This window comes from Gallinula chloropus, assembly GCF_964237585.1.
Source record: "Gallinula chloropus genome assembly, chromosome: 1".
Classification (NCBI taxonomy): Eukaryota; Metazoa; Chordata; class Aves; order Gruiformes; family Rallidae; genus Gallinula; species Gallinula chloropus.
In genome coordinates this window covers 159,632,124-160,785,556 of record NC_140085.1, presented here as the reverse complement: position 1 = coordinate 160,785,556, position 1,153,433 = coordinate 159,632,124, and the positions used below count along the sequence as shown (strand labels likewise).

Here is a 1,153,433-nt window from a genome sequence, read left to right as displayed (position 1 = left end):
CAGCTTGAATTTAATGAGGTAAAAACACCATTCCACTTAATTAAAGTGCATTCTTCACATTGTTTGAGAAACTTTTACTGGGAAGAAATCCATGGGGGGGGACTTGAAGCCAAGCTCTATGCAGTGCAGATGCAGCTCCTCTGCCATTCAGTAGCAAAAGGCTACTCCCCAGGTATCTATTCAGCAGCATAGGTGAAGCTAGTAGAACTGGGATGTCTGCATTTATATTGCATGTATTTGAACTGATCTACAGAATGGGGTTTTTTTCAGTAATAGATCACAAAAGTGCTAACAATGATAAGCATACAGTAATAATAATAATTTACATGCAATAAAACTAAGTGGAAATAGGGGGAGCTATGTTTGTGGATATTTTTTTTCTTTTTCCTGATAGGTAGATTCCAAATTTCTGATAAAAATTTCCACAAAAGTCTATTATAACTTCTGCTTCTAACATTGATGTCAGGCTCTTCAAAATTAAGGATGTATTCACTGGTATTTGCAAACGCCTGTCTTACCCTGTGTTTAATGAGAAAGTGAAGAAGAAACTTACCCAGTGACAAAATACTCGAACTGAAAATAATGTAGCCTAACAGTAAAAAAGTGAAAACATTGCAAATTTAACTAAGTAATGGGGCAATACTAACCTAATAGTGTCATCTATGAAACCAGCATGTCTTCCCACTTTAATGGAACTTCATGGATTTTGGAGAGGAGAAGCAAAATTGGTATTCAACCAGGAATACTACTTGTAATGAAATTCATATTCATTATGTTTGTTCCACAAAGCAATTTCAAAGATTTCCTAGAAAGGTAAACATACAAAAAGAAATCATGCACAAACACTAAGACAACGGTTCACATCAGATACAGATTTTCATATCAAAGAGTTTTTCCTTTAGTTTTAAAAAATTATTAACTGCTAATATATAACAATAAAATTATAAGAATAATATAACATTCAATGAACAATGAAAATATATGAACAAATTATGCATTTAGTTTTATTAGTAGCCTAGTATAAAGAAGAATGGAGGAAGGTGATTGTATCTCTTCTGAGACATCATCATGATGACATTGAAAGTTGTTGCCACTATATAAAAACATGTGCCATAATCAACCTAATTCTTTTTTTAAAGTATAGAAAGAGCTGTTTATAGTTGTTGCAATGTCTGTACTGCACGATATAATAGTTTCATCTGTTGCTTAGAGTTATCATCATTAATCTGAAAACATTCTATTCCAACAAGGTATTGATCTGGCTTTCCATAAATATCGTACATAAGTAATCTGAGCATTACAATAGGAAAACCTGTCTTTTTTTCTTGTGTGTCCTCAACCTGCTTTTACCACTTTCCAGTGTTGTGACCTTTTTGGTTTTACATGGGAAAATGTCAGAATAAACTTAAGTCAGAGTCTATTGTAGTCCACGAAGAAAATCAATGGAATTTCTGGAGGCAAACTAAGATACATAAAGGGGACTATTCAGAATTCATTTATTTCTACCACAGTTCAGATTCGCTGATGTTGAAACTTTTATGCATGCAAATAATCTTCATTTTGTGTTATCCATCATCTTCAAGAGCAATAATTACTGAAATTTAAGGATTATTCACCTATATAGAGATTAAGAAATCAGCTTTACCTGCATAAAGGTAAATCAAAGAAAATATCACCACTTTTGAACCAGCTGAGCCAGCTGTCTGTTGAGATTTTTTTCATGGGTAATTCAGAAATGTAAGTCATCTCCAAGTACACATTTAGTTGTCTACAGTCAAGGTGTCTTGCTGAGCCTGTTTGAATCCCCATTGGAGACAATAGAGAACTGGTCAGTGGATGGGCGTATTCATCATTAGTAGTGAGGGAACTGACCAGTAGATCAAATCCAAGTATTTACTTCAGAATTAACCAAAGAGTTCCCTATCCTCCATTTAACAGCTGCCACATACCAAATAAAATACAAAGCAGAATACTGTTTATAAGAAAAGATGCGGGGTACCTAATATATTCTTCACAGTGACCACTTAATAAAATAATATGTCCCATTTCTACATAAATTTGATATTCTTTTGCTGCCAATATTCAGATTAAATGTCTTCAGCATAACTGAAATGTTTTAGAAATGAAATATCTCTTTCTTATCGCGCTTACTATTTGGAAAAGAAACCAGACAGAAATAAAATAGGTTCATCCACTGATCTATGCTAGACTTTCAGTATTAATCTTATTTATCTTTGAAAAAAACCAATAAGGCAAAAAGTCTTTTGGTCTCTCTTCCAAGAAAGGATAGCCTGCAATCACCATTTATCTTTGCTTAATTGCCTAGCCTGTTGTAGGTTTATATAACATTTTATCATTTAATATGGTTTTACCATAACTTTACATATAGTGTTAGCAATGTCAATGAAAATGATTCTTCACTACTGCATGTCACAGGCCAGGCATGATGCTTAGGAACTGCCTGTTAATGATGCATCAGGTCCTACTAGTGTACATATGATTCAGGTAGCCCTCAGTGACCATATGAGTGAAGAGCAGGAAAGCATCAAAATATGATTTGGAACATCTAAAAAAATTACACTCTTTTCATAATAAATTGAAAATTTTAATTAGAATATATATTCAGGGATATAATTTTATGAAAGGTGAAGGACTCCATGGTAACAGTCTTTCTGACCTTAATCTTTATTTTAATGGCTAGTATGAAATAAGAAGAATAAAGCTAGTGGAAGGTGGGACTAAATGATCTCCCAAGGTCCCTTCCAATACATACCAATCTGTGATTCTGCATGAATCTCAATCAGGCACTCAAAAGTATGGAAAAGGAAAAAAAAATCTGAGGCAGTTTTGGCAAAGGAGGATGCTCTTAAATACATACACAAAAGATGTGCTTATTTATAATGTATTTCCTAAAAAATTGCAGAATTAATTAGAAGTAATTGTTAATTTCTGGAAGTGACTAATAATTGCATGGGTCACTACCAACCATGTGCTCTGCAAAAATTTTGGCAAAATTTTTGTTTCTACTACACAGACAGCAATGTTTAGTACTAATTCAGATAATTTTAAGAAAATAATTGTTTTCTGTGGGTTTTTTTGGTTGTGGGGTTTTGTGGGGTTTTGTGGGTTTGTTGTTTTTTTTTTTTTTTTCCCAGGCATTTTGGTAATCATAGAGGAATGTAATTATGCATGAAATAGTACTGAACAAACTCCTGTGTAAAGGGAGGTACATCATTTCTCGTCCTTAGCAAGAAGCTACAGCTGTGGTGCTGATATAGGTAATTAGCTGCTTCTTACAGATGATACAAGGCATGTTTTGCTGCCTGGCTGCTCTGTGCGACGGGAACAGGCAGCTCCTATTTGCACAAGTCAGAAATAATAACGAAAACACTTTTGCATAAGCAGTCCAGAATTCTACCCACATTTTACAGGGCAAATAGCTTTCTATTTAAATGGTCACTTTAAGAGCTGAGAAATCAGAATTCTTTTTCAGAATGATTTGTGTTTCTATGAAAATGTTTTGGTAGTGAGAGAGGGTTACAGGGCTTCTATAAGAAGTTGCTAGAAGCAGACCCAATACCAGCTGGTTGCAAGATAGACCCACTGCTGGCCAAGGATGAGTCCATCAACAATGGTGGTAGTGCCTCTGGGATAAAATACTTAAGATGAAGGGAGGGAACACCCACTAGGAACAATTTCAGCCAGAGAGAAATGTGAGAATATATGAGAGAAACAACTCTGCAGACATCAAGTTTAATGAAAAAAGACTAAAAAGTGTTTCTCTAGGCACCAGAGCAAATATTCCCCTGAAGCCTGTGGAGAAAAGTATGCTTAGGCAGACTGTTCCCCTGCAGCCCATGGAGTGCCATGGTGGAACAGATATCCACCTGCAGCCACTGGAAGACTTCACATGGGAGCAGGTAGATACCCACCTGAAGGAGGCTGTGACCCCTTTGGAACCCTGGACTGAATAAGGGTCCTAGCAGGACATGTGGCCCTGTGGGCAGAGGAGCCCATGCTGAAGTAACCTTACTTGAAGGCCTGCACCCCATGGAAGGGACCCGTGCTGGAGCAGATTGTGAATAACTGCAACCCATGGGAAGGACTCATGTTGGAGAAGATGGTGGAAGACTGTCTCCTGTAGGAGAGATTCTGCACCGCAGCAGGGGAAGAGTGTAAGGAGTCCTCCACCTAAGGAGGAAGGAGTGGCAGAGACAACATGTGATGAACTGACTGCAACCCCCATTCCCTGTCCCCCTGAACTTCTAGGAGGGGGAAAATTTAAAGAAATCAAAAAAGAATTTGAGCCCGGAAAGAAGGGAGGAGTAGGGAAGAAGTTTTAAGATTTAGTCTTTATTTCTCATTATTCTACTCTGATTTGATTGCTAATAAAGTAAACTAATTTTCCCCTGTCAAGTCTGTTTTGCCTATGGCAGTAGCTGGTGAGTGATCTCTCCCTGTCCTTATCTCAAAAAAAGGACCCTTTAGTAATATTTTCCCCTGTGTCCAACTGAGGAGGGAGATGATAGAGGAGCTATGGTAAGCACCTGGACTTCAGCCAAGTTCATCCTACTACAACTACATATAAAGCTGTAGACTATATCAGTTTAACATAAAGTTTGCATCCTACTTTTTAAGTATTGCAGCATGTGAGCTATGTGTTAACTGCTAGAAATCTGAAACTTGGCAGCAAAATTTAGTTACCTGTGAGAATCAGTTGGCCAAGAGAGTTTAAATGACTTCAGTGCCTATGAAGTCTGTATTTGCATGGGCAATTGATAGATGATAAAAGTAATGATCCATCAACATGGATCCACTTTCCAATATCAACCACTTTCCTACAAGAAAGTGGGAGAAGGACTGTTTACCAGGTAGTCTAGTGGTAGGACAAGAGGGAATGGCTTCAAGCTGAAAGAGGACAGGTTTAGGTTAGACATTAGGAAGAAATTATTTACTATGAGAGTAGTGAGGCACTGGCACAGGTTTCCCAGAGAGGTTGTGAAAGCCCCATTCCTGAAGACATTTAAGACAGGTTGGATGGGGCTTTGGACAACCTGGTATAGTGAGGGTGTCCCTGCCCATGGAAGGGGGTTGGAACTACATGATCTTTGAGGCCCCTTCCAACCCAAAGCATTCTATGATTTTATGAACATTTTATCTCCCTCATACATCTGTATATATACAAGTTTTTCTGAAGTTTTCAGTTAGTGCATGTCTTACTGCCATCAAAATGAAGAAAAAGAAACCAATATTAAGATAGAATACTGTGGGGATTGTTTTCCAGGTGGGAGAGAGACATTACAAGAGGTTCAAAACCAGCAAAGTCATCCCAGAGTTGCAGGGCATTTATTATGCAGCAAATACATCAATATGGCAATCATTACCTTCTTGTGCTGTGAAAGTGTTTTCGAAAACATTTGTGCTTTTTCCAGTGGAAGAGGCAGATTGTGTCAGGCAGGACTGTAAATCCATTTGTCCATAGTCCTGAGCAAAGCAGATGCATCCAGGTGTGTATATTTTTAAGTAGTTCTAAAAGAAGAAAATCATTTGTGCAGTCATGGTCATGCCTGTTCCAAAAGAATAATGCATGATGATATTGTATCATTGGAGAAAAGACACAGCATGTCACTGCCTTCTGCAAATAACCTAGTACCTTTTATGAAAGAATTTCAATGTGTTTTGCATATTTGTATTAATTTAATGCCATTCTATTAAATAAACAAGTACGATCAATCTATAAACTAAAATTCTTTGTGAAAAATAGAGAAGTAACTACGCTGTGAGCATTGGTCTGCAATTAAATTAAGTTTTTTAGTGAGTAGATATGCTAATCTGGGTGCATGTGCAAATGAACACGAATGTGTGCTGTCCCTTCCGTTCACTTCATAAAATATTGCCTGCAGTCTCTTCCAAGTCACAATTCAGTAACAACATGCATGCAGGAGAAACACAGAGTTAGAATTGTTAATCCAATGCTGTCGAATGCCATGAGTTTTCTTATTTAAAAAACAAAACGAACTAAAAGCCACAGGTCCTTTGAGTTTCTTACTACAGGAATAAAATACATAATTTTGAACCCTAATTACAGTTTGTTCTGACACCATTTTGCGCTTATCTAATTGTACTGTTGGTTATGGATGAAATTTCATCCTCCTGCTAGAACAAAATTCCTATTAAAATCCATGTCAATTAGAACTGCCTTGTGCTTCATTCTACTTCATACTTCATCTTTAAATGATTATGGGAACACTTGAACAGAGTCCACACAGGTGATTTTTAATCTCTAACTATCATGATGCACTTCTTCACAGTCCAATTCACTGGACATCAATCATATTTTTCTTCAGTGGAAAGGAGATTTTAATAATCTAAAACATTTCAGCCTTATACCTTCTGCATTATAATGCAGTCAGGTACAGGACAAAAGGGCAGAACATTCTGCTAACAAATAGCATTCCTCACTCTGAGTAGTGGTATACCTCTATTCTAAATGCTAACCTTTCCCATTGTATGTGAAAATAATAAATTTCTTATAGAATCACCAGATTTTATTATATCCTAATACTTATGTGGATGTCATTTAAGTATAATTATTCTATGCAGTTTACAGTTCTCATTTTTCTATCAGGCAAGTTCTTTCTGAAAAATGTTAGGTGCAGTTCACAACTAAACCCCAGTTCCAAAAACCTTCACAACACATGTTTTTATGGTTACCTCTAATTAAAATTATCTATTTTTATCAAGCATAAATGAAAACAAAACTAAAGTCTTTTGCCTTTTGAGTCTTAATTTATTCAATTTTTTTTAGAACAACTGGATGGATGGGTGGAAATGTTCAGATCCAAAAAGAGGTATGAGATTAAATATGTCCTTGATCTGAACACAAAGTTAACGGTCTGGGATGAGAACAATTGGAAGAATATTGGGATTTAATGGAAGGTCAAGAAAGAATGCTTTTCAAAACATATTCCATTGTTGTTGATTTTCCTTTCCCTTCCATTTCTGTCTACATTTTTGAATACTCAGAATTATCTATGAGTGCCAAGTAAATACTGAGGAAATTATGGTGGGGGGAGTTACTTAAAAATCCTAAATACTGAGTTGAATTTTATGAATAAACAACTTCATATATAAGGATACTTGAATTCTAATTGCTCCCACCAAAGTTACTGCTGGCATTGTATTTACAAGAATATTCAAAAAGAGTTCCCTAAAATTGCAAGTTTAAAGGATGGTATTCTTTGTAGCAGAAATACCTGCTTGCTGTTTCTGAGATAGGAAAGGAAAACCTTGTCATCTCATTGTTTGTCATGAGAGCACATTCTCCTTGGTTTATCGCTGACCCAACATTAGATATGACTGTAAAATAGGCATCTTGTTTACTGGCAAACCAGAGAACATGCAGAAGCTATGGGATCATCCTTTTACAGGACAGTTTCCCTTCACTCAGTGCTTTCAGGTCATTCACTGTATGGAAATTTGCCCTAAGGGTTTTGCCTGAAACTGGAGATGGAGATGTGTATGGAGCTGCAGAAACTAAAGTGCAAACTTTCTGACACTGGCAATTGCCCAGTAGGCACCAAACCACAAGCGTTCAGAAAAGAAGCTGCATGTTCATTTTGAGCTGTTAACTGAGATTTATCTCATAAAGGAAGAGGCACCTGCACGGTGGATTTTCTGTAGTATGTCCAAACTTCACTTTGACTCAGTCAAAAGATTTTAAAATCTTGTAACACGGTATCGTTGCTGTATCATTGGATTAGTGTACAGCCTGTCACATGTGGGTGGCTGTCAACAAGCTGTACTTCATTACTTCACGCCTCGGATTCGCAGTGAGCCATTATGAGTCATTAAGTGATCAGAGTCATTTGTGCAGAACTGCATCTTCTACACTTTTCATCTCACTGTCTATTTTTGCACATGGGATGTGTTTCCATATCTGTATTATATATATATAAACACTAATCACAGTAATCCAGTGTGAATATATTAATATAGATTAATACAGAGTTTGCAATTATGAGGAGCTTTAGTCCATGAAAACCAGGTGATACTAAAAATTCTCTCTTGCTTTGCTGGTGTAACAGTTGATAGAGGGTTGTTTGAGTGTTGGTTTGTTGGGGTTTTTTTTGTTATGTGATTACCTGAATGTCTTGCTTTACAGCTTATGTTAATGATGCAGTCATTCATTTTGAGTTTACATAGTCCTCTGAATATCCTTGAGCATAGGAGTGAATCCTAGCAGGTTCCTCATGGCTCTCAGTGAAAGACAGTGAAGACAGTGAAAGTTGTAGAGGATCAGCACTTCACACAACTCTCTGCAGAGCTGAGCTAAAAGCAAATATGCCCCAGAGTATTCACACTAAAATTCCTCTGCTTCAAATGCAGTTTGTCACAGCAGTCCAAGGAAAAGCAACGTATTATTTTCCTTAAAACCATCATATATATGCATACATGTACATATGTTTATAAGATTTAATTAAGCTGATGTTTAGAACAGTGCTAAAATAAGTGTATTCATATAATTTAGTCAAAAGGTACAGTAGAAAGAAAATCTTGAATTCACACCTTGAAATGTATGGATAACTTGTGTGACCAATTTTTCTAAATAAAAGGAACTAAAATCATTATATGGCTACTTTAATTATTCAGTAACAATTATTTCAGCATTCAGGTGCTGACCAGAAATTTATCCATAAAGTAAAAGCAAGGGTTAGTTTACCTTCAAATCTGAATTTAAAGTGATTTCAACATTGCTGTACCTTAAGTATACATATTTTTTTCTAGATAAAATTGGTTCTATCTCATTCTTTCTCTAGAAACATATTTGCTAAGCTCCACAGCCCCTTCTGAATCAACATTTACATCTCATATTTTGACAGAGACTGAAAAAGAGTGCCCTATCCTCACTAACAAGTTTCTGTCCCGTCTTTCTGAGAAGGTTGGAATTAAAACAGAAGTAAGACAACAACATAAAGAGGAGGATGATCTCTTGCTCTTTATCTGTATAGGAATAGGTGCTTTATTTGAAAGATGGAAGCACTTAAGCACAGGATGCAGGGCTGAAATATTGCTTCAAGACACATTCCAACTAACTATCCTTGCAGTCTAAACAATTTCCTTTTTATAAGTCAAAGTGAAGGTGACTGTTCTACCAAGATGGCTTTCTGGCTGCTTTATAAATGGAAGTGGAAAGAAGATATGTGTTCAGAACCCAGGACCCATACTGCCAAGAATATAAAGGCTTAAAAATGTTAAGTGTGAGGCTGGGACACAAACAAATGAGATTTATTCTGACAGACTGGCCTCTCAGTATATCTTGCAGAAGGCTATTTTTGTCTCCATCCATCAGCACTTACTGTTAGTAAAGCATTGGCAAAAAGCCTTCATCAGAATTGAGGGAAGGTGTTTTATGCATAAGAAAGTTAATCCCAAAACATCTATTCTTACACATTATTCTGCCATCCTTATTCACTGTTGGAAAAAGGAAGCAATATACCATCAATAATAATTATTATGCTTAAGCTTTATAGGAACATTTCCAGAATTTCCAGAGGATCTTTACTTTCCAAACAGCCCTACTGATTTCCCAACATACTGGAACAGAATTTTTGCATGATTTATGTGCCAGGTCTTCTGCTGATATACATCAGTGCAGTTCTACTATATCCTGTGGATGTATGTTTCTCTACAGCAACAAGGAAACTGAACTCTGTTCTGTTCTTCAAAACTAATACTGATAATTGACTTTATTTTAAATCAGTGGGACTAATTGCAGAGCAAACTACTTTTCAAGGTGAGCTGTGGGGTAATATCCCCAATGCATGCATCAGAAACATTCTTTAATAAGAAATAAAAATATAGTCGTATTACAAGCACTGTATGGATTCATATTCCATACATCCATATGACTGTTTTTCTGTGCTAGGTATTTAAGTGACAGACTTTGTAGTGTCACTTCAGGATGCAATTTTAAAAATATAGCTAAGAGGAAAAATAAAAATTCCTCATACTGATGTTTGCTCACACAGAATTTCATAGCACCAATCAGTCACTGAAACTATCACTTACATTAACCTCAGGCAAAATGCATAGAAGGTGAATAATATTTCAGAAAAAAACACCTAAAACTCATTACTAGACAGCCACCTGCCAAAAATAAATTAAAATACTGCTGTAGAACAGTATTAACACCTTGAAAAGGATCTTTAATCATAAAAATATAGAATTACAGAATCACAGAATGGTTTCAGTTGGAAGAGGTCTCAAGTTCCAATCACCCTACCATAGGCAGGAAACACCCTCTACTAGTTGGCAAATGCCCCATCCAATGTGGCCTTGAACACTTCCATAAAGAGGGCATTCACACCTTCTCTGGGCAACCCGTGCCACTGCCTCACCACCCTCACAGTAAAGAATTTCTTCATTATGCCTAACCTTAAAGCTATTGTCCTTCATCCTATGACTACATGCCCTTGTAAACAGTCCCTCTTGATTTCTTATAAGCCCTCTTTAGGAATTGGCCACTATAAGGTCTTCCCGGAGCCTTCTCTTCTCCAGCTTGAATAAACCAAACTCTCTCAATCTGTCTTCAGAGTAGAGGTGCTCCAGCCCCTGATCATCTTTGTGGCTTTTCTCTGGACGTGCTCAAGCAGGTCCATGCCTTCCTTATGCTGGGGACCCTAGATCTGGATGCAGTCCTCGAGGTGGCATCTCATGAGGATAGAGGGGCAGAATCACCTTCCTTGACCTGCTGGCCACACTTGTTTTCAAACTTATGAACACAGGAGGGAGAAACTCATATGAACATAAATGCAATTAATTTTAGGTTATGATACATTTTAGAATTCCTAGACTTTTAATTAATTGGAGATTTTGATAAGGGTTATGATAGTCAAAATGTGCTGACCTTGGTAAGAGCATGAAAATCACCATGATAAAATTATACAAATTAGCATTGTTCTGTCTCAAATATAGAAAGAACATCTTTTGAAGCTACTTTATATTATTTGGTTCTGTCTTTTACCTGTAGGATTTAATACTTTAGTTTCAAAACAGTATGAAAATTTCCAGTCCATTTCAATACAAACAAGGAAATGGATTAAATTAATTCACCTTCAGCAATAATTTATTTTTTATTTAACTGCTACATCTGAATCTATGAGAATACATCTGTCCACCCCTTCAAGCAAAAAATAGTGAACCGGGCCCATGTCATTGAGGATAGGAATAAAGTCATAACTCCTTAAAGCCTCCAGTGTTTTGGAAATCTGTAGTATAATATATTAACTTCTCGTTTCAATTAGTGTGGTTTATTATCCCTCAAGGTCAATACTTTAATTTAAACTTCATTAATTATAATTTCACCTCAGCAAAAGTCATTATCTAATTATTATTTAATTGCGTATTACTGTTACTTAGCCTAATAAGGCAGTTGAGGGTAGACTTAATATAGGAGGCTTTAAGCAAAGTTGAATTTAATGGTTTCTTTTAATGCACATTGTTTTAAGAAATTAAGATAACAATAACTAGCAAATGGTGAGTAAAATGGTGAGGTAGGATAGGATTATGAGGAACTGAGTAAGGCTTTGTGGAGGATCTCTTTGAGACAAGCCATGTCTCAAACTCTGTTTTCTATCCCAGCACGGAGGTTCTGTTTCTGGCATTCAAAATAAATCTTAAGCTGAGTCTTGAATGGATATATAATGGTTAGTTCAGAACCTCTCAGGAGGTGTCTTAATGGTGAATGGGTACAGTTGCTGTCTCATCTGTACTACACCTTGAATAAAAGGTTAAGATATCTCCATTAGTTCTGTTAAATGCTAGTCTTTTAAGTTGTTTTGCAAGCTATCTCCTTGGCATGTAAGTGAACTGGCCATGGTTTAAATGCAGGTTCCTAGAGAACAGTTCAGTGTGGTACAACATAGTGAAAGCTAAAAGAGTGTCCCATTAGGCTATGTTCCACCCACTGGTCTTATTCATGTCCTTCTACTTCATTTTTATTGCACTATTGTCACTGCCTAGTCTATAATGAATATTCAGTTGCTTCTTCTCCCACTAGATGGAGAGCTAATGAACTTGTTGCATATAATGTTATATTATATCACTGTGATTGGAGTAATAGAAAATGCACATTCAGATATATTACTAGCCTAAAATCCATGATCAATTCCGTGAAACTTTTTTTTTCACACCTGACATTATCTGCCAAGATTGAATTGGAGTTAAAAAGCCAAGGGAAAATAGACTCTTTTTTCAGAGGGCTGGGCTGTCAGACTTCTAATTTGTAATTCTCCTTTTGAGACCGTCAGAGGCCCTTATTGCAAGTGAAAAGTTTAATTACTACAGTTGCAAGGGTCATCATTCACTGCAGGAAAGATGAATAGTGCAGAGCCATTAAATAAAGGATACTTGTTAGAGTTATTTTTAAAAGTAGTTATGATAAAAGTATTACAGTTCTTTAGGATGATAACTTGATTTCTCAGCTAAATTTTTGCTGTCATTCAGAATAAAATGCCCTTTGATCTATTCCAAGTACTTAGCTTTTAAAATCGTTCGATAGTTCACAGGTATTGCCAACAGTAGCTTTGCTTGTATCTGGTTTTATAATTAATCTATTAAATTAGGAATTTCTGTATTATTTTGACTGTATGCAGCTAACCAAAAGATAGAAATAAAATCTTCATACTCTCATTCATACATAGACATGAATCAGACAAAATCTACTGGACAGGTTCAAACCTCGGTTAACATTTGGATGTTCAAGTAGAACAAGTACATGTACTCATACAAAGGACTGTATTTAATTTCAGATATTTCAGAAGTGCTTTTCTGGTGCTTTGCATAACTCATTTAGCCAAAAACAACCACAACAAAAGGTTATATAGTTTTGTAACTAACCAAAATTTTGCCAATTTTAGTAATAGCCGTGAACACAATTATTATTTATAAATTTGTTACAAAAGTCAAGAAATATTTATTTCTGTTCTGTTGTCAGTTGACTTACATAACCGGCATAGAAGTATTTATACTCTGATTTTTGTTTGAAACATTTCTTTTGATCCATATCATTCAGTCAAAGCAGTCACATGGGAGATCTACCTATATGATATGCCTTTCTCTTTTTCTCAGTTTTTCCCAAAAATTCAGTGCTTACATTAGACAATGATGATGTGTTTGTTGCAGGACCCTAGTTCTGTAATACACCTATATAAATTCTACACACCTATGTAAGTCAGGTATTTCATCCATGAACTATGTGTGTTAACACAGTCCCTTTGATGAACCAATACTTGGTGATTTTGTTAAATATATAACTTTCTTCAAAAGGCATTATTTCATGCAGTTTCCTAATTCTTGATCTATTTAACATAATGTTTCCATGCTGTAAATAAATATTTTGTAATTGGGGACTGACTAGCTAAGCACTAGGATGTGAATTATAAATTGTGTTATATGATGGAAATTCTACTAACATTACTTACTGTCATTTCTATCAACAATAATAACATTATTTTTACTGGCAAATTGCCTTCAAGGAACTGACTGAAAAATTATTAAATTGAAGTCATTTGAGGTTGGACGTTTAAGAATATCTCCGAAATAATGTATGAAACTGACTATTTGATGAAATGATTTTCCTTTTTAGAAAATGTCTGTAACTGCCTTCTCTTCTCTTCTCTTCTCTTCTCTTCTCTTCTCTTCTCTTCTCTTCTCTTCTCTTCTCTTCTCTTCTCTTCTCTTCTCTTCTCTTCTCTTCTCTTCTCTTCTCTCCTCTCCTCTCCTCTCCTCTCCTCTCCTCTCCTCTCCTCTCCTCTCCTCTCCTCTCCTCTCCTCTCCTCTCCTCTCCTCTCCTCTCCTCTCCTCTCCTCTCCTCTCCTCTCCTCTCCTCTCCTCTCCTCTCCTCTCCTCTCCTCTCCTCTCCTCTCCTCTCCTCTCCTCTCCTCTCCTCTCCTCTCCTCTCCTCTCCTCTCCTCTCCTCTCCTCTCCTCTCCTCTCCTCTCCTCTCCTCTCCTCTCCTCTCCTCTCCTCTCCTCTCCTCTCCTCTCCTCTCCTCTCCTCTCCTCTCCTCTCCTCTCCTCTCCTCCATTGCTGATACCTAGAGTGACAGATTTTTCTGGTTTTATTTCCCACCACCACCACCACAAACTCCAGTGAAATTTTAGGGTTAGGTTTAGCACTATTCATAAGTTAGTATAATCAAATGTCTAACTTAATTTCTAATATAATATTTCAAAGTATAAACCTTCATTTAAAGCTGAACATAGAATGAATAAATGGAAATTTAATTAGCTACTTCACTGCTTACACTCTAATATTCTGCTAAAACAGAGTTGCTGTATTTAAGTGAATTTAGTTCAGGCTTGCTGCACAAGGAGACTACTTTGTTGGAAATACAATGAACCAAGCATAAAAAGTTTATGTTGCAGTTTAAACAAATAAACAAAAAATACAAAAAACCCAACCAACCAAACAAAAAAGACTCGACGAAACAAAACCTAAACCCATAGGAATCCATGATCCCTTTGGAAATGACCAAAGGCATAGGCTGCAAGTCAAGGGAAAGACCAAGTTTTTACTTTTAAAAAATTTTTACTGTGTAATTGTTCCACAATCATTGGACAGTGTCAATTAAAGATAAAAAAATACCTGACCACTAATGCAGCTACTTTGGCACACATCATAGAATCATAAAATCATAGGGGTTGGAAGGGACCTCGAGAGATCATCAGGTCCAAGCCACCTGCCAAAGCAGCTCCCTAGCTCACAATGCACAGATAGGTGTCCAGACGGCCCCTTGTCCTGTCTCCACAGAGCACTGAAAAGGGGCTGGCCATTTCCCTTTGCATCCCATACTTCAGATATTTATAAACACTAATAAGGTCCCCCCTTAGTCTTTTCTCTAGGCTGAACAGTCCCAGCTCACTCAGCCTTTCCTCATAGGGGAGATGCTCCAGGCCCTTAATCATCTTTGTAGCCCTCCTCTGGACTCTTTCCGGCAGATCCCTGTCTTTTTTATACCAGGGAGCCCAGAACTGGACACAATACTCCAGGTGGGGCCTGACCAGGGCAGAGTAGAGGGGGAGGATCACCTCCTTTGACCTGCTGGCCATACTCCTCCGGATGCACCCCAGGATCCCATTGGCTCTCTTGGCCACCAGGGCACACTGCTGGCTCATGGCCAACCTGTCATCAACCAAAACCCCCAGGTCCTTCTCCACAGAGCTCTTCTCCAGCAGGTCATCCCCCAGCATGTATGGATATAAGCTGTTATTCCTTCCCAGGTGCAAGACTCTACAGTTGCTTTTGTTGAATCCCATCTGGTTTCTCCCTGCCCAGCTCTCCAGCCTGTCCAGGTCTCGCTGGATGGCAGCGCAGTGTTCCTGCGTGTCAGCCACTCCTCCCAGCTTTGTATCATCGGTGTACTTGCTGAGGGTGGATGCTGTTCCCTTATCAAGGTCGTTGATGAAGATATTAAACAGAACTGGACCCAACACAGAGCCCTGGGGAACACCGCTAGTCACAGGTCTCCAGCCAGATTCTGCTCCACTGATCACCACCCTCTGGGCTCGGTCCGACAGCCAGTTCCCAACCCACCTCACTGTCCACTCATCTATCCCTTGTTCCCTCAGCTTTGTTATCAGAATGTCATGGGAGACAGTATCAAAAGCCTTGCTGAAGTCAAGGTAGATGATATTCACTGCTCTCCCTCCATCTACCCAGCTGGTGATGATATCATAGAAGGCTATGAGATTGGTTGAGCACGATCTCCCCTTGGTGAATCCATACTGACTACTCCTCATGACCTTCTTCTCTTCCAGCTGCTTGGAAATGGCAATGAGACAGGGCTCTCTTGAATAGAGAGGGCTTGAAAGGTTGAATGTTTTAGAGAACATACATGCTAACTTATTTTAGACTCAAATGATATCTATAATATGCTGACTATATCTCACATTCACCTACTATTAAATTTTATTCTTTTGCAGGTGGGAGCATGGAAAGCACTTGATCTGTCACCAGTAGCAAGTACTGAAGGAGCCACAAGAGACTAAGCTTACTTCAAAAGGATGGTATCTGTTTTACAAAGAGTGAAAATAAAATCAAGTAACTGAAATAAAAGTGCTGCATCTGCTTTTATTTACCTTTGGGGGGTATCTGGAGAAGCTGTAGGGATCACTTAAAGTTCTTTTTTAAGTTAGCACATTTCTTTTTCAGTGTGCTGAGAGATGAAAAACTGTAACAATAAACTTTTAAAACCCACTGCTATTTATTTTCTTAAAACTCTTAAGTAAATATTTTAAAAAGGTAGAATTTTGCAGAGTCAGAATTAGATACAGACTAGGGAATTCTCCACAGTATTTTGTGTTCTCACATATTCCTGTGGAGATCTACATTGGCCTTCAGGCTGTCATCCCTTGCAAGACATTTTCTCTCCCAATAATACAGAAGTGCTTTGCCATCCATCTTTGTGCTCAGAATGGAAGAGAGCTTTTGTGTTCAGTTTGCATAATGTCCTACAACAAGATGCAGATGATACACGTTCTGTTGAATTATAGGTTACGTGTCACCCAGAGCTAACATCTTTGTATGCTATTTCAGTTAAAATTTGGAGATGGTTAAACCAATTGAATGAGACTGAGTAACATGAGAGTGATACAGAATGCCCAAACCAGAAGAGTAGGTGCAATAATAAGCCAGGTTTTCCCTGAGCATTGTCAAAATTTATCCTACTTAAACTGAGTTAAAGGAGCTGAGTTAAAAGAATAGATTCTATAGGTTCTCTTAGGAATCAGTAGGGAATAATAGGCATTGAAGATGACCTGAATCACTCTCTGAATGTCTTACAACAAACATCTGGAGCCATCAGTAACAGTATTTGTCATTTAGATACCTCAGTTAAATGTCAAAAATAGGTGTGATTAAACTTCGTCATTGTGCATGGAAATATTAAATGGGAAGCAAGGCTTGAAACTAATAGACTTCTGTGTGAACACCACTTCCCCATAAAAGGGGCTGGTTGGGCAGGGGCACCACTGGTTCATCTAGGGCAGTCTGACTGTAATTGGGGTGTTGGGTGGGTAAGGTACTCTGTGTTATCACTGGGTGTGAGTGTAATTGGCTGTTATTGTTCTACTTTCACCTTGCTTTTGTCAGTAAACTGTTCTTATCCCAACCCACAGAAGTTCTGTCTCTTTCTCCCCTGGCAGTGAAAGCAGTGTGTGATGCTCAGTCAGTGTTTGGGGCTAAACTACCACATCCTGAATGCATAACTAAATAAAAGAGAGACAGGGAAATTCCACTGGATTCCTACCACCTACATTACATCATTGCAAACTTATTCCCTGTCTCTGTTGCTATCTAGACATTACTTAGAAAAAAGTTATGTCCAAAACCTTCTCCAAAAAGTAGCATGGACAAGGCTGCATCAAATACACTCTCAATACCACCCTATCCAGGCCTCCAAAAATATTTCCAAAGGTACCCAGAAAGAATTTGTGTGTCCCCACACCATTCTTAAACTGTAATTTCCCATTATAAGAATACCACTCTCTTGGATGGAGACAAAGACATCTCTATTATTTCAGACATGGTGAACACACAAAAGCAGGGTTCACAAGAGAGCACAGGGTTCAGAGAAGATCCGAGTGCTATGCAACACATATATCAGTATGCCTTAAAGTCAGTTCCACTTGTCCTGAGACCAGTGATAACTCACTAACTTTGTTTAAATTCATAGCACGGATGCATTAAAAAAAATCCCTCAATTATATCATAGGTTAGACTTTTAAGAATCTCTTGCTGGAAACATGTTTTAATCTTCCTCCCTTCTGTTCATATATCTGCCCTGGAAATAAAGTAGACCCCTGACAAAAGAAGACACTTTAAAGGCTAATTTAGCAGTAGAACTCCCTTACAGACAGGTTATTGTTCATTCATAGAGTTAGAATAGATAGGATTGACATTGCTTAATGTCTGCCATGTTCACTAAGGCAGATCTAATCAAAGTTGTCTGCAATGGGAAAACCTACTTTTCAGTTAAGCATTCTGGATTGTTTCTTTTGTAAAGATTAAGAAATAGACACCTCTGAGGAACATGGTACCTGCCCTATTTTGTACATATTCTTTAGAGTAAGATGAAATGCTTATTACTGTCCATTAAAACAGAAGCCTAAAGTGACTAGTTCAGGCATTGTAAAGTCTGAGGATGATCAACTGAATCACAGTTTGGATGTTGGTGGTAAAATGTTGAAAACACTTAATTCAGTTTTATAACTGAGTTGGCACCCAATATTTTTGCAGATAAAACTCTCCATTTAAGAATCACTAAGACTTTTTGTCATTTACAAACTACAGCAGTGCCTTGAAGGCAAACATTTCCGCTTACAAATTCATTCATTACCAAGAAACTCAGGAAGCATATACACCAGAAACAAGGATTTTTCTCTCCAAAAGGGACTTTAAAGGCACAGCAGTTTTCTTCAGCATGAAGGCTCCTCCACAGCAGTATTGTATTGGGCAAGTTGCATGCCCTAGGAATTGTGTAGACAAAGCAGAGAACTGAAACATTTAGAACTCCTAAGTGTATTAATTAGAATATAATTTCTATTAGTTTGCCTTACATCCCAATATACATATACTAAAATGGTGCAACCAGCAACAGCATGTATTTTATTAACACTGTGATAGAATAGCCATGTGCATTGCTTAAAGACTTAACATATGTGAGAAATACGACCACAAAAGAGGCAAACAGTGATGTACACTGTTGCACACCAGAAGCATCTAAGTAGCAAAGACTGCAAGTTGAAGAACAAAGCAAACAAAAGGGACTGCAAATATATAGTTCTCTTTCTGAATGCAGAAGAAGGATGGCCTGGCATATAACTAAAGTTAGAATGGTAGGTCTGTAGTTCCCGGGATCTTTCTTCATCCTTTTTGACAACTGGAATATCAGCTAGCTTTCAGTCAGAGGACACCTCTCCAGGTTCCCGAGAACTTTGGTAGATGACTGAGAGGAGTCCTGCAATAACGTCTTCTAGTTCCTTCAGCATTCACTCTGGAATGAACCTATAAGGCCCCATGGACTTTGAAAATATTCAGGTGATAAAGCTGGTCCTTTACAATTTCAGTGTCCATAAAAGGAAAATTAGTATTCCCACACTTGTGATGCTCTGACTCAGATGACCAGGCAGTTCAAGATCTATCTGTATTGTCCAAGACTGAAGCAAAAAATGGATTGAATGCCTCCACTTTTTATTCATCCCTACTAAGCAGATGACCATCTTCAACAAGGATAGGTCAAATGTTTTCTTTAGGCCTCTTCCTGCTACTTACTTAAAAAGACTTGATGTCTGACACAGCACTTGCCAATTTAAACTTTAGTAGAGCTTTGGCCTTTCTCGTCTTCTCCCTGCATATGCAAGCCACAGGTCTACAATCTTCCTGCAAAGCCTGGCCATACATCAGACAATTTCTTTTTCCTCCTGAGTTCCAAGAGTTCCATGTTCAGGAAAGTTAACCTGCTGCCCTGCTTGCTTGTTTTAAATAACAGTATCCATATAGTAATGGACTATATACTGTAGTAGAATCATAGAATCATTTAGGCTGAAAAGAGTCAAGTCCAACTATTAACCTAGCACTGCCAAGTCCACAACTAAATTATGTCACTAGTGGCCCAAAACTGAACACAGGACTCGAGGTGCAGCCTCACCAGTGCTGAGTACAGGGGGATGATCCCTTTCCTACTCCTGCTGGCTAGCCCTTCTTGATAAAATCCAGGATGCTGTTGAACTTTTTGGCCACCTGAGCACACTACTGGCTCATATTCAGGTGGTGGTTGGCCAGCATCCCCAGGTCCTTTTATGCCATGCAACTTTCCAGCTACTCTTCCCCAGGCCTATAGCAGCACTGTATGGGGTTGCTGTGACCCAAGTGCATGAACTGGCACTGAGCCTTGTTGAAATTCCTACAGTTGCACAATTGATCCAGCCTGTTCAGATCCCTCTACCGAGCCTACCTACCCTCCAGTAGATCAGCATTCCCACCCAATTTGGTGTTGTCTGCAAACTTAGAGGGTTCACTCCATCCCCTCCTCCAAATCAATAAAGGTTTTAAAGAGAACTGGCCCCCTTACTGAGCCCTGAACACCACCTGTGTTCAGCCACCAACTAAATGTAACTGTATACAACTCAACTCTTTGGACCCAGCCAGCCAGTATTTATCTAGTCAAAAGTGTACCTGTCCAAGGTATGAGCAGGAATCACATTCTACAAGTTAAGAAATTCTTGCTTGGAAGTAGAGAATTTTAATTCAAAATAGTCTATAAAAATGCTGAGAAATCTGTAAAACATCATAAATTTGAAAGCATTCAAAGTAAGCTATGCAGCCTAGGGAAGGTCAGCAAAATACATTTAATTCCTCTGAAGCATTTTTAATAAAGCTTTACTGCATATTTACATATGACAGGAAAAAAAAATTCAATAATCAGAAAAGCCTAGTTTCCTGCATTTTTTCCAGCACCATGATAATATTTTTCTCTGTTTTGAAGCTAAACAATACTGAAAATAAATGGATATAATTATTAGAGTGCTAGCAAATTCAAGAAATCTTGTCTTTCAGCATCTTCTGCAGGAATAGAAATGTAACCTATTTTACCAGAACATCAGAATAATATTTTTTTTAATTAAGAAAAAAAAAAGCTAGGAAATTTTGAAGATATGGTACACTAGTCTTCTATTCAGTTAGTGAAATTTTACAGTGCAACATAAGAATGTTATCGACATTATTCTTCTAATGTGATCTGGCGTTCTGTCCTGGTTTCAGCTAAAATATTCTTCATAGTAGCTAGTATGAGGTTAAGTTTTGGATTTGTGTTAGACATACTGTTGATAATGTAGAGATGCTTTTGTTGTACAGAGATGGTGGTGTTGTTGAGCAGTGCTGACAGAGAATCAAGGCACTTTCTGATTCTCACATCACCCAGCCAGGAGGATGGCTGGTGTTGGTGCACAGGAAGCTGTGAGGGGACACAGCCAGGATATCTGCCTCAAACTGACCAAAGGGGTATTCCATACCATATGCTTGGAAGGGGCTTTTGGAAAAGGCAGGACAGGAGGGTAGTGGCATTTGAAGTGATGGCGTTTTTCTTCCCAAGTAGCAGTTACGGAGTAGTGGTAACACGATGGAGCCCCGCTGTCCTGGAGATGGCCGAACACCTGCCTGCCTATGGGAAGCAGTGAATAAATTCCTTGTTTTGCTTTGCTTGAGCACATGGTTTTTGCTATACTTATTAAAGCTGTCTTTCAATCCATGAGATTTTTCATTTTGACTCTTCTGATTCTCCCCTCCATCCTTCTGCAGGAGGATGAGCAAGTGGCTGCATGGTGCTTAATTACTGGGAGAGTCTAAGCTGTGATATATTCCTACAACACTTTTGATAGGAATATAAAAATAAATTAATATTATAGAATTTGTTTAGGTAATTATTTTGAAGGTTTTCCTACTTATTTTCATTTTAATATGATATTGAGAATAATAAAATTCAAAAATATCTCATTGGAATGGAACAAACACAAGAACTCATCAGGTAGGTACAACACAACAAAGTGTGTTTATCTGTCTATATATAACACAAGTAAAAATGTAAATAAGAACAACTCTTGCTTATCTCATGTATTGAAAAACTTGAGTGAAAATGTCTAATATATAACTGCTCTAATCAACAGATACATGAAAAGGTTGTGCAGTTGCCAAAGGTTGTACTTTACATACAGGTTAATCTGGTTTTTATTTGAAGAATTTATGTACAGGATTATTTTTAAACCTTTCTTAACTTACAGTGTTCACTGAACCATTCAGAAGACTGTCATCTTTGACAATAGAAGATGTCATTTCAAAGTAACTTACAGATAAAATCTTTTTCATTGTTTGTTTGAATACTAAACTACTGTCTCACTGAATTTAATGAGAGCACTTTCGTGGGAAAGTACTATCTAGTACACGTATAGCCTGCAAAGTTGGTTATACAATTCGTAGTTCTTTACCTTATGTATATTTGGATAATCACAGTTCACAGAAGGTGAATAAATGTGGAACTTCCCAGAGGATTACTGCTGAACATTTTTCATTAAGTGATTCATTTCAGGTATCTTGTCCACCTTGCACTACATCAAGTGCATCAAGTATCATTCAGCATCTCTGTTAGATTACATAAAATGAATTATCTTACTTTTCAGATCTGCAAGTTATAAAGTATATTACAGTTCTAAAATATTTGAGTAACCACCCCTGTCTTTGTTTTCATCACAGTTATTTCATAGCAATCCAGAATGTGGGTGACAAAGTATGATGAAGAAAAAGTGCCTCTGTGATTTAGTTATCTCTTCTCAGACTAATATATCATTGAAACCAAATAAACTCTAAAGAGTAGCAGCATGCACTTTAGCTGTAACTATCATCCTACCCATTCCAGAGAACAAAAAGCCATTTTTGGTTGGAGATTTCACACATATAACAAAAGCAATATAAACAAAATAATAATTTTAGAAATCTGTCAATCTTAAACTGTACTAAAACTTATAAAAGAGGAAAAAACTTTTAAAGCATTGTGAAATGTATGAATTCTTTTGAGTAGCCAACTGTTTCACTTTGACAAGCTTTTAAGAAATATGTTCATTTAAAAAAAATACGGAAAACCACTCTTTTATTCATTAAGTGACAATCATATAGCTCTGACTGTTAGTTACAAAGGCTTATAACAGATTGCTTGCCATATTGCTGTCCTTCTACTTCAAGAGCAGTTGCTTGAAAGGCTGCTACTTCAGATTGTAGTACCCCAAGCTGGGTAGCATTAGAATTCAGGTATTGTCACACTGGATCAGAGCATCTGGTCCACTGTCGTAACCCTGACAGCAGCAAGTTCATATAATTCATATCCATAAACATTCTGAAGACAATTGCAGAACTGCCAAACAGAGAGAAATATTTCCTTATTTTTCCTTAGTTAGTGGTCAGCCAATGACCTGAAACTTGGAGGTTTTATTTCCCTTTCTGCATATGCATGCACATACATGTGTGTGTTGGGTGTTGGCATGTATGTATGTGTGTAAGCATTATATGGTGGGAAAGTGAGTACCTTATTATCCCCATTGTCAGATAATGATGTTTTAATTTTTTAACAAGTTGATAGGGCAGTATCCAGATAGCTAAAAAAGGAGAAAAGGGGATGGCTTTTATTTTTCTGACACTGCAGTCCTACAAAGAGAACACGAGAAAATTAAGTTGGCCATTCGGTTGTTTAGATGAGGCAACTTTAAGAAAGTAATCTGTGGACACCATTGATACATGTGCAAGACATCAGTCAGAATATGATTATCTCATTCAGATAAATGTTTCTTACATACAACCTAAACAAGGGAATAATTCGACTTATGCTGACAGTCTCAGGATGTAGAAAAATATCCTCTTGGCAAACAGATATTCATGGTTGTCCTGGAATACAACATATGCTAGACATCAGTGCCATCACTGTTTAACATTGCCTACATGCTAACTTCTCCATATAATGAACTGTCTACTGTGTATGTATCATCACCAGGAATTTGTGTGACAATTAGAAATTGCATTATTAGTGGTTTGCTTTGGGTTTTTTTGGTTGGTTGGTTGTGGTTGGTCTGGGGGTGTTTTTAATAGTTTTACCCACACATTTGATCGAATGTTGTTTTGTTCTCTTTAAACCAAGTCTTGTAGATCCAAGCTTTGATACCCTTGAAAGGCAATTAAAAATGTATTGGTGGAGGTGAGGAATGAGAAGAAAAGAATACTGGAAGTAAAAACTCCGAGCTCAAATAGAATCTGCATTTTTTTCATTGTGGATCCAAACTCTATCATCAGTTCAAGATACTAGTTAAGTGAGACTGCTTCCAAGACACAGTTCTTGTCCCTAGATATACATAAATTATTTAGGTGGCTCCCTACTCTGTCTAAAGCCGTTTTAACTTTTGTGTCTCCAGAAATGTCTCTTCTGGGGAAATGAGTCACCATTGCAAACCAAGTTTCCATGAACTGCACCTAAACTTTCTTGATGTCTCCGGAAAAGACTGAAGTTAGCTGTTATCAATTCATTAACTGACTTAATTAAGTCTCCCACATTTTCTGTGAGAATGCAAAGTTCACAGAATTCAACCATCATATCTGAGTTTCAGTATTTTCTCAGGGTACTTCACTTCTAGACTAAGTGAGGAGTTTAGTCATGTCCTGAGAGATGTATTGGTTATAGAGTGATCTTGGAGAGAGAAAAGAGAGGATATAATTAAATCTAAGATGCAGCTGGGAATATCATTGAATTGTAGCTTAATGGAAAGAATACATAGATGAAAAAAAATCCCAAAACTAAGCAGATAAAATAACAAAAAATTAAGAAAATTTACCTAAGCCGTAGTTCCTATGGTTGTTTTAGTTCTTGTCTTTGCAGGTTCATAGAACAAGCCAATAATTTAAATATCTTTAAGACATTCTTTATGTGGAATCTTCACCAAACCATTGTAATTTAGAAGTCTGCAAAGAGAGATCTTCAAGATCTTGTCTTATTTGTCCTTTCTCCACAAGATTTTTGATAGACAAAACACTCATACTTTCTCCAGAAAATTCTGGAAAGCATGTTGCAGTCAGACCAGGTAGAGAAAGAGATAAATAAGAGATTGCTGTAATTCATTACTATATTCCCTGGTGAAGGATTATCCCATGTTCATTTAGGTTTTCAGTTACCATTGTACTGTAAGAAACCAAAGACCATGAACTACAACAATGGAATTTGGTAAATATAAAAAAAGTATGTTTAGTTTCAATGCCTGTGAAAGTCACATGCAAATAATGTACGTTAGTAAATGTATGCATATAAGCATGCAAATATCTCTCCATATAAATGGTTTTAAGTGCTGATTGTAGCAAAAGAGAACATGATCTATAAAATGAGCTGTAAAAGGAGACTTAATGCTGTCAGCTATTAAAGCAAAATATATAGTCTGGACAAAACTCTTCCCAGAAAAGTGTAAACTGTTCATTTTCACTCCTGTTTGAAATCTACAGAAATTAAAAAAAGATCAATTTCTTATAACAAAATCATAAAGATTACAACTGAATATTTTTGTATTATTTGAATTTCTAAAATGTATTGTCTGCAGCCTTTTGTCTACATGTACTGCATGACAGATTTTTGTCAAAACACTTAGACTATAAAGTTACTTACAAAAGGAGGGGAAGTACATCAACCAAAAACTAAAGTCTAACAACAAAAATGCTGTCCAGAACCTTTCTTCTAGCAGATAGCAACTTTGTATGTATTTTGTGCACTAGTTATTATAGATTTTTTTCTTTTATGTTCTCATGGTCTATGCACAGATATTATTCATATCTTCCACCAGCTCCAAGATTTAAAAACAAAAAAGCAAGGTTTTTAAGTTTCCTTTAATTTATATAGATCTATATACTTCTCACTTTCCATCTTAGTATCTGTTTAATTTCAGATAAATTTTCCTGCACCTACATGATCAGAGTAGTTTATCTCATTGCGGTTCAGACATCACTACTTCACTTTCTCTATCGGTTATACTTCAACTGAATCTACAGTAATATTTATTTCCAAATCTGATTTTGACAATTTATACATTGTGCAATTAATAATGTGGCCTGCTTTTTATCTTCATTATTTGCCTCCAGACATAAATTGCAATGTTAAAACTGAAATTCATTCTAGATTTGACCTTGACATTGTATACCTACATGTTGCCCTACTGCAGTATCATCAAGGTCAGTTGTTTCTTCCCAGGTGATATTCCAGTCCTTCTTCATGTTAACATTACCCTCAACTTTTTGACAGTGTTTATTCATATGGAATTCATTATTTACAACACTATAAGGGATTTGAGCTCTCCTCTGGATGAATTCCCATGCGCATTTTAAAAAACCAAAACTGTCTGGACTGTCAGTATAAAACCTTATCTCATTATAAACTAGAATGCTTATTTCTGAAATGCACAGCATCTGACACATGTAATTAAAAACACTAAACATTTCAAAGCAATCCTGATACAAGACTAGTCAAAGAGCTCAGAAATCTCATAAATTAATTTTTCACTATGATCATCTACATTTATTTGAAGATTTTTCATTTTTAATCCCAGCAAGATGTCTTAAACATAATATACTTGAGATTCTCTTTGCAACTGTCTTTTCAAATGCAATAGCATCTGGACATGTCTTAACAAACATTTTTTAAGTCCTTGATTAAGCCTTTGCTTGGTAAGTTCAAAGACTCGAAGAATACAAAAAGAGAACTCCATGTAAATATTATTCAGTCAGACATATCTATTTTACTCCCTGGTGACATCTATGAAATGAAATTCCTATTACATTTTTCAGCTGAGATCTAGGTTGTATATTGAGGAATCCCAAAAGACTGAAGCAAACACATATTTTACAGTGCCTGCATGATAAGCATTTTGCCTCCGGGATAGCTGTCATTTGACTACAAAATGTATTAGATTTACATTCTGAATATATAATTGTTATTATAATGTTTCATATCAATAAATTAAAAGATAACAGTTATGATAAGAAAGCAGCAAAATAACCTTTCAAAGTCAGTTTATTTTCATATTTCCCTTACCAAGAAGCACTTAATCATAAACCTCAAGAAAAAACCCTAAAGGCAAATAAATCTGTAGACAGGGTTGTGTGGTTTTGTTTGTTTCTTTTTTTCTTTTTCGTAAAGTGTTAACTTGGTGATATACTACCCTACCATATGATAGTTTCTCATATTAGGTGTGGATAAAATGTAAAATTTCTTTTTGGTGTGTTGTACATTGTATTGATATTGCTACAATTTTCACAAGAGATTGCGTGTTTTTCCTAAATACCTGTCTAGACAGTTAAATTTGTGGATTGCCTAGACAGTTTTATTTGAAGTATTCACTTCCTTTGCTTTTGACCTGGACTTAACTTCCTTTTCTAAATAGCAAGGAATCTTGGCTACCAAACAGTTTAATTTAATGCATATATTACTGAGATTCACTGATATGCTAGAGATACTTTGTCTTATCAGAATGAAAAATATCCACACAACCCATCACAAAAAAAACTCAAACCAAACCAAACAAAAAAAAATACAACCCCCCAAAAAATGCACCAAAAAACCTTGTTTCTCCTAATTCAAAATATTCTTCTCTCAGAAATGTATTCTACAGAATTTTCCTTTTGAAAGTTCAGATACAGAAGACAGTTCAGTATTTCCCAGACAGTTCTAAAGAGAAAGTTTTTAGAAAAAAGGACTTTATTTCTGATACGAACTTCCCTGATAATTGCTGAAGAGCGATACGACTGGACGTGGGAAGTTTCTGCAGAAACCTAGGTAATGCAGTCAGCAAAACCAGACAACCCTGAATTGTCTACTCGTGAAATCAGAAAAGCAGCATGATTAGGCTATTATTCCCACTGCAAAACCCAACATGATGATTCAAAAGACGGAACTAAATTTCTAGAATGCTTTGCAAACTAAGACAGTGTATTACCTAAATGATCATAAGATTTATTGTGGGAGTCCAGGGGAAGAAAGATCTGGGATACAGAACAGAAAATTTTGGGACTGTGTAAAGCTTACCCTGGAATATTTTAAAGGAACTATTTGAAACATATTGTTAAATTCATAGGATAAGGACCAAAGGAGGTGAAAAGATAGAAATGACTAAGTGAAGAAGGAATAATGGGGAAATACAAGGAATGAGTTCTCCTTCTTTGAGGAAAGTGTTTTGAGGATATGTACATTCATTGGTTCTATTTTACATATAGTAAATCATTAAACACAAGAAATTGTTTCTATGGTTCTGAAATTAAAATGCAACTAATAAATTTAGTAGCGCAATTAATATTTTCTCATTTTCTCTTTAAGAAGTGATGACATTTAAATAGCTTTCTTACCTACTCCTGAGACAAGAGGAAAAAAGTCATGAATTAATAAGGTGACTTACCTTATATGGGAGATTCAATATTTACTAAGTATCAAAATATTTCATAAGATATACTTTTTAAAAACTCTTAAAACCAGAATGTGCCTTATATGTTTTTTGGTCATTGTATGAGGATGGTAAATCTGTGGAATACTAGAAAAAAATAGATAGATATAACCTTTAGGTATTACTTTGAAGTCTTCCATATTTTATTTAAAATGTTGATGTATTCTATATACACTTCTCAGGCATCAGAGATCTTCCTAAACAACTTGAATGTGCCCTACACTAAAAATGAACACAGCATGTTTTAATTTCGGAGGATAATTTTGATCACACATGAAAATGCTTGAATTTATTTTATTTTAGCACTAAAATTCTCTTGGAAGAGACTGAGCTAGGAAAACTACCTATATATGCCAAAAAATAAAAGTTGCAGATAGTAGATAATACAAAATCATGCAGGACAAACAATTGCTGTTAAAGTTGTTATCTTTACTAGAATTTCAGCTGTAGAAATGCTACTATTATTTCCTTCTTTATTACTCTATTGCATTTCAGTAACACCAACAAATTTTAACAGTGAATATTATAATTAATAAGAGAGACTTGTTATGCACCCATGCATTCTTAGATTTTCATGCTTCAAATCGTGTCTGGGCTCTCATAGTTTTTCACTCTAGCCACATTAAAGGAGCAGTCAACAAAACATTTCTATTAGTAGATCCTTCCCTATTGAGACATAGGTTGTTTGGTGCCTTTCTGGGGACAATCTGTTTTATCATTAAGGATCACCATATCTCATTTTTCTTCATTCAATTATTTAGTTTTTTGCTATGGTGTATTTAATTTTGCATAGATTTGGGAACCCAGTTAAACTCCACATAGCAAACTTCCTTGGAGAAGGTTGGAGGAGGTGATCCTTGAATACAAAGCAGCCTTCCAGGGCCCCTTTTCCCTCCAAGTCTTTGTCCCATGGTGTTCTACCAAGGACATCCCTGAGGAGGCCAAAGGCTGCTACATAACTTTCATTTTAAAAGTGTATGTAAAATTGAGGAAGGTAGTTAAAAAGAATATCTGAAAGGTTAACGTTATCTTAGAGAGAAAATGAAGGCAGTGTAAAGTTGAATTTTTAGAAATTCAGAGTAGATATATGCTACCTATCACAAACCCTTCAAAATCCAATAGGCTTCAAGAAGAGAGAAAAGACAGCTATATTAAGATGTGACAGTGTTATCCAAATGAGAAAAATAGACAGGGTCATAAACTCTAGTGTGGGAAAATAACAGAAGATTGTTGAAGAGGATTGTAAATATGCTCAAGTGACCTGCAGCTGAGATGTCAAAAAAACACATTTATCATACTAATTGTTGTTTAGCCTTGTGTGTTTGACAAGCAGAACATCTATGTTTAGATGGCCTGTGATAGCCTTAGAAGCACTCTATTGAAGATTCTTGAGATTCCTGCCCTGATGTAGGAAAGATCAAAGCACAGTAGTAAAATACACCTGCACAAATCTCTCAAATACAGGTGGAACTGGCAGGTTCAGTGATCCTCTAGCATGGACAGAGCTCCTCAGTGTCTGTGTCCTCACTTTTATACCTCTGCCCAGGTGCTGCACTGGGTATTTAACAAAAATAAATTTACTCTTCCCATCTCATCTACGATTTTATGATGTTCCTGTGTCCTACTTGGACATATCGAGCAAGTTAAATATAAACACATGGTAGGACAGTCCAAGAAAACATCTTAGCAAAAATCTGCCAAACGTATATGAACAAACAAAAGCAAGAAATCTTCCTTCAGGTGGGTGCAGCTAATAAATGAGAAATAAAAGAAACATGAACCAGATAAATATTTGCATGATCAATTCACCTCAAGCCCCGTTCTTAATCCAACTGTACCACACAGGGGGAAGAGGTAGAGAAGTTGGGAACAGTTGACCCCAGGAAGAGGGAAGGGGTGGGGGGGAGGTGCTTTAAGATTTGATTTTATTTCTCATTATCCTACTCTGTTTTGATTGGATAATAATTTAGATGTATTTTATTCCATATTGAGTCTGTTTTGCCTGTGATGCTAGTTGTTGAATGATCTCTCCCTGTCCTTACCTCGACTCCTAAGCCTCTCAATATATATTTTCTCCCCTGTCTAGCTGAGGAGGGGAGTGATAGAGTGACTTTGTTGGGTATCTGTCCTCCAGCCAGGGTCAAACCACCACATCAAGGAAACAGATCTCAAAAGGAACTGAAGGAACTCTAACGCAAATGTCATCATCCTATCTATTTAAGCAAGCCTTGGTAGAAAGTACAATTTATTACATTTAATAGCACATTTGTGAGAAAGGACTTCAGCACTGAAGGGGAAGATACAGAAAGTAAATCGGCATATTTGATAAAATATCAAATTACTTTATACATCATATTAAGTGGGAAAGAACTAACTTATATTTTAATCAGAAAATCCTACTTCAGAATTCAACAGAAAAGAAAATAGCACATTGATCTGTGTCATCGAACTGTAAGGCACTCAAAGTTCCAAAACCTGACAATGGCCTTAATTTCTAAAGGATTAAAAAAACCCCAACAAAATAAGGTAACAGAAAGTCATGTGTAAGGTTAGTAACTTAAGACATGGTAGGAAACATAAGGTATGAGCAACAGTAATGCTTTCACTTTGGAGGGAATTTACCATTGTAACTATCTGAAAACTGTGCTGCTTGATATATTTGTTAATGTTCTGGTAAACAATAAATAATGAGACTAAGTTTCCTGATAACTTTTAATTATTGAAGATATATGATCACAGAGATCTTTCAGCAAAAATGCCCCTAGTGCAGAATGAAAATAAAATTTCATGTCAATAAATGCAAAGAAGCTAATGGAGGAAAATGTCATAACTACACATATAAAATATTGTCTGCCAAATGAATTATTATCACTTTAGGAAAGAGGCAAATTAATATATCGGGTGTCTAAATTAAAATAAATCATGAATGATCTGAAGGCCTTTCTTCATGCTTGACATAATTAAATTGTGAAGTTTTCCATAGTGTGCATAACAGCCAAAAATATAATGGAATTAAAACAGGATCAGAAGTAAGTCACAAAGGACAAATTTATTAGTGGCCATCAAGAACAACAAGTTTAAATGTAATCTATATCTGAAAAAGTCCTTAGGATACTTATTTCCAAATGTAATCCCAGTGGAAAGGCTATTTTTCACTTACTGTTATACTGGTTTTCCTAGGTATATGCTAATGTTTGGATTTTACCCATTCTGCACTATAGGAGTAATAATACATTTTAAGTTTTCACTGTCTGATTGAACTAGTTTTCACAAAACAACTTGACTGATATGCTTGTATTTTTTTATTAATATGCATGAAAGCATTTTGCCCTTTCTGAGCTTGCTTAAGAACTATTCAATATAGACTTGAAGATTATTAGCATTTAAAGATAGGCTAAAAATATAATCCAGAATTGTAATCAACTATATTTTAAGTAATTTTTTGAAGTATGAAAATATTTTGTCTTTATTTTGCATTATCTTTTCATTAGAAAATAAAAGTTAGCTTTTAATCTTGGTCTCAGAGTATTCACTAATCCAGTATGTATATGTGTTTGTTACTCCAAATTTTCATAAATTATCATCAAGTGTGTATGATGGGAAATAGTTTATTTCAATATGTATTTATGATTACCTGCTTTAAATGGTATATATAACCTAAAGAGTCCAGGCACTTAAATATTAAAAGCTGAATCAGCTCACACCATTCAGAATCCTCTATTAGTAATTAGTTTACCTATTTAAGTCAACAAAATGCCAAACTTGTAGCTTCTACCTAAAAACAAAGGAATACTGATTTCCATAGTGCCCACTTTTAATGCAAACTGAATTTTGACTTGAAGATTTTTAAGACAGTTATTCAGAAACATTCAATCACCTGGGATGAACTAAAGGTATTGAGTACAACTCAACATTCCATGTGACAATATGACTATAATTTCGGGGTGGGGGGAGGAGGGTGTATTTATTTATTTATTTAAAATTATAAAGAAATTTTAACTCTTATAACGTTCATCATTAACTGTCTGAATCCTGCACTGGAACTTCAGAATTTATTTCTGTAAATTTTTAATTTATTTCACCAGTAGGAACAAAAGCATCACGAAAGGTCCAAACTAATGCATTTATTAATCTCACAATGATTCCAGTTTATGGTATTTTTTCCTGTACTCCTCATAACATTAAAAACTCGCTTTTTCCACGGGTCAGTATTATTTATCCTGCAATGTACTTAGAGATTATTCTGTAAGAACATCACACACAAATATTACCTTAAAGATATATAAATTGCCAATCTAGATGATGTACCTGAGTATCTAAAAATTTAGATATTTTTACTTTCATGAAAAGGCTCATGTGCGAAATCTGGATTATATAAATGCAGCAACTTCCGCCCCCCCCCTCCCCCCCCCGCTGGTACAAACTTAATTTTTTCAAGAAATTGTATATAATCAACTTCTTTTATGCTTGGCACATTTTTGGTCATGGCTATGTTAAAAATTTACGAATTATAACTCCGCTGGAAATTCAAGTGGCATAGTAATGGCTATTTACACATATTACAACATTCTACTACAAACTCTTATACTAGACTCAGGAAGACTTGAAGATGAACTTTAGCAGGGAACACTAAGGCAAGGAAAGTACTGTATTCCTTAATATTTTCCATGTCCTTGGACAGAACATTGAGCAGAAAGTTGAATCTTCATTGAAAAGAAGCTACTTTTCTTAGCCTTTCTTTAGCTCTTTAATTGCTGATCTTACAGTAGCTCTTCTTGAACCTCACAAACATTTCTAGATTTAGATCCAGCCTTTTGGCAATGTCTCTCTATTCTACCTGAAAATCTTTTTCTGTTTCAACTTTCTGTTTCCTTACTTGTGTGTGAGTGTGTGTGTGTGTGGCCGAGCTCAGTGGGGAGTTTCCTGGTCATCTGTGCTGGCTGTCTGCTAAATTTGCACAGCTTTCTGCACATTAAAATTCTTGTGGTGTGAGGAGGTTGTCTTTTATAAACAAATGGCTCCTGTGGCCCTTTGCTCTCCATTGCAGTTTCCCAGTGAATCTGGGCAAACAAGTTTAAATTCCCAGAGCAAATTAAAATCTATTCTCCTGAAGTCCAGAGCTGTGGTTCTACTATTGATCTTTCTCCGAGATTTTGAATTCCCTATCCTCATAAGGATATGAGCATAGGGAGTTCAAAATGCTGCCCTCAGCCTTCATATTTGTAGTAGAATACTCCTTGTCCATGAGTAACGGATCAGAGTATCCCACTTATTTCACTCATCAATCAACTGCATAAAGATAGTAAAATATATTAAAATAAACTTGTCTGGTGAAGTTAACTTAGCAGAATCCTGATGTACATCTCATGAGGGTCTCACCTAATATACTGGTATAGAATTTATTTTCTTAATGTGATTTGTAGACAAGGTTATATTGATCACAATTCTACTCTTAAATCTGCTCTGGTGAGATCTACATAAACATAAAATAGCTTTTTAGCATTATTACCTTTAAATCAGATACAGCTATGTTTATGGAGAGGAAGTATGGGTTGACTGACAGTGAACCTAAGTGAAGTGATTCAGTTCACTTTAACGTTATAGTTACTTCAAATGCCACTTTTGAGGTGAAATGATCAGTATTTATAGCTATCACTCATCAATGGTCTACAGGAAAAAATGTTAAACTAGTCCAGATCAAAGAAATCTTCTTTATAGTACCAGCTTTTAACTTTTTCTTTCCAGTTTGACACCTTTCAATTATTTAAAAAGCTATCCTATTTACTAGCCTCTCCAAGGGAATTAAAAAACCCTCATGAAATTCTTTCTCATTACTATAATCCTAACCAACTTGAACTAGCCTCCCAGTAGTTTGTCATTCAGTCTCATAAGGTTTAGCTAATTTAATCATCTCTTAGAATTTTGGAATTTTTTATACCAATGGAGCCATTATCTTGCAGAAACAGTTATTAAAATTATTCTTTAAGGTAAATACATGTTCATCTTTCATATAATTTAGTGTCTAAATAGTATCAATGTGAAAGGTCTGTTTTTGAGGACTTGTATTCAAACTATATCCAATTAAGTAAATATTGTGCCCTACATTTTATTAAATGTATCTATCTATCTATTTATTTATTTATTTATAATTTTGTTTGGGTCTTTAGCACTTAATTCACTGACATTGTACTTCACGTTATACTTCTGTGGAAGATTCAGGCTTCTCATGGTTGATAAGTCCCAGAACAAATTATGGACACACATAGATTTTTCAGAGAAGCTTAAATGGAAAGGGAGAACTGTGCAACAAACAGGGCTTGCTTATTTGAAAATTTTAAAATATTAAAATATTCTCCTGGAGAAGCTGGACAGGTACACTCTTCACTGCTTTAGAAACTGTCTGGATGGCTGGGCCCAGAAAGTGGTGGTGAATGGAGTTAAATCCCACTGGCAGCCAATGACAAATTGTGTTCTCCAGGGGTCAGTACTGGGGCCCATCCTCTTTAATATCTTTATTGATGATTTGGATGAGAGAATTGAGTGCACCCTCAGTAGCTTTGCAGATGACACCAAGTTGGGGGGAAGTGTGGATCTTCTGGACGGTAGGAAGGCCCTTCAGAGGAAAGCTGGACAGGTTGGATCGATGATCAGAGGCCAACAGCATGAAGTTCAACATGGCTAAGTACTAGGTCCTGCACTATGGTCGTAACAACACAGGCAAAGCTACAGGCTTGGGTAGCTATACAGAGAAAAAGGATTTGGGGGTTTTGGTTGACACTCACTTGAACATGAGCAAGCTGTGTGCCCAGGTAGCTAAGAAGGACCAAGGAGGTGATCAAATCCCTGTACTCAGCTCTGGTGAGGCAGCACCTTGAATACTGTGTTGTTTGGGGCCCCTCACTACAAGAAAGACGAGGACCTGGAGTTTGCCTAAAAAAGGGCAACAAAGCTGGTTGAAGGGTCTGGAGCACAAGTCTTATGAGAAATGGCTGAGGGAACTGGGACTGTTTAGTTGCAGAAGAGGAGGCTCACGGGAGAGCTTATTGCTCTCTATAACTATCTGAAAGGAAGCTGTGGTGAACCGGGTGGGGTTCAGCCTATTCTCACAGGTACTGAGAGATAGAATAAGAGGGAATGGCTCCAAGTTTCCCCAGGGGACATTCAGGTTAGAAATTAGGAGAGATTTCTTCTCAGAAAGAGTGGCTAGACATTGGAACAGGCTGCCCAGAGAGGTGGTGGAATCACCGTCCCTTGGGGTATTTAAGGAAAGGTTGGATGAAATACTTAGGAACATGGTCTAGTGTTAGACCTAGTAGCGCTGGATTGACGGTTGGACCTGATGATCTTGAAGGTCTTTTTCAGCCAAAACCACTCGATGATTCTATGGTTCATTAAGTAATACCAATGTATTTTAAAACCTAGGATTCATCAGTGTGACTGGATAGGACATGCTTCTGCCATGCTCTGGCTGGCCTTCTGTTTGATGAGCACAGCGAAGCAGAAACAGTAGAAGTTGTGTAAGACACCCAGTCATGAAGGTTGAGTATTAGGAGTTTACTAGACGATACGCTAAGATTGATCAGCTGGGGATTAGAGTTGGACCAAATGTATACATACATTGCTCTTGAACTGAATATCCTGATGATGAAACCTGGACCTGTTTTGGGTTTCTTTTGTTTGCACAGAACAAGTATGTAATTGCAACTCAGTCACATAATTGCCAACCTTTGATGGTTATTAGCAGGGAAGACAAACACACGCTGTTATTTCCACTGTAACAGATGGATTATTTTAATTCATAATTTCTCTCATCTTTTTTTTTACCCTTTCATAGAATTTAGGACACAGTAGCAGAGTTTTAGAGAAATAGACACACCAGCTTTTCTATTTGTGTGGGTTTTGATTTTTTTTTAATTCACTTGCAATATTTTTTAAACCCTATCTTTATCAATTTTTGGCTATGTTGTCTTTAGTATTCCTTTCTTTGGGGTAAATAACTTTTTCTTTTTTTAAGGAACTTGTAGAAGGAACTATTGGGAAGAGTATATTGGTTAGAAGCTGGTGTCTGTTCTATTAAACTGTCTAATTTTGTAACACCTCTGGTTCTAATCCCAAAGGTCCACTTATCTACACCATTCCTTTATCCGAGTGCTTCCTTAAGATGAAAAACAAAAAAATGTGACATGTTAAAAAAAATAATAATTAGGAAAAGTAACCATGGGAAATTATCTGGGAAGCTTTAAGAACAAGATGACAGTGAATATCGTTGCATAAAGCACAGATGGTTGCAACTTAGTCTGCTGTCTTCATTGTCTATTCCTTCATTTTGCTTAATTGTAAATCGTTAGACCAACCCCCAGGTTACATTTCAAAGAAAACACTAGTGATTGCAGTAATGGTGTGACACTGTTTACCTTTATGCTAGCCATCTGTATGTTCTTTACCGTATATTCCAATCTGTTTTTAACAGAAAAACCTCAAAATACACACCAAATTCCTGGCTTAAACATGTGTGTGTGTGTTTGTGTGTATGTATACATAGAATAGATAGCATTTCTCTACATATTCATTACATATGTGCAAATGTATATATATACTCACATATATATGAGGGGTTTATGCTGCCTTTTAAATTGCCACAAAAAATTGAAACTAATGTCTCCTACTCCTTCTGGAGTCTGTCAATGCTACTGGGAGCTAGGTGAATTACTGCCAATAACTCAAAAACTTAAAAAATTTAAAGAAACTATGTAGAACTTCTTAGAAACATCTTAATTCATAGAAGAATCTGATTTCCATATTATACTAAAGTTTTAATAAATACACAGAAAAAAAATTATTTTTAGGTGTGCTCTTAAAAACTATTTAAAAAAGAAGTTAAAGTCTTTTAGATCATTACACATATTTGTTTAGAAAGATTCTTTCCCCAGGACTGTGTCATGTATCAGATCACTTTCCTTTTGGAGAGCGTGTTTTCTTATCTACTTCATTAAATTAAAAAAAAAAAAAGAGAATGGAACCTTTTTGGTTCCAAACTGCCATTAGTCACAAAAGAAATTATTTTGAATGCTGGAGAAATCTCACTTCTCAGAAACAGTGATCAAGTTCATTCCCGGCTCTTCTTCCAGCATCTGTTTTTTCTTCCCAAGGTATAGGTGGATGCGTAACAAACTTAGAAACCTTTTTGAAAAGTATGCTGTGTGTTTTCTGGAAGGTCATCTTTATGTTATTCTTTCTTTCAAATCATCAAACTCACTCAGAGAACACACACTTGTATAGAGGCATATATAACTGCGTGCATGTTTACTTACCATAATTTTTTACAACTATATGTGTATTTTTACTATTATTTTAATTTTTAAAGAAAATCTTATAAAGCAGCTAATATAGACAGGCTTATTTCAGATTCTATGAAAGAATGAGGATATGTGAATCAAAGAATTTTCTAAATTTATAACTGCTGTTCATCTCCATTGTCATATATTCATTGTAAACTTGTATTTAAGCTACACCTTTGTTGTCAACAAAGAGATAGAAATACATTCAAAACAGTATGTTGCAAAAGAACTGGGGTGACTGGCTTGGATAAAGATGTCTGCCCCATGGATACCTGTATTGCACTACATGAATTCCATCCTGTTTCTCCTGAGTGCATGAATAGTATTTACAAAAGCTAATTATATTTCCTCCCTTACTCATAATAATTGTCTTCAGAAAAGCTTCAGTGAGTGGTGTAGCTAAATGTAAGATTACATTGTCATAAGTCATTGAAGTGTTACAGGGGACTGCAAATAACAAATTATTTTTCAGATGGCCTAGATATTCAACAGCAAGGTACTGGCAATAAATTGTTTCTCATTCAGATGAAACACATTAAAAATTATTTTAAAAAAGAATAGCATAGATAATTGTGCCTTCACAGTGCAAAGGTTTTCTCTTTCTCTCTGTTTGCCTTAATTTCCTCTATGTTTTTTATTGATTGCTTATCCTTCTAAGTAAGTTTCCCATCATCAGATCAGAGAATAAAAGATGGCTGTCATAAAGTTGCTCAAGTTTGATCTATGAGGTGACAGCATTAAGGGAAAAGTGATTTCCTGAGTCACTCAATTATAATCCCATAACAAAGCAAAATTACTCATAGTAAAAGACTGTTGTTGACGAAATAGAGTAAGGATGATCTCAAGGAAAGATTGATACTCACTTGTGGTGGGTTGACTCTGGGTGGAGGTCAGGTGCCCCCCAAAGCCACTCTATCACTCCCCCTCCTCAGCTGGACAGGAGAGAAAAAATATGCTGAAAGGCTCATGGGTCAAGGATAGAGAGAAATCATTCATCAATTACTGTCATGGGCAAAAAAAGACACAGTGAAGAAAGAAATCATCTCGTTTACTACCAAACAAAACAGACTAACAAAATCAAATTTAAAAAACTTTCCCTCACCCCTTCCTTCTTCTTGGCCTCAACTTTACTCTCAAATTCTCTACCTCTTCCCCCCAAGTGACACAAGATAATGAGGGTCGATGACACTAAGCTGGGAAGAAGTGCTGATCTACTTGAGGGTAGGGAAGCTCTTCAAAGCAACCTGAACAGGCTGGACTGATGGGATGAGACCAATGGGATGTGAGGCTTAATGATGACAAGTATAGAGTGTTGCACATGGAACATAACAACCCCATGCAGCACTACAGGCTTGCAGGACACTGGCTGTAGAGCTGTCAGGCAGAGAACGACCTGGGGTGTTGGTTGACTGCAGACTGAATATGAGGCAACTGTGTGCCCAGGTGGCCAAGAAGGCCAACAGCATCCTGGCTTGTATAAAAAATAGTGTGGCCAGTAGGTCTAGGGAGGTGATTGTGCCCCAGCATTGGTGAGGTCGCACCTCTAGTGCTGTGTCCGGTTCTGGACTCCTCACCATAAAAAGGACATTGAGGTCCTCAAGCGAGTGCAGAGAAGGGCAACCAGGCTGGTGAAGGGGCTGGAGGGCAAATCCTGTGAGGAACGGCTGAGGGAGCTGGGGATGTTTAGCCTGGAGAAGAGGAGGCTGAGGGGAGACCTTAACACCCCCTACAACTACCTGAAGGGAGGTTGTAGAGAGGTGGGCGATGGTCTCTTCAGCCAGGTGACAGGAGATAGGACAAGGGGAAATGGCACAAATCTGCACCAGGGCATGGTCAGATTAGATGTTAGGAAAAAAATATTTCACTGCAAGAGTTGTCAGGGCCTGGAACAGGCTGACCAGGAATGTGGTTGAGTCACCATCCCTGGATGTGTTTAAAAAAGGGGTAGATGAGGTACTTAGGGATATGGTTTAGCAGAGGACAGAAACAGTTTGACTTGATGATCTTAAACGTCTTTTCCAACATTATAGTTCTCTGATTCGGTGGTAGAGGTCAGTTAATCACACATTGTCTCTGCTGCTTCTCCCTCCTCACATTCTTCCCCTGATCCAGCATGGGCCCTCTCTCACGGAGACAGTCCTTCCCCAACTTCTGCAATGTTAGCCCTTCCCACAGGCTGCAGTTCTTCTCCAACTACTCCAAACATGGGTCTCTTCCATGAGATGCAGACCTTCAGGAACAGACTGGTCCAAAGTGGGTCTCCTGGGGTCATAAGTCTTGCCAGAAAACCTGCTCTAGCAAGGATCTTGCTTTCCATCGGTCCTTCCAGGAACATTCCCCAATGCTGGATTCCCACAGGTCACAGCCTCTTTTGGATATCTCCACTGGCCCCAGTGTGGGGTCCTCCATGGGCTGCAGATGGAATCTCTACTCCACCATGAACCTCCATGGACTACAGGAAGACATCCTTCTTCACCATGGTCTTCTCCATTGGCTGCAGGGGAATCTCTGCTCCAGCTCCTGGAGCACCTCCTGCCCCTCCTTCTTCACTGACCTTGGTGTCTGCAAAGTTTCTCTCTCTGGCTGCAAAAATTACTGTTCCTTTTTTTTTTTTTTTTTTTTTTTTCCCCTGTTATCACAGTGGGTGCCACCAGAGTTACTGATGGGCTCAGCCTTGGCCAGTGACATATCTGTCTTGGGGCTGGCTGGTATTTACTCTGTTGAACTCTAGCAACTTCTCACAGAAGTCACCCCTATAGCCTCCCTGCTATGAAAACCTTGCTAGACAAACCCAAGACATCATTGCCCAACTAAATTAGTTATGTGCACATACAGTCTTAATTTTCCACAGTGGTCTATATTCATTCCACCCTCATTTGAGCAACCTAATTGAGGGTGGAAAGTATATTTCTCAGCGATACTCACTTTCCAAGTTTAACAGTCTTTGAATGCCAAAACTGCATTTTCCTCAGATGAAACTAAACAAGAAAATACAGTTCAGGAGAGCATCTAGTATATTGCAACTCCTACACAAATTTTAGCCCATGGAAACAGTTGAGAATTAGTGTACATCACAGTCCTAAAATTAATACAATCCTTAGACCAACTATTTCATCACTCTGTAGGTGAAATTCTTGAAGTGAAATGTCTTGAAGTGAAATATCTTGAAGCTCTTCATGTGTCCTCACTTAGATCTACTCCTTCCTGCAAAACCCTTATCTTAACATTAAATAATCTACTCATATCCTTTAAACTCAAAGTTCCACAAGCACATTTTGCAGAGTTGCTGCAATCTAGGCTAAATTATATTAAGACATTTGTAATTAGATGCAGGGGTGTGTGCTATTCTAACAAGTGGAAAACCTGTATGAACTGACCATCACAATTATAATGTGAAAGGTAATCTATTTTTTATATTTCTTGGAGAATAAATATTTTCATATAGAAAGAATAGCAGTATTTTTCTTTGACAAATTACTGAAATATAAAGGGTTTTTTTCAAAATATTCAATTAATCTGCACTTAAGATGTTGCATGAATATCAAATGAAAATATGTCAAAATACTGGTGATGTAAAAAAATAGAATGAATATTAAGCGAATCTCTCTGTGAGACTAAACTTTAACATAAATTAATAGAAATTATCAGAAACTAATGTCTTCTACATTAATTTTCTACATGAATACTTTCTGTAATGCTTAAGGTACAAGTCATGAGAAATATGGTGGGTATTTTATCTGAAAGGAGCTATTTTATTTTCTACAGGCTCCAACGGAATTAGAATAGAAAACCTGGGGTAGGTAACTGTTGCAGAATGGCTTAGAGAGGCAAGGCCATGAGCCTATGGAGCAGTTGTTCAAGCAGTTGCCTGTGTAGCTCAGTAAGACCAGGCCCCACGCCGTCTTGGTGCGAACAGAAGGGTCAACAATCGGTCAGTGTATTCTTGTGTATCGTGCAGCAAGGCCACAAGATGTGGGAGCAGGGGGTGTGATAAGGATTCAGAGTTCCTGGGACTGAGAAGAAGGCATGATTCCCAGGCTGCAAGATGGGTGGAGTATGTAAATGTAATTTTTAGTTAAGAACCAATTAAAATTTCTAGGCCTGGAGACTGGTGTCCCTGCCTGTGGCAGGGGGGTTGGAGCTCTATGATCCTTGGGGTCCCTTCCAACCCAGACCATTCTATGATTCTATGATCCTAAATACAATGTGTGACACGTGGTAGGAATAGTATAAAAGAAAGTGTGTGCTTTCAATAAAGTTTAAGTGCTTTATCAATCACTTTGATTGGCAGCATTCTTCCCTCTCATCACGGCAGGTAACCAGCCAAATCTTATACAGATAGTAAGCAATTCATATGTTCAAATAATAAATTTATAGCCAAAAGATTATGTATTTTTGTTACGATTTATGATTCTATGCATGAATATCACCTGACCATCACTTTTTGCCAGTCATAGTTATTTCTTATTGCAAGTCGATTTCTAAATATTATATCTTCAACTGGGAATGCTTCTGAAAGTATAACTTTTATTGTCTCTCCAGCCAATACAGTCTTTGTTACATTCCTCTTACTTCATTTATATCTATAATTCATTAATTTGTGAAGGTCAAAAGTCCTTCAACTAGTATAAAAAACCTCAACGTTTTAAAATCCCACAGCAGAAAAGCATTAAAAAAATATATTTAAAGATCCTTAACTTTCCACTCCTTCTGCCTTTTGGAAGGTTGATCAGGCCCTATGTGACAGTAATATTAATGTTGATTCATTGAAGAGTAAATGTCCTCAATTATGCAGTATAAATTGAAGGTAAAAACAAAATTCTATTGGTATGCATCTTTATACTTCTTTGCCTCTCCACAGTTTCCTCATAACAATACACTTTCCCTTCTACATATTGGAAAGAACTATTCCCTTCACTCCTCCAGGGACTTGGTAATAGTAATACATTAAACTCAAAACCACCTGGATTTTGGTACTTGAATAGCTGAAGGGAATTTTTATTTCCCCTTAGGTTTTTTGTCTTAAACAAAAGAAGAATATTAAATTAAATATGTGAATGTTAGAAGCATTGAAAAAAATATTCAAAAATATCTCCTGAAGAAGAGTAAAATTACCATCTGCATGCAATCTGAAGAATGTGTTTCTTTGCAAAAATGTGTTTGTGTTTATATTCATTTAGATAATTTAAATTAATTAATATAATGCATTGTAATTAATTAATATTGCTATGTTTCTGGACATATCCATACAATGATCTTGCTCCTACCTTTTGTTCCATTATGGTCCTATGTAAAATGTGAAATCAGTCTGACATGTAAGAATTTGAGTGCTGCAGCCATAAGAGCAGAAATACAGCACTCAGTGTCATATGGTCTCAAATTTATTTACTTAGCAGCTTAAGTAGAGCAGTTGGTTAGAGATTTCTACACTACAATGTGCATAGGCTTCACATTTGTGAACATTAAGGTTCCAGCCACTCTGTTCCATTTTAAACCTCTGCTATGGATACTTGGTATTCCCATCTGTAGACATAATTAGCATTTGTTGCATAGGACATAAGCACAGCCCTCAAATGAATGATACAAATATAAAGTTGTCTACAGTTACATGACAACTTGGTCCATCTGTGCTTCTTTCTTCCTTTCCCATGTGTACCAGAGTACTTAAAGAGGCAGAGCTGGGTAGACATACTCTGAGTCTCATATACCTGAGCAGTGATCTCCTGGGTAGGATTTATACCAAGACAATGATCACAGAATAATCTCTCCCTGTCCTTGTCTCTACTCCTAAACCTCTCAATATATATTTTCTCCCTTTTCCAGCTGAAAAGGGGAATGATAGAGCAACTTTGGTGGGCATCTGGCCTCCAGCCACGTCAAATCACCACACCAGATATAATTCTTCCATAGTGTGAAGTTAAAAATTTAGACTTAAGAAATACTTTACTGTTTCAAAGTATAAAACATGAAATTTACAATTTTAAAATTCTAAATGTATTTTTTTATTTTCACATACAGATAAGTAGATAGATAGATAGATAGATAGATAGATAGATAGATAGATAGATAGATACAGATCACTGCTGGAAGTTAACATGCTCATTCAGAAAGATCAATACTTGGGTTTTTTTTTTTTCCTTCTTTGAACTTAAAATACAGGAATATTATTAGTATCAAAAGCAAGTGTGTGAATTTCTAGCAACTGCAAACATCCTGCAAAGTAGTTTTTACAATATGTACAAACAAACCAGGCAAAAGAGCAGTATGAGTTCCATTTCTTCCATAGCCCAAATCCATTGCCCCCTTTCCCTCTCCCCTTTTCCTTCCTTCCTTCCTTCCTTCCTTCCTTCCTTCCTTCCTTCCTTCCTTCCTTCCTTCCTTCCTTCCTTCCTTCCTTCCTTCCTTCCTTCCTTCCTTCCTTCCTTCCTTCCTTCCTTCCTTCCTTCCTTCCTTCCTTCCTTCCTTCCTTCCTTCCTTCCTTCCTTCCTTCCTTCCTTCCTTCCTTCCTTCCTTCCTTCCTTCCTTCCTTCCTTCCTTCCTTCCTTCCTTCTTTTTCTTCTTTTTCTCCTTTTTCTCCTTTTTCTTCTTCGCTATTTGTGAGTCTCCTCCTTTCCTGCATGTGGACTAACTTCAGGAGGAATTTACAAGGGTGGCATAATGTTTTCTACCTTTTAAATACCCATCTATGTCTACCATAATGAACCAAACATAAGAGACTGAAAAGCCAGAGTAAAGAACAAAAATGATTGGGGAAAAAGCCATGGCTACATTCAGTAAAGACTCAACAGTCTTAAGACTCAATATGCAATAGAAAATATGGGATGTACACAGAGCACTGTTGCTTTGCTTCCTCACTTTTCTATCCATCCATCCATCCATTTCTTTTACTTTATCAGCTTCATTAACAGAGGTGCGCTACCATGGAATTCAAAGATGTGAAAGGACTGCTGGGTCACCCCTTCTGCAGACATTTTATGCATCTTAAACAATACACTAGTAGGGCCTGGTTCATTCTAGTAAATGTATTTTCTGCTTCCTTCATTGCATTTTTAAAAAGTTAGCAAGCAGTACAGATGTGCTCTACTAAAGAAAAAAAAAGCTATTATGGTCTTTATTGTATCTTTGATTTATTTATCTTCTATCACAATAGAAAACATTTAAAAAAACGTTTCACCTCTTCTGAGAGCAACTGCAAAAGGGCCTTCTTTTCCTTTTTAAGTGTACTGTGGTTTGTCTAAGACTTTTGCATGTTTTATCTCCCACCCCTGTTTTTATCATTTTCATGAAGAATTAGAATAACCATTTTAATTTCGAAAGTACTAAATGTTCCCATTTGAAATCTAATTGCAGTCCATCTGGCCTTAGTTAAAGCAATAGCTAAATAGAGGATATTAAGTAGAACTTAATTACATATTATGTTTCAAAATTTGAAAATTAGAAAGTAACTTGATTGAACAAACTGTGGTGCAACAGTATATATCACACAAAATATGCATTCATTCCAAAACTAACTGCTAACTAGGATAATTTATATAATCATTATCATGTGCTTCCTCTTTCTGAATTTTTCTCTTTGACATTTTTGCATTAAGAAATCATTAAGTTTTGTGTTTTAATGTAATTTTTTCTATTTAAATTACCAAGCAGTTATTCATTATGGCTATGACTGCGTATGGCTTTTGGCACTAATATATCTCTGAAAACATATTGTTTATAATTCTGAATCCTCAGCTTTATCATTTAAAATTTTTACTCCTCTATGAAGCTGAAATAATATTGTTCCTTTGTCTTCAGCTAAACTATTCTGCTTTAGAGATGATAGGGAATTTGTTCTTTCTTATTGCACCTTTCTCATAGACTTTAATTCAGTTAAATATATAAATACGCTCCTAAAGAAAGAAACGAGTATTACCTGTACCTGCTCTAGAATTTCACATTTTTCTTTCCAGCTGTGAATTTGCGCGGTTAGTTCTAAATGCAACATGTATGGTGACTTAGATATTGCATTGTCCTTTTCAGTACTACTGACACCATGTTTTTCCCTTCTGCACCCCTTAGTTGCCTGTTCAGTTGCCCTTTAATCCTTTATTGTCACTTGTCATCTCAGGCTACTCCCTGGTTTAATCTCCTTTCTAATTATTAGCTGCTGTTCTCTTTCTCTTCATCCCCTTTTGCATGCAAGCCTGCATGCTTAGTCCTTGCCCATCCTGCTCACCACCTGGCTTCCCATTTTTAAACAATAGAAACTGGAGAGATATGACAGTGGGACTTGTATGGGCTTCTCTTATTCAAAAGACTACAAGCACTGTAGATACTAATCACAACATATTAGTAATAGTAGGCTATGACTATATGTGACATAGTGTTACATTCATATGACAGAAAAGAGTACAAGGGAAGTGCATGTCAAGTGTCCCATAAATTTTAATAATATTAGGATTTAATCCTAGCACATACATAGCTCAGAACTGAAGTTAATGTTCAATTGTATCTGCAGTGGTTTGTGTACCAGTTAAAGAGCAAAAGAAAATTGAATGTAGGGACACACAAATGCAATGCTGACTTACAACTCTGAAGTCCTGAAGCAAAGACTGACAAAAGACACCTTTCCCTGAAATGTGTTCCCTTAAATATGTCCCATAAATCTGGGGGGGGCAAGGGGGGGTGGAGTAACTGGGTACTCTTCACACTGCTTCAAGCTTATTAAACAGTGTATTTACCAAAGAAAGATCTGAAGACCTGGCAATTCAGAGATGTTACATATAAGCTAATACATATGCAAATTTCTCACTAGTAAAATGCTCTGCATTTTCCTTTCTCCAGCAGAGAAGTTAACTAGACCAAGTGTATATAATGTTTTAATGTTCAGTGAAAGCTAGGAATGTCTATTTTATTTAGCGTAAAATGTTTTTATTCCTTTTCTTAAAAAGAAAACATTATGTTCACCATTCAACTTCATGTAAGGCATTAACTTCTAATCTGATAACATAAATAAAAGTCAAGATTTGTTCAAATGTGTCTTAAATCAAGGATATGAATTTCAGCAACACGAAAGAAGTCTGGTGTTTTCCTCAGGATTTTTAGGAAGAACACTAATAATGAAGTGACACATGGCATGAAATAAGGGCATTTAAGGCATCAGAAGTATAAATCATAGAATCACAGAATCATAGGATGTGTTAGGTTGGAAAGGACCTTTAAAGGTCACCTAGTCCAACATCCCTGCAGTAAGCAGGGATACCTCTAACTAGATCAGGTTGCTCAGACCCTCATCAAGCCTGACCTTGAATGCCTCCAGGGATGGGGCCTCCATCACATCTCTGGGCAACCTGTTGCAGTATTTCACCACCCTGATAAAAAAGAACTTTTTCCTAATGTCTAATCTAAACCCTGCTTGGCCTTGGTGGACTGTTGATGAGTGAAATGTTATGCTGCTGCTGTGTGTGGAAAGTCAGAAAAGCCCTTTAGTCTGATCAGATCTGCATAAAGATCTGCTTCCAATTGCAGCTTCTCCTGTTACTTAAGACATTTCTGGTGACACAATCATATCTAAATATGGGATTTAACTTTTTTGCTATAAAAAGGGAGTGATCTTTGAAGGAATGTGATTATTTAAGTTAAGTTGCAGATACAAGTTTGCACATACAAGGTTGTCCCAGGTTTGTAGGTTGATTTTTTTTTTTTCAAAATAGCAATGAAGCTACCCTTGCTTAATTTCTCCAGTATTTTCTCACACAAAATATTCCATTTGTTTTCACATTATGACATGCACAGTCTAATTACATCCAGCAAAGTGTCTAAGTGCTTAGCTTTAGGCACATTATGAATGGCATATGAATAAATGCATTTGTAAGCAAGGATTAATTTAGATATAAGTCTAACTGCTTTACTGAACTAGTAACTCCATGGGAGTAAGAAAATAGGATTCAATTGAAGTTTGAGACACCTAAAAAAGTATGTTTCTTTAGATAGAATCAAAGGTTCAAAATAATCTCAAACTCGGGAGGTGTCTACAAGAGTGTGGTGTTGAAGATCCATTTACTCATTGAGATCAGCAGCCCAATTATTTTCCTAAAGGTGGGTTTCTTGTGCTGTTCAAGATGTCAGAGCATGCTTAAGACAGATACGTAACTTTGACAGATAAGCTTCAGGACTGACCATGTCCTCCTGGAATGGCAGTTAGGAGCTGAGCAGGTCCATCACCCCCACAGAGGACACCCATATTTTTGCCACTGATTCAAATGCAGACTGCAAAACTGGCAGACAACCATCCCTGTTTTATGGTTATGGTATGAATGGGGTAAATTGCAACTCCATATTCCAGCTTTCTGAAAACACATTTAGCCACAAAGGTGTAAATGCTACTATGGTATTTTAAAATTGCAGCTAAAATACAGAACTTACTAGTACTTTCTTTGGTCTATCTTTTTACATTGTTACTGACAAAAGAAGTCACGCTCAGAATTAAAATTGTAGGAGAGGGAGGCATTTAGCCTGCATTACCATCTCGTCAGTTCAGATAGAACGAAAAAAACCCATGATGATAATGTGGGTTGTTAGAATTTTTCTTCTGTGTGGTTAATACAAATGTGTATTTTTAAAATCTGCAGTGCCTAAAGCATTCAGATCAACATTACTGTTAGGCAAATTACTGAAAATGAAGCAACTTGAAAATGAAAGACAGAAAACATAGTCAGAAAGAATTAACAGACCTTGTACATGAAAATTATTAGAAAGAGAATATGGAAGTCAGCACACATGCAGCAGAAAAAAATATGACATGATAGATGCATTGTCCAAATATTAGTAGGTCAAGAGAAGTCCTTCTCCCCCTCTACTTTGCCCTGGTGAGACCACACCTGGAATATCAGGTGCAGTTCTGGGCCCTTCAGTTCAAGGACAGGGAACTATTTGAAAGAGTCCAGAGCAGGGCCACCAAGATGATTAAGGGAGTGGAACACCTTCCTGGAGCTGGGCCTCTTTGGCTTGGAGGAGACTGAGGGGTGACCTTGTTAATGTTTATAAATATGTAAAGGGTGAGAGTCAGGAGGGGAGAGACAGGCTCTTCTCAGTGATGGCCAGTTATAGTACAACGGGCAACGGGTGCAAACGGGAGCATAGGAAGTTCCATGTGAATGTAAGGGAAAACCTTTTCACTGGCACAGGCTGCCCAGAGAGGTTGTGGAGTCTCCTTCTCTGGAGACATTCAAAACGCGCCTGGATGCGTTCCTGTGTGATCTAGTCTACGTGATCCTGTTCTGGCAGGGGGATTGGACTAGATGAACTTTTGAGGTCCCTTTCAACTCCTAACTTTCTGTGATTTTCTGAAGGTATCTTTTACTTTTTGCATTTATTCCACTGCAAAATTGTAGTCTGCATTTATTCTAGTGTTTATTCTTTACAAAATTATTCAGATTTACTGGACAAAATCCTCAACTGAACTGTAACTCAGAACAACAGGTCAAAGTCCCCAAATGCCAACAAAGGCACTCAAGAAAGAAGTCTTCTAGTAAGTTGCACAGTGATGACATAGAGAGGATTCAAGGGAAAAGATGTGATCTCTGGTGAATTTTCCTTCACTCACCTGCCAATTCCAAGTGCTGAATTTCTCTCATTTCTTAAGCAGGTAAAATTATTATGACTGAGGATTTGATTATCAAAATTGTTATAAAAATAAGTCAAGTTAACTTGGAAGTCAGTAAAATATTTGTGTGAGCAACTGCAGCTTGAGCTGATGTAATGATAAAGTAAGCAGCAGTTAATCTATGCATTCCCTCTTCCTAGGATACTACTCCTGATGTATTAGCTTCATGCTTCCATTATGACTCTGGAGTTCCCCTCAGAAGGCATATTATCATCTGGGCATGTCAGCCAACAAAGAGAAAATCCGGGAACACTTCAAACTAGAAAAGGGACTTCATTTATGACTCTACAGATGAATATATTTCCTTAAATATCCATATCCTGCATAGTTTGACAACATATTTTTGAGGTCAACAAAAACCCACCCAAATGTATTCTCCAAATATAGATATCCATGACAGAAAATGGTAAAGTAAGAACCACCATAAAGGCAGAGGCATATCAGTGATCTATTGCCTGTTCAAGTATAAGCAGAATTGTTGTGGGTTGTCCTTGGCTGGACACCAAGTTCCTCTATCGTTCCTCTACTCAGCAGGACTGGGAGGGGAGAAAACTTCATGGTTGTACATAAAGGCAGTTTAATAAAGCAAAAGCAAAGGTGGCACATGGAAGCAAAGGAAAACCAAAAAAATTATTCTCCACCTCTCTGGAAGACAAACATAATAAACATAATAAATAAGGAATGTCTCCACTCCCTTCTCTTTTTCTCTTAGCTTTTATTGCTAAACAGGCATTGTCTGCTCTGGAATAACCCTGTGTTCAGTTTGAGTCAGCTGTCCTGACTGTGTCCCCTTCTAAGATCTTGCCCAGCTGCAGTCTACTGGCGAAGGGCAATGTAGGAGAGACAGCCTTGGTGCTGCACCAGTGCTGCTCAGAAGCACCAAAAACTCTGGGGTGTTATCAACATCTGGCTCTCTACCAATACATGGCACAGTGATGGGAGGGCTGCTAAGGGGAAAATTAAGTATGCCTCAGCCACACAATAAAAGAATAAAAACAAAGATAAAATGAGAAAGAACTTGATTACTTGGGAAAAGAAAGCTAAAGGAAAGTTTTTACTGGAAGGCATCATTCTGATGGGAGTGGAGGAAATGGATTCTCATGTCGATATAAAATAATACAATAGATAATAACTGTAATAGATGCAAAAAGGGAAAAAATATTGCAACCAAAGCCTATGTAGAGTTTTTGAGGAGCTTGTAATAAAGAATGATAGTAATTTAGATGGCATTACAAATATACCATCAGCCATTTATTCACGACTGATTTCTACATAAGTAAGAAACTGAATATGAGATGTCAAAGATAAAAGTTACAGGATGCAAAAATGCTATAAGGGGAGTTAGGAAATATGTGAAAGGCAGAGGACATTAATGAAATGAAACATGTAGAACTATGGAAAAGATATTAGTAAAATCTCTCAGAAAAGGTGCAATGAATTTTAGTCAAATTTGATCTCAAACTTCAGAGCTACAGATAAAGACAATACAGAATAAGCTTCTAAATTGACACTGAGATAGTGTTGAAGAGCACAGAATGCTCATTTTCAGAGGACTAGCAAACAAAAACATAGGAGTTTTTTGCATTTATTTGAGGCTAGATAATATGAGAATGAAGTATAATTTTGAATAAAAGCAAATTTCAATATTTTCATCCACACAAAAAAAGTTACTTCAAAAAAGGGGGGACATAATTTTTGTTGTAAAAAATATGATTTAAACTCCACAGATGTGTCTCCCTCCTCCCCCCCCCAAAAAAAGAGAGAGCAATGGAGAATCAGCAAAATACATATTTTGAGTTATTTCTGAATTAGACTACAATTAGTTCAATGAAGGTATTTGACATCAACATTCTTTTGTCCAGTGCTACTTGATATGCTGCACCAAATTCTACATCTCATTCACTTTCTAGTCCAAACAATACAGGTTTTCTTAAGTCCTGTGTTTTACCTCCCAGCTCGATTCAAATACCTTTGCTATGCTGCTGTGTACCACAGCACTAAACTCTGTCCAGGCAGGTGAATAAATCCCTGAGGGTTTCCTGTACCAATTAATGATAGAAAACAATGGAAAACCACATATGTTATGGCTGATGTGCACAAGCATCAAAATAAAAAGACTTTAAGCGCTACAGAAAGCAGAACACTGACCTTTTCACAAAGGTTGCCATGGCAGAAGAGCCTCTAACACAATGTAGAGTGCTACTGTAAGTCAGCACTTTAATTACCTGACTGATTTACACTTCCAGTTTATTTACCTTTTCTCAAGAGCTAGCTCATCTTTCATCTTTTGTGTGCACTTACAGTGTGAAATGTTATTAAAATACTTAAGCATAATTGATAAAGTGGTAATTTCCTAGCATCCTTAGATGATTTTCAGCAGAATTTGGTTATTTAAGTTATTTTTAAGATCCTGTCCTGAAGATTTTCTAAAGTCTGCATTCCAAACTTGTAAATTCTAGTTTCATACAGAAAAGACTCCTTAATTCTGTGGATTAATGCAAGAAACTAATGCAGAGGAAAAAATAATATCAGTATAGAGGCAGGGAATACAATGCAAAAAAAAACCATCTGGGAAAGAGGAAAAGCCTGGCACACTTGAAACAAGGAAATACAGATTTATACTATTTTGCATTATCCCTGTTCCCGTGCAATGAAGAAAATTGGGATAACTGCCTAGTTAATAGTGATTCCAGAAGTGTAGCCCTGCTTTGCCCTTTACATGGATGTACATTTTCAAATGTGGTCCATAGCCTTTCCTGATTACCTAAGGATGAAGAAAATGAAATTTCTTATCTTACTTCAGCTACCATAAAACTTTTTTTCCACAATATTCATTAAAGTAAATTTGATTTGTCTTCCAAGGTGATTCTCATTTCACAGAGCTGTAAAGTGGACACAGAACTAAAAGCTATAATCTTGTTGTTGTTATAGGCAAAACTGAGGTCCTATTGCAAACAGCCTGATTTCTAATTACTACATCCTGAGTAAGAGACTTATCAGCAGAATTTTTTTAAAAGGGAATCTACAGTCTTCAGCAGACAAGAAACCTTATCTGAACTCTGCCTTCATCCCCTAATCAAAGTAGATTTATAGGAAAATGTGCATGTCTAAGCGACTGAGTATTTTGTTAAAAAGACTGTATTGCAATGGAATGATATCTACATCATCAAGGACAGAACGTTGCTAGATTTATAAGCTGCCAGGCATCATAAAAGAAATTGCTGGTTGAAGCTATATACTGTTTGCCATGTGATGTCACACTGGATATAATGTAACAGGATCTGGCATATCAGTGATATGATTAAAGGATAATAATATTCCTGTGCCTTTTTAACTAAGGAATAATTCAGTTCCTAGGTGGATAAATGAGACTGAAGAGCTAGCAGCTTATGCCCTGAGGTTACTGCAAGGAAAAATAGTTCATGTCTCTCTGTTCCACTCTCATTTTGTGAATGTGCATCAAAAATAGGTTTGATAATTGTTATTTTCAATTATTCCTGAAGGTTAATTATATATTTAGAATTTCCTTTTTAATTAGGTTTATTTAAAGTAGTAATTTTGTTAAACTTTTAAATATTCATTTTAGGACAATCTATGTTTACAATGTTACTTGAAGAGAAGGCACTTTGGTCTATTCACTAAAGAAGTCCAGTTATAAAAAGATCAGATGATCCATCTGTGCTTCAACTCTCCAAGCCAAAACCCTTCTAATTTTTTTTTTTCTGAAAACCACAGTTCTCTTGAAATGAGTTATACTAGCAGTGTGATGCTTCTGTAAGTAATTCCACACTTCATATATTTAAGCATATAAACTTCAAACCATAAAGACTATTTCTCTTTGGTTCCTGTATACATTTTACTAAATGCATAGTTGCTAAAATATAATATTGATAACAGACTTAAGGAGTTTTTTTTTTAAAAGAGCTACTGAGAAAATAATCTCTTGGCTTCTACTGTCAGTATCTCTGAATCTAGAAACATTTCAATCACAAGAAAACAAAATGAATTACTGAAGTACTCAGTGGCAAAACTGTAATTAACTTTGAATCATTCCAGGAATTCATCTCTCATCTTTGCTGTCTGCAAATGGTATCTGTAAACAATCAGACCACTGTACAGAATCAATTAGTAAGATTAGGTGTATTTCAGAAAAAACACATTTTTACATCCTGCTAGGAATGAAAACAACTATCCAGTGGTGCATTGGAACAGCTAGTTAGGTACCAGCTCATTGCCAGTGGAGATAGGACTCACAAGGGAATTTGCACTGGGTCCAATCAAAGTCAGCACCTCTTTTTCCTCAGCAAACTCCCAGAATCAAAAAATTAAAAGGCAGCAGCTGCACCAACAAGCAACAGAAAAACAAGGAGACAGCAAACACCCTAAAGTGAGGAGCTGAACCCAATATTTCATAAAGGATGTATCTGTCAAATAACTGAGAGTGACTAGCACATGGGAGATATGGCAATGCAATGTGGTTTAGGAGAAAATCACACTGATTCTTTTTCAGATGTCACTGCTGGTCTTAGAAACTGTGCTTATACCAGGAAAATTAAATAGCACCAGAAAATGTGGTCACACTCAGGCATGAATTCAGGATTATGATTAACTGGCGTGATTTTGTCTTCACGTAGTAGCCTGCACTCAGACAAATCAGGGGTGCTGTTCAAGGAACAGCATGTACAAGGGACTGTTTCTAGTAGGCAACCTAAGGGCAATCATCCTGGCTAGGGTGTGGGGGACACAGGAAAGAAACAATGAAGGGAGCTGTTAATGCTGTTTGGCCATAGAAACAGTGAAGAGTTCCTGGCGTGTTTGTTTCCCAGCAGAGACGTTGCCTGGAATTAGCTTCCATTCTCAGTGCTCCAGCTTTAGGATAATGCAACCAAAGTCTTTTGCATAGCACTTAGTCACCTACTTAGAAAAAATATTAGTTGAAACAAAACTTTTCACTATTGTGTTCTTTCAGCCTAATTAATGCTCTTTTAAGGAAATTCTGACTCTTTCACTATATAAAAGCCTTGTTCTCATTTTCAAGACTTTTCCCAGCTTAGCTCCCCACTACTTATTCTACTTATTGATTTTCATCTCTTATCACATTACCATTAATTACTCCCTCTATTCTGCTGATGTTGCCAGCCTCAGTAGCTTGCTTGCATTACTCCTGTCCAAAATATCTCTGCACTTCCTGCTGAGACAGTGTACCAGAGCTGGCTGATTAATTTATTACCTTCTGTTGTCTCTGCAGGCCTACTTTTGTGTGACTTTTATAGTAAGTCAGTCAATATAAAACTTGGAAGTGGACAGCTCGATAAAACCAAAGTTTATTACGCAATCACTATGTATAAAAAAAGAATAAGCAAACAAGAAACGTGTTCTTTTTTCTGTTAAGTCCTTTGTTTCTTTTTCTACTTTTTTTTTAAGTGAGACAGGTACCATACCTATCTCTTTAGGTTCATAGGCTTAGTAAGTTGGCTTAATTGTGAGGTTAACTTAAATGCCCATATGCAAATACAAGTAGCATGGAGAATAACAAGACACCCCTGCAGGATTATGATCTTATTGGCATCATGGAGATGTAGTGGGGTGGATCCTATGACTGGAGTGTTGGAATGGAAGGACGCAGATTCTTTCGGAAGCACAGACAGGAGAGAAGAGGTGAGGGTGTCATCCTCTATGTCAATGATCCACTAGAGTGCATCTATACCCCATCTGGGGATGAATGAAGAGTCAATAAGTGTGGCAAATGGAAGAGCAGACCAGGAAAGGAGACACAGTTATGCTTGTTGAAGAAAAGCCATGAAATCAAGAGAAAAAGCAGTAAAGCAAGAGATGGAGAGTCTTGTAAATTTGTGTGTTGTTTAGCAGAGAGGTGGCACGGTGTGCTTTGTTATGGTACAAGGTGCAGGCAGAAAGACTCCTGCACAGCTGGAGTCTACCATAGTGGGACAATCTTTTGTATAAGAAAGTTGTGGTTCTTGTGCTAATGAAAAGTACTGAAACCTGACTCAAGGCTGCTGCATCGGCCATCGAGAAGGTATAAACATTTGCTCAGCTGTTATTAAAGTTATCTTAAATCCAACACAATCAGACTCTGTCACTTTCAATACGCCACAAATAAGAGCCTACGAGTCAGGAGTAAAGGAATGACAGAGACAAGGGACATGATAATGGGGGCCTGCTACAGGAGACCTAACCAGTAACACCAAGTAGATGATCTATAGACAGATAGTCCTTATGGCAGACTTGTACCACCCTGATATCTGTTGGAGGAACAACACAGCAGGGCACAAGTAAAACAGAGGTTCCTGGAATGCCTAATTTCCTTCTCCAAGTCATAGAGGAGACAATGAGGCCATGTTTGGACCTTGCTTTCATGAATGAGGAGAAGCTGGTGGGGAAAGTGAAGCTCAAGGACAGACCTGGATACAGTGCCCATGAAATGGTGGAGTTCAAGATCCTCAAAGCAGTAAGGAGAGCACACTTCAAGCTCACTATCCTGGACTTCAGGAGGGCTTGCTTTGGCCTCTTCAGGGATCTTCTTGGTAGAGTACTTCTGGACAAAGCCCTGGAGGGAAGAGGCACCTGAGGCAACTGGCTAGTATTCAACAATCACCTTCTTCAAGCTCAGGAACAATGCATCCCAAGAACAAAAAGTTAAAGAAACCCCAGAGGCCTGCATGGATGAACAAGGAGCTCCTGGGCAAACAAAAGCACAAAAAGGAAGCCTTCAGAGGGTGGAAGCAAGGTCATATAACCTGGGAGGAATACAGAGATCCTGTCTGAGCAGCCAGGGACCAGGTTAGATGAACTAAAGGCCTGATTTAATAAACTAAATCTGGCCAGGGACATGAAGGATAACAATAAAACTTCTATGGGTACATCAGCAATAAAAGGAAGATGACAGAAAATGTGAGATCCCTCTGGAGTGATACAAATGATATCCTAGTTATCCATAAAATGGAGAAGGCTGAGGTATTCAACATTTTTTTGCCTCAGTCTTCACTGGCAAGAGCTCTAACAACACTGCATAAGCCTCAGCAGGCAAGAGGCAGGGACTGGGAAAATAAAGAACTTTAGGAGATCAAGTTTGAGACAACCTAGGGAAGATGAAGGTGCACAAGTCCATAGGACTCAATGAATCCTGAAGGAACTGGAGGAAGAAGTGCTGAAGACACTAGCCATCATATTTGAGAAGTCACATCAGTCCACTGAAGTTCCCACTGACAGGAAGAGGGGAAACCTAACCCTCATTTTTGAAAGGGAAAGAAGGAAGACCTGGGAAGCTACAAGTGCGTCAGTCTCACCTCTGTGCCTGGCAAGATCATGGAGCAGATCCTCCAGGATACAATGCTCAGGCATGTGGAAGATGAGGAGGTGATTGGTGACAGCCAATATGAGGTCAATAAGGGCAAATCATTCCTGACAATTTTGGTGGCTTTTTACAACAGCATTAAAGTGAAGGTAGATAAGAGAAGAGCTACTGACTTCATCTACCCAGACTTATGCAAAACAGCTGACACTGTCTTGTACAATATCCTTGTCTTTAAATTGAAGGGAAAGGGATACCGTGCAGAGGGACTTAAACCATCTGGAGAGATGCAACCTCTATGAAGTTCAACAAAGCCAAGTGCAAAGTCCTGTACTTGGGTTGGGGCAATCCCAAGACCAACTTCAAGCAGAAGATGATCAGAGGGCTGGAGCACCTCTCCTGTGAAGAAAGGCTTAAAGAATTGGAGTTTTTCAGTCTGGAGAAAAGAAGGCTCTGGGGAGACCTTCCAGTACCTGAAGAGGCCTATGGGAAAGCCAGAGAGGGACTGTTTACAAGGGCCTGTAGCAACAGGACAAGGGATAAAAACTTTAAGCCGAAGGAGGGTAGATTTAGGTTAGATATAAGGAAGATATTCTTTACTGTAAGGGTGGTTAGACACTGGAAGAGGTTGCCTAAAGAAATTGTTGATCCATCCCTGGATGTTTTGAAGGCCAGCTTTGTAACCTGATCTAGTGGAAGATATCCTTGACCACAGCAGGAGGGTTTGAATTAGATGATCTTCGAGGTCCCTTCCAAACCAAATCATTCTGTGATTCTATAATTATAGGCTGGTGGCAGACTAGTACCAGAAAAACAATCATAAATTGCAACATAATTACTTACTGCATCTAATATTTTATCCTACTATCACACAAGTATGATGCTGATCTACACATAACATACACTCTGGTTGTGTTGTCATTTGTGAGACAAACCAAAACCAAAATATTGTTATTTTAGGTTTATTTCAGATTTTTAAGCTAAAGCTTGAACATGTTTATTACAAACTCAAAATCTCAGTTGAGAATAGCAACAGGAGTAATTTTGTCATCATTTTCAAACCACTTACCAGCGCTTCGTTTTTAAGTTTCATGAAATGCAATTACAATTTATGACTGCAGTCAAGTTCTTGGTACTTCTCAGTCTTTAATGTCATCTTTGATCCTCTTATAGGTCTTTTCCCATAAAATTCTTATTTCCCTTCTGAGATGTAATAGAACTCTGAGTCCAAGACCTGTATTTCTGTTTCTTCTAACATTTTCTTCAGCAACCCTCTGCTTTCTGATCTACATCTTTGTTCTACTGTGAAGGCTCTCTGAAACTAACAAAGAATCAGAAGGTTTTATTTCTGGGGCTAAATGTTTTCCTACAACTTTCTTGGTCATTTAATGTTTCCTCTATTATATGGATTTTCATAATTTGTTCACAACTAGCCATGTCCAGTAGATGACCCTGTTTTGGCTAGAGACTGCATAATGAATAGGTGGTTTCTACAGAGTTTCTTAGGGGCTGCAGAGCCCAGAGTAAGACCTTTCCCTCCATTATCCACAAAATTAACATTAAAGTTGACAGCCCTAAATACACTAATGATCTAGAAGGTATGCATACTAAATATCTATGACTATAGTACACAACTCTCCACCCAAATCATGTTAAACCTCATCCCTGGGCAGGAACAGCTTAGACTGGGGTATAAAGGATATGAAGGAAGTTACCCACCTGGCGGGTAAGAAAAAAAATTGAACACACCAAAGCACTTGATGGGCTGTGCTCCTTCTCTTCTGCCAAAGATAAGGACATCTCCTTGAGAAATCATTGCAACTTCCCCTTTTTGGTGAAGAATACCTGGGGTAGTATTTTGCTAGCGTTATAATTATATTCTATGTTAGTGCTATTGCAGTAATTGCATTCAACTTTGTGAAAGTATCTCAGTGAAAGTCCTTTGTGGGATCTGACAGGCAAATGTTGACTCTGATATGTGTTTTTATGTATTATCCTTTAGACAGAAACCATTGATCAAGTCTGTGACCAAGACTGGACCTAGCCACACCTAGGCTTCTCTCTGAGGAGTTTGGAAATCAAGGGGGCTCTTTCTGAACCTCATGGCTCAATGGGAGGGCCTCCCACAACTACATGTCAGTTTTACACCCTTTGCATGCTAGGCTGCATATCTTATGGAATATATAGGAAGCTAAAGTATTATTGTTGTCCTCAAAGTACTATTGTTAAAGGTGTCTCACAAGAGAACCATGAAATTAAAAAGACGGCATAATACTAGTATTGTAACCTGACATATCGGTTCTCCTTTCTTTAAATTTTCAGTGGAAAATGGCAGGATTCTGGAGTAGAGCTGCAAGCAAGGACAACTGTCCAAAGACAGCAGGAATGTCATGTGATGTTTATCTCAGGATAATTAAATCCACTTTCTTTTGCCCTTCACTTTGGACAGGTGAGGATTCTTTTTGAAATTGACATCAACTTCTAATTACTTTGCCATGGACCAGATATTTTTTTCTGTTTTAGGGAAAAAAAAAACAAACCCACAAACCAAAAAGCAAACCAAAAAACTACAAAAACTCCACAAAACCCCACAAAAACCCCACAAAACCCCCCACAACCAAAAACCAAAACAGAAAAAGAGAAAAGCTATTTCTACTCTCTTTTGAGAAACATGAGGTCTAGTGGGAGAACATTTCTGTCCTCAGCATCAAAAAGTATGAGAAAAAAATGGAGCTACAGGAATATTAAATAGTTATTACTTCTGCCAAGAATTAGGCAACATCTTACACTTCCTACTGTGTGACTGCTCTGTCTAATAATTTTCCTAGTTTTGTTCTATGAATTAAGAACATATTTCTTTAAAAAATAAGTTTATTTTGCTAGTTTGAGAAAATAGGTAATATATTTTTTTTATAGTGAATAATTATGTATTCAGAGGCAAGTATGGCTCTAGTATTTTAAAATAAAAGACTAGAGGATGCTTGCTAAGCTGCTTAACTGCTACTTTGCAATTCTCTGGTTTTGGTCAAAGAAATTGCAGCCAATGCATAAATACATTAAAAGCACAGGTACCCATATATTTTTAAAATAACATCACAGCAATAATTCTTACATGTGTATGTACCATTGTGCATAATCAGATGCTCATGCACTCTTGAAGGAGGTAATGTCCTCTTAATGTGCTCCAGTGGCTGATTGCTTAAAGATTTTGTGCAGGATACAGATTAAGTAGATCTTTTTACCCCTGGTGAAAAGACCTGAACCTGCTATCACCACTGAAAGTACATTAAAAAAACTCAGGCTACTATGGGATGACAGAGTTGAGAAGATTCTTAATCCCCTTCAGCTAAACAGACATCTTTGTGTTCTGCTTTGCTGGAATAATTCAACGTACGCTCTACAGCTGCACCTGGAATAGGGAGTGCTGAGTTACAGGTACCGTTTCATTACTTTTAAAATAACAATATTTATAAAAATGTGCTAGTGCAGAAAAATGGAAGCTGGAAAGTTCCCTAAATGCAAGCCTATAGAGGCACACTAGATGCCTTTGCTGCTAAGCAGTGAAAGCTACTGCAGCCTTCTAGTCCAGTAACACGATTGCCACCGTTAGGAACAGGCCACTGAGCTGGCATGCCCTCAGTCAGCTGTTTATCAGACTTGTCTGAACCTGTCTTGTACACTTGCAGCTTTATTTTTCACTTGATTTATCTGCGTCACCAATTATTTTTTAAATTTCTTTTTCTAGAAACATATACATTTCTAGTGACTGTCTTTTAGCTTACTATTGCTTATTTCTGTATGTTAGGCTTACAGTTTTTGTCCAAATTGTAGTAGTAAACAGTTTTACTGCATTTACAACAAGGTACTGAGGACTGCCATAGTGATGTAGACAAATGCATCATATCCTGGCCTGGTAGCGAAAGCCCTGAGAACTGGAGGCACAGTATGTGGAAAGAATACAGGCACAAGATGATAGGATTCAGGGCCCTAGTTTTCACTGGGACCCCATGGATTTAAGAAACACAGCCATAGTTGGTTCAAGTAATGCAGACAGGGTCTGAACAACTCGTTTTAGGCATGACAGAAAAACTAACACATGTAAAATGCAACACCTCATACAGTAATTCAGATGCAGCTTGCAGACCAGGTGCAAGGTTTAAAAGCATGTTATCAAATATATAAAAACAAACCTAAGGAAGTCCTAGAAGCTAGAAAACATCTAACATCGATATGCTTCTTTCCAGCAAATGACTTGCGATGCTGGTGGTCCCCTGTATCCCCCACTTAAACACCAAACTGAAGCCATTGGCTTAAGACCCAGAGGGGTAGTGAAGAGTGACTGTGGCATTCAGGTGAGTAGTGGGGGCCAGGAACTGCACATGCAACACTGCACAGTCCTTGTTCACTGTGTTTGGTAAAGACATTGCCTATGTTTGCTAGTGCAGGTAATAGCTGCTGAATCAATCTGCAAAAGGTACTTTGAAAAAGGGGGATTGTTCCAAAAAATGCTTGTTCAAAATTCAGTGTTTAGTTACTGATTTTTCAATTCTAACTGTTACTAAGTGAGAAAATATTGGGAAAATATACTCAGATGCACCACATACCTAACAAAGGAAAGATATAACATTTGTGAAAACTGACATTTGTATACTGGTTTTTACAGGATTGTGTTTCTCTTGAAACTATATTTATTGCATAGATGCCAAACATTAGATCTTCTGTTTGAAGCAAATGAAAAAACAATTTATTTTTGCCATGTAGAAGAAACAGTTCTGAATATTTTTAGAAATGATATTTTCAGAGTGATAAAGCAAACAGTAGAAAAAGCAGGAGTTTTTATCTAATAGACCAATTTATATTTAAGAAAATTTATCGTTATAAAAAATCTAAATACCATAGTTCATAGAATCATAGAATCACAGAATGGTTTGGGCTGTAAGGGACCTCAAAGGTCATCTGGTTCCAACTCCTTGCTATGGGCAAGGACACTTACCACTAGACCAAGTTGCCCAAAGCCCCGTCTAACCTGGACTAAGTAGTTCATTTAGAGAAAGGACCCTTTCCATCACTAGAGTTAAAGAAGTCTTATACACCTCTCTCTTTTTGAGTGGAGATGAAGTACTGAAGGATTTTGTTTTCTTCTTACAAACCAGTTAAGTCTGAAACATCAGGGAGTGCATACAAAAGGTGTGCAAGTAATTCATTTCAGTCATGCACATTTCTGTGTAAATAACATTTAAGTTAATGCTGGAAAAATATGAAATGCTAAAGAAAATATTAAACCTCACAGAAAATAAGAAGCTGGTATTTAATCCCAACAGAGTTTGATACCTTAATTACATGGAATAGCATTTTGTTTTGAGAATAACATCACAGGAAGAAAAAATAGTTATATGTGCTAATTGCTGCTCAGCATGTGTAAAGCTTCCACAATTTAGTCCCAAATATTTATTCAGAACTCAGAGAATATAAACATTCTAGAAATAATTAATTAATTAAGATTAACACATTAGTAACAAAGCATTTTGAGAACTGAAAAGTTAATTTGGAGAACTGAACTTCTGAAATGAAAGTGCTACTTTGTGGATGCTTTTCTATGAAATAAACATGTCTTCATCTTACAGGTAAAATGGAATTGAGATTCTTACAGTCGGTTTTGATCCTCCTGACAAAGTAAATATGCCATTTGCACACATCACCTGGATTAATTCTGCAAGTAGATATCTTTGGGAAGGAGTTAGTTCATAGTTGTGTTTTTGGACAGAAATGTTTGAAGCGGAGTAGAATCCAGATTGATGAGGTCTTTGAAAGCTTTTGTATGTTTCAGCAGCTTTTAAGGAGCAGGAAGTACAATCTTTTCTACATAGTCCTAGACCAGTTTTGTATGCTGCTTTGAGTTTCAATATGTTTGCCTCATCTAGAGTTTTCTGTCATTGAATGCTCCACTTTCTATCCTCCCCAGCTCAATCCACTGTTAGAGGCACAAAACCTCTGGCTATTCTAAGAATGTAGAAGATGAAACAATTCAAGAGATTGTATATAAATATGAATCATCAATAGACCTTTTCAAGTAGCATCTAAATGAGAGGCACAGAATAAAATTATCCATCACATCCATTTAATTTCTTTGGCCCAAATTATACTCTAAATTAATATATACTCTGAAATAATATTAATTTAAAAAGCCAGGAGTTGTTTTTGTGCTTCTGGAAGAGAACAGCTTGCATCCATGACTCCTTAAACATCCTCCCAAAACAGAGGGGTCATGTCTCTTCTTATTATCATGCTTTTGATCAATATTTGATCCCACATTATGGCTCCATTTAATAACAACAGCGATAAAAACAACACAGTATAACCTTTGTATATATCTGCATTATGGGATAAAACAAGGCAAAGGAGTGAATAGATCCAGAATTTTCCACATTGTTTAATGGATGGCCTGTTTGCAGCTCACCAATGGACTAATCTACTGTGGTTTTTCCAATGTTTAGGCTCCACTCTGCTACACCTTATTCTGAGACTGCAGGCCCTCCATCACCGCAGATGAGACTAAACTAAGCCTGACTCCCCACCCTCCAGTGGATGTCTCCAGTGGAAGTTGTGGTGTTGTGGTCCATGTAGTTGTCTCCACCATGACTTCTGTCAGAGCTGCCAGTCCCATACATGTGTGTTGAAGACAACATTGTATGTCAATTAACATTAAAGACCAGTTTCTACTGGTTAATTCCTCCAGTAGATCTCATCAGCTGTCTGCACAGCTTTGTATGCTTCACAACTGTATTTCCATTAATATTTTATACAACATAGGAAATTTTAGTAGACTTTCAACTGTTGTTCCTGAAGGACACAGACTTTGGTTGTGTGCCTTATCTGCTAATTCCACAATGATACCTTGGTTGTTCCTTTATACAATTTCAATAGCTGAATCTAGTCCTTGGTCTCCACCGAGCACAAAATTTTAATAATAGCTTACATGAGGTTCTGTATGCAGTTGACTCTTGTTCTAAATCTGGAATAGAAACCCATCTGTAATTAAAGAAAAAATATGACAATGTTCATGAAAAATTCACTTCCCTTCTACCATGCATAGCACAGAGAAGAATATGTCTTGTAATGTGGTGAAACTGGTGTTGAATGAAAAAGAAGTCATGTATGCAAGATACATTTTTGTAAGTGCCTCTGCATATGAAAAATTACTAGTCCTTCCTCTATGTACTAACAGCATGCAAAACCAAAAGTCCAGTAGTAGTGAGAAGCTTCTCCTACTATGCAAAAAAAGATTATTAGAAGAGCTCACTGGGTGAACATACAATCTCAGAACCCATGAGTCCACAGAAGCCACTGTGAAGCAAAGACTCATTTACTGGATCACCTACACAACCCTGTTATTGCACTGGTGATTAGCAACTGGTCTAATGAAGATGTCCCTGCTTACTGCAGGGGGGCTGGACTAGATGACTTTTAAAAGTCCCTTCCAACCTTACACATTTTATCATTCTATCATTCTATCATTCTATGATTCGAGTGACCTACTATTTTATAGAAGATTATCTGCTTCAACATGCCTGCTGGGAGTAAATTTTAGGGAACTACTCTGATCTTTTTGCTGTAGTACTTTTGTTCAACAATTCCCTTTTTTTTACCTGGAAAGACCACAGACAGGAGACATCTAGATATAAACATTTTCAGCTAAATAAGATTGTTCTACAGTGTTGAAAAGAGCAGGAAAACAGTTTTTCTTCATCTCTATGTAAGTTATGCCCACTCATACAGTCAGAGTATCCTTTTGGAGTTCTAGAATATGATTTTAGCTCAAGGCCTCAGAGTACACAGGTTAATAAATTTTATGCAAAGCTTTTGTTGTTCATGTAGCTTCTGTTTCTTTTCTCTTTAGGACACAGATACCCTCTAATGAGGAAAAATCTTCAGGTTGTTCCAGTTCTTCAAAATTTCTACCACTATATGTTCTCTTTGATAATGGCATATTACAACAGTAAAGGTATGAGTACTTTTCATAAATGCAGTATCACTTGGAACACTGTGTAAAACCTGACATTTTTGTGTTTATTCAAAGTCTTGGGATTCTGAATTTGACGTTCTGATATTTAACTAATTTGCAAGACATTTCATTTGGAAAATATTCTGTGTATTCTGGCAAAAAAAAGAGGAAATCCAATATTTGGGGTTTATTTCCAACACTCCCTAAGTTAACATTTACAAAGGTTTAGCCTCTAGGAATTATTTAGTACATTAATTAATATGGAATAATTATATAATCACTGTTCGAAAATCATATACCGTATTTTTGAATATTCAGGACATAATTATTTGTTTAATGTCAACTATAGTGATTCTTTTAGACATTCTTCATGCCTGAATATAAGCAGCCTACTAAATATTTACTGAATATCTACCAACATCCAGCAATCACAAGAGTAAATCCTATTTCTTATTGTCTCTTTTTTATTCTTCGAAATACAGGATTTCTGCATCTCATTAAAAAGAGCCAATTTTGTTGGACACATAAAAAGGTTTTTTTACATATATTTGCTGAGAACTTTATTACTAATTATTTTAGGTGCCTGATAGCCAATTTAATGGGTTTTTTTCCTCCTTTTGTTGCAAAAGAGACAACAAAGCATAGCTCAATATACAGTTCTTTTAAAAGAGCAATTACCATTTTTTCTATTCTATGGCAATTATAATCTATTCTTCTGATGTCATTTTGTTCTACCTGTATAAGGCATCTCAAACACCTGTGCTTCATTTGTGTGTTGAGATTGCTTTAATGAATGTTTAGAATCAGTTTTTTATATAAAATAATTCCTTCCTTTGGTTATTTTGTGAGGAAGTAATTTCATAATAATGACATTAAACAGAATAAATTAAATGTATTTTATTATTGATCTATCCAGTGTTTTCAAATTATTTGTGTATACTGTGTTGTTACAGCAAAAGAGAAAAATAATTTAAATAGCACAGCAATAACAATCTGAGAAATATCATTTAAATAACACAGTTAATACTATACAAAAAAAAATTGAGTTTAGTTACAGTTAAGTTTGCCACAATAAATGGCATAGCATTTAAGGAAATGACAAAATGGAGATATAACCAATACTCCAGTATTTCAGGCACACCAGGAAGGCAGTCAGATACTTTGACATTGACTGTGAGCATTAAATATACATGTAAAGCCTGATGATTTGGAAAAGCAAAACCTTGAAAAGTAGTCTGTTGCATTAAGGTGATTAGTGTGACTAATATGAAATGAAGATAAATCATGCAACTATACATCCTTGTGCTGATGTTACATTCAAAAGCCTTAAACATCTTGTAAAACTGATTGTCCAGTTTTGAACTATGTCTGAGGCAAACATTCTTAATATGAACATTGTAATAGCACATAAAGACTAACAAACCAAGGCAAAGACAGGGTTGGGCTTTTTTCATACATGTAACTGATAGAACTTAGTTGAAATATTTAGCAAAAAGAAAATTATAAAAACTGGTTTTAATTGGAAAGCTTTGAATATACTGTGTGATACAATGTGACAACAGAGCTCTAATAGGTAAATGGAAGAAAACAGAAATGTGCACTCAGGAGAAGAGAGGGGAGAATTTGATAGCAGAGATAGATGTGATAGCACAGGTGACTGCTCTAAAGGGTCACAGAATAACTGGGAACAGTCAATGGCAAAACTCAACAAAATTAATTAGGGAAAAGAAAAAGCATGTGTGCATCATCTGGCAGCCTTGCACAGCTACTGAAGGGTCCTCTTGCTGATTAGAAAAAAAAAATAAAATACACACAGCAGGTAGGTTGTTTCATCTTCAACTATATTGCCACTGAAAAAAGGGAACATGCCTTTCTCTCCTGTGTTGCATCATTTATAGTTTGCGTCCCCAGCTAGTAGCTGAGATATATTTCTGTACTATTTCTCCAAGCTTTCCTCTGACCTTTGATGATTTATTTTATTAACTATCTTGCTCTCAGATGCGTCAAAAAATTTACTGAACTGCCTGACTGAAACATGGGACAAAACTAATATTAGTGTTAACACTTACTCACTGAGAACTGCAAACATTTCCCTTGCACTCACTCTTCCTTGGCTTTTCTGTATGGTTTTAACTTTTTTTTTTGTCCTACAGAACAGAATATGCCATTACATTCTAGGGCACGCTTTTCTGCCTTTTCACTCTACACAGATGAGTAGCTTTGTAAGTCTACATGAGAGTTCCTTGTCTTGATTTCAGCTGAGATAGAGTTAATTTGCTTTCTAGTACCCAATATAGTGCTGTGCTTTGGATTTAGTATGAGGATGATGTTGGTAACACACTGATGTTTTTAGCTGTTGCTGGGTAGCTGTAGGGCCTACACTAAGCCAAGGACTTTCCAGCTTCTCGCACCCTGCCAGGTGCACAAGGAGCTGGGAGAGCGCAGCCAGGACAGCTGACCCAGACTGGCCAGAGGGATATTCCCCACAATACAGAGTCATACTCTGGACATAACCGGGGAAGCTAGCCAGGAAGTGAGATGACTGCTTGAAAACAGGCAGGGCATTGGATTATTGTTTTTCCCCTTTTCACATGTGGTGAACAATTGCATTTGCAAAACACTTGTATTATTGCTATTATTACTATTGTTACCCTCTTCTTTTGTTATGCTATTAAACTGTCTTTAACTCAGCCCACAAGGTGTTTTTGTCCATTCCCCTCCCTTGTGAAGGCAAGAGTAAGAGAGAGCAGATGCATAAACTAAAACCCCAATTAATCAGTGCTGGGATTGAAAGCTGGTTCCTACACCTTCCTGGTTTCTTGCAAATAGCATATTAGGGTCTTCCAGAGTTGGAACTTGGCTCATGATCAATTCTGGTGTGTCAGATAATCAGAACAAATTAAGTATATGTACAATTTAATGTTACCTCGTGTGTTAAATGTGAGAAACCAAATAAATTAAATATGCAAATTTGTTTAATTCTGATTGGCTTCTATTGGGTGACCTATATATAGTCATCTAAGAACTGAGCAAAACAATACAAAGTGTAAGAGTACCTAACAAGTACTGCCTTGCTCATTTTTCTTCATCCATTTTTGTATTAGGAATGGGCAGTAACACAAGCTGAAGAGACTACTTTATTGTAATAGACTGGCTTGGCTTCATCATTAAAACTGTGATTATGCACAGAAATACTTGTGTACGTGCAGCTCTGTAGCTTACTAAGTTCAAGATGTGCACATGATAAAATGAATAGGGAAGTCATGGGTTTAGTCTCCTCAGCCTAAAAATTTGTAATGGTAATACAGTAACTTTGAGGCTACTGCCTCATTGAGGATTAAGAGGCTGCTGTAATTTTGCATTTCCCAGTAGTTACAAAGTTCAATAGCATCTCTCACTGTGTGTTGATTTGCTTTTATGATGAAAGCTGCATAGAAAGATTATTTATTGCCTCTGAGTTCCGTGTTGTTATCCTTTTTGCTCTTCAAACCTTGCCAGGACAATTAATATTCCTTATCTCTAAGAAGGGTAGTTCTTCTTATCCCTAAATAAATGTGGGTTTACAGCAACTTCCAAAAGACCAGTTATTCTAGGATACAAGTATGATTCCATTATATTACGGGTAAGTGCAGACTTTGCTCTACTTATCAAACTCAAAAGATTCAGAACTTGTTATATAAAGCATCAATAATACTTTAACTTTTTTTTATTTTTGCCTTCTACTTCTATTTTTCTTCTTATCCTTTTTATTTTCTTTTTTTTAATAGTTTCTCAACACAGCTGAAAGAAAAAAATTCTCTAAAATCTAAATATATGGTGAAATTAGAGTAAAGTTATTATTTCAGAAGGGCCTTTGTCATTTTCTATTCACAATTGAATCTAAACTGATGAGAATTTATTCAACTAATTGATTGATGGGGAAAGGGGGATCTAAAGAACTCAAATCATTAATAGGAACTGGTAATCAGCTTCGCACAGATGCTGCTCAACCCAGTGACCTGGATTTTCAGAAGACATCACATGGGTCTTCTAGACCTATTCAAAAATGGATCTGCCTTAATAATTCATTGCTGCCTCTCTAACCACTACAGCTGTTTATGTAATACTAAGAAACTCCAGTATAGGGCTCCTTATGCCACTATCTTACATAAAGAAGTGTACATCTACCCCACCTCTCCTTCCTCCAGGTCCTACGACTGCGAATACTTTCACTAACAATAAATGATCCTTATGATCTTATCTCATCTCAGTGCTGTCACTGTCAGACTGAATATGGAAACAACAAAAATATATTATACTTTGGTACCTTATAGACAATTTGATAAAACTGAGTTTGTAAACTGAAAGAACATAAACATAAAATCACCTCCTTTCATGGGCACACAACTACAATTCGCAGAAAGTTTTGTGTCTTGTCTTTTTTAGACCCCCTTTCACGAGTCTCTTGCTCAGAAGTCTGCATTACAGCATTACTTACAAATTACAGAGGGTTCATCTTAAACATGAAAATCTCAACTGAATACCATGTTAAATTTACATACAAAACCAGTCTGAACCCAAATTTTCTCAATGTAGGAGTTCATGCAATTAGTTCTATGTAATTAATTATTAAAGTTCACATTGGTTCAGTAATCTTAGAAAGCATTTCATATTAATTGAGTTCTAACTATATTTAAGAGCTGTTTCTTACAGCACTGATCATTGCAAAAGGTCAGAATATACCATTCATTGCTCATATTTCTAGTTCCAAAATGTCTCAAAGTAATGTACAGCTGTGACCTTTTGAATAGCTTTAAGTTTTAGGTAAAAGTAACTAAAGGAAAAAAAAATCCTTTCAAGTGATTTCCTAAGCTTTGCCCCTGATAATGACCGAGGGAATGATAGCACTGACTCTGCAATAAAATGCATTTAGTTTTCAGAAACAATGACATTGACATTTTACCCTATTGTTTATGTAAAGGCTATTTAAAGCTACAAGTACATATATTTAACAGTTGTTACAAAAGCAGAAAACACTGACTTTCTTTAAATTTATTTATATCTTTTTCTCCCCATCACGACAATTTAAACAGTTATTTTTTTCTGTCCTGCTGGAAACTGAAGAAAGAAAAATTCTCCCTAAGAATCACAGAATATATGATCCAACTCACTCAATTTTAGCATATATATTTAGGTCACTAAGTTTACTGATTCATTGAGCTTCATATATATTCAATAGACAGAGCTAGGTACCTCCATTTATAGAATAAAAAAGACTACTTTTCTCCTGAATGTATTTCTCACTCCATTTTCTGAAGTGGGAATGGCTAATATTCCTTCATAAGAAGAAGAACAATTTTCCATTTTTAAATAAAACATTAACATTCACCTCTAAAAGCATTTCTTTGATATTAGGGCCTTTTTCTAAGAATTGCTTCTGAAATAAACAATTTGAAAACTTGCTATTTTTATATTTTGTGATTTGTTCTGAAAGCATTTAAAAACCATAGAGACTACTCACTGTTTTTAAAGGACCAAACTGTAAAGAAAGTTAAAACGCTTTTACACATTTTCTGTATCTGTAGCTGTTTTCATGTATGATTACGGGCCAAAATACATCTCTGTGTGCAAAATATGAACACTCTACAAGATAAGTTCCCTTTTTCTTCTTTCCTCTCATATTACTTATATTCCATTTATCTGAAATTGTTCCAGAGATGAATACAAGAGTTCAGATAATGTCATTTAAAAATATGTGGATGGTAAATTGGTGAAAATTCCCTTTGCAGCCATAGACACGGTTTTGGTTTTCTTGTTCTCCATGGCAGCTGCATTGCTGCATCCCATGGTTAGGAAGAGGTATTTGTCCTGGGTTTGACTAGAATGGAGTTACTTTTCTTTCTAGCAGCCAATAGAATACTGTTTGGGAGTCAATGAGAGCAGTGCTGATAACACACTGATGTTTTTAGTTGTTGCAAAGCAGTCAAGGACTTTTCAGTTGTTCATACTGGCCTGCTAAAAAGAAGGGAGGGGGTACCCATGAAGCTGGGAAGGGACACAGTTGGGACAGGTGACACAAACTGGCCAAAGAGAGTGTTTGCCATTTACATCATGCTTAACATAGACAGGGGCTGGTGGAGGGAGGAGCACAAGGCTCCAGGACACAAAGGGTTTGGGGACAGTACGATTTCAGGACAGCTCTGAGCTGTACAGCCTGAGTTGTGCAGTTCAGTGAGAAACTGCATCGTGTATCACCAGTTTTGTATCTTTTGCTTTAAAGTCCTAACATTGTTATATCTCTCTCTGCTGTAGCAGTAAACTGTCCTTACCCCAACCCATGAAGTTTAGGGGTTTTTTTGAGGTTCTTTTTCCTCCCCTCCCCCCACCCCTCCTTATTCTCCACTTACACCCTCTGAGAGAGTCAATGGTTGCGTGGTGCTTGGGTCTCAGCTGGGACAAAACCACACCAATGTCCATGGCGACAGCAGTGTAGGTTGGTACAATAGGTAACTGAAATAGAAGAAAATCAAATTTTAAACTTTGTCTCAAGACCAGTTCTTCGAACTTCAGGCTTTGGCATAGATGGCTGTCATAAGTAAAGAAAGAGCACATCAGATCACCTGTGGGTTTAGGGTTTTGCTTTTTGAAGAGGATACTCTTTTCTGGAGACCTTGTAAGTTCTGAGGTTATCTGGGTTGAAGGGGAAGAGAGTTGACAGTTGACAGTGACGAACGGGGAAATTTATTGATAAAAGGTGGAAAAAAGGAAAAAAAGGAAATGATCACACAGGAGAAATTTTTGTGTTAAAAATATTGCTATAAGATCTGAAAAGGATGATTTTTTTTTTACAGTAATTAGGCACAACCTGTAATAATAAGGCAAATTATTTATCAGAAACTGAAGTTATTTGTTAATTATGAACCATTGGAACTTTTTATAATTCAGCAAAAGCTTTCACATTATCTTCTGTTTGCAAGACTAAAGCTAATTACTTTGCAGATTAATAGCTATTAAGTATGTCCTACATTCAGTGTAAGTGAATAGAAATTAGTTTTATATTTAGGAAATAAATAAACAGCATTTTTCATAGGTTGCTTTTAACTCCCACATACCTACACAGTCATGGCTCTCAGAGCAGCCATTACAATATCTTTTGCATTTATAAGTGTACGAAAATACATATCACATAATGTCATAAGGCAAAATGAAGTGACCTTGGCTCAAGGCATATACAACAGTAAGCCCTGTAATAGGCTATGGACAGGCTCTTGCTGGTTTGACTGGCAGCTGCCTGTATGCTGTTTATACTCTGAGTAATTGAATCCTGACAAGAGCTACTGTCATTCTTAGGATGGCAATTAGAGTAACTGCAGTAATAAGCAAACTTATTTATATGTGAGAAGCTTAGTTTCTTGATATTTCTTTGGCTTTTCTCTGTTCCATTATGAATCAGGATGTTATTGTTAAAGTATGCAGGTTTCCAGCTGTCATGCACAGGTATCTTTGGGCATGTTCTATCACATTCCCAAATCACCCTAAGAGCGAGTAATATGAACCAGCCTTCTCTCGTTGGATAATTGACTGTAGCAGTGAGAATCATCCTTGAATACCAGTATTCGGATCCATAAAGCAATGGCTATGGTACATGCTGGGAGTGAGAGGATGAGGGAAAAGAGGCAGTGTGAAGCAACTAATCCGAGAACTGATCTCAAAAATAAAACAAACCAAAACAACAAAAATCCCCTAACCAAACACAAAAACCCCCAAAAACATAGCGTGTTCATTTGAGAGAGAGATATTCCTTATATTTTTGCATCTGCAGTGAAATACATATAACAAGTACCAGCTGATAGCAATTTCTCTGATCTCCACAGCAGTCGAAATTTTATCATTTTAGGATATATTTTAGTCACTGTTCCCAATGCAAAGTTAAAGGAAATAAGAAGGAGTGGTTTTATACATAAAGTGAGCCCCCAGGTTCACACAAGACTATCAATATAAAACAATCATATGATTACGTCACAATATCATTGCGGGGTGCGGTTAGGTTGTATAGACAATTTCATTGTGCTATTCTATGCCTTTGAATACTCTTTTTTATGATTCATTGTTAATATATTCACATAATCATTTAGGTGATAGAGTTAGTTGGAGTTTTTGGGGGTTTTTTATAATCTAAATCATTTAAGCTCTGTAATACAGGCTCTTACACTTAAACCTTCTACAACAAAGGTTTTCTTTCTCTAGATATTTTTTTTTCATCCTGTCTGCTCTTCCTCTGAGAACACAGCGATGGGTATTATTTTTTCCTCCAGAGTTTCATTTTTTTGTTTCTCTTTTCCCATTATTGCCTGACTTGAACATGTTTTTGCTCCTCTGGGCTTCTGTAACAACAAGCCTAGAGGCTTGCTGTAGAACACTTAGCCTCTGAATCTGACCTTTCACACACGGGATGAATTTCTTACAAGAACTCTCTCCTCTAGCAGAGATAGTCAGTCAGGTACAGAGTTATAACTTATGCTGAAAAAAAAAAAAATCAGTCTACATTTTCTCTTGACTAAAGCAGGCTGCTGTGTTTATCTCAGTGGGATTTTATACCAGCAAGGGAGACTGCAAGTCTTAACGTTTGTGCATCACATACAAATAGATCACTTGGGGAATAAAAGTAAAAAAGTTGTACCTGGAATTTAATCAAAGGATGATTCTACTTAAAAAGGAACTGTAAGTCATTTGGTTTTATTTTTCTCACAGGTCGTGCATGACACACAAACATGGAAACTACCCTCACTCAGACAAATCCTTATATGCCTGCTACAATAATAATGTTTTACACATCTCTATAGATTTCATAGTCTGTTCAGTAAGTTAAATGTGGGGTATTTTGGCTGAGTCTGGGAAGGGAATGTTTCTTTTCTCTCAGTGGTAGAGAATGGAATCCACGTAAATAGAACAGGTTTTATTCCGTGAAAAGAAATGTCAGGGTTCAGATTTTGTGCCGAAGGCTTTTCCTCCCAAGCCAAGGTGACCTAACCCAAGCTGCATATGGAAGACAATCTCCAACCTCTTCTGAACCCTGGAACTTATCTATGTGCTGCCAGACTGCTAGCCAGCACAAACCTAAAAGATACTACCCAACAGTTAAAGAATACACACAACCACAGGCCCACGCTTGAATCAAATGCTTTGACTTTGCTAGGTTTTTCCAGCACAGATATCACTAATTGATCTGTAATTGGACTCGATGATCTCTCGAGGTTCCTTCCAACCCCTACAATTCTGTGATTCTGTGAAATGGACCTCACCACTTAAACAAAGGTATGGCAGCTAATACCAGAGCACTGTCTCAAGTTTGGTTGTGTTTGGGGTTTTTTCAGAGGAAAAAACAGACTATAAACTGCAAGAAGATTCACACTAACAAAGAGGAAGCTTTAAGTGATGTTGCTGTGATTCCCTTCACAATGAGAAGGCTTCTCTTCTCCTTTAGAGAAACATGGGACTACAGAACAAGGGATTATGTTACTATTTTTGCTGAAATCCACTTGGAAACTTTGCTTAGCTTGATGAAGTGTGTCAGTAATCACTGCAAAAACAGTCCTTAAAACTATGATTTTCTTTTTTATCTGGGAATATGGCAGCACATTGAAGCTGCTCCCTAAAAATCAAGAATATTTTTTAGAAATATGGTGTCTTTTAAAGGAATATCTTTGACATTGCTATTATCAGGCACCATTTAGAAGAGAACTACGTTTTCCTAATATAGTGACCACAACCTTCAGAGAGGGATCATTGTGTTCTGTAATAGGAGAATCACAGAAACAGTGCAGATTTTAAAGAGAAGGCTGTAGCCCTATGGAAGGAGTAATGAAAAACGATACTGTCTGTGATGTACTGCACAGGACCACTAGCTAGAATGTCCTGTTCTCCAGTTTTTGCTTCCTTGAAATGTCATTGGACAGATATTGAGGAAAATACAGAAATATGTAAAAGTGAGGAAATGCTTGCTGTTTCCCACCAATGTGCAAAATATCAGGTAACTCAGCTGAAATCCATGGATGTACACAAATTAAACTAAAGACTAGAATAAATGTCATGGTTTTGCCAAGTGCATCTTTTTGTTCCCTTCCTTGAATGATGATGTTTCAGAAGGTCTTCAACTTTTACTGAAAAAAGCAATACCCTTGACAGAGTCTGATGATAGTTGAAACACATACACTCTACTTGTAGAAATTTTTGTCTAGGGAAATATTTGTAACAAGTTTGAGGTTTTTCAAAAAGGGAAAAAACCCACCACATCATAAAACAGCAATGCCACTTAATGTAGGATGTGATACCATATGATAAACTATCATGAGTTATATGATTGAGACATAGAAGTTCACCATATCTGTATGTGTGTCACTAGCAAAATGGGTGATATAATTCTCAACAGCCACACTATGAACTTTAAAGTTTTTAAACAATAGTTATCAGATAGGTATTTCTGACATGACTCTTCAACTCATTTCATAATGCAGTCCCCAAGGCTGTGTAATTAGACCCTCAGGTGGCAACAGGAAAATACTTACTGAAAATGTACATTAGTTTAAGATCTGACGGTGAACCAAAATATAAAATCTCTTTGAGGAGGTTGAGACTGAAAGATTTTCTCCACGAGACACGTCAGAGTTCTGAACCTTTCCTTAAAGCAAATATTTATTCATAAATTTATTTTAAATAAAAAATGTGGAAAGTATTTGTGCTATCCCACTTTACCATACATTAGGATTCCCAAGAACAGTTCATAAGAAAAATAAATACTGAAGTTGTTTCTGTGTAATTGTAGAAAGCAAAACACACAAAAAGGACCTTGGTACTTTGCCAATCAAAAAAAACCCCAACCAAACAAACAAACCCCCCCCCCCCCCAAAACCACAACAAAAAATCATTTAAAGAGAGATAAAGTTTAAGAAAGGGATATTCTTAAAGTTACCAAGAAAGACCCTACATTTTGGATAAAATATCCATAATTAAAAAGTAAGGCCTCAGTATAAATTTACTTATTTTATAGGCCAAACAATCCATATTATAGATATCCTGGGTGAATGCTTAAACCCAGCTTGCAGGGTATAAAATCTGCATGTCATTTAGTTTTTTATATTGCGCTTTGTCTATTATACTTCATATCAAAATCACATTTGATATAAAATCACCAAGTATATCTGCTCCCATAGACAATACTTAGGGTATTTGCTAGATGGAGACTTAAGAAACCTACCATACCTTGAATACCAAACAACAGTTGAGTGAGATTTTGAAAATTAACATTTCAGCTTTTTGTCTTACAATAAAAACTAGGTACATTTTCTGATTTTGGAGATATTGCTCCTTATACTTATCTATTAACATGTATAGAAACAATCTTTAATGTCACAATTCCATTTCACAATCAATTCACATAGATTATCTGTGTTTCAATATGTATATGGATATATTTCTTCTCTAAGAGACACTGATTGCTAATATTTCTTTGTCAACCATAGTATAAGGATCACTAAATATGTCTGGTCCATAAGGTGACTGCAAAAAGAAAAAGATTCAGAGGAAATCACGGTCTTAGACGTGTATCTCAGCCTTTTTTATTCTTTATGAGTCTATTTTTTCAGGTATTTTTCCACAGTCCAATGACATTATGTGATCTCTGCATAACAATGTATTAAAGCACAGTGTAGATTCTGATTTATTTAAATAAACTCAAGGTCTACTTACCTTGCTATTGTTGTGACTTCACTATTTCTGCTCTGCTTTAAAATTATTCAAGAAAGATTTTGTGTTCTATTAAGCCAAATCAATAGCCTTTTAAGTGCTAGTAAGAAATCTACACACACTGTGTTATCCAAGACAGAACAGAGTGCCCAAGTATCCCTTTATAGACCACTTCAGATTCAGATTCCCACAGACTTAAATATTATTGTTCACCATACATTGTTTTCAAATCAGTAGTAGTATTATTCTTACTGGGTTCCTCTTGAGGGAATGATGCATTTCCACACTGGGTAAAGCCTCTCTACATACTATTTTAATAGATTTTTTCTTGTAAGAAATATAAATCAATTTAAGTTTAATTGTTGATGAAATGCAGAAACTATCTATATTATAAGCGTTTGCTTTTTAGTTGTTTGGAGTCATTGGAATAAGCATCTTAACTATGAAATCAGTTGCATGCTTGGTATGTATAATTCATTGCCCCATCTTCTTCTGTTTCATTAGACTACATGATTTTTCACTTAACAGTATAAATGTTAAAGCATTTTATAAATAGTATAAAAAAGAAAAAGATTCAGCATTATCATTATGTTGAACTTGTTCTTTTAATTGATTCAACTTCCAATAATTTAATTGTAGTCAAAATCTAAATATTTTACATTCTTCCAAAACATACAAGGGAAAAATAAAACAAAAACTTCAATACTGAGAAAGAGGGAAAAATAAAATAGGAACAACCAAAGAAGACTTAGAATTTTCTGAGTTGGAATCAGTTTTCCATACCAAGCAGTGCTCTAAAACATGGCATCAACTAAATATTGGTGCTGAGTAGAAATATTGGCCTAGGATTCTTATTAGAAGGACCTTTCATAATTATTATTTTTCCCCTTCATGATGCATCTGAAAGTGGAATCTTCTGCATGAAATAAGGACGTTAAGAAATTGCACATTTCAATGGTGAATGAGAATCCATAACATAAATAATCCAAATTTATATATCAATGTAAATTCTAGCTCTCTATTAAAACAAAGGATATAAAATTTGTATTTTAAAAACCAAATATTTAAGCAGATTTATTTTTGTGCATAATAATGCCCTTGTATTAACACATATTTGGAAATCTTAAAAAAAACCCCACATAACAAAACCAGAATGTGCAATAAAAAAATTAGTGTAGGGAAATTACTAGTAAGCAATCTAGAAAGCTAGATATCAGTTGTCATTAAAACGTATTATCTTTGAAAAGAAAAAAGTTGTTAGGCAAACTTTTAATTGGTACCTGTAATTGAAAGAAAAGTAAAATAACTTCCACTTTCACTTTCATTTGACATAGAAACTTTGATGTGACCTTTCTTTCTGGTTTCATTTTGATAGTGCATTCTAAAATAAAATTATTTTCCAGATGGCCAGAATAATATCAACGACATAGGGTGCAAAGCTGTTTAGAGAATTCTTTATTGCACCTGAGAAGATGAGAGAGCAGGCAGATGACATTTCAACTGCCTTGATAACATCTGGGTTTTTTCCCCAGTACCACTTCACTAGGCTTTTTATTTATTTTTTTTTTTATGCCACTGCTACCAACTTCTCAATTCTTTAAAATGAAGAATCTGTGATATGCATTTCCTGCCCATATTGTCTTATGTCATCCTCAATTTCTACAGTAATTTACCACTACTCCCAACATTTATCAATTTCCTGTTGCTACTGCATTTGTTTAGTTTCTGGAAAATAGTTTTCACTACTTTTAGTCTTCTACAAGGATGAGATTATTACTTTTATTATTGTAACTACCTTGTTTCAAGCTTCTATTCTTTAAGCTATTTTCTTACTTCTAAATGGAATAAAGGTCAGTATCGTATGAATGTTTTGATTTGATAGAGCACAATGCAGTGAGACAAAGTACTTCCTTTCAAAGCCATGTTCATTTTAAGATTTTTCTATGCAGACTTTTACCATCTTCGTATTTATGTAGTAACTGATTGATAAAAGTCCCCCAGGTTTTGTATTGCAACATGAGCACGTCAAAAATTAGAAGCACTTATTTTCTCAGCTGACTTAAGCACTTAAACTAAAACTAAACTAAACTAGAAAAATATCTTGGAGTGTGTCAGTCACACTGGGCTCTCTATTTAACTTACTGAGAAGAAAAGACTTGTGCAGAGGTGCCAGAAGGACACTTACTTTTGGGTTTCTAGAGATATTTCTTTTCTCTACTTGTTAAGAAAGGAATCTTTTATTTCTAGTTCAAAAACAAATATTTGGCTTAGGATATCTAAAAGAGTTGAATTATTTCTCAAGTTATTTAGCTTTATGCTTCTGCTTTTCAATTTTTTGGGGAGTTAACTTTTTTAATTTATATTTTAATTTCTGAGAAGCTGTTTGTAGCTAAGGGCTGATACACATCATGTGCAGCTGAGGCTTACATGTTTAACTTTTAAAGGTAAAACTGGTTAAAAACATAAGAACACCTAGATTGACAGCTTTATTTAAAAAAGTGTGATTAGAAAGAAAAATAATTGAATGATTGCTATATTTCTATTATTTTATGCAGTGAATTATTTTATCTGTCATTAGCAAAGGCAAATATTAATTTATATTTATGTCATTGGTTCTAATTTTTCATTATTTAAGAAGTTTTATTCAATATATTCTATTAGATATATATTACATAAAATAATGACACAATTTAATAACAGCATAATCCAAGCTAATTTGCAGTTATTAATCTGATACATGCCTGAAAAGAACTTTTTGCCCACCGATGTATTTGTTACTCTTAAATCTTGGTATGGAGTAATAAGAATATTAAGCCCAGGAAGTTAGATGGAATCAATACCAGCCAAATTGTATATCTTCCTAGGTAATTCTATATTGTTTATTCCTGTATCTCCCTTTGGACCTTATCAGTTCTGGACTATCTGTTTGCAATAGCTAACTATGGTACAATTCTGTAAACTGTTTTCTCTGCTCTCTTTTTCCTGAAATGTCTTAAGGGGAAGCTAGCCCCAGTAAGAATGACCTTTTCATTGAAAAAACTTAAGGAGATGTCTCTGAAGCATTTCCTTTCTTTCTGGTTTTGTGTTTCAGAACTGTGTCAAGTGGACTGGTAATTAACAGAAGTCAAGAACTGCTGAGTTATGGGGACAGGTTGATGAAAAAATAAGGGACCAAGAAAATAATAGAAAGTTTAGGACTATTTCTCATTTTACCATCTTAACAGTTGACTACAGATCTGAAAATGAATAAAATTACTAGAGAGTCAATAAAGGAGGGTTTTGTGTGTGTACTTTGATCTAGATGTTTTATTAGAAGATCTAATTAATTGACATCAGCTTGCATGAGATTCTTTTTCTATGCTGTAAGGGAAATAATTCAGACATACCTTTTGGCTATCATTGTTTCCCAGTGTGTGGCTTAGAAATGATGAGGTTTTTTCTTGTTTTTAAGAACTGATTAATTTTTACTGTTTTAAAGGGACACCACAGAGAGTGATGCTTCAGAGAAATATTTAATGTATGGGTGGCAATTCAGAAATGAAGGACCCAGAAACAGCTTGTGAATCAACAAATGACCTAATATTTTGAGTTAAAAGCATTGTCTCTTTAATCACTGTCTGACTGGTAATATTAAAACTTATTTTTCAAACAAGGAAGAACAAAGAACATGAATACCTAAGGTGTTTTCATTTATATGTCATAAATAACTGGAGCAAGTTTCTTTTTTAGTGAATTATCTTTCAGAGCCAAGCAGAAAAAAATATTCATCTATGTCCCTTTAAACCATAAGAAAACAACAAAAACTCACTGCTTATTTGAGTAGTTGCACTGACTGGATGACTTCTGTTAAGGAAGTCTAAAAACCCAGTAAACCAAGACCTAAACTCTCTAGTTAGCCAATTCGCCAGAGACAACAAATCTGTATCACATAAAGAGGAAATGGAGTGGAAATACAAGATAAGAAAAAGCAGGTGAAAAGAATTTAGGTGTTATCATGTGACATAATAGCTGATCACCTACCTGTAAATCAAAACATTTGAAATGCAGATTCAGTTTCTGTTGTTATGAAAAATACCTGCCTCTTTGAGTATAAAATAAGAAAAATATAAAAATATATAAGATTTTATAACATATATATGTATATATACAAAGAAAGGAAGCGATTGCTGTGATGATAATACTTAGAAGGCAAGTCACTCTGCCAGTAAAAGTTTAAAATAAATCTCTGCTAAACTTATTCATTAACAGCATACTTTATGTTAGTGCTTAGTTCTGACACATTAAAACTTATCAATATTGATTCAAAACCTATTTATGTGTCTCCAACAGAGACTTAAGACAAAGTGTACAAGGTGTCTTCAACACATACTCTGAATTAGCTGTGTGCATACAACAACACATCACTGAAGACTAGGGTTCATAGTGGTCCTTAGTAGGAGAGATCAAGATGATCAGGCTGTCAAGTGAAGGGGTATGGGTTTGGTGTGTGGTTGAGGGGGGGCCCTCCCCTTGAGTCACAAGGTTCAAAAAGGATGCACTTTCTTTCTAAACTCCTCAGAAAGGAGCTTGTGTGTGGCTAGGTCCAGTGTTAGTCCCAAACTTGTTCAATGGTGTCTGCCTAACGGATAATACATAAAACCACATATCAGAGTCAATGTTTGCCTGCTAGATCCCACAAAGGACTTTCACTGAGATAGTTTGGCAAAGTTGAAACTAATAAAAAGTTTATTAAAGTGTCAGATACAAAGAGTTCAGAATTGCTGTTGATAAGTGCACGTACTGCAACAGCGCTAATATATGACTATGATTATCATAAAATTCTAGCAAAATGCTATCCCAGGTATTCTTACTGAAAGGGTGAAATCACAGTTGCTTACCAAGGAGGCATCTCTGTCCTGGTTGGAGGAGAAGGAGCTTCAGCTGCTTCTTACACCAACATAGCGGATCTCCATAGACAATGTTTGTATCAGCAAAATTGAAACTAATAAAAAGTTCATTAAAGTGACAGCGAACACTTGTCTTTTTAATATTTTAGGTGCAATTCCCACACAGGCTTGAGAGCTCTTTGACAGGATGTTGGAAGCAGAGTGTTATGTTTCTTCTACAATTTTCCTTACTTTTGCATGATGTTTTCATGGTATTTTCCACTTCCCTTCCCCACTCCCAACCTCAGGAAGATATCATCTCCTCTTGATATGGCTTATTTGGTGGTGATGGGTATCTTTTCAGTTATCTGGGTGTATTTGGTAGGAAGCCTTGTGAATTTGCAGCCCCTTGTGCTTGTATCTTCTTCCATAACTTCTGACTTCGATGCTTTCTACATTGAACTTTTTTTTCCCTTTGGTGGTCATATGATTCCCATACTTACATGAAATGCTTAAGGACTGTGTTTGGCTATGCCCTCATAGTGTTACAAAATACTTACATACTCCTGTTAGCTACATTATTTTACTATGCTTATATTTGGGTTAGTATTATTTACACCCTAGTCAATACATTTATAATTTCTGGATGTCACTGGCTTCTTTTTTGGCTACAATTATTTGTAATACACTCTACCTGTGCCTGCTGTGGAATTTACAGGCTACTGAAACAAAAGCCTCTCCATTTCAGCTATCCAAATTTCATAGGGCTTTCCTGGAAATGAGTTTCATTCAGTATCTCTCCAAATGGGGCAGGTAGAAATGTTCCACTTCTCACCTTCTATCTTGCTATAATTCATACAGTTTAGCAAGTGGTAGTTATATCTATTTCCTCTTTAAAAAGATAACTTCTACAGTTTTATCTATACCATAGTGGAAACTTTGAGGAACAAACACGTGGATTGGAGGTGTACAGATCAGATGTGCTGAGTTCTTTGTACCTTGATTTTTCTTTTTCTTGCCAAGAAACTTTCAGTCTTGCTAGCCTGCTAAAATAAACCATCTCCATCTATGGTGTTTTGACTTGCCTCCCATTCTTTCTAAATAAAATTCAGGGACATTTCAGCTTCAGGTGCAAGGAGATTAATGTCTGCACTGCAGACTTAGTTGAGCATGTTTGGGTACTGAATGAAGGGTTTGTGGCTGTTTGCAAAGGGACGAAGACTGAAATGGAACGTGGGAGCAGAAGTACAAATTTAACATGATTTTTGGTCACAAAATTCTATTCACATTAATTGCCCTTTCAGTTTTTGACACTGAATTAGCACATAAAATCCATAAAGCTAGTTCAGTACCAGTAGGAATGCCACATTCAGTGGGTTGTCCATCCACAGCAATTAGGTGCAGAGTGGTGGTTAGCTACATCTATCCTGTGATTTAAGGGGAAAAAACCTATTAAATTCCATCTTATATGTAATCCGTAAAGCTGTTTACATAAACGACTGAGATCTGTTCAAATTACCCATTACAACTAAATCAAGTATTCATCTTTTTTTCTCATGTAATAAAGAGCAGCAGAATTTTTATCATTTCTCTGCACATATTGGAGAATTATTTTTCCAAATTATTCACTAAATAATTCACACATTATTCAGTCCAAGTATTAGGAGTCAGGGTTACATGTGCTTCATGATTCGTGATGTGCTGGTTTTGGAACAGGTGACAAATTATTTCTGCTGTTGGCCTCTGCCATATTTAGATCACAGCATCACAGAATTGTAGGGGTTGGAAGGGACCTCAAAAGATAGTCAGGTCCAACCTCCCTGCCAAAGCAGATAAGCATCCAAATGGGTCTTGAATACCTCCAGAGAAGGAGACTCCACAACCCTCCTGGGCAGCCTGTGACAGTGCTCCATCACCCTCACCGCGAAGAAGTTCTACCTTTGCCCCTTGTTCTGTCTCCACAGACAAGTAAAAAGAGGCTGGCTATTTCCCTCCATCTCCCACACTTAAGATACTTATAAACTTTAATAAGATCTCTCTTAGTCTTCTTTTCTCAAGGCACAACAGCCCCAGTTCATTCAGCCTTCCCTTGTAGGGCATAGAGGATAATTAAATAATAAATAGTACATGAAAAATGCTATGTCCACATTAAAAAGCAATTCTGTACCGTAGGAGAGGCTCTCTAGAACAAAATATCAAAGATAAAATTACTACAATGGCAATATATGTAATGTTTTGTATGCAATATGGCTTTTTCTACTACAGATTGGATTTAGTCTGTTCCCCTGGATAAATGATCCTATCATCCTTACTTTTTGAAGATGTCCAAAAGGACGGATCATTGGTTCAAACAATGAGATCTGCCTCAGCAGTTGGAGTGCATCTGATGCATAGCTGACAGTAGATCTCATGTTGTGGTTGCATCAAATAAATCAGTCAAGTTCGTGTGAATGAATATCACTTTCAAACTGAATCAATGCTCAGGGATGGTCAGAAGATTCACTTTGAGACCTCACTACTGCTCTTACCAAGCATGCTAATGTGGATACAGGTAAATAACAGATGTTCTTTCATTTATGTCTGTCTGTCAATCTAAGCTATTACATTTAGAAATGTAGTAACACACCATATTAATAAATGCTTACAAAATATAACCATTCGTCCATTCGTCCAAATATAACCATTTGGAGAAGAGGAGGCTGAGAGGAATCCTTATCACCACCTACAACTACCTGAAGGGAGGTTGTAGAGAGGTGGGCGATGGTCTCTTCAGCCAGGTGATAGGACATAGGACAAAGGGAAATGGCAAGAAGCTGCACCAGGGCAGATTCAGATAGGTCATTAGAAAAACATGTCATTTCTAGGAATCCCATTCTTAAGCACTAAAAGGGGTGTGATCCAGATTAAAGAGAAAAGCAGTTTTTATTGAAACAAGTATTCTCAAATAATACCTTTTTGCAATGTTCCATCAGTTTAATTTTTTGCTGTTGTTACTATTTTTGTCTTTATTTTTAATAATTTTATTACTTGTGGCATACCAATACCTAATTTAATAGAATTTCACATTTTGACAGAAATTTTGTATTTTTAAATTTGTAACTCCACTTAGTTTCTTTAACTTGGAAATAACTGTGGCCTAAATAATACTTTAACCTATAATAATCAATGCATGCTTCTTTATGCAGGTTCTTAAGAGTACTAATGAAATTACTTTAGAAAAGCATCAATTACTAAGCTATAGTACAGAACATACTTAGTACATCTACAACACAATTAATTTTGCACCTTCTACATTGCTTTTTATATCTAAATCAACTTCTTATATAAGTAGCACTCTAGTCTCATTGTTCCAGTGACAACCTATAAATTAGTATACCATGCTGCAGCACTGAAGAAATCCATAAATGTAACATTTCCATAAATAAGGGTAGGGTAAAAGATTGTTTGCAGGATTTTCCAAAATATAAAATATAACATGCATTACAGTGCCAGGCATAAGGTAACTATTAGAGATGCACATGAAGAAATAATCAATATGGAAGCTTCCTGAAAGTAAGTGTAAAATGCTTTATGGTATGAAGTTATATTAGATTTTGGGGTGTTTTCACTTGTGTTTATGGGTTTGGTCTCCTTATGATTTTTTCCCCCATTTTCTAGCAGCAAGATTTATATTAAAGGGATGGTCTTCTGATAAGTGATGTTACACTTGTGAGGTGTTTTAAATTAAGTTTAGAAACAATTGAGTTGCTGGTGGTTTTAATGCTGTGACAATAATGTTGATCTAATCTAAACCTATGTAGATTTAGAAACAATAAATGCCTTAGACTTCATAAACACTTATATCTAGGCTTCCTCCTATGTGTTATTGACCATTAGCCATACCACTCTGCAGCAGCTGGGTATGAAGCCCAGACCATGGGGGCTGTTAATCACCTCTGAGGATCTGAATCCCACCCACACAGCATCCAACATGCACCCTCTGTTTAGGAGAAAGGGCTCAACCCTCAGAGGTCTGGGCTGCACTGAAAGTAAGCATTTCCTAAACAGTGGATTTATTTGAATAATCTGAAAGATTGGTTTAGAAATATATTCATTATATTCATTCACCTGCTAGTAACATGCTAATTTTGACTTTTTAGAAGTGGAAAAAATTTTATATGGTTTCTTGTATGAATTAGGTTTGCTATGATAGGATGATATGAAACAGTATTCATTTCAAATAAAGTTAAAGGGAGTCAAGTTCCTGAGTCACAGTTCTTGTGTTACTGATTTCAAGTTTCTCAGAAGTATTTTCATTAGCCAGTCTTCTCTTTATACCCAGAAGTAAAGCCTACAACAGCAATAACAAAAAAAGAAACAAGAAGAAAACCAAATGAAAATGTGCTGTCCAAATTTATTTCAGCTGTGGAAACACAGGAGTATTCACATACCTGTAAGACATCAATTTAAAACAAAATTGTGTACTATTAAAGTGGTAATGAATATGGAGCACTGAATATACAGACAGTATGGCTCCAGCTTTCCCACTATCCTTTTCAAGCGCTGCCATTGCTAACTTGCTGTTTCTATAAGTAAGAGAAAAAGTGTTAAATTGCTTATATCAATCAAATTGTTTCTCTCAACATTTAGGTGTAAAATACATGCTCTGAAAAGGAAGAAGTTGTTTCATGGGAAAGCACGGTGGTATTTCATCTGAAATAAAATTAGATTAATTTTATTTTGTTCTTGTCCACTCTTCTGCAATTGATGCAGGGAAATCATTCTTCCATGTTTTTTTGCCAGCTTCATGCTAGGTTTAACCTTCTTTAGCCTTAGTCCTGTGTCATATTTGTTGCATCAGCCCAGGTGCTCTTGCCCACCAGGCTGTACTGCTATAGAAACCATCTTGATATTGTTGGTGAAATGCATCCCTTGTAACTGAAGCCTTGTAAAAGTTTGACGGTTAGTTCAAACTCTGGTCATAATTATTGTAGAAATAAAGAAAGAGAACAAAGCATTTCTAATTCACCCTGTTTATCATTAAGTGCCTCTGAGAGAAGACATGAATCACTGTTTTGAAGAGCCTGCTCCACAGTCTACTGAGGAAACCTAGATTATTTCATTAGATGAAATTCCTAGCTTTTACAAGGTTAAAATAAATTACTTAGGACTCACTTTCCTTTCCAAAGCTATCATAACTTTCTCTATTACTTACCCTAACTCCTTCCATACATCTTTATTTGTTGGTTTCTTTCTTAAAACCCTTTAGCTATCTCAGTCTCTCTCCTTTATCAAGTTTCTCCATTCTCTTTTCTCACCATTCAAACAGGTGATTAACAAATGTTGATTTTTGTTTCTAATAAAATGTCTTCCTCCTCTGTCTCTTAAAAAGATTTCCAAATGCTGTAACAGCTAGTATAGCTCTTCCTTGCAATTTTGCAATCTGAAGTCATTTTGATAATATATTTATTGCAAATGTAGAATTCTTCCTTCTGTAGCTCTTTTAATTCTTCATTACACTCCTCTTGGAACTGGAAAACATTGTGTCTTTCTGGTCTCAGGAGCTCTTCAATTTGACTCCGTGACCTGAATACCATTTTAATATATTGAAGATAAGCGTGTAAAAACTATATGTTTATCAAATAGCATTTCCCCTGCATCATTTTTAGAATAAATGGTGGCATAAATGCATTGACAGCAGCTAATCTCAGAGGATGAAGTATGCATACCTAATAAGCTCTTTACTCATGTTAAAGGAGAGTGAGTGACAAGGAGTGCAAGATCTTATCTAAAAGGCAAAATACATTACAGTGCATAGTAATGTACGTAACAGGTCGGCTCAGATACGAGCTGTGGAAAAATGCAAGAAATCACTACAATAATGTGCCTGAAGACAGAGCACTTATTCTAGTTATGGGTGAGTGTGCTGTTGAGATCAATTAGATCACGTAACTCCTGCAGACATTGAGAATAACAGTAATAAAACCTAAAGCAAAGAACATATTGCACAGTGTGCTGACAAGGTCAAATTGATAGTAATGATGTGCGATGGCAGCACTGCAATAAGGTTGTCTAATAGTGTATGCATCTGATATTGGTTTTCATTACCTATACCCTGGAGTACAGTCGGAAGTTCGCTAAAATGATAGTGATTACCCAAAGGGCAAAGGCAAGTAAGACAGGCAGTTCAGTACTTGTGCATCCTGCAAAGTGCATGAAGGCAGACAAAATTGTACCTGATACTAGATCTACAAGACTTACTACCACTGGGATCAAGTTGAGCTTATACTGCCTTTTATTCATTTTTAAACTGATGTGGTGCTTTAAAGGGTATGCTTAGTGAGTTTATTAAGACAGTCCATCAGAGACTGTGATACCTCTTCAGAACAAGTCTACAGTCTACATTATAAGTATGTACTCCAAATCAGTCTGTAATGCATATCGACACAAGATGTACTGTTGCTCTGGAAGCTCATGCTTCAAGTTAATATTGGGTGGACACTTAAAAGCTTGTGTCTAGTTTGAACAAACCCAAAATGTTTGGATGATTGTCTAGTATTTTGTAACGCAGCTTCATTTTCTGTCTTTGAAAAACAAAACAAAACAAAACCAATCCTATGCCTTACATCCAATAAAATAATTTCCACCATTCCTGGGAATTCTTCAGTATTTTTTCTTTCTTCTTACAGAAGTGATTTGAGCTTAAGTAGCTTTAGTGTCTACTGAGTAAGACATACTCAAAGACAGAAAGGTTCATCTAATGTAGAGTGTCCTTTGAAGGGCTATATCAAATATTGTGAAAAAAAATGCATCTGGGAAATTACTTCTCGTCTTATCTGATGTCCTATAGCTCATATAAAATGTGAACAGTTTAATAAAATTAAGCAGACAAATTTCCCAAGGGGTATGTCTCTGGCTTATTTAGACAAATGTTGGATTTTGAGATGTGATCATAGACAATGCTTGTCCCTGCCCTGCCCACCCCCCACCCCCACCCCCAAAAAAAAAAATATCTCAAGCCTGATAATTTTACGAAGACATTTAAAGCAGAGGTGAATATCCAGAAAATGGGAAATTATGATCTTGGTTGCTTTTGACTTTCATCCTCATTCCAACATTGATATGAACACCTGCTCTTTCCCTAACTATGTGACATTTCCTGGGTGTTGTGACTTTTGCAGTGTTAGATATTCAATGAATCAAGGCTGGCATAGCAAGATTTGAATGAACGTTGTTAATCAGCTATGTGCATATACTCTGAATCTTCCTGCCTGTGCATGACACTGCTTTAAATTTTTGTCCGACTACCCTGACACAGTTTAGAGGATTTTTGTGGCTGTGACCTCTTGGACAGCTCTGAAGAGGTAGAGGGAAAGGGGTCAGGTTGGGGTGAAAGCCTACTGTCAGGAAGGGGCTGGGCACTGACCCTGATTCAAACATGGCAGAGACAGAGGGGCAAGAGGGAAATTTTACCCATGGCATTTGGATGACCAAGATGAGCCACCTCAGCTATTCAATTGTTGCAGAAGGAAAATATAACAGTCTGGCTCCTGCAAGTTTCAACCCACGATTTAATGTTTTAAATAAAGGTTTCTCTGTATCAGATGCATGATGCATACAGACTGCAGGTTTCTGGTAAGTCAGTCTTTAAACCACGGCAAGCATATGCCACTTCTCTCGGTGGCCCATTTCTGCCCCTCAACAGTGTCTTACTATGCAGCACTACCATGGCTGTAGCTGTAATGTCATCTCTACCATCATATTCATAACTCTGTATTCCTGTCAATCTCTTATCCCTTGCCTCCTTCAAGAACTTATTTTAAAAACTGTGTGGGCTCTCTCTCCTCAGTCATTATTTAATTGGGGAATTATATTCTGTTTGAAAAATGATTACTGGGTATACACGTTCAGGAAAGCCAATCTCATTTACATTGAGTTGCATGTTCTGGCTTAAACATGCTTCATATGCTCTCTGAATACTGATTAAGTTCATATTTTACCTGGTTATACCCTTTTTCCTCACAACAGACTGGTTTTTTCATAGAATTCCTTGGGGAACAACAACAGCAACATTTAGAAAATACCACACTTATTTATGTCTGTAAATAAATGAATTAACTTTCACACCAGCAAATATTCAGAAAAGTTGATATAAGTTAATAACCCTTTTTAAAGAGTGTTCAAACTCATAAATGCATAACATCATCTTTTAAAAGAAACCTTAGCAACAATTTGTCAACATTATGTTTAAACCTACGTGTGATTCCGGTAGAAAATTATACATACTGCATTTTTATTATTAAGCATAACTTTTTTTACCCCTAGATTTTCTTCCTAAAAGATGAAAAGACACTTCCTGAGTATATGCCTTTTATTCTTTTATTCATTTTCACTTTAGCTGTGTAAGTCATGACACAGATACAACATTTTAGAAGTTTGCTAATATCAGTTTATTATCAACAGATTACTATCCTAACATTTTTTCTTACATACATTATGCACCTTTAATCAAACAACAAACCTAAAGAAGATGCTTCAGTTGTTCTAGGCACTCTCATTGTGACATTAGCTGATTATGACTAATGCAACTTGCATCAAGATGACTTCCCTAAAATGCTGAGATTAAAAAGAAGAAACAAAAACATATCCATTATTTTGCAGCTCTGAGTTTTTCTGCTGAATAAGAAAACATATACATGTAAGCAGTATTATAATGGTTCTAATTAGTACTGCAGGAAAAATGTATTAAAAATTACTGTTCTTTATCAGCTGGGAAACCCTTTCTCCTGAAGAATTGTGTATGCATCTGTGAAGAACAGAACAAGAGAGACTCCTGCTGGCTCATGCTCTACAGAAATTAACACTTTTTTACTAATTTCCTTTTTTTCCTTTCTTTATGTACTTACCATTATTCATTTGTTCTCTAATAATACCCAAAGGCTCTGAAAATGGGTGAATATACTACACACTCTCCTGCAGCTCAGAAGAGCTGAATGTCTTTTTTTAAATGTGAGACAAACAATTGGAAGGAAGAAGGGATGAAGTTGAAGATACGTACTTACAATCATATAAACTACCACCTAGTGGCTTATGTAGTCCTTTAAAGTCTGTAGTGAGCTATGAGGCTTCTTACTGACGCTGTTGTTAGTATAGAAAGTGATTATTTGGAGTAAGTATTTATATGCCTATACCCTATGCTAAAGTAAACTAAATCAAATCATCAAGAAGTGCACAGTTCAGAAAATTATTTTATTCTGTTTAATTCTAGCCTCAGGCCAAATTCTAACTTATTGTGACAAAATATTGGGTGTAAAAATTATATTATCGCATACTCACAGGACGTTTGCTGTATTTTGTGCAGAGGATCATGGGCATTGAGCAGAAAATGAAACAACAGCAGATCGATATTCCTTTATCCTCTTCTTGCAATATATCTCTACATGCTATGCAAACTTGCACTGAATAAGGAATTTCACATTTCCACTTGGATTTTCTTATAGTGCTCACCTAGTTATCCAAGGGCTAAATCCTTAAAAAGTCTGGATAGACAAAGATATCCAAGTCACAGGTAAAGTAATGGTAACTAAACACATAGAAGTAGTGGTGTCTCTTTGAAGACTACAGTACAGGAGTTAGAATGTCTACTAGCATAGCCTATACTTCACCACAGAGGCAGCACAAAGTTACCTATGCAAGCACCAAAACACAGGCTGATATTTCTAAATAAAGGAGCAAACTGCCGTGCAGAGATAGTAAATGCAATTCACAAAATATTGAAAATTATAGCCCACCTGGGCAGCTAATTCCTGATTCTCAGAAGGACAAATGATCTCAGTAGATCTTGCTTTTGGAGGAAACAAGTATTTCTGCCAGTTCTGTTTTTATAAATTACAAGGAGATACCCTAATTCCAAAATTAAGAATCTCAAACATTTGTTCAGCTGCCATGAAAGCCTAGAGAAGCCTAATCTTCACTGGTAACATTTTTTTGCGGTATTTAAGTATCTGCATCAAATTACTGTGTTTGTCAACAATGAACAGTCCTTGCCCACTTCTCAGCCACCACTGGAATTTAATATTTTTACCCATTATGTCACCTAGGGTGAAAAATAGGTTTTCTCAGAGATTGTTAACCTTACAGAAAACATTGCTAGGAGTACAGTAACATTTTCTTTTGTTGAATAAATTAGTACCTAGAAATTCCTCTGGGAAATGGAACATTCTCATTAAATGCCCTTCTCTTTAAGGGGACTCGAATGCCCATTTTCAGAGCACTGCTAGCTCTCACTGATTTAAGATTACAGTTGCCAAGAAAAACATTTCTGAAAATATTTCTATGTACTTTGTTATGAGAAATGCACCTCTGACTGCATTAAAGCAAAGGGAGGGATGTCAGTGATTTGCTCAGTATCAAATCATATATTTATAAATGGCTTTACCACAGAATCTGTTTTGCAGAATATTTAAAAAAACTTTCTCAAGTTCTGAGTCATCGTCTCTCTGCCCCTCCCTTTCTTTCTCCTTCACCTTTGATGTCTTTTCAGTTTTCTTCTAGGAATAGGATAGTAACTTCACTATCACGTACAAGTCACAAGCAAGAAGACAGCAACCAAGAGGGAAAAAGTATATAACATATGCAATTAAAGTCAGCATTAAAGTACATATGAGGATAGGACTGCAAATAGCACAGTGGAATAGGCACACCACAAGACATGCTGTCAGGCGAGGAAAGGCTCAGACAGTCTCTGTGGCTCAGCATGGTACCTCCCAGCTGGGAGCTCTGAGAGCACCTCCAGGATCCTCTACTGGATGCTGGCTGCACATGGCCTCCTGCAAGGATGTACCTGACCCCGTTAGGCCCTTCCTCAAGAGGAATCTGTGAGCTGCAAGCCAACAGGGAGCCAGCTCCCCAACGTGACAGCAGTTCCCAGCACTGCTGCCACAACCAACCAAGCTGCAACTGACTTGATGCATTCTGCCATGATGGGGGTGCACCAAATGGGATAAATAGAGAGAGACCCCAGGGCAAAGTGCACATGGTGAGATATTCTGCACTAGGGGAAGAGGTTTTGTCTCTCCCTGGCTCATTGATCCAAACTGACAGTGAAGATGAGGCCAATTTTGTTTCAGGCTGCTGCTGCCGATTGTTTTTTTTCCAGTTGTGTGAACCAGCCTAATAATTTTGCTTCGTGGGTACAAATACATGTCAATATACTATGATATATGGTTTCTGAATAGTTATTTGCTGTTTTATTATTTAATATTGCCAGGGTTTTTTTAGCAATCAGCTAAAGTGTTAACCACACTACATCCATGCAATTTTCAGCTACTCGATAACAAATAAATTATTTGAAGAGGACCTGGGCTTTCTTACTACTTGAAAAATTGTGAAAAATGAGCCAAGGACCTAGTAAGGCTGGGAACTTCCACAGTAAAAGTGGGTGATTAATTTTCTCTGAACTCTAAAATGGCCAAATATATGGAGTATTTGTGATGGACAGCTGTCACCTGCTTGAATACATTTATGTTGCCTTGCCCTGATGATGCTGAAGGTGCAAATGGACTGAGAGAACTAAAATCTGTATTTAGGTTTTTAATTGTGTGCTATTTAGAACTTCAGCTTAGCTTTCAAAAGCAGAGCTGAAACTAAAAGTATGGTGTCACCATAAAAAGTTAGGTAGAACATTTTAGGCTCCATTTTAGGGCCAGTTCTTTTTAACATTTTCGTACACGATGTAAACACAGGACTAGAAGGTCTCTTAAGTGCCTCTCTACTCTGCTTTTTCCTCTCTACTTTGCCCTCGTGAGGCCCCTTCTGGAGTACTGTGCCCAGGTCTGGGGCCCCCAATACAAGAAAGATGTGGAACTGTTGGAGAGGGTTCAGAGGAGGGCCACAAGGATGATTAGAGGGCTGGAGCACCTGCCCTACAAAGAGAGGCTGAGGGAGCTGGGCTTGTTCAGCCTGGAGAAGAGAAGGCTGCGGGGGGACCTTATTGCAGCCTTCCAGTACCTGAAGGGAGCTTATAAGCAGGAGGGGATTCAACTTTTTTAGAAGGATAGAAAATGGTAGGACAAGGGGGAATGGATTAAAACTAAAGGAAGGAAGGTTTAGATTAGATATTAGGGGGAAGTTTTTTACAGAAAGAGTGGTGAGGTGCTGGAACAGGCTGCCCAGAGAGGTGGTGGATGCCCCATCCCTGGAAGTGTTCAAGGCCAGCTTGGATGGGGCCCTGGGCAACCTTGTGTAGATCCAGGCCTGAGGCTGGTGGCCCTGCCTATGGCAAGGGGGTTGGAGCTCTATGATCCTTGGGGTCCCTTCCAACCCATGCCATTCTATGATTCTATGAAGTAAATTTGCAAACAACACCAAATTGGTTGGAGCTGTTAACTCTGTTGAGGGTGGGAAACCCTTGCAGAGAGACCTCGACAGATTAGAGAGTTGGGCAATCACCAACAGCAGGCAGTTTCACAAGGGCAAGTGCCAGATTCTGCACCTGGGAAGGGGCAAGCCTGGTACGCATACAGTCTGAGGGATCAGGCACTGGAGGCCAGTCATGTTGAGAGAGACTTGTGGGACTTGGTGTCCAGCAAGTTAAACATGAGCCAGCAGTGTGCCCAGGCAGCCAGGAGGGCCAGCTGTGTCCTGGGGTTCATCCACAGCTTGGCCAGCCAGGCCAGGGAGTTGATTGTCCCACTCTACATTGCTCTGGTGTAGCCTCAGCTCAAGTATTGTGTGCAGTTCTGGGCACCACAGTACAAGAGGGACACAAAATTGTCACTGACCAGAGAAGGTCAACAAGGATGGTGAAGGGTCTGGAGGGGAAGTCTTACAAGGAGATATTAAAGTCCCTTGGTTTGTTCAGCCTGGAGAAAAGACTGAGGGAAGATCTCATTGACATCTATGGCTTCCTCAGAAGGAGGAGTGAAAGGGCAGGCACCGATCTCCTTTCTTTAGTGACCAGTGACAGAACCAGAGGGAATGGTATGAAGCTGAGACAGGGAAGGTTTAGGCTGAATGTTAAGAAAAGGTTCTTTACTGAGAGGGTGGTCAGGCACTGGAACAGGCTACTCAGGAAAGTGGTCACAGCACTGAGTTCAAGAAGTGTCTGAATGATGCACCCAGTCCCTCTGCTCTGACTTATCTAGCCCTGAATGAAGACAGGAGTTGGACTCGATGATCCTTATGGGTCCTTTCCAGCTCAGGAGATTCTATATTTCTATATTAAATTGAAAATGAAAATTCAAGCAAGAAGAGGAATTTACCTTTTTCTGGGAAATCAGGGAAAGGGACAGGGACAGAACAGTGTAAGACAAGAAACTCTGTCCTCTTCCTTTCCCATCATTGAAAGAGGAGATAAAGAGAGGTTCCAGGTCTTCCCTTCATTGTTTCACTCCTCAATTCCCGGAGGAAGGACATGAAGCATGAAACATACTCCATGAGCAGGTAGCAAGGACGTTTGACTTTGCTAAGGTGGGTGTTAATAAAGAGCTAAGTAGAATTTACATGTTAGTAAAAATCATTAATCTTAAAGTTTCAAAAGCACTGCTTACCTTTTATCAGTCTATGAAATTTTCTGCAGTTGGGCAATATAGACAGGTTCATTAAATAAAGAAAGATTTTTTTTCATGAAGTAAGTTGATTTACAAAGCTCATTAATTTTGCATTACTTACAAATATATCACCACTGTTACAATGTTAAAATAAACCAGAGCTAGATCTCTTATATAAATGGGAACTACTTTCAGCCATCTGAAAAGATCTTAAAAAATTACAAAAAATGTAAACATTTCTCTATTGCAGCTTCTGGGCCTTATCCTGAGGCTGTTAATCAGAACAAAAAGATCTTGAGATATTTTTACTTGACTCAGCCTAGTGGTAACCAATAGTAGCTTTACTGTAATATGATGTGGCATGTGTTTATTAATCTTTGCCTTGCTCTGCATTAGAACTTTGATCTCATTAAAAGTAACAGTCTGGTTTTTAAGTGAGGCTGTAAAAGTGAGGTAATAGATGCTATTGCTAAAGAAAATACGATGATGCATTTATTTCTGTGTTTGACCCAGAGGGATTGGCACAAGTTAATGTTTTTTAAATAAATTATATCATCCCTTAGGTCACCATAAATTTAGCATTCCCTCCTTTCAGCTGAGACTATACTAATTGCATATTTCTTGCTTATGAACATTATATTGTATAATAAATATATGCACATTTCCATGAAGCATCCTTTCTGTTCAGCATCCTTTCTTTTGGACAGAGGATATTCCCTAAATATACAGGTACAACTTTAATGATAAAGGAATAGTACACATTGGTTATAGCTAAAAAGATATAACTATTTTGATTTACAAATTCTGAACAAAAAGACATTCCAAACTTTATTTTTAATGAGGTTGAAAAACCTATAATTAGTAAAAGAATTAGATTGTCCTGCCTTAGTTAATAGCATGTTAATCCACAAACAGTATGATTGACATTACTAGGACAACTTACAGGCAACACCAGAAGATGACTAAGAGCCACAATCTCATCCAAATGTATTGTGCTTCAGTGATCATCCTGAAGAATTTTTATGGGGAAAATAAAACAAACAAACAAACCCTCCAAAACCTATCCAACAAAACAAAACAAAAACCAAACAGATGACCCATTCTCACTTGTACTATGTGTACAGTGAAATTTTTAAAACCAGGATGTTAAAAAAATAACAGAAAGAGGAAAGAAGTATACTTTCTTGCTACTTATTACACTGTGTTGATGTGTACAGTTTCAAAAAAGGCTGCTTACCTCCTGTTTCAGGAAAAGTGCTGTTTGATAAATGAGTTTAATACACAGGTATCTGCCTCAGAGAAATTTCTTCCTAATTTTCAGAGAGGCATTTATGCATAAAATCTGTTTATCACACTATTTAAGCCAGGATATGAACAGTTCTTGTACAAACAGACTTCCCATTACTCTTTACAGCATATTATTTGTGAATTACAGAAACTAAAATACGTATAGCTAAAGATGTCATGCATTGAGAGATATCATTATGCTGTTTGTAGGGTTAGTTTTTCTTCAGGAAACAGACATGTATCCATGCATGCAGAAGACAGTGCCTTCTTGGCAACCAACATATCAATTCAGCTCTCATTTCAAAGAAGACCAGAGTAAGTGGTGGTTCCCTTGTTTATTTGGGAGGGAGGGGATGTTCATTTGCTTTCTTGTGGTGTTTTCTAATAGTACAAGGCCCAGTTCCTTCAAACTAAGAACTAAATACTAAATAGAAATTTCTGAGTTTCCTTGCTATCATTCCAAGGAATGCTCTGATGTCACTGTCATCTGAAAATGACTGAAGAAATGAGAATACTCAGAATTTGCCCAAATCTTATTTTTGAAGAATTAGCTATCACCTCCAATAATAATGCCATCCATTACTCTCTTCTTTGTTGCATCTCCATACCACAATTCACAATAGATACAAGCTCCAGAGAACTTGCACTCTGTGATGTTCCCTTGTTAAAGACTGTATTAGGTTTCCATGGAAAGCTTTTGGTAGCAGGGGGGCTACAGGGGTGGCTTCTCTTAGAAAATGCTAGAACCTTCCCCTATGTCCAATAGACCCAACACCACCTTGCTCCAAGACAGACCCACTGCTGACTAAGGCCGAGTCCCTCATCCACAGTGATAGTACATTGGAATAGCATTTTTTAAGAAGGGGGGGAAGCATTGGTTTTATTTGTCTTTATTGTAATTTGATTTGGTTTGTAATACATTAAATTAATTTTCCTCAAGATAATGTAATTGGTGAATGATCTCTTCCTGTCCTTGTCTCAACTCATGAGCTTTTCCTTATATTTCCTCTCCCTGGTCCAGCTGAGGAAAGGAATGATCGCGCAGTTTCAGTTGGCACCTGGCATCCAGCAAGGGTCAAGCTATCATAAAATCATTGTTGTTTCACGTAATTCCTACACATATATTCTTAGAGTAACTACCTACATCCAAAAATCAGCCAGAATGTTTTCCATGTTTTTTCACTTTTTTCAGTTTTTTTCTGCAGGACTTTAAATATGGCTATGAAAAAAATTATTATTTATATCAAAAAAAGAAAGCATATTGCTACAAAGTCAGAATATCACATGCCTGTATTATTGCAAGATAATAGGTGATGGGCACTGTTTTTGAAACTGACAGTAAGGGGAGTACAGAATCAGAGATTAGAAAAATAATTGGACATTACATTTCTTGATATACTTAGGATAAAACTCTGCAAAATATTAAAAAAATTGTAAAACATACCTGAAATAGTGGACTTAGTTTTAGGAAATCTGTAATTTAATATTTTAATAGCTATTGACTTCCATACATGGCAAACAAGTCCATGTTCAGTATTTTCTTCAACAATGACAATTTTTCTTTAATCCCAGTATTTTTAAAATTTTGTTGATATAAGGGTGACTGTGGCCTAAACAGTAATGGAGTATGACAGTGTTACAAAGTAAAGCTTTACTAAGGCAGTAAGAAAAACGAGCAATGATGTGCCTATCCAGTAACTGAGTCATCAACAGCAAAGGATCACAAGCAATGCCATGGCTCTGGTGGACTGTCGGGGATGATAGCTGTCTGTCTGGCTCATCTCATAGCAATACCCATGTACACAAACATCTTGTGAAGCTGAGTAGGAGTCACACCCCCCTTGGCTCTACCAAAAGCAGTGTGATTTGACAGAAGCACATCTTACATGGATAATGTGGGTGGCATCCAGTCTATCCATCAGTCAAAGGGCAAAGTATCAGGGAGCAGGGTGTCACCAGTCTGCCTATGCTAATGATGTTGGCCAGGGAGCAGGGTGTTAGGAGGCAGTGTGTCACTCACCCCTTGATTCTATCAAATCACCACTTGACATGAAATTCTAGGTTAGGTTAGCTATATAATAACCAATGCAAGGTTGGTGTTCTGAAACCTGCAAGCTACAAGTTGCATAGTTAGAAGTAAACAGCTAATGTGTCACAAAATGTGTACCGGAAATAAAGTGATATTATCAAGTGAATCAAAAGTCTATGTCTGGTATAAATGTAAATCTCAATTAAATATTTCTGAAAATGCATTTTGATATTTATTATGGTTCTTTAGAAACTGAATCTTTTGAAAAATTTTGTAGCATGTCACGTCTGAACACATGGCGATGAAATGTGATCTGATTGAAAGGCAATTGAAATTAATTGACAAAATCCCTCTCACTTCGATGATTTTTTTTTATTGCTTCATATGATCATACATCAATAGAAATCAAAAAAGGACCATGGGTTTCTACACAGGGTTCAGGGGCATCTTTCTCTCCAGCACCTGGGGCATGTCCTCCCCCGTTCTTCACTAACCTTGGTGCCTGCACAGTTTCTTTCATCTCAGTCCCTTCTCTGGGGCCAGAAAGCAGCTGCTTCCATTCCTTTTTTTTTCTCCTAAATGTGATTCCCAGAGGTGCTGTGACCATCGCTGATGAACTCAGCCTTTGTCAGCAACAACTCCGGCCTTACAGCTCAGATGTGATTGTGTTGAATGCCTACCTTATTGGTAATTCTCATGTGTGTTCAGAGGAAAACAAAACAAAACAAAAAGGTTCTATTATTTAAAACCGTATTTTTTATTATTCTTAATAGTGGACTGGATAAGGGGACAGAAAGCAACTGGTGACCTAAAGTTTATATACTGGTAGTTAATAAAGACTAAAGTAAGAATGCATGTTTTTTACTTAAGCTTTAAATACAACACAAAACAACCACAAGAATAAAGCAAGCAGTATTATCTTTGGATTAATGGTGCCACCCTGAAGTTCAGAACCATCAACATTACTTTTGAATATAAATATGAAAAACATGTTACGACAAAGTTTACTTTAGTTTCTTGGACACTGAGTCCCCAATTGAATATCACAGTAAATGCAAATGACTAAAATTGAAATTTATAATTTCTGACCCTTTCTGCAAAATAGTCATTAATAGTCAGTAATACAACACTTGTATCATACATATGAATACTTTCACCATTAGAGTGTTGTTCACAGTATCTTTGCCAAAGATACTTCATATGCACTGTGAGCTGGGTGCATGGTTTCATGATAACATTGCAAGAAAATCATGTCATTTAAAACAGTGGGCTTGAACAGTTAAGAGATTAAAACTTTTATTTCATATGCCCTCCCTCTTAGCTGGAAACCCTAACACATTCCACCGTAAAACTTTATCCGTACATAGGAAAATAAAAACGGTCTTACTGATTACCCTGGGAGTGGGTCTGTATCCAAATACTCCTTATTACAAACATATGGTCAGACAAAATCAGATTAAATGGAATATTGATATTCTTCAAATTTTTACTTCATTTTACTCCTAGGGTCATTCCAATTGTTTTAGGAAGAATTATTCTAGTGTTATGTGTCCCATAAACATAATTGTAATAGTCTTCATTTTCTAAACCACTGCAACACCTACGGTATGATCCAAAGTCCATGAAAACCATGGGGAATCTTTCCAAGGAAGTCTGCAATTGAAGTTTTCTTAAACTAATTCTTCAGAGTATGGCAACAATTCCCAAGAGGTAAAGGTGTGAAGTATGATAGCTATTCTATTTAGAATTTAGGCACATTTGGCACTGCAACAGTTTCTACTTGGACAAAACATCATAGTCTTCCTTTGTTACAGATTGAAATGAACAAATCATCAATTAAATAACTTTGTTGCAAATGTGAAAGTCCTTAATTTTAATTTTATAGAAATGTTTAACAGCAAATGACTGCAAGTTCATTACATACAAAAAACTTCAAGGAGGAAAAAAGACCCAATTCTCAACACTGAAGCTTGATATAACTAATTTTCTGATAACCAAAAAAAGATGCTGTGCTCAATTAAGAAACTATGAATCCACAATAATTGATATAATTGTATTTTAAAATTCTTCTGTTTAGAATTAGGACTGCAAGCTATTTGTTTTCCTGTGTTACAATTAATAGCCTGATACTGAAAATGCAGAATTCAGTAGTTCCACTGAATATAATGAAAATGCAAATGTCAGCGAAGTTACTTGTCTGAATATGTGTTTGCTGAGTTGGGTCCTAACATCTCAATATTCAAGGTAAAGTGTGTTCATTTAGATATGTGGCATATTCTAATGGGAGTCGTGCTACTAAACCTCTGTGAGTCCCTTTGAATATGAAGACATGGAAGAAAAGGTATTTGAAGCTTTTATTCGTAATAGTACCATAGTCATTATGATGGATAATTAGTTTAAGCTATTTGACCTTTTTTATGAATAGATCTAAAGTTACTTTGTCCCTTTACTACACAAGAATAAATTGTTAAATTTACCAGGAATATCTCTTTGTATAGCAAATAATGTCCATATGTGTAATTCTATACTAAAAAACTGTATGTGTTAGAGATTCATAAAGGTATTTAACAAAGTCTGCAATTTATACAGGGCTCAGAATCTATTATCTTGTTTAAATCAGCCCAGTGTATTTCATTATAAATCTAATAATTTTTGAAAAAAATATGAAGGTAGTGGCAAACCAATAATATTGCAAAGATACAGGTAAATATTACTTTGTCTAGACTTATCTCTATACTTCTCCTTTTTAAATAATATTAGTTTGTGACTCTTGCTGAATAAATAATTAGCACAGAGAAGAGGTGCGGGATTTTATGTCTTAATTATGTTTGGAGTGGAGTCTTACAATTACTTGGCCTTCTGGGATTGCCTGCCAAATAGCTCGGCTCAACTCAGGAAAGAATATTTTGGACATTATTATATTATATAAAATTCCTTTTCCTGGTGTAAAAGTAATTTACTCTGCATAGTCTCAATATTTAATCTACAGCAGATGATGTATTTCTCTGGCATCAATACTACTTGTTGCTGAGCACCGGTGATGACTTAGATATTTTGCATATTGAGGCACTGGCTTCAGAAGCAATGAGGCTAATGTCTTTTCTTCGTCAAAGTCTGGTAAACTGCAGATTATTTCAGCCATATTGACCTCCTGTGCCATTTCCATAAATTATCTGACATTATCTTTAAATCACCACCCATTCTAAAGCAGATTTCAACTATCCTCAAAGCCATAGAAGATGTAAATGCAGTAGTTCACGTGTTTGGATATATTGACTGTATTTCAACTTCTACTCCTTTCTCTATGTTTATTATTTCCCTTTGGCTAACAGTCCTGTTGCTGTTGCTACAGAAATCTCCCCCGTAGTTTTCACTCTCTGAAGCAGGTTACTTTTATTTCCCATTCACTTATGTATCTTCACATGTGAGATCTCCTGGAACAACATAGGTCAAATTAAACTTAATTTAGAAGTTTTTATTTTCCTCCAATAGCAATAAATTGGGCTTTGGATGAGTCGCGGAGGTACAGTTCCTCAGATTGTAGTTCTATTCATTATGTAAAATTAACATCACCCTAGGTGTCTTTCAAAACAAAAATGCAAATTCATGGCAATAAGTCTTGATCAAGATATACAGTAAAATAATGCTTCTTCATACCCTTCTCCCTTGCATCGTAAAAGTTCAGCTCTGTAAGGAGATTGCTTTAGCTTAGTTCATCTCTTGACACCAGTGTTTTAGTAAATTACTAGAGTACAAGAATGTTTCTGGGAATATTAGAAAATCCTGCTAGAACATGGTTTTTGAACTCAGCAACATGAATATTCAATACAGAAATACAATCCCTGGAGTTTACTTCTTTAGTTAAGGAATTCTAACAGTTTCATAACTGAAAACTTATATTTAACTCCAACACACTTCTTTTCCATGGGTAAAACCCAGAATAGATCAGTCAACAAAGGAAACAAGTGCAATCCATGTGTTCTTGACTGTGCAGTATTCATTGAGCAAGACAGAATCTGTCTTCATTGTAATATAATATATATATTCATGTACATAAATACATACACTTATAAGTGAGAACATAAAAAGGAATACTTGATTTATCATTTTCTGGTATATTTTGTTCCTGAACTCAATTGAAAATCAATTGAAAATGGGAGAAACAGCCCAAATATTTAACCTTTGCAAAAGACTGATCACATGGAGATGATCTATCAGATTACAGGGAGATTTTTAATGCATGCACAGCAATGAATCTTAAAGATTTTTCTTTTTATTTTAAGAAAAGCAGACAGAAAGAAGGTGGATTGCTTTTGGATAAGGCCTTACAGATTGGGAATACAATGTGCTGCACATTTTTTTATTTCCAGAACACTGTAGGAAATTAGGTCTTTAAAATCACTTACTTGGCATGTTATTCCTAGAGGGCATCATAAATTGGTTTTGTTGGATTTATACGAATGGGTTTATGTAGTTCCATTTTCAGAGTCATCACCAATTGAATATGCACACTTATCTTCAAGACCTATTTCTGTTGTTGCTGTTTAGTATTAATAAATTAATAATTTCTTTATCACTTGTCTACAGTACATTTAGATATTGAAATTAAGTAGCCACATGAAGACATGAATCTTCTAGCAATGTTAAAACTCTAAAAAGAAGCTTTAAGAAATACAGATGTGAGGAAATATAAATGACAAATATATGTTTCCTGTTTAACCTGTTCTGTTAAGCTTTGAAAAGCTACAGAAAATTCTCTATGCAGCTGATAATTCATTCACATTCCAAAAATGTCTGCATTTTAATGGGAAAAACACTTTCAAATATTTAACACACTAAAAAAACCACTTAACTTTCACTAAGGATCTTTTTTGTTTATTAATTAAAATTATACTATGTTAAAAAAAAACCACCAAACTATAACAATCTAGTAACATTTTGCACAAAATCATTTGTAACAGAAATTTGACTATAGAACAAGTCATTTCTTGCAGGACCGCAATAGAATTAGAAGCAACTACATATATGTGTTTTTACCGCTACATGTCCCACAAGCATATGGTGGGTTGAGCTGATGTCTACTATTTTTAAGAACAAAAGATTTGCATTTGAAAAGGAAGCATTAACAGTCAAGAGAGGAAATTAAGATATGAAATGTATGACTTACCAGCAAACTTCAATGTCTTGATTACTATGATTAATACTAGTGTGAGAAATATTCCAATCACCACAATTCAAATGCAGCAATATTGTATAAGAACTGTTACAGCATAGATTAATTTTAACCCCCTCTTTGCAGCACAGAGTGTTTTCACTATAGTCCCAGACACTTTCCATAAACTCACTTCTGTTGGATTTTATCTTTCACATTACCTTGTATGCTGTCCTACTTTAACCTCCCCATTGAAACCAGAACTGTGTCCATTCCTCTGTTTTCCTCTAACTACCTCATCCATCATAGGTGTGAAAGTCCCATTTTCATGTATATTTTTCATTCATGCTTCAATCTAAGAAACGTTGCTTCCCTCAAAAAAAATTCCTTGGGAAGAGAAAGAATTAAAAGAACAACACACTATAATTTATGCTACTTCAATCAAACTTGTACCATTTATACAATAACAATACCATCTAAAAGATGATGGAACCACATTGATATCAAACTGAAATAAAAAATACGTTATCTGAAAAGAGCTAATATGAATTCTTGTTCTAAATCAAAAGTCAACTATTTTAAAATAACCAATTATTTGACAATATATACACATAACCTGCATATTACTTCACCCCAAGAATTTGCAAAGAATCATCTATTTTACTGTAACTGTTAAAAAAACCTTATTTAATGTTGGTTGGTTTTGCTTTTAAAATGCTAAGCCACTTGATACAGCGTACAATAAATCCTTGAAGCACAGTGAGGAAACAAAGTATAAAGACATTTTATTTAACAGTGGATAATTTAAAAAAAGAAAAAGTTTTATCTTGCTTGTTAAAGTAAGATGAGAAGTTTTCTATTAACTAGGCTGGGAAGCCTTAGGGGCCACTGAAAGCTTTTTAATTGCATATTTAATTAGAAATGTGCTAGAGAGCTAGTGTTCAGCTTGTCTGAAGCTCATGGCTCCTGACAAAATGTCTGCTTTTAAGCCATTTTGTCTCTTGAAATGTTTTCTGAAAAGTGGGTTAAACAGAAGAAGCTTTAATTTTGGCTATTTTCACTTCAAAGGAATTTTGTTTTATCCATCCCACTGTAAAACCAAGGTGAAATGACATCTTCAAAAGTAAGCATTTTCAGGTAAAATAAGATCACTAGAAGAACAAACTTTAAAGATTCTAACGATTTGTTGTTCTGCTTCATTCACCAGTAGTGGTGGAAGATGAAAGAAGGAAAAAAGATTATGTCTGACTATGGCAGGTGAAGAGTTTGCAGAGGCAAACCATCACCCAGTTTATCCAGCACTCAGTGGCTGGGGCTAAAATGAAATAAATTAATAAATATCTTCTTTATATTCTGGATGAAACAATGCTGACAGCACTGTTTACAACTGTCAGCATTAACCAGCATTTTCTCTAAACTTGAACAAAATATGACAAGCCCAGTATGTCTTCTGCCCAGTGCTCAGTCATGCCAGTTTTACCAAAAAAAGTCGTATGACGGAAGTTTGCTTCAAATTTAGGTTGCCTCAGAAGTGCTATCTTCCCCTGAGGTAATTTAATGGGTAAAGGAGGGCAGCCCCAACAAAAGCTGACAGTACTTCAACTCCCAGCATTGGAAGTATGAATACACATTAGTTATGGCTGGATAAAAATGCTTCTGAAATGTAGACTAAACCAGTAAAGCAAGCTACTGATTTTTTAATGAAACACAGAATTTTAATACTACAGTGTTTTAAAGGAAGAATTGAAAACTTTGTTGCTTTTACATGACAAGCCCTGATTTCAAGGTAGTTTGCATTAAATAAGAAGATGGAGATACATGGAAATTACTTAATTAAAAGTGTGATATTTGTACGCTGAAAAATAAATATATGCTGAAAGACAACTAAATTATTAAATTACATGTTATATTAGACTTTGCAGCTAAATGAAGATAATGTGCAAATGTCTTTTGACACACAGAAAAGAGAAATCACCAAACTTGACATGATATATTAGTGGTCACAAAACTTTGTAAGAACATGAAAGTGCTAATGCTTTGCTGTCCTTATTTCACCTTCACTCAATAACACAGCCAGAGGTTTGAGATTCCCTGGAGTATGTCTACTCAGATAAATTAATCTATAGCCTTCATGACTAGTAAAATCCAGCAAGTAGCTCCCAGATTTTGTATTAATACCATAAGTGGAATTTTTCTACTTTCTGAGTAAACCACATCTATACTTTATGTGAATGTGGTCCACGTGTTTGATGACAGAACAGGGTAAATATATTTGAAAGTTAGAACATCATCCAACCCTAGCTCTCATTTAATTTCTGTCTTCCACTATTAATTATCTAACTTATCCACTTCAAAATATTTCAACTTTACATTTGAATGCTCAAAAAGTGATCTTTGAGGATATTTCTAAGTATCTCCTGCTCTGCAACTTTACAATATATGAATGTATGATTGAATGTGTGTATTTATTTTTAAATTGGGAAGGTTTTAATATGTGCTTACTCACCAAGTCCAACCGTAGTGACTAAGCAAACGACTCACATATGGCTACAGAAAAGAGATAACTAACTCTAGTTGTCAGATGTGTTCACACAATAGCTAGGACTGACATCTCTACCAGTATTAGGTGCAAGAACAGCAATCATGTATTTAGTCATGACTTATACAAACTGATGTCATAGATTTTACACAGTTTTATGGAATTAGAGTAGGGTGACATAATTCATACTCATTCTTATGGAATCAGAGCTTTATACATTTAATTCATTGTTCCCCCCATTCTTAGGGTTAATACTAACAGCATTGTGAAGAGTTCATTCTTACCACTTTTTACACAAGCCTGTAAAACACAGGATGTGGGGTGAGATGAGCTCCACTGCCATCAGTACTCCAGTGATCTTCAGTTCTGTGTTTCCACACGAAAACTAAACAGAGCTGATTCTCTAGTAACGCTGTGTCTGGCATAGACAGAGTCCTAAGGGAAAGCTGGCTGGTTTAGCCTAAATCCTGTTAAAAAGATAAGATGTACACTGCCAAGAACAATTCTTTGAAGTATCAGCTGATGGCTATGGCTGGTGCTTCTGCTGAAAGCACCTGCCAATGTAGTTCCAAGGTTAATGACGGTTTTAAAGTCTTTCTAGGTTATTGTTGGTCTTGGACATGCAAATATCCACAATGGCTGGAAAAAAAAATGAACTTCAAGTGGCCAAGAGTGGCTTAATTTTTGCCATAATGTCTTTGCTTCCTCCTCATGCTCCCAGTCAAAGCTAAACTTCTTTCATACTGTCTAGGTAGGATGACCCTTTTAATGACATGTTTGCATATGTGATGATCATTACTTACTAGATATTACTCAAACAGAAATTGAAAAAACGCCCAGGTTATTATGTTTGGCTCAAAATTTACTGAGAAAGAGCAAAGAAAAGAGCCACAATCCAGGTATATCCAGTGCATCTAATAAAAAAGCCATTTGCAGAAATCCCCAAAAACTAGTTCAGTATTCACTGAAAAGGCACATGCAGTAAAGTTGAAGCTACCATCTGTCCCCATACTTGTCATTAAAATCTATGTGAATGAGTTATCCTGTTGAAAAAAAGATCCACTGGATATTTTCTTGCACCACATCAGCAGATTTAAGAATCAGACTCACTGTCTCTATCTCAAATATTTTTAATCTAGACTGATATTTTAGGGATGAACAATGAAGAACAAGATACAGTTGAAAGCACTATGAAAAAATGACGCTTTACTCATTCCATATTGGTACATTCTTAAGCTTTTTAGTAATCAATTTACTTAACAGTTCTCTGCAGATATGCTTAGTTCACAAAAATTAGAATAAGAAATGTCTTAAATGTAGCAGGATTGGAAAGCAGGTTGGATGCTTGCCGCACTGGCTTGGACTACTGACATTTTTCACCCAGTGATACAAAATTCAGTTTTACCACTTACAGATGGACAAAACATTGTCCTTACTAAAACCCACTCTGCTTTCTAATAAGGCCTTCTTTATTGCCAAGATAAAAACTCACTACTGGGAAAAAAAAAAAAAAGCAGCTTAAAGCATTGAATACAGATCTTTTAAGGCTTCCCAGATTAAGTGCTTCTCTTTAATTTAGAAAGAAATATTGTCTTAACATTGGATGAGATCCTCAGGCAAAATGTCTGCAATATCTTCCATGGCTTATTCATCAAATTTAAAAGTACCCTATTTACAAGTGCTGCTTTTTTAGTAGGAAAGGCTCTTAAACAGGCTGAGCACCTGGTTTTTTCTGCTGTCTCTGAAGAGAGATTCTGAAGTGAGATGAAGACATTGCAGTTTGGGGGGGGGGTTTAAATTATTTTTTGGAGGGCAGGGGACAGGTTGAGGGCCATAATGCAGCTTCAGAGCTTGGGGACCATGCTACTAGTTTTAAGTGGCTTGAGGGCAGAGGAAGGTGCCTTTGAATGCCTACTCATTGCTCAAGGAATGATGCCCTAACATCAGCAAAAAAACACTAAAGAAAATCATAAAATCATAGATTCATAGAATCGCAAGATGGTTTGGGTTGGAAGGGACCTTAAAGATCATCCAGTTCCAACCCTCCACTAGACCCAGTTGCTGAAAGCCCCATCCAACTTGCCCTTGAACACTGCCAGGGAGGAGAGATCCACAACTTCTCTGGGCAACCTGTGCCAGGGCCTCACCACCCTCACAGTGAAAAACTTCTTCCTAATATCTAATCTGAATCTATCCTCCTTCAGTTTGAAGTAATTACCCTTAGTCTTATCATTACATCTGAAAAGATCCAGCATAGGAAATAAAGCAGGGTGGTATGTCGCTGCACTGCATTTTCAAACAAAGCTTTGGATTCTCAATGACAATTTCTATATCTTTCCTTCATTTTATTTTCTGACAGCACCCAGCTTTTGCCTCACAAAGAGAAAGGCAGTCAGCTTCACAGAATCTGCAAGAACAGCAAGCGTGGAAAGTCTTTCCTTTTCCAAGAAGAGATGATTGTCTACATCTGACAAGATACCTGCTTCTATTTAATGGTTTCTGTAAAGTTCCCATTTTACACAGACTGACAGCTTGTGGTATGAAAGGCAGCAGTATTCCCACAGTCAAGAGCTCAGCAGGAGTCCTGCAAGGTAAGATTCTATCAATTAGTTGATCTCAAGTCAGTAAGTGCCAGGGATGCTGCTTCACACAAAGAGCCCAGCATTATCTTTTTGCAAAGCAGCAGATCTCAAGCCAGCAGGAGCTCAGTGGCATACTCTCACTTCTCCCATTACCTAACTCATTAGAATTTCCTGATAAATGATAGCAAGCTGAACACATATATTTATGTAAATGTGTGAATACCTCTGTATGCACTTGTGTCTGTAGGTAAGTTGATATATAGACCTATGCTTCAGGATATAATATAGCTCTTTGGGTTATTTTAAATTCACTTCCTTAATATCAAAGGGCAAGCTCGTAATTTAAGTGATGTTGTCTAACCAGGTCCTCTGTGTCCCAAAATCACACCTGAATTCAGCTGGTATTTGCAAGAAGTAATTCAGAGGAGCCAATGATTTGCTTTTCTTCATCAGTGTGGAATTCCTAACACCTTTGAGACAGTGAAGTGCAATACTTGAATTTTGACTCCTTTTGCACCTTCCTTATTTAATTAAAATAGACAATTTACAAAGTTTAAATATTGTATCCAAGTTGGTTGCATTATTTGCAGCTGGAATTAAGGATTTCTGTTTTGCAGTTTGTACATTGATTTCTTCCTTCTATCCCTCTGGAGGTCTCAGATTCTGTCATGACATCTCTAAATTTCAAATTCAGCAGCTTTTACCATCTGTACAATCCCTTTTTGATGATCCAATCTCATGGAATAGTTCTGTTTTCCTTTGCACTCAGCAATTATTCTCTTTGCTTAATGGATATTATGTACCAATAGGCTGCTTTAAATTATTACATATGTTTGTTAGTAGAAGATATGGGCTTGTAATATTTTTTCTGATGTGTTATTATTTTAAACCAGGAAAATTAATTGTAAATCTTAGCAACGTTTTTATTAATAGATTGTAATTGTGGTAGCACTGCAATTCGTCCAGTATGGGCCTAAAATGCATGAGTTGCACTTCTATGAAAGATAAGTGTAAAATGCATTGACTAATCCAAATCTGAATCATTTAAGATGATTCATTTAAGATGTTTTTATTAATCTTTCACTTCCTAGCTCTCTCTCCTTGTTTCTCCTATCACATCATTCAGAATAATTAAATCAGAATTATGTATGTATACAAATTTCTCCAAATAGTATATACTAATTATTTATTTGAGGGCAAAGAGTTTCTGGAGGGTTTCTTGATGAAGAAACAGATGCTCTCTATGAAAAATAAATACTTTCTATTTCTGTAGGGAATTCCAAGTCAGCATCTAAAGCCGTGGGACACCTGTTTTTATCTGAACAGCCAAGAACTGCCACAGATAATTCATGACCCCTTGGTTTGCCTCAGTGAGCAAGAAGTGAACACACAAAGGAACTGTCACCCTCAAACATATTAGCTGTGTAAGTATTTGACCTCTGAAATGTAGTTGAAAGGGAAACACCTTTCCCCTTTCCTGCTGTGACTGACATTTCCAGAGCAAATGATGCCCAAGCAGCTTAGCAGGTCTAATTAAGGACAGCATAAAACAACACGGCAAATTAATAATCTGAATTCTAGTAGCACTACACAGGGTACTAAATCACGCTATGTTACACTTCAGGACTCTGATTCTGCCTGAGACTTCAGACAGAGTAAAAAAGAAAAAACTTGTACTTTGAAAAGGAGTAAGAGTGATTGCTTATGCAAAACAACCCAATAAAATTTGCTACTGTGACAAGTCTAGAAGCTGTGGTGTATTTAGTAGCAAATTAATAGTGATATGGTCTTCAGACTCCTCTGAATGCACAGTGGGAAGCAACAGCAATCACTTTTCCTGGTTCTTTCTACCCTCTCTGACTCCAAAACATGCTTCTAATCTGTTTATATCGTAATTAATCCTGGCCTTCCCTTAACTGTTACTGTTTTCTATTTGACATCCTCTGACTCTCCCAAATGTGTATTAAGATGCACCAGAGAAAAATATTTTGATTGCGAGAGACTGCACAAATCCTCATATGGTCTACATATGAACAAAATGATAGGAAACAGTATTTGTCATATGTTGTGTATCTTAGGTAAGCCATATAATCATAGAATGGTTTAGGTTGGAAGAGAACTTAAAGTTCATCTAGTTCCAAACCCCTGACATAACCTCAAGTACACCGGGTTACCCAAAGCCCCATCCAACCTGGCCTTGAACACTGCCAGCAAGGGATGATCCACAACTTCTTTGGGCAACCTATGCCAGGGCCTCACCACCCTCATCATGAATTTTTTTTCATTATGTCTAATCAAAACCTACTCTCTTTCAACTTAAAACCATGGTTTCTTTTCCCATTACTACAGGCCATGGTAAAAAGTCTTTTTCTTAGAAGCCCCCTACAGATACTGAAAGGCCAAAACAAAGTCTTCCCAGAGTCTTCTCCAGGCTGAACAAGCCCAACTATGTCTTCATAGGAGAGGTGCTCCAGTGCTCTGATCATTTGAGTGGCTGGACTTGCTCGAACAGGTCTATGCCTTTCTGTCATGTTTTAGCCCTGGCTGGCAATTAAGCACCATGCAGCTGCTCATTTGTTCCAGAGAATCGGAAGAGTGAAAGAGAGGTCTAATGGGTTGAGATAAAAACAATTTAATAGCACACAGGTTTTCCAGGGTTTTTTTTTTAACTTATCTAAAATCTTTCAGAATGTAAATCTCAGTGTTCAAAAAAGTGTTTGGGTTTTATCATATGTTCAAAGTTATTTACAACATTAAGAGAAATTAGCTTATTGTGGATGTTTAGATTGAACACCAGATCTGCTGATGAACCTGAGAAGGCAGTCCTAACTGGGAAACCATTGCAGACTTGTCAGATTTCTTCTTCATTAAATGTGTGAATAAAAATCAGTTGGGTTTACATCTTACGAGCATCTAAATTCAGTATCTATTTATCTAGCTATATAACTGCAATTTATATTTGAAATCTTATTTTTGCATTTTCTATACTCTTTTTAAGACCTAAAAAAATGAAAGTATTTCTACTTACTATATCATCCACAAGTTACAGTCTCCTGTGATGCGGATCCTGTGAATAAAAAGTTATTGTTTTTATTGACTCATTTTCTTTTGGTTTAAAACTTAACACGTACATTGGTAATGATTTCACGATGTCATGGGGAATGTCAAAGCATTTTCTAAGATTAAATGCAAATGTTATGCAAAGCCCATATTAGCCTATATTAAAATTCAACTATAGTAACAGCAGTATTTGGCCACTTTCTAAGAATTTTATTTCTAATCAAGCCTCAATTTATCCAGAAAGACTAGTCCACAATGCATGCATTCAGGACATTATATTATGAACTCAATCATCTTTTGTATGTCCAGAAGGGAAGAAACAAAATGTAATGTATGTAATATAACAGGATTTAATCTGGAACTGGTTACCATATAAAAATGGAAGGTTAATTAAAATACATATGCAAATTCCAAAACTACCACAAATATTTTAAAAGTAAATAAATTGTTCTTTTTTTTTCCTACAAGTATAATGCAATTGGAAAACACTCAATTTTCAAAGATGCTGGCTGCTTGCAGAAAGAATCTGAGAAACCTCACTCCCTCCCATGAAGTTTATCAAGAACTGAATGGTACTCAGAACCTTGAAGGAGCAAGCCCAAAGCAATTACTTAATATGAAATTTGTCCAGGTCTCTACCAGGGATGATGGTGAGTGGGAAGATTTATTTTTATATTGTGGAAAGTGTGCTTTACGCTTTGCAGACAGAACCAAGAAAAACTGTTTGCCCTGAAGATCTCACAGGCTGCTTACAAAAAGCTTTCAGTGTTGCACCTTCTGCGTAAGCCCGGAGGAGAAAAGATCTTTGAACATTAGGGAAGAGTCAGAAAATATATAAACTATGTCATCAAAAAGGGCAAGAACAGGAGTTGATATTGTAAAAGCTAGAAACCTCTCCTGTTCCAGGCTGGTAAAGGAAATTGAACGTAGGAGGCAAGAAATATAGAACCTGATATAAATCACAGAAAGATAAATAAAAAACCTCTCATAGCTTTCCCTGAGCTTTGCACAAAGGCTACAGTTACATGTTTAATCAGCATGTTGTTCCTTCTGTTAGTCCCTCTGGGGAACTGGGAGCAGCCCCGCATCTATCAATAGACAACTTCAAGTTCTCTTGATTGATCACTATTTTTCTCAGTGCTCTGGAAATAAAAGTGAGTATTTCTGTCATCTTCTTTTGCAAAATAAGTTTTGGTTCTTTCTGATCCCTCCAGAAGAAGAAAGGAAGGACTTAGAAAGATATAGGCTTGCACACAAATTACATTACTAATGTTTGTTAAGACAACTACTACATTCCTGAATTCATATGAAGGTAGATTCACCTTGTAGCTATATTAAGTGATATTAGTGCCTGTGAAGCTACTTAAGGATTCCACTTTGCTTTAGAAACTGCCACTAAAAACAAAAATCATACAACCTTCTGAATTTTAAAGCATTAAATTTTATTTTCCACAGTTATAGCATAATAAATAAAAATACATCCATAGTTTACTGTATTTTAAAATACTGTGATATCTATAAGCATCTTTGATTTTTCGATACAAGAAAAGCTATCCAACATTTTACAAGGTACAACTCTTTGCACTTTGCTATTGTTACATTGCAAAAAAAAGGTTGAGATAATGCACAATACTTTTATTTGGATTTTTATCAAAATAGTCTGAATAGTTAGATGGAGGATGGCTCAATTTTTACCTTCTCTATCTGAAATGTGGAAATTTTAAAAGTGTTCTCCTTTTCCACTAAATAAAACCTTGACAGCTGAGTTCTGTACAATGACAAAATCTTTGTAACTACCTCGTATGATTAGTATTTTTTTAGTTCAATGAGGGAATTGAAAAATAGTATGAAGCCTAAGAGTAAAATTCAAGGAGAAATATTGTACATCCACATTTATATCATCCTTAGACAAAATAGTCTTCTGAACAAAGAGGAAGACTAGTGTTTCATTTGCATCTTTAAGCATTTTAAAATATCAGCTCACTAAGCTTATGACATTGTCTTGTATCTCTTTCGAAGCTGAAGAACTGACATTCAGAACTTTATGTTTTAGATCAGAAGGAAAGTAACAGAAGACTGTTGATTCCAAAAGCCTTGAATATTTTATCCAGCTCCTTGGCAATGCTCATGCATTCATAAGGATGGTAAGGAATTACCAATCAGTTAAGAGATTTAACATCATTATTTTTGAAATATGACCTTCCCAGCAGCATTTGTAATTATACTTCCAAATTAGAACTAATATACTCTCAAAACCAATCTCTCAGTTACTGAACGTATCAATTCCATTCCACTGAAAAAGTGAGTTTTCAAAATAATGTTGGAAACTTTATACTACAGAGAAATGCAGATATTCTTGAATCCTAAATAACAATAAGTATCATCTACTTTGTGAGTCACTAGCAATGAATATTAAACGCAGATTCATCTTGCTGTCAGACTTTAAAATAAGATGTAATATGAAATAAAATAAAATTCTCTAATAATAGGAACATTTTTTTATTCTTCTACCTACTTCTATATATTAGTATAATACATAGTGAATTAAAATTATCTATACTGTCCATAAACTAGCATATACAATTATTTGGTGGCAGATTTCTTTCTGCACATAATTCAACTTATATTGTATTACATTTATGGTGTACATCTGAATCATGAATCATAAGTTAATTGAAACCTAATGATAATAAAAAAAATGTTGGACAACATGGTTGGAATACAATGGGATATTTTAGAGGTTAGTTACTAAACCTCTTGTCTTATGTGGTGGTTTTTCAGAGAAGAAAAGAAAAAGTTCAGGCTAATGAAAAAAAAAATCTTCTTTGTGACACTGAAGTGATGGATTATTCCACACAAACCACTTTCCACCTTTTTTTTATTTTGATTTCATATTAGAAGATTTGGTTTGACTCTAAACATCTAGGAAGAGAACATCTCTGTAAATTATCTCAAACATCAATACAAATCAGACTGAGATTGGAGGTAAAAGATTTAATCTTCTGTCTCTGAGGAGAAGCCGATGTTCAGCTTGGAAAAAAGTACTCATCTGAGTATGTGGGACAGTTGCTGCACACCTAATGGCACTCACCTAGTTTCCAGACCACACAAAGTCAAATGCACTGTACCAAAGTATAGTTTGAACAAATGCATGTAAACATTTCCCATGTGACCTCCCCAGGCCCATATTCTTTGACTTAAAAAGAGAAATACTCTTTCCCACTAGCTATGCCTTAACTTCCAGGACTATAGATCAGTGTAGCTGATCTCCTGCTCCCATTTTGATCCTATTGATCTTATATTTCCATCCCCACAATTATTCAAAAAAAAAAAAAAAAAAGAAAAAGAAAAAACGGCAGGAGACTGTTGTAGTGCACAAAACTAATCTTTTAACTGTCAAGGGACTTTCTCAGTGGATTACGACAGGCTGTTACTCTTCCCAGGAAGAGATTTCTACCAGGAGTCACACAGCTGTATTTCATCTGTCTTTGTTTTGCATTGACAGTCAATGCAGGAGTCAATGCAGTCAATGCAGTGCACTGAACTCACTGCTGCTGCTGTGCATGCATCTACATCTGAGTTTTACTTGCCATCAAGATTATTTTGAAGCAAATCTGCCAACTTTCCCTACTTAATATACTTTGTTTCATATCAGGGAAATTAGTTCTTTTGGGAAAGGAAACAAGAAAACACATTCCAGGAAGATACATAATGTGATCTAGTTGCTAATAGACATTCAGTTCACATTACCAGTCAAGAGTTACTGCAAAATCAAATACTTGAACTGTGTAGTGGGGACTTCAGGTCCTCAGCACCATTTCACTCTGTGGGTCTACACCTATTCTCCCACACTGCTTGCTAATGTGACATAGCCTGTATGGGTTGGTCAGCTAGAGCAAGACTGATTCTTTCTGATACCTACAAAAAACTTGAAGAGCTTTTTTAGAGACTGAGTCATGACAAAGTTCAAGCAAGACCCTAGGAGCTTGGCTATGAAAATTAACTTCTACATGTGCTCAAGCACCTAAGTGATTAAGAAATTTTCAGTGGTTAGCATTTAGTGCTTAGCCAGTTAGCAAATAAAACAGAATGTGGACATGGATGCAGACACAGGTAGAGTCATCTGTGCTATTTCATCATTAGCATGCTCACAGCCTTTTGGTCTGTGAAAGTTAAAACATCTCAGACAATGGGCACATGCTGAACAAAGGAAAATAAAACCCAAAGACTGTTCCCAAAATTGTCAATGCCACGTTCTGAGGGAAAAGTTCACCTCTTCACTACAAGATGTTGATGAGATCTGGTATCTTTCTCCTATAATACAGTTGTGATACACAGCAATTCCTGTCCACATCATCAGGGCTACTCCAGGAAAATAGCTTGTGAGAAAAGTGGAAGAACTCTGCAAGCAGGGACATAGAAGAAAGGTGCTTACACAGACTAAATTCCTTATTAAATTTCAATACTGTATTCTTTATATTTGGAGGTAAATCATCTAATATCTATTGAGAAACTTCTATGATATTAAGTAATGAACAATGAGAAAAGCAAAAACCAAAGCATGTCCCCCAGTGCTGGCCAACTGGGCTGGCACAGAGTTAATATCTATCAAAAAGTTAGCTTTAATGAAGAAAAACAAGAAAATATTGAAAAGTATTATGATATTTTTTTCACAAACAAAATTATACTTGTATTAATGAGAATAAAAAAGAAGTCAGAAAAAGGTAATTTCAAGTTAGTCAAAGATAAAAAGACAGTAGAAAATCTGAAAAAACATGAATGAATGTGAAAAAAATCATTCTAGAAAAACACAGAAAGCATTATAATAAGTAGTTTCCAGAGCATGGCTTTTATTTGGGACTTGTGAGACATTAGTAAGATAGTAATGACCTAGTGCATAAAATTTTTAAGTTCCTGTCTTATTGAAGACAAAGAATTCAAGTGTTTTGGACATGGGTTCTTGCCCATTTTGGAAAAAATGAGCTCACAATGTCTACAGTAAATAAATGTAGAATTAATGTATATAGTAATATGTGTCTACAGTAAATAAATGTAGAATTAATGTATATAGTAATATGATACCAGAAGTATAGCCCTGAATAGAGACCTTTAAACATTATTTGCTAGTGCTTTTAGTTTTCAAAACAGATCACAAACCCTTTGAGCTAACATTTTCTATGCTCATTTTCAACTTAAAGGTGAAGTTGGGTCTTTTTTAAGTGTAAGAATATACGAATTAGCTAGTTTCGAGTTACCTGAGCATGAAAATGTGATTTTCATGCCTAAATATGACTTTTTTTGGACTCTGATGAATCAAAAGTAGTTTCATTTTCAAGCTTGTAATATAGTGTGTAATGTCACCTTCAGGAAGTGTTTGCTTTGAAAAACAGAGTAGAAATTTAAAATAAATACATATATAGAGAAAAAATAGCTTTATACGAAGCACAGTCCATTATCAGATTTGTTACTGTTGTACTTCTGCATGGTGGGAATGATCCTGCTAAAGTATTTGTGACTGTAAAATCCTATATCGGTGCAAATTTGCTGTTGGCCATGCACATACCTGGAAATAAAGGCAGCAAACTAACTGCATCTGTTGTTTTATCTGTGCCAAAATGCAATCATGTTAGCATATACACCAAGGGGAAAAAATGTACATGCCAATAAACTAAGCCACAACTTTCAGTACCTTGCCTCATGCATACCATATTATATTGAAGTGTTTTATTTTGGTGTGTGTGTATGCTAGACTTCATAAATCATTTTAATTATGAAACATCTCACAACAAGCAGACCTTTATTTTGAAAAATTGACTCCTTATATAAATTATACAACTGATTTAATGCTTGGACTTGATTATAATCAATAAGTCAAATTTTCATAAGAGGAACAGTAGGCAGCAAACTGCAGCATCACAAGTCTCTGTGAAAATACTTTGAGCAACAAAAGGATAAATCTGTACTATACAATGAAGTACTCTGAGCCACGCTGAAACAGGTTTGGGTGGGGTGGATTTCCTGCATCAGGTGGCACAATCAGACCTTGACAGAGATTTTGGAAGCTGGATAAGCAGCATCACCTATGCTTGAGTCTCACCCAAGAACAGGACTGCACTTGGCAGGAACACTATATTCTCACATGGGGTGATTGCAGTGACAGAGCTAGTGTCATTGCTACCAGCTGAGAATGAAGGCTGTGTTCAAATGGGGCATGTACCACCACTCTGTTGGTTGAAAGAAAACAGATAACGTAAGTAACAGGTTAGATGTCACAGTGTAAAGAAGTCACCTAGAGACCTAGGTACCCAGAATTCTGCTTATCTTTTCATCTAGAGGCACTTTGAATGTGACAGTAATGATTTACTGCCTTCTACATCAAGCCTGTCTTCCACAAGAGTCCACAAAAGCTTTTTTTTCTTACTATTTTTCACTTTCAAGGTCAGAGAATTGAGGCACAGGCAAGAGGGTGTTCACAGAATACATTTATTGAAGGAGCACCATAAAAAAAGCAGACTTAACTACCATTTTCCTGAAGAAGGAGGCCAGAAGAGTTGTCAGTGTCCTTTAGATAAGGATTTAGTGCTTAGGACATTCATCTAGGACATGAGATATTCTTGGTTTAATTTCTCCTCTGCGTGAGGAGACTTAAAACCAGAGTTTCTATTTTTGCACTTTATACTTCAAATACTTAATCATCCCTCAGAGCTGAATTCAAACTCCAGATGTCCCAGAGGAAAGTTGTAAGCACTAAATTATAGCCCTTGTTCCCTCACTTTTTCTTTATCCTGTCTTCTCTTCCCCAAGACATTTAGGCCAGAATTGATTCAGACCAAGTGGAAAAACTTCAGGCAATGTAGATGGGACTCCTCACACACTCACTCCTCTTTCCTCAGCTTAACCCACTGTTACCTGGTTCTAGAGGTCCATCCCACTGCTCTAGATGTAGAAAACCTGCACCACTCAGGTATGCAGTCACTGGGTAGTGCCCTGTCCCTCTGGAACTGTCAGGGTGACATCCTATGTTTTCCAAATATTTTTTCTAGGTTTTCAGGATTATACACTTGTTCAGGCGTGAAGTTCCAAAACATTGGAGATGCCCACTGTTCTAGATATTTTCCCAGACTATACTGAGGACATTTAAAATTCTCTAGGGCTGTTGTAACTAGCACGAATGAGAAAGAGGTAAAGGTAGAAGTAATGGCCCACTATAGATTGGTTTTCCATGTGAAAAATGTAAACTGTAATTGTTAATAACTCCCAGGAGACAGCACTTGAGGTACAGAAATGGTAGCAATGCTGAAGACGCAGACCACATCATTCACATGGCCAATAATGGTACCATAAACAAGTCGCACATGATGCAACAAAAGGAAAAACCTCATCCAGCTCCCAGAGTCTAAACAGCACCGTAGGGAATACGTAATACAAATAAGGAATTACTTTACACAGCCATGTGAACGATTAATAAAACATCGCCACCAACAACTATTAAACTCATAAAATGAATGCTTACAACAAATTTTTTATCTCAACACTTCCTGCCCCACTTTGGGCACCCAAAGGACTGTCATGGTGTCACAGTTTTTCCTCAGCCAAGACCCAAGCACCATGCAGCTGCTCGCTTTCCAAGAGAGTGCATGGTGGAATCTGGAAGCCTGAGGCCAATGTTCTGCTAATTCCTGAGCTGAAATCCTGCCTCTTGGCCCACTCTTGAGTTTTATATGGAGCATGTTCTTCTGTGGTATGGAGTATCCCTTTGATCAATTTGAGTCAGCTGTCTTGGCTGTGTCCCCCTCCCAGCTTCTTGTGCACGCTGGTGGGGGTGGTGTGAAGAGCAAAAAAGACCTCAGCTCTGTGTAAGCACTGCTCAGCAGTAACAAAAGCATACCTGCATTCTCAACACTGCTTTCTGCAAAAATTCCAAACATAACCTCATACTAACTACCTTGAAGAAAAATTTACTCTATTCCAGCCAAAACCAGCATGATATTGAATAATGGATTCAGAAAAGTAATTTGAAAGAATTTTCTAGATATTTTTTGAGAAAATGTACTAAGCTTACTGTAAATATTAAAAATTTTCCAAAAGGCCTTTGTTGTGATCTCTGTTTTTATGTGATGAAAGAACTACTGAAAATACTTCTGGTTTGTTTTAGTTTGGGTTTTGTTTTTGTAATTGACCTTTCAGCAACCCAAAATCACACTGGAGAGCATGTGTGGTCTGAAAAATAAACATGGTTTCAGAATTCTCATCAGGTCTTCTACACAAAAAAATACGATTTCTTTCCCTCATTTTGTACTCTAAGATTAAAAGTTGGTAATAATATAAAAAGAACATTCAGATTCTTAATAAACTGGTAAGTTAATTAACTATTAGTTGCCTTTTTAAAAACTGCTTCTCAAAATCTGTCACTAGCCGTGAGCAGCTGGCATATTAGCTAATGGGCAGAAACAGTTCCAAGGATGATGGTAATAATATCAAAAAGCAGCTAACTTTAGTAAAGATGGATTTTGCAGGGGACTGCTGGTGTTGAAGAGGGTAGCAAGTGCTCTGTAAAACAAGAGCCTTTTGCATCAGGACTGAAATATATCTATGTAGCATGATTAAAAAAAAGTAAGCTGTGAAATTAAAAATTAATTTTTGAAAACTAAAGAGGCCTTGCATCAAATATTACTTTTAAAATTTATTGCAGAATCTTGGGCATTAGCTTGATTGCAGTAAGAATATTGAGCTGTGCTTACAGAGTTTTTCTGCTTCTCACATCACCCCACCAGTGAGCAGGCTGGGGATACATGAAAAGCTGAGAGGGGGATACAGCCAGGACAGCTGACCCCAAATGACCAAAGGAATATTCCATACCATGTAGCATCATGGTCATCAATAAAAGCTGAGGGAAGAAGGAGGAAGGGAGAGGACATTTGGAGTTATGACATTTGTCTTTCCAAGTAGCCATGACAAGTGACTGAGCCCTGGTTTCTGGGAGATGGCTGCCCATGGGAAGAGGGTGAATTAATTCCTTCTCTTGTACTGCATGTGAGGCTTTTGCTTTGCTTATTAAACTGTCTTTATCTCAATCCACAAGTTATCTCACTTTAACTCTTCTGACTCTCTTCCACACCTCACTGGTGGCAGGGGAGTGGGGAGTGAGTGATCAACTGCATGGTGCTTAGCTGCCATCTGGGTCAAAACCAGAATTTTCAAAGGTCATGTAAAAATGACAATAAGTGGAAGTAAACTTTAATGCTGTTGTTAAAATCTGTTTGAGATTTTGCTTTTTTATTTTTGGTACTTTTTAAGAAAACCTGCAAACAGCTATTTAAAAAGTTCTAAATCTATGACATTAAAGCAATGCAATGTATGCTGGGAAGTATACATTAATATGGAAAAAAGTAGTTTGCTTCAATTAGCATTTTTCTTTATCTTTGAAAAAGGGTCAAGAGAGAAGAATCTTGCAGATGCAGAAAGTGTAAGAAGTAATTTCAAACTAATACTGTTTTTCCAAAGTACAGCTTTTCAACCAGAATATACTGGTTTGTTTTGCATATTTTTCCTACAAGGTTGAAACAAATAGCTGGCAATCACTAGAAACTTTATGTCAGGTTTATAATATGGATGTATAATTTTATTATCTCCAATAACCTTAATAGAGTTACTACAACCAAGGGATTGGCAATTTGTTTTCATGGACATTTGGAATTTCCTGGCAAAAAAATAAGAAGACAGCAAAATCTGTTACTTTGTCTAATAAACCACCTGACCTGTGGATTTTTGGCTCATACAACTGTATAGCTTAAGTAAGTATTCCAAAACAGTTATATGTGGGAAATTGAGGTTTGCATTATATAGCATTTCTTTTTTATTTATTCACTGGACGTCTGACTGTGGAATGACACAATGATGTTTAACTTCCCACTGAACACTAAATGGTTTACAGCAATACTTCTTCACAATATTTTTAAAAGGCAAATTATGATTGAAGTCTTGCTGGTACATATATGGGAGTTACTTTAACTGATATTTTTTGTCTACCCTGTACTTGCAGAACTAAGGATATGTATCTAATTAGCACATTTTGGACAATGGCCTACTTTACTCCGCCAAGCTGTGATACACAACTTCTTGAATACTTTCAGAAACTGATTTCCTTAATTTTAAATTGCATTTTTTCCCTATTGTATATTTTCATAACTACATACATACACACACTCGTACCAATCTCATCTGGGGCCAGGAACATGAGAAAAAATTGAAAATAACCAAAATGGGAATTGAAAGTTCGAATGGTTATTTAAAGCACCTGTGTTAAGACCAATAGAATAGGAAGGACAAGAATTATTTATTTTTTTTATTTTATTCACAGCATGCTAATCTCTGCTATGTTCGGAAGCAGACTACAGATTTAATTTTTCGGTGTCATCTAAACGAGGGATCCATTTCATAGCACATCTGAAACCCAGGTCCTACTCTTTTACTTCAGTACATCCTTATTGTATATCTTTCAGTGTATCTGCAGCTCCTAAAGCCCCAAAGTATTTAAAATATCCTTAAAGTATGCATGAATAGGAAAAGTGCTCATAAAATTCTGAAGTACACAGGGATGGCTCTGAACTGTAGGGCCTGTGTTGTGCAGTTGGGTGGGAAACTGCATCGTGTATCATCAGTTTTGTATGTTTTGCTACAATGTCCTGTTGTTGTTATATCTCTCTCCTATATCAGTACACTGTCCTTATCCCAACCTGTGAGATTTGGGTTTTTTCGGGTTTCTTTTCCCTCCCTTACCCTGCCTCCCCATCTCCCCCCACCAACCCTCTTAGAGAGAGCGGCTGCATGGTACTCAGCTCTTGGCTGGAGCAAAGTCATGAGAGGAAGGTAGCCAGGAGGTAGGATCACTGCCTGGACACAGACTGGGCATTGGGGGCGGGGCAGATTCTGCATGTGATGAGCAATTCCATCTGTGTGTCAGTTGCTTTTATCATTGTTATTGCAAATTCTTCTTAAGAAGGAAGGATTTGCTGCTGTAGAAAGCATACCAGGTTACTAATTACTCTACTCAACAGTAATGAAAAATTTGGAGAAGCAGTACCAAGGTTAGTATTCCATAAACAATAGAGTGCTGTGACTCCTTCTAGCTCCACTGACTGTTAGAACAAATTTCTAATTTCCCTTCATAGATAATTGAGAAGATACATATATTCCATTGAAATTAAATTGGATACCATATGTAAATGAAAAGGCTGGAGAATAAATAACTTTAAGGGTTTTGGTGGTTTTTAACTTTTAAAATGGAAAGTTTTAATCTGCTTTCACACAGTAATAAAATAATGAATTTATATGAATTGCTACTATCTTGGAACCTTGTATGGTAGAAAAAAGAAATATCTGTTTCTATGAGTTCATCTATTTATAAAAAATATATATATAAACATTGTTCTCCCAAAAATGGTAATTTACTTTGAACTCCATACAGTAATCTTCAGTCACCTAGATATTAATTTGTCTACAAGATGGTCTTATGAGTGATAATACAATGTGGACCTATTTTCCATGAATATTCTTACTCTTTTCTTAGATATCTTCACCAGTATTAGCAACAAAAATTACAATGTTTGGTTAGGACAAAATAAATATCCTTTGCACAGCTGAAATCAGCTTTATTTGATTTGCATTCAAATTACTGGAAGTGCACAGGTTTGCCTAAAGAGTATTTTGAACATATAATTTGAATTTAGTATTTTGAACAGATAATTTCAGGGATAGAGCTGAACAACTTGATGTTTTCTTTACCTGGAATACTCCACTTCTAGCACAGAATACAGTGCCCTACTTGTGGGGTTTTTATAAACTTCTACATTTCCCTTCTCCAGTTTTCCTGTTCTGCTTCAATTAACATAATATACTTGCACGTTACATCTTTGGCCTTTCAAACATTCTAGTTAGCAAAGCATACCACAACCTCAACACAGATTAAAATTATATCAATCTTGTCCTTCACCCTTATTCTGGTTACTCTTTATATTCAAGTCTCTCATCCTAATTGCCGTAGATCTGTCCAAGCTAGGAAGAAGATATGGCATTCCTTGTACTTGAGTAAATTTGTAGCACCAGCTCCACCAAGCACTGCCTCAAGTCACCCCATTTTTTTTATTCTGTGACAGGCATTTGATTTCTATCTTGCTTTATGTAACAAAAAGATATAGCAAGTACAGTTGTAAACAACTCTTGTGATTTTCCCACCAAGGAGAAAAGAAACCAAGGAGATCAAATCTCACAGACATGAATCACAAAATGAGCAAGGCTTTCTGGGAGAGAGTTTTAATAACTATACGAATACAGTAGGATTCTTTTTTTAGGTTTTACCAGTTTTCCAAAATCAGTGGAACCTGTACAACTGGTGTCTGCCTGCAGTAACAATGCTATTTTTTTCTGATGATGATAGAATCATTTAGGGAGGAAAAGACCTTTAAGATCATCACGTCCAACCGTAAACCAAACGCTGCCAAGCCTATCACTTAAACATATCTCTAAGTGCCACAGTTTTAAATACCTTATGCAGCTCTTTAAAGGAACCTACTGTGTAAATAGGTATACCTGTAATTTAATGCAGACGCACTTTCAACTGGATAAGCAAATGTGTTTCTTACCTCTTTCATCTGAGATTCTGCCATTTTTTTCTTCAAACATGTTAGCCATGGCTCATTATAGATAGATAGATAGATAGATAGATAGATAGATAGATAGATAGATAGATAGATAGATAGATGGATGCATGCTTTTAGTCCTGTCTGATCATTAGCTCAATTAGAAATTATTGATTTAATGTGAGCAAATGATAAGGCATTGAAAGAGCCTAGTAACTTCTAACTTCTGCTGTGGAACTGAGCCAAAGCTAACATCTCTTTCTAAGGTTGCTGTGGCAGTTTTAAACATATTGTAAATATATGCATTTCTCCTGAACAAAAGAATTACAGTTGCTTCTATTGGATGACTTTATCACCTTTTGGCAGAACTTTTGTCTATCTTGAGAATATTCATATATGTGTTAGAGACTCAGACAGAAACAGTCAGGGGTTATTCTATCTTCATCATTTCTTGAGGTTCTTTAATATGAACTAGATATCTCTCTCCAGAGATTACTGGGCAAAATGATGAACAACCTGAGGTGAAGTTGAATTTTTATTTTTTCTCTGAACAGATGAAACCGTATAAACAGAGATTTTTCAGGAAAATTATATAAATGTTTCAGTTCTAATAACATTCTAGCTAGCTGGAAAACATATTGACTTATTCAAAAGCAAAAGTTACGTTTAGGTTTAGTGTTGGTCCTGGGTATCATTTATTTTTCCTTCAAGAACACCTGAAAAAAAATGGCAAGCCAGAAAAATGAAAAAAAAGGATAACCACATGTGAAATCAAAATATTTAGAAGTGCAAACAATTCCAAAGATAATACATTCAAACAAACCAAACACTCCAATACTTTTATTTTCCTTATATAAGGGATTCTATACCCCAGTAAAATCAACACACTTAATTCTAATTATATGATGCTGAAAAAAGGTAAGAAATGTTCATAGTTCTTAAACTTATGCCTATCACTTTTGAGTCTTTGTTTTGAACAACTTTTCTACATATTCCTTTTATTGCCCTTTAATGTAAGATTTGAGCTGTATATATTTCCAGAGGAAAAGATAGTTTCAAATTTTCAGTGGTAATCAACCTAACGTGGTTCAGTGTTACATGGTCTGACACCTTGAAAATGAGGCCAGACCTTGGGAACACATTTTGACATTAGGTCTGAAAAAGCTGTTTCTGGTGGTTTGGCCCTGGCTAGAGGTCAAATGCCCACCAAAGTTGCTCTATCACTCCCCTTTTCAGCTGGATAGGGACAAAATATATATTGAGAAGCTTAGGAGTTGAGATAAGAACAGGGAGAGATCATCCCACAATTAGTGTCACGGGCAAAACAAAGTCAACACAGAATAAAGGAAAGAAAACTAATTTATTACACTGCACCACACACTCAGTGACACCAGAGCCAGTAATGAGAAGTGCGGCCAGGTCTTAAAGTACCTGCCCCCACCCCTCCATTCTTAGGAGACTTCACTTTATTCATGATTTCACTCCCTTCTTCCCCCTGCATCATGGCAACGGAAGGGGCAGGGAATGGAGTTTCAGTCATTTCCTCACAAGCTGCTGACAAGCTAATTTACACTACTAAAAAAAGTATGGCTGTGTCTTCTTTACACCCTTCCTTCTGATATTTGTACATGTTGATGGGAATGCCCTTGAGTCTTCTCTTCTTTAGGCTAAAAAGTCCTAGTTCTCTCAGCCTTTCCCAGTAAGATTCTCCAGTCCCTTCAGTCCCTTTGCTGGAGTCTCTCCAGTATGTCCATGTCTCTCTTTCACCGACGAGCCCAAAACTGGATCCAGTACTCCAGGTGTGGCTTCACCAGTGTTGAGTTGAAGGTAATGCTCACATCCCTTGAACTGCTGACAATATTCTATCTGAAGCAATTGAAGATATCACTTGCCACTTTTACAGCAAGGTAGATTGCTGACTCATTCAACTCAGTGTCCACAAGGACCTTTAGAAGACTTATTGAAAATCTAGTTTCCAGATGCACTGCCCCCCAGTAATACACTTGTGCATGGAGTTGTTCCTCCACAGAAGTAGGACTTTGCACACTTCTCTTTGTTGAACTTCATGAGTTTCCTGTCAATCCTGTCAATCCCTTACTCCAGCCCATTTGGGCACAACCATTTGGTGTATCAGCCACTCCTCCCTATTTTGTATCATCAACAAACTTGCTGAGGATAGACTCTGACCCATCATCCAAATTTTAATGAAGATGTTGAACAGGAGTGGGCATAGGATTGACCCCAGGGTTATACCACAAGTTACTGGCCTCCAAACAGACTTTGTGCCTCTGATCACAAGCGCTGGGCCTAGTTGTTAGGTCAGTTTCCAGTACACCTCTCTGCTCATTCAGCCCATACATCATAAGCTTATATATGAAGATGCTATTGGAGCCAGCATTGAAAACATTACTGAAGTAAAGGTTCCTAAACCAGGTAAAAGTAGACACTGACACATGTCTCAAAGATGTCTTCTGTGGACTTAGATGCCTGTCTCAGAAATATATATAGGTGTCTCTGCAAATGGGGAATCATAGTATCATAGAATTGTAGGGGTTGGAAGGGACCTTGAGACATCATCGGGTCCAACCCCCCTGCCAAAGCAGCTCGCTAGGACATATCACTCAGATAGGCGTCCAGATGGGTCTTGAATATCTCCAGAGATGGAGACTGCACCACCTCCCTGGGCAGCCTGTGCCAGGGCTCTGTCACCCTCACTGTGAAAAAGTTCTTCCGCATGTTGGTGCAGAACTTCCTGTGCTCCAACTTGCAGCCATTGCCCCTTGTCCTGTCTCCACAGACCACTGAAAAGGGGCTGACTGATTCCCCCTGCATCCCCTCCTTAAGATAATTATAAACTTTAATTAGGTCCCCCCTTAGTCTTCTCTTCTCAAGGCTGAACAGTCCCAACTTACTCAGCCTTTCCTCATAGGGAAGATGCTTCAGGCCCTTAATCATCTTCTTAGCCCTAACGAACACTTGAAAGTCTAATATAACTCTCAACTGTTTTGCACTGAAGTTCATGGTTGCAAAAGTTCAACATTTTCCATACTAAAATTAGTATCATCCTGAAAGAATGTGAAGTATTGAAGGAATGGAGTACCTTGAGAAAAAAACCTGTCCTTTCCCTTTTCTGTGATACTCTGAAGAAAAAAAAAAAGAAAATCAAACAAAACCCCACCAATAACTTGGAAGTCTCATTGAAAGATGGTTATATGTAATTTGAACGTATTTATGAGCCTGTATCTCAATGAAAAATATAAGGAAATACCTTCTGTTTAAAGTATGAATGAGCACAAGGTCAACTACATCACTGCAGCCAGGACTTTGCAGTTTTGCCCTTTACTGATATTATGTAGGGTTAAAGAAATGTTATTGTTTCCCAAATGCATAAACTATTCAAACATTTCACTGTGTAGCAAAATATGTTACATTTTATTTATTTAACTTGTTTCATTTTATCTTCTCCATTTCATAATAAGAGAAATTGTAATAGAATAAGAAGCATAATAGAAAACTTTGACTCATAAATATCATTACTTTTTTATTCTTCTATAAAAAAGAAAGTTTCAAAGTTATTGCATGACATAAAAATACAGAAATGATTAAAAAAACCCCAACAAAACCAAACCAGTCTGTCTGTTCTCAAGTTAACAAACTGCCACAAAATGATGATTTGTTTATTCACCAGCATTAACGCATTTAACGTTCACTGCTGTATACCAATATGACACTAAAGTAATAAATTGGTGAATAATACTATTTTAATAGAATATTATTAAGACTGTGCTTTATCTATGCAGTAAAGACTGTTTGAAGAAGTATATAAAATGCCTAAATAAATATATACCGATACACAAAACACAGAATCACTTATTACAGTAGCATGCCATTTCTTTTAGAAAAGGTTGTAATACTGACAAAGTAAGGTGACAAATTGTAATACACATTTCCAAAACAAAATTATTTTAGGAAAAATTCTTAGGACTTCACATCTGACATATGGGGACAGAGGGGTTAAGCATGCTTTTAAAAGATGTCTTTATCGTTTCACATACAACCACTGTGACACATCCCACTCTCAGGACTGGTATGCATTAGAGAATTAATGTCTCATGTTCTTAATTCAAATAATGAGGGCTTGCCTGATTTGTTCATTTTTTCTACCAAAAAATCTATGTGGCTGAAAATAATTCAAATTCATTATTTTGCCTTGACTTTGAATTTCCATTACTTTTGACTTGGTAACTACAAATCACATTTTGTTTATTTCTTGCTATCTATTCTTCAACTTGTAAAACTCTGTGAGGAAGCCTAATGTTTGTCCTCATGTAAGCTAAATCCCAAAACACACATAGAACTGACAAAGTGCAAGACCTGTATATTGACTCTGTTAGTTGAAAAGCACAGATGTTGAGAGAGTCTGGGTTATATGTCCTGTTTGATCCCATAACTCCTTAGATTAGATATTTGGTTATACAGAAATAATATGGAAAAAGTTTAGTGAAAGCCTCATACTTTAAACATTATATAGAATCATAGATTGCTTTTAGTTGGAAGAAACCCTAAAGATCATTGAATTCCAACCACTCTGCCACGGGAAGAGACACCCTCTACTACCAGGTTGCCAAAAGTCTCATCCAGCCTGGCCTTGAACACTGCCAGGAGTGAACAATGCATCCACAACGTCTCTGGACGACCTTTTCCAGTGCCTCATTACCCTGACAGTAAAGGTTTTTTTCTTAGTATCTGATCTAAATCTGCCCTCTTTTAGTATAAAGCCATAACCCTTTGTTATCTACATGAGTAGATCATATACTTAGAGGTCAAAAGAAATATTTATAACACTCTTGCATTATATTCAGTAAAAACATAACAGGCTAAAGAAAACCTGCCAAAAACCCACTAAAATTACTAAAAATCTACTGGTAATTCTCACAGATATATTTTTATTGTTTGATTTGCTTGTAAATCTGAGTTAGAAGAGTTGACAAGAATCCAGTTTATTAGGAAGGAAGAATAAATTAATCACATCAAACACTGCAGTTAAGCTCCATAAAACCTATGAAACTCTCAGATATCTTGTCTGGAGATTCACACAGGTGGCCTTATTGTTCCATCATAAACTCACACGTTGAAATGTTAAATTCAGGATAACATGAGAAGCCCTATTTTTATAGTACTAGGAAGCATATGGGAAATGCAGTGAAAGGGTTCAGAATAATTGTACAGGTCTTATTTTGTACTTAGTTTGTTCTATTTTTTTGTATTTGTTTATTTGGTTTGTAACAGAAGGTACATGTAAATCACTGTGATTTATTACATTGAACATTAAAAAGTTTCTGCCTTCCTGCATCTTGTAAGTCACCTCCCAAAATTCATTCTTGACACTGAGAGCTCTAAAACCTGCATACACATTGTCTTTGGGAACTCTTACATAAGAAGCAACTGATATTAGATAACAGCTTTACAATGACGTCCTTAGGGACTGACAAATTATGTTATTTTAGAAATAACATGCAAGGTAAAAGCACTTGACATACATATTTAATCAAGAATTAGAGCCTTGACAAAGTTTTACTGTGTTCCTATAAAATTATCCTAGTTCACAAATTAGAAGGACCGTAGTACTGTGGCTTAAAACATTTGTATTCAGTTACTTCCAGTTACTTCAGTGACTTTCCAGCAATTCCCTGATTTTTGCTCCCTTCATCCCTTAGCAGAAATTATTAATTCTACATATTCCATTATTATAAAAAAATTTTATAAGATTCATGTCAGAATACTGTTGTAAATGCTCAAAGTGTTAGATTCCAGCCTTTTCATTGCATATTTAATAGATTTCCTGAAAGCTCAGCTAACTCCACTATGCTTCAAGACTAGTCCACTCTTCACAGGGACCTGGATGGCCACAATAGAGCTCAGATTTCCCTTCTCATTGAATTAGGTTTCAGACATAGAAAAACACTTCCATATTTCCTGATATATTTATATACATATACATTTAATGTAAATATTAAATTTTAATTATATATTAACTATGTACCTATTTTTCTAACTTACTTCTCTGTGTACCACATAACCCATTGTTGCAATGAAGTTTCATTTAAATGCAAATAGAAGCCTCCAAGTATGTTGTTTTTTTTTCTTAATGCAGTTCATGCTGGAAAAGAAATAGCAATGAAATGGTCAGTATTGCCTATCAACCCTAGAGTAACATCAACAAGAGTACACAACTATGATTTTAATACATATACGTGGTCTGCTTTCTGTTTTTCACTGAGCTTTACAGAGAGTTGAAGTACCTTGTGTAGCCCTTTTTGGCATAATGAAATATAAAGCAGAGACTGTGAAATCAAGTCTTCTTTAGAATATATCTTTTTTTTTTTTTTTCTTCATGGATATGGAATATTTTTCTTCTCCAAGCGAACAAGAGGAACAGGCTGCCCAGAGGAGTTGTGGAATCTCCGTCTCTGGAGATTTTCAAAACCTGCCTTGATGTGATCCTATGCAATCTACTCTGGGTGTTCCTGCTTTAGCAGGAGAAGTTGGACAAGATGATCTCCCCATGCCCCTTCCAACCCCTGCCCTTCTGTGATTCTGCAATTCTGTGAAGAGACAGCATAATTAAGTGACTAAATCTAGTGCTTATTGTAGCCCCAGAGCCTGTCTGTTAAATTGATGTCTGAGGTAAAACTTGTTTTCTGTACCTGTGTCTTTGGCAAACCCTTCAGATATCCTACAGGTTTCTAGCATGAGAGTAACTCTTATTTTCTGTAATATGAACTTAACCTGGTTAGTGTACTTAAAGCCAGTAAAAAATATTTTTATAAATATATAGTGAAAAAGGGTGAGGAAAAGGCAGAGGTAGTTATTGCCTTCTTTGCATTAGTCTTTATAAGTAAGGCCAGTTGTTCTCTGGGTACCCAGTCCCCTGAGCTGAAGGACAGGTATGGGGAGCAGAATGAAGTCCCATAGTCCAAATGAAACATTTACCGACCTGCTGCACTACTCAGATACAAACAAGTCTATGGGGCCAGGTAGGTTGTACCCAAGAGTAAGTGGGAGCTGGTGGAAGTTCTCACCAATCACTTTCCCTCATTCACCAGCAGTCCTGAGTAACTGGGGAGATCCCATCTGACTGTAGGTTGGGGATGGATGAGGAACCGTCTGAGAACTTATGGGTCAGGAGTAAAGGGATGACAAGGACAGGGGACTTTATAGCGGGGGTCTGCTAGAAGCCAGCAAATGAGTGAGACCAAGCACATAAGGCTTTCTATAGACATGTAGAAGCAGCCCTGGTTCACAAGCCCTGGTCCTCATGGCAGACTTCAATCAGCCAGATATCTCTTGGATGGACAACACAGCAGTGCACAAGTAACACAAAAGGTTCCTGAAATGTGTTGATAAAAACTTCCTTCTCCAAGTCATAGAGAAGGCAATAAGGAGAGGTGCCATGTTGGACCTTGCTCCCATGAACAAGGAGAGACTGGTGGTGGATGTGCAGCTTAGGGGCAGGCCTGCTTGCAGTGACCATGACACAGTGGAGTTCAAGATCCTCAAGGCAGCAAGGAAGGTGCACAGCAAGTTCATTACCCTGGACTTTAGGACAACAGACCTTAGCTTCTTCAGAGAACTTCTGGGTAGAGTACTATGGGACAAAGCCATGGAGGAAAGAGGGGCCCAAGACAGCTGGCTAGTATTCAAGGATCACCTCCTCTATGCTAAGGAGCAATTCATCCCAACTAAAAAAAGTCAGGCAAAAACACCTAAAGACCTGGGCAAACTAAAATGCAAAAAGGAAGTCTTCAGGAAGCCTTCAGATGGTGGAAACAAGGGCAAGTAACCTGGGAGGAATACAAAGAAACTGTCTGAGCATCCAGGTATCAGGTTAGGAAAGCAAAAGCCCTGATACCATATAATTTTGGCCAGGGACATCAGGGGCAACAAGAAAAGCTACCCTATGAGACCCCACCTGGAAAATGAGGGCAATAAAGAAGATAAGGGGGCTGGAGCACCTCTCCTATGAGGTCAGGTTGTGATGGTTCAGACTAGAAAAGAGGTTTTGGGGAGACTTTATTGCAAACCTCTAAAGGGGCCCTACATGAAAACTGGACAGGGACTCTATCAGGGCACATAGTGATAGGAGAAGACATAATGGGTTTAAATTAAAAACCAAAATCTAAAGCTCAAAATTTAAATTAAATTTAAATTAATTTAAATTAAAGGAGAGCTTTAGATTAGGTATTAGGAGGAAATTCTTCACCATGAGAGCGATAATGCACTGAAACAGGTTACCCAGATAAGTTGTTGATGCTCCCTCCCTGCAAGTGTTCAAGGCCGGGTTGGATGGTGCTTTGAGCAACCTGATCTAGTAAAGGGTATCCCTGTGTGATGGAAAGACAGTCAACTGTGTGGTTTTAAATATAAAAAAAGATAAGAAAAAAATCTTTTAAACCTACATGCTGATTTAATACATCACTATTGAAGGTTTCATGGATACAATGGAGAAATGCACTGTTGCTGTTTGGAAGTGTGACTACGCTTATCACAACCACAAGAAATTCACAAAATGCACTACAGCCAACACAACAGTCATGAAATGCTGTATTACCAACCACAACCAAGTCACGTTACTCACTATTACTGCCTGCAGGCAATTCACAAGATGCAGTATAGTAACCACAGCAGATTCATGGAATGCACTTTCACAGCTCAGGAGCACACTAAATACTACACATCTGTTAGTCCATCACCCAAGGCTATAAATTTAAAGCATAGCAAATATTCATTTACCCATCTCCAGGTAAGGGGTCTCAGTACCTTATCTCAGCTGGCATCCTGGCCAAGAGGGAGGAGACTCCTCGCAGAGTTGGAGAAGCAGCTCCCCACTCTCAGGCTAAATACAAGGGGGTTTATTTGGTTTTATGTTTAATGTATATGACAGTGGGCAGGATTGTGCCCTAGTGGACAATGCCACCCTCCATGTTTGTCATTAGCGGTGTCCCCCCCTTATTTTATGCCCTTATTTTATGTATATCTTTGTATTGTCAGGACCCAGTGAAGCCAAATGGGGCCGCCCTGGCTTGCCTTTATCTTACTGCTAGACAGCTGAACAGTGGCTTGATTGTGACTCAGGGCATATTGTTTATTGAAGGAATTCGAAGCTTAACCCAGGTTTCAGTTGATTGAATTATGCAGCTCTGTCCTGTTTAGGTTTTACAGGACAACTCAAGTTTGAGCTCTCTACACAGCTCCCTGTGAGCTGTCTCTGCTGAGATGGCGCCTCAAGGTAATCCAAGGCTGAGGCACTCTACAATCTCCCATGAGTCATCTGGTGTGCTAGACTTTACTGAAACCTGTATCTGAAACTCTTAGCCAGATGAGCCTTACACCCTGTCCATGACAGGGTGGTTAGAAATTGATGATCTTTAAAGTCTCGTCCATTCTATGATCTTGAGAGTGATTGTGTGGCATACACAGGATAACCAGGTGATCAGGCAAAGTCAGCATGGTTTCATGAAAGGCAGGTCCTGCTTGAGCAACCTGATCTCCTTCTGTGACAAGGTGACCCACTTAGTGGACGAGGGAAAGGCTGTGCGTGTTGTCTACCTGGACTTTAGTAAATCCTTTGACACCATTTCTGATAGTATTCTGCTAGAGAAACTATCTTGTCATGGATTGGATAGGTGTATACATTGCTGAACAAAAAACTGTTTTGTGTGAGAGTGCTGATCTGTTTGAGGGTAGGAAGGCTCTGCAGAGGGACCTAGACAGGCTGGCTCAATGGGCTGAGGTCAACTGTATGAGCCTTAGCAAGGCTCAGTACCAGGTCCTGCATTTGGGTCACAACAACTCCATGCAAAGCTACTACAAACTTAGGGAAGAGTGTCAAGCAGAAGGTTGCAGCCAGGTGAGTGTGGTCACTTGTCCCATATAACAAGCAACAGGATGAGAGGCCTCAAGATGCACTGGGGAGGTTTGGATTGTCTGTGAGGAAAAAATTCTTCACTGGAAGAGTTGTCAAGCACTGGAACAGGCGGCCCAGGGAAGTGACAGAGTGACCATCCCTGGAGGTATTTGATAGATACATAGATGTGTTTTGGGTCATGGTTTAGTGGCTGGACTTGCAGCACTAGGGCAACCATCTTAAGGGTCTTTTCTAGACAAGATGATTCTATTAATCTATATTTTCACTGATAATGGAGGTTTGTGTAGAAGATGGTCTCAGGTACTCATTTTGAATTCTGACAGCTTTATAGTTACAAAGCTGAGGTTAGGAATCTTCATTTGTCTGAATCCAAAAGAAATCCTATATTTTAGCATTTTGCTTCCTATTTATACTTTGATTTTTGGTAAAGGACTGTCGTTACGTGTATAGAAACTGAGGCATGATGGGACACCAAATCTCAGTATAAATATTTTTAACCATAGCAAGAAGATTTAAAATTAGCTGACATTTTAAGATCACTTCAGATTAATAACTGTTACTATCTAGTGCCATTGAAGATCTCTAAGATATACAGTTTGGCAACAAGGAGTCTGTTTGGAAAAACGCATGGTCCCCCTGGGTCCTCTGTTGTAATTGTCAGGCTGCACAGGTCTTATCTCAGTTGGCAGAACTGACAAATACAACACAAGACTAGCCATCTATAGCATTAGACAGCTGTTATTAAGTAACTGAATAAAAGCCCTTAGGTTCTCCCTTAAGTTAGATAGACATAGTTACCTCCATCCCAAGATAGTTGTCTGTATAGATGAACTTACTGATCCTCTAAACATAGTAAGTAATCCCTCCATATTATTGATAGAAGGCCAAAAAACTGTATTTTAATTATTTTGTGTTGTTTTGTTTGTGCTTTTTGTTGTGGGTTTTTTTTTTTCTGAACAGCTAACAAAAATTAAATTAACTGACCTTAACATATTTTCTATAAAAGAACGTTAAAAATCAAATCTATAAAGAAGTTTAGGAAAATTAATTTAGAACAAATAAGCCTACCTCCCAGATGCCAAACTAAATGTGAAGACTAAAGAAACATGTAACTAGGATGCCACTTTAAATTTCAGTTCTGTCTAGCAGTGACATTTTCTCCTGATCTGTATAAATACCCAGATTTCACCTCTCCATGTATGTTGGCATATAAGGCCTATTTGGTCAGTGAACTATTAAAGCAGTTAAAGATTTCCAGAGAAGTGAAAATCACAACAGTCATTCACATTCACAATAAGCATTCAACTGACATGTTGAATTTGATCTTCTTTGAGATGCTGGTCTGTTTTGAGGCTGAAGGTAATGAACAGGCAGAGTCTGCACTACAACAACAGCCACATGAAACCTGACATGTAGATGCATGGCTTTTAAAAATCATATACTGCACAAACTTTGCTATGTAAGACCTATTAGCTTTTCAATGTTGCAGTCTATCTTTCTCACATGTAAATGCATTTTTCCCAAGGAAATTATTGCATAGAAGATATGCTTTTCTAAGGTTCTGAAGTAATTTATCAAAATTTTAATGTGAGCAAATGCAGTAAATTTCACATAATGACAAATTACGTTTTAAAGCAAACTATATGTAACTTTTATAACAATGTATAACTTTTTAATTGCTAATAATAGTGTCTTAAGGAGTTGTAATATTGTAAAAGTGCATAAGTTGGTTGGCTCAATAAAATCAAATGCAGATATTTTTCTACATTTGCTCATTAACAAATCAGGAAATATATTTAAATCAAGGTTCCAATAAAACTAACAAGTACTCCTTCTCAGATGGAGAAACATTATAGTCAGCATATTTTTATTGATATTGGTTATTGATACGTGTAAACAAATAACAAACATCACATTTGGTCCTCATAGTAATTCACCTGTTAGTCTTTGCAAACAGCAAAAACAGAATAAAGAGAAAGGCATTCCGTAATCCAAGCACAGAAACTAATACTAAGCAGTAATTGAAAATTACGTGCTTGCTTGGAAAGTGCTGAAAATACTGCTTTGTTTTAACTGACAAGAAAAATAAAGTAGGTATTAAAATAGCAAAATGTTTTCCTTCCTAGCTGCAATTGATCTTCGTTTTAAGAAACAGCAGCAGAGAACACTGGGTACGGATTTTCAGTCCCAAAAATCTCTCAAGACAACACACAAATATTAGAAGAATTATCCTAAGATTAGCTAGATAACATGAGACAGTTCAGGTGGAATTGTTAGGTTATGGATGCATAGACTTAGATTCAGATTAACAGTAATGAAATATACCTACTAAGAATAATGGCCCTTTCAGAAAAGAGTACATCTAATCGAGTGTGTTATTCACCATTGAGTTTTTGTCAAGGGGCTTGCTGTTTAATAGCTGTTTGGTGGCATTTGGAACTGGGTGCAGTTATTAAACAATGTAAAAAGCCAATTTGTTTCTTGGCAGGAGAAGTTAGCCCTTTTACTCTCACTCAGACTCAAATAAAATGACCCTCAAGTAAAATAACTACAGAGAAGGTAAAGAATACACATGTGATAATGAAAAAACTGACAACTATTATTTGCAGTCTCACAATCTTCTGTTGGAAGATTTCGTTGGAAAATATTCAATTATTTGTAAGTACTCTGAACCTGAAAGTACTCTGCATAAAATTTTAAAAAAAAAGGGGCAGGGGGGAACAGAATCAAGAATATAGACTTTCAAGAAATTTCAGGTTAGTTAATTTTCATTTGTCTAGTGAAAATATACTACTATATAGCTTGTACTAGTACATCATAAAATATCACAACAGCATAAAAACTATAGGATGGAAAGATGTCCCTATTGAGGCACCTTTACTCAAGAAAATCCCTCTGAAATCAATTTACAGTAATATAGGAAGAAAATTCATAAGAAGTGTACAATTGTTTAATTAATTAATCCTTTCAGCAATTGTAAGATTTAATTTGATTTTTACTTAGCTCTGCAGCACCAGAGTTGAAAATCCAGATGTAATTAAGTTACTAAAACAATTAGCTTTTGCCAGACAGTCAGAAGTAACAGAGTCATTCCTAGTAGCTCTTTTATAAAATATTTTTTTAAAATTACCACAGATGTCTATGAAAACCATAGAATCATAGAATGACATGGGTTGGAAGGGACCCCAAGGATCATAGAGCTCCAAGCCCCCTGCCACAGGCAGGGCCACCAACCTCAGGTTGCCCAGACCCCCATCCAGCCTGGCCTTGAACACCTCCAGGGACGGGGGCATCCACCACCTCTCTGGGCAGCCTGTTCCAGCACCTCACCACTCTCTCTGTAAAAAACTTCCCCCTAATATCTAATCTAAACCTTCCTTCCTTTAGTTTTAATCCATTCTCCCTTGTCCTGCCATTGTCTATCCTTTTAAAAAGTTGATTCCCCTCCTGTTTGTATGCTCCCTTCAGGTACTGGAAGGCTGCAATAAGGTCCCCCTGCAGCCTTCTTTTCTCCAGGCTGAGCAAGCCCAGCTCCCTCAGCCTCTCTTCATAGGGCTCCAGCCCTCTAATCATCTTCCTGGCCCTCCTCTGAACCCTCTCCAACAGTTCCACATCTTTCTTGTATGGGGGTCCCCAGATCTGGACACAGTACTCCAGATGGGGCCTCACGAGGGCAGAGTAGAGAGGGACAATCACCTCCCTGTCTCTGCTGGCCACCCCTCTTCTAATGGAGCCCAGGATACCATTGGCCCTACGAGCTGCAAGAGCACACTGCTGGATCATGTTAAGATTCTAATCCACCAGAATCCCCAAGTCCTTCTCAGCAGGGCTACTCTCAAGAAGCTCTTCTCCCAGTCTGTATCTGTGTCTGGGATTTTTCCAGCCCAAGTGCAACACCTTACACTTGGCAGTGTTGAACCTCATTAGGTTCCCCCGGGCCCATCTTTCCAGCCTGTCAAGATCCCTCTGGATGGCTTCCTTTCCTTCTAGGGTGTCGACCACACCACTCAGCTTGGTGTCATCTGCAAACTTGCTGAGGGTGCACTCAATTCCATCATCCATGTCATTGATAAAGATGTTAAAGAGAACCGGTCCCAAGACAGACCCCTGGGGGACACCATTTGTCACCAGCATCCACCTGGACATAGACCCATTGACCACCACCCTTTGGCTATGGTATGTTAACCAGTTTCTTATCCACTGGATGGTCCACCCATCAAATCCACTTCTCTCCAATTTAGAGATAAGGATGTGATGGGGCACTGTGTCAAAAGCCTTGAACAAGTCCAGGCAGATGGCATTGGTTGCCTTCATTTATCTACCGATGCTGTCACTCCATCATAGAAGGTCACCAGATTGGTGAGGCACGACCTTCCCTTGGTGAAGCCGTGCTGGCTGTCCCGGATCACATGCTCTTCCCTCGTGTGCTCCAGCGTGTCGTCCAGGAGGATCTGTTCCATGATCTTCCCAGGCACAGATGTGAGGCTCACTGGCCTGTAATTCCCTGGGTCTTCCTTGCTCCCTTTCTTATAAATGGGAGTGACATGACCTTTTTTCCAGTCCCCAGGGACCTCTCCTGAGAGCCATGACTTTTCAAATGTGATGAAGAACGGCTCCCCAAAACCTAGCTTCATTCTATCAAACTGCATATACTCAGCTAAAGTAGAACTACCTGATCTCCCTGTGTATGCCAGACTGTCTAAAGCCCAAACTGACAGGCATCAGTATGGCTTCACTGTAGATGACCCGAAAGTACATGACTGAAACTGTGTGGAAGGGTTTAGTGCTCACTGCTGTGTAAATGTGGATGCTCAAATAAGTTTCAGCTCAACTCAGAACAAATTCAAGCCACTCTGATCAACATAGACACTACAACTTATTTTTAAGGTCAGCGGACTCTCTGTGGTTTGTTCTGCTTACTAGTATAGGTGTATCTTGTATGAATATCACAGTTCCTGGATCATTTTGGACCAATACAATGACTTCTCTCAAGTACAGACAAGATTCTATGAATTTATATTCCCCCTCTCCGTCCCATCCTCTGTACTCCTCTAACACTATTCTGGCAAGCACTGGGATAATGTACAGCTTCCCTTTACTGCAGACGCTGCCATCTAACATGCACACACCATTGTGCTTATGCTTCAGGGTCATCACATAGGTTCTGGAGAAAGCCCATAGCCAAGTACCATGAAGACAGACTTGGCCTCAAGGTTAGAGAGCAGTGACAGACTCTGCTTTACATAGCTGTCTATCCAAGTTTTCTTATCATTCAACTGCACTGAATTATATTTTTTCAAAGGTGTGGACTTTCACCACAGTATGCTTGTAAATCACCATGATGAGCACCATGAAGAACTTGAGTCAATTATTTTTCCCCCGGTGTTCCTGGATTGATATTTTAACATTACATTTCCTTCAGAATTTAAATTAGAAAACAAAATATAAATATTTTTATCAATATTATTATCAAATTTAAGGTTTCAGAAAAATTCTACTGAAAAACATAATACGCTTCCATTTGATTTATTTTAATTTTTACTTTTTAAATAGTTGACATTAGATAAGGAATGCTTTAGTCTTGAAGGAGTTTCACTGAGATGTTTCACGCATTCATTCTCTTTCATGTGTCAAACACTTTATTCACACTATGTCTAAGATTACTGTAGCATTATGCATCTATTCTCATTTGCATAAATCCTTATGCACCCATATGGAAAAACTGCAGTACGATAACCTACTACTGCTATTAACCTGGTTGACAGCATTTACAGCATGCTATTTTCTTACAAAGTGTATTAATGGAGGTCTCCAAATAAAATTCTGTCTGAGATAGATGCGGCACAAAGGAGGTGATTCCAAAAGCTGGCTTCACGCAATCACCCTTTAAGTCCTGATAACAAAAAATGTCAGGACTGCAGACTCAGAAGGCTCTGAATTAATTGCCATAAAAGCCTCAGATGTTTTTTGATGAAAAACTGCCATTGAAGAAACCTGTTGAAGAAAAAGTGCTTACGGGATTTACAAGCATTCTTTTAGGGTCAGAAATTGGAAAGGACAGGCTAGTTTGAAAGGACACTTGGAACAAACCATGTCTGTTAGAAGAAACCAAGTGTACCACAACAACATTTCATATACAGGTTATTCTTAACTTTCTCAGTCCTTTCTGGATTTGTATAATGCTTTTGGAAAATGTTTGGAATACAGTAACAGTAAAAGGGTAGAATCCTAAATGGTTTAGATATTGTATTAGTACTAATCTTATGGGAAATATGATTTCTGTCCTTGTAAAGGACATGTAATATACATCCAAGATTTCCCATAAAAGAAAGTGAGGCTTATCACCTCAATTCAATATATAATGAATAACATTTAGTTAACCTAAACTTGACACTGTTGCAGTTTTGCGAGGCTGTGCTGCTGAGACGGTTTTTGTAAGCAGCAGTTACAATTTTCTGCCAGCCTCAAAGTGTAAGCACCAGGCAATTCAAGGCCGAGAGATAGTTGAGCGCCTCTGAGAATCACATATAGGAGAAAAAAACCGAGAAGCAGCTGCATTTTACCACTGGAGAAGGGAGCGAGAAGATGTAACAAGCTGTGCAGACACCAAGGCCGGGAAGGGAAGGGCGGGAGAGGAGGCGCCCCAGGTGCTGGGGAGAAGAATCCCCCTGCAGCCCATGAAGAAAACCATGGTAGAGCAGGTGTCCCCATGGAAAAGGCCAAGACCCCACCTGTAGCCTGTGGATGGGCTCCAAGCTGGATGGAGCAGGTAAAGACATAGAGAAGACGCTGTGACCCTATGCTGCAACAAGCCTCTGCCAGCACTTGCAACCTACAGAGAGAGAGAGAGAGAGATTTGCACCGGAACAGGTTTGATGGGGGAGGCTGGTGACCCAGTGGAGGACTGGGACTGAGAGACATTATGATTTACTACTGCCCGCCATAGCAGTGACCCACGGCGGGGCAGCTGAATGAATAGATAAAGCCCTGGGGGAAGAGACTCATTTTGGAGAAGTTCGTGGAGGACTGTCTCCTGTGGGTGAGACCCCCACGATGCAGCAGGGGGAGGGTGTGTAATGAAGAGACTGACTTTGGTGGGCGTCTGGCCTCCAGCCAGGGCTAAACCACCACAGACACCATCTCCCACAGCATCCTTGTGGCTACTGAGGAAGTGTGGTCTGGAAGGTCAAGTAGTGAGGTGAATTGAGAGCTGGTTGAAGGGAAGAAGCCAGCGAGTTTTGATCAATGGAATAGTCTGGCTGGAGGTCTGTGTCTTGTGGAGTCCCTTAGGGGTCAGTACTGGGACCTATATTATTCAATATATTGGGAATAGAGTGTATGGTCAGCAAGTTTGTTGATGACACAAAAAGGGGAGGGGTGGATGACACACCAAAGGGCTGTGCTGCCTTTCAGCAAGACTTAGACATGCTGGAGAGTTGAGCGAGAAGTTTAACTAGATTATAACAAGGACAAGTGTAAATTCTTCAATCTAGGGAAGAACAACTCCAGGTACCAGTATAGGTTGGGGACTGATCTGTTGGAGAGCAGTGCAGGTGAGAGGGACCTGGGGGTCCTGGTGGACAGCAGGATGACCACAAGCAAGCAATGTGCCCTCGTGGCTAAGAAGGCCAGTGGCATCCTGGGGTGCATTAGAAGGGCAGGAGAGGTTCTTCTCCCCCTCCACTTTGTCTTGGTAAGATTACACCTGGCTTCATCAGGAGACGAGTGGCCAGCAGGGACAGGGAGGTGATTGTCCCTCTCTACTCTGCCCTCGTGAGGCCCCATCTGGAGTACTGTGTCCAGATCTGGAGCCCCCAATACAAGAAAGATGTGGAACTGTTGGAGAGGGTTCAGAGGAGGGCCACAAGGATGATTAGAGGGCTGGAGCACCTGCCCTACAAAGAGAGCCTGAGGGAACTGGGCTTGTTCAGCCTGGAGAAGAGAAGGCTGCGGGGGGGACCTCATTGCAGCCTTCCAGTACCTGAAGGGAGCTTATAAGCAGGAGGGGATTCGACTTTTTAAAAGAGCAGATAATGTCAGGACAAGGGGGAATGGACTAAAGCTAAAGGAGGGAAGGTTTAGATTAGATATTAGGGGGAAGTTTTTTACAGAGAGAGTGGTGAGGTGCTGGAACAGGCTGCCCAGAGAGGTAGTGGATGCCCCGTCCCTGGAGGTGTTCAAGGCCAGGTTGGATGGGGCCCTGGGCAGCCTTGTGTAGATCCAGGCCTGGAGGTTGGTGTCCCTGCCTGTGGCAGGGGGGTTGGAGCTCTATGATCCTTGGGGTCCCTTCCAACCCAGACCATTCTATGATTCTATGATTCTATGATTCTATATTGTATCCAGTTCTGAGCCCCTCAGTTCAAGAAGGACAGGGAACTTCTTGAAAGAGTCCAGAGCAGGGCCACCAAGATGATTAAGGGAAAAACCTTCCTTATGAGGAGAGGCTGAGGGAGCTGGGCCTCCTTAGCTTGGAGAAGAGGAGACTGAGGGGTGACCTTATTAATGTAAAGGGTGAGAGTCAGGAGGACACAGCCAGGCTCTTCTCAGTGATGGCCAGTGACAGGACAAGGGGCAACGGGTGCAAGCTGGAGCACAGGAAGTTCCATGTGAATGTAAGGAGAAACTTTTTTACTGTGAGGGTGACAGAGCCCTGGCACAGACCACCCAGAGAGTTTGTGGAGTCAGCTTTTCTGGAGACATTCAAAACCAGCCTGGACGCATTCCTGTGTGATTTAGTCTAGGTGGTCCTGCTCTGGCAGGGGGGTTGGACTAGATGATCTTTCGAGGTCCCTTCCAACTCTTAACATTCTGTGATTCTGTGAACCTGGAAAATGTAGTCCTCATATCTTCAGCAAACTCTTAGCAAAATATATTTTATGATTTACTCAAGATTTTCCACATGACCTTCTCCTCTTTACAAACTACCAGCAGTGAATAAGCAATTTTAGCCACTTTGAATTCTATGGAATATGGAATTAGATATCAATTTACATAGAAAATCTGGGCTTTTTTAAACACGATCCCATTTGTAAAATAGTTTCCAGTTCTTGGCAGAAGCAATATCAATATGAAATAATCTGAAAGGTTCAGATATTTAATTCCTTTTATACTTATTTTAAAATAACAAAATACACCTTGACAGTGAAATACGTTGTTTGTCAAACTGCTATTTATCACAACAAAAGAAGTCTCATTTGGAGAAAATCAAACAGTCCTATTAGCCTCATCAACCTTCATATTCTGTGGTACCTATCAATTGTACAAGAGTGTTCTGTGAATCCACATAATATAAAAATTAAAATGTTAAGTGGGTTAGCCAATTCTAAGATTCTGGTATGTTTAGTAGTGATTCAACATCAGCAAAATATGAAAGAATGTATAGTATTTTTTAACTGTCAATTATAATATTTTTATGTTTCCATTTAGGAAGGTTGATGCCAAACCACAGTTTCAAATGCAGGAGAATATATTATCTGATAAAAGTCACATTCATTTAAAAGATTACTTTAAGAAGCTATTTGGCACCAAATATTAATGCTGAATACTGGATGAGCTTAGCAATCACACTCATAGGGGTTTTATTCGATATGCATTCCCATAAAATAAATGAATAAATAAGCTTTTGAAAAACTTAATTAAAATACACCTAAGAAGAGATTTTTTTTTTCCTATAAAACATAATATTCCAGATTTTCTAAAATCAAGTGGCAGCTAATAACATTCCTAGTTAGGAACAGTGATCTTGACTCTGCTTCAGTCTGAATTATATTTTTGTACCAAGCACAGTCCAGTAGCAATCCTATTATAACTCTATTTTTCTTTTCTAGGTCATGCCCAAAATTAACCACAGACATGGCTTCTTAGGATGCCTACACTGAATCCCTTACACATAGTATTTAACTGTCAGCTCACTGTCAGGATCATTTTGGACTATCCTAAAGGGCTCTTTTCAAAACAAACACGCCACGGAAAAGCTCACTCCTCAGCAGTGTGAATGCAAACCAGCTTGTTGTTCTTTATGTTTGGACAAAGGACCAAACTCCAGTCTTCCTTTGTTTAACAATATCATCATAACTGTAGGATTTTTCTGTCTCTGAGACATACACAGTGTTACGGTATTTCAGCACACATCCTCCACACCCTAAAGGCAGGTTCAATTATATTTCTTTCTCTTACCTTTATATCATCAGTTATTTTCATTTTATATAGAGAGTTGAAAATGGGATTTTTCTGGTAGCAAGTGGTAGCCAGAATCTGGACTCCAGAATACAAAGGTGTTGGAACACCATCCATGTTTATATAGTACATTTTTTATCTGGTCTTCAGTCATTTCCTATCTCTTTGTGAATATAGCACCTTTGTTCCAAATTTGATAATTCTTTATGTTTTCTATTTGCTTTTCAAGGTAAGTATGGTTGTCTTGCTAATGGGTACATTCCACAAGTATTACCTTCTTCAATTTCTGCTGCAATAATGTAAAACAGTTAGCAAAGTAAAACTGTCAGGTTTTCAAAAAGTGATTGAATTTTCATGATCTGCCAAGCTACGTGATTTAGAATAATGGAGAAAAAGTTGTAATAGAAGTCAGGCATACATCGAATGTTGTTTTAAACGAGTCATCAGACTTCAAGGGCACCTGAAAAGTTGTTACTACTAAATCTTTGTTTTCATACTAAAAACTACTTTGTACCTATCCACCATTCTTTTGGTGAATCTTGCCCTCATGTCTGTTGTCCTCTTATTCCAGTGAAATCATCCTGAATATTGATTAATACAACTCACCATGAAATTTAAAGTCTGAACAAAGGGAGGTTTAGGGGAGATTTTGCCAAGACAACATGTTAAACCATTTTGAATTTTTCAAACCCGAGGGATAAGACCAAATGATGTGTTCCATTTTCAGTGTCTCTGGTCATGTGATAAAGGACTTTTCACTGCAATGAAACATTTTAAAATTACAGATAGAAGTGATCTACTCACAGGTTTCACTTAATAGTCTGTGTTTATAGTGCTACAAACTATTGACATGAAATAGACTAAGAAGTGTGCAGGAATAAGAATAAATAGTTGCTGAGGAATGTTGTAGAATAAACAAAATGGCATGAACAATTAACCAGAAAAGGTATATAGGATTATAAGGGGTTTCATTTCCTTTGCAATGGTGAAAATAAGTAAACTGGTGATTTTGCAAGGGTTTGCGGATTTTTTTCCTCTTCAAGGCAATTTACAACTTCTACAAAGCTGTTTCAGGGAACTGTCAACCTGACAGTGCTCTACTTTTTCTCATATTAAGCAGAAAAGCTTTGTCCACAGAAGGAAAAGAAGGTAGGAATATATGTAAAATAATCAGAGGGGGACCATAGGCAAAATTCTCAGAGATTATCAAGATAATTGTGACTTTGTTATTAAAAGATGTATTAAATATTTCCAGTTGTCTTTTTTCTCCGTTATTCAGTACCTTGCATATACATGTACCTTTAAGCAAGTGCACTCATACAAATATACTATGTAACAGAGTATGTTATCTCAGTTAATTTTTTTAGTAAAACTCCTTTGTCCCAGCAGTATAGTATGATATTTTATTATTTTCATCTGAACTGACATTTTAAATTGTTTTCTGAGATTTCCTTAATATATTAGCTCATTTTGTCATTTTATTGAAGAATATATCCTACTTTTCTATTTAAAAACAAAATATTAGGAGGAACTGGCAATACAGAACTTCCTCATGGCTACTGAAAGAACAGGAAAAAATATATATCTGTGTAATATCTTAATCTATCATGATGTCTCTTTTTTAGACCCCTTCTTCCTGCATTCAATTGCACATGACAAACAAAACCAACTCTGTGCAGCATGGATGTCCTTTAGTAACGCAGATCAGAATGAGAGTATTTTTGCCCTTATTCTTACACTGTAGTTCAAATCAATTGATTAAGAACTAATTTAGGGTGCTCCCTTCTGATTTGTTGGTTTAGGTGTCCACAAATGTAGAGTACAGTCGCAGATGTCCTAGTTTAGCTTAAAAGAACCTACCTACCAAGTATTTCTGACACTGTCAAGAAAATCTGTAGGGAAACGTCTGAACCATATGCTTAATGTTGCATATCAGGCAAGAACTGACCTTCTAATAAAAAAGTTCAAGCCAGAAGCCTTAGCAGTGTCCTTTTCATTTACTTTACTTACTTCATTCTCAGTATATAATAAGTACACTAGAGGATAGAGAGCCGATGGCTGTCACATCTGAGAGGCAGTAATAGCTCTCATTACATCTGCCACTGAAACTAAAAATGCAGATTCAGCTGACAAACCATCTAAATTTGGCTGAAGGGTGGAAAGCAACTTGGCAGATCAGAAATTAAAAATACTATGATCCTTCATTTTGTTACTTCAACTTTACACAAGCACTAGACTGAATTCAGCAAATGTACACCTGCAGAAAATCACAAAACAGGAAGTCAGGCCTATACATTTTGTTATGGAAAAAGAACTGAATCTTTTAAAATATACCCATATCAAAAAACAAGTTTTTCTTTTGCAGAAATGTCAACTTTTTTTAAAAAATACTGCCTTTCCCATTGCAACATCACATAATCTTTAAAAGCAGGGTATAGAAGTCTGTTTAAAAAAGCCTATAGATTGGAAGTTGTCATAATCTTAAGGGTGCTACTGGGAAGGATTAGGCTGATGGTTAGTGATTCTAAAGACCCATATTTCAGCTTGGTAAAGAGAAAATAGCGTGCTTTCCAAATGCTTCCAGAGAAAGAAAATGGACTTGGGTAAACTAAACCCACATTCTTCTTTCAGAGCAGTATTACAGGCATTTAAATGGAGACCCTACTGATACATCTCACTGGAAAATGTGCAGTCTATAGACTTTCAACTATGTATCTACAAACTATCCATCTCATATTCAGTAATTTATTGTCATGAATGAATGCTCCCTGAAGGGTTAGCAGATGACAGAGGTACTTCTCTGTCTCTGGGTGAAATATTTTTTAATTCACATGTGGAACATTAAGTTATCCTTTATTTCTGTCAGCCACTCTTTACACCTAGCAAAGTGAATACATTAACTGCAGAGCATTACAATTTACAGATTTTATTGTCTCAAACCACTGGGAGCACTTATTACATGTAAACCTGATGGCCAAGGCTTAAACTGTATGCAAAACCCTCCCATCCTCCAAACTGATTTCAGAGGACAGCAAAAAAGAGGTCAATTCTAAAAAGGGAGTAGTTTGACTGACAGGTGGGGTTGTGGAAATAAAACAAATGGAAAGACCAGTGAGTAAGCCTTAGACCAGGCTGCTTTGATTGTATTGCATCACTGTGTTTGAAAGGCATTTCTGTTAAAAATGTAGTTATAGCATAAGAGTGTTCAAAATGTTAGCAGTGTATGGAAGTCTAAGCCACCTAACTCTACCTTGTACTGCTTTTGCCTAGAATAGAGTTAATTTTCACAAGGATACAGGACAGGTGAGCCAAGCTGACCAAGGGTGTTGGACAAGAGCATAACATGGGATGTCATATTTCCCATAAAAGAGGACTACTGTGGGAGGAGCAGCTCCATGTGGCTCTGGCATGATTTAGGTGTGAGCTGAGCATCTGGTCACTTGTCAGGTCGGTGAAGTTCCATGTGCTATAACCATTGTGTACATTCTGTTATTTCTGTTATTTGCATCTCCTTTTCCTGTCCCAGTAAACTGTTCTTATGCCAGCTCCTGTGGTTTGCTTTTGTCTCCCTATTCTCATCCCCTACTACAATTCTGTGATTCTTTGATTCTGTGATATCAGAGTCAAAATTTAGCTGTCAGAGCCTTTAAGTGAGAAGGACTTTAAGTAAGAAAGTTTCATGCAGCTGAAAAAAAGGCAGGTAGCTTCTTAAGGTGACTTATGAAGAGTTCAGAAATACTGTTGATAAATCCACTTACTGCAATATCACTAATATTATAACTATAATGCAAGCAAAATGCTATCCTATGTATTCTTACCAAAGGAAAAATAGCAATGCTTATCAAGAAAGCAACCATATCCTGGGGGTATGAGACCTTGTATAAGAGCTAAGAAGACACCAATGTTTGGAAGCTCTTATGTGCAATTCCCACATGGATGAGAAGCTCAACATAACAGAGCCATGTCTGCTTGCAGCCCAGAAAGCCAGCTATACCCTGGGCTGCATTAAAAGAGATATGACCATCAGATTGAGGGAGGTGATTCTGCCCCTCTACTCTTGTGATACCCTCACCTGGAGTACTGCATGCAGCTCTGGGGTCCTCAGTACAATAAAGATGTGGAGCTTTTGGAGTGAGTTCAGGGTAGGTTCATGGAGAAGATCAGAGGACTGAAGCACCTCTGCTATGAAGACAAGCTGAGATACTTGGACTTATTCAGCCTGGAGAAGAGAAAGCTCTGGGGATATTTTATTGCAGCCTTCCAGTAATTGAAGGGGTCCTACATGAAACATCAATAGGGACTGTTTACAAAGGCATGTAGTTATAGGGCAAGGGGTAAGGGCTTTAAATTGAAGGGGGACAGGTTTAGATTATACATAAGGAAGAAATTCCTCTCTGAGATGGTGGTGAGGGTGTGCAATGTGTTGCCCAGAGAAGTTGTGAATGCCCCATCATTTTGGTATAAAAATAGACTCAATGGGTAAATCAGCTGAAAGAAATGTTGGAAATTGTAAAGGTAAAGACACTATTTTTGTTTCATTGAAAGCCCTAATTCAAAATTCAAAACAATTTTTAAATACACATTAGCAAAAAAAAAAAAAGCAACTAGTGGAGTATATGAGTTATATATTCTGCTACAAATAAGACAGATAGCCTATATATATATACACACATATATACACACATAGACATAATGAGCTTTTAATTCTCCTTTATTTTTGGAGATCAGTTTCTTGACTTTTAACAGTTTATGTGATGTACAACACCAACAGAAGTGTTATATAAGTAAGTCAGTGTGAAAAGCCTATTTCCCCTAAAATTATTTTTGAGAGTTTAAGATTTATACACTTACATGCCTTCAAGGGACAAGAACCATGTCTGCTACATTTCTTGTAAAAATTTCTCTGCAGTCATCACAGGATAGTTCCAGTGAAGTTCTGTTTCATGTCTCAAAATTTTACTTAAAAATAAATCTTCAGGTTTCCCTTTCAATATGTTGTATCAAACATCATTATGATTGTGATCTATGAAGCATAATAAACTTTTAATATTCCCAAAAGGGGAAATGCAAATTATGAATCTATATCAATAGCATGACGAAAAACTATGAATATATAAACACTTGAAACCACAATGATGTTAAACAGAAAGAGGCATTTCCCTAGTGTATATGTTCAAATAAGCAAGACTGGACAGAAGAGTTCTCTCACAGAGAATATAGGAATTGTGACTGGCTTTTGAATTAAATGTAGTTTCCCTAATCTTCAACAACCTAATAAGGCCTCTTTAAGAAGCTTGTTTGCAAGATAATCTCTTCTATGCAAAATCTGTAGGAAGTAAGTTTAGACTAGAAATAAATGAAAGGATATCCCTTCCTTTAGGATGAAGCTTTGCTCTTTTGATTCTGCTATCCTTCTGTGCACATTTTAATGTGCAGCTTTTGTCTTATCATTTTCTCCAGACCTCCATGACTGTAGGGGTCAAGCTGAAACACTTGTTAAATTAATTATTACCATGTAAAGATGTTGCAGTCAGACTGAGAAGTAACATGGCACTCATTACTTAACCTGTTATCTGAAAGAAAAGGAAGGAGCAACCTTCCCTCTCTACCCTGTCTTTGCTTCTAGTACATAGTTCTTACTGTGCAGCAGAAATGTAGCTTTAGGTACAAGAATTTTGTGCATATTTGCTCCTCTTTATAGATTTGCCTTCATCCTACTTTTACCACTACATCTCTGAAGCTACCTGACACACTTATTTTGTAAGTACAGAACAGTCTGCATTGCACCAAAAGATTTCTTATACAACTGGGAAATGTGTTCTCAGAGTTTTTCTCATCTTCTTCTAAGGCTTTCTTGGTCTTACTTCACTGAAACAAACTAAGAAACCCCAAACCAACAAACCAAACCAGAAAAATGTAAAACCTTTTCCTTAAACCACTACAGTTTGGACAGTAGATAACTTTATTTAGTATACATATTGTCAGGAATTATTTGCTTCACTGAATTTTAGAAATCATGGCTATCATGCTTCTACCTTAAAATGCTTTCACCAACTTGAAAAATTTTTGTTGATTCAGCACGTATTTCTTATTCTTAGTAAATGTAGTCTCTGAGAAGTTTTTTGTCTCCTCCTTTGCTACTTCTTGCCACTGTATTTTGCAGATAACTCTTGTGGTGATTAAATTATATATAGATTCAAAGTAAATTACAATCAAAAATAGTTAAATGGAAGAAGAAAAAAGATGGTTAACATCAAAACTATTACACGCTCTACCCATTAAAATGCAAGTCAGCAAACATTTAGAGGCAATTTAATAATTTTATATTATTACATAATTGCACATATGTGTTATTTGCATGCAAGCTGAATGTGGAGTAATATACATAAAATAATATAAATATAAAGGCATAGGTTCTGGCATAGACTGGAAATTAATGAAGAGTGCTGCAGAGTTCCTTTTCTACAGTTTGTTCTTCCCTGAAGGATGCCACACATTTCATTCCACATGATGGGAAATACTGTGACACTGCATGACCCCCAAAAAATCCCAGATCTGTCTACCTCTGATCCTGGCCCATTTGTCACTAAAAATTATTAATGAGGCTAAAAGAAATATTCTTCTAGATTTGATAACTAAAGATACTTAATTTTCTTCTTGTCAAAGATTAACAAAATAACAGAAACTTCTCCAATTCATGTGCTAGAATTATGACCAGTTTCTATGGAGAGAAAGAGAAAAATAGCTACTCATTCAGGGCAGAGGACTGATGTGCATATCTGGAGTTAAATCTACAGTGACACTCAACACTTTGGATAACTGTGTTAATAAAAACATTTTAAAAAGTAGATAATATGGGTGGTTAATGAGTTTTCATATCGTGTAGTGGAACAAGATTGATTTTATTAGGCTTAATAATTGCCCTATTTACAAATCTTTTAACCATAAAGCCCTTTTTCTTCAATAGTAAGTGAGGTTCACTGTCATTTTTAAAAGGTTGTGCCTCCTGTCGTTTTTATCAATACTGTCATTATCTTATCAGTCAAGCATAAACAGTCCTGCATAAATTACATTTTAGATTATTTGAGGTTTTCTTTAGACCAGCTCTATATACATTTTGCTCTAATTTAAGAGCAACTAATTATATTAAACTACAAATTCTTCACAGAAAGATGAGAATTTTCTTTAATATTCTTCCCAGGCATTTTCTAAAGAACTTCTCTGGATCTTTTGTTGGTTTTATCTTTTTCAAAGGAACAGGACTTTCTCATTGTAGAAGACACTGAATAAGTACTTGCTTATTGCATTAGTTATAGTTTCCACCTGGCAATGACAATTACATTTGCTCAGCAGGGATGGAGAGAGTTGCTGGACTATTGACCATTATGATTCATGTAACAGTTAACAGTCAGGACAAAAAAAACCCTGTTATTGTCCTTAATTCAGATTTGGTTTTTGATACCAGCAATTCAATAGGACCAACAGACTAGACCTTAAATATACTATTTTCACCTGTGATATTTTGGAGCACAGGAAGTTCCGCACCAACATGCGGAAGAACTTTTTCCCAGTGAGGGTGACAGAGCCCTGGCACAGGCTGCCCAGGGGGGTGGTGGAGTCTCCATCTCTGGAGATATTCAAGACCCATCTGGACGCCTATCTGTGCAATATGTGCTAGGGAGCTGCTTTGGCAGAGGGGTTGGATCCAATGATCTCTCGAGGTCCCTTCCAACCCCTACAATTCTGTGATTCTGTGATTTTTATTTCAGGTGATATGTACTTGCGACTCTTCACATCTGAAGGCATGTAAAAAACAAGTACTTTGTTGTTTTCAGATTGGAATAGTCTCACTTTCTATTAATAATATTTAGGTATTTTCTCAGAAAACCTGCATCCTGTCCAGTCTCCAGCTGCCACAAACAAAGCCACAGGTCTTCTCTAAGTTCTGGGTTTTATCTTTCAAACATCTGCAGGTGCCTCAGAAACTTTAAGAGCATCAATAATGATACTAGACAGATATGCTTAGGTGGGTGAATCCCTCATGAGGTTATCTGGATATGAACTCTATTATTCTGGCTGAAAATCTCATTCCCATTCTCATGCTGTTTTAAATCAGATATTAGAGCATGGGGAGTTCCGCCATACTTTTTCAGAGCAAATGCTGACAACACCTGTGTTCTTCTGATGACAGATAGCAGTGAAGGCTTATAGAAAACTGCAGGAAAAAAATATGATGGAAAGGGTACTGAAGTACTGGTAGAGCCCATTTCAGTCTTCTTTACAAGACATTATTAAGGGTCACATTAGTCAAATGCCTCTGACAGTGACGGTAGGGATGCAGAATTAATGCCCCGGCTTAGATTAGACCATTTCTTTAAGTGCATGTATGTTTTTCAGCTGTATGTTGCTCAAGTGGTAGTTGAGTGGACAGCAGAAATTAAGATTATGGATACAACTTTGTTTAGGCTTTTTTTTCTTTTTCTTAAGACCAAAATAGAAAAGGCTTCATCAGAATATTTGACTGTTTTGAATAACATAACAAATAATCCAATGCTCTGAATATTTACAAAAATATGAATAAAATGTATCAAATTTGAAAATGCATGTCTAAATTTTTACCATTACTATAATATCTACTGCAAATCCTTACGATTTTTAAGAATCAATTGAGAGTGGTCTAAAAAATGACCTCAACAACAACAGATTTAGTGGTATTGGTTGTTTATACTCATCACTCCTGTGCAATGAGAAGGTATTCACTGAATACTGATTGGTGAATTCTTGTTTCTTTTTTCAAATAGATATTTAGGGAATATGTAGAGCATTATTTAATTGTCGATTAAAAAAAAACCCCAAAGATAAGCCCTTCTTTTCTTAAATGTATTTTTAATTCAGGCTGGTAGCAAGACTTCACAAATGATGCAAATCTTACTTGGTCTTTTAGAGACTATCAGCTAAACAAATTGCTTTCTTGTCCTTGCTTCGGGGTGCCCAGACCAGTTTTGAACACAATTTCACTAAACCAAGACAAGCTACAAAACACAATGTTCTATTTTTAAATATGCTTAAAATAGTATTTTTTGTTTCTGATCTGGACAGTAGAACAAATCTACTATTTTAATCTATAAAACCTTTTATGGCTAAACATGGAAACTGCTTATGAAGGACTAATGACATTATAATATAATTATGGTTTCACCATAAAAAAGGATGAATTTTCATTGTAAGCCCTCACATAAATAGAGTATCAATTAAATAATGTTGAGCACCATTTTAGTCAGACTAATCTGAACTCTTAACACAATAACTGTGTCTGGATTTCAAAACCACAGTTGTAAGCTCCTCAATGACATAGTATAGAAATCAAGTCACCTTCACAGCTGCTTAAATAATTGAAAAGTAAACTGAGTGTGCAAGTCAAGATTCCTCTAAGATTCTCACTACCATTGCAAATTTTCTATAGCTGGAAACAAAGCCAGTATAATTTCCTCTTCTCTCTCCTTCTCATGTAGTTCCTCTCTTTTTTTATGAAGACAAATAGAAAAAAAGCTTCAGCCTATCCTTGAAAAAAAATGTGGATTTTTATAGTTCCCTAATTTTCATTCAGAAACTGAATGAACACAACCCTGCCTTTGCCACTGTAAGATCAGGAGATGGGTGTCATGTTCTTTAATCACTTCTAGCTCAAGGTGCTTGACAGAGTCTCACTTTATCTTTGCAGTCAGGCAGTATTAACTACTTTAACAGAACATATGCTTCTGCAATGTTCCGTCTTCAGTGCCTTCTCTCTGATATGAGGCTCTATCAGTTAAAAGTGTAATTTCCAGTACCATAGATAGCACCAAATACCAGATAGCTGTATGTATTGTTAAATGAATTCAAGTTCCAACAGATCCTTTGCCTTCATTTTAGCATTGGTTTTGTAAGGGGAATCTATCTAGTCTGAAAGTAAGTAAAGCAAACTTTTAAGCAAGTACAAGAATACCACTGAATTTGTCTCCTCCTCTTATGAGTCTCTAGTCTGGTTTCATACCTCTCAATTAACAGAAAGAAACTACAGAATTAGAAAACGAAGAGTATTACCTTGAGGAATTATCTTTTTCATAAAATCTAGTTGAGGCAGTAGCCCTCTCTGATATGGCATATATCAAAATTTGTGGGGTTTCACATTTAGCTCTACCTAATAAATCTGATATTTCTATCTGTGAATCAAAGAGATGGACACTTTCCTTACAGCTGCTAAGGACAGCAAAGTCTTTACTTTAAAAATTAGACTGGGAACACATGAAACTTCTCTTCTGCCTTTCAGTAGTGCATCCAAGAACCACTCTGGGCAAAAAACATACTCTGAATTCAACACATTCAACTTCTGATTAACACTGTAACTGTCTATTCTCATTACCCCTTCTGTAAATCCCTCCAGCTTTCATCTCCCCTGGGAGTTTGGTTGCCTTTGTCTCAAGGATCCAAGGCCCAGCACAGTTTTACTTCAACACAGACTTCTGAGGAAGTTGCAAATTGTATGGAAACTGTGAGTCTGTAGAAAAGTAAGAAAGGTAAAATCTCAAACAGAAGTCAGATGGTTGATATAAGAATCATTTCTAAAGGACTCAAGAAGAAAAACATGAACATGGAAAGATATATAATCCTAAAAAAGACAAAACAAAACAAAAACAAAGACAGAAACAACAACAACCCAAACCAAAATAAAACAAAAAAAAAACCAAAACCCAAACCAAAAAACAACAAACCATCCTCTACAAAATAGAAAACAGAACAACAAAACAACAGAATTCTGGTCAGTCATTGATCAGTGTCATCAGTTTTATCAGTGCCAAAGCTGGTAAATCAACCACGCTAAGCATCCATCCAGGGAGCAGTGGAACTGCTCTGGACTGATGTTTCCCTTGCCAGCAGTTTCCTGGATGTCTTATCAGGGGTGATGAGCACAAAACTGCCCTAAATATTACCTGATTTTCTGTGTGGTGATGAATAAATAGTTGATTTACATTTTTAAGCTGTCTGCACCCTCTTGCAGAGCACAAAGATGCCCCCAGGGATAAAAGAGCAGAAGGGAGCTGGCATCTCTTTAAGGACATTTTTCTTAGAGCACAAGAGCTCTTGATTTCCATGTGTAAGGAGTCAGGCAAGGAAGGCAGGACACCAGAATGACTCAGTGAGGACTTATTGGTCAAAGTAAAGTGTAAGAAGTCAGTGTAGAGGCAGTGGAAACAGGGATGTCTATCCTAGGAGGAATAAACAAATACTGCCTAGCTGTGTAGAGATGGGATCAGAAAAGCTAAGGAACAGATGGAGCTGAAATTGCTAAGGGATTCAAAAAATAAAAATGAGTTCTACAAGTACATTGGACAGAAAAGGAAGATTAAATCAAATCTGCCCTTCCCCTGCAGCCCCCACCCCACCCCATATAAGACAGGAGACCTAGTGACAATGAATTATAGAATCACAGATTGCTTTGGGTTGGAAAGGACCTCAAATATCATCTATTACCAATGCCCCTGCCATGGGCAGGGACACCCTTCAATAGACCAGGCTGCCCAAAGTCTCACCCAATGTGGCTTTCAACACTTCCAGGGATGGGACTTCCACAACCTCTCTGGGCAACCCGTTCCAGGGCCTCAACACCCTCTTAGTAAAGAATTTCTTCCTAACATCTAATCTAAACCTACCCTCTTTCAGCTTGAAGCCATTGTCCCTTGTCCTATCACTACACTCCCTAGTGAACAGTCCCTCTCCCACTTTCCTATAGGATCTCTAAGTATTTAAGTATAATTAGTTATCCCCAGAGCCTTCTCTACTCCAGGCAGAACAAGCTCAATTCTCTCAGCCTGTCTTCATAGGAGAGGTGCTCCAGCCCCCTGATCATCTTCATGGCCCTCCTTTGGACTCGCTCCAACAGCTCTATGTCTTTCCTGTACTGAGTAACATGAAAAAGACATAGGTACTCAACAACCTTTTGACCTCAGTTTTCACTGGTAATCACTCTTCCCCATATCTCGCAAGTCCTTCAATCTCAAGGATGTAACTGGAGGAACAATTTCCCTGCTATATTAAGTGAAATTCAGGTTTGAAACCACATGAGGAACTTAGACACACATGAGTCCATCAGATCCAGTGAGATGCACCTCAGTGTCCTGAGGGAACTGGCTGATGCAGTCATTGAGCCACTCTCCATGTGAAAAGTCATGGCAGTCAGGCAAAGTCCCCAGTGACTGGAGAAAGAGAAACATGGTGTCTATTTTTAAAAGGGTGAAAATGAGGACCCTGGGAACTATCAACCAGTCAGCCTCACCTCTGTGGCCAATAAGATCACAGACCAGTTTCCCCTGGAAGATATATCAAAACATATGGAAGGCAAAGAGATTATTAGAGCCAGCCAACATAGCTGCACAAGGGGCAAGTGCCTGACTAATCTAGTGCCCTTACTTGATGGTGTGACTGGATCAGTGGGGAAGGGAAGGGAAGGGAAGGGAAGGGAAGGGAAGGGAAGGGAAGGGAAGGGAAGGGAAGGGAAGGGAAGGGAAGGGAAGGGAAGGGAAGGGAAGGGAAGGGAAGGGAAGGGAAGGGAAGGGAAGGGAAGGGAAGGGAAGGGAAGGGAAGGGAAGGGAAGGGAAGGGAAGGGAAGGGAAGGGAAGGGAAGGGAAGGGAAGGGAAGGGAAGGGAAGGGAAGGGAAGGGAAGGGAAGGGAAGGGAAGGGAAGGGAAGGGAAGGGAAGGGAAGGGAAGGGAAGGGAAGGGAAGGGAAGGGAAGGGAAGGGAAGGGAAGGGAAGGGAAGGGAAGGGAAGGGAAGGGAGAAAGAGTAAAAGCACACCTTTAGGGGAAGAGTATTTGCCAAACAGAAGAGTTTGGAAACATGGCTATAAGCACTGTACCTTTCAATATGATACAATGTTTTGGGTTTGTGTGGCAAGGTTTTATTTGGGGGAATGCTACAGGGTCCTACAGGGGAAGCTTCTGCAAGAAGCTGCTAGAAGTTTTCCCTAGGTCTGACACACACAATACCAGCTGGATCCAAGATGGACCTGCCACTAACCAAGACCAAGACAATCAATGATGGTGGCAGTGCCTCTTTGAAAAAATATTTAAGAAGAAAAAAAAAATCCAAACATTTTTTACCTCCAGAGACAGAAGTGAGAAGATGTGAGAAACTTTAAGGATGTCAAAGTCAGTGAAGGAAAGGGGAGGAGGTGCTCCAGGCAATGGAGCAGAGATTCCCCTGCAGCATGTGGAGGACCCTATGCTTGAGCAGATGGAGGCACTGTGACCTCCATGGGAAGCCTTCTCTGGACCTGCAGCTTGTGGAGAGAGCAGCCTATGTTAGCACGGGTCATATGGCAGGACTTGTGACCCCATGGGGGACCCACACTGACTCAGTCTGTTCCTGAAGAGTACCTTGTGTAAGAGATTCACACTGGAATAGTTGGTGAAGAACTGCAGCTTGTGGGAAGGACTCCCATTGGAAAAGTTGGTGCACAACTATCTCCTGTGAGAGAGATCCCAGGCTGGAGCAGAGCAAGAGTGGTAATCCTCCCTCTGGGAACGAAGGAGCAACAGAGATAACATGTGATGAACGGACTGTAACACCCATTCTCTATCCCCTTATGCTACTCACTTCCCTAGCCCTGCTGGCAACACTATTCCTGACACAATGCAACACAGGATGCTGTTGGCCTTTTTGGCCACCCGGGCACACTCCTAGATCATGTTCAGCCATCTGTTGAACAACACCCCCAGGTCCTTTTCTGCCAGGCAGCTTTCCCAACGTTCTTCCCCAAGCTTGTAGTAGCATTGCATGGGGTTGCTGTGACCCAAATGCAGGACCTGGTACTGAACCTTGCTAAACCTCATACAGTTGACCTCAGCCCACCAAGACAGCCTGTCTAGATCCCTCTGCAGAGCCTGCCTACCCTCCAGCAGATCAGCACTCCCACAGAAAACTTGTTGATGTCTACAAACTTGCTGAGGGTGCACTTGGTCTCCTTGTCCAGAGCATTGCAAAGATATTAAAGAGAACTGAAGCCAATAGTGAGCCCTGGGAATGACCGCTTGTGACCAGCTGACAACTGTTCACCAGCTTCTCCTGGTAACTAGTAGTTTTAGCACAGCAAATTCTTTTAATTGCTTTATATTGTTTAAATTATAACAGAGCACATACATCTGGAAATTTATTGTATAAATTTCTTCTATCCTATATTGATGAATAATGAAGAATATTTTATTTTGGGAAGCATACTACTGTAAACAAAGAGTAAGGTATGAAAGTCACAATCAACAAAGAGAAAGATAAAAAATCCACTAAATCACCTAATGTATTGCACTGCTAATTTACCACTGATCTCTGCAAAATCTGATATCATTTTGCTCAGAGCAATAATAACAGTCTTGAGAAAATTAGTTTCTGTGAGTGCCTTAGAAAGTTAGACCAAAAGTTAAGATATTTCTCTGTCAGGAAATTTTATACTCCTTACTCTATTTTTTGCTGCCCTTTGTTTCAGTCCATTATTCCCAATTAACCTTCATTTATTACACCAAATCACTCTCCTTGGAGTTTAGTATCCTGAATATCTGTAGTTGCTATGAAATCTTAGTCTTTTCTTAAAGTTAACTCCAGAGAAGTCATAGTTTCTACTCTTCTGACAGTCATTGTTATCTTGTACTCTTAACTCTATCCAAATTGTATCATTCTGTAGAGTTTCTAATGACCAAAAAGAGTACTTCAGCTGGAGAAGATAATTTTAGTTCTATATTAGAAATAGTCCAGTGAAGAGACATTAGGATTGCTAAGGAGCTGGAACATCCCTTGTACAAAGAAAGGCTGAGAGAGTTGAGTTTGTTTGAGAAAGGCATTGAACCAGATTTCCTCCAGGGATCCCTTCCAGTCTCAACCATTCTGTGATTATTTATATGCTTTCATAGAAGTTGCCCTTCTCCTAATAAAAATATGCACATTACTTGTACCAACCCTAAAGATTCTTTTTTTTCTTGACCTTGAAGATTTTTCTTTTTTCTTCATTCCAAATTTTTCATTTATTTTTGTAGTGAATATGAGTGTTTAGAATAGATAATTATGTCTTAATGTCTTGTTTTCTGTACAAATCTCATGTTGCTTTAATTTTTAAACTTCTGCACTTCTTGTTTTATTGTATTGCTTTTTCAGTGACATTTACAATGTTTCTTAAATTATCAGCAAACTTTAAAGAGCATCTTCTACTTCATATTTAAAAACTAAACTCCAGTGAAGCAGAGGTCTTACAATGTTCATCCAAGAACTACAATCTAAGACTAGAGAAATGACAATGGGTTCCATGTTGTCTTTGGCACATTCCCTATCTTTGCTTATTCTAGGACCTGAATGCCAATGTGCACATGAAGAAGCATTTAAACATTTTCTCTGGCAGCTACAACAAAGATCATCTTAATAGGAGATCCAGAGCATGAGAGAAGAATTTGTTTCTTATCGGAGAGATTTCCTGCCGCCTTCTGTAAAATATATCTAGCTAGTTGATGGATCTGCCAGTTCTTTGTCTTCTCTCTCTCTAACCATTTTCTTGACATTTAGAACAGGAAAGATATCACACTCTCTGTTTACTGTCTATATATTTGAAAATCTCAAATTGACATACAATTTTTCTGCAGAGAGACATTCATTCTTCTTTGTGATTTGGAACTATCTTCTATTTATTTTTATTGTGCATTGATCTTCCCCACTAGCATATGTTTAATTTGAGAGTCTGAAGCTTGATATTACTTTTTATGTTCCTAATTATCTAAATTGGCCTCTGTTGCCCTTTTATGTCTTCAGACTTCTCTGGGATACATTTCAATTAAGGCCTTTCATTCTATTTCTGAAATCAAAGCTGAAGTGTCCTGGAAAATTTTGTAATGCCTTCTTTCTAAGTCACAATTAACATAATGTTTGGAGACTCCTACCTTGTTTAAATAATCTAGATAAAAATATTTTTTTCTTTCTAGTATTTTGTTTGTTCTTCTTTCCCATATACACTTATTTCTGCCTTCTCTAGTTTGTATAAATAAACACTTGTACCACCAAAAATAGAGGTGCTTTTGGTTCTTCAGGGTTTGTCTGATACAGATACTAATGCTGTAACAGGAAAAGACAGGGGACCAGACAGGCTCTTTCTGTACACTAGTTTCCAGAGAGGGAACTTGGACACATTTTCCAAAGGGTAAAAGTTATACATTCCAAAAGATCTTTCATCTTCTTTTCAAGCTGATCTGTGAGTTGCCTGATAAACATCATGATAGACACCATGATATATTTACTTGAAACTGTGTCCATGTCTTTTCTCTGGACGTTTTAACCAGCTGACCATAAAAGATACAAACTTCAGTCATAATTTTGGGGTTTTTTTTTTTCAGATCCAGACTATTTTTACTGCCAGTTATTATTCTGTCTCATTGTTCGCTTTCCTATGATTTCCCTCTCATCTCTAATTTTTTTAGTATATATTTTTGGAGGGCTTCTTTTGACATTGTCTTCTTCAGAAGCATCAAAACATGTAAACATAAAATCACTTTGGCTATTTAAGGTATTGATAAAGCTTATAAGAAGAGATTCATATATAAACTTTCAGAATAAAAATGCAGTATTTATTATGTCAAGCAGATGTGAGAAATGACTGCTATCTCCCATACAGTCGCCAGTGAGAAATCATCAATAATTAGCGGTTTCCCTGGGTTCCAAAGCAGTAAATACATTTTCAGAGTTGCCAGGAAGAAAATACAGTAATGTTGTGGTTCAACCAGCCAGGCAGCTAAACCAACCACATAGCTGTTCACTTACTCTCCTGTCCTTTCTGCCTGCCCCTAGTCATAATGGGGGATACAGTCAGAAAATAAACCCAAGTGAAACTCCTGGGTTGAGATAGTCTCATGTGGCAGAAAATTAAGATTAATAACAAGAACAGAATATACAAAACAAGTGGTGCAAAACATAATTACTCACCACCCACAGACCACTGACACCCAGTCAGTTCCTGAGCTGCAGTCCCAGCCCCCAGCCAGCTTTCCCCAAATTATATACTGAGTGTGACATCATATAGCAGGGAATATCCCTTAGGCCAGTTTGGGTCAGCTGCTCTGGCCATTTCCTATCACAGCTTCTTTTTCACCATCAACCTCCTCACTGGCAGGGCAGTATGAGAAGCTGAAAAGTCCTTAATTTCGTGTAAACATTGCCTAGCAACAACCTAAATATCAACCTAATGTTGATAACGTTATCAACATTACTCTTATTCCAAATCCAAAACACAGCATTATAATACTAGGAAGAAAATTACCTCAGCTGAAAGCAGAAGTAACAAAGCACTTCCTGATGCCAAAAGCTTAGTAGAAATGTAAAGAGCAAAGAGAACAGAAAAGTCAGACTGAAGGAATTTGAACAAATTTAACTATTCAAATAAAATTAATTCTAGAAGATCAGCTACAAAGCAATTGATTCAAGAATAACTAATGCAAGCTAATGGAGGATGTACTCTGGAAAACCCTAATTAGCCATGCAATTCAACAGGAATTGCTAGGGTGATGCCGTGGACATGTGGCTAAATGTCATATTTAATGCAGTGAGAAAGAATAACAACTTTATCATTATATACATCATTGATGAGACAGCATGGAGTTGCCATTTTCAAAAAGATGCTAAGAAGCAGAAGAAGGTGGAGGAAGAATGGGAGGAAATTTTTTTGTTGATAAATGCAAGTCATAATCTGCTAGCATTGCATAGTAAATGCAATGCTAGCAGATTAAAAGGAAATGGATAAGAAGATTCCTTGCCTTGTCCAAATGCATCTGTGACCAGAAAACTCATACTAAATAGTTTTTCGCTCAGAATGCAAAAGATAACAGTGAATACAGCAAACCAATACGGAAGCACAAGTCATCATTTTGATACTAATAACAAGCATGAGAAGTCCTTGGGTTTTTGTACCTGCTAAATCAGCATCAAGCTTTGTGTGTATATATATTGTAAAGGAAAGTTTAATAGTTCCATGCTTCTTTTGGCAGAGCAATGAGGTGTCTCTCTGGATGTTCACAGCCAGCTGCTCTCATACCAAATGTGATGAGAAAGCACAGAGGGTTAGCCTGAAGAATTAAAATAGGGCAAAGCAAACAACATACAAAATAATCTCCAAAGTAAGCTTACCAGATGTCTGCTGGAAATATCACATAGTAGAGAGGAAAAGTCTATGAGGTTCCTAAAGTGTGTGGAAGATAACTTTCCTGACACAGATGGCAAGTGACGTCAACACCACTTGATCTGCTATGTACAAACTGGTGGGAGATGTGGTGGTCAGAGGCCATGTTGGGTTTAAAACCATGAAAGCGAACAGTAGTTCTCAATTCCTGGTGAAGTAAGGAGGGGGATCAACAAAGCCACTACCATAGACATCCAGAGGGAAGACTTTGGCCTGCTCAGGACACTGGTTGAGAGAGTACCTTGACAGACAGTTCTCAAAGGCAAAGAGATACAAGAAGCCTGGGTATTCTTCAAGAAGGAAGTCTTAAAGGCACAGGAGGAGAGCTGTAAGATGAACCTGTGGGGGAGATGACTGAAGACAGAGCTCTTACTGGGACTCCGGAAAAAAGGGAGAGTTTATCATTATTGGAAGAAGGGGTGGGCAACTGAGGGAGAATACAAGTATCTCATTAGGTCATTTAGAGATTCAGAAAGGCAAAAGCCCAGTTAGAACTCAATCTTTCTACTGCTGTAAGGGATAGCAAAGAATGGTTTTACAAATACATTGACAATAAAAAGACAACCAAGGAGAATCTCCATCCTTTATTGGATGTAGAGGGAAACATGGCTACTAAGGATGAGGAAATAGCTAAGGTACTGAATATCTTCCTTGCCTCAGTCTTTACTAGTCAGATCAGTTACCCCCAGGTCATTCAGCCCCCTGAGCTGGAAGACACGGATGGAGAGCAGAATGAATTCCCATAATCCAGGAGGAAGTAACACCACCTAGATACTCACAAGACCATGAGGCTGGATGAGATCCGCCCAAGAGTACTGAGGGAGCTGGCAGAGGAGCTGGTCAAGCAAGGTTCATCATTTATCAACAGTTCTTGTTAACAGGGAAGATCCAAGCTGACTGGAAGCTTGCCAATGTAATGCCCATCTACAAGAAGGGACAAAAGGAGGATCCAGGGAATTACAGGCCTGTTCGCCTCACCACAGTACCAGGGAAGATTATGGAGCCATTCATCTTGAGTGTGCTCATATGGCATCTCCAGGACAGTATGTCCTGCTTGACCAACCTGATCTTCTTCTGTGACAAGGTGACCCACTGAGTAGATGAGGGAAAGGCTTTCAGTGTTATCGAACTGCATGAAGGGAGGATATAAAACTGCATGAAGGGAGGTTTAGATTGCATATTCTACCTCCCAAACTTGTCACCTCCCATCTCTCTCATGATATCTTTCTCCATCTGTTTTACATGATACTTCTTGTTCCATACAAAACAAACTAAAACAGAAATTCTGTTATGTGCCCAGAAAGCATGTTATTTTTTTTCTCTTATTTTGTACAGAACTTCTGTTTTTCTTTCAAACAGAAGAAATTACCATATTTCTAAAACAGGGAGCATATGATCATGTGATATTTTTTTCTTTAAAGAATGGTACCCCTAAATAGATTTAATTGTCTGCAGCCAGGGTGGAGAAAGGAACAAGGAGAACACACTTATTTCTATTCCTTATTGCCATAACATAACAAGAAGTTGAAGGGCCTGCATTGTAGAAAATTTTACTAAACCTAGCGGTCTGGCATATGTGAAAACAATGGAAATTAGAAGCCAAAGGTAATAAATAGCAGCTTAGTGCAAAAATGTCATTTTGTTGTGGTTTTTCATGGCAAGGTTCTGGTGGAGAAGGGGGAGGGGGCTGCAAGGATGGCTTCTGCAAGAAGCAGTGAGAAGCTTTCCCAGAGGAAACACCAGTTGGATCAAGGCTGCACCCACCGCTGACCAAGACCAAGCCCATCAGTTACTCCTAAGCCTCTCAATAGATATTTTCTCCCCTGTGCATCTGAAAAGGGGAGTGATAGAGCGGCTGTGGTGGGTGTCTGGCCTCCAGCAAGGATCAAACCACCACACATTGTAAAAATACCAGTGATGAACAAATAACACATTCAAAATACTCACCTACATAATACTCTTACACAAAAAGCTGATCAATTGTTCTTGTTAGTATTTCATTTCAGAAGTTAAGACATTTGTTTTTATTTGGTTTTACTTTTGATCTGGGCTTGTGCTCAATCCCTCGTGAAATCAGCAGCACTTAGTATTTGGTTATAGTGTTTTGCTTAATAATGATGAATTTAATAATATGCTTAAAAGATATAAATGAATTGAAGTCTAAGGCTTGTATCACAAGGCTCTTCTAGTGTTTGAAGAGTCTCACTATTAAAATTGGAATACTCTTTGTGGTGGTTTTGACCACATAGTTTAATCTGATTTTTTGTTGTTTGGGCTTGGGGATTTTTTAGTTATTTAGTTAACAAAGATATAATCTATGAAGTTCTATCTTGAATGGGTCAACTAATTAGAAAGGCTTGAGAATACAATTTAAATTAAGACATTGTACACTGTGGGGCAAAGGTGTCTTTTCACTGCTCTTCTCATTATATGTTTTATATATTTGTAAAATTAACTTACAACTGGAGTGGTATTGAACTCATGGTAATAAAAACTTTAGGGCTTGCAAAATGTAATGAAAAGCTCATGGACTATTTCTAGAAAAATCATGAATTATTTATGAAGCAACTTTCAGAATTAGGTTTTCTGTCCTGTTTCCATTTATATTATCTGTCTCGGGTCATCAGTTTATTTTAACTTATGAATTATAATCTTTCGCTTTTGCACTAGAAAGTAATAAACTTTAGGCATGGTGTAAAATAAAAGGAAGCCAACCATTTATGGCATATATGTAAGATATGTTCATTAATTAAACACAGGCACATAAAAAGAGGAAAATTTTAACTGTCCACACCTTCAAGGCAACTTAAAATTTATGAGAGCATTAATAAATGATTTATTTATTATAGTTTCATCTGATAATTAAAAACAAATAAACAATGTGCAGTTAGGCTTTTTTTTTCCTAGTAAAATCATCATTTTGTTTTGTTTGAAAGTTGAGTAAGAATATATAGGATCCAGTGGTGGGTTGACCTTTGCTGGATGCCAGGTGCCTACCAAATCGGCTCTGTCACTCCCCTACTAAGCTGGACAGGGAAGAGAAAATATAAGGAAAGGCTCATGGGTCAAGATAAGCACAAAGAGACAACACACACCAATTACCATCATGGGCAAAAAAGACTTGGCTTGGGGAAATTAACTGAATTTATTGCCAATAAAATCAGAGTAGGATAATGAGAAATGAAAACAAATCTTAAACCACTTTGTGCGCACCTCTCCCTTCTTCCCAGGCTCAATAGCACTCCCAGTTTCTCTTCCTCCTCCACCCGAGTGACACAGGGGAATTGGGGTTGAAGTCAGTTTATCACACATTGTCTCTGCTCCTCCTCCCTCCTCATACTTTTCTGCTCAATGTGGGGTCCCTCTCATGGAGACAGTCCTCCGCCAACTTCTCCAACATGATTTTTTTCCCACAGGCTACAGTTCTGCACCAACTGCTCTAGTGTGAGTCTCTTCCACAGGGTGCAATCCTTTGGGACCAGACTGCATTAACTCTGTCGGACACAAGGATAGCTTCTGGCATCTTCTCTCAGAAGTCACTCATGCAGCACCCTGCTATCAAAATGTTGCCACATAAACCCAATAAAAGTTCCCATCCCCATGATCTGCAGGGAGATAGCAAGTTGCACATAGGACTGCATCTTCCCTTCTGGGTCATTGGGTATGTTGTATAATTTTATTTTATGATAACAAAATTATTTATTTCATATAATTCATCACACAATCTACAATCTTCACAAACTGCATTTATATCAACAAAAGAATTCCCCTCATCAAAATTACACCATTACAGCACTGTCAAAAGTGAAAAACTTGCACACAAGCTACCCCTTGTTCCTTCACCACAATTACAGCAACAAGAACTCCTTTATAATAAGTCCACTCTCAGTGAAGTAATTCAGTTCATGTTTTGCCTGTTAGTTCTCCAATTACTCTCCTTATCTCAAATTCCTCATGCCTCGTATTGGGCACCGAAAAGGATTGTGGTGGGTTGGCCTAGGAAGGCCACAAGGTGCCCACCAAGCCACTCTATCACTGCTTCCCCTCAACAGGACAGAGGGGATAAATTAAGACGAAAAATCTCACAGGCTGAGATAAAGGCAATCTAATAAAGAAAAGGAAAGGCTGCACACAGAAGCAAAGGAAAACAAAAATATTTATTCTCTAATCACTATCAGCAGGCAATATCCAGAACCTTTCTGGCAAGCAGGGCTTCTGTATGTGTAGTGGTTGCTACAGAAGACAAACTGCTTAATAGCAAATGCCCCTTCCCCTGCTCCTTTCTCTTAGCTTTTGTTGCTGAGCATGACTTCACATTGTATCGAGTACTTCTTTCATCAGCTTGATCAGCTGGTGTGTCTGTGTTCCCACCCAGACTCATGCTCACTCCTAGCCTAACCAGCCTATGGAAGGCAGGTGTGGAGAGACAACCTAGATGTTGTGCCAGCATTACTCAAAAGTAGCCAAAACACTGGTGTGCTACCCACACTTTGTTGGCTACAAATAGCTAACATAACACTATGAGGGCCTCTACAGGGAAATGCCTATGAGCTGAGAGAACAAGCTCATCAGCTTTGCAGTGGGAGGGGAAGGAGAGTTTCTGTTTGCACTTTAGTGTAGATGTGTATCTCACATCACCTCTAGGCTCCCCTTACAGAAAGTGGGGAGGAACCTCTACAGTATAGCTCATCTCATTCTAAGAGGGGAGACTGTATTTGGTCAGATGAACTATGTAACAGATGCACAGATTTCTCTCAGTTGAACAGAAAGGGAGCTTAGGGCAACCATGCCAACTGTAGATGTTAAAAGCTAAGAAAAATTAATCCTGCCTGGGGTCTTCAGAGTACACAGAAACTCCTAAGTTTGTCTTTCAGGATCAGATCAAAACTCTTTTCTATTAATTTCCAGCAATTGTGTGAACTGTAGCATACAGTAATGAACCATCAGTTGCTGACTGCTGTTGAGTCACTGCACATACGAAGATTTGTGTACATATTGTTTTGTGGTTCTGGAAAAATCAGTGCTTAAGATGTATTCAAATAGCAACACATTTTGGTATAAAAACAATGGAAGATAAATAATTGAAAAAAAATACATTTTACGATGTATATAAAATATTCCTGGTATGAGTTCGCAAAGGACAAACCCAGCTCTTCAGAATTCCATATTGTTTATGGAATATTACTGGCCATATTATTCTTTTGCACTTAAAACATTATGACCTATCCACCTCAGTGAAAAAATACCAGTTTATACAGCACTGAATAGAATGCAGTAGGATGGTGAATTGTCTAACTCAAACATTGATTTCTCTGACTTCGAGTTAATGTTGGAGTAATTTACCTGAATCAAGCTAGGTATCGTTAAATCCATTATCACAAATAAAAGGGGTGGAAGAGGGAGCAGACACAAGTTAAAAATAAGTTAGTGAGTTTAGCATAGTCATCTTTCCCACTGAACACAGATTTGAATTTCACAAATATTGTATTCTTTAACAAGAAAAGCAAGCTAGAGCTGTGAGGAATCACAGAATCATAGAATATTGCACATTAGAAGAGACTCATAATGATCATAAAGTCCAACTCCCTGGTCCTTACAGGACTACCTAAAATTAAACCATTTACTAAGACCATTGTCCAGATGCTCCTTGAACCATGTCAGGCTTGGTGCCATGACCATTTTTGCAGGGAACCTGTTCCAATGACTGACTACTCCCTCAGGAAAAATAATTTTCCTAATGTCCAGTCAGAACTTAACCTGATGTGGCTTCATTCTGTGTCATAATGTATTACCACTGATCACCAGAGAGAGGAGATCTGCACCTCCCCCTCTGCTGCTCCCCTTGAGAAAGTTATAGACTATAACAAGGTCACCTCTCAGACATCTCTTCTCCAAGCTGAACAAACCAAGAGACCTCAGCCATTCTTCCCAAGTCTTGCCCTTGCGACCTTTCACATTTTGGTCAAGTTCCTCTGGACACACTCCCATCATTTGATGTTCTTATACTGAGGCACCCAAGAAAGCACTGGAGGTGGGGCCACACCAGTACACTGTAGAGTGCCACACCAGTACACTGTAGAGTGGGATAACCAGCTAACTATGCTGTGCTTGGTGCACCCCAGGACAGAGTTGGTCCTTTTGGCTGGCAGGGCACACTGTTGACTCATTCAATCGGCCATGCACCCAGTCTCACAGATCTTTTTCCCCAGGACAGTTCTCCAGCTTCTCAACCTCCAATTTTTACCTGTAACCAGGACTGCCTCATCCCAATTGGAGAATCTGGCACTTGCTCTTGTTACATTTCATACAGCTGGTGATTTCCCAGGTATATAGAATATCCAAGGCTTCTCTACCCTTGAGGGTGTCTACAGCTCCTCCTAGTTTAGTAGTGTCAGCACACTTCCTTAATGTATATTTAATTCCTGCATACAGATCATTGCGGAGGACAGGGAAATAAAAGGGGTATAAAATAAAAGTTTTTTTATTAATAAATATTAATTTTGAAAGTGAAATTTTGATTCTTTGGTTAGAGAAAACAGAAGAATGCATTTAGTTTATAAATTTGATTAGTGGTGATGATAATTGCATTTAATATAATGTTGACTGTAATTCATTTTTTCCAGTTATTTCAGAATAACTTTGTATGTACATACAACTTCAAATCAACCGTAAGCCTGTAATATGACTTTTCTTTACTAGTATGAAGGATGGGACAATCAATGCCAAAAAAGTTCTATATCAGACTAATGTTATTTTGCCATATTTACACGCCTACTCCTGAAATGAGAGAACCAAATACCATATAGAGTAGACAAGCCACCCTTACAGGGAACTCAAGACAACATATTACATTGTCAAGAAAAAAAACTCAAAAATTGACTTGAACCAGACACTAAAGCTTCTGCTACTTTCTTAAACTAGTTTTCACTTTGGAGCTTTTAGGTAATCAAATCCTTTTCAGAAATGATATCTTTCCCATCTGTAGTTTTGTGTGGCTGGGTTCTGGTGGAGGAGGGGGTGCTTCAGGGGTGGCTGCTACAAGAAGCAGCCAGAAGCTCTCTGCAAGCCCCACAAAGCAAACACAAGCCAGCTCAAGGCCGGAGTCATTGCTGACCAACGCCAAGCCCATCAGTGACAGTCACTGCACCTCTGGGAATTACATTTAGAAGACAAAAAACCCCCACAAGTAGATGCTTTTTGCTGCTAGAGAAGGGAGTGAGAAGATGTAAGAAACTGTGCAGACACCAAGCTCAGTGAAGAAGAGAGGGTAGGATGTGCTCCAGGTACCAGAGGAGAGAAATTCCCATGCAGCCTGTGGAAAAGACCATGGTGGAACAGCTTGTCCCCCTGCAGCCCGTAGAAGATGATGGGGAGCAGAGATCCCACTTGCACCCCATGGAGGACCCAACACTAGAGCGAGTGGAGACATGGAAGATGCTGTGACCCACATTGGAGCAAGCTCCTAGCAGGAACTGCAGCCTGTGGAGGCAGAGATTGAGAGAGAGAGAGGTCCACACCAGAGCAGGTTTTTTGGGGGTACTTGTGACTCCATGGAGGACCAGGCTGGAGCAGTCTGGGCTTGAGACTGACAGACATTCTATGATTTTATAACTGCTCCCCATGGAAGCGACCCACGCAGGGGCAGCTGGTGAAGAGCAGAAGCCCAGTGGGAAAGGACTCACGTTGGAGACATTTGTGGAGGACTGTCTCCCATGGGTAGGACCCGACACTGGAGCAGGGAAAGGGTGTGAGGAATGCCCCCCCCTGCCCCCACCCTCACCCCACCCCCCTCTTCAACTTAGAAGGAAAACAACTTGTGAGGAACTGACTGAAACCCCCATTCTCCCATTCCTTGCTCTTCCTTGTGCCATAATGGGGGGCAGGGAGAAAGGGAGTGAAATCATGACTAAAGTGAAGTCTGCTAGGACGGGATAGGTCAGGGAGGTGCTTTAAGATCTTTTCGTACTTCTCATTACCCGACTCTGGTGTCACTGGGTGTGCAGTGCAGGGTAATAAATTAGAGAGTTTTCTTTCCTTTCTTCTGTGTTGAGTCTGTTTTGCCCAAGTCACTAGTTGTAGGATGGTCTCTCCCTGTCCTTATCTCGACTCCTAAGCCTCTCAATATATATTTTCTCCCCTGTCCAGCTGAAAAGAGGAGTGACAGAGCAGTTTTGGTGGGTGTCTGGCCTCCAGCCAGGGCCAAACCACTGCACCATCTTAATAACTTATTCATACATCCACTGAAAGAATTAACTATAGTAGTGCTAAATGATGGCACTTGCTAGAACTGTGTATTCTGACTATAGCTAGCCAAAGAACATTTCAGAGAGTGTAAAACTGTAATGTCCTTTCAGTCTGATCCATGAAAAGTGTTGCCTAGTTATAAAAATGGAGTAGTACATGTACATGTTATGGTATTCCACGGGTCTGCATTAAAGTAGCAAACCATCTCTATTACAAAAAAAACAGGTGGAATTAAGTCCTATATTTCATATGGAGATAGAAACACTACAATCCTGAACAAAGTTAGATTTTATTTCCATGTCTCCCCTCAGAATTGCAGACTGTGTTTTTACCCTTACACATTGATGAATTAGTAGATGTCGTGGTTTTACCCCAGCTGAGAGCCAAGATCCACACAGCTGCCTGCTCTTTAAAGGAAAAGAGGAGGGGGAGAAGGGGGGGGGGGGGGAGGGGGGAGGGAAGGGAAGGCAAGGGAAGGCAAGGGAAAAGGAAGGGGCAAATAACAACCCCAAAACCAAGAAACCAAAAGCCCATGGGTTGGGATAAGGATAGTTTACTAGAATAGCAGAAAGATAAAATATAACAATGCTAACAGGACTTTAGAGAAAAAAATATATGAAGCTGTTGATACACAATGCAGTTTCTCACCGAACCCACAATTCAGGCCGTGCCACCCAGAGCCGTCCCGGAACCTGACCGTCCCCCAAAAACCGTTCGTCCTGGAGCCACCCCTCTGCTCCCATCAGCCCCCCTTTATACTGAGCATGATGTAATTGGAATACCCTCTGTGGTCAGTTTGGGTCACCTGTCCTGGCTTCGTCCCCTCCTTTCTCATTAATAGGGAAATACGAAGAACCGAAAAAGTCCTTGACTGGTTGACAGAACTAAAAAACATCAGGGTGTTATCAGCACTGTTTCCATTTTAACACCCAAACACAGCATTCCATCCACTGCTACAAAAGAAGTTAACCCCATCCTGACCAAAACAAGGACAGTGGAACATACTATATGAAGTAGAAGTGCAAAATTCTTCCAATTTGATAAATTAGGGTGGTTTTTTTTAAATTTTCAGTTCCCTTTTTACCCCTGAATATTCAAAGTTTAGAGCCCAGCAAACCAGATGAGAACCCTACACCATTTTGAAATTTGTATAACGTAGGATCAGAGACCTTTATTTTGCTTGAACACTCTATTTGATATCCAGTGCAACTATGGAATATGAAATCCACAAAATGCACAAATTCACTCAGCAATTTTGTAGCACCCTGTAATTACTTTAGACTATGTCATCAGTGACTGCAGATCAGCTCTCCAAAGTATTTCTTTCTGAAATCCTGGCAGGCACATGGAAGTTTGTTTGCAGTATAGCAGCTTATGCTTTAGTCAGGGTTTCCGGAATCTGCATATTCAATCACTGGTTCTTCACTCTCTAATATACTGCCAAAATTTCTCAAAGACCTCACTAAAGAATCCTAATGACACTGTCAACCTGTTGCATATAGCTGACAGTTTTAACCTTTATGTTTTGAGAAATATTCAATAGTTCTTCCCATACCACTTCTCAATAACATCTATTTTCGTGTTTCTGGATGATGTTTTAGACAGCCCTCCGCATGCCAGGTTATTCAAAGCTGCAATCTAACCCAAAGTTAAATAGAGAATTATATGACATAGATTTCACCATCTGGCATAGGAGCTTGATCTTTTTCAGATGCTCTAAAATTATTTGTCAACCAAGAATATTTCATTAGATAGCTGTTAGGCAGTCATGATACTCTTCATTATATGGAAGTATATCAAAATAGCACTAAAGTTCAGGCTATGCAAACTTAAGTGACATCTGTACAATTGGGTACAAAGACATTTGCAATTATTCCAAAATACCTAATGTATGAGGTAACTTAGTCCTGTAGACATTTTGGCTACACTTGAGTACCAAAGTCCAACCTAGAAAGAAAATTTTACAAGACTACAGCAAAACTTCATATTCACAATAACAATAAATATATTGATTTCAGGTAGGAATTGGTCCAGGCATTATTGTATAATGGCATTAATACCTATAAGCTCTTCACTACCTCGTATTTTTTTCAAACATACTCCACAGTACAGACATGTCTTCTGACATCATTCTGAGCTGATGAGAAGAATTAAAAAGATAATATGGCCCGAAATGCTTGTTAAGGTGAGGTCCTTGGGTCACATAAATAAAATAACCCTTTGGATATCAACAGGGGTGTATCAAATGAATTCTGTCATTCATTGAAAGAGTGTATCTATTTAAGTTTACTTTAATTTGCATGAGCATAAACAAGGGATGTTTTGCTTAGGAATCCAAAATGAGAAACAGGTCATCAGTGCTTTTTTATTAAGTGCTTCTACTACAGTATATTTTGGGGAACCACATACTTGGAAAATAGAGTATGATTGTGGTGAGTTGATCTGGGCTAAATGCTAGGTCCAAGCATCTAAGCCACTGTGTCACTCCTCAGCTGGACAAGGAAGGGAGAAAATAAGATGGAAAAAAACTCATGGGTCAAGACAAAGGCAGTTTCATAAAGCAAAAACAAAGATCAAAGGAAAAGCAAATGATTTGTTGTCTACTTCCCAGGCAAAATCAAGTCACTTCCTGGAAAGAAAGGCTTCAGTACACATAGCAGTTACTCTGGAATACAAACATTTTAAATAACAAATGCCTCCTCTTCCTCCTCCTTTCTATCAGATTTTATTGCTGGGCAGATATCATATGATTTGGAATATTCCTTTGGTCAGTTTGGGTCAGCTGATCTGGATGTGTCCCTTCCTAAGATCTTGTGAGCTCCCATTCTGCTGGTGAGGAGGAATGTAGGAGAGACAGCCATAGTGCTGTGCCAGTTGCTCCACAGCAATAAACAAAGCCCCAGTGTGCTATCAGTCAAGTACCATGCTGCTCCAGCTTCTTGACACTGCCAGACTGGTAGCTTGTCTCAGTAACTATACAACAGAGACTCCTAGTTCTGAATAATCACACAAGAGACTGAAACAAAATAATTTAAAATTTTAATGGGGGAGGGAGGGTAAGCTTCAGGCAAAAGTGCTTGAGTGGGTAGTTGCTTTTGTTCCACGAACTTGGCTTTCTGATGGGCCATTGGTACTTCAACAGCTCATGATTCTGCATAGAAGAAACCAAGTCACTTGAAGTATGAGGTCGTCATCTAGGAAGAAAATCTTAACAGTTACACTTGGTTGCTTGACTGCAGTATGAGGACTCCTTCAGCTTACCAGGTACATACGCTGTAAACAAATCACAGAATCATAGACTCACTAGGTTGGAAAAGACCTTTAGGATCATCTAGTCCAACCATTCCTGTCCTATGATAAAACATATCTCTAAGTACCTCATCTACCCTTTTTTTAAACACATACAGGGGTGGTGACTAAACCCCCTCCCTGAGCAGCCTGTTCCAGGCCCTGACAACTCTTTCAATGAAATTTTTTTTCCTAATATCTAATCTGAACCTGCCTCAGCATAGCTTTGTGCCATTTCCCCTTGTCCTGTCTTCTGTCACCTGGTTGAAGAGACCATTGCCCACCTCTTTATAACCTCCCTTCATGTAGTTGTAAGCAGTGAAAAGATCTCTCCTCAGCCTCTTCTTCTCCACATGATAAAACCTCAGATCCCTCAGCCACTCCTCATATGATTTGCCCTCCAGCCCCTTCACCAGCCTGAATGCTACTGAATAAAAAGAAACGTGTGACAAATTCTTCTTATCACCTCTAACTTAGGCAATTTATTGAGCTAGCAAATAGATTAATCCAACCAGTGTGTTGTGAAATTATGGAGACAAGAGAACGGTAACTGAATACATAAAATCAATCCTGACTGCAATTGTGAAATTATAAGAACAATTACCTACACTATCATCTCTATGTCAAATTATGTGATAAGTAAGTAGCCAGGAAAATGGAAAGCAGGAACACTTCAATTTTATCTTTCTTCTAATAGCATGCATATCTTATTTCTACTGAATCATTTATAGAATATTTTCTGGTTGTCTACATAAAGTTCAAGATATTTTTATGTATCATTAAAGAATCTGACGACCTATATCCACATGTGATGAGGAAGTCCCATGAGCTCAGTTAAAACTCATTACCTACTTTAACTCTACAAGGTACTTGAACTGAATCTGCTATGCTATTGCTTTTTCGCCATCAGGCATTTGACATGCTCAAGTGTATGAACGCAATCAGCTAAATGCAGCTTAGTTTTTGACAGTTGCTCCCTGACAAGGTGTGAATAGTATTTACTGAACTGAACAAACTACAGTTACAAGTCACAGACTGTGCTTTAAAAACAAAGTACAGTTTTGGCTACACCATTTAAGTGTAGACTAATTGCCTTTCTGTAGTCTAGAACCTTTAAAAAGGAAGTTCTCAATGTCCTTGCTAAGGTAATTAACACAAGTGTTCCAGAATGTGGTCTTCAGTCTAGATTATATTTCAAACAGCAGATTTTTGCTGAAGGACTTTTCAGAATCCATTTGATGCAGAAAAAAAAAAAAAGAAGAAAAAAGAAAACATCCTTCTTCCTGCAAAATGCCTTATGAATTTAATGGAAATATCTGAGGAAAAAATACAGTGATGGACCTTCTTAGTTCTTTGAAGAATCTTACTGATATGGAAAAACTAAATCACAAGTCTAGTATTCATAGCATGTCTACTTTCTATTGATACAATTAATCTTATCTGGGCAGGAAGGTGGGGTGCAGGGCAGGGATAGGTAACGTGATAGCCTACCTTTATCTTTATAAACAAGTCACACTTTGTTCATAGCTTGTTTTCCTTGGCTGAAACATGGCTTTGCCTAGTAACTAGTGTTATTAGACTATATTTCTTTTCTCACTTTCAAATATTTTATCCAGCACACCACAAACTTTAAAACCCCAGAGGGACCTAAAACTTCTAAGAGGTTTTGCAAAAATAGATGCCTCAAACCAAACAGCACCTCAACAGATAAGTTATTTGAAGTTGGTTTCTCTCAAAAAGAAGTTCATCTTTTAAGGTGAGCCAGCATTTTTAGAAACATGTTATGAGTTCATCATCAAACTCATATTCATAAATTCTGTAACATCTCTATAAATCTGGGATAAATTCTCTCTTTTCTGACAGACTTGCAAATATTTTTCTTGATATTTATTTAATCTTCTTCCATTTTGAAAAAACTGTTCTCTCTTCCATTTACTTAACATCTAAAATGGATACAATTGTTTTCAATTGTGTAAGTTTCTCAAGCACTATATATATACGTCCTTGCTTTCCCTCAGCATCATTGAAAATGTCAGAATTTATCTAGCATAATATTAGTCAACTAATGCTTCAAAAGCATAAAAGGAAAAAAAGTTATTTTTTGTTGACAAGTATTCTTCCTCCTGAAGAAGAAATTAACTTTAAGCATTTGTTCTATTTATTTCATGGTGATTTAAAGGTGGAAATTAATATAACTGAAAATAAATTATTTATTCTGTTATAAATACAAGCACAGAAGAATCTGAACCTGAAGAAGGCATTGAGGAACAATTCTTTTCCCCTCAAAAGCTCAAAGAGACGAAGGGACTTCATGTTTAAAACAGATCCTTGCAAGAATAACCCTTAGCTGATCCCCCTGTGAAGAAGTCATCATCTTCATTGTATATACAGGCAATCAAATGAAACACAGGAAGTAGGTGGCTTTTTCTCTCTGGCAGAGCAACTATGCTATGCAAGAGCAATGGGTTTATTCCTTTTTAATAAAAGAGGAGTCAGTCTTGGTTGAGTAATCATTAAATGCTTTATTTAATCTACTCTATATTTTTTTGGTGAATGCTGTTAGGATTTTCCAAATGTGGAATTCTTCATAAAAAGTGGCCCATGAATATGTTTGCAAAGATCAGTGTAACCTCATCCATCTGTTTAAAAAGTACCTGTGAAATCAGAAAGGATTGTCTTCATATGTATCAGATTTAATGTGTATTCGTTAACAGCATTTCATTTTTGTAATCATTTTGTGGCAAGCTGAATTTAAGAAAAAAGTACTTGTTTTGAACAAAAATAAAAACATCTAAGATGACATTTCTCACCTTCAGAGTAGAATAACCTACCTTTCAATCAGCATTATAGATTTTATTTTTTTTAATGTCCTGAATAATTTCAAGGAAAACCATGTTTGTAAGGTGTCAGTAACATAAAATACAGAAAACTTAAACACGGGAGACCCCTTGTGGTCTAATTATGGCCTAATAAAATTGCCATTCAGGGGTTTGACTGCTGACTATAATATAGCATGGAAATGATCATATTCCTACTCAATTATGATAAATATTACTCCAACCATCATAAATGGATCATAAATACATATATTTCAGGCATAAATCACCATAACTTGTTTTCACTCATGGAAGATATAGAAATATATATTTCAGTCTTTAAAAATGAGTGTTACCTCTCAGAACATTCATGGTCTAAAAATGGTCATTGATGTTTTTAACTGAAAATGAAATATATAATTGCTTCAGGTTATTTTTATGACAAACCCAGTCATTTTTAAGTGTATTTTTAAATTATACTGTTGTCTTGAGGCTGTGAAAACATTGCTCATTAAAAATATCCAATAAAACTTTCTGACTTTTACGGACAAAATTGTGTGTGAAATTCTGCTCAGATTCCATAATTCACATGGTTGTTGATAAAACTTTTAAAAAATACTTATTAGCTGGAGGAAAAAACCCAACAAAATTTACCTGACAACTTCTCTGGTAAAACAGTCTAACAGAATTGTGGTTGTGGTTTCTTTTGGTTGTTTGGTTTTTTGGGTTGGTTTTTTTAGGGGGGGTGAGGCGGGATGGGTTGAGTTGTTTTTTTTTTTTTTAATGTAACTGAAGAGACTTTGCTGTATAGAAGCAGATAACCCATAAGCATTTACGCAACCTCAGGCAGAAAGCAAGATCTCTGGGACAGAATGAAGGGAAAGAGAAAGCAAAAAGATTAGAAATAGACTGTCAGGCCCTCAAGATGAATTCATAAGCAATGGGGAAAGGGAATTCATGAATTTACAAGATGAGGAAGTATCTTATAGATAATGTAGTAACTATCATCCTATCTCAGTTAGAAGAAAAATTGTAAAAGCCCGGTGGTAATCAGAGATAAATGCTTTAACAGTGCTAGTTAAAGCTGCAGCTGCTCTAGTTTTCTGAGCTTCTCATGGGAGAATGGGAACACCAGAAGAATAAGCCACTCTGCTCTTAGCTAAAACGGTCAGTCTCCACATGTCTTTCCTCTGTGGCTTCATTGTAGCTAATTCAATACAAACACAGGAACAACAAGTCATAGGTAAAAGGGACCTTTTTGCGAGGCGCCAATCTCTTCTGACCAAAGTGCCGCTCACTGCATTAAAATTCCCCTAAATCCAACTTGAAAAAAATTGGGCTATTTTCAAAACTCAAACACTTTAATTATTCATGGAGCACTCTATGAGACTTCCTTCATTATTAATGCCAGGGAGCTACTCCGTTGCGACACTCCAGTCCCCATAAGCACCCTGACTAAGCCCAGCCATAAGGCCCTGTGGCACCATGCCTGGGGCGGATCCTCTTCTATTGCAATGATCAGAGCCTCACACATGTGGACTGGGGATTTCTCTCTAGCCCAATTAATATTTTAACAGTCTAACAGTCCACATTATCAAATTATTACAGAAAAGCCTATTAATTATCTCCTTAAATCTGTGTTAGATTCTACTTTTTTTTTTTTTCCCCCGGTGTTACTCTCATTGTGCAGTGTTTCTCTGGTGAATTTTAGATTGATCGTTTCGACCTTCTTCAGGAAAGCCAGGGCCTGGTGGCCCAGTCATGCCTCTGAAGCCCTGTAGTACCTTCTGTTAGGACACCTGCAGTGGATATGGTCCCCTGGACTAAGGCCCTGCTTCGGTCTCTGAGGCTGTTTTTCTCTCCCTCCCTGTCACTTCATTATGGGGCCCCTTGGAAGAGGGTGGCAGGTTCCCCTTCACCCCGTAACACAAAGGCCAGCTGCTGCCTCTGTTGGATTGCTAGCAAGAGATAATTACTCTGTCCTCCTTAAAGTTCAGGATCCTTTATGGATAGCTGTGCATATCTTTCTCCATAAAAGTCATGCCTTTCTTGTTTTCACATCACTCATCTGATTAGGACTACAATTGCATTTGTATATGCATGTACACACTGGATCAGCCCGATCTCCAGAAGTAACTCCTCATGGACTCCTATGAAGAGGAGCGACTACATAAATATGTGGTTCCCAGTATACCTCCAGGTGAAGACTGTTTTCAGCACTCAACACCATCCATGGATTGAGGGTTGTCTTAGGCCTGTTAAAGCTTCTTTACAGAAACACACATTTGATCAGTCCTTGAATACTTGTCCAGCTTTCTCACACCTTGCAAACTTGAATCTGTAATACCCCTTGGCAGTTCCACACACTACAGGCAGGTGCTATCCTTCAACACTTCTATATAAAGACAAATTATCTTTAATCCACCTTCTTTATGCTTCTCCTTTCTTAGGTCTTTATCATATGCTTCCAAAACCAGGCCAGATTTTAAAGTATTAAGTAGATAGAGACTTTCTAGCTATTTAGAAACTGTTGTGCATGTAAGTCATACCACTGGAATCACAGACTGGTTTGGGTTGGAAGGGACCTCCAAGGTCATCTAGTTCCAACCTCCTGCCATCTCACTAGATGACTTGGTGTGACTTGATATGTCTACACACTTGTAAAAAAATGCTCAAAATGGGTAGAATGATTAAAAGGAAAACTATACATCACTGCTATTAGAAGTTCAGCCTACTTTAAGCTCTTAAATTAAAAAGAGTTTACACCAGCCTGACCAAATTTACAATGTGGCTGAATGGTTACTATAATCAAAAAGACAGTTATTTTCAGGATAATACTGAGGTAATATTTATGAACTTCCGTTCTCTGTGGAAGCATCTTAGCTTCATATATAATTTATAAATTACATTGATTTGAAAATGATACAGAATCATGACCATTAGATTCTGCCATGCTTTTGTTCTCAGTGTTCCCTACCTTTCCAGTTTACTGTGTTGTCTTTCTGATTTTATGAAGTAGATGAAAGGCACTAATGATATAAGCATAAATAACCATATGGGACAGAACTAGTGCAAGCCACTCCTGAGATGTGTACATGTCCAAACATAGATGTAATCTAAATTTTTACAGGCAAAATAAAAAATGCATGTGTAATTGTATTTTTAGTCAATATTTCTTTGTGCTACCTATACTTATATTTAATGTGGGATCAATCTCATATGTTATGGAAGAACAACTTTTAACTTTCTGTACTTTCAGATCATCTATGAAAAGAAGATACCACCTTGAAATCTTAAGAAATGACAAGGCAGTCACTCCATGTTTCTGCAGAAAACATGCTTCCAAAATTAGGAAGACACCATTTTATTTCATAGTGTAGCATACTGAGAAAGTTGAAAAATTGTGCTTTAGGAGAATAATGTAAAAGATCAGCATCATAAAATATAACTGATGCTATTGGAGAACATGCACAGGAGCAGACTCCTGGCAGGACCTGTGGACCAGTGGAAGGAGGACCCCACACTGGATCAGGCTTGCTGGCAAGACTTGTGACTGTGGGGGGGACCCACACTGGACCAGTCTGTTCCTGAAGGTCTGCACCCTGTGGAAGAGACCTACACTAGTGCATTTACTTGGAAGGACTCATGTTGAAGTTGTTGGAGGAATACATCCCGTAAGAGGGATCCCATGCTGGAGCAAGGGAAGAGTGTGAGGAGTCTTCTCCCTGATGGGTGGAGGAGTGGCAGAGACAATATGTAATGAACTGATAGCAACCTCCACTCCCCATCTCCCTGCACTGCTCGGGGAGAGGAGTTCAAGGAAATCAGGAGTAAAGTTGAGCCTGGAAAGAATGTAGGATTGGATTTACTTTCTCATTATCTTACTCTGATTTGATAGGTAGTAAATTAATCTAATTTCCTAAAGTTGAGTCTGTTTGCCCATGATGGTAATTGGTGACTGATCTCTCCCTGTTCTTATCTAAACCCACAGGGTTTTCATTATATTTCCTCTCCCCGTCCAGCTCAGGAGGGGAATGATAGAGTGATTTCGGTGTGCACCTGGCACAGACTTTAGTAAATGCTATAAATTCCACATTACTTAGCTAATTATACATTCTAGTAGTCCATGTAAAATCCATCATTTTCTGCCTCACTATGTGGCTAAAACAAATTTTTAACATCTCTTTCAAAGAAACAATATGTAGATTATGCCATTGTTTCTTTTCCTGAATTCATTTCAAAGCTTAACTGCACTAAAAATTTGAAAAAATATATACAAACTTAAAACACATTGGTCACTTAGAATGTTTATAAGCAAGTATATAGACCAACTCCAATGATGTTTTATTAGAAAATACATAGACTTCCCTCTTTTTTGTTATCTTCATAAGGAAAGCAGTGCTTAATGACTAAGACACTTGATCTTCATACACTAAGTCCTATCCTATGTACAGAAAACAACAGAAAATAAAACAGAATGGAAGTAAAGCAACTGAAAAAAAAACCCAAAAACGCTGAAGAAATATTCAGTGCTGAATGTATTGATGGATGGTTAGGTATGCAGAAAACATGTTGCACCCCCATGTGTAAAGAATGTGATCAATACTGTTATGTCGGGATCACTGCCAGTGACAAGCAAAGTATCCAGGAGTCAATACTGAGGTCTTTTTTGTTCAACATCTTTATCAGTGGGCTGGACAATAATATGGAGTGCAATATAGGAAAACTTTTAAAAGCACTAACTTTGGTGGAATGGCTGATACAAGTGACCTCAGAAAATAGAAGACTGGGCCAACAGAAACCTCACAAGGTTCTAGAATCATGGAATCACAGGATTGTTTAGGATGGAGGGTACCTCTTGAAATTACCAAATTCAAGTCCTCCATTCAGGCAGAGTCAGTAATAGTAAGTAAGTACATCATCTGCTGAGAAGTGTCTGGCTTCCTCATCTTCATTCCCTTCCATCAGGTACTTATACACATCGATAACATCTCTCTCTGAGCCTTCCCTTCTAAACAGTCACAGCTTTCAGGCTCTCCTCACACATAAGATGTTCCAGTCCCTTAGTCATCTTCATGGTTCTGTGCTGGACTTGCTTCAGTAAGTCCATATGTTTCTAATACTAAGGAGTCCAGAACTGGACACAGTACTCCAAGTGCAGTCTCACCAGTGCTGAGTAGAAAAAAAAGATTGTCTCCTCTGAGCTGCTGGTGACATTCTTCTTAATGCAGTCCAGGACACTGCTGGCCTTATTTGCTACGAGAAAGGATTTCTGGGTCATATTCAGTTGCTGTCCAACAGAACCCCAAAGTTCTCTGCTGAGCTGCTTTCCAGACAGTCAGCAGTCAGTGCATCCTGGTGCCTGAAGTTATTTGCCCCAGGTAGAGAACTTTGTGTTTCCTATTGTGGAACTTCGTGGGATTCCTCACAGCCCTTTTCTCCAGCACATCTAGGTCCCACTGGATAGCAGCACAGACATATACCAGTGAATCCTCCTGGTTTTGTATCATCTGTCAAAACTTGCTGAGGGTGCACTGGGTGTCGCAGCATCCATGTTGTTAATGAAGACATTAAATAGTATTGGCCCCAGTATCAGTCTCTGGGCTACACCACTAGTGACTTGCCTCCAGCCTAAGTCTATGCCACTGATCAAATTAACAGGGTCTAGTCTTTCAGCCAGTTTTCCATCCACCTCACTGTGCACTTAGGTAACTCATAGTTTCTCAGCTTATATTTGAGGATGTTGTGAAATACAGTGCCAAACACTTTATCAAAGTCAAGGTAAACATCATCCACTGCTGAATTTGAACTATAGTCAAGAGGCATTTCTTCTTTTCAGAAGAAACTTGTTCAGAGCTCTTTAGAATAATATTCTCTTCTATCAGCCATTAATAGATACCCAAAATCACCATAGAAATACGTGGATTGATAAAAGATAAATCATTAAGTTGCAAGATTTCTTATAATCAGTTTGAGAAGTAAATTTAAAAAGCTTTAGTGTGAAAGCACAAGGAAAAAATACTATGATTCTTTCCTATATTACTAGTGAAATTTTATCAAAATAATGACTATGTATTTTATTTACATCTAAACCCACATATGTCATTTCAACTTGTTAAAATGCTGGCATTTTGATATTCCTATAGTGGAATGGTAATACTTAGGCAGAAGGAATAATAGTGTCTGTTCAAGCTTCAAGTCACAGAATAGTTGGTGTGAATCATTAGTGACAAATAATTAGGCAGGTAGAACCATTTGTGTCTCAATGAATTCCTTATGCTTTGATGTAATGGTTACTTTCATCATCATTAATATTATTACAAATTTTCATTACTTATAAGTGATGAAATAAGAAGGCAAGGCTACATTACACAGACAATTCCAAATTACTCACTCAAGTTACTAATATGTGAATTCTTGGAGATTTTTAACTTCATAATGGAGTTTTATAAACAAGATCAACATCAATGGAGCATCAGCAGTGTCTTCTTTCTGCTCTGTATGTTTTATTTAAAAAAAGCAACCTCAGGAATTTTTTTGGAAAAACAAATGGACTGATATTTTTGTGTAATTCAGTTGGGTTTACCATGTTCAGTGTCATCAAGAAATGTAGTTCAGCATATAGAATGAGTAAGGCAGTTTAAGAAATACCTTTTCTGCCAATCAATGTGGTCACCAGAAGCTGACGGTTCATTGCTAAGGAAAAGAAAAAAAGAAATTTTTACAAATACCCAGAAACTATTTGAAGCTTTCTAACCCAGTATGAAGATTTCCTTATCTAATTATGCATATTAATGATCAGGACAAGACTTACTTTGCATATGAAACATAACTGGTCCACGACAGTGTGAGTGTGCCATACTAGGCCATTTTTTTTCCTGAAATTAGGTGCAGTTTGCAATTTCTTTTTATGATGCACCATAACATGCTTGAGTCTGTCATTTTCTACCATTTCCAGAATGGCAAGAACATTACACTACAGAAAGAAATGTTTTAACATTTTGCACAAATAGAATAGTTTATAAAATCATTTAAAAAAAAAACGAGTTTTGCAGCTGTTTATAGAGTTAGGAACATTCCTCACTGTAGTTACTTTTTGCCTTAACATGGGAAAAAAATCAAATCACAGATAAGAAAATCTACCCTTCACAGGTATCTCATATGTACATTTCTTTATTAACTCTTTAAACTAGAATTGTTCTTACTTATTGATCTGCAATGCTTAGATGTATCCCAGTTTTTGGATTTTTTAATTATGATAATATCATCTAAGCAGTCCTAAGTTGCAAGAACCTTTTGTAAGATTTGGCACAGAGCTTGCTAGCCTGGGCAGAACTGAGTGTTGTCTCTCAGGTCAACCTTACAGAATAAATTCTGTGAGATATGCAAGTGTTTATTTACATTTTTTTAATGGCTTTGCACCTCAATTGCCTTCTGCATACCTGCTTATGCCTCTAAGACATGTCTGTAAATATTTGCCTATTTTTTTTAACAGGTTTAATTATTTACAGAAAATCACATTACTTCTTTGCATTCTTCATGATAGGCATTGATGGTACACAGTCCACTTACTTGGTCTTATGCTATTTGCAGTTCTTTCTCTCTCTACCCTCTTGAGGTCTAAATTAAGTTTTTACTTAAAAATGAATGTATTTGGGTTCCTCTCACCTAGATATATTTTTGATTGTATCATCTAAAAAAAAATCAAAAAACCCTAAAAAGGAGCCTGCCAGAACTTTTAAGTCACCTCTCCAGCCGATTGTATGTTAGAATGTTGTTTCCTGTCAAAGTGTAATGTTTACAGTTTTCCATAACCTAGTAGGTCACCTTTATTTTTCCAGAAGAGTCAAACATGAGAAAAAAATTCTCAAAGGCATTACAAAATGGAATGTTACATGGGATTTTCACTTTAAGTATTTTTTTTTTGATCTCAATGAGAGGAACAAACTGCATTTCTTATTACACAGAGACTAAATTAAAAATAAAAAAGAAAACCCCTCGGAGCAAGTATAAGAACAGCTGTTTCTCGGGTGAGTTCCTTACCTACTAGGTTATGCACAGGATTTTTCTTCTGTTCTCTCTTAATGGTCCCATCAATTTTGTATGCTCCTCTGCAACCAGAGAAGTATAGTCAATCTTCAGTCTGTTCTTGATCACAGAATCATTGATGATGTTCTCAGCCTAAACAGGGAGGCTGTAGGCCTTTACAATATACAAGAAGACGGAGCAATTTAGCCAGACCTTGCACTTCATGCTCATGTTGGTACTAGGGAATGAAAAGAACTATGCACTGACTTTTCTGGAAGTTGAGAAAATGTGGTTTCTATCTCTGAAAGAATGGCAATAAGTGCCCAATATAATAAAATAATTCAAGGTAAATTTTCCTAAATAATTCAAACGCTTAAAATTTCAGAAAAGGTAGGATTTCAAACAAGCTTATATATTTAGCATTTCTTCTTGGCTATCTCTAGTCCATCTTATATCTGCCATTTGGATAAGTGTGGGACATAAAGCCCGCCTCATGTACTGAATAAGGCACACAGGGAGCAGCATTTACATTATGGATTGTATTTTTGAGATGTAGAAAGTGAAGTATTGATTGATTGACTTGGTGGCACTAACTTTCTGTTCTGAACGGAATTTTTTAGCCAAATTTAACAGACTATGTAAAAGAGTGACTGCTGCAACAGTTCGCATTTTAATTGAACATTTGAATGAAATTGGGAAGAAAAAACAATTTGACACTTTAATTTTCATGATTTTTCACTTCCATCTTTAGTGGCAGAGAACTACACAAATAATTTCCTTTGAAACAGAAATACTGGTTTTCAATTTGAATTACTGTCGTGATTCAGCCCCTGCCGGCAGTTAAGCATCAAGTGGGTGCTTGCTCCCAACTCCTCTGTTGGGATAGGGAGGAAAATGAGGAGACAAAGGCAAACCTTGGGGGTGGGATAAGGATGGTTTACTGGGACAGCAAAGGGAGGGGAAAATAGCAATAGGAGTTACAAAAAAATATGCAAAACTGGTGACACTCAATGCAGTTTCTCACCGAACTAAATGAGTCAGTCCATACAGCTCAGTCCTGTCCCGAAGCCAGACTGTACCCAAGTTGTTTGTCCTGGAGCTGCGTGGCATTCCCACCCCCACTCCCCCCCTTTTATACTGAGTGTGATATTGGGGAATGGAATACTCCTTTTGGTTATTTTGTGTCACCTGTCCTGGCTGTGTCCCACCCAAACTTCTGGTGAAAATTAACCCTATCCTACACAAAGCTAGCGCAATGACATAGAGCAAATCAGGATTACACTAGTCAAAATCCTGCTTTTGGTTCCTATTTATTTAGAATAAGTCACATTAGGTAAAAAATTACAGTGGTCTCTGTCTCACCATTTTTTTTTAGTTTGTGATTAAGCATTTCTAGTTCCTGGCAATTAATTAAGCAAAGCCAGATTTTTTTTATGGTTGTAAATGTTATGTATTTAGTCTATAATCCTTAGTAAACTGTTTTAAAAACTCAGAAATGTTTACACTACTAGATAACATGGGTCAGTGTCATGGTTTTACCCCAACCATTCCCTAAGCACCACACCAGTCTTCACTCATTCCTTCCTGGCAGGGTGGGTGAGAAAATTGGAAGAATGAAAATGAGAAACAGACCATAAACCTGTGCACACCTTGTACGGGTACTGACTTTTTCACCAGTAGGTGACCACTTTCTACAGCCTACCACGTTTACTGATGTCAGGGTGCATGCTTCAGACATCTCAGAGGAGATGTTCTTTGTCAGAACACTGGTTTTATCTCTGTGGGAAGTGTCCACCATTTTGGCAGACATCCAAAGCATTTCCCTGGGTTGTGGGCCTACAAGCAGGTTGCAGGGCTCTCCATGTGTGACTTTCAGCACAAACTGACATGCCTCACCATGTTTACAGCACTCTGGATTGTGGTCACTCCCTTGGGCTATTTAAAACCCCCCACGGTTGCTTCTGGCAATGCCCAAGCCATGTCAGCTGGAGAGTGTTGCCAGCTCCTGGAAGCTCTCTCCACTCTTCCTCAGGTTTCCCTGGCTCTGGGAAGCCCCCGTCTGCCTCTGTCTAGAGCTCAGCCACAGAACTTTGCATTGCTGGCACTGCCTTCCTCGCTGACTGACTGTCCATTTCTGGACTCCCCAGGGAACTGCTGGAGACAGCCCAGCACAGGACTACAAGGATCGTGAGAGGACTGAAGCATCTCTCGTAGGAGGCAAGTCTGAGAAAGTTCCATCTCGATGTAAGGAAATAGTTGTTTACTCTAAGAGTGACAGAGCACTGGAACGGGCCGCCCAGAGAGGTTGTGGAGTCTCCTTCTCTGGAGATATTCAAAACCTGCCTGGATGCATACCTGTACAACCTGCTCTAGGTTATCTAGATGATCTACAGAAGTCCCTTCCAACCACAACCATTCTGTAATTCTGCGAGTCTGTGATCTTTCAAGTTATGTAGACAGTCTCAAACAGAATTTTAAAATGTCATGTTCTTCCCCTGGAAGTTCCCCAAATCTAACCAACCATGTCTGCTTGATTTGTTCTTGTATTTTCCTTTTCTCTCTTTGACAAATTATGGCAGCCACCAGCCATGGCTTTCTCACCAGGGCCTAATGATTTTGGATTTTTTTCCACCCTAACCTTCTAGATAACTTGCTTATGATTCCTGAAAAGTGCTCATATGTACAAGAGCTCCACCAATTTTCTGGTGTCCTGTTAGAGTAGTTGCAGAATTCAAATTATATATTTGTATTTCTGAAATAAAGAAATACACACCTTCACCTAAAGTTGACCTAAATCTTGAGGGAAAGAAAAAGAGAGGAATAAAATCTAAACCAATTTCCTAAAAACCAACCTTTCATCTGAGTTATTTCTGAAGAGTAAATCAAAGGTATTTACATAATTTTTTTGTTGACTTTATTAGGTTTGTTCTATATCTCTCCTTTTCAAAAAAGCAAATATATTCTTCTTCTTAGTCTATTGAATGAGTAGCCAAAGGGTTTTTTCATGTTCAAGAGGGTAACTTAGACTATCTTAGAATAAGGTTTTAATTCTTTGTCAGTTTCTTTCTGCACTAGTTAATGCCACCAGGAAAAGAGGGGAAACTTAAAGGAGCAACAGAGATAGGTTTCTATCCAGCTAGATCTCAGATTGATCAGGGACACTGTCTATCAAAGACAAGACCAGAAAAATTTGTCCTGGAACTGTCAAAAGTCTTCAAAATTGCAATCAGTCTTCGAGGGAGAAACCTTTTTTCACTCTCTTTTTAAAATGTTTTCCTCTGGCTTTTCTTGTTAATACATGTTCTGTGATCATAGCTGACTTTGGAAACCAATTTGTAAAAAAAAGGAAAACATTCTTTTTTGAGTAAGCTAGATACAGTTTGCCATAACTGAGTTAACACTTCTACCACTGAAGAAATGACTAAGAGAAAAAAGTGAGTTTCAAACCTGGATATTTTGCTCCTAAGGTAAGATTATATAGAAAGGGCGTTCATAGGGAGGGGTAATATTCATGCCAGCTGATACAGAACAAATATGAAATTCTAGTTGAGCCAATACTATATGATGTGATGGAGACACAAAAATAAAATAGACTACAGCTCTGTCTTGACTCAGCACTGGTGGGGACCAGACCCTTGTCAGTGGTGGAAAAGGGGCCATAGGCACAAACTGGAACACAGGAAGTTCCATCTTAGTGTAAGAAAATTCTTGTTCACTTTGAGGGTGACAGAGAACTGGAACAGGCTGCTTAGTGAGGTTGTGTAGTGTCTGTACTTGGAGAGATTCAGCCTTCTCTACTGCATGCTGAACAACCCTAATTCTCTCAGCCTGTCTTCATAGGAGTGGTGCTCCAGCCCTCTAATCATCTTTGTGGCCCTCCTCTGGACCTGTTCCAACAGTTTCATGTCCTTCTTATGTTGGGGACTCCAGAACTGGACGCAGTACTTGAAGTGGGGTCTCATGAAAGCAGAGTAGAGGGGCATAATCACCTCTGCTGACCTGCTGGCTTCACTCCATTTGATGCAATCCAGGATTCGGTTGGCCTCCTGGCCTGTGAACACTCATTGTCAGCTAATGCTAAGCTTCTTGTCCACCAGCACCCCTAAGTCCTTCTCTATAGGGCTGCTCTCTAGCACACTGTCTTCCAGCCTGTATGCCAAATTTACAATCTCCGAAGCCAGGATATATTTTAAATAATTTATAATTTAATTTACAACAAATTTATATTAAACTATCTATTAATTATCTATGATATAAAATAATTATTTTTTTGTTAAACATAAATTGGAACAAGGTGAATATATGTGTGTATATACATATATCAATTAAGGAATTGGAGATCATTCTTATGGAAGTGTTTAGAAGACAATGAGTCTGGCAGGTTTTAAACTTCTAAACAAATCTTTACTAAATTAACTCATCAACAACACACCTCATTATATTGGGTTGTTCTTAACACATTGTTATCGTCTCTACATATAAACAACTGCTACTATTTAACAACTGTATCCCAAAATACCTGTGAGTATGCAATACCATGGAGCTGATGTCCTATAGTTAGCATTGATGGTTACGGTTTGTAGGGAGTCTTAGTAGCAGGATTCAAGGTAATCAGACCTGAGAACTCTTTAATAAGATTGTTTCAAAATAGAATGGGTTGTCTTTTCTAATTCTCATCTTTCCTGGATCTTCCTTAGTGTTTTACATTTCTCACCCTTCCTCTCTCCCACAAAGGAGTGTCTCAGCTGTTTGTTCTACTGCTTGTCCTGCTTTCCATTTTGCTGCTCATCCTTCTTGTGTTTTCAGTCTTGGGTATTTGCAGTGACTGGTCTTTATCCCAGTCATGGCTTTATCCCAGTCAGCAGCTAAGGACCATGCAGCCGCTCACTCATTTCCCCCACAGTGGGGAAAGAAAACTGAAAGAATGAAGGCAAGAAAACATGTGGGTTGAGATAAAGACAGTTTAATAGGTAAAGCAAAAGCCACGTGCACAAGCAAAGCAAAACAAGGAATTCATTCATCACATCCCATTGGCAGGCAGGTGTTCAGCCATCTGTCTCCAGGAAAGGGCTGCATCATGCATAACAGTTACTTTGGAAAACAAACACCGCCACTACAAACTCTACCAGCCACCCTACCCTTCCTCTTCCCCAACCTTATAAGCTGAACCTGACATAATATGGTATGGAGTATCCCTTTGGTCAGCTGGGGTCAGCTGCCCTGTGTCTCCTCCCAACTTCTTGCGCACCTCAAGCCATCCCACTGGTGGGACAGTGTGAGAAGTATAAAAGACCTTGACTCTGTGTAAACACTGCTCAACAACAACAAAAACATGCCTATATAATGAGAACATCTCTACATTATCAACACTGTTCTCAGCACAACAACAAAACAGAGCCCTATATTAGATGCTATGAAGAAAATTCTCTCAGCTGAAACCAGGACAGCTATCTTATGTCTTGTAATTTCTGTTGCTTGGATATCTCCCATATGCAATTGCAGACTTATTTGTTTGCCTCTGTTGTACTCACATTACTCACATACTTACGGATTACTTGATGCTTATGGATTTTGTGTGTGTGGCAACATAGTGTTACAAAATAAGTAGCACCGGTGGCTGTACTGTTTTAGTTTCCATATATTTGGATTAAACACAAGCTAAATTATATGCTGATTAGTATATTTTTAATGTATACTTGTCGGATATATCTGGTTTGGCTACAAAGGATCTAATTAAAATTGATACAATTCATCTTCATGGGTCAAAACAATAGGTTGGACAACAAAGCAATTCCTCCTGTCCACTATGTCTTCTTGGGATGGGTTCTTCTCATCAATACTCCCCTCAGTCCAGTAGTTTTCATGGTTTCTTTAAGGCTGCCTAAACAAATACTCTTTTCCACGTCACTGGATCTTTTTTATACAACACATATTTCTTAGCTCTGGGTTTACTTCCTAGTGCAAGCATGCAAGTGGGCACTTTCAAGAGGTGGCAGCACACTGTTTCTGTTGCAGTCTTCTTCCCCGCTATTTTATTTATTACTTTTCTGACTGTACTGAACACCTGGATGTCCTCAAGCCTAACAGACAAAATTGCTTTTAATTGACCAGAAAAAGGTTCAGTTAGCCAAAAATGCAGGTTTGTAATCAAGCCAGGTAAAGTCTGTGCTTCTGTGCTTTGATATCTGCCTCCCTCACACTGTCACCAGCACTTAGAGTCATGAAATCCAGGAACTGACCCAGCTGAAACTCAGCCCTCCCAAAAGAAAAAAAAAAAGATAAATTATTTTCTGCCATATCTGATTCAGCAACCTTGCAGCTACGCAAAAGGATCAGGGGGTAAAGAAGAAGAGGAAAGAACCATAGCATCATTGGCCCTAACCAACTGTGAAACAACGCAACTAGTGCTGTTGTAGCCACAGTGGGAGAGTGGGACAAAACAGGTAGCCCTATTCTCTACCACCCAGGTAGAAAATGTGCTGTACAATGAGTATGTAACAAGGTACAAGCAGCAAATAAAAACATCAGCATACAAAGGACAATTTTATTACATTCCCAAACCCAGAAGAATTGTGGTCAGATGCAGAGACATCCCAATACCTACAGTCAGCTTCATTTTGGCAAGACTTACTAGTTCTGTCTCAGTCACAGATTTGCAGGGCTCAGGCAGCTTCTTGCAAAGCAACTCAACTGTTTCCCCTAAGCTCCATCGAGTCAGTAGGGCTCATTACCTGGGACAGTGGAAAAATACACAGAGCCAGCTCTAGCCTGTGTGACTGTGACTGACCTAATAAGCTTGCTCAGAACTTGGTGCTCTGGAGACCATGGACAAGCACCGCTATCATTGAACCAGAGCTAATAAGCTGCACAACTTTGAAACTGATGGTATGTTTGGATCTCTTTCTGCCATTCTCCTTCATGGTCCTCATTGTAGGAACAAAGTGGAATGGTATCAGTGTCTTTAAGACCTGAGCTGTCTTTGGAAATAATAAACTAATAAGGCATAATAAATGCATAATGTGTTGCAGCTCCTAAACAGGGTAAATGCTCATTCCCACCATTCCCAAATGTCTGCACATATACTCAAAATTACTATGAGCTTGTTTTTTTATACTCACTACTTCTGTGCCCCTCCATCTTACTTGGCAGGACTTGCAGCTGCATTAGCACTGTGCAGGGACACAATAAAGCTGATTATTGATTGTGAAGTTTAGGTAAGGGAGAAATTATGAGCTCAGTGCCGTGTCATACACAATTCCCATTTGTACTGTTTTACTTTCCCTATTCCTTACCTATCGTGCCATACTTCCTCCCACTTTGCCATTAGCTCCTTCACAGAGGAGGACAGAGACACAGATGGGTTAACTGTCAAAAGAAGGAACATTTCAAGTGATGGAAAGTGGAAAAAATGCAACAAAAGAGGAAACTGAACTGCCGAATAACTGTATGCAGAGTGAAAAACCCTTAACTTGGCATCTGGCATAAGCATAAATATGCTAAAAAACACTATTGGGTGAATGGAAGAGAGAAGTTAATCCCATACAATACCAATATTTCAACTAATGAGAAAAGTCCTCCTTAAGCTGATAATGCAATTAACAGCTATTATTAATTTCAAGTCTTATTTTTGTCTAAATAAAACTTTCATAATTTGCACTTACTTGTTGCACATAATCCTCTTTTCTTGGTTCTTGGAGATTGGTTTTAATTTGGTTTTCCCTGATCTTTCTTATTTCATTTTAGCCACCCTTTTTATTTTCTAAATCCTCAGCTGTGGCCATTTTAACGTTTTTTTTCCCATACTTTCTTATACCAATGCCTTTTTTTTTTCTTCTTTCTGTTCAATCACTTCTTCTGTTCATCTTCCACATCCTTTGTCCTAGTCTTGTTTTAATCTTTTGCTTAGAACTTCTTTTCTCTTGCTCCTTTTCATACATAAAAATGTTAGGAATGAACTGGAATGCCCAGAGACAAGGATTTAGCATTACAGATTAAAGAACAAGGTGTTGAAACTGACACAGACGTCTAAATTTACAGATAATTTGCCCTAAAACCAGGAGCCAAAAGTATATCTTAGCATTCAGTATGCTTTGGGAAAAAAAAATCCCATGTGTGGATCCTCAGGAACTGAGAGAAGCAAACCTCATAAACTATCCAGTAGGGAAGTATAAACTAAAATAAGTTATGTTAAAATGGCTGTGTCTCTGTTCTTTGCTACCACTCCTCAACCAGGGGGACATCCAAACTCCTTACAGTATTCAAATATTTAAAGAGGATGCACTGTCTTCTCTTCTGCACTCAGAAACCAGCTGGAATGCACTAGAATGCACCCACTGTAACTAACCAATTAGCTAAGTTTCAAGGGTGAAATTGGGAGACCTGTGACTTAATACAAACTTATGTACCCCAAATTAGCTGGAAAGTCTGTGCATATGTACTAAGATCAATGTGAGTCAACTTTACATGCAAATATGCCAGTGGCATTGGTTGGGACCTAGCAGCTCTGACAAAAACCTTCCCACTGTTCTACACGGGTTTCAAGTTAGGCCTCATAAAAGTCAGTCTACCAAATGTACAGAAAAAGGCTAGAAGGAAAATGGCTGTCCTCTATAAATGCATAACTAGAAAAAAGAAATCTGCTATTTGAGAGTTCTTTGAGACAAAAGCACAGACAAATCTTACGGCCAGTTGTCACTACTGAACTTGTTTGTTCTTGACATGAGTTACTTCCATCTTAATCAAACTCTGGACTCAGTTCCATCAGCAGGGTGGAAGTTGTTGAGGGGATGTACTCACAGAAACACTGATAAAGGATGTGAAGAGTCAATGTAACAGGAAGACAAAGCATTACACCATTCACTAGATTACACTGTGTAAGCTGGGATTTCTGGGGTGACAGAAAATATCACTGAATGGGAACACACCTAGGCCCAGAACTCAGTGGACCCTTGGTGAACCATTAAATCCCAGGAAGATTCTTTCCTTTTGGAAAAACCCGTAATAATGCCCTGCAGTGTCTCCAGTAGGATATATTGTCTCCCTTTAGGTTGTGTATTTCTCATTACAGAAATCAAATAAAGAATGAAGCCTAACTGAAAATGGCTAAATAGAAAATTCCATGCCATTTGTAAGCACTGGAACTTGCTGGATTTAAGTTACATAATTTTCCATTTTCTAAGACAATACAGTAAAAACAAACAAACAAACAAAAGAATCAACACCAAGTTCATAAAGAAAGTGTTTCTCATTTAGTATAAGATTAACCATAAGGAAAATATAAGCAAGTAGGAATATATAGGTAACAGCAATTATAATACACAGACTAGATCCATGAAACAATCAAAACAAGCTCAGGGGAGAAAGAAAAAAAGAAAGAAAGGAAAAAAAATATGTATAGTAATTCATTTACACTGTTATGGTCAAGTTAGATAAAGATATCAGCCAGGCTAAAATAGTGCCAGTGAGACTTACAAGGTGCTTAAGATGATGTAAAATGATGCCAGGGTCAATGGTATCTGGAGAAGATGTTAAATTGAGTAAAATGAGCCATGAAAGGACATTGTTAACAGCCTGAAGATGAAGGACATTGCAAATGTTTTCAAGGGCAATGTTGGCAGAGCACTCCCATTTTAAATTAGTGCTATTATCAGGAGATAGTAGGTATGGAAGTGAATCCCTAACTGTGTCATAAAAACTTTTTTTTCAGAACCTCTGAAGGAAAGTTAATAATTCTGCTTACTGATAAGCCTGGAAATTATTGAATAGATTGTAACATTTAAATTTCAAAGGTTAATGTCGTAACTATAAACCATAAGGTATTACCCCCCTAACAGGAAAACAAAAATTAACACATTACAAAGAAAAATCAAAATAAGATAGAGAGCAAATGATAACATCACATAGTAGAAAACTTTCCCCATTAATAAAATGACTTGAAATAAATATTAGAGTGCTGTCTCAAGGAAAAAAAAATAGATTTACATTTGAAATTTTTAAAATGTCACAGTAAGTGAATGTTTTAGCATTGCTAACAGCTTTTTGTGGATGATAAAAAATTTATATGGGATACAATATATTTCCTAATAGTGAATGAAATAATAAAATCCAGTGTGTGAATAATAAAATCTGTCTTAGTTGTCACTATTTACAGCAACATGAATGATTTTTTTCAATAAAGCCACAATAACTACCAACATTCTTGCACAGTGATTTAAAAGAAGATCAAGTAGGTCCACACTAAGGACATATTCTTAGACATATCTTGATTTAAATGTGTTAAAATCTACTTGTGTCTGTGACTGCCCTAGAGTCCTCCTGGTGGAAAAATAAGGAACCAGGGATTTTTCCAGAATTTATGTAATCTGATCTGACTACTCAAGGAACACAGTGCTCTCACACAACCTAGGCACTTCAGTCAGGCACTATCTTCTGGTGTTGTGAGCTTTAGCTCAGTTGTTCAGCAAAGTGTTGCTATCTGAAAACAGTATTTTTTAAGGTTACAACAGTTGTTCAATAGAGCAGTCTCTACAAGGGACATGGTAGATTCCCCTCTGCTGGAGGTTTTCAGAAGAGTCTTGAAGAAGGTGCTAGATAATCTCACCTAGGGTCTTCACACATGGTTGAACCAGATGTATTTTTGAGGTTCCTTCCAACCAAATACTCAACCTGATTTTTTTACAAAATTTTAATGAATGGTTGAGAGATGGCTTTCAGAAATCAGTTCCTCAAGCATTAATTGATTCAGATACTAGAAATGGCTAGCGATTTTGAAAATCTTAAATTTTATGGTTATTTGGAAAACAATTGGGAAAAAAGTCTAGGAAGAAGTCATCTAAAACTTACTCTCTAATCGTCTGAAGACTCAGTCTTTTCTTTGTTACATACTCTCACCCACAGTGTTTTAAAGAAAATATGGGATTTGATTTTTTTTTGTTTCCCTCCCTGAAAAACGTAAACTACAGTTCCTAGAAAGACTTACTTAGTATCAGTGTCACAGTGGCCAAATCATAGTCAAAACTCTAGAAGAGTTACAAAATGTTAAATGAGACAATTATACTAGTAGAGCAAAAGTTAGTATTCCAAACATTCATAAACAGTAATCTAAAAAGAATATTAAAGATAGTGTGTTGTTGTGGGTAGACCTTGGCTGGCTGCAAGATACTCACCCAGCTGTTCTTCTCCTCATGGTTTTCCCCTGCTAAAGCTTGGACTCTCCACAGGCCACAGCTCCTTCAGGGCATATCCACCTGCTCCAGCCTAGGGTCCTCCACAGGCTGCAGTGTAAATATCTACTCCACTGTGTTCCTCTCCAAGGGCTGCAGAAGCACACCTGCTCCACCAGAGTCTCACCACAGGCTGCAAGGGAATCTCTGCTCCTGTAACTGGAGCATTGCCTCCCCCACCTTATTGTCTGACCTTGGTATTCACAGGATTGCTTCTTTCTCATTTTTTTCCACAAATATCATTGCTTGCTGTTGTGTTTAAACCCAGCAGGCAGCTAAAACAATCGCACAACCACTTGCTCATCGCCTCCTGCATTGGGATGGGGGAGAGAATTAAAAAGTTAAAACTTGTGGGTTAAGATAAAGAGTGGTCAATAAGACAAAAAAGGAAGAAGAAGATGAAGACAAAAAGAGGAAAGGGGAGAAGAGGAAGGGAGGAAGGGAGGAAGGGAGGAAGGGAGGAAGGAAGGGAAGGAAGGGAAGGAAGGGAAGGAAGGGAAGGAAGGGAAGGAAGGGAAGGAAGGTAAAGATAGGAGGGAAGGTAAAGATAGGAGGGAAGGGAGGGAAGGAAGGTGCGCGAAACAAGTGATGTACAGCATATTCTCTTACCACCTGGAATCAATACTCAGCTAGCTCCTGAGTTGCACGGCCTCCCAATCAATACCCCAAATGGGCAAGAAGCACTGGCATTCAAGTTAAGATAATAAAATCTTCTCTTCATAACTCTATTAGTAGACATGAGGGGAAGCCCCTGAGGAAGTGATGACTTTAAGTTCCTGTTCCTTCAGTCTTTACAGATAATCGTAATAAAACCAAGAATCTAGGAAATTTTGTGTAAATAAATATTTATCATAATAATACTTTCACATATAGGTGCTTTATATAACTCCTATCTTAGGAAATGATAAATCTTGTTTTACCAGATAAACATCAGCACTATTGGCTTTTGTTAAAGATGACTGGGTTTACAGGATGTTCATACTTTGTTTAAACAATAATAGCATTTCATATAGCTTTCTATCACTGAATTCTTCTTGCAAACTTTTATTCAAGGCCTTAACTTTTACTAGTGAAAAGAATGTTGTTGCACAATAAAGGTAAGCATAAATTGAAGTGATTGCAAGACCAAACCTGCCATATAGATTTTAACTTACCATAGAAGGAAGTCAATACAGAATACATATGGTAAGTTTCTGGGCTTTCTCTGAGTCCATAACAATTAGTTACACTAACACATAAGTGTGAGATTAGAACAAGTGTATGTGTTGTCTCCACTGATACTGTTCTTTGTGAGTAAAGACTTAGTAATACTAATTTTATATTTTTTTTTAATCCACGACAATTTTCAGAATCAATTTACCAATTGTCATGCTTTATGTTCTGCCTTATTAATTGCATCTCCTCTGACATTCTCAGTTCTTTGTGTCAAGCTGACAGAATAAGAAAAAACATCAAATACAGGGTTTATAGTAGAAATACTGACAAACCATTGCATACAATGGTGCTTTTGGGCATCTCTCTTTTTCTTTTAGAGTTTCTCAGTAATAATTTGTCCTGTGCCAAACAACATTATAATAGAAAATAGATCTATTCAATCTGAAATGTGTCCATTTCTATTTCAAAAGAGAATTTGATATCAAGACTGCAAAGGAAGCAAATCAAACCTAAAGATAAAACCACATCAAAACAACAGCTTTGCTATCCTTTCTACTTTCATACTATTTGATAGTATAGATAAGCCCAAAGCAATATTATAAATTGGAACAAACAGGGCTCTGCAGGTGTTTAGAATCTGGAGTAAGTACATCTCAACAGTCTCCAGTTATTTTGATTCACATTTTGAGATCTGAAAGATCTTTGGAGGCCAGAAAATTATTATCCAAACCTTCCTTGAATCAGGCAGAACCAGTAAATATCTGGTACTAGAACAGAATGGATAGAAGTTAGAAAGGTCTGAACAACGCTATTATTTCCTAGTGGTCATTCTCTCTTCAGCTGTCACTTCCAAACTGATAGACTTTTGCATATAATTTTGAACTTCTGTTCATAAAGTAATGATGTGCTGCACTCTGTGCTGTGGTTCTACTTATTCTATACCAGCCTCATTTTTTTGTCATGACTCCAGGTCTTCCTTGCCCTTTCCTATCCACTACAGCTCAAGCTTGAGTTCTTCCAGCCTGGCATGATAAGTACAAGAAAGCACAACATTTTCCTGGGCACCCATACAGAAACACCAGGATACTGAAAGACAAAGAAACATTTTTTTAGGGGTTGTTTCGTTTTCCTCTGGTAGAAAAGTATAAAGAGTTAGTGTCAGGTTTTCCAACCTCTTAGACATGAAACACTAGTGAAAGAAACATCTAAAAGAGCACACAAGCATTGTAGAAAGAGTTTAGTTAATTCTACTGTACATACCAAGGAAACCTTGAAAACTGTGCTAGTGTGCAAGTCAAAGGCATTATTCTTATTAGTGGAAAGCAGTTTATTATGATTTTTTTTTGACTGAGCTAGTAGAATTTCACTGACCTCAGGGACTTCCATTTCATTAATCTTAAGAATGGTTTGAAAAAAAAATAATTTGGTTACCAAATTATTTTTTTCTTCCTTCATAATGATGAAAAAAGGATAATAATTTTACACACATGGGAGCAGTATAACATCTTATATCTTTCTTGTGAACATACATGTCATTATCATAAATTACGCTACATTTGATATTGTTTGTAAAGTCCAACCTCCTGGGATTTTAAGGAAATGAAAGCTCTTCATCATACATTAATTTATTTATTTAGGAATAGCTACTAAGGAAATGCTGGGGGTAGGGGGTGTCTCAAATATTAGAAATTTAAAATATAAATCTTCAAAATTGGACACTGTAATATTCATACTGCTCAAAATTTTTAATCAAATGGTTAAATATGTCTTAATTATAAAATCAAGTTTTAGGAACAAGTCCAAAAATAAAAAAAATATGGACATAGGTTATCAAAATATTTTTAAAATATCTTCTGCATTTAATGTAGTCTGACATAAAAAACTAAGTTCCATGTAAGTATGTTTCATTTGTATTACTAGCCATTGTTACAGTTATTTTTTAAATAATCTTTTTCAATTGCTTCTTTAAAAATTATTTTTCTAAAATAAAGTGTTAGATTTCCTGTGATTCTTAACTATGTAAAGTAGTTCTAAATTGCTCATTTTATTAATGAAATATCTGGAGTTGCAAAATAAATGCCATTTAAATTTCATTAAACATGCTCACAGTTTTGAGCTTTTACAGAATATGCATACTTAATTGTATCGCAAATTAACAAATTGTTTTACTGGTTAAAACAATGTTTCTTGTTAGCTGATTTAAAGACTTGCAAATGTTGTACAGATGTAGGCACTTCTCTCAAAGCTAATAGGAAAAAAAGTTCATTTTAATTTCAAAATGCAAATTAGGTTACACTAATTTCCCCCTTGCATTTGAATCTGCAATCATATGAAATTAATACTGTGCTTCTTCATGTTTTTCTGGAATACATTTTCTGATGCAAACTCCTGTTTCCAGTGTATGAATTAACAGTTTCCAACAATGCTGCATATTATTTTGACTTTTAAGAATAAAATATTTAAGACAGGTTTTTTTTTCAGACCTTCAGAATGTTTGTGGGCAAATTATAAGTCAATGATGTAATACATTCAATTAAAAATGAAAAGTTAATCCCATTTACATATTGCAGTCATGGAAAAAGGTGATAACAGTAATTCTTCCTATTCCTAATTTTGTTTACTTTTTTAATCTGAAAGTACTTGACAAATATGAAGTAAACCTTTTGATTATGGTCCTATTTTCAAAAGCCAGAAAAGAGGCTTCACAGCCAACTAGTAGCAGAACTGGCAATAAGATGTCCAGGCTCTTGATTTATTAGGTCATACAAATGTTCCCCCTAAAACAGCACAACTTACCTCTGGTATATGCAGACAGGGCTGTACATTACATATTTAAATCTGTTCCAGTAATAAATCTAAATATTTTGTACATTTTTTGCTTAGCCCTTATTCTGTCTGTAATGTGGAAGGTCTTAATCCTGCAACGAATTAAACAAGGTTGTACACAGCAGGGAAGTTACTGCAGCAGCTCAAAGAGTAATGTTTAGCATATACAAATCTTTTATTAAAAAAAACCCACAGTTTCAGTAGCCCTATCCTTTTCTATGTTTTGCATTTGGCTTGCTGCTTTTATAAACAGGTTTTCAGAAAGTTACTATATTATACTGAAATAGCAATTAATATTTAATTTCATTTAATTAGGAATTAAAAATAAAAGTCTATGATACATATCTGCATTGAATCAAATTAGTTTGTAATGATAAGTACTATTATAAAACATGACTAATGAAGACAAAATTAGAAGACAGAATAAAGTTCTGGTGAAATTTTATTTCCACTTTCAAAGCAGATGGAAGAAACCTTAGGAAGCTTTTGTATCTCCATTACTAATATTACTGCAGAACTGATAAGAAGTATTCAGCTATTATTGAGGAGCAAGAAGGTGACAGAGTAAAGCAGCTTTTCTCCTATCTCAGAAAATATGTTCCAGTCCCCAAATCCTCTCATTTCTACAAACTCTCCAGTCTCCTGACGTGTATGTGATTCTGTACAGATAAAGGAAGGTTCAGTCAGGACATGTCTGCCTAAAGATCACTTAGTGTCAAACAGATATTCAGTCTTCTTGCTTTTCAAGGTTAACTAACCCGGTTAATTTGCCCTCTTTACCTAAAAGCTAATTGTGTCTCCTAAGGATGATCAGACCTGATTGTTCAGCAGAGATGGACGCTTGCCTCTCAGAAAGAAAGGGACTGGAATTGAGGTTTAGGAAAGCAGACACCTATATTTGGGACTGTGTTTTGGAAGAACAGTCTCACGGCAAGAAAGCTGATCCACACTGTGGGAAAACTTGAATTTTCCCCCTGAGTTCGAGAGTGCTTGAAGAAACATAGCAGAATAGCAATCTGGAGTTCCCAGCTGCACTGCCCTGAAAGCATTTTATATTAGATGAAAACTGAATAAAGAGCAAAAGCATTCTTAGGAGTGAGACAAAGGCTTTGACCTCTTTGACTACCCAAACAACTGACCTATTTACTACATAGCAACTTTGCTCTTCCTTACCTGTTTTGTCTTTTTTGTTTGGTTGTTTTGTTGGGCTTTTTTATTCCATGACCTCTGGCTACAGCAAAGACTTCGATTCAGTGCCAGGCTAAAAACAGCACATAATTTAATGTTTTCCACTTTCAGGAGGAATGTTTCAATGAACTAGATTATTATGTGAAAGGTGGGCAATGCTGACACTATGCTGCTTTATTATACTGCTCTATTTGACATCTTTCTTCAGAAAAGAACTCATTCAAATATGCTTACAGGGCCATTCTGACATGCTCATGTTCCTAGTGAGGGTGAATGCCTAAGGGAAAATTACACTTTGCTTTTACAGGTACCTTATTCCTTGCTTGGACTTTGCAGGGAATTTAGGTGGATATTTTAGGTAGAATGGATCACACCCATTTGGGTCATAATCTGACATTTTAGCTAGGCAATGAGCAATGATTACTTCACTTACCTAAAACTAGCGGGATTTCTTCAAATTACAGCAATATAGAAATTCTTATTCTCTGTTTACACCAGGAGATACACAGGTTTACCTAAATTTGTGTTTGAGCTGTAATCTCACTGTAATTATAGATGGAAAATTACTACTTCAAGATTTCAATGAGAATAGAGAGGAAGTACTTAAGCAAGCTGAAGAGTAATTGGGAGATCTCTATACAGATAGAACAGAATCAGTGGAAGAACTATTGATCTAATTTTGGAAAATTGTTTCCATTAGATACTTCTAATGAAGTAAAAATAAACTTCAAAATGTTGTGCAATTAGTTCATGTTAAATATGAGTGTAATTTAGAAAATTTTTAATATCTAATTTTACTTTTTCTTCAGTAGCTTTGGCTATTGTTTTAGCTATTGATCACACCACATTGAAACCCCTACGTGACATTAACCTAAATGTCAGTAACCTGTATTTCTATCTCTTTTGTGTGGTTGATATCATGAATACTTGCCAGGTGACAACATGCTCAGAAAATTCTGCTGTTCTTTTCAAAATGGAGGTTATTAATACATTATTAAATAATACTAATACATTAATATTTTTTGTTAAACATCTTTCTCTTCAACTTTGTTCTTGTCATTTCTATTTTCATTAGTGCCAAGGTCAGATTAAAAAAACAATATACCTGTTTTAACAGTTGTGAAATTGTTTCGTAAAAAGATTCTTGAAAAGCTTTTGAACAAAAATTAAGTATTTCTGTTTGGATTTAACAGATTTAATTGCTTCATATTTACCAATCAAGCTGGACACAAAATTTAATAAATTAATGATATCATAACTGTTATTATTAATACAGCTTTAGATTCCAAACTTTTAAGTACTTTTCAAGTCACCAACAGAAAAAAACCACCATGGCACAGCACATTATTAAGCAGTCTTTTAGTACTAGCTTACTACAGAATCTGCTTTTGAAATAAGTGATGTTAGAGCTGATTGCCATGGGTTTTCATTATTAATATTTTTTAAATGTGCAGCTATTTTTCCTGTGACTTGCAAAGAATCAGTACTTTCTGTGTGTATTTTGTGTAGAGCATACTGTTTTACTTATTCCTTAAATGTAAAAAGAAAACAATTACTTTAGATTATTTAATTAATCAAATTATGTACAGGCAAACACAAATAAAAATTATTTGCAACCAATCCTTTACTTGTTAGGTTACTATTTGGCAGTCCAAAAATGGACTTTCAAACTTACACAATTACATGTTGTCCTGGTTCTAGCCAGGCCAGACTGAACCTTCCCAAACAGCCAGCACAGGTGAGTTGAGTGAGCCCAGGTGAGCTGAGCTAGCCAGGGCTTTTTCCACACCACCTAATATTACTCCCCAATAAGAGGGGCTGGTTGGGGAGTGATGTTTTTGGATGTCTTCAGGGTAGGTTGAGTGTGGCTGGGGTGTCTGGTTGGTCCTTGCATTGTGCAGTACTCTGTCAATAAGGTACTCTGTGTTATCACTGGGTATGGGTGTAATTTGTATTTGGCTGTTGTTGTTCTACGTCCACAGTGGTTTTGTCAGTACACTGTCTTTATCCTGGCCTATGGAGGCTCTGTCTCTTTCTCCTGTGAGAGTGAGTGAGCAGTGTTTGGTGCTCAGCTGCTGGTTGGGGCTGAACTACTGCATATGTATGTTATTAGAATACTATGTTCAGCAAGTGTCAGATGACAGAGTTTTATGTGCCTTAGACTGCATTTCTTTCATAGGTTACCAGGATATTTATTTTATATTGGAGCCAATGATCAGAATCAACATAAGCAAAATGCCTTCTATAGAATCAAAGCCAGCTACTATTTTTACTTCTGAACTTAATCTTGCTCAGTGCTAGGCTGCTTCTGGCATGTGTCTTTAATCACTGACATAGGACCTATGCAGAGGCATATCACTTGGAAGTGTTAGATGAGAAGCAGGATGAAAATAGATTTCCTTGAAAGGGTGGCATAGGTGTAGCTTAATGTAGGTGTATCAATTCTGAAAGGACAAAGCTATGATATAAAACAAAGTTAGAAGGAATCGGGGAAGAAAACTAATTTATAATATCATTTTAAAGATGGGTATCCTGGAAGCATAGGCAGCGGAATGTGTGTCTTTTCTTTCTGTCACTTCATTCAAAATAACCATAACTATCACACAGTGTGACACAGGAGGAATCCCTGGACCTGTGAATTTCTAGGTGATGTAGTTGCTCTTACTCTAGTTCCAAAAATTATGGCACAAGGGGCAAAACCAGAGTCCAGGCCAGGAATTGAATGTGGTTGACTTACACTGGTCTGCAATGAGTGAGATATAAAATGATCCTGAACTAATGCCTGGAAAACACAGATGTAATACAAAATGTAGTTTTCTAGTATTTTGTTTGTTAGTTTTTAAATCCAATTCTGTCCTTGCTACTGTGTAGGCTGTAGCACTTGGAGTGCATGTGTTGTAACGAGTTTGGTACAAAGATTAAGATGTTATTTTTCATTTACACACATAGCTTCCCAGCTTATTGGAAGTAGTTGCTTATTACTTCCCTGGCACAGGTGCAGGTTTTACAATCACACCTGGGGTGCCATTCTCCAATATTAGAGGGCATCCAAGCTATGCCCTTCATATCCTTTTAAATATTTCTTTCCACTTGTTGGTTTCCTCTCTTCATTCTAACACAAAAGCTCAGTTAGCTCTAGGGACTGGTCCTGGAATACAGAATCATTTGTTTTCAAATGTCCTTCTTGTTCAGTGATCTGTATGAAACAAACCAGTGGCTGAAACTAAATTCCTGAAGCACAATTGCTCCACAAAAAGGAAAAACATGATCAATTTCAAGGAGGCATTTGGCATATACTTACAGTCAGCGTTAGCACTGACATATCTCTCTGTTAAGCAACTTGCAACACTATTTCCTCTTTGCATTACTCTGTAAATAAATGGAGCACTACAGCCGTGAATATCGCCAATTTGTCAACCTACAAAAGCACTACATTAGCTTTTTAATTCTTTTGTGTCTGATATTCATCATCAGACTGCCTCTGATCAACATTTATATGCATGAAACAGAGAGAGACCATAAAGAATGCCACCAGGCTTATTTCTGTTTTTATTACCCTTGGGATACCAGCTATTCCAAAGCCAGAATGCAGGTCCCTTCTTCAGAGCCAGTTATAAATCTTCAGAAATGTAACTGCTGCACCCCTCGTTAGAGTTCCAATAGGCATCTTGGTTCTCTGAGAACTCTGCCTTGCAGAGGTTCCTCTGGCACAGACCGGGTTTACAGTGTCCATCATGACATTGTGCCCTCAGGATGTTACTGGAATGGTTATTTCACCAGAGTTTTAGGATGTTGCTGTCCACAGGTCTTCATACATTTGGCTGCTTAGTGAGTTGCTTCTCTGTGTAGGGGTGTGGGGGTCTCCCTAGGTATGAGCTCCCTCAGCTCTGTGTGGATTCTACAGACAAGTTAGACACTTAAAGTAGTGCTTAAAATGACCATTTTTAAGTAGCAGAATTTCATCTTATCTGACTACTTTTTCATCAGAATTTTTTGAACAAGTGATTGTCATTTGGTGCTTACTTCGATGTCTCTCTGCTTTTATGTTCAACTTGATTTTTTTTATTTCTGTTTATTCTGTTGGGTTCAGCTTGATTTTGGTTTATAAATATCAAACAAGATCTCATGAATGTTAGGATAAAAAGGAGTGGATACTGTGCTGAGAAAGCACTATTGCCTGTGATGTCAGAATTACAGATATATTTGTTGTCTTTAGTTTTAAGTTAGTTTATCTGCACACTTCCTGAAGGCTTGTATTAATATAAAAATGTATTAACAGTTCAAAGTTTATTTGGCTGCAGTGATGAAGTACATAACTTGAAGGCAATTTATCATATATGGGCTTGAAGATTTCTGGGGATTTTTTGTGGATAGGTTGCAGAGCACAAACATGCAATGAAAAATTACTTCAGTGTGACTTTTGAACTATTCTGTCAAAACACTTTATCACTCAGCTATTGGGACTGGCTTTGTTGCTGTGAATTAGCCCCTCCTTTCGCTCTTATCAGTTTTGAAGTCTCATCATGTGAAAGGTGAATGTTGCCACATTAGTCATCATCAAAGAAAGGATCAAAAGCTTAATATAATATAAGATGAGAGATACATGAAGGTGTAAAGTGCTATTTTAGGAACGTTAAAAGGAAATAATTTTCAATCATTTAAGTACAGGATAGAAGCAATTCACTAACTAGATAGCATTAGATAACCTGAAAGCACATTTGACGTGTCTTCTTGCCAATTACTGAACTTAGTGGTTATGTTTGATAGACAGAAAATTACTTCTATACTACTCATTAATTACATACCTATGTAACGTGAGTTGGTTTTGATTTCTTCTTTCTTTTTTCTGATAATTCACATCACAATTTGTGTAACAAAGGTGCATTATTTTTCATACTTAGATGAACATACATGGACGTCAGATACAGGAAGCTACACTGCCCAGGCCCCAAGAATCTTAAATTATTTTCTCAGTGTCCTGGTGTCAACTGCGATAATGTGTTTTCAATTTAGGATGAGAACAATGTTGATAATACACCAATGTTTTTAGTTGTTGCTGGGTTCTTGTAGTGCCCACATTAAGCCAAGGACTCTCCAGCTTCTCACACCCTGCCGGGTGCACAAGGAGCTGGGAGAGCACAGCCAGGACAGCTGACCCAGACTGGCCAAAGGGATAGTCCCTACCATACAGCATCATGCTCCGGACATTACTGGGGAAGCTAGCCAGGAAGTGAGACTGCTGATCCCAGACCAAGTACTGGGTTGCTGGATTTTTTTTTCCTTCTGCGTGCAGAGAGCACTGCATTTGTCTATCACTTGGTTAATTATTATTGTTATTGATGCTGCTGTTGTTATTGCTATTACTGCTTTTGGGGTTGGGTTTTTTTCCTTTGTTACCTTGCAAAACTGTCTTTATCATAACGCATGAGGGGTTTTTCTTCATTCTCCTTCCTATCCCCTTCTGAGGTATGGGGTGAGCAAGTGGCTGCATGGTGCTCAGTTACTGGTTGGGGTTAAACCACAACACTCAGTTTGTTACTCCAAATTAAATGCTACTGCAAACTTATACCCTACAGAATGTTTGGTGTTTGTTTTTTGTTTTTTTTTCTAGTGGAATTAGAAAATTTTTTAAAAGCACATGGTTTAATAAGGTTGGAAAAATGCAGCGGGGTGAAACAAAACCTTCTGAGAACTATCTGTAGTCTGTGATTCCAATTTTTAGGAACTTTTTGAAGAACCCAGGCAGAACATAATAACTTCTCTGTATGTAGAATTCTTGAAGATCCAAATCTATAATTATTTTCCATGTAGAATTCTGATTGAAGTCAATTTCGTTTTGAACCCTTATCAAAAGCAAGATTAGAGCTCATTTTGTCTCTGTTTTCTACTTGGTAATAATTTCTTTTTTCCTTATTTTATACAAGTGCAAGTACTAAATTTTGAAATCTTTAAGGGGAAGACAAGTTAAAAGGCTTGTTTTCTGCAGAGGTTTGCCAAATACAATCAATCATCACTATATCAGAGTATCAGGTTGTTGTTTTTTTTTTTTAAAAAAAACTATCTAGAAGTAATCAGAGGAGTTATTCAGAACACTTCCTACAAACTGAAGCACCGTGACTGCTGTGGGATGACAGCTGAAGGTAGCACACACTAACACCACTTGCTAAGAAGGATTGCCTGTCCCTAGGACTTAGGTCAGTCAATAAAGTGAGGCACTCCCAATGTCAGCAAAGCTGATTTTTTTAATACAGTTGCTTTAATTAAAGCAAAATATTTCAAACCTTTAATGTGATCAACTTGATGGGAATGCAATGAAACTCCAGTATAATTGCCTTCTCAATAGAAGGCAGTATCTTAGAATCCTGTTGCCTCCAGCGCTCTTTTATATGATTACATGACATCAACAAGACATGCGTTGATGATAACTTTGTGCAGTAGCCTGGAAAAGACAGAATATTGAGCTTTTTTGTGGAAGGTCTATGACTAAAATGCTCCATGAATTGAATGATGTTATTTTTCTATCATCCTATAAACTAAATTGGCTCCAATAGCAATTGGCAGTTATGTCATTGGTTCTGTTCACTGTGGCATGCTGCTCAACTTTTAGGATTTGTCATCGTTTTCTCTCTTCTTCCTGGGAGGAGGGATTTTTTTTTTTTTTTAGTTACTTTTTTGGAAGCTTCTCAAGAGGGCTAAGTGTATGCCAGTAAAATAAAAAGTACTCAGGCATGGACCTTAGCAATGACACACAACTGTCCACATTTTTTACTATTGGCATAGGCCATGGCATATTCTTAGCTCATGCAGGCTTACATTTTCCAAACGTGGGCAGGTTTGGGATTATCTGTTGGAACTAATCCAAATAGGTAACTTGAGTGCCCTTCCCTACATGCGGAGAGAGAGAAAATGTAAGGATGATGTATAGATGTGAGCTGAATGGGTACAGGCTGCACTATGCCAGCTAGTCCCTGAATCAAAGAACACTTCTTAGCCTGTATTAATAGCTAGAGTAAATTTAGAATCTGAGAATTGTTACACATTGTAAAATATTATTTATAATAATTCAAAAAGTAAAAGTGGTTGTTGTGCACTCTATGATAAATTTCCATGACAGCATTTTAACAATATTTGCATGTTGATTCTTTAAACTATTTCAAATCAGTTAAATGAAAGGCAATGAATAAAAAGAACTACAACTTTGCCAGTGGTATTATTCATGCAAATAAGCTACTCAATCATTTTGCTTCTTTGTACCCTTAGGAATTTGTTTGCAAACAGATACTGATTTCTATGAATGTATTCACAATACATATACTAAAGAGCTGAAATACAGAGTACACTTAATGCACTCAATACATTTACTGAACAGGTGAAACAAAGTACGATTTATGTCTTGACTAGAGAGCGCAGAGTGTGCATGAAATATGACTAGTAGTTTATTTAAAAAATAACCAAGGATGTACTACAATGAACAGAAACTCTCCATTAAAGAGAAGTGTCATTGTAGCAATGCTTTACTGCCCATATATTGTTTAACTGTATGATGATACAAATGCAAATGTGGGGATGTGCAGTATGAAAGCCACGTGCTTCTGCACTTCAGTTAAAATTATAATTCTGTTTCCAGTTTCTAACAATGAATATGAGGTATCACTCATTTCAGACCCTATGAGTAGCATTTAAAATCTCATTGTAGAAAGAATAACCTGAAAGAGGCTTTCTGTATGTATCCTTTTATAAATAATCTTTATTCCCTATCACAGATTTTAAACCTGAATTTAAATGTGTATGGTTAAGTTGAAAAGCAGGAATTGAACATGAAAGGATGAAAGTTTGCCAATTTAACATGATAGAAGTGATATTAAACACCACATTTTCTAAGAATCTAGTGTGATACTTTGCTTATAAATCTTCAGTTAAAGTACTGCTAATGATTAAAAGAATTATTTTCTGATTCAGCTCTCCTAATTTCAATCAACGAATTGGGTTAAATCAATGAAAGATGTGGCCAGTAGGGTGCAGAATGTTAATTTCCCCCTCTATTCTGCACTTGTGAGGCCTCATCTGGAATACTGAGTGCGCTTTTGGGCTGTCTGATTCAAGGAAGGGAGCTGCTAGAGAGGGTACAAAAAAGGACCATAAAGATAGTTAGGGGACTAGGACATCTCTCTTCTGAAGAGAGGCTGAGGGACTTGGGACTTCTTAGCCTAAATAGAGAGGAATCTTATCATTGCTTATAAATACTTGAGGGGTGGGTGTCATGAGGATGAGGTAAGTCTTTTTTTCAGTGGTGCCATGACAGGCCAAGAGGCAACATGAACAAACTTGAATATATGAAGTTCCACTTAAACATAAGGAGAAACTTCTTTATTGTGAGGGTGGTGGAGGACTGGCACAGGCTGTCCAGAGAGGCTCTGGTGACGTTCAAAGCCTGCCTGGATGCTGTCCTGTGCAACCTCCTCAAGGTGATCCTGCTCTGATAGGTGGGGCTGGACTAGATGATCTCCAGCAATCCCTTCCAACTCAATTACACTCAATCACTGGGCTGGAAAAGACCTTTGAGATCAAGTCCAACTGTGCTAAACCATATCCCTAAGCACCTCATCTACCTGTCTTTTAAATACATCCAGGGTTAGTGACTCAACCGCCTCCATGGACAGCCTGTTCCAGTGCCTGATAAAGGTTTTGGTGAAAATTTTTTTCCTAATATCTAATCTGAACCTCTCCTGGTGCAGCTTGAGTCCATTTCCCCTCATCCTATCACCTGTCATAAGGGTGAAAAGACCAACACCCATCTCTCCACAATCTCCTTTCAGGTAATTGTAGGTGGTGATAAGGTCTCCTCTCAACTCCTCCAGGTGAAACTACTCCAATTCCCTCATCCATTCCTCATATGATTTGCCCTCCAGCCCCTTCACCAGCATGGTTGCCCTTCTCTGGACTCACTTGTGGACCTCAATGTCCTTCTTACAGTGAGGAGTCCAGAACTGGACACAGTACTTGAGGTGTGGCCTCACCAGTGTTGAGTACAGGGGCACAATCACTTCCCTGGATGTACTTACTGGCTGTGTTATTTCTGATAGAAGCCAAGTTCATAGAATCATAGGGGTTGGAAGGGACCTCGAGAGTTCATTGGGTCCAACCCCCCTGGCAAAGCAGGCTCCCTCATCCAGATGGGTCTTGAATATCTCCAGAGAAGGAGACTCCACCACCTCCCTGGGCAGCCTGTCCCAGGGCTCTGTCACCCTCAGTGGGAAAAAGTTCCGCATGTTGGTGCGGAACTTCCTGTGCTCCAACTTGCAGCCATTGCCCCTTGTCCTGTCCCCACAGACCACTGAAAAAGGGCTGGCCATTTCCCCCTGCATCCCATACTTAAGATATTTATAAACATTAATTTGGTCCCCCCTTAGTCTTCTTTTCTCTAGACTGAACAGTCCCAGCTCACTCAGCGTTTCCACATAGGGGAGATGCTCCAGGCCCTTAATCATCTCTGTAGCCCTTCTCTGGACTCTCTCCAGGAGATCCCTGTCCTTTTTATACCAGGGAGCCCAGAACTGGACACAATACTCCAGGTGGGGCCTGGCCAGGGCAGAGTAGAGGGGGAGGATCACCTCCTTTGACCTGCTGGCTACACTCCTCCTGATAGACCCCAGGATCCCATTGGCTCTCTTAGCCACTGAGGCACACTGATGGCTCATGGCCAACCTGTTGTCAACCAGGACCCCCAGGTCCTTCTCCACAGAGCTCTTCTCCAGCAGGTCATCCCCCAGCCTGTACTGATACAAATGGTTGTTCCTTCCCAGGTGCCAGACTCTACACTTGCTTTTGTTGAATTTCATCTGGTTTCTCCCTGCCCAGCTCTCCAGCCTGTCCAGGTCTCGCTGGATGGCAGCGCAGTGTTCCTGCGTGTCAGCCACTCCTCCCAGCTTTGTATCATCAGCGTACTTGCTGAGGGTGGATGCTATTCCCTCATCAAGGTCATCAATGAAGATATTAAACAGGACTGGACCCAACACCGAGCCCTGGGGAACACCGCTAGTCACAGGCCTCCAGTCAGATTCTGCTCCACTGATCACCACCCTCTGGGCTCAGTCCAACAGACAGTTCTCAACCCACCTCACTGTCCACTCATCTATCGCATGCTCTCTTAGCTTTGCTATCAGGGTGTCATGGGAGACAGTATCAAAAGCCTTGCTGAAGTCAAAGTAGATGACATCCACTGCTCTCCCTCCATCTACCCAGCCAATGATGAGACCATAGAAGGCTATGAGATTGGTCGAGCACGATCTCCCCTTGGTGAATATATGCTGACTACTCCTCATGACCTTCTTCTCTCCCAATTGCTTGGAGATGGCATCCAGAACAAGCAGTTCCATCACCTTTCCAGGATAGAGGTGAGCCTGACTGGCCTATAGTTGCTGGGATCCTGCTTCTTGCCCTTTTTAAAGACTGGAGTGACATTGGCTATCCTCCAGTCTTCAGGCAATTCTCCTGTTCTCCAAGACCTGTTGAAGATGATAGCGGCTCAACAATCACCTCCGCCAGCTCCCTCAGCGCATGTGGATTCATCCCATCCATGCCCATAGATTTATGTGTGTTAATCCCTTTGAGACAATCCTGGACCACCCCCACCTCAATCAGATGGAAGCTCTTCATTTCCCAACTCTCTTTACTTTCTTCCAGTGTCTGTGGGTCCCGGGGGCCTTTGAAGTGAAGACTGAAGCAAAGAAGGCATTCAGTATCTCCCCCTTCTCAGCATCCCCCGTTACCAGGACACCTGCCTTGTTCAGCAAGGGACTGCTGTTGGCCACCTGAGCACACTGCTGGCTCATATTCAGTCAGCAGTCAACCAACACCCCCAGGTTCTTGTCTGCTAGTCAGCTTTCTAACCACTCTTCCCCAAGCCTGTGGCACTGCACTGGGTTGTTACGTACCAAGTGCAGGACTCTGCACTTGGCCTTGTTGAACCTCATCCTATTGGTCTCAGCCCATCGATTCAACCTTACCAGATCACTCTGAAGAGCCTCCCTACCCTCAGGCAGATTGACAGTTCCTCCCAGCTTAGTGTTATTTTGTGCCACCAGAATTTCCTTCTTGTAGAGTGTCCATCCCTCCTGGTAACCTTTGCCTTTAAGGACTGTCTCCCATTGAACTTTATCAGCCAGCCTTCTGAACAGTCCAAAGTCTGCCCTACTGAAGTCCTAGGTCGCCGTAAGGTAGAATTGCTCCCCTTCTTGCTGCTTCTAGAACTGATAACTCTATCATCTCATGATCACTATGCCCCAGGCATCCTCCAACCGTCGCATCTCCCACTAGGCCGCCGCTGTTCACAAACAGGTCCAGCGGGGCACCTTCCCTAGTGGATTCACTCACTGGTTCTGTCAGGAAGTTATCTTCCACACACTCCAGGAACCTTCTAGACTCTTTCCTCTCTGCTGTATTATATTTCCAGGAGAAGTATACTGGTCTCCCACAGGGAAACAAGCTAGCAATCCTAAGGCTTCTCACAGTTGTTCGTAAAATAACTCATCAGCTTCTTCCTTTTGGCTTGGTAGTCTATAGCAGACTCCCACCACAACAGCTGCCTTATTTCATGCTCCTCTGTTTTTTAACCGTAGACATTCAATGCTGTTATCACCATCTCCAAGCTCAAGGCTATCAAAATACTCCCTAATATAGAGGTCTACCCCACCTCCTCCCCTTCCTCTCCTGTCCCACCTGAGTTATTAGCCAGGCATAGCAGCACTCCAGTTGCATGAGTCATCCCACCATATTTCCATGATGGAGATTGTGTCATAGTCCCCTTGCCTTTCAGTAACCAATGCTGTGTGCATTGGTGTAGATGCACTTCAGCTGGGCTACTGATCCCACTATAATCCTAAGGAGAATAGTCTCACTTCAAAGTGACTGCTTGCTAAATTTTCTAACTCATCAGTGGTCTTATCTTTGCTACCACTTGAAATGCTATCCTCCACTACCTCTAAGGTGGCAGACCAAGGGTCACTTCCAGCACACTGTCCCTCAGACACTGGTGTGCCATTCCCAGGCTCTTTCCCGACAAGCCTGGTTTTGTCTGTCTCTCCCTCTGCTTTCTGTGATTCTGTGATAGAAAGACATGAGCATTTTCATACGACACTGTGGCCAGAGGGAATTCTTAATAAACCTCTTCATGGGGGATTTTTCTACTATGAAAATGTTGCAGAAAATGGGAGAGAAACAAATAATATTCTGCATTAATTGCTGGTAAGAATATCCTTCTTTCACAAACTCTGTGGATATATTCAGAAAGCAATATACAATTGAAATATTTATTGCATTCTGTAATAGTGGAATCCTTGTTCCAGCAAGTTCTAAACAGCATGCTATTTCACTAACCCATGTTTGCAAAGCAGATAAAATTATCCCTGTATTATTTTCTCAACATTTCAAATAATTTTTCAGGGGCAGGGAGTGGGGACGGGATGGGAGTTATTAAGTCAGTAATTTTACAGTTAGGAGTTCCTCCAGTAAACATATTTAGTAAAAAAAAAAAATCATTGTTTTCCATGCCTGGATTTCCACAAATCATTTGCACTTAAACTGATGAGCAACTTCAGTAGTAATTTAAGACCTAGGGGATTAACTGTGACTGAAACATGCATTTTCTTGCTTAACTTTTTGTTTACTTTTCTACAAGGCTTGTTAAGTAGTCTGAATCTGAACTAATCCCTCAATATCTACTTCTGTCAGGGAAAGGATAAGGATGAACATAATCAGTGCTGTCACTGGCACCCCCCATGAATAACAATATGATGCTCCTCTGCTACTCTGATGGGGAAATTGCTGAGACACTTAACTGAATAAATACTAAAGCAGTTAAATACTTGTGTGCTCCATATTTATATTTTCCTGGTTTGTTGAAATGCATAAATTCATTTACTTTTGATGAGTCTGCAAAAAAAATTGGGAAGGATTGGGAATTTTGACTGAAAATCATTTAGTCAGTCTTTCCTAACCATAAGTTATGATATAAACTTATATCTAGGAAAATTTTTTACCTTCCTTACATCTTATATTTTCAAAGGAAATTTTACCTCTTTACCTCTACATAGAATGTTCTTCATACACACACAAAAAAAAACCCCACAACTGTATGGGGAGAGGGAAAACACATCTCTTTTAAATATCTTTATATAGTATCTTATAAATATCTTTTAATAGTTGTGAGACTTAAAAAAAAAAAAAAAACTTACACCCCAAAAATATCAAAACAAAGACAACACATTCTCCAATATTGCACAACAGAAGTGAAACTGCAGACAAAACGAGGACTCTGCAAAAAGATATGATGATGCAGCATACCATAAAGAATGCTCATGTACCACAGAAATCAGGAACACCAACAGTTTTGAGGTCTATTCTTTTTTACACTGAACAATGAAACAGAGAAATTATCACTCTGCTGAAGGAAAGCCTAGAGAGATCCGAAGAAGTGCCAAGGCTGAATACTGTGTGAAGCTAAAACGAGACTCAGTAGTATAGTTCCATAAAACCTACATATTTTTTCCCCAGGATAGGCAATCTGTCAAACAGACACTATCATTGAGCCTGCATAAATATTAATGAGGTTTATATAAAGGAAAATAAACTATGGATCTAGAATATTTGCACATGCATCTGCATAGGGAGGACATGAGTCTCTATAAGGAGCTGAATTCTTGTCAAGTAATAACATAACCTACCTATTTAAAACTTCTGAATTTACCATTTCTTTTCCTTTCACCATTGTGTTTGGAAGAGTTTGTTAAAACCTTACTCTTTTCAGAATTACAGATCTCTGTTTTTTTTCTCCCCCTCTCTAATGTTTGTCATGATATCTAACTGACTGGGTTAATCCAAATACAAAACCTTTGGAAACAACACAGAAAGAGACAAATAATATATAATTATGACTGATTTCACACTTGATGTAACAAATCACACATACATGATGTAACACAGGAGACCAAAGGCATGACTGGAAGTCTGATAACAACTACTGATTGGCCTTAAATGTGGAGAAAGCACAAGAGCTTGGGCTGAAGCTACATGATTAGTCATGTTATTGTTGGCATAAGTTGTTTAAAAAACAATAAATAGGTGCAACAAAAATGAAAAGGTACAAAACAAAAAGGTACAGGGAGGAAGTGGATTCACACATGAACACTTGATACTGTCAATGAGCAATATGCAGCAGATCCTTTAGGCCTAGGGGACAAGACACAGGGTAGGACTTCAACAGGCTTTTTGCTTTTCCAATTCCCTGTTCTATTTTAAGTTGCTTTGTTGTGAATGTTTGTGATCAGACCTGCAATAACCCTGCCTGAGGGACTGATGGTGGTTGTTAGACCAAGTGGTGCAGAGTGGTTTATGTCCACATTTCTCAGAACTAGCATTTTTAGAGCTATTGTGAAGGTCCACACTGCATAGCATTTGATTGCATACATCAAGTGTGTTTTCAAAACCGTGTTTAAATAGTATAAGTGCTATGGTATAGCCCAGAAGTGTGATGATTTTATATCTCATCACCACACACACATTCTGAGAAGGAATTCCAATTTATTTTTTTTTTTGCCAGAACATGACCAGAAATGAGCTAAAATTTATGCAGTGTGGACAGTAAGGGCAGCAGGATCCAGGGAGAACTGGGCAGCAGTGATTTGACTTTGAAGAATATGCTCAAATGGCTGAGGAGTTTGGACATATTAGTGGCTCCTGTGCAACTTGCAAGAAAGTGACAAAGAAGAGGCAAAATGTTGTGGAACTACTTGAACTGGCAGGGTCAAATATATGAGACCAAGAAATGGCCAAGTTCTCCTGTGACTAATTCACTTTGCATGGGACTCACAGAGAGCATCTGGACAGTAGGAAAAACTCTGTGAGAAAGGGACAAGCTACTGCAGTTCCAGTTTTAGAAAAGCAGTAAGAAAGTGTTGCTTAACACTCTCTGGACAGTTCTTGTTGAGCGTTTAAGAAAAAAATAACAATTAGAAGATCTGGAAATCTCAACTGAGTGAAAAACTCAAATCATGGCATTTCCATAAGGAGGAAGATCTACACTGGGTCAAGCAACATGCATGAATGGATAAATAATTATGAAGGATCAGCAGTACAGTGGAATGGAACTTCATGGACCTAACTTGCAGACTGTTGGACTGTGCAATATGAGCACTGTAGATGAACTAGCTAGTTGTCAAGTGGTTCAACTGGATACTGAAAGCTGTTTTGTGTGATAATAACCGAATGAGAGATGTAACTGAACTATTCTTGTGATAAAAACTGAGAGATTCAATTGAACTGTTGTAATTTCATTCAGCACTAAGAACCCTCCTGATTTCAGCAGACCTACTAACATTTATCTTCAAAAATTAAATTGAGTCTGAAAACTGGGTTTAAAAGCAATGTTCTGGACACCATTTTGCCAGATAGAAGAAAGAATGATGAACTGGTAACACCATTAAGTAAATGAAAGTGCAAAGATCATGACAGTAAAACAAAACTTATGACTGATTTCTAGAGCTGAGCAGTTGAGAACACATTAATGGAAAATATTCTGCTAGGTACCTTTGTCCAAATTAGTTATCTGGAAAAAGTTTAATATAAAAACATACAGTGTCACTTAATCATAGAAATATATCTTCCAGAATCAAAAAACAGGTATGTCCTACCCTGTGTTACGGTACCTTGTGGTACTATAGAAAAGATTTAACTTAAAGAAATTTATGATCTGTAGAAAAACAATTTTAGGGCCCTAGCAGTTCAGAAACTGCACAAATTGCATGATAAAATTACAGAGAAATTCCCTTTATATCTAGTCTTGTTTTGTTGAAACTATGGCTTCGATGGTTTCATGGAGAATGTAACAGCACATATAACACCAATATGCTAAAGTTCAGTAAGTACCCTCTGTGTAAAACTGAGAAACAGAAAGTGTATGACCTACCAAGTAAATAATAATAATAATAATAATAAAAAAACCCACAACCCCACACCCACTATGCAGGATTCATAAAGTATTTCTAACAATATGCACAGGCCCTCACCTATGCCTCACAAGTTACATAGCAACTCATAAGGCTGTTGACAGATGTACTTAATCTACCAGAGTATTGAAAAATACATTATTCATCCATTTGCAGATCCCAAGGACATTTGACACTTGTCTTTGTTTGAGTCACACTTCTACCACTTCTTTCTGAGAGAATTGAAAGAATGTTCATGGTTAATCATATATTTTGTCCATAGATGTCTCTTCCAGAATAAATTTGTTGCTCGTTTAAGGGATTCACATAGGTGTGTCCATGATGTTGCCCATGCCAGTCTTTTTTTCTAGTCTTCATAAATATTAAAGGAAATGGTTCAATACATAATATGACTTGAGGCCATAGTAAAATACTATTAGGAATGTTAAGATTATGGTACTGGGAGGTGAGAGCTGGTCTAAAGACCTGCAAATGCTATGAACTTATGCTTGACAGCAAAGGTGCAGTTCCCTTCTTACTGTGGCTCTTTATATTTTATTCTCTCATTTCTGGGATGTGTAACTCGAACTAAATTTTATTGCTTTGTATAATTAACAGTGGGGTATGTCTTTGGAAAGATAAGCAAGAGCTAAACAGTCCTTACATCACTTTAACCTAGTTGCCTTGTATAAAATTTCACCTTGTAGTACAAGTTTACCTTCCCCAGCAAATAAAAGTTAACATACTTTCCTTATATTCTTTACTTCCATTCCCACATTCTGGGATAAGCATGGAAAATGCATCATCAGTATCTCTGCTGTGTTCTCAGCAATTCAACAAAACTTTTTGTACAAGCTTCCCCATTATCTGTTCATTAAAATCATGAAAAATGAACAGATGAACTAGTGTCTGCACTTTCAGAAAAAAAGAGAAAAACCAAAACCAAACAAAAGCAAACAAACAAAAAACAGTAGAAACCATGTTCTCTAATAAGGAATGGAGTTCTCAGTTTTAATAGGACAAATGATGCATACTAACCTGAAATATGTGATAACCAGATCGCAACTAAGCCTGTCAATCTGCAAGAAATACATGATGCATTTTAAAGCACAGCAAAAACTTTTATATATCATCCATCAAAAGTTACTTTTAATTTATTCAGTAGGATGCCATGGTTAATAAAAAACAAATTATTTTTTAATATCCTACAGCTTTGAGATGTGCCTAAAGCCTCAGCAGAGATATTCGCCTGATAATATAAAGTTCATGGTTTATTCAACCACAGCAGCTGTTGTAAACCCTAGGTTGTCATTTATTTTGCAGCTCTTGAAAAAGATTTATAATCTGATTTTAAATGCACCACATATTTAGCCCTCAGATGTGTAGCAAAAACAGTCACACCGACTCTTTAGTAGATCCAGAAAAAGAACAGGGAAAATATTTTCATGGTAATAAAGAAACAAATTGGAAATAGCTGGATTTTACTTTCTTTTCTTTTTAAACACTTCTAAAATCTTCAATCAAAAGAAAGGAAAAAAACAAAACCAAACAACCCTTTCTTTTTTTTTTCCCCTAGCTAGAATTCCCTTTTTTTGGCAATCAGAGGTAGTCATATAAAATCAGAAAGGCCTAGACCATGCACTGATGCAATTATGCTTCTCATCAATCACTTGGACTGAATAAGGTTATTCGCCAAATAATATGGACCTAAATTTTATATTTTAGAAACTGACAGAAGATTGTGCCTTTTGTGTAAAAAATCCAGACCTCATTTACTTGTACCTACCAAAATCTCTCACATTTCCTGATAATTATATCATATTTGCAGATATTTTCCCAGCTGCAAACAGTCCATAAATATATTAGAGGCAAATCCATGTCCATGTTGTATGGGCTGTTAAATCCATACCTAAGCTAATTTTTCCAGTATTTCTAGAAGTTTTTTGCCACTCCACTGTAACAATTTACTTGCTGTTTACATTAGTACATATGTCTGACTCTATCCTGTTCCTATACAGACACAGTGGGATGGGTTGACCCTGGCTGGAGACCAGATGCCCACCACAACTGTGTTATATCACTCCCCTCCTCACCTGGACAAGGGAGAGAAAGTACAATGAAAGGCTCATGGGTCAATATAAGGACAGGGAGGGATCGTTCAGCAATTACCATCATGGGCAAAACAGACTCAAGTAGGTACACAAATAAACCATTTAATTTATTACCAATCCTAACAGAGTAGGATAATGAGAAATAAAATCTTAAAACACCTCCCCGCATCCCTCCCTTCTTCCCAAGCTCAACTTCATTCCCCATTTCTCTACTTTCTCACCCACAGCAACACAGGAGGATGGAGAATGGGGATTGTGGTCATTTCATCACGAGTTGTTTCTTTTACACCATCCTCCTCACACTTTTGCCCTATTCCAGCATGGAGTTCCTCTCATGGGAGACAGTCCTCCATGAATTTCTCCAATGTTAGTCCTTCCAATAAGACTTCATTTCTTCACAAACTGCTCCAGCATGGGTCACAAGTCCCAGGGGGTCACAAGTCCCCCCAGAAAACCTGCTCCAGCATGAGCTTCTCTCTCCATGGGCTGCAGGTCCTGCCAGGAGCTTGCTCCAGCACAGGCTTCCCACTGGTCACAGCCTCCTTCAGGTGTCTCCACACTGGGCTGTGGTGTGGGGGTCTCCATTGCCTACAGGTGAAATCTCTAGTCCCCATCATCTTCCACAGGCTGCAGGGGGACATGGTCTTTTTCATGAGCTGCATGGGAATCTTTGTTCCAACACCCGGAGCAACTCATCCGCCTCCTGGCAAAAAGCTGCTTCTAGGTTGTTATTTTCTATCCTTCTTAAATGTTATCCCAGAGGCTCTACCACCATCACTGATTGGCTTAGACTTGGTCAGCAGCATGTCCATCTTGGAGCCAGCTGGTATTGGCTCTGTCAGACCTAGGGAAAGTTTCTAGCAGCTTCTTGGAGAAGTCACCCCTGTAGCCTCTCCCCCCATTACCAAAACATTGCCACACAAACCCAAAATACATGGGTAGTGAAACACTGGAACAAGTTGCCCAGGGAGGTGGTAGATGCCCCAATGTCACGTCCCACCAGGAGGGCAAAACAGGGAGATTCAGACCTGTCTGTCCCATCCCAGCAGATGGGTACGTGTAGAGTTAACTTTTGTTACCTGCCCCAAGGGCCAGGTTAAACCTCTCTTAGCTCATCTCTTCTAACAACCACACCAGCAAGATGAGCTTCTTTAATCCTCTCTGTGGTACTCAGGAGTAACAACAATTACCCAGGACATCCAAGCAAAGCACAACTTTACTTAAAAGCCAGTACAATTGTATAGCTTGCAAACAAAACTATACTACACTGTATATTTGGAGCAATGTAATAGAATTAGTAGAATTTAGCAAAACTGGAAACGCTGTTACTATTAGGTGCAGAGAATAAGGTTAGAAGTTGAGAGAGAGAGAGACTGAGAACGAGAGTAAAAGAGAAAAAATATTAGACCACAGATTTTAATTACAGGATCCATATATCTGCAAAACAGAGCTAAATATGCAGATTTTTTATGTTTGTATTTTGAAAGTATAAATGCCTTGAAAGTTATCATATCAAAATTTCCCCAAAACATTCTTTCTTTTTTTTGCTAATGTAACTAGATATGTTACTCTAGAAAAGCCCACAAATGCTGACAGTAACTGTCAAATTTAGTTTGGGTTCCATAGCAAAAGACATGCATGAAATAAAAGTATTTTCATGCAAAGAATAAAAACATCTTTAAATATCTTTTCCATGTCTACCACAAGCTACAAATGTTTAATTTTCATCTACATCCCTAATCACTTGCTCTAAGCCAAAGTTCAGATCTATCCGTGCAAGTGACTCATCTCTTTCCTCATACCAACAGAAAGCTGATACACACCAAAACTTCCTCTTCAGGTATGCACAGTCACACTTTGCCTCTTCCCATGCATCCCTAGAAGTGCTGTGGTTTAATTAATACTTATTAATTGAACATGTTTAGCTTCTATGGAGCAGTAGCTCAATAAACAAATAAGTTAACTGGGTTTTGTATTCATTGGCAAGAGATAGAGGTTCAATAGGTTGAAAGGATACACAGCATACATAATAATTTCTCACTACCTTGGATGCTTGCAGTTAAACATTTAGAAAATTAAGACCTCTAGGTAAACTGCCCACTTCACAAAGTCACTAGAAATTCTAGTAATGTGGCAGTATCATGAAAATCATTAACTTAGGAGCTCACATACATATATACACAATCATAGATTGCACTCATGAAAAACTAGACTCTAACCTTCTTTTCCTCGTTTAAAAAAAAATCAAAAAATTATTGAAATATTTTACCAACAATGAATGAATTAGACAATCTGGGTCTAACCCACTAGGTCATTCAATGAAGAAAGTTATGACCAGGTGACTGGGACTATGACAGTCCCTATGCTCAGTAGATGAGGGAAGGCTGTAGATGTTGTCACCTGGACTTCGGTAAAGCCTTCAGCATTGTCTCCCACAGCATCCTCCTAGAGAAACTAGCCACCCATAGATTAGATGGGTATACTCTTTGTTGGATTAAAAACTGGCTGGACGTTTGGGCCCAGAGGGCTGTGGTGAATGGAGCTAAATTCAGCTGGCAGCAGGTCACAAGTGGTGTTCCCCAGGGCTCAGTGCTGGGGCTGGCCCTGTTTAACATCTTCGTTAATGATCTGGATGAGGGGATTGAGTGCACTCTCACTAAATTTGCAGATGACACCAAATTGTGTGGGAGTGTTGACCTGCTGGAAGGCAGGAAGGCTCTGCAAAGGGATCTGGACAGGCTGGATCAATGAGCGGAGGCCAGCTTTATGGGTTTCAACAAGGCCAAGTGGCAGGTCCTGCACTTTGTTCACAATAACCCCAGGCAATGCCACAGGCTTGGGGCAGAGTGGCTGGAGAGCTCCCTGAAGGAGAAGGACCTGGGAGTGTTAGTGGACAGCTGGCTGATCATGTGCCAGCAGTGTGCCCAGGCGGCCAAGAAGGCCAACAGCATCCTAGCCTGTATCAGGAATAGTGTAACCATCAGGAGCAGTGAAGTGATAGTTCTGTTGTATTCAGCTCTGGTGAAGACACCTCTCAAATACTGTGTCGTTTTGGGCTTCTCACTACAGGCAGGATGCTGGAGCGTGTCCATCATTGGGCGATGAAGCTGGTGAAGTGTTTGGAGCACAAGTCCTGTGAGGAATGGCTGAGGGAGCTGGGGCTTTTCAGTCTTGAGAAAAGGAAGCTGAGGGAAAACCTAATCGCTCTCTACAACTACCTGCAAGGCAGTTGCAAAGATGTGGAGGTTGGTCTTTTCTCTCAGGTGACAAACAATAGAATGAAATGGCTTAAAATTGCAGCTGGAGAGATTCAGGTAGACATCAGGAAGAATTTCTTTACTGAAAGGGTTGTCAAGCATTGGAACAGGCTGCCCAGGGAAGTGGTGGAATCACCATCCCTGGAGGTATTTAAAAGGCATGTAGATGAAGTGCTTGAAGACATGATCTAGAGCTGGACTAGACAGGGTTAGGCTGTGGTTGGACTCGATGATCTTAAGTGTCTCTTCCAACCAAGGTGATTCAATGTTTCTATGACCATTTTAGCTTTCAGCCTGTTAACAAATATACATCAAATTTGCTGGTTAAAATATATACGTAACACCATAGATTGTCTTTCCCTCGTTGACTTAGAATCACAGAATCTCCTGTGTTGGAAGGGACCCATAAGGATCACCAAGTCCAAATCCTGGCTTCACATGGGGCCAGCCAAGCCAGAGCATGGGACTGAGTACATCATCCAGACACTTCTTGAACTCAGTCAACCTCAGTGCTGTAACTGCTTCCCTGTGGGAGTCTGTTCCAGTGCCTGACCACCTTCTCAGTAAAGAACATCTTCCTAATATCCAGCCTAAACCTCCCCTGTCGCAGCTTCATACCATTCCCTCAGGTTCTATCACTGGTCATCAAAGAGAGGAGATCTGCACCTTCCCCTTCATTCCCTCTCATCAGGAAGCCATAGACCATGATGAGGTCTCCTCTCAGCCTCCTTTTCTCCAGGCTGAACCAATCAAGAGACTTCAGCCTCTCCTCATAATTCTTCACCTCCAGACCCTCCACCATCCTCGTTGTCCTCCTCTGGATACTCTCCAATATTTTTATGTCCCTCTTGTACTGTGGCACCCAAAACTGCACACAGTACCCAAGGTGAGGCCACACCAGCACAGTGTAGAGCAGGAAAATCTCCTCTGCTTGATGCACCCCAGGACACAGCTGGCCCTCCTGGCTGCCTGGGCACACTGCTGGCTCATGGTTAACTTGCTGTCAACTTCAGATATTTCACAAGTATTTCTCATCAAATTACATTTTTATCCTCATTTGTATAAATCAAACAGTTGTTTTACTGCTTCTCTATATGAAGCAGGTTTTCTTGTGTCCAGAATTTCTTACTGTTCTTTTGTGAATCCACATGTATTTCAGTACTTCCACAAGTGCAGCCAGAATACATTCAGCAGAACTGGAGACAGTAATAACACCTTCCTAGTGTTTCTTTTCCAATATTATCTGTTGTCACATTTATATGTAATGTGGAGTGCCTGAATGGGAAGTCTTTTTGAAGTACTTATTGACAATATTTGCAATCCAAAACACAATTTTATATCTTGCAGGTGTGATCATCATTCTTAGTTTGGATCTTAGAAATTGTAGGTCAATTTTTATGTTAAATCCCATCTTTATAAAGTCAGATTTGGTAAGCATAATGCTTCCATCTTTCCTCTCAAACTTTGAACAATGACAACAGAGGAATGATGGGGAATTAGGATCTGCTATAATAGAAACACAAGTATGAATCTAGAAGTGCATTATTTCTTCCTGCATGAAATAGTGAAAATATGATATAGGACTTTTACAGGAGATATTAATAAATCTGGTTCCAAAGATCATTTTGACAAAGATGGCAGTACTAGGGTTGTAACACTGGGGTTATTATCTGTGAGTAACACAGGAGTAAAATTCTGATAACCTCAATCCTTCAAATGATCATGTGTGGAAACCCACTACCTACCTTCAGTACATTTCACTGTGTGACCAGTATCAGGACACAAATTGTTAAAGTTATCAGGAGCCGTAATCAGCTGATGTCTTAGTGATGCAGCTATTCTCTGGGTCCCTAAAGTGTCAAAATCTGTTTTTTATGGTTTTCTTATTCTCTTTCCTTTGGTATGGAATGATGAGGGAAGCAACAATCAAATCAGCCACTATCATCACTAAAACAGTACTTTCTGATTGATTCTACTTTTACCATACTCCAAAAACAACTGTGGCCTTAGATGTTATCCAGGTTTTAAGCTTAGTTCATAAAAGTATTATTTCTTACCGCTTGCCTGTCCAGTTTTGATTATTGACAATATTGTACAAGACATCTTGCCTAGTGTCTTAAGCAATACACATGTATAGATGATCTTAGTGCTATCTTTGACTTTTTCTCAGGAGGGCTATTCTGCCCTTTTCACACATTTTTCTAAAGCATTCTAGATGATCCTCTTTTTGTATGCATTATTTTTCTCTTTTTCTGAGTATTTTATCTCACTTTTCTTTCTGCAAACTTCTTTGTTTTTTATTATAGATTAGTTACTTTCAAGATTCTATGTCTTTTTTTTCTTCTTCAGGAGCTAAAATTTACTATATTTTGGGAAAAATATTTTTTTTTCCCAAAAAAATTTTATCTCCTGGCTGGAAGCAATTAGTAAATGCAAAAGAAAAAAACAAAAAAATAAGTTAGCCTTTACATACCCACTATATTTTTCCCTGTGACACACAGACTTTTCTATTTTTTGCTATATTGTTTTAAAATGAAAGAGTCTCCATTTCATGCAGCTCTCCCCCCCCTTCTCCACCAGATGCCAGCCACATGAAACTACAACAGTTCTGTTCATTTAAATATGAATCCATGGGCTGCAGAGCAACAGCCTGCCCCACCATGGTCTTCTCCCTGGCCTGCAGGGGAATCTCTGCTCCTCCTGGAACACCTCCTTCCCCTCCTTCTTCACTGACCTTGGTGTCTGCAAAGTTCTTCCTTTCACATATTCTCACTCCTCTCTTCTGTCTGCTGTAGTTGTGGGGTTTTTTTCCCCTTCTCAACTATGTCATCCCATCATGATGGGATGGTGATACCATCATGACTGATGGGCTCAGCATTGGCCAGCAGCGGGTCTGTCTTGGAGCTGGCTAACATTAGCTGTATTGGATATGGGGGAAGCTTCTAGCATCTTTGCACAGAGGCACATCCCCCATACCCCCCTCACCCCATATCAAAACTTTGCCACATAAACACAAGCTACACAGTCTGTTACTATGAATGATGCTAGTATTTTGGGTGTTCACAGTGGCTGCCCTGGTGACAGATGATACAGAGAAGCCAGACATCCTGAATGTCTTCTTTGCTTTGGTCTCCCTGGAGACAGGAGAGAAAGTCAGACTTTCCCTAGGTCAAAGAGTTAGACTGGGTTATAGAACATTAGGCAAACTCGTACATAAATCCATGGGCACTGATGGGGTGCACCCACAAGTACTGAGGGACCTGGCAGATGTTATTACTACGCACTAACCATCATCTTTGAAAGGCCATGGAGAACAGAAGATGTGCCTAAGGACTGAAGGAAAGTCAATGTCACTCCAGTCTTTGAAAAGGTCAAAAAGGACCAGGGAAACTATAGGCCAGTCAGCCTCACCTCCATCCCTGGAATGGTGATGGAGCAGCTCATTCTGGGGGTCATCAATAAGTGTGTGGAGGAAAAGAAGGTCGCTGGGCATGATGAGCATGGATACACTAAGGGAAATTATGCCTGACCAATCTGATAGCCTTTTATGATGGCATGACTGGCTGGATAGATGAAAGCAGTGTTTTCTACCTTGACTTCATCAAGGCTTTTGACACGGTGTCCCATAAGATCCTCATAGCCAAACCTAGGAAGTACAGATTAGATGAGTGAGGCAGAACTGGCTGAGTGGAAGGGCCCAGAGCATTGCAGTAAGTGACACAGAGTCTAGTTGGACATCTGCAGCTAGCAGTGTGCCACAGAGATCAGTACTGTCTGGTTCTGCTGGGACTTTGAGAGTGGGCAAGATAAGTTTTTGATTTTTTTAATCACTGAGTCCTTGAAACCAATGGTGATTTCAATATTTATTCTTCATTTTATTGCACAAATAGACACTTCAGCAAGAAAGAAGTAAAGTCCCACTGAGGTTTTCCCAGTTATTTGATTTAAGATTTTTATCATGCCCTTAATGTTTCTCATCTCTAGTCTTTTAAATCATCTGCCTAATAAACTATATGAGATGTAGTGGCTCAGGAAGACCAAGGAGAATTATATTCCACTCTGTTGCCAAACAGAACTGTATAGTGAAAGTTTCAGTCTTCATTCTAACCTTTTTTTGTCTAGAAAAACTGAAAAAAACTGTATTTCATGTGGGGTAGTATTAACTCAATAAGTTAATTGAAAGTATATGTGTGGTTTTGTAACCCATATTTCTTCTTATCACCCCAACTCTGGAATTTTTTTTTTAAACATTCCTATTCATTAAACAAAGATACACTTCAGTCAATGTATACACTTCAGTCAATGTATATGCTGTCAAATAACTTCATTCTCTCATTAATTCAAAATTCTAATTCCTTGGGTCTTCCTCCCACAGTTTTCTATGCTAGCGATAGGCTCACTACCACCATCTCTTCCAGAGTGACCTAAACAGTTCCTTCTAGTGTCAAAGTACATTTCAAAGGAGAGTGGACTCCAGAGACCATTATCAAGAATAAGAATGGATATGGAAATAAACTACAGCAGATCTGTGTCACTTCACCTGACAGCATCCTATAACATTACAGGAGCTTTTGTATCCTGAAACATTCACACCTATCCTGTCCTAAGGAACCTGTCCTAAGGAAGCTGCTTTGGCAGGGGGGTTGGACCTTTCCAACCCCTACAATTCTGTGATTCTATGATTCTGTGATCCTCCATGCCCCACTTATGTAAATGTAATGCATACTTCCATATTATAAGAACACAATTCTCATAGACCAAAAGATAATTTTCCATTATTTCAAGCACTTTTAACAGAGAAAAATCATAAGCACACATGTATACATTAGGAATTATGACCTAAGGCTGGAAGGGCACAATACAGGGCCCAAACAAGATCCAGGACAAAATGCTGTATAGTACAGATATGATGAATCTCTTCTAGACTGTGTTACCCCCGTACAGCAAATGGGTGGGTCGCACTGAACCAGTCATTTTCTAGTACTTACAGTTGCCTCAAGTCATATGCAAGTTCCTTTTTTCCCCTTAGGAAATCCACTTAATTTACTACTAAATGAAACTGAACAAATACTCCCTTCTGTTAGTATTATTATATTGAACTGGGCAACAATGGCTTTCACAAAATATAAAAAAAGCTTAAAATGAGTAATGAGCAGGACAGAAGATATGCACTCTTCCAGATGAGGTACAAAAGCAAAATTGTTGATATTAGTAAATTTAATTCCTTCAGACTTTTTGGGTACAACTTAGCTCCAGATTATAGACATCTAAACTTGGGTACACCTATATCACCAGTTAAATACATCTTTAGATTTCATTTGATAGGTTGACTAGATACTTATTTCTTCCATGTCTGTGTGTCACATGGACATTTAGTGTCTGTTCATATTCTATGGGGAATGAAAGACACATACATATGGCTGGCAGACACAACATGGAATTAACAAAAGACCTATGAATATATGCTTAGAGAACAGCTAGGAGGGTATCCTGGGGCAAATCAAAGGGTATTAGATGCCTATGGTTCGACAAGTAAATTGACTTCCAATGACTATGAGACCTTAGACATGTAACACAGATATAAATGCTCATGTACAATCCTTAATTTGGTTTCCTAATCTGGAGATGAATCCCACTTGGGCATCTATAATCTGAAATCGATCTGAAAACTTTAATGTTGCATAAATATAGACATCTAGATTAATTTCATATGTTGAAAGTATCCAAAACGTCCACAGAACACTGGCAGGTATAGTACCTGATCTAAGCGAGTTCAAAGTCTTTCTGGTCAAGCAGATAAGTAAGGATGAGAGAAATGGCACTAGACACATGATTACATCTGTTGGCACAATGAAATCTTGTTAAAAGTGCCATAGGAACATTGCTAATTACACCTGGCAGGATTCACTTAAGTTTGGGGCAGGCAGCTTAAATTCAGTCAATGAATATTTTATCAGTTGACTGTCATAGATTCTGTAACATTTTTTATGGTAACAGTGTTGTGTTAACTGAATTCTAATTCACTAAATTACAACCTATATACCTAAAAACCCTCTGGGCATTCTATTCGATGCAACTGTTTTTCAGTTCCTTCCCTCACTTGTTAAACACTTACCTTGCACACCTGATTTAGTGAGCTGCAGATATCGCATTACCGTAGGCTGAATTTCAGTAATCAACTACATTATTTCTACATAGTCTTTATGTATCTCAAAGGGATGTTGTGAAACATGTTTAATGAGTTTGAAATCTTTGGAAAAAATCGAACGGAAATCAATGGAGAAAACTAGAAAAATTTTAAAGGCAGTTGAGAAAAATATGTGGGTATCAGGCATGACTGGTATAAGTATAGAGGAATAAACAGTCCTATTGTGGATAGTCTTATCAAAATAGCTGCAAGAACTGTACAAGCAGACACTTGTCATATAGAAAGTTTTATTTTCATTCCATTTTGATTGAATGCAGAAAAAACATTCTTAATTAGCGTGTGACCACAGTATGGTTTCAATCAGAGTAAATACACCGGTTTTCAAATCATGCACAGGAAAACAGTATAAACTCCACATGCAACTAAGATCCATGGCATAGATAGTGGATCCATGGCATGAAATAGTATGTTAGGCTCTTTCTTAGCTTCTCCTATAACTTTCAGTAATAACAAATAGCAAAACTTCCCAGTAACAGCAAATAACCATTTTTAAATTCAAATGTTCAAATTCAGTTTATTAAATTTGAAGTTCATAAATATTGAAGACAAATGGCAAAGTGGTGATGACATTATCTAAGTAAAAAAAAAAAAAAATATCATCAAAATCAGTAGAAATTAGTGAGTGGTGAGGAATATATCTGTGCATAATTAGAAATCCTCAACTCCTTGAGGGATTTTACAGAATCACAGAATCACAAAATGTTAGGCATTGGAAGGGAGCTCTGGAGGTTGTCTAGTCAACCCCTTCCTAAAGCAGGATCACCTAGAGATGGTTGCACAGGATAGTGTCCAGGCAAGTTTACAATGTCCCCTGAGAAAGAGACTCCACAACCTCTTTGGACAACCTATGCCAGTGCTCTGTCACCTTCACAGTGAACAAGTATTTCCTTATATTGAGATGGAACTTTCTGTGTTTTACTTTGTGCCCACAGCCCCTTGTCCTGCTGCTGGACACCACTGCAAAGAGTCTGGCCCCATCCTCCTCATAGCCGTCCTTTAGATGTTTGTAAGTATCAATGAGATCCCCTCTCAGTCTTCTCCAGGTCGAACAGACCCTGCTATCTCTGCCTTTCCTCACGTGAGAGATGTTCCAATCCTGTAATCATCCTTGTAGCCGTTCACTGGACTCTCTCCAGCAGTTCCCTCTGTTTCTTGAACTGGGTATCCCAGAAATGGAGACAGTACTCCACATGTTAACTCATCAGGGCAGAGTGTAGGGGGAGGACAATCTTCCTCAACCTGCTGGCCATGTTCTTCCTAATGCACCCCAGAATATGTAAGGTTGTAAGAATAAGGACAAAGAGATATAGAAGCAGTACAGTAAGATTGTTCAAGTGACAGTAAGAAATCCTTTCTTTTGAAATCTTGTTCTCTAGCTGTGACAGAGGACGTTTAGGTTGGATATTAAGAAGAGGTTCTTTGCTGAGAGGAAGGTCAAGCTCTGGAACAGGCTCCCCAAGGAAGCAGTCACAGCACCAAGCTTGACTGAGTTCAAGAAATGACTGGATGACGCAGTCAGTCCCACGCTCTGACCTGGCTGGCCCTGTGTGGAGCCAGGTGTTGGATTTGATGATCCTTATGGGTCCCTTCCAATTCAGGAGATTCTATGATTCTATTCTATAATAATCCCTTGGATTTCAGAAGTTTACAGAATACTGGGGGAGAAGTTAATACAGACCACCAAAACTACATAAATGAAAATGTCATAGGACACTGAAAACCACAAGGGGTAAAAGGATGTGAACTCTTGGTGGTGTTCTACACCCATATCTTTTCCAACTTTGCCTTCCTTCTCTGTAAATTTATTTCTCCCTGTTTCTCGTCTGTTTTCTTCCATTTCTTTCCTCTCTAATGGCTATACAAGATTTTTCTTCAGACTTAGGCTTCACTCCAATACCCAGATTAATTTCCATGGATTTCTTTTCCTTGTTTTCATCTCTGCAGGGATACTACTGTCATCCAGAACAAGCGGAAATAGCAGCAAAATAGGAAAATTAACAGAAAAAAAACGATACTGTTTCATGTAACTTGATTAGTACTCTTCTCTGTGGCCTCAGTGTATACAGGAAGAAGAAAAGAAACTCACTACTGCAAATTGTTTGAGGGAAAATTAAACAGAACTGATACATTGTTACACAACTCCTTTCATTAAGAATCTCATGGACATTATATATTCTGATTTAAGTGTATATATTTGCAAATTATTAATCAACATGGAAGAAAATTTTAAGGAATAGAAAATAAGACTCACAGTACTGTGGAGCCATAAATAACACCAAGTATTCCCAAGATACTTCATATCTCTGTATTTAAAAGATGCTGATGAGTTTAAGCTTATTTATTATTTTAAAAAAAACAGCCCTAACCTCATTGATTTGAACTTACTGATGCTTTCAAAAGCAAGTATACTTTTCAGTAATCATCTTGTAAGTATTTCATTGTAACTGACAGTTATTGCTAGAATATTGTAGCTTTCTCTAAGACAACTTCTTTATCAGGCATCTTAAAACAGGGTTTCCATGGCTTCCATTTCCCCAAAATAAAAGCAGCTAGTCAAATAGCATTCAAAGAGCACCTCTCTTAAAAATAATTACTAACATGGAAAATTGCTTTGAATACTTCTAAGCTTCACCCTGACAATAAATTCACAAGTTTTCTCACATTTAAGTTTATATTTATTGGGTTTTTTTTCTTGTAGCCTTACACAAAATGTCAAGAAAAATCAATAGGATAAAATCAACTTGAAGATACAGATGGACAGCTTCCACTGCAGTAAAAAGCAGTTCAGCAGAATTTAGCTCACTGGGGAAGAAAAAAAAAAAACTAAAACCAGCAACATTACAAATTTTCATGGACAATAGAAAATAAACCAGAACTCTCACTCTTTTTCCATATTCCATTGTTAAGGTAGTATCCTAAAAAAGAGTGCAGAACTCTGATGAATTAGCATTTCACAGTAAAGACTGTATTGTTTTACGCTTCCTTAAGCATCTGTTGCTGGTCTGTGCTGGAGATCTAGACAACCTAAACATTTGGTGTGAAACAGTGAAGTAATTCTATTATTCTTATGGCTAAGTACTCAGAAGTCAAGAAGTGCAGTCCGTTTATTGCACCACTGACTTCATATGAGAATGTTGCAACGGAAGAGTGCATTGGCAGATGTTATTATGTAGGATTGATGAGGGAATTCAGGAGGAAAGTAAGGACCATTCAATTGCATTTAGAAGGCAAAGAGCATAGAACATTGCCTATGAAGCTGGCCAGAATGGCTCAGATGAAAAAAGTTGTCTGCTATGTATTACTTCTGCTGAAAATAGATGAATTCTCCAATGGCATGGAATTTTATTGCTTCCAGACACAGCAAATAGGATTATTTTAAAATGTGCTTTAATTTCTGTATGACTCTCTGACATTTCATCTACCTGCTCCTTATATTTGCAATATTTAAGTACAGATCTGTTTACAGAGCCTTGGTGTACTTTTCCACAACATTATTCTCCTGCTCTATAATTAACCTTTTGTTTAGCAATAGCAATTATAATTTAATTAGCATACCGAACTATATATTTCATGCTAAGCCTGCAGCTGTTGACTTCATTTCAGTTTGAATATAGCCAAGGTACTGAAATAGATTTTCCCCTGTATCATCTTATTAAAATAATTATAGACATATTTTAAAAAGTACAATCTTAATGAACTTAAATTAACTTTTAATTAGAATCACTGATTTCATCATTAATATATTACAGATGTTGTGGCTCACCATGAAACATCAAACATTTAAAGAATTAAACAGAACACAATTGTAATTAATTCCTACATACCAAGATGATATTCAATGGATTATGCTTTAAAACATCTGCCAAATACACTATTCTTCGTCTAATCCCTTTTATTTTCTTTTCTCTTGTAGCCTTCTTGACACCTTTTTCCCAGAACTGCTGAAATGTATGTTACTAAAACAGTGTCCCATAACTGTGCAGGAAGTTTATTTGCTGAATATTCTGTTGTGCTCCATTAGACAACAATTCCTACTTCTTACAATTCCTTTAATTGAAATCTGTTTCATTTTATGTCATTCAAAGCTTCCATTCTCCAGGGAAATCTGCTTCTAAATTCATGCTTTTTCCCATTCTACTTTTGTGAATGCAATACCTGATAATAATGAGACCATTAATTCATTCTCAATATTTTTTAATTTAAGTTTATATGTTGGGTTGACCTGGCTGGACGCCAGGTGCCCCCCAAAGCTGCTTTATCACTCCCCTCCTCAGCATGACAGGGGACAGAAAAGAACAAAAGGCTTGTGGGTCATGATAAGGACTGAGAGAGAACACTCACCAATTACTGTAACAGCAAAACAGTCTCAACTTGGGGAAAAAAAATATATTTCTTAAAAATCTAGTCAGAGTAGGATAATGAGAAATAAAATTGAACTTTAAAAACTCCACCCCTCCCTTCTTCTCAAGCTCAGCTTTACTCCTGATTTCTCTCCCTCCTCCCTTGCAGTGGCACAAGGGGAGTCAAGGAATGGGGGTTGCAGTTAGTTCACCTCACATTCTCTCTGATGCTCCTCTCCTCAGGGGGAGGACTCCTCACACCGTTCCCTTCCTCCAGCATGAGGTCCCTCCCATGGGAGAGAATCCTCCACTCACTTCCCCAACATGCATCCTTCCCACAGGTTGCAGTTCTTCACCAACTGCTCCAGCATTGGTCCCTTCCACAGGGTGACAAGTCCTGTCAGAAAACCTACTCCTGTGTGGACTCCTCTCTCCAGTGATCCACATGGTCTGACAGGACCCTGAACCAATGCAGGCATCCCATAGGGTCACATCCTTTTTCAGGTGGGCATCCACCTGTTCTAGCATGGGGCCCTCTGTGGGCTGAAGGTGGATCTCTGCTCCACCAGTAACCTCCACGGGTTGCCATGGTCTTCTCCACGGGTTGCAGGGGAATATCTGCCCCAGCACCTGGACAACCTCCTCTGCCGCCTTCACTACCTTGCTGCCTGCGGTTATTCCTCTCACATATTCTCACTCCACTCTGTGGCTGCAAGTGCTCCTGGTCCGTTTTTTCCCTTCTTAACTCTGTTATCCCAGAGGCACAATCAGCCTTTGACAGTCGCAGGTCCATCTTGGAGCCAGCTGGCATTGGCTCTGTCAGACATGGGGGAAGCTTCTAACAGCTTCTCAGAGAAGCCACCCATGTAGGCCCCTGCTACCAAAATCTTGCCACGCAAACCCAATACTTTTTATATCCCACTCACAGGGGGATACTATAACTTCTTCAGGAATTGGTATGGCTGTCATATAGCAGGAAATTAAGAAATATGTGGGCTTACTGATCATTACTAAATATGTATTCTGAAAATAAAACCTTCTTCTGGTGTGTAATAATGTAGTCAGATTTCCAGTTCTCCAAGCTAAACCAAGTCATCCCGCAGTTCCTGCTTTGTTCTTCTTGCCATGATAAATTTCTTATATTTAAGTAATCCTTGCTTAGCTGAAACTTCACTGAGACCAGTCATCATTTACTAATATGAAGTATGAAATTCACCTAACTAAATAGTAAGAAACACACTTTAAGAGTGTGATTCATCTCATATTGGTATAGAAATCTGGAATAGGTTAGATGACTCATGTTCTATTTCTCCCATTTGATACAAAGAGACAACATACATTGCTTGAACTATTTGAATGTATTCTACTTCAGCTAATTCCACAGTAGTATGTACCTGCTGGAAACTTTCCCATGATGTGGTAGGTTGAGCACCTCCAGCAGCTAGAGCACCCACACAGCCACCTGCTCAGTCCCCCCACACCTTCAATAGGAGAGGGACAGGATCCTACCTGTTCAGCAATAGCCAAAGCACTGATGTGTCACAGCTCTGCTTCAGTCAGAAATCCAAAACAGCACTACACTGGCTGCTCCAATGAAAGTTAACTACATCACAGCTAGACTCAGTACATAAAGCCATCTTAAAAAAAACCCTTTGGCCATTATTTCCAGTCACAGTAGTTTGAATGTAGGGAAGGTGAAGGGAAATAGTCCAGAAACTGTATTTCTGTGTTTATGGAGAAAGCAAGGGACTGTTTTTGCCCTATTTCATGTTGTATGCCCTCTCCCATACAGAATATCTTTGCTTGTGCCCCTCCTTCAACTAGTAAAAACTGGTTTTGGGTGAAGTAACAACTACGCTCATCTCTACCCTTCCCTGCATCAAACATATCAAAAGCAGCTCTCATTCTGAGAACCAAAGCAAGCCTTTACTGCTGCAAATGTAAACAGTTATTATAAAGTTATTTTTAACAGAGCATGCTTTCTACAAAAACTCAGCTATAGACCAGGTACAATTTTATAACTGAGTTAAAAACCTCACATAAAAGCTGCCTATAGCTTAAACTTTTCAGACCTGCTCCAGAAATAAATCCAGAGTACTCCAAAAAGATATCGTGTTTTACAGTATTTTTTCATTACAAATATAGTCTAGTTTGGGGATAAGAGTGCTAATTGCGTAAAATCAGACTGAGCTCTGTAATTCCCTTTTCTACCTCTTTAAATCTTCAGTGGACTTCATGACCAGACTCAACAAACAAAAATGCCTTTCCAATAGCTTTTTATCTCTCTGCAGAAACTTCCTGCCTACTTTCTTTGGAATTAAGTTATCCCCTTTTTTAAGATTTCTTTGGATATATTATTACATGTCTTATTTTTAGACAACTAGTTTTCTAGTGTAGTTTATTTTGATACATCCAGGCTAAACATTAAGGCTTTGTATCCAATGCATAGAAAGAGTTCATTGGTTAAGATAAGACCTTGAATACTGCAAGACTCACTTAGATGGGACAGTAGGGATGGAATTCATCTGCCTTATGCAGGAGCTATCCAATCATTATAATCACTAGAGATAAATAGACACATTCAGAGGCTAATTCACCAGTCCGGTCTCAGCTTTTTGTCTTATGAGGAAATGAATCATCTCTTAAAGATGACATTTTTTTCTCTTTTGCAGGGAAAGGTTGACTGGAATGACCAGCTAACTTTTAGACAGTGAACCAGAATAGAGAACTTGGGTTTAAGAATATACTTAAAACTTGGGTTTAAGACTTGGGTTTAAGAATATGCAGTATGCTCTGTCTATATTCAGAATTCACAGCTTTAAAAGCAAGACTGCAGTTGATATGTCAATGCTTTCTTCTAAAAGGTGATTTACTTCTTCAGAAATATTACAGGAGCAGCTAGAAGTCCATAGTCATCTATTCTTGTATTTTCAATTATGTACACACACAAGCACAGGTATATAGTGATCTTTGATGAAATATATAATCTACCATAAAAGTAAGGATTTGAACCTGGAAATCATGCTTTCATTACTTCATGAAAATACTTTATGTAAAGTAAAATAACCTTGCCTATATGAATCACAATAGATTTATAACAGAGTATCTTATGATGTAACAGGGTGCTCTACCTGGTAAAGTAGATTCAACCAACCATAACCCCAAACAGGAAACTGGACTCCAGGATCTGCAATTTAAATCCAAGTATTCCTTTAGCGATGGCACATTTTGCACCAATCAGACCGGTGGCCCAGAACAAATCGTAGATCTGAATGCAAAAAAAGCTGTGTTTGATGCCCCTGTAGTTGTTCCCATTACTGTCTTTTCAGTGTCTCTCTTTCATCAAAGGCCTGTTTTACTAGCATCTGGAATTAAGTTATCCCTTATTAGCATTAGAGAACACAGGACAGGTCTGGCTTGGCAGACGAGATATGCAAAGGAGCAGGCTGTAGATATTACACTAGAGGCATACCTATTCTGCTGTACTAGAAGTAAAATGTTTCTGGCACACTGAGATTCTCATATTAATGATCTCTCTGTTCTGTATCAATAAACATTTTCAGAGTCAGTCAGCAACTAAAGGGGGCGGGGATGCAGGAGTTAGCCATTTTGGATCAGGAAAACACATAGAGACAGTTAGATTCCTAAATCTCATGCCAGTCCCCATGTAGATCTAGCCAGTAGGCATTTTTAAATATTTAACACACAGAGGCAATCAGCTTTGGTCTGTATTGACTAATAGTTTATCTGTTACCATCTAAAGTATTCCACAGAAGGACCAATTTCTTTTTGAAAACAAGCACAGTAACCATTCTGTCACAAGCTGACTGACAGCTAAGCTGGCCAGGCTCAGTTTCTAAACACTCTAAAAACATTTAAACAACTCAAGTCTCCACTGAGACAACCAGGGAATTATCATCATGAGTACAAAGTCATGTTAGCACAGAAAAACTGATTAGGAATTACAGCTCACATATCAAACACTTAAAAAAACTGGTTCAGTTTCTAGTTCAGTGGATCTTCAGACCAAAAGTGATTCAGACCAAAAGCAGCACCACATTCTACCTGCCTTCATTCTTTTCTTCCTCATGGCACCTAACTTATAAGGACGCACCATTCATCATTGCATTCAAAGACATCATTGGCAACCCTCCCCTCATTCAGCCAGGCCCATATTCTCTAGACATCAAATCATGGGATTTACACCTATCTCACTGAAAAAATATGAATATATACTTTGAAATACTTCATAATACCACTTTTGGTTAATCTCTTCATTAATATATATGAAATATCATCCTTAAATCATACAGATAACTCCAGATATGCAATGAACTATTATTTAGAATTGTACAGTGGTCCTGTAGCTTCAGTGGCTTGATACAATTATTCTTAATTTACATCAGAATGATTGAAATTGAAATCAGAGCAGAATACCAAAAGATTTAGAGGCCTGAAGGACAAAACCCTTGAAGAACTTGGCAAGATCTTCAAGAATAAACTGAGAAATACTGTTTAGGGGGAATTCCCTTACTATATGCTTTTAAGACTAATTATATAGTATAGATAATTTGAATTTGGACTGCTGTTTGTATAAATACTTGAGTTTAAAATAGCATTTCACACTGATTATCTGCATTTCAAGCTAAGAACCATTATGGAAAAGAAACTTAGCTCTTTAGCTGGTAAGAGTCATCATGGTCCATTAATGTCAGTACAGATATCTCTGTATAGATTTCCAGATTTATACCAGCTAAGAATTTTAATTTGTATTTTCTCCCTTCCCTGGAGTGGATCAGTGCTTTCAATAGACTTGGGATCACAACCTAGAATTACCTTATTTTCGCTCTGAAGATGAGTTGCACTGTACAATGGAATTATGCTGATAAAAAAGTTACATCAGATAGCCCTTGGGGAAATTGCTTTGTCATGTCACCCAGAATTAATTAGGCAAAACTAGAAGGGTGGGGGAAGCTTAGCTGACATTGAATGCTATTCATGTATTTCTAAGATTAAAATTACCTGTGACTTGATACTGAAAAAATAGGAAGTCATCTTATACTTGATTATGATTCAATTTTAAGAAAACATTTTATTTTTTCAATATAATTAACTGAATAATGAAAGAGATATGAATCAATTCCATGGTGAAAGTGTTCCTGCAGTTCTCAGACTCTTCTGGTTTTGTATGTTAAATTTTCTGGGGTTTAGTGAGGGAGTTTTTTTCAGTTTTTATCTTCTTTTCTTTTTTTTTTATGTTCTAGATAGTACATACAGCATGTACAGAGACACGTCTGTACATGAGACAAGGTCAGTGTCCTTTTTTGCCTTTATGGAAAAAGGATGCCACTGAGCAACTTATTTCTAATTCAGAACATTTGCATATTTGCTAAACTTGGTTGCATGTAACAGCCTGGTTGAATTCATGTATTAGCACTGAATACAGTTTAGATATTTTTAAAGTGATGAAAGCTATATATATATACACACATATAAATACATAAATGAATAAATATCTTTATATAGTTATGGACTCTGAGCTAACTACTGCTATTTGGGGGTAAGATCCCAAAAGTTACAGTGTGTAGCTCTCTGAAAAGATGAGTCTAGTGTTCAGTAGTAATAAAAAATTCAACTGAATTTTAGGAATTTCTAGGAAAGCTGACAGATAAAAAAGAAAAAAAACGCCACCGTGAATTCATGTTGCATGTGGTTCTTTAATACTTCCTACAGCTCTTGTCCTTCCATTACACAAAAGACAATAAAATCAAGAAATGTTCAAAGAGGAGCAAAGATAAATTTGAAGGAACTTGGAACTAATAATCTTTAAACTGGAAAAGTGAAAAACAGGGAGAAAAGAAAGACATCTGATGGTGATGAGGCTGGTGATGAAATCTGTGGAATCATGAATAACACAAAGAAGGTGAACACGAGTGTCCATTCATTGCCTTTACTTTTCAAGGACTAGAGTTATCTTTGACCTGGCTTTTTTCTGTTGTAGTTTGTGCAGAATCTTGAGCCTTCCCACATGAGAAAGAAAAAAACCCACCCCACAGGACAAAAAATCCAAAACCAATGGTCTTAATTTCTAATTTGTATAATCTAGACAGAAGTAAGTTTCACAGTAAAACTACTGGCCTAGTAAATAATGAAATTTTACCTAATTGAGAGCTATACTACTTGAGTTCTTTTAAACACCCGTGAAAGTCTGACATTTTCACAGAATCACAGGACCACACAGCTGGAAAAGACCTTTAAGATCACCGAGTCCAACCATTCCTGTCCTATGCTAAACTGTATCTCTACATACCTCATTTACCTGTCTTTTAAACAGACCTAGGGACAGTGACTCAACCACCTCCCTGAGCAGCCTGTTCCACATCCCAACAGCTCTCTCAGTGATAATTGTTTTCCTAACATCTAATCTGACCCTGTGCCCTGGCACAGCTTTGTGCCATTTCCCCATGTCCTAACTCCTGTCACCTGGCTGAAGAGACCATCGCCCACCTCTCTACAATCTCCTTTCATGTAGTTGTAGGTAGTGATAAGGTCTTCCCTCAGCATCCTCAAGACTAAACAACCCCATCTCCCTATGGAACCCAGATCAGAGATTTTGGATACTGCAGGGCATATGAAGATCTCATAAATCAGAATTAAATACTGGTAGAAATTATTGGCAAGATCTTTCTTCTCTACAATCTGTTCCTTCATTTCTCCTTTATTCAAACATTGTCAATATAAAATATTCTCATATTACATGATTTAGCAAAAGGTTGCAGAACTTAGGACATCCAAGAGGAATATTAAGTGAAGGACATTCTGAAAGAGTAAATTCTGGAAAGTAGATAGTAGGATTCTAAGTGTTATGCCTACAAAAACACTTGGAACATTTTCTTTTATTATTCCTTTACAAGCAGTACTCAGTGTCATGACTGTGGTTCCCATCTCAGTCTTCCATGCTACTAAGCCAGATGCTGAGATTTCAGGTTTACTTGAATGACAATTCCGTAACAGTTTCATTTTCCAATACTAAAATAGCATTTCAAGAATATGATGCTTCATGTTATAAGACTGCTATGTGAACTGTGAGGCCTTTTAAATTATACTCTTTTTTAATTCATTTACAACTTTCAATGTGGAAAAAATAATTAACATTTACTAATCTAAGTAATTAAAATGACCAGTTTCTGCCATGAGCTGCAGTAGTTGCTAGATGGATAATGCAGTAACAGCCATTCTCTCAGTCTCAAAACTACAAGCTAAACATTTTGCAAAGTGTCTCTGTTACAGGAACTCGCATCAGATTCAAACATTCTTATTTTTTGGTTTGTCAGAGTAAACTGTCTGTGCAGGGTACCCCATGGACTTCACATAAATTAAGGTCCTAAAAAGACAAATGAACATTTAATATACTACTTATGAACATACCTTTCTCATTTTCAACTTTTCTTTTTTTTATACATTCCTATGGGAATCAATTCTCTTAGCTAAGTATGACCATTTTACTTAGCTGTTTACAATTACAGTTTTGTCTAGAGTAAAGGCAGTGAGTTATTATCAATTATATGTAAACAATGAGTATATATCAATTTTTAAAATGTTGTCCTCAGCTTTTTTTTTTTTAAATGGCACCTATATGCTTGCAGGAGTTTGCCCCTTTTTGTCACTATTAACATTAACTAGTGAATCATTTCTGTGAATTTAGTAACTTTGCATTCAGATGATACTGTCATGAGATTTGCTAAAGTAGGTGACTGTTTTGTAAGCTTTCCTTGCAAAATTTGCAGGTACTAGTCCATTCTGAGTGGCAGGCCCAGAGGCTTGTTTGCATGCTCAGATTCCAGGCTATCCTCTCTATTTAAAAATGAAATCAAATCAGAGATTCAGACGTGTATAGCAAAAAATCCTGGTGATCTGATGTACTCTTTGAAGCTAAATGCATAATTGGGAGGAATGAGCAATGTGTCACTTCAACTAAATTTTATGAATCAGTCTTATAGGCTAACTCATGTTATGCACTTTTGAAGAAGGTAAGTTAAGTTATAATAGAATCATAGAATGGCATGGGTTGGAAGGGACCCCAAGGATCATAGATCTCCAACCCCCCTGCCACAGGCAGCGACACCAACCTCCAGGCCTGGATCTACACAAGGTTGCCCAGGGCCTCATCCAACCTGGCCTTGAACACCTCCAGGGACGGGGCAACCACCACCTCTCTGGGCAGCCTGTTCCAGCACCTCACCACTCTCTCTGTAAAAAACGTCCCCCTAATATCTAATCTAAACCTTCTTTCCTTTAGTTTTAATCCATTCCCCCTTGTCCTGCCAGTGTCTAGCCTTTTAAAAAGTTGATTCCCCTCCTGTTTGTATGTTTCCTTCAGGTACTGGAAGGCTGCAATGAGGTCCCCCCGCAGCCTTCTCTTCTCCAGGCTGAACAAGCCCAGCTCCCCCAGCCTCTCTGCATAGGGGAGGTTATGCAAGTCTGTAAAATTTATTTGTGACTGAATGGAGGCATGCTGGTTTTTTGTTCTTTCCACTTTCTTCATAGGTTTAAATGGCTTAGGCAGATTATCTGAGAGAGGGCCTGTCTCTTCTCCTAAAGAAAATACACTCAAGCCTGGAATGCTGATCAGATCCACACAGCATTTGCAAATGGGATCAGTCCCTCCCTCTGCTCTGGGGTGCTCGTCCCTCCCTCTGCTCTGGGGTGCTCCTATGACTCTTGTCTCCATGTAGGGAACATTCTGAAAAAAGTTATCCCACACACCACTTAGAAACAGGCAGGTTGGAGATGACTGGTCCAGTTTTTATTCCCTCAATAGCTCTCCAATACTACTCCAGAATGTGTTGTGCCTGCAAACAGACTTTGTGCCTAAATACCATATCAGATAGTAATGTTTAGTCACTAAATACTGTCCTTCTCAAGTTCATGAGTGGGTTTAAGATCACTTACATGTAGGTGACTATTTTTCTATTATATTCAGTGAAAATCTAACAAGTACAGGAGGTGGAATTCAGGCATATTTATCATAGCCTAAGATATACTTTCATTGTCTGGTTTTTTTGTTACCTGAATATCCTTTTGGTTATTTCCATTTCCTAAGGATTCTAACACTATGTGAAAAACTTGAAGATATCCAAAGCATCTGCCTGGATCTGGCAGACATGAGACAGGTTCTATATGAAACCTATGCCTGCAGGTGGACCCAACTCAGTGAGGTCCATGGTTGGGCAGGGCAGGCCTGTGGGGAGCTGGAGACTGACCCTACTGTAGTATCACTGGTGCAGGGGCTGATGATCCCAGGGGGAGTGGCAAAAGGTCTGGGGCCATGGGCAGGATGAGGAAGCTCAAGTGGGGACTGAGCTGGGAGAGGGAGGGCTGCGTGTGCCCTCGAAGTCCTGACACACTGGATTTTATCATCAAGTGATGCTGAACTGAATACCATGCCAGATGTTTCCCACTAGGTAACTGTCGTGGATGAGAACTTCTTATGAGTAGATTTTTGAATGTGATATTTACACAGATTTGAATGTATTTATTTATCTACATTTTACACAGATGTAAGTAAGAAATTCTTTTAAGAGCAGATCTAATGGAAAAAACTACAAAGCAAAAAGTAATAATTACTCAAGGGTGTAATAGTATGAGATTCCCATGAAAAGCAAGAGAAAGGGATCAAAATGTCTCATTCAAAAAGACTGAGATGGCTAAAGAAGACACAATCAAATAAAGCAGGGGAACAAAATTTCAGACATTTAATTCTGAACAAAAATGTTAAAGCACCGAAGTCCTGATATTTGATCACACATAAATAACTGAGGTCTGTATCTCAGTCTAAATTAGTTTTAAGGTGCATGCATTTCAGTCAGTAGACTTAATGATATTCTTAGAGATCTATAAACCAGTTACATGATCCCCAGATTAATGTAACAGATTCCTACATAGACTGTTCAATGAAAAGTCAAAAAGATCTGCTGCACATGCCTAAACTCAGAATATAAAACCTTAAGATGCAGGTAGCCAAGACTTCCTACATGTTTATTTTTCAAAGACATCAAAATCACTAAAACTTTCAGATGAACAAAAAAAAGAAAATTTCAGACAAATCTACCTGGAAACTCCCTTATATTAATAAGTATCTTGCTCAATGACAGACCCACTGAGATAGCAGTTTTGCATTAACACATTATTCAAATTCTAAACACATTCTTGAGGTGCTGAATGAGTAACAGCCAAAAAAATAAATATTCAGGCACCCACAGACATGACAGAGTTAAGCAAGAAACAATAAAATGCAAATTTTACAGAAATGCCCACTGTGCATATTTGGATTTAATCTGTGGTTTAGAGAACATATCAGATGAATTTGAAAGGATTTGGAAGGTATTTCTAAAACAGACATGAAGGTATTCACTTAATTCTAGATCCAACACTTAACTGCTAACATACAGCTTAACAACTTCTGTAACATACAGGTGCTGACTGTCTGAGATAAGCAATTTTTTATTCTTCATTCACTTATGACTTACAATTTCTTTAACTTTCAGTGTGTACCTGGTGTTTAACAATCCAAATAAGATGCCAGTAAAAATGATGGCTCTTATCTTGCCAACACTTATGCATGGCAGTAGTGGGTTACTTGGTAGCTAGCCAAAATGAATACTGAGGACCTTCACTCTATAAATTTGAAGTTTAAATATATTGACTTCTATATAATACACAATATATAATATATGATATATAATTTGACTCCTATGGCAGTTGTGATTATTATAGCATACTTCTAGCTACAGTACTATGACTTTTAGAAGGACCCTTTCTGAAAACATCAGTGTAAATTTTAAAGTTGAACGTTTTTCTCCTTTCTGGTCTATTCAATTTATAATGTATGTTTTCCACTTATTCTGGTGCATTTTAACTGGATATAACATTCTTAGCGTTAGATTTTTGTTTTGTCATTCAGCTGAAGCCATTCTGACCTCTCAAAAACAGACAACAAACCCCAAAGAGCTTATTTTCTTGTTACAAGTAATGTTGTCAACTTGGAAAAAAAAAGTCATGTCATTTTGGCAGAATCATATTCAGGTACACTGCATGCACATAAGCACTGTGCATTTCTGTCATTGTCTCAGCAAGAACACAGCCTCGTCTAAGGACTAAACAGGGAAAGAGAACTGCTGTTTGTCTTAGTATTGCTTCATCTTCTCTTGATCTTCTCCATTAAAGCTGCAGAGGTTCTTAAATATGTAAGATTACTTGTGTTTGCAGGAATTAACCTTTGTAAAATCAAGCTATGGTGCTTTCTTCAAGCTTTATTCGGCGTGTTGGAAGTTGTTCCAATGAATTATTCTAACTAAATTCCAGCTCTTGTCTAGGTGAGGCCAAATAATGTGTAGGAGGTCTCCACTACCTGGATATTGGTCTCTGTCAGAACCTGCCCTTCCATATATTAACTCTTGTAATTTCAGTGAAATCCATCAAGCAAAACCTATATTTTCCCTGCAATTAATGTTAAACTATAAATCTCAAGTTTATTTTAAAAATGCAAAATTAAGGAAGTAACAACTTTGTTTTCTGGACCTTGGCTATGCCATGGAGATTTCATTGTCAGTATTTTTACTTGCCTTTCTCCTGTCTTTTTCATCAACCTGAGTATAGACTTTTCTGACTTTATCAGATTACCAAGTGATAGATTTTTATACCCCAGAAAATTTCTTCTCAGAAACAGCACGAAGTTTAGCTGGGAGCAAAAGTTCACGGTCTGTTATCTCTTTGATAAAGCCTTCCTTGATCTGACTAAAGTCACTCCTCCAAGTCTCTGTCCTGAAGTTAAGATCTGCAAACTAAAAAAACATTTCACTGAAATTATTTCTCTCTCATTTCTGACTGCCTATAAATCCTCTTGTGGCACTAGTATTGATTAGCATGTCAATAAGTATATTACCTGACTATCATTTGCAGTCTATTTGCCAATAATGCAATGTGAAAAGATATTGCAGAACACAATTGGAATTTCTTCTATATTTAGACTTTAGTAGGAGATTTCTCATCAACTTGGAACCCAAAGATTTGATGAGTGAATCTTTACACCAAAACCATTCGGCTAACCAGTACAGTGTATCATTTTGAGTAGCATTTTCAGTCAGGACGGATTAATAGGTCGGCGTGGTAAGGGTGGATGTGTAGATATAGAATGCTGACACAGAAACAAATACATTTGAAATTCTTCTTGATGTAAATCCATTTATTTTTTTTCCCAATAGATCATGCAGTGGTATCTCAGATCTGATCTCTGTAACGGACTTTCAAAATCTGAGTGGAGCTTAACATAGATTTTGCTATGACTTGGTTTCTCTTTAGTAAGCTAACAGGAATAATCAATACATCGTTTTTTTTCCCAGGTTTTACAGGATTTAAAATATATTTCTTTCATCACTTTTTCAAATTCCACATTTCCATATGAGTTTTTTCTTCACTGATGACATTTTAGGAATTTGAGTATCACTCAAAAGTCAGAAAACAGTTGTATACCTGAAACACTGTCGTAGAAATTGTTTGCCAATTCATTCTAGTCTTGATCAACAGCTAATAAAGACATAGAAAGTAATGTCTTTATATCTTGCAACAATGTAGTAAAATTAATGTATAGATTTCTGTATATAAAGTATACAAACATGATAAACACACATCAGAGTCTTGTCTTCCTCACCTTGATAATACACAGTGTTCAAAATGTATTAGAAATTTGTTGTAGCCCAGTCAATTACCAGGACTATTATCTGGCAATTTTTATCTGTAATCAGGATGGAAGATAGATCTACTTACTTATGCCTAAACTGACACTTACAATGGGCTGATAATGTCACTTTTGAAAGATAAGAAGTGGTAGTGAATAATCTTTCAAGAAAGCTGCAAACCTAGTATTCAGGTTTAGTTATAAGAATCTGTAGGAGGTTTTAATCTGTGTGTACCATGACACATGAATTTTAAAATCCAGATCTTACTGAGTGAAATTGTACATAGAAAAAAATACTACTTTTTTTCTTTTTTTTTTAACTGGGATGAGATACCAGCCTCAAGAAGTCTTTGTCATCATTCTGACTACTTGCTAGTTGGATGAAAAAAAAAAAAATACCCACCAAAATCCTTGAAGATAATATAAGGTACAGGTAGCTATAGGTAGCTATGAGCTCAATTCTGATTTGTTGGTGCATAAAATGTAGAATAAAATATTGCTTTGTTTCTACTCACGTTTGTCTGGTGCAAAGAGTAATTTCAGGCTACAATAGCAAAAAGTAATACCTTCTTTTCCTTAATGTAGAAAAAAAAAAATCTTAAAAAGCAGGTTGCAATAAAACTCTTCAATGTACAGTAATCCACAGCAATCACTATTTTCTTCTTCCTTTAATAATCACCATGGAGCATTTTGAGCAGAAGCAATCACAGACTCATAGAATCATTGAATTATCATGGGTGGAAAAGACCATCCAGATCATCAAGTCCAACTGTCAGCACTACATGACCATAACCTTTAAACCTCCTAAAGTGCTACATCTACGTGTCAGCAAGTCAATCACACCCTAAAAGCAGTAAACCAAAACCTATTGGGGTGACTACCTTGAGAGAAAGCATCCAAGGGAACTGCAAAAGTACAGGCTGTTAGCATCATTTGGAGTACTATCCGTTCCCCTTCCTGACCCCTGGATACTGCTGCGGATGAACACAAGCTGTCCATAGAAACTTTGTCACACAAAAGCCCCATGCACATGCCTCAGACATTGCCATGCCTTGCTTTCACAGAGAGGAAACCTGTGTAGGTAATCAAGACAGGGCCCTGGTACAGTCCTAAAATGCTGGGATGAGGGTACAGTAAGGGGTCTGGGAGCTTGTAACTCACTCCAGCTGGCAAGTGCTGCCTGGGTGCTAGTGGGGGAATGCCCAGGACCTCCATCATATTCATCATATGCATCCTCTGCAGCACTTGCTATCATATGTACTGGTAAGCACAATATCTTGTACAGATTATGGATACAATCTTTAAGGACTATTGCTATAAGAACATTCTCAATACAATTCTAAAATTATTTCCACACATTTATTTGGAAGAAAAAATATATACTTGTTGGCAATCAAAATGAGATATAATGGATGATACTGATCTCCTCTGAACCTTTAAATAACACGTATCCTATTTTTTCATAAATTCACAGGATGGAAATTAGAGAAAGACTCAGTGATGCAGATAGCAGACTAGGCAATAATGTTAAATTCCAGCTACACAATAAAAGCACGTATGTAAGAATTCCAGCAGTATATAAGTAGCATGATGTCCAAAGTTGTTAAGATTTTCATATCCATGCAGGAACATGCTGACAAAATGCTCAGAAACAATGAATTTTCTGGCAAAGATATTGTAAAAGGTATATGTAATAGAAATATTATTTTTAAAATTACTTAGGAGTCTAAACATATAGACTGTGTAACAACATAAAAGTGAAGGCATGAAATAACAGATCACAAAGGGGATTTGATAGGTTTTAGTAAGCATATTTTTGTATTTAAACCTTGTTCTGAGCCCTTTATGAATAATACAAGATAACCAACAGTAACATAAACAACTAGAACAACTAAAAAAATTGCAATTTTTCTTAACTACCTCTCAGAAAACCAGAATTTTTCTGCAGCATTTTATTATTATCCTAGAATAGCATACATAAATCATAGCATTCTGTATTGCCATTAAGAATGAATTGAATGAATATATAATTTGTCAAAAAAACCCAAACCCTTTGGTTTAAGTCCTCTGTATTTGTTCTCTGCAAGATAGTCTCTTATTTTATGATAAAGACTAAATCTGTTTCATCATTTCTAAGTTCCCAACATAGTCTTTAAAAAGCAAGAGAAAAACCTACCCTGTTCTTTCTGTATAATCCAGAGACTTTTCAAAGACACAATTCAAACTCTTATTTACTGTGTTCAAAATTTTCTCTTTTCTACTTTTTTCTTTTTTTTAATTTTAATTTGGTCTTTTGAATAGGAAATTATTTCAGGGTCTTTGGCAGCTTTGAAAAATTGGTCAAAGGACACTTGCTCTGCCTTGTGGCATTGGATTAAAGATTTTTTGTCCTAGCATTTGTCCAAGTAGAGGTGATCCTGTGAAGCTGCATGAAGTTTTGCAATACCATTTACATTTCCAGTGATTTTCAAAGACCTTCTAATATTCAAAACTTTGGAGGTCTCTATTGAACTGACAGCTGGGGAATTGACCTCAAAGGAACAATATAGAATTAAGCACTTATCTTTCTAATTTTTGTCACTGGTTCACACACAATGTTACACTTTACAAACCCCAGTCAAAGAGTTTTGCAAGCAAGGAAGCTGTAGTAAAAAGAAATTACTCTGAACCTAACAGATTGTGCACTGACACAAGAAAAGGAAGAAAAGCATGATTTTGTCTCCTTATTTTGGGACTTTCCTGATTTCACTGAAACATGTAGGAATTTTTCCATAGCCCTCCAAGAGTTTGGAAGAAAGTTTATTGCATTTGTCTTCAGTATTTATAGTAATTATAGCATGCTGGTACCCAGGACTCACATCTTCATAATTGCACAAAATCACTGATTTTTGAAACCAGGTGAAATACCCACAAAATTAGATGCACTTTCTCATGACTAAGAATGTTAGAATCTTATCCTTGGTATTTTACAAAATCTATAGGGTTTGGGGGTTTTGTGGGGTTTTTTGTTTGTTTGGGGTTTTATTTTTGTTTATTGTTTTCTGTTCTATTTCTGTAAATAAAATAAAAGAGTACGTGATGGTCTTGTAAATACATAGACAAGGTTAAATATCTTATTCAAAATCTAAGAATGAGAAAACAAAGTGTAAAATCTAAACTAGCTATTACCTACAGCCCACATGAGCTCGACAAGAACAAATCTCTGTTAGATAAGTGGAATCTTTAACGCTGTTTAATTCAGACTTATGAATTAAAAGATAAGAGTCATTAATTTTCTGTCCTCTGGTGCATCTCCTATTACACTATCGAAATATCATTCTGCAAAAAGTGCTATTTACCAATCAAGATTTGGGTAACTCAAATAGTGAATACTCAGAGAAAACTTCTATCATCTTTTTAAGTGTATTAACTTTCTAACATCTGTTTAATCTCTCCTATTAGCGCTACATCTATCAAAGATGCCAAACGATGATTAGGAGGGGAGTATTAACCAATCAAACAGACATTAAAAAGGAGCTAAAACCAAGTAGGAAACTAGTTCTGCATTTAAATTTCCCATTGTGATTGGATGTATGGCTCAGACAATCTAGGCCTCTAATTTGTTCATCCCATACACTTTTATTTCCCTGTTAACTAATTGCCCTGAACAATTTGGCTACTGGTAAATGTTAATTACATAGTGACAGCTCCGTAACTTTCTTTTAGCAATGCCAACAAATTTAAAATCCTTGCTCTCTTATCAATACATCTTGATTTTTTTGTTGTTGCTGTTCATGAAAATGCATTGTCACTTCAGGTCATTCATCTTAGCCCGTAAGTAAGACTGCAGTACTGGGAGTTCAGTGTGCATTACTGAATTTTAGCATAAACCATACACTCCACAAATGTTATCTAATTAATTTTCATGGTTTTTACATTCTTCAGTGTGAAGCAACAATAGAGGCTATCCTTGCTTTTCTCTTTGAATGCCTTTTCAACTTGTTATGTTATTGTCCATGCTCCTCAAGGAACTTAGGTGCCTAAATATTTTGTTAGGTTTAGCCCCTTAACCAGAATTTAAGCAAGTTTGTAATGTGATCATAGTGTGATTTAGGTACTCAGACTTGTATATAAACCTTCAGGGATCTAATTCTATATTAAAGATGCTGAAAACCCATGCTGTTTTCTCTCCAATCCTGTAGTCTTCACATATATTTCTTTTGAAAGATCTGTTGTTCTCCATAAATTAAGTCTACTTCTAAGTTTCCCTAAGAAGCTCAATCTGGAAGATACTACATTGATTCCAGCATGCTGCAGACAGTGTTTAAATTGCTTTACCACTTCAAAGAAATTATATTTCTGCTTCCCTTTTCCTAGGACCTTGCCTCAGCTATCAGGTATTCATGCTTAGTGGGATAGCTGACAGGCCATACTGCTTTGGGCTGGGATATAGTTACTTTTCTTTATAGTAGGTTGTATGGTGCCTTGTTTTGGATTTGTACAGTAACAGGTACTTTTTTGCTTCTCATGCTACCCTGACATTGAGCAGGCTGGGGGTGCAAAAGAATTTGGAAGGGAACACAACTGGGACAGCTGAACTCAACTGACCAAAGCAATGGCCCACACCATATGACGTCATGCTCTGCAATAAAAGCTAGGTGGGAAAAAGGAGAAAGGAAAGATCTGTTTTCTTAGGCAATCATTACATGGGATGAAGCCCTGCTCTGCAGGGGATGGCCAAACAGCTGCCTGCCAATGGAAAGTGGTGAATGAATTCCTTGTCTTTGCTTGTGTCCGTGGATTTTGCTTTCCCAGTTAAACTGTCTTTATCTCAACCCACAAATGTACACACTTTTACCCTTCAGAATCTCTTCCCCATCACACTGAAGGAAAGTGAATAAGCAGCTGCATGGTGCTTATTTTCCAGCTGGGGTTAAAACATGACATTGACTTTATGCAGAAATGATGATTCATTGAGATAGAAGGTGACTGAAATGAAATACAATACTTTTACTTTCACCAAGAGTACTGGCCATGCACTTCTGTGAAAAGCTACATCTAGATTTCTCTCCCTTCTTGCAAGACTGTTGATGAATTGTGTGAAGTGTTGAGGAGGGGTGAGTTCATTTTGCTGCTTCTCACTAAATGGGTAGCACAGTGATAACAGAAGGCCTTATAAGCCTCCACAAAAAATGGAGCCTTCTGTGATGACAATTGATTGGATGCATGAGACTGCATAATTTGAATCACAGAATCATAGAATCATAGAATCACAGAATCACAGAATGGTTTGGGTTGGAATGGACCTCAAAGATCACCCAGTTCCAACACCCTGCCATGGGCAGGGAAACCCTTCATTACACAAGTTATAGCCTCAAAGAAGATGCAAACCATTCACTAACCAGCACTCCTAATATTTCTACCAATAAATTAGTACTTGGAAGTACACAGTATGTCACAAAAGTAAAAAAACATAGTTCGAGTCATAAATATCAATTAATTTGGAAGGGATTTCAAATCATCCAGTTCCAACCCACTACACCTGATCATCTTTGTGGCCCTCCTCTGGACTTATTCCAACAGATCCATATCTTTCTTGCACTGGGGACCCCACAGTCAGATGCAGTACTCCAGGTGGGACCTCACAAGAGTGGAGAAGAGGGGCAGAATCACCTCCCTCAATCTGCTGGCCATACTTCATGTGATGCAGTCCAGGATACAGTTGGCTTTCTGGGCTGCAAGGATGTATTGCTGCCTTGTGTTGATCTTCTCATCCATCAACACCCCCAAGTTCTTCTCTGCATGGCTGCTCTCAATCCAATTCTCCACTCAGCCCGTAGTTGTGCTTGGGATTTGATGCTGACCCATGTGCAGGACCTTGTACTTCTCCTTGTTGAAATTCATGTGGTTTGCACTAACCCACTTTTCAAGACCACCAAGGGTCTTCTGGAAGGAATCCCTTCCCTCCAGCATGTTGACTGTACCACACAGCTTGGTGTTGTTGGCAGTCTTGCTGAGGGTGCTCTCAATCCCACTGTTCATGTCTCCAACAAAAATGTTAAACGGTGACTGTCCCAATACCTACCCCTGAGGAACACCCCTTATCACTAGTCTCAACTTAGACACTGAGCCATTGATCACAGCTCCCAAAGTGTGACCATACAGCCAATTCCTTATTCAGCAAATGATCCATCTGTCAAATCAACACCTCTTCAATTTAGAGACAAGGATGTCACACGGGACATGTCAAATGCATTGCACAAGTCCAGCTAGGTGATGTCTGTCATTCTTCCCTTACCTACCAGTACTGTAACCCTATCATAGAAGGCCACCGAATTTTTTTTAGGCATGATTTGGCCTTAATCAACCCATGCTGGCTGTCACCAATCACCTCTTCAGTTTCCATGTGCATGAGAATAGTCTCCAGGAGGACATGTTCCATGATCTTGCAAGGCACAGAGGTGAGACTGGCTGGTCTCCAGTTCCTCAGGTATTCCTTTTTTCCCTTTTTAAGAATAAAGGTTGTGTTTCCCCTTTTCCAGTCAGTGGGAACAGTAACAGACTGCCATGACTTCTCAAATACATGAAGATTGGCTCAGCCACTTCATCCACCACTTCTTTCAAGACACATGGATGTATCTCACCAGATCCCATGGCCTTGCTTATCTTCAGATTCCTTAAATGTTCTCAAACCTTATCATAGTCTACAGTGGAAAATTTACAGTTTAAACTGAAAACTGAAAACTACTGTTAATAGTTTAAACTAAACCCACCAATTATTTATGTCAAAACAATCACAGGTTAGTTCTGAGTAACACCCTCTAGCCTGTTTTCTGGTTTGTTTTTTTTTTAACATAGACATAGTCAGGAAGTGTTTGGTCACCAAAAGAGGCTGGTGAGAACAGTCCTATTTCCACTAGGAAAGAAAATGAAGTTTTCATGCCAAAGCTAATACAATTCTTGCTGATTGAGTAAAGTTTTCTGGCTAAACTAAAGCCTTGGTACTATTCATGGGACATAACTAGTAGGACAGATTTGATATATAGAGGTAGCTAAAGCACACATCAGCATGCTGGCCTTTCACAGAATCACAGAATGTTAAGGTGTTGGAAGGGACCTCGAAAGATCATCTAGTCCAACCTCCTGTGCCAGAGCAGGATCACCTAGATTAGGTGACACAAGAACACGTCCAGGCGAGTTTTGAATGTCTCCAGAGAAGGAGACTCCACAACCTCTCTGGACAATCCGGTCCGGTGCTCCTGACACTCACCCTTTAATAAACTTATAAACATTGATGAGGTCACCTCTCAGTCTCCTCATCTCCAAGCCAAGGAGGCCCATCTCCCTCAGCCTGTCCTCATAAGGAAGGTGTTCCACTCCCTTAATCACCTTGGAGGCTCTAAGCTGGACTCTTCCAAACAGTTCCCTGTCCTTCTTGAACTGACTGTCCCTGTCCAGAACTGCACACAATATTCCAGGTACAGTCTCATCAGGGCAAAGTAAAGGGGGAGAAGGACTTCTCTTAACCTATTAACTATACCCCTTCTACTACACCCTAAGATGCCATTGGCCTTCTTGGCCATGAGGGCACATCGCTGGTTCATGGTCACCTTGCTGTCCACCCAGACCCCCAGGTCTCTTTTCCCTATGCTGTTCTCCAACAGATCTACCTCCAATCTATACTGTTACCTGGGGCTTTTCTTCCCCAGGTGCAAGACTCTACACTTGCCCGTGTTGTATTTCATTAAATTTCTCCCTGTCTGCCACCACCACCCACGGTGTGTAAGTGCATAGTTGTTTCAATGCAAAGAGATCCAACAGGTCCAAGATATTCTCTTCCCCTCATTCTCGTGATGGTATCCAAAACCTTGGGCTCCTTTTCGTACAGTCTGTGTGTGAAGAGTTTGATGTAGATCACAAACTCAAACTTACCCTCTGTAAGTCTGGCAAACTTAACCATCCATGCAGCAGTGAAACAAATTTGAGGCGCAAAAGCTTTTCAGAGGGACTGTGAACTCCATCTGGATTCAAAGTAACTGGGGATTAGCTGGATGAACTCTTCACTGCAAACTAAATGGACAGAACTGAATATATCTTCTGTACAGATTCTATCTAACGTGAAGTGTTTGAAAAGACAATAGATCTTCTGAGCTTCCAAAGCTTTTAGGACTGACACAAAAAATTCAAAAAGAGCTGATCTACAGCTCTAATATAGGCTGATTCATCACATCCTAAGCTGACAGCTGTGGTAGAAATGGCAGAAAGTAAGGGGTTTGGGATATGAAACATCTAATGACACATAGCATCAGTACTAGATTTTTATCCCCTCTTAAAAGTTCAGACATATTTCAAGTCTTAATATACAGATTCTGCAGATTCTAAAAGCATCCTTCGTCACTATTCAACTCTATTACCAAATGCAGCAACTGTCTTTGCATTTTGAAAAATTAAGTCTTTGCATTAGCCCAGCTTAAAGTAGCATGTGACATTTTTTCGTCTTTATTTAGTGTTCCCAGAAGACTTCCCATTATTAACTGTGGTGGCTGGAGGCCAGGTGCCCACCAAAGCCACTCTATCACTTCCCTTCCTCATCTAGAAAGGGGAGAGAAAAATAACAGTTACTGTCATGGACAAACCATACTAAATCTAGAAAAAATAATCTGATATGTTATGAAGTAAATGAGAGTAGCATAACAAGAAATAAAACCAAATCTTAAATACCTCCCCCCCATCCCTCCATTCTTCTCGGGCTCAGCTTTGGTCCTGATTTCTCTACCCATTCCTCCTCCAGCAGCACAGGGAGAAATGGGGAATGGGGATTGCAGTCAGTTGGTCACACATTGTCTCTGTCACTCCTTTCTGCTCAGGGGGAGGGCTCCTCACACTCTTATCCTGCTCCAGCATGGTAGACAGTCTTCCACCATCTTCTCCAACATGAATACTTCCAACAGGCTGCAGTTCTTCACCAGTTGATCAAGCACAGGTCCCTCCCAAGGGGTTTCAAGTCCTGTCAGGAAACCTGCTCTGGCATGGGCTCCTCTCTCAACAGGATGTAGGCCCTGCCAGGAGCTTGCTGCAGCACAGGCTTCCTACCAGCTCACAGCCTCCTCCAGGTACCTCCACCATAGGCTCTGGTGCAGGTTTCTCCACTGGCTGCAGGTGAACTCTCTGCTACCTATCATTCTTCATGGGCTGCAGGGGGACAGCTTGCTTCACCACGGACTTCTCCATAGGCTGCAAGAGAATCTCTGCTCCAGTGCCTAGAGAGCCATCATTCATCACTGACCTCAGTTTCTGCAAACTTCCTCACGTCTACTCACACCTCTCTTTGCCTGCAAAAACTGATGATAATTTCTGGGGTTTTTTCCTTCTTAACTATGCTATCACAGAGCGCTACCACCATCACTGATTTGCTTGGCCTTGGCCTTTGCCAGCAGTGGGTGTGTCTTGGAGTTGGCTGGTATTGACTCTGTGAGACCTAGGGGAAGTTTCCAGCAGCTTCTCACAGAAGCCACCCCTGTAGCCCCCCTGCTACCAAAACCTTGCTATGCAAATCCAAAACTTTACTAACTTCTTATATCTTCCTCTGACATCTCTCTCCTTTATCTCAGCTTGCTTTTCAACATTAGCAACTACCACATATTTCAATAACTAGAACAGCTTCCTTTTCAGATGAGCAACAACACACCCCTTTTGATTTATTCTTTAAATTTCTCTTGTCCTCTTTCACAAGATATAAAATTTGCTTTATTTTGTCTACATTCATACACAGTTCCTCTGGACTGAGTTTCTTCCTTGTATATTTTCCTCCTCTGACCAGGAACTACCCAATTCATTTTCATTTTCATTTACTTCATTAAGCACAACTAGTGTTGGCATTTAAAGCACTAGCATACAGCAATAATTCATTATTAACAGTCAGGCTGCTTTGCCAAAGGACACAGACTCAGTGAAACCAGAGGAATAGACTATGAGAGCAACTAGTATTGCATAGCAGGTCATCTGTACTATTGCTTGAGATCACTTGTATTAAATCAAACTGCCAGCATTTTGGAACAAGCTATTTGGTCTTCTACTTTTTCTGCTATAGCCTCAAAGAAGATGAAAGCCATTCACTAACCAGCACTCCTGATACTTCTACCTATAAATTAGTGCTTGGAACTACATAATATATCACAAAAGTAAAAAAAAAAAATGGTCAAGAGTCATAAAATCAATTGGTTTGGAAGAGATTTCAAAGATCATCCAGTTCCAACCCACTACATCAAGTTGTCCAAAGCCCCATTAAACCTGGCCTTCAACACTGCCAGGCAAGAGGCACCCACAACTTATCTGGGCGACCTGTTCCAGTGCCTCACCACCCTCACAGTGAAGAATTTCTTCCTTGTCTCTAACCTGAATCTATCTTCTTTTAGTCGAAAGCCATTACCTCCTCTCCTATCACTACTAGCCCTGATAAAGAGTCCCTCTCCAGATTTCTTGTAGGTCTCCTTTTGGTAGAGGAAGACTGAAACAAGGCCTCCTCAGAGCCTTCCTTCTCAAGGCTGAACAAGAACAACTCATTGAGACTGCCTTCACAGGAGAGGTGCTCCAGATCTCTATCTGATCCTCTCTGTGTCCCTCCTCTGGACTTGTTCCAACAGATCCATATCTTTCTTGCACTGGGGACCCCACAGTCAGATGCAGTACTCCAGGTGGGACCTCACAAGAGTGGAGGAGAGGGGCAGAATCACCTCCCTCAATCTGCTGGTCATACTTCATGCGATGCAGTCCAGGATACAGTTGGCTTTCTGGGCTGCAAGGATGTATTGCTGCCTCGTGTTGATCTTCTCATCCATCAACACCCCCAAGTTCTTTTCCGCATGGCTGCTCTCAATCCAGTTCTCCACTCAGCCCGTAGTTGTGCTTGGGATTTGATGCTGACCCATGTGCAGGACCTTGTACTTCTCCTTGTTGAAATTCATGTGGCTTGCACAGATTGTGACTTCCATTTAATAAATAGTGATATAAGCTGTAGGTTTTCACAGAAGCCATACATACTGTCTTTCAAAATATCGGTCAACCTCACTTTCTTCACTCTTTATCATTCCAGATTTACTATGAAGATGTTGAACCCTGATCTGTTCCTGTTCCTTCTATCCATCTTTCTTGTCCTTTGACAGCAATGCCTTCTTAAGACTGCATAGACAAACTAAATTCCTCCCAAGAAAAGCAGTTTTTGAGAACTTCACAGATGTTTTGCCATTTGGCAGTGAAAGTGTTAAAGCCTTCCCTTTACCCATCACTAATCTGTTGTTATTTCTTTCTCCTTATGAACTGCCCATGTTTTTCTTCCAATTTTCTCCATGGGTTTGATCTTAGGAGCAATTTAGAAACTCATCTGATACAAATGCAAACTAATGCCACACAATATAAAATGCAAAGTAATGATGCACAATAGAGGGAGCTAAACCCAGGGTCTAGAAGACAGTGACTATATTAGATCCAGGTCCAACAATGTTCCTTATTTCCACGGATTTAAAATAGGAGTTTCAAGTTAAAACATCAGAATTGTTGTTTTGCTTTTCCATACTCTTTTAACCATGCTGCTTTTTCTATACAGAGACGGATGTTTTTTCTTTTTTTACCTGGATTTCTTTTCATTGTGTCTTCAAGATATTGGGGAAGATAGAACTGTTAGAACATGCATTGTGTTCAAATACATTCGGACTTTTCAGATAAGTGGTTTATATGTAGGGGAAAAAAAAAGAAAGATTAAAAAATAACACCAAAAAAACCCCTCAAGGACAAGGAAAGGGAATGCATAGTAAGTGGCCTTGTATCACAAGGGAGAAAGAAGAAATCTCTAAAGCCTGCAGAGCAATACTTCAGAGGAGAAATAAAGCAAACAAGAGTAGAGTGCACAATAGTAGAGTGCACAAATGGCATGAGTAGATACAATTAAAGAGAAATTAATGAAATGTTCTTCTAAAAGAGACTGAATTATAAGTGCTTTTCATATTTCTCGTTATGTCTGAAGTGAGCTTACTGAAAGGAAAAGTAACAGTAGGGAACACAGAGGGTAATGTAAGAACTCAGGCTGTTAAAATAACTGTTCAGACAGCTATGAAAAAGTCTGTACAGGAAAAAAAATGTGGGGTTGGACTATTCTAGTGATGGAAAACTTCTGAAAACAGCTGAAATAACCCTGAACCTTTAGTCAGGGCTATTATTTACTAACACCAGAAAGTTGCAGAGCAGACTTCTTAAATATTGCAAAATGTTTTCATGGTATTTACACTCATTTTTGAACAAACATGTATGTAGTGACTATTACAAAGGAATAAACCAAGATTATTGTGTATAGATACATAAAACATACATGCTCCTGCCTTCAGATACACCACGTTTCTAGGATACCACTTGTGATACATACAGCTGCCATGTGGTATGTAACAGGGCCGTAACCTCTTACAGCGAGGATCCAGAGAATGGGCCCATCCATACATTTGCAGATGTGCATTACATCCCTTGATCTCAGGTCTCAAGCATGCAGTAAGGAAGCAGGCGGGTAGCTGAATACTTGCCCTCACCCCACGTACCTGGTACATTACTGTTTGAAGACAGACTTATGCTGCCCACTGGAGTCTTCTGCTTACTAATATTTACTCACGTGCCCTTGTATCATCCCATCAGGACTGGGAAAGAGAGTCACACAAGAGGCTCGCATCTGGAAGAACCTCCAGCATCATCACATTTGTGAGAAGGGGAGTTTCATGCATGTGGGGAGATATTGACCGTCAACAGTGAGAAGTAGTAAAAGAACAAGGGAGGAACCTAACCAAAGTCTCATCAACAGATTCGTATCCACCCTGATTAGCTTTAGATCCCTGTAGACAAGACAAGCCCAGCCATGAGCCAGGGAGCAAGCTAACATTTAAGCAGTGAGGGCAGTCCACTCTCTGACTGCTCTTTGTCTCGTAACACACATATTCTGTGGAGGGCATAGCAGAGAGGTAACCATTTGTCCTATTAACAGTTCATGTAACTGAAGAACACTTGTAAACAACCTCTTTAATGTTTCAGCTGTGCTGTATCACACTGCCTTTCTCTCCCTTCAGAACCACAGTCCCACAACATCTGTTCTTGCTAAGATAAAACCATGTGTTTTTCCTTCCTTTCAGTGTACACTGCTTTACAAGTCCGTTTTTTTTCAGTCCTGTATCACTTCAATGAATTTGTAACTTGTGGAAAGGGAGACCAGAGGATCTATATTTTAAGATAGTGAGAAATTAGCTAATTCAAACTAGAGGAAGCTGAGAAACTGTATCCCTACACCATCTGGAGGGCATCAGCTAGACCCCCATTGGAGCTGGGTAATAACTCATGCTATGATATAAAGTTACAGTGGCTTTGAAAATTTAAAATACTAATCCATAGCCAAAATACAAAACTCCTATTTCATAGAAAGAAAGAAAACATAGAAACTGGCTTTCTTTTTATGAGCTTCATTTAGAATTTGAAATGAATATGGAAGTTCTAACATAGGACAGCACTAAAGTCATCTGCAAATGAAGCATCTTCACCTGAATGAATAAAGTTGCCTATTCTGTAGAATCAGACTTAGTAAGTTAATATGATAAATATGTAGAGGCAGTTTAGTTATTTAGTTTTTGCTAGAAAAAGGCTTTATATTTTATCTGCAATTCATCAATATCCTAGTCAAAAATATAGTTTTAGGTCAAGTATTTTACCCAAAGAAATAGCCTTTGTGAAGAAATGTATATTTGTGTATGCAGTGAAAAGGGCAATTGTCTCCAATCTTTCCAGTTCCACTTCTCTGGAACACATGATTAATGATCTAAAGTACTGACCAAGATTCAAACTCCTGTGTTACAAACTCAACTATACTGTTTATATTCCAAGTTGTTACCCATTATTATAAAGGGCTTACAAAATTATTTACTTTTCATGAGTTATAACTGAAACTGTGGCCACAATTAATCATTTCACTGTAGATTGTAAGAAAAGCTTCAATTTTATTTACAATAATGATCCCATAAACTTCAAAGAGATTATTGTTTTATATAAAGGTATGCATAAGTTTAAGTATTTTTAGGATTGCGTGTTTTTTGATAATGTTTTTTCTTTTTGATTTACTCTGCTTAGTTGTGGCAATTAATCTGATGTTTTAACAGGAATCTGCTATGTTTTTTCCCTATTTGCTAGCAAAGTTTCAACTTTACAAGAAGGTAGAATTTCACAGTATCTTAAAAATACCATAGATTTTATTCCCTGTCCATGGAGAATATGAAAGTCAATTCCATTACATCTCTATCCTAGATGAAAGTTGGGGGAGGTGAAAATAATGTCATACTCATTATCAAACAGATTTCATCACTGCAGATTTAATGAAAGATGCACTACACTCAACCCTAGCATTTCTTTACTTATAAAAACCTCCATATGCTTACATAAGGGAAAATAATGAGACTGAGACAACCAATACTACTGCAGCATTAAAAAGTCTAGAGGAATAAAATTTACTTTTGTTCACTTCAGTTATATATAGACAATAATGTCTTTTACCAATATTTCATTAATCTATGCTTAATAAGAATTCATTTTCCAAAGTCATTAGGATGGTTATTGCTTTCTATCAAGAATGAAAACATAGTAAAATATGTCGAAATGTATAGACCAAAAAAGCAACAGAAACCTCAATTAGTACTTAGAAAACACACTGCTGAAAAAAATTATATATCATTCTGTTGGCTGCAGAGCAGCTTTTTTGAACAGACTCATTTAAGGATAACTGTTAGATGGGGAGGTGGATCTCTCACAGAATCACAGAATCATCAAGGTTGGAAAAGACCTCCAAGATCATCTAGTCCAACCATCCTACTACCACCAACATTACTAACTAACCCATGACCCTAAGTAGCTCATCCCATCTTTCCTTGAATACCCACCCCGAGGGGGAGTGACTCCACCACTTCCCTGGGCAACCCATTCCAATGCCTAACCACTCTTTCTTATAAGAAATCTCTCCCAGTTTATAACCTGAACCTCCCTTGGCACAACTTGCAGACATTCCCTCTTGACCTATTGCTACTTATCTGACAGAAGAAGCTGAACCCCCAACTCACCACAACCTCCTTTCAGGTAGTTGTAGAGAGCAATAAGGTCTCCCCTGAGCCTCCTCTTCTCTTGGCTAAACAGTCCCAGTTCTCTCAGCCACTCCTCATAAGACTTGTGTTCCAGGCACTTCACCAGCTTTGTTGCCCTTCTCTGGATACAATCCAGGGACTCAATGTCTTTCTTGTAGTGAGGGGCACAAAACTGAATACGGCATTCAAGGTGCAGCCTCACCAGAGCTGAGTACAGGGGAATGATCACCTCCCTGGCCCTGCTGACTATGCTGTTCTTGATGCAAGCCAGGATGCCGTTGGCCTTCTTGGCCACTTGGACACACTGCTGGCTCACATTCACGTGAGTGCCATCTAACATCCCCAGATCCTTTTCCTCTGTACAGCTTTCCAGCCACGCTGCCCCAAGCCTGTAGCATTGCCTGGGGTTGTTATGACCAAAGTGCAGGACCTGACACTCCACCATGTTGAACTTCATCCCATTGGCCTCTGCCCGTTGATTCAAAGGTCCAGGTCCCTATGGAGGGCCTTCCTACCCTCCAGCAGATCCACACTTCCTCCCAATTCGGTGTCATCTGATAGCTGTTGTGATGAATCTCTTGATCCTTTTTTTTTGAACACAATATGTAGGACACACAGGTAGAAACAGTTCTATACTCTTAAACGGAATGTTTGGTAAAGTTACTCATATTTTACATAAAACAAACCCCTCTCCAACTGACTTGAAATTGCTCTTGCCTTCTATGTTTTACCTGTCTTCTTCTGTAGTCGAAAAGAAGTCTATAGTAAATCCATAGAAGAGAAATTTTTAGGATGTTAGAAAACTCTTGAAATCTATACGGGACAAATTTGAAACAATGTACAACTAGAATGCTGATGCTTTACAAAAACAAAGTGCATTTATTAAGAGCAAGTAAATAACAAATATTAGGAGAGATAACAGCAAGGCTATCATTAACATATACAGTAATGGAAAGACACTTAACATTTTTGCCTCTGTGCATAAGATGCCTAGTCTGAATATTGTCAGATATAACTGCTATATTAAACTTGGTAATGGTATGACACTAACAAAAAATAAAGCCAAGTAAGATATATTAAATGGTGACCAGACAAAGTAAAATGCTTCAACTTAGTGACTTCTCAAACAGCAACATATGGAACCACGGAACAATATTAGATTTTTATGCATAGGAAATGACTTGCAATCACTCTGTAGTTGTGGTGTTTCTTAGGTTGCTCTGGCGATTCATTCTCACACTTTTTCTTCATCCTATAATTACTGTAATTTCTGTTTATGGAAGACTTTGCAATGTTTTTATAAACTATCATGACTGTCCACCCATTATGAAAAATAAATAATGGGAATCAAATGCCAAGTGCATGGAAATTTTTGGTCCATAATAATTGACACCTCATCTGGAATAGCTAATATACAATCTTTCACCTACCAGTAAAGTCTTTTCATTTACCCACTACTTCAGGCATTAGACTGTCAATATTTCTGTTTTCTGTACTTATAAATTGAAAGTAACTTTCATTTTATATGATCTTGTTCCTTTATGCCTGTAAATTTTATGCCTATTTTAAGACCTTCTGGATTATTTCTTACACTAGGTACCATATCTGACGTCATAATCTGCAGGAGATGAAGAAGAAAAATGCAAAACATTGTCAGGATATTCTTTTGTCCTTTAGGAATGTGTAACTATGCTCCATCCAACCAATTCTATCAAAATTACACAGAGTGGTTTCCAGAGAATAAAATGACCACAAGTTCCTCAATAATTCTTAAACTTCCTCCTAAAGTACCAAAATAAACCAACATAACAGTTTGACCCCATTTGGTCAGCAGTGTCCATAGTCAGACCATCCACTATATTCCTACTTCTGCATTTTATGCAATAAATTCATTAGTTCTTCCATACTTGTTTTCTCCTCTTCTCTTCTGCTATTGGGCCTTGCCAGTCCTGATTTCTGTTTTACACAATGTTTCCACTCAGCTAAGAGCCAAAAAATGTCTCCTTCCATACGAATTTATAATCTAGGACTGAACACACTATAACATGCCTTCAAATACTTCCATACTGAGGACACCACTGAATTCAGCTCTCCAGCTCTCACCTTCTCTAAATTTCTGACTAAAGCAATCTAGACTATTATTAAAAAGCTAAGTCGGAACACTATCAGAAACCTGCCTTGAACATGGAGACTAAAGTTATTTCTCAGATTAGAAGAAATATGTTCTTGGGTGCAACAAACGGTTCCAGACATGAATCTTATCCCACATGGCTCTTAACTCAGTGGCAGTTAGGTATCAAAGAGAGGAAGATGATTACAAACATGCCCTTATCTTCATATTTTTAATGGCTGACATAGCAATCTGCTATGAAGGCCAGAGAAGAAGGAGGGAGAGGAGGTATTCCAGACAACGAAGCAGAGATTCCCTTGCAGCCCATAGAGAAGACCATGGTGAGGCAGGTTGTCCCCCTGCAGCCCATGGAGGTTGACAGTGGAGCAGATATCCATGTGTAGCCCATGGAGAACACCATGCCAGAGTAGGTGCATGTCCATAGGAGGCTTTGAGAGCAATGAGAAGCCCACATTGGAGCAGCATCCTGGCAGGACCTGTGACCCCATGGAGACAGACCATACTGAAGAAGGTTTTCTAGGACGACCACGTGGCAGATCTACACTGGAGCAGTCTGATTCTGAAGGTCTGCTCTCCATGCAAGAGACCCACATTGGAGCAGTTTGTGAAGAACTGCAGCCTGTGCGAGGGACTCATGTTGGAAAGTTTGTGGAGGACTGTCCCCCATGAAAGGGATTCCATGCTAGAGCAGGGGAAGAATGTGAGGATTCCTCCCTCTGAGGAGGAAGGAGCAGCAGAGACAATGTGTGATGAACTGACCACAGCCCCCATTCCCCATCCCCCTGTACTGCCCATGGATGGGAGTGAAGTTAATCCTGGGAAGAAGGAAGGGCTGGGGGGAGATTTTTGATTTTATGTTATTTCTTATTATTGTGCTCTGGTTTGACTGGCAATAAATAATTAATTTTCCTCCAAGTTGAATCTGTTTTGCTCATGATGGTAGTTGGTGAGTGTTCTCTCTCTGTCCTTATCTCAACATGCAAGCTTTTTGTTATATTTCCCCTCCCCTGTCCAGCTGAGGAGGGGAGTGATAAAGCAGCTTTGAGGGGCACCTGGTGCCCAGCCAGTCAACCCACCACACCAGTCCATGAGACACAGTCATTGATTGATGAAAATAACAGTTAGTTAGCTGTCGGATGCTAGGTGAGGCAGTATGATTCATTTATATCTATCCAACTACAATACTAACAAATCACAGGTCACAGCTGCAATGATTCTACACACCTAACAAAAATGTCTTGCTAACAGGGCAACCAGGGAATGTAAGGGATGGCTGCTTTTACTACCCATCTCTATGTGAGGAATAGCCAAGGTACCTGAAGAGCAGTAAATTGGTCTCTTTCCTCCTTCCAGTAAATCTCTTTTTAGCAATTGTACTTGAAGATAGCCTGCTAAACTAATTTTCTGACTGCATCTTCTCTCATCTCTTCCACTGGTCTCTGTTTGCACAGAGGACTGTCTATAATTTTGCTGGGGGCAGCTTTCCCTTCTGCAGAGATGGGCTATGGCAGAGCAGTTAACTAACAGTTACTTTTGCTTCAGTATTTTTAATGTTCAAGTATGAAGCAAATAACATCAAGACATGCCAGTAGAGATTCTGAGCACTGGCCCAGGAGCCTTATTCCATTTCAGATATTTCATGCTTGCCATCCTTAATAGGAAAATATTATTGCCATGTTTCATATTGTCTATTTCTTTTTTACCAGTCTTAACTTTATTCAAAAGTTGGCAGTTTTCTACCACTTTTACCTTTATCGAGCCTTGAAGGAAGTTAATTTCTGTGCCTCTGAATCTCAAATCATATAATCCAGTTGTTAACTTACCAAGAACATCTTAAAATAGTCAAGCTGCTGGCTCTCAGTAATTTTAGCAAAAGGCTGTTCTAGGACATCAGACTTCTCATAATTAGAATCTTCATTATCTGCAATCTAAATGTATTAAATGGGCATTTTTAACCTTGTTTCTGCGCCGTTTTTAAAGGTTTTCCCCTTCTCTGGTGTGCCTCAGACAAATATATATATATAGCAGTCAGTCTTCTTTTCAAACACCTCTAAACAAGGTATGTTCTTACAACTTCTTTGATGGATTCTCCATTCTCCTATACCACTCAAGCAATCCTTCCCCACATCTTTTTCAGTAATTCTTCTTTGGTAAAGACTTTGTGACAACCTTTGTACATCTATAGTTGCATCCTGTATTCTATACTTCCTCAAAAACATCAGTAACACATTGATTCCATTGATAATATTATTTTCTGATGATATCTGTCTGTTCTACAAATGTTATCTCATTCACATCTGGTCTGACTGCTTCTAGATTGTAGCAGAGGTGATCTCTGCATGTCTTGCAGTTTTGGATTCCCAACTAAAGGGATCTAAGAATAGTTTGGAAAAAAATCTATGTCTCTAATCTGAACTTTATGAATAAACTACTTCATGGTTGTGGAATCAGTCTGATAATAAATCAGCATACATTTCAGCACATACCTATTTGAAGACCATGGTAAATAATAGGTAAAAATGATAGCAATAACAAAAATCAAATGGTAAACATTTTTTTTCCTTTTATTTTTTTTCCTGTGGAAAGCTGTGATCAAAAGATAAACCTGAGGAAAAAGCGTGATTACACCTCTTTCTTGTATTAGACAACCCCCAATTCCTGAAAAGATTATGTGGCATCACAGCATTATTTAGTCAAGTTCAATCAATCCTAAAACTTAATACAGAAAGAGTTACCAGCATTACCTTTTAATTTTTATCAGATCTATCTCGAATTTCTATGTGGAAGTTAAACTTTTTCAGAAAAAAGTGTCATTAAACATTAACAAGTTTCAAATATGTTTTAAAGAAATTTTGCTTTCAAACTCCAGTGAACATAGTAAAGGAAGTAATTATTTCTGCCTAACTATCTATTTCCTGAGGATGAACACTTGGTGTCATTGATTATTCAATGAATTTAACATTTTTTTACCTGTGAAAAGATTCCCAGTCTTTCCAGAAGCAGTCTTGATGGGTTGAGCAAGAAGCATGTACACTATAATTTTTCCTTACATTATAATAAAGTGAATGTTTTCTAAATGTCACAGTTTAAATTTCATGGGGCATAAAATCTACTTTTGAAATTAAATTTAAAGCTCTTTTCCAAAGAAGTCTAATCTTGCAGTCAAAAACACTTTATATTTCCTGACATTATTAACCTTGGAGGGCTGCCTGCAAGACGATAACACTATCTGACATATTAAAACTGAATTTGCTTTTATATAATTATGTTACAGAATATTTAAAATAGATAAGGTTCCAAGAAAAATATTAATGTGCATTTAGCAGTATTTTCATTTACTAATAATAAATCAAACTGCCCTTCATTTTTACATGCTAACATTAACACAAATACTAACAGATTACTTCTATAGAAAACTATTTTTGGACTAATCATAGTGCTTAATGTCAAAAAAGATAACACTTTGCACTAATCTCAGGAAAGCTCAGCATTAAATATACTCATTATTTTATCTATAAAACATCTTGCATTTTCTGTTTGCAAAGAAAGAAGATTTTTTTTATATCACATTCTAAATAATTGTAATAGCTCTTATATTTGTATAGCAAATCATAATTAATTTATTCATTATTGAGACACAAGCTCAGGCTTTGTTTACAGTAAAGTTTAAAGAAACATATAAACAGAATTGAAAATTTTAACAGGTTTCAACTGAGTTTCTAACACCCAGGCAAGGGAAAAATAATGAGAAACCCATAAAACACTTTAGAAAAAAAAGCAATATGTCTTTGAAGACTATCAGGTCTTGATAAGAATAAAAAATATATTTTGCCTTTTCTTTATTTTTGCTTTTGAACATTAGACTCGGTGCTATTTCCATTTCAACAGTCTCTTGTATAAGCAGAACACTAAGATAGACAGATGTATAAAAATAAGGATTACTTTTTATGTCAGTATAGTATTCTCCCTTGATGCAGAACAAATAGCAAAGACTTTGATCCCATGTTATTTAATATCTTACTTTACCATAAAGCAGCCATATATTCAAGGATAAGACAACCTGAGAAAATGAGCATGAAATATCAATTGTGCTCACAGCTCTTTTTTTTAGTGGAAATGTATTGGAAAGTCACCAACTTTTCTCATAGATATCAATAAAATTTGCTTCCAGCTGCAGAAACAGATGTTTAATTGCAGTGCAAGAATAAGTCTGATAGTTTAGACACTAAGCTGAAATTTAGAAAACCTGGATTTAATTTCTGAATTCAGCACTCATCTCTCTCTTCTCATACACTTGTTAATTTGATTGTGATCTAATCTTCAGTGAAGCCTACCAATGTCCTCCAAGATACAGCCCTGGATCATATATATTCTAGTTGGGAGAACTATACTTTGAAATCTTTTTTCTTTTTTTTTTTAGGAAATAAATTTCTCACAGTTTTATCCAGGATAAACTTGCACTCAAACCAGTCTGTTGGGAACAGTTGCAGCACTCAAAATACCTGCTACCACTGAATGGTTGTATGTCAGGTGTATGTCTTACCTTGGGTGAAGTGGGATGCATCCCCATCAGAAGCTGATGGCCCTCAGTAAAATCTTGTTGAGTTTCACTTCCCTCTCGGGCTAAGGGCGGATGGTACATGCTAGCACCAACGCCAGCACCACAACACATCACAAGAGGAAGTAGACAGCAGCACAAGGAGCTCATCTGGGATTCCCCTGGCTACCCCTCAAAGTCACAGAGGTGTATATGCAATGACATGGGCTGATCAGTGAGCTTCTTGGTCCTGCTATGCCATTTACCTTGTTACTTCATGCATGAGTGATGTGCGAGACTTTATTCTCTAACCATGCTTTGACCCTCCTTTTTATCGTGAAATTGAATGATGGGTTTTTGGTGCTGACAAAGCCAGCTTACTGACAACACTCAGAGTGCTCTCGTGCATGTGTTCTGTAGGCCCCAGTGCTACCGAGTGCCAGCTGTTCCTGAGTTCATAGAAACAGGCATGTGGCAGCATGGGCTGAGCGTGAAAAGAGGCACACAGGAGAAAGAAGCAATGTCCTTTAAGCTCAATCATGGTCATTTTGGGGTGTTCCAACACATAACCATTAAATATCCTCCTTGAGTTAATATTATGATAACTTATGTAATTTATAGTGCTCTTATTTTGTACGATACTGTTGTCTTAAACTTCCAGTGTCTTATACGTAAGCATGGGTGCACCTGCGCACACACACACATGCACACCCTTACCACTATATATATTTTTTAGATCCCTACTAGATAGCAAGGACTTGAGCCACTGCCACTTGCAGACAGTCATTTGCAGTTACTAACCCTAAAGAAGCAGTGCTTAAAGCCCTCCGTGACAGCAACTTATCCCACCCAGAGGAAAAAAAGGCATAAAATCATCTTTATCAGCTGTCTAAACTCCACTGTATTTGAGATGAAGTAGCCAAGGAGTGTTCACATGATCCCTTGTACCATCTTAAGATTCTGGTGCCTTCAGATATCTAAGTCTAGAAATGCTTGAGGACGGGTTCAGAATAACTACTTGCAGACTTGAAAAAGCTGCATTCACATCTGATGCCAGAGGGTCCCTTGCTGGGAGAAAGACACACCTCTAGGCAACTCAATGGATCCACCTTAAACACTCCTTAGGATTGAGTCACCCTTAGGAGGTACATATCTTTCTTACTTGCCCAACAGGGGTTCAGGCTGTCTAGCTCAATTTAAGCACCTGACTTTCTGATGCTTAGATGAGGACAGACGAAGCCAATCTCATTTGTCTATGGCTTTAATTGGCACTATGAATTGCTACAATAGAAACACCTAGAAAGTGTCTTTCTAAGAAACACTACTTCCCTGCAGTTAAGACACAAGGGTGATAACATCCATTAAAGAAAAAGCATTTGATCCAATATTCCCCAAGATTTCTTATATGAGTCAGATTCAAAGCTTGTTATGTGTGCAGACCTTTTCAACTGCCAGATAAGGTAATAAAAGACAGCTAGGCATAGGGCAATGCATAATACCTGCCCGAATGCTGTAAATGTACAGGAAATGTAAAGTTGTTACAACTGTGATACACGCCAAAATTGCATGCGGCATGCCACAGGATATCTGTAAAGTACAGTAACCAAAAATGTTTTGAAGGTGTCAGATCAAGGAAAGTACGTTCCCATTTTATTAGAAACATTTTCAAATTACAGTGCTGTCTCACTGTCACAAATATAAAGCCATGACTTCCTTTGGTTTTCTGTATCACTTCATACAGATTTTCTACAAAATGCTTGTGAGACATAAATGTTTTCTAAGACTAGTCCTATCACAGAAGCTCCAACTGAGCTTTCTTGCAGGGTAAAAACAAGTATTCATTTGAGCAGCACCTGCTATTATCATATTTATCATCTGTTGCCTTTTCTGCTGCAATCAATAAGGTGAACATCTGTGCAAATGAAACATTTTTAGTGCTGAGTTGAAACATATATTTTCCAGGAGGTCAGTGCACAAACTTAACTCATCTGACACAGTCTGCAGCATTTTGCTGTTGATGTAAGGTGTGTCTCAAATTCTTACTTTTCCAGACCATGCTGTTGAATAAATAAGTAAATTTGAAGTAACCCATACTTCACCATAATCCAGAAAATTTAATCTCAGAAATAATAGATTATTTCTAACCTGGTATAAAAATAATCACTAAAATCTGAAATTGTTCCATTTCAGGGGACTGAAGAAGGAAATAAAAGGAAATAGGCATTGCAAAGGAAACAAATAAATATAACACCAAACTTGAGGTTTCTTTAATTATTCAGAGAGGATTTTCTAAGGAACAGAGAAAGGAAACATTTCTTGGTTTATGTTTAATGGGATGTGGTTCCATTTCCTTTCTTGCATTATAAGGAGCCAGAAAAACATTTCTATCTTTTATGATCAATCTGTGATGAGGGATCTTGCTTTCATTAGGCACAGTTTATATCTAAAATCCTAAATTAGTACTGTTTCATACTGCGTTTCTGAATATAAGTTACCCCATAGGTATTAATACTACATGTTAAATATTTTTTCCACGTACTTTGTGAACACAAAAGATCCAACAAAAGTCACTAACTTGCCAAATAACCACAGTGAGATAAATCCTCTACAGCCTCACTCAATTCTAACCAATTTGTACTGTATCACTTGAGGATATAATTGGAACATGTATTCTCCAATATTTCTTGGTTTTCTTCATCATCTGACTGATAGATTGACTGCTGAAAATTCTTAGGTCTTGTACCAGTGGACCTTTATAGCTAGTCAAACTAAAGTCATACTACTGAATTAATATATTTCAAAGGCAGTAAAAGCCTCTTGGCTTGTATGGGAAACAGCATAGCCAGCAGGCCCACGGCAGTGATTGTGCCCCTGTACTCAGCATTGGTGAGGCCACACCTCAAATACTGTGTTCACTTTTAGGCCCCTCACTAGAAGAAAAACATCAAGGTCCTGGAGCATGTCCAGAGAAGGGTAACCATGCTGTTGAAGGAGGTGGAGAGCAAACCTTATGAGAAGCAGCTGAGGGAACTGGGGTTGTTTCACCTGGAGAAGAGGAGGCTGAGGTCAGGCCATCTATAATTACCTGAAGGGAGATTGTTGAGAGATGGGTATTGGACTCCACCGAAGTGACAGGTGATAGAATGAGTGGGAGTGAACTCAAGTTGTTTCAAGGCAGGTTAAGATTAGATATTAAGGAAAATTTCTTCACTGAAAGGGTTATAGGGCATTGGAACAAGCTGCCCAGGGAGGTGGTTGAATCACCATCCCTGGGTGTATTTAAAAGACGGGTAGATGAGGTGCTCAGGAATATAGTTTAGTACAGGACAGGTACAGTTGGACTCAATGATCTTAAAGGTTTTTTCCAACCTAGTGATTTTGTGGATAGAAAACAAGTTAATAATTATGCCATATTTTCTGGAACAATGCCATAAAGACAGAAATAAAAATCTACTAAAGCGGTACTGACTTGCATTTTTTTAAATCATGGCCTTAGCCAATGAAAATAGAGAATTATTTTTCTACTACCTAACAGATTTCCTCTCCTAGACAGATCAAGCCTGCAGATTTATATGTTTCACATCTGTTTATACTGAGAGAGAAGCATAGTCTGTTGCTGTGTGTTTTTGCAGATCATGGCAAAATGAGACTGTGAGCTCAGCTGGGAACTCCAAATGTTTCTTGCAATGCTTTTAAACATATCATTGATCATAATCATTGATGACAATAATAACAGGCAATAATTGATGCCAGTGGAATCCCTATACATACAAGAACTCAGCGAAATATTAAAACCCATTCTTGTAATGTGTAATTATAGCAATGATAATTAATAACATTAACAGCTAATAGCATTAGTAACTAAAATGCTATCTCTAGATGCCATGCTTAAAGAAATTCTATTAATATGTTTCCTAAGAGTTGAAATAAAACTCGTTTTAGACTCCAAATAGTTGGACTTGATGCCTATAAAGATTTGTATGCCCTAAAGTCTGCAGCAGCTGCTTAAAATTTAATGGATGTAAATATCAAGAATTTAAGGGCCCCCTTACCATTATTATCATAATTTATATGGCCATTGAGGGAAATAAACTGTCATACAAAGCCCTTACAGAGCACCATAACAGATTCCAAACTGAAGAATATTCTGCAGGCATGTATATGTAGCTCTTCTGACCTGTATTTTGCAAACAATTACATCTTGTGCCAAAAGAAAGTGAAGGCAGCTTCTGTCCAGTATTGGGATTTCAGTGTGTTCCTCACTTCTTGAATAAAGCCCAGAGTTTAGAAGAAATACATTGAAATTCTGGCTTTGTATACCTGCCAAAAACCTAGAAACTGCTGTTTCTCATAGTAATGATGAGCTTGGTAGGAATGCATCAGCTAAGAGCACTATGTAAAATAATTGGCTTCCTTTCTTTTTCTTCTCAGACTTTTCTCATCTATTTAGTAGTGAACTGAACACCTGAAGCTAGAGCTGAATAGTGTTTAACAATAGCCATGATTTAAAAAATAACAAACGTATTTCTAAGCTTGGCTCAGATTGCTAGGTAATTGTTCCATGTCTATTCTGTTATCAGCTAGGAGGAATTTCCCTAGGCCAGTACAGATTTTATTGGCCTGATTTGTCCTCTGGAACTCTCTCTCTGTTGACTATAGAGAGACCATGCACCTCTGACACCCAAAAGATAGCTTATAAATTCAGTTAGGCCAAATCTGTTTGTAGAATCAAAGCTTTAATATGCCTTTAAACAAAAATATATTTAGAATAACAAATTTGCATACAGACAAGTAAAACCAAATATGTGGGTTTTAAAAAAAAATCCTTCTAATATGAATCTTAAGAGTCATTTTGATAATTAAGGTCTGATTTCTGAAGAGAGTGTTAGACACCCAGGCCAGCCACTAGCAACTGGTGACAAAAGGGACATATCTTCTTTCTAGACCAGATTCTGCACTCCTGTTTCTATTACAACACTGTATCCGTTAAGCAATTCAAAACACACAGAATGGTCCCAGAGCAGTACCAGGGCTGGAGACTTGTCTCACCTTTTCCAGCAGAAAAAAATGCTATCCACATGGTCTGACTGCAAGATCACACAGCCCTTCTTCATTCTCTCTCAGTAGTCCATGGCCCACATTTTATTTCTGTTACAGAAATTGCTTTCATCAGGACAGGGAAAAACATACTCCATCTCATCCTTGCAGTACCTTAATTTTTCTACAACTGCCTGAAGAATGTAAGAAACTTACCAGTCTCTGCATCTGCTACTCAATTTTTAGAATAGCGTTTTTCTTTGGGTGGTTCTGAAAGACTTTCCTGTTCAATCCCACCTCTTCCCACCTCCTACACACAAACACACACACACTCAATAGGTGAAATGGTTGTATTGTTCACAGACCAATGAAAAAAGTTACCTTCCATTTTCCCTTCTTGTTAGCATGACTATCTTTGGCTGTTACAAACAACTTTTGGAAGAGCATATTCTTTAAAAATTAAAAAATAATGTGTGTCTGAAAATGTGTTATTCGGGCTCATGGTGAGTTCCTGGAACTTGGATTATATGTGACTTTCAGGTTGTATCTACTATTGAATTAATTTCTCATCCACAATATGTAAGAGCAAGCCTACAGTCCACTGTGAACTGCAGAGAAAGGAAGGAGTTGGGCAATTTGCCCTGGTCAGGCCCCACCTGGAGTATTGTGTCCAGTTCTGGGCTCCTTGGTTTAAAAAGGACAGGGATCTCCTGAAGAGTCCAAAGAAGGGCCACGAAGATGATTAGGGGCCTGGAACATCTCCCCTATGAGGACAGGCTGAGTAAATTGGGACTCTTCAGCCTTGAGAAGAGAATACTAAGGGGGGACCTAATTATAGTCTATAATCATCTTAAGCAGGAGATGCAGGGGGAATCAGCCAGCCCCTTTTCAGTGGTCTGTGGGGACAGGACAAGGGGCAATGGCTGCAAGTTGGAGCACAGGAAGTTCCGCACCAACATGCAGAAGAACTTTTTCACAGTGAGGATGACAGAGCCCTGGCACAGGCTGCCCAGGAGGGTTGTGGAGTCTCCTTCTCTGGAGATATTCAAGACCTGTCTGGACACCTATCTGAGTGATATGTCCTAGGGAGCTGCTTTGGCAGGGGGGTTGGACCCCATGATCTCTTGAGGTCCCTTCCAACCCCTACAATTCTATGATTCTATGATTCTATGAATTTAAGCTAACCCAGATCTTTAATCTGTCAAAGAGTGTGTTCTCTATACACAGTTTAGACACACACACAGTCTGACTATACTAAGCAGACATCCACTCAGTGTATTTGTCCTGCCCAGCAGAACACCAATGCATAATAAGACTTCTAAAAAAAGAAGTGAAACAAAACATAAACCCCATATGTAAAAATCTGAAGTACTTTCTAAGACCTAATTCAGAATAATAGTGCAAGATGTTTTCAGCTTCAGCAGATAATTATCTTCTTGCTTGAAGGATGACCATGGACGAAATACATTTGAGAATTTAAATACAGTGAGTAGAATTAAATTAACATGACTGTGCATAGTCAAAGCAGATGGAGTAGATCTACAGGAATCTCAGTGTTTAATTTGAAATAAATTGCATAATTCCAATTTATTTTTGCAATCTCAAATTAGTGCTGGCAGTAACAGTTTAATATATGAATACAAATGGAGACACAGTTAAACATACGGTCTAAATGGAGTCAGGCAAATAAATGAGAAAACATTGCACAGCAATCGAAAACAAAAGAAGCAGAATGCAGATTTAAATAATGCAGACAATATTAATATCTATTTAAATAATTTAAAAATGCAGTTCAAGGACTAGATCAAGTTCTTTCTCTTTGGGGGTAAGCATTAATGTAATTGCAATTGATTCAGTTGACTGTCAGACATTTTCCCTGTCTGGGAAGTAACTATGATAACACAACACTTTTTTAAATGTCTTTCTCCCACCTCCCATATTTTGATTCATCATTACTGAAAAGTGCTAATGGCTGAAGCCTACATTCTGTTATCTTAGTAAGAGACAGGATTCTGACTGAATTAATGAAAGCTATAATCCCTAATTCAAAAGGAAATGCCAGGAAATGTCTTTCATAAGACAAATCCAAGGCCAGCTATTTACAAGCCTCATAAAAGATGCTGAGATGCAAATCTAGATACATTTATTATTTTATTTTCTTCTCAAGGCCATTTTATGGTTTGCAGGAAAAGATCCAGGTATTCCACTATTGTTCATGTAAATAGTTACCCTGTGAAGAACCCAGCACCCCAGTAAATAGCTAGCAGAGATGCCAAGGAACAGAGGTGAGAGGCAACCTCTCAGCCTAAGTGGCTCATGAAGGAAGGTTTAGCATTATTACAGACAGCATTTCCACTGTGGTTTATTTGTTGGGTTACGGTCTTTTTTCCTCATTCTGTGTATGGATGAAAAGCCAAGATTGTGGTGCCTTTTGTAGTAAAATTTAAAATGTACTTTAGAAACTATAAATCCCTAATTCAGCCTTTACAGGGTACAAATACAATTTGACATTCAAAATATAACCCTTATTTTTCTTCATACAAATTCACTTCTTGTTTCTTATTTTGTATACTGATTGTAGGCTCTGAGAATTATCTTTGTTTTGTCTTTACTGTACCATACATGACAATAATACTGGAAGTGCAATTCTTAGATTCAGTGGTAAGACAAATAATCAGCTGTAAGAAAAACAGATAACAAAAAAATTGATTCAGTTATTCTATTTTTCTTATAAGGGACAAACAAGAGATTTGCTTCTTTTTTCATTAGCTGAAAGAACATAATTAGATTGAAATTCCAGACTCTGAATGGCCCTCTAATGGGAATAAGGCATACAAATAATCTCTACTTGCAATTGCAAAACATTGGTAACTGATGAACAAATACATTCAACTAATACTATTATCAAGAATTAGATCAAATGGAATCTCTTGTAATTTGGATAAGAAAAAGGTATGGTGAAGAGTGAAATCTATAAAGGGAGTGATATTTGGCTCTTTTTTTATTTAGTTTTTAATGTAATTAGAGTAAAATATAAAACAGGATTGGATAGGATCCAGCATCATTACTTTAGCAGATTTTGTTCTCAGTTGCAAGAGAAGAATTCTCATCCTCTTCATTCACAATAGTAACTGTTACATAAAGGGGTTTGGCTATTACCTAAACAAGAAGAATTTATCATGCATACATATTCCAGTATATATCCTTGATTCCCAGCAACAGCAATCATATAAATGTGTATCACCCTTGTCTAATGTGACAGTACAACCATCTGATGAGCAAGGACAGAAGGAATGATGAAAGGAAACAGAAAAAGAAAACTGGATGCATTTTCAAGATAACACACTTGCTTCCTGCAGTAGAATTTTAAGTAATTCTTTGAAGAATATTGGCACAGCGAGACTGCAGCAATTAATGAAATATAAATTGTATAGAGAACAGAATACAAGTTCCTTCCAATTCTCATTGTAATTCTACTGATTTCACTGCAAGCCTGTTAAATAAGCATCCACCATTTCTGTATTCACATACACGACTTAAAATTTCTATAAATATGCTCTCATGAGACAATGCTGCTTCACCCTCTTGCAAAAGACCCAAACGTACAGAAAACAGAGCTAACGAAAACTAGAAGCTCTACCACAGGAATTAAAGCGTCATCAGATTGCTCTAATTACAAGGCATATTTCTTGGAGTGTGCCCTCTCTAGCACATATCACTGTGCGTCTGTGCATTGCTTTAATTGCCAAAAGAAACTCTCTCACACACACTTGTCTCCTTGGGAGAAGCTGACAGTACAAATATGCAGTGGATGTTAATTATTCAGTGCACTACCATAAGGCACTCAGGTATTATGATGATAAGCACAGTATAAGAGCACATATAAAAAAATAACAGAGCAACCCACACCACAAGGCTCTGATGAAGCTGGAATTAACCAAAAGCTGAAGCAGCAAGCAAGCGTTAGCATCTGTACTATAAAAATGCTCTTTTGCAGATTTTGAAAATCTAATGTCCATTCCTCTCTCCTGTAACTCATACTAGCAATAACCCTTGCTGTTTTTCAGACTGATTCACTTTTTCTTGATCTTTCATGGTACATAAAAATTAAGTACCTCTATGAGGTCCTCTACAGCTCAACAAGACGCGTATAGTGTCTGCTATGTCTCTGTTAGTTCCCACTGAAAAGACACATATAATACTTTAATTTGCTCTTTAAAATTCTGCAACTGCAACACTATTTTAATCAATAGAGGTTCTGTATTGTTGCAAAAAGCTGCAAGAAGAAATTAAACCAGGTTCAGACCACACATTGCATGCTAGATCTAGTGTGGTGTTTGTTATTTATGAAAGCAAATGTTACTTTACAGAAACATTTTTGCTCTTACTTAACTCCACAAAAATGAAAACATAAGAAGCAAACAAATTTGACTTCAAGGTTAATGCAGCAGAAATCATTTAATTCCAATACATTCTGTTTCTGACCTGTGATTTATTTATTGTTATTATTTTTCAACATTGTAACAGTTTAGTGGCACTTAAAGCAGAAGTTTTTAGGAATAAATAGCATTTTTAATGTGCAGCTGCACCTAAACACTAATACAGATTTTTAGAAAATAGAACAACCATCCTATTTAGATATTGACAAAATTAAATTGCAAAGGAATATGTAGTCTACATCTGCCATCTACTGTAAGAAGAAAATACTGCAGGTCTTCTTTAATCAAAATTTAAACGAAAAAAAAAAGAAAAAGAGATTGTTAGATTGTCTCTACCATTCAGACCTACTTCTGAAATGAAATCACAATTTATTTAAATACCCATCAATAAAAAGTAGTGATGGCATACATGTACTATAAAAATATATATGTCCATTGTTTGAAAAACAGACCACATTTTCCATTTGTTCTAAAGTTAAAAATCGGGGTTCAAACAGCGTAAAGACAATGAGCTTGCAAGTTTTGAGAGAGAGAGTGTGTGTGTAAGCACTATAAGCATCATAGTGAAAGTACAAACTATTGGACCTTTACTTCAATGCTTATATACTTCTTTCAAAATATAAATAAAATTCCATCTTTAAACCTCATGAATATATCCAGCTTCCAGAAACGGTGGACATCGGTAACTTCAAGTTGCAGTCTAGTCTGGTTACTGTGTAGCCCCTATAGTTATGTCCACACTCCGAGGAGAAGTCCAAGGAGAGGTTTCAAGCACTGATTTCCCTATCTATACCATTTTTGAACTTTCTTACTGGGCCTCTCCTGGTTCTGTCATAATTGCTTACATATTTGCAAGCCCATAGGTTTTCAGGTCATAGACTGTTTTCTGACCATACTGTTTAGAGACCCAAATTGTGTCACTGACTGCAGTGACACACAGTCATCATGGCTTCTTTTACCTAGCTAGGCCAGTAAGAACATGGTGTCAAAGAGGTATTAGTGCTGTATTAATAGAACTTTCTTTAGAGCATGGCAAAAATTTGCTGCCTACGTAGGCAGATTTGTGCATGTTCCTTGTCACATGCACATCAAGAGATATAGATCCTGAGCAGTTGAAGAACCTTCTTCGGTGGTCAGCTCCTCCTAATGACTTTTCAGTGTCAACTTTGGAGAAAACCAAGATGATTTTCTTAGGCTTCAAGGATCATTATAAAGAACCTCATCTGATGAAGAGTGTTAAAATAAAATCGAGTCAACATGGCATAAGATTGTGACAAGCCTTCACGGAGATGTTACTTGAGTGCTTTTTCTCCGCGGCACTCACAGGTAGATACCATCTTACCACACACAGAAATTTGAAAGACATCCTTTGACAGACTTATGCCTGAAAAAGACACTCTGCTAGCTGAATTAACTCATGCCACATTACAAACAGCAGAAGTATTATTTTTTTTAAATTATAAAAAAAATCTTCTAGTCTATTTCTACCTGGGAAGATAATATTTTTCGTTTTCAAAATCTATCTATCTATTTCTAAATTTATAAGACATTTCTTATACATGTAATAATTACAAGATTTTTGTATCATTCTTTGTGTTTTTGGATGTCTTATTAATGAGTTCTCTGCCTTGAAAAAGACAATATTTTTGAAAAAGAGAAACTTTTTCAGAATGTGCTTCATATGAAACATCAACTGTTTCAGAAATATATATAGAATATATATAGTTCTATATAAGCATCTAAGTAAGTTTTTTACTCCTTTTTTTTTTCTTTACTCTTTTTTTAATATATTGCTCAGAAGTGCTTTTAAATTGTGAACTTACAATGTGTCAGTTGGGGGGATAACATCAAGCAAAATTTAGTCTGTTCTTTTCCTTTTCTGCTCTTGGTTAAATTTCAGTTCCCACTGTCCAAGTCCAGCTATCATGCTGGTCTCTTTTCAGGAAGCAATAAGACTTTCACTAAAATACCAAAAAGAACAAAGTTACTTTCATTATTTACTTCAGTTCTCCTGGGAAGGAAAGAGACACTGAGGATTTTGCTTTTCTAATACTATTGGCAACGCGACAGATCAACGTGACACGCTGCTTCCAGAGTTATCTGATGGGTGCTTCATTCTCTGAGGCATTTGTTTTCCACTCCTTTGGATCAGGGAGATGCTGCCACTCACTGCTAGCTCAGATACCCATCTTTTTCTCTTCCATGGACACTGGGGAACAGGAGACCAGAGGGTGATGTACACCACACATCACAGTTTCATAGAAAATCAGGACATGGCAGATGCAGTCACCTGGGCTCAAAAAGTAGTCTCAGGCCTGGCAACTCATTTCTGTCCCTCTTGCTGCTGCTTCTCAGGTACTCAGTGAAAATCCTAACCCTTCTGACATACCACTGCACTCATTTCTGCTGGGAAAAAATAAAGGGGGGAAGGGAGGGGAAGTGGGGAAAAAAAAAAGTTCATTCTAATGGAAAAAGACCTATCTTTTGCTCAAACATCCAATATGAAGAGAGTGTCTGAAATAATTCTGCATGACAAGAATCCCTCCCAAACATGACAGGAAGCTAAATTACCTGAATAATGAGGATTCCAGCTGTGGTAAGTCGGGGAAACGCATGGACTAGTATATGCAAATACAATGCCTCATTTAATGTCTAGAACACACAGACAAGTCCAAGAAGGCTCAGTGTTAATCAGAGCACATTAGAAGATTTTGAGAATATTCAAAATCCAATCACATTTTGCAACAGACATACCTGTCCTAGAAATTCAGTATAGTCTCTAGGGGATTTACTGTATATTTCAGAGCTGCAGAGCAAGTACAGCGTGGTTTATGAAGATTTGCTACCATAAAAATGCAGAAGGCAGTGACCTGTTTAACTGCATATAAGGCAGCTATCCAAGCTTCGCATTAGGAGGAATTTCCTTCACTCTCCCTTTCCCTCTCAGGAGGAAGGGGATTTGAATTGCAGATAGCATCCCTCATAATAATGCGACAATGAGAACGACCTGTGCATTTCAGGCACTAAACACTAATTTCAACAGTCAATTATTCTACCTGAAGACGTAACATCTAAGAAATACCCCCTCAGTTTTCTTTACTAGGAGTTTGTTTCGACCTGCTCTTTCAGTTTTGGAAAAGAGTCACCAACAGGCCTCCAAGAGGCACTGGGAACTTCAGTACTTATGAAGAGGGGTGCCTTGAAAATTCTCAGTCTTGTGTGGGTAGGAGGAGTCCCTTCCTTTGTTCACAATTCAAGTGAAGAGTTCACAAGTGAGAAATTACTTATGCCCAAACTTTTGCCTCCCTTCACACACACAGAAACTGAAAAGACAATTTAAAAAAAAAAAAAAAGTCAATTTAAACTTAAGTTTTTCACTGTCAGTATACTGAGAAGACTAAGCATCTGTTGGGGTTTGATGGTTTTTTTTTTCCCTAAAACCATTATTACTCCCAAAATAGTTAAAACTGTAAGACTGCATAAGGTAACTTCTATTTACCACTATGAAGGATTCATATCACATCTTGGTCTGAATACCACCTACCATTTGGTCTTCTTATTTTTCAGTCTGCAGGGTGAGTGTACAAACACCTTTTCTCACTTATAGTTGTAGTTATCCCCCTAAGAAAGCAATCTAGATGCAGTAACTTTCTCACCCAACTGCTATTTTCTGAATAATTGAAGGAATAAAACACAAAAAAGCAAGAACAAGTAGATTTATTTCTCATTAAGACAAGTGTGGTTTGCAGTTATTTCAAGAACTGCCAAAGAATTTAAAAGTATTCATTTATTTTTAAAAATATTCAAAATGCTACCTTATTATATTTTTAAGAAATATTCGTGATGTCGTAGACACATAGCCCTCATTGTAACTATGGTAGGAGATAGAGAAGAAAGTTACTTCTATTTTTTTATCTTCTAAATATGGATCTAAGTCTTGGGTTCTCTATTTCTGACACAGAACTCAAGTTTGTATCTCATGTGCACATATAAACCTTGCTACAAATTTTGTGGCAGATATCCATTCTTTATCGCAACAGGACAAAATTTGTCCCAGTGCTTTGCTGCAAATCATGTCAAATAACCTTTAGAATAGCTGGTGAGCTTACAGACATCTCTGTCTTCCAGGCTCTTTCTTCAAAATTGAACACAAAACAAGTGAGCAATGCAAGACAGAAAAAATATATTCTAAATAAATGATTTTTTAAAAAAAAAATAATGATGCTACTGAAGCCTCCATCCCAGAGTGACTTGTAGTTTTAATGTGTCACTTAAATTAACCTGCAGCTGAGGAAACCATGAGAAATAGATCAACCCACTGAGCACCGAGGCCTCACAAAGACAGGGCTATGTTATAAAAGGACTCTTTGCTAATAAATTACCAGGTCTCAAGGTTACCACTAGAGAATGCAACAAAGACACAGATCCTTTGAAAATAAAAATGCCCATTGTTACAATCACAAAGAATGGACTAATTCCCTCCACTCTCTTTTCTCTAAACCCCGGTCAGTGAAACAGTCTTGCTCATAGTTACAAGGGCAATATAGCAGAATCATTCACCTTATGTAGTGCTATAAGGCTATAAAAAAAAAAAAAGTAAAAAGCTAGATGCTTTACTCTATTTTCCACATGTACTGATAAAACAAGCCACACAGCTACTTTCTCACCTAGAATACCTATGTGTATTTTATCATTCAGATTAAATGGATTATCCCAAGCAGAACAGAGACACACATATGAAACATGGTTTCCCTCCTGAAGAAAAAGAAGAAAGGGGGAAAAAAAGCAAAAAAAAAAAAAAAAGCTTCTTTGTGCTGCTCCTGTGGAGCAACATAGTGATTGAGTCAGTGAATCCATCGCTTTTAGCTCTGTTCCCCAGGGACCACATGGATGGCACACATCTAGTACAATTACTCCTATACTGCAAAATAATTCCCTTTTCCAGTGAGGATGGCACTATGGGGAGTACCCAGCTGATCATACACCCTTATTTTAGAACATGAAGTCTTTCAAAGAGAATGCAAGTCTTCAGAGGACTGCTAAACTCATCACCTATGGTTTACTAGCTGTGTTACAAAAGGCCCACAACGCTTTTAAGTAAGAAATTTACCTAGAAAATTCACAGTATAGGAAAAACAACATACTCTTTAAATACCATAGGCCAGGTTCTCCCGAATTCCCCTGCATTCCATAAAGAACTCATCCTTAAAACACAGGCATCATATGACACCCCCTGGGAACCGAGGCCATATAACATGTGGTCCTGCGCGTAACAACCAGCAGAGGGGGCAGGATGAGCAAGGGACATTCAAAAACGGTGAAGGCGATTTATCTGCACTTGTGTTCTTAGAGACAGCACTGAAAAAGCTATCAAAGTAAGTCTCGGAAAGTAATTTGTTCCTATAACTAGCGGTGTCTTCTCTGTGTATGGTTCTGATGAATGTACAACTTCACGTCGGTAGTTCTGTGCTAACATATACACTTCTTTCAATGGAAGTGGGAGACTAGAGATGGTGGTTCCACACTAGATCCATAAATCTGCCACATCAATGAACCAACTTCCTAATGGCATATTAAAAAGTGACAGGCAGCCATACACAGCCCTTTATACACATTAAAAACTTCAAGGATTTTTATTTTACTTGAAGTTATCCTTTATAAGGTAAGATTTATGGCATTAAATGTTAGTGTTGGTACCAAAATGAACAGAGTCATAGCATCATAGAATGGTTTGGATTTCAAAGGACCTTAGATATCACCTGGTTCCACCCACTCCTGCCACAGGCAGGGACACCCTCCACTAGATCAGGTTGCCCAAAGCCCCATATGACATCATTTGGCAGGAAATACTATGTAAACACTTCTATCTCAGAATTAGCGTCTAAAAGCCTGCTCTTTTTCATTACTGATTACAAGTAAATGATGCAACACCTATACGTTTCTATCCCCCACAAAGACATGCCGGTAAGCATAGATGTAAAATGCCATATTAAAAAGGTGGTGGTGGTGCTGTTGTTATTGTTGTTGTTGTTATTTTATTCTAATGTGAAAATGCTTACAAACAGAGCCAATCAGCAAGGGGGAAAAAATCCGCATGCAGCCTAGAGCAATGGCTAGATATCACAAAAGAAATTGTATTTATTCCTGTTACCTGCAGCACTACAACCGTGCAGGCTCCCCTCCCTGCACTGAGGAGCGGTCCTTGTGTGCATTGTGCTCTGCTGTACCGACACAAAGGACAGGGTTTGCCTCATGCCAACAGCATGAGCTGCTCGCTGCAGGCTCTGTATATAATCCAGGGAGACAAATAGGCAACTCTAGAGCACAATCCATCTGACTTGTTTTAGACCTACAAATTAGGATAAGATGAACTGCACCCTAGAAAGGGGCCTAGGGTGATTAGATCAGATGTAGAAGTCTGCATTTGGTAAATGAACCCCACCCACGCTGTCTGCTCCTGGCGTCGCAGCAGACTAGGCAGGCAAAAGGCGAACACTGAAGCCCTGGCAAGCTGCAGCAGCAGTCTTATGGCTCACTGCTCTATACGCTGAGCACACAGGCTTTGGGGGGTGATTTTGTGTCCACCGGGTCCTTATTTTTAATTAAAGGGTCCCAACTTCAGTGACTGAATATGTCCCAGATCCAAAAGGAACAAAAAGTTAAAAAAAAAAGCTAATAAACCAGTATTATCTCTAAAACTGACCTATGCTCTAAAGCTGTCTTCATGCTTCATCGAAGAGCCTCTGCCTAGAATTTTGCTTCAAGCTGGCTCATTTCCTGATACAGCTGTAGAGAAAGATTACAAATATGGTCACAATTTGTACTGTCATTACCCCTCTACAGCCAGCACATTAAGGTTGCAATTTACCTGCTATTGTGAGATTCAGAACATTTCAGCTACTATTTCAGCAAACTGCCTTAATCATGAGAGTGATGGAGTGATAACAAATGAAAGAAGTCTAGGATTTGGGGATTCTGATCGTCATTTCGGACTAAATCTTAGCATGATAGACAGCATAAGAATGGGTGGAAAGATGATATCTATTCCTGCAATTGCTAAATGTAAGAGTTGTATTCTGTATTAAAGGGTTCTTTTATAAGATCCGAAGTTATATTTGATGCTAATGTTGAGCTAATAGTTTTGTTGGTTAAATCTCACTGAGACATCCCCGGTTTTTAATAGGGATTCTCTGAAGTAGATAGAATAGCAGGGACTATATTGTGTAGTTTGCTGGCTGCTTCTTTTTTTCCTACTGGTTCTAGAAGTTTATTTAATTTCAGCTGGTTTATTCCCTTCTAATATGGCTATTTCAAAAGCAGTGGCTAATGTACTTATTAGGAGAAGTAGGTGCTATTGCTGCAAGATTGCTTTCTTTGATAATATTAAGTGAAACATTAATCTGAGAGCCAAGCATAACACTTGCTTTCTATGCAATCTACAGCAGTAAAATAATCCTGGTGCTTGTAACTACACAGAAAATATGCCTCTTTGCATACAGTATTTCTCACTTAGTACTTCTGTGTCCATCCCTGAGTATGCAGAGTATAGAGTAGTTTTGGTCCAGTACTGAGAATAAAGATCGTGTTAGAGTTCTTGCTGACATGGCAATGAAATTATTTTATCAGACTGCAGGATTCAAATACTGCATTTCAGCATTAGTCTAAAGCCGTACAGTGGCATAAAAGAGGTTAATTAAATATCAAGTCTCTGCAAAAGCAGCTCACATACTAAGATTCTGATTCACCAGGGAACTTTAACAGGTAGCTAACTTCAGGCACATACTTTAATTTCAGTGGGACTATTTGTGCATATTTAAAGTAATGTACCTCCTTCGGTACCCTAGTGAACTGGAGCTTAAATGAATAAAAAGCCATTATGTAGCTGAATATACCAAAGTTACTATGCATTTTTATATAATTCATTTGGGTTTTGAAGGCGGCAAATACTCTTCTCTCCCTAAGATCAGTTCAGTGGGTGTTGCATTCGCAGAGTGTAAGTGGACTATTACAGCTCTTCTGAAAAATCTGGAATTGAAGTTTTGCTCTAAGGATAGCAAAATGCTTCCATTGAATTTTCACGGGGAAAATTAAATTTTCAGCAAGCTATATTCTTAAGGTGACATGTAAGGAGATTTTAACTTTAATATAGGGCACAGTTTTATCTGTATGCATATCAGACAGATTTAACTTTAACAGAAATTTATTTATTTAAATTAGGGCAGTTACAATTTAGACATACATCTCCAAATACATTGCACTAGGGCTTTCCTCAGACAAAAGCTCAATGCTAAGCAAGTTCCTCAGACAATGCACCATGCACACTGATACAGTATACTTGTACAGTCCAGTAGTTCACATATAAGCTCTGTTTTTTGTGATATCAATCATCCCACTGTTAACATGAATTATTTTGGTGCTGTTTCAGTATCAGAAAATCCTCACTGTAAGCATCAAAGAGTTAAGTTAGGTATTCATGGCTTCAAAAACCTGTAATCTTACTGTTTGAACTCCTTACCCAGGTCCCACAAAAGCATGTCAAGCTGACCCATAGTAGTCAATTCTTATTGCCCTTATCTAAAAGGATTCCCTGCTGCAGAACAGTCCTGTGCTGCAATGGGAATGGCAGGAAACTGAAAACAGACTCTTTTATAACAACAGGAGCTTCATTTATAGTGTAAGCATACTGTAAGAGCAGTCCTGGGTTTCCTACCAGCATGCCTGAGCCTAATTACACCTGCTGTAGTCCTGAATCACCAGCCAAAGGCCTGGAGTAGTACTTCAGTGCCTTACTGAATTCAAAGAATAGCTGAGATGGAGCCTGCAGACAACTAATGTGCTCTAAGAACAATGCGACAGTCGTTTCGTGGGGCGAACTGAGGGATTTCGAAGGAGCTGCCGCAGAGACTACACATTGTTGCTGAGCAAGAGGTACTGTTTTGTGTACTGCACTTCACTCTAACATTTACACTTGAAAACTAAGCTATTCAAACCCAAATAAAACACATAGTCTCCTGGACTAATTTCTAACATCAGGGGGTTGGTTTGTTTGTTTTTCCAGCTGCCACATTTATTATTCTTTTTCTGTACCTACATCCATCATTTTTCTACCTTGCAAATAAAACATTCTCTCTCCGATTTTCCTTCTTTTTTCCAGTTGACTCTGTTTTCTTCATCTTTTGTGTGTTATGATTCCTAACATATTCCCTGCTCTCAGTTGCTGCTTCACGGCATAAGTCAAAATCAGGGGCAGCATTCTGGTGTGCACTCCAGAGTTGTTTCTGCAGTTTGAAGCATCTGTTTCTTTTGCATTTCACCTTTCTTGTAATGAAAGTGTGGAAAGTCTCTGACTCTTGGGAAGCTTCTGACTCCTCAGATGCTCAAGTCACAACACTGTTGTGACTGCCACAAGACACTGACACAAGCAACCTATCTTGTTTATGAAGGCAAATACCCTCCATGAGGTGAGGATACAGCCTGGCTTTAGATGGGAGAGGGTCCCTTTCTTCATGTAGCCATTGCTATCTTCAGTGCCCCTGCAGATGCATTCAGTAACTCAGTTTTAATGCTCTCAACCAAATAAAAATATTGATGCTACAAAATCCTGTGTCCTTTATATAACTGTGTCTTGACCACATTCTAACATAGGGGGTTTTTGTGCTAGATCAGACAAATGATTAATTTTGTTCACAGCTTCACCTGCATGCTCTGTTAAACTTCTCATTTTTTCATTCTGGTAGAACCTTAGTTCTGCATAAATCACAGCTGTAACTGTTGACTGATATCTCTCTTTCACAGAATAAAATAACTGTTGAAAATACAAGGGAATAGAAATACAGCCCATAGTGAAAGTAACTGACAAGATGTGCCCAATTCCTGTTTTCACGTGTTATTATAGACAAATAGTAAGGTCCTTCAGCCAGAACAGGACTGGGCACTGTTCAGGGGACAGCACATGCCGTTTACCATTCCCAAGATGTACTCTGAACGAGAGGGCACCAGGCTAGGCTCCCTTCACGCTCCATACCTCTACAGGATTTGCAAAGCCTCTGGCCCTCATGCCACATCGCAGAGATTGCAAAAGATATTCTCAGATTTATGGTATGAAAATAGAAACCCGGTGGGCCACCCTCATGATGTTTCAAGCACTTTTAACTGAAAAAAAACCCCAAACGAACAAACCACAACATAATGAAAACTATATCCTAGGGACAAAAATAAATGGCATGAAGCCCAGAAGACACCCAGAGCCAAGTGAGGTTTGGTTGCAGCCAAGATACAACAGTTGGCCTCCAGGCCAGAGAAAGGTCCCTTCACATGTTTTTCTTAGCAGTAGAGATACCATCATTGCACCTGGCTATCCTATCAGCTCCTCAACAGTAGCTAGTAGCAGATGTTAAGGAGAAAAATGTATGAAAAACTTCCACAGAGCCAGCTTTTCAAATTCTAGCAATTCTCTGGTCCAGGATTTACAGGTTAAGATGTTGAATCCGGGCAGTGTGCTCAATAGCTGAATTTGTTCAGTGCTCTATATTTTGGAATAAGACACACTTTTGGAGTCCATAATTTCTTGTCACAGATGAGCATTACAATTTAACTCTTCTCTCTGTAAAAGAAAAATCTTTCGGGTTTTTTTAGAATCTCCTGTGCAATTATTTCATCGGGTGATACATGGGATTTTGTTTCCACTAAAGAGAGTTTATCTACAAAGCTTATTCTCACTGAAAGTCTTCCATACCTTGGTCCATACTTCCTAATATTTCTTATCTTCCCTGAATCTATTGTGGGTCTTCTGTGTCTGTTTAAATCCTATGGACTTTAACTGCAGGCATTAATCAGGATGTGGGTGCATTGTGCATGGATACACCACAGAACAAAGATGTTCTTTCCCAATAAGTCTAATAATTCCTAATATTGCACTTCATTTTGACTGTTATTGACCATTGAGTTGATGCTGTCAGAGAACTGTCACAAGGTCTCCAAGATTTCTGCTAGGAAGTAATAGATAAATTACAGTTTAACTGTGAAAATATAGAAGGCGTAGCAACAGATTATCACCTTATTTTACTGTCCATTTTTAATAACCTGTAAAGTACATAAGCAGGAAACTACTTATTAGCTTAAACATAATACTGAAGTAGAAGATTATACAATTATCTGAAAAATTTTTATTTTCCTCATGCTACTAACTTCATTGGATGAATAATGCTTACCTACAAGAATAAAATTTGCACTTTAGTTCAATAGTTACACTTCTAACTATTTCAAGTTTATGATTCCATGTTGTGCTGATGCCTTAAAGGTGATTCTGCATGGCTTGCAAGTTATATAAAATCAAAATTCAACAGAGACTGATGTAAGGTCTTGCACCTGGGAAAGCATAATCCAGCAATGCAGCACAGGCTGGGGTCTACCCAGCTGGGGAGCAGCTGTAGAAAGGGTCCTGGTGGACAATCAGCTCAATATGAGTGACCAGTGTGCTGCAACAGCAACGTGAGCCAGAGGATGCCAGGCTGCATCAGCACAGGCATCACCAGCAGATGATCATCAGCACAGGCATCACTCTACTCAACACTTGTCACACCACACCAGGATTGCTGTATTCATCTTTGGTTCCACTATACAAAAAAGATGTGGACAGGCTGGAGAAGATCCAAAGATGATCAAAGGACAGGGAAGCCTTTTGCATAAGGAAGGGTTGAGAGAGTTGTTCAGATTTGAGGAAAGAAGGCTTAGGGGAGACCTCATCACCATATTCCGGTACTTAAAGGGTAGGTACAAAGAAGATAAATACTTCCTTTTTGCAAGACATTACATGGGGAAGATGAGGGGTGTTGGGTGCAAGTTACTCCTGGGGAGATTCCAATTGGAGAGGAGGACAATTTTTCACAATGTGAACAATCAGCCATTGGAATAATCTCCCCAGGGAAGTTGTGGATTCCCCAGACTGGACACTTCTAAGATTCAGCTGGACAGGATACTTGGGCATCTTGTCTAGATGGACCTTTTGCCAGGAAAGTTTGGACCAGATGATTCTTGAGGTGCCTTCCAACTTGGTATTCTTTGACTCCTTGCTCTGTGAAATCAACAGCAGAGTAACATAGCTAATATGATGGGTAAACACAATGTACAACTTCTACTTACAAAATACAGTAGTGGCTGTGCAGAAGCACAATTCCCTATCATTAATTGTACAGCTGCAGCTGCACCTATTTACTTCTCTGTATTACTCATAACAAGAGAGCAGCATTTTCTGTCCCCCTTGCACTCATGCAAATGACTTCGCAAGTAGCAAGGCAATGATGAAGCCTCCTTTTTCAACTAATTCTTGCTATATGCCCCTGGGACTGTACAAGACAAGATTTTTGCCCTGCATAACTTACTTTTAGATGGAAAAAACAATAATATGCTAAGCAAAAAAAAAAAAAAAAAAGAGATTGTGTGAAGAAAAGATTTTAATTTTTGAAAGGTAGGAGCAATGAAAGAACTTTCCTGTCATGTAATCAGCATCCTCTGGCTATTACTGTTTTTTCTTTGCATTAGACATTCATGTAAAACAGAATCACGGAATCATAGGGGCTGGAAGGGACCTTGAGAGATCATCGGGTCCAACCCACTAGTTTAATGGCCAAAAAAAAAAAAAAAAGACAAAGGAATTCCATGTGGCAACAGTTTCCCTGATAGAGGACCAAAGAAGTCCCTATGGACCTACATAGTGGATTCCTGACAGACAACAGCAATATAAGCTGTGTTTAAAGCAACTGAACAGAGACAGCATCCAACTTTTCTTCAAAACAAAGTCATAATATATTTCATTATTCATTAAATCTTTTCCTTATCAAACTTAATCATTTCCTATTCTCAACCTATAATTCAAATGTAAAATAAAATGAGACTTTTTTTAAAAAGTCGTAATTCAACTATCATTTTATTTCTCTTCTACTGAATTACATTCCATGGAGCAATAACTGTCTTTATCTGTACTTAATAGCTCATTTTTCATATTATACAAGTGCTTTCAGGGCTTTTGTGTTGTGTTTCTGGGGTTTGATTTTATTCATTTCTAGTATAACCATTTTACTGGGTCTCCAAAGAATAATTCAGACCAGGAGTTGGCACAATAATGTGCCTTGCATTGAAAAGAGCTGATTTTTGGAGAGAGGGCCACTCTGTGAGATGTAAAAGTTACCATTATCCTTATAGGTTCAATTCAATTTAAAACTTCTGAAGTTAGTAGTGCCATTTAAAAGGCCTTCCAAAGAACAGAGGGAGAAAGACTATTTTGAGCTTTCAGAAAATGTTGGTGGCATTAATATAAAAAAAAAAAATGTTTTCATGTATTTGTTTCAGCACATTACTGCTGTGTAAATAGAACACTTAATTACTGTTTAAGGGTAGTTAAATACTGAATAAGATCAAGTAACCAGAGAAACAGCTTTCTATGGTTTTCTAGGTGACTTTATTTGATCTCAAGATGTCTAGAGAAAGGATCTAGGCAAAAGCATATATAGATCTAGAGGGGGTTTGGTTCAGTGTTTCCCCACTCCTGCTCATCATGGTCAATTGGGACCACTGCTTGCCTTTGCAATACAGTGCGTAGACTCATCCTGTATTTCTTAATATTGAAAAGAATATTCAGAAAAGTGATCAAAGTGCAGTGGAGTTCAAGTGCTGAGGTCTACCCAGATGGGCCCAGTAAGTGCTAGGCTTCCTTTTAGGTCACAACTTAAGGAGAAAAACCACCGTTTGTCTTTTTCTGAAGAGGAACTCGTTACATACCTGAGTACACCATTGACAGTCCTGCCACGGAGCAGGCCCTGGAATGCTCCCAGGCTGTGAGTTACAGGTAGAGAGTTGCAGGATTCTCACTTTCCTTTCTAGATCAGAAGCTGTATGCCATTTGCAGGTAGACGCCATTTGTATGAGGAGAATAGTTGCAATGTATTAAAATCACAGGTTTTTACTGACCTTAAGACATACTTTTTCTGGCTGCTTTAAACCAAATAAATCTAACCACAGCAGATTCATGACAATAATTTTAAGCTACACAGAGCTTGCAAGGTACTTAATGGCTGTTTTCAAGCTCGATGATGCTTAAAACTGTGACAATGTAACACACTCCCCTGTTTTTATCCATCACAACAAATTATAAGGTTTGGTTGGAAAACAAAAAATAAAATACTTCACAGTAGTGGTCTCTATGTATTTTAGTGGATAGACACCTAATCAGTCTGATGTTCCCCTACCAGGTTCAGCACGCCTGGAGCCTTTCAATCAGTGGAAAGTTAACAGTGTTACAATCTTGTGACATCTAGTTAAGAACTAATACTGATTCTCCAAGTTTGCTGTCAAGCCACATTAGGGACCCAGTACCAATGTGCATTTAAACATTTCATAGGAAAAAAAAACGTATACAATTTCTTTATAAGACAAGAGACTGTTTAGTGCCACCAGCATTCACCTTCCTCTTCCTTCTACACACACACACTCGCAGTCCTTTGGGTTGGTAAATTATGCCCAGTCTGAGAGATGTGGCTCAAATCCAAGGCCAGGAAGAAATCAACTTTAGTTAGGTACTACCCGATTGTGTAAAAACAGACACCATATTCTTCCCGTCTGTTGAGTCATTTACTAACTTTCACAGCTTTTCCCCAAGTGAAATGGTTAAATTATCTGACCCCCAGTTGGAAAATGTAATATTTACACACTGGCATGAGGCTTTTCAAGGCACAGATTAATAGCAGAAAAAAACCTGCCCAGACATAATTACTATATTAAAAGACAGCAGGTAGAAAGTTTTTGGAAGCATTTTTACTTAGAACACAGCAGAGGGTAAAATTAATTTCTCAATTATCTTAAGCCAACCTGTTATTATAACACACTTCTGAGTCATGGGTGCACTTATCAACAGCATCAATTTTTCACTGCATTTCTCCATTTTTTCAGTCCCAAAAATGTTAGCTAGACCTACTGGTGAGCATTAATCATGGTTAACATTGTGCACTTTTTCAATGTATACTTTTTCAAAGCCAAACTGTATTACTCAGTAGTAGGAGTGAGAAAATGTATCAAAAGGGTTTTTTTTATTATTCCCTTTTCTCACCTCCTCCTTGTCTCTCCTCCCACTTCCCTCTCTCACCCTTCCCCTCCTCTTCCTCAGGGAAGGAATCACATGCAAAATTCCACAAGTTTATAATTAAATGAAATTATGCTTTCTCAGAAATTATTTTAAAAATTGATATTACTGAAAACTTTAGGATAACTAAGACACCGACTTAAGTATCTGGATTTTTCTAAAGCTGATCAGTAATTTTTTTTCAGAACAAAACCCTACATCCCACAAGACAAGATGACTGACATAGTATATTGGTGACTTATTCAGCACCTTGTTCGTGATAGCAGAGCAATTTAGAATTCTTTACAAGTTTGTGAGTACACTCAAAGGGGTGAGCACTTAGCAAACTTCAGTATGAACCATTCAGTAATCAACTTGCAATATCTAAAAAACATCTGAACATCTGAATTTGTCACTTCCTGGTTTAGACAAGCAGAGTGATGAAGATAATACTTAAGTATTCTGGCTTTGCCAATCTTTATCTAAGAGAGCTCTCATTCAGTTCATTAGCAGCTATGTGATCAGTAGAAGCCAAAAAAAGGACAGGGAAATAAACCAATCCAAGTATTTTCAGAGTCACTCACAGGCTATAGCCTTGTGACTTTGCCTAGGATTAAGATTTGCCAGTGTCAGCTGCGGTGAAAACTGAACTCGCCTTTCATAACCATAACATTAAAGACTTTGGCAATTTCCTCTTTATTATTGATGAAACTGCCATTAACATATTAAACAGAAAGACAGCAAAAGGGGAACAAATTCACCTCTGGAAGGAATTAACCACTTCTGAAAATGCTTAATGTGGATTTGGAGCTTTTTATTAAGAACACTGAGACTGAACTTTCAATCAATGCAGTACATAAGAGTCATGGGGTTTGGCTGAACAGAGGTATATTGATACCAATATAATATAAAGCATTGATAACAATGCTTTACATTTGTTTTTTTAACGTTGGCAAATTTTAGGTCAGTATTTTTCTTCAGGTTGCCACTATGTGAATCTCCACAAGTAATCATTGTATGGTTACTTACACAACAGAAAAGCTTGCTACTTTGGATTCTGTAGAGTTTTATATATAAACTTATGGATGCACACACACACCATAGAGGCAATACTGTTATACTACTTAACTCCATAAAAGATAAGAAAGAAATAAACAAACAGCAGTTATAAAATAGAAGTTAATTTTCATTTTTCAGGATTAATAATAATAAAAATAATAATGTTAGAGGAAAAACTTCTTCACTTAGGCACATTTTATGTGATGATGGAAAGACTTCCTGCATCAAGTATCTGAGATGGGCCAGATTTAATGGCAGAATAATGACTAGGCCACAGGTACAATTAAATATGACAGTTCATATGATCCCAATCCCACATATGAGTAAGGAAGATCTACATTTTTGTTGCAATGGGGAAGTAACTTACCAGCCCAGCAGAGAAGTAGTCTTGTCAAATAACCTCATTTGGAATACCAAAATGTCTTGTGTCATAGGTTTTGATATAAAACCAAAAAATCACTTCATGGTCAGGATGTGACAGAAAGTTGGAATAAGATGTTATAAGCAAATGAGAATAAAATGCTTTGGATTCTATGTTCTTTATTGAAAGAAATGGTCGTCAAATTCAATTTTATTTCTTACTTGTATTTGTAACACTCATTCGACAAGCTCAACAATGACATGCTATAGTGGCATGTTCCAGAAAGACTGGAGATCAAGTATCTAGTTTAAACTATAAGGGAGAAACATTATATCCCTGCACAATTAATTCCATAATAATTTTTAGGGTTCTCAAGATTAAATAAATTAATTAAGGTAATAAACCATATAAATGGGCATTAGAGAAATAAAACATTTTAAAAATCAGAAAAGAGACTGAAATTAAATGAAATTAAGAATTACTATCAAATATAATAAAAGACAGGTGTTTAGCAATTAAAAGGGATGATTGTTGTAACTGGAGCAGCTGAAAATGGTAAGAGAACAGCTGTTCCTTAGCATTACTTCTGTTTTAGATCTATATTAACAAAGAATACTTGTTTTTCATTTGCTTCCCTGAAAATATTATATTACTACTAAAACATAAAAGAAATTCTAAGCTAGTGATAATACTTTAATTAGCAGCTTCATCATACTATAAAATTGCACAATAAAAATAATTTCTGAACATTTGTGCACTGTTCTTAAGAATCAGTTGGATGGCTATTGCTAGTTATTCATTACACTGACTGAACATTAAACAATGCTTCTCAACTACAGTTTTAAAGTAATCATCATATTGTGGATGAAACAAAAATAAGTCTCCTAGAGAATCATCTGTTGACTTAATGAATGTGCTTTCTTCTCTCATTCTTTCTGGTCCAAGCAAGGCTTAATGATACAATATCTCACTTAGTATTAGTGTCTCTTTCCAGAAGACATTTTAATGACCAGGTATTTTACATTATTTATTTTCCAACTGTTGAAAAATTTAGAAGAATTATATTGCCACTCCAGCATTTGATAGCATTAAACTCAGAAGGATGATTCACATTTTAGCAGGGTAGTTTGAGAGAGGTTGTCTAATGACCATTGCTGATACATTCAAACATATAACAGATATCATATTAGATTTTTTTAGCCTTAGATTCTTATTTTTGCAAATGCTATTTTTTACACACCGCTTGATTGAAAAGGCATTCTTAAGTTCTTGATTGACTACCCTACCACCAAAGAATCTGACAACAAGCTGAAGAGAAAGACTTCCTACTTCCGTAGAATGGCACAACTATATCCAGAAGTCATTGTAAAATATATACATACAGATCACACAGATTTTTTCAAACCCCTCTTTAAAAAATATGTGAAATGTAATGATGAAAAATACACACCAAATAAAATATTTACCTCAAATATAGCTATACCTTATGCAAATTTTATCTTTTTTTTTTAAATCTAATTTTCCTCTGCCTTGGTGTCTCTGCCATCTCTGCTCTCCAAAAGAATGTGAACTATACTGGTAGGATTGAACAGACTGAGAAAAGACCTGTGCTGTTCTACGTTAATATGAACTAATACCCAAACATTAAGTTAGAAAGTACATCCGTCAGCTGTTGATTGTATAGGTAGGTCCAAAGAAGGCTTCAGGTGGTTCCAAAGTCATTTGTTAACTATCCTCTGAGCTGGTATTGCTGAAACTACACTCATAACTGGGACAGAGGTTTGTACCAAATCTCTGGCAAACATACACACCATTGAATAATCACTATGTGTACACATCTTCACCATTGTTAGGCAATGGTGGCATTATAGTCCTTATTTGTTGTATCAGTTCTAGTCTTTATACTCAGCCAAGACGAATTGGGCACGCGTCTCCTTTGAACTCGTTTGACATGCCCTAACACTGGACAAATTCTATGTGGGTTTTCACAACTTTGAGTCAAGACATATTTTGAAGTTACCTTAGTTATTTACACAGTTATTTTATGTCTTTTTTGTTGTTGGTTGTTCACAAATTTAAGAGAATAATCAGAAAGCTGTATCTAAAAGTTATTTATTTTGAATGCAATTTGAGCTTATCATACGCGAACAAATTTGAGGAAAAAAATAGTAATCTTTTTACAAAACACACTGAACATAAACCAGACTTCTGAAGGAGCTAATTAGTAAGGTCCCCTGGGAATCTGTTTTTGAAGTACTGGGTTCCATGAATGCTGGTCACTTCTTAAGAGCCGTCACTTAAGAGCACAGGAGCAAGAAATTCAAAAGTGCTGGGAGTCAAGCAAGTGGAACAGACGGCCACCTTGAGTGAGCCGGAATCTTCTAAAATTTAGGTGGAAAAGAAAAGTATATGAAGATAGGAAACAAGGACAGGTAGCTCGAAAAAAATACGGAGATGCTGTTCACCAATGTAGGGTGAAAATTCATGCTGCTGAAGGTTTATTAGGGTTCAAGCCAGCCAGCGCTGTGAAGGACAAAAAGGATTTTTTTAAATATGTTAATAGCAAAAGGAGAGTCAGAGATAATATAGGTCTGTTGCTTGATGAGGTCAGTCACCTCACAAATAGGGACATAGACAAAGCAGAGTTGTTTAATGCCTTGTCTCTGTCTTCAACACTGATGATGGGCCCTGGGATTCCTGGAGCCCAGTGTGGGAAGGCCATGATTGGGCTGTTGATAATCTCCCAGCCTACCTTGAATGTGTTTGAGACTTGCTGCTCCAGTTGGATGTGCGTAGATCTATTGAGCCAAATGGAATTCACCACGGGGTACTGAAAGCTGGATGATGTCCTCATGAGACCTCTGTCTATTATGTGGGAATCATGGGATTCTGGAGACATCCCACTCTACTGGAAGCTGGCAAATGTTCCAGTTTTCAAGAAAGGTAAGAATAAAGACCTTAGTAATTCCAGGCCTGTCAGTCTCACTTCAGTGCCTGATAAAATTACTGAGAAGGTTATTCTGAGAATTACTGAAAAACACTTGAGAAACTATGCAGTCAGTGGCCACAGCCAGCACAGGTTCAGGAGGGGAAAGTCCTGCTTAGCCAACTTAATTTCCTTTTACGACAAGGTCACCCATCTAGCTATCCAAGGGAAGCCAGTAGGTGTAGTGTTTGGAATTTTATCAAAGCTTTTGATACTGTCTCTCACAGTCTTTCTGGATAAAATGTCCAGGACACTGTTAGACAAGTCCATAATATGTGTGAGCAGTTGACTGATGGGTCAGCCTGAAAGAGTTATAATAGGAAATGGGATTACATGAGGCTGGTGACCAGTCACCAGCAAGGCTCTCCAGGGATCAGTTTTAGGCCCAGAGCTCTTAAATGTTTTTAAAAGCGGTCTGGACACTGGAATCAAATGTACATTAAGTAGTTTTGCTGACATATTAAACTAGGAGGAACAGTAGACAGCCTCAAGAGTAGCGAGGCCTTACAGAGAGATCTGGATAGCCTAGAAACCTGTGTTTCTAAGTTGTATCACCAATTGTATGAAACTTAACTAGAGCAAGTGCCAGATTCTCCACTTGGGATGAGGTAGTCCTGGTTATAGGTACAAATTGGAGGATGTTTTAGGTACAAACTGGAGAAGAGTCCTATGGAAAGAGATCTGGGGTTTTGGGTGCATGGCTGGTTGAATGAGTCAGCAGTGTGCCCTGGCAGCCAAAAGGACCAACTCTGTCCTGGGGTGCACCAAGCACAGCATAGTTAGCTGATTATCCCACTCTACAGTGTACTGATGTAGCCCCACCTCAAGTGCCTCAATATAAAAAAAAATCAAACTATGAGACTGTGTCCAGAGGAGGGTGACAAAGGTTGTGAAAGCTCCCAAGGGCAAGACTTGGGAGAAGCAGCTGAGGTCACTCGGCATGTTCAGCTTGGAGGGTGACTGAGGTGTGACTTTATTATCTTCCTCAGAGAGGGGGGAGTGGAGTGGGATCAGAAATAGGACATGAGGAAATGGAATGAAGTTGTGTCAAGGGAAGCTCAGATTGGACATTAGGAAAAGGTTCTTCATTTAGAGAGTGATCATCACTGAAAAAGTCTACCGAGGGAAGTAGCCATGGCACAAAGCCTGACAGAGTTCAAGGAGCATCTGGACAGTGGTCTTAGTACCATACCTTAGGACAGGTAGTCCTGTGAGGAGTAGGGAGTTGGACTCAATGATCCTTATGAGTTCCTTCCAATTTAAGATATTCTACAAACCAATGATAAATGTTCAGATGTAAAATACCCATATCTAGTCTTCGCTTGTTGAAGTGTATTTAAGCCAAACTGAGATTTCTGTCTTCAGTGTAACTACTTAGATCCAATACAGCATGTAGGTGACTAAAAACCAGAGATTACAATGCCTAGCTTTTATATGCCTCTGGAGTGATATAAGTTTATATGCCACACGAAGCAAAGTATTGGGACAAAAGGAAATAACTCTTGTGTCAATGTTGAACTGTTAGGTTTTATTGATTTACTGAAATGAAATTGAAAATTTCATTCTGAAAAAAAAAATGAACTGAGATTCAGTCAACAAATGGTACCAAACCATCAGCTTCTAATGTCACCTTTTGGTCGAGAGATAAAAGACAATGATAAGATAATGGAAGACAAGGGAAATGCCAAAGATAGGTGGGAATAATCTGCAGCAGCAGATAAATTGGTCTAATATTTGAGGCCAAACTTTGAAGTGAAATAGCTTTCTCAGTGTGCTTAGATGAATGTGGTCAAACAAAATGCATAATAAAATTAAGTGGTGTTTTTGCTTTCAATGATTGATAGCACTAATAATTATTTAGAAATAACTGTTTAAAGTAAAGTAGCAGTGTAGTGTTTACATCTTAATTAAAAATGTATGTTGGGACATAATTTAAACATTTAGAGGTGCATATATTGTTCCAATACTTTAGTAACTTGGCACTGAGACTGAATAATTGCATTTTCTAAAACTTCTCTCTTAATAGTGCAATTTAAAAAGAGAGATTAATATATTTAAGTTGCTCTAAACAAAGTAAAAAATCATGAAAACACTTTGTTTACATTACCATGTCCAATGTGTTTGGCATTCTGTTCATATAATTAACAGCTCACTGAACTTAAAAGGCCTTTAATGCAGTGACTCCAGTGTACTTTGCAGTTATTAATAAAAACAGATGTATGACACCATATGAACCAAGAAATATCCTGAGATGAAGCTGTTCTTTCTGCTGAATATTAATTTTGTTGGGTTTTTTTACCACTGACCTAAATGGGGCAAAAATTTTACGCTTGTAATTATCCATACCTGAGAAAATACAATTTACTCCTATTCAAACTGAATGCCTATCAGAGAATGAGGAATTAGTTTGAGTCCTCACCAAACTATTTTTAAGACACTTTACAGTCTGAATGCAACAAGAACAAGGCTTTTTAGGAACTGTATTTCAGCATGGTGAGTTAAATGTTTTAATGATTTCATACTGTTACTTTCTCACAGTGTACACAATAAAAGTGAGTCTATGCCAGAACAATATTTATTTTGATTCACCAAGAGCCATTCACTTAACAGCAGGAGAGATGCCTATATGAGGCATTTGGAACAAAACTTACCTCTAGGGTTATGCTTTGTATGGGGAATATCTTAATTAAGTTCCATTGCAATATTGAAACTTGAGAATGAGGTCGTAGCCTGCTGTAGCATGAAAGCCTTTAATTTGCACACTTCTGTTCTATTGAATAATCAAGGAAAGTTTAATTGAGCACTCTAGAGCCCTGGGTGTTCAGAGTTTCTATGTACTTATATTGTGCTCTCTGTGCTGTGGTTTAACTTCACATAGTTATTTAGGAACTCATTTAAGGCAATTAAAAACTACAGCTGGGATTTTGTTGGACTGGCTGTGCTCAACCTGGTTGGGTAATTAGACTCAAATGGATACCTTGCACCCACTTCAGCTTCAGACTAGCAATGCTTTGTGTGTAAAACAGTAAAGCTTTTTTTTTTTTTCCAGTTAGAGTTTTTGTTCTTACAAAGAAAAAACAAATATATTGTGTACTTTGCACTAGAGTCATAAAAATTATTTCTTCACTGCTGATAGCAATTTATATTAAGGCGACATTTTAAAACGAGCCCAAGGTAGCATTTATTCAAAATATTTTGGCACCTCTCGGGATTTCTTAGTATTGGCCTAAATCCCATTTTAAATTCTTTGAGAAGCTTACTAGCCTCAGACCTCAATAACTTGAAATGTTAGCTGGGGCTCATAAAACCACAGAAGTGCCATTTATCTGTCAGTAGATGCCTAGGTCTAAAAAGTAGGTCCTCAGGAGCCTGTCTCAGCTGCCGGGCATCCTCAGGGCTCTTGCATTACTTATGCAAACAGCTTCTGCAAAGCAGGTAGGCTGCCAGCTGAACCTCTGCTTTCAGACATGCCCACAAATCCCTGGGCAACATCCTGTTCATGGCCATCAAGATTACTTCACAACTGTGTTCTGCGGGGATTTACAAACTATATACTGTCCTACTTGCTCTTCTTCAAGCAGCTGAGAGGCACAGAGAGAGGGACGCCAGGGACATCCATGCTATTGGGTAGATAAGGGTCAGGGAGCCAGCTCAAGGACCCAAGCATCAAAACTGCCCCTTCATTTACTCCCTCACCATGTTTTGTACCATCCCAACTAACTCTTTAAAGGACAGATCTGCAGCATCAGGGTCTGGCCCTCACTAGCCTGGAGGCAATCAGTGCCACCTGTCTTGTAAGGCCAGGGATCATGTCCTGACTATACAGTGACTGGCTGTAGACCTTGTCTACAGTGAGACCAGTGAGACCTTATCCATTGCACTGAGCTTCTTCCTAAATGCAGCCAGGGAAGGCAGCCAGGTCCATGTCATTCTGTAATAACATTCAGAGGTTTAATTCCCAGCTCTGCCTGAGGAGATGTAGAACATCCTCAGCCCACAAATACATGTTATTTTAAGACAGAAATTCCTTCCAGAATTTCTGTCCATAAATTGTTTATTCAGTGGAGGGAAGAAATCATCCAATAAGAAAAAATAAAAGGAAACACAAACCTGATTTTACAATCATCTGGTCTGGACTTGGGTTGACAAGATTCAGCTGGAACACAGGAAACAACAGGTTTAAATCATGTCCCCAGACATTACATTACATATTTTATATGAAGTGGAATAAATTCACCCAAGGAGATGTACTAAGAATAAGCTCAGAAACCCCTATAGCTTGTCAAATAGGGAGCACTTTTCTAAGTTGGGATTCAAGAACTTACTCCAAATCAGTCAAAATAAAAGCTGAAAACAATCTTCTGATCTTCAAAACTGACTCTCCTAAATCCTGTTGTGCTGCTTCACTGAGGAAAAGCCCGAGGAACCTATCATCCTCTTTTAATATTTTCTGTTGATTAACTTATACATCTTCTTTCTCAATTTAATGACCTCTGCTAAATTCATCCTCAGAATCTGTCTCTTGCCAGGCATACTTACAGGCACGTGGATGTCTGAGACTTCAAATAGCAGAAAATCTGCTTCAACTCACTGTCATGCCTAACTGCTGACTACTGGAACCAGTACAGGTATTTTTTCTGCATTTGGATTCAAACAATACACTTTACAGGGTTGATTAACCTGCAGTAATTGCTGAAACAATGACACTGTACTGCTTCTTGATCTGAGTTCCTTTCTATCTTTCCATTGGTCTGTTATAAGATATGTAGGAATTTCTAAAAAACAAAGCATCACAGTATTTGTATCACCTTTAGGTTTCTATCTTTAGCTTTTAGAAGTGCATGTATTTAGATCAATAAACAATCTAGATGCCTACGTATAGGTAAGCAAAGAGGCAAATATTCAAAGAGATGACAAGGAGATACATAGTAAGAATAAGAGAAAACATAATCTACTCCTAATTGCAGATCTCATGTGTTCTGAAGAGAAATCAATATTGGAGGGAGTGAAAAGGAAGGGCAAGGTAGCTGCAAAAGTAGGATAGAAAGAGAGACCCAACTCAAAGAATACAGGAGAGGAAGCATGGGAGTTCCCATAAAATGTATTTTTCCTGCCAAGTCCTATAGTTATGACTTGCATCAGAAAGAAAATTGGATATTAAAGCATATTTGCTTTAGTGGGGAGATTTAGGCTTTCTGCTCCACTTAGTTATTCTTTAGGATGCCAGACTCTGAAAGAATAGAGCCGAAACTGGTAATCCTATTATGCTAGATAATATATGAGGAGTGAATGGCTCCAGTGGGGAAAACATAATGGAAAAATACTTTTTTTTAATCTCATTCAATTATTTTAAAGAAATATAAAGAATTAGTCCAAGTTTATAGGAGTATAACTACAAGTGCAATTTTGCTTCATCCTTCTGCTGGATACTTTTTCTACCTTTATTTTAAGAGACAGGTGTAATTTGTAGCAGTTTTACAATGGTTTTTTTCCTCACAGGAAATCTAAGAAAATTCTGATTACAGCTTTCACTTTCATGTTAACAAGTCAGAATTAGAAGAATTCTGAAGGGGGATTAAAAAGGATGTGTGTGTATCTGCACACACATTCATTATGACCTACTTAGTTATGTTAATAGGGCAGAAGGTTATAATAAAACTGAGGCAGACCTGAAATCCTCCCAAAATGTTATCAGCTACAAAGTCATAAATCACTCGGTTTCTTTGTTAATTTCATACTTCAGTAGCATCAGATACTTAAGGATTTACTGGACACAATTGTGGAAGTGCAACTACAAGTGCATAGCCTCTTGGATTTAGAGATAACCTTAGATTTATAATAAGAAACAAAGACTTTCTGTGGAAAGTTTTCACCAAAGGAAATTTGACCTTCAGGCCAGCAGATTTGTCATTCAGCAGTATAATAGGAACAATGAGCATTTTTTAATTGGCTTGTGATTCCTTTCCAATTTCCTGAAATTATGTTGATTGAGACAGTTAGGAGTGTAATCAGGTTTGCAATAGTAGCTGATAAATTACCTGTATTATTAATATATAACACTAGGATTAAAATCTTAATTAAATAGACATAATTAAAAGACAGCCTGTGTATGCCTAAATGTTCCACCAATGAGAAAGGAATTTACCAAATGTGTTCAATGAAGGAGAACTTGTTTTGAGAAAAGATTAGTTCAAAACTTGATTGATACTCTGTATAGCTTTAATTTTAAGATCTTGAAAGTGGGTGGTGAAAAACCCGAGCAGATCAAAAGTCCCTTTAGTTTATTTCTCATTCATTCCTTTCCCTTACAGGTTTTAACATCTTTACATTCTATTCCTGCCCACCTTTGGCCTATATTCAGAAATGAACTGCACAACTAATAAACGTGGACTTCTTTTCATACTTAAGGAAAGGCAAGCACAGTATGTATTCATGCTCTTATACTGGTTCAGACCATGTATCATGTATGGAGCAGCTGGATCGATAGGCTGAAAACTAAAGATAAAGCAAGTGTAAGCATTTCAATTCAATAAAATAAAGTATTTGAGAATATTAGATTACTTTGAAGCATCTGAAATGCTCAGGACAGCAGTCAGAAAGTTCTTAAAAGCCATATAATGAATGTTAAGTTGAAACCAAACAGTGCAAAATCAGATGCCAGCATAACAATAGCCTTCCAGTTTGGTACTCCTCACCTTCTGATACAGCAGATTTAGACCCAACTCCTACCTCAGCCCTATCACACCCATTGGTCTGAGTTCACATCTTATCCTTCCCTGTCAGTAGTGTTAACTTCAGCTACAAAATGCCCAAATGTGGCAGTGAATTCAAAAGACTTAATCTTTCACATAGGAGTTCGGCACCAACATAATTTTATAGTTTTTGAAGGAGTCACAGAATGAAATTTTCTGACCTGCTCTGTGCAAGGGGTCAGGCTAGCTGGCCTTAAAATCTCTTATTCCTAGGAATCTTCTTATCAGGTTACATTTGAGACATCATGCACAGTGCAGAGGTCAGAATTTTTTTGATCACAGCTTTTCTCTCTTTGGGTAAGAATACTCTCAGCTGTCATGAGTCAAGTCCTGTACAAGTACAAGATATTTCTAGACATATTCACCAGAAACCAAACCAGCAAAAAGTCCCTAGTGTATCTTGAACAGCTGTTGCTTTACAGACTCAAGGGAGCAGAGGGCCAGGGAACAGTCAGGTCGCAATGCCATCAGTATGTCCACAGATACAGGGAGATAACCTGTTCACACACAGCACCACACACACTGTGCATAAGGCAGTAATGCCTGAGCTCTCAGCAGATATGCAATTATTCTAAACTAGAACCACAGAATCATAGAATAGTTTTGGTTGGAAAAGAGCTTCAAGATCCAACTATCTATCCAGCCCTACTAGGTCCAACACTAAACCATGTCACCAAGTACAACATCTCCTCTTCTTTTAAACACCCACAGAGATGGCGACTCAAACACCTCCCTGGGCAGCCTGTTCCAATGATTGACAACCCTTCCAGTGAAGAAATTTTTCCTAATATTCAACCTAAACTTCCCCTTACACAACTTCAGACTGTTTTCCCTTGTTCTGTCCCTACCTACCAGGGAGAAGAGACCAACCCCCAAACATGTAAGAAGTGGGTCAGCTCTGGTCCACAAGACTGTATGAACAATAACTTTATATAGTCTGCCTCTTTGAGTATGATGGCAGAATTACTTATGTCAGCTTTTTCATCACCTGCATGGTCACTAAACTCAAGTCTGCCTTATACCTCCCCCCTACACAGTATGTCAGACATCTCTCAGCAGAGTAACAAAGATGCCCTAAAAGACTGTATCCTCATTGCCTATTTTTAACTACTTTTTAGATTACCTAGGGAATACTTTAATGAGCATTAGCTAATAAGGTGAATGATTCTAATGCATCTTCCCTCATCAACTGCAAATGTAAGAAATGTCACAATTAGAAACCTCCTGAATTAGATCAGTACTTAAAGGAAGTTAGAATGATTTAACTGGAAAAAAAAGGTTTATAACCAGGACCAGCATGTAATAAAGAAGTAAAGCTCTGGTTGAATATATAGAACAACTAGTTGTAAATTGTGGATAATTCTGAAAAAGTGAATGAGGCAAAGCCCACAAATATTGGTGGCAATCCATATTTCCTCAGAGATAGTATGATTTCACAGTAGCAGACTTTTGCTAAGATGACTCTGCCAGTCATGAGGAAAAAATAATGAGCCCAAATGTGTCAAAAATATTAATAGACACAAATATCTTAAGAATCTGAAAGTCACTAGTTGAATAACATTTAAAAGTAAAATTAGAAAAGAAACTTGTACTTAAATGTAATATAGCTGAGGGCTGTGCAGGAACAGGAGACCATACTGCAATCTTCAGATTTTGAAATATACAGAAAGACAAATTTACATCTTAAAAACATTCCCAGCTCATGATTATAATTCCTGTTCTGTGCTTTGGTATAACATTGATTACTAAGAAAGTCATAAGCCGAGAAAGAGAGAGAGTATTTTAAAAGCACATTTTTGAGTTAGTATTGTCTGCTGGAAATGAATAAGAAAAGACCAGTCTTCAGGGTATGGCAAAATACCTGTGTTTTCTTGTGATGAGCAGAAATCAAAAACTTAAATATGTAATTGCACACATGTGACTGTGGATGATTTTTCGACATAACTTGAAAATGTTGTAAGATTGCAGTCAGAAACAGTCGTTAAGACAAAAAAAAATTTACTGGCAACACGCCTAAGATTTTAAGTACAAATATGGAAATCCTAAAAGAGGTTTACGAAGCATGACTAGAGTGATAATAAAGCTTTTAAATTCCTTTAATAGGTCCCCAGGATGCTTCTTTCTGCTTAATCTGGACAACTCATTATTTATTTGACACATTTTCCTGTGGTTACCCACTGCCTTTAAAGGACTTTGAGAAGAGGTAGTTCAGTCTAGTTATATCAACACCTGGTCTTCTCAGGCAGTTTATACCAGCTGGACCACAGAACTGACTGCCCAGAAACAATCAAGGTTTAAGTGGCACTGTTTTTTTTTCCCCAAAACACAAGTTCCTGGTGCTCCTAAGAAATAAAGAGGAAGTAGAGGAGTTGCCCCTTCCCTTGAAGGATTGAAGACCATGTTGGCTAGGGCTTCGCACAACCTGATCCAATGGAGGGTGTCCCTGTCCCTGGCAGGGGGTTGGGATTTGATGATCTTCTCTTCCAACCCTAACCATTCCATGGTTCTATGATAAATCTGAAATTATGTTCAGGTTAGGAAGAAGAGGGGAGGAAAGTTCTTGTTTTAATATTTGTCTTTTTTGTCACTACCTGAATCTATTCTAATTGGCAAAAAATTAATATATTTTTTCCCCAAGTTGAGTCTGTTTTACCCATCACAATAATTGGCAAATCATCTCCCTGTCATTATATTGACCCATGAGCTTTCTTGTCTTATTTTCTCCCCCTACCCCACCGAAGGGTGTTGTAGTGGTGGTTTGGACTGTGGTGGTTTGACCCTGGCTGGAGGCCAGATGCTTTCCAAAGCTGCTCTGGCACTCCCCTCTTAGGCTGGACAGGGGAGGAAATATATATTGTCAAGATAAGCACAGGGAGAGATCATTACGCAATCAGCATCACGGGCAAAACACACTCAGCACAGAAGAAAAGAAAGAAAACTCTCTAATTTATTACCCTGCCCTGCACACCCAGTGACACCAGAGTTGGGTAATGAGAAGTGCAACCAGATCTTAAAGCACCTTCCCCCACCCCTCCCTTCTTAGCAGACTTCACTTTAGTCATTGTTTCACTCCCTTCTTCCCCCCACCCCATTGTGGCACAGGCAGGGGCAGAGAATGGGGGGATGGGGGTTTTGGTCAGTTCCTCACAAGTTGTTTTCCTTCGTAGACAGCGGAGGCCATTCCTCACACCCTTCCTCTGCTGCACTGTGGGGTCCCACCCACAGGAGACAGTCTTTCATGAATTTCTCCAACATGAGTCCTTTCCCACGGGGCTTCAGCTCTTCACCAGCTGCCCCTGCGTGGGTCACTGCTACAGGGTGCTGTCATAAAATCATAGAAGTCTCTCTGTCTCTCAAGCCCAGACTGTTCCAACCTGGTCCCCCACAGAGTGAGAAGGTCTATCCTCCCCCCAGCTCCAGCAAACCTATGACCATCGCTGATGGTCAACACCTCCAGCCTTGAGTCAGCTGGTCTCTGTGGGGCCTGCAGAGAGCTTCTCGCTGCTTCTTCCAGCAGCCACCCCTTCAGCCCTCCCTCCTCCATCAGAACCCAGCCATGCAAAACTACAAGGGAAGGAGTGAAGGAGTGACAAGATGAGCCTACCACAGTTGTTCAACATGGTAGGCATGACTTTTCTCCCACAGTCTGTATTAAGCACAACGGTGAGACTACAGAGAAATTTCTTGACAATGACTGACTCTGGAAGTAACCAGTCACCCTGCTGTCTTTTCCACTGCCATGTTTGGTTTTAGAGCAGCCTTAGGACTCCTCCTCGTTTTATGAATGGGGTTTCCTACTAGCTAGAAGTCTCCATTGAGAATTGAGTCAAGCTGAATGTTAGCATTCGGCATAATTTTTAAAAGACACTGATTAGATTAACTTTGCATCCCAGGTTTTGCTTTCAGAGAAGGCAGATTTTCTCTGGACTGTTTAAAATGGCTTAGTGCAAAGGGAAAATAGCTGGATAAGGTTAAATAATGTTGAGTGAGGAAATCTTCCATCTGGAAAAGGACCTGCATGCTTGCATGGCAATATACTTCTGTGATTCATGGAGTATAAAATTTTTAGCTTTTATGTTGTAATCTGTAGTTTACTTATTTTAAAATGTTTAAAAAAGCAGAGATGATAAAGAAGGACTATCTTCCATAATACTGGATAGCAGACTGTATTTCTGCCACCACCGTACAATACAGTACAATGTAATTCTTTTGATTTAGAGTGTCAATAACCTGATTCATTAAACACATCTAATGTATGTCTCCTTCCAATTATTACTGCAATTATTTAAAGATTAAGGCTCCCAAAAGGTACACAATATAATAAACTACAATAATTCCTCTAAAATGTATTGTCTGAAGATATCCTTCTGAAATACGGATAATGATTTATGGTCTGTTGGTAAGAGATGCAATTTAATTGCACTTTGGAACATTCCTAAAACAGCAATCATCATGTCACAGAATACCTGCAAAATGTCAAACTCTAATTATTTCCATGACAATGTTTTTCAGATTTGACTCTGGTAATCCTTCACTTTGAAGGCTTATCCACAGAAAATGTAACATCAAATAAATTATGCTCAGCTGTCATCTTCACCATGTGCCATTTTGTCTAAATTTTGCCAGAGTGTGAAAACAGAGAGGTGAGCTGATCTGTTATGGAATGAATTCTAATTCCCTTCACGCTTATGTGGCTTCAGTTAGCTTAGAAAACTATGGGAATCAATAAGTAGGTAGAGAAATAGAAGTGATATTTATTTCAGGAAAACAATAATCTCCTAATTTTTAGCCCTGTGGTCAGATTTCAACCTGCTTTCTTCTATTTTGACACCTATGGAACTGTGCTACTTTTAGTGGAATTGAAGTATAAGTGAGCATCCATCCTGACAGAATTAAGTCTACCTTTCTCAATTTTAATAGGAAAATAAAATTTGAAAATACCAACTTAACTACTCTATCAAATTCCCATCCCCTTATCTCAAAGTCTGTAAATAAATGAATACAGTCTATCCTCTTCCAGTAGATTCACAGGCTCTCCCTCACTGCTTCTCTATCTGTTGTGATGAAGTCTCTGATGCTTTTTTTCCCATTTGGAAGTGCCCCAGAGATTTTCCCTGTATCTCATAGTAACACTTTGATCTTTCCCTCACAAGATGATTAGCTCTTCAGCCAGTGCTGCAGGTCCATGCTGTGATTATCTCTGGATACACTCCCCACAGGTATCCACATGGAGATTGTTCTTGGCTGTCCTAAAGGCATGTTACTCACACTGGTGCAATTCAAACAGGAGCCTGAGGGCAGACCTGAGTTTGAAATTCAGTAATTGTGAGCCTGCATGAAGTTATTCACTGGTATATTCATGTCACATATCTCCAAAAATTTCAGCTTATGGGCACACACCATACAGTTAGAATACAAGAATAACAACACTGGAAGTCCTACAATCAGAAGAAATGGAGGAAGACCAGAAGTATTATTTAAAGATCAGCAATAAAAATCTGGAAGAGAAGTGCTAGGACTTCAGTCAAAGCATTGGCTTTTTGTGCCTCAGCAGTGCAAAGCCATGCAAATAGGTCTCAGACAAGACAATCCAGTGTACATACACTTTGCCCCGGACTGATCTGAAAGGAAAAAGAGAATGAGTCTCTTCCTTCAAAACTAATGACAACTATGCATAATTTCATTTTTAAACTATATGAATATTATATGAAGAACTGGTGGAAATGCAGATGTCTCTGCTACACAGACATAACAGTTTACACAAGCAGATCTCAAAGAAATTCCAGAGACAGTTTACATCGTATTTCTCATTGCATGTAATACAACTTGGTTTGAAAGGCTTTAAAGATATTTTATGTGTAAAGTTTTCATCATAAATGTCTCATGGTTTTGTCTAGGAGAGAGTTAATTTTCTTCCTAGTAGCTGAAATATTGCTGTGCTTTGGTTTTAGAGAATAATGTTGATAACATGCTGATGTTTTTGCTGTTGCTAAGTAGTGCTTACACTAAAGTCAAGGACTTTCCAGCTTCTCCTGCCCTGCCAGTGAGGAGACTGGAAAGCACAAGAAGGTGTTAGGAGACACAGCTGGGACAGCTGGCCCCAACTGATCAAAGGGATATTCCATAGGATATATTGTCATGCTTGGTATATAAACTACAGGAGTTGGCTTGGGGGAAATAGCTGCTTGCGAATGGGTTGGGCATCAGAGGGTGGTGAGCAATTGTATTGTGCATCACTTGTTTTGTACATTATTATAATCATTATTATTATCCCTTTCTGTCCTTATCTGTCTTCATCTTAACCCACATTTTACTTTTTTTTCCCAATTCTCTCTCCCATTGCACTGAGAGCGGGGGGAGGGGCAGCTGGCAGAGCAGGGCATGAATGAGCAGCTGTGTGGTGTTCAGCTGTTTCCAGGTTAAACCACAACACAAAAAAAAGCAAAAAAGTCTCTTTTCAGGACTTAATGACTAGGTGCCACTTATGAATTTTCAATTAACTTTCTTCATCATTTGTTAGAGCTCTACCACTGTGAAACTCTGAAGACACAAGGAAGGAGAGAGGTGGACTGACTCAACTGGCCTTGCAGGTGAGAAGAGTGGAGAAAGTTTCCTGCCTCTGTATTCCACAGTATTTTAGGAACTATACTGGTCAAGAGTGAACTGCCCACTAATGGAAATGAAGGAGCACAGAGAATTTTACCTCTAGTTGTGTATTGAGTGTTCAAGATATTAAACAAGAATTTTGAGAACTTTCCCTATGCACATAAATTTATTATTTTTCTTTGTGATTCTTATCCTTATTTCTTACTTACAACACTGTACAAAGATCTGGTCTTACTTCATGTATTTTTATGTATAGGGAGAGAGAAAGCAAGTCAGTGTTCTCAGAATTAAACAAATGGCTTTCTTACTATTCTTTTATTGATGAGCTACCATTGTAACCCTTAAAAGAAACAATTAAAACCAGTTTGAGGCACCAGAGGTATGTTGCAAGAGAAGAGATATGTCAACCAAACTGTCCTGTAATGTAATATTAAGCTCTAGAATTTATGGCTGTTTTCTTCCTTGTGGTGTTTTTCAATACACTTTTATTACAGGCTCTAAATTATACTTTCACAGAAAAGGTCTCTCTTTAAACCTTTAGGTCAGAATTGTTCAGATCTTTTCACACTGAATCAGTCAGTTTTAAAGCTGGCACAATCCTTGGCAGGCTTGTAAATCTTTCAAAAGATCTTATCCAATTACCCTTCATGGTCCACAGCTTTCTACGGCGTGTCTGTTTCCTTCTATGTGAGGAATTAAGAGCTCATGAAAGGTTAGGAACCAATGGAGTTCAAAAGTAAGCCAGCACATTTTTCTACAGTTCAGATACTATACCTATATCTACAGACACAGTGCAGAGGTCTATAAAGAAATTCAGTCATGGTCAAGAACATTGATGGTCCTTCGAGAACAGAACAACAGTAAACCCAGTACTTGTAAGTTTGTTTGTAAAAGACAGTTATGTTAAAGCTGAAAATTTCTGCATATACAAAGGTCTTAAATCCTGCATAGGACCACAAAATAAGTTTTATCTGTACTTATCACAAAACTTGGTCTTCGTTGCATATACTTCTTCCAGAAAGGTGGCAAGGGGTCATCCTAGGTTTTTAATAGGAAAAGGAATATATCAGAGAATAATCTCTAAGGAAGGAATCCTTCTATTATTAATAATATTACTATTATTATTATTTTATATACTTATTTAACACCTTTACTAAATAAGGAAATATAAAAGATACTTGCTAAGATGCTTGTTAATATCAGAAAGAGTTTTATATCTCAGCAGGCTTTCAACTGCAATATTTATTCCAGTGACATATAAACTGCAATTAACAGGCTATAGAAAAAAGGGAAGAAAAATCACTAAATCAATTTCACATGTAGCATAAAAATATTATTTCATCTCACTCTGTTGGCCAGGATTACTAGAAAAATGCCACTTCAAAAACATTACACGAGTAATAAAACCACAGTTGAGAACAAATGATAAAATACATGCCACCTCTTTGAGGGAGACCTTATTTTATTTGTAATGCAGGAAAAGGAGGTCACAGTGAGAGAAATCCAGCTGCATTTTGAACCTGTGTTACTGACCTATAACTTAACTTTGAACTGCTGTGATTTCTCAAAATTTTATATATATACACATATTGAGATATGCATATTCATTTTGTTGATACACGCATACATTCATAATGGTAACATTTTTTCCACTTCACAGTAAGAAGAACTTTCATTTCTCAGTTGAGTATCTGAAGAATTACACAGCAATCAACTGCTACTCCAAGCCCTTTCTATGTCTGATTGTCAGTTGTATCTTTTGTAATTATTCATTAATGCTGCTGCAAGACAGAAGGATCTTGAAATGTGAAACTTCACACGGTGGAACTAACTGAAAAGCAATCAAGTCAAACAGAATTAGGCACTTGTTAGTTCAGTTGTTTTTAATACACTTCAATTCTGAATAGGGAAATTAAGTTAAAAGGAATTTTCACATGCAGCTTTCAAAAAGCTTTCAATTTTACAGCTTGCATGCTTCATTGTATTATTACCTCAACAAAACTTGCACTGATTTCAAACAACAGTGTGAAATGGAAGAAATAAAATAAAAGCTTTTCATGATCCCAAAATCTATAAATCAAGAATTTATGTATATAAAGAAATGCTGTTAGAAATTTTTGTTAAATATTGAGATGATGTGGGTTTCCTCAGAGTTCAACCTTTCCGTGACTTTCATGTTTATACATAGAAAGGTATTCTATTTAGTGAAATTTTGTCCAGCTCAGATTCCAGAGAGCTTGTCAATGTCAGTCTCCCTAGACTAAATTGCATTTATAAACTCATCTGTCAAGTAAATAAAAAGTCACTGCTTGTTTTCCAGCAAGAAATTGCCTATTATTTAAAAGGAAGTTTCCAGATCTAGTGGGAGAGCAGTACTGCATTCTGAAGAGAGGAAAGTGCATTACTAATTCTGTTGCTCGTGGTTATTTCACAAAATTACAAATAATTACACAGAGATAGAATGAAGCAGGCAAGTACTTTTCTACATGTTTTATTTACCAGCCCTGTACTCTTTTACATTTTGAGTAGCTACCATACATTGCTGATAATTCCACAGAAGTTTTTTTTGTATATGGTATTTAACCTTGGAACTTTTCATCCTGACCAATCCAGGACAAGAACAAAATGGAATAAAGAAATTTGCATGGGAACATTAGACACAGATATTAAATTTGGTGCTTATTGGCTAGATGAGGTATCTGAAACTTCTGAATACAATTGCACTTCATTGAAATCACTTGCATAAAAATTTCACCTCAACTGGTGTGATAAAGCAGGATCGAGAATTATGTGTATGATAAATGTCATCAAAGTCTGGAAGAATTTGGTGTTTCATAAAGAAAAAGAAAATTAAGAAAAATATTTCTCTTTATGAATTCAGAAAGGAACAGAATTTTAAAGAGGGAACAAATCCAGAAATTCTTCTCTAAAAATAATACATTGATGCTTTTATTCATCCTTTATTTCCATCATTTTTTTACTTAAAAAAAGTAAATTTTAAAAAAGTGTGTTCTTTAAACATTTCCCCAACATTTTTCATGGGTTTGATTTTTGACAGATTATTTGAATGGCAGTTATTTAAGAGAAATGACTGAAGACCAAATTAGCAGTTAAATAATTCAATCTTTACACTAGCACAATGTTTGAAATTCATTCCATGTCCTGCATTTAAAGGCCAGATATAACCAGTTTTGCCTCTCCTCCTTAATAACAGAAAGATACTCTCTTTAATAGAAAGAAGCACTTCCGTGAATGTGAGATTGGGTCTCCTGATCTAATAACTCATTTTACTGTCACTTTACTGTCTTCCATCCTACTGACACTCTTACTGCTTCTCCAGGTTTAAAATTTTAGCAGACCTTTATTCCCTGAGGAGTGGTTTGCTGAAGTCAGATGTATCCAGGTGACGTTTTTATCAGTGTTCTTTTCCCTACTAAAGTTGAAAGATTGAAGAAAAAGACAGTTATATGAAGAAGACTTTTCTGACTTCCTTAAACTTCCTTTTCCTCCTCTTTTTTAAGTTTAAACTTTGTTCTCATGACAATGGGTCAGCTCAGTTTATTTGAAAAAAACTAAATTTAGTCAGAAAATTAGGTAGGATTTTTAATATTTTAAGAAATGCTTTTAAATTTATTTTTGTTATCTAAGGCTATGAATATTATGGTTGAAATCTAAAATAATATCACAGAGTAAAATATCAGAATTAATACTGAATATTCTAGACTATCTTTTTTGTTTATGGAAGCTTCAAGTGTAAAGAAAGCAAGCAGAAGCATACCTGGCCAAGAAAACTGTAGTTATTGCAGTTCCCAGTATAATTCAGAATGGTTTTTGAGGCAGTTCAACTTGTGAGTGGCTACTTGTAGCTCTAGAGGCATTGAGTGATGGTTATGGTTTTTGGAAGATCTATTGGCATGATCCCTGTCCAGTGAAACAGCAGAGAGCCATTCCTGAATTATTTCTGCAGTGTGAACATTCACTGCGAAACCAAACGGAGACAATCAAGTTATTCCCTAGAGACTAAGAGGTACAAAACTTTTTATTCACACATTCTACAATTTCAAACTGAGCTTGTAGTTTTTTATAGTCAAGTTTGAATTAAATTTAAGATAAAAAAGCATTCCATATATTTCTAAGGTTATGACTGACTTCAGTAATTACAGTTGGTTTTTATTGTTTCATTTCATCTGTCTTCTTGATTTATAAACTGTGACTAGTACAAAATAGAGTAAAATTTATAAAATGTCAAACAGCTTTTAAATAAGATTATTCAGGTAAGATCAAGACCGTTCATTCCTTTAATTCTAGGTATTTCTGAAAAGCTGAGGTTCCCACCAAGCCATTCTCTCACTCCTCCTCAGCTAGACAGGAGGAGGTAATAAGGTTTAAAAGTTGGTGGGATCAAACAAGAACAGGGAGATCACTCACCAATTGCCATCAAAGGCAAAACAGACTTGACTTGGGGCAAGATTATTTAAATTTATTGGCAGCTAAAATCAGAGAAAGACAGTAAGAGACAGATACAAAACTGCCCTCACCTTCCCGGGCTCAACTTCAGCCCTTCATCCATGACACTTCTGCCTCCTCCTCTCCCAGTCCAAGCTGTGCAGGGGGATGAGGGAGGAGGGTTTCAGTGACGTCTTAACAGTCCATCTCTGCTGCTCCATTCTCCTCAGCATGGGGTCAGCCCTAAAAGATACATTCGTTCACTAACTGTTCCAGTTGATTTCCCTCATCAGGTAGTCTGTAGCAGACACCCACTACATCACCCACAATAGCCTAACAACCAATCTTGACCCCATCTTGTCAGGCGGATCCTGTCTCTTATAAGCTGTCCTCAATCAGTCTTGATAGTCACACAGTCACAAAAAAACCCAATTCTCTGTTGTTGACACCAGCTACACAACCAGCTGAATGTGCAGGATGCATCCACTCCTCCACAAGATCTGCCCCCTCACCAGAAAGACTGAGAATAATAGCACTTTCAATTAACAAATACAACATTACTAAAATGAAGGAGGCAGAGTTTCTAATCTGAGTTACGAAGCTGCAAATCTCATTTTAATAGGAATGCTTGTGAATTATGCTGTTGTAAATCAGAATATGCCCCCTCCCCGAATTATTAAATAAAACAAACCAAACAGAATTTTTATTTTTCTCTATTCTCAGTCCTTTATTGTGAAATTTCTTATTGGACTGGGTACTTCTTATTGATTTTTGACTATCAATAGCAGTGCTATTCAATGAGCACCGCTCATTCAATAAGCTTATCACCAAACTTGGCCCTATAAGATGCTCAAAGCAAATGAGAAAGTGCAGTATCTATTCTCCTTCAGTAATGACTAAATTCTCCTTTGTTTCAGAGGAGTCCCTGTGGAAAAAAAAAATCAGACTATAGCAAAAAGATGAAAGATAGGATCATGCATAATATTCATCAGTACATGGGAAGATCTGGTCAAAAGACAAAGGAAACAATTTGTATGGGTATGTCCTTGAAAACAAGAGTTTGATGGTTGAGGTTTACTGGTTTTCTCGTATGTTAAAAAGCTGGAAATAACGGATGCTCTCTCAATAGAAGTGGGTTGATAGTTTATGTCATGAGATAGACTTGAATCACTCTTTTACAACCTAAATCAGAAAAATCAAGGAAAGACCAAGATCTCCTCACAGGTATCTTCTAGGATCACATAACAGGGGAGATGATGTAGCATGTCCTATGGGACAGGGGGAAAAAAAGCCCACATGGGCAGTCCCTTAATTTTAGCAGCTCACTAAAATCTGCATTTATCTGTGCATCTTTTGCCTCCACACTTATAAACCCCCTCTGGTATTCTATGATTTAGATAATTTACTTTTTTTAAATTTAGAGTATTCCAAGGATCTAGGTTTTCAATGTGTGGCTATGCATTTCAAACAACATTAAAAAGATACATTTACAGAATTCATAATATCTTTAAATATTTTTATAAATGTAAAATAACATCATGAGTATCAAGATGGGGATTGTGGTGGATGAGAAGCTTGACATGAGCCAGCAGTGTGCTCTTGCAGCTCGTAGGGCCAATGGTATCCTGGGCTCCATCAGGAGAGGAGTGGCCAGCAGGGACAGGGAGGTGATTGTCCCTCTCTACTCTGCCCTCGTGAGGCCCCATCTGGAGTACAGTGTACAGATCTAGGGTCCCCAATACAAGAAGGATGTGGAACTGTTGGAAAGGGTTCAGAGGAGGGCCACAAGGATGATTAGAGGGCTGGAGCACCTGTCCTACGAAGAGAGGCTGAGGGAACTGGGCTTGTTCAGTCTGGAGAAGAGAAGGCTATGGGAGGACCTCTTTGCAGCCTTCCAGTACCTGAAGGGAGTTTATAAGCAGGAGGGGATTCAACTTTTTAAAAGAGCAGATAATGGCAGGACAAGGGGGAATGGACTAAAGCTAAAGGAGGGAAGGTTTAGATTAGATATTAGGGGGAAGTTTTTTACAGAAAGAGTGGTGAGGTGCTGGAACAGGCTGCCCAGAGAAGTAGTGGATGCCCCTTCCCTGGAGGTGTTCAAGGCCAGGTTGGATGGGGCCCTGGGCAGCCTTGTGTAGATCCAGCCCTGGAGGTTGGTGTCCCTGCCTGTGGCAGGGGGGTTGGAGCTCTGTGATCCTTGGGGTCCCTTCCAACCCAGACCATTCTATGATTCTATGATTCTATGATTCTATGTCACTGTGATCACTTTCAGATTCTGGACAGCATCATAGAAAGTGTGGGATCTATGTTATTTAAAAACAAAATCATCCATGATTCAGCTTATCTATTTGAAAAAAATGTGATTTGACTGAAAGGAGTTGTAAAAAAGAAGCCAGCCAGAAACAAAACATGTCAAAGAAAAAACCCAGAGTCTCAAGAAATCCTAAGAGATGGAAAGGTTAAAAAAATTCTTACCTGAGTTTTAATAGTAGGGTGATCAACAGATGTTGCCAAAGCCAGAGATTAATGCTAGAAACCAAGCGACCAACCAACCTAAAAAAAAATAATAAGCCATTAAAGCTTCCAGTCAACAGGTAGGGAGAAGAGAAAATTTATAGAGGTACTGAAAAAATAGAGCAAGGACAGAGGGGTGGGAGTTGCAAGCAACCTGAGACAGTGGGATTCACTTGGCTTGGAGAGAGCCGCAAACGTACAGATGAGATGCAAACATCTCTGAGATGTTTACGTGGTGGGTATAGCCCCATCTCATTGGCTGTATTCCTTTGGGCGACTAAATTATACACCCATTTAGAATGAAATAATCTGAATCACTTTTAATCAGTTCACAAGCTTCAGGAAAGAGTTGTCTTGAGGAGGATAGTTACTGTTAATAGGCATATATGGTCATTATGTGAGAAGATGAAGGAGGATAATGAAATCTGGCATTTCTATGTAATCCTGAAAAGAGAGTGGGTTTGCAGAGATGTGCTCCAGATTCAACTCACCTAGGAAAAAAGTACAGGATGAGATTTGAAACTCGGAGGAAGTGTTCAGGGTGACTAGGGAGAGTTGGTACACTAAGTTTACCTGTAGGTGATTACATGAACTAAAAAAAAAAAAAAAAGTCTTATTTGTCTCTGTTTCAAAAAAGTTTTAAAACTTTAAGAATCAGTTATTTGGTATGCTCGAAGAAAGGTCTTTCATTTACAGAAAAAACTTTCTCTGCAGGTCTTTTTGGATATCTCTTGCTGTTGAATAGCTTCTGAGTTCAATGAAGTAATGATTCGACAACAAACCCTCTATAGGCAAACCCTTTGGGATTTGTATATGTGGGATTTCTTGCAAGATTAATTCTGGCTTCTTTTCGTGACCATTCCTTGGTTTCTTGAACACACCTTTATTGACAGACACTGTTTGATAAAAAAAAAAAAAACTAATACTCTGAAAAAAATGTTTGTTATTTATTCCCAGGAGCCAAAGGAGAACTGACAGATATAATGTTTATTTCCATGACAGTTAGAAACTGAATTCTTCAGGAGTTACTTATTCTATCCAGTTTTTACTTTTGGATGCAAAGACACAGTTCAGACTTACTTATGTAAAATTGCAAATTTATATTAAAAAAAAAGAAAATATACACATTCATAAAAATGAGCAAGAGATTATAGTTTTGAGTAATTCAGATAGGCTTTTCTACATAACAGTTGTATCTATTTGATTCTCTTCTAATGATATGCCTTGGTACCAGAAACAACAATTAATCTAAAATATCAGTGGAGCAAGTCCTGCCTTGATGTTGTAGAGCCTACCCCACATTAGGGAAGTTAAAAACCAGTGCAGAGCTGAGAAGTCCAATAGCAGTTTACAATTAAGTAATACCTCCTACTGTCTTTCACAACTACAGAGGAAAATCTATAAGAATTTAGCCAGGATTCTTTTGTCCTTCCCTCTGTGCAGACATGGAAATATAAAGAATTACAGATACATGGCCCATCCATTTTACATTGGACCTAGTTTGACAAGTCTATATAGCATGTACTGGTAGCACGGAAGGTTTAGGGACTGATATTAAGACTTTTTGAGACCTAGAAACTCCAGCCGGATAAAATGGAAGATTAATGTTCAGCATCTGTTGGAAATAAAGGCTTATTGTGGATGGCAAGGGAAATGCTGGTCTATTTTTTATCAGGAACTGCGGTGCTCTCAGTGCCCAGGGACGCTAACACATGAATAGAGATTTATGCATGATCAGTTAAATAGTCCAGAAAAAAGCCAAGGAAATGAAGTAGAATCAATATTTTTGTGATCTTACAGGCTTTCTCATGGCTATGCTTCCAAGTATATAATTAATTATTTGTAGTTCTGAGTGTCTAAAATCTCTCTAAGGGGTTATGAAAGAAGTCCGTTGTTTCAGGAGCAGTCAAATTGAGAACAAAATACAGCCATCACTCCAGAGAATTTCCTACTAGGAAGGTAAAATCAATAACATTTAATCTACTTCTCTTACCTTAATAATTCTATTCAAAACATAGGAAGAATTATGTGCTTACACTACCAGAATTAAACCACCTGAGCTAAAGTATCCTGTGGCATGCCCATCATTTTCTCCCAATAAAGAAATAACCCACTGCTGGAGTGTCACCTGTGATCCAGGATACCACAGTCAAAAAATGAAGCACTGAATGTAATACATCAGAGAGGACAGAAAGAGTCATCCAGAAAAGGATACCTGAGAAAACACAGATGAACCTCACCAGAGATCATCACCTTCACCTGTTCTGATGAACTTTACTCCTCAACCCATTTTAGCCTTGGATAACTTTCTTTATTCCCCACTGGATTCAAAAAGATCCAGCTGTTGTTAAAAGAGAAATGTGAATTGTTCAGTTACTTGAAAGTCCTGAAGTGTCAATGGTCACATTGGGTGTAAGGAGAATGAAAACTTTTATTTTTCACTGACTACTTCAGTAGCAGAAATTTGCACATTAAGTCTTTTACAATCCATCAACCAGCAACATGCCATGGGTTATTTCTTTATGTGATCTTTTCCAGATCACCTGAAATTTTACCTGAACAGTGCAATAAAGAAGTCACTAAATAGTATGGTTTATTTTTCAGGACAAAACATAATGACATTTCAGATTATTGGATATTGATTTTCTCTCCTAGCTATCTGCACAAAATGAAGACAGTAGCATAGAAGATGGTGTGTTTCACTTCCATTGCATTTTTTACTTAGTTTGAGGACTTTTCTTAGGTGAGCTGGAATCCCTTCTGAGACATGGGAATAGATAAATATCATGATTTTCGAGAAAGTTATAAAATTCATATGCAGGTATCATTAAGACAAGAGTCTCTTCATTGACCTTAATGCAAAACAGATTATGCAGAGGAGCAGGTTATGCAGATTTGCAAGATAGACCTTTCCCATGCACATAGGGTAGCACTGTTTTGGAGAAATCCTTCAAAACTAGAGTGACATGTCGTCTGGGAATGCATTTCCAGAGATTCAGTGGCAAAGACAGTCCATACATGACCAATTACATTCACAGCTTAAATCTATGATTATGCCTTGCAGCACAATTTTGCTTGCCTGTGATAATTCCTGTGATAATCTACCCTTAATTCCATTTATCTGAAAACTTCAAAGATCCTTAAACACTTTGAATTATTAAAATTGGGCATTGAGAGATTCAGGAATTTTAAGCCTATAAATGATGACTGGATACAGTTTTGACTGTTCTTTAACTTTAGACCAATAGTTTTCACCTACTTAATACTGATACTCAAATCCTGACTTCATTATATGACTTCCTTGGAAATTCATTCTAGTATTTCACCCTTGCTATGAAAATCTTGTTTATTCTTGCCTTTGGATTATCCTGATGATCTCTGATATGAAATTGCAGAGTATGGGCTATCTTGCTTCCTATGCCTGGGTGAAGTGTGTTGAGCACATTGTCCATGGCCAGCACCAGTGCAAGTCTGCTATCACCAATAATAAAAATTAAAGCTTTGGGTGTGGGGGATACTTCCAATGTCAGTGCTGCAGACTTTTGGAGGATTATCTGAAGCCAAAGGATCCTAATTTAATTCAATGAAGTTGTAGGTGTGCTCGTTTCCTTGTGCTGAGCATCCTCACTTCGGCAGTTTCACTGAACACAAGGCTACGCGCCGGATTTCTTGTGATCAGACCAGTTCTGGAGAGGTCAAACACTTTGCTGCAGTGTCAGCCTTTGAAATTGAAAGTGCAAGGGAAGCCACAGGGAGCCCGGCCTCTCCTGCAGCGAAGGCGGCAAAAGGGACTTTGCTCTGTATGTGCTAGCGATTGATTGTTGTTTCTTTTGTTCTGCTGTTAGTGAGCCTGGTCCTACCCACCTTCCCAGAGACAACTAGCTCTATGTCAAAGAATTTTTTGCTTTTCAGGACCAACAGGTTTGGGCTTTGTCTTTCTTAGTGGGGTGGGAAAATAAAACGTTTTTAAAAAATCTCGTTTTGCAACGCTGTAGTCTGCCTTCTGTATCAAAATGTAGTTTTATTTTCCTTGACGATTTACTAAGACAGTACTTAAGGAAGAGGTAGAATCATCAAAAAATAACTAAAATTGTCCAGATAATCTGTAGATTCGTTACTTTCATGAAATGTATCTATTCTAAGAAATAAATCTAAAAATCTTGTGTATGCTGACATGTTAGAAAAGCTTTTTCTTAAAGACCTACAAATACATCTCTATAACAATACATGAAATCAGATTTATTTGCCACTAACTGGAGTTATATTTCCTGTTATCTTTGTAACACCCAACAATAAAGACTCATGCAGTGACAAGCCTCTAATTTCAACAAGTGTATCCCTACAGCAAGCTAGACAAGCAAAAAATGCTAAACCATACAAGTACATACTATTAAATTACAGTGATTCAAAGTGTTTGTTGCAAAATTCCTGTTGATTTCCTGGAAATCCTGAAGAGGATACTAATTATGCTGAAATTTATAAAAAGTCTATCTTCCTCAGGAAAAATAAAATGCATAGAGTTTATCTTAGAGTAGCTTTGCCTACAAAATAAAAAGTTTGCTTTGTGCCTAGAAACTAAGCACCAATATGGTAGGTTTTGTTTTCCTAAATGTAATTCCAAGAGATTGATACTAACATTAATGTTATTCAGAAGCGGTACCATGAATAAAAATGAGAATGGAAAAATGGAAATCTATTCTACCTAAACTCACTAATAATATGTTTTTGCTTTTAGAATTCTGCTTTAAAAAAGATTAAGCACATAATTCACCTCTGTAACTGAGCAGAACTCTGTACAGAAAACAAGGCAGAAGTACAAACATAACTTTGTAGCTCATCTATGGAGGGAGTGCCAGGGGCTCTGGAGTACATTGTAGGAATTTCTTGGCTGTGGGAGCTCTCTGGCATACAGAAATGAGCAGAAGATGGGTCACCAAAGGAGGTCGTCAAGGTAGAATCCCAGTCTTTTTGTCTTTGCTCCCCCAAATTGGCAAGTTTCAAAGGTAGCCACCATCACAAACCCTGTTTCCAAAATCCATGTGAGAGGATCACACCATAGGGACCCCAAGAGTAAGAGGTTTTAATGTGAGTCATGTATGAGCCAACAGCACATGTTTGGAAACAGGCAATTGCACCTGAAAAAACACATTTGTTACATTTTTTCAGCTGCCAAGCCCTTAAATGATGACATTGCTTCTGACCTGAAGTAAAAGCATCTTGAAAGTGAATTTGACCTTAGAATAACACAGAAGACCCAATTAGCAAGGCATAAGCAACCTGTTCTTACATGGAGATTGAAAGAAAAACTTCTCTTTGTCAGTTCATCACCACATGTGCCCCTTTTACCAAATGAGAGAAGTAAGCATTTTCAGGAGGTGATACATCTAATTTTAAGACAGATGTGTGAGATAGATGCACTGCCTTTTGGAGGTGACATTTTTCCTCTCCATTGATCACTAAGGTGACCTAGAATGAACTAGATCATGTTTTGATGTCTGCTTTGTAGATAAGTTGAGAAGAAATGTTTCTCAAGTTAGGTTTTTGCCATTTCTTTCTGAAATAAAATGTTCCAGTCCCTCCAATCACAGAACAGTCATGAAAAATATTTTTCTTCCAGGCTTATGTTTTCTCTTTCCTGGTAACATTTTCAAAAGTCCACTTGCCCGTCAGGGATCAAATCACGCAAAATGAGGAAAAAAAATGTAATCAAATGGCTTAAAAATAATTGAGAATAAAGAAACATTTTTTACCCACAGACTACAATTTTCTCAGCAATATTAAAATGCCACTCCCCATTTTTTCCCCAAGTTCATTTAAAGTTTCAGAAGACCAACTGTGACAGAGTCCTAAGATGCTGTGTTTGTTTCCTTAATTGATTTGAGAAAACATAATGAATTCTTATGCTGCTGTGTCTTGAGTTTGATATAAATAAAAAAAACCTACATAAAAAATAGTACCTCCTATCATTCATTGAGAACTATTTGGACTCACTAAAAAATCAAATTTTAAAGAGCAGATTTCCAAAACAAGGAAATGTACAATATTGTGGTGGTTTAGGCCTGGCTAGAGGCCAGACGCCCACCAAAGTCAGTCTACACAAAACTGCGACTATGTATATATACTATATGTACATATTTTTCTCCATTTATTTGCTGAAAAGGTGGTGGAAGAGAGCCAAGGGATCTTTTTTTTCCCATAAATTGCTGAAGGAGAACTGTGGAAACTAAGTTCATAGCCTCAGCTGATTTTTGCTCGTTAGCATAGTGGGGTTGTGAGGCCCTGTGTGGAATACAGTGGCTTTGACCACATTTTGGGTTTTCCCCCTCTTGATTCCATCACTTTGTTCCACGTTGGGATGAAGTGAACACTAGGTCTAAAACAAAGTTCTTGATTTTTGGGTTTTGGTGGGATTTTTTCCTAAATGACATACTTCCTGTCTGACACTGTCTTCTGAATCTCTAGGATCCAGTGCTAGAGCAAGTGACAGCAAAGCAAAGCATCTGCTGGGAAGTTGGAGGAAACTAAAGCTAGTTTCTAGTGGCTGAATCACACAGCTGCTTCAAAGTCAGGTGAACTAAAAAGCCACTTTTGGTAAACAGCGTAAACTTACCGCAAACTGGGACCGTGAAGATCTTCTCCAATTCAGCTTTACACTTGAGATAGAGGTGTAACAAAACAAACCAGAACAAAACATAACAAAAAAAATCCCTTTCCTGAAATTCATTATATGAAGAACCTGAGGGCTTCGTAACAGAGACAGACTACCAAATCTTATTCATTTCCTCTGAGGCAGTCACTTTTGTCTGTACCTGATGTCCCCATGGCAAAATGCTAGTGATGACAATAACAGCATTCCAAATCTATGGTGCAAATTGTGCACTGATGTAAACTGTCACAGCTACAGAGTAAGGGGGAAGAAAAGAAAAAAAAAAAAAAGAAGCATTTATAACAGCAGAAAAGCTGCTTAATGTAAATATACTCTTTTTCTTTAAAATAGATAGATAGCATAGTTGAACCCTGCATTTCCTTATATTTCTGAATGGGTGGGCTTCTCATCTGAACAACTTAGGCCTTTTAGGAAGAGAACTGGATCCTATCTAAATTTAAGCCTATAAGGTAGGTGCTCAATATGGTTTGGGAGACGTTAACTACTGAATCAATTTTATTATGAGATTATTTAGTTCATTTAGAATACTAAGGAAAATAGCTGGTTGGTTTTTATTTCTTTATTTAGCAGGCTCATTTCACTGTATTCAGTGCAGAAGGGTACTTGCTATTCCGACAGGCAAAATATCCTGAGGAGAAAAAAATGTTAAATGCTTCTTTTTTCCTAAGAGAGCTCTAATATCAGCCAAATGCCTATGGCATTTTCTACAACAAGATATTGAGTTTTTAAAAGAAAAAGAAAAAAAGTCTGTAAGTTTGAAGACTTACATGAAATTTTTGGTAGTTAATGAATATATTCAAATACATTCAAATGACTGGAAATTTTATTGGTATGATAAGTTATGTAAATATTGCCAAAATGTGAATAAAAAGATTATATTTAATGGATGTTCACCTTAGTTTTGCATAACCTACTGCAACTGTCCTTTGCAATGATACATTGATACACTTTTCCTCTGAGACACTTCAGCTTGGTGTTTTCAATATAGTATTCCAAACAACTAAAATTTTTTAGTGTGAAGATTTGTGTTTTCCAAAGACTAGGCACATTTGGTATGGAATAATGATAGATAGATAGCAAATGTAAGAGAGCTCTTTGTCTGACTCAGAGAAGGGAAGAAAAAAATTATCAAATAAGGGAGTCTGTAGCAGGAAGGAAAGACATAAATTCTTACCTTTTTCTTTCACCAAGTACTCTACCTTTTTCTTAGCTAGACATTAGAAGCACATGGTACAAGCAATGAAATTGTCAAAATTTAATTAAAATAATGCTTAATTTTGGAATTGAGATACAAGAGGTGTGATTTGTAAAAGGAAAACTACTTTACAGATTCAACTCATCCTAAAGTTGCCATTTAAAATGGGTCAGCTGACTGGAAACTGAAAAGGGCTAAAGAATAACAGAATCACAGAGAGGTTGAGGTGGAAAGGGACCTCTAGAGGTTATCTGGTCCAAAACCCCTGCTCAAGCAGGGTCACCAGTAGCAAGTTTCCTAGGACCATGTCCAGATGTTTTCTTAATGTCTTCAAGGAGGGAGACTCCACAGCCTGTCTGGGCAACCTGTGCCAGTGATGAGACAACTTCACAGTAAAAAAGTGCTTCCTGATGTTCAGAGTAAACCTCCTGTGTTTCAACTTGTGCCCATTGCCTCTGATCCTGTCACTGGGCAGCACTGGGAAGAGCCTGGATCCCTCTTATTTCCGTCCTCACGTACATTGATATCATCTCCAAACCTTCTTTTCTGCAGGGTACACAGTGCCAGACCTCTCAGCCTTTCTTTATATGTGAGGTGCTCCAGTCCTTTAAACATGTCTAGTTTCTCTTATTTTCTCTCTGATTAGCCTTCAAGAACTTTAAGATGATTAACTCAGACATATACAATGGGGACATCTACATTTAGTCAGTCTCAAGGGCTAAAATGACCATACTTCTTAAGACAATATTGACTTGGTTATATTGTATAACCACTCATTTCTGCTATGCACTTCATACCTATTATCATGTTGAACAGAGAAAGCCTTTCTGGAATTATTGGAGTTATATTTGGAGTTACATTCGGACTAGAACATACAGCTATTCTAGCAGTTTATGTTTTGAAATGTATTACCTTATTTCTTGGATCTAGAGGATTTGCTTTCTCAGTGTTTCAAAAATGCTATATTTTTATATGTTTCCCTCCTGATCATCACAGAGAATATTCTAATACTTTCTTTCCAAAATACTAGTTTTTTCTCCTCCAGTGGATGATCTTGTCCATTCTGTGAAAGTAACAGGCTGACCCACAGACAAAGCCCAACCAAACAGCTTAACACGACCACTGACCTTTCCAGAAGTTCCACTGAAATAACCTGGTAGTGAAGGCAGTATGAATTCTGATATCAGCATCGTAATTTCTTTGGACTTACACTCTGTATAAAGAGGAAAGAAGCAAAGTATCAGTCTAATACAGAACCTTTTACTTTTTAATACTAAAAAAAAATCACCCTGATAGATTGTTAATATTAATGTATTAGAAGAAAAATTGCAGTCAAAAACCTTCAGAGATACAGAGAAACCCAATTAGTAGCAATTTGGTATTACATATTAAAAATAGAAAAAAATCTAAGGATATGAAAGCTTGATATCTAAACATTAAAATCCTACCTTTTTATTTCTTTAAAAGGTTATTGTGTTTATATTGGGAAAAATCAGCTGAGGTGGTGATGTGCTTTTGCCTCATGCCTCATTACACAGCTAAGAGGTGCATAAATCTGCCCTACTTGATGCTCTGCCTGGCCTTGCCCTGATTACTTAAATGAAGTTTTATTGGGGAAACTATAATGATAAAGACTAAACTGCGTCTCTGAAGCAGTCCTGCAATGTATGACATTACAGGAAGAAGATCTCAGGGGGGGGGGGGCGGGGTTATGTGTGATTTTTTTAAGCCCTGCAAAGGAAAGAAAAGGGGGGGGGGGGAAGTAGAAAAGTGATAAAACAGTAATGTTTAAATAAGAAATAAAAGCATGTATAGAAATACACAACGACCTAAAGTTTCCAGCAGTGCTGCTAAAACACTGTCATGTGAACAGTGCCATCTAATGGGGTTTTTCTGAGATTAGTTGGCACACATATTCACAGAAGTGACAGAAGCAGCATTCTCATGTTGTGGCAGAGCAACTATCTAAACGTTACTTGAAACATTAACAATATCGGTCGAATCCTAATTATCTTTATTTTGAGAAATTACATTTTCAATATAATATCATTTCAGGCACTGCTCTTATTTTAATACATAATTTTCCAACTTGATTTCAACATGAGATAATTACACAGGTATTTGTTTAAAAAAATAAACTGCAACCATTTCAATATGGAAACCTTTTTTTTTAAACAGTAAATAAAAATATTTACCTGGAGGTTGAGAAATAAAAGGTCAGAATGGAAAATAGAGAAGATATTGACTAAGCAGGAAAATGGGAAGAAACCTCTGAATTATAGTGTTTCATTATATTTCTAGTTAAATGCATTTATTGAACAACAAGAATTGAAGAAATATTACTTCTTCCCTACTTCTTTCAGTCTTAAACTTCATATGCTATCTTCCTTTCACCCTAAAATGCATATAGGACTGGGTTTCCTTCATAATTTTATTTCAAGTTGATTTCGGCTATGCAACAATATCTTCAGTGCAGTGATCTTCATGGAATTTAATATTGAAAAATAACCCTTATATACAGCAAGAATTCCACAGCAGGAGTAAGTCTCCTTCATGCTATCTAAGATAGCTTAGAACAAATAGAACAAAAAGCTTCCTTCAGAGCTTTAAGCCACCCTATAGAACCCACTATTCCTGCCACAAAATTCTGTAAAAGTCTATAGGGATGATAAGATGCCTTTAAGACATACAGGACTTTTTTTCCATGGGGAAAAAGAAAACAGAGCTGTAGTCAAAAAGAAAACCAAGGTTGATCACTGTAATAAAACTACAGGCCATGTTTTATGAAGCTATAAACACAAGCTCCAGTTGCAAAATAAGCTAGCTGTCTTTAGCCTACTCAACAAACAGATACATTTCCAGACTCTATAATATCTCTTGGTTTCTAATTAATAAAATTCCAGTGTATAACTTGTGCAGATCAGGTAATTCAGTAAACGTCTAATAATGATGTTAGTTGATGTTACTGATACCTATGTTGCGGTAGCTAGAGAAACTTTCAGAATATTTAATGAAATGTAATTATGGATGACCTTGTGCTTGAAGGCTTGAGCTGTGCATGCACTGCACATGCATTGTATGATGAAATTCCATCACAGCATTGCTATTAAAAGACATCCAGCCTTCTGCTCTCCTTACAATACAAAACTGGCACTTTTACAATTACAGGAATATGAAAAAATAGATATACATTTTTTTAAAAAATCAGTTGTGGTTCATATCTGTTATACTATAGAAATTAAGATCTGGAATATTCTTATAGAGACCAGAAAGTATCGAGGTAGACTCTTCTCTAAACTTATAACACTAAAAGTCAATGAAATATATTTCACAATCTTACAGTGCCCCATTCTCAAACTTTGAATAATATTTCTCATACTAAAACATGAAGTTGTTTTTTCCTTCAAATTAAATTAACATCATACTCTTCTTCTCTATACTTACCAGTTTAGATACAGGGGAAACTGATCATTTCCTAATAATTACAGTCTTTAAAATATGAAAGATCAAAATATGCAGACTGCGCTTTCCCCCCACAGTTAATGTTTTCCAAACCTTTTAGTATTATTTCTATTTCTCTCCTCTGCATTCTGACTAAACTGCCTATGTCTTCTTTAATACAGAGTGCCTGAAGTGAAAAGAGTACTCTGTCTGAGGCCTCTCCCATTCTGGTTAAAGTGTGATAATGAATTTCCCCCCGTGGTTCATGTGCAGTATTGCTGCTAATGCATCTCAGGGTGAGAAAATTTTTGCAGCACACAGCACGGATGACTCATTTTTAATTTGTGTTCAAGCTTGATTTCAAAATCATTTTCTCCATTACTGCAGCAAAGCCAGGTTTTCCTCAGGCTAGGGGCTCCCCACAGGGCAGAGGACAGGGACTAGCCAGCCAGGGGCCATCCCACTGCCCAGGCCAGGAGCAGGGCAGCTTGATGGGGCAACAGGAGCAGCCCCAGCCCAGACACTGGGCACCTCCCCAGAGACAGGGGCAGCCCAAGGCCAGGCAGGGACATCAAGTCAGTAAGACAGGATCAGGATCAGCAGGAATAAAGCCAGGCAGAGACATGGTAGCTCAGGCCAGAACCAAGGGCATTGGTTCAAGTGCAGCTCCTGAGGGCAGGAAGGGGCAGAACATCCTACTTCTCCCAAATTCCTCCAAGCTCTTTCTCCTCCCACTCTTCCCCAGCAGTCTGGACAAAGGCCACAGGCCCAGGTGTCACTTTTGCCCCACCCAACAGTTGAGCACCAAGCAACCTCTTTCTCTGGAGGCGGAGACGTGAGGTGAGGGCAAAGAGAAAGAATAAAATAAAATAAACTCTAAGGCAAACCTTGTGGTTTGGGATAAGGACAGTTCAATGGCACAGCAAAGGAAGGGAGAAATAACAGTAACAGGACTTTATAGCAAAATACACAAAACTGGTGACACACAATGCAGTTTCTTGATGAACCACACAACTCAGACTGTACAACTCGAAGCCATTCCAAAGCCAGACTGTCACCAAACCTTGTCTCTGAGCAGGCTTTGTGTGCACGCTGACAAACACCTTTCTGGGAGGCCGGGAGGGCAGTCAGAACTAGCAACAGTGTTAGGGTCACTTGCAATCCTTTCTAAAACTAACTCCCACTTTGACCAGAAGGGTCCAATCCTCCTCTTAGTCTATGATATTGTGACCATGTTGTGCACTAATTTCATGTTAATTTCATCATCAAAATGAAATTTCAGTTCATCAGCCTGACTCATTTTGTTATTGAGAAGATGCAAGATGAAGACCCTTGTTAGGTCAACATAGGGCATTTCTTGTTTGCCCTCTGTTGAACAAGCAGGTTGCCATCACAAAAAAATAAAAAAAAATAGGTTATCCTGGTTTGCAGGCAGAAATTCATGGAGTTTTGGCCAATCTATTAGGCTTCAGCTGCTCAGAGGGTGATGATTTAGCATGTTGCTCTAGCATCTTATTGGGAATGCAAATTTGACTAGCAGTTCTGTGATGGGTATGCAGTCAGATGATACCAAGGTAGAAGGTTCTCCTGAAGTGATGCTAAGATTTGGTAGTGACTCAGATGGGTGAGTCGCTTTGCTCTCAGGCATCAGCATCTCATGAGTCAAGCAGATAAATTGTAATGACGCACTTTGAAAATTCAGGCACTGGGCAACAAGTCTGTAGCTTATCATTTCATTATTGTCAATTATAGAAACAATATGAATTCAAAACCACTAATAAATTAAGGCAATTCAGTTAAATGATCAATACATCACTAATTCAGATACCTAAAAAGTGAAATCTATTGTCTTGATGCCCAGATTCTTTACTCAAAACCCCGTGATCCCCCATGCTTTTACACTAATCTCAACTCATTTGTATGGCATTCCCTGTGACCTCTCCAACATTTACTCCTCATTTCCAAATTTTTATTAATCCTTCTACCTATATAAGTCCTATATCAAGAGTTTGTTCCTTTCCCCTCTTTATTCTCATGGTTGATTGTTTCATCTCCATTGTGGAAGTACTATTCACCCTTGCGTGTACCACTTACACAAATAGACATTATTTAATGAGTCATATGTCCTGGAATATACATACAGTTGCAATAACTATTTAATCTGAATTGTCCTTCAAAATAGCAAAATAAAATCTAGAAATAAATATTACAATTTTCTGGGGTTCTTTTTCCCTCAGTAAAATACTGTAAAGTAATACAGCATAGAATATCTTGATTAATGCTGCCATCTAGCGTCATTTTCAGAAATTAAACCCAATTCATTCAAACATCATCAGTCTTCCAGCTCCCTGACCTATTTAAGACCTATTTAGCTTTTTCCTAGACTCAATTACTTCAGAGCAGACATTCAGTGAAGTGTGTAAGGAGTTAGTTCCAAGGCTGTCATTTAAAGTTATATTCTGTTTTCATGTGATGAATTTAGGTTTTGTGCCAAATAGTGCAGCTACTAGATATATATTTTGAGGTTGGATATTGTTGTGTGTGTGCCATAAAGAAATATAGAGAGACAAACTGAAAATAAAAGAAATCAACAATTTGCTATTTAACAGGTAGATTAATATGTTTATCATAACATCTTGTATATACTTGGTGTTCTTCAATATCTTTCCCACCATCAGTTGATAAGAGAAAAGATTTTTTCTTATAATCTGTGAAAAGCAATAAAATTGCAGAGAGATAAATATCACTGATTTCAGAGAAATCACTAGACCAGATCTATCTCAAAAACTATAAAATTATTGCAAAAGTTTACTCTTTTTTAGAATAAACCTAAGATGTGTGTGTGTGTGTGTGTGTTCTGAGTTTTTCATGGCAAGAAATCTGTCTTAATAATTTGTGAATCATACTCTTTTTCTAGTGGGATAACTTCATTTGTGTCTACACTTGAAGTTAGAATACTGAAAAAAACCCTCTCCTCGGGAGTCTTTCAACAACATCTGCTGTTCTCCATTGATTTTATAGGTGGCTAAACATTCAGTTTAAGAGAACTGGGCCCTACAACTTGAAATGCCTTACTCCAACAGAATCCCCATTTACCACTAAGAGGCTCTGGCATAGATTAAGAGCATTTTTCTACCAGCTAGTGCTGCACTGCTTGCAAATGTTTCAAGTCAGTGCATGGGTGGCAGGCAGATAATTCAGTGGACTGAACTTCTTCTTTGGTACAAGCTGGCTGAAAGAACATAAAAATATTACATCTCTGAATGAATATGAGAAGCCTGAGCAGAATCTACTCATTATCCTCCTAAAGAGGTTATAATTTGTTCTTTCCAAAACTTTCTCATTGCTAAGAACATTATTGGTTTTCCTGCTGTATTTCTGTGATGACTTCTCTCGAAATCCAATCTTTACTCCAATTGCTGTATTAGTAAACAACATAGATATTGCCAGTGCAGCTGCTTGTCATCAAAAAGTCATCTTCTCTAATTCATACAGTTCTGGAATGGAAAGAGGGCCTATTTTCTACAAGCCTTGTTGCCATACACCTCTGTAATGTAAACTGAACAGTTTTATAGAATTCTACTATGGGTTAACTTAGCTATAAGCCTTTTTCATATACTTTTAGATCTAGTCATAATACTGTGAATCATTGTCACTGTGCTCAACAGCTCCTAGAAAATAACAAGGGTAAAATAGCTCAGTGCATTTAATAACTAGGCTTTCATTCAGATATGCTGTTTTATTCCTTCCTTCCTGACAACCATCAAAATAAAGCTAGCACTAGCAGCAATTCATGGAAAAGAGGATGGGGAAATGGCTGTCTCTGTACTTAATCCCACCGTTTTATCCACAGTGATGAGAATCAGCTGCCAAATGAGGAAACTGTGACAGGCGCAGAGAACTGGATGAAAGGGGTGAAAAAGATCTCAACCATATAAAATCTAGTAAAACCTTTGATGTGATGCCACGTCAAATTGAAAACTTGTTCATTTAGCTGAGGGCACTGAGATTAGGAGATGAATTAGTAAATTAGTTGAGCTCACTAAATAAATTCATAAATTAACTAAGGGACTGGGGGATGGGGGGAGGGGGCACTAGACCAGCAGCAGGTAATGCAGAAAAAGGAGTTTCAGCAGCCAGGTTGAAAACAGATGGAAAAATAGATTATTCCTGATCATTCTTGAAGTTTATTTTGCTTAACATTTTGATGGTAGAAGCCTCATACTAAAAGTTGGGAGCTGAACATGATGTAAAGGCTGGAGATATTCAATACTGGTCTCAATATCAAAGGCTGGACTAATGAAATTGGAAGAAGTATAGAAGTAGGAAATTTTGGATCATGCATTTAGAGACCCATACAAGAAAACTGATACTGTGAATTGAAAATTTAGCAGCATAAACAGCAGAGGAAGACAGTTGTTTCCCTGAATCCTATGAGTTGCCGGTGTAGTGGAGCCAAAGCAAAGATAATCCTTTTCAGATATGGAACTATTAGTTCTGCCATCCTGCGAACAATTTGAGGTACTTTGCATAATTCTGATGAACCCATTAAAGACAGATGAACAAAATTTCAAACATACAGAGAAGTTCACATGGGCTTAAGAGGACAAGGAAAGAAACCCAAAATACTAGACTTTCCTAGTTTAGTGAAACAAAAGCTGAGAGGGGATATAATTCATGTCCCTTTACTTCTATCTGGGGGGAAAAAAAGTGAACAATGAGAACTTAGGTATAATTCCTTGTAATTAAAACTAAATATATACTGGCTATCCTGGTTTGTTTGTTTGTTTGTTTTTTATCTTCTACTAAAGAGAGAATTCAAGGGAGAAGAGGAAGTAAAAGGCCAGTGATTTTGGCCTGACAGAATGATCCCTAAGCGATCATTCCACCCGGCATCACTTAAAAACAAATTGTAGCTTTTCTATAAAGCTATTTTTTGCACTGTACTACTAGGATCTTGGGGCTTTCACTCTTCAGCTGTGCCTACCATGAGCTGAATCACAATGTATATGTCTAATTTTATCAACTAATGTCACACATTCAGATTGCAGATCTCTCAGCTAGTCACCTAAGGCTCCCTTTACAGCCAACAGAAAGAAGTGGGGCTTAGAGGCAAGATTTATCTGCCTTAAATTTGTGCTGCCACATCAGATAAATGGCATCCCAGAACTGCACTGAATCATAGAATCATAGAATGGTTTGGGGACCTCAAAGATAATCTAGTTCCAACCCCCCTGCCTTGGGCAGGGACATTTCACTAGACCAGGTTGACCAAAGACTGATTAACTGATAAATGGGCTTTTTAAAATTCCAAAATAGAGTAGGTGGGGTGAATCTCACTCTATGTTTCTAACATAGTCATGTTAAAATAGAGGCTGTTCAGGGTACTGTGCTCCCCAGGTACCACAGACTCAGGAGAAAATGAAACCCATTCTGTGACAGAGATGAGGAAAGAGCTCAGAACAGCTGTGGCTTGAGCCATTTATTTAGTACATATTATAGTAAGAACTGCACATGCTATCTGCAATTCTCACAGGATAAAAAATAGCTCCAGAATGAATGCAAGGACTGAAATTATTCAGGGAGTCCTTTTATCATCATAAGCTATCATCATGAGAATACAACTGAAATCAGTTTATATGAATCAGCAAATCCAAGGCAATGAATGTAGCTATGCCTGCACTTTGGGACTGTATTATGCCTTTTATAATTTTTGTTTACAGCCTGGCATTCTGAAGCATCATATAAAATCAGTGTCCTTCACCATTCGCTGTACAGGGCTCTGAAATGCCACGAAACACTATGATGAGCAAGAATGAATGCTGCCCAATTAACTTCATTTATAGACACATTGTCCTTGCAAGCCCATTACGGACAGACTATGCTTTTGGTATTTTCCTTCTTTTACTGCAAAGGGATGAACATTTTCCTGTGTTTGTAGCTGTGACCACAAATTAGTTTAACCTCCTTTTTTTAGATGCATCTAAACAACAATGCTAATGCCTGTGGGTTGACAGACGAGCAAATAAGTGAAAACTTTCATCTGCTATTAACAGCTGTTTGATCAAGTCCAAGATGAATTAAAAAATGGCACTGAAAAATATAGTAAATATTCTAAGAACACTCCATAATTAGTAATTGTTCCTTTGTATATGCATATAGAATGTAGGTCAGTGCAACTCTCATTACACATTGGGATTTTTTTTCTGAATTGAATATAAAACAAAATAATCACAATTGTCACTGTGAAATCAGCACATCCAGTTAGATAGAAGTGATTAAGTAGACATCTCTCCATTATCTCTTTCAAGAATTTTGAGGTTTAAAACCAGATTTTCTGACACTCTTTTTTCTATTTTGAGTAGGACATTATTTTTGCCATAGACAATTTACTTTACTGAGTTAATTTCTTGCACTGCCCAACGAACCTCAGAAAGAAAAGTCATGGTTTTGTGAACACAAGTCACCTGTGACACATTTAATTGAATAAAATCCCATAACCTAATAAATAAGGCAGTCATTCTTAAAATGGTACTCCTTGGATTTCAAACATCTTACTGCCTTTTAATGAACAAAGTGCATTAAGATACTACTTTATGCTGTTACAAAATATGGCATGCATCAAAGTACTATATGACAGCTGAAACAGGAAAAGACACACGTCTTCAGCATCAAGGTTTTTATAATTTGGGGGGAAAAAATACTGGCAATGTACCTAAGAGTTCAGCCATGAAAATAAAATATGCCAATATGAGATCCTGCTGTACTGTTGCAGAATAGTATATCCCATAGGCAAAATGACCCAGTCATTTAATTCCTGTGAGATCAATAATAAGGGGCTTGTTTAGGTCAGCTAAGGAGTTTATCTAATATATTAAAGTCATGAATGAAAATATTCATTTTTCTCATCTATCTTAAGTTGTCCTGTCAGTAATTACTTCATATATTTAAAATAAAACAATTTTTTTCCTTACATTTCATAAAATGAATGTTGTAGGATTTTTAGAAGAACACTTTTGGGAGAGCAGAATAGGATCATATAGGGCTAGTAAAACCTTAAATTTCCTAAAATCATCAGCTCCTTAGCTTCAAAGAACTTAGAGACCAGCTGTGCTTCCAATACCAACCCAAATGTATTTACATCCACATTTCTCCTAATTTCATGTTGATCTAAGATGTTTGTTAGGTCAGTTTTGGTAGGGGTTTTGAGATTTTAAGAGAAATAACATTCTGAGTGTTGAGGATTTTCTTCACCATAAAGTATTTGCTTATTAATGGGAAGAAATTTAGAAAAAAAATTATCTTGTAATTAAATTGTTAAAGAGCAAATGACTGAAGATTCTGCTCATCACAGAAAATTAAAAAATTAGAAACTCACATTCTGATGTCCTGAACTGACTGTACTAATTGATGTAAAATGTAATGTATTATCCAATTTCCATCACCACTCTGTTGCTTTTCTGTGATTGTCCCATATTTTAATGGTAGGTTAATGTTAAAAAAAAAAAAGAGAGAGGGAAGAAAATTAAATAAATCTTGGATCAAGTCAGTTGCACTCATATTTTGTATGAGGTCAGATCTGAAGTCTTAGCAAACTCCTCTTTGATTTCCTCTCTTGTCCAAGTTATCTTGTCTAGAAGCTCTATAGGAATATATATACAGGAATAAATACAAGCCAGTGATGTGGCTGATCAAAAAGTATGGGCCATGAGTTTACATGATTATAAGCAACGTGGGTGGAGGTTTTGGTACTTGATTTGGAAAACACAGAAATACTCCCTTTTCTCAGCTTCTTTTCAGTTCTTATTTACAACTTGGAACAGTTGGAAATTATGTTTAACACAATCATTCACAACAGTTCAAGCACTGAATTATTATACCAGCCTTCCACACATGGAAATGTGATCACAGAATGTTAGGAGATTGAAGGGAGCTCGAAAGATCATCTAGTATGTGCATGTGTGTCCCCTGCCAGAGCAGGATCTCCTAGACTAGATCACACAGGATCACATCCAGGTGCATTTTGAATGTCTCCAGAGAAGGAGACTCCTGTTTAACCTCTCTATGCAGTCTGTTCCAGTGCTCCGTCACCCTCGCAGTGAGGGGTCCTCTGAGATAAAGCATGTAAGTGGATCCGTAGATAGGTCCAGTGACTATTTTTAGCCACAGTGAAAAAATTACTATCTTTTAGGTGTAAATGGTAGTTTTGTTGAGACTCAGGAAGGAAATAGAACTCATCTGTCTCAGGACTGTTAGCACAAAGTGCCAGCTTACAGCAGACATGGCTGTGTTCATAAGAACTCCACAGTTTGTTTCATGTTTTAGTTGTTTCCTCTGATAAGATAGGAATGCATTTTCAAAAGATTCTAAAATAGTAAGAGGAGCAGTAAATTGTTCTACAAAACATGCTTTCAAATTTCTATTACACTAAGTATCAGCATAGAATTATGACTCTGTAAAAAATTTACTCCATAGAAACCAGGACCAGCAGCTCTCAATAAATAGTATAACTTTCCTGGTCTGCAGTTTTAAAAGGGCAATTTAAAAAGAAAACGTGTTTCTTCTAATTCTCCCAGGACTTTAAAACAACTTCAGGAACTTTGCTCTTGGTACAGAGACCAGGCATGAAGCACTTCAGCTCTAAAGCAAAAGGTTTCTGATAGTTGTGAGGACGCTGGGGTACCGTGGAAATTGTTCTGTGACCTTCACAACAGTGGAGACAAGTAACAGCAGCTGCAATTAAAGAGTCCAGTGGAAGCAAAGTGACAAAAATCAAACTGTGTGTGCTTTTTGAACTCTGTACAGTCCTGATGCAGAGATAATAAGCATGTGGACCAAATTCCATCACTGTGATGTTGAGTTTCAGAAGAAACTCACATTATACATATCTGCAAGGTAATTAACACTTTGGGTCACACTGCCACCATCAGCTCTGACTTTAAGATAAATATTCGGTCCATTATCTTGTATATGATGCATTATGTTCACTTCCATGAAAATGGATTTGTACATTGGCAAATCACTGCACATCAAAAACACACTTCTATTTGCTGTTTTAGCTGTGCTCTAAACAACATTGAGGGTATAATTTTGCTTTTTAAAAGATTATATAAATCATGGTTTGTTAAAAATATGTGAGTTAAAAACTCAGACATGTCAGAAAAACATGAAAAATAGTATGGAATAGATGTAAATTCTAAGGCACTACTTCAAAATCTACCTAAGAAATTATTAACATCCTTTATCTTCAAGTTCCTCTGGTTTTGATGAATTTCACAATATTTTGTGACTGAGGATTTTTAATTGCTAAAGAATTTAAAATTGAACTCTTACAGTTTTATTTTTTTGTTTGTTTTTATTTTTTAAACCAAATCCTGGAATCACTCTATCTCATTTTATTTTCGTTAGTCATTGTTTTTAAGATTTTCTCTACTCCAACGATTTTTTTATCACATGCAAAACCATCAAACTTATTCAGAAGTGTTAGGCATATTTATTCTCCCCATGATAAATAGAAATTTAGTATCTCTCTTAATCACTTCATTGTGAGTACTGTTCAGCTATCTGTCAATACTAATACCTCTACTACTATCTAAACCTGACCCTGAGATCTCAACACCGAGATCCCACCACTGACACTCCATGAAGTCCTTGCCTGAAATGTAGCCTTTACTGCCAGAAATTATTTCAGATGTGCTAAAAACACACACTTGTGCATTTATGCACAAGTCAACAGTTGTAGAAAATGTGATCTTCTACTAGCATTTGTAAACACATATGCACACCAAAAAAAAAAAAAAAAGGAAAAAAAAAAAGTATTTGCAAATGCTTCTAAAAAAATCTAGGCTCTTGATCTGAAAAATATATTTTTCACCAGTGATAATCCAGAATCTATTCCTAAATTCAATTGAAAGAAGAAGAATCCACCTAAACTGTCTTGAAATACAAAAACTTATGAAGTCACAGCACCGAAGTAATGGATCTCCCTGCTGTGTTTTCCCTCTGTCTCACTAGGTGGCAGACTCAAGTGGCTCTGGCTTGAAAGGATCATTCGTTCAAGGTTTGGACAGGAGTTTCATTGTTACATAAAACATTGTTCAAACACCCAAACGTAAATGATTTTTTAAAGACATACACTTAAGATGAACCAATTCATGAATACTCAGCCTCAGGTTACTGTGAATTATTTAACAGAGTAACTTCCCAAGACAGTTTGTTACATCGGGTGGATTTTTGGCGTGTGTCCACTTCTCAAATCCTGTGCGAAGGGCACACTCTGTGCTGTGTCTTGTACAAAATAGTCAGTCTTACCCTTAAAACCACTAACTGTACTCTCAACATTTCATTAAGGTCTTTCAACCTCACATGTAGAAAGACTGGCCTTAAATGACACTGAAAGAATAAAAATAACTGGCTATTCTCTCAGCTGGAAAAAAAAAATCAAACAGCAAAACTTTTTTTCTTTTTTCTCTGCTACTACTACATACATTTTTAAAGTATTATTCGAGACTCAAAAGTCTTGAGAAAACCCCAGATTCTGGACTTAAAACAAAGGACTAATAAATTAGTTCCTTGCAAAGACTGGGTCTGAAAAGTTGTGTTAATTTAGTGCTCCCATGCTCCCACTCCAGGCCTGCAACCATTAGCTGATAAACAGGTTTTAAACTGAGGATTTTGTAAGTTGCAAATGTGCCCAAACTCCCATTATTGCTAATGGAAGCTACCTACACACTCCCTAGCTTTTCTTTTTCTTTTTTTTTTTTTTTATTTCTTTGAAAAGTACATTATCTAAAGCACTTAGCACTGTGGTAGCTAATAGCAAACACGATTTAAACAGAGAAGCACTAATAATGTGTAAAAGGGATCTCAGTTTGTCTCCTCTACGTGATTCTGTGCTTCCAACGTCTTCTCTCATTTTTTTTTCCATGATGGGAAACATTTTAATTTACACTGAATGTATAAATGATACAAAAAAGCAAAATTACCATGAGAAATAGCTCATTGCTGAGTGGAGAAAAGCACTAAGATTTATGGTCATGGTTTGGATGTTTCCTGTTGCCTATTTTAAAATTGTGCAGCACCACGGCAAGCAGACGTTTATAGCATTATCAGTGAGATGGAGCCCGACCCTGTTTGTTAAAGCAGAAAGGAAGTGTCCCACCAGCCTCACTCAGCAAATCTGACTCTAGGAGCTCTACCCACATGGGGAACCTCTTTCTAGTAATACAGGGTGTTACCCAAAAATATTCATACACCTTTTTCAAAAGTTTCTTCAGCCAAGCTGCATGACTAGAAGTAGATGAAAAATCATAGAATCATGGAATGCCCTGAGTTGGAAGGGACCCATAAGGACCATCAAGTCCAGCTCCTGCCTCCACACACGGACAGCCAAGTTCAGAGCATGGGACTGAGTGCATCGTCCAGATGCTGCTTGAACTCAGCCAAGCTCCGTGGTGTGTCCACTTCCCTGCGGTTGAACGCTGTTCCACTGTCCAACCACCCTCTCAGTAAAGAACCTCTTCCTAATATCCAGCCTAAACCTCCTCTGTTGTAGTTTCATCTCTATCATTAATAGGAGAATATGCCAAGACTTTAGTTGATCTTTTTAATCATATCCTGGGGAGACCAGGCTTGTGTGGTATCTCTAGATATCTTAGCAGAGGAGACAAACTACATAATAACCTACAAACAGCCAAGTCTTCTAGAAATCACATTTTTCAAAACTTTTATGCTAACATACATGTTTATCTGTATGCCTCCTTCTAGTACACAATTTTCTCTCTGATATTATTGTTTTCTGAAGGGAGGTAGGACTTCGCAGTCTCTCCTGCCAAGACCATGACTAGTATCCCTTGCATGGCTCAGCAGAAATTGTAGTCTTTTGCTGTGTGACATCTTCCCATGTAAATCTTTATATGGTCATCACACTAACTGGGCTGGCAGACTTACTTCTCCCCTAAGAACAATGCATATCTCTTTAAATAAGCATGATGCGGGTTCTGTACAAAAGTGGAAATGAAAGAGGTACAGAGACAAAAGCTTGTTTGTTCAAAGGAATTACGTATTCTTCTATAACATGCAAGAATGTGCTTTGATTCAAACTGCAAGCAGTAAAGCACACACTGTTTAGTATAAAACATTTTCAAGTCATATTCCTGAAAAGTGCTCCTTTGCATCTTAACCCAAACGTAAATGGGTAATCTCAAGATTATTTTGAAAGACAAGTTCTCAGATGAGCTGTTTTTACAGCTGGAAATGAACCAATATTAATCACCTTTGCCAGGCTGCTCACAATGTTTTAAAAAAAAAATCTTATTTCAGGCATCTCTAAACTATGTTTATTTGCAAAGGAAGATTACAGAATCTCCTTTTTCCAAAGAGAATAAACAATAGAAGGCCAACTCTTTATTCCAAAATTAAAAAAAAAGTCTAGTTTTGCAGTCAGTTCTGCACTTAAAAGAGGCTCTCTCTGTCTCTCTTCTGGCTTCTTTCTAGACTGACACTCAAATTGCTTCCCTCACTGCTGAGTTGTTTTCAGACCCACATAAATATGCCCTGGCTTCATATTTGCTTAGACATGGATATGGATGTGCGAGCACATCCATTGCTTTGTTCATTTTAATTATAACGTTGCAGTTATTGTCTCCATTTAGGCAAAAGAAAATGTCTTCAGCTACTTGGGCCAGCTTCTGTTCACAGCTTGTAGCGCTGACCTCTGTCTGGGCACAAGTGTCCTAACATTTCAGGCACCAATAAAGAAAAAGCACTTAACTGCACCCTCAAATCGCTCGAATGAAACAGGGATTAACATTATTATATGTATGAGACTGACAGCAACATCTTTTAAGACCACAATTTCCATCTTTCAATCTCTCCACAGTATCTGTCTGTGTACTTAACAGCTACTATTTATTTTGAAGCACATATGAAAAAAACCTGCACGAAATTCAGTCAGCATACAAAAAAATAGCTGATCTCATATTTTGTTTCATTACAAGGAAAAGAGGTTTACTGGAAATGGCAAAGAGGTATTTTCTTGCGAAAACATCTTTCATGTTTTCCTTCACATCCTTTATTACTTTTGCAGAATAACAGTGGGAAGAAGAAAGGTCACAAAGGAGTTTGTTTATTACATTGCTTAACTCTCAGTATCTTTGTCTTTTATTTAGAACTAATCATTTGCTATGGTGGTGCAGATGGTTGCCTAGAATGGACACTAACTGAGGACACCTCATCTTTCTGTCCCTGTTTTCCTCAGATTTTTTTCATATGCTGTGGTGATGGTTTTTATCTCCATTCTACCTCCTAAGTCCCAGTGCTTGCACAGAAAACAGTGGCCTCTGACCCTGGGCAAATCTGCTGACTTTGGGATGTTTCTCCTAGCCCAAATATGCTGGAGCAGCCTTTGTGATGCCATGTAAACTTTTATGCCTTTTGAGGAAAAATCATCCTGCACGGGACAGTCTGAGTTGTGGATTGGGTAGACTGTGACATGGACCCACAAGGGAGGGACAATAGGTAATTTGCTGTTATCAGTGTAAACAATGGGGAGAAAAAGAGAAAAAAAACCCCTATTAACTATTGCTTAAAAACTATTACTTGTGTAGCTGACTTCAACATATGTTCATTTGCTTTTTAGAGCTTATTTGATTTTTTACTGTCTTAACAGTGCCAAATATTGGTTACAACATTAAACTATTTCCTTGACAATATTCTAGATCTAGCCCTCTATTTTGATATTGCTTTTAATTCATCATCAAAGGCTCTGACAACATTTGTGTTTTCAGATGATCTTCAGTCTTAGGCATAAACTTTCAAAAAAGCCTCCCTTCTAAACACTAAACCTCCTGCACCGAGGAAAAAAAAGAAAACAAAAATGAAAATGGATAAAAATGTAAATGGACATGGAAAAGGAAAAGGAAGGAAAAGGATTTTTCGAGTCAGTTTTTTAAAAGGAAGGTAAAAAATGTATGTATACTACTACATTAAGAGTACATAAGAATGAGAGAGTAAGAGATGTGTTTACTTTTTGTTATATTCACCTTCACATCATCCACTTTTTTTACAGTTTGTCTAGTACATGCTCAGCTCCCCTTTTCAGCATATCCATGAAAGCCAGACACTCTCATGCCCTCATTGCTGACCTTAGCACCTCTTGTTCTATTGCTCTGCAGCTAAGAACTGTGGAAAATGGATTAGAGGACATGGATGAGAATTACTCTGTGTCAAGAAGCAACAATCTGGTGGTCAAAGTAAAGAAGCAGATTATTAGTAAATAATTAAGAAGGATTGTAATTAGCAAGTTTCTTTTATCCCTTTGAGTCTTGCTATGATGCATGCATTTGTGTTGAAACCTGACAGATGAGCACAACCTTCACCCTTCAAATGTATTGTCATTCAATTCTGAGTACTTAGAATAATTAGTTGTACTGCCTTTGAAAATGCCATTACTTGGCTTTAATTGCCTTTTTTTGTTTTCCTTCTCTTTTCTTAAAGATCAGTTAAGCCAAAAGAGTAGGTCTTTGCCCTGATTTTCGCTGAGATAGAGTTAATTTTCTGTCTAGCATGCATTATGGTTCTGTGCTTTGGATTTAATATGAGAATAAAGTTGATAACATACTGGTGGTTTTAGCTGTTGTTCAATAGTTGCTGTGCCTAAACTAAGCCAAGGACTTTCCAGCTTCTCACACCCTGCCAGGTGCACAAGATGCTGAGAGAGCACAGCCAGGACAGCTGAGCCAGTCTGGCCAGAGGGATATTCCCCACAATACAGAGTCATACTCTGGACATAACTGGGGATGGCAGCCAGGAGTCAGGATCACTGGTTGGAAACAGAATGGGTTGGATTTTCTTCCCTTCTACATGTGGTGAGCAATAGCATTTGTGCCTCGCTTTTTTTTTTTTTTTTTAATCATTATTACTGTTGTTGTTGTTGTTACTATCATTATTATTCTCCCTTTTGTTATCCCACAAGGTAGGACCATGTGCCTGTACCATATAGAATTACTCAGTGGTACTAGGGAAAAGCCCATCTGGGACCAAATCTGTTCAGATAGCCATACTTCAAGACTTAACCTATATAGATAGATGCATACATTTTCACATGCTGCCATCCCATGTTAAACCAGAGTGAATATGGGGCTGGAGTGAATGTGCCAACTCACACTGAGATAATGCAGATCAAACATGCTCTTAGAAGTTCAGCCTGTCATAGACATAGTTGTTATTGTAAGAGCTTCCTAATGAAATATTAACAGAGTTAAATAGGTTATTATGAAAGTCAATTTAACCCTTCACATTAAGCTATCAAATTGCTTCTCAAATACACTTTTTCCCAGTGGAGTTCCTCTGAAATGTACATCTCTAGGCTGTATCTAAAAGTTTGCAATACAAAATCACAGAGCAGTAGAGGTTGGAAGTGACTTCTGGAGATCATCTCGTCCAATCCCCCTGCTAAAGCAGGATCATCTAGAGCATGTTGCACAGGACTGTGTCCAGATGGGTCTTGAATATCTCCAGAGGAGATTACACAGCCTCTCTGGGCAGCCTGTGCCACTGCTCTGTCACTCTCAACAAGAAGTTTTTCCTCATGTTGAGGTGGAACTTCCTGTGTTCCAGTTTGTGTCCCTTGTCCCTTGTACTGTCACTGAGCACTACTGAAAAAAGCCTGGCTCCATCCTCTTGACATCTGCCTTTTAGACATTTGTAAGTATTGATCAGATCCCCTATCAGTCTTCTTTTCTCCAGGCTAAACAGGTCCAGGACTCTCAGCCTTTCTTCATATGAGAGATGATCCAGTCCCCTCGTCATCTTCTTAGCTGGACTCTCTCCAGTATTTTCCTGCCTTTCTTGAGCTGGGGAGCCCAGAACTGGACATGGTACCCCTCATGTGGCTTCACCAGGGCAGAGCAGAGGGGGAGGACAACCTCCAATGACCTGCTGGCCATCCTCTTCTTAATGCACCCCAGGATACCATTGACCTTCTTGACTATGAGGGCACACTGCTGGCTCATTATACTATTTTAATTTTTCACCATTACATTTTACTTGTTTTGACTTCTTACTTAAAATACATTTTTCCTCTCTTTCACAACATGGCACTCTTGTTGAAGGACAAGTTCACAGAAAATGGGACAATCAGATTAAAATAAAACATGTAAAGTAATTTAACAGAATGTCCAGCAGTCAATACTGAACCTATAAGAAGTGCAGTATTCAAGTCATTAAAGGTTGTTGCATCAGTGCGTGTGATTTTAGCATGTGAACACATGATCATTTGATCCAGTTCTCAGTGATGAAAATTTAAATCCATCCTTTAACTGATCTTGGAACTGGAATTGGCTTGTGGATAAAATTGTGATCAAGACTATCTTTACGTGTCTCTTGCCCTGTCAAACATTTTCTGTGTCTTTGCGTACCTCGTTACGGGTATACACAGAAAAAGACTTTCCTTCTTTAGTCTGTAATAGGAGAATGAATATCTTCTCATCTCATGTGGAACGGGGAACTTAGGGCTAATTCTGTAATTTAAATTTGATTTTAGAATCATGGATTCTAGCCAAGTAAATGAAATTACTGTGAATTGCCCACATCAATGAGGTCATTTAATTTCTGTCATGAGGCCTCTACTGATGACATATGTAGTTATATATATATATATATACACACACACACATGAAATGTGTCTCTCTATAAATAACAGGATGTACGCACATGACACAAAGTAGTTTAAAAAAATCCAGCATCATATTCTGACTTCTCAGTGGTTTTACAATGTACAATCATGCTTGTATTTTATAAATCAGCTTCTTTTTGTGAACTAACACCAGTAAGTTACAGAACTTCTATGTGCTGTTGAAAAACAACCATTAATTTAGTTAGAGTAAGTAACTGTTGGGTACTGTGTTCATCAAGAATACCCATTATCCAAGCTGCAGTACTTAATTTTACACAGATAGACAAAAATCGCTGTTGCTTCCCTTCCTATTAGCTAAACATAGAGGATGTATGCCTTACTGATTATCTTAAGGCATGAGAAATGCTGGACAAGCTTGTGCAGTTTTGTTTCATTTCATGCACAGCTAGTAAAACACAGAGTCTTAAAAGCTGGTAGCTAAGTGTGGAGAGTCAAACTTCACTCTTATTGAGCCAAGTACAAATAGCTGTTCTTTTGATTTGCTGTGAATGCATCAGTCTATGTCCATTGAAGCTTGTCAAGAGCCGAGAAAAGATTAAAAATAATTTCTTAATTTTTTCTTTCTACATTTTTCTTTTCATTTTTCTTTGGCAAATTTATACTTAAATCCTTCTTTTTTAGGCATTTTTAAATAAAATATATTTCTTTAAATTTTTCAGATTGTTGAATATTTCAACAAAAGAAAAAATGCTCTTTTTTAAAAATGTCGATATAAAACCTCATTTGTCTGGGTTTTTTTTTAAGAGAAGAACATGATTTCCTTTTTAGGTGTCTGTTGAAAGCTTGTACTTATTCAACATTGTCTAATTCTGAACGTACAAATGGTATGCAATAGGAGTGCACTATCATTACTGCCCAAAGTCACAGAATCACAGAATTGTAGGGGTTGGAAGGGACCTCAAGAGAGTATTGAGTGCAAACCCCCTGCCAAAGCAGGTTCCCTAGGACATATCGCACAAATAAGCATCCCTCATTTCATTGTTGCTAGTTTACTAAGCAAAACGAAAACAAAAAAACCCTGAAACTTATTTCCTTCTTTTGTAGACTACAGACTTATAATACTTTCCCACTTTTCAGGACTTCAAAATATAAATTACTTTTGCTTTGTATATAGAACATATATATGTAGATTACTAGCCTGCAGCTAAAATAATGCATTCGTTCACTCCAAAGCAGTCAAAGGTCCACACCAGCAGTGGTTTGAAGCCTTTCAGTAGAAAATTAAAATCTTCCTAAGAGAGGAAAAGAAAAACATGATTATTTAGTATCCATGCAGCTTCTGTGAGAAAGTCTCTGGGAAAATCTTTCTGTATGCACAGGTCATTGTCCATGCCTCATTTCCTTCAGCATTAAAAATCAAATAGTTGCCACACTGCAGCATCTCTACTACTGTATTAGAATTTTATTTGATGCCTAAATATCTGCCCAGAGGTTGTAAAAGGTTTCCTTCTGAGTCAGTGAGATGTGACATGTATGTGACACAGCTGAACTGAAACCTCCTGTCCTCCTGGAGAAAACGGCCAGCAGTAATCAGATCCAGTGGTAACAGTTGTCTTCTGGTTGTGATTGACATGCCTCTCACCACATCCTTTAAAGTTTCCAGGTTATAAAATTACTTGGTTTTGAGGGTTTGGTTATGAAATTAAAGCAACAGTCTTCCTTTTTTTTTACTTATTTTAGTTGGAGATGCTGACTAAGCTAGCTAACTAACCAGCTAACTAAGGCTAAGACTCTTGTTAACATCTTCAGGACTAAGAGGGTGAAACAGTTTATGTATACATAAACATATATAATTATAGATATGAAATATTCAAAAGCAGTCTAAAGATTGTCATGGTAAACACAGAAAGGACATGCTTAACAAGACCAACTAAGTGTACTTGGCTCTTATTTATTAAGGACAACCAATTATTGTTTTTTCAACTAGTTCTAATTACAATAACTATGGTGAGAGCCAGGAGGAAAGAGATAAAGTTCTACAAGGACAGATATGGGTGTATACCCAGATCTTTTTGGCAACTAAACACCTCAGAAACTAAGAATAACTATAATAAAAATGCTGAAGCTCTAATTCTTTGATGAGTAGGAACTTTTCAGCTGTGAAAAACTTACAGAAAACAATACAACAAATTGTAAATGGGCTGATTTGTTCCATTACAGGCAGTAAACATAACAACTATAGGTTTCCATGAAGCCATTAACTCATCAAATGCACAAACTATTCATCAAAGTACCGAGTAGTCCAGTCGACAGTTGCAAACACATCAGATCTGCAATAGTGGTAAACTACTATTGCTATGGAAACCTTAATTTGCATTCTCCATTTATTTTTATCTTAGGTTTGCAATGTAAATAGCCTAAAATACCATTTTCTATCACACAATTAACTTAAGAAGAAAAAAAAAATAAAATATTGAAATGTGGATTACTAAAGCAAGCTATGCAAGTATCAAGTTTCCATTTACTTTTCTTTGGTACCAGCCCACAAAATAATGATGTTTGTCTTCTTTACCAGTTGTCCCTCTTAAAATGCACATATTTCTCCCACTTAAAAGAAAAAAGATAAGATTTAGAAAAATGAGAAAGGAGGTATTTCTCTAAATGTGGACGAATCACAGGCATAAGCACAGAGAAGAAATTGCCAGCTGGGTTACTAACAGAGACCAGGAGAAAAAATGAAAAAGCTATTCCACCTAAAAGGTAGAAAGACAGGCAGAATGGGACTCCAGAATTAGTGCAGAATGCAAGTTTCTGAATTTAGATTGCCATAAATTTCCCCCGTATTTTGTTTGTGGATATTTTTGACGAATTTTCATATTTCAACATGATTTCTGATAAATCACAGGTAATGCACAGCAGCTCCACGAATATCTGGATGCTCATCCTAGGTACTTCTCTACCAGTACCCAGCTATGCAAAATTGTGACAGTGTTTCTACTGTAAAATCCTCAAAGAAAGAACCTGGCTGTGCAGGTGGATAGGTTGCAGAGTTGCAGACTGATGCCTCCAGGAAATATTAAGTTTTTGTGTGTAATGCACAGGTTGCCTGCACACAGACTAGAAGTTCAGTGCTTGCAACAGTGGCTTTATCAGTCATGAAGAAAAGCCTCTGCACACAGCATACAGGATGCTATGCATTGAACTAAAGACTTCTTGACTTCCAGATTTATTGCAAAGGATTTTATACAGTGTTCAGCACTATTTCCATCTGGGAATTCTCACAGGTAACACTCTAGTTCTAGCCTGTGCTCATCTGCTGCACACATACAAACCAAAACCTATCAATTTATTTCTGTGAGCACAGTATCTCACCACTTATTGACCACTTGAGCCCAAAGCAAAACAAGAAAAAAAAATTTTTAAAAATCACATGTCCCTGGTCCACATTGCCAGCACTTTTGGTTTTGGCCTGAGGACAGACAAAGTTTGCTTTGGTGTCTCTGGCTAGTCAATGACATCTTTTGATTTACAATGAACTTGATTCATTGCTTTCGTGTTAACTAACCATTAGTAAATGAAGAATACGTAAATCTACTGCCATTACAGAGCGCTTAAATAAAACCATGGAATCAAATCTGAAAGTCTTATGTAAATCTTAGTGTCTTCTTAAACTTGCAAGAAAAGGCTTCTTTGTTTAGTTAAATCAGGGATGCAACAACTGTGAAACTCTCTTTTTATTGTGACTTCATTTTTCAGCCAAAACCAAGAAATCTACAACTTGTGGAAGAGAAATTAAGATGTTTTCCAGATCTTCAGGGCTTTTGCTTTCTTTATTCTCATGGAAATTCAGAGGCCAGTGAGAACTCAGTTGTACCCAACTGCCTGCTACTTCTTCTAATCGTTTCACAAGTTTCCTTAAGTTGGAATATCATAAACAGGAAATGCCTTGCCACTCTCAACTAAATGTGTTGTCGTATCTGGAGGCAATGATGTTAGCAGATAATACATCAGAGCAGATGGCAGTTGGTGTTTGATGCAAACCGCAGGTCAATGCGGTATACTGTTTGTCGCCATAATAAATCATTAAGAGGAACTACCTACGACACCCCCAGGATGTGTGTTAGCCTTACATGGAATTCTTATATCACAATCCATAAATATCTTCTTAATGATATGCAAAACGACAAAATCATGTGCAATAATCTATAGATGTTTGGGGTTTAACTATAAATTACTGAAGGAACAGGAAAGAAAAATCTTTCTGGTTTTTGCCTGTTTAACCTGTCAGGGTGAAATGCTTGGCTTAGGCAATTCATTTTAACTATTAAAATGAGTTCTTGACCTATGTGTGAAACATACAGTCCATCTCTTAACTGCTGCATGAAAACTAATAAAATAGAAATTGATAAGCAAATTGTCAAGAATTCATATAAAAATCTTGTGTATACATTTGTCCAAAGCTGCCATCCATTTCTGTTGGAATTAGAAGGGTTTTCTAACACCAGGAATAGGCATTCCTAAATCTAATATTGTAAGATGTGATGTTATTCTAAAACGAAGTTTTGTTTGAGCAATAGCAAACACTTAATAGGTTCCCAGACTCTTACTAGATCAACTTTAGCATTAACTCAGTGTAAAACAACCACTCTTCAACTAAATTAAAGTGCTTTCCAGGTGCTTATCCTTGTGCTGTCTAATTAGCGATTGGTCTGTATGCTCCCATGTGCGAACTGTAACCCTGTCTGGGTGCATTACCTTTGTTTTGTGAGGGGCATCCTGAATGTGGGCTACAACCCTGTAACCACTTTGACAGATTTTGGCTTGAGCTAAATTTTTAGTAAATATTTCTGATAAGCATTTTTAATAGGTAGAGAAGTTCCATCACTTCAGATTAGTTAAAACAACTTCAGACTGCTTAAATAGTAGTTAATTATTACAGACAGTTATACTTCAGTTACATTCTGAGATGTAGCCTCTGATCATGGGGCAAGTAATCTACTCCCAGCCATCCTGGTGGATGTTGTCTAGGTTTGCTCCAGTGACACCATCCTTGACGGTGAGGAACTGTGTGCTGCTGTCTGCATGTGGCCTGTTCAATGGAAGACAGAAGGAAATACTTGGTCTCCTGGCTACAGTCACTCCAGTACACTGCTAGACTTCACTGCTGTCAGGGCACACTGCTCACATCTACTTAGATAATTATCACTTCCAGAGGTCCATGATTTTCCCAGACTGAAGACAGGAATGCCTTTCTGTCAAAGGGCCACCCTCTAGTTCATGAGATATCGTCCTTTTTCTTCTTCTAGAAGATGGGTGCAACAGCTACCTTTTCCATTCATCAGGCACCTTCCCTGGTCTCCAAAACCTTTCAATTACCGTTGAATAAAACCATCCCAGATGTTGCAAATCAACAAAACTGCCATGAAAGCACGTCTGGCTGGCAGATGGGTGCCTCCTTCTCTCACAGGAGGGAATCTCTGACCTCTATCACCCACCGCTTCCTTCTGAAGCCTGTGTACTCGCAGAGGACTTTGAGAATCCTAGTCAGCAAGTTACTGTGAGCTATAACTTATATCTGTTCTTTCAAATCTGAATTACAAACCCTCCATTGATCATGAGAAAACAATATAGATGAAATCTGACAGCCCTTTGAATATTCAACTCTACATATATATAACTCTTCTACCACTTGAGTAAAATAGTTAGCAACTACTTCACAGAAATTACTATTATGATTTTGGTTGAAAAGTTTTAAATACTTTTCACTTCAGTGTTTTCACAGTAAAAAAGGAAAAATCCCATTTCCCTGCTATTTGCCAATGCCTATGTGCTGTGACTAAGTAATGTTTCTCCATGTGTATCATTTTCAAGTCATACTGAGTCCACAATGACTTCTGTCCTATCATAGTATTGTTGTTACCTACATCTTTTATTAAAAAACGTGTCAGCCTCATAACTTCACTGTACCACAGTTTTTTACTTTAGATTCTCCACAACTAGTGTCAAATGTCTGGACTTCAATGGTCTGAACAATCAGCTTGAAATCTTTTTTGGAGAACATTGTATCAATCAAATAGAAACGCTTTATCTACACAGGTTGTCCTGTAAGATCTACAAGACTATTCATACTATTAAAGGAACTTATCCACAGATCCTGATGTAAAACAAAAAAAACCCCACATCTATTTGATTGTATGCATTGTATTCAGTCACATTCTACAAATACCTAATCTAAGATAATTTTTAATTTTTTCCCTCTTTTTCTCTCAATTTTGTTTTATAGCTCTCCATGGCTATAAAATCCCTTAACAAATGCAATTCTGGTTTCCTTACTCAAGGAATATATATTCAGTCACACAATCTAAAGATTTTTAAACCCCTAGGGGTATATTTTATTTAAAGTCTAGGGGTTTCAAAACACAAATTTCCTTCATTGTGTGCATAGATGGGTCCTAAGGAATGATTGCCTTAAAAGTAGTCTTTTTTTTTTGCTTTACCTCTGCTCAAAGAAATCTTTCTGAAAGCGAATTCATCCCACAGATAATGTTTTCTCCCTCAAAAATAGCATGATACAAATATATTTAAATTTGAAGCCAAGAGAATGTTCCTAGGAGAAATTAATCCTCTTGGTTCTATAGGTAAGCAATTGCACTGGGAAATAAAACAAGAAAAAGAAGGAATAACAAAATCAAATCAAAATTTTTTAAAAAGCCCACACAAATTTCAGAACCTTGAAGATTATATTTCTTCTTTGTGACAGTGTTTCAAAAATACTAAAACTAAAAAAAAAAAAAAAAACAAAAAAAACCAAATAAGTAGACAGATTAAGAAGTATTATGAAAGAAAGAAACTCTGATAGTTAGAATTTTCCTACTTAGCCTTTTTCAAGACAGCTAGAGGCATATCATCTGGAATACCTTGTAATCAGTATATATTGAGTTTCATTATTTTTCCAAATTATGATTGTTCCCATGACTCCTGGTATTTCAAGACATAGCTCCAAGGCCATACTATAATACATAACTAAAGTTTATGCGGTCTAGTTTCTTACTATTTTTTTTGTTTGATATTCTATTTAATGTTTGATGTCCAGATTGAGATTATAATTCCAAGATTTACTCCATTTCTATGAACATCACCTCCTGAAAAATAAGAGAAAGTTTCAAAAAGGAAAAGTGTATTGTGTTAAGAGTTGCATAAAAATTGTATGTCCCATCAAACAGTTTATCAGCTAAATAGGTAAATTTCAGCAGCTTCCAATTTTTAAACTTTCCTATTCACCTTCATAACTGTCCAGGCTAAAGCTAATTTTTTGTTACATGCACAAGTTTATTCAGAAATTTTTATGGAACCTAAATTGATTGTCCACACACCACAAGCAGTATGCAAATTAGGCACTTTCCTGAAAATCATTATTACTTTTTTTGCATCTCATTATTTTATTATTCTGAACCACTTCTTCGGCCAAGATTTGCTGTTACTTTAATTTTTTTTCAAATCTGAAGTACAGATTCAAAAAGAATAATGATATCAAAATTACAATTCTTCTGGGACTGTACAGAATAAGACTGAGCTTTGCCTTCACTGACTTTAGTCTTTGGTGACTCTCAGAGACTGAAGACCCTCACAATGACTCCAGCTAGCAACTGACTGAAATCCCAAACACATTGTGCTCTCTCTCTCAAATGCATAAATATATTCTGTGTTCATACTCGCTCCAGGGCAACAACAACTACAGTAGGACTACTCATATAGGTTAAACCACGCATTTTCAGAGTTCCTTAGTGCTCTCGCATTGCGTTACCCCTAACAGCATATTTCCTTCTTTTACAGGACTACTTTTCCCACTCATTACTGTAACATTCAAACTGGAACTTTTGGATCTGTTTGTACACAACTCATCAGACCTCTAAATTCTGTTGAACTGTGTCAATGGGCTTTGGATCACATCTTTTGCTCCCAGTCGCAACTAAATTTGGTGTCATGCACAGTACATTGTTTTCCTGAAACATCCCTCTCCAATCAGTAAAAGCAAGATATTTTAACTGAAGGGGTTTGTTCCTCCATCCAGAAGATGGGCTTAGACAAATAAATAGAAAGAAGAACTTGTGCGGAAGAGCCCTTTCAATTTGCTTCAGTTTAGCTGAAGTGGCAGATGGCAGCTATCTCTGTTCTTCTCCCAGTCCTGTTCTCTGTATGGCTTCTCTCTGCTGTTCAAAGGAACTCCACACTCTATACAAATTATTTCAGAAAAGGGAATATTAAGGTGCTAGCTGAAAGAAGTGCTTTCATGAAAAGCAGGAAGCTGCTTTGAGGAGAAAAAACAAGCTCTTTGTTGACAGAACAGGCTGGGGCAGGGGGCAGAGCAGCACGGATTTGAGTGGCAACAGAATGCACCAGAATTTCAGCATCACCCTAAAGCACTTACTAGTATTTCTGACTAGGCTTAAACTTCAATAATATTGGAATAAAAAATTATGCAACATTTCTTATTCTTTTACTACATTAAGCACAATTCCTCATTCAGCTTGTTCATTTCTCAGGACCAAGTATATATTAATTTTTTGTGAATGTTCATTTGATTAAAAACAATCAGTTCCATGTGTTTCTCTAGTTCTCTTTAATTAGCATCATAAATCCAAAATCACGGCATTTCTTTTAAAGAAAGTGTAAAGTTCTGATACGAATATATACTGGATTGAAATACTAATTCCTCACAATTTATTTAAGTAATACCAGATAGTTCTGCAAGTGTAATTTATTTAAAGTGTTACAAAACTTTTTATGTAGCTTGTTACATACATTTTAAATAGGTAGCTTCTACTTTATTATTTCTATCTGGTTTTGTCCTCTACAAAAATAATTAAAGATTGTGTTTACTACTATCAGTTCACTTACTAGCAGTTTGCTTCTGGCATATCTAAGGTTTTGAACATCATGCAAATTCCACTATGCTGGCTGCTGTACATATGCAATAATAAGAAATTCAAATTACCATGCTTATTCTAAACACTGACAAAACCTAAGAGGAGAATGGGAAAATATTACTTTTCATTTACAATATGATATGGCTAAATACAATTGCCAACATGAATTAGTGAAATATTATGATTTTGATTTTTTTTTAATTTTGAAAAGATAATGCTTAAAGGGGAATTTTTTCCCTTCACATTCACTTTCACTTTTTCATTAGAAAGCTGTGAGACAAGTTTAATAAAAAGGAAATTAGAGAAGAAAACGAAAATGCTTTCCCTTTTTTCCTGGCTGAAAAATATAAAGATAGAAAAGTACAACACTAAAAGAAAACTGAAAGACAGGAAGGATGAGAAGCAGAGGGTAGAAGTGGGATTTGAAAGAAATGTTTTCTATCGATTTTTCCAGAAGACAGAAAAGGGAGGTAAGAAGATGGAAAGAAGATTTAAAATCTACAGTGTTTCTGGTTACATATTCCCACAAATAAAGATTTTTCTCTAAGAAATATAAAGAAAACCCCACATGAGACACAAGGAATCGATAGAAAGACAAAGAATGCTGCCCCCTTTTTCTTTTTCCTTTTTTTCAGTTATTCCGAAAAACAGTGTTTGCCTCTCACATTAATCCTAAATGTATAGCAAAAATAATGTCCATAAGCTTCAGAAACAAGTCTGAAGCCTGGGGGGAAACATCCAGTTATGTTTTTTCAGCATGGCCTGAACGGAACAGCTTTCCCTTTCTCAGAGGAGAAACTTTTGCTTTTCCCTTCCATCTGCACTACCCCACACTCATACAGCTTACTTAGAACAAGTGCTGGTGTTAACTGGATCACAAGATAAACTGATTCACCTCATTAAAAATGGCAAAAAAATCCTCACTTTGCAGAAAAGAGAGAAAAAAAAACCAAAACCCCACCCAAACTAATGGGCGCTGCAGGGCGGGGGTTTGTCAGGTTGAAGCACTGAATGTGCTGCAATCACGCTGAATGCTGAAGCCGGCAAAAGGCTGGAGTAAATAATGCAGCTGATAGCAGGGGCAAGTAGAAGGAACTGAACAAAAGATGAACGAAACAAGCTGTTGAAAAGGGAATTACTTACTTTTTACTTTTTTTCCCCCTCATTTCTGTTTTCTCTTTCTGCTAACACTAGCCAGTAATTTGGCACAAATATAAAGATCAATCAATACAAATTAAACTGAGCAGGTGCCGTCAACTCATATTTAGCTCTGAAGTCTGTTGCTTCTTCATCAGACTCAAGAAGGGCTTCTGTGTTCTTTTTCCAACTACACAGGCTATTCTAAGAAAAGATCCTACCTCTACCTACAAGCTATGTCTTTTCTCAGTAAAACTGACTGCTTGCCTTGGTGAGTTTGACAGGACACCAAAGGCTGCCTGAAATACACCAGTGTAGGGACAAGACATTAAAGCTGTTAATTTTTCCTGTCACTGTCACAGTTCCAGCTGAAGGCATGAAGTAAGGTAGTGTGGCAGCTATGACCTCTTTATGAGAGACAAAGCCCAACAGTCAGAATTTTTTTAGCACTAGAGATGGTGACAGTTTGCAGGTGCCAACCAGGTAATGGTTTGGACTTCTGTGAAACAATGCACATGACATTACTGGTGTGTTAGAGAGTCCTGGGCTGACTGCAGGTTGTTAAAACCTCTGTATCTGAAGCGTAGGATAGTACATTTGTAAGTGACTAGGAAAAAAACAGGTGTAAGAAGGCTGGCAATGCAGCTGAGGTAGGGGCCACATGGGAAATGGGGACCTAGCTGGGAAACTACAATTAAAACAGTGTGTGAAACAGTTTTATGTTGGCGAGCGGACAAGACTGGCCAGTTGAGCTCAGCTCGGGGAAAACTGTTGGCAATTTTTTATGGGAATGTGTGAGAAAACTGAGTCTCAGTGTCAGCCAAAAGAAAGTGCTGTCGATGCTCTCATCAACAGGCACATAAGCCTCACGGCAGAGAAACAGCGACAGCTTCAAGTCACCTCTAAAATTAGTTATTTTAACCAACTATTCATAGAATCACAGAATGCTCAGGATTTCATTATTCACTTTGGGTTGAGCAAAAGATATATGCTGGGGCCAGTGTTATCAAAACCTGAATTCCTCAAGTATACAGGATCTCATTTTGGCTGACAATCCCATAGCCTTTCTGCTTGCCCAAGCAGTATTGTTTTCTGTTATACATCTACTATGTATTTGCCCAACCCAGTTTTAAAAATACCAAGTATTTGAGCTTTTGCTGCTTCCCTTGAGAGGCTGTTCCACCATCTAATACATGTAACTGTCAAGAAGTAAAAAAATAATTCTGAGTATTTTCAGTTTCAGGCTGAAACTTTCGTACGGTTCTGCCTACGTTCATACTCAAGCCTACATTAGCTACTTTTTATCCTGAAAATTTGTTTCAGAGTTTTGCTGGTCTTTAATAATACATGAGTAACCCACATCAGGGACCCACTGGAAGCACTAAAGCTGGAACTGCTGACTGTTTCTAAATATTGTATAATCTTGAGAGAATGAGAGGAAACACATTTTCTTTCAAAGGCCTCTGCAGAGGAGGACCTCCTAGTATGTGTCAGATTACATCTCTGACATCCTTCTGGGTAAGCCTCAACACTGTTTAACTTCCTTCCAGAGCATTATGTAGTTTGATGTGGATGTTTACTTTTTTTGTATCAAACTGTGTGCAGTTTTTTCCACAAATTTCCCCGCAGTGTCTTTTGCAGTTTGTTTTATTTAATATATGTTGAGACTTCTTTGGAAACTAAGTCCACCCAACTTCTATGAATTACTATTTAATATTTTATTTCTCTCAATCTAAAAATAATAACCAAAATTTTATACATATATTCAACATGATCTTCCAGAAGTCATCCTTTGAGTCATCATTTAGACAGATGAAATACACAGAACAATTTTTCATTTTTCTTTTGGATCTATTTTAAATAACTTTATTCATTCACTCTGTGCTTAGCTTTCTTTGCCTTTTACAACTTGGTGTCACCATTACTGCCTACTCATAATTTGTTATTATGTCTTAAGACTTTATTGGTTTAATAGATTGGGGTTTTTTAGCACACATATATTCTGTCATATGATCCTTTCAAGAAGTCAGAAGATCATCAGAATGTAAAGAGATTGATTTGTACCATCTAATTTCTGGTTTGCCTTAACAGTTAATAGTTATTGCAATCCAAAAAGATAACAAAAGTGGATGGCAATCTGACACATGGTACTGATAAAGTATAGTGTCACTGGCAGCGATCTGGAGACTAGGTGGCATGAGAAGGATCAAATGTACAATTTTATAGCAGCTAATACCTACAAATCATTACATCCCAGGAAATCAGACCACAAGTTTTAGTTCATCCAACTTTAGAAACAAGGATCTGCTATGAAGTTCAGTTTGGACATTTCCAGAAGAATCTGATACAACCTCCGAAGGTGCAAAGAGGTCTATCAGCCAACAAGCAGCCCATTGTCAGCTCCAAAAAGTCTTTAAGTGCAGGTTTTGGACCCTTTCTGCAAAGGTTCACTGTTAAACGGCTCCTTGCTTTAAAAAAAAGTTACATCTTTTCTGTGGGTGGAGACATATCTGTTCTCAGACTTTAATTCAGCAACCTAACATTACAGAATTCCTGTGAGGACAGGATGAGAGAATTCAGCTTGTTCAGCCTGGAGAAAACAAGGTTTCAAGGAGGCCTTGGTGCAGCCTTCCAGTACCCAAAGGAGCCTACAAAAAATCTGAAAAGGGACTGTTTGCAAGGGCATACAGTGATAGGACAAGGAGTAATGGCCTTAAACTGAAAGAGTTTAGATTGGACATTAGGAAGAAATTCTTCACTGTAAGTGTGATGGAGCAAGGAACTCTGAGGTGCCAAGAAAAGCTCTGGCTGCCCCCTCCCTGGCAGTGTCCCAGGCCAGGTTGGGTGGGCCTTTGAGTACCCTGGTCTAGTGGAGGGTGTTCCTGCCCATGGCAGGGGGTAGGAACTAAGGTTGGAACCTTTGAGGTCCCTTCCAAATTAAACCATTCTATGGATCTAAATGTATTTTGAAATACTTGAAATACTAGTATTACATTAAACCTTTCAAGGATTTCTATCATGTTCTAAATGCAGAGAACCACGTTTAGTACCCTGTGAACAATGGTAATTTAAATTCTTGACAGTAACGGTTATTAAGGTTAACCACCTCCTCAGGAATCGTATTAAGCCTGAGGTTGATAGATATAACCAAAACCAATTTGAGTAAAGTAATTTAACAGGCAGCAGATGATATGCACAGATGGGATTTCCCAATTGTATCACTTTGGGGATAGAGCTACTGTTATGAAAAAAATAAATCATAACATTTCATAGATGCTTTCCACATGAACTCCACAAAAGAACACTGAAGCGAACAAGATTTTTGTTTCAATGCATTTAATCAATGCTTTTTGACCTGTAGGGAGGAGAAAGGTAGAGAACCTTTCCAAACAAATCAGTATTTAATCAAACTTAATTTTTACTTTACTTTTGGACAGTAATATGTCCAAACTACAGATAAGCAGAGAAAACATTGATTCTGTTGTCTTCTTTGATTACTTTTTTCAATCAACTTGTTCACCCCTGCCTCACACACTAATGAGCAACTATTCCATTTAAACTCCTAGCAGATCATCTGTAAGTAAACTTAACATCTAAAGTTACATAATTTAGATGTAACAATAGAAAAATATGTTCAAAATACAAATGTGTACTTTATTCTAAGTTTATGACTACATATACAGAAAAGTATACAATTCTCACTGAATTTCAAGAGGTTTTGTTCTGTAAAGGTGTGAATCTAAATATGAACTGGGAATTTGTATCATCAAAATATAAGGGACATAAATATTTATGAACCTTATTTACATAAATACAATTGCTTATATGAGGTAGCAACAGAAGATTGAGGTCCCAATGTACTTCATATTCAATAAATACAGGAGAAAACACACACAGCATATCCCCATTCCCCAGAAGCAAGGATAAGAGCCTTCCTCATACCTTGCCAATTTTGAGAATTTACAGTTTTGTCAGCAAAAGTGGCTTTTGTCTGTTTGTTTTTAAAAGCACACATATAAGACAAGGACGTTGAATATAACATTACAATATATCCTAAGAGAAACACACACATATGCACACAGATTCCTTCTTGCCCTGACAGTTGAAACCTACATGATCCCCAAACTTTATAATCTAGGGCTTTTTCACATCGTAGCCCATGCTTGACTCCAGGCCTCATGAAAGATGTTCCAGAGAACAAGGTTGGAACCCCCTCTAAGCTATAGTTGAGGTTTACCTTTAAAATAGAAAAATGTATCAGCAACAGGGTGGTCTCTAAATCAGTATCACACTCCAATTTACAGTTATAATAATGAAATAACATACCAAACTATGGGAAAACTAGCTGGCCATTACTATCAGCCATATACAGGCAGCAGTACATTATTCATAACTGCTTGAGTGACTGCTGTTCTGTTGGTATGTCAGATAAAGTTACAATACTGTACCTGATTCAACTTTAAAATTCTGCTGCAGAGTTGTATTTTCCCTCTATCTGAAGTAGGCTTAAATATTAGATCACAGAATCATACGATTTGAGTTGGAAGGGACCTTAGGTATTGCCAATGCCCCTGCCATGGGCAGGGACACCCTCCACTAGACCAGGTTGCCCGAAGTCCCATCCAACCTGGCGTTTAACACTGCCAGTGAGGGGGCAGTCACAGCTTCTTCGGGCAACCTGTTCCAGTGCCTCACCACCCTCACAATGAAGAATTTCTTCATCTAAACTAATCTAATCTAATCTAATCTAATCTAATCTAATCTAATCTAATCTAATCTACCCACCTTCTGCTTAAAGCCTTTACCCTGTGTCCTATCACTACTTACCCTGATAAAAGAGTCCCTCTCTAGATTTCTTGTAGGTAACGTTTATGTACTTGAAGGCTGCAAGAGGGTCTCCCCAGAACCTTCTCTTCTCTAGGATGAACAAGCCCAACTTTCTCAGTCTGACTTCATATGAGTGGTGCTTCAGCCTTCTGATCATCTTCATGGCCCTCTTCTGGACTCATTCCAACAGCTCCATGTTCTTCTTACATTGAAGGCCCCAGAGCTGGCAGCAGTACTCCAGGTGGGATTTCACAAGAACAGATTACTGGGGCAGAATAATTTCCCTTTACCTGATGGTCACACCTCTTTCGATGCAGTTCAGTATACAGTTGGATTTCTGGGCTGCAAGTGCACATTGCTGGTTCATGTTAAACTTCTCATCCACCAACACCCCACGTCCTTCTCCAAATAGCTGGTCTCAATCCAATTCTCCACCCAGCCTGTAGTTGTTCTTTGAATTGCACAGACCCATGTGCAGGACTTTGGACTTGGCCTTGTTGAATTACATGAGGTTCTCATTAGTCCATCTCTCAATCCTGTCAGGGTTCCTCTGGATGGCATTCCGACCCGCCGACCACACCACACAGCTTGGTGTCATCGGCAAACATGCTGAGGGTGCACTTGATCCCACTGTTCATGTTGTCAGCAAAAATGTTAGTGCTGGTCCCAATACCAACCCTTGAGGAAAGCCACTTGGCACTGTTCTCCACTTGGACATAGTCATTGACCACAACTGTAATTGTGACCATCTAGCTAATTCCTTATCAACCAAGTGGTCTATCTGTCAAATCCATGTCTCTCCAACTTAGAGACAAGAATATCTCTAATTTGAGGCTGCTTTAAACTATGTTATGCAATCCCTTTTTAAGCATTCTAAAACCTCTACTATAGTAGCCTATGAACTGTAGATTTTGATTTTCCACATTTCCCACCTTTCTACTGCAGGACAAGTCCTCAAATTTTTCAGTGACAGAATACATTGAGACTGATTTCCAGCTAAATTTTCCCAATTTTATGACAAATGAGGTGTTGGTGAAATCAATGAGATAAGTCAAAGCTGTTCTTTTCTGGCACAGTGCTATTTGGAACAGGGAGGTATAGGAAAAAAATGGCTTGTTTCTAGCTATACTGACCTATGAGGGAAAACAATATGGGCAGATAGACCCCCCCACCCCAGCGTATGTAATTGTGAATGTGAACTGAAAATGGCATGTGTTATGTTTTACACACTGTACCAGCTCAGGAACAAATGCAATTCTGTTTAGTACGATGTTATGTGAATGGAAGTCTTTGGGAGGGGGAAAAAAAAGCATGCGAGACCCAACCCAGTTAAATCCACCCACATATTTGATTCACTGTCCTGGCAGTTACAGCAGCCTCTTCAGAACTCAAATCTCTCCCATCTCTGATTCTCTTGCATGCTTCTTTTAAGAAAAGCCATAAAATACAGATTACCATTCAGTTTAATGACTAAACCAGAAACCTATAGAGTTAAATGTTGGTGTGTGGAGTGCATATTTGGGAGGCAGTATCTGTAAACACCTTATTTTGTCACATTGAACCTTACCATCTTTCAGGTATAAAATGGAGGGCAAATAGAAAAAAAAAAGTTAAGTACAAAAGAAAAAAAGAGATGAAAGCAATAAGTAAACATAACAGAAGGACAATGAATCAGCAAATGTTCTCACTGTACAGCCTTCATAACAAGAAAAGAAGACATATTAATTTGAGTGAGGGGTTCATTTTGAAGACCAAGTTATGTTAGGGATATTCAGTAAGCTTTTTACGCAATGGCGTTGAAACTGGCACTAGTAATAGACAGTGCTGCACTGTGCCATTGCAGCTGGGTACGAACCCAACCACTAGCTTTTTGAAAACCTAACAAAGCTTCTTTTGCACACTTTACATTTCAGTTTAACAGAATTAAAGTACTGACACATTCCGGTTTATCTACCATCCTTTCTGCCAAAGCGGGAGCTTTAACAATAATGGTTATTGCATTTTCCCTGGGTAGTCGCTTAGAAAACATTAACATTTTCATTAATTTTGGTCTTTAATAACTACTGTATCACCCAAATATGTTAGAACTAAGTACTGCTTTAAAACAAACATATTAAAAAAAAAAAAAACCCACAGTGAAATTCTGTGTGTATTAAACACATAAAGAAACATTGATGCTAGAATATTTCCCCTCTCCTTTAGCTATATCATAAAGAATTTAATATACATAATTGAAAAAGTGTTCCTCTGAAAATTTTTCCCAAGGTAGTAATAAAAAAAAATACAAACCCTGAGATACTTTTTAAATAAGCTGTGGTAAAGACACACATTAAGGAGAAGATTGCAGCACCTTTACTCACTTTGAATAGCAATGTTCATCATAACTGGTTCCGCTGTAGTCAAAGGGATTGCCTACACAAAGGAAAAAAAAAAGAGTTTTTATTTGAGGAAGAATAATCTAGATCTAGGAAAGCAATAAGATTATGTGGCTGAAAAGAAACATGGAGATAAATACCGTAGTAACATTTACTATATTCTGAAAACTGAAACATGAAAAGTTCTTTCTGTAGGTGACCAAAAAAATTTTGTGACCAATCCAAATATTCAGATTAAAACATATACCATATTGTCATTAGAGACAACACAAACACTTTAATTTTTTTTGTTCCATCACAAAAGGACCAATGAAGTATAATAGGGCAGGGGTACATGACAACAGACAGACCCAAAACAGACACAGGCTCTTAACCTTTTAGTGACAGTAACCTGCACATGAAATCTCTTACAAACCAACTTGTCTTCATTTTTAAAATTATGATGTCTAAGGAATTGCTCTAACATGACTGCCACTTGGACTACTCTGTGTTTAGTGCATTCCTGTCAGTAAGATGTCATAACCAGGAGGCTGATGTTGAGTACTGCCAACTCATTTCTTGCACGTCAGAGGAGTGTAATTCCTAACTGAAGTGTAAATGCACACTTCCCTGAAGAAGGTACGTGACTAGTAATGACTACAGGTAGTTTAACCGTACCCAGCCTACATTCTTCTTACTTCCTCACTCTGAAAAAATTAAGCTAATTCTGGAAAGAGGTCAGATTTATTTTCATGTTTATTTTTATAATTTGTATAATTATTTTTACCTTTCAAAATTATCTGAAGTTTTCTAACACTTTATGACTTCTTGGCACCTTCCTGTAACGCCCTGCAGTTTTCATGATTCAGTTTGGGAAACACAGCCTTCACTGACCTATGCTACTAACAGAGGCAGAAGAACCAGTTTAATAGATTCCAGGAAATTGTGCAACTTTACCGTCTTTCAGTCAGGATACCATGCACCGTTTGCTCACAGCAATCTCATACCACTGAAGTTTTCATCAAGTTCCCTCCAAATCCCTAATAACAGACTGAGAAGCCCCTCTCGTAGCAAGGCTAAATGATATGCCTGTCAATGCACAAACGTTTATTGACAGGGACAGATTATTTTCTTAGAAAGAGATTTCTGTCTTGTTAGCTAATCTCAGCTGTGTTCTCAGCCTTGCTGATTATCAGTCATTCAGATGGTTCTTACAGACTTACAGGGGTAGGCTCGGGACCCATTCGGTTCTTGTAATGTCATGTTATACAGTCAGATCAGGAGTGCTTATTGTCTTTTCCAATATTTGTGCAACTAATGGTGGGGCTGCTCCTGCTCTTAAATGTTCCCATTACGTCTCTTTAACAGATGAGTGGTAATCCTTCAAAAACACGTAAACTTCTCCAACCGCAAAGAGGAGGTTGCTTCAAAGTCGAAACTTCTTTAATCCCTTCAGTACCTCACACAGAGGAGTTGATGGGTTTCTTTGCTCAAACTCATGGATTGAGGAGCAGAGTGGCACAGCGTTCTTATTGACTGTATACTGGAAACTCAGTGGAAAGAAATGCAGAGTACCAGCCCTACAAAATTCAAGAGAAGGGGCAGCTTAACACTGCAAATCCTGCTGAGCCTTCCTAAGCGCCATCACAGGGTAATGTCAATGTGATTAAAGAAACCTCAAATCCTAATGATTTCTACATGGCTACTTGCCAAACCGTCTTCCAAACAATGATTTTGTTAGCACGGTCCTGCCATTGGTAAGTTTTGAGTTCTCTGAACACGATTCCTGCAAGCAAGAAGATTATGAATTCTGAGATTATGAAACAATAACAGACCTTTTCTGTCCCCCAGGAAATATCTTTTTCAGCAGTTTCTCTCTTTTTTTCTGAGGATTATAATTAGAGTACCCAAAAAGCTATATCAAGTCTTTATGCATTTTTTAACCATTAAACTATTATTTTTTTTCAGCCTCTTAATGAGTTGCCCTTCCCATTATTTCTGTATGCAAAGATCCATGCTGAGATGGAAAAGAGGCAGGCAGGCAGGAAGGAAGGAAGGAAGGAAGGAAGTGGACTTGATCTTAAAGGTCTTTTCCAGCCTTGTGATTCTGTGAGGGAAGGAAGGAGTGATTGCCTGTAAGAAAAGGAATACTTGCCACTATGAGGAATGCAGCCATGCAAGACACCTGGTTAGGTAAGCAGGTAAGTCAAGCTATTGAAGCGTAACTAGATTAAATTCATATTTTGTTTAATGTCTTCCTTTATGAGTTTTATATAGAAAAGCTTGTTTGATTGTTCTCCTTATTTCCTTAGCCCCGTTTGTTTTAAGCTGATTGGGTAATAATCAAACATTCTTCACTGAAAGGTGCAACAGAGGTCTGAGTAAGAGTTCAGAGTGGCATCTCAATTGAATAGTATGGGCTAGGAGAACAGCAGGTACCATGGGAATCACAGAGGGCACAGATGTCTTCCAGTGACTGTGGCAGGGTCTGGACAATCTATAGCATGCAGTAAGATACGTAGACATCCCACTGAACCCTCAAGGTCCTAGAGGGAAATGCTTATTTTATGCTCAAATTTCCTTTCAAATGTGAATTTTCAAGCAGACAGTGCTCTGTCTTTGCTCTTTCCAATTACAGCAAATTGAATGGTTTTCTTTCAGAGCTATTATTGACTAGCACATTAATAAAGTACGATCTAAACCCTTCAGTTTCTGCACTTGTCCAATATTTTTTAAGCTTTCTAAGATCTTGCTACCTATTTATCACTATCATTCAACTATGAGAACTTAAATAAACAAATAATGACATCATCTGCTCCTCCAGTTTTTGCTGCTGTAACATTTCTTAAAAACTTTTAATGTTCAGGTCTGGCAAACTCTATATTTTTAACAGCCCTGTTTGTGTATATATTTTCATCACTTATCAACTCTCAACTATTATGCTTCCATTACTGTTACACTCCTTTGTTCCACAAATTTAATTTAACATGATTTATCTACTCATTCAAAAAGCCAAACTAATTTTCTGTCACAGGGCTGTACTTCTAAAGTTTGTAGCTTAGCAGATTTCAGAACTCAAGAGTGAGCTCATCTTATTTTCAATCAAGTGCAATTCCAGTTCTACTTAAATATTTTAAATTAATTCACTGCAAATTGAACCTGCTCTAGTAAGGTCTCATTTTATAAAAAAATAGACAACAGTTGCAAAAAAACCCCAAACCTATGCAAATTCTTTGGGTGGTCTAAATGTAAAGTACCTCTTTTTCCCTGAGTTTATGACTGTCTGATTTTTCAACTCTGTCAGCCTTTCCTGCAGCTCATCTTTGTTACCTATTTGACTAAAATTTTCTTTGGAGAAAATCTTTTCTACATGGCAGTTAGGTTGCTGGCCACCTACTCTGTGTGCCTGGTTTACTCTGGAAGTTTTTCAGTTGTGCTTCCCTAGGCAGCTAGAGAAAATGCTTACAGTGGGCCAGAATTTTCAAGAAATTTTTTTCTTAAAGATAAAACATCTCAAATCCCACTGGACCACCAAGTCAAACAAGAAAACCCATTAAAATGCAGAACTCATCCATATGAAAAGAGTTTTGCCTGCATCTTTTCAGTCTTGCTCTCCATCTAGCAATTTACAGTGGTTATCATTAGCTGGAAAAAAAAAAAAAAAAAAAAAAAAACAACCCTGTACACACTGCACCTGAGGTCTTCATCCCTGGGAAAAAAAAACATTAGACCACTGTCTTGACAACTCATCTGTTCCCTTCATAGGGATCACCCTATGTATTTCCTTTCATTTCCCTCTTCTATAATACTGTACAGTAAAAGGTTCTCACTCAAGCCCACCCTGCCCTTAAGTGGCTCTTTGGGATGGTACCCTACTCTGGGATTTGCCTTGACCCATGCTGCTCCATCCTAGACAAGGCAAACAACCAACCAACCTAGTCTTTTTGGCCACCCATTAAAATTTCCAGCAAAGAGTTTATTGCTTTATTTTTTCATATAAAGTACATACAAAGTCTTCCTCCCTAGAGTAGGAAAGTTGAACTATTAGCATTCAACACAAAGGATCTCTCTCTTCAACTTTTACATAATGGCAGATACATTATCAGGGAGTTTATATCATGCTTTGTAACTTTCTTCTTTTATGTTCTTCTGGATTTTCTCCCTAAGGGTGCAGTTCAGTGACAAAGTTGAGCCAGTTGCTGCTGCAGGAGGTGGCTGTAGACACTAGGCTCTGCTCCTTGGCTTCTGCCTCCATAACTAACTGTGCATCTCACCTCCCTTATTCGCCATGTCTCTGGCTCCTCCTGGAAGTGCTCACTTGGGTGACTTCAGCCTCTAAAACAGTTGAAAACTATGCTCTTCTTTACCATGTTAATTCACAATTTACCAAAGCATCTCTTCAGTATGTCTGGTAACTGATGGCTCTGAGCTGTACGGCCTCAGTTGTGAGGTTCGGTGAGAAACTGCATCATGTATCACCAGCTTTGTATATTTTGCTATAAAGTCCTGTTGTTGTTATCTCTCTCTCTCTCCCTCTGCTGTCCCTGTAAACCACCCTTATCCCAACTCATAAGGTCTGTTTTTTGGTTTTCTTTTCCCTCCCCTCCCCAGCCCCCCAATTCCCCCCCACGCCCTCATAGAGAGAGCGTCTGCGTGGTGCTCAGCTCTCGGCTGGGGCGAAACCACAAGATGGGGTTAGGAGGAGCAGAAACATCCACTTTGGTGGCAGGTGGGTATTACCTTAGCCATTTTGTTGAACTGTTATTGCACACATGCAGTTTCCTACTGAAACAATATTCATGATCTCAATGCCCACTTTCTCTACATTTCTGTGAGACAGCCTCGCATTTGCGTCCATTCTGGGCACTGAAATGCAGGTGTGTTTGAGCTGTGGGCTGTATCTGCTTTATTCTGGGGAGGTAACTTATGAGGGGTCTTAAAAGGATTTTAACTCTCTTAAATGAAGGGTAAAGGGTTCACTCATACACCTCATTCAGTGCACATTAATATATCCCAAATTTACTGTGCTCTGATTGATGAGGCCAATAGTAGGCATATGTTGCAATTCTTTGTCGATAACAACCCACCAGCAACAACAATAAAGGCATTAAAAAGATTAAAATAGTACACTCCCCCCCCCCTAAAAAAAAAAAAAAAAACATGGAAATAAATATGCAATGCCCAAAAAATGGATAACAGTGAAGACTCAAAGTGGTATTTGGTGGCAGCACAAAGGATGATTTGCAGAATTCTCTACTTGGCCACGATATGAGATATAGTGCTTCTCACATTCACTTCCACCGGGAATATTTTATCTCTGACCATGCTTTATAACCTATTCTGGTTTTGGATGCAGTCCCTTGTCTTTTATTTGGTTTTGGACCATACTACTCTCTCCTTGTTGTTGTTGTTTTCTTTGAATGCTATTGTTTCTCTTCTGCTGCCAGCTTGAGCTTTTGCTTGATGCTAAAATTTCAGCTTGGTTCTTTCTATTTAGCAATAATATACAGCATTTAGCTAATGTGTTTGTGCCAGACATAGGTAGAGGAAGCTAGCTGCAGGCTGCTTTTTTGTTCCCTGAACTCCCAACAAACCGAGGAGACTCATCTGTGTGCTTTTGAGCTGTGTGGTGTTATGCCATTATGCATAAAACTGTGTACAAATAGAATTTTGGCACAGCATTTCATCCATTGCTTATACTGTGCCTGGTCCTTTTAACTGATTTACCTTCTCATGGACAGGATAACACTATAAAAATAAAGTAGATCTCAATAACTAGAGAGCCAACATTTGTCTTGGGGGGTTTTTTGTTTGGGTTATTTTTTTTTTTACTGCTGTTGTTTTACATTCTGTATATTGTTTTCTTCATGTTTTGCATCTTATAAGCAGGTAGAACAGGTGGACTTGTTGCCTGTACTGCCTTCATCTCCTTTAATATGTGTTATCTTCCATCACATACATGTTAAAATCTTGTCCAGTGAGGGTCCATTCTGTAAAGAAAGAAACTTCTTCACTGTCTCCTAAAAGAAAAATCCATTCTCAACATATAGAAGATGACGTTTCCTTCATAACAATCACATCAGGTAGTTTATATTCCTTATCAGGAGCACGGCATTCCATTTTCTCTTAATTCAATTATTTTCCATGATGTAGAGAGTTTTAGCAATTCTGAATGTTTTCATTTTTACAGACTTATTGATGCTTACATATTTGGCTGAATGTTTTTGCAGAATGCTATCTGAGTACCATACTTAGTTCTTTGGAACAGTATTCATGTAGCACTAACTTGAAAAAATTTTCCATCTGTGGATTTCAAAGTCTTTCCTAAATATTAGTTAATTATATCTCTTGATTTGCTTGAGAAAAATTATCTCCATTTTAAGGCTGAGGAAAGTCAGGCCCAGATCATTATAAAAAACTTACCAAATCATATTCAAGTATTCTGAATTTTAAAATATAAGACTTAGAAATAATGGACTGTTTTTTCCCCTCCGTTAAGCAAGAAAGCAGAAACTGATAGCAACTCAATGAAAATAAATTGAACTATTCCAATACATTTTATTTACTGTCTCTGTCTGGTGTTAGAATAATTTATATCTTATTATCTGTCTTTTATTACTGGAAACAGAACCCCTTGGCAAATGTTGTATTAAAAAATATCTGAAGTTATAACACTTTCCATAACTCCTTCTAGGCAATCCTAATGATCTGTCATATAGATTTACCCTAGAAAAGTAAAAGCTGAGTGCTAATCAATATCAGTAGACAGACGGAAGCCGGAACAGAGGAAGAGGTTGCTGTCTGACCCACTGGGTTTGTTTTCATCTTTAAATTAGAAGTATATCGTCAGAATGTTTGACTGATTTATTTTCCTTTTCAATGTGCAAAAGAACATTACCCTGAAAGTTTTAACACTTTTTTTTCTTTTCTTTCCAGAGGGAGTTTTAGTAACATGATGAGAAGAACACACTTGCTACGTGAAACTTTGAACTAGGCCGGTGCAGACTAAAGACACAGTGACTTGAATCTGAAATAAATTGACTTTGCTGATGAGAAGGTCACCCTTCCCTCGCTGCAGTTGTCTTCCTTATGCATACACAAGGACTCAGGCATCAAGGCAGGTCTGGGAACTGACAGCGCTGGGGCCAACAGCGACTGCCAGAGTAGCTCTCTGATTTGGTAGTGGTCTTGCAAACACTAGTACCAGCAAAAGCAAGTGGTGGAAATTGTGGTGCAGGCAGGGGAGGACAATCCCTTGTTTTGGAGGGGAAAGGCTAACTGTTATTTCCTCATTAAGTATCGTAAAGGAAAAAGCATTCACAATTCAGTCTAATAGTACAAAGGAAAGTTCAGACTTCAGCATCCAGAGTACACATACTTAGCATGTGTTGGGCCATCGTGGGGATAACTATGTGTCATTCTCCAGCTCAGAAGCTGGCATCATCTCCAACAGCTCAGCAATGAACGCTGTTGTCCCAGACTCAGGATTTCATAAAGATTGTCCAAATGCCAAAGACAAGATATTCCCATTCTTAGTTCACTGACTAGGTTGTGTGAGCCTGTATGTAAAGCACAGGAGGAAAGACCCTTTCCAACATGGTATGGCAGAAACCTCTCCAGGATTTTCAGCACTGGTTTGAATCCACAGATGAATAGAGCTCACAATCCCAAGAGCAGCCACCTTCTGGAGGATGGTGCTTCTTGAGGAGCATCTGCTCCTCAAAAGCTATGTGGAATTTTGCACAGTTCTGTGATTTCAACTGAATCCTAGTATGCACAGAATGCCCTGGCATCCTTCTTTACTTTCTTTTAAATGAGTTAAAGATGTTCCATACTTTATAGAAAGTGCAGCAGGTCCCTAAATATGTATAGATGCTAAACGAGATAATTAAAAATATAGATAAGACATGGCAAATTTCAAGAATGATACATTTCCTGTTAGGTCAGAGGTGAGAAGAAAAAAAGAGTTCTTGAGAGGCAATCTACAGAAGTTATCAGAAATGATTTTTCAAGGGGAAAAAAAAGCAAGTTTCTCAGTGAATAACTGTATGATAACTACACTGACATAAAGGGTTGGATTTCTTAAGGAATTGTTCAGGAAGTCGTTTCTCCTCTGGAGTAAAGAACCCATTCCCTAATTAATTAATTTAATTTTGTTCAACATTTTTGCAGCAAGGTAGTATCACTGTTGTTACCTTCCTGGCCCTTTATCTCATTTACTACCCCTCTTCAAAACAAGCGCTGAGTAAATGCCACTGCTTTTCGGCATTTTACGTTCAAACGCAGCACAGATGGAAACGGCTTTAAAAGCTTCGAGGCAGTGGGGTACTATTTTCACAGCATCTAAGGGTCTGTCTTCATAAGAGGAATTTGCATATGAAAATACTGAATAAATTCAGTTGTCTCAGCCACATTTTCTAGCAGGTGAGCAAGCGTACATTACGAGCTAGTACTTCTCCAAGCAAAAAGGGGCGACTGTGTGATGCGGACAATGTTAGAACAACATTGCAAGCCAGCTCTCCACCAATTTAAACTCCTGTAACTCTGCTGTAGCTTCATTACAATCATAATAAAAGTGCTAATGTGTATAGATCTTAGAGCAGCCTCAAGTTTTTCTGACCACACATACCAAGTCAGACTAGGACTGCACAGAGAGCAGCCATGGTGTGAAATTTACTTCACCCAACTTTAGTGTCTAAAACTGGTCAATAGAGAACAATGGTCACTTTCTGGTCAAATATATCCAAAGTTCTTAATTTAGGATTAAAATAATTATTTTTTTAGATCTTTCTGGTTTTTCATAGTAACAATCAAAGAAGGCTGAGGTAGATAGTTTTGACAATAGTTGACTACCTCTTCAAAATCTAGTTTAGCCAGATGAATGCCAACCATTACTCCAAAGTAGCCACCCCTTACAGTTAAACTTTAAATAATGTATTTTTTTATAATTACTGATTAAAACTTTGGCATAATAATTCCCTGAATGTATCTCTCTAAGTAATATAAGTGACAAAGATGCTGGTGGCACAGATTGTTTGATGTTTTTATTACACAGCTCACTGATTCCGGAGACAGATGACTAGGTCTCAGCACTGCTAGGAGAATCCTTGCAGTCTTGCAAGGTCTAGCAGCTGGAGATCACCAAAGCAAGCCACTTGCACTACCACAGCCTTGTAGGTCCGGCTGACTGCAGAAGATGCACCACTGCAGCAATGTCACACCTGGTCTCTTTTCACAGCACATCTTTGATGTGTGTGACAGGTGTGGCATCAAAGATGTGCTCTGCACATCACAGAGCTCAGCTCCAGTGTTGCCTGCACTTGCAGTACGTTGTTGCTGGACACAACAAACAGGCTCCAGCACTCTGAGCACACCACAGTAACCGATTATATTCAAGTTTCTGAAACTGCTACCATCCAAAGGTGGGTTTTGCATTCTAACCAGATGAGAGGGACCCTGGAGTTCTGCCTTTTTCCTTTCATCCTGCACTAACTTCCCTGCTTTTCCAGTGTTTTGTCCAGAGAAAGAGCTCTCCTTACACTATTTATTCTTTACCATGAACAGCTCAGCCCCTTCACTAGTCTTTCAACCTTCAGGTTTTTATCTCAAAGAAAACAGCTAGCAAACACCTCTACCGCACTCTTAAGTCCCACATATCTGCAGCTTTTATCTGTTAGATACAGTGAAATCAGCTAGCATTTTTTCTACTCTGCCTTGCTTGAATCGTCTTAAAATCTGTGGAGCCAATAGTCAGGCTCTCTTCATCCTTTCGCCCTCTCAAAGAAAATATCCACGGCTTTTACACATCTGTGCCTTCCCTTTCCATATTTATTAGCCTTAGCTACCACCCTTTCTCCAAATCAGAGCCAAAGGGGAAATGATACCAGTTCAACTCAAGGTTTTCAAAAAGGTAGATGTACAGTGATGAGAAATCTAGCCCTAAACCCACACACTTTTCCTGAGGCGAAGTATATGATTAATTTACATAAATTTGCAGTCATGTTGCTATAAAACTGACATCTCAGCCACTCTCGTCTCATTCTTTCTTTTGGCCATACTTCACAGTTGGTTGACCTCCCCAGCTGCAGAGCTTATCCTCAATGTCCTCATGCCACCAGATCATCTCTTCTCTTAACAAAACTGAGGGGAAAATATTTCTTTTGAGTAATTCCTCAGAATCCATACCAGAAATTTCAGGGGAAGATAAATGATAAATAAACCTTCTGGGCTGATTTACTGCTCTGTCAGATTCTGCTGAAAAGAGTGAAGGTGAAAAACTTCTGATAAAGTATCAGTATTTTTTTTCTTTTTATACAGAAAAAAAAATCAAACAAACTCACTCATGTATAAAAAAGGGATATCTCAAGTGGGTTAGTACAGTTGAATTCAAATAATGTCTCAGCTCATTTATTTTTTGGTAGGTGCACTCAGTTTTTGCTAAAAGCATACATATAAATATGTAAGCTCCAGATTTCTATATGCTAGTGCATTGCTGTTATGAAATCCCTGAGTTTCTCTTTAATGTTTCCAAGACAATGCAGTCAATGTCTTTATTTTATTATGCTAGAACAGAAAAAGAATAGCCAGGATTAAAATGTATGGGCAAGGGAAAAATACAATATTGCTATTTTTGACTGAGATACCTGGAAGCAGCCTATTTTAATTCCGCATTTATATCAACTGGTATAAGAAAGATACTATTTCTCCTGACAGAATACTTCTTGCTGTGTTCTTTAACCATGATATCTACAATAATATTGGTACCTCTAATATATTGTTCAACATTTTCCATATAATTATTAATCACATTTTTGAATATTATTTTTGCTGTATTGTATTTTAATCAGTGATTAAAACAACAATAAAAAACGAGTCAATATGGAATTTGAAGTTTTGATCTGGAAATGTAAAAGCCTCGTTTCTTATAGTCAAGTATGTGAATAAAACTAATATACTTGAGAAATACAGTTTACCTTGATATAAAAGACCATGTGACCATTGGTTATTGATAAGTATTTAAGTATTGCACGTGCGATAACTGATGGCTTTATTTAACTTATTTACTTCTTCCAATTTTATGCCTATTTTCTTTATTTTTCATTGTGTTACACTTATCAACCCTCAAAAAAAAATCAAGTGAAAAGAAAAATTTCACATTACCTTCTGGAGACTCAAGCTCAACGTTTAAAAGTACTGCAAACGGATTGACAATATTTCTTGCAATATATTGCCATCTAGAGGAAAAAATTTATGTTGCGGCAAAAGAAATAAGAGGGTTTAGGTGTTATTTGTAATTCTTATGCATTGCTTTGAAAAACACACATGGCATTTTCTAGGCAAAGTAACGTGCTGCATTCACACAATCAGCTGAACATCAAAAGCCTAAATGCATAAGCACAATCCATGCAATAACACATGTGCATGCCTATGGTGAATACCATACGTGACCCAGTCATACACATATCAGCCAAACAAATGTTACCTAATAAAAGGAAAGGATTTCTAAATAAGTCACTTGGTGCATCCACAACTTTCAACTGAATTTCTAATTAAGGCTAAGTAGCACTCTTTTCAGAGAGTGGTACCAAAAACATTAAACTCACTGATTAGATGACTGGAAATAAGTGATGTGCACTGCAGGAGAGCTGTGTAGCTACAGAGTTGATTGTACCTAGAAATAAATGGGATATACAAGTCTAACACAAATAACCAAAGGTATCAAGTGTGAGTTCTGACTCTCATTCAACCTATGATAGAAATATGCAGTATATAGCACTGAAGCAGTATAGGCACTGATTTCATTCAGCCTATCAAGGCCTCAAAAATGAACTATGCAATTTTGTACTTTTCTGAATCAGGACCTCTATTTTCAACTGTTGTTCTTGATGAGAAATGTGACCAGCCTGAATATATTTAGATGTGAACTAATAGCAAAATAACTATTCTGTTTCATTTGCAATTCCTTTTTACTAAAGGTTGCTAGCTATTGTTTTAAATGATTTAAAAATACATTCAAGTGTAACAGAACATGTTAGAAAAATAGCAGATTGAATACAAAAACCTCAAAAGCAGTATGAGGTCAATCAGTGCAACCTAACTCACGTGTAGCAAACTCAACTGCAAGTACTCTATCTCAGATTCCTAAAGAGCAGGTAAATACAGGCTCATCTGTACCTGCAAAGAAGTGATCTTTTTTTAAAAAAAAAACATGGCAAAAAGTATTAACTCTTTCATAGAAGTGAGAGTTTGTTTATATATATACACACACATATATATAAATGTATATATAAAAGCAATTAATATATATTGGTTTATATATATATAACCAAACAAGCAAACAACAAAAAAAAACACAAACAAAAGCAGACACTAGCATTTAACCTCATGAGGTTCCACAAAATACTGTACCTGGGAGGACCAAGCCCATGTACCAGGACATGCTGGAAAACAGCTTGGCACAAAGGGACCTGAGAGGTGCTGCTGGTCACCAAGTTCAACATGAGCCAGGGATGTGCCTCTGGTGGCAAAGAGGGCTAACGGTGTCCTGAGCTACATTATGAGGAGTGTTGCCAGCAGGTAAAGGGAGTTGATACCTCCCTTCCACTTGCCACTGGTGAGGTCGCACCTGGAGTGCTGGGTCCAGTCTGGGCTCTCCAGTATGAGAGAGACATGGATGTACTGTGCAGAGTCCAGAAAAGGGCCAGGAAGCTGATGATGAAGGGACTGGAGTATCTGTTATCTGAGGAAAGAGAGAGATCTGGGATCGTGGAGTCTGGAGAAGGTTCATGGGGATCTCATTAATGTATACAAATACCTGAAGGGGGTTGCAGAGCCAGGCTCTGCCCAGTGATGTCCAGTGACAGGACAGGAGGTGGTGGGCACAAACTGAAGGATGGGAAGTTCCCTCTGAACATCAGGAAACACTCCTTCACAGTGAGGTTGACAAAGCACTGGCACAGGTCAGTTTGTGGAGTCTCTCTCCTTGTAGATACTGAAAAAATACCTGGGCACAGTCTTGCTAAACCTGCTGTAGGTGTCCCCACTTGAAACGGGAGGTTGGACCAGCTGACCTCCAGAGGTCCCTTCCAACTTCAGCCATGCTGTGATTCCATGATACAACTGTGCACAGCTGGTATTCTGTCACTCCAAGAAGGAAAATATATATATATTGACAACCAGTGCAGACAGTAGGGGAAACCTCAACTCCCACTGCTTTTTTCTATTGTCTTAGTGTCTCTCAGAGGAGATGAACAACTCACTAATTCTCACTTCTAGTTTCCTTCTGAGACATACCTTTTAAATTTATTAAATTCCTTTCCACTGAGGCAAAGCAATACAAGCATATAAATTTATATTTTGTCAGGAAATAAATAAAATCATACATTCACAGCAAGGAGTTTGGTCAGAGGTCATTTTGCTTCTGAAAAACACAAAGTGATAAGAATTGATGTCTCTTATGCATTCCTTCCTTGCATTTGAAGCTGTTTGACTTCCAAAGCTAAAAAAAAAAGACCACAAACAAGTGTGGGTCTGGGTAGTTTAGCAGAACACTAATTGAACATTTTTTGGATTAAAACATTTAGACTTTTTAAAAATAAAATAAAAGAAAAAAACCTTTCCTTTGTTCAGATGAGTGTTGTATATGGAATTTGAGTAGCCTCTGGAAACGAAATTGTTCCAGTTATGCTTTGTTTAAAAAGCCATTATTTTTATAAGATAACTGGTAATGATAGGTAATGATTTAGCAATAATACTTGTCACAGATACATCATTAAGTTTGTCAGTACCTCTTTGTATTAAATCTTAATGTTAGTAATGTAAAATACTTTAATCATAAACATCTACTTGTATTCTGGTTTCACTTGCAATTAAAAATCAGGTAAAGTAAAATCTAATGTTTAAGTGTCTAAAAATATCTCAAAAAATTTCATTTCATGGGAGTTTTCAGTTAACAAAAATTGTAGCTGTTAGTTTATCTCACTGAAAGAGCATGAGGGGGAAGAAAAAAATTAAAGCAAATAGAAAGAATGCATTGTCATTGATTTCTTCCATTATTAGTAAATTATGTAAGCAATAGAGTACAGAAGACAGTAAATAATACACTTCAAGAAAAGACCAAAAAGAAGAGAATAAATGAAACCATAAAACTATTTTTAGACAACACAGAGACTTACTCACTGGTATTTAGTATGTCTTTAAATACAAACAGGCAGTCTACAAGACAAACAAAAAGCACAATTTACCCAAAACAGTTTATTCTGTTAGATTTTGTGCATATTTAGAGAGATACAACTTCTGTTACAGTTGCACGAACGAACATGGTACCCACCTAAGCAATAGGGCAAGAAATTGAACTTTTACAAATGGTAGATATTGGTTTGTTATCTTGCCTACGTGCGCTTTGAAGTCACAGAATCACAGAACGTTAGGAGTTGGAAGGGACCTCCAAAGATCATCAAGTCCAACTCCTCTGCCACAGCAGGATCACGTAGACTAAATCACACAGGAACACATCCAGGCAGGTTTTGACCGTGTCCAGAGAAGGAGGCTCCACAGCCTCTCTGGGCAGCCTGTGCCAGGGCTCTGTCACCCTCACAGTGAAAAAGTTTCCCCTTATATTCACATGGAACTTGCTGTGCTCCAGCTTGCACCCGTTGCCCTTTGATGCAATTGCCACTTTCAGTCATTTTTTTTTTAATGATTTTCCATAATATTGTTGCCTTGTTTAGACAACTTCTAATATATGTACATTTTATTTAATCCCATGTTATTACTGTATAGAATTTATTCTCGATCTTAGGCACAGGGAAGTGCACTCATGATGTGCTCTACAGTCCTGATCCCCCACCCCCAGATCAGGATGCCTGCTGGAAAGCACTTCCAACCATGCAGTTTTTTTCAGTGGCATCCAGAAGGATGGTAGGAAGTTAGGGGTGATGTACAATCAGTTCCTACTGTACGTGCCATTAATCCACTGAGACTTGTTAAAAACAACACAGGATTTGTTTAGATTGCTGCCGTTTGTATGCATGAAGAGAAGCTTAATGAAAATAAATGGTTTATATTCCAGTACTGAGTGAATTTAAGATCAAAGATTGGTTAGTCTTCCTGATACCCATGAATTTAATGCCACTGGTGTTTTATAAAATCCAAACCACCACACTCAAAAGCATCACTTTGCCAAGCTTAAGTAATCATAGAGTCATAGAATGGTCTGGGTTGGAAGGGACCCCAAGGATCATAGAGCTCCAACCCCACTGCCACAAGCAGGGACACCAACCTCCAGGCCTGGATCTACACAAGGTTGCCCAGGGCCCCATCCAACCTGGCCTTGAACACCTCCATGGATGGGGCCATCCACCACCTCTCTGGGCAGCCTGTTCCAGCACCTCACCATTCTCTCTGTAAAAAACTTCCCCCTAATATCTAATCCTTGCTTACAGAGTGTATTCTGATAGTCAAAAGCAAGTTTTTTCAGTGGTGACTTCTGGCCGTAGTGATGCGGCTGTTCGATGCTGAAACCATGTTGCTGTGACAAGATCCAGCTGCAAAGAGACAGAGTTAATAGAGAATTAATTCTGAAAATTGTGGCCCTGCCTCCAGGCAAGCAACCAAACATTTGGAAAAAAAGATGAGGATAAGCACAGGGTTTGAAACAATGGTATGCAGACAACTTCCACGTTTCTGAAAGCAAAGATGTATACAAGCATACAGTGTGCAACTGAAGCACGCCGAGAATAAGCACAATCTAAGTTCCTCAGCCTTGCTCTAACCTCATCTCTAAACCTGTATCATCACACAAGGTCTCACCAGCTATTTCAGTGATTTGAAAGAATAGGAGCAGTAGCATGCTTTATATATAATAAGCAAACTCATACTCCTTATATTTATTCTTTCATCATACTAAATCTAGATTAGCGTGGAGGTAAACGGGAGGGTGGTAGGTTTCTGCTGTGTTTTGTTTTGATTTGGTTTTTAAATTCGGTGCAAAATAGAATAGAAATTAGCCATCTGATAGTGAGTAACTGGCTATCATACTGGGTGTGCCAACAAAAGAAGCGAGAGCCAAGAACTTCAAATATTTTTTCTAACACAAAATCTTCCTTTCCAAGGCTCCCAAGTAACTTCTGAGGTCTTATTTCCTCGTAGTTCTTTATGTCACTATAAGGAATCTTCCCTTTTTTGCTGTCCCTGCATAATTTTCTTCGAAGTGCTTCATGGCAACCTATATTTTGTTCTTTTGCTTCTTTTTTTGTCTCTTTGTCATGTTTCTTGTGCCACCTTCTCTCTGCGCTGTCACTCTTCCTCGGAGACTCCATTTCCTCTAAAGTGCCCCCCTGCACTGCTGCCCTCACTGTGCATCTGTAATTAGGGAAAGCCTGCTTCAACTTTATTTGAAACAATAACATAGTAGCTATTTTTCATGGCGTAAAACCAATTTCCTTCCCCTTTGGAGCAGGAAAAGTGTCGAGTTTTATCTTAGACCTTGTTTCAGTTCCATGGAAGGCACTGCAAAAGTATATGTGCCAGTAAAAGCCACACAGGAGACATCCTTCCACTTCTGTTACCACAATCAAGTTGAAAACAAAGCAAACCCAAAATCCCAAAGTCTACACAAAACCATGTCACTCATCATAACACTGAATCACTGCCCATTTTCCAGTTGTATTTTACTATTTTGTCACCTGTTGTCACTATGAGTATCAGAAAAATGAGCACTTCAGAAAAAAGTCCTCCAAATTTCACAGTCAACATGAAAGGAAAAAATAAAAACATCTTCTAGACAGACACATACATTAAAAATTTCTGCTTATATTTTATTGGTGTTTTATTTAGTACTGTGACAATTTAATTGCATTTTTAAATGACGAGCTGGTTTTGGTACTACACTGAGCTCATCCTTATTTTTTTGCTTCCAGGATAAGTGACATTTGTGTGCACCATGAGAAGAATGGCAGGAATAGAGGTCATCTTAAATGAAAGAGAATATGGGACTAAATTATCTGGTACATATAAAAAATCCCAAACATGTCCATGAAAGGGATGAAAGGAAAAAAAAAGCAAAAAACCCACCACACAAACAGATTAGAGAGCACACCAGAAATGTCACTTACTACCTTACTTTTAATGAAGTTTTAACACTTTGTGGAAGCTCTTGAACCCTTAAGGAAAATCCGATTTGCCACTTGCAACTGTTTAACCTAGCCAGGCCTTCTTTGTCCATAGCTATGGCATCTGAGCATAGAATCGTAGAATCACAGAATGCCTTGGGTTGGGAGAAACCTCAAAGATCATCTTGTTCCAATCCCCCTGCCATCTGGACATATTTTCAAGGACAACTCAGTAAACATGATGGCAAATTAAAAAACTGGTATCGTTATTAGTGTCAAGGATACAAGAACGCTGAAGAACACTAGCCTGCAAATCTTGTAGAAACGTAACCATAGTTCAAAAGCTATCCCAGTTTGTAACCCAGTGCCCAGGTTCTCTTTGCTGGGCAAGGGTCACTGGCCAGAGTCAAACAGCTTCAGTCCTTATTCTTTTCAGATCAAAGCTGAAGTCATGACATGCCAGAATGAGCTCCTCACGTTGTACACTGCAGGTATGGAGAGACACAATCCCTAATTACATTTCTGGGCATCCAAGCAATTTATGCAAATATATGGGAGGAAACTAAGTGCTGGTTTTGTTTCTTTGTTTGCTTCAAGTAGATCCCAAAATATACATTTCTTTATGCCGAATTTCTGACGTTTCAATGTATTAACACTTTACACATTCCTACATACGTGCATAGCATCCACAACTCAGAGCATGCAACCTAAAAAACTTTGAATGTACCCATAATAATAGAGTGGGGGATATAGATCTCCATACACTTCCTGGATACTCTTCCAAAACATTTTTTTCCCTGAGACAAATAAGCAAAACCAAAATCAACCTTTAAATTTAAGGGGTGCTGTAGTTTGGACATTGCTGACATCCTTTAAGACAGCTGCAGAAGCATTTAGACTTCCTTAGCAGAAGTGGAAAGTTTCAGGGAAATTAGAAAGATCAGACTCTTAAATAGAATATATTTCCTGGATTAGAAAACAATCTACTTTTCTAATATTGTATTTCACTCCTAAAATGAGTGACACCAAACTTTTCCAAATTTTAAGTTTATTGAAAATCTGGGAGAGAAGAAGCAGAAGAGCTGTTTCTGAGGTGAAACACCGATGCCCGTGGTCCCTGGAGACTCTGGGTGATTATGCTGTCCTGGGGCCATAATAAAACTGGGATTCCACCAAAAGGATCATTTTGTAGGGTTCCTCAACTGCTCCTTCTTCAGTTCTGAGTTGAAAATTCCTGTTGCTCAAGTTCCAAAATCCATTCCAGGCCTAAATAGTTGAAAAGCTCATTCCAAAAATTGCCAAAGAGCTAAAGAAGCCAAGTTTTAACAGTTACATTCACCCAAAAAAACCCAAAACAAAACAAAAACCCAAACAAACAAACAAACCACCCCCACCATGTTCCAAATAATAGGACTTCTGTTTTGCAACTATTTATCAAAGCAAGTCAAATTTTCTTTTATCTTGAGTGCATTCAGGTCTAAAGGTAGAACCCACCCCCTTTTTTCTTTTGGTTTCCTGTTACTGTTGCTGCAGCTGTCTATTTCTTCTTCCATTTCACTTTGTGCTTTCAATAAAGAGCTAAGTTGTGACTCTCGTCTTAAAATTGTGTAAAAATTGTGAATGTTGGCTTTGAGTTATTTTACTACCTGAAGATCGTTATCAAAGTGACTGTTTCTTCTTAAGAAAGGAGGTAAGAATATATCTGTTCTACCTACATCATGTTCGGATTCCTCAATTTCCAGGAGTCTCTCTTGATTTGACAGATTGAATTTGGGAGTGATTGATGAAAATAGAAGCTGACAATACTTGCCTCTCCTCAAAATATTTAAAGCCTCTTTTTTCAAAGTTTTCAGTTTATTACTATAGCAAGTTAAAACATTATTCTGATGAGTATTTTTTCTGATCTTACTGTAGAACTCTGAAAATGTGGCTAAGTTGCTAATATCCATGGGAGATTGCTCTTATGTCCACCTCATTTTGCTGACAACTTTTCTGGAAAATAAAAAGTCAGTTTTAAAGCAAACAATATATGCATACTTAAAAGCCTCACAGCTTTTCAAGGAAATTGGTTGGATTTCCTTCTAGACCTTTCTTTTCTAACATAATCCAGATAATTTCACATTCTTTAGTTTAATTTAGAATGCAGATTACTAAAATGGCCAACAACTGAGAAATATTATTTTCTTCTTTCACAGCATAATTGACAATAGATCTCTCAGTTGTCACAGTTACAGCATGAATCTGCAAACACACACACCTGTGCGCATATAAACATGTACATTACACAAATGAGAATGTTTACACATTAAGAAAGAGAAATAATCATTGTAGGAAAATTTATTTGTTATTATTTTCTTGGGGTTTTGTTTATTTTAGTTTTGGTTTGGTTGGTCAGTTGTTTGTGGGGTGGGTTTTTGGGTTAGTTTTCTTTCCTTTAATATCTTCTTTGAACATCATCTTACCTGGAGCATTTTGTTTACTGTTCTGAAATTAGGTAGAAGTCATTTGCTATGAAATGCTGTGGAACAAAATATTCCAAGTTTATGGCTGTTTGAAAACAATTTTAAAAGGAACTTAGTAGTACTTTACAGGGGAAAACTATCACTATGTATTTCCTCGGTGATCAGGAACGTGGGATTTGGAAAAGCAGTAACATTTGGAGCCTAGAGTTAAAAGCATACCGCCTCCTCTTTGGTTACAGCTGAGCACTCAAAATTTGGGTGGGTTTTTTTTTTCTCATTCCTTCAACATCTATGACTTTGTTTTCCTTCCAGATTATTCATCCAAGGGGAAAAACATAACTCTTTTTAAGTGTAATTACAGCTTGGTCTCATGCTTCAAATGCAATCAGACATACAACTTCCCCTAAAGAAGACAAACCCACTGAAATCACCAACCTTCTCGTCACTTAACATAGTCTGGGTCCACATTAGGAAGAATACTGTGAGAAGCAATAATTTTCTATCTTACTATTAATTAACATCATCTGAAATTCCAACTCCATGCCTGTGAAGCTCAAGTGAAATTCATATGAGGCTGTTCAGCATGGTACCAGTGCAGCTGATACTCTTAGGTACATAACATGAAGTACCTATAGCCGATATGGATAAAGCTGAAAGAGTTAAGGACACTGAGCCATGAAAGGATGTAAACAGGTTGTTCTCTGACAGGCAGCTGCCTCTGGATCATGTTCAAACTGCCTAGGCTAGGCTCTTCATTTTCACTTTGCAGGACACGAAGGGCAGCCATCTAAACACAGTAACCTGATTCTTAGCACATGAATTAGAAGCCTGTATTCTGAATATAATCAGTAGGGGGAAAAAAAAGCCAACAAAAACATAACTGGTTCTTGAAGAGGCTTTGGGTGAAATTTACCACCCACTGTAACAAGCTACATGTTTGTTTGTTAACGTCAGAAGCTGGGATGACTGAGACATCTATCTCCTTCCCTCACAAGCCATTTTCGTGAATGTTTTTCTCCTACCTTTCGTTATGTGAAACACTCATCAGAGTTAAAAACATTAATGCAAACTCTTCACTTGTCTACCAGTGAAGAAAACTCTACAGCCTCCTCCTAAGGCATCTCCGAGATCCTACAAAGAATAATTCAGTGTCTAAATTCAGAGACAGTCTCTCCCTGCTTGCTGGAAGCCTCCGTGTCTCTGCTGAGCGATGGAGTGCCGGCGTGCTGCACAGTGAGCTGCCCAAAACAGGCCAGCAGGAGATAGTAGGAGCAGAAGTGCAACTGAAAAAGGTCCTGACCCCAGGCTCTGCCGCACTTCTCTTTATTCAAGAGAAAAAATCCTCTTCCCAGGGTGCAGTGCCGGAAAAGCGGGAGCATTAGTGGGGGAGATGCTGATGCTTAGAGCACCCACCTCAGACAAGGGGGACCCGTGATGGTGGCCAGCCTCATTCAAGAGGCTGTGTCAACCCGTAACTTTGTTCTCCTGGAATGTGCCTTAAGAGCAAGTATGGAAAGGCTGATGGGCCGTCCAACGGGAAGGACTGCCACGAGCTCGAGAGAGAAAGCCAGCCTCGTTCTCCAGTCTCTGTGGGAAAGCGGAAGCCCTGGGGTCTGCTCACAGTAACTGAAAAGAGCACGTAGCTTCTGGCTGGAAATAAAAACATGATAGTGATGGTAGCTGGCGTTGAGAATCCTGTGAGCCAAGGGTATCGGGGAACACGGGGCAGATTGTGGTTGTGATTAGAGAGCTGCAGGAGCTGGAGTAGAGGGTGAGTTTTGGCTTCCTTGGGTTCCCAGGTGGTGATGGATTGCTGCTTTGCACAGCAGAAGGGTGTTAAAGCAGCTGTGCCCCCACAGAGAGTGAAAGCGGTGTTTCCTCCCCCATCCTGAAGCTTTCCGAGAAAGGTCTGTAAACTCTTTCACACCGCATAGGCAGCTTGCAGGGCAACAAAACAAAAGATGATGAGCCTTTACTCCAGTTATTCTCAAGAGTTTATGAAAAAGGGGGAAACATAGCCCTAAATCTGTAAGTATACACAAAATAGATCCCGACCCAAATTACACATTCTGCTTACTTTCTTGAAAACTAGCTTTTCCCCAAATTGTATACGTAGATTCCTGGATTAAAGAGGTATTTAAATGAGTGTAGGTAGTAGGGCAAATCTGTGGCTTCCCTATTACAGAGGAATAAGGTATCACAAACACCTCCTACTCGCCTGCTGGGAGAGCAAGAATACGTGAGGCAATTTTCCCCTTTCCCATGCACGTGGGCAGAGGGTGGGTTGGCAAGAGGAAAAAATAAGAGAAAGACTGATTGATAAGATACTGAAAAAGCAAGATAGGCTAAATAGGACAAAAAAACCCACAATTAGACCAATGGTCTAATGACCAGTCTGCCCAGCGTATAATAGGAAGAACAGAAATAATCCATGGGATAATTCTTATCAGACAGTTACCAGAAGCTTTATTTAAAACTTGAGTTTGGTAAATAAAGCAAAAAAGTTCCATCTATTTAAGAATGATAAATGACTTTAAAAAAATATTTGCTTATCCAGCCACTCCAAAAATAAAAATCTGCAAGAAGCAATACACCACATGGCCAAAACTACTCCAAAAAAACTTTCCTTAAAAGCCATTTTGGTGTCCAAAATTAATGTTAATTTGAGTAAAGTACTATACAGTAACACCAGCGTTTAGGCAGGATTTGTGTTGACTGATTTATGCCATCTGTTCAGGACTCAGATGTCACTTTCTCTAGCGTTCAGATAGGGAAAACAAAAACAAAACTTGCTCTCCTCAGTCCCGATTAAGGTATCTGGTGAACTTAGCTGAGTTTTCAACATTTACCCCACCGTTTCTTTGAAGAACAGCACCGATGCTGCGATGTTCAGCAAACAGCAGCACACTCTGCAAGACACCAGTGTTTTAAAGAAAACGAATGGGGGGAAAAAAGTATTATAACTAGCGAATGTTTTACTAACAGCTAGAAATGTACATCCACTCCGTAGACTTGTTGGAACACAATCGGCTTTCTTCCCCCCTCCCTTACATCTGGTATCCATAAAAACAAAAAAAAAAAGGGGGGAGGGGGACACCTAGCATCTAAACTTTACATATAGCCTTTTAAAGAGGCAGTACACAATAAATTACTCCCCTCTCCAAACGACACGGGGGAGCCCTTTCCTGGAAGAGACAGGCCGAATTAACAGACCAGCGCTGATTCGGAGCGCCGGGCCCGTTTGCCTTATCAGCCCGCTATAGATTTTCGCGTTGCTGACAGCAGTTTGACTCTGGGATTATCGACATTCACAATCTGCAGACCAACATTCCCTTCTGGCTTCACCCCTTTTATTTCGTTTAATTCCCGTTCAGTGATTTCACCCGAGCCGTTCCTTCTGAGAAAAGCCTCGGTCCCTCCCTCCGCAGCCTTTCGCTCACGGCGGGGGAGGGGGGGGGGGGGGGGGGGGGGGGGGGGGGTGTTGCGAAGGGGAAGGAAACGGTTCGTTACCGCGTCTCAGAAAAGGGCTCCTCGCACGCTGCTCCGCGCCCCCCTCGCCGCCCCTCGTCACTCCCGAGGCCGCTGCCCTGCACGGCATCGGTTGGGCCCCGGGGGGGCAGCGCCGCGCCCCGCCGCCCCGCCCGCCATCTCGCCGCGGCCGCTGGAGGGCAGCAAGGGGCGCGGAGACGCCAGGCTGGGGCGGGCCAGGCCGGCCCGGGCGAAGACGAGTGGCGGGGTCGAGTCTTGGGGGCTGCTGTTTTGTGTCTCGCCTGCTGTCGGTACCGGCGCGTCGCCGTCACGGCCAAGAAGCGGGTGCCCCGGTAGCGGGGCGAGCTGTGCGGCAGCGAGGTCGGCAGCGGGCGGTGTTTCCCGGTGGCTCTTTCCCGGCACGTTACGGCCTCGGGGAGCCACGGGCGAGCCAGGCTCCGGACCCGTGCGCCCTGCCTCAGCGCTGCTCGGGGGTGCACGCCCAGACCTCGGCATCACGCTGCTTTCTATGCCGGGAACAAAGAACTCTCACCTTCAGGCAGTAACCGCTTAAATATTCCCTATCCGCTAATGCCGCCGGAGTCATCAGTCGTTTCGTGCTCAGGCACGGGCCAGGAAGCTCTCAGGAGCCGTGGGGCTGACAGAAGCCTCCTGGGGCTACACCTGGGGATGGACCAAGGTCTGCACCAGAGATGGCGTCAGCCCACGGCCCCAGTGGTCTCTGAGCAGCTGGCCACCGGCTGGCCCGGGCCTGGCCCTCAGGAAAGCACTCAGTGCTTTGCCAACCTGAGCCAGAGCGTGTTTTCGTGGGCCAAACACATAGTAGGCTCTGTGAGGAGAAGGATGGCCAGCGCTCTGAGGGAAGGTACTGATGCCCTCATGATGCTGGCAGGCAGGAGCTGGCATATGACAGCCAGCATTGGGGCACCCTACCTGCTGGAGAAACTGGTCCAGCGACAGGTGACTGAGGTGGTCAGGGGCTAAAACATACCCTACAAAAAAAAAAAGGATTAAAGGAATGGGCTTCTCGGGTCTTGGAAAGAGGAGGCCAAGGAGGGACCTGGTGGTTGCTTGTAACTACTTTAGAGGGCAATGAAGACTACAGTAGTGCCAGATGATGTAAAGAGTGAGCAAATACTACACATCTAGTTTGGGGAGGTTCAGTTCGGAGATTAGGGGGGAAAAGGTCAGGACTAGAAGAAGTTGCCAGTGGCATCAAGGAATCTTTCCTTGCAGGGTTTCAGACATCAAAGCTGATATGGAAGTGGGGTAACAGCCCTGTTCCAGGTAGGAAGTTGGACTCTATGATGATCTCCAGAAATCTATTCTAACCAATATTTAGTGATTCTATGATTTGTGTCAAGTTTGACAGTTCTGGCTTCCTGCACTACTTAAGAATATGCAGAAAAGCACAAAATGGTACTGGTATTTATCAGTAAGTCTTTGTATTATTGCTGTATACAATGTATACAGCACAACACATGGTTTATTGCTGTTGCATATTACTGCTGTATATCCCTGCATTTTTAAATGCATTTATAGGTGGGCGAATGAAATTAAGCATTCATTTGTTCCTATGATGGAATTCCCTTTGGCATAAATTTTAACACAGGAGTTACCAGTGTCCTGCAACTACTTATGAAATAAATTAGTTGGCCTATTTTGAATCTCTTGGCTCTGTAGGTATGGGTAGGATTTTTTAAAGCACTTTAAATCTTAGTATTAAAAGACCATAACTTTGCCTTAGACACCACGTGCTGTTAAAAGATAACAATTCTGTGAAGTAGGTGTTATGCCTCCTGGTTGCAAGATGTAGATCTCTAAATATATACTGGGAGTAATCAAATGGTAAATCTGAATCTAGACAACACAGAAATTTTGTCTCAGTATCACCGAGGACCAGCACGGCTGATGAGAACTGTCGTTATTAACTCCTGAATACAGAGCCTAATTTTAAGATGCCATATAAACCACAAAATTAATTTAATTTGTGGTAATATACTTAGATATATTCAAGCGACCACCTACAGAAACAGACGTGAATCTTGAACAACAAAAAATTAATCTAGAAAATTCCATCTGAGTCCTGTTTTTTTTCATGCTTTTCATCTTACAAAGAAAAAAAAATGAGTCTCAGTTTCCTCAGAAATCGTAGCTTTAATCAGAAGTAGAAATTTGAAGCATTACTTTTGACACCTACAACGAAAAATATCCCACTGAAATATTTAGCAAGGAAGAAACAGGTTTTAGTAGGTGAACTCTTACATTTTTGCAAATGGTGTTTGACAGTGACAGTTAAGAAGGTAAGGTGTTTTTGTCAAGTCATTACTGATTGATAAGTAATGGTCAGTACATGAAAAGAGCATCCCAGGTTTCATCATTTCAGCCAAGAAAAAAGATGGGTTTTTGTGATATCCAAAAGCATGAGAGTTCGTGATTGAAATAACAAAGATTTGATCTGAAAAATTTTCTATTTATGATTCAGCAGTCATGGGCTAAACATACATTCCAAGTTGTTAATTAAAAACCACATTGAAAGCTGCATGTACATCTCAGAATATCTTTTTTCTAATTCTTCAGAAAACTCATTTATATAAGTGACTTAACACAGCTTAAAATATTTGTTTCTTTAACATGAAGATACCCACTGAATTGTTTATTTTAATTTTTTTTTTTTTTTTAGGATTAGTATCTATGTGTCAAATGGAATGACTGGAAGTGAAAACTAACTCCTCCTACATTAGAACTCGTTCCAGATAACATTTACTATTGCATCTGGCATCATCCCTGTGCTCTAAGCCCTCAGCTGGCTTTTGTCAGGAGTACTGTGGCTTAGTCTGCTAACTTCATCCAGGGAAGATCATTCATACCAACTTTTCCATAAGAAGCAGGTATTACCTACACAAGCCCCTTTTTTAATATGTAAGATAACTAAGCAAAGAAGCATGTACTAACAGGCTTCTAAGAGGTGAAGAATGCCCTAAGGGAATTCCTTACCCCTGGATGTGATGCCAATTCTCAACCCTCTCTGAAAGCAGAGTGGTAATAGAAAAAAAGCAGGTATGTCTGAATTAAATTTTCTTCTCACCTGAGTGACCTTGACACTGTCCTACAGCCTGTACTGAAGCACAAAAAAAACCCTGCATGCAGATTTTATTCAAGCACTGTCAGTGGCATTAAGTATTTTTGAGGAGAGACAAAACCTTTCATGTATCCTACAGAAATGGAGATATATGGGAGTATCTGAGAGCACGGGGTAGCATCAGAGGGTTGGAAGGGTTGTGGTCCCATCCCTGCTCTCAGCCAGGGGGAGGTTCTTCTTTGTGTGTGGTGGGGTCCATGCCCCTCAAACCTTTAGAAGTCTTGGTAAAAACTTTTATCAGTCTTACTTCCCACCAGTGCCAAGTGCATCCAGTCCACGTGCTAGCAACAAGCCTGATGCAGTAACACAGAGGAAGAAGATGCAAACACCAGAGCAGGTGTGTACCCTCCTCCATGGGATTTCATTGTCTGTTTCCCATGTCATGGAGACAGGCAGCTCACTCTAAACATGAAAAAGGGAGCACAGGAAAAAGTTACCAAGTCTTTTACCAGGATAAAGGCTATTTTATTTTTACATTTTCCAACATAAACCAACTGAATGTCCTTAATTTTGTTAGCATTGTGATAATGAATAACCAGTACTGCTTGTGCTTTTCACTGATCTGTCAAACCTCTGGTGTGGATATGCATTTGCATGGATGCACAAGTTGACTACAACGTTTTCTAAGAGCCATACAGTGTTAGACCTAACACACATTAGAACTGCCAGTAGAGTGAACTGCTCCCAAACTGTATCTGGTTTTGTTTCAGGAGAAAATGGGTGGGTTTGTTTGTTTGTTTGTTTGTTTGTTTTTCCAGGAGAATGCTGACAAATGAGTTCACATTTACATTGTGTGAATGGTAAGGAGATGAATGCCATTCACATACATCCTGAAGATGTACTTTTTGAGATTTTGAGATTTCCACAAGCATCACTAAGCAAACCAGGTTTAATGGTTTATATGGAGCTTTTTTTCCCAGCTTTTCGTAAGGAAATACGAACACATGAATGATAAAATTAACATGCAACTTTTATAATGGAGATTAGAGGTGAGCACTTCTGCGGTTAAATACAGCTGACCTATCAGTCTTAGATGGGTACTTTTAATGACATGTGGGCTGAGATCACTTTCAAGCTTCATTAAGTGGGAATTCTTGCTATTGTTGGATTATACTTTTATATATATATATATGAGGGTGGTTTTGAAGCAAGTCGATGAACAGAGTGGTTTTATTTTAGAAATGTTTCAGTGGTTACTTAATAATTGCAACATTCAGTCATACATTAAACTTTGAACAGCTTTCTGATAATCAGTGTTATACTTCATATTTCAGAATGTGCCAAAGGCCTTATGTTTAAGAAATTAATGAGAAACATACCACCTTACAGGTTTGCTAAAAATAATACATAAAGATGGAAGAAATCAGGTTTAATGAGAAATAGTGTTGGAACTCTTCAGAATATAAAGAGAATATAAATAATTTTTAATGGTAGATATAATTTTACAGACTGTATTATGTATTAGTACAGGAAAGTGGTGTTTATGAAAATTAACCAAACAGTCCTTATTCATTATGTGGACAAAGTGGTAATTAAGAAAGGAATTCTAGAAAAAGACTATTCAGAGAAATTATTTCAGCTAAATTTAACATTGCATTGGAAATTGTGTAAATAAAACAAAGCTAATACCCCCACATAGAGAGCACAATTACCTTCTATACATTATATGCAGCACTTTCAAAACAGCTGGGAAAATGTACCAGCTCACATTGCTTTTTAAAATTAAAACCGGAAGACAAACTGTTCTTTCCATGAATAGGTTACTTTGCATGTTAAATTGATCTCTCAATTAATACATTCAGGTTTCATTTGAAACATTGATGAAGTTCTCAAATCTTTTAGACTTCAAAATTCAGGTAAATGCAACCGATGAAGCTTCTGTCCGTAGTGCTTTTTTTAAAGGTAAAATTCCTCTCGGCAGATTTTAGGCATCAGTTGTGTAAACAACTGCATCTGAGCTAGTCATCCTAGGAAAACTTTTCGGGTATAATCAATCTGGCCAGCTGTAGGCTTCTTTATTAATGTGTGATACAGATTTTACCAAAGAATCCCCTTTTTTCTTTCCACTAATTGCCAAAGAAATGACTGGTACTCATCTTACCCTTTGTCACCCTGCAGTTTTCCCTTGTATTTAAATATAGTCAGTAGAGTGGATTTTGCCTGTATTTCTAGAAAGCTAGATTTATTGGATTATGTATTTTGGCATAGTATGAATATTGTAACAGTTAACCATATGCAACAGTTTCACCATCATCTGAGTTAAGTCTATGGGAGCCTAAATTACAATGAAAATACACCAGCATTAATTTTATCTATAGTACCTTGGATTACTGAATATTAGCTTTCCTCTTTTTTTTTTTTTTTTTCATTTGGATTGGGGGTTTCTTTTCCTCTGTTATGTTTAACAGTTTTCTGAAATACTTACAGATGCTCTGAAGTCGTTCCTATGGGTGTCTGTATGGATCAAAAGGAAATCTTCATCACATCCAGAGAGCGAATCCACGCATCAGAACCATAGTCCATACAGAAATAGCTGAACGGGAAGATCTGCGTAGGTAACTGAAACTGGGCTGTATGAACTAGCATTTCAGTGTGTGTTGCAATAAATACTGATTTTTGGGAAGGACACAGTGTAACAAGAGCATGTTGCAAAGCTGCCTTTACCTGGGGCTCCTCTGTGCGTGGAAGATGTCATCGCTGTTGCTGAAACATACATAGAAAGCCAGTGCAGCACTCACAGCCTGTGATTTTAAGGTATATCTGATCAGTATAACTAGCAGACCTATCAGTTTACAGACAATGCAAGCAAAGGTATCAAGGTATTGCAGACCGTTAAGGAAGAGAAGGGTTATTTATATTTGTGAGAGCTTTTGTGAACAAGTCAGCATCAATTTGTACATCAGTGAAATACAAATCCCTGCAGGGGAAAAAAGCCTGAAAATTAAGAATGTAACAGAATATTTTGTTTTGTGTGAATGTGAAGTTGTGTTGTTACTTCACCAAAACCTAAGAAAACCCCTAATAGAATACTACTTTAATAAAAAAAGGCAGCAGTTAATGACTTTCTAAGAGAACTAGTTTTGAACAGATCATACAGACCTATTTCAGTGTTTCTGCAGCAGTATGGAGGGGAGAGAGAACTCTTCAGTAAAGTAAATCTAACTTTACAAAATAAACATCCATTGGCCTGGTGATAGGGAAACTCTCAGAGGCAGCTGGACTAGATGATTGTTGTAGGTCCTTTCCTACTGAAATACTTCTATTCTATTCTATTCTATTCTATTCTATTCTATTCTATTCTATTCTATTATCACATTATTCCCTTTTCTTCTGTCTACTCACTGATGCTTCAATGTCTAAAGTTCTGATTGCACCATCTTGCTCTGCTCTCTGTTTTATTCATTTTACATCGAAATTATTTCAATAAAATCTCCAACCCAGGCTTCCAGGTACAAAAGGTACAACATTCATCTTTTGAATTATTTTTTCTGTCCCTTCAGATTTTTAGGAGGCTCACTAAACATGTTCAGCTATCCACTAATCAGTATCAGAAGTGGTTTCAGTCTTTGTTTTACAATGCATCCATTCTGTTAATATTTGCCCTGGTGGAAAAACCTGTAATATTGGGTCATTATTGACTGAAATCTGCTGTATACATAGTCATAGCAGGTGTGGAGTGATCCATCAAATGTCAGTTTAAAACAATGATTAATACATTATTAATATTTTCATAGATAAATAAATATATCTTCTCAAGGCTGAACCTTTAATTTCCTACCCTTGAAGTGCTAAAATTTTCTGTAGGACTGTCATCTTCAAGTGACATCTTTATCAAAATATTGCCAATAGAAATTTTCAGAAAACTATTATTTAACTTCCTAGCTTTCCTATTTTTAGAAAGTAAAATTATAGAACAGAGAAAGTATGTGCAGTGCTGTTGCTATATCTGTTTGGAAAAGTTATTTCATTTTTGGCTGGCTTTGAACCCATTTACTTCACTTACCCTAAAATTTGTCTGTCTTAAACACATGGTTGTGCAGAAACCAAAAACTACACAGATCAGTTTTATTCCACTTCAGACTGCTTGAAATTTACACAGTGGCAGTAGTAAACAGTTTCAGCTGAGGAACTGAGAGGCTAATATCATATGTATCTGCTAAGGGTGCTCAAACTCGTTAGAGAAAGTATTGTGTTTATATGACATTACAGACAAAACTTGGCCAACCAAAACTAAATTTCCCTTGCATTTTTTGTTAGCTATCCCTTTCCAGTACATAGAAGAGAGATCCCAGATAATATAGATTGGAAAAGCTACTGAATCCTTATATATACAGTAAGATGAAATCCTGCTGTGTGAGTTACATCCTCCGCCTTCAAACAGCACTGACAGTGGCAGCTCATCTGAACCAGATTCTTCAGAAACCCATGATGAGCTAAAACTCTTGATTCTTGGTTTCCAGCCAGAAATTACACTACTGAAAATACAGCATTGAAAATACAGATCGGCTACTAAACACATCTGTTGTTCTGTGGACTTCGTTACTTTTTTCCCTGATGTATAGAATTTGATGAATGCAACTGCTTGTAAGGACTTTACAATGTTTTAGGTATTTCGTGGCGTATCAGAGCTGAGACAAGTAACACGTTGTACATCATTAGCCAAAGGAATTGATTATTCAGAATATATTAATAACGTAGCTATCCAGAATGTAATGCACAGTGAAAGAAATTGAAACCAAGTTACAAAGCCATTAAAAAAAAAAAGACAAATTTAGAATATGGCTTAAAATAACTCCTCAAAGTCTGCTGATGATTGCCCATAAGGATTTCCTAATGTGTACGTTAGCCATAAAAACTGAGGAAACAACTCAGCTACAGCCCATCCCAGAGTATTGCCTTTTGGAATCAGTTCCAAACTTCCCCAGGGATGGGAAAACACTACCATTTCTCTCAAGCCTCCACAGTGCTGCAGCCTTGAGCAATTTTATTTCCCTTTGGTACAAATGTATCCTCTCTTTTTTTTCATGTTATCATTGTCAGGCTGACTTACCCCGCTGTTCAGAGCATCAAGTAGACGTCATCCTACTTTCAGGGAGGTTGTTTGATTCCTCCTGTATTATTCATTTCCAGGTTGCTTCTAGCTTAAACGATCTTCTAGTTAACAAGATGCTTTCAGGACTCCTATAATATTTTTATGAATGTACCTAAAGAAGTATTTATATACATATATATATATATATGTGCATCTGTGTGCATGTGTATGTGATGTCATCCAATTAGGGAGCGGCTGGATTATACACCTGGATCCACTAGCTGGGAAGTGTTCCTAGGTTCCTCAGTTTAGACAAGCTCTTAATAATACAAATGATGTTAATAATACGGGTGAACACCTGGACTGTTTAGAACATTTTGTCTCCTTCTGCACACCTTTTGTAATTTTTTCTGATTCTTTGTCGTTTTGGTAAGAGATGGTAAAGAATGACAGTACAAAAATTAATTGTAATTCAAAATATTAAACTTTAATAGCTCTGATGATGTTAAGGTTCTTCACCAAGTACCAGAACTGATGAAATCTGAAAAAGAAATCATTTCACCTTTGTTAGACACCACACACCTAACTGCCTTGAGTTTGCTGAAGCGAATTTTCTCAAACACATGTTCAAGTTTCCTGGATAGTCAATAGTAAGAGTTTGTTTCATGTAAAGGCCTCAAGAGGGTGATTCTGCCTGCTTCAGTTTAACAAGCAAAGTTAAGCTAATTGGATTTCCTTATGGTATCTTCAAAAAAGCCTAGCCTTCCTTGTTGACTGCACAAGGAACCCGGGTGCCCTGAGAGCAGTTCAGTAGCTTACAGGATGGGATTAATCATACCTAATTTAAACTGTTTAAAAGCTGATTGTCTAGTCTAAGCTTATTGCTTACATTTCAACTATGACCAACAGCAGAGGTAAGTCTTCCTGGGGATAATTCACCTCATCCTACAGAGATACCCATTACCTCCACTGACTACAGATACCCTACTGTGAAATAAAAGGTTGGCAGGGAATGAGCTCAAACATTGGATATCTACTTACACTGTTTAATTGCTTACCAGCCTCCTGGAAGCGACTTGGATTGTTACAACTTGTTTTCCAGATATTTCCCAGCCAAATCCACTGTATCAAATAAGATTGGAAATTCAAGTTGTTCAGCAAGCACAGGAATGAATTAAAATCTGAAGCAGAATTCTGTCCACCTTTATTAACACCCAAGTTTCATGTGTTCGTAGAAGCAGTCCTTCACAGACAAGTGCCTAAGGTTCCTAGAGAGCCAACAGTCACTGCTTTTCAGTGCTGCTTGATTCAGTCCTACAGACACAGCCTCTGTGACTGGTTTGGGGTAAATAACTAACTTCCAGATGGCCGTGGCTGGTGAGGTGGCTCTTATCTAAGCTGTAGGTGGAAATAAGAAGTCAGGTAAATTGAATTCTCTTACTGACAAGTTTGTACCTGGCAGGGAACTGGGGATCCTTCCTTACTAAATTGTTTGTTTTGTTTAGTTTGGGTTTTTTCCTAGTAGTACATACATCTCCAGTCATACACATCTTTCGCCTCTGCATTCCCTGGCCTGTACGATGAGCCGAGTTCATACTGAAGCCTTTCTTGTATTTAGATGAATATAGTCTTCTGTTCCCAAGTACTTATTTTTGTGAAAACCATAAGAACCTATATATTTTTTGCTATTTCTGCCTGTCAGAAGTGACTGACCTTAAGCTGAAAGTAACTGAAATTAAGTCAATCACATATACTCTACCATACCTACACGGTCAGTGTTGCCACTAGTCTTGTTTCCTTAGGGGACCATCAGAAAACCTTTTACTAATAATCAAGAAAGGCAAGGGCAGTGTAATGTCCCACTGAGTACTGCAGCTGTTTTATTGTGATAGCATAAACACCCCTGCTCATTTTGGAAACTTTAAAAAAAATGTTACATATTATGTATTACATGACAGTAGTCAAGAAGCTATGGCCTTTTCTTGGGAATGATAACATACTTTCTGGCATTATCTCTTTATTGGCAGCCAGTTTTATGTATTTGTTAAGACATAAGTGTTCTTTCAGGATGCCTACAGGCTTTAGGAGAACAGATGCACAGCTGGCCTGATAATAATTTCTTATCATGCTTGCTTATGTACATTATATTTTCATAAACTGGGTTCATTAGGAAAGAATCAGAGAAAAAAAATTACAGGAATAATAAAGCCTGTTAAACACACAGAAAGGTATCAGACATTATGTAGTAACATTTTCCAAAAGTTGCCATCATACACCTCCACCCTTAGCCACAGGACTGGTCATTCTGAGGGTTTTTTTCATACATTCACTCACAAACTATTACAATGGCAAGCCCAGTAGGGTGATAATGGACTCAAACAGCACTAAATCTTTTTCCAAGAGTTATAGCAAAATGAAAGCTTTGTAAGTGTAATTGTTTTATGTATGACAAAACACACAAAAACCCTGAAATGTGTTTTCCTCCTGGCTTATCATTCTGTGAGATCACTCACTCTTTGAGATCTTTCAACTTCACGTAGTGTCACTTCTACCATTTCATAAGACCAAAGGCCAAAAATGTTGTAACCAGCTGGAAGCTGCAATACAGAATGGAAAAGAATTGGAGGTTTTTTTCATTCCTTCCCATAAAACTTTTGTTTAAAAAATAAAATAAAATAAAATAAAATAAAATAAAATAAAATAAAATAAAATAAAATAAAATAAAATAAAATAAAATAAAAATAAAATAAAATAATTACAATTTCTTACTTTCACTTTCATGGTTTCTTCCATGCTGTCCTTTATGTCTAGAAAAAATTATTATATATGAAATGTTGAAAACAAACTTTTATGCCTTTCAGCAGAGATCCATGTTATAATCAAATCTAAAATGAGATGCACACCAATTTTAAACTTGGTGTTTAAACTGGACAGATGGGAAATTTTCTGTTTGGACTGTGTTTATCTAATTGAACTGCTTTCTGAGCAATGCAGACTGTGGTAAAGGTGCCTTCTAGCAAGATGGCATTTCTAATTGACTCATCTAACTGTAGCATTATTGCTGTATTTCATTTGATTGGGTCATGGTGAGTACATCATGATGTTTATGATCTTTAGGGAGGTTGGATCACCTTCCTAAATTTAGGATGTTATAAATTATGGGCTACAAAAGTGTTGCTTCCATACAACCAACCAATTGAATTTCTTCCTAACATGGTCTGTTACTACAAAGACATTAGAGATGCTATTTTAAGTTGCATGTGTAAGTTGCCTGGAGACTATAATCATGTTGAATAATCAGGTGGCATGGCAAATTTGGACTGTTGTATGGTACATGGAGTCCAATGTCTTTCTGTTCAACTCTAATATTTTGTACTTACTAAGAAAATAAATTTTCCTTTCTCTCTACTTTGGAGTTAGTTTGTCTGGAAAAGTGGGTATATAGCTGCACTGAACTCTTGTCAGTTATGTGCAAGCATCAGACACAGGATAAACCTTTCTATCTAGGGGCTCTTACAAGCTTTATTATACTGCATCTGCTCTTATTTCAGACCCTTGAATAAAGAGAGAATGAAGTCTGTGTTGCTAATGGTTTGTTGGTTTGCGGCTCATTTGCTGGTTCTCCCTTTCCAAAATACTGCTTGCATATTTTGTAGTCCATGATTATGCAGAAACAAAACCACAGATGTTTATATTACTGAGGTTTCCCCCTTCTAACTGCACACTCTCTTAAGCACGTCCCCTGAAAAAAACATGTCTTAACCATTCTTTTCATAATCATCTTAGACATCTTCTGGAAGCAGCATTTTATGGTCTTTTTGAGACTCTCCTCATTCTCTTTGCCTTTCGTTCTCCAGTTCTTTCTTTCTTTTCTTCATGTCTCCTTCCATCTCATGGGCATCTCTGACTTTTGGCAGCACTGTCAAGTTATCCATCCTCTTCTGTTGCTGCGCTTCAGATGCATTGTACAATCACCAAAGTGATTATCCTGTAGCCAGACTTTAGCTTGACGCCCCTCACAATGTCACACTACTCCCCAGTGACACGGTCGTACTGATGGTAGGTACTTTGGAACAAAAAAAGTTTTGCTGTCATTTTCCAAAAATATAAAAAGAAGATACATGAGATTTGGGTTTTGCCTTCTATCTATTCAAAATATTTCTGGAGGGAAAGGGGTTTTGGAAGGATAACTAATGGGAGTCCAATTCCTGTGGATGAAATTAACATGTTCCAACTGTAGCAGTCTGAATCTGTAGCTGGCCTGTACCAGTCATCCAGGCTTGTCAATATGGGGAAACAGGAACATCTAAGGCTGCTGCATGACAGTTATTCTAAACATCTAAGAAGACAGGTGTCAACCATTTGAAAGACCACACATTGCTGCCTATAAAGGGAACTAGCTTATAATTCTAGTTACATTTGCAACCTTAGTACTATGTTCTGCTTCAAGAACCAGGGAAGGAAAGGCTAATTATTCCAGACTTCTTCGAGTCCTGAGGAAAAAAGTAACAGGAAGGGATTTCAAGTTACAATGACAGAAAAAGGAAGCTAGCTTTATCAAATAATTTCAGAACATGTGGATCTCTTACTGCATTAAGAAAGCGTATTTCATCACTGTCCAGAAACAGGCTAGAGTGAGAATAATGATAGAGAAAATGCTATGCCAACAAGAGGTTGTTGCATTATTCAAGGGGCTTGAGATAATACCGAGTGCATTTAACCACAATTTTCCTGTAATTTATTGTTTGCTAAGTACATAGCTATATACTCTTAAACATTTATATAGTTTTTCAGTATAAATAATCATTATTCTTCCCATTGAAGCACTACTGTTCTCTTCAGTTTCAAAATAATCTCAAAACGCATTTTTCTTTCTTCAGCCTGAACAGTATTGCTGAAAGAAAGAAATGAAAGGAGTAAAATCAGAGGGGGAAGGACAAGCTTGTTGGGACCACAGCTACCCTCATCTGATGCTAGGATTGCAGGTTAGTCTCATGCCAGATTTTTCATAACACTGTCCATGATACTTACAAAGAAAATACCTTCTTTTTTATGAGAATGAGGTTCCAAGCCTCTGTAATTTTTTTCAGCCTGAACAATTTCTACCAAGTTATGTCATATCACATCTTCACAATGGATCAAGTTACACAGCTACATATTTCTTAAGTGGAACTACCTGTTCACCTCAACATTCTCCACAATTGATCATAAAACTTCTGGTGGCAGGGCACCAGAAGATCATAATTTCTGCTTCTGCTCCTTTCTGATAACATACCTTGAGCCTCTTCATCTTCTTTCTACAGAAACATCCCATCTGCGTAGTCCTAGACTAAAACTGTGGAGGTATTTTGACACAATTCAATATTCCTCTTGGAACGTCTAAAGCTGTACAGTTTTCCCACTTCAGTTTGAAGTTCTTCAAAAGTCTTCTATATTCAGGCAGTAAGTACACTGGTGTAGCTTGTAGTAATCCTATTGTTTCCAACTCTAGAGACATAAAGCCTGAAGAAAAATTGCGTGAAATGGGAATGTAGACAATAAGGGACTGGGAAGCTGTGGCGTATTTAGTCAAAGAGTTCAGATCAAATATATTGTATGTCAAAACATAAAACAGTGCTGTTCAGTAGGTGTCTGGGAGAAGTTTGAAGACTGATGATAAATCAGTTATTGTGAAAGCCTACATAGAGCATTAACCTTTTGGGAACAAAGTGTGATCAAAGGTACTTGTGGTTTGCAGCTCTGAAAGCTACCTTTTGTAGATTGGAACTTGGTGGCTGATATGCAGATATATGAACATATGCTACTTTCAGTGGAAAACAGAACAAAACATGTTGCCAGTATGTAGTAAATACAATTCTTGTAGTTTTAGGTATCTACAATATTGGAACTTAAGCTAGTCAAGGTAGACTGCCTTTGTACTTAAAGGAAAAGGCACTTTTAGGATTATTTTACAGGCTTTAGCATTAAAGAAATCCACTCTATCTCTACTGTGTAAAAAGGCAGCCCAGATGGCTAGATGAAGTGTAGACACCTACAGTTTACATAGGTGTATTTAATAAAGTGAATGCCAGCAACAGTATTGGAGCTGACTTTGCCTGCGGCCAACAAAGGTCTTGACTAATCTTATATTGGCTCACCACCCAATAGTAACTAAACACTGGAATTGTTTCTTAGTCAGTGATTGATGAGGAAGTGGTTTGGATTTAGGTTAACTCTTTGGTTGCTTGGAGGTTATTTTGTGCAGGAAAGATTTAACAGGTGAGGTTTTTGTTTGGCTTTTTTGTCTACTTTGTCTGTCGATGGGTAGATGGTCCTTATTAAAAAACACCAACAAATCTGGCACGTATACAGAAAGTTAACTTCACAAGAATATTAGAAGGTAGAGATAAACCCTGCAGATTTTAGAAAAACAAAAACAAACAAAAAACTTAATTCTGCACAGGGTGGAAAAACATCAAAATTAAAAATACCGGAATTTACCAAGAATTCAGAATGTATTAATGGCAACAAAAGGAACCATTCTGTAGAAACCACAGACTGTAGTACTTCCTAATTTGTGCAGTAGGATAAAAAATGGGCAGTTTAGATTTCATTGAGTAGTCATGATTCACAAAGTAACTTTACATGGCAGAACTTTACATCTTAATTATCTAACTAATAAATGTTTGAAATGGTATTGAACATACTAAACAAGGCTCCACTGGCATTAATCATCAGCAGAACCTACGCTCCTATGAACGACCTAAACCATCTTGTACACTGAGGGGACATTTTGACAGCAGAAGTGGAGGCATCTCCTACCAGCACTGTTCAGTTACGTGATAGTTGGGTATTTTCTTCTTTTTTTTTTTTTTTCTTTCTTCTGTCTCCAGAATGCTGAGGATTATATTTTTAATAGACTTAAGAAAGTCCCTCACTCCGTCTAGACTCTCACCACCGAGTGTTGGGACAATAACTTAGCATTAGCAAAAGGCAGGAACCAGCAACCCTGCTGCATGACAGAAATCATGCTTGCCATGGTTTCAGTTAAATGCAATGTCACCCATGTAAGCATTCTTCTGGCACGTAGCTGTAGGGACACCTTGTTTATGGGTCATAATGCCTGCATTTATGCATTTATGCCTCGAGAGATCATCGGTTCCAAACCCCCTGCCAGAGCAGCTCCCTAGGACATATCACTCAGATAGGCGTCCAGACGGGTCTTGAATATCTCCAGAGAAGAAGACTCCACAACCTCCCTGGGCAGCCTGTGCCAGGGCTCTGTCACCCTCACTGTGAAAAAGTTCTTCCACATGTTGGTGCGGAACTTCCTGTGCTCCAACTTTAGGCCATTGCCCCTTGTCCTGTCCCCACAGACACTGAAAAGGGGCTGGCCATTTCCCCCTGCATCCCATACTTAAAGTATTTATAAACATCAATAAGGTCCCCCCTTAGTCTTCTTTTCTCTAGGCTGAACAGTCCCAGCTCACTCAGCCTTTCCCCATAGGGGTGATGCTCCAGGCCCTTAATCATCTTTGTAGCCCTCCTCTGGACTCTTTCCAGGACATCCCTGTCTTTTTTTATATCAGGGAGCCCAGAACTGGACTCAATAGTCCAGGCGGGTCCCTACCAGGACAGAGTAGAGGGGGAGTCATTCAAGAGCAACTTAAAAAACTGCACAGGTTTTCAGATTCCATCAGTATTTGGGCATCTACATTATGCCTTCAGCTTCACAAACAACTTTTCATAGCTGAAGATGTGAATCTAGCTATTTGCATTTAATTTTCATTGGGCGTCATTGTGTAGAAATAAGATCTGGCTGCCAGTCAGGATACCTCCAGCAACATAATTGATTTTGCTACATGGGTTAATATTGTAAGGATTTATATGTAGCGTCCAGCATCTGTTGGTATACAATGCCTGCAGTCTTTAAGAATTATTTTTTTACTCTCTACCCATTTCCAGCTGTAAGGATATAAGGATAGAGTGTTCAATCATGCTGTTCAGTGTGGCTGGGAAGCTCAGTCCTTAATGGCAGTTTCCAATATCATTATCAGCAGCTTTCTCCTGTTTTTCCATTTCAGTAATGTTTTGAGTTATTATCAAATTAGATATGCATATCTATCTTTGCTATTAATAAAATCATCATTTATAAGATATGAGATACCAGGACCAAAAAAAAAAAAAAAAAAAAAAAGATACAAAATCACAGAGCTGCAAAGATGAAACATCAGTCAAAATCTGAAATACCAAAAGTCTGAATTGTTAAAACATAGGAACACAAAATCTATAAAATACAGTCCCATAAAACCAAACGAAAAACAGGATGCAAAGTAATAAGAAGTGATACTATTTTCTTATTTATATTAATTTTTACAGCATGCAGGGCTTCAAGTTTTCTTCTGCATCCAGGAAGGTGAAAGCTTTTAAAAATGAAAGTTGGATCTATTCTATGATTGAAGAGGGACCTAAAAAAACTCCCACAAAAATGCTTAGCATTTGATAGGACATGGAATCGAATAATGGGATGGCACACTATACAATTTTCAAATTTAGCTCTACTTAGCAGCAATATGTTACTGGAGAACAGGTAATTCTCAAAACCATGGACTGAGATACTGTGAGTACAGAGAAAAGCCATAAGTAAGCTCATACAGAAACTTCCATACCTTTCAAGGAAGCAGGTAAAACAGAGGTGATTATGTAAAAGACCTTGCAGGAACAAGGAAAGTAAATTGTACACATGGGAAATTAAAACCTGTATTTGAAAATTTAATGTTGAAAACATCAAAAAGTACAGAATTGTTCATACTACAAAAAAGTGGGTATTTTGAAATAAACAGGTTTACGATACCAGGAACGGCAGCAGCATCAACAAAAAGAACTCAAGGCGTTGGCGCAGTAAATGCTCTCTGTTGATGTAAAGAAAGATGGCAAAAATAACAGGATTATGACAGATAATTCTGTCTACCAACTTTTAAGGCCAGGAACTTGTTTTTAACCTCAGTGCTTGCAATGAATGCAGCGCTAACTTGTTCTGCAGAAGATTTGTTATAAAACAATGGGGAAGCAGATGCTGGTTTTGAACTCAAACAGAATATCAAGCCATAATGTCAGGAAAACAGGCTGTTTGCAAAGGTCAAAACATTTGAATTAGCAAGACCAAAATATGTTTAACTATTTGAATATTAACTTCGTTTTAAAAAAAAAAATCAGTTCATAAATTTTTAAGGGAAAAAATAAAACCACCAACAATGTTTTCTAGAGAAAGTTAAAGCCAACAATATCATAATATAATGTCTGGCATCTTTAAATCTGAACATACACGTGCATATGCACATACATAATTTCCTGAATAGATTATACTTTGGGCATTGGTTTCCACAAAGCTACAGCATGGCCATTTGAAAAAATATTCCATCCCTGTATCATCCTTTTTTTCACAGAAGAACAGTAGATTAATGTCCTAGAGTATGTAAAACTCTACATTTTTTGTTAATTTTAATTGTATATATTCAAGTTAGAGACCCATAAAGGCTGTCCTTCTGGATCATTCTGTGCCCCTCAGCCCAGTCTATTTGCCTTCAGTGGCTGACAACAGCTGCCGTTACATCTTGTAACAGATGTTGTATTTCCTGTACATTAAAGTACAAGGAGTGCTGAAGAAATCATCAAAGCAGACAGAGTAGGTAGAACCTGCCATTCCCAAAGATCATTTCTTGACATCCGCCGGTCTGGGTAATAGCAACACCAAGGAAACCACTCAGCTTTCTGTTATAGGTCTCTCTACAACACACCCTATAGCTCGGCTCTGGCCTGACATTCTCATCTTGGTGTCCTGTCTGGTCACCTCTTACGTACTCACGTACATCAGAGTTCTACTTATGTTGTCCTTATGTTGTCCTGTTATACTTGCGTTGTCCAACAGTGTGGGATTTTTGACAGGACTTTTTATCTCATTGTTTAACCACATTCTAACCAGAATCAAGGATTTAGAAATGTAATGAAACTCACTGGAAAAATATGGTTTAATTAATTTATTGACCCTCTTGCTGAGGTGGGAAGTTATGGATTGGAGAGGGGTTTTTTATGTGTTTTGTGTGTGTCTGTTTTTTTCTTTCACATGTATAAAGACAAACAGTTAAATTCTGCTTTTGTTGTGGGGTTGGGTTTTGGTTGTTTTTTTGGGTTTTTTTAAAATATGTATATATATATCTGCAATTAAGTGGGAAATTTCTAGAAGACAGATTTCAACAGAGTTTCCAAAGAGCTGTCTCCTTATTCCTCTTCTCCCCCCAGATCAGCATATTGGAATTATGCATTTGTTCTGTAGTAATGAGAAGTTAATTTACAGTTTCTTCACTCCTTATTTGGAGAAATCCATACGAAGAGAGGAAACTATTTTTGGTCTAGGAACATATGGAAAGAAATGGGAGAACTCATATCTCACATTAACCACGGCCTTCTAAATCAGAATAAAGACAAAGATATTAAAGATTGACTAATTTAACATCTTTCTATCTTTTTTAAGTGTAGTTAAATATCAAGTTTCTCCCATTGTTCTTTCTAGTTCTCCTTACTGTGGTTACATCCACAGCATTCGTATTCTCTTCTGTTGTCTATCAAAGTTGATTCCTCAATTTGATAGAGCATAAGGACTTGGGTTGTAATTCACTTTATATTGTCAATATCAGTTTGATTACTCCCTTGTCTACATTCTGCAAGGAATTTGTTTATATCTTCAGTCTTACATTTGTTGGATCAAGTTGCTAGCTACCATAAGGTGTCAAAAGTCTACTAAATTTATGCTATTGATAAATCTGTCCCATGGTTACTGGCCAGAAAAAGCTATTGAGAAGAGTCAGTGTTACATCAAATATTTTGTTTGGTTACTGGGCTGTGGAAGAAGATCATAGTAGTGCAATATTTTTTTAATTTTTTTTTTTTTTTTGGTAAAGCAGTATCTTAAAATGGTTTGGATTACAAATGGGGGGGGGGATCAATCATTTATACAAACTCATTATTTTATATTGCTTATGCTTCTTATTCACAAGAGTTCAAGCCTGAAGTTCTAAGTTCAGTCCCTGTAAAACTTCTTCATGATGATAAATGGTAAATCTTCTTGCAGCTGCCACAATTGCACAGGTACATTTCAAACCCCAAATGTGTCCGGTTCATCCTACACAGAATGCCAGAGTTCAAGTTCAGATTACTTTAAAGCTGTCAATATTGCTTGTCTGCTCACAGGAGAAACTCACTGGAGGAAGCTGACTGGTGTAACTGACCACAGCTGAATTTGTTCTGTAAAAACAGAAGACATGGATAATTTTCTGTGCTGCATTCATCAAAGAAAACAAGACAACCTTGAAAGAGATATTCAGCTTTCTAACCACAATTCACTGCAGATATTTTGTCATCAATGTATCTGTATCGATTGGATACCTATATTGCGAAAATAAATTTGGGTTATTTTTCATTCTGACATTACATCAGACCATCCCTTTCAGTCTTTGAGACTCAAAAGACACGGGAAGATATGCTGATCATACATCAGCAAACAACTGCAAGATAAATACTCAAAGTACATTTCTGAAGTTAGTCACAAGGAAGTCGGGATGCTCGCGGTCAAAACGTCATGCTCAGCTTTCTGAATTATTCTTATTTGGGCACGCAGGGAGCCAGTGAGCGCATTTACACCCCGGGGGGAAGCAATCAGGAGCAGGGCACTTGGCATCTTTGCAAGGTACTGGTGCTCAGCACTTCTGAAAAAAACCCCAATGTGCCTTGCAAGTGCACCCGTGGGGTACTACGGTGCAGAGTGATGCTGCTGAGACTGAAGCAGCTGTTAGTGAACTCAGTCTGTGTAGCAGAAACAGCATCACCATGCTCACTACGCTTGGGGTGATTATAGGGCTCAAAAGTGTCTTTCTGAGGGAAAAACCTTGAGAGAGGGATGCAGATGGAAGGAGAGGAAATGATGGAATCAAATAAAATGAGAGAATAATTTGAGGGTAAAGTAGAGAAAGCATGTACTTGAGACTTTTCTTGAAAATGTTTTCATTGAAACACTGTTTATAGTGCAAGGTAGAACAAGATTTGCTCATTTTGATTCATGTTAAAAACAAAACAAAACAAAACAACCAAAAAAGAGGCCTGGATATTTTCTGTCAACTAGTGTTTCATTAGAACTGAAAATATAGTATATAATATTGTTTGCTCATGTGGGGGAAATAGTACAGCTGAGGTCAAAAATAGCTTTACCATTACTCCAAAAGGAACACAACTAACCTTAGTTAATGTGTAATTCTACAAAACAACTAACAACTAATCACAACTTAAAGGTGTATGTAACAGTCATAAACATTATGTGCCTTAAGGACTACAATAATTTCTTACAGAAGGATGAGATTTCTTTCCTTCTTTCCTTTTCTTTCTTTCTTTCTTTCTTTCTTTCTTTCTTTCTTTCTTTCTTTCTTTCTTTCTTTCTTTCTTTCTTTCTTTCTTTCTTTCTTTCTTTCTTTCTTTCTTTCTTTCTTTCTTTCTTTCTTTCTTTCTTTCTTTCTTTCTTTCTTTCTTTCTTTCTTTCTTTCTTTCTTTCTTTCTTTCTTTCTTTCTTTCTTTCTTTTTCTTCCTTTCTTCCTCTCTTTCTCTCTCTCTCCCTTCCTCCCTTTCTTCCTTCCTTCCTTCCTTCCTTCCTTTCTTCCTTTCTTTCTATAAAAAATCCATTTTTACCATTTGTCTTCTATTTGTTCCACTTAAGTCATAAAACGTTAAGTTACAGTATTTCAAATTGTTTGGTGCATCAGTCGCATTATTTAGCACATTTTTAATCTGTCATTCCATGACAAAAAGAAGTATACCAAAATTCTTCACTAATATCTGCAGGGGGTTATTTTCATTTTAATAATTCTGAGTGATAACAGTCTACTGAACGAATTTAACACCATGTCAGGGGTTTTTTTGCATTGTAAAAATCCTGATCAACTAACTGCTCATTCATGTTCATAACAACAGCTCATTCATTTTCAAAGCTGCTCAGTCTTTCTTTTCACAGAGACACACGTATAATGCTGCCATACTACTGGCTTCAATTTTTAACTTGCCAGTTCAGATTAACAGTTATATCACGTTGTTGTGCAAGTCTGTAAATGTATTAATTCATGGGCTTTCTTTCCTTTAAGGAAATACATCACTTGGAATATATGTAGTTAAATTTTTCATAAATAAAAAGATTAAGGTGGCAAGTGTAATTAATTGCATAAAAGTTTGGGGATTTTTTTTTTAATCTTAAGGTTGTGGCTTCGGGATGTTGAAATCTATGAAACGATGCTATTTGTTTATGTCTCTGAAGAAGTAAGCAACTTTTGCAGATCAGCTCATTTAACAGCTCTGCTGATGATGAAATTGGGAAAATATACCACAGTCACTCACAGACACTCTTTTTTTTTTTCCTTCAGGTTTGACACATAAGCATTATATCAAACAAATCTTTTTAATCAACAGAATAGATATGACGTGGATTATATGCAAGGAGCAGATCCAATGAATAAGCAAAGTTTACTTCTAGAGTCACACTTCACACTATAAAATAGATTTGTCAAATTCAGTCCTGTTATAACAAGAACAACTCCCCGAGAGTCAGGGGAGTTTTGCTTTCTTCCACTACAATGAACTATGGGCTCCCTCATTGTCTTTGAAGACATGTGTAACATAGTAATAAGCAAAACTTTAAGCCTATGTTTAAAAGGTACTATTATTTGCCATAGAATTTGAAGGAGTCTCTTAAAGCAAAAGTTAACAGTATGTTTGAAAAAAAAAAATTCTAAAATTAAGTCCTACTGCAGCATTTAATAAAAAAGATATCTGTCCTCTGAATATGGAAGCTGTGATTTCTTAGTTTTGGATTTTCAAATAATATTTGTTGGATCCTTCAAAACAGCATCTGTTCATGACATTATAGGAACAACTATGAATATGAATGTACTGAGTGGATTAAAACACGGATATGATACTTTACTATCTTCAGATAAATTTATAAGGTTCAAAAAAAGTGGATTTGTTTTGTTCTGAAAAAACAATAAGATCCAGATTACTTTTTTCCCCTCCAAATTTACTCTGCTAATAAACAACACATGTAAAGGGCGTGAAAGTTACTTGTAGTATCTGAAAGCTCGTGGAACGTGACATTTCTTTTGCTGTAGTTCAATATTTTAAGTTCCATGCTACAATTTGGCACAGCTCTTGAACACACATGCTACATTCAGTTAAGATGAATCCCTGCTCGTGAAAGAATCTGGGCTAGCTTCAGAGTAGCTGACTGCAGACTGTAGTGCAAAAACGCAACTGAGATACTACAGCGACGTGCACAACTGGAGAAGGGTTTGCTGACACACACAAAAAAAGGGATAGCATTTGCCAAAATGCAGTTGAAAACCTGTCTTTATTTGCTCATAATCCGTATGTATCTATCTATCTGCACAAGGAGACTGCTTGTCTAAAATACGTGTCACAAATGGTGGTCAAAGTCGTTAATCGAAGGTGCTGACACCAAAGTATTTTTTCTCCTTTCCCTCTACTCTGCCACTGCAATGTCAGCTGACCAGACAGCACTTGCCCAAGCCTCCATCTCTGGCAGACACTGAAGCAGTAAGAATCATAGAAAGGGAGACATGGGAATGACAAGCTGTGTGTTGTCATCACAGTGACAGCATCCAGTCCAGGATCTCCCCTCTAAACCTCTCAGTGGTTTCCCTACCACCTTGAGCAGGGAGAAAAAAAGAGGAAGCAAGGAATAGGTCACGAAATTAAGCAAAAAGTTCTCTACTCTCAACTTCCTGAGGGTTGTGGGCTCGCCAAGGATACCTTCCAAGCCACAGAGCACTCCTCAAGTCAGGGTTAACTGACTGATACAACTTGTTGCTAGTAACATCTAGTGAAAATCACCATTAGAATAATGAAAATAATTTTAGTTTAATACTTGAAGCCATCCAAAATGGGAGTTAAGCAATTCAGAAATATTTCCTCCTATGAAAGGTCCTATCACCCTTCTCTTCTAAAACCAGCATATTCAACCCAGCTCACAACATTCATAAATTCTCCCAAGCTGCTGACCTGACAAAGGACCATTCATCTGTGTGCACACTATTGTCATCAAGAACCGTTCGTCTTACTGGCACAAAGCTACTGAGAAATCCAAAATCTTGCCCAAATACCCTAGAGTAGACAAGGACAAGCTAAATGCTTGTGGCATCACAACCATTATTTTTATTGGCACATACATGCACACAGGCACATGCTTATTTTAGTACAGTATTTACGGACGGTCCCACAATGAAAGGTAGAGGCACTGTGGCCTTTAATATATACATATCAACAGCCACCTGCTTGAATTTACAGAGCCACTTTTCTCACTAACAAGGGAGAGTGCTTTTTAGAAGCCTGTACCCAGCTAGCCCAGCTGCCCAGAGGATGGAAAAAAGAATGAAATGACTGTATTTTGCTGTGGTAGATAGAGTAAGATGCTTGAGCTAGAGGTACATTAAAACAGGAGGAAATAAATACCAGGTTTGTTCCTACCTTGACTAATGTCTTAAAATCACAGAAAAAAACACCCTATGTATGTATATAGGAGGTGATGTGATGGTGAGCAGGTACCTCGTAGAGGCTGGACGGCTTCATGTTCCCTCAGAATGAGGACACCCTGGGTCTGCCCAGCTCCAGATGCACCCCTAAGGAGGGGTTGTCAAAGGATGCCATAGATGTGTAACAGTTACTGCCTGCATCTCTGCAGTGGAAGGATAACGTATTACTGCACATTGTCCATGAACAGACATTTCTCAAGCCACCCCACTCCGTTGTGCAGCTCAAATATTCAGGCCTCTGGTTGGATATCGGGGTTATGATTAGCAAACAAAGTTGGTGAATGCTTCAAAAACCATCAACATTGGCTCCTCTGAGTTATTTCTTCAGTCCTAGTGCTGCTTTACTCATTGATTGATTCCAGGGTCAAAGGTCAGGACAGAGCAGGGATCTCAGAATATGACCTGAAGTGCAATTTAACATTAGACCTGCAGATTCCAGGGACAGCCAGAAGTATAAATTCTGAAACACAAATATGAAGAGTTTGTAGATACTATTCTGAAGAATATCTATAATAATATCTACAGGTGCTACTGTAACATTCAAAAGGTCCCACTGTGCCTTGGCATTCAGTTATTGCCCTCACATGAACATTTAGTCTCTCACATCCAGTTTTTTCACCACTCGTATTATTCTCTTCATTACACAATAATTCCCTCTTCCATACTAACTCTCTCTCTCCCTTAGTCTATTAATCATTATATTCCCAAATCCCTACAGTACATGTCTTGTACCAGTCCTTCCATCTACTGTTTTCATCCTTTTCCAGTCCTTCATTGTTCATCCTCATTCTCTAATTAATCCAGGAGACAGGTAGCTGTAGGGAACATGCAGGTTAGCTATCCCACATACAGGGGTCCCTAAAGATAACCATGCCTGCTTCTATCCCAATAACTGTTCTTACGCAGCCCTGAAGGTGTATTACCCACTTACAAGCAGCAACAGGCTGGATTGGTTCCCATACAACAGTGGAAAAACTCTACTGTGGAACACACTGGGAGTATTCTGGGGAAGGGTACAACAGCCATTTCACTTTACCTCTCCTGGCACGTTCTTTTGCTTAGCCTCAACAAAGCACTGCAAGACCTGAAGCCACGCTCTGAGTAATTCTGGATGTTCACCAAGCAGAAAGCAACCCCAAAACCTACATACTTTTTGCACAGGTGCAAAGGGAACAGAAGGCAGGAATTCTGTCAGTACCCAGGAAGGCTGAAGTATGGGAGGGATTTATTGGACCTTTGTATAAAGTGTCTGAGCACAACTTCATCCTGGAGAGATCCTGTCCCTGTGGCTCTGAGCTTTTTACTCCCCCTTTTTTCAGAGCCTCTTCCTTAGCATCTTTTCTTCCTTTCAAAAATCCCTTCTTTTTAAAGACCACTTGTACACCGGTGCTTCCCTCCGCTCTCCACACGTTAATACCTGCTTTGCTCAGCAGTAGATCCTGTGGCTTCCCCTATCTCCAGCTGTTCAGCGCCTTTCATGCTACCTCCCTCCACACCGTGTATTTAGGAGAGCACCAGGAAGATCCTTAGGAACTGAGAAAAGGAAAGGCAGTGAATGGCTTGAAACACCAAGTTTCAACAGCCAAGAAAGTAAAACTGTTAAGACAGAGGATAGAATACTTGAAGGTGAAGCAGCTGATCTCCAGTCCCTTTTCCAGCAAACACGTTTTGCTTCCTACAGCTGAGTTTGGATCACCCCAACACCTCTCTAAATGATTTCAGAACAGTTCAACAACCTAACGAGGAAGAGTATTTCCAGACTCTTCCCAAGAAACCTAAGGCTAACTCTGCAGCAAAACCTGGCTCCATAAAAAAACCACAGAGCAGGTGAATTTGGCCAGCCTGGGTAGAGGGTTGTAAAAAGTGCTCCTGCCTGCACCCAGCCACTCCTGCCCTGGAGCACGCACGTTTGAGCCGCAGAGGACAGGGGTAAGGGAAACACTGCTGCAAGCATAACACCCTCCAGTTGTATGTGTTCCCTCTTTCCATGCTGCTTCAGCTGTTTTCATCTCTCTGCAGATGCTGAAATATATCCACAATTTGGAGGCTTCTGTACCTCAAATGAAACTAATGTGTACAGGGGAACGTTTTTACCAGTGAAATGAATAGGTAGAGCCTGTGCAAGCACTGATCTCCAGAAAGGATAACATCATAAACACTGGGAAATAAAATTAATGGTTGAATGATAACAGCACTAAACTCCCAAGAATAATAATCAGATATAGACGTTCAACTGCCTGTGACTGAGGACTCCTATACCTTGTTATAACTCACCTCCCTACAGAGTACATGCCTCCTTCTAAATACAAATATTTCAAATTATGATTCATGTGTGCTTGAGTACAATAAAACATGCAGAAATTAGAAGTTTCGATTCACAGAGATAAATGGTATGACTGGAAATTTAATTTTTAATCCCCCCAAACCCCAGGAAAGGCTCTTTACACCATTTTTGTTAGCTGTTTTCACAATTTTATTTAATGCTCTTGAAAGTGTAAGTGGAATAGCAAGAATTAGTTCTGAAAAATCAGTAATTAATTAGAAACTTTTACTTCAGACAAGTTCAATTTTTTTCAAACTAGTTTACATCAGTGAAAGGTAAAGAAAAAAGGTATTTGGGGGAATTCTCATCCTGTTTTCTTCTTTCTGACTGAAACCTACCAAATCTACCACCTCTGCTACAGACAAACAGCTTTTGAAGTTTTGAAATAATACTACTACGAGCCTTTTAAATGGAGGAATTTTAAAGTTGAGAGTAAAATACCAGACTAGAGCACCTTCTGTTGGGTCTGTCACCACTCAGGTATTTTTTCTGGAAACAAATGACCAAAAATCACCAAAATGAATGTTGCAAACCCTCTTTTAAACAACCCTCATTCTCTTTAGTTTAAGAACTGCAAATGGACAAGGAGCTGGCATCACTACTGTACACTTCATTTGAGTTTTAACAAACTTGTAAAAGGTTCAGTTTTACTTCAGACAATTATTTTTCTTTTTAGGGGCAGCTTGCTAACTTAGCTATTTCCTAAGATTTCTTAGTAGCATGTACTGCATAGCATACACATTACCTGTGATCTCAGGTGATGTATAAAGGATACCAACTTCGTGAGGGTGGTGGCCTTGGCTTTGAAGGATCTAACTTCTGTTCCTTGTTATTCTGTTCCTTATTATTCTTCATCTGTTATATGGGAATTTTAATTGTCATGTCACTCACTGTGTTGTGAAGGTAAACATTATGATAAATGTGATATGCTGAGCTACTGTAGTAAAAGAAAAATAAGGTGGGCAGCGCTCCATAAAGGACAAACAGGTGAGTTAGTACATGTAAAAGGAGAGTGACCTTAGGGCCTTCATTCCTGAGTATTTTCTGCAACACGTGGGATGGTATTTAATGCTTGGCAAATTCCCTCTTGAAGGGAATTCATAGCTGTGTCCATTTTCCTCTTAGGAAATCTGTTCTCATGTAGATTCTACTCCAAAGCTACAGAACAAGTTATCTGTAGGACAATCCACAAGAGCTACCGAAGAAAAGAGAGCAAGGTGTGTGCTTGTGGACACCCTACATACCCAGGGGCTTTATGAAGATGGTTCCACTGGTTTCGGTGGGAGCCAGATTGGATCCAATGGGCACAATTAATTGGATCAGTGAAATAGTACATTTAATTCTCATGAGTGGCATGTTTCTTCCAGGTGTGGTGAGAACACAGACACCTATGTCCTGAATTCACTATTTCCCTGCTGCAAAGAAATTAATTAACTGTGTGTGTGTGTTTTCAGCCAGTGGGCAGTTTAGCATTCTGTGACGTTAGGATCCCTATCACTTCACTCACTCTAGGTTCTGAGGAGATGAGATACTTGCTCATCTTTGCAAAAGCCATTTGCAATCTTTGGAGGTAAAACAAGGACTGAAATCTTACCTGTTTGATCAGCAGGACTACTGCCATCAACTTTGCTAAGGCCCAGAGCTTACCCAAAGCAGTAAGAAGAGAAATACACTTATGTTTGCATCTTGCTGATTACTTTTTGGTGGCCTTTTTTTTGCCAAAGGTTACAGAACAGGGGGGGAAAAAAAGGTGAAAGAAAAGAAAAAATAAAGAAGCAGTAAATGGTGGAGAGTAAGGGTTAAGGAATGTGAAAGGAGCCTCAGCTGCAAGGGAGAACAACTTCAACAGTGTTCAAAACACCACACAAACGCAACTACATTTTGTATTACTGTGGCTTTAAAATGCAGCTATGGATTTCAGCTGAAACAGTCCTTTATCAAGCACAGTGACGTAAAATAAATTTTGGGATGTGTCAGTAAATGTATTTTTAAGCTAAAAAATAAAGCCAAACCAAAGAGTGTGGATAAAAAACAAACCAAACTTCACAGTCATCTTCCATTACACTTGACATCACACATAAATGCTAACAGAAAAATGAAAATACTCTGGCTTATTACTTTCTGAAGGCTCAAACACAGCAGTTACCCAAAAGATAACGTTGTAGCTTTAATGAAATACAGCTATGAACTTAGGATGTGATTAGCATCCTACTCCGAACCACTACAAAACCAGACGGAGAACTAGCATACTTTTCCTGCCATACAGCGAAAGTAGCTAGAAAAAAAAACCAAAACACAATGAAAACAAATATTCTGTTGCCTGCAGAAATAAATCATCGGCACGATACGTCAACAAAAACCTCAGAAGCGCTTCGGGAATGGCAAATCCGGGCTGCAGCTTCTCTCTTTATTCAGAAGACCGAGTGATTCCTCCGTTTGTAACAACATCGGGAACTCCCAGGTCTGTAAAATATCCACGCCGTGCACAACACACGTAACTATAAAGGCGCTTTCGCCCTACCGAGCAGGGAGCCGAGCACGCCTTTTGTCAAACACTCAACTATGCCGTGTTCACCTCTAAGCCATCGTTTTATATCCCAGTCCGGAAGGATGCGGGGAGAGCCGGGATGGTACAGGGCCACAGGGAAAAAATAAAGAACCCCCCCGCAAAGGAAAAGCCAACCAGCAATTTCTCCCGCACGTGTCATTTCAAACACGCCCCCCTCCCACCCCCCACCCCCGCTACAAAGCGCATCCCGCCGGCCCTGGCCCCCTCTGCCCCCGCAGCACCAGGCTGCCCGGTTCCTGCCGTGCCTGGCCTCCGGTCCCCGCCCGGGGCCGGGGAAGCCGCCGCAGTTAATGGTGGCTCCGGGAAAAGGGCGCATTTATGTGCTCGGGGAAAGCGCGCTGCTCCGGGCTGCCCGGAGCGGAGCGGGGCGGGGGGGGGAGGGGGGGGGGTGCGGAGCCCGGTGCAGCCCCCCAGCTCCACTCCCCGCCCCCGGGGTTCCCACCTGCGAACCGCCAGAGGCGGGCGGGACTCCCCAGCCAGCAGCGGCGACCCGGGAGCGCCGCGGGATGATGCTGCCGCTCGCCCTCCCCGCCAGCTTCCCACTCGCGCCCGTGCGATCCCGGCCGCCTCTCCCCACTTTCGGCCGGGCGCAAATGCGGAGTTTCCCTCGGACAAGTGCAGCCACACGCGGGACCACCCTCCCCCCTCTCCCCCTTCGGCCGGAGACGCGGGTCGGGGGTTGGGGGTGTGACGGGCGCGGCGACCCCCGCCTCCCCACCCCGCTCAACTTCGCGGGGCGGCGGCAGGCGGGCCCGGCCCGGCCCTGCCCCACCCGCCCCCCGCGGCCAAGCAGGCCTCCCCCCCAGCCCTCCCGCAAGCGTTTGGGCCACCATGTGCATCCCCCACCCCGCTCCTGCCCTCCCCTCCCCTTCCCCACCGCCTGCGCAGGCAGGATGCGCGCAGCGCCGCCATCCCCCAGCGGGAGCCCTGCGCGGCTCGGCGGGCACCGCGCTCCCCCGCCGCGGCCCGGCCCCCAGCGGAACGGCGGAGACAAAGTTTGCGGCGGCAGAGGTGCCCGGGCGGCGCGGCGCAGGCAGGGCGGGCGGCTGGCTCGGTGCACGCCTGGTGTGTGGATGAATCGCAGCAGGCGGCGGCGGCGGGCGGGGGCGGGGGGCCGCGGCCGGCGATTGGGCGGCGCGGCGCTCGGAAGCACTTTGTTTTCTATTCTAATGAGGGCGGAGCGGGGCTTGTGGATATTTACGTTGAGGCGGGAGCCGCCGCCCTTCATTCACCCACATGGTCCGCGAGCCGGGCCGCCGCTGCCGCCCGGACCTGCCTTCGCGCCACTTCCCTCCCCCCCGCCCCCCCTTCTCTTCCCCATCCGCCCCGCTGGGCGAGCGGCGCGGCTCCGTTCGGCCGGGCTCGCCGGGCCGCGCAGAGCGCCGGGGGCCGCGGGAGGAGGGAAGATGGTGGCGGCGGCCGCCGCTGGCTGGTGAGTGTCGCTGCCGCGCGCGTGTCGCTGACAGGAAACCTGTTGTGAGGCGCCGGCGGCCGCCCGGCGCTGGGGGCGAGCCCGGGGAGGCAGCGCGGCGGGGGGGGCGGGCGGCGGAGCGCGGCGCGGAGGCAAGCGGTACCGGCGCGGGGGGTGCTGGCGGGCCGCTGTGAGTGGCCGGGGCGGCGGAGGGGGGTGTGGGTGGGTGGTGGAGGCGCGGGGGGGGCGGGGGGGAAGAAGAAGAAGCGGGAGCAAGGCGCATGGCAGCGGCCGCCGCGGCGGCGGCGCCTCCCGAGCTCGCACACGGGGCGGGAGGGGCCGGAATGAGGGAGATTTGAAAAAGCGTGCGCGCCGCTCGCTACTGCAGTGAGTCCCGCCGCCCCCTTCCCGCCCCCCCTCCCCCCCCCCTCCTTCCCTCCCTCCCCACACCTCCTCCCGCCGCGCTACGGGCCCGGGGCGGCCCGCCGGGCCGGCGCGGGGAGCGGCTGGCGGCGGCCGAGCCCCCGGGGCGGGCAGGGCGGCGCGCGCGACACAATGGCAGCTGCCGGGGGTGGGTGGGAGCGGGCGGGGGTTTCTGCCCCCGCGGCCCGCGGGGGAAGGCCCGTCCGGGAAAGTTTGCGCCGTGCCCGCCGCGGCTGCGGGAGGGAGTTGGCGGCACCAGAACAAAGCCGCACATGGGGCAGAGGCCGCGGCAGTGCGGGGGCTCCGTTCGCCGCCCACGCCCAGCTCGGGGAACGGCAGCAGCGGTAAAAGAGGCGGCGGCGGGCGGGGAGGGAGGGAGGGAGAGAGAGGGGGTGTGTGGGCAGTGGGGGGGCGGCTTTCGGGGAGTTCCCGGCGGAGGCGCTTTGTGCTCCGCCACCCCCCCGGGGGAGGGGGCGCGGGGCCCCGGGGAGGGGGCAGCGCCGCGGGCTGCGAACGCGTCCCGGGCCCCTCCGCATGGGCTTTTGTTCGCAGGAGGGGCGGGGGCGGCGGGCCCTCCTCTTTCCCCCCCACCCCCTCTGCCCGCCGGGGCGCGGGCGGCCGGGCGCGGGCCCCTGGCCGCTACCGGGAGGGCTGCGGGGGGCAGCGGACGGGCCCCGCGCCGCCGTTCGGGAGCCGCGGGCTTCATTACGAAATCGGCGCGGCGGCAGCTGCGGGGCCTCGGCGGCGCCATGTTGCTGGGGAGGGGGAGGAGGCGGGGGACATGGCGGCGGCTGCGTGCTGGGGCCGATTGTTCCCTGTTAGGCCCGGAGCCGCGTGTGGGCAGCGGCGGCCGCGGGGAGCCGTTTCCCCTCCCCTCACCGAGACCCCTTCCCGGCCCGGGCGGACTCCGAGAGCTGGCGGGCCTGGCCTTTTCCTCTCCGCCCGGGCTGCGCGGGGCTCGGCGGGCCCGGCCGGGCGGTTGGGAAGGAGGGAGGGGGGGGGGTGGGGGGGGCGTCACGCCGTAGCCGGGCTGTGACCTCCGCGCTGCCGGCGACGGCGCCCCCTGGCGGGTACGGGCCGCGCTGCCGCCCCTGTGTTCTCGCCGGAGCACGTGCTGCGCGGTGAGGGGAGCGGGCCCGGGCCGGGCAGGGGCCTGCGGCGGTAGCGCCGTAACCCCCCGGTTCCGCACCGGCCTCCTGAGCCGCCGGGGCGGTAGCGGCCGGCCTGGAGGGGTGGGTTCCCTGTGGCGGTGCAAGGGAGGCGCGGCGCTTTTCGGAGGAGCGGTGAGCCCCGTGTGTTGGGGTGTCACACGGGGCGGTTTCTCGCCGCCTCGGTGGGGGGGGGGGGGGGGGCGGGAGAGGAGGGGTACGGCAGCGTTTCGCGCCCTCCGCCCGCGGGGAGCGGGGCTGGGGAGGGCCCTGCGTTCGGGAACTTGCTGGGTGACTTTGTTCTCTCCTCGGCAACAAAAAGCAAATAACTTGGTGGGGCTTTTTTTTTTTTTTTCTTCTTCTTTCCTTTGCAGTATCGACACGTGCAGCAGGAAACAGTGAAGCTTTCTGGGGATGCTGCAGTAGCCCGGTGGTGGGGGAAGAGACTTCGTACAGAAAATGGTAAGTTGTGGGGTGTTTTTTTTTTATTATTCTTTAAAAACAAAAATAATAATAAAAACTACTCTTTAAAATGGCCAGGCAGAACCGGTGCTTTTGAAACTGAGCTTGAGACTCTGGTTCAGGTGGCTAAATTTCAAAGACTTCTTTGGGGTTGGAGGTGCGTGTGGTCGTCTGCAATTTTTACTCCTTTAGAGAAGGATACTACAAGTTTTTCAAGCACTCGTTTACCTAGCTAAAGCATCTGGGCAGTGAGAGAGTCTTCTGGGGTTTTTTTGTTCAGTGACCAAAGCTTTGTTTTTCTGTCTCACAAAAGTTCCTGTTTTCTTTTGGTCTCAAAGCAGTCAGGTAAGAGAGATCTGACTTCTACCTGATCCCTCAAGCTTGTATTCCTATTAAAGAAGGAATAAAACATGCTTTCAGATTTTTAGCAGGATGCTGTTCTGCTTTATTGAATCCTGGATCTGTAGTAAGTTCTTGTGATTTGTTTGTGGCAGTATATTCTAGAGCCATCACGAGAACCTGCTTTTTGTTGTCAGATAGGCCAATCTGAGTACAAAGGCGGCAAGAGTTGTGTTTTGAGGCAGGGTGGCAGAGGCAGCAAATGTTCTAACCTGCCAGCAAAGCGAGCAATTGGAAAACTTATGCAGCACCTGTCGTGTCATAAGATGGTTTCTGGACTTGGGAAGGCCAATGGTATGAAATGCGTTACAGAGTGTTTAAATTCCTGATCACCTATAATTTGTTATAAACTTTGCCTATACTTGTGTTAATCCTAAGTGGCCTTTTTTCTAATTGAGGAGAGACAGTGGGAGTCCTTTCCCTTTTTCAGAATGGTCTTTGAAAACTAATAGTTATTTTTATCTCTCCAAGTTGTGATGGCGTTCTGAGAATGGTATGGGAGAGGCGGTTGACTCATTTTCACAATTGGGCTCTTCTACTGTCAGTCAGCATTGATTTTTGATACTCATAGTACTGCATGTGCGAGTCCTGGATTGGGCTAATGCACTGCGCCCGGCTTCATCTGAAGGAGGTGTTTCAGCCCAGAAGCAAACTGTGAATGTTGATTCCGAGGCTTGGTTATCAAAGGTGTGCTGTTCAAAGCCTGATCCAGTACTCACTCTTGTTCTTTTCTCCCAGCAGGTACAAGGTAGACGACATATCTTGACTTGCTAAAAGCGCTGATTGCGTCAGAGTAATGTCAAAGTGCTTACAGTGCAGGTAGTGATATATAGAACCTACTGCAGTGAAGGCACTTGTAGCATTATGTTGACAACTGCCTCGGGAGATCTTGACGGACTTCAGAAATTGGAAAGGTACAGTGTGGTGGTGTCAAAGTGCTTTTTGTACTAAGGTGCATCTAGTGCAGATAGTGAAGTAGATTAGCATCTACTGCCCTAAGTGCTCCTTCTGGCATAAGAAGTTATGTCTTCATCCAGTCACTCAGGTTAAGACTGTAGATGTTCCGGTAGCTTTCTGCTTTGCAGTCTTCTGTTAGTTTTGCATAGTTGCACTACAAGAAGAGCGTAGTTGTGCAAATCTATGCAAAACTGATGGTGGCCTGTTATAATCTACATCAAGGAGTTTGAATGCTTTCTGCTGGTTATGGGATATTTTTGTGGCCTGCCTTACTCTTAACAGCAGTCTAGCGAATGACAGCTCTTGTAGCACTAAAGTGCTTATAGTGCAGGTAGTGTTCACTAATCTACTGCATTATAAGCACTTAAAGTACTGCTAGCTGTAGAACTGCACACTCAGCATGTCTTAACAATTTATTTGTTGTTTAATTGAACACTGTTCTCTGGTTAGTTTTGCAGGTTTGCATCCAGCTGTATGATACTCTGCTGTGCAAATCCATGCAAAACTGACTGTGGCAGTGACAAGTCAGTCAGTGAGTGTGGAAAAATTGTACCCCTTTCTACACAGGTTGGGATCGGTTGCAATGCTGTGTGTGTCTGTGGTATTGCACTTGTCCCGGCCTGTTGAGGTTGGTGGGGATAGAGGCTGAAAAACGCTTGTGTAGCTTTAAGGAATTTCTCCTTCACTGATCTAGGAAACTTATTTTTTTTTTTGTTAAGTTTCTTGAAAAAAAAAATTGTCATGTAACTTTCTGTGTAACCAAATTTTTCATTTTCTGTATCTGGCTTCCCGTTTGTATGTACTGGATTTGTTGCTGACCATATGTATTTACTGAAAACCTTTGAGTGTGGGGTTGTTTTTTTTTCTAAAGCTATTGGATTTTTTTATTAAACTGAGGTGTATACTTTTTACAGTTTCTTAATTAATTTATTGAGAAGAAATGGGTCTTTGGTATCAGAGCACGAACACTGTGATTTGCTCAGTGCAAGCTGGCTTCTCAAAACAATGTGAGAGATTTGGCAGCTTTCTTACGTAATGCTTCCATGCAGAACTTGTCAAACTCAAGAGTAGTAAATGCAGTTACAGACTGTAATCATTCCTCAGCTGTGGAATTTGTAATATACTGGTCAGGTGTCCACTCATGGGGTATCTACGTTTGTAATGAGTGTAGCTGGTCGACTCCTAACCTTTGGAGTGAATCACTCAGCATGTGATGCATAGCAATGGAATAAAAATGTCTCTTGAGCTTACCTGGGGGAAAACCTCATCCGAGTAACTGCCTCACAGAAGGGGAGGTTGTTCGGGGAAGACGTGTTAACTGGCTCCAAAAGGAAGAATCAGTGTAGAATCTGCAAGTGGAGCATTTGACACACCTTGGGGTTTTTGAGTGAGCTGCGTGTTAGTAAGCTACACTTGTGGCTCAAGATAAAGGGTTTTATTTTCTGTAGCAGACTTCCAGGGACCCAGTGGGGTAAATGGAAAGTACTGCATTTGTCACTTGGAGCAGCCAGATTCTGTATAGTACTCTAAAGTTCCTTTGTGGTAGGAAAATGACGAATATTTGGGTCAACGCTGCCCTTGATGTTCTTAACTCAAATTAAAATGGAATACTAAGCTAAATGGGTCGTCGCTCCTAAGAGTGTTGAACACGGTTTTTCAGAGTCAGTGTACATCACAATGCTGCCTTGGAACATTGCTCTGTCCTCTAGCAAGGTGTTGAGAATTCTCAGATGGGTTTGACGTGGCTCAAGTTTCTTGCTGAAGTGGCCAAGCCAACGTAGACTGTATTACTCAATTTCTGCCCCTTCTTCTATGCCTATTTCTTTAGAATACATTGCGTAGATTTATTATCCAAAATACTTACTTCCCAAGCTTAAAATTCTCTTTTAAGATTAAATTAGAAGAAGCTTGTGTTAGTGAAGTTGGCAGATGAAGTTGTGTGTCTCATCCATGTTAAGTTTCTGCAGTAATCTGCTTGTGTTGGCAGGTTTATCTCCTTTTTAAGAAAAGCAATATTCTTAATAGTTGAAATGCAGATAGCACTTTTAATACGTGATCACATTTGTGCTGTCATGTAAGCACCACATTTTGAAATGCCTTAAGATGCTTATTGCAGTTAAACAATGAGCCCTCTTAAAACTGAATGCTTGCAGAAGCAGTTTTTACGTCCATTGAGCTTTAAATTGTCCCATCAGGTATGTTGTATGTTGGAGTATATGTGGTTTTAATACCTTTGTGTGAAAACAAAACTGTGACGTGGGTTAATGTTTACATCACTTAATCTTTATAACAGCATTAAAAAACACTTTCACATGTGAGGAATAATTTTCTAACTCCTACAGGATTTTCAAGATATTTAAAGCTATTCTTCACAGGACAGTTACAACAGTGTGCAAATTGTACTATCAGTCTTACTTGTGTGCTTTCAATACAGCTTTGGCTTATTAATCATAGAACTTCAGTTCTCAGAAGTTTCAAGTTAATCATGCAACACTTTTTTTGTAAATACATGTAATACTTTGATACTGTTTTATGTCATTCTAATGTATCAGTAGCTTTCTGATAAGGTAGTAAGTTAATACAGTCTTGCCATGTACATCAAGTTCCATGACAATTTTTCTCTTAATGTAGTCCCTTGAGTGCTTCCTGAAGAATGATTGTTAATCCTGTGCATGTTGTTTTCAGTTTAGCTGGGACACTGAACTCAGTTAGCAGGAGATGGTGTGTGTGGGGGGGGGGTAATACTGTTAAGTTCAGCTGGTTTTACTGAAACAGGCTGAGCCTTGTCACTGATGCTTCTGTTGAAGGTTGAGCAGAGTGGTCAGCTAGCTAAAAGAAGTGTGAGTTAATAAATCCTGCAGACGTGCCAGGAAGTGTTCTCTGCAGATGTGTTCAGCTGAATCTATTAAAACTCTTTGTCATGTGGATGAGAAGGTTGTACTTCTTTCTACCAGCTTTGGTACTGGTAATAGTTGTTAAAGTGAGCAGCTATGAATTAGTCTGAGCCATACAAACTGTAGTGAGCTTAGCACTAATGAAGATAAGCCTGCATGGCTTTTTAGGAACTGTCTAAAAGGAAATTATTTTTTCAATGTGTGATGTGCAGGAGGAGCAGAATCTTAGGTCTGTCTTTCTAAACAAAATGCAAGAAATTCCAAGCAGCATTAATACTTGCCTGAAGTTCTGGTGTAGCACAGCTAGCCTTATAAGGAAAACCGTGTCTGTTAACCATAGAAAACTTCTCCGTACACTCTTAATACCTTATCTGAGACCAGGCTGGGAAATTAAGCAGTTGTTTCACTAATTTGTCACTGGATGATACTGAAAAACCAGCTCAGTTCTTTAGAATTTACTTTCCTGTGTTGATTTTTAGACTATCAAAGCAACTAGTGAAATGACTATCAGGAGCAGACATTTTGAGTAATAGCTAGCTCACAGGCATTAAATGAACACAGGACTGGAAGGGGACATCCCCTGCTGTGGCTGTGCAGAGTTGTCTCTCTCCTGCGTGGCTGACACACTGTTAAGAGAAAAGGATGCCACACTCCATGTTGTGCTCTTCACCACTTCTCATCTTTATAATACATTGCTTATATTTGTGTAGATCCTAAGTTGTCTGGGAAGTCCTAGTGATAAAGGCCCACAGCTTACTTTAAGTGTGAGAAGCTTGTTTCCATACCACCATTTTCTTCCTTTTCTCACCCCCAGCTCCATCCACCACCCCCCCATCATTAGACTACAATTTATTTCTGAAGCTTTCCCTTTACTAAAAGGTTGGGTTTAGGCAAATAATACTCGGTGTGTATATAAAACAGAAGTGTCGTGGCACTAGGAGATAAGGCAATTCATCCTAAAGCAACGGGACTGCATCGTGTTACGACTCTTCAACATAGTCTTGCTATGAAATACAGAGTTTTGCTCTCAAGTTTCTGGTCATCAGCTTTTTTGCTCACCTTTTGGGATGATACCTAAATGAGAAGATACTGGGGGGTGGGGGAAGTGCTGTTAAAATTGTTCTCTATTCCATTTACTATATGCTGCTCTTGATTATCTGCTGGGTTTGTCTTTTACCTCTGTGTACCAGAGTCAGTGAGCATCTGTCTTCCTTCAGATCATAATGGTCAGCAAGAGGAGAGTTGGTATGTATCTGCTGACACAATGCATGAGAGTAGTCTGTCTGGAATTGGCAAGGCTAGACATGTTCCCACCTTGACATTGTTGTATGCTGGTTCTGAAGCTTCTGGTTTTGGAAGGTAATTTGAAATAGCAAATACAAAAACATGGTGTACATTGAGTAAAGATATTTTTTTAAAAATGGGATTTAATACCAGGCTTTTCACTGCTGTGGCCAGTAGGATTCTTGGCTGAAGAAGAACTGACTGGTGGCACCATGAGTAGAGACAGAGTTGTAGAATGAATCTTCTCTGTTATCTCTGTCTAGGCTTCTTGCTTTTCACCTTTCTAAGAAAAAGAAACCCCACAGTGCAGCTTTTCATTCTTGCTGCTAAATAAAACTTGGTGTAGTTTTCCAGAGTGATTCAGTGAATGAATGATTAATGTCAGTACAGTCTCATCTCCCGAGACACTGTTTTTTTCCTTGCCTCTTGTGTGTTTTTGGTGGTGGGGTTCATTGAGGTGGGTTGTGGGTTTTTTCATTACACTTGCGCAGATGACATGACATTTGAGTAATTCAGTCTTAAATGTCCAGATACAGAACACTTGGTTACAAGCTGACTCCAGGCTTCCTAGGAACTGGATCAAGTTCTTCAGATGGGTAGTGAACTGTATTGAGAGAGCTGTAAACGCAAATCACTGTACTACGGGTAGCCTGAAGTGTTGTCTTGTGACTAGAGATCAGTGCTTCTGTTCATCACTAGCAGGACTGATTCCTTTAAACCTGTCATCTTGTACCAGGTATAGGTACCCACTACAGCTGAGGGAGGGAATCAACCTAGTTAATTCTAAAAAAACCAAAACAACCTAATGTCTCTTGCATGTGGCCAGCATGCTTTGCATGGAACAGGATTGTCACACAAGTTTGGTAATCTGAGCCTTACCTGAAGACATGCTTATTGTGGTAATGGGTGTTGTGCATATCTGGGGTTCAGGCTGTTGTGATGCATCAGCAAGCCTAGCTGACAGGAAAGGTAGCTACTAATGTATAGCCTGAACCCCTAATGGAGTGGTGTTTGAAAAGGCAGCAATATTTGGGAGATGCTTATGGACAAGTCTTTGGTGTATTAAATAGTCATTGGGAAGTGTGTCTGCTCTCGTGGGCTTGGTTGAAGAGAAGCTGGTTCTGGCGAATTGGACCTGCAGGTAACTACTGGTCATGTCCCTCTTGCAGTAGAAATAATGCAGACCTGTTAATTGCTGGAAAAAGTGTGATGTTTCCTGGGAACTGAGAGGTGATCAAAGATGCAGTTAAAGGTAGGGAAGATGAAAACAAGAATGGCTAAGAAGAAAAAGTAGAAAAGAAAGCTCAGTTAAGGCGGGAGACTAGTATAACTTGTGTTACTTAATCTATTTTCTGTGCCTTCTACACTGCACACTGCTGTGACTGACAAGAATGTTGGAGGAACTGTCCTGCTGTGGGGCATGTCAGCAGTTTGGATAGAAATGGTTTGGATTTAACAATGGATAAGGCATTGTACAACAATAAGAAATCCTTTGGGTGATGTTATAGAATCGTTAAAAGATTCCAGATACCCACATCTTTTAAGTGCATTTATGGCAGTGCTTTTTTTCCTGCTATAGAAAAAAATTAACTAGTTCCTGCTTAGTGTACTTGATGCAAAAGTAAAACTGCTTCTGCTGTTGCACAGGACTGGCGCTTTTCTAGTCACTTCTCCAGTTTTTAAGTGTCCTCTGCAGAGATGTAAATTACGGACAGTTGGGAAATACTGAGTCACTAGTTGCTTTGATACGTGTGTGTTTGTTTTTTATTCACCCTGTACTACTTTGGCAGAAGCCCATGTTTTGTATGGGAAATCAACCTTGACATTACAGTAGTATTAAAAAAAAACCTATAATACTTGGAAAGCTTATAAATACGTTGATGTAGAAAATGTTTGTGTTAATACCACAGAGGTTTACAGTTTCAGGTTTTTTACTTTCCTAGTTTTACAGAGACAAAAAATACTGTGTCTTAGGGAGGCTTCTTCTGGGTGTCATTTTCTCTATAGTCAAATTACAGAAACTTGCACTACTAGGTGGCTGATAAGATTTTCTTGCTTTGTAAAAACATTGGAAGAAAACACTTCATAATGAAGCAAAAATGAATATGGAACAACATTCTTCACTACATAAGGAAGTGTTGGTGTGTGATAAACTTTACTAATAGGTTAATTTAGGTAAAATTTCATCTAGCGGAAGCTTTTGGAAAATATGCTGATAGAACAGTAATTGACTTCCAGATTTTTATGATTGGAAGTTTCTCTATGTGAGGTGGGACTGGTGTGGTTGCATTATGCTAAATAGTTCTTGATATGATGTAGCATAATTGAGATACAAAGTCATGGCTTTGTATCTGTCTATCACAAATTTCTCAAGCCCCTGTTGTAGTATGGCATGCCACAGAGTGGTTAACTTCCATGAGCAAGCTGTGCCTTCTGAACTGCAGTTTGTAATTTTGGTTGTAATCTGAAGGTCATACAGCTGTGTGTTAACATTCTTCTCCATGTCACCAAATAAATGCTCCTCGTATTTGTCAGCATCTTCCACTAGAGGCTTAGCCTTCCTCTTGCAGTAACAGATAGCTAGTGTTTCTAAAAGTGTGGGACTGGACTTCTGTGCAGGTGAGTATGCTGGAAGAACTGTTTAGGTGTTAGCATGAATAAATACGCTTACTGACATAACTGCAAGAACATATCTGGACAGTATTTTGGAGTTGTGATTAACAAACATACTAGAGGTCCTCAAGAGTGTTTCAAACAGCCTGTAAGCTTGGAACTCCTCTGACTTTGTGGCAAACTGGGACTAGAGGTGCTAAAAAAATACACTCTGCATTCTGTCTCTGCTTTAATGATCTGTCTGCCTGGGGAAGTAGTTGGGGAAGCAGTCAAGGAAGTGGTTCTTTCCTGTTGTCCCCATTGACATGTCCCCCATTTGCAGAAACTGAGTGTTCCCAGGTGAAATCATAATGGTTGGATTATGAATAGGTCCTAGTAGGCAGCATTTAAGAGGCTGCTTTAGCAGGATAAGGGAAACAGGTTTTGCTCAGGGAGTAACACAGGTTACCCACCAAGATCAGTGCAAACAAAAGTGAGCATGTTCTTTGTCTGGCCAGGTCTGAGTCAGCTCCTGTTTGAAGCTGTATTCTGAATTAGGATGTTTCTTTTTTTACCTTTATTTCCTAGCAACTCATGTCTAAGCATTGTACTGATCACTTGGACAACAGATGTTCACTTACAGCTACCTACTATTGAAGTTATTTTTGTCCCTTCTTATTAAGGTTTGTTAAATTCAGCCAATAATTAAACACCCAGTCAGTAGGAAGATGCCATTACACATGGATTCGAGTATGTGCTGCATTTGGAATTTGGAGGAGAAAAATACACCTATTCGTACTGTATTTGTGTGACTAAAGTATTTCAAGACAGAGGACCTTGAGATAGATGGATGTTACAACTTACGGTGGAGTAGGGGACAAAAAGGGGAGAAAAATAATTACTGGAAAAGAACCCTGTGGGTTGGGAAGGCTAGAACTATGCTTTCCTCCCAGAAAGTGTCAGGGTAGACCTGTGCTTGGAGTGATAATCAGTGTTCTGCCACTCTGTTTATAATACTGCAACAGTTGTATATATTGCAAACCCCATTTAAGAGAGTGAAATCCATTTTTGTACTTCTGTTGGTTCATGGAATTTTTTCCACAGAAGTGAGAGGGGTGGAAAAAATAATTCCCACAAAGCTTCAAAGCTTTGCTTGCTGGTCCAGTGGACTACTATCAGTTCTTACTGTTGTATCCCAACATAGCTATTGAGTGTGCCCAAGAGTATTTTGCTGTATTCTAAGGTATCCGTTCTTTTATACTACATATAGAGGCTTAATGGGTTTTGGGGGGATATTTGGGGGGCAGGAAGGGAGGTGAGCACTTGGAGGAATAAATTTGAGTGTTACAGTTTTGAACTAATCCCCTTCCTTATGAACATGAGTTGGTTGCAGTATACTGGATACTGAGAATCCTTATAGGTCACAACTTCAATCTGGTGGGCTTTCAAATGTGTTTTTCCACATGCTGAAAACTTGTCTTAATTTTACACTGTGAGAATAGAGAGTAGCTGTTACAAAGAACCAAAGCCTTGGAGAACCCATTGTGTGGTACTTTGTGACAGTGTGTTCTAAGACTGTCCCAGATTCCAAGTAATGAAGGATGAGTGTACTCTTGCATTGGTGTTACTTTCTCCCCGAACCTTAAAGTTGTTTCCTGGCAGTGTAGCCCTGTGTATGAAAAAATAAGCCTTCTTACAGTGATTGGATGCTTTTCTGGGTTACTTTTGTGCAGCAATAGTCAAAACAGCATCTCTGGACACAGCCTGAAATCTAAATTCTATCCTTCATCTGCTGGCATAATTCCCACCCAAACTAGCAGCATCCCTGGCCTTGACAGGTGTACTTCATGCTCTGGCACGTGAGTGGTTACCTGGGGAAATGGTGGGAGCTGTGAACAGCACTGTATATACCAAACAAAGCATTCAGTATTGAGAGCTGGGGAAATAGTGTCTGTATCAGAGCCATGTTCAGGTGTTGGCAACCACGTGGAGTTGATGCTAGAAAATCATATGCTCTGTCTGTACAACACATGTACACTGAGGATCCCCACCTTCTCAGAGCCTGTAGATCTGTAGGACACTGAGGTTACATTCTGCTTTGCAATCTTTAAGTATGGGAAGCCAGCAAGATTGTAAGCACATTCTTAGAGGCATTGTGGAAACAAAAGAACTGCCTTAACATTGAATAAAAATCTAAAGGTTGTGCTTTCTTCATAAAATGTGGACTCTATTTCAGAATTCTGCTTGTGATAAACTGTCTTCTCTCTACAGCCTGAAGGAGCTTGGAAAATTTGCCCCTTCCCTCTCTTACAAAAGTTAACTACAAGGGAGCCTTTGCAGAAGAATCTAAACAACAAATGGGTAAAAAACCTGTTTACCTGTGATCTAAAGTTCTGATAACAGCACAGTGGAATGAAGCCTAGATCAAAGCTGTATAAAAATGAGCATCTGTATTTCTTCCCTGTCTACCAGGAGGTAGGGAGGGAAGGAAATCATTGAGAGCTAGAAGCTGCTGTAGGGGGGCTACCAAAATAGCTAAGGTGATTGGAGTAGTCTTAGAGACTCCAGACAGAGCCTTTCTCTTCTGGGGGGCTGTGGGGGGATGAAAAGGGTGAAGCCAGGGGGTTATAGGGGTAGTAAAGGTCCCTTCTTGGTAAAGGCTAGATTTTGGTTATAACAAGTTACCTTAGCTTTCTGAAAGAAGAAATTAAGTTAAACTGGGAATTAAAATACTTGTCCCTTCTCAGGTTTGTTGTGGGTTTGTTATTTGGGTTTTTTTAGTGCTTGCCTTGAGAAACCTGTTCTCCTTTGTGCCCAGAACAGAAAAACCCAGATCACTCTCTTGAAAACCACTATTGTAACAGCTTTTGCTGTGGCTTCCACCAGATGGTACTCCCAGGTCATAATTCTGTCATGGAATATTAGAATGGTTGGGGTTGGAAGGGACTTCGAAGATAATCTAGTTCCACCCCCCTGCCATGGGCAGGGACACTCCCCACTAGATCAGGTTGTCTGAAGCCCCATTCAACCTGGCCTTGAACACTGGCAGGGAGGAGGCAGCCACAGCTGCTCTGGGCAACCTGGGACAGGGCCTCACCACCATCACAGTACACAATTGCTACTTCAAATCTGCCCTCCTTCAGATTAATTCCTGTCACCCCATGCTCTTGTAAACAGTCCCTCTCCAGCTTTCCTGTAGGCCTCTCAAGCACTGGAAGGCCACTATAAGGACTCCCTGGAACCTTCTCCATGCTGAACAAGCCCAACTCCTCTCTCAGACGGTCTTTGTAGGAGAGGTGCTCCAGCCCTCTGATTATCTTTCTGGCTGTCTTCTGGACTCCACCAACAGCTCAGTGTCTGTATACTGGGGTCCTTGCTCTTGAAATAAGACCAGCCCCATGTTTGGAAGTGTGACATTCCTATCCTAAGTCTCCTGGTCATGCAGGTTGCTCACCCAGGTTGCCTTGAATTTCTTGTTTGGCTGTCCATTTTGTCCTGATGTCAATGTTGGTATTTGGAAAAATAAAGGCAGCACTTCCTAATGCTGAGTCTTGGGCTGTTTTGCAGTGCACTTGAGATTACCAGATGCAAGTTCCATAGGGCAGCAACACCACCTTGTGTTTGACTAGCAAGGCAGGGCATGTGTGGTCTTTCATGTGGTAACTGGGAGAACAGGTGCGTTAATTATTATTTAACTTTCTGTATGATTTGAACTCCCTGTCAGAGCCCCACCAGGCTGCTTTGCTCTTCTGCTCACTAGTGAGAAAGCTGTTCTACTCTTTGGGAGCATCCTCATCTGCCGGCTTTTCATGGCCCAGCAGAACCAGAACTTCCTGATGCCTGGGTGTCCAGTGTGCTCTTGACTTACAGTAGAATATCTTGTGTGTATCTTAAGAGTCTCACAAATAAAGACATAAACATTGATAGTCCTGATTTACATGGTCTGTTCCAGTATTTGGGTTATATTTGCCTTTTACTAAGAATTCTCAGGCTCCTTTTCTTGCATCTGCCAACAAGTCTGAAAGCACAGCATTTGTGTACCAATTTTCCTTACTTTATGTTTAAAAGTTTTCTACTTCACTGTAACACAAGTATGAAAGGAGACTTTGTTACTAAAATACCAGATTACTGAGCATCGTTCTTAGGCAGATGTGTGTGTGTGTGGGGGGGGGGGGGTTGTCTCAGGACCAGTATGTACTTTGTGTGCAAATGCAGTGGAGTGTTGTAGCACTATCTTCACAGTAAAAGTGAAGTATGGGAGAAGAAAAGAGGGAACATACATGTTAAACAGGGGAGTGAGGAAGAAAACTACCTGTCACTTTTCTTACTTTGCTGAACACCCTCTAGCAAAATAATACAAGGTCTTCAGTGATGCTCAGATGCCTTTGCTTAGGCAGCCTGGTAACTGGCTAAAATGACAACTGATGAGTGTCTAACATGTTCCTTCCAACCTGAGTACCTCTGGTGCTTCCAGTCTTCCTAATACATTCAGGGATCATAGAAATTAACTTTGAGGTACTTAAATATGATCTCACAGCTTAAACACTCAACACTGGCAAAACAGATATGCTGTTTTAAATATACATCTATAGTTTCAAAACCATGCTCTGATTCACCTATAAAGATGGGAATAGCATTTGTTGTAATGGACCTACTTTTACTTAATGAAACTCAGTTACTTTTATGCTGATCAATCCTTTTGATTAAATCCTTTTACTTGACAGCTGCCAAATTGTCACATTCCACTCACAGATTGTCCACTTTCACTTTCAGCAAATGGTTTTGTGTGTTACATTCTATATAGAACTTGAACAACTGAGAAATGGGAGTTAAAGTTGTAGACTGGGAGGTCCTCTATAGTCAGAATTTGTTGCTGCAGGAAGTACTAATGTTGTTCCCCTTACCTATAGTTGCCTACCCCACTGTTCATGTTATAGGTAAGAAACTTATAGCACTATGTAGTAATACTAAAATACTGAACTTGCTGGATGTTAGATTTTCAGTAGCCACTCTGAATTCTAGAGAGCATTGTGAGTAGGCTTTTAATAAAGCTAGAGACTTGAAACTTCTGATTCTTAAATTCCTTTAGTTTTCCCTGACTTTTTTTCCAGTGCTAGCCTTTCCCTGAGCATACAAGGTCAAAAAACTAACTCCTCACAAATTATGTCATGCCTTTGTCCTTGAGGGGAGTGAGAAATATGTAATAAACAGGGAGCTTTCCTACTTTCTTGAAACTTTAAAAGTTCTTGCTTCATAGCTGGTTTTTGTTTCCCTAGCCTACACTTTTCCTCTCTTGTAGCATGTGTGTGTTTCTGGGTATAGGCACATACTTGTGTGCTTAAAAATACACATATGAGAATGCTGCTGATATACAGAAGTTAGCATATATTTATGTCCACACAATGTAAAGCAACGAGCAGGCTGGTTAGTAAGAGGACTTTGTGTAATACCTGCCACAAATGATCAGGAAATAGAGGAGTCATCACTGTAGCTTGACAAAACATGACTTATTTCCTGTGTATTCCCTCATTCTCATTGGTGGTGTCTATGAAACTTGGTTCTTTCAGAAAAACCTGTTTGGGAGGGGAGGAAACTGTTATTATCTGAATGCATTTTCTGATGACTGCAGTCAGCTGTGGGCAGTGCAGGTGTTGAACCTGGAAGTGCATAATGTTTTCTCTTTTTGAAATCCTAAAGTAGTGTCAGTGTGAGGGTTTTCTGCCTTAGGTGGATTGCAAACATGGGAAGATACCCAAGTGTGGTGGGAGTGGTCAGGGATGTAATTAGACAAAAAACTGGGGTGGAAGCAAGGATTGAAATCTATTCAGGGATGTGTGAAGAAAACATGATGAGTAATTCAAGTAGTTCTGAAGTCACAGGTGGCTAGAAGGACATAAAGGAGAAAATTCTACCCTCAGGATCTGCAGTTATATTTGGGATACTGAGTGAACAGAGCTGTAGCGTGACCCTGCCACAGCCCTTCTCATACACTCACAGGGTGTAACACATCAGGGAATCAGGTAGTTACACAACAGTAACAGAGCTAGGATGTCTTAACTAGCTGAAGAAAGGTTTGTGCCATGAAACTCTCAATAGTAGATAGAATAAAATAGGACTTCTTGCTGCGGAGTCTGCCCCAGTTGTATTTATAATAATTTCCTTTGATGCCTGAGCTATTGCTTCATGGTACTAAATATAACATTGTGTTGTAAAACTGACCTGGTTTGTAAGAGGTGCTGGGCTTCTCATAGTTGAGCCATACTGTTGACTTACCTAGTAGCTTGCTACTGCACTGCTGTAATAGAAACTCAGCTGGCTCCAAGATGCCTTGTAATCTGAAATTAGTACTAAATACTCTTGAACATTGGTTTAAATTCTCAAGTTAATTTAAAAGCTGACATCATCCAGCTGTTCCTTCACATGTGTTGATTGAATTCAGGTGGAAACAGGACTACAGTTATCCTTAGTCCAACTGCCTGATCAATTCAGGGCTGAGAAGCATTTTCCAAATGCTGACAGGCTCAGGGCCTTGACCACCTCCCTGGAAAGCCTGTTGCAGTGTTCAACCACATTATTGGTAAAGAAAGGTTTCCTAGTGACCAGTGTGAATCTCACCTAGTGCAGCTTTGAACCATTCCCACATGTGGTAAGCCTGGATCCCAGGGAGAAGAGCTCTGCACCTCCCTCTCCACTTCCCCTCCTCAGGAAACTGCAGAGAACAATGAGGTTGCCCCTGAGACTCATTTTCTCCAAGTGAGGTAAGCCCAAAGCCCTCAGTTGCTCCTTACGGGACATGCCTTCCAGCCCTGTCACCAGCTTTGTTGTCCTTCTCTGGACACGTTGAATGACCTTCACATCCTTCTTAATTTATGTAGCACAGGGCTGCAGGTGAGGCTGCACCACCCTGAATACAGCAGGACAATCACAGCTGGTTGCTGTTGCACCCCAGGGTGCAGTTTACCCTCAGCAGCCAGGGCACACCACTGACTCCTGCTGAGCTGCTGCCAACCAGCAGCCCCAGGTCCCTTTCTGCAGGGCTGCTCTCCTGCCACTCCTCTCCTATTTTTCACTTGTGCCTGGTGTTCTTGTGAAATGTCATGCCACTGATGACTGCCCAATGCTCCAGTCTATCTAGATCCCTCTGCCAGGCCTCCTGTCCCTCAAGAGAGTCAGCAGCACCTCACAGCTTGGTAGCATCAGCAGACTTGATGATGGTGGTGGACGGAACTCTGCTCCACAGAACGGCAGAGCTTGGAACAGCTGAGGCATTCAATACAGAAATTTATAGTTAAACGAGGCACTGTCATGAAATGACGATCAGGGTAATTAATACAAACCTGGATTTGAAGATAGGAGTTCCAGACAAACCTGAAAGATAAGTGGTGGGGTGTTCTGAGCAGAACAGGGAGGGTGTTTCACCAGTGCGCTCTGAAGGGGGGTTGTTTCCAACTTGTTGATTTAGTTCAATTAACTGGCACTGAGTGTTTTGAAATTCTGAATGTAACTATTCCCAACGGTAAGCGTGCTAAGCTACTTGGGAAAGGTTTGTATAAAGTTACTGGCATGAGCTGGCGCACAAGCAACTGCACCTGCGCTCTCCCTCCGTCAGTAACTGTCTTTGAGCCCCAGAGGAAAGACCCGGGAGCGCTCCGCCGCGGTTCAGCCCCGGGCAGCGGCTGCGCGCCGCCCACCGCTCCCCGGGAGGGCAAGCAGGCCGAGCCCCGCAGGTCGGAGCGAGGGCAGTCGCTGACACGGCACCGCGGAAGGGGAGCGACAGAGCCGGGGGCACAGCGCACTTACCGACCCGACGCAGGGGTAACGTGGAGCTCCGACCGGCACATCCGTCCGCCCCGGGACTGCTCCGCAGCTGCGCCCTCCAGCCCCTTTTATGGGGCCGCGGCGTCACGTGGTGCGGAAGCAGCCCCGGCCCGCTCGCCTCACCTGTGGCGGGTGTCCGGAGGAGGCGGCTCCGGCCCGGCCGGCAGCGGGACAGCTTCTGGGGCGTGAGGCCTGTGCCACACCTCTAGAGGCAGCGGTAGAACCATTTCAGATAAGCGTTCGCCAATCCTTGTCCACGTTCCCGGAATTTCACGGGGGTAACGTTGTGCCTTCCGGGACGAGTAAAACTCCGGGGTGACAGGACTCGGCTGGTTTCGCACGCGAACCGCTCTGGAGTGAGGCAGCTGGCGGCTGCAGTTGGGTGGCTGTTGCCGTGTTTGAACAGTTGGTGGCTCCAATGCTTTGCAGCTGTCGCCGTACATAATGCCAAAGCAAGTTGGTTCAGCCCTAGCTGCGTTGAATTAGTCAGGAATTAGAAAAAGAGAATCGGTAGATGGCTTAAAATGCACGATAGGAGTGTTTGGCTACTAAATACCCGCCTTCGTTCTTAAAATAAGTGTAAACTAGCTTTAGATAGAGCCCCCTGTGTTTTATAGCAAAGCGCCAGCTCAGAGTCAGTAGCAGTATCCTTAAAACCAGCACAGCTGACAGCGTTCCTGCTCCATATTGCAGGATTACACAGGCAGGTGGATGACAGCTCTACTGACCAAAAAAGAGAGGGAGGAATAGTCAAAAGAATCCGTTTCTGGAAAGGAGGCAGGGATGAGCAAATACCGTGCAGACAGTCTTTGGACTGACTCACAGCTGCTTATGTTACATGCTTAAAAAGGGGAGTGCTTTTGTTTAGGCTTTGACATAAAGGATCTGGTGGCCAATACAGTTGGATACAACAAGGTGATAACTTGTTAACAGAAGAGCAGGAGCTGATTAGTTGTCATTGCATGGACATTTAATGAACCAAGGACTTGAATAGGTTGGGCACCTTTGTAGAAAGTGTTAGTCCTAGAAGTGTGGAGGAAGCCTTGGATAGATGTGTAAAGAATAAGACCAGAAACTTTTAGTGATGACTGACTTTTTCCAACTTTTTGGGCCCAGAAAATATCATATGAGAGATGGAACATTCCTCCCTGAGTTTTCCATCTTCTGAGGAAAAGGAAAATGTAGACTTTTTTCCCCCTCCCCCATTACTGGAAGCATGTCTGTTTTAACTGAAATATTTGTATTATGTCATCCTGAACTGCTCTAGGTATCCTATGTTCCTGATTTTCTTTGTGCCTTGTTTCTCACCTGGGTTATATTACCATTGCTCCGTTCTTGAAACCTGTGTGGCTTATGGTGGGAACAGAACAAAATCATGGAGAGACCGCAGCCTTGCAGGTGCAGCTTAGCACTTGGAATGAGAGGGAGGTTGAGAGCAGCCTGACAACACAGGCAAATAGAATCGTGTAGTGACCCACAGCTACATGCAAGTGCAGTCTGTGTGTGTAGCACTTTGTTTCTGCAGTTGGATGTTAAGTGATGATGAAGTTCTCTTTTGGGAGTGAAGAAGGGGGTGGGAGTGAGCAGCCTTTGAAACATGTGAACAAAATTCCTTACCACTGCCCTTTGGTTTTGCTTCCTTCTGTCTCCTGGAGGAGACAAAAGAACAAAAATAGCCCTGCTGATCAGAATTTGTATGTCAGTTTTGATTACTGTATAGCATCATCCTGTCTTAGCAATGTTTCATCAAAGTATGTACTCCAGCAAAATGAACCTAAAAATATCATTACAACACCTACCTTCATATACTTTGGTTTTAAAATGAAGAGTTTTGAACTGATTTTTTTGTGCTGAAGTCATAAGAGTTGCAGTTGCAGACAAGACTGGAGTTAGAGTTACAGTATTTACCAGGGAACTACCTTAGCTTTTCCTCTAAGTCTACAAAACACTTCCCAAATAAGTTATTTGTTTGTTTTTTGCCTAGTTCATCCTAATATTTCTACTATTTTACAGTACCAAGTGTTCACAAATTCTACTGAAACCTTGTAGTGATAATTACTTGTATTGGGTTTGCATGGTAAGGTTTTGGTAGTGGAGGTGCTACAGAGGTGGCTTCTGTGGGAACCTGCTAGAAGCTTCCCCTGTGTCCCATAGAGCCAGTGCAGTCGGCTCCAAGACAGACCAGTTGCTGGCCAAAGCCGAGTCTATCAGTGGCTGTGATAGTGTCTCTGGGGTAACAGAGTTAACAAAGGGAGAGACTGCACAACAGGAAGAGCAACTGCAGCCAAAGAGAGGAGTGAGGGTATGTGAGAGGAACAACTCTGCAGACACCAAGGTCAGTGAAGGAGGAGTGAGAGGTGCTCCAGGTGTCAGACCAGAGATTTCCCTGCAGTCTGTAGAGAAGACCGTGGTGAGGCAGGCTGTCACCCTGCTGCCCATGGAGAATGATGGTGCAGCAGATACCCCCCTGCAGCCTGTGGAGGACCCCGCACCAGAGGAGATGAATGCACCTGAAGGAGGCTGTGATCCCATGGGAAGCTCATGCTGCAGCAGGCTCATGTCAGGACTTGTGACCCCATGGAAGGGGCTCACTCTGTAGCACTTTGTAGAGAACTTCAGCCTGTGGGAAGAACTCACATTAGAGAAGTGGATGGAGGATGGTCTCCTGGGGAAGGGACCCCATGCTGGAGCAGGCTAAGTGTGTGTGGAGTCCCCCCCACCGAGGAGGAAGGAGTGGCCGAGATGTGTAATGAACTGACTGCAACCCCCATTCCCTGTTCTCCTGTGCTGTTGAGGGGAAGGAAGAAAATCAGGAGTGAAATTGAGCTTGAGAAGGAGGGAATGGTCACAGGAAGGTGTTTTAAGATTTGTTTTTATTTTTCACTGTAGGGTGATTTTATGGATAATAATTTATTTTTTCCCAAGTGTTGCCTGATTTGCCTGTGACAGTAACCAGTGAGTGATGTCTCTGCATCCTTATCTTGACCCATGAGCCTTTTGCTACATATTTTCTCCCCTGTCCTGCTGTGGAGGGGAGTGATAGAGCAGCTTTGGTGGGCACTGGGCCTCCAGCCAGGGTCAACAGATTGCAGTACTAATCTTAAATGTGGGTACTTACATTGTGCTTACAATGGACTGGAACAGTCAGTGGTTAACAGCAAGCTAACGTCTCAAACTATATGCTGCAATGTCTAATTCTTTTTCCTACAGTGGACTTCTAAGTCACTCCCATGTAATACAGAGTTTCCATTAAATGTACGTGAAAGCTGTTGGCGAGATGAGAAAAATGCATGATTCAGAAATCCCAGTCTAGGATGTACCTTGAGCGAAGACTAGTCAGCTCGTTACTGGGGAGCACTTTGGTTCCAGTCTGTAAAAGCTTTTGTTCTTATGTGAGAACAAATGTAGTTTCTTTGGGTGGCAGTAAGCTGTGATATGAAAATTGGTGTTTTCTAAATATGTCCTTAAACACCTTACTGTCTGGGGTTGGGGTTTTTTTAGGACACAGGGCCATTTCCATCTATTAGTTTCATTTATCTGTGTAGTACAAAGTGGGAAGTAAACTTGAAGTACAGCTTCCCAAGTAGTTCAGGGGCAGCAGAATTCGTGAAACCTTCTTGTGTGGTGCTTGACTTTGGTATCCAAAGTAATCTAATTTCCAGTTGAAGCTTCTTCTGTAATTGGGCTGGGGTTTTTTGATAACATACCTACAACACCAGAGAAATACCCATTAACAAGATGTTATGGGCAGACAGGCATTAGCATCATTACACAGTGGGATTTTTATTTCTTTTAATTAAATATAAGGTTGGGTATTGACTTTTCGTATTGTGAATTTCATTACCAAGTTCATAAAGGTTTTGTGTACTGCTGGAAATTGCATCTTGCTAAATATGGAATAATCTATAAAAAGAACATTTGATGTAGTTAGGGAGCTTTTCAAGAGGAAGTTATGGCTCTATCTTGTCTCAAGTTGCACCAGGGGAGGTTTAGACTGATTATCAGGAAAAATTCCTTCACTGAAAGGGTTGTCTGGAACAGGCTGCCCAGGGAAGTGGTTGAGTCACCATCCCTGGGGGCATTTAGAAGATGCCTGGATGTGGCACTTAAGGGAATGGTTTAGCAGTGGACTTGGCAGCGTTGTAACACTTGGACTTCACGATCTTAAGAGTCTTTTCCAACCTAAATGATTCTGTGATTCCTAATGCTGGAGGCGGTCAGTGCCAGCAGCTCGGCATCAAATACTTGACCATCTGTGGAAACAGGTTGAAGCCCAGTACTCCCTGTACCCCGGCTTGGTAGGCTGAGGCTCTGCTCCCCCCAGCTGTAACCAGCTGCAGAGCACATTGGGGTAGCCTCAGGCTTCACCCTGTAGTCCCATCGGTTTAAAAATGCGTGAAAACCTCAGATTTCCACTGGGGAGAGGGGTGGAAAGCCTGAATTTGTGTCAAGCAGGTCACTGGCAGCCGGGGCGTGCAGGTAGCGTTACAGCGAGGCGTGTGCCCGCCATCGTTTGCGTTGCGGCCCTGTCCCGCTGCCGGCCAGGCCCAGGCCGCCTCCCCCAGGCACCCGCCACAGGTGAGGCGAGTGGGCCGGGGCTGCTTCCGCACCACGTGACGCCGCGGCCCCATAAAAGGGGCTGGAGGGCGCGGCGGCGGAGCAGTCGCGGGGCGGGCAGGCGGCGGGCCGGCTGGGCGGCGGTTGCAGCGCGCTGTGCCATCCCTGAGTGTGCGTGTTCTGCCCGGGGCTCTGCTGCTGTTGCCGCTCCCCTCTCGTGGTGCCGTGTCGGTATCTGCCCTCACCCCGACCCGCGGGGCGCGGTCCGTTTGCCTTCCTCGGGGAGAGAAGAGTGAGAGGGATGCGCGGAGCTCAGCCGCTGCCCGGCGCTGGACCAGGACGGGCTCGTTTACGTAAGGTGTGAGCAAACCTGGCTGCCTTCTGGTCTCAACTCCAGATTTGGAAGGCATTCTTTCGCTTAGCTCCCACCTGAGTCGTCAGACTAACGGTGAAGTAGATCACCTGCTCAGTACCGGCGGCGTGTAGTTACCAACCATCTGAAAATAAGCGCCTGGGAGTCGTGGCTGGTGGGAGCTTAAGCCTCTCCTTGGCTTCTAGGAGCGCCGATTTTTGCCCTGATATTTAAATGGCTGAATTCTGGGTTTAGTGCCAGTGAAACACGCACCTCCAACAGCCCGGGTTACGCTGTGTGGCTGGGGAACTAGGGCTGGGTGAAGGAAAGTTAGGAAGCAACAAAGTTGATCCCCAAGGGCGGAACTTGGCGGAGAGTTAAATTTAGGAGCTGCGGCAGGATCATTTTCAGGTCTGTGCTGTGAACAATAAACCACACTGAAAAACATGAGCTGAAGGAAAATGTGCCAGCAGGGGTTGTACCTCTCTGGGTAATTTTTTTTTTCTGTGAGGACTGAAATAACACTGTGGACAAACACAGTGTTTTCAAACTGCTGTTCAGGGCTGCAGGGACACCAAGGAAGTAATAATATAGACACCTTTTAGTGTTGAGTATCAGTTTGCAGGGCTATACACGACTAGTAGAAGTGTCATGCTGATGTAAGGTATAGGCTGGAGTCCTGAAGAGGACTGTAACTTGGGTTTTATCGTCGTGATGGGCTGTCCTGAGAGGCACGCTTTCTCACTTGTTTACTGTTGTTCAAAGTAGAATGAGAGTCCAGATTGTTACTTACCACGCAGCTTGTGTAGTCGAGATTTACGCATATAATTTCAAGGCACAGCTGAGACATTTCTGAGATTTACAGTCGTTCTGAACTTAGTGAATCAATAAAGATTCCTTCCTTTGGGTTTTTCTGGGTTTGTTTTTTTTCTTTTGGAGGGGGGTGGAGTTGCATCTCTTTGTTTTTTTGTGTCTCCTCCACCTGCTTGAGGGGAGGGTTGGGGAAGACACCCTAGACGTGTTAGGCTACAAGCACTTTCATCCAGTTGCTGAAGCATCAAGTATGTTCTTTCTAGGTGCAAGTCACGTGGTTTATACCTCCTGGGAATAGCTTTTAATGTGTTTTACCTATGAACACACCCTGCCAAGCTGGGTATCAGCCACAGAGGTGCAGTAAAAGCTTCCCAGGTTGCAGGGGCACGGGGAATAGTGACAGAAGTTGTGACAACACGTTGCCCTGGTCCCTCTGGCCCGGCCCCAGGCACCCAGCACAGGTGAGCCGAGTTGCCGGGGCTTGTTTACACACCACGTGACGTCACGCCCCCGCAAAAGGGGCTGCTCGGGGAGGGACGCGGCCCCGGGGCAGTCCCAGGGCGGCCGGGCGGCGGGGCGGACGTGTCGGTAAGTGCTCCGCGTTACCGCCGCGTGTGCGCTTTGTCCCGCGCTCTGCTGTTCCCCTCGCTGTGCCAGCGAACTGCCCTTATCCCGCCCCCGGGGGCTTCTGTCCGTCCCTCCGTCCCACCTCCCCACCCCGCCGGGGGAGAGGAGGGGGGTGCTCAGCTACCACACACGCACCAGTACCCGTGTGTATTCACTTACCTGCTCACTTACCAAAGTGATGCCTGGTCCTGGTGTTGGACTCACAGTTACCGAGTGCAGGGTCTCCTGGGCCACCGTTGTCCTGATGACGTAAAGATGCTGTGAACATCTGGGACAAAGTAAGGGAAAGTCATCCTGCCTAGAGATGTGAATTAAACTGTGATTTGAGTTTATAAAATGTGAACAATTGTCCCTCTGTGGCATACAGGGGAAAGAAGAGGTACCTCCTTGTAACCTCTAGTTGATGTTTTGAAGAAGAGTATTTAAGTATCTACAGACATCTGGCTTTTTTAAATGATGCTGCTGCTAGAGTGATACTGAGTGCAGATTTATTTCATGGCAGGACCAGCTTGCAGAGCTGTGCTTTGGTCACCCGATGGATTCTTTCTTTGTGTTAGATGCTTGTAGTTTGTAGAAGGTTGCTGGATGGTTTTGCTGTGGTTTCCTCTCCTGGGCATTAGGTGTTCTTCCAGATAACATCCTAATGGTGCAGGCCCAAGTTGACAGCTATCCTGCAAGGGAGAGGAGTGATATAAAGGCAGAGACAACGTGAGATTAAGAATGTTCACACCAGGGTGTCTGAGGAAGTCTGTGGAAATGGAGACTTTTTGACTTACTCCAAAGTAGGTGGCTGGCTGCTATGCTCGAGGTGTAAGTTGTTAGATAGATGAAGCCTCTGTGGAAACACAGGTGCAGTTGTGCTCTGGACACTGTTCTCTGAAGGGAATGCCTGAACCCAGGCTTAGCGTCAAGAGCCGAACCTCGCCCTTCACAGGCAGGGTGCCACCTCCAGATTTTGAGCGCCTTTCCTCTTTTAAGAGGCAGAAGCGGAGAGCTCTCGGCAGTACAGCTGGGGACAGGCAGGGGAGGGAACGGCCCGAGGGGACGCTTGCCGGGCGAGGGCTGGCCGGGGCCACTCGCTGTGTTTCCCGCGGGGCGCCCCCGCTTGCGCAGCGCGGGAGCCGCGGGTGGCGGCGCGGGCAGGGTCGGCAGGCGGCGTGTTTGGGCTGCCGGAGCTCACCGGGAAGAGGAAGAGCACGGGGGGAGCGGGGAGTTGCCCGGAGGCAGGGCACCGGGGCGCAAGGGGCCTGGGAGGGGGGGCGGGCAGCTGCTGAAGGAGGGACGGTAGAGGAGCGGCTGTGCCGCGCCCGGCGCGGGAGCTGGCGCCGCGCGGGGTGCTCCTTGGCGGCCTGCGGGCGATTCCGCAGCATCCTTCCTCTCCCCCTCTCCTGCCCCTGCCTGCGGGCTCGGCTGACAGCTCTGCGTGATGGCAAGCGTGAAACAAAATACTGGGGGGTTTGTGTCATTAGGACTTCAGAGAGATTTTCCGTTAAAATTAGTATTTTTTTTTTTAAGGGAGAAAAGAAAATTCCTAAATTCTTTAGGAATTTGTCTCCAAGTCAGGTAGAACAGTTGTAATACCAGCAGGTATCAGCTCTTTCAGTGTTACAGTCAGTGGACTCTTAGATGAGTTGAGTCCCGTGTGAAGTTTTACTGGCCTCGAGGTGGGTTTCTGGGGTCACTGATGACAGCGTGCCATAGCACTGTGGGTACAAACGTGCGGCTATTAACCCTAGCTTACTATCTTTAATTATCTCAACCTAAAGCAAGGGGGCGTTTACTTTTACTTACCATAGTAAGCAGGAAGTAGTTTTGTATAACTGAAGAAGACGATAGAGGTTTGCTTGCTGCTGGTTTGGGTTCTTTCCCCCGTGCTGTTGCTCCATTTGAGTGCCAGGATGCCTGCTCTGTTCAAAGCTTTATGGAAAGCAAAAGGATAGTATCAGAACCAAAAGCATGTATTAGACCTAAGATAGGTGGGTGGAAATTGCCACTGATGTAAACATACTAGTCAACGCAGCAGTCCATGTTCTTAATTAAAGGCTTCCTTAATTGCTGTGATATGTATAAAAGTAATAGTTGAAAGCCTCCTAGTAAAGAAAGCCTTGAAGAATGAGGCAGCCTAAAGGATGTTTTGACTACTTTCAAATACCTCAGACAAAATAGGAGGATAGCATGAAATTATTTGATCGTTTCAGAAGCTGGAGATGGAGGCAGGTGCTGTAGGTGGAAACTCCCCTTTGCACCCTGAGCAGGGAACAGTAAAAGGATATGCAGTCAAAGCCAGGCAACTTGTGTTTGACGCAACAAAGAATGTGAGATGAGTGGTTGTGGTCAAAGTGACCACAGAAAGGGTTCTATTTTGTAGTAGCCCTCTGAAAGAATGCAGGCAGGGAAGATGGCACAGCCACATAAAAGCGTTTTCAGCAGGTACAAGATGATAGTCCAAAGGAGAATGTCATCTATGCACATGAGCAGGGAACTTAGTGCTGTATGCCAAAACTAATAGAAAGCTTAATTTTAACTTGATGTGATTCAGAGGGATAAGGTGAAGGTGTGACCTCCTCTGGCTTTGCACCAGCATTTCAGATAATGAATTAGTATTGTTTGTGATGATTGAGAAAAAGAAGCAGAGGGGGACTTTGTGGAAGTGGTGTTCTTTAGTCCTCTCAAGCTGACAGCTAGACATCCTTGAGGACCCACCAAATGCACCTGTTAAGGCTGTAGCCAAGAAAAAAGACAAATCTGTAGCCACTGTTAATGTTCTCTCATCAAGTTAATATACTTTTTTTTTTCTTGTGTAAAAATAAGGAAGTCTTTTTCTGCTGCATATGGTTGCAAATATGCCAAAACCTTTTCCAGAATATTTGATTCATCAAAGTTGTTAGCTAAAATAAATATTTTAACACTAAAGTCAGGGAAGCTTCAAAGCAGAAAACCTGCAAGAAAATTAAATTCAATCTCATGTTTAAGCCAAAGTTTGTTATTTCTTTCACAGCATCTGTGCTAAATTTATTTAAAAAAAACCCAAACCAAACAAAAAAACACCAAAACAACAAAACCAACTCCCCATGTTCCCCAAGAAAGAAAAAGAACACAGCCCACCCCTTTTGGGCTGAACTGGAATATTCCTTATCTTGAAAGAGCTAGTTCAAGTGTGTATGTCCAATTCCTTAGCAAGAAGCTCTCTTTTCCCCTTAGTGTGTAGAAATGGATGGTGGAGGTCTCTCTGATTTTGCTGCAAGTCGATAATGGGAGGAAGAGCTGTTTTACATTACAGTGAACCACGGGGTTTTAGAGTTTTCCCAACATCATCTGTTGCTGTTGGCAAATTTCTGTAGAGCTGTGAGAAAAATGAGAAACTTTTATTTTATTTTATTAGGAATCCTTGCCTGTATTTCTTAGTCTTCAAGAATTTGTCTTCTAATACTTTATTTCCATGTGTTTATTGTGAGTGTTTGTTTCTTGTCACAGATGCTGGGGGTTGGACTCGATCTCTTGAGGTCCCTTTCAACCCCTATGATGATTCTGTGATGTTGACATTGGCGTTTTATGATTCCCAGAACATCCCCTACCATCTTCCAAGTTGCTGAACAAGATCCTGTGTTCTCTGGCTCCTGTATTCAGGCTGTCTTCCCCAGTGATACTTCTCAGTATTTAAAAATGAGCGTTCTGTTGAAGAAAGTGTGTTTTACTGACTGACAAGGGGGTTGCTGCCTGCTGCCAGCTTCCCTGCAAGGTATTGCATTTTTTATTACTTCATTTTTCCATCTAAACCAAATATTTTCATTTGCAGCAGGGCTCCCTGTTCTGTTTTCTCCTCTTTTTCCTCATGAATAGCCTAAAATGTCTTTTGCTGTAGCTTGCTTTATGAAGAAGGATGTAGCCTGCGTTCTGCGCTCGCTCTTTATGTATCAACAGTGTAAGAACAGTAGGAAAAAATATTATACCATGGGCTGTTTCATGTAATGTATGTTGGACCTTGCTGACAGAAGGATGTTGCCAAGTCCAGGAGAATGGATGACACACTGTTCCTCTCCTCTTCTTGCACACTGTCGCTCGGTAGACTGGGTAATGTTAATGTAAGTGCCCTTCTTTTATTGCTTTGCTCATCAGTGCAATGGCTTGTTTCTAGTGCAGGTTTTAATAACTTAGGTGTCAATTTTCTACCTGTATTCAAATGGAGGCACAGAATAATTCACACTCGGAACTGGTTTTGCAGTCTTGTGTTAAAATCACTGCCACAGGTAAAGGATTTTTTTCTTTTAAAGTGAAAGGTGGGATAGATTGATGCTGTACAGGGCTGAACGACCACCAGCAGCTTCAGAACAGACCAGGAACAATCTCCAGCTGACAGGGGTAAGGTGTGGCACTTAAATTTGTGCGTGGGGGGCACTCTGGCATCAAGGAAGCTATACGAAGGATAACCTGGTGAGTCCCAGCTGCTTCCTTGGCTGGGTTGACAGGTGCTGCAGGCTGATGCCGGTAGGCAGGAGGGGGTTTTGGGAACAGGCCCCTTGTCACGGCTGTCCAAGGACGCTTAAACTTCTGAAGACATCTTGAAGGTGTCTGAATTCGTGGAGGCTTCTGTCAGGAAAGCAAAGTTCGGCGTTGTGAAGCCGAGCTGAACTGTTCACTTTACCGGCAGCTGCGAGTAGCTTCTAAAAGCGCTAGAAAGTATTTCAAGCCTTTTTGGGGGGTGCGTGGGGTGTATTTGGTGTTTTTGGGGGGGTTATGGCTTCCACGGCGGTGCATTGCCTCCTTTCCCTGCAGGTTTCTCCTCCCTGCTCCCCTCCCACCTCCCCCCACCACGCGAGTACGTGGGGTCTCCTCCCCTCCCCAAACGGGCCGTGCCCGCCCCCAATCCCCGACGGGGCGGCGTGAAGGCACCGCAACCCCAGCGGTGGGCAGCGCCCTCCCGACGCCGGGGGGCGGGCGACCCTTTTCGTGCGAGGGGGGAAGCAGCGGGCGGGGGAGAGGGCCGGGCCGGGGGAGGGTCCCGACGGGGGCGGCGCTGGCAGCCCAACCCGCCCGCACCCCCCTTTCCTTCGGCGGCGGCGGCAGCAGCTCGGGGGCGCCTCGGCCGCGGTCCCTGCGGCAGTCGGCGGGCCATGGGGGGGAAGAGCTTCAGCCTCGGCGTCCTCAGCCTCGGCGTCCTGATCCTGGCCGGCGCCTCGGGGGGCGCGGAGCCGCCGCCGACCTGCGAGGGCGTCCGGAAAGTTTTCCAGTTGCGGCAGCTGGGCCCTCTCAGAGGCATCCCGGAGTCCCCGCGGGCAGGTAAGGGAGACGCAAGGAGGGGCGAGGGGTCTGGGGGCTGCCCCTGGCTGGGTGCGGGAACGGCGGGTTTGAATTTGGTGCCGCTGGCGGCGATTAGTGGGTGGTGCCGGCGGTGGGGCCGCAGCTCCGCCGGGCACCTCACGGCAGCCCCTGCCCGGGGCAGGGGAGCGGGAGGGCCGGGCCGGTCCGGTGCGGCTCCGCAACCGCATCGGGGGTTGATGCGGTCGTTTTTAGGGGAAAGTAGTGCGTGGTGTCAGGCTCCTTCCTCGGGAGAGACAGCTCTTTTCCGGGTGCGGGGTCTGGAGCACCGACAGCATCCTAAAATCCTTTTGTGCCCGTACGGCGTGCGGCGCGGAGGGGAGCGAGGCAGCTTCGGTTGGGGGGACGGTGGGGAGTCACCCTGCTTTGAGCCATCAGGGCAGGCACAGGTACATCGGTGGAGGAGAGGGAGAGGCACCGAGCTGCGCCTCGGAGCGCGGAGTTACTCTTGCGTGAGGCGGGGGGGATTCGCACCGCCGCAAGCGGTGGCTGGGCGCGTTCCCTCTGCGGGCTGGGTGCCTGCCCGCAGCTGTAGCCCGCCGAGATGCCCGGGCAGGCGAGGTCATGACGGCAAACGGAGCACATCCTAGCGCTGGTCTCGGCAGCTAAACTTCTTTTCTTTTATTTTATTTTTCATTTACTGGATACCAAGCAATACTGCGAAGCACACGTGTGGCAAGCCTTACTTTCTTCGGTTCGGGGTTGGTTTCCAGCCTTGAGAGATCCTCGGTGGATTTCCCAAAACTAAACTGAAGATGTTTCCATGGCCAGGGATGTAGGGTGGGAAATACCTTTCCATAACTGCACATATCTGTAAAGTGCATTCATGTTTAGACAACGAGTTAACTACTTAACCGTGAGTCAGGGCTTTCCTGGCAGAACATTACTTCTCAGTGCAACAGAAGCTGAATTAGCATCCCTGGTGCTTGAAAATCCCAAGAGCCTCTTGCTTGCTTTGTTTTTTTTGAGATAATCTGTGTGCTTTCCATTAATTCTGCAAGCTGATAGAAGGCATGCTATGTTTATTCCTAAAGGACTCACTTCAAAATACAGCTTTTAATGACTCTAATTTTAAGCATCACAGATAATCCTAAAATTAACACAGTACTGCAGTGTGCAGTTTACGAATCAAAGTACTATATTTAGGTTACCAGTACACTTGACAATATGCCTTGTCTTCATTGCATTGTGCTTAGCTAAAGATTTCATTATTTCCTTCACTATAAAGAAGATAAATGCTTTAATTGGAAAGCCTGATTAGATAGGTGTTGTGCAAATGAAGATGTCTGGAAAGTGAAGTCTGAGTCAAAGCCCTGCCAGTGATTTAAATTTTTTTTGTGTTGATTATTTGTGTGAATAATTTCAGCATGAATGATAATGATATCAGGTTATTGATGTTTTTCTTGTTCTGTAGTGTAGCATAACAACACTTTCTCTGCCATTGTCCTTTATTTTGAGACCATATATTAACTTGCATACTGTGTGTAGGGAGGAAACATTGCCTCCCAAGGAAAGACCTATGGTACCTTACAAATTTTTCTTCTGCCCTGCTCTCTGATTTCCTACCTTCCCCTATAATATTTTATAGCTTTTTCTTTTTCTGTATTTACTGTTCTTGAAGCAAAAGTAATTTTTTTTTAATTATAAGAGTGTGGTGGTTTGACCCTGGCTGGAGGCCAGAGGCCCACCAAAGCCACTCTATCGCTCCCCTTTCCAGCTGGACGGGGAGAAAATATATATTGAGAGGCTCAGGAGTCGAGATAAGGACAGGGAGAGATCATCCCGTAATCAGTGTCATGGACAAAACAGACTCAGCACAGAATAAAGGAAAGAAAACTCTCTAATTTATTACCCTGCACTGCACACCCAGTGACACCAGAGCCGGGTAATGAGAAGCGTGACCAGATCTTAAAGCACCTCCCACCACCCCTCCCTTCTTATCAGACTTCACTTTTGTCATGATTTTGCTGCCTTCTTCCCCCCACATTGTGACACAGGGAGGACCAGGGAATGGGGGTTTTGGTCAGTTCCTCACAAGTTGTTTTCCTTCTTAGCAGGGGGTGACATTCCTCACACCCTTCCCTTGCTGCGCTGTGGGGTCCCACCCATGGGAGACAGTCCTCCCCAAACTTCTCCAATGTGAGTCCTTTTGTATGGGGCTTCAGCTCTGCACCAGCTGCCCCAGCGTGGGTCCCTGCTATGGGGTGCAGTCATAAATCATAGAATGTCTCTCAGTCTCTCAGGCCCAGACTGCTCCAGCCTGGTCCCCCACAGAATCACAAGCAGGAGGTGTGGTACAGCTGCCTTTCACTCTTTTCAGGAACTGTGTTCCTGTGGGCAGCCCAGAAAGCACCATCCCTCAAGGAGCCCAGTACACGTGTCTGAGTTCTCGCTCTGAGCAGCTTTAATCTCAGAGGTACACGAAACAAGTAACTGCGAGCAGTAAAATCTGTTCAGAATTGGAGATGACAGGAAAGTGGGGATTAAATGAGTATTCTAGAAGGTTCAGGTATGATTAGAAGTGTCTAATGAAATGTCAATTTTCCTGCTGATCTTCTGTATTAAATCACCTTCTGAAGCAAGAAGTGAAAAATGTTTTACAGCCGTTTCTGGTGGCATTTAGAAATGTGTTTGTGTGTAGTAAAGGTGTTTGCTTGTGAAAATAGGTATCAAAGCTGCCTTTACAAGGTTTAATTTGGTTGCTTATTTCTAGGCATCTAGCACCATTTGAGTTTTCCTAGAGTGGCCTAGAATATATCCTCATGGGTCACACAGGTGGGATACGTCTGGCAAATCTGTATCTGAAAGGTCAGACTTCTGTTTGCACCAAAATCCTGAATTCTGTGGCTTGTTGAAAAACATCACATATGCTAGAGCTGTAGAATCAAACAGTTCCTCAGGAAGTGGAAGAAAGTGCTGGAAATATGTCTCCAAGTTCTCAGCAGGATTTTTGTGGTTGGTTTTGGTTTGGTGCTTGGTGGTGTTTGTAGTGTTTTTGGTTTTGAGTTTTGTTTGTGGGTTTGTTTTTTGTTTAGGACTCAATCTAGACTTTCAGCAACCTTTGGGAGGTCATGTTTGCAGCTGGGAGAACAAGAAGCATAAAAAGAGTGAAGACTGTGATTATAAATTTTATTGCAAATGCTTTTTGATAAGGAGTAGTTATGCATATGGGATAGGATTTGGATTTTAGGTCAATCTGAAGTAATTTTTTTTTTTTGCTGGGTGCAGGCAGGGGCACTTAAAGTGACTGTATTTGTCTAGCTGACATTCAGATCTCCAGAAAGTGGTTTAGGCTGAGACAAAAAAGTGAGTTGCTCTGTCATATCAGTTACCGATGTTCATTATATCATGTCTGGTTTTGTAGGAACTGTTGCCCACAATGTAATTTTGATGTGTGTGTGAACATGCACTGTTGGTTCTTGAATGCAAGTAGTATTTCACCTCTGGATCCACACACAAAAGGATCACTCTGAAACAGCTCATAGGACACTTTGAGATTAGAACAAAAAAAACCCCTCTGCATTGGCTTCCCCATCTCTGTCTCCCGTATTTCATCTTCTCTGGGAAGTCAGCAGCCTTAGGACTCGGTGTGGCGGGGATGAGCTGGAAGGTGGTGTCCGGCCTTCAGACAAGGGACTGACTCCTGGTTCTGGTACCGAGTGAAGTAGACTGGCTCATGTCTACATTGCATAATCCTGTAGAAGGGGCTGACTATCCTTACTCAGTGGAGTTTGCCCTTGAGTCTTCTCTAGACCAGATATGATGCTCTTGTAATGCTAAGGCACTGTGGAATTTTAGAGCTCCCTTCCCCTGCAATTCAAGCGGTCGTAAAACCTCTCTTGCCCAGAGAGATTGTGGAGTCTCCTTCTCTGGAGACATTCAAAGCCCACCTGGATGCTTTCCTGTGTGATCTAGTCTAGGTGATCCTGCTCTGGCAGAGGGGTTGGACTAGATGATCTTCGAGGTCCCTTTCAACTCCTAACGTTCTGTGGTTCTGTGAAAAGTAAGAAGGCTTTTCACAGGCAGCAAGTGCAGCATAACAATGAGAGCGGGTATTCTGCAGTGAGATGTAGTGTGAGAGATGCCTGTACCTTGCTAGGGTGCCTGCTGGTAGGGAGATGATTTTAGAGGATATTAGGAAGAAGCTAAACCTCTACTACAGTGCTGGGTACAGTGTCCTCTGGAAGCAGTATGTACAATGCACCATCGCTTCAAGTGCAGCTGAGAGAAGTACTGATGTCTTCTGAGCAGAGCCAGGGGAAGAGGTGAGGTGACAGTTCACCTGTGTGGCCAGGTGCTTGAGGCTGATCCCTGCCTCTTTCACTTAGCAATGCTGAAGCACTTCCCTGCGGTCATAATGATGGCAATTAATGCTACACCTGGAGTGGCACTTGCAGCAAAAAGGAGTTAACAGATGCTAAAGGGTGAGCATGAGAAGGACTGATGTCTAATGCAGGTTGCAAATCCATTTTGCAATGAAACGGTGGTTTGGACAACTGCTTCCCAGGCCCTATGGCATTTCAGTGCTGGCTTGTAAAAGACTGTTTTATCGTGACAATCCTAGGTCTGTTTTGTGACTTTTCAGACTCTGGATTTGATTTTGTGGAAGTATTTGTCCACTTAGGCAGAAATTTACCACGCATCTGGTATTTTCTCTTCCTGGAAATTAACATCCTCATCCTGTCAGCGCTTGTTTATCTCAAGATACAGAAAACATGGATTGGTATGGTTAAGGTCATGAATGAAAGTTTGAAATCAGTTGCAGATCTTCTGGAAATAGGTAAACCAGTGCCTCAGAATAATTTCATTTTATTCTTGCTGAACTGTCTTTTCTACACCCATCTAAATTGTTCTCATTTGCAAAACCTTTCCTATGCTATAACTGTTTTATATTCATATCTATGTATTGCTTGCTAAGTTATTTCACTTCTTGCTGCCTTGTGATCTTGTCTAAAAATCGACTGCAGTGTAGACCCTTCAGAATTTGGTACTGGAAAGAGCCAATATTCCTTATCGGAGCAGAAAATGTTTCCTCACTGTATTTCAGAATAATTGGTTATTGACAAAGCAGTTCTCGTGGAGAACAGGAGGAGTTTTAGATGTGAAAACACAGGAAATAAGTGTTTGGCTTTTTAGCATTGGCTTTACTGGAATGGAATGGCCCACTTCAGTTGCTGGTTTACATACTTTCTCCTGAAACTTTATATAAACTGTTGCTTGTTCTGTAGCTCTTGGAAGAGGCTTCTCTGGGGGTTCTGAGCACCCCACTCCGTTTTTAGTCAGTCACATTCTTTTGTGTGTTGTATTGAGTTACTTTTTTTCCTGACCATTGCAAGCAGCTGTGCTTAATGAGCTGGAACAGAAATAGGTCAATAAAACGTCCTTATATATGTACGTGATTAGCAGTCTTAAAGTATAAAACAAGGTTGCCTTAGGGCTGGGAGTGATACCTGTGTTAAAAAGATGCCGTTTTAAAAGTGTATTTACCATAAAATCAAGGGAATTGAAAAACGTTGAAGAGTCAGCTGAAACCATAAACAAGTATTCATTATTATTTTAGAGTTTTGCTAGAAGTGTCTTCTGAAAGCTGTATTAAAGCCTATAATAAACCTAGATAAAATTTTGTATTAGCTCCTGCTTTACAAGAGCTGAAGTGCAGAAGGTTTAAAAGCTAAGTAGCACCTGTCATTAGCTTAAAACACTAAGCACAGTTTGGATAGTAGAGCTAATCTTGAGGTTATTTAGTTTTAGTGCAAAGCAAGTACTATGTCTGTATACACATGGAACTGCATGTCATCAGATGCCATGCACATTATTCGTTAAGAACTAAAATGTACTGGAAAAGTAAAGGGTTTATGCAAGATCTGGTTTTCTGAACCTCACAGGAAAAAGGAGATCATTGCTTCTGAGAAGTGAAGGTACGGTTTACTTGTGAGAGAGGTACATGTCAAGTCAGTAGGGGGATGAATAATAGTCAAGTTCTAATTTTTTCTTGGTTTGACAGTTCAGGTATACACTTCTGATCATGAAATTATGGTTTATTGCACAAGAATGCTATTAGCTAAAATGAGGCTGTATGCAACACAATGTTACTTGTGTATGAGGCAACTTGGTAATAACACTTCGCTGAGTTTTCTCAAGTTTTCAGTTGCAAGCAGAGGGAGGACATTTGTATTAGTTACTATATGCTAAGATTTGCAGGGTAAGGTAGGTCATTTTACACATAATCATAGCAAGGTGGCTGTTTACTGGTTTTAACTATGTTGTAAAGCAATCTAAAATCCTCCCCAAACCCACCACAGCTATGTTTATTTGGAACAGTGGCAAGTCTCCTGCTGGTATTTGGACTTACTATCCAAGCTGTGTTGAAGGTTGAGTTGTATTGTGGAGACTTCTGTAACACACAACATTGTATAATGTCTTTCTAATGAGTCACTTATCAGAAGGCTCTAAGATTATGGTGATGGAAAAGAGCAAAGTATATATGGTTGGGAGTTTTAATTTTTTAGCCTTATCAGAGTTATTTTTACTTTTTACATTATTGGATAACTACACTGTGTAGTAACAGTTTATTGAAGAGCTTATTACTCATCCATTGTAGTATTGTGTGGAATAGTGTGAATTGGAAAGGTGTTGCACTGTACATAAGGGAGAGGTTTGATTTTACAGCCCTTACAGTTAGTGATTATGTGGTTTAGAGCCTCTGGGTGAGGATCAGGGAGACAGAAAAAAAAGGAGATGTGGCAGTGGCTGTTACTTCTGATGAGCCAGCTGGGATGTAAACACCAGTGAGTTGTTATGTATGTATTTAGGAGAAATTTCATAATTGTTAGCCCTTGTCCTTATGGGAGATTTCAATTGGAGAGATCATACTGCTGAAATGAGTGGGTCTTGAAAGTTCTTGAAGTTTGTAGGAGATAAATTCTTGCTACAAGTACTCAGCCAAGAAGGAAGGTATCCCTCCTAGGCTTGCTGTTTGTGACTACAGAACTCATGAGGGATGTGATGGTAGGCGGCTGTTGTGGCCACAGTAATCATGAAATGATTGAGTTCTAAATCATTTGTGGTGAGAAAAAAGGACAGCAGAGTTCTTAACTGTGACTTCAAGAGAGCAGACTTGAAGCTATTCAGGGAGTGAGTCTGTGAATCTGCTTTTGAGGCCTTAGGAGTGCACGAGTGCCTGTGGTCTTTTAAGTATCACCTTATAGAAACACAGGAGCAGGTGATCCTGCTGTGTCACAAGTCAAGCCAGTGGGGCAAAGGCTGGCTTGGCTGAACAGGGAACTCCTCATGGAGCTCGAGAGGAAAAAGCTGCTCCATGATCTCTTGAAGCCAGGTCAGGCTTTGCAGGAAGACTACAGAGCCATAGTTTGTACAAGCAGGGAGAAGACAGGAAAGACCAGAGCTCAATAAGAGTTGAAGCTGTGTCAGATAACAAAGGCTTTTTAAAGTATGTTAATGGCAAGAGGAAGGGGTAAGGGAAACACTGGACTCATACTTGTCGAAATCATCTGATTAATTGGGATGAAGAAAAGCAGAGGCATTCTGTATGATCTAGTCTAGGTGATCCTGCTCTGGCAGGGGGGTTGGACTAGATGATTTTCTAGGTCCCTTCCAACTCCAAACTTGCTGTGAATCTGTGATTCAGTATGTTTTTTGTCTCAGACCTCTAACGATATTAAACAGACCTTGGGCTTCTCAGTCTCCTGAGTCAGAGGACCATGAGTGTGGGCACAGTGACTTTACTTCTCTGAGCACTGAAATTGTATGGGACCAGCTGTATGTTCACAAGTCCATGGGGCCCGATGGATTCATCCCAGAGTACTGCATGAGCCAGTGGCTGTCACAGCAGGACCCCTTTCAATCACCTATCAAAGGTCATCTGTTGAAGACCAACTGGCCTGCAATTCCCTCAGTCATGCTCTTCCTCTTTTGAATATAGGAGCAAGATCTGCGTTTTCCCAGTCGCTGGGGACCTGCACTGGGTCAGCTACCTTTCAGAAATCATACCTTTCAGAAGTGGTTTCACAGTGAATTCAGACAGCTCTGTCAGCACCTTTGATACATCTCACTTGGTCCTGTGAGCTTGTATGTGCCAAGATTTCACAAGGGATCCCACTCTTGATCTTCTTCCACTACCACTGTCTCCTCTCTTAGTTAACTGTTATCTCTATGCACAGAGGCCTGAGCTTGTTGGTGAATATTGAGGCAAGGAAGGGAGTGAGTACCTCAGCCTTTCCTTTATTTTTGTGGACACTAATCACCCATCCCTTTCAGTAGCAGACCCACTGGTTTTGGTTTATTACAGAGTGATACGAGCTCTTGCCCTTGATACCTGTACAGGAAAAGGAATAAATTAAATTGTTTTTAAATAATCATAAACTGTGTTAAGTAATATCATGTCACATATTGCCTAAATTGTGCTTTGCTTGTTCTCTTTTTAGGTACAAAGGGAGAAAATTTGTGGTTTCAAGAAATTTGTACCTTTTAAAAGGAAAAAAAAACAAACCAAAACACCAGCCTCTAAAAGTTCATTAACTAGTCTGATTGAGACCTGTAAACTGTGAATACTTTTATGTTGTTAGTTAACCAAAATGGTGTATGTTACAATTGAGGGTAGTATCAGGAAAACATGGTGGGTTTTTTTTTTCTTCTTCCCTCTTGAGGAAGAAAAAGTAAAAGCCCAAGTGAAAACTGTGTGGTGGTTCCATGGCTGGTGTCTGCCCCAGCTTCCTTGTAGCCTGCATGAGTAAATCTTCCTATTCCTGTGCTGGAAGGGGATGCCAAGTTTGTGAAGCTGGAAATATGGCCAACATGCTTGTGAGAGCTCTGTATCTGGCAAGTGCTGTTGCATCCCACAGCTGAGATGAGCCCAGATCAATAATTCCTTAACAGAATTCATTCTTCCTGAAGAAATCATGAAGGAAATTATCATGAGATCCCACTGCTCTGGTACAGGCAGGGCTAAAATTTAGGAGACCCTTTTCTCTGCTCATGTGTTCCTACTGCTGTGCATTGCCCTTCTGCACGTACAGCAGAAGAGGAAAGCAGTGGTTACGTGGCAAGTTGTGAGTTACCAGCTTCAGGGAAGCACTCTGCATACTCTGAAGGGTTGCTTCAGCAGTTAGGTTTTTGTTGTGGTGTTCTTTCTTGCCATGTGGTTGCTGCTGTCCTTCACCCCAAGTGGCAGCAAGCCAAAAGTTTTACTCTGGCTCACAAGTAATTGTTGAAGCAAATTAGTTAGCTGCCAGTCTCACACAGCTGATTGCCACCCATACAGACACACACAAAAGAAAAAAGAGGTGGGGGGGGAGAAGAGGATGTTTACAGCTGTCATGACACACCATGCTCGTTTTGTTTGAACTTACCTTGGCTACTTATAAACCTTTCTTCTTCATTTAACAAACCAATGGCATATGTCTAATGGCATTGTTTTGAGTCTCGATTTCAGCTGAACTTAAAATTAATGGATATAACAGTTACCAAAAGTAAGTTTGAGCAGCAATTCATGCATGTGGCTTAAAAAATTCTCTCTGTATTAGACTTGTAGCATAAGTAACCTCTGTCCCCCGCACTCTTCATTCATAAGTCATGATGGCTAGAAACTTCTTCATGAAGATAAAAGACTTTCCTGGAACAGCAGAATTGGAGTTTTAAGAAAATACAACTACTGCAAAGAATTGTGAAAATTTCTTGGTTTGTCAATGTGAGACCAATAGACAAATAGATCAGGTTTTAAGATGAATTCTGTCTCTCTGCTGATTGTTAGGTTAGTAAAGGGAGGCTATATGCACAAATAATTAAAACAAATGAAATAGAGAAAGTATTTTTAAATAAACATAAATCAAGCCTTGCCTTTTCAGAAAAGAACCTAAGGAATATATATACATTTAAGGGGATAGAGAATACAGTGAGTCTGAAATTGGTATGGCATTGAAATGTGTCCAAACAGCTTAATAACATGGTTCCTCTCTCTTACGGTGCCTGTTACATGACTAGATAACTGTCTGCCTTTTTTCTACAGCAGTGAGTTGGGTTTTGTTACAAGCAGAAGATAATATTCAGTAACCAAAAAAGAGAGAGGGGGGAACCCCTTCCCCCAGAAAAAACCCCAAACCTGTTGTAATACAATACTGTGAATATTGCAATCAGTATAAACGTTTTTTCTTATACAATGTTTGTCAGGTGTATTGCTGCTGGCATACTACAGAACTGAATCTTGGATTTTTCTCATACTGTGATGTTTTTTGTGTGACAAACTTCTAGAATAAGAATAGTAAAAAAAAAGGAAGAGAGAGCCGTGTATCACACCTGTGGATAAACATTTCTGGTATGTTAACTAATGCTGCAGCATTACTTATCGTTCCTGTAGTGTGTTGGTGGGTGGCGTGCTAGTCCAGTTTGCTGCTTGCTGTTTCATTTATAATAGCTAATTTTAAAATTAGTTAGTATTCAGTATAACAGCAAATGTATAACTGGAAGGAAGAACATTCAAAAGGATTAATAATAAAAAAACCTTGCAGTATTTCCTTAAACAATGTCAACTTGGACATGTTCTGCAGTAGTTACTGCACCTGAAGTTACAGTTGCTTTATGTACATACAGTATAACTCGCCTTGGACACAGGTAATAGTAACGTAGCTTTAATCCTTATGTTTCTTGATTTGAGTCATGTGTCACTACTGTGTTCTCTTGACCCCATTCACTGCTGCCTGTTTCCAGAACTGAATTTTGCTGAAGCCATCACCACTGCTCTGATGAAAAGAGATGACTTTTAAAGAAGTGTAAGAGCTACAGCTATAGGTTGTGGAAAGCCAAACTTCATGTGGTTCAAGTTCCAGCTTTGCCTGTTTTTAATCCTAGGAATGGCCCAACCTTGCTGGACCTGTGACTATCCATTACTGCTGCTACTCCTTCCCAGCTTTTTCTTGAGCTGTATCTGCCCTGCAGCAATTGCTGTCTGCACAGATGCTGGTACCCAAAGCAGCTCATCTGCATTATGTCTCTCTTGTATGATGTAGTGGTTTCTAGGTCTGCTTTGGTTTATCCTGGGTTGTGATCTGGACTATTGCAGGGCATGCCGTTATTCTGTGAGGAAACGTGGGACTAGAGGAGAGGAGTCTTCAGTATTTTGGAGCTGGTGTTGTGTTGTCTAGGACTGGGAATGTGGGAATGTTGTGGGAAGGTGGGGAAGGTCAGTAGTGCAGGGGCTTTGTTTGGAGAGCCTCTGGACTGGGACTTTAGAGTCAGCAGGATCAAAGGATTGAAATCTTGGGGAAGCATGGGGCTTCCCCAAGATAGAGAGGGAGGCTGTATGTAGGTGTTTACATGGTTTCTGAGGTTGTCGAGCACTGGAGAACCGCATTTTTAATACTTGTAATAAAAATCATTGTAAGATGCTCATCAACATTGCTTGGAGGCAGGCAGCTTTGTTAAAGGCAGACTCTGACACTAAACACTTTGGCATGCAAAACAAACACTGAATTAACAAATATGCAGATAATATAATAGACCACCTTAATTTTGTGTCTTGTCTTTCATTCTTTGGCTGAATTGGAATGTTGGGAGAAGGAATGTTGAAGTTTTCACACAGCAAGGGATTTGTAAAGGAAGCCAGCCAGGGGAAACGGCTTAGCTTGTGGATTGTAAAAATGTACATACTGAAGAACACAGAAACTTCTATTTTTAAATAAACGATTGGGATTAAATAGCCTTCAAAAAGGTTAATCTGCATGAGGAAAAAAATATCTGGTAGCAATAGCATAACACTTAAGAAATAAGGTTTCTTCATACTCACAAAAGTTCAGGGACTCATATCTTCATTACGGTTGTTACTTTCCCATGTGATAGGGAAGGTGTTTAGCTTCCTGGACTGTGGCTTCTGGGTGTACTAATCACTGTGGTGTTAAACTGCTGCTGGAAACCACTTCAAAGAGGGATATCACTTGCCTTAGTTAATTTTCACATCCGGGGGTTACATTCTTACTTTTGCATGCTACCACGAAGGCAATCTCAGATCTGTGAATTCTACACTGTAGGGTTTCTTAAATGCTCTGTATTACTGACCTTTTCATTCTGGTCTCGTGTCTTTCTAAATGTGATTTCTGACACAGTGGGTTCCTGCTTCGAGATTGGGATTGCTGCATGTAAATAATCACATTTTTTCTTTCCCTTTGTGTAGCAGAAGGGAAGTTCGAGGGTCAGAAATCCCTTCGTTAAGATTGCTTCACCCAGCACATAGACATAGGGACATAAGTTTGATAGGAATTTAAAATTTTTGTCATTCTGCCAAAATGTTCCAGTCCACCCCTCAGTTGCTTAACGTTTCTTTCTTAGCTTTTTGGAATACATCATTTAAAGCACTTTACATAAGAAAAACTAAGGAAACGTTCAGGGGGCAAAATGTGCAAGGCCTCCCTTTTGCTACAATGAAGTTTCCTACAACCTTAGAAAGATTTCCTACTACCTCAGAAAGATTTATCAGAGAAAAACAGGAAAAATTATTTAAAAGGAATGTTAAATCTTGTAGGTTTAGTGGTAGAGAAATAAAAGGTTAGGTACAAAGAAGTGATGTAACAGCTGAAAGCAAGTACAGAGCCAGGGGCAATGTGGATTTAAGTTTTGACTTTTGAATTTTTTTTTCTTGTAATCGTGATCTTACCTTTTTACCTGTTACAAGAGAAGAGTGGTGCATATGCACACAACCACAGAATTAGAGTTTAGTCCACAGACCAGATAAAAAAATGTTTCTCACTACGTTTGCTAGAAATTTTGTGATATATGTCAGTGAAATAGTCGAGGAAAAGAATTTGATTTGGATGTAAATTTATGTAGTAAATGTACTGGCATAATTTAAATCCTCACATCTTCTGTCATGAAATGCTTGTTTCCTCATTTCAGAAAGTATTGTTTAGATACAGTGTAAAAAACATTTTAGCTACTACATGATGACAAGGAAGGTGAATAAGGTGTTTTCATGCTTGGTTATGCTCCAGTTATTAAAAAAAAAAAAATCAGCTAATATAACAGCAGTGAATTGCCCTTCTTTAAATTCAGCATGCCCCAAGTTAGAGGTCTTCCTTTCTAAGAACATTAGCCAACCTGTTAGTGAGGTAGTGAGTCCATGTGACAGATACCTGGGAATGTCAAACATTGGAGAAAGTTGCTGTAAGAGAGATTATACTGGGACGTAGGACTACTCCATCTAAAAGTTAATGTGAGAGCGTTCACTATAAACCTATTAGGATTTGGCTTTACGCTGGTGTGTTTGTAGTATTTAGTAGTAGGTAGCTCTTACCAGTCCAAGGTTTGCACAAAACCAAAGGCCAGACATGAGCTGGCCCAGCAGTTCATTATTCTAGGTGATCACAGAATCACAGACTATTTTGGCTTGGAAGGGACCTCAAAGATCATCTAGTTCTAACCCTGCTGCCGTGGACAGGGACACCCTTCAATAGACCAGGTTGCCCAGAGCCCCATCCAACCTGGCCTTGAATGTTTCTAGGAATGGGACATCTGCCACCTGTACAATGATGTACAATGAATATTCGGTGTATTTTACTAATAATAGTTGGCAATATTCACAGCTGGAATAAGATGACAGTGTCAGGGAAATCATACAACATCGATTAACTGTCATGAGTGTTCTCTTCCCATAGAATTTTAGTTATTATCCCCTTCTGAATTTTGTTTAACAAGACCAGATGTCTTTAAAACTTCAGATATATTTCTTTTATGTGTCTATATCTATGTTAAAAAAAAATGATAACTGTTTTCTCTGTAATTGTGTGGTTTGTACTTCTGTTTTGTAGTAAAGTAATGTAATTACCTTTTTCTCTAGGGGTTGATCTCCAGGTTTGTACTTCTAAAAATCCAACATGCTGTACCAAAAAGATGGAAGAAAGATACCAGACAGCAGCAAAGCAAGATATACAGCAAGTGCTTCAAACTTCAAGTGCTACACTGAAATTTTTAATCTCTCGTAATGCAGCTGCTTTTCAAGGTAAGGCTTCCTGCTTTTTGTTAACAAACTTGTTCATACTTTTCCTGATTTTCATCTTAGATTAGTTTACATATGGGATAAAAATGATTTGATGCTTTGTAGCTTCTCCCTATGCTTTTATGCATTCAAAGAGGGACTGTTAAGTCATACAGGTGATTAGAAGCTGCATTGCTTTTAGAATTTGTAACTTTAAAAAAAATGAGAAAAAGGAAGAAACAGTTTTAGCAAGAAGCTTTGATTTGAATTGTAAACGGGAACGTGGTGTTCCTCTTAAACTTCTTTAATTGGTTGATACTAAAATGAAAAATAATTGCCTGGAGTGCTACAAAAGGGGGATTTTGCTATTCCAGTATTTCCACTCACCGTTTAATAGGTCTTGTTCTAATAGAAATACTTGGATAGTTTGTTTTTTGAGGTTCATTTTTGGAACCTAGTTTTGTTTGAGTTTCTAAATAAATTTTCTGAGTTTCTAAAAATAATTTTAAAAATTAAAACTTGGAGTTTGAGGTACAGCTGTTCCCAATGTCCAATAGGAAGCTATCTGATAAAATGGTAGTTTCTTGGGCTGGTGGTGGGATTGCCTTTTATCAACTGCATGCAATGGTTTTCTCTGAATTAATAAGGCATAAGTTCATGCAGAAACTGGGAAGTTGTGCAGTATGAGGTTGTGCTTGATAGAATGGGATACGGACGTCACATGTTGAGGACAACACCTTACAGTGTTGGCATTTGTCTATTCATGTGTACTTGCAGCCTTAGCCACTTGATTGGTTAGGGTATGGTAACTTCATACAGGCTTAGGAAGTTTTCGTTTTTGGTGATTCTTGTTTTCAATCTGTGAAACTAAGATGATTAGCAGAATGAAAATAACTGCCCAGGGCTGTAAAATGGGCAGCGAAGTTGACTCTGGGATCCTAAAGCCTCCACTTCTTGAAATTTCGACTGTCAAATACCAAGAACAAGTTGCAGTTGCTCTGTGCTTCTGGAGCATCACCATTTAGCCTAACAAAGCTCTCAAGGGGTGTCATCATCAGATCATTGGTAAAATGTGCAAAGAAATCCACCCTCCCTCCCAATATAATTTGGTATAACATGTGTTGCTTTGCTGACCTAGGCCTATAGACTCTAAAGCTCAGTAACCAACTGTACTTCCCTTAGGTGAGGATTGTACTCCCTGCCTTAGCATTTTAACACCACTTCCTTTCCCTCACCCCTAGAGAGAAAAATATAAAAATGCACAAAACCCCCTTAGGCATCTTGGTAAGATACCTGTGCAATCCCAAGATTTCTCAGTCTTCACCAGAATGGAGTTTAAGTGACATGTAAGTGTAGCTAAGTTAAATCAGAAGCCAGAACTACATTTCTGTTGCTTTTATGTCCTGAGGGCCTCAGTCATCATGCCAGCAGTGTGCATCTTCCTCATAAGTTAGTTCTCCCTGAAGGACAGGGGTACATGCATGCCTTTGCAGAAGATTGGGCTTCTCTTGGGTACAATCTGAGCAGTTATCCAGGATGCAGGTTCTAGGTCCTGCACAGCCTGTAAAGATTCAAATTTATATCACCTGCCAGCCCAGGAGGATGCCCCAGATACCAATTTGAAGGCTTATATGGGATGTAGGCACTTTTCACTTTCCCAGCGATGCCGTTTTATGGGGTAGAAAGGAATTCAAAAAGCAATGACCTAAAGAAAGGCGCCTGCCTCTGTAGCCTAGTGATGGTACATTCCCCCTGACCCAGAGGCCATCCTTCCCAGATAAATAGCCTAACACTAATCAGTTCTCCCACTGGCTTTCTTTCATCAGTTGCTTTGAAACAGATATTTTTCAAAGCATTATACTTTATATATATATTTTAGATACCTTAGACACTTCAGATTTTTTTTGAAGTATGTGCTTTAGTACTTGTGTCTAATTTCTTGTTATGTGAAGAAATATAACTGAGAATATTCCACTGTTTATGGTATTATTTAGATGTGAAACCTTGTTTAACCTTGACGGAGTTATTTGTGGAAAAACATGCTGTTGAAGATATCAGTCATTTTTGAAGATTCACTATCATTGCTAACTAGAATTCAAGCTAAATGATTTCACAATCATAAACCACAAAAAGATGGGTTTTTTAAACTCTGGGAACATAGGACATTATACCCAGTCTGAATTCAGTTTGGACCCTACTTTGAGGATGAGTTTGGACTGGAGACCTCCTGAAGGTCCTTTCAATTCTCAGTTACTGTACGACTACATGTCTATCCCAGCCTTCACCACAAAATCTTTAGGTGTTGCCCTTAGGTTTAGGGGAGGCTGGGCTGCACTGCTATGAGTAGAGTTACCTCTCCTGGGGCTGTGGCAACTGGACAGACATCCCAGCAGTTACGGAGGAGGCGTGAAGGGGATTGCTGAGGGGCTGTACAGAGCGGGGCAGATGTTGTGGACTTTGCTGCTGTTGTCACCTGCATCTTTTTGAAGTCTGTTGTGTATGGATGCCTTGGCCTAAAAGAGATGGATTGGATCCAAACAGAACAAATAGCTAGGGTTGTCTGTCAGCTGCTTATATATTTGGCAGAGGGGGTAGGCAGTTAAAGTAAGTAATCTGTGTCGGCCTCTGGAGGTCTTCAAAAGTGTGTTTTCTTCTGTCTTGAGATGCTGAGTATTTCAGGATGAGTAAGTACTAAGTAATAACTTTGTTCATGAAATAAGGCATCTGTCTGCAATAGATGTCCATAATATATATAGATAGATAGATAGATACATCTGTAATATATGTTATGAAAGACACATCTTTGTCACCTTCTAATGTTTGTTAAAAACCCTTGGTTCTGTATTGTGGTAAGTGCTGCCTTCTGACAGTAACTCTGGATTGACAACTTTCAAATGTAGCAGAAGTTGCATGTCTCTCAGGATATGTCAGGCTCCATTGTGTACTACTTCCTAGCAACCACTGTTACAGGGGTTTTTCTCCTTACATTTCAGGGTGTTTCAAGAGTGTGTAGTTTTCTTTTTCACCATGAATCTTGTTTCTTTTCAATACCTTTGAGTAGTGGTGAGGGAACAGGAGGAGAGGTGAGAGTGAAATGAAATAAGATACTAATCTGGTAAGTGGGAGATATACTGTGCAGAGCAAGAAATCATTCTTCTCTTGGGAAGGGTGACTAGAGAACGTAAGCTGTGTGATAATTGTGTTTCAGGACAGTAATTTTGACAGAATAACATTCTTGCATGTCTCTGAATTTGTAGTATTTATTATCTTAATAATAAATGAGAAAAAGATTGTGAATGTTGTACAAGCATTGCCATAGCATCTTCATTCTAGTGGAAGCCAAAAAAGGAAATGCTTTTTTAGCTTTTATGTTATATGCTGTAGACCTACACAGACTCCTTTTGCACAGTTCTTGGATGTTATACAAAGTTCATGCTGACCTTTGTCTGTACCTGCAAACAAGAGAGGAGCAAGTGCTTCCAGGGTCCACCTTTGTGTACTCACAGAACATACAGACCTAGAACAGGATAGCAGCTTGTCCAGTTGAATGGGAATTTAGAGGTAATAATTAGCTTGTAGAGTCTAAAAGCAAATGGACTTTTTCTTTGTGCTGCTATATTTGGCAGCTCTTACTGTCTAATTGATTTAAAAATATAGAATTGTGAAGAACTTTTGAATGTAGCAACCTGTCAAGAAAACAGTGGACTTTGCAAGTGTGCTTCCAAGAAAGGAGGTAAACTGCATTACTCAGTACAGCATTTCCTGACATGCTTACTGTTGTGTAGGAAAACAGTGCCTTTCTAATGTATCTTCTAGAGTATACTGAATCAGGTTTTCCTGATGCAGTTTCATGTTGTTCTGTGAAATTATTGCTATGCAATAGATCAATGTCTGCTTTAACCTAGAATAGAATTAAGTGAAGTCAGACTGTTAGGTTACATTGTTTGAGGTCACAGTACAATTACTGCATTTAAATATGATAAAATTGTAGTCAGTAGCTAAAATAAATTGTGTGAACTAGAAAATGTGTTGAAATCTCCCCAGATGCTTTCTCTGGTAGCAAGCAAAGCCATAAGAGATAATGGGATATCTGTTCATTCTTGTAAAACTAAATCTGCTTTGGCACTGATTCAATTGTTTTCCATTCATGGAGTTTTTTTCTGAAGAACAATTTGAAGATCAGAAAACTTTTTCAGCAAGAGCTGCTGTATCTCACTTATGGCTTCAAATGATACATTGCTCTCCAGATTATTTGCAAAGCAAAGAGCTACTTTGAAGTTCCAACACTGTCCTCTCTTTCTGCTTCGTCATCCTTTATGTATTAATTAAATGTGATATAAATAAGCTAAAAGCCTAATCCCTGTTGATCCCAGCTTCTATTATTGAGTGATAATTAATGATGCTATTAAAAGTTGAAAAAGTAGACAGGGTGAGAGAACCTGTTGTAGTGAGGGATGAGGGTCTCAAAAACGTCTCTGGCTCTCTAGAGTTAAGGCTCTTCCCTCTGTGTTGCTCTGCAGACTTTCCCCACAGGTTCAGTCCCGTTCCGTTATGGGCTAAGTGGAGAATTTTAATAATGCAGGAAAATTAGTATCCCTGCTGGTTGGTTTAAGGAGCAAAGCTGTTACACAAACCTATTAGCTTCAGTTCCTGTGTAATACAAAAGCAGGATAAACAGTATGCCAGTGTAACTTAGAGTTACACCCAGTATGTCTATAGATATATAAACCACAGCATTAAGGGGCTGTCCTAAGTGTGGAAATCTGGAGGTTTAGCTTAATGCTTCATATTTCACTATTAAACCTGAGTTGTATGTTTCTGTATTGCAAGTAAGTCTTTTATCATTCTAGAGGGATTTACTTCTGTTGCATCTCATTCTTATCTTACAGATACTTACTTGCATACATGCATGCATGCTGTGCTACAGGCGATCCTGGGGTATATACACACAGGGATTTAATGGGCTTCTGTAATAACAGTCCCCACCACATCAGTCTGTTCTTAAATTGTACTTCTTCAGCGTGTACTTGTGCTCTTGGATTCTTGTCTCAGCCTGTGTTTATTTACCATGACTTAGTTTTTTCTCATAGTTGCAGTAACACCTGAGTTACAATTAAGCTAACATAGGTACACTGTTCAGACTCACATACCTGGTGAATGCTAAGATTTTTACATAATCATATTTTTTCTTAGTACTCAGCTAATTACTGTTTTGGTTTATGTCTGTGTAATATAGTATACACAGTGTAGATGCATGGTAACTTAGAGTTTTTATACTCCATGTAGTACCTGCTCTGTAGAAAACCACGAAGTACCAATTTAAAGCACTATAAGCAGTGGCTGTAGAAAATTCACATTTTTACAGAACTATGGGTTTCTGCTTCCTGCTCATTATGAGAATTTTGGGAGTCTGCTGGGTAAGTGTAGGAATTTGGAAGAAGACTGAACTCTTGACTGCTGGTGGTTTTAAATGAATGTTTAGTGTTGATAGCATTTTTTGTAGCCTTTTAGATTTCCAAGATTTCCAGGTACATGTGGAAAAGATTTCACTTGCTATTTTTATTCTCTAAGAAAATGGAAAAAAAATACCCCCAACCCCCCAATAAAACCCCACATCAGCAAGTCAAGTCTTGTTGAAAGACAAAACTCAAATTTTTGAGCATTTGAAGCCAAAGTCTGAAAAACAAGTTGTTTGATAGGAACCAAGGTGCTACGTTTAATTGGGGAGAAACAGTGGAAGGCCTAACAGGATGGGGGATAACTTAAATGGATCTGTTCTGTAGGAGAAGTTCTGGCTGTAATGATGAATCAAAAGCTGACAGAACTCAGCAGTTAGTTACACACTGTTGTGAGACAGGTAGCTACTGCTGTAAGGATTCTTAAACAGAAGGACAACAGGGATTTGTGAGCTGAAACTTTTCTGGCTTGCTCAGGTAAATTGGAGAGCTGTGTTCAGCTTTGGGTGGTTTATATAAAGGAAGATGTGGACCATTTAGAAAAAAGAGAGGAAAAATACACCCTCAAAGCTAAATGTGACAAAAAATGGTCAACCTTAGTTCCTCTTAAATGAGAAACCTGTGGAGGAATTATGCTATTTCTTCAAAAACATAGTGGCAACTGCACAGAAGAAAGTTGTTACCTGTACTCTGTCAATTAGATGATAAACCAGTGGTTTTGTACCATAGCAAAGAAAATGTAGGCTTGTTATGAGCAGATATTTTCCAGTGGCAACATTTAAATGCTGTTTTTTGGTGTCCTCCACATCCACAGATCTTAAAACAAGCTGGACAAGAAAACAGCTGCCAAGAATTATGTTGTGGATATGACTCATTTTGTTCTGGGGACAAGGGTTAGACTGGAATGCTCAACAGGCTTTTCTCAGATTTATGACAGGTTTAAAATGCAGTTTGCCAAGAAAGGTTAAAAGAATTGAATGTTTTAAGTAGTTTTAAGCTTAATCTATAGGTGCTGTGCTCAAACATCGAAGTTGTTATTAATTTCTCTCCAAGTGTGTAACAGTTCTCTAATGTAACATAATGGGACGGGCTGCTTCAGTAAGGAAGATGCTGGCAGAATGGGTTTAAACTTAGAATACTGTGTAGCAGTATGGAAATAATTTGTTTCAAAACTTTATGCACAACTTTTTTCATGATTTGTTATTCTTGCCATGGAACTGTTTTGTATAGAGCTACTAAAACTATACAATGCCAGTTGAACAGGTACTTAATAATTATACTGTTATGAACAACATATTCCATAGGAAATATAAGGAATTTTGCAGTTTTTTACTATACAATCTTTATTTTTACTTTTTAAAAAATTATGATTTCCCCAAATTGCATCAGTTCAGGACAAATGGAATCATGAACTGCATTTTCAAGGTCTTTGTGAGAAGTAAATCAAATTTTCTTCCCCAGGAATAAAACCCTAAAATTGTCTGTGTTTATTTGGAATTTTTAAGGTAGGCATGTTTACATCTAAAGCCTGTAAGTCTATGCTTGGTGACTTTTTACTTTTGGAGGTGACTTTTTACTTTTGGAAAATTTTTCAGACCAGGAAAAAAGGAAGAGGGAGGGAGGGTAGAATTGCATCAAATTTGACTTAATCAAATAAGCATTAAAATAGAGTTTTAAAAAAGTGTCATGCCCAATACTGAACTTAACTACATTGTAAATATACTTCTAGACTGTAAATTACACCTTTTTACTCTGTAAAAAGTATATGGTATGTAATAGAGAGAGAACTAAACTAGGAAATGTGTTTAAAAAAAACCCCAACCCCACCAACAAAAAACAAACAACCCCCCTCCAAAAAACAAAATGAAAAACCTCAAACAAAAAAATAAACAAACAAAAATCCCCACACACAACTTTTTGGGGTTTTTTTTAAACCTAAACCTGTACAATAAACTTAAACCTTGGAGAATTTTCTTCCTCTGGAGGGAAAAAAACTACAAAGTTACTGCTGGACACCTTTGGGCATGTCAGGCATCACTAGAAACCTGTGGTTAAACAACTGAACTGAGACCAGTGTCACCCTTGACAGTAATATTAGCTGTCTCATATTTAGATACCTATAGGGAAGTATCTGCAGCTGTGCTCCAGCATGTATTTCACACACCAGAGTAACAGCCCTCAGAACATCTCTCTGGAACCCTACAGCCACCCTGTAATGTAGCTCAGGGCGTGAGTAAGGTCTGGGAATGCAAGCAGGTTATTGAGCAATAAGCTAATATTTGAGTTTCCAGCCTATCAGCTCCTTGGAGGTGATTGCTTTTATCCCAAAGAAAATGAAAGCTGGCTTAGTGCTCAGAGCAAACTGCTCCCCTCCTGCCAGAGAGGTAGAAATGCACAAGTAGATTCTGTGCGTGGAATGTGGGATCTATTGTTCTCCCCCTTGCTTTTACCATGTGGCAGTTTGCTCACAACATAGGAAGTGATTATCTGCTTTTCTTTCTGTTCTTTTTCTGGAGTGAAGCAGAAAGGTGTGTCTGTGTCATGTAATGAAGTAGGTGGCATAGTGATTTCAGTAACAGCATTGGAATAAACTTTTATTAATATTAGATAGGTCACCAGCAGGTATAAATAACTGTACTTTGAGGCTTCAAAGAGCTATTGATACAAGTAGTGTCAATTTTTAATAAGTCTGTAAATCTCAGCTTGCTTTAAGGGCTTGAGTTTAGGTTTGTGCAGACTAGAAGAGTGCTGTGGTAGAGATCCGTGGCCTTTGCAGTTCTAGAAGAGAATGTTAATATTCACTATTTAAGTGCATTTAAAGTGTACATGCATAGCAGGTGACAGTACAGAATGCTATACCTTTATAGTAAATCAGTTGCATAGCTGTTCAGCACATGCAGTGTAGCCATTTATATAGGATTTTTGGATAGCATCTAAAAATACAGCAGGTCACTGAGGAGAGCGGGCTGTTTTCTGTTACTTGTTCTGCAGTGTTATAGCTCTCAGACTTCCCTGTTGCAGCTGTTCTGGTCTGTGTGACTAATTATTATTCACTGGGACAGACACAAAGTGAAAAATGAGCTCTATAGTTCACTGGTCAAGGTACTCAACTGCAACAAAGGAAGGCTGCATGCTGCTGCTCCAGTGACTGCTTCTAATAATCTTCATAATCTATAAATATAGTCGGCACTGGCACAGTTTCTCCTGCCAGGCCTGAAGCACTTTAGAACAGGTGTGGTTTCAAGGCGTGTGTGAGATCTGGGCTGCACGTTTCCCGCTGTCAGGATGTCATCAGTTTTGCTGCCCTTTTCAATGGATCTGGCCACCAGGACTTTTAAAAGAAGGAATTATGAGCTGAGTAGGAGGCAATTAACTAACTACTATGAAAGAGTGAAGAGAGAGGCATTGGAATTCCAATTCGGCACCACTGTGATAGCCACAGGCTGGCTGGCTGTTCAGGATGAGGTGAACTCGTGCAAAATACAGCATAGAGGTTCTGTAGGAACAGGGACGGCACACACAAGACAAATGGTGATCAGGCTCAGTCAACGTGGGTTTATGAAAGGCAGGTCCTGCCAAGCTAACCTGATCACCTTCTATGACAAGGTGACATGCTTAGTGGATGAGGGGAAGGCTGTGGTTGTAGTGTAGTTGGACTTCAGCAAAACCTTTGACATGGTTTCTCACAACATTCTGATTGAGAAACTGGCTGCCACTGGCCTGGACAGGCACACCCTCTGATGGGTAAAAACTGGCTGGATGGCCGGGCCCAAAGGGTGGTGGTGAGTGGAGCTAAATCCAGCTGGAGTCTGGTCATGAGTGGTGTCCCCCAGGGCTCAGTGCTGGGTCCAGTCCTGTTCAACATCTCTATCAATGATCTGGATGAAGGCATTGAATGTTCCCTCAGTAAGTTTGCAGATGACACTAAACTGGGAGGAAGTGTTGATCTGCCTGAGGTTAGGGAGGCTCTTCAGAGGGATCTGAACAGGCTGGATCTATGGGCTGAGACCAACAGGATGAGGTTTAACAAGGCCAAGTGCAGAGTCCTGCTCTTGGGACGTAACCCTGTGCAGTGCTGCAGGCATGGGGAAGAGCAGCAGGAAAGCTGCCTGGCAGAGAAGGACCTGGTTGCTTGAATGTCAGCTGAATATGAGCCAGCAGTGATGCCAGGCTAATGGCATCTTGGCTTGTATCAGAAAGAGTGTGGCCAGCAGGTCCAGGGAAGTGATTGTGCCCCTGTACTCAGCATTGGTGAGGCTGCACCTCGAATACTGTGTGCAGTTCTGGGTTCCTTACTGTAAGAAAAACATTGAAGTCCTGGAGGGTGCCCAAAGAAGGGCAGCCAGGCTGGTGAAGGGGCTGGAGAGCAAACCTTACAAGGAGAGGCTGAGGGACCTGGTGTTATTTAGCCTAGAGAAGAGGAGGCTGAGAGGAGACCTTATCACCACCTACAACTACCTGAAAGGAGGTTGTAGAGAGGTGGGAGATGGTCTCTTCAGCCAGGTGATGGGAGACAGGACAAAGGAAAATGGCACAAAGCTGTGCTAGGGCAGGGTCAGATTAGACATTAGGAAAACGTTCTCCACCGAAAGGGTTGCTGGGCATTGGAACAGGCTGCCCAGGGAGGTGGTTGAGTCACCATCCCTGGATGTATTTAAAAAAACAGTAGACAGGTAGACAAGGTGCTTATGGATATGGTTTAGTAAAGGACAGGTACAGTTGAACTCATTCTCAGAGGTCTTTTCCAACCTTGTGATTATGTGGCTGAGAAAGTTACTTTCAAATCAAACTGATATGCTACTTTTTTACTGGAGTATATCATGTCTTTATTCTGTTCTTGTGTGGAATGTATTCTGTATGTATAAATATATTTATTGTTAGACATATTTAAAAAAAAAATTTGAAGTATTCTTGTTCCTTAACGTTTTTCCTACCAGGTCTTTGGGATTTGTAAGACAGGGTAATGTAGTTACAATTTGCAGTGATTGCAGATGCATAGAATGGTACTAGGAATGTCAAGTTACAGCATGGCTTTGCATTGTGCTCCCATTATGTCATGGCAATTTTAAACTTAAGTAGTTTGTAAGCTAATTTCCTTGCTTTGGCTTAACACAGTTTTAACTTCATTTTAAACAAATTGCTGGTAACGTAAAATACCTGATTACCACCAACGAGTGTTTAGTTTTGTTGCTCCTGATATGTTACTTAAAAGCTGCAAGTAGGAATCCTGTAAGTGAAGTAAGGCCTAGTTCAACCCTATTAAAATGCTATTTACATTTTAATTTGCTTTCTGCTGTGTGACTGTGTTATACTGAAGCTATTAGCTGGCTCAGTGGTCCCCACAGACAATTTCCCTTTCTCATTCTGATTTTATTGTAAATGATTGTCACCATAGTAGAGGAAACTGCAAATTCAATTTTGATCAGTCCCATGAGGGACTTGATTCTTCATGACTTATTTTTGTTGTTTTAAAAATAAATTGAAATAGCCATCTAATGTAAGGGTTTCCTTCAGAATAGAGAATTAAATTCTGTAATTTCTTTTATGCAAGGGCTTTTTTCTGTATTGTGTTATTAGGGAGAAACTAATATTTAAGGAAATTTTGTAGTGATTACCCCCTTGGGAAAGATTTAGTTCTTCGTTTAATATTTCCATTTTATATTTAATGGTTCATTAAGCTGGCTTTATTTCTTTCTTTTACACCTGGTGATCATAAGCCTGCTGTTTTCTTTGAAAGATAATGTTTTCATGACTATTTATTATAATTTAAGATTAAATATAGCTATTTCTGCCCTCGCTGCACTTAGTCCTTACTGTGAAATGGATTAATGACCCCTTTGGTTTAAAGAACTTTAATTTTGATTCCTCTTAGTGTTGTGTTACTGTGAGATAAAATTGCCAAGAACGTGTAAGATGAAATAGTGCAAAGTTAGAAGGGGACCACCAGTAGAAGAGAAGGAAACTGCATAAGAGTTAGCAGAAAGGTTAGTGATGCAGTGCAGGGTGACCCTCCCAGAGGTAATGGTGTTAACAGTAAATCCTCGGGATGATACTCAGGGCTTGATTCAGCTGGATTACAGGCACCTCTTTTGTGCTGTTTGTCTGTCACAGTGTGTCCTGTCTGTCCCTCAGGGCTACCTTTGCAGAGAGGTGCTGGTCCTGTTTGTCCTCCCTGATACCTGCCAGTCCTCTGGAGCACGTCCTGCATAACCTTGAGAAAAGCAAATGACACAATTCTTTGGGCAGTCGAGTCCTATCTTTTGGACTGTAGATGTCTCGACATCCAGTGTCTACTTGCTAGGTAGGGGCATTTGGTGCCATCAGGGTCAAAGGAGATAACATCAAATATGTCTTTTTAAAATTAGGTAGCTCAAATGATTACACCTACATGAACAGTGTACAGTTTTTACTTACATAAACTGTGTATAGTGTATATTATATTTTAAAAGTAAGGGACTAAGTTATACTAAAGCCTTAGACAATGTCACTGCTCCAGAAGAGTCCAATGGGGCCTGAGGGCAGAAAGGAAAAAAACCCCAGCAATTGAAATTGCTGCTTTTTAGGAACATCACAGTTTTTGCATTGGATACAAAGCAGGCAAGGTAGTCTGGGGAGAAAAAAAAAATACCACGATTGCAGATTTGTTCTTGCTTCTAACTACATGTTTTCTTCCCAGGCTGAAATAGTTCTTTGATACCCAGTTTCTGTCCCTGCTGTTGCTATGGTACCTAATGCAACTGGAACAGGAGCGCACTGACAAGCAGATTTGGGAAGATGCACTCAGGCTCAATCTTCTTGCATTTCTTCTTAAAACTCAGTTCCTCTTATAAAAACAATCAAGAGCACTTATACTGGTGACATAAATTATTGAAAATTATTCCTGTCAATTAAAGATCTCCAAAAAATATCTAAGCATCAGGTTGTATCTGTGCATTGCTCAAGGCAATCAACTGGGGAAAGGTTTAAAAACAAACCCAAATAAACCAGGAAAGTATAAATCTTTAGAAGCCAAACCTTAGAGAAGTAATGAGAGAAGTATAACATTAGGATTTTAGGCAGAAAGAAAAAGCAAGAAAGGGGAAAATAGTTGTGATCTTTTTTGTTGTTTCTTTTCTTTAGAACTTTATATGCTTGGTTCTCTCACCTGCATAGTGTACAACTGTAACCAGCAGTCCTTTCTTGAGGAGACTACAAACTAAAATGACCCTACATATCAAAGGAAGGGGGAAGTCTTGGGGAAGAATGAGAGATTTGGTGACTTCTCAGAGTTTCAATCTACATTGTGTTCTGGGATTTTATTTTTATAGCTTATCAGTAGCTACGATATTCTTGGTACTAAAAAGATGTTTAACAACTGAAGCTGTAACAACAGCAAGTGCTGGGAGCTCAGTCAGATGGACTCAGATGAGAAATAAGCCATCAGTTTTAGTAATCAAGGTGATGAGCCCCTGGAACAGGCTACTTATGGGGGTGATAGGATATCAACCCCATCTCAAGTTCTTCAGTTCAGGTTTAGTACCAGCTTTTGAAGATGTGCTGTAGTCAAATGCCAGCTGCTGCCCTGTTCTGTGAAGAACTTTTTTGCAGGTCCAAGGTGTATCACAGCAGTCAGTCTACGATCCCAGTCTAATCTTAAAATTGACAAGAAGGAACATGTGAAGGTGTTCACCATAGTACAGTCTGGCACTAGAATGGTTCCTTGCAAGATGGATAATGTCAGTTTAATCAGAGAACTGAATGCAGCCTACCCCAGATGCATCCCCTCACAATTTTATTCTTCATGCAAAGATAAAGTTCTCCAAGCAGTTCTGCAAGTGAGAGACTTAGAGTGGTATGTGTATCTTGAAATTGTTCTCAAGCATAAATATCACATCAAGTGTTTATGGTTGCTTTGGATTCTCTTTGCATGCTTTATACATTTTTTAGGACCGTAGGACCCGTGCATTGTTTGTATCCTTAGTGATTTCTTTCTGGATCGCTGGGTTTAGCAGCAGCAAGTCCTGTTACACATTTAAGTCTTGAAGTCACTTTCACTTCTTTCAACATCACAGACCTGTACACCACTGAAATTATTGTTCTGTGCTGTCAGGTTTTTTATTATTGTTCATTAAGGTGTGGTTTGTGGGGTTTTTTTTTAAACAGATAATGCCCAACATGTGTTCTGTTTCTGTGCGCTCTTCACCATGATTCATGCTGTCTGTCTAATTCAGTCTTGCTCCGGATTCTAAGGAAAGTAGTATTTAGAGCCATCAATGGAACTTGAAATTATGAAGTTTTACAACAAAACAGGACTTTAAAGATTTTGTCCAACGTTTTATTTTTCAGTCACAAATGGAGAAAGGTTGTGCATGACAACTACTTTGTTCCTTACCAAGATAAGGTAATTTCAGCATACTGAAGACTTGCAACATGGTTGTTTCACCAAGAAGAGACACATTCCCCTGTCCGTCCCCTGCCCCAGAGTCCTCTGCAGGTGATCAAATTAAATCTGTAGCATAATGCAGGGAAAGAAGAAATTTGGAAGCAAGCTGCCATGATTTAAATGAGTCTTTACCCTAGATGAAATAGTATTTTGCCTTCTTTCTTTAGCAGGCTAAAACTTAACATGCCTTGTAAGTTACCTACATTAAGTGGAACCAGGCTGTTTTTTACACCTGATTCTCTAGTGAATATTATTTTGAGCTGCTGTTTTTTTGCTTTCCACTTTATCTTTTGTGATTCATGAGTCTGTTACTATGGTAAGCGTATAGGACTAAGCACATGCCTAGTTGAAGGAGGTAAACAAATATTAGGGTGACAAAATAAGACTTCTCTATCATAAAAATTATTAAAATTAGGCAGTGGTTCTTTGATCTATATTGCGTGGATAAACTTTCAGCCGTGTTTTTTGAGCTCCTAAAAATACATTACTTCTATCTACAAATCCTTGTCTTACATCAGTAGTTTACCAGTGTTGAAAGAAGAGTACTGTATTAGATAGCATACTTCAGACATGAAAAATAATCTAAAGATAATATTATTGTACTCAATACTGTCTCAATTATAATTCAGGAGTTTTGAAAGAGCGTTTTGCTTTTTCCACTCCCAGATCTATTTCCAACACTGGTATTTAGCTGCCCTGTGGAGACCAACGCCTGTTCTAACCTAGTTGTTGTTATTAACCTAGTGATGTTATGCCTCTGAGGACCTTTGAGAAATGCATTAAGAGAGAGGACTGGTAATTTTACTCCCAATTTGGCTTTTTGTCTTGTTGCTTTGATAACTTTTCAAAAATTGGATGTAGCAACTGCTTCTGACTTTTTACCTGGTGAGAACACAATGGTAAAAATCTTCCCTGATGCTATGAATTATGTTCTTTCTATGCAGACATGGATGTTGTCCCTTTCCATTCAGGGAGGGAAAAAGTGCCTGCCTGAAAAAGGGCAGCAGGGGGACTTGGGATCTCTGCTCTTGTACTAGTTCTTTATTTTAGTTTAAGCAGACTATGGATTCAAAACAGCAAGAGAAACCAGAATGCTTCTAACACCGTCACAGCATCCTTGTTCTGCATTGTGGAAGCAGGGACTAAACCAGTAGGTCTTTCTGCCCTTACCTGATGACTAAGCCAGAACTAGGTTTCTTTTGCCTGCTCTCCTTCCTGCCCTAGAATCTTACATCCAAGGCCTCATAACAGTAATGTAAGGTGTTTTTCCCAGCACTGCTTGATAAGCGCAAGGAGAAGCTCCATCTAGCTCTTTCCAGATTTAAAGAAGAGAATTTTTGTTTACAGACTGAGTCCAAGTTAATGTTTGGTTTTGTATGTGCATTAGTGGTTTTATCTGTCTGCCTGTCTACCTTTTCATCATAATTTTAATACAGTACTAGTAAGTTTTAAGTAGTTTGAATGGAAACCTGATAATTACACTCTTAAAATTTTACCATATCAGAGCAATAAGTGCTAAACTGGACCAGAGTGTTCAATCCTTAGTAATGCTATAGATTTCCTACATGAACTGAGAAGTCATTTAGTCACTCTGGGGGAATCTTTTTTCATACTATTGCAATATGTGGGTGCCTAAAATGAATAGGCATGTCTCTTCTTGGATGTATTTCCTCTTAGAGAGAAGAGAAAGAATTAAAGCTGAGTTATTAGAATATAGGACAGGGCAACTCAGTCTGCTCTATAGTCTTGTGTGGGTGCATTTACATTAACAATTTAGGATGAATTAGAGAGCTCTTTTGAAGGGATTCTCCCAGCTATCCTTGCAGACTTTGGTTTGCATCACTCAGCAGCTGCATGGTTCAAAAGATTGACTCATCATAGATTAATGTAAACTGAAAGATGCTTTTCAGGATTACATGTAATTTTCTTCAGCTGCTAGCAGGCATGGGATCTGAAACTAGATTTTTTCTGAGATAAAGTCCTCCAAAATTTAAGTAGTGTAAAACACTGGATCATCTGCACCAACTGTTTCACTCTGTATATCCATCCCCATTACGCCACAGAACTTGAGAATATATGTATCTGTGTTATCTTGAGTAGAGTAGCCCCATCCAGCAATTGGCCATCCTTATTACCATTTCTGGAAGTGAAATTATTTAGCATTTCGGGTGGATACAATTTTTAAAGGTTTCTTATTTTAATGCATCAGAACATCTTTAAGACTGATGATACCTGCATTAGGTAGCTTGGGTCCAAAAGGGACCGAAGCCCCTTGGCTGGGGTTCCATTCAGAATAGGTATGACTTTTAAACTTAATGAAGAGACTGGAGGGGCTTTGTTTATTTATTTATCTATCTAGTTATTTGTTTATATTCAGAAGCACCACTCTTTGAAGCACTGTAGTCTGACTGGTGAAACACAGCCAGCTGTGAACAAGCTGGTCTGGCTTTGCAGTTGAGTAAACTTTAGCACTGGAGGATTTGCAGAAGTGATCTGTTCAGCTTGGAATGGATTTTAATGAACTCTAAAGTTACTGTCTTCATTAAGTCAGGACTTCGCTGTAGTATTGCTGGAAGAGTCAAGTTATCCTCATGGATTGCCTTCTGAGTGCAGAGTTTTTTCCTGGCAGGATGCTGTATGTGAGAGACTCCTAGGTTAGTTAGCAGGCTAGTCCACATGCCAGCTCTTCAGAGCAGAGCTGTGACTAAGTATGGGCTGGGATTGGCTTAGCATAAAACAGAGGAATTTTGTAAAAGCAAATTTGCGAGAGACTCGAAGTATCATGAGCTTCAGAAACCAAAGGCCAGACACATGCAGCAGCTGTCATTCTGGGAGAACACTGCTGTGACAGTGACTTATTATATCAAAGGTGTTAAGGAAAGACCCGTGAAGCCCATGGGTAGGTAGGTTCGTGACAAGGAAAGTTAATATATCAGAAGGAAGTGGTGGTAATCACAGAAACTGTAAGATATCTCTAAGGGGAACAGAGCACTTACCCCTTAATCTGAGATATGGAAAAAAACCCCAACTTTTTTTAGATATTTTTGTCTTTATACTTTAGTTTTTGGTTTTGGGTTGTTAGGGGTTGTTTTTGCTTTTGTTCTCAGTGATGTGTGCAAAGAGTTCATCCAGTTCTGTTGGTTTTAATGAATCTTCAAGAAAACAGGCAGTGTTTTAGGTGTTAGATATTTTAACAACGTGAAGATCCATATCCTTCTATTGCTGCTTTTTTTAATGTCTGTATACAGCACGGATATCATGTTCTTCCTTGCCTGAGGAGGCCACAGACAACTGGCTTAGCTATGGACAAAGTCAGAGCCCTGAACGGTGGGCTAAGAAGAATTGAAAAGCTTGTTACTAAGCTGGAGGGAGAAAAGTCTTCTTGAGGGAAGAAGATTAAACTTCATTCCAAAATACTGTCCTCAGAAGCTCTGTCATAGCTATCTACAGAAGAATGCTGCAGTGTGTGTACAGACCTTTTGTTTTAATAATTTTCCTTTATTGCCATGGATGAGGCTTTTTCAGGAAAAGACTGTGGTATGCCTGCATCATTTTTATACAAGTTTCAGAAAATAACACTAAATAAACCCCTTTGTATTGCCAAGGAAAATAGGTGGTAGTCAATCAGGTTAGAGAGAATCCTTGGTAACACTTTTGATAGACGTGCTGAGTTCGTCAGCAGAAAAAATGGGGACGGACAAAGACATACCCAGTCATGAAAAGGTAACAGTTCGTAGACAGTTCACAGAGCATGAGGATTCCTGGTTCTTTTTTTTCCATATTTTCATTTTCTTTTATATCCATGTACTTCTGTAAGTTGAATACTTCATTCTCTTGCTTGTGCATGTACATTTCCCATCTGATTTATGGATGTCCTCCTTATGCTCATAACTTTCTTCTCTGTATTTAATTTTATTTTGCTTATTTGTAGTAAATCTCATTTGACTCTGAGATTAAAATCAGTAACATTAAAATCAAAGCTGTTCTGTCCCCGTGTATTAGATTAACTAAGCAGTTTTTGTGATTTAGTTTCCTGTATGCAGAGATCTAATCCTGTATTTCGTGACCTGTATCTTCTTACCTGAGCTCAGGAGCTCTTTTGGAGAATCACAGAATCACAATGTTGGAAAAGACCTTTAAGATCAAGTCCATCTGTTCCCATCCTATGCTAAACCATATCCCTAAGTACCTTATCTACCCTTTTTTTAAACACATCCAGGGAAGGTGACTCAACCATCACCCTGGGCAGCCTGTTCCAGGCCCACCTGGATCCTATGCCTTGCAGGTCTCCTGTGGATCCCGTGGCACACCTTCCTGGCTGTCACAGGTACTCTGGAGTTCTTTCAGCGGCACTTGATGTTTATGGTTAGGTAGCTGAATCCCATTCAAATAGCTTTTAAGTAGATTTCATTGATGGTAGCGTTGATGGCAGTGGAACTGATGGACAGTAGTGTTTTTAACACTGTTACTTAGGATTTAGCTGAACACAATGAGATTTGGGAGAATAAGATATTCTTCACTTGGCAGGCATGAAAAGCTTAGTGCATGTCTATGGTTTACTGAAATGTGTGTGGGAATCTGGCTTCCCAACTAAGAACAAGTAGATATATGATATAGTAACATCCTTTTAGGGTCTTTGCTGAAGTTACCCACTTATTTTGCCAGTACAACAGTAGTCAGAGGCCAGTAATCACTACAAAATATCTTGGTTTCTGCAAAAAGATTTCATGTCAGAGGTAGAACTGCACAGATGGGTTCATTTTATTAAAAATTTTCCTCTTCCATATATTGTTGCTCATGAAAACACTTCTGAGCCAGACTCAAATCCTGTTAAGGGGAGTACTGGGTAATGAATGCTTGATGTGGATCAAGACTGGAAGCATGATTTCTGTGTGACGTGCCATACATAGTGATAGAATCACATGATCTTAATACTTCATGTTAAGGTATTGGAAACCCATAAAAACATAATAATTTTTTTTTCTAACTAGGTACCACTTTGTTTCATCACTTAGATTGTTCTGATGACAGTATTTATGGTTGCTTTTTTTCCCGTATTGTCTCCCAAAAAGATTTAGAAGTCAAAAGAAACAGCATTTTCTTCTTAGGTGTCTCTGGAAGTCTTTAAAGAAAATAAAGAGCTCTCTCTTCAGGCAGTGAGAGCATTTCAGTCACACGCAACTTGATCAAACATAACAGGTGACTGAGATTGCAACTGTGCTTTCAAAAGGCAGCTTTGCTGATAACATGAAAGTTAAGCAAGTAGTTTGCTTTCCAGACTTCTCAGCTGTTGTTCACAAGGAAAGTATTGTGAGAAATTCTATTCTTGCCTTTGACCTTTTCCTTCACACTTATAAATACATGAAAGTGAAAATCGATGTTCTCTCTTCTTTATGCATTTTTTCCCTTAAAGCTCTCTTAAGAATAACCATGTAAGTTTGCATGTAATGGTTTATAGCTTCTCTCATACTTCTCTTTCAAGAAGAATAAAAAAAAAATCCATTGTGGTTACATTTGCTTCAGAAGTTAGAAATATTTGCATCAGTCTGAACTGAAAGTAGTTTGAGGAACGTACTGGAAAAAGCAGGGGGTTCTGCAGGGTACACAATTGTGTTCAGTTACACTTTTTTCTCTTTTACAAATTTTTATAGAAAGGATAGGTACTTGTCATATTCTCCTGTTCATACATGGAATGCCTGAAGACTTTGGAGTCCACAATTTATCTTTTTTTTTTTTTTTTGCTGAGAGGCAGTAAGTGGAGGGTACACCTCACTGAAATTGGTTTGATGAGGTATTCAAGACTTGTGTGGATGCCTACCTGTGTGATATGTCCTAAGGGAACCTGCTTTGCCAGGGGGCTTGGGCTCGATGGTCTCTTGAGGTCCCTTCCAAACCCCTATGATTCTGTGATTCTGTGACATGGTGATTTGGTGTTGAGTCAGCCAAGACAGCTGAGTGGTGGAGCCACAGAGGTAATTAATTCATCTGTTGAGAATGTGCTGAAAGGCTTTTCTTAGGCACATCATCTGAATTTGCCGGTCAGGGGTACTATTTCTTGCTGCTGACCGCTTGCACTTAGTGGTTATAAGTTTTAGAAAGCTTTCTGAAAGTGATTCTGCCCTAAGTTAGGCATTTAAACTCTTAGTGTATTCTGCAGAGAGAAGGGATAATGCGGTGCACCGGAGTTAGACTCCTGGAGATACCTTTCTACATCAACAGCAGAAGGAGCCGGAGGCTGTGAGGTTCTTTGCTGTCAGTACTCTCTAGCTGAGTGCATTTGAGCAGCTAGACTAAAAGCACAGAGACATCAAACCCAACTTCCATCCACTTAGCAGAGACACTTACAAGACTAGCTTTCCCCAGCTCCTCCTCTGTAGCCAACAGTGAGAAAAAGGTATTTGCAGAGGACGATGAGCCTGCTCCTTACTCTCCTACCTTGTGCCTCAGTTGTGGTACCTGAAGTTAGACAGCATGACTTGAGGTATCAAGCCCCATCACTTTTGGTAGAAGTTAGGTTTCCATTGAGAATTTGGGTAGTAAGGGGCATGTTCACCATCGTTGAATATTTTGGTTTCTTACAGCTATGTTCAGAATCCTTGTGCAAATGGAGGTTAATCTGGTTGAGTTAGGCTTCTCTCCATTGGTTTTGTGGGGTGTTTTACAATCCTGACTTCCTTATTTAACATCTGTTCCTGTGTGAAGTCATGTGAGTTTCATTCTGTTGAGCATGGCTTTTGTTTTCAGTTTCCATGCTTGTGTGTAATATATCCTTATCTTAGAAGTATCTGTGATACTGGGAGGGTAAAATGCATCCAAAGGCTTGTGAGTATTTGGAGATGTCTTTTCATAAAAGTAGCTAGTTTTGTCCCATTTGACTTGCCTCATTTTCATTGATTCACACCAGCAACGTTTACGCTGAAGGACAGTATTCTGTGGAAACAGGATGGCTTAGCTTTGGCAGTTTTTCAGTATTAAGTACCTGTTTTGATGATGGGTACTCTTAAAGCCCTTTATAACTTTCTGTTTATTTTCAGCATTGATAGGAACTGTAAAGTATTCCCATTCCTTGCTTTGTATTCCTGCCTCTTTAACAGCATGTGTTGTGTCCTCTGATCTCTGTGCTGGCCCAATGGCTTCTGTGGCTGCTTTGTGGAGTGGGGAACTGGTGCTGGATAAGTTTTCTTTGTGGATTATATTTAAACTGGATCCTTTCCCTGATCTGCTCTGTGAAGCAGCTGCGCAAACAGTTGTGTGTCTGTCTCATGCTGCAGCCAAAGGCTTGTGAAACAGTCAGCGTGCTTTTGAGCTACTTCCAGAGCTTTTAATTAAAAGTCAGCTATGATTACAGGTTTGCCATAACTTCTGGTTTTGCAGCCTTTCTTGTTAGAATAGATACACATGTTCATCCCAAGATATAATCATTAACCACGTTTTTTTTACTATAAATAAATTGGGCTACTTTAAGCTCAGGGAGAAGTAGTTGGCTACTTTTGCCACTGCAAGTGCTTTGTATAACTATTGCTAAAATTTACTTAATTAAAAAGTTGATATAGTTTATAGCATAGTGTAATTAATATTGGGTATTTATAATCAACTAAATATAAAATGCACCAGAACTGTATTCTACTTCATAAGGATTTGTTAGCACATTTGCTGCAACTGTACAGTGCAAGCTGTAGCTATAATATTCTTTAATATACAAACTTCTGTTAAGACAATAGACAGCAAGAATGCTAGTATAAAATGTGTGTGACCCACAAATTAGATCTGTAAGTAACTGAAATTTCTGAACTGAACTCTCAAGTTCAGCAGAACTTAAACTCTGAATAAATTGTAAGGTACACTGAAGTGACAGTGATGGAAGATGTGACTAATAAATACTTCATTTGAAGCATTTCTTCCATCCCTCAAAGTCTTATCAGTCTCAAGAAAATAAAGTTTTTAGGTTTAACCTCTATCCCAACTTAATAATGATCTGGTTTACCCAAAATAAATATTCAGATTTAAGGTGATAAGTAATAATTCAGAAGAAATAACAAGAAAAAGGAAAATATTTCCTTGCTCTTGCAGTTTACCACCAAGATCTCAGCAGTGGGCATTAACCTGTAAGAAAATATATATTTAGAAATTATCCCAACTACCAGCAATTCTTTGATTTAACTTTATTTCTGGTATATACCTTTCCTTTAAGTCTTTCTCATCTCTTGGTTCAAGTCTAGTCAAGGTACGTTGTACAACGTGACTATATCTTGGCAGATTAGTAATAATTCTTTTTAATGTCATACCCTAAATCTGCTTGATTTTAGTGTCATTGCTTTCATAAGATTGTCATTCTAGTAAATAAGGAGTGTGAAAGATGGTTTAGTTGGTGGGGGTGGGGGGAGAGGGGCTGTTGTTTGCTTGGGTTTTTTGTGGTGGTGCTGCTTTGGTTGTGGGGTTTTTGGGGGTTGGGGGTTTTTTTTTGGTTTGTTTTCCCCCAGGGAAGTGAGCATCTGTGTAATATGAGATAGGGAGCCTGCTTTGGCAGGGGGGTTGGACCCGATGATCTCTTGAGGTCCCTTCCAACCCCTAAGATTCTGTGATTCTGTGATTCTGTGATCCCAGAAAATGTTGGGTAGGTAAGCCTTTTTCTAGAGAGATTTTTAAGTGAGGAAAACAGACAAACGTTTATGATTCTGTATTGGCTGCTGTCTTAGGCATCTTTTTAGATCCAGATATGGCAGATCCTCCTAGACATCTGTTGTCCCAACAAAAAAAAAAGGTCTCTGCTACATGCAAGTGTACCAGCTCCCAGCTGAGAGGTACAACTCAGACTCTTGCTCACGTCACAAAGGTGTGACATCATACCATAGCCATGCCTTCAGCACTTGGGCACTCTCGCTCAGGTGAAATACTGTGATCTTAGGCTCATATTCATCCTCTCTTCCTGTAGTTAACTTTGAGTCTGCATCTCTACCAATAACAGACAGCCTGAAAGGAAGATTGAAACTATTATTTACCAATGTTGCCTGAGCATTACTATTTTCTCTGGTAATATTTTGGCTTGTGCCAGCTTTTGCTCTCCTAAAGTGCTCATCACAGAGACTAATCCCTAAAGGCCATTTGGATGAGACTGTAAGTTTGGCTGTCTTCACCCTATGTGGTCCTCAGATGTTATTGTCATATGACAGTATGGTCTGTAATGTGCTGTGAAAATGCACTACAGCGGGCAGTGAGGCACCTTCAGACAGTTTTGAGAAGAAAATGAAGTTAAGTGCTAGTGCCACAGGGTTCCCCAGCTATTGGTATGGAGAGCCTGTGCTTCAGAGGCGGTACAGCCCATGGAAAGCTGACCCACTCTCCAGGATGCCTCTCTCATGGCTACAGAGTGAGTCTGAAGTAGGTTAATGTGAGATCAGCCCACTTTGAACTTGCTGAGCTTTCTGATGAGCTTCCTGAGTATTTAAGTGGAAGATTGAGTAATACTGGCACATTTTTCATGTCGGTACTTACGCGCTACCATGTATAAGAGCCTATTGGTTTTCTCTACAGGTCTGTACTAAACTTGTATTGACCAAAGAGGGAAAAAGTATCTTACAGTGAATATAAATTTTTCAAAAAGACAGCTGGAACTTGTCAAACACATTAGGTTGACTTTAACATCAGTTTCCAACAGTTCTCCTCTGCCCGCTCCCCATAAAAAGGCTCAGTCCCAGTGACCCATGCTAGCGGTGAGCTGAGATGCCTCTTTTTCTCCTATTGATTCTGCGTGGGCTAAACCAACTGGCTCAGATGTGGTTGCCTACACTGGAGACATCATACTTGAGGGATCACATATGATAGGCCTTGACATAAGTTCCTGACATCACGTTGGAAGTATTGTTGCTAGTAAGAGGGGGGAAAAACAATGCTGTGGAGGAGAATACGGATTTGCACTTGTGTTTGCAATTACTATTGTGATAAATAACTTGGCAGTACACCTGCAAACAGTTGCATGGTATTTGCCTTTATCTTTGTAGATCAAATCAAAGGGACTTTACACTGAAACAGTGATAGGTGGTGCCTCATAAATTAATAAATAGCCAATTTATGGCAGTCTCTGTGCTCTTAAAATTACAAACACGTTGCAGGCATTGCTAAATATGAAGGAGTAGTGCTGGAGAGGACAAAAGAAAAAAGATTGGCAGCAGGTACTAGAATTTGTAAGGGTCTAGAAATTGCTTGTATGATATGGTAATGAGTATGAGTAGGTAGAGAACCTGACCCAGTCTTTTTATCCTTATTGCATTTTGTGGCTGGCATATTTTAAAGCATTCCCATAAATATTTTTTTTCTGGTTCCTTGCAGTTACTCTTTAACTTTCCTTTTCCACTTACAATCATACCTAAACAGATGCATTCAGCTTAAAGGTGTTTGTCCACCTAGTCACTTATCTGTATGTGCCTTTCAGTAGCTCCCATTAAAAACACAGAATCTAGAATACCCATCGTCTTAGTCTCTGTGCAGTACACAAATTCACTCACATCACAGAAACTGATTCCAGAACAGCCCTGTCATCACAAATTATTCCTAGGGTAATTAAAAACCACGCAGGACCTCCTGGTTTATTGTGTTATAATCCTGTGGTTTTCACCTGTGCGACCTGCCCTAGGGAACTTGCTTTGGCAGGGGGGTTGGATCTGATGATCTCTGGAGATCCCTTCCAACCCCTATGATTCTGTGATTTATGATTAAATATCAACATAGGAGTTAAATATCAACATAGGACAAAAGCAGCATTAAAAAAATAAATATTTTAAGGTGGCTTAAATGTAATAAGAACAAAGGAGGAAATTCCATTTTCTGTTGTAGTAACTGCAAGTGTTCATTCATTTACAGATACCTTTCAGCTTGTGGGCCATGAATTTGAAAGAACTCATGCTAAATGGGGTCAAACCTACAAGGCTGAATTACTCCTTTTGTGTTCATTACTGTTTCCACAGAAATACAGATGTTTTAAGATGCATATTGACACTATTCCCTGTGTAAGTTTGGATGTATTGCTCCACTCTAGTACTAATTCATATCTCTGTGATGTGTTGCCAGTCTTTACCTTTTGAAGACCAGCTGTAAATTTTGGAGTGTCACCATTAGTATTACCAGCTGCATGTGAGAAAAGGTTATTATTCTGCCACAGACCTGTTCATATAATTCCTTACTTGCATTTTTTTGACAGCTGGAACCCTGTCTAAACTGTGATAAAGTCTTTGTCTAAGATGTATTTGTAGATCATCTACTCAAACATTATGTATTTACATGTATATTTAGTTTAAAAAGTAAAATGTAGCTAAAACTATTTTCCATAGAGTATCCAATTTTGGTTTGAATTTGTCAGAAGGAGGAGATTAACCCATTATGTTCTTTGATAACTTGATACAGTAGGTAATCACACTGCATGTGAATATATTTTTTTCTGTTAGATTAAAAACCCCTTTAATATCCAGGGTTTTCCCCATGTGAGTGCAATTATGTCATTCTCAATGATTGTTTCAGTAAGCCAAGGGACTCTTTGAGTACCCTATTGTAAAACATTTCATAGACTCATAGAATATCCTGAGTTGGAAGGGGCCCATAAGGACCATCGAGTTCAACTCGTGTCTCCACACAGGGCCAGCCAAGTCAGAGCATGGGACTGAGTGTGTTGTCCAGATGCTTCTTGCACTCAGTCCAGTTCAGTGCTGTGACCACATTTATCCAACTGTCAAATATTTTTATTGGTGACTCTCTTCAGTATCTCTTTTACTGCGATTAAAAAATTGCATAATATTTTACAACACAAATCACCACACACACGAGTTATGTGTTTTTCCTGAACCTGCCTGTGCCCTTTGTCCCTATATCTGGTATTGCAACTTTCTCCTTTTATAATTAGTTAAGTGTGATGAGGCTTGATTGCGTTTCTTCCTTCACCATGTCACCTATGGTGCTTTTGTTCCAAAACCTTAAAGCTTCTACCTACCACTCAGTGGAGCATTTGGAGAACTTAAAAGGAACAATACCTGAAATGCATGGATAACGTTACTCTGATCCTGAAAATGTGTGAGGTAGAGCTGACACTAATAAGATGTCAAAGGAGGAAAGCTGAAAAGCCAAATACAGATAAGATACATACAAATAAAATAATCCTAGGTCAAATGAACTGCATTTTTTTTCCTAGAACCGAGAAGTATTAAGCCTCCCTGAAAACATGGAGACTGTGTATGGGTTTATGGAAGACTGGTTGTAAGCTTTGTGCATTCAGGGTGAGTGGAATAATGGTGTCCTCCCACTGTCCTATCCTGACTCCATATCTCTTCTTCCCGTGGCAAAAGAATGAGGGGAATTCAGGTTTTTTTCCCAGCATTTCCAACTTCTTTGAATAGGAGCTAACAGAAAAACAGAGCCCACATTCTTTTTTCTAGTAGATGTGAGGAAAAGAGGAAGGCCTACACATCCCCTATCAGATGAAGAGAGGAAGATGGAGAATCTGCAGGACTTCTAAAATTGAAAACACATAGCAACAACAAATTCTGGCACCTCTGAGGTATAAAGGAGGTGTTTGTATCTGTATTCCTGGAATTTTCAGCAAAGGTGGTAGGTGAGAGGTGAAGAAATGCTGCTTGGTTTTTACATTTCGTGGAGGTGATGGAGAATATAGGCTAGGAAGCTTGTGAAGAATCAGGTTGCAAGTCATGAATTTTGAACTAAGGTGAAATGTAGAGTGCAGGGAAGGGTAGCCATGGTGAGAGGTTGCACAGGCAGTTGCACAACTTTTAGGTCGAAGCCAGCTCATGCTGGGCTCAGTCTGTAGGCAGAGCAAGCTCAGATCGCTCTGCAGGGACCTGTGTGGATGTGTCCTTCCACTTGGATTTGTTCCTTCTGATTCTAGTCACATAAATTATGAGTATAAAGACAGTGTTCAGTGCATGGAGACGTAGATTGGGTGGTTGGGATAGGGGGGGGAAATGATTAGTCCCTGCTTCTAGAGTGGAGGTAATCAAATACTGGGTATGATGTGAGAAAAAGGCAGTTGTGACAAAGGCCAGCGTGGGGAGCTGTAGAAATTAGAAGTGAGGCTGGATGTTGTTGGTAGTTAAGGGGAGTTACGTGAGAAGTGTCTGGATGTCAGGGATAATTTGAGGGGAGCATTGAAGACCATTATAGGAGCAGAGCCTTGCCAGATGGGCAGTGCGTAGTTGTGTCTACCTTGGTAATGATATTGGATGTTCCTAATTTGGGTACAAATGTACCAGAACTGTACCAAATGTACCAAAGGGCTGTGTATGTAAGAGGAGACTGGGGTGGAGAGAGGGAAACCCAAAAGTGGCAAAAAGGAGAGCAAAGAAATGGCAGGAGGGATAAGGAGCCGTGCAGTTCATGTGATGGATGGTGGCCAAGGGCACCTCTCAGACAGCCCTGTGTCAGGTTGCCGCAGACAGAGCAGGACAGTGAACTGAATCCCTTCTTCCAACCATACCACAGGTTGAACCGCTGTGGCAAGGACTGTGTCAGGGGAGCATCCTGTGTTTAGTTTGTATTTCTCACAAACTGTTCTTAATGTTTGCAGGCTTTTTATTGATAACTCCCTTCTGCAAATTTGGCACACTGTACTCTGATTTACTCCGTGACTGAGAGAGGTCTGCCTTTGTGAACAATTATGCATCTATTAGTCTTGCATGGTACTGTTACCAAAACTTCTCATTTTTAGAACCCTATTAGCAGTTTTACTCCAAATAACATATTCTCTTTGCATCTAATGCATTAATCTAATTGCCATTCATTTACACTTTGTTTTATTGAAATGAAAGTGTAGCCTTTGCCCTTAAGTATTCCTCATCATCTTTTCTGCAGTCTGAATGAAAGGCATTTATGCATACATCATACTAAATTAAGAAGCCTTCCTTTTGTTGGGGAGTATTAATGTCTTCTATTTATTATTTTACAAAGCTATTCTAATTCCTTGGGGAAAATATGATCTTTTATTTTCATTACAGTCTTGCTAGATCCCTTTCTTTTTCGACAGCTTAAATCTCCAAGGAGAATATTGTATAACAAAGTTATTTTTGTTTGTAAAACATTCTCATAGTTATTTCCTTCTGGAGTTTTTGATATTCTGTGTTTATTTGACAAATGCCATTTATTTGACAATTTAGATCATAAGCTATTTCATATCTCTGGTACGGTTTTTAAAATTTATTTTAATTTTTAAAGTAAGCCAATTGAGCCTCAGGAGTCCTGTTCACACAAAGAATTATGGTTTTGTAAGGATCATACCTTAAATGTTGTACGTATTTTTCTGCTTCGCATGTGTGGAGAGAAGTCTTTAGGTCTTTGAAGCAATAGACCATTTATCTTTACAAAGGTTAAGAAAAACTTATTTTTAAAAGTATTTCTCTGGCATCTAGCATCTTAGTTTTTCTCCTGTAATATTATATATGCTAAAAGGGACTGGTTTGGCTCTCCATGGAGATCAATTTCATTTATCACTTAGCAGAAATCTCAGAGTAACTAGCAATTACAGCCAAACAGGAGGGAAGAAACTAATGTCACATGGGATATATATGTGTAAGATAGAGGTGCAGCAAGGTCTTGCTTGAATTTGGGTACACGTGTATCCTGTGTGTATGTGTTTTGTTGGTTTAGATTGCACATTATTGCCAGTTGATACAAAAGGTTTCTTACTATCACACGCACAAATCCTAACTCTTTACCTTACACCTCCCCTGTAAGACAGACCGTGCAGCATTTCAGTGAATTTCTTTTTGCATTCTGTCCCTTTCAACCCACAGAGATTGAACCAAGTATTTTTTAGCTCAAAGTTCTGTTTAGAGATCATCAGTTGTTTCCATGGAAGACTAATGAGGCCATTTCCAAAATATTTTTTTTCATCTTTCCTGAGGTGATAGTCAGATTTGCACAGTGAAACAAAGCAGTACTTGAAGAGGAACTGATAGTGGCAACTGGGAGTTAGCCTGCTAGCTCAACATTCATCGGAGTTTGTCCTAGGTTTTTTTATGGGTTAAAAGGCATTAATTCATAAGAAAATATCATACTATCAGTGTTCCTTTTTATAACAGAAGCTATAAAAAGTGCTGCATGTTAATGCAAATCTGCCCAACGAAGTCTTGACAAGTCAAAATTTATTGCAGTATTTTCCAGCTACTGTGGGAATGAATTTGGACTAAGAGATGGGATTTCGGAAACCTGTGATAGTGCGACCCAGCTGCTGTCAACGTGAGACAGAAAGTAGTGCTGCTTTCCAGAAAATACTGTAGAGGAATGATGGTGGAGGCAGCAGATTGTAGTTGAAAATAACATGAAGTTTGATTTAAAAATATGAGGACTTCTAAGTGTTGAACCAGAAAAAAAAGAGGAACTTTGTTTTCTTATTAAGGTGTAGTCAAGAGGAGCTTAAGGAACTCTAAGGAAATCGGTGTCAGAACTGGAAATGCTTGTTGATTTCTTACTTCAGTCTTCAATGTACTTGTCTTGGAAATACCTGGCAATGATTTTTTAAGTAATTTATAGGATAATCCTGTTCTGGAAAGCTGGCTGTATTACCACTTAATGAAGGTATGATCAAGTGCTGATACGTATTTTAGAACCACATAAAACAACACGTGAGAAACAATTCTCCATGTCTTCCTACTGATTCAAGTACTGTGATTTTCTGACAGAGCTGCATCTGAGAGTCTGTTAATCTAAAAGATGGAGAAAACACTGAAGTGTAAAATGACCTGAGGTTTGCCACTGCAGAATTTTATTTACAGATTGATTTGCGATTTCAACCTTTCACTTTGAAAAGAAGTAAGTTAGTCTCTTGTTTTAATCCGGGGGCACATGTTAGAGCTGCCCCGAGGGAATTCATTAAGGGCAACTCATGTAGCCAGCCTTGTGTTGAGCAGTGTATGGAGTTACCAGTGCAACACAGAACACTTTCCAGAAAAAAGCCCTTCACATCAAAGGAGTGATACTGGATACTTTATAGAAATGCTTAAACTGTGCTACTACCATGAGTAGCACGTACTAGCACTGTGCTGCTATGTTTTATTATTTAATTGCTCTCCTAGGCTGTTGGGGGGGGGGGGGCTGCTTGCGTTGGGGTTTATTACAAATAAATACATGAAGAATGTGTGCCCTTGTTGTAAAGTTTTATGTATGGGATGCAGGGGGAAATGGCCAGCCCTTTTTCAGTGGTCTGTGGGGACAGGACAAGGGGCAATGGCTGCAAGTTGGAGCACAGGAAGTTCTGCACCAACATGTGGAAGAACTTTTTCACAGTGAGGGTGACAGAGCCCTGGCACAGGCTGCCAAGGGGGTGTGGAGTCTCCTTCTCTGGAGATATTCAAGACCCTGGATGCCTATCTGTGCAATATGAGCTAGGGAGCTGCTCTGGCAGGGGGGTTGGACCCGATGATCTCTCGAGGTCCCTTCCAAACCCTATGATTCTGTGATTTTGTAGCTATGGGAGGGGTACGTGTAAGAACATGTTTGCTCCATAACAGGCTTTTACTCACCTTTTTGGTTTTCAGCTTTTTCTGTATGCTACCAGGGATAATACGATTTCTGTTACATAGGGAACCAAGTGTCACACTGCTGAGTTTGGAAAGTTTTCTGTGTATTTAGGGCCTTCTGCAGTCTTTTTTTATTTAGATTAGGGTTTGCAGATCTTTTCATCTGAGGAAGGATTTACTGGGCAAATTAGTAGGTGCTGTAAGGAAGATTAGAATTAGTAAAGAGTAGGTGAGTACTGTGGGAAGAGTAAAGGTGGATGCATAAAGAGAGGCTATTCTTCACACATATTGTAGTTTTTGGAAGCAATTGGCAGGTAACTAGGTAAAGGAGATACTGTGGGTGTAAACTGCTTGGATCCTTAAAGGACCTTTGACAAATAAGTGAGTCATAAATAAGATGCAGGTTCATGTATAAATAGATAAATGATTAACAGATAAAGAATGGGCGAGTAAAACAAATAGTCCATTCTAAGAGTGGAAGGGGGTCACCAGTGGAGTTCCAAATGGATATGTTTTGGGATACAGTTTGTCATATTTCTGTGGGAAAGGGATATCAAAATAACAAAGTTTGCTTATGGCGCTGTCTTTGAGGGAAGTAAAATAAGGATCAGCTGTGTGGGGCTGCAGAGGTATCTTCTGAGAGGTGAAGCAACCTGGTTAGTAGGCCACTCAGTGCCCTACAGCAGCCAGAAAACCAAAGAAGAGTGTTAGGAAGGGGTGCTTCTGTGGGGGAACCCAAAACAAAACAAACAAAACAGAGCATAAGGACAGTAAAGCAGGACTCTGTAGTAGGCTTGCATTTTGAAAACCTTTCTTTTCTATCCATCTCCAAATGGATACTGTAGAACTGGAAAGGTGGAGAGAGGGAAAGAGGTGGTCGAAGATGTGGAAAGGCAACTGTATGGGAATGACAAAGTAGTTCTGGAACAGTATTTAATAACAGCACTTTAGCCCAGAAAATGGATTAACAAGGAGCAATATGATAGTGGTGTCTAAAATCTCAAGAGGCATGGAGAGGAGAAACAGATTGCTGTCTCCCCCAGTACAAGAACCAGGGAGCATCAAGTGAACTTAGAAGGTGATTCTTCTCACAACTTGGTAACTGTGACATTAATGGTCTCAGGATGGAGTAGCTGCAAAAATTATACCTCAGTTCAGTTCCACAGAATAGTGCACTAGTAAATTTAAAATTGCCACATCTGGCTGAGGTCATTGAATCACTTCCAGTCTCAAATGGTTGGAAACTGGGAAAATACTCTGGAGGGCAACTGCCCTGTTTTATGAGTTTCAGTGGGAAACTACTGCATCATTCAGATAAGCTATTGATGTAGGTGGATCTTTGTTCTGATACTGTCCACGTAGTATTATAAGTTGATGTAATAAAAGTTAATTTTATTTGATATGGATCATAAAATTACATAAGCTCTAAGTAGATTAAGGGTAAAATCAAGGTAATGACATTGTGCTTTTAAACTCAACTATTTAAAGACAGGAAAATAAAAATCCCAAACTATGCTAATTTAACAAAGTTCTTTCTAGAGAATCATTAATAGATACTTTTTATTTAGTTAATTTGAATTTTAAAAATTGATTGTCATAAGGTACAAAAGAAAACTCTGGGTATTAATTATATAATTCTTTACACCCTGTAAAAAATATTTTCCATCAGGGTTTACAACTATTAGAGCCAACAGGATAACTTTTCTTTTGGTTACCAGCACCATTGCCTTTTCTCCAAAACCCAGATATTTTTGACTTCTGTTTTGGAAGACGAGCATGTAACATCTTGAAAACTCTAGCCATATCTAATCTATTCTAGAAATGGGGTGTGTAATATCTTGTGCTGGCATTTTGCCAGTATTTGTAAAAAAAAAAACTTTAGAAATTTCAGTAAATTATACTAATAATCATAATATGGACAATTTATTAACTTTTAATTTGAGTGGATATTGATAAATACTTTTGGATTATCATATTGAAATACTGAATGAGGCATGACTTGTTCAAAAACTCACTGAAACTTTTTTGTGGAGTCAGATCAAATACTATGCACAGCCCCTACTTGTAATTGAAGTTCTGCAGTACTTAATGTTTTTGCTTTGGTCCTTAGAGAAGACTCTTAATAGCAGATTGCTTTAAGGGAATTGGGAAGGGTAATTTTCAAAGTGTCCGTAGTGATTTGGGACTGCCTGCTGTTTTTTGCTATGTGGGTATAAGGTACCAAAAAATATGAAAAGTGTATCTGATCCCTTGGACCTTCAAAATATTGTTGGTAAAGTAATAAAAAGCCTCACTACTCTTTCTAAAGGAAAACAAACAGAACTAATGAGGGGAGGAAGGCCTGATATTCTGATTTATGGTTGAGTACCTTAACCTTAGACAGCAAATCTCCCTTGTATTTGTAGCTTCTGTTGTGTGAAGGTCTTGTTCTTTTATGAACCTCTATCTAAAAAGGTGAAGGGACTTTCCACTTTTCCCCACTTACTTTTTCTTTGACTCTTTGAATGTTAGGGGTAAGAAGTTAGTGTAGATTTTGTCACCAGCTTCACTGGAAAAAGATTTTACCCATTATATCAAATATAATGTGGTTTTCTTATAGACCTATAGAAACCAGAAAAAGAGTAGCTTCATAGGCTGGAATTATGTTTTATTTATTATTAGCTTGCATGTTGAACATCAGCAATTTTAAATACCAATACTATGAGCTTGTTTGCTACTAATGGTTTTAAAAAGGGTAGCTTGTCTGTATCCTTGCCTTAAATAAATGTAAAAGGGGTAGTCTGATACAGATCTTGTTTATTTTTCTTGCAAAACAGAACATAATAAAGTACACCATTAGCTTGTTACTGGGGAAGGATCCTTTTTGTCAGCACAGCTCTGTGGGAAGGATCACATGCCAGATGTTGAACTTACGCATCTTGGTGATCTGGGCAATATCCTTTAAAGCTCATAAAACTCTTTCCTTGGAAAAGCAGGAGAGTCTAATTATTCTGTCAGTATATACATCAGTAGCAAGGAGAGCATTTCAACCCAAGTTGGTTCTTTGTTTTGTTTGGGTTTTTTTTTTCTGTAATAAAGCACTTTCCTGAGTACAAAGCAGAGTCAAGGGGCTCCCTTATATGAGTATCTTAAGATGGAAAAACATTTTAACAGCAAAAGCAAATTGCAAAAAAGGAAAGGGAGACAGAAGTGTTGAATTTTTATTAGCAAATAGATAGTCCACAACCTCTTCGGTTATGATAGAAAATGTCTGGAGCCAACCAGGCTGTTAAGAGATTAAATGGAATCAAGATGCCATTTATGTTTCTCTGAGTGGAAAAATCATTATTTTCCTGTAAGTATCTCTCACTAGTGAGAACTACACTGAAAAAAAATAAATTCTCTCAGTTTAAGTGTCATTATTTTTGCTACATGCTAATTGGGGAATTTCAGTGTACATTGAAGTTGAATTATATTTCTGTAAAATAGGATGTAATCAGGTAAAATACTTATGATTTTAATATATATAATTTTAAAGGATATATTTTAGAAATTTGGAATTAAATTTGTCGTCTTCAATGTTGCTGTGTTCGGCTGAGGAATAATTTCATTCATTCCCATGGAAGTCAATCACATGTACATTTACCATAATTCACACTTCTTGTGTCTCGACAGAGTATTTAAACCCAGATTTACGGTAGTGATAGGTCCTGTTACAAAGACTGTTTGTGTATACAAGCATTGTGTGGAGTACTTACTAAGTAGCTGCTATGTTCACGTGTTTTTATCATAAACACTTAAAACTGAAATACACTTCAAAAATTCTCGAAGGAATGTTGTGGGTGATAGGTTCTCTTGTGTTTGTGTGCTGATTTGCAGTGCTGTAGGTGCCTATAACTGGTAAGTCAGATATTATTGTGAACTAACATTAAAATCTGTCACAGCATGTCTCTTTGTGATGTCAAAGATCAGTAGATGATTATTAATGAGAAAGCCCAAGATGGCAAATTGCAGTGCATTTTGACTGCTGATATCCTCTGATAGGTTTATCCTTATTTCCTTATCTATATTATTCACTGAATTAATTAGGTTTCGTCCTACTGACTATATTCTGTGAGTGGGTCCTGTGAGTAAGTGATTTTCTTGGGTGGATACACACATGTTCCTTTTTCTCTTTGTGGTCAGCAGTGTTCTGTTTCCTATTTTATATGTTTGAGTTATTTTATTTACAGTTAGCCCTGTGATTTCACCTGAGGAATTCTATGAAATAAGAATTGCCACTATAATGCATTGTCCCCCAAATAAGGAATGACATGTCACCCCAAATTTAATTTGCTTACAGATTAAAAAGTGCCATTTTCCTTGAAAGTTAAATCTAAGAGTTTGAAGATGTAAAATTCATACTTTGGGGCAGGAGTTAAGGCAACTCTGCTTCTTCCCTGGGCAACGTGAAGGTTTTGTGCATTGCCACAGTTATCACTAGAGACATTTTAAGGCTTAATCAGTTTGAAGATATCAAAAAGTCAGAAAGCAGTTTTTGGTTATGGAGAGTAAGTGGCAAATATGGGAAGTAAATGGAGATAATGCAAAGTTCTGAGGCACTGATACTTCACAGAAGATGTGAACTCCAGAATATTTTTGTGTTCAGGATTTTCCAGCGTTTACTCAAGGTAAGTTACTTTTTCTGGGTACACAGCAGAACAACTCACCTAGTAAATATTAATAAAATATTGGATCATTAAATATTAAATTGTTGTACCGTTCATAGGTTTGAACCTAACCCCACCATTTTTTTTGGTTCTTAGTCACTTAACAGTGTTCCTGTGAATCACCTTTCCACAGTCAGGGACCTAACTTTTAAACGCTGTGTCATCTCAGTTCAAGATTCTAAAATATTTTCTCTGGACACATTGTCATTGTACGTCTACTGATGGTTTTCCACTTGTCAGTTTTGACCTGTGCTCCATCGGAGTCCCAGTTAAGACCTTTAAGTCTATGAAAATTAAAGCTGTGTTGTTTTTTTTTTTTTATCTAATCAGATATTATCAGATCACATGGCCTGTGTTCTGGAGTTGATGGTGTGTGTTGCTTAATTGTCAGAACAGTCCCTTGATTGCTTGTTAGCCAGGCCATCTAGCACAATACCAAAAACTTCCCTTACATAGTTCTGCAGTTAGTATGGTCAAAAACATCTACTGTTGGCAGGCAGCATGCCGGCTGGGAGTGAATGTGGGTCATTCTTCAGTGACAAAGGACAGTCACAATCATGTTTAATTTATTAGTAGAAGCTTAAATGTCACAGGTATCTACAGACTCAAAAATTCTGAGAATTACTCCTACACCACTTTGATCAATCTGTTAATATTCTACTTTTAATAAAACACTATTATACTAGCACATAATAATTAAAATTCTTAGAAAGTTTAACTACTGGGATTTGCATTAGGGGCTCGTTGGTTGGGGTTTTTTTTTTTGAATCACAAGAGGTTTGAAGCTGTATTTTAATATTGCTCTGAACTATGCCTGTGATATCTAAAGCAAAAAGCTTTTATGTGGGATTTTTATCAGAGGCTGCATCTGATTAGCAATTGTGCTAAAGCGAATTTCAGATTAGGTCTTTTCTTCTTTGCTTCTGCTCTCTTGACTCAACTGTGTTAGAAATTGACTACAGTGATGAAATGCTCTAGTTTTAATCTTCCCAGTAAGAATCAAATGGTCAGACTGCTACCAAGCAACATCTTGGTCAATTGAATACGTCTCCTAGACTTTGCAAAAGAATGTGCTGAGCAAACGTGAAGGGTTGGAAAAGCCATTTAATGGCAAACTGCTTGCAGAGCTGTTCATTATTATTTGAAGGAATCACTGCTGAAGTATAGTGGTCGTATGCTTTGCATTTCCTAAGGGCTTTTAAAACAATCCTTAGTCTAAAGGTGAGCCTGACATTGTTCAGAAACCGTCTTTGAAATAGCATGTGATAAACCGTAGCTCAGAGTTCCAGTAACTCCAGTAGAACCCTCCAATCATTCACTTGTAACATAAAAGCGATTAAGTCTTAAACTTAATCCTAATGGAAAAGTAGTTAATTAGCAATGCCACTTCACTGTGTCTGCTTCAGAAGTGAAGAACCAGTCGTGGCTGAAAAAAGTAGGGGATCAATCGGCTGTTTCTCCGGTAAGTTCTTGGAAGTCCAGTAATTTATGTTGATTTAATTAATACATATTTAACTATTAAATATTTTACAATGATTGATTATATCTCAATTATTAAATGATAGTTTAGGTGATTCTTGAGCCTCTTGGGAGTCTAGAATCACTCTAACTATAAGCTACTTTGCAGTCTTTGCCAAAGAGCTAGAAAAACAGAAAACTTATGTTGCACTGAGAGTGTAGAAAAACAAACCTGGGAAGTACTTTGGCTTTCCATCACCTCTACAGTGTGCTTACAAACAGAGCATGTAGTAGTGTGTAGTAAGTCTCCTAAGCCTCCGCATGTATAGGATCCATAGCGGTTGCTTTTGTGCATGTTCTGTTTTCCATTGAAGTTGACTGAAGCATTTGCCATGACTAAAGTAGAAGTAGTAGAGTAGTAGAAGTCACATGTTATTACTAATCAGAGGATGTGATCTCTGAAAAAAGAATAAAGTAAAACATAGAACTGAAAGTGTTTACACTCACATGAGGGAATGTTAATAGGTTTTCCCAGGTGTGTAATAATAGCAAGAACATAAGCTTTAGGCAATTTTGAAAATAATTACACTTTTATAGCCTGTAAGACTTAGATGATATGACTTTTCTGCTTATTAGCTTCTTTTTAAACATATTTGTGGCATATTTATATATTGTTTAACTGCAGCATCTCAACATTTTATTAGAACTCAGTTCTTTTAGTATTTTTATAAAATTTACAATTAATATTGAAGCCATAATACTCAAAAAATACAGTCTGACTAGAAGAAAACGTAAACAAATAGGGTGAAATTCATGAAATGGTGTTTGCACTCACAAGTTGATCCTAATTATCTCAGTTATTAAAAAGGTGACTGGACAAGGAGATTTTCATAAAGATTATTTTTGTGAGATATGTTTACATTGTTGAAAAAACCCAGCCCTGTTGATAAAGCAAATAAAAATTTGCCGATGATAAAAAACCATAAGGAACATAAATTTGCTTCTTTAATTTAAGATGAGATTAGGAGGAAAAAAGTATGAATAGGATTAGTTTAATAAGGTGCTGTGACCTCAGTCCTTGACTGCCTGTCAGTACTGCAGAAGGAGTGATGACTTAAAATGTCCCGATGCTTTCTTTGTAGCTGAGATATTGAGAGAATGTGTTACTGTCATCTGCACGGAGTAATCTCTACCTAGTTGATCTCTGGTCTTATTTCTGTATGTTTTTCACAATGGTTAAAGGAGTTCAGTCACTGGTAAACACTGCAGAGTAAACATGAGAAAATGTCTGTTACCTGCATTATATCTGCTTCACCTCTCAAACTTGATCCCCCAATTTATTTGTAAGATTTGTGATTAGTAGTAAAACGTGGACATAGCCAATGTAGGATAAATGTGATTCCTTGTATTTTAATTTACTTTTCTGGAATTGATGACTTAGGTTAACTAGTTGTATAGTTTTCATTATAGCATGCATATTCTTGTGTATGCATATAAAGTCCCTCATAGCTTGCCACTGTTAAACGCAACTTCTAAAAGATGACATTTCACAAGTTATTTTGTCATGTGTTGCTGTAGTTGTCATGTTCTTGAAAAAGGCAGTGTCATGATTTATTTCCCCCTTCCTATCATGTCACAAAGACTCGGTTTTCTGGAAGAAAGGTAGTTTCAGTTCATCTTATAGCCTCACTTATATCACTTCTAAGAATTTCCAAATTCTTACTGCAATCTTATGTCAAATTATATCACAAAACAAAAACTAGAAATAAATGTGAAACAGGTATATCTGGTTTTGAGGTACAGTTCCACTGAAGAATATGTAAGCATTCAGAGGTAGGTAAAGTGTTTTGGAATCGTTTGGACGTTAGTAAAGTGTCTGTTAATCTGCAGGATTTATACAGGGACCTTTTAAAAGTCAATGGTAATCTAGTGTTAACAACAGCAATATACGTGGCATCAAATTTCATGTGATTTTTGCACTGACACTTGTAGCTTTTTTTTAATTTATAGCATATCTTAAAGAGATTTCCTTTTGTGAATTAAAAACTTCTAATGATCAAGGTATTCTTTAAGCAAGTTACTTCAGTGATTAATATCCCCAGTACTGAAAGTTGTGTACCTTATTTCTGAAGTAATGTAGTCTAGTATTAACTTCCATTCACTCAGTCTTGGGTTTTGCTGTTGAGTGTCAGAACATCTCTTACCCATGTAGGTCAGGGTAAGAGATTTCCTAGGCATTTTTCTTTGCCTGGAAAGTCTGGGCAGTGGAAGACTCCTATTAAGGATCTTTTACCATCATTTTCAGGCGTTTGGAATTCTGTTCAATGCCAGTGTGCAGAAGGAAGTAAGCTGTTGTGAGTGCACTGGTAATGGGTGTACTTAGACTGTAATGAATTACTGCAACTTAGTGCAAGTGTCACCTTCTATACTCCTTAAATCTGAGGCGTAGGAGTCAGTATTCATGTACAGTTAAAGCTGTAAAAATACAGAATATATTACTCATAGTCAGGTTATTTATTGACTCTCTTCCTTAATTTGGGATGAACTTCTTAAATGTCTCAGTATAAAGCATGTCTGATGGATTTGATTTGATCTTGTTACTGTTTTCTGAATTGTTTCTAATAGTCTCACATTCTCTGTATAAAGATGGCACCAGTATCGCTGCTTTTTATGTGGGTGCATCAGTTCTGACTTGATATGCTCCCAGTGACTGGGTTATCCTTTAAACCGCACTCTCATAAAAGCAATCTTAGCTCAGCTCTCTGTGTGCCAATATTACTAGGTCCCTCAGTATCAGTTTAGTTCAAGATAATGCTTTGCTGGCTTTATATTCTTCTGGCCCTGCGTTTGACAGGTACGTTTTTTCATAGGCGGTGCAAATAACTGCACATTACCAAAAGTTCTATATTTAACTGTATCACGTACCTCACTGCATCATTATTGGTATCTCCACCAATCCTGTGCCATCTGCAAATTTTATCAGTGATGATGTTATCTTTTGTTCTAATAAACGCAGTCACAACACAGAGAACCTAGTTAATCTTAGTGATGTTTACTCCAGTAGTACTTCAAACAATTCTTTTTCTTGTCTTAATTATTAATGTGAAGATTTTAGGTTCTCATCTCATTTACCTTTATCAACAAAAAGATCTTGTGATCTTGTTAAAAACCAGCAGCTTTGGCAAAAAGACCTATTTTCCACAAAGTCATGCTTCTTGGGATTAATTGTGCTTCTAGTCTGCACACTCTGGTTTTGTTTTTCCAGAAATACTATGTCTTTTTGCCTGTAATCAATTTTAGGGTACCATAAGTTATATGAGTGGCACTTCATATAAAATGATGACTCCAGTATAACTTTTTTCAAACTTCCAGAAATTCTGAACAGTCAAAATTATTTGTTCCAGGAGCAATTTGTAATAGACTTTGAACTGCTCATTTAATAAAATGTAATGCTTGTTAGTAAGCATGCTTATTATATAGAATAAAATGTCTTTATCATAGTTTGGTTTCACTTTCTATTTCTGTTATGGAATTTCCCTTTTTCTGTCAGCTTTCTTGAAGGTTGTCTATATTTTTCCTTAACTGATAAATGTAAACTAGTTTGGTGTTGCTCTCACAGGGAAGTCAGTCCCTCACAACAGGTCTGGGTTTGTGTGGAATGAAATTTTGCCCAAATTAAGGTACCAGTGACACAGAGGTCCAGATTTGATCTAGGTGTCCAGTCTCTAGTTAAGGTCACTGAAGAGAAAGAGGCCTCTACACAGAAGCAGTTGTGCTTTAAAATGCCAAGTTCTCCATATCAATGTTGCACGTGTAGACTAGTGTGATTAGTTCTGATGTAGATATTTGCATCAGTGCAGCTGAATCTTAGTATCTCTCACAGTGAACATAATTCTGGAAAAGGTGGTGTTTGTGGTGGTTGTGTTTTTTTCCTGAGGACAGGGTAAGAGAGTAGGGCTCTGGGGAGACCTAATTGCCTGGAGGAAGGCTCTGGGGAGACCTAATTGCGGCCCACAGGGAAGATGGAGAGGGACTGATTAAAAGGGTGGTAGGACAAGGGGCAACGGCTTTAAACTGAAGGAGGGTAGATTCAGATTAGATTCTGGGAAGAAATTCTTCTCTATAAGGGTGATGAGGCCCTGGCACAGGTTGCTCAGTGGAGCTGTGGCTGCTCCCTCCCTGCCAGTGTTCAAGGCCAGGTTGGATAGGGCTTGGGGCAACCTGGTCTAGTGATGGTGTCCCTGCCCATGGCAGGGAGGTTGGAACTAGATGGTCTTTGAAGTCACTTCCAACCTAAACCCATTCTATGGGTTGTTTCTGTGAACAAGGGTTCTTATTCCTTGAAAACCTAAAAAATCCAACTGTGTTAACATAAATTAGGTCTAGTGGTAAAATGTAGCACACCGTAGTAATGCATCACAATACAGAGATATCAGAATGAGGTGAAGTCACCAGCATTCTGCAAGTTGCTACCATAATTTATGTTGGGGGATTATAAGGGATGTTGCTCTCCTCACTCATGTTTAAGCTGTGAGACTGCAATTTCATGTAATGAAATACTTTTTCTTAGACTCTCATTACTTGAAAATGCTCAAAGGTAAAAGAAAGAAAGTTGGAAGAAATCATCAGGGAGCGGGCAGAAGCTGGCAGAACATCATTGCAAGTAACTATAACGAGTAACTTTGATCTGCTGTAGTTGAAAGATAATTACATGGTTGCCACAGAGAGGCAAACCACACAGTTTCACTTACCCAGCATATTTGAAAAGATACTCAAATACAGGAAATATAGGAGATGCAGCAGATAGTGCCATCTTAGAGACCTCTATAGTGCCCTGTCTGACCACTGTCTGTGGCTTCGGAAAGGGTCTTACAGGCTCCGTGCCATACCTGTCAATCTATGTGGAATTTACTCCTAACACAGCTTCTGTTGTCACTCAGTGCTTTAGGGTACTGGACATAGCCTTTTGGGACATTCTATGTGAGATCCATTTTCTGTTACTCCAGACAGAATCAAATCCAGCTGAAATAAAGCCAGAGGTCGGCATGTGAAGGCACATGCCAGACATCATTTACAGGTGGTGTAGTCAAGCCCGTTTGTAATAATTTTTCCAGCCACAGTATACTTAAGTGGTGGACTCCTATTAAGGATCTTATTGTTATAGATAGGGAATAAAAATGTCCATAAATTTGTCTACTTTGCTGGGTTATGTTGACAACATTTAGAATAAAAATAATTCTTATTTTTTCATACTGTCCATTGTAAATCGCTTGGTAGGTCATTCTATAGCCTATCCTTTTTTTTGTAAAACCACATTTTACTGATAAAGCTAATATTTCTGGTAGGATGTTAATCTTTTGGTACCATGGACGGAAATTTCTTTGCCATTATGCAGAAAAATGTCACTGACCAGAATAACTCACTTCTCAGTCTGGAAGTCTCCAAATGGTAAGCGGGATCTGGACTGGATGCTGTTGCAGATGTCAGAGATCTGTAAATATTTTCTGTGCTTAAAACAGACCAAGCTTGTTGCTAAGTACTGATAATTTTTTTTTTATTTTCCCATGTGCTATTTACCCATATAGTTTGAAGAATGACTCGCTTTATTTATAAGAGGATGTCAGTGTGTGTCTACGAGATGTAATGATCTTAATAGCTTACTAAAAGGAAAAGCTTCTCGTTAAATTGCTTAGTATCTTCTCTGTTAAAAACATGAAGTACATTCTGTTCAAAATCAGGTATTATATATGATGTAAATCATCTCATTTGTTATGATCTGTGTAAAAACTCCGTGTTGTAGTGTGAAGAGGCAAAATACGAACAGCACACTTGGCAGTATGCAGGAGCATTAAATTTAGCCATTTAGTGTTTGAGTGATATTAAGCTCATTCTGCTTTTTAATGAGAGGAGGTGTGTTGGCTGCAATGACAGTATGGCACATCTAGATTTAAAATCAACAAAAAAACCCCATGCATCCTAGCAAGCACTGATTTTTGCATCTTACCAGTAGCTTTACCTGCTTGGTAATATAATATTTGAGGCAGAAGTCTAGTTAGAATTTAGCTTGACAGAAAACAGACTTTTCCCAGGACATTCACATATTTAATCATCCCACAAATGATCTTCTGAATCATCCTTATTAATAAATCTACTAGAAATATGCAGAATGCAAAATAGTAACATGTAAAAAAAAGATAGAAATTTGAGAGCTGGCAATTTCAGGAGAGATGTTTGCAACTTCTTTGCTTTCACTTCCACGTTGATAAGCATTTTATCTGACACCAGTGATGTTTTATCTTTTCCAGTGGTCTTGAAGTTTTTTAAAGGATTGTTAGGATCTGTGTACGTATCAGATTGCACCTATACTTGAAATCTTGATGTGAATTCTCATGAGGTTCATAGCTTTTAGTATTTCTTGTAATATTCCTTGTATCATTTCATGGTTTTCTTAGCTGGCAGACACCCAAGTTTACAGGTCTTTAAGGTTAATACACCATACACAAAAGTTCAGAGAGATGAAAAAATACTATCAACTAACCTTATTGCAGAAGTGGGTCCTGAATTTCATCTGAAACATTTAATTTTGTATGTTACTTCTGAAGGTACATTCTTGATGTCTACAGAAGTTATTTGTCATAGTAATTTCTAGATTTTTATGGTGCAAGGTAAAAGGATCCACACTCTTGAATAATTCATGCTCTGCTTTTTATCTGAAGGCTGACATTTTGAAGGTGAGGCTATCTCACTGCAGATTGTTGAAGGAACAATTATAGCTTAACTTAGTTTGCTTGCTCTTGAGCATCTTCCCTCAAGCAGATTTTCTCGCCCAGAACTCAAGCATCACATTTTGGACTCGACTGAGGTTTGAGTTGGAATTGTAAGAAACTGTTAAAGCGATCCAAAATTCACAGTTCAGGTAGCTGCAGTCTCATTTTATCACCTTGATGGGTACTGTGCAGCAATAGCCTGTTGTTAACATCCCTTTTCTGACGATATCTTGAGGAAAGAAGAAAGATCGCCTCTTTCATCACAGTGTGGCTCTTCTCTCCGTGTTTTTCGAAGTCCATCACTGCCAGGGCTTTGAATAATGAAATAAATAAGGGAGAGCAGTGATTGCCCTGTGCTCTTTCATGCAGACGTGTGAGGTGGTTGCGAAGAGACAGTGCTATTCAGAAAACTGTGATCACGTTATGTAGCATCCACATGAGAAGGTAAATAGTAATTTATCAGAACAGTGACTCCCTATAGGCGTAATTAGTGTTGTGATCCTAGCAAATCAATTGCTGTCAGTTACTGACAAAGATAATTGCTCTCAGCCGGAAGCTTGGGGAAAAGGTTTACTGTATTTACATGCTCTTGTTGTACTTCTTGGTGTTAGAGACTTGTGTTGCGTGCTTGTTAACTTCAGATGAGTTCTTTGGAAAAATAGCTTGCATTAGGAAGCTTGTATATGGGGAAGATAACTAAGATTACTTCTCGCTTGCAAGAATAACTCCACAAAGTTAACTCTTTAATTAATGTTGGTAGTCTTATTCTCTCACTTGTGTCATAAATTGAGGCTTTTCAGTGCTATATGAAAGAAAAGAAATACAAGGATTTAGCCTGTGTTATTAAGAGATAAATGGGTTTTAGTTAATTAAAAGTCAAATAATGGAATTTATGTGATTTCCTGTCACTGTTACCTTACTACAATTCATTCTTGAGTAGCAAAACAAACTTTGTATCCAGTGAGATTTTTCAGCAGTGACTACAGGAAAATAGTGACATCTTATAAGACTTTGATGTTAGAGGAGTTTGTTGGGCAAAATATCTGGAAGTGCTTTGATCCACTTAAAAAAAAAATCCAAACCGAGGTAGGAGCACTGAATGCCACATAAATATTAGAGCTCTCATTTCCTTCCCTTGAGCTTTTTCTTCTTTGTTCCAGATGGTTTCTGAATTTTGTGAGGTGTGAATTTTAGGAAATTCAAACAAAACAAAAGCTCTTTATATAGCAGATGAATAAAAGGATGGAAAAAACGCCCCTTAAGATCTTGATTTTATTTTACTCCTCATTACTGTGATTGAGGAAAAAATAGAAGAGAAACCATGAAGTTTTCAATGAAAAGCAGCAAAATATTACAAATTTGAAAGGAATAGACACTCTGGATTTGGTAGAAACAGAAGTTAAAATTGCTTTAAATCTTCTTCAATTTTGAGATCCTCAAAACTTTCAGTGGCTGTATAAATACTTATTCTTCAGTTGGATCATAGGGCTACCGTATGTCTGTGATTTTACTGGTGGCGAAGAGAGCCAATGGGATCCTGGGATGCATCAGGAAGAGTATGTCCAGCAGGTTGAAGGAAGTGATCCTCCCCCTCTACTCTGCGTTGGTCAGGCCCCACCTGGAGTACTGTGTCCAGTTCTGGGCTCCATGGTATAAAAAAGACAGGGATCTCCTGGAGAGAGTCCAGAGAAGGGCCACGAAGATGATTAGGGGCCTGGAACATCTCCCATATGAGGAAAGGCTGAGTAAGCTGGGTCTGTTCAGCCTGGAGAAAAGAAGGCTTAGGGGAGACCTAATTAGTGTTTATAAATATCTTAGACTTGGGACGCAGGGGGATTTGGCCAGCCCCTTTTCAGTGGTCTGTGGGGACAGGACTAGGGGCAATGGCTGTAAGCTGGAGCATAGGAAGTTCCGCACCAACATGCGGAAGAACTTTTTCACAGTGAGGGTGACGGAGCAGTGGAATAGGCTGCCCAGGGAGGTGGTTGAGTCTCCTTCTCTGGAGATATTCAAGTCTCGTCTGGATGCCTATCTGTGTAATATGAGATAGGGAGCCTGCTTTGGCAGGGGGGTTGGACCCGATGATCTCTTGAGGTCCCTTCCAACCCCTAAGATTCTGTGATTCTGTGATTCTGTGATTTTTAAAATAGTCTGTATCTTCAGAATTTCCTTCATCTTAGAGGTAGCACATATACTGGTTTAGATTTAGCTTCTGCAATTAGCTTTGAAGAAATAATTTATGAATATGACGATCTCAAGCATGAATTAAAATTTTATTTAATTAAAAATTACAATTTGTTAACATGGTGGCATTTTTTATCAGTTTAAGTGGCTACCTTCAGATGGTATTAGTTTGTTACAGAGTTGGTTATCTCTGCTATTTGAGAAAAATCAACATTTCAACAGTCTTTCCCCTTTTCTAGTTTAAAACCATTCTCCCTTGTCCTATTGCTACATGCCCTTGTGAACAGCTCTTCCCCAGCTTCTTTGTAGGCCCCTTCAGGTACCGGAAGGTACCCCCTGGAGCCTTCTCTTCTCCAAGCTGAACAAGTCCAACTCTCTCAGCCTGTCTTCATAGGATAAGTAACTAAGTAAATGCAATGGATTGTAATTAAATGGCAAAAGACTTTTCAGAGCAAAGAGGCTAGCTGCATGAATCGGTACTCAAAAAGTTAGGCAGACCCAGAAATAAGGGGATGTATCATGTCACAAAATATTTTTGGTAACTCGAGAAATATAAAGAGTATTTACATAAATTAGTTTCTATGTCTGTTTTCTATCATTAGGTCAAAGAACATTTTTAATTTAAAAAGTGGGGGGATCCATATATCATAGGCTTTTTGCTTTCACCTCAGGTCTGGTCACTTGACTAAGGGAAGCAGTAGTTAGTATTCATGGCCATCCTTCTTGTAAGTGGCAACTTTTTCGTTTCCAAAGTACCTTGGAAAACAACATCCCTCCCGCTCTTTCTGCCTTCCATCCTCTTTTCCAATTTTACAAATATCAAAAGTGCATCTACAACCAGACAATAAATTTTATTACTAAGAGAATTGATGAAAAATGTCTTTCAATGAGAACAAGCTACAATTTTCTCTTATTTTTTTTTTGTTACTTAGACTGATTTGCAGTCATCTGTAGTAACCATCACTCTTCATAGTCACTTGGCTCACAGTGCTGCAATGATAACCTGTTTACATGGCTAGTACTTGTATTTCTTTTACCTTGCCTGAAGTTAAATGTAAGAGAAAAGCCATGCTTATATTATGAGGATCTATGTAAAGGATTTGACTTCTTTGTACACTTCCAGATGTCTACTTTTGAAATGATGATGATGGTGATTCCTGCTGTATTTAGTAATACTACTCACTATTTATTTTTCAGTATGCAACTTGTGATTACACAGTAGTATATTTTTTAAGTTACAAAATGTACATTTCAAAAATCTGTGATGGAAAAGGTTTTCAATTTGTTGCATTGTAAATAATAACAGGTTCAGCAGCAATACAAATACTGTTCTCTCAGCGTTTGGTCCAAGCTTGCAGGTTTACTTGTGGGTGATTATTAACAATAATACTTTTATATCAATTTCATGCTGGTCTCAGGCCCCAGTGAAGCTGAAGGATGTCAGGTTTTGCAAATAATGCCACTGAAAGGCATTAATACAAAATTTCCTTAATCCTAGAAACTGAAAAACATCTGCTTGAAACCTGTAGCATGTTGTGTATGTGTTCAACATCAAGGCAGCTTTCAAAGAATCAGCTGATTTTGCTCTCAGCAGAGGATTTAGCTTCAACCAGTGGGAAATTATTTCAGGAGGATTTAGATGGTGAAGGAATAATTGGTTTAATAACAGAAAATAAGTGAAAAATTAAAAAAACTCAAGTACTTTTCCATTACATTTGTGCATCGCTTCTTACATCAACTGTTTGTTAATAGGAAGGTGTTACACCTTATTTAGTTCTATTTCCTGCTAACTTAATGGCAGCAATAAAGAAGAAAATAAAATGGATTACACCATAGTTGCCTTCTCAGTTATAGTATCATAATTTTGATAGTAATTTTACTGGTTCACATTACATAACATTTTCATGATTATTAATTTCACAATAAGGAAGACTTTCACATTTTGTTTCCTCCATTATTCTACAAATGGAAAGTACATCATTATTTATATTTTACAGGAAACTAGCATTAAAATTTATTTTGAAACAACAAAAAATTCCACCAGATTGTAATAAAAATGTAATGTTCTAGCATAAAAACTTAAAGATAGAGTGTTTTGGTGAGTCAAAGAGGTATTAGAGCTCTTACTACAGATAATAAGTAGTGTAGGAGCAGCTTTTTAATTGGGTAGAAATTTCTGCTTCCCTTTGAGAAATGTTAATCAATCTCTAAGTACGCAGGAACATGGAGGATGACTATTCTGCATTTACTCCAAATGGTTATTTCAAGCCTCTGCGTCATCCAAAATTAAGTGGTGTTGCTGTTTAAAAGTGTTGATCTCTCCAATCACTTTCAGTGGAGTTTCTTAAATAGAGAAAACTGAAGAGACAATTCTACATCGTCACTAGATCAGGTTGTTCAGAGCCCCATCAAGCCTGACCTTGAATATCTTCAGGGATGGGGTCTACAATACTGCTCTGGACAACATGTTCCAGTGATCCACCACCCTCAGAGTGGAGAACTTTCTCCTAATATCCAACATAAATCTCCCCTTCTGTAGTAGAAAACCATCATCCCTTGTCCTGTTGCTACCTGCCCTCGTGAACAGTTCTTCCCCAGCTTTCTTGTAGGCACCTGCCCGGTACTGGAAGGCAACTATAAGGTTCCCCCAGAGCCTTCTCTTCTCCAAGCTGAACAAGCCCAAATCTCTCAGCCTCTCTTCATAGGAGAGGTGATCCAGCCCTTGGGTTGTTTTTGTGGCTCTCCTCTGGACTCACTCCAACAGGTCCACGTCCTTCTTGTGTTGAGGGCTCCAAAGCTGGACACAGTATTCCAGGTGAAGTCTCACCTGTTTCAAAGTAACTTCCTAGAACTGTTCCTATCAATGAATTCCATACTGTCAGCGGCCTACACAGGTGGCGTGCAATGTTTATGGTTGTCTGGGGTCACTGTAAGAGTAGTTTTTGGTGGGTGAGGCAGGCAGTACAGTTTTCAGATGGCATGAGAGCAGTGGTTCCATGTCACTTTCCTTTTCTGAAAAGTAAGTACTTAATATTTATAATGCACAAAGTTATGGAAGTCCAAATCTTGAAAAAAAGCAATAGCAAATAAGGCTGTGTAAGAATGTGCAAGTGTACCTGCAGTATGTTGCACCTGTCCCTCCCTCCTAAGTATTCCTGTATTTTGTCAGCCTTCTGTGGGTCTCTTGTCTGTTTCCATCGGCCTGGAATGCCCTAAGAGGAGCTCAAAGCTTAACCAGGCCTGTTAATTTTGTTTGCTGTGTGCTGGGCTCACACTAGTTCATGTGAGGAAATCAGGCAGCCACAAACCATACAAAACCAAAGAGTGAGAGTGTTTCCCTTTGAGAGCTGTTGTCAGATGTATTTCCTACTCAGTGCAGCTCTTGGAAAGAACAGGTTGACATGGAATACACTGTGAAGGCAAGTTCACTTTTGAAGCTGACTTCCTGGGCAGGTAGTTGACCTTTGTGTAACAGACTCTTCTCGTTAGTTGACTCAAAAATGTTTTAAGTCTTCCACCTTACAGAGAAGCACAAAGTGACAGGAACTATTGTTCAAGGAGATTTGATTGTGAAATGAAATAAAATAAATAAAATGACAGCAGAGCTTTGTGAAGGTGATAAAACATTACACATACATGCAAACATTTAGATAATTATCCTTTTCTGGTTAAAATGAAGTTATTGTACATCTCATTGTACTAGCCTTTAGGTTCTTCTCCCTTTTCAATAATTTTATATTTTTTCAACGTCATTAATATTATTTCTTGATTGCTTGGCCCAACTTGTCCTTACATCTTTAAATTTGAATAACAGCAACAAAGCATGTTATTTCGCAAAACCTTAGCAATGGCATGCTCATGAGCTCATCAGTGACACAGCAAGGGCTGAGCATCAGCTTTCTACATCTTGATCACGTAAAATTTGATTTCTCACAGTATTCATTGTAATGATTCACAATCACTGAAGCAATACCTTGAGTACTGTGTTCAGTTTTGGGCTCCTTGCTAAAAGAAAGATATTGAGGGCATGCAGAGAAGAGTAGTGAAGCTGGTGAAGGGTCTAGAGGAAGTTTTATGAGGAACTGGGTTGTTCAGCTTGGAGAACAGGAAGAGACCTTATTGCTGTATACAATTACCTGAGAGGTGGTAGTAGCCGGGTGGGGGTTGGTCTCATCTCCCAAGTAACAAATTGACTCAAGTTATTCCAAGGGAGTTTTTGGTTAGATATTAGGAAAAATTTCTTCACTGAAAGGGTTATCAAGCACTGGAACAGGCTGCCCAAGGAAATGGTTGAGTCACCATCCTTTGAGGTATTTAAAAAATGTGTAGATATGGTGCTTAGGGACATAGCTTAGTGGTGGACTTGGCAGTGTTAGGTTAATGATTGGCCGTGATGATTGCTTAAAGGTGTTACCACCCAAAAATATGCTATGATTTTATGATTTTAATTTATTTTCTTTAACCCTTCAGGGACAACAATTACAAAACATCTTCATGTCCCATTCTCTGTTCTTTCACTGGATTCAATGGAAAGACTCAAAACAGTCACAGAAAGCCTAAATTTTAAGTCTGTGCATGCAAGTACTTTATTGTAATTTTTGTAGATGCTTAAAGTTTATTTAAATACACAGATGAATCTGTTTCACTACAGAATGTTCTGTGATAGCAGAATTTTCTGAGTTTTTTATAACATTTGGAAATAGGAGTCTGAAATACAATATTCCTCAAGATTCGCATTGATTCCAGACTGCCTGAAGAGGGACTTGGGCACCTGCAGTGATCCTAAGTCCCAGCCAACAGTTCAGTCTGTCTCCTTTCCAACATTCTGTACTTTAACAAGTTCATTAGGTGCTTTCAGATTTGGCTGAAAATCACTTGTTAGCTCAAATTTAGTCTGTAACTGAAGAAGTGCCTATTCTAGGAAAGGAAAACACCTGCCTTGTTCCGTAGTGCAAAGTTTCTACAGCTAGCAGCAACCTCGCAGATGCAGGCCCTGGTCCTCATGGAGGACTTCAACCACCCAAATATCTGTTAGAAGGATAGCATGGCAGAGCATGGAAAATGTAGGTCGTTCATGAAGAGAATTGATGACAAATTGCAGGCAGAAGTAGTAAAGAAGACAATGGGGAGAGTTGCTCTACTTGACCTCAGAGTCACAAATTAATAAGGGTTGTTGGGGATGTGAAGGCTGAAGACAACCTTGGCTGCAGTGACCATGAGATAGTGAAGTTCAGCATCCTGGCAGGAAGGGAGTAGGGCAAAAAGCACAATCACAAGTGTGGACTTCAGGAGAGGTGATTTTCCTCAAGGGTCATAGAATCATATATAGAATGCATTAGGTTGGAAGGGACCTTTAAAGGTCATCTAGTCCACCTCCCCTGCAATAAGCAGGGACATCTTTGCAGATGACACCAAGCTGAGTGGTGTGGTCGACACCCCAGAAGGAAAGGAAGCCATCCAGAGGGATCTTGACAGGCTGGAAAGATGGGCCCGGGGGAACCTAATGAGGTTCAACACTGCCAAGTGTAAGGTGCTGCACTTGGGACGGAAGAATCCCAGACACAGATACAGACTGGGAGAAGAGCTTCTTGAGAGTAGCCCTGCTGAGAAGGACTTGGGGATTGTGGTGGATGAGAAGCTTGACATGAGTCAGCAGTGTGCTCTTGCAGCTTGTAGGGCCAATGGTATCCTGGGCTCCATCAGGAGAGGGGTGGCCAGCAGGGACAGGGAGGTGATTGTCCCTCTCTACTCTGCCCTCGTGAGGCCCCATCTGGAGTACTGTGTCCAGATCTGGGGCCCCCAATACAAGAAGGATGTGGAACTGTTGGAGAGGGTTCAGAGGAGGGCCACAAGGATGATTAGAGGGCTGGAGCACCTGCCCTACAAAGAGAGGCTGAGGGAACTGGGCTTGTTCAGCCTGGAGAAGAGAAGGCTGCGGGGGGACCTCATTGCAGCCTTCCAGTACCTGAAGGGAGCTTATAAGCAGGAGGGGATTCGACTTTTTAAAAGAGCAGATAATGGCAGGACAAGGGGGAATGGACTAAAGCTAAAGGAGGGAAGGTTTAGATTCGATATTAGGGGGAAGTTTTTTACAGAAAGAGTGGTGAGGTGCTGGAACAGGCTGTCCAGAGAGGTAGTGGATTCCCCGTCCCTGGAGGTGTTCAAGGCCAGGTTGGATGGGGCCCTGGGCAGCCTTGTGTAGATCCAGGCCTGGAGGTTGGTGTCCCTGCCTGTGGCAGGGGGGTTGGAAGTCTATGATCCTTGGGGTCCCTTCCAACCCAGACCATTCTATGATTCTATGATTCTATCTTTAATTAGATGAAGTTCCTCAGCACTTCATCAAACCTGACCTTGAATGCCTCCACCACCTACCTCTCTGGGAAACCTGTTCCACTACCCTCATAGTGAAGAAGTCTGACTGACAATAGTAAAAAATTTGGTTCTCTGTTTTTCTTGAAAAATTTCACTTAAAAATTTGAAATGGGTGTGCTTTTAACTCCAGCTGAAGTTCAGCTTGGCAGGGTGGTTACAAAGAGGACAGAGGCACTCTTCACGAAGAGCTACATGGAAGAGACAGGGGAAATGGCTCCAAGTTGCACCAGGATGCATTTCATCTTAGTACAAGAAACAATTTTTTTACAGTGAGAACAATCACTGGAACAACCTCTCCAGGGATGTGGTGGAGTCCCTGTCATTAGAGGTTTTCAAGATGCAGTTGGGAAGGGTACTAGATAATTGGACAGATTTACATTGGATATTAGGAATAAAACTTCATGGAAGGGGTTGACAACCATTGGAACAGCGTGCCCAGGGAAGTGGTTAAGTGACCATACCTGGAGGTGTTTAAAAGACATGTAGATACCGTGCTTAGGGACATGGTTTAGCAGTGAACTGGATAGTGCTAGGTTAACAATTGGGTTTGATGATCTTAAAGGCCTTTCCCAACCCAAACAATTCTATGGTTCTTGATTCTGTAATCTTACCTGGACTCCCTTTCTCAGAGGAGGTTGAACAGATGATCATCTAGGATGATACAAAACTGGGAAGAGTGGACAACATCTGGAAGGCTCTGCTGCCACCCAGCGAGATCTGGCTAGGCTGGAGAGTTGGGCAGCAAGTAATCTTATGAAATTAAACAAGGGCACTTGTAGAGTCCTGCACCTATGGAGGAATAATCCCATGGGCCAATACAGGCTATGGGGTGACCTGCTGGAATGCAGCTCTGTGGAAGAAGATCTAGGGATCCTGGTGAACACCAGGTTAGCTATGAGCCAGCAATGTGCCCTTGTGGCCAAGAAAGCCAGTGGGACCCTGGCATGTATCAAGAATAGTGTGGCCAGCAGGTCCAGGGAGGTTGTCCTTTCCCTCTACTCTGCCCTCCTAAGGCCTCATCTAGAGCATTGTGTGCAGGTCTGGGCTCCTCAGTTCAAGAAGTACAGGGAGCTACTGGAGAGGGTACAAAAAAGGGCTACAAAGATGTTGAGGGTACTAGAACATCTCTCTTACGGGAGATGCTGAGGGACTTGGGACTTATAACCTAGAGAAGAGAAGACTGAGGGGGCATCTGATCAATGTTTACAAATACTTGAGGGGTGGGTGTCAGGAGGGTGGGGTCAGTTTTTTTGCAGTGGTGCCCAGCGATAGGACAAGAGGCAATGGGCACAAACTTGAATATAGGCAGTTCCACCTAAACATGAGGAGGAACTTCTTTACTGTGAGGGTGACAGAGCACTGGCACAGACTGTGCAGAGTCTCCTTCTCTGGAGACATTCAAAACCTGCCTGGACGCTGTCCTATGCAGCCTGCTCTGGCAGGAGGGTTGGACTAGATGATCTCCAGAGGTCCCTTCCAACCCCTGTCATTCTGTGATCAAATCCAGCCTAGGCTGTTCTATGTTGGTGTTTCCCTCAGTTCTTCTCTTTGTTTGCTCTTGTTGTATTTGACCTCATCCAAGTCACCATCTTTAGCACACTGAACCAGATTAAAACTGACTGTATTCTCAAACAGACATGGTATTTTACAGTGATGCCAGATATATACAGTTCCTTTCAGGATTTCCAGGATGATGAATGGTAGAGTTTTAGATATTTCTTTCCTGAGGCTGAAATCAAGACAAGAACACACACCCCCACCCCCTTTTATTTTTTAAAGCATTGGCTATTTGAGGGAACTGGAAATGGCATCATTAAAGATTGTGAAGGAAAACCTTGAATTTATATCTGAAGATTTTATTTTTTAAATTATAAGCTGAAGTTGACCTACCTTATTTAACTTATGACAACATACTGTGCATAACATGAACTTTCACAGCCCTTAGACAAAGTTAAAGAGATGGTGTTTTTTAAAAAATATATTGTTAGTCACTATTTTGCATTATTTTGCTTTTGATACTTTTGAAATACCTGGAAGTTCAGATGCTGATCATCATGTATGTTTACCTGGACTAGAAACATTGTTTTTACATGTATATATGATTTGATTTATTTCATTTACGGTATAAAAGAACAATCTATATTTGTCCTCCTCCTCCCAGCAAACCATAAGCAGGTTATTTTTTATTTTTTAATGACCAGTCATTTACATAGAGAATAAACTTAAACTGGACATGAGAATTGCAAAATTCAAAATTTCATCCCAACAAACAACTTTCTAAATATGGATTGCTGCTAAAGTAGATTTCATTCCAGTCTGAATGGAAAAATAAATACTGTGTTGATAATCTGAAAAACACTTTTATGTGAAACAGAAAAGAAATTATGAAGCCAGAAGCAGACATCAGTTTCTGTCTGTGGAGTGCTTGGGCTCTTGACATGAATCTTTGGACAGAAGGTAAACCAGAGTTGTAGTTTCCTCTCTTTTGGCTTAGGGCCTTTGCAACAAAGTCAAAATCATTTTTTGTGGGTTTTTTTTTCTCCTTTGGAGTAATGATCAATGCATCCATACAGGTGTACTGACCGTCTCTGGTTAACATGCTTTTGGCCCCTGTCCTACTGCCTCTCTGCTCCCCCCTGTCCCTCCTTCCCCTCTGCACCTCACCTCGTCTGCTGCCACAGTCCCACCAAGTCCTTCCAACGTGCAGGACCTTCTGGTTTGCATCCTCATCTGCTGCAAAGTCGCAGTTTGCCTCATCAGTTAGTGTGTGACTGATCTTTCTGGTTATTGTTTGTTAAAGCTAATTGGCCAGGTTTTATGTCTACCTCCCTTCCCTTGTCTTTCCAAGTGAAAACTAGAACAGTCTAATCAGTTCATGCCACTGCCCAGGTTTGTTCTTACCATAACCTCTCTTACCATGTGCCTTTATGGCTTGTTTGACCAGACAGTCTCAAAGGAGCAGACACCCATCTTCCACATACCCTGACAAGGGCATCCACCTGAGATGAAGGATAAAGTTGAAGATCTACATTACAGTTGTCCTACTTTCTAGGAAAATAGTCTAAAAACTTGATGGTTAAGCAACATTATGTTTACCACATCACTTTGTGTGAGATGTAGGTAGTTGGAATGAAAACTGTGAATAATGGGGGTTATTTCAGGCATTTAGGCAGGAGGAGGGTGTAATTTGATTTGGCTTTTAGGTTACTTTGGAGTGCAAGAGGGAAACAGCCAACTGTGTTGTTCAGGACACTTCTGACCTAGGATGTGGCGAATATCAAATGATGACTATCCAGAAAACTGTCAGGACAACTGAGGAAGCATGTAAAGGAGTGTCTGAACCTGTAAGATCAGGCAGTGCTGGAAAATAAATAGAAGGGCTCATTGTGACTAGAATAACTATTGGATCACATAAAAGTATGTATTTCTCTGAGACTAACATGCTTCTCGTCCTGTGCAGACACATAATAAATACAGTCTCAATCATAAAAAGCTGAGGGAGCTGGGGATGTTTAGTCTGGAGAAGAGGAGGCTGGTGGGAAGACCTTATCACCACCAACAACTACCTGAAGGGAGGTTGTATAGAGGTGGGTGATGGTCTCTTCAGCCAGGTGAAAGGTGATTGGACAGGGGGAAATGGCACAAAGCTGAGCCAGGGCAGGGTCAGATTAGATGTTAGGAAGAATTTCTTCACTGAAAGAGTTGTCAGGGCCTGGAACAGGCTGCCCAGGGAGGTGGTTGACTTACCATCCCTGGATGTGTTTAAAAAAAAGGGGTAGATGAGGTACTTAGGAATATAGTTTAGCATAGGACAGGAATGGTTGGACTTGATGATCTTTACAGGTCTTTTCCAACCTTGTGATTCTGTGATTCTGTAAATGACAAAGCCAAGCACAGGTAGTAGAATCCTTTCCTTCAAGTACAGGTCATCAGTGACAGATTAAAGAACAAAGCTATTCTTTTTTTCTGAATTTTGATTTAGTGTCCTTTACTTACTTTTCATTATATATAGGGTATTATTGTTACTCCGTTCTACACCTCATATTCTTAATAGATGATGCAATGTAACACAAAATGCAGTAGAGGTTCCCCCTAGCGATATGGAGTCATTTACTTCTTTTGAAATGTTGTTGCATGCATATTAAAACATGATGTTTTAGTAGCAGCACAGTTTGGTGTTTTGCATGTCTTTGTGGTAGGATTTTTACTAATCTTTCCTGTCAAAGCCTGGATTAGACCTGTCATGCTTCATGTAGACGAGCAAAGACATTCTTGTAATATTGCAGAATCCCTAAGCGTTTCCTTGCATCTTTTGAACTGCACTGGGCTGGGTTTTTTTAGTTCTTTTGTTCTTTAGGTTTTCTATTGAGCATGGAATTCCTTAAATAAGTAAAGGTTTTTGTCTGATACTCAGGGGTAGTAGGAAAATTCACATTAACCATGAAAATTTCCATAGTTTGTGACTATGTCATTAGAAAATAAGTCTGTCTTCAATAATGTTGATGTTAGTAACTAGTAAAGAGCAAGCTTGTGATCAAGTTGGCCTTTACATCCTAATACAGCATGCATCAGTGTTTCACTGCATGGGAACTTGTTGGGCTGCCTGGTCCTGTCTCCTGTAAGACAGCAGATGTTCACCTTCTGAAACTGCAAAGATGTGGAAATTCAGAATATTTATGGTTAATGCAAAAGTATATATCATAAACGATTCTTAAACCAAGTATATGTAGCTAGACCGTAACACAGCTGGCTGCTCTAGACTTGGTAGGCTATTTGCATTTGGCAAAGTAGAATAATATACTATGGCCATGGGAATAATTACCTGTTGTCATAGAATCATAGAATGGTCTGGGTTGGAAGGGACCCCAAGGATCATAGAGTTCCAACTCCCCTGCCACAGGCAGGGCCACCAACCTCCACGCCTGGATCTACACAAGGCTGCCCAGGGCCACATCCAACTTGGCCTTGAACACCTCCAGGGACGGGGAATCCAGCACCTCTCTGGACAGCCTGTTCCAGCACCTCACCACTCTCTGTAAAACCTTCCCCCTAATATCTAATTTAAACCTCCCCTCCTTTAGCTTTAATCCATTCCCCCTTGTCCTGCTATTATCTACCCTTTTAAAAAGTTGATTCCCCTCCTGTTTGTATGCTCCCTTCAGGTACTGGAAGGCTGCAATGAGGTCCCCCACAGCCTTCTCTTCTCCAGGCTGAACAAGCCCAGCTCCCCCAGCCTCTCTTCATAGGGGAGGTGCTCCAGCCCTCTAATCATCTTCGTGGCCCTCCTCTGTTAGCTTGGTTTGGGTTTTATTTTTAGTATCTAAGTGAATTGCTGAAGGTAAAATTTGATGGAGTTTTCATTATAGAAATATGAAAGAGGAATAGAGTCGGTTTTCACTTGCTGGTAACATTTTGTCTGGTTTTGTTACAAAATATTATCCCTCTCTTGTCACCAGCCATGAAATGCCAGTAAGCCGGCATTGGAAATGAAATTTAAAGTGTATATGTGAATGAGTTCCAAAAAATACTCAAAGTGATAAATCATTTCCAGACTGTATGAGAGAGGCAAAATTACATTGAGCCCTGCACCTTGTCTGTGTTCCTGTGTGGTTGGGAAAAGTATATGAGAAACAAAACTACTTGCAGGTCCTTCCAGTACGGTAGCCTCACACCAGAGGCAGCATCCTGAGATTGCCACTGGTGGAGGTATTCTCCCTGATTTGTCTAAGTACTTTTGGAACTCGTTTTAACTTCTGGTCTTCACAGCATCCTATAAGAATGAGATGTAACTATTGGCTGTTTGAAAAGCACTTGCTTTTGTTTAATTATGCTCTGTGGGGCACCTCACAGAATCACAAGGTTGGAAAAGACCATTAAGATCATCGAGTCCACCTCAAGGGTTCTGAGGGTGGAATTGCTCACCAAACCACTTTCCATCATTGATGATCAGTCCTGACTAACCGTGGAGGTCCCAGTATATTGGAGGTTGGCCATTGTTGTGCCCATCTACAAGCAGGGATGGAATGAGGATCCAGGGAACTACAGGCCTGTCAGTCTGACCTTGGTGTTGGGGAAGGTTATGGAACAGATCATCTTGAGTCTCGTTATGTGGCATGTACAGGGCAACAAGGTGATCAGGCCCAGTCAGCATAAGTTTATGAAAGGCAGGTCCTGCTTGACTGACCTGATCTCTTTCTGCAACAAGGTAAAAAATATGAAATACAGCACAAAAGCTAGATTTTAAAGAGCAACAAAGGGTTGGGTAATTTAGGCCTATAGACAAAAACGTGGAAGATGTGTACCATTCATTCTCACCGTATAAAAGACAGTAGACAGAGGAATCAAATCTCAAAAATGTTTTAAGGTATGTTTTATAGTCATAAAGTCAGGCCTGGACTTAAGGAAATTATTTTAAAAGCAGAAGAAAAAAACACCCCAAATTGGCTAATGTGTTATTTATTTACAGTACTTGTATCTTTTTAAAGATAACTGTATTGGCAAAGCTGATGAATGACAGCAGGAAGTGTACTTGCCTGAAAAGACAGAAGACAGTTTTACCACTGATGATAACGTTCATCTGAACTTAATATATTTTTGCTAATTCTTACATGACACACAAGCTCTATGAGCACAGACAAAGCTTTCTCATCTCTTTTCATTTTTAATTTTGTAATTGTAACTATAGGTAAGATAGGGGGAAAAAATACAATTTTTTACTTCAGAAAGAAAACTGGATCTTGTGGGATCCCTGTGACTATGTGATGGCATCACCTGGACCTGACACGTTAATGTGGATTTAGGATAGATGTCGCTTTGTACTGTTCTTCATTTTTTTAAGCATCAATTCTTACGAGAGATTAACAATGAAATGCTGGATTCACTGAAGTCAACTTTGTAGTCCAAGTTTAAAGGCAGAATTTTGTGCAATACCGGACAGGCTTTTCCTTCCCTTTTATATTAGGTAGGCTTTATCTATGAATTAGAAGCTGGGTGTGTGTTTCCTGCAATGAAAGGATGATAGTCATCTTCATCGAAATTAGAATTGTTATTTATGGCAGATGTTGGAATGGACCTCGAGAGATCATCGGGTCCAACCCCCCTGCCAGAGCAGCTCCCTAGCTCATATTACATAGATAGGCATCCAGATGGGTCTTGAATATCTCCAGAGATGGAGACTCCACCACCTCCCTGGGCACCCTATTCCAGGGCTCTGTCACCCTCACTGGGAAAAAGTTCTTCCACATGTTGGTGCAGAACTTCCTGTGCTCCAACTTGCAGCCATTGCCCCTTGTCCTATCCCCACAGACCACTGAAAAGGGGCTGGCTAATTCCCCCTGCATTCCATGCTTAAGATATTTATAGACATTAATTAGATCCCCCCTTAGTCGTCTTTTCTTAAGACTGAACAGCCCTAGCTTATTCAGCCTCTCCTCATAGGGGAGAACCCCTACAATTCTGTGATTTTGTGATTTGTGATTTCTGAAGCTGTATGTGAAACTCCTGTATGCCTGTTTCCACACATGAAATCTCATGTTACTTTTTTTTCCCCCATTTTCTGTGCAATATTTACATGGCAGTGTAGATAAATCCTTTGAATCAGGTGTGTGCTATTATCAGGGCACAGTGGGGGCCAACTTGTCCTTACTATACTTTCAGTTCAGTGCTGAAAGTTTTTCTCCAAAGAGAACATAGTGATTTTGCTGTCTCATAAGCTTCTGCAAGTATCTTTTTAAAATGGAAAAAAAAAAAAAATCCTGTGTGAAGAGATGGGCTCTGTGCTCAAGGTATTCAAGATGTAAGAATATACTTCAAAGAAAGACTGTTGTGTAAACCACCTCTCAGTTCCTGGAATCAGTGTACATTTAAACCTGCAGAGTTGAAATGTGCATTAATTTCATTTGCTTTTCATCTCTTATATAATTTATTGTAGCTATAGTTTGGGTTTTGGGTTTTTTTTTTTAATCACTATGTTTTCACATTTTATTTGTTAAAAGATGTCTCTTATTTATTTATAGCTTGCTTAAAGAATGGATCCACAATTAGATCAGAAAAAGAAATAACAGTAACCAAAAGTTGATCAAAACTGAACAAGAAAACTGCAAGTTTGTTGAATCACCATAGCTTTTCTCAGCCCATCTTACTGTTTTTATAATTCCACAGTCCCTAAATCATTGTGTTGCACAAACCATCTGTATCTGCTGCTGTCAGCTGCCTGCCAAGGCTGCAGCTATTTCAGCAGGTACCTTGCTGGGTGACCAGCAAGTGGGTAACAGGGGTAGGTGCTGAATGTGTAGAGCCACAAAGCAATTACTGCACTGTACAGTCTTTCACCCTTTTATGTAATGAGCAAAACGTGAGCAAGTGACATTTGCTTACTCCAGTTGTTTCTTGGGGTACCTTTGAATGGACACAGGGTCCTTGAAAAATTAGAGAAAGGGTGTAGGGATAGCAAAACATTAGAGCAGATTATTGTCAGCTGGAGCAGTTAGAGTCAATAAAATCTTTACAAGAATATCAAGGGAAAATGAAGGACTTGAGAGAAAGTGAGCTTATTAATAAATGAGAAGGTAGATTAAATTAATGATTAATGATTCTAAGTAGCCAAGTGCCTAAGTGATTTAAAAAAAAAAAAGAAGAAATCAATCCTGAAGAAAAAAAGGGAAAGTCATGAGCAACTGAAGCAGGTTGGCACACTGACACCTGCCCTGAGCTTTGGGCGAAACATGGTTGTACGATCCTGGGCGAAAAGCAGGTACTGAACAAGGAGCCTGAGATCTGTAGTCTGGTCTTGGCTTTCTGCTCTCAAATCATCCTCACACGACTTACCTGCCCGTGCACCCTGCTTCAGCTGCACTGATTTGAACAGCCCTGCTGTGCTGTGCAGCAGGGAGTGACAGCTGGTGAGGAATATCTTAAGCAGGGGATGCAGGGGGAAATGGCCAGCCCCTTTTCAGTGCTCTGTGGAGACAGGACAAGGGGCAATGGCTGCAAGTTGGAGCACAGGAGGTTCCGCACCAACATGCGGAAGAACTTTTTCCCAGTGAGGGTGACAGAGCCCTGGCACAGGCTGCCCAGGGAGGTGGTGGAGTCTCCATCTCTGGAGATATTCAAGACCCATCTGGATGCCTATCTATGTAATATGAGCTAGGGAGCTGCTTTGGCAGGGGGGTTGGACCCGATGATCTCTCGAGGTCCCTTCCAACCCCTAGGATTCTGTGGTTCTGTGAATCACTGCCTCCACAACTGCTGGCAGTTCAATACCTGGGTTCGGCTGATCAGGTGAACCCCTTAATGCTGCTTTTCTCTCTTGCAGCTTGATTATGGCCTGGCCCTTAGCAAATCAGAGGGGTAAGTGGCAGTTGGACTTAAAGCATGTCAGGCAAAAAGAAGCTTGCAACTTGTATAAATTTAAATAAGTATAAAATTGGAACATGTGAGTTTAAACACAGTTTATTACAACAGCAATTTATTGAAAAAAAATAAGAAAAACTGTGAAGGCACTGGAGGATTAAGACAGAAAGCTAAGGTGGCATTGATCTTTAAAATGAGAAGGGAGCAGCAGGGACATGATCCTCATAAATCCTGTTCTCTCAGTCTAAATTAAATCCTTAAGGGTGAGAAGAATACCCTTAGAAACAAATAGTAAATTAAAGAGTAGTATGCAGCTAATTTAGGGAAAAAAATCCTGAACCCATGTGCACTAAGTAGAATGGTATTTTAAGTAATGAATCACATTCCCAGAATGTTATTACTGTCAGTGATTAAAGAAGAAAAGAATGAAGGGGCATAGATGTAATGTACACAGAGTTCTTCTCCCTCTCGGGTGTCAATTTGTGCTACTTGTAATTGTCTGCAGAGCCCCAAGCACTCTGTAACAAAAGAACCAGAAGGCATCTCTCACCCTGTATTCACTGGAAGGAGTTCTTTTTAATACAAGTCTATTTTGCATTCAGGTACGTACATACACTTATATCTATGGGTAGGTTAGCTCTCTGTGTTTGCAGTATTTGTCTTTTCCCCCCTGCATTTGTATGTATGTTTGTCTCTCTCTTTCCCCTCAAAATGTTTCTCAGGCTCTGCAGTTGGAATGGGAGAATCAGACTAATAATAAGCAGTAAGAAATAACCTCTGGGAGGGAGGAACACAGGATAAGACAAATGTGTTTATTTTAAATCAACTTTTATTTCACGTTTAATAATACTTAGGTTTCAGTTATGCTAGGATATAAGCAATGTGATGGGACTGACACCTATTTTGGAAAGAAAAAGACATTAAAAACTAATCTAAAAGACAGCCAAGAGTGAGAGCAGTTGTACTGGAATTTGCTTATGAACTGTGCCTCTCCTTCAACATTAACTACAGTGATGTCATATGCTTTAAAAAACTTTAACCTATGTTTCCCTATATAACATTTTCACTAATCTTCAGAAGTATTTAGTGAAATGGACACCAGTTTTCTAGTAAACAGCTCCAAAAGGGGAGTTTCCGTAGTGTAGTGGTTATCACGTTCGCCTAACACGCGAAAGGTCCCCGGTTCGAAACCGGGCGGAAACACCAATTTTTGCCCTAGTGGCCGAGAGGGCAAATGCGATCCTGGGGTGCATTAAAAGGAACGCGGCCAGCAGGTCAAAGGAGGGGATCCTCCCCCTCTGCTCCGCCCTGGTCAGGCCCCACCTGGAGTGTTGTGTCCAGTTCTGGGCTCCCTGGTAAAAAAGAGCCATGTCTGCACCATGCAGACACGTGCTCACCCCTCCCTACCCAAGGGGATGGGAAGGACAATGGAAAAAGAGAAAAAGCACAATTTGTGGGTGAAGATGCAGACGGTTTAGTAGGATAACAAACGATGATAACAATAATAGTAAGAATACAAATGCAGTTGCTCACCGCATGCAGTAAAAAAACCCCAAACCCAAGAATGCCCAGCCTGTTTCCAAGAAGTGATCCCGTCTTCCGACTCACGTCTCCAGTTATGCCCAGAGCATGACACTGTATGGTCAGAAATATTCTTTTGGCCAGCCTGGGTGAGCTGTCCTGTCCCGGCTGTGCTCTCCCAGCTCCTTGTGCACCTGGCAGGGTGTGAGAAGCTGGAAAGTCCTTGGCATAGTGTGGGCACTACAACTACCTAGCAACCACTAAAAACTGCAGTGTGTTATCAACTTCACTTTCATCCTAAATCCAAAACACAGCACTGTATTGGGTACTAGAATAAAAAATAACTCCTAGATGAAACCAAGGTAAGCCCCTAAATTTTAGTCACAGCCTCCTTATTGTATTTGTCACCAATGAGGGAACCTCCCACTGAATTAGGTATAAAAGTTAGCAACCACTGAACAGAAGAAGGTAAATCTATTTCTGTTGTCTTGCAGTAATTAAATCAGGAATTTTTGTGGGGTTTTTTTCTTTTTTTTTTTTTTTTTTCTTTAGAGATGTTATGTTAACATAACTGGGACCAGACTGCCAACTGCATATGAGCCAGCAGTGTGCCCAAGTTGCCACGAAGGCCAATGGCATCTTGGCTTGTATCAGAAACAGTGTGGCCAGCAGGTCCAGGGAGGTGATTGTGCCCTTGTACTCGGTATTGGTGAGGCCACACCTTCAATACTGTGTGCAGTTCTGGGCTCCCCACCATAAGAAGGACATTGAGGTCCTGGAGCGAGTCCAGAGAGGGGCAACCAGGCTGGTGAAGGGGCTGGGGGGCAAATCCTCTGAGGAGTGGCCGAGGGAGCTGGGGATGTTTAGCCTGGAGAAGAGGAGGCTGAGGGGAAACCATATCACCACCTACAACTACCTGAAGGGAGGTTGTAGAGAGGTGGGCGATGGTCTCTTCAGCCAGGTGACAGGAGACAGGACAAGGGGAAATGGCACAAAGCTGTGCCAAGGCAGGGTCAGATTAGATGTCAAGAAAAAGTTTTTCACTGAAAGAGTTGTCAGGGCCTGGAACAGGCTTCCCAGGGAGGGGGTTGAGTCACCTTCCCTGGATGCATTTAAAAAAAGGGTAGATGAGGTACTTAGGGATATGGTTTAGCATAGGACAGGAACGGTTAGACTTGGTGATCTTAAAAGTCTTTTCCAACCTTGTGATTCTGTGATTTATCTTTGATTGGTATTTCTTTTATTTCTGCTGCCAATGTTTTTATCTAGTTGTTTTTTCTACAAGCGGCCTGTACATTTTGGGGGACATGAGAGATACCAATTGCCCTTTCTTTACCTTTTCAAATGCTGTAGCATCTAATTAGATCTACATTGTCATCAAGTGTGCCAGCAGCACACAAAACGGGAGCAAATTGATCCCACAAAGTAAACTTTGATTTAGAAAAGATGCTGCATTTCCCTCAAAGCAAATATGAACTAAGTTATGGAATCATAGTTATGTAACAGTTTAAAATAAATCTAGTGTATAGTATGTAACTATGCAGTGCATACATATATTTATTATTAGTAAAGATAATATTTGTTACAGTAAACACTGTGTTTAAAGTGGAAATGGATAGTGTCTATAGAGAGTCTTTTGAAATTTAATTAACATTCCTCTGAAATTAAAACTTCATTCTGTGTATCAACCATGCAGATATAGGTTTCTGCATATCATAACATGTATAGCATGCATATGCTGTATATGTAGACCAAAAACATATGTAACTTAGGCGTGCTGTTATGGGAATATTTATTAATAACACCTAATAGGGCCAATAAATAAAGGACATTAATTGTAATAGGACATGGTTAAGTACGTTGTGATATCCTTCATAACGCCAGTGTTGTCACTGTAACTGAGAACATTTTCCAGTAAATATTTTTTTACATCAGTGTTTTGTCCTGAATATTTGAAGTGTGTTTTCCTTCATCAGTTGAATTGATGTAGGTAGAATTCCATGAACTTCATTCAGGAGAGCACATGAAGTCTCTGAGCACTTCAGTGAGAACTCAAAAACAGGCACAGAAATAAGTGTTTTATATATTTAGATTATATACTGCACAACATTTAAGCAATGAACTTGAACTTTAACATATATTTAATATTTCTTGGTATGATGAGACTCTTCTTCTGATTGGGATGAATGAGTTATGTTGTAATGAAACAAAATATTTACCTAGGTGTTGCAGAACTATCACTGAGATAAATTTTGAATGAGAGAGGGGAACTGTGTTTCATCTTGAATGTTAATATTGAAGAACAAAATAAATGGATGTAACAGAGGTAAAAGAACAAATCATTGTTTCTGCTTGTGCTTCAGCGATCCTATTATTAAATCAGCTTTCAAGGCTTGAAGTTTATATTTTTTAACAACCTTTAGCATGTTCCTGTTAACAAATTTAATAATTTCATGCGTGTCAAGTAGATCCCAGTTCATTTCTGTAAGCAAGCTGATTCTTACGGAGCTACCTAAGTGATTTTTTTTTTTCTAAAATAACCCAGAGAAACTAATAAAAGTTTTGGATTAATGGGTTTGCTTAATTTCTGTGTGATAGCAAAAATTTCATATCATAATAATGTTACTGAGTTTATTGTAAAGCTCTTAAACTGTATTAACTTACTTCGGGTAGTTCCTTAGAACCAACTGTATACACAAGCATCATTAAGTCAGTGGTTCTGTTTTATTTGCTGCGTGTTACTGGCATTTAAAATGAGAAAAATGAAGAACCTCTCCTTTATCATATACATTTCTGTTTCTGTGTTGGTTTGCTAAAATCTGTTCCCCTCAAGATTTTTATTATGACTCAGATATGGGGCAAGAGGACACTGTGTAGAATCATAGAATCATATAACGGTTAGGGCTGGAAGGGACCTCAGAGATCATCAACTTCCAACCCCCCTGCCATGGGGCAGGGACATCTCTCACTGGACCAGGATGCTCAAGGCCCCATCCAACCTGGCCTTAAACTCTGCCAGGGATGGGGCTTCCACCACCTCCCTGGGCAACCTGTTCCCTTCATCTTGCTATAACACCAGAGTCAACTTCAGAAGACAATGATTTAGAAACCATGTTGTAAAAATTGACATGACAAGTTACACTACCCACTGAAAGATAATGCATTTTTGATATATAATCTATAACTGAGCTTTACCTATAGAGATTACTCTGTAGACAACAAACCAGTTTTATTTCCCCTTGTAATTCAAAAGTTAACAATTCTGATTTTATGCATGATTCATGTGCTGTATAAATTTTGTGGGATCCTAGATTCTGATAGATGCTTCATAAAACACACAGAAATTCAAGGGACCTATTTGTGCACTGAAAGATAAACTAAGCTCTCATTTACTTGCTTAAACACCTATGTCTTTCTAGACCTAACACTGAATTCACTGATTTATTTTTTTAATGGGAAAATCTATGTTGGCCAAGGTGACTAGAAGATGTAAAAACCACTGCATGGTAAAGGAGGATGAAAATAATTTCATTTTCTTAAATAATTTATTTTAAATTTTGGCTTCTCAGCATATAATTTAGGTCGCTGTAGCACTTTTGATAGCAGCTTGAAAGAGTGCAAGTAAATGCAGGATGTTATAAAGTGGACATAAGGGAACTTTTTTTAAAAAATATATATATATATTGGAATTTTGTCCCAGCTCTGTACCAGAGAGTTCAGATTCTAAATCTGAGGCACTAGCCGAAGAACATTTAACACCTAAGAGACAAATGCTCAGTAAATATATGTTGAAGAGAAAGGGTTGCAACAATAGTGTACCCTGGAACAAAAAAACAGCTGAAGATACCACAACCTAAACAATAATGCCTAAACTTTTTCATAGCAAATACCTACCAAGAGGACTTGAGAAGTATATTCACATGTAGAAGCAAAGAGTCTGATCCTGTGCTTGGAATTATACATTAATTTTGCATCTGTTAAGGTTCTAATCGTGCAATCAGCTCAGAAAAAAACTCCACTCAGTTAACAATGCTGCTCAGGAGTTTTCAGGATCAGGACCCCCATCAGCATTTTCCTGCTTTCCCACTCTTGCAGCATGTGTGCAGCTAATTGGTGCTTTGACTGCGTCAACAAAAGAATGGTATCGTGAATGAATAAAAGGAAATTGTTCTCATTAGGAGATGGAGCTAGAGAAGTACTGCTTTCCAGAGCAAATATTATCCTCAAAAAAAAAATATTCTCATTAAAGCAAATTGCCCTTTGTGGCATAATAAAATTTGTGTAAAGAGAAACATCTGGCAGAGCCATATAACCTACTGTAGCGTAACATTTGGAATGAGTTAATTTATTTTATTGTCATAAAACGCTTTTCGGCCGCCTCCACGTTTTATCCAGATTTAAACCTATCAGTGTCTTGCTTCCAGTTACTTTATCATATTGAACTGGTATATCCTTTGAAAGTACTTTTATTCTGCATATAAAAAACCCTGGAAGATGGGATGTGTTGGAATTAAACTTGAGCCGAGGTTTGCAGACCTCTGTGTGTGGTATCACGTCATCACTACCTGCTCTACAAGGCTTTCGACACGTGGAGGCACTAAAGTTCAGGTGTCCCACTGCTGAGAAGAACGTTTGCCTTACAGTAAGCAACAGGAAAAATTATGTTCAGGAATTTAATGTAGCATTTCTCCATTTTCCCCTTCATTTTTGTACTGTAAATAGTCCCCCTTTTGCAGTTGGTGGGAAAAATGATGCATATTGCAGCCTTAACTCCGCTGGAAGTGTCTTGGATCGCACTCAAAAAAATAACCTAGGATTGGTACCTGAAGTACACATCCACACTGCAGATGCCTGTCTTTGCCTAGATTAATCACGCATGGTGTGCTTTGAATTTGATGACAGGTGACAGATTTTTCATCATTTGCCTACTGTTGCTGGCCACTATAAAAAGATTTTGTTCCTACAGAATTCAGATACCGTGCTTTAGAAATTAGAACATATGCTGAGTAGAGATCTGAAGTGTTTATACAATATAATAACGTGGAATAATACAGATACCGAAGAGATGTCAGATTAACTGGCTGAATTTTATACCTTATTTTCTCAGTGTATCAAAGCTGAGCCCGCAGTCATCAGGCTACCCACTTTGGAAACTTGGGTGTAGGTCACATACTGCTCACCCATCTCCGTTGTATGAGCCAATGGTTTTGTGAGCTAAGCACTGGCTTATGATACCAAGTACTGAGAGAAAAAAGAATGCTGTTTATTAAAAAGAAAGAATGATGGCTTGAGACAGAGGAGAGAAATCCGTAAGGATTTAAATTCAAAATAGCCTAAAAAGCCAGGCAGAGGAACACTTTCTCAGCTCCTCTGCCCTGTCAATACCCAAGGACAAGAAATGTTAGCTACTTCTGTTAAATGGAGGTAAAGGGGAATTATTCAGAGCAAAAGCACTGCAAAATAATAGGTTGTCTCAGTAAGACAAATACATTATGCATAACGAAGTCTTTCACACAAGGACAGCATTTATAACATGTAAATGAAATAGTTGGCATAACAAGCATGTATACAAAATTAATTTCACTTCTGTGGTATCCTTGAATATGTTTTTAGCTTACCTTTCTTTTGTAGAACAGTCTTTTAAAACTGAAAGCATTGCTCAAAAAATAGGAACATAAAAATTAAGATGCATGAAAACATTTTCTTAACTAGTTTTTATACAAGTTCATGTGCTCATCACATTGGTGGTGTTTTCACTGTGTTTCCACTGAGTATATGTGCAATAATCAGTTCACATGTTGTAGAAGTCATACATACAAAGCTATTTTTTGAGAGGAAGGAAAGGGAGTAAAATAAACAATATTACATTACATGAAGTAGAACTCTTCATCTATTGTATTTTTGAAGAATCCAAACCAGATCTGACACCAGACCATTTACCTTCTTGATTAGATTGGTTATCTATTTTCCTTTCAAGTATGCTAAAAAAAAAATCCCCTTCCTTCTGAACAAATCTTCAAGAACCACAGAAGTTTCTCATCATTCCAAAGATTCATGTAATGAAACATTTCTTCAAAATCATCATGTATGCCTGGATTATAAATTACTTTTCATCTGATAAGTGCCTTTCATTTGCTGCAGCTAGCAAAGAAGGAAGTGAATGTTGCTGTGGGCAACTATAGGCTGCTCTGGGCTCTTCAGGCAGCCGTGTAGGAAAATGAATAACCATCATGTTGATAAAGCAGCTGTGATACAAGAATTTGAGGGTAAAAGAACCTATAACTAAACAGATCATGTAATGAAGACATACATTCAATTATAGTGTCATTCAAGGACATGCCAGTAGATTTGTGGTTGGATGAGATGACTTTTAAAGGTCCCTTGAACCCAATGCCACTCTATGATTACATCTGAGTATGCGTGTGTGTATGTTTGGTTTGTTGTGGGGTTTTTTTGTTTGGTTTTTTTTTGGTGGGTTTTTAAAAATAATCTTCTCATAAGTTCAGCATATGCAGAAGATAAAAGCAGTTTTTATGTCTGGTCTAAAGTTCATTTAAATCCGCAGAAATAATTCTATTACTTTGAACGGACTTCGGGGATAGAGCCCTCTCCACAGGTGTTTATAGTATGACTAACCTATACAGTTCCTATTCAAGTCATTCTTCATAGGAACATGAGTAATTTCTTTAGGAATTGTTCCAGAGTTTTGGTTTTTTTTTTTTTTCAATTCATGGTAATTTGACCTTAATCATCCCAGTAATCATCCCACTCCCCACCTAAGGAGATCTAAGGAATATTTTGAAGTAACTAAAGTAATGTAGATACTACATTATTGGTGTATTTGTAAATTGTAAATGCTTCTAGCAGTATATGGAACAGGCTGCCCAGAGAGGAGGTGGATGCCCCATCCCTGGAGGTGTTCAAGGCCAGGCGGGATGGGGCCCTGGGCAACCTTGTGTAGATCCAGGCCTGGAGGTTGGTGGCCCTGCCTGTGGCAGGGGGGTTGGAACTCTATGATCCTTGGGGTCTGTTCCAACCCAGACCATTCCATGATTCTGGCTTTATGTTCAAGCATATTGCGTCTAGTAATGGGCATGTGAGTCTGAAAAGGTTTGAGTTGAAAACAGATACTGCTTTTTCAGTTAGTTATTTGAACTGGAACTCAGACTGGCCAGTTCTGTAAAAGATAATAAAAAGTCCTTCTATAGGTATATTAACAGTAAGAGGAGGGTCAAGGAGAATCTCTAGCCCTTATTGGATGTTGAGGGAACATTAGTGACAAGGGATAAGGACAAAGCTGAGGTCCTTAATTCCTTCTTTACCTCAGTCTATAATAATGCCTGGAACTGGCTGCCCAGGAAGGTGGTTGAGTCACCTTCCCTGGATGTGTTCAAAAAAAAGGGTAGATGAGGTACTTAGGAATATGGTTTAGCAGAGGATGGGAATAGTTTGACTTGATGATCTTCAGAGGTCTCTTCCAACCTTGTGATTCTGTGATTTTAAAGCTAATTTTGTCATGCTCTTAATATTACTTCTGAAGCTAAGTGAAACGTTTCAGACATTTGAAAAGTACAGTCATGTTCTTCATAGTTTGTTGGATTATGTTTATTATTACTCTGGTACGTCTTGGCATCAAGAATATGACTGCATGACACAGAGAAATGAGGAAAGAATAATACATTTTTAGAGGATCTTTCAATATGAAAAAAAATCTAAGTGTGGTATTAAAAATACTGTCTAAAACCAGTACGTGCTTTATGATTTGCCGGTTGCAGAGAAGTTTAAAAGTACAATTTTGTGAATTCAAGAGGTTTCCTTTAAAATCCCTGACACAGAGCAGTAATTTCAGGTGAGAGATGGTATATTGTCTTGGGTTTTTGAAGTACAGAGTAAGTAATAAATAGAATGCATCTAATAAAGTGATTTAACTAGATATTGCATCGGGCTTTCCTAAACAATTCTGGTAATTGCTCTGGCCTTTTGTGACAAGAGCGAGAAACAGGTGTAGAAGTGTAGAAACCAGCTTTGGGAAGTTGTTGCCACCTGATGATTCACTGTTTGCATACATGGCTGATTCTGCAGGGCGGCAGCGGAGCAAACGACATTAATAAACGGCATAATGTCATTTAGTTAATGAGAGGCATCTCAGTCCAGTACTGTGATACCGAATGCACGAGGGAGCGCTGGCAGCTGCTGGTGGAATGCAAAACAGAGCAGCTTCTGAAGCACGATCTACTCACCATTGTTGGCTTCTCTGGACGGTGTGCAGAGGTTGTGTTGTGCTCCTTATGTCTCACAGGGATTCGTTTATTGGCGGCGTGAGTGAGCATGAACGGTACTAGTACGTGAAAGAGGAGCAGTAAAGCTTTACAGATCAGCTTCTGTAGCACGGATTGCAGGTACCCAGGTCTGAAAAATGGTCATTTGTTTGTGGAAGATTTGCCTCCATGCTTAATTAAGACCAAGGAGCCACTTGTAGACACGCAGTTAGAGATAATAACCAGACTAAGTTCACATAAAAATAGGAACATAATAACACTTAAACCCAAAAATAATGTAATCCTTGACCATGTACTTAGACCACAAGAACCGCAGTGATATTTAACTTTTATGATAACCACAAAAGCAGTTATTTAATTCCAGCATGAATTCATCCCTTTTTAAGGCACATAGCTTACCTACAGATGTACATGGATGGTTCTGAATAGAATTTTTTTAAGTGATGTTATAGTGCAAAGAGCTGCGATTCAGCTCACCTAATTAGAGATGTTTTCAGTTTAGGTTTCTACAGCTGAGGTAACAATTTTTATAATTGGGGAGAGAAATGGGCATCTACAGGTTGTGACTGATCAATCCATATTAGCTGTACATTTTAGAGTGGGAGGTTTAATACAGCAAAGAGAGGCTGTACAACTAACCCCTATCTTGATGTTTGCACTGAAGATATTAAGGGAGAGAAATATTCCTCAGAAGTTAAAAGCTCAGCAAAGAAGCCTTTGCAATTGAGGCATCCCCCTGAGAGTGAAATTCAGTCCTGTATCGGGTAAAGCTGCCGTACCCCCTAGCAAAAAAAGAAAGGGAGGGAGAATAAAGGAGTGGGGGGAAATAACAACATGCACAGTAGTTTTATGTCAGCTTGAGTAGGAGTTGTGTGTGTGTAACCCCTCTTCCTATCAAAGTCCTGGTAAGAAGGAAGAGGAAGTTTTTAAAACTCATTATTCTTCCTCCTGACCCAGAGACTTTCATATGCCAAATCATAATAATTCTGCCTAGAATTTCATTATCACCATAGTTGTTCTAGAGCCTTGAAGACTTCTTGATGCAGAGGTTAAGTAAGTCTCTCTGTCCTCTATCTCAGAGACTCTGTTTCACTAACCCTCCCAAACTCTTCTTAATTCCCTGTCTCTCAGACAACCCCAAATTCCATCCTGAGACTCCAGCTTTACCTAAAGCCTCCCAAGCCTTATCCACACCAAGTCCTCTAGTATGTTCTGTCCCAAGACCTTGTCCCACTTTTTGTGAGCCCTCTAATACGTCACAGGGGCTTCCCCATTCCTCCAAATCCATGCCCTGCCTGTGCTCACTTCAGGGCCATCAGCAGGGCTTCTTAGCTTCTCCTGACCCTTGTGCTGCCAGCATCTGTTTTCACAACCCCAGGCACCACTGACAGCTGCTGTACTCCCTGCATTGGTGCAGCCACTGGGAAAAATCATCCCTAGTTCTGATTCTTCCAGCTGAATGTTAGGGGCAGGTAGGGAATATAGAACTATTAGGGAGAGAGAGCAAAACATCTGTCATGTTAGTGGTCATCAGTCAGCCCCATAATTGCCTTCACATCATAAGTGACATGAATAAGAGAGAGGAGCATCAAACATTCTTTCTTGTTTCTTTACTCAAATGTTACTCACATTCACTGAAATGAGACTGTTCTTGTAACTGAAAATAATAAAAACTTCATTGCCACCTGGCACAAACCTTTAAACAAGAAACAAGTCTTCTAACAAGAGGCAGTGAACTGATATTTTTCAGACAGAAAGTGTTTCATCCTTTTTTTATTTGTAAGACTTCATAAGACTTCATCAGGAGAAGCAACAAAGGTCCCTTGCAACCTTTTGAGCTCTCATTCCTTTACAGAAACCCGCTTTTCAGTATTTTGATAGGGGAAGCAGTTTCAGTAGAAAATGCTGATCCAGCGGCATTGTGCACGTTCCACAGGCACATACTGATTGAAGAAAAACTTTTGACATAAAACTTGGCAAGTCTCCTTCTTGAGTTAACCTGTTTCTGGTCTCATTTGCTACAAGTCTACTTCAGGGGCTTGGACTTCTGCATCCCATGACTAATTTGCTTCCTCTTTGGTACTGACCTGCCTTGCGGGCTCCTTGCTGTCCTGTGATTATCCATGCTGAACAGTTCATTCCTCCCTATCAGACTGCTGAGCTCAGACCCTTGGCTCTGTATTTTCTGGGCTGTTTGCTAGCCCACTTGCAGACCTACTCAGATTCTCATCTCCCTTGACTGTGTGACCAACGACATTACCTCCTAGCACTGCCTTCTCCCTTCTGCATGGTCTTCTGGATGGCCAGACTTCTCTCCCAGGTTGTCAGGAAGGTACTGAGCACCCCACCAAGCTCAAGGAGTCACAAAACTGTAAAGTCTGGGAAGCAACAGCAGCATTATGTTTTCAAGACAGAATCTTTCAAAATTCTATTGGTTGCAGAAAACTACGGAAAAAAACTAGTTGGCTTTTGTCTAGCTTGTTTTTTTAAAACCTCACTGATGGATACTCTGCACCATCATAAGGCAATTTATTCCAGACCAAAGCTATAACTTATAGTAAGCTTTTCTTCATGTTGTAATTAATCTCCCTTTCCACACTCAAAGCTTGTTATTATGTGTACTACCCACAGTGGGCATGAAGAATAGTTTATTCTGTTCCTCTCTGCAGTTACCTTTATCATGTCTTTCTTCAGTTTTAGGCAAGAATCAACTTATATTTTTAACTTATTTTTCATTACAACTCATGTTTAAATCATCATCTCTGTTAATTTTTGTTGTTCTGCTCTCAATTCCTTCTAGACAAACCACAGAGGTTTGGAAATCTGGTACCAAAATCAAATACAATATTCCAGCCAGAGGTGTCTTAAAAATCAGCTACAACATGTTGTAGTTTTACGTGGCTGGGTGCTGGTAGAGGAGTCGGGGGCTGCAGAGAAGCAGCTAGAAGCTTTCTGCAGGCCCCAGAAGGTAAACATTGGCTGATTCAAGGCCAGAGTTGTTGCCGACCAAGGCTGAACTCATCAGTGATGGTCACAGTGCCTCTGGGAATCAAATTTAGGGTTAAAAAAACCAAACCCGCAGGCAGCTGCATTTTGCCCCCAGAGAAGGGGAATGTTCTCTCCCTGTCCCTATCTCGACTCCTGAGCCTCTCAATATATATTTTCTCCCCGTCCAGCTGGAAAGGGGAGCAATAGAGTGGCTTTGGTGGTTGTCTGGCCTCCAGCCAGGGTCAAACCACCACAAACAGAAAGACTGTTTGCATATTTTATAGGCTATACTCTCAGTTTTATACACCAATAGTGTAGTCTTTTCCCACATGGCATAGAACTCTCTGGTTTAACTTGACATCCACTAGAGCCCCCAAATGTTTTCTTTCCTGCAGGCAGTTCTTCCAGAGCCTGGAGTTGTGCCACTGACTTCTGCCCTTTATTTCTGGAAATTGATCCTGTGTATCCAATATGGAGTGGTCTTTCTGAATTTTGCTTCTGTCAGCAAGAATGCTTACAGCTATCTTGAGCTGGGCAAAACCCTCAGATTTCATAATTTCATACTTTTTAAAACTTTTATCATACTGCTCATTAAGACAAATGTTAAGCCATCAATAGATCCCTGGGAATCTCACATCAGTGTATCCTTGTTTAAGAAGAAACCATTGACGTATCTCTGAACGTGATTTTCCAATTTGTTTTGCGTACAGGAGTAAAGTAACTTAGACCTTTTTTAGTCATCTCATGAGAAATTTATGTCAGTATCATGATTTCCACTAAAGGTTTTTTTTTTTAGTATTATGCAAGTAAAATATTGCTTTACTTTCTCCCCTACACCCCCCCCCAATCCTCGCCCCAGTTACAGAAATTATTTTTTAAAAGCTGTTTTAGCTTTTAGTCATCATCCCTTTTTGCTGAGTTTTGCAGTATTTCTGCTTGCTAATACATTCCAGTATTTTTCTAGAAATGGGAAGGAGTCTGGCTGATGTATTGGGTTTTTGGCTCTTTTTGCTTTCCTTTTTTTAAGGATAGATTGTTAACTTTGTTTTTTTTTCCCCAATCTTCCAGAATCTCATTCATCATCCATGAGTTTTTTAAGTGCTTCTGAAATTGTTTCAGCAAATTCTCTATACTCCCTGAATTTTATCGTGTCTGGGTGATTTAAAGCCAGCTAACTTAGGTTTGTATTCTCTAACCTGCTTACTTTTATCTGTCTTACATGCCTTGTTTGTGTTAACATCATCTGCGTCCTGATTGTATCTAACCTTTTTAGTGAACATTGAAGCAGTAAATGAATTGAACATTTAGGTTTTTGTTAGTGACATGAGTTCGTAGCCTTTTTTCCCTGTTGAGTAGTGGACCAGCTTACTCGTTTGTCTTTCTCTTGCAACTAATGTACTTACTGATCATGTCTTTTTTTATCATCTTTTATGTTCCTTGCCAGTTGTTTCACATTTTCATAGAATCACAGAATGCTTTGGGTTGGAAGGGATCTCAGAGATCATCTAGTCCCAATCCCCCTGCCATGGGCAGGGGCACCCTCCACTAGGATGGGTTTCCCAAAGCCCCATCCAGCCTGGCCTTCAACACTGTCAGGGAGGGGGCAGCCACAGCTTCTCTGGGCAGCCTGTGCCAGGGCCTCATCACTCTCATAGTGAAGAATTTCTTCCTCATAGCTAATCTAAATCTGCCCTCTTTTAGGTTTAAGTCATTGTCCCTTGCCCTGTCACTGCACTCCCTGATGAACAGTCCCTCTCCAGTTTTCTTGTAGGCCCCTTCATGTACTGGAAGGCTGCTGTAAGGACTCATTGGAAGCTTCTTTCCTCCAGGCTGAACAAGTCCCACTCTCTCATTCTGTGTTCAATAGAAGGTGTTTTTGTGCCTTTACTTTTCTTAATGTGTCTATGTTGTTATTTTGTTTTTCATTTCTCACCTTAATGATTTGAATAGTACTCATTTTCTGTGCATAACCTTCATGTGTCTGGAGTAATGACTTTGTGATGTTGTAAAGTTGGTCTCGCAGTTTCAATCTTTCTCCTGCACTAGATAATTTACAGTCACATTGTAAGTTCTTAACTTTTTTTTTTTTTCCCAGGGAATCATACTTATCTTTTCTGAGTTTCCTGAAGTCTTTTGAAAAAAATGTACTTTGATTTCCTTTTTTTGTTCTTCCTTCTTCCCATCCTAAGAACTGAAAATTCTGTGATCTCATGGACACTCACCTGAAACTTTTACTGTCTTCTTTCATAAGGTGTAGGTCTTCCTTTCTGTTTTCTGTAACAAATTATTAGTCTGCTGGATAGTCTGCATTGCACTATATTCCTTTCCTCCAAAAATACTTAATTAGAGTTTAGAATTATCTCTTTTCTTGTGTTTCAGACATTATTTCTGAAAAGGTTGTAAGAATTACCTGCTCAGTCTTTCTAGTTTGGCACTAGCGCAGTAGCCCCCCACCTGCCTTTCCTCATTGTTGCAGAAGATAACAGCTAACAGACTAAGCAGTCAATAATAGAAAACATGATAGGGACGTACGATGAGTCGCATGCTTTCATCTATATTTTAATATGAAAACAAATATGTAATATTAATGATGCTTCAGACAAATTCCATGGCTTTTGTATAGTCGTAAGAGTAGCTAGAATATTTATGGCACTTACTGTATGAAACATGCTGATCAAGTAATAAATAATCCTCACATCCTCCTTCAAAGGCAAGGAAGTGTATTATCCTAACATTGCAGAGGAATAGAAATAGAAGCAGAGCTCACTTCTGGTCAGCTTGGAGTTCCTTGAACTTGAGGCTTCCCAATTCTCAATACTACTCAGTGATCCAAACTACTACTGATTGCAGGAAATACTAGCTACTTGACTTGTATTTCCATGTCCTCAATTCCCAATCCTAAGTAACATAGCATACATTTTGATCTGTTACCTCAGGAGACAGGCCTCCACTATAACTTAACTATTATGATAGTACTATGAAACAATGCTGTACAACACCGTATCAAAAAAGCATGTATGATGGGAGTACCCACAAGTTTTGTTTGAAGCCAACTAGTGTTTCTGATACTGGAACACAAATGGAACATGTAGTAAAATTTTACTTGAAAATGAAGCCCGTTTTGCTTGATCCAGAAGCCTCCTTGATTATTTGGGGGTGTTTTGTACAAGTACTATTATTTGCTGTTAACACAAATAAAGATCTAATAGGTCAACTCTTACATTGGATAGCTTTTAATAGCATCACCAGTCTAATCTTCTCACTCAGTGAAATACATGGTTCAGAGTGCCCCTTAATTACTCACTGTGCTGTAACTGTGACTGACAGGTGATCTGTATGCTGCATTGCTTATAACCACATAGTAAGAAAAACAGATTTTTTTCTTCAGATTTTATTAGTTGACATTCAGTTCAAGTAAGGCTTCTGAGTCTTTAAATCATTTTTAAAACACTGGATCAAGAAATCCAGAGAAATAAACACCAAACATGGTAGTTAAACATCAACCTCCATGGGTTCAGGCTTCTTGCCCGTATTAAGTGCAGATCTCAGTGTGCTGTGTGACAGCCTGATGAAGCATGTATTGTGTATCAGCCCCTAAACCAGCAGACTTCCCTGATACGAGTGTGTGGATGGGTGTACTGTGTACAGCTGATAACTGGCTTCCATGCGATGCCAGGAAGAAGTCAAATCGCATTGAACAATAATGGTTTTGGATGACTTGCTCACAAACTTATCTTCAGTAATGAATACCAGAAGGTGGAGAAAATTTGACTGTCTACATTCAGAACAGTAATCTGAAAGCCAGACATTTAGCTGGTACCTAACTCTGTAGGTGCTGCAGTTTCTAAATTCCCAAAGCTGCTCAATAATTGTACTTCCATAAGTATGTAGATACTCTTCGATTTCTAATGTTTCAAAAGCATTTAAACTAACTGCAGTGGCGTACAAAAGTTGGAGGTTCTCATTCCAAAACCCCTTGGATCTTGGTTCTCACAGAGTGTGCCAGATTAGGTTTGCTGCAAAATACTGTATCAGCCCTGGCTTTTCTTGGAGGCTCCCATGGAACTGATAGTCTTATTTTGTATATTCATTTATAACACTGAACAGTATGCAGGAGATCCAGGTACACTTGCTTTCTACCTAAAGGAATGAGATGGTTCTTTCACTATTTTTGACTTAGCATGACAGTGCAGTCTGAAATTCAAGCAGCTTTGAAAACTTTTCAAACTCCATTCTCCAAAATAGAAATAGATTTATTTCCTGCATGCTAAAAAAACCCCAAAACAACTCTATTCTCACTATTAATCCAAATAAATTATTTCCTTCAGATAAGCACTCTTAACACATTATTTAAAAGTGGAGTAGTTTTTCTTGTCAGCATTTGATCCAGGATCTCTCTGGCTTGCATCCTATGCTCAGTTTTTCATTCTTGGGTGGGAGTAATTGCCCGTTTCCACTGGTACACAACATGAATGAATTTCCTGTGTGTTTCACAGTCAAGGATCAGTCCACAGTACAGCACAACAACAACAACAAAAGATCAAGGGCCGGTAACATCAATAAACAATGATTTCCTTATCACTATGAACAGTATGAGATTTCCAAGCTCATTTCCCTCTCTGGCCTTTGAGATCAAAGATCAACAAATGATGATGTGATAAAGCAGTAAGTAGATGATCCAGCCCAGCAATGGCTTTCATCGTTTTTCTCAGAGGAACTTAGAAACCGTAACTGGGTAATTTCTCTTGGTCTGAAAACCATTATCTGTGGAGCGTTAGTGGAACCAGGCTATTTATTCTGTCCTGCGCTGTACAGGAGGCCACTGTGCGAGATAGATGGATGCCACAACCTTGGCTACACTTAACACATTAACAATGCATTATATCGTGTCTTATTTCCAACTGATGCACATAACTTACCTGTCGGAATGTATTTAGGATATTGGCTTTTAAATAATAAATAATCTCCCTCAAGCAAGATAAAGTGATGATCAGTAAACAAAATACTCTGAAGAATTAGGCGAGCTGTTTTCTCCATCTTCCACTGAAGGTAGAAGTCTCTGCTGGCCAAAGCATTAGTAAAACTCACAGTCCTCTTCAAATTCTTGCTAAGTTAGAAAGACCAGATAGCATTGGTTTACAAAAGGTTTTCTTTAACCTTCAGTGTGCTCTGATTATGCTTAGAAGGCTGTATATCTGGCTCAGTTTAGTATACAGGCATTCTTGAAAAGCTGAGATCTCGCTGTTTAATGATCTGTGGCTTCCTACCTTCAGGTCTTGTTCTCCTGGATGTTTTGGTTATGTGCTGTCTTAGGGAAACAAATTGAAATTTGTTTTCTGAGTCAAGGAATTTCTGCCTGACAGGATTTCACCCCAACACAGATTCATGAAATGAGCTGGTCATGCAGTCAGACCTGGGAGAAAATAATTCTGGAGTATTAATGTGTATGGAGATAAAAATACTAAGAATACTTGTAGGTGGATTTTTTAAGAAGTAAAGATGTAGTCTTTTCAAGCTGGACTGCAATGGAAGTAGAAGTTTACTAGAATGGGTACCTTAATTAAATTCAGTACAGCATGGACTGGTTTTTTCACTGCAGTATTTCTTTTCTAGTCAACAGTTTATTTGGGATGAATCAGAAATAAGTATATCACTGTGGTAGAGTATTCTTTAGAAAAATACATTTCATAACAGTGTGTAGCATCCTTACTTTGGAAACAGGGAATGCATATTATTGAAGGCTGTGGAGGGATTTCATTGCAGCCTTCCAGTACCTGAGGGGAGCATACAAACAGGAGGGGAATCAACTTTTTAAAAGGGTAGACAACGGTAGGACAAGGGGGAATGGATTAAAGCTAAAGGAAGGAAGGTTTAAATTAGATATTGGGGGAAGGGTTTTACAGGGAGAGTGGTGAGGTGCTGGAACAGGCTGCCCAGATGAGGTGGTGGATGCCCCAACCCTGGAGGTGTTGAAGGCCAGGCTGGATGGGGCCCTGGGCAGCCTTGTGTAGATCCAGGCGTGGAGGTTGGTGTCCCTGCCTGTGGCAGGGGGGTTGGAGCTCTATGGTCCTTGGGGTCCCTTCCAACCCAGACCATTCTATGATTCTACGATTAAATTATTAAATGGGTGATAACTGATCTGTGTATCAAGCAACACACATTCATTCAAAATAGATATACCACTGGCAGATATATATTAAGTAATTACAAAACACTAAATCTGCTAGGATATGCTTAACAGTATGTCACTGCCTCAGGTACCTTCAATAGGGTATCAGTGAGAGTTTCCTCTGCGTTTTCTCCAGTGCTAACCAACGTTTCAGGGTTTGGCTGAATAAATCATCAGTGGCAACATATCTTACTAGTGCCAGATGAAACCATTACAGCCAGCAGGAGTGAATTTTACCAGTCTGGAGAACCTTTGCTGTTAGTAATTAATTTATGTACCTTTAGATTAATTTAGACCTTTTAGGCCTCCTCATTACTTAGCATCTAGTCATGTGAGAGGCACATTTAAGTTTTATAATTGTGTTAGTCATTTGCACTTGAAGGCCCTTGCAAAATTAATTTAACACCCAGAGGTTCCCAAACAGCAGAGAATCTTACATTAAAATATTTTTCCTTTTTTCCCCCTCATACATTAATTAAAAGAAAAGATCTTTATGGCAATTGAAGAAGACCCATGAGGCAGGTAAACTCAGTGCTAAATTCACCTAGCATCAAACCTGATGGAATTTGCAGACCCTATGAGTGGGGTTAATCTTTTCTAATTTTAGCTACCTATAAAGTAGCTAAAAAACTACCTAATCTGTTGCCTCATTTAGACTAAGCATAGCTCATGAAGAAAGAAAAGAGACTCCAGAGTGCAATTTATCCCATCCCGAGGTGGATGGCTGCCATAATTGGGATGAATTGCCCCTCAAAGTTATCTGTCTGTGGGAACAATGGCTTGCGCCATTAAAACGTCTTCTTAATTAATCGGTAATCTTAGATTTGCCTCAGGGATAAAATATGAGGAGGTGCTTCTCTGGACCCATGGATTATACAAATAGCCGGAGTAGGTGAGGTATCTGACTTTTAGATGGTCAAAGTACAGTGAAATGAATCCTGCTTTGTATTTTAAAAAGATGACATTTTGGGAGGTGTCGTCTCATTATTGTGATACTACAAATTATAATTCTTAAATATTTAGAAATGTTGTCACCTTTATTTCTGCCCCCAGGTCAGAACATCATTAAGGAAAAATGCCATTGCATTGTTGTCTTACATACCTATATAAACTAAGCCATCTGGAGAAATTTAAAAAAATCCAACAACTTATTTATTTACTTATTTATTATTGAAGACTACAGATTTGGTGGGATTATAGCAGCAAATTATTAATGCTGTGGGAAGTACTGCGTCAGGAGTTAAAAGACAGAATAAAGTCAGGACTTTGGAATTTTTAAACTCTGTTATTTCTTGCAGATTTAGAAGAGATAAAACCAGTAGAGCCCAAGAAGCAGAAATATTCTACTTGAAAGAGAAAGTAGAAGAAAAAAATACAATTTTTCTTTTGTATAGATTTTAGTCCCACCTTTTTCATTATTCCTGAGTCCTTTCTTATATGTGCCATCTATAAAGACATATGACTGTAATATGAGTGTTCACAGACCTGTGTCTGCTCAGTGGAATGGTTTAAGTTATGGTGCATTTTTCCACAGAAAATAGTTATGGGTGTCACCTTCCCTTATGTAGATGAAAGTTTCCAAAGCCCCATATTTCCATTTGATCCATAATGGTTCTTAAGAATGCTGCTTTCTTCCATGGTTCCTAAATGACCAATGATTATTAATCATGTCTTACAGAAAGTGAGTTAATTTATGCAGCTGAACCAAACGATGCAGAAAGTAAAAAAAAAAAATACCAAAAAAATCCTCATGACAGGAATACGTCAGAGAATCTAAGAAATAGTTGTGTGAAGAATGTTCTGATACTCAGCTTTAGATAAGTATTGCTCATTGCAGCTTCAGAAGCACCCTTCAGTGCTACTCACTGCACACGTGCTCTCTTCTTGAGCCTCCTAGCGTGTGACTAGTCACATAGTTATGACAGAACATCATTAAAGCATATTAAGGTACGTTAATTTGCATTATCTGCCAGCTAGAGGAGAAAGTTATCACTTCCACGCCATTTGCTTCATTAGATGACACCTTTCAGAGGTCAGTTTCCCCATCCTCAAGGAGAGTCTTTCATCAGCAGTCATGCTGGTTAGGAGGATTCTTCTTGAACCACTGATAACAGTATGCAGGAGCCTTAAGAAAGAGCAAGATGATCCTGTATATCTACTATAAGTGTCACCCCACTAAAGCCCACAACATCATGTTCTCACAACAGAACATTCATGTAATATTTAATATGAACAGACTTCCCATGTGAACTTCTGGTCTCAGGAGAGAATAGCAGGGCACTTGGAACTGTCTCAGGAGGCTGAGAAGCTCCCTGTCAGTTCACCTTTCTCTTGTTTTCACTCTGTTATTTGCTAAGTTGGAAATACACCATTCCTGCATGCACAGGATATTATAAAGTAGCATTTTGTTGCTTTCTAGACAGATGATTTTCATGGTCACACAGAAATCTTTTACATCTTTTGAATACATGTTCAGTGTTGCAGTCTGTGTTCAAGAGCTACAATTACCCCTCATTCCTTAGGATTAAAGTAGGACTAATTTACATGGCTTTCTTATAAGAGAACTATACCATTGGAACTGAAGTGGAATTTTTCTTTCCCTGGATGGCCACAGCAGATCGGTGTTCTTGGTTTTCTTTCCCTGACACCATTCTCTGTGGACTGCAGTCTGGAGGAGTTGTGGTCATGTCCACTTTGTCACTGCTAAGCAAGTGTCAGGAAATAGTTCAATATGTGTTCTTCTTGTGAAACTGGATTTGGCAGGGGATTAAAAGGCATCTGCTAAATTAAGTGGAGAATAGGGTTGCTACTTTCAATCTTGAGTAGACAGCACACAACTTTCACTGCTTTTATCTCCTGTGCTGCTTTTATCTCTTTGATCTCTGTTAGTACAGGGTGAGGAAGTACAAAACTCGAGAGCGAGACGAAAGATGCACGAGAGGGGAAGAACATTACAACACTGTCTCCCAGATCACAGGAGGAAGGTTGCCCAGAACCAGACATGTTAGCTATATCAGCTTTGCTAACTTCGCAGGGGTGGGGAGGTCAGACCAGACCAGAGGCCAAGCAGTACAGTGAGGCTCAAGTGCATGCCACTTAGGGATAGCTCCTTCTAGTGCAGAATGACCACATCCTTTTCAGTGCCACTTGGCTGTGTGTGCACTCTTGATTTTACATGCCTTTTTTTTTAAGCCATTCTTTCAGTTCATAGTAATATGGAGGATGTGTCATACCCACAAAAATGAACCCAGGGTGCTATGCTATATAATTCGTGGGGTTTTAGAAGGATAAAGGGAATGGAAAGCTTTCTGGAGAAATAATGGAAGAGTGGGGGGAGTGCTGAAGGTAACACAGTTTTGGCTATTCTTGGCTTTTGTGGAGTGGGCCCTGTAGTAGACCTGTCTATAGAACCACAGAGGTTTTCTTGGAAAAAAATCCTAGTAGGAGTGATGTAAAACAAACCTGGGAGCAAGCTGTTCATTATGGGTCCAGTGGTCAATATGCATATATAAAGGAGATGCACACTCATGTATCTTGTGTGACTCTTACGGCAACATTAAACTAACTGTGGACATAGAAAAGAAATGGGACATTTCTTCTAACTTGCAGAGTTATCTTGTTCAGCTTTTTCCTTTAAGAGTTTGTTACTTTCAGCAGAAATTTGTTCTGTGCTATAGATTGCTTTCATGAATACATAGTGTTAAAAACATAGCAGGCTGAAAGGAAGTAATCTCCGGACAAAAAAAATCTCTGGAGGAGACAGATTTTGGTCTGATTTTCTACAGTGGGAATTCAGATATAGCTGTTACAATTACAAGTCATTAATTCAGAAGTTACAACTCATTTTGTAACTAAGATAACCAAGCTATATAGGTGAAATCGCAAAACTAATGATGATAATAGAGTGGATGGTTGAGCTTGTCACCATCAGCTTGCTCAATAGAAAAATAAGAGAGGCTTTTTTTTTTTTTGCATGATTCATCTCCCCATAAATATTTTGGCATGATTCATCTCCCCATAAACATCTAAGATATGTCAGATGAATCATGTCTTAAACATCCCCATAACTTTCTACTTGTTGAAAAATGAGACTATGGTATTTAGCTGCGGTGGTAGCTGCGATGAATCACCACCCTGTATACTTGTGTGTGATAGGTGTGATAAACCAATGCAAACCTTTCCTGCCTTCATCCTTGTGGGTTTCTGCTTTGGCACTGTCATTATTTAGTAAACATCACTGCTTTCATCAGGATTGGCATGCATATGTTCAAGGTTATACGTGAACCGAGCAGTATAACTTGGAAGGTTCCGTAAGGAGCCTTGTACTTTGTATTGCAGAGGTAAAATGTGTATTAATAGCTGACATCACAGTATAGTTCTGGGCTCCCTGGTATAAAAAAGACAGGGCTGTCCTGGAGAGAGTCCAGAGGACTAAGGGGGGACCTTATTAATGTTTATAAATGTCTTAAGTATGGGATGCAGGGGGAAATGGCCAGCCCCTTTTCAGTGGTCTGTGGGGACAGGACAAGGGGCAATGGCTGCAAGTTGGAGCACAGGAAGTTCCACACCAACACATGGAAGAACTTTTTCACAGTGAGGGTGACAGAGCCCTGGCACAGGCTGCCCAGGGGGGTGGTGGAGTCTCCATCTCTGGAGATATTCAAGACCCATCTGGATGCCTATCTGTGCAATATGAGCTAGGGAACCTGCTTTGGCAGGGGGGTTGGACCCGATGATCTCTTGAGGTCCCTTCCAACCCCTGTGATTCTGTGATACGTTACTCCAGGAATACAGTAACATCAGACAGGTTCTCATGCAGAGTCATTAAATCATGCAGAAAATATTCTCACACGTCCTACCAGGTTCCACTAGAAGTAGTTCTGCTCAAGGCCAGCTATCACAAATGCTGATCAGACTGTCAGCAGATCAAGGGACCTCTTTGTGCACCTATGGAGCAACACTGGTAAAATGTAAAGGATCCCCACTTCGGAATTTTTTTTTCACAGCAGAACTTGTTGGTTTCCACAACCACTGATTGGTTTCTTTTGTCAATATGCACATTTTGAAGTGCTCCAGTAGTTGGTTTTGGATTTGTAGAGGCAGCCAAAGAATGAAAGGGGTAAATGTAGTTGTTGTTAGACAGAAAAGGGGGAAGCTACAGTTTTCAGTTACTTGGAATAAAAAGTTAAAATATTTAGAAACCAAATACAAGAAAATACCAAGCTGATAGATAACTGTGAAACTGAATTTATTGCAGACAATTGGGTCAAGGTAATCTAATTTACCTGTTTGAAAGTGGAACCAAAATGCAGGGATACGAGAATCAGGGATGTTAAGTCATTTGTCTTTCCTAAGTCTTTTTACACTATTCAGCATGCCGTTGTCAGAAGTAAGTAGGAATTGTCTTGATTAAATTACGACTAAACAGATGGAAATCTGCATTTGATTGGTTAGTAAGTGTTTGTTGGAATAGAAAGACTCTTGAGTTGCGGTGCTTGGGCAAGTGCAGCTGCTGTTTCTGCTACCGTGTTGAATGGTGAAATAATCAGTGCGCTCTCAACAGGTGACAGAGGGCAGTAAAAGCTCATGCGTGGGATGGAAAGTAGAGCTAGCATTCCAAATAGCATAAGGCCATGCAGTGGGGGCATACACAGATTCTGCATTTAGGTAGGAATAAGGTGTATTGAAGATTGGAACTCATAATTTGGGCAATTTAGACTTCCTTTTTGGAAGTCTTTAGAATTAAATTCAACTGCATAGAGGCCAAATGGACCCCCTGTTACGAATGAAAGAAGTGGGACCGTCCATTTTATTAAAAATAAATTTGTAAGTTTTAAGGAGTAAGATTCATCACCTAGCTTCTCTGAACTAATCACTATCTCTGTATAAATAGAGGAAAAAAGCAGTGTGATTCATCTTATTTCCATGTGGACACCTAAACTAGGTCATATGAATCATGCCATCTCTACTGATTAACTAAGATCTACTCATCTACTCTGGAGATGTATTTGGTCTTTGGAGATATCTGTAGTCAGATGAGGAGGATCTAATCTGAAATATCTAAAAGGAGGAAGAAGGAAAACATTTGTCCTCATTGGTGGCAGCAAATTAGAGTCTGGTGAAGCACTGAAATGATTTTTTTTGGTAGGTTGTGGCCTCTCTTACTGTGCATTTTTAAATAATAGCTTAGATAAGTATGTTAAAATATAAGCTCATAAATCTAGTTGAACCTGCCCTGTGTTGAAAGCATGGATTAGAAGACATCTCAAGTGCCTCCCAGCCCCACGGTTCTGAGTAGTTTCACTTAGTGTGAGAATTTGCAGGCCTACATAAGCTAGGGTACACAGCCATGAAGGAACGTGGAGGTGACTGTCCACAGTTTTAAGGGATTCAAGAGATGTGTACCCCTTGTCACACTGCCTGATGGTGCAGATCCCATGATGGGGTAGAAGCAGCTGTTATCTCCAGCTCCTTCTTAAAAGACATTACATGCCTTGAGAATGTGTGAATTGGCAGTGCTGCAGCAGGAGTTGCAAAACAGGGTTTAGCAGAACATCTGCAAATAGTGGTAGGGTGAAAGACCATTAGCACCTCTAGTAAAGCTGTATATTAAAAGTACTGTTTATGCTCATAATCTCTCTGAAAGTAAAAAAAAAAATAAAGAAAAAATTAAAAAGACAGATTGTCTTTGGAAATTCGGAAAGAATTTATGACGTTTAAAGAGCATTAAGACAGAAATCTTAAGAGAATAATTTAATGAACCCGTATTTATGTAATTATTCATACTACAGTAAATACAACTGATTTGCATTCAGATCTAACATTTTTTGTTCTTTGGTTCAATGAGTGAGTTCTAACTAAACATTAATAGTCATTAAAAAGCATCTTGCCAAACAAAATCAGAAAAGAATAAGTGAGATAATTTCACAAAAAACCCTCATTTGCTGTTAAAGAAGAGGGTTTGAAAAATGTTCATAAACTAGACTGCATCTTGACAACATGGACTATAGAAAGAAATCCAGACTAGATAAAGAAATTCAAGTTTTTACTTCTCATTCATTGGTGCCATGAGGCCAGAGAGCTGGACTGAAAAATCAGAAGGGATTTCTCCTTGGCCAAGGCCACTCTATCTGATACACTCAACACGTGCAGTAGCTCTGGCTGAAAGTATGGGGAGAAACATCACTCTTTAGGTATGTTTTTTTTAGGGAGTGTTGTGTTTTTTTCCTTCCCCAACACGTAGTCTCCAACTACAGTCCCCAACGTGTAACTGGTTAAGGGGTCAGGAGCACAAACAGTGTTCCTTTTCTATCCTTCCCATTGCAGGGAATGATGAAAGAATCAGGAAGGGCCTGGTACCACTGGTAAAATCTTGGGGGTTTTGATCATGGATCAGTTTACATGATACCAGGCCTGCTAGCAAGAAATGGGGTATACCTGTCTCAAATGGGGAAAAAGAGCTGTCACACAGCTTGGATGGACATTGCTGGATAAAACACTGGGTGGCTGGGCCAAAGAGTGGTGGTGACTGGTGTTAAATGCAGCTGGTAGCTGGTCACAAGTGGTGTTCCCCATGGCTCAGTACTGGGTCCAGTTCTCTTTGACATCTTTATTAATGATCTGGAGGAGGGGATGGACTGCACCCTCAGTAAGCTTGCAGACACCACCAAGTTGGGTGGGAGTATTGATCTGCTGGAGGGTAGGAAGGCTCTGCAGAGGGATCTGGACAGGCTGGATCGATGGGCCAAGACCAACTGTATGAGATTCAACAAGTCTTGGTGCCAGTTCCTGCACCTGGGTCACAACAAGCCCATGCAGGTACCGACCTGGGAACCATGCCCAGCTGAAAAGGATCCAGGGGGGAGGTTGGTCAGCAGCTGGTTGAATATAAGGGAACAGTGTGCCCAGGTGGCCAGGAAGGCCAACAACATCCTGGCCTGTATCAGAAATGCAATTTAATTTCTTATGTGGTATCCATTGCCATGCCCTGTGTTGATTTTTGGGTGACCCCCTTAATGGAGGACATTGAAGTGCTGGGTCGTATCCATAGAAGGGCCATGAAGCTGGTGAAGGGACTTGCTCTAGAGAGGAAGTCTTATGAGGAGTGGGTGAGGTAATTGGGGATATTTAGCCTGGGGAAAAGGAGACTGAGCAGGAGACCTTATTGTGCTATACAACTATTTTAAAAGAGATTTCAGCAAGGTTGTCAGTCTCTTCTCTCACATAAGCGGTGATAAGACAACAAGAGTTGCACCAGGGAAGATTTAAATTAAATGTTAGGAAAAATTTCTTCACCAGAAGAGTTCTCAATCATTGGAACAGGCTGTCTAGGGATGTGTTTGAGTCACCATCCCTGGAGGTATTTAAAAGATGTGTAGAGGTGGCATTGAGTGATGGGCTTGGCAGTGTTAGGTTAACAGCTGGACTCGATAATCTTAAAGGTCTTTTCAAAGCTAAAGAATTCTGTGATTCTATGTGCCAGAGCTACTAATTTAACATGTATTGTTTAGTTCTTAGGTTTTTAGAATAAGTTATGAGTTGGTGTAGAAATGAATTGTATTAAAATCAGGAGTATATAATAAAGGGTGAGTCAAAGTAGAGTGGGCTACTCCAGGGCATATCAATATTTGATCCTAGTATCTCATCATCAAAACAAGCTACACAGAATATTCTGTACAACTGTCATAAAAAAGTCATTCTAGAAACAGTATCTCTCCTGAGACTTCTTAGTGTTGAAATATCTTCCAATTTCACTTAAACTTGGTAAGTTTATATACTAAAACCGTGTGTTACCTAACCAGTTTAAAGAACTGGATTTTTATGGCATTGTTGACAGGTGCTCTTTTCCTCTTGTAATTGTGGAAGACTGTGTTTATCTTCCTGACTATCCACCTCCTGAGACTCTATCTTGTCAAATTAGAAATGGCACATTTATTAACTTTTTTGAAATTTGGAAGTGCCTACTTCAATGTCATTCATTTTACAGCATTCTTTAAACTAGGTACTGAAATATATGGCATAAATCACAATGGTTTTGCATCGCCTATATTAAGCAGAATTTTGCATATACCACAGCTATGGAGACTAACATACAGTTTTTCTTCTTGATATACAATGGTTATAGAAGGACATAGAAATAACTTCAACATAATACAGATCCAGTTGTAAACCTCATTGTTTCTGAATCTTCTATGGAAGACGTGTATGCTTGTTTAAGAAATGCAGCTTTAAAGGATATTTTTTCCTCCCTTTTATTCTCAATAAAAGTGAATCAGAGTGAAAGATAATAAATGCATCTTTGAAAACCATGACAGTCATAAGTTAAGTAAACAGATTCCTCAAATTTCTTTGACTGACTAGTGTGACAATTTTTTTGTGAGGAATCCCTCAGACTATCAGATGCAGGAATTCACGAAACCTCAACAACCACCTAGAAGAAAGCTGTCAGATTAAATATTCAGTGATACAAAATGAATATATTGGCTTGTTTGGCATGCAGGAAATTTTGATCTGTAGCGTTGCATCTGCTAGAACCTAACTGTCCTTTCACTGCAACCTGTATCAATCTAAAACCAGCTCACTGAGTGAATATTAACAGCAACGAAGTGTTGTAATTGGGAAAAAAAATAATTTTAAAAATCAGATTCTAAACTTTCCAATATAAAGATGAGATCTTCATATGAAGTCAGTCATCATCATAGCTTTATGTAAATCTTCCCGAGGTTGTTCTTTCTTTTCATGTGTAATTTCTCTGTGATTCCCTGATAATTGCTTTTTATAAAACTAGCATGTAAAGTCATGATGCTCTGGCAACCCTCTGGAAACCATGTATATATTTTATCTAATTCTAAGAAAAGCATGTTCCCAGCTGTGCAGAAGGAAAGAGGATTTGCATAAAGATGTTAAAAATGTGTCATTTATCTACCACTAAGACGACTTTGTAGAAGCATGATCATCCCAGCTCTTCATTCATGTAAATTTCAGTGTCGTATTATGTTTGATGACAGTTTCTCTTAATACCAGCTCCTTACAAAAATCTTAGGGATTCACCCTGGCCAAGCGTGCATCTCAGTGTATCTAAGTGATTTGTTATAACGTCCCTTTATAGTCAAGGGAGAGGAGTAAGCACTTCTAGGGAGGAGTTCACTTCAACCAAAAGTAATAGGAGTCAGAGGGGTGAATGATGCCTTAGAAGTGCTTGTTTCTCTCACCTGACTTTTAGGGAGCTTTGGGTGAATAGCTCACATATGCATGTTTGAAGTTAGACGAAATCGATTTTACCCTTCTAATCAATTAATTTGGTGACCTTCCTATCTCAACAGCATTCTGCTATAAATTCTAAATTTCCTTTTTCAAAAATACACCCTTTTTGTACACCTGAGATTACATGCCTTCCTTATTTATCATGGCAAATGTATAAAAATATGGGGGGGTTGGAGCTCTATGATCCTTGGGGTCCCTTCCAACCCAGACCATTCTTTCATTCTAAAGGTTTTGCTGGACCACTATTTTATTGCTAGTTATTTCTTCTCCTGGCACCGTGCAAAGCTTTTTGCTTTTGTTGCTCCCAAAATGGCAAGATGGATTATCCCATAGTTACCACCACTAAAAACATAACACAGACTGAAACGAGCAGTTTGGGGAGAAAAGTGGAATCACTGCTTATAACTAGATAAAATAACAACCATATGATATTAATTGGTGTGATTATTATTCATTCATTCATATGACTGTCATTCAGTATTAAAGTGTCATCTATCCAGTTATGATTAAGTGCTTCACAGTCCAGTTACAATTTAGGAGAATGTTAAATAGCAGATTCTAAGGCTAGATAATTTAAAATCAACAGTAGCTAAGTCTCACTGAAAAGTTCAAAAGGAATTTTCTGAAGCGTTGGTGATGATTTTCATTACGTTATCAAAATTAAATGAAACTCCAGAGAACTGGAATAAAAGCTAATTTTATTCCAACATTTTATAAAAAGCAAATACAAGACTTGGAGATCGTAGCAACAGGTCAACTGAACAGAAATGCTGTTGCAGCGCTGGGCCTGTTCTTGAATGTATGAATAGGAAGATGGAGACGGAGAAGAAAAAAAATACAACCCTGAATTTGTTGATCTAGAAAGCAAATTCTAAATGGCAAAATAGTCAGCATCAGGATTACAAAGGAAAGAATAACACTGAGAGATGGTATTAAGTAGGTTATAAACTGAGAAGTACAATTGCTAATTCAGACTAGCAAAAAGACGTAGCACGGTCATATGTGAAATTTCATCTCACCTCACTTTGGGACATGTTTTTCTAGATTCTTCAGCATATTGAATTTCCAAAGAAAAGCTAAATGATTTTTTCTATTGGTTGAATCAGGAGTGAGTTTCTTATTGATCCTCACAATTTCATTATGGGCCAAAAGGAGAGGAAACCTTACATATGGATCCAGGAGAATTTGATGTTTCTCTGATTCAGCCTTTCAAAGTCCAACAGTTCTTTCTAGTGTAGTTACAGGGACTAATGTTTCTAGCCTGAATTTTCTATGATGCCTAATTTCTATTAATATTCTGAATGGAACTGTCATACACTAACTTCCTAGTGTCTGTGCTTTTCTCTGGTGCTATGCTCATGCCTTCTGTGCATTGCTTAGATGAATCCTCATTCTTGAGCTCTCCACTGAGAGGAGCATCATACTGCTGGTGGAGGTTTCTTCCATGATGGTCTTGGGCCCTCTCAGGGTTAATTTTGTTCCAGTCCTGTATTTCTGTATTTACTCATGGAGTACTCTCTTACATACTCATCCTTGCACTTAGTTACACCATGATTACTTTTTTTTTAGTTCTCCATGTACATTTTTAAAGGGAGCAATTTCATACCCCCCTCCCCCAAAAAAACCCACCCCTCCAAAAAACAAAAACCCTACAATTAAAAAAAAATATAACTAAACCAAATTCAAAACCACAGGTTATGCAAGAAACTCCTGACATCTGGGTGTCTACATAATTTGCCACTAAACACAGGACAACTTAGGGAATGGTCAACTGATTCTAATTTAAGTTTCTTCTTTCTTTTTTTTCTTTTATTTTCCCTAGAGAGAGCTAAAATAAATTCAAGACCAAACAAAACTTGATGAATTCTGAAGTCTATTATGACTAGTTACGGCTACAAACTCTGAGATGTATCACTAATGCTTGGCAGCACAGAATTGGTTGGGCTACAGGTTGAATTTGTTCTACCTGTTTTCTTACTGAGTTCACATATAATCTATGAAATGGATTAATTTGAAATATCTGTTAATGAGGAGCAATTTTAGTCAGTCTCAAATATCTTCTGCTTGCATGTATCCTTTTGATCTGTCTTGCCATATAAACTTCATAGGCAGTGCCCTAATGAGTTAATTCCTTATAATTCATTTATATGTCTTGAGGACTTTATTTTTCCAGCTCATTTTTCCGATAGGGTAAGTGATTAGGAGATTTTACAGTGTGTCTGGGACTGTGCACTACTTTGTGGTTAGGAAGAATTGCATTGAATTTCCCACCTATACGTATTTCCCCGTTGGGTGTATGTTAAACAAAGGTATTATGTGTTAATATGGGGTGGATTACGTTCTGAATGCCTTTTGTTTGCCAGTCTGTAAACTGTACTTGAGACATGCCCCTTGACTCCAGTAGGACAGTGTCTGCAAGATACACTAGATTGGACTGTGAGCCTTCAGTAGAGGGAGTTTCATGCTTCTGGATTGTTTGTGCTGCCCATAAACATAAGTAAAGCATACGATATCACTGAACATTTATGGCAACTGGCAGCAGGCTAACACTGTCCCATAGGACTTTTCAAGTCATAATAAATTGATAATACTATTAGGTTTTTTCAGCTTCTGATTAGATTTAGTTATCTGGATATCTGTATATCATAGGCTGATACTTAAGCTAATCCAGGCTCATCAGTTCTATATCCCCTCTGGACTGTGAAAGGCATTCTTGCTAAATACTATGTCTGTAGTTCAAGGATGGATTTTAACCTGTCCACTTATAATTTATTGAGTTCTTTTATGTTAATCCGACTAAGTGTGAATTAATTTACAGTATGTAACCTGGGATGGTGAATCACTACTGAATTATAAGACTTCACAACTCATTGGTCTGCTATTCGTGCTGGATTTTTAATTTATTAGACTATCTGTGTTGAATACTGTGGGCATTTCAAAAGGTACTACTCAGAATTTAGGCCATGCATTTTCTCAGTTAGCAGTTTATATAGAACATTTGTCTATGTGAAGAAAGGGTAAACTTTAAAAAATGTATGGTAACAACTCAATTCCATAGAAATCTGTGTTAAATGTATTTTCTAAGGCACCTGTAATGAAAAGACATTTCACCTAAACTACTGGGATAACGGATCACAGGGTTGGTTTAAGATTAAATCCAAATATTAGTTTGTTCTGTGCAGTATTTCCATCAAATCTGAATAATATCCAGATTTTTTTTAATCTTTTTGTGAGTTTTTCTAGTAAACAAGGCATGTGTATACTTTTGTATTATCGTCTTTTGAAACCAGTAATACACTGAACTGATTACTACATTGTGGTATCTTTATAATTTAGAAATACTTACTTCTCAGAAATGGAAAGGTTAAAGAAAGTGAATGAAAGACTCTTTTAAAGCAATGACCTGATAGTTATTTTACATCATTTTACAATCACTTTCTTAAATACACTAGTACCATAAAATAATGTATATATGCACTGGTATGAAGAATCAGTTGAATAAATGCAATACGTAGACCAAACAAATGCTCATCTGGATTTCTTTTCCTTGCCTTGTGGTTTTTTTCTTCTTAGCAAAACCAGGGACATATTACTGTTATTATGAAAAATTAATAGGGTAATATATTGACAGCTCTTGTGGGTTTTTTTTTAATTTAGGGGTGTACAAATCATAATTTTAAGTCTAGCCAAAGAAAAATAAAGTTGAGTTGTCATACATGGTGAATACTAGACATTATTCACAGTAGTGCAGAAGGTATCTGTAGGATTTTCTATTGCAGTTGCTACTAAGACTTCATAAAGGATGGAGATAAGAGCTATTGAGCATGCAGATTAAAAAGAATAAAATCATTTAATAGCTTGTCTGTCTCCTTTGATTATATTTAAAATGTCTTTATATGTATTGGATTTATAGTGATTGAAAACTCACCACTTTTTTAATGTGACTGAATAGTTAAGACTGATGATAGTCGGGGCCAGTAGACTTTAAAAAACAGAGAAACACGTTGTTAAATCTTTGATATCCTTGTTGTATTGAACCAGCACGACTTGATTTGTCACTGAGGTCTTTGGAAGTGCTGTAAATGACGTAGATTGCCATCGTACGGCGTCCACAGGAGCTGTTCAATACTGAAAGTAAACGGGTCTCCTTTGCTGCCTGTCATTCTTCAAGCTGTCTTGAGAGCAGAACAAATCTTTGGATTGGCTTTGGCTGTTATAAAGTAGGAAATGTGCCAGTGGAATAAACCTGATTAACAAATTTTGTAAGGAATGCTGAAATGACAATTAAACAGCACGATGCAGAATCTTGAACACAAATGGCCGATATTATCGTATGCTTTTAGAGAAGCAGAAATAGTCAATAAATCATGCAGCTGATTATTGTACTCATTCATCTCGGGGTTTCTGGGGCACCAGCATGGTAGTCCAACCGTGAAGGTTTGTTATTGTTTAGATTGTATTGTGAAAATCTATTGATTATCCATCTGCAGCATGATTTATTCTTTCATCTAATATTTGTGCTCTTGGTAATAGGATTACTGCAGCCATGGATTGTAACAGACGTTTTTGATCATGTACTAGGAAGAAGCAATAATAATAATAATAAAAAAGTTTAGAAGAGTCCTAAGAACCTTATTCATGTTATTCTAAAGAGATTATTGTCACATCATTATTTTACTAACATTACCAACTTTAAGGAACTTCATCTGAAGCACTGGCAAAATTGGTGTAAAAGACTGGATCTGCAGATTTACAAGTAATTTACAAGTAATTACAAGTAATTACATAGCCATTTTCCTATGAGGCTTTAATATTTTTTCACATTTTATTATTTTAAACTGTCTGAACCAAGACTGAATTCCACTTAATTTTTTGTCGTCATTATTCTGGCTACTCCATGCTTTTATGCATAGGGTTCTTGAGTCAGTGATAGTCTAAATTATCTAAATTAATCTAGAAATTAATTAAATTGTCTAGGCAGAGCCGTCTAGTACCATTTTAAATGCAAAACATCCACACAAAGCCTGAAGACGTGACACAGGATCTGCAGGATACCCCTGCCCTTCCAGACAGGCAAATAAGCAGCATCTACCAATTGAAAATGGTATTGAACACTCTTGGGCAACTAAATAAAGCCTCTCACAGCAGAGTTGCATTTTCTTTACATTCCTTGTTCCTTCCAATAAAGATGAGGCATAATGTACAGTGGGATGTTTAGGGCTGTTATTCAGCTGTTCTTGTGTACGTGCCTCCCTGCGACCTAAGTGTCCAAACTGCCTTGATAGCTGGTGGAGATCGCATCCTCGGTTCGGTGGCATCAAAGTGGGCACTTGGATCAATCTGATATGCCCTGTCTGATTGTGTCTCATCTGCTGCTCCAGAAGGACATGGATCTCCTATATGCATGGGTATGATGTCACAGAGATGGTGGTGATGCAGGCAGCTGTTTCTCAGCTGGCACTTCTCACGGGATAAACTGAAGAGGCTTTGCTGTGTTGAATAGGTCTCCATTGGTGGAAGCCTACCTCCTTGCAGGGTCCTCATGTCAGGACTTTTGAAACAAATCAAGCCTTTTGTGGCATCACTGTGGTATTTGGCACCTATGAATGATTATAGTGAAATTCCCTGCAGGAGGGAAGCACATATGCATGTGCCACAGTAATGAAAAAGCCCCCCCAAACAACAGATGGGATGCACTTCCCTGCTCTTCACTGTGGGCAGTCAACACTTCTTTTGCAGTTGCGTGAATGTTAGAGAAGAATGGAGAGGAGAGAGGGAGCAAGATCAGTCTTAAGGGTGATGTGAAATATGAAACTAAGAGTTAATAGAGAGCGGAGGAATGGAAGTAATGACTGTGATTTATAAGCCTGCATCTCGTTTTTATCGGAGAAAACAAAGAGTGCAGAGAAAGTATAAGCACATCAGTTTACTGTGGCTTCCCTGCCATCTTTTCACAAAGACTGCAATTTCAAACCCACTGGAGTCAGTGAGAATAATTTCAAGTGACCTAAACAAGCTTTTTATCAGAATGGAAGAAATTTACGCATAGATATATATTAGAGATGTGACAGCCAGTCTTAGTTTTTATATTAAAATTTTTCTGAGTTTTCCATTATTCTTTTCAGTCAATTCTGACTGAAAGAATCAGTGAGACTTCGGATTGCTTTAGTAATTGCCTGATACAGTTTGACACTATTTGATTCTTCCTATTTTTAGCATCACTGTTTGGACAGTATTAACTGTACTTCATTCTTTTCCTCACTTTACAGATGCCCATTTAAAAAAATAAATTAAAAAGTAAAAAAAAATAAATACAAGCAAACTTGTAGAGCTTTGATCAATAAAAAAAGTTACTGAGTTATAGCCATCCAGTGGATAAAATGGGTTAATACTTGTAATATGTGTTTATATGTATTTTTTATTATCAAATCAAAAATAAGTTTCCTTTAGATTTAGATATTGCTCCTTTGCCTTCCTTGAAGTTCAAGCTTCTCGTGCAGATCTAGGTTATTCCTCAATGCAAACAATCTCTTTCTGTTTTGTAAGCCAGCTCTTTTCCTTCTCTGCAAATCATAGATAAAGTCAGAAGCGATTACTTCTCCTGTACACTTTAACTGTTGTATTAAACACTACTCACTGAACTTGAGGGCTGCCATCTAACACATCATATGAAATGTAAGTTTATCCATTCAGGCTTTACCAGATAGGCAGATCTTGAGGCTTAAAGGGGGCATATCCATCACAGTGCCCGAGTAGAACAATTCTGCATGTTCCAGCATTTTGACCATCGCAATCACCAGACAAAACAGCGCTGTTTAAAAGCATGTTTTCATATGTGTTTGGTATATCTCCTTCTGTGGGAAGACAGGAAAAAACCCCTCTTTGATCTTTTAAAAGTTACGCTTTAGTGGAATGGAAGAGTTGTTCCAATTGCTTGGTGTTACTTTAGCCCATCTATTTAGCATGGTATGAGGCATGACTCAAAGTAGAATGACTGAGACCATTCAACTTTCTATTGCAGCTTGCAGAATGAGTTATGAGATGAGAGCAGTAATGTATGTAACGCGTATATGTAGACCCCAACAGGCTTTGTTTGGGCTTGTAATTTAATAATCCAGTTTGCAATCAATTTCTTTCCATGTTTTTTTAGACTGTAATATATCCTGCCAAGAAAACATATGGATTATTAATTGTGTTGTAGCAGTCTTTTTAAGGTGTTTGCCTATTTACAAAAGACAGTTATCACAGTTTGTGAGAAGTTTGTCTCTTCATATGTTCTAATGCAAAAAAAGCATCTGGTGTAAATGTAAGATATTCTCATGTAATTTTTTTTAAGTGCATACATTAATTTCTTATTTTTTAAACATTAAAAAATATGAATTTTAATTTTTTTTTATATTTCAGAAACCTTTGAAATGCTTCTCAGGCTGGCTGAGAATTACACAAGCACGCTTTTCTGCACTGCGTACAGAAACATGGCCGCTGAGGCTACCGCACGCGTTCAGGAGTTCTTCACCGACATCGGGCTCTTCATATTTGGCACAGACCTTAGCACAGAGGAATCTGTCAACAGACTTTTTGACACCCTGTTCCCCGTAGTCTACAACCACATCATTAACCCTGGTCTGACTGACATCTCCCTGGAGTACGCAGAGTGCCTCCAAACGGCGAGAAGGGACATCAGGCCCTTTGGTAACATTCCCAAAAAGGCCATAGGACAGGTGGGGAGGTCTCTGTTACCCAGCAGGGCTTTCTTGCAGGCTCTGAATTTGGGGATCGAAGTGATCAATACAACAGATCACCTGCGTTTCTCTAAAGACTGCAGCAGAGCTTTGCTGAGAATGCAGTACTGCCCTCTTTGCCAAGGGCTAGCCTTCAGTAAGCCCTGCATGGGCTACTGCCTCAACGTCATCCGAGGCTGCTTGGCTAACCTGGCGGAGGTCGATCTTCACTGGCGGGAGTACATTCGGTCCCTGGAAGAGCTCTCGGATGCCATGAGTGGGACCCACGACGTGGAGCATGTGCTTCTAAACTTTCACTCACTTGTTAATGAGGCCCTTGTACAGTCTCGCATCAATGGAGCAGAGTTATCTGAGCAGGTAAGAAGCTGGTTTTACTCACACTCGGTGCAAACTTGACACTAAGGAAAGTAACGCTGGTAACTAACACTTGTTTGACCATTTTTGTGGTGAGTAACAACACATTGTTACCGGAGTTCAGCTTTATTTGACAATGCATTTTCCCACTACTGCGAGTTCTTATTTTAATCATGCACATGACGTGCTAATTTCCCATATTCCATTCACAATTTTAACAATCAAACGGAGATTTATCATTTTGGCAGTATTTACAGCAAAGGCCTTTCAAAATTAAAAGAATTTTTGTGTGTAGTTTATCCTTTCCCATTCCCCATCCAACCACAGCTCTGTTCAAAATTTTACTGAGTAAAAAATTTTGGTGCTCAATCTAATGGAAACTTATATTTCTCCACTCATTTAATTTAGAAATTAACATTTTCAGGAGATGCATTGAAGTTCACATTGAAATTTGCTGCTGTTTCTGTTAAATTCTGCTGAGCCAGGGGTGAACAGTGGAATGTATGTTTACAAACATTATGTTTGTAAACTTAAAATAACAAGAAGAGGAAAGGAAATTACCTGGTGGAAAACTAATTCCACAGATTCTTAATAAAACCAGACTAGAATAACAACCTGACATTTGCATAAATGAAAGTGTTAAATTTCAGCAATAATATTTCTTTTCAGATTGGAAACTTGTTACATGACATACTAAGAATAATTTCTAGCAATACAAAACTATAAGTTTTTTTCGTGAACATATGAGAATTGTTTAATTGCTTCATTATCTTGCATGCATATAATGATAAATTCAAACAGTCTTTCTTTTAGATACCAGTGACCTGTCTTAAAAAAATCTCTGACTTTGCATGTACCAATGCATAATTCTACAGGTTTCAGGGGAGGTTCATTTGTAACATAATCTAAGTACTTCCTTACATAAGATAAAAAACAAGGTATGTGAGAGCTGTGTTAGCTGTGAATACATGGAGTGGAGAATTTTGAGGTACTGCTACTGAAAATACAGGTTGTTTACCTCCATGTTAGAAAGAAAGTTTCAATATCTGCAAATTTGTGAAGGTTATATAAGCACCAAAATTTGAATTCTTCCTATGTTACATTAAATCCACCATACATTTTGTAATTGCCTTTTTATCTGTATTCTTACATGAAGACTGTGCTGACAGTGGCATATTCTGTGTATAATGGTCTGGAGAGATGCCTTTACTTTTACAGTACACAAAGGTCTAAACAGGGTGTCCAGGTGCCACTTGTGTGTGGCATCAGCTGAGGTGCAGTCATACTCCTAAGGCTACCCCGGCCTCTTTTGTGTGTCGTGGCTTTGCCCCCAGCTGTGAGCTAGGCACCACACAGCCTCTTTCTCTAAGGGGGGAAGGGAGGTGGGTGGCGGGAAAGGGAGGGAAAAGAAAACAAAAAATCCCCCAAACCTCGTGGGTTAGGATAAGGACAGTTTTCTGGGACAGCAGAGAAGAAGAGAGAAATAACAATAATAGGACTCTGTAGCAAAATTCACAAAGCTGGTGATACGCAAATGCCATTTCTCACCAAACTGCTCAACTCGGGCCGTACAGTCCGAAACTGGACTGTCCCCAAAACCGTGCCTCCTGGAGCCACGTGCTCCTCCTTCCCACCAGCTCCCATTTACACTGAGCATGCATTGGCCAGGAATCATACCCGGGTCTTCTTGGAAGGCAGCTATGCTCACCAGCTAGATGAAGTTGAAGCAGCGTCTTCTGCTAGGCAGGTGGTATGACCTCAGACAACAAACAACTCAGCCTAATGCAATAAATAAAGGATTCTTCATTTCTTACTAAGACCCCAGTCTATTAAAACAGGTTCTATGTCCTCCTTATAGTCAGTGAGTAACAGGGAAATTGCCCCTTTCTATTAATTTCTCATTTTGTCTGCTTGACACCAGTCAGCTACATTAGACACAATCTCCCACTGCTGAATGTCCTGGAGAAGATCTGTGATTTTTTTGGAAAAGGATTTTCACTTCACAGTTTGGCTCAAAAGAGGATCAGGGGATCGCTGATGTCTGCCTGATTCCTCGTGTTTCAGAGCTACAATTGCCTTGTAGAGATATTTCCTGTTCCTCCTCAGACTATTGGGGGTTCTTTTTTGCCTACAATTTTCAGGAACAAGCTAGAATAAGCGCATAAAGACTTAGGGGAAGAAATTTTGTTTCCTGTTTCATCCAGGGACATTTAGTTCAAAGAATTTTAGATTTGGATTTTCAACAGTGAACCGTCATAGGCCCTGGCTTAAGCGTCTCTCAGCATACTCATGCTTTCAAAATTCAAGTTTTTCCTCTCCAAAATAGTAGTTTTCACTCAATTTTAATAAAAAATTAAATGGGTGAAGAACCCTCCACCCTGTGTTTTGACTTAAGGAAAATTTCAGATTGATCCAAAATAAAATGCTTTATTTTGGTATTCCTGAAAGATCTGAACCTTCCTTCCCTCTTTCCTCCTTCCCTCCTGCATTGTAAGGAATACTAAAATTTACCTTATAATGATACTTTGTGCCAATGTCTTTGTTTGAAGATCAGGTGTTTACTTCTTTTAAGATCCTTTTGCACAGAATCACTTCCAAACTTCAAATACTGAGCTTTTCACTCAATCTGTGTCAGACCTGTGCATTTAGAGATATCTTTCACTTAATCTCTATGTGGTAATGACCAGTCTTTTCTCTCTTTGTCCTGTTTAGTCAGATATGACTGTGATGCATTGTTCCTTTGAAAACTGGTGATCAGTTCTGATTTGCTGAGTATGGCTTGAGTATATTTCATATTTGCCCATACATTAGGTATCAAGACCTAATTCTGACATGCAATAAATAGTCTTTCAGCTTTAAGAGGCAGAGGACATGGATTGTGTCGAAATTGGCTCATTAATATTTATTTATTTTATCTTCAGAGTGACTCATGAACTGTTTCAAATTTTGATAAGCAATTAACGCATCAGTGAGTCTAACAGACACCGAAAGGATAATTATGAGCCAGAAAATAATGACTTGCTTAGGCACACAGCAGTCTCTCTAGTTTTAAAAGCGAATTTCATTGCAGGGAGTACTTTCATAAGGGTTAAAGAATCGAACTAAAAGGGAAGTATGATACACACTCATACGAGTCTTGGTATGAGAGCCAACAGAGTATCCTGCTTAGTGATACATGTGTTTGTACAGGTCTTCATCTAAGTACATGTATGTTTGTGTAAAGGATTTTTTTTTCTAACATGTTGCATGAATCTCTATATTTAAATTCATACTTTAAGCTCTGTGTAGTTTTGGAAAGACCATTAATGCCTCTATAACGTGGCTTCCTTTTAAAAAACTCCTTTTCCCAGTAATTTACAGCTTTATAATTAAATCTTTCCTCCAAACCTTACATTGAACTGTTGTTCTTGATTCTCCAAAGATCAATGGCGTTTGGGATTAATACTGAATACAAGAGATGAAAAGGAACATTGATTAGTTGTTCATTGTGTATTCTGGCCACTGATGATTTGGGGATGTGGAGGAAAATGAAGTATGTGACTGTGATATTAAGATCTGTATGTGCATATAAAAATGTGGGAATCAGAAGCACAATGGGAGAAAATAAGGACTGTGATCTTATTGGCATCATGGGGATGTGGTGGAATGACTGGAATTTTAGGATGGAAAGATACATGCTCTTTAGGAAGGGCAGGCGTGGGAGACAAGGAAGGGGTATTGTCCTGTATGTCAGTGACCAGCTGGACTTCATGGAGCTCCATCTGCAGATGGATCAGGAACTGTCCAGGAGCGTATGGATCAGGGGACACTATAGCGAGGGTCTGCTATAAGTCACCTGACCAGGAAGACTGAGCAGATAAAGCCCTCAATAGACAGGAGCAGCCTCATGTTCACAAGCCCTGGACCTCATGGGGGACTTCAGTCACCGTCATACCTGCCAGAGGGGCAAATCAGCAGGGCATAATCAAAATGCATAGATGATAATTTTCTTCCACAAATGGTAGAGGAGTGAACAAGAAGAGGTGCCATGCTGGAAGGCCAACTGTATCCTGGGCTGCATCAAAAAAAGTCTGACCAATAGCAGGTTAGGGCAGGTGATTGTCCCCTTCTTTCTGCTCTGTTCTTATAAGACCCCTACCTTGAGTATTGTGTCCAGCTCAGGGTCCTCCATAACAGGAACATGAAGCTGTTGTAGTCCAGAGGAAGGCAACAAAAATGATCAGAGGGCTGGAGCATCTCTCCTGTGAAGACGAGCTAAGAGAGTTGAGCTTGTACAGGGAAGGCTCCAGGGAGACCTTATTGTGGCCTTCCAGTACCAGGAAAGCTGTGGAAGGACTGTTTATCAATGAGTGTAATGACAGGACAAGAGTTAAGAGCTTTAAACTAAAAGAGGGTAGATTTAGATACAAGGAAGAAATTCTTCTCTATAAGGGTGGTAAAGCACTGGCACAGGCTGCCCAGAGAGGCTGTGGCTGCCCCCTCCCTGGCAGTGTTGAAGGCCAGGCTGGATGGAGCTTTGGGCAACCTGGTCTAGTGATGGTGTCCCTGCCCATGGCAGGGGGGGTGGAACTAGATGATCTTTGAAGTCCCTTTCAACCCAAAGCAGTCTGTGATTCTGTGAAAATCACAAAGCCAAATTCTGGTGTTTCCTAATGTTGGAAGTGAGGAATTTGTACTACAGGTTTGGTAAAATTCTTACATGCATTTTGTATGTAATGTAAGCCTGCACAAATTTGGAACGGGATTTTCAAAAGTAGTCTGTCTTTCCTTTGTTCTAACCAATATGAACTTTCACTGGACTAGTTTTCCAAACAGTTGGAGACAATAAAAATGTCAAACTTCTGGAAGATATCAAGTCCTCTCACCAATCTTATTCTAATCCTGAAAGAAGATATAAGTTATGTGTCTTATAAAAAATATGCATAATTACATTGTATTAAAAGATACTTCTGTCTTTCTCTTTTCTTAATTTGTCATTACTACAAAACAAAAAAAAAGACAAGATCTTTCTTGTGTAACAGAATGCTAGCAGGAAGAAGAATTTAATAGGCTCTATTTAGACCTTTATTTCCTTATTGATTACTTTTGCTTGAAATGATTATAAACACTTGAACAGCCAGAACTGCTGTAATACAGGAATGTTTTCAATTTAATATTCCTATGAAGAGACATTAGAAAGCATTATAAGTAGAATATTTGGGGGGTGATGGTTTGGTTTTGGGTTTTTTTTTTTTCCTATTCCTTCTAGCACCTGTTCAATGTAGCTATGTTTTCCTGGGGTCTTCCAGAAAGTGAAGTGCTGTAGAAATGCACTAAAGTGATTAATTTTTTTTTAGATAATAAAAATGGAATGGAAAGAAGGTGATGAAAGACATCTTTGGATATACATACAAACCATACACCTGCGAGCTATAGTATAGCTGCAGTTAATTTTATTTTTGGAAAGGAGTAAGCTTGATTGCCATGAAAATGCCAGGTTAACAGCATTCCCAATTGTAGGAAGTGCTGTGCTTGGCAATTTGGTAACTTTTATAGCTTTGTGGGTTTAAGACACTTAAAGAGATGCAAGAGGTGAGCATCCTTTGAAGTAGCTGTCCTGTGAGCCCACTTCCTTAGTATCTAAAATCTCATTTATTTACTTAAATGATTATATGTTTATAAATACAACTGCTTTATACCAGCTGCTTCATAGCTACTGCGGTTTGGTTGCTAGCTTAGAGTACAGTAGTCAATCATGTGAGGCAAGTTGATGAGCTATTTGAAGTTATATATATATAAAGTCTATTAATGTTATTTCCATGTGATTCAGTACACCCAACAGTATGAGCACAGAAGAGACATACATTCATTATCTTTGTGATTATTTTACCATTAGCTTATCTTATTTTGCTTCACTAGTGCAGGAAAGTTTCATAGTTCTTTACTACCAGTGCTGCTTACCCTTTAGTAAACTGATTGCAGGCTTTAATTTAACTTCTTTGGATTTATGTTTTTTACATGCTTCATAATCTTCACATTTTTCTGATGACTCCCAACGATTGGATTTTCAAACTGTTAAAAGGAATTAATATTAAACCAGTATTTTTCAGATGAGGTTCATACTGGACATTAGGAAGCATTTCTTTACCAAGAGGGTGGTAAACACCGGAACAGGCTTCTGAGAGAGCTGCTAGATGCCCCAAGCCTGTCAGTGTTTAACAGGCATTTGGACAATGTCCTTGGCAACAGGATTTAACTTTTGGTCAGCCCTGAAGTGGTCAGGCAGTTGGACTAGGTGGCTGTTCTGTTCTATATGCTTTTATTTTATATCTCTTTCTGATGATTCTTAGTGACAGGGCCAGAGGTAAGGAGCACAAACTGAGACACAGAAGGTTCCCCTGGAACTTCACACTGGCACAAGTTGCCTGAAGAGGTTGTGGAGTCTCCATCTCGGTGGTATTATGAAGCTGTTTGGACAAGGTCCTGGGCAACTTGCACTGGGTGACCCTGCCTGAGCCGGGGAGTTGGGACATATGATCTCTAGAGGTCCCTTCTGATCTCAGCCACTCTGTGATTTGTGACAATTTGTCTTCAGGCTCGATGTTTGTAGCCTGAATTTCACTTGGATTGCACACATTGCTCTGCTGTTGCAGTGCAGTCTGAAGGATGGATGTGGGGTGGGAGAGCACTGGTAGTCGCTTTCTGGCCTCTTTTCTGTGTTTGGTCTCATTGGTGTGCACATGCCCACCTTAAATATACAGCAGGGGAGGAAAATCAAGGTTTATCTGTTTTCTTGTCAATATTATTGTTCTCCAGAGGAGCCGAAATAGCTCAGTTGGGAGAGCGTTAGACTGAAGATCTAAAGGTCCCTGGTTCAATCCCGGGTTTCGGCAACTTGACTTTTCACCTGGTGCACTGTGTGAAGTTTTGGGTGGGGCGCCCTCTTTGGTGACCAGTGGCAGAACCCAAGGGAGCGGCAATGAGCTGCTTTAGATTGGATATTAATAAGAGGGTTCTTTATTTATGGTGTGGTCAGGCACTGGAACAGGTCTTGTGTGCAGCCAAGAGTTGGGCTTGATGATCCTTATGGGTTCCTTCCAACTCAGGATATTCTGTGATTCTATGTGAAAACAGTTACACAGTGTAATTTACTACACATCATTTTTAGAAATTTACTGTCTCTCATTGCTATATATAATAAAGTTAAAACTGGGAATTGTTACAGAATAATTTAATTTCTTATTCTTTTATAAATTAAGCACATTAAAAAGCATAATTATAATAAATTAAGACTGCTTTGATTTATTACCCATACTCCTTAAATTCAAACTGCACAGTCAATTTCTCTATTGCAAACACTTTAGGTAATTCTTTTATCTGATTGGAAATAGGTAAGTTTTGAGAAATAGGTTTTCCAAATAGCTGACTGCATTCATCTGTGATTCATCTACTGCTGTGTAGACAACTTTTTCCAGCATTTGCACAATGTAGAGACATGCAGATGGTGTCATTCTGAGGGAATTCTCCAATGGTGCAGCAAAAGAAAAGTATCTTGAGGGCAGGGACAATTTGCTGTGTTCAAATCACAGACTTCCCTGTCTTTAGTACTTTTACACATGCTTCTACTCCTTTGTCATGATTGCTGTGATTGTTTTGGAGGATCAATCACTCTCCTTTCATAAGACACCATCTTCTGGATGATGAGAAGAAAGGGAGAGTGAGTAAGGGTGAAGGAGGTGGGTTGGGGTACTGGGTAAGATGTGCAGGTCCCCCACAATATATCAACACTCTACAGGCTTAGGTTACAACAGTTGTCCAGGAGCCAGGACACTACCAGGTTTCACTGTCAACACCATCCCATATCTTATTGAGGATGCAGTGTACATTGCACGTGGGGTAAATTGTAGCTGGTTTTAAGCACCTCAGTAACATCAACTGATATGTCACTGGCAAAAAGACTGTGTGACCACAGGGGAGGGCAGGAAGGCTGAGCAGTTGGTAACAGGTCAGCAGGGTACTCAGCGCCAGGATCCCACTGACAGGCCAGAACGCGTTGCAGACACTGTTGATTTTCAGGGATGAGTCCCCACCAAGGACAGACTAGCATCTCCCTGAAAGATCTGGTAGCTCAGATATGTGGCATCATCTTCGTCAGCTGTTCCTCTCGTACTTGAGATTACATATGATACAAACTACTCTTCACTTGGCTGTTGACTTATCTCTACCTGTGTTGTTTCCTTTACCAGGAGATACCTTCTCCATGCTTTGATGCTTTGTTTCCATGGCAAAGTGTGTGACACTGTCTTCTTGTTGTCCAGCATGCCAGCTCTTGAGTAGCATCTGGCTGCTGCTGCCAGGGCTCTGCTAGAGGATGTCAGGACTGCAAGGGATAAATGGTGTTGAGGCTTTCTTTGCCTGTTAACCCTTTCTCTCTCATTCAGTCTGGACCGTTTTCACCTTCTTCCTCCAGGCATAATGCTTCATTTTCTTTCTGGAAACAAGTGTGCAGAATGCTGTAACCATTGAAGATGTCATTGACACTTCCCAGAGGATTTTTCAGGGCACTGCCAGATTGATGGAGCAAGTGTCATTGTGTTTTCAGGATGTCAAAAGCCTTCATTTTTATAGTATTGAGGGGGCAAGATCGTAGTTTCATTTTTCAGTGGGTAAAGAAGGTGAAAAATCTCATCAGGGAATAGATGGAGTCTCCAGTGGGAAGAGTTTCTTCAAAAATGGAGAAAATATGAAAGGTCTTGTGGCTAGATGACATTCATCCTGCTCATAGTAGTCAAGATAAATTTACTTTCAATCTTCTCTTGCTTCAGATGTTGATTTAGAAGGGGCACATATATTGGGTAATTATAACCACCCTGGTGTCTTCTAGGACAACGGAGAAGTGAAAAAGTGATCTAGGAGATTTGGTGGCAAGTTCCTGTCATAGGTGTTAAGAAGGAAGGGTGGCCTGCTGGGCTTGATACTTTCAAACAAGGAAGAATGTGTCAGGGATGGGAAAACCAGGAGCAGCCTTGACATGGTAAGAGTTCAGTATCTTAAGAGGAGAAAGCAGTGCAAGAAGGAGGACCACAACCCTGGATTTCAGGATACCAGATCTCAGAGATCTGTTTGGAAGTATCCCATGCTTTGGAAGTATCTCTGCTTCAGAGATCTGTTCGGAAGTATCCCATGGGGTATGGCCATGGATAAATTTGTTGTTGTGGGAAAATTAATTATTGTGTTCCTATCACGAAACTATCTAAGTGGACTCAACCTTGTACTCCTTTATTTTCATCGTGTGTATTCTTATTACCAGTTTGTAAAAGAAAAGGGTCAAATGAGCAACATGCCATATAGCTTTTTCATAATAATAATAAAAAAAGAAGTAAAATTAAATACATAATTTTCAGCAAAACAGACTGGAATAAAATTGTGGAGTTCTGCCTGAAAGTTTTTGGCATATGTCTCTGCCATCATTACTTTGCTGAATTTAAATTGCTTGATACATTGATAAATTTAAATTACTCCACATGATCCATATAAACTGTTTGGTGGAAACTGATGAACAGCAGTTGGATTTAAGGTCCTTATCTTGCATGTGTATATTTTAATCTCATTGTGTTTTAAAGGAAGGTTTGGTATCTAACCTAACACACAGTTGAACACCATCTCCTTCCATTTCTCTCCATTCACAGATATGCCTCCAGCTGTAGCTGTGAAATTCTGTGGTGCTTGTGTAATAAAGGTTGGAGTATTTTTATACATTAGGGGTTTTTTTTTGTTTCTGTTTTTTTTTTTTTTAAATGTAGCATGGAGTGAGTGTACTGAAGCCATGACCTCTATCTAATTTAAATTCCTCTAGTGTTATATTTCACTTCACCATTGTTTCCACTCTTCACGGCTGTCAAAATATTTTCTTCTGAGGCAGAATTGGGCTTCATTCATCGGAAAAAGGAATGAAGAACTTTGAAGATAAAGCAAAAATCAACAAAACAAGTGTTTATGACTTGTTTGTAACTAACAAAAACTTGTTTTCATTAAATAATAGACTTTCTTTCTACCAGAACATACCTAGTGGTTTGACAGCTCTCACTGTCTTTTCTGGTTGGATCAAACCTTGCTATGTATTTCAGTAGCTTGCCCTTACTGAGATCTGAAATGTTACCTTTATTTCTGTAGTCTTCTCTATATCACATACTATATGCTACCAATATAAATTCCTGTGCTGTTTTACAGAATTTGTAACTAAAATCAGTGCTTTTTACATAACAACAAAATCTCTGCTGCCATATTTAACATAAAAGTAGTGGTATTCACATCCCAGGATATCTCTTAAAAGTTGGAACCCATGTTATAAGCTCCGTGTTGCAGAGTTCTCAAAATCAGTGTCCTTCTCTAGTACAATTGGTCTGCTTGATCTTAATATCTAGAAAAAGGGCTTCAAATCATTCACAGAATATTAGCAGAGGCGCAAGCATGCATCCACAGTTATGCACACATTTGGGAAGAATGTATGTTAGTGTGTTATCTGCTCCTTTCATTTATCAAGGCATTACTTCTCAAGTGCAAATTGGAAAGGAGAACTGAAATTGATACACATTGTTGAAGATACACTTGCTAATATTAGTGTCTTTATTTTAAGGTTTATGATATGCTGACAGATGGGTGGCAAACACTGGAAACACTCCTTTCTCTCGACAACATCAAGCATATAATAGCGGAACATTCAGCCATGAAACCATGTCTGTCTAAATAAAGTCATTTAATGACTTTAAGTCAAACATTTCTCAGCACCTCAGCATTAGAGTATATGGCAGCACAGTGTTTGGTACCTGTTTCAAGATGCGTAATTTTCAATTCCTCATCTTTTTGGTCAATTTTCCTTTCATTTATGGAAATGAGAGAGGACATATTTCTTGCCTTTGGTGACAAGAGGTTCAAATCCAGCGTCCAGTCTCTCACTTTTCTGAAAAGTCCTTTTTTCATTCATTTCCTCCCCTGCAATGCCGCAGTGGAATTAGTTCTTCTACAGGGTGCAGGTGTCCCTGGAAGCAGGGGCAGCAGCTGGCAGCCCAGCACACCAGGCCGGGGCTGCAGGGCAACCCCTCTGAGGAGAGGCCGGGGCTGCCCTGGGCCGGACGCAGCGGGTTCCAACTGGATCCAACACATCCACCGCAGGGCACAGCTGAGCCCCTCAGCCAGGGTGATGGCAACTCAGGGAAAATGTATTTAAGAATGCATAAAAATGATTCATTGTAGTGAGGAGTAAGGAAAAAAAAGTGAGAAAAGCATTCCCTCAGGTACCAAGGCTTGAAAAAGAGGAGAGGCAGGAGGTGCTTCAGGTGCCAGAGCAGAGATCCCCCTGCAGCCATGGAGAAGACCATGGTGAGGCATGCTGTCTGTCCCTCTTCTGCCAATGCAGCAGATCATAGTGGAGCAGATCTCCATACTGCAGTCCATGGAGGACCTCGTGTTGGATCAGGGTTGTTAGAAGTGTTGAGGAGGAAGGAGCAGTGAAGATGAAGTGTTACGGACTGACCATATATCCTGTTTAATATCTGTATCAATGATCTGGATAATGGGATCTAGTGCACACTCTGTAAGTTTACTAAACACCAAGTTGTGCAGGAGTGTTGATCTGCTGAAGCATAGGGAGGCCCTACAGAGGCATCTGCACTGTCTGGAATGATGGGCTGAGGCCAACTGCATGAGGTTCAACAAAGCTCAGTGCTGAGTCCTGCACTTGGGTCACAACAACCCCATGCAGTGAAGCTACAGGCTTCTGGAAGAGTTGCTGGAAAGCTGCCCAACATAAAAGGACCTGTGGGTGTCGACTGACAGCCAGCTGAATGCAAACCAGCAGTGTGCCCAGGTGGCCAAGGCAGCCAGCAGCATCCTGGATTTTGTCAGGAACAGTGTGGCCACTGGAATAGGGAAGTGATCATCCCTCTGTACTCAGCACTGGTGAGGCTGCTCCTCAAGCCCTGTGTTCAGTTTTGGGCCCCTTACTACAAGAAAGACATTGAGGTGCTGGAGCCTGCCCAGAGAAGGGCAATGAAGTTGGTGAAGGGGCTGGAGCACAAGTCTTATGAGGAACAGCTGAGGGAGTTGACATTGTTTAGTCTGAAGAGGTAGAGGGTGAGGGGAGACCTTATCACTCTCTACAGCTACCTGAAAGGAGGTTGTAGCAGGGTGGTTGTTGGCCTTTTCTTGCAGGTAACAAGTGTTAGAAAGAGAAGAAAGGGCTTCAAGTTGCACCAGGGGAGGTTTAGATTGGATTTGAGGAAAAAAAAATTCTTGGACTTGATGATTCTTTCCAACCTAAATGATTCTATGATTTTGTGACTACAGCCCTCACTTCCCATCCCCTCTACAGTTGTTGTTTGGGATGTGAGGGGAGGTAAAGGATTTAGAAATGAAGGAGTGAAGATGTACCTAGGATGAAGAGGGAAAGGGCTAAGAGGAAGGTTGATTTAGCTTTATTTTTGTTTTTCACCATCCTTGTCTAGTGTTAATTGGAAATAAATGAATTTGGTCTAGTTGAAACTGTTTTTCCCATGACAATAACTGGTGAGTGGTCTCCTTGTCCATCTTGACCCAAGGCCTTTTTCATCGTGTTTTCTCCCCTTCTCCTGTTGAGGAAGGAAAGTGAGAGAGCATCTGGTTGGGGGTCTGGTGGCCAGCCAAGGTCAACCCACCACACTTATCAATATACACACACATGGCTTTGGCAAGCAGTGTTGAGTAGTGCAAGTTTGCATAAGGTATGTTCAATATAGGCTGCCAAGTAAAGAATGTAGGAACATATCATGGCATGCATTATGCATTCCTGTTTAATGTGTTTAGTGCAAACCCACAGTTGGAAATTGCTTGAATCTTTTGTTAAATCTTTCAGTTTGCTCCACTTCGTTCTTAAGATTGAGATCTGTTTTGTCAGGAAAGCATATGATCTTTAATATGCCTCTTTTTTTTTTTTTAACAGAGGCTTAGGTCAACTTTGGTCAAAATGCACAGGTCAAAAATGTCCTTTCCCTTTCCATTGATTGCACAGGGACTACAAGGTTTGAAAAATGTGGAGTATGCAGTGTTGGCTGCCAATCATGTTTTGGTTTTAGGTGACATGCTAGGTGTCTAACTCTGCTTTGGCACCATGGCAGGCTTGTCTGCATATGTCTAATGGGGAGCTGAACTGAAGGTAAGGAAGGTGCTGGAAATGCTGCAGTCTGGTTCTTTGCTTTTGCAGAAAGAAAGGATGCTTTTCACTCCTTCCCTAAAGCCAAGTAAGAGGCACGATCAAGTGTAAAGGAAGTCAACTGAGAGCCCTTTCTGTAGGCTCTGTATGCATTTGCTTTTTTTCTGCTCTTCCTTTTTCATTGTGCAGTGAGTAACTTCACAAAGAGAGCTACTGAGCTGAGCAGACTCCTGGTGCCACAGTTGGCCCTTCAATCGCTACCAACCATTTGTACAGGAAGAGAAAAACTTTGTGAGGGCAAATCCAGAGATTTTTGAAGCAAGTGACTTTTTCAGACTATTTTAGTCCCTGGAAAGATACTAACATGTATGAATAAATTACTGTCTTGTACATCACAAAAGTTCCTCAAAGAAAACTGGTTTGTCCAGCTTGAAATAAGAGGGTGAAGAGGCAATGCTTAATATACAGATACAGGAAGTAAAACCTCTAATGTCACAGACATAGTTTAGAATGGGGGAGAAACATGTAGGTTCTCTAAATGCTGACTGACAAGATAATGGGGGGTTTTTTTCCTCATTTTTTTCCAGTTTTTTTTGATTCTTTCTTACCGTGAAAAGCTGACCCTCTAGTTATCTTAATAGTTGTTGGCAGTGCCTTATGCTGAATGAAGTAATGCAAATGTGCACAATTTTATTGACTGACTTTTGTTGCATATTTTAAAAAACTGCTCTCCTCTTCATAACTTTGGAACATAAATCACAGCCTGCCCCAAAGTGCAAACACGTTGTGCAGATGTTCTGATGCAGCCAACTTGTTTTGCTTCCACAAATTCTTTATGTATTGTAAGTTGTAATGTGTATTTTCAAGTGAGTAACGTGACTGATAGAGGCTGTAGAGCCACATTTCTGGTTTCATTGACAGTCACATTCCTACTGAATATCTTTTGGTTTGTCCAGGTAACCCTGGATAGACTTACCCTATTTAACCAACAATTTTGCTGTATCAGACAAGAAGGCATAATGTTAGCCCTTTAATGCCAGGGCTGTCCTTGCAGCTCTGGGCACACAGAAATAAGGGCACACAGAAATAAGGAGCAATAAAATCTATTTTAACCACTAGAGAGCATAGACAAATCAGTTTTAACTGCACAGAGGCAGCTGATCTTCGGAAAGGGCCACTGCCGGTTTCGTATAATTGGTTTTCAGAGGAGAACCACAAGAGTGTTTTCACCGAACATAAATGAAACACCTTGGCATCCACTGAAGCAGACTTGGATTGGGAGAGCTGGCAGCCTCTCACAAGAAGCAGTTTTGTTCAACTGCCTTTGAAGAGGTTGAACTGGCAGTGCTGTATTCTGGCTGCGGGGTAACTTGGCTGAGAACATTAGGATTTCCCCTGACATTAAGCCATTAAAAAAAAAAAAAGAGAGAGAGAAAAAAAAATAATTTCCTTCCCTCCCACCCCCATTCAGGAGGAGAAACTATTTTTACTGCCAGACTTGCTGAGTGTTAGTCCCTCATGAAAGGAGCAGCAGAATTAATACCATTTAAGGTTTTAGTAATTAAAGAGCAGAAGACACAAATTAAAAGTATATTAAGTAACTCATACTTAATGGGCTATTAGATTTTATTTTACAATGAGAACATGCTGAATTATGAAGGAAATCAGAGATAATTAAAAACCAACAGGGGTGATAACAGTCTCAAGCACTTTGTCTGGAGCATTGGTTTTGGTAGATGGAGGAACAGGAGGAGGGTACAAGTCTCAGTCACATTGAAGTTGTGGTCTGTGGTGCCCAGACACCAACAGTTCAGATAAGTCTTTTGCAAAAACATATAAAAATAATTGCTGATTAAAAAAAAAAACCCTGATTTACAAACTCTCATAATTTTTGTTTCTTCCTTGGTCCTCCATCTGGACTGTAGATTTCCCCCAAAAGGTGTACAGCAATGGCATTGAAGCCATCCTAGTACCAGAATGGAATAATTAGTTCGGTATCTCTGAGATGGACTTTATATATCACAGAATTTTATATATTTTCACCCCACCCCCCACCCCCCCGGCCCCCAGCATGCAATCCTCTCAGTTTTGTTTGATTAGGCTGCCATGGCCTTGCTGGTGGGTCTGCATTTTGTCTACCTGCAGTTTGCATTTATCTTTGCTCAGTGCCATCTGGTTATGTGTGGGGGTAAACTATTACATTTAACAAGGTTGCTTCGAATGGGACTGGTTATTTCTTGAGCTTGAAACCGCTTCCAACTCTTTATCTCACTTGGGAAATTATAAATGCACTTTTTCACGTATCACCTCAGCTTTAATTACCATTTTGAATAAAATTGCTTTGAAATTATCATTACTTGGCAAGTCCATTTAAGATTTGACTCGCAGGTGATTATAAATTGAGTGTTTGTTTGTTGCAAGCATTATTCTAAGTATCAGCTTTACTCTGTAATTCCCTGGTCTGCTGTTCAGTGTTTACCCCTTTCAGTTTGTCTTGGACTTCTCTTGCAAGTTTTGTAAAATGATTAAACCTATGTACGAAATTGAGGCTTTAACTTTGGAACTTGCTTCTAGTTCTGGATGCCTAAGATGTACTACTAAGAGTCCTGTGACTACAGGGGATAAAAAGAGATGACTACTCATAGATAGTATGGTATAAAAAAGACAGGGATGTCCTGGAAAGAGTCCAGAGAAGGGCTACGAAGATGATTAAAGGACTGGAGCATCTCCCCTATGAGGAAAGGCTGAGTGAACTGGGGCTGTTCAGCCCTGAGAAAAGACAACTGAGAGGGGATCTGATCAATGTTTATAAATATCTGAAGTGTGGGACACAGGGGGAAATGGCCAGCCCCTTTTCAGTGGTCTGTGGGGACAGGACAAGGGGCAACAGCTGCAAGTTGGAGCACAGGAAGTTCCACACCAACACATGGAAGAACATTTTCAAAGTGAGGGAGACAGAGCCCTGGCACAGGCTGCCCAGGGGGGTGGAGTCTCCTTCTCTGGAGATGCTCAAGACCCATCTGCGCACCTACCTGTGTGACCTGTCCTAGGGAGCCTGCTTTGACAGGGGGGTTGGACCCAATGATCTCTCAAAGTCCTTTCTAACCCCTACAGTTCTGTGATAAAGAACATGAAATTTACAAAGAAAACAAAGGAATTAATATGTTATTTCTGCATGATTTTACTATGTTGTAAACAGTAGTTGTACTTCACTGTGCTTTCCTAAGACAATCTTATTTAATGTTGTTTTCCACACGTGACAAGAGCGGGTTTTTTGGTAGCAAATGCATTTTCAGTCAGCCTGTCCCTGCCATCTCGCTCCAGCTTCGCTTTACAGTCAGTAGAACTTCAGCCGTCCCGTTGCTCTTGAGTGCCTGGGCGGGTTTAGCTGTATGGAACCGAACGCTCGCACCCCTCGTCTGCAAGATCCCGAACGCTGTCCCAGCGGGGAATACTGTACAGCTGTGGCTCCGTGGCTCTCACACACCGAACGCATTTTGCATTGCGGTAGAAATTGGGCACTGAATAAACAACTGTTGCAAGCAGCAGCAGCGGAGAGGAACCTGCTCCAGATGCTCGGAACTACCGAAATGCTGGTGCTCCACCTCGTGGTGATACTGGAAGAAGACAGACCAGTTCAACTTGACGCTGTAAGCCTGTGGGTGTATGTTGGCAGGATCCTGCTCCTGCAGCAGGACCTCAAGTGGGTATTATTGCAACTTAAAAAAAAAAAAAAAAAGAGAAAAGCTGCTCTTACCTCGGGAAATCTTCATTTTACAACGGCATAGAGGATCGGGAGGTGCCAAACCGCTGCGTTGCACGGTGCTGGGGAAGCCGACCCCTGCTGCGGCGCTCGTGGAGTCTGACTGGCAGGATGAGGTGCAGAGAAGACTATGCCATGGTCTTCATTTTCTCCTTTGTCTGATAACTCAGAGACCTTCCTGGAAGCATCACACATCCACTTGAAAGGGCTAAATCTGATTCAGGGGAACTGCATAAGCTTTTAACACATTGCTTTTCTGGATTAATATTTTGGGTGGTTTGATTAGTAATCTGTTGCTGGAAATGCTTGCGACTCATCAGGAATCTGTTTCTTGAAGAATACATCCACTTGTATGTTCCTAGAAGGTAAAATTAACACCACTGTTTTTTGGTAACAAACGCATTTTCAATCAGTCCACCCCTGCCTTCTCGCTCTAGCTTTGTTTTAGAGTTAGTAGACTTCAGCCACCCGCTTGCTCATGAGTGGTTGAGAGGATTTAGCTGTAAGGGGTGGTGGCAAATTTGTGATTTGACAGCTAGAACCAGTAGCCACCAGATTGATCACCAACAAAAGCGTGCATTAAATGAAAACAGTTTTTAAGTGCCTCTGTGGACTACAGCTACACTGCCAGCTTACAGATCTGAGAGACTGCATCATGATCTGGTGAAAACTTGACACGTACCCCATTTGCAGGAAATCTTGGAGAGATATATACATATATATACATATATAAAGACTTGCAGTGCTTGCTAAACTTACCAAAAGAAGCAAGAAAAAGACCAATTTTCAGACTCCATAGTCTATTTCTCTGCTACAGCTGAGAGGTTTTGTATGAAGAGAAGTGTTTTCTTCCCTGTAACTCTGTGCACAGCGGTAAGAGCTAGTGGAACAGACTACAGACACACTGCAAGACTGGAAGATGCTCATCTTTTCAGTGCATTTCACAACAGCCTGTGACCTGGAGAGGAGCAGAGAGTCTCAAGATCCCTGGCACAGTGGCAGCATTTAAAGATTATGGCACAGTTAATCACTGAGACTTGGCATATCTATCTGGAAAGTGCACCACAGGACTGTGCATGCGGCTTGCTTCAGTTGTTTGATGTAAAACCATTTCAGCAGAAATGCTGAGGGCAGAAACAACCATTTCTTTAGTGGGGGAGAAAACCCACTGAGCCAACCCGAACAAAATGTGACTGATTTCTCCTGCTGAGCATGTGAACTTAGAGAACAGTATCCCACCGCTATCGATACGATGCTCACATCATTGTCCAGTCCTGTGTAACCATAAAGGTTTATGATGCTCTGATTTTCCAAACTGTAAGTAACCATAAGTAGGCATTCTACAGAATTGCACCAAGCAAAATCAAACTGCCATAAAGTTCATGTGTGGCACTAATTGCAATTTAACTGCATGGTTATTACAAGAGCTTTTAATTAACCCAGTCATCATACTGTGGCATACAAATTGTGCATAATAACAGCATGCTGAGTATAATGACAATAGGTTTGTCTGAACTGTGAAAATCAGGAGTTTTATCATTTTCTGAAGGTTTCTTTTATGCCCTTGAATATAATGTAGTATTTAAGAACATTTGACAAAAGAAACCCAAACCCAAACAACAAATACCCCCCCAGTAAGTTGCTGAGGCTTGTCTGTTTTAAAATTTTCCTGAAATTCAGTGAGATGTGTAATTGTCTTGCGAATAGTATTTTTGGTGATTTTTTCAGTCTCACTTTTCTCAGGGTATTTTCAGTTCCCTTGGAGAATCATTTTGTATTCTGTTTTAGGATTTTATGTTGAAGCCAAGAAAAAATGCTGTTTGTGGAAGCATTTGGGGGGAATACCCTTTCAGTGAAGCTGAAAGATAGTAAGAATACACTCTGATCAGATATCGCTGCAAAATGGACATTTGCATAGTGAGACCGTGTTTCAAAGTTGTGATTGTGGTCTGGATACCTCAAGTCCAGTGGCATGGGTAATAGCACTGAATAAATTCTAACTTGGAAGGTTAATTTTGCAGCCCAGAGATTAAAAAGTAAAAAAACAATGTGGCTGTTGGATATAGTTGTAGTCCTTAACAAAATGGCATTACACTTATACCATGTTCTCATTCCTGGAGACCTAAAGAATGAATTAAAAAACCCAAAAAATCCCAGACAGTATTACACAAAGTGCATGTATCTGTTTTTGAGACTACCAGCATCCCTGTATTGGGAAACGAGATACTGACTTTTTGGTTCTAAATTATTTGGTTGACAGACAGAATAGGCACCTGATAGAAATATAAGACTCTGTCTGACCTTATTTTCATGTGCACAAGTTTACTGAAGAAACCGTGTGACAATGAAGTCTGGGACAATGAGAGAGGCAGATGTGCAGTTGGCATGCAGATGCAGGCAATGGTTTAAACGTGACATAAAAGTGACAGCAGCTGGTGGAGAGTTAATAAAAGGCAGATTGGGTTCAACTGGGTGAGTGATACAAGTGTGATGAACCAAACCCAAAAAGAAGAACCAGCACCACACAAAGCCAATCAGTCAGTCAGTCAGTCAGTGGTCCCAGAAAGGTGACAGAGGTGATGATGGTATCCTTGTGTGTGCTGAAGGACCTCATCCTGCAGAAGCTGTGTCTGAAGAAGGAAGTGAAACTTTGCTCATGACTGGTGAGCTAGCTTTCACTTGGGAGAGCTGTTGCTGTCATTAATGGAATAGAGTTCTCAGCAGTGCTATTACTGTCATGTGCTGCTTTGTGGCAATGGCAGAGGTGTATATGGTAATGTGCAAACACTTTTTATCATTTAACTGATGCTGTTTTCAGAATTTTCCAAAAATGGCTTTTGGAAAAAGATCTGTCAGTTCTTACAAAGACATTTCAGATGTTTACTGGATTTTTATGGTATTTATATAGAGAAATTTTACTCAAGATTTATTTTGAAGAAAGGTTTTGTATTTGTAACTAAGGTTACTTCTAAATATATCAGTAAATGGAGATTTCATGGTATTGCACAGTGTCATTTCTTGAGACACTCAAAGAGAATAAACACAAAACTCATTAGACAGTATTTTGAAGCAATTGTATTAAGTATCATTGATGTTCCAAGCCACCATGGCTGTAAACATTATTGATTTTCTTTGTTTGTTAATTTTAGTCAGAGTAAAATATAATGAGATTTTACTGTTAATTCAAGAAACACAGATTGCTGGGGATTCTCCTGCCTTCCTAGTAGAGCTGAATACGTACATTTTTTTCAGTTTACTATACCTGGAGCTAATTTTTTTTTTTCCTTCCAACCCAAAGGACCAGCACTCACCTGCTTAGGTCCTGTATTGGCCAGTGACGCCTCTCCACTGTGTTTCCCCTCCGCTCACAGGCTCCCACCCTTGCGGTCAGTCTCTGGGAGTGCCTGGAGAGCTAAGGTGCCTCTTTCAGATAGGCAAGGGTCCTGAGGCCTACAACAGCCTACACACCTAACCCGTGCCTGTCATGAGACAGAGCCTCCTGCTCACACACTGGGTTCTGGCTCTCGTGACCTGCTAAACCCTTGTTTCTATTCTTGGTAAGACAAAGAGTAGTTGAAGGGTGCATGGCAAGCTGGAACTGAGCTAAACCAAACCAGACTTTGTCATAAAATCTGATCATAACCATAATTCTCCCCGTCTTACATCACTGAGTTTCAGAGAATATTAACAAAGAGAGACAAGGTCAAAAGCATTTTTTTCCTCTGGTAGATCTGCATTATATTGGTGTAGAGTGGCTGGTGGGAGAGACTGCTGCAGAGGTTGTTGAAATGCAACACTGAAGGAGAAGACTCACATAAGAATGTGTGATACCTAGAAAGAGTGTAGAGATGTAGCAAGGTGGGAGGGGTGGTGAGGGTGTGGGAGTCCAGTTAAACTGAAGGAGAATTTGGGATGATGTCCTCTGAAGAAGAGCTAGTGGGGGAAATAGTTGAAAGAGAGTGAGGAAGGTTTGTAACTGAATTTGAGGACATGAACAAATACAGTCAGGTGCTGTCCAAGGAGAAACTGCCTCTAATAAGAAAAGGTGAGGTGAATTCTTCAAGCGATGTTTAAGGTGTATCCCATAATGGACATTAGCCACACATCCAGGGACAATTCTTTTGCAGGTAAATTCATTCACCTCATTTGAAGGGGTTTCAAACTGTATCTTGGATGTCTAATTTAAGACATGAATTGCAGCCAAAAAGGACAATTTACTTTTAACTTTACCCTCACTTTCAATTAATAAGGTGAACACTTGTTCATATGTAGGAATAATGCTGATTCTTCATTTGACTGGTTTAAGCAAGTACATTCAATGAGTCTTTCATTATCACCATTACACCATGCATAACAACAAACAAACTTATTAACTTTAGATATGTACATTTTATTGTAAATTTTAAATGTATTTCTTAAATAACACTACAGCAGTTCTTAGCTGGAAAAGTATTCCCTGAGACTTGCACTTTCCTCTTCGACTTGTGTGATGGTACATCAAATTAATGAGGGTAATTTGCTTTATTTGGGGATATAAAATGATGCAGGAAACAATAATCCATGTTATATAGCATGAGCACCCTTTCCTCTTTCTCGTGGTAGCATTTTGAATATCTTTCTGCTTCAAAAATTGGATCTGTGTCTCAGAGCCAACACTGATCTCTCCTTTTTTCTTTTAAAAAAGTTGAAAACCTATTGAAACCAAGTTTTCATAAATCACAGCCAGTATTAGTGTGTCAGTAGTGCATGTGTATTAGCCCACACAAAATGCATGCTGTTCAGTCTGCCTAGTGTCTTTGATGTGATCCCCAGCATGAATTACCTCTTATTTAATAAATATGTATGTCCCTAATTATTTTTATTCAGTGACTGGGAAGAATAATGAACTATGAACATCAATTTATGTTTTCTGTAGTACAGAATGCTTAGTATCACATTTTACAAGAAGAAAAAAGGGAGTTCACATGAATTTGTATCTATTGACATCTAGATCAGAAAGCAAGACATATAAAATCCCTTGATATTTTTGACATCTGTGGTCCAAATCATTAAACTTACGTCTTGGATCATTAAATTTACATCTTGCAGAGTTGTAATCCAAGTTTCCACCATGCTAACTGTTCACTGTGTACTCTGGGTAACTGTGCTGAACATATCATAATAATTCATCAACCCAGAAAGAAAGCACAAAGTTCAACACATATTAAAAAGGTGATTGGGGTATATTACAGAAGAAAATGGAAATATGCTAGTTCACAACACATCCTGTTCTCTGAGTTTGCTGTTGCTCTTGGCATAGCAATACACCTTGTATCTGCATAAGAATACATCTGGAAGACAAAAAGCCAGAATTAATCAAGTGCATGTGGTGACTTGCTTGTACACCTGGTATTCCTTCAAAAGGAGTCATTTCGTTTGGGTTTTTCATACTGTAAATGAGTAATTATGTGTTTACTGCATTGATTATGGCTATAGTGTTGAGAACTATGATAATTGATAGTTAGCTTAATGTCCACAGAACATTGTGACTTCCTAAAATGGACTTAAGCAGAATCAATAGCTACATAAATACCTTTTGTTTATGTGTGTTCTTTCCTTTTTCCTTACAGGTGAACAAAGTATGTGGTCCTCCTGTAAGAAAGCCTACGCAGTCTCCAGGTTGCACCTTTGATCAGAACAAAGATAATCAAGGGTTGAAGATGTTCTCAAGAGAAAGTGAAGAAACCCTCACCAACAGAAGAAAGTAAGACATTAGTTTTACAGCCAGAAAGAAAGAATAAAGTAAGCTATTAATTTTACAACAGAATAGATTACATTCAATGCAATGGCATGCATTATTAGAGAGTAAAGACTGCAAAGAATGAAACATTTCAGCATCTGGTACATTTTGGAAAGAGTAGTTCCATGTCTAGATCTGTTTTTCTGAAATAATGGGCATATGACTAGAGTTGTTTGGTGTGGTTTAAAGTGTTTGAAAAGTGGATAGTATCAGTAAAATATGAATGTTAGCTCTATCTCTACGTGTAAATTTTCAAATTATATTTAACTTCCACATCAGCAGGTATTATTAAATCTGTCTAAAAGTGATTGTGACTTTTACCAGAAGGCTATTTCTACTTACTGATCAGGCAGAAAAAAAAAATGAATGACTGTTCTTATATATGCTTCTATTGTGAAAATGAGCATTTAGGGCTAAATCTTGAAATCCTTGTTCAAGCAAGCCCAGCTGGGTTTTTTGGATTTTTTTTTTTGTTTCCTCTGGTTCTTTTGCCAGTTTACAGTGAGTTCAGGTGACTGCAACGGCTTGGGAGATTTGATCTGTACCTGGCTAAGAATTACAGGGTAAACTTTGAGCATATGAGTTAGGTGTGTGTAAGATGCCATTGTAGTCTGTGTAGAGGAGGACTCAGTTCAGCTGCCCACACAACCACAAGCACCCAGGGCCACTTGAGGTTATACCCTAGGGCATCCCAACTGATCTGCTGCTGCCAAATGGATGCAGATCTCCTGTTAGTTGTATCATATACTCCATCCTTCTGCTAATAACCTGGGCATCTGAGGGCATCTCAAAGGCCAATCTACCTTTGGACAAATTAATCAAGTCTTTAATGATGCTAAGAAGTAATTGCACTGTAAGGAGTAAGGATTGCATTACACTTGAGAGCATAGGCCCTGTTATGCAAAGAAAGTACAACGTTAAAATCAGAAATTTCATTTCTATCACGGCATTTTCTAAGATACAGAGAGGTTTTCTTTGTTCTCTTTTTCATTTCATTTCAGTCTGTAGTGCAGAAGGAGACTGAAGTGAGAGAATTGCAGGGTATAATTGCTCGCTCCTGATGTCTGGGGAAGAAAAAGTGCCTCTGAGCTTCAAAAGCAGACTATTCTTGTTAATACAAGGTCCTTCGTGTTCCAGGTAGTGGAGAAAAAAATAAAACCCACCCAACACAGGATTTAGAGAACATTGTGGGAAAGGAAAGAGATGCAAAACAGAACTTTGCTTTAGCCAGCCAGAGATTTTTCAGGCAATATCCATTTTGCAGGCACATTTTTCTCTTTTTCATAGCTAAGCAAGTACCTGATATTTTCCGATTTCTAGCACTCTGCAAACATGAAACCATATTCTAAAATCTCAATCCAGGATTCAAAATAAGCGATGTCTAGGTTGACCTCAGGGAGGGTGCCCAAAAGAATACCTTTAGAAGCATCAGAGGCAGTGGGCAGCAGAAAGAAATGTTGTTTCCTCATGGCTTCCCACTGCCTGAGATGCTGGAAGCATTTTACGGCGTGCAACAGGCGCTACACCGAAAGGTGGGCAGGGAGGAAGTTTAAGGTCCACTGACCCTGATTTCTGTCTAACAGCATCATAGTTGAGACCATCTTCGTTTGCTGCCTCCTGGATCACCTCCTTCCGTATTACTCACAGTCGCTTTATATTCCCATGGCAACTGTAACAATTCCTCACGTGGAAGAGCGACTTTGGCGGATGCTTGCAGCCTGCTTAAGAAGTGCTGCTCTCCAAGTCTAACTCCACTTTATTTACCTCCCATGGACTTCTGGCAGCAGGTTGCTCTCAGCTACTTTCACAGGCTTTAGCAGAAAAGAATTGTTTTCTCCTAGGCTGTGTAGGCTCGATCGATAGCAGTTTTCTGAGGAAAAACAAATGAACAAAAACACTCCCTTAAATGTGTGACTCCTAAGAGTTCCCTGATTTCCTAATGTTTTTCAAATGCATCTGCAAGTGAAAGTTTATGTTTTAAAGTGCATGTTGAACTGCCGCTGCCTGGAATTTTAATAAACTATTTTTACCATCAGAACTAATCTGGTGTTTTCACGTGCTGTGTGGTACAAGAAGAAAAGAAAACTTCTCTGTGCTTTTGCCATCAACAGTTGTCAGGTGAATTTGTAAACATTCCGAGCAAAATTTTCTATAGTAACATATAAACTTGAAATTATGTAGGCTTTTTTCCTTCAGAACTCAACATTGCAGACAGCTTTCAGCATAAAGAATAAATTTTTTTTAAAAACTAAACATTTCCAAATAAACAGATAGGAGGTGTCTGCAAGCTTCCACCTACTGTAATTGCACATTTGTGCTCAGCTGCCTATAATTACATGCTATCTGGTCTAGAAGATGATGATGTGAAAATTGACATTCATACCATCTGCCCTTTTAACTACTTTGGTCAGACATCAACAGGGGCTGAAATCAGTTATTATTTCTGCATTAATTTTAGCTTTGCCTCAGGATGTATTTACTAATAAACTGAGTGACCTTTCTCTTAGAATGGAGTTTGTCACACGACGTTATCGTAGCTGTATTTATACCAGTTTCTATATTATACAGGGGTTGGTTGAACAGAAGAAATTCCAACTCTTGTACTATGAGAGGACTCTCTGGTTTTCATACAGAATGTAAACCAAAAGCATAGCCAGAACCAAACTTGATCCCAGTCAGTGGGGAATGGAAGAAAATTGCAAACAGGCAGTGCACACTGAAAGCAATTCTAGGCATGGAGAAATACAAGTTATGGCTATTCATGTCTGGGAGAGTGTGGGTGAATCATACTTACGTGTTTAAAATCTATTGCATATAGGCAGTTACATGATCACGGAATCGTAGGGGTTGGAAGGGACCTCGAGAGATCATTGGGTCCAACCCCCCTGCCAAAGCAGGCTCCCTAGCTCATATTGAACAGGGAGGCATCCAGACAGGTCTGGAATATCTCCAGAGAAGGAGACTCCACCATCCCCCTGGGCAACCTGTGCCAGGGCTCTGTCACCCTCACTGGGAAAAATTCTTCCACATGTTGGTGCGGAACGTCCTGTGCTCCAACTTGCAGCCATTGCCCCTTGTCCTATCCCCACAGACCACTGAAAAGGGGCTGCCCATTCCCCCCTGTGTCCCACACTTCAGATATTTATAAACACTGATCAGATCCTCTCTCAGTCTTCTTTTCTCAAGGCTCAATAGTCCCAGCTCACTCAGCCTTTTCTCACAAGGGGGATGCTCCAGGCCCTTAATCATCTTCGTAGCCCTTCTCTGGACTCTTTCCAGGAGATCCCTGTCTTTTCTATACCAGGGAGCCCAGAACCGGATGCATAGTTAAAATTTACCCTAAGCAATATTTTCAGAGCAGGTGTTTTAGACTTAGTGGGGCACTCATATCACAGCTAACAGGCACAGTAAACTCTAAATCACTGTGGCTTGTGTAAATTATTTGCCTTGCAATTACAAAAAAGAAGATGTGGCTTTTTAAATGACGGATCATATATAATCATTTAAGTTTTATCTGTTTTAATTTGGAGTAAACAATACGTTACTATTTAGCCCCTTATGCCATTTTAGGCCTGTATTCAATAACCATAGGGAAATGTATAGAATATTTCTGGTGTTTTTTCACAACTGCAGACACCATACAAGAAATAAACATAAAATGAATCTTGTTGGTTTACAGAGCAGTAAGTTCAGTGTTTGCTGGTGCCTTTCTCTGTGCCTGCGGGTCACAGATAACTCAGCGTTGTGTGATGTTCTAAACCAGAATGATTAAGTACTTTTTCACAGCAGGGATGAGTGTCCCAGGAAAGAGATTTTCAATACATAAGCAAACAACTTATAAATATCACAGTCCAGTTAAAAAGATACTAGCTAAAAAGTCATTGATTTGTTTCGATTTAAAAAACCTTATCACCATCTCTGGGCATCTTGAAAATTATTTGAGGTAAAAATGCATAATTTGTAACCTACCAGCATAGCACATAATAAAACTGATGTAATTTTTCAGGCAATAATTTAAATATCCACTAAATATTTAGCTCCTCCATCTTAAACTCGTCTTACCTAAATCTTGAGTTGTTCCATAACTTTAACAAATGCCATTTGTAGTATTTTTAACACTGTGTAGGGAATTAGTTGGTAGCACTTTTGAAAAATAGATGACTTATTCATATACACCTATTTATTTTATTTGCTATGGTTTTTTGGTTTATTTGTCTTGGGGGGTGTGTGTGTGTGTGTGTGTGTGTATTTGTACAAATGTAACATTGAAAACTGTATCACAACCATGCAAGAAAATTTCGGGCTGGAGGAAAATAATTCCTGTCCAGACTAAAGTAATTTTGTTTGAACTTTGACCGGTGAGAGTATTCTCTTTGTAAACTACTGAAGTGTATCTGAGAGATCAAACTTGCCTAAAAGGCAATTGACAAGTTGATTAAAGAAATCACTGGAGCCAATGGAAAGCAATAGAATAAACACATTCTTGGTAGAATGTGTTCTTCTTGTAGAAACACAGCACAGCAACTCTGCCTAATGTTATTATTGATTGATGCTGCCAATTATTTCCCTGCACAGAGAATTCATCAGCCAGCTCCGGCTCTACAAAGCCTTTTACGGCGGCCTGGCCGATCAGCTCTGCGGTAACGAGTTGGCGGCTGCCGACGGGCTCCCGTGTTGGAACGGAGAAGACGTTGTGAGAAGGTAACTTCCTGGCTCAACTGTTGTCTTTTGTATATTCCTGTTTCTCTGAAGTGGCTTCCAACTCAAGTCAAGTACGTTCTTTCCCTAGGTATGTGTCAAGGTTAGTTCTCCCTAGGTGTGTGTCAAGGTTAGTTTGGAAAACAAACCTGCATGGGTTTCATTCTCTCAGTCTTCACCTTTAAACAGGAAAATAAATCTTCCTGAATCTCTATTATTAAAGAAAAAAAAAAACAGAATTCTACTGGTTTTCCAATATACTGGAAAAGCAACTGGTTTGGTATTTGCAAAATACAATAGGAGGAAGAGAATATGGATTTTTGCTTAGGCTTGATCTTTATAAAATGCTCCTTTTAATGCAGAGCGTGTGATAACAGACTCACACTATTTGCTTAAAGTTTTCTCTGGATCTGAAGAATGAAGCAATCTCAATATATATGGTTTCTCTGGAGAGAGCTAAAAGTTAAGGCATGAAGATAAAACAATTTAAAGTTGAAACACATGTCCTGTTTTATGTATGCAGTGGATTGGGAGACATCATTCAGCAGCAATAGCAAAGAAGAGATAGTAATAAACTGCTACGCTCCTGGATGTGTATCTCTGGAATCAATATATTTCACAGTTTATAAAATACTAGTGTCTGTGGATGTCAGAAGGATCTTAAGAGATCTGATCTCTATGTTTTTGCTTTGTTGCTGTCATCACCAAAAGAAGTATTTCTCTGAACAGGAAGTACTTATGATGAAAGAGACCAAAGACTTAAAAGGTTTATTGCAATTATGTTTTTTTAATAAAGATCGTGCAATTAATGCAGCATGTATTAATAGGTAGTATCACAGGTCATATCAAGGAAGGTGAATTATTAAAGTGGGAGATAGCTGGTACCATATAGAAAGAATATTGACAGCCTGCACCTTCAAGTGTCTCTAAAACGATTAGGTGGAGTTGTAATTTATTGATTAATGTTTCATAAGAAAATGTAGTGGATACCCTCTCAGCAGTCAGCTACAGGACTACTTTTCTTTATCTTCTTGAGCAGTCCAGTGCTTTGGCAGCACCGAGGCCCAATGGATGCTTGACTCTCTTGATACTCTCATTGGGAATCTTTGTCATAAGGTTTCAGTGATCTTCTCAAGACAACATGTCCTTTCTTTAGATACCTGTAATTGAGATTTAATATCAACTTTATCACCTACCTTTTGTTTTGCTGCTCTGCCCCACATGAGTTATGCTATTCCTACCAACTGTTTCAGTGAAAATATGAAGTTAGCATCGTATAATTACTTGCAATTAACAAGGTTCTTGAATAATTTTGGCTGCTTACAGTCTTCCTACTAGTATGTTGTATCTTTTCAAACATATGTTAATGTATTATATGGTACTATTAGATTTTAGATATGACATGATACAATATTGTATTATATTATATAATAGATTACATTACAGTTGGAAGGAACCTACAATGATCACCTAGTCCAACTGTCTGATCAATTCAGGACTGACAAAAGGCTAAAGCATGTTATTAAGGGTATAGTCCAAATGTCCTTTACACAGGCTCAAGGCATCAAACACCTCTCTGGGAAGCCTGTTCCAGTGTTTGACCGCAGTGTTTGTAAAGAAATGCTTCCTAATGTCAGGTCTGAACCTCCCCTGGTGCAGCTTTGAACCATTTCCTTGTGTCCTGGCACTTGATGCCAGGGAAAGGAGCTCAGCAACTCCCTTTCCACTTCCTCTCCTCAGGAAGCTGCAGAGAACAATGAGGTCACCTCTCAGCCTCTTTTTCTCCAAACTAGATAAGCCCAAAGCCCTCAGTTGCTCCTCAAAAGACATGCCTTCCAACCCTGTCACCAGCTTTGTTGTCCTCCTTTGGACACATTAAGGGATCTTCACATCCTTCTTAATTTGTGTAGCCTAGAACTGCACACAGTATTCCAGGTGAGGCTGCACCACTGATGAATACAGCGGGACAATCACCTTTTCAGACTGCTTGGTTACGCTGTGTTTTGATGCACCCCAGGGTGTAGTTTACCCTCAGCTACCAGGGCACACTGCTGACTCCTGCTGAGCTGCTGCCAGTCAGCACCCCCAGATCACTTTCTGCAGGGCTGCTCTTCAGCCACATCTCTCCCAATTTATACTTGTGCCTGGCATTACTCCATCCTAGGTGCAGAGTCTGGGGTTTGGACTTGTTAAATGTCATGCCATTGATGTCTGCCCAAAGCTCCAGTCTATCTAGATCCCTCTGCCAGGCCTCCTGTCCCTCAAGAGGGTCAACAGCACCTCACAGTTTGGTAGCATCAGCAAACTTGATGATGATGCATTCAACTTCTGCATCCAGATTGTTCACAATGTATTGAACAGGACTGGTCCTAGGACTGAGCCCTGAGGAGCACCGCTGGTGACCAGTTGCGAGCCAGATATAGCCCCATTCACTAAAATCCATTGAGCCCTTCAGCCAGAGCACCATGAGCCCGCTCATCCCACAGCTGGACAGCTTGTCCTGAAGGATGCTGTTAGTGAGAGTGTTACTCAAATCCAGAAAATCTACACACAGCGCCTTCCCTTCATCCACAAGATGGGTGACTTTGTCATAGAAGGATACCAAATTAGTTAAACAGGACTTAATGAACACAGTGTCTGATGATTCCGTTACCCTTTAAGTGCCTTTCAATAGTTCTCAGTTGTCCTTGTTCTGGCTAGGGCAAAGGACCCAGCACAGGTGAGCCAAGCTGGCCAAGGTTGTTTTCCATTCCACATGACATCATGCTCCCCATAAAATGGGGCTGGTTGGGGAGGGCCAGGTCTGTTGTCTGGTTGTAGTCAGGTCAGTAAAGTGCTCTGTGTTATCATTGTTCGTGTATTCTGTCGCTGTCTCTGTTGTTCCCCTTTCATGGGGCTGTGTCAGTAACTGTCCTTATCACAACCCGTGGGGCTTTTCCTGTTTTTCCTCCTTGTGAGAGGGGTGAGCAAGCGGGTGCATGGTGCTCACTTGCTGCCTAGTGCTGAACCATCACATCAATATAATCTTAATTTTTCAAGGAACTGAGATCAGACTGACTGGTCTGTAGTTCCCTGTGTCTTTCTTCACATCCTTCTTGTGGATTAGAACAACACTGGCTGTCTTTCAGTCAGCAGGGACCTCCCCAGAGTCCCAAGACCTTTGGTAGATAATTGAGAGGGGTCCTGCTGTGACATCCACTGGCTCCTGCAGTACTCTGGGGTGAATCCATTGGGCCCATGGACTTGTGAACATTTAGCTGATACAGCTGGTCCCATACAATTTCAGTGTCCAGAGAAGAAAAGTCACTGTGCTCACACTAATGGTCCTCTGCCTCAGTGGACTGGCATGCCTGAGGTCTGTTTAATATCATTAGAGACAGAAAATGCCTTGAATGCCTCTGCTTTTTCTTCATCCCAATTAATCAGATGACCACCTTCAACAAGTATCAGTCCAGTGTTTCCCTTACCCCTTCCTCTTGCCATTAACATACTTTAAAAAGCCCTTGTTATCTGACACAGCTTCAACTCTAATTGAGCTCTGGTCTTTCCTGTCTTCTCCCTGCATGTACAAACTACGTCTGTCTAATCTTCCTGCAAAGCTTGACCTCACTTCAAGAGATCATGGAGTTCCTTTTTCCTCTTGAGCTCCATGAGGAGTTCCCAGCCTTCTGCCCCATTGGCTTAACTTGTGACACAGCAGGATCGCCTGCTCCTGTGTTTCTAGGAAAACTACAGAAGAGTATTCCCAGAAGCATTATGAGATCAATCCAGAATCTAGGAAACTCAGTTTTAAAAAAAAAAAAGTCGAAGAATTCTATTTTTAACCTGAAAAAGGAAAGCTATTAGGAGAAAATGCAAAGCACAAAACAGACTGTTGCTGGGGGAAAGAAAAGTATCATTTATCTGCTTCCATAGTGGCTAGGACACATAGGAAGCACTTAAAATACATTCTAAATAAATATTAGGGAGAGTTTTCTAGTGGCAAGGACAATGAAGGACAAAGCCAGGTAGTTTCAGGGTCCAGCATCTGCCTGAAGGAGGATGTTTTAGAATAGGCAAAGAAAGCTCTGAAATGATGCAGCAAAAGCTGATTTTTCCTTAGAGATATGGAGATAAATTGGATAACCTCTTAAAATCTCCTCAAACCCTCCGATTCTGAATCTAGGATTATCTAAATCCTGTGTTGCTCAACTTCTGTTGCCATGATCCCAGGATACTGTGACATTTTAGAAGCAATAATGATCCGGGCCAGCATCATCACATTTCTCTGTAAATATTAAAGAACACCTGAAGCTGTACACTCACTCTCTTCATTTTTTTTTTTCTTTCCTTCCACCCCCCACCATATAAAAAAAGATATTGGCAAATCCATCTGTGCATCGTTCCTGGCACAAGTGGAGGAAAGTCTGTATTGTTCACATTAGTTAAAGATAAAAAGATTTTATCAGTCTTAAGATTTTTCATAATATCTGTCTTGTTTTGCCTTCTGTGTAAAGAAGCTGGTGATGGTTCCAGTTTTGGGCCTGACACGGGAAATCAATATCATAAGCTACATTAATGCTGGTGTGAGTGTATCAGGACCTGAAGAGATTGCTGAGACTGTTTGCTGTATCTATCTTTCAAACTACAAGTAGCATTAAGCCCTGGACACAGAAGATAGATATATTTAAAAAATAAACAAGTCTTTGCAGTTCTTTTTTATTATTTTCTGTGTATTTTTCTAAAGGAAGTAGTTCAGGGTTTTAACAGCTGTAATATCATATCTCAGATAAATCTTACAGCCTTTGCTGTCTCTAATATCATCTAAAAGATTATCAAGCCTGGATGGGAAAAGGTCAGAAAAAGAAAAAGAGGATATTATTGATATGAACGCTTACTTAACAGTTTACATTTCATAAGCTTCAGCTGTTTCCTTTTTCATTTAAGCCTTTTTCTTCTTTTTCTTATTTTTTTTTATCAGAATGTCATGGCAATATATCCCTTGATTCTGAAACTAGAAATTGTTCTGAATCTAACCTGTTACATGGTGTAGGATCATGCTTCTGTAAAAACTGAGGCCAATATCACCAAATTCCTGTATTCATGTCAGACAGAATTGGTAACAGGCACGACTTGGAGGAGGAAGACTGTGCTCACAAGCTCCACAAACTACTGCAGAATGAGGGAGAATACATCTCAGAGGAGTCTTCAGTCCTACTGTTTTACCCAGTTGCGTGACTACAGTGGCTGGGCATGAAATTAAAACTTCAAATTTAAAGGCATAACTGAAGGCCACAACAAAGTATTTGGAATTCAGTATTAGAGGGTCATAGAATCACAGACTGATTTGAGTTAGAAGGGACCTCAAAGACCATTTAGTTCTAAGCCCTCTGCTGTAGGCTGGGACACCCTATGCTAGACCAGGTTTCCCAAAGCCCCATCCAGCCTGGCCTTCAACACTGCCAGGGAGGCGGCAGCCTGTGCCAGGGCCTCACCATCCTGTGAGCAAAGAATTTCGTCCTTGTATCTAATCTAAATCTGCCCTCTTTTAGTTTAAAGCTATTACCCCTTTTCCTATCAGTACAGTCCCTGATAAACAGTCCTTCCACAGCTTTCCTGTAGGACCCTTCAGGTACTGGAAGGCCACAATAAGGTCTCCCAGGAGCCTTCTCTTCTACAGGCTGAACAAGCCCGGCTCTTTTAGCTTGTCTTCATAGGAGATGTGCTCCAGCTCTCTAATGATCTTTGCAGCCTTCTCTGGACTTGTTCCAATATCTCAATGTCTTTCTTGTACTGGGGACCCCAGAGCTGGACACAGTACTCCAGGTAGGGTGTCATGAGAGTGGAGAAGAGGGGCAGAATCAGCTCCCTTAACCTGCTGGTCACACTGCTTTTGATGCAGCCCAGGACACAGATGGCTTTCTGGGCTGGAAGTGTGCATTGCTAGCTCATGTTGAGCTTTACATCAGTCAACACCCTGAGTCTTTCTTAGGTCTGCTCTTAGTTCATTCTTTGCCCAGACTGTAGTTGTGCTTGGGATTGTGCTGACCTGTATGCAGGACTTTGCACTTGGTCTCACTGAACTTTATGCTGTTCTCACTGGCCACCTCTCAAGCTTGTGAAGGTCCTTCTGGATGGTAAGCCTCCAGTATCTTGACTGCACCACACACCTTGGTGTTATGGGCAAATTAGCTGAGGGTGCACTCGATTCCACTGTCCATGTCTCTGACAAGGAGGCTAAACAGTGCCAGTCCTGGTGCTGAGTCCTGAGAAATTCATTAAGTTCAGTGTAAAAGAGGTATTGTAATTGATAAATTATGCATTACTGAAGCATACAAAAATTGCATGCAACAGGTCAGATTTTCATTGGCATCCTAGTGTTAAAGCTAAAATAACAGGACCTGTGTAAATAGACTGAGGTTGTTCTCATTCATGAGCATGAAGTGGCTTAACTGACACACAGTTCTGGTAGTCCTGAGTGTCTGGCTCTAATGTGGAGAGAGATATATCAAAAATCCAGAATATGTACTCTACATTTTGGTGCCAGTGATTCCACTGAAACAAAAATAAATGTGAGAGAAGAAAATATTAAGATTATGTGTGGTGAAGGATTCAAGAGTAATGGAGTTTATTAAAAACAGCTAATCAAGTTTGGAAGATCTAAAGTATCCAAATTAAGAGGAATTGAACAGCATGATTGATTTTAATTACTGAACAAGTTGTTAGAAAGTGATTATAATAAGCACCTATCAAATAAATGCTTAGCTTTAGCACAGCTCTTCTGCTGGGGAAAGGAATTTTCTGTTTTGATTCTTAAATATTCTGAAACGAGACCACAGTCGGGAATTTGTTCTTAGCCAACAAAGGAGGAAAAACAGTGATAGAAGGAGATCTAATGAATTCCTCATAGTTTTCTTCCCTCTGAGCTAGTCATCGCTTTCTAAGGAATGTAAACCACCATCAAAGGCACGAGTTACCACCTATGCATAAGATTTGCCTGAGCAAATTGAAATGTGGAAACAGCCCATTATGGCTTTTACTGCTTTATTGCCAACAAGGACCAGCGACAGATGCACAGAGAAGAAATAGTTGTAAATATGTGCTTCCTCACAGCCTGCAAATTTGGAAACACCTGACCCAGAACTGTGAATGTTCAGTCTTCCCATGAACTCAGGAAATCTTAGCAGCAGTAGCATTCCAAAGCCAGTTAAGGTTTCAGATACCAAAACCACTGAGTCAACTTCAGAGGTAAATGGTGGATAGAGATATTTGTAGGCTGAATGTTTTCTAAAGGAAACAAATGTTAAATATATTGTGAAATCTGAATGCTGGAAATCTGATGTATTTTAGTTTTGAATTGCTGCTGCCCCTTTTAGGGCTGCTTGCAAGGGAAGTCACCAGCATACGTCACCTGGGCTGCAATGAAAATTCTGGCCTATAAGAACATGGGATTCCAATGATCCTTCCCTGAATTCAAGAGGAGGATTTTTTTCATTACACTTTATAAATTTTCATTTGGAAAACTACTGATGTTGAGATATTTTTGATGACTAATCAGCAACACCATTAGTTTTATCACTGCTTCCCCAGTCACAAATAATTTCTTATTGATTCTTTTTGTCAGAAGAATGAGAGGGGGTTGTTTTAATTTTTTTCTGTGTTAACATAGAAAACAAAAGACATTTCTATTTCTGGCATCAACATGCAATTGAATAACAATAAAAATAACTGTATTATTCTAGTTGCTGTTTTTCTGGAGGTAACTTTATGATATCTTTACTTTTGAGGAGGCTTAAACATTATTTTTAGGTTATCTTAATGAATTCAGAATTATAATGGAGAGTATAATCTGTACTATTTATTCCAGAGAAAGACAAAAATTAGAAGAAAGAAGGATACTGGTTTCATGGGAGTTATATAAAAGTTAAGTACTTTATATAAAAGGTGAAATTCAAATCCCTGTATCAGTAGGGTTTAGGAGATCCATGTCTGACATTAGGGGGAAACATCAAATGGCATATGATCCCATATTAATTGTGGGATTTGTTCTCTTATTTGTCATGAGATATAAAAATAAAATAATTCCTGCTTTGACGATGGTAATATCAGCCCTTGATATACACTTAGATAAATCTCATGACATTTCAGAATGGAATTTATTTAATTACAAAAGAGCAGCAAAATATGTATTGCATTTGATTGCCTCAAAATAAATGATCTGGTTTTCCTTTTATTTGCTTGAGCAAATACATAATTTTCTGCAATGTTTGTCCTCGAAACATTTGAGTCATTTGTCATGCACAGCAGGGGGTTTAATAGGAGGATTCTAACACTGGGTGAATTAATTTTTATTAAACTGGTAACAATTTACAAAAGGTATTGGCTTTTAAATTGAAAAAACACGATTAGAGCCATGTTAAATAAGAGGGTTTATAAAGTCGCAGAAGTTTGTTGAGAGATAGGCATCAGGAAGAGCAGTGGAAGGATATGCTCGGAGTTTGAATTATGGTATCGCCAGACTTTCATTTTTGAATGTTTTGTTCTTTAATTTTACCCAGCCATAGGAAATAATAGCTTTACTCAGTAATTCAGTATCAGTGATCTGATGATGCTTAGAAGATTTCATAGGGAATGCAGGACTACTTTACCACAGTTTCTGACATGAAATAATAGATGCAAAAAAACCCCCACCAACACAAAAAACCACTATCGCATTTTTGTATATTAAGGTTTCATATTAATACCAAGGAAAACTCATGCAAGAGGCTTTGCTGTGTAATTCTAGAATAAGCCTAACATAAAATAAATGTGAACCATAGCAGATTATACTAGACAAAAGATTTTTCTATTTGTTTCTCTGTATTTCTTATGAAAGAAACATGATCTAACTGAATTCAACTTTGATCTACAAATACCTTTCAAATAGTAAGTTTAGTGATATTTTACAGTGAGACCCCTTTCACACAGTGATGCTCTGAAACAGTTCGTATTTGTAAAATCAAATTATTTATCACCTCTGGCCACAGCAATACAGCTCTCAATGAATCATTTAAACAATATTTTGGGTTGTGAAATATCTTCTGCAGGGTCTTATTTCACTGTAATGTTTGCAGCAGTCCTCTGTAGGCTTACCAGTCCAGACTGGAAGCTTCTGAGTACTGATGCTCAGCACCCCAGCATTTACAGGTGTTCCTTTCAACTTTTATATTGCAGTGTTGCATCTGCTGAAGACCTTTCTATTGGCAGCTCTAGGTCAGATTTTCACTGAGCATCCTGCACTGACTGTGAAAATACTCGACTGAAACTTAGATTATGCTGGGGATTTTGGGGGGTTTTAAATTTTCACAGTTGAATTAGATACTCAAGCCAGGTGATTTCAGAGATCTGGAAATTAATTGGGAGTCTTATGGTAAAACCACTGATGTTTCCTATGTGTCTAATTGTGAAAGTTTATGGTAAGTTTTCGTCTGTATAAGAAAAAAATTGCTTTTAATAGTCCTGGCTTTGTGAATACTCTGTAGATTATTATGTGTACAGCTTGATTTTGTTAATCTCATTTGTGTAATACAGATGATAAAAAATTGGTATTCACATAATATTATTAATGCATTCAAGGACTGAGTTCACTTATTACTTTTTGTAGAAATGAATATTATTCTTTCCAATTGTGTCAAATTCTTCTTTCTGTTTTGTAGTTAAAAGAATCATTTTATCCACTTTAATGAAGTAAAACTAATCTGCCATTCACAACTGTGAGTCTACGAGCATCTACTTCAGAATACCATATCATCTGTTCTCTTTAATAAAAGTTATGGTTTCTTATCTTCCTTAGCAGCTTAGCTGCTTCTTACATTCCTTCAGTATTGTATGATGGGAGGCACAAGTTGGCTCACATTCATTAAAATGACTATTTAGTTCTAACTGTTTCTATTCTAACACTGCATTCTTAGGGCCAAAGTTTTTTAGCACTCAGACACATTTGGTCACTTGGGAAAATGAAGCTGAATTAATGAAGGCTGTGAATTTAGAAATCAGTTACATTAGCTCATTTTTTACTCAATTCATTGAATGGATAAAGCAAACCAAAGCTCCTTTAATTCAGAAAGAATTTTAATTATGAAAATACAGTATCCTTCACAGAAATTCAAAGATGTTTTCCTAGCCAAGTTAATACATTTCCTTCCTTGGTATGTTCTGAGTGGTGTTTTGAATTTTGTCATGAACCTGTAACTCTCTGTAACTACCTGAAAGGAGGTTGTAGCTAGGTGGATGTTGGCTTCTCCCAAGTAGCAAGTGATAGGACAAGAGAGAACGGCCTCAGGTTGTGCCACAGGAGGGTTAGATTGGATAGTAAGAAAAATTTCTTCACCAACAGGGTTGTGAAGCACTGGAACAGGCTGCCCAGGGATGTGGTTGAGTCACCATCCCTGGAGGTATTTAAAAGATGCCTGGATGTGGCGCTTAGTGACATGGTTTAGTGGTTGGACTTGGCAGTGCTAGGTTCATGGTTGGACTTGAGGATCTTAAAGGCCTTTTCCAACCTAAATGATTCTATGTAGGCAAGCACATACATGCTGTGTGCTTCAGTGACAACTGCCCCTGAAACAGGCTGAAGCAAAAACTAATGAACACGCTTAGCTATGCCATGCTGGAGGCTTTGTGAATGACCCATTGAAGCACTAGTGTGAAGAGCCATGTCCAAATCTGCAAGGTTTTGATTTTTGGCAAGTGCCTAGTGATCAAAGTAGCAGAACTACATTGTTACATTGATGCAACAGGAGAAACTGTAGATTCCTCCTGACTATGTACTTCATACCTTTGCCTTTATTTCCTTCAGGGAAAGGAAATAAGAAACATAAAGCACAGTCCAAATGCCCAGTAAACTGTTTTCCTTCCATAAGAAAAGAGAGCCCTCTGCTGCTTTTGATAGGCAGGGTTACCAGCAAGACCTTCCTTCAAGCTGTTAGGACTCATGTATGTTTGAGAAAATTCCACACCTATGGATTTAGGGATGGTGCTGTAGCAAACTGCTCCGTAGTAAGAAGTAGCTTCTCCTCCTAAGGAGTGTGAGGTGTGAATCTCTGCCACATTAAACATATTTATATCTTATGCTAATAAGAGCTTGCCATGTTAAAACTCGTGATATTATTCATCTCTTCAGCTCCAGGTATTTTTCTGAAGGCAGATATAAATGAACCTTTTGGCTTCTTTTCAGTAAAAAGATACGTGGACCCTCATAGGATGCAACTCACTTAGTCTTAAATAGTTGAATAGAATTTCCTAGAAAGACTTGTTTTTTCCCTTTAGCTGTAAATGACATCAGTCTGGGTAGAATGTATGATATTTAACTTCAAAATATCTAGAAACTCAGATATATATATTTAAAGTACTAATGCAAAGTATCTATACTGAGATTAAAATCCAAAATACCCTAAGTGTTAAACCTGAGAGATTTATCCAGAGCTATTATGCTGAAGTGTTTGAGATGTTTCACCAGAAACCTAGGTACTCCTGTTGACATATGTACTGCAAGTAATTTCTGGGTTACATAGTTTCCTTAAGATGCCTTTTTTTTTTTTTTTAAGGCTAGATAAAATCAGGAATGAATTTTGAGAGAGTTAAGGTGTTTATGATAGGAATTTAAATTTTTCCCTTCATCTTCTCTCTGTTTTCTATTTTCACTGTAAGAGTGGTTATAGCATCTAGAACTCCAGATTTTAATATCTCTCATAAAGTGCTTGTGTTCCTCTACACAAGTGTGCTCCTACCAATCCTTCTTTTAATAGGTCTCACTTTCATATCCTGATGTCTTTGAAACCTCTGAATCATGCATAAGTACAACAGTGACAGAGGAAGTAGTAAGCCTGAGGTCTAATAAAACTGCTTCTTCTTTTTTTTTTTCTTTAATTAAATACTTCTGGAATCTACAAAGATAGCATGGCAGGACAGCGTGGCAATTACCTAATATTACTATTTTCAGTTCAAATATCAAAGCAACATGTTGTATTCTTCTCGGCAAAACGTTATCAGTTCCTCCCGACATCCTTGTACAGAAGCTGCTCAAAGTCAAGTAAAAACTAAAGATCCTGAAAAAAACCCAATGATTTTGATTTAAGGATATTTTATTTTCTACTGAAAATATTAAACAAGATCAGTTAATATGCTGAAGTACTGAATGGTAGAAGAGCAGTACTGAATGTAGAGGAGTTCTGACAGCAGCTAATGCAGAGTGACCACATAAACCATTATGGTTATTTTTTGAGCAAAAGCCTCCTGTATTTGCAGATTTTCACTACACTGTCTTCAATGCCTTGAGCAGGAATCCCAAGATAAGGCTAACTGGCTCTTGACAGTGTGTATTTCTAGCACAGGAAAGATTTGTCTATGATCCAAACCAATGAAAGCTCATTCTGTAGTACTGCCCTTCAGCCTTTTGACAGCACAGACTGTATTCACAGGGATCTTGGCAGTAACCATTTAATTTCAAATTCCTATTTTTATATCTAGAGAATTCGGTTTCCAAAGGGGAATTTTTACCAGGCAGTTCAAGAGCTGATATAGGAGTCTGCCACCTCTTCTGTACTTCTGCTTGCTTCGTAAAGGAATATATTTGCACCAAAAAAAATTTAAAATAATAGAGTCACACAGGCAGAAGTTGTTTATTTGCTTAGATAACCTGTGAAAGATTTAAAATGAAAAAAAAAAAAATTAGCTCTTTTCAGTTAATACAGTTGATTCTTTTGGATTCATAGTTTTATAATGCCATATTTGAGTATACAAGGAAGACTTTGTTTGAGATTCAACTGATGCCTTCAGTTACACAAAAGGTGTGCATCTAACCTGTACTTTTTCGGTCTATATAGTCAATGGAGAGAGACATATGCTACACCATAATCACTTGGACTGAGCAGCACAGAGGAGCTTCATGGCTTGGATATTTGAATCTTGCCCTCAAGGATGTCAAAGTCTGATGGAAAAAGGTTTTGCAGCTTAAGAGAACAGGTAGAAACAGTTCAAAGTGCATTTCATGGCTGTCAGAAAGAAAGTACGTAAACTGGTTGCTTTCTACCCTGTGTTTCAGGGAGCCAGAGTTGAAGGTGCACCATCCTTAGGTAAGTGTCATCAGAAGATGATGACTGAAGGTAAAAGAAAAACAAGTTTTTTGGTGAACAGCAGCTGAACCTCATTGAACTGCTTCTCGTTGCGTCCTTTCAGATTCCTCTAGGCTTCAAACTCCTTGGTGGAGAGAGCCCACATGGCAGATGCTTCAGCACTGCCATTGGAACAGTTCACAGTGATAGATACAGCACACACGATGAGTCAAACAGATGCTCATGACAAGAAAAACTCTTGTCTCAGCTGTGTACACAAATTGTAGTGGAATGCGTGAAGAGAAGCCATATGTAAAAAGACCCTACAGTTGTTCAGATAAGCAGTTTTCTCTCATACTTCCATCACCTCCAGAAAGATTTAAACTATTTGGGATTTGCATTGTGGTTTTTTTTCTTTTTTTTTTTTTTTTCTTTTCTGTGAGTATGAAACAGACCTTGAGTAGCTTAGATTATAATTTTGTAGGAAGACAACACATTCTTTCTCTAGGGACAGAACAATTCATGTCTCAGGAAATCTTGTCTTCTGATAAATAGGCAATGTAATAAGTTCACTTTTCTCATTTATATGTGTGTATAAAATAATCCTGACCTTATGCATTTAAACTTGCATGCATCTGAGAGCAATGCGACTTTGCCTTCATCTGTTTTCCTGCCATCAAAAAGTACAGATACATCCTGTAGTCAGAGTTAGTATTTTCTGTCAGTGAACACAACTAAATTCACACCACTGGGAGTAGCTTTTGGGGAGATCTGAAGACAGGTGGATTCCCTAACCAAATTAATGTGGGGGGGGGGATAAACCTGGGGGAAAAAATGAAATCCATCAAGTGAAATCTACTGAGGTGTGATAGGATAAAAGTGGAGATTTCACTCTGAAGCTAGCTTCCATTCGAGGAAGCCTGAGGACAGACATTGTCAGATTAATAGATCCCACCTATGGGAAACTGTATTAAGGGGACACCTGGAAAACAAACAAGATTTCCAGAAATATTTTTATTACCCACATCTGTCTCAAAATATCAATGCTGTTCTATAAAAATTGGCATTTATTCAAATTAGAATACATTTCTGCTTTTACCTTAGTATTTGTAGTAAGTTCAAACTAATTATAATTCCTTGATAACATCATAATGTTTGGAAAATAGATAAAATTTCTGCTGCAAAATATTGTTTCCAAATAACAACAACAACAACAAAAAACCCCCACCCCCAGGACCAATCAAAATAACCCATGATAAATACACATTTAAAAGTATTATGTTGCAGCATGTTAAATGTAGTAACCTTAGGGCATTTTTAAAATCATACACACACAGCAACAGCAACAACAGCAAAGACACCAGGATAAGAGTGCCTATGGTTTTCTGTTAAATGAGACTGCTTTCCTGGAATATTTGGACATCTAACTCCAAAAGAGATTTCCAGCACATAAACTTGAGAAAGTGAATAGGCAATAGTCCTCCATAGTTACCAACAATACATGATGCCTGGCCAGGCGAATGAAAAAGGAAGGTATTATTCACTTAGTGTGTAGTTAAACCACAGAATCTTTGTCCCAGGATGTTGTGGAAATCACAAAAGCATATCTAGGTTCAAAGAATGGCTGTAAAAATTCGTGGAATAATCCCACAGGGACAGTATAATTGTCCAAAACTCGGGGACTGTACACAAGGAAGAGAAGGGAGAAAGTGTAGCAGTGTATGTTTTATTCAAAGAATCTGCTGGCTAATCTTAGAGAGTGGTTGCTTAGAGTGGAGCTTCTTGGGTTGGAGACCTTTCTCCATTTGAACTTCTTCACAGGACTATACTGGGTATTTCTGAACCATTTTCTTCTTGTAAAAAGAAATAAAGATATTGTTGGGCACTCATATAAATGCAGAGCAGCAGTAATTTCCTCACACATGTGCCTTCCCTTCAAGGCTTGTGTAAGGTGGATCCACAATGCCCAGCTTTGCAACAGTCCCTCAGAGCTGGGAAGTGAGAGCCAGAAGTTAGAGCAGATGTACTTTGAAGTTTTATGGGCTTCCCTGCTTTGACAAAGAGATACAAGGGGGTGGATTTTTTTTGTTTTGGGTTGTTGATTTGTTTTTTTCTTTTCTTTTCCCTTTTTAATTTCATTCACTATGAAACACTTAAATACAAATTTAGGTGAATACTTAACTTTCAAATTTAAAATTCAAAGTTTCAAATTTAAGTGAATACTTAAATTTCATGTTACTTCTCTAGAAGAAAATAACTGTGATTTTTTTTCTTTCTCTTTCTGTCATACTCCTCTCATTTTTTAATAGTGCTTTTTTTTTTGTTTACTTCATATTTGTGCACTTTTCTCATCCAGTATTTTTCATCCCTTTTCCCCCATTGCTTTCCATATTCTTGTCCCTATTATTTCTACTTCAAGCCTTTCTTTTATTGTGCTCCATTTCTTTATGTTCACCTCACTGGAATCAAATTAATCATCAAACAACAAGGACAAAATGTACTTAGTCATTTTATTATTCCTGTTTTTTTTTTCCTTCTGACTTGAAAATTAAGTGAGTCTGTTCATGTGTATTTTGGAAAAGAGTCTTTCTTCAGAGACAGCGATGGGGATGGCTTTGCTACTTGTGTCTTGCGTTTTCTTGCTATAAATTCAAGTGGCTATCAAAATAATTCATTAAAAGAACGCGGCATTGTAATCCTGAGGCATGAGGGAGCACTTAGCAGAAGTCAGCCTTAGTCTCATGCACCTATGGTAGCAACTGCAGTTCACATTTCATGACCCTGCTACCATCAAAGAGAAAGAGTTAAATTAAATGGGGGGTTGGGTGGGAGGGGAGGGGCTGTGCATACTACAGATATACTTGTTTGAAGCGCATCCGATCTGATTAGGTCCTAATCATTCCCCTTTGCTCAAAGCGTCTGTTTCCCCACGGGTTCATAGCATTGCCGAGCCGGGGCTCCGGGTGGGAGCGGAGGGTTTTTGCCTTCCCTGGCCGCCCTCCGGAGCGAGAGCGGCTCCTTCTCTTGCTGGGTCCAAGGTTGCCACCCAGTGGAGAAGACTGCAACTTCTCACGGTCTCCGGCTCGGAAAGAGAAGCCTCTGGTACTCCCCGGCCAGCAAGCCCGTTATCCTGCAAGGGGAAGACCTGCGGGTGGTCTTAATGTGAAAAGAGCGCTGGCTTCGGATGTGCCCAGGTGGTTTAACTGAGATTGAAAAGGTGCAGTAGCGAGTCTTGGCGGGAAACACCTCTGGGGATCGCCTCAGTATCTGCTGGTTTTCACTGGCGTGTTATGCGTGTGACAGCCCACTTACACCGGTCTAGCTCTGTTGATACGAATGTGAAAGACAGCAGTGGATCAGAGCTGTGATTTGCAGCAGTGTCTTGAATCACAGAATCATAGAATAACAGAATGGGAAGCAACCCCAAGGATCATAGAGTTCCAACCCCCCTGCCATAGGCAGGGACACCAACCTCCAGGCCTGGATCTACACAAGGTTGCCCAGGGCCCCATCCAACCTGACCTTGAACACCTCCAGGGATGGGGCACCCACCACCTCTCTGGACAGCCTGTTCCAGCACCTCACCACTCACTCTGTAAAAACCTTCCCCCTAATATCTAATTTAAACCTTCCTTCCTTTAGTTTTAATCTATTCCCCCTTGTCCTGTCATTGTCTACCCTTTTAAAAAGTTGATTCCCCTCCTGTTTGTATGTTCAGGTACTGGAAGGCTGCAATGAGGTCCCCCCACAGCCTTCTCTTCTCCAGGCTGAACAAGCCCAGCTCCCCCAGCCTCTCTTCGTAGGGGAATCCCACAAAAGTACCACGTTGCTTTCAACTCTTTACAGGTTATGCCATGTTCTGTTAAAAATCTCTTCTGACACAAACTTCATTCAGCCACAGCTGTATTTAAACAAGCAGCTCACAGCTTTGAGGGGGGAAAAAACCCAAAAAGCCACCTGAACTCCAGAGCCAGTTTCCGGTTTGTATTACTGAATTATCTGACTCATTCTGTGCTTGTTTCATCTAAGTGTTTGAAATTGCTACACAAAACATGTAGGCAAGCACTGGCTGCCACCAGTATTTAAGTAGTGTATCATGTGAAAATACTTTGAGTTTTTAAGGGAAGGAGGATGCCAGAGGACAGGGAGTAAGAGTACAGAATAGTACAGGGACATTCTACTCTGAAGAAGAGAAACGAAAGGTAGTGACCAGTAGCTTCCCTATCAGAAGAAATTCCTGAGGAACCATTTTTCTGCCCTGGTCCATGACCCTAGGGGTATCCAGCGCATAGCAAACACAAATGGAAGACGTTATTGGCTAAATCCTCTTTCCTTTGGAGGTCTCAAAGTTTTTCCAAATTGTCCCTCCTGTTTTCATGTAAAAAGAAACCTCCTTATCTAGTCTATTACCTGCTGTTTCCATTTTTTGTATTCTTCCCCCAAAGCCTTTGTTGGGGGAGGGCAAGTCTGATTCTGCTCTTAATGGCTTATGTAGTGTTTCCACACTTGCCATGAGAGGTTCTGCTTTTTCAAAGTCATCTTCCCATTGGGATGCTTCTGTCTTTTACTGATGGAACCAAGTTGTAGCAGATAAGGTAGAAACTGGAGGATATAAGCTCTACATCTCAGTACTTTTCTCATTGTTTGCAGTGTGAATCAAACAAATGCATACTGTTATTTATCCTTTTCAGAGGAAAAACATGCATGAACTGCTGCAATTCAGGATTCCAAAAGGAAAACAAAAGGATATTTTTTAAAATAATATTTTTTAACCTTGTTTGTAGAACTTCTGTTGTTAATACAAGTTCAGAAGGAGAGAAAAGCCAGTGTTGGGAAGTGTTCTCTGGAATTAAGTCAGTAAGAATTTAGCACCATACATTAGGTCATTCAGGACACTGTCAAGCTGAGTCTTTAAGATTGACAGTCATGGAGATTTCACCAATGGTCTGGGCAGCCTATTCAGTGTTTAATTGATCATAGGTTGTGGGGTGATTTTTCATATGGCCAGACAGCATTTCGCCTGAACAGCTAGTGCCTGTTGCCTCTTGTTCTGTCACTGTGCTTCCTCACGGAAAGAGTATCCCCTCCCTCTCTGTGCCTGTGTTTTAAGTACTTTATAATGCGTGTGGTGAGATACTACTCTAGCAGGAACATGGAGCAGGTGGAAGGAGTTGTGTGCATCCCCTCTGATGCCTCCAGCTCCTCTATTCCAGGAGTTGGACTTGATGATCCTTATGGGTCCCTTCCAACTCAGGATACCCACTAAGCCTGATCTTTCCAAGGCTAAACAAACACATTAATTCAGGCTTTTTTCATATGTCAAGTTCTCCAGCTTTCTAATTATCTTGGTGGCATCTTAATGGATTCACTGAGCTTTTCAAGCATGTAAAGAACAGGTATGTTTCTGTGGCATTTGCAATTGTGGGGTTTGGTTTATGGGTTTTTTTCCTTCAATCCGCTATCAGGCTTGAGTGTAATTTGGGAAAGGTAAAAAAGCACACTCAGAAATGGACTGCTTACCTTTAACATGACATCTGTCACACCTTGGACACAGATCTGGGCATTTTTCTAAGACTGATCATTTTATTAATTGTTTTTATTAATTGTCAGAATTAGTTGTATCATTATTCAACCTTCATGTGATTTTATTCGTATATGTTCTTGAAGATTGAAATACAACATAAGGTTGTGGGATTTGGACTTAATTTTTGGCTTTTATTTTTCCTCTTTATAATTGCAGCTTTATGTATTTTGAATGTTTCATATACAAACGTATATTTTAAATTATTAGTAGGTTGAAGCTGAGAAATTAAACAGTCAACAGCTAAGATGTGGGAGAGTTCTCAGAGGAGAGAAAAAAAAAATCCCACCCATTTTAAATCCTGAGTCTGTGTGCAGAAACTGAAGAGGAATATTTTCCACCTAAATTATGGACATGTTACCAACCTGCTTTCTGCTTGAAGAAACACATACAGATGCATATACATTAGCATTTTAGTTTTGATCAGGAGTGTGCTTTTGAAGCAAATCTCTCAGTCATCTCCAGTTGCTGCACTTCAGTTCATGCTGTGGGGCAGTCTTGGGACAAATCAATGGGATTCCTTACAAATGAAGCTGAAGGAAGGTGTGCCTGAAGACTGCACCTAACACACCTTAACTACCAACATGCAGTCTCTCAGTGTTAGGGTACATCTGATCTCTCTCCTCTGAATAGATGTACTGTAGATATTGGGCCCTAAGCACCAAGTTATTACAGAAACAAATTTCTATAAACCTGTTGTTACAGCACTTAAGTACTTGCTGGTGTTGGACATGTTATGGCTCACACAGGGAGCTGTGCATGGGAAGAAGGGAGGCTGGCAGGAAAACCACTGTACGAAACCTGGCAAATACAGGCACATGAGGGGAATTGTCTAGATTTCATTTAAAAAGAAAAGAAGGGAGGGCATGTCATAAATATATTTGAATTCAGAATATGGCCTGTTGTTATATAAATGGATTATATATAACAACATCCTTAAAAAAAATCTCAATACTTGTATTGAGAAGGGAATTGTTAAATTAAATTCTTGATGTAAAGGCTTGTGATTGTTTGAAATAATCATGTTTATAGCAACACAAACCTTTTAATGAGACACGATGAACTGGGACATCTACTTGAATGGAGTAAAATAAAGCGCAACACTTTTCCTCCGAGTGGAATATACGATCTGTTGTTTCAGTGGGACAATCACCGTGTACAAGCCACCGTATTGGGATGTTTCTCAGCCTTAATTGCCCTGTCAGCTACAATTAGAGGTGTTAATGTAGCTGTGAAATGCTACAAATTGCTTGTGGCTTTTTGCTCCTTGCCGTTCTCAGCCTGTCTTGCACACACACAAACAAAAAAAAAAGAAAAGAAAAGAAAAAAAGAAAGAAAGGAAGATAGGGGAAATGGGGGAATGACTGAGACCTCTTGCTGTGTCTGTTATTAAGGTGTGCTTGTTATGCACCCTGGGTACAGTTACTCACTCCATGTGCAGCCAGTGTTACAGGCGTGAAGGTGCCTGCAGCAGCACGGTTTAATTCTTCAGAGTAAGGGGGAAAATCTTCATTGCGTTAGGCATTTTTCCTGAAATAGCTGCAGATTTAATAGGGAAATAAAATAATTTAATTTTTTTTAAAAATTACTGTTTTGACCAAAGTTGTTATTAGTATGAAAACCGGTGATTTTCACAATCGTCTTGCCTGCTTACTGATCTATAGGTGTTTTCCATTGTTTGGGGTTTTTTCTGTTATAATAAAGTATCTGACATTTTTCAAAATCCTGCCTCTGTGATCACCTAGAACAAAGGGATCGTCTTAGCAGAGCAGCAGAGAGATGTTTGACTGTTGGAGGAAACAGGCATTTGTAAGTGTGGCACTGAGGGTAGTGATTTCCCAGCCCTTTCGTTTCAGTAAGCAGTAGCAAAAGGTTATTTGGTCCAACACTAATAAATAAAGCCAAGGAGATAAATTAAGTGCATGAACAAACGCTGTGATACTGTACCCTGTGATAGACTGAGAAAAAGATGAAATGCAGGAGATTCATAGAAGGGCAACCAAATGCTCCTCTGTGTGGTAGGTTAAATTTGATTTTCTTCTGCTCCTGAAAAACTACTAATTGCTGTTGTTGTGTGGATTAATATACTTATTTCATGTTGTTTTGAAAAAGCTGCTCTGTGTTTGTGCGGGTTTAGAGATTGCACTGCTTTTTTGAAGGGGCAAATGTCTCTGAGAGTGGATTCAACGCCCTTGTGTTTGCTTCAGAACTGGAAGAAAAAAACCCAGCAGGCTGTGGGATAGTTTTATCCTGTTGCCCCAAATCTTGAAAGGCTGAGTAAATTGTACAGTGAGGGGCCCTTCAGTATAATCACCAAGTGATGGATGACTAGGAAAGGTGACAGATCACCTGTTTGCTCAGTTGTGAACTATGTATAGTGCTTAGTGAAGCTATTTAAAGCTATCAGTCACCGTTATTGGTTGTTTCTTTGGATTACTGATTACTGGAACTCATCAATTATATGGCAATGTTTTAAAGAGGATTAATCCAGAGGAAATACATTTTTGTTCTTTTAGCTGTGCAGTACAAGTATCCTGCTAAAATAAATGTAAATTTAATGGCTGTAAAGCCTGAGTGTTAAGGTCTTTTCTTTCAGCCTACGCTAACAGGGAGAGATGTCAGGATTTGAAAATGGGAAAAAGAAAATGAATCATTAGCCTTCAATGGCATGAATGGTTTTGTTAATTTTGAAGGCAAGCACATGTCTGTATGTTAGGGAAGTTTTAATCCTATATAATTTTTCTTAGCCAATCAAATGAGCAATTGCTGAAGTAGTGTAATAGTTAACAACTGTAAAGACAAAACTGTTTACAAGAATTTTACAACCCATGGGAAGTGATTTATAGAATTAGTAACAACTAAGACTTTAATTTTTTTGCATAATGACAAGTATACATAGTTTTAGATAGGAAGTGTCGCTGAGTTAGCTACCTGTGTTCCTATGTTCTTTGTGTGCCTGCTGACACATCTGAGGGGGGAAAAGGAAAATTCAACACACTGAAATCAGTAGTGTGTTAGCCAGGTAGACTAAAACGATTGTATCACTGGTATGTGGCATAGTATATAAATGAAACCTAACATGATACTTGCCAACAAAACCCTTATTAGATTAATATATCACCCCCCAAATAAGTGTGTCTGAGTGTGCGTGTGAATTTAGCACGCAAAACCACAACAGTAGTAAAGACCAAGTAGCAAAGCTGTTTGACCTACAATACGTGGAAATTAAAATTGCCTACCATTTTAATCTTTTTATATCATAAGAGTTTGATTTCCAGTATTTCTGAGCTATAGAAAGTGTTTTGAGGGCTAGACTGCAACGCTAACAGTATCACCCTAAACATATTTTATGAAAGATTTTTCTTGCTGAAGGGAAGTGTTTCAAACTGGCATCTCTGCACGCCCAGCCTGCAGGAGAAAGAGAAAGCAGAGCCTTTTTTCTACTCTTTAAATGTCTCAGGGGTGAAGCTGTCATGTTTTCTCTATTACTTCTCTTGCCTAGTCAGGGAAATGGACTTGGAATCTAAAAAAGCGACATTTTAATGCTGCCACAACATGTTTGTTTGAGTCCTCCAGTTCTTGGTGTGCAAACACTGGGAATAATGGAGTGTGGTTTTACCCTGTGCTTTGGGCTTTTACCTAGGCTAATCTTTACAGTCATCTTAAACAGCAAATAGAGCTGGACAGGCTCTGTGGGAAGGCGGTTGGGAAGCTTGAGGTTAAGCTTCTTCTCTAAGCAGCTCTTTTGAAGAAGCACCCACCTTTCTCCCATGATAACATAGGAAGCCTTGCCCAAATCCTTGCTATTTGTTTTTCTTCCCAGCTTCCTTTCCCTTGACTTTGTCATCTGCTTAAAGTCAGACCATGAAAAGGCATTTTGAAGGTAAATGCAGTCAGAGGAATACTGGTGAAATCAAAGGAACTGCTTATGTGTGTAACCATACGCACACAAAAGTACTTGCAAAGCTGGGGTGTTAGATAATGAAGTCTTTGAGGAAGAAGCTGTCTGTTGGGCAGAGCTATTTGTTAAATAAATAGTAACCAGCAGGCTCTACTTTTGCAATCAATAACTGTAGTATTTCTTTTCATGTTTGTGTTTAGATAAAAATGTATTTATGCTGAAGCTCTTGCAAAGATTGACTGAAACTTTAAAAGCCACATAGTTACTCCAATATTTCACATGTGCTTTTCACCAGAGGGTGACAGTTTTACTTTTGTGTAAAGGGCCTTATGATAAACAGAGGAAGAATTATGCTACTGTATTTCATAGATATGGCTGTATTTGTAAAGAATTTTCAGCTATATTGCCATGTCAACGTGTGTATACATAGAAACATTATTTCTGTTTATTTAACACTACTGTTTCAGATACTGGACCATTATGCTTGACCCATTTCTGATATTCTAAAGCAGAAGGTGATTAACTGCAGCATTTCTCCCCTTCTTGCTTGTAGATATCTAGAGGAAAGATAAAACAGCCAGTTCAAGGGAAAGAAAGAAGGTCAGGCACTCAGACTGTAAAAGCTGGGATTACTATCAAACTGGAAAAGTTTTTATATAAAATAATACATTTTTTCCTGTTCTTTATATACAATTAGCGTAAATTTGGTACCTTTTTTTCTCCTTTTAATCTGTAATTCAACTATGAACCTGCTGACAGAAAGAGCAGGTTAAGCTGTGGAAGACCAATGGCACCCTGAAACAGGATGGAAGATGCAGCATTGGTGTGTTTCTGCGCAAGAGCCCTGTATCGAAAACATAACTGTGTATGTTTTGCTACTGCAAGGATCTATCAGGAAAAAAAAACCCCAATCACCTAAATGACTGGTTTACTTTGTGCATTTCTTATAACAGACCTTTACTTCCTTGTCGGTTTACTAGGAGTGATCATTTGAGCCAGTGCGTGCTAGAAGTGTAGGACAACTAGGTGCTGATGTGACACAATATTAAGGGAAAGTAATATCTCCCCTCTCCCAAAGAAAATGAAAGAATCCTAGAATCATAGAATATACTGAGTTGGAAGAGACCATAGAGATCATCAAGCCCAAAGAAAATGTTTTATTGTTAGTGTATCCTTTTTAACTCTATAGGTGTATTTACCTCTCTGTATTGAAGTGAATAATCCTTAGAAGAGTCATATTCATAAACTTCTAGCCTGAAATTCTCATACTTTCGAAAAAAAAGGGATACATCCTTTATACTGTGTCCTTGTCACATGCTTCATTCAGAAGAGTGAATTTAGGAGTGAGATTTTCTAGGCCTGTCCAGTAGTTCACAGAGGAGAGGGTTGCGTGTTGACAGAGGAGATGATAGGAAAGAAAATCTAAGACACAGTGCAGTAGGAAATACACTGGGACATGTACTGGAACCACATTCCTTTCTCCAAGGTATCACATTTATGCAGATCAGTTAATAGCTGTTGGTCATGGTGCCAGTCAAATAGATAACATACAATGAGATGGCAGTCCTAAATACTACACTCTGAGCCATCCTTTCTTTAATCCTGCCTCACCTCACTCTTCAGATGGGAATTTCATTGGTATTTTCTAACATTAGTTTTGAGATACTACATTCTTCAAACATAAGGTGGTGTTTCCCCATTATCAGGCTTTATCTGGTAACACTACCCTCTCTCCCCCCCCTCCCCATATTTTTATATCTTCACATTGACCACATTTTGGTTATTTGTGTAAGAACCCTAATGGCTTATGGAGCAGAGAAGAGCAATAATTTTTTTTCAATTATCTTGGCACACAGGAGGAGATATCCTAAGAGTGAAATTCAATAGGGAAAAGTCCACGTAGAGACAAGTAAGTTCCCAGCACTTACTGGATGAACCAATTAGGAAGTAGCTCTCCAAGAAAAGGTAAAGCAGTTGTGCTGTGTCGCAGTCAGACTGTATATTCCAAGAAGGACTTGCTGCTGGGAAAACAGCAAGCGTGTCTCGCAGTGTGCCGAACAGTCGTGCACTTTCAGTTCCATTCAGCATGAAGAAAGGCTGGGACAGAATACTGTGGCCACTGAGGGTAAGCAGGGCATGGAAAGAGCAAGCTCCTGCTGAGATCTGTAAGATGTGGTATTCATACAACAATGTCAGGCCCATGGCGTTCTGGGTCTGTTTAGCACTTCTCTGTCATTTTGTGATGATACTGGCACCACCGTTACTGAAAAGTGAAGCTGCTGTACAGCAAACAGGGAAGCATTGTGGGGAAAATAGGGAAACCAGTAACACTGGTTATGTCAGAGATAAATAATGATAGCTATGTCTGGGAAGAAAGTGATGATTTATAGATGTTTCAGATATCTTAGTTCCATGTAATTTATTTTGGCAGCAGTCCATTTACTCCACAGTAAATTAAGTATCTCTATACTGAAATTAATAGGTATAATGCCACTCTTCCTGTATAAAGACAGAAGTCTTCCCAAAGCCCTCTGATTTGCGAAACATTCAAGGTGCAAATTCCTGTATTTTGGTAGTCAGTTGTTATTCTGTAGACATTTGCATGGGTCAGAAAAATCTTTATTTGATTTAGGCCAAAAATTGTTTTTCTTCACATTTTCTTTGTGAAAGAAAAAGCCATCATGAATCCTGCACTGTCAGCAATTCCTGGGGAACAGATCAAGGAGTCCTTTGGATTCAGCTGTGGCTCAGGGATTTTACAGCTATATATAGCAGGTGAGTACCCTAGCACCATCACACAGTCATAGGATGGTTGAAGGGGCGTCTGGAGAACATCTAGCCTAGTTGTCTGCTCAGAGCAGGATCACCTAGAGCTGTTTGCTCAGGGCTGTGTTTTGTCTATACGTTATCCCCAAGGATTGAGACTCCACAACCTCTCTAGGCAACCTGTGCCAGTATTTCACCACCCACATGGTAAAAATGTTTATTATTCACATGTTTAAATGGAAATTCTTGTGTTTCAGTTCATGCCGCTTGCTTTTCTTCCTGTCACTGGCCATCACTGAAAAGACCATGGCTGCCTCTTTTTTTGTACCTTCACTTCACTTATTACTTATACATTAATAACATCAATGGCTGAGTGGTCTTTCAACCAGTTCTAGCAGCACACTTCTTGGGGGCGTATTCTGCCTCGTTGACAGGAACATTTCAGAATCACAGAATCATTAAGGTTGGAAAAGACCTCCAAGTTCATCTAGTCCAACAATCCCCCTACCACCCATATTACTCACTAAACCATGTCCCTAAGTACCTCACCCACCTTTCCTTAACCTGAGGGATGGTGACTCCACTACCTCCCTGGGCAGCCTGTTCCATTGCCTAAGCACTCTTTCTGAGAAGGAATTTTTTCAAATTTCTAGCCAGAAACTCCCGTAGGGAAACTTGCAGCCATTCCCTCTTGTTCTGTCACTACTTACCTGCGAGAAGATGCTGACCCCCCAGCTCACCACAACCCCCTTTCAGGTAGTTGTAGAGAGCAATAAGGTCTCCCCTGAGCCTCCTCTTCTCCAGACTAAACAGTTCCAGTTCTCTCAGCCACTCCTCATAAGACTTGTGTTCCAGACACTTCACCAGCTTTGTTGCCCTTCTCTGGAAACGCTCCAGGGCCTCTGTGTCTTTCTTGTAGTTCTGCTATTGACCCTCAGTGTGCACCACTGGTGACTGCTCTCCAGCTGGACTTTGTGCCACTGATAACCACTGTTTGAGCTAGTTCAGGCAGTTTCCAATTTACCTGACTATTCACTTACCTAGTGTGCATTTCTTCAACTTCTCAATGATGATGTTATGGAACATGGTATCAAAAGCCATGCTGAAGTGGCTGTGAACAGAATTTACTTCCTTGTCCTTATCCACTAAACTGGTCATCCCATTATAGAAGGCTATCAGGTTGGTCAGACATGATTTTACTTTCATAAAGACATTATTGAGAGTGGAGTGGTATCTGCCAGCTCCCTCAGAACCCACAGGTTCATCCCTCTGGGACCCAAGGGCTTCTGTGTATGTCCACTTTGTTTAAATGTTCCCTAATCTGTTCCTCCTCCACTGCTGGTAAGTCACCTTTGCTGTAGGTTTTTCCACGGGCCTAAAGGACTTGGGAGTGAAGAAGGCCAGTATTACCAGTAAAGTTGAAGATCAAGTAGCATTGACTGCCTTTGTTTTTTATCATGTCCTTTGTTATCTGCCCCTCTCAGCAGCAGTCTCACGTTTTGCCTAGATTTCTTTCTGTTGATACACCTGTAGAAGATTTCCTTGTTGCCATTTGTGACTCTCTCAGGGTTTAACTCCAGGTGGGTTTTGACTCTCTTGATCCGATCCCTGCACCCCATCTCTGTATTCCTCCTGGGTAACCTCACACTGCTTCCATCTTTTAAAGACTTTCTTTTTGTGTTTGAGTGTACTTAGGTGCTCCATGTTCATCCATGTAGGCCTCTTGCCACCTTTGCTTGAATTCCTCCACAAAGAGAGTCTCTTCTAACAACCATGTTGGTGAGATGAGCATCTGTAATCCTCTGTATGGTAACAACTATTACCCAGGAGGTCCAAGCAAAGCACAACTTTACAGTACGATTATAAAGCTTGTAAACAAAATCACACCACACTGTATATTCAGAGCAACAGATTACAATTAGTAGAACTTAACAAACCTGGAAACACTGTTACTATTAGGTACCAAGAATAAGGTTAGAAGTTGAGAGAGAGATTGAGAGTAAAAGAAAAAAATAAGAAGATTTCACCACCCAGGGATACAATGTAGTTTGTCATAAAATTGTAGTCCTTGGATGGGGGCACCCTCCCGATGTCCCAAATCTGCATTTTTTATGCTCCGTGGCCCCACCCTTCAGGGGGGCTGAGCACATGTTGTACAGACTCAGTGTTGTGTTGTAGAGTGGTCTGGAAATGTGTCAGTGGGGAAGGGGGAGCCCAAGTGATCATTTGACCCCCTCCCAGCTGGGTTGATGGAGCAATGACTCTGTTCAGTGGCCTCACACGGGACTTTAGCAAGAAGACGCTCTGCCTCCATAGGGCCCCACTTGCCAGTCCCTGTTCCTTACTGGATAAGGACAGGATCCTGGTTATCAGGGTGGCTACTGACTGAGGGGCTGCCCTGGCAGGGACACTGTCCAGATGGTTTATCGAATGAGGAAGCGTAATGTCCAGTTTGTCAGAGAGGCTGCTTTGAGATCAAGAGTCCACAGGCCCTTCCAACCTCTGGAGGATGGAGGCCCCCACAGATGATTGCAGGATTGAGGCCCTTGTGAGGTGAGAGCCAGTCCACAAAACTTTATCCTGCCTCTGCAGGTTCTGTTATCATGCAAGACAGACTGTTTGAGACAGACAACTTATTCCAATACCCATAAAATGGTATGTTCTTTCTACTGTTTGATCTGAAGATCATATTTTCATGGCTGAAACATTTGGTTGCTTATTGTGATTGTGTGTCTCAAGTACATTTGATAGTACTTTGCTATCAAGTACACTTGATAGCACATAAAGGAATTTCTGTTAAGTACATGAACTAATCTCTAGAAAAAATACAAATAGCATGAAGTGTAATGATACGGAGCTCTGTTACTCCGTTTCTTACTCCTACTCTACTATTAATCACCTGTAACAATCTCTGGTAGAGATTGTAGAAATACCTGACACACAATGCAGGCAAACTGGGTAGATTAAAATTAGTGTTTAAATTTCCATTATGGAATTGTATTTATGTGGCATGAGCTGATTGAGATTGTCTAATATACACCTATTTGGCTATCTGTCAAAACAATTTTACAGCACTTTAAAGACTTTTCTTTGTGTTATGGATTAGGTATTCATTCCAGGACTCCAATACCATTAATTTATCACAGGCTGTCTAATTACAATGCACATTAGTTTCGTAAGAAGAGTAATTACTTTATTGTATTGTTACAATTGTCTTATGGTAAATCAAGATTTGAATTTCGTTCTGAAAGCATAATTTCTGTATTTTATAAGCTGTGAAAGAGACTTGGAAGTGATTAAAGTGATAAAGGATCCACAAGTTATTTTATTTTTTTCCATAGAAAGATCAATCTCTTTCTGTTAAAATCCAGTCCTATTTGCTCTTCTGTCACATAAAGGAACATGAGTTTTTCGCAGCACCTTTACTAGTAGTTAGATGACATCCACGTGATTAATTTGACTTTTGGAATTACTGCTGGTGGTAAAAATATTAAAAGATGAAGCATCTTTGAAGGCAAACGAAATAAACAGAAAAATGATGAAATTTAAATGTCAGTCTCCTTGGGAAAGAAATGCTAAAAATATTAACTCATGTGAAGATGCAATTAAACTCTTGAGGTGGTTCTAAGTATTTTCTATGTGGTTACAGGGAGTGAGATTCACAGAGTAGTAATGTATTACCTGAAAAAAAATTGCTAGCAGTAGGAAATGATGCCCAAATCACATACATGAAAATATTAATATTAAAGTTGGTGATTTGTCAATCTGTGGACAACAGCTTTTATTTAAAGCATTCTGAGATATTAAAATGTGCCCAAAATATTCCTATTAAAATATTTATCAGAATTCTTTACGTTTTGAAAATATTAATATATTTTGTTTAGCCTATATTTTTTATTAATTTAACATGTTTTTGTGCTGAATTGTAGTACATTGGTTTCTGTATTTTGGTACAGTTATTTATGTTTCCAGCTATAGTTTTCCCTCCATTCTAGAAGGAAATATCAATCACTAATTACAAAGCCCAGACAAGCAAACATTGTCATAAAACTCAGTTCTTAAACTAATTATCTTTATCTTCTTCCTCTTGCTGACTGAATCTATCCCTTCACCTAGAGAAAAATAAATTTCTGTACAGACTAATATTTCCTGATCACTTTCCCCAAAACCTTATTACTATATTAAAGTGCAAAGTCAAAATTAAATCAAATACTTACAAATTACCAATGATGTACTTGTATTTAACTCTATATAAACATTGGGAATGTGTATAAAATGGTTGTGAAACAGTTGTTTGAGTATAGCAGAAATAACTGAGGATGTAAATTCAATTATTTATGCATAAACCTAATTATTTATGCATCTATACCCATATGTAAATGACTTACATATTATTTATGGTTAACCTTGTAACTGTCAAACATGCAGAATGGGGACCTATACCAGGTTCCATAAATTAATGGATTAACTGTGGTTTAAATCCATCAGTTGAACAAATAGGTTAATAAAAATGCCTCCCAGATTCACGTGTAAACATCAGCTGTTTCCTACATCCCTGACAATACCATGAACCCCCAGCGCAGTTACTGATGATGTGCAGCAGTTGCACATCTTCGAAGCTGCGTTTATATCAATTGACAATAATCCAGGCTCAAGCCAATGATGTTTTTTGGGCAGAGTACAGCTGGCCATGGCATCACATGAGCTTATTTAAATGATGTTTACACGTACAACATTGGATTATTCGTGTGGAAACCTCTGAAACTGCTGAATATCTTACCAGCCACTGCTTTGAAAAGGTTTGGTACAAAAATGAGCTGTTACCACTGGACTAAGCAGGACCACAAAGCGTACATAAGGTCCCAACACCACTGGCTGGCTGCCAAAATCCTTGCAGTAGGGTGATGCGTACAACACAATGCCATGGCCTGATGAAATCCCAGGCCAGTGAAGCAGTCCAGAGTGTGAGGATCTGATCAGCGGATCAGCTGTGGACCAGCTTAGCTCCAGGAGTTGGATGGAGCTGGGGTTGGAGCAGAACCCAGGTTGTATGGGAAAACGGCAGAGTGGGAGTCAGAGCAAAGACAAGACTGGAAACTGCTGTCATGATGTAGCAGGCAGGAAAATGAGCAGATAGAGATATTTTTCACTACTGCTCAGGTAGCGGTACAAAAGATGAATGATGCCATAAGGCAAATGTTTTTGTTGTGGTTTGGTTTTTTTCTTTGGTTGCCTGAAAGATACCACCATGGTATTAATTCTTGTAATACACTACATGTGTGGTAAACATGGGAAATGGAGTGCTGAACACAGGATGTCCAGCTGTCCCAGTGAAACTGGGTCTGACTCCAGCCCTGAATACTGTATTCCACCTTACCAGTCTTTCACGATACCAGGAAAAGGATGACAGGAGGGAAAAGGAAAGGGTGCACTTCAGCAAATGAAAAATTAATGTAATGATTTGTGGCTCATTTATGTTCATTTTCCTATGGCATCCTGTAATGTTTCTTTTATTTCTGAAATAACATGATAATGACTGTGCCGTAGGCTACAGCATGGAATTCTCAAGTGTGCAATCTTAGAAGCGTCCACCTTTTCCCTCTCTCTCTGTTGTGTAATAAATTCCCAAGTGAATTGGGAGAGGGTACTCAGAACCAGCCTGTGCTTTCAGTAACGTTACCACCAAGGTGCCTTTATTAGTAACACTGTGCAGTCATGCATTTTAAAGACTGATTTACCATTGATCGTTGTTTTTATTGTGTGTTTTGAAGCAATTCTGTATATTTATATTGCACCTGTCACTCTAATGTCCAAATGCCAAACAATATTGAACACTGCTAGGTCAAAGTATAAGTAACATTTTCATGTTTTCTTCCGTCAAGAGAAACGGGGGACAGTTCTGTTGGAAGTTTGCTTAGTTGCACTTTTTAAAATGGCAGCGTTGCTCTTTGGGATGAAAGCTGGCTGGAAGTTATTTAAGGATGTAGAGTTGGGCTATTCTCAAGTAATATTTTATGGGTAAAGATGTGATGCAGTAGGTCTTCCAGCAACTGTTGAGCTTTCTAGACCCTCCCGTTACTCAGGAAGAGAGCTCACTATTTTACTGACAAAAGTTGTGTTTTGCTGAAGTCTGGAACTTTTATAGAAGCATGGCAAGGAAATATCTGAGAGTTTGGTGTCAGCATCCCAGTACAGGAAGAAACAGGAAGTCTTGTCACTGAGATTCATAGAAATTTAGATATGGGAATATCTGAAAACTGAGTAAATTCCTGTTTTATTTCAGTGAATTCATTATTTATAAGGTAATAACAATTAAAAAAATCCCTATGGTAAAGTTTGATTGTGGTTTACTTGTCAATTAAAGGGTACTATCCATATGTAATATGTGATTATTAATGAAATGGAAATGTTTAATGCAAACCTATAGTTCATGAATCATGAGATTTGTCAGAATATTATTGTAAGGCTCATATGGCTCAGAGTTCCACAGGCTGGCTTTGGCAATGTCTAGGCCATCAGGCGACTCATGGGGGGTTGTAAAACGACTCAACCTTGGGTTGCCTTGAGGCCCCATCTCAGCAGAGACAGCCTGTGGGGAGCTGTGTGTAGATAGCTCAGATTTGAATTGTTCAGCAAAATGAGACTAAATGGGCGGTGCTGCATAACTCAACCGAAACCTGGGTTGAGCCTTCAACAAACAATATGCCCTAAGTCCCAATCAAGCCACTATTCAGCTGTCTATCCATAAGATAAAGGCAAGCCAGAGGGTCTCCATTTGGCCTTAATGGCCCCAGACAATACAAAGAGATGCAACAGATAGAGCATAAGATAAGGGGGATCACTGCTAATGACACAGGTGGAAGGTGGCATTGTCCATTAGGACACAGTCCTGCCCCCTGTCACATACATCAGGCAAAAAAAATCAAATACCCCACTTGGATTTAGTCTAAGAAGAGGAAGCCGCTTTTCCAGCTCTGCGAGGACACTCTTTCCCCTTGGCCAGGATGCTGGCTGAGGTAACATACTGAGACCCCTTACCGGGGAGATGGGTAAGTGAATATTTGCTGTGCTTTAAGTTCATAGTCTCGGGTGATTAACTAACAAACATGTGGTACACAGTGTGCTTGTGATAGTGTGTTCTGTGAATCTGCTGTGAGTGTAATAATGAACCTTGTGACTTGCCTGCGGGCGGTACAGTGAGTGACGTGACTCTGTTGCAGGTGATAATGCTGCATGCCGTGACTGTTGTGTTGGCAGTGGTGTATTTTGTGACTCTCTTGTGGTGGTGATAAGTGTAGTCGTACTTCCAAACAGCAATAGTGCATTTCTCCATTGTATCGATGGAACCTTCAGTAGTGACGTACCGAATGCACGTGGTTCAAAAATAAATTATTTTTATTTTTAAAACACTGCACTTGAGTGTCTTTCTGTCTCAGTTACTTATTTCAGAAAATAGTATTTGGGGCCTGTCTGTGATGTAATTGATTGTGGTTTTCTACTAACATCTGTACTGATGTGTTTTGCAGTAAAAGTCAGTTCCCACACATTCACTAACGCTGAGCATGCTCACACACATGTCTGTATGGGATTATAATAGTAGTAGTGAACATTTCAGGAGTTAAAATGGTTGCACAGAGACTTAGAATGAGGTTGTAGGCTTTAATTCGAAAGGAACATGTGTGAAAAAATGTAATCATGATCAGTGGGGCTAAGTTGTAGCTAATATGTTGAGAAAGAGTATAGTGTTCGGTAGAACTCCTCTGCAGACTGTAGGCTGATTAAATGTTACTGTTGTCTTCTGAGTGAGCTGAACCAAACTCTGTATAGGCTAGAACCCTGGTTCATCAGAGTAAACAATGTAGGTACAGCGTACTAGTTGACGTGTCAGTGGTGTCTGAAATATTGCACAGGGCTGGCAGGGACAGAATCATACAAGTATTAGTTGGAAAGGAACTCTAGGGATTGAGTAGTCAAGTCCTCTGCTCGTGGTGACACAAACCTGTAAGAGACCCATGCCTTTTTGGACTGTCTGCAGGAGGCCGTGCCTGATATCATCAAATAGCACTAGATGCCTCTGTTGAACCTTCCGAATCAAACTCTGGATTTTCATTTACAGCAGTGGGAGTGTGGATACCTGCCTCCTGGGCAGACACCAGCACTTCTGTGTTTGCAGTCTGGAACTGAATACCTTCCCCACTGATTGACATTAGTGGTGTTGGAAGCAGAAGAGGGAATTACAATTGTAGGCAGGTTACAGCTGTGGTTTAGGACAACAGGAAAAACAGACTCACAGTGAATTTTTCAGAAAACTTAATACTGTGTTAAGAATAATATTTTAAGTCAAATTATAAAAAAGTTATTTGTGACTTTCTGTGGTTTCTTGGGCACATAAAAAGATAACGTTTCTGACAGTGAATAGTTCTGCAGTAGCAGAAAACTAATCAAGATAACCTATTTTTTGTTTTTTTTTTTTTAAATTTTTCTTTTGAGATATCCATCCTCTCTCTTAGAAGAAAATATGTTGTTTGAATATTAAATGATACCTGTGTTCATGTCTTTAAAGTTGCTTGTGAAATAAATGTATTAAATAATTTTAGCCTCCAAAGCTGTCAAATTCAAACTATATTAAAAAAAAAATGGACATAGAGAAGTGATGGAAATGTACTACTATTATTACTTTAGACATTTCCCAGTTCAGATTCAGTTATATTGGAGATCTCTGTGAAAATATCTGTAGTTAAGTTGTTTACCTTCCTCATTTTCAAGTACAGGTCAGTTTTACGCTAACATTTTTAGAATTTATTTCGTGATCATATTAGCATCTGGAATAATATTTCTACTTTTGAATTGTTCACCCCCAAATTAGGTTTTTGGTTTTGTTTGTTTGTTGAAAAGGGTAGATTTAGGTTGGATGTTAGAAAAATGTTTTTCAATATGAGGGTGGGAAATCACTGGAACAGGATGTCTAGAGAGGTAGTGGAGGTCCCATCCCTGGAGACATTCAAGGTCAGGCTTGATGGGGCTCTGAGCAACCTTATCTAGTGAAGATGTCCTTGCTTACTGCAGGAGGGTAGAACTAGATGAATTTCAAAGGTACCTTCCAACCTTACACATTCCATGATTATATATATATATGTGTATGTGTATGTATGTCCCCTTCAGACACACGCACACACAGAAACACACACACACATGCAGAGCTCAGTAGGACTCCCTTGATCCTCAGTAGCCAGACAGAACAGAAGAGGTATTAAGAAAACTTGTTTCAGTATCATCAGGAAGTATAAAGCCTCTAGAAAGAAGAAAGGGGGAGTATTGGAAAGCACAAAAAATGATCCATACATGAGGTTGACTCCAAGGAAATAAGTCAGAACAGGAAATCTGAATTCCTTGTGGTCACAATAGAAAAGCCAGGAGCAGAGATCCACCCCAGCACTCCAGTGAAACAGATGTGAACGTGCTGTGTTGCAGGTGCTGCAGCTGTGCCTGTTGCTCAAGGAAGTCATCATGCCACATAAATGGAATGTGGAAATGCAGTTTTAGAACTGCTTAGAAATGTTTCCAAGCTGGATCCAGGGCTGGTTCCTCAAGGGGTGAAACCAAGCCTGTACAAATACCTCTGTGCAAAGAAAAGAAAGCAAATGTCACAATAGAGTTACAGCTGACAGATAAACAGAGCTGCTTTTTGGAAACGGCTGGCATTTGTCTGCAAACTGTTTACATGCCTACAGTTAGATGTAGGAATTTATTTATCCTTCTATATATTTGCAGAACCAAATAATTATTTATTTATATATTTACTTAATGTCTTGAAGCTAATGGAGAAGTATTTTCCCCAGTTGAGCAAACTCCTTTCTGTTCATAGGCAAGATCAGTGTTTCTGTGATTTAAGCTTTGTGATTTTGTAAACGACGCATTTCAAAATAAATGAAATCTGCTAGTGCTAACACCAAGGGTGTGATTAATCTTAGCTAATTTTAGACCCATACAGTGTACATCATTAACCAGCACTGATGAACGTCCTTTAGAGTCAGTGGAGAAAAATGATATTACCATATCAACTTGGGGTATGAGATTCACTTTCCTGATGACATGCATCCAGTGTGACATTTTAGGTACTGAAGGTATCTTGTTTGGCCTCTAGATGCTGCGCAGGTGTTCGATCACTTCTCTGTGATTCTATTTTTATTTTGAGGGAATCTGTGTATCCTGTGCTCTGCAGTTTGAACTCTACAGGATTATTTTTGTTGGTGAAGATGGTTAATTGATACAGTGCAGTTGAAATCAGGAAGTAGGATGCAGAATTCCAATTCATTATTTTTTCACATTAAATCCACATTCTGCCTATGAAAGCAGATACTTCAGTAAAGGAGTCTGTGAACATTCTGAGTGCAAAAGTCAGAATTGAATAGAAATACTTGAAAAACACTTTCAAAATGAAATACAAGTACAAGAAACGCACAAAATGAGTAGCAGAAGAAAGTTAATTTTTCATTTGGCTATACTTACAGTCAGAGGCTGATTTTTCAACAGGTTTTGATTCCAGGTAAAATCAGTGCAGGTGTCATATATTTGTACTGCAGCATTTCAAACCAGACCTTGGAAGTCTGGAGGTGAAGTTCTCCAAATAGTTTTATCCATGAACAGGTAATTTTATAGAATCAGATAACGGAATGGTTTGGGTCAGAAGAGATCTTGAAGACCATCTAATTCCACCGCCCTGTCATGGGCGGGGGCACCCTTCTCTAGCCCAGGTCGCCCAAAGCCCCATCCAGCCTGGCCTTGAACACTGCCAGGGAGGGGACAGACACACCTTCTTTGGGCAGCCTGTGCCAGGGTCTCATCATCCTCAGAGGGGAGAATTCCTTTCTAGTATCTAATCTAAATCTGTCCTTTTTTAGGCTTAAACTTATTAGCTCTTGTCCTATCACTACACTTCCTGATGAACAGTCCCTCCCCAGGTTTCCTGTAGGCCCCTTCAGGTACTGGAAGGCTGCTGTAAGGTCTTCCTGGACCTTTTTCTTTACAGGCTGAACAAGCCCAACTCTCTCAGCCTGTTGTCACAGCAGAGGTTCTCCAGCCCTCTGATCATCATTTAAAGTCAACTAGAGTTAAACCTCTGGGGGTGTTTGAAGTCAGATGAACGCACAGCAGGGAGGGAGAAAATGGCAGTGACTGAGAAGAATCTGAAGTAACTAGTAAAATGAGAGCTAGAGATTTTTAAAGGAAAGGGAGGAAAAGCAAAGTCACAAAGGCGACAGGAAGTCTAAAGAAGCCACTGTATGCCACTCAATGAAACAGGATGAGTTGAAAGTTTTCAGAGTTAAACATACGAGACAGGACAATAACGCTGTGAAATAAAAATAGAGAAGAAAAGGTAATCTATAAAACAAATCAAACATTAAATCACCTATGAGCGGCATACTTCTTAATATTTGGAAAAAGCACTTCTCTACATTCACTAGAAGGCAGAGGATAAATATGACTGTTTGCTCAAATACATCCCTCCTCTGGCCTTACTTGTGTCCCCAAGCATATACAGACATCTCAGCCTTGCTAATTCTGCTGAAAATATTTTTCACTGTTCAAGCAAGGTTGTCATTTCTATCCCCCTGCCAGCTGGCCCTCTGCTGATATATTGAAATAACCTGTCATCTGAATGACAGCTGGCAGTAAGAGGACTTCTGGTGATGGAGTTGATTACTAAGCTTCATTGACAGAAATAAGTGTTTTTTGCCTAGTCTTTCTCCAGCCTCCCTTCAGGCTGGAGAACAAAGATAAATATTCATTGACAGATTTTCAGTTTAATGAGAATGCTTAGCCATGTGGATTTTAATTTTTTGTTCTTTTCTTTCTCTTTTTTAAATTTTTTTTTTTAATTGGGGTGATTTTTGGGTACAGCCTCTAGAAGAGACTTCCCTCTCTGATGCTGTATAATATACATATATATGCTATATTATACACTAGTATAAGATAGTCAAGGTTATCTCTTTTCTTTCAATACATTACTTAGGTTTATTTTCCCTGTCTCTGAAACATGAAAACAAAGCCTGAAGAGATTATTTTTTTTCATGCTTTCAAACGAAAACGAATGTTTAATTACACAAACTAAAATACAGGGTATATTCACAGCCTTTGACAGCATGCAATGACAATGGAAGATAAAAGGAAATGATCCACTCTTTCCCCCTGAAAGATACTCTTAAAAAATGCAAGCAGAGAGCTTATAAAGAAGGGAATGGCTGCAATTATCAGTGGAGCTTTAAAAATGTTAGACACTTTGTTTTCAATTACTTCAGCAGTTAAACTTAGATAAGTAAATCCGCAGATAATAATAACTTAAAACTCAACAAAGTTATGTGTTTCCTTGGCTAAACTTCATACTGTAAATATTACATCAAAAAAGATGTACCTACCTGTCCTAGGGAACCTGCTTTTGTAGGAGGGCTGGACTTGATGATCCCAGGAGATCCTTCCAACCTCTACAATTCTGTGAATATGTGAATACTAGTGTATAATTTTGAGGATCTGCCTCTTCTAAAGCAATGTCCTTTCTCTCACATTCTTTTCTTCCTTCAAAAAAATAGTTCATTCTTTCTTTTAGCAATACTAGATTTTCCTAAAAACCTTTCTAAAACTAAAGAGCCCAAGCAAATTCTTTGAAATGAGGCAGGTTGGAGGTAGCTCAATGCTTCCTTAAGTGAAAATGGTTTGCAGAGGGAGTCAAGCCATATCAAAGACCACCCTGCCACACAGAGGGTAAACAGGCCTCCACAAAGCTTAACTCCAAGGCAGTCTTTGTGGGTTCATGTAAGCTGAAGTGAAATGCAGTCTATGATCTTGTAGTCTGCTTTTACACAGCACATACTTGTAATGGCTGACATTTTCTCAGGTATTTTTTTAAATGAAATAAAATAGGTTTGGACAATTTAATGAGGAGCTAATGCTTTAGGATCTTGGATGTCGTTCTACATTTGCAATAAAAAACAACCATTAGAATTGTTAAAAACTTTTTCTGAAGATGGTGTTTTATGACAGTGTTCCTGCTAATGGTGTTTTCACTGATTGAGAGGACCGTGTGCCTTTAAAAGGGACATTTGCAACTAATTCAGGACGGTTTTTAATTGATTGATAGAAATTGCAGAACTAAATGTGAACAAAAATACGTCACTTTGACACTAACACACTTATATAAATATTACCTCTGGAATCAAATAATTTATTTAATAAGGAAAAATTCTGTTACATTGCAAAAGAGGTAGAAGGCAAAATTTACTGTCATTTTGTGCAATTCATTATTGTGAAAAAAATCAAAGCTATAAATGACAAAATGTGTATGTGCTTTGTAAAATTATTTGCACGTTAATAAAAATATTTAAAAGTTATGAATTAAAACATGGTTGAGTAATAACTGGGGAAGGAACAATAAACCTGGAGAATGGGTATAGGGTTATGTTAGAAGAGCTGTGTTCTTAATCTTGACGTATCAGTAGTTCATTATGCAGCCTTTTGCAAGTCATTTTGGCTTTCTCTGTTTCCCTAAATAAGGATAATAACATTTACCTATCTGCCTTATAGGGTTATAATGATTATCAATTAAATCATGCTTGTAAAGTATTCAGATAAAGTTATTATTGTTTTAATAATCAAAACTGGTCGACCTGAGTTTTACAGAACAGTGTTGACTGATATAAGAAAAGACGGGATAATACGTGTCATTGGATTCCTTAACTTCATACCCTTGTCAGGATTTGCAAGCAGGATAATGTGTAATATTTCTTATCTAGACATAGCAAGCTGAATAAAGAACAGATTGTCAGCCTAATATATATCACAGTGGCCCCAGGGCAGAGCAAATCTTTATGGTCAATTTATGAATGCCTGAAATGTTTAACTAGGAATAAAATAATGCAAACTGGCAACTTTAACTGTATTGTAATTTCCCACTTCAAATTTTTTCTTGCTTGAATGAATTGGTTCAGCAATGGTAGCACAGAATTAACCATATTCCTGAAGTCTCAGAGCATTAATCACTTTTGTAGTTGAGTGAAGGAAGAATTAATGCATTTATTCTAATAGTTAATTTCAATAAGTATTTATATTGAATGAGCAATGGTTCTATATTGTCTCCAAAAACCCTCAGGGAATATAAGAATCTAGATCTGTGGTCCAACTTTAAATTAAATAAGCTTGTGCACACACTACAAGAAATAACCTGGATGGATTTACCTTTAAACTTCTCAAAGAAATAACTCACTATAAGAAAATAATTGTTTGTAAGAGAATCTAATGATCAATGACATGTAATTCAAAGTTATATATTTATCTTGGTTAGCAGATTGTTCCAGCGGGAAAAAACAATCACATTTACAGTTTTTAAAATAACTGTAAGTTTCTCTCCTTATCAGTCCCAGAATTTGCCTAAAAAATGAAAAGCTGTTCTGCCAGGCACATGTATCTTTTGTCTTTGCCAAGACTATATTGTATGTATGTATGTATGTTTGTATGTATGTATTAATTTATTATGGCATGGTGTTTTATAAAGAAGCCATCATCTTACAGGATATAAAAAGACATTAGCTTCCCAAAGTTAGCATTGTTAAGTTCCTGTAGTTAATATTGGAAAAAGGTCTGTGAGTAGATTGCGTTAGCCTCAGACCTTTCCTGGTGGATGAGGAGGGTATGGACAGGCTGTTGGTGCCTAATTGGGGAATGCATGCACATAGGAACTAGAAAATCGGTGGAAATGTCTCTCTCCTTCAGTATATTCCCACATTGGCCACGTTGTGGAGCTACAACTAAATGAGTCAGAAACTTCCAAGCACCCCGCCAGCTTCACTGAAACAGCGGTGTGTGAGGCAGAGCATTAGACAATGTGTGGTGTGCACGACTGCATTTTAATATTACTTTGAAATAATCTTTTTTTTTCTTTTAAAACTGGAAAAAAATAAGATGCACATCAGCTTTCTGCTTCAGTCATGCAGCTGTAGTTTGAGAATAAGGTGAACTACTGTGAGCAAGAAGTATTCTACTACCAGAAGAAATCTTCCTTATTCTCATCAGCTAATGCCCAGAGAAAGAGATGTAACAGTCTCTGCCTTAATTACTACAGAAATTGTAGTTGCTGTTCTTGCTCAGCCATTTGGCCATATTTTTAGAGAGGAATTAGAAGTTTTCTCAGAATGATTTCCCGGAAGTGTTTGCTTTTTCTTGTTATTTTTACTGCATTTCAATGCGTGTGCATTACTGATTTTCGTATGGAAATCTTGAGGCTTTAATGCATTTGCTTCAGTTTTCAGTAAAAGTCACTAAAAACTAAGAGGCCCCGGCTCAGTGGCCAGATTGTTGGCTGAAGTGGTAGCAGCTTGGAGAAACTCGGGTCTTTTAAGAACTGCCAGGCGTTTGTTTGTTTTCAGAAGATTCTGGGCTTTGATCCGCAGGTGGAAAAACCGATTTTGTCTTATCAAACATGCTTTCTGAAGTATTTGTCATAAAAAATCATTTCTCCCCGGGGCTGACCACTTCAAAACAGCTGGTTCCCTAAGAAAGCCCAGCTTGAATGGTTTTGTAAAGATCCCAAAGTATACAGGTTATATATTTTCTGGTAAAATAAATAACTAAACTTTTTTTCCCTCCCTGTCTCTCCATCTCTCTCTTTGACAGGGCATATAATAGCTGCTTTCTGCTTTTTTATCCCCTTCTTTCAAGAGTCAGAAGTGAGCAAAGTGGTGGAAGTTTGTGAAAACAAAGGGGGGAGCTCTTGCTGCACTGGCTGTGACACAGAGGCAGCTGTAGGAAACCTGGTGCTGCTTATTTAAGCCTCAGAGCAGAAGGGGAGATTTAGGAAGGGTTTGGGAGTGATCTCTCTGGCCGCCTCTAGCCCTTGCCTTGCCCATGCGACTGTTGGTGAAGTTCCTGGAAGATTTGTGCTTGAAACGACACTTTGTACCAGAGGAAAGCATGCCGTGCAGACCTGAGCTTTCCCTCTCCAATGTTGGATTTCTCCCTTAATCTGGCCGATTGGTAATTACTCTGTAAAGCATACATGCATAGATAGATCTGGGAGCACTGGTTTTGTTTGTCTTTTCAAAACAATACATGTTAGTATCATAAGGTCACATTGTTTTGAATGTAGCCTTTTCCAGGCAAAATGCAGGATGTGTAATACAAGCACCATTTCTTAAGCATAATCAGGCCTAGGTCTTTAGGTTAATAAACTAAAAATTTAAAAGTCATCATGATTTAAAAGTCATCATGATGAATCAATCCACAGTTGCATTGAAATTCTTCTAATTTCAGTGTAATCCTTCTGAGCACATACCACAAGTATTGCGGCTAATTCCCTTTGTGTCTGCAGGGTGAAAATATAACTCAAGTTTTTAAAGACCACACTCTGGAACAGCTAAATATTTGCAGTTTGGGAGGCATTTACACTGCAGGACACAAAATGCCATCCCTGTTTGTATGTTTACTCTTCAGTCCTGACAGGGTCTTAAATGTTTAATGTGAGAGGTATTTCTTCTGCCCTTAGGGGGGAAAAAAAGAAAAAATCACTTTCCATCCTCTGCCAGCTCCTTTAATAGCAACAACCTCTTGAGCATTGGGAAGGACTTTTTTAATCTTAAAATACTTATACGGTATTTGTAAAGTTGACTTTTAGTTATCTCCAGTTATCTTTAGTTATTGGTGGTGTTTTCCTTTTTGCTTAGATGCGTCTGTTATGGTTCCACTGACAACCCTGTCACTTTCTGCAGCTCCAAGAAGAGCCTTGTACCTTTGAAATTTTCATTATCTTTTGTCTGGCTGCCAAGATTTCTGCCACTGTAGTCTGGTGCTGCAACAGCAGTATCTTGTACTGCCAGCCCAGAGACTGCAGATCAGAGGGAGAGAAGCTCCAGAACAGAGCAAAGGTATCAGTGGTCTTCATTTTTAAGAGTATTTTCCCTGTCAGATCGATTGCAGGGGCTGATGTCAGAGCAGAGACTCAGAGCTTACTGTTGGCATAGAGTTAACCACCAACACCCCCCCCCCCCCCCCCAGCAAGCCCCCAAAGCCCACTAGATTTGACAGTGACTGAAACCCTTTCTACTCTGTCAGAGGTAAAAAGAAGGAAAAAGTGGAAGGCGTGATGCCTAATAATGGGGATGGACCCAGTATGTAGCACTGCATTAGGTGGATGTTTAACTACCTGCTTGCAATGCATGGATGAATGAAAAATACTGTATCTGAATTCTATTCAAGGACGTGGCTGCAATTCAGTCTCTAATATATATATATTTGCATATATACAGAACTGGTCTAATACTACATGTGGGATTTACGTAGGAAGCTGGGTAAATTGTCAAGCTCCTGGCTGCAAAAAAAGCCAACCCACTACAACAGCATTCCTGTCAGGATTTTCTATACAAGCTGTAGACATATCTGTGACATGTCTGTGATTACAGTAAATCATAACATTAGATCAGATAGTTACTTGCTAAAAAGGATCCCATGCAGACTGCCCCCCTCATAATGCCATTAAGCAGGAGTTGCTTCAAAGTACTTTGTCATTCACAGCCACTGTCATTCTTTGCCATTCAAACAGCCCATCCCCGGAGGTGTTCAAGGCCAGGTTGGATGGGGCCCTGGGCAACCTTGTGTAAATCCAGGCCTGGAGGTTGGTGTCCCTGCCTGGGGCAGGGGGCTTGGAACTCTATGATACTCGGGGTCCCTTCCAACCCATGCCATTCTATGGTTCTATGATTCCTGCTTGGACAGGAAGATGCAGCTCAGAAAACGTGACGTCACAGTGCTGTCATCTCTACGTTATAAGGAGTAATGATACCGATAATTGCCTTGCATGTGGCATATAGAGCGCAAACTTGGAGAAATTACCCTTAAGGATGCTACCAGTAATTTGATTTTTGTTTATCTGTATTTTTAAATACTTTTTATTTTTTAGTTTTAGAAGGTCCAGTCTAAAGATTGCCAGTCCAGAGTTTGTCTATATCCCCTTTAAAGACACAAGAAAAAGCAGGTACAAAACAAAGTTGATCAAGCCTGCAGCTTTTTGCTTTCCTTCCAGCCAGATGGTACTCATTAGCAGTGAACTGACTTAAAAAATTTCCCACTGCATCCCTTCTTTTTCCCAATAGAAATTCCAGCTCAGTTCTGGCTGGAGAAGGTGGGCTGTACAGCCTTTTTCAAATTTTATGGAGTGTGTTAGATCCAGAAAAAAAGGGATCATCTAAAGGGAAAGGTATTGTGCATATGAGGCTGCCTTAGCAGATGCCTCTTCTGCAATACATGGGGAGTCTTTTATCCCCATTGTGCATCATAGCAGTGCTGCTTAAAATGAGGACAAGAGCAAGGGAATTGAAAGATATTAGGGAATTTATAGATCAAAAATTAAACTATATGCTTTAACTAAAATCCAGATAGTTTATGTGTCAATATTCTTGTAGAAGCTGAGTGCACTTCCCCTGCTGGTAGTTCACAGTAATTGCTCATTTAGTATTTAAAATCCAGAAACAAATTAATTTAAATTATTATATTCTATACTGGCCACTCAGTTCCACACCTAGACGAACTGCTTTCACTAATCTTGATTTAGGACCCTGCCAACCATGCCAGTTTGTCTCAACTAGCTACTACAAAGAAATTATACTCTATTCTATCCAAAAGTAGAACAGGAACCTTTACCAATCTACTTCTAGTTTGTTTAAGGGTTTGAGTGCATCCATCACACCGCACCCCACATCTACAGTCAGTCTACTTTATCAAGTCATGGAGTGAGATACCTCTTGCTTCTGTGTCATGAATATGTGGCATACTGCAGATCAGCAGTAAGAGTCCAGCTGGTTGGTAAGCTGTTTATTTATTAGTAGTACTAGTTATATAATATTTCACATAGAGAATCAGATGATGGTATACATTTTATATGTTGGATTGGTGTAATTTGTGTCATGTCTTGCCACACTTTGATATACAGAATGATTACAAGCAATAAATACAATAAGGTAAAAACTAACAAAGCTTCAATTGGATGTAGCATTAAATTCAAAATTCCAGCTACTGTTGGTGACCATCCAAAAAGAGTTTCCTACCAGTGACATTCTCTATCTTTTTTCACTCATCCCAGGACACAGTGTGTCTCCTCTGCATCATGACGGATGGTAGTCAGGGGGTTTTGTCTGTTGTTCTGAATTTGTTTCAGTAGTTGACTCAGGTCATCATGTTGCAACACTTTTCTTACCAATGTGAGATTCATTCCTATAGAGGTAGGCAATAAATCTTGATGCAGTGTATAGATTGCAGCAATTGGTGGGTTGTGACAGGAGCCACATAGTTAATGTCGCATCCAGTGATTTTGGTAAAATTGCAGATATTTGAGAGATTATTTGTCTCTACAGTGGTGTTGTCTATAAATGTAGGATCTTATACAAACACATCTATTTCCAACATATATAAACACAGTTTCAGGGGTTTCATCAGAATGCATTCAAAATGCAAAACATTTTGTTCAGTGTCAAGGCAGATGTCTTGAGACTTAATGGTATTACTTTCACACATAAATTTATGTTGTTCCTGTACAGCACATGCATGAACATCAACAGTTTGCTACTTATCCCCCTTTTGTTGGGCCCATGTTCTCTCTCTATGTTCTAAGAGATAGAAGACAGTTCCATTGTAATTTAATCCCAGCACAATTTGGTATATGGTTGTATTGCTACACATACCATTTTGTGGGAATTCGAATTAATGGTTTGTCTCAAACAATCTGTCTTGCATGATAACAGAACCTGCAGAGGCAGGGTAACATTTTGTGGACTGTCTCTTGCCTCACAGGGGGCTCGATCCTGCCATCATCTGCAGGGTGTTGGACTGGGGTCTTCATCCTTCAGAGGTTGGTGGGGCCTGTAGACTCTTGATCTCAAAGCAGCCTCTCTGACAAACTGGACGTTACGCTTCCTCATTTGATAAACCATCTGGACACTGTCCCTGCAAGGGCAGCCCCTCAGTCAGTAGCCACCCTGATAACCAGGATCCTGTCCTTATCCGGTAAGGAACAGTGACAGGCAAGTGGGGCCCTATGGAGGCAGAGCGTCTTCTTGCTAAAGTCCCGTGTGAGGCCACTGAACAGGGTCATTGCTCCATCAACCCAGCTGGGAGGGGGTCAAATGATCACTTGGGCTCCCCCTTCCCCACTGACTCATTTCCAAAACACTGCAACTCAACACTGCGTCTGCGCGACATATGTATGTTCTGCCTCCCTGAAGGGTGGGGCCAGGGAATGCAGGTTTGGGACATCTGGCACATGCCCTCCATCCAAGAACTGGGTCCTGCGTGGTGATATCTCCTTATTTTCTCTCTTTTACTCTCTCTCTCTGTCTCAATTTCTAACCTTATTCTCAACAACTAATGGTAACAGCATTTCCAGGTTTGTTAAGTTCTACTAATTGTAATCTGTTGCTCTGAATATACAGTGTAGTACGGTTTTCTTTGCAAGCTTTATAATTGTTCTGGCTTTTAAATAAAGTTGTGCTTTGCTTGGACCTCCTGGGTAATTGTTACTCCTGAGTACCATGCGGAGGTTTACAAGAGCTAATCTCCTGGTGTGGTTATTCAAAGTGGTTGTTAGAAGAGAGGAGCTAAGAGAGGTTTAACCTGAGCCTTGGGGCAGGTTACAAAGGTTAACTCTACATGTACCCATCTGCTGGGATGGGACAGACAGTTCTGAATCTCTCTAGTTTGCCTGCCTGGTGGGGACATGACATCGGTGTATATTGTTAAAAAAAAGAAGCTGTGGCTTTACTGTTAGGGGGGTTATAAATAAAATTTACTATATACCACTAGGGTTGGAATTACTTTTCAAATTCAGTTGCATTATCCCAGACTAGCTTTTTAATTTCAGCAGCAAAGGTGCCCTCCTCACCTTCTGTTACAATTGCTGCCACAGTAGATTGTATCCATAGTTGAGCCTGAATACAACTAGAAGTGAGAGAGACATTAATTTGGGCTGCACCTAGTGCATTCACAATTAGTTGGTGGTCCTTTTCATTAATTCTTTCCATTTGGGTAATATATTAGATAAGAGCTATTGGTTAGAGAAGATTGTAATGGACATTCTAATTTGAGTAAATTACTTGTTGCTAAGCTTATTTTGTTTGCTAAAACTTCAGTGTCCGTGCTGTTTAATGCTTTTAATCCTGTTCCTAAAATACCAGTCTCATCTCTTTTTGTTCCTTTTGAGATGTGAGTGTTTGCCCATGCAACCATGCTTACCTCCTGCATAGGATTTAAGAATGGTGAGCAAGTGGGTTTAGTTGCAGAGATGTTGATATGCATAGATAATCCAATTTGTTAGAGGGACCACAATGGATTAAACCACATTCGTTGCTGGGCTGTATTTTTGATCACATACAGGGCAGTTTCAGAAATTCACTGGGCAGGTGTTGAGTGAGGAGTGGTGAATGTTGCCACTCTGGACTCTGTAATGTCTGTTTTAAATTTAAATGATAGCTCCACATTCCTGCAGGCCCAGAAGCTGATTACAAAACAGGTAGTACTGAAGCAAAGTTGTGCCAACTAACCTTTCAGAGGTGCAACATTTCATATCTGTGGTGTTTGGTGTAACGTTGTGCACAGAAGTCTCAATTTCCTTCTCATGGGCCTGGTGATCCAGCATCCTATTTTAATTTCTTTACCTACAATTCCCCGAAGTCAGGAAACTTTATTAACATCAGTTTAAATTTATCCCACCTCTATTTGTTTTCTAGGTCTATGTCAGTTCTGTTCATGACCACAATGGAAAGATTTAAGTCTCCCTTACTAGACTGTTCCCGTAGACCTGGTATAATAAACAGAAGCTTGAGACCATGGCCGCTCTAGGGCTTTTTCACCACAGGTTAGGAGAAGCAGCATGGTTAGTATTTGGAATAGTAACGTGAACACAGCATTTCTGTTTGCCATCCTGTGGGGTGCTGTAAGAGAAAAAGAGCAACTTCTTGTGGTGGGGAGACTCCAAACAGGTTACCCTGTTAAAAAGAAGGAAGAATCCAAGGTGCGCCAATCCCATGTTTTGCACTGCTATCACTAGCTTCCTACGCAAGTGAGCCATGAGATGTAGTTAGCCTCATAGGTACAGTTCAGATCTGTGGTAAATTTACCATGATAGGGTGTCCCTGCTGTAAGCTATCAGATATTTTCTATCATCAGGCTCAGCTTTTCAGACAATGCTTGGCTCCCAGGGCTCCCAGTGAGGCCAGACTGATTGTTTAATTGATGAAGTACTTCAGAAAGTTGAGTATCCCACTGGGCCTCTGTGTGGCTTAAGGTTCTTTTTCAATAAGCTATTAGCTCTTTCTACCATCCCATTTGATTGGGGATAGTGTGAGGTGTGGGATACCCATTGAATTTCTTCTTGTTTGTCCCGTTGTTGCACTTCCTTACATGAGAAGTGCGAACCATTATCACTTTGGATGACATCAGGAGCAGGTAGGCTTGAGAAGCAAAACGATAGCCTCATGCTTTATTTCATTCATTGGCCTTTTGGCACTTAGCATAAGCAAGCTGGAGACTTCCACTCCTGTGAGGTTATATTGATAGCCCGCAGAAGGTTTGAGTGGCTCAATATAATCAATCTGCCATGTAGACCATAAACTTTTCCCTTCATCGATATATAGAGGTGATGCTTTAGCAGGATGATCTGCTTGTAATTTTATAGAGGTGATGCTTTAGCAGGATGATCTGCTTGTAATTTTAATCTACACTGGGGACACTCTGTAAGAATAGTTTTACAAGTTTTTCTGTTTATAGGCCAACCTTCACTATGTTCAGCAATAATAGAGTTCTTCTTTACCCGTGTGACCTAATCTTTGACGTAGCTATTCTCCCAATCAATGCCACTCAGGATTTAAGGAATTTCCTAATTTTAGTCAATACACCCACTTTTTTTTTCGTTTTTATTTTTTGTGGCTGCTTTATTGTCCTTGGTGTGAGCTTTCACCAACCCCATCTTGAATGGTGCTTTTTCCAGCTATATTTAGTATGAGTCGCCAGTCTTGATGGGAGGTTTGTTTACTTCCCTCTTCAGGGATTCCCATTGACAGGAGACATTGTGAGGCACCAGCCCACACAGTGTAGTAGTCTACATGTGTGAATTTTGCTCCATTCTGTGCTGCTAAAGCAACTGCACTTCATTCTCCTACTTGTGTCCTGCCTTCACCTTCTTCTGTTCTTTGTTTGCCAGTGGTGATGTTTAATGCAGCAGCCTTATATTGCCATTTAGTGTCTCTCCTTTTTGCTGAGGCATCAGTGAACCAAATGTCTTCTGCGGGTGTTCCCTCAGTGAGGGGAGGTGCATTTAAAATTGGTGAGGTTTTAAAAGGTTGTTATAAATGCTAATGGATCTGAGTTTATAGGCATCTGTAATTTGGAAACTTTAGTATGTCTTTTAGTTAATTTAATTCCCTCTGCTGTTCCTGACAAGTAGGCATACCATTTTCTGACTGTGTTTGTGCAACTCCTCCTGGGGGAGCAGTCCCCTTTAGGACTGCTTCTAGCATGTTAAATGGTCCTCCGTATTTCATGGGCTGTCCCTGCTGCTTCACAGCTCAGATGAAGGACAAAAGTCCCTTTTGTCATTCAGAGTATCTCTGTTTTGTCCCCTTAACTGCAGTCAAGCTCAATAATAAAGGTCTCTGGTCTGTCAGGGACAGTTTTGAATAGGTTACAGTAAATACCATCTTCAGCAACCCCTATTCAGCTACAATAGGGTTGCATGGGTGTACTGGTCCTAATGATTGATATGTTTTCAATTCTTTAATCAGATTTTTTATTGCCTTCTTATGTTCTAATTTTCATTCCCAGGGTTTGCCCTTCCCTAAAAGCAAATATAATGAACAAGCAGTGATAGAAAATCGGAGTACATGCTTTCATCAATATCCTAAAGTTCCCATGAACTGCTGTACTTCTTTCCTAGACCGGGGCATTTACAGATGTTTGATTTTCCTTAAGGTATCCAGTGGAATCACTGCACTGCCTGCTATCCACGAAGTACCTAAAAACTTTACTTCCCTAATTGGTGTCTGATATTCTTCACGTGGGATCTCAGCTTCTGCTTTACCTAGTGCTTGCTACACTGCTTCCTGCTGCTCCCCTCACCTTTTCAGCCAAAGTTCATCTGATTTCAGTATTGCCTATATATTGACAAAGTTTCACATCTCAAGGAAGTGAGACTGTAAAAGTGCAGCATGAACAGTCATGGGTGAATATTTATACCCCCGTGAGAGACTGTTAAAGGCGTATTGTATCCCCTCCAAAGTAAAAGTAAATTTCTCTTTATCTTCTTCCTGTGAGGGGACCATAATGAACCTATCTTCCACATCCAGCACTTGCCTTCAAGCATCGGTGTGCGGCTGCTTGCAGTGTGGCTGTGGCAGTTGCAATCTCGGGTGCTGTAGCCACTATCGGGGCTGTTTTGGCGTTTAAGCGCAGATAAGCAGTTGTTAGATACCATCACCTGTCCTGTTCTCAGGCTGGCCTGACCAGTGAGTTGTATGGGAAATAATGTGCCTGTTTTTGCAAGCCTGCTGCTACCTCAGAAGTTCCGTTTCGTGCCGCAGCTGAGGTCGGGTACTGTGGTGCATTAGTAATCTTTGAATCAGGGAGCGCAGGGGCTGCGTACAACAGGTGTACTGAAGCATCTCTGTTTCTGTCAGGATCACAGAATCACAGGGGTTGGAAGGGACCTCCAGAGATCATCGGGTCCAACCCCCCTGCCAAAGCAGGTTCCCTAGGACATATCACACAGATCAGGATCAACAGTTGAACTAAAGGACTACACGCTGCCCTCTGGCAGGCGCAAGGTTTGGCTGTTCAGAATAGCAAAACCCAAAGTATTTTCATTCTGATCTTTACTTGCAAACAATTACAAGCAGACAATGTGCACTTCTCACCCAGGAGCCATAAATAAACTTTCTCAGTTGGGCGTATAGCTCTTGCTTCGGTCAGACTGGTATTTTTAACCCTTTGCAGTCCAGGTCATAAACCCAAGATTTTAGCATCCTGTTGTGTTAATGTTGTGCTCCCTTAACCTGTTAGGGATTTTACCAATTGTCATCGAGAACCAACTGGAATTAAAATATATGGGACATTATTCCACTTGCTGGACTGGCAGGCCCAGTTGCAGTCCTGGCATTACTCGTTTTTTAGCCTCATGCTTTCCAATTAATTCCTAAGAGACAGGAAAGGATTATCATTCTTTCTTGGAGCTGGAGATGGCACTGGAGTATTTGGAGTATGCTCTCTTCTTTTGCCATCATCATGTTTCTGCAAGGTTTGAATTAGGCTCAGGATAATGCCAGTAGGCTGTCTCTGAATCACAGCTCCAAGAATGCCCAGTGCCAATACTTTCCTCCATGGTTCATTTCTCCACTCCGGAGACTGCTCATGGGTCTTCAGGCATATTTTCCTACTGTCTAGTTCGTGTTCCCTGTGGGGGTGTTTGTTTTAGTGGTCGCACTTGGTGATCTCCTGCTTGGGGTCTTTGGTCTGCTAATGAATCATCCCACACTGTTCATGGGCATGATTTACAACGTTGTGCATTAATTCTGTGGTCAGGAGTTAGTTGTGGGGATCATTATCACCTAATCCCTTATTGTGTTCTGTGTCTCTCTTAATTTCTGCCCATTTTGCAGTTAAGTAGGGTTTAAGAACTGCTGAGGCACCTCTAAGTAGTGGTTTTTAGCATCACATAATCAATTGCAGCAGATATTGGAATACCATAGGATTCTCATTTATTCATGGTTTGTATGCAGGCAGCTTTTGTGCTGGCTGTAGAGAGCTTGCTTAAGAGACTTTATGGGAATTACAGAGAGCTCATCTCTATAGCATCTATTCCCCCCCAGCCCAATAAACTGCACTGCTCATGATAGAAAGGGATTGACTTGCCAGGCCAGGTCTGAAATTTAAGAGAATTCCTGGACCTCAAAAGCCATTTGCTTCATCTCCACTCAGCGTTATTCGGTTGCCACCACTTAGGCAGGCTCACCACAAACACTCAGTTTCACTTGGCTTTCTGCTGTATCTTTTTTTCTAAATTTGCCTATTGGAATGGATCCCAGGGAGTGATTCACACAGAGTATCATGGAGCACCGCTCCGAAGTCATTCAGACGGTTCTGTTAATGACGGGTCTGCCTTCATATTCAAGGGGATTTCAGGGAAACAAAGAATCCCCTGGTCCACTACAGTCAGGATCACCCCATATCTTCCCACCCCATTCTTCAGGGGATACAATTAATTTCCTAATGTCTGTATGTCAGGGGGATGGGGAGCCCCTGTAAAGCATCATCTCTTCTTTTTGTTCCAATTTTTTTTTTCTACTTTTCTTCCTGTAATTGTTTCTGCAGCTGCTCAATTTTCAAATGCAGTATTGATACAGCTGCCTTTCTGCTTTCTATTTCTTCCTTTAGGTCCTGCTCCTTTTTCTTCCTATCCTGATAAACAGCTTCTATACGGGCACCTAGCATTTTGAAAATAATTCCTCTCCTTTTTCTATCCCTTATATGTCCCCTGGCCACCTTTAGCTGTTCTTCCACAGTTTCCCAATCATGCCAATTATCACAATTCTGAGAATTTGGGATTCGGATTTATTCCATGCTTCTGTAAGTAATCAGTGATACCATTTGCTATCCTGCTGGCTATGCCAGTTTGTCACAAATCCTGATTTAGGGTCCTGCCAGCCATGCTAGTTTGTTGCAACTGGGTCATTTAGATCACTTAGCCACTGTCAGAGGTATCAGCAAAAGTGCTTTTAATACGATGTGATAAAATGCAACTTAGCAAACTTGGATGGCAGCATTCAGTCTACTACTGTGTGGCACAATCTTTTGAACAATGATTCCAAACTACCAAGTCACAAGTCAGAGTTACCCTGCTATAAGGTTATGAGCAATACCCACCTCTTACCAGAGACCTGCTCTTGGTAAAAGCTCTCTCTGCCTCGAGGACCAAGCTTGAGAGGTGTCCCAACTGAAGGGGAGATCACCACCATGCAGCCAGGCTGCCTAGCAGGGAGAGCTCAGGAAAGGCTCACTTAGGCTGTCATATTTATAGATTAAAGTAGCTGGCTCATAGTGAAATGAGATGTAGTGGAAAAGGTATGTGTGATTCCTTGTACCCATAACTTTCTTTGTTCCTTGACAAATGAGTCTTGGAAAAGGCACCTGGTATTTATATATTAATCACATGATTGGTCTTCCAGGCTCACATGTATCAATGCTCACTGTGTCATTCTACTCCTTTGTGGGTTTCCAGAGAACAGATTGAACCCAGAGGAGCTCTTGACCAGGCTGCTCTTCAAGCTTTTACCTCCTTTGGAGCCTGTAGCACATTACCACTTGTTTGATTAAAGGGTGGAGTGCATCCATCACAACCATGCTTCCATAAATTAAAGTTCCCAGTTAGAACATACTGAGCTCGTATCCGTTCCCAGGTGTCCTTCTTCCCTGTTAGCAATTCCCAGTGTAGTTTGACAGGTGAAGGTGGGTAAAGAAAATGAACTTTTAAAGTTTTTAACTTTTTCTAGAAATATAGGAGCTTTTGGCCAAGTCCTGGCCTAGCTAAAGTTGTGGTCATATAAGCAATATAACAATATATATATTTATATTTTTATATAAGTATACATTTATGTATGAGATTTTATATGTGTATATAAAGTAAATAGTATTCAGGAATGTCATGTACCTGGCCGTTGGAAAATGATCATCTATCCTGCTGACTTGTTAGAAGTGTCCCTGAAAGAGTTTTGATTTGTGTCAACTGGCACTTTCCCAGACAATTCCCAGGCATCATTTGGGAGTTAAAAGGTTCTAGGCACTGTTCCCAATAAGCAATATGCTGCAGTCACCCTGTTTTGAAGGCTAAGATATTTTACTAGCATAGGCAAAGGCTGTTCCACAGCTGTTTATCTTGGTGTCGGGGAATACTCGTAGCACACAGATGTCAATTAATATAATACAGACAGATCAGGTATACTGGAGATTGAATTGAAATATTCAGGCTCTGTGTGTGTTTGTTGGATGCTCACCATTTCAGAGAAATTACCTTCCCTTCAATTGTCAATCTCACAAACTCACATTGTCTTTGCCAGGGAGTTTAGCATTTAGTTTTCTCATTTTTTCATTAAAGCAAATGATTTCAATGTAGCCTAAATTGAATACATCTAAATGGATGCATTCTGAATCGGATTCTAAATTGAGATGTGGCAACACCATGTGATAACGGCATCCGTGGTGTCAATATTAGAAAACACAAAATCTTTTTTTTCCTCTCCTTTATTTAGTGATACAGAAAATGCAGTTGAACGGTAGCAAGCTGATGTAGTGTATTTAAAATAATGAGCTCCTTTTTGCTTCAGAAGTTTTTATATTACACACATCTTTTCAGCTTCTAAGTTTTATTTATAGCATCAGAGTAACTTCCCACATCTAGGATTTTCTAGAAAATGCCATGATTGCTATCTTGGGGCATGTTCCTGGATTTCCTTTGGGAATGATTAGACAAGGGGGTGAGAGGGTAGACAGTGTGCCCTTTTGTTTTACCTTGTAAACATTTGCAATTTAGATAAATATTCAGCTACGCTTGGGAACTAACTAGTGTTTCTGGCCTGCTTGCATAGCCAGTGTAAGTGTAGTTAGTGCAGTCACTTGTCCATGAGCTGATTTGTGAGCCCAGCACTTCAGTAACACCAAGACAGTGTCACTGCCACTCTCTGTGGCAAACAGACGGAAAACAGGAACATGGAGAACAGAAGGGGCTTTCCCAAAGCCATACAGCTGCGCTGTACCTGCCAACTTGCCTCTGGAATTTACACAAGAATTTAAAGGAACATGTCTGCTATATCAGTTCTCTTCTTCAGCTACAAAACCCTCCACCATCCATCCACATACTGAGTTCTAGTCTAGCTCTCCTGCCTGAGTATCAGCTGCACCTTTGCTTTCACGCCTTCAGTTGCAGTAGAACCTTTAGTGGGTGCAGGGCATCACAGTTACTCAGTGCAGACTCTTGGCAATGGAGGCACACAGATGAGCTTGAGATTTATTGTTCTATTCCTTAATCACATACTGAGTTTCAGCTGCAGTTTCCTGTTCGCTCCCTAAATTCCTTCTTTACAATTTTTTTTTAATGGACTAAAGAAACTATTTGCAACTTCACATAAACTCTATGCTGCAGTGACTTCTATATCCCACTGAGATGGCTTCAGTTTGATGAAACCCAGGTAGACTTTTGCTTCTTTTGATGTATCTTCATTTGTAAGAGTTTCCTGCTTCCAAAAAACGTTCAATCTGGATGACCTATTCTCCTGATCTGTCTTTTGGGGACTAAACCGTCAGCCATTCTTCTAGATGGCTAGTGGTCATTCCCACATCTAAGTTGTGATCCTCAGCACAGAAGAAATCCAGGTGTTTAACTAACAGTCTAAACCAAACAATATATACACAAAACTTCCTTAAATTCCTGATAGCCTGCTTCTAGTCCCTTGCTCAGTCCAAATGACATAGTCTGCCCATATTTTACATCAGTTTTGTAATCCTAAATCTTTGGGAGACTTTTATTTGGATGTCAGTCACAGTAGAATATCTGTTTCCAAGTTATCTTTTCATAACACAGAAGCAGCATGAATTTTTCAGTTTGTATTGAGGTATATCATCATAAACAAAACTCCACAAAAATATATTTTCTTTGCAGTGTAACTGACACAAATAATTAAAGTGCAATTATATTTAAAGTTTAAACCTTCAAGATCTCTTAAGATGAAGCAAACCCTGGCTATCAATCAGGTGAACACCGAAGACAGACTCAGCATCCTGATGTCACTGTATCAGTGCCTGTTCCTCACCTGATGTAACTGGCATCTTCCCAATCACTTCCCAATAGTAGGATATCCAAAAGAGTCAAATAACTTTATGTGCTAATACCTACTGATCCAATCAGGGGACTGAGAGGGTGGTCGGGCACTGGAACAGGCTCCCCAGGGAAGTGGTCCCAGCACTGAGCTTGGCTGAGTTCAAGAAGCGTCTGGCTGATGCCCCTAACCCCATGCTCTGACCTGGCTGGCCCTGTGTGGAGCCAGGAGTTGGACTCAGTGATCCTGATGAGTCACTTCCAACTCAGGAGATTCTATAAGTAAAAGACCACAGCATTTATCTATTATTTTAGAAGTCAGATTCATCTGTAATTAGATTCCTACCACATTGAAATTAGAAGGGGCTAGTTCATATTACAGATGCCTCTGGAAAGGTATACTGCATATATACTCAAAGATAGAGTATACCAGTTTACTGTACTGCTGACATTTTAACCATTGTTACTTTTAGATTGTTGGAACAAGGCTTGGGACATGGCGTTAGTAAGGGTGGAAAGGACTGTTTGGCATAATGAGCCTGCACACTTGTGTTTTGGAGTGCAAGAGAGCTTTGTCATACAGATCTGACGGTTCTTATGTGGATACAATTCTGCAGTACTGTTCAACGTTTTAGATGTCTACCTTAAGCCAAGTTAAACTGCACCTTAAAATACACTACAGATATTTAAATACTCTGCTGGTATGAGATGGATCATCTTTAAAAACAAATATGAACGGAAGCTATATAGTATACAATGTCCTTGCACTTGCTAAGATGGAAGTATGTAATACATATATTTAACCTGAAATATATAATATAGAAATAGATTATGATCTTTTATTTCATGAATTCAGTTGTGTTGCCTGTGTTTTGGAGGGCAGTTAGTATAGTGGCATTTTGTAGTCAAGCTTATATTTTCTCAGAATGTTTTAGACACTCCCATTAACACTGGTTCAGACAGGTTTCAGAGGTAATATTCCTCTGAATAGTTTTGAATTACTTTCAGACACTGGCATTTAGTATTTTTTACAAATGTTATTCAATCTATATGACACTCAGCTTCAAGACCTTGTTAGAACATATTTATTAAAGAGTGGAAAATATAGCTGGTACAAAAGCTATGCTCAAGCAAATAATCTCTTTGAGAATTTAAAATATAGTTAAATGTTTCCAATAAAATGAATCCATATAACAATACTGTTGTGAGAAGTCCAACTTAAAAATACCTGTCTTTCATTCAAATGTATAAATATTACCATTTGAATAGAGTATGTTGGTTATGGTCAGTTTGTAGCAACCATATGAATTTCTGAGTACTTAGAAGATTTTGAATTATGAAATTGAAGACTTTTTCAGTTAATCATGTCTTCTTTTTTTGTGTCATATGTTTTTTTTTCCCTCTGAGTTGTTTTGCGACATCTGTTTTCTGGTATTAATAAATGTCAAATAAATCTGAACAGGACATTTTTTAAGTGACCTTCCATAATTTACTGACTGAGAAATTTTCTGCCTGAAAAAAATCCCCCCAAAAGATAATTAAAATATTGGATTTAAATATTACATAGCCACTTTAATCATTTGAGATTCAGAAGACACAACTGCTTTTCTGGTCACAAGGGCAGTTTGACCAACAGCAATGTCAACGTGCAGTCTGAGTCTACCCAGGGCAGTAACTTCAAACATCCCTTTATCATGATGCAGGTCACAAATCATGTTGCACTTGTCTCTAAACAAAGGCTAATGCCTTTCTGAGTTCAGTCTAAGTTTATTGTATACTTCTGATTCTTCAGAGACTTCATTGCACAAACACCAGTGCTCTGTTCTCAATATTGCTCCTTACCAAGATTTTGTTTGAATTGTGTGACTATGTAATAATCTTTGTATGTTTTTTTAATGAACTGGCTAGCCAGTGCACTTTGGGGGCAGTTTGTCTTTTCTGAATGCACAGTTAATGAAACCAGCCACTTCACGTTTGTGCTATAGTAAATTTTTATAGATGCACGCATCAGCTGAGTCTCTCTATCTCTCTCAGCAAATATATCCCAGTTGCTTTAAATCAAATGAGCTACAGCTCTGACAGCTATGTTTACGTCTTGTTTCACAATATAATGTGGAAGAAAAGAGAAAAAGATTATATCTACTAGTTCCCTTTATCGGTAGAAATCTAGCCAAACTGGCTCACTTCTTGCTTTTTTTTTTAGGATTCTATTTGTTCAAAAGAGAAATCTAAATCAACAGTCCTTAAATTTCCATATATCTCTCATGTAAAATTTCTAAAAATAGAGTGTTTAGCTGCAGTTTTCCTTTCTTAATAAGCTACAAAGCAGATACTTTATCAGAGTACTTATATGTGGATTGGATTTCTGCTTTGAGTAAGTCAGCTATATCATTTACTTTTAGACTCAACCTTTCTCAGAACTGGATAAGCTGTTTCATGAGTTTAGGTTAGCTCAGGTGATTAGGGTTTTAAATCTTTTCTTTTTCTAGTTTGTAACCTGCAGATGCTAACATGGGATTTAATAATAAGGCATTGCATGCTAAGATATGAGCTGTTATACTACAGCTTCTTGCACTAATGTCTATATATCCAGAATATACACTAAGAATCCAGCTGTTCTGTAGAGTTGATGTTGTGATTTATCCCCAGCTGGCAAAGAAGCAATATGGAATCATAGAATCATAGAATGGTCTGGGTTGAAAGGGACCTCAAGGATCAGAGAGTTCCAACCCCCCTGCCACAGGCAGGGCCACCAACCTCCAGGCCTGGTGGATGGTGAGCACACATAGATTGGTGAGCACACCTCTCCTAAAGGGATGGGAAAGAGAATGGAAAAAACCCTCCTGGGTTGAGATAGGAGAGTTTAATAGCATAACAGAGGAAGAGAATAGCAACAACAGTAACAACAATAATAATAACAACAGCAACAACCACAACCAAGTGCTGCACAAATGCAATTGCTTACCACATGTGGAAAAATCACCACAATGCCCAGCCTGTTTCAAAGCAGTGATCCCACCCCCTCCTCCCCAGGCTAGCTTCCCCAGTTATATATCCAGAGCATGACGCAGTATGCTTGGGAATATCCCTCTGGCCAGTCTGGGTCAGCTGTCCTGGCTGTGCTCTCCAGGCTCCTTGTGCACCTGGCAGGGTGTGAGAAGCTGGAAAGGCCTTGGCTTAGTGTAGGCACAAAGAAAATTAACTCTCTCTCATCTGAAACCAGGAGAGTTGCCTGGCTAAAAGTGTTAGTAGAAATGAAAGCATGTCTGTAACAGATTAAGTACAAATGAAGTACATGACAGTCAAAAAGTATGTTATGCTCTTCCTAAGTATCAATGAGGGTCATTTAGTTCTGGCTTATATGTAAGTTCCATGGACTTTGTGATACGTTAAGACTAGCTTGAGAAGTTTGTAAACCGTAGTCATTACATGACCTAGGAGACAGTAGTGAAATTAGGTTGTGTTTTCCAGATATTTTAACTTTTTTGTTTTTAATTAACACTTGGGTTTTGATTATTTCATCATACAACTGCACAGTTAAGCAGTCAAATAAGACACATTAAGCAAATTGTGAAATAATTATGCATGAGTGCATGTACAGCTTGCACAAATTAGCAATACAAACAACTTAATTACACAGAATAGAGGTTTCATCAGAAATCCCACGTAAGAATCCAGAGTAATGTAAATTTAAAGGGAACTCTAGAGGACATCTAGCCTGACACCCAGCTCTGATCAGCAACAGCTTGTTTCAGGTTTTTCAAATACAAGTCTGTCTGAATTCTGACTATCTTTGAGGGAGGAGTCCACAGCCTCTCTAAGCAACCTGTTGCTGTGGTTGATGAAATTGCTTCTGAACTTTTTGGTGGAATTTCTTTACACTTGTGTTTGTTGCCTTTCATCCTACCGTAATGCATTCTTCAGAAGAAGCTGGCTCTGTCTTCTCTAGACCTTCCCATTTGGTAGTTGTAGATAGCAATAAGATGCCCTCAAACTGTCTCTTCACCAGACTGAGAAGATGCACCTCCCTTAGACTGTCTGTCTTGTGTCACAGCTCTTGATCATCTTGGAACTCCTTCATTGGTCTTCCTCCAGTATGTGCGCGTCTCTTTTGTACTGGACACTTCACTAAGCATGTGATCTGCACTGAAGAGAAACAAACCATCTCTCTTCTCTTGTGCTGACTCCAGCCTTGCTGATACAGCCCAGGATGCTGTTGGCCTTCCTTGCTGCAAGGGCGCACTGCTGACATTTCTCTTACTGTCCACCAGGACTCCCAGGCCCTTTTCTGCAGTTTCTTTCCAGCCCATAAACCCCTAATCTGTACTGAGAAATGGGGTTATACTCCTTCCAGGAACAGGACTCTGCCTTAGCCTCTCTTGAACTTCAAGGGATTCCCTTCTGGCCCCTTCCTTAAGGCTGTAGGGATGCCTCTGAATTGTAGCCCTGCTTCCCAGCAGATTGACTGCTTTTTTGCAATTTAACACAACCAAAAACTTGGTGGAAGTGCATTTCCTATCATTCTTAAGGTCATTAATAAACCCATTAAACAGCACTAGGCCCACCATTGACTCTACTGAAGTAGTTTCCAATTAAACATTGTTCTACTGATCACAAATCATTAAACCTAGTTATCTAGCCAATTTTACACCTACTTTACAGTCCATTTACCCAAAACATATCCCACCAGCTCGGCTGTAAGGATACAAAGTCTTGGCTAAATTGAAGTTTTAGGACATTCATTGGTCTCCCCTCATCATCGCAGATGTTTACCAGGAGGGTCAAGCACAGTTTGCCTTCAGTGTTCCTGTGCTGCCTGTTCTCAGTGCTGCTGTTCCTTTCTCCTGTTTCTACCTGTACAGAAAAAGAGTTTGAGAATATAATGACTTCAAAAGCTTTGTAAGCAGCCTGTGTCATGATTAGTGATAAGGAATGTTGAATTTATTTGCATAATTCTATTTGAGAAAGTACAACTTCAGATCAAGGAGCACAGCGCAGCTGTGTTAGTGCAGTCATCTTTCCCGTATCTCAGCTACAACCTCCTTCTCTCATCAGATGTTGGACAGGAGACAGTGCATTTCCAAAGCCAATTTCACTAAAAAATGCAAGTAAAGAGTGTCTGTGGAGAATGAACTAGTGACTACGTCTGGATTCAGGATGATATTTATGGAAATAAACAGTCGCAGGTTTTGCACTGGTGAGTATATCTTGAACAAAACGTTAGTGACAGGTGAGATAATGGAATTGCCTAGGGGACACAGCGAAGGCGAAGAGAAAGGGGGAAAAAAAGCACCATAAAACAATATCCAAACCAGATCAGACTGCATTTGTTTAATTTCAAAATAGAGCTAAGTGAGTGGAAGAGGGACCTTTGAAAGGCTTGGATGATCTGTGAATGTAAAAGCGATTCAGGGCTGTGCCTGAGGTTCCGCGTTACAGCGCTAACCTTTTCGTGTCACTTGCCAGGTAAAACTCTTTTGTTGGGATAATCCCAAGTAAGGCACAGCGTGCTGAAATGTTGCATATGATGTAGCAGAGCAGTTTGCCCCTCAGATGGGCTTGGTCAGCCTGTTCGAATCAAACAAAATGGATCATCTGTGCACAAGAGATCAGTTTGTCTTGCGCAGCAAAATTAGAGGAAATAATTTTGTTTACAGAGGAATGGAGGGTATTGTAAGACTGATAAACTGGTTTAGGGCCTGATTCAGTTTCTGCCAAACTGGTGAGAACCTTTTATTTGATTTCAGTCAAGGGAGATCTGATCTTCAGTGACTGAGCTATTAGTATTCCAGTCATAGTCAGTGCAATAAACATATTAATTAACATCCAGGAGAGAAGCTTCATAGATTGAATTGGATGCATTTAGGAATGCTTTTACACATGTCTGTAGATGGCATCAGTGTACTGTATGCACGGCAAAAATAATTAATTATGATGATAAATCTTTCTTTCCTGACTTCTGTTACCAAGTAATCAACCTGGAGAGTTGAACAAGTGCTCTAGCATCTAGGATACCAATTTTCTGAAACAGAATGCAAGGCAACAGGAAAGGAAATGCAATCTTTTTCTTTTTTCTTTCTCTTTTTTTTGTTTCTTTGTTTTTTGGTTTGGTTTTGGTTCATTTTGTTGTTGTCAGAGATAAACACAGAGTCCCTCCATATTGTCAGTGTCAGCATTTTTCATAAACATTGTCTAGTCGGCACTCAGAGACACAAGTTTAACGTTTATTGATTTTTCTTGTTCGGTTATAATAGCAAATTCTTCCTGGACTCTTGATTTTACAAAAGCAGAAGGTAGACTTGTTGTTCTAGGCTAGAATCTATACAAATGCCTTTATAGAGCCAAAGGAAAGAAGAAATGCTGCTTGCGCTCTGCCTGCCCTCCCAAAAGCGAGTATTTTTTACAGTGAGCAAATTATCAGTGAAGAATATTTTCAAATGGAGCCTTTAACAGTAGCAGAGACTGTGTGGAGGTGGAATCTGTATTACCCCCCTAAGTGGGCACCAGGTATTGGTCTTTTTCAGCGGCAGCTGTCAAGTCCCCTGTAGAGCAGGCAGTACAGTTTCCCATCAGGTGGGAGCTAGTGACCTGTCAGGATCTGCACTTTGGACCTGCCAGTGCAGCAACAGAAAGGTTTGCAAGCTTTAAAGTATGTTGAAATGTGCTACTTAACCTCTTAAGGGTGTCAAACATGCGACCCCTGAAATTGTGACTTTACAGAGTGTTCACAAACGTGCAGCTCATCTTAAACAAGTCTCACAGTATGGAAGCTGCCCTGTGAGACGTACCAGCCAGTTTTTCTGGAGGAGAGGACAGGTATTGAAAAGTTCTGGAAGAAATAATCATTCCTTTCCTATTAATTAGATTATTTGGAGGGTCTTCTTGAGGAATCCTGTAAGCCTTTCAGAGCAGGGTGTGCAGTATCCTCATTATTCTGTGTTAGCCTAACTGCAGTTAGTGGTCACAATTAATAGTCATTAGCTGGGACCAAGGCTCTTTGCGGACCAGAACAACAAGGTATCTCCGGACAGTATGGTAACGGTGAGGGGCCAAGAGGAGCTGGAGAAATACTCTGAGCTCCGTGTGTGCACTGTGGACTGCCACCTCAGGTGGGGAAGGAGAAGCAGATAGTTACATGAACCTGCAATCACACTTCTTTTCCCCAGGAATGGGAATAGGTTTTGGTAGCGTTGGTTTAACAGCAGAGTGATAGTCAAGATGCCTGGGATTCCCATATGCTCTCGACTGTATCAAGGGACATACGTTTTTGTTTTAAATCATTTAAAGACACTCAGTAAATCTAGTTTGACTTAATTATGGAGAAGTGTGAAGGGTTCTAATTGTGCTGATCTCTTACGTTTAGACAATTTAAACCCCAACCAGCCAGGCATAAGAACACAGACCTAAAAAGTTCTGCTGAACCTCAGCTGTGCCCTACCACGAAAAGCGAGATCATGTAATCGCCGCTGCATGTTTACCAGGGTCTGTGCGGTGAGTGATTAGGCTGTGTAATTTCTCCAGCCTCTTGAAAAGGGGTTGTTGGTTTTTTTTTTTTTTTTTTCATTTCCTCATTTCAAGTTATTTCCAGGAATTTGTCCTCAGCAAATCAAAGTAAAGTAAAGCACAGTATTACTGCTGCTCATTTCGGTGATCGGAAGCACTGATATTTATAGGTTTTCTTGCCTCCTGTGCCTTTAGCTTTTCTAGTTACCACCATTTTGATTAATTTCCTTTGCAGACATGGACTTTACTATTTCTTTTCAATAAGAAATCCTCAGTGCTGTAAAATGACTTAAGTCATAAACATGACCTTAGTTTGTGTGGCATCAGTCATTCTGAGTAGATTAAGGTGACATTTTTTGCTGTTTCAGGTCATGATTTTTCAAATAGCTCCCTCAAGTAGTAAACTTAGAACCTTTGCTAGGTTTAACTGTTCTACGTAAACTGGATTGTGTCTGTTCCTTTTTCTATACTGGAGTTGAACAATATTTTCTATTGCTAGAATTTTCCATTTGTACTTTCATACAGGTTTTACCACCCTGAAGTGTCTGGATTGCCAGGGCAACTTTAATCTGCTCTTGCTTTTCCCTTACCTGGCAGTTAAGATAAATGACTATAATCTATCAAGGGTATAGTAGAAGGTAAATTAATTCCTAATGGTCAGCATTTGCTGATTGAAGTGAGGTGGTGTAGACTCTATTTATTTTTTTCATTGTACCTTGCAGATGTTTTAGGAGTTTTTGAAAACAAATACCATACCACTTTTTCCTGAGTACTGTAAATATACCTGCTCAGTGTCATGTCAACAAATGCCCAGTGGCTCATACAGAACACCAGCTGTGCTATATAAATTTGTAATAAGTAATTTGGGGACAGAGATACCCGCAATCTTTACAGAAAACAAAAAAACAACAAAGAATGTGTTCTCTATATATACTCCGTTAAAATGGAAACAAGAAGTATTCCAGTCCTAAGTTTCAGAATCTAAGAAGGAGGGGTGGGGGGGAAAGTGTGTCAATTTCTTCTACATTTTGTCACAGCCTTAATCCGCTTGCAGCTATCAAAATGCTGTTGTCCTAGAAGCTGTCTGCTTTATTCAGTGCACTCAGGATTTTAAGAATGTCACCAGTGCAGAGCAAGAGGGCCTTCAGTCACACCTGTCAGCCTGTGAAGCTCAGAGGGGATTTCCCAATACAGTACTTCCACATTTTCAATAGAGTACTCTCTTGCTCAGGTTTCTGTTTAGCAGTTTTTATTCACATCACATGCTTCTCTGTATCCTGGGATAGAGAACTGCTTTCACAGGAAAATATCCAGGGTTGTAGGTCTTATTTTCCTTGCTAATAAAGGGAATGGAATACACTCAACACAACACATGAGGTTAGCTAAGCAGAAAGAATTTGCAGTAACGAGTGGACTAGATTCTCACTTGGTGTACACTGGCTATCAGGGATCACACAAGAACTGACCCAAGTACTGCAAAATTCTATCATATGTAGTTCTAGATTGCTAATGACACAGTAAGATTAATAAAATAGCTACACTAGCTAGGATCACTGGACTGATGTGTCTGATCTTGCCTTAATTATTCATTCTCCAAAGGTCTTTTTCTTACTTCATCATTTGAGCACCTCCCCTACGAAGAGAGGCTGAGGGAGCTGGGCTTGCTCAGCCTGGAGAAGAGAAGGCTGCGGGGGGACCTCATTGCAGCCTTCCAGTACCTGAAGGGAGCATACAGGCAGGAGGGGAATCAACTTTCTAAAAGGTTGGATAGTGGCAGGACAAGGGGGAATGGATTGAAGCTAAAGGAGGGAAGGATTAGATTAGATATTAGGAGGCAGTTTTTTACAGATTAGTGAGGTGCTGGAACAGGCTGCCCAGAGAGGTGGTGGATGCCCCATCCCTGGAGGTGTTCAAGGCCAGGTTGGATGGGGCCCTGGGCAACCTTGTGTGTAGATCCAGGCCTGGAGGTTGGTGTCCCTGCCTGTGGCAGGGGGTTTGGAACTCTATGATCCTTGGGGTCCCTTCCAACGCAGACCATTCTATGATTCTATGATTTGGCTTGGTCTCTCCTTCTCGATCTTCTGCCTTCATGTCAGGTCCACTTGCTGCATCACATCTCAAATGATACGTGCATTCATTAGCGCCAATGTGGGACTTTGTAGCAAAACTGAGTATGCTGATTCTGGCAGAATACCAGAATATTTAAATAAAGCTTATTTGGCAAGCTGCTTGACGAACAAAAAGATCTACCTCCATTAATAAGTCCATGGTCAGTCTTTCTCCGTGACCATGCCAATATCTTGCTGATGGTCAATCTGTGTTTAAAACTGTAGCGGTTCTGCAGCCATCCACCCACTTTCTGGTTTTTAGGAGGGCAAAGGGAAACTGCATTGTGATTGTTATGACCTGTTTCAAGGTACATACTGTTTACTGAACAAAGGCTCGTCTATCACATGCATTTTATGTTGTTATTGTCTTCATTGCTCAGGCTGTACAATCCATATATATATATGTTGAATTGTGTGCACTTTGGGTGTTTTCTTTAACTCTGTCTCCAGCATTTTGCACCATTGCTGACATGAGGATCTAATACTTAAGAAAAAGATATAAGCAGATCTGAAAAGTGTAGAGTATCACTATTTCAATGTCTTTAGCAGTGAATGGACTGCCTTGGCAATGCAAAAAATGCTGTGTTTTAGTATGTTATTTCAATAAGGTTTTCTGATGGCTTGAAGTTTTGTAACAATGACAGGAGAAAACCTGTTTTTTTCATCTATTACTGTAAAGTGATTTTTTTTTCCTGTTTTCTGACCAGTTTTGCTTTGTTATATGGAAATAGGTCAAAAGGTATGAAAATAATGCTGAGTAGATGGTGTCACAATGATTTAGTGAAAATGAAAAATTTTGCATGATCATGTTTTACAAAGCAGTAGGTGTGTACTGTATAATGGATTTCCCCCCTGCTTCAAGATGCCATTAAAGAAAACCCTTTGGGACAGAAGTGATAGAAAAGACCTGTATCGATCTCATTGCAGGTGTTTCATCTCTTTCATGTTCTTTTACAATTCTGAAAATTGAGCCAATAGAGACGTGTATCTAAGTAGATTAAATCAGCAATTTTTCTGTTGAAAAGTGGCTGAATCTACTACAGTATAAATTTTCAAAGGTCTTCCAGCATCTTCTTTCAAGCGCTCATAGTCATTTTCCCAACAGGGATTTAGGATTGTGTGTCACTTAGACATGTCTGAAAATTACTCTTGGATTTGTGTGTTGTCCAATTCGTGTTTTTTACAAAATTTTCTGCTCTGGATTTTGCTCTTTTCAATCAGTGATCTGGTTTCTAGGGAATGAGGAACAGGAGCAAATGCATGGACACACATTTAAGTTGATTGGTGCTGTGGTTTAGAAAGGAGGCAGAAGCTGAGGCCTATTGGACTTCAAATTTATTTTTATTTGTAACTTTGGTAACTCATGATTATTCCTAATGGATAGCATCATCTTACAGAAATAAGTTAAATTTTTGTCTCTTTGGGTGCTGTGATCAACTGATTCAATAAAATGTAATGAGGGGGCAACAATCCAAAGAAATTTCTCAAGTGCAGTGGACAGGTTTAGATAATATTTTGGCTAGTATGATCTTTTATCAACATGACTTTGGGTTGTGGTTTTGCTACTTTTTTTTTTTTTCTGTGATATTTGCTAAAGGACAGGATCGAGTAAAATGAAATCTGTGGTAATGCTAGGTACTGATGAAATGTTATCTTGTTACATTTTGAAAAGAAAAGAAGCTTCACAGATATTCCTATCAGGAATGCACTCATCCTTTGAACATCTCCCCTTGCATGAACAGCTTTTTAATTTAATTGGCAGATCAAACTGCACATTTACCAGTGGAAAAGGTTACCGTACCTCATATAAATTAAAAGGCCATCTAGCAACTTGTTTAAGAATGAATTTTGGTACTAAGTTTATATAGGATTTTGAAAATTAATTATTTCAGCTGACATTAATGTTTCAGCTATATGTAAATTATGCATTAGAATGTAACTGCAGAACAGGGAGAAATCAACTCTTCAATTTTGGCTGAACATAAATTACACTTACACTCTCTGAAAGACTCCTTAACCCTGCCAGCAATGTGTAAATGGCCTTCAGTATGAATGAGAAACAGGCTCACTGTAGAATTTTGTTAGAAGAAAGTAAAAGCTTTGCCTCTTTATTTTTTTTATTATTATTATTTATTTAATTTTAGAACCTTAAAGATAAATATTTCAAATGAGGAACTAAGTGTCCAAACACTGTTACTTGTTCAGGGGGTGTTTTGCCTACTTACGCCTGAGATATTTAAAATATAACCTTCAAGTGTTGTCTCCGCTGATAACTAAGTCTTTTCACTTTCCCTTTCCTCTTTGCTAGTTTATGAATTTTAACATTATTATTAAAAGAGTATTTTAAACTAGTTTTCTCTTTTAAGAACTTCAATTCTATCATATACAGCACTTCAAAAGTTTTTATTTTGAAACTGAGAAGGCCAAACAGTAATACAGTACTGTGCTATAGTCTGTAATGATGGAGTTAGAACATCATGTGTAGGCTATCTAGTGGTTATTGAAATATATCAAGAGTTATTCTTCTTACACAGTTTTAATGGAAGAGAAGGCATCTTTTTGTTCTTGCAAAGATTGGAGCAATTTAAAGTTTAGATTTTCCTAAGTCTGTGCCCTAAAGACTACACTGTTTTGTTTCTCTTCTCTGTGATAAGAACGTAAAGATTGTTAAATGTAAGAGTATACTGTGAGATGCTTTCAGTGTAGGACAGTTAGCTAAAAAGTTCATCTGCTTGTTACATAAATCCAGGAGAAGGAGTGTGTCAATTGGCCTATCGGGTAAAAAGACTCAGAGAATTCATCTTCACAGTTTCAGTCCACATATCATAGTAGAGTAAATATGTTAATTTAGAACAAGCATAAATGTTTCAGAAAATTCTCATCAGAGTTTTATGTAAATGAGAATATGCTGTGCTGATAACAATTTTCAATGGCTTTCCTAGGACACCCTAGTTTGGACAACTTTTCTATGTAATGTGTCTCAGAAGGCTTAGAATATGCATCATGCTGTGTACCACATTTTGCAAATAAATGATATCTCGGATGAATAATTAAAATATCACGAGGAGTTAGACTCGATGATTCTTATGGGTCCCTTCCAACTCAGTATAACCTGTGATTCTATAATCATTCAAAATATTGAGGCAAAGTTTGTGGACAGGCGTAATATGTTCTATTAAATCAAATTATATACCTGAAAAAAATAGACCTGAAGCAGTTCGTTAAATAGTTGTGATCACCTCCAGGGAATGAACATGACTGATGCTCATCTGTCTGTCTTGGCCTCAACCACACTACCACTGTAAAATGGGAGACAATGATATTTTCCTTTTCCAAGAGTTTTCCCTCCCAACTGGTAGAAATGTTCTGGTAATTATTGTTATATAGAGAAAATAATGTAATCAGTGTTAATTCTTCAGTGACATACCATTATCAAAAGAACATATTTTAATAGCCTGTTGTTTTTTATGAATTGCCTGTCTTGTAAAATAGCCAGAAATTCTCAGGAGTACATTTTTTTTAAATGCCAAGAAAAAAAATTTATATTGTGAATATTTATTAGATAGTTGTCTGTCTATCTATTAATCCATCTATACATCTATACTGAAAGTTGAAGAACCATTCCACAGACACTTTTTTTGTGGGATTCCATTTAAGATCATCATATTTTTTAATTGTAAGTTCCTTCCACATTGTGGTCCTCTCTCTTTTTCACAGAATAAAACCTTTCTTCTGTCAATTGCCATGAGCACTTTTTCATTTCAGTTTTTGGTGGGAATGTTTTCAAACATTTGGAGACAAATGCAACAACCGTGACTTAAATAACTGCAGATATTTAAAGTAGGTGCAGGCATCAGGTTTCTTGTAAGTATAACATAAATTTTTTGCATCATGGCTACTTTTTTTTTTTTTTAGAAAAATGAGCAACAAGGAATTCGTCATCTGCCAGCAAAGGAAGTGCAAAATATTTCAATTTTCCAATATATGATGAAGGCTAGGTTTGTGGAATGTGGTTATGCATACAGAATTATCTGTTAAAGGTAATCTGAAACAACAAATGGATGGGGCTTATCAAAGAAATAGATGAATTAAGATACCCTCTGACAGGACTGTTACTACACTTCTGATTTTAAAAATGTATTTTTTGTGCAGGGTTGGAAAACACATGTTTTCTGAAAACATAGATTAGGGTGTAGAATTCAATAAATCGTGTCATAAATTGAATGCAAACCATGCTCTGCAGTAGATGCAGTAGAGATAGGGTTCTGCAACAGTAAGCATAGCAGGCAAAGAAACCTGTTACATTTAGCAAAGAGAACTTTGGAATTAATGTGGAAAAATTAATATATAGGTTATACTCTGCTTTACGTGTCATGGAATTTCATTTAATGCTGACTGAATGCTTTTGGATCTTGCATCTAAAAACCAGATTTGACACTTAGCAATGTGGCTAATGCTGTCCAAATTAGAAACCTATAGTCACAATTTTTTTCTTTCCCCCCACCCTCCCCACCCCAAAAAAGAAAACTGGCTCTGAGAGTCTTTAAAAAGTAATTCTGAGCTGGGAGCTGTCTTCTCCTGATTGTGTATAAGGGAGCCTGGGATCTGTGGTGCAATTCAAGGCTTCTTTTCTCTCAGTTAGAAGCCAAGTGGCACTGGACCTTCAGAACAGCAATAATGATGAGCTTAAGACAGTCAAGCATTTAACCATGGGCTAACGAGTAAGATGTGCATATTTCATCAAACACTTAGCAAAGGTTGCCACCAGGTACCTATGGTACTTTGTGGAGAAGGATAGACAAAGGGGAGATGAAATGGGAGATGCTTAACTATGGTACATCAAGACAAACAGCATGAACTGCACATATGGTGTTACTACTCAAGGCTGTGAAACACTTATGGACAATTTAGTTAATCACTTGGAAAATGAGAGATTTTTCACATGAGCATAACAGTCTGTAGAATCCTTTGCTGAACTGATTAAATACACGTACACACACATATATGCACATACATGCACACACATATATACATATGAATGAAGGAGATCAAGCATATATTACATTATTTGGCTTGAGGTTTCCTGTCATCTACTCTTCATTTCTTAGTACACAGTGGTGTGCTTGCTATCTTCCATACAGCCCTAAGTAAGGAAACTTGTGAGAGGGATGCCATTTGATATGACATTTAATTTAAATATCTATATACATGTTGATAGGTAAATTCAGTACCTGAAATTCTGTTGTAGCCACTGAATCATCTCAGTGGTACCTGGAGAATGATCCAGCTGGTCAGACACCTGAGACCCTCTTGAAGTGTCCAGGTCTTGCTGAATGGAAGCACAGCTTTCTGGAGTGTTGGTCACTCATCCTGGTTTTGTGTCGTCAGCAAACTTGGTGAGAGTAAACTCTGTCCCCTCATTTAGTTTATTGATGAATGACAGGTCTCCAGCTAGGCTCTGCACTGCTTATCACAACCCCTTGAGCTCTGCCATTCACCCCGTTCTCAACCCAACTCACTGTCCACTCATCTAACCCACACTTCTTAAGCTGTCCTATGAGGATGTTATGGGAGACAGCGTCAAAAGCCTTGCTGAAGCCAAGGTAGGTAATATTTCCTGCTCTCCCTTTATCCAGACAGCCAGTCATACCATTCCAGAAGGCTATCAGATTAGTCAGGCATGGTTTCCCTGTGGAAAATTGAACAAAGCACATAATGGCCTGCCTTTCTTTCATTTCATTATCTATAGCATCCTGATTTTTAATTGGATGTTCATATTTTGTGAATATGTTGTTTGCAGCCTGGAGTACGATAAACACGACTGTACTTAATGGTATGTCTATAGAATATAAATCTTAAATGTCTATAGAATATAAATCTTAAATTTATTTTTAAGTCTGGCTTTGTTCAGGACTTACAGTTTTGTTCTAGTCTGTGCAGAAAACCCAAATCACAATGGCCATTCCACAAATTTACATTTTAAAAGTCATATGCTAAATAGTGAATATCCTTTTTAAATTCTAGGTGGAATCTGAGGTGAGAATATTATCAAAAAGATACAATTCTGTATTTATTCGGTTTGGACTTTTCTTTTTTTTTCAAAGATGATAAGGATGATATTTTAGGCAGAAGGTGGTTTTCTGCATATAAAAATTGTGATGATGGAACTACCACTGAATATTCCTGAAAAAAGTGTGTGGTTTTTTTATAAGCAGAATAATGCAAAAGGTGGGTAGCAGAATGTAGGGCCCTAAGGCTTCGGAATATAATTGTGAAAAATCAAGTTCAGGGACATTATTCAACTACAATAGGAATGTACAGAAAATCCAAGGGGAGTGGGTTTAAAATGGATCATCTAGGCAGGAAGCATCTCTTGTGCTCTATGACCATACTTCATTCCCATGTGGTCAGAAATTCAGAAGGAGTTCCAAAGGCTGCTCATGTTATATCTCGTGTAATGAATAGGTCAGAGAAGACTGAAGAAGCCTTTACAATTCTGCACCTCATTGTAGTCAATGCACCATCAAAGACTCCTGATGAAAGATGGAAAGTTTCAATTGTTCTCTAAAGACTGAAAAAGGTCTCTGCAGGCATTTGAAATGAATAGAACTGGAGGAAATTATAAGTCTTCTAAAGAGAAGATTGCAAACTCAAAGTCCTTGCTAAGTAGCAGTTCAAAATATGATTTGACCCTGCAGGATATAAATATTCTCTTTTCTGTTAGGTTTCCTACCTAGCTAATTATGTATTACCTTGCAGTTTGACATGGTAGAAGGAAAAAATCTATAGTGATTCTCTAAAATGCATACGAAGAGAATATGAACGTGAGGCAGGGAAGCTGTGACATTTATATCTATATAAATATATAGATATAAAATTTTGGTTTTTCAGTACCCGGACATCAGACAGATATGTCCAGTGTGCAGAGAATTCAATTTAGTTTTGACTAATTGGATGTGATAACAAACTTTTGTATCGAAAGATAAAAGAGATCTTTGTTCAGTTTATTGCAAGGAATATAAAGGCAAGGGAAGTAAGAAATGAAATATATTCTTATTGAGAGAGATACCATGTTATAATTTATAAGAAAATGGAGGAATTTAATCAAGTAAGGCACTGTTTACTATTGTGAAAACGGTAGAAGAAACTATATAAAAAGATTGTTCTTGAGTTAAGTGGGAAATATACTTAATGTTATGATAGGCCTATCCTGTTTTGTTTGGGTTTTTTTTCTTTTTTTTGTATTGTATAATTTTGTATTTCATCATTATAATTTATTTCAATTTAAGTAAATCCTGAAAAATTCTTTGAAATTACTTTTATCAAGACTGACCTGGTATAGTTCACTATGATCATGGCTGTAAAATAGGTGATCCTTCAGGTTTCCACTGCAGTGCTGGATGCAGAATAGCAGATGAGACAAACCCCAAATACCTTCATAGCCAATAAAGCATGGCCTCTTTTAAGCACATGGTTTTGTCCGAGTATGTGTAGGGAAAGTATGTTACAAATGTCATTAGGGTAAAGATATAATGAAGAGACACTTTGCAGATGAGGCATTTTAAGATGTAAAGACTACCTTTAGTTTTGGCAATATTTCAAATAGTTGTTTCAGCTCTTAAAGATTTTATTGCCAGTTGGATTCATTTTGTTAATCTTTCAAGTACTGGAAATGAAAAGCAGATGAATCCATGATGTGCCCAATTATCTAGTGCCTTGAATAGCTCTATTAGTTGAAATAATAGCAAGAACGCTTGATGGCTGTTCTGTTGAAGCTGTTCCTTTATGAGGAAAAGATGGCACGCTGGGACAACTTGTCTTTCCCAAATGAGTCTCCCAAACTTGAATGTGGAGAGTAGAGAAGAATTCAGTTGCTACAGCTTTTACATAGTAAAGAGAATGACTAAGTTTTTGGAATTAAACTGGATGATACTATTATAATGAGACAAAAAAACCCACTCTGAAAATCAAGATATTTTAGATAAACTCTTTAAGCTTACATACCATTAATGAAAGTCCATTCTACTGTGTTTCTGGTGTGAAATTAAACTACAGATAATGTAGTCATGCACTTGTTGGCAACCTGTATGACTTTACAGTGGCAAAATCCACGCCAAATTAGCTCCCATAGAGTGTTCAGTACTAAACTAGCTGCCCGATTGGAAATTATGGAAATTGCCAAACACACATTTTGGAAACTGGAATTCTTAGAGGCTGGCACTCTTGTTCAAAAATATTTGTCAACTGATGAGCCTGCAAAATTCAGATTATCACCCTTATTCTGTAAAATGGCAAAATAACAGAAGGAGAAGCAGCTGGAAGAGGAGGAACAACAGCAGGAGGGATCATAAAAGTACCAGTTTGAGGGTGATTTACACCCTCCTCACTGGCTCCAACATACTAGCAATTGCAGAGGGGACTTGAAGCGAGTACAGGAGCATGAAAAGAGCAATGGAAAGCATTAAGCTGTGACCATATGTAAAAGTGTTTTGAATTGACAGGTGACACAGTAACACAATTTTATAATGATTCTCTTGGGTGTGTATTCTTAGACATATCTTTTTGCAGCATATCTTAGCTGTTCTTCGCTTGCATAGTGAGGTTGGGAAATATTCAAATGAAACCTTACTGATAATTAGAAGTCATAATTAATTGAGGCAAAGAAATCTCAACAATTCATGATTTATTTTGCAACATGGTGAATCTGTATTTACATTGGGCTCACCTCTCAAGCCTGTCAAGGTCCCTCTGGGTGGCATCCCTTCTCTTCATCGTGTCAACTGCACCACACAGCTTGATTCATCATGGTGCACTACATCCCACCGTTCATGTTGCCAACAAAGATGTTACTGGTCACAAAACTGACCCCTGAGGAACACCACTCATCACTGCTCTTCATTTGGGCATTGAGCCATTGTCCACAACTTTCTGAGTGCCACCATCTAGCCAGTTTTTTTATCCACTGAATGGTTCATCCGTCATATCTGGGCACAGTATTGGGGGGGGGAGAGGAGAAGGGAAGCAGGGGAATGTGTGTGTGTGTGTCTCACAGCAGAAGAACAGAAGGGGAGAATCCCATCCCTTGACTTGCATGTTCATACAGAGGGCAGTGCTTTGAATCTCTCTTATACCATACTGTGTATTTTCATCAAACATGTTGTCTTTTTACCAAGTTTGTCATACTTTGGGTTTAAAATGGGTAAAGGATTCAAGAGAGCTGGGGGACGAGCACTAATGGGTACATAAATAATCTGATCACATGAAACTCATTCAGGATGAACTGAAAAGGAAGCCTGAAAACTGAGCTTTCCTTGCAGTAGGATGTGTTGTTCTTTTGGCTTAAAATCAAAAATAAGTGATTTGCTGTGTGGTGGGATGGTTTTTCCATGTGAAGGAGTTTTTTTTTCCCCTAACAGAAACTCTGTTTTGCTTTATTTATATTTAAATATATAATAAATTACAATATGTAAGAGACAAATGTTCTCAGCCAGTGAGTACTTCCATAGACTATCATAGAATGATAGAATGCTTTGGGTGGGAGGGTCCTCAAAGATCATCTAGTCCAACCCCCTTCGCATGGGCAGGGACACCTTCTCTAGATCATGTTGCCCAAGCCTCATCCAACCTGGCCTTGAACACCTCCAGGGATGGGGATTCCACAACCTCTCTGGGCACCCTGTGCCAGTGCATCACCACCCTCATAGTAAAGAATTTCTTCTTAACATGCCCTCTTCTTAACATAGCCCTCTTTCAGTTTGAAGCCACTGTCCCTTGTCCTGTCACTACTCTCCCTGGTGAACAGCCCTTCTCCCACTTTCCTGTAGGACCTCTTTAAGTATTGGTAGGCTGTAATTAGGTCTCCCCGGAGCCTTCTCTTCTCCAGGCTGAACAAGGCCAAGCCTCTCAGCCTGTCTTCATAGCAGAGGTGCTCCAGCCTCCTGATCATCTTCATGGCCCTCCTCTGGACTCACTTCAAAAGATATATAGACTTTTCTGTACTGGTGACCCCAGAGTTGGATGCTGTACTCCAGAAGGGGTCTCACAAGAGAAGAGTAGAGGGGCAGAATCACCTCCCTCCACCTGCTGATCACACTGTTCTTGATGCAGCTCAGGACACAGTTGTTCTTCTGAGCTCTAAAGCACACTGCCAGCTCATTTCGAGCTTGTCACTGATCAGCACCTCAGGTCCTTCTCCTCAGTGCTACTCTCAATCCATTCTCCACCCAGACTGTAGTGCTTGGGATTGTGCCAACCCACATGTAGGACCTTGCACTTGGCCTTGTTGAACTTCATGCAGTTTGCGTGGTCCCATCTCTCCAGCCTGTCAAAGTCCCTCTCTGTGGCATCCCTTCCCTCAAGTGTGTCCTTGCTTCAATAGGTTTTATTTTATCTTCAGTGATTAAAGAGTACATAAATGAGATAAATCTCATTCTTACATTTGCCACACCAGTCTTGGTGTTTCACATTGCTGCAGTGCTGGGGCCTTGCACTGAACCTGTTAGTGATGGCTAAGATCCAAGACCACGCATGTGCTTTAAAATTAATGATCTTATTTAACAAGAATTTGAATTAAGATTGGATGATATTTGGGATACTGCAGCCTATTTCTTTTGACAATCACTTTATGTTCCTACCTTTTATCTTTTAACTTTTTTCTTTACCAAGCAGTAACTTTTGTCATGATGAAAAACATTATTGAACTTGTAGTAAATTTAAGTAGAAAAAAAATATTTTTTTTTTAATACTTCAATTAAATATTGTGTTTTGGCCCAGCAGGACTTGAATGTACCACGTAGAATTTTCTTCCATGGTTTGGAACTGTAGATGTTGCATTCAGAGTGTGTCCCTTGAGTCAGAATAAGCTGCAACACAGCTCAGACACAATCTGCTTTTTTTCACAGCAACAACTAATGGAGAAGACTAGTTTTGCTTGAGAATTTCCCTGAGATATGTCTCTGAGCAATAGGAGTGGGTGGTTTTGCTTTTTTTTTTTTTACCCTTGCTGACTTGAAGTTAATTACTGGCATAGCAACATGCATGAATTGACTGTGACAGCCAGTAATGTCTTCAACAGTTAATGAATGGAGAGAAGAGTTTACTTGGGAATATTTTTAAAGGGTCTTACATGGCGTTTAAGTGTATTTTTTGCAAAATACAAGTTCCCTTGAAAGATTCATTTTTTCTTTTGTCTTTATAGTGTTAGTGCTCTTCAACCTACAGTATTTTATGGATTTTTTATATTAAGTGTTTTATGTTATGTGAGTTTCATAATTTTCTGAAATACATTTCAAATGGTCAGTATTTAGCTGATCCATGTTGGAGTCAAAGACATTAAGATATTCGAAGGCCTGTACTGTTGAGAGCTGTTTCTAGGTCATAAGGTTTTATTATGTACAATCACAAAATGTGGTGTGGTTGGCAAACCCTGCATTGGTTTTTGAAATTACTGTGCTACCAGTATGTTCCAATCAATGAGAACCTCTGAGCCATGAACTTTTATTGATTCGTATTCTCCTGGGTAACATGAATGGCCTTCCTTAAGTCTTCCAATTTCACTATCATAATTTTTTTTTTCTGAAAACACAGCTGAAAAGAATGACAGGTTTATTTATGCAGTTGCTTTGTTGTGCTACTACTCCAGAGCCTGAAACAATAGTAAGTGCTACAGTAGGAATGGAACTGCAATGGTAACTATATTTTTGATATTGGTTAAGACACCTGTGCAGGTAATATTGCATTAAACCTGTTCAGACTTTTTTGAAAGATTTAATTATAATAATTTAATATTGTTCATTCTTTGAATGTCAATATAATGTTTTCATTATTTTCAACTGAAGAATCATAGAACTGTAGAATGTTTTGAGTTAGAAGGGACCTCAAAGATCATCTAGTTCCAACCACCCGGCCATGGGCAGGGATGACTCTAGTGTTACGTGACAATACAAAATTCTAGTCATCCTACTGCACTGGTTTCATTAAAGATACTTGAACAGGAATTTCCAGATTCACAGCTCAATCTTAGTCAATAGTGCCAAAGGCCAAGGAAACCATGGCCATCTACTATGGGAATGAGCGACTTACTGTTCTGATGCACAGGACTCAATGGAGCTAACTTCTGAGATCCCATTTGCTAGACATACACTTAGCAGTACTGAAATAGCAGCTCTGTAAGGAGTAAAATTTAATCAGAAATACCATCTGGATTGTGTCTGAATCAGAATGATGGAAGTCTCTTCAAATAAATATTTGGTTCATGTTGAGCAGAAAAGAAGCTAATTAAATTGTTTATTGTTTTTTCATTGAAAAAAATCTCACAGCTACTAAAACATAATTATTTTAGATATCTTCAGTCCTGGAATCTGGGTGATAAGCAAATAATGGAAGAGAAATGGAGTGAATTATGTTCCAGAGAGCTCCATGCTTTGCAGGTCTGTCTGCATGTATACAGCTGCTCTGCCTCTGAGATTCATGCTGACTCTTTTAAACAAAAGCTGGAGGTAGCTTCATTTACAGATAGATGCATTCAACAGGACTTGGTGAAGGTCACAGAAAGCTTGTGACAGAGGGGAATTGAACTAGGTGTTCCCATAATTCCAGGTCAGTTCTGAAATCACAAACTGCCTTTGCTTCCAGGTATCCAGTCAGTCCCTGCCTCTGCCAGAGATTTTCTGCATCACAAGGCGGTTAATAATTTGGCTCAGATTCACAGGAGGATTTATGTGTACATGTAAGAAACTGTGATCATCAAAATGCCTACCTTGGCACCAACAGTCACCAGGAAATTTAACTGGGAACGGAGTTCTGGCTCTGTGCGTGGGCAAAATTATCTTAGGCAATCTCAAGCAGAGCAGTTATGTGATTATCTCCTCTCGGGTCTGAACAATGATCATTAAATTAGGTTTCCTTCTCACTAAATCCCCTACAAGCCCTATGTCTGCAGCAAGCCTATCAAACGCTTTCTGGGTCAGACCCACAACTACCACAATAGTGATACCCAGTTTTGTTTTGTTTTGTTTTGTTTTGTTTTAAAAAAAAAAGTGGTAGCTGCCACTTGCTCCCTTAATTCTCTTAAGTAGTTGTTCCGTAGCTCAGCACTGTAATGAATGCCATTCCTGGTTAGGGAATAAAGCTTAACGGAATTTTCCCTATTCATTGTTGTAGCTTAGAACATCTTTAGGCAAAGTACAGTTTTGCTTTAGTTTTGCTTTATGCTCTGCATAAGGGAACAAAGAGTCAGTTCACATTAAATTATTTAAGGTGTTCTAAATGGTTTGCTGAAACGCATTATGACAGTAACGGTCACTGAAAATTACATGCTATGAGGAATGTAAGGCAGCACATATGTATAAGCATATATAGATATACATATCAACAAGTAGTTTCTGTGGCTGAACATTAACAAGCTTAAAGGGTAGGCGATAAAAATATAATGATTTTCTAATTATCTAATTATTAACTGTAGATTTGAAGTAATGTCACAGAGAAATATTTTTTTGTAGATTTTAGAGAGGAGAAATTAAAAATTTTCTTCCCTCATGACATGTTTTTAAAGTCTTTTAATACCATTTTCCAGTACAAATTACAGCTGTTCTCATTTTCAAGTGTGTCTCTATCTTTTCAGTTCTTATACTGACCACTTTTGCTTCCATTACTATTGAAGTTTATATTTTAGATTTGATTTTAAAATTTAAAAAAATAAAATATAAATTTATCTTTTATGTTTACTTGTTTGGTAACCACATTGATGAATCCTATATAAAATTTAGAATCTATCATACTATAGAAGAAAAAATGTATTATTGTGTATTTATTCCTGTAACTAGTTAAGCTAATATTTTCTTCTCATTGAAAATGGCTTTTAAGACTATTTGAATTGAAAACACAAGTCTATCTAGAAAAGTTTTTACATCTATTTCCTCCTCTTTTGACTTTTTTCAAGAGTTTGTTTAAACAAGAATGTTTAATTTATACATACATGTTCCTTTAAAGCTTATAACTGATTCCACCAAGCAAGTAAAGAGTTCTGCTAGATATTCATTATATGAAGGTACATAGAAGTGCAGTGGCATATATGTGAAGTAACATATGGTGTTGGCATGAACTGCAATAGTTGTACTGACAGTAGACAAAATAAAAAATTCAGGAACTTGAGAAAATCAATTCATTGGTCTGTAAATTACATGATACTGTGATGAATTTTTCCCCTGCATAATATATGGTTGCACTTTCTCTCCTCCCTTGAATCTTCCTATTAGAATAAGTTATTTTGACAGCCAGAAGTGATTGCTGAAGTGAGACTCCTGTACTGATGGTAATGTCTGTCTTTTTTTATCATAACATGTGCAACACTTGCATTTTCTTTAATGTGATTACTGTAGTTACCTATTCTAGAGTGTGTATGTTGGCCTCCATTTGCTCGCAGAACTATCTTGAAAATGGCTGTTGCTTGGTAGGGGTAAGTCCCAGATTAGAAAGAGAGACCTTTTTTGTCACTTCTTTTTTTACTGTTTACTCAAAGATAGTCACCCACATAAGCTCCTCAAAAATGCTGGTGCACACAGTACATTGGGAGATACACATTTGGAAAAATGATGCTCAACTGTCCTAAATCAAACTCATCAAGCTCAGCTACATGTAGCCCATGAAATTCTACTTGTGATACAGTGACCGAGTCCTGAACATCTCATTTGACCCTCATTTGTCAAATCTTAATTAAAAGACTTGTCTCCTAAACAAGGAGTCTCCTGTGTTCAGTGATGTAATAGTCTGACTAGATTCTTTGGGATGTTCCACACAATGAGGGTTTAATGTTTAATAACAAATTTACCTATTTGAAGATATTTAGCGTTACATGGGATTTTTGATTTAACAAATTGATACAGCAATCTACTGAAATTGCAACAGAAGCATAATGTAGTGATTGAACTATACAGCTAAATCACAATGCAAACATGATTCCTGGTATTGATCCCTATATGCTCACCATCATGACATCAGGTTTCCCCAGTTGCTGGAAAGGAGCACATGGGTAAAAGCCAATTCAAGCTCATTTCTCTCTTCAAATTTCCCTTCATTAATTTTCCAGTTATCATACTCTGTGTTTGGTTCATCCATGCATATATTTCCCCCTTACCCCACTCTGGTCTGGCTAGCTAAGGAAGGCATTACCCTCTGCTAATTATCTCTGGTAAGGCTAATTATCCAACCTGCAGACTCACTGGTACAGATGTATACCTCCAACAATGGTTACTCTCTAGTCCCCTGTATGTTGAATTCAGCTTTTTCTTTGGTGGCTGGTGGTCATTCCTTACCCTCTTCCCTGAGCTTGTCTTTCTTGCCTATCTCCTCTGAGTTTTCTTCTGTTGTGGGAGCATGTTGGTCATCACAAATGGAGAGAGAGAGAGAGAAGGGGGCACTTAGAAAGCTGAATCAGACTTACACAGGATAATTTTCCCTTCAAAGTTGTCTCTATCTCTTCACTGACTACAGAGGGACTGTCAGGCAACTGGACATGTAGTATTAACACTTTTAACCAATTACTTAATAAGGTGGAATTAACCCAGGCCTGTGTGCCTCTGGAAGATGATCTCCCTCTGGAGAGAGCTGTCTTGTAGCTGAAAATGCGGTTTCCTAAGCAGATCAAGTTTGGTTTTATTTTTTCCTCCCCCCCCCCCCCCCATATTAACATCACTGTCTGACTATTTTATTCAAGACTTTGTTCTGTTAGCAGTACATTATAGCAGACTAACCCAAGAAGTGGTGTGTAAAATCCTACTTTGGGGATCTGATCAATTGCCATATTTTTAGTTTGTTAGACCTATGTGTCTGTTCTTGTAAATCTGTGCATTCCCCAGGTAGGTCATGATCTCTGTATGTGAGGGTATTGGGGAATTTGTGTATATGCCAGCTGGTGAAAATATCACAGGATTACACCACATGATATCAGAAGCTTCACAGTAAGATGTTTTTTTTGAGAAACAAAGAAATTTTAATATCTCTCTGCATTTAGATAGATGCATATTTATTTGGTACATTTACTGGGATTATTCACTTAAATATTAATCAAAATCTGCTGGCATATTTTTTGCCTACTAAGTAGGAAGAAGTTGATTAGCACAAACAGACAGTATTGCTCTATAACATAAGGAGCTCTACTCAACTGGATGTTGATAATATAAAATCTGCAAGTGTTATAATCAGTGGAAAAATAACACAGCTGATTGTTTATTATGTTCTTTCATACCCCATTTAAAAAAAAAAAAACAAACCCACTTTTGTAATTTGACTTTTTCACTTCAAGCCACAAGGAAAAAAATAATCTTGCGTGATTTATTCCAGCTACCCAAACATATAGTGTGGCAAGCCAACAGTGAATAGAAAAACTCCCTCTTTGTATGTAACAGAAGTGGCAGCATCAACAGACTTAATATTGATGAAGCTCTTAACTTATTTTAATTACTTTAGATAGAACTAAAAACTTCTGCTGCATTCATCTCTCATCTGTCACTAAAATTATTGTAGAATGCCACAAGTTCCTTACTGCAGAAATCAAGTCATGACTTAACATTATTTTGAGTGTCAAGCTGTTATCTTCCATCAAAAAACAATGCAAAGCAAGAGACAAAACCTTCTCAAGTCCTGTTATTTATGCTCATATACAAAATCTTGTTTTCTCCTGTAATATGGCTTGACAAAATGGGTTGTCATGATGGTATAAATATAATTTCTAATAACCACCTATGTCATATTTTTTCTTCTGAAAATTTTTCATTTTCCCAACACGTGTAAACCATATGAATATTAAATCAGAGAATTACATTCTCTTTAGTTACACAGGTCATTCCATTATATTTTTTGTCAAATCCACATAAAATTTTGTCTAACCCAAGGGCATTTATTATTATTATTATTATTATTATTATTATTATTATTATTATTATTATTATTATTATTACTACTACTACTACTATTTTAACTTAAGTGGCTTCTAAAATGCCTATCTGTGAAATAGTCCATATGCGCAGCCCACACAATTTAATGAATAAGCATTTTTTTATTTTCCCCAGTGGACATAATCTCTCTGGGTTTAAAAAAAAAAAAGCACAAAAAACCACCAACAAAAAAGCCTGTATGGCAGAAGTCACCCCTGTAGCTTGCCCTGCTCCCAAAACCTTTCATGCAAGACCAATGCAAGATCACAGTGTGGGCTGCAATATAATAAATCATCACAAGTGACTCAAACCATTCCAGAAGCAATAAAAAATTTATAAATAGCCACATATTTGAGAAAGACAAGCAGAAATACTCAGTCCATGGTTGGGAAGAAGAGTTCATGTTAATAAGCACTTCTTCATGGTAATTTTCTCAAGTCAGTCCCTCAAGGATCAAACTTTTCAAGGTACACTTGTCAGAGAGAAACACATCCAGTCTGACCTTGCTTTTCCATCAGTTTTCATCTTTGCTTGCTCATGTGACAGATCTCCCTCACATACAAAGCTTGTTATTGGTTTGGCTCTTGACAATTTTGTGAAATATGTCTCTTGGTGCTACTTACTGATCACAGTTTCCGATTAGTAGTTAAATAGAATGAAGCAAACACTGAAAAGAAAAACAATGTTGTGTTTGTAAAGTTGATGTCATCCTTAGAAGTAAACTGGCAAAGTAATATATAGTTAACATTATATGGATTACATATTCCTTCATTATGATAAAGAAGTTATTTCAAACATATTTAGAAATTATAAAAATGTATTTATATAAAGTATATTAAAGATTGCAGTCAAGAAACATTGTTAAAATCTTGATTTTTAAAAATTTTCTCAGGGCTTGAGATTAAACATCCAGTTTAAAAACCAATAAAGTTCCTCAAAGAAGGTAGATGAAAGTGAGCTAGAACAGTTCATTTACTTGGGAATAGATTGTGTTTCCAGTCTCCAGAAATGTAGAATTAAAAGCAATGTTTTTCTGAGGGACAAAAGTTTTCCTTGAGGCAGTTTTGGAATCCTTCTTTCAGAGAATGAATCAGAGATGAGACATAAGTCTCATTATCTCATATTTGCATTCTGAAAATTATTACATCAATATTAGGAAGTTTTCTAAAGATCTACTAGTTACTCTAAAAGTTATGTGTAGATTTATTCACAGTGAGAACAAGCAGAAAGAATTCAGTAACCTATTTTCCTGGGGGATTCTTGAGATAGGAACAGTATTACTAGCACACAAATGTAGGTATTTTTCCAAAAGTACGCACCCTGCAGTTTTGAGAACAAAACTGACATTAGGGGATTCCAGAGATTCTGAAAATAAATATGATTTGAATATGTTTGTTTGAGGGATTTTTGTTGTTGTTTGGTGGGGTTTTTTTTGGTTTGTTTGTTTGTGGGTTTTTTTTTAGTGAATTTATTCTAATTCCTTGTATGCACTTGCTCTCTGGTTTGGTCCTCAGTATATTCACAACTGAGAATTATATATCAGCGATGCTTTTGGATTCAGATTTCTTTTCATCTTTTTTATATAGAATTTGCTGTCAGTCTTTGCTACCAGTAGGAAACCTGATTTGAGTTTGGATGGATTGAATGTAATCTCATGTCTACTTTGTTGGAGGGCTTAAGGTAGCGTTTGACAGCATATAGGGGATTTTAAGGTGATTAAAGGAGAATTTAGGAGTTATGCTTAACACTGAGCTTCAAGTATTTAAATGTCTGTTTGAACTGCAGCCAAAGAGCTTACTCTTAATTTGTCCACGGAGTATGACCTATTTGATGGCCAACATTGAAAGCACATTGGAGAGCTGGTACTGTAACTTCCTGCTCTGCTCAACCTGTTTACCAAGATCTTCATGCATCTTAGTTACCAATCATAATCACAGAAATACAAACTAGCTGGTACACTAATATATGTTTGCTATTAGCAATGGGTGAGCATGAGCAAAACCTATCTGATGAAATAGTTTTGTACAAGAGAAAGATAGTTTGTCAGAAATGAAACATTGATAGACTTCTAATTTTTTTCCATTGTGATCTAGTCTGTTGGAAACCCTGCTGCCCTGACCAGCTTTCTGCTCTTCTGATTTGTGGCTCTGTGTTGTTCTTAGTACCTGTGTGGTCTGACAGACCATTTTTCTGTGCTGTTGACCACCCACATAAAAAGATGCAGTCAATCTACCCTGGCAAGGATGCCACTCTGAAACAAATCATTCAGTTGTAGCTAGGTCCTCATGTCCTGAAACTTACCTGGCACCTTACAAGGAAGTAGAATTCCTAGGCTGTCTAACATCCCAGTTAAGGAAATAATTTTCTCCTCAAATCCACTGAGCAGAATAAACGTTAAAGTTTTTAATTCTCTGTCTTAATTAATAACAAAATAGTGAAACAGTAGTATGCTCATATTATTTTTTGAATTGTAATAACAGTGTTATGGTTTTTTACAATCTTCCAATCTGAAATAGAATTTACATACCCACAAATACTTTCTTTTTTCCTCCTGAGGGAAATCCCAATTACCACATGATTGAAATGACTGGTCTAAAGATTGATAATGAAAAATGCATATCTGGGTAGCACTGTGAATAATGTAATACACAATTCAACACCAAGAAATGAAATATCAGTAACCGTAAATTCAGATAATCACATAATGGTTGATGTTGAAAGGGATCTCTGGGGGGTCACCTGGTCACCAAACTGTCAGCTTGAGCAGTGCCACCTAAAGCCAATTGCCCTGGAACATGTTTGGAAAGCTTTCAAGTATTTCTAAGAACGGAGACTTCACAAGCTCCCTGGGCAACCTGTACCAATGTGTGGTAACCTTCACAGTCAAAAAGTGCTTCCTGATGTTCAGAAGGAACCTCCTGTGTTTCTGTTCTCTTGACCTGCCACAAGACACCATTGGAAAAAGCCTGCCTCCCTCCCCTTGGCACCCTCCCTTCAGGTATTTACATATATTGATAGGATTCCCTCCAAGCTTTCTCTTTCTAAAGCTAAACAGTCCCTCTCTCAGCCTTATCTCATAGGAGAGATGCTCCAGGCTCTTCAACATCTTTGTGCCTCTCTATGAACTCTCTCCAGTCTGTCCATGTCTCTCTTGTACTGAGGAGCCTAGAACTGGACACAGCACTCTTAAGTGTGGCCTCACCAGTGCTGAATGGAGGGGGAGGATCACCTCCATCATCCTGCTGGTAACACTCCTGATGCAGCCCACTTCGCAGCAGGGGTACTTGGCTGTTTCTTACCCAGTTTAGTGTCTTCCCCCAGGTCCTTCTCAGGGAAGCTGCAAATACATTATCTTTTGTTAAGGAATACTTGGTAGCAAAAGGGGATGCGTCCTAAATAATTGTATATTCTAGACATACGCTGAAGTCTTACTGAAAACACTGATGGTCAGTTCAGTTTATTGTAAGATAGTGAATATCTGTCTTAGAGTTTACTGTTCATCTCAGTGGATTCTATAGACAGATGATTTAGTCACATCAGACTTTCAATAAAATGAAGATGGAGTGGTCCTTGAGATTATTATCCCTTAGATTCATAGAGAAATGATACTATGTTCATTTTAAGCATTATAAAAATAATAAAAAAGTTACTTTCTAAATTGGGGCATCGTGTGTATGATTTGAAATGGTTCTAAAGTGGCACTTATCAAAATTCTAGAGTAATAAGGTCATCTCCTTTAGCAATCTCAATTTTTTAAATATCAAAACAATTGCTTCTGAGCCGCGTATTACTGCTGACACATATGTTGGCCTCTGAGCCAATAAATAAATGGAATTACTTATCTCATGGTATAAACTAGAGACTTGGAGGGGTGGAAAGTATATTTGCCAGAAACACAAACTATGGTTATATTTAAGCTCTTTGTGCTCTGATAACTTGAATACTAATGACTCAAATGAATATTAATTACTCAAAATTCTAATTTTCCTTTAATTTTTACACTTTAGATCCAAATCCATAATAATGAAATGTACCATCCAGGTTTTCAAAAATCATCAACTTCACTTTGATGCAGCCTGATCACTCCGTGCCACTCTATTTTCTTCCTCAGTTTCTAGTCCAACCCTCTGCACATCAGAAGTTTGCAGAGTTCTTCATATGACTCTTACCATTTTTTGCTTGCCTTTATTTCCTCTTGAAGCTGTTGGCCAAGTTCTGTGTCATCCCTGGCTATTAAAAAAATATTTTGTGGACAAGATTACGGAACAGCTGAATTCCAGCTCAACACACCAACCTCTTTGGGCTTCACAATTTAAAAGATTTGGCTGTTTATATGCAGTATGCAATCTGTTAAGTATTATCAGAGCACGTGTCACTGATTAAGATGCATTTTACAAAAAGACAAAACAAACTAAAACTAAGGATTTTACCCCATTAAAAAAGGCAATTTCCTGCTTCCTTTAATTCAGTGGTTAGGAACATGGAACCAAAGTAGGGAAGTATGTGTCATTTCTAATGCCTGCAGGTTCAGGGCCACCATTTGTCTCAAAATCCACAAGATATAGGCCTTCACGGGCATCAGGAGAAACAGTCTGTCCCACTGGTATTCTTCACTATGGACTAATTTGAGATTCATGTGTTGAAAAAAACATTGTGGGAATGACCATGGGCTTCTAGCCTAATGAGTAGGATGATTTGCTAGGAACTAGATGTCAAAGTCACGGTTTCTGCTGTCATGAATATTTCATCGTTTATCCAGTAACTGTAAAACAAAGACTATGTTCCTTTGTATAAAGATATGGGAACTTTTATCTTTCTCCATTTCCTCCCCAGCTATTAACAGCAAACCACAGTCCTTTTTCTCTCTGGCCAAATCAGCCTATAAATGAATGACCTACTGATGTGAATGACTGACTAACACTCTTTCAACAGAGAGGAGTTTCCTGTATCCAGCTCTTTCCTGTGTTACCTCATGGAATAAATCTAAGACACATCAGTCACCTGAATCATTATGTTTAATTGTCTCAGTTGACAAGGAAGTAAATTACACAGAACTAGCAGAGTTTATAGAAAACAGCCCATTGAAGAGAAATATTTTTAGAAGGCTTCAGATTTGTTTGTATTGATAAAAAAGAATGTTTAGCTCAAGAAACCTATTAATTCCTTTTTTTTAACCAAAACTGACTGTGCTGGCCATTGTGAATCCCTTAAATCTTAAATTGCTCTTTCTCCAGAGATTTTGCATAAGGAATTAGGCTGTGGTTTTCCTGACATCAGCCAACGGCCTAAAATGCGTGACAGAAATGTCACTGCAACATTTTTGTAAAGTGTTGGAGACTTGTTTTCCAGTTGCTTGTTCAATGTTAAATCAGGAGTATGTAGAAACACAAGAGTAAACCTACGTTCCCAAATCCCATGATACTTAAGGATGTTTTGTTTTGTTTTGTTTTTTCCTAGGGAATGTCCTCATTATTAGAATGCCTTTAAATTCCAGCCATTGTTCAAAAACATTCTGACCATTTGATTTGGGTCTATGATACAGGACAGAAATACTTAAGTTTGGCTCAGTTTGTAGATCACAGCAAAAATGTACACATTGTACATCTATTTGTGTGTATATATATGTATGCCTACAAATATGTAACTATACACAGGAACTATATATACTTTCACTATGGATGATTCATTTAATATTTTCAAACATTTAATACTTGCTGCAAAGTGCTGTTTCCCTGAAGAATGTTTTTTGGCCACACTTTGACCCCCTTCTCTAGTCTTCTTTCGTCAGCTTTTCCCATAGGGAAGATAGCCCATTTGACTTACATTATCCTTGAACCCCTTGTTACTTACTTGTCATTAATTTCTGTAACCAAGGCAATATCATGAGTGAAGTTAAAAATCAAATCTCTGAGAGCAGCCTTGTCTAGATTGACTCTTCCTTCAGACTGCATACTAAGCAGTCACAGGGAGCTTCCAAACTTACCATAGACAGTAGAGTTCCTCTCCTTCCCACCCCAAAGGAAGGAAGTGGAATCCTACTTTTTTTAGGAAGAGATTTAGGTTTCAGTAGTCCGTTATAATGTTTAAATTTCTTGTATTCTACAGAATATTTCAGTAAATTAAATACTTTGAGCTTAAGTAACTTTTGGAACTAAAAGAAAAGATAACATCTCTTGTTATTGCAATTGTTATTTTTTAGAATGTACTGAGCTGCATCTTCTGGAAAAGGTGCCAGGTTCTTTGACATGCTACTGATGCTCAGGTATACTGTTCCCATTACTGTAATAGCTAGACACATCATAATATTTAACTCTTGTTGTAGTATCTAACTATAACTCATAGTATCTTCCATGATACAGAAAAGTAAGAATTAAGATGACAATGAATGGAAAACTGGAAACCAGATGGAATAACAGACTTGCTGCAGGAAGCTTGTGACTTCAGCAATGAGTACCTCAAGGCTAATGCAATTTCCTTTCAGTTTAGTTATTTGGAAGTATAGTGCTGTGTCTAGACATGTTGTGTAGGAGGCATGCCCAATGGGAATGACAAGTTATCATTTCATCCTACAGTAGGTGCTCTATTTCCCTCAAGAGGCTCTTCTCTTTTTTCTCTTCCCCTGCTCTTTAGGGGAACCTTAGGCAATAGATGCCTTATTTTAAAATAGCTAAAGATATGTAAGTAGAATAGAAGTGATAATAATTCTGTCATTTTCCCTGTTCTTATGAGGGCATTCTCAGGGGAAAACTATGCCATATTTGCCTAAAGTCTCATATTAAGATTTGGGTGAATAGGAAAACGGTGAAATTACATCACTGGCACATTTTCATTGAAATTTTATCTCAACAGGACAAACCAAAGAATAATTTAAGAGATTCGTGTGACAATAAAGTGGAACTAATTAGTTTAGTGCTTCTTTATCCTTCTGCAAAAGTATCTTTATTGCAGTTATCCCATGAACCTTTATCCACTGAAGAGAAAACAAATACATTTACATCCACTCATTCATATCTAAAAGAAAACAATAATCTAGTGTTTTAAATGAAATTTTTAAGAAGAAGACACAGAAAGAAAGGGAAAACAGAAAGTTTATTAAAGCTCTTAATAGTCCCCATCTTTAAAGAGTTTGATATCAGCTATGATAGCTTTCTTAACTCATACATTTATTGGTTGTACCCATGAAGGGTAAAGAATGAGTTCATCTTTTTAAAAACACATTAAAAGATGGTGCTATGACATATGAATGCAAGAACCATTGGGCTGTAGTGTTGTGGAAAACACTGATACATTCTCAATTTCATTTTTTTTATCCCTTCTTGTATCCCCTGTACCATGCTGTGCTTTGCACATAGTATTTATAGTATTCCTATTCTGTCTGATATTAAGAAAGTGCATCTAAACTATACTTTTATGGTACTGATATGACTTAATCTAACAAAATTCAAAGTGAAGGACATAATGTTTTAATAGGCCAGTTCAGATATCTTCCTAGTGGCTTCACGGGCAACCGTTCAGCCTCTCCCAACACTTCAGTTGATTGGTCTGCTATGAGTGGCTTCTGATATTGGAGCTTTTCATGAGTATTCCACTATCTTTGAATATGACTTTATTTAAAGCCTTAATTTAAAAACTTTGTTGTGATCTATGGGTTCCTGACGACGGGGAGTGATGGGGCAGGTGCTGATCTCCTCTCTTTGGCAGCCAGTGATAGAACCCAAGGGAACGGTATGGAGCCGCAACAGGGGAGGTTTAGGCTGGATGTTAGGAAGAGGTTCTTTACTGAGAGGGTGGTCAGACACTGGAATGGGCTCCCCAGGGAAGGGATCACAGCACCAAGCTTGACTGGGTTCAAGAGACGTCTGGACAATGCACTCAGTCCCATACTCTGGCTTGGCTGGCCCTGTGTGGAGCCAGGAGTTGGACTTGATGGTCCTTATGGGTCCCTTCCAACTCAGGACATTCTATGATTTAATGAAATATGACATTCTAGAAAGGACTTAATTTTTATGGGAAATAAAGTAACACTAGCACATAACTGGCATTATACTGCAATGCTTGTTTCTACTATTTAATAAAATACAGCATGCTGTAGAGCTTCTGATCCATAACTCTGTATTTGTTCTTCACATGAGCTGCTCACTGCACTCTGAGAAGAGACAATGCAAGTATTTTGCAAATCAGGTAATACATGTGCATCCAGCAAAGCTGCTGTGAATACTAAAGCTGTGAAATAAGAAACCAGTTACAGGTTAGCAGCTGAACAAATTCTAGTTGCTGAAAAAAGTCTTTTTTTCAGTAAAATGCTTGATATCTTTTGTATAAAAATGAAACCAATCCAAACTGTATAGTAACACAGCTGTGAAGTGATTTTCCTCCCACACAGATGTACATGAAATAAGCACGCTTGTGTAAGTAAGTGTATAACTGGTTTGAATGAAGAGACAATCACACCCAGCACCTCCTCAAGATAATACTATATTCTCTGGGATTTAACAGTATTGAAAATGGGAACAGATTGGATGAAAGTGGTTTATTTATGAGAAAAAAAACCCCACAAAACCCACAAAAAACCCCAGACACAAACCCAACCAAAATCAAACAACCAACCAGAGCCCCCACCCCAATAAAATAAACATTAAGCACATAGTATAAACCATTGAAAAGAAAAGCATCTTGTGTTGGGTACATGTAATCGATTTCTAGTTTGCAGCATCATCATTTGTGCACATTTAGATAAATTAGGAAGATAAAGTGAATCCAAAGCTTTATTGGCCACTTGCATTGATTTATTATTAATTCACCAATATTTTGCTCACTCTGAGTGTACTCTGGCCACAGAGAGGGCCAGTGAAAAAGCAGCTTGACTGCCACAGTGATTTTCACTGTTTAGAATAAACGAGAAAAGATCTGTCAAGTGGCTCCTACCAGTGGATTTGCTGAAACAGCATTTCAGTCTTGGCACTGCGCAGTGACTTATGTTGATTCCTCCGTTTGACCTTTATTTGCTGAATCACCTTATTTTCTTCTGTCAATAATCGTACTCAGGTTTATTATCTGCTCGATAGTCCTTCACCATAACTTATCTGTCATTTTGTGCTAATTTTCCATAAATTACCTCAGAAGAAAACAAGCCACTCAATAACAAAGAATGGATTGTGAGAGTGCACCTTTGACATGACTGGTAATGGGGGAGACCCATGTGGCTGTGAGATAAATAGCGACTGTGCCAGCACTGTGACAGGTATCAGTCCCAAATCCCCAAATTAGCAGGTGCATTCCAAGTCCATAGAGGATACTTTGGTTTGTGTGCTGAAGCATTACAAAAGGTGAAATGTCCAAGGTTTGGTGTCCTGCATATCGCCATAGTTACATCACCCTTTTGCCACTTCCAAAAGGTGGTATTTTAGTGTCTAACAGGGGAAGGAAGTTTCTCAATTTTAGACTAGTTAGGCTTGATAGCTTTGTGTTTCCAAGTTGCTTGAAGTGCTTTTCCAAGATAGTTCCTTTTGTTTTGCCAGCTATTTGCTATAAACATTTATGTGCTTGTTTATGATAATTAATATCTCTCATTTCCTTGCTCCATTAAATGAAGGTGCTGTAGAATTATCATGGTTGTAACGGGATTTCAGGAATACTACAAGAAGAAGGAGATATTGTTGTCATTCTTTATCTAGTCTTAGTTTTGCTTCCATATGTGCTGCTTAGTTATTTTCTAATGCAATAAGAGTTTGTTTTCTCAGTTTTAAGCATGTGACTTACCCAAGGCACCTAGTTTAAATGAAATATTTGTCTCAAAGCTCCTCTTCAGTTATTTTCCCTTCAACAGAGCCTGCAATTACTAGACCACATTTATTTCTTAAGGTGCCTTACAGATTGATGGTGGCTCCCTCAGGTGGATTTTCTTCTGCCTCTCTGAATAATCTGGGCATTGTTGGGGTGAGAAGTCCCCACCACCAGTGTGTGATGCTTGTCAGAGTTTGAGATTCTCTTTGCCAGAGCAGAGCTGTTGTTCTCTGGGGTGTTTTGTCTTGCTCTTTGTGGCATTCATTTTGCATCGTACATAAGAACAATGTCTCTGCCTGGAATTCAGCAGCATACTGCTGAGATATGTGCACACAGAAAACTATTACAGTGGTCACCATTGACAGACAAGATGACTAATTTCCATGGTATCTTTTAAGTGAGAATTCTTCATAAGTTCCTGGACTTCTGAAACAATATAAAGATTTAATTTTGAAATAAATCAAAATTCTCTCACATTGGTAACTTCATATAGAAATTTTCTTTACAGTAGGAAATAACAGCACTTACAGGGAAATGTATTTATGAAAATTTTTAGCAGTGAGGGTGACAGAGCCCTGGCACAGGCTGCCCAGGGAAGTTGTGGAGTCTCCTTCTCTGGAGATATTCAATCCCCGTCTGGACACCTACCTGTGTGATCTGTCCTAGGGAACCTGCTTTGGCAGGGGGGGTGGACCTGTTGATCTCTGGCGGTCCCTTCCAACCCCTATGATTCTGTGATTCTGTGAATTTAATCTTTCATAACATTTGGGCAGATGTGTTCCAGGATTCATTCAGATGATGTGGACTGATTCATTCAGATGATGTCCAAGAAAAGGAAAAACAAGCAGGAAAAGATAGTATTTTAAAAACATTTTATTTACCTCCGCTTGGAATAGACTAATTTAATGAGTTAATGCAGATCCAGCCAAATTTGGTGTACTTCAGAACTGTCAGAACTGTGCTACTGATAAATTTTTAAGTGTGATGAGAATGTATTTGCTGTGCTAGAAAAAAGCTTCAAGACATGAATATTCAGTGTGCAAATTGCAACATTTCTTCTGAAGAAGAAAATTTAGCTTTAGCTAAACTTCAGTAAAAGTTGCATTCTTTGCAAAAAGGGGAGTCTTTCTTAACAGACACACATCCTGTACCAAATTTCAGATGCTTAGTAAACAGTCCTTCTAAATACATGTTCCATGCATAGCAGCTGGGGAGAAGCTGGTGCCTGGGAAGTCTCCAGAGGATCATATAGTTGTTCCATTAGCAGTTCTTATTGCTTATTAAGAAGTTATTTGTGGAATATACAGCTAATGTCAAAACTATGATGAGCTGGCTTCCAACCACTACGTGTAAAATCCTTTCAAAATTTTTCATGTTCAAATTAAGATTGTGAAGGATTGTTAAGGAATTTTTTGAGTTTTAGAAGAGCAATTGTAGGATTAGAACATAATGGAAAATTATTGAGATGATAGGTTTTGTGCTGTAGAAAATAACAAAGGTCTGGGAAATTCATTAAAAGAGATATTCTGAAAGATGAAATAGCTATTTTAAAAAGGAGTATTCCAAAGACATGTCACTTAGTTTTCATATGTAGAAAAACTCAAAAGTTGACCTGCTATTTTTTTCCTTTAACAAGGCAGGTCTACTAAATGATAAAAATTAAATACATATATATTATCAGGCATATTTTTGCCTAAACGATTACATATTTTTGTCTGAAGTACAAATAACACAACATTCACTCAGATGTTTTCCACACTTAGTATTTTCTTTAAATTTAAACAAGTTTATGTGTAATTGTTTGGGGTTTTTTTGTGATTTTTTGTTTGTTTGTTTATTTGGGGTTTTTTCATATATAGCAAATTACAGATCTAAAAATAAATTCTCACTGAAAAATTCAAAGACATTTTACTTTAAAATAATGTTGATCCATTTTAAAAAGTATTGCAAATTGACATTGAATCTGTCCTGTAACTACTGCAAATAAGGTCCCATACAAGTGGATGTAACATATTTTTGACAAGTTTTCTGAGGCTACTTTTGCAATATCTGCTCTTAAGTCTAGACAAAACCAGCCAGCACATCTGTCCAAGTTCCAGGTGTTTTTTATGATGACAGTGATTCTTTCATTTGTTAAATTTTATTCATTAAAATTTGTACAACTAAACACTCTTACTCATTTGTTGCTGTACATATTTAGTATTCAGTAATTGTTAATTTCTCAATTAACAGTTACACAGAATTTTGAAATGTCCAGCAGTGATGAAGATCCTGGTAAAAGTAGGTGTAAAACAGCAATTAATCATAAAAAAAGCAAGCTGAGAAAGAGCTTTTAAAAGTCATATCCCAAGTCTGAAAGAAACCAAAATGTAGTAGGCACACTGTGCTGTCTTACCATTCTTAAACACAGTGAGACTACATAAATGCAGGTGCTTGCTTGTAGCTTGTACGTGACAGGAGCCTAAACTGTGAAGTAATTTAGAATTCAATTAACAGTAGAAGCTGAACAAAACAAATCCCTTAGCAATGCCATTACATGAATGCCTACTTTTCCAAACTAGGACATATAACCCAGAAAATCCAGTTTGTGAAGGAGGAGCATATTGCAAAAGTTGCATCTTCATTACTGTATCAATGACAGTTAAAGGAGATGAATACAGAAGAGCAAGTACAGTAAATAAAAACATCATTAAAAAAAAAAAAGCCATTTAGTCTCTTGTATATTATATTCTCTCTGGAGCTTCCTAAAAACCCCAAGGAAGTGAAAATCTAGTTTCAAACTGTTTCCCTACGATTTCAGTGCTTACTTCAAAGAGTCAGCTGATGAAAATCAGTTTTGCTTCATTTACACCAAATTAGTTTCAAATGCAGAAAACTGAGTCATTGGGAATACTTCTCCATTGTTACCAGATGAGAAGTTAGTGGTTGTTGTCTGCTTGTTCTCATGGAGATGACTGTAAGACTGTAATGTTATCCATTAAGATTTCATTTGAGACAAAAAATCACAAAAGAAGGTGAGAATCCTATTGCCCCAAATGACCTTTCCTATACATCTGCACCAGCTATGAACCTCCTACAGCAGTGTGAGGACCTATGTACACAAGTATTTCAGAGGTAAGCCACCAGACCCCAGAGTGGTTGTCTCAGTATTAGGGACCTGTAACTTGGCAACTTAACATAGAGATTCTGGAGTTGCTCTTGGTAAGGTCAGTTGTGCCAAGCACTGAAAAGCCTGAGAAGGTGGTGATGGAAGGTAGTGGTAGCAGCTGGTGGAGACATCAGGATGGGGCAAACAGCTAAACTTGCTAAAGTGCAGGACATCACCAGGTTTCTTGGGAGAGGCTTTGCTGCCAAGACACTTAAGGTTGTTCTGAAGAATAGCATTTGCTGTGATACTACACCTTTCCTTACTTTGATCTCCCACTTGGACGATGATCCAAGTGCCTAAAACTAGCTTGACATCACTTCTTCCAAGCAGTGGAAGAAGGTGCAAGTTTGAATACCGAGTATCCACAGTTTTTTTCTGGATTTGCTTACTTCTTGTCCTAGTGAACCTGAAACATTAAAAGCAAAGTTTTTCCCTCTGTCTTTCACTTCTTATCTTCAGCATTATCAGGAAGAGAGCAGTTCTCACTTCCTTGTCTGTACAGTATTTTACGTTTACGTGTATTTAAAACAAATATTTTTATTACTACAAACAGTTATTGATTTTTTAATTTTATTTTTTTTGCCAGTAACTGGAGGAGGTGACTATCTTGACCTGTGACTACATTTCTGTCTGCAGAAAATCCTGTGTCTATGAGGACGTGCAGAAACAAAATTTTCTGGAAATGTACACAGAAACTTCTCAGGCAGTGTGACCTGTGACGAAAGGAAATGTCAAGTTGCTCTATATTGGCTCTGAGTTAATTTGTTTTCATTTTAAGGGATCATTTCTCTGAAAAGGACTGGAACATCTCCCCTGTGAGGAAAGGCTGAATGAACTGGGGTGATTTAGCTTTGAGAAAAGAAGACTGAGAGGGGATCTGATCAATGTTTATAAATATTTCAGATGTGGGACAGAGGGGGAAATAGACAGTCTCTTTTCAGTGGTCTGTGGGGATAGGACAAGGGGCAATGGCCTCAAATTGGAGCACAGGAAGTTCCGCACCAACATGCGGAAGAACTTTTTCCCAGTGAGGGTGACAGAGCCCTGGCACAGGCTGCCCAGGGGGGTTGTGGAGTCTCCTTCTCTGGAGATATTCAATCCCCGTCTGGACACCTACCTGTGTGATCTGTCCTAGGGAAACTGCTTTGGCCTGGGGGTTGGACCTGATGATCTCTGGACATCCCTTCCAACCCCTACAATTCTGTGATTCTGTAAAGACAATAAGTAACCATGGTGTTTGGTGGTGTGCAGTCCCCCTGCCAACGTGTCATTGGTGACATGTCAGCCAGTAATGATTACTTAGTAGAAAAATTTTCTAAAAACCATAGGGCATTCTCATCCTCCTATTGAAGCTGGGTGCCTGGGTAAGTGCAAATATGAAAGGTATGGAAATAAAACAGTTAGGTCCCTTCTTCAGACTACAGAACTGTGAAATCACAGTGATAGACTCATGGCTTTCAGAGACAGCAGTTCCCAGCTGTATAGAACTGCCTGAAGAATATTTCCCTTTTTTTTAGGGTTGGTAGCATTCTGTAGGATTGTTCTGTGGATTTGAATGCTGTCAAAACTACACAAAATCCACATAATGAGGCAGTCCGGGGGGGGGAAGTTGATGTTTAAATATTTCACATATGCATATACTCTTAATTTTTATTTCCATAATTCATGTTTGTTCTTTTTGTAATTAAATAATTGTTTTCTTAAAACTTCTTTATTAGCTATATGAAAAGCTGCCCTAAATAAGGTTGGCTTTGCTTGACATTATTCTCTAACTAATCAAGAATCTGTGTTCTCTTCAAACTGAAGTAATAACAGAGGTAAGGAGCAGCAAATTTAAAGAGTAACAGGTGTGAAGCAAAACACTGCTAGCACGGGGAGTTGAACTCCAGGGAAGTTCAGTTCTAGATCAAACCTTTATTTCTCGTACCCATTTTTAGCATTGATTTCTTACTCTTTTTTACCTATTCTGTGACAATGTTGCTCTACAAAGCTGGTGTGAAGGGATGGAGAATCATGATCAGTGTTTACAATAAATATGTATCAGTATTTGTTGTCATCACAATATAATATACACTGTTTCTGTTGGAGGGATGTGGACATGCAGATCTGCCTTAAACACTGGGTCCAAAATGGCTGATTTTTATGAGGATTAATATATTCATTACTTCTAATAGCTTTTCCAACTGCATGTACCAAGAAATGATTGACAGCCAATAAAGCATGATCTTATTTAACAGAGATATCGATACAGTCAAATGTAAATTCCACCAACTGTATTCATAGATACAACTGAGAGCAAGAGGAAATTTGTATGAATATTCATATATTGAGCTCAGAAAATGGGCACCTTGATATTTATCACTTTAAAACATGTTTATAGAGTACAAATATATTGGTGCTTGTTTTTTTTTTCTCCTAGTGTTGATGAAAATGAATAGTACTTGGGGAACAAGTCTGCCTATTAAAGTGATGCGATACATTACCATGCTTGTACAGAAATGAGCACAGATGGCGGGTCTATTACTTCTCTAGCAAGAAATTCGTCATTTTTTTTTTTGTCCCCAGGATTCAAATCTGAGCAACACTTGCTCAAGTCAGGCTACCTCTGTGGGGATCCTTAAAATGTTTTTTCCATTACTTGTACATTAGGACTAAAAGAAACAGAAAGTGATTAATGCTGTATTAAAACTTTATAATGAATGAAGTCTCTCAGACCAAAAGTCTGAGATTTTTATATTTTTTCCTCCACTAAAGGGAAACATATTTTGCATGTAAATGTAGGTCTACAGGGATGGAGTTTTGTGTACCATGCTAAGATTCCCAATAGGCCATTTAGCTCTGACAGATCATTTAGTTCACATTAGAGTGTTTGAAGAAGTTATATTTATAGACATGTATTAATTAAACATAATGATATGTGGGAAAATAAACCAACAACACATAAGTAAGTCTGCAGTTTTTGTAAGTAAAATATATTATTTCAAGCAGAAAAGGAGTAGATTAAACAAAGAGGTTGACTTCCATAATGTTACTTCTATGACAAGAATCAATAAAACAATACTTTAATGCCTTATTATACACCTAAAGAAAGAAAAGCAGTTTTCAACCTGCCTTGTGACTTGTGAGAGCCTGTAATTACAACAGACTCAAAGTTAAATGATGGTTTTTAATGTCAATTGATCAAAGCCAGATTTAATATGGGTGAGGATTTCCAGTAGGAGGAAAAATGCATTTATTTACTTCGGTATGTTGAGTGTATTCACATTGAGGGTGCTCTATACCATCACTTAGCAATGCGACATCACATGAAAAATGTTATTCAACGTTTGTTCTGTGAACTGGTAGACAATGAGTGTGTGGTGTACTGTGTTGACCCTGCTCTATCACACCTTTTTTAATACAAGAGGTGCTAGCACAGCACTGATGGGCTCTGTTTTAGCCAGCAGCCAGGGTGTTCATTTTGAAAACAGCTGGCATTGGCTCTATCAGACATGGGGAAGCTTCTAGCAGCTTCTCGCAGAAACCAGCCCTGTAATCCTCCTGTTACCTAAAAGTTGCCACAACTGTTCTTCTAAATGAGATTGCATTCTTTTTGTTCTGTCCAAATGAATCTTAATTTGTGTAATTTACATCTTTATTTTCCATATATGATGGAAAGCTGTGTTCTTGGGTGAAAATTGGCATCCAGAACCTGGGGGATTGATTTCAAGATTAGTTTCTCCCTGAATATAAAATTAAAAAAGTCTTGAAAGACTAAAAACTTTACAAAGCTGGAATAACCCAGCACTTCAAAAGCATAAGGATTTATGGAGAGACAGAGAGACAGAGAGGGTTCTCTCATCTCCTTTAAGAGTCGATCTGGGGAATGTGTTAAACATCTACTAGACCTGAAGATAAACCAGAGGTCTTTGAAACATGTAGTGACTATACCAGTCCTGGACCCAAAATTTTCTCTGTGTATGTAATCTTGTTTGTTTTTTGAGGCCTGCTGGGGCCAGTAACAGGCAAAAATGTCAAGTGACTGGGCTGGAATACATCAGTTTTCACAGAACAGTGTTTGGACTGTTTTGGGGGCAGCCAGTGCATCTATGAAGGTTTTAGGTGGAGGTGTGCTCTATTCTGCTTCTGACCATTGTTTTGGAGGTTAAAGAGACCCAGAGGCAGCGGGATGCAGGGGAATAGCAAATTTACTTCTCCTATCAGCCCTGAAGAAGATCGTGCCGGCTGTGGGTGACAGAAAGGTCAGAAGTGATAAAGAAGGTATAAGGAAAGGTGCTAAACAGCTCAGAGCAAGCAAAGGCAAGTAATATGGAGGTTGTTACTACCAGTGCTTAATGATTTAACAGTTTTTCAATGCTAATAGACTTAAAGTTGGGGTATTACCAAGCACTAGTGCACTGTTTGTCATTGCTTGACATTGCACGTGTCATCTCTTCTTCAGCTTCTTACCCTTCCCTGCTCACAGCTGGGTAAATCAAACCCCACCTCTGAGCAGTCAGCAAGGATGCAGTTTGGGTAACTAATGTGACTAGGTTCTTTGACAGGTATGTGACTGAGTAGCTTTCCTTCCTGAAAGGAAGAATAATTAACCTGGTAGTGACTGCAAAAGAAGAAATGCTTACCAAACTTCCAGTTTCTTTACAAATCTGCAAGTGGGGGGGAGGCAGACAAATGGACCTGGATGTTCCCAGACTACACCATGCCCAGTCACACTGTGCGTCTGCTTTCTGCGCAGAGATGCTTTTTCTCACCAAAGTGGGTAAAATAGGTGAAGCTTAAGTGAGATTTACAACGGGTGGTGGTACTGGGTAAGAATATTTGGACTGAGTGACATGAACGGAGAGAACATTCACGTGGATTTTGGTGGTGTTTCTAGGATAACTTGAAACTTGAACCCAAAACTGCAAAGAGCCTTTGGGCAACACTGGACTGACAGTGTTGAAAATGCGTAAATAAGGAAAAGGGTGTTTTTTTGTTTGGGTTGGTTTTTTTTTTTTAAATGAGAAAGAAGAATTAATTATTGCCTAGAAAGAAATTTTACCATTAGACAATAGAGCTCCTCTACCCAGGGAGCCGATAAGTATTTTGCCTTGAGAGAATAGGAAGAGAGGGACTATAACAGAATCAACGGGAGGGGAGACACAGAACCAAATTAATTGCTAACACTTTTTTGCTGGTAAAAAAAGTAAGTCCAATTATTCCTTATGAAGCCCAGCTGAAGAGGAATTTAGAGGATGACAGCTCTAAAGTGGTTGGGGTACAGGACTGAAACTCCTAATATCTGCTCCATTCACAGGATGGTATGACTTTTACAGAATCACAAGGTTAGAAAAGACCTTTAAGATCATCAAGTCCAACCATTCCTGTCCTAAGCTAAACCATATCCTTAAGTATCTCATCTACCCTTTATTTAAACAGATCCAGGGAAGGTGACTCAACCACCTCCCTGGGAAGCCTGTTCCAGGCCCTTACAACTCTTTCAGTAATTTTTTTTTTCTAATATCTAATCTGACCCTGCCCTGACACAGCTTTGTGCCATTTCCCCTTGTCCTGTCTCCTGTCATCTGGCTGAAGAGACCATTGCCCACCTCTCTACAACCTCCCTTCAGGTAGTTGTAGGTGGCCTCCTCTGCTCCAGGCTAAACACCCGCAGTTCCCTAGCCACTCCTCATAGGATTTTCCCTCCAGCCCCTTCCCCAGCCTGGTTGCCCTTCTCTGCACTTGCTCGAGGACCTCAATGTCCTTCTTATGGTGAGGAGCCCAGAACTGGACACAGTACTTGAGGTGTGGCCTCACCAATGCCGAGTACAGGGGCACAATTACCTCTCTAGACCTACTAGCCACAATGTTTCTGATACAAGCCAAGATGCCATTGGCCTTCCTGGCCACCTGGGCACACTGCTGGCTCATATTCAGCCTGCAGTCAATCAACACCCCCAGGTCCTTCTCTGCCTGACTTTCCCAATTACTTTCTTTCACGTGAAAGAAGAGAGTCAGTCTGGCAGTAAATACCAGCTGTGCAAGGGTGTAGACGTCATTGTGGAAATAGCTGAAAAAGAAATGATGGTCAGCCTTGAAGGAGTCAGTGCCAGATAATTCCCAGATGAGCTAAATTAATAAAACTGTAGCCTAGGCAAATCTCAATCTGCTGTATGGTTTATTTCCTCCTGCGTGGTTAGAGACACAAGTATTGTCAATTCAATTAAAAAAAAAAGAAAGAAAGGAAAAGGATATTCTTTTTCATATAGATATGCACTTCACAGGGAAATGTGTAATAGTTGAGTTTTCAGTGTTTGAAAAAAGGTGTTAATTGAAGAATTCTGAGTGACAGAAAGTGACGACATAGGTTTTTGTATTCTGTGAAACACAAAATGGGATCACTGTATAGAAAGGATAGCCATAACCTTTAAGATTATTATTTTTTATAGTGTTATAGCATGAAGAGAAATTGCTGTGTTGCATTAAACCAGTGTATAGAGTTAAAGCAGTTGTCCATCTGGTGAGTCCAGTAAAGTTCATCTGGAAAAAAAAAAGGAAGGAAGGAATTCCGTATTGAATTATCTATTTTGATTTAGACAAATGACTGTGAAAGAAGGATTTTTGAAGAAAACCTTAGAGAAGGTTTAGGTTAAGGATTGGGTTTTGGGGTTTTTTTCCCTTTTTTTGGTAGTGTTTTTTATTACTGTTGCTTGTCTGTTTCTTTTATCCTTAGGAGCTATGAGATTTGTTGAACCAACTCAGATTGCTGTGGTAAATGTTCCCCCAAGTCTAGCAGGCAGGCTGCAGATTTTGTGTGCACCCCTATAAAAAGCTTTACACCATCACTACAAGCTGGCAAATTGCCCCATCACTACAAGACAGCACAAAGTGCTATTTATCTGCTATAAACCAAAATACCACTTTGTGAAGAATACGTATATTCAGTGTACTCAACATGCTATGAAGATTTTTTTAAAACTCATTTCAGCTAGCCTGTTCCAGTGAACTACATTAAGTACATTAAGTTGAGCTGTCCTGATTGTGCATCGTTAACATCTATTCCAAGTAATAGTATGGCTAGTGAATCAGTAAAGTGTTCCATAATGGCTTTTAGTAATGAGCTGATTATTTTTAGTGTTTACCTTTAGCTGATACAGTATTTCCTGAATATTGGATACAGTTGACTATGTTCTCAAATGAAAAATTAATAAACCTGGAATCTTTACCTTTTAACTAATCCTAGGTGATCATTGATGTGATATCTTGATACATAAATGAATTTAAATTTTATATTATATCTGCTTCCAGTGAACTTGATTGCACGCACAAAAGTGAGACAATACACTTGCCCTAAATAGTGCATGCAGAGCTGTATTTAGAAGGTCTGGAATATATGTATTTACTGTAAGAAATAAAACACTGAAGTGATGAAAGACTGCTGGTTCTTAATACCTTAAAAGTCAGGGGAAATTTTGCTAAGCCTCAGAATTAGTTCACTTTTCAAGCATTTTGCAGAACTTTTAGTCCAAAAAGTATCTTCCTGTAATGACTAAAGGAGTAACTAATTTTTTTCACAGATATGGAAGTCAAGTTGTGTGCTCCAGGTCTTACAGAAAACTTGAGTCATTTTGTAATTCGTATCTATGAGCATGGATAATGTACTTTTACAATGGTATTTGGGTCCGTGTATGCTTCCTTAGGAATATCCTCAGCAGGATATATAGTGCCTATATATAACTTAAGGTGATATATAGGCAAAGATCAAAGACCAAATAGAGTTGTTCTGTGGCAGCCTCGCTTGAATCATCAGTGTTCGTTGTTTATTGTACCTGGAAGGTAGTCTGCAGAGCTGAGAGGACCCGCAATGTTTTTCGTAAAACAAATTCTACGACATTTGAATATGAACATGTTGTCTATGCTCAAATGCAGTTCTAATAGTAGGAATTATTATTGGGTGGTGAGGCACTGGAACAAGTTGCCCAAGGAAGTGGTGGATGCCCCCTCCCTGGAAGTGTTCAAGGCCAGATTAGATGGGGTCTTGAGCAGCCTGGTCTAGTGAGAGGTATCCCTGCTTATGGAAGGGGGGTTTGGAACTTCATGATCTTTAAGGTCCCTTCCAACTCTGTTCTATAATTCTATGAATTTCTTTACTCCTTTCTTGTTCAAGTACTTTCTTTTTCTGCAGTGTAACAGCTGGTAAAGTATTTCTGAGACAGAGATACATAGAGCTATTCTCTTGTAGAGTATGCGGACAAAACACAACATATGGAGGGTATTTGCTTTAAAGTACAGTGACTGTGATGAGAAGGTAGATACTCAGTTTTTCTTGTATAACTTGAGTATTACATATAACATGGGAAGTTGAATGAAAAATTGGATCTTAATAAGCCACAGAATTCTGCTAGGTGGTTAATTTTAGTGTCTGTATTTTGAGTTTTGATATATTAGAAAGAATGTTGTACTTACTACAGCAGTTCTTGAATGAGCATTTATCTGGGTTCTGTTGGTTCTTTTTTGCATATCTACCTATTAAATAAATTTTGGCATAATCTACTCTGTACAGTTATGTAACACTAAAATGAATTTATGTACAATTTGGCTGTTCTCCTCCAATAAATACTCTATCTGCATGTACTTTCACAAATACGCTAGGAAACTACAGGTGTAGTTGTGAACATACAATGTGTATAGAATCTGAATTTAGGCAATCATGGTGTAGTTTGCATTTAGGGGAAAAAAGCAAAAGGAGGACAGTCCTTGCATAGACATGAATGTTTCTTGCTTCAAAATGTATATAACTCTTGTTGAAATTTGAGTAAAATTAAAGCTATAATAAATAATACAACTTTGTGGAATGTAGTAATTATATGACACTGTATTTATTTTCTGTGAAAAGTATGTGCACAAAATTAATGAATGTCATTAAAGCAGAATGTTGATGCCATGAGAATTAATACAAACTAGAAGATGACTCTTTGAGAGTAGAATAACTTACTTAAACCGTTTTTGTATGTGTGTTTGTGTATTAAACTAGCTATACTCATCGTGTGGTTGGCAGTGGAATCAAAGCTCAGTCTGCAAATCCAGAAGTAAAAGTGAAGGGAACAGATCCTGTAATAAATCAAATTATTGACAAGCTGAAACATATTATTCAGGTAAGCTGCTTTTACCTATAGATATAGTACAGTATTAAAGACCACTTTAGTAGCATAAGTATCAATTTACAGTACGTTAAAGGTTAATTTTTAGTTTGAGTTTCTGCTCAGTGCACATTAACACCAAAACACTACTTGCTCTCTGTCTCACTTCGGTATTAAAAATGATTTAGTTAAAAGTTTTTAGTATGGAACATGAGTGTAGGAAGTAAGACATGGGCCATTTGTACCTGCATTGCAGCAAATGCACAGAAGAATAAACAATAAAATTCAGTGATATTAACTAGGTCCATATGTTTAAACCACACCAAAACATCATTTCCCTTTCAACTCTTTCATAAATCTATGTTCTTTCCTAACTAGTCTTGCTAAGAGTGTTTTTCGTTTAGATTCCAGATAAAATCACTAGGACATCTGAACAAGAATGTCATGCTAGCTAAAGAAGTTGATGTCCATTGCCTGATGTATACATCTGTGGGTACTAAATTTAAGGCTGACAAGGCAGACAATTCCCATATAGTTCTGTACAGTCTAGTACTTAATACATTCGAAGTTTTCTTTTGTTACATGCAGTATCTATATGCACAGATAGCCAGAAATACAGGACAAAATCCTGACTATTGAAACCCACAGCTATTTTGCTGGCAACTCTGTATTTCAGTTTGAGATTGTAAGTTTCCACTCTAATCTGAAGAATCAGAGGAAAGAAATGTTCTACTGGCATTTCTTGTCAGTGGCTCATCTGACCCTGTATCCTCTCATCTGCACTGATAACAGGAGAGGCTGTTTAGGAAGAGCATGCAAGATTGGCACCTTTGTGGTCTCCACTCCCCTTCTCTACCCTAGTCCCCAAACATGAGAATTAGAGATACTAGATGGTTCATGCCTATTGAGTTCAGTTTCATCTGAAAACTGGTTTTAATTTTGGTTTTCTATCTTCTTGGCATCTTTCAATAGTTTCCCAAAGGGTTTCTGGAGTTGAAATAAGCAAGGCATTCTAACATTACTCATGGCTTCATGATAAAATCTCTTGGTCATTATTTCTCTATTTGTGAAAAAATAGTTCTTTTCTGGCAACAAAGGAAAAATTGGCGAAATGAAAAATAAAACATATGTTTTTTTTCCCGTCAGTAGGGTTTCTTTTTTTTTTTTCTGGGAGAAGTAGCATCTAGAAGGAAGCTAAAAGACATCATTCCTTCCTCCTTAAAAGAAATATCTGTTGTAGCTCTTCTGCTTCGGCATGTCTTTGTCTTTCTTTATTAAAATGGTGACTACAGTACTGAGAAAATGAAGACAATTTTCCCTCCAAAGAGATGCTGTGACTTAATTAAGAACTACAAATTATTGTGCTAAGGAAAACATTGCAAAATCTTGCTGGGTAAGCCTCAAGGTCTTTCATCTATCAGGAATGCCCTCCTTCTTTGATATTAAATCTGCACCACATAGTTTATGTGCTGACTGCCTCTGGAGACTAGGAGTTGCATTTTTTTCCTCCTTGAGTGAGGATCTAAATGAGTGGAATAGAACAATTCCATTATAAGGTAAGTCATTTTGAGAGTTTATTTGCCCTTGTCCCAAAAGACCAGAGTGGGTCTTGGGGAGAAGGGCATAGAATTTACATACTGCAAGTCTTACTAACCTCCAAATATGCTATCTTTCTAAAGCATAGTTTTGTTTCTTGTGGCTCTGAGGATAGAAATAGGGTCAGGGGATAAAGAGAGCATCAAATTCCTTAGAGACCAAACATATAACTGCTTTTCCTCAGATAAAAGGGCTGAAGAAACCGAAGAAAAAGCTTTGTTCTCTAGCATTTACTGCTTGGGAAAAGAAGGATAGGGAGGGTAAATTAGAGATTCAAATACAAATGATCACCTTTTTGTCCTTTGCGATATAAGAAGGATGAATCACATATTAAGAATACGATGGGCAGATTGAATATGGGGAGCTTCATGGTTTGTGGTGCTGCCTCAGAGATAGATGGTGCCGTACTTAAATCCAGCACACTATTCAAGCAGTATTACTGCACTGCAAAAGTTTAAATAGCTACTTTACTAGGGGGAACAAAAAAGGTGTCTTTTTTCAGAACTAATAATTCCTTAAATCTGTAATAGTTTATATACTTTAATTTAGCTTTAAGTTGACACAGATTGTCAGGGTGATCTATAACTTGCTATTTGTGCTGGCAACTATGTATATTTTTAAATAAATCCCGTGTTTCTGTAGTGGTGCTTGCTAAACAAGTACATTTTGTCAGTTAGTTGTGTTTTGCATGTAGCTATTTGCTCTTTGTATTGGGAGAAAGGAACTGCCTGGCAGTTCAGGTTTATTTCATATCATCTTTTAAGCATTTCAAGCTGCAGGACATTGAAGTAGTATTTCTGTCTCACGATGTCACGATAGGATATGGTCCTTCCTTCTCAACCACAGCCAGAGCTCTGTGTATCAGTGGTAAGCATAACCTGGTTGCCTTTTGATTGTACAGCCTGTAGTGGTACCAAGGCCTTCAGGACTGAATAGTCTCTACTGCTTTGCAAATATCAATACTTGAAAAAGAATCAGAAGCGTTTTATTCCAGTACTTCTCACAGTGGAAGTGCTGAAATGCACTGAAGGGTAATTGAACTAGTGAGAACCTGTGGCATATGGTTTGGGTACTCTGCCCACATGCGGGCATCTCTACTGCAGACACCTGCAGTTAGGTGTCTGGTCTGGAGGATTTCACCCATGTGTCATGTTTCCAAGCCCTTTCCAAGAGGCTGTCAGCTTGAACGCATAAACTAGAAATGCATCAGTTTCTAAGGAAAAAAATGTTTAGCCTATACACTGGATCTTCTTATAATGCTCCCTTCTGCTTATGCAAAATTTACTTGAAAATGAAGCCTTTGCTTTCACTGGCATCAGAGCTGGGCTGAAGTACTTAGTATCTTTTTTTCTGCTTACTTGGCTTTTAATTTCTCTGAAATTAATGTTTTTTATTTAATTTTTACAATTATATGTTCTTTGTAATGATTAAAAACCAGATTATTAAACTATAAGAGGACTAATTTGAAGAGGATGAACCATTTTGCATTTAGAATGCATGATTTAAGTCAGATTGACAAATATATCCTGATTAAATTTCATCCTTCCAGATCAGAAAAAAGTAATTCTCTCTAGTAAATCCAGAGTAGGTAATCTCCGTTAGAAAGCTTCATTGTTTTCTGAAACCTTCTCTTTGTCATCAAAGTAGATGAGTGCTTTTCTTACCAATTACATTAATTTCCTCTCCTTACTTTCAAGAATCCCAGAACGAGGGCAAGAAGGAAATGAGTATTCTGAGATATGAAGGGGGACCCCATTTAAGGAAGGGCCCAGTGGGCTCTTAGAAAATCAGATAGTACATATTTATTGTACAAGTGACTAAATATTATTGAGTAGCAAAAGAAGAACAGGAATCTTATAGATCCCTTCCTGCTCAACTCTAATATGTACATATGTACACAGATCAAAGCCCAGTCTGCTCTACATGCAGAAACAGATGTTGCCTAGTATCTCACTATCGTGGTTTTACCCCGGCTGAGAGCCGAGATCCACGCAGCTGCCTGCTCCTTAAAGGAAAAGAGCAGGGAAAGAGGAAAGGGGGGTGAGAGGCAAGGGAAGGGAAAAGGAAGGGGCAAATAACCCCAAAACCAAGAAACTAAAAGGCCCGTGGGTTGGGATAAGGATAGTTTACTAAAATAACAGAAAGATACAATATAACAATGCTAACAGGACTTTAGAGCAAAAAATATATGAAGCTGTTGATACCCAATGCAGTTTCTCACCGAACCCACAACTCAGGCCGTGCCACCCAGAGCTGTCCCAGAACCTGACCGTCCCCCAAAAACTGCACGTCCCAGGGCCGCCCCGGTCCTCCTCCTCCCATCAGCCCCCCCTTTATACTGGGCAGGACGTAACTGGCGTGGAATACTCTCTTTGGTCAGTTAGGTCACCTGTCCTGGCTTCGCCTCTCCTTTCTCATGAAGAGCTGAGAAAGTCCTTGACTGTCTGACAGCAACTAGAAACAACAGGGTGTTATCAGCACTGCTTTCATTTTAACTCCCAAACACAGCATTCCATCCGCTGCTACAAATGAAGTTAACTCCATCCTGACCAAAACTGAGACACTCACCTTTTCTTGCAAGTTCATAAAAACCCTGGCAAAGAATTTGCTTTAAAATATGTAAACATAGAATGCTTGAACGAACTCTGTTTTTCTACATTCTGTTATATTAAAAAATGTAATCCATGGAAACCAAACTTGTTGCATAATGGAGAGTGTCTCTTCCCAGCATGCTGTGGTTTCTGGGCACCACTTCTTTGCAAGGGACTCCCAGTAATCCTCCTTCTTTTTCTGTAAAGAGTGGATTTACCAAAAATCAATAGAACTTTTTGATTCAGTTGAACCCCGGCTGCTATAATCTGTGCTCTGGACTCCAGAGGTTCATATTCCCAGTAAGAAAGTGCAATTAGAGGAACTAATATGAGCTCCGCTGAACCAGAGTTTCAGTGCTGAAAATGACTTGACAAAGTTACCTTATTTTGTAAAAGTCTTTACTTGTACAGACTGGTGTTTTGGAGTGTTCTAAATGATGTATTCTTCTTCATTCATTTATCTTCATGGTAGGCTAATAATGAGTTCAGTGCATGGTCTCTTATGTACTGCAATCTGCAACTACCACACTAATAGGCAATCATGATAAGCAAAGTTAGTTGCATATGGCAGCAGTAATAGTGGTAATTATTTTCCTTTCTTTCCCTGTAATTTAAAAACACAATTCATTTGTCTTTCCTGCAAGTGCAAATACTGAGGTCATGAAAGAAGTGTGATCTTTTGGTTCGGTGATTACAGGCGATTGGACCTTGTTCGTTTCAATGTATTTCTTCTTTCAGAAGAGAACCTCAAAAAAAGATACTGCTTTTGAAAATAATGGATGTTACTTGGAGTTCATATTTACAGATGAAATAACAATTTTCTAATTTTAGAAAATACTCCTACATCTGTCTGTCTAAATCAGGGAGACCATATCTCCCTCTGGAGATCTCCAGAGGCACCTGCCACTCTCTTGATCCTGCTGGAAATGTAAATGCTTCTATTAGGATAAATGATTTCCTATTTCTAGGTGTGGTAAAAGATTAACTTCTTTGAAAGGGGTCCTGTCTTATGCCACTGGACTGCTAGCTAATATACATGGAACAGTATTTACTTTCTCCACAAAGAGCTGAAAACTGCCACTAATGGAAGTGACGCCTACATCCTTTAAGTGAATAGAGGCCACTGCTTCCTAAGACATTAAATGTGGGTAGCAATCTAATTTTTCCTTTACTACTGGTCTCTGTTTTGATGTTGTAAGCACTATGTTTCATCATGACATCATTTAACATTTACCTAGTTCAAAAAAGGTTACAAAAGTAGTGAGATTTTGTTTTGACACTGATTTGTCATATTAACATCTAAACTTCTCACGTGTGTGTTTTTAAAGCTGTTGTCAATGTACCGCAGCACAGGCAGAATAATAAATGGTTTTGAAAGAGTTGTTCAATTACATATTGGAAATGGTGATGGAATCTATTACCTGAGTCCTCATCTGCACCTACAAAGAACCATTTTTAAATTATTCATGTGCAAGATGTAGCACTTGCAGTTGTGCTACTCTTTGATGACTGATATCAACTCTGTGCCTTTATCATCTAATAGTTAAAATCTCTCAGGCTCTTAGAAGAGTTCAAGCTGTATAAATTTAATGAATTATAGTTCTGATGACTCTGTTGATGACTGAAATGTCATTCTTTCTCATGGAATGAGCGAATTCGCAAGACTACAGCATTTAACAGTCTCCGATGGGGCTTGATACAATCTAAGGTAACATGCTTTTGGAGTCTCAAGTTCAAAACATTATTTTTTTCCCTTTGTATTTGTTTTTTTGCTGATATATTATAACCTGCTTTTTGCACTGTTCAGCAACAGGTACCCCACAGAGGTAATGGGGAAGGAAAATTTCAGTGCACTTAGTGCAACAGCCATTTAGCATGCACTGGTGATAGAACGGCTTTGTGTCGTGTTTGCTCCTAAAATGCTGATTTGTAATTTGTGTTGCAAGAGGAAAGAATGTCTTGCAAATTAGGCTTTTTCTGTTGTTGTTTTGTTGTTGGGGGTGGGGGAGGGGGGAGAAGGATTTTTTTTTTTGTTAAAAATGCATACCTAAATGTTAATTTTGCTTTAGATTTTGTTTTGACAGACTTTTCCACTTTTTAGTTTCTTCCAAAGTTAGAACACTCCTGCAGGTACGCAATAGCTCAATACCTTAATTATGTTAATTTTTTCCCCCCAGTGATTTGTTGGCTCTGCCTTTTCGTATTTGATGTGTTGGCTCCCTTTTTTTATTTCTGGAAGTAACACAAAGTTACTGTCGTTCTGAAATCAGTCCTTTGGACAAATTCCATCTTTGGCAAGGCATGATAGCAGAGTGTTAGAATGACGTGTTGTATGAGAATATTCCTACTTCACAAATAAACCGATCTCATATTTGTTGTGTGAGCTGCTCCTGTCTTGTGGCACATCTGCGTAGAGCTGGCTTACACAGCTCACACTGTATTGTCCTGAGTTCCCTCTGACTGCTAATTGTTGGCAAAAGTATGTTAAATACTTGAGTATTACCATTACAAGTAAGATATTGGCATAATTTCTGCTAAGATACAAAATGGTTAGAGATGAGATGGGAAATTATTTTGTGACTTTCACTCTCCTCCATTTAAAATACTGTGGTGGGTTGACCCTGATTGGATGTCAGTGACCACCAAAGCCTATCTATCATGCCCCTCCACAACTGAACAGGGGATAGAAAATATAATGAAAGGCTCATGGGTCAAGATAAGGACGGGGGAGATCATACATCATTTGCCATCGTGGGCGAAACAGACTTGACCTGGGGAAAATTAGTTTAATTTACTACCACTCAAATCAGAGCAGGGTAATGAGAAACCAAATCTTAAAACACCTCTCCCCACCCTCTCTTTCTTTCTGGGCTTAACTTTACTCCTAGCTTTCTCTCCATTCTCCCCACCACCCACAAGCATGGGGGTACAGGGAATAAGGGTCGTGGTCGGTTCATCACACATTATCTCTGCTGATCCTTCTTTCTCAGAGACAAGAGTCCACAGAGTCTTCCCCTGCTCCAGTGTGGGGTCATTGCATGGGCAGCAGTCCTCCATGAACTTCTCCAACATGAGTCCCTCCCACAGGCTGTGGCTCTTCATGAACTGCTCCAGCACGGGTCCTTCCCACAGGGTGCAGACCTTCAGGATCAGACTACTCCAGTGTGGGTCCCCTACAGGGTTGCAAGTCCTGCCATCAAACGTACTGCAGCCTGGGCTTCTCTCTCCACAGGGCCCTATTTGTTCTTCACAGAGTTGGTCTTTCTGTATTTGTAAATCAAGACACTAAAAGTTATATAAACATTCAAAGAAGCCTGTATGTCCTGGAAAATTATATACATATGGTTTACAGAATGAAGGCAGAGAAGGAAAAAGTGATTAGGAGGACATAAAGTTGAGCCCATGTGTCTCCCAGTGTTGGGATGCTGAGGGGGCGAATTGAGAAGAACAGGTCATCAGCTACATAGTCCTTTTTGTCAGTAATTTAAGTAAAAACTAAATAGTATTTTTACTGGTTTGTTTTGTTTTTTCACAAACTAGTTTACCGAAGTTATTGAAGGCTAATCAGGGTCCCATTCATTTTGCACAATTGATCCTCATTTTTGTGTGGTATCTTTTAAAATAGAAATTGTGCTTAAATGAAAAGCTTTTTATTTCTCTTAATGCAAATAACAAAAGGAAAAGAGTGTACATCATACAACATTTTCTGGAACTAAGTTCAAGGTTCAAATTTGTATAAAGCTCCAAATGATCTGCTAATTAAGAATTAAAAGCCTTAACATTTCTATTTTTTTTCCTTTTCTGTTGCTTATAAAGCACTGAACAGTGAGAAAATACCCACACTGGTGCAACAGAGAGATACTATCAATTCTTTTCCATTTAGTGCAGCCAACAGTGGCACAAAAAAACCCCAAGACAGCTTTTTCTAGCTAGTTAGGTGGATAGTGACACAAACCCAAGTGTTCATTTTGGTGCAGATGCTCTCTACAAAAGCCTATTTTGCACCTAACTTGCCTGCTAAAACCTGCTTATATTAGGGCTTCTTAGCAAAACAGGAACAGTGTTCTATCTTTATTTTCAATTGCAATATTAAGCAAGGGAGACTTTTGAGATTTTTGAGTTATAACTCTGACAAACAATATGATCTGGGGTACAGATTTTGCAATCTGATCTGCTTTACTATTTGCAAAACTCTGGAAAGCAAAATTATTTTTTCACATATATAATTTATCACTTTTGCTCCTTGAAACTCTTAAAAATGGGGTTTTATTTTATTTTTCAATATATTGTTTCAAACTTCCCACAACTTGGACTATAGATGTCAAAAAATACCCCACAAGGGTGTTCATCCCCCTACCCCATGGAAGTAGTAGCTATTCTGAAAGTGAAAAGGAGCTTCTGATGCCCTTAACTCCTAGTCCCAAATTAGAAAAAGAAGGGGATAGATAGATAGATAGATAGATAGATAGATAGATAGATAGATAGATAGATAATAGATACATAATAGATAGATAATATAGAAAGACTAGATGGTTCAAGAGGCCTTCAGGGCCCTGATGCAGTAGTCACAATGCTGTTCACTCAACCTTTCATTAACTCTGGTGGGCTCCACAGAAGCACCAGGGTCTGTCTGTGAAGGCTGGATGTTTTTGCTTTCTTCTATAATTTCATCAGAGAATAGAAAATCCCTTCTTTTTTTGCAGTGAGGTAGTACCCCATAATACCTTGCCAGATTTTTAACTAGATACTTGGTTTGGAAGAATCTCTCATCTGAAATGGCATGGTGTTGGGTTTTCTTGGGTGTTTGGGTTTTTAGGGGTTTTTTGCATGTTTGCTTCTTTTTGTGGTTAAAAAAGGTAAAACACCTCCTTAAATATGTTGTCTATTTCAATTGTATTAAAGGAAGAGGATGCTGTCAGTACTTCATTTCATATTTTAATTGGAAAACTTATTTAAGCTGTGTGATGTCTTGTGAGGAGGGAGAAGAAAACAGGTATGGGAAATGCACTTAATGTTGAGTGAATGCCAGTTTAACAACTGGCTTGCCTCTGAATATTTTCAATAGAAGATTATTTTTGGGAGCAGTATTGCAGATTACTTTTGCTGTTGGCCTTCCCATTTAGAGAATCAATTGTTGTGCAACAGCAACCACACCACTTAGCTTATAATCAACTAGAAATGAGTTTAGGAATTCAGCTTGCAAATATCCTGCCTAATGGGATCTGGATTTATGTAAAGAGTCTTTTTTCATATGATTGAAGAACAGCTTTTTTTTTTTTTTTTTTTTTTTTTTTTTTTTCCTGTATGGAACAATGATTTGACTTTGTAAAGATGCATACAAACCTCAGCTACTGGCAGTACAAACAACAGTATTAATTCCATTTTTTACACTCACAGGTCAGGTTGACAATGAGCCACAATACAAGTGATATGTTTATAATCGAGAATAAACCAGGAAGGACATACCCAACTGATAGATTTTTTATAAATTATATTAGTATTCACTGGCATTTATCACATCAGAAATGATAGGACTACCACTAATCTGATTAGACTCTAACACAGTACAGTGAATCTTACTTTACAGTGGTAAGTTTTGGGACTGCCCTAGCTCATTTACCTACAGTCTGCTAACTGCACTGGAATACAGACATAGTCAGGGTTATGAAAGCTGAGTATCTGCTTGAATATCAAAGTGTAGCCATACTGGCTTGTGCTGGTCTTGCATGGTAGTACAAATACTATTTATTTAGCTTATTTACAAAACGTATTTTGAAGATGGTTGCAGCTATCTAGAAAATACTTTTATCCTACGTCTTCTGAAATATTAAGCTAGCTTGTTTTGTAAATGGTTTATATGCAGCTTTGCATAAGCTTGATTACTATTAAAAAGGTTGGCTTAATCATATGAAGAGAGTTTAAGCACACAAATTCAATCAGTCTTTACATTTGAACTGCTTTCCTATATTTGCACTGTAAATTAGCAGAAGTGATACTGGAGGAAGCTGCATTAATTGAAGCTGTTGTTTGCATCCAAGCAAATACTATTTGTGGTGGGTTGACCTTGACTGGCTGCCAGATGCCCACCAAGCTATTCTCTCACTCCCCCCTTCTCAGCAGGACTGGGCAAGAATATAAGATGAAATAGCTCATTGATTGGGACAGAGACAGGAGAATCACTTACCAACTACTGTAGTGGGCAAAAAAAATTACTCAGATTAGGGAAAATTAATTTGATCTTTTGACAATTAAAAATAGAGTTGGATGGTGAAAAACAAAGGAAAACCCCTAGAAAACACCTTCCTCTATGGTCCCCAATGCCCACCCTTTATTCCCAGACTCAACTTCACTCTTCCATTCCTGACTCTTCTGATTGGTCCAGGGGAATGAGAATGAAGGTCAGTCCATAACACTTCATCTCTGCTGCTCTTTGCTCTTCATACTTTCCCCTGTAGGTCCTTCCCATGAGCTGCAGTCTTTCAGAAATAGACTGCTTCTATTTGGGTTTCTCTCCACCAGCCCCTGACCCAGCCAGGGGCCTGATGGGGTGTGGGCTTTCCATAGGCTGCTCCTCCCTTCAGGGCACACCACCTGCTGCAGCATGGTGTCCTCTGTGGGCTGCAGGGGGACAGTCTGCCTCACCACAGTCTTCATCTCTGGCTGCAGGGGAATCTCTGCTCCACTCTGTAGAACCCCTCCACCCCACCTACTCTGGGCCTGGTGACTGCAGGGCTGTTTCTCTTGCATTTTTTCCTCCCTGCTACCTCTCACAGCTGCTGCCCCATGTTTTCTAACCTTATTTAAATATGTTTTCCCCGAGGTGCCACCACGTGTGCTGAAGGGCTGAGATGTGCTCTATGGTGGGTGGGTGGGGTGGATCTGACTGGAACTGCCTGTGTCCAGCAAGGGGCAACCTCAGCTGCTCCTCACAGCAGCCATCCTGCAGACCCACTGCCAGTGCCTGGCCACCTGCACCCTGTAAACATCACAATGTTTCTGCAGTCAATATGCTTTTTAGAAAAATCTGCTTCACTAAGAGGGTGGTCAGCAATAGAACAGGCTCCTCAGGAAAGTCGTCATGGCACCAAGTCTGCCAGACTTGAAGGAATGTTTGGACTGTACTCATCGTCATACGGTTTTGTTTTAGGTAGTGCAGGGAGTTGTACCCCATGGTCCTTATGGGTCTTTTCCAACTTGAGATATTCCATAATTCTATGATTCCACTACATTAATAAAAGATAGAATAATATACCCAAACTGGCACACTTGGAACAACATATTTGGTAAAAAGGGAAGTGAAATGTAAAATCTGTGGTCAAAAGATAGTTTAAAAGATTTAAATAAAGCATGAAATCAGCTCTCTAGTCAGAAGTGAAAATCAAATTAGTGGTTCTAACTTACAAAATCTGATACATATCACAAAACCATCTCATAGTTAACTTGATTGACAGTCTCTTCTGAGTAGAGACTCATCAGTTAAATATCATACCCGGATGGAAGCTATCAAAAAAATTTGAGAAGCAGTTTACTGTTCCTATTAGTACTAATTAATGACAGATATAGTCTGCCAGTATCATAAGAAACATTAACAAAATATTTTCTATGCAAGCAAACTCATGACAAAGGAAAAAAAAGGAGTTGAGTAGTAACTGGAATTACAGTGGGTACCATTAAGATGTAAGTGGCATTTAGATGATCTCATAGTACTGGAATCACTGGTGCTGTGGAAATTAATGAGTGAGCAGTTCATCTAAGATGCTATATTAAGGCAATAAGCAAGATGCCTGTAGTGTGCACACATTTGTATGTTGGTGCTGATGTTCTCATGTTAGTTTACAGGGTGTGGATTCTGTGCAGCAGCAGAGATCAGTTTAAAGATAATCACGTTTCCACGTGTTGATAAAATGGAAATGCATTTCCTCTTGTCAATCCAAGTGTCACAGCTGAGGAAAACACTACTGTGTGAGCTCATACTTTATTAACACCAGGTAATACACATGAGAACAGTCTTCATAAATGCTGTGGTTATAAAACAGGTTGTCATCAACCACAAAAGAGAAAGCAATAGGAAACAGGCTTCATCATCAGTGATCATAATACTAGTTCTTAGAATATGTACAATACTCGCTGTGCAAAGCTGTGACGTCTGAACCAAAACACTGAGAAAAGGAAATGCAGCAGTATTTCAGTATGCAGTTAACTTGCAGAGAGAAATAAAGTTAATGTCCACAGATTTTTCTGGCCTGAAAAGTGATATATCCTTTTTGAGCATATTGAATGTTTTCTATTTGAGACAGGCTATTTCCTTTTAGTCTCTGTCCTGGGAAATCCTCTGAGTCCATTGCCTGTGGACAGCAATACAGAGCAAGTCATTTGCTGTAGGCATCATCATAATTTGTTCTCCTTGTCAGTCTGTACAATAAGCGATGCATTCTGCAGGCACAAGAAATACCAGTCTGGAACACAATCTGTTGCTCTGAAATCTTATAAACAGGAATCCCATGTTATCCGTGAGGGAGATTTGTTGCCTAAAGAACTCATCTGCCTAGTCTTTTGTAAGTGTAGGAAATTGTAGAAAACAGCAGAATAGTATGGCACATTAAAGTGCTTTGCACTCCTGTGGCATGTATGTGAAATCTATATGGTTAACAGAAGCCATATTTGAAATGGTATCATATATTCTAAGGGCACAAATTTTGCTCAGCAAAACCCTGGTGTTGCCTTGAGGGAGTCAGCCAGCCAGTGGAAAAATCCAAAACAAAGGGGAAGTATGTTGTTTGCATGAAGCCTCAGCAAAACTGTTCAGCACTATGGAGTAAAGGGAAGTATCAGCAACAAGCTGTACTATTCAATTTTTAATTTAGTTTGTGTTTCAAGAGATGATACAAGCAAATAGAAATATGTCTTTTGTTAGCTTTCTGCTTAGGTATGTTAGGTTAGTTAGGTTCTCTTCAGAATGAGAAATATTATACTGGTCTGTATTTTAATGACTGATAAATGTAAAAAAAACCCAAATAAACAAAGCACCAAAAAAGCCTGATAGAATAGATATTTATATAGCTCTTTAAAGGCAGGTTAGTTACGACTTTTGAAAAATCTTGTTCAAATTTTGTCTTTAAAATGTATAGCCAAACCAATCGTGCTATATTGTATTAAACAGATGGCACAGTGGCATTTTGAATTTATATTAATGCATTGCTTTCTTTAAATGATTTTCCAAGACCTCGCATCCTAAAAGTAATATTATTTGTTGACTTAAAACCAGCATACTTGCCAGCTCCTTAAAGCTCAAACATTTTTCGGTCTTTGGCCCTTCTTAACCCTTGTCGGTTTCTGATGGGCTTTATTTTTAAAAGCAAACAGATGAAAGTTTGGGAGAAGATGTAGGCATTCTGCTGTCAAGGACCCACCCTAAGTTCTTTGCAAAGTTTATAATTTCCATCCCTGTAGGTCATACTTTGTAGAGAAAATGGAGATATTTCTCTCTCCTTCCTACCCTGGAGCTGTTGATAATTGTAGGAAGTGCTGTTGTGGTAGTGGGACGTTGATGAGGTACCTCTGTTTCCTCTTTTCCCTGGGCTTTTTTTTATCTCAGGGACTAGTTCAGCTTGATCTATAGACTACCTCACTCCACTGACATAAACACTTGTAGGAGAAAAAAACTCAAACGAACAAACAGTAAGCTCAATCTCTAAAATATTTGTAGAGTGCCCTAATAAAATCCTGTTATCTATAATTTCTTAAACACAATCCATAGACAATTTTTTTTCCATGTAGGTTAATTTTCATTAGAAGCTTCTCTACTTGTAACTTGCTTGCCAGTTCAATTGAGCAAAATCATCACTATCCATATCTAGTGTTACTTGATGTCTGATTGCCATATAAATCTGCTCATATGTAAGAAATTTTGTGGGGACTAAAGGCTTTTGCTGATAAAAGTGCTGTAAGTTAATTTTAGAAAAAAGTCTGTCTTTCCTCTTTTTTTCAGCCTGTTGATGGGATGTATATTTGCAGTGAAGAGAGAAGTGTCCTACCCTTCTTCCATATTCCTTAAAGTACTATTTCACCAGGTCCAGTCTCCCCTTACTGGCTTCTCAGTTTTGTTTCCTGACCCTCCTGATTTCCTTTTCCTGCCTTCTTAAAGACTCCATAGGTCTTCACCTCATTCCATAAAATATTTCGCTGATTTACTCAGCATGTATTTTAGTGGATTTTAGCCCTCTGTATTTCCCGTTGGTATGTAGGTCTGGGACAGTGACAGCCCAGCTCAAACATAGAAATGTCACTCCCCAGTCAGTCATGACTATAACATAAAGAACTAGTTCTAAATGTGTGAATTAAGGTCTTACTGTTACTAACTATTCATACAGGAAAGTAGGAGAGAAAGTGTATTAAAGCCTCTGTGAAACCTTGTGCCTTGACTGTAGTGAGAGATACGGAGGCATTTTAAAGTGCAAATAATGAATTATTATTATAAAACCTCGGTGATAAGGTTGAAAGAGGTTGCAAAGTTAAAATTCTTAAATGCCTTAAACTGAAATGTCCTTCTTAACTTAGCTGCTTTGCCCTGACTGCCTTGCAACAGAACTATTTATTCAGGTCTGTGCTAAATTTGTTCTGTTTGAGCTTTAATGTCAAAGGACCCAGACCTGTGCAAACACAAAATTACAACACAATATGTCAATAAACATGATGTTATTTTTTAGTGAGCATATGTGAACACCTTTATCAGACCTCTGTTGCAATGTTCATAATGCTAGCCATCATTATTTTATTTCTTCATCCCCAGATTTAACACCTTTGCAATACACAGAGATTTAACAATCAGCTTTCCAAGTAAGTTTCATACTGATTTTGAACAGTTAGATATTTTCATAACCCTGGAGCATGACATTCAATAGTGTCATGGAAGTACTTCAGGAAGTGCTTTTATTATAACAATTTGATCCATTCTGTCTGTTCTCCATTTTCCATTTTACTCCTGCTATCCTCTATCTTATCCTTCACTAGCAGTCCTTCTCTGAACCTCTGTGCTACAGTTCAACACTTCATATCTAGTACATACTTTATCACAGCTCTGTCAGCTTTCCCCCATTCTTCTGTTTAAGAACTCCTTTATAACCTTTTTGAAGCCTTGTTTGAAGTGCCAGCCATCTGGTTCCCTTACAGTTCAGCTGCAGTTAGTCCCTCCTGTGACAGCTCCCTTAATTTCTGAAGTGTCTCCTGTTCCTGATTAATCGGAATGTTTTTGACTTGCACTCTTTCTTCAACTATAGATTAAAGCTTTGCCTCTGTATTTCTATTTCTGGCTCTATGTGTGATACTGAAAGTATGTCAATAAATGCTACTGTGGAGGGGTTGGCTTTTGGGTTTTTTTTCCTAACACCTTAGAAGTTGTCTCCAGAGCCTTTCTTTATTACCTTTTTATCTACACATACCATTAATACTTGATCTTCTCCAGAAATTTTTAGATATCTTACCTAGACAACTCACAGGGTTCACCACGGGCAGGTAATTTAGTGTGATTTCTTCTCTGGCATAACACACTGAACTATTTTCCCACCATTTCAGCCTACCTCTAGTACCTGTAAGGATCCCTTCTTCCAGAGAGAGGATGACTGCAAGGGGATGAAGAGGATCTATCATTTGGATTACTGTTCTCCTCAGTAGCTAACCGCTGTTCTGGTTCATTTCTAGTGGTGCTAGCTCAGAGATGAGATGGCCATAGCCAGGTGTTTGCTATGGGCTTCATATGAGAATGTGCTTTTCAGCAACATTGCAGATGAATGTTCCAAAAGTACTGTTGATAAACCTCTGTGTCTTCCTGGAATTCCTCAGTTCAGCAACTCAGTCTCAAGAGTCAAAACTTTACCTCTTAGGGCTGTGGGCCGCTTATGCTCTGCATACACATCTGGTGCCTGCCCCAGATAAGTTAATCACATAGGTGTATGATGAATACTAAACTCAGTTCGTTGGGAACTCTAGTCCATCTTGCTGGAGGTCTGCCGGAGTGCATGAAGAGCTTAATGTACTTCTGTGTCTGATCAAGTTGACTTCTCTTTATGTGACTAGCTTCCGACTTTAAAGAGAGAGGATATTTTTCCTGAAATCTGTGTGCCCAGTTCTCATGCTCTAGAAGTGCTGGAGCGCTTCTTACTCAAGGAAGTAAGAAAGTAAGCTATTTTCCTGTGTTTACATTTCTGGCAACTTATCACTGGAAGATCAACCTGAAGAGCTACATCTCATGTATCCTCTTTATTTAGAATGTTCTGCTTTCCTTAAAAGTCATTTTAATCTTAACTTTGTTATGGTCAGGAAGATATAAAGCCTGTGATCAGGAAGACACGTGGCTCATACTGTGCATGGCTAGTGATGGGCTGTGCAGGTATTGGAGTCACCTGTGAATTTCAGGAATATTTCTTTTCATAGAAACACCCCTTGAGGTGTTTCACAGGTGTTCCCCATTGACTCGGACTAGCAGAAGCAAAAATAGGAGACAAAAGGGGGCAAAATAGGGTGGAAAGTAGATGAAGTTAAAACAACTTTTTCAATTAAAAGTGTCATTTAAAGGCAAGGCTTTTTACATTTTTCAAGCTACCAAATAAAAACTCCCTCAAAATTCCCTTAAATTTATTATTTGCTAGGTTTTTCCCCTCAAGATACGTCAAACTGACTATTAGGTTTAATTTACCTATTCTGGAGACCTAAAATACAAATGTCTCTTTGCAACATCTGCAGAGTTTAACTAGTCATCCAAGAAAAAACAACACTTTAATCTGACCAATGCACTGTCCTGGAAGTGCAAAAGGCAACAAGACTATTTTTTATTATAATATGACCTGGAAACTACCTAAAAGAAGATCTCTGTATGTCGCCAGCTAAATCCTGACTTTATAGTCTGATGTCCTTCTATGACAAGATGACTTACTTAGTGGATGAAGGTAAAGCAGTGGATGTTGTCTATCTGGATTTTAGCAAAGCTTTTGACATCCATTTCCCATGGTGTTCTCCTAGAGAAACTGGCTGCTGGGTAAAAAACTGGCTGGATGGCCAGGCCCAGAGAGTGGTGATGAATGGAGTTAAATCCAGTTGGTGGCCAGTCACCAGTGGTGTTCCCCAGGGCTCAGTGCTGGGCCCAGTTCTCTTTAATAATGACCTGGACGAGATGATTGAGTGCACCCTCAGTAAGTTTGCAGACAACACTAAGCTAGGCAGGAGTGTTGACCTGCTTGAGGGTAGGAAGGCCCTACAGAGGGATCTGGCCAGGCTGGATCAATGGGTCAGAATTTTCAGTTGAAGGCCATATTAAAAAATCCCCACAAAAAACTTTCTATGACATTTCTGGGAAAGATTTCAAAACAGTTGTCATCTTTTTAAACTAACGTTCACAAGAAAGATATTGTTGCTCCCCATGAGGATTTGTTATTTGATACTGAGATTTCAGTAGTGTCATGTATGAAATCTGCAGAATGTGCTGTCAGGATATCTTACAGTACTTCTGAAATTCTGATTTCTAGTTTTCTTTCATGTGCTGTGAACTATTAATCTTTTCAGTTTGTTCATGGCTTAATGACCTGTCCTTTGTATTCTCTAAATTTGTCCATCTAATCAACTCATATTTGGATTTTTTTTTGACTCCATGTTAGACCCTTAAACGTACTCTCTAGGTCCCTTGAATGTAACAGTCTTGTGCTTACACATCTCTTTATGACCCATGTATAAAGTTTTACACTTTAAACTTTACTGAAGCCTACTGTGAGAACTGATATCAATACCCTTCAGAGTCTCCTGGAAATGCTATTTGGAATTGTCTGCCTTCCCCTGAACTCCAGTCACCACCAGGTTCTCATCTTCAATAAATCCCATCAATCTTCATTCCCTGCCACTACAAACAGGCTTTTGTTGGAGGACCATCATCAGTGGGATGAAATACAGCTCTCCACGTGGCACTAGTGCTACACAGCACCTTCCTTGCTCAGATAACTGAAACTGTGGGCAATGGAGAAATGAGGGGAAAGAAGTGTTTCTTAAGAACTTTGAGGAAATCTATTTGGTCATGAAGACATGTGAAATAAATAAATAAACAAGCAAACTGGAGCAAGTTCATTATATGCTTTTTAAAGTTTAGTGATTCTGGTTGTTATTTGTATCAAAAACCCTCAAGCAATTTTGAGAAAATGTTTTACCATTATAACTGCTGAGTCACATCATAACGAAAAAGTCTTACTCAGTTTTGTTGCTGTTGTTGCTATTATGTAAGTTAATTTTACTCTCCTTTGGTGAAATAAACCTGAAAATATTCTAAGAAAATGGAAGAGGCTTTTTGTAGTTGAAGTAGATGTTGTGGATTTTCATTTCAGTAGTGAAATTTAGAGGCTATGTCTTGTGATACTTTAAAAATATGACAGATAAATTTTCTGATATTAAAAAAAATCTATTTATAGGGATCAACAAATTACAGAAAATTATTTTCATTACTATATGTCTAGAATTTATAACTAAAATACCATTTGATTAATTTCAGGGTTATCGTCCATAAGAAAATATGAATTTGCTTCTGTATTTCTATATTGTGCAGGAATAGGTGACTCAGGTAAAAAGCTTAATTTTATACAATTCTTTTTAATTCTACTCAACTTCTTTCTCTTTTCCTATTCCCCCCCGCCCTTTCTTTTTTGTTTGCCAATGCACTTAAAATAATAATAAGTTTCAGGCACTGCAATAATTATTTTTGAGTCTTACCTTTATTGCTTTCGAACTTTTATGACAGTTCCATTAGTCAGGGTGTGAAATATGCAAGTTCCTTCAGGATAGGAAAATAGTATATTGGTATTGTGTGTATTTCTACAAGAATAAAAATGACCTGAATAGCTATCATTACTTTAATGTTGAAAGCAAAGTTGTAGCCTGGGCTCAAACCATCTCGAGTCATTTAAATAGATTGCTGAGACTTTCCCTGTAACTAAGGAAAAAGGGCACCTCTGATGGCAATTCAGACTTAGGATGGTCTGAATCATGCCCTAGAATGTCCCATTTTTTCTACTGTGGCATCCTAGATCAAGCACGATGTTTTCCTTAGATATATTTGGCCAAAGACACAGAATCTTGTTTATTATGGTCAACATCAAATTCTGTTTGCAACTGTTCATGTGAACAGCTATCTTTCAGGACGGTTTGACAAATTTTCAGCACCACAAAACCCCTGTACTTTCTTAAAAGCTATTAGCGTCTCTCCAGATATGTTAACTGCATTAAAAAAAAAAACCCTGATGAGCTGATTTCTTTTTGAGTGTACTTCATTAACTCAGGATATATTTCATGACACAAAGCTTTAGCAGAAATACAATTCTTGAGGATTCCTGTCTGCCAGACATCTCAGGGCTCTTTTCCTTATTCTTGTTTGCAAAGTCTTTTGTGTAGCTGGTTTGGGGTGATGAATAAGCAGGAGAGGATTGCTTTGACCCAGGTCTGATCTGCTATGTGCAGTATGGGGCCCCCGTCATCCCAGCACTGCTGAGATAAGAAAATAAATATTTAAACCAGTAATGTTACACACTACATCCAGAGATTGCAGTCAATTAATCAGAAAAAAAAAGGAAGAAAGGATTGACATCACATTAGATAACTGCTGCTAATAACTTGGTCATTACAGTGCTTGCCCAGGAAATGTAAAACCTGAGTTCCGGGTGATTGTAAAGCTGGGAAAGAATGATCCCAAAGGCATTCTATAAAGAGTTTGGAATTCTATAAATCCCAATTGGAATGGATTGAATGGCTGAGTTAAAAAAAATGCAAAACCACAACATAATATTCATGACAATAATATTTAGAGCGTTGTCTGTTTCTCAAGAAAGAATTCCTTAAATATGGACAAAGAGTAAGCAAAGAGAAAATGTTGTGTCACTCCACTAAGGTTTTTGTACAGTCTAAACCCTAGTCACCTAAAAAGATGGCACACAAATGGGCTTTTCTTCACTAGAAGGTATCTAAATGTGGTCCCATGTGCTTTCCTGGCAGTAACATCAGGTGATCATTTCTCATGTTACCGAAGTGCTTTAGTCACCTCAAAAAACTTCTTGACATTTTAAGTTCACATACTGCCAAAAAAGACAGAAGCCATTTACACACAAAAGCTCAGTAGCTAACATTTTTCTTATTCAAAGGGCAAACTGAAAAAATTAGGAATATGAAAGGAACTCTGCTGGGAAGTTAATGATCTTGAATACAAAATGTATCTAAATTGTAGAAACTGTCTCCTATTTAAATGTCAAGAAACAAGAGGGAATAAAAACCCCAAGAAAACAGGGATCCAATAGCCTATTGGAAACAAGGGACCTGAAGGAAGGCTGCTATTAGAAAGTGCAGGGATTACATGGAATTGCCAAGAGTCAAGCTGATTTAAACTTGCCAAGAATAGTAAAACAAGTAGTAATGAAAATCTTCTAGCAAGGTTAGTAAAAAGGCAATTTGAGAGAACTGAGCTTTGGTACATCCATTTCCACTAATAAAGGTGATGTTGAAAAAGGAACCTAAATGGAAGTAATTTATGGGAATGAAGTCATGGAAATTAAATGTAGATGATGAAGATCAAATAAAAAAAAGCCTCAGTTCAGGTTTCTGTATCCCTAAAAGATGGACCACACCACCATCAATTTAGGGAACAAATGGGAAGGAAAGGAGAAAATAGAAAGCATGCTGTGAGGCAACATGAGTTTACAGAGATCCTGTTGTGACAGAGCAGTGTAACGTCTTCTCAATATTCTGGTCAAATGTGTTGTAGAACTTTTGCTTAACGGAGTATCGTAGAGTAATGTCTCGGTGTCAGTAAGATGGTCACTATACTGTTGTGTGAATTAAGTTTGGCCTAGTTGGACAGATAAGGTTTTTAGAGTTTGTGCTTAAGAAATTAACTGTGTTTTAAAGAGCTGGAGGAAGATTACCAGGAGAGTTCCTCAGAGGTTGGCAATGTAGCTAACATGAAATGATACTGGCTTAAAAAGGTGGTGTTTTACAAATTTGGAAGTGATGTGGTTTGCCAATCAGAAAAAAACAAAAAAAAAAAGATCATAGAGAAATAAATATGGGCTGCAATAATAGAAACAGGATGAAATGTAGAAATGTGAAATGAGAGATTATGCATAAGGGACAGCATTGCAGTCAGAATTAAGAAATTCAATGAGGTTGAAGCGTGTCAGCTAGAAGCAACTAAGGAAGGTAGGATCTAGGTCTGGTAACTGATCAGAGGATGACTATGAACCACCTACATTCCCCAGCAATTTGGATTCATAGAAGGCTTATTATTTTTGGCACAACTGCAGATCCAGGGACAGATTAATCTTATGATGTATTAATCTTTTTTTCCCAGTTACTTTCTACGTAATATTTAATTAAGATGACATGCACATTCAGAGAGAGATCACTGCTTTTTTTTTTCTGTTTCTATGTTTAATTTTAGCATTTTATATTATTACAAGGAAGAGATGGTATTGTAAATTTCTGCTTTCAGTTATTTCTGCCTCACTTCCAATACATATATAAATATTAAACTGTTCTGTTCTATTCTAAAGTTGGTTATGATAGCTGTTTCCTGAAAATAAGATTACAAATATCTGCTTTTCCAATATTAACAATGAAAAAAATGCTCACGTGTTTTTGGTTGGGTTTGAGTGGGGTTTTTTTTAAACTCAGGAAATGATGATTGTGTTATTTTGAGGAACTTTTCTTGAAACCAAGAAGATAATAATGGCTGGGACTTAGAGAAAAATCAATAGTACTTTAAAATGACTGTAATAGTATCTTCCACATTCTATTTAATGCTTTTGAGATGCTGTTGATGAACTGATTTTATTTCCGAGTTTATTGCCTTGACAGAATCAATAATCCTACTATTAGTAAATTCAGTAAAACTAAGACGCTCAGATTATTCCCCAAACTCCACACAAATCCCTAAAATATATAAAAAGTTTTTAGTAAAATTGAGTATCTGCTGACTGTTGAATAAGTGCATAGATTTATTTTAACCATTACCCCTTCTATTTGCATTTATACATGTGATTTTACAGTTACATAGGTTAAAAGGTAAAATTGAACCATAAGGAACTACTTCTCCTTCCATTGAAATTTTTATAGCAAAGTTGCAATCTGAAATACCTCATGAAAGCTTTTTGGGAACACTTGATTTCTCTTTCCATCCTCATAGCCTAAGCTGTAGGAATGATGAAATATGAGCTGAATTTCTTGTAAAAGTCTTATAAGGTGATGTGAGATTTTGCAAAATGAAAAAGAAAAAGAATAGTCTTGGTTTTGTGCCATGTCTTTCTAAGCTAATATATTTTTTTTTCCTAGCTGAATACTGTCTCAGGGCTTCAAAAGAAAAATCCTGGGTTTTTTTCTTTGTGGAAATAAAATGATCATCCAAGGAAAAAAATAGTCTGCTAAACTCCCAAGGTACTTCCCAACACTTGATTTGTTCGGTTAAGCAGTTCTGTGACTGGAAAAAAATGCAAACAGGCATTGAATAAGATGTTTATGTGTTCATTTCTTGTGACTTTTTCATTCACATCGATCAAAGGCTTCTCTTTCTCTTCCCAAGTATAAAGATTAATAACAATGAAAAGCATAAATTACAGTATGTACTTACATTAGCTATGGGATTCAGTGATTGTTTATTGTTCAATGGATTATGCTTAATGTATATCTTCTTTTTCTTCTTTTTGTTTTAATCTTGTAGAACTCTACCAATTATGAATTTTTACAGAAAAAAATATCAAAACTGTAATTCTGAAATAATTGCTTTGAATGAATTTCTCAACTGATGGAAATTCATTCAAATATTACTACAAATACTATAACGAGAATTATTTAGTAGTGGTTTGGGGTTTTTTTGAGCAACTATTCATTAGGCACAGATTTACCCATCAAGTATCAGCATTTAAAAATGTTAACTATTGTTACAAAAAATCTGAAATTTCAGCGTTTCTCTTATTATGTTTTTTTCAGACTGCTGATTTTGTTTGTTTGGTTTTTGTTTATACAAAATGCGTGAGCTTCATTCAGAAATCCCCTTTCCACTGAGGGTTTCCAAACTACTGGTATGAAAATTAGTATAGCTTAAAATGCATAGTTCTGCAGGCTATTCCCAAGACAACCCCTAAATCTGTAATAAAAAAATGATAATTTAAACCTTTTTCTTTTGAATTTTTTTTTCAACAAATGTTGACCTCCTTACACATATTTTTATATGTGTTGGAATAAAAATTAGTTGGATCTATGTAATCACACTCACTTCAATGTTTTTTCTATAAATAATATTTGATTTGATATTTTTCATCTTAATGATAGTCACTTTTAGAAAAGTCAATTAATATAATTATTGGTTTTAATATTAAAATGCGAAAATATACCCATTATTTATGAAAACACATGTGGTTTTTTTCTTCTTTCAAGGCCAGGTTGGATGGGGCCCTGGGCAACCTTGTCTCTAGACCATACCTGGAGGTTATGCCCTGCCTGTGACAGAGGGGTTGGAACTTTATGATCCATGGGGTCCCGTCTGACCCAGATCATTTTTTGATTCTATGATTTTCTATCACAGTTAGTTGTCTGCTGTCAAGAACAAACTCAGTGTTTCTCCTTAGTCTCTGATTTTAATGTCAGTTCAAATTAAAGTGTATTCAGTAAGGGAACATAGTGTGTGTGACAAAAAAAGGCAGTAAAGGAGAGTCTTCTTAACACAATCTGGAAGAAAATATGCATCCCTAATTGTTTCTGGAATTTAATTTACTGTCTGTCTGTAAAGTTTTGATATTTTTTGCCATATATATTTTCATTTATGCTTAGTTTATGCTTATCTCTACTTAAATGTACATGATATTTACTCCATAATGATTTATATTAACACTTATTTTCCCTCCTTTGCTTTACTTGAAGTTCTTAGATACTGTTTTTCATATTAAGGATCTTTGGAAGGGACCTATAAGGATCATCAAGTCCAATTCCTGGCTCCACACAGGGCCAGCCAAGTCAGAGCATGGGACTGAGTGCGTCGTCCAGATGCTTCTTGAACTCAGTCAAGCTCAGTGCTGTGACCACTTCCCTAGGGAGCCTGTTCCAGTGCCAGACCAGCCTCTCAGTAAAAAACCTCTTTCTAACATCCAGCCTAAACATCCTGTCACGATCCACAACCAGATAGACTAATTTGGCAGAGGTTAAACCCCCTTGCATTTCAACCAACCTCAGATTGTTCTGGGTGGCTGGGGATAGCTGGGCTTAACTCCTGAGTGATGTCCAATTAGGTGCTTTATCATGACCAGGTCTTTACAATTCTCAGGAACAAAATTAAGACTCAAAATGGAGTCAAGGTTCAGGTCACTTTAATTGGCCCACAACAAAGTGCAAGAGACGTGGGGAAGAAAGAGAAAAGAGGGGAAAAAGAGAGAGGGAGGCTGCAATATCTACCACCACAGAGCTACAGTGTCCCATCAGTCAATGTCTTCAGGTCCAATGGCAGAGCATTCTTCAATGTCTTCGGGTCCAATGGAGGAACATTCTTTTGATGTCTTCAAGGTGGATGGCGGAACGCTCCCTTTTGTCTTTGTTGGTCTTACAGTGTTATCTCATTGCATAGTCATTAAGTTCTTGGCATAGCCACACCTTCCACCTGGCTGTGCGATACATGCTTTGAGATAAGCCACTTTAAAATAAACAAGATAAACAAGATGTATATCCATTTCTGATGGGTGGGATTTGTTTCTTTCATGGGTGTCTTAGGGATGCGGTTTTATGGTGATTGAGAGAGAGGAAAGAGTGGGGTAGGGTTAGAGAGAAGAAAGAGAGTGGGAGTATGGTTCTGTTGGCAATTGTTAAGGTGTATCTCTAGTACCTTACACCTCCTCTGTCACAGCTTCATACCTTTCCCTCAGTTCTCCAAGTGGTACAAAGCATCTCCTTGTAAGTTGTCTTCCTCCATCCTTATTGTCCTCTTCTGGACACTGCAATAGCTTTGTGTCCCTCTTGTACTGTGGCTCCCAAAACTTCACACAGTAGACAAGGTGAAAAGTCAACTTGCCGAAACCCGGGATTGAACCAGGGACCTTTAGATCTTCAGTCTAACGCTCTCCCAGCTGAGCTATTTCGGCTCCCCTGAATGATGATAATGTTGACTAGAAAACAGATAAACTTTGATTTTCCTCCCCTGCTGTATATTTAAGGTGGGCATGTGCACACCAATGAGACCAAACACAGAAAAGAGGCCAGAAAGCGACTACCAGTCAGCAGCTAAAAACGTGCTCTCACACACCACAGCCACAGTTCCCTCCCCTTGACACCCTCCCTTTGTACAAATTTATGTGATCCCTTGAGCCTTCTCTAGGCTAGTCTCAGCTCTCAGTCTCTCCTTATTTGAAGATGCTCCAGTCACTCCCTTACCTTAGTGGTTCTTTACTAGATTCTCTGCAGTAACTCACTCTCTCTTCTGTACTGTGGTGCCCAGAACTGGACCCAGTATTCCAGGTGGTACCTCACCAGTGTTGAATAGAGGAGAAGGATCACCTCCCTTGACATCCTGGCAGCGCTTGTCCTAAAGCAGCCCAGGAGGCTGTTGGTGGTCTGTGCCACAGAGGCAAATCAGTGGCTCATAGTTTTCTGCCAAACTGCTTTCCAGCTGATCAGCCCCCAGCATGTCCTGGCTCCAGAGGTTATTCCTCCCCAGGTGTAGGACTTTGCACTGCCGTTTGTTGAACTTCATGAGGTTTCAATGGCAGCATAGCCATCTGGTATCTCCTCCCAGTTTTGTATCATCAGCAAGCCTGATGAAGTTACATACTGCCCCCTCATCCAAATCATTAATTAAGATGTTACGTAGGGTTGGATTCAGTATTGACCCTTGGGGTACAATGCCAGTTACTGGCCTCTGTCCTGGTTTCAGCTAGGACAATTTTCTTTCTAATAGTGGGTGCAATGCTATGTTTGGGAGTTAGGATGGGAGCAGTGCTGACAGCACACGTATGTTTGCAATTGTTGCCAAGCAAAGACCTTTCAATTGTTCATGCTGCCCTGTCAACAAGAAGGCAAGAGGAGGGGGGCCCAGGAAATGGGGAGGGGACACACCCAGGACCAGGACAGGTGACCTGAACTGGCCAGAGAGGGCCAGTGATGTCATGCTCAGCATAAAGGGGGGCTGGTGAGGGGAGGAGCATTCAGCTCCAGGACATGTGGGTTTTGGGAACGATCTGGTTTCAGGACAGCTCTGAGCTGTACAGCCTGAGTTTGTGCAGTTGGGTAAGAAACTGCATCGTGTATCACCACCTTTGTGTGTTTTGCTATGAAGTCCTGTTGCAGTTCTGTCTCTCTCTGCTGTGCCAGTAAACTGTCCTTATCCCAAACCGTGAGGTCTAGGGGTTTTTTTGAGTTTGTTTTTCCTTCCCCTTGCCCCCTAATTCCCCCCCCCCACCCTCTTATAGAGTGAGTGGCCACGTGGTGCTCAGCTCTTAAATGGAGGTGAAACCACGACAGCCTCCAGCTAGGCTTTATGCCTCTGATCCCTACCTACCCTCTGTGCCTGCCCATTCAGATAGCTGACAGCTTTCAGTCCTCCTCAGCTGTCATTGACCATACAGTTCTTTGACAGTGTGCTATTATAATGAAGTCCTGTTTAGGTGTACAATGTTCTCACCAAAAAACCCATTGCATTTTACTATTGGTTTTCTTAGGGCTTTTTGTTCGTTTTTTTTTACTGTAACTTTCATACATGTCTGGAGAAGGATGTTGCTGTGAGTTCGTGAGTTCATATAGCCATGTCTTGGCAGCATGTTTTATTAGAAATTCATCCACATGCTTACACAATAGCTAACAGATAACTGAAAGCTAAATGTTACTAAATTGAAATTTATATAAAAATGTGCTGCAAGTGGTGATTATAGATACTGCACCTTCAGAGAGGAAAATATCTAGGTCAATCTTGAATTTTTAACCCCCAAAATAATTGTTCATAAAAATTGCAGCTCCACATCTCCAGTCCATTGCAGTCTCTCCAAGAAGAAAACCATTTTAAAAAAGAATTTTGCAGTTTCCAGTGCATTAGTAATAGAAAATACTGATAAGTGTCCTCAGGAAGTGTTTAGTAAAACAGTCATGTCTGCAGTACACTATCCAAAAAGGGGGGAAAAAAGCATGCCCAAAAATCTATAGCACAAGTGTCTCCTAGAAGTAGCCAGATAAAATTAACTATTGTCTTAAAAAGACATTTATTACAGTGGTCACAGAGAATAGTAGACTGCTGTATTGTTAGCAAGGAAAAAAAAGGAATAAAATGAACAGTATAAAATAAATAAGATAGTGAAGCTACTATTAAAAGATCTTTGAAAGTATTGAGTCTGAAAAATCGATAGTTCATGCTCCTAATTTTTCATAAAATGTACATCTCCTTCAACAGAAGAAGGGAATTTGATGTCATGCCATTTTCCTATTATTTTTAGCATGTTTTTGATGATTTTTTGATAATATACCTTAAAGAACACAAAATGCTTTATTTTGCATTTGTTGTTAATGGGAAACTAAGCTACAGTGAAAACTGAGGTGGCATCCAAGCTGACCAAGATATCGTTATCAGTGTTGGCTTACAGAGTAGTCTGCAAGGATACAGCCAGGACGTTCCCAGGTATGGGACAAAGGCTGCTTTCCATGGAGCACTGCACAGCATCAAGCCACGGGGAACAGAGGTGACAGAGTATTGAGAGGTGGAAAAAAGGACACCTCTCCAAACAGCATACTTGATAGTTTACAAGCAATGCTCTTTGAGATTTTGAAAGACTTTTTCTCAGCTGTCCTACTGACACAGTTTGTCAGAATAGCAGAGATCTACAGATATTTGGCAAGAAATCTGTGGACCCTTAGCTGACTCCTCACCCACTAGCTCTCTCTAACTTTTGTACTGGCATTCAAAATGCAGTCCATGCATATTTTTTTCTAATGAGGCTAGCTGACTGGAACAACATTTCCAAGACACACTGGCAAAGTAGAATCAAGCACACCGTGTTCTTAATAGAGTTCTTTTCTTTTGGGGGATGCACTTACAATAATGTTATTTTTGCATATACAACTTTATTGCAGTGCATTTAGAAACAAAGAATGATCTACCATTTATAATTACATATGTTTTATAATAATTAATACTGTCTTGTAAAAACCCAAACATATTCAAGCTTTTCTAAGAAAACTCTAAAGAGCTCTTCCTTTTCTATTACAAGCATCTGCAAATGATTCTCTTGTTTTAACCCAGAAACTCTTCTAAATAGGTAAGCTCTGGTGCCAAATACTAGTGATGATAAATTTGGTAATTATATGATATGTTTGAGGGAAAAAGGAACTATTTTCATTTTTGCATGAGTGATTGCCTACAGGAATATGTTATTTTAGGGTGCAAAGAGCTCCACAGGGTTCTCTCTGTCTCTTCGTGTACTATGTTCAGGTTTGGAACCCTCACTACAAGAATGACATTGAGGTGCATGTTCAGAGAAGGGCAACAAAGCTGGTAAAGGGTCTAGGGAACAAGTCTTATGAAGAGCGGTTGAAGGAACTGGGGTTGTTTAGCCCAGAGAAGAGGCTGAGGGGGAGACTTTATTGCTCTACAACTACCTCACAGGAGGTTGTGGTGAGATGCGTGTTGGTCCCTTCTGCCAAGTGACTAGCAATAGAACAAGAGGAAATGGTCACAAGTTGCACCAGGGGAGTTTTAGATTGGATATTAGAAAAAATGTCTTCACTGAAAGAGTGGTCAGGTTTTGGAACGGACTGCCCAAGGAGGAGATGGAGTCACCGTCCCGGCAGGTGGCACTCCAGGACATGGTTTAGTTGACATGGTATTGGACAGATGGTGGGACTTGATGGTCTTACAGATCTTTTCCTCAAGGTAGGAACCACGATGAGAGTACTACTCATGACTCTTCCCTCTTTGGAACACAGGGAAGGACAATGAGTTGTACAGAAAAGGTCTCATCCTAATGTTTCTTTGTTTATGAATGATGTATCTGTCTTGTTTCATACTTAATATTACATACCCAGCTAAGCTGGACAGCGGCAACAGCCAGGCAGTTGTCTTCATCCCAGCTCCATAATGACCTTTTAATAGAAAGCAATAAACAAAGCTTGTAGTGACTGTAGAGCAATCGCGAAAAGCAAAACTAAACATCTGCCCTATTCCCCCCCCTTCTCTCCCCAGACAAAGTTGCTGATCCATTGCAAGAAATGATTAATTATACTTATCCATCTTTCTTGTACTATTTTACTCTGTGTCTGATCTCTGCTGCAATACAGGCACGTTGGATGTTTTCTGTGTGTGATGTAGGCTGCTTGTCAGGGTCACGTTTTCTGTTCACATGTTCTGAAGTCACAGTATCACAGCTCAAGATCTTACTGTTTTTCTTTACTGTTTTTCATAAACTGTGTTGCCTTAAAGAAGACTTAATTTCTAACAGGGACTAGCTGTTCATCAGCAATTAATTCAACTGCAGGAAACAGATGAAATATCGATTTGAAAGCCACCAGTTAAGGAATTCTTACAATGTGTGCTGTTATTAAGAAAGTCTATGAAACAAAACTATTCCGTGATTGTCTCTTTCATTTAAATTGGTTGTCTCACAGATACTTATAAGAGGAAATATATCATAGTGTATTCAAGCATAAAAAAATTTAGTTAATGTATGTTTCTATAAACGTGAACTTCTTATCAAGTTACTTCCTTTTACTGAGTTAGGTATGTATATACACACTTGTATTAATACATGCATATATATAAAGATCTTTATAGATACACAGTCACCTATGCTATGCAATCTGTCTGGTTCTGTGGCTAGAGATATAAAGCACTGCTGGAATTGTCCTCTGCTCAAAGGTAGCTAATAATAGGAACTTATGGCTTTTCCTTAAGGGAAAAGAAACCAGTGGTAATTGCAGTTCTATATATGGTTCTGTCCTGCAATAATGCCGCAGTCCAATAGCATAAAAGTAAATTTATTTTCAGGAATTTTGGCATGAGACTGTTAACCACTTCCTATAGTTCATCTTTTCCTGTATAATTATTTTTAATCAGAGACGACAAAGGAAAAAAACCCTCTTTGGCTACTTGTTCCACTCAGTATCCAATAACCTCTGATTTAACCACTGCTTTACTTAGCAAGCCCAGTAATATTTTGCATCATGCTGAGATAACATTTGTCTGCAAAATCAGGGGGGTGGGGGGGAACCGCAAACTCAAACCCCAGTAAGGAACAACTTTATGTGATGATTCAAATTTATGTGGTGATTCCTGTCAAACCAGTACTATGTACACTGAAGTGTGTCATTTGCTAAAATTCCTGTCACAAATGCCTTAATATATGTGTGTAGGTACTGCCTCCTAAACAGTTCTTTCACTTGCTGAAGGTAGAGTTCTGAAGTAGTTCTGCACTTTTCTGAGCTGCTTTGCCTGGGATGGGAAATGTTCCCATTTCTGCTTGTTTGCTATGTAGGTTCCTGCAGACTTTCCTAGAGTAAGTTTGATCGTTGCCTTTAATTTCAGGAAAGCTTTAATTCTTGGGAGATGGCCTCACTTTTCAGTCACTGCCAGTTGTAGTCATTTAATCATTCACCTCAGCGCAAACAGTCCATCAGGTCTTTAACAACAGAACAATGACACAAAAAAATGGAAATCCATATTATGAAAGAGGTCTTAAATCAACCCTTACTGATTAATTCCCCCTTTATTCACAAAGCCTAACTCATCCTGACTGAATCAATCAAAAAGCTATTACCTTCATACTTGCAAGTGTTACTTTCAAAATCAATAAAAACTGAGTTCATTTTTAAGATGCAATATGTTACCAAAATAAAAGTTCCCATTTACTTAGGCTAGAGATTTATCAAAAAATTGTCATACTTGGAAAAATCTTGTTTGTTGTCCCTGTATATTTTTAGTGTTTTGTAATTTTCAACTTTGTCCAATTTTTTGGCCATTCATATGCTTCGATAGCTGGATTACTCTTAGTTTCTGTTGAATGTGTATTTTCTGCTTCTGTACATGAAAGAGTTTGCTTTCTGATCAGTGATTTCATGGGAATTCTTTCTGCCCCATATGCCATGTTTTCGTTCAGTTTTTTAGAAGGCTACAGTAGAAGTTGTCCAAAATTGAGGGCTCATGGGTAAAGACAGGAACCACCTAGCAAAGTGCAGCAAAAGCATTTTTGCCAACAAACTGATAAACCTGGTGAGGAGAGTTTTAAACTAAGCCCAGCAGTGGAGGGAAATTACAACCCTGCTAAACCTGGAAGGAGTGGGTAGAGGTGGACAGCAAAGAGTGCAAGCGACAAGAACAAGGCATGCTCTGGCAATAATGAAATAGTGTAAAAGAAGGCCTCCCAAAACGTACATGACTGCTTTCAGCCTTGCAAACAAGCAGAAAGAAAAACTAAAGCTCCATATGGTGAGGCACTGAAACAGGTTGGTGAGGCACTGGCACAGATTGCTGAGAAATTTTGTGGAAGCCCCATCACTGGAAGTAGTTAGGACCAGGTTTGATAGGACTTTGGGCAGTCTGTCTAGTGGAGGGTATCCCTGCCCATGGCAGGGGGATGGAACTAAATGATCTTAGAGGTCCCTTCCAATCCAAACTATTCTGTGTCTGCTATATTCCATAAAGAGTATTATGCATCATTCAGACTTCTGTTCTGCAGCCTTAATATTGCTTTATCAAGAAGATATTTTACTTATTTGTTATGTTTCTTTAAAAGGAAAGTAGCTAAAAATTAAAAATAAACCACAGGATATTTTTTCTTATCTCACTGCTGGATTTACTTGCAGTCTTTAGAGAGAATTTCTTTTCACAATAATAGGGAAAGCAGATTACTTAGTCCCATAGAAGAGTATATGCAGACAAGCATCCCAGAGGAGAATGTGACAACTTCCCATTGCTGGCCTCATATCTTCTTTCTGCTGAGCTTAAACAATGTGTTATAGACCAATTTCTCCTAGTCTGGAAAACCTAGTCTAGTGGAGAGTGTTCCTGCCCATGGCAGGGAGATTGGAACTAGATGGTCTCTAAGGTCCCTTCCAACCCAAACAATTCTATGGTTTTTTGATTGTCTTATTTAATCAAATCCATATAGGTAATTTCTCTCCTCAGTGGTCTATATATTGCACTTAAAGTCAGAATACTCTAGACTGCATTAGCCCCATTATATGTTATTATTAAAATAAGCTATTTTCTGTGTTATGTTGTGTTAATAATCTATTTTTAGGGTAAAGGTAATCTCTTAGCTTTTTCAGGGAATGCATATACATTTTCTCTTTGCCTACTGTGAACACTTAAGATATTTAGTCATACTGCTTACAAATGGCTGCAAAATGTCAGTTTCAATTCAAATGGAATTCCACTCCCTGGGATGTAAATGGATAATTTTTTTCTGTGCTCTTAGGCTTTTCTAGTTTGAGGAATGAGAAATACAGTCAAGCATCCAAAATTAGTTCTCCTGCAGTGTGCTATGAAAAGAAAGCACAATTAATATATCCTACACATTTTGAAAGAAAATCTAGATGACTGCGGTGAGTGATTTCAGTGCATGTTTTAAAATGAAAAAGCTAAAATAATGGAAACTATAGGACTTTTAATTTGTTTTCATTAAAGACTAACTTCTCAAGTGAGGAACTGCAGATGTCTTTGAGAAAGGACACACCTCTGAAAAAGATTTTAAAAGTGTGATAGCTTTCTTGGGTCTCAGGCAGAGAGGATCAGCAAAGAATTCACTAATAGTTTCTGCTTCTTGTATATTCATGCATACAATGAGATTTTCACCAAGATTCACAGCAAAAAAAGGCTATAAAACTAAAATTCAGTATCCTTTGTCCAGTTATAAAAGAAAACATTAGAAGCTATTTCAATTAACAACAGTACTAAATCATTTGTAGCTGATTGTTAATAGCTTATTTTAACTAGAATTCTGAAAAGTGTGGCCTTACCAAAGCTTCAGAAATCACTTTGTATGGACTTTGTAGCTTCTTATTTTTCTTTCTCTGCACAAAAGTGAGCAAAAAGCATACAGTAAAAGCATAGTTATTAGTGTTGTCTCTTCTCCTTAGATGGGAACTGGATTATGTTTCTCCTATCTGTACTGTGATGGAATCTTTGGGCTCTTAAAAGAAAATAGCTGTTGTCTAGTACTCAGGACTCACTGTCCTTGAACTGTCCTGTGGGTTCATCTGAAATGACTGAAAAAGAAACAATATGACATATTGGTTCTTAGTAGTTAAGGTTTACTACCTTTTACACGGAAGCATTGGTGTGTTAGGAGTAAGAAACCGAGTATAGTTTCCTTGAAGTTGCATGTATTCTCAAACCAAATGATCTCTGAGCATATCTAGAAACTAGAGGGCAAATTTATATTAGATATTAGGAAGATATGCTTCAGTCTGAGAGTGGTGAGGCACTGGCACTGGTTGCCTAAAGAGGTGGAAGTCCCCTCGCTGGAAGTATTGAAGGCCACGTTGGATGAGGCTTTGGGCAACCTGGTCTAGTGGAGAGTGTCTGTGCCCACGGTGGAGTGGTTGGAACTAGATGATCTTTGAGGACCCTTCCAAACAAAACCAGTCTGTGATTCTGTGAAACTAGGACCAGCTTTAAGGCTAGAGAATAATATTGTTGTTTCAAACTTAAACTCATTACATTTATTTCTTTCTATTTTTTTAACAGCACTATTTTTTTATACATATGTATGAATATGTACATATATATAAGTATCTCTACAACAATGTACTTTTATCTGTAACTACCTCATTTTCCTCAGTTTAGATAGCAATGATTTAGTCTCTGTCATGTTAAAGCAGTACGCCACAGAAATTCTGGCATAATCAATATTATTAATACCTTGTAGCCCTGTTTCTACACCCCACCTTTATCCAGAAGTATAATCCTGTGCAGCTGAAATGTGAAGGCCTTACTTAATTCCTAATCAAGAAAACTTTCATTAAAATCAATAAGGGTCTGCCCGGTACAAACTGGTAAGAATCTTATAAAGTCAATTCCTTATTTATTGGCTGGTGAAATGAAGGTATGTATGAACAGATACTTACTTGCTTTTTCATCTTAAGATTTTCTATTTTACTTTCATTTTTGTATTCTCACTTGTGATTCATAGAATCATAGAATGGTCTGGGTTGAAAGGGACCCCAAGGATCATAGAGTTCCAACCCGCCCTGCCAAAGGCAGGGCCACCAACCTCCAGGCCTGGATCTACACAAGGTTTCCCAGGGCCCCATCCAACCTGCCCTTGAACACCTCCAGGGACGGGGCATCCACCACCTCTCTGGGCAGCCTGTTCCAGCACCTCACCATTCTCTCTGTAAAAAACTTCCCCCAAATTTTTTGTAGTCTAAACCTTCCCTCCTTTAGGTTTAACCCATTCCATTGTCTACACATTTAAAAAGTTGATTCCCCTGAACCCACTTTTGTTTTTCAGACTTATGCTATATTCATGTATAGACAAATCCCAGGAGCAATAACAGCATTACACATGAACTGCTGTCTTATGCATCCAAATGACTTTATATAGCTTATGGGATAGAGAAATCACGTAAGGGAGAAACAAAGTTGTAACAAAGGAACAAGCATACGTGATATTGATGACACAGCTCATTGTGATGTTAAAGGAGGAAGTGACAGAAATACACACCAGATGTTCCTTTGCTCTACAAGGGCACAAATGAATCCCATGTTGCAGCAATTAGTTTGTCACCTAGCTGTACTCCTGAATACAATTGATGAGCGAGAACATACCTTTTAGGTTTTTGAAACTGCTGCTCAGGTAAACAAAACTATTCCTGCTACTGAGTGAAAAGCATGTCTGATTTCCAGGCTCCAGAAAACTTATATATATATATATGGACGCCTGAGAAGAAATATATATATATATATATATATATATATTACTGAATATTTCATTTTCTGCATTGATATGGTAGATTTGGAATTTTTTACAGTAGAATTAAAAAAGGTGAAAGTGGAGAACCAAAGGACAGAATTTTGCTTTTTTCACCTGGTGAAAAAATGAATAATGTTTTGTGGCATGATGTTGCTAAGCATGGTGTACTGTTTTATTGGAGGAAGTTCAGGGATTAATATTCTGCAAGGGACTTTAAGAGGCAATGCGACAGCTGAATATTTACAGCTACTGGAAAGAGAGGGGTTGTGGGTCATGCATGACCCAGAAAAAGATACTTGAAGTAATAGAAGTATTTTAAGTATTTAGAAGTCCTATTCATTCACTCAGAAAAGAGGAGTAAATAAAGAATATGAAAAAATATTGCTGCCTTAAAGTATGAGAAAGCCAAGCAGTAAATACTTTTACTACTTGCTTTCCAAAAGTGAAAATATTTGAAGGGTTTTCCTTTGGTTTTTAAATCATTTAGCTCAGTAAGATTTGTGGAGCATAATAAGCTCTGTATGCTCCAGTTTACCAAAGTTCCCTGCAACAGTTGCTGTCAGATGGCAGAATTTATAACCTTTCTTTGGAACATCAGCATTTGAGCTAAAAATGCAGTGCCAGAGCTGGTGCATGATGCAGTACCCTTCCATGTTATTTTAGGTATATGTAAGCAGTACGATCCTTCAAACCGTGGGTTAGTACAGATGTTCCAAACATTTACTATGCTTTAAAGAGAAAATATCTCTGAAAGATTCACTGCAAAATTTCTCCATGAGAAATTTTTCTTTCGTGAGATTGTTTTTCTCTGAGAACTATTTTTTTTTTAGTAGCCCTTCAATTTTCTGTAACTCATTTCTGAATCAGTCTTTGTACACTGCAGATCTCCAAAAGGACAGTGATTTAAATTCCCAAATGGAATTTCTTAATCAAAGTGATCCTTTAGGGAAAAAAAAAACCCACAAACAACCGAACAACTAAACTCAATAGAAAACTACCTGGAAAATTATGTTTTGCACATGTTCTCCAAGAAAATACTTTTTAGCCAGTGGAGTTCCTTCCAGCAAGCTAAACCAGACTTTTCTAGTTTTAGATAAACACATCTAACTTTCTTGTCTGCCTTCTGCTTCTTGATCAGAAATGGCTTGAGTTACATACCATAAAGAATGATTGCAAAATGTGTTTAGCTGAAGATTTTCTAGAGGATGGAGGAAGAAGAAAGGACAGAAGGGCATGGATTTTGGTAAGAGATTTACGGTTGAGGACTTAATTTTCTTGAGTAAGCCAAGTCTTATATTTACAATTAATGTCAAGAATATTTCTGGATGTTTTAGAATCTAACAGTGCTCTGGTAATATGAACAATTTATACATTTTTTTTTCTCTCTGTGTGTTTGTTGGGTTTTCTTTAGGAGTCTGATGGCTTAGTGCAAATATTTTTGTAGGTTTGCAAACTCTGTAATAATTCCCACTCAGGAAAGAATACATTATTTTGTTTTACAGGGGAAACAGGTGCAAGCTGGAGCATAGGAAGTTCCATGTGAATATAAGGAGGAACTTTTTCACTGTGAGGGTGTGGATTCACTGAGAGGTTGTGGATTCTCCTCCGGAGACATTCAAACCCCACCTGGATGTGTTCCTGTGTGATTTAGTCTAGGTGATCCTGCTCTAGCAGGGGGGTTGGACTAGATGATCTTTCGAGGTCCCTTCCAACTCCTAATATTCTGTTAGTCTGTGATTCTGTGATTTTGTGCAGCATGTACCTTCTAGATTTCTTACAGCTCTAGTTCTTTTGTCTTTCACAGAGTTTCTTGTTTATTATGACTACTTTATACCTATGACATTTTTCCAGTCAGCATTTTGCAACATGTAGAAGAAATATAGAAATTGTTATGGTGACATTACACAGTGATAAGCATGTATGCCACCTATGTAAGAAGAACTGGGTAAAAATCAGAGCAGCTTTCACAAATAATATCTGCCTGTTGCTGTGGAAATGTCTTAATCTAAGAAAAAAACCTAGAGATTACATTTATTTTCATTCTAAGGTTCTTTTGAGAGAAACACTGTTGCAGATATCCTCCTGAGAGGAATTAAACAGTCACTGGGCTTTATATGAAGTAGAGGAAATGTCATCATGTAGGCTTTCCTTTCTATCCCAGTGGTGTACTGGTTAACTTTATAAAATACTACATCCTAGTTTAGTGATCCTGCCTGCACAGAGACAGTTCATTCCTTTGGAATTCTTTTGTGTACTTTAGGATGTGTTACTTTAATCATAAAATACAATAGTTTTTACTCACAATGTTATATCACATTTGCTATCTATAAAACAGATTTTAGTATTTTAAGAGCCAGCAAAGTCTTGGTCACTCTGTTTAATTAAGAAAAAAAAAGGGATTTTGGCCATTTGGTCACTCCTGTGAAGAATAGTATCTGAGTGACTTGGCCTTTATAATAAGTTTGTGCATAATAATTATGGAATATGCAATGTCTAGATACATTCTTAGAGAGTCATATGTTCCCACCAGTGAATTAGAAGAAGTAAAACCACACATTTGGTTTGCACATAGGGGATTTTAGCCAAAGTAAATGAATCAGAGTTTTAATTCACTTGGATTGAAATTCATTTAGGCCTGTCATATTGAACAAAAGAAAACTATCAGCAATAAAGCAGCAGTCAGGCATGATATTAAACAGCTGAACTTGTCAAAATAATCAGTGTGTAGTTATGAAGTTGCATTCAGTACATCACTGCTTTACAGTTATTACTATTGTGTTGGATTTTTACATGCTTTAGACAAATTGGTGTAGGGTGTTGTGATTTGTTTTTTGGTTTTTTTTTTTTCTTTCTTGTGCAGTCATTGTGGAAAGCAACATTTACTTAGTTTTTGCTCACTGAACAAAGGTATTTTTAAGTGTTTTAAATTTTTCCTGCTTGAATACTTCCTCTGTTTCCCCAAAGGGGCAACGATGGAAAGATGCCCTTTTGTTATGCAGTGATAGCTATATCCAGTAGATAAGGGATTTACAGCTAGTAAACCAGCTTTACATTTGCTTGTCATAAAACCTTATTACTCTGCTGTATTTTCCAACCAACTAAAAGTCTTGTGTGAGCATGTGTAACTCTAAATGAACACTTTAATCTATACAGCTGTATGAAAAAGAGTTCAGTTTTAGGTCATTTATTACTGCGCTTCTTTATCTCAGCGCCCTGTTAAAACCTTAACACTGGAGTTTTCTTTTTAGTACCAAGCTGAGAATTTCGTAAGCAGACAACTATTATTAGTAAGTTACTTCATGAATGGCAAATGGCTTTGCTACAGTTACAGACCATGCATTTTTCTGTCAATACTGTTTACAGCATGTTGAGCTCTGCCTCATCAGAAGAAAGGAGGACAGCTTATGTAATATTAATAAGCAACTCATTTATAGATAGCGAGTTGGTAATCTTTGAATATTAATTGGAATCATTCTAAAGGAACAGTCATAAAGCAGACACAGAAAGAAGACTCCTTCCTCCAAGTGTTGAATAGCACATTATTTTTGGACTATAAATTATTTACATGGAATTGCTGCTTAGAGCCAGGAGTCTTTTATCTTTCAGTCCTGGTTTTAAACCTGATCAACAAAATGACATCTAACTTCACGTTTCCCCTGGAGCTTGACAGTCATGAAAGCACAGCCATTTTTAGGCAGATGTTTGCAGTTGATAAGATGCATTAAAGCATGGACCATTAGCTGAACTGCTGTGTATGTCGTCAAAGATTCAGGTTGTTTAACAAATTGATATCTATGCAGAAAACAAAAGAGAGAGAAGGTCTGTGGAATGCTGCAGTACTGTTTATTGACTGAGATCAACAATAAGTGCTACCCTGGGCAGAGTATGAGCAGAATAGCAATGGGGCATGTTTCAAAACAAGTTTGGAACTGAATGAAATAGATAATTAATTAAAGTAGTATATCACCTCACTACAACTCCCAGATATGCAGAAGCAGATTTTTTTTTCTTCCTAGTCTCACCTATTGCTGTCGGATTTAAATTAATTAAAGTGTAACTTAAGCTTTGCAGATATACCCACCTATCGTGTGATGCTTACGTGTGTGTGCTGCATGGGGTTTACAGCTACACAGGAAGAATGGCATGACCCCCTTAAAAAGTCTGATCTAAAGATAAATAATATAAATGGAAAGCTTAATAATAATTACTAAATAACTGAATGGAGGAGAAATAAAAGGGAATAGAAGGTCTAGAAAAGATGAATAGAAGTAAAAAGGACTCAATGAAAAGTAAATAAGTGCGTGGCAAGACTCAACAGAAGATCTAAGGGAAAAAATGGAAATATGAAGTAAATGCTATTAAATATTTAAAGGGCCAAGACAGAAAAGAAGAAAAAATGCTGGAAAAATTGGAAGACAATATATGTGAAAAAGAAAGAAAGGAAAGGAGGAAGAGAGAAGGGAAGGAAGGGAGAAAGGAAGGGAGGAAGCAAGGCAGGAATGCAGGAAGGCCGGCAGGCAGGCAGACAGGCAGGCAGGAAGGCAGGCAGAAAGGCAGGAAGGAAGGCAGGAAGGAAGGCAGGAAGGAAGGCAGGAAGGCAGGAAGGCAGGAAGGCAGGAAGGCAGGAAGGAAGGAAGGAAGGAAGGAAGGAAGGAAGGAAGGAAGGAAGGAAGGAAGGAAGGAAGGAAGGAAGGAAGGAAGGAAGGAAGGAAGGAAGGAAGGAAGGAAGGAAGGAAGGAAGGAAGGAAGGAAGGAAGGAAGGAAGGAAGGAAAGAGATAAACTGTAGAAGAGAGCTAGGGAAAAAATAAAGGAGTACTTAATGTTACTGTGTGTGCACATGCCTACAGATATGAGAAGCTTCCTAGTTATATGCAGATTGTGATTATATAATTGTACATTTCACTTCATGACATTAACTTGGACTGTATATAATTTAAGTTTTTAATGTCCTTCTGCAATTGCCTGATAGAGATAAAAGATATTTTTTTTCTGCCAAATGTTTTGACAGATAAAGTTATTTTCTCATCCTGGCATTTTTATATTAGTGGTTTTTACTACAGTTTCAAGTTTATAAGTGTAAATAAAGAAATATTTTTTAAAAATTAAAATTGGTTCTTTGCAACTGCAGATTAGTGAGGTTATTATGGTAGTCATGCTAAGCTCAGCAATATCTACCCAAAGTTTCCTGTTTATTCTGCTTTGGTTTGGATTGGAGCCTGAGTCTGGACTTATCTTTCAGTACTGTATAGTTTTTCTTCCTTGTCTTTTTGCTACTAGAATCCATTATTGTAGATAAGGGGATAGATGTATTACATTGGTTAAACATTCATTAATGCTGACAACATTCATTAAAAACACTTCCAATTTTACTGCTACTTTCATCAGGAGTAGTATGGGATTCCTTATACTGTTGCTATGAAGACTTTGTTTAACATAATAGAAAAATATTTCTAAAAGGACATGTACTTAGCAGGTTGCTTTCTTCTGACCTAGAGGCAAAAGAAAATATTTTTACCGTGTAAACATTAGGAAAAAGTCCCAGTCTATATAGGGATGGAAACAAATTTCAGATCAGGGATGCAGAATGGTCTAATTCCCTTTTCTTTTTTTCCACCATCTTTTCAATTCTGGACTACTCATGCTGACGCAAATGTGTAAACTCCACCCAAGTTCCTTTCCTATCCACATTATCATTTTTTTCCTACATTCTATGCTGAAGCTTTTTTACACTGTATCTAGCTGTCTGTCTGCCTCAATATCTTTCCTCAGTTAAAAATGATACTCAATTTTTATATCCTTCACGTTGCTCCAGTCCATAAAAGTTTATTGGTCACACAATCTAGTTCAAGACATCTGCTGTGTTAGCTGGTTTTCTCCTAGCTCCCAGATTTCTCTGAAAAACGTTTTCACTGAAGTCAAAGGCAAAACTGTTATTAACCTCAGTCGTAGAACACTGCATTCTAAATAACTGTGTTAATGAGTAATTAAGTGGTTGGGAAAGTTTCCTATAAATTTTAAAAGAATTTTAATGTAATTTGCTGCTTGAAAACAGCTTGCTAACTCAAAAAGCTCTCAAAAAAAATAGTTGCACTAGAGAGCTAATTTCTACAGCACGCATCTCAAGGAAGTGCACTGAGAAGCTCTCTGTCTAAAACATCAGTCTTCTGGAAAATTTAAAAATAAAATTAACTAAGAGTAGATTCACATGCAGTGTAATGCAGTTGGGAATGAAATTCATAAAAACTGCCTTGAAGTACAAGATTATGTGTCAACATTCATTTTATTTGTATTTAAAAATAAAACCCCAAAAAACAACAAACCAAACTAAACCCCAAACCTTACACAAGTTTTGGTATTGTTTGTCTACACACTTCAAAATCAGTGACTGAGCATTTCGTTGTATAACTGACAAGGGCTGTACACTAGGGGCTATATATCAGGAATTAATTGTCACTTTGCAAGCAAATGAGATAATAGTCAGGCTTGCACAAAAATTACATTGTCTTAAAAAAATAAAGGGTTCCTTGGAAAGCATAAATGAACTGATAATCAGGCAGCTAGACATTAGTGTGAAGAAATAAGCTCCTTGAAACATCTTTGTACACCCAAAGAGAATTTTAATAAGATACTACAAGCTTCAGTAACAGAAAATAAAGCACCAAAAGAATGGAATCTGCCAGAGTCATTACCTTAGTCCTAACCATGTTTGGAGAAAAGCTGCTGGATTCCTCACAGCTTTTCTTGCCCCCTCCTTTAAATACATAATTGAAAAGAGAGTAAGTTACTTAACTATGGAAGAGCAAGACTGTTCTCAAGTTTCCATTCATTAGAGTTTTATATTACTCTGGCACATCGTAATTATTGTTAACAGACATGCCAGAAGAAATGTAGAAATTTGATGGTAGATAAAAGAAAATTTGTTTTGTATAACATCTGCAACGTAAACATCTAAACTGGCTTAGAAATGGGTATGATTCACTACTTGTCCTGTTTTTGGCTAGAATAGGGTTAATTTTCACCAGAAGTTGGGATGGGGCACAGCCAGAACAGGTGACTACAACGAAGCAAAGGGGGTATTCCATACCTTATGACATTATGCTTAGTATGGGAGGGGGCCAGTTGGGGTGGGGCAGCATAGCTCTAGGGTAGGCAGCTCAGGGACAGTCTGGGTTTGTGACAGATCTTGAGCATGCAGCCTGAGCTGTACAGTTTTGGAGAGGAACTGCATTGTGTATCACCAGTTTTGCATAATTTATTCTAATTTTCCCCTCCCTGTGCTGCCCCAGTAAACTGTCCTTATCCCAACCCATGAGTTCTGCTTTTGTTTCCCCATTCTCCTCCCCCTACTGCTGGAGGAGGATGGGTGAGTGAGCAGCCATGTGGTGCTCAGCTGCTGGCTGGGGCTATTCCATGACACTGCTGGAACTATTATGGGCCAGATTCAGCCTTTCTGTGGCTGAATATAAGCCTTCTCCCACATTTGATACAAGATGTAAGAAGATCTAAGGGTTTGGAATTTGATGATCTTTAAGGTCCCTTCCAACTCTAACCATTCTAGGATTCTGTGATCTTCTGTAAAGCTTGTTGGCTGAAACAATAGCAGCCTTTTACTCAGGCTGAGAATGGTGTCACCTCCCGGAATAAAGGCACTCAGGGAAGAAAATTTTCTTTGACTTTTTTTTTCTAGGTCTCAGTATTTCCCAACAAAGAAAAGGAAGACTGAAGGAAAGAAAGCACAGTCAGATATACAGACAAAGCTAGTGAAGAAAGGCAATATAGACAAAGCTAGTGAAGAAAGGTTTTGACCCAAATGCTTCCTGAAAGAGATTTGATACAAAATATAGCATCTCCTTTGAAGTACAGGGAAAGATAGATATGTTTATTCTTTGTAAATAAACAGGTTTGTGTAGGGGCTGTTTGACCCTATACAGTCCCATTGTTTGGGTAACCAAAGTCAAAAAGGGCAGTACTGATAAGAGCCATAGAATTTAGTTCTCATGGGGACAAAGCATGAGCTTGTATGATGAGCTCCCCTATGAAGAGAGGCTGAAGGAGCAGGGCTTGTTCAGCCTAGAGAAGAAAAAGCTGGAGGGGGGGACACCTCATTGCAGCCTTCCAGTATCTGAAGGGAGCATATAAACAGGAGAGGAATCAACATTTTAAAAGGGTAGAAAAAGACAAGAGGGAATGAATTAAAGCTAAAGAAAGGAAGGTTTGAATTGGATATTAGGGGAAAATTTTTTTACAGAGAGTGGTGAGGTGCTGGAACAGGCTGCCCAGAGAGGTGGTGGATGCCCCGTCCCTGGAGGTGTTGAAGGCCAGGTTGGATGGGGCCCTGGGAAACCTTGTGTAGATCCAGGCTGGAGGTTGGTGGCCCTGCCTGTGGCGGGGGGGGGTTGGAGCTCTATGATCCTTGGGGTCCCTTCCAACCCAGACCATTCTATGATTCTATGATGGGAACCAAAATGAAAGAGAAAATAGAGGACGGAATATTCAAGTATGTCCCAGAAAATTTGAAGTAAGACTTACTAGTAAGAGTTAGTTGAAGGCCTCACAGAAGGTATTAAAACAAAAAAGGTCTTAAATCAAGAGCACCACTATTTTCTAATGTGGCAATAACTCCAGACAAACTTGTATTTCTCACAGTTTAAAAGGTCATTTCACCTGTCTCTCCTGCTGTATCTTTCATCCAGAAGTTGTCCAAATGAAACCGGAGTTGCCAGAAGCAAGTATGTGCCAGCTACTCCCAGTTCGTGGCCTGCTGTATTTATTTGAAGTCAGTGGCATAGAAAACGAATGTACCAGGCCGTGAATTTGAATGCCTCAGCAATCAGCACATGCTCTTGGAGTATCAGTAAATTAGGAATGGTAATCTCTTGCACGAGAACAGATGAAGCCTGGGGAGAAGTTATTCTAATCAGTCAAATCAAAGCTTGCCTGGGAGCATTCTAGTAGGTAACTTACAGTCAGAGATGAAATCTTTGTTGAGGCACCAATTATAAAATTCTAGTCACTTGAGGACACTCTAGCTGCAAGTGTCAATGAAAAAAAACAGGTGTGATGGTTTAACTGGGCAGGCAGCTAAAAACACCACACAGCCATTTCCTCACTCCCTGCCCTAGTGGGATATAGGAGAGAAAATGAAAAAGAAAGAAAAAGGAAAGGAAAAGAAAAAGAAAAGGTAAAAATCATGAATTGAGATAAAGACAGTTTAATAGGACTGAAAAGGAAGACAGTAACAACAGGATCAGTAATAATAATAACGTTAATTTATAAAAAAGAATATAGAAAACAATTGATGCACAGCAGAACTATTTACCACATGGAACAGATGCTCAACTAGTCCTTGAGCTGAACTGCTTCCTGTCCACCCCCCATTTATATACAGAATAATGACATCATATGTTATGGAGCATCCCTTTGGCCAGTCTAGGTCAGCTGCCCTGGCCATGTCCCTTCCCAGATTCCAGGGTGCCCACCACCTTCTCATTGGCAGGGCAGTATGAGAAGCTGAAAAGTCCTTGAATGCTTGACAACTGAAAACATCAGTGTGTTATCAACATGATTCTCATCCTAAATCCAAACCTTAGAACTATAAGAGCTGCTAGAAAGAAAATTAACTCTATCCCAGCCAAATCCAGAACACCAGGGTATCTGTAGCAGGAACTTAAAAAGCTAAAAAATCACTGGGAGAAGTAACTGGAGGTGAAGTTCAACACAGAAGTTAGTTTCAGGATGAGAAGTTGAGTCAGACCAAATACATGGGTAAGATATACTGTTTATAGCAATTTGTTATCCTTGTACTCTCAAAAAGAACTTGGACAATGCCCCTCATTTTTGATAAAAAGAACATAAAATGTTTTAAGTAAGTTACATTGATAAAGACCTGTCGTGGTTTTGCCCCAGCTGAGAGCCACACAGCTGATTGTTCTTTAAGAGGGAGTGTGGGGAGTTGAGGGCGGGAGAAAGGGAAGTAGAAGAAAACCCAAGGAACCAAAACCTGGCTGTCTGGGATAAGGATAGCTTACTGGAATAGCAGAAAGATTGATATTATAATAACAGGACTTCATAGCAAAATATATGAAACTGGTGATACATGATGCAGTTTCTTACCAAACCGCACAACTCAGGCCATACAGCTCAGAACCATATCGAAACCAGACCATCCCAAACCATGCATCCTGAAGCTGCCAGCCCCTCCCCCCACCAGCCCCTCTTTTATGCTGAGCATGACATAATTGGCATGGAATACCCCCTTTGGCCAGTTCAGGTCACCTGTCCTGGCTGTATCCCCTCCCTTCTCGTTAGTGGGGAAATACGAACAACTGAAAAGTCCTGGATTGCTTGGCAACAACTAGAAACATCAGTGTGTTATCAGCACTGCTCTCATCCTAACTCCCAAACACAACATTCCATTCACTACTAGATAAGAGACTATCTCTATCCTAGCCCAAACCAGGACAAGACCAAAATGAGGATTTTGTGTTTCATGAACCATGGTACCTTAATCTGAGAAAAGAGACTAAGTAATCTTGTTCATATACAGGTTCGTCATATGCGGTCTGGAGATAACCACCAGTCTAAGTTGCCTAACCCATTTATTACTGGTAGAAAAAAAACTTATTGACTTGGGAGACTTTGATTTCTCATATAACTTGATAATAAGAGGGACTTAGTAGTTGTAGACAGCTAAGTCAACTTGGATTGACTTGCCCAGGGAGGTGGTTGAGTCACAGACCCTGGACGTATTTAAAAGACAGGTATGGTTGGAATCCATAATCTCAAAAGTCTTTTCCAACTTCATGATTCTGTAATATTCAGCTTAAAATAGGCAAAAAAATAAATGTATCAAGAGTGCTGTAAACTTTTTGCTGTACACTGAACCGGCAAGAAAGCAGTGATGAGTGAAGAAGATGGAAACTAATGCCCAAGAATGTTACAGCTGTAAGGCCAATATAGCAGAGGGGAATTCTGAAGCCACTTACATTGTGATATGGAAAAGCAACACATTTAATTTGTGAAATAAAGGAAGTAGGCATTAATCCAAATATTAAGATAAGCAGTTCAGTGAACTGAAAATTCAGCAATTCAGTTGATGTTTTAATGAGAATTCCACAAGAAATTGGATCATTTAAAGTACAAGTTCCACTCAGCAGAGCTTCATTACAGTTTCTTTCTTACTGTATAAACCTCACCTAAATAAAGACACAAAAAAGATGGAGAAGGAAAGCCAAAAGGGCAACTTGGGTGCTGGTGCTAGCAGAGTAAGCTTCAGAGCTCTTCTTCTGATCAAAAAGGTTAAGGAGCAATAAAGCCAATTTTGCTTTTGAATATGTAAAATATTGCTGGCACTTGTTCAATTATATGTAATTTGAATAGTTATAACAAAAAAAAAGAAGATTTTAAAGCATCGCAAACACTATCACCCATTTGTATTCAACATAAAGAAAGACCAAAGAAGTTTTGTTTTTCTGACAATTAAAAGAAGTTTTCATGTTGAACCCTTAAATTTTCCATAAGAAATCTGAATAGTTGAAACAGCTGCAGACAAAATAAAAAATGCCTCTGATTTTTGGGTAATGATGTGAGTCAAAGAAGTGCTTAGCAAGAAGCAAGTAAATTCTAAGCAAAGGAGAAAGTGATGATTCACAAGTCATTTAGATTTTTTGTCACCAACAATATGATTCACCTCCAGATTCAGATACAGAAAATGTTGGTATTTCTACTACAGATTTCTACATGTACCCACATGTACTCACTGAAATAGCTATAACAGACAGGATTCTGTTACCTGAAAATACTTACCTAGTGATGTTTCAAATGCCCTGTTTAAATGATATCTGCATGAAGCTCAGACACCTTGTAATTGCAGAATGTAGAGGAGATTCTTGTCTTTCTATAGTGGCAGTTGGAAGCTGGATAACCTATTACAACTAAGATGGCAGTAGACACTTAAGATGAGGCTTTGAATTGAGGGTGAGTTGAGCTCTGTGTCCCTAGAATTCAATTAATTTTACTGCCTGTAGGTGACTTATGCCATTGTGAAGCATCATTGTGGAAGTCCAGGCTCCTAGCTGACACAGCAGAAGTTCATAGGTAGATCACAAATCCCATGTACAATGCCTGGCAGACTTGGATAGATGTTCTGGATATCCTTAGGGCATTTAAAAAAACTCTGATGCTTTTCCAGTAACTTTCATTGTAACAGCACTCAGTGCACAAATTAACATTAATCACATAAATTATTGCAGCTTGTGTTCTTGTCTCAGAAGCTAAAATAATCACGGTCTTTATGTTAAAATTCTATTTCCTCCAACATATTCTTAAACATTATCTCAGTAATCCAGAGCATAGCTACCTAATCTAACTATTCACTAACCTTTTAGAATGAATAAAACAGTACATAGGTCATTTCTTTAGTATAATTTTTATTGCAGTCTATAGATAAATCCAGTCCTTCACAGATTCATAGAATGGTAGGAGCATGAAGGGACCTCTGGAGATCGTCTAGTTCATCCTCCATTGCTAAAGCAGGATCACGTAGAGTATGTTGCACAGGATTGTGTCCAAGTAGGTCTTGGATATTTGTGCCCGTTGCCCCTTGTCACTAGGCACCAGTGAAGAGTCTGGCCCCTTCCTCTAGACACCCACTCTTTAGATATTTATAAGCATTAATTGGATCCTCTCTCAGTCTTCTCCAGGCTAAACAGACCCAGCTCTCTCAGCCTTTCCTCATGAGAGAGATGCTTCAGTTTCCTAATCATCTTGTAGCCCTCCCTCTTGCATAAAAAATAGTTTTGTACTCAAAGCTAAAATACTTCAATTATTTCTTTTGCACCTCTAAGTGAGACACTAAATGACTCAAATATACATACCCAAAAATAAAATTCACTAGTTAGTTTTTTATTGTCATTGTCATAAATAAGTGAATCCCAAATTGCATTAATACTGAAAAATACTACTAAGGCTTCTGAAACTAAGTTTTAATAACCTAAAGTGCTTATTATACTGCTTCTTTTTTATGTTAGACTCTGTAAAATTGAATAATGAGGGTTTTTTTAATGGATGTTTGGGGAAACAGACTAACAATCTTTTTTTGCTGTTTTTAAGTAGTCAATGCACACCTAAGACTTAGGTGTTTAAAGTTACAATTTTCAATTGAAATTTACAATTGAAGGCTGCCTTTTTAAAATCCTCCAAATAAAAGTTGGATGCTATGTTAATTTATACCTGTCACCCAGAAGAATTTTGTACTTAACTTACCCAAGCTTCCCAGCTGTAAAAGATTAATGGCTGTCTCATGCAGTGTGCACAAAATAATTCCCAAATATAAATAGCTAAATCATACTGCAAATGATTAGAGTAAAACTAGTAGGAATAACTGGTTTACTTAGTGGACTAAAAATAAGTAATTTTTATAGTGAACTTAAGTCAGTCTTGTGTATGGTTATGATGACTTGATTACCTATAATGAATATTTACACATCCCAAATACATTATTATTAAGCTAAAAAAGTGCTCAGAGTAAGTGTGGATAGTATCACTGATCTTGCTTTCTAAGGCTATGCCTGTGTCGTGGTAGTTAGTTTCTCAGTTTCATACAACAGAGTATGTGGTATGTGCTGGGGCTGTAATCTGAATATAAGTTTTTCTTCTTGTGTTCCAAATCCAGAATCGAATCATTAAATTTGTCTTAAGAAGCTGCAAAAAGGTGAGTTGTTAGGCCTTTAGCCTTAAAACACACACTCTTATGTATTACTGGTACAAGTAATCTCTGAATGACAATGAATTGCAGTCTTTTCACTAGCTAAGGTTGTTTTACTCATTCATAATAGGAAGAAATCCCCCTGTTATGTCTTGGTTTCATTAATCTTAAATAAACAATTAATTTAAGCTGGTGTTTCACATTTATATGGCATAATTTATTTCTGCAAAAACATACAGAAATGTATTTATACTCAGGAAGCTGGCCATGTCCACAGAACACGTGACTATGCAAGCAATACCCCTGGAGAATATTTAGCAGTCTTAGATTGCAATAAGTGCAGGCAGGTTTAATGCCATCCCTGAAATTATAAACAAAAGTGTGAGCAGTAGAGACAGTAAACAACCTTTTTTATTTAAATGTGCTATTAAGGAGACCAATACTACAATGCAGTGATTTGGGAATTATTTTCCTGGTTTGTAATAGTTTTCAGAAGGAAAATCTGGAAATTGAGTTTTAATCTCTAATTTATGAAAAATAATGATGAAAGGAGCCAGACACATTTGAGGGGAAAATAGTGATTACTGGCAAAGGTGCTTGACCAGTGCAAAAAAGTGAAGATTAATTCTTCATCCTATGAGATCAGGAAGTTGGATGGATTTATTCCCAGCTGAAGTGGTTGAATCTTAAAAGCCTGGTGAAATCAAGTTTTTTAACTACAAACTTAGACATTACTATGCTGTAACTATTGGTTGCCAAAACTGCAGAAATTATAATGTTTAAAAAAAAAAAAATCACCATAGAGATACTCTCTTGGTTTTACTGGAGATTTTTCTTTTTCCATGTACTTAAATTTAAGAATTATGAATGATTTATCAATAGGACTATGAAGGCTCCCAGATAATAAGCCAACACTGTTAGGAGAATTAAAGTGGTATAGTAAATTTTGAGATCAGTGGTTCTTGAGTTGGAGCTCACCCATATAGTTTTCAACATGTAGTGCAGGAACCAAAAATGATGGATGTGAAACTTTAATTTAAAAGCCCAGACGGGGGGGGGGTCAGTAAAAGAGGTATCTGAGCTCTAAGCCAGTGTTCATTTTTTCCCAGAATCTTTTTACAACCATTTTCTTGCTTTGAAAACTGTTTATCATAAATATATAAACCACTTCCACCGTCCCCAAAACCAGATCACAGCACTTTACAAAATGAAGTTAGCATTGGCAGTACCTCTGAAATTATTTTCTTTCTGACAATCTCAAAGTTCCATGATTTTTTTGCCTGTAATTATCACTACATGTATATTTTTTCAGGATCTGTCTTTTCCGCCTTCTCTTTCAAGTAATCTTTTTTAAGATAATGAAGTTTTGTCCCATTCCCTGACCCGCCTTCCCTTACCTTATGGCTACTTTATTTTGTAGTTGTTTACCTATTTTCTTTACATATTATCTTAGGAAAAAAGTACTTCTTTCAAGTATCACTACTGACAAATCTCATCCTTCTAACATTCATTTCTCTGGCATGGCAATTTTGTCATGTATTCAGTTTCTTTTCCATGTAATGCATGAGCTTGTACTTAATACTCAGATGGGTTGGCCAGAATGAGTGTCTTTCAAAACTGCTGTCCTTTCAACTTCTCCTTGGAAGTCTGCAAAATGCACAAGAACTTCAACTTGAAAATCATTGAGAAGATAGAAGCTGAAAAAAAGTAACAAGAGTAAAATGTTAAAAATACTTAAACTTGCAAAAATAATTTAAAGTAGGTGAAACTGTGTTTGCTGCAGGAGGCAATGAAAACATGAAACCATAAATCTTAGAAACAGCTATGGAAGATCCAAGGAGCAGGCAGCTTTACAAGACACCACCTGTGTATTCAGCAACCGTGAAAGATTCAATTTGATCAGATCAAAAACCACAGTGAGGATAAAAAATGGGGAGTGCCCTTGGGAGTTTGCTCTATTTGGCTACAAGGGAACAGGGTTTTCAATAAAGTTAACATTTCCACATCCTGCTGCACACTACAACAGAAACAGTAACTGAGCTGTGATACATAGCTAGAAGTTTCATTTTGCTAAACTTGTCACATTGCCCTGTTTCATTTTTCTACAGGTCCTCCCTCCTGCATTTAAAAAAACCCCACCAAACAACCAACAAAACAAACAAGTAAAAGGAGACGTAAATGAAAGAGATGGAAATTCCAGGTCTATGGTGTTGATTACCCCTTAAAAGACTTCGTAAAGTTGTCTTGGTAATTTCTCATTCACCCATTGTATCAAGTAATTAGTTTTAATATAACAAGTGTAAAGACCTTTGGAATTATATATTATTTTTCTTTTTATCCTTAAGCATGATTTTTTTCTACTTCATTTTTTAAAAAGGAAAAATTTCCTGGAAAAACAAAGAAAACAGTTCTTAAAGAAATCTCCCCTTTTCTGTAGCAGTTATCAAATTACATTCCACATACTAAGATGAAAAACAGCTTTGTGTCCCTTTTTCTATATCACAAAAGAAAGGAAAATCTTTCATATTTTCATGACTTAATCAAATTTAACTTACAGTTAACTGGTTAAGACCTCAGGTAAATAGAATCTAAAGTACCAATAAGTTAAATTCTCTAAACAATTAAAATAGAACCATTCAGGTTGGAAAAAACCTAAGATCATCAATTCCAACTGTTACCCTAGTGCTGGCCAAATCCACCACTATTCTTAAACACCACATCTACATGTCTGCTAAATACCTCCAGGGATGGCAACTCAAACACTTCCCTGGGCAGCCTGTTCTAGTACTTGACCATACTTTTCAGTGAAGATATCTTTCCTATTATCCAATCTGAACCTCCCCTAGCATAGCCTGAGGCTGTTTCATTTTGCCCCTTGTTACCTAGAAGAAGAGAACAGTACCCACCTGGCTACAATATCCTTTCAAGTAGTTGTGGAGAATAAGATCTCCTGTCAGCCTCCTTTACTCTAGGGTAAACAACCCCAGTTCCGTCAGCTGCTCCTCACAGGACCTGTACTCCAGACCACTCACCAGATTGATCGATCTTCGGCACCTAATTCATAGAGCTGGGACATCTATCAGTAACTAAAATTCTATCCTTTCTTACCTCTTCTTTATAATTTTAGTCATGATCTACTTTACCTATTTTTTTTTAATGTTTTTTTATTGATCCATAGTTTTGAGCATCCTCTGGGCATAATAGAGTGAATGCATACCCAAAGAGTCAAGCTAAAAGGAACACACGACTTTCCTTTGCTATTACTACCTATATCTAATGTATTCTTCCTGTCCTAACTGTGTATATTGTTAGTTTAATCAGATGGTTATCAGCCTGCACAACATAAACACAATCAGAGGGATTATAAATTATTAAAATCAATGCATCAACTCCATACAAGCAATAAATTTTGGTTCATTTTTAATTCAAAGTATGAAATTACTGGGGAAAAAGGTTAAATTTCTTGTGCTGTACACCAGATTTAATGGAAATAGTCTTGTTGATTTCACTAAGATCTAGAACAGGGCCATTGGGAATATAAGAACATAAGTGCTGTGTTTGTGTAATATGTATTCTAAACCTAATAGAAAGTTTTATTTTTGTGTTATACAATCTGTCAGCTCTTATTTATCTATGCAAGCATTACAGGGAAATTATTCCTTTCCATGTTATAACCATGGGAATTTCTAGTTGTAAAGTAAGTAGCATTTTTTTAAAGTAAATTGAAACAGAATATCATAGTGCTTTATTTTAAATTACAGTGATTTAATAAACATCCCTTGGTGATCCAGCACAAAATACATATCTGAAAGTTTCCCTTCTCATTCACTATAATGTAATAAAAAATGAAAATAAAACCCAGTAATTGCTTTTGATTGATTTACTTTAATTTTTTGTACCTTATCTGATAGGATGACTTGTGACATACAGAACAAATACCCGTTGGAGGAATTTTCAGCTTTATTATGGCATAAAGAAGAACCATATCATGCAACTCAATATGGCTATCCTGGGTCAGACCAAAAGGTCTATGAAGTCCCATATCTCATCTCCAGTATTAGCTAAAACAAATGCCTAAAAAAGAGCAAGAAAAAAAGGAAAATGGATTTCCTTAACACACATTCAACCACTGTGTCATCTTTACATATTCAATAACCATCAGATTACGTCAACTGGTCAAATTTTCCCTCTAAATGCATATAACTTGTAGCATTCACAGCACTGTACATTATATCAAGTAGCTCTACAGTACTATGCATCATTCCACAATTTGCTCCTTTTACTTATTATGAGACTGGCTCCAGCTAACTTAATTTGATGTTCCTGATTCTTGCTTTGGAAGACATGATGTATAATTGGTTTCAAGACATCATGCATATAAACCAACAACTGTATAACCATCCCTGACTGTATCTCTTGTCCTTATTGAAAATGACTGCTTAAATACAAAAGTCGTTGTATACTTTTAATCATCTGACTACCCCCTCTAAATTTCTCCCAGGTTTTTTGTTTTATTTTAAATTAAGTAGGTGTGACCAGAACTGGACACCAGACTAAATATAAGTGTGACTCAAGAATTTTGAAGTGGTGAACAGTGTTCTCTATAGCTTTCTCTGTCATCTTTTGATTCTTTCCTAATAATTTATGGTGTTCAATATGTACTTTTTATTTATACTACTTATTTATCTGATATTTTGCTGGAGCTGTCGTAAGTCTAATATCCAAAATTGGTATAATTCCTATCATAACCTGTTGTCCTAGTTAGGATGAAGTAAGGATTTTTTCCACAGTATCAGCCAATTTACATTTGTGTATATTAAATAATATCAGTTATTTTATTGGCAAACCACTCATAAGCTACTTCTGTAGGTCATCAAAGTTTTCCCTTGGCCTTATTGTTCTGTGTAACTTCATACTGTGAATGATCCATCATCCTTCACTGCCCTTCACTACCCTTTTCAAGGTATGTATTCATGAAGACATTGAAAAACATAACTGACATAGGTTATCAGGGTCCTCCAGACATCTCCTCCTTCAACTGCGTGCTCAAAGCAGGTTTAATTATGGTGCATTGCTCAAGGTAGCATCCAATGGAGTCTCAAATACTTACAAGGATGAATATATTGCAACCTCTCCAGGCAATCAGTACTGGTATTTAACCACCTGCACAGCAAATGGATTTTTTTTCTTTGTTCTAATTAAAATTTCTGTTTTCAAATTCTGTCTATAAACGCTTTACCTATTACCATGCACCCCTGAGAAGAGTCCGGTTCCATTTCCTCTGTATCCTCTGGTCAGGTAGCTGTAAATAGCAGTAAGGTCTTCCCTCAGTCTTCTTTTCACTGAACTGAGAGATCCGTCACAATTCTTTGAGCGTGACAGTCCAGCCAATTTCCTTCCCACTTAATGTCCACTTATCCAGCCTGTATCTCCACTTATCCAGCCTGTTCCAGTGTTTGACCACCCTAATTCTTCCTAATATCAGTCTGAACCTCCCCTGGTACAAATTTGAACCATTCCCATGTGTCCTAGCACTGGATACCAGGAAGAAGAGCTCAGCTCCTCCCTCTCCATTTTCCCTTCTCAGGAAGCTCTAGAGAACAATGAAGTCACTCTTCAGCCTGTTTGTCCTCACCAGTGGTCAGGGTACTTAAGCTATTCTGTAGTTGTAGATTTGCAGGTGGAACAGGAACGTTTCTCCTGTAGCCCTAAGTCATAAATTTCCAGTCTTTCCATCCTGACAGCTACTTTGCATTACCTGTGTGGCCAAAGTCTCCAGATGCCTTTCCTTTCCTTCCTTCCTTTGCTTGCTTGCTTAATTTGTGTGGCTTAAGGTCTTGGCTTTGCAGAGGACCTTGCCCTTTCTGCAAGGACCTTGTAAATCTTCTCTTCAGATTTCTTTATAGTGTGAGGTATTATCATTTTCATTGGTCAGGTTAGCATCTCAACTGCAGTGTGGCTGTCGTCAGAGATGCCACTCCTGCCTCTCAGCCCTAGGCCCACTGTGCCATCCCGGACTAGGGCAGTGACCACCTCCCCTTGGAACTTCGACTAGGCTGAGTCCCACACTATACATTGGGCACTATACCCAATGGGTGCTCAAACTCTGCTAACAGACAAACCTGCTAGATGCAGCTACCATTGCTGTTCCATTACTGCTGATTTTCTTAGTCTTTGGTGAGGGACTCAGTCAACAGCTTTTGGGAAAATGTCTAGTTACTCTTTGCAGAAACCTCTATTAAGTTGGTACAATGAAACTTCCATTTAAAGAAGCCAAATTGACTCCTCCCATGCAAATGGATTTTTACCAAGCTATCTACTTACTCTATTCTGTTTTACAGTTTCAATGAGCTGAAGAGAAATCAGGATTACACACTTTATGTTCTTGGATCACCACAGTGGGTTTTTTTAAACACTGGCATTACATTTTCCATTCCCAGTCCTCAGGTACTGAGGCTGTTGTAGGTAACGGATTACATGTAATTGCTGTTATTTCAACCGTATCATCATTTAATTCTTTTAGATCTCTTAGGTAAATACTATCTGGAGCTGACAGTTTATAACTGTGCCCTGAAATTACCTCTTTTTCTCCAAAACCAAATTGATGTCTAGCTGAGATTTGAACATTCTAGTATTTTTACACATATTCCTATCTAGTATAAAATATTTCTATATGCAGACTACAGCTTCAGCTATGTAATAACATTTGCATTTTCAAACCTCTCTAGAAATGGTCCTGGTCTTTAACATAGTTGCACAATTTAATGAATAAAACTTATAGAGCAATGAGATATTTCTATATTAATAGGTACAAAATCTCTAGGACATTTTAGGGATCACCCTTTACCATTTCAAATAGTAAAAATATTACACTTAAGTAATAGACCTTAAAATGTGCATAGCATTTAGTAAAGACCTTTTTTTTTGAAGGTGGCATCTGACAGGTGCCTATGGGTTGTGATTATTTATTTATTATTTTTAAAAGCAATATTATTCAGCAGTAAATATTGTCTATAATATATCAACACTAACCATCTGTATTAAACAAACACAGCATAAACACATTAAATAAAGAAAAGAGCAACTGGTAATTCTGGAGAAACACAATCTAGGTCTATTTAACTGCCCAGCTAATACTTTCTACCTAACACAGAGCAGTTGATTCTGACATAGAAAAAGTGTCTGTTGTTGACATTTTAAGGTCTGTAAGAATGGAGGAAAGAAGTCAAAAAAGTGGCAGAAACTCCACTGATGAACAGCACAAGTAGAGCATTGTATTCTGTAAATGGATTATCTTCCTAATACTTGGGTATTTGCTGTCATGGAAACGTGTATAATAACCCTGTTTAAAAAAAACTAAATAAGAACTACTGAAGAAGCACTATTTGGTCAAAGCAATATTTGGTTACTCCTTGGAGAACTGTGATCATGTGACTATACAGCTTGAATCACATTACATCAGTCTGGGATAATTTGTAGTTGTTCAGTGTCCTAATAATAGTAGTGTTTTATTACCTAAGCTTCATTACTGGCTTTATTTAAGGGAGGAGAACTCAAAATGACTTAATTTCCTCTCCTTTGTATTTGTATGGAAATCAAGATACACGATATAAAGCTTCTATTTATGATGTGTGTCTTGCATTATGCATGGTACCTAATGCAGTTACCTATGAGTAAGATCAAAAGAGAAGAGGAATGGAAAAGAGAATGACTAGGAGGAAATTGGTCAGTATTTTATGTGTTTATAACAACCAGTAATACAGTCTTTACGATTAAGTAAATTAGCATTTGAAACAAGAAATTCATGGTTAGTTTTAACTCATTTAAACAGCAGATTCAGAATTGACTGTTGTACAACTCCTCCCTTGAGCATGTTAATCAGTAAGAAACAAGAGTCATGCTTGTTCTAGCATAATAAATATTTGTGTGTCTATGTTAATATGTAGAGGAAGATCTTCAGCTGCAGAAGTACAAAGTGTCTTCCCCTCCACCCCAATAACTTACACCTGTTCATTGCAGCATTGCTAGGAGAAAAGCATATTTAAAAACAAGATGAAAAAAGAAGTAACTTAAAATTTTCCAAAGGTTGGAGAAATTCTTAAATCACTCAACTTCTGGATTTAGCATAAAAACAGGCAACAGTTTAATTTCATACAAGCAATCATCCTGTGCTACAATTTGCTCTGAATGAAAGTAATTATATTTTATTTTGTGTCTGTGTGTGAAATAAAAGACTTAACAAAATCCAGCTAAGGGATTTGGGTTGAAATTTTCAAGTAGGAAAAGGATGCCTTCTGGGTGCCTTGGGGTATATTTCTTTGTTCAAAGACAGGACTGAAGATGAGCAAGAGGTCAGGGTGAATAAGCCAGAGGGTTTCAAGATAGCAAATTACATTCTTTGGTGTTGAAAGTGTAGAACACAAATCCCATCTTATGGAAGTGTCTTCCTGGCCATGTCATGAACTCTCATTTTAATTTTTGTAAGATGATTTTAATACATATGAAATAAGAAACCAAATTATATCAATGTGGTAGCCTTAATTCTGTTTGACTTTGCAACTGAAGCATTTAAGTAGGATTTCTAATGTATAACGTTATATACTATACTAGCTAGAAGAGCAGATGAAATTCTTGCTAACTCCAGAGAAAAGCTAGGTAGTAAAAATGATGATTTATAAATGTGAAATATTTACTAAACTCTGCAATGGAGCCTATCTCAAAAGACCTGATGAATTGGCAAGAATGATGCATTGAATTTTCTGAGGGAGTCTGAAAATTTGCCAAGAAAAAAAGCAAGTATTAATTCCTATATAAAAAATAGCTTAAAAAATAATCTTTACTTATGTCTATTGCAATAGCTGTGCTCTGCAAATATAGAAAAAACTAGCTTCCCTTGAAGTGTTGACACAAATTATATGGAGGCCCAGAAGTGGCACTCATTTTTCACTGGGACTTTTTGAAATTAAAAATAACAAACTTTCGCAGATTGAGATTTTGGAGTTTGTTTTCTGGTTTTGTTTTGGGGTTTTTTTATGTTAACATACCACTTGATCTGGAACAGTTCTTGTTCTGTAGAAAGCAAAGCCAGTGGTTGGGAGTTGAATAAAAGGACTCTATTTCAGCGCGTTTTGTACTGTAGAATGATAACGGTGCATACTGATGGAGGTGCCCTTGGCAAGTGAGTATTGTGTCTGAGATATTAGACTATTGGAATTCAATTCTTGTTCCACCCACAGATTAATTTTATTTTAAATTGGCCTCATCTCACTCATAAAAGTTATTGTTTTAATGGGCTGAGCCTATCCATTACTAGTATAACATTTATTGCGGAGTATTAAGTGGATTTAAAGTATAATTAACTTTAAGTGAATTTGATAATGAAAATAACCTTAAATTCAAATTACATTTTATAAATAGAATGATTTGCCAACATTGATTTCAGCAGTAGAAAACATCCCATTGTCTTTTTTTTTTTTTTTTTTTAGCTTTGTGCTAATATCACACTAGACTGCAGGACACTGTTTCATCTCCTTGCTTAGTGAAACCATTGGCATATGAATATGATCCACAAATTTAGTGGAAAAATGCTGACAAAGTTACAGTATCATCATAGTCATGTCAGTGGTCTGTCAAGGAATGTTCAGGGTTGCATGTTCATAAACACAAACTAAAGTGCATTAAGATGCATTTAAAGCATTCTTCATTAAAATACTCTCAGTAGAGACTTCAATCAATCAGCTCTTACCTCTCCCGAGAGCAGTTTCTTTTCCAAACAGCATGATTCTCTGTGTATACAAAATATAACGAAGTATTGCACAAAGGCAGACCGACGGAACTCTTATGAAAAGGTCATTTGGAACAACACAAAGATTGGCAGATACTGCTGAAATTATATTTTTGTTTGGGTTTAGGGACAGGATAGTGATTTGGTAATGCTGTTTCGTATCGGTCTCTCAGAAAAAGAAGGTATATAGGTAATAGCTGGATGTGCCACAGGAATTCTTAGTTGCCATAATAGTGTTTAGGTAGTCATTGTTGGGTGCTGTAAATCTTGAGACTTTTAGCTGCTCAAGTTGATGCTGGGCTAAACTGGCTTCAGGTAGCCTCAGAGTTTATGTGAACATAATCCTACTTTATACTCACGTATTCCCTCAGCCATACCAGGTGGAGTAAGTCACTCCTGTTTTTCTGGTTCCCACTATTCATTCTGTACACTGTGGCACAGTAGAATCCAGGCTATACGGGCTACAAACAGACAAAATGTACTGAAGAAGCCAAGTACTACTGTCTGTTGTCTCTTTCAGTTATTGAGGAAAATAGTCCAGGATATTCGATGGTGTCCTGGATTATTCACAACATCTTCTTGTGCATGCAGTTTGGAGATTCTGGTCTTTTGTACTTAAGGTTTTGCTGTATGTCACTTGTGGAGCACAGGGAAAGACTAGATACTCTGATGGCAACTTCTGGATTTAATCTCTCCTGCTTTCTTACAGCTTTAGAGAACAAGTGACATTTACTCTGAATAGACTCATCTTGGATATAAGCAGGCACAGCTGTACAGCTGTGTGGCTGTGACAAGACAGGTGATTGCTCACATGAACAGTGAGTGCTGATGAACTGTAGGGCTTTCACCCCAACTTTTGCCAGTAAAGTCATATTTCACCCCTTCCTGCCGTACATTTCTAAGCAGAGGCAGAGCAGGATTCTGCTCCTCTAGGCTCAGCAGCTCCTTTGGTGACACATAATCCTACTTTTTAAGTTGAGGACTTCAGACTAGATGCACGTGCTCTTCACTCTGGAACAATATGTCTCTTGAACCTTTTATTTCTGATGGTCCATACAGATCAAATTATGTATAGAGAAGTTAGCTACATTGCTTAACATTTAGATTACTGAAATCATATAATATTATTAGTAATTCTTCATGCAGAACAAATGTACTTTAGGCAATGCTGATAAAGGAAATATATCTTCTCGTGAGTTATTTCACTAATTACTGATAGTCATCTCTCAAGTGCACCTGGGAGTTCTAATGACATTTCACCTCATTTTAATCTCTGATACATTAGCCACTACATTTGGTCTAAAAATTCCTTTCCAGATTTTTTTTTTCTTCTCCCTCTGACCCCCATGTGAATCTTGCTTTTGGAATTTCAAATTGTGTTTCTGGGTATCTGCTCTAGGACTTTTAGTCTGCTGCTAGTCTGCTTTCATATTTTAACTTCTGAAACAAAAATAGAAGTGCATATGGAACATATTAATGTGTTAATTTACTAAACCTTTTGTAAAGTTTGGATTAGGAACCTCTTTGTATCATACGAACTATAACTAAGGTATAACTTTGTGTGGATTAAGTTAGAGTTTTGTTTTAGAAAGAGGAGTTGAATAGTACTGTTTAATGAAGTATTAATTCAGCTTATTTTATTAACTTTCTTCAGAAGGTTATAAATACATTAAGGTGTATTTATATTTAAAAAGCTGTACTACTTTAAGCCAAATGTACATATACAGAATTCCTTTTTGTCTTTCTCTCTCTCAGTAAATACAATTTCTGCAAGACTGTTTCATTTCTGTAACTGTCTCACTTTTGTGTGCACTGTTGTTTTGTCCAATACAAGGAGAAAAACAAGGCCCCTTCTTTAGTCAAGTTGTTAATGGGTTTGCAGTTATAGTCAACGTAAGTCAATAAAACAAATGTGTTTAGGTCTCTTTTTTGCCCTTTTATGCCTTGACTCCCTGCTCTCCCTCACTTCCACCTGAAATCAATGATACATTTTTCATTGATTTACTGTAACAGGGAAAAGATCTAGCTGCCTGTTAACGAAGTGTGGCATATTGAAACCAGGTGGGGTGAACAGATTGGTTAAAGAGGCACTATCCAAAACAACTCTTTATTTTTCTGCATGATTTTTAAAATAAAAATAAATTTATTGCCGTAGTGCTATGTCTGTATTATGGCTAAATGAAGAGAGAACACATTTGGGGAAAAAATTGGAATTGCTCTTGCCATTCTGATTTGAGCTCAATGAAGTTAGTTAGTTTTTTCCCCTCCACTTGAATTATTTTAGATCCATGAAATCTATGGAGTTTTGGGTGTTTGGTAAGAACCTTGTAAATACCAGAAGGACTATGTGAAGAAAGAGGGTGATACTTCAAATATGAGGAAGAGTGTTTATGGGATTTTTAAATAGAAGAAAAAAAAATTTGTCAGTTCATTTCAAATAATTTCCATTTTGTTTTCTTTACAAAAGAAAATATTTGAGTTCTTTCAATCAAGTCCTAATAATATTTTGAGCAAAATATAAAATTTTGATTTCTTATCTGACTTCTTGAAGATGAAAGAGTACTGTAATGTGAATATTTTGCTTATATGTATTATTTGCACAGCCCTTTTTTTTTTTTTTTTTTTGTAATATAAAATTTTGGAGGAACTCCCTACTAATAATAACAGTGATATTTTTGAGACAGGAATTCCACATCAAACTGCATAATTTTATTTTAAGTCATTGGAAATCTACTTTGCATGTAAAAATATGTGCAGAATATTCAGAATACAGTGATACAGGCACAGGTATTTTTATTATATCCTTTACAGATCTGTTATAAAAGAACATTTTAATGAGCCATCTGTTTCTTAAAAATGTGATATTCCTAAGAATAGATGGATGTTCACTACCTTCTGACCTGGATTCTTGACGAACACAATACTGAGACAGAGTTTCAAACATTATTTGAATCTTCACTTCAGTAAGGATGCTAATTAATAAAAATCAGTCAATGCCACTATATAAAGTGGTTTAACGTAGAAGTTATCTCCGTTCCTTTTTTCCATTAATTGTTGTGATAAATATTTTGGGTTTTTTGGGGTGGGTTTTTTTACTTGTAAAATAAATATCTTCTCAGTGGGACTATTTCCTTAAATTACAAACATAAAACAAAATGAATGAACTCTATTTAAAGTAATTCTGCAACAATTGTTAAACAAGAAAATAAACTGTATTAAATCTCTTTACCCACAGCGTCTCACAGTATATGTAATGATTTACACAGAATGCAAACTAATGAAAAATATACTTTAGGGGGGATTTCAATTCTATAACTTCAAATGTCTAAAAATCAAATATTTGAGGTAGTAACTCTCAGCTTCTTCTATAACAAATAGAAGCAATGGGAAGCAGAAGAGCATGTTCTGACAGTGGTGGAACATCTGTCTTAAAGCAGTGAATTGCCACCTGCCACTTCATATTTCTTTCCATTGTCTACAAACAATGGGAATGAAAGTAGGAAAAGAAAGTTAGGTAAGTTAGGATGAATGACAATATTGCTACCCACTTGTGATGATTTATTTTTTTTAGCAAAGGTTGGTAATTTCAGGAGCAAATAAGACAACATAGGCATGAAACATTAAAGTGATTAACTGGTTGGGGTTGTAAAGATTTGTTGTCATGAGATAGTCTTTACTTACATCTTATGTCAAGTCTTTGTCTATTTATATATTTTTACTTTTAAAGCCAGTTGCCTGCTGAGTGAAAGCAAGTTGCCTTAGCAAGAGCTTCTGAGTGTCGCTGAAAAGAGGTGATTGAATCTAGCTCCTGTATGCCAAAAGTTGGAAGCAAAAAAAAAACCCAGAAAAATGAAAAAAAAGGCACCTTGGAAAGAAGGGAAATTAGTAGGTTCTTAAAGAAACTGAATGAAAACCCAGGAGATGCAGAGTTTACAATGGGCTATGTTCAATATCCATCTCTCTTGCCCTGGTGACTCTTGCTGTTGATTTTAAGGAAGCGGGTAACATAGCACATGAAAAGAATTCCATCTTCCTTGGTCTGTGTTCATGCTTAAATTATACAGGCACAGCAGAACAATACAAAAGAGACTAGGGTTTTGACAAAATAATCTGCATATTATATAAATGGCAAGCATTAGTAAATGCATGTAGTACCTTATGTGGCATTGAAGTGAAACAGAGGCCAGACACTAGTTTCTCTTTTTATTTCCTGAGGGTCTGATATAGTAGGAATGATAAAAATACACCTAACAGACAATGGAATAATCCACCCACAAACCCAAAAGGTTTTCCCAACACTTTCTTTTAAAGATAAAGGGAATTGCCCATATTGTCATTATTATAAAAGAACTCAGACCAATAAAGGAGATGATCAGTTCTGTTTTTCCTCCACTTGAGAGGTTAAAAACCTACTGTCTTATCAATTAATAAATTAAGAGAAAATCTTGTAGTTAGAACTGAAAGAGGTATCTGATTATTCTGTTTGAAGTGTCCTTCTGTCCCACAAGTATTAGTAATATAAAATGGCTGAGTAAAAGAGGCAGTCTTTCTTTATCCTAATGTTTGTACCTAGAAACAGTTTGGCTACTGTCACAGTTTCATTGATGTTGATGAAGAATCCTTTCGAAAATATAACATCTACTCCATTAATATAATCTGGTATTTTGAAATTATTCAAAGCATCTAATTCTTTGATGGTTGCATCTATATCTAGCTTCAAATTATATATGCAGTATAATGAACATGAAGGGAAAATAATTAATTTTGAAAAGTAAAGCATTCTTCAAAGTTAGTTCAATATTTTTAGTGATCCAAATAGCATATTCAGTCATGCCTAAGACACAATTTAAGAAATGAAGCAAAGAACACCTTGAGAAATACCTTCTGTCCAACCCTATGCTCAGGAATTACATCAATGTTAGTGTTATAACATACCATGCTTGCAAGTCATTCTTCTTGATGCATTGTTTAATAATGTTATTAAAGCAATTTAAAAAAATGCTTTAAATGCTTCAGGCCTGTAAAGGGTGTCACATCTTCTCATACCAAATCACCAGGTCACAATTGTGAGAATTTCCTTTTACTTCTGCAGAAGTTGGTGTGAACTTGTGGGCATATAAGAAATGGCAGATTTTTTTTTGCATTTGTAGAACAAAAGTATTGTGCGTGGTACGTGGAAGGCACTGCAGAGTTTATAGATGAGTAGGGTATCAAGCCAATGATAATACCTGGTCCTGGAGTGAGTTGTAGCCAGTGCGCTTTGGAGGAGTCCGGTATTGGTTAATATGGAATCCCTCTGTACCAAAATGAACTGCAAAATAAGAGATCCTTCAATAGATGTTGCAAAGAAAACAAAGATGTCTTGAAAGAAGCTAAAAATCCGTGCAAATGAAAATTTAAAACTATACTTATTTAAGAAAATGGGTTTAATAAAGAAGTTCTGAATTTCTGCTAAAGCTAATACTTCAAGGATCTCAGATTACCTTTAATGACACTGAAGGATCATTAAAGAGGAGCAATGTATATTTCACACCTTGAGTAGTGGACAAACCTAAAGAGACTACACAGGTCTATCTGTAAATTAAAATACCGTGTTTTATTATTGAATGAGTTGAAGAATTGAACTTGCTTTTCAGTTAATAGTAATATGTGCCATGAGAGGTTAATCTTCAATATGTTTTACTGAAAACATGCTTGGAACTCTGTCACTCCACGACACCTTTTTTTTTCTTGCAAAAATCTCTTAAGCAGAATCCTGAGGTGTGGACTGTAGAGGGGGCAATTACACTATGTCACAACTTTATATAGTGTTCAGTAGTTGTGTTTTGCCAGTCATGACATGAAAGGTTGGTTGTAGAGGCAATATCTAAATTTTATCTGGAAAAAAACCCCACACCAAACCCCAAAAAACAACTAAACCTGCATGTATCTAATACGAACAAACTTTTCTGCCTTTTATAAATACCTGTTGGCTGTAAAGGGAAAATTGAAAAAGATTATCTGTCCTCCTGCTATTATGAGTGAGTGTATTCTCATTAAAGCCTTTCACAGATCAGTTTCTCAACTCTATATATAAAAAAAATTCAAATTATGTTTTCAGGCAGACTGATCCATTTCGCTACTTGTTCAGAAGGGAACAAGCTACCACATGCTAAATGGGATTTTGTGGCATAGAAAGAACATTCCAATGTACATGACTGTAAATTTTTGCTGGCTTATGCCATATTATTATGGTTGTACTCATGTCATTCACAGATTTTTAAATATGAATTAATGCTTTATTATTTCTAGGTGGTTTAAAAAACAGACAGCAAAACTTGCTATGAGAGTAAGTATAAAATAGCAAACATTGCTTAGTCGATTTTTATGTAAGATTCTTGCTCATGCTGTGTTTCTTCAACAAAGCATTCTGGATCAAAACTTTATCAAAATGAAACAGAAATTAGGTATGTACTTTAATAAGACTGAAGTTTGAGTATATGGGAGTCATTTAGTGAGGCTGAGAAAGAAGAAGACTCAACATTCTTCTAAGAAATGATTTAGACCTAATTTAGGATTTGAAGGAATCTTAAAGAGAAGGAAATCATAACCTTTCTTCCTCTGGTACTTCACTGTAGAGAACCACTGCTTGGTGAGTCAGCAGATACTTATTTCTCTTGAGTTTATAATCTTTCTCCTCATCCTGTGATAAGTTTTGCATACCTTGTTGTCAACATTCCCCTTTGCTCTATCTAAATTAAGTTAGGTAGATGTTTCATTATGATCAGGAGTGTTTTCATATGCACGAATAGCCTTCATTCCCTGCTCCTGCTTCACTTTGTCCTGGGAAGGAAATTCTTTTGCTAGTAAATCATGTTGGTCTCCAGAAAGCTGTATTGAAGTTTTGAAAGCAATTAGGAAAAAGCAGTAGATGGAAGTCCCTGACACCTTTCCCTTCTACATAACTATCACACAGTTTTTCCTGAGTCTCACTGTACAGCTAAAACACTTTCCTCCTTGAGATGTCAGCATAAGAACTTTTAATGGCATATTGCTTTGTTTTCATAGATGATTCATAGATTTTAAGATGACAAAAGAATGAATTAGTGTAAGCTTATTAGTATGTCATGCAGGGCTGAAATGAATGGCAGGTAGGTTAATATATGCCTTTAAAAACTGAGTGGTTTATTCTATGGAAATCTTATTTTATCACTGGTTTTCTTTGTCTTGAATGATGATTATGCACGTGAATATATGCACTCACATAAATGATCATATATGCATGTAAACATGAGTATATATCAGAATGCACATACTCATAAGTCTTGTCTGAGAAGACATATATACAAGCTGTTTTAAACTGGCAGTGATTTCACTGCCATCTGTTAAGTATTTATAGACTATATTGCATATCAACTTTTTCTTGGTTATTTTTTGTGAAATTGATGTGAAGTTAATGGACCTATAGTTTCCTTGGTCAACCAATCTCCCTTTTAAAATGTTGAGGAGAACATTAGCTTGTCCAAATTCCCTAGATCCTACACTGCAGTCTGAAATTTATTAAAGAACCAACATCAGTCATCAGACTGATCCATAAATGTAATGGTCTTTGGTGCAAGTTACTCTAATTAGCTTGCATATATATTCTGACTTATCTACTACAGCCTTTCAGTTTGCACTATCATGAAATTCAATGCCCATATTTTATTATTTAAGCATAGGACCTAAACTGGATTAAAAGCATATAGCAGCTGTCATTGAGCATATTTTTATTTAGTGATGGGATAGAAAGTATTTTCTTAATCACTTCTGGTGGAACATTTCACCTGGATTTGTTCCAAACACAGAAATATTCTTACACTGTTTGGGCACACTGTATTATGACTGATTGATGAATTGGCCATCTGCGTCAACTTTAGGTCATATATCAATCCTAGAATATTTTTTCTATCCAATGTAGTGTACTACTTATTAGCTTTAATATTTGCCTTAGTAGTTTCATGAATACATTTAGTTTCCTTTAGCAATTTCTTGTATTTCCCAGTTGTCAATGTATACACATGGTTGTCAGCTTCTCCATTTTTCCATTGGTGATAAATGTTGTTGGTGATTCCTTGTCATTAAGTCAAAACTGAAAGCAGCTTCTGGAAAAGTGTTCGTTGCATATGTCTCTGGCCATGTTTTCCTTACAGAAATCCTGGAGAGCAAATATTTGTTCCTCTCCCCTTCCCTCCCTTTCCCTCATCTCATTGATTGATGATGGATTCCTGCAATTTGGCTAACTGGATTGTTTTTAACAAGTGAAAGGCTAAGAGAATGTTTTATATTGTTAGTTCAATAGAAAGACAGCATTATATTGTGTAAGAATTAGGTTGTTATTCTTTCTGTTTGAAATCATATTTGTCCAATAAGTGAAGAGCAAAACATTTTGAAGTAGCAAACAGAACGGGAAAATGGACAAGTCAAGGATTTAAAATATTTCTGGAATGTTACCACATTCATTCTAGACAACATGAAGCACATTAGCAGAAGGACAAACCCCTCCCCAAAAATCACAGAAATAACAATGGGTATAAAAGACGCAATAGTTTTTAATGTCTTTTCTTGCAAATGAAGTCTTACATTCTGCACAGTGATTTTTCCCTTGGGATTGGTCTGGTTACTTTAGTATAAAACATCCAGTGTCAATTGGGATTTTCTGCTGGCTTCCAGCTGTTCCTACAATAGGTTGCAAGCCTCACTTTCCTCCTGTTTCATACCTTCCATCTCAAAAGTGTACATCTTGGATACACTGGGACTTCTCGAGTAGTCCTGGACACTTTGGATAGTTTGAGCTCAAAGTACTGGAGCCAACAATATTACTGGTTTATATCCTTTTAGACATTTTAATGAAAGATTTTATTCAAACAAGATTAAAAAAAATTATAAAGGACGTGATCTATCATGTTCTATAGAAACAATACTAATGGTTGAAGCTCAGAAGGCAGTGATGACACACAAAAAATGAATTGTATAAATCATGAAACAAGCTTTAGCTGGAAAGTAAGTCTGGACCAGAGTAAATACAGCAGTGAAAGGCTAGACAAAGAGGGTAAAATAAATTATGCTATGTATTAGCCTTACAGGTATTCTGGAAATTAATTAGTTCCATTCAAAAAGGGTGAGTTTTTAAAGGTGAATTGGAAGCATTTGATTTTATTAGCTTATTTTTGTAAGATTACAGAAAAGAATATACATAAAGTCAATAGTAAGAAAAAACTAAAAGGAATTTTTTTCTGTAGTTAGTGAAAAGTAATGGGTTTGAGGTCTATATATACACCCGAGATCAAACCTTTCTGCAGTGAGCGATCTCAGAGGTACCCAGGTCAGATACCAATATGAAAAAGTTCCCATTGCTTATTCTTTTTTACTCTCTGTATATTCATACCACAAATTTTTGTCAGTCTTGAGGTCAGAAAATTTGATAGCTGCATGCTAACAATTTAAATCTTCAACACTGTTTCACCAAAAGTTGTAATATCTTTCTCCCCCTCTTCTATATAGGTAAGTGAAATAGTTTAAAAGGTTTTATTTTAAAAGATTCAATTCCATGCATACAAGTATTTGATACACTCACTGTTGTCATTTGTTCTTGTGAGATAAAGTTGATGAAGTATACTGGCTGGAAGAGCAAAGCAGCCAGTCTGAAAAGGTGGGGATCAGTGGCATGAAGTCTTGGAGGACAATAACTAATGGTTTACACTAGGAGTTAATACTGGATCCAGTCCTACTCAACAATTTCATTGACAATCTGGATGATGAGGCAGAGTTTACCCTCAGTAAGTTCAAAGATGACATAAACCTTGGGTGATACAATAGTGGGTTTTGCTGCCATTCAGGAGGATGGACCTCAGTAGGCTGGAGAAATGGGCTGGAAGGGACCTCATTAAGTTTAACAAGGGGAATTACAAAGACCTGCACCTGGGAGGAACAACCACGTATACTCGGACATGCTGGAAAGCAGCTTGGCCAAAAAGGACCTGGGAGTTTTGCTAGACACAAATTGAATGTGAGATAGTAGTGTACCTTTATAACAAAGAAGGATAATGATATCCTGGGATGCATTAGGAGAAGCACTGTGAACAGGTTGAGGTAGGTGAGCCTTCCCCTCTACTCAGCATTGGTGAGGCCACACATGCAGCCCTCTGTACAGTTCTGGGCAACAGGGACATGGCATAGAGGAAACAGTCCAGCAAAGGGCCACAGAGATAATAATGGACTGAAGCATCTCTCCTGTGAGGAAAAGCTGAGGTAGCTGGGGCTGTTCAGCCTAGAGGAGTGAAAGCTCAGGCAGTATCTCATCAATGTATACAAATATCTGAAGGGAGGATGCAAAGAAGAGGGAGTGAGTGGGATCTTTTCAGTGGTGCCCAGTGACAAGACCAGAGGCCATGGGTACAAACTGGAGCACAGACAATTCTCTCTGCACATCAGGAAACACTTTTATACAGGGACGGTGACCAAGCAGTGGCACAGGTTGCCCAGAGAGACAGTGGAATCTCCATCCTTGGAGATATTAAACATTTGTCTGGACATGGAACTAGGCAACCAGATTTGGGCAACTCTGCTTAAGCCAAGGAATGCTTGGTTGTCACTGAAACTCGAAATCTTTCTTTCATAGAAGTAGAATGCTCTATGCTTTTATAGGGTGTGATTTCTTTATTACAAAATTGCTTGTGACTAAATAAGTCTGAACTTTTTTCATTACAATTTCTAGTATGGTATTCACCAACATCTTTCAGAACTGGCATGATTTTTTATCCAAACTTGTAATCTGAGAATGACATGTTTAGTAGAGTGTGATTGCCAGATGCTTCAAAGTCTACAGGTATTATGCTTCTAAACCAGTTAGGTGCTTCACAAAACAACACATTCTTCCTTATAATAGTGGAAGGCTAGTTTGGCTAAGATACTAAAAAACCCCATTTTCCTTGAAGTATCTGTTTTATTTTTTACAATCTTTCTAGTGCTATTGTTGTTGGTTTAGATCAGTGGAAAACAATATTTTAAGTCAAATCAATTAAAAAATAGTTTTTATGTACAAAACTAGCGTGTTTTTAGGTTTTGCTTTTCTGATATTTTGATGAATCCATAGTTACTGCAACCATACCCATAAAATCCAATTGTTAATCCCAGTCATAACAGCATCACTGCTATACAGTTCATTTTCAGTCGGTCTTATTCCAGTAAGACTTTTGAAAACAAGGAATGGCTAAAAATTATGTGACTACATGTATGTGTCAGAGAAGGAGAAAAAGGTTCTACCACACAGAAGTCAGATAAAATAGAAATCAACTGTATCTCCCTTTTTCAGATGAGGAAGAGAACACCAAACAGAAAGCAAAGAGAGCTTAATGACTTTAGGACTGGGATATTTTACTGGAGGTGGAAAATGCTCATTCTTGAAAGAAAAAGATTAATTTTCTTGTGTTTTGTAAGGGAAAACATGGGCTGATGCTACAACTCCTAAATTCTACATGATTGGATCTTAAGCAAAATGTAAATCATGTGGATACTTATGTGCCTCAGAATAAGCACTGTTAGATGCAGCACAGAGACATAAGTCACTCAAACTACCTAGAGCAGAATACATGGGCTCACAATGTTGTGGTTTCAGTCTATTTTTTCTTAAAGCCTGGGGAACCATATTTATGGGTTGAAAGTCTGCTTTGGAGATAATGCTTATCCTGTCTTTTAAGTCAAGAAACAGAAATGGTCCGTCCTTTCTTCTGAAAGACAACTCAGCCTCTGTGGAAATCTCCTGTAGGGTTCTGTAGGCAAAGTTATTATTTAATCCTCTGGATCACAAAATGCATTGCAACCCACAACCATAAAAAGTTACATTTAGCCTATCTGTGTTTTAATCATACGCATTTCAATAGGATTACTCATTTTTGCATACTCTGGCATGCAAACTCTATTATCTGCCTATGCTTCTACAGTCATGAATATAAATTCTTTTGTCCAGAGAAATGTGTATTCTCCTCAGAGCTAGTGGTTGATAAATAATTCTCAAAGCTTCTTTATATCTAGAGACTGAGACTCTTCCCAGAATTTCATGAAAGAGAAACTCCTGAAATGGAAAGGTCTTCTCAAGAAGTATTCTTTGTACACTGCATGACTAGATTTGCAACGAGTTGGTATCATAAGTTCTTGAAAAGTAATTAAACTCTACATGAACTAGCAAAAATTCATTATGCTTCCTCAGCATTTTAGTGTACTTTTCCATAGTAACTGCCAAGTACTGTGGGAAATAAGATCCCTAAACAAAAGTAAAGTCAATTCATATGTGCCTGACCTGAAAATGAAGGATGATGGATGTCAGTACATGGCTGTAACTAAATCTGAAATATGCTGTGACTTGCAATATGAATTTCACTTTTCTGATATAAACCAGTTAACTCACTGACATTTCACAAGAATGAACATTGTACTATGAGCAATAGTTTTTCATAAATTTTGGCTGGATTCTGCTAAGTAGCCACTGGATAGCTTTCAGCCATCTGGCTAGCATCTGAGATTCAGTGAAGGCACGATTCAGGAGAATAACTTATCGGAAATTAAAGTATTAAATATTTTGAATATTGGGGTAGGTGGGGATTTTGGAAACTTTTAGTAAAGCAAATACCTTTCTGTGAACAAGAAGATATTTAGGTATCAAAGAAACATGTCAAGCCATTCTGTTTTCCTGTTTGGAATCCCACTGTCTTCTTCAAGTCAAGACTTTTCTTTCAAGTTTCTAATTGTAGAAGAGCTAACTACATAAAGTGTGTTAAAGATGCTCTACACCATTCTCTTACCTACTCAGGTTAAATGCTTAAGTAATAGGACTCCTCTAGTTTTATTAATGTCTAGTATATTAAAATACACCTCATGAAAGTGGGCTAGAACTTAGTCTATTGTGGTGGTACAAGAAAATTTTAAAAGAACTTACCCTAAAAAAACCCCACTTACAGCAACAGAATGCTTTATTACTAAAAAAGAGCAAAAGGAACAACCTCCTTGAGGGTTCTGTTTTCAGACATTGCAAGAAGATGAGCCTGGCAGCATTAGGAGTGGGAGGCCAGAATAAAAGGTGTGCTACCAGTAAGGCAAAGACAATTTTTGGCCAGCAAATCACATTCTCTTGAGTTGTAATTATCGCTCGCTCTCTTTGTCCTGCTGTCTGTTCAGCTCTCACTCTGTCCTACTATTTCACACCACCTTTCATGACTTACAAGGACCATAGGTCTAGTTTTCAGGTGTCAGAATGGATTTCTTCCAATACATATGGTGCCTTGCATTTTGAACACTGAATTAAGTGCAGAAATGGAAATTGGGACTTGACTTGTTTCTGCTGGGATTCAATGAAAAGTGCTTCACTGAGAGTTATTAATCTGATCATCTGTGATGAGAAGCTCTTTTTAGCTGGAAGATATGTCTTGATTGTAAACTGATGACATGGGGTTGGGGTTTTTTTGTTGTTGTTTTCTCATTTCATTCCAATATCTTGATGAACACTTTAGCTGCATTATTGCCTTTTTTATTCAAAGAATGACAGGTAGATGAAGTTGGAAGGAGCTACTGGAATCATCTAGGTTAACATCCCTACTCAAAGCAGAGCCAACTAGGACAGGTTGCTCAGAACTTTGTCCAGCTGGCTTTAGAATATCTACAAGGATGGGGACTCCAAACCTGTCTGGGCAACCTGTTCCCGTCTTTGATCATTGTCACTGTTAAACATTTTTTCTTATAGTTCAACAGAATTTACTGAATTTCAGTTTGTGCTTCTTGCCTCTCATCTGTCACTGGGTGGTACCAAGAAATACTTGGCACCATCTTCTTTAACCACCTCCAACATATATTAATATACAGTGATAAGTTAACCCTGAGGCTGAGGACAATACACTTTGAACGCGCTAGGCGTGTGCTCTGTGTCTTCTAGGCTGTTGGGATTGCTGCCACAAAAACAATTTTATGAGTTCATCTGGGCAACACTTTGGATCATTTTTTAAAAACCTAAGCCCAAGAAATTTCAGAAAAACAGGTGATATAAGTTAAAACTGCTATAATATTTTCAAAATTCAACAGATTAATTTCAGAATTTTTAAAGGGTTTTTTAAGTTTTAAAAGTTAAAATTTTGTTTGCCCTGAAATTAGTTGGTTTTCGTCTTTAAAGTCCTTGGAATCCTCAACATAGAGAGATTCGGTTATTATGTTCTCTCTACTCCATTTCAGGCTGGATTTTTTTTTTTGTTCTTTTCCGAAAACCAAACATACAGAATTAACTTTTGCCTTTTCAATTCCGTTGTGTTTTATAGAATTCCCCTGTTTTTACAGTCGTCTGTTGACTGGTTCATGTGGTTATCCAATGCTTTCCCAAATCATTTCCCTGTACAACTTATAAATAAGTCAACAGTTTACACACTGCTCTCTCCTAAAGGCTTTTATATAGTAATACCATAATTTGTCATTTACACACAAGCACACATTAGTCATAATATAAGAAAAAGAAGACTTATGACAAAGCACATGAGCCTTCTAATCACTGACCAGCAGTCATCCTGTGCATTACTGGTAGATAGAGTTTCTCCTGAGTTACTGAAGTCTTTTTCAAAGCTCTTTAGTGGGAAATACTGAAAACATTTTTCTTCTCTGGATGGAGCTATTGAAATCTTATGCATAAGAGCTTTCATGCCATCCCAGAACCTCATTTACTGTATTCTCCTGGGCATAATTCACATTGTAGTATTCAACAAGGACCTTCTCTAATCCTGCAGTAGTGCCATATTTTTGCACATAAAAAGTGTTAGCCATTTATTTAAACAGTTTAAGGCTGAAAATGTCTGGGCTCATGTTATATTGCAAGTGCATGATGTGATATTGAATTCTTACCTTACTTCATGTGATTTAACCTTATACCTTGTGCATATATTATGAATTTGCCGCAACAGAAGAGAAGTTAATGTCTTTATATATTTGATGTCTGTGGGTGTAAAAAGTACAACTGCACACATTAGCATTTAATTTCCTGCAAATGTCTGCCAGTTAAAGATCCCAGAGGATTTTGTTTAATTTGTAAGTGAAAGCTGGAAGCCATTCTACTTTCCCTGTGCCTGTCCTCCACACCAGAGTTCAATTAAACATCTCCCCTATGGTTTCCTTCACCTGCAAAAACAAAGCAAATGTACTAACAGAAAGAGGACCTGCATCTGAATTAGACAGGTGCATGTCAGTTAGGTGGATATATATGCAAGTGGGTACCCTAGCTGTCATTGCTCACCCTTGCCTCTGGTGAAAATAAATCTACTCTGTTTACTTGCACTCATTGAATCATCCAAACCAGCATTTTTCTGTTGATTAAAACAGCTGAATCTTTCTTCTTTAAGTGTTGGAAGGTCATGGTCATTTTTTTCTTTTGTATTTATCATCTGCTTTCTTAGTACTGCACTTTCACAGATTAGCCTTTTGTATCCTCAGGTGTTGAGAAACAGGTGAAAGTTGTGACAAGCAATCAAAAAGGAAGACCAAAAATACGTGCCACAAAGCCACAGTTGTTTTAACAGTGTCAAACACGATGATCAATATCAAGCAATAAAAGATGTATGTACTTTAATTTAAGAGAGCTTTATTATACAACAGCAAGTTACAGTTTTGCAGGTGAGAGAGCTTCTTCAGCTAATAATCTGATTCAGCCTATAAGAAATAAAAATATAACTTGCAAGATGATCAGAAATATATCTATAGGAACCAATATGCCATGTAGCACTGTCAATCACCCAAGCCACAAAATTATATAGATTTGCTTACTATTCTGACTTTTTTGTCCACTGATGGTACTAACATAACTCCCAGCATTTTGAAGTTTGATTTCAAAAACTCTGGATGTATATACAAGAGCAGAAGTGTGTGTTTCTGTGTTTTTTGGTTGTGTGGCTTGAACAAAGACTGTTTCCCAGATTCTCAGAAACAACATGGTATCCAAAGTATACTGAGGAAAAATACCAGGAATCCAAGGCTAGGAGCAAATTTTTATTGTCCTATTGCTCACTTCTCATTTTTCAAGTAATATTTGTATGGTTTTACTGTCCTCAACTCTTCCTTAGACATCTATGCTTTTCTTTTGAGTATAATAATCCAAATAAAATTCTTATTTGGTTTAAAAGAAGAGGAAAAGATGTTATCTCACTCAGCTTTTTTTATTTTCTAGCAAATAAGTGTTCAAAAAAATTCTAGCATCATCTTTTTTTTTGTTTGCTGTATCCCTACAGACTCAGTGCCAAGTAATTTGGCCTCCTTACCAGTTTTGCTTGACATTTGTATCACAGATGGAGATTTATTATCGTGTTTTCTAGCTACCCTTGACTAAAGGGAACTCGATCTCTCTTTACCTCAGGCACAAAGGATGAAAGTATCTTATGCAGAGCCTTCTGCAACTTCTTTTATGATCTCTTCTACAGGAATCATAGAATCATAGAATCACAGGGATTGGAAGGGACCTCCAGAGATCATCGGGTCCAACCCCCCTGCCAAAGCAGCTCCCCAGCTCATATTGCACAGACAGGCGTCCAGACGGGTCTTGAATATCTCCAGAGAAGGAGACCCCACCACCTCCCTGGGCAGCCTATTCCATTAGTACTGTTCCGACTGTGGTGTGATCAACTCCAGTATTAACTCTTATCTCTGACCTGAGGGTGAGCTCCTGTCAGTGTTGTGTTCTTTCCTCATTAACAATGTCCCTGACAACTCTCTGGTTATTATACAATATGATCTGGTTTTTATGCATTATAATTATCCTTGATAACTGAGGTGCACATTAGCAATCAGCACTGGAAACATCTCCAAAGCAGGATCTATTTCTATCTGAGGAATGGAGTAAATCTCTTTTATACAAACAGCATATGTCCTCAGTAGATGTACAAATTAACTGGCACAAAAAATTCACTCGCTTATATCCCTTCCTTGTTGAAAAAAGACAAAAAAACCAGAAACAACAAAGAATAAGTTTGAGTGCTACTATGGACAATACAAAGTACTAACAGAGGAAAAAATGTCATTATCAAAAATTAAATCTTAAAAGTTCAATCCTATAATATCTAATATATTCACTGGCAAGTAGGGCAAGAATGTAGAATGTAGATGGAGGTCTGCAGAGTCACAGACTTAGGAAAATGGAATGTTATGTAGGGCGTGCACAACTCACTATTAACAGGGGAGATAGGAAGAGGACATGATTTTAACTGGCTTGTCTGTTATACATGTTCTTGAGTGGAAATTAAGTGTGACTTTTACCCTAAGCCTGGAAAAATCTCTGTATTGTTTTTTATTCACATCTGCATCCAAACAAATTGGCATGTTGAATCCCATATTTACAGACACCGGTCATTACTACAGCACTCAGGCAGGCTGTGTTATTGGCAATTAAAGAATCAGTCTGGCTTCTCCTTCCTTTTCAGTTCTTGAAAAAGTTGCTTTGTAGCATAGCTCTTGTTGAAAAAGAAAACAGAAACATCTTTTCCAACGCCTTAGAAATCACGACAGACTGACAACGTTGGATTGTCTATGTCTACATGCAGTCTCTCGTACAGTGATCTAAGTAAGTGACACCAATAAACAGTAGGTTACTCTCTTCTCTGCATACTTTTAATACTTAAGGTTTGTTAAACCATTTCACAGTTAATAAGTGAGCTGGCAAGTAGAGGAGCGGGAAACTCCAGGTTTGAGTTGAGATTTCTGGAGGAGAAGCGAGGTGTCTGCAACAGTGGTGTGGGAAGAGGAAACAATGCAGCAGAACGGCTGCAAGCACATTGCAGGACTGAGAGTGGAAGCACTCTTTACCAGGTGATGCCTCTAACAAAGGCTACAGGTCCTGTAACTCCCTTTTCACTCAGAGCAGCCTGTACCTGGAAGTGATCAGGCCCTCAAATGATTCCTGTCATCAAATTACAGCAGAACTTAGACATTTGAACATGGTCTGCAGACTGTCAAGAGGTAAACACTCTTTGAACTGATTTATTTTTTTCTTTTTTACCTCACAGAAAAGAACAGACATCCTGTAGAGAGGAACTCATCTTTTACGAATCACGCAGTTTTTTGACAAAGATGTATGCAGGCAAATTAGCTGAAAAACTTTGCCTCCCCCCCCCTCCCCTCGAAAGAGAAGAGGTAGCAGGGTTCCAGATGGAGGGGTATGATTCTTTTTTCTTTCTCTTATTTTTCTTTTTCTTTTCCATCTTTCAAAAAATAATTCAGATACTTGTTTTTCCTTTGACAACTTCCTTTTTTCCTCACTAGAGCAACGTAGAAGGGCAGAATCACCTCTCTCAACCTGCTGGCCACACTTCTTTTGATGCAGCCCAGAACACTCAGGTTCAGATTCTCATTCATGAATAACCCCAAGTCCTTTTTCCTCAGGGCTGCTTTCCAGCACATCATCTCCTAACCCGTAGATAATGTGGATTGCCTTGACCCAGGTGCAGGACCTTGCACTTGGCTTTGTTGATCCTCATGAGGTTCACCTGACCCCATTTCTCCAGCCTGTCCAGGTCCCTCTGGATGGCACCCTGTTCCTCCAGCACATTAACCTCACCACCCAGCTTTGCGTCATCAGCAAATTTGCTGAGGGTGCACTGAATCCCACTGTCAATATCATTAATAAAGACATTAAACAACACTGGTCTCAATACAGACTCATGAGGCTTACCACTTGTCACCGTCTTCCATCTGGACATTGAGCCATTAACCACCACCCTCTGGATATGACCATCCAGCCAATTCCTTATCCACTGAACAGTCCATATATCAGACTTGTGTCTCTCCAACTTAGAGAGAAGGATCTTGTGGGGGACCATGTCAAAGGCCTTGCAGAAATCTAGATAGATGACATCTATAGCTCTTCCCTTGTCTACTGATGCAGTCACTCTGTTGTACTAAGCCACTAGATTGGTCAGGCAGGACTTGCCCCTAGTAAAGCCATGCTGGCTGTCACAAACCACCTTTCTGTCCTCCATGTGCTTCAGTGCAGCTTCTAGGAGGATCTGTTCCATAAACTTCCCAGGCACAGAGGTGAGGCTGATGGGTCTTTAGTTCCCAGGGTCCTCCTTCCTACCCTTTTTAAAAATGTCTGTGATGTTTCCTCTCCTGAAACATTAGGAGGCATAGCTGATAACTCTGGATATTTGTGCTGCCATTCAGGAGGATCTTAACAGGATGGAGAAATGGACTGACAGGGCCCTGATGAAGTTAAACAGGAGGAAAGACAAATTCCTTCACTTGGTAAAGAATAACCCTATATACCACTGCATGCTGGGGGAAGGTCATTTAGAAAGCAGATAGTCAGATAGCACACTTGTAGCAAAGTCCAAAAAGCCTCGAGGGCTGTGTTAGGAAGAACATTGCCAGCAGGTCAAGGGAAGTGATCCTTTCCATGTAAGTAGCATGGGTGAGGCCACGTCTAGAGTGTGATTTCCTGTGTTTGGTGCTGGACACTGCAGTACAAGAGAAATACGAATATATCAGAGTAAATCCAGAGTAAATGGCCATGAAGATGATAAAGGGATTGGAAAAAATCTGTCATATGATTAGAAGATGAGAGAGGTGGGATTCTTCATCTTGAAGAAGACAAGGCCCAGAGGGCTTTTCTCAGTATTTATGGACACCTTATGTGGGAGTACTAAAGGATCAGATTCTTAGTGATACCAAACTAGAAGCAATGTGCTCAAAGTCAAATATGGGAAGTTTTATTTAAATGCAAGAAAAAATTTGTTGCTGTAAGAATTGTTGAACACTGTAACAGATCATCCAGAGAGGCTATGGATTGGTCTCCTCGGTATTTTTCCTAAGGTGGGTAGTCATCCTTGGAGGTTTTCAAAACCTAACTGAGCAACCTGCTGTAACTAACCATACTTTTAGCAGGGGAGGCATTCCCAAAGGCCCCTTCCTGAATGATTCTCTGAGACCAGTGTAAGCAGCCGAAATTGAATACTTCTTAGTATCAACATGGAAAGATACATTAGCCTTACAGGCTAAGTTGTTTAATTTACTCAACAAAAGTTTTTAGTGAGTGAAACAAATTATAATATTCATATATTATTTATGTAATTCCTACATAACTAACATAAAGCTATATAAAATATGTATATAAACTTTTCTGTGTTTGGAATTTTATATAAATTTTGTTTATTCAATAAATTAAATACTCTTCCCATTTTTTCCCATTTCTTTGGAGAACCATGTAATGTTTCATAACAGCTTGTCTTTGAGCAAAAGCATGTGTCTAGGCTGAGAGTTTTGCAGCAACTGTAGCATGACCAAAATTGGCAGGATTTCTTGCTGCTTCTCCAAAGTTGTTATGAGTGGAGAACTCCCTAAACTTTCTTGGCTCTTAGTTGATCTGGAGTGAGATCTATGTGAGTTTTTATGCCTACCTTATTCAGCTTTCAGAAAGCCATCTAAGCTAGGCTTTTGTGGCACTGGTATGAGAACAACTTGTCAAGGCATATTTCGCCTTGTCTTTACTTCTGACTTCACAGAATACATGATAAGATCTCAACAGCAGGAGTCATGGCATAATGAAAAGTGTTCTATCTTCCTCAGCTTGGGCAAAATATAAAAATGGGAAATCTTTCTACCCTTACTGTAGCCCTTTTAGAAAAATTATTTTGTAAGGTATTTAGAAAATTGTTTTTTATGGATAACTTTTACATAACATATAGTATTCTTTATTTTCAAGATTTAAATCAATAATTATAGGTCTCAACAAAATGTTTATACCCTTTTGGAAATATTTTACTGCCATCAACAAGAAAAAGCAGACTTCATCTTTCAAGTTCCAATTCAGTCTTTTTCATATGACTTTATATAGATAACTGCAGTGATAAATTCATGCCTATGCTTTTCTCCATGGAAAAAAGTAGGGTTTTTATTGCTCACTGGTTCATTATGACCACAGTTAATCATAAATCAGCAACAGAGATGTAGATGTATTTAAGTGAATGGTCTTATAAACATTGGCATATTCATTGTTTTATGCATGTAGTGTACTTGCAGTATATATGAAGTTCCATCTTGACGTACACTGCCTTTACAAAGACTTCTTAACTATGCAACAACATAAAGGACATATATTGCAGAAATAGCAAAGGAAAAATCAGAAATTGCTGTTTACAAGGGTCCTGTGGCCCCTCAACATTTATGAATTTATGCAAAGATTCAAACTCTTGCATAAATCATAGTAAGTCCTCCAGTGGAGTGTTGTGACAGTATTGTGACTATAAATTATGTCTCAAAAGCAGTACTCAAGAGTTCATTAACATACAGTCTAAGAATGAAGTGGACTATTTGGTTTACAGATTAAAAGAAGATGAATGAGAAGTGTGAGAGTTCACAGGTGTATAAAAAGGAAGGAAAGTATTTGTTCTTGGTTGCCATGATGGATACAAGAAATCATAAGCTGTAAAACCTATGAAGAAGGTTCAAACAACTTAATAGTAAAGTTAATTACGTTCTCAAAATACAAGCTGTAAGAGTTTCAGCCGTTCATGACTAAAAACCCAGCAGTGCTAAATTCTACCTGTATCCTCATACTGTAGATCTTCACAGAAGCCCGTGCGTTTGTCCTGGTTTTGACAGAGTTAGAGTTAATTTTCTTTCTAGTAGCTAGTGTTAATGCTGTGTTTGGGAGTTAGGCTGAGAGCAGTGTTGACAGCACACTAATGTCTTTTTTGTTGCCATGCAGTAAAGGACTTTTCAGCTTTTCATACTGCCCTGCCAACAAGAAGGCCAATGGCACCCAACAGCTGGGAAGGGACACAGCTGGGACAGCTGACCCAGACTGCTCAATGGGATATTCTGTACCATATGATGTCATGTTCAGATTATAACAGGGGGAGGGCTGAGAGGCAGCTGGGGTCCTGGTGTGGCAGCTGGAGGTCTTGAGTGTCATCAGCTTTGGGGGAATGCTTGAACACCTGCCTACCAATGGGAAGTAGTGTTTTGCTTTGCTTGCACATGTGTGCTGAGAGGCTGGGCAGTTTGGTAGCCTTACACAGTGGCCAGGGGACATTATGCAGCATTGACTTTGGGTGGAGAGAAATCGTGTTGTTCATCACTTGTTTGGAGTATTTTTTTTTCCTTTTTGAGTGTCCTATTAAAATGTTTTAATCTCAACCCATGAGTTTTCTTACTTTCACTCTTCCAATTCTCTTCCTTGTCCCACTGGAGGAGTGAGCAAGAGGCTGTGTGATGCTTAATTGCTAGCTGGGCCTGAACAACAACAGGGTTATTATAGATTGGAACAATATTAAAAATCATCTCTCTTATACATATATACATATGGACATATATATATTAACATTTTATATTAAAATACATGAATTTTAGAAGGCAATTATGTTTTTCAGAAGAAAATGCATAAAAATAAAACTTTCTGAAATTTATGTAGAATTTCTATTAGACCAATTTAATAATGACCTCTTATTTTAGAATTTACATTCTCAAACTATAGTTTACATAAGATAGCTATCTGTAAACCCTGTAAAAATCATGAATTGTAATATACAACAAATATATTTACTAACTTGACATCATGCTGATCACCTTACACCAGTCTCCACATTTTCAGGTTCCTCCTTTCATTCCTTCTTTTTCTGCATATATATGCTCTCTTTTCCTTTGCAGTAACACCTTTCAGGGAAAGGAAGGAGGACAGAAATAGGCTACTAACTGGGTACCAATCCTATCTCACTGATAATGGTTACTTCTTTAATTTACAAGATATGATGTCTGATACAAATACAGAACTACAGCTCCTACAATGCAGAAAACCTGGTCTATATCCCATATGATTATCACATCCCTGTATGAGACAAGAAGAAATGAGAACTGGATAGGGACGGGACGTAAAAGATATGTTGTAGCTGTAGACAATTAAATGAAGCTTAACATTTTTTAGAAATACAATGTGAATTTTTATCTTGTTTATTGAAAATTTAGCTGGAGTTAAGAAAGAATCATATATTTGTGACATTATATTTTGGTTTCCATTCTGATAATTTTTTTCATTTGGAATTCTTTATCTCGAAGATAGTGAAGCAAAATGACCATATTTCTAACTTAGTTACAATTTTTTAAAAAAAGAACTTGTGAAAAACTGAGTTTTGCTTAGTATCTTATTTATAAGTTATAATTCTCCAGTAAAAGTTTTGCAGCCCGGAAAATTATTTTGCTTTCTTGAAGCTCTCATTTCAACCAGAGAGATTAAATATGGTCAGATCTAGTGCCTACTGAATTTACAGTTCACTAAAGGGATCAGCCATGTAATAACCATTGGATAGAACTGAAAAATTTTCCGTGTAGTATTGGGGAAAAATCCCAGCACAAATCTTGAGTGGAGCTGACACAAAGTATTCATCATAGAACTAATTTACTAAATATGTAAATCCTCAACTTGATAGCTAAAGTGTTAAAATATCTACAGAATTATGAAATTCTAATCAGAATTATGAAATATCTACAGAACCTGAAACTGAGGCTGTTTCATCCTATGTAAGTACAGTTTTACATAGTGAGGTAATTCCTGTAGTTTTAGCAGTTTGAATAAATTTTACCTTAATTTTGTAGGAAGTATAAAGATCAGATCCCATTATTTGCCTCTGGTCATTGTGTGGCTTCAGGTAAAGTCTTACTTAGTGGAGCTGAATCTGCCTGTGAAAGTTCCAAGATTAGACATTACAAGAGTGACACAGCTCTCTGCTGCTTAAAACCAAGGTATTGTTATGGGAAAGCACTTCAAATTGTACATCCTTTCTGGTATTTTTCCTGTTTATGGTATCAGCATGATTAACTGAAAGATCAACCTCAGTCACACATTTAATAGTAATTACAAAATGTAATTGTTTTTCTGGGTTTGTGTAGGAGAAGAAAGACGGATATATATCTTCAGCTTGATTTGCCCTACAGTTTTAGTGGTGCTGCCTATAGCCCTTGTCTTTTGAACACCAACATTGTTTTCCTTTGAAAGGAAATCCAGATGTGTAGGAGGATGCTGTGAAGTCCAGTGTGTTCCAAAGCATTGATTGCCTTTGGGAACAGGAGTCCCAGGAGCAGAGAATCTACTTCCTCTGTAGCATAGACTCTCTTGTTTAGGTTTGAGAATGTATAAATAAAAAATTTTAAAAACAAATCTATTTTGACTGATTTGACCAAGTTGAATACAAATCAACAGTGTGCCCTTGTGACAAAGAAGGAGGGCTGTTGCCATCAGGTTGAGGGAGGTTATCCTTCCCTCCTACTCAGTACTGGTGAGGTCATACCTGGAATATTGTGTCCAGTTCTGGGCTACCCAGGCACGCACATAATGAAGGCATGATGAAGGCGTGACTGAAACATCTCTCCTGTTAGAAAAGACTGGGAAAGCTGAGGGTGTTCAGCCCACAGAAGAGAAGGCTCAGTCAATCTCATCAATATGTCCAAATATCTGAAGGGAAGATACAGAGGGTTCAGTGATCCCCAGTGACCGGACCAGAGTCCATGGGCACAAACTGAAGCACAGGAGGTTTTCTCTGCATATCAGGAAACACTTTTGTACTGGGAGGGTGACCAAGCAGTGGCACAGGTTGCCCAGATGGAGTCTCCATCTTTGGATATATTAAAAATCTGTCTGGACATGGTCCTGGACAACTGGATTTAGGCATACTTAAGCAGAAGGACACACACCAATTGACCTCCAGAGGTCTCTTCCAATCTCAAAAATTTTGCAGTTCTGTGATTTTTTTAAGCAATATTTTTTCTTACTAACTTTCTAACAGTCCCATCACTGTGTTTGTCTTGATTTCAACAATCTATCCTTATTCACTCTAAAATCACTTTCCAAAGTGACAATAGCTAATATAGATCACAGTGTGACAGGGTTTTTATAAATGCATATCACTCTGCATTTTTCAACACCTTAATTACCTGTTTAGATCCCCTGTTCATTCACCATCTTCAGCACCTTCTGAAACTCTTCATGGTAGTCTTGGCTTAACTAGTTTATGAGAAGTTGAAGAAATATGTGACTAATAAATATTTTAATACTAGATAGTTTGCTGTTTCTTAATTTAGTAGTTTTACATTCAAACAATACTTAAAAATTTTGTATCCTTTCTATATTAACCAAAGTAGGGAATTGAAATTTTCAATACGTTTTTCAAACTATCACACTATTCCTTGTTTTTTCAAATGAAATTTGAAGTATTTCAAAACTCTAAAGGAGATACACGCATCTAGTCCTATATTAAATTTTAGAAGAAAGGGTTAGTATTCTGCCTATTTGATAGCAACTGTTTTTTATAACATGCTAACATATTATGCATTGCTATAAAAAAATACTTGCATATAGAAAGATAATTTTACACATCAATAATATTAAACAATACAACATTATTAAACAATATTCAGTTCCCATCTGTGTCTACACATGATTAGCCAAAGAACAATTACTGATTTTAAACATAATGAAAAGAAAATCATGAAGAAAGATTTTTTTTTTCTTTTTTTGAAGTTAGTGTATGTTGCACTTATAAAAGCATCCCTGTATCTCAAAGAAGGAAAACTCGGTTTTTCTGCCAGGCACAAAACCAAAATCAGCTGTGTCTTGAATGCCTAGGGAACACACATTTGCTCTACCTCTGAATATTAAAAAAGAATTGCTGCTGGGATTTTTTTTCTTGTTTGTTTGTTGTTTTTTCCATCCAGAATTGAATACTAGTTCAAAATTGTTAATGAGATATGCCATCATCTAATTAAATACAAGAGTCAAATGATTTCTTCTCATTTATTTTAATTTCTGTTCCAAGTACACAGGACACTTATTCCCAACAGTTACATTTAATTGAGTGATGGTATGTATCAGTGTATTTTATTGTTTTCACTTTTAGATAAAGTTATCATATGTACATAGCATGAGAAGAACATATAAGCTTATTAGGTAATCAGAGTGCAGTTAAAGTAATTTGAGCAATCCCTAAGCATTGCTTTCTTGTGTGAGGTTATATATTTGTCACAGTTGTTTGTGTGTTTGTTTTTTTTTTAAATACAGTTTCTTTAACTTTTCCCCTGGGCAGCAGAGAATCACAGCCATCAGAGAAAAAAATGATGCTAAAGTGTACTCAACACAGTGCAGCTAAAATTGTGGTCTTCTGGTAAATTTTATAAAATATAAACCATCTGATATTGCCCCCATTGTGGGATGTTGTTGGTTTTTTTGGTGTGCTGTGTTTGACTGCAAGTTTTCTATAGTTGTCTTATTATGCTGAATTTATTTAGTGATACCACAAGCCTACAGCACACAGTTCTTGCTGATGGGATGTGAATAGATCAGAAGGAAAGAATGCTTCTTCCTGTAAAAGAAGTGTAAATGGCTGTGCAAGAAACACTAATGTGTTCACACTGACAAAGGCCCAAAGACACTAAATGTAACATTTACAGTTTAGACTAAATCCAGTTGTTTTCTTCTCAAATCCAAACCTAACTGTAGTTCTTTTTCTGTGTGTTCTAAAAGCACAGATTCTGAGTGGGCTGGGCCCTCACAGTAATTGCTACTATATGCCATTCTGATAGCATTCCTTAAAATGCTCATATCTAAGTACTTAGACCACACTAAAGGTTGTCACTTTAGATGGACCTTTCTTCTGTGTTTCTCTGTGGTTGATTTCTGTGTCACAGAATGTCTTTGGCTTCAATGTCTTTGGATTTCCAACCTCTGTAGTAAACCAAGAGTCTAAATGCATGACTGGGTATAAGTGATGGAACTCAGTACACCAGTGCTTAAGACTCCTTATTCATCCACATGTATCAGTACAGGCTGGGGAATAACCTGTTGGAGAAGGACCTGGGGGTCCTGGTGGATGACAGGTTGGCCATAAGCCAGCAGTGTGCTCTGGTGGCTAAGAGAGCCATTGGGATCCTGGGCTGCATCAAAAAGAGCATGGCCAGCAGGCCAAAGGAGGTGATCTTCCCCCTCTGCTCTGCCCTGGTCAGGCCCCACCTGGAGAATTGTGTCCAGTTCTGGGCTCCCTGGTATAAAAAAGACAGGGATCTCCTGGACAGAGTCCAGCAGAGGGCTATGAAGATGATTAAAGGACTGGAGCATTTCCCCTACAAGGGAAGGCTGAGTGAACTGGGGCTGTTCAGCCTTGAGAAAAGAAGACTGAGAGGGGATCTGATCAATGTTTAGAAATATCTCAAGTGTGGGACACAAGGGGAAATAGCCAGCCTCTTTTCAGTGATCTGTGGGGACAGGACAAGGGGCAATGGCTGCAAGTTTGGAGCACAGGAAGTTCTGCACCAACATGTGGAAGAACTGTTCCCCAGTGAGGGTGAAAGAGCCCTTGCACAGGCTGCCCAGGGAGGTGGTGGAGTCTCCTTCTCTAGAGATATTCAAGACCTGTCTGGACGCCTATCTGTGCAATATGAGCTAGGGAATCTGCTCTGGCAGGGGGATTGGACCCGATGATCTCTCGAGGTCCCTTTCAACCCCTAAGATTCTGTGATTCTGTGATTCTGTGATCTGGCATCCAGGCCAGGATGACTGATTTTGTACTTATTGAAATTAGTATTCCACTAATATTATTTTCCTTCTTAAGTGATGTTTAGCTGGGCACAGCATCTCACTGGGTCTAATTTTATTATTTTTGAAATGTGGAGAGTAGTTCTTTATGTTGGATATAATGAAGTTCTAGTTTGAGGATTGAAGGCTACCTTCAAAATAAATTTAAAATTAAGTCTGTCTTTGTTTCATCTCTTTGTACCTTTGTTTTTTATTGCAATGGCTAGGGGTCATTGAGATAGTGGTTGGTTGAAGTTTCTGAAGTTTCTGAATTATGCTCATATTAGAGTTTGTGATTAAAGGAAGCTGGAAATATCATCAAACTTATCACACAGACAGTAAGTTAGCATTCTTAAGAATATGTATTATACACTGTGGGCTACAGTAGAAAAGCCTTTTTAATACCATCACTTGAAAGATGCTATTAAAGCATCACTGAGTGCTGAACACCAAGCATGCCAAAGGTGGAGATGAAAGTCAGCGTTTCAAAGTGCTTCCTGAACAAGGCTGGTCTCTACTGGTCTCTGTAATGCTTCACAGGTAGCTAGGCCATTTTCTGCACCAGGGTATGTTTTGCTTCTTGGTGAACTTTTGTCAGTTTTAATAGCATTGATAGGAGTTCAGAGTATGCTATAGAAAGACCCTGCTTATTGAGTGTGTTTTTGAACAGAACAGTTTTATTTATTATTCTAAGTGTAAAACCAAACAGAAGCAGATCACTATATAATAGTAAGGATGTACTTCAGAGTCCATTTTATGTTGCTGTTAGTGAATAACTGAAACTTGAAAGTCATTGACCCTGCATCTCATCTAGCAATCAGGAATTGTAATGATGACCTTTTAAACTTTGTTGTTACGCTTCTCATAGAAGTTTGAAGTCCCAAGTTTAATTTCTCTTTGTAATCCAATAGAAACGAATTTTCCTTTTAAACTTTGGTTTAGTTTGTGGGGTTTTTTTCTTCTTTTCTGGTTTTTTTTTTTTTAATTACACTGGATTTGAAAGCAAACAGCACTCAGTTATGCACAAGTTTGCAATGTGGTTTTTTTTTAGTTATATTCTTTCTTTCACAGTATCACAATGTTTAAAAGAAAAAAAAAGGCTTCTGCTATAAATTCTACTTATAAGCTGAGGCCTCTAAAGGAAGCATGCTGTGTAGAAGGTCTCTACAGAAAACTGAAATATCCTGAGGTCAGAACACGCATTGTTAGAAGTTACGGTATGATTCATTGACATTTCCATGAGATAGATTTATAGGTGTATCATTCTGTCTTTGAGTTTACAGTGACTACTACAATTCACTGAGAGAAAAAAATGCATTGAAAAATGTGAACTTGCCAATTTTGAGAGCAAAAGAGGGACCTTGCACATTGTATGTCATTTAAAAAAAGAAAAAAAGACTGCTTTCTCTGGTCATGAAGGAGGGAGTTATACTTCCTTCCCAGCCTTGTTCACCTTCAGGAATTGCTAATTTCAGGTCTGTTTATAGCAATGCAAGCTTGATATCATTTTTCAAAACTACCACTGAAATTCTTAAAATCTAAATTTTATATTTATTAAGGTTGTGGATTTCTCCCCCTCTCCACCCCCCCCCCCCCCCCCCCCCAGTTTCTTTGCAAGTTTTTTTAATAGGTTTGAAATAGGACAATCTAAAAAAAACTAGAATTCTGCCTTTTAGTAAAAAATAAAAGGTTTAATTTTACTTTGGCACAATTTACAATTGACAAGAACAATTTTGCTGTTGATCTATAACTGCAGCATGTTGAATAGTGGGAGTGATAGCAAAAAAGTCTTTAAATGTTAATTTTCACAAGCTGTTGGTAACAGAAAGTGATATTTGTATTGTACATGAATAAGAGCCCAAATTTTTGTTAAATAGCAAGTCAATGAAAAACAAAAAAAAAGAAAAAAAAGTGGTTCTTGAAGGCCATATATAGATATACCTGGAACTAGGGAAACAACACACATTCTGTGAAAATTACTTATCCACCTTTGAAACTGCACACTTCCATTACTGAACACTAAATCAAAAGATGTATTGAGTAAACCTTTTTCTATGTCTGAAGACATAAACTATGTTTCTGTTGTTATGCTATCATAAACATGCTTTTTGTAAAGTGTTGGAGAATGTCTGGAAGTATTTTTCATCCCTGAATTTCCACACCGGTAATTTAAAACCATCTACTTTGATAAATGAAGATACTTGACCTAATTTTGCTGTCTTTTGTAGATGTAATTGAAAATTCTAAAGGACTACCAGGTTTTTTTATGCAGAACCTTTCTAAGAGGAAAGTTGAAATAGATTGAGTTGGATCTCTTTGGACTGATAATATTGAATATAAATTTCATCTGTACTTGCAGAAAGCAGAGATATTCCAGGAGACATATGCATGTAATAAGGGGATTTTTTCACTAAAATCTGAGAGGCAAAAAGTGCGGGTTGTATTGACTTCCAGCAGAATTTAAAGTGCCATAGTCTGATTTTGAAATTTCTGTTTCATATCTATTTTTGAAAGTTTGTCAAAATTGTCAATTTTAGAATAAAATGGCAAAACCAGTGAGTGGCTTTTTGATGTAGAACACCAGAGGGAAATGTTCTTGAGTCCCAAAAGAAGGCATTTCTCTAGTCAAGAGGAACACCATTTTTTGAAGGCTAGTTATTTCTTAGATATACGGAGATCTAAATATCATTAAGTACTATTTCTTCAAGAGAGACTTTTATACCTGAAAATTTGCTAGGGGTGCTTGCAGATCGTTTCTTGTAATAATTTTAAGAGATCCTATATGTTACATTTATTTCTTCCCTATAAACAGACCTCATATGTGCAAAAAGGTCCTGCAAGTATACGAAACATGTTATTTGTCATGTTGCCTAAAATTGTTAGCTTTTTTGATAACAAACCCCCAAAAATCTCTTTAGTTTGCAAACCTGGAAAAATCTAACAGCTAAGGATAAATTTGGAGGCTCTTGCCTCCAATTAAATGCAATTACTTTTAATGGTGAGATAACTTTTTTTAATATATTTTACATGTTATTTGATAATTTATTAATTAAACCTGCTGAGTCTGAGTCCCAGTTGGCTTTAGCTAAGGGGCTATAGTAGCTAACAGCTTCACTTCACAAATTGTTTTTAAGGGAAATGTTTTGTTATGATTTAGTAGTTGTTAACTATCATTTAGAAAGAGAGAGAAAAATGTTTTGTGACCTGAGAAGCAAACTGTGATTTCTTTGCTAGCTTTTGTTTTTATTATCCAAATAGAGACTTTAATCAAGACACAAGACAGGGGAATTATGTAGCAGGGGTAAGCATCAGTTTATCCTCCGACATGTATCTTAAATATAAGGCCTATTTGGTCTATGAAGCATCCTACAGGACAGCTCTTATCTCCATTACCTTCCACATTATGGCCTCTGACTGTTTTATCTCTTAACACAGATATGAAGCCCATGGTTATTACAAGTACCAGTGTGTGGTAATCTAAACTGAACTTTAAACCACTAGGAAGCCCGCAAGAATAAAGCACAGAACTGTAGTGAAGTTAGAAAATAATTAACAATGAGAGAAGAGTAAGAATTCAGAAGCTTAACTCTGACATTTCTCTTTGGCCCCCAGCAAACCAATTGCTGCTCTATAATGTCATCTTGCTTTTAGCTCCTCTGTGATTAAGGAATTTTACAATTTCATGTGTATAGGCTGATATTGTAGAACAGGTTTGAAGGCTGTGGGTCATAGAAGGTTATTTCAAATTATGCTATATGTAACTAGCTTTCATCCTGAAAAGTCACATCCTCAATTCCTAGGTACTTCCTTGGATTTTTCTGACTTGTTGAAAAGAGAGCTGCTCTGAAGTTTGGTACTACAAAAATAAAACTTACTTAAAATTTAAAAATAAAATATAATGAAAAAAAATAATAGCTAGTAATCAAATAAGTAATATATGCACCACTTAGCAATTTAGCCTAATTTTCCTATTGTTAAATGTGGACGTGTTACCACACCTGTAAATGTCAATTTCATCATTTTAGTTCCCCTTGTGTAGCCTCAATGAAGTCAGGAGAAGCTGCCTATTAAATTGTCAGTATTTAAATAAGACCATTATAAGCAAATGAATTAGTTAAATTCTGTAACCTACTTTCATATGTCACAATCAAATTACAGTGTTTTCCAAATAAGGCTTAGTTGCTATGAATACCTCCCATTACTTCATCAGAAGGACTGTGATTCACCAATTAGAATTCTCCATTGCAGTGAACTATGTGTACTATTTAGTTCATGTATGAGGTTTGCATGGCAAGATTTTGGTAGTGGGGAGGCTACAGGGGTGATTTCTGGGAGAAGCCGGTAGAATTTTCCCCCATGTCCCATAGAGCCAATACAGCCAGCTCCGAGATGGATCTGCTTCTGACCAAGGCCAAGCCCATCAGTGATGGTGGTAATGCCTCTGGAATGGATTGAGAAGGGGGAAAAAACTATCAGGAGCAACTGCAGCCAGAGAAAGGAGTGAAAATGGGTGAGAGGAACAACTCTGTAACACCAAGGTCAGTGAGGAAGGCGGGAGAGGAGGTGTTCTGGAGGCCGGAGCAGAGATTCCCCTGCCTGTGCATGCCCATGGTGTGTCAAGCTATCTCTCTGTCGCCCATGGAGGTCCCATGAGAGAGCAGACATCCATTTGCAGCTTGTGGAGGACCCCATGCTGGAGCAGCTGGATACACTTCAAACAGGCAGTGACCCCACAAGAAGCCTGCAGTGGAGCACACTCCTGACAGGACATGTTGGCCTGTGGAGAGAGGAGACCATGCTGGAGCAGGTTTGTCGGCAGGACTTGTGGCCCTGTTGGGGATCCACACTGTAGCAATCTTCTTGAAGGTCTGTACCCTGTGGAAGAGACTCATGATAGAGCAGTTGGTGAAGAACTGCAGACCATGAGAAGGACTCACATGGGAGAAGTTGTTGGAGGAGTGTCTCCCATGGAAGGGGCCCCATGCTGGAGCAGGAGAAGAATGTGACAAGTCCTCCACCTGAGGATGAAGGAGCAGTAGAGACAATCCCCCATTCCCTGTCCCCTAATGCCAAAGTAGGAGAGGAGGTGGAGAAATTGGGAGTGAAGTTAAGCGCAAGAAGAAGGGAGGGATGTGAAAAGGTGTTTTAAGATATTTTTAAATTTTGTCATTACCCTATTCTGATTTGATTTGCAATAAATTAGATCAGTTTTCCCCACACTGTGTTTGTTTTGCCCATGACTATGATCTCTCTCTGTCTTATCTTGACCCATGAGCTGTTTGTTATATTTTCTCTCCCGTATCTGGTTGAGGAGGAGAGTGACAGAGCAACTTTGGGGGGCCACCTGGCATCCAGACGAGGTCAATGCACCACAGTTTATTATGAATATATCTCTGGTAGAAATAATAAAACAGAAATCTTGTATTTTGTTTGTATTATGTGATCTTTTATGGTTGTCTTCTCCAGAGAGAATTGAAGAATATCACAGATATTGCCCATATTTTTAGACAAGCCTATCAGAAAATGCCTGAAATTGAAACACAGTAAGGTCATTCTCTATTTTCTGTCTCCAAATGTTTAGTTACTTCACTTAGTATAATTGTGTGCTCTATGAAGAAAAATTTTTGGTTATTATACAAAATAATTCAGCATTTGGTGCATGGTTCACACTGAATTTTACGTTTCAAATTTACTAACAGTATTTCGTTCACGGATTATGTAGGGGGAGAACAAGATTGTAATTTCTATTTAATTTGAATATCAAATACTCTAATACAACAGAGTATTGAAAGTGAATGCAATTTTATTGTTCCAGACTTGTTCTGACAAAATTTGAGAACTCAGCAGTCATGAATTTTGTGACTATTTACACATTTGACCAAATCTATTCCGTTTTTTCAAAACTAAAAAAGTATTTGGATAGTTTTTAAATTGAAGATGGCAGTTTCTTAATTTGAAATTACTTTTATTTCACAGTTTAAGTTAATTTTAATTTAATTTAAAGTTAAAGTCAGAAACAAGTCAAAATTTTGTGGACGATTTCGGTTTGCCCGTACAGCAGATTTGAAAGAACTCTGCATACATTTTTTTTAATTATGCAGTTTTTGAAGTCTTTTCAAATTATTTCCAAATTGCAAAAATGCACACATTAAAAGTCTTACTTAGCTCTACTATCCTTATTTCCACATAAAATTTGTTTCACAAGTAAACCCCTTATTCAAGGAAATTACCATCTAAGGATCCAACTCACTGGACTTGTATGTATTTTCTTCACATGAGAGCTGTGTGTGAGCTGTTTGAAGGCAAGGACTGATAATAGACATTTCACTGATTCAATCATATACAAGGAAGTGTATCTGGAATGATGCAAAACAGTATTTGGTGTTAGTTTGTTGGATGAAAATATCTTCAAGAGAACTTCTGGAAGAAATAAGTTCAAGAAAGGATTTGAGAGCTTTTTGGTTACACTTTACAACAAAATCTTGCCCAAGTCATTTGTGGTAAAACAAATTTTGTTTTAAAATACTAGGAAGGAGGGTAGTGTTCTAAACAATTTGTTATTGCTGTTATCAAAGTTCAGGCTTCCAAAAACCCAGAGCAAGAGCAGTCAACCAAGGATAAAATGTTTCTTGCCTTCCGCCATCATTACAAATATTATCTTGTCAGTAGAGCTTAGAGGTTTTCACATGCTCATAGCATTCTCTGTTACATAGTCGATAAAATAAGCCCCACTTGCTTGAGCTTATTAGTATTACTGTGATATCAGGGCATTTAAATCATCGTTTTCAACAGACTGCACAGATTTTCACACTTGAAATTTATATTTGTCTCTTCCTGTCTTTGGCTTTTAATGAGATGCTGACGTCTAACCACTTTTCCTTACACCTCTTGGATATGTATCCTTCCTAATTGCTATTTAAAAATAGGTAACTAGTACACTTCTTACTCCACCTTTCATTGGGCTGTCATGTTTTAAGTTGGCATCAACTGAGATGGCTTCTGAAAGAGACAGTTCTTCCTCTCCTCTGCCTGGCACAGCTGCACCTTTTGCACCTGCATGCACATCTACTCAGTCACGCAGTGAACTGGATCAGGCAACTGATGCAAGCTAGAACTGATGTATTTGGACAGTTTCTTTTACTCAATAGTTAATTTTCAGTTTCAGCTCCCTGCCTGGCTGCACAAGCTCTATGAGTACAAAGAAGGTCAAAAAGGCAGGGACAAGGCAGAGGCAAGGAGGCATCTTTTAGTAACAGTGCAAGATGATGATGATGATAATGATGATGATGATGATGACAATTACGGTGTTTGTAATACTGATATCAGTGTGAAGATATACAAGGTCTATATTAATTTTACCTCCTTTTCTCTTGCATTTTACTGAATAGACAATTATATCAGTTTGTGCCAGGACACAATGAGCTGCAAAGTCAACAGAAAGTAGGTGGAAGATGTGGCTGAAAGAAGAGAAGAAAGGATGGGGTAGGAACAGAACTTTATAAATCTTTCTTTCATAGGAGCAAACCATTAGCGCAGATGTATATTGTACATTTCTTATTTTGAGTCTTAGAGGAACAGAGGCTGAAAGGCTCTCAGAGCAGCACCACGACCCTGCTGGTGCCCTTCTGTTCCCCTGGCTCTGGAGCTGATGATCACATGGCTGTGGGGAGAGTAAATTCAGATGATGAAACCCTCATCCCCGCTCCCCAAAGAAAGGTTTCTGTCAGTGTGGGCCATCTGTTCCCAGGGTATGGGCTACCAGGAGTGGTGTGTCCCCCATGGGATGGCAGGGCAGGGCCTGACAACCAACTCCCATCCCAGGAATGCAGCCAGCAGCAGGGCAGCCATAGACACCCAGAAGACCCAATCTTGCACCTGAGCATTAGACATCTGCCTGATGCCACTCCTCCTACTTACAGACTGAGAAAAGCTGCCACCAGATCTCAAAAACCAGGAAAGGAACAAATGAGGTGAATAGTCATTAATGCCTGTTTTTTAATAACAAAATTGAAATAATTATAATAATGATCCAGAAGAAAAGGGGGTTGGATTGTCAGTTCTAAAGTCCTTTTATGAATATGTTTCGTGATAACTTAAAGTCATTTCAGTATATAGTTGCACTGGTGACATGATTGACTTTTCTCAAAGACAAGGATAAAAAGTGTTATATTCTTCCATTTAAAGAAGACATTGTACCACTAAGCTCAGAGAGATTCGTGTTTGTCAGCTGTACAAAAAAAATGGCTTTGCATTTTCTCCATGTAGAAAAGTAGATGAAAACGAGGCATGGTAAATCAAAATCAACTCATTCTGATACTAGTTATGAAATAGCTAAACTTTCATGTCATTTTTCAAATTGAATCTGGAATTTTTTTCTGTGCTGAATTAAGATAGTCATAGATCTTGATCTAGCCTGTATGAGACAAAACTGTCCCATCTAAACTGAGGTTTAAAAAGCTTGGTAATCGTAACACCGAGATATAATTAGTACTTTTTTATATATAACAATCTTTTAAAGAACTGTTATAAATTTAATTTCATAGAATGGCCATTATCTTTGCTTCATACAAACATGTGACTGATAACAGGCATATCTGTATGCACTACAGCTACATAGTTTCTTTCTATATGACTTTTATTTACATATATTTACAGGCACTAGATGCAAACAAACAATTTTAATGGCAGTTAAAATATAGTGCATAGGTTTTGTCAACTTTGTAAAGAAAATGTAAATGACTTATCAGTTCCTTGCTCTCTCCAGCTTCAGAGATTTCAACAGAATGAATGTTTATATACTGTGTTTGTTCAAAATTTTTATTGAATTCATACATACAGGTTACATAGAGGAAACTGGTGAAGAGAACCTTCTGCTTTGGGGATATAATTTCTCTGACAAATGGGTGATTAATAATTATATAAACCAAATTAAACTTCACCATGTAGGCTCTATGTTCATAATCACCAGTACAATCGTGGGACTTTGCATATTTGATATTAGAACTGGTCTGGTTTTAGTGTAAGAAGTGCAACAAATCAGTTTTGAAAATGTCAGTCCAAATCATCTCTGCCAATGATTAAACACCATTTACTTTGCGAATAACCATAAACAGAATTATAATATTTATTCTAGACAGCATCATTTGAAACTCTGTAAAAAGGAAACAGAGCTAGCAATATGTTCAGAAGAGCAAGCAGTAATGGGAGAGAAAAGAGACTGTGACAGAGAAGGACAGATAAACCTGCACAGGATCATACTTTTTTTTTCCTGCTAAGTCATCACATCTGAGGGACTTTGTGGGGTCAGACTTAGCTGAAGCTCTCTGTGTGGGCCTCACCCATCAATTTGTTGTGTAGATTTTCAGGTTAAATGGCTAAGGGTTTGTGAATATTTAGTACAAATTGGATTACTTTCTGATTTGCTTTTTGTTGTGAGGCTCAAGTCATTCACCCTACATCTAATTTAGTTTTCTTCCCTGGCTCCAGCCTGGAGTGACTATTGAATTTCCACATTGCGGGCACAGAGGAGAACTTCACTCAAATGTATCACAGTAGGGAGCAACTGCTGAGGTCCAGGCAAAATCAACACTGGTTTCTACAGGGTGAACACTCATGCTTCGTGACATAGGCTTTGTGACATAGGCAGTTTGCTGGCATCTGGAAGGTCAGCCCTGATGGCCACTGTCCAAGGGGCCAAGGTATTCCAATTCCAGTCTATAAAAACTTGAGGGTTGATTAAAAAATTGTGTAAAAAATTACTATTTGGTATAGCTAGGTATATATGCTATATCAACCTTTGACTATAAAAATCACTGCCAAAGCCCTATCAAGGCCTAGAAACCTGTGGGATGTAGGAGAAATATCACAGGAGACCCAGGGACAATACAGTCATACAGATACTGTCACTCACCTCATTTTAACAGTCAAATTGATGTACCACGTGCCTGATGCAGTTATACAGGTTGTGCCTTCTTTCCCCTTCCCTCCCCTTTATTTTTTCCTAGGCTGACTGGTCCTGCAAGTGAATGACAGAGTAACTAGTGCCTTAATTTTAAGTTACAGTAGCCCTTTAGAATGGTTTGTTGTAAATCAATTTGCAGTTTAACGCTATGTTTTGTGCTCCACCCCTCCTACCCTCTCCATCAACTTGTGTGACACATTTCAGCCTTCTTAGAAGGCATGAGCCCTCAGGGGCTCACAGCGACATAGGTGTATGTGTAGAAGGAGCAACAGCTGGTCACCTGTCTTAAGATTTTTCTGATTTGGCATGTTGCCATTTGCCCAACATCTGTCACAGCAGATTAGTCTGAAATCCTGACCCTGTCTGACTGGGTGCAGAGGGGAGGCTCAATGCTACTCATCTTTTCACCTTGGGAGGGTTTGAGGGTTTGTGGGGAGGGCCCAGCTTAGACTGTACATGGGAGGGGATTGAGTGACCTCACACCAACTACCTGTATGAATACACATGTGTACACTGATTTTAAAAAAAACCACAAAACCCCCAACCTCCCCCCCTTTTAATAGTGACTTGTTCTATTAACCTGGTTTTGTTGCCTGGTTTTCGTTTTCTTTTGGGGTTTTTAGAGGTTAGTTGGTTGGTTTGTTTTGTGGCGGTTTTGGGGGTTTATGGAGTTGTTTTGATTTTGGTTTTCATTTTGGTTTTTGGATTGGGTTTTTTTGATGGGAAAAGCAGAGTGGACTGTTCTGGGGAAGCGTAGCAGTGGATAAAGTTTCAGGGTTAATGATGTCAGCTGCACTTGTGCTGCCTCCATTCAATCTATTCATGTTCATATGTCTCATGTTGTCATTCATCTTCCTTCCTGAGTACTGGGAGGCTGGCTACATTTTCCCCAGACTTTATGAACTTGAACTAGATATTTTGATTTCATTTACGTCACATGGTTCTCCAGACTCCTCTCAGAAATAAAGCAAAGTGCAGTAAGCCATGGTAATCCTCATGACTTCAAGGATGCAGACACAATAAATGTCCTTAAAACGCCTTCAGCTTTTAGTCAGTTGCCTGAGGGTATCTATATATCTTTAGCTTCACAGGACTTCAGTCTTGGTTGAAAACTACAAGTATCCAGACATGGGTCTATGGTCCAAAAAAGCAGGAATGTACTGTAACAGTACATTTTGGTTTTCTAAAAAGACAAGGGATGATGTTGTTTGAGGAACTTAAAGTTGAGGAGTTCACCTTGGATGAAGGCCTGGTTGATGCTGCGAATGTGATTGGTGCAAACCATGTAAGTCTGATGTCATGAAGAACAATCTTTTTTAGACTTTGACTACCACCAGGCCCAGGTTGAATTTGGTCACTTCAGAAGCCTTCCTATTAAGAATCTTAAGTCTGATAGATGGCAAGAGTAAAGAACAATTTTACAATAGGCAGGTGTTCTTGGAAAGTGGAAGTTAATGCTGAGAGTGTAGATTGGTTCCTAGAAAGGGACCTTGAACATTGCTATTCCTAATTTAAAGCCTTTCAATTGCTACTATTCTGAGAACAGTAGCACAGGATAAGACCATACATGTAGGTACAGATGTCCCTTGTACCAAATCTGTCATGAATAGAGGGAATTCCTGACAGGGAGGGTAGTATACAGCTGTGAAAAAGGCAAACTATGCTTTCTCCTGTGGAGGGCTTGGGATGTACCATCATGGGTTGAGAAGAGGGATGTGTGGTAGGACATTGGCAATGGGAGGCTAGGCATCAAACTCTAGTGTATTTTGGGAAGATGATGATGTTTGAACATGGGATGGATGATGTAGAGTTCTAGTGGGAGCTCAGATGTGATTTCAAAAGAGAAGGAAGAGGGTAAGTATTTCAGAAGGAAGAAAGCAGAGCTCTATGTAAGTCTTGATTGTGGCCTCATATTGTCTAATATTGGCCCTGATTGACATGGTCATTTTGCCATTTATGTGGCCCAGAGCAGTTTTTCTGCAGGAGGCTATGATTGTATATCAGCAGGAGAGAGTGTAAGTTTTCCTTTTCTTAAGGTAACAGCGGGGAAGAAAAAACCCCAAACCAGATTTTCCTCCATAGGCCCGTATGATTTTACCCGAGTGGGACCAGTTTATATGAAGGCAATGATATTTGGTTTTGGAAGCAGAATTTTAAAAACCCTGTTGAGATAGAGAGAAAAAAGCCCCTCTATCAATAACAAAAGTAACTTGCTTCAAGCATAACTCATTTGAAGATCATTATTTGTTCTTTGCAAACAATTGTAGCTCTGTTGTGTTTCTTTGAAATGATTACATGGTGTGGGTTTTTTTTTAAAGCAAATTTGCAGTTTCATTTTACTTCATATTGAGAGGATGCAATCAAACATGTAATACAGTCTCAGATTCCTGTTAATGATGATCCAGAAAATTGAGGAATTTTATTCTATTGTACACTTGTGTTTTGTGGTGAAACTGTAAAGCCTTATTTGAAAAGATAACAGTTTCAAGGCTTTCTCTAGGATTTATGACTTTGCTAGTAATCTTTACTTGATGAATTGAAAATCAGTGGTTAAAACAAATACCTTGGTCTTTAAGATTATTTAAAGATATTTATGTATCTCTATCTATTAACTGGACTTAATGGACAGTGAACTGATGAGAAAGGTGTGCACAGAACATCAGAAAAAATAGTTTTCACAAGATTAAGAGGAACTGAGAGGGGTGAGCATGACTTTAATTTACTGAATAACAATCTAGGGAGAAAATCTGTTCCTGTGCAGTTCTGATAATGTGAATGGGAGTTATTTACATGTATTAGGAGGCCTGTTTTCCCTAAAGAGATCATACACTTTGTATCAGTTTCTGCTTAAATAGGCATCTTAGGATAGTTCTTTCTCCTTATTTAGATATGGGAAGGCAGAGAGGAAAATTAATTTCAGATGGCTTTAAGCAAATGTTAGAAAGGTTAACATTCACAGACTTCCAAATATCTTTTGGGCAGCTGACATTTTCAAATACTAAGCTTTTTCCTTTAGTTGAATTACAGTGCTGGGCAGAAAGCAATGGATGTGTGAAATGAAATATGCCATTCAAATACAGAAAAGAAGGGGAAAACTGCTTGTAACTATTACAGAGAATAAAAGGTAAAATTGAAAGCCTCTGCTACAAGCTGAGTGTTCTGTTTGAGGCATTTCACATGGACTTGATATATTTTATGTATGAGGAATGCTTGGAAACTTTTTTTCTCTCACCAAAATGTCTCCATGAGCAATTTATTTTCAGATAAGGAAATTGCCTATTCAAATGAGAGAAAGATAGGGTTTAAAATTCCACAAAACCACATTGCAAACTGAACTTGAGCAGCAGGCAGTGTTACTAACTGGACTAAGATGTCTGAGTACCATTTCGAATCCAAGATGTAGTCGATCTGTTAATTTTTTTGCTTTAAATCTGATATACCTGTAACATCCATCCCTGTAGTATGGAACCAGTATGCATTACCCGCATGCATATGAGTGTATGTAAGACACATATGATTATTGCTGGAAGACAAAAAACCCCAATATATATATATTTCTGACTCTACATGATACATGTACAGATACATGATGATCATTGACCTGATTAAATACAAGGTGATAAAAAATTTCCCAGCAGCACTGCATCAAAATATTTTGAATTAATCCAGTTATACCATGAGTCCAATGTGTAGCTTTGCAAGAGAAAATAGGTTTGAATGAATATACAAATGTTGATGCCTCTAGTAACATCAATTTGCTAATCAGTCATGAACATTTTTGCAGCCTGCTAAGAAACTGGAACCTGTGTAGTAACACTGTCTACCAGTGCTACTAATAACTTCTGGACCTTGTAGCCTTCCTCAGGCACAGTTAACAAAGGAATGCTTGTCACTTGGAAATGGGACATTCCAGTGATTTTGACTAATTTTATTCATGTACCAAAAAGGAAGGTAAGGAGCTAGTACTACTGAAGATAGAGAAACTGCTGCTAGAGGAAACTGAGGGTATTGGAGGGAGGATTTGGTGGGTGATTGTCCTGGTTTCGGCTAGGACAGCAGCGAATGGAATGCTGTGTTTGGGAGTTAGGATGAGAGCAGTGCTGATAACACCCTGATGTTTCTAGTTGCCAAGCACTCAGGGACTTTTCAGTTCATATTGCCCTGCTAACAAGAAGGGAGGGGACACAGCCAGGACAGGTGACCTGAAGTGGCCAAAGGGAGTATTCCATGCCAATTACGTCATGCTCAGCATAAAAGAGGGGTGTGTGTGGGGGGCGGCAGGCAGCTCCAGGACGTGCAGTTTTGGGGACAGTCAGGTTTCAGGGTGGTTCTGAGCTGTACAGCCTGAGTTGTGTGGTTTGGTGAGAAACTACATTGTGTAATACCAGTTTCATATATTTTGCTATAAAATTCTGTTATTATTGTTACATCTATCTCTCTGCTGTCCCACTAAACTAACCTTATCCCAACCTGCAAGGTTTAGGTTCCTTGGGTTTTCTTCTCCCTCCCTTTCCCTCGATTCCCCCCACTCCCTCTTAAAGAACAAGCAACTGCATGGTGCTCGGCTCTCAGCTGGGGCAAAACCATGACGATGATGAATGTCTGCTAAATTATGACAAGCAGGGTAGGTATGTGGATGTAGGGAGAACCTTACACTACTGTTGTTGGATGGGGAACTTCCAAAGGAGAACTGAAGATTTGCAGTGAGGTTGCTGTAAGGATAGGGTCGACATGAGATCTTGTTTTATTTCCATGAAAATAGGCAAAGGGAACATACAGGAAGGTGGACAAAAGTCCATGGCAAAACATGGTTTAGCCATAGTTTTAGGGTTACTTGGACAGTTCAGAGTCTTGAATTCATAAGGTAACGGTAACAATGACAGCAGTGGTATTTATAGCCATGAAATTTCCACCATTAAGATACTGCTTTCTGTAAACAAAATAAAGATGAGTTTCTTTTCTACAGTTATGAATTTGGGTGTAATATATGCGTCGTATCTAAAAAACCATGAGCAGCTCATAAGGACTATAAGATAACTTGACATTTTATTTCTGTAATGATTAGTACTTGTTTTAAGCTTCACTACATAAAATCATACATGCAGCCCTTGCAGCAAGAACTTGCATCTTCTCAGTCTTAACTACTAGGATACCAATGTGACCTTTTGAAGTGTTTACTCACCCTGTTCTTTAAATTCTTTGCTGAGCAGGGAAAGCAATTTGAAGAGGAGAACGTACACATAGGGTGCGGTATCCCAGTTACAACCTAAGAATGAGCAGTTGCTTTGGTTATTTATCTGAAAGAATGGCTATGATTTCTGGTTACTTAAACTCTAGGAAAAAAAAAAAAGATGGGAATTCATCCTTTTCTCTCTGCACATTTTGTCTATGAGCTGTGGTCTCTGCCAATGTACATCTCCATGTTTAGTGTCTAAGATACCTAATTTGTATTGTGAGCTCTAGAGAGAGCTCTGTTACCTAGCTCGGTATTGATTCTGCTGGAGGCATAGAGACCTTTGATTTGGCTGTGTCTTTTCCAGAACTACATTTCTGCTAAAATCAGAAGAACCCTGTGAGAAGAATATAATTTTCTATAAATTCAAAGTGCTGCTAATTACTTTTTATAGAAACCTGGTTTGACTCTTAAGCTTATGAGACCAGAGATGACTTCTGACCTTCCTTGTTTTATGTATCAAAATGAAAGTTAAATCATGGTGCCTATAGGTGTAAACACAACACAGTAATTTTCCAGACTTAATCTTCATTAGTTCATACATCCCTTCTTTTTATGCTTGACTGTGATTCAGTGTTTTTGTGTTGATTTTGAGACTAAAAAAAGTCCAGCTTTTGGCTGTGATTTGGCAGTATGTCAGCTAGTATTTACTCTTCACACTGTCTTCTCAACAGTGCTAACAGAAAGGACAAGATCTGATAAATACATTTGTTTTAAACCCTGTGTATTTCATATAAAAGCTGAATAATACTCTCTGTATAAACCCTGAGATCTATTATAAACCCTGTATCTTCTAAGTTATTTAAATACATAACTCATAGCAATATATTTAAACATGCATTTAAATATTTTGTTGAATTATGTTCTAAATATAACTGAACATATGTCTGGTTCTTGGAAGCAGGAGCATTAAAGAGTGACAGAAAACTAGACATAGAAATTGAGTGCTAACTGACAGGGTATCTCAGTGAAAACAATGTACGTGCAACATCAAAGTAGGGCTGTGTGACAAAAGCCTCTGTGGCTCTTGTTAGGGGTTGAAAAGCCAAAGTAATTCTTTAGAATATTTTGGTCCAATGGCAAACATAGACTTTTTAATAACAAAATGAAGCTGAAATAACTATTGATAAAAATGTCCAAGATGATAGTGAAAGTCACTACTATTTAGTCTACGCTTCAGTAAAGAATAACAGAGGTCAATTTTCAGTATTAAAATATTTTCTCATTTTGTACTGCAATAAAACCGAATCCTTTCATGGGATGTGTTTTTTTTTTTTTAGTAACATGACATTGAATGTTTGACTTGCAATCAGTTATCCTAATGACTAAAACACTGAGCTGAAGGTCGGCTGTTCACCTTCCTGTTTGATCTCAGAGATGCCTGGAAGCTCCATACACATTCTGCCTAAACACTGTAGTTATCAGCTCTTTTCCTATTGTGGTTTTCATTTTGAAGTTCCACAATAAATAGCTGTTGTAAATTATACTTCTTATTTCCATTTTTAAAATGTTACTTTGATAGAAGAATGAACAAGAGGAAATGCCAGGCAAGTGCCCACAATTATCATTTTCTTAGTTGGCTTAGTTGCCTGTTATGGGTATTTCAGTTCTTGTGTCTGTTGTTGAAATAGGGCATGATGTGGACATTTATTTTTCCAGTTTAGGAAACCAGACTTACGTCGGATGGCAGACACATGAGGCAATCAGACTCCATTTCTGATAGAATAGTGCTGTTGAATAATGTAACTGAAATATTTATATTTTTTATTTTGCTCGATGTTCTTTGCCTTCTAAATATGTTTGGGGGTTTTATAATATTTTAATGAAAAATAAATTTTTCTGTTAAAATGTATGTTAAAGGAAAAATCTGAGGTTAGGAAACAGTAGTAGAAATAACAAAGAAATGAGGGAAGGCTTAGATAATCTAAAATGGAAACTTTCCTATCTAGTTAGAGATCTCTGCGGACACTCTTGACCCAGATTCTCATGTATTTTACTGACTCTTCCACATCTTTGAGTCTCAAATTTTGCCTGATCAAAAGCATCCGTACTACTCTTTAAGAAATAGGTGTGCTGCTAATTTTATGTTGTATTATATCTAGGTGTTGGTGGGAAGCCAGAAATTCCCCTCTCTGAAAAAGAAGTTTATAGCAAGGCGGCTATAGCTATCTATTGAAAGGTCTGATGAAAAACATCAGTTCTTCAGACCTGCTACCCAGGTTTACTTATGCAGATGAGTACAGGCAATGAAGGCATGAAGCAGGCATATGGCCTCTAGAAGCCACCTGCTAAGTTGTGTTTGGTTTTGTATGATTATTTTTACTGAATGTTTATATTGTTTATTATAGAAATGGCTAATATAATGCGCAGCATATCAATGATGTTACAAAGTCTTAGTAAACATATATGTCTTTTACATTGAATAATGTCTGTGACTACAAGCTTTCCCTCTGCAGCACCTGGGAAAAAATGTCTTAGAAATTTTTAAGAGCAATAGCGGCTACAAGCATGCAAACGTTAATGTGAAAAGAGAAGCATTTAAAGTGTAGTAAAGGGGAAGAAAAGGATGAATGGGAAATAAAGCTGAAGGAGAAAATGGGAGAAGGAAGGGAGGAAAGGAAGGGAGGGAGGGAGGAAAAGGGAACCACCTGGGGGATAAAAATAAAACTAAAACCAGAAAAATACAGATGACAGGAAAAGAAGAACTGAAGATTCCAAAGACTTAGAAATATGTACTATTAGTATGAGTTGGAGCTTCCTGACTGGTGCTTTTAAATGAAAGAAATAGATGGGAAAGAAAATGAATTAATTTTGATGTCTGAATGGAGTGTGTATACACTATTTTGTAGGTTGAGAGCAAGAGGAAGCATTCAGTAATCTGAGTGTGGACTCAGATTTCTTTCTTGTGTAAGTACGTGCATATTTTGTAGCTACTGGGGACTTACAGTGGGGTCACAAGCTGTACTTTTAATGCTAATTAATATGGAGAAGGCAGCAAGGAGCAGTACAGTTCTGTGAAGTTCTCTCATAGATCAGGCTGTGTAAGCTAAGGTACATTTTGCATTGTCTTACATGTGCTTTATAAAGTTCATGGAAGTGAGCGTGTCTGGTGATGGGGGAAGTCTGAGCTTTGAGCATAGTGTCTCAGGCTTGAGACAGGTGTCTCAAGGAGGTGTCAATTTTTCTTCCAGTCCAACAGTTGCACTTCTATATTTTCTTGAATTTTTCCTTTCCTTCTTTCCTTTTTCCGATCTATTTGTTTCCTTGGATTTCCTGAACTACAGTGACCTTACTTAATGCCTCAGAGCACCCTCTAAGTTCAGTGGTACTTGTACTTTGTCAGACCTGTTCACTCATCTGTAGCACTTGAAAACATTATATAAGGAGACATGGAACCTGGCTTTACTGTACTTGTTTCTAAAACTCTTTCTGAGATGAGTGAGAACTGATGCACAGAGAATGCAGCTTCGAAGAGAAAAGGGCTTTCACTCCACACTTGTTTTAAAGCTGTTTTGCTGTTACTATAATTATGCTAAGATTATGGATACTGAATACTACATCTCTTACACTGGCAAGAATGCATGGTCACTGCATATATTATATCAGTTAGTAACAGTAATGTATATTTGGCATAGTTTTAGGATCAGATTTACTGTTTTTGTACTTTCTGTTCAGCACTCACCTGTCTTGCACAGCCTTTTGAAGGCTTTTTCCTGTGCAATAACCACTAAAATGTGCTTTTGCCTAAGTAGGATACAATCACTTTTCAAGTCTTTCCCCTGCTTTTTACTACTGCCTTTGACTGTGGCACTGCAAAAATGCTGAAATTTTACAAGACTAAGGGAACAAGAGTTCTTTTTGGAATAGGCTTTTATTACTTGAAATAAATTATCAAATTAATAAAGTCTCTGGATGAGGCTGGTAAGGAATTGACCTACAGTGAATATACTCTTACTTAGTTTTGAGTTGTAGTGCATTCTTAAAACAAATTTAACTCTTAATTGACAAAATATCTGATACAGGATTTCTCACTTGTTTACTTAATTTTCTTTTTATAATTTTATATTTCACTTGAGCTAGTATTGTGCATTTACATTATCCTAAGTCCTTTCTTGCTTATTTCTATTTCTATTTCTATTTCTGTGTAGACTATTGCATTTGTATATGTTCTCTATAAGAGTTTGGGGAGACTAAAACAGTTGAGACACTAAGAACCATGCATTATCTTTAAGGGTGGTTTTTTGTTGTCTTGGTTTTGTTTGGGGTTTTTTTGTTAAAAAGGCTGCAATACAAAAAGCAGAAAATATTTTACAAGCAGCAATGGCTTAAAATCAAATTCCTTTAATAATATCAAAGATACTCAGGAATACTCTGTGTGTGCAAATAAAATTTATCTGTGATAGGAAAAAAAGACCAAAAACCTTCATCACCTCAGTGGAATTGTTACCCTTTTTGCTTTAGAGCTTACGTTGCTGATTAAGTGGATATTCTATCTGCCATCCAAGTCAATACATAATATTAAAGGTAAATTGTATTTTGCTTTAATTGCTATTTAAAAATACGCTAGATACCCTACTAAGTCTGGTCTTGGACTTCATTTTACACAGTCTGCAGCTCCATGCTTTTTTAAGGTGTCACAGGAGACATTGTTATGTGTTCCAGTGTATCATTGTCCAGATGTACTTGGAATGTCCATTTCAGCTCTCACCAAAGTGTCTTTGCTTCTGGGCTAAGGCTGTCACAAAATGTCCCCGACGGTCACATTTTTTGTATGATTGCCCCTTGTACAAAAAATGCTTAGCACTTCAGAATTCTGTAAGCACAGATGATCATTTCTGTAATTTAGATCTCCAAGTTGGCAACTGACAGATTTCTTGATTTGGTATATGCATTTTCTGGCACGGTCCTAGTTTACTGACCTAGACACTATCATGTTTTAATTTTGTCAATGAGCTTGCCCACACGTTGACCCTTGGCTTATGCGTTAAAGAGATAGTGACAGCAATTCACTCATTTTCTTTTAGGTATTTGAGCATTGCTTAGATTTGATTCTTCTGCCTTGATTGATTTCCAGTAGGTGGCATCCATGGCAAATAAAGCTCTGTTAACCTTTCTTAATTGGAGTGGTTTTATATTGCATTCAAGAGAAAATGGTATTTCAGTACCCACCTGGATTAATTAAAAAATAAAATGTTTTACTTTATTTGAAACTTCTGAACATTTTTTTTTATTTATTCCCACTATAATCTGACAGATTTTTAAACACAGAATTTTTTTAATGAATATTTGGTAATCCTTTGGGATTTGTAAAACCAGCCTGCCCATTGTCAAAGAATACTCTTGCTTTCACTTCACAGTTTCTAGATGCTATACAGATATGAGACACTAAATTTAATTAAAAAATGAAAACAATGATAACAGGTAAACATTTATAATTTCTAATTTAAAAATAGATTTATGGAAGGAATAAATACATTCATTAGGCTGGCTAAGGGGCTCCTGATTATTTCTACACATTTAATTTGGTCCATCAAAACTTTTTATCAGTAATGTAGGCACAGTTCTGAACTATGATCATCATCATCATGTAACTAGTATATAGCTCAGACATGTCCTGTAAACACTCCCACTTCCTTCACCTAAGATATGTGATGTTAGGTTGTTGTTCCCTCAGCTGATCAGCTGGCCATGGCTAAACACAACTAAACTTTCCCTTCGGCTTTTTGAAATTACTCTTAGTCATTGATTTTTAAAGACATGTACAGAAATGTTGGACTCAGGTCCCTCTATCAAATTTGCTTGGAATTTAGTAATGGTTTTAAAATTTATTAGGGTTGTGCTGGTAGGCAATGAAACAACACAAATTTCTAGATCTCTTGTCTGGCTAAAAGTTGAAATATGCAAATATAGTTCCCCCAAAAAAACACTTGCCAAATATTATTATCAGTGTTCTGGATTGGACTGACCTTTTCCAGATATGAGTCTCAGGAACAGTATCCTAATTAGATTTTGAAATTCTGGGAATGAAAGGAACATATAACACCACTGATTTATGTATCTTTTATAAAAGCCAAGGATTTGGCCACCCCACAAACTTCCCAGCCTGTTTTAGCCCTGAAATGGTATAACAGGAAGAATACCTATATAATCCCATTGCCCATATAGAGAAACTCACCTTATTTGTAGGATAGATAACAGAGATATCAGTGATTAAAACAATTGCCTTTGTTGCAGTCCTAATTCTAAATCTCTGGGACCTAGAAATAGAGTAATAACTGTCTGGCTGGAGGTGGCTGTGGAATTCTGTATCTTCCAGTAGTTGATTACAGCTATCAGTCAAGGATGTAGGCAGAAACTTAAATGGGTGGAGAGGGTGTAAGTTTGAAAGAGTAGGAGAGAAAACAGATATCAAGTGGTTAAGAGGCATAAAAGGAGCCGAAATAGCTCAGCTGGGAGAGCGTTAGACTGAAGATCTAAAGGTCCCTGGTTCAATCCCGGGTTTCGGCAGGTTGAATTTTCACCTTGTGTACTGTGCCCAGTTTTGGGTGTGGCGCCCTGTTGACAAAACCCAAGAGAAGAGCGGTAGTGAGCTGCTTTAGGTCTTTATTTCTGCTCGATAAGATTCCATGGGAGGCAACCGTTGAGGGCAAAGGAACCCAAGAGGGTTGGTTTCTCCTCAAGAAGGAAATCTTGGCGGCACAAGAACAGGCTGTCCCTCAGTCCCTTGGAAGAGGAGTCAGCGAGGAAGGAAGCCAAGTAGAGAGATCCACAAAGTTCTTTGGGAAAAGAGGGAAAAATATGAGCTTTGGAAGAATGGGGGGGGGGGGGGGGGCAGTCTTGGGATGACTATAGGAATTTAGTGAGATCATGTAGGGAGAAAGTCAGAAAAGACTAAAGCTGAACTCAGACTGGCCAGTTCTGTGAAAGATAATAAAAAGTCCTTCTATAGGTGCATTAGCAGTAAGACGAGGATCAAGGAGAATCTCCAGCCCTTGTTGCATACTTGTTAGTGACAAGGGATAAAGACAAGGCTGAGGTCCTTAATTCCTTCTTTACAGTCTTTTAATAGTAAGGATGGATATTCCCTGAGTACTCATCCTCAAGAACTGGCTGACAGGGAGGGGAAGAATAACAAAGTTCCCATGGTTCCAGAGGAAATGATTAGTGACCTACTTGGCCAGTTAGATACCAACAAGTCAATGGGGCCAGATGGGATTCACCCGAGGGTGCTGAGAGAGCTGGCAGATGTGCTAGCCAAACCCCTTTACATCTTCTACCAGAAATCCTGGCAGACTGAGGAAGTTCCACTCGACTGGAGGATGGCAGCTGTGACACCCATATATAAGAATGGTCAGAAGGAGGATCCGGGGACCTACAGGCCTGTCAGTCTGACCTCAGTCCCGGGGAAGATCATGGAGAGCGTCATCTTGGGAGCTATCATGCAGCACATGCGTGATGGCCAGGGGATCAGGCCCAGTCAACATGGGTTTACAAAAGGTAGATCCTGTCAAACTAACCTGATCGCCTTCTATGACAAGGTGACCCGTTTAATGGACAAGGGGAAGGCTGTGGATGTGGTCTACCTGGACTTCAGGAAAGCCTTTGACATGGTTTCTCACAGCATTCTGACTGAGAAACTGGCTGCCACTGGCCTTGACAGGTGGATCCTCAGCTGGGTTAAAAACTGGTTGGATCGATGGGCCCAAGGGTGGTGGTAAATGGAACCAAATCCAGCTGGAGGCCGGTCACCAGTGGCATCCCCCGGGGCTCAGTCCTGGGTCCAGTGTTGTTCAACATCTTTATCAATGACCTCGATTGAATGCTCCCTCAGTAAGTTTGTAGATGACACTAAACTAGGAGGAAGTGTTGATCTGCCTGAGGGTAGGGAGGCTCTTCAGAGGGATCTGAACAGACTGGGCTGATGGGCTGAGACTAATGGGATGAAGTTTAACATGGCCGAGTGTAGAGTGCTGCACATGGGACATAACAACCCCATGCAGCGCTACAGGCTTGGGGGAGACTGGCTGGAGAGCTGTCAGGCAGAGAAGGCCCTGGGGTGTTCATTGACTGCAGGCTGAATATGAGCCAGCAGTGTGCCTGGGCGGCCAAGAAGGCCAATGGCATCTTGGCTTGTATCAAAACCAGTGTGGCCAGTAGGTCTAAGGAGGTAATTGTGTCCCTGTACTTGGCATTGGTGAGGCCACACCTCGAGTGCTGTGCCCAGTTCTGGGAACCTCACCTTAAGAAGGACATTGAGGTCCTTAAGCAAGTGCAGAGAAGGGCAACCAGGCTGGGGAAGGGGCTGGAGGGCAAATTGTATGAGGAGCGGCTGAGGGAGCTGGGGCTGTTTAGCTTGGAGAAGAGGAGGCTGAGGGGAGACCTTATCACCACCTACAGCTACCTGAAGGGAGGTTGTAGAGAGGTGGGCAATGGTCTCTTCAGCCAGGTGACAGGAGATAGAACCAGGGGAAATGGCATGAAGCTGTGCCAGGGCAGGTTTAGATTGGATATTAGAAAAAAATTTCTTTAGAAAAAGTTGTTAGGGCCTGGAACAGGCTGCCCAGGGAGGTGGTTGAGTCACCTTCCCTGGATGTATTCAAAAAAAGGGTTGATGAGCTACTTAGGGATATGGTTTAGCATAGGATGGTAATGGTTGGACTTGATGATCTTCAAAGGTCTTTTCCAACCTTGTGATTCTGTGTGTGATTCTGTGTGTGATTCTGTGTAAACTCCTACCTGGGGACTGCGAAGGATGGAACAGATCTGGGATGCCTGTGGTCTGTACCTGTCAGTACCAAGACCTGTGTGCACCAATGTTACCTAGGTATACTAAAGTATTTACAATGGGTTTATAATTTAGAGGAAAACTGGTAAGCATGGTTTTTTGTGGGTTTTTTTTTTTTTTTGTTTTAATCTTACAGGCTTTGCATTTTATAACTTTTCTGATTACTTCATGGTTTGGCATCAGAAGTTTTTAACATGCTGAACTTTAATCCTTGCAGTTTTCCCTTTTGCTAACAAAGCAGAATAAGCCAAATGATTGTAAAAGCTGCCGGTTACCTTATAAAAGCTATTGTAAAATGAACTATTTCAACTGGTATTCACGGAATAAGAGGAAGTTCTCAAAAGCTGTGATAATAATAGACCTATCTGTTTTTTGTCCTGAATCAAGACTAATGCAACAAAGATGTCACAGGGAGTAAGATTTGGATTATGACATGAAGAAAAAACTCCAAAGATTGTTATTATACTCCTATATGCATATTTCTGTACACAGCATGCTGTGCATTTACCTTGTAAATTATGAGCACTTAGGAGACAAATTACTGTTAAAGAATAAAAATCTATCCTCAAGTGCATGAAAAGTGTTGGTGTAAGTAGGAATAGTGGTGGCACTGGTCAGATACAAGCTAAAATAAGGATGTAAAAAGGAAAAAAAAGAACTATCAGCAGATATTGTATTATAAATGTAATACAGTAGATAGCAGAAAAGGCATAGTAATTCTGTCTAGAGCCCTTATGTGACTGATTCCGTTTGAAAATCAGTCAAATGGGAAAATGTAAAGTGAATATGATGATTCAGAGATTGATTGCATTGTTCAGAGCAAGCAGGAGAACCTCACTTAATAATCTGCAGACTTTTCCACCCTTCCCTCCAACTGGAATGGGATTTTGTTTCCATTTTGTATTTTATGTCTTAATTTTATTGTTCTGTTCAAGAGAAGCAGTAAGAACCCTTCTTTCATTTAGAAGTGTCGAAGCTGTGGTCCTGATGGGGAAAGGTTCCAGAGCTCTGGTCCTGCTCACTTGGAGCACTGGCTGATTGATTGCTCTTCCAAGTATCTGTATAATGGTGTTAGTCTTCTAGTAGTATAGCAGTCTAAATCAATTAAAAATCACAGGTGTACTGTCTTGTGCACAAGGCAGTTTTCTCCATAAACTGAATTGACAGACCAGATCTGCTCTTCCATGTTTTTAAAGATACTGCTAGTAAAATAATATTTTTTTTTAAAGTCTACTTAGTTTGATACAGAACTGGAAATGATCCATTTAGATTTCTTAAGATTTAGGCTTATTGGTCTTCTAAACATCTGATTACACTAAGCTTTTTATTGAGCTGTACTTTACAGCCTTGAAGAACCCCAATGAATAAATGTATAATCAGAGACATATTGTCAGAAGATCAGTCTTTTAATCATAGGGAATATTTGAAGTCTAAAATGAGCTGTAATATATGAAAATAAAACCCTGATGTATGGTCGCTTGGCAGATTCCTGAACAAAATCCACATATCATGAAGATTAAATTTGTAATCTGCCAATGAAATATGGAAACTATTCTCTCCTGAAATTGAATATGCATGCGGTTTCAAGCAGGATATCTGGAAGAAGTAGTTAGGATGTTAAAGTAAATATACGTTCAAAGCAATTTCTGGATATACCTTGTTAGAATATTAGTGTCTAGAAGGCTGTAAGCACAAACGTACTCCGCTGAAACCAAGTCTGAGTGTATTGCTGTTGTGCACAAGCAGCAGCAGTGTCACCTGTGTTAAGTCAGAGTCTTGTGTCTAAAAGCAGAATAAAATGAAGGTTATAGCTGTGTTTATATGCTCGAGCTGGCAGAGACAGGACAGATCTTTGTCAACAGATGATTCCAAATAAATTTCTTTTCCATGAAAAGGTTTTCCTTCATCTGTAGCGTGAAGGATATCTCTCCTTTTCATCCCCAAAGATAGAGGCAGTATGGTCAGTGTTAATGCCTCATTTCCTAAGTTCAGGAAATCAGATGTGCTCCTATGTTACTTAGTCCTGATATAGCCTAAATGTCTGTGGTCTGTGTTGAGGAGATAACATAAAAAAACCTGGTTTGTGCTCTTCAGCTCGCTTATCTGATAAAGTACAAGTCAAAATGCTCTAAGCGATTAAAAAAAGTTACAGGGTTCAACTGCCAAGTTAGCACGTCATGCCATTTCTTAAAGATGAGCATGTATGACATGTGGATGTGCTTTAATTTTTACATATAAACAAGCATCTGAAACACATAGTTGGAATACTGGTGCAACTTTCTTAAGCAGCTGTCATTCAATAATCATAACTTCGCGTCAGTGGTTTCTATCACTCTTTATTCTTATTAGTTGTTGGTCCAGTAGTTTCTATTGGATGACAAGCCTCAGAATGTGCTCCAATACTTCACACTTCCATTTCACAGAGATTACTTCTCTGTTCTTTGATATCAGAAGTGTGTGCTTTTCATCAGTAGTATAGTGATGAGTGGCAGCCCCTCAGCTTTCCTCGACCCCCCCTGAAAAGCTCCTCAACAGTCTATCCAGGATGGTACTGCCAGATAACCTGGTCCTGGGAGCCATCCAGGGCTCCTCATTAGTAAATGGCCCAGCAAAGAGTTTGACAAGATGGCTCAGGCTCTGCAGTTCAGCCCCCTACATATCACTTCTACATCATCATTTCACTGGTATCACAATTCTCTGTGAGACTGCTCCACCACTGGGGACATCCCCTTAGTGGAAATTCCTTCCTCTGCACAATTTGAGACTGAGCTACTGATATTTTGAAACCTCAAGGAAACTGTCATTCTTGATAGGGATTTCACAAGGTGGTTCCTCTCTGATAAAATCCATCTGTTGTGTTCTTCTCCTGCTTGCTCTCAGTTCCCTTTTTGGGAAGAAGTAACAGTATCCAGTGATATGTTGCCATATTTGTACCTTTTGAATAAACTGGCCTCAGTTTGTTACCTATTTCACTGCTCTCAGCTTGTAGGCAAGAGGGGTCAACCGAAAACTACTTTTCTTCCCAGTTGCTGCTTTCCTTTTTCTTTTTTTTTTTTTAATTAAAAAAGAAAACAAATCCCAAACTCACAACAATTAGCTCAGCATACAGATCACACGTGATCAAGATAACATTTGAGGTGATGATGGAGGTGAGTTTCAATACACATGGATTGAACTCAAAACTTCCTGAGCTTATTTAAAATTTTACATAGCATGGCATTTTTAAAGAAGAGAACACTTTCCTAACTCTAGTGACAGCACTAAAGACAGTTTGCATGTTTTTTTCTTTCACTACACGGGTGAGAAATTTTATGTTTAAAGGCTGCTGCAGTTCTATTACAGCGGATGCCAATAAGGACATTTAATAAAGCAACTTTGCAAATGAGTTTTTCTGAACTTTCCAGGACGGGATTTCTGTGGATGCAGCATGCTTTTCCCGGTCAGATCACTGGTTGCCTAATTTGAGTGCGTTTACCTTGATGACAGCAAGATGCTGAGTTATGTGTGGCTTTAGAAAAAACCCCACAGTCTCTTCAATGTTTTGAATGGATAAAATGTCCAAACCAGTCCAACTAGCTGCTTTTCCTCCCAGGTTTGCGGACTCAAAGCTAAATCATTGTCAGTGAGGTTTTAGGCTATTGAAAGTCCTCTACATATTCTATCACTTCTCCTTGCCAACCTAGTTTTTTCATTGAATTGATCTAATTGTCATGATTTAGTTCATGTCAGAAAGTACCATATTCAAAGTAAATCCTGACAGTCCCCAAACATGAGAGATAGTAAAAATGAAAATTCCAATTACAACTAATACTGCTTATACAGTAGTAATCCCTGGATTTTTTTACTTGGTCATTTCTAATTGTACAACAAAGACAATAATTTCAAAATTACAAGTATTACTAAAACACATAATTAATGGATTAAGTGTAAAGAAGCAGCAAAAATTTATACTTGAACTCACAAAAATGTAAACATTCTGAACATATCACCTCCTCACTGGCCCAGTGTTCTGTAGGTTGCACATCAGTAGTGAGCAATACCTGTAAATTTGAAGATTTTAAAGAATGTTTGTTTGCATAATGATGGAGGGAAATGCTAAAGTGTTGTATTTTCTCCAATTTACAGTTCTTGATTCTGTTTTTCCTGTGTTCATTTTATAAATCATTATGAAGCAGTATGTGATGAAAACAGAAAAAGAGAATAAAATTAAATCCATGCTAAAATATATGAAGTTTTAATGTTCATGGTTTTGTATGAATTTACTATTTTAGAACACTACTTTGTTCATTAGGAGTTAATTTTGATAAGGAGAGTTTCCTGCGGCACTTTGTGATAGTCTGAAAACTGATGCCAGATTAAATTTTCTTTCAAACTGAATGAATATTCTAGCTTTTTCAAAGTTTACATATCCCATATGGGAAACCATTAATTAGGGTTTTGCTTGCATTCCTATATTTGATCACACTAAATAATACTCTGTTAAAAGTGTAAGTTCACAATACCTAGGAGGGAACCTGTTATAGCATAACTGCTAAAAAAAACCCAGAAATGCTTTTCTTTTCCTATAGACTGAAAATCAGTATTTGTTGCAAGCTAAATGTTAAATTTATTAGTAATCTAATTTACAAAGTTCTTACTACTGAAAGCCACTGCAGGTGCTATGTGTAGAATAAGTCAGTCCCTTACCCAGACTCAGTAGCACAGCTGGTGACACAGAGCATTTCTGTCTATTCGTGCCCATCTGGCGGTGAAGTAAATCAGATAAACTGCTCATTAATCAATTCTTTCAAACTGGAATAATTTAAAGCATGGCATGACTCTAAGAGTAGCATTTTAAAATGTCAGTAGAGGCCGGCTGATATATTTAATCAGAAAATGAAAAAGAAAGAAATTCAGAATAAATTATATTCTGTAGCGTGCTTCTGCACACAATTTATTTCAATACTTAAATAATGCCATTTTCAAATTCATTTTACTTGATTTTCATATCTTGTTAGGTCCTTTAATGTTTTTGAATCTCAGAGAAGAACTATAAGATTATTATTTATTTGTTAACAGCTTAACTATTTTTCGTGATTATGTAATGTACAAGAATCTATTAGATCACTTTTAATAGTATATTTACCTTATATGTTACAAATGAGTGGAATATTATCACAAAACAGCATGTAACTGTGGCCTTATTAATAACTTTGTAAATTACCTTTCTGCTTTCTTAGAAAATAATGAATAAATAGTTGCATTTCTTGCATACCTTGCATTTAAACATTTTTTAGTCCCGTATTCCTTCAGTGGCTGTAAATCTGTCTTATTAAAATAAACTCAGGGGATGATAGCAATTTACACTTAACTGAGAAACAGGTTCAACATGTTGGGGCTGATTCATTGCTCTAGTGCTTTCATCCTGAAAGCATTTGAGTTATCTCATTGACTTTGGTGGAAATATTAAAAAATGCCAATCATGTAGAAAGGTGCTTTGCTATAGACGGGTGTGTATTCAGCCTGTTTAAAATCAAGCCCTTTTAAAAGAACTATGGAGTTCCTGTTTTCTTCTCAACTTGTTCCCTTTTCTGCCCTGGAAGGAGAGTAGGATCTTGCCTTTCAGTTGTATTGTAACTACAGTAAAATATCACAGTTAAGGACTCTAGCTGTAAGTATTGACTTCAGTGCTAAGTTCTGAATGAGATACTAGTTACTACATTTGTACCTAAATGCTGTATAGCCCGAGTTATAGTAAGAATTAAAGCTCGCAGCACAAATGAATTTCAATAGAAACATTTTACCTCAGATGGCCATTTTGCTGTGTGGTTTCTGTCAAAATGAAATTGGGTCATATGTCTTTTTCATAAAAAGCTATTATGCACAAAAAACTTTTATTTTTAGGTGGCTATTTTTCTCAGTGCAAATGAGTTCCTGGTCCTACACAGAAATGTGGCTGTCTTTCTATGACTGAGGGCTCCATTATGCATCATTAAAGACAATGGAAGCTTTGTTGTGGAATCCAGAATATAATTCACTTGGATTGTTTTGGAAAAAGACAGGTGAATGTCTTTTTTTTTTTTTTTTTTTTTTTGCTTTTCATTAGTACTAATGTTACTGACAAGATATTTGTCAGGGAAAATATTTTAATTTATAAATGCCATATATGTTTTAGCAAAAGCATAGTCATATTTCCTGTCTTAAACGATAGGTACTGCCACCCAGCAGTAGACATATTTGAGAGGTCTACTTGAATTTAAAGCAGTACTTTATCGTGAATGGCAGCAGCATGTTCTGTTTGCATTTTTAACATTACTATCAATATCAGAGGTTATCTTCTGTCTTTAAGAGGTCTTTGGTCAGCCCTTACACATATCACCGCCGTGGATAAAAGGCTTAGAATGCAAAGGTTTTGTTTATATACTGAATTTTTTTTGGTCCTGTTAGTTGCTGCATGTGATATGTGTATGTGAAGATAGTGGCCAAGATCAGGATTTTAATATTTCCATCTATATTTCTGGCTTTTAATCTGGTTGAAGCACATTTACATTATACTTAGGCAGAGTAAAGGTTAGGATGTCTGCTACTGGATTAACCATGGTGTACCTGACCTTGCAGCCTGAATCATCCAGAAGTGGGAGCCTACAGAAAGCAATTTGTGAACCTTCATTATTCCCAATGCAGGGAAGACAGGAATAGGTAACTACTGGTTATTGTACTAGGACAATTATTTTTAGATAGGGAATTTTGGGGACTTTTTCTTTTTCTTTGTTGTTGCATCATGTTAATTCATGATATATATGTGGGAAAATAAATTTAATTTAATTTAATTTTATTTTATTTTAGTATGATGTCAAAAATTTGTCAGAATCATACAACTGAATCTCATCCCTTTAAAAATTGGGAACAACTTAACCTTTAATCTGTTACTTCTTCTGGCCTTTAATTCAGACTTTACACAAATGTCCAAAGACATAAATGACTAATGCTTTCTTAAAAATATTTCTGCTAATTAATGCAGTTGTGATTGCTGTACAGTAATGAGATTTGTGGGGTTTTTTTAAAACTTCAGTATAAAACCGGAGACAGAGAAATGTGGAATAATTGCTGGAGGTGAGTTAGAAATTAAACTTATGTTCACACTTTAAGAAAAGCGTAGCCACCCACAGCCCCTCTGGTATATGAAGACAAGCCTGAGCACAAGGAGGCTTATTTTCTGCCAAATTCCTTTACCTATTTAACATGACAACAAATCAATACGACAAAAAATGTGAAGGAATCAAATAATGGAATTCCTAAGATCTGATCTTTTCTCTCAGTTTTCTCAAGAGATAGTGTGAATTATTCCTAAAATTCACAAATGTTTTGGTTATGAATCTCAAGGCAGATTGCTGAAAGACAAATGCTTCTGGTCTAATTTGTCTTCATCCCTCCCTTTGGTTCTTAATCCAAATGCTCAAAAGCTATTTGAAACACAAATGTTCTTCCTGAGTCACTTCAGTGCAAATACTTGCCTTGTATTTGTGTCCCCGTGTGCTTATAATTCAAATGTCTGAAGCTCAATACGACTCTTATACACAATGATATCTATATCATCAGAGGCTTATGCATTTTGAGAAACACAGTGTAGCAGGCCTGTTTATATCCCCAGGCTGGGGATGTAACATTACTAGAATGTGATGTTACTCAGCAACAGGCTGACACTGACAACTTCAAAATATTAAAATATATGGAAATACAGCATCATCTTTATTCTAGGCCTAAATCACAGCAGTTTCTCTGCCTTTCAAAGTTTCTCTCTTCTACTTGCTTTTTAATTCACCACAAACCACTATAATATGAATTAAACTTACGTATAGGATTTTCTGTTCTGTTATTTCTTCCCAGATGTCTATTCCTTTAGTGCCAAATGATTTAGGACACCAGAAATGGCCTTTCCATTTATACCGGTGGTTGACTGAGTCCAGTACTTGATAGGAAATGCTGTTTGGGGAGAAGGCAATTCTGGTCATCATCTTTGCTCCATTTCTATTATAGTCTTCCACAATAGTTGTAGTTAAGCTGTTAGAAGATTAACTGCCTGTCCCTTTTGATATGGGAATGTTGTCCATTTCAGGTTACCCATGAATGTATCTAATTCCTCTATGTAATTTCTTATACTGTTCTCCTTCACAGTCTACTAGAGAAAAAAGTTCCACATTTTAGCTTCCTGCTCTACGCAAAGTACTTTCAGTTATCTGTTTTAAATTATCAATTCTTTCAGGTGCATTCCTTTGCAACTTTAATTTTGCAGAATTTGGTGAATAACATCTTTGCATACGGTGTATCCACCATCCTTATGCTTCTGTCACCTCAGCCACTTCTCTGCAACCTTAATGTATCTCAGTTACACTTCAGCTGCAGATTGTACAGTGTCACCTTATTCAAGCTGTCTCTTGATGGGGGAGACACTTCATTCTTTTTACCCCTTATTTGCCCTTATCTGTACCTTCATCTGCCTCTAATTTGTTTGTTGAGATATGGAGACTAGAACTACACACATGTAATATGCTAGAGTGCCAAAATTTGATATGACAACCAAATGACACCTTTGTCTCAAGACTCCTTCTGATTATACTTAAAATATCATCAGAATTTTCCTGAATTTTTGAGACAGTAAATTTTCAGGATTTGTGAAAATCTTCTTGAACTGTAACGGCATGTTCTGAGCATTATGTAGGCATGATTTAGTTTATTTTTCTCCAGTGATACTACTTTTCTGTTTTACCTACATTGAATCCTATCTGCCATTTGTTCAGTCTTGTAAAGTCTTTCTGGAATGCCTTGCCGTTGACACTGCATTTGAATGCCAGAAAGAGATTATTATTATTATTATTATTATTATTATTATTATTAGTAGTAGTAGTAGTAGTAGTAGTAGTAGTAGTAGTAGTATTGACAAAATTGAAAATTAAGTCTCTGTTCCAATACTTGTTTTCCTAGGAATTGGCTGGATAAAAAAACTTTCTTATAAAAAAACCCCAAACCGAAAACAAACCAAAATAAGCATGTACCACAGTATGTCATGTATATACCATTTAAGAGTGTGCTGCCTAATGAAGACCAAACCCTGTTCATTTCATATGGATTGCCTCTCAATGACTGATCTTATACCAAGTGTCTACTGCACTGTACAGATTTATTATGAGGGCTGGCTTTTAGGGCTGTTAAGCATAACAAATGTGTGTGTAAAAACCGTTTGCATGAATGCATTTTTTATATATATAAAAGCCAGACTTCTTCCAATACATAGTCCAAGATGACTTCACTCTAGCAAGTGCTTTGTTTAGGCAGTTCTACTGTTCATCTAAGTCTGGCTCCTTGAGTCTCTGTAGACCTACAGCAGTGCCTCAGCAGGTTTTGCATCGTCAGGCACAGAGTCACATGTCACAGCCAGGAAGTTGCTACACACATTTGGTCTTTAGTTCATAAACTCCACAAAACTGATGGGCTGCCACAACTGTCATGTTATTCTAGACACTGAAGTGAAAATGGTCCCCTGAAAGAGTTGCTATGTCTTAGGGTCAGAGCTTGCTTAAAGCAATTTGAAGCTCAGAGGAGGGATTGGTTCCTTGTTGTCATCTAATTAACAGTGCCAAGCTCATAGAATAACTCTTTCTCAGATAATATTTCAATCAATTCCTTTGCCATGGGTGATTCCTTCTCTGCAAGTGAAGAAACACTCTCGGTCTTTTTAGTCACAGTCAAGTAGGGTCATAAGGGAAAGAGTTGCAGCTGCAGCTGAGATGTCAGCAAGGCAAGTTCTCTCACATGAGTTGCCCACATTATACTGCACTGTCTGTACCAGGTCAGTTCAGAATGGGGCAAGAAAGTAATTCTATCTGCCTTGACAAACAGCCTGTGCCCTCTACTCATGTCTCTGGCCTTACAAAATCACTTTAGCTGGGTGTAGATAAACCAGGAAATAGTAAAAGTAGTAGTGATGGATGTTAAGTGTAAAATTTGTTTCTTCACTACACCGTAATGATAATTTCCAGGTCAGTTTGCCTGGTGTGTATCCAGAATACATCCGAGAGAGATTAGATAGTTGTTTCAGTCATCAGCATGTGACTACTTGTGTGTTCACTTTGAAAGGTGCACACATGTACATCATGAGAGTTTTTGGCTGCTTACAGTGGGTGTTTTTCCTGTCACCCCTCCCACCTCCTTGAGTCCAAGTACTAGCTGACCTTGCCTTGATATCTAGGAAGGCAAGTCGGTATATGCAGAACTCTGGAATGTAACCACGGGGCCTGCTCTTCTATTTTAAGTATTTGCCTCTTTCCCTCTGCACTCAGGAGGCAAATTGCCACTGAAGCCTGTGTTTCTCCTCTGAATGTTTTTTTCAGGAGTAACATCATCAGCAGTCCTTACTTTTTTCCCTAACTGAAACACATGGTTTAAAGATCCTGGCGTTAGCTGCACCGATTAAAGTTAACAAATACATTCTCTGCTGATTTCTGACTTCATCCCTATAGGCAATAATGGCCAATTAGGAAGTATTTCACTGAAAACAATATCAATCATAACTTCCAAACTGAGTTGTGCTGACTCTTACTTAGATCTCAACCAATGAATTTTAAAATGGTAAAGAACATACTAGTTTTCACTGGTATTTCCTCATGGTTTGCGTAAACCAGTTTCGTATAACTCAGTTTCCTACTCTTCTCCAAGGAGGCTTCTGCACATTTTTAATATAATGTATGTGCCTCTGTGGTTCTTCTCCTATTTATCGATTTTTATTTCTGACACTTACTTCTAGTCTGAGTCCTGCATTCTAAATCGTTCATTTGTTTTTACAGAGGATAGCTTTAAAACAATTATGCTCCTTTATTTAAAACTTTGAGTGTGTCAGACTACTGTTTCACACTTTTGGAGTTTGATTTGCAAGCTTCTGTAATCAGATAGAATCTTCTGATTGATTTCAACAAGCTTTGTATAAAGCTTTTTTACTGTTAATTTTCTAGGAAGAGAGCCTCAATGAGACTAAGTATTGCAATGAAGAGAGTCAAAATTTACAGTACAGTTGCTACTCAGTTTTGCCGAATACCCTTTTCTGTGAACGTTAGGTTTGAAATTTTGGGTAGTCTCATCTTGGGTATCAACAGCTGTATGATAGTTACTCAGTCATCTGTCAATATTCTTCTTGTAATATGGGATTCATGTTGACAAATGAAATAACCCCCTGCTAGATTGGATGGCTGTATCCACTTTAGGATACAATCTGAGCACGCACATGAGGTCAATTGCAGTGTTTAAATGTCAATATGCTCTTTGGAAGTTACACCCCTTGCCAGTCGATGCAGTCCAGAGGATAATGTCCAAGAAAGCAGCCTTCTGGGGGTAAAAGGGCTGGTTATGGGTGAGAACTGAGCAATGGACACAATTTGTTTATTGAATGGTGTGGACATCCTTATGTATCTAGGAAATTCATTTCCTAGATTCCATGTCAGTCTTTGAATGTGTTCTGCTTATTATGTGTGCCAGCACCAACTCCTCAGTGTGTACACTATTTAATAGACTATTTAAACACAGCTAAACTTCAGTGTCATCACTATGTGTTGAGTTTTCTTTTGTATTTAGAATGATAAATAGCATAATTGCTTAGTATCAGTAATCAGACAGTAACTTATGATAGAATTCTATACATGTTGTCACTGTCTATACTTTCTACTTCTGTCTCACACAAAAATGTGATAATTCACTTTCAAGCTCTGCATTCAAAGCAGAGAAAATAAAGTGACTTTGAATTTTGCTGCAGTCTTTAATGGTTTCCTGTGAATTCCTGAAAGAGTAAAATTAGTCCTCTACTGACTGTTTTGTCAAATCTCTCAGCGTGCTCATTGTTTTGGAGAAAGACTTTCAAGTAAGCATGGGTCTGTTTCAGGAGAAGTGAGATTGTGCTATAATGTTCACATGTGAAGTTAAAGATTTTTGGTAAAAACTAGTAATTTTGTGATGTTAATGTATTTAATTTGGGTTTTGGGGGTTTATGTACAATGAAACTGCCTGGCAGGAATATAGCCAGCTGTTTTGTCTTCTGTTTTGTTTGCCAAGAGTTTATCCTCTTGTTAAATCAGACACCTGGCATAAACACAGGATCCCAAAGCGGTATTTGTAAGGGTTAACCCAAGTTTCTCTGTATGTTTAGTTCAAATAGCATGTCACACTGATATGTTTGGCTTCATTTTTATAATGATGTTGCAGGGAGAAAAATCTGAAGAGCATGATAGCAATTTGCCACAGAGATATTAAAAAAGCAAATTGATGGCATTTTGAAGCTAGATAATTACCTAGAAATAACTGAATAAAATTAAAATATATGTTTTCTCAGGTTTTGGGCTGCATTTGCCCTTGAATTAATACTATACCCATTGAAAGAATGATTCCACTGACGTATTTCCCTGCTATTTTTTTTTGTTTGTTTGCTTAATGTTTTATTCAATTTTGTACTGAAATATGAGGATTAACAATTCAGAGTTAATATGCTAGACCTCTTGCTGGTAATCCATTAATGTCTGGGAACATTTTGTTGTCCTTATTGATGAAAGGTAGCTCTGATGTCACTGTGCAAATTTAGGGATGTAAGTAATGATCCTTTCTCTCTCTCTTGTGCTTTAAAGGAAATGTACATAATTTTTGTGTCTTTCCCTCAAATGTCCATATCTACTGCAGACTCTGAGGGTATTAATGTGCATTTATCACTGCTTCTGGAGCACTCACTAGCAATCATTTAATGAAGCAGCCAAACAAACTGCTGTGTAATCTGTTAATATCAGCATTTACAATGTAATTAAGATAAAGTGTTTGAAAATAACTGTCTTATACTTTTATGTCTAATTAGTTTCTGCTGATTACCAGAAAACACTTAAAACTCTAATAGCTAAACAGAATAATTAAAAACATAAAATGAGGCCCCAGTGCCTAAACTACATAGGTGAATTATGTTCTCCTGGATCATCTATTGCTCTGAGGTCTCTTGATAGAAAATATATTTGCTGTACTATTTGGCCTTCATTTCGATATTCCTGACTTACGCTACTTGCATGTTGTGAATCAGAGAAAAATGGCCTAGTAAAAAAAACAAGACAGTGACTCAAGTAAATAATAGAAGCAGTAGTCGTGTGAAAGCAGATTTTTTTTTTATTCTGGAATAATTTGTTTCTCAAAATCTGGTGGGCTACTGCTAGCTACACATTTCTAATTACTCTGTTGGAACTGAGTATTTGAAACCACCGCAAATGAACAACTTTTTTGCATATTTTACCATTTGTATCCTACTACAAATTGGAGAGTAAAATATGTTAAAACATTGTGAAACAGATAGACATTCTTTCCAAATTGTACTTGGTTTTGGGAGATGGGAAAGATTTGTATAACTGCATTATCATATCGTATCCCTTGCTTTCTTGCTGTCCTCCTCTCCCAGTCAGTATTACAAAATCACCCTCTAACAACATGGATGGCTTCTGTAATACACAGATAACAGATATTTGTTGTATCTATTTAATTTCTACTTGTGTTGTCATTTCAAATGGGTGTACACTCAGTCCTACTTTAAGGCTTTTTAAAGTGCATCTTTATTTGTGTTTAAATTTGTATCTGGTGTCAATCCACTTAGTTGTCATCACAGAACATATGGAGGACTATCAGAACATACCCACTTACTCCTCTTAGATGAAATTTAACTGGAAGATGCACTCCTGGAACAAATCTAATACAATGCAGTCATAAAGGAGATTCCAGTCCAAGGGACTAAACCAGAGTTTCTCAAAAGTAGAAAAATAAATATATGAGGAGTGAGTAGCAGGTCATCAGCACCAACTGCTTCGCTGATTAGGTCTCTGCCTATTGATTCATAGAACTTGCTAATGTAGGTGCAGCCGTAAAGCAGCAACTATAATAAAAGTTATATATCTAAGGCTCAGATACAGGTTCAAATTGCTCTGTGCTAACTGAACCACTTACTATATGCAGTGATTATCACCATACACAATCTCAGTCCTTGACAAGACATGACATGGTAGTGTAACCTTTAGTGATAGAAAGCTATCCTAATTCAAGTAGACACTTACCATGGATCTGCTGATACTTAGGGTGGGATTTGTCTCAATTCAGCATATTGCAGCTGTTGTGAGATGGAGGCCTTATTTACAGCAGCAGTTACCATTTAAGAGAAACAGATGCAATATCTTCATTTGCTGCAACTCATGGTCTTGCTACTGCTATAATGTTTGTAATGGGGATACAAAGCTAAAACATTCAGGTATTATCACTGCTGATGTGAATATGATAATTGCTCACAGTTTGTTGTTTGCATTTTTTTCACTATTATTGTGTCTACGATAATAAGGATAAACTTCAAGATGCTGTTTTTTTATTTATGAGGAAATGAGCTGACATTAACTCTACCTGAGGAAAATGTAACGTTGCCTATTTTTACTGTATTGGTACACTTGAACTGAAAGAAGCTCGCAGGCATATTAAAGAAGTCTTGCATTAGTATTCATAGAATCATAGAATGGTTTCGGTTGGAAGGGACCTCAAAGATCATCTAGTTCCATTGGCAGGGGCACCCTCCTCTAGACAAGGCCTTCCACAGCCCCATCCAACGTGGCCCTGAAAGCTGCCAGGGAGGGGGCAGCCACAGCTTCTCTGGGCAACATGTGCCAGGTCCTCACCACCCTCACAGTAAAGAATTTCTTCCTTATATCCAATCTAAATCTAGCATCTTTTAGCTCTTGTGCTATCACTCCATGCCTTGTAAACAGTCCCTCTCCCACTTTACTGTAGGCCCCTTTAGGTACTGGAAAGCTGCTATGACATTTCCTTGGAGCATTCTCTTCTCCAGGCTGAACAAGCCAAACTGTCTCAGTATGTCTTCATAGGAGAGGTGCTCCAGCCCTCTGATCATCTTTGTGTCCCTCCCCTGGTACTCACTCTAACAATTCCATGTCCTTCTTATGTTGGAGACCGCAGAATTAAACACAATACTCCAGGTGGGATCTCACGAAAGCAGAGGGAGATAAATCACCTCTCTCAACCTGTTGGTCATGCTTCTTTTGATGTAGCTCAGGATACAATTGGCTTTCTGGATAGCAAGTGCATGTTGCTAAGTCTTGTTCAGCTTTTCATCAACCAACACCTCCAAGTCCTTCTCCTCAGGGCTGTTCTCAATCCATTCTATGCCCAGCCTGTATCAGTGCTTTGGACTGTACTGACCCATGTACAGGACCTTGCACTTAGCCTTGTTGAATTTCATGCAGTTTTCCTGGGCACACCTGTCAAGGTTCCTCTGGAAGACATCCTTTCCCTTAAATGTGTCAAGTGCACCACACACTTTGGTGTAGTGGGCAAAATTGCTGAGGGTGTCTTCAATCCCACTCACCATGTTGCTGACAAAGATGTTAAACAGCGCTGATCTCAATACTGACCCCTGAGGGACACCACTCATCACTGATCTCCACTTGAATGTTGTGCTGTTGACTGCATCTCTTTGTGTGTGACCATCAAGCCAATTGAAAGCTGTGGAGGTAGACTAAAAAATGTTTAGGAAGTAGTCTCCTTCTCTGGAGAGATTCAAGACCTATTTGGATGTGATCCCATGCAATCTGCTCGAGGTGATCCTGCTTTAGCAAGGGGGTTGGACCAGGTGATCTCCAGAGGTCCCTTCCAACCCCTACCCTTCTGTGATTCAGTTTAGCCCCAGTTGGCAGCTGAGCACTGTGCAGCCACTGGCTCACTCCCAGGTGGCATGGGGAGGGGAAACAGAACAAAAAGGTAAACCTTGTGGGTTGGGATAAGGGCAGTTTAGTAGGACAGCAAAGGAAGGGGGAAATTATAACATTATTTGTACTAGAATATAAAAAGTGAATGATCCACAGTGCAATTTGCTAACCCAACCAATTCCCAGTCCATGCCCACTCCCATCAGTCACTGCTTCTCCCTTCTCAGCTCCCTTTATATCACAAGCACAGCATCATGGTCTCGAATATCTCATTTGACTAGTTTGGGTCAGCTATCCTGGTGGTTTCCCATCCCAGCCTCTTGTGAAAATTAAAGTTATCCTAGCTGAAAACCAGGGTGCTTTCCAAAGAGTATGCTTGGTGATTGTCATGAGCCAAAACCTTACTACAAATTACGATATACAGACAATTGCATTGTAATGCCCAAGATTATCTGCTGGGCTGCTAAAGATGTATGCTGTGGATGAGTAATAGCATAGATGTAACCTTACTGTTCCATTTTTTGCTTCTACTAGACATGGGACAGTCACTCCACCAGGACTGGGAGATACACCATGAAGTACACTTTCCCTGCATCTTAGTAGCAGCTACTGGCATTAGGATCTTTGTTTAAAAGCAGTATCTTTCAGAGTTATGACAGTTTATACAGTGTTGTCAACATGTATTACAATTCATTGTGTGGTGATAATATGCTTTGAATGATTTTTTTTTAAAGTTACTTTGACCATTTTTACATATTTGCTCTATATTTATTATTTATCATGTGTTATTATTCCAATAAATGAGGCAAATATAAAAGATGTTATGTTAGTTAAAATGGAATAAATGCCCAGAGGAAAAAAAAAATCATAGTATTTTGTCAGATCTGCTCTGTGAAATATATTTTCTTCGCATGACCCTAATTTTGAAAATATGCTATGCCATTTGTACATTTGTAAACATCTAGGAGGGTTTTGGGGTTTTTTTCTCAATACCTTACTTTGAGTAAGGAAAAGTACTATGTTTTAGGCCTTCTATTGTTTTACAAAATAAAATTCCTAAATCACATGTTAATGTAACTATTATTAGAATGTTGATATTCTTTATTCCTCATTTATTTGTTCAACATAGTCTGGTTATTTATGTAAGTGGTGGAGGAAGTAGAGATATGATTAAGAATTATGTTAGTTGGATGGCTGATAAAAAGTTCAGGCTCCTTCTCATTGCAGAGTTTGTATGGAGTAATCATTCTTTCTTTGTCAGGATCCAGAGAGATTAATTCTTCATGTTTACATAATCAAAGAACTCTCCAAAGCAGAAACAATGCCAAATTGCTTAATTAGATTAATTTAGCTGAGCAGTAATATAGATCAATGCCTGAACTGAGCTGTGGACACTGACAAAGCTACAGGAGTGGAAAGCTTCTGCTGAAAAACTCAGCTTCACATCTCAATGTATTCTTTTACAATTAACTAGACAGCAAATGTAAATGACAAGCCTCTGGAGCCCTTGGTAATTATTTTGTTCTTAATTTTCTTGAATTAGAAAATGAATATTTTTTTTCAGTCATGGATAGGGAAGTGAATTTGTACACTATATGAACTCTAAATCTCTAAATTTTAATCCAGCCAGGGCTTTGTTTGATCACACCAGTAACTGTTATTTAATGACACTTTCATTGTACATATGCCATTAAGTAAAAAAGTACTAACTACTTAATACATTGATAACTGCACTTTATTGTGCTCTATTGTTAACTTATGATTTAAGCATCAAACATATGAAGTATACTTAGAGAACTACTTACAGATAATTGATAGTCAAAGCTTTTAGGAACTGATGTGAGCACACCAGAAGTTTAGGAAACATTTACCTTAAGCTACATCTGTTAAATCCCTGTGTAGGAGGGAAAGGAAGTAATCTATAGTAAATGTTAGGAACCCAACTGTGAGGCAAATTGTCCAATTTGTAGATAGAAGAATAAATGTATAGCCACTGTTCACAGAAGTAGAATGCAGAATACACTTTCCTATATATTATTACATCTTAATGCACTTAGATGCTTAAAGAGATTGCTTGGTCTGCTTAGGAATCATGTAGCAGAACCTGCGAGTGCATCCTCTCACACACATTTTCTAGAGACCAAAGTAATGCAGTTGGGGAGAAGACTACATTCCTAGAGCATCAAAGAGAAGGTGGTCTGTCCTGCAAGCAAAGACTTGTCTACCTTACTTTGCAATGTCTGCCATAGATGTTCTACCTAAAGGATGCCCTCCAGCTAGAATTAATACAAAGAAAAGCGAAAAGTAAAGGTTACAGAATGCTTCTTCCAAAAGCTGGTAGAGCTGTAGTCATGAAGCTCTGACCAAGAAAGTAGAGCATCCATTGTAAAAGTCAGGAAGGGCAAACACTAGACCTTTAGAGCAACTAAAACCTGAGATCTTTAACATTTGTTCCAGTGTGCTAATTCTGGAACTCTGCCTGTGTTTCCCCAAGGAACATGAACAGCTAGACATGGATTAGACCTGTCTCCTTCATTTGAACCCTATCATTCTCTACTAGCAATAACGAGAGATCAGTTTCATTAATGGGGGCAGAGAAGGGGAAGTTGATAATGAAATCCTACTACACAAAGAAATGTATTTTTTCTTCCCCTTTTACACTTACTGCGATGAGTTTACCTTTTAGGGAAGCCGTACCCTCACAGAAAGTTTGTACAAACGAATTTTTCTTAGGTAAGGGAGAAATCTGTCAGACTGCATATGCCAAGAATATTTTACAATCAGCAAGCGAAAGGAGGGTTGAAACAAATACCCATTAAACACCTTACTTGGACAGTTATAACTTGGCTTACAGACCCAGAAACACATTTATGATATCATTTCAATAATAAGCAAGTTTTGGTTTGTTTGAGTTTTTTGGGGTTTTTTTATTATTGCTGGAAAGTATAAGAAGACTAATATTTCAAGATATTTTCTGAATCTTTGAAATGTTTGAATGAATTGGTGCTAAATACCTGAATATTTGTTTTGATGACACTCAATCTAGAAAACTCACTGGAAGGAATATTAGGAACAACAATAAAGTATCTTTCTCATGCCATATCTTCCTTTCTTTTCCAGTTTAGTATGTCGAGTCACACAGTTGATCTGCTCTGTGCATTAAAGAACATCTCAAACTATCCAACTGAGGAAACATGAGCTTGGATGTTTACGTATGTGGTGGTTTTACCTTGGATGGAGGTCAGATGCCCACCAAAGCTACTCTATCACTCCCCTTTTCAGCTGGACAGGGGAGAAAATATATATTGAGAGGCTTAGGAGTCGCGATAAGGACATGGAGAGATCATTCCACAATCAGCGTCACGGGCAAAACAGACTCAGCACAGAATTAAAAGAAATAAAATATCTAGTTTATAACAATACAGACACAGAAAAAAACAGAGTTGGAAGGGACCCACAAGGATCATCAAGTCCATCTCCTGGCTCTACACAAGGCCAGCCAAGTTTTTCATTATATGTGATTTAAACGAGGATTCCTAAGTCCCTAAAGTTCTAAGTTCTACAAAATTGCGCTAGATTCACATGTCAGTGAACTGTGTTGATGGACTGATCTTGTTTTTCTGCACTGCTCTTGGTGGTTTGAAGGTTTTTGTTGATATATCCTATATAGTTGCTCAGTGATCATGAATAAACAACACATGACAATATTTAATAACCATGAGAACATGGGCTAACATAATACAATGTACTGCTGAAAAAGTACTGCAGTTTCCAAAGTAATGAAAACTAACTGCAATATATTCACTATTTATTTGATTTTTAAAAGGAAATTAGTCTTTCTAAGTCTTCAGATAACCGGAGTAGTAAAATAATTATCATAATGAAAATCCTGAGTTTGCATGTGCATATAAAAGGATTCAAAAGAGACAGACTAATATACCTGAAAATTTTTTTCTGTGTGCTAGCTATAGAAGTACATGTGACCTTATGAATATTTATGTGGGTTCAAAGCCATCTGTCAACAATTAAAGTATATGTCACATTTAATAACATAGTCTGCGTAGATTAGGATTACTATAATTAGACTATTGCACACGTATTGCAGCTGCAAAATGGATGAGCCAGGCTTTCTTAGGAATTTCAAAAAAGGCTTCTTCTATTTTATAATATTCTGCATGGTATTTGATTGCATCTGAATAAGTAACGTTGCAGAGAAATGGCATAGGCAGCTACTTGAACTTGAAGCTAGCTTTTCTGAGAAAAGTTATAATCTTATCACACATACAAAGACCCAATGGGATCTAAAGAATAGTTCTATCAAGCCTTTCTGAGAAGGCTGTGATTGTAAATGGTCCACTTCTTTATGCACCAAAAAAGCTGTTCTCAACTAATATGTGTCCCCTCCTCCACCACTTCCATACTTCAAGAATACCTTAATTCTCTTGAAGATTTTGGAAAAAAAACAGGCATGATGCATTTTGACAAGACTAGGCAATGGCAACTATTTTAAGAACAGTTTGGAGGCAAAGAGGATTTTAAAATATAGTCCTTCATACGTAACTCTCAATTTATACAAAGCAGCCTTACTACGCAGTGAGCATAACCAGAGGACTATAGATATATAGAAGTCATGAAAATAAATGACAAGTCAAGAACGGGGACAGGGTGTAAATTTTGTGGCAGTAAGGTCTAGTTTTAACCCTACTGAGACTTCCCTTCTGAAGAGTGACAGCATACAGTTTCAGCAACTGGAAAATTTTCTAAGGCTTGAACAGGGCAGAAATGACATAGTAGAGTTTGTAGTAGCTTTTGGTTTGAACATATTGGAAATTAAATAATGATAAGACCATCACCACCTACAACTACCTGAAGGAAGGTTGTAGAGAGGTGGGCAATGGTCTCTTCAGCCAGGTGACAGGAGATAGAACAAGGGGAAATGGCATGAAGCTGTGCCAGGGCAGGGTCAGATTAGATGTTAGAAAAAGTTCTTCACTGAAAGAGTTGTCAAGGCCTGGAACAGGCTGCCCAGGGAGGGGGTTGAGTCACCTTCCCTGGATGTGTTTATAAAAAGGGTAGATGAGGTACTTAGGGATATGGTTTAGCTTAGGATGGGAACGGTTGGACTCGATGATCTTAAAGGTCTTTTCCAACCTTGTGATTCTGTGATTCTGTGATATATAGAACCTTAAGAAAATAAATAATGTGGAAGACTCAAGGTACATGTTTTTGCTTAGTGTTCTGTGGCAAACTCTTATTTTAAGGTTGAGCCAGATAGTCAGGTGAAGACTGGTGGTACACTTTTTTAATTGCTACTTAATCTCTCTAACCTAGGAAGATTCCTGCTTATTAATTTTTAAGGGCTCTGCTTAATTGGTTTTGTACAGAGGGGGAGGGGGATTATTTTAGTGTAGAGAATCCCTCCCAACTGAAACTGTGCTATAGACAACATTATTATGGTCCCTTATGATATAAATGAATACTGAAGGGTTTTGTTTCATAGTAATTGAGTTCTATATTAAATTTTATAGCTGTCTACTCCCACATCATCTTCTGGATCAATTTAAAATGCTCTGATCAAAGGAAAAAGTACATGTGCAGCTGCTGAAGGAGGAGATGTATTTTTAATGCTTACATTTTGCTAAGTATGAGGGACCATTTTTAACTTGCATTATCTACAGAAAAATGGCTTATGCAAAAGTCAAATCTTCCTTCTACTTTCTTCTTACATTTAACTTGGTTTCAAATGTTTCTGGGAGTGTACCAGCTTTATAAAGGTATACTAAGTTCGAAATATGGGGGTTTTTTTCTTGCTGAAAGGCTTTTACTAATTGTTTAGAAACCTATAAAATTCTGACATAATAGGATTTGATGTCACAATTTGTTGCTAATAATTTAATGGTAACTATATAATCATCTTTTGGTTTTCTGAGTACATAAATCATTTGTGGTAGCACCTTTTGCTGTCTATGTATGCCACAGTTTTATTTCAGACAGCTGAAGTCTACATGTAGTATTATTGTGTAATGGCTCTTCTACACATAGAGAGTATAAGCATCATTGATTTATATGCAGATAGGCTAGGGAAAAAAATTACCCATATTCCTGATTAAGTGCAGTCCGCAGGTCTTTTGTGGACAGCAGTTGCTAGTTTGCAGACATAACTGTCTTGCTGTCATTTGTGTGAGATTTCTGAAATGCTGACAAGCCCACAAACACATCTCCCAGCCCAGCTGGCTGTCGGTCTGAGCTGCTCACTTCTACTCTTCTGCTGTGGAGATCAGTGGGGTGTACGCATATCAAGTCTACCTTCCACATGCCACTTGCTGTTGTAATTTATTTATTTTATGCATTACCAGGGCTAAAAGCAAGATGGTTTTGCCTCCTCAAGGAATTAAAAGATTCACTATGTCCTGTTTGTCAATATTTTTATTATTCCCTGTTATGTACTAGGCACCAATGATAATGGCTCCTATCATCTCTAACAGATTGTACTGATAAGCCGTGGGTGAATTATTTCACAATGTCATCATCAGTTGACAGAGAACAAGCTTTAAAACCATTCATTAGCATCATGACTTATTGATATAACTGAACTATGTCACACAGAATACCTGTCAGAATAACTCAGCTGTATAGAGCCTACAAATGAGTATGATATTAGACTGGCGTGATATGTGAACAGAAACAAAGGGTTTTTTAACTTATTTCTGACTCTCTTATTTCCTGCTGCAATATTGTTTTGTCTTTTTCAGAAAAGATAATTGGAGAGATACAAAGTAGACATGATTGCATTGTGAGATCCTCTCATATATGAGACAGGACAACTTGAGATTTTCCCTTTATCTAGCACTGCTTGTATATGTATCCTCCGAACAGTCACGGTCCCAATGAGTTTGTACAAATTCTAACATGAAACTTTCAGATGAGTGATTTATTTGTATCATTGGACAACAGCTTCCATTTCATTTAAACGAATGTTTCCCTTGCTGCTTGATCATCTACTTCTTCACAAAAATGTGGATTAGTGGTGTCTCTGAAAATGTCATAAAACTGTGGAAAGAACTTCAAATTTGAAAAGTGGTAGAAATTAATCCTGTAACTATTTCCTTAATATATGTACTATCTTCTTCTGTTTTTATTTTCCAAACTCTAAGCAGCTCCATCCGTGTTGCGTGGTAAACACACACATGGTGCTGAGCTGAACAGAACATATTTTTGAACTGTCACGGGAACTTATCCAATTTATAAAATGGTGTATGAGAGGCTCAACTATCATGTCAAAATAGAAAATATTTTCGTTCTCAAGCAGTACACAATCATTAGAAATTATTTTTAAAAGTTAGTCTGTAACCAAAATTAAGACCTCAAGCTGACCAATAGTCAGACAGTTCTCTGAGGGGAACTGAATGATTCTATTTTCCCAAGTTAATTTGTTCATTTTTCATACAACCAAATAATTGTACAGATAAAACAGAATCATAGAATATCCTGAGTTGGAAGGGACCTGTAAGGATCATCAAGTCCAACTCCAAGCTCCATACAGGTACAGCCAGGTCAGAGCATGGGACTGAGTGCATCGTCCAGGCGCATCCTGAACTTGGTCAGCTCGGTGCTGTAACCACTTCCCAGAGGAGCCTGTTTCAGTGCCGGACCACCCTCTCAGTAAAGAACCTCTTCCTAACATCCAACCTAAACCTCCCCATGTCACATCTTCATACTGTTCCCTCGGGTTCTATCACTGGTCACCAAAGAGAGGAGATCAGTGCGTGCCCCTTTGCTCTACCTCATCAGGAAGCCATAGGGTGCAATGAGGTCTCCCCTCAGTCTCCTTTTCTCCAGGCTGAACAAACCAAAGGCCTTCAGCCTGTGGTCATAAGTCTTCCCCTCCAGACCCTTCACCATCCTTGTTGCCCTCCTCTGGAAACTCTCCGGTAGTTTTATATCCCTCTTGTACTGTGGCGTCCAAAACTGCACACAGCACTTGAGGTGATGCTGTACCAGCACAGTGTAGAGCAGGACAGTTACCTCCCTGGACTGACTGGCCATGCTGTGCTTGATGCACCCCAGGATACAGCTGGCCCTCCTGGCTGCCTGGGCACACTTCTGGCTCATGTTTAACTTGTTGTTGACCAAGACCCCCAAATCCCTCTCACCATGGCTGGACTCCAGTGCCTCATCCCCCAGTCTGTATGTGTATGCGCTTGAGGGGTTTTTTGCTTTAAGGGAAAATTTAGTGCTGTGTGCTACAACGAGGAAAGTCTCATTGAAAACTTAGTCAGCTCACAGGGTGTTCTTGGAGATTTCAAAGCCAGGAGCAAAAGAATTATATTTTAGCAACAGGTTTGGATGTCTTTGACTCCCCAGATGACCAGAATTTATTTCCAACTGAATCAGCTCTGTCTAGTTTTTTGATATCATTTTACAGCAAAAGTACATACCTTATCAGATGCCTTAATTGCTGTGCATCACTTCTTAACAGTTTTAAATTTTAGGACTCATGCAGCCACGTATCTACTCATAACTGAACTGGTCTTCCTTACCAATAGAGACAAATAGGTGGCTCTAGAATACAATCTATCTCATCCTATAGATAAGCCTAAAGAATGTCAGAGGAGGGACCTTAGAGATTCCCATTTCTTTCTGCTGACTAGAAGTTATCAAGATAAGTAGCTCAGATGCAAATACCTATAATTCATTGACATGATTCCTGACTATCAGAAACCTCTTCCATTTGATTCTTAAATCTGTGATTGAACGATATAGCAGAAACAGTTAGAGGCATGGTTATTAACATTCAAACATCTCCTTAAAGCAGTATTAGTCCTGTTGCACAAGTAGGTCTTCATGGATCTTACACAGCAGCTCACTCGAGTCCACTCACATGAGGTGCTGGAAATTATCAAGGGAAAGAAGAAAGTAGCTTTATCATGCTGCTGGTGGGTACGAGAAAGCAGCGTGTGAGTCAGCACTGATGGTGAGTCACATCCACTGACCATCCACTGAATTACTTTCGCTGAAATCAGTTCTCTGGATAAACCACCAATTTATCCACTCAGAAAAACGTAGCAATAGGGAATGTAATGTACCTCTAATAACCTGGTAAAATAATTTTGCTCATGATGGCATCACTGATTACTGTAATACAGCTTTTTCTATAATATCATCTGAACAGCCTACCACATGAAATGTCTTATAAAGTGAAAACCATTCCAGAAGATGTTGATAATTTTTAAATTCTTCCTTAATATCATGCTCTTTCACCTGCAGATCTGTGAAGTATAAGGAGAAATGAGACAAAATGATTTGTCTGCAGTTTTCATTTTCGGTCATGGTGTTTAATTTGCTTCAGCTGTAACTTTTGTCTTATGTTTTCATTGATACTGAGAGGGTTTACTGATCATTAACACTTCATAAGTAACAGTCCATGTCCTAAAAGTCAGAGAATAACAACTTTTGTAGATAGAAGCTCAGAATTGCCAGAGACTGGAAATGCAGAGTGGTGTAGTACAAATAATTTGCTGTAGAACCCAACCTTAGCTTATTTTTCAGCAGAGATTTTATTTAAACATGTCAATTGAAGTATTAAATACACATTTCATTCTTTAAAGAATAAAACAAACATTGCTGTTTTGTACTGTCATGAAACAGCCAGACTAGTAACCAATTGATACTGTTGTCAGTACAAACCAGAATAATGTTCATGCATGTATACAGGAATTCTTGCAGGTTGGTGAATTCTCTTCCATTCCACATCTTCCTTGGTATGCTTTGGGATATTGGGTTTGCATGGCAAGGTTTTGAGAGCGCTGCAGGGGTGGCATCTGTGAGAAGCTGCTAGAAGCTTCCCCAGCATTTGTTAGAGCCAATGCCAGCAGACTCCAAGATGGAGTGAAGCTCATCAGAAATTGTGGTAGTGCTTCTGTGATAATGTATTTAGGAAGGAGAAAAAGTTGCTGCCGGAGAAAGGAGTGAGAATATGTGGGAAGAACAACTCTGCCAGTACCAAGGTTAGTGAAGAAGGAAGAGGAGAGAGCGGAGCTGCAGGCACTGGAGCAGAGATTCCCCTGCATCCCATGGAGAAGACATGGTGAGGCAGGCTGTCCACCCTCAGTCCACGGAGGTCCATAGTGGAGCACTTATCCATCTGCAGCCCCTGGAAGACCTCACACTGAAGCAGGTTTATGCCCACCCAATGGAGGCTGTGACCCCTTAAGAAGGTCACACTGGAGCAGGCTTTCTTGCAGAATGTATGACTGCGTGGGGAACCCATACTGGAGCAGTCTGGTCCTGAAGGTCTGCACCCTATGGAAAGGAATCTTTCAGGAGCAACTGGTAAAGAACTGCAGCCTGTGGGAAGGACTCGTGTTGGAGAAGTTGTTGAGGGATTGAGATATATATGTTTCTCTTTCATTATTATTATCATCTATTTATGCTTGTAGCTATGCTGCTTCATGGATGAGTAAAATGGGCAAAGAACATTAGTAAAGATTAGTCATGTAATGTGACTTTGTTCTTTATTTTAACTACCTAGACAGAAAGAAAAGTGCAAACTATCATTCTGGGGTTTAATTCATAGAATCGTAGAATCATAGAATCATAGAATGGTCTGGGTTGGAAGGGACCCCAAGGATCATAGAGCTCCAACCCCCCTGCCACAGGCAGGGCCACCAACCTCCAGGCCTGGATCTACACAAGGCTGCCCAGGGCCCCATCCAGCCTGCCCTTGAACACCTCCAGGGACGGGGAATCCACTACCTCTCTGGGCAGCCTGTTCCAGCACCTCACCACTCTTTCTGTAAAAAACTTCCCCCTAATATCTAATCTAAACCTTCCCTCCTTCAGCTTTAGTCCATTCCCCCTTGTCCTGCCATTATCTGCTCTTTTAAAAAGCCGAATCCCCTCCTGCCTATAAGCTCCTTTCAGGTACTGGAAGGCTGCAATGAGGTCCCCCCGCTGCCTTCTCTTCTCCAGGCTGAACAAGCCCAGTTCCCTCAGCCTCTCTTTGTAGGGCAGGTGCTCCAGCCCTCTAATCATCTTTGTGGCCTCCTCTGAACCCTCTCCAACAGTTCCACATCCTTCTTGTATTGGGGGCCCCAGATCTGGACACAGTACTCCAGATGGGGCCTCACGAGGGCAGAGTAGAGAGGGACAATCACCTCCCTGTCCCTGCTGGCCACTCCTCTCCTGATGGAGCCCCGGATACCATTGGCCCTACGAGCTGCAAGAGCACACTGCTGGCTCATGTCAAGCTTCTCATCCACCACAATCCCCAAGTCCTTCTCAGCAGGGCTACTCTCAAGAAGCTCTTCTCCCAGTCTGTATCTGTGTCTGGGATTATTCCGTCCCAAGTGCAACAGCTTACACTTGGCAGTGTTGAACCTCATTAGGTTCACCTGGGCCCATCTTTCCAGCCTGGGTGAATTTTGCTCCCATTTTTTATCTTAGAAATGCCTGACTTGTTTGCTTAATTTTCTGATGATGATTTAAATCTATAACGAGATGTTAGCAAGACATGCATTTTTTGAAGGCCAGAAAACCCTAAATAGTTTTTTAACAAGTCAAGTTGATAGTGTTCATAACTCTGCTAGCAAAGATTGCATCAAAGGACAAGAGCCAAGCTTTTGCTCCTGTAGTCACTTGGGAACAGGAATAGCTGGAAAGAAAAGTAATCACGTATGACAGAACTCATGTGAGAACCTGAGTTGAGGTGTTTTAGCTACAAAAGGCACTCCCAGAGATAAAGCAAGATTTTTACAGCCCAGAATATTGTCTTTAATAATGAAACAGATTAGGAAAAGGATATTTGTTGAGGGACAACTACATTTAGCAGCTGTATCTCTATTGCTAAATAAGAAGTGGATCAGAGTTGAGAGCCCACACAGCTTCATGTCCCCCTAGTGCTTACAATTAGCCTCTTTAATAAAAGACTTACCTTAGGGAGAACTGGTTGGAATAATCCAAAACAAATGTAAGTTACAAAGATTGAGAAATATCAACATTCAGTATTCCATTCCCTGGTTCTCTTTATTCAACACTGTAAATATCCCCAAAAGCTGTATCTGTTGTATTAAAAGAAATTGGTCAAGAATTGCAAGTGTCCTACTTTCAGAGCAGAATAACCACATCCAGGCTGCCTGCTGCAGAACACACAAAATGGTAATGATAAACCATTCAGTGCCACAACAACTGAACAACTACTAAGTAGCAGAGAGACGCAACAATAGCCTAAGAAGATACCTCATCTGGTAAGCCTGGCAATAGAATGAATTTTTTAGCACATACTATAATAAAATACAGAGAAATCTAAATTTGCAAGTCTAAATATTGCATTACATGCATATTGGAAGATAAAATATTCTGTTCTGTAAAATAATTGTGGGTGTCCTGGATAGCCAGAAGACCATGAATTATCAAGACTAGTGTTCTAGCCAAAAATTTTAATGGGATATCTTTGGGGACAGAAATAGGAATATGAAGTCAGATTAGGGATGTTATATTACTCCTAAATCCAGTTCTTGTTTCCTCTGTTCAGAAAGGATAACACAGAAGTAAATTCTATTATAGTGATTAAAAAGGAAAAAAAAAACACTTTTGTTTTTTAACCAAGGAGCTCATTCTTTAGTGCACAAAAAAAATCCCCCACCTGAAGAATTTATTTTATCAGCCTCGTAAGCACCTTCTTGCAAGGACATATTTCACAGATTTGTGTAGCAGGCCAAAGCATATGAAAACAGCAAATGAATCAAACTTATATTTACACGTTCATATTAATCAAACAAATCTATATTATCAATATCATACATTTTAAAACCTATGAGGGTTGTTCTACATCAAAAAAAAATATTAACAGTTCTGATCAGGTTCTTTAAAAAAGTGTATGTCCTGGATTAAACAGTTTCTGGTCTTAAAACATGAATTAATTCAGAGGTTCACTGACAGGATATGCAGGAGGTTAGACTAAATAATCAACATGATTTCTTCTGTTTCTCAAAACTATGAATTCATATAAGTAAATGTGGTTTAAATAAGAAGACTTTTTTACTTTCTTGTGCTTGCAGGAAGTTACAAGTGATTTCATCTCTCGTGAGGGATGAACACTGAAAGGCAGGGGAGCTTATGTTTACACTATTGATACTGATGTGATATTGGTTCTCTTTCAACTAAAATCTAGTATCCTATTTACTTACCTTACACATCATATACCTTCAAGGGAAACATTGATTTTCTATGATTTTTTTTTATTCTTTTTTCAATAAAAGTATCTAGATGATACTCTGTTGCAGTCAATGTGATCTAAGCTCAGTCATATTTCTTCTCTTTCATTTATGTCTGTATCATAAGTACTTGTGGAGGGAATCCCAAAGGAGCCTAGCAGTGAATCCAATTTACCTGATGAACTCAAACCTAGAAGAATTATTTCCAGAAATGTAGCTATTTTTAACTCTTTCAAATGAGAGAAAAAAAACTATGCTGAAGTTTATTCCTCTGCTTATAATTACATGCCTCAGTCTTCAAGAATATAGCATTTCTCTTTAGTGACCTCATTAAAAAAAAGCTACTCATGCCTCTGCAGGGCAGAATCTCTTGCAGGGTTTCATTTCCAATAATTTAAAAGATCTTTAACAAAAATGTTTATTCTAAATTAGAAGTTCACTTATATTGAGGGGCAGTGTTTAGATAACTAGTATTACAACTCTTTTAGTCCCTCATGATCTTGTCCTGTGTTTTTTAAATAAAAAGCTGTAGGTTTTTTTGTGGAGTGCACCAGCAAAATTTAATTTTTTTGCTCTTTTGGTGAAACTTTCAAAGAGAGAATGAGGTTTCAAATCAGCTATAGCCTTTACATCCCTGAGATGATGCAGAAAGTACATGCAACACACACACTGCTAGGTCAAACCCACTGCTTTGTGCCCAGGATTCAAGGTTAAAAGTCTGCTTCAAATCTGCAGACTCATTCTACTCCATAAAGTCACCAACCAAACAGCAGCCTGGAATTCGCATGGAAGTAACACGACATTTCCCTCCAGTCTAAGCCAACTCATCTGAACACAGAAAGAAATAGACATTCCTTCTGCTCACTGAACTTGAGCAAGAATCAGTAAGGTGGCTGTGAACCAGCGCTGCACCACACATCCCTAATTTGCCCTTTGTGCTTTTCTGGTACACCTTTACTACCTCAGGAGCAAAATAGCTGCTGCTTGAGTAATAGGAATTATCTCAGCTTATTTATTATACTACCACTTCAAAATGCAGACTGTAGTTCTGTGGCATTCAAAACCACTTAGTAAGCAAACAAAACTCTCACAGAAAGCTAATTCCTAAATTAAGTAGAAATTACTGATAATTTTCACTGAAGGTACAGTTCAACAAAGCCAGGTTGTGGGCCCAAGCACTAGCATACACTGTCCGTTTTGTTTTGTCATAGCACGTTTCCTGGCCACCACAGATCTGAACTGACCCGAACTGACCTGCATTTTGAGCCTTAGCATAGTCTAAAGACAGTGATGTAGAAGGGGATACATGTTCTTAGCTGAAAAAAAGTATATTAAAAGTGTCTCTATACTATGGAAATTTTTGGCAGTAACGCGTGTTTGAAAATCTCTCTTGCTGGATGTTTGTTCCTACATTTATGCCGCAGAACTCAGGGATAAAGAGTACCCTGTAATAAAACTGGCTTTGGAGCTGTTTTGTGATTTGAACTGGGTCAAAAATAAGGAAAGTATCCTGTTTAACTTGGAGAAGTTCATTAAACTGGTTGTGGGGTTTTGTTTTCATAAATGCTTCTTTGACAGAAGTATGGCATGGATTATACAATGAGCAGGGAGTAGGGCAGCCATACAAAGGAACCTTTTTTTTGTCTCAGCTAAGTAGTCTTTCAGGTATTATATGCAAGTCTAATACAGCTTTTGGGTTGAAAGTGTTGCATAAATTGGTTCTGCTGATTCATTGGTGAATGGCGTTCTCCTGTTACAGTATTGAAAGTAGCTTTTATAAAGCTGCTGAGATATATCTGAGTGATGTCTTTGGAGTAGTGATGAAAATATTTTTTTGCTGGGCACTGTACAGCACTTAACAAATCAAGTAGTCTGGGAAGTGACTCCATACTCCATAAATAAACTGAGTATATTGTCCAAAAACATGAACCAATTATCTTGCTTGAACAATAAAGCAAACACATTTTTGAAGCTATGAAAATGAGTCTGTTTCAGAGTAATTAGCAGATTCAGGAGAAAATCCACCTGATTATTGAATTAAAGAATCTGAGCCAGTGAAGTTTTGAGCAGTGTAAAGGAGTCACAGAATGTTAGGGGTTGGAAGGGACCTCTGGAGATCATCTAGTCCAAGTCCCTGCCAGAGTAGGATCACCTAGAGCAGGCTGCACAAGTGCAATTTATGACCCTGATATTTTGGACTGGATAAAGTTGTAAGAATTCTTAACATTTTTTGAAACCTGTTTCTCTCGATATTGTAAAGTTTATATGCATCAGACCTAAACTGATCTGAATCTACATGGGGCAGAAGACACATTGTGTCCGTAGGTATGATGGTCCTACCCCTTAGTGTTTAAAAAGCTGGTTGACAGTATTTGTTACATATGATAAGTGAGAGAGCTGAATATTATTCTTATGATTTCTCAGCTCAGCTCAACAGAATGGAGAAATGAGTTAAACTTCGAGATTTCTACCTATTATATTATAGACCATGCTGGCATTGTTGGCCATGCCTATAGTGATAAATAAAAAGGAGCCAGAGAACGCACTTGTGGTCTGGATTTCAATTGCCTACACAGCTTAGGCCAGTATCATCTATCCCTCTGCTTTTTTTATGTCACCCTTATTAGTTCTTCCACAACAATACCTGGGTGTGATGCAGGAAATCGTTATCTCCTGGCTAGCCCTGTCTCGAACTGTACTAGCCTGGTCTGCTGCTCTCTGGTCAGGCATTTGATACTGTCCCAACACATCTTTTCCTTCAATTAAAACCAAAAGCATGTTTTGGATTCACCAATACACAAGTGCAGCACAGTTCTCATACAATTCCAGATATTTCAGAATGAAAAACCCACAGAAAATAAATATATATTAAGGCCATGAGGACACCACATTGGTCTTGAAAAGATCCAGGCCTGTGGCTACATAGCGTGGATGTTGGCTGTCTGCTCTAAAGGGGATTAGCCTGGAGTGAGGACTTGTCCGTATCCATTCCAACTGGTCTCTAGTACAGGAATTGGTGCCTCATTTTTTAAAATGTAGCAATAAAGACAGAGGCTTTATTTTTTTTTTTGGTTAAAAATGAAGCATACATCTCCAGATACAACTCTCTTAAATCTGTCTGTAAGCCAGAAAAAAAATACCAGAATTCTCAATCTGTGGATCCTGGAGTTTTCTTTTCAAATCAGATAATTACTAGAGAGACATAAATGAAATTTTGAGTACTCACTGAAGTTCTTCATCTGTACCAATAATTTGCATACTGTATCTTCTCTTCAGCTGTTGCAGGGCAAATCATTTCCTAAATATGATAAATGGGATCTCCGACAAACAGGCAGTGGTGGAGGTGTAGATGAACAAATCAGTGGGGAATGTGATGATGAAGATGGTTGCGGAGCATCAGGAAGTGGAGAAGTCAAAAAAGTCCTGAAAATTTCAGACTGTAAGTCCATGATTCTGTTTCCTTTGTGCATTTAAATAGTGAATTGGCATGTTTTCCACTAAGAAATGCCACAGAATTATCTTGGGAAAGCTGTGGAAAAGTTGTCTGTACGTTTCCATGAATTGCAGGAATGTGACTGCAATTATAAGATTCTATGAGCATGGTGTGACTATCAGTTTCATTGCAACACATGTTAATACATGTTTGGCCTAATGTCAACAGGACTCAATACAGTATTTTAGTCAAATAAAAGGTGTTACAATGACACATCCCCGTGAGTTACTGCTTAAAAGGTTTGGCAGTTAAGCAGAGAAATTTTTCATGGAACTGTGGGAAAATAAATTGTTTAGTTGTGGTAGCTAAGTTTCATGGACCATTTTTGGAACCAATATACCATAGCCCACTCAACATCACTGCCACCATGATTTCTTAACGCTTCTTTCTACTTTTCCTACTGTTCTGTTTTTCTGTGGTTTGGGTTGGGGTTTTGTCGTGGTTAATTTTTTGTTGATGTTGTTGGGGGGGTTTCTGAACCACATTTGTGACAATTTTCTTCAAAATTTGATTGTGCACTTCAATGGGATGGGACTATGAGTGTGAGCAGTTGGATTGAAGCACAAGAAAGTTAACTACTTCTCTGAATCACGTTGTTATTCTGTATCTCTTACTTGTCCTTCCAGTATAGAAATGTAGGCAGTGATGACAGGAATAGATGCTTGGTATCATCAGAACTGCATTTCTGAATTTTGCCTTTTTTTTTTTCTTTCCACTTTTTTTTTCCATTTTCTGCATTCTGTATTGCAAAATTCAGTACGAATAGATAAGAAGTCAAGGATGCCGTCAGTCCCTGAATTTATTTACACGGAATCCTCTGTACTCCTAGTTTCTAAGCTTAGGTGAGAACCCTGGTCCTTCTTGACCTCATAATCAAAAGGCAACTTACAAATGTGGCCATGGAGAACCTGTCATCTCTGCTTGTCCAATTCTAATTTGAACAACTGGAGAAATTAAACTTTGAGCATCTTGGGGCATGCCTTAGCAGGTCAGTTTGGATTCAGCCCAAAATGCTGTCACACTGATACCTAGTCTACACTTTTCTGAGTCCTGCTATAACTTTTCTAGATGAGATTTTCAGAGATCTGCAAAAAGACTTGGGCACTTACTTCCTGAGAGTGCCTTTGAAGTTTTAACTTTGAAAGAAGAAGTTAAGAGATGAAATATTTAAACCCAGATGTACTTTGGAATACTGGATATATTATATCTATTTGATAATGACACTCTATGGTATGGAAAGACTGTAAAATAGTCTTAGAATATCACTAGGGCTATTAAGCAAGTATTAAATGATGAAAGAATTGCGAGAATAGTACATTTTCTTTCACCCTCTCCTACTGCATTGCAATTTTCTTCATATTGATATATTTGGTGTAATCTTTTCAAAATGTCAAAAATATAATTAGCCTTCATATTCTTGTTATACTACATGCATTATAAATCTGTAAAATTATAAACTATGTCTTAGGCGTACTGAAGTTTGCAAGTAATGCTGTTTCACTTGAACCTTTTCTAAGATATTCCTTAACAACTATAAGTCTGTACTGTTCAATTATGATTTGTGCATGCATCTTGCGTTACTAGCACCTTCAATGAGATACTGTGATTTTATGGATTTACTGTGGCATGCATTTAATATTTGGAATGCACCTTAAAAGTTATCTTGAATGTATATTAGAAAGTCCTAGACAGTACTACTTTGTTCTGGGGTAGCACACGTGATACTGACATGGACTTTATGTCCAATAGAACTATTAAAATATTCCAGTCACGAAGAATTTTGTTACCATATGCGTCAGGCAAATATTTTTCTTCAAAAATCACTTAAGTCATTTAAGATAAATGAAACAGCTTCTTTTGCACCATTGTGATACACCAGTAGGACTTAAGGAATTAAAAGTTAAATTGAAAATTAAAAAAGTAAAATATATATTTTAGTAAGCAAACAAAACTATCTTATGATTTTACATTAATAACTGGAATTAAAAACTAAAAAATCAACATCACGATTTAATGCAGTGTCACCTTAGCTTCAGGTGACATATAAATTTCAAGTTAAGTCAGATCCTGAACTTGTTTTTAAACTGAAAAGCTGGATTTGCTCTGAAGCTATTGCATACTGATCTCTGAAAAGCATGGCTGAACTTCAGCTAATCCTAGAGGTTGACTACAGTATATTTGATCCTCAATGTTATCTTGTTAGTTCCTGTGCTTTTTGTGCATTGAAATTCTTTTTGTTGTTGTTGTTGTTGTATACAAATAGCCAGAAATGTCCAAGGACTCTTCTATATTTAGCCATGGTTTGTAGTTTATCATAGATGTCATGGAAGACCAACAAAACTGGATTTGTTGCATAGAAACTCACATTCACAGTCCTAAGTAAATGGATACAAAAAAAGAAGAAAAAACACGCTTGCAGTGTGGACAAGATAAAAAAGAATTGCTCAAATCGAATGCTTCATAAACTTCTGATCTGCAAACACTTGTAATCTTGCTCAGAAGTCAAGCTCAAGAATTGCACAATTTTACTTTGCTTCTTCTGTTATATATCAGATCAGTGTTTAGGTTTTCCACTGTTACGTGCTGCTTTTAGGAATTATAAGACACAATGGACTGAGGTGGTTAATGTCCACATAGCAACTTAGAAATCATAGCAGAAGAAAAATTAATCATGAAAAATAGTAGTGGTCCAGTATTTCATTGTTTTAACTTTCAATTTGTGAAAAACAGTAAGAAAACTAAAGACAGGAGACATAAATAAGGCAAGGCAAACAAAACATAAATGTGGGTTATCGTACTCTTTCTCGATAGTACAAAGACTTAGTATTCAAACTATTTTGTTGAATGGGTGGCATATACATATAAAGGACATGAATGGCACCAGGACTGAACTGAAGCACCAAATAATTTGAAAGTCAACTTCAATTTTTACAGCTTTAAACACATACTTTTGTTAAGGTCATTTTGTCTGAGAACTTTTGAGTAAAAAATAAGGTAAAAAAAAAAGTTAAAAGCATTCAAGAAGTTCTAGTAAACTCCAGAAACAAGGTAGACACTTTCTTGTTGTAGATAATCATTATTATAAGATTTTATAATGCACTTATGAAGCTCAGAAAAGAACTGTGACTTATACAACAGATAATTATTTCTTTTTAATGTGTCACATTAAAATAGGTGAGAAAAGATCATTTACGGAGTCTAATAACATACACATTTCAACTGTATTCATTATGCACTTAAGTAATTCAATTTACCTTATATTCTTTTGATACATGGAGTAGTACAGATAGTATTATTTTTCCTCCCCAAAGAAACATTTTTTAATCTTTTTCTCTGGATAACTTTATGTTCTCTCATAATCAGACAGTAAAGAAAAGTATAATGGTAACTCTTTTGTATTATAACAGAGTCTGGAGGTCCTAGCCAAAGCCCAGGTTCCTTTTTGTTACCTGTTCCGGGTATTTTCCCAACCAAACGGCATTTTCATAATACAAATAGGCTTATAAAATATGATACAGAAGTAGCCCTTTTAAATACATTGCTTTGTGTAAAAATAAGAAGTGTGGAGACACATCCACCTTTTCTGGGGCAGTGTCATTGCTTTCTGAACGTGTGTATGATTCTCAGACCTGGAATGAACAGAGGGGAAGGGAGAAGATATGTTTCTACCAAAGTAAATTTCTATCAATTTTATGACCACATAGCCTCGGAAGTCAAAGTTGACTTATGCCTACACTCAGTGTTACAGATGTAAGAATTGTTTTCGCTTAAGTGTTGGAGACTGACAAATGTGTGGTGACAGGCTGTAGGCTTTGGTAGGCCAATGAAGAGATTTGGTATTTATGACTCAGAAGTGATAGCCCTGTTATTACACTAGTGTTTAAATTATGTTGTATTTAGAAAAATTCTGGTTTTCATAACAGTTAATCTGTACATTACATTCAATGTTTCAGAGTTCTACAATTGTGCTGACTGCTTCTCTCTTTGTAAGTACTTTTAAAATATAGCAAATTGATGCTGTTACTTGAAGGAATGGTACTAGAAAGGATAGCATACTTTAAATGTATAAAATAAACAGTAGTATAAACTCTTGACACTTCATTTGCTAGTTTTATTCTACTCTAACCCAGGAGCTCCCACAGGACTATTTCACGTGTCACAATGAATTACCTCCTCAAAACCCCTGCAGAATGCAAGAGGTAATAACAACAAATACTTATCACCTATATATTGATTTGAATCTATTGTCAAATAGCTTTGTGAGGAAGGACTAATCCTGATATCAGTCCTTTGAGGTACTTAGTACCATCTATCAAAATTCTCATGAGACTTAACAAGACCACTGGTTTTCTGAAATGTGCTTTGCCACTGCTTTGTCTTTCTTGTATCGTTTTAACATGAAACACTTTTTTTTTTTTTATTACAGCCAGAAGTCTCCTAGTTCAGGGTTCATATAAGTAGAAATATCAAGCATGTCTTTGTGCTTATGGTACATACAAGCAAATTTCATCTCTCACTTGCTTGACTTTTCTCTCACCTCATATCCATCCTGCCTGAGGAATAAAGGATCCAAAATGCTTTGTCTAGGACTACTTAAACTGCAGATGATTATTTTCTTGTTCAGATTATGCAGTAGAGGGAAAACAGCTTGGAAAAGGCTTTATGTTGTGATCTCCACATAAAAACAATGTACTATGATTCAAAACCAGTCTGTGTCTCTTATGACATGTTATGCTGCATTCTCAAGTCTCAAATACCTTTTCTTCTCTTTCTGCTTCTTCACCCAATTCACTATGCTTATTTTTTCTTTTTTTTTTTTTTAAGTCTAATTCTGATGACATCTTCTGTGACCAACGTTACTTAAAGATAACATGTGTGAAACTTAATTTAGCCTCCCTAATGCAAGGAGAGCAAATCTCACTTAGCTGCTATACCTGGAAATGTGCAAATTCTGTAGAGGCTTTTCCACCTTCCTTCTCACCACTGGCAGGCCTTCCCAGGGCAAAGCAGAGTCTTTTCCTTAATTAGAATAAGAAGAGTAATATAAATTCAGTAATACCATTTCACGTGAATCCAGGTGGAATTAAAAGAAAGTGCAATGGCAACTGAGATCATGCTATTGCTTACATGTATGGATGCTTCTCTCTGTTGGCTCATCAGCCCTAGATGTGCTGGAATTGACTAGTTACTGTTCACTGAAAAAAAACCCCACAAGTCTGAATACAAATCTAACTACACCTTAACACAGGATTTCAGTGAGGCAATGGTCACTCAAAGTACTGGACTGGGACGCAAGAAGAGGAAAAGGCTGTTTTAGGCAGCAAAGGCAAATAAACACAATGATTGCATTTATGCAGAACTATGTTTATGATAAAAATCCACCTGCCATTAGGCACATAGGACTGATATGAATCATTGCAAGACTATATTGAGATAGATTCTCTGAAAAAGTTGAGTATAAAGAATGAGGATTCATGGTCCGAAGTGGAAGTGATATACAGCCATGCAGACTGTCAAATGCTAAATGAAGAGCCCCTGGATTGCTTTTAAACATCTTTTAAAAAGTCATACCCTTTAATCTTGAAACTACCTTTATCTAGATTTTTAATTTAACAGGAAGCAAATTTAAAAATATGAGTATAGAAATAAAATCAATTAAGCATTCTAATAAATTCCTTTTAATGGCCTGATATTCTGCCAAAGTATTTTTGAGAGTTCTGTATTTGAAAAGTTCAGTCTGGATCTGATGATTTAGTTCAGAATATTTCAGTGCTTATACCACAGCTCTTCAGCAATAGGCTTTTTACTGACCAGTGTCTTCAAGTACACCTTTATCCCATTGTAGTGGAAAGCCACTATCTTTGTCTCACAAAGTTTACTTCGATTACTTGTTGATAGAAAGTGGTTACTTTCTATCGAAGTAATAGAAAAATGCACCAAAACTAGTCTCTTGTACATTTCACAGCACCTTCCCTTAAACATTTATTGTCCAATTAAACAAGACAAAAATTAATAAGTAGACAACTCTGAAAGTCATACTGCCAGACTTGCAAATTGTCAACATGTTATCTGGTAACACAGTTAAACTGTTCCAGTGTGCTCTGGGAAACCACTTCTGCTTTTTCAACACCATTCACCTTCTTCAGCTCCAAAAGTAAAGCATTAGAATCCTAACCACTGGGGAAGTGATGTGAAGGGCTTCTCATTACATTTCTGCTGTCTCTGAGTGTTTCAGGATTCAGAGATTTAAGACGACTGGTGGAACACTCCATGTCATGAAAGCAATAAAAACTGTGTTATGATGTTTGCCATCTGTTATGTTGTTTTAAACTCTCATCTGCATACTGTATTATTACCCCAGTAAAGGAAGAGAACCCGTATGTCTGAGTAGGATTTCAGGTTTTATTTTGTTTCTACATAATACCATTCTTACTAATCCACCACTGTTTAATGTGAAGTGCTCTTATTCAGGTGTCTTTTGGAGGACTGCATAACTTCACTGTTCATGTGTTCACACAGTTCAGAACATAACGATTGCATTAAAAATTAATAAGAATTAAAAGAAAATTTCATCTAAATACAGCACAACTTTTAATGCTTTATTTTATACTCAGATTTAATATTGTGTTTGGTGGAGTGGATTAACCATACGTTGTTTAGCTAGAACTGACATTTAATGATGATGTTGGATGTATTTTAATGGAATCAAATGGAGACTTTTTTTAACCATACAAATGTTCTCTGTGTGTATTCCCTGTCTCATACCTCTGTCTGTAGTTGGTGATTTGTTTTTCAGAAAGTATGGCTGAAAGATGATTATGGAAGAAAAGCAGGAAATGAGGAATCTTACAGAATTCATCTGTTTTAAAATGTGAAAAGAGAGGGCCTTGCCCCACTGTAGCATCCACTGTGACTTTTACACTAATTCTAGGCAAAGACACAGAATGTGTTTTTACTCCCCTCTCACCCACACCCAGTTTCACAGGAGTACCATTCAGAATTAAATTTAATTGCCTGCAATGGGAAACATTATGTATTATTCACTGCAGATCTGTTTGAGCAAAGACTGTATCTGTAATTGGCTTTCTGCTCCTCTGTGATCGATTCTGTGTTTTTTCCCCTAAAATTATGTGAAATGAGCAAATGGCACGTTATTCCTCATTCAGTAGGTAACTTGTTGGTTCAAATAACTCAAAAATGCCTGCATATCTGGAAGACCAATTGGAATAATTTGGATTATTTTCCCCTCTCTATCCGAGGAAACAGCTTTAAGGATACCCAAGCTGGAGAGAAGGAAAAGTTCGAAAGAACTGAATGAATCCATGGATATGAGTGAGCTCCAGGAGAGGAGCTAACAGGGGTCTTCCTGTCCTCTTAATTGGAAGCCCAGTATTCTCCAGGGTGATATACTTTTATTACTCCAGTACCACATAAAGTGACTACCTCCTTCAGAATGCAAACTTTCTTGCTATGTATATAACTTAGTAGTTTAAAGGTAGTTCAGGTGATACACAACCTGCATCATACTTTGGCCATACAATACTATACTCTGATTATACTCAGAGAATACCATTTCTCTGATTATTCCAAAAAGGAGTTCCTGGAGAGCTGTAACCTTCACAGGAGAATCCAGATCAGAAGAGGACATACCAGAGTGTATCAACTGTGCTCAAGTTCAAGAGTCATAAATCAGGAGGCAGGAGGGTTTTGTTTTGAAAGTAGCTAAAAACTGAGAAGTAATAATTCAGAATTTGTTCAATGGGTAGGTGGTGTACTACTAACATTTTTGTAAGTGAGAGTAGCTACTTTCCTTTTACTGCTGTAGAAATAAGAAAGCATTTATGTCATACTCTTTTCAGATAAATAGCTATAACATCTGTTATCTTATTTAATTTCCTCAGGAAATATAAAAGGATGAATGAGAAGGCAATATACGTTGGCACTTTGCTGGAAAATTTGTTTCTTTACTGGTAACTGTGAGTGTGAATATACATTGGTTCAAATAAATAATAAATGTTGTAAAAGGATCCAATTTTCTGGTAACTTCATAATTAGTTGTTTTATTATAAAGCAATTCCCATAAAAATATAACCTCATATTATTAATGCAGGTCATTTGTAATAATTACACTGCTCTGATCTGCTGTGTTTTAGACCAGTGGCTGAGCTCATTAAATGGTTTTTGATAACTTAAAACCTTTGAACAGTAATTTTGCCTCTTTGTTTGTGTTTGTGGTAGGCTCTGTCTTAACAATCTTCCTGTTGAGTGTAACATGTTAATACCAGGTAATGCACTGTTGATAAGTACAAAATCTTATATGAACTGATTTTACTTCTGCCTCTGTGTAAATTCCCTCAGCAAATTTTATCTAAACCTTCCCCTTCTTTGTTATTGAAGCAAAGATCTAACCTGACTGTACAGCTTTAATCCATTACTCAGGTTAAAATCATCACTCAAGAAGTACAAATGTTGACTCTCGATGAAAGGTTGTGTTCAGGGGAAAGCTGTTACTCATTTAATAGGAAACAGCTAAAGCCTAAAATTTTTTCCAATGCATAATATGAATATGCATGTAACACCTTTTTGCAAAATATGATACAAGGAAGTTGTCTTGTAACTTTTCTCAGTTTTTACATGTCATTTCAAATGGAATTGTTTTGTTTTTTCTCGCATTGCTTGATGTTATTAGACATCCAGCAGCTTTACCTGTGCAAACTTCACAGCTGGTGAAGGTCTGTGCCTATGAGTCCACAAGCGAATGGTTTTTGTGGAAATCATTTGAACTTGTGTATCATGGAGGCTTTGTTAATGCTTCAACAATTTGTATCACTAAGTATTTCTGTGCCAACACTTGATCATGCTTATAGAAAAATCTTTGAACTTCATGTTTTGATAATAAGTATCTCCTTGCTGAAAGAAAATACTGGTTTATTGAAATGTAAATTTTCCACAGGAATGTACTGATTACAATAAATCTTTCTCTTCAAAAGATTTTCAGTTCCCCAAAAAGACAAGGGAAAGAGAGAAGAGCTCAGATTATCAGTCCTCTTGTGTGAAGATGTCCCTAGAATCCAAGTTAGTATTAGCCTACAAGAACATTATCAATGTGTTATGTGGTATCACCCCAGTTGTGTAATTTACTAATACAGTCGACTTAAATGAACCAGAGGAAAATTGGTTGAGTTTAATACTTCAGAAAGCAGCAATACGTTGAATCCTGTCTTTACCTATTATAAGTCTGTCTCTCTGGTCCAAAGACTCTAATTATTTGCATAGAGTAGAAAAACTAGAGGGAGATAATAATCAGGCTAGGTCTCTGAAGCTGTGGTCAAAGTCATTTAGCTAGCATATAGGGGAAAAACAGAACAACCACTTCACTAGTGACAGACCTGAATTTAGGTCTTGTCCTTAAAAAAAAAAAAAAAGCAAAAAGGTTTATATTTTATCCCATTAACAGATAAGATCTTTGAAAATTTAATCAAAGGAAAAGAAGATGCTGTGTACCACTCAAAATGAGTGCACCTTTAAGTGTTTTTTCATGTAAAACATTAGAATTCTTTATCTACTTGATTAAGTCATTTACCATCTTAGTTACACAAAACCAAGACAAAATATACTGCTTTTTTATGCAATTTCAGGATGATTAGAAAAATAATAAGGCTATCAGACTAATACATGTTACATTTGAAATGCATTATGGTGAACTTCCTGCTAAAGTCAGTGGGCATCATTTCACGGACTTCACAGGAGCTTGCATTTTCCAGACACCACATAATTACATTAGTAGGAGTTCCAAAGTTGTATTGTTTTTAACAGATATTACCTTATAATAATGCCAGTAATTCTGAAGTTAGCAGAAAATTGGATCCTTTTACTGCATCTATTATTTTATGGAACCAATGCCTAACATTACCATTATATTATCAATTATTCATTTATTATATTTCAATGGATAAATACTTCTTATTGTTAATAATAATAATAATAATAATAATAATAATAATAATAATAATAATAATAATAATAATAATAATAATAATAATAATGATGCATGTAGGTTCTGACCATTATATAAAAATGAATTATTTAATGGCATTAAAAAGGATCTAAAAAATATTTTATCTGCCTATGAAAGAATCTGCTGCTTTTTCAAAATGGTGAATCACATCAGACCTTTACTTTCAATCTATTTTTAAACAGATTGTAACCATGATAAATGTCATACTTCTGTATACTCAATGGTAGTTTATAATCAAAGGTAGTTTACAATCAAAGGTAGTTCCTCTGCCTGTCATGTGTCTCCAGTCTTTATTATATTCTTTAAAAAAAAAATCAAAGTGTGTGATCCTCTGAGAGTTGCCTTTGCAACCTGTGCAGAGACTTAAAATAGCTTAATTTTATATTTGCATCTTAATGATTATAACTCAAATGCCTTGAATAATCTGCTTCTCGGTAACTCATGTTTAGACCAATTCTGTAACTTTTAAGTAAAAGACAATGAATTTTTGTTTGTTACAGAAACTCAGCACTACATTTTTCCTGGAAACAATCTATATGGGAGGTATATGTGTATGTTAAACGTGTGAATGTTCAAAAGAGGAATCTGCAGAAGTTTCCCAAAGAATGGTGAATCTATTCCAAAAAGCTCAGCTATTACCTGTATTCTGTGAAGCAATGTATCTGCAGCAACTGAATTTCCTTTTTCTTCTGTTCCTCTAAAGGGAAGTGGTTAGACAACTGTATCATTTCAATCTGGCTGATGATTATGACGACCCTTTTCTAGAATTCGGCTGCTAATCTGCACAATAACCTTTTTTAAAAAAAAAAAAAATTTGCTTTCTAGGAAGAAATTCGTGGAAAATATAGTGCAAGGGAAAAACTGTTCTTTGTGCCCTGATCTTCTTGGAAGGATTCCTCCCTCAATCAGACACCTCATAGTAGGGGTGACACTTAGTTGCCAAGACATGCTGTCTTGTTAGCTGATCATTTCAGGAATCTGCTTCAGTATGTGCTCACTAGTTTCTTTTGACTGTGAACTTTGGATAAACTGTATTCCAAGTGACTGTAGCAGGAGCTAGCCCACATTAAACCCTGTATTATAGATACCTGCATTTAGATAAGTAAATCTGGAGATAAAATCCGCTCTCTGTGTTTTCGAAGGTTGGCTAACTAGAACAACTCTCTGCCAGATGTTGGCCAGTAGCAGTGAGATTAGACATGCTAAACATGAGTCATTTTTCTTACTTGGAGCCCCATTTAGCAGATTCTGCTCAGGGACAGTAGACATGCTTAAGGAAGGGAAAATCTCCTGCTTCACTGTGATTTACCAAGTTGCAGAAACAGAGGGTTATGCCACAGCTCAACAGACACAGAATTCATCAAAGGCATCCTTTGAGGCACAGTAGCACTAGTATTTTTTATGTCGATTCCATTAGGCCTCTGATATCTTTTCTCCCAGTTGGCTTCCTTTCTCAAGTGTAAGTTGCAGGCACTCATCCCCAGGTAACTGCTTTTATAGGAGAAGGTTAAACTAAGGACCCCCTTGAGTAGCTGGTATACTTCTCATTCAGGCATATGATTTGGGCTTGTTAAGAACATTGTAAGCATGGACGTATCATACAGAAATGTGTACTGGGTTTCTGGGAAGGTAATGGACTCTTTGTTTTTATTTTATTATCATCAGTAATGCTCTAAGCATTAAGGATATGGGTCAGTCAATGCCATTTTAATTCAAGGCCAAAAGGTCTTTGAGACTTAGCCTGGAGAAGCAAAAATGTAGCCTCCATAAAAGGTGGTAGTTTGAAATAAAATGCCTAAGAATAAGAAATAAGAATAAGAGAGTAATCCTGAAGAAATAATTTTTGAGGGAAAAAGTCTGCTGAAAAAATGTCTGAATGAATCTGAATGGAGAAGGATGTATGAGAAATAGGCAAAAATGTCCCTTGTTCACTAACTTTATTGTGCCTGTTCCACCATTTCTCTGTTTTTTTCCCCTAACATTTATGGGCTTAAATAGAAATGCTGATGTGTGTAATAGTCCAGGTTGGATCCTGTTACCAGCTTTAGGATGTTAGAAACACAGTTTGGGACACTTGTGCATGTGATACGGATACCGAAAGCATAACACCCTTAAGAGAGTCTTAGGCATTGCAACAGTGACATTTGGGAAATATGTCAGTGGTTAGACAGAGCGGAGACAACTGGCTGTTAAAAAATACTTTCTGAAATACCAGGGAGCAAAATCTGATTATGACAGTTGTTCTTAAAGGAAGAAACCATACATGAGCTAAATAGCTGCAAAATAACCTAATACATACTGTTGATACCTTGCATAAACAAATTCAGTCATTAGCAAGAAAAAAAGGTAACAATTAATTAAGGTGAATGTTTCCTAATCAGATTGTTTAGCAAAAGCTAATTATAGACCAAAATATTGATCATACATTATGACTTGCAGAAGTACTTGGGGTTTATTAAAACATTTATTGTTTGTTAAATGTTAGCCAGTTAAAAGTGCACATCAGGGATTTTATATTCAATAACTAAACATGGGTACTCATATATTTAAGTGAAAATAATAAGGTACTTAAATAGGTTTCCAGTTTACGGTGTGCTAGTGTCTGGTTGTTCCGAGACTGACTTAGACATACCCTAAATATAGGCAAAATAAAAGCACTGGCTTTTGCTTGCAAATTGGTTTAGCTGATAATTTGGCTTCTGCCCACCTTGCCTGTCCTCTTCAGCTCTTCTAGCCAGTATAGTTGAACTACATCATAGTTGTTTAGGTAAACTGAATATGCTTCTGTTATATGTTAATATAGGTGCGGCAGGCTAATATGATTGATTTCCAGATACCCACTCAGCTGCTTTATCATTCCCTCTCCTTGACAAATGATTTAAAAAAAAGAAAAGATGAAAAATTTAATGTATTGAGATAAAGACAAGGAGATAACTTGCCATTTACCAACACAATCAAGAAAAGACTCAATTTGGGAAAAATTAATTTAATTTCTTGCCAATTAAAATGGATTAAGATGGTAAGAAGGAAACACAAAACCAGTACCACCTTTCCTCCTTAACTCACCTTTTTTAACTCAACTTCACTGCTTCATTCCCAGTGCCATTACCTCCTCCCATAAAGGTGCCAGGGAAGGGGCGTTGCAGTCAATCCATAACAACTGCTCTCTACTGCTCACATTTTCTTCCCTGCTCCAGTGTGGGTCGTCTTGACAGACTGCAGCCTCCTTCAGGGCACATTCACTTGCTCCAGCATGTGGTTTGTCACAGGTTACAGTGTGGTTATCAGTATGGTGCTCTGTGTGGGCTGCAGGATGTCTGCTCTGCTGCTGAAGCACTTCCTCCCTCTCCTTCTCTCACTTTGGCATTGTCAGGGTTCTTTCTCTCGCTTTTTAAATTTTCTTTCCCCCCTCACTCCTCACTGTCAGGCAGCCCTGCAGCTCCCACTGTCAGCGTGTGGGCACATAAACCCAGTGCTGGTATGTCAGGTACCACAGGGGACTCTTTCCTTGTCAAGGGGGAATCACTTTTGGAAGGTGGGGGGGCAAGTGGAGAGGCTGAGGAATTACTCAACTCAGTTTAATAATTTACTGCTTAATCCAGCCCTGGTCATGAGCCAGGGCTCTGGACAGCCCTATGGGCTCAACTCTGAGTCTACTGCTGTACTCACACAAGAGAAAGGGCAAAATTCAAGAGGTTTGTCCTCCTGAACGGAGGCAAAAAAAATATTAGGCTTTTTTCCAGATTCTTCTGCAGTAAGTTAACAAGTGTGTTGCTCCATAAATTCTTATTTTAATGTAAGTTGGTCAGATCTTTAAAAGTAAAAATCAGAGAAATGTTTTTCTTGTCGATCTGCTTATGGACAGTCAAGGACTTCAGCTGTTCCTACATGCCAAATATCTTTGACAGATTCAGGACTATTTTTTTTTCAGACAGTCACCAACTACCAAAATCCCAGCAGCTTCACATTGTGACAAATGGTCCTGTGATTGATACCTTTGTTCACATCTTCCACAGTAAAGGGGAAAATTCAATAGATGCTAGAAATAAACAGTAACTTCTCATGACCTGTGCTGAGTGACAGTGGCCCAGGACCTAGCTGCCAGCGATGGCACTTCAAGGCTCTCCCTGGACTGAAGAAGTTGCCACTTCTGCCTCTCAAGAGTGAGTCACTTCTTTCAATGTGCTCAGCAAGATGTGTGCTGTATAATGTGATAGTATATACCATAAAAAGGGAAAATATAATATATAATTAAAAATACTGTGATAAAATCTGTGAACTCAGTAAGATTTTTATGAAGTTATAAAGTAGTTTTCTCATAAAATATCAAATATAATATTCAGTTCATTAACAACTGTCATTATCACCAAATCCATAAACACTAATTTATTTTACTGTGCAGTAATTTCTACAAAATGGAAGTCATAAAATGTAAAAGAAAGTGTTTAGAGAAGATTTGAATAGAAAATAGCCAGTTTTTTCCTCTTCTAGTCAATCCTATCTATTACCGTTTTTCTCCTTTTTTATTGCTCCCCCTTTTCTAATGAACTACCATTTGTCATTTTATGTCAACTGATACAGTTTAAGTCATTATTTAGGATACTAATAGCCCTAGAACCGGTTGCCTCACACATAAACTCTCGTGTCCAAATTGACACTTACCAAAGAACTATGTTTTAATTTCTCCTCCTTAATTACTGTTTTGATTGGTCTGAACAGAATAATTGAAGAACAGCAGGTGCTTTTTATTTCAGTTCTTTAAGCTTATTTCTTAACTTACCCATTCAGTAGCAATGTTCTTTCACAGCAAAAAAGCAATTAATTCTTCTGTATGCCAGAAGATGCCACTGCAGCACTCGCTGACAAACAGCAAAGGCTGATGGCAGAGGATAAGGGTATGAATATTATCAGGTACAGCATCTGATTGATTTCTTCTGAGCAGGTATTTCTCCCCTAAAAATGCAGGGGTTTTATTTAATAAGGCATGAGATTCCATAATATTTATTATTAAAACAAACAAACAAACAAACAAACGAACCAACAAAACCCCATCACCTAGATATTGGGAATTAAAGGAAATTTTTATTTCATTACATAATTTCATTAACTGGAACTGTAGTGCAACATTTACTGGTTTGGATATTTATGTGCTACAACACTGTAACAAACATCAATATGAGCACATATTTCCAAAGGGCTTTTCTAGAAAGGATTTCCCTGCTGTTTAATATACTATATAAATCACTCGAAAAAAAAAATAGTCTCCTTAGGTTACTATTTCATTTTCTTCTACATCCAGTTAATCGCAGAGAGGTTTGATACCATCTATCCTCTGCAGTGTCATGGTTCTCTCTCTCTCTCTCTCTCTCTCTCTTTTTTTTTTTCCTTTTTTTTCCCCTTTCTTTTTTCTTCTTTAAAAAAATGCAGGTAGTGAGCAGTCCATCACTAGCTTTAGAAACTAGGCTTTCCCCCAGGCAATAAAGAAACAGGGCAGCCACAAAATTCTTCCCCAAAAGGTCTATCTAAAAAGATGCTCTATTTTATTTTATTTTAGAAACAATTGGAACATTTTACCTCTTGACAGCTATGCTACTTACTGGTGACAGGAGAGAAGAGGGAAGAAGTTTTCTGTAGAGCTCCATTGATGGTCAAAAAAGCTCAAATTGATAATCTATAACAAAATACAATATGAGGAAGCACTTTAAAAACACTTCCTTTGAACAATTGCTCTATTAATTTATTGTTTTCTCCTCAGAGATAGGGTGGTGCTATGAAAGAAAGTAAGCAAATTTATTCTAAGTGTCTGTACTTATATGCTTTCCAGTGGGACACTGCAATGCACTGTCAATTGTGAGTGTCATCAAGACCAGAATGCATTCTTTAAATTTAAGGTGTGCAGGGTTTTTAGCCACAAATTATGGGAAAAAAAATAATGACAAGCAATATACAATGCAAATTCTATGCCAGTTATTATCAGTGAAAAAAATTAATCCATTATTACATACAGGCTTCATGTTTTGAGGTCAGGCAAGCTCATCAGCTAATGTTGAGACTTCATACTTCTGCCTGATTAGAAGCAGGTCCAACTTAAGTCTGTCGGTGGAGTTTTTTGGATCATCATAGAATCATAGAGTATCCTGAGTTGGAAAGGACCAGTAAGGATAATTGAGTCCAAGTCCTGTTTCCACATGGGCAACCTAAAAGTTAAACCATATATCTGAGTGTACTGTCCAGATGCTTCTTGAACACAGGTAGTCTTGAGGCCATGACCACTTTCCTCGTGAGCTTGTTCCAGTGTTTGAACACCTTCTCAGTGAAGAGCTTTTTTCCTAATATGCAATCTGAACTTTCCCAGATACAGATTTAGACTATTCCCTTACATCCTGTTGCTGGACTCAGAGAGAGAAAAATATCAGCACCTCCCTCTTGGTCTCCCTTCATGAGGAAGTTGTAGATAAATAGCAATGAGGTCTCCACTTGAGGACCCCAGTCTCCTCTAAGACGAACTAATCTAGTATTCTCATTCTCAGCCACTCATCATAAGTCATGCCATCTAGTCCTTTTGCTATCTTTATAACCCTCCTTTGGACAAATCCTAGTATTTTTATATCCTTATATCCTGGAGAACCAAACTGCTCACAATATTTGAAGTGATGCTGCACCAATGCTGGGTACAGTGGGATAATCACTTCTTTAGACTAGTTAGCTACAATGTGTTTAATAACTGTCTTTGGCTCCCAGAGCACATTGTGGACCCATTTTGAGCTTACAATAAGCACACAGTTAGAACCACAGAATTATAGAATGCTTTGGGTTGGAAATGGCTTCAGAGATCATCTAGATCAAACCCTCTGACATGGGCAGGGACATCCTCTGCTAGACCAGGTTGCTCAAAGCCTCATCCAACCTGGCCTTCAACACTGGGCTTCCACAGCCTCTCTGGGCAACCTGTGCCAGGGCCTCACCACCATCAAAGTACAGAATTTCTTTATAATATCTAATCCAAACTTACCCTCTTTCATCTTAAAGCCATTACCCCTTGTCCTAACACTGCAATCCCTGATGAACAGTCCCAATTCCACTTTCCTGCATTTAAATATTGGTAGGCTGTAATTAGGTCTCCCCAGAACCTTCTCTTCTCGAGGTTGAACAAGCCCAACTCTTTCAACCTGTCTTCATAGGAGAGGTGCTCTAGCCTCATGATCATCTTTGTGGCACTCCTCTGGACTCACTCCAAGAGTTCTATGACTTTCCTGTACCGGGGACCCCAGAAGTGGACACAGTACTCCAGGTGGGGTCTCATGAGAGCAGATTAGAGGGACAGAATCACCTCTCTCCACCTGCTGGCCAAGCTGTTCCTGATGTAGCCCAGGACACGATTGCCCTTCTGAGCTGCTAGAGGACACTGCCGTCTCATGTTGAGCTTCTCATCCACCAGCACCCCCAAGTTCTTCTCCTAAGGGCTGCCCTCAAACCGTTCTCCACCCAGCCTGGAATTATGCTTGGAATTGCACTGACTCACATGCAGAACCTTGCACTTGGTCTTGCTGAACTTCATGCAGTTCACATGGTCCCATCTCTCCAGTCTGTTAAGGTCCCTCTGGATGCATCCCTTTGTTCCATTGTGGTTCCCTCGCTACACAGCTTGGTGTCATTGGCAAACTTGCTAAGGGTGCACTCGATCCCAGTGTCCATGTCACTGAGGAGGTGTTGAACAGTGCGTATCCCAGTACTGAGCCCTGAGGAACACCACTCATTACAGACCTCCACGTGGACATTGAGACTACAATTTACTTCATCACAGAACACCACCAGATTTTTCAGACACAATTTGCCCTTAGTGAAGCCATGTTGGCCATCACCAATCACCTCCTTATTCTCCTTGTACCTGGGTATAGTATCCAGGAGGGTCTGTTCCATGATCTTTCCAGACACAGAGGTGAGATTGACTGGCCTGTAGTTCCCTGGGTCTTCCTTTTTCCCCCTTGTAAAAAGTCGAGGATATATTTCTTCTTTTCAAGTCAGTGGGGACTTCACTCGACTGCCAAGACCTCTCGGATATGGAGAGTGGCTTGGCCAAATCTGCTAGTTCCTTAAGGACATGCGGATGCACCTCATCAGGTCCCATGGACTAGTGCACCATCAGGTTCCTTAGGTGTCCTTGAACCTAATCTTTTCCTTCAGATCACTTTCTTCCAGCCTCTTATGCCAAAACCTCTACATCCATCCAGGAATATGCCATCACAAGTTCAGAATCTGTCATTTGTTCTTGTTATATTCCATATGGTTAGTGATCACCCAGCACTTTATCAGGATCACTCTGTAAGGCCTCTACCATTAGGAATCAACGGCTCCTCCTAATTAAGCATCATCCACAAACTTACTTAGTGTGCATGCAACATGTCATTAATAAAAATGTTGAAGAGAATTGCTCTAAAATTGATCTCTTGCAACCAGCACTAGTGACTGGTCACCAGCCACTGCAACTCTTTGAACTCAACCCTTCAGACAGTTGTTCACCCATCATATCATGTGCATGTCTAGCAGTGTGCTGGAAATTTTATCAAGGATACTGTGAGAGCAAATATGAAAAACTTTGCTAAAATCCAAAAAAACACATGTCCACTGCCTTCCCTTCATCTACTAGTCAAGTGATGATAAGTGTTTCCACATCCAGCACATCTGTTCAGCCTGTTTAGCATGCCTATTAGCTCTGCTGTTAGAAATAGCTTTTACATCTTTAGCTGCAATAACAGAATCTGTCATCAGAATTCAAAGTTATCATGTAAAATAAAAGCCTGGTCTCTGTGACATGGCTTTGAAAGGCATGTTGAGCGCTGCCACGTGGGGGGGAAATTGGGGATGCCTTTTACACTATTGAAATTTGTGCCTTCTTAGTTATTGTCACAAAACACTATCCGATCACTCAGTTCTTTCTTTCAAATTAGTGATGAGTATGTAGGGATGAACCAAAAAGATATTTAATCAAGTGAGAAAATATGGAATAGTTGATTACTATGAGACACAGCTACAATTCACATTTTATCCACCTATTATAATTTTGATTAAATATTCTTATATCAAATGATTTTCTGGAACAGTCAGATAATTTGAATACACTTAAGAAATTGATCTAATAATTGCAAATGATCTTACGTGATGGAAGCACTATGGACTGAACCTTAACCTTCTTATTAGACTCACCATAAAAGTGTTATACAGCAATTACACATCCAGACTTTTTGTTTTGCTTACTGTCATCGTAACTCTGTCTTCATTACTTCTCCATCACATCTCATCTTTCATCTTTTAGTTTTGTAAATACTAAGCACACACATTAAGGCTATAAAACACACTTACATTCCTAAGTTATGTTTATATAATTAAAAGGCAAAATCATGGCATAAATGCACCAGGAGAATTTTATGATGTAGAAAACTCCTTTGCCTTTTTGCAAAGAAGATACTGTAAATAAATCTTGTAGCCCCTCCATTTCAAAAATAGGGTCTTCTTTTTAATAACTACAGCAATAATATTAAAGGTATATCTACCTTACACACAAATAAAAATGTCTGCGAATAAAGCTATATTTGGTAACAAAAAAAGAACCACCACCAAAATTTTTTATACTAACACCTAAGAATTTCTACCACAGCCAATGGTTTCCATGTTTATTGGTGTTCAGTAACCTATTATTCAGAAGTGAAAAATACTACATACCTCTGAGTCACACTACTGTGTGGGGTAGGCATTTATATGCAATAGAGAATTTTTTGATGATTCATAGGTAGGGCAAGTGATATGGCCAGTGAATATTATGTCACTGTGCACATCAATTCTGCAGTGATAAACTGTTTATTTCTGCTTTTCACAGAATCATAGATTCATAAGGTTGGAAGAGACCTCTGAAGATCATCAAGTCCAACCATTCCCATCCTATGCTAAACCATATCCCTAAGTAGCTCATCAACCTTTCCTTTAAACACATACAGGGAAGGTGACTCAACCACCTCCCTGGGCAGCCCTAACAACTCTTTCAGTAAAGAATTTTTTTTCTAATATCCAATCTAAACCTGCCCTGACACAGCTTCATGCCATTTCCCCTGGTTCTATCTCCTGTCGCCAGGCTGAAGAGCCCATCGCCCACCTCTCTACAACCTCCCTTCAGGTAGTTGTAGGGGGTGATAAGGTCTCCCCTCAGCCTCCTCTTCTCCAAGCTAAACAGCCCCAGCTCCCTCAGCCGCTCCTCATACAATTTGCCCTCCAGCCCCTTCCCCAGCCTGGTTGCCCTTCTCTGCACTTGCTTGAGGACCTCAATGTCCTTCTTATGGTGGGAAGCCCAGAACTGCACACAGCACTCGAGGTGTGGCCTCACCAATGCCGAGTACAGGGGCACAATCACCTCCCTAGACCTACTGGCTACATTGGTTTTGATACAAGCCAAGATTCCGTTGGCCTTATTGGCCACCTGGGCACACTGCTGGCTCACATTCAGCCTGCAGTGAACCAACACCCCTAGGTCCTTCTCTTCCTGACAGCTCTCCAGCCAGTCTCCCCCAAGCCTGTAGTGCTGCATGGGGTTGTTATGTCCCATGTGCAGCACTCTACACTTGGCCATGTTAAACTTCATCCCATTGGTCTCAGCCTATCGGTCCAGTCTGTTCAGATCCCTCTGAAGAGCCTCCCTACCCTCAGGCAGATCCTAGTTTAGAGTCATCTACAAACTTACTGAGGGAGCATTCAATCCCTTCATCGAGGTAATTGATAAAGATGTTGGACAACACCGGACCCAGGACTGAGCCCTGGGGGACGCCACTCGTGACCGGCCTCCAGCTGGATTTGGTTCCATTCACCAGCACCCTTTGGGCTCGTCCATCCAGCCAGTTTTTAACCCAGCTGAGGGGTCCACCTGTCAAGGCCAGTGGCAGCCAGTTTCTCAGTCAGAATGCTGTGAGAAACCATGTCAAAGGCTTTCCTGAAGTCCAGGTAGACCACATCCACAGCCTTCCCCTTGTCCATTAAACGGGTCACCTTGTCATAGAAGGCGATCAGGTTAGTTTGACAGGATCTACCTTTTGTAAACCCATGTTGACTGGGCCTGATCCCCTGGCCATCACGCATGTGCTGCATGATAGCTCCCAAGATGACCCTCTCCATGATCTTCCCCGGGTCTGAGGTCAGACTGACAGGCCTGTAGGTCCCCGGATCCTCCTTCCGGCCGTTCTTATATATGGGTGTCACAGCTGCCATCCTCCAGTCGAGTGGAACTTCCTCAGTCTGCCAGGATTGCTGATAGATGATGGAAAGGGGTTTGGCTAGCACATCCAACAGTTCTCTCAGCACCCTTGGGTGAATCCCATCTGGCCCCATTGACTTGTTGGTATCTTACTGGCCAAGTAGGTCGCTAATCATTTCCTCCTTAACCATGGGAATTTTGCTATTCCTCCCCTCTCTGTCAGCCAGTTCCCGAGGATGAGTACTCAGGGAATAACCATCTTTACTATTATAGACTGAGGTAAAGAAGGAGGTAAGGACCTCAGCCTTATCCTTATCCCCTGTCACTAATGTTCCCTCAGCGTCCTATAAGGGCTGGAGATTCTCCTTGACCCTCCTCTTACTGTTAATGTACCTACAGAAGGACTTCTTATTATCTTTTACAGAACTGGCCAGTCTGAGTTCCAGTTCAGCTTTAGACTTTCTCCCTACATGATCTCACTAAATTCCTATAGTCAGCCCAAGACACCTGCCCCTTCTTCCAAAGCTCATATTTTTCCCTCTTTTCCCGAAGATCTTTCTGGATCTCCTACTCAGCCAAGCTGGCTTCCTTCCTCGCCGGCTCCTCTTCTGACAGACTGGGACAGCTTGTTCTTGTGCCGCCAAGATTTCCTTCTTGAGGAGCAACCAACCCTCTTGGGCTCCTTTGTCCTCAAGGGCTGCCTCCCATGGAATCTTATTGAGCAGCTTCCTGAACAGACCAAAGTCAGCCCTACAGAAGGCTAAGGTGCTTGTTCTGGTGTCTCCCTTTCTTACTTCTCCCACTACTAAGAATTCTATCAACTTGTGATCACTATGCCCCAGGTGTCCTCCAACCCTCACATCCCCCACTAGGCCTTCTCTGTTTACAAACAAGTCCCTGGTGGGGAAGGTGCCCTGCCACTTCAGAAACCTGTTAGACTGCTTCCTCCCTGCTGTATTGTACCTCCAGGAGACATCCAGTAAATTGAAGTCCTCAATAAGGACGAGGGCTAGCGATTGTGAGACTTCTCCCAGTTGTTTAAAAAACAACTCATCAGCTTCCTCCTCCTGATCAGGTGGTCTATAGTAGACTCCCATCACTATATCTCCCTGATTTCGTTTTCCTCTGATTTTTACCCAGAGACACTCAACCCTGTCATCTCCATACTCCTGCTCCAGGCTGTCAAAACATTCTCTGACATACAGGGCTACCCCACCTCCTCTCCTACCCAGCCTGTCACGCCTGTATAGTTTGTAACTAGCAATTGCAGTACTCCAATCATGTGAATTATCCCACCACGTTTCAGTGATGGCAATCACATCATAATCTCCTTTAGTAACAAGGACTTCTAATTCCTCCTGTTTATTGCCCATGCTGCGTGCATTGGTGTAGATGCACTTCATCTGGTCTATTCATCTTGATATGCTCCTTAGGGAAGCCTTGGTTCCCAAGTGACAGCTGGTTAAGTTACCTAGCCCATCAGTAGCAGTTACATTTCTACTCTGAATTATCACACTACTCCCCAGATTAACTAGGGTGGCTGACTGGAGGTCATTGCCAGCACACCATTCCTCAATAACTTGACCACCACAGACAGGCTTTTTTCCATCTAGCCTGGCCCTGTCCCCCTCCCCCTTCTTATCTAGTTTAAAGCTCTATTAATGAGCCCTGCTAGCTTCTTTGACAGTATCCTTCTGCCCCTTGGGGATAAGTGCTCCCCATCCCTAGAAAGCAAGGCTGGTGAGGCTTGAGCCAGCCCATTGTCAAAGAACCCAAAGATCTGTTTCTCACACCATGCTCTGAGCCAGGTATTAATTTCCTGGCTCTTCTCATTCCATCCCTACCCATTCCGTGTAGTAGGAATGATGGAGGAAAACACTACCTGTGCTCCAGATCCTTGTACCATGTGTCCCAGGGCTCTTAAATCTTTCTTAAAGGTCCTCAGTTTTCACTTAGCTATTTCATTACTACCAATTTGGAAAATTAAAAGCGGATAATAGTCCGTGTGCCTGACCAAGGTTGGGAGTCTCTTTGTTAAGTCCCTAACTGAAGTTCTCTTAAGGCAGCAGACTTCCCTATGTAGAGGGTCTGGCCTAGAGATCGGGCCTTCAGTTCCTTCCAAAAGGGAATCACCTAAAACAATGACCCGTCTTTTTGTTTTAACAGAGGCTGTTTTGATGGTATGCATTTTATTGTGTTGGTTTCATTCTTATGCTTATCTATAGAAAGGGTAATGTATCCAAAATAATTTTTGATGAGCTGTACCCATTTCTCAGTCTAAGGAAAACAGCACTCTCACTATTGTGAGAAAATATTGAAAAGAATTCAAATTAAACACTTTGATGGACCACTTCCAAGTATTCCTTTTTATGAAATTATCTATGTTTCACCAATATTTTGTAAAACTACAACAAAGATAAAAAGCAGAAAGAAAAAGAACTTACATGTACTTTTAGTTTGCAGTTTGAGTGGGAATGTTTCTCTCACATATTTTGATTTTGATAATTTTTACAGGTGACCATGGAAAAAAAATCAAAACTGAGATTGAAAGTAGAACATCTGGAGGCCCAAGTGGTGAAATTAGGGTGTCTAAAATTAAGAAAAGAAAAAAAATAAGTGCCTTATTTTATGAAATATTTTATTTTCTATCCCATTTTATACCTATTTCCTCATGAAATGTAATATACATGTGTAAATTAGGAAGCAGATTATCATTTCAACTACTTCAACTTCCAAGTGTTCTGGTTTTAAACAATTACAATCACAGTTCCTAAAGACAAATTGTAATAAAAATGAATAGTTTTTCTGTACATTCTTTTAAAAAAATCATTTTAATTCACAATAGTCACAATGAGATATTTTACATCCGTTTATGTACAGAACACCAATGGAAGTATTAGCATATTATATTCTCTGAAGAGCTTTTCAAGACATCAGTATAAGAATCCGACAAAGACAAAAGTGCATATAGCATATTTTATTAGGGTTGTGTATAGTCAATATCCCATAGCATTATGTAGGGAAACATACTGGGGTTATTTCAGACTATGTTCCTTCTCTTTTTTTAACTATTGGTTTACAAAGGGTTTGATTTTGCCCAAGAATTTTTTTGATTTTTGGGTTTGGGGGTTTTTTTTTTAATTTTTTTTTTATTAAAAGATAACCTATTAACATGCACTTAGATTGTGTCTGGCATTTTTAATCCAAGAATTAACTAAAGCAAGATTAAAAAATGTAAATATCAACGAACTGATTGAAAGATCTAGTTAGTATACTAACAGATCTAGAAATTAGTAGTTCATGTCGTTCTCATTATTAAAATGCCTATTCTCATATTAAAACTTGAAAAAAGAAGGGTTTTTTTCAGTTATATGTTCTTGCTTGTAACATGAATCTTTTATTTTTTTCTTCCCATGGAAAACTGGAAAATTTCTGATGTGGTCTTTGATGCGGCAGTTTTCAGTATGTTCTCTGGGCTTCATTTCTCACTGTGACCTAGGTACTTAGTAAGTCTTCAGGTTTGTGTTCATTTTCACAAAGAAGATAAACTGATACTAAAATAAACTGATACTGAAATAAACTGATTTTTTAAATTATTCTTTTAATTAACAGAAGTACCTGCCTTGTGGTTTTCCTGAGTATAGGAAGAAGAAAAACTGTAGATTTTTTTGTTTGTTTGTTTGTTTGTTTTTTTTCGTAATTCAGAACATCTGTCTTGAAAGTACTCTATCCTTGGTTCTTTATCTGGAGTGTATCAGCAGTGTCTTTTCTCACCATATCTGTTTCTTTCCTACTGCTCTCTTTGTCTCTTGTTAGCATGAAACATTTCATTTTTCCCTCATCTATCTGAAGGCAGCTAGTAGCTCTCCTTAGCTTTCAACATAATCTCACTCTTGTCATGCTTTAAACAAGCAGTCCCTTGTGCTGCTTTAACAAGGTTTTGCTGAATATCCATTGCAAAAATTAACAGCTCAATAATCAAATTTCTAACAGGTATGGATTTCCTCCTGAGTACCTTAATGCATTTTGTTTCTTTTTATTCCACTTTTATTGTTTCAAGCTGTAAAATTCTGCAAATTTTCTCCACAACTATAAATAACGCTAAAAATATATTAAAGGGCATTTTCATGTAATCCCATAACTCATGGAGCTCTGCATTTAACAGGGCACCAAACAGAATCGTAGAATCACCTGGTTTTGGAAGAGACCCTTTGGATCATCAAGTCCAACCATAGCCTAACCCTGACTAGTTGTGACTATATCCTGAAACTGTGATAATTTGAGACAGCTGACACAACTTTAGATAACCTAATCCTTTCAACAGATTCTACAAGGCCATGACTAGACAGGTAGATGAAGGGAGAGCAGTGGACATTTTCTACCTTGACTTCATCAAAGCAGTTGACATTGTCTCCCCCAGCATCCTCATAGGCAAGCTCAGGAAATGTGGTTTAGATGAATGGACAGTGGGGTGGATTTACAATTGGCTGAAAGAGCCAAGAGATTTGTGATCAGTGGTTCAGAGTCTAGTTGGAGTCCTGTAACAAGTGGTGTTCCTCAGGGGTCAGTCCTGGGTCCAGCCCAGGAAGGGAAGAAGAAGTAAGGGGGACATTCGAAGTGGTGGTCGTTGTCTTCCCAATTAGATGTTAAGCATGATGGAGCCATGCTTTCCCTGAGATGGTTGAACACTTGCCTGCTCAATTCTTTCTTTTACTTTGCTTTCCTTGTTAAACTGTCTTTATTGCAAGCCAGGAGTATTTTCACTTCAACCCTTCCCATTTTCTCTGTGTCCCACTGGGGAGGAGTGACTGACTCCGAGGCCTGTGTCTGCTGGCCATGATTAGATGATAACAACTGTATAAAATTTTAGCTATTTACTCCCTTAGTGAATACAATGATCTATATTTATCTTCCAGAGTTAGCTACAACATTTACATGGGTAATTTGAAAGCTCAAAGATTGCTAGGAATTAATGCATGGTTTGTAATTTTGTTCCAAAAGCTTGAGTTGTCATTGAGAAGAACTTTCCAGTGGAAGTATGTGCTTAGTGTAGTTCTCTCTGTTGAAGATAAAATTATACTTATCCCCAGTGCATGTATGCAGTGCTTAAAATAAAAATACTTGGAAGTATTATAAAGCATGCTACCCATCACCTCTTCACAGGACTCTAAAAAGCACAGTATATAGTTTAGCTTCCAAACAGAAGGTAACCATATGTTTTTAAACTCTCCTATAGCAGATAGATGATTAGAGAAAAAATGTTATTCAGGTGAGATCATTAGAAATGAGAATGGCTAAAAATGGGTATGAGGAAATATTAGGGCCACACAATTTTTTTATTTCAGTGAAATGATTATTCCTGTCAGTGAGTTTCCTACTCAAACCCAAACCCAACTAAATCCCTCAAATCAGTGTGGCATATACTTTTCCAACCAACATAATTAAAGAAATACAGTCTTGAATAATATATTTTAGGTTTATTTTTAACTTTTCTGAGCAAATTTGGAGAGATTTTCAAATCTTCACTTACACAAGTGTTAATGTTTATTGACTATAACATTAAGAATTGATCTTTCCTTGTTGAATAATTGAAATAAAATGCCTGAGAAGGAAAATGCAGAAATAGAAGAGGTTAAATTAAGTAAGTGGTGGAATTTTTAACCAGATCACCACATCTTTCCTGCAGTGGAGTTTATAAGCCACAGTTGAGCTTTAGGAGCTAAACACATTATCACTTCCCAGCTAAACCTCAGCAGGTACCCCTCAATTTAGGCTCTCAGCCCTTCCCACTATACAAGAACAAGTTGTAACTTCTTTTGAACCTAGACTAGCTTCAGAAACATCCGTGTTCTGGCACATCATCTTTTAAAAGTCTTCCATGTGAATCTGCTGTCAATAAGGAATGGTTCCAAAGACCAGAACTTCTGGATTTTCAGGAGGAACCTTTGATTTTATTTTAGAGTGCAGTAACTTTTCTCTGCCCTCCTTCATAGGAAAGTGTCTTCAGAAGTTAATCAACAAGTACTATCAGATCTCTTAGCCTTTCTTTTGTATTTATTGTTTTATGTGTTCTGAGTTTTCCAGTCCATTTATTTAACACAGGATGTGCAAGAAGGCAATGATGCAAGTGAGGCAATGTATTTCAATGTTGTGAACACCCTTTTAGTCAGTACATAGGCTATTGCTGCTAGTAAATCACTTTATGGGTCTCACCATCTCATCTGTAATTCCAATATCTGTGCATATTGTCATGGTGGTCCTTCAGAGGCTGTTGTGTATGCAGACATGAACACATTCAAGCTATAAATGAAATAACTGTACTTCCTTCCCTATTGCTCCTTTTTCTTCCAAATACAGTACATCAGTGCCGATCTTGTACTTCACAGAATCACAGAATCACAGCATTGTAGGGATTGGAAGGGACCTCGAGAGATCATCGGGTCCAACCCCCCTGCCAGAGCAGGCTCCCTAGATCATATTACACAGATAGGCATCCAGACCAGTCTTGAATATGTCCAGAGAAGGAGACTCCACAACCTCCCTGGGTAGCCTGTGCCAGGGCTCTGTCACCCTCACTGGGAAAAAGTTCTTCCGCATGTTGGTGCGGAACTTCCTGTGCTCCAACCTGCAGCCATTGCCCCTTGTCCTGTCTCCACAAACCACTGAAAAGGGGCTGGCTAATTCCCTCTGCATTCCATGCTTAATATACTTATAGACATTAATTAGATTCCCCTTAGTCTTTTCTCAAGACTGAACAGCCCCAGTTTATTCAGCCTCTCCTCATAGGGTAGATGCTCCAAAGATGCTATCTTCGTAGCCCTTCTTTGGACTCTCTCAAGGAGATCCCTGTCCTTTTTATCTCAGGGAGCCCAGAACTGGACACAATACTCCAGGTGGGACCTGAGCAGGGCAGAGTAGAGGAGGAGGATCACCTCCTTTGACCTGCTGGCCATACTCCTCCTGATACACCCCAGGATCCCACTGGCTCTCTTAGCCACCAGGGCATACTGCTGGCTCATGACCACCCTGTCATCCACCAGGACCCCCAGGTCCTTCTCTATAGAGCTCTTCCCCAGTAGATCATCTCCCAGCCTGTACTGAAATGAACGGTTGTTCCTTCCCAAACTGCTGGACTGAAGGAACATACTTCCATGGTATTAAATCATATGTTCTACTTTAAACTTCTGTAACTCACCTAATAATTAAAAATCCAGAACGGTTTATATTATTTTACTCTGCCTTCTTCTTAATAAATTACTCTCTAATTTCCAGACTTTTTCTTATCTATCTTCCTTGTCAATAGCCCCCTTACTTATGACCCAGCTTACTCAAAACAAAATAGCCTTTATTCTTAAATCCAATCAAACAACTTCTCCTGAATCTAAGTTACTGTTCGTTTTATCTTGGATTTTTTGTAACTGATGAGCTTTTGGCATTGTGCCATGTTTGTTTTGCTGAAGCATGGCTAGTTAATCGTAGGAAGGAAGTAAGCCTTTACAGATTAATGGGAAGAAGTGTCTAAAGTAATGGAACCACTGTCTTTCAAATGCCTTTGATTAGATAAACTAAAATACAGCACTCCAAAAGAAACATATAATGAACTTCATTAGCAGGATTTTATTTCTGTAATTTTTGGAAAGTGAAGATATATCATTGTTTTATCTGCTTATAGTGCTAAATTGTTAAAAAATATGAAGATGATACTTTCACAAGAACCAGGACAAAATATATTTGGAAACAAAGATTGAATGATTTTAAAACACGCCTTTTTCCTATATCAGAACTTTGGATTAATATCTTGAATATTCAATAGATTTAGGGTTGAATTGCATGAATGGTAAAATCCTATGTCCATCACCAAGCCCAAAGAGGCAGTTTGAGATGCATCTGAAATCTCCTAATTCTAAGTAATTGTGAAGGTGAAAATTAATTTAGTTTATCTTATTTTTGTATATTCCTATATCACTTTAACCCTACAGAAACTTTATTATCTATCCATGTCACAGAGAAAGGTATTCAAATAAATGAAATTGTTGAGGTCCTGAACTATATCCCAGACTACACAGTGCCACTAACATATTTTTCTGAGGTAATCAAACTCCAGAGAAAAAATCCTTATGCTAACAACCATATCAGGAAGTATGAAAATTTATTTTTAGAATGAAACAATTACTTGAGCCTGGATAGTCTAGAAAGGATTTACAAAAATCATATGGATATGAATCACATTATATGAAAGGAAACATCATTATATTACAAAATCAGATACGATGGTCCTATTATACCTTATAACTTAATGAACTTTATATACCCGATCTTTCTTTGTCATTTTTTGGTTTGTTTGGGGGTTTTTTGAGCTTAAGAATTATATCAGAATGAAACTAGAAATGAAATAATAAACAATTTTTTAAAAATCATAAAACACATAAATGTGCACATAAAAATCTATACATAAACATAAATTCAAGTGTATAAGTATTGTGTATTTCGCTACCAGAAACACAAAGTCATAAAAGGGAAACCTTTCACATTTTCATTTACAGCTTTTTTCTTCCTCTGTTTTTAGATGCTGTGGATTACATTGTGGAAATGTGATGTTACAAAATGTATTCTTGATTTTTTAAAATACTGTATTTAATTTTTAAACCTAACACCGAGCTCAGGAAAAAAAAATTGTGTAGGCTTTTTGAAGACAGGGTCCTATTTTGTTTGTATTTGTTTCTGTTTTGCTTTGAGTGTATTAACTACAGGTGCCAGTGCAAAAGGAAGGATTATGTAATCACAGACTTAGAAATATGTGTGACAAACTGAAGTCAGTGACAGAATTACGTATTTTCACCTACAAAGTTTGGTATAAACAGATCTGTTGTCATTTGGTAGCATGCCTATTGGTAGACTTGGTAGACTTACGGACCCTTGCACAACGTGCATTTTGCAAACATTAAAAAAAAAAAAACCCTTTAATTCTGATTTATCTTTCGTTGCTAAGAACCCATATAATTTAAATGTGAATACGATGGAGTATTTTCCGTAGAACATTTTTGAGTCTGGAAGGTGAGATATTGACTCAATATGCTACATTTAATATCTAAGACTATTCAGCTTGTAAAATTCTGTTTTTCTACTTCCTGCTTAGTGTTTGTCAGAATTCTTTTCTAAATCCTTGGTTTTGAACAAACTGGTTAATTTTTTTCAAAATTATTTGTACCAAGGTTTTAAAGTACAATTAAGTAGCAAAGTAACAAACAAAAATTTTAAAAGTAAATATATTTTAAAGTTTACTTGTCATGGGAAAGAAATATTTCTTTTAATAAAATCCATCCTAGAACAGATTTCTAGCTGTCAAGTAGCTTAGTGTTGCAACTGCATTATATTAGTCTTACTGATGGCTTTTCCAGCTTTTAGTTGCCGTACTTTCTGTCAATAGCGAGTGGGTTGCCTAAAACTTGAAGTAAAAAAAAAAAAAAAAGGAGAGGTGGGGAGGTTTACTAACTAGGTAGTAATGTAGATTTGTCCAGACATTGTGTTCAAAGAAAACATATTATCATTGTCTTGAACCTTGAGCCTTCTTGCCTTCCATTGCCTCTCCATCCCATCAGAGAGGGGCGTGAGTTAGAGGCTTGGAAGGTGTTTGAGTCCTGGCTGAAGTCAACCCATCACATATACATTGCCAAATATTTATACCTGCACTTATTACCTATATATGCAACACATTTAATATCTAAAATCCAATCCAATTATATTTCTAATATTTTTAAAAATCTATTACTTCTCTTGTAAGGCTGTTTGTAGCACAAGAAAAATTCTGACCTGCTTTGCATGAGCTCAGCCCATTTTACTGAATGATTTTTTGTATTAATTATGAAGCATGAGTTATTAAAGAGTGATAAAGAGTGACTTAAGATCCTGTTTAATATTATGCTATGTCTTTGGCTACAGTGAAAAGATAAATTTCTTTGAGTTTTTATTTGGGTTACTATGTAAATAAATCCATGATCTGAGTAAATAAGTCCTCCTACACTCTTTAGCTTAACTCTGTAGCCACAGGAGATGACAATTTGAGATACAATGCCTTAATGAATGTATACAATGTAGAGAAAGACGTTTTTTTCCCTGTGTTGTAGAAATATTGTTCAACGTAGCAATGCATTACACTGTAAATAGTCCAAAGTATTTATGCTCAGAAATTCTTTTTTAATTTACTAACCTTTTTTATTAACCCCTTTTCCAAATATAGTATTGAAATATGTGTTCCAACTATTATTGTTAATCATCTTATGTGAAATTAAGCTCCAGTTCAAGTAAGATTTTTTTCTAAAATTTCTAAAATTCTATTCATTTTCAAACAATGAATATGAGGTATATAAAGTGGGATTTTTCTAAATTTAAAAGTTATTTATATTTATTATATCTATAACTCAAAATAATGTTTTCTTGATTGAAAGTTATGTAATTGACAATGCCAGGGTTAATTTTTCTCCATATGTAGCTGTTTTTCTATGACAAGAGAGAGATTCTAGATCACCCAGAGAACTAAAAGTTATCTAAATATATTCACATAAAGATCCAGCCTCAAGAATAAACTTGATTTAAAAAAAAAAAAAAGTTTGAATGCTTAAACCAATCTTCTCTTGATTCCTAAATGCCCAACATTGTTGCCCAAGTTTTTTTCATGGAATTTAAGGTCCCTACCAACTACATCCTCAGACATAAGTACCTTCCTAAACGTTATTTACTTTTCAGGAAAGGAATCTAATTTATTTCTGAAAACCTTTTTTATTAATCAAAAGGTTCAGTACAGCAAAATAACAGAAAGTAATGGAAATCATGTATTTTAATTTCTGTTGAAACAAAGGACTGTAATAAAAGTTTAATTTGTATAAAAAGGTCAAAGGAGTTGATGTTGATGAAAACTAGATGATTTCAATGCACTGTCTAGTGGGTCAGAGAAGACGATAAAGCTAACAAAAACATGCTTTTTGGCTAAAGAAAATTCTTCTTTTTAAAAAATAATGAGTCTAATACCTTTCATGCAGTGCATTACATAACTGTGCATATGATTGTGCAGTCTTCCTTTTTAAAAATAAAACAACTATCTTTGTATTTATTTTACTAAACTATGATAATGGACTTACTTGCCAAGTTTTCATTACTAACATCCAAGAAGTCCTTTGAGAACTCATGGTTTATGTAAATTGTCTTAGCAACACTGGAAACATGAATCTCAAGTATGTTCAGGAGGAAAATTCTAAGTACATAAGAAAACAGATGGAAAATTATTAGTATCCCGAGACTGTTTCATGTAGTATAATTACTGCATGTCATTTTCTTCATACTTTTAGTGTAATTTTTCATTACTAGTTTCACAAGCTTAAGATGCATATGTTCTGTCTGTTTCAATAAGTATGCCTATTACAAAAAACTAATAAATCAAATCCAGTCTGTTCTATTTCTTATCCTGTACAGTGCTAGTCTGTGTTCAGAACTCAAAGTTTGTAACTTAAACAGGAAACATAGTCTTTAATTCTTTACAAGGATAAACAAGGTATTAATATAACAAATGTGGAAGAATGTTTTCAACCTCTAAGGGGCTTCTACAGACTTGACCTGTCAATTACCTGCATACTATTTACTATTTAGAATAGCTCCTTCAAGAAAACATCTGTCTTGTGCTTAAGAGCTTGGGTGTCCAATGGAGACAGTGAAAAGCAACATGCCTTCTGTGAGTAATGTGAATTAATTGAACTATGAAAGAAATAATCTTTTAAAATGTATTCATTTTTTCATAGGATTTAATTTACTTTCATGTATTTTTTAACTTGGTATTTTTTGAATGCAGAATTTAGCCTATAGTGAAAATGTTTCTCTACTTACTTGAATTTACATGATGAACTTCTGACATCTCAAAAAAAAATGTATGAATTGTATTAGGATAAATTTGGGGTTTTTTCATTTACTAAACCTTTTTATTTTTCCTTTTTCCAAATATGGAAGTGTGATATTTTATTTTTCTATTTAGAAATTTCTTTCTTATTTAAATCTCTAAAACCAGTATTTCAGACAGTGATTTTTTACTATGAAATTAGGAGATAAAGAACATTGATAGGTATTGTTTACACTGTGGTCAGATTTCTTTTAGCTGTTGCTCTGTAACCAGCAACTGGAGTCTGTTTAGAATCAGAGTAGGTATTTTGGATAGAAGGCTTTGATTTTTTTAATTATATTTGCAAAGGTTTGCTATGGTTTTCTGGATGGACACAACTTACTCTTTCAAAAACCATTGCTCTGAGGATATTGCTCAAAGTTACTTTGCATGTTACTCCAGTGTTCTGTTTTAAAGTGACGTATTGACTGATAGGCACTTTAAGACTTTTAACATAACAGAAGTTCTCCAGCCCCACCTCCTTGGGTCTGATCACAGAATTTTTCAATGGTCTTAACAAATGAATAAAGGCATGAAGCCCCTCATCCCTTCTGAGCAAGTCTACAGCATTGTTATGGGGCAGATGAACTTAGTCACCTGTAGCCCACAGGAAGCTGACGTTTTTGTGTGGTGAACATGCAAAGAGTGAAGAATATGGCTTTGCTCAGTCTCTTGTGAAGCACTGCTGTTCTTAACTCTAGTCAACAATTAACATGGGAGTCTTGTTTCTTTATTCTGAATATAGTCACCAGTGAGAAAAAATCTCATAAATTTAAACATTATATTTTTTTTCCTTTGAAACTTCAGTGTTACTTCATTAAACTGTTTGGATTTGTTGCGTTGTATTCTCAAAACATATTTTAGCTCACTAATTGTCTGCATATTATTGTAAAAAGTCTGATAACATTTAATAAGATTTCTAACAATATGATCACATGAAATGCCCATGCTCTCCATAGTGTCCAATAGTAGACATATCTATTGCTGAAAGGCTTACTGTTCTGTAAGACTCTGTAGTAACTCTTGGAGCACAAGAGTTTTAGTTTGTCACCTGCTTAGTGCAGTGCTTTATCTTCTGTATTTCTATATTAGAATTTGCTATGTTCTGGTGCATCCGGTTTTGGCTGGATCCAGCTATGCTTTACAACCAATTTGTAAACAACTTTGATGTGTCTGTGCTTTGCTTCTATACTCTCACTGCACTCCAGCAGCATTGGTCTCTCTATGTTCATTCTTTCCATTTCATAGCCAAGTGCACCTGCTGCCAAGGGTTCTCACAACTGTCTTTTCATGCTGTCATCTTTCCTGCTATTTGTAGTGACTGCCTCAACTCTTCAGTGGAGAAAGGAATCTTTAATATTATAGTAGCTTGACACTTCTGGACAACAATCTGAGGCACAGTACACATTTTCTGATTGCTACAATAGGTTTAGTTGCTCTCTTCAGGGTTACTACTTAAAGCACTGAACAAGTGGACTATTTGCTTTGTATTAAGTTAGTATCATCTACATACTATGACATTAATAATGATAAGCAGTCAGAAAGAAACAAGATTTATTTCAGCCCCAAATGTCACCCAGAGGTGAATTAGTAATAATTAATACAGGTTTTCTAAACTATCTAGAGACCTCCATCTAAAGTGGGAAAAAAGGAATAGTTCTTTTGCTGTAGTAGCTCTTTCACTCTAGTAGCTTTACTGAGATGGAAAATTCAGTAATTTGCCGTTTGTTGTTATTAGCAAATACATAACTCTTCTGATTCCTTGTGGATATTGCCCTGTAATGGATGTGGATATATGCCTCAGTATGCTTGCTTAGAATCACTCCAAAATTCAATGCTTCACAAAACTGCATCTCTCCTATCACTTATAAAATGCATCATTAGATTTTTTTTAATGCTATTTTACTCTGTTCCTTTTGGTGGAGTTGCTTCTGAGCTCAATCACGTACTCTGAGATGGAGATAGAGGCTGCATTGTGAAGAGACTGACCTTTGCCAACAGACAGCACAAATGGTGAAAATGAAATTATCATTTCCTTTCTCAGCCTTATAAATCTAATATTATTAGTAGCAAAGGAAATGCTACTTTAAAAGTATGGCATTAATCCTGACAATGTTCTTTTAACTTTGTATTTTAAAACTTTTTTTTTTCTTCTATACTGCTAGCAGCAAGAATGCTTGCATCCTTTCTTTTGGGTGGTTTTTTAACAGGTAGCTTAATGCAATAGTTCAAATAATAGCTTTTCAGTGGCCTGAAATTAAGAATTACTCTAAGCAATGTCCCTTCTTCAATGTTGGTGAGGTTTTCAAATATTCTTTGCTGTTAGGAAGTGAATAAATAAAATAAAAGGAAGCAGTTTATAATTTTGAACCCCATTATATCTTTGGGGACAGTGCATTGTAAAACTATCTGATGCAATGACTCATGTATTGTGATATGGCATCTCAACAGCAATGAGGGTGTCCTCCGTGCAGGATAGGGGACATAGGTCTGTGGGCAAAAAAAGCTTGAAACTCATCTCAAGTCCTGCAGCAGACACACCAGGCTTTTGCGTTAACAGGGAGATACATCACTCTGAAAGAAGTTCCCCAATGCTACTGGCCACAAAAGACAAGTTGTTACTCATTTTGCTTTGGCAAATTTTGTTCTTTGCTATGAAAAAGGTCTCTTAATAGTTGTCAGAGACGAGACCCTTTATCATTACTTCCTGAGTAGTGGAAACCTTCTAGTACAGTCAAGGCATCCACTCCTTGGACTCAGGGAGTGTTCACGGCCGTGTCTAATTCCTTTTAAGGTAATTATTGGCTTTACTTATGGTGAGTTCTCATCTGTGTTTTGGTATATGGTACTGCTATTTTATGATGACGCTTTACCTGCTCTATGAGGATCAATATGGCAAAACAATAGTAGTAATTTTGAAAGAGACATTATCCCTTCTATAAAACATTACATCTTTATCTCTGCTGTAACATATTGCTATTAATCTTATTTTGTGAAAATGAAAAAAAAAGATATGATAGTGACATAGATCTGTTATGGTCAACCTTGACAAAATACACTTTGTACACATGGGTACTTATTAATGGGCTAAAAATCACTGCAGAATCTTTCCTGACACAAAGCTGCGGACATGTGTAGGGGGCTGCAGACAATTTAAAATACTTCTGAAGACTTTGAAATACCTTCAGTCTTTCAAGAGGAACCTATTTTTGTTAAAACCCAGGACAATCATAAAAGGCATGGTAAAGCTTAAATGTTTCTTAGTTTTAGAAGAATAAACTGATTTTTAGACTTCCATACTCATCTGAACGCCTTTTCTTTCCAAATGTGAAACTGAATGAACACATCTTTCTTAAAATTTGAATTGCAATTTTCATGCTTGCTCTTTGGTATCCCAAGCTAAAGTCTGAAGCACATGTTTACCATAGAGTTGTGAACGTGTGAAACCGGGGGTTACAGGAAAACTGCTGATGCGATGTTAACTGCAGAAGTGTGAACAATTTCATTCTAATTTTATTTATGATGAAAATCCTTTAAAGGACTTCCTAAGACATTTGTAAAGTTAGTAGACCAAGGACTGTGGGCCAAGACTATTAACTTAATGTTCTTGTAAACTGCAGCAACACCTTTGCTTAAATGATCGCATTTTTTATATTGTTTCCTGGTAATCACTAAATATCTTGTATGTTTTGGCCGCAAATAGATTTTTATCCTATAAATGAGATTTCTTAGAAGACATGCCATCTGCTTGCTTTGTTAGAATACATGTATGTCTGTAGTTCTTGCTTTTATGGGACATAAGAAAAAAAAATATAGATGGCAACTTGGCTGACTTAGGGCATGTTGACATGTTAAGAAAGACTATATTAACATGAGACATGCATTATATCATCCTGGATGACATACTATCTACACTTGACTGGCCTTTGAATTTCAACAAACGTGAAGCTATATGAGAGAGAGGTGGTGATTTGTATTCTCAATGCAAAATTTGTATTCTCAATACAAAAGGCTATACTATCCCATCACTACCCATGGTTAGTACTTCATAATTACATTAATTACTTAATTAATTTACATAGATAATAGCCCATTTGGATTCTAGAATGCGGTACATGATAGTCATACATTGACAGTTGTTTCCAACCCTAGTTTTGTCCTAACTGTTCTGACTGCTTTGCTGGTTTTCTTCTGGTTTTGTAAGGCACGTTATTATATTAACCAATTTATACTGATTTCAAACTCATACTCTAAAGGTAAATAAAACTAAAATTATAAAGAAAATGAAAATGAGAACAGTGCCAGAATAGTTCTGGACGGAACTATGTGGTCAGTAAGGTGTTTGAGTGGGAAAAGGAAAGGAAGATGAGGGCAAATATGCTGTAAAGATGCAAAACTGTCTGATACCAGGTGGAAGATTTCATATAGTTAATCTGTCTTGGAAGTAAAAAAACCAACTACTTTCCTTGAATTTTTCCATGTCTCTATTCCTGAAAACACTGGGTATGGGAAACCTCATTGCTGGCAGATGATTTGAACTTGTCTTGATGTGTATGAACAGTCACAAGACTGATACAAAGCATTTCTCTCAGTAATACTTCATTACTGTTTCTGTCCCCATATTTTAAAGTACAGTCCAAGGGTCACTCATGATTAGAGTGGCACAAAGACATAGGCAAGTAGAAAAAAGACACATGCAAAATATTAGTAGTTCACATCTGCTTGGTAATTCTCCTCACAGGCTTTAATTGTAATTTCTCAAAAGATATTTTTTGCACTTACTCATCCTTCCACTTTCCAGAATTTTAATTCTATTATTGAAACAGTAATATGTTAAAATACAACTTAGGCCACTTTGCACTTGCTTGTAGCTTGCAAAATTATTTTAGGCATAGTTTGTTTAACTTAATTTTCAAAAGAAAAAGCATAGTAATAGATTGCAGAAAGAATAACAAGTTTTTTCTGAGTAAACACCTATATGCCAGTGGAATAACTATCAGTTTTGCACTGGTGCCTCAAATAGATTAATTAATCTTAAAGAAAAAATAACCAAACCATCTTTTACTACTACTGTAGACCTTTGTTGATGCAATCAAGGTCACCATATGTATAGGCATAATAGGCTCCAGTTTATAGGAACATGATGGATCTAGATTAAAGTAGCAATAATCCTTTGGTGCAAGGGAAGGAGGAAAAAGCATTTGTGGTCCAAAAAGTAGACATATAGCTTCTGCATAAACAGCTAAATACATGAGAGGATTGATGAATGGTTGATACTACTACAATCATGTTTTCTCAGGCTTTAATAAATCCTTCTACCAGTTCTTGGATCCAGCCAAATCTTCCTACTTTCCTTTCCCTGAGTAGAACACCTTGAAACAAGACTTTGCCTCTGTATCTATCCCATTGGAGCAGCTCTGTACAGGGAAATGAAACTGAAAAATGTCAGTATTGCCTATTAGGGAGGTTTTGGAGAAGGGCAGGTTTTGAAGGAGTAGGCTTTTGGAAGGAAGTGGATCTCAGGAGAGGATAAGAGAATCACACACCTTGGAGACTGAGGCGGCAGAATAAATCCTGGGAATAGGGCAGCCTGGGGAAAGAAATACCCAGCCTGGAATCTGTCTAGTACCTCTGAAACGTCTCATAGCTACTTGATATCCTACTTACCTCAAGCAATGCTTAGCTGAAAGTACAAAGCACAATAAGTACAAGCTACACGGGATGACAGAGCTGTTAAAAGAAGATGCAAAAAGAAACAAGCAAGAGAAAAATAAAAACCAGAAGGAGTGAGAATAAAAGCAATAAATGCAGAGGCTATAAGAAGAAAGGAATAGGACTCTAAAGAAGGTCAGAGATTCAAGCAGGTGTGAGAATCTGATTCATATTTGGAAAAAAAAAAGAACACATGTTTGAGACCCCAGTTTGTCCATGCAGATGAGGAAATTGTGTACTCAAGAGTGTGTTTATATGCTAATGACTGATTTGCATGCAGTAAAAGTGATTCTGAACACATAGCAGGTGGCATACACTTGTGATTATAGGCAATATTTTACTATATTACTAGCTGGATGATACACTAACTCTTGGGTTTATCCAAACAATTTCTTCTTGTGCAAGAGAAAATTTTTGCAGACATCCTGCTTCAGATATATATTGTACAAATCTTCCTCAGTTAGATATAATTTCTGTGGGTTTTTTTTTAAAGAAAGTTGTACCAAGTTGAATAAAAGAAATAGAAGTAAAAGCAAAAGTGATTTGAGGTTAGTTTTTCTTAGTTAGGTATCTTTGTGTGTTTCTTCATAGTCATTTTATTGAAGAAGCATCTGCCCTTCAACATTCCTCACCAGGACAGATTCCACTTCTTCTGTCATACCACAGAACTCAGTGATGCCCTCCAGGTTACAGCGATTCCAGGAATGCTGCCCTTCAACACCATCTCATGTTTGAATGTGGTTTAATATGTTTGTGTAGATTATGCATGTTTTTATAGATTAAATCAGGTGTAACCAGAGACAAAAAACCATAATAGAGTCCAAATACTAATAGGCTAATTTAAAAAGGGACAATGAAAACCACAAAGCAGAACAAAAGCAGTAATGTGAAGAGTAAGAGTAGACAAGAATAAAGGAATTTTAGTTTGTATGGGTTTATAGACTTGATGTTAGCAGCTATCTCAGGTTGCAAGGTATATTTTTGGTCTGTCTTTTAGCTATAATCATGAAGAAATATGAATGAAATCAGGATGGAAATTTGGTAGAATATTTATAGTTTCAAATGTCCCTACAGCGCTTTTGATGCACACTCACATGGTGTTAGTTGTTCACCTAAAAAAATCTTACAGAAAGCATAATTTTTGAATACTGTAATATTTCAGTAAGAAATTGTGTAGAATCAGATAAGATAAAAGGAAATGAAAGTTACTGAACACTGAAAATATTTACAGTGGATGGATTGTCAAGCTATTTCATTTGGTCAATTGATGTGATGGATTAAGCAAATTCACTTTCTTCAGTGTCTCAGAAATCTCAGTTTTAGCCTATGATGAAATATAACACAGTATAATTTTCCAGTTTCTACTGTTTCCTATCGCATGGACTGTGACAGGACTCTCCTGCTTTTTCCTGTCCATCCCAAAACCAATTTCCCCCAAAAAACCCAAATGAAAACAAGAAACCAAAAAACCTAAGTCCAACTCTAAATGAGTTTGTTGTCTGAGCTGATCATTTCAATATATTCCAGGAATAGAAATAATTATATTTTATTGGATTTAAAAAGAAAATTAAATACCTTTGACAAGGATTAAATTGAAAATATCAAATTAATTAGATATGAGAAGATATGTAGTTCTAAACCATCTTGTCTGTCCCCATGTCAGTGTGGGAAAGTTTGTTGAAGTGTATATTAAATTATAAATGCTGTTTAGCTTTGATAATTTTAGCTGTGTAATTTCTACTCTTTCTCTTCAGAGATCACAGCACTACACAAGAAATCTCTTAGGACCTAATTCTGCCAGCTTTACCATGAACAGCCACCATAATCCCATGGAAATAATTTTAAGGATTCACGGAAAAGGGTGTTAGCGAAAATGAAAAATCCTATGCAAACAAGTTATGGTTACTTTTTTTCACTTTCTAAACTTTTTTTTTCTAATATATACTTGTAATTAAGAACATGTTTGGGGAAGGAGAGGAAGACAGTTTATAAACATAAAAGCCTTTAAAATTCTCAACAGTTTTCACTGTCGCAAGTTGTAGACAATCAAAATTATGTAGTAATTTCTGTTATAAATCATTGCTTTTAATTGCTTAAAGCTTTGTCAAACATTTAACTTCCTTGATCTTTTTTTCTATGTGTGGACATTTGAAGGAAGAAACATCATGGCCATTTCCAAGACTGAAAAAATAGGAGAATTTTTGTTTCCCTCATTTGTTCCTTAAAGATGTATTTGAAGAATCTCCACAGTTTGGAGCATCTCTTGATTATCATCAGATTCTGTTTGGAAATCCAACCAGATCAGACCTATTTGAAACCTTAAACCCTTAAAACCTATTGAGTTACTAACCAATAAATTTCAATATAGTAGTATAAGTTTCCTTATGGTGTGTTGTGAATATATAAGTAGTTGTAAAGCTAGATCACCATGGTACAACTTGAGTAGAAATACATATTTATTTTGATTTTGGGGAATACTTGGATTAGATGCAGGAGTCTGGAACAGTATACAAGCAAAGACAATTATATTTGCATTTCTCCCTACCTCGGGAGCTCATCTTTTCATTTGAGGATGTAGGCAAGTAGCAGTCTCCCATTTTATGATTTTTCAGTGCTAGCAGAAAGCCAGTTTTGGCAGTACAGGAATAGAGCCCCGTTTCTAATGTAGTAGAGGCATTTCTCTGTTGTGGTGTTTTTTTTTTTTTAGCCACAATACTCTTGACCTGAAGTTCAGGACCTTCTGTAATATCTGTTGATTCATTTGTACAACCAAATAAACCTCACTGATGAAATGCTGCTTTCTAACCAATTTTCTAGTTTTAGAACATCAATAAATTTACATACGGTATACAGTAAAGAAGATATACTCAGCCAATGTCACTATTTCACCAGTTAAATTACAGAAGACATTTTCACTTCTATCTCATAAATTCTGGACACAATGAAGAGGAGACAATAACAAACAAACAAAAGAGACAAAAAGGCAAGAGTCTTGTTTTAAAAAGTTTTTTCTTTTGTTTTCTGATGTTGTAAATTTATATGTATTTTCTGAAGGAAACAAATATGCTTAATTCTAATTTAATTTGGCTTACATTTTGGTTCCAAAAGTCACACAACCTACTTTCTCCTTTCACACTTGAGTCCTTGCTTCCAGTTTTCCTCAGTGCAGCATCTAATTACTTTTTTGGGTCACAAGAACCCCAAGCACTGCCAAAGGCTTGGGGAAGAGTGACTGGAAAGCTGCCTGGCAGAGAAGGACCTGGGGGTGTTGGTTGACAGCTGGCTGAGCATGACCCAGTGTTCCCAGGTGGCCAAGAAGGCCAACAGCATCCTGGCCTGTATTAAGAATAATATGGTGAGTAGGACTAAGGAAGTAATTACTCAGCACTGGTGAGGCCCCACCTTAGTATGTTTTGGGCCCCTCACTACAGAAAACACGTTTAGGTGCTGGAGCATGTCCAGAGAAAGGCAACAAGGCTGGTGAGGGGACCGGAGAATAAATGTTATGAGGAGTGGCTGAGTGAACTGGGGATGTTTAGTCTGGAGAAGAGGAGGTTGAGAGATCTAATTGCTCTCCACTAATACCTGAAAGGTTGTGGAGAGGTGGGGGCTGACATTTTCTCCCGAGTGAGAAGTGATAGGACAAGAGGGAACGGGATCAAGTTGTGCCAGGGGAGGTTTAGAATGGATATTAGGAAAAACTTCTCACAGTGAGGGTTGTTAGGCATTGGAACAGGCTGCCCAGGGAAGTTGAGGAGTCTCCATCCCTGGAGATATTTAAAAGACAGTTAGATGTGGTGCTGAGGGATATGGTTTTGTAGTGAATGGCAGGTTAGGGTGGTGGTTGGACTTGATACTCTAAAGTGCCTTCTAGACAAGACAATTCTATGATTCTATTCTATGAAATTATTTCCCTGAAGAATGCCTTGTGGACTGTACCTCATATTTATGTTTCTATAGACATGTGTGCAGAATTATATTTTACCTATAGATGCATTCCTGTATTGCACTACTGCAGCATGAGAAGTTTCCCCAGATACTCCTGTAGAACTTAGATCTCTCTCACAGCAGAGACTGGGAGCTTTTCTTAAATATGAAACTTGATTGGAAGCAATGGATATTGTAATTTTCAGTACTTTAATTCCTAGATCATCAAAATTTATTTTTCATTTCAGAGGTTTTCTTATCAAAACCTCAATATCCATGAAAGAAATCATACGTTATTTTCTGAAAAGTGAAAAGACCAGAAAGCCAGCAAGTTAGAGGGTTAAAAATAACCATGAAAAAAAAAGAATCATTAATGCATGTAATAAATTGTTAGAATGGAGCTCAAAACCTGGCCTCCTTATTCCCCAAAATTAAGAGAGCTTGGTAAGATTTTTTTCTCTGCAGAACACAAAGGTAAATTCAAGGCAGTTGACTCCTGCAGTTCCATAGGGTGATAAAGCACTGCAGTGCTGCCTTTACCTATCTGCTTTTTCCTTACATTTTGCTGGTTTCAGTCACAGGGCCTTCAAAAAAAAGGTTTTCATTAAATTAAATAAAGTTAAATTAAATCACATGTTCTTTAGAAGATCTTTGATTTAATTATACTTGTTCTTTTTATAGATGACTTGTATCTTGACTTTTAGAGGAATAAGTGGCATTGACCAATGAATGGTTACTTTTTCTCCCAGGGCATCCAGACTTCAGGCAGATCCTGCACCCTTCCTCCAAACATAGGAAAGAATAAGAATAGCCCAGTTGTTACTTAATCAGATTGGGGGGGACAGAGGAGCAGGGGTGAAGAAAAAGAAAAGAACAGTGTTTCTGAATAGTTCTTCCAGGTTACTTTTTTCCTTGAAAATATCTTGGGTCCAGATGATAACCTGCTTAAGTGCTGTCATCCAGGCTTAATTTAATGAGAACATACCTCTGTAAGTGTAATTCTGTCACAACTGTAATGTTCTGAGAGCATAAAACAAACAGAATTGTGGGTAGATATAATTTTTCAATTAGAGCTTTTTTGTAAATTATGAATTAGTGTGCAGACAGATGAAAACATGAAAGCAAGGACTCACCTTGTGACCTACTGTGTTTTCAAGGAGTTTCAGATTTGTTAAAGCTAATACATAGCCAGACCATGGTACTATCTTAGTAAGGACAGAAACTTTCCTTCTTCACATATCCTTGGTAAGATGGGAATTTGTCTTACTACTAGATAGGTTTTGGGTTTTTTTTAACTCTGGAATGGGAGTGGCCATCTTGCATTCATGTAATTGAGGAAGCAAACAGGTCATCCTGCTGAACATGTGAGTCTAGTGAAAACTTTATTTGACTTGATGGCTCACATGTGCTGGATCAGCATACATCCAGAAGTCATGTTATTATTGTATTTTCTATCAGAGAACCACCTATTTGCCAAGAATATGCCTATATAGCTAGTCTACCACCAAAAAAAGATCAGTCATAACTGCAGTTGAAATTGATTTTGGATCTTACAGATTTTGGGAGTTTTCTTAGTCTCTCTTTGATGAAGATACATGAGAAAGCCAGTTTTCATTTGAAGTGGAGAGGAAATGAAGCTTCTAACTGTTATTCAGATAATCTAAAAGATATAATCTTTTAAATATTAGAAATGGAAGACAACTATAATGATAACGTGATATCATTAAAATATAAAAAATTTTCAATTCTTACATGATAATTTGATCATTAACTTGTTCATTAATAGTGGGCTTCATTCAGTAACACGATGACCTAACCCTGCTGCTGTAATGAAAAAAACATAATTAAACTTCCACTTTTACCACTGAAGAGAAAACAAGTTGCAATGGTGTAGTTATTATCTCCTTTCAGTTCCTATCTTTATAATACATTGCATATATATAAAATAAATTAAAATAATTTAATTTAGATTTGTGAAGTCAAGCAGCTGGACGTTAGGCAATAATAGACGTGAACCTTAATTTTCATCCTATGTGCTTGAATACTATATAAATGCTCACAAGGTGGAAACTCACTCCGCTGTGCTGCATAGCTTTACTAATGCATACCTTTTTTAGGGCAATTTGTTAACATTTATTAACAATGTTTATTGTTGGGATAAGGACATATTACTGAAAAAAGCACCATGAAAGGGAACAATAACAACCCCTCCCAAACTACACTCTCACCCAGTGATAATATGGAGTACCTAACAGAGTGCTGCACCACACAAGAATCAACCCAACACCCCAGCTGCACTCAGACTGCCCTGGACCTTCCTGACCAACACCTTTTGTAGGGGAGTGGTGTCAGGTGGTGGGGAAACAGCCCCATCTGATTCAGCTCACGTGGGCTGGCTGCTTGGGGAGGTTGACTCTGGCCTGGCCAGAACCAGGGAACTACTGTTTTTGTATAGGATTGCCCTAGCAACAGAAGCGAGATGGTAATAAGACCAGTTTCAGACTGCCCTAGTTTGTTCCTTTTTTTCACTAACGTTTAGAGGAGTTCTAGCTTCCAAAATCCAGATGTGACCTACAACATTTGGAAAGAGCACAGGGTCCCTTTTGCACCTTGCTACCCACCCTCTGTTTATATTTTATTAGACTCTGCTACTGTTGTTTCATTCAAAGTGTAAATTGAATCCCTAAACCATGATATAACTTGGTTTGGTTGGCATATAGGTAGCTGCTTCTATTACCTTTTATTCTTATTCCTGCTGTTAGATATACCTGAAAATACTCCTTTGGTTTCTCTGGCATCCTTCATGGAAGTCAAATTGTCATATAAATAGAGAGACTTTCAGATTATTTATTTCTTGACTTTTGCCCTATTTAAATACATTAAATGCATACTGTGGGACAGAAAGGGTAGGAAAGCTAACATGACATGCCTGTATGTATCTAACTTAGATACCTGAATGAACAACCTTATTTTTTTGCAATGTTGATTGAACTTTCAGGTGATTCCAGCTGTGTCTCATTGTTAACATTTTTGGTGTCTCATCCTGTGAATCCCTGTCCCTCCTCAGCTACCTCATCCTGCCCCTGCAACAGTTCAGTGCTAGCATGCAGAGAACTGTACTGGGAAAGATCTAACCCATCTGAAAAGAAATAAAAGGTTTTCTATGCATTTGTACAAACAGCTTTTCCAGGTGAACACAAGGCATTTCACCCAAGTAAGTAGATGAGAGTAAGGGACAATGATTTAAATTAGCACTGAATATAAACCTATGCTTTATCAGCACCTAGGATATATCTAGAGAATTTTGAATTCCTAAACTAGTAAAGTTAAAATGTACTAGCACTTATTGATACATCATTGTTCTTGGTATCACTTCTAGAGGCTCAGTAAAAAACCTTATCTTTGTACACACATAAATTATTTATATTTTCATTAACACTCAAGATGGCATAATGCCTAAAATTTCATGTCCGAAATTAAAAAGGTGGTAATTTGTCTTCTTAAACTTTGATCAACATTTTGTTTAGTGGTACATATAAGTCTTTAAACTCCCTAAATGGTCTTTTGTTAAATGTTCAGAAAATGCTAATTTATAAAATCTCTCATTAGAAAAAGATATTTTCCACTACATTTCAGGTTTATTACATTAGTTTTCATCACTGGTTTTTAAATTAATTCATCTTAATTGTAGAAGATTTGGTACACTAATTCTTATCTTTTCATAAACTGGCAACACTAAAATTTTCAGTGTCTGCTGTATTGTTTATTCTCTATGATAATGGTGTGATATGAATATTCCTTTTCTGTAAGCATGTTTTACTGAATAGTCTGATAGCTTGTCTTGCTTCAGCTTAATCCATATGTATCAAGTATGTTTTACTGTATTGTGATTTTTCATTGTGTTTCCTTAACAATGCAGCCAGCGTAACAAATATAATTATCCTTCAGCTTTAAACATTCTCATTTCTGTACTCTAATTTTATGATCAATTAAAAAAATAAAAAGTGTAACTCTTCAATGATCATTTTATGCATCTTAGAAATTTATATAAACAATAAGGTATTATGAGGAATGATAATAAGGCATATCATATCTTCCTCATTCAAGTTTGAATTACTTTGCTGCTATTAACCAAAAATTATTCTGTTCAAAGAAGCAAAAATAATGAAGAAAATATTACTGTACATAAGGAAAAAGAAATTTAAATTAGCATTTCAGAATTCTAAATGGCATTAACAATTTATATTTATAACTATTTATCTGCAAGAAAGAGATTGGAATATTTATCAGTCCCATCACCACTGAAGCTGTCTTTCATTTTATGAATTGTTGCATTCTGAGTAGTTATACGCAGGCAAGATCATTGAAAATCTAATCTAGTGGCTAGAAATACCCATTTCAAATGCATATACTTTTGTCTATCTTGATACTGTATTGGACAACTTTCTGTAACTTCCAGAATGTAGAGAATTTGAGCTCAATGTTTAATATATTGCAAATAAAAATCTACAGCAACAGGGAAGGAACAGGTAAAGGGAAGATAGTTCAGCATGCTTGTTACTATAACTTTTCAGTATGCCTATTACTAGAATATATACATCTTTTTCTGGTTATACTTTTTTTTTTCTTTTTTAAATACTAAAAAAAGGTAATAAAAGAGCTCCAGCTTTTCTATATTAAAGCCTCAACTTTTGCAGTTTGTCCTGTATAATCAAACTTCATTCAAAGAACAGTTCCTTATGAAATGGACTTTAGTTTTGAAATAATATATCATTTTCTTGAGCTTCTTTGGCAGTATGAAACTGTACCTTTAAAAAATCATCTGCTCCATGTTGATGCAGGAAACTAATAAAAGCAAATAAAAGTGTGACTGCTCTGTTTATGAAGGCATATGGCAACCCTTATTTTTTTCAGTTAACAAAACCTGCTAGGAGTTTCATATATAAATAAAAACTTAATTCCAGCAAAATATGAACAGTTGAGAGGAAATAAAACATGGACCACCTTAGATTTATAAAATCTGATAAAGTATTATCTATATTGAAAATGTGGAAGTTGTAACTATATCCCTTCCTAACTCCATGGTTCATATACATTCATATGTTCCTGAATAAATGATGTGCGTATCTTCCAATAAATGCTCACCTATTAATAAAAAAAAGGTATTCTGTGCAAGTTGAAATTAGAAGAATTTCCTTTCCATCACACTAAATCATTTTCATAAATCACAGAATTGTTTGGGTTGGAAGAGACCTGTAAGATTATCTAGTTCCAACCCTTTATCCTACCACTACGTGCTGTTGTTAACAGCCCCTCTCCAGCTTTTCCGTAGGTCCCCTTCAGCTGCTGGAAGGCTACTAATAAGGTTTCCCAGGACTATTCTCTGGGCAGAACAGCCTTGACTTTCTCATCCTGTTCTCATAGAGCAATGCTCATGATCATCTTCATGGCCCTCCTCTTGCCTCGCTCCAATGGGCCCATGTCTTATGTTGGAGGCCTCAGAGCTGGACCCAGTACTCCAAGTGGGGTCTCATGAGAGCAGAGCAAATGAACAGAATCACCACCCTCAACCTGCTGGATATCCTTCTTTCGATGCAGCCCAGGATATGGCTGGCTTTCTGGGCTGTAGGCATATATTGCTGGGTCAAGTTAAGCTTATCATCCACCAACATCTCCTAGCCCTTCTCAGGGCTTCTCTCAAGCTATTCTCCACCCAGCCTGTAGCTGTGCTTGGGATTGTCTCAACTCATGTACAGGACCTTGACATGGCCTTGTTGAATTTCATGGGGTTCTTACAGGACCTACCTCTCAAGCCTGTCAAGGTGTCTCTGCATGGCATCCCTTCTCTCAAGTGTGCTGACTGCACCACACAGCTTTGTGTGGTTGGCAAATCTGCTGGGGGTGCACTCTATCCCACTGTCCATGTTACTAACAAAGACCTTAAACAGTGCCAGTCCCAATACCAACATATTTCCATCCACCTGTGATAAGGTGATTATTGTGTTTAAAGAACAAGAGAAATATCCATACCAGGTTGTGTGTATGCCAGCATTAAATGATGTGCTTACTCCTGTGCTTTCATAGCATTTTCATCTCTGTTTACCAGGTGCCAACAGGTATTTAGGCACAGAGCAGTATATTAGAGGAATAAAATAGGCCAATGAACTTTCAGGATTGCCATCTGTACTTAAAGGTTTATATATGTGCTTTACAGTCCTTAATAAAAGTGCACTACCATTATTGTCTTCTTGAAAAACCAGGAAAATCAGTAACCATGATTCTTTCAAGAGACTTACAGAAATGTTTAATATCAATCTCGTTTATCTCAGCTTACTTGAAAAAAATGTATAGCTATAAGATTTGTTGTGATTAAGCTACATAGCATAAAAAATTGAACATCAAAAAATTTTTTTTAAATCCTTAAAAGAGAACCTCATGTTGTTCTCCCTAACCACAAATACAAGCTCAGAAATTATATGGATTCAGGGAGTGTGTTTATACTACTAAAAGAAGCCTAGGAAGCAAGCAATTGCTGCATTCTCCAGCACCCCATTCAGGCACAATTTGGGCGGGGACTGTGCTGGCCTTCCCTTGGGCAGTGTGAGCAGTGCAGAGTAGAGGCAATTTTAGCTTCTGACTGTGGTGCGTCCTACCTAGTCACTCAATGATATGCCTGAAGGCTTTACACCTAGAAGCATTCACACACATCCTGTTTCATTCTATGAGAGAGCTGTGTCTATAGGTGTTGGCAAAACCCTTAAATTCATAGAATAGTAGAATCATAGAATATATTGGGTTGGAATGGACACTTAAAGGTCATCTAGTCCAACCCCCCTGGGTAGGCAGGGGCATCTTCATTTGATGAGGTTACTCAGAGCCCTGTTAAGCCTGACCTTGAATGTATCAAAGGATGGGGCCTCCACTACCTCTCTTGACAACCTGTTTCAGTGATCCAGCACCCTCATATTGAAAAACTTTTTCTGTAATGTCCAACCTAAATCTTCCCTTTTCTATTAAAACCATTACCCCTCATCCTATTGCTACCTGCCCTCATGAACAGTTCCTCATCAGCTTTCTTATAGGTACATTTCAGGTATTGGAAGGCTGCTATAAGGTCCCCCCAGAGCCCTCTCCAGACTGAACAAGCCCAGTCTCTCAGTCTGTCTTTGTAAGAGGTGCTCCAGCCCTTTGATTATATTTGTGACCCTCCTATGTACACGCTCCAACAGGTCCATGTCCTTCTTGTGTTGAGGGCTCCAAAGCTGGACTAATGCTGTCCATTTTAATACACACACACAAAGCCATACAGAAAGTTACAAAGCCAAGGGGGACACAAAGGAAACCAGGACCAAGTCTACTGTGGATATGACCCAGCTGGGGCATATATTTGGCCTCAGAATTAGAAAATGGACCATGACCATGTGTTATCTAGCAATATAAGCATGGGCTTGTGCAGTACCTCTCAGACAGGGTATGTCAGCTGGGAGGGTGAGCAGTGGTGACCTTAAATGACTTGAGGTGACAGTGAGCAGATAAACTGAATCAAGAAGTATGTTGCAGAATTTAGTGGAAGACTATTGCTTCTTGGAAGAGGGGAATATTCAGTAGGAAAATATTGAATGTTATGGAAGAATTAGTAGGTAAAAGTGACAGAGAAAAAAAGGATAAAAATAAGTGGCTTATGGGTAGATTTTAGAAATAATGCTGCAAAATTTGGCTTTGTTTGTAATACACATGTATTAATTTTGTTTCTCATCAATTTCTTTGTGGTAATCACAGATCTGGTTTACAGTCAAATTCAAATTTTCCTACTAGAACAATACACTAGAGCAAGGGATTTACTCTATATTCCTGGGTTATTGATATTGCAAAATGTAGTAGAGCACATAAAGGGAGGAAAGATATCAAGCATATATTTTATCCAGCATCTTCTTTCAGCATGCATTTTGTCTAAGTCAGTTAGTTCATTACTTCATGCTTCTCTTAATAGGGACTTTATTATAGCAACTTAAACACTTATTGGGAATACTTTCTCTAACAGAAAAAGGGCAAATATTAATAATGCAGGTAGAATTCATGGGCTGCAAGAAATTAAAAAGAGATTTGTTCTTTGCTTTACAACAGAAGTAATGTCATCTGTAATGGAAGAGATTGAAGTGGTTCGTGTTCTTCAGAGTTGGAAGTTCATTACCTATACCATTCAACGTGTGTTCCTTAAATAATATCTCACGTTAGAATTCATTGTCAATTAAGCTTCACAATATCTGACTGCCAAAGCCAGACATACATCACGTGTCTGGTGACAGAGGAACACAGATGATTTCCTTTTCAGTCTTAAGGGTCCATCAGCGCCTATCACTCATAGGCCTTCCCAAGTTACTAGATACATACAGTAAATTGTCAAGTCTGACCTCTCTAGGATCTTCATTCGAAATATCCCAGAACTTTTCCTTATAACACAAAATTAGAGGCCATCAGCTTAAATAAAATTTAATATGAAACTTGACTTTATGTTACATTCAGCTACAGTGATACTGGAAAAGTGAGGATACGAAAAAGAATTGATTTCTGCTGTGTGTCTGCCTATTGCACATCTCTTGATAACGTGATAATCTTGTCACGTTAGTATATGTGACACATTCCAGATATTCTGAGGAAGCTCTTCATACTTCTGCAAGCATACTTAAAACTTTGCTTCAGAGTAAGCTGCAGATCTACATATGACTGCTAAACAAGGTCTAAAGCAATAGAATTCAGCGAGCCCAGCCTACTACTTGGTGCATTGCACCATTGCTCACCTTTGCATCATTCAGTCTGATACAGACTTCTTAATTCTTGTGACCCAGTTTAGACATCTGTTGAAGACTGAATTGGTCTCTAGCAATATTTATTTCTGCCCATGGACTGTATAAGGGACTATCACAGAAATGTAGAAATGTCTACTATGTAATATGGCCATAGTTGCTCAGGTGAAGTGTTTTCAAAGAGATGACATGAAAAAATGAGAATGCTCTTCCATCTATTTTTAATCAGAGTCAGTTCTTTCCCCAAAGGAGCAATTTAGACATAAAATCAAATAAAAGGTTTTAACTGCAATGCTAGCTAAGGGATGTAAGTTACTGAGGGCAGTAACTTGAAAGTTATATGTGATACAGACAAGCAGTGACATTACCAGGTGCCTTTGTGGTCTAGTCCTTAATGGAAATGCAAAATAAATTTGCATATACACTGCCTTCTTTCTACCTGAGGGGCAATTTGTAAAGGAAGAGCAATAAGCAATAAGTAAAGTGGGAGTCTGAGAAAAAGCAGCAATAAACTTTTGAGAGTCTTGAAAATAAGAGACAGTTTTGAGGAGTCAGATGCCAACCCTAACAAGGTCAATGACAACATTCCCATTTATTTCTTGTGAGTCTGGATTTTCCCCAGAAATATGAGCTGAATATATATATATATATATAAAAAGAATAATATTCTGGTTCATGCTGCAACATCTTATGTTTATGTAGAACCTGTCTTCCACAGGGAAGGGCTTTGGAAACTTCATGCAGTAAAGAGGGTTCATGTTTTTCTGAAATGCAAGTGCTTCAAAGGTAAAAGATACAAACTTTTCAACATAGAAATCCAAGAATACATAAGTGGTTACTATAGAAAGCACACAGTTATTTCAATGACAAAATTAAAATCATAATGTTTGAATCATAATGTGGTGGGGCAAACCACATTTTGAGAAGTGTCAATGTCCTTAATAAACGCAAGTGCACTCCTTTGAAAGACTGCCACTGAAATAGTTCCTGATCTAATGCTATAGTTTACATTGCTGTAACAGCAGATTCAAAGAGAAAAGAGCCTACTGAATGTCAACATCTCTTCAGAACTGAATGTCAACATCTCTTCAGAAGCTCCGTGCATTTTAGGTATGGATTATCTCCGTAGAGGTTATTTTAAAGACCCAAAAGGATACCGATGGGCTTTTGGAATAGCTGCTTTGGAGACAGAAGAAATTGGACAATTGCGTGCATTGCCTGGACTCTCGGACAATCCTTCTGTTGTGGGGTTGTTGAAGGTCGAAGAACAGCAAGTGCCAATTGCTACAACAACAGTGCACAGGAGACAATACCGTACCAACCGGGATTCCCTGATCCCCATCCATAGGCTGATTCGTCAACTGGAGAGTCAAGGAGTGATCAGCCGAACACGCTCACCCTTTAACAGTCCCATATGGCCAGTGCGGAAGTCTGATGGAGAGTGGAGGCTGACAGTGGACTATCGTGGCCTAAATGAAGTCACTCCAGGTATGAGTGCTGCTGTACCGGACATGCTGGAACTGCAGTATGAACTGGAGTCAAAGGCAGCCAAGTGGTATGCCACAATTGACATTGCAAATGCTTTCTTCTCAATACCACTGGCGCCAGAGTGCAGGCCACAGTTTGCATTCACCTGGAGGGGCATCCAATACACATGGAATCGTCTGCCCCAGGGGTGGAAACACAGCCCCACCATCTGCCATGGACTAATTCAGACTACACTGGAAAAGGGTGAAGCCCCAGAGCACCTGCAGTATATTGATGACATCATAGTATGGGGCAATACAGCAGAGGAAGTATTTGAGAAAGGAAAAAGGATAATTCAAATCCTTTTAGAAGCAGGTTTTGCTATAAAGCAAAGTAAAGTCAAGGGGCCTACACAAGAAATCCAGTTTTTAGGAATAAAATGGCAGGATGGGCGTCGTCAGATCCCAATGGACATTATCAATAAAATAGCAGCTATGTCTCCACCAAGCAACAAAAAGGAAACACAAGCTTTCTTAGGTGTTATAGGCTTTTGGCGAATGCATGTCCCAAACTACAGTCTCATTGTGAGCCCACTTTACCACGTAACTCGGAAGAAGAATGATTTCCAATGGGGCCCTGAGCAACAACAAGCCTTTGAGCAGATCAAACGCGAGATAGTCCATGCAGTGGCCCTTGGGCCTGTCCGGACAGGGACAGATGTTAAAAATGTGCTTTACACTGCAGCCGGAGAGAATGGCCCTACCTGGAGTCTCTGGCAGAAAGCACAAGGGGAGACTCGAGGTCGACCGCTGGGGTTTTGGAGTCGGGCCTACAAAGGCTCTGAGGCCAATTATACTCCAACAGAAAAGGAAATACTGGCCGCCTATGAAGGGATTCGAGCCGCTTCAGAAGTGATTGGAACTGAAGCCCAGCTCCTCCTGGCACCCCGACTGCCGGTGCTGGGTTGGATGTTCAAAGGGAAGGTCCCTTCTACACATCATGCCACTGATGCTACGTGGAGCAAGTGGGTTGCACTGATTACTCAGCGGGCTCGAATAGGAAACCCTAATCGCCCAGGAATCGTGGAAGTGATCACAGACTGGCCTGAAGGCAAAGACTTTGGGATGTCACCAGAGGATGAGGAGGTGACACGGGCTGAAGAAGCCCCACCTTACAACAAACTGCCAGAGAATGAGAAGCAATATGCCCTGTTCACTGATGGCTCCTGTCGCCTTGTGGGAAAGCAACGAAGATGGAAAGCTGCTGTATGGAGTCCTACAAGACAAGTAGCAGAAGCCGCTGAAGGAAAAGGTGAATCAAGCCAGTTCGCTGAGGTGAAGGCCATACAGTTAGCCCTGGACATTGCTGAGAGAGAAAAGTGGCCGATGCTCTACCTTTATACTGATTCATGGATGGTAGCCAATGCCCTTTGGGGTTGGTTGCAGCAGTGGAAAAAGAACAACTGGCAGCGTAGAGGCAAACCCATATGGGCTGCTGACTTATGGCAAGATATTGCTGCCCGGTTAGAGAAGCTGGTTGTAAAGGTACGTCATGTTGATGCCCATGTACCTAAGAGTCGAGCCAGGGAGGAACATCAAAACAACCATCAGGTAGATAAGGCTGCTAGGATTGAAGTGGCTCAAGTAGATCTAGACTGGCAACGTAAAGGTGAATTATTCCTAGCTCGATGGGCTCATGATTCCTCAGGTCATCAAGGGAGAGATGCAACATATAGATGGGCTCGAGATCGAGGGGTGGACTTAACCATGGATGCTATTGCACAAGTTATCCATGAATGTGAGACGTGTGCCGCAATCAAGCAAGCGAAGCGCTTGAAGCCACTTTGGTATGGAGGACGGTGGATGAAATACAGATATGGGGAGGCTTGGCAGATTGATTACATCACCCTCCCACGCACCCGCCATGGCAAGCGTTATGTGCTTACGATGGTGGAGGCAACCACCGGCTGGCTAGAAACATATCCTGTACCCCATGCCACTGCCCGGAATACAATCCTGGGTCTTGAAAGGCAAGTCCTATGGCGACACGGCACCCCAGAAAGAATTGAGTCAGACAATGGGACTCATTTCCGAAATGCTCTCATAGACACCTGGGCAAAAGAGCATGGCATTGAGTGGGTGTACCACATTCCTTATCATGCACCAGCCTCTGGGAAAATTGAACGATATAATGGACTCTTTAAGACTACCCTGAAAGCGATGGGTGGCGGAACATTCAAACACTGGGATACACATTTAGCCAAAGCCACGTGGCTAGTTAACTCTAGAGGATCCACCAATCGAGCTGGTCCTGCCCAGTCGAAATTTCCACGTACTGTAGAAGGAGACAGAGTCCCAGTGGTGCATATGAAGAGTATATTAGGGAAGACGGTTTGGGTCATCCCTGCTTCAGGCAAAGGTAAACCCATGTCTGGGATTGCTTTTGCTCAAGGACCTGGTTGTACTTGGTGGGTAATGCAGAAGAATGGAGAAGTTCGATGTGTACCTCAAAGGGATTTGATTTTAGGTGAGAATAGCCAATATAATTAATAAGGTAGAAATTGTATTATAATAATTGCTCTGTGCATTCATTATTGATATTATTGCTGTATGTTGTTGTATGTTGTACCAATGGAGTTACAGCCGGAGTCATACAAGTCAATGAAGGAAGAGTGCCACGACGACGGGACCAAGACCTGGTGTTCCAAGAACTTTTTCCTCCTTCCCTTTGAAAATGAACATCTTTGATTCACAGACTATGAACATGGACCATGTCAGCTGTATCGGCCGAGAGCCCGAGATACAACGATCCAATGGCGCATACTTACACCATGAGAGACTGTTACGACGAATGAAGCCTGAAGATCATCATGGACTAAATGTTCATTCACTCAACAACCTCAGAAGAATGGTCCATAGACTAAGGGAATAATACCTGTATGCACATGTGTGTGTATACATGTGTGCACACATATATATATGTGTCTGAAACAAGAAATGGTTGGATTTGGTCATGACGTAAATGGTATGGAATAAGGGGTGGATAATGTCCTGGTTTTGGTCAGGATGGAGTTAATTTCATTTGTAGCAGCGGATGAATGCTGTGTTTGAGAGTAAGATGGGAGTAGTGCTGATAACACCCTGATGTTTCTAGTTGCTGTCAGACAGTCAAGGACTTTCTCAGCTCTTCATGAGAAAGGAGGGGCGAAGCCAGGACAGGTGGCCCAACTGGCCAAAGAGAGTATTCCACGCCAGTTACGTCCTGCCCAGGATATTGGGGGCTGACGGGAGGAAGGCCTGGGGCGGCTGGGACGCGCGGTTCTTGGGGGACGGTCGGGTTCTGGGACGGCTCTGGGTGTCACGGCCTGAGTTGTGTGGTTTGGTGAGAAACGGCATTGTGTATCAACAGCTTCATATATTTTGCTTTGAAGTCCTGTTAGTATTGTTATATTGTATCTTTCTGTTATCTTAGTAAACTATCCTTATCCCAACCCACGGGCCTCTTAATTCCTTGATCTTGGGGTTATTTGCCCCTTTCTCTTCCTTTTCCCTTCCTTTCCCTTCCCTTACTTCTCATCCCCCCCCCCTTCCCCTTTAATCAGTTCAGAGCCATTTTGTACCTGGAATTGATAAGAAAAGAGTTGTGCCACTTAAGAGAATGTGATGTACTGTTGTTCTTTGCTTTACCCGTACATATATATCTTATTCAGACTGGATGCATCCACCTCTGTGTGTGAACCAAAAATATTTTTTTTTCTCTTTGCATGGGGAAAATGTTGTCCCCAGTTTTTTGTTTAATCTTTCCAACTAATACATAAGGGAAAAAAAAACCCAAAACACAGAAACCCTAGGCTGACACGTTATCAGTTGCCTTCCTTCTTTTCCTTCCCCACTAAAAAAAAAAAAAAGATGAAAATTGCAGAATATGAAGCTCATATGAACAAGCAATTGGTAATCTGGGATATGAGGCTTCCTTTTACAAAAGTTTTCTGTGAGTTTTAAAAGACTAAAAGAAGTAATGAGTTAAAAAAAACCCATGGTTGTCTGGATCTCTCCTGCGTCCTAAAAAAAAAATAATTTTAAACTGACTAAATAAATAATGAAATATCTATGGTAGAGACTTTATTAAATGTTTACCATATGATATTATAACTGAATGTGTCTTTGAAAGTCAGCAGTACTGTGGAATTCCTAATGAATCAGCATGTTGCTGCTGACCATTGTGTGTGATACATAACCGCTTCTTCATCAAATACAGAAGTCACCCAAAGTCACTTAGTGTGGTGTGTTTTGGGTAGGAGAAAACTGATTTTGAAATACAATTGGAAAAAGACTCAAAAACATACCTTTCAGTACCTTTATAGAACTATAAAACTGTGACCAACTTCAAGCAGGGCTATGGAAAGTACTGAAATTGGGCCAAGGAGGATGCGTGTTTGATTTCAAGATCTTCTTAGAGAATACCTGATTGCCCAGCTAACTCCAGCCAAAATAAAATGTGAAGCTTTGAGCAAATAGGACTCACTACCTGAGAAAATTGATTGTGGTTTAATTCTCTAAGCTACTGCCTGCAATACATAATATACTGCCCGCAATAAAAAATATTTTAAATAAACTAGATTATTTTGTAAACTAGAGACATAAATAAGCCATTTAGAGACTATCTGAAGACTGAGCTTTCATCTGTCTAAACATGATGTATTTAACATCTTAAGAGACAAAATTTTAGCATCTTCCTTGAAATAAAGGTCTAAAATTCTTACATATTGTATGATATGGGGCAATATTTGTAGCCTTAGATTTCTTCTGCAAAATGTAGCATATATGACTGCTTGCCATTTAATATTTTTGTAAAACATGTTATATATAGCTACCATACCATTAAATACTGTATGAAAGTATAGGTTCCTTATTAGGAGAAGTTGTTAAAATACAACTGTTTATTTTTATCTTGGATTCTTATTTATTTTCTGTTTACTGTTTCAATGTCTTTTGTATGGTCTTTTGTAGAAAATATGTAGCTTACAAAACTATTCAACTGTGCCTCTATTCAGCTCTAATGCCAGTGTCCATGACCTGAATAAGAGAGACCAATCTATGATTAAAATATTCAGACCACCTACTATTTCCCACACCATTGATCTGTTTATTACAAAGTACATTTTGTCACATGTGCAGGTCCACAAACTATCCTAACATAATTAAAAGTTACTAGGTGCCTTATCTTTCAGATTTTGTAACTTACTATTAGCACTAGTTGGATTTAAAAAGTGCTTTCTCACCTTAGTTACTGCTTGCAAAGTTATTTGTGACAAGCTTATGTATATAGGTATGTAAATATGTATTAAGTATTCTGAAATTTTGAATATAGCTATCTGAGAAGAGTTACAGAGAAGAAAATGTCTTATCATATTCAAAAATATCTAATTAAAAAGGAAATGTTATGGCTGATCTTCTTTGATTGTAGCTGTACTGTGTCCAGTGTTGCAGAAGAGCCCCTGAAGATGTTGGCTATAAAAGTTAAGATGTTGAACATCCCCATTCTTCCCCTCAGTGAACTGTTAAAACTCAAGGAATTGGTAAAGATAGAATGGCAACATAACCATCCAGCATTTTGGCACTGCCTACCCTTTTGCAATTTCAGATCATGCCTAGCTCCTTGATGCTCTGTGCTTCTGTAATCATAGCTTTGGCTATGGAACACTTCAGACAAACATCTTTGAAAAAAATATTACCATTGTGGTTACAAATTCATAAATTAATCATTTAAGTATATTTTACTCAAAATTAATTATATAATTAATTATATAAATATTTATTAAAATTAAATACTATTTCAGAACTGAAGATGTCATTTTATTTTTCTTTTCTACAAAGCTTTTTTTTTAAAAAAATACTGAATCTGTTCCAAGGAAGTTTTTACACATTATGTTTGACTTTGAAGAATAAACTTACTACTTTGAAGAAAACAGATGTAGCCAATATTTTTCCAAGGCCTGTTAACTGAAAATATGTTTTCACTGTATTTAAATGCTTGATTATCTGAGGGAGGAAATAGCAAAAATAATGGGAAAATTTTATGTGTTCTTCAATAAATCCAGAACTATTTGCATCGTATAGACCTTCATAGCCATTTTACTGAACATGAGCCAGTTAGCTGTTTTGGTTTTTTTCTAAATTGTATTTGACAGGATGTTGTGTATTCCAAATGTATGTTTATACAGAAGATGCCAAAATGACACTTTTAAATATTAATTAGCTGCTCAAACATGTTGTATATCAAAGCACATCTGGTCTGTGGCAAAATGTGAAAAGAAATGGCATATCAGCTTTTAAGATAGGTTGATAGGGTCACATAGATCAACTTGTTCGTATCTCTACTCAGGGAGTTTCATCAGCATCTCACTTTTTATGACATAATTTGCATTTAGGAGTCATTATAATGTATGCTGACAAGCCAAAATTTTCTCAACAAACAATTATTATCTGAGTGGTGGAATAGAGCTTCAGAACTGGAATATCAGGAACATTTTCTTGCTTTCCCCCGAGGGTTTAAGCTTGGATCCTTGTGGGAGTCTCACAGTTCTCAAGCTACAGAATACACAGGCACATGGTGTCTTTCTGTTAAGGTCATGCCACTGCACAGCCAGCCAGTGTTAGGCAGAAGGGTTGAAACTGAAATCAAGAAACAGAAATCTTAACAGTTAACCTGGATAAAGTAGGTGTTCCTGTGCAAGAAGGAAAAGCTAGGGTTTTGTTTCTTCTCCCATGATGACTTTTTTGACTTATTCATCCAAAAGCTCCCCAGTGCAGAACATAAAAGCAGATGTAGACATCTCTTTTGTGAATCAAATGAATGACACACTCATTTTCTGAGAGGTTAGGAGTAGGTTAAGTCTTGGACTCTACTGAATTTTAGGTCTTGAGTAAGTTTCAGGACATGTAAAACTTTTAAGCAAAGTCAGAGATTTTCATGTGAAGTGGAATTGCTGTTTTGCAGTGTTCTGTCAACACTGGAAATCCTCATAAGATATGGAACTAGAAGTTGCATAAAACATAGATGAAGGCATATTTGAAAGTACTTCAGAGAAAAAGTGGTAAATGATCATGCATTTTTTGATGTAATGTCCTTCATGCTAATATAATACTAGAAGATAATTTCATTTCAGATAAATTAGGTGCTGAGACACTGGAAACAAAATTCTACCTTTAAATAAATGTATCATTTTAATTGAGATCATGAGGTGCTAAGGAATTAATACAAATTATTCTGAAAAGCCATGGATATTATATTAATTTAGTTTTGGTAATAGATAGAAATAGAGACAACAAGACTTTTGATGGCAAAGACAAAAATGAAAGAGCAATGGCTTCTTTTACAAGATTCAGCAATAACAGCACATAGCAGAAGACAATCAGAATTGGATGGCTAATTTGCTACTACATTAATACTCTGTCCAACACTTGCAAATAGTTTTTGAATTATTCTATATTTTTTATGATTATAGTAAATTTTACATATCATGGAAAGTTTGTACAGAAACTTCATTAGATTTGTGTTATCACTTAAATGTATTTTTCTGCTTCTCGAGTGCATTAAAGTTCTGCTAGAGTAAATTTTCTTCTGCCTGTAAAAGATGAAACATGGTTCCTGTGAAGTACAGTCTGAAGTTTGCACTGATTCCTGTGCAATGTTTTCCACAAATCTCTGAAAACATTTCATCTCTTCTTGGAAAACAATGAAGAAATACTTCCTAAAACCTTTGAAACTTTGAGGAGTATCAGGGAGCACAAGAGCATGATAGCCTACTGGAATTGCACCCCACCTTTCCTGGGACAGGCCCAACAGGCAAACAGGACTCATGATGTGGAGGATTCCTTATCCCCTCTCTGTCTGGCTGAACAGAGTGATATAAGGGATAGGGGAGAATGACGACAAGTTCCTTCCCGGCACAGCAGGCACATCTCCACCCTGACTACTCAATCTTCCCAGTTGCCCTTGAATAATAGCTATGAGAGTAAGCAAGTGTAACTGAGCAGTAAGTAGGACAATGGTTGATCTAGTTTGGAGATGTTACCAGGGTTAAGTCAGCCTACACCCTGCATCAAAACTGCTTCCCTTCTGAAGGGAACAGAAAGCCCAACATGCAAATCGAACTCACTTAGGAAATGCTGCTGACTTCCTGAACCCTGAATTAAAGATATGAAGAGAAAGCTTCCTACGCGGGTGTGGCCCTAAGAATATTATACATTGTTGATTTTTCAGGTAAATGGGAAGTGTGAGGCCAATCAAGAGAGACTTCAGGACCTTGAAATAATTGATCAAGAGATCGGGAGTACAAGTAGTGTTCTCTAACCTTTCAGTTGCAGGAAATGATGAGGAAAGAATCAGGAAGAGCCAGCAGATCGGTAGCTCGAAGACTGGTGCCACTGGCAGAATTTTGTTGGGTTTTTTGATAATGGGTTGGTTTACACAACATCAGGCCTGCTGACAATAGATGGCATACATCTGTCTCAAAGAGGGGAAAGGATCTTTGCACAGGAGCTATCAGGACTCATCTAAAGAGCTTTAAACTGGATTTGAAGGGGGAAAGAGACAAAAGCAATATAACTGAAGGTAAATCTTTTGGCAGCATACCAATGATGTGCTTGCGAGACTGTGCAGGGAAAGAATGAGAAGGCCCAAAGCCCAGGTATCTTTACCTGGCTATTGCCATAAAAGACAATAAAAATATATGTTTCTATAAATACGTTAGCAACAATATGAGAGGTAAAGAGAATCTCCATCCTTTATTGGATGTGGGGAAAATAACGACAAATGATGAGGAAAAGGCCGAGGTCCTTAATACCTTCTTTGGCTCAGTCTGTAATAGTAAGATCAATTGTTCTCTTGATACTCAAACCCCTGAGCTGGAAGAGAGGGATGGGGAGCAGAATGAAGCTCCCATACTTCAAGGGGAAATGGTTAGTGATCTGGTACACCACTTAGATGCACATATGTCTATAGGGCTGACTGGAATCCACCCAAGGGTACTGATGGAGGTGGTAGAAGCACTCACCAAGCCATTTTCCATCATTTATGAGAAGTCCTGGTCAACTAGGAAAGTTTCAGGATACTGGAGGTTAGCCAGTGTGATGCCCATCTACAAGCAGGGCTGGAAAGAGAGTCTGGTTATGGAGCAGCTCATCCGGACTGCCATCACAGAGTATGTACAGGACAACCAGGTGATCTGGCCCAGTCCTGGGTTCACAAATTACACTTGGTGCTTGTGTCTACATATGACTTTGGTTTCTAAATTTTTAGTAAAGTCAGTAGAGATCAAGGCCTTAGTCAACTCTCCAGATTGGAGTGGGCTTTTCTAGTAAAGCGAGTGTTACAGCGTAAATGTTGATGTCTGTTCTTGGTTGTCATCTTTTCTAAAAAAATTTAGTCTGTGCTTTGAACAGAACTTGGAACAGAAACCTCCTTACAAGCATTCATTTTTATTTCCTGAGAGGTTTCTCTAGCCTTCCACCATAACAAACCTGAATATTAGAGGCAAAGAGGAGCACTTGGCAGCCTGGAGCAGGCTGTTCACCACTGAGCAGTTCATTCTGTATGTCCTTCATATGAAGGAATACAAAGAAATCCACCTCCCGCCTTCCTCTCTTATGTATATGTGAAGGGCCTCACATAGAAAGCACACTTCTCATTTTTCTTCTTTGAGCCTACCTTTCTGCAAAGACTAATTTTCCTTAACTATCCAACTTCATTATTCTTTCTGTTTCTGAAAAGTACTGCATTGTGTAGTGAAAAATAGTAGTTCTGTGTATCAAAAAGGTTTTGACAAAGGCAACATGTTTGGGGGGGTTATAATATAGTTATACAAATGGTTCTGCTGATGACCATTAAAAAGATGTTTAGAAAAATAGCAATTTCTCAATTCTGGTGAAATCTTTGAGAACTGGTAATGACAAAGGAATTAGTTACTCATTATCCCATTAGTTCTATTAACTGTATCTATCATGTGCCACATATGCTTACAAATAGAAAGTAGTATTCAGACTAAGAAATTCTTGTGGTATAGTTCTATTTGAGGAAAGTTATTTCTGATTATTGCAAAACAGAACATGCTGCAAGACAACTGAACATAAAAGCTACTTATAATTTTGGTACTATATGGAGCTGCCTTAATTTAATAGTCACTGTTCTCAATGACAGTAAATCCCTTTTTGTACTTTTTCAAAAACAGATGTAGAGACACTTATTTTATTCTCTCTGTTCTGGGTTTGTTCTAGTTTTTTGTGTTTTTTTTTTTTTTTTTTTTCTTCTTTTTGGTGAATAAGCTTTCTTTTTCAAGATTAAGTTTTTCTTAGGGCACTTTCTAAATGGCTCTAAATTGCATTTACAGTATGACACTCAAATGATTCATATGATATTTTCTGCTTTTATTAAACAAATCTTCTGAAATGGGTGTTCCTGGTGAGAAAAGTGAAAGAAAAATTCATCTACACTACCAGGCAAAACTTCAGAGCTCGTTTCACTGCTAAAATACTGAAGAATATAATATTTTTAAGGCTTTAGTATTTTTTTTTCCCACAAGGAATAATATTTTAACAGTAGGTAGTAACATTAACAATTTTTTTGACTCCTGAGATGGTGAATATTCCAAAACCAGTTTAAGTACTTTTTTTAGACAAAAATATTTAATACTGCAGATTAGTTGTGACTTATCTTGGGGTTAACATTTTGTGGTTGGGGGCTTTTTTCTCCCTCAGATATTTGTTTTGAAGAATAATGGTTGAAATGTATATTTTTTCTTCTTACTTTTTTCTTCTACTCAGGCAACTAACTTGCAATATATCACAGCTGTCACTATAATGAGAGAAAACATCATGATGCAGCAGAACTTAGTCAATTCAATTATATAGAAGATGCAGTGAAATTATTTTTGATAGAAATGCACCTGCTGAGGCTGCCTGCTAGGCTAGTCCACAATTAGATACTGTGCAAAAAGTTATTAAAAAGTTCATTTAGACAATTTGTTTCTCAAGTGTGGCAGGGGAATATTTCCCTGAAGGAAGGGTCAAAACTCTGGGGAAATGTTTTTTTTGAAAGTAAAGGTAGATTATGTAACCTTGTCCTAGTAAAGGTAAAATGAAGACACACACTGTCTGTAGAAAAAATTCAAAGGTTTGAAAGATTTTTTAAGATGGAAGATATCAAGCCACCAATGAACTATATAGCCTTGTGTCACGATCCACAACCAGATAGACTAATTTGGCAGAGGTTAAACCCCTTGCATTTCAACCGACCTCAGATTGCTCTGGGTGGCTGGGGGCGGCTGAGCTTAACTCCTGAGTGATGTCCAATTAGGTGCTTTATCGTGAGGAGGTCTTCACAATTCTCAAGAACAGAATTAAGACTCAAAATAGAGTCAAGTGTCAAGTCAATTCATTTGGCCCGCAACAAACATGCAAGAGAAGGGGGAAAGAAAGAGAAAAGAGTGAGTAAGAGGGAGAGGTGGAGAGACAGAGAGAAAGAGAGAGCACAATAGCTAGCACCACGTATCTGCGGCGTCCTGTCAGTCCGATGTCTTCAGGTCCGGTGAGGGAATATTCCCTTGATGTCTTCAGGTCCAATGAGGGAACTTTCCTTTTCGTCCTTGTTGGTCTTGCATTTTTACAGTGTTATCTCATTGCATAGTCAGTAAATCCTTGGCATAGCCACACCTTCCACCTGGCTGTGAGATGCATGCCCATTTTCATCTCCATAGGGTCCCTGAAAGTTTGAGAGAGTCTGAGCCCTCTCACACTTTGTTCTTCAGTTGACCCTGGGTCTGGGCACATGTGCAGATGACTTGGGATACATGCTTCGAGATAAGCCACTTTGAGATAAACAAGATGCATATCCATTCCTGAGGGGTGAAATTCACTTTGTTGCATGGGTGTCTTAGGGATGAGGTTTTATGGTGATTGAGATGGAGGAAAGAGAGGGGTAGGGTTAGAGAGGGAAGAAAGAGAGGGGGGTATGGTTCTGCTGGCAATTGTTGAGGCGTACCTCTAATACCTTACAACTTGGTTCATAGGTCTAAGGCCAACAGAGAAAATATTAGAATTTCTTAAAGAAAAGAAGTAAAACAACCTAAACCCAAACCACCACAGTTCAAATATTACAGTCTCCATCATTACTACTTCACTGACATCAGAGTTCATTGCTTACTGTAGAAAATGCCCCAGAAAAATGAGTGAAGTCATAATCTGCCTTCTGTGAAGAACCATACTGTTTGCATTTTGGAGACAACTTCTCCACCCCTGCAGTACCAGGAAGAATAATATACGTCTTCGTGTGAATGACCTTCTGACGCAGATCTAAGTGTTCCTGGTTGGTTGTGTCACATTCAGAAACTGAGGCAACAGGTTATTGTACTGAGATGAAGCAAAGGCTTTCTGTAAAGATATTCATACTCAGAATTAGTTTGTCACATGGTCCCCATTCACTTTCCCAAGAAGGCAATAAATCACTCCTGGAACTTAGATGTTTCTGACTGCAAGAGTCATTAATACTGGATTTTTTTTTTTTGCAGCTTATTTTGCTACAAGTTATGAAAGCTTTGCACTGTTTTCTCATAAATGAGAGTGATTGCAATATTAATGTGACAGTTTTGTGCAGTTCATATTTTGAGAACTGCTTGACTGTTTAAACTATTACTTCGTAAAACTGACCTTTCATATTGTTTCCTCTTCTCAGCAGTGTGAAAAGATGCACAAACCATTTTCTTTAGCATGATATTGTCAGCTGCATCTTTTTAGTGAGTTTGAATATTGTCAATGTAAAAAATTACTCATGCCTTTGGGAGCTTTTTAAGTTTTCAAGAGCATTTGTCTATGAATGATATATCAGGAAAAGAGCAATATCCTCTTAGTGTTGAGGAATGCCAATTCACTTCTTAAAGCTGGACAGCAGATGGCCAGCATGCCATTGGTATTCTACATCTATAAAAACATCTATAAAAATCTAGTAAAATCTAGTACCTTCCTAAAAATTATTATACTAGCAACCAAAGAAGGTTCTCATAAAAGACTTTCTAAATTACCTCCTTTCATCAATTATATTGAAGGAATTAATAATACTTAACATACATGAAATGACATAAATGTAAATTGCTGTATTTTAGGTATATGTTTAGAAAATATTTTCTGTATGTTGTTTACTTAAGAATATTTCCAGTGTGATACCTCAAGAAAGGCAACTGGTAATTCGTATTAATATGTTGTCTGCAGAAACTATAGACTCCTGTGGTATAAAGATAAGTAATTAAAAATTTCTAGGATTGACTGCAAGTCTATGAGTGGAAGATGGAGACTGGGTTCATAAAGTCTGTTCTGAATGTCTTGCCAGAAGAGGAATTCTGGTTCCATTTAAAATCAAACATGGCAAATATTTGAACCACACCTTTTAAAATTTTAAAGCAATCTTGTCTTGAAAAAAATGATGAACTTTTGACATATTTGGCTCTTGAGACTGAAGTTTCACAATTTTTGGCATCTTGGAATGCTCTTTTGATGCATGATAGGTATCAGATATTATCTGAGATTTCCAGTTAATTCATAACTACAAAATATCAATAAGGCCCATATTTATATATAAATTCAATAAAATAATTTCCTTTGTAAATAAAAATCAGAAATATACATTTTTTGCTTAAGTCAAAATTCTTTAGCCTTGTTTTATCTCAAATATGAAGGTGCACATAACTGAAAATATGATTTAGTTATGCCATAAGTAGGCAGGAAAGCCATGTAGAAAAAACAATGGCATTTCTATTTGTGGATCATAGAAGCATAGAATCACTTAGGTTGAAAAGACCTTTAAGATCATCAAGTCCAACTGTTAGTCCACCACTAAATCATGTCATCTTTTAATTACCTCCAGGGGTGGTGACTCAATCACTTCCCTGGACAGCCTGTTCCAATGTTGGACAACCCTTTTGGTGAAGAAATCACTCTTAACATCCAACATAAACCTCCCGTGGTGCAACTTGAGAGCATTTCGCACTTTGTCCGACCTCGTCTAGTAGTATATGTATCAAAGAGATTTGAATAATTATTTATGCATATACAGAATTCCATATTATTCCTTCAAAATAATAAAGAAGTCTCAAACTGGCCACTGACAATAATCACATAAATACTGTAAATGATTAAATTGTAGTTTATTTAATAATATGAATAAATCAATTAAATGTAATGGGTTTTTATAGCAAAATATATGCCCTTGTATTAATGAATAATTAATGTGAGCAACAACAACAACAATGACAAAACCAACAAAGACAAATAAACCCATAATATATGTTGGTTAACTCCTGAAAAGGTTAAGAACATCAAATTTTCAAATATCATGACCTGACTTTAATGACCCAGTAACAGGCTGACATTTGCAGTACCATTTTTATGTAATAACACATCACATGCAAAGATCAGCAAGTGCAATGTAACTGCTTATCTCAAAGGAGAAAAATAAGTAATAATGGTACAAGAGAGGTTAATAACAGGTAGAGGTCCAGCCTGGCTTTTATCAGTCTCCTTAGAAAATGAACTGGGAATTGCTGTCAACTTGATTGGAAAATGGAGAGGAGAAATAGATACATAAGGGAGACATCAGTCAGAGTGGAGAAGACTGGCCTGTGTGAAGGTTGTTTGCAAGGTTACCTGCTCTGACGCAATGGAAAGCTGGAATTTGCATCTCAAAGCTTTGTTCCTTTCTCAACATAGTGTCACATAAATTGTCCGCCCTGGGGTTTTAATTTCACAGATGTCTAAGCTCATTTGGAAATTAAAGTGCAATAATCTGTGATCCACACTGTATCTCATCATTCTGATTTTTCTCAGCAAAAGCTACACGGTTATTGTTTTGTTTACACATCAAAATTGTACTCAAAGTTATGTTTTTTTTTTTGTTTGTTTGTTTGGTTGGGGTTTTTTTCCATTGTCTGGTTGCCTCTTTTTTTCTTTTTTTGTTTTGTTTAGCAATTTGTGCATTTATTTGAAGGTTAGAACATTGTCTATTTTTTTCCCTGAAGTTTGTGTTTTATTTTTGTTCGGGAACTTCTGGGTGGGGTTGTTGTTGTTCTTGTTTGGTTTTGTATTTTAACAATCTGTGGTCTTTTATAATCCCTAATCAGTATAGTTGAATGACAGATGCTTTGTAAAAATTTTAATTATATCCCTCTTTTTCGTTAACAGAGATATTATCCTCTAAGGTACTGGCTCTCAGTGAAAAAAAAAATTCCATTTTACTGTTCAGGAGGCTTTTCAGCAGTTTAATTATAATCTGAATCCTAGTAAAACAGTGTATTATTGATTTACTGGAGGAAATGATTTGATTAATTTTAGTTGTACATTGTGGTCTTAGATTTACATAAAAATACAAACTTGCTTATTCCAGATTGCAATTGGCAGGACTGAAGATAGAAACAAGCAAGCAATTAATCAGCAAAACTTAAGCCAAGGTTAGCATGTAAGAATGCATTTGCAACCTCCCCACATTAAGGGCACAATAAAAAAAAAGGCAATTTTTTTTCAGACAGCCCATGGTTTCCTCAGTATAAAGACCTGCAGTTTCAGTCTCTACAGCGTAGCCGCAGGCAGGGTAAGTGAGTAATAACAGTAATGATCCTATACCTTTTGTAGTTGGTATTTTTCAAAGCAGTACCTAACTACCACTGAGAGTAGCATTCATCTCACTTAACGGCAGCCATCCGTGTCTGACCTAATTATGCTTGAGTCTCCCTACGAAGGAAAGTAACAGGCATTCCTAGGGCATATCTCATTCTGATATAGGCATCAAGGGCTAAACTCAGTTGCCTTAATTCAAGGACTTAAGGCCATTTGCGATCCTCTACGACATCTAAAACTTGGGGTTTGGCAGATGTTTGAAACAGCTTCCCTGACATTTGAAAAAAAACAACTCAAAACAGATATTATTGGTTCTGCAACAGATTTTTGCCCTGAGTCACATCAGCAGAAGGCCATGTGGGATATCTTAGATCAGCCCAGGTGTCACTAGACATATTTAGGCAATTTAAACATGTCGGTGGAATTGAGGTGAATCATTTCCTAGGTGAGGCCATTTCTCTCCCCTGTCTGTGGAAGGACCCTTCAGAGTTAACTTTGATGTATATTTGATCCAATGAGTCCTCTCTGAAAGCTGCAAAACACCCTTCCTTAACACCATTGGACTTAGTGTTAACCTGGAGTATGCAACTTCCCAGTTACAGGCTTTGTAAACCTTAGCTGCCTTTGCATTTGTCCCTGACAGCTGAGCTGGACTTTAAGAGTCCCAGTGGCTGGACTACAATAGAAACCTGATGAGAACCAACTACTGTAAAACTTCTGTAGTTACAAAGTGATAAAGTGAATATCTAGGAGGATACTGGCAGGACAGGGCTAGAAAATAGTAAGCTTATTCAGTCTGAAAAATAACATACGAGGCCCCAAACTGATAATAACTGCATTAAAGAAGTTATTTTGAGCACCTCAGTTTCTCATTGACCATACTGAGAGGTGAAGACTCCTCGGAGCACAGTATTGCATTGAAAAGGCTTTTAATAAACATTGCAGTAACAGCTCCTGAGAGACTTAGTGTTCTGAACTGCTCCTGGAGTTAGGGGTGCTGTGAGAAATGAGCTTAATTTACTACAGGATCCTCCTACAAACTGAAGGATCATTCTTCTGTTTTCTTCCAAAAGATTTATTGCATCTGAAGACAGGAGGGTTTCTAGGTGCTAATGAAATATTGAGTAGGACTTCAGTATTCTTTGGGTTTTTTCATTTATATTGAATATAATAGTGAAATCTACAGTGAACTGAGTAATGTAAAAATAGAAAGATGGGATTACATGTATAACACAGCAGAGTATTGAGAATATGCGTCTATTCTCATGGATTTCAGCAAGAACCATACATACAACACTGCATGTTGGAATATTTGTGTGTGTATATATATATTGTTTCCAGTAAATGAATAAGCAGAAATTGCTGTGGCAGAAAAGGATGTTCTGTGTCACAGAGGTTAAAACAGATGCATTCACTTTATATAACTGATGGTTGAAGGAAGAATTCGCTAGGCTGCTCATGGAGAAGAATAATAATTGTTTTTCATATTCCTGAAAAGTTACTGAAATAAATGTAAAAAAAAAAAAAAATCTTTTGAAAACAGACAAACGTATATGTATGTGCTACACATGTATGTGCTTTAGGACTAGATTACTAGGATAGTATCTGTGTATGCAATATGTAAAACTTGGATAGACTAATGAAGACTTTCTCTTTAAAGGGTAGCATTCCTCTGTAACAGTGGATGTGTAAGGACAGTGTATATACATTCTGGTGTATGTACACAGCATATGCATACATATTAGCTCTTGTCCCTACACACAAAATCCCATGTAGATCCCTATAGCAGGCCATTTTACGCAGATTGTTAACAGTTCTTAATTTGTAAGGACAGCAGACATCAAAAGTGTTAATTACAGTTATCTTCACTGCTTGTGCCTTACTCCTTTCCAGTCTTCAGATTTCAATTAACAAAGAGCACAGAATTTTTTCTCCAAGTATGTTACGGAAGTTGGCAATATTCCCTTCTTTTCTTTAACATGCTGTAATAGGGGTCTCTGCAAAGATGCATTCTAAATGATGCCTATCAGCACTTCAAAACCATCTATTGCATGGTAGACTTAAGTTTAGTTTAATCAATGTTTGATGTAATGAAAATCTCTTGACAGAAGTTGATATGCCTAGAAATAAGTCTCTGATGTTTCATTATGTATTCACAGAAAGGTGAAATTTGTGGTGATTATCCACACCTCTGAAATGTGTCTCATTGGATTAGCAGCTATAATTAGCATTCACGTTTATGAAAGTCAGCTTAATATTACTTTTCCTACCACAGATGATATCCTTATTGTTAATAATATTTGATTCAATGAATAAAAATAAAGAAAATACTGTTATTGTGCATAATAGTGTTACTGTACTTAATTCATCAGTGATTAAATAACTCAAGATTTTCTATCAGGCTGAAAACTTTTGCAGGTCTAAATTAACTATATACATGAACAAACATATTTTCCCCAACACCAGCTCTAAAATGTTAAGGAAACAATTTTAAAGAGCTACTTCCTAGCCAAAGAGATACTAGAACTAGGGACAATAAATTTTCATAGCCAAATCTGGAAGTGTGTACTTCACATTATTTTAGCTAACAAAAAAACCTCCACACGCAATAAACTTCAAATAATGTCTACTGAAGAGACAATGTTTTTGCACCTAAGAAATGTGAAGGGATATAACATTAGGTCACTGTGGTGTGGATTCAGTGTTATTGAATCATGTGTCTGGTAAAGTTAATTTGAAGTTCTGGATCTATAAATTTGGTAGTTTATGTATGTAAATGCTAATCTGTTGGGGTTTTTTTCTTGGTTTGCTTTAGTTTTAGAGCCTGGAAGTTTCTTGCTCAACTAAAATGTTGTCTTGCAGATGGTACATTGAACATGTCACTGATGGAGTAGCAGCTCCTTTTTGTGTTGTAGCGTTAGCTATACATCTTCACAGTCTCTATGCATTAATTCTATGTTATTACGCTAAACAAAGTCCAAGCTCAGACCAGGGCAGTGTCAATTGACTGTCCGTGGTATTGAATTGCTACAATGGGGATGACACAATTTTGGCCCCAAACTATTAGTACTCTGAATAGGGCATCTGTATATATTTTGGGGAGAAGGGAGGATAATTTCCCTGAGTGTAGGTGAGCTGTGCCACGCCTGCTGCAATCAGAATCTGTCTCCATCTATTTACTCCCAAATGCCTAAATAGGGAATCAGATAGGGACACTGGGGCTACCACTCACAATGCATTGCTTCTCTAATGAAGTTTGCATCCATCAGTTGTACTAGAAGATTGTAACCAAATGTTTTTGCTTTGCTAGAAGCATTTGATTCCCAGATTGTGATCAGTTGCTAATCAGTTGTTCTTGCAAGGAAAAAAGAGTTTTAGTTTCACTGGATTTTTTTACTTTGTTTTACATAAACTAGATGTACTTTTATGTATTTTATATAAGCTTGTCTTCTACCTGACTAAAGAAGTCAAACTCTTTTAACCCTTTTTGTAAAATAGGTTCCTTAATTCACTTATCGGCAGAGTATATTTTCTGCACTAAGTCAAATCTGAAGAAATAATTTTTATATTTCAAAATGTGGTTTTACAGAAGCCCTGTAGCATTATATTAAAAACACTTCATGTGATGCATCCAGAATAATACTTGCTGTTTTCCACCATTGCCTTATCTTGATCATTCATAGTCATCTAGCAGTTAGCTAATACACGTAGTATTTCTTTATTGTTTCTTTTTAGTCCCATAGTATTTAAGTCAGTCTACACGATGATTTTCATCCAATTACTTTTATTCAGTCACCAGAAACACCCAGTTATTCCTGTGAGATACTCCAGTCCTTCTCCAAACTGATAAGAATGTCATCAGCAGATCTCATGAGTACAATCCTGACCTTCGTGCCAAGGTCATTTAATCAAAGATGTTTCATGTCTTCAATCCGAAGAATGATTGTTGAGAAACTTCACCAAAACCATTCCCTCTGGGAAAAGGTTTGCATATATACTGTACCCAGTTGTCCTCTTGATGTGTTATCTACTTGTTTAGACAGATCAGATGTAAAGAAGAAAACTGGTATGTACTCATATTTCCAATGAGCTGGTGGTAATGCTTTTTTAATTAAATGCAGCTATAGAATAAAGATTCGAGGCTATAGTAAGGATATAATTTCATGAAAGTTTTTCAGCATCACAACTTCATTGTTTCACAGAGAAAAGGTAAAAGCATCAAGAAATGTTGGGGTGCCACATGCATGCTTTTCTACCTCTTTTGTTCAAGTACCTCAGAGAACGAGAAAATCAGATATAAGGCACTTAATTGCTACCACAGATATTTTGTGCTTTTAGTAATCTTACAAAGGCTTGATATTAGCTACACTCATTTCAATATGAAAAAGAATTTGTCTTTTTCCATGGTTCACATCAAACAGGTTTTTATTCAAATCTGCAGACTGGCAATGCTTCATACACCTTTGAATTTTTGGATTCACAGTGGACACTTTACCAATGTGTTTCCTAAAATAAAGTTGAATTACATGTATTACGATAATTTTAGATTAATCTCTCTTTTGAGGCATTTTCATTAAAAACTCTATTGAAACAGTTTTTCTGCAGTCTTTCCTCTTCTAGCAAATATGATTCCTAGTGTAACCTTATAATATTGTATCAATAAGCTTATTTGCTTAAAATATTTCAGTTTGGCTTTTTTTTTCCCCTTTCTTCTTTTTCTTTCTTTTGTTGGGGGGGTCAGTGATTTAAGTGCCTGAGGATTTTTCCACGGGATTGGAGCTTTTCACAGGACTCTACAGGATTTTGGCATAGGTGTCATTTTGCTCAGTAAGTTTCCTGGTATTTTGCTTTCTTAATATGCCCTGTATTGTTTTGCTTGCAAGTCAGCCATCACTCCGTTTTGCCTCTAAATTTATTGATCTCTATTTAATGTTATATGCATGATATAAAGACATATCTTTAACATATAAACTGTTTACAAATCAGCACCAAAAGAAAGCCATCTTGAAAGAGTAAAGTTTTAAGTAGCAGTTATGAAATAGCATATTTGGGATAGTGTTTATCACTTCACTTAAACTTTAAAAATGGCCATGTTCTGTGAACAGGAAAGATTTATGGAGTGCTTAATCATACTGAATTGGGAAATACTTTTCTCTCACTTCTCTGTAAGGCATTTCTGGACCCCCTGCAACACCAATGTGCATCAAGGTGCATTTAGATTGCACATTAAAGTTACCATATGGAAAAACTCAGCTCTGATGATCTCTGTGAACAGCTTGTGTTGCTCATCTCATTAGAAGCAAACAATTCAGAGATGGCCAAGTTGTGAAAACACCGGTGCTTCAGGACCAGACACAAAGGATTTGTTTTACATTACAGTTTAAGGAACAGTTAAAGTAGAATCTGAACCTCAATGCCTGATTCTTGCTATCACTTGTTTAATTGTAATGCCTTCATAATATGTAACCATTGCCTGAAGCGCAGGTTTAGGTTTTGTATTTTCTGTCATTTAGAACCTATTAGTATAATGCTCTGGATAACTAAATAATCATGCCATATGAGAATTCCTTTTTGCACATCATGTGTGCATTCCACTAAAATAACTGAGTGTCTGGAAATACATTCAGTGTATACTCATATTAATCTCAGTACAGTAAAAATATGATAAAGTAATTCTTGTGTAAATCTATATGGTATTTTTCATTTTGAGAGTCCAAAATGTCCTGTTCTCTGTGTTCCTGAGTTATCTTTCTTAGCACATTAAATTACATATTTTTTCTGTCTTCAGAAACCCTTTCATGAAGGTTTTGTTTTCTGTCAAATGTTATTTATTTCATATACCCTTGTAAGCATCCAGTAACTTATTGGCATGACAAATTCTATTAGCTGCCCTCTATTACGAGCTATTTCTAAATGACCGTTCAGTGGTGATGACTACATGATTTTGTATTCTTCCAGTACTGCTTAAGTAGTTGCAGAAATTATACTTCTGTCGGGCATTGTTGTCTATTGAAGACACTTGATCTTCTTGACTTCAAACAATCATTGATATTGGAAATCAGTGAGCTCGGAAATCAATGAACTCCTAAACCGGTGCATGATAAGAATATATATAGGATGGAGTTTTATTCAATTTTATGGATAGCTTCATTAAAGTCTGTGAAGACTTTTTTCTTTATAAAATGTACAATGGCATGTACAGAAAGCATAAATTGAATGTCTTCTTGGGTTTTGTTGGTTTATTTTTGTTTGTGGGTTTGTTTTATTTTTTGTTTTGTTTAGTTTTTTAAGCCAGCCACATCTTATACTGCTGCTTTCTGGAAGAGAATGAAGTACGGTGAAATTTACTTTCTGTCAGCTTAATACGTATTAATGTATTGAATGCAGTCAAGCATCACCCTACATGATTCATCTTTAAAGGTAAAGTCATTTTGCAGGAAGGTCACAATTTATTGTTCATGCGTTCTTTCACCTTTGAAGAGGAATCATTATATAAACATTGAGCACATTCATGAATTGATAAAAAAATGTTGTGGGTTCTCTGCTTACAAGATTAAACTGGTAAAATCCATAAAGCTGCCAGCAATAGAGTGAGGTACACTTCTTTAATTTTCTGTATTGACTGATAGTTTTTAATATTTTTAAATTATTCAATTCCATTAAATGACTCTATAGAGTCATCTAATGATGTGCTCATTTAAGTATATTTGTAACAATTACATTTAATTTATGTAGATTTCCTGCAATGTAAAAGTGATCTGAAATCTAACTTGGATCAACATTATTCAGTTGTCACTATGATAATACTTTCAAGATGGACACAGCTATTAATTCTCAACATTCTGGAACAGTTTCAGAAACAAAATCTTTCTTAGGCCTTCAAACTGAATGCAAGCCAAATGTATTCCAGGTTCCAAAAGGCAAGTTTCATTCCCCTTTGCACTTCCTCTACATCTGATGAAGTCTAAGAGAAGAACTATGACAGAAGGTGTTTGAGATATGCTTTATAATTTAATTTTTCAAGTGCCTTCATTAATCCATATCAAAATTAATCAAAATCAAATTAATCCAGAGATACAGAAACAAATTTCAAATTGGAATATAACAGGACTGTTGCCTTTGGCTTGCAGCCTTGAAAGAAAATTCCCTGCAAACGTCTACTAAAAATGACCATTATAGCTTATATTTCTTGTTCTGAATTAATCACAGAGTATCAGTATTCCATGATAAATGCAAACTTACATACGGTGGTTTGAGAAAGATGAAAAATCCGATTTGGCTTTGCTGAGATGGGTTGAGGTAGTTGCATTACTTTACTATTTTTACTGGAAGAATTCTAAGTTGTCTTAATATATTTCCACCAAAAAAATTGGCAATATTTCTTTTTATTTTCTGCACACTGAATGCAATAATCTCATTTGTCTGGTTTCCAGTCCAATTCGCTTTTCAAGGCAACTCAGTTTATCATGAAATGCTTCTTAATGGGCCTAGTTGACAGGAAGCTTACTGAAAATTGTGCTGCAAGAGAAAAGTTTTCAAATAAAACTTGTTTTCTTCCTTTAAACTTCTGTAAGATAAATTGAAACATTTTTTTTCCATAACTTTCAGAACATTTTAGAATGTTTTGGTTTAGAAGTTTTAAGATTTTTTAAAACTTTTTAAAGAGTAGTTAGGATTTAAGATTTTTCCTTAGTAAGTAGTGTTCCTTAAAGTCCCATTTTATAACCAAACAGGACCTTCCCGCAGTTTAGAGATGCAGTATAGCAACTGCTGGAATAGCCTGGGAATAGCTATCAGCAAGTACCTTAAAATGAATCATTTACGCTATATCTGGGTCTCACATCACTGTCTTTGCATGGTATGTGCCTACTCTGGGCCAAAGCTGAACAGATAGAAGATTGCTTTCACCCACACATGCAATCTAGAAGGGTTCAGCAGCTGTGGAGCAGCCTGTGTCTTTGGAAATTGTTAGAATAATATTAACAATATCCAGCACAGATCAGTGAGCAGCCTAAACTAGTTATTAGAAATTGTGAGGATGGTGACAGAAGTGTTTGCAGCTCACATCCAGGGACCTAAGTCAGCAAATCGTAGATAACGCTTGTTCCTTGCCTTAGTGTAAGCATTTGAGCCCTTTTGTAGAAACATGTTTTATTGTAAAACAGACTGCCAGAAGGGGTGAGGGTTGCGCATTGCTGGAAGCACCCTTGCTTGCACAGCAGGTGAAGGAAATGTGAGATGTCCAAGACATCTTCCAGCTCTTAGGAGAATGTGCAAGCCTCACTCTTTTGCCTTTCCTATTCTGCCTTCATTAGTTTTAAGTAGACTTTCCACTTAGGCCTATGAAACTCAGCATTTTCCAACTAGAAGTAAGTTTGCCAGGTATTCCCAGGCAGATCACTATTACAATGCTGCTTGCATTAGACCACAGTCTGTTTTTCTTTCTGTAAGAAATAGGACTGCTCTATTCATAACAGAGCTTAAGTTGCAAATATTTCATAAAACCTTGTTTTTCATGTCATACTGAGAGCTTATTAAATGCCAAGACATGGGATTTAATAGCTTCTTAATATGTTTTTTTCTTAGTTACTGCAGTAAAAATGAATGGTCCATGGCAATTTAGTTTGGCAGAGTTTTTCCTGTAATCATTGCTCACTGAACTTCATAGTTTATCAGCATGCGAAGAAAATGATTGAAAAAGATTCAGCTATGTTTTATTTTGACTGTTTTAAATCTAGTTTATGACTTTCTCTGTGTGCAGTTAGACTGCAAAAGTGAGAGGAAGAAAACATGACAATTAATCCTTCATTTACCAGTGAAAAAAATGGTATTGATTCAATTTGCCCCCAATATTCCATCAATCTACTTTTAAATAGTTCACATAATGTCACCATCTGTCGTGGGATGGCATTGCAAATTCATGTGTTATTTTTCATTGATTTATATTGTATCCTAGCATATATGGACTTATTATAGCTTTAGGGTTTTTCTGCAATACTTGTTTGAATTTTGAAAGCTTTAAGAGCTTAATTTCTTCTGCTTTTATTTTCCTCTCATACTAGAAGGGTTTTTTTAACCAGTATTTTAACCTGTTAAACCTTATTTTAGCTTTCTTTCCTCATAAGAACTCTCACTTTAGCAAGGCATGACCTTCATAACCTGTTTACTTCTACATGCTGCTAACTTCACCTTGCCAGAAAGAGCAAAAATAAATCTTGAAGTCCCAAAAATTCAACCAAAACCCTTAGATTTTGGGCATGGTTGATGTTCATGAAATTTGGCTTCATACTGAACAGTTGTGGAAGAACAAGGGCGTAGAATGTTTCTGATTTGTTAACTCAGAGACAGAAAATATCAGAAGAAAAAAAAACCCTGTTCATATGAGAGAAGCAGAATATACAGAGGTAAACAGTGTTTGAACAAATGTACCAAATCAAATGTGAATTCAAAGTAAATTGTTGTAACAAAATCTGGGATAGTGATACATTTATAAACAACTTCATTTAGTTTTATTTAAAAATTGGCTAATATATACATGCACATATAGAAGTTGAAGTATGTGATTTATGATATTAGAATATATTTACTATACACTTTCCTTCAGTCTGAACTCTAACTACGTATTTTTAGCTGCCAACTAAATGGTTGATAAATTCTTTTTCTCAATGCCATTCTTGGGTTTTTAATGTCTCATTGACTTTTAGTTTATTTCCCAAATAATGAAATAGCACATCAAATGTGGGGAAAAGAATGGCAAAACTTACATCACAATTTCTTTTGCATGAGATGCAGTTCCCATGTAAGTTAAGACCAAATAAATAGTAAAAAAGACTTTATTTCCTCAGTTAAGATTGTAAGAAAGCCATTAATGATCTTCTTAAATTATTATTTTAAATACATGAGTTTCTCTTCTCATATACCAGTCTTTCCACATCTTTGTGGACATTATAGCAATTGTCAGTGTCCTGTGTATAACTAATACAGATTTTTCTTTTCCTACTTTTTGAAACCCTTGAAGAACATATACATCTACTGTGTTTCTTTGGCCTTGAAATAATCACTTTCTCATGTTTGGAACATATCTAGTTACAAAATGAGATATTAGGGATTTCCCTTTCTACTGTCAATGTCCATGTGTTAAAAAGTGATCCTAGCTGCCTCTTGATGTTCTGCCACCTGGCCCAGAGAGCCACACTGCTATGTTTTCCTTACCCTGACAGTTTTTCTCACACCACTTTGAGTTACATTTCTTCTCCAGCAGATGAAAACACATAGCTTTCATTCCAATTTAATTAGCTGTATCCTGCTTTTCAGCACAAAATTTTTCCTCCAAGACAAGACTACGCAGAGTGAATAAACTTGATTACACCTAGATTAGAGACAGAATCATTTAGACTTCTCCTTGCTGGGACTCAATTCCTTTCACATGCAAGGCAAGCCTGATATGTTATGATATTATTTCCCTTCTCCAAACTGCTAATAGGAAAAGAGCTTTTAAAGAGCTTTTCTAATGCAGTGAATAATTTTAAATGCACTTTTTCTATAGAACAGGACGTATTGCTAATATATGAAAATTACAAATACACAAATCTGCTTAAATATGAACATTCACTAAGCATGCATCTGTAATATAGTACTTTTTTTTTTTGCCCTATATCTCTGTAGATACACTTTCTGGGCAGGTGAGTTTCCTACATGCGGTTTTCCCAGCTGATTTTCCTTCTTTAGTATTTGCCTTTAAATTGCATTGCATGTGTTACTTTACTTATTCGAAAGATTATGGAAACATACTCTTTATTTGAACAGCTTTTTTTTTTTTTTCCCCTCATAAGTATTTTCTTAGGTTTGTAATGAGTTCCAGCTTGAGTGTCGTAAGAAGCTTTTTCTTATGTATTGACCCCTGACACACACAAAACCACATTGTCTTGAATCTCTCTTTAATCAAACTAGAGCTCTCCTCATTCAGTCATTGCCAAAAGATTGTATGTGATCAGCAGCCAGATTAGCCTGAAGCCAGTCCATTAGACAGATGCTCTTAAATGTTTGGACCCCATCAAAGAAGTAGTTTCTCTAGAGACTGAGACTCACACATGCACACACACACATGCACAAGCCCCAAACAAGAAGCTAAAGTGAGAAATCTAAGTTGTGGGATTCTTGTTCTACTTGTTTAAAGGAAAGACTAAATCTTGTTCCTCTAAATCCTGCCCACCCTGTACACTGGGTAGTGGGATCCCAGTCACCATTTCATTCTATTTACTTTCCAGCAACACCCAGTCTTATAAGCACTTCTTATCAGAAGACACCTACTTCATTGGCTCGAAAGCATCACAGAAACCAACTTTCAAACATTACATAGGTGTGCAGATGTAACCTGATCCTTTTTGGTCCAGGCTAAGGTAAGTGTCCACAGTGGGCTACCAAAATGCCTGCTATAGTAAATATTATAGCAGAGAGAGTGTGACAGGAGTCCGAGTTTTGAGTTTCTGGAGTATGAATGGACACAGAGAAAGACTGGCTGAAATCAACATTTTCCTTCTGGAATAGTGTCACATCCACATTCCAGGGAGCAAAGACTGGAATCCCACTTCTGCGCATTCCCTTGTAGAAAGCCAGAAATCCATTTTAATTACTGTCCTTCTGGTCCCTTGGCTAGCCGCATCAATAAAAATGTGTGCCACATGCTCCAAGTCTCTTCAGAGGTGGTTTTAGCTTTTTAAGGCTAAGGAGGACCTGGTGACCCATTTCCAGAGTGAATATGTCAGACCCCACCTGGAGTATTGCATACAGCTCTGCAGTTCCCAGAATGAGACAGACATGGACTTGTTAGAGTAGTTCCAGAAAAATACCACAAAAATGTTAAGAAAGGTGGAACACCTCTCCTGTGAGGAGATTGGAGGTTGTTCAACCTGGAGAAGAGAATGCTCTGAGAACACCTGATTGTGGCATTTCAATATATAAAAGGGTCTTACAGGAAAGATGGAGAAAGACTTTTCTCTCAGGGCCTGTAATGAATGCACATAGGGTAATAGTTTTAAATTTAAGATAGCAGATTAAAGTAAGACGTAATGAAACACTGGAAGAGATTGTGGATGCCCCCTCTCTGAACAGTTCAAGGCCAGGTTGGATGTGGCTTTGGGCAACCCGGTCTAGTGAAAGATGTCCTTTCCCATGGCACGATTATTGAACTAGAATGATATTTGAAGGTCCCTTCCCACCCAAACCATTGCATGGTCCTATGATTGTACTGTTCTACAGCCTTATGTAGAGGAACAACTTAAGTCAGGATATGTATTCTTCAAAGACACTTGACAGTCACATCTCTCAAAAGGCTCCATGACCTCCCTGTTATCATGCTATCAGTACCAGAGAAAACCATTTTGTTATTAGCTAAGACACAGCTGTCCTCTCTACTATTGCAATGGAGCTAATACACTGACTAAGACCTGTGTTAATACATGGTGATTTCAGGTGACCATTTTCTGTTTTTCTTTTGTTAACATAGCATCGTATGAGCATATGGGTTCAGTAAATTACACTTAGATCTCTTCCAGCAGATTAGTACTGATTGGAGATGCAGAGTAAATAGGGTTTGTGGATGTTTTGGTTTACCATCACATAGTTTACAATCCACACCCAACTAATTATAATTACATATAAATAATATACGATAGTTAAGCACAAAGGGCTGAAATAGTGAAGTATGTCTTCTTGAAGTATTTGTAGTTACCTTTAGGAGCTTCTGAAGTAAATAAGCAGATTTCTTGTTTTCACAGTTTTTAAAAATAGAGAAAGATAGGAACGTTATGCAAAGAAAAAGAAAAGGAAAACAACTATTAAAGTACTCAAGTGTCTATTTTTCTTTTACAGCAATAAATTGCTCAATGATCACCATAATTTCCTAGTTAATTCTCTAATGCAACAAGTATTTCTTGAAACTGCATTTTATGTTAGTTCCACTGTACTCTTTCAAATCAGATTTTTCCCCATAATACTGTTCCCTGTGCCTTATGTGTTTTTCATGAAAATTCTGTTGAGTTTGCTAGTGTTTTAGGATACTAATTGTTATTATTACACCTCATTATAAAATATTTTAAAACTAAGTATTATTATATACATTTCACTTGTATATATAGTAGGAAGTGAAGCAATGAAGCATAATTTACCGACCAGGTATTCTGCACAGATTAATTCAAAAAGATGGAACATAAGTCTGCAACACAGTGGAAAGACAATGTCTCTCAGAATAGCATCATTTATTTACTGGGAAACCCAGGTGATATTTTAAAATTCCATTATTTTGTATTTGAGCTACGTAAGAGGGCCATATATTTGTAAGTATTATTAATTGCAATACAGGTATAGCATTTGTACTTTCTGCCCATTTTGCAAAGTTGTAAATTAATCTAGTGTTACTCAGGTTCTCTTCATACAACTTTTATGATGGTATGCAAGTCAAGGTTAATGTGCAGGCGGGAGATACTGTTCTGTCTTTCCACATTAGCTTCCTCCCACATAATCATGCACATTTAAACTGGAAAATGAAACTATGATTTCAGAGAAACAGCAACTAATAAATTTGAACTAGCTACACAAATACATACATAAAAATACTCAGTATTTTTGAGTTTTTAATGACTGGCAGCAGCCTTGATTTTTGTATACAGTATAATTTCTGTGCAAATTTTAGTCATATTTAACAGTTTGTACAGCCTTAGAAATTATTTATTAGGCACAGAAATTTATATTGCAGGTAGAAGTCATAGACTGATTGTCAAAGTTACTATAAATCAACAGTGCCTCATTTTATTATACACATACTCCTTGGAGCAACTGAGTTGCTTGAAAAAATAGTAGTAAGAGCGACTAATCTATAATGGCTTAAAATATGGGTTACTGCTTGAAAAAATAAAATTGCTTCTTGACATTTTGGTTTGGAAAACTTCCTACTTTATTAAAATAAACTGAAATGTTGCATTTTAACAGGCTTTCATAAAGAATTCTCATTGTGGCAGAGCATTTCTCTTAATCTGCAACTTCAATGAACAAAAGTAGGCAGAGCTACTGCACCTTTGCTAAAAACAAACAGCACCTTCCACAGGGCCACACATTTGAAGACAGGATATATTTTTGAAGTAATATTGTAAATATTTTTGTAAATATTTGTAAATTTTGTAAATATTGTAAATATTTGTCAATATTTACCATATTGTAAAACACTATATCTGGAGTATATAATAATCTGATTGTGTCTTTTGTGGCCCCTTTTAGTTATAGCTCTTCTTATTTTTAAAAAAGGCTATTTAAATTTCAGACTCTGATAGAAGGGTTAAGTTTCATGAGAAGTGTGACTGCTTTAAAAGGCGTTTTATTGTCTTACATATTTTTTTTCTCTTAATCTTTTTTTTCTTATTTTTGACTCATCCAAACTAATATAAGAAAAGACCAGCAAAAAACTCAGGAGGCTGTATTAAGAGAGGAACCCCTTATCATCTTCATTACTTAATTCTTAGCTTTATTTTATTTTAGACATCTTTGGTTTGTTCTCTGTAGGTGAGGCTAGTTGCAGGGGTTAGCTCTGATCCTTGTGGACACAAGCCAGCCTATGCCCTTCTGTCTAAGGGCCACAGACATATATAAACATAGCTATGATAGACCATGCCTTTCTTTTCTGTTTATTTACTATTCTTCTTTATATAGCTGATTCTTACAACCTTTAGGATTTTTGTTTTCCACTAGTCTACAGTATGCAATCTTTTTTACATTTTAATTTTGGTCTTTTTCCTACTCAGTTCTATATATTTTTTCTTAGAGCATTACCGTATGGGAGAATGAATATAATGAGGTACCATTAAGTGGAGCACTCTCTTTCTCTGCTCCTACACATGCCCTGCAGTAGACATATTCCTGTTTTGTGTTATGCTTTTGGCATGTCATAAATGACTTTCTCTTATGGGAGGAAAACATAATATTTGCTTTTTTCAGTTTTATAGTAACAGAAGACTCACAAGAGTCAATTGTGCACTTCTGTGTTCAGCTCAATGCTCTTACACAAGAATATTCGGATACTTACATATATATATTCAATAATGGGGAGACCTTCCAGGTCTTTGACTTCATTGCCTTCCTTTTAGAAGCCGCAGAAACCTTTTGACCCTCCAAAAGCCTAAATTGAAGCATAGTATTTGATTCTCACTGCTGCTGTAATTCTACACAAAGCTGGTACTTGCATACTAAAAATTATTTTTCAAATGAAAAAAATATAAGTGAAGTAGTAGTTCTCTTTCTTAAGAGATGGAAGAATTTATTTATCCCCTGTAAATAGAATTTTTAGCCAAATGATCGAGACAAATCAATTAATTATTTTCCTTTTAAAAATTGTAACCTGATTAGTTATTAAAAATTAATTGGAAAACACTTCTGGGGACCCTTCTGTGGTTTGGTTCCGATGCTGTATGGATTTTGGATCAGTGGACAATGTTGCTTATTTCACTGCCTCCCTTGGCTTGGCTTTATTTAAATTGGTTTTCACTATGAACACTGCCCTGTGGTATGTGATTTGAGTGACAATACAGTTTCAACAGGTGGGCAGAGAGACCTGAAGCCTCAGAGTGTAAGGGTATGTGTGATGTGAGGATATCTGGTTTGTGAGGCTGTCTTGTGAATGGCTACTCAGTATATACAACCAGGGCAGCAGCCATGAGAAGTAATAAATTAAGGAGACAGATAAACAAACTCTAAGAACCATGAGATAAAAGAGAAACAAGCAGTGACCAGAGCTCTCAAATCACTGCCTGATGGCTTTGCTGAGTTTCAGATGCAAATTTGTAACTGGTAAAAAGGGGGATTGATTAATATAATGGGTCCCATGGGAAAAGGCAAATATTTGAAGAGACTGGTTGAATTGAACATAACTTATAATGGGATACTTAGGGGAAAGGCCAAAGGAAAGGTGAAGGAGAAGTCAAAGTTGATTTAGGACAACAAATGTGGGAGGAGAGGGGATAAAGGCAGCCAGTTGCATGTCAGCAAACTACTGATTGATGTTGTCTTCTGGCCTAGCCCTGTGCCTGATCACCACAGTCTGTCTTAGTAAACTCTATTCCTAACGTTTTTCCTGTGTGTCATGCTACCAAACTTCAAGCCGGAGTAGCTGTTAGGCAGGCTAGGAGATCTGGGCAATAATAAAAGTTTTAACAAATGAGCAGAGAAGCACAGAGTATGCTTCTTCAGTCAGGTATCATTATCTCTTCAAAATAATTATGATAATTACTTGTTGTAAGGAAGAACCTCAAAATTGTTTCTAAAGTTGAGGAGCGATTTTTGTATGTATGCTTTAGTTCTCAACTACACTGAAGTCCAATTTAGCCCATTTTAGTATCTGTAAGAGAATCAGACCTCTCATATCAAGAACTGTTTCACAGAAACGTGAATTCCTTTTCTGCTCCTTCTGATTGCCTTCTTTTTGTAATACTGAAGTCAGTGTAAAATGCTGGTGTCTGACTCTGGTTGTGAAAATTGTAAAATGAGTTTGCAGCCCTCTATTAAGTTCAACATATTGAATGTAACCAGAGAAACAGAGTACCAGGGAGTGGCATCACAGCCCTCATGGCACAGAGACAGATGCACAAGGGACAGAAGGGAAGGGTGTTTCTGAAATAGTGCCTCCCTCGGATTTAGCTTCTGAACTTGCAACTGCAAATCTGTGAAACTCAGGGCTACTTTCAGACAGCTATTCTATCTGCTGCTATGTCTGACTCTACCCTTCTTCATTGAAATCAGACTTATGGTCCTGACACTGCCAAAACATTGCTCAGTAGCTTCGCGGACACGGTAGTTTTTCAAAAGCAGAGATCTGAGCTTTGGTTCTCCTAAGCCTTTATCAGGACTGAGTCTGCCACTCCTGCTATAGGGTAGAGTGGGTGGGAGGTGCCTCATTATTTCCTGTTGAAGCCAAACTTCTTTTCATCCAGGAAGTTCAGATTCACAAAATCCTGCAGAAGGCTTTGTGAGGCAACATGATTCTGCAGATGGTAACTAGGATTCTTAGTTGTGCCTGACAAGAACTAATGTTTTCACTACTGTTTTGTTTGTGCATTTTCTATATTTTTAATGTTAAAGAAAAGATCAGTCTATAAACCCCTAAAATAATTCAGTCATTAATTGAGAACCGGGATCCCTGTTTGATATTTTATGTAATGTTAATAAAAAATAAGAAATAAAAAGATAAAAGCATAATGCTAAGGTGGAAAACTTTAGACGTTGCAGTAATTATCATCTCTGTCTGGATGAATGATGATAACACATCTCATTAACATCCAGTACACTTCAGCATAATACTAGGCTAAAGAATGCAGTTCATCTTAAGCTGAACTCCAAAAGGGATAAATAATAGTACATTATCAAGTACGGCAAGAGGAAGTTAGCAAGGTAAAAATAGTAATTGCTTTCTATGCAGAGAGACATGGAATGAGTCTTTTTCTAAGCTTTACAATTAGAGACAGTTTGCAAAATCACAGTCCTTACTTCAGTTGTACAGCTTGTCCTTCCAGCTAAAATGGAATGCCTAAGGAAACTTGTAAACTAGTTCATGAAGAAAGCATTGCTCTGAAGAATTCTCTTTGCTATTTCACTCATTTTATATTGTGGTAATCTCAGGGTCTTTTGGACTTCTGCATCAATATTTCAAATCTTTAAGGATACAGCAAGCCCATCAGCTGCACATTTTTGGTTTTTAAATGGTATTTTGTAATTGAAAACAGGTTTGTTTTTTTTTTTGATCCTGTGAAATGGTAGAGATAAAAGGAACATTTATTTTCTTTTTAAAAGGATTTATCATCTTTTACTCTTGAAGGGCCTGAAGAATATCACAGACTAGATGTAGCCACAAAGATGATGGACATCTTTGCAGCAATCCCCTGTTTACCATCCTACGCATAGTAAGAAACAGAAGAGTGGAAGACTTCCAGTCTATTTGCCACCTTCCTTCCTCATCTTCAGTGCTACAGCAGATCCATGATTACTTAGTATTTCTCTTTTTTAGGCACTTTGAAGAGAAGTAATCCTGGAGCCTCTCCTCAAGTCTAGGCAGTCATCATGCACCTTCCATGGCATATTGCATTTGTCAGCTAATATAATACCATACCCATTTTCTTAGCTGACAGTGCTTAATGTACTTAGTGCTCTGCTTATAAGCATCCTGCTAAACTCTTCTACACAGTCCATAAAAACGCTCAACTCCTATATTCTTTCATCTAAGCATGAGACAGACTAATTGTCACTCAGTCTTTGGGAGAGCACTGCTCACAACTCCCATTTGCTTGTCTCTGGAACCGGAACCAGGACCTTTGCCAGTCTCTGAGCTGAGCAATGCCCAACAAACCCCTCCCAGTTGGGCTTCCTTGCAACCATCATGAAGCACACAGCCAGACACAATCTAAAGACTTTCTTTGTGCTTTTGGGTTTGTGGGGTGGTTGTTTTTTTTGCTGTTTGATGAGGGTGTGTAGTGTGAGTTTACAGAAATTACAGAAATTTACTAAACCATACCATTTTCTATAGTTGGCCATTTTGGGTGCTACTTTTCAATAAAACAGAAAATACTAGCAAGCATGTATTTCTACCCATTTTCTATGGAAGGAGAGGAAGGATACTTTGTAATCTGCTCTACTCAGCCTCTTTAAAAATGATACTTTTCTCAGATCCACCTAAAGGACTGGGGAAAGGAACACTGAGATGATTAATAATGCACAGGTGAATGTGGGTGAGTTTTCTGTTAGGGTTTCATACTGAGATGTTGCTTAAGGGAGAAGAATGATGACAAGACAAAAAGCAGATTCAGAAAATTATTTTTTATGTACCATTCTTTTGCAAATTTGTTAGAGCTAGTTCTGGGAGTTTCTGTTGAGATTTAGCAAAAGCATTTGCTGTGTGACACAGATTCCCCCTTATTGCACACAGAGGAAAAATTGAAGAAAAAGTCGTGTATTGTCTTTCAGTGAAAAGAACAAACTTGTGACAATGATGAGGATTTAATAGAATGCTGAGATCACGCATCTTTTACCAAGCAATGGGTTGCATCTCTCCCCTGATTTTCATTAATAAAGAGGAAAACAGGAATGAGATCACAACAGCAATGCCTAGGAGCTTGAATGTATATGAAGTATTTGCCACAGTTACTTTTTACTTGAAAGTCATCTTATGATTAAAAAGTATATTCTGGTGTAATTTAGTTATCCACTAGAAAGAATAGCAAGGATTTAATTTTTTTTATTATTTTTAATAAAAGTAACTATGTAGTGTTTATTTTTAAATCCATTAACCTAGGTTTAGAAATATTTCAGAACTTCAGTATGATATTTTATTTGTTTGCTTGTTTGTTTGTTATGTGTTTTGATTTAAATCAAAGAGATTAAATAAGAGGAGACAAAATGCTTGAAAAATGGTCAATATATTTTTAGTTCTAAACTGAAAGGAAAGTAGAATTCATAGTAACACTAGCCTACAAGCACAAAGGGAACTCATCTTTCTAGAAGAAAACAGGAAATCTAACAGTGTATTTCTACATTAATTGTCATATAGTAGATTGACAGATGACATGAAGATCGAGTAGTAAATTTGAACCTAAATACCAGACAACCAGAAAGCATATTAAAAATAATCCTAAATCATGCAAGTAAAAAGTTTAGTTTGTTAACAAATACGAAAGGAAATTAGCAGGGAAAAGGTAGGAAATTCTAGGAGGTGGAAACAATATAGCTGAGCAAGCTAGAATGTGCAGATGAAACAGAATGGTAAAGTGTCCAAAGCTTGTTATTATTATAGTCTGTATTTGAACAGTCATTTTATAAAAGAATACAAAAATTTGGATCAAAATATTTTTTAATAATAGAGTTGAGATTAAAATACACTGAAAAAAAATCAGTATCCAAAGTTCTACTTTTACTGTTAAACATGATTAATGAAGAGGTTTACAATTAAAAGAATTTGTGGAATTTTGTTAGGCAAGATCTTCAGATTCTTACGTTGACATAGACACAAAATATTGTTACACTGATGCCTGAGAAGAGAATATTTTTCACCAGTTACCACCATACATGTAAAGGACATACAATTACATGTAGAATCCTTCCATAACAAAGCTATCCATTTTAAATTTGGCTCAAACTGTAATTCATTATGACTTCAGCTTTGATCCATCTTGTATACAGTACTTTATCATATAGAAACAACATATGTTATAAATAAGATCAGTCTTTTAGTAGGAAAACGCCAGGGATCTTCCTGTAATGTTTATTTTAAGGAGCCTAAAATAAATAGTTCTCTTGGGTAAATTAGATCAGTATATTTTCACAGATGAGTTCAAGTGTGCAGTCAAGTAGTAGGTATAGTTAAGAATAACATATATGAAAACAAGCAGATGCATGACAATCTAGTCATCTGTTTTCAAGAGAATAGTGTTATCATTTCACAGAATATCTAAAATTGAATTAGAAGAGCCTTTGGATTGGGAGTATTAGAATCTTTGGGTGATCCAAGAAGCCAGTAATGGGAGAACATGCTGCTGCTATCTGTAGGGCTCTACATGAAAACTAGTCCTGGTAAGCAATGGTTAGGCATGCAAATTTATGTAAAAGAAAAATGAACTTTAACCTTCATTTCTTGACTAGTAATATAAAATATTTCTTTAGGAGTTTTTACAAAAAGAGTGAATAGTCTGCCATTTTATTTACAGTTGTGACCCACCTAATCTTTCCTCTGAGCCTGGCAGAAACTAATTTTTTGACCTTTGTGGAGTACTATGGAGCAAGCAGTGTGGCCCAATAAGAGGAGAGTTGTAGAGAAAAATATTTATTTTGGAGTACCAGCACTATACATATTTGAGGGGTTTTAGTAGAGTCTAGCTGTAGTCTTGTTTATGAACTGAATGACAATTAGCTGTTGGAGTGCATTCGGTGCACTCCTGGAGTGACTCTTCCAGTTCAATTTCACCCAACTGAACTAAACCCAAGTAGAAAGGGATGTCTGGAAAATTCCCTACAAAAGGGCATTCTGACTTTGAGGAAAACAAAAAAAAGTAAAAAGTAACAGTAATCTTCATGTCTCTAAAGTATCATCTCACTTTTCATCTCTTGGTAGTATCAAAAGCCTTATTGAAGTCCAGGGAGACAATATCCCCTGTTCTCCCCTTGTCTATGAAGCCAGTAACTTCATCATAGAAGGTTATCTGGTTGGTCAAGCAAGATTTTCGCTTGGAGAATCCATACTAACTACTTATGATTTTTCTTTCATAAGCCTGGAAATGGTTCCAGGATTAGTTGTTCCATCACTTTCCCAGGCATCAAGTTGGTACTTACCAGCCTACAGTTCTTACTGACTTCATCATGTATTTGAAATAGAAAAGTAGCAAGTGTATTGAACTTAGCTTGGGTTTAGGTTTTTTTGTTGGTTTGTTTTGTGGGTTTTTTATTTTTTTACCATTGCATGATGGACAAGAACCCAGTAATCAACTTTGGAGACATAATATAATCAGAAACTGAAATACAGGCATTCAGTTTTCCAGGAGCTTACATAAATGCAAGATTTTTGTTGAAGTGCAGTTCTCAGGAATAGTAGCAAGTAATTCATAGGTAATGCTGAGTAAGATAATTGCCTTAATACATGTGCCTAGTGAACAGAATTCCATTTAAAAAAATAAAAGGTGCCAAGGTGGAGAATCTATCATTTTGTGAACTGACACAGCATATTGAGTTAGCATTAAATGTTTCCTTCTAAGCAGGTTTTTAAGGGGGGTACATTTGGAATTAAATGGTATTCTGTGATTAGGTTTAGGACCCACTGTAGAGTAATATATAAAAAAAGAAAGAAGCACTATTGGTATGTCAGCACTCTTTTCCATTTTACCTATTACTCTTGTAGATAACTGTTAATCTTTAAAAGTAGGTCTCCCAAATTTTCCAACATTATACTTTTCAAGTACATTGTTTAGTTTAAATAAAGTAAAAATCAGCAGGTAAAATTGAACTTTTTTGTCTCTAAACTGGATAATATAAAACTAGCTAGGAGAAAAAGCTTCATATCATACAGCTCACTGATGTCCAATAACATACAGGATATATTCTGAGTTTATAGAGTTAGGTGATAAAACTTGTAATTCATTGCAACAGAGGGAATATTTTTATTCACATTGTTTGAATCTGATCAGCAGAATATCTGCCAGATATTGAAAGAATTGTTTTTAAAATAGCAGAAATAAAACACTGTCTAATCCTTAAGGTGCTGTAAAAAAATTCTGAATGCATCTGTAAATGTTCTGGACAAATAATACAAAGGGGATTACTTTTTTCTACAGCATAATAAAAAAGAGAAAAGAAATAGAATGAAATGAGGAAGAAACAGGTGAGGTAATAAAATGAAGACACGCAAAATTATTTTCCTATCACTGGGGAACCCCAAAGAATATCAGTATTATTGCATAACAACAGTGCATTTTAATTCCACGTATATTTTATGTATGCTCTTTAAAAAACAGAATCTACTTCCAATGTTCTCCTTTGGTAGCCTGTGATTTGGAATACCTTTCAAAATATGTTGGTAAAAGTCTTACTGGGGGTGTGTTTTAATATTTGAAATTTATATATTTGCTGCAACTTATTACTGTTATATTTTTTTTTCTAAACCAAGAAAATAATCAACATTTTAACCCCCCCAAAAACATTAGTGAGGGGGGAAAGGGAATGAAACTCATTACAATAAACTATGCAGAGTTTTTAACTTTTTAGGTTTTTTAGCATTTTCTCTATCATGTAGCAAGTATGTCAAAATCAGTCAGTCATTCCTTTTTCATAGTGGTGAAAAGTTCTGATACGTATCCATCAGAATATGAAATGAAAGACAACAATGTATTGACATTAAAAAACTGTTTTCTATCCAGCTTTATAAAATAAAATATTTGCTTATGCATATCTAGAAAAAAACAATATTAAAAAAAAAGATAATTTGATCTTAGTGTGTGAGAGGAAAGTGTTAGTATTTTCTCATTTTTAAGTCTCTTTGAATAGACAATAATAGAAAATGAAACACTGCATGCACAAATTTTTCTTCTGCAGAATAAATATTCCCCATTTCTTTTCCTGGTGTCTTTTATAATTTTATTTACAATTACTTTCCGTTAATAAGCTACCTAATGCTGCCTGATTTTTTTCTATTAAAAACCCATATTATGCTTTTGTTGAATATTTTGTTAAATATCATTCGTATTACAGCTGTATGTTTTGTAAGTTTTGCAGACAGAATTAAAAAAGCTCCATATGCAGAAATGGTGTTTGGTACTTAGAAATTAGAAATGAGAACTGGAAAATTCCTAAATTTGATAACTAATGATTTTATGAAAATTTATCAAAGAGCAAATTTTTTAAACATGATTTTTCCTCTACACCTTAAGTTTATACACAGAACTTTGTGCCAAATTAATTTCTATATTATTTTACTCCAGTAATTCTGCAATTTTAACTTCCTATTTCCTGACAGATGATTGTCAGATGAATAGATTCTGACTAACTCTGCTACTTCTGTTATTTTTCACTCTTCCATGTAAAGCAATTTCAGCCTTTTTAATGCTTCCATATTGATTGTACTTATATTAAGGACAGAGAAGACATTACTCTGAATGATTATATCAGAACCTTGTGAACATGAAGAAGATCAAGATTCTGATTTCAGCTTTGGAACTCCAGCATATTTTTACTGAAGTGTGAATTTATTAATATATATTGATTGATATTTATTGATATATATTAGTATAAAAAATAGTATCATATCACATTCCCTCCTTTAAATTCAAGTGCATATTGCACAGCATCAGAACTGAAAAAAACAGTTTGTTAAAGAGCATTACAAGAGGTTTGGGAGAGAAAAAAAACCTAAAAAAGAAACCTTTCTGCAAACTCAGTATCTGTGTCTAGCAAAATACTAATAAAAATCCTAAAAGATCTCTGGGCTAGAGGCTACATTCTACCCTCTGTCCACAGAGGGAAGGGGACAGCTGATATTGATACTGTGATACAAATAAGAAAATTAACTGTTGACCAACTTTCCAAAAGGTATTTATTTGGAGTTTTTAATGCTCAAATAAAATGCACACAGTGGTGCTCAAAAACACACTGAAAAACCTGTTGTGAAGGAAGGGAGAAGGTGAGTGCTCTTTGTTGTGGATTTCATACATCTCTCTGAACTAATAAGCTCAAGGACAGGCAGCCACTCTGTCTTTGTGTGGCCTCCATGTATAAATAGTGAGAAGAATGGACAAATTTTGGGTCAGGATGAAATGGTCTATGACCTTTCTGCTTATTGGGGAGCCAAACACCAAAAGTTTATACAAGTAGAGATGAGTTAATTAGGTTTGTAATCGGACACTTTGTTAAAGTACCTAACAAATGGCAGGTACTCAAAACATTGAAAATTTAAGTACTTACAGGGAATGATTTCCCTGATGCCTGTATTATTATGCTTTTTCTCTACTAGTGCTTGCTGTATTTGTGTTTTCTAAACAAACAACTGAGAGTAGATACTGATTTGTTCTCAGGGGACACTTAAAATACCTGCAATTGGTGCTGAAGTTCCCTATCAGAAGTATTTCAGCAATAATCCCTTCAAAGTAAGCCAGGAAATGAACCTTATTTGTCCTCAACACAAGAAGATGCTATAGAAGAAGCCAGAAAAGTGTCATAGTAGGTAGGATCCCCTAACCCAAATGGCCCCTTGTGATTGCTGGCTTACTACACTTGCATTTTGTGGTATTATAACTACAGAGAATAAATGCTATTTGTTACAGATGTTTAGTTATAGAAACATACCGACATTCCAAAGGCCCCTCAGGACCCACAGATCCTGGATGAAAGTAGGAGTGTTTGGGGAATGAAGAGCTTCCCTCTAGTTGAGGTAGGGGCGGTCCAGGAGCGGCTCAAAGGGATTAATGCACACAAATCCTTGGGACCGGATGGGATGCATCCATGTGTGCTGAGGGAGCTGACAGAAGTGATTGCGGAGCCACTCTCTATCATCTTCGATAGGTCCTGGAGAACAGGAGAAGTGCCTGAGGATTGGAGGATAGCCAATGTCACTCCAGCCTGTAAAAAGGGCAAGAAGGAAGATCCCAGCAACTACAGGCCAGTCAGCCTCACCTCTGTCCCTGGAAAGGTGATAGAACAGCTTGTTCTGGATGCCATCTCCAAGCTACTGGAAGAGAAGAAGGTTGTGAGGAGTAGTCAGCATGGATTCACCAAGAGGAGATCATGCTCGACCAATCTCATAGCCTTCTATGATGTCATCACCGGCTGGGTAGATGGAGGGAGAGCACTGGATGTCATCTACCTTGACTTCAGCAAGGCTTTCGATACTGTCTCCCATGACATCCTGATAGCAAAGCTGAGAGAGCATGGGATAGATGAGTGGACAGTGAGGTGGGTTGAGAACTGGCTGTCGGACCGAGCCCAGAGGGTCGTCGTGATCAGTGAAGCAGAATCTGAATGAAGGCCTGTTTTGTGTCTTCACTGACGACCTTGATGAGGGAATAGCATCCACCCTCAGCAAGTACGCCGATGATACAAAGCTGGGAGGAATGGCTGACACGCAGGAACACTGCGCTGCCATCCAGAGAGACCTGGACAGGCTGGAGAGCTGGGCAGTTAGAAACCAGATGAAGTTCAACAAAAGCAAGTGTAAAGTCTTGCACCTGGGAAGGAACAACCATTTGTATCAGTACAGGCTGGGGATGACCTGCTGGAGAAGAGCTCTGTGGAGAAGGACGTGGGGGTTCTGGTTGATGACAGGTTGGCCATGAGCCAGCAGTGTGCCCTGGTGGCTAAGAGCTAGTGGGATCCTGGGATGCATCAAGAAGAGTGTGGCCAGCAGGTCAAAGGAGGTGATCCTCCCCCTGTACTCTGCCCTGCTCGGGCCCCACCTGGAGTATTGTGTCCAGTTCTGGGCTCCCTGGTATAAAAAAGACAGGGATCTCCTGGAGAGAGTCCAGAGAAGGGCTACAAAGATGATTAAGGGCCTGGAACATCCCCCGTATGAGTAAAGGCTGAGTGAGCTGGGACTGTTTAGTCTGGAGAAAAGAAGACTAAGGGGGGGACCTTATTAATGTTTATAAATATCTGAAGTATGGGATGCAGGGGGAATTGGCCAGCCCCTTTTCAGTGGTCTGTGGAGACAGGACAAGGGGCAATGGCTGCAAGTTGGAGCACAGGAAGTTCCGCACCAACATGTGGAAGAACTTTTTCCCAGTGAGGGTGACAGAGCCCTGGCACAGGCTGCCCAGGGGGGTGTGAAGTCTCCTTCTCTGGAGATATTCAAGACTCATCTGGACGCCTGTCTGTACAATATGAGCTAGGGAGCTGCTTTGGCAAGGGGGTTGGACCCGATGATCTCTTGAGGTCCCTTCCAACCCCTGTGATTCTGTGATTCTGTGATAATGCAATCATACAAAGCTAAGATAAAGCTAAAACAAGTTAGGAAATAGTCATCTCTAGATGTTCTCCAAGGAGACCGAGAATATCTTACACAAATCCCAGGAAGTCTTGATAGCTGCAAGCAATGAGAAGACTGCATTTTGCAGATATCAGGCTGCAGGGTCTGACACCATCAGAAGGCTGGGGTGCATTTTGTACTTGGTTTCTCTCTCTGAAGTTGGAGCAATGGAAAAAAGTCACATTACAGTTTTCCACTGTTTAATCATTAGGAATTTTTATATTTAAAACTATTCCACAGTTTTTAAATTTTCAAATAATACAAAATAATGTTTAAAATTTCTTGTCTGTTATGTATTTACTATAAGATTTTGCCTATAAAAATAATTAATAAATTTTATTTTGTGAACTCTATATTTTGGTTTATCTATGACGGATTGAAGGACAATATATTTTTTTATTTCAGTAAAATGATGGTCTGGTAGGAAACTCCTTTCTCTTCCCACCCCACCCCCTGCCCCCCATGTGATGAAAAGGGCAGAGTGTTGAAATATCACTCAGACATCTCACACGAATTGATGCTTGACTAACATTTTGATCAATATGTCTGCCTCTCATCCCAGGAGCCACAGAAGGTAGGCAAATGCTAATTGGTGATGCAGTTCAGATCACATGAAATTCTCTGCCATTGGAAAAGGAGCACTTTTTGTTTTGCTGCAGCTGAGATTTGCTTGAGATTTGCCTCCTAAAACGAAACTGCAAAAGGCTTGCTTTTTGTTTATTTCTAATTGCAGATAGAAATGTCTTCATGTGATTGTCCCTGTTCTTTGTTGTTTGATATGAGGAAAAGCTTTTTTCTCTGGTAGGCCTGCTGTGTGATAAACTGGGCACTTTTGTGACGCTGAAACTCCATGGATACTCATTAATCCATAATCTTAATTTATAGACATTTCTTTATAAGTGTTGTTGATGTTTTTTGTTATTGACACAGCATAGCTGCTTTAGCTATAAGCAATTAATGTTGTAGTGCTCAAGTGCTGCATATGTTCACTGCAGTTATTTCCTTCTCTTAGATCTCCATTTTTCCATTAACATTTTTTTTGTACATAAGATCTAAGTAGAATAATATTTCATTATTACACTGTATTGAAGTAAAATTTGGGGATATCTGGTGACCTGAAATATTGCCATGAATATTAGATTGTGTGATTGCATAAAATGTTTAATTACAATGGAATATTAACATATATCAAAATCCAGTAATAGCCTTATTATTCCTTAATTTTAGAACATACTCCAGCAAACTTTAAATTATATTTAAGAGATTTCCTTAAAATCATCTTTGAAAGTGAAAATTGAAAAAGAAACTACCCTGTTTTATCAGTTCTTGTGCAGACAAAATCGGATTATCAGATTATCTGCATTTTTTGATTTCAGTGACCTTAAAAAAAAAACTTAATGTGGTGAAGTAATGGATGTAGCTACTTCTCCAGTAGTTAATGATAACTCTGTCTCAGTGCATAACAGTTACAGTTCAATTCTGAATCAGAAACACTGGGCCAAATCTGGATCTGTTTTCCTGTGCAGGTGATGCAGGGGCTTCAGTAGGCTAGGTAAAATAAACAGAAATTGACCTTTCCATGAAAATGTTTTTCCTGGAGTCCTATGTGCAGAGTGAATCAGACCAGGGAATCTAGTATGAAAGTTTAACTTCCATTAATATTCTGAATGTTGTCCCTCCTACACTGGATTTGTAGTCCAGATTCTAAATGGATGCCACACTACATAAATTTCAAATTATTTTTTTTCTATTTTTTTTTCCCCTAGCTGTGCTTCTCTTGGACACAATGGTTCCCCATAGCCCCTACACAAATATTGACTTCATGTTCTCTCATCTAAATATTTTCTTAAGTATGATGATTACACATACAGCATTTAATCTAATTTCTTACCCTTGATTTTTTGTTCTACTTCCTAGAATTATAGTTTGTAAATCTTTCCTTAAGTAGAATGATTTTCCATCAATAAATAACCCTGCTTATACAAAAGTATATAATTTCAAGATTTCCTTTTGTATTACACTCAGTATTTGAAGAAATAAGATTAGCTAATGTGAATTAGAACAGGAATCAGTCTTGGTTATATAACTTGGGCAGATGGTGTTTTGTTGCCTTTTTTGCTTGTTTTGAAACTATGCCCAGAAGAATCAAAAGAAAGTCAGTTCAACTTTCCAAGAGATTGGGTGGTCAAGGAAGGTGCTTTAATGGCATTTTTTGTCTTCAAATCTAGTACAAAAGGTATTCAAATGGACAACTTTTGACTATTCAGGCCTCAGTTCAAGATAATACAAAAATGTGACATAAATACTGAGCATGTGTGCATGTAAAATTAAGTACTTAAATATAAGTCATATAATGAAAAGCCTTACGTGCCTACACCTAGAAAATGACAGCTTAACAAATTTAAAATTACAATAAAAAGGAACTGATTTAATGCTTCTTAAGTGACTGAAGTTAACTTCAGTCTAGGCATTAACTGATTCAAATTCATTGGAATACTGATACTGCTTACTTTTCCTCAATGCCAAAGAAGGAAAGCATTTTGTTACTGACTTGGGCGAGGAATAAAGCTGAGCCATGCCAAGAATATTTTACCACTGGTACTTGTTAGATGTTAGCTTTGCATTCTGGAAGATGAAGAGTTTTCCTAGGTGTTAAGGCCACAATAGTATGATTCTGTATATCCATATTTCAAAATTACCCAGAAGCCATAATTGGTTTTAGTATTTTCACATCATGAAATCCTTGCTAAGAAGCAGAAACTTTTGTTTTCCAAAATATTATACATAGTTGAAAATTATATAGTATTGCTGATACTTGTAACAATACTGTCTGATGCTTTTTGATTTCCAATTTCTCAACTTGTCACAACAGCTTTATACCAGCCTTAAAAATTTACAGCCACCAGTTATTTTTTGAGATGTGTCAAAATATAACAAAAGGTGTAGTTTCATGACCCAGACCTCTTCATTTCTGCATTTATACACCTTTGAGTATTTATTTCATGCAGATTACTTTTGGGACAACCTCTTCTCTAAATTGCATATTTATGTTTTATATATATTGAACTTGAAATAAGAATGTTTATATCTTGACAGGTCTCAATGTAGCAGTGAATATACTGAAATATGGAAATAAATTTTTAAAATAGACAATTAAACCTAGTTATGCTCTTATATTAAATATATATTTATCATATTTAAAAGTGACATTTTGGCAAAAACTCAAGTTCACTAATTCATATAGTTTTGCTAAGTGATCATTAATCACATTTGCTATAGGCACACATGTGAGAGCTTTGTCACAGAACTAAGCTGGGAGATAAATGGTGAGCTGGACCCTGCCACCTTCACTGGGAAATTAAGATGCAAAACAATGATGCTTATGAATAAAGAAGAAAGAATTATTTAATTTAAAATAATTTCTGGAGGTTAAGGGGATGCTTACTGAGAAAATAAATGTGAAAGGCACACAGAAGAAACAGAAACATAAGCTGCATTCTGAAAGCAGTAGATGTGAATTATGCTGGTAGCCATATACTACAGACGGACTGAATTTATTGAGGTCCTACTGAGTTAGGAATAGCCTTCTTAGGCTGGAAACATCTGCTTTTCCTACTGAATCCCCAAAGAGCCTAAGGCAAATGCTAACACTGTGACTTATTTTTTAGACAGCTAAAGTTACCTTATATAAGTCCCACCAGAGATAAGTAACATTCAAGGTTTTCTGGAGATGAAAGAAACCAATAAATGTGTTAATATTTCACTCGGTTATATAATAATAACCTTCCCTTCCCCTTTCGTCCTCCTCTTCAATATTCTTGCACAATTTTAAAATCACCTAGAATGTCTCAAACTAAACGTTGATTAATTGTTCTGTAGAATGTATGTTGCTTTTTTTCCCACACACCCACCCTTGAAATGGAGCAGCATAGATTTGCTCAACAAGTTCTTGTCTCTCATCTTTAACCAGACAAAAGAGATATCTTGGAAGTAGTGTCATGAAAATCCCATGTCCAGAGCCAAAGAAAAGCACTATGAGGCAAGGATATAAAGGTTGCTAGATAAATTGGTTGATTCCTTAACATTTTTCATTCTCATTATGGCCTTTATAACAGGTCTTTTTAACAAGGCATTCTTTTGAATGTAGTACTCATGCTATTATAGTCACAAGGACAAATAAAGGTTGTGGTTTTCTCTTCTTGCAATCATTTTTTGTCAGGAGAACAGATTATGTTGGTTCCATTTGTCAATCTAACTGTAGTCTTAGCTCTGGGATAAAATTCTGAGTTTTTAAAGTACAGAAAAAGGCACAGAAGGATCTGAAGTTTTCTGATAACGGTACGTTTCTCTCCAGAGAATCTAATTCCTTTTCTTCCTAGGTATCTCACTCCAGTTTGCAATGGGAGCAATTATGTAATTCTGACCACCATACTCATTGTCACACTTCTACAATGACCTGGAATTAAAAGAGCAGATTTCTCTTTTAAAATGTAATATTATTATTCTTCTGGCATAATAATAAGAAACTGATGATATGTATGGCAGATGCAGCATTCTTCTCTTTCTCAGCTCACTTGGCTAGTTTACTCATTCTTTTTAATCTTATCATTTTACCTCTGTTGATATGGTTGTCCTAAATTAATCAGGAGACATCACTGCTAAGACAGCTTAGCATTCATTTCTCTTTCTCCTCTTGCTCTTTTTTAAAGAATGCCTCTGGTGAAAGCACCAGTAGAAGACATATTTGATGTAGACTACATTTGATATGGATTGGAAAAGCATTAGGTATATATCTTGCCTTCTGAAAGAGTATACACTACCAAATTTTCTTCTAAAAAGGTGCACAGTTCACTTTCCTGTATCAAAAATCAGTACAATTTCTTACTTATTAAAAGCTGACAGGGGAAAAAAGAAAAAAAAAACAAAGTGGTTGGATTTAACTACACATCTTAGCAATCAAGATTTGTCTGAGCGTCTGTGTACTAGACCTGGCTGGAATGGAGTCAATTTTCTTCCTAGCAGCCCGTATGGTGCTGTATTTTGCATTTGTGACTAGAAGAGTACTGATAACACATGGATGTTTTAGCTATCTGTTCTTTAATGCAGCTTAACAAAACAAAACCTCTTAAAACTGAGGACCATTGACATTAGTAATAGGTAAAGGGGTTTTAATGGGGAATTAAAATTTGCTGGACTGCTTCATGACCTTTTCCTAGAGAAAGTTCACTTAAAGTATATAGTCAGGAGCATATAATAGGAAATTTTATGAGAGAAAGTGAGGAAGTGGGCAGAGAAAACAAACTGTTATTAAATGATCACAATAACATAGATGAATAAAGAACTGAGTAGAAGAATGTCCATGTCAAAGTCTAAGGGCAAGACAGTCACATAGTAGTCAAATCTGTACATTGGCAGTGTGATATCAACACCCCAGACCCCCCTTGAGCCCTTTGAGGTCTAAAAGCATACAGACCTAATTAAGACATAGGTATATAAATTATTAAGTAGCACATTAGAGAAGACAAGATGAAAAATTAGATTGATTTATTTAAAAGAGCACATGATTTTGACCCAGATTACCCAGAAAGGAGGAGGAAGAGATTTTAACTGGTGAGATAAAACAGAAGAAGTTAAAGCTCACATGAAAACTGGAAATGCATGATTGGTTATATAACAGAAACTGACTAAAGCCATAAAGCACATGAGCATGTGTTGAATGTACAGGGAAACAATGAAATTATACAATGTTTTTAAAATAAACCCCAGAAACTAAGAAGTGAATAATTGCATATATACAAAAGTGGACCAGCCAAGCAAATTGATAAGTAGATCAATTGTGGAAACAGATGCAAGGGCTTTCGTAGTATATATGGGCACGATAAATCAACAGGTATTAATTCTTGATCTGGATATTGTAAAGAATATGATCAAGATAAAGATAAACGCCAAGGAAGATGATAGTAAACCAACTTATGATTCTCTGAAATGCTTTGTTTTGCTCAACACAAAACTCCAGCTCTCCCCCCTCACCCTGCCCCCTGAAAATTAAAAAAGAAAAAAAAAGGAAAAAAAAAGGAAAAAAAGCAGAAGTCATTATCTTTTTTTCTCCAAAAAGTAATTACTGACTTTCTGGAATATAGACTTTATCTGTGGAGGGTAATATTAAAAATTATTTAAAATGCTTTAATTTGGTCAACATGTAGTATTTTGCAGTCTGTCATTCCACAATCAGTATGCATAACTTTTTGACATTTGAAAGTGTAACTAGTAATATATCAAAAACCCTCTTGCAATAATTCAAACATTTTTGTGCCATTAGTTTCTTTGGGAAGTCCCCGTGTGCACTGATAAATGTTAAAGTGTCTTATTATAAGGATAGCACTCAGATTTCATTCTCTGAAGCATGTGAACAGATAGATGCCACGTTATAGTGCTACTACTGACATTTCGATTCAGAGCCAAGGCCACCAACACTTACAGCTACTGCTGTTTTATTAAATATTAGAGACTGAGGATTGTGTCTTTCAAATTTCTCGTACATGCTGAGCTACACCAAAGATGAAATGTCAGGTAAAAATCAGTGCATACCCTTTTTCTGATAGCTAAACTCTTAGCTTCCATACAGAAACTGTGGCCTTTCAAGAATATACTATGGCAATGCACCCTGTGATCCTTTAATTGAAAAGCAGTGTAGGTAGATAATTGTGCAGATTAGAGACATATCCACGATGTGTGCCAATTACACATGGAAAAAAAAGGAGACTTCGTATGACACGGGGGATAAAATCAGTCCGGTATAATCATAGTAGAGACAAACTTTCTCCATAACTCCCACATGAAATTAGAACCTGTAACTTTTAAGTGACGCAGTGGGGGCTGGTTTATTGCTAATGCTTTTGAATAGGCCCTGCAGGGCTTGTTCACTTTTAGTTTCTTGGTAAGTACTTTGAGCATAAATGGAGCTTAAATGAACTGGCATGATAGACTTTCGTTTCTGTAACACCTGTAAAATTTCCACTATAGTCATCCCCTGCTCTGTCTCATCCTATTGCTGGGTAGTATTGTGCATGACAGTATAAAATTTTAAGAGGATTTATTTGTTTATTTATTTTAAAATCTGGGGGAAGAGGAGAAGGGGAGTTTCAGAAAACAAGTTATTTAGAAGTAGTAACCATTATCTACTCAATGTACTGGTATGCTTCCAGTGAATAGCATTTTAACTAATCCCAAGTGTTATAATCAATGCAGTCAGCCATAAAAAAATCAAGTGCCAATGCAGTTAAGCGTGTCTGTGACTTTGATGATTTGTGCCACTAATGATATTGAAAGGGTGAGGCATAAGTTATTATTTGTGTCATTTAAATTTTAAAACATTTATATTTTCCTTTTTGTTTTTATAAATAACTTTTCTTCTCTCCATCAGCCTTCCAAAGAAAGAAGTAGAGGGTTTTTTTTCTCCTCTTAGTAAAAGAAGACTGATGTATAGTGTCTGCTTTGTCAGGGAAGGATTGCTTGAGAAGGAAGCTGAGAGTCTCTCTGGGGAGACCTGGAAAGAAGCTGTGTGCATGTTTTGGCAGACATGGAGCTCTGGAAAAACCTAAAGATTCATGATGTTTCTCTTTGTCACAGTTTTAAGTGGGTGGTTCTCTGAGTAGATGGGAAATTAAAGTTTTTTTCTCCTAACCTTTTGCTGTAATTTTCAGGAGAAAGTTTGAGACTTTTCAGATGCTAAGAACTATTTGTCTTGGAATTCTCTGAATTTTTCATTATCATTAACCGCAGGGAACCTCAGGTATGGGCTTCATGTAGCTCTGTGCAAGTTCCTATGCTGTGCTTTAAACTTCTTTAGAGTGCTTATTACACAGTACGATGTAGTGCATTTTTCTTCAGATGGTTCTATTTTTCTAAAGCAAAAGGGGAGACATAAACAGCTGGGGCATCCTTTAAGGTTAATGCTCATTTAGCACTACAGGGGGTTTTTTTGTAATTAATGATATGGTAACTTCATAATTTTTAATAATATACTATACAGTGCATGATATAAGTTGTTAATATAAACACAAACTCTGTAGCTGGGACCTAATGCAAAGACTGAGTGATTGCAAATAATGAGGAATATTTAAAAAGAAAAAAAACCCAAAAAAACCCCCAACAATAAAACCCAAAAAACCACCCCACAATCACTTAAATTGTTGTTATCTCCATGTTAAAAAACTTTAGAAATAAATTAAAATATTTTGTGTGGATCCAAAACAATTTCAATCCGATATTGCATTACTTTAAAATCTCGCTGAATGTGAATATTTGTACGATGCTGTAATTCAAGTGACTACTATTTATGCCTATCAGTGTGTTATCTACCCTTTCTTCAGAGAAAAATATAAAATTAGGCATTCAGAAGAAAAGTTCTGTCAGTTATGTAGGCTCAGTTTCATCTCAGCTGACTTCAGTACTTTAGTGACGCACAAAGATTGAAATCTATTTGCCTCCCAATCAATGAAGAAATTGTATATGTCTAGACTGCAAGGGGTCTGACACATCTGGAAATGCTATTCCTTCTAATTGAATATATCAGGAGTGTGCAGGAACTTTAAACTCACAATCCATTTAAACCTGCAAGAGCCAATAGTTCAAAAGAAAAATAGATGGGCTTCCCTTAGTCTTCCTGGTTGCTCACTCATAGCCCACACTTCACCACACGTTGCACCTACATAGGCACACCACAGAACATCCAGCAGCACTGGATCCCAGCCTGAGCTTGCCACTGCAAGGCAAAGCAGGTTGTGACATTGCATTTTCAGTTAATTCTGACTGTACTGGATTCCAGTACTCAGAAGTAGAAATATCAATCTCTGTAACATAGACTAAATCACAGCAGAGACCACTGGGGGGGACCCCCCCTAAAAAAAACCCAACTTAAAAAAAAATTTTAGGTACGCTGTATCTGTGCAAACTTTGTAGAACTGCAATTAATCAATTAACAGCAGGCTTTTCAGCTTTTATCTAAATATTCTTTGTCTTTAAAGCAATACACAAGACCTTACCACTTATCTATAGTATGGGCATTTACTCCCACATTTATTTACGTTAGTCACTCTGTTTTTTACATACAATGGAAAACAACAGACAAAATTATCTGGAAAGATCAGTCATATACAAAAGTCACTAAGCTTATTTTCTGTCCTGTACATTGTAAAATCACTTATGAAGCATAGTGGAAAGATGCAAAAAATAATGGTCAAAATAAAATTACCTTTTACTTTCAATAGTCTGTAAAAATTTACTAGTAAGTTAAGATGTTTTTCTTAGTATTTATTTTATAAATACTTATAAGTATTATATAGATACTTACATGTATTTCTCTACAGTTTATTCAAATTAATTGTTCTAACTTTATGCTTCCACTATATAATATTGGTTGATACACATGCAGCTTCTTGTGATATTTTACAGTTATAAGTGGATGAGCTATTAAATGAATAGACAGCAAAAAAACACTTTGACAGGCATGCAATTTTTAATAACAACCTTAAAACTCAATGCAGGCTGAAACATTATACTCCTAATATATAAAGAAATATATGTTCTTCTTTATATGCATGCATAATTCCCAAAAATTTTGTGCATGAAAATACCACGGCTTATATGCATATCTGTGATTCAGGATTTCAACGGGTTGGCTACTGCTATTATTTCAGGCACATGCAAGTAGTCCCTCCATCCCCCATCCAGGAACAAAATTGACAGGACCAATCACATTTACTTTTCTTCTTAAAAATGTAAATTGCAATGTATATCCTCTTATATAAAAGCATTGTTTTTCCATTTTAGTATATTTAACTTTCATTTTATGAACATATAAATTACAACCATTACACAAACTTATGATTAAACCATATTTTCCAGAGGAACAAGATAGCTATGAGGTCCTCTTCACACTGATTGTTTATCACACATTTCCTTTAGAGGCAGTTGTTTAAAATGAATAGACACGATGAATTATTGCCTAGCAGGGACAAAAATTGTCATATAGTGCACCATGCTGTTTTGTAGACAACCATCTATTTAAACAAACATTGTAAGATTTTAATGTTGTCTGAGAACAAAAGTGATGCTTGTTAGTAGGTAGCAACCAGACTAGCTGTACATTTGTTTAAACTGATTATCATATTACCAGGCAGTCAACTAAATATTTTTATATCTTTTAAATTACTTCAGAAATAATCTGTAAGCTACTTACCCTGTTTTCAGTATTTAAGGAGCAAAACCTTTCCAAATTAAGGGCAATTTCAACTGCACATGCTATGTGTAGATGGCAAAAACACACTTAAAACCTCTGCATGTAATAATTTCCAATATGATCCAAGTATGTGATGGTTTAAAAGCTGTTTCATCCCAAGTCCCTCCTATTCTGTTCTCAAGTGTTTTTCTCTATTATAGTCATTGCTCTGACAATGTATGGTATAATAATTTTAGTTTTAAATATTCATACTGATAGCCATGTGGCTATGGTGCAACAGGATCATTTCCAGGGTGAAAAATCTAAACAGAAACATAATAAATTTGTGGTCAGGTTGACACTGGAGGGAAGGGGTGTCATCCAGTGGGACAGTGACAGACTGGAGAGGTGGGCCTATATTAACTGCATGAAGTTCAACATGGCCAAGTGCAAGGTTCTGCACATGAATCAGTGCAATCCCAATCACAATTACAGGCTGGGTGGAGAATGGATTGAGAGCAGCCCTAAGGAGAAGGATTTGGGGGTCCTGATCTATGACAAGCTCAACATGAGCCAGCAAGTGTGTGCTAGCAGCTCAGTAGGCCAACTGTGTCCTGGCATTCATCAGAAACAGCGTGGCCAGCAGGTGGAGGGAGGTGATTCTGCCCTTCTTACTCTGATCTCTTGAGACACCACCTGAAGTATTGCATCCAGCTCTGAGGTCCTTAGTACAGGAAAGATATAGACCTGTTGGAGTGAATCCAGCGGAGAGCCACAAGATGATCAGGGAGCTGGAGCATCTCTCCTGTGAAGACAGGCTGAGAGAGTTGGGCTTGCTCAGCCTGGAGAAGAGAATGCTCTGGGGACACCTAACTACTGCATAAAAATACTTAAAGGGGTCTTACAGGAAAGTGGGGTCACTACCAGGGAGTGCAGTGACAGGACAAGGGACAATGGCTTCAAGCTGAAAGAGGGCAGGTTTAGAGAAGGAATTAGGGAGAAATGCTTTATTATGAGGTGCTGAGGCATCGGCACAGGTTGCCCAGAGAGGTTGTGGAAGCCCCATCCCTGTCAGCGTTGAAGGCCAGGTTAGATGAGGCTTTGGGCAACCTGGTCTAGTGAAGGTGTCCCTGCCCATGGCAGGGAGGGGAGAACTAGATGATCTTTGAGGTCCCTTGTAACCCAAAACATTCTATGAAATAGAATGTGAAAAAAGAGCCTCAGCTAATGTGGTTTTGAGTATTGAATATCATTCTTCTCTCCTATGGAAATCATGGAATAGTTCAGTTTAGAAAGACCTCAGGAGATCTCTAGTCCTTCCTTCTGCTTCAAGCAAGGCTATCAATGAGTTCAGACAAGGATACTGAAGGCTTTGTCCTTGACATTCAAATAAAGGCAAAAAGTTTAAGTCTCTCTATAGTCACTAAAGAAAGGTAGGACACTTAATTTAAGATTTGTTGGGATGAACCTCAAATATCATCTCACTACAAATTATCATTTTAAAGTACATTTTAAGGGGTAGTTTTCATGCTGTAAATTAACTCACTTGATTGCAAAAGTCATCTATGAAGGTAAATAAAACTTGCTTCTACAATTCTAGGGAATCTTAGGAAAATATTTAGTGTTTAGATTTTTTTTCTATGTATAACAAGAATTTGAAAGCTCTAAAAATATATATGAGTACTTTTAAATCTTGAAGAATGAGTCGGGAGCTTTCTGAACATGCTTTCTGTGCTTTTCAAATAGTTTTAGATAAATATTTAGCTGTTTTAGTGAGCAACATTGTACTTCACAGTGTTCTCCTGCATTCTGTATTGTTCTGTTTGATCTCATCAAAAACTGCAGCAGTGTTCAACATTAATATGATATATAGCAGAATTACTCTAGTCTCAGAGGAAAAATCATGGAGATGAAAAATTGACTTCCCACTTGCATAACGTAACCAATCAAATTTTAATTAGAATTTTTTTAAAATTAATTGACTTCTAGTAACATCTTTAAAATCTCATTTAAACTAACAAAATCTCATGGATCTGTGTCATGGATCTGTGAATTGAAGATGGTCTTGTATTGTAGTCACAAATAGTACTTTCAAAATACAGTGCAAGCTCTATTTGTACCATTTTCCTTTCTACTGCCACAGGTAGAAAGAAGTATTTCTGTGACGATGCTCATTAGCCTGAATGCAGTGAAAAAGACCCTGTGGGAAATTGCTTTTGCACTGTAACACACACGTTCTTGAATTACACATTCACAATTTATCTTTGATAAATAAATTTTTGCTTCATTCAGCTAAGCAGGCCTGTCAAAATGCAATTCATAGGACTACTGAATTCATAGGCTACTGAAAATTGATGTATACGTATACAAGTTCACTGAAGACTGCTTGTTCTTTTTTCTCACTGCACTATTAAAAATAGCAATGTTTGACACATTTGTGCATAGAGATTTTTATGTTACTCTGGGAAGATAAAAGAGCTGAGACATACTTGTGGCTGGAATCTAGTCTCAGTTTTGCTTACAATATGAAATGGGCAAAATGGCTAGAAAAGACATTTTTATAATAATAAAGAGACGAGAGGAGGTTATTATTTCCTTGAAGAGTGGATATTTAAATAGCATCAGAACATTTTTTAGCTGAAATAAAAATATCCGTCTTAGGTTTAGAAAAAAGCTCCATGTTTAGAGAGTATACTGCATGAGGGAAAAATAACAAAAATAATAAAAATAATCAAAGCATGCATCCTGTTTACCCAAGTGAAGCTTACTCAGAATAGAATTTGTAATGTTTTGACCTACACCAAGTTTTGTTTACAGCAGACAGGACCAAAGGTTGGTCAAAAGTGAGAGGGCTTGCTCTGATGTTTTATTTTCTTTGAATACTCCGGTGAATTTTCATCTCCTGGAATGTGCTTTTAATGAATTTTTGAGAAATAATTTTTTGGTTGAGGGTCATTAGGGATGGGTGTGAAATTTTGAGATATACATTTTCTTCTCCAGCAGAAGTGTTTGAATCATAAAACACTAGTTTGTGTGTATTGGACTGCAGTGTTAACTGCTGATGTTAGGTATTACATATAGTTCAATAAAAATGTCCTATTTTCAACTTTGATGGTGAAATAAGTACACACTTTATAGAAAGAATTGTTATCACATTATGCCAGTGTCCTACATTTCTTTTCTAAAATAATGTCTGACCTGCATTTTCATATGTTTTTTTCTATCTTTTCTAAACCAGTTACAAAATTCATTTGCAAATAACTTCTGGCCATTCTGAGTACATGTGAATTTTTTTAGGATCAGTATACAAATAAAGTATGACAGAACACTGAAGGAATCCATAACCACAGCATTTTGCTTTTTTTAATCCTTCCCAACAGAGAAGCTTTTAGGTGGTCACAAATGAGATATGAAAAGCACTAGAGATTTTGTTTCAAACTGGAAAATAATGCTGGAAGATGTTGCAGAACAGATCGACAGTAAGAACTATAGTAAATTACCAGGACAACATAGCAGTCACCTAAGAGTTTTAATATATTTCAGGGATAAAATAAGCATGGACACTTTTTCTTGAAACTATCTTGTCAGTGGCCAAGACACTGCCAGAAAGGTAGAAAATGCCAGCTTTAAAGGAAAGCTTCAAAGGAAACAGACAAAAACCCCAAAGTGTTAAGGAAAATACAGTGACTGTTAAAAAGAACGTGTGAACTAGCACACAAAGTAACGTGATACATTCTGAAAGATCTGAAATACCTTTTTTAAAGGGAACCATGACTTACTATTAGAGTGCTCATGGCTTTTCAGAAACAGTTGACCAAGTCCACACTAAAGACTTTCAGAAACTCTAGGAATGAATTTATGAGGACAACAAAAAACATGAGCAAGAAATGATGAGGAAGTCGCTGTGGATTTGGATGTAGATATCCCATGCTGTTCAGTATATCAATAAAAATTATGAAGAATAGCATGAGTATTGAACACATTTGTTAATAATACAAAATGAGTCTCACAACTGAGGAATACAAAAGGACTGTACAGCACTGACTAGTAATATTAGTCAGGGATTAGATCAGAAGAATTTGATAGGTAATTCTGGAAAACTAACAGTGCTGGGTAGGAATGAACATGGAAGAAAACCAAATAGAACACCAAAGAGGTGAATGGAGAACAAGGCAGAAAATATCCAAGTTACTGTGCAAACCTGTGCAAAAAGTGTAGATAAGCTTCAAAAACTCAGGTAGGGAATCAAAGATATGGTGTGCCTGCTGCACAGGCAATCAGTAAATACACTAGAAAACTGGGAGGAAGGAAAGAAGAGATGAAAAAATAGGTGTCTTTAAAATCATAAATGGCACTGAAAACAGCAGAAAGGCATAACTGTTCATTACTCACATATAATGTAAATTAACTACTATTATCAGTAATTGACATGTCAACTCCAAACAGTATTTGACTAAAGCATACAGGCCAAGAAGGATTGAAGTTGTAGCCTGAAGACTTCAAGTAGAGGAGAATCTACCAATTCCCTTAATAATACCTAAACATCTACACAGTAAAAATGATGCTTCTGTCTCCTGTATGAAAGGATCTTTTACAACCTGTTACTACCACCTATATGAAAGCACAAGTGCATTATAATCAGGCAGGACCTTGACACTGAATATGGAATGAGAGCTCATAATCCCGGGTGTGTTATGTATTTAAGAATTCAATTAACAATTGGTGTAAGTCTTCAATAAAAATGTCTTTACATTTAAATCTTACATAAAGAATCTTACATTTTCAAAGGTTCTGACATGTGTTTCTATTTGTTTTCATTTCTTTTGCTTGTTATCTGTGGACTTCTTGTGTAAGTTGTAACATTTTCTTTGTATATATGCTATAAATGTGTTATATTCATACTTACTGCATTCATATGTATTACATTATTTCCCTTCCCCTTTTTATCTTTATTGCAAATCAATCACAGATGATAAAACTTGGAAAATTTTAGTCCTGAATACTTCATGTAATAAAGTTCTCTGAGTTCTGGACTTCTGACAGAAACTGGGAGAGGAAAGCAACAGGGAGACTGAAATACCTTTGAATTTCTAAAATTCTGATTCTATTTCTTTGCTGTACAACAAAGGAATACAGAGCAAGACCACTACCAATTTGAACATATGCTATACATATCATGTTCTACCATACTGAAGACAGGCTTGTGAGAGCTAAATTGAAACCTGTATTTTTCTTCTTTTAGCAGAAACATGTCGGAGATGAAATGTGTGGCTGACCTATAATAAAAGGGAGCATTTCCCAGAGGAAAAACACGCTACATTTGCCTTAAAGTTAATTCCTTTGCTCTTCTTTTTCAAGTATCTTACGACAGCTGTTTTGTAGTTCATGCTTTTATCTGTGATGGAAACATGCTGTAAACAATCAGCTTTAAAGACTCAAGTGATAAATAAACCTTGCAAACATAGCTACCGAAGTAATAAAATTATTTTATCTAAAAAAGTAGTTAATTAGTGAGAGATCAATTTCCTTAGCTTCTTAGCAAGCTCCAAAGAGGTTTCAGCTTATGTTTTACCATTTGCACAGATAATGCTTAGCTGTAGGCTGTCAAAGCCTTGGTAGACCAAGCTTGTACCAGTAACAGAAGAGCTGATGGGCCAGTTTTAATTGCTGAAAGGAAAAAAAAAATTTAGTTACAATGTTTTCTTTTTTTTTTCTTTCTTTCATGATTTTCTGTCAGTTTCATGTTGTAATGGAGAAGTTCTCAGTATAGTTCTGCCTTAGATATGCCACAATGATTTGAGGGCTTTGACAGATCTTTTTATTCCTAGAGAAGACTGAAAAACTATCAGAGACAAAACAGTGTGCCATGTATGTTAAGCACCAAAAGAAAGCAACTAGCATTACTAACTGAAGTGATACCATTCTCCATGAATAGCTATGAAGTATATTAGTTCTTTAATTATTGCCTGTAAGTACCTGCTAGGTTTTTTTTTTACTTCAGTTTCTCATGTGCTACATTTCTGCAACAGCAACAGTGCATATTTCTATCATGAATGTGAAGCAGAAATGGTATGGGCACCAAACTTAACCTTTGCCACATTTTTGCATCCACGTTCCACATCTTAAGGATATCAACACTTTTGTCAAAGAATTATCCCTTCAGTAAGAAAATGTGAAACAAAATCATAGCAGTTAGAAAATTGATGAAGTTGGTAACAATGTGAAAAACAAGACAATCGGAAATTCTGGAATCTCCAGGTAACTTCCTGAGTGTATGGACAGGAAACTGACCTTTAACAAAGTCATGTTTCAGCTCAGGTTCAAGGATATTAAAACCTGAAGGAATTTTAACTGAAGTCTGCTTCCTGTACTCATGGCTGGTTTAATACAGGAAATGTTTTTCAAGAATTCAATACACAGCTTTTTCATTCTGTCTAAATCAATGAAAAGAGAGCACCTTAAGATACTCATCTTAAGACCTTAATAACAAAGAGCCTGGACATTTCTAAATATGGCTGTCTAACGATTTACAACTCAGAGCTAAAAATGCATCAACACAAAAGTCAAGAATAATCTCAACAAAGAAATTCTGCTTACAATATAGCCCCTAACTTATAAACATGACTGAAAGGCAGATGAAGGTTTTTGTAACAAGAAAATAAAAACTTGCATTCATTAAACTTTCTGCATATATGTTTTTATATAGAGAAATATTATTCTTTAGTGTTGACAAGACTGGAATTTTGATGTGGTTTAGCTAATAATTAAAGTCACTAGAAAGGTCTTTCAGTGAGATGTTACAAGACTTAATACTTCACTACTAGTAAAAAGGTCTGGCCTCTGAAGAATTGAGATACTTAGATAAATTACTCTAGGACTTACATAATCGTTCTATGCTTAAGTTGGTGCCATAACTTACTCTTTGGAAACATGATGGATAAACCAGGAGCTCAAGTACCTAATTCTTGGAAGAGATCATTTACTTTTCTGATATGAATTTATGCCTCCTGCTACTACCTGTGTGTGGTGGTTTGACACCCTGGCTGGAGGCCAGATGCCCACCAAAGCAGTTCTATCACTCCTGTTTTCAGTTGGACGGGGAGAAAATATATATTGAGACACTTAGGAGTCAAGATAAGGACAGGGAGAGATCATTCCACAATCAGCCTCACAGGCAAAACGGGCTCAACACAGAATAAAGGAAAGAAAACTCTCTAATTTATTACCCTGCACTGCACACCCAGTGACACCAGAGCCGGGTAATGAGAAGTGTGACCAGATCTTAAAGCACCTCCCCCCACCTCTCCCTTCTTAACAGACTTCACTTTAGTCATGATTTCATCCCCTTCTTCCCCCTCATTGTGGCAGAAGGAGGGACAGGGACTGGGGGAATGGGGGAATGTTTTTTTCCAGTCAGTTCCTCATGAGTTGTTTTCCTTCTTAATCTGGGGACACACACACATTTCTCACAGCTTTCCACTGATCCAGTGTGGGGTCCCACCCATGGGAGACAGTCCTTCATGAACTTCTCTGTGAGCCTTTTCCGTCAGGGCTTCAGCTCCTCACCAACTGCCTCAGCATGGCTCCCTTCAGGCCCAGACTGCTCTAGCCTTATCTCCCACAGAGTCACAAGTCGCCCAGAAAACCTGCTCTGATGTGGGTTGGTCTCTCCATGGGCTGCTGTTGTTCCTTATTATTGCTGGGCCTTGGCTTGGAGTTATATGTTTGTAAACAGAGAAATTCCTGTTTCAGGAAATCATATTGCAGTATAACACTGATCTTTCTTACATGGAAGAAAAGGAAAGGTGTGAGTTCAAAGTGTGAGAATCATTCATGTCCATACATGTATAGTAGACATGAAGGATATATCTGTCTGCAAAGTAGTCTTTTACCTATGAGCTAATCATTGGGACACTCTACAGGCAATGAAAAGTCACAGGTTCTATGGGACATGATTCATCTTCTTCTAAAACAGACTTAAAACTCTGACGGTATATGTATAAGAGGTATCTTAATCAAGCTTATTACAGGAAATTGCCTAGTACACTTTAATACTGTAAGATAACTACAATTAAATTACTGTAATTGCTGGAGAATATGTCAAGCTTCTTGCCAAGAGCTATTAGACTTCAAATGATCTTAAATTTAGCAGCAGTCCAATTGTCTTAAGGGTTGAGCCATTCTGCCAGCTTAGTGTCTTTCCTAAGTCTGTTTCTGAGTCAGTTTTAGAGCTACCTGTATTTCATCCTGTATTCAAAGGGCTGATTCTACATCCTTTGCAATCATCAATTAGTTTTGTAGTGTGCAATAACACCTGTTCAGCTAGACTGAATAAGAAATATATTTTATTCCCTAGAAAAAATAGAATCTGAAATTTTTCAAGATCAGGCAGTGGAATCATAGAATATCTCAAGTTGGAAGACACCTGTAAGGACCATTTAGTCCAACTCTCTGCTCCTGGTGGGACTACCTAAAACTAAATCATATGACTAAAAATATCATCCAGATGCTCCTTGAGCTCTGAAGGGCTTGGTGTCTAGGGAGCCAGTTCCAATGATGACCCCATCCCTCTACATGAAAAGCACTTTCCTAATGACCAATCTGAACTTCCACTGATGTAGCTTCATTCCATTTTCTAGTGTCCTATTGCTGGTCACTAGAGAGATCAGTGCCTGTCATTCCACTGCCCCCTTGAGGAAGTGTAGACTGCAATGAGATCACCACTCAGCCTTTCCTTCTCCAAGCTGAACAAACCAAGTGACCTCACCTGCTTTTCCTAATTCTTGCCTTTGAGACCTTTCATTACCTTGTTTGCCCTCCTCTGGACACATTCTCATAGTCTGATGTTCTTGTGTAGAGGTTCCCAAAACTACATACAGTACTCTAGGTGGAGCCACATGAGTGCAGTGTAGAGTGGGAAAATCACTTCCTTTTACCTCCTTTGACTGTCTAGGTATGACTTCTATTCAACTTGCCATCAAATCAAATTCCCAGATCTCCTTTCATGGGGCTGCTCTCCACCCTTTGATACCCAATTTGTACATATAACCAGGACTACCCTGTCCCAGGTGGAGAATTTGCCGCTTACTCTTGTTAAATTTCATATGGTTGGAGATTGCCAAGCTCTCCAGTATGTCCACATCTCTCTTTAAGGGCTTTCTACCTTCCAGGCTGTCCACAGTTCCTCCTAATTTAGTATCAACAGCAGTAAAGCTGTGTACATTTGATTCCTGAGTCCAGATTTTATATAAATGTTTTTAAGAGCACTGGCCCTATAAATTCATCCCTGGGCTGGTGCAACCACGAGCCTGATGTAAAAGCATTTCCTGTTATTTTTATAGCCACCAGGCAATTGCTCACACAACATATTATGAACTTACCTGGCAGTGTTGTGGCCATTTTGTCCGGAAGGATACTGTGTGATACTGTATTAAAAGGTTTGCTAAAATCCAAACCCATCACATCTACTGTTTTCCCTTGGTCAACTTGATGGCTGACCTTGCCAGCTTCCAATCAACTGGGACGTCTCCAGATTCCCAAGACCATTGAAAAAAAATGGAGAAAGGTCCCATGATGACATCAGCCAGTTCTTTCAGTACCTTGGGATGAATCCCATGTGGGTAGATTTATGCACATCCAAGTAGAGCAGCAAGTCTCAAACAAATTCAGGGTCAACTGGGATTTTATCATCCACCCAGTCAAGGTCTGATAACACAGGCCTCCAGGTGCCTCAGGGCCCCTCATCAGTGTTAATGATATTGATGAAGAAGGCATTAAGTTTGAAAGCAAGGAGGCCATCAAGGGAACATAGTCATTTATGTCCACTTTACATATATGAGCTGAGAATTCAGATTTTACTGGTGGGAAATTTACTGATGGGTTTTAGCATTCCTTCAGATCACTGGCACTCATCAGTGATGATCTGCTATACCATATGCTATATATAAAAAAAAAAAAAAGCAGAATTGGAGACACCCTTCATTTTTTTCTCATATAGAGCCTCCATTCTCCTTTAGAAAACAGGCTTTTACTACAATGAAGTCAAGATATAAAAGATGTGATTGTGGTCTGTTGTTTAATATGTGCAAAAAAATCATGGAAATTTAAGCCATAATGAGCTTATATATTAATAATAATTACTCCCTAAGGGCTCTTCATATTTATTTGGAAATATATAACACTTGAGTTCTCTTGCTTCATTAATTGCTTTATAGAGTGGAGACCAGTGATGAAGTTGCCAGGATTTTTTGAGGTGCTGAATGCAGTTTAGAATCAAGTCAACTGATCTTGTGACGTTTGCAGATCTTCACTTTTGGTAAACACATCAGTTGTTTAGCTGCTTTCTCTCTCTAAAAGCATTCCCTATCAAACATCTCCCTCTCTGAATAGCATCCTACAAACTCTAAAACGTTACAGAAAGTTTCTAAATGTAGGAGAAGATAGTTCTGTATTTCTGTTCTCAGATTTCTTTTTTCTCATACCAGTATGTCAGCCCAATGAAACCTAACCGTAAGTGCTTTGTCTTTCTTGACCCTTCCTGGTTGCATGTATCTGTCAGAATGCTGCAATTGTCTCAGTGTTGCTTGCTCTTGCTGGCATCTCAGGACCGCATTGTGATCGTAAGTGGTTATAAAAATATTAAAACACACAGGAAGGAGCCAAGCAGTCATCACAGTGCTTCTGTAGCAAGAGAGATATGTGCAGATAGGTATGTTTTTTTCAGAAGTAGAAAGGTGTAGACATAATTCTGCCATGGAGAAAAAGGATTAAATAGTGTCACTGTAGCAATAAAATGAGATTTTAAAATTACATTTATTACAAACATAGCTTAACTCTTTCTGTCAGAGAATTGTGTGGTTTTATTTCCTATAAGTATGTCTATTTTCTTCCATGACTCATTGGTAAATTCTTCTGTTTTTTTTTTAATTCTATCTTTCTTCATATTATCTTTGGCTGAGATTTTTTTTCCCTTGCTGTAAAACTACTTTTGGGTTATCTGTATAAAAATGACTCTAAGGATGAAATCTGTATCATGTCAAATATATGCGCTTAATTTTTGTGTGGTATGTTTTTTATAATACTTAACATTTAAGACCATTACTTTTTTAAAAAAAAAATAGTTTATTTTGGGGGAGGGGAGGGATTTCTTTTTCTCCTACCATTCTAAGATAATATGTAGCTCCTACTTCTTCCAGTAATGCCTAATCCTGTTCTTAGTATAAAGCAAAATGTCTACTGACTGTATAAGACTTTAGTCTGAGCAAGGACTGCAGTTCTGGTGCTCAGAATTTACAAGCTGTTTGACATTGTCTTATAATAATTAAATTACAGTGTTGGGTTTTTTATAAACACAATCAATCTCTTTCAAAATATAATGGGTTTGGTGTGGGGGAGGGGTTACAAGGTGAATGTGCTTTCACTCCTTGATTAATTGGTGTCATTACTGGTTAACTGCCCTGATTAAATATCTATTTAAATACTTCGTTTTGGAGCTGGAATATCTTTTATTTTTATATACCAGTCTCATACCTGTTTGGCTTGCTTACTTCACAATATGATTGGTTACATTTACGTGTTACTGTAAAATGACAGTCTTTAGTACAAAAACAGGTTTTGGAAGCTACATTGAAAAGGAATCCATATTTTGAAACAAGTCTCTGTGCATCATGATACCGAGAGTACAGATTAATTTCATCTCACTTGAAGCACTATGCGGAAGCAACCTACGCATATCTGTGCGTTCCTTGTGCTTCTGAACTCTTTGGAAGGGTATTCATTTTAATCAAGAGTGCCTGTTTCTCTCTAAAGATAATTTGGGTAAAATCTCCTCAAACAGTCACCTAAATCATATATCTAGAACTAGGAAGAATTAATCTAGATCTAGCGCTTAATGAAATATAATCCTTATTCTGTGGGATTCAGTGGCAGATTGGGATATGTAAATGTTCTGACAGCATTTCCAGGTATTCATGATTCTTCCAAAGGTGCCTGTTGTATCAAAGGATATCTATTCATGACCAGTGTATAGAGTTTGATCTTAGGTCAGTGTTGAATTTTTAATGATTTACTCTTGTCTGTGGCCATATGCAACGAGATTTTTTGATTTCTTTCACACCAAAAAGGGCAAAGCTCTAACATGATTTTAGAGATGAATATAGTATTGAATATCTTTTGAACAGTGATCACTGGTGCAAAGCACCCTCTTCTACAGAGATTTAAATACTTAGAGCAGCACTTCTAAATCAGGAAACATAGATTAAGGAGCTCAAATGTAATAGATGTAGGCAATATCTAAGAGGAAAAAAAATCCTTTTCTATTAAATTACAGATTGGAAAATAGATAAGGACTGAAAAGAGGGCTTCAAGTTTTGGAAAGATCAGGAACAAAGATGGGATTTTGATGGGCACAGATTTACAAACATAGGAGGTGATGAGACAACATTATAAAACCAAGTGAAGAGCATTAGAACATATAAGTTTGTACACAATGAACCAACAAAAGCAGAGAATGAGAAAGATTGAGGAGGCTTCTGTCCCTCTCAAAAAATACATGACTATTAATGAACTTTCTGGGTCTGTTACAAGCTTAAGTTGCCCAACTGCATTTAAGTATATTGTAATTTACATTGAGTTCTAACTGACAACTAGATGATCTTTGAGGTCCCTTCCTACGCAAACCGTACTATAAGTCTATGATTGATTTTCTGGTTCTGTCATAATAGAAAATACTTATAATCACTATAGCCAGAGAAAAGAGTAAAAATATATAAAAAAAGAAACAATCCAAAATTTCAATTATTTGGCTATTAAAGAAACTATTTATGTCAACTATAGTCAAGTAATTTGTTTATTCAGCTTTGAACTTGGGGTGACAGGAAGAATATGAAATGTTCTTTTTCTCCAAAATATCCTCAGGCTATGTTAATAGCAGTTTAGGACTTTGGGCTTGTCTAGTTTAAAGAAAAGGAGGCTGAGTGATCTCATGGGTCTCTACAGGTTCCTGCGGAGGGGAAGTGGAGAGAGAGGTGCTGAGCTCTCCCTCATATCCAGTGGTAGGACACAAGGGAATGGTTCAAAGCTGTGCCAAGGGAGATTTAGGCTGGACATTATGAAAATTTATTTACCAAGAGGGGAGTCAAACACTGCAGTAGTCTTCCTGGGAAAGTGGTCAATGCCCTGAGGCTGTCAGTGTTTAAGAGGCATTTGGACACTGCCCTTAACAACAGGCTTTAACTTTTGGTCATCCCTGAAGTGGTCAGGCAGTTGGACTAGGTGATTGTTGTTGGTCTCTTCCAGCTGGTACTGTGCTGTGTTATGCTCTGCTATTCTTTAAGTCTTATCTCTCAATAATGGGGAAAAAAAAGCTAGAATACAATAAATACATTTTATTGTGACAGGAAACACACATTATCAATCCCTGTCATCTGATTATCTTTTCACATTGAAACTTCCTTGTAAGCACAATAAAAGTGAAAGAGATTAACTTGGTATATATACCTAGATGAAACAACACATCTTTCAAGCAGGATATGCATTTTTCTCATCAACATCCTGACAGTGAGTTACCAAACAAACCAACTGCTGAACAGCAAGCACTATCTAAGCAACATGAAATACTTTCTGTGGTAAAGCTTGGCATGAAGGACAGGGAACAGTACAAACACACTGAACCAAAAATGGCAATGTTGTTCTGAAAAGCACTAAAGGATAGTTACGCATATAAATTGTTGTGATTAATTCAGTTTCTGAAATCAATACAATTGCTCCCCCCAACACACTAGAGGTCAAGGGAATTGTATTTATTAAAGTAAATTGAAGACAATTTTCTTTTTCTATCAGGGAAAAAGGTCCATTTTAGCTAAACGCCAAGTAGATGGGAGCAATAGTTTTTCTTGGTGGGGGAAACATCCTGGTAGCCCATGTGGGTCTTGCAGAACTTTAGCTGTTACAATCTTCCTCATCTACATATTTCCCTGGTTTATTATTTACATTTTTATATGCTCTGGTAAAATGTCATTGGTTTTCCAAGCAAATGCAATGTAAATGTCTAAAAGGTTGGAAAGTTGTCTGCCTGTCTTTTAGGTGCTGTGTACAATTAGCTATTGTTCTTTTTTTTTTTTGACACCTTACTACTTCTGAACAAAACATATCTATTCTGGCAATATGTTGTGTCCGAAGAGTGCATCGAACAGGAGTATATACGATATGTTTTTTGGCATTTATTAGGGCAGGTTTTGTTCGCACTTCTTAGTCTTAGCCAAAATGTATTTTTCTCATCTTTTAAAATGTGCCTCTTCTGATACCAGAAAGTATAAAAATGCGTATTTCATTGTTTGGCTCTTTTTCTTTGATTCCCAAGAAACTGATAAAATAGTGTGTCATGATCTTTGAGGAAATGGTTTTAGGACCTCTGTAGTTATTTTTTCTATAACCATGAAATTATTTTCAGTATTAACATGCTCTGTTTCATACTTATTTCAAAAAGACTCTCATCTCTCAAGAAAGAATGAATGTATTTAGACTCAAATAAAAGAAATTATTTGATTTTTTAAAAGTATACAATATACTTTACATCTTAAATACAGTATTTTTCATTAATCTTATCTTCCAAGGCCCTGGTTCATTCTCAGTAACTCTCATATATCATATGCTGTATCATCTATCTATCTATTTTTGTATTAATTCACATATCAAGGTTCCTGTCTCCAATAGGGCCACCAAATGGAATCCTTATTTAATACCTGTATAGGTTAAATTTCAATGGCCTATGGTAAGAATTTCTGTTTGACTGTTAAATAACAGTCACATAACAGTTAAATAACATTACTTTGTCCTAGTGGAATGCTTCCTTTACTGGAAACCAAACCAAATCAAACCAACCAACCAACCCCAAATCATCATGGAGTCAGTCCTAATTTATACTCTTCTAGTGTTGCTTTGGCTGTTGTTTCTAGAAGAGCTCAGTATTAATTCTTTGTACTTGTAATGTTAACCAAATATCTATCTTTAAAAACCATGCATATAACTCTAAGATAAGGTAGCCTCTCCGTCTTTCAAGGAACCAGCACTTGAAAATAACTTATTCAAGAGTCCTGTTAAAAACAGAGATTGAGAGTTACAGTATTACATTGGGCTAAAGTGTACTAAGATAGGGAACCTATACTGTGGAGAGTAGAAGTAAGAATTCTAGGTGTGAGAGCTGTTCAATAAATCAATCCCAAATAAATAAATCTCAACTAGATGCTAATGAATTTATCATTGATAACTGGGAAGCATGAGGGGATTATTGTCTAAAAATAATATTGAAGGTAATTAACATATTTGGGTTTATTTCTGAAGAAAAACACAATAGAAAGCAATTCCAGAATCTGAGCCTGGGGGCTTTTTTTGGGTTTTGCTTCATTCCCTAGAGCCTGGTTGTAGCAGTGGAGAAGGCAAAGCACTAAAATAAAAATTAACATTGGCTGCTCTATAGTTGTGATGAGTTGGAGATCAGCTGCACTACCCAGAATCCCATTACCCACTTAGTCTCTGCTGCCAGAGTACAGTTGCCTACCACCACAAAAATAAACAGCTGATTTTTAGCTCTTGCTAACATGGTCTTCTGCTTCAGTGCTGAGAGAAGCTGGGCCAAATTGGATGGCAAATACCACTGCAAGAAATAAACCTTCATGCAGACAACCCCATTTTTCAGGCTTTTTTTTTAAAGTTTATCTAACTTAATAGAACTTACTTAATTTCCATTGTTTGGTCACGAAGTGCACCGGTGGTAGCTCCTCCTTTCATGAAAGGAGACAGAGGGAAAGGAAATTCCTTATTGCAGGGTATATGGGATGAAATAGTCATGAAACTGAAGGAAATTACATTCCTAGTGTTCTGGAGTACCTGAGGGGCACATATATGGCAGGATCTGTGCTTTTCTGTTGTAATGCCATACTTCTACACTCAAATACCCTGAAATCTACTGGCACCTTACACTTTCTTTTTGTCATTCAGTCCCCATATACTTTACCAGCTCTTCAAAACTTAAACTGGCCTCACCACATCCCCATCTTAACCCCTCAAAGAAGTCATATGAATCCTTCCAGTTCTCCTACTCAGAGCTCACCTGCTTACCTTACTCGTGAGGTTCTGCATCTCCATTACTGATTTCATCTGGCTAATATCCCTTGGATTGTTCCTACATCCATCCCTAATATAAGCATTTAATGTCCCTATTGAAAAGACCTCATTTCACTAAAATAATGGAGGAGCTTGTTGAACATGAGCCAGCAATGTGATCTTGCCACAAAGAAGACTAATAGTATCCTGGGCTGCCAGGACCTCCAGGCAGCCCAGGAGGCTGGAGGAGCAAAGTGTCTCCCACTGCATGAGAAGATAAAATTCAAGACTGCCTGAGGTACCTGAGTATACATAAGTCTTTAAGACCTAACAAGATTTTACAGTTGGACTTGATGATCTTAGGGCTCAGTAAAATGCATCCCAGAGTCCCAAGGAAATTAGCTGATCTAGTTGTGAAGCTACTCTCCAAGGTATCTGAAAGGTTGTGGCAGTCACGTGAAGTCCCTGGTGACTGAAAAAAGGGAAACGCTGCATCCGTTTTTAAAAAGGGTGTCAGTCTGACCTCTGTGCCTAGGAAGACCATGAACAAGTCCGCACCATGAAGAGGTGATGAGATAGCCACCATGTCTTCATAAAACAGTTTGTGTTGGAAGCAAGGTTCAAAAGTCATCTAATCTAAGCCCCTGCAATGAGCAGGGACATCTTCTGCTAGGTCAGGTTGCCCAGAGCTCTGTCCAACCTGATTTGAGTTCTTCAGGGATGGGGCATCTACAACCACTCTGGGTAATCTTGTTGATTTGATTTCTTTGATAGAGTGACATCAGCAGCTGACAAGGGACTATCTACTGATGGTGTCTGCCTGAACCTCTGTAACACTTCTGACATGTCCCTTTCCCCTCCTCCCCCAACATCCTTCTCTCTAAAGTGGAGAGATAGGGGTTTGGTGGATGGACTATTTGGTGAATAAGGATACTGGGTGGTTGAATCCAAAGAGTAGTGCTCAATGGCTTAATGTCTGGATGGAGATCAGTAAAAATTGGCGTCCCTCAGGAATTTGTAATGAGATCAATACTGTTTAATATCTTCATCAGTGACATAGAAAGCAGGATCAGGCACACCCTCACCAAGATTGTAGGTGATACCAACTGAGCAGGAAACACACTTGAGGGACAGGATGCCATCCAGAGACAACTTGAGAAGCTTAAGAAGTGGGCCCATGTGAACTTCATCAGATTCAACAGGACCAAATGCAAGAAGGTCCTGCACATGGATCAGAGCAACCCCCAGTATCAATGCAGGCTGGGTGATAAAGGCATTGTGAACAGCCCTGAGGTGATGGACTTGAGGAGTACTGGTAGATGAAAAGCCAGACATGAGCTGGAAATGTGTGCTCACAGCCCAGAAAGCCAACCTTGTCCTGGGCTGCATCAAAAGAAGCGTGACCAGCAGCTTGAGGGAGCTGATTCTGCCCCTCTACTCTGCTCTGGTGAGACCCTGCCTGGAGTACTGCACCCAGCTGTTGGGTCCCCAGTACAGAAAAGACAAGAAGCTGTTGGAATGAGACAAGGAGCTGTTGGAATGAGTCCAGAGGAGGTCCACAAAGATGATCAGACGGATGGACCACCTCTCCTACGAAAATTCTACTTTATGAATATCAATTTCTTCTCCAGACTATACACACCTATGCAATTCTGCCTAAAGTATGAGCAAATGTTACTTGATCCATTTTAAACTAGACATCTAGATTTTTTAACTCAGTGGCATTGAGGCTGAACTGAACTTCCTGGGCAAATCTCTACTGTAATTGAAGATCAGTCTTTTAGTTCACATGAAACTCATTTACATATATACTTAAAGAGCGGTATGGAAAATATAGCACTGAATTACCTATGCGGGTCATATAGGCAATAGGAAGATATAAAAAGATATAAAGATATAAAGGTATCTAAGATGTGTCAGGAAGATGCAACTGAAAAATGTGTTCAGCATTCTCTGTAAGGAACTAGCTCAGGTACAAACCTCCTCTTTGAAAATCTACAAATGGCTTTTGTTTTGTACTAAGACAAAAAATCATGTAACTAGTAATCTACAAGGAAGCACAGACTGTACAGAATGCACATGCTAATGCTTAAAGCACAATATTATTACCAGACAAAGAATAAAAAAATAAAGCAAGCAAAAAAAGCACCTGCAGCTTATGATAACCATTCAATTTCTGAAATACAAACTCCTCAGGGTAAATATTTAAAACACAAATAATTTTCCAAGCTGTTGTTCAGAGGATACAATGTGTCAAACATTGTTAAGAATTTAAAATATAAAATCTGAATGTAGTTTACGTGTGTTACTGTTCCTAGATGGCAACAATGGGTACATTATCTTTTCTTTCAGAATAATTTGTTCGATGCCATTTCTGCTATTTGCTTTTAAATTGTCTCATCTAAAGTGAATGCTCATCACTGTAAGAGTATTTGCTGCATCCAAGGTCAAATCTAGAAATTGGTCTTTGCAAGAAGTTTTCTAATGTCTGAAAATCTCTCCTCCTTGTATCAGCCAAACAAATTACTATGTTCATTTATAGACTAGACAAAATATTTTCGTCTTTCCTAGACATGTATTTCTTCATGCATTTCTTCCTGCTGTTTTCTTCCCTTCCTAGTGGCCTGCCTCAGGTCAGTGCCTTAAGTCCTTCAGGATTCTCCACTTTTCAGTTATGTGATTGTCTTCTGGTTACTTGCATCTGATGCATGTATGTAACCTGGAAATCAGCTCTCTTCTATTCCTACCTCAAATATGTCCCAGTTCTCACCAAGGAATTGATGTTAGATGTGGAGACAGGCAGAAAAGTTGAGAGGAATAAATGTATAGAAATGAAAATTACCGCCACTAACACAGAAATAAAACTAAAAAAGTGCAATGCACTAAAATTCAATTTTCTCTAGAAAACTAAATTATATCTTACTGACTGTTCTGAAACAACTGACATTTGAAACCAAAACCAGTTTGAATATAATTATTTTAAAATCTGGACTGTTATCTTATGTCTGAAGAATAGCAAATGCTTAAGAATTTGAGAAAAGCAATCCAGGCAATCTCACTAGGCTGTCTATAAGATTTAAATTACATTGGGAAGAAAAGAATAATCAAAGACCTAGGAGAGAAAACCAAGATAAAATACTGCATTGATTTCCAAACGTAAATAATGTGAGAACAATCTAAAACTATTTATTTATTTATTTATTAGTATCATCTGGATCTCCAGAATAAGAAAATACAGCAAACTTTATTATCTGTTTTTCAGCAATGTATTTTATTGGTTGCACATGAGATTTCATATCTCAAGTTGGAAAAATGGAGACTGATTGAAGTATTACAAAATTGGTAAGGAACTGAGATGATGAGTGATAGCAACTGGTCCATAAGGAGACATACGGAGCTGCAAAGTTAGCAGTGGAGTTTCTTAGGTTTACCCTTGGGGCTAATCTTACTTAATATTAAAAATCAGTTTGGATATAATTATTTTTAAAAATTAAAAGACAATACAGGAAAATCTGAAAAAATTCACAGTTGGGTAAGTTGGAAGCACCATTTATATGTAAGACAATAGGAATATCACTGTCCTTGAGGACTGGAGCAGTAGCAATGTTATGAAACATAATGATGTTGAACACAGAACTAAGACGTATCTACAAGGAAGATGTCCTGCTACAGAGATATTGTCAGCTGGAAACGAAAAAATCAGACAAAGATTTGTTATGGTGATTAATCTGAGACATATGACCAATGTGATACAACTGATAAAAAGAGAAGTGCAATCTTAAAGTTATTAGATGAAGCATTTTTAATAAAAACTTCAATACTGAAGTACAAGGCATTGTACTCATAAGAAATCATCTAGAGTCCTGTGTGTACTTCTGGTCTTTCACATTCAAAAAAGGTTAATTTAAGATGGAACCATACAAAAATGGCTCTTAAAAAATAAGGAAAATTAAAACCATTATATTTTATAAGAGGAGAATAAAAGATTTTATCTTATTAGCTTACCAAAATTAAGCTTAAGAGAAGAGATACAGTTACATTTACAAAGTCATTGGGGAAGTAAACACTGGGGACAGAGGAAGGTATGAAGCTAAAGGATGGTGTTGAATGAGAACAAGCTTTTGTCACTGGTCATGAATAAATTTATTCTGGAATTAAAGGAGATGGTTTGTCAGTGATGTGTAAGCAAACTTCCAGTACATCCTTGCAATAGTGGCAGTAGCAGCTGGAAACCTAATTCATTGTCATGTAAGGCCTGACAAATTTTTGATGGAGGTACCTCTAACATAAAGGCACTGGATTGAGCAGTTCATAGGATCCTTTAAAATCCTATAATCATGATAAGCAGATATAAAATTTACCTCTTCCTATTAAATTGTATATAATATTTCTTAGAACAGTATCATAATAAGTATTGATGCTAATAGGGCCATAATGATTTCATCACTATTCAGATAATGGAAGATAAACCTTTGCGGAGTATGATGTTGTGTTTTGAACCAAATAATGACCATTTTAATCTTTTATAAAAGCTTCTTTGATTTCTTAGCCTAACAAGACAGTAAACTTTATTTATTTTATAGCATTCCATTATGTCTGCAGCCTTTGCTTCGTCAGCATTTAAATGAACACGGGTTATACTAAAATATTCTCAATGCATACTGTTTACAGGAGTTAAACTTTTCAGAATGAAGGGTTAATTTTTAGATTACTAAGATTATTGTCATAAGCCATGTAAACTGATTTTTCTAGATAAACTGCCAAGTTTGTTCTTGGTGTCTTCATTAAAAACTATATTGTTAGCAAACTGTGAATGAGAAATAATTACATGTATGCAGTGCTGTGGAAAAATAATCTGCTACTCATTACTCTGTAGGCTGAGGAAATTGGGGAGGATAAATGGATGTGTTAAATAAGATATAACTAGCAGAAAAGGATATATTCACCTATTCAAAGCAAATCTGTTCTAATACTAAACCCATTTAAAGTCAAATTATTCTGGAAAAAATTTCTCTGACAGAATTCATGGTAGTATCTTTATCCTACACAATTTTTGAGACTTAAGGGACCACCTACTTCAGTCTCCTTCTGTGCTATTATTTGACCAAAAGAGAAGCTTGCTTAAAATTGGAATCCCCTTACTCATTCTTTTCTTTGACCATTACATGGCGGAAAAGAAAAAAATGAATGGGAAGATCTCAGACTTCAGGTGTTGATTCAGCAGAATGCTTAAGTACATCCCTAATGCTTTACCAAATAAGGCCCAGATGCCTGATGTACCTTAACTGCCCTTGAAATTGCTGGGAATAGCAGAGTCAACTTCTTTTATGGAGCTCTGCCTTATGACAGATCCTCAAGGAGATAAAATGCTTTAACACGGGCCTAAAGTGCCTTAGAGTTATGTGGCTCCTGAATAGAAGAGATCTATAAAGCTCCTTAACACAGATGGGTTAAGAGCGCTGGTGAATGAATATCCTTTAAAAAGAAAAAAAAAGGATGCTGCAGGTACAGCAGGGCAAATGCTGTGTATTGCTTGATAGTATTTAGACAGCTGAAAAATACCAAGCCTTTGAAGAGACAGTCCTTGGAGCTGTAAGCACAGATTTGAAAATATTTTGATGCCTTGCTTTAGAATTTTATTAAGATTTGGGGATTTTTCTGGTAGTCAATAAGCTTTTGAGAATGTATCCTAATAAACTTTCTGGAATATAACTTGAAATTAAAGTACAAAATTTAGTAAACCTACTCAGAAATCTTTATCCAAAAGACTTGGAATCTAGTATTTTTAGGATTCTGTCACTCAATCATAATTTAATGAAGTCATTTCATAATTTACTTCATAATGACACTCAGTAAGTGTAACACAGGTAAGAATAGTGTTTATAAAATCATTTTAGAGGTGTGTGCTCATGGCCCATTTAGAAAAGGTGATATGTGGAAGAAGCTGCCTTTTATCAGATGCAATATAACTTTTAATTACATCTGAGAAGTATTTAGATTATGTGCTGGTTTCTAAGAACTGGTGAGTCAGAGGAAAAAACCTCCAAGTATAAATAAATAAGATACTAAAATAACCCAGCATCCAAGTGTTGAAAACAGACATAATTGCATGTTAAATATATCGAAAGCCTGATAATTCAATTCAGACTTTCTATAAAATGTGTTAAAAGGCAATCAAACAGTAAATGAAGAAGATTTAAATACTGAAGTAAGGTATCACTAGATGTCTTACTGATGGGATATAGAATCATAGCCTCAGTAGTACTTTAGTAAAAAATATTCATCAATGATTCTATGTTTTGGCCAGGCCTTTGTCTGAAAATAAGTATTTTCCCTTCAGTGGCTGCAGACAGCATTATATCCATATGTAGTAGATCAAAACCAAAACAGCTTTACGGTACTGGCAAGGTGAAATACATGCCACAGCTTCTTGTACAGTTTGTGAACGGTGGACTGACTTTTCATGGGAACACTTATAGTGACATTTGCCTTAAGGAGAGAAAATTACCCTCTTTATGTTTTCTCTGCCTTCTTCATCTTACTGGAGTATTTCAGTATCTGCACAGGCCCAGAATGAGGTAAAAGAAGTGAGACTGACAACCAATGGATGTTTTCTGTTTATATTACTCAGTCCTAGGAGTCCAAAGCACTGACTGCTCTAGACCACTGAAAACATACTACTCAAGGACTGTCCGATACATGGTTGTCCCTCTGGCAATGTCCATATATGACTGAATTTCCAGTTTACATCTAATGTATGTGTTTTCCCAGTTTAGGCTGTAGGCAGATTGCTGCTGTTTTGATTATACAACTTAAGAACATCTTGTGATTACTACTGTTCCTGAAAGCACAGTTACAAAATGTGGGTTTCCTACTGGTCTGGCCCTTTGCAAATAAGATACATTATTTAAACTACCTTGGGTTTGCTCTGAACTTTAATCTACAAATACAACACCAGTCCCATTGACAATATTCCTTGGATGACCTGCTGCTGTACTTCATGCACCTTAGCATCACAGAGTGTCCCCATCTTCTTGGCTGCCAGATCAACCCAAGTCATGAAATACAAGTGTTTCTTATTCTCACAGAAAGATAATGAAATCTAGAAACTCAGTGTTGGTCTTAAGGTGCATTCTTTAAAGGTTTCTGTTGGGGTTTTTTGGGAGGTTTGGTTGAAATAGGTGTGAACTGTGAAGTAATCTACAGCATATGATGGATGCAGTTTGGAAGACCATCTTTCACAAAGCTATTTTGGGAAGCAGAATAATCTTTTGGAGACAATACAAAGAGTTTTAGTTCTCAATTTATAAATCGAATACTTAAAGCATTGTACATAATGTACAAAGAAGTTGAAATAGCTATAAACTGTCTCTATTTTTTTTCTCTAAAATATGTGGGTTTGTGGTACCAAGCAGTACAAATCAAAACCTTTAGTTCTATTCATTACCAAGATACATATTGCTCTGCAAAATAGCAGCAAAGTGGAAAAATGAGGATGTTGTTGTCAGATCAGACATATCTATTTTTACAGATAGGGATAGAATTAATCTGTTTTAATTCAGATATTCAAAGTTCGATGTCAAAATCTGAGTACTCAATAATATCTTTATTTGTTCAGTACAAAGATACAGACATTTGAAGACTAAATTTCACTCCAAAGAGGATCAGATGATCTACTGCATATTCTTCTCCATTAACTATAAAAAGGGACTTTATTAACTTTTCAGACTGAAACTTCTAATTACTACATATCTAATAGCTGGCAAACTCCTAATAGATAAAAAATGTAAATAAATGTCTAAACAATGACCTTGTCTTAACAGTCTGTCAGCATAAATCCTTGTATCAAATGCAACCATGAGAAGATCTGTATGAAAATTTTTGAAAAGTAAGAGCACTGGTGGCTATACTAAAGACCCCATCCATTAAAATATTGTCTCTTCTTTCTCTTGGAAGCTATATTCTGCTGCACACACTACAGATTATCAGCTATGTTGCATTAATATCTCACAGCAATACTGAAAGTATTCTGACTGGGATTTAACCTCTATGGAACGATTAAAATATCTAACGCTGATATCTTATATTAAATAAAACATGTTTCAAGTTGTGGAAACTCTTGATGAGCTGTAAATAAAGTTACATAATCATCACTTCATGCTGCAGAGTGTTGCTTGAAAAGGCAACTAAAAAGGGATTCTGCAAGGACATTTATAAGGGTAGTCTTACCAGGAAGGCATTGGTCTGGGACTTAGAGACTTTTGGTTCAGTTCCAGGGTCTGATGTAGTCTTAACTGTGTGGTCTTTGGCCACATCTGTAGAAATGGAGATGATACTTTCCTGTCTCCATGGGATTTTATGATAATAAATGGACTAATGTTTGTGGAACAGGGAAATGCTGCAGTGGTGGTCATGCAAAGTACTACATAGAATGTCAGTTTGTTAGGAAATGATTCAGCTCTAATCAAAATAAACATCTACATGAAGCCCAGGAATTAAAAAAAAAATCAAAATAGACAACATAGATGGAGTTAATTTCACTTTATGCTGTTATCACAGAATCTAGAGCTATCAAAATCTTTTGCTACATCTACTACAGAGAAACACAGCTGTCTTTGTTTTGTACAGTGATGTTAACAATCAACCTTCTTAACTGACCTGACCTAACTATTTTAGCACAGGAATAGAAACCTGGTATTTCTTTAAAGAGGTAAAACCAAAGGATTCTGATGACAATTAAAATATTTCTTCACATTATACATATGTTATACATAAAACTTTGCTGGATACTTGCTTAAACATATTGCTATAAAAGGCAGTGAACAGAGACTGTTTAAGGACTGTATGTTTAAGAGGGGTAAATATTTTATGCAAAAAGTCTAGCACTGAGCCTTCTTTTTGTCAAAGAAATGCTCCTAACATAATGATGCTTGCTATTCATTTCAGGTAAAGTTGTTCCTTTCCCATGACAGAGACCTGAATAGCACAGAAAGAAATTACCCCATGTTTCCGTAAAAGCAACTATACTAAACTTCTCACAAAAAAAGTACAGGCAATTTTCTTTTTTCATGAGCAACAGAAACAGTGAAACCTATTTCCTTTGATTCTGTCTTATAGTTGTTTGCAGTTTCCGTTGTTATTTGCAGTATTTATATTCTATCCCTCTCTGTGTCTAGATGCCATCAGGTCCAAGAGCCAGGAAGACTTCCAAGACTGCAGACCTTGGTTCTTTATCTGCCTCTATCAGGGCTGTTTCCTTTTTTCACTCTGTTATTCACAGAGATGAAAACTTATTATTCATCACATCCCAAAGAACATCCACCATGAATGACCAGGGAATCAGAATTCCAAGGGTAGAATCACAGAATTACATAACAGTTTGGGTTGGAAGGGACCTAGTTCCATGCCATGGATAGGGACGTTATGTGCCAGGGTGCATCAAAGGTCAGCTGAGATATATCCTAAAGTATGAACTTGTGAATAAGGTATTTGTGCATGCCTAAGATTCTCTATCAGTCAGGGCAGCTGTAGGCTCTTACTGCTCTTTCCATTTGCTACTTTTACAAAATAAATAAGCAAGATCTTAATTTTTTTCAACATTTGTGGGGTGGAAAATTCCACATATATGCCAAAAGATGTAACCAAATAACTCCATATAATTCCATTCAGAAAACTGCCCATACAGTAGAAAGAAATCTAATTCAATGTAACACGCAGATTCAAATACCTTACTGCATGAGAGAAGTATGGATGTGTAGTTATATGAGGCAAAGAAAGTTCCTGCAGGAAGTGTTGAGTCTAGAGACAGATTTTAATTACACTTATTAAAAAATATTACTCAAAAAAGCATCTTCTGTGAAATGGTTCAGATTAAATTCTTCATTGGTTCAGATTAAATTCTTCACTACAAAAGAAACACTTGATTAGATTTAAATTACAGGTGTTTATGATATCAACTGTAGTGGTGGAGTGCATATTTTGGATATTTACTTGATTTCACCATTTATTACTTAGATGTAGATCTTTCCATATAAAAGGACAGCTGTGATTTCTAAATGAAATACTCAGATAAATAGGAGTGAATGCTTCTGGGAAAGACAAGTGCTAGAGTAATGCAATTCCATGCAAGATGGACGATGTTTACAAGCAGATGTTGACTTTGTTGAAACTATTGCAGTCTCATATGTTTGTCATAGATGTCTGCCAATAAGACAACAATTTCCTGCTGGTTCATAATTTCCTAGAAGGAGTATGCCTTGTGTAAATGTTTTAAAACGTTATTTAATTGTTTGTTTATTTATTTATTTGACAAGAATTCTCAAGAAGATAGACAAACTAAATGATATCAAATAGAATATGAGCCTTCCTCTCCATTGCTGTCCAGCTCTAGAAATTATTTATGATAAAATCTGGTAAATGCTTGTTGATTAGGAGTAAGTGTTCTAGAAGGTACATGTCTGGAGTTCCAAATACAGATTCTGCTGGTTTTGCTCCAGTCCTGATATTTAACTGTCTCTCTGGTAAATGTAGTTATGTTTTATTACTATCAAAGGGGTATTTAAGCCTATGACAAGGATCTGGTCCTCATAATTTAAAGCAGAATATCAAGTGGAGGAATAACATAGGAATTTGAAACTGACATGCAAAAAGTGGCATTCATTCTCCTAATCTAACAAACCTTGCCAAATTCTAATTAAATTTAATGGACAGCAAGGTAGAAAAATGCCTAATACATTAAACATTGTGCTGCAGTGTTTTAACAACACTGTTTTCAATGTTAATGCGTGGCGTTTTTTATTTAGGGGAACAAAAGTTAAAGTCTGTCTTATTTCTCCTCAGAAACCCACTAAGTCCTTTCCCCATACTTTGATGAATATGAAAATGGAAAGGAAATTTGTCAGTTCCTATGAAAGTAAGGAAAATATTTCTCTCTCTTGACTGGGCAATGCATTGTCACAGTCCAGTTCTCACCAAATTTTTGTGGAGTTAACCTTGAGAAAAAGATGGGAAATGTGTTTGTATGGGCCTTGATGGATTAATTTCTCTCAAGGGGCAATAAAAAAGATGAGTTAGGGAAAGCATGGTAAGTTGAAATCCTAACTGATTCAATAGAAAGCCCCTATGATGATACTGTCTGTTGCCAAGAGCAGGAAGAATGTACTGAGACTATATATTCACTTTCTTCACCTAATCTAAAGCTGTCCAGCTTTGGCATTGTTTTCTGAATGAATTCACACACAACCTCTATGGAACTAAGACCAACTATAGTTATCCTCAATAAATTTGTGTGCAGTTCATGGGATATGCTTCTTTTGGTCTTGTTAATGACTTGCCTAACAAAAGCTGTAAATGTTTCTGCTTTTTTAACAGTTCTGTTGTTGATGCTCATATCTGCAAACAAATTCCTCTTAGTGTTTCTATAATATTCCCCTCAATATTTTTGCTGAGACTTACCTATTGATAGTGAGTGGAAGATTTTTTAGAGATTGATTTTAGAAAGATATGACATTTTGGATCAAATCTGCAATCACAAATATGCACATTAAAGTTGTGTATGTGACCCATCTATAAACACTGCCACGCTGCAACGCTTTTGCAGGCAAATCAAATATTACCACTACCTAAAAATCCATAGCTATTATTAGAAAGGACGCTAAGCTGAATCTGATCCATACATAAAGCTTTCATTTACTTCAAAGAATCTAGGATTAGACTCAGTGCAGGCCTGTATGGATGTTTTCTACATTTGTAAACAAACTGCTTTGCTTTGCTGCAGAATCTAGGGAGAGATTAATCTGTCAGATTTAGGTGTTCATGTGTAAAGCAGGTGTTTAGATCAATGGATCTAGTTCAATTTGAGATATCCTAATGTAACCTCTTACACCCTGGGTTGATGTAGGGTAACCTCCAGTCCTAACCTCAGAAAGGCTCAGATTTCCTCATAGCTCCTCCTCAAATCTGGAAGCCTTATATGTATTCTCTGAAAACCACAGACATCTCATATATCATTGTATTTAGGCAACAGTCATTGATGTAGAACAGGAACTTGACATCTGGGCAACCTCTTGACAACTAGTATTATGGTCTGAATCAGTAATTTCTCAAATGCCTTGCCTGTTGCATATGCTAAGAATGCTTAATGAAACCTGGCAGTATCAGGTTCCACAGTTACTGTTCCTGGGGTGTTTTTTTTTCCTAAATGTAGCCAGGTGAAGTGATGTGGTTCCTCTTTTATATAGTACCCTAGTGGTCAGAGTAATAGGAAAGAGAAAGAGAGTGCTTCCCGCTTCAGCACTGTCCTTGGTATGTAGAAACTTGTGGCTCCTACTTCCTACCAGTATGCCCTGACCACCAATTGATTGTGAGGTCAGTCCTCATCCATCCTCTTTAAGATACAACACAGAATGAAATGTTGACTTGGCCAAAGAGATTCAGTATTGCAGATAGGGAGCTCAGCTGGCACGTATTCCAGATACAGCAATTTATATTGCTGAAAATAAATGGGTAAAGCACCCTTTCTACCTTTTCTTTTGAAAGAAAATCTCCACAGCTGCAGGAAGCTGTGTGTTACCAATGTGAATTAGGCATTCTTGAGAGAGAAACAGAATAACATGTAAGTTGCTATACACTGACGAAATTTATAGTGTAGGCATCCACATCAAAGTCAGCTACCTGAAGTTCTCTCTGCAGTCAATAGGAAGAAATGGGTTGGTCTTAGACATAATTAATCTCCTGATAAAATAGTTATTTATAAATAGATGATGATAGATAGTCATCCTTGCAGTGAGATGCAGTCCACCTAATTTTAGAAATCTAAGTTAGGAAAATAAAACCTCCCTCTGGAAGCTTTAAAAGGAAGCCATTAGGCTGGTTGTGCAAGGAATGTAAAAACTTGTGGTAATAATTGTCTTCAAATTATTGGTGTCTAAAATCAAGGCACAAGTTAGGCAGCATTCTACTCCCCATTCTGGCACCTCAATGGAATACATTCAGATGGAAAAAAAATATTGTAATATTTAAATCTGGACAGCTCAGGGCAAGTTCAGGAATGTAAGTCCAAGCTTCTTAGGAAATTCAGTGAAACAGGAAGGTGTTTGGTACATAGGAAGTTTTTTATGTGAGAATTATTTTGGATACAGTTTTGGACTTTAATTTTGGACTCAATTATCTCTAAGGCTTTCTTTAGCTATCCTCTTACTCTTTCCATACACTTCAGAGGGAGTTTACTGCCTAATACAGTATATTCTATCCCAGCGGCTGGCTGCCTAAAATACAAGATGTTGATTTTAGGTACTGAAGTCCTTGGCTGGTTGTATTTCCAGTATCAAGAGACTGATACGATAAGTTTCAGCCACTGAGGAAAAAAATACGGGACTAATACTTCCAGTGAAAACAAGATGCTCATTTAATGTACAGCTGTAACTATCATTTTTATTATCACTCTATGTAGGGTGTTTTGTCCTCTGAAAATATGAGTGAGGGTGTCAGTTTTTTCCTCAGGCAGTCACTGTTGATGTATAAGACCCCTTTGCATGGTTACCTGAAAGGCTCAGTTGCTTATAAGGGTACCAAGACTTGTGATAAATTGCAGTTGCCATGTCAGTCTGTTCCTATGATAGTATGCCTTATATGTACACATAATCATGCAATAAGCCAAAAGCTGCATAATTCATCTGCCTATTGTATTTTAATAAGCACTATGAACTGAAGCTACAGTGTAGATTTGAGGCTGTTATTGCTGTAGGTTGGCTATATCTGTAATACAGTGTGTCATATGGAGCAGCAGCTCAACTAATATTTACTTTGCTATGTATTTTGCCGCCTCCTACCCATTTGTAAATTGTTAAAATGGGTCTTAAGTTTCAGGATTTTATTCTGCAAATAATGCATCTTGTCTTCCAAAATGCTCACCACAATCTTACAGAAGTGAGGAAAGAGTTAACTTCCCCAACTCATAAGTGAATAAAAATAATAGATGGGACTTCTTTTGGGTTTGGATCATGTTTGCCATTTTTTTTTCTCCAAGTAATTTTGCAGTGAGGAAGCTCTTTGTAGTAGCTGATCTCTTCTGTAAAGGGTCCTAGACATTGAATCCACCCATTTTTCTCTTAATTCTCAGTATGGAGCACTGACCTGATAAATTAATTTTGTCTAGTTGTTGGCTGGTAATTCCTTGTGTACCCTTGAGGATATATCCTTTGTGGTGGCAGGAAAGAAAATTGCAAGCTTCCAGAACAGCCAGACCTAAACATCTGTCCAAGTAACACAGGAAATTATCCATCTCCTCTTGTTTCTAGTAGTTCTGGGTAAATTCCTGAGATGAATTTTCCCTCTAACACCTGGAGTGCATTTGTAACATTAGATATGGCTCTGTTCCAACAGTACAACTACATCATCTTAGAGAAGTTCATGCAGCTAAATGTAACTGCTTCTGATAATAAAATATGTCTCCACATTTTTATTGGAACCATTTGTGTATACAACATTCAATTCTGTTGATGTTCAGATTAACTATACCATTATTTAGAGCCTTGGAAATGTTTCCTTTCACACTGTGTAATAACCTTTTGGTTGATTTGGCCCCAATGGAAGATTTAGCCCAAAGTGTGTACTTGGAAAAGATAACATCTGTGCCTGTAAAAACCTTGCAGAATAACTTCTAGAACAGGCAATTAAATAATGTAGAACATTTGTGACTATGCAAACTCTGTTAGGGATTCCTGGTAGAACCAGAAACTTTGTGACATAAAATTATTGGCAATATATAGTCTTTAACCAGCAAATTTGTGAAAGACTCAGAATATGAATATAAATAAAGAGGAAATATTTCAAAAGAGCATTCATCCAAACAATTAGAATATTAAAAGCCTTTTTAGTTACAGAAATAAAGGTTCTGTTAGTTAGGAACACAGGAATAAAGAAGAATTAGTTAGTTATTTAGTTACAGGAATAAAGAAGAATTAAAATATCATAGCAGGAAGACAGATTATTACTCATTTTCACACAAATGATGACTTACAAAGAACACCAGATACTCCTGAGAATCCAAGTCATGAGTGAGTGTCTAACTTCAGAAACTGATTCATGGCTTTTAAATTTGCAAAAGTATTAGCTTTTAAGCTTATTTCACATAATTACAGAATATATGACATTAAAAATCATATTAAATGGAATATTAATTAATTCATATTAAATGGACTGATTTTATCTCGTGGAATTTATCCTGGTTCTCAATACTAAGAGAAGATCCATTTTAGTGTATCACAAAGAACTTTGACCCCATCATTTAAGATGATTTATATCTAAAATGTGGCTTTTTAGAGCTATAGTTCAATCTAGTAGCTCCTTTATCCTAATTTAGATTTTGGTGGAACAGATTCTGAGTTGTTAATGCCTATTACCCAAGATCTCAGTCTTGCAATATTTTAAATACATAATTAGATTTGCTTGAATCTAATATATATATAACTACTGAAATTAGTGTATGTTGGATCAAGACCTGAATCAGTACAGTGGGCCAGAGCCTGAGTTATGGTTTGTTACACAGTATATTTGCATATAATATATATATTGTTGTACATTTATGTTCATAAGTGCATGGCCCTTGCTAGAATTTTCCCAGCTATTTGAAAAAAAAAATATTCTAAAATCAGGGCTAGATGGCATCTCTTTCCCTCCTTTGCTGTTCAATTCAGTCTTCCTTATAAAGAATAAAAGACTTAGATGTGCCTGTAAAATAGGGACTTATATAATAAGGATTCAGGATTATATTTATACTCTTCAAGATATTGTTCAGTTCAGGGTGTATCAGATAAGATTCAGCTGTTTAAGTCTCTAGGATCCTTTTTAGTGCCTCAGTGTATGGGTACAACCTCTGCAGGTCCCATATCGTGCGCTGCCTGTGAATATCTCAGACGCCATATATCACTTCAAACTCTACTAGTTCCCTACGATTACCTGTCTGAACTGAGCACACTATTACATGTAGGCACCTACATGGTGGACACATAGATTAAAGCAAGGCAAATCCAACCCATAGTTAAACTCTGAGGACAGATAATGAGGAGCAATCACCTCAAATTGTGGGTGATCTTAAACACTCACGTTACATATGCTTATCCTACTTATATGTTTATATGATATATAAAGTTAATGTTAATGTAGGTGAGGCAAGAGGCAAGGGAAAGGCAAGGCAAGAGAAGACAAGGAAAGGGAAAGGAAAACAAGGAAACAAGCTGAAATTCCTTGTTTAAGTAAAGGAGATATTTTGAAATTTGATTTCATTTAATAGATGTCTGATACTCTTGAATCTCAGCAAGGGTATTTGAGTCACTAGAACTATAAAGAAGAGGTTTTGCTCTTCCTTTCTCCTCATTTTCACTTTCTTGTTTGATGACATTATGATCTGATCTAGTTTTCTAAAACTATTCAAGAAATTTCCTACAGCTTTAGTGAGTTAAATCAGCTCAGTGAAAGGTCTGACAAGGACCTAGGAAAGGTAAAAGAAAGAAAACTAATGCTTGGCCCACAGCAAAGGGGAAAGAACAGAATACGAGAGGGAAGGATGAGGATGAAATAAAATGAAGAAGTTGGGTTCAAGCAGGAGGAACAGAGCTTCCTCTTTTGACATCAATAGCCCATGTGCCTGGATCAGATGCACATGAAATCATAGACTTCCCTTGGCTCAAACTATTTTGTGGAACTTAGTTTTCTATGGCAAAGTAAAAAGAGAGAAATGAGATTTTTTACAACTCTAGAGGAGATGTTAATTAGTCACTACATTACAGGAGATGTTATCTAATCTAACAAAGCGATATCCCTAAGCAAGTGAAATAATGCTTACTTTAATTAAGAAGAATAAGCAAACTGTCACCTGGATAAAGAGGAAATAAAATTTTCAGGAAGAAGGATTAAATTTGTCTGGACCCTTGAAGGATTTCGAAAGGGAGATTGGTTACCACAATTCAGCAAGAAAATCTAATCTGTAGTTAATGAAAAGTGTGCAGAAAGACAGAATACCTCAGAGCCATGAAAACAGGCAGAAAGATGGAAAAGGGGGAAACAGATCTGTAAACAGATCAATTTTATTGCTCTTCCATTTTTTAAATTTATGCCTTCCATATATATTCATAACACTCTTGAGGCCTTTTAGATGTTGTAGATAATTAATTTTATTTGCCTTTTATATTAATTTAGTTTAAATTAAGAATACTTTTACCGTAATTCCATAACAGCATTTCTAATTCAAGAATGACAAATTTATAAATGATGCTTCTTGGACATTTTACCAACTAACTGATGCACAGGTCACTTAAACAAGTAACTTAAAAAGATACAATTAACTAACTAATCTAGTAGAGTGTCCACAGATCTCAAAACATTCTTGAACCATATTCCTTCATTTCCCTTGCATCAACCAGTTGGATAGTTGCCACTGTACAAATCTGGAGGGTCAAAAGACAATCAGTAACATGTAGGGAGATGTTATGCTACACTTTTGAAGTCAAAGGGTACTCTAGCAGTTTGCTACAGACTATATTTTTTTCTCAAATGCAGAGCAGAAATGGAACACAAAAATAGAAAACTAGTGGTATGAAGATTAAAAAACAGGAACAGATCATCATTCAGCTTATTGCTCAATATTTATTATACCACAGTTTAGATTCTGTCTTGACCTCTGAAGAGAGGTCTTCCAATTCTCAGGCATCTGACATCCTGGTTTCGCTATAAGAGCCTACAAATTGTATCAAATTCTGAAAACAGCACTCCATCCATTGTGAGAAAAGCAAACAACCTTAAGATCATTATTCTTTTTCATTAACTGCAGCAAGACATGTCTGTGCATGACTTTACTACTTGCCTACATGCACCTTGTGTGGATTACAGGATATCTAGCACATGACTTTTACTTCCTGAAACCACTTTCTGTTACTGAATGATATTCAAGATCTGTTAAATGGACCAAGACAATGCTACCTAAGAGATCCAGGCAGGAAAACAGAGCTGATATTTCCACAGTTCTGCACTCAGAAGGATTTCAAAAATGGAAATAATCTCTGCTTGGCCTAAAACTTCCAGAAATTCTCAAATTAGCACCTAGTGCAGCTAGGAGCCTCCACAAACCCTGCTACCCTTTCCTGAAACTGAACATCCCCTGCCTTCCAGACTGATTTCTCCAGTCTAGAAGTGTGTTTGCGAATTTTAGAGCAAAAACAAGACTAGAAACTCTCTTAAAGAGAGGACGAGAGAACACATCTGTGAAGCACACATTTGTGACAGATGTTAGTTCCATTGCTTAGGATGCTATTGGACACACTCTGGTTAAAATTAAAAAATTGAAAAATTCTTATGTTTAAAAATGTTTTAACCTCAGTAATTAAAGTCTATACTGCTCCTTAAAGTGACTGAACCTAAAAAGCAAGAACCACTCTGTGTTCTTGGCTTGATCCTTGGACTGTTTATCCTTTTCATACAAAACAGTCACTTGATAAAAAGCAGAAATAATTGAAAGCGCAAGGAATTCAACACACTGTTGCATTTTCCTGGATGAGTTACTTAAATATTACATTACTAAGCCTGTGTTTCTACAGCAGCCTAGACCAATATAAACACTAGCTGCTGCAGTCCCATCCTCTGCTGCATGTCTCATTCATGTCTTCCACCTCGTTTTTTTGAGATGGTTTTGGTGTTTGCTGGGCATTTCATTCACCTTTTCTGTGTTCTATGCTACCAAAATCACTGTTTGACTCTCAGGAGGAACTAACAATACCTGAATTGATTACTAAGAAGCAACAACTCATAGTTGAGACTCGGGTTAGTGCAAAATTACAAAACTGGGCAGATATGGACTTATAGCTTGCATCAGAAACTTACTTCCTGATTTTAATTCTCTCCCCTTGAAATTTTGACTTTATAGGCATCTAAATTCATTCAAGAAGGGTAATCTTCCGTGTGATTAGAGAGAATTTTCTGAATCTCCCCAAACCGAGGTAAGAATTTAGCCTAGGCTTTCCACTTTTCAGTGACTACTTTTACTAAATTTTACCATCTAAAAGAGTGATGATTTCTCCTCTTCCCCCACCAACTTTTTAAGTGAGAAGGGCTGCGCCTTGTTGCTGAACTCTGTGCTGTCAGATTTGCTAAGCCTGTTCAGAGCATGCTAAGTGGATTATGTCCCTTCAGAGACTTAAATCTCTACCCATACTTTGAGCCTGAACATCAACATGGCTCGCATGAGAGCACCTCTCTTCTCAGGCATTACAGAGCTTATTTACTTAAATGGCTGATGCTTAATTTTGCTGCCAAAGGAAACTGGCACCAGTTGGACACAATCTCCTTCTGTGAGAGAAACCGGACAGTAAATTTTCTGAATATCTCTCTGACTTTGGTACTTTATTTAGCTTAAGTATCTGAATCTTCCCTATGTTTTCTCAAAGCAAATAAAGACTGGTCTTGGATTTTGGATGAGCTGCAGTTGCTGCTCAAGAGACCCTTTGAAGTAAGAGCCATCAGCTGTGTGAATACTTTGCACAGAGCTGCTCTGTACTCTGACTGAAAGCATTGGTCTAAATCAGTTGATCCTTGGCTCTCGTTTGTCATCCAGGCACAGTTTGGGAGGGGCACAGTAGCAGAGATTATACTAAAAAAATTATCCTTAAAATTTATTAAAGGCTTAAAGTGAACACAAGGAATGACTGAATCCAGACATCTTTGACTGACCAATAGTTTCTTGATCCATTGGTGTAAGGTACAAAATAATTGTATAGGATACCAGTGTTAGTGACCCCTTACTCGCGTGTTGGCAGCCTCATTGATTTTTTTGCATAGTTTGCTTTCAACCTTCTCTCTTATGTCTTTCTATTTACAGTTTGGGCTACAAGTTTGGAGGGATTTTTTGTTGTTTGAATGAATCATAGAAATAAAAGAAAAATACAGCCTTTTGAGACAATTACATTGAATAAACCCAATGATTGTATTTATTGATTTAAGGAAATTGAATGGTGGTTTATATGGCAGGATATAAAACATTGTGTTGATGAGAAGACAACTTTGTTTCATTCTAATGAGATAGCTCACTATATCACTGATATTTATTTTCCCATTTTATTATGACATACCGTAACAACCATAAAAGCTTTCTGAGCTGCTCATGTTAGTGAAATGGCACAGATAGAAGAGTATGAAAAAGATTAACCCATGGCAAAAAAAGCCCATCACAAATACAGATATTTAAAACCACACACACATGTATTTTTGCATGCATATATAGCTATATCCACACACATGTATTTTATATATATATGTATATACACACATGAGCATGAAGGAACATAGTGCTCATTGCATCTGAACTCTGTCTGAACTGTGTCTGTGTGGTTCTCAGTGTTTGAGGACAAAGAAGGTAACTGCTCACAGTGTATTGGGTTTGCCTTTGAAATAATACCACAAAGCTATTGACAAAAGGCTCACCTAACAGCAAAGCTGAGATTAGGTGCTGAGGGTTATTGTCTTCCCCTAGTCTCAAAGCTATGTGAAATGTCAGTTAATTGAAAATGGTAATTGTTCCACATAACAACATCAACTGTTTCATTCCAGGAAATGTGCTGCTCCTAAATTAATAGCCATCGATCCAGAGGTATTTCATGATTCTTCTCCATCCTTTTCTCAAATTATCCAGCTATCAGTCCTTGGGAGAAAACCTATTTCACCATTTTTATTGACCATTCTTTACTGAGTGACCTGGCTTCCTGTTCAGATAGACTAAAATAGGTCTATCCATCTGAATGTATGTCAACCAGACTGAGCCACCTAACTTTCAAAACACTTGCTGCTTCTTACTATAAATACTCAAAATGAAAACAGCTAAGTAATAATACAGAGCAGTTATGCAGTTATCACTGATTAATACGATGAACTAGTCTCTCATGCTGGGAAACTGCTTTTGTGATAGCAAAAATTGCTGAAGTTTCTTTCAATAGTGCACTTCAGTCAAATCTCAGTCTGATTTCATATGAAATAATGTAGCATCTCTGGGTTTTTCCTTTGCCAAAGTAATACATCATTTTACAACCCGTTTCAGTAACAAATAGCAACAGAACTTCACTGTTACACAGAGAACAATTGTAAAAGTAATGAAGTGGTGCAGAGATATTCTTTTGTTCTATTTTAGAGACAGTTTTCCTTCCTGGTGTTTTCATAAAGTAGTCATTAAAAAATCCAAAGTTATCATTTACATAAGTTGTTGAAAACAGTTATAAAGTTATCTGTCTACTTAATTTAACATTTAATTTTGCCATCAATTGTAAATTCTATCAATCTAATACACCTTTTTGAATCAAATTATTTTTTGTAGTACTGAAAAAGGTTTATATTTTTTCAAAGCTTGCTTTTCCAATCTAACTTGCAACAGCTTCACCTTCACTAATATATTAAAGTGTTGCGTATTTATTCGTAATGTTTAAATTCCGGAGTGAAATTTATGTGGAAAAAAGAATGATAAATAAAGCAGACAGAAATATAAAGCTTTTAAATAAATGTATATTAATATCTGGTTATACAGTGGCCTAGAAAATGTCTCCTTTAATCTCAGAAGAAAACACTCTACATTTCTATGTTCAAGGGCTTTTACTTACAGAGGATTGCAATTTAATGTAAACTCCAACAATTGCCATCAGGAAAGAAAAAGTTCTTGTATGATATAAGATAGCTTTCTGTTCTTTCAAAAATAATATGATGGTTGCAAAGAGCTTCCATGTGTGATCTTAAGTTGCTGTCTTTTTGTCTTCCCTTATTTATTAATAGACAATTTTGTTTTAGAAATGGAAGAGGGAAATTTGATTAAAGTTTCTAGGACAGCTACAGTACAAAATCAATTGAAACTACATTGCAACATAACATACATAATGAATTCAGTTGTTATATACCACATTTAATGCTCAATCTGGTTTATAGTTAATCTAATCAAAAAGTAAGGGTGCAAGGGAATATTTCAAGAGAAAATTTACAGCAACTCAGAGGGGATGGAAAAGATCCCCAGGCTAAGTAAATGAAAGTGAAAATGACCATTGTAGAGAGCCATATAGAACTCAAAAGACCTAGTTGCAAAGCTGGCCACCTCTTTGCATCAGTTATGCCTGTTGCAGTGAGCACGTGAACAGGTCATCCCATTTCTTGCCATTTTATACATACTTCCTCCTTGAGTTGATTTAATCTGCAGAGTAAAGTCAAATAAGTGTGAATCAGATCTAATCAAATGAAGAAAGTAGTTTGGTGGTGATGTGAAGCAGGGCAGGTTTGAATTGGTTATGAAGGCCACAGTTCCTTTCCTAAATCAAAAGGTTTTGGGTTTTTTTTCCATTCCCATGTCAACTCACCATGCTCTATTTTACTGTATTTCAAAATCTAACTTTGCCCATGTTGCATCCATTTTATTGGTTACAAAAATGAATAAATACCAGCATCATCCCTCATCCATCACTTTAAGTTCAAGATATTCCATCAGGTTCCCAGTTTTTTGAGAGTTTTTGGAAATTTGAACCACTTATGCAAATTTATACAGCCTTGGGACTCAATTTGGATTATCTGAAAATATTTGAATATGTAAGCACAGCTCTAAGTGTGTTGCTCTCCTTAATAAGCCTTGAAGATCAAAGCTATTTCCCTCCTTTGGAGTTTTATCTCTTTAAACTTATATCAGCAGCTAAAGGATGTCTTTCTCAAACTGATTTCACATTGAAATAACAATGAAATAACATTAATTATAGAGATGAAGATTGCAGATGTAGATAACAGCTAAACATTGAAAGTGCTAAGCAAATCTACAAGATAGCAGTAATGACTTAATTAAAACAAAATGCATCTGTACTGGAGCACAGCAATAAAGTGGCAATCCACAGCAAATGGTAACAAAAACATGAACTGTTCAGTGGAAGTATGTAACAGTAGCATGTAATAGATTGGCTTAGGTAAGTATAATTTATGCCAACCTTAAACATTAGCATTCTAACGTCTGCCAGAAATTTAGAATATGCTGCATTTTGAGTGCCAGGTAGTTTAGAGGGTAACTACCAATTACCCAAAAACTGAGTCATATCAGAAATGGCTTAATGTTTTATTTCCTCCCACGGCCAAGCTGGCTCTGATACCTTTGCAATAGACTTCATTTAACTCTGCTCCCTGATTTGAAGGGAAACTGCCCTTTCCCAGTTATCAAATGGTCTGAAATGGCCTCGACAGGGATTGTTGCAAAAGTGGTGCCAAGAAGCAGAGTTACATTGAGGTCTGTTCACACCAGGTGATATTCTACCTGGTGCATATAGCCTGGAATTGGCACATGCACAACTTACCTCCTGTTCACTTCTGTTTTGAAGAAACCCTTTCCCATCCTATTCTGTATGTTCTGAAATTTCATATCCAACGGTATTAGTGTTTCAAAAAAAGACACCAAATTTCTGTAACAAAGGTTAAAGGGAACAGCATTTTGTCTGCCTGGCATGGAGGGGATAAGAAGCAGTCTCCTCTTGTGTTCACTATTTCTACGTAACATTTAGATGGAAAAGCAGCACAGAATAACTCTCCTTAGAGATACAAGTAACAATGCATGCAGTTGCTGTAATGATCATAACTACTGCTTTTGCTGCCCAGCTCCTGTCACAAACCATTAGACCCGAATCAAGAAAGTACATAATAATCCTAAACCCCATCATTTTTCTTGGAAACTTCCTATAGCACTTGCACATATGCGTGCACTAACACATCACATGCACATACACTGACGTTCCTGTCAGTGTCAAAGAGACAGTGTAATAGCCTGACTGTCTGAATCATGGTACCAGAATGTTTGTTCTGAATCAGTCTACAAGCAAACTGAGCATTCCTTTCATGTCGGATGTTGACGTTGGTCAAGTAGAATGGCTGTACTGTTAAAACATCCAAAATGCCTCATTCTGCATATATATATGTTGTTTTCATATAAAAATTCCTATAATCACTTGAAATAATAGAAATTAAATTGAAATTCAGGTTTTTCTGTTGGTGGAAGTTGGAACTTCCATCACTTTGATGGGGCTCTGCAGTTTTTTAATAATGAAAGATGAAAACAGGGTTTTCATTTACATGTAGTGTACATTACATTTACTTGCATTAATTAAGAAACTCGAATATTAGTTACTGTAGAAATCTGTATTCACAGAGATACTTTTTTAAGTAAAAAAAACTATACTCTGTATCTATCTCACAAATTGTAACTATACTGCTAATTAATACCTTTCCTTCACTGAAAAAGTTTGGTATCTTCATCTGAGGGAAAACCCCCAAACTGTCTTTTCTTGCATCACATGTCTGCCTATTCAGGTTCTCACAGTGTGTTCAGATCTTCAAAATTATCTTTATGTGGGAAATATCTAACTGCTGTTACAATGATAATGTAATTATGCTTCCCCTGGTGTAAAAATCTTCACATTTCTATTTGCAAAATTCAGCTCTGGTAAATGTCAGTTTAAAATCACAGAAAATCTGTTTCATGTAATACAGAAGTATACTTTATTTTAAAAAGATGAAGAAAAAAATGAAACTTTCTAAAATAAGTAAAATGTTTTAATTTTTATATAAAGGCTACTATTTAATAAAGGTTGATCCTACAGTCATTATCTAGACTCAAACACAGCTACTTGTAATTTCAGAGAAAAGCTCCATGTGACTTCACAGGGGAATGAAAAGGAAGTTGAGATCACAATCCAGTGGAAATAGTGCAAATGCAGCCTGGACAACTAGATCTGAGTTTAGAAAACTAAAGGAGGTAATTACAAGGAAATATGAAATCCAGAAAGAATATTTTGAATTCTGTCTACAGGCAGATAAGAAGGCAATAAAATGAGCTCTGTTGAATATGTGCCCACAAAATTACTGAGAATTAAAGGTAGCACACATCAATTCTGAGAGAGACTGAATATGCAACACACGAAGCATCACCACTGCCACTGTTAGCACCCTCTCTGAAAGCCACTTGGCCTCAAGTAAACTTTAGTTTTGCATCAGTCTTTATTGTTCAACACAATTATTTTGCCAGCCTATCTGAACCACATGTTCTTTTTCGTAATAAGTAAAAAGGTCCAATTTTTTCCTACCTTTTTATATTTGGAGTCATCTTATTGAGAGAATTAGGTTTATGCTGCAGCATACTCTGATGGAATATTAAGTAGATTCCATTCAATGCCTACTTCAGGGTTACTTCATTTTGAAAATATCACTGTGGCATAAGTTAATTAAATTACATAAATTTCAGTCAACGATAGAAAAAGTAATATTTGATATAAATAGCTGTAAGTTTTTATTGAAATCCCTATTATAAAAAAAAAATTACCGTGATATAACATCAATGTAATTAACAGTCTTTTTATAAGTCTAGGGGGAAGACGTATCAAAAGTAGGTTAGCTGTTCCAGGGGTGGTAAGCAGGATCATTGTTGTTTCTTCTTTCCATGCCTGTAGGGCAGAACTCATTCATAAGTCAGACAGGAAAACTTAATGATGTACAATCTGATATTAATTGTGCATATATTCATGGGTCACAGTAAAGAGTTTGTCAGAGGTGGCAGTTTGCCACAGGTGTTTAATGTCACATGATTCATAGTAATGACTTGAAGCTCCCAAGTATTTGCAACTAAAATTAATTCTGTTCTGTGCAAGTGCCCTCCAGAGCAGAACATAGCAACTACCTGTTAGCACAAGACAGTGGGTAGCAATTGACTCCAGCCAGCACCCTCTATGAGCCATTTCTCAAGGATAAAAAAGCAATAATGGCCAATTTCATTGTTAGAAACAATGTTCCTTGCACTGGGCTGTTTTTAATATTTTCCCTTACTAGCAATATAAAAACACAGCAACTATCTTTATCATAAAATTACAAAAGACCACATAGTCCAGACTTTAAAAACCTTTAGCAATTTTTAAAAGCTTCCTTCCTTGGTTATGTTTTCAAAGATACAAGCTCCATTTTCACCCATTTGTTCCCTTAATTGAAACTGGAAGCTTTTCCTTGGGCTTCAATATACATCATGCCTAAAGAAAACAGTGGGATGAGATACACTGGATATTTTGCTTAGTTGACTGTGCTAAGCACATTTGAAAATCTAGTCCTTTGAGATTTCATAGTTGACCTAAAACCCTCCTGACAACTTTCTTGCTTGTAAAATTTCTAGTGCAACTTCTTGCCTTCAGTCCTGCTTAGAACTTAGAAGAGCTGTAACAAAAAGTTGAAAAAAAAAAACCAACCCAGCTGAAAGAGGATAAATGTCTATTAATTTGAAAAATACTGACCTTTGTTACTTTGGGTTTTTTATTAGTAAACATAGAAAATACATTCTTGTTTTGCATGAGTCACTTTACTCAGCCCAGCACGAAGCATGGAATAATTTATTGAATATATTCTAAGATCCCATTTTCAAATGCATCATTTTAAATTTGAAAGACTTCTGAGCAAATGCTAATTTGAAATCATAACTTTCTATTTAGAAACAATACAACTAAGTTTAAAAACATATCAAACAACAGAAGGTTTTCCAGTCTAAAAGTTTCTAAAGCACAGTAATCATTAAATATATTTCAGTGATATGTCTACCTGTGGCAGACAAGGATGCCTTAGTGTTAAAACCATACAAAGAGGATACATTCCAACACCTACCTGTGCCCTGCCAACAAGTGGAAACACAGTAGAACTGCTGCAAAGCCTGGAATACCCTGCAGCAAGACTGCATATCATATTTGCAGGGATGTTGCATGTTAGTGTCCCTGAAGCATGTGAGGTACCTTCTCCAACTGTGCACAGAGTCCATTCACTTGAGGTTTCTGGAAACCTGCTTGCCTCATTTCCAGTGGAAATCCAGACATCTGGGCGATCACTGCCCCAAGACCAATGCATAAAGCCGACATTTTTTTAAGGCAAGGAAGGTACTCAGGGCTAGATTACAGAGACTCAAATTTAGATGTCAGAAGCTACACCTTATTGCAGGTGTCTCAGTCACATGATTTTCATAAGTAGGTGCCAGTCAATGGGATCAGAAAGAAGCATGACTAGACTGTGATTTGGAAGTCTAGCTTAAATACCCTGAGTTACTCTGGTCTGACTGTCTTGAACCACTTTTTAGCTAGTTACTGTAGTAAGACTAAAGAGTAAGATTACTGACAACAGGAAGATGTTTTTCTCCAGCTGGGAAGGAGAAATGAAACAAGCATAAAGCTCTTTCAAGCAGAGCAGACAAGCAGATTCATGTTTTCCTTTTAATGTGAAAGCATAAAGTCATGCTACTCCTTGTACAGTGCATGCAATCTAGAAAAGTTTCTTCTTTCACCTACCTCAATAGTTAATTGGAAGTGATAAACCACTCAAGATATTTTAGATGGGCTAAATTATTCCCTGGAGGGGTGACTGGATATAGAGGGAAACCTTCATAATTAAGATTCTGAATGAGACACTTCAGTTAAGAAGATTGCACACAAGCTAAGGAGCTTAAAAAAAAAAAAAAAGTATAAAACATTACATCTAAGAGAAGGTATTAATACTGTACATGAAAAACTACAAATCAATTGGAAATTTTTTCATCCTCATGGAAATTTTTTTCCTAATATAAGCATAATACATATATTTTAGAGATCCCTCAAGCTGTCAAAGGTTTTGAAATTATATCTGTATGTGAACCCCATTTTTCATCTGATTTGTTAAATACTTGTTACTGGTTATTCTAGGCATTCTTTCCTACCACTGTGAGTTTGGTCACACAGACCGTGAAACCAGTCTTAGAAGGGTTATGGTCTGAGAGAGACTGGAAAGGTAAATAAGTACTACTTGGTCCTTGCTAGTGAATTTGATGACATGAAACATATTACTTATGGATTTTGACAATTTTTGTATATGTAAATATATATATATATGTTTAAGAAAGGGTCTTTTTTTTATGTGAAACCAATGTGACCTTTAAAAAAATGAGAGGAGGTGGGAGAAATGATTAATGGTCCTAATGAATATGTAGAACAGGAGAGCTGGAAAGGTTACAAGTTAAATCATTTTTCTGCCTGTAAATGCAAATAGTTCCTTATACCGTTGGTTATGCAACAGTGATGAAGGAATATCTGCAAATATTTTCACAAATCCTGTCCAAAAGCCACAAAATGCCAACACATACTGTCGGTCAGTAAACAGATTAGAAGACACAGAGGGCAGTGTGCAATTACAAACTAAGGAAAGAGCCAGAAGGCAGCTGAACTCTCTTAGCTGCTGTTAGGATAGGAAGGAGGCAGGAGAGAGCCAAGGAACTGAAGAAAAATGATAGGCTAACGTTTCAGGGATCTGTGGATAAAAATCTTGACAAAGTCTGCTTTCACAGCTTCTACGTGCTAAAATGTGTCCCAGCCACAGGACTGCTGGTCTGTTGGTCTTGGAGAACTTGCTCCTTATAAAATATTGGAAATTATGTGAAGGTGAAAGCCTTCTCTGTTCAGTGAAATACTTGAAGCAGGTTTTGATACAAACAATCTAGTGAAATGAACTAATATATTTTGCCCGAATCTACTTTTGTTCTAACACTGTTTGTAATGTTTATAGACAGGCTTTGCAGATGTGCTGGTAATCTAATACCAAAACAAAAGCAAAAAGTTGTATAGACCAGCTGCACCATAGAAATGTATATAAAGCAGTAGTGGCTACATCAGTATCTGGAGAACTACATGACAATTTCAGAAATGTTCTGAAGGAAAGAGGCAGGAAATAATTTGTTATGTTACACTGTAGATACTGTGATCTTGTCTTAGTCTTCAGCAAGCAAAAATATGAAGAAAGGTTTAAAGATTTGAAGATTGTCTTTAAGGGTGCATACATTCAATAATTTAATTTGGGAGATATCGGATATACAATTTTCTTCACTAAAAATGAGATATATGATCAATTAATATACTTGATATTTTAATAATTTAATAACTTAATAATAAATTCATTCTGCTTGCCTATTTCTAGCTACAAGTGTGGATCAGTGCACCTGCATTTAATACTTGTGTGAAAAGCAGATCATCTGACCACAACTGTTCTCAGAAGTCTTGCAGGCAGGTTTTTGTTTGAAGAGGCAGTTATACAGTCACATATTCTATCAAGTTGCTGGGAGGAATTATACAAACCTAGTTTGGGTGCTGAAAAATCACCTGGGACCAAGTGCCTACTGATAGGAAAATTAAAGACCAAAACCAGAAGGCACCATAATCTAGACTTCTAATAGATGCTTGTAATAGACCCATTCATTCTCACTCACCTCACTTCTTTTAGTGGTTACTCTGCTACTTAATTCTTTTACATTTGCCTAAGTCTATCAGTTTTGTCTGAGTAATAATCCCAATAAAAATTGAACAGAAAACTTACATGTTCAAATACTTTCTTTTGTTTCTTAAAATTTGCATTCCATTTCCCTTCGGGTGAATTTTTCCATATGACCAAAGCATTGTAAATTCCTCATTGGATCAAGATGATCCTTCATGTAATAAGGGAAAATAAATATTCACAGGAAATTTATGGTGCTATTTCCTCTTCTGAACATCAAAATGAGAGAGACATATGAATAATAATCACCTCAAACTTAATATTCCTACTTGATAACAGTTCTGACTTGAAAGTTACTGATCATGGCTTTAAGTGTCAGTCTTCAACCCCCACATTGCTAGACATAAGTGAAAGCTGCTTCACGGAACATCACTGTCATGGTTTAACCCCAGTGAGCAGCTAAAACTCACACTCACTCCCTGTGGTAGAAAGAGTGAAGGTGAGAAAATTCCTGTGTTGAGATAAAGGCAGTTTGGTTTGGGTTTATGTGTCAAGGTTCTGGTAGAAGTGTGGCTACAGGGGTGGCTTCTGAGAAAAGCTACTAGAAGGTTCCCCAGTGTCAGACAATGCTGTCGACTCCAAAATAGACCCATTGTTAGCCAAGGCTGAGTCCATCAGTGATGGTATTAGTGCCTTTGGAATTACGTATTTACGAAAAAGAAAAGTTGCTGCCAGAGAGAAGAGTGAGGATATGTGAGAGAAACAACTCTGCAGACACTGAGGTCAGTGAATAAAGAGAAAGAGGAGGTGCTCCAGGCGCTGGAGCAGGGATTCCCCTGAAGCCCGTGGAGAAGCCCATGCTAAAGCAGGCTTTTCTCCTGCAGCCCACGGAGGTCCACAGTGGAGCTGATATCCACTTGCAGCCAGTGGAGGAGCTCATGGCAGACCAGGTGGAGCACCCAAAGGAGGCTGTGACCCCATGGGAAACCTGCAGCATCTTGGCAGGACTTGTGATGGGGTTTTTTTCTAAGTTGAGTCTGTTTTACCCATAACAGCAATTGGTGAGTGATCTCTCCCTCTCCTTATCTCAACCCACAAGCCTTTTTTTATGTTTTCTCTCCACTGTCCACATGAGGAGGGGAGCAGTAGAGCAGCTCTGATGGGTGCCTGGCCTCCAGACAGGGTAGAACCAGCACGCAGTTTTAATAGGTAGATCAAAAGCCATGCATGCAAGCAAAGCAGGACCAGGAATTCATTCACTACTTTCCATGGGCAGGCAGGCGTTCAGCAATCTCCACAAAAGAAGGGCTGCCTCAAGCATAACAGTTACTTGGGAAGACAAATGCCATCACTGTGAACCTCCTTCTGTCCTGGGTTCAGCTGAGATAGAGTTAACTTGCTGTCTAGTAGCCAATACAGTGCAGTGTTTTGGATTTATCATGAGAATAATGTTGATAACACACTGCTGTTTTTAGCTGTTGCTAGGTAGCTGTAGTGCCTACACTAAGCCAAGGACTTTCCAGCTTCTCACGCCCTGCCAGGTGCACAAGGAGCTGGAAGAGCACAGCCAGGACAGCTGACCCAGACTGGCCAGAGGGATATTCCCGACCATACAGAGTTGTGCTCCAGATATAACTGGGGAAGCTAGCTGAGAAGTGGGATTGCTGCTCAGAAACAGAATGGGCAACAGGTTGTTTTTCTTTCTGCATGCTGTGAAGCAATTGCATTTGTGCACCACTTGTAATATTATTGTTGCTAATATTGTTATTAATATGCTTATGATTACCATTATCTTCCTTTGTTATCCAATAAAACTGTTTTTATCTCAACCTGTGACTGTTTTTTCCATTCTCCTTCCCATCCCCTTGTTTGGGAGTGTGAGAAAGTGGCTGCATGGTGCTTAGTTACCTGCTGGGGCTAGACCACAACATCCTCCCTCCATCTCCTCCCCCCATCTTTATATACTGAGCAAGATATCATATGGCACGGAATACCCCTTTGGTCAGTTGGGGTTAGCTGTCACAACTGTGTCCCCTTCTAACTTCTTGACACCCCTGGCCTGGTCATTGATGGGGTGATGGAAGTGGTAAAGGCCTTCAGTCTGTGGAAGCGCTGCTCAGCAATAGCTAAAACATGTGTGTAATCAGTACTGCTTTGGTCACAAATCCAGATCATAGAACCATAACTCTGTCCCAGATAAAACCAGCAAAAGCATGCACATAGATAGAACAGTTTGGTCTTTGGATGTCCTGATAACCATTGCTATGATTGTAGAATTGTACAATCACAAAATAGTTTGGGATGGAAGGCAACTAGGAAATGTAGCCCAATTCCCCTGCAATAAGCAGGGACATCTTCAACAAGATCAGGTTACTCCGACCAATGTCCAGACTGACCTTGAGTATTTCCAGGGATGGGACATCTACACTTTTCTGGGAAACCTGTTCCAGTGTTTCCCCACACTTGTACTATTTTTTTCCTTTTTTTCTAGAAGACTATGTTATTTTATCTTAAAGCCTTTCCCCTTACCCTATTGCTATAGGTCCTGTTAGAAGTTAGTCCCCATCTTTCTTATAAGCCCCCTTTAAGTATTGAAATGTGGCAATAAGGTGTCCATCAAGAGCCTTATCTTGTTAAGGCCGAACAAGCCCAATTCTCTCAGACTGTCTTCATAGGAGAGGTGGTCCATCCCTTTGATCATCTTTGTGAACCTCCTCCAGTCTCATTCCAACAGCTCCTTGTCTTTTCTGTACTAGGGACCCAACAGCTGGATGCAGTACTCCAGGGAAGATCTCACCAGAGCAGAGTAGAGGGGCAGAATCAGCTCCCTCAAGCTGCTGGTCACGCTTCTTTTGATGCAGCCCAGGACAAGATTGGCTTTCTGGGCTGCAAGCACACATTTCCGGCTCATGTCCAGCTTTTCATCTATCAGAACTGCTAAAGTCCCATCACCAAAGTGCTGCCTTCAATGCCTTTATCCCCCAGCCTATATTGATACCAGGGGTTGCCCTGACCCTAGTGCATGACCTTCTTGCACTTGGTCCTCTTGAACGTGATAAAGTTCACATGGGTCCACTTCTTAAGCTTCTCAAGTTGTCTCTGGATGGCATCCTGTCCCTCAGTTGTGCCACCTGTACCATTCAATTTAGTGTTACCTGCAAACTGGGTGAGGGTGTGCTTGATCCCACTTTCTATGTTGCTGATGAAGATATTAAACATTACTGTATGGTGCACTGGCTTTTGGAAGCACTTCACCTCATAATCATTTTTCAGAAGAAACAGATAGTTAAAACATTATACTTATAGTACCTGCCTACACTCCATTAATTACTTCATTACATGTTCTTAATCTACCCTGCAGATAGAGGAACTTAAATTGGTACTTCATGATGACTATGTTGAGGAGTTGTAGAAATCACAATTATATGACATAAGAACTAAACGAGGAATAACATTTTCTATTATTTCTCCTTACATAAACACACAATAAAGTCTCCAATGTGATTCATGAAGAATACCCTAAAGGGAAACTCTGATTTCTATAGCTGAGTGAAAGATACAGCAAGAAAAGAAAAAAACAAAACCAACCCCCCCCCAAAAAAAAAAAACCAAAAAAATGGGTTTTGTTATATAATGTCTGCATTATGGCTTAAGGTAACAATTTACTAAGGGTTGCACAAAAGCTTGGAAATACCAATTTAGCAAAAAAGTTTTGCAGACTGTGGACAATGCTGAAAAACTTAAATCAGTGAGCTTAGAAAACTGCCCATTATAATTCTTTAAGATAATTTTCTAATCAGTTAACAGAACTGGAACAGATTTTAGTGGATGTTAGATATTTAGGTTAATCAAATCAAATTGTACTGTTTTTAAAAATTCTCTATCCATTGCAGCCATTGTAACTTGCTGTAAGCTGTTCATCCTGTCATTAAGCATCCAGAGGTTGGGCTACAATGTATTTGCGAAGTCTTCAAGTAGAAAATGAATCTACAATGATCCTCTGTTATGATGACAAGTAGCAATACTATTCTCACTAAAGTGAGCTTATACATGCTTTTACAGCTTGTGAAGGATTTATTATGCTTGGCTGAACTTACATGGTTGAAGTAGGAATCAGTCTAAATTTTAACTGATACCTGAACTAGATCTTCTGTTTTTCTTTCCTAGATTAACTCTGATAAGATTTTCTACTCTCTTCGTAATGTTAAAGGTCTATATTGTGGAATCTATGGGTTCATGCTTGCTACCATTATGTGTTTTAAATGGCTGCTCAGCAGATTAGCCAGTTGAAGTCTGGTGTTTCCAATTTGCCGACACTGTAGTTTAAAAAACATTGGATAAGCCCTCATGTGTGTAGCAGGACGCTAATAGAAAGTCTTAATATATAAGTCATTCCACTCTGGATCTGTATATCAGTGTCTGCTCTGAGACACAAGTAACATGAAGGTGGCAGACTTCCTAGGTATGCCAAACAGATGGAAAGGGAGCTCATATTTCCTTCCTGAAACAGTCAGAGAGGAAGGGTCTAGTACTGATCGGCTAAATGAGTGGCATTTCTGCTTGAAATGTTTTCTAGAGAGCGCTATAGACAAGCAACAAACTGGTATAATTCACCACAGTCTGTAATGTAAAGAAATTAATACACCACAAACTAGACCTGTCTTGCTTTCTAAAACTGAATAAGAAGAACACTGATTTAATTTTCTCTAATGAAGCTCATGGCAAATATTTCTGACAAAAACCTAGTAATATAGAATCATAGAATATCATCAAACCCAAATATTAACATTTAGATGGATGAGCCTAAATCACCATCATCTTCTATTTTTTTTTTTTATTCTTTTCTTTTCTGTTCTTAAAGTAGGGATCTGTTTCTTGCATGTTGTTTCGAAGCAACTAGAAGAAAAAGTAGTGTCCGAAGCTATAGGATCCACTACCACTTATGTTTTTAGGGCAATAATATTAAGGTGGGCATTTCACTTGTCAGTGCATCATTTATTCCACTTGCTTTTTTGTAGCAGCTTAAAGAGTTCTTGTTTCCTCCATCACTCCTAGATACCCTTCATTTGAACCAGTACAAATGCGGAGAGTTTCTGCAGTAACATAATGAGTAAATCTAATCTCTTCTTTTCCCTCAGGATGCACATTTAAACTAAATCACTTCAGTTACCTGATACTGTTTCACTGCAGAGCATGTTGTCACAAAACAGTAGTGCCTACTAAACTGAGGTGGTCTCTCAAGTGCAGTAACAGAAGAAACCTAATGTGAAACTATGGCTGCAATTTCCCTGCCCAGAGATAACACACTGGCTTTTTCTGTAGTGATTTAGATCTAATGATGAAAAGCTCTTTGAATTAGGAGGCATTTGAGAAGATTATCAGAAATTAATTGTCAGATTTTGTGACATTCGAGTTGTTCTATTTGTAATGAAAGCTTGAAACACCAACCATTTTTATTATTATTGTTATTGTTATTATTATTATCATTATTGTTATTATTACTGTTACTATACAAGTTAAAGCAGATAGCAGTATTCCATAATCATGTAAATTTGAGACCTGGAGATTCTAAGAAAATGCAAGTATTTCCATAGTCAGATTTTCACAGTCTAAGCTGTAGACACTGGATAGGTATGAAATGAGGAAAGGACAGAGCTCACTGTGCCCTTCTAGAATCTCAGCAATTCTCTGGTCCATGTTGCACCTTTCACACAGAGTGTTTTTGAACACTGTGTCTGTGTTTTGCATCAGACCTTTAATGCAAACAGAATGTGTTCTGAATTGTCTTCTCTGCCAATTACAGCCTGCACAGTGTGCCAGTTTTGTTGTTCAGCTTGTGTCAGTCTGTGTAAGACTTAGCTAATGGGTCAGTGACTGCAACCAGTTATTCTTAGAGCTGATCATCACAATTCCAGAGTAATATTTGGCTAGAATATTCTATAATCAATTCACATTTTAATTTCTTTTTCTATGCCATAATGTACTTCCTTCGAACATGTCTGATTACTCCAGAGATCCCTCCCGTGACTTGTGATCTCCTATTGAGAATATGCAGCCTCTTTTAGAATCACAAACCATGTAGGACAGTGCTTATTTCAGCACTAAACTCACGGATGAATGGATTAATGCTGGGCAAGTAGGGCCGAGCATCTCAATGCCTTTGTCAATTGGGACCTCATTACCTTTTCTGAAGATACAGGACTTGTTTAACTGTTATGATTTATTTGCTATTTTTATTCCTGATTTAACATAAAATTTACCTGTATTTGCCTTTTCATATGTGTGTGTGTGTTCCTAATGACTTTGAGAATTCCATACCTGGGACAAGTCTTGTCACATTAAAGGGCACATGAAATTGTCACAAAAGAGTAAATGTGCCTGATAAATATATCATGTATCTGCATACATATACATAGATTTATCTGCAGTATTGCATGACTGGGAGGCATAAAGCTTCGTGATGATTTCCATAACAAACAGAACTAAATGGAGATTTTCTGAGATGGCTCTCAGCAGAAAGTCTACTTGCTGAGACCAAAATGTACCATTTTTATTTCTACATTTTATTACCATATTTACTTTGATGGATTTTGTAATAATCCTCTGAAGTCTTTTTTGGTTACATTCTTGCCTAGCTATCCTAGAGCCAAATACTCACCATCTTTTTAGGCTTCAGTGGTATCTTGTTACCACAAGTCCCTGATTTGTACCACACAAAAATTTTGGACTGGTGACTACAGGGCAGACTATATAACAAGATAATTTTTGATAAATATGCCAGATAAATTGCTTTTAAGATGCCAGATGTCCAATAGAGCCAGGAATTTTTTTGTCATAGAACTGGGAACTTGAAGTACGTGACAGACTTAAGCTTGGCTCTGGGTTCTCTCACAGGGTGCCTGAACTTCAGGAGCTTTCTCTGATTTTCAGCATTTTATGGAAAGTGGTTTGTATGCTTGTGTGGTTTGACCCTGGCTGGAGGCCAGACACCCAGCAAAGACATGCTACAACTTCCCTTTTCATCTGGACAGGGGAGAAAATATACAGGAGTCGAGATAAGGACAGGGAGAGATAGTTCCACAATCAGCGTCATGGTCAAAACAGACTCAACACAGAACAAAGGAAAGAAAACTCTCTAATTTATTACCCTGCACTGCACACCCAGTGACACCAGAGTCAGATAATGAGAAGTGTGACCAGATCTTAAAGCACCCCTCCCCACCCCTCCCTTCTTAGCAGATTTCACTTTAGTCGTGATTTCGCTCCCTTCTTCTCCCCTGACTGGCACAGGGGAGGGACAGAGACTGGGGGAACAGGGGTTTCAGTCATGTGTTGTCTTCCTTCTTAGCTGGGATGGGGGCATTCCTTACACCCTTCCCCTGCTCGAGCTTGAGGTCTCACCCATGGGAGTCAGTCCTCCATGAACTTCTCCAGGACCCCTTCCTATCAGGGCTTCAGTTCCTCACGAACTGCCTCAGCATGGCTCACTTCCATAGGGTGCCAAACTTCAGGCCCAGACTGCTCCAGCATGGTCCCCCATGGAGTCACAAGCACACCCAACCGCAAACCTGCAGCAAACCTGCTCCACAATGGATCAGTCTCTCCATGGGCTGCAGGTTTCGCTGCAGGTTTCACTGCCAGGAGCTTGCTCCAACACAGGCTTTCCATGGGATCACAGCATCCTTCAGGCGGCTCCACACCTACAGTCCTCCATGGGCTGTAGATGGAACCTCTGCTCCCCATTGTTATCCATGGGCTGCAGGGGGACAGCCTTCTTTACCATGGTCTTCTCCATGGGCTGCAGGGGAATCTTTCTCTCTGGCACCTGGAGCGCCTCTTCCCCCCTCCTCCTTCTTCACTGACCTTGATGCCTGCACAGTTCCTTACATCTTCTCACTCCCTTCTCTGGGGGCAAAAGGTGTCTGCTGGCATTTTTTTCTCTCCTAAATGTGATTCCCAGAGGTGCTGTGACCGTCGCTGATGGGCTCGGCCTTGGTCAGCAATGACTCGGGCCTTGAGATGGCTGGTGTTTGCTCTGTGGGGCCTGCAGAGAGCTTCTGGCTGCTTCTTGCAGCAGCCCCCCCTGCAGCCCCCCTCCTGCAGCAGAACCCAGCCACACAAAATTACAACAATGCTCTCCATATGGGCATATGTATAAACAACTATAGGGAAACTGGACATGAATTCTATGGAAGATCCATTAAAGTAATGCTAATACACGAATGAATTAGTGTTTGTTATGTGTACAACCAAGTGGGCATGATTACGACCAGCAATCACTGAAAAAGGAAAAGGAAAGTATGAAGAACTTTGGTTTGACCTACATGTCTCTGTATAATGCAGTTCTTGCAGTGAAGAAGCAGAATGTCTTCACTAAATTGAGCAAGATTAGAGGATGGACAGCTCTTTGTAAAAACAGATTAACAGGGCAGCAGCAAACATCTTCACGTTATCAGGATTGCCTTGACAATGGAAAAGAACAAATAGCACTCTCTGAATTTGAAATTACTTTCCTAATGCTACCTTCCAAATGTACCTGTTTATCTCTTGACTGTAGGAATTAACACTGCACTACTTAATAACAGAGGCTGACCTGTAGGTTTATTTGAGGGACTAAGGCCAGTGTTACCATGCCTCTTGCCATAAAAAAGAAGAGTTGGGAAGTAGAAGAAAGACTTGCCATCCTCAAAGTCACAGCAAAGTAATCTTAGAGGTACTATAGTTATTGCTGTAATAGTTGTGGTCCACGTTTAAAGGGAAAAAAAATTCTTTCTGGGATGGGCTGTCTCAGGACTTGCTCTCCTTTCTAGTTTTCATTACCTGGCTATTAATTTTGTTTGCTCTGGAGTGGTTTATTCAGAAGAATTTTCAATGTATGAAGAAGGATAAACTTGGTCTTATGTATGTGGCCTCAGCAAAACTCGCTAATTACCAGTGTGATTAGGGAAAATGCCTTTTCTAAGTCATAAGAAAATGAGTTCCTGAGGGTTTATGTATAGCAAAATACCATACTCAAATGTAGTATTTAGAATCATGGAATGGAATCCATGAAACCAAGTAAGTTTCCCAAAATCCTTGCCCAGGAAGACTCATAGTAACTAGTTAACTGTGGCACCTAATGATATTTTAGTACAGAGTGGCACAGATATGACACATGGTCTCCACCTACACTTTGAGGAGGCAGGGTATAAGAGACATCAAGTCCAAAAATAGATACATGGATTACTCCAAGTCTGTGCCTGCTTATAGATCAATCAGACTGACCTTAATAGGTCACAATTGTGGCTATCACCTGCAAGAGTGCAACTACAGGGTTTCAGACTGAAGCTATCTTATCTTCTTCCAGTTGGGGCAGATGTCATATAACCTCAGTTTGAACCATACTGATGTACTTCAGATCATGCCTTCAGAAACAGACAGCAAGTAAACAAGGCAAACTGCCTCTTTCCTTCTCTATTACCACCCTTTCTGAGGGATGGAAAGGTTGGGGTTCAGTGTCACCTTTGACCCAAACACATGCAATTCCTACCTCTTCAGTTGAACCACAGGCTGAGGCAGATACACAGCTCAGGTTGAAGCTGAGCCATATTGCACAACCAAGAATGGCAGGAAGGTATGCACCAGGAAGAAAAGTAGGAAAGCATGTATATAGCACTGCAATCAGGTCTGGTGGGCATACCACAAGCTGGAAAAGGTCCTTTGTTGTGACTGGTTCTTTTAATCCATTTATTAATTTTATCTAGTGTCTCTTCTATACAAACTAAGTAATTTGACATGGTAAGATTTGAGACACTTGCAAAAACTCAGTGTGAGTTCATTTTTAAGCATTAAATTTCACCTAAGTTGCATTTCTTGATTATATTATCCTTTTGAGTCTAGGCCTAAAATTCTTCTGAGGAAAATTGTACTCAGGAAATATTTTAAAGTTATTTCTTACTTTCCCCTCTGTTTTTCTTCCCAATACCACATAAACTCTTTCTTCTGTAGATCACAAACTCCGTTTGGTTTGACCTAGAGTTTGGACTTTTAAGGGAAAAAATAGATGTCCAAAGTTATTATTCAGTAATATATACATAAGTGGTTTTTAATTAGACACCGCTGCATTTTTTTAATAAAAATTCATATTGTTCCTTGACAGTTACTAGAATACATTTGATACATATAATTTAAATTTCTCAAGTCTCTGAAGATTTATTACCATGATTAATTTTAAACAACTGCTTAGCTCATTGATTTTTATGAGGTTACATGTGCTCAAAGTTACACATGTGAATATTTTCTGTAAGAATAAGGTCATGACTTATTACAGCCTTACAGGGTTAAATAAACAGAAAAGACTTTAAAATATAACAAGTTATAAAAGCTACATTACAAGAGTCACAACTCATTAGGTTACCATAGTATTTGAAGTAAATGGAAATGACATTGCTTTCTTAGAAGTGGAAAAGCTGTATTTTCACTATTTACAGAATTAAATAAGAAAAGAAAATGTAAGTATAGTTTTATAAACTACAAGTGTTAAGATGTTGAAGATAATGCAAACACACAAATGGGGTATCAGACGATCCTAAGAGAAAGAGGAAGGTATTGCTAGTGACCGGTAACTCATGGTATGTTGCCTGCATCCCCTCGCTCATGTTATTTTTTCCATTGTTGCTTTGATGAGTGTACCTAAGAGTGGGTCTTTATTTCCATAGATAGTCTGTCCAAATTTTAGAGGTATGAAGTAGTCTAGTATATTGCTGGGGACTATTAAAGGGTGTTTACATAGTTGCCGTCTGTCTGTTCATTGCTGTATTATTTGCTACACATAAATTTCTCTTTGATCCTAAAAGTTCAGGATCAATGAGCTAATTATTTTGTACTGTATCAGGGCATGGATTTGTTTCTAGGTTTGCTTTGCAGAGTAAAGAAATTTCATTTCTTCTTTTGGTAGAAAAACTATGACATTCCAGACTTTTTGCCAAACCCGGAATTTCTTTCGGCATGGTTGCATGACAGCAGACAAGGACTACCCTTCTCCATTTTGTAACTGAAGTATCAAAAGGTGTTGTTGCCAAACTAGTTGAGTGGAGGAAGACTTTCAAGAATGGGTCATTGAAAGCACAAGAAAATAAATAATTTAGGAAACAAGCTGAAGCTTTAAGATGAAAGCCTTTATTTAAAAAAAAATCACAGACTATATTTTGGAAAGCAACAATGACCTGTATTTCCTTTTTTATTTTTTTTTTGATCAGTGAAATGTTTAAAGACAACTTAAAATGTCTTCTAGAACATTGCTAAAAGATTTTTTTTGTTTGTTTGTAGAAATAGCTCATGTGTAAATCCTTCAGAGAAGGAATCTTGTTTTGCAGAAAGTAATATTCATATGGGTAGTCTAATCTAATCTCATCTAACCTAACCTAATTTTTTGAACAGGACAGTCAGCTGCTATCTGGATGTGACAACATTCTCCACTGCAAGGGTTCCTGTAACCAGATTTTTAGCTTGACTGATTGAGATTCCCCAAACTTGTGTTTTGCTGAATTCTTGTAACTGTCAGAGTTCCTACGCGATCACTCCAGGATATACATGACCCAGTTCTATTGAATATCTTAAACTACATAAAAAACATATCAATTATCTCAGCTACATACCAAAGTCTGTCCTAAATGAACATTTCTGTACCTGCAATAAAAAGATAACGCACTGACCATTGAGAAATGTTTTAGCCACATGCAGCTGGATCTTTCTGTGAGAGTCCTTGTAACTGCCTGACTCTACCCAGGATGTTTATCTGTACATCTGTCCATACAAATGGTACCTATCTATTGGTCCCAGTCCAGCAGGAGTTTCCTAGAAGAACAAAATGATGCCAGGACTGTATGAATTCTCACCAGAAGAGGTTCTGTGACAATAACTCAAATGCATTGTTTTGAAATCAGATTGTATCTCAGTCAACCACCTCACCACATCAGTCCCTTGTCTAATCTTTGTTGATGAATAATATGAAGTTCCTGGATCACTCTGGAAACTGAGTGTGCTGGGCACATGCAACAGGCACAGCTCTGACACTCCACTATTCCACACATGTGACTTGAATTTCCTCATTATAGAACAACTATAACTTTCACTTCAGAAATCTTAAATTATATAAATATCTTATACCTATGTAAATATGTTCTTTCTATTTTGTGAAAGCTAAATGTTGGGCAGTATTTAAACATTAAATGACTTAAGACTTTTTTTTCTCCTCTTACTTAATAGGTTTGAGTCATCTACTCCCAGGTGAAATAATGAGCTACAGTCAGAGTTACAGCAGTTGGAGGAGTATCCTTCCACTTCATTGAGTTAATTTTTATCAACTATAGGAAGGTCATTCCTCACAGATTTTGTTAAATCTGTTCTTAAAGGCTGACACTCTTGAGTCTCTATAATGTAGCTCAGTAACCTATTTAATTCTTGGAAGCCATTCTGATAGAACTTTTTTCTCGAAGCCTAGCCTAAATTTTTCTTTATTTCAAGTCTGATACTTTTTGTCTTCTCCACTATGGACACTGAGAAGAGTAGCTTTTTACATACAGTAAGACTGCTACTACATTTTCAGTTTCCTCTTCTGGTTACCACAACTCTGATTACTAAATCTCTCCTACTAAGCCATAGGAACTAAAACTCTGTCACACTTATGTTTTGGGTTTTTCTTTCTGTATTTTCCCAAATTGTACTACATCTTGGCTCTGAAAATATCATTAACATGCTCTCTTTACAATAAAAGGACATGTGTTTTGAGAAGAGAAATCATATTTCTATGATTTCTAAGATTAAATTGCTAATATGAAAATCAATTGAAAAAATTATATTTTCACTGCAGTAAGTTTGCCAATGACACTAAGCTGTGTGATACAGGTGACACACTGGAGAGAAGGGCTGCAATGCAGAGGGATCTTGACACTCTTGAGAGATAGATATCTGTGAACTGCATGAAGTTCAACAAGGACAAATACAGGGTCTTGCACATGGATTGGTGCAGTTGCCAAGCACAACTACAGGCTGGGTGGAGAATGGATTCAGAGTAGTCCTGAGGAGAAGTACTTGGGAATGTTGGTGGATGGAAAGCTCAACATGAACCAGCAATTCATACTTGTAGCCCAGAAAGGAAACAGTCTCCTGGGTTTTTTCTACAAACATCATGACCAGCAAGTCAAGGGAGGTGATTGTTCCCCTGTCCTCTCATGATACCCCACATGGAGTATGGCATCCAGCTCTGGGGTCTCCAGTACAAGCAAGAGATGGACCTGTCAGAGCAGGTCCAGAGGAGGATCATGAAAATGATCAAACAGCTGGAGCATGACTCCTCTGAAGACAGGCTGAGGTAGTTGGACCTGTTTAGCCTGGAGAAGAGAAGGAGTCCTTAGAGCAGCCTTCCAGTACATGAAGGGGCCTACAGGAAAGCTGGAGAGGGCCTCTTTATCAGGAAGTGTAGGGATAGGATAAAGGATAATGGGTTTAAACTAAAAGGGAGTAGATTTAAATTAGGTATTAGGAAGAAATTCTTTACTGTGAGGGTGGTGAGACACTCAAACAGGTTGCCCAGAAAAATTGTGGACCCCCCACCTGGGCAGTATTGAAAGCCAGGTTGGATAAGGCTTTGGTCAATCTGGTCTAGCAGAGGGTGTCCCTGCCCATGGTGGGGGAGGGTAGAACTAGTTGAACTTTAAGGTACCTTCTGACCCCAACCATTCTATGATACAGTGATCAGTGATTCTATGAATTATCATAAAACATATGGATAAAAATAATTACGATTTGTGACTACTTCTAAATCCAGCTTTGAATATGACAGAAATTCAGGGAGCATCATCTTGTAGTAATGAATTCAGCAAAGTCATGTACATCAAAAGTACTGTGGGAAACAGGCTCATTTTTCATTAAGGAATTAGACTGATGGTTCAGGAAAAAAAAAAAACAAAGCACCACCTGGGTTCTATATTCTCATGGATTCCAAGCTAACTGATTTCTTCACTGTTCTTGCCAGTACAAAGCTTGCACATTGCCTTTGATCAGTCTACCACAGCCAGTTGCTGGTTGAAATTTCTGATATAGAATTGAGTTCTTACATGGAAAGTATAGGAGCAACGGAAGTTGTAGGAAAAGATCAGGATTGTCTGCTTTTCTTTCTTCCTGTCTCCCCATTGTTTGGGATAACAAAAGCAGCAGCATCTTGCACAGCAATTATGTCAGGTTTATCATTTATTGCCTTTAAGTATCATACATACGTATATTTTCTTCTACATATTCTTCTACCTAGCAAGTTCCTGTTAGATTTTTGAGACAGTTTACAGAAAGGTCCATTTATACCTGCCCTGTGTCTTGTGTTCTTTACTTACATATCTGGAACTCACCAAAGATCATGATGCAGTATCACGGTTCTTCTATTGTTTGTGTTATACATTAGTTTTAATGATCACTTTATTCCTTATATGACCTTACATAATTCACTTTGTCTCATTGATTTCTCCACAGTAAAAATCAGAACCTTTAGCATTCCTTAGCATCACTAAATCATTTTCTTTTTTCTTCTTTTGCCTTTTCTCTACTGATTATATTCTGCAGTTTCTTTTTTCTCCATTACCTGTCTTCTGTTTTGTTTCACATAAGGAAAATAAAGGCAAAGATACAGGAAGACTTTTCTGTTTTGTTTGAGCTGCTGTGTTTATGTAATATTCTTTCTGCCCCTATTCTTCATCTGTTTATATTTCTGATGTGTTTTTAGGACAGTGACTATGCTTCATTTGCTAATGCTCTTAATATTTCTACCAACATGCCCAAGTTTTACCTTCCATATTGAAATTTCTATATTAGCAAAACTACACTATAAAAAGTGCACACTTATACTGCCCTTTCCATCTGATATGTCACAGAGATTCCACTCACATGACTGTTAGAAAAAGCATTGCCACAATGCATAAAATTTATCAGGAACCAGTAATACTAAAGCTATTGTTTATTTCTCTGATTATGGTACCTTTACTATTGTGTTTTAAGTGTCGGAATTGTTTCTTGTTCATGTGTTCAGCCTCTCTGCTAAGATGATTTTGAATAACTGAGAGAACATTTTGTGAATGTATAAAATTAGATTGAAACATGTGCTCTTTATGGCTTTTTATAATTAGCCACTGCCAGTATAATGTCCCTCATTTTATCTAAAAGTTTGTCCTTGAACAAATTCCAGGCATCTTCTGTTTTCATTGTGCTTTGTGATGATCTTTGCCTTTTCATTGATTCAGCACTTACCTTTGAGCCTTAGTTTTCAAATATGTTGAATTTGCCTTTTATCAGCTTAAAAATGTGGATCTCATGCATATTTACATTGCAAGCTGTGACAGCTCTGGAAGAGGTCAGTTGTGTCAACTGTTCTATACATCCACAAGAAACTCTATTATCTGTTTAACAGATACAGCTTTTCAATGTGTAAAACTAAGCATATTTTTCTAATAATAATAATGCCTCCTTATTTTAAAGCTAACAGTTTCAGGGATGTCCTATATAGTTTTAACTAAGGTTTGTCTAAAACTAATACTGAAAATAAATTAAAGTAAAGTCTGAATGATAAACCTTTGTTTCACTGTAGTTTTGTGGCTGTCACCTAGAAACTGTGTTAGTTTTAAAATGAGATCTGTGGCTTCCTTGTCTTTGTAGTATCAGTTTTTCTGATAATGGGCTAAGAAAGGCAAATAATTAAAAAAAATAATCACACATCTCCATTGTTGGTTGATAAGGCTGTTGAATCATATACTTCATAGGGTAGAACCTGATTCTGTTGTTTGCAGTACAGCGAAGACATGAAACATATGCTTGTCTTTACTTTGAATTTTATTTCTCCTTTTATGTACCTGGAGTGAACCTGTTAGCTCATTTTAAAAAAGTGTGTATTTTGAAGATCATCAACACTGTTTTCTGTTATTGGTGAGGCTGGATTTTGGCTTGAGCCAGATTTAAACCTCATGGGGAGAGTCTTACTCTAGTACTCAGGTACCACACTAGAGCTCAGCCCTGATGTGTCAGAGTAAGAGCTGCATGAAAGAGGAAAAGATGAGGCTGAGAGCTACAAATGAGGCAAGGTTTTACAAAAATCAATAGCAAAGCCAGCTCTTGGGGGGAACTGTTTGTTTTAGATGGACTTTAACCTATCCATGGAGCAATTCTTAAAGCACTTGCAGAGTAGTGCCTGCATTGCTTCCTTTGACATGACCTAAAGCTTAGTTCTTTCACATCTGGCGGAATTTACCCACATTTTAATTGTTGGAAAGTATATGTTCTCTAATAGAAGAAAATTATCATTATTCTTCAAAAAGAGGTGTTTGAAAGAACTTCATAGGGAGCATTATTTCTTGTGTCACAGAACCTACATTTTTGTGCAAATTCTCAGTGTTACATCTTCCACTTCCCCAAGGGGGAAAAAAAGAAAAAAACCAAAAGGATTTTACCTACGTTTCAGACAAAAAAGGTTTTGAAATGCACATTTCAGATTTCCCCTCAGAACTTTCTTATTCCAGAAGATGCTGGCAAACAGGGTAACTAGACCTGAATGTAAGCTCTTTGCCCAGGACTCATCACAGCTCTGGGTCATCTCTTCTACAGACATTCATAGTCTTAGAGTTTTATCAGACTCTTACAGTGACAAGAAAAGGATTCAAACTGATACAAAATATATCAAGAAATACATGAGTTTATTGATCCAGTTACACCTTTGCTCCAATTTTCTTCTTCTGCTGACCTTTTTGGCTTGCTTAAATTAAAGATAACTAGCCTTGGGTTTTTTTTTCTGATCATTATGTTAATTCCTACTAAACCATAGTGCATAGGGTTTAATATGTGTGGGAAAAAAACAGGTGTACTGAAAACAAACCGAAAAACCAAAATTTATCCCAAATCTCTCTCATAATTCTATACAAGTTAGAAAAAAAAATTAAATCACCTATTTACAGACTCATTAGAGGCACTTTTAACATTTTTTTTCATATTGAGTAGTATCACCCTTAGTAAAGAGTGTCAGTAAAGTGACCGCTCCACTGAAGTAAAGAGGGTTTTCACTATCAATAATAACATAAAATTCCAGTCCTTCAACACATGGTACTTCTTTTCTGAATGACTCAGCACACTTAATTTAAAAAGAAAAAGAAACTTTACCTTTTTTTGTAGGTTTTTCATTTTTAAAGGAAGTGATTCTAAATGGTGAGAAAGCATAAGGGATGCAGTTATTGCTGATCACCTAAGCACATTGCACCATAAAAATGACATAACCAATGAGCCAGGCTTAAGAAGGACAGCTACTTGAACATCAGTTCTTTAGTTCTTTAATGTTTATAAACACTTCCACTAAACTATATGCTTAGGAAATTTTTTAATTTTTTTTTTTGTTAGGGGGAAAGTGGAAATGGTATTGCAAACATTATAGATCTGCAGCAAGGGCTCCATTTGGGCACTGCATCTTTCCCCTCTCTTTTTATATTTGCCTTTTGTATTTTTCAATTTTCCTGGACATTGTGAGATTAATACTTTAATGTGAATTATTCCTCTGTTGGAGTTTCCAAATTATGGCTGCAATGAATATCATTGTTTGTAGCAAAGGCACTATCAAAAGGCGAAGGAGTTTTATTTCTTTTTCTGTGTGTCAATTGAAACAATTTATTTGAAGACTTTGAAAGTCAGTGAAAATGCTAAAAGCAAAAAGAAGCTAATAAAAGTCAATATCTCCCCTTTGAGCAGTGTCAATCAATTTGAGTGAAATAGATTCCCTGTTTGTTCGATAAGAAAAGTACTTTGTGTCACAAATGACCTGAAGAATTCTTGGGTGTCCTCATTATCAAGAAATACCTGGAGTTTTGGTCTTGTATTACCTATTTAATTGGTAATGGTACATTTGTATTAAGCTAGCTTAATACATAGAAATATGTTGTAGTAAAATACTCTAGTGAATTATTTATATTTAGGTAACTAATCTGCATCTAGGTATTAACAAAACACTTCTTTTTTAAAAAAACATAACAGAACATAAGATCAACATGAGCCAGCCATGTGCGCTTACAGCCCAGAAAGCCAGTCGTATCCCTGGTGGCATCAAAAACAATGTGACAAGAAGGTCAAGGGAGGTGATTATCCACCTCTACTCCTTTCTGCTGAGACCCCATCTGGAGTGCTGCATCCAGCTCTGGGTTTCCCAGTAACAAAAAAAAAAAAAAAAAAGTAGTTACTTTTGGAGTAAAGCCAGGGGATGGTCAGAGGGGTGGAGCATGGCTCCTATGTTGACATTCTGAGAGAGTTGGGTTTGTTCAGCATGGAGAAGAAAAGGCTTTGGGAGGCGTTACAGCAACCTTCCCATACCATATGGAGCCTACAGGAAAACTGGAGAGGGACTGTTCATCAGGAAGTGTAGTGATAGAACACAGGATAATAGCTTAAAAGACGACAGATTTAAATGAGATGTTACAAAAAAGATCTTTACTGTGGGGGTGGTGAGACACTAGGACAGGGTGGGTTGGAAATAGATGGTCTCTGAGGTCTCTTCCAACCCAAACCATGCCACGAATCTGTGATATATAGTTACTATATAGTTAGTACATCATGCTACGATGGGATTAAATTGGGGAATGGTGAGGACTACTTTGAACTTTCATTCATAGGCTTGTTTTATCTGGCGTTTGACTCAAATTTTTTGTTTTAAATTTCCAGTATTTAAATTTATGCTTAGTTTTCCCTCTTTGCTGACCAATACCATTATACCTCTATGCAAAGCAGTGCTAGAAAAAGGTTCCTCTGAGGCATATAATGTGTTTTTTTGTTTGGTTTTAAGGATATTTAGAATATTTTTAGTCCTTATCCATACCAGTCTTCTTGAGGGAGTCAGATCTTAGAAACCCACACCTTCTTTTTTCACCCCTACAATAAACACTGTACAATATACACTCTACAATACATAGTTCCTCTATAATTGGGTCCATTGTTGCTGAGAGACTCCAAGCAGCTTACTTCTGCCTACAATCTTTTGATAAATTATCCTCTTACTACATAGTCAATCACTCTACTAAATATTGTATTACTAATAGTGGGGTGGGGTAGAGACAAAATAAATGTCTCATAAAATTTCCTTATAGAATGTTGAAACATGATAGCATGCCTGCTTTCAGGAATGAATAACTTTTGTATACAGGCAATTGCAGACAAAATTTTAATTATTGAAAATGTCTATGCCTGGTGATGAAGCACTAAAAAGTGTATTCTTAGGTGACTTGACTCTTTATCTACCCTTCCTGCAGTGCTGCATGAAGGACGCATTCTGGAATGCTTAATTATTGTTGCCCTTCTGCTTCTCCCATACATTAAAGGTAGGGAAAGACAACTGAACTACACAAACTTTTTTTCTACAGACCAAAAGTTGATTAAGTATCTCCAACTACAAACCATTACTGGAAAGCTTGGCATTCTTAGTCCACAAGGCTCTGGCTGCTCTTCTTATGGCCACACCTGCGAACAGTAGAAGTAGATCAATAATAAATCCCCATTTTCTCAAGCACTCCCCATCAAAGAAAAATGTTAGGGTGACATTTCTATCTCAATTTCCTCTTTACCATTGACAGTGCCTTACACAAAGCTCTATTCTATCATTAGCTTCTTCCACAAGAATTATGGATGTAGCTTGCCACAAATATACTATGTTTTAATTTGTGTACTTCTCTACAAGTGATAACTAAAAATGGTATTTGATCCCAACATGTCCTTGTCCAAAATGGAGGGACAAGTGACTGAGATTCACTGATTCCATTTGTTGGAATCGAAGTAGGAATTATGATTTCAAAATATTTGAAGGTACCACTGCTTTCTGCTGAAAGAAAATAAGCAAACTACTTGACAAAGGAGAAATAGTATATTACAAAACAATGTGAATAGATATTATGCAATTTCCATGAACCAGAAATTAAGAAACTGATGAGAAATCAAGAAAAGGTTCACATATCTCTGAATGCACTTAAGATGCATGGGAGTAATGATGAAGATTTCAAGGGTGACTGCAGTGAAGACAGATGCAGGTGGATAACAATACACCCGTATCAGGCTGATAACAGAGATAGAAGAGAAAATATTGGAGGATGAGAGAAAGACTCTTGAACAAATAAATTAGAAAAATAAAGTGTGCTTTCTGAACAAAGAGAATATTACCTGATACTGAAGAAAATAGGAGATAATGGTAAATGGACTCCAGAACTAAGACTTCATGTAGTGATAGTAAAGAATAGAAAGAGTAAGGTCGAAAGAATAAGAATTTGAATATAAGTAATTGAAGAGATTGCATGGTAGGCAGCTGTGGGGTTTTGTTTTGGGTTTGTTTTTTTGTTTGTTTGTGTGGGTTTTTTTTAAGGGACATTTCCATAATCATACAATTGCAATTTAGTGAAGAATGCTGGCAAGGAATAGCTACTACTTATTCTTTGTCAAGCTGGCTTCCACCAAGGGAGTCCGAAAAAGATACATGGTGAAGCCATTCCATTTGATTGATTTTAAAACCTCTCTTTTGCAACTATTACAGTATATTTTTCTCCTATCTCCTTTAGAAAGCATTGTTCAACCCTGGGTAGTATATAAGACTGCCATAAATCATGGAGGTGAATGAAGAATATTATCACTATATCATTCAGTATGACAATCTAGAAGGATCTGAAAAAAATCTCAGGTAATAGGTTTAAAAAAAATAGTAACTTTAATGATTTTTCACTTAGCAAAAATAATATACCTTGTTAATCCTTTACAAGAAAGAATTACACAGTTTCATGGAGGTATGGCCATCTGACATCATATTTCATCACATTTTTAGTTAACATGGTGGTATTTAGTTGACATTGGGGCATTTGTCAGAGGGTTGGACTTAGAAGTCTTTTCTGTCCTTAAAGATTCTATGATTCAGATACAAATTCTAGCTATAAAAGTCCCACACTGTTGATTTCTGGAAGTAGAAGACCAAGACCAGCCCTAGATGCATCCTGTTTTATATTCTTCCATACATATAAGTTATGGCCTGCTATTAGAGGTACTATACTTTACCGTGGTTGCTCTTATGGCTTTATACTCTTAACTTGGTAAACCTTAGGTAGTCCAGAGTCCGAGAAATAAATTATACTGGAAATAACCAGGTTTTGTGTTTCATATGACATTTTTCTGGTGCAACTATTTTTTTTCTACTACAGGAAGTTTTTGTCATTGATTTCTGATTTAATCCTGCTCCTGTTTTGCCTTAAAATGAGCTTTGTTTCAGCAGTGATGTATCTCATTTTTAAAGCCTTTTTTATTAATAGTTTTATTTGTATGTCTAGATTGATTCTCATCACATGGCTTTAGGAAAGAAAATCCTAATGTCTTTCACAGCTAATATCCGAAATCTCAAGAAGAGCCAAATCAGGACAAGCTATAAAACACAGGCAGAAGCAGGCTTCATAAAGTTATATTTATAGTTCTAGTATTAGAGGAATTTATAGCATAGAGCTCCTATCATTCCTAGGAAGATTTAAATGTACATTTGCAAATATTCCAAGGACTGTGCAAAACTTTGCCACTCAGTAGAGGTTATTCCTGTCTTATGAGTAACCATGCAGTGATTTAAATTCATAAAAATATTTCTGAAGGTTTCATATTAAGGGTAATAATGATTTTCTATCCAGATTTCTTCTGGAAATAAGGATTAATAGCTTTCTTAAAACACCATCAACAACAAAACAAATCAAGTCCACAACATATATTATATTTTCTGAGTTCAGATTGTCTTTACATAACTAGTAAATAAAATTTGTTTTCCTCTGTATCAAAGAAAAAAATATGTACCCTGCAAGTACCTTGACTGTATATCCTATAATATAAATGAAAAATTAGATAAGGCTCAGCAAAAAGTTTCTCACACTAAACCCATGGTCATACTAAGCTAAAGTCAAGAGAGTGAAAAAGCAGTCTAACAAGCATTTTGTTTCACAGCTGTATTGGTAAACTGGTACAGAGAAGATATTTTCCATCTAAAAGAATACTTCATTGGTTTAGGTCATCCTGTCATTATCTTGTAGAAAGATCAGTTTCAACATAAATCTTAGCAGGAAAATAAGGCACTTGACTGTACATTTTCAAATTACTTTCAAAGAACTACATGTTCCCAAGCAACATCTATTATTTCCCTAAACTTTTTACATTAAAAAACTCTTCATTATGCCAAAAAGATGAATGGTTATCTTAATAATAATAATTCAAAGAGCAAAAAAAAAATAAACCCTCTACACAGCAACATTCTATAAAAGGTGCAGCAAAATGATACAGAATAAGATTGGGAATGGTACTATAGTTTATGCATATACAAATTCTTGAATTTTTGGATGATAACTTCTGCTTCCTTGAGAGCTAAAAGCCAACTTTTTTTTTCATTATGTTTATAAATGTCAAGAAAGATAACATATTTTGAGTTATTTTCTGAATTAAAAACTGTCTTAGATATCTGAACATAAAAAGAAGTATTAGATAGGGAACAGATATAAAATTTACATTAACTTTCTCTTCAGCATCTCATGATGAGCTTTGTATTGGGTGTAGGTGGCAAGGTTTTGGTAGTAGGCGGGATGCAGTGTGGTCTCTCTGAGACCAGGGGCTGCCCCACACCAGACACATTTGTTTCCAGCTGGCTCCATAACAGACCCACTGCAGGACACAGTTGAACCTGTCATCAAATGTGTGGTGCCTCAGAGAATGTTTTTAAGCAAATGACAGAAAAATGAATGGAAGGGTTGGAAAAAACAGCACTGTGAACTCTAAGGTCTAGCAAGGAGCAAGAAGAGAAGGTGCTTCAGGTGTCAGGGCAGAGATTCCCCTGCGACCCATGAAGAACACAGTGAAGCAGGTTGTTGCCCAACAACTCATGGATAATGACACTGGAGTAGACATGCAAACAGTGGAAGACCCTATACCATAACACATGAATATTTCCTGTAAAAAAGGTCTTATGTCCAGTATAAATTTGCCCTCTTAGTTTGAAACCACTGTCCATTCTTTTGTCACTATAGGCCTTGGTAAAATGTCACTTTCCATCTTTCTCACAAGCCCCCTTTTAAGCATTGAAAGGCTGCAATAAATTTAAATTTATAAAAATGTTTCTGAAAGGCTGCAATAAACATCTACCAAGCTGCCTCATCTCCAGGCTGAACAACACAAACTCTCTCAGTATGTCTTCAAAGAAATTTTTGACCCCTCTGATCATTTTCATGGACCTTACCTCAACACAGTAGCTATTAAGGGATCTCATTTTGTTTATCTCAAACCACAATTATTTTATCCTACTTTTTCTCCTTGTCCTGTGGGGGAAGGCGGAGTGAGAGAGCTTCTGGGGGAACATCTGGTATGCTGCTATGTATCAGGACACTGAGGGTAAACAAACTTCCAGTGATGAGTTCCCAACTTTTCCATTCATGATGTGTAACATAGCCTTATGACTTACAAGCACAGACAAATCACTACAGTAACTCTTACAAACTGAATGGTGGTTTTCTAGAGAAAGGGATGCAGACTCTTCTTACTGGTGCCCTGCAGCAGGACAAGGGGCAATGGGTAAAAACTGAAACACAGGAAGTTCAATCTTCATATGAGAAAAAAAGTCTGTACTGTGACGGTGACCAGATTGCCCAGACAGGTTATGGAGTCTCCTTCTCTGGAGATATTCAGGACCCATCTGGATACTGTCCAACATGCTCTAGGCAGGAAGTTGGACTAGATGATCTCCATAGGTCCCTTCCAACACCTACAAATCTGTGAACTCCAGCACCAGTCTCAAATACAGCTAGAAATCAGAAGAGGGGTTAAAAAAAAAGAAAAAAAAAATTAAGCCCACCCCCCAAAAATAAAAAGGTTGAAGTCCCCATTGTAAGGTAAATTTTAAATGTTCCCTCTGGATGAGACCTACACATTTTCTTACAGTGCTCTTTCCAAGTTCTGCCACCACCACCCCTGCAGTTAATACAGACTAGCATTATATTTCTGCCAGCAAAGGATGAGGTTGGTAAATCAACATGTTTTATTTGAAAGCATAGGCCACCCAGGGACAGAAAGACTGATAACAGAACCTTTTTTTTATTAGGGCACTTTCATGCTTAGCCTTCAGTAAGAGCCTTATTTAAATAGAAAGATTTTTGGTTGCTCCCTATGGGAGTCATAAGCTGCCTGTAAATGGACAGTTTTACAAATAAGAATATGTGGGAACTTCGGAATGACCAAAGTAGTTCTCAAAAAAGGTGCAGAATATTCTTTTTATACTTCCTCTGAAGTTTAAAACTACAAATTAAACATTAAAAATTAATAAAACTCACAGTGTAAGAAAAATGATGATAAGTGAAAGATAAAATCTCATTCTAGCTTAAATAGTTTGCTGGTTTAACAGAATGTTCTTCCCTCCTTACGGATTGTGTTTGAACCAACAAGATGTATTTCTTTCTGCTTCTTGGCTTTTTTTTTTTTTTTTTTCTTTTCTATGCATATGCCAGTGTCAGGAGGATGTGAAGGGTGAGGAGGTATGGGCAAAGGCTAAAGGCAAAGACATTAGCTAGCCTGCCAAATGGTCTGTCTGCAGTGAGGCTAACACACGGGACCGCAGGCAGGTCAACATATGCCTGAAAGCCTCAAAGCACTAATTCAAGGACATTCATTTTCTGTCTTCTCCATACTATAAGAACAGCACATTTTTTCTGCAGAGTTTATTCCATTTCAGACAACAAGAAGATGGCGACCTGCAGGAAGAATTAACCTCATCCTCCCCAAGCTACCCCCTCTCCCTGCCTTCACTCACTCCATGCTGTATTGCTGAATTACTTTTTGTGTTGTTACAGCCACTAGCATGTGACCACATCTTTCCTAGTCCTATCTTCAACACGTTGCCAGTAGCATTCTATATTAAACCATTCAGATATGATTTAGAGGAGGGTTTACATGCTATGGATCTTCTCTAATGTTAGAAAGGCCATAGGTAGCTGTTACTACAGCTTCACACTCTCCTCTCACTGACAGAGTCAGTATAATGGTGCTGCATTGCACTGATTTCTATCCATCTGTCTCTTCCTAAAGATTTACTACTCACCTAAAGCTATAATAATTCTGACTACATATCACCAAAAAGGCAAGACTGATTTTCTTGGTTGCCACTTTTCATATATAATGTTACATCTTTTATGTGAAGAAGGATCAAAGGGAAAGCCTAGTGCTAAAAGAAAATCAAAAGCAGATCCCAGCTGCCCATAACTCTTAACTACAAATAAAGAAAAAAATAAAGCATCTTCCAAATTGGCTGCATTTGTGAAAAGAAATCTAAAGAAGAAAATCTATACCACATCACCGTTTTTATATTGCTTAATTACATTCTATAGCCATATGAGTATTTTGGCTAAGCAAGCCTTCAAAAATACCTTTTGTTAGGCAGATATTCATCAGCCAACAATTTTATATTTCTCATTTCTGTCTCCATTGTCCATTTCCAGCCTATTACAACATCAGTAGATGTATTTCATTGATATGCTATTAGAATTGCTATTCCTAGGCAACATCTATGATTATGAGGAAAGGCCAGATTAGTAATGTGATTTTCTAGTTGCTATGTGAAGAGCAACCACTTAGAATCAGGTGGATATTTTTGGCTGCAGCTCAGTCCTTATTAATGTATGCTTCCTTTTAAGTATGGTTAAATTACTAAACCTGGAATCTATAATAACATGCAAAATGTTGTTAAATACAGAATTTTTACTTAATTAATGTTTCATCTAGCAGCTCTCTAACACATTAATCTCTGAATAACCTTCAATTCATACCATAACATGGATGGTAACGGTAGAAATTAGAGCTGAAAATACCTATTTGGTCTTCTATTTCATGTAGTCACTCAATTGTTCCCTATAGAATATTTTCCAGTGCTTTGTCTCATCTAGATTTAAATGCACTTAGCAATAAAGCTTCTACTACTTCCCTTTGGAGACTGTGTCACTATGTAATAGATTTCACTACTGGGAATCTTTACCCTATTCAATCATGGTGAGATATTTCACCTTCTCAGAAATAGGAAAGAGGAAAAACATAAAAGAAAAAAATATTTATTTCCTATAAGCTAGCAGAAGAGTTCACTACCACCTACGTATGTCGCTTCTCTTAAAAGCTCATTCCTTCTATGATGCTGTTTTAATTTCCTGTAGAGTAAAATCTACTGTTGCATTTTTCATCACATTTTCCTGAGGTAAAGGCAAATCCTACCTGTTCCTTTTGACTGTATCATTGAGGTCTCATTTAACATTTCTTCTCTGTAGTTACAAGATTGCCTTGCCCTTGAAAGTGAACTGCTGAAATAGCTACGTGACCATCAAAATTTTTTAAATCAGATTTATTAAGAACAGAGAAAACAGATTTAAGACAAATAAAGAGATTTGTTAAGCAGATGAAGATGTCATAGCCTTAATGAGGCATTATCTTCCCAGCCCCCAAGGAGGGAACAAGCTTCCATAAGCAGCAGTGCAAGTTCTGGCTCTGACTGACCTGTGACTTGCAAAGAGGGCTCATGAAGATAGGCTATTTTTCAAATTAATAGGTCAGGGACAAACACGAGGTTATGGTTAGATACATTACTAAACTACTGGCTAGAAGGTACCAAACTGACTGACAGATAAACATGAAGTCACCCATTCCTAACATGCTCCTGGCACAGTGTGTAGGATTTTGACTGGCGCTAGGATTCAAGAAAATAACATATTCTAGGATGTAGCATAGCTCAGTCACTGCCAAACTACATAATAAAAGGCTACATGAAGACATCAGAGCAAGGTAAAGGACAACAGGGGAAACCATAAAAGCATATTGGGTTTTATGTGTAATAAGGCTTTTCCAGCAAGTTAGAGCATTACAGAGAAGAAATACATAGCATTTGCAGGGAAATACAAGGCACGCACATGCACACCCACACCCACCCTTCCACACTCAATCCTGGACAATTGCCATAGCAGGTCAAAGAGTCCTTGAGGAATGAGGGGCTCCCAGAGCAAACAGAGAGCAGGAAAGCTGCTGCTCTTAGAGCAGGGAGGGAAAGCAGACAGCTCCAGTGATCTCACACCAATGCTGCAGAAACAATTCCTGTGATGATTACTACCTCTATCCCCCCACCCCCACTCCAAATCCTGTCATTTTACATAAGTTTTGTGCTTCTAGGCTGTTTTAGCCTTCAGGCTCTGCACCCTAGGCTATGTGCTGCACAAGGAAGGTGGAGAGTGCTGCTTTCCCAGGCAGGTGCCTTATTCTGGTGCTCAGCTGTTTTTTCTTGCTTACCTGCTACTTTTCTTTAGTATGCTGAAGACAGTCTTTTCCCCACTGTCAAGGTTGCACTTCCTCCGTGACCAGTAATTAACTGACCATCTGTGGGTTGCTTATAGGTCTAGGTCCTCTGTTTTCAACTGCATTTTCAAGGCACATGCTATTATCCCATGCTTAAAAACTACATCATAACAAGAGACACCTGGTACCCAGCTCCAGTTCACATAGCAAGTTCTTGGAACAAGTTGATAAAAAGCTTAAAAGGTCAAGACAGAGTCTTTGCACAGTTGGCATAAGCTTTAGTTTGCATTTTTACTTCGCCACTGTATAGTGTAGGACTTTACCTCTGCTCTTGGAGAAGACAGTTTCTTGAGGCTGAAGTTTTTCTATATTACAAAAGTCTTGTGTCTCAATTAAGAAACAAAGAGAAACTGGTGTTTCAAAAAAGTACTATGCCTGCCAGTGAACTTACAGCTAAGGTAAATGTATGTATTTTATTTTCCTACTTAACAACTATGCAGTTGTGAGTGGATGCAAAATAAATAAATATGTCTATGAAATATAATTCCAAAAGTATCAATTTCACTATCTTATACTCAAGTTGAGAAAAGCTTCTTCTAGAAATCCAATTATAGATACTTGTAGTGACTTCAGTTGGTTCAGTGAGATGCTGAATGCAACATGAGAAATTAATTTTTCTTCAAATCGATATTAGCATTTTGGCTATATTGAAAAAAAAATTAAAACCATGATTTGCTTTTTCAAAATTTCTTTATTAGGCTTTAATAAGTGTATCACTATTTTAGAATAGCTACATATTTCTGCAATTCATTCCCTCTATATGCTTACTTTTAAAATCTAAGCAAGCTATTTAGAAGCAAACAGACCTGACTTCTACCAGCTGGTTACTTTTTTTTTTCCCTGTCCAGGAGACAGAATTCAATAAGTATGCTGTAGAATTAAATAAATATGGAAGAATCCATTTTTTCTTTGTATGTAAATATTTGCTAAAATTTTTAGGGAAATGTTATTTAAAAAAAAAACACGAATGTAAGCTGCTTGAATTTTTCATGTGGTAGGATATGACTTATCTCTTTTCTGAGGAAGACTATTATAATCTGTACAGCCCAAAGCAACATAGACAGTGGTAGTTTAGTTGTGGCATTGGATGCGTGACGCTATTTGTAAATTGAAAGAGAATTATTTAACACATTAACCTAGTAGCTGTGCAGAATTTGCTAGATGTACTCTGAGGGTACCAATCATACCATATTTTAGTAGAGTGTTAGATGTGGATAGGTCGAGGTTCCATGGGAGTGGGTCTGGCTGTGCTTTTTAAGCAGAGTGAAATTGTGCTGTGTCTGCAGAGGCACAATCTTTAGGATTTATGATAGTGTGTAAACTGCCATTCTCACTGCTCAATTTTAGGCTGTTCTGGCACAACTGGATCTGTTGGATAACCAGATACCCAGAACAGTCTTTATACTAGGGCTGCTAATTGCCCTCTGATTCTAAGCACCAAAACTCTTTAAGGAAATTTTGTTCCCCAGTAGCTTTTACAGTGAATACAAATGAGCCAACGCTAAGACTGATGCCCTCTGGTGTCTGCTAAATACTTTTAGGCTTTCAGAATACGTGGTCTGTCTTCATGCCACATCTCCACTATTCTCTAGCATTCATTTCCTCTGTTTTGTGCTGTTAAACCCAGCTTGCCAGGCTTCAGCACACAGAGTAACACAGCATTTGGAGAAATACACAAATTGTTCTTTATATTTGAGCCCACAAGAGACCCAGGAGTAGTGCTGGGCAACAGAGAAATCCCTAGTCCTGAGCAGAGTGATATTTGGCTTTTGCAAGGTTAAGCTTGCATACTGACAACTGCTTGCTGCATAGATGCAGAAGATACAACCATCCAAAGGAGTACTTTAGTGAGCATTTGCATACCATGGCCCTGCTCTGTCTTTCTTTTTATCTGAAGCAGGTCATAAGAGCAGAGGCTCTCTAGAACTTCATAATGCAGCAAGGAGCCAAAGCACCTTGAACTAATACTTACAAAAACATCCTTCTGATTTTCTTGCAAGTGTGAAAAAATGAAAACAGCAGAAACTTGATATTCATGTGTTGAGAGCAAATCACAGTGTGGATACTAAACAGGCTTGGATACTGGCAAATACAATTTTATGAATTATACCAAGTCCCTGTTCCATGGGAAAGGTGATGCAGTTGGGAGCTTAGTGCAGCTTTCCCAAACATGTGATGTACATTTCTGGTTCTGGGCCACAAGATCTGCCAGGTGTTGGAGAGATAGCCCTGAATCCTGGTACAGGGTTATGGGTTCCCATTAGAGTCCATACAAGTTGGGGTTTTTTCTGGGTGTCTTCCAGAGGCTCTTCAGGTGCCTCTGAGTATTCTTAAGTGTCCTCACTTACTGGGTAGAAAATATCTCATCGATTATTAGTCTGAACAAACTTCACTGTCCTTTCCCAATTTACTGTCACTTTTGTTGACACTTTCAGCCTGCCTGTTCTGGATGCTCCACAATGTGTTTGCACATGATTATCAGCAGGTTGTTTTTATAGTTTGGCTATCTATGTCCTTGAGCTCACAAAATCAACATTCTGTTGCTTGGGACAGATGGTTGATCATATTTTGTTTACCTCTACCACACCAAGAAGTTAGTTAAGTTTCAGGGCATTTATGCTAAAACTTAGGCTAAGGAAGTTAAATTCATACTGCTACAGTGTTTCGCTCCACTATAAAGTTTGATACTTAACACTGGGTGGAAGGGGAAAGGAAGATTTTTTCTATATGAAGAATACTAAAGAACTTTTAATTATTTTCTTTTTCTGTAGGAAATACATGTGTCTCTTTCCATGATTTGTGTTCTCGTTCTGTCTTCTGCCCACAAAACACTGACAGTTCTCTCAATAAATAGAAAGATTTGCTGTAAATAAATCTGTCCATGAAATGCTCACTGAGTGCAAAGCTTTCTGACATTCAGGCCTCTCTTTCACTGCAGAGTGTATTACTGAAGGTGCCATTGCATATTGCAATGAGAGATACTCGCAGTACTTTAATAGTCCAGCTGTTAATGCACTTTATGATCAAATGTCAATAAAATGTGAAATTGAATGGCTTTTCTCTTAATGTTTAAAGAATTAACCTTCATAACCCGTGCTTCTTCAGTGGTTGCACAGAATTCGAAATGTATTTCTTATCTTCAGCTTCAATCAGACGAGACATTGCTTTGGACTCTCTTCCATTTACTTGTGTAGTACATCTAGTATTTAGCAATTTTAAGAAGGATACCTACCAGTTTTTAATAATAATTATCCAATATTTTTTTAATAGCAAGGAATTGAAATTTGGTGTGGAGGAGGCCTTTTCTATTCACTTAAATACCCTGAATATAAATGGCTTTTCCGCAACTTTTCAGTTTGCTGTAACATTTCTATAAAAATATATATAACATCAATTAAATTGATCAGGTAAATCTTGCACCTTTTTTACCATTTGCATTCTCTGACACCACTTTAGGATCTAAGCTGTGATATTGCAGTGGGAAAAATTCTCATTGTGCATTATACTAAATCCAATACGATTTTTATCAAAGAATAAACAGACCCTTTGCTAGTCTACACTTCTGATGGTATCACTTTTTTTTCCACTCACTTTAAAAATATGACATCATAAGTCATGTGTTTGAGTTCAAGGTATGTAAAACTGTATGGAAAAATAATTGAAGCACAGAAAAAAATTTTCAGTATGGCCTGTGTATGGTTTGTGACAAATGCAGTGCCTACCACTCCCAAGTAGAAAACATTTCTGCAAATACACTCCATGTTCAATTTCATTCCAGTGGTCTGAGGTATCCCATCTGGACTGTTGGGAGTTAATAAAATGTATCCATTAACGTGAAATAGCTGGAACTAAAGAACAGTCCAAGTAGAGTTATGATTTAATCTTCCTGAAAGCTAGAAGATTTTCTATTCATCATTTCTATACTTATGTGAAATTTGACAGTGTTACTTGCTAAATCAATGGGAATTACAGTACCAGGGCAGAAGTGGTATAGCTGGACAGAGCAGTAAATATTTTGTTTCCTTCAGATTTTGTGAGATGAAAGGCCAGTTATTGATTCTAAAAACAAAAACACAGCAAAACACTTAAGAATCCACATTTCCCCAAGCACTAGTTCTAATACATTTGAATATTATTTCTATTCAAAGACTGATTTCCAGAAAACATGTCACTCAAGTTTAATGATAAATATTAAATGAACTTTTTTATCCCAGATTTCTCCAGTTCAGAACTGTTCTCTTGGGTTCTATCACTGGTCACCAAAGAGAGGAGATCTGTGCCTACCTCTTCTCTCCCCCTTGTCAGGAAGCCATAGACTGCGATGAGGTCTCCTCTCAGTCTTCTTTTCTCCAAGCTGAATAAACCAAGGGAGTTCAGCCTCTCCTCATACGACTTCCCCTCCAGACCCTTCAGCATCCTTGTTGCCCTCCTCTGGACACTCTCCAATAGTTTTATGTCCCTCTTGTACTGCGGCGCCCAAAACTGCACCCAGTACCCGAGGTGAGGCCACACCAGCGCAGTGTGGAGTGGGACAATCACCTTCCTGGACTGTCTGGCCATGCCATGCTTGATGCACCCCAGGATAAGGCTGTTCCTCCTGGCTGCCTGGGCACACTGTTGATTCATGTTTAACTTGCTGTTGACCAAGACCCCCAAATCACTCTCAATATGGCGGGCCTCCACTGTCTGATCCCCCAGTCTGTATGTGCAGCCAGGGTTGCATCAAAAGAAGCATGACCAGCAGTTTGAAGGAGGTGATTCTCCCCTCTACTCTGCTCTTGTGAGACCCCGCCTGGAGTACTGCATCCAGCTCTGGGGTCCTCAGTACAGAAAAGACATGGAGATGCTGCAGCAAGTCCAGAGAGGGTCCACAAGATGATCAGATGACCAGAAGGCTGGGTTCAGCCTGGAGAAGAGAAAGCTCTGGGAAGACCTTGTAGCAGTCTTCCAGTACCTAAAGGGGGCCTACAGGAAAGATGGAGAGGGACATGACAAGGGGTAATGGCTTTAAACAAAAAAGAGTAGATTTAGTCTGGACATAAAGAAGACATTTTTCCAATGAAGTTGGTGGGATACTGTACAGATGAATGTCTCTCCCTGGCAGTGTTTCAGGCAAGGTTGAACAGGGCTGTGGGCAAGCTGGTTTAGTGGAGGGTGTCTCTGCCCATGGCAGGAGGCTTGGAACTAGATGATCTTTGAGGTGCCTTCCAACCCAAACCATTCTGTGATCTAGGTGCCTTATCAATGTAAAATGTCCCACTTCCTGGAAGTAGCAATTTAAGTGGCAATTTAAGATGTCATCTTACGGTCTCAAAGAGATGTGTTAAGCAGCACTGGCTATGTAACTAGAGGGGCACTCTCAGCTGTCATATTTCAGAAGCTCTGGTGCTGATGTCTGATTGGTCAGGCTTGGAACTGCCTCTGAGTATTAAATGAGGTTGAGCCATTTCTGACATAGTCCACCCTTTGTCAGGGGGAAACAGAGGAATGATATCAGATACTAAGCTCTTGGAGAACCCAGTGAAATAGCCTTGTAATTCAACATTAATCAATACTGATACCATCTGTCTTCACAAAGGTAATGCTTTCATAGCTGAAACTGGACACTGTGCCTAATGATAGGACAATCTGTGTTATACCTACCTCATCTTTTTTCTTCTGTCATCTCTTCATTGGTAAAGAAAGTAATATACTTCAAAAAGAGGATCAGAAATAGATGACAACCCCTTGCATCCATACAAATTTGTCATCACTTTGTTACAATATTCATGGGAAATTTGAAGCACTGTGGAAGAACAAAAAATTTACTGATACATGGGTAAAGATATATATTGTCTACATAGCATATTCATTCCAGGCAGCAGCTACTCCCCCTTCAAAATTCTGAATTCTTTGTCCTTTATGTGTTCATGGAGAGATAGATAAGGAAATGGGAAGAGCTGGCTATTTTCATACAATCATAAGAAAACAAGTACTTTTTTTTTTCTCTTGTTTTGGTTTGGGGGATTATTTTTTGTTGGTATTTTTGTTTGTTTGTTTGTTTGGAGTTTTTTAATATTTGACATTTAATCTCATAAAGTCATATTCCATGTTTTTAATGCAGATGTTCATTCTTTCTCTTCAGTTAATACTTTTTAATTCTATTTTATCTTTGCATGGTCTGAACAGTTTGAAAATTTATTCCATGAAATGCTGCACTGTGAAGCATTTGTGTGCAAAACCTTAACCAAAACTCGACACATATTAGAGGAAGCATTTTCTCAGTATGTAATTGAATAGAAATAACCATTACAGTTGCTATTCCAAAGTGATCATACCCTGCACTATTGCCATCTAAAACTGCCTTTAAACCCTATAGGCAGGAACATCCTTTGAGTTAGTAGTCTTCATTATTTATCTTGACTAAACATTTAGATAGAGATTTTAAGCAATTACAGTTCAATTTCTTCTGTCGTTTAAGACCCCTAGTGATTTCTTGACAATTTTTGTGTGTGCCCTCTGAATTTGGGTTTTTTTTCAGATCCTTCATTAGCTTCAGAAATTAATATGTGTTTTAAATTATATGGCATATAATTTATTGCAGATACATAGTGAATATTGTACATAAATGGGTAGCTCTTATAACCTTGACATAAAAGTACATTTCATGCTGGGTTTTTCACTTGTTTTCTTTGACAGTTTCTATCAATTACATGCAGTTTGGGGATTTTAATCTAAACATTCAAACAGCATCCTGATATCCTTTGTGTTGATAATGCCTATCTGATAGGGTCTACATTTTATTAGTGTAATCTTTCTGCTGAGTTTAAGATTGACTCAGAGCTTCATGTATTTATTTATTTTAATTTTTATACCTGTTGAATCTATAAATAGCATTAGAATCCCTATAGCCATGCAAGGTGTGAGTTAAAAATGTGTCAAAGTTTACTTCTGTCACTATGTAGGGAAATAACACTAAGGACCGAATGCATTCTCCTAACAGCACATTTGTGTGTGTACATTTATGTACAAAAGTACACAACAAGAAACTCATTGCACTTTTAAACTTTTTTTTTCAAATAAAGGACTATAAAACAATGTAGGACACAAAACTCTTCAGCTTTCATGTTCTGCATTAGAAGAACTTCAATCACATTGTGTCGCTGCTCATGCACTATTCAGGAAGCATATTTTTAAAAATACCTTCATGTGTTCTTGGAGATGAAAATAGTTTCTCTGATTCTTGCAAAAAGGGATTACCTACTGGATTGTATTAATTTATCTGCAGACATGTCAGAAGCTGAATATTTATAATGGATTTCAACATATTTCCCGGAGGAAAAACTGCCTTGCAAAGCATCAGGAATCAGGCTGAATATGCATGTAAGGTAGATTTTCTATTCCTTAAAAAGTCTGTTCTTATACATAAAATTCCCTGACTGTGGAGAATATGTCACAGGTTTATCAACAAGTGAGCTTGTTCACTCATGTTCAGTCATTAGGCTGATCATTCTAAGGTTTAAGTCTCGTTTAACTCACCAAGCAGCTAACTAAGGTCATCAGCAACTTAGTTGAAATATCTTGGCTTTAGCATTGTGTATGCATCCTTCAGGGAAATCTTTGTCTGCAGTACCATGTTTTCCTCCAGATTCTTAATTTGCCAATGTACTTAGGGGAAATTTCAGCTACAACTTCATTTTTCCAATAAGTTGTGTAAGTCCTTTTCCAACTGTTTGAATGAATCACTGGAAGTGTGTAAAAGGACAGTGACCAGGTATATATTTGCCTTTGTTTATACTGAACAGGGCATAAACTGCAATACAGCTGAGATATCATCTGAAAGAATGTCCCAAATTTAAAACTCTTCTGAAACCAAGCCAGCAATTCTCTGTGTGAATTAAGGGGAAAGGGAAAAGGATGGAGGGAAAGGAGGAGGTTCTTGCCATGGCTTTGATAGAAGTCTCTGACTTACAGTTTTAGGATGTCTTCCATGCTTATAAATACTTGAGGGGTGGGTGTCGGGAGTATGGGGTCAGTCTTTTTTCAGTGGTGCCAAGTGACAGGACAAGAGGCAATGGGCATAAACTTGAATATAGGCAGTTCCACCTAAACATGAGCAGGAACTTCTTTACTGTGAGGGTGGCAGAGCACTGGAACAAGCTGTCCAGAGAGGTTGTGGAAACTCCAGCTCTCCAGACATTAAAACCCTACCTGTTCAGCCTGCTCCAGGTGATCCTGCTCTGTCAGGGGGATGAAGAGGTCCCCTCCAGCCACTATCATTCTGTGATTCTGTGTTTCTGTTTAAGAAGTACACAATAGTGCAGAAATCTCTGAGGTCTGTAAGGCCAATGATTTGATTTCCAGGCTTGCTCCTCACCTGTACTGTAAGCTATACCCTCTCTAAAAGAGCATTTATTCCTCTGGGAAATGACTGTGTGGCCTTTAAGCTGCACACATCACTCTCTTCTTTTCTGGAGGTTACAGAAATTATGTGATTTACAAGCCAATGGGGCTTAGGTAAACCTTTGGCCTTAAAAACCTTTAATCACAGTGCTTCAGTATTTTGTGGCCAGGACATCTTTCCACATCTTCCTCCTGTTTTCCTGGCACTAGGAAAGGAAGATGGTAAAGGGGGTTATATGTCATCTTCTGTGCCTCATTTGTGATTGGGAATGCTCTTCCTGAATCTGCTTGTTGCAATTTGATAGTGCAAAAGCACTCTGGCCACACGGTGCAGAGTAATCATGTTAAGACTTGGTCCTAGGAGCCTCTGGTAGAACAAATATGCCATTTTGCTAATTAGCAAAATACTTGGCAATTGAACTTATCAGTATTTTTAGCAATGAAAAAGAAATACAGTGCAGACACTTATTGCACTCTTGGATGTATTTTTTTTTTTTAATTTGAAATTATTTTTGCTCAAGTGAATCTCAAGACTACATGCATAGAATGAACTAAATTCACATGGAGACTAAGAGCAACAATACATCTCCCACGTGAATCTCTAAATTATTGAACACAAAGAGGAATGTTTTGCAACTTTGATTAGGGAATTGTTAATCAGGCTCATAATAGTATGTAGGTCAAAAACCAATTAAAAGAGTCTGACTTGAATTTATGATTAGACAACCGTTAAAAACACTGCTTATTAAAGAAAACAAAAAAGATGGAATAGATCCATAAATATGATTTTTGGGGTGGGGTGGGGGTTTTGTGCTCTGAAACAGTATGACAGTTTGAGTAGCAATAAAGCAGTTAAGGTTGTGATCAATTACTAACTTCAGGAACAGAGAAATAGTTTGACTGATGAAAAGCTTGTTCAGCCCTTGACAAATACTTGGCTGTCACAATAGTTTATTTGAAATACCAAATACTCTGTCTTTTATTTTTGTATCTTCCAAACAAATAAACTATGTATGTTCTTTTTAGTCAGGCTTTGAAGTTCAATCTGTTCTGGCAAGGCAATGGTACTTCACAAATAGTAAAAGTACAATTCCTGCTGTTACTTATCCTGCAAAACCATTTTCTTACCGGAGAGGCTTGCAAAAGAAATGAGCAGTTATATCCCTGCTAACTGTAAAGTTTTGTAAAACTACTATTGTGACAGTAAAGGAACATGACAACAACTCCAACACTTCAAAATGCATAAAAATTCTGAAGAAGAAATTATATATCTCATCTGATTTTTGATAAACAAAAGTGACTTGCATATCTCTTCAGCCCATCTTCACTTTTATCTCCAATAAGGATAAACACAATTTCACTCTATTAGGACTTGTTGAAAATAAGGCTTTGCCAATCAAACGCACCTGTGTATGCATAAAGCACTTACAATGCTATCTCTGAAATTTAGCGAACACAATGCGTTTCAATTTAAAAACAAACGAACAAACAAATCCCAACTAATCAGCCAAAGGTTTTTCTGGAAAAAAAAAATCAAGGTGAAAAGCAGTGTTTGATATTAGGTGAATGATGTTAAATATGAAACGTCTTAAAATACAAATGGAAATTGACTTTCAGGTAAATCCAGATTAAGAAATCCCAGATGGAAGTGGGATGCTGAAGAGATTGCCATGCATGAAGCATACTCAGTTTAACAGTATTACTGATAATTATATATTCAGACCGTGAAGAGAAGATTTCAAAGGAAACTGAAGGAATCATGTGGGTGCTGGAAGAATTACAGGGTGCAACATGTGTCTCATCTCTTTCCAGCTCAGTGTGTTTGTTCTTTCATAAAAATCCAGTAAGAGTGGTAATGTTGTCTCCTGATAGATCCATTATGACAGTAAGTATATGGAAGGTACTGTGTTTTGCAGAAATAAATATGCTAACAAGAAAAGAGATATTATTAAGGAGGCGGGGAAAGAAGTGCAAGCCTATCGAACTTTTAAAAATTGTCTTTATTTCTGCTACTGATTTTTAATGAATGCCTACATATTTATTCTCAAAACAGAAACTTGAGATATTAAGAATACACATGTTCGTATCTGAAATAGTTTAGGAATCAAATCTTCAGAAGAAGGTGGCTTTATCTGAATTATTTAGGAACAATTGATAGCAGTATTTTTGGACATAGACCTACAAACACCTTCACAAGTTATGAAATCAGTGAGGTACAAGTGCTTTACTTTGCATTGTAAACAGGGTGGAAGCAAGCATGATATAAATGACGCTGCTTTGTCAATTATAGAGTAGACTGGAAGCTAAAGGAGAGACTATGAACAGCATTTGAGCATACTGATAGTAGATAAGGCACATGAGCTTTTTTTCTAGCCTTGAAGTCAGAGGGAAAACAGACTTGCCATGTTCTCCTTTCATACTATCTAGTCCTGGACGTCCTCTGACCTTGAAAAAAGACGTGGGGTTTTGTGCATATTGTTGTTTCTAATGCAGTATGAAGATTGCATTGTAGCTCGTCACAATAAGATTTTTCAGAACATGACACTGAGGGTAGGCATATGCAGCATATAGAGAATATTGTATGATGCATGCTGGAACAGCTTAAAGTGCAAAGAATACTACAGTAGTGTTAGAGGACTGTTAAGGATGGCAGGACGCCAGCCTGGAGCAGTCCTGACCAAAACTGCCCATAGATGGTAAGTAACTCCTACCAAGTTGTTTCCCTTGAGCTGTCCCTGATCATTGCCCGGAAACACGTTGACCAGAAAGGACTAAGGACTAAGCCAGGAACTTTGACAATGAGTCAGTATGGGCAATCCCTGCTTGAGGTTCCTCTTTCCTTTTTTTATGTACAGGCATGACTGAAGGGGGCACAGCTAATCTCAAGCAGATAATTAAACAGGCTCTTCCACTGACTGAAGTGGAAAGAGTTCAGAACTTTTACAACAACTGGTTTCTATTCTGAATCTCCAGAAGTGTCTGGTTTTCTCCACTGACTGTAAGGAACAGCATTTGCATATATTTTTCCAACTTTCTAAAATGTCCTCAAGATATATGTAAATAATAAATGTAAAAAGCAACACAACAACATTAACAAACAATTTAACTTTGCAGTAGTGATCAGATCAGTAGGTTTTATATCCCCTGTTTTATCAAGAGGGTTTTATACCATGTTTCAGAAACCCTGCTTGTATTGTCACTACAGCCGTGATGCCTAGGAAAATTCTGAATAGGGAATGGCCCAAGTTACTGAGCGTGGTCTTGAGTTTGGGCATGATGATTCCACCATTTTATGTAAATCCAAGTAAGGCATTTAGAAATAGAATATGCTACACACAATTTAAAGATTATAGGATATCTGTGTGTATTTGAGAACCTGCTGGTATTTATTTTTTAACATTAAATAACACTATATAAGTTTCAAAATAGGCAATTTTCATTTTAATGTTCCCCTGTGGTGACTATGAACTTTCCTTTTATGTTCTTCCAGATACACAGTCGGAGGCCATGTGGACACCCTAGGGCATCTAAAATGGCTCTCAAACCTTATTCTTAGGCAACTGAACCCACTCTTGGATTAATTTTATTCACAACTAGAATTTTACAGGTGTGATAAAAATACTACAGCAAGCATCAGCTCAGAAAATGAGCTACACAACTCTATGGATCCTTTTTACATGTATATGCATTTTCCAAGGGAAATAGTTTGGTTACAACCTCTTGGCCATGTATCCAACTTTCCAAACCAGATTTTGGTTACCTTTGTCCTCATAATACAATGAGAGCTGTCAAGTCACACAGAACTCTGATTTTCATTTTATAATACTAACAGAAATATATTTGCTCCCTGAATTCTTTACCATATCATTCATTTCTGTCTGAACTTGGCTTTTTCTTATTATTTCCTCCTTCCTTCTCAACAATTGCACTTTATTTAGCCATTAGCTATGGATCTTTACCTGTAAGTATGAACAAATTACCTTTCTGCTTTTACTAATCAGTTTTAAAAGTCAGCTTGAATTTTTGCTACAACAGTCTTGGGAAATTTGTGTAGCTATTTCAGAAATAATTGTACTCCTTTTTCAGGTATTATGACCCCTTTTGAGACAGTATGGTCTCCATAAATAGATAGGTAGTGTGACCTCCAACGGTCACAATATGCATAGACTAAGGGGAAGGACATGAAGAATAGATCACCTGATTCAGTGGGACTGATTTTTTTAGTTCTCAGTAAAGACAGATGTGTGCCTGTTAATACTGGCTTTAGTACTGCAATTACTGTTATTAATTAGTCAGAAAAAATAACAAGCTAAGGCATAAGCCATTCAACTTCACAAGTCTTCAGTGAAATAAGTGATGAGAAAATTTCTCATACCTTTTTCTTAAAGAGGAAATTTAGGATTAAAAATTAACCTTTACAAATTAATAGTTTAAATTTATTTTATATAAAAATATAGGAGATAATACCTACAAAGTTTCTGTTGCAATAAATTAGATGTAGGAAAATTCAATTTAACATTTTATTATATATAGCTATTTATGCTTTAATTTTCAGAGCTAGACGTTACTATAGAGACAAACTCACTCTTTTAAAGTAATTTAATTCAAAGATCATAGTCATATCTCTTCTGAAGCCTACCTGCAGAAAGACTGCATACTCAGTCAGCTCCATCACATGACTCACACTGAACCTAACTTATGCTGGGAGGTTCCTCATCTAGAAACATGGGCGCCTTTCACTTCTTAGGACAATATATATGGCAGTATCTAGATTTGTTAAAGTAGAAAAGATGGAACTGAGCCAGAAAGTTTCTCTGGTGCCCATGAATGAGGCCAGAGAAACACTGCCTATTACCCTTGCCTTTGGTACATGCTTAAAAAATTCATATTTTTGAATGCAGCAAATGCACATGTACAAAACTAAAAGGTCAAGTATGCATCTGGCAAATGGTAATGATGTAAATTTAACAGCTTGGTTTCATCTAAATAATATGCATCTTGGGGATATTCTGTAAAAAAATATACTTTCTGATCAGTGTTATGCAAACTCCCAAGTCACTGTATGGTACTTTTCTACGGACTTTTAAACCTGGAGTTAAAAAAGCAAGTAGGCATCTTTAAGGCTTGAAATTGTTGCAGAGATATTATGAAATCAAATTTTGTTTTAATAATAATGAAAGAAGCACAGATAAGAGCAACTCACAGTCCTACCTATCTCCTTTAATGCAGTTATTTATACCTATCCAAAAGCTGATATTTTTTCATACTATACTTAAAACCCACATGCTGTTAAAATAATGATTCTGAGTCCGGTGGACACATAATATGCTTTATATGAGCCTTAATAATACACACACTGAAACAAACTATAGTGCTATAAATATTCTATGAACAGTTACAATCCTAGCCTAGTAAGGTCTGGCACAAAGTCCCAGCTGCAGGCAGCCCTGTGGAACCAGGATTTCAGCCATTTAAACAGGAGTAAGGACTCATTCTTATTTGTACCGTTGCAGTGTTAATGCTGACATGCAGTCAGCTATTTCACGACTACACTCACATCTTCATCTATGTTGACTCACTCTCCTTATGTGTTCTTTGGCTCTGAGTCGAGGTGCACATCCTTGCAGCATTGCTATTCCACACAGACTAATAAATAAGTATATTTACTCTTTTTTTTTCCTATGTGCATTTTAAATACATATGCATACCCTCATGCACACCAACAAATGCAAGAGTGTTTATGAGCCATGGCACATACCTTTACAAGGTGTGATTTGAAAAACTACGAAGAAGCCACATACCCTTAGAAAAATTGTAGTGTGTAAGACCAGAGAAACCAAGTGGAAACTGTTTTGTTGATGTAATTTTGCACACCATCTCACAGATTGCTTAACTAATAATTTTAACTTTTCATTATATATTAAAAATCTGGTAATTATTGTCTGAATAAAATATAATAGTTATGCTTAGGATAATTAGCTTGAAGCGTTAAAGTTTTTAAGAGCTGAAGATGTGGTAATACTATTCTTGTATTCTGTTTCTTGTTTGTTGTTTTTTTTTTTACATGAAAGGTGCCACCACTTGCATTTAATAGTCATAGGGTTTTATTTCTGTATCATGTACCTCTAAGAGACCAAAAAGCAGAACATCCTGCTCACTGCCACCTGACATATACATACATTTGATCTCTCATCAGTCATTGCTGCCAATGGCAGATTACATCTATTATAGATGCAGTTGTGTAAATTCATTCATGTTTTTAGAGTCTGTGGGCTAGGTCTCTAGCTACAGTGTCAGCTGTCAGTGTCCCTGCCATAAGACCTGTGTGATATCTGCCAGTTTGGGGCAGATGTTGTGTGTTTTATTTATTTTTAAGTGTTCTTCAGTGAAATATTTTGCCCATCCTGGATTCAGCTAGGATAGGGTTAATTTTCACCAGAAGTTGGGATGGGACACAGCCAGGATAGGTGACCCAAACTATCCAAAGTGCTTATTCCACACCATATAACACCATGATCAGTGTAAAACAGGGCTAGTTGTGGAGGAGCGGTATAGCTCCAGGACATGTGGCTCAGGGACAGTCTGGCTTTGGGATGGGTCTGAGCATGGAGTCAGAGTTGTATGGTTTTGATGAGAAACAGCATTGTATATTACCAGTTTTGTATATTCTAAGTCCTCTTGCTATTTCCCTGCAAACTGTCCTTATCCCAACCCATGCCGTTGTCTGTCCATTCTCCTGCCCATCCCATTGGTGAGTGGTGCATGGTGCTCAGCAGCTGTCTGGGGGTTAACCACAACACTGTCTGGAAAGGTTTTGTCTGACTATTTAGTCTTTATTTCTGAAAGATCCCCTTATATAAAACTTAGTTGCTTTCTTGGAAAGCAAAAAAGAATATTTTCATCTCAAGCCATGTTAGACTGCCAGTAACTCCTGTTTGCTTTAATAAATTAAAATACAAGGTTAAGACTGTTCAATGTCCAACCCTTATGTAGACACATCCAATCTGCACAGTGTTTCCAAGGGACCCACTGATAGCAAGGTGAGAATCCCACCCTGATGTGTCTGAGAAGCAGAGGAGGGGAAACATATTGTTGATAAAAAGGGGAATATTGTTAAGTGCAGGAAAGTCCGCAAAATCTGCTGATGCACAGCCCTTTCAGAGGCAGGGGTCTCAGGACTCTGGGCTCTGTGAGAGCTAAATACCTTCCTGAGAGAGTGCTCCTGGACATGCAGCCTTCAGACACTCCTCTTGCTGCAGATTCAGCTCTGAACAAACATATTTTAAAGAGACTTATCATAAGCAAAATATTTTTGCTGTGTGTTAATTTGCATTTCAATGTCCCTGTATTTCCAAATTATTATCAGATTTCTGATAATAAGCAGTTCTGTGTGTCACTGGATGCATTATCAGAAATCCTGAAAATAAATATATTTAAAGTGGTGTAGTGTCTTAGTGTCTATGAAAAGTGTACTGTACTTCAGTATTTTGTTTAAAACCATATAAAGAACAGAGCATATATACAGTCCTTGCACAGTACAAGCCAAGACTTTTTCTTGTAAATGTGTTTAACAATACTTGCACGAGAACAAACCTTTATCAACACCTCAGGATAAATTTTTAAGGGTAAATTGGAAGATTTCTTTCTGAAAAAAGTAGGTTCTGAAACAGCCTTTCCGGGTAATTGGCAGACACAAAGGCAGTTTCAATTTCAGTGACATGTAAAGTACGGAACTCAGTGATTCAGGACATGTCCTCCGTTCTTATTTACCTAGAATTATGCACATAAATAGCAAATAGATTTATCTTTGGATGTCAGTGTTTGCAGGATCAGAGATTAAATAGTTATTGAATAGTTCATTTTATAGGATGCCTGCTGTCTTAACTTCAAGAATAAATTGACAAATTTGCCCTTGCTTGTGTACATAGGAGATTCTCTGTCACTAAATTTTGTAAAACACTCTTCAGGCTACTTCCAAAAAGAATGATTTTAAAAGGTTAATACAATGCTTATTTTTAGCTTCACTTTCCTATGAAAAAAAAAGACAATTTGACTGTATTCATTGTGATTTGAAACCAGATAAATAATGAATAGTTCAAGTGATAATTACCTTATTTCAATATTTACAGAAAACTGGCACTTCATAATCATCAAAGCACATTGAGAATTGTCTTATTATCTACACAAGTGCCTGGTTTCTATAAATATTGAAATTTCATAATTATCTCTAGCACTATTTCTTCCATATCTACTTTTCAGAATTGAGCAAATAGAAATATCATTTAGTCATTAACATTTTCCAAATACATATCTGGTTTCTTTTTAATGAGAGTGCATAAGTAAGGAAAGTAAGTTGCAAAATAAGGTCAATGAAATGGAATGAAATATGTTTGTATCAGAGGCATTCAAATGTGTGCGTTTAAGACCATGTTATTAAAATACATGGATTTTGCCTGGATCCATTCCTAAAAGGACTGGCCACTGCACTAATAATGAGTCTAATTGCCAAAAAGGAGCCTTTGGCATATACACATCATGAAAAGAAAACCTCTGGTATGAGCCAGTTTGTGCTCTGCCATCCAGCCTCCTTCACTGAGTCAGGAAACAATATGACATTGTTATCCCTTGTTAGTCTATTTGGGAGATGGTAGACAGGACCAGGCTGAATTGGTCTGTTTCAGTTGTGGTTTTGCCTGATGTTAGTCGACAGTCGCACTGATCTGTACTTCAGATAATCAAGAAGAATGAATCCACAAAAGAATATGGAGATCTTTTAAACTATCATCCTCCATAACATGGGGCATTGTGAAGGGAATTTTCTATGGACTTTAGAGAATCATCCATACCCTTGAGGTAGTAAAGAACCTGTTACTCCACATTAGTATTAGGTGCCATTTGTTGTGTTCAAAGAAAGGAGGAATCAGTAGAACCATTCAGTGTCCTAACTTCAAAATCTCTTGTTCTATCAATGTATTTGGTCATGCTATAGAGTCTAGCTGTGATCTGCAGTAATCTTTAGCTATATCTGTACTAGTATATAAATCAGGGCCTCTGAACAGGCCCAAGCCCTGTCCAGTGATTATTTATAGAATTTGATTGCCTACTCCTCAAAAGGTTTGGCTCATGCCAGCTTGCACATTCTCACACCTGCTGAGCAAAAAGAATGCTCCTGAGAGGAATTTAGACTATTTTCTTATTTGCTGTTTTACTTATTCTCCACATTGTCTTCCACTTAGACTAGATGCATTGACCATTAAAATTTTTAATGACACTAATTGGAGAGGATTCATGTCATCTAGCTTTGAGATGTCAAAAGACTTTATTATCTTAGCATGGCATGAACTGTGACCATACATGTTTCTTTCACTGATCGTAGATGGAATAAAACAATTAATGAATAAATAAATGTCAGTGATGTACATTATAATATATATTTTGAGGGTAGATGAGATTATTCCTACCCTTTGCTGTTTTTTTAGCTTCTCTTTTTACACTCTAAGTCTCATTATGGTGCATACATTCCTTAGAGATGAACACCATGAATACACTTCAAATAATTCCTGTTCATATGCATTAAGGAGGAGCTCAGTCAGTCTGAACTTTTCAAAAGCTTCTGTCCCTAAAAACAAACTGCTTAAAATAAAAGAAACATCTGATTTTTTTTTACCACCTTCCACCACACAGATTTCATAAAAGGGCTGTACTGTAGTCACAGAAGTGCCTGATGCTATAGGAGTTCAGCATTAAATTATGCCATAATTAAGAGCCTACAAAATAACAATAATTCCCCTCCTTCTCTAGGATTCAAGTAGCTACAGACCTAGCCAAGAAAAATGTGCATTTTTGGCATTTATTATATCTTCCTGTTGCAAAGAGCAATGTAAGTAAAAACCCAATTATTCATTACTCAGAGATACATAGCCAGTCCAAGCTGTCTAAAAAAATACAAAAGTACAGAATTATTTTCCCAAATTGCTGTCATACTGAAAATAAATGAGATCTCCTTATGTAAATACTGTATTGGTGAAACTGGTAATAAAATTCTTGCTGTCATTTAATTTTCAGTCTTCTATTGAGGGAAGGCTGAAAGGAAAGTTATTTCCCTGATTATTCAATGTATTACTGCAGATAAATACTAGTGTCAGTACCTGTGCACTTTTCAGAGGGCAACAGGAAAGCTATGAACTCCCTAATTGTCTTCAGTGGCATTTGATGTAGGAAGAGGAAATCAGAAAGAAATAATTTTGGCCAGTTATGTGAAGAACAAGATAAGAGGTGCAATTTATTACTGGAAACTAGAAATGCAAAACACAAAGGGTGTTAATTCTGGGAGTAAATACTGTTATTAAAAATGACTTAAAGATATAAACCCAGTAATATACTAAGTCTAGGTTATGGGAGTTTAACAACAATACTGAAAGTACCAGCACTGTGAAAAAAGATGCATTTTACATTTGTGTGATACCCCTTTTTTTCTGACATATTATTCCCCCCCACCCCCGCCATCCTCCACATAAGTCTGTGATTGTTATTCTATAAAACAGAAACAACACCTTTGTCAAGACACATAAACTTACCTTCCATTTCATTCGGTCGTCATTGCTTTATTGTGGCCTTCATCTCACAGTCCCAGAAACAAGCATGAAAAGGACTCTAGAAGATGGAAAACAGCAGGGAAGTGGAACTCACTAGGTAATGTTGTAACCTACATAAACCAAACATAAGATATGATACCTTTTGGTAGCATAATGTTTAATGGTCGTCCACTCCTATACTCCTAGAAATTCCTCTGTCTTAATTCTGGGTTGTTTGGGTCAGAGGCAAGGGGCTGCTCTGGCAGGCAAGCCTCTTTGTCTGGAGAGACTCGTAAGCAGGGCCTCTCAACAGCATTTCAACACCTCAAGGACTTGTTCAGAAGAAAGATCTGTCTCCCACGGCAGGCCACCATATCATAGAAATTTAGGCCTGAAGCATTTACACAGCATCCAGTTCCTGAAATTCTGCACCCACCGTAATCCACAGAACACTTCTCCAGTCCTACTAATATACGATATCTACAGTAAAGAAGTGTAAAAGCCATAAATTATAATGTGCCATAAAAGGAGACGGGAACTTGGGGGTATATTCAGCAAAGTCACCTAATAAAATGTGACCTATTTCAGATTTCTATATCATTTTCCAAGGTTCTCAAGACAGCTTTACAAATATTGTGGGCTTATTACTTTGGCAAGGGAAGGCAATATGTCCAGATAAAGAACATTGCAAGCATTCTGTATTTTTATAAGGAATCAGAAGATATTCCATAGTATCTTGAGATCAGAATCTCAAAATTTATCATAATTCTATGTATCCTCTGTGCCATTTTAAAATGTTAAAGAAACAATCTTGCTTTAACTGTAGAAAATAATAGATTTAAATCAGAAATATATTTTTCAAAGTGACTTAAAGATTGTCAATGACTTATGAAAAGTTAATAAATTTATAAACATGCATAACGTAACAGATTTACAGAAAGGAATAATTTTAACATTTAACAACTCCTAATGCATTCTTTTTATTTAAAAGATGCCGTTATTATTAAAAAAGGCTTATTAATTTATTAGATGGCTTTTATATCTGCCTTTATTTCATTTTGAATGTGTATGGTTTATTCTAACCTGTCAGTAATCACTACAAATCTATTTCATATTCGGAAAATGCCATTTTAATTACACATTGCTTCTAAATATATTTAAAGCATTTACAATGAACTTTGAAATATGAAAATACATGTTATGTAGTGACAGTGGAAATTTTTGTCAACCATAACTGTGTTTTAGATATTTAGAATTACAGTTTTTAGGGGTTTGTCTATTTTTGCATTTATTTGCAAATGTTTTCATGTTACTAATAGCGTAACTGCTGTGTGAAGAACTGGCTGAAGGGCAGAGGGGTTATAGTCAATGGGGCTACATTATGATGGTGACAGGTCATTGGTGATGTTCATCAGGGCTCAATTCTAAAGCTAGTTCTGTTCAATATATTTATCAATGATCTGGATGCAGTGGTTGAATGCACCATTGGCAAGTTTGCTGGCAAGTTATCAATGGCATGACATTTAACAAGTCGAAATGCTGGATTCAGCTCCTGGAAAAGAGTAACACTGGGCACAAGTGTAAAATAGGAAAGGAGTGGCTGGAGAGCAGCCCTGCAGACAAGAATCTGAGGGTGCTGGTTGGCATCAACTCAACAGCAGTCAGCAGTGTGCCCTGGCAGCCAAGAGGGCAAACTGCATCCTGGGGTGCATCAAACACAGTGTAACCAGATGGTCTAACAAGTTGATTGTCCTGCTATATTCAGGGGTCATGCAGCCTCACCTGGAGTACTGCATGCAGTTCTGGGGCCCACAATTTTGGAAGCATGTGAAGGTCCTTGAATGTGTCCAGAGGAGGACAACAAAGCTGATGCCAGGGATGGAAGGCATGTCCTCTGAGGAGCAACCAAGGGCTTTGGGCTTCTCTAGTTTGGAGAGAAGGAGGCTGAGGGTGACCTCATTGTTCTCCGCAGCTTCTTGAGGAGGGGAAGTGGAGAGGAAGGTGCTGAGCTCTTCTCCCTGGGATCCAGTACTAGGACACATGAGAATGGATCAAAGCTGCAGCAGGGGAGGTTTAGACCGGATGTGAAGAAACATTTCTTCACTGAGAGTGTGGTCAAACACTGGAATTGTCTTCCCAGAGTGATGGTTGATACTTCAAGCCTGTAAGTATTTAAGAGGCATTTGAACAATATCCTTAACAACATGCTTTAGCTGTGTTTCCAGAAGAATACAGTTCTATTGTATGTCTAGTGTAATGTCTGTCATCTCTGAGCAAATGCTTTTGAGCACTTCAAATGGCATGAGATACTTTTGCTTATGTACCTGAAGAAAACCCCATTGGTTGAAGCATTTCCTTACTCCTCATGGAGGTATTCACTGAGTCTCTGTTGACTATAATGGTAATTTAGACAAGTACAGTTCATATGTAAACATCTGTTCTTTTTTAAACATCTGTACTTTTCAGCAGGTTGAACCCCATGCTTGCTGCTTGCCACTGGGTCGTTTTCCTAGGATTGTGTTCTCCCATGTCATGTATAGCTGAAGTTCGAAGATGCTTGATTTCGTTGTCCCATGGACACTATGTTATCATTAATCTCCCAAATTCCTACAATATAATGTAGTTGATTGAAAAATTTGTCTGGGAAATAGTAATAACCTATATTAGCCTACAGACTTTTATCCCTAAAGGAATCCTACACAAATAAAATGATTTAAAGATAACCTTTCATGAAACACCTAACTGAAAGTAGTTCAGAAGTGAAGGGATGAGTTTTACTATTTTGTTTTTAATAAATGCCTTCATTGTCTTCCCTCTTTGTTGGTAGTTGTCTTGTTAGATTTCATAGATTTTGGCATCAATGTGGCAATTGATACTAGGACATCAAACAAGAATAACCAAAGGTTAAGCTAGCAAAAGAGCTTGTTTCCAACAGCAACCAAAAGTAAATGTCCAGAGAAAAAACACAAAAGCATATGGTAATACTTCTTCCAGCCGACAAGACTACCTGAGGCAGAAATAGTTTGTATGGATTTTTCTGACATGAATTTGTCTAGTCTTCCTACGAGCCCATTTACATTTTTATCATCCACAACAGTCTGTGTCAAGGTGATGCATAGTCTATCTGTAACTGTGTTTTGAACCTGACAGCTGACAGCTTCATTTGATGCCTACTAGTTTCTTTGCTGTCAAGGGGCAGAGAACAATAGATCAGTTCTCTACATGCTCTACCATTTCCCCCTCAGTCATTCCTTTTTTAAGCAGAAGAGTCCCAGACTACTTACTTATTCCTTGTACAGACACTGTTTCATACTTTTCATAGTCTTTGTTGCCCTTCTCTTAACCTCATCCACACCATAAGCAAAATTATTTTTACAGCTTTATAATGGCATTCTCCATGTTATTATTATTGTGATTCATCTAATATTTTCATTATTTTCTCTGTTACAACTTCAAGATCTTTCCTCTAGTGGTTGACTCATAGCTCAGAGTGGAAGCTGATTCTTTGCCATGAAAATCATTTTATATTTAAAAACTACACTGTACCTACACTACACAGAAGGTTTTTCTTCTCCAGTCTCAGTATTCTTTGGTATATCCATCATTGTTGGCCTTGGTCTTTGCTACTTCAAATGGCTTATTATCATCCGCCACATTTTCCCCTTTTTCTAGGTGACACTTAACCTCTTTTTTAGGTCATTTATAAATATGTTTAATAACATGGTGCCCAGCGCAATCTGTTATAGAATTTCATTTATGACCTTCATCCACAGTGAAAACTGGCCATTTTTGGCCACTTTCTGCTTGTCTTTAATAACCATCTTTAAATACTTGTAAAGACCTGCTACTCTCTAGTTTACCTAATAACCTTTGTTGATAGATATAGCCAACTAGATCTTCTTCAGCACTTGCTCATTATAACTACAGATATTTAGTCAGTCATTACGCCATAGGAGTGAAGCTGTATGGATATCCACCTCCAGGAAGTGCAGCTGGGTCATATAAGAGCCTCCTTGTCTCAGAGCTCTGTGAAACTCTGAAGACAGCTGCCATCTGAGAATTAGTAAGAGTGTTAAGGGCACAAATATAAGGGGTTCAGCCACTGAGGCTTGAAAAAGGGAGGATCACATTTATAAACTAACAAGCTCATAAAAGTGTTACAACCAGTACATTTTATTATTAAAATGCAATGAAATCATACTGGATCTTCACATTTTTCCTCACACGTCCCAGTAGGCATTCTACAGAATGAATACAAGAACAGCTATGAATCAAGTATAATTCTGGCTGCAATAAATAAGATCAACAAGCAGCCCTAAGGGTAGCTCCAGCACAGCAGTTTACCATCTTTTTTATTAGTTACATAAACAGCCTCAAGATATTTTGTCATATGATATCCCCATGGCATCTTTAAAAAAAAAACCCAAAACCTTTTAATCTGCCTGTAAAAGCTTGTAATGTGTAGCTCAGCCTTGCAGCCCTTTGCCTTATCTCCGTGTACAGCAACGGCTAATTTGTCCTCTTTAAGCCTTTCACTGCAACCTGATGCTCTCTTAATCACCCCCTGAAACTCTGTTCTGTTTATCCTCTTTTACAGAGACAGGTGCGAGGGATTTTATTAATGCAATACCTTCTTAAGTGGTTTAGTTTTATACTTTACTATTGATCCAGTGGTTTAAATCCATTAAGAGGGTGTGAACAGACACTTTATTCTTTACTTAATAGAATCCACTCTAGAAGAGATAGGTCATAGTATTCTGTCCTTTTCTACACCTTTATTTTGTTCTGTAAACCATGAGACCAATAGCAGATTACAGAACATCTGGCTGCTATGTAATTTTGGTTGACACATTTGTTTGCCTGCTAATCTTTAAGTGTTTTGTACAGATTTTTAACATTCACATATTTTATATATATATTTAGTAATTTTGGTATTCTGCATATGCATACATACTCAAAACCTACTGGACATTCCATACAGCTAATGGTATCCTGGGCTGCCTTAGGGGGAGTGTTACCAGCAGGTAGAGGGAGGTTATCCTTCTCTACTCTGCCCTGGTGCAGCCACACTTGGTGTGCTGTGTCCAGTTCTGGTCTCCCCGGTAGAAAAGAGAGATGGACATACTGAAGAGACTTCAGTGAAATGCCACAAAGGTGATTAAGGATGAGAAGCATCTCTCCTAAGAAGAAAGACTGAGAGAGCTAGGACTATTCAGCCTGGAGAAGAGAAGGCTCAGAGGAGGGTAGGTTTATACTAGATGTAAGGAAGAAATTCTTTACTATGAGGGTGCTGAGACACTGGCACAGGCTGCCTAGAGAGGTTATGGAAACTGCATCCCTGGCAGTGTTGAAGGCCAGGCTGGATAAGGCTTTTCGCAACCTGGTCTAGTGGAAGGTGTCCCTGCCCATGGCAGGGGGGGTTGAACAAGATGATCTTTGAGAACCCTTCCAACCCAAAACATTCTATTCTATGAGTCTCAACATATATAAAAACCTGAAGGGAAAGTGCAAAAAGGATAGAGACAGATTCTTCTCAGTGGTGCCCAATGAGAGGACCACAGACTTTGTATACAAACTGAAACACAGGAGACTCCTTCTGAACATCAAAAAACACATTTTGTCTTTGACCAAACACTGGAACAGGATACCCATGGGGGGTCATGGAGTCTCCATCCTTAGAGATATTCAATAGCTGTCTGGGCATGATCCTAGGCAACCAGCTCTATGTGGACCTGCTTGAGCAGCAGGGGTTGGAGCTGCTGACCTCCAGACCTCCTTTCCAACCTTAAGCTTTTTTTTTATTCTGAGATTCTCTGAAGGAGTTAATGAAAATTCAGTCTTAGGTAGTCTGAATCATGTATTATTAATCACTTTTGGAGAAAGCTCAGGGGTCTCATTCCTTCAAGATAATACTGATTTTTGTCAGTCCTGGGAAGTCTTTAATACATACTTTCCACATGAGTTATGATACATAGCAGAGACAATCCAAACCTAGAGTGTGTACTGCCCGAGAAAGAATTGCAACAATAGCTTCCTGCCACCAGCGTTTTAGCAGCTAAAGTAAACAAGCATAGGAGGAGATGGCAGTAAACAAGACAGGAGTAATTTTTCTTTGACTCTTTAATACCAATAAATAAAAGTAATGAGGTTTTGAGTAGTATCTAAGCACTTACGTGTTTAGCCATGGAAAAAAACAGCTCTTTATGACAATGGCAGTGGAACCAGCAAAAAACACTGTGTCCATTAGCATGACCTCAGGGATGCCGGCTGGTTCACCTCCTCCCTTGACAATTTTTTAAACACTTGTTCCAGCATGACTGTCAAAGAATGATGCATGCATATGTGTAAGGGAAGAGATTTTAGAACAGTCCAGGCTGCTCTAATGAAAAGCAATATTCAGTAGCAGCAAAGAAAAATGCTAGTGTGCTATTTACACGTTCAGTGGAGATGTACGGGGGGGAGTATGGTGGTTTGCATAACAGAGAAGCATCAATTAAAGTTAAAACAGTTTGCATATATAGCAGTAGGGAAATAGTTCTACTATGAACACCCTCTGTTTGAAAGCTATCTATTCTTTTAAAGATATAAACTCACTGTATAGCGGGGAAAAACTTGTTGTTTACTCAAGTTGCATATTTATTGAAGTTTTCCAGGAGTTTTAAAATTCTGTTTGTTCAATAAGGAATTTAATGTCCTTGAGGTTACATTACTCAGAAAAAAAAATGCAAAGTGTAGTACTCCCTTCCTGTAGGACAAGAGGAAGTTTGCAGTCTCTTGCATTTTAGCACATGTTCTCAATGAGGTTGTTATGCTGCTATTGGCTCTGTGACAGGCTGAAACCCAAGTAAGTATGAAATAGTCTACTTTAGCTTGGGTTGTGGAGCTAGATTTCTGAAAGATAACTTGGTGGTATTTTATATCTCTACTGTCTGCAGGAGCTCTGTACTTTCTTTAAAATCCTTTCAACATCTTACAGGTGAAATAGCCATGTATTTATACAGCTGTTCTCAATAGCAGAGAATAGAATGGCCTGCAAGTGCAGACAGAAGCTGAATAAGATGACAGACAGAGGTATTATAGATGTGTTGCTCTCCCCCTGCTTCCATCTTCTCACCTTGCAGTCTGGTTAATGTCAGTGTGAGCTGACAGCACGCAAGTGCCACATACAAACTGCCATGGAGTCTATCAAGTACCAGCTGACTGCAACTTGTGCCAGCTCACACTGAAGACTCCTACCAGCCTTTTCCTTTTTAGACTCTGGGGTTTTTGTCCTCAGAGGATTCATGTACTTTAAGCTAAGTTCAAAAAGTTCCAAAAGAATGTCTTACGAGGACACTGGAACTCTGAGTCATAAATAGACACAGAATATGATATGTGGAAGCTTAGCCACAGAGCAGCTAGTGAAAAGGATTAAGAATAAACTGCAGCTTTTCTTTTTTTTTCCCCCTTCAGGTTTCTACTTTTTACTCTTGCAGGATTTTTGTAGGATGCTGACATTGCAGTGTTGGTGAAGCCATATGATTTTTATTGTTATTTTCTTTTTAGCCAATGCAGAAACCAAAAGTTGCATCAGCTCTTTTTTATCAGGTGTCAGGGGTATTTGGTTATGCTCTCAACTGCTGGAACCGAAGGGGTTACTGCCTAGTGTGATTGCAGCCTTTCTCCATTCTGTTATTGCTGCCAGTTTCTACTGAGCCAAATCAATCCTGACAGCTGGCCAGATGCGTCTTGTGCCAGTCAGCAGGACTCTGGTCTCAAAAGAGCATCTGGTTATAAGGATATTTTGCAGTAAACTATACAGGCAATCTTGTTTTCTAAAAATACCATCATAAACACTAAAGAAAAGGCATTTAATGACTTCACTAATGCGCCTTTTTTTTAAAGGTGGGGGCGAGCACTTCATTTTTTCACTACAAATTCCATTTATATTTGGTTAATGGAGACTTACACAAAGATTTTTCAGTAGATAAACTGTATATATCATGTCTTTATTACAGCCTGTGCAGCCCACAGACTCAAGAGCAGCTGCTTAGAGCCTAAGCCAACAGCACAGAATACATTCAATGGATTTAAATGTGGTGTAAGGGAAACTAGCAGTAAGTTGCTGAAGGGAGCTGCCCTGGACCCAGTCCGATCTCAGCACATGGGGGGTTTTGTGAGGTAAGGAGATGCCAGGGGAATGGAGACACCTGCCAGGAGCTGGCAGCTCTTATGGGAGAGGCTGGCACATCCTGGGTGATGGCAGAGCAATGTGGGCCAACCCCACACCTATATAGGACAGTCCCAGGTGTACAAGCTCCCAAGAGCTCAGTGACTGGAGCAGGAGAACGGGGTGGGGTGTGGCGTGTCAGCCAGGACATGTCACCAAGTTGGTGTGCAGGGAGGGCACCTCTGTGAAGGAGGAGCATTCCACTGGCTGAGTGAGAGACTTGAAGAACACATAACCCAGTGACTAGCACTATTTTGTGACAGCCAAAGGCACCCATCCTGCCTGAGCCTCAAGACAGAATGGTGGGCACTCATCTGAGAGCAAAGGCTGCAGCTCCACCTGAGGAGTCTGCACCATCTGCCCCAGAGGTGGCAAATGCCTCCACCGAGATGGAGCTGCTGAAGGGAGAGGCTGCAAAGATTGCCTAGTCCTTTCTGCTGGGGGCAGGGACAGGCAACAGACCTGCCTGCACAAGGTGTGTGCAGGGGGAGGGCCTCCTGCACCAGGTGGCTGAGCTGCAGAAGGTTTTGAGACGGCTGTGGTAACATCAAGGAGACTGAGAAGGAGTTACCTGGTTCCAAACGCAGTCTGAAGTGGACTCAGATGCCATGGCCAAGCAGCCAAAACCTCCAACACCAGTGCACACAGAAGGGAGGGAGGCCAATAATGCAGAAAAATGGAAACTTGTGATGGTGAAGACCAGCATAAGGAAGAGACTTTCCCCAAAGCCTGAGGTGCCCTTGCAGAACTGACCTGCAGATGAAGGAGGAGAGACCTGACACAACAGGAGACGCTGGAGCTGAGTAAAGCAGTCCAGTCTGCTCCCCATATATCAAACAGACCAACTAAGAAAAGGCAACACGTGACAGTAGTAGTTGGCTGTGTTCTGAGAAGTACAGAAGCACCCATTTGCTGACTTGATGCACTCCTTAAAGAGGTGTGCTGCTTTTGGGGAGGTTAGATCAGGGACATCACTGAGAGACTAGGATGCCTTGTACAGTCCACTGACTATTACCTGCTGTTGTTGTTTCACATGGGCACCCATTATATGGGCAGGAGCAGTCTGTGGAGTATCAAGAAGGAATACAGAGCCCTGGGGGTGGTGGTAAGGGGCTCCAGAGTGCCGGTAGGTTTTTCATCAGTCCTCCCAGTCAAACGGATGGACTTGGAAAGGGCCAGTAGAATCTGGTGAGTCAACAGGACTAGTGCCACAGCCAGGGTCCAGCTACTTAGACCATGGGACTCACTTTGAGAAACCTGGTCTGCTGGGGGCTCATGGGGTCCATCTGTCAAAGCATAGGAAGAGCACCAAGCTAGTGCAGAGGGCTTTAAGCTAAAGTTGTCAGGGAAGGGAACCTCAATCCATCTCATCCCTACCAGTTTGATGCCAGTGACAGCAATAGGTGCCCAGAGCTGCAAGAAGTATCACAGGTCAGCAGGAGAGCACCTGAAATACAACACAAAAAGAATTCCAACCACTTCAGCCAGTAAATCAGCTTCATCAGGGACCCAACTTAAATGCCTTTATGCAAGTGCAGGTAGCACAGGGAATAAACAAGGGGAGTTGGAGACATGTGCATGCCTGGAGGGCTATGATCTTATTGACATCACTGAGATGTGATGGGTGGCCTCTATGACTGGGGTGCTGGAATGGAAGGATACAGGCTCTTCAGGGAGGTGGGCCCATGCAAACCTCATGAAGTTCAACAAGTTCCCTGCTCAGAAAACATTTTAAAGGAACAATGAAAAAATTGATCAGGAAAAAATAATTCCTCCTTTTTCAGTACTACCTTCACTGCTTCTGCTTGATGTAGAGTGCTTATATATTTCTGAAAACAGTAAAAATGCTATGTATGGATAGGCTGCTGGTTTTAATTTAATCTTTTTCTTTCCTCAAATAGAAGGATTTGGATTATGATCTGAAAATATTCATCCAAAGAGTGAGCAAGATGGAAAAAATGTTCCATACTTGACAGAGGCTACTGATGTAGTTACAATCAAGGCTATTTGGGTTTTTTATTGTATTTGCCCATTTGTAAGTGCATATACTCTGGATGTCTTTGCATATGTACTTGTTTCTTGCAAAACTGGAAAGCAGGTACAAACAGTATAACCCTACTATGCCCTCAAAGAGGCCTCCCACTTCCTGCTTGTCTTCACTTATTCTAACAATGCCACAGAAAATGGCTTGTTTTGCTGTCATTTTCTGTCATGAAAACAAGCTGATATTATCTATAAAGTAATTCCAGCATCTGAACTCCATATGCTGGATGTAGTTATTCCTTCTTTGCTAAGAATATTTCTATTGGGGAAAAAATGATGACAGAAAGTATTTCTGGTGCAATTTGTATATTGAATTAGCAAGCTACTTCTTTTAACAAAGGTATTTACAAATTGCAGCCTCTTCCCTATGGGAACATCAGGTTTTCTACTTTTTCCTCTGAAGACTTTCTCATTTTTTCAGTATAAAAATATCCTTTAGAATCATTATACTAAAAAACCTCCAATACAGTTCATACATATCATGCACCTCAAGTCAAAGTAATGAGGAGAGAATAAGGGTAAAACATGGAATTAGAACTCCTGTTTTCTCACTGTTCTTAGAAGTGCAAGTGCCACTGGATAAATATAATACTTTTGCCATCACAGAATCACAGAATCACAGAAAGGTAGGAGGTGGAAGGGACCTCTGGAGTCCAACCCCCCATTCTGCTTTACAGTAGAATCACTTCGAGCAGATTGTACAGGATCACATCTAGATGGGTGTTTAATATCTCCAGAGTAGGAGACTCCACAACCTCTCTGGGCAGCCTGTGCCAGTGCTCTGTCATCCTCAAAGTTTTTACTCATATTCAGATGGAACTTCCCCATTTTTTGTTTGTGCACATTCCCCATTGTCCTGTTGCTAGGCACCACTGAGAAGAGCCTGGCTTCATCCTCTTGACACACATCCTTTAGATATTTATAAGTACTGATGAGATCCCCACTCAGTCTTCTCTGGGCTAAACAGGCCCAGCTCTCTCTGCCTTTTCTCATAAGAGAGATGGCCCAGTTCCCTAATCATCTTCATAGCCATTCATTGAACTCTCTTCAGTAGTTCCCTGTCTTTCTTGAAATGAGGAGTTCAGAGCCGGAAAAAGTAGTCAGTTGTGGCTTCCCCAGGGCAGAGTAGAGAGGCAGGATAACCTCCCTCGACCTACTAGCCATGCTCTTCTCAATGCACCCCAGGATACCAATGACCCTCCTGGCCATGAGGGCACACTGGTGGTTCATGGAGAGCTTGTTACCCACCAGGACTCCCAGGTCCTTCTCTGCAGAGCTGTTTCCCAGCAGGTCAACCCCATAATTGTACTGGTGCCTAGGGTTATTCCTCTTTAGGTGAAGGTCTCTACATTTGTCTGTTGAATTTAATGAGGCTCCTCTCTGACCAATTCTCTAGCGTGTCCAGGTCAAAAATGTTGTCCTAAATATGTACTTCCCACCCTCCTTTTGTTACAAGGTTTATACTGAGAGCATGTGTTAAGTGAATATTTTTGAGGGTTTTATTAGGTAGAAGTGCTGTCTTGTGTTAAATCTTATGTCACTATAGAGTAGATTCCCCACAGTATTTTTTTCCCCCAATTAATGGAGTGTTCTGACTTGCAAGGTTTAAATATATCTTACATTTAGATCACTTCAGAAATAGGGGCACAGGAGTCAAGTTTGTCTTCACATAACTTCATCTTTCTGCATTTTCATTTTCCAACTGAAAGGCTGGAAATTTTACATCTGTTTACCAATGGCAACACACCATTTAACATGATAACACCAGCCAAATGAATCTCCCTTAAGTGTAATGCTGGTATGTATGTCAGAACTGAACAGTAGTTACTATTACCCTTAGTTTAAAGGTAGTGAAATGAGTTCCTGGGGATAAATTCCTGTTAAGCACCAATTAGTGTATAGCTCTTTTCTTTGCCATTGCTAGTGCAATCTAGTGTGACCAGTGGACAGTGATTCAGAAGACCTAAACATCAGCCCAACACTTCTACCTATTGTTTTGGGAAATAGTAATTAACCTCTTTGCATTACCTCTCCCTTTCTCAGCAAAGGGACTCTGAGTTTTATCCCCAAAAAGAAGCTTCATATGAGCTCCATATCCCCAGTGAGTTACTAAAAGCATCTTTTAAACATTTTGCACATAGTGCATGTTCTTCTTTGTTTATTATATATCTGGACTCTGCACTACTTTTTCTATTTCACAGACAGGGTCCCTGCCCAAGCCAAGATTAACCTGTCCATGTTTTTGCGGTCAGGGCAAGCAGAACCAGGTGACTGAAAAGGCTGCAATTTGATGCTGGAGACCCAGTTGAGGAAAAACTACTTAGTGGCTTGATGCCACTCAGAGCTGGACAAAGATCTATGTGAATAGCATCGTAGGCAAATCATCACAGGGAAAAAGAGCACCTGTGGCTTGATGCTGCACTTGAGCCTAGAAAGTATGGACAGACTGCTAGGGATGCTGTGCCAGTAACTGAGAAAGTAAGCATTGTCTGGGAAGGCATCTTGTAGCCTTGAAGAAATCTGAGGCATCCTGAGTCAGACAATGAGCAGTCAGCATGACTGACATTTCATTCCACCTGACTAACCATTTTCCAGCTCTCTTCTCATGAACACCACTAATCATAGCCATTTTGCAGTATGTTCAGCGAGGTGGCTGGGCTTTCTGTGCGTATTTCTTTCTGTTTTCCCCAAGGCTGCCTGATTCTGACAGAGCAACACTCCTTTTTCCTGCCTTGTTCAACCGACTGGCCAGAGCGCAGAGACATGTTTCTTTGCAGCTATCATAAATGTTTTGTACAGCAGCAGTCAAGCCTTCTAATTTTCTTTCTACTTGTGCCTTTGGCTGCTTTATAGGAGTTCAGTAATGATCTCGGCTCCATGTAGCATTATCAACGATAAAGTAGCATGCACAGAGAGTCATTGAGGATTGTAACATCTGTTACTAATATACTGTGGTGGTTTGACCCTGGCTGGAGGCCAGACACCCACCAAAACTGCTCTATCACTCCCCTTTTCAGCTGGACAGGGGAGAAAATATATATTGAGAGGCTTAGGAGTCGAGATAAGGTCAGGGAGAGATCATTCTGCAATCAGTGTCAGTGGCAAAACAGACTCAGCACAGAATAAAGGAAAGAAACTCTCTAATTTATTACCCACCTGTGACCAGCCACAACTTAAGTCATCACCGCAAATCTTTGGGCCCGGTCATCCAGCCAGTTTTTACACACGTCCATGACATGAGCAGACAGTTTCTCAATGCAGTGGTAACAGTGTCAAAGGCCTTACTAAAGTCCAGGTAAACAACATCCATAGGCTTCCTCTCATCTACTAAGTCATCTTGTAATATAAGAAGATCAGACCAGTCAAGCAGAACGTGCCTTTCATAAACCCATGCTGACTGGGCTGGATCACATGGTTGTCCTGTATAATGCAAAATTTAACTTGCTCATTTTGACAGTCATTTCCCTAAAAGTGAGGTTTTCTTAGAAAATCTGGTTATTTCAACCCAGCTACCAGTTGAATGGCTGTTGAAAATACAGAAATCTTGAAACTGATGTTTGCAAACAATAGGATTTTTTTTTTCAAAGGTCAATCCAACTTCTATTAAGTGATTGTTGGTTTATCATGATCTTTGTGTATCCTTGTTTTGACTCAAACCCATAAGATAGTTTAAAAAAACAAAGCAATAAAGATATTTTCTAGTGGTAAACATAGCATTTAAAAACAGCTGTCTGTTCAACTGACAAATTTCTGAAATACATGATTTCATATTGGAAAGTTTTTCTCTATATGTCTTGAACAATTTTTATATTCACTCTTTATGTTATTTAATTAGCTTTATGCTATATATGCAGTCATTTATTAACCCCCAATATTGATTTTAATTCTGCCTGAAGATGAAAGAAATCTTGTGGAAAATATAGCTAAAACATAGATGAATAGGCTGAAGCTAAATGAGTATAAATAATTTTTAAAAATAAATGAACTGTTTCCAGTTGATTTCTGTGCTTAATAAACTTATAAAATTTAAACACGTGGTTTATAAAACTAATTAGTTACAGTTCTACTTATTTCTGCATGTACCATTTTGTATTAGCTTAAAATCCTGTTTTTTCTCTCAAAATTTAATTTAGCTTTAAAATGAATTAAGATTTTTTTAGCAAAAAAAATCTTTAAGAAAATAAAATTATGTGACTAGAATTCTTACCTCCAGTGTATCAATGTACTCAAAGTAATCCTCTGAAATTAATGTTGATTGACTGCCACATATGTAAAGGTTTGGTTTTTCTGTAACTGATTCTGGACATGGGAAGGACTGCTGATGGGCATTCAAATCCTTGTTATTTAATCTCTCTTCTCTTTGTCCTGCTGACTTATATCTTCCTCTCATTTTTTTTTTTTTTTTAATTGAAGATTTTCTTAGGATGTGGCTTCTCAGTAAGGTTTTTAGTTTTGGGACTGAAAAAAAAAGAATTGAATCCTGAAGCTGTCAACACAATCATATGGCTGTAATCAGATTGCTGAAGTGACTCGTTAAGCATCATAGACCCCATAAATTGCAGGATCAAGCAGTGCACAGGGATGCAAAGCTGTTACTGTGATGCAATTAATGCAGGGAAATAGGTGCCTCTAAAGAGTGGTTCACTAGTGCATGGCCACCATGAGTTTGCCAACAGTGAACAGGAAGAACAGGAGCATGTCTGATAGCGATCTGGTCTGGGGTCTTCACCATGCCTACAGCCATCTGTCTGGGACCCACGGAGTTGAAGACAAGGCTCCAGCTTATCTGATGGACACAGACATGAAAATCTCTCCACATGCCAGACTTCTGTGTTGAGAGCATTGATTAGGAAGAAGAGACTGGATATCTGAGACCTCCAGAGAGACACTGCAACTACTGGCTGGGTGGAAGCTGAGTTGCATGTAACAAAAAGTTCAAGAGGTATGGAAACAAAAAGGGAGAAAAAGAGTAGTGCTCAGACTTTACTCTGCAGAACCTACAAGTCAAGCTGTATTTCTTCCCATAATATTACATTTATTCTAGACCATAGCTTATTTCTCTTCTTGCTACATTTTTGAGAGCTATGTAAGGAAAAATAGCTTCAGCTCAGCTCGCTGAAGTGAATTCAAAAGCAAGAATGCTTTGAATTTTGTGTCTTTCTTTTAGCAAACATTTTCAGACATGTTTCTGCTAACGATCTATTTTGTATAAATCAAGGAAGAAGTGAGTTTCTAACTCATATTTAGATATGGTAACACATCAGATCTCAGGATTTATATTCATCTCATAAGAGAACAGAAATATTCCACAAGACCTAACTAATCTATCTAAAATAACTTAGAAACTTGCTGAAATTCCCACAAATGACAGCAAGAATTACATTCTAAATTATTTGAGTAATGATTTCTGATAATTCATACCTTAAAAAATTACAGATGATTCATGTAGCAAAATGGTGACATTTGCTGAATATGTTTTGGGAATTACTCATCTGTCCTAACTTAATATGCCATTTGATTCAAGTCATATGTTTCCAGACTGCTAAAACAAGAACTTCATTGTTGGGAAAAAGAAACTTAGTAAACCACATATTTTTCATATTTTTAGTACAATCTCTTGCCCTCCACTCCCCCCCCAAACAAAATTTTGCTTTTAAGAATAAAATTTTATTTATTTCCAGAGGCTGTTGATTTATTTTGCAATTCATTGCACATAGCTTTAAATGTCTAGATTGGATACCATAAGCTTCTATAGCTAGTGGAAAGGCAATTCCAAAACATCAAACCTATTTCATGAATACTTCTTGAGATAAATTAATTGTCTTGGGAGACACTTTTGTCTACTTTGAGATAAAGGCATCTAAGAGCCTAGAAGAAATGGCTCTGATATCTTTTGTCTACTTTGAGATAAAGGCATCTAAGAGCCTAGAAGAAATGGCTCTGATATCTAACTTGTAGACACCTGAGTTAAATTTGTTTCTCAACTGCAGCTTAAGTGCAGATTTTCCTGTGAAATTAGTGAAAGATTTTTTTCTTCTGTTCGACAGAAACACTTAACGTGGTCTCAGTTGTTTGAGAAGGCAAGACTATGATGAATAATATCCATGCTGTGTTTGATTATCCTTCCCTTTCCCTATCCCAGTAATAGATGAGATAATAGACTTACTTTCCTTGCCCAGAGTTCTAGGACAGTTCATCTACATTCTTGGATCAGTTTTCATACTGCTGCAATAGAGGTAGTTCCTGCAGCATGGCTCTCATAAAGCTTAAAAAGAAGCTGGGCCATTCAGGGCTGCCAGGTAGGAAGACAAATGTATAGTCCAAAGGCTACATATATTCACCCCTAAATCATAGGAGAGAGGTAACTTCAGGAAACAGTATGAGAGAAAAAAAGCAGCCTTTCACTCCTTAATGTAGACCTGATCTAAAGCCTTATGATGCCATATTGAATCTTTTAATATGAGTTTAATGACAATCCAGACATAATGGAAGAAAACTCATTGAACTGGAACTCGGCTTCCATTTTCCTACACAGCAAGAACTCACAGAGAAGATTAAAGGCCTGAAGTATAAATTTATCTTAACTAAAAACATTGCTTGACTTTATTAGTGTTTAGTCCTCATTTTATTTGTTACAGTCTTTTCCTCTATAATTGAAAAAGTAATGAACATTAAGGAATAAATTTAGGTGATTGGCTCCTTTTATCATGGAAAAGGGATGGAGCTTTTCTTCAAGGATCTCCTGCTGCTTTAGAACGCTCAGTACGGCCACTACTCATCTTCTTACAGTTATGGAAATAACTGATCTCTGAAGTGAAATAAATCAGCTTCCAAGCAAGTGGAACTCCTTGTTCATGTCAATACTATATCTATTTATTGCAAGTTCAATTAAGCAACAAAATTAGAAAAGACAAGACCCAATTTCCTGTTTACCAAAAGTTTAATATATTGCAAGATCATAAAGGTAAATGGCAACCTTTAATTCTAGAGCATGTTTTCCAATGACTCGCTGTTGCTGTGCACCTACTGTAGATAGATTTATGTTCCAATTTGAAATAGTGAGAGAGGCTGATTTTTTATAGAGATAATTAAAGAAACAGTTCACTAAGGTTTGTAAATCCAGAGACACTTCAAAGTATATAACTTTATTTTTTTTTCAGCAGTAGCTAACAGAATTTATCCAACAATATTTTATGGAACAGGGCCTGCTGACCCACACTGGACTCAGATTTTATGAAAAGTGCAGCAATGGGTGTCATGAGATTTTACAAAGTAGTCATTATTCTTTGTAATATTAAATCATCTTTCTTTGTTCTGTTTTCTGCAATTGAACTAGTGGCTATATAGATAGCTATGTTCATTGCTAGTAAAACGAGTAACATAATACTGCATTACCTCAGGTTTATGCAGATGTATCCTTGCTGTTGTCAGTGAAATGAAATCAATATAAATCTGGTTTCTCACCAGTATGAATTATGCTCACATTTGTAATTTGGATCTTATGGGATAGTATTCGTGATTGAAAATGCATTATCTCCTATTAATGATAAGCTTTTGTGTATATATATTGAATTGATTTTAGTTCTGGCTCGCAATACTTAAGATTCAGTGAACATTCTCTTAAGTTTTGTTTGTCCACTTGTTTTAAATTTTAATATTTAACATCACTAGACTTATTTTTATAGACTCATTATAGTGGGATATTAATTATTCGTGCTGAGGAGTATAAGAAAAGATTAATGGGTTGTGACTCAGTACCTGCTGAGGCTTCAAGCAAAATCATTTATGCATTCTTAACACATTTATCTTTGAATTTACTCCCCAGCAAAAACTATTATCTAAGGTGAAAGTATTCATTGACTTGTAATGGTAATAATGCTATCTGGATTTCCAGGTAATATTATGCATATTATTGGTGTTGAGGATAAGATACAGGCAGAAAAAAATCAAAATGTGTTGAGGCTAACCATAGAGGTCAATGTGAAAGAGACAGTCTTACACAAATACATCAGTGGCAAATGAATTACTGAGGAAAAAGTAGCTCTATTCAAAGGATAAAATAGTGCAGGTAATGAAACGATCAGTAATTTAAAAATAGCTGATATGTTATTTTCATTTAAAAATTCTCTTCAGAGAAGTAATAGGAATAATTAGCAGGGGGGAAAAATCCCCAAACTATAAATATACAGTTGAACATGTGCAAATCAGCCAGCCTAGACGCTGTGTTTACCAAGATGTTAAAGGACCTGTTTTATAGGTATAGAGATTTTCAAAGGTGTGAGGGACAAATGGTGTCCTACACTCTGCAAGTCAACCCAATGACTGCATATTTTGGTATACTTACTTACAGAAACACCAATGGTCTTTTCACCCTAAATAAGAGAAGGCTCAAGAGGATCTTATAGTTTTCCAGCACTTAAGGGGTAGCTATTAAAAGAATGGAGGCTTTCTCTTTATAAGAAGCCACATGAAGAGGACAAGGGGCAACAAGATAAATTTCATCTTAATGTAATATGGACATTTTTACAGTGACAATAGTCTATGACTGGAACAACCTCCCCAGAGTAGTGAAGTATCTGTCACAGAGGTTTTCAAGTCAAAACTAGACAGGATGTTAAATAATTGCTCATCTAGGCCTCCATTTCCATGAAAGGTTGAAACAGATGATCTTTCAAGGTCCCTTCTGACCTGAGCTGTTCTATGATTCTCTTTCTGAGTAATCATGGATAATAAGGAGTAGTAGCAGCAAACTAAATGCGAACCTAGACAGTCTTAATTTTCCCTTTTTCATTTTAAAAAGATGGAGAGTCCACATATATGACTTCCATTCCAGCAATACTAGCAGCAATGCTGCAGGGCAAGAATCACAAACACTTCCAACACAATAAAGTCCTGGGAAGCAACCAGCATGGAATTATGAACAGTCATTTCATTTTATAGGCTGCATTCATTTTTTATACAAGATTTGTAGATAAAGTCTTATTATTTTATAAAATTATGGTGACCAGCAAAGGTCATAGCTGAAACAAAAAAATTCAGTCACACAAGAAGAAAGAGGTGTGAGGTGAGAAATACCTTCTTTTAAGTATGACATACTAGTTTAAAGAGCTTGCTTTCATGTATCTTTTAATAAATTAGCTTTCATTTGCTAAATATGTGTGACCAACATCTTATCACTGATTGCAATGCATGAGGTAGGTATACACATCTTGCTCTCAAGACAGTGTTTACCTGTCCCTCCCATTCCTTGTGGTAGCAGTATGCATATGCCACATTTATAGCACTGCTCTGGACATGAGTCTAGCAAGGGATCTTTCTGAGGTGAGAAGATGAATTGTCACACAAATCATCTCCTATTACACTCAAAGGCCTCATTCCAAATGGATCCAGAAACTAACACAACCCTCAAGATACATTAATGATGTATTGTCTTCTTATTCTCAGACTCTTCACAGCATCTCCCCCTGAAACAGTTGTCCTAGCAAACAGGGTATGGATCCAAATTACACTGCTGAGAATAAGACAGATTTTCTCAGTAGCTTGTTCTCAAAAGGAAGATCTCAGTTCATATCAATCCACCTTTCTGCACGCTTCCAGAAAGAATCTATAGAAAAAATTAGAAAGGTACAAAAGATTCCATGAGAGGAAATATTTAAGTTATTTGGACTGTTTAATTTAGGAGAAGCATAAAAACTTGATAGACATATGAACTACACAAGGTACATTTTAGGTTATATGACAGTCCTTGCTCTATGACCCTTTCTCACAGCAGGAAACAGTACCTGGCAATGTCCAATCTAACTGAGGAGAGGGGTTTTAACGTGAGTGCAATTACATTGAATTACATGAGATGCATCTCTTCCATTCCTGCAAATGTTGCTTTCAGGAAATGTGGGAGTATGTGATGTACAAGGCACATAGAGTTGGCTTGACACTTTGGGATGCACTTGAGCAATTGCCCATGAGTTGCACAGATGGCCAGCACATATACAGTATGCTTTACGTGTTCTGGATCCATTGCACAGAGTGCATATGCTCAGCGGTCTGTTATTCAGAACATTTAAATACTTGGCCACTGATCAAGGTTGCAGCTACTGCTTAGGACAGGTCAAAAATCCTGGCTCTCACAGGTCTTAAAGGAAGGTTAAGATAATTTGTCTACCTTTCCTTTGCAGGTAGTGTGGCATGGTTTTGCACAATAAGAACCCATGGAATCCAGCATTTCAAGTCACAAGTGTGCAGTAGCCAAGCGCTTTTGAAATTTAAAAAAAAAATATGTATGTTAGTCATTTTCACATGAACTCGTATCACTTCATTTTAAGTACTAGACGCTGACATTGTTATATCGATATCTCTGTGGGGAAATTCAAGAGGATACTCCAAATTGTGCCATAGAGATACATATGTCTCTCTGACCAACAGGGTACTCCAAGATAGCTCTAGCCTCCAAATGTCCCCTAGCCAAGTTCTGATAGTGATGACGGTGAATCTGATCTGAATAATAAAATGCTTTGTAGTTAAAGTAGAAAATAGTGAATTTTGAAAAAAAAAAAAAAAATGAACAAAGAAAATACCTTTTGTTCTCTGGAATAAACAGAGAATATTCCATATGCAAATACATGTGTTTCTCTTTTATGATGCTCTAAAGCTGTTAGAAACGGCCTTACCTGGACATGACATCTAGGTGTACCACTCCTATTCCTGTAAAAGTTTGGAGGCTAATATAGTCTAAAGTAATGAATATTGCTTGTCAGTTGACTCAGTAAATCCATTCCTGATTTATTCACAGCAAATAGAGAATGTGGATTAAAGTACCTAACACTGTAATTGAACTCAAGTCCTTTTCAAAATCCCAGTGAGGAAAGCACCACTGTACCTTTTATCTATTGTGATATAATCTTTTATTGTATCTGTGCTCCACTTCACAGTTCTTTATTAACTCCCTGTACAACTATTTACTGTTCAGAATTACTTCAGGTGCCTTTCTGAATACAAGTATCCTGGCTCTAAGAAAATAAAGAAAAAAAAGTCAAACAAGGTTGTTGCTTGTGTAAGGCATTTTAAAGAAAGACACTGCGTCAAGCAACACATCACACATATTGCTACAGAGATATAAATTGCTTAAAACAAGCATGTAAATATTCCCAAATGAATAATGAGGCTGACCCCTAAAATAGGGAAATTAAGGAAAAATTATTGTGAAAACATTTTAATGACTTGTGATTGTCCCCATTTTGAGGTCTTTAGCATTTTAATAATTAACCTGCATTTCAATTACCATTTTTTTCCTACTCAAGTCTAAAGAACAGCATTGATTTTGAAGACTAGTGATTAAAGGAATTATGGCTCTTGTTGTAAGGGACAGTTCTTCAACTGTTCCTGTAATTATAAGACTGAAGCTTTGGTCATGGTAATTTTCATAAAGGTCAGAACAATTCACAGCCTAAGAGCATTGACATTATACTAATGCTTTACTGGATATCTTCACAGATGCTTCTTGAAATCAGCATTCTTACAAAAGCTACTGGTCTTTTCCTCCCTAATGCACTATGCAGAATGCTTACAACAGGCAAATTAAAGGTCTGATTAAAAAAGCTAAAGATACAATGAAAGTAGAGGTTTTTTCTACCCTGTTCTGAGGCAGATTTTGCCCCACCTATTTTAATTTAAAAGCTGGTTATCTGTTCTAACATGATATGTGATTCCTATCCTCTATCCTAGACATCTTATTTAGCACTTTACAGTCATCCAGTTGTATTTTAAGAAACAAGATTATTTGGTATTTTGAGCACCTTCTTTTTCTGAATCATGCCAGGCTAGCTTCATCAAATACATTTTTGATTAGTTCTCTCCTTCTACCCAGCTCCCAGGATAAGAATGTTCCATGTCTGAATTTTTATGGCAGTACCGGCACCTCTGTCTTTTGCCCACATGAATGAACAGTAAAATTATTTTAATCTTTGGTTACTTTTTTATGATGTCAAGTATAATTTGAAACCTGCGAAGGTTATTTTTGTATGTAGGATCCAATCCTGCATGGAGCTTACAAACTGATTATTCTTTTAACTCCTATTGACAGTGATGCTTAGGGTGTTTGACAAGTGATAAGGAACACTTAGGTTTTTACAGATGGGGAGAAAGGCAGCATTTAATAATATCCCATAGGACATCTCTTAATTGCTATCCATACTTCTATGTCATTACTGAATATATATAAATCCCTGTGCATAGATAAATCTATTAAAAGGTGACCTGCTAAGTTTTTAATTTAAAAAATAAAATTCTGCTGTCCCCCTCTATCCCCCTTTTATGATCCTCAACTAAGAGAAAATAATGCTTCTGGGATTCAGAATAACTTAATTACCTTTTAAAGACAAAATTAACACCTCAATAGATTGAAAACCAACAGTTCCTTATAAAAGCTCAAGTGAATGACTACATATATGTCTCAGTCTAAGTCCAGCACTGGGAAAAAGAACATAAAAATGTGTGTTTATGTATTTAGAACACCAGAATTATCATTTTATCTATCTATACTGCAGTAACTTCTAGCCTCAGCACTGAGAATCATACAATACCCCAGATGACAAATTCACAGAATCTGGATCCTTTTTTGGGGTCTTGTTCAAAAATCTCAGAAAACAAACACAAAGAAAGATTTCTTGACACCCTTAAGCTTTTGATCTGTCCTTGTAATATATTTTTGTGCCATACATGCTGTTCTGTGCTGTAAGTATTGTTTATGTGTTTCGTATTTGTTACCAAACAAACCAGAGAGGTTTTGGAACATAGACCAGAAAACAGATTTATTTTAGGTTTTTTTTTCTCAGTGTGGTCATAGAACCAAATCTGCACTTATTTATTATATCCCTGGATTTGTGCATACAGTGTTTATTTTTGTGCAATCTTCCAGCTTTAGTGAAAGGCTTAAGAATCATCTCATTTCAGTCTTAATCTTGGCCTAGACTTCCTCATACCAAAGAATAAGGGACTGGAACATGCTTAAGATGGGAAAGACCTGCAGCTCGGGTTTTCCTACTTGTAGATTAGCGCTAAATATTACTTACTACTCTGGTTCTTCTCCTCCCCAGACACATTTATTATGCCTCTTTAATAATTGATAAAGCATCTTAGAGGTCTTGCTTTAGTGATCTGAACTACTCAGGCCAATCAAATACAGGTATTGTGTGGCTTGAGTGGCTGCATTGAAGCAGATGCTGAAAGCTAGCTTGAAATGCTTTTGCTTACTGTCACATAGACAACTGAGCAAACATTTCTCATAGCTTGGCCAACCACCAGTAGAAAAAGGGAAAACTTTGTTATTTAATCCTCTTGTCTTTATATTCCATATGGCTACTTGTATTCTGTCCCCTTGCCAGTGAAATGTTGAGTGTCTTTCCCCGCCTTCCTTTCTTTTTTTTTACTGTGCACTACCTGAGACCAAGCTTATCTCCAGCCAAATGAGAAGACGCAACATTTCAAGATACTAGAATTTGGGTGGAAACTTCCAGTTTACTTGGAAAATATATTATATTATTGGAAGTATGGGTGACAGCGAGCTTCTCTGTGTACATGTGTGCATGTTTTACAAGGGAGGAAAGGGAGGTGACTAAGTAGCAGGATCCTGGCTTGCTTCCACGCTAAAGCAGGAGGTAATTCTGGTACTGTCCAATTGATTTGCTCAAGGTGTTTGCAGGAAATGGCTGCTGTCTTATCCATATATTGCATAGCGTGAACATTTACTGTTTGTATTTGTCAGAAAGATTATTCTGGGTTTTCACAGTGCAGCATGAGTTCTTTCCTAAAACAACTGTCCTAGGTCTCCAAAGCAGATGGTGGCATTTTATTCAAAGTTTTGTTTGTGGGTTCTCATTAATTTTGTTTTGCGTTAAGTAATGAATATTTCAAAACGGAGGTTTGAAAATGAGAGGTAAAAAAAAAACACGTCAAGATGATGTAAGTCAGTGTAACTAAAATCCTTTGTGCCAAAACAGTGATCAGATAAAAAAAACCAGCAGTATTGCAGGCATAATTCAATCCGCTTCCTGGATCCAAATGAATTGTGACCAAATTCAGTTAATGTTCTCAGTCTCTCTTTTACTTTCTTAATGTAATTCAGAGAGGTCATCCTAAAACTGCGAGTGATGAGGTGGTCTCTTTTGAATGTCATGCAAACTAGGCAGGGTTTGGATACGTCTTAGTAAGTTTCTGTAGAGGAAATTTCCTAGTTGTGAACAATTATAATGGAAGCAATGATTGCTTAAAAGAAGTAAAAGTAAGTTTCAAGAAGTACAGAAGTACAGTTCTACAGCAGTTTAAGATTATTTAAAGTGGTGCTGCTGTAATTGCTTCTTCCCTCCTGTATTTGCATGTGCATTTCTAACTCTCCTTTGCAGTAACTGATGATCTTCTGTCCTTACTTGCTCTTATTGCAGAAAACTAAAGCATAAGAAAACTGATCTATCAGGGTAGCAAAAGAACACACTCTGAAAGGCCAGAATGATAAACCAAGTGCTGGAATGGAGGAAGATAATTTTGGAATAATCTAATGAAATAAATCATGGTTTATTTTTAATTTAAAACCACCTAGGATTAAGTAATGATGCAGGTTATCTTCAGTAAGTGTTCCCATCCAGCATATGTTAAACTTTAATGGGGAAAGTGAACACAAACTGATGGGGGGTGAGGGGGTGGGGGGGGCTTTTTCACCCTTTTTATTATCTTTTATTACTTGAAAAGATGAAAAATAGCAAGCAGGATTTAGATATTTCCCACTGCTAGAAAACTGGTGGAGGAATTGAAAGTGGGAAGGAGTATTCTATCTTTCATTTCTAAAAAATTGTCATTAACTCTAACTTTTCTGTTAGTAATAAAGATTTATTTTTTTTAAGTAAAAGCCTGAGGGAAAAAAATTGAAAACATCCTGCAATATATCCTCCGCAGAGTGAGTTGGATCGATTATTAATTACTATAGCTGTTATTATTTACTTTCATATACAGTTTCATTTATTTAAGTCTCCCTAGTTCTGTGCATTAAGATCTTTATTCTGCTTGAACAACTTGCACCTTGTTTTATTATTAGAAATGTAATACAGCATTGAGTATTTAATGCATTCTGTGAAAACTAGTCGAGGAGTTGAATTAAGTTATTCTGGATATATTGATATAATGGGTTGCCAATGAACACAAAGAGCTTGGAATTCAGCCACTAAAATCCATCTACAGAGCACTAATTTAGTTCCTAAAGGGGAAACCTGGAAATCCTACCAAGAGGGAGTCAGATGCTTCTGTGTGAATGATGACTACTGAGAAATGATTGATTGAGCTGTCCTTGAAAGGAAGGACTTATAGCTTTATTATACAGCTTTGAGATAGCAAGAATTAAGACTTTTTCTTGTGAATAAAATTTGAACATTTCTATAGCTGAAGTTTTATGTAGAGAACCACAGGCAAGCTCAGATAATTTAGTTGTTTGTAAATAAAATACTTGTATTTCTAGATGATTTTTTCCTTTCTCTACTCCTTTGGCTATCTAAGTACCTTCAGGGCTCTGCTGCTGCTGACTTCCCCTAACTGCTGTGCACCAGACGCCTTGAAGAGTACCTCAGGCAGGACTTCAATACCAGCCTCCTGGTAGATTCCCAGCAAGAGTTGTTTGGGATGACGGCATTTGTGTATTATAGACAAGAGTGCTGCTTGTGCAGAACACTCATTTCTCTTAAGACTCAGGAAGTTGGATGGGAATAAGCCATTAATATAAGAGAAGTAATTCATATCACTTTCTCAGAACCTCCAGGCACCGTTTGTTTTATTCCGGATTCCTCCACTTGCCTATTTTTTTGCTTGACAGTGGGAACTCTCTATTTTTTTTTACTTTTAGCTTTTTCCTTTTGTCTCTAAGATTTAGAATTTTATTTAGGCTACATCAACAGCCTCAGAAAATGATCCAGTAAGAAACAAAGCATATCATATATTGAGTAAATATTCTCTTCAATAGACTTCAGGCAGACCTGTCAAGATTATATGCTTAACTCATTCTGCAGAGAGAACTAGCTACTCAGAACTCATGAGCAGTGATGAAGAACAACTAGATACCATGAATTCTGATCAAAACATGTTTTGATATGATTCAGATTTGTAGTTGTGGTTTTGAATATTCCACCTTTGCTACAATGAGATATAAATCATTAGTCATGAAGGCTGATGCAGAGAACAGTGAACAAATTTTTCAAATTAGAATATTCACAGATTTTACACATTATGATCTGCATTTTTGAGAGAGTGACTAGGTTTATTAACAATAAATTAGCTTGAGCTGTTATTAAATAGTTCTCTTGGGCACAGCACTGATAATGCCATATGTTATTTCTTTGTGCCCCTCTCACTCTCAGCATTTTTAATTAAGGGTGCATGGGTGAAAGCAATGAAGTCTCATTAATTTAATTAATGGATTGAAAGGCCACATGACCATGAATTAACATGAATTACTCTATGGAGACAACATTATTTTTTTGAGGGAAGAAACATTTCAATGACCTCTAGTCACCTAAGTAAAATGAGCAGAGATAGTCAACAAACAGGACTCACTAATTAACAGATGGGGAAATTTAAGTACTGTTAAAGACAATGTTTAAACCTGTATTTCTTCTAAAGCAGATACTTCAGGATGTTGAGATTTTAAGTGATCTGTTACAATTTCCATTGTAATTCACTATTCACCAGTGTATTTACAAAGGAGAAAGAAAAACTGCTTTTTTGTTGTGTTAGGAGAAGAGACATCAAGGTATCTTTAAGATATCTATTTTACTTTTCCAGCTAGTAAGATGAGACTTGATGAGAGATTTTTCTGCACATTAAGTTTCTCATCTGAAAAACAAAGACGTTCATTCATAAGTAGGTTTATTAATCACGTACTAATGAGGAACACTATGCATATGGAAAAATTAGCACATTTGAGCATATAAACAAGGGCTAGAGCCAAAAAGAGCACTTGAAGGCTTTTCAGAAACTCCAAGGAATCTCTAAATGCACTAGTTGATATCAGCATGTGACCACGTAAGGAACAGCTACTTTCATTTATTTTTTTATATAAAATTTAGATATTGTGTAAAAATGTGTCTTCAGAAAAATGACAATTTTTTTGGTAACAGATTAATATGTACTAAACAGTAAAATGGCTTTTTTAAAAAATACTTATTTAAAAATATTTTTTGCAGCAAATCAGCTGTAAGTTGTAATAATAGTTAGGATATACAAAGTCTTGAAGGATGTTATGTATTTGCCCTATCTTTGTTTGATTTTTTTTTTTAAATACATAGTTTCCTTGCATTTGTGTGACATTTGCCATGGATTTTTAGAGAGGTGAATAGATACACAGGTATCTAAATATTTGCACATCAGAGTTTTGTGTGCATTTGCTCACTGGTTACATGACAGTATGTCTGAAGTAATAGAAATGCAACAGACATGAGATTTATATGGCTTTAATAAACATATCGAGAAATAAAGAGCAGTTATACATCTAATTACACGCTGATAATACACTTCTTTTCAGAAGTGTATTAAAGTCACTCTTCTCAATTCATGTTATTATTTGATGTACCTTCAGTGTTAGAATCAGCTTTTATCAGAATTCATGTGGTCTTGATGGAAGTAGGTGTTCAGGGTTTTTTGTTTACAGCATGCTCCCAGAGTCACTTTAGGTCCATTTACAGATGTATATAAATGAAGTTAAATCTGCATCTGAAAACCATGCAGATTTTTTTTTTTTTAATGAAAAAACCAGACTTGCTCTTCTACTAGCAGTGTTTTATGTGCCAAGAAATGTTGTACCAGTCCTGTAATATTTTCTGTGTCTTCCCTTTTTTTTTTTTTTTCCAAGTACAGTTCAAGGTACTGTGTTTTGCCCATAAAACCTTTTAACATTTGACTCCCAGGTAACTTAGAGACCTGTTCTGTCTCTTTGCTTTATATCAGTAGCTGAGATCAGCTGAGACATTTAAACTGACAGCCTCTATATTTAATTTAAATGTCATGGGGTTGGTGACACGTTCTCCTTTGAGCAAAGTTATAGATTTTTACAATTCACTGAGTCTGTTGTTACATTAGAGTTAATTTTAGGCATACTCCATTCACTAGTTATATTCAAATACAGCAGGTTGCTTCGGAAGATTTAAAATTGACTGGGGAATCCTTTTGCATCATTTTCCTTTCTCACCATCAATCTATAGTGTTATGAGACATGTCTTCAAGAATTTTTGCTGTATTTGTGCCTGCACATTTTATTCCTTTCCATTGGGAAAAAAGCAGCTATACTGGGAACTTGCCAGGACAGCAAGAAGAGCCTCCTGAATGTGTACACAGAGCATTTTTTTGAGACCTTTGCTGAATGGAAAACAGTAATAAAATGTATTTTGTCATTTTAAATGCATAAAATAACTCCAAATATTGTCTGCAGTGGGAACAGAGTATGCATCAAAAAATTAACCCATCAACTCTATTTTGATCAGACTTCCTTATCTGTAATACTTTTATCCTCTCTTGTACCTTCCATTAGACTTTGGAATATATGAAGCTCGACAGCATTTAAAATGATCTTCACTGTACCCACTGAGCTATTTTAGTTATACTATTCGTCTTTCTGCTAAAATTCAAGAAGCAGACATGTTACAAAGGATTTTGGAAATTCTCTACACAGTCCGTTTCTTACCTCTGTCCACAGGATGTCTGTTGGGCTGTCACTGCCCTAATCCCATTAAAATAAATGAGGATGGTGTGATGAAAAACTTCACAAATTTAAAAGTTTACCCCAACTGCATTTCTGATCTGCAGATTCAGGCATAACTGTGCTTGATGGGTCAGACATTAAAACAAATAGCAATTATCTTCTCTGTCCACTTATGTAAGAGAACTTAGTTCACTTGGTCTTATATAATATAATGAATCCCTACATAAGCTCTGACTTTTATTGCTAAAAAAAGTCAAATTTATTAATAATAATTCCCCCCAATTCATTTCCTCTCATCAATTAAAAGATTTTGATTTTGATTCTGTAACTTCTCTTTTTAAACAGGAAAGAAGTTGACTTGGGCCAAAATTCCAGGTTATAAATCTATCTGAAGATCTAGTTAGTCATTTGAGACACATTATACTAACAAATGTTTCAAAATCTTCAACTGCTACCTAATTTGGCTGATTTACTTTTTAATTACTTTTTGATTGCAAGAAGCAGCCAGAAGCTCTCTGCAGGCTCCACAGAGCAAATACCAGCCAGCTCAAGGCCAGAGTCATTGCTGACCAAGGCCAAGCCCATCAGAGATGGTCACAGCACCTCTGAGAATCACATTTAGGAGAAAAAAAACCCACTAGCATCCACTTTTTTTTTTCCTCAGAGAAGGGAGTGAGAAAATGTAACAAACTGTGCAGGTACCTAGTCCTGGGAAGAGGGGAGAGGAGGCACCCCAGGTGCTGGAGAGAAAGACACCCCTGTAGCCTGTGGAGAAACCCATGGTGGAGTGAATGTCCCCCCACAGCCCATGCAAAAAGCTGATACCCCACCCACAGCCCATGGAGAGGCCCCATACTGGAGCAGGTGGAGACATACAGAAGATGCTGTGACCCTTGTTGGAACAAGGCAGTGCCAGCACTTGCAGCCCATGGAGAGAGACAGAGACATAGACATGAGCAAGAGAGAGAGAGCCATGCTGGAACAGGTTTGCTGGGGAAGGGGCATGACTTGTGACTCCGTGGGGGACCAGACTGGAGCAGTCTGGGCTTGAGAGACTGAGAGACATTCTATGATTTATGACTGCACTCCTGTGGGTGGGACCCCACACTGGAGCAGGGGAAGGCTGTGAGGAATGCACCCTCCCCCTCCACTCCGCCCAGCTAAGAAGGAGAACATCTTATGAGGAGCTAACCAAAACCCCCCTTCCCCCATTTACTGCCCCTCCCTATGCCACAATGAAGAAGGGGAAGAAGTGAGCAAAATCATGCCTAAAGTGAAGTCTGCTAAGAAGGGAGGGGTGGGGAGAGGTGCTTTAAGAGCTGGTTGCACTTCTCATTACCCGACTCCGGTGTCACTGGGTGTGCAGTGCAGGGTAATAAATTAGAGAGTTTCTTTCCTTCTGTGCTGAGTCTGTTTTGCCCATGACGTTGATTGCAAGATTATCTCTCCCTGTCCTTATTTCAACTCCTAAGCCACTCAATATATATTTTCTCCCCTGTCCAGCTGAAAAGGGGAATGATAGAGTAGCTTTGGTGGGTGTCTGGTCTCCAGCCAGGGTCAAACCACCACATTAGGCAAGCATCTCAAAACTCCGGTTTTAGTGAGGTTTCAGATGGACCAAAATCATCTTTCTTCTATGTCAGGCTGCAAATTACATCTTAAATACAAAAAATGCCAGAAAAAGCACTATCAACATTCAAGGTTAATTTTGCTGTTTCCCATCCAGCCATCTATTTGTTCAATAAAATAGAAATAATAAATTGCTCCATGTAGCATTGGGCATTTGTTGTTTTTCTGAACAGTAAGGCAGGATAAGAAGATTCTCAAAATGGAGGAAAAAACCCTCTTTAATCAATAATGCAAAAGCTAACCAAGTGTATCTGTATGCTAGAATAATGTATTTTATCTGCAGGATTTCAAATTTTCTTTGAAAGAAACTGTTGCTGTATCAAGCACAGTGCTATAAGTTATGATTCCCAGGATAACATCTTTGCTTTTCATTTATTGTGTAAACTGCAACAAGGTTTCTAAGCTGTTTCCTTCTTAGACTCCATTCTAATACAAATTATTATATCCAAATTAACCATGTTTTCCATGCAAACACAGAATCATGGAATCATTTTGGTTGGAAGACCTTTAAGATTATCATATCCAACTATTAATGTAATGTGAGAAATAAGAAAAAGTTTGGTATTTCTTTATTTTGCTTTAAAGTAGAATAAAGACAGCAGGATTTGTCACCAAATAAATTCTGAGTTTCTATAGTTTATAATAGTTTAAGTCAACTTGAGAATAAATTATTTTGGTAACCTCCAAATCTGTTCCAGCCCTAAATCATTAGACTTACTGTCGTGAAGTACATTTCATTCATCATAGTTCATAAAACAAGAAGATAGCAGACCTGAGCTAGCTCAGCAGCATTCTGATGACAATCACTAATGGGTTGAATAGCTCAGAAAGGGATTGATTCCTGGAAGATAAATGAGTCTCCAGAAAGAAAAAAAAAAAAAAAAAAAAAAAAAAAAAAAAAAAGGAGAGAATCACTGATACTCCCTAAGCCAATATGATTGTCTGACCTATGCAACACAACAAGAATTGTTCTTCAAGAAAATTTGTTCTCCACTGCCATCTCCCGGGGTAGAAAGCTGTAAAGAATAATAATGAAATGTATTTTAGGACACAATTTTTACAACTGCCTGCAGAATTCATTAACAGCAACAGGAAGATCAGATAACTGACCTGGGTTTAAAACTATGGAAGGAGAGTAAAGTTGTCTTGAGCATTATCACTGAACCTCAATGTTGTCTAAACTTGCTGACGATAGGTATTCTACAAGAACTTTATTCTGATGTTTCTAAATGTCTATTGCTAAGCCTGTTCTGAGTATTGTGGCAAAAAAACCCTCAAACCTCAACAAACAAAGCAAACAAACAAACAAAAGAAACTAGTCCACTTTTATGTTCAGTAAAAGTGACAACACAGTCCAGTTAACATGTTTATCATGATAAAAAAGTTAGGCCATCTGAAAGCTGTTAAAGAGTCACAGAATGGTAGGAGTTGAAAGGGACCTCTGTAGATGACCTAGTCCAACTGCACTGCTGAAGCAGGATCACCTGCATTATGTCACATGTTACCACTCAAGCTGCTTCCCTGCACACACACTAAGTGAGAGTTATCCTTGTGGAAGGGACTAACAAGCCACAGATGAAAATGCAGTCTCTGAGTAACCTACATAAACTTGCATCAGGTTTTGTCATTGGTACAGGGTTTCCTACTAGAAAGAAGAGGAACCATCACGCCATGGAGTGACCACTACTAATGCCCCAGTTCAGTCTGATGTCAATGGGTCTTAAACACCCAAAGTTTCACACCATTTGGAGTACAAGGAATTATAACCATTTTCCTCAAGAGAAATCAGCACAATAAGCACGCTTCCCAATATGGAAAGATTTAACAAATTGCTTTCCCAAGGTGATGTAAAAATCTGTGGCAGAATCTGGGACAGAACCAAGGACTGAAGTCTTGACTAATTTTAAAACAGTGGCAAAGATCAACCATCTTTAATAAGATTGTTATTAGTATTTCATAATATATCTCATTCAGTTCAGTCCTGGGCCTGACATAATGTGTACGACATAATATATAAAATCATTATGCAAAGAAGAAAAGGCAGTATAGCCAGATGTAAAATGAAATTACCAGTCTGGAAGTCCTCCCAAAGCCAATATGGAAATGCCAAGGTTGTCAAAACCTGCTGATGGGATATTAAGAAATCTTTCATCTTACATTTCCATGCTAGCATCACTGAGTATCTTCTGAGTACCTAGGGAAACCTTAAACACATGCAGTACAATTTCATATACCATGAGAGTGACAAAGAGTACCTACTGCATTAAATTAACTGTGAAAGCATGTTTTTGTACATTTTCTAGATGTTACCAAGTGCAGGTTTGAATGTCAGTATCTTAGGAATCATTAATTATGCCCTATGCTAAATTATCATCTAACGCCAGTTAAATTGGACTGTATGAATTATTCATCATCTCCGATTCAGTATGAACACTGTTCTAGTTGAGTGTTAAGCATTTTTGAATAGTATCATAGAAGGTGAACACTTTTCTGACAATAGAATATCAGAAACTATGACCTCACATTTATAAAATACAGGTCCCAAAGAACCAAGATATACTTCAGGAGAAGAAACAAACATGCAACTAAAGATAGACCCTGTTAATAGGGTCTTCTAAATATTTGCATAACACATTTCAGATTGAATACATTACTAACGAATTAAGACTCTCAAACAATAATATCGGAAATACCATAACACATAATGTCTCTCCATTCTTCCAACATTAATTTTCTTCAATTGTGTCTTCAGAAGTAATGTACACAGTCTGGTTGGCAAGTGCCCTTTAGAAGATTAATCTCTTCTTCAGTGAATATTCCTAAAGTAATTGTTGTCACTGGTCTGGATTAGTAGCATTTTTCCTGTACGTTGCTGAAGATGTCTATGCTGGGGGAGAAAAATGCTGAAGTGGGCTGCTCTTTATATTTGTGCATTATTACAGTAGAAATGTTTCCCAAAGTTAAATGTTTACTGTCACATAATGAAAGTGCTAACTGGATAAAACATGGTCAGATGACAACTCTATAAACTTTCACATTTCATACTGCAAACTTTGTAAGCTCCTTTGCTGATTCAAAGACATTCTCCATAGATTAGAGGAGACTGAGGGGTGCCCTTATTAATCTTTATTAATATGTAAATGGTGAGAGTCAGGAGGACGGAGCCAATCTCTTCTCAGTGACGGCCAGCGATAGGACAAGGGGCAATGGTTGCAAGCTGGAGCATAGGAAGTTCCATGTGAATATAAGGAGAAACTTTTTCACTGTGAGGGTGATGGAGCGCTGGCACAGGCTGCCCAGAGACTTTATGAGAGTATCCTTCTCTGGATACATTCAAACCCCATCTGGATGCATTCCTGTGTGATGTAGTCTAGGTGATCCTGCTCCGGCAGGGGGTTGGACTAGATGATCTTTTGAGGTCCCTTCCAACTCCTAATGTTCTGTGATTCTGTGTTTCTGTGATTCAGGTCTCACACATCACACTTTCCATACTAATGACATAGTAGTAATCGTTGGCATGGCAGGAAAAGTAAAAACATCCCTAAAACTCAAAAAAAAAAAAGAGGGAAGGTAAGACATTGCTCTCAAAGTCCAATTATTAAATGAGATATGGAATACAAAAAGCCCATGGCGACCTGATAACCCAAAGGCTTGAAATTTCCTATGGAAGCTAAGGTTATATGACTTGTTTTCTTAAATATATATTCATATGTTTAGTTTATCTATTTCAGCTTATATTTGAAATTAATATCGATTACTGCTTAGTAAGTTAACGTATACTATTGTTGTATAAGAAAATCCTTAAATGTCCTTAATTCACCACAGGAAATTCTGTTCCCCAGAAGCCTAATCACATACTGTTTAGAAAGTGACTAGCCTCCAGCTGACCTTCAAGTCTGTCAGCTGGGAGGAAAGACTACAGAGAAATGGAAGGTTACACAACAACCATACGAAGTATACCAAGAACCTTTACTTCAGGGGAAAGTAACAATATCTCCATAGTGCTTGTGCTCTGTCAGTGTTGTGCTATGCATTACTCCAGTTCTGACGTTTTCAACATCTTTTTCCTCTGGTTATTAGGTCACTTGTAATTTAATTTTAATGTTTATTGCAAAGTTGATTGTAAATTTTAGTGTGAAAGTGCTTTTTCTTTGTATCCCAGGTACCATGCCCACCACATGGCCACTGCTTTGTACTAAGTGATGAAACTTTGTTGTGAACCTTAAATTTAAAATAATACCTTTACATAGGCAGGACACAAAGAGATCCCTTAAATCATCACTTACCAGAAAAAAGATCAACAATCAGCTTTTCCAAAAACATAATTTTCTAGTAAAAAAATCTGAAGATCTATGTGAAGAAATATAGCTATCTTTTTTTTTTTTTTTTTTTACCTTAAAGGACAAATCTGTGGTGCCTCGAGCTTCTTCATGGATGCAGACACCTAAGCTGCTTACAAAAAATGGCTCAGGGACTGAACTTGAAAACTGGATGCTTGACTTAAGACTTGCTGCTTAAGTCTTAGCTCCCTCTGTGTGCGTATTTTGAACCACTCCGACCTCACTCTTGGAAGAAAAAAAAAGTTATAGAAGAAAGCATATCTAAGCAGTGTAGCTAGAAGATGGTAGTATGGATGGGTCAAGCCTGTTCCACTTGACTCCAAGCACCCAGGACTGGTGTCTAACTCCTTTTTTATTTAGTGAGCCACATATAATGACCCACTTTACCTAGAGTTCTAAGTGCAATATCAACTTGAAACCAGCTCTTTGAGAGCTAGATGATCTTACTCACCTGTTCATCTTACAGAGACCAGCACCTGCAGAAGGCAATATATTCACTTGGAGAGGAATCTTACCTGAAGATAAATCTTGGTTAAAATGTGTCTATTTCTAATTTAATGCCTAAAACAAGATGGGACAAATTTAGTTCCTGAAATAAGATGAGAGCCATACAATTTATACATTTATACTCAAAATTTAACAGTGGTGCTAGTGCTTCAAAGAGCACTACTCTTTGTAAACAAGAGACAGAAGTAGTCAAACTAGTTAGCTCTTTAAAACAAAAAAGGTTTTAAAAATAAATAACAGATTAGTTCAAAATTATGATAATGAAGATTTGCTTGCTTCTAATTTATAATATTTTTTCCATTGTCCACTTGATGGAATTTTAGTTTGTGAAAAGCTTCCTAAAATATTTTTAATGAATCAAGAAAGAGACACATAAAATGAGGGACTGTCATTCAGAAAATAACCAGGCACTTTGTGATGTATACTGGCAAATTTCTGAATCTCTTTTAGGTGATTGTCTGAGACCAGGGTTATGCAGCATAGATTAATAGCACATCTGCTATGGTTTATAGCTATACAGATAAATATTTATCTGCAACTAAATTCTCGTACACTCTGAAACTTGAACAGTGTGGAAGAAAAAGTTCTATGTTAAAAGGGAAGTGCCAGAAGATACATTAATGAGTAAATTTATAGTTACATTTTGCTTTAAAATGTCAAGGGTTTAAAAGAGCAGACATATATGAAACAAAAACATTATGGCATTTCAAGTGTATCTTGAAAATAGAAATATGTATACACTGATCTTCACACAATAATACCACAGTTTTGACCGTGCTGGTAGAATTTCTGTACAAAAGGGTAATAAAAGCACTCAGTTAAAAAGGAATCTGGAAGTCCCAATATTGTGGGAAATTAGTTCAATATCCTGTACTTACCATTACGCAAGAGTGATTCAGAATGGTAGAGAGCATCTTCTTTTACAACATTGAAAAAATTTACCTGTGTCTTCACAATGTTTACTTTCTTTATGGAGGGCAGTTTATGGATAGGTGTACACCAAAGCTTGATGCAGTTGTCCATGCGTGAGCATCTGGTATTATTAGATATGCTTTAGATAAAAGAGCTGCATAAGTTTAGCAGCTGTGACACAGGATCTGTAGAAGATTCTACCATGAACAGGGGACCATCTAGAGCCAGGCAGGTGATCACTGGGGATCTCACCTTTAACCATCACCTCTACATGAGGACCTGAATTGAGCGCTGGGTTATGCCGTTAAATGTAAATAAAATAACAAAAAGCAAAACTGAGTGGAGAGCAATTTAGTGTCCTGAATATATGTGTTTCATACATTTTTAGATATTGAGAGTTCTTCCACCTGGCTTCCATCTCTAGAAAACCATAGGTCTCCTATAGCTCTCAATTCAGATCTGTAGTAGAGATCGAAACAATCTACCCAGATACCCTAAATCAGTAGGCACCTATGCTCACAAGACTGAATAGAACCCTTAAAAGTCTGTAATTATAGTATGATTTGGTGCCAGGTCATTTCTGATGGCTCTTATTTCCACCCTTCTTTGGTTTAGGTGATCAGGACAAGAACTGGACGTGATACATAAATGTACAGAGACTACAAAGTTTTTAAACTTCTGTGATTCAAGAATAAAAAGAATTGTATCAAAGCCCACAAAAATTAGAAAAGTAGGGAAAAAACTGCCAAATTTATCTAGAGTGCTTTTGTATTTCTTTACCCAAAGGATTTTTTATAAATATTCTGATAAGAAAAAGACACAGAGATGTGTGTTTCCCATATCAAATAGTGCTTATTATTCTGTTCTTGAGACTGCCCCAGCAACCAGTGACCTGCGTGAGAACCTGTGCTGACAAGCTCCACAGGTATCCAAGCTTAATGTAGCTCTAGACTGCTTTTAATAGATAAGCATACCCTATCTGCTCTGGCAAAGAAAAATAGGGCAGGCAATCAGGCAACCATCTTCCCTAACCTGAGTGGAATACTTAACATAAGTCAAGGGTAAAGAAAATCTTCTCAGAACAATGCCTTGAAATGCCACTGAAAGAAAATAATCTGTGTTTATACACATATGTGTGTATATATTATAAGTATGTATTTGTACATTTATAGCAGCAGGAACACAAAAATGATAGATTGCTCCTTTGTTTGCTTAAATATATTACTTGACAAAGCAGAAGCCCTTTCTACATAATAGTCTAGATATTGTATCTAATAAAATGGCTAGAAAAATTCATATAAAACCAGAAAAAATATAATGACAAAAATGTGTTGACCCATGAGAAAATAAAGTTTGCCTTAGCCATTCTAGCTGTCTAAAAATGAAAATTCTAATGCTACTGGATAAAATAGCACCAAACAAGATACTCATAAGATTTTATTTTTTTATCCCATTTTCCCTTTTATTGAGTTTTATTCCCTTTTTATTGCCAATAGCAATCTATAGTAAGATGATTCTATTGTAATACTGTGTATTGCAAATTCCCTGCTACAGAATTGCTTTTTTCTTTCTGTTGATTTATACACAGACATTTGAGAATAGAGTACACCAGATTTTTTTCTTAATTTGTTAGACATTTTATTATTACTATTATAAGTTTTAAGATCAAAGTTCTTAATAGTTACCTGTTCATCTTAAAAATTTGCCACATAGGTTTCAAACAAGTTTCTGCAAGGTATAAAGTCTGCTATCATGAATTTAAAAGACCAGAGCAAAGATCATTAGTGTATTGGTTACAGCAGCTTTAAAAATTTTTGAAGTACAACACATCCTGCGAATTAGAAAATATATGTCCTTGGACCAATGGAGCTGGAGCATCAATAAGCTGATAAAGACAGAGAGGGTCAAGAAGTTATTTGAATGTTCCTATTCTCTCTGAACTGTCATCTCACATGACATGATCCATATCTTAGTGACATCAGTGTGAAAGTAAGATAAATAATTCTGTGGAAGTAGATACTGGCACTCAGTCAAGTTTTTGAAGTATTACCGAAGGTAAAATGTATAGGAAAAAAAAAATGAATTCTTGGTAGAAAAAAGAATAATTAAGTCAGAGTGCTACTGAAATAGGCCTTATGACATTTAGCATTCCTGATTCCAAATGTCTAGAAATCATGAGATTAGAAAGCTAGTAAAAGGCTCCAATTCTTCATTGTGAGGTGGAGACTACTTAGGTGTTCAGAGCTGTAAAGATTAGTCACTAGACATGTTTTTTCTCTTTAGTGAAATCTGAAATATTTACATAATCATCTCTTTCAAGAGCTAGATATTTATGTAAAGCATTAGCTATTAAGAGATTTATGACAACAACATGAGAGTTGACAACACTGTCTATGCAAATTTGTTAAAAACAATGAACAAAAGAAAGATTATATGCTAGGGTCCCTTTGCTGCTGTAATATGAAAACCAAGTGGTATGGAATAGTGTTCCTTAAATTCACCATGATTCAGTTATTTACCACCACTTAGGAAGTTATCATGATAAACCAATCTATGGTACCAGAGATGGGAAAAAAAAAAGAGATCGGAATAGCACTTTGTTAAAAAAAACCCAGAAAGCTCTAGGGGTTTTTTTTAAATTTAAATATTACTTTTCTCTCTGTCATTTGCTTTTATGATTCACCCAATATTTTAGACTCTTTTTTAGTGCTACATTCAGTGAAACATATTCTGAGAGGATAAAGCAAGGATCGGTTAAATATTGATAAGTAAGAGCAAGTCTGAAGCTTGCATCTGTGAAGAGCAAAAGATGTGTTTGATGTAATGCTCTTTAGTTGTCTCATTAAAGCAGTGATGAAATTCACACTCTGCTGTTTTGTCATTCTTTTCTGTGATGCTAATGTTTCACTTACAGATTCAACATTTGCTCTATTTCATAAGAGTATGTGGGCTCAACTTTTCCCTTTGGTTTCTGTCCCATCTCCTAGAGACTCCTATTCCCCATAACAAGAGGTAACTAAAGCTTGCAGTCTAATGTATAACATACAGTGGTCATAAATTCAGATTATCCTTCTGTATATTTAATGTTCTGAAAGATAAGGTGTGGCATATGGAAGACACAGACTCCAGCAGGTGCAAGTACAGAATCAGCTTTATTACACACACTACTACTTAAATATCTTCCTCTAAAGGGAGGGTCCACTCATTCCCCAGTGATCATTCAACTCTGGTCTCTAAAGAGCACAAAACTAAACACTTCTTTTTTCCCAGGCCAATGTTCAACAGTCTCCTCCAAGTTCTGGTTCACACCTAGATTAACGCGTATCTTGCTGTTCCAGATTCTTGCTCAACACACACTCCCATGTTCTTTGTTTAACCCTTGCTTCTTGGCATGTCACCTGGACCAGTATTATCAAATATGTTTCCATTCTCTACAATATGAGCTTAAGACCTTTATCTATTTCTAAAGACACTTCAGCACCACACCATCCGAGATGGAAAACATAGAAGCTGTAGCATAATTTACTGCAAAAATAACATGAAGTATAAACCAAGAATAAAATTTAATAGAAAGAAAATGTTAAACCAAATATTTTTTTTAAACAAGAGAATACCTTTTTTACATTTTTAAAGCATTATTTCCTGATTTTTTTTCAGTGACAAAGATAAAAAAAGAAAAAAAGGAAAATAAACAGAGAAAAGGAGAGTAGAAATCTAGGAGGAAAAAAAAAACACAAAAAGAAAGAAAAGACATTAAAATATTCAACATAAATGAATAAATATATTAAGGTTTTAAAAAGAAAAACCTGAATCACAAGCGAATTCTTTAACTTCCTTTAAGCTGTTACTCTGAGGTCCATCTAGACACTCAGACACCTTTCTATTGTCTAAAAATTTCTGCTGGTACAAAATTTGTTATACACTAAGATACAACAGTAAAAATATTCTTATCCTGGTTTTCTGCCTATGACATATTTTTCAAGAACAGTAATCCTAAAATGTAATCGTTCTTTGGTGAGACGTTCAAGGATTTGTCACATCTTGCTCACTTGTCAGTGGAAGCAAGGTCTGTTAGAAAATCCTATGCTGGTACTGTACTGTTTTCCAGGAGAGTGGTCTTATCATGTTTAAAAAAGAGTGTATATACTCTGGGTAAATATCCTACCAAGCTTCTATCATTAAAACCCCTGAACATCAAGAACTCATTTGCTTGTGTCTGCAGGAATGATGAAAGTTTATGTGGTTTGTTGTAAAGGGAGGGAAAGGTGCCATCAGTTTGCTCCATGAGAGGTTTATTCTCCAGCCTATTTCCACAGCATGTGTTACCAGGCACTCTGTCTCCCTGCCTGGAGTGTGGTTAGTTTTAAGCTGTCCCTTGTTACTTATCTTTTCCTATAACAATTTAATCTTAGGTCATCCAGAGGTTAAACTAATGTATATGTTACTGAAATAGGGCTATAAGCCATATGGATGAAACAATATGCTAGTTCATGATTATGGAAAAGCACAGTATACTTTCTTCCTTTTATTCTTTCTTTCGGCTTTAATGAGGGTGAGCGAGCTAGATTGATAAGTGTTACATTTTAGGCTTCTCCTTGGGGAAAGAAGTGGAAAAGTGATATATTATGCATGAACAAAGGGATTCATCTAAAGTCAACTAAGCAAAATTTTTCCCTGACTTACGTGGCAGTCAAATATTAATGTTTAAGTGTGATGTCTGTGTTCTCATAGCATGTGAACTTAAATATTTAAGATTCTCTGTGTAAAAAAATATGTATTTATTAACAAAATCCATAATATATGAAAAAAAAATCTTATGGTATGATTTTGTTAGATGATTCTATAAGCTATGTGTAAACAAAGAGAAAATGCCATTTTATTTCCATGAGTTTAAAGTTATTGATGTACTAAGTGGGGCAGAACTGATCCTGGATTTAGATCCTCTTTTGGGGTGTCTTTCTTTAGCAGCCAGGCAACTTTATTCCAATATGATGTAAAAAAGTAGCTGTCTGTTGCTGTCAATTTATCTTTCAGCAAAGTTGTATGGCACCTTCAAATTCTTTTTTGAAGTTCTTTCTCTGCTGGGCCATACTTGAACAGATATTGCCATTCATCTTGCTGACATTAGTGTCCTTTTTGATAAAATGCAATGCATCCTGCTTCAGACAGGGGAAACGACATAAAGCACATTTTGCCACCTGTCATGGCTTAACCCCAAACATCAACCAAGCCCTACACAGCTGCTCTCTCACTTGTCCCACAGCAAGATGGGGCAAGAATCAGAAGGGTAAAAGTGAGAAAACTCATGGGTTGAGATAAAGAGAATTTAAAGAAAAGCCATGTGCACAAGCAAAGCAAGACAAGGAATTCATTCCCCACTTCCCTTGGGCAGGCACATGTTCAGCCATCTCCAGGAAAGCAGGGCTCCATCACATATAAGAATTATCCAGGAAGACAAACACCTTCTTCCACAGCTTTATTTGCTGAGCATAAAGTAATATGGCAGGGAATATCCCTTTGGTCAGTTGGGGTCAGCTGTCCTGGCTGTGTCCCCTCTCCACTTCCTGTGCACCCCCAGCCTCCTCGCCGGTTGGGTGGGAAGCAGAAAAGGCCTTGGCTGTGCTTGGCAATGCTCAGCAATGACAAAAATACCTCTATACTATCATTTTCAGCACAAATCCAAGACATACCACAAAGAAAATTGACTCTATCCCAGACAAAACCAGCACACCCTGACATTGGAAATTACCCACTCCAAGTCACGTTGTGTAAGCCCGTAACGTTCAGAAAAGGAATTATTTTTTTTTCTCACCAAAGGAACTGTCCAGAAACTGGTTAGATCACATGCACTGCTCAATTAGTTCATTCTTAACCATAAGAGCAACATTTACTTTTCTGTCAATAAACTCTTTGCAAACAGTCAAGTCACTCTCTTGGAATAAATGATTGGTTGACCTCTGATACTTGTGGAAGAAAAATCTATCAACACAAAGATATCACTTGTGCCTGAGGAAGTCCCTGAACCATAGATTGTTTAAAGCTGGGAAAATAGCCCGAAAAGTATCATACTTGCCATATTTTTCCCTAAACATAATCTACAAGCCATTATTGGATGTAAGGTCCCATGCTGCATGAACTTTGGTTTGACCTACTTCACTCATGTTCTCCGAAAGATTTGTTCTGCCTTCAAGCCTCTGGTCCTTTAATATTTAATTAATAATGTAGTAACAGCATGTGGGGAAAAAAATCACTCCGTCCAGGAAAAGTAAACACAAGTTGTCTATGGTAAGGGGCAAGACTTAAATACAAACTCAAACTGAGCATATTAAAATGCATAGTAATAGATAAAGGTGTGAACACAGTTGAACACACACGGGAATCTCATGGTATTTGGCATTCCTTAAGGTACACAAAATCCCACAAGGGGCTGGCAGATATGATGTAGGAAGCCTGTGTCCTTCTGGGGTTGTAGTCCAGGGTAGTCCTCACAGTACTAACCAGCCTCAGTTAGACAATGCAACTGAGCCTGTAGCTTGTTCAGATCCGTGCAATTCCCCTTTTTGCTCACATATCACAGTGAACTTAGAGTTTTGCTGGGTAGCCTGCCAGTAAGTAGTTTCTACTTGAACCAGGTCTTGCAAGTTTAAATGTTTTTCTGTGAGCTTTTTTTTTTATTTTCTTCATTATTTTCCCATTACTCTTCCTTATAAGCTTCACCTCGCTTGTATCCTTCTATTACCATATCCACGCATTATTTCAACAAGAATACTGCAGGTTGCTATTTTATTCTCCACCACAAGTGCAATATCCTGCAGTCCCGAAAACAGATTCATATTTGTCTCTAGGCATTTCAAAGAAGAACCATCTTTGCTGGAGTTGTGTATTTGTGTTAGAGGTGACCGCACTGATCATGGAATCAATAATAAATTTTTACTGACTATTTTTGTATCTGTTAGAAGATGACAACACTGACATTATTATGCTGCCAAAGCTAAGCACATTTTTAGAGGCTTTTGATAGCCTTATATATTTTTGTACTGAATAAGACATGTATCTTTATAGAGAGAAACTTTGTCACATTGTGTAAATGTTTTGTATAACTAACTTTATTCCCCTGAAGAGGGAGCAAACTCCATTACAAATCTGATATGTGGGATACCGCATTGCTTTTTACTTTTGTGTTAAATTTCCCCATGGTTTCCTTTACTGCTTTATTGGATTTAATTGTCTTTTTGCTTAGCTCCAAACACCCTGAGCTTTACAACAGATAGCATCTTTTAGTGACAATGTTGTTTTCCGTTTTCCTTGAATAAAAGGTGGCATTTATGTTCTATTGAAAGAAAAAGGGCAGAGGATAAAAGGAGGTTTTGTTTGCTTGCTTGCTTTGTTTACATTTGCCAGAGTCCATTCTGTGATCCAAAATACAGAACACAGTGGTAGAGACTTCACTAACACTATGCGGCATATTATGAAAACCTTTTATCACATTGAGAAATAAAGGAAGGAGATTGTGTCGCAGTTTAACAGACATAAAGCAGTCAGGCGTCTCACTGCGACTGAGGAAATACAGTTTACAAGAGCGAGTTCTTCCAGGTCTGTGTGCCATGCTCTCTGCTGGAACACCTTGAGCACTGGGAAGGAGAATTCATCCTGCAGAGGAGCCTGACACCCTTTTGTGACTCTCCTGTGGACTAAAGAAAAATACTGCATCATGAGCCAAATTTCTTTTCCCTTTACCTCCTTTCATAGAATCTTTCTTTTTTTCACTCAAACTAGCAATAATATATGGTGCTAAGACACTGCCATTTGAAATATCTGCTGCACAACCAAACAGAGTGGGAGGACATAATTATGTTTACTCACCCACTGCTGCTCATATAAGGGTAAGGTCAATGATGAGTCAGACTTGGGCACAGGTCGGTTTAAATCCTGTTTTCTAATGCCAGCTTACTTAATTCTTTGTTGAAAGACAAGCCAAAATTCTGTCTTTTCAGGGCTTATCAGAAGCATTACATGAAGTTAACCTCCAGAGCTATTCTCCATAAAACTCTGATAAGCATGTCTTAATAGTTCACAGTCAGCTAGAGTAAGACAGTCACAGTTTCTCAATAAATATGCATTAGTAGCATTGAAAAATGCTAAAAAAGAGACTAGTATGTAGAATTCACCAGTTACACTTTAAAAAGAGGTGCAGTTCTTTGAGGGAGGATTAAACACAAAATTTATTGGTATTTCATTCAAAATTGACCTGGTTTTGTTGGTTGAGTATAGCGCAGCACTTTTAAAGAGGAAACAGTTGTATACATTTACATTTGTCCTTGTTTTGGCTGGGATAGAGTTGACTTTCTTCCTAGCAGCTTGTGTAGTGCTCTGGTTTGAATTTAGAATGAGAGCGATGTTGATAAGACACTAATATTTTAGTTGTTGCCAAGCAGTCAGTGACTTTTCAGCATCTCATACTGCCCTGCCTATGAAAAGGCAGAGGGACACCCAAGAAGATGGAAGAGTACACAACCAGGACAGATGACCTGGAATGGCCAAAGGGATAATCCATACTATATGATGTCAATGCCCAGTATATAACTGGGGGAGTTGGCCAGGAGGCGTGTGGCTCAGGAACTAACGCTTCACATTGTTTCAGGGTGGTGAGCAATTCTTCTGTGCATCACAGGTTTTAAATATTCTTTTATCATAGTTATTATTAACCCCCTTTTCTGTCCTATTAAACTGTCTTTATTTCGACCCACAAGTTTTACCTTTTTCTTTTCCATTGTCTCCCCATCCCACTGTGGAACCAGGGGTGTGTGGGCAAACAGCCGTGTGCCTGTTTTAGCTGACTGCCAGGTTAAATTACAACAATATCCTGCTCAAAAGATCTGCTATTCTTTTGAGGCAGTATTTTCTAAAAATTCTACTTCCCAGCTACCAGTATTCTGAAAAGAAGGGATATCTTTTGTTTTCAAATCATTTGAAAACCTTTGCTAGAGAATTTGAAAAGTCATAGACATATGCCATCTACTCCGTATTTGATTCAGTCATGTTCAAACAGCAGCCAGTCCATTGTCTGAGTTTAGTGCCTTTTTAACAGAGGGTGTCAAGTCTTTTATTTTCTTACTTTTCTACATGAAGAATGCCCTACTCTTTTTCTCTTTTAGCTTTGAATGAATAATTATCTGATTATTCAGGAGCTTCATGAACCACTGGAATATATGCCATTTTATGGGAACTGTAGTTCATTGACTAGGAGTTTTCCACTTTATTAATTTAAATTATCTTTGTCACAAGATAATCCTTTTCTTTTTCAGTTATTGCAAGTTTTGTTATGAATGTACCATTCTATTTCATCTAGAAATTACTACTTGAGAGCTTTGCAAGCAACTCAGCTGTAAAATTTCTCTTGAGACAAAGTTTGTCTCCTAAAGACTGTATCAGCACAAGGGGTTGAATTCAAATTAAAACACAGCAGTAGCTTTAGTTTCTAATGACTAATGACAAACTAAAATGCTAAGTAGAGAACAATAGGAACATACAGGAACTGTTAACCTGACAGCATACAATAACTAGGTTGTCACAACCTTTGAGAATGAAAACAATGCTCATTAAAGAATCCTCCTGATGTTAGAGATGTCGTGTCATATGAAAATTAAGTATTTAATTTCATGAAAGGTGAGATTGTTGTGGTTATGGAATCTGGAACACTAAAGACACAGGAAACATCAATCTCTTGATGGTTGGACATGATATTGCTATCCCTAGGAGGGGGGTTCTGTGTGATCTTGTTCCTCATCCTATATTTCAGTGTATCAATATGCTCATTCCAGAGTGAAAGTATTTCTGAAATGTGTGGTGTAAAGGATAAGAGTTTATATACCTCCCTGAGCTTAATTTTATTTGGTCATGAATCTGTAATATACACAGTTTCAATGTTATAGAAGAACAGAGATAAAGGATTACCTACATAAAGTGTTACTTTCTTCTAATAATTGGGTTTTAGTGTTGAAGCTATATCGATTTTCTTCTTTATATTTAGGTAATAAGTCCCCTTTGTTGTTTTTTTTTCTGTGATGTGATATGAACATTCCTCTGCAGCATCTGTTTGGCACAGTATTCCTGTGTTATATTCTATAGTGTGGTTTGCTACTACCATAACAGCACAGAAGATTCAGTTACAGAAATATTGCATACACAGCCGAACTAAGAGCATATTAAGTATAGAATATCTGACTCAGGTTCACATTGCAACATTAAAAAAATACACAATCAACCAAACAAACAAAAAAAAAAAGGAAAACCATTTGCTATTACATGGACATCATCAATGATGTATAAGCACGAAATTTGGTGCATAAAAATGGTTCATAACATGATCAGGGTTAATGGTAGTACATAAAGTAGGAACATAAACATAAATGCAAGGCAGTGCAAAATATCCAAGGATGTGAAAGTACATTACTTTTGATTTTAAAAACAAGTAATTCTTGTTTGTCAGGGAGAAACATCAGCTATGCTTATCCAGCATAACAGCGTGCAGTATAGCAGCAGCCGAGCTGACACGGACCCGACTGAAGTTGTTAGGCTTGGTGTTACACCAGGTAGACCTAGAGGCATGCATCTTAAATGCATGTGGGCTGTACCAGCCTATTGTGGCCCCCTGGCAAATACACTGAATTCGTTATTATTTGGGCACTACACCAGGCTGCTACCATGTTAATGAGCACGGTGCATGTAGAGCTTATATTTGGATGAAAACTGGCTCACATGGCAACAGCTTTGGTTTCACACAGACAGTTTCATGCTTCCAGTCTAGGGAGTCTTTCTCTACTTTTTGCCAGTAAGACTATAAACAGATTGGTCCAAACTGAAATGTCATGTGAAAGCTTTGCACTCGCAGTGCAAAATTGCTGTGAGGTCAGAGAATCTTGTCCTTAAGGAACTGTTTGTCCCGAAAGGACATAAATCCTATCTTGTGGCAGATGTTTTCAGCTACTGAAGTAGATGAAGACCGAAGAAAGGGATTTTTAAGGCACTTCCTAGCAATTGCCATCTGTGAAATAGTTATAAAATTTAGTCTCCAAATTAATCTCGACCAAAAAACATGTGAGACCAACCCTCTGCCACGGTTCTGTTGCAGAAGTACTCCAAAGTAGTGCATTTATATAATACAAGAGTAGATTCTCTATCTGGACTTTCATTTGCTTATGTTTCACTTTCTACATCCACGTATTTATTTCAACAATTAAACATACATTGAAAAAAATCCTAAAATGGAAAAGGAGAAAATGGAACATCGTTAGTGTTGAAGTAAAGCAGTGTTTGTATAATAAACATAACAAAATTGAGTCAGTGAAATAGAGGAATTAACTGGTAGATTTAAAACAGAAGGAAAAGTAAGGGCTTCCTGCTCTGGTTTCTGCCTGCAATAAGAACAGTTAAAGCAATTTTGAATAGAGATATTTTTTCCAGTTTAAATTCCAGCAGAGAAGAAGAGCCACCGGTAGTTCTTCCAAAGCAAGAAAGACTGCTTTCGTGTCGCTCTTCCTGGCCTGTAGTATTTCTGTATGTACCACGTCCTGGTTAATAATGTGTGAGGACTCACTCTTTCTGAAAAGAAGCTGGCATTTCACTAAAAGAACCAGTACTGCAAACTCAAATAGATTCTCACTGTGTTTCCAGTCTGCCTTACGTTGTGTTTGCTCCAAAATCATTGCTGCCATAATTTGGGAGGCTTTTATTGACTACTTTCTACAGACCCTGTCATCCTCCAAAGAAGGAAGAGGTCACTGCATCCAATCTCCAACATGGGTTCTGATATCGTTCCTAAAAGGAGGTAGCTGTGCTAGCCAGAACGCCTTGGTATTTTTGTGTTCATAAAGAGGGCTAGTGAAGCCCTCTAATGGGGACTTTGCTCCCATAGCACACATCCAGCACTGTGAGGCTACATAACACTCTTAGGCTACACAACACTCTGAGCCTCAGTAGTGGCATGGGTGTTGGAGGACACCCACTAACTCTCTACTTCTGCCCTCAGATGTACTAGATATCCTTTCAGATCAGGGTACCAGGTTATGAAGGTAGTTTAAAATCAGTTGTACCTTGAAATTAAAAAGGGGTGAGGATCAAATAATGGAAAGCATAAAATAGGGAGGTTGAATCTGACACCAAGCAGAGCTACATATCACTCCTAGGCTTCTAGGATGATGGATGCTGGATCTGCACAGAAATGTGACAAAACACATGAAACAAAGGTGGCCACCTCATCACCAACATCCTTTTCCTCCCCTGAAACTTATTCCACAAAGACAGGACTTTATGATGGATGGATTTTTGGTCTAATCCTACTATTGCCATCATTGAATTATCTTCTGAATGCAGACATGAGAATATAAGAGCCTACCTAATTCAGTAACCCATCCCTTAAGAGGGTTTCCTATGCAAAATGTAAATAGATGCAAAGGTGCAGGATATACAGTGATGCTTGCCTGCATTAAACAGTTCCCACTTCCGGTGGTTGATAGCAGACCCTAATCACAGAATCATAGAACGTGTTAGGTCAGAAGGGACATTTCAAGGTCACCTAGTCCTGCAGTAAGCAAGGACACCTTTAACTAGATCAGCTTCATCAAGCATGTCCTTGAATGCCTTCAGGCATGAGGCCTCCACCACCTCTCTAGACAACCTGTTCCAGTGATCTACCACCCTCATAGTGAAGAATTTCTTCCTAATGTCTACCCTGCTCTAGTTTAAAACCATTAACCCTCATCCTATCGTTACATGCCCTTACAAAGAGTCCTTCCCCAGCTTTCCTGTAGGCCTCTTCAGGTACTGGAACTGTTGAACCTTAAAATTTAATACCTGTTAATGTACTTTTCTTTTTCTGAGTTTATCAATTTCTAAAATTCATCCTGGGATGATGGGTGCAGTGGTTTGATAATGTATACTTATTTTTAAAAAAGTCAACTACCCCCAAAAACCACTTTGACCCCAGTGAAGCAACTAAATAAGCATTTCCAATTTAATTTCTCATATAGGTGATTCATGGGTTTTGTCTCTTTCTTTCAATAAGAGACTAGTCTATTTGTTTACATTCTTTGTACCTCTTCTAGATCTACTGTAATTTTTTCACAAAGGGAAAAAAAAGTCTGTACATTGAAGATTTAGCACATTATGATATAAGGATGCTTTCAGATCTTTTTTCCATTAATTGTCTAATAGTTCTTAAAATTTTCTTTTTTTTAAAAAAAATGAACATTGAATCAAAATGTTCATGAAACTATCTCTAATAAATCCTCTCTTTACTCCCTCTGTGGCAATAGCTGCTTAGAATTAGTCATTGTATATGGTTTGTTTTGTTTTCCTATGTGTACTAATTTGCACTAATCAACACTGAATTTCTTTTACTACTTTATTGCCTAGTCAGTCAATATTTTGACATCCTTCTGCACATCTTCACAGTAATTTTTTACTTTTATTATCCTGAATAATTTAATATTATCAGCAAATTTTATTCTCACTACTTACCTTCTCTTTCAGATAATTAATGAGTATGCTGAACAACACACACTAGGATAAACAGGGACCTAATTTGAATGTCTTCTATTGGGAAAAAATACTGCTGATTTTATGGTTTGTTTCCTAATATTTTATCTTCTGTGACTGACATAATAAGTTTTTCATGTTTGCTTGGGATTTTTAAATAGCCTTTCTAGGATACTCTGAAATTTCTCTTTGAAAAACTAAAATATATGATGCCAAGCTTTGTTTATATGATTTTTATGCATGATCTCCTCATTCAAGAGAACCTTTCTTGACTTATCCATGTTCAAACATAATTCTTCCTCTGATTTGTATTAGTAGCTTCAAAGAGGATTCAGCTGTACTGATTTGTAACTGTGAATCATCTCTGGTTAAAAAAGTACAGTTGTGTTTATCACCTTCTTCTAATCCCAATGGTCATCTAAACCTTTAGATTACACACTGCAATCAGTAAGAGAATTAAGATTCTGAGGTCTTTGATATTTATTAGTGTTCATTTTGTCAGTTTTTCCTAATATTTTTCTCCTGATTTTTCAGTTTGGCCAGATTTTCAGTTTCTGTGATTACTCATAAAAAAGATGGAGGCACAGGTGTTTGCCTGATTACCATCACATTGAACATTAGTATAATGTGTTCACTTAGCTTCTCAGCTACTGCTTTCTTTTCTCTGAGCATTACTTTTACATCTTAATCACCCCACTTCCTAGTTTTGATATTATTTAAAGTATTAATTACTGTATGGGGAAAATTTAAATTCTAAGCTTCAGGCTTTTAACAAGGTATTCCTCAAAGTAATTTTTTGCTTGCCTTCATATTTGTTTGGTTTTTTGACTTGTCATAGTTTTCTTTGTGTAATTATTGCATGAAGAATCTAACAACTAGCTCAGATGAAAATAACCACTGTCTAGAGCTAAGGTGCAGCTTTAAATTATGGGAAAAAAGTGTAGGTTTCTACCTGTGAGTGAGATAATTAAATGCCCTTGTAAATAATGGCTGTCTAATTAATACAAGCACTAATATCTGGTGAGTTAGTCAGCTCACCAAATTCCAAATACCTTTGAATTTCTCAGCTTGATTCAATAGCTCACATAACATCCACTGTGAAGGTAAATCCCACCACAGATACTTGGCTCCAAATAATACCTTATGTTCTGGGATAATACCGTTCTGTCCATACAATGCTCTGCTATTATAGCAACTTTTCAGAACAACTGAACCTTCAATTTTCAAGACAAAATATTGGACAATAATAGTTAATAATTATGTAACATTCAAGGCTTCATTCAATGGGTCTTAACTGGTTTAAAATAGAGTTATCTAGTTTCAAGACCATTGTTTTCTAAAATAATACTGCAATCCTACAAGTATAGGTATTTCTTTCAAAACTTCCTCGTCAAATTTGAAGAATGGTAACTTGACAAAAGGTCATTTAATGTCAATAACCTCTGGTACAACTATTGAATACAAGAAAACCATATCACAAGATTGTATGAAGGTATGACTGACTTACTGACATCATAATTCCTGAACATCATCAATAGGTATAGGCAGTCGTACACGCTAAGAGAGTATCATTATTAAATTTCTCTGTAACTGCATTAGCTCTCTCATAGCCATAAGGGGTGGAACATGTTCAATGTCTGCAGTAAATAGAAGACTGAATTTGTGTAGATGTTGTCAGTGTACTTCTAAGCAAATGGTGGGCTTTGCCTGATAAACATGGCTTGCTTAGCACTAAACCAGTGGCAAAAAAAGCCCTTATCTCAATGAGGAGGAACAAGTGAAGTGGGAGAGAATATTCTGTTCTCATGTATCTGGCAAATCAAACAGGAAAAAAAGAAAGATATATTAGGAAAAGCAATCAAACACAGATTTGAATTGTAAGATGAGTGAATAGGTGGTCTGGAAGGTTGTATAACCTCCATCACTATGAAGCAGGCCAGTCAACCATGTCAGGAATAATTTACACATATTGGAGCCTACTGTGGGGGAGAAGGAATGAACTATATGCTTACCTGCCTTTCCTCCCAACTCATTTTTTTCTGATACCAATGTAACTTTTAGTGATCATGAGAGAGCACATTTTTTTTTAAGTTAAAAATAGAATTATTGCTTTAAGAGAAACAATTTACTATCATGTTAACAGGGACTGTGTGCATGTCACTGCTTCTGCTTTTCTCTGTAAGAAAGATGTGATTATGTCAGATCTTCTATTCATTTTGAAGTTTAATTTTTAAACATTCATTTCAAACTGCATATACCAAGCTTTTAGAGACTCTTGTTCTGTGTCTGTACTAAGGAAACCAAACAAGAGCTTTGTCACACAGCTGGAAATTCATAGGCTCGTTTTATTTTTGCATGTTTTGCAGTATTTGGTCACAACAATAGACTGTAGATTTCTAGACTGTTTCCACAGAAGACAATGCAAAATCTGCTTCAGGTCATTTTCCTGAGGACTGAGTTGTCATTCGAATAAAATATTTTGCAATATTAAACCCTCACCGCGATCAGAAGCACAGAAGTCTTTGCATTTCTCCCTACTGGTTTCACCTAGGATTTTTTCCTTGAAGAGGCATATGGATGGAATTCAGCTCAGAGACCTAAATTCAGTTACCTAAACTGGTATTCCATGTACCACTTTACATGTCATGATGTTTCTACACAAGGCTGGCAAAAATGACAAATGAGCCATGGAAGTCCTGCACCCTTTGGAAGCAGCAGCTGAAAAGCCAGGGTGAACATCTTAGGGCATCTGAGATCATTAGACATCTGTGATTGGACACCAATTACCTGATGGGAAGTGAGACATGCTCTTCAGGTCTTCATTTACTGTGAAGTTGATAAACAGCGGTGAAATGTCAAATTCAACAGCCGATAGAAGTTGTCTTGCTGACTTTTTCTTTTCTTGCTTCATGCTATCACACTCCTTGTCCTAAAAGGTTTTGCCTTGTTGGAAGTGCTTTTGGATTTTTTATAATCAAATCTGTTTTTCTGCCACTTACACTCTTCTTTTTTGCTTGCTCATTATTTGTGGCCAACTTATTAAGGAGGGTCTCCTCAAGTGTCCAAATATCCACAGTAATTTGCAAGGTCCAGTTCAGTAGTTTCTTATTAATTATATGCAGACATAAGTTCATATTGCCTTTAACTAGCCCACGCACCAAGAGTTTATAGGACTTTTCAATATGTTTTTGTATTGTGTCCAGTTCTGGGATCCTTGGTATAAAAAGGACAGGGATCTCCTGGAGAGAGTCCAGAGAAGGGCTACGAAGATGATTAAGGGACTGGAGCATCTCCCCTATGAGGATAGGCTGAGTAAGTTGGGACTCTTCAGCCTTGAGAAGAGAAGACTAAGGGGGGACCTAATTAAAGTTTATAATTATCTGAAGCAGGGGATGCAGGGGGAATCAGCCAGCCCCTTTTCAGTGGTCTTTGGGGACAGGACAAGGGGCAATGGCTGCAAGTTGGAGCACAGGAAGTTCTGCACCAACATGCAGAAGAACTTTTTCCCAGTGAGGGTGACAGAGCCCTGGAATAGGCTGCCCAGGGAGGTGGTGGAGTCTCCTTCACTGGTGATACTCAAGACCTGCCTGAACGCCTGAGTGATATGTCCTAGGGAGCTGCTTTGGCAGGGGGGTTGGACCCGATGATCTCTCGGGGTCCCTTCCAACCCCTACAATTCTATGATTCTATGATTCTATGCTGGGGCAGAAGCAGAAATACTCATGCTTCTAGCTGAAATAGTTTATGAAATTATCCCTCACAGCTGCTTGTTACCAACCTCACAGCTGAAATGCCATAACCGATCATGTTAATTTCCAGTCCATTTCTGTGCAAAGTGAAATAGATTAGTTTAATCTACCACTGAAGTTATTTTAAATAGATTTACTTCTTTGCATTGAAATGGAGGAGGTCTTTCCAGTGAAACAGCTGTGACTCAAATCGTTATTGTTACATGGAATGGAGTAAAACTAAGAGGAGAGGAGACATTTAGGTAAGCTGCATGCTTCAAAATGAGATTTAGTCAATGAATGTTTTACTTTAGGAAAAAACCTCTCTGATTTCTTGTGTTTGCCACACACTGTACTGTCTACAGCATGTTTTCAACTTGATTAAATACATTGTTCATTTTATTAAGTCAAAATTAACTGATTAGTTCCTTGAAATGCTCCTAAACCCTGAAACTGATTATCACAACTGCTATTTGCAAAGTCACAAAATAACAAAATCAGAAGTTTTTTCAGAGCTGTAAAAAATTACCGGTAGGTAGCCGGAACAACTGGCCATCGATTGCCTTGAAAACATGCAGTGCAACAAGTAAATCCTCAGGGAAGAAGCTGATCACTATTGTTCTACGTTTCTCTTTTTTTTGACCCTTTCCCTCGGGCTGTCTTGAATCGTGTTTCCTATGCTAAGGCTGTGTTCAACTGCTAAACTTCTCCATCTCAGATTGAGGAGGTTAAGGGAACTGATTTCCCTGCTTTCTTTCTTCCTGGCCTATTTCATATGCTCAGTGGCTTCCCTCTGGAAGCCGAAATTCAAATGCTTTCTGTGGAGGAGACAGCGGGACTTGCATATATCCTTCATCATCTTTAAGACTCTCTGTACCTGTGTACATTTATATTCACAAGCATGAACACACACGGCATGGCAGCAGAGATAGCACCGCTGAGCACTGAGTGGGTCTGGATCTATATAACAACTTACATAATTTGTACTGTGAATCTCTATGGACTCCAGCGTGAGCATCTCTCACATGCCGTAGACACCCCTCTTTCTATTCTTCACCAAACACAACCAATGCCTCTAAAATATACCAGCCCTGACCAGTTACTTGCTCCAAGATTCAAAAGTCAAGCAGCTGATACTGAAGGCAAACAGAGCAGAGGTTCAGTCAAGGCAGAAAATACTTGGATGTGCTTGCAGCTACAGCTAGATGCTTCATGGCTGCAATTAATTAGCTTGGGAGGGCTCCTGGATTGCTTTTTAAGAGATATCAGCTGTTATATGAATGTATTAGATCCAGTTGCTCAGAGCCTAGCAGGGTATGTGACCTGCTCTCTGATATACGTATTTTACCATCTAGGCTAAGACAATGTAACATACCTGGGCATGAAATTATCAGCTTCTTGGAAACTCCGTCTGCTTCAGTATTTGTGATATGTCCTCTTATCAAATGAATCAGAAACTGAAAACACACCCAATTCTCTCATCTATGTTATCTTTCTCAGAATATTGAAATATGATGGAGGGTGAGTTATGTAATCTCCTAGAGCCCCAGGAGAGACACCGCACATGATGAAGGAGGTTTTTTGGGAACCAGCTGTGACTAATCATGGATAGAGTTTAAGTGGCAAACTTGCCTTTGTGGAAGCAAAGTTGTGGGTTTTAGTCACAATATTAGAGATCTGACAATATTCTGAGAAGCTGGGGATTTTAAAAGAGCACTGGGTCCAATCAACTGTGGTCTGTGTACATATATAACATGTATATGCTTGGGATCTTGAGTATTTCTTGCTCTGAAATTTTTTTCTCAATTTCATTTTTATATGAAGAAAAAGGTGTTTTTCATGTTCACTAGAACTGTCTAATAAGGGAATAATAACAGTGAAAGTGAGTGGTAAAGGTTATCGAATCACTGATTTAATCATGATACAGATCAGCTAGGTGAAAAGGGCTTATTGGAGCTCCCATACCTCTTCGCTTTTTCACTTTTCTAAAGCTGTGGAATAGAAAATAAAGATGTTATACGGAGACTGAGACTAATAAAATACCTTTTTTTCTTTTTTTTCTTTTTTTTTCTTTTTATTAATGAAACTGCTTTGAGCATTGCTTGGCCTTGCCTCCTAATGACCCTTGGCAGAGAGATTACAAAGACAACACTAATATATTAAAGTATAAGGGATATAAATATCTTCTTTTGATGTTTACATCAATGACCTTAGGAATGGGCAAGCAAAAGGCTTTTTTTTTTCTGAGCGCAGCTATTTTTCTCCTCTAATCTAGTTTTTTTGACTTCTAGGTTGTGTCCAATCTGTGCTAGCCCAAGAATAAAGAGAAACTGTCTCTAAAATCAAGCATCCACTTTTGATACACCTTTGAATAAAAGCACCCTAACCATTGTATTCTGTTTCTCAGGCTTGTAAAAGATTCTGTGATGGAGCTTTGATCTTGAAATTTTACTTTCCCAATTTGTCTGTCGACTTTCATTCTAAAATCAAATGCAGTTATCAGGCAAGTCCAAGGCTGCTTTTCATCTTGGATATAGAAAAGAGCTCAATCTGCATCTAAAAGCACGCTCAAACCATACAGTTTGTTCCCATTATAGAGACAGATACTGAATTATGCAACAAGTTCCCAGTGAGCAATTACATTTTAATCACCGTAAAGATTTTTTCTGCAAAGACACTCCTATAGATTATTTATTTCAAAAGATAGGAATTGTGCCCATATAGCTTAACTGGGAAAGTGTTCTGCTTCCCCAGACGAATTTCCTGGCAGGCAGAATGCTTAAAGAGACCAGTAACTAATATTTAAACCACTAGGTTTTTATTTCTTTCCTTTTTTTTTTTTTTTTTTTTACAGTAAATCTCTAACACAGCGTGACCTATAGTAGCTAAGTCTCAGTCTGCAGTTCCATTTGGTCACTCACAGCTTTCTTCCTTGGATTAGAAATTCTGTGAATTATTTTTACTTTTCTTAAATGGATTGTGGTGTTTACAGTAGTTGCCTTCTGTGCTGCTAAATTGAATTACCATATAGTACTTCAAAGAATGGCTGAAAATAGAAATATATTATAAAGGATGTTCCACTGCACTTAATCTTAAAATGAAGGTTTTACTCTCAGTAAATGTATGTGATATTGTTCAGAATTAGTTTTTTATTTAGCATCATACCACATAAGGTATAAATTGTGCAAGCTAAGATTAAAATTTTAAAAATATTTTAAAGATGCTTATAAACTACATCCATCTATTTAGGTTCTGGCTTCAGATAAATTTCAAACTGTCTGCCACAGTGCTACCAGCAACATTTGGTACATTCGACATGGAAAAAATAGAAAAGGGATGAGTACATTAAAAAAGAGATGGGAATATTTCTTTTGTTGGTCTTTCCTCTGAGAATTGGAGCATAGTTTATAATTGTTATTTGTATTTCCCTAGTAAACAGAAATCTCTGCATTCATTCCCTGCACTCACTGAAACTCCGATGGGTGGGATTTTTTTGTTCTGGTTGGAAAAAAACTACAAACCACAGTAAGAAACATGCCAAAAGAAGCAGTCCTTTGCACCAAACATGGTTTTACAGCAAGTAGAATCAAGCTTGGCTGTGACTGATTAACCAGTCTCTGGAATTTTCACCAGCACAAAGGAGCAAGTTCTGAAATGGCAAACGCCAAACCACTTAGGGATTTACAGAGCAAACCCAAAAATTTCATCTCCACTCAGAAAAACATTGTCCAATGGGTGCTGTTCATGAATGTGGAGTTCTGCCAGGCTGCTGCAGCCTGCACCTACCCAAGGCTTCGGAGAGACTCTTGTGAAGTACTCCTTAGCTGCCATAGGTTGTACACCTAGTTGCCTGAATCCATGCATATGGCTATTTCAGAAAAGAAATAAATAAATGCTTAATATGGATCAACGTTATGCATGGCATAACTATGCTACTACTCTCTTCACAGGAGGATTCAGGACGTACGTTTTGCAAACTGTCACCAATTTTATTAAACTCTATAACATGTAAACGGATGAAGAAATTTTATAACCCAGGCTGCAGGATGTCTGCTGATCTTCCCCAAAAGTTCAGTATTTCTGGTGGTTTTGTACAGGGGGAAAAGGCTGTGGTTCTTATGGGGGATTTTAACTACCCAGATATTTGCTGGAAGGCCAGCACAGCCAGCTGCTCACAGTCCAGGAGGTTCCTTCAGATCTTTGATGATAACTTCCTAATGAGCCTACTAGGAGAAGAGCGCTGCTGGATCTTGTGCTTACTAACAAGGACAGACTGGTTGAAGAGGTGAAGGCTGAGGGTAGACTGGGCTGCAGCGACCATGAGATCATGGAGTTCAAGATCTTATGCGGTAGGAAGAGAAAAACAAGTAGGATTGCAACCCTGGACTGGTGGACAGCAGGATGACCATGAGCCAGCAATGCGCCCTCATGGCTAACAAGGCCAGTGGCATCCTGGGATGCATTAGAAGTAGTGTGGTTAGTAGGTCAATAGACGTCCTTCTCCTCCTCTGTTCTGCCCTGATGAGACTGCACCTGGAATATTGTGTCTAGTTCTGGGCCTCTCAATTCAAGAAGGAGATAGAACTCCTCGGAAAAGTCCAGCACAGGGCCACCAAGATGATTTAGGGAGTGGAACATCTTCATTATGAGGAAAGGCCGAGGGAGCTGGGCCTCTTTAGCTTGGAGGAGACTGAGTGTGAGAGTCAGGAGGATGGAGCCAAGCTTTTCTTAATGATGGCCAGTGACAAGAAAAGGGACAATGGGTGCAAGCTGGGGCATAGAAAGTTCCATGTGAATATAAGGAGAAATTTTTTCACAGTGAGGGTGACAGAGCACTGGCACGGGCTGCCCAGAGAGGTTGTGGAGTCTCCTCTGGAGACATTCAAACCCTGCCTGCATGCATTCCTGCGTGACTGACAGGGAGGTTGGAGTAGATGATCTTTCAAGGTCCCTTTCAACTCCTAACATTCTGTGGTTATGAAAAATAAGAGCTTTGATTGTTGCAATGCCTAGCTCTAAACAAAATGCACACTAGGACATTGGGGAAATCATTAAATAACTTAACACAGCTTGTTCCAACTCTTTTGTGTTCTGGAAGAGATAGTTAGAAAGTTCAATATAACAGGTATTTTGCTATTTCTTTCTAAAATAATAAATTTCCGTAAGCAATTTTCAAAAATCCTATATTAATATTCAGTAATAAGTAGAATTTAATTATAGATAGAGGACAAAATGTTTTTAGCAGTACATGTTGACTTTGATCCTTTGAAACTAGCATGCTTGGCCAGCTGTTACCCAAATTTTATTGATCTTTAAAAACCTGCAATATCTTAAAAAACTACCCAGGAGTAAAGATAATTCTTTCTGTAATCTACATTATCCACAGTCACAATATTAATGTGTCAATAAAATTAACTGGTTTTCTTCAAACCCCATCTTCTGACAGAGTATCCTGAGAATATCATCTTTTATCTATTTATCTTTCTGGGAGCCCTCATGATTATGAAAAAAAAGCCTAATATATAAAACTCAGAAATGAGATGGCAGCCTACACAGAGACCTCAAATTTATTTATGTTGTTTCTTCACTATTTAAAAACAATGTTATAATATTTGTGCCAGGTTCCCTATTTTTGGGTGCTTGAGATTGTCAGTATGAAGCTTCAATAAAGCCATGATTAAAGATTCTCTTAATGAGACCCATGACATTTGGTGTGCCAAATAAAAATAAACAAAACAAGCAAACATTAGGAGCCAGAAGTGTAAACGAAGCAGGGGAATTGAAGATAATGCACTCAGACATTTAGTAGGGTTTGTTAGGAACAGAAGAGTTTTTTATTGTTTGCTCAGACTGATTCTCTTACTCTTACTTATCCACCCATTTTTTAGTGTTTAAAGTTCCAAAGTCTATGCTAGTTGAAAAGAATAATCTTCTTGTCTGTGGGTTTTTTTCCTTTCCTCTTCTATAGTCAGCTCCTCCATCTTACTTTTTGGAGCTTCCTTCTTTGACCCTTATACGTAACTCACACTACCATGGCAATTTTCCATCTTACTGTTTGCCAGAAAAACTGTTCCATCACTTTATGTAAAGTTATCAGTGTACTTAATGTTTGCTCAAGACAGAAAGGGGTATGTAAAGGCTTAGCACACCATGTTACACAGTCAGATTCTGTTTACATCATGTACCCGCTGTGTTTATAGAACAATTATAAGATTCTTGGGGCCTTGAAATAACAGAAGCATGCTTTATTTTCCACCAGTCAAATTATGGTATTTTATATTATAATCAGTGGAATATTGTATTTCACTGAAATGTGAGGAAACCTCGATAGTGAAGTCAACACAAAGCTCTATTAGCATAAAGTTATTATATAGGGTGTTATTGCCAATGGTTCAGGAATACCAGCTTCTCACTGTGCTTTCTTCATAGTATGAGATTTTTAAATAGTAAAAAAAGATAAAATACTAGCAGTTTTATGATTAATGGATATTATAATGTTGAGCATAGAGGTGCATGATTTAATAGGAAATGTGCTCTGAGAAATGAATCAATGAAGATAAAGAACACTTCATTTCATTTATAAAATGCATTTCCATTGCAAGTGTGCTTTAGATTAGTAAACATGAAGGTTGCAATCAGAAGGACAACCCTAACAGTTACAAAACAATTATATTACTTTATCACATGAAGAGGAAGAGGAGGTTGCCTCAGAAGCTGCAAAATTTGATCAGCTTCTTTAGTTTTGTTTTCTACAGATACTTGCCTGTATTAAAAAGCAGCCTAAGGAAAGACATTTTTAAATGGCTTTTCATCTAAAACTGAAAAATTAATACTTATTATGTTTACCTTAGATCATTTATCCTTTTTGTCCCGTCAGCTTGTGAAGCCAGTCACCCACTAGAAAACACTGGGAACACATTTACATTAGGAAAACATCTAGACATTAGGAATAAGTTCTTTACTGTGAGTGTGGTGAGATACTGGAACAGGTTGCCCGGAGGTGGTGGGGGCCTCATCCCTGAAGGCATTCAGGGTCATGCCTGATGAAGCTCTGAGCAAGCTAATCTAGTTAAAGGTGTCCCTGCTTACTGCAAGGGGTTCGACTAGGTGACCTTTAAAGGTCCCTTCCAACCTATGATTCTATGAAAACTTGCCCTTGCCACTGATTGGTTTTTTTGTCGTAGAATGTAGAATGATAGAATCACATAATGGTTTGTGTTGGAAGGTCCCTTAAGGATCACTGAATTCCAACACCCCTGCAGTGGGCAGGGGCACCCTCCTCTAGACCAGGTTGCCCAAAGCCCCATCTAACCTGGCCTTCAGCACTGCCAGGGAGGGGCAGCCACAGCTTCTCTGGGCAACCTGTGCCAGGGCCTCACCACCCTCACAGGGAAGAATTTCTTCCTAATATCTAACTTAAATCTACCCTCTTTTAGCTTAAACCCATTAGTTCTTACCCACTACTTGTAAACCATTCGTCTGCAGCGTTCAAGTCCTTCTGTTTTTATTATAGTCTTGGCTAGTGAGAACTATAAAATTTTATTCACATGCAGAGAACAAAAGCAACTGGGAAACCTCTTTGTCTTTCCCCTACTTCTATTGCTATCTTGTAAATACATCTAAAAAATATTGGATAACATCAGGACTTCTATAGGAACTTTTCAGAATCTGTACTTTTCCTAAACAGGTTAGCATGTCAAAAGATAGCATCCCTTCACTTAAAAAAATATTAGCTAGAATTAATTATATCACTAGACACAGCAGCTTTTGATTAACACTTGAAACTCATGAGAATCACATTCACATGCATCCACCCCCACCAGTCAAAACTCCAAGGTACATAAAAATGTCTTTTAAATCCCTGAGAGATGTAAAACTGGTGTGGGACTAAGTTGCAATAAGGTAGAGTCACATTAAAATAAATTTACTTACAGAATTCTATTATGAATTTCCCTCTTTATGTTAAAGTTAAGTGCCTTTACCCTTTGGTCATCACTTTAGAATGAAGTAGAACACAGCATAACTTTCTAAACTACTGCAGGAAATGGTTTAGGAATTATGCATTCAAAATTCAAAAACTGTGTATGGAAAGGTGATGAAAATAAATGTAGCCACTAAAAGTTGCTATTCTTTTTTTAAAATCGAAAAGAACATTTTTCAAATCAATTTTCCAAATATTCCAAGCCCTGAAAATAATAGAAAGAAATCTGTCAATGAATTGATCCACCTATCTTAAAATTCTAAAGCATAATTTTCTCATTACAGGAAAGGCTTAAAAAAGGCACACTTTGGGACAACTTTATCAGACGGCTTCTGCTGGGCCAGCAGTTTGGCACCCTGATGACACAGAATTATTTTCCAACACTGTGAATACAGTTATAAGGTTTCTGAGATGGTTTGTTTCCTCCATGTTTTCCTTTTATAATATTGCTGTTTGCAAGCAGTTTGGTTTTCAGGGCCCCTCTGTAAATTCCAAAACCTACTTCTGTGCTTTCATTATGAGATTAGCAAGAAACTTACAGATTGCTAATGATGCATCACAAATAATATTAAGGTAACAAATCATTGAGCTTATAGTGACATTTGTTTTCTGATACTCTTGTGATTTTGTTTCACTTAATCAGGAAGCAATCTGCACAGGTCATCCAGAAATGCTCATATTTTCTAGCAGAGTAAGGCAAATTAATACCATGTTTCCCATCCTTGTTCAAAATCTCTTTTATATACTGATGACAATGGAAAATGCACAACAGTACCTGAAGAAAGAGCCAGCACCTGTGCTGTCCTCCAAATAGTACATCTTAATCAGGTGACAGAATCAGGCTCCTTATTTAAGGTTGCCAACTTATCCTAGGCTGAAGTGTGTGCCACTGGCTGAAATAAGAAAAGCCAAGTGTTCTGGCTCTGTGCATGCAATTCAATGCGCTCCCAGTGACCATGAATACAAATTCTCTCAAGCTAAAAGAAGGTGAGGCAGAACACAGATTTTCTGTTTTCAGAGTGCTCACCTGAACAGATTTGTCTGAGGGCACTTGCAACAACAGATTTAGGTATCTATAAAAGTGACATTTGCAAAACAGCTCATCTGAATGGCTTTCTGCAGCTGTGAATTTCCTTTTCTGTTTTCCAAGCTGGTGGGACTTACACCCATGTCTAGTTTATGCTCCATGCACGCTAACAGCATTCTGTAACAGCATGTGTATTCTTTACTGAGAGGCAAGATGCATTAGCTCAGGGACAGGATAAAATGCAGCTGTATGACATTCTGAGCTGGGATGTGGTTGTTGAGCTCAAGCTGCAGAAAGAGAAGCTTGTGTCCATTCTAATCCATCTGGAGCCGAGGCAAATGTGTCCGAAGACTTCCTGTCTTAGGTAGAATATGAGAGTCTGAATGTCACTTCTGAAGTTTTGGGATGAAACTCATCCCTTTGTGGGAATTAATATACATTATTCATGGCCTCACTTAAACTTTTAAAAATATGGGATTTGGGAAAGGATAAATGGGATTCATGTCAAATGGTGTGAATAATTTCACTCAGAAATCATGAGAGTTGAACTTTAAAATAGAGAAAAAAAGCACTGAAATAATTCAGATTTACCTACAGTGTGACAAACTAGGTGTGTGTAACTGACAAAAGGCAGGCTTACACAGATAATTAGAGTTACATAAAAGTTGTCATGCCAGAAAGTGCTGTGCTATAACCTGGCACAGGAGTCTGCTTTGAGTCCAGTACCATTTTCATTAAGAGCATCTCAGGGTGAGATGCCCTAATTCAAAGAGAAAAAAAGCTGAGAGAAAATGCAAATACTTTTGAAGCAAATGCTTTTGATGACAGAATTTTAGAAAAGTATTATCTTAGTAAACTGGAGGAATTCCTAATGTGGTTCAACCTAGATTTAATTACAATTTTATAACATTCACTTTTCTTTTGAAGGAAAAACAGAACCAGGAAAACTTCATTGTCATTTAACTCAAGGAGCAAGGAATGACTATAAATAAATTGATTTTTTCTTTATTCACTCATATTTAATAATAATTTGCTATAATTGTGAAAAAGATTTTTTTTCAATAGCACTTTATAATGAATTACAACATAGACAATGTTTATCACAAGAGCAAAACCAGGATCTGAGAAAACATATGTAATACCCACCATTGCTAAAGCAAGCACTATGTTGCTCTGTTTAAATGTGGTGGTTTGACCCTGGCTGGAGGCCAGATGCCCACCAAAGTCACTCTATCACTCCCCTTTCCATCTGGACAGGGGAGAAAATATATATTGAGAGGCTTAGGAGTCAAGATAAGGAGAGGGAGAGATCATCCCGCAATCAGCGTCATGGGCAAATCAGACTCAGCACAGAATAAAGGACAGAAAACTCTTTAATTTATTACCCTGCACTGCACACCCAGTGACACCAGAGTCAGATAAGAATGACCAGATCTTAATGCACTCCCTCCACTTCTCCCTCCCTTCATAAGAGAGTTCACTTTAGTTACGATTTCGCTCCCTTCTTCCCCCCAAATTGTGAGATGGGCAGGGGATGGGGGAATGGGCTTTTTGGTCAGTTCCTCACGAGATATTCTCCTTCTTAGCTGGGGTAGGAGGGACATTCCTCACATCCTTCCTGTGCTGCACTGTGGGAAACATTCCATGGGAAACATTCCTCCATGAACTTCTCCCAGAGTCCTTTCTGTCAGGGCATCAGCTCTTCACCAACTGCCTCAGCTTGGCTCCCTTCCATGGGGTGGTGACCTTCAGACCCAGACTGCTCCAGCCTGGTCCACCACACAATTATAAGTGCTCGAGCAAACCTGCTCCAGTGTGGGTCAGTCCCTCCACAGACTGCAGGTTTCACTGCCAGGAGCTTGCTCTAATGTGGGCTTCCCATGGTATCACAGCATCCTTCAGGTGTTTCCACCCACTCTGGTGTGGGGTCCTCCATGGGCTATAGATGGGATGTCTACTCCCTGTCATTATCTGTGGCCTGCAAGGAGACAGCCTTCTTCATCATGATCTTCTCCATGTGCTGCAGGGGAATCTACCACTCCGGCACCTGGAGTGCCTCATCCCTCACCTCCTTCTTCACTGGCCTTTCTGCCTGCAGTTTCTTACATCTTCTCACTCCCTTCACTGGGGGCAAAAAGCAGCTGCTGACAGTTTTTTTTCTCCTAAATGTGATTCCCAGAGGTGCTGTGACCATCGCTGATGGGCCGGCCTTGGTCAGCAATGACTCGGGCCTTGAGATGGCTGGTGTTTGCTCTGTTCTGCTCTGCAGAAAGCTTCTGGCTGCTTCTTGCAGCAGCCACCCCTGCAGCATCCCCCTTATCCACTACAACCCAGCCATGCAAAACTACAACATTAAAATATAACATGCATGCACATGTAACAATATTATAGATATTGCCAAAAAAAAAAAAAGATTTGTTTGTTTTCACTTCTCAAACAACAAAAACCTGCTGGAAATTTTGAGGTACTATAACTGTACTGACACCTCTAAAACTAATCTTCTTTGATTGTGTTGAGGTAGCAAAACACTTATATTTAATAGAATGCCCTGCTTAGCTTACAGAAAAAGGAGTCAAGTTTGTACACTTAGTACTGTATTGGAGAAAGATATATTCATATTTTATAAACCCATCACAAAACCTTTGCATTACAAAGTCAGTGGTTACAAATTCTTAAGTATGGCATTGCGAACATTCATTTAATTTACTGTAGCAGTAAACACATAATCAATAAAAATTCATTTAAAAAACCCCCAAACAACACAAAAACAACAAAAGACCAACAAAAAAGACAAGTTTAATCAGGGAAATCTGCATGTTTTAAATAGCCGGTTGAAGGTCTTGTCCATGAATGTCTATTTTAGTTCTGAGGGCACCACTGACAAGGAGCTGTGTGCTCCACTAAGAGACACTGGCGTGTGAACTGATTTGGAGGTCACCTGTCATTTTAAAAATGCAATCAATACAATCCTGAAGCGGTCCTCAGATTCATTTAATAAGTGAGAAAGGAATAGGTCAGCGATGCCCCAGTGATTTGCCTGTTATTTTCTGAAAGGCTTTATTTTTTTTATTTTTTTTAATCAGTGCAAATCAGGTTCTCTTTGTGCTTTTAAAAATAATGTCATTTGCATATTTTCACACTGAGAAATTCCCTAAAGAAGGTATATTAACACATACATTAACAAAATATGGGTGAGACTCCACACATTTTCACATTCATGAACTTGCTTTTACTCTAAAGTAAAACCAAGCCCTTTTACTGATTGCTAAACAGTTTGTCAATCTTCCACAGGAGAAAATAACATGAAATGAATATGAGAAGTGAATGAGAACTTAAATGGCATTTCTGATTTTATGTTTGAAACCACTAACGTCTATAGGTAATAGCTGATGTTTAAAATAAAGAAAATATCCTGCTTGACTTATTGTTAAAAAAACCTTTTCTGTTAAATGTACATGATAAAAATAATACTCTTTTTTTTTCAGCTGAAAAAGCTAATTGACACCCTTTGAAATACAATATTTTTTATTCCTGCTTTGTGACAAGATGAAATAGAAGTTGGCACAATAGTGACGAAAAGTGGGTTTCCACCCATGATGCCGAAGCATTAAGTTGATTGTTCCATGTATTTTTGTCTACAGGTGGAGATTTTAAAATTGCATGTTTTCTCGAAAACACAGAAACTATTTTGGGGGATACTGTTAGAAAATAGCATCAGCATTTCCTAAATCAAGGTCACCAAGGGGTCCAGGTTTCAGCAGGGACAGCAGCCTTGAGTGGTGGCATCAGCAGTGCAGGTGGTCCCGGATGCGAACTGAGACTCCTTCCACCCCTGCTGTTCATGGCTCAGCAGGATCCAAGCATAAAGTAGTAAGGAATAAGGGGAGAAACCAAAAGAAGGGGGAACCCAGCCTGTGCAGCTCCAAAATTCAGAGTGCTCTGGTCTACTGGAAGAAGCCCGTCGCAGCTGGAGACAGTATGGGCTCCTTCCTTCTTCCTCACCTTGCCCCTTTCAAATATAAATAAAGCAAAAGCTCATGTTCCTGTAATCTTGGCAGATGCCAAAACACCTCACTCACAGCTAGATATTAGGAACAGCCTGCCTTCCACTTGAAATGCAGCTGTCTCCTCTTGAATCTGATGAGATTTCTCCTCAGCAGTCTGATCTTGTACACATCCATCATTGCTCATCTCTTGTGGCACTTGCTCCCAGCAGTTTGACCAACCCTGAACTCCTGCTTGCTAGATGCTTTGCTGGGTCACCTGCCGTGTATCAAAGGTGGGAATGTACCATGGCTTGTTGTCAGACTTCCCCCTTGTTCTGCGGAGACAGCAGTTTAGCACTGTAGAAGAAACGATGGTGCGTGCAGTGTGTCTGCCACCACTGCTGACTTTCCTGGCCTCTGTCCTTCAGACTGTAGGTCTTCCGTCCCAGTGACAAGCATTGGAGCAGCTCACAAGCCCTCAGCAGTGGCACTACCCTGATACTTTCTAAGGGCTTTTGCTCAGCCTGCTCTGCAATGCAGTGCCTATGCAGGAGCTGGTGGAGTCACTCCCTTCCAGATAGCCCAGTGCATGGCCACCTTGGGCAGTGAAGATGTTCCCTGCATGCACAGGAGATTACTGACTCAAATGCCAAGGGCTACTGACTTTGACTCAGGACTACTGTTCTGCTTCTTTCTAAGCCACTTCATGGTGTCTGGGGGTGTAATGGAGGGATGTAAGTTTTTAGGACTGGTATTTTCTTTCTGATTTCCTCATCTTTTTCAGATATATCTTTTTATTTCTCTTTTCTGTATCACAGCAGTATGTGCTAGCTGGCTCAGGGGTTGCTTCAGATATGTATGTAGGACAGCTTGGCATCCTTGTAATTCACTGGGTTCTCTTTATATCCCATCAGTTTTGCTGTTCCTTTGCTGTTCCTGTAAGCCAGAACTTCCCTTTTATGTATCATTAATGAACATTTGTACTAATATGATGAGAGACTAAGTCTTCAATAGCTGATAATGAAGCAGCACCTCTTATTTATTGTTCTACAGAGTGATCTTGAATCCCTGCACATCTTGTGATCACCCGTGAAATTTCATATCCTTTCTAGGCTTCCAAATACATTCTGATAATTTTTAATAGGTGAAGCAGTGTTTCTCCTATATTTCCTAGATAATGGTCTTCAAATATGGCAAGAAGAGCCATGGGACACTTCTCCTGGCTTATGCCTTATTCTTCTTCCTTGCAGACTATGCTCCTTTTAATGATTTCCATTGAAGTTGCAATTCAAATCAAATAAAAACATCACAAATAAAAAAAAAACCCTTTTATTTACTGAATTTTTTAAATTTTAAAAACTCTACTAAGTCACCTATCTGTACATTTTTGCAAGTATTTCCATTCGGAAAGCAGGTTTTCATTGTCTTATGAGAAGAAACTGGAGCTCTGACTGCAGTACCCAGGCCTCAGCGCTTGGGATAGGACACAAACTGTTGCTCCATGTGATACCTTTGCCTTGCTATGCCAACTCATTCAGGACCACAGACCAAGAAAGACAAGTTAGACTCCTGACCAATAGACTCAACTGTACAGTGTTGAACAAAAAAGAACAACTCAAATCAAGGTGTTGTATTGTGGATGTGATAGTATTTCTTCTTTTATATATATATGTGTGTGTCAGTCAATATGTGAGACTCCATATGGCAACCTGCACAGTGATTCACTGGTCTCATTTAATACCAAGGTACAGAGCCATATTGTAAGCAGGTGTCAGTGTTCCAATCTTCTGTCCACAGGCAGCAATACATGGTTTGGTTAGCCTGTTTGATAGTAGCTGCATTTCAAAAATCTTCCATATTTAAAAATCTTCTTTGTGTGTCTAAGCTTTGTTCCCTTTTACTTTCACATAAATTCGCTTACTACTTTAGCAGGAAGGAAGGCTTTTAAAGTTGCTTCTGAAACTACTGAGACTAGCAGTAATTTGGCTTTCACAAGGAAAAGGAGTAGAATATGTAAACTGGCAGTTCAAGTGAGAGTTTTTGATTCTCGCAGCATTGGCAAGAATATATTGCTTCATGCTTGTAGATCCCTGCAGTTTATGTCATTCTTTTTCTTTGTTTACTAGATAGGCAAAGCTGCAAGCCATATTCATTTTCTGAATAGATGGATTTCTTCCAGGTTTGGCAGGAAACTTTCTTATCTTGGAAAGCCTTTATCAATTTCAAGAGCTGTTCATATTGCTAGAGTAGGAATCTTTCAGTGACTGAAATGGCAATATTCTGTTTGTCATTAAGGAAATGAGTGTGATTTATATTGACATTTTTCTACTTGCTACATTTCTATGTCATGAAAAAACATGGATATTAACTGGCAAAATAGCTGTAGCCATTTGCTCTTTCTGTATAAAATAAAAATCTATAGACACATTTTCACCACTGAAGTTTTCTCAGCTAGTGGTTTTCCCAGATAAAAAAAGCAGGACAAAAAAGGAGCAATTGTGATAAGAGCAACATAGCAGTACCTCAACCTCATACCTATCTATTTAAATGAACTTGAGCCAAACAGAATCCTAAAAATACAGTAAAGCTCTGTAACAGCCAAAATATCTGTTCAGGCAGGCAGAAGTGAGAGGGAGGAAATGGAATAAAAAGCTCCTGAATGTCATTGCTGTGGATTTTTCTGCAATGGTAGTTCTCATGACTTTTACCCACAGTGTTAGCATTCTAAAATAGTTGGGAAGACCCAATTCTGTAATGCTTTCACACCCATCTCTACCTTATTTTTTTTTGCCTTTCCCCAGCATCCAAAATATACTGACAAATTACACAGTTAATAGTGCTTTCTCGATAGCTGATGAGCCTTCCTCAGAACAGTTGCAAATCTATTCATGAATTCCTTATCCATGATTCATGAAAGTAAACCCTTGCTCAAAATCTGAATACTTTATTCATAAATAAAATGATATGAGATGGAGAGAAAATAATTTGTTTTGGTTTATTAAAACTCCAGGTGGCACAGTGTAGCCGTCTACAAATACATTTCAGAAGTTTGTCACACAGAGTAATGTGGGCTGTACGCATGAGAGAGAGATTGTTATTCCAAAACCAGCATGTGTTAATTCAGCGTGGATTTTCTAGTGTGAAGCATGGGGGGTGGGGTATTATTTTTATGGAAACCTGGAGCCTCTTCATCCAGCCATAAGGCTAGCTAGACTCATATTTACTTTGGCTGCATCTAGATGACACCAGGATCATATCTAAGTGCCGTGGCGTCTCACGACCCATACAGCTCTTTGTCGGAAGAGGATGGCTGCACCCAAACTGCTGTCAGGAACGGATAAATTGAGCTTTCCCTGCATCTTGGCATTCCTGAGGAACAGCTAGTTTCACTGGCTAACGCTGTGCAAGGGAATCTACCAATAATTAACAAAAGAACTATCTATAATTTACCAGTAATTAACAATTTATAAGTAAACAATTATGACTCTGGACAGTCACACCCCCACACCCAGGCCCCCACACCAGTTCTGCTCTCTGCACTGGTGCAAGGCAGAAGGAACAGAACCCACGTGCGCTACCCCCACTGAGAAGGTGGAGCTGCAGGTCTGTAGGGGCAAGAGGCTGGCTGCTCTCAAACGAGCAGAAGTCAGAGCAAGCTTTGACATGACCGACCACCGGTCATGCCATGTGCTGTCCAGCTGGTGCCCCCCCAGCACCTCCACTGCAGAGCCAATGCAGCTCACTGGGGACTGGCAGGTCAGGTGCTTCCTGGGAAAACCTGAGACCCCCTTTCACCCAGGTCCTTAGCAGCTAAAAGGGAGGCTGAATTGATGAAGTTCCACCAGTGCCTGTTGTTTTCTGCTGCCTCAATAGCATACAACAGGGAGGATCCAAATAACTTCCTCAGCATGACATTTTCTAATAGCAGTGTTGTTTTAGACGTGGTACTATAAACATAACTGATAGGAAAGCTGTAGAGGGAATATCTATTCTTATTGGATTTCTAATACAGTTGAAAAAAAAAATAGTAACCAGAATACAGAAATTGCCCTCGATCAATGGCTTTTAGTTATTTCACAGAATCCTAGTGAATCTGGACATGCTCATAATGTCACCTGCCCACCATGCTAATTTCAATTTACTATAGATAATGCAAAAGGGAAAGTGTTCACATTTTTTTCCCTTGCCAAAAAAAGAGGCTTTTAAATTACATATCTTAGTTTGAAAATCCTACTGAAACACCTTACTTCCCAAAACAAACACAGCAGAAAACACGTCTTGAAATGTGAATAGTACCAGATTAAAAGGTTTCTTTTGAAAAAGGTCAAAGGGGCTGGTAACTAAAAACGATATTGAAAATTGAAAAAGATCTTGCAGATAACAAGTAAAATATTCTTTTCAAGGCCTTTCAGTGGTATGTGGGTTTTTTTTCCCCCCATACTATTTTAATATGGTGCTCACTAACTCTGCTCTTGACCCATTGTGTCTTTTTAAAGCTAACTGGTGCTTTGCATCTCGGGTGTGACATGCAGCACTATGTGAACATTTCCCAACTTCCCAAAGCAATTTCCACTTTAAGCATATTTCATGAACATTAATGTTATTTTACAAAACTACTTTAATGTTTTGTCTTTGATTTTCAAAGCAAGTTTTTTTCCCTCTTTTGCAGTTTTTTCTCCACTGCTTTTAAGCTCTAATGAAGTATCACCCTGGCATTTATTTTTTTTTTTTTATTGGAGAATTAATAGATTGGCAAAAGGATCAGAAGTTCTCATTTTTTACATTTTCTAAAAAACCTTACTCCTCTGTGGTGCTAACTTACTAATTAAACTGGATTGTTCTCCTTTTCTGGAAGCTCATTTGAAGGGTAGTGACAAACATAAAATCTTAGCACAAGTAAAATGGGTCACAAAACTGTTGCAAATTTCTCCATTTGGGCTTTATCTGTTATGTGCTCAATATCTCTGGTGATCTGCTGAGCAGCTTGATTTTCCACTGCATTCAAAAGCAACTGAACATTCTCCACATTTTGCCGGACTGATCATATATTTGGGTGTCTCTGCCACCCTCACTGAACATCATAAATGACATTCTGGCTGGGGATTTGAATTTCCACTTGCTGATTATTTTCTACTAACAAGGTATTTCTAAGCTGTCTATAACTTACCAAATGTATCTCTTCAGAAAAGAAAGGAAAACCTAAGTTCCTAACAGTCTAAGATGATCCATGTACTTCCTGAATATAAATTAATGCTTCAGATAGGAGAGGGTGGGCTTCAACACACACTGGCAGTCAGGCAGTGAAACAAAGCAGATGTCCAGCGGCACTTTGCATTTAGCCTGGCAGTTTATGGTAGTTATCTTGCTTATGGCAGCTATCTTGCTTTTAGCAAAATCAAATATAAATGGGTAAATGGAATTAAAGAAAGGAAATAACCCAAGAGTATCCATATGCAAATATATGCATTTGTTCCTAGGTCTCTATAGATTATAGAAAATAAGTCTTTCTGTGGATGTGAACCAGGGGACTCATTTTCTTCTGTGTGTCCAGCCTCGTTTTGAAAACACAGTGGCGTTACATATTATTAAATACGTTTCAGCCCATTAAGTGACTGTGTGTATTCACACATGATCAAAATACAGTAATATGGTGAGATTGCTTCAGGAAATATCTATTTGGGAAAATTCTTCCAGCAGTGTTCAAGAACATATAGTTTCATCAAAACTCTCTACTAGGAATACTGTATAAACTATTGTGACTTTCATATCTGGCATTAATGTACCTGAAAATGCTATACTATGGATTGAATCAGCTTCTGCTAAAAGACATTTGCACTGCCAAAATATAACATAAATCCATGATAGATGCTTATTTTTCTCCTATTATGTAACAATATAAAAATCCCATGTTCTTAGATTTTTAATACTAAGACAAATAAGGATAGAAATGTTAATACTCATGCAAGTAAAGCAGGAACAACTAATATGTATGTAAACATACTAAAATGCAGGTTATACAGTATTCTTTGTATTTACGTACCAATAGCTCAAGCAAGACATGATGTACTTGCAGTACTTTTTGGCATATGGGATGACATCTGCAAAGAAAAGTCCTGACAACCGAATAAGTATAGTCCTCCCTCATGGATATAGCTTAGGTCTGGGAACATAAAGCTGTTTCCTCATCATAGAAAGATAAATCAGAAGAAAAACCAAATCAAGCAGCACCTAGTGCATTCATACCGCTTTAGTGTAAGGATTTCACTTAGGATTTCAGTCAGGTTCTTGGATAGGCAATGAAGAAAAAAAAAACAACATGTTATTGCCTAAAATATTTTCTTACAGCATCCTAACTTGCTCTCTTGAGGTCTTTACTGACTCCCATTAACTATAAATGGAGCTGTGGGTGACTGTTCCTGTGTTAGGGATCTGTGTTAAGTGCAACAAATACATGGATGAATAAGATCAAAATAGTGAAGTACATGAAACAGGCAGCAAGCATTGAAATTTCTAAGAATATGACAAATATAAAGCCCTTCTACATCACTTTTTGGGGATCACCCAAAGCAGACAGTCAAGTAGATTAGTCCATGGGGTCATACAAGGTTTTGGCAACTACTAGAGAATAAGGCAGAAACCAGAGCAGTAGGATGGGAGTGTCTCAAGGGTGAATTTGTGCAGTGAATGCTGCTGTGCCAGAGCAAGTATTAAAATGGTGGAATTGACGTCAGAATGTGAAGAGAAGCAAATATCAAAATGCTGCAGAATGTGCCTGAGCACCCGAGGAAATGTTTAGTGTGATTACTTTAGCTAATATTGAAGTGGGCAGAAGTTATAAATTTGGAGAGGACACACAGTCCGCATTGATAGGAGACAATCTGCAACAGAGGACTCCTTCACCACTGCACTCAGGAAGGAGCTGGCAGCAGACTTCAGAGGACATGCCAGCAATGACTGGCAAGCGTTTGCATGCTCTGAACTTTTAGCACTGTCCTCAGTGGTCAGTAAATGTAAATTGCAAAAGCAGCTCTTCAAGTCCCATGCTAAGGAAATAATGCCTAGGACTGAGCTTCCTATTCAAGGGGTATATTTAGAAAAATGGGGGGGTTATCACTACAGGTTGAAGACTACATTATGTAAATTAATTAGGCAAACAGCATTACTGGCAATGTAACACACCTACCTAAACATCTCATTTTCTTTGTGAATTAACAGCTCTGGGATACAATGTTCAGTTAAGGATACCATGACTAGATTCACTTTGAGATTGCAAAGAGTTAACTCCCATTGACTTTGCACATGATTCCTTGGCTCATCTTCCTAGTATTGTGCTCATTTTGCTAGTTTTCATGCTTTCAGAATTTTTGCTGCTTGCATTAAAGCAGGCAAAAGTTCCTCCCCTCCTCACACCACCCACCCTCCCTTACCCCCATCAAGAAAGCACAGTTTACAGGGAACATAGGTATGTATCTTCTAGGGGAGTATCCTCAGGAAAACAAGTAGAATACATTAAACAGTTCTACCATAAATAAATGAGTCACCACTAAAAATAAACTCTTAATTTTAATTTTTTTAGAAGATCTGAGTCCATTCTTTTCTGCTGCCAACCTCTCTTTCAATATGAACATTGGAAACAACAATCTTTTTGAAGTGTTGGCTTTCCCCTAGTTACATTAATTTAGCTGATACTGAGACATATGTGCTGTCAATAGCAGGAATTGTGCCCCGAAGCTGGCCTTTTTGCCTTTGCCAGAAGCTTGTTTTAGCACAGTGGACTGCCTAAAGAGCTGATCTCAATTTCCCTTTGCTTTTGCTGATGCTGCCAAGGACAATACAGGAGTGTCTTGATGGGTGTCTTGGAGGACTGGAAGGATCAGGGGCCCAAGCTGAGCTGATAGGAACCCCTAGGCTATGGGCAGAGGTCTCAAGGAAGTCTTGGTTCCCATAGGACTCCTCACGCTCTTCCCCTCCCATCAACATCCTCAGTCTCCACAACACTTTCCCAACCTGGCCAAGCACCTTTCGAAATACACCTGATTCCTTTCAGCCTTCTTTCACTGTTTCCCACCCCTTTCAAATCTTTGCCTGGTTTGTGGCCGCAGATTTTCACTTTCCTTCCAAGAAGAGGAGGGAAAAAAAGCTTATTTTGCCTTCATCTTGGGGAAAGCAAAACTCAATATTTTGTCTCACAGTGCTGAAAGAACCTTTGTACTGGCTTTGAAATTAAAAGTAACTGATCTAAATCGTGAGTAATCACTTCGAGGTTTAGTTTAAAATAAACAGTTTTCAGCAGACTAGACACAGGAGTAGAGAATGAAAAGTTAAAAAAAAGGATAATGCATCTTGGTCAAACAAAGCCTCTATATTTTTTAAATAACTTGGATAGACAGGTTAAAGCTCTCAGTTTTTTCCCATGTCTTTTGTCTGTGAAATGTTAAATACAAGTTTCAGGTATATAAAACTTTCCAAAGGATCATTTGTTATTTAAAAAATACATCAGCAGGCTTTCCTGAAACATCAGGGTAACGCTTTTCACATTCTGAGGATTTTCCTGGAGCAAAAATGTTATGCCACTGAAGGAAAATCTCAGCTTCCAAAATATATCTATGGTCTCCCTTTTAGAATACCTAGGTTTAATGATACTAGATTAAATTAATAATTTGAAACAATGTGACCTAAACAGTTTTTCCAAAGGTTTTGCTAGTGTGGAAAGGATATCCTAGGACTGAAATCCAAAGAAATCTATACAGAAATGAGAAATAATTTTGAAGAGGTAAACACTTCCTCTCATGACCTGGTCTTTTTAGAAGGTTTTGTGACTTACTGTATGGGAGCAAGTATTCCTTAGGCAGTGATAACCCAGAGCATTCTCTGTTATTTTAAAAAGTTCTGTGATTTTGAGAGACGTGTTGAAAAAAGCTGAAAATTTTAGTTGAGTGGGAGAACTAGCAGTGCAATACTGCTGGCTTAGTTCTCAGTAAATATAGCCTGATTCAGCTAAATTGAGTTAACAGCAGCTGTGAACCTTTCTGGACTTACCCTGTACTTACACTGCTATAACTGGGAGCAGGAATCAAACCTAAGTTGTACAGCATCCTGAGAGTTAGCAATACTTAAGGCTACCAATCTGCATCTTTCTGCTGTATCTGCCTACAAGAAGGTTACATCTGTTTTTTTAAAGGGAACTAAGGGCAAGGCTTACACTATAGTCATCATTCTGCTCTTTCCTCCTTTCCATAAGTGAGGAGGCTTTACCATGATATTAAGCCAGTTTACCCTGATATCCCATTGCCAGCAATCCAGTGTCCTTGCAGTTTAAAGGTGTACTTACTTTGCTAAGTAACCTTCTTTAATGCTGAGGTGTACATATATATATATAAACTTAACAGGTTTTGTTGGGGGTTTTTTTCCTATAAATGCAACTTGATAAGTTGGGTTTTTTCCTATTCAATTATAACACCTATTAGCTTTTTTACTTTTTCCCCATTAATCGTCAGCTGCAAACTCTTTGCTTTATTGTTCCTCCTTAGGTCTCCTTATTAGATGTTGCTTCAAAACAGTTTCTTTCCAGTGACCTTAGAAATATATGGGTGAATATAGTGTAACTATAGTGGCAGGGAACTGATGGAGGGATAACAGGATATTGCTGCATTTCTGTATTTGCACCTGTGTTTTGTGTGCATGCCATGTTAAACATGTCTTTAAATTGAAATTAATAGTAATTCAGATTTTGCCAAGTTGTGCTCTTCAAAAGGAAAAAATCCATGCTATCTAAATCAAGCCTAATTGGATAGTTAAATCATTAAACAGGGTGAAATTCACAAAGAAAGGTTGGCTTTGTGACATTGATAAGAGATTCAGCTCGTCCACCTTTAATACTCTAACACCGGTAACCTCAATCGACACTGATAAGCCATTGATTATAGAAAAAAATTTGATGGAGCCACAGGGTGATTCATTACACTTACCTAATGTGTCATCTAACGATGCTTCCTTCTTTCCTTGTGTGTCCTGGGTTATGCTCATGGGTCAGTGAGCTGAAGGCTGTTCTAAATATCAGGCCTTTTAGCATCTCAGTTCTCTTAGGTCCACTCTAGGCACCAGGGTTCCTTAATAATAGGACTGGGAGGAATTATGCCTTTTCTAGTAGACTTGCAGCAACTAGGCTACGCAAGGTGAACACTGAATGACAGCAGCAAGAACAATGAGGAGAGGGGATGTGTTCTCTAATCCAGGCACCACAGCTTAAGTCGTGTGTTTACTGACAAAAGCTTTCACCCTTTCAGCTGTACTGGGGGCTTCGGTTTAAAACGTGGGCAATAGCAAAGTCTCAAAAGGATTAGTAGCAGTCCCCATGTACAGTAACCTGGAGGGATGAGCACTGAATGGGAGTCTAGAGAGCCATTCTCTGTCCTGCCCCTTGGAGTCAAAACACACCCTTGAAGATTTTTAGCACTTCACTGCTGAAGCTGTATCTTGTGTTTTAACCCCAGCCAACAACTAAGCATCACTCAGCCATCGGATCACTTACCTCCCTTGTGGGATGCAGGACAGAATTGAAGAGTAAAAGTGAGAAAGCTCATGGGTTCAGATAAACACAGTTCAATAGGTAAAGCAAAAGCTGCACACGCAAGTAAAGAAAGACAAGAAATTCCTTCCCCACTTCTTATGGTTGGGGCAGGTGTTCAGTCACCTCCAGGAAAGCAGGGCTCCATCACACCTAATGGTGACTTGGGAAGGCAAGTACCATCAGTCCAAACATTGTCTCCCTTCCTTCTTCCTTCAGCTTTATATGCTGAGCACGACACTTTATGGTATGGGACATGCCTTTTGTCCATTTGAGTCAGCTGTCCCGGCTGTGTCTCCTCCCAACAGCTTGTGCACCCCCAGCCTCCTCGTTGGTGGGGTGGTGTAAGAAGCAGAAAAGGCCTTGGCTGAGCGTAAGAACTGCTCAGCAATGGCAAAACCATCTCTGTATTATCAACACAGCTTTCAGCACAAACCCAAACCACAGCCCCATACTCTCCGCTACATAGAAAATTCACACTATCTCAGCCAAAATCAGCAACCTGTATAAGAATGCACAGAGGAAAATGGTTCAGAGAAGCAGATGCAGAGGTGAAGGATTAACAGTAAGGACAATAAACTGCTGTAGGAAGACTTCCATTCTCCCATTGCAATATCAGCATTTTATCCAATGACTAGTGGAAACAGAGTCTGGATTACACGCCCTTTTTCCCACATGTAACTGACATTGGAATCCAGGAAATTATCACTGCCAGTCAGACTATTTTATTGTAGCAGGTCCCTTTTAACTGAAATAATGTATTGTATTGTATTGTATTGTATTGCATTTCCTATTGCATTCTTGAAGTATGTCTATGACATCATGTTTATACAATCATGGAATCAAATTGTTTTTGTTGAAAGGAAATCATGTAGTCCAATCTCCCTACCATGGGAAGGGACAAACTCCACTAAACGTGAATGCCCAAAGCCCTATCCAACCTGGCCTTGAACACTTCCAGGGAGGGGACAGCCACAGCTTCTCTGGGCAATCTGTTCCAGCCTCTCACCATCCTCGCAATAAAAGAAATAAATCCTTATGTTCAATTTAAATCTACCTTCTTTTAGTTTAAAACTATTTTCTCTTGTCCTGTCACTGCAGATCTTGGTCATCTTTCTTATAGGCCCCCATTCAGTACTGAAAGGACACAATAAGGTCTCCCTTTAGCCTTTTCTTCTCCAGGCAGAACAAACCCAACTCCCTCAGCCTGTCTTCATAGAAGTGTTCCAACCCTGTGATCATTTTTTTGGCTCTCCTTTGGACCCATTCTAAAAGGTATATGTATTTATTATACTGGGGACATGAGGCATAGATGCAGCTCAAATCAAACCTTACTTCTGGGTCAGTTGCACTACCTACACCTGCTGTGAGTCAATTACCTCTTTTGGTACAGATAGTAAGGCACGGGACTGACTGTCTAATGCTCTTTCTTTAAATGTTGTCAGGACACAACTGCATTGCACCACCTGGCTCTGAAAATTCAAGTCTGAATTTAATAAATGTTATGAAAGACGCTCTGTGGTGCTATATGCTGCCACAGCTGTAGTGCTTTTCTGCTATGGAACTTTATTCCCTGCCCTGTGGGGCCAGGAGACAACAGACAGCCCTCAGAGCTGCTTTGCTTGTGAACCTTCAGTGTGAATGAGGCTCCTACGGAAAGAATGCAGAGAAGCACCTGACTGCTGGGTGGGTTTATCTGTTTTCAGATCTTGACACAGTTTTCAGAGGTTTTCCAGGTACTGATGCTTCAGATATAGAGTGAGGAATGGAATGGGTAGAAAACAAGGGGATCTTCATTGTGGTCCCTCCAAAAAAAACCTAAGAAAAATGCCATGTTCTGCTTTTTTATGTCCTCACTTTTTCACACAGCTTTGAAGAAACATTTAAATGGTTCTAACTGATTATTTCCAAGTTAGACTATCAAATGCTTACAGCTGTTGCAGCTGATCAGTAAAGTCCTAACAAAGATGAAATGGCAGCAGTCTCCTTTTCTTGTTAATTGTGAAAATGAACAATACAGAGCAGACCTATATCTCTGGGTTTTTTGGGGTGGTGGTTTTTTGGGCCTTTTAAAAAATATTTTATGAAGAAAACAGGATTCTAATATTAGCCCTGCCTTTGTTTATTGAGTATATAATTATGAGAAGGTTTAAAAAAATCCCACATCATTAACTGAATTGTTATAGGTGTCAGCACCCTGTGATGTGTGAATGCTAAGCTGCAAAATGCATCCCAAGAGCACCAAAAAAGTACATTCTCTCAGGTACCTTTGCCCTTGTTACCCACCTTGTTCAGATTCATGTTTCTTGCACTGTGAGACTGGGCTCCCTGGGGCAGGCATTGACCTCTTCCTAGCAAAGCATAAAAAAGCCATTCATCGAAAATAAAGCGAAAGAAGCATCTTCTTCTCTTCTTGTAGGATCACTTTTACTTAGGAGGAAGCGAACACTGAAGTATCTGTGTTCTTTGAATCAAAAATATAATTGTAGCCCTGTGCTTGCCAACTCTTAAATAGAAACAGACTGAAAAGAAGAAAAATTAAACTGTTCTCCTCACGTTTTTTAACAATCTCCATAAACAAGCCATTCATTTTGGTAGTTTTGCCAGCAGAACTCCCACCATTCTTCTAAAATGCTCATGTTTAGGGTGGAGCTTCTCACATTTTTTCATTACTACGGAGACAAGACTACTCTCCATGCACAGTCTGGGAAATCCTGTCTTATCCTATGAGATACGTTATCACCAGTTGCAAAATGTAACATTTTCATCCTGTTCTTTCTGTGATGGTAGTTTTCCCCAGAAGGCCCTTATGAAAGTATTATATTCTTATTGGGATATGTCTAGGCAGGAAGGTAAGGAATTTTACCTTACCTGACAGTATTTTCCAGTCTGTGCAACATTTGAAACCTGCAAGATAGAGTAGGACATGGCTCTGTTTAGCTGAAGGTAGTTCCAGCAGAGCTGGGGCTCTGGAAAAATGTCCTAACAATGCTACTAGCCAATGAGGGTCCACTCATCACAGTATCTGTATCTGGAAGTGTAGCACTGGGCAGGAAGAAGGATTCCCTTAGATCTCTACCAAAGGGACCTGGGACAGGCTGCGGAATCAGGAGAATAAAGACCAGGGAATAATCTGATTCTGTTCCTTCTGACTCTTGTTTTAATTCAAAAGCAAACAGTGTCATTGTACTTTTCATTGTGCCAAAGTTATAGGGAATAAAAAAGCCTCAGGAAAATGTGTCCGAATCATAGCTGCATCAGCAATGATTCTGTTTATTTACTACCTATGGCTCTAGCTTTACATTGTCTTTTATGTGTTCTTTAAAGATTATGGGGTTTTTTGGTTGGGTTTTTTTCATAAAATGTTGCTTTGAGTTCCAAAGAGCTTCCCTTTTTCTGGTACTACTGATGTTAACTTCAGTATTGAATGAATAGTTAAGTAAAAGACTGGAGGCACATTCCTGCTCTTCCTTCCATCCTTTTCTGAGCAATCCAACTAGGACTGCAGCCAGTGGTGTACATGGACATCAAGTGCTATGACATGTGTTGTCTTCAAATTTTCAGAAATATTAATGCAGCTGGGAGAAATTACACATAGGACGTTGTCATTGACAGGATATGACGTTGCATTGTATGATAAAGCAATTTGGACTTTGCTGTAACAGAAGGTGGCTGTTTCAGGCCTTTAGCCAAAGATTCTGCAGTTAAATGAGTTTATTGAAGTCTGGGGTTTGTATTTTTACTTCTCTAAGAGTATCTCTAATCCAAACGGTAATTTATACTTGGGTGCTGGTATCAGTGTAGTTTTGGTAGAAATAATTGGTATTCTTATTGGTGTTCTTTACCTCCAGTACTTTGGACAACCAAACTTTTCCACTGCTAAGAACAGCACATTGTAGCAAAAATATTACAAACTTTGAGTTACATTTCAGTACTGATTCATGCAATATGTTCAACTGAAAATATTTTATAGAGAAAAAAAACCCAGTCAGTTACAAGTGAAAACTGAATATGAGGTGATTAAAGTGGTGTCAGCACTAAATTGCTTTTAATTCAAAGAGACAGGCAGTGCTTTCAACTAATCTTTACCATCTCAAATAATGGTAAAATTTAGAATTCCATTAAATTCCTCCAGAAAGCATGAATTTTGAGAAATACTGAACTCTGCTACTCTGTAATTTGCAACAGTATAGATACGGACAGAAAATAGAACTACCCAATTAAACATTCATTATATTTTAATACATCCTGTGGATTGAAGAAGAGTAGAGTTGTCATACATCTTTATTTTAGAAGGGCTTTGTAAGTAATCACACGACAGTCTTATAAACAATTAAGGGAAATACTGTCCAGATTAAACAACCGTAATATGGACAGAAAACTGGTGGAAAACTCCTTTAGGAAAGAATTAACTGTACTTCATTGTCAGAGTAAAAAGAGGTGTAGTGTATGATATCACAAAAGTCTATTTTTCACTCATAACAGTGGAAAAAAGAGCATCTTTATTAAATTTTCAGATGTTACAAAACTCTGGCTCTGCAAACACTTTGGAAGAAAAGATAAAATTTCAGAAAGATATTGACCTGTTTCAGTAATATGCCTAAGTAAAATATAACTCAGTAGGAAGAAAAGATTGTACTTAGGCAGGGACAAACTAGATACAAATGTAAAATGGGAAATAACAGGTTCTGCAGAAAAGGACCTGAGGGTCAACATTTGCCAACATTTATTACAGAGTTGTGAAGAAACAGCTTCTCTATTGGGACATAGAAACCACAATGGCATACAAATTATTTTTTAAAAGAGTTTTCACCTTATTTCCTTGCCTCTTAACTCTTTACTTTGAGCACTGAGTGAAAGAAATGTATAATAATTCATATTGGAATGGATCTTCAGGCAAACCTCCTGCTCAAAACAAGGACTCTGCAGGACTTCACTTTGTACCAACCCCCAGGTAGGGTGTGACCCATTAGCCCAGACATCCAGAGGGTTTTTTAATCCAGCTGACCTTCCACTGTTCTGAGTCCAATGTGATGCGATTTTAGGAATGAGCAGGAGCTGGAGAATGCATGGGCATATTCATAATTGTCCAAAAGCAACCAACAAGCTCTAGAAGGAAAGCCTGGAAGGTGCTGTGATAACAACCTTCAAATATGTTATGGTAGCTCATAGACCAATTGTAGCAAAATTAGTGTAATCAAATTCAAATCAAGGTCTTCCAGAAAAGGCAAGTGCTTCTTTTTCTTTTTCCCCACAAAGTATGCAAATAGGTTGATTTTTCACACCCATACTCGCACAGATTCCATTCACTCAACATACTTTCATGCTCTAAGGAGTCTGTTCAGAATCACTTGTGTGCTAGGCAGAGAATAAGTGACAAGTCCCTGTCCTGTTTCTGTTTTTCTCTGATTGGTAGCAACAAACTAATTTTTTGACAAGTCTGTCATGCACTCCTGGAGTCAGCAGCTGGATGGTTTTTTGTCCCAGAATTTTGCTTAACTCAGCTTCTTCAAATTTTAGGTCCCTTTGCTGCCCATGGTAGGCTTTTCCTTCATTGGTATACTGAATTCTTCTGATGGGCTTCAAAAAATCAAAAAAACCCATGATATATATGCTATGCTGCAATACTGTTTGTGTGCAAGTTCTTCAGTGACAAGGCATCTGTTATCAATGCAAGCCACTCTTACACCCTGTGATGTGCAGTTTCTTTTGGTGCTTTCAAACACATATTCTCATTCATACTTCATTCATAACAACCTCCAGATTTCTGGAGGCAAAGAACTCTACAGCAGGTAATAATAAAGTTGTATTTATCCTCACTGTGGGTAGAGCCAGAGTTGACGGGCTTTAAGTTGCAGAAGGAAGAGTTAAATTACACATCAGTGAAAAATAACCAAAGGCTTTCTAAAAAGCTAATCGAGATTGCTAGAGAGGCACAACTGCAAAACTGGAAGGTCTGAGAAACAGTTGTTACAGGTTGACCCTGGCTGGCAGCTAAGGCCCTAGCCAGTTGCAGACTCACTATCCTCCCAGTGGGATAGGGGAGAGAGTCTGAAGTGCAAAAATGGGAATAACTTGTGAGTCAAGGTAAAGGTAATGAATGAAAAAGAAAGGAAAATAAAAAAACAACAAACAAGAAAAGCACCTCACAAACCAACAAATGACACAAAGGCAATCACCCAACACTTCCCACCACCAGACTGGGGCCTAGCTAGTCTCTGAGCAATGACTACTATGGAAATACTCCCTGCCCTGCACCCACCAAGCTTTGCTGCTGAGCACAACACCATATGTTACAGGATATGCCTTTGGTCAGTTGAGGCCAACTCTCCCAGCTGTGTCCTCTCCCAGCTTCTTGTGTATCCCCAGCCTACTTGCTTGAAAGACTGAGAGAGAAACAGAAAAGGCATCAACACTGTGCAGGCATTGTTCAGTGATAACAGGCAAACCCAGGACAAATACCTAAAACACTGGTGTGTTATCATCCCTGTTTTGGTCACAAACCTAAAGCACAGCAACATACAGGCTGCCATGAAGGAAGTAAACTTCTTCCCAGCCTGCCAGACTCAGTACAGCAGTTTACACAAATGTACTGAAGAGAGATTTTAGATTTAGCTGTTCTTTCTTTGGGGTGAAAAGATGGATGAGACCATCCCTATGGATATGTTTATGCAGTAAATTGAAATGGACTACGAGCAGTGCATAAAGTCACAGGTATTACTCAGACCACATCCACACAGCTAAACCCCACAGCTGCACCAACTATTGCTTTACACTGATATGGGAGACAAAGTATAAATATTTTCATACATCCATAAAAAGTTTGTACAGAAGAAAGTGGTACAGCCCAGAATTCCTTCTGACAGTGTCCCTGTAACTCTGTGTATCATGCAGGTATATATCTCTGGGAAAGGTAGGGAAGAAGTACCCTGTATTCATCTGATATGAGATAATAGATGATAATTACACAACACTTGTTTAGTGTACTTTTTTTTTCTTTTTCTTGAGTTTAGTCATTTTTTGTAACTTTTGGGATGGAATTAAATTTAAATCTATTCTAACTGTTGTGCGTGCTTACTTTCAGACAGTTCTGTTTGGTGAGAGAGTTCAGTCTGTTAATGTTTCTAAAAGTCCTAACTCTACATACTGCATAGGGCAATCAATACAACATACAGAAAAAAATACTATGCAATACCATCTAAAATTAGGTTTTTCCTTCTTTAACGAGTTAAGTAAATCTATTTTTAAATTGAGAACATTTAGACTATTTAAATGTTTCTGTCATATATCAAAGAACAGTAAGTTTACCACTCTCTATATTAATTTGCTACATATGCACATGCTGTAGTTTTTACAGCACACTTTCATGTCCAAAATCTGTTTTCTATGATTAAAATACAGATCTTCATGTAAACTAATATATGACAGATTAACTAATGTAGTTTCATCTGTAACTTGCTGTATTTTTCCTGTTTATATTTTGCAATGAAAAAAAGGGAAAAAACTGCATGTACTCTGCTAAGCCTTGCTGTGAATTAAAGCTTACGTTTTCCTTTGGAATTCATCTCTAACTCATTTTAGGTCCACTCATCTGTTGACTTAGTAGGTGGTCTGTTACCAGGGACTAGCACAGAAAGGCACTAAATCACTAGTTAGCATTATTTAAATACAACTTATTTTAAAGGGCCAAAGACTGTGTCCTGTAGCGTATCTGCTAGCTAAACCAAAAATACAATTGAATGTTAAGATCAATGCTTCTTAACTCTCTAAATTTCCTGTTGTTTTATTTTGGACTTGATATTGTCTAGAGGAAATAGCATTTCGCTGCTTCTCGACACTGTTTCCTCTTTTTCTGAAATCTTTTTCCATAATGTGACTTTCATGAAGAAAGAAATGTTAAGACTGCGTGAAAATGTTTGATCCCTTGAAAGCAAAAGTAACCCAAGTTCCCTGTGGATCTAAAAGTGCACTTAATTAGTCTGACCACATAATTTCTCAAAGAAAAAAAAAATCATTATTCCACTAGTGTAAATGAAGGTCAACTTGCAATTCACCAAGATTTTCCGTCTCAGAAATTCACAGTTGTATCTGCTTGAGTTTTTTTCTTTGTATGGACTTATAAACCTTGCTGAAATAAAAACTGTATATAGTTTAAATAACTACTGGCAAAAATATGTCAAAAAAAGATTGTGACTTCCTTTGTGTACAGTACTTTCTAAAATATTTGCTACATGCAGTCATGTGAGACACAGTTCAACTCACTTATTATGTACAGCCAGTCACAGACACTGTTAATATTTCTCTTTTAGGGCACAGAAGGCCATAGAAACACTTGCATATATTTGGGAACTTTTGGAAAACAATTTATGAAAAAATCAAATGATGACATAATAGGTTCTTTAGTGTAAATTTAAATACAGTTGTCTTATAACACCCTGTCACGAGTTTCCAAGTGTCTTGAGTGAACAACCTGTGGCTTGTATGAAGGTTCCTAGTAGCAATCTGAGAATTTGCTTCCATTATGTCAGGGTTTTAAGATTTTTAACTCATTCTTTGTACTTTAAAACTTGTTGGAAATGTAAAGTTTTCTTTGTTACTATCAAATACACCCATGATGATTGCAAAAATTTAAATATCCACAGGCAATGTCAGTCTGTTTAACATATTAATGATCAGATTTACCACCGTAGCATACTTAGTAGTACATAGAACCCATTGTACGTATTGGTGGTGTAATACAGTAACCACATTGATTTGTTTCACCTCCATTCCAGTGGATTAGGCAATTTATGAGAAAAGAATAGAAATATGTTGTTTCCCCAAAGAGTTTGTTCTTTATACTTCTAGAGATAAAGCTGTAACTTCTCTTGGTGCACAGTTCTCTGAGAATCCATGCATTATTTACAGGAAATACCTTGTCTTTGAGCTGCATCGTGATGCAGCTGTTATTAAAAACCGTCTACACTTGTGGGGACAGAGGATTACAGCAGCAGAATTCATAGGATCTAGATCTGAACTAGTTGCTTCACAGAAAGCACAGTGGGATTTTGTATGACCTTCCCACCTGAAACTCATAGTAGGATCAGCCATGGAGGATAGTTAAAACATTAATGGGAAAATAAGCACAGGGAAAATACAAAGATAAGAGAGAAAAATATAATAAAGCTGTGATATGTTCTGGTATCCTGTGGTTGCTTGGAGCTTTGCTTGATGAGTGGTTTAAGCATTGTCTGGAAAAAAAAAAAAACACCACAAAACCTCCACTCAGTTACATCTGTGTCAGTACATAAAACATGGAAGGGCCTGATTAAGTTAAATTTCAAGAAACTTTTGTCAGATGGGTAAACTCCTTTTCACCCCAAGAAGAAAAAGGTACTACTCATCCTGCCTGCTGACAACAGCCTGTGGTGTATTCTGTTCTTCAAAAGACCCCTAAGTTCCGCCTGGAAAAGTGGATCAAAATCATGCCAAAGAGTGTTCCTGCCATTACTGAGGATAGATAGTTGTGTGCCAGTAATCAAACCTGTGCGCTTGGTCTGCGTAAATTATTGCTGTAAATGGAGCTTGAGGGAACATGTAAACAAAGTGCTGGAAATAGCTGTGACATCAAAGCACAAAGGTTTTCAGTACAGAAGTAACTTATGAGACAGAATGGGGAAAGTAATCTGTTTCATATATGTAGACTTAGTGGTATTTCGACATTTTGCATGTGTTCATGCCTTCATAGAAAGTAGATCAAACAGTTCAAGGAGCAAGTAGGTCCTTTATTTTAACAAACTTCCAGTATTGTCAGAAGGGAAGTCTGTTTCATACAGAATGTATTTAAAAGCTTCTCTTCTGATATCACCCGAATTTCATTGGACTGCTTGGCACTGTATTGGTTTTTCTTTCTGTTGCTATGCTGACTTGCTCTTAGCTCCTAACAATACACAACACACTATGTTCTCAGAGAACAACATAAGGGATTATATGTTGCTATATGGAGACAGGTGGGGGTACATCAATCTCATATACTTTGCCTATCATCTGTCTCCACTGGCTAATAGTAGCTGCTTAGGTAAGGATTTACAAAAACAACAAGAATACAAAGATCATTGATCATTTCCTGGAATATTTTCCCAGTTCTTGTCAGTCTGCAACTCAGGGATTTCTTGAGCCAGAAGTAGTTCCTTTTGGTATTTAGCAAAACATTAATACACTCATTTGGATGTCTCCATGCAACTGTTAGATGTGAGCTAGATGTCTAAGCTTTAATTATAGTAAATGGACTGACATATAGTTAATGAACTGTCTAGTCAAGACAGTCAATAGAATCTCAAGAGAGATTCAGTTCATGCTAAAGTAAACATCTGAAGTTCAGATGCATAAGCATGAATGACTAGTGTCATCTGAAGTCTCCAAGTTTATCTCAACAGCTCTAGTCAAGAAAAGAAAGGTATCTTTCAGGTTTAACACCCACATGCAAGTTTCTAGAGTGTCTGAAATTACACCAAATGTTAAAGTTAAAGCAAATAAACTGAGCTTTTTTGTGTTTAATTGTTCCAGCTGGGCTCTGCTGCAGCAAGTTAACCCAACTGCTTCTTGAACTTCAGTAATACATGAAGTCCCCAAGATCTCGTGGCAAGGTGTTTCACACAGCTCACGTTTGTTTTCTGTGAGGACACGCTTCCTTTTATTATTGTTGTTTTAATTTCTGCTCCATCTGACTACATTTTGGTTCTAAAAATTGCTCACTTTATTTCATTCTCTCTGTTTCAGTTTTTAGCAGAAAGATCAAACAATCATTTTCTATTCAATTAATCGTGATTTTATAGACTGCCTTATTATCTAGTGATCTTTCCAGCTTCTAGGACTCCATACTGATATCCCAGTCATAATTTTGATAAAATTCAAAACATACCTTGCAGGTTCAATTATAACTTTCCAAACAAGTCTGTTACTCAAAAACTCTGCTCATTCAATCTTGGCCAGTTTTCACCTACTTGATTTTTGATTCTTTATTCCCTTGCCAAATTCTAACTGTCTTGGGATCTTTTGAGACAGTCTTCTACATTGTGTCTCTCATGCACTGTCTACTGTCTGTCTTGAATGAAGTTACTTTCCTTTTTAGCACACATTTAAGTGCTTTTCTGAAATGATGCCCAAACTGTCAGTGTTCTCAACCAACCTGATTTCTTTTTCTAATTTTATTCTAATAGTTTAATAATTTAAATAAATCATAAATATTAAGGATACAAAGACATTTTAAATGAAATTGGAAATAATTTAAAAGTCCTTTTGGACTAAGATATGGTCTAGCTATTTGGCATAGTTTGAACAAAAATTTTGGAACCAATGTATCTTTTTTGGGAAATCAAACCATTTTTTCTCCCTTTTTAAAGAAGCATATATTTTGAAAAAAAAAAACCATTGCTTTCCCTTAAAAAAAAAAAGAGAAAAAATGGAAAAAAATTCTGGCCAGCAAAATTTATTGAAAATAACCCAGGAAAATGATTAGGCACTCTCATAAGCCTTGCATTCAGATAGTTAGAAAACAATGCAAAAGTTGAACTTTAGAACCACATATCCTGTTATTATGATGGAAAAGAAAGGTTTAAAACTCAGGAAACCCCACCTGCCAAGTTTTGTAAAAATCTAGTAAGAATTCATGCTGATGAACTTCTGGATGCCTATAGCTGGAATTTCAAAAATGTTTTCATAACAAACAATTTCAGTTGGCAGGGACCTACAACAATCACCTAGTCCAGCTGCCTGACCACTTCAGGGCTGACAAAAAGCTAAAGCCTGTTGTTAAGGTTGTTGACTCTTAAACACTGACAGGCTTGGGGTGTTGACCAACCCTCTGGGAAGCCTCTTCCAATGTTTGACCACACTCTCAATAAAGAAAATCTTCCAGTGTCATGTCTGAACCTCCTCTGGTGCAGCTTTGAACCGTTCCCACAAGTGCTAAGTCTGGATGCCAGAGAGAAGAGCTCAGCATCTCCATCACCAATTCTCGTCCTCAGGAAGCTGCAGAGAACAATAAGGTCACCACACTGAGTCTTTTTCTCCAAACTAGAGAAGCCTGAAGTCCTCAGTTGCTCCTCACAGGACGTTTTTCCAGCCCTGTCACCAGCTTTGTTTTCCCCCTCTGAACACATTCAAGGACCTTTAACCCTTCTTAAACTGTGTAGCCCAGAACTGCACACAGAACTCCAGGAGAGGTGAGGCTGCACCAATGCTGAGTACAGCAGGACAGTAACGTCTTTAGACTGTCTGGTTACGGTGTGTTTGATGCACCCCAAAAAAGATAAAAAAATAATAAATCATAGAATTTTCCACAACACCAAAATATCCACCACTGATATAAAAACTTGTCTTCAATGTTCATTTGGAATATTATTTTAGATGTTACAGAATTATGATTAGGCATTTTTTAAGAGTACCTTCAGTAAATGAGCAGTAAAAATTGAAAGCAGCAGCCTGAAATACTTGTTAAATAGTGGAGGTTCCTCCACTCCAGAATATGACTGTGGCAGAATGAGAAGTTTTAGAGACTTCCAGAACAAAAAATGATCAATTCAAAAATTAATGCACTTTTCCGAAACACTAACCAAGTATTGTAGTCAAAGAGCACATAAAAAGCTTAAATTAGGACTTCTTCCAGTCTCTCACAGCCTCCTATTTAATCTCCTCAATAATAAAACAATAACAAGAAAACCCACACAAACACAAGGAAGCTTTCATTATAAATACACAACTTTCCTATCATGAAAGTGCAGTGTACTTTTCATTCTCACCAGAGATGAAGTTATATTATTCAGAACAGTGAATCAAAATACAGTAAATCTTATTATTACTGTTTCATGAGGGTGGACTAGAGTATAGAGAAAGAAGTTTTGTCTGGCTTGCTTTTTTTTTCTCCAATTCCCCATCTGGGACAATTATTGGGGTTTTTTTAATCCTGTAGCTTTAGAAATGGGGAAAAGTATGACACCATCATTCTAAAAGAAATGGAAAAGAAACTTGCATTGATTAACTCATCTCAGTGGCTGATAATGAAAGAATATGTTTTCTTTGTGCTGTGGCTCTAGGTTTGTGAATGTTGTCATCACATCTAGTGCTGCTGTGTGGTTCATGGTTGTTTTTCATAAAGATCTCCACATTAAAATGTTTTAGATTCCAGCATATCTACTTAGATTTAATATCTAGTTCATTTTAAGTCATGAATTTTACTGGATTTTTTTCAGATGATGAGCCTGCTCAGAAATAGTGAGACAATGAGAATTAGCCTCTGTTATTTCTTTTTTATTATTATTATTATTTCATGTCCACGGTAATCTGTTGCTCTCTGGGGTTTGGCTACAACAATATTGCTCATGTGGACTGTTCTACTGCTCTGTTCTTGAGGAAAATGCAATCGCAAACTAGTTTCTTCCAAATGTGCTGATATTTCAGCCTGTGACTTGCTTACAGGACAGGCTGACCAGTTAGGAAGATGAAAAATTATTACTTCTCTTTCTGGAAAAATATCATTCAAGTGTGACAGGGGAAATGCTAGTTTGCACAAAGAAGCTATTCTTTTCTGTATTAAGGCAGGTGTTACAACACTAATTTTGAAGAATAATGTAAAAACACAACAATTAGAATGGGCATGAAAAACATTCCTTAATTTTCTGAAACATACATATAAGGTTATTTTTTATATATTTAATAAATATTCCTCAAACTATAACAACTAGTAGAAAAAGGTGATTTATTTCTAGAAACCTGTTATCAGTGATCATTTTATAGGAGATTTAGGCCCATCATCTCTATTACTTTCTGAGAAAAGTGGTTTAAAATTTTTCATGTTGCCTTCGTTGTGACAAAGATATTCTCTATGGTAAATGCCATTGTTTTGAATGAAAACTTGATATAAACTGCATTACTGGGGTCCACAATGCTTTCAAAGAGAGACAGAAATTGTAACAACAGCCCACGGATTAGGGCTCTGTATGGGCTGATGGATGCTAAGGTTCAAGTTACTGTTGTATTTGGGGCTGATAACCAACTTGGTTTTTCCTCTTTTCAAGTATTCTGCCTATAGATATTTATCCTGACATTTATGCTTTTGCTACATTTTGTAGAAAAAAAGCAAAGCTTTGAAACATAGAATCATTGAAGTTGGAAAAGACCTTTGAGATCATCAAGTCCAACCGTTACCCTAGCACTGCCAAGCCCACCACTAAACAATGTTGCTAAACACCACATCTACACTTCTTTTAGATACCTCCAGGGACGGTGTCTCACTTCCCTGGGCAGCCTGTTCCAAAGCTGGAGAATCCTTTTAGTGAAGATATTTTTCTTAATATCCCATCTAAACTTCCCATGGCACAACTTGAATCCATTTCCTCTTGTCTTATCACTTGTTACTTGGGAGAAGCTGGCTACAACCTCCTTTCAGGTAGTTGTAGAGGTCTCCTGTCAGCCGTCTTTTCTACAGACTAAGCAACCCCAGTTGCCTCAGACACCTCTCATAACACTTGTTCTTCAGACCCTTGACCAGCTTATTTGCCCTTCTTTGGACACGCTTCAACACCTCAATGTCTTTTATGCAGTGTGGGGCCCAAAACTGACACAGGACTCACAAGTGTCTAAATTTTCACTAGCATGGAAAATTTAAATCCTGCTGTCCTACAAGTCAAGGTGGCCATAGCAAGAATGATTATTTGTTTACATGTCTCTGAACCGTGCTACCTTGCAGCATGTGACTGGAAGTGGTTTTGAAGAGTTCTGGTCAGCTCAGGTCCAAACTTTCTAACTAAATAGAATAGCAGATGATCTCTTTTCAGGAGCTTCAAACACACCCTTACAGTACTTAATCAGTAACAAAGATATAACAAATGCTCCAAATCAATTCTGTAGAAGCAATTTTGTTTCTTTTTTATAACTGCCTGATCTTTCAGTTAAACAATAATGCTCTGACAATTTTTCCTCTACGTTTTTTGCAACTATTTTGTGTAAAAAATACCTGGAAGAAAACACCCCAAAATAAAAAGAAATCCCATAGTTTTCCCCCATCATTTTTCATACAACTACCTAGAGTGACTATTAGTGGGTCTTGAATTTTCCAAACTACTGCAAAACCTCTGCTGTTTGAACTAAAAGATAACAACATGAGAAGGAAATCAACAAATTGTCTACAGCAGCAATTAGGCAATCCCACTGTATCTCCAAATCCAGAAGATAATTCTCCTTTCTAGTGCTGGTTTTGGTACTCATTTAACCCATTGGTAATTGATTTTGTTTGATCTCTTTTTTCAATCATTTCCAGATACTTTCAAAATGTAACACTTCTTATGTACTTTTCTTTTTGTTTCTACCCTTCTCTCACTCTTTCACTTTTTTCTTTCTGGCTTCATGTAAAATTCAATGTGCCCCACAAGCTGATCTAATTTCTTTCAACAGATTCTACTCTATCATTGTTTGCTGAGCTTCATTCTTCATTCACAAGTATGATTTTCCAGTCAGTCCCACCACCTCCCTTGTCATGTTCTTCTTTTGATCGGAATGCCATTTTCCATGCAAACTATTTCGAGTCTTCCCTGTTCCAAGCTCAGTGCTAGCACCAGTTAATGATCTCCTCTCTTTGGTGACCAGTGATAGAACCCAAGGGAATGGTATGAAGCTGCGACAGGGGAAATTTATGTTGGGTGTTAGGGAGAGGTTCTTTACTGAGAGGGTGGTTGGGCACTGGAACAGGCTACCCAGGGCAGGGGTCACAGCACAGAGCTTGACTGAGTTCAAGAAGTGTCTGGACAACATACTCAGTCCCATGTTCTGACTTGTCTGGCCCTGTGTGGAGCCAGGAGTTGGACTTGATGACCCTTATGGGTCCTTTCCAGATCAGGAGTTTCTATGATTCTAATGCCTTAAACCAGCGAATTCTCTTCTCAACAAGATCATTGTTTCCACTGCATTTGAATCACATTATTTCTCTGACATAAATCTGTGCTGTCTGTTGCCACCACTGCTAGTGAAGACCATACTTGTTTTCACTGATGGCACACAGATTTCAGTATGAATTCCAGCTCAACAAAGGACATCTAAGAATAGCAGTTAGGGTTAAAAAAGCCTAGAGAGAAGTTTTGGACTTGCAGCCATGTTAAGCAAAAAGCATGGTCAGTTACCTGACAGAAATGGTACAGTCAGACTTTAGTCATATCAAGAAGAACCTGAAGAGAAAAGGTGCATCAGAAATGTTAAGTCACAAAAATCAACTTTCTAACACACAGTATACTCAAAATTAAATAATTCACCATAGTTGTAGATGTGCAATGAGGAAAAAGAAAAAAAGACATTTCAAGCCACTGAAATTTCCATTTTTCAACCAGTGGAACTCCTTCATAACAAAAGTTGAATGATGATCCTACCAGAGAAGATGTAAATATAAAAGATTTAAATGTTTGGGAATTAATTTATGTTTTCTCTAGTCTCTCTTTTAGAAATAGTTGAATTGTTACAACTGAACATTTCCAAATAAATAATTGAATTGGAATTCATTCTACAGCCAATACTCAGAGACTTCTGAGTCTAATAACTCAACTTTGGCAATAATGAAGCTTGTCATCATTAATGGAAGGTCCAGAAAGCCTTAATTGCAGGGGATATTGCCAACACCAGTGAATGTCTGATGACAGAAAATATTAAGCTCCTTTCAAGACAGAGATTGCTATTCAGGAATTATTCAGGGTACACACTCTTACTCAATATGTAATTCAAGAAAGATACTTTTATTCAGTTTTAATAACTATATTAAATTTGATATCTTAATAAAGGAGTTCTGTTAAACTTGAAATGTCATATGCACTTAAAATCAGCATCTGATTCTGGAAAAATAATGTGCAAGACAGTGGAAAATGAAATAACTTTTACCCCCTGCAGAGATTAAATTTAAAGGAAATATTGAAGAAAATACTATAAACACGGGTTTGACCTGTATCTAGAGGCAATTGGAGCAGAAATAAAATGGCACCCTCAGATGCTCACTTTGCTCTTAATAGTGCTACTATCCACTGTTCTTGATGCACACAGTATTTTTGCATGCACTATAGAGGGAGCAAACAGAAAGTAAATCAGTTACTGTAATATATGCATCACAATGTACTTCAAAAGGCGGAAAAAAAGGAGAAACAGATGTTTCTTGTGCAGGTATAAAATTCAAAAGGCTTATAAAACTATCAAAGAACGTGTAATGAAGTGTAGATTAAAGAGCGCAGTCTTGTCGTTACAACATATGTTCTGAACTTTCATGAGATAGGATTGTATAGCACTAGACATACACTCATGAAAACAAGGAGATTGAAAGCACCTGCAAAAGAAAGTGTTCTCTTCACATTCTGAAATGTGCAACCTGCAGAAGGTAGGTGAATGTATCATTAATGTGCCATGTGAGTTGTAGAGTTGGACTGATGCGTGACTATTGCTATCCAGTTGTCTGCAACTGAAATTCACTTTGACTGAAGGTCATTATCACTGAAAAGGTTGCCCAGAGAAACTTTCCTCAAACTGTTCAAGGGCAGGTTGGATGGAGCTTTGGGCAACCTGGTTTAGTGGAGGGTGTCCCAGCCCATGGCAGGGCAGTTGGGACTAGATGATCGTTGAGGTCCCTTCCAGCCCAATCCATTCTATGACCAAGATACAGGTCTCAACAGTTCTTGAAATTTCTTTTGGGAGAAACAGTGCTAGATCCATCATGTATGTTTATTTTGATTAGCACTAAAAAGAAAGGATTAATTTCAGGTATCTCATTCTTTTCCAGACTTTTTAGGTTGGATTAATTTCAATTACAGATGGAAGGTTCTGCCACTCCTTGATTATTGTGCCTAAACACATGCCCTCATTTACTTCTGTGATAACTAGACACAATATAGCTGTCTAGAAAAAACTAGATTTACTTAGCATGTTATAGATATTGTGATAAAATCCAGGTGTCAGTAACATATGTACATCAGAAAGTCATTTTTCATTGTACCATCATCACACACCATTTAGTAAGATGCAATAAAACTTGAATTTCTAACTAGTATCAGTGCTTTGTCCAAACTTACGTGATCATAATTATAACCATATGATGAGTGATTTACAGCAACTGATCATAAACTACAGGCATAGAAAAATAATATGTAAATACAATACAATCCAAGAATGAGAAAGATATGAGAGAAAAATATATGAAAGATAATAGTTTTGTTATGTATGAAACAATAGAAATTCAGAATCCTCTCGTATGCACCTTCATATGGATACAAATTATTATGCGGTCTGTGAAACGAAGAAAAATAGGAATCAACCTTAACTCTTTCAGATGACCATTCTATTATTTTCTCTTATGACTTCATGGTGTTTCATCAATATCTATCATCATCCCATTTATGAAAACCAAAGACAGCAGGCAAACAGTCAGCAGAACTGCATGTTCTCCCAGACAGATACTGGATCTGACAGTTAGACTTGGAAGAAATTTGCTTCTGATTAATGTTCATTTGGATATTCATCTGGATGAGAAATATCTTTATTTCACTTAATTGTCATTCATAGGTATTGCTTTGTCCACAGGCAAAGAGCAAGCTTAGTCATAAAATAGTCATGTCAAAGAACAGGAATATCTATGATACCTGTAAGCATCAGTAACTAGAGGTGGACAATGAAGTAAATGCATGTTATATGCAAACACTGTCATGATGCCAATTCAAACGGATTTTAGTTAACATCAGAGTGGAAGACATAGCCCTTAGTATCTGCATGTGGGCAACTGAATCACATACTGTGTGTTTGCATTCAGATGAGTACCACTGCAGTTTTACCAGATGAATGATTTTACTGCTGGGATGCACAGAACATCAGAAAGGCCTTAGGCACTTGTTCATTCCTCTGGGGGATTTATCCCTTACCCTAGTTTCTCCTCAACTCTGTGGTTCAATATGCCAGGTAGTTTCTATGGTGAAAGGCACCCCTCTGTAGCTTCCTGGTCTATGCACCAAGGCCTCCATTGCAAAAACACACAAGGAATGTGGGAATCCATATTCTCCTCAGTTTTGTTCTGAGCTCCTTTCAGAATCCATGCCCTATCAGCTGCATCATGGTTCCTTCTAACTGCAGTGGGTTGTGTGGAAAAGTTAAGGTGCTGCTTATGAAATTAGAATACTCACTGGGGAAATGGCAGCGAGAATGCACAAGCAGATGTGGTAGGGAAAAAAAAAGAAAAAACACAACAAAACAACAAAACTCTCAAAACCAAACAAAACAAAAAAATCCCAGCGATGAATCGCAGGAAACTAAGTACAGCTGGAGCAGATATAAAAGCATTAATAAATCTAAAGCATGTATCACGTCCAGGTTTAAATGGATGAATCACCCAGAGGATTTCTTAAAAGCACTAAATCTTGTATCTTTGTTCAGGAATTTCAAGAGCTGAAAGCTTCCACTGCTAGAAAGGTCTCATAGAAAGGTACATGGTACTCTTTGGCATCTAGGCATGAGAACAGCCCAGCATCTCTAGGCACAGTTGACCCCATCATTCAAGATACCTTTGAAGGTCTGAAGTTTTGAGCCTGTCAGCTGTTCAGCTGTCTCCCTACTTAGCATAGTTCTTGCTGTGGGGCTGGACCCCTGTCCCCATTATTAACCTGGCACAGGCAACAGGCGGCACTGTGGCTGTTAATGTTCTTCCTGGCTGCCCAGTGCCCAGCAGGCTACTCTGACTGCATCTGTACAGAGGCACCTGGCAGCAAGACCACAGGTAGTTTATCAGTTTATATCTGTAAGTATTTGAAAGCCTATCTCCCTCAAGGAAAAAAACCAAAACAAACAAACAACTGAAAAAAAACCAAACCACAAAAAACCCACCAACCAAATGAAAAACCTCCAAAAGGAGTTTTTTAAGCTGAAAAAGTATGAAATTTGTATTTCAGTTGGAGGGGGGTTTACATCCAATTTCAGTCAGTATTGGAACAAAGGTAAAGAACTTTCCCCAGATACATTTATATTTCAGCCAGCTATGTAATTTGCTTAATATACATGTATGCTACTCCCAGAAGGCAAGGTATACATAGACTTACACAATTATCTGGATTAAATATTAGAAATGCCTCTTGCCCCCAGAATTTTCCTCCAGATGCTCTGACATAATTACATTCAGCTGAAAGTGTCCATAGTTATTCTGTTGGCTAAATTGGTTTATTGCATACTTTGAAATCATTGAATATTATTCCTGTTTCTTTCTCTGTTTGAATCCTTGATCTTATACTACTTATATTATTCCATGCCAGAAACAAATTGAAATAGATGTGCTGAACACATGGATATGAAGCAGTTTACCCAGTAATAATTGCTTTATGACAGTTCTCTATTCTTCTACTTCTTCTCCCTTTGGGATAGTTTAGTGGTTTGGGTAGCATTAGTAAGAGACAAAGTACTGTCTCAAGCTAGATATTATTACTGCAGACTTGATAAAATCTAAATATTTTTGAAACAATTGTTCTCTAAATAATTAAGTAGATTCTGAAAACTTCCAAACATTGCTGATTTTTTACTACACTTCACATCATTTAAAAAACCCCACAAAAGAATTCCAGTCTTCTGGAGAAGTCAACTTGGTACTGCAACTGAAAATATTTGAGAGCAATGGATATGTAGGGCAGTGGTTCTTTTTCATATACTCCTCTTCAACATTGTCAATTCATAAATAATTACATAAATGTTACATATGGATAAAAGTAACATATAAATGCATATAAAGAAAATTTACTTTTCAGTTTTTATTAGCATCTAACAGAAATATAGTAGTCAGAAAATTGCCTTGTTTAGATTTCAATACAAGCCAAAAAGCAATCATTTAGTCTATAGGTAGATAGATAGATAGATAGATAGATAGATAGATAGATAGATAGATAGATAGATAGATAGATAGATAGCAACTGTTCATAATTCTTATACATCAGGTAGTTATTGCTGTGCAAACCAAAAATAATATTTTGGCAGGCAACTATGAAATCTATTTAATACAGAAAAGATTTTTAAAGTCCTACTTGGAAGAAGAAAGTTTTCTGTTTCACTAATCTGTATTTTGGCAGCTTCACAGCAAGTCTGTTTGTCTAGAAAGCTGAAGAGAATTCTTCAAGTGTCATGTTTGCTGTAGGTTTAAGTCTTGATATTAATCTCATTCTCCAGATGAAAGGGTCATTTAAAAAAAAAGTCTACAAATAACACTGAAATTATTCTGCTGCAAAGTTTCCATCAGCAGTATTTGTCTTATAATTTGGTATCAAAAGGAGAACTTGGTTCAGTTTTGATCAGGTAATCTAAGACATTCATTATCCTTAATAGATTTAAATTACTCATATTTAATACAATGGAGAGATATATGTGACATTCTGTCATTTCTTAATTACAGTGAATCCACAACAAAAAGTTCTAATTGTACTAATTAGTTCTAATTATTTTGGTTTACTAAAAATTCTTTCCAAAACAAAAAAAAATCTCATCCTATTGTATGATACCTTACATCCATATTTTTAATCAAACTATTTCTCTTAGTAGCTTTTTTTGTGTCTGTTAAGAACTGGCACAGAATGCTACTTCTGTAACACTGAAATACAGCAACGTGTATAGAGACGTCTCGGGCTGAGACCTATAACAACACTGTGCACATATTGTTCTCTGTAATAGAAGAACATAAATCAGAAAAGATGTTATAACACTTTGCAGTACCATATTTTTTAAGTGGAGAGTAACTATTTCTATGAATAAAGAAAGAGTGAAAATAGAAAAAATATTTCATACTTTAATAATTTATTACAAGAATACATAGATGTTGACATTCTAGCTTGTTTTATGGAGGAAAGATTTTGTTTGTTTGTTTGTTTGTTTGTTTTGTTTACAGAGTTATAGGACTGTCAATCCAGTAAAACCAGATACATAGAAATCTGTACTGTGCACCAAAAGGGCTCCATAATCAACATTTTTAAATGTTAATGTTTCAATAGGTGCAGAAGGGTAGATATTGGAAGTATATACTCTGGAACAAAAATATATCCGATACTGATACATTTTTTGACAAAATGTGTGCTTTTAAAAAAAATTTATTATATTTCTGCCCCATGGTAAATTTCCAATTTTGTTCAGGGAAGGAATGTCAGTGCACCTCATCAGAGAATAATTATGTATTTGTTTTAATAGCAAACTTTGCTAAAATATCAGGATTTTCACACTTAATGCTTGGAAGCAGCCAGTTCATCACTGACCTTATAAATTCAGTCTTGCTGTCACTGGTAGATTCAAAAGTGGGCATAATGAATCTTGTGGTAGACTTACTGGCACATGATCTGCTTTTCTTGACTTTTTGTGGATGCAGAGCTACAACTGGGCTAGGTTTTCTGGGTTTTCAGTCTCTTGAATGTCATACAAAATGATAGAGGTTGTATGCCTGTAAGTATGTCTGTTTCTCTATGGGGACAATGTTGTAGGGGTAGCCGTGATTAAACCAAGTGATATCAACATGAGAAAAATAGGTGATCATGCAGATCTTGCATCTTTCCAACATATACCATCCTTAATATTAATATTGACTTTTTCTGAACATGCTTAACCTGACAATTGTTTGGGGGGTGGGGTGGGGTGGGGAGGGGTGTTTGTTTGGCATGGGTTTGTTTGATTTGTTTTTAATAAGGAAGATGGTTCTTTCTTTCTCTTGGAAAATATCTGGAAATATGTCTGGGAACTCCAAAATGATTACCTATTGAGAATAATGAAACTCCTTAAGCCAAGAAATCACTTCTGGTTGCATTTCAATTCGAGTCAAATATTTCAGAAAACCTGGGCCAGATTCTAAATCAGACCGTTATGCTGAGATCACAGTATGATGGAAAAGATATTAAAAAAAATAAATCACATACCTTTTTTTACAAGTGTTTGGTCTAGGAGATGCAGATTTGGGTTGACTTTTTTCCCTACGTACTCACTCTACAGAAAAAAAATGCAGCCTAACTCTAGTTTTAATACTGTTATTGAACATTTAGACCACAAACAATTTTAAAATACTCCTTTAAATATAGAGACATAAATACAGAACAGTTACACAATGGGCATGGAGGAAGGCTACTCATAGTTAATCATCTGTTTCTCAGGTTCTTAGAACCAATAAAGAAACAACAGAAATCACCTACACTCCCAGAGGTACAGTAACTTTCTGGGGAAAGTATTTGCACAGAGGTACACTTTGAAAAGTGTTGTCTGAATATAAAGCATTGGAAAGAGACTAGACACAGAATTTCAAGTGCCTAGGTTGTGCTTGGGAAGGTAGCTATGACAGTCCTGAGTGCAGTGCTTCAGGTAAAGTGTCTTTCAGCATTGAGCTAGTAAAGCCCTAATTTCAGGAATTTAGCTTTTTAGAACTTAAGAATTCATTTCAGCACAAAAGTGGTCCTAACATAAATACCAACTCATTATGGAGAATATTTTAATTTCTTCTGAATTTTGCATGGCTATGAAAGATTATTGTCATTTGCCTAAAAGCTCTACACTATGTGGTAAAGTGAGTAAACGTAATAAATTTATGGAAAACATTGGGTATTTAAAATGTCTACATTGCTTTCAATTAAAAAATAAATAATTGTTTCAAAGTACTCTGAGAATTAAAAATCAGCTCCATGAGTCTACTCAAGACAAGCTCATCAGGTCAGGCTATTCCGTTTGTGAGCACTTATATCTGATTTCATATAATTAGAGAGTTTTCAGTTGGAAAGATAATGTGGAAGTCTGGCTAATAAATATTAATTTCAGTTCAAGAGGATTTCAATCTGCACATAGATGAGCAGGTCTACAGCCAAAAGGTTTCATTTTGTAGTCTGGTGTTGTGCATAATGCAGACCACTGAATTTCACCAGCTTCATGCTTTATTAAGATGTCCACACATACTCCAGATGTGTCATCTAAAAATATGCTTGGGAATGTATAATTATTAAGATCTGTGTGTCTTCATTTTCCTGTTTACAATTTGTTTTCATGTCAGACAAAAATTAACTAACTGTTCCTTACATATTTTGGGTATTGCAGTTCAAGTGTGAAACAATAGGCAGTTTTAAATGCCATACAGTGAAAATAGAAATTGAAATCTATAATACTTTTTTATTTAATTTTCTATGTGCCAGATTAAAAAAATAGTCTTTCACAGAGACATTTTAAAAGAATACTGATTGCAATTCAGTGAATATTGAAGTGAAACAATTTATTTTCTTTTACATTCATAATTAAATCAGTCCTTAAAACCCCAATTTTGTAACAATGCCTAATCATACTTCCTTAGGATTTTGATTGATAGAAGGTGTAAAATGTATTAGTTATCCACTGCCTATTTATAAATCAGACCACCTGTGTGGAGAAAACTGTTGTACCATCTCCTTTATTTATGATTTCACAGTCCATATGCAGAGAAAGCCACTAAAAATAGTTTGCATCTGGCGGGTTGATCACTGTGACAATAAAAGGATTAAACAGTAAGACATGTCTCTGCTTTCAGTAATGTCTAGCAATACAGAAGATGTATTTTTCATAGTATGTGTGCATTGTTCGAAATTTTCAATTATTATGACTGCCACACCTTTCTCTTTTTTTGCCCTTTAGAAGTATTACTAAATTTGTGACAGATAATGTTTTATGCAAAGCAATAAAATCACAAACTTATTCAATTTTCTTAAAATATCTTTTCAGGCAGCATTTTTTTTACAACAAAGTTCTTTTTAAAGCCATTTAGTACACTTTTTTCTTATTTTGAGATTTTTTTAATAAACAAAAATTGTAAAAGGGATATCATTCTTGATTATGCTGAAAATAACTGTGAGGGTTTTTTTTCTTACAACAACTTTCTGCTTGGTGGTAGTAATATATATAAAACAATGTTTGGAGAAGCCCATATACTCTTGGCTGATCTCAATTCCCTTTATTTTAATACGAAACAAATTACACAAAATACATTCTGATGGAAAAGACTGGAATTAATCAAGCAAGAAGCACTATATTATGTGCAATATTTTCATCTGCCTTTAATCTCAGCTAAAGAAGTGTTATACTATAAATCAGATCTAGACAGTAGTTTAAAGAGAGACTTGGGGAATGGAAAATTACAGCACTGGCAGGTACACATTTGAGTGATAATATCAGCACATATTTTGCTAAAGAGTTGGGATATTGAAATCCCATTGCCCATTTGGGCAGGGAGACAGACCCGTCAACAAGTTCTTAGGAAGAGTTCATGGGAAATAGCTTTCAGAAGGATGGCTGGAAATTGTTCTGAGTTTCCCTTCTCCTACACCCAGACTTTCCTGGAAAGAGAGAGATATTGACTCACTGCATATTGGCGGCAGACAAGTATCTCAAAGGCCTGCATTTCTTTGGGAGGACTGTGTTCCTTGGGCTCCTCTCTTGAATGTTGGCTAGGAACATAGATACAGTCCAGGAATAGCTGGATACAGAATCTCTCTTTCATATATATTTGAAGAATTAAAACCAGCTTGTGAATCCTTCATAATGACTGGCTACTGTATTTCTGTACCAGATGTATTCTCTCTTTCCTCCCATTATGTTTTATCTGGATGACAAAGTTCATGGTATTATATATAGATGAGTGGGCCACAAGTCACTCACAGACAGATTGTATTGTAGTAAAACTGGTTGGAGACGATTCCCCCACACTAACAGGTCCTGGTATGTACCACCAATGCCAGCTGGAACTTCATGGGGCTGGCTCTAACAATCTGAATGACTTTTCTAAAGTCCCTAGCTCATAGTGCAGCAGGAGAGGGCTGAGATGGGTGTGTGCAGCAGGAGGAATAAGGGGAGACTGGTGCTGTGTGAGGATCACTGTACTAATGACTCATGCAAACTGTGCCTGTGCCATACTCAGAGGAACATGTGGAACAAGAACCTTTCACAGCATTAGGCACCCCTCTGGAAAGTGTATGAGGTCATGGGGTGTTCCTTGGGAGCTGGGGGTGCTAAGACATAAATAAGGAATTATTTTCAGACAGTTGCTACAGAGGAATAATCAAGTTCTCTATTTTAAGCATTAATGGCCCTGACCTCACCTGTGGTTTCTACTCATACCTTTTTGGCCATGGACCCAAGAGCCCCATTTCAGCTTAGTTATGGACACCTAGGCCTATTCTGAGCTATTCTGTGGATGTAATTATCTCCAGTCCTGTCTCCTGAATGGTCACAGACCAATGTGGAAGAAAACTACTTCTCCAGCCCTCTCTCTGGCCCCATTTCCTCCTGTTGTTCCTGACTGGTCTTCCTGGATATATCTGGGTCTGATTCAACACTTCACCTTGCCTGGGGATCACTGGGCAGTTGACAGAAACGGTTTTTTCACTAACCCAGGTGCTGCAGGACTGCACCCCACCAAAGACAAGCACGGTGCCCTCAGCAACCCCTGAGAGAAATCACCTCTCAATCTTCTGTAATCCCTCCCCAAACTCAGAGCTGTGTTTTTTGACAGCTTTTTTTGCTGAAGTGAGGAGACACTATCTTGATGTGGTGTCTTGGAGGATCTGGGAAGAGAATACTCTTCTCCTGTTACACACACTGAACATCCCTGCTGCTCCCTAATTCCCCACTGACTGTGGAAACCAGACCGTACCACGCATGTGCTGGGGCTGTGTGGAAAAGAAGCATGACATGGTATGACTCATCCATGAACCTGAAGGAAAGAAAAGGCACACAGGAAGAAGACACACCACAAGGGAGCAAACAGATGTAGAGACTACCACTTAAGCTTACATGACATTCCCAGACTTATAGTTTTATTGACTTATTAAAAACCTAGAGTCTGCCTTTTCAGCAGTTTAGTTCATCTGCTTATTCTGCTGAACTATTTTTGGAGAATTTCCTTTGTCGTTTAACTTACATTAGTTTTGAATGCATTCATTCATTCTGCTCCAATTCTGCCTTTTTAGCTGTATAAGAATTTCCATCTTTTCATGCCCAGTTTATAGTTTGTGTAACTTCAGTCTTGCTCTTCTTACACTGGTTGTAGATTTCGGTGATACTAGGTCAATAGTCTATTTTTCTTAATGTCTCCATCACTGCTTTACCTTAAAGGCTAACCTCATCTGCCAATTTTGCCATAAGCCTTTAAAAATTACATATCGGTGGTAAAATAAAAGTAAACCCAACCTAAATGTAGTTCCCCAAATCAAATAGTTTAAAGTACACAAGAAGTTATTTTAACATCGAGTGTGCAAGAAAAAATCTAAATAACTAACTCACTTTTTTCCTAAGATGTAGGCAGTGAATTTATTTTTTTTTTATCAGGCACTGTAATCCTTCACCCTATACATGGGTTAATTTCCTTCAAAGATCCCATTTGAAGTCCCTTAAAAGGGAAATGCCCAACTCTCCTAAGAAAGGAGCCTGATTCAGGACTGACTGTATTGCTAGAAATGGATATAATTTTCACCAGGTTTGGTTTCCCCATTTTGAACAATCACTCAAGCCTATACCACCAGTGACTTCATGCCTTCTAATCTCTCCATAAAAACACAAAACCCTGGTGTCAGGCTGACAAACAACCCCTAGCAGTTTGTGAAGCAGTCCTTTCATTATTCAGCTGTCATTTAATGGAAGAGGACTACTTAAAACCAAAAAGAGTTTCAGGTTACCAAGAGCTATCATATGCCTCAAAATTTCTCATATCCAGGCTTCACTCCACTGGAAGGATTGTCCTCTCTACTAATTCTCAAGAAATTACAACTGTGCTAAAAGAGGCACCTCAACAAAAAGCCCAAAACCTATGCAAAGGACAGGGATATGACTTATGCTTCAACAGAGAACAGGAGTGTGCTGGAGGAGATGGTCTTGATCTATTGATAGACTCAAGAAAACTTATGCTGAAAGGGCAGTGAATGGTCAGGATAAAAACTCAGTGGCTTAAAATGGAAAGTAAACTCACAGAATGACTGCACAGTGTATCTCTTCAGTTCTGACTCACCCGTGCAACAAAAACTAACATCTTCAACATTTTCACATCTCTTCATTGACAATGGTACAGCTCAACTTACTGTGCTCCACTCGAAGTAGCTCTAAAACCTAAATTAGTGCCTCCTCCCCATCCCCCCCCCCCCCCCAAAAAAAAAGCACAAACTTACTGTGTCTTTAACTTACAGGTCCATACAGAGTCACTTTAAATAGAGGTCATCTTCTCTTCTCTTTGCTTTTCAACCCTCATTTATTGTTTACTCAATTCTTTCTCTCTTGGATCAATATCTTCAGGCTAAAAAGCTAAACTGTGAAAGTTCAGCTGTTTCTCATCCGTCTGTACTTCTGTTCTCTTTGAAATGCTGTGTTGTGACTAAAAACCTGTTTTGAAAATATATCTAAATTACCAAATTAACCAGGAATAGCAGTTCAGTTTCTTTATGCTTAAGTTAGTTAAGTTAGTGAAGTAATTTAAGTTAGTTGAGCCTTCCCCTTCAGTGAGAAGAAAGGAGCAGGCATGGCTTACGTATTTTTAAGAAGAAACTCTTGAAACCACACATGTTTTCTTTTTGTTTTGACTTCTCTTGTATCTGCACTGCTGATCTGGAAAACAAAGAAATCATCTTTTTTCCTCAATCCTTCTTTTCCTTATTCCCACATGTTATCTGGAGACCTGTTATTATATTACTTACTTTTCTTGTTACAAGCATGGATACTGATATCTTGCTTTTGTTAGAAACTACTTCCCCCCGGTCAGTGGACCACAGCAAATCAAGTCAGCGGTCAGCCTTGTTAGGCTATGGGAGCACAAAAGGGAAAGCAGTTTTTATTCTGTTCAGGAGCAGTTTTTATTCTGTTCTGCAAATAGAAGCACTAGTTACACGTTGCTGAATGGAAGACATATACTCATGCAGAACCTGCGTATTGATAGGAATTCTGCAAGGCTAACTTTCCTAGGGAGAGGTAAAACTGCTACAGGTACCAGGTCTTTGCACTGCTGCCAGTTATTTCTAAACTTATAGATTGAGTTTGTTTTGATGTTTGATCTGTCCTTTCTTCGTGACTTCAGATCAATGATCTCATACTCTTGGGATGTGCTAAGACACAAGGCTTTCTAAGGCACTAAAAACAGTGAAGCATGCAGATCAATATTCATCAATAAGCACCAAAGAATTTATCACAGATATTCATCTAACCTGAAATAAGTTTAAATGCTCTGGCAGAAAGGACTGTCTGAAAACTGGAGAGCAAAAATTTATATGAAAAATTGGGGGTTTTAAACCTTGAAATCTGATTAGAAAACACAGCATTTCTAAAATGACATCAGGAACGAGATTCTTTTGAGTCATATGATTTTGATACATTTTCAAAGTAATAGGTTAGCTAAAGCTTGGGGAATCAAAAGTTATCCCAAAAAAGGAAGAGAAATCAGCAAGTGAAGAGAATCTCTGTGTTCCATGCTTATTTACATGGAAAAAAAGTGGGCTTTTGTTTACCGGGAAGGAATGGAGACAAGGACACCTTCCTTCTTTACTGCTCAACACTTCCTTTTTTGTCAGTAATCCAGTCTTTGATGTGGGTTCAGGTCAGATATTAACAGTGGATTATATGTGGGGTTTTTTTCTCAGTCTGTTTCTGCGTGCTTTACGATGTTATGGTTAGCTGACAGTTTAAGCCCGTTCCCAGATTACAACAGCATGATCCTTCTTCCTCTTGCCAGCATTTATCTGATCCCACCATGGGGTGATTCTGAAAGTAAACTCAAACTGCTGTAAAACTCCCTCCACAAGACAAAAAACCACGGGTCTGCTCATTCACCTCCGGGAACAGGTTCACTATGGGAATTTTGCAGGTGCCAGTGGGTGGATTTACAGCCCCCCACCAGGAAGGCGTGATGAGGAAATGACTGCAAGCAGTCCTGCCTTAAATCAGCTTAAATTGTGGAAGTATCTCATTAAATAGGCTTTAAAAGAAAAATTAAGAAGACAGTTTAGTGTATCAGTGTTTTGGGGGATTAAACTAATCTACAGGCTGTGTTCCTTTTTAACAGAAAATGGAATGACTGGAATTTTAGGTGAACTGACCTTAAAAAAAGTTAACAAAGTTACTTCGTCATCTTAACAATAGGACTCAGTTCAGATCTGATTTCTCTGCTGGAAAAGACTGACTTTACACTCTCATTTTAAAAGCAACATCCAGAAAAACAGTAAAACAATTAACTTCTACAGTGAATTTGGGCCATAAATCTTAAGAATCTGAATAATTTTTTTTAAATTGAAAAATATTTCCATTTTCTTAATGGGCTTAATTAGTAACATTCCTCCTCAACTCAAGTTCATGCATTACTTTCAGGTGTTTCAGTTCAAATATTTCTTTCTCCTCTAGATGGTAGATTTGTACAAAACAGATTTGTTATATTACAAATCTATCGAAAACTGAAACAAACTTAAAAAAAATCACGTGGATAAATTCTTTTGAAGGAAAATAATTTTTATGGGACATACAGGAACTCATAGGAAGGAAATTAACACTGATCAGATGAAAATTCAAGGAATGAAGAAGTTTTACCCAGTCTGATTTAATGGACTTTAGCCCTATTATAATTTTTTATTGATTATGAAGCCTTTGCATAGGTTAATGAAAAATGTTAAAAGTGCCTTGATAGTGAAAATGATTGAAAAGATGGATTTTTTTTTTTTTTTTTTAATTTTAAACAGGCATTATTGACAATGCTGATTCCAGCACCCTGGAGCATTGAAGTTATAATGAGCATGTTTTATAATGAACATGGATTTAGAAGCTGTTGGCTAAGAAAGTAATAGAAATAGATCTAGTGAAGGTTACTGTGGTTCTCTCTACCTCAGATGAAAAATACAATTAGTTTTTAGTTTCAATATGCAAAATACAGCTATGTCTGTTAGACATCTAATGCTGTGCTATATGCTAAAACTGACCTAAAAGTAATATATATATATATACACATTATACCGTTTCAACAAATAATGTTATCTTTTTCTCATTCTTAAGAATATGAAATAAATGGAAATGTTTTGGTTTCTGACACCATTTGTTTGTATTACATTAACTCATAAAAGCTTTGTTTCCTAAATGGAAATACTGAGTTCATTAATGTATAATGTGAAACAAACGCCACAGTCAACTTTGAAAGAAAACTTTCAAATACTAGACTAGAGACTTAATGTCTGCTATTCTTGTAGTTAAAGTGACTTGCCAGACTTATGCTAAGATCATTGGTTGCACTCCATTTCTCATATATACGGATTTCATAAAATATGTGCAGTTAAACATGATATGCTGGATCCATTTCACAAAATACGGTTAACTATGCAGAATTCTCTTAGCTAATGCCATTAGGCCCACTTCTTAATTGCTTTCTAACAATAACAGTAATAATATTCCTTTGTTTGTAGGTGAGATTGCTTGCATCTAGATATTCCCTGTGCATTTATAATTGCTATTTGTCTTGATTTGTGTATTATACAATGAGCATTAGAATATATGGAGTCAAAAAGGACGATTTTATATCAAATTATTTCATCCAAATAAATACTAATTACCTATTCAGGAAAATTTCTTCATAACAGCATCTATGTTTGGTGTATAGACAGAGAGCAAAAACTGACAACAGGTTCAGTACAATGCGTTTTGAGTTCTTACCTGCAGTGCGCTGTGGCGTTCTACATTATGTGGACAGTGACACAGTTTTCCCTGGGGAAATAGAGTGGAAAAAAGAAAAAAAATTACTCTGAGAGCTAAAAAAATATAATGGTGTGTTGATTGTCACATACAGACACAAAAATCTCCCTTTGGAGGCAAGCTAAGTATAATTTGCAGTTGGCTTGGCCCCTAAATGAGCATCATGTCCCTTTCCCCATCACCATATGGCATATAGGTCAGCTTCAGTCCTTTGCTATTCATATTCAAGGTTCTGCCTGGGATCTGATACAGGTTTCCTGAGCTGCTTCTCTTATGAACAGCCATGAAAACCCACACGATTGCATTTCTCTGGAAGAAATGACTGGCCAATTGCAGAGGTGAGACTCATGAGGACACTAAGAATTTGCTGCAAGAATTTATATCACAGTACAGAACTTTCCCATGATACTAAGAAATTCTCCAAATTTCAGTGATTTCACTGGCTGTGTCTACGCTGTCTAGTTGTCACAAGCTAGATTTTGGGTTGTCTACTGGTTCCAGTTCCCATTGTCCACATTGCATAAATGTTAATTCACTCTATGGCTCAACATTAAGGAAAACCATCTCCATGCCTCCAAAACAAACCTCAAGTTCTGTGGGTAATTCATTCCAAGGACTGCTTCCAAGAGGCAACACAAACCAGACGACTGAAGGCTTGGATTTCTCTGCCCTACCAAGTCCCTCAACAACAGGCTTTTTATTTTCAAAACACTTTCCCATGCTTGGATATCATATCCCAGAGCCTGTAATGCACTCCTACGGTGTCATGTTATAAAAACACCACCTGGTGAGTTGCAGCTCAAGCCTCTTCTCTTTTTTTTCCAGGCACTTTGAACTCAGAACAAGCAAACAAAATGATAACTGGGTCTTTGAGCCTAGGAGACCACTGTGTGTGGCTTAAAAGAGGTGCAGGGCATTGTACTGTGTAGTGGAGTTTTGTTTAGCTCTTTCTTCTAGGTATTGCTATCTTTGAGCATGGTGGACATAAGTCCCTCAACACCACTTTACCTGAAGGATCTCTTTCTGGGATGTGTATTTAGCTATGTAAATATAGCTGCAATCACTCTGTACTTTAACAGGAAGCATGCTCATGAAATATTGGCTTCTCAGAAATGCTTGCACACATCAGACATTGACTATTTTCCTGCCAATATGGCAGCCCTTCAGCCTGCCCTTCAACAGAAGATGCTGAAACCAAAAATGTTTGAAGGCAAGGGTTTAGGTATGAAAGTGAAAACATAAGACTGCAGGTGAAACAAATATGAACTTAATCAATACCCCACCCTTTTTATTGTTTGTTTTATTTTCCCTACTTTTAATTTCTAAAATGTATTCCATTTGCCAGAGCTACCTGATTCAGTATTTAGCTTTGCTTTTCAACCATAAAGCAAAATGACAGGTAGTATGTTGGAAAACATTCATTGGCCACTCAATGGTGAACCTGTTCCATGTTTAAGTGTAGGATTCATTTGTGCAAATTCAGACTAAATATCCACATCTGAGTACTCCATCTCATTCTTCTGCATTTTTTTTATTTCTCTACATTCACTATAATGGGAGCTGCAGTAACTAACTGACGGAGGGCAGGATTCTGTTGCCTGAACAGAAGTGCCAAAAGCCACTGGAGGGGCTCTAGGATGTCCAAAACCTCCTTTAAAAGGTTTTATTAGAATCAGACTTCATTTGGATACACAGCTGTATGCCAGCTGCAATACTTCCCGCTCCTACATCTACATGTCTGAGGATGGTTATGTTTAACTAACTGAACCCTAGTTGTAGATGTAGACTGTACAGATATGAAAAACTAAGTGGCATTAATCATGCCTCACCTATCATCTGTTATTATCTTCTTAAACTCACCACTTCAGCATCAGCATAATGATACTTTATGCTGCACTGGGGATGGTGCTCGCCCTCTAAACTTATAATTTCTGACACAAACCAACCAATATAAACACTATTGCAAAGCAGATGAAATTCTGTTCTGCCAGAATATGAGCTCATCTGTGATTTTAAAAAAGCTGTACTGAATTGGTTTTAATGGGTGTATTTTAAGGACTCTGGCCTTCATATTAAAAAATTATCTCATACAACTGAGAAGGTGTAAGTACATTTTCAGTTTGGTTTTTGTTTTGCTTTGTTTATTTTGGCTTTTCACTGCTTTTGGTTTGGTTTCTTCTTGCATAATACTAAATAGCTGTAGAAAAAGTAGCATGAATTTATGAGAACTATGAGAATCATTCACTCTACTTCACAAGGATAATAAATATGTATCCCTGTGTTCCAAGACACACATTAATCACTGAATTCCAGAAGTTAGGGGTCCCAATGGGCTGATTATTTAAATTTTTCACTATATCATACTGTTTCTCTCACCTCAAAAGCCTCAGGCAATGGTCACAGGTGGACTCAAATAGTGACACAGAGACGGTACTGTTTTAGCAAAATTTGGTTTTGCACCTTCTTTTCTCTTTCATCTTACCTTTATTGACAATCTATTGGAATTGAAACAATCAGATGCAACAATTTGTTGCACTGAAATTAAGATTTTAGACCTCAGTTAATGACACAAGGGAATTGGATTCCAATCCACCTTACAAAGTACAGTTTTAGTATCAATGATGCCTGCTTTCTGTGCTGATTCATTAATTTTACTGATAAAGCAGTATTGTATGCATGTTTATGTAACAATAGGTTCCATAATGCAGAAGCTTTCATCCATTCTAAATGAATACTGTTCACTCTGTTCGTTTCTCATGACCCTGGTAGCAGACAGAGCTTCGCTGAAAGACAAGAAGTTTGAAGTATGAAGAAATTCAGCTGAGTAAACTGATTTATAATTCAGATACTGCAAACCAATGTGCAGTACTATATAATTTATTCTTCTTTAAAATTAAACCCTAAAAATCCCCAAAGCTTCATTGGAAAAATGCTTGAAAATTTTGACATTTCTTTAGCCTCTGTGGATCAGTTGTTAATTTCTCCTTCATTAAATGAAAACTAAACAAAATAAAGCAGAGATACATTTTTCACTTGATTGATTCCTGACTTAATTCTCAGCAGAGATATCTCTCATATCACTGTGCACATCTTCAAAAGCTATGTAGCCAAAGAATGGTAAAGCAATGTAGGTTCCTTTCCTCTGTACTACTTGTTAGTGAAATCCAATGGGGTTTTTTGTTTGTTCATGACTGGTGCTGAATTGTGAAACATTTAATACTTACAGAATTACTAAATCACAGAATTGTTGACGTTGGAAAGAGCACTGAGATCATCCATTTCAAACCTCCTGTTCTGCAATGGAGAGGGCAAAAGTTGCCCTTCATCATAAAAACCCACAGATGTCCTGAAGAGGGGGAATACATGCACTGTTATATGTGTATTATAAAAGGGGCATCTGTTCAAGCATAATAGAGCATTCGCTTTCCTTTTAGGGACATCTCTTATGTTTTCTAAATATAGATGCAGTCATAAAAATATGAAAACAGCCTCAAGAAATTAGTCCTTTGCCAGGTATCCTTCATAGTATAGTTGTTCTCAGACATGTTTTTCTCCCTTTATTGAGATTTCATCACTGACATTACCTGAACTTTACATGGAAAAATCTTCAAATAATAGTAGAGGTAGTCCATTGTTTCTACTTTGGTTTCTAGTCATGGGATACTCATAAGTATTTTGTGATATTTTTAAGATTAATGGCTTAAACACACTAACTAAGGAATGATCTGACATATACAGAACATGTTTTTCTTAATAGAACTATTAAATAAAGGAATCTATACATTATTTAAAGTAGGAAATGCGAACTTTCACAGTAGTCACTATATATAAACTGAAGCATGTCTGAGGGGTTTAAACACAGCTCTTTGTTTACTATAACTATGTTTTAACTATGTTTTGAAATGTTTTCATGATATTATGTAGTTTGGAATAAAACCTGGGGAAAAAAAAAAAAACCTCAAAGACACATCAGTAAAGAAAAGGAGATGATATCCATTACAAAATTTAAGATTTCCAGATGGCAAAGCATTGGCCAGGAAAAAAAAGGATTTAGTGACTAATATTAATTCATGAATTACAATGCAAAGTAAACACATTTTTTCTTTTTTTTTTAAATCATTTAATGCATTTTTTAAAAGTTTAATTGCATAAAGTCAAGATTGAGACCTCATCATTATGAAATGCAGAAATCAAACTAGTATTTACCTTCATAATACAAATATGCCAGTATTAGTGTTGGTGTTTACTTGAAACAGTAAGGCAATTGTCCTGTCTCTTGCTAGCTGAAAATTTCTGAACATCTTGCTCTGATACTACTGTCCCTTCATTTCTCTTAATCATCATTCTATTCTTCTTTTTGCCTTTGCCTATAAATTCTACAGTTTACTTTATCAGTTGTGTCCAAACTTTTCTTCCACTTCCCCAAAATGACTTGTATAAATTCATGACCAAGATGTCTACATGTCACACTTTTCCAGGTATCTCATTATTGTGAATTACATCTCCAGCTCCATATTTAAACATTCACCTACAGCACATCAATTTTTTTGTCTATTCCTCTGACCTCAGTGTATTCCATTAACACTCATAAAGCTTCTTCAAGATCTTTCTGAGGAATTTTGGGACAGAACTTCAACTAGATCAGTGTTTTTCTTCACCACTTATCTGTTATCCCAAAATTTAGCTTACATATAATGATTAAATTAATTATTTGCCCTTCTATAAAGGATTTTCCATACAACTTCACAGGACTATTGTCTTGTAAAAGACATTCTACATTTTTTTCCTACCTGAAACACTATCCCATCCTTGCTCAATTTGTTCCTCATATTTGAAGCTCATAGAAAAAGCTTGTGCCATAAACGCTGTATTTTGGATCTTCCAGAATATCACAAGAATGATGCTGAGACAGAGAAATCCAGGTCCTCCTCTCTAAAATTTTAACAGGGTTTTTATCCAATAGGATTCCCACAGCAGCTCATTTGGCAGCTTCATTTTGTCTTGAAGAGCCATGTTAGTATTCAGCAGATGGCAAAAGATAATACAGTAATGTGTTTGAGGTAAGACTAAAATTACACAAAGAATTTCTGGTTTGGTTTTAAACAAGGCAATAATTAAAGGAAGTTCCTGTTAAAATGTTTAAAAAACCTTCAAGCCACAGTCCTTGGTAGGCAAGTATCTAGTGCTCAAAAGTTCCAAAGTCATAGCCATTTTTGCAATGTTTTCTAAATCTCTGTAGAAAAGCTCCATATCAAATTAAAATCTTCCATGACTTTAGGTTTGATTTTTCAAATCAGAGTTAAAGGCACTTGCTGGATATTGGAAGAAAACTGTTGCTGTATCTGTTCTGGAGAATGCAGCAGGTCAGCTGTCAAGACTGCCGGTACTATTAACTCTCACAAGCTTTAAACATCTTTCTAAGATGCTCAAGACTAATAGAAATACCCTGCAGCTGTTATACTGTAACTAGATACTGTAATATTTGTCATAATGTTTGTTAAAGTACTTTTAATGATTATTTTTTTCTAGACCAGAGCAGGACAACATTTTAAATTGCAGCCAATAACTGAGTTTCACAGCTGATGCTGGGGACAGGAATGGGATGCTTGGCAGGTTTGTTTTATATAGGTTAATGCAAATATTATATTTGGATTTTAATTCCCAAGAGATTTATCTTCTCCTCTGCTGCAATTCTAGCTTTTCTTCAGAAAAATTCTCTGAATCTCTGTTGAAAGTCTGAATTTTGCCATCAAAATATTAGCTCTAGTATGATTTTGATATTAAATTGAATGTTTATATCTAGAAAACTTAAATGCTTCTTCTAGAACATAATTTTAGCTTCTACTTTGGAAGTACATTTGCTTTAGGTTTTAGTCTCTTCTGCTATACATGTTTAGATACATCTCATTGCAAGTTTACTGTGAACTACAAGAGTTAAATCCATTTAGAGGAAAGGACCAGTTCCATTACTGACTAGAATATATGAAATATGACATATATTTTTAAATCCCGACACATAATGGCAACAGAACCTACTTATTTAAATAGAAAGTATAGCCTAGGTATAGGAATTAAATGTATAGTTATACTTATTAGAACTAGCTAAAAAAGAAAAAAAAAGCAGCATTTTTTGGAAAAAAACACAGTCCTGTTGAAACAGGCTGTTTCTTAGAAGTGTTCTTCTGCTACATTTTTTCCACGGAAACATGTCTCAGTATATTTTTTGAGCTTAGTTGTGGCATAGGTCTATGGGGCTGATTGAATAGGTGAAATGTTTGCTGTTTGTTTACATTGCAATCCTATCAGTATATGCATGTAGCACCAGAGATTATATTCAATAATTTATGGCATTTTTATTGATCAAAGGAAAATTTATTGGTGGGTCTGAACATTTCTTAAAATACTCTTTACTTGGGAACTTCCAAAGTCTGCAGTTTTCACTTGAGTCTGGAAATAAAAGAAAAGAAAAAAAGAGATAAACTTTCCCAATAAACAAAATCTATTCTTTTCCTATTTTAAATAAAATTTTCAGTTAAATTTTCAGTAAGAAATAAACCTGAGTCTCCAGTCAGGTTGCCTTCAGATTAAGATCAAATACTTTTAACCGAAGCCAGCTATTTATTTAACTGCAAGATCTAGGAATATTCTTCTTTGTATTATAATTATCTTTTATTACAAGTGATACCCTAGATGTCTAAGATAAGGCCATCTCTTTCACTACTGTGACAGCATATCTGTAAATACACTGGGAAAAAAATGTGCTTGTTATATCTATAGCACATGATGAATTGCTTTGTTGTATAGGTAAGCGTTGAATTTTTCACTCTCTGTTAAAATTAGACTTTTTAAATATGAGAAATCCTCACTAATACTCTGGAGAAATGACCCAAACCATTTTGTTGTTGTTCTACTTTCAAAACTTCCCTGAAAAAGACCCCACTTGGACACATCTTCTTTGGTGATCCACCAAACATCCATTAAGTGAAGTGTTGACTGACTGATATTTTTCTAGACACATTACTGAATGTGCATGATAAGGAGAAGTTGCATGCCCTCCTTCTCAACTTCTATTGCCACTCTTCCTCCTTCTATGTCCACCTGCATTCTACTCATAGAGGTAATTTTCACAAATTCCAGGCAAGAGCACTGGATCAATAAATCCACACAAAATAGCAGTATATTCTGCTGTCTAAGTAAAGCAGGAAAGAAGACAAATTCATTCTAGCAGGTTTTTCAGACAACATGATTGACTTTAGCTGACTCTTCCCTTAATGCATTTTTTCAGGCTACAGGAAGAAGATTTTAGTACATACAGCAGGTTCACAAAGAGCAGCTTTCAAGCTGCTTTTAGAGAAAAGAGTATTTTTAACACAAGTACCAAAAAAGTTGTTCCTTTTAGAAATCAGGGTTCTCTGTAGCTTCCATTAAACCAGGTTAACAAAGAGGACAACACCACAACTGAAATATTCATACCTTATTCCAGTCCCTTTGAATAGTAATAAAAAAGTATCACTAGTTTATTCTTCTTTCCTAGTGATACAGAAAGAAGTACCTAAACAATGAATAATAATGCAGAAACTCAGACTGTAAAATCAATATGTCAGCTTAGTAGAGCTGAGCTTCTTTCTAATGCTGCTGTTCCAACAGTAGAGCTTACCTTCTGAATTATATATGTATTGACCTAATTACATAAATATTGACTTTGCTTTATATGAAGCCTTTTTCAGTCTCAGTGTAATTACAATGTCAATATTTGTTGCGTGTAATAACACTGAATTTAGACTTGTTAATTTTGATTGATAGTGGCATGCCACGAGTTATTATATGGGATAAGTCAGTTAGTCTAGAAGTATTCATAGCAAATACAAGCAGCTGACAATGCTACAAAATCCGAATGTGTCTCCAAGACCTTCTGGTTCCAACTGTTTAACCAGGCAGAGGAAATATAATGGGTGATTACATCCTTGCTCCATAAAAAGCACTGTTTCAAGATGGAGAAATATTTACCCTGGTCCAAAAAGTACAAATATTCAGCCAGGAACTCAGGAAGAGAGTTCCTGTTTAAAGTTAGCTTTACAATTTTGCCTTACAGTGTTGTAAAGTCTGTTTAAATTGTGCCAAAATGAAGGTTTTATGTATCCACGAGTATGCTTTGCTGCATACCTTCCATCAGGTATACATTATTTTGGAATAATATTGGGACTCCGACACATGCAATTTCACATTAAATTATTTCCCTTTTCCTTCAGATCCAAGAAAGATGTGAGCAGTGGACTTTTATGTACCACTGGGACTTGCAAAACCGTTCACTTCAGTCTGCAAATGTTTGTTGAGATATATTTCTACAAGAACAACTTTGTTCAGAGCTGGCAGACCTCTGAACTATTTTCAACGATGAATAGCCATATAGTATAGTGCATGTTTCTAGATGCAATTATAAAGGATTTTGAATTTGGCAGTTACATGAGAATTAGAAACCAAACTGTGACAGTCTGTGTGCTGAGGATATTTAAATTTGTTCTAGCTATAAAATGTTGCCAGTAGTGACAAGGCATGCATCATACTATATTTTCTTATTTGTCTCAGCAGGGATGCCAGACAAGACGAGCCTCAGTGACGTAAAGCAAATCCATCAAGCCAACGATGGCAGCACTTTAGACACAACTGGAGCAGGACGTACAACAATGGCTGATTATATGACATTTATGCTGATTAGCTGGGTAACACTATTTCTCACTCTTTGGTAACTGCTTAGTCCTAGCTTGATATATGGTTCTCATTGTCATCTGTTTATCCTCACTCACAAGCCTGGAATAAGGGATTTGGTGGCTGTAGCAATATTTATGATAACTTGTGTAATATCAGACTCTGATCTTAGGCCTGAATATCAACAAAGCTGTCTGTGTAATATTCTTCTTGTGTGGTTTGGGTTGGGTTTTTTCAACACCTGTATAGTCATGCAAAATCATGTTTCCTTTTATAATATTTCATCTTAAAAACAAGTTGACTACAATAATCTTTCTTTTAAAAGCGATTTGCAAGAAAGAGTTCACAGAATCACCATGTCCTGGAAAGGGTCCCTGGACATCATCTAGACCAATCCTGTGCAGAGCAGAGTCAACCAGAGCAAGTTGCCCAAAGTCAAGTCCAGTTTGCATTTAAATGTCTCCAAAGATGGAGACTCTACAGACTTTTAGGGCAACCTGTTCCAGTGCTTGAACCTTCATAGAAAAAAAAAAGTTTTTTCTTAGATTTGAATGTTTTCTATTGTATTTTGGTTCGTGCCCGTTGCCTATTGTCCTGTCACTGGGCACCACGGAGATGAGTTTTACTCCATCTTCTTTATTCCCTTATCAGGTATTTATACACATTGATAAGATGTCTGTTGCATCTTCTATTCTTCAGGCTGAACAGTCTCAGCTCTCTCAGCCTCTCTTCACACGAGCCCTTAAAAATCTTCATGACCCTTTTCAGGACTCTATCCAGTATGTCCATGTCTCTTGTCCTTGGGAGCCAACACCTGCACACAGCACTGCAGATATGGTCTCACCAGTGCTGATCAAAGGTGATCACCTCCTTTGTCCTACTGGCAATGTTTTTCCTAATTCAGTCCAGGAGGTAGTTGGCTTATTGTTCATTTATGATCAACTTGCTGTCCATTAGGCTGTTCCAGGTCCTTCTCTGCAAAACTGCTTTCCAGCTAGTTGGCACCAGCATGCACTGGTGCATGGAGTTACTCCTCCTCAGATGTAGGACTTGGCATTTTCCTTTCTTTGACCTTTATGAAGTTCCCATCAAGCCATTTCTTAAGCTTATCAGGGTCCTTCTCAAAGGCAGAACAACTATGTTGTGTATCAGCCACTCCTCCCACTTTTTATGTTCTGTGAGAACTTGACGAAAGTGCACTCTGGTGCATCATCCAGGTCATTACTGAGTAAATCAAACAGCATCAGCCCCTAGGGTAAAACAAGAGTAACTGATCTCCATGTAAGCTATTGCTATTCACAACCCTACACACAACTAACAGCAACTGATGAAACAGTTGCTTAGCACTTTATGAATTTTGTATTTAAAATCCCGCTTTCTGCAATGTGATCCCTTTAAAAGAGAAAACACTGATTTTGTCCTTCTCTCTCTAAAAAGGGAGAAAAAAAATCCATAGAGTAAATTCAGTTAATTTTAGTAGAAATTGCTTTGCATTGTTCAGAAAAACTGCACGTTAAATACTGTGTATGCATACACAGATAAGCATATATCTGCATTTTGTCTAGAGGTAACATCAAAGTTAGGATTCACTGGTGGAGGATTCAGATATCTCAATCTGTATGTCTAAATACAGATATTTACATATATGCTATACATGTATTAAATGTGTGTTCTATATATAAACTGTCACTGCAGTGGAATTATAGGGTAACATTCAATTGCTAAAAATACTACAGCAACAAGTGCTAGTTTAAGAGGTGTAAGAAAACCTACTTGGTGTCCAGCTACTGTTCTGAAAAGGCTCAAGCCTTTCTGTGGAAAAGTGGCCTGAGCCCTTTGTCAGCACAGTCAGTGAAGCCCAGTGAGTTATTCAGATCATGTGAAGATAGACACCTAAGAAAGCAACTCAGTTGCCCAAAAATCTCTGGTGCCTCCTAAGACTTCTTGGAGTATCTAAGACATCCTCATGGGACTGCTATATGTGACAGGAGTTATGTGCAATTCCAGAGTTCTTTAAATGGGAGCCATTTCGAGTGATAGCTGATAGCTAGGTGGGATATCCTTGTGTATCTCAGATAGATCTAAACATGCATATGTGGGCCTGTGAATCATACACCAGGTCTCTATCAGTAATATTGGGAGCTTAGATGACTAGTTGAGGTGGTGACACATAAATGCAAATCTGAATCACAACATGAATCCCGGCTCAAGTTTTCATGCTTTACACGATGAGGTAAGCTAAAGTGTTCTACAGTATTAATGGCACATTATATATTACTGTTAGAAGATGTGATTATGCTGCCATCACTAATTCTCATGTTATTTGAACCAGAAAGCATTTAGGAATATTTTGTAGCTATTTCTCCTTTGCAGTCTGTTACAAGAAAAAAAAAAGTACAGTATTGTATGCACTCTATCTAGAACTCTTCCTAGATTATATAAAAAAGCGACTAATATAAAGAAACATATTTAAATACTTTTATTCCCAAAAGCATTTATTAGTCATTAGTGTTCACAGTATAACATAGATGTAAACAGATATAAAATTTAAAAAAGCAAGTGCACATTCCTAAGAGTAATTCCATGCCCAGATAAACATCATTAGTAGGCATGTGTGCTAGTGTGTACATTTTGCTTGACCTCTTTTTTTCTTTTGCAGGTTTTGTAAACCTGTCTATCAAATTCACTTGTCTTTTTGTCTCAGCATACACTGAAATTCCAACATTGGTAATGCAGGGAAAGAAAATCTGATTTAATTATTTTCCTTTTTCATATATTCAATAAAGCATTGAATAGGAGATTCAGAAGTGGAGGAAAATAATCTACCGATATCCATTACTTGGAATTTTATTTATATCCTAAATCACTTTTTTTTGTTCCTCACTTTTGTCTGTAGTTCAAGACTTTGCAGGTGGCATTACATAATCAAAGATATAACAGTTTCAAATAATGATTAGGTCCTAAAGCCTCTTCAGATATATGTTGATTAATCTGAGTTGCTCCTCGTTTTTTTATGGCCTGTTTAGGTTGGATGTTAGGAAGAGGTTCTTTACTGAGATGGAGGTCAGGCACTGGAACAGGCTCCCCAGAGAAGTGGTCACAGCACTGAGCTTGGCTGAGTTCAAGAAGCATCTGGATGATGCACTCAGTCACATGCTCTGACATGGGTGGTCTGGAGTGCAGCCAGGAGTTGTATTTGATGACCCTTATGGGCCCGTTCTAGCTCACGATATTCTATGATTCTATGATTCATCATATCTAACATGCTTAAAATAAAGTCATATCTTATCTTGGAGAACTATAAAAATATCATTAAAATGTCTCAGAACGAGGAGAAGACACTTGCCTCATGGGAAGCCTGTTTGGCAATTTGCCTCCAGGTTACTGGTTACATTGCAAGGGTGATACCCTTGCAGGAGACTGTGGGAACATGGCAGGATGTTGTATTACAGCTTCAAGTTTGGCAACTGGAAAAAAAGAAAAAACAAACACAACAGCAAACAAACTAAAACATTGCCTATGTTAAAAACAGCAATTAAATGAGGAATAGCAGAAAAATTGCAGAGTATGTTAGAGAAGCCAGGAGGAGAAAAAAGATAAAAAAGGCAAAAAAAAAAAAAAAAAAAAAAGGCTGAACTTGAGATAATGACAATACAGTGCAATAACATCTGTCTCTGCAGATCTACAGACTATATGCAGTATGTATGTGAGCCGCTCTGGGTCAGCTGCCTTGGGATGCAGAGGTTTTTCCCAACAGCGGGTCATGCAGGCAACACACAGCGGCCACTGAGCTCCCTGGGTGAACTGAGAAATGGCACCTGGGTCTGGGTTTCTGCGAGTGCTTCCATTTGATTTTACTCAGATGTTCTTAACAGCCTAAAACTTCTCTGTATCTCACAAAACCTTTGTTAAATGAGATTCTTTTTTGTTTGTTTTGCTTTATTTTAAATAAGGGTTTTTTTCTAATGGTTTAAAGTAGGAATGTTTTGCTCAACAAGTACTACTTTTCAGACAGACATTCATACTAAAATTGTGATGGAAATTGCTATTAAACTTGTGTAACTGGTCTCAGTACAATTAAAAAAATTACACAAACAAGCATAAGGAGAGAGAAGTTTGTAGGGAATAATTTATTAGAGGACAGTGTAGCTGTAAAACAGTATTTTAGAAAAAGAATAATCTAAAGATACAACATTTTATAAAATCCATGATATTTTTATTTGGTAAGATTGCGTTATTCTTGAATGTCCATTTTTAATTTTCTTTAGATTTACCTGTATGTTTAAATATACATTGTATTTCCTAGGAAAAAATGTACGGAAGTCCTTTCTCTTACAATGAATGTGCTAGCACTTTAAATAAATGCTTCAAGGTAACAACTTTCTTCAGTGTAGCTGGAACAAGAGAACAAAAAACATTAATAGTCTTTGGAAGAAAATTGTTCCTTTCATGACTAATAAAAGATGAAGCATAAGTACGGCCACATAACGGGTTATCTTTGTCTTTCTTTCTATACATAGGTAGATATGCATACACACTGATTATTTCTCTATACCTGTATTTTTATATGTTTATTAAAATAATATTCTTGCTCAGCCTACAGGGTTAAACCCTACAGGGTTTAGGGTTTAGATTAACCTATCAAAGATTTCAAACTAACCTTAATATTTCCATAGCATCTTCTCAGGAGCATGAATAAAAACAAGGGCTTGAAGCTATCTCTGCTTAGTTTGTTTTGTTGTGGTTTTATTTTTTAAAGTTCAATTCTACTCTGAAGTAATTGTGCAAAATGAGTCTTATTCAGCAAATTATGCGTTTTGCTATGTGCTCTGAGTCACAACTGATTACCATAGCAATTTAAAAAAATGTTGTTTCTAACTACATTAGACTAAAAATCTAATGTAGCTCTAGTAAAACCCAGATTCTACTCTTGCAAGTCTCAACAAGTTATTAATAAAGTTCCAGCCTCTAATTCTTTCTTACTGGTGATGCGTGTACAAAAATTCTGGCTTGACAGATTTTGTGAGACAAAATTTACATGCCTGGAAGTTGGAAACTCTATCTTTCATTTTATTTTAGAGCTTATAAAGGCGAAATGCTAGAGACAATATACCTGGTACCGCACGAAGCTCTTTTACCAGCTCACACTGAAGAGGAGTTGCATGCTGAGCTTCTGTGGTTGGGAGGACTCAGTCAATGCATCTCATCACCCCTTACAGCGGCAGAGGGCTGTGCTAAAATCACCTGCTGTGCATGCCTAATTTAGGTGTCACAGCTATGTCTCTCCAGGTTTGTCAGGCAGTCTAAATCAATTGTTAAGTCTCTTGAATTTAAGTCACATATGGAGGTTTTTTTTCTCAGCAGCAGTTTCTGGTTCTCCTGCTACTTTCAATGTCACTGCCTGCCTCATTTGTGCTGGTACAAGAGTTTACAGGACCATGCTGTGAAACCTCTCAGGGGCTTTCTGACCCAAAGGATCTGCTGGATCCAGTTCACCTTGCATGTCCACAGACAACAGCGCTGGTACAATGGATGGGGTGGCAACAGTGGTTTAGTGACACATTTATAGCAAGTGGACACAACTTCAGGTACAGCAAAACATTTTAATGGCATAAACACATGATGCAAAATATTATGTTCACAATCTCACCTTGTGCAAGGGTTCCTACTTCGGTATCTAAAGCAGGATATGGCTGTTTAAAACATTCTGATTTTATTCATATATGTCACACGTGAAAGACTATAACAGATCCCTTTTGCCAATGGGCAAAATTATGATGCCCAATACATACACCAGTATAACTTACCCTGAGCCATTTCCCTTTCTTTGTCCCCTGTAGCTGGGTTTGTAGGGAACTGGTATTGCATAAGAGGATAATGTGCTTTCCTGTTTACTTGTAGTTTAATTATATATATGTAGCTAACACCTCTGTGTTAGCTGTTCATGTCTGTTCACATCCCTGAGTTTTTTGGCAGACAGAGGTGTTCGTGAAATCCTTGTCTTTCACTTTTTTATTTTTAGCAAGATCAGAAGTTTATGAAATAAAATAAAGTATGAGACACCAGGCCTTAAGAAAACTAAAGAGCAACATGATCATGAAGAGTAAGTGTTGCTTATCATGTATATCTTTAGAAAGCTATAAGAAAATACTGTATTTGTAATTTCAGAGCATTGGTAGGACTGATAATAAGTGCATGGGCCAGATTCTTCTTTTAAACACTTGTGATACTACTGAAGTCCATGGATATAACTAGAAGCATAGCTTGGCTTTGTATTATCTACTTGCAAAACTGAACTGATATATTTAATATAGTAAGATTGTTTTAGAAAAAACATTACAACACTACAGGTAATGCAATGTGCATTTCTCTGCTCTATACTGGTTATATGTACACCATGACAAATAAAAATTTAATTTAGAGGAAAAAAATTTCTATTGTGAACTCTTCCCTGTATGGTTCTAAGGAAACAAAAATCGTGTATTTTCCTATGAAATATATAATTACGTAATTTTTTTCAGAATATTAGTAATTTAAACAGCAGGGGTACTGATGCTTAAATATGTAAGTGGAATGCTACACTATTACCTGGTTATAAAATTATTTTATTGCTAATTGTTTCCTGTCATGGGTTCCATAATGCCAACGCTGTGCCTAGCCCTTTACCATCCCATGTCTCTGCTCTTCTACACTGCATCCTATGTCTGCACTTCTCAAGGTCTCTGCTATTGACTTGAAAAGCGGTCTTGTGCAAACTGCAGGAAGTTAAACAAGGCCAAGTGCCTTTACCTTGATCAGCAAAATCCCAAGCACAACTATAGTCTGGATGAAGAATGGATTGAGACCAGACCTGAGGAGAAGGACTAAAAAATGTTGGATGATGTAAAGTTGGACATGAGCCTTCGATGTGTGCTTACAGCCCAGATGGCCAACTGTGTCCAGGGTGCATCAAAAGCAGCAGCAGCTCAAGGGAGGTGATTCTGCCCCTCTACTCTGCTCTAGTGAGCTCCCATCTGGAGTCTGCATCCAGCTCTGAGGTCCCCAGGACAAAATGGATGTGGAGCTGTTGAAGTGAGTCCAGAGGAGGGCCATGAAGATCTTTAGAGAGCTGTAGAACCTCTCCTATGAGGACAGACTGAGAGAATTGGGCCTGTTCAGCCTGGAGAAGATGTTGCTCAGAGGAGAACTTCTTTGTAAGGGGTGATAGGATGAGGAGTAATGGCTTTAAGTTGAAGGAGGGTAAGTTTGGACTAAGTATAAGAAATAAATTCTTTACTATGAGGGTGGTGAGGCATTGGAACAGGTCACCCAGAGAAGATGTGGACACTCTCTCCCTGGCAGTGTTCAAGGACAGGTTGGATAGGGATTTGGGTAACCTGATCCAGCGGAGGATGGAACCTCATCTGCCGGGGGGTGGAACTACATGTTCTTAAGGTCCCTGTGCTGGGTTGACCCTGACTAGAAGCCAGGTGCCCACTGAAGCCACTGTAATTATACTTTCTCTCACCTTCCCAGCTTAGGAGAGGTAATGGTAAAGTCTCATCAGTCAAGATAAGGACAGAGGGAGATCACTGATGAAGTACCATCACAGGTAAAACAGACTCAACTTGGGGAGTAACTAATTTAA

At 38.2% G+C, this 1,153,433-nt stretch overlaps 1 protein-coding gene across 1 annotated transcript; it reads left to right on the top strand.

The window, feature by feature from the left end:
- Window positions 1-444,392: 444,392 nt before the first annotated feature.
- GPC5 (glypican 5) lies at window positions 444,393-1,145,847 on the top strand (the record flags this gene model as incomplete). Its single annotated transcript, XM_084261927.1, has 8 exons — window positions 444,393-444,558; window positions 458,438-458,599; window positions 556,409-557,103; window positions 579,638-579,771; window positions 584,383-584,508; window positions 688,197-688,317; window positions 830,721-830,883; window positions 1,145,690-1,145,847. The coding sequence occupies 8 exons, from the start codon at window positions 444,393-444,395 to the stop codon at window positions 1,145,845-1,145,847; spliced, it is 1,725 nt and encodes a 574-aa protein (XP_084118053.1).
- Window positions 1,145,848-1,153,433: the final 7,586 nt, after the last annotated feature.